General features: G+C 42.9%; 3 protein-coding genes and 6 long non-coding RNA genes across 20 annotated transcripts; 3 read left to right on the forward strand and 6 right to left on the reverse strand.

The window, feature by feature from the left end:
- Positions 1–300: 300 nt before the first annotated feature.
- Positions 301–41,223, reverse strand: OPN4 (opsin 4). Of its 3 annotated transcripts, XM_083502658.1 has the most exons (12): positions 40,830–41,223; positions 31,360–31,502; positions 27,032–27,165; positions 26,201–26,404; positions 22,619–22,790; positions 20,383–20,544; positions 18,482–18,589; positions 16,996–17,173; positions 10,644–10,799; positions 7,698–7,733; positions 5,879–5,917; positions 301–3,385 (listed from the first exon to the last, which is right to left on the reverse strand). In XM_083502658.1, the coding sequence occupies exons 1-12, from the start codon at positions 40,962–40,964 to the stop codon at positions 3,101–3,103; spliced, it is 1,752 nt and encodes a 583-aa protein (XP_083358784.1). In that variant the 5' UTR covers positions 40,965–41,223; the 3' UTR covers positions 301–3,100. The 3 variants fall into 3 exon arrangements, with proteins under 3 accessions (XP_083358784.1, XP_083358785.1, XP_083358786.1); XM_083502659.1 differs by lacking the exon at positions 31,360–31,502 and having other exon boundaries at positions 40,830–40,962; XM_083502660.1 differs by lacking the exons at positions 301–3,385; positions 5,879–5,917; positions 7,698–7,733 and adding an exon at positions 7,786–7,830 and having other exon boundaries at positions 40,830–41,201.
- A 25,394-nt stretch (positions 41,224–66,617) lies between these two features.
- WAPL (WAPL cohesin release factor) lies at positions 66,618–124,743 on the forward strand. 4 transcript variants are annotated; one of them, XM_083502396.1, is made up of 19 exons: positions 66,618–67,090; positions 88,083–88,603; positions 96,135–97,172; positions 101,310–101,428; positions 102,318–102,413; positions 103,482–103,634; positions 103,862–103,998; positions 105,758–105,869; positions 106,335–106,562; positions 108,504–108,615; positions 110,430–110,527; positions 113,162–113,238; positions 114,889–115,064; positions 115,838–115,953; positions 116,834–116,995; positions 118,980–119,187; positions 120,082–120,170; positions 121,176–121,271; positions 122,280–124,743. In XM_083502396.1, exons 2-19 carry the CDS (start codon positions 88,105–88,107, stop codon positions 122,343–122,345), a joined length of 3,582 nt encoding a protein of 1,193 aa, XP_083358522.1. In that variant the 5' UTR covers positions 66,618–67,090; positions 88,083–88,104; the 3' UTR covers positions 122,346–124,743. The 4 variants fall into 4 exon arrangements, with proteins under 4 accessions (XP_083358522.1, XP_083358523.1, XP_083358521.1 ...); XM_083502397.1 differs by lacking the exon at positions 66,618–67,090 and adding an exon at positions 83,416–83,614; XM_083502395.1 differs by lacking the exon at positions 66,618–67,090 and adding an exon at positions 83,456–83,692.
- Positions 98,024–110,136, reverse strand: LOC310706694. Its single transcript, XR_014526075.1, has 4 exons — positions 106,966–110,136; positions 101,253–106,919; positions 100,630–101,158; positions 98,024–100,074 (listed from the first exon to the last, which is right to left on the reverse strand). It is a non-coding gene; the product is annotated as an uncharacterized lncRNA (long non-coding RNA).
- Positions 124,744–156,152: 31,409 nt separating the features above from the next.
- Positions 156,153–159,031, forward strand: LOC310707611. The gene is made up of 2 exons (XR_014526616.1): positions 156,153–156,427; positions 157,624–159,031. It is a non-coding gene; the product is annotated as an uncharacterized lncRNA (long non-coding RNA).
- Positions 159,032–212,952: 53,921 nt separating this feature from the next.
- Positions 212,953–929,654, forward strand: GRID1 (glutamate ionotropic receptor delta type subunit 1). Of its 6 annotated transcripts, none has more exons than XM_083502465.1 (19): positions 212,953–213,531; positions 217,098–217,253; positions 517,147–517,431; positions 626,535–626,740; positions 770,766–770,819; positions 785,012–785,185; positions 799,963–800,124; positions 801,588–801,707; positions 843,325–843,426; positions 845,815–846,012; positions 849,721–850,045; positions 853,445–853,583; positions 882,148–882,343; positions 903,490–903,656; positions 906,970–907,210; positions 907,460–907,549; positions 917,232–917,267; positions 926,343–927,343; positions 927,633–929,654. In XM_083502465.1, the coding sequence occupies exons 1-18, from the start codon at positions 213,453–213,455 to the stop codon at positions 926,769–926,771; spliced, it is 3,159 nt and encodes a 1,052-aa protein (XP_083358591.1). In that variant the 5' UTR covers positions 212,953–213,452; the 3' UTR covers positions 926,772–927,343; positions 927,633–929,654. The 6 variants fall into 6 exon arrangements, with proteins under 6 accessions (XP_083358591.1, XP_083358592.1, XP_083358595.1 ...); XM_083502466.1 differs by having other exon boundaries at positions 801,588–801,698; XM_083502469.1 differs by lacking the exon at positions 917,232–917,267 and having other exon boundaries at positions 212,954–213,531; positions 907,455–907,549.
- On the reverse strand, positions 361,515–371,763 carry LOC310708033. The gene is made up of 3 exons (XR_014526807.1): positions 371,586–371,763; positions 369,235–369,353; positions 361,515–363,034 (listed from the first exon to the last, which is right to left on the reverse strand). It is a non-coding gene; the product is annotated as an uncharacterized lncRNA (long non-coding RNA).
- On the reverse strand, positions 576,586–592,342 carry LOC310706690. The gene is made up of 3 exons (XR_014526070.1): positions 592,165–592,342; positions 582,092–583,444; positions 576,586–578,094 (listed from the first exon to the last, which is right to left on the reverse strand). It is a non-coding gene; the product is annotated as an uncharacterized lncRNA (long non-coding RNA).
- On the reverse strand, positions 701,718–706,667 carry LOC310706638. Its single transcript, XR_014525984.1, has 4 exons — positions 706,632–706,667; positions 706,427–706,475; positions 703,901–704,063; positions 701,718–701,979 (listed from the first exon to the last, which is right to left on the reverse strand). It is a non-coding gene; the product is annotated as an uncharacterized lncRNA (long non-coding RNA).
- LOC310706679 lies at positions 903,663–915,825 on the reverse strand. Of its 2 annotated transcripts, XR_014526053.1 has the most exons (5): positions 915,501–915,825; positions 909,172–909,247; positions 907,686–907,774; positions 905,954–906,052; positions 903,663–903,909 (listed from the first exon to the last, which is right to left on the reverse strand). It is a non-coding gene; the product is annotated as an uncharacterized lncRNA (long non-coding RNA). The 2 variants fall into 2 exon arrangements; XR_014526054.1 differs by having other exon boundaries at positions 907,686–909,247.
- Positions 929,655–1,153,433: the final 223,779 nt, after the last annotated feature.

Raw genomic sequence — 1,153,433 nt, forward strand, 5'->3', positions numbered from 1 at the left:
CCTGGTTTGGCAGAATGACATCTAATATTTTGTTATTAGACTGTCTGTTCAGTCAGTTTAGTATCTATCAGACCCTCTGCTTTAAGTCAATATCCTGCCCAGACAGATGAAGGGAGGAATTATAATCAATCTCTTTCATCTTTTTATTTAGCTTCCAAGAAGCCATCCTGGTTTCTGCACTACGTATTCCCTTCTTTTACTCATTGACCTCATAATCTTGTTTTCTACCTCAAAGCAATAATGGGGAGTAATAACATCAGAAATCAAGCAGCCTAGATATCTGGCAACAGCTTGTGGATATTTATATATACATTTTTTTATTGTTTAAAAAGAAAAAGTACATTGAGATACTGAAAATCATAAAATATTGCAAAGTACATCGCCGTTACATTATTTGATCCCAAAGACAATGAATTTGTTCCAATTGCCAATAAAACCTACACTGTGTTTTCTGTTATGATACTATTTTGCATCGGATATAGGTTGCATGAAGTTCAGGTTAATAAAGGGAAGGAAGGAGAGAGAGAGAGAGAGAGAGAGAGAGAGAGAGGGAGAAGCAAAATCCTCTGGAGGGCAAGCTTGACTCAAGTCGCTTCTATATGGGGCAAGATGTACCACATGATCTCCTCTTGCCTATCAATGTGAAGGTATTTCCTTGTTCTGGGTGCTGGTTACACAGGTTGAATGTCTTCCTGCCATTCTCAGGAGAGGGCAGGTTGTCATTCTCAACCCTATTTCTGTGACTTTACTGTTTTTGATGTTGAATTTTAAATTGTAACCTGCTCTGGCACTTGCTCGTCATGGGCTGGCAATAAATTTATTTGCTTATTTATCTGAAAAAGTGCCAAGTTCAGGGCCCAGTGCAGGCGCAAGTCCTGACATCTTGTTGATAGAAGCCTAGAATACACATTACAGTTATTGCACACAGAGACCTTCTCTGTCCCCATGTTTGCAATATATGGACATTAAGTATGTTTACAGATTTGCCTGAAGATACAAACTTTGTATCTGGGGCAGGGGGCATGCATAGAAGCAGTCCTGTGAGTGTTGCACCCTGCATGTTCAGTTCCAGGCATCACCCCTGTGCTCAGTGGGAAAGTTCTGCAGAGGGTTCCTACTTATGAGTTGACCCCCTCGGTGCCACCGGGGACCCTGAAATAGCAGGATCCCTGATCAATTATGTGAGCCCCCTTCTTGATGTGGAGACATTCAGGAATGTGGAGGAGCAGGGGGTGGGGAGCAACTTGCATGAGGACATTGGAGGCATGGCTTTCATGCACGCCCCACCCCTCCATCCACACTTTGGAGCATTTGCATGTTCAGCTGAATGCCTGGGCATGCATCCCATGTTGGCACTGGTACCTCCACATCATCCATTAAGTGCAACTTGGTGATGGGTGTAGACGGGTGTCACATGGTATTCCTGTGACACTTGTCCCATGTGGATTAAGCACAGTGCAGATGTTACGTTTTCCATGAGACATGTGCATAACTCTCATGCCTTGATCTTGACAGAAACATCTTATTTATACATTTATCTGTATACATACAGTAAAATGGCAGGCACCACTTTTTCCCTCTCCAAAGGGCTCTAGAGTCCATTTACACACGATCTCAAGAGTTGAGGTGCAGTAATATGCTATCAACTTGTATCCTTTAGCAGAACCTGTGACAAAAAGACCACTTAGCTATGCCTGAAAGCCCTATGGATGAGATATCATCCGCCAAAATGGTATGGATTGGTTGCACGATGGGATTGATATGCACATAGGCCTTGTCATGGAAGGCTGAGTGGACAGACTAGTCAAGGAGCTAAACGATAACTTTATTGTTTCTCTAAACAAGAACAGAACAGCAGCAGGAACCTCCTGACACCACTTAGCTACACACACAAGCCCAGCGCCACTTAGTGACTAAGCTATGCCATGACACTATCTACGCAGGCCTTGAGTCACACACCTTGGTACCAAGTAGCTGTACAGCTCAAACCAGGAACTTTGCAACACCAGGTGCCAGTCCTCTTCTCTTGGCACCAGCAGGGCTGCTGCGTGAAGAAGGAAACTGGAGGTAGTTTAAGGCAGGAGGAGACTAACACCACAGATGAGAATCCTCCTGGTCGCAGGAATCAGGCAATTGAGGACATAGGAAGCTACCTTAGACCAAGTCAGATGGTTCGGTCAATCTGGCTCAGTGTTGGGACCTTCTGCAACAAACCATGTGCTCACCCACCATGGAGCTACAGTTGTTCCCTGTTCTGGAGAGCCTATCACAAACCACTGCTGGCTGTAAGGCTTCAAAATCCCTCCCTTAATCCAGGCATCTGTTTGTTGCAAGAAGAAGCCACTAGGCTATATAGCCCTTTGAGCTACCAGGCTAGGGGGCCACCAATGCATGTGCCCACCAGGATCTTCTACAATACTTGTGAAAGGTCTCACTAAATATTCCCTCAAAATATCAACAACGAATGAGGGACAGTTTGCTGTTTCTGTTCAGTTTATATTGGCACTGCTTTGGCTTCTGCATTGCACGCATGCTCATATTTCATTGGATGGCAGGACTGGACAACCAAACCTCCCTTCCATTCAAACCAAGAGTGAGCAAGTGCCGTTGTGGCTGATGTAGGTGCTCCCTGCTCCCCATTGATAGGGGAGCTGATGCAGGGAGGGTGCCCAAGCCATCTTTGGTCCTGCCTCTTTCAGATGTGGTGGCCATTTTGTGTTATGCCACACCATGCCAGCCATTTTGCGACTGGCACATGCAACACTTTCTCAACATTCCCCCCACTGGTCAATAAAGGTTGGGCATGTCAGCCGACTCCCTGCCTGCTGCCTCTCCAAGCTGGACATTATCAGGGATTGCCTGCCTGACAGTTGCGATCTGTGGATGGCTGGGTGTAGACTGTCCATACAAGATTCATGTGTGAGCCTGTTCTCAGGATAAAACGGGCTACTGCCTCTGTTTGTTTTAAATGCTCAACTTATTAACACAAACATTGTGGAGAACGCAATCAACATGTAAAACAAATTAACTATTGTGGAGCTGCTTTTGAATCTTTACAGGAAAGCCGGTGATTTTCATTCTTCTGCCCCCTCTTCCTGCTTCAGTGATGTTTTGGAAGGTTTTCTACACTAAGCTGACACATGTGTGTCTCTGGCGCAGGACCTAAGGCACTATCCTGGCACAGCCACTCTAGCCGGCTGCTGGAGTTCCTCTCCCAGCTATAGCCACAGTTCTTGGAGCACGAAGGGTCAGAGTTGGATTGAAAAGGCAGCTCCATTCGCTGGACGTTGCTGTAGGTTACCACAATGCTGGGTATCTGGGCTGTAGATGAGAGGTAGCAAGAATCTTCTGCCCTCACGCCAAAAGTGTACTGATCGTCACCTGTCTTAAGAAAGTACGAGAAAGAAGAGGTTAATACACAATGTGCCTGAGTTGACAACAGCCTATGGGGTGGGTGGGAAGCTATGTATATTTGCCACATGCATTGGGATAATCCACCCTTGTCAAGTCAAAACAGGCCTCAGAACAATGTGCATGTCAAGAGAGGAGTTCAGTGTTTGTCCATCCCCACAATCAAAGAAGCAAGGTAGATACAATGCATGCAATACCTGCTAAAAAACCCTATTTTTTGCAACTGTTAAAGGCACAGCCTCTATTTGGCCACATTCCACCACTTTGGACTGCAAGTAGGAGCTACAATTTTCCGGATTCTCCTGCCTGCTGGAAGAAAATGAGCTCACCAGAGAGAATGGCTCTAGAGTCTAGAATGGTTCTAGTAACTATGCTACTTTCCTACTTGCAAGGAAGGTTTTCTTTTTCATAGTCAAGCATTAAAAAGTGACACACACACCTTGCAGTGTGAAGTGGCACAGTCTATTCTAACACCTCAGGACTCTTGACACCTCATTCTGCTGCATGCAGAGACCGGTTCTCAGATTCATGCTACAGATTTACAACAGGGGTTAGCAACCTCCAGACCACATGCCTAATTAGACCTGGCCGGCTCCCCATTTGGACTGCAAGCCCATTTCAGCCAAGCCAAGCCCCTTGCCCCATGTATGACATCATATATGATGTGTGGGCAATCTTGCCACTATGGAATGAGCATTAGGTAGCACCTGTAATGGTGCCAGTCACGCTGATTGACGCACAGAGTGGGCATACATGGGTGTAAGGCGAGCCTGCAAGCAATCTGGTCTCAAGCCATTAAGGGTTTTATATACTAATGGTAACATCGTGAACTTGGCCCGGGAGCAAATTGGCAACGGGTGCAGATCTCTGAGCAGAGATGTAATCTGTAGTAGGGTTTCACTCCCATCAGCAGTTGTGCTGCAGCGTTCTGCCCTAAGTGCAGCTTCTAGATCGAGCACAAAGAGAAGCTGTGCAAAGAGGCATTGCAGTAATAAGCCTTGAAGTCACCAGTGTGCTACTTGAACTACTTGTCAGTTTTCATTTCGTAGTACAGAAAGTATTGATCCGATGCGCTAGAGATCTTTCCTATTCTACTTAATTCAGGAGGGTTCTGGAAGCTTCTCTGTGTGAAAGAAACAAGCAGAAGGTTCATGATGTTTGGGTTATTGCTTCAGAGAAGCTGAGTACAGCTGGCTTAAACAGAACTACCTCTTTCAGTCAAGGTCATGCTGACTATAAAAATGGGGCCAGAAGGAGCTTGGGCTTCACTTTCTCTTTCTATCTCTTTTCCTTCTGGCGTGGTGTTCTGTATATTGTATGCTTAGTGTTAAGGTTTAGACTTACTATAAATTATTGAAAGTTTAAGTTAAGTAGATAGATAGATAGATAGATAGATAGATAGATAGATTCTTTATTGTCATTACACTAGTGCAACATTGCACAAGTGCAACGAAATTGGATGCCATCCCTTAAAAACAACAAAAGCAAAACAACAGCAACAACCAAACAAACCACCTTCCAACCACACCCACACCCACACCCATCAAACTCCCAGGTCTCACTATCGAGTTACAGCATTCAAAAAGGCCACAGCTCTTGGATAGAAACTGTTTTTCAGTCTATTTGTCCTTGACTTGATGTTTCTATACCTCCTGCCAGAAGGCAGTAGTGCAAACAGACTGTATCCTGGGTGAGATGGATCCTGCAGGATGTTGTTTGCTTTCCTAAGGCAACGGGAACCGTACAGTTCTTCCAAAGGTGGGAGAGGGTGACCAATAATCCTTTGGGCTGTGGTTATGACCTTCTGGAGCACCTTCCTCTCCCTAGCTGTACAACCGGAGAACCAAGCACAAATACAGTATGTAAGTATGCTCTCTATGGAGCCTCGGTAGAAGGACACCAGCAGTCTCTCATTCAGATTGTTCTTTTTTAAAAGTCTGAGGAAATAAATTCTCTGCTGGGCCTTCTTCACCAGAGCAGTGGTATTTGCGCTCCAAGTCATGCCCTGATCCATAGTCACTCCCAAAGTTCTTATGGACAGTGTCAATCCTGAATGTATTGGATTTGTGACCATAATGCTTATTAGCCTTCAGTGACCGTTAAAGCTCTGCTGGATGAAATATTCATTGCCTCTGGTCTATTTCTGGGGAATCCTGCAATGTGTTTTAAGTTTTTACTCTGCTAACTATACATTGGAATCTAATCTGGATAATATTGAGTAGAATTTCAATGACACGACTGTGGTCAAGCTCTCCTGGTGCAGGAACATCTGTAGCTGTCGCACCACTTACAGCTGGCGAAAGGTCTTCTAGCCAGAGGCTACCTGGGTCTCCAGCAACAAGGCTGGATTCAGAATCACGCCAAAACTACATACCTGTAAGTCTGGCTTCATCATCAGCCCAAAACTATGGGGAGGCCACATTGTTCACATTTCCCACAGATTATTGAAAGCTGGATGGCAACTTACCAGGCTGTCTCCAAAGATGTAGTTTCCAAAGGCTAAGTCCTAAAGAAACAACATAGAGAATTGTGCAAAACGTCCACAGTCATGTTTCCACATAGCTCTTGAACTGGTTAACCCGAAGAGTCATTTTTAAATCAGGGGCATGGATAGAGTGGCCTGTTGCAAAAGAAAACAGGGTCACTTCCCCACAAAGAATCCTGTAGAAGAGGGCACTTCAGCAAGTGCCACTGGTTGTGTAAGCTGCACCTGTTGAATTTCCCTCTTCTACACAATTCTCAAAGGTGCAGGAGCCTTAAGCACCTGTTCACTTTACATGTGCATTAATTCACTGGCTTGTCCCCAATGCATGTTTACTCAAAAGTAAGCCCCATGTCAGTGCATAGTAAAGTGTATTCTTCCACCTCTGTCTTATGCATGTTTGCTCAGAAGCACCACTTAATATTTAAGGGTGCATTAAGGTTGCAACTTTCATTGTATGTACACGTACTAAGGACTGCGGGTTGATTTCAGCAACAAGACTCTGAGCTTGGCAATTTCTTCTTTTTTTTACAGGGTGAGAATGGAGGCTGTGAAATAGTGGATTGGCCCAGGCTTGCACCCTTCCAACTAGCAACTCACCCATCCCAGCTATGCAGAGTGAAAACCGATCACCTGCTAAGTAGCAGTAGATGAATGCAGGAAGAGGTTTGAGCTAATGAAGGGAGGAAGCGACTGCTAAAGATGCGGGAGAATTTTGCGCTTCCTGAACCAACATGTGAATTAAAATGCATTGAAATCCATATTTTTCTCCATTTTGTGATGCAGCACTCTAACCAATAATTCTGTCCGAGACAAAGCATATATTATGGGGAAGTGGACACAGAAACGTGTATATTGGTGAAAGTACTGTTCAAAACCGCATTATATTAGGGGAAATGGCTTGCAAAAATGTGTCTGTTAGGGGAAATGGCATATAAAAGGTGTACACTGGGAGAGAGGGGCAGACTTTTAAAATAATAATAATCGCAGACTGATGCAGAAACCAGGCAAATTGAATTAAAGATTGAAGAAACTGGGATGAACAAATTTACCCAGACTTAGATACTGTCCTAGAGAAAGGAGGGCAGACTTTGGGATTTTTTAAAAAGAAACTAAGCACTTTTGATTCTCTTTGCCTTATGGAATATGCAGTGGTGACTGGACTATGCTCCCTATGCAGCATACAGAAGATTTACAAAGAGTGGCAAATACTGAGCAGTGAAATATAACAATATGCATCCCTACCACTACCATATTACAGGCCAGAAAAGAACCAGTTTGATATTTGAGCTATAGTCAGGGTGCAAACTATTAGCAGTATCAGGAACTGTTGGCAGGGAAAGGCGTTCTGGCAGTGTGGTCATAGAATTGTGGAGTGGGAAGGGACCTTGAGGGTCATCTAGTCTAACCCCCTGCAATGCATATGGCCACCCAACCTCTCCTTGGAGGAAAGTGAGATAGAAATGTGATGGATTAGACCAGTGGTTCCCAACCTTTTTTGGGCCATGCACTTATTTTTCAAAAAGTGAACTCCTATGCATGTGGAGGAAGCCTAAAAGGCCATTAACTTGGTTTAAACAAGCTTCTAAATTGCCCCCCCAAATCAAATTACCCCCCCCTGTGGGGCATTGGGAACCATGGGATTAGATGGACGGACAGAGATATAAATAAATTTGACCGTGTCAGGTGGGAGGTGTTTAATATATGGCATGGCTGCATTGCTTTCCCTGAACATCCCCATCCCTGAAAGAATCACATGAAATGTTCACACTATGAAAAGAAACCAGCAATCTGGGATATTCACCTCTGCCATAGAAATGTCATCTGCATCCACTGAAGTCTACAAAAGAAGGGAAAGAAAGAGTGTGTAGCAGTGCAGACAGTTCTTACCCCTGGATATGGAGTTGTCACAGCATGGTCCTATCCTTCTCTAAGTGCTGTGTGAGAAGGATAGTAATTCCATATGTAAGTTATGATTGCGCCCTCTCTTAATAACTGTGCAATGTATTGTGCCCAGTGCCCGGTACAACTGTGACCTGGCCAAATGAGGAATGAGGGGCGACCAATTATTAGGTATTCTTTTCTGCCATCCCAGGACTGGGGCCACCCGTTGCACCAGTGCTGTGCTGCACACGATAATATATGCCCAGCGGCGTAGCGTGGGGGGTGCAGGGGGGGCCGGCCGCACCAGGCGCAACATCTGGGGGTTGGGGTTAGGGGGCGCAAATCCACGGGTTAGGGGGTGCAAATTACTTGCCTTGCCCCTGGTGCTGACAACCCACGCTACGCCACTGTATATGCCCAAATATACTGTTAAAAAGGTAAAGGGACCACTGACCATTAGGTCCAGTTGTGGCCGAATCTGGGGTTGCGGCACTCATCTCGCTTTATTGGCCGAGGGAGCCGGCGTACAGCTTCCGGGTCATGTGGCCAGCATGACTAAGCTGCTTCTGGCGAACCAGAGCAGCGCACGGAAACACCGTTTACCTTCCCACCGGAGCTGTACCTATTTATCTACTTGCACTTTGACGTGCTTTCGAACTGCTAGGTTGGCAGGAGCTGGGACCAAGCAACGGGAGCTCACTCCGTCGTGGGGATTCGAACTGCCAACCTTCTGATCGGCAAGTCCTAGGCTCTGTGGTTTAACCCACAGCGCCACCTGCGTCCCAAATAAATATACTGTTATGCCCAGTTTAAAGGACCATCCCATCCCATTCCCATCTTGCAGGACCAAGAGCAAATGAGATCAGAGGATAGGACTGAGATTATTCCAGCAGCCAATCACAAAACAGCAGCAGGCCCATAGAAGCTGCAGCAGGTGATAACAGCTCCCTGATCCAGAAGGGCACAGCCTGGGGCCACAGGGCTGAGCTCAAACGCCTCTGGGAGTGTTTATGCAGGAGAGGAAAAGCAGGGGAAATTGTCATGGGGTGAAGGGGTGACAAGCGCGGAAAGGAACCACTTGCACACACAAAAGCACCCAAGGAAAGAAAGGTTGCAGGCTGAATAAAGTGTGTATTTTGTGCATGGGGGTGAGGCTGATGGGGTGGGGGGGGGAGAGAAGCAACATTGGCTGGACACAATGTTGCTTTGTTTCCTACCAGCCACTATTTATAGAAACACATTATTTATGGGACACGACTGCGGTCACAGGGAAGCGAAACAGTATTTTGGATTTTCCATAACAAAAGGCACCATATAAAAACAAGCCAAAATGCCAGAGAGAGGAAAAAAGGTGCAAATATTCTGCCAAAGATGCCCTTCTGAGGGCAACAGTGACAGAAAGTGGTGGAGAGCTGGAAACAGAATGCCGGGTGTTTATTTTTAGGAGGAGGGGGCGTCAAACTAAATTTGCCAATTCCCCTGTGACTTTGGCAACAATCTGATGTGCAGAATGGAAAGGACCAACAGCAATGTGCACATCCCAGCAATGGAATGTGATAGGGAAGCATCCCCCTGTTAGAAAATGTGAATGCCAGGCTGCTGTCAAAGGCACAGAAGGAGGGCCGGTGCAAAGACAGAAACGGTAGCCCTGGTTAGAAACCAGCTTCAGGCAGATCTACATTAGAGGGTATGTGTTTATGCATGGCTATGACAGATCAGTAAACCAAAATGTCTTCACCTATCATCATCAGCATTCACACATACAGTGCACACAATTTCCCTTATCTTGGGTCCATCCCACCAGTTTCCACCCTTGGAAGGAGCACTCAGTGGTACATGCTGGACAGGAGAACAATACTATGGGGAATGTTCTTCAAGGTGAGTGCTGCTCCTCTTGTGACAAATCTTTGCGTTCTCAGATGTGGGGAAGTGTCCAGACTTCCACTAAGTGTTCAGAGACTCATAGAATCATAGAGTAAGAGTTGGAAGGGACCCTGAGGATCATCTAGTCCAACCCCCTGCAAGGCAGGAAGATGCAGCTGTCCCATATGGGGATCAAACCTGCAACCACGCTCTAACCAACTGAGCTATCAAACGACAGGGACTGGGCACGAAAATGCTGCACCAGGATGGGTAAGCTATGATACAGGCAGCAGAGTTTTTCTTTTTCTAAAATGCTCTGCCCAATCTTATCTCCCACTAGCCTCACAATTTCTTTTTCAGCGGCTTTTGAAAGATTCCTTGCTCCCCACAGCACATTCTCCTCAGCACTGCTCTCCCCTGCTTATGTTTGGCCTGTGCTTTTCATAATGATTTCTGTACAGTTGCCGGGCACACGGCATTTGCTGTTTTGTGCTGCGGCCAGCCCTCCCCTTCAAATGTTAGCGACACAGGATCTCCCATGCTGCAGAACTGGCAAAAGGAATAGCACACGTGGAAATCGTAATTAGTGAAGTGGGAGCCGCTTGACTGCCAGGCATCTTTTCAAATTAACAAGATGAAATAGGTGACAGCTGCTTGTGGGCTGGTGTTGGGGATTGCGATCGTGCCAATAGGTGTGAGAAGAGGAAGGAGATTAGAGTGGTGTCACAACCGAGCCAGGATATGTGCATGGACTTGTTGTGGTTTCTATAGGGAAACACTCTTGTTTTTAAAAGGGAAAGCATATCTCACAAATGAAATGGACAGACTATTAAGTTCTCCTCTATTTGAGTCTCCTAATAGCAGCTTTCTTATACAGGTTACTGAAGGCATTTGGGAGGAGGGGATGGAGAGAGAAAGAGAAAAAAATTACTGACATGGAATAATACAAGCTGAGGCAGAGATCTGCAGACCTGTCTGCTCTGACAATAGGACGTTTTGTTACCTTTTCGAAAATCCCTGAATCGTGGCTTTTCAGTTTAGATTTGACTTTGACATCGTTCATTTCTGCCGTGGTGTCTTCACCCATCTCGTACGAAACTTGACCGCTAGCACCTCTGGAGTTCAGACTAGAGACATCCGCCTCTGTGTCAGTCCATTCCTGCAGCGACAGGCCAGCATGAATTTTTTTCAGAGAGTCTCTTTGGGTTTACATGACTTTCCCTCAATCAGTTCAGTTATGTGCCAAATGGCTCTCATTAGAGAAAAGAGCCAGCAATGTGAAAGGGACTCCAACAAATCCTGTCTTGGGGCCAGTTTAGACAATCAGCAAAATCAGGAGGTGGAGCTGTTCCTAGACTGCACCCGTTTAGGCTCTCTGCCTCCCCACCCACCCCTCTTTTTAAAAAGCAGACTTTCCTACTGCACAAACGCCCTGTTGGACATCCTGCACAAAATGAACACACAGCGTTCTTTGCTCCTTGCTTACACCCTATATCAGTGATGTTATCTCCAAAGGAGTCAGTAGTTCTTATCTACTTTACAGCGATAATTCATTTATGGCTCTGCCTTGTGCAGTAATGCTACCCGCCTAGAGAAGAGGAGGGTACAGTCCAAACAAAGGTGTTTTAATATGGTTTGGGTAGTTTCAAGTATGGAAATGGAGTGCATTCTACCCTTGTAGCCCTGTGCTTAATAAACACATAAGGACAACAAAAGAAGATTTTACAAGCCCTTACAGTTGCTAAGAGTCTTATACTTTTTTGCCTGGAAAAATAAAACACCCACCAAGTATTATGCAATGGTTTGAGGACCTCACGGAGCTACTTACATTTGAACATATGTCATATAAACATCATTTTTGTGTGGATACCTATTTGGGCACCTGGAAGGCTTGTATCAATTTATATATTCTACATTAGATGTACATACTGATGCTTACAGCATCCATAATGTGAACTGATGGTGGGTTGTTGTTACTATTAGTATTGCTCATATATTATTTTTCTTTTTAATCAAATTTACCGGTAACTATTTTTTCATTAGCAATTTCATTTAATTTCTGTAATAATGTCCCCTCTTCCTTTTCTTTGTTAAGTTTACAAATATTTTTTTTAAAAAACCCCCAGAATAAACCTGTGTCTCCTGCATGCTCTCATTTTCCCAAGTGCACATTCTGTGTCCCACCACATACCAACCCCACCCTGCTTTCATAGTACAGTGGTACCTCGGCTTAAGTACTTAATTCATTCCGGAGGTCCGTACTTAACCTGAAAATGTTCTTAACCTGAAGCACCACTTTAGCTAATGCAGTGGCATAGCGTGGGTTGTCAGCACCCAGGGCAAGGCAAGTAATTTGCGCCCCCTAACCCGTGGATTTGCGCCCCCTAACCCATGGATTTGCGCCCCCTAACCCTAACCCCCAGATGTTGTGCCCGGTGCGCCCGGCCCCCCTGCACCCCCCACGCTACGCCACTGAGCTAATGGGGCCTCCTGCTGCCACCGCGCTACCGGAACACAATTTCTGTTCTCATCCTGAAGCAAAGTTCTTAACCCGAGGTACTATTTCTGGGTTAGCGGAGTCTGTAACCTGAAGCGTATGTAACCTGAAGCGTATGTAACCTGAGGTACCACTGTATATGCTGCAGATTTAAGTGCTCCTTGACTGAAAATAATAAACATTCTGTACAACACTGAGCATATCAGAGACATGGTTAGACCAGGGTTCCCCAGACTTGGGTTGTTGGGCTACAACTTCCATCGTCCTTGACCACTGGTCCTGCTAGCTACAGATGATGGGAGTTGTAGTCCCAAAACAGCTTGAGACCCAAGTTTGGGAAACCCTGGGTTGGACCAAACCTTTCCCCCCAATATGCTTGATTTGATATCTATTACCCTCAGTCCTTGGAATTGGTCACTAGCCCCCATTATAGTCTTGTTGTGACAGTGAACAGGTCCAAGCAAGGCCAGGGCCAGACTTCAGGGGACACTATGCATGATTTAGCTGATGGGACCCACCCCACAGTCACCAGTGCCCTGCCAGAGCATCCTCCTCCTCAGATTTTGTTAAAGGCCTAAAACAAATTGTGAGTTTTAAAAACCTTTGTAGCTGCAAACCAGAGCAGCAGCACAGTAATAATAATATTATAATAATTTATTATTTATACCCCACCCATCTGGCTGGGTTTCCCCAGCCATTCTGGGCGGCTTCCAACAAAATATTAAAATACAGTAATGCATCAAACATTAAAAGCTTCCCTAAACAGGGCTGCCTTCAGATGTCTTCTAAAAGTCTGATAGTTGTTCTTCTCTTTGACATCTGCTGGGAGGGTGTTCCACAGGGCGGGTGCCACTACTGAGAAGGCCCTCTGCCTGCTTCCCTGTAACTTGGCTTCTTGCAGTGAGGGAACCGCCAGAAGACCCTTGGCGCTGGACATCAGTATCTGGGCTGAACGATGGGGGTGGAGATGCTCCTTCAGGTATACTGGACCGAGGCCGTTTAGGGCTTTAAAGGTCAGCACCAACACTTCGAATTGTGCTCGGAAACGTACTGGGAGCCAATGTAAATATTTCAAAACCGGTGTTATGTGGTCTCGGTGGCCGCTCCCAGTCACCAGTCTAGCTGGTGTGTTCTTGGCCAGCTCATTTGGAGGTGGAGCCAAACAGTTAGGTGGCCGCTATGAATGGAAGCTGAGTTTGGCTCCTAAGCTGTATGCACACACCTCCGCTTGGGCCTGGCAATAAGTGGTGGTCTGAGCTGATGAAGGGCCCTTCTATGCCCTGGGCCCCTAGTAGTGTGGTAGGAGAGCTGGGTGGAAAATTCACATCTGGCACAAATGTACTCCTTTGGTTTCAGATATTATATGGGTAGACGAGTCTAAAAAGCCCAGGCACAAATTTTTAGGGCCCTCCTATGACTATGGTGGCTCATTTTCCAGAAGTAATGTATTAATCATTAACTCTGGAAGTGTATACTCAATTCTGACCCCACTAAGCCTCCTGGTGTATGTTTTGCTCTAGGGAGCTTAGTTTGGTCAGAATCAAGTATACACTTTCAGAGTTAAAGCTAAATACAATACTTCTGGTAAATGAGCCACCATAGCTGTGAAAATTTGTGTCCCGGGCTTTTAAAGACCCGTCTACCCATGTCATATCTGAAACCAAAGGGGCGCATTGGTTGCCAGATGTGAACTATATTGGCATTATTTTCAGCAGGGAATGGCAACCAGGTGGTAGTATACCATAATGACAGCTTGCTATTGCGCTCAGGGACCCCAATCAGAACAAAATCTACCCCCTACCCCCAACTGAAACCCATTTTGAGGCTCAGGAGAAGGAAGGGAAGGTTTTGCTCTCCCTCCTCTCAGACGTCTCACTGACTGCGACCTACTTATTTTCTCCCACAGGAATCAACAAGACTCTTTCCTATCTCAATAATTTTGTTGCTTCTTTATCACATCAGAGTGTGAAAAAGAGACAGGAGCTTAAAAATAATAATAAATCTACATGATGCCATCATTTCAGACTAATCATTCTGAAGTATAGAGAGACACCTGAGAGATTTTGGCCTTGCTGGAAAGAAAGGCCCGTTCTGAAAAACAACAAGGAGCCACAAAAATAATTCATGGAAAAACTAAAATATTTATCTTGTCTCATGTAGAAATGTGTATGTTGTACGAACATGGGCATTCCCAAGTTGGCTTTATTTTAGCAAGATCTGCTTTGTTGTATTTTTAATCAGGGATATAAAATAGATGGAGTGCAGAACCCACACAGCTCCGAAATCTCCTGTAAGAATTTGGAGCATGCCAGCCTCCCCTAAAAGCACATTAACCTAAAAACGTAACAGCTTAGGGGGCATAATAGCATTTTTGTGTTTTTAGAGCTGGTCTAAAAAAAATAAAAAAAACTGGTTGAAAAAGAACACATTATTGTGCCTTGGATAGCACAGAAGGAAAGTCTCTCAGATTCCAAAGTGAAGAACCACTTCCGGCTTCTTTGCAAGTAACCACTAAGTACTTAGCAGTGATACAGCAAGCTTCGGGTTGCTGGGAGGGGGATCCGTTGATGGATTTGTCAATTTGTCTAAATCTGCCAGCAAATCTCTTTCTAAATTCAGCCGGCTTCCCCCCACAGAAGCATTAGCCCTCACGTCACAAACTTGTTTCCTCCCCCCTTCCCCCGTGAGGGCTCCATTCTATGTTATTGTTGCAAAACAGTACGATCACATCTTGCATGCAATTAGGTTGCACTATTGCAACCTTGCACGGCTGGCTTGTTGAAATGGCGCAAATTAATTGCATGCAAGGTAGAGAGCCTGGCACAGAGAGAGCTTTTAAGCTCTCTGCCTTGCTCACAGGGATCTGGGAACTTGGATGGCCCTGTGAGAGCCTCTCAGAGTGCTTAAAGCCTCCCTGCCTCGCTTAGAAAACAAGGGCGGTTATGTGGAGGTGGTTCAGGTATATGCGTTTTTGCATCCCCAGAACACACAAGACATGGCCTCCCTCAAGTAAAGGTAAAGGGACCCCTGACCATTAGGTCCAGTTGTGGCCGACTCTGGGGTTGCGGCGCTCATCTCACTTTATTGGCCAATGGAGCCGGCGTCCAGCTTCCGGGTCATGTGGCCAGCATGACTAAGCCGCTTCTGGCGAACCAGAGCAGCGCACGGAAACGCCGTTTACTTTCTCGCTGAAGCGGTACCTATTTATCTACTTGCACTTTTATGTGCTTTTGAACTGCTAGGTTGGCAGGAGCAGGGACCGAGCAACAGGAGCTCACCCCGTCACGGGGATTTGAACTGCCGACCTTCTGACCTAGGCAAGTCCTAGGCTCTGTGGTTTAACCCACAGCGCCACCTGCATCCCTCCCTCAAGTAATACTTCACTCTTTATGTAAGCAAAAATCTTGTGAACTAGAAGTTCAGACTTTAGGTGAATTCCGCCATGATCAGACAAGGAGTCTAAAAAGAGCCTTCATATATCGCTGGGCTACAATTCCCATCACCCCTGACCATTGGCCATGCTGGCAGGGCCGGATAGAAGCTGGAGTCCAACAACCTCTGAATGGCCACAGGTTCCTTATTCCTGCTCTACATGACCAGAAGCCTCTGGCTGCCTGTAGCAGGTGCTACTGCTGGTGAGTCCTTTTTTTAGCCTTCTCTCCACTGTGCTGTTGCGAACCCCCTCATTCACCTGCTGGCAGTTCAGGGATTTTTCTTGCAGCACCAGAGGCTCCCCACTTGTCGAATGCTCTCTCTAGGGAGACTCGCCTGGTGTCTTCATTATACACCTTTAGGTGCCAGGCAAAAATGTTTCTCATTAATCAGACCTTTGGCTGATTGACATCCGATGTCCTTTTAAATGTGTTGTGGACGGGAGGACTATTGGGTTGTCTTTGTTTTTATTTTTATTATGTATTCTGTGTTTTTTATATTGTGAACTGCCCTGAGATTTACTGGTATAGGGCGGTATTAGTAAATAAATAAATAAATAAATAAAAAACTATCTAATAGCTGCTACAGCCAGCCATAGGCTTCTGATCACATGGAAGCTCTTTTGGGGCTTAGTACGGGGTGAGCGCCTGTTGCTTGGTCCCAGCTCCTGCCCACCTAGCAGTTCAAAAGAATGCCAAGTGCAAGTAGATAAATAGGCACCACTCCGGTGGGAAGGTAACCGGTGTTTCCGTGCATTGCTCTGATTCACCAGAAGTGGCATAGTCATGCTGGCCACATGACCCAGAAGCTGTCTGCGGACAAACGCCGGCTCCCTCGGCCTATAGAGCGAGATGAGTGTGCAACCGCAGAGTTGTCCGTGACTGGACCTAACGGTCAGGGGTACCTTTACCTTTACCTTTAATACAGATCTGTAAACCTCGAGAGGTTCCAGAGATTTTGAGCTCCGTTTGGGTCTCAGTTATAGGGTTGGAAGGGACCCCGAGGAATGCAGGAATCACGACTAAAGCATCCCTATCAGATGGTCATCCAACCTCTGCTTAAAAACCTCCAAGGAAGGGGAGTCCACCACCTTCCAAGGGAGTTCATCCCACTGTCGAACAGCTCTTACCATCAGAAAGTTCTTCCTGATGTTTAGTCAGAATCCCCTTTATTGTAACTTTGAAGTCATTGTAGAACAACAATGGAGTCGCATCCATTGCTCAGCTATTGTTTGCCTCTGACTGCATCTGCTGCTGGCATGTGGCCCCAGGAAGGTTCCTCACCAGTGAATGTGGCCCTTGGGCTGAGAAAGGGTTCCCCACTGACGACTTAAGCATGGACACGTCTAATCTATGCCCACCAGCTTGCTGCACACCCCTTTCATTGATACTGTAGATTAGACAATGTAGATGAAGGTTATCCTTACAGATTCACTGTCTGAGACAGAGGAGAGCCGTCTGTTTCCTCTTGGCAGCCCATTCATATCAGAGGACTGGCTGGTGACAGTGAAACGTCTGGTGGAACGGAAGCTGTGAGATCTGGAGTCCTTATGAGAAACCCTTAGCAGAGATCCAAGGCAGGGAAGAAATTTTGCAATCGCCATTCTAAGGGATAAGAAATTAAGCCCATCAGTCTTTTTTCTACCTCTGCAAGCACAAAACACAGACTAAAACATTTTTGTCCTTTTCGACACAAGCTAAAAACGTACATTCATTCAGAGAGGGAGAGGTGAAGAGCGTGAGAGAGGCCATATTGAATTAAAGACCTTATTGGACTATAAAAGGATATGACTGCACTGTGGAATCCAGTTTACAGTTGTGTGCATCAGCTCGTTCACAGGCAGAAACACATGTAGACGGTGTTTGTTCCCACCAGTATCAAAATATAGCAGGAAATCCTGATTGCTATCTGCATCATGAAATGTGAAAGGAAGCTGCTCAGATGAATGTGCACTCTTTGGGTCTGCAGATGTGGTTTGGGTCCCAGCGTACGACATGTAAGCTGCCTCCAGTCAGGCATTACCCTTGCTAGATCAGGAGTGCTTCAATACAAAAAGGAACGGATGCTTGCATTTTCATTTCAGCTGGCAGAATCTCCACATGGTGGGTGAGCAGTCCATGTGTGGCAGCTTGACAATGGGGACCCCTGCTGCTACTTGGTTTTCTCCTTATGAACAACAAAACTATCTGATCTTAAACACTGACATGCCTGCAAACTTCACCGGCATGCATACCAGTCACTGTATATATCTCATATATATATATATATATATATATATATATATATATATATATCTCGTTGTACAATCATATGATCTTTACCATTCAAGAACTGTCAAGCAAAGAGACTTCATCAATTCAGCAGAAACAACTCATTTTGCCTGGGGTTTTTTCTGACTTTGCATTTAAGATGGAGATGATTTGAGGAGCCAGATGCTGGGATTTTTGACAGCTGAGTATAGCTGAGCATAAGAAGGGGGCTGTCGATGGGTGCTGCTTGTGAGAAAAGCTGCACCTGCTTAAATCCCCTGTATGTGCACTTGTAAATTGTTACTAGCCTGCTGAGATGCTAGCATCAATTTCCATGCATGACATGGGGCCAGAGTGGCTAGTAAAACAATGTGTGTGCTGGTGGAGGAGGGATGGGTCTGATGGATGGGTTTTCCTCCCTCCTTAGTCAGTGTAGAAACCAAGCAGACTGGCAGAGGAGGAACAGAGAGATCAGGCCCTCCTCCATGAGCCCACTCGCTCATTGGCATGGAAACCTTTACTGCCGACACCTACCAGGTGAGATGTTAAATATAAGATAGTGTTAATATGACAGGAGTGGCATCCCGCATTGCTTGCGGTTGCCCTAAAAGAAGACCTGTCACTGGTTGCAAGCCCCAGTTCTTTACAAAAGGTGAAGCTTACCTGTATTTGGGGTGGGCAATGGCGTAAACGATTGGGTTGTAGATGGATGAAGCTTTGGCAATCACTGCAGGTATTGTGTTCATTAAGGGAGTGAGCACATGGGAGTACCTAAAGCAAAGCAAACACACTTTCTTAGATTTTATTCTGCCAGGGTATGGCTACTGTCCCTTTCCCCCTTTTACATAACATACTGTACTTTTGAATGCTCCTCCACAAAGTTCTTCAAAGTGCTAGTCCACACTGGATAAATTCAGACACGCAAAATCTTCTAAATGATGCACCTCGGCTGAACTTAGGAGCACATTCACATGGAAAACAGATTTATCAGCCTCCTCCCTGCCCAAAGGCATGCATTTAAAATAATGAAAAACCTTGATCTGAAGCAGCAACTCAGCAACGGCATAATTAAATAGATAATTAAGTAGATTAAAAGCAAGATCCTCTATTAAAACAGCAACATCACCTGTCCAACACTGCAAAACAATGCACACAAGCAATTAAAAAAACAAATCGCTGAAGCACAGCATCAGCAATTGAAAAAGAACACTGTGGCCATTAAAAAAATTCAACAACAAAAAAGTGGCAGCTGGAGTAAAAGCAGGAAGAGCAGGAAGGTATGCTCAACAACAAGTGGAATCAACAGCATCTGCCTTGGTAGCAAAAGTGTTTTGAAACGAGAGCATCTTCACCTGTTAGCTGAGAAGTGCTATGGAACTGGTCATGTGGCTCTCCACTGGTAAGCTGTTCCATGGTGTATGAATGATGAAGAGGAGGCAGCAGCCATGACCTTTTCTAATTGTATTGGGGGACAGTGATATGAAGGCACATAAGGCCACCATATCACTGAAGTACAGCAAGTCTGGATATGGTTAGTGTCTGGGTGGAACAACCTGTGTGCCACAAGGGGTTCCATGACTGAAGGAGGGATGGGTGGATGACCAGGCAAAAACCTTCCCTGTGATCTCAGAGAAAGAGGACCACAAGGAACTTATGGCAGTTGTGAAGCCAAACTCCAGCTTGTTTATTTATGGAACTATTTTCCTGCCATTCCTCCCCAAAGCTGAAACGCCAGCCAACATTCCTGAGCTTAAGCTGGAGATACATTTCTTTTGTTTTGCTCTGATCAGAAACTGAGTTACAAAGTTCTGCACCAGTTGAAACTCCCAAGCCAGCTTCAAGAGCCATCCACAGATATGATTTGAGCTTTCTGGAGATGATTTCTGCAGCCACAACAACGGCATCTTTTTCAGCCATTAAGAATATGGGCTTTCCCCCTTAAGTAGCTGTGGCTTTATCTGCGTTACAGTCTCCATGTCAAAGCATCCCTGGGGATGGTGGGACAGGTAGCATCATGTGGAGAAAGTTTAGGTTCAGGGTTTGTTTGTTTTCTGCATGTCTGCACTGGCCAATATCCTCAATTCCAGGTAAATCTAAAAAAAATGTGTCTATAAGATCAAATACCGGGAGTTGGGTGGCTAACACATGCCACATTTATAATTTCCTCTACTTTGGTTACAGCTGCCGATTATAAGGAACTTCCTGCTGTAAAGCACCTGGATTCATTGGTTGGCCATTTGTGGTGTGCTTCATTCACTGTTTCTGTTAGAATCATAGAATCATAGAGTTGGAAGAGACCACAAGGGCCATCGAGTCCAACCCCCTGCCAAGCAGGAAACACCATCAGAGCACTCCTGACATATGGTTGTTAAGCCTCTGCTTAAAGACCTCCAAAGAAGGAGACTCCACCACACTCCTTGGCAGCAAATTCCACTGTCAAACAGCTCTTACTGTCAGGAAGTTCTTCCTAATGTTTAGGTGGAATCTTCTTTCTTGTAGTTTGGAAATGTTCTCATTTCATTTCCCCCAGGCCCCTTGTAGACATAACAAGATTTTTTGATTACCCTGCAAAAGCCAGCAAAGCTACCATCGAATATGGAGACCAGGAGAGGACATAAAGCAAGATGATAACCAGGGCTACTTTGGCCATTTTCCATTCATTCGTCATCCTCTGGGACAGCCTTTGAGATTCTTTTGTACCATCTGAACTGATGGTTTGAACAGCCCTGAGGAAAAGAACAAAATATGAATGAAGGAACAAAAGTGAGGTCTGCTTACGCAGAATGCCACTTGTTTATTTATTACTGGGTCAAAGCCATTGATATCCAAAGATCCACTTTCATCAATGGAAGCACATAGATGTGTTTGTGTTGTCAATTTGCCCTTTTCACAGATGCAGATGCAGCAGTCCCTGAAAAGCCATTTGGGAGGGTTAGGGGCTCTCAGCATAGGAAGCCAACTTGTGCTGAGCTATATGTGCATCAAACTCAGTATTGTCTCTGACTGTTTTGGTGGCTCTTCAGAGTCTCAGGCTGGGCTCCTTCTCATCATCAGCTTTTTGATATTTTACCAGAGTTGAACTTTGAACCTTCCACAGGCAAAGCACATCCACACTGAGCCATTATGGTCCCTCCTTCCTCTGCTCTGGAGCAGAATGCAACATGATGGAGGGAGCTGCGTCTGGGGCAAAATCACAAACGCCAATTATATGAGAGTGCTTCTGCATGTGGATCTTTGAGTGGTTTTCTTTCCCCAATATAATCAGTCACAAGATTCTCATCCACAAGAAGCAGCTGGTAAATCGGGCATGAAAAATTCAAATCTTCGGCATGCGCTGCCAAAACCTTCATTATCTTGCCAGGCTCATCCATCAATACAAGCTCAAAACTGTTTCAGAGATGTTGATTTGTTATCGTTACCAATAAAGGGACCCTAAGAATTACAGCTCTGAGACAATGAGGGTGCCAGAGATCTCTAATATTGGCACCTTCAAATAAACTGCATTTCACAACTTCAACAGGGCAAGAGATTTTCAGTGAGGTTTAAGCCTGCAGTGTAGAACTGCCCATTGTGTATACCCCTCAAACTGAGAGTGCAGTGTGCATGCAATGCCACTTTCCATCTGATCATGCTGCAAAGGTGTCAAACTTCTACCCTCCCTTCTTCCTGTATCATTCTTTTTTCTTTTTTCACTTAACACCCCTTTCCCCCATCTTCTGCTTTATGCAACAAAAATGCAGGTGTCATTTCTTATTAGGTGGGATAGCACAGTTGGTAGAGCAGGAAACTCTAAACTCTTAATCTCAGGGTTGTGGGTTCAAACCCCATGCTGGACAAAAGATTCTTGCATTGCGGGGGTTTGGACTAGATGACCCTCAGGGTCCCTTCCAATTCGACAATTCTATAGAATAACAATCATAGAGTTAGAAGGGATGAGGATCATCTGGTCCACTGCATACAGCTGCCCCATACAGGGATCAAACCTGCAACCTTGGCTATATCAGCACCACATTCTAACCAACTGAGCTATCCAGGTTCTTGATGATTCTGATTCCTGTAGATGACCACACATGTTCCTCATTCTTTCCTGTGCCTATCAATCCTGGGGAAGGATTCTCCAAGACAGCTCTCAACAGAAGCAGAACAAATTGTGCAAACTATGAAAATAGAGGCAAACTGGACTAATAATGATGCTTTAGAGTAGACCCACTGTAATTGATAGGACTTCTCAACCAGTGTGCTCCAAGCATCAAGGGAGTCTGGATCTAACCCACCATTAAGTGCTTTCAAAATAATACATTAAATAAAGCAAAATCTAATAAAAAAGATGGGAAAGGGGGGCAGACACAAACGAAGGGAAATAACCATTGGCAGAATTTATACAGGTTGCAGAATTTTGCTTTCCATGTTCGTTTTAAAGCAAAGAGTACAAACAGCTCTGAATTAGATTTACCTTCCATCCAATACATCATGTCAGTTCTTAATTGCAACCCTGGTTCTCATTCATCTTTGTAAATTAGACTCAAGTAAAATCTGATTCGTCTCTGTCTGTTCCAATCCTCAGATAATTCATGGAGCGATTCTCCAAATCAGACACCCTAATATCTCTCTGAAATCTGATCCAAGTGCCTATCAAAATGATGTGGGAAATTGGTGCAGAATCTACAGCCGTTTTTGCCTGGACTTCATGTTCCTGTTTTGTTTCCTACTGGCTGGAGGTCACAACTTTGGGGGGAAGGGGGTGGGGGACAAAGTAACCTTCCACTAACGCAAACAATGGGAAGCACATGCCTGACTCACCTGTTTGTATTCCGGATGGCTCTGAAAATGAAGAAATAGCTGTATATGATGGCAATTAGGGGAATGAAGAACACAAAGCAAAAGAGGAGCATTGTGTAGGCACGGACCGATGGGGTGAAGGTAATATAATCCCAGGAGCAAGATGTCAGCAGGCCTTCCGGAACATAAGCACCTTAGTGGAAAGAAAAGACAGGAAAAAAATAAGCTTTCCCTCCAAAAGTTATTGGAACTTAAATTTAAAATGTAATCAGAAATTGAATTTCAAGCTTACTAAAGCTGTGCAATGCAGTGGTACCTCGTGTTAAGTACTTAATTTGTTCCGGAGGTCCGTACTTAACCTGAAACTGTTCTTAACCTAAAGCACCACTTTAGCTAATGGGGCCTCCTGCTGCTGCCACACTGCCGGAGCATGATTTCTGTTCTCATCCTGAAGCAAAGTTCTTAACCTGAAGCACTATTTCTGGGTTAGCGGAGTCTGTAACCTGAAGCGTATGTAACCTGAAGCGTATGTAACCCGAGGTACCACTGTAATGCTGTAAACCACATTTCAGAGGATAGCCTTTTGCTTGCTTGCTTTAGAAAGTCTGTAGTTAACTCATAGGATTCATTGCTGCGTAATCTTGTGACAATTTAACAACTAGCAAATTTATATTCTGGATACGTTTTTGTGGACTACATCCCACCTTATCAGATCCATGAATTGTTTTCCTGAGTTGCAGATCAGCAATAGCTAATACTGAGCTGGGTGGACCAAGACTAGATGACTCTGTATAAGCCAGTTTCCTTAGGAAGGGAATAGTGAAAATCGCCAGTATGCTGCACATGTGCAAGTGAGTTGTGCTTGCACAAGAGACTCCCACTTATGGAAGAGCACCTTAGGATGCAAGCTATTGCACTGAGGTGATTAATATCCTGAAACTTAATAAAGACAATACTGGTCCATTATGAATTTGTCTTACAGTGTAAACAAGTTCAGTGCAGCTCAGATCTGACATTGTCCTCTCCTTGCTTCAGCTCCTAGAAGACTCCTGGTGTCCCATTACAGAGATGGTTTTTAATTTATCAACCTTGCTCTGGCCACAAGCTAGATTGTGCAGACTGACACCTCTCTATTCCCTGCTGCTAATGGAAGGTTTAGTTGATAGGCTTTGATGAACAACTAACACATCTCCTTTTGTTGGCTAAAAAGAACCATACCTCTCGTGACAAAGCACAAGATGAAACAGATTATTAAAGCTCTCGATAAAACCACCAGCAGAATAGAAATTAATTTGGTACATATAATTAAGTTTGCGGTTAAATAAACATTGTTTTTAAAGAAACACAAAAGAAATAGGAACTATTCTCCTGATGGATGTTGTGTAGGAATGCAATTAACTGCGGACATTAAACTGCTGTAGCCTCGGCGATTCCCAGAATTCCTAGCAATAACTTCTATCATTTCTGCTTTGGGAACTGTCACACCAGATGTTGAGCCCAGCTTTTCCTATTGGTCCCGTGAGAGTGCATATTTTGGATACAATGAGAATCTAATTATAAACCAGTGAGTCTAATACTCTGTAAGTGATTATTCTGTCTCATCAAATTGTGCCTCTTTTTGAAGTGAGCTTTCTCATATTGCCCTCTTAAGCTATTCGTGAAACGAAAGAGTCTCTTGTCAAAGCAACTGAAATTTGCTTTTGGTGCATCTTGCATGGATAACGCATATTGAGCTGGTTTTTATGAGGCCTCAGCCCTGGTCAGCTTGTTAGCCACACAGAGACCTTTGCCACAGGTGACATGACAAGAAGGGCAGGAGATTTGCAGGTCCTCATCAAATCAATCTCCACCATTTGGCACTCCAGGAAGACTGCAGTTGCTGCAGCAAGGTATTCCATAGCCCTCCACCCCATGCAAGAATGCTCACTCTGAGCTGAGATGTCCTCGGAGTCTGCCTGCGCCACTCCTGTTTTCCCAGAGCAAAGATAACAGTAGTAAACAAGTAAACTAGTAAACTCTTAAGCTTATTATGATTATGATTATTTGTAGTAACAGCCCACCCATCACCAAACAGTCCCAAGGCAGGATACAAAAACATAACAATTCAAATGAGTACAATGTACAATTAGAATCATAAAATAAAACCCACAAACACAACCAATATCAGAACGACAAAGCAGCAACACAGAAATGCAATGCACAGCAGCGTAGGATGGGGGAAGATGTCTACTCAGTCAAAGATGTGGGCAAAAAGGCAAATCTAACTGTCAATAAACATGTGCTGATAGTGCAAGGCACACCTGATTCTAGCTACAGTAAGAGCTGTTCGACAGTGGAATTTGCTGCCAAGGAGTGTGGTGGAGTCTCCTTCTTTGGAGGTCTTTAAGCAGAGGCTTGACAACCATATGTCAGGAGTGCTCTGATGGTGTTTCCTGCTTGGCAGGGGGTTGGACTCGATGGCCCTTGTGGTCTCTTCCAACTCTATGATTCTATGATTCTATTTTCCATGTGCTCCCTCCCAGCTGTGGACTTTATTCCAAAATGCTACGTAAATTAGGATATGGTATGGAAATTCTGTTTCACAACTAGATGGACTGGAGGGAATTAGCAGGCCAGCTCTTCAATTAGGTTAGGAAACAAGCTCTGATTGCGCTGTAAAACGTGTTACAATGTTACCCTCATATTATTTCTACTCCGTATGATTTGCTATGTGCTTTATTGCTTCATGTTGCTATGTTTTGATTAAAAGCTCAGAACATCATTCTATTTCACATGAAGATAGCAATATGCTTTGAATGGCACATTGCACATCAACAAACCAGCAGAGATGTTTCAGTTACAATTCTGAGTTTCTGGTTTCTATCTACCCTCTACTCCCCGTCTCACTGGGTTGCTAATAAGCAATTTGAACTTTGATTAGAGGACCCAATTAACAGTAGTGCATTGGCCGGGTAAACCCGAACACTGACTGGATCTCCAAATTAACACCGGGGGGGGGGGGAGGCTATGAATATTCAATTTTACTGCCCCCTCCCATAAACTTGCACCTAGCACCCCATCTCTTTGACACACTGTGAAAACTTAACCTTAGAGCACAGCAAAGAAGTAAAATGTTGGGAATTGGATCAAACACACACACTATTCCATGTCATCAAGGCTTTCAGTATGGCCCCATTGTGAACAATCAATCTATATGAAAATCAGGAAAATATCCTGTATTTATTCATGCCTATTATTTATGCTGTTCAGCTCAGCTTGAATGCAGAAGGTTATGCAAATGTTATGCAAGATGCCCCCCCCCCCATTATTTTTCATCCCTGATTTTATCTCCTCTTTTCTCTGTAATTCGCTAATGAGTTTCCCAGCACAGGCGTCACTGCAATGTAATTGAACAGACCATAAGCACTACAAAGCTTTCCCCCTTGGTTGTATGTCTTAGAGATTTGTTCGCTCCGAACCCGTCTCCCTTACAGAGAATTTCTTCCTGTTAAATATGTAAATCCTCTTTCATCTGTCACAAGCTCTAAAAGGCCCGTTCTATAAATTCCTGCTTTTCCTCTCAGTATCAAGTAATCAGATTTTAAAAAATTCTGTCTCACTTACTCCATCCAAAGAAGGGAGGAAGGCTCCATGCTAAGGAATACAGCCAGACTCCTAACAGGATTAGCAAAGCTTTCTTCTTAGACATTACTCCAATGGAAGCCAAGGGTCGCGTAATCACAAAGTACCTGTCCAGGGCTATCACTGTTAGAGTGATCATGGAAGCGATGCCGAAAAGCGCTCCACAGAAAGCGTACAGCTCGCAACCTTTCCAGAAAGAGCACAGCAGAGTTAGCAGGCAAATCAAAATGCACACTTATTTTACTTGATTTAATCATAGACACTAGGTGAGGGTAGGAAGGGACTTATTCGCCATTTCGATTTCTCTCTGTTTTCTGTTTCTCTCGCTTTAAATTCACTTATCCACATTTCCACACCGTTTCATGGTGATGATGATTGTTCTAAGTTCTCATGAAACATTTGAGATTATTTTCACCTAATATGCACATGTTGGGAAGCAATTTTCACTAATGTAGAGAATTTCTGCAAAGCAATTTCCCCCAATATAATGGGTGGAATATAAGAAATATTTAATGGAAGCCACCCAGAGTGGCTGGGGCAATATTAGTCCTCCTCCTCCTCCTCCTCCTCCTCCTCAGGTTACAACAGCAAAGGGAACATCACCTTCAAGTCTCAAGAATGGCTTTTCTTGACCAAAGAGGCAGGGTGTGTGAAAAATTGGGAAACCATCAACAAACTATTATAAATTCCTTGTTAAGTCTTCAATGGCAGTTGATTAAAAACAACAACCGCAGTCCCACTGGCAATCTGATAAACTTCTAAGCCAGCCTGTTCAATCTAAATGATTTTGGGGACAATCTGTTTCTAACATACCCTTTTCACCAAATACCCATCGTTTGTTGAGACTGCTGGTGAAGAAAACTGGACACTGGGTGACGGCCATTAGAAAATCACTAACAGCCAGGTTGATAATGAACATGTTGGCGGGAGTCCGAAGGCCTCTGCTCCTGTGAGAGAAGAGAGGAGAATGCAAGTAACTCTTAAGAGGGTGTCAGGGCTACGGCCTCATCTGCACCTTATATTGAAAGCGGTGTCACACCACATGACTTCCTCAAAGAATCCTTGGGACTATTGTTTGTTAAGAGGCCTCATTCCCCTCACAGAGCTCCACCTCAGAGTGGTTTAACCATAAATCCTCTTCCCAGGGAGCTCTGGGAATTGTAGCTCAGGGTTAACGACTCTCTTCACCCGTAAGAAATGACATTTCCCATAATTCTTTGGAGGAAGCCATGACTATTTAAAGTTGTATGACACTGCTTTAAATGTACAACACAGACTAAGATGTTCAAAACAAGCAGCAAGACCAAAAGAAAAGGTAAGCAACTTACGTTACCAGTGTGGGCAGATTCATATTTACACCCACCCACCCCACAAATTGAATTTGAGCCCCATCTTTACAGCAGGGGTAGCCAACTTTTGTGTTCTGGGGTGCTTCTGTATTCTGAAGATATTGGTCCAAAGGTCTGAGGTAGATTTTACAAAGGCAACTGAGATGATCACGAGTGAGGGCTTCCCAAGACACAGGCTTTCATCTATCAGTACAGCCTTCTCAGTTATAGAGAAATGCATTCAGGCAGAGCATTGCCTACAAATAGGTATATTTGCGTGATATGTGCAAAGGAAGCTCATTTGTAGAGCATCTGCTTTCCATGGAAGAGGTTGTAGGTTCAATCCCCTGTTCAACTTCTACATGTAGGGCCGGGAATGTCCCATGGCTGAAGCCTTGGAAAACCACTCCCAGCCAGTATAGATAATATTGAGCTACAAGTGAAAGGGTGGCGCTGTAAAATTTGGTAGGGCCACCAGTTGGTAGTGGCCAGCTATTCACAACAGAGTGGCGCACATGGACAGGCTTTCACCACTAGCCCAGTGACACAAATAGAATGCCTGCCTCTCTGAATGGTCTGTCCTACATTTCTCCGCTGCTGGTGATTAATGGGAAATTAAAACAGATGTACTATGGATTTTCTGCATCTGGGTCATATTGTATAGGGAGGCCATTTTCCACTGCTGACCAGATTAGCAGCAGTTTCCAAATACAGGGATTAGATTCGATGGTTTTGTGTGTGTTTTAATCACCAGCAACATTAATAACTGCAGAAGGTCTCATCTTTTACTTTATTCTGCTGGCAACCTACACTATTTGAGGAAAAAACAAGGAGGAAATGTCATGGCCCCAGACCCTGAGTCTTCAATTGCTGAACAGTCATAGCACCAAGGTGGAAATGGATGCACACCTAGCTCATCCTGGGTAGACCTGGTGTGTCACCAGATTCCACACCTCACCCCCCAAACATCAAGGATGTACCTTCATCTATGGACTCCAAGGAATGCTCTAATGATTCCTTCACGGATCAAGGTAGTATCCATGGACCAAATCTCTGAAACCCCAAACCTCACAGCCTGAAAGGAGACCAAAGGATGCTTGTCCTTTAACTACCCATAAGCCTTCAGTGGACCCTTGAGAACAGACCACAATGCTCTAGCACAGGGGTCCCCAACCTGCAGCCCATGAGCCAGAAGCAGCCCACGGAGGCTGTTTAACCAGCCCACAAGCCACCCCCTGAACCGACCTGTCTGCTTGGCGAGTCCCCTCACACTGCACTAAACCAGCAGAGCGCAGCGCGGGGACTCTCTTCCATGGCTCCAGAAATCGCATCTGCGCATGCCCGCTGTGCCGAAAATTGCTTCTGCGCAGGCGCGATTTCCAGCACCGCACTGCGCTGGTCTGGCCCACGGAGGATCTCCGCAGGAGTGATCTGGCCCGTGCCCGGTAAGCCTTGCCGACCCCTGTGTCTAGCAGTTGCACCAAGCTTGTGCTTCTGTAAGAGCGCTGGCCATGGTCCTGAAACTCTTGCTCTTGAACTCTGACCTAGCACCCTTGGCACCCATAGAAATGTAGTGTTGGAAGGTACCTCATAGGTCATCTAGTTTAACCCCCTGCAATGCAGGACTCTCAGCTAAAGCATCCAGATGGCTGTCCAACCTCTGCTTTAAATATCCCAGGAAGCAGAGTCCACCACCTTCTGAGGGAGTCTGTTCCACTGTCAAACAGCTCTTCCTGTCAGAAAGTTCTTCCTGACGTTTAGTCAGAATCTCCTTTCTGGTAACTTGAAGCCATTAGTTCATGAGAAAACGTTTGGATCAGAAGAAAACAGCCTTGCTCTATCTTCCATGTGACAACCCTTTAGATATTTGAAGGTGACTGTCATATCTCCTCTCCTTCTTCTCTTTTCTAAGCTAAACACACACAATTCCTTAACCATTCCTCATAAGACTTGGTTTCTACACCCTTGATCATCTTGGTCACCCTCCTTTGCACACATTCCAGTTTGTCAATACAGTGGTACCTCGGGATGTGAACAGGATCCGTTCCGGAGCCCCGTTCACATCAAGAAGCAAACGTAACTTGCGATGGCACATCTGCGCACGTGCATGTTGCTTTTTGCCGCTTCTGCGCATGCGCGTGATGTCATTTTGAGCGCTCTGTTACTTTCGGGTTGCCGCGGAGCGCAACTCGAACATGCTCAACATGAAGCATATTCAACCCGAAGTATGACTGTATCCTTTTTAAATGATGGTGCCCAGAATGAGACACAGTACTCCAGGTTTGGTCTGACCAAAGCAGAATAGAGTGGTACTATTACTTCCTTTGATTGGGATACTATATTCTGCTATGCAGCTTAGAATGGCACGAGGTTTTTTTTGCCGCTGCATCACACTGTCGACTCATGTTAAGCTTGTGGTCTACTAAGAACCCCAGATTCTCCCATCTTATATTTGTGCAGCTGGTTCTTTCTGTCTAAGTGTAGAAAATGACATTTGTTCCTACTGAAATTCATTTTGTTAGTTTGGGCCCGGTTTTCCAATCCGTTAGGGTCATCTTGAATCTTTTGGCACTGAGTCTTCTGCAGCATTAGTTACCCTTCCGAGTTTGGTGTCATCTGCAAATCTGATGAACATCCCTTCAATTCCTTCATCCAAGCCATTAATAAAGGTGTTGAACAACAACCAGCCTAGGACAGAACCCTGTGGCACCCCACTTGTCCCTTTTTCCCAGGATGGCGGTGATCCATTAATTAGCACTCTTTGGGTTTGGTCAGCCAACCAGCTACAAATCCACCTAGCAGATACCTTGTCCAGCTCACATTTGACCCACTTGATATTGGGCAGCATGTGGCAGAAGAGCCCCAATAGCAATAAATATCAAGTTGTAGCAAGCTCAATCCCATTACTAGAATGAGACCATGCCACAGTTGCTTTTTCCTGGCTTACTCTCATGAGATCTTGACACTACACATCCATTGCTTAATATTCTCCACAGCCTCTGGCCTAGTTCCCATTGAGTTGGTTTATCTTAATCTGAGCTGAAACCCTTAAGAATATAGTTGACAACTGAGTCCAGCCATACAAACATGTTTCCTGCACATAGAAAGCTATCACGACAGGAAAAGGGCTGCGTTTGGACATTACTCCTTGAAATCAAGTTTTCCAAGCAGAGGGGTTTTATTTTTTTCATAATGAGGATCACACAACTACACAAGCCCCCCACCCCTCAACCAGCATTCTGCAATACCGCCCAGATATAGGTTAATACTTCATTGAAAAAGTAGGCCTCTGTCATTCCCTTTAAAAGCACAATTAAGAAAGGAAGCCTGTATAATAAATGTATGTGTACATACACACACACACACACACAGAGAGAGAGAGAGAGAGAGAGAGAGAGAGAGAGAGCACTAGGAAAACACAAATCAAGATGCCTTGAAAATAGTGGAACATTCCTAGGCATCAACGGAGAACCGATTTTCTGTCAAGGGCACCTCGTTTCAATACCGTTAAGTTTGTCTTGGAATGGAAACATTGATTCCTCAGGCTCTTTTCCTAACTGCTTTCCTTCAAACAAATGCACACTGTTTATACAGTTCGCCGTTTCAAGAGCGTCCTGAGAACTCACTATGCAGAACAGTTTAAGGAATAAAATGCAATAAGAGAAAAGTGCCCAATTGAGATTCAGAATTACTGAACTAGATGGATCAACAATATACTAGGATTGTTTCCTAGATACATTCCATTCTGGTGCTGCTAGCATGGAAACCTATCCCGGGGAATACTGTGCAGCAGAAAGTAACTGTGTTGAATACCTGCAGAAAGCAAAGATGACCAGGAGGTTACCAAGAGTTCCTGTGATCCCCACTGCGAGAATGACAGCCCCGATGGTATAGTGAGTGTGGGCTGGGACGTTCACTGTCGGGAAAGGGTGTGGGGGATTCAGCATCGTCAGCTCCTAGAGGGGAAACAGAATGGCAGATATTCACAAAGGCCCCATTGTCTTTCACCCACCAGAAGGGCAGGTATTCCGATGTCTCCTGGCGAGAAAGAAGAAAGTCAAAATCTGGGTGGAGCAAATATTTCAGAGAATATTTTCCAACCAGATTTGCTCATCTTTCAAATGTAAACACTGTAACTATGGATGACGGAGCTGCTTTGGTTTGCATTCACTAAGCTTTAAAGCATGGGAGTTTGTGCAGAAGTAAAGCTAAAAGGACCTCCTTGCCACCAAAAGAGAAAAGAATCCACATGGATCTGTTTTATGTATTAGCTACACCATAAACTTATATCAGCTTTATACATCTCCTCCGCCCCCGAGATTTCTGGAAATTGTAATTTTGTGAGAACTCACTGTTAGGGATCTCTAGACCACCCTTCTTGTTGCAAAACAATTCCCAGGATTCTCTAGGGAGAAGGAATGACACACATTTTAGCATCTGGTGTAAATAAGGCTCCAATGAAGGTAGTAATCAACATCCAGTGAGCTCCATGCCTGTGCTTACTCAGTGATGATAATGATGATATAAAAATAATAATACCCAGGTAATTCAAATACTGTGCCAAGAAAAGCTGTCACCTGTATGTATTCAAATTCAATGGATTTGAATGATTTCAGTACTCCCAGTGAAGGGAACAGAAAACAAGCTGTGCATGGGATGGGATCCCTGATCCACCCACTGGAAATCTTAATTTAGCTATACTCAGCCTGTTCCCCCACAACTAGCCCCCTTCTTTTTGTAACTTGCAGCTTGATGCCCTGGGCTCCTTTGAAAGGAAGAGCAGGACATCCATTCAATGAATGAATGAATGAATGAATGTAGAGTCCTGGAGAACTCAAAAGCTTGCTTGCTATTATGTGACATTTTGGCTGGTCCTAATCAAGGCTTTGCCTAACTGTGGATTTTGGGAATACAGTGGTACCTCGGTATTGGAATGTAATCCATTCCGAAAGACCATTCAAATTCTGAAACGTACAAAAACCAAAAACTCAGTAGCCGACAGCTGGGCCTCAGGATCTTGCACTCAGCAGAAGCTGCGTTTCATGTTCGACTTCCGAGGCGTGTTCGGAAACCGAAGCATTTACTTCTGGGTTTACGGCATTCGAAAACCGAAATGTTCATCAACAGAGACGTTCAAAAACCAATGTACCACTGTATTATTTTAGTTCTATGCATCCTCCTATGCATCCTCTATGCTCCTCTATGCATCCACCTCCTGCTTTTTGTAACTTCTAGTTTGACGAAGAGCACAAGCAAACTTGACAGCTTACTCACTTCTCTATCTTGTGACACTTTGGCCGGTCAAAACAAAGGCATTGCCTTGCTGTGGATTTTGGAGTTGGTGTTGTTTTCCCCTTACAGGCCAATGTTGCTTCTGTGTGTGTGTGTGTGTGTGTGTGTGTGTGTGTGTGTGTGTGTGAGAGAGAGAGAGAGAGAGAGAGAGAGAGAGAGAGAGAGAAAATTGCAAAAACACCACAATTCATTTATGTTGAATGCCACACTCTTCAGAAGAACACCATCAATTGCAGAAATGCATCAAGCCCAAAGTGTTCCATCAAACCATTGAAGAATGAGGTGCAAAAAGAATCTTGCATCTAAGGCTTCAGGCCACTTGGTGCCAGTATACTTTCATTGTATTGCTAGGACATGAAGGCAGCATTCAAGCAGCAGCACCTTTCAAATCGCTCGTGACAATAATGAAGGAAAATGCAAAGAATGTTCTTTTTTTTAATAGGCCTTTCTCACGCAGGTCCCTCTGGGGACCCTTTTGAATGAAGAGGGGTCCTTCCTCACCTGCAGAAGGACAGAAAGCAGTTTGCTGAAGTTGCTGGAAGGCAGGCACAATCAGTGGCGTAGCGTGGGTTGTCAGCACCCGGGGCAAGGCAAGTAATTTGCGCCCCCTAACCCGTGGATTTGCGCCCCCTAACCCGTGGATTTGCGCCCCCTAACCCTAACCCCCAGATGTTGCGCCCGGTGCGGCCGGCCCCCCCTGCACCCCCCACGTTATGCCACTGGGCACAATGGCAGCCTATCAGGATCCCTATCCTGGGAGTCCAAGAAGCTGTGGCTTAGAGTGTAAACCTTAGATGATGAAGAAGAAAAAAGAATGTGGTGGGGTTGGGGGTCTAGGATAAGGCAGGTATTTATAAAATTTATGCATGGAGTAACGGAGGAGTCCCCTCCCCTACATTTCTCATGGCATGAGAATCGATGCAACTGGCTGGCAACAGCATCAGGGCAGTCCAAAGGAAGGACTTCTTTCCATAATGCACTTTTGACTTGCTGGATTACCTCCTCAAGAAGGGGTGATAACAGTCAGTTTTATTATTTTAATTTTTTTATTTTGCTTTAAACAAATACAGATAAATATAAACAACTGAAATCACAAAAGAAAAATCCTTGATGATAATAATAATGGAAAAGGCTAAAAAACTACAAAAAATATTAAAGGACATGGCATAGAACATAAGCCATTTTGGGAAAGAAAAAAGAAAAAAGAAAGGAAAGAAGGAGAAGGAAGGGAAAAAAGGGGGGGAGGGGAACGAGCCAAAACACAAGAAGGCTCGTCTATTGTACTCTTCCATCGAGGTCACAACAGATCATTATTCTTATCAATTCTCTCTATCTGCATTCCATAGAATCCCTCATCTTGGTATCAGGGAACATTTCCCTATGCACTTTTGACTTGTTGGATTCACTCCTCAAGATGGGGTGATAACAGTCAGTTGCTTAGATGGATAGATTACACAAATTCGCAGGTGTCAGGCCAACAAATAGCTAAATGGAACTTCCATAGTCAGAGGCAGTATACCTCGGAATGTCAGAAGGTGGGGAGAGAAACAGCATCGGTGGGTTGCTGGTTTTGTACTCTGCTTGTGAGCATCCCAAAGACATAAAGCTGACTGTGACTGGAAGCAGAACACCCAACTACTCCACCCCTATCTACTACTCTTGAGGGTAGGACTTGAGGCAATGGCTTCCAAGTTACAACAAAGGAGATTCTGACTAAACATCTAGAAAAACCTTGTGACAATAAGAGCTGTTTGGTGGTGGACTCTCCTTCCTTGGAGGTTTTTAAGCAGAGGTTGGGTGGTCATCTGTCCTGGATGCTTTAGCTGAGATTCCTGCATTTCAGGGGGCTGGACTAGATGACCCGTGGGTCACTTCCAACTCTAAGGTTCTATTATTCTCTGATCTGGGAGCTTATTCACCAAAATTGGGGGCAAAAACTCTTCAAATACACCTTTAAATAATTTTAAAGTACAACAACACAGAGTTTTAACAATCTAGTAAAGCTGATCAGTGTACCTCGGCACACTGGGAATGTATTTCCAAAACCTGATGTCATTTTCATAAGTGATAGTTTAAATCAGGTCCCCCCCCCATCTCCCACATTTGAAATTCCGTTGTAAAACCTACATAGGCTTGGAATATACTTTGGGCTGCTTTACATTAGCATCCAGAATTGACGCAGTAAAGACTAAAAGGCAGAATTGCATATGACAACACTCTCAGATGTTAAAGCTCTTTGCTGAACAAGTGAACTGCGCATTTTAAAGCAGCTTAAATCACATGAGCAAGAAAATCTTTGTTTATCTCTTCTGGGCATATATTCCCCCATTTCATTTTTTTAATGCACACAAAATGAAATGTCAAATCCATCCAGTTGCCAGAAGGGAAATGGTGGCAAAATATCCTGACCCTACTGTGTTTGCATCACTGAACGTTCTCCAGTTTCCCAATATCGACATATAATCCCCTGAAAATATTATGGAGCAAGCCAAGTTACTTTTCACGGGCAACCATCCTGTTGTTAGAGATTTGCTGACTTCTAAAAATAATATACCAATTGCGGAAAACCAATTAAACCTAACAACATGCAAAGAGGAGGCAGGGCCCAGGAGTGTCTCTCCATTTTTCTATGAAAACAAATAAAGATCCTGTCTTGCCCAGCAGTCCTATAGAAAGGAAAGAAGCAGACTTGCTCTAATGTTTATACACATGCAAAACAAATCCACGAGGAAAGAGCAAGACTGACTCCAAGTCTGAAGGGGCCTTTGGCAAAATGCTCCTCCAATCTCTGACCTGCATGGCTAAAGGTAAGGAATAAAGGCACTCACCATTCAGAAACATATGTTCAGCACCACTTTGACCACATCTGTTCTATGGCAGCCTTCTTCAACCTTGGGAACCTTGGGCTCCATTAGGGTATGTTGAATTTTTCAACTTTCAGATTCCAAAAACGAGGGATGCTAAAAAGTGTTGCAATGGTGGTAACAGTATTTGTGTGTGTGTAGATGTGTGCGCTTTTTGTTCAGGATGGTGAACTAGAGTTTCCTTTTTCTTTAACAAAAACTAAGCTGCTGCTCCAAAGAGACACGGGTGGTGCTGTGGTCTAAACCACAGAGCCTAGGACTTGCCGATCAGAAGGTCGGCGGTTCGAATCCCCATGACGGGGTGAGCTCCCGTTGCTCTTAACCAAGTCCAAGGCTGCAATCCTGCACCCACATACCTGGGAATAAGTCTCATTGAACCCAGTGGGGATTACTTGCCAAGGAGCCACGTGTAAGGGTTGCACTGTAAGAGTTTTTAAAGGTTGATTCATCCACACACTTCCACCACTTGGTGAGTTATTACTTAAGTACTCTTAGCCAAGAGGGTAAATAGTCTCACTTTAAAAGAGAATTGGGTTTTGAGTTGCCTGTGGGTATAATATGGCCTTTCGGTCTGTGGGGTTTAACCTGCAGCAGGTGATTCACACATGCAAGTTATTTACTCAGTGCTACCATCTGTACTTTTGGCTGGAGTCAGTTCACCCTTTCAAATGTCAGGTGTGGAGAAATACATCTCTATCTATCTATCATCTATCTATCTATCTATCTATTTATCATCTATCGTCTATCTGCCTATCAACACACACACACACACACACACACACACACACACACACACACACACACACACTCTTTCAAAAAAATTATGAGTTGCAGAGCTGTGGGAGATTTCCACAAAGGGTGTCCCATAGCAAGTCCTGTAGCATCTGTGTCTTCTCCCCAAATTGAGTCTATACATCGCATTAAGCAACACATATGGTCACCTTTAAATGCCACACTTTTGCATACTAAAAAGCACTGGTAGAAATGTAGAGCTAAAATAAAAGGCATACAAGTGACGTAGAAAATATACCTACATTGTAATCTCAAAGGTCTGCCCTTTCCCCCATTTGCAAATGACATCCCTATTGGACTGTCAAATTTGGGCCACTTTCCACTAATCCTGTCTCTCTTTCTCTCCCCCCCCCCACCAGCTGTTGCCATCTGCTATCCATTTCCATGATGAGATCCAAAAAACCCCAGAAATATATGTGTTCATATAGCACCTAACACGTTCATTCTCTAATGAACTCTAGCCAAAGTGTGTGTAACCGCATGGTCACGTAGTTCCAATTGCAGGGACTCACAAGCAGGGAAAGTGCTTTTGTGCTCATGTCCTGCCTTAAAGAATCACAGAATCATAGAGGGGACCGCAAGGATCATGTAGTCCAAACCCCTGCAAGGCAAGAATCTTTTGCCCAACGTGGGGCTTGAACCCATGACCTTGATATTAAGAGTCCCATGCTCTTCCAACAGAGCTGTCTATCCTTGCATGTGGGTTCCCCAATGGCATTTGGTTGGCCATCATGACAGCAAATTGCTGGACTCGACGGTCTCTGTGCATGTTCTCATTCTACTTGCTTTTACCTTTCCTTCTCCTCCCCTGTCTGCCACTGTCTCTTGCTCTCTCAGAAAAGACACTGTAAGCTTTTGCAGGTTGACTGGTTGCTCACATTACTCTGTAAAACACCGTGCACATCAATGCTGCAGTGTCAATACATTTCAATAAAAATCCTCATAGTCAAATCCCACTATTTCCCCAAGCTCTTGCCTGCATGCAGTTTGGCACTGTTATTTATCTCTTTTGCATAAAGAGATTTTGTTTCATCTTTTGAATGAATAAATATTACCAGCGGGACCTGCAATAAAACATTGCTTTGTAGAGCGTTCTGGTTCAGCAGTGCAGGATTTGGGTGGTGCGGGTTTTTCCCTGTACAGAGCACCGAGCCGAAAGGTTGCAAAATATTATTATTAATAATAGTAATAATAATAATGAAACCTATATATATATATATGGGTACCTACTGAGAAGAAACATAAAAAACAACTGCATGAAAATGAATTATTATGAAAATAAGAAGTATTGCCATATTACCAAAGTCCGCCTGTGGTTCCAGTTACCCATCTCCTTCTCCTAAATGCTACGTTCCATTCCTGCTCCCACCCAGTTAAGGCAGTGAATGTCCTGTGTGAGTGTCTGGAGGTGGTTGGAGGATGGATGGTGGGTAATGGATTGAGGTTGAATCCTGACAAGACAGAAGTACTGTTCTTGGGGGACAGGGGGGCGGGCTGGTGTGGAGGACTCCCTGGTCCTGAATGGGGTAACTGTAGCCCTGAAGGACCTGGTGCACAGCCTGGGAGCCATTTTGGACTCACAGCTGTCCATGGAGGCACAGGTTAATTCGGTGTCCAGGGCAGCTGTCTATCAGCTCCACCTGGTATGCAGGCTGAGACCCTACCTGCCCGCAGACTGTCTTGCCAGAGTGGTGCAAGCTCTAGTTATCTCCCACTTGGACTACTGCAATGCGTTCTACGTGGGGCTACCTTAGAAGGTGACTCGGAAACTGCAATGAATCCAGAATGTGGCGGCTAGACTGGTGACTGGGAGTAGCCGCTGAGACCATATAACACCGGTCCTGAAAGATCTTCATTGGCTCCTAGTATGTTTCCGAGCACAATTCAAAGTGTTGGTGTTGACCTTTAAAGCCCTAAACGGACTCGGTCCAGTATACCTGAAGGAGCGTCACCACCCCCATCGTTCTACCTGGACACTGAGGTCCAGCGCCAAGGGCCTTCTGGCAGTTCCCTCACTGCGAGAAGTGAGGTTACAGGGAACCAGGCAGAGGGCCTTCTCGGTAGTGGCGCCCTCCCTGTGGAACGCCCTCCCACCAGATGTCAATGCAATAAGCAACTATTGTACTTTTAAAAGACAACTGAAGGTGGCCCTGTTTTTAATATTCGGTTGGAAGCCGCCCAGAGTGGCTGGTGGAAACCCAGGCAGATGGGCGGGGTATAAATAATAAATTTAATATTATTATTATTATTCTTTCCCACAACCAATTCCCAACCCACCATCAGAATTCTATTGCTACCGAGCATGCTCCATCCTCATTGGGCAGTTCTGGGGTTCCCCTCCCACTTTGGGATTTCCCCCCTAAAGGTTGTTTCGACTTCTGCAAGCCTCTGGTACTTTTGCAAACAGACTCTTGTGTGTGAGTGGTGCCGGTTGACTTACATAAGGACCAGCACTAGCAGAATTGAATCAGCTATTAGTATATATCATAAGATTGCTATGCATTTTTGATCTTGGGTTGTATCCAGTGCCGGAGTAGACCCATAGAAATGAATGGACATGACTAAAGTACCGTAGTTTCATTCATTTCAATAGGTCAACTCTGAATGGGACTTAGGTGGATGCAATCCCTCATATATATCCTCCATTTACAATTAACACGCACATGATTTAAACAGAAAACTAATTACGTGTTGTATATTGTTGTAATTTTTGTAACCTACCCTGGAACCTAAGGGCGTAAGACAGGTTAATAGTAAGAGTAAGAGTAAGAGTAATAATACTGAATTCACCTAAGACAGTGAAAGATTTTTGTACATTTTGATGCTCATGCAAATGATCATCTTATACAACAACATAATGTCAAAGGAGAGAATTCACAGAAGATGCATGGAGAGCTCACTGGCCTCAGAAGTCCATCTGAATTTTTCAATGTGTTCTCTCCTCTGAAGTTATGTGAACAGACCACTTGCATGAGCAAGACGGCTGCCAGAAGTAATAGACGACTTGGCCCTCAGAACACTAATTTCACTGATAGCTGTGCCAAAACCCATTCACAAAAGTTAGACCTGAAAGATTGCAAGAGGCAGTTTGAAAGATGGAAGTAAATTATGTGCGGCAAACTATGATGCATGCCCATCACTTCCAAAGTGTAGCATAACACCAGTGTAGTTAGGCAAAGCGAACCATACAGTTTGAATTCACTGCATGCAATAATCTCTGCACCAAGCCTCTTCACAGCATCCCACAAAGGAGCCCACTCCCTGCTCAAACTGAAAGTAGTTTAACTATCTTTGATTCTTGGTTTTGTTTGTTTCAACTTTAAGGACTATTTAAACAGTGGACAAATGTTACTAAATCCCCTGTCCAAAGTGAGAGGGTGAGAGATGGGGCATTTTACTGTACTTTTCAGAACTCCTGTGATAAATATGCGCCACTCGTTTCCTTAAACACCAGAAAAATGATCACAAGGTTATAGGTAAAAATAGAAATGGCAGAAATGATTTTTTTAAAAAGTCCTTTCCTACTTTATAAGGATTATAGAGAGTGTATTTGTAGCAAGAGCTTTGATAGAAAAAATCCACATTTGGAGCAGAGCCACCACTTCGACTTCCTATAGAAGCTCACGCTATAATAAAGCAGTGTTTCCAAGGTGTCACAAGGCAACTGCTTTTGCTGCAAGAGACCAATCTAGCCGCCCTTTCGGAATTTCATGAAAGCATTTCCTTCCTATTGAAAGTTTCTTAAAAGGCCTTAGAGGAGGACTCACTCAACAAGTGAATAAAAGCACCACGACCATCACCCGGCTGCCGACAAATAGCAGCTCTGACTCAAGAGTCGCATTAATTGACACCCATGGGCTGCCACTCATTTCTCCAATGGAGTCAACCAATTGTTTCAGAACAGGGAAAATAGTTTTGAACCTTGCAATTCAGTAGTCTATTTCTGTTCGTGTGACCCTGACCACATTCTGAACAATGTTTCTCTTCTTCTACTGTAAAATGCCCTAAAATGGCAACCTGCGTTCTTCTTCCCGGTGGAGAAATCACCAGTTTTAGCACAGACAGATCACCCACCTTCTGACTAGAGAGGTCTATTTGCAGTTCCACTGGCGATCTTTAAACAAATTCCATTCCTGCTCCCCTCAACTTTTCCTTGAAGATGCTCATTTGTGAATTGCTAACTTTACACAGGTAAAGGTCACACAGTCTCACACACTCTTGCCTGACCCAATAGTTCCTGCACAGTTCCATTAAAATTCGGCACTATTACCACCAGACTAAACTTTTGCTATATAGGCTTAAATCACCCACAAGCAATTTCTCGGTCGCACTTACTGTCGGGGTTAATGGAGCCAGGTCCACCAGCTTGAAGACATTTGCTTCCGAGTCATTCAGGAAATCTGCGACTCTACTGTGGTAGGAGTCCGTAGGCGGGTATGAGGTGTCTCTTTGCATGGACTGCGTATTCATATGGGTAAGGTCGAAACCATTTACCCAGGAAATGCCACCAAAACGAACAAAAATCCCTCTGCGTAAGACCCTTTAATGGATCGGCACAGTTTCACCCATTTTCAACTTCTCAAAAAGACTTGTCTGATTTCTCTCTCCCAGTCTCTTCTGAAGCTGTACACAATCCAATGGTGATTATTTTTTCTCTCTGTAAAGCCTCAGAGTCCCTCTTTCGGTCTCTAAGCTCAGCAAGAGGCAGCAGCGATGGAAGCAGCTTTCTATTTAAATATGAGAGCCTGCAGATTGTGCACATGCCCAGTTAGAACCTGATTTGTCCCATGCAAATTCAAGGCAGCAGCGTAACTATTTCATCAAACCAATGGGCATTTCAGTATAATGTCTCTCCCTATTGTCCCTTGGGCAAATTTGAGACATGGTAAAAAAAACCTCATCAGCTTAATATGATGGGAGAAATAAAAGGAGAAGACAGGTTGGTCTCATTCCAAGCTGGCCTCACTTTTTGTCATTTTAAAACATGTGTGTGTGTGTGTGTGTGTGTGTGTGTGTGTGTGATATTCATGCATCTACTCCTTTTGCAGCCCTGGCACATTAATTAGTCTATACCTGATAATAAGATGTACTCTGAATACAAAAGGACATGATCCAGCTAATAAGCAATTTTTACAAGTGCTTTTGATATTTCAATGGGAAAGTGTTAAGCATGTCGCTCAGGCAAATTCCCCCTGAAATCACTCTCTGGCTGGATCAGGCCCCAAGGGTCTAATGGATTTAGTTATGAATCTATCTGTGTATGTGTTAATGGGTTTGCTTAAAAATCTAGGTCAAAATTAATAAATGTCCTACTTTCAAGGGACAAAGAGAGAGAGAAAGATGAGAGACTTAAATATTATAACATTAAAGCAAATGCAGTTTGTGCAGCATTGAGGTCCCTTTGGAGTCTTGATTTAAACACAGACAGAAAACATACTTTAAAACAAATGCTAAAAGACCAACTGTATCCTTCCTCCCCCATCACATCCGCCAAGTGCAAGACTGTGTACCATATACTGAGAAGGGCATACACGTAACAAACAGAAAGGATTGCCCCCTAGAGATGAATTGATTTTGAAAATGCTGTCCTGTTACGTTATTAAAATGTCCTGTGCAACTTTTGACCTGCTAAGTCAAATGAGCCTGAAATGCGCTTAATATTTCCCCTCATTTTTTGTAGCCACACCAACCAGCAAATAAACACAGTTAATTAATATCCGTATGTGGCAGGAACCAGTGGCAGCTAGTGCCCATTGGGACTGGGAGAGGGAGGTCAGGGAGGCCAACAGAAGGTGGCGGCAGAACCACCAGGCAGAGCCCACTAATTCTACTTTTGTCCCCATCCTCCTCCCTGCTGAGTTCTACAACACTGAGACCAAGGAGCCTGGGCAGGCCATAGGCCTGGGCAGGCCAGGTCATCCTCTTATATACCTGCTGGGATTGACAAGGCATCTGACCCTCACCTGAATCTCATAGCTCTCCTGACGAGTGCTTTGGTCTGCCCATCAGATACCAGGCACTCTACTATTCAAATTAGGCCACAGTGTTTTTGTTACAATCCCCTTCTCAATTAAGTAATCAATTTTAATTTAGAATTTAAATTCTCAAAACTTTCTTATTTGTCAATTCAAGCAAGTAAACTACTGCTCTCACTTCATTACTTTGGAGCTTTATAATTTAGGAAGACTTTGGAAGAAATGATTGACAAGTCTTATCAGTTGCTGACATATGAACGGAATTTATTTGTGGCTGTTCTGGGCTTCTGGTGCACCAGGGTTTACACCAGCATAATAGAGTTGGCCAGGATGTCAGAAGGGATACAATTTATGAGCTTTCTCCATTATCTGCACAGCAGGGGGCATTCAGTCAACAGTGCAAAGGCTGAAGCGTTTCCTGCCGGTTGCCTGCTTTCAGCAATAGGGGTTGCTGTTTGTTAGTACCCAATTGGTTAGTGTTCAGATTCTAGAGCTCCCTATTGGTGGCTCTTAGGTAATTCACAAAATAGAGTCCATTCATAAAACACAGTGTTCATTCATAAAGCAGTAACATAAATCTCCACTGCTACATATTGGGTGTATATTTCAGCGGTTGAACGTACAGGTTTATGGCCATGCTGTAGTGTAGTGCTTATGTGACTGTGAATAAAAGGTGGCTGGGCTCATTGTCTCAGGGTTTGGGGGGGAAGTGGTGACAAAACTGATTTCCAGTAAGTGCCCCCTTTATTTCCATAACAAGTCCTTGAGTCTGTACTCTGAATGGTGACACCAGGGACCCAGAAGGTGCAGGGCTTGTCAGTCTAACCCCCACACAGTCTCATCAGGGCTGGCCTTAAGGCAATTGGAGCAATTTGGCCAAATTGGGCCCCGCATGCTGCTCCTAAGGGGCCCCCTGCACCAGGGCAATCTAGATGGATTTTATTTATATCTATAAGATTTTGCAGACTTTGGCTGTGAACTGGGGGCCTACAAAAAAAAAAATTCAAGTTGCACCCCATTGCTTCAAATTGGGCCCCACTGGCTATCCCTGAGTCTCATAGTTGCTGGGCCTGAGTTGCCCTGCCCTTGCATGAAGTCTTGGGTTTGCAATTTTGGGAGAGGGGAGACTGCCCTCTGGGGAGCGGGAGGGCTGGCGAGGCCCCCTAGATTTAGAGGCCCTAGGCTTCAGCCTACTTAGCCTATACATAAATCCGGCACTGGGTCGAGGCGGCGGCCGCCCCTCTGCCACTGCCATCGCTGCAGCATCAATATCCCGAATGTGTACTGTAGTATTTATTTATTTAGCCATGCCCCCCATCCAACCATATTGGTCAACCCAAGGAGTGATGCAGCTGGGGACTCCCTAATGGTGTGGGGGCTTGCCACGCCTCCCGTGCAGAGCTCGTGATGAGCCCACAAAAAGGAAATGGCTTTGGTGGGCAGGTGCTCAGGTGCTGCAAGAGATTGCTTTTTCAAAATTGCCTGGGGGACCATTTGAAACCAGCCCAGGGGCCACAAGTGCTCCCCGTGCCGGACTTTGGACATGCCTGGACTAGAGAGTTACAAATTATGCTGGCCTGGATTAAGATAACGTTTTTATTTTTAAAAAATTGACCAGGACCCTCCAACACTTCTCTTATGAAAATAGGAATGCCCTTAATAATAATAATAATAATAATAATAATAATAATAATAATAATAATTGTACCCCACCTATCTGAACTGGGTTGCCCCAGCCATTCTGCATAAAAACATAATAAAACATTAAACAAAACTTCCCCATACAGGGCTGCCTTCAGATGTCTTCTAAAGGCTGTAGAATTACTTAACTTCTTGGCTCAGGGGTCACATAACTCCATACCCTCCAACATTTCTCCAATGGAAACAGGGACGTCTTAAGGAAAAGCGGAACATTCTAGGATCAAATCAGAAAATGGGACGGCTTGTGTAAATCTGGGACTGTCCCTGGAAAATAGGGACACTTGGAAAATCTGGACGTACACACACACCTGTCTGGAGTCACACCAGGACTAGAACTGGGAAACTTAGCTCAGGCCAGTGTGCAACTGCTGCACATTGTGAATTAATGGAACTACAGCTTGGAGTATGATACTCTCAAGCTTAATAATAATAATAATAATAATAATGTTATTATTTATATCCCACCCATCTGGCTGGGCTTCCCCAGCCACTCTGGGCGGCTGTCAGCACATATAAAAACATAACAAAATGTCAAACATTTAAAACTTCCCAATACAGGGTTGCCTTCAAATGTCTTCTAAAAGTCAGATAGTTGTTTATTTCCTTGACATCTGATGGGAGAGTGTTCCACAGGGTGAAAGCGGCTACCGAGAAGGCCCTCTGCCTGGTTCCCCGTAACCTCACTTCTCACAGTGAGGGAACCACCAGAAGGTCTTTGGAGCTGGACCTCAGTGTCCGGGCTGAACGATGAGAATGGGGACGCTCCTTCAGGTATACAGGGCTCCTTCAGGTTTACAGGTCAGCACCAACACTTTGAATTGTGCTCAGAAATGTACTGGAAGTCAGTGAAGAAACTTTAGGACCTGTGTTATGTGGTCCTGCCTCTACGCTGACCAAGCCCTGATATTGTAAGCTACGGCAGTATAGAAATACTGTTATGAAGAAATGAATAAAACTTGGGAGTGTACTGGTTGGCTACCTCTGCAAACCTGCCCAGGACAGCTGTTTGACCCTCCTGGACAGGAAGCAATGTCAGAGTGCTCCCTGTTAAGCCTTAGCTGAGTACAGGGTATTCCTGAGCTTTAGCGTGCTCCTGTATCCTTTCGTTCTGGCTTGCTTCTTGATCCTACCCCCGGTTTGTCCTTTGGCCCTGACTTGGTACTAGCTTGTGCCATAAGCTCCTGGGCCAGCTCAGACTAATGGCCTTGGCCCACCTGGACACCACCTGTTGGCAAGTGCAGATCCAAGTCCTGGAACCATGGTGGTGTCTTTGCCCCTTCTGCCATCCTGTGACAGATCAAGCTGAAAGCGGGTCAGTTATGGCCACCAACTCAGATGGCTTTAAAAGAGCATTGGACAAATTCATGGAGGACATAGTAGCCCCTAGCCATGATGGCTATCTTCTACGTCCATCATCAGAGACAGTATGCCTCTGTATACCAGTTGCTAGGAATCACAGGTGGGCAGAGTGCTGGTGTGCTCATCTCCTGCTTGTGGTCTTCCCACAGGAATCTGGTTGGTCACTTTAAGAAGAGGATGGTGGCCTAGATGGGCCATTGGACTGATGTCATGGTCTTCAGTTCCATAAGTGCAACCAAACAGTCAGCCCTAAACAAAGGCACACCTCTACAGAGCTTTCCTATCTTCCAGCGGAAGCCTTCCTTTGCAAAACTGCAGACCTGCGGTCTCTAAGCACAGGCAAGGATCAAGAGACTGGGTAACATCTGGCCAATTATCAGCTACCCAAATATCGCAGCCATGCTTAATTGCTGCTGTCATGGTTCCTGAGCCTCCCAGCCACCCTGCCTGCTCCCTGATTGACCTTAATTACCATCATTAAATTTCGTTGTAAAAATAGATGGCATTAGCTATTACCGAAAAACCTTTGCAAGGAGAAGAGAAATCTCACTGTAACTTGGAAAATTGGGCCCGGAGGGACCTACTTGGAGTTTCCAGCTCTTACACTGCTTCTCTGGGTATAGTTAACTTTCAATCCTCAATTGGGAAAGCAAAGTGATCCTTTGCTATGGGAACTGATGATCCTGCTATGGGATCCTGGGTCTTGCCACTTCCCTCTCTTCCCATGTTTCATGCTACATGGGACAAAGGGAGAAGCAACAGGAAACACACAGGCCAGAGGTCCACGTTGGCTTCCCATGAGATTCCCATCTGCCCTTCAGTTATACAATTCAACGGCTGTTGCTTGTAAAGCAGGAGCCATAGCTCAGTGGCAGAACACAAGTTTTCCATGTGGAAAGTCCCACGTTCAATCCTGGCATCTCCAATTAAAAGGTTCAAGCAGTGGGTGGTGGTGAGGAAATGCTTCTTCCCGAGAGAGCAGAAGACTGCTGGGCTAGACTGACCTGGTGGGAAACAGCAACTCCCTAAGCTTCAAAACAGGCAAAGAACTTTTAAACCCAGGGCTGGGAACCTGTGGCTCTCCAGGCACAGTGCACATCACTCCTGGCCAGAATGACCAAAGGACTGTGACCTGCAGTCTAACAACATCTGGAGGGCCACAGGTCCCTGGCCCTAGGCTGTGTACATACCACATGTTCAAAGCACATGTCTTACCCCAAAGAACCCTGGGGGAACCCGTCCCAGAGCAACAATTCTCAGCACCCTTAACAAGCTACGGTTCCCAGAACTCTTGGGGGAAGTGATGTGCTTTAAGTGTATCCGAGAAATCATTAGCTCTTGCAGTTCCGTCTGTGGTCTGTAAAGGCATTCACTGGATTTTTCATCCTCTGTTGCTTGCCAAATTCAGGGCCTTTCTGCACGTACTGTTTAGAGCAGAACAGCTGCTCTTTGACCTGACATTTTTAAGAGTGAAGTTGTAGGTGATGGTCGGCATTGTTGGTCACATGTCGCTATGATCGGAGAGCGAGTTTTCCTTTCCACACTAAACTGTATACAGTAGAGGCTCTTGCTTGTAGGGAGTGCATAGGGCCACCAGACTGGGCTTCTCTGTACTAGCACCTTTACACATGTAGCATATATACAATCACTGTAGTTTTTACTGTGGCAGCAGTTAAGCAAGGGCTTCCTCTATCACAGACCAGATATGCACTGAACACAAAACGGCAACCAGTAGTAGCACAGCCTGGAGGCAGCCCTGAGTAATCCCAAGACAATTGCATGAGAGTCATCATCATATGTAAACCAGCCCTTCATGTCTTACAGCTGAATCTATGAACTGTTTCCATTGGCAAATATTATGTACGAACAATATCCCTGAACTCCATGTTGTGGACTTGAAAGTTCCCACTTTCTTACACCGGAATTTCACAAGGGAAGCTCCAACGCAAAATAGCTGAATGAGAACTAACAACTAAGTTTGATTCTCTTGATTTGGACATGAATAGAGACAATGGTTTCCTGTCCCACTGTACATGTTAATTAACTTTGCAAGGCTGAAATGATTGTGTTATCATGAATTACTGCAGTTGTGAATGGTCACTGTGCTTATTTTCCATAGCTTTAAGCTTTCATTGAATTTCTAGTCTGCACTTTTTTGCATTTGATTGCTATTTGAGTCCCTTGTCCTTCCCCCACCGTCCTTCTAAACATATTTCTGCCTATTCAGGATAAAATTTGATGCATCTGAGAAAGTGAACCCCATTCCATGAAAAGCCTGTGCCATAAAAAAATTCCTTTAATGTGCCACAAAACTCTTTGATGTTTTCGTTTACTGCAATGCTTTGAGCAGCTCCCAGTGGGCTCCCATCCAGACACTGATGCAAATTTCAACAAAGGTGCAGCATCAACTGTTCCCAGATATAAAACCTCTAGGAAGATGACTTTTTCACACTTCCAAGCCATCAAGGAACTCATGTGAACATGGGTGTCTATGTATTTGAACAGGACTTTAGTCCAGTGAGGGCCTATATTCAAAATCTCCTGCCTCAGTCTGCTTGTGCCCACAGAAAAGATCTTAGTAGCTTCCACACACTGCTAAAGAGAAGCATGGCAATTTGTATTGGAGACCCTTCCTGGGAACAGAGAACAGAAGCAGATATAAAGGGTCTCTGTATGTTACTAATGAACAAAGCAGTAACTGTACAAATCAACAAAGCGGGAAAGCTAGAAAGCTGAAAAAGAGGGAAACTACTAAAAAAAGAGGGTCTCTTTTCCATTTGATGTCACAGGAGGGAAGAGAGGAGCAACGGAAAGCATCTAATTTCCCAGAAATTTCTTAAAATAAAAGAAAAAATGCCCACAACGTTCTCATAAAAGCATCGGTTGGGGGCAAACAGCAAAGGCAGAATAAAAAAGCTGTCTATTTCCGTAGTGCCCCAGTGTGCAGAAATTGGGGGACCCCTGGCCATTTCTGAGGCAATAAGAGCACTGCTGGAGCTCTGTTTGCCCCTGTAGTTTTCCTAGGAGGGAATCACAAGTTTATTGTAAGCAGTTGGCAGTACATTATCTGTTCTATAATTATCTTTTGAAAAGGAGCTGTTTATTTCATTCCCAGCACTGTTCTCTGGAAAGTAGAATGCAAACCAGGCAGAATCTTGCTTCCTTTTTATCTGTATTTTGAGAACATTTACATCCCTACCTTTGCTGTGGAGTCAGCACTGCATGGTTAATGAATGTCATTTGACAGCACCCACCCACCTACCCATATATACACAATGCTAATCATTCCCTCTATTTCCGGTGCTTAGGCTATGAGTGCCATTGTGAATGTAGCCAAGACCATTTTGGGATCTCTATGTGAACTCTAAAGGCTATTTTTATTTCAGTCCATTTTCTATCTATTTTATTGCTGACCCCTTACCTGCAGCTGTTTTTATTCTATGCTTTTCATGACCATACAATAGATAAGTTGAGAATAAAGAAGGAACAGTTAAATATGGTTGCTCAAGGGCATCTGTGCTGGTCCCGGGGGGAGGTTACCATGAGGCGTGGTCCGAGTCCGGTCTTGGGTCGAGGGTCTGGGGACTGTCCACCAAGGGCGAAGCGGGGTCCAAAGCGAGGAGCTGGGCAAGGTCGGGAACTCTGGAAGAACAGGTCTGGGTGCTGGCAGAAACAGGTTTCCAACAATGTTGCTCCCGCAACCTGGGACTGGGCTGACTGGCCTTTATCTCCTCTGAGGCCAGGGGCTGTCCCGGCCCACAGGTGACCCGCCTCTCCTGGCCTTAAGGCGAGCACTCCTCCTGAGAGAACCCAGTTCCCTCCACCTCTCTGCCCTGAGCCTCTGCAGCTCAGGAGAGGCTGGAGGGTTACTGGACCCAGGGGGAGACTCACCTTCCCCTGACAGGGCTGGGAGAGGGGCACCTGCAGGCAATGGGTCCTCAATCATCCCCGGAGCCAGAGTGGATTCATCTGGTGTCTGCTCCTGAGGACCCGGCACAGGTGCAGGTGCCTCAGATTCAAGGCCCTGCCCCGGCTCAGCTGGCCCTGGAGGCGGGGACTCCTGTGCAGGCTGGGATTCCTCTGGTTCAGCCTCTGAATCAGATTCCCAGGCCATCACACCATCATTTCACCCGAGACAAGCAGGTTTAGAGAGCACTAACCAGGCTTGCAAACAGGAACTAGCCTGGTCACTTTTGATGAGTAAGAATTGCCTCCTGGTGATCAGCAGAGATGCTTCTGAATGCTGCTGCAATGGGGTAGCCTTATAAAAAATAAATAAACTGTGAGCAAATGAGGGACTTATTTGCGAGTCCAGAAATCAGTCTCATTGTTCGGTACTGTTAGCAAACTATGATGCTGCAGTTATTTTCTGTGCTTCCGTTATGGGAGCCACTGGAGAGCTGTCCAGGAGAATTAAGGGTATGGGATCTGTGCCAGATCCTGATCAGGGCAAACTGATGAAGCCACATACACCTCTGCCAGAAAGCCATTAGCCTGTCTCCATCTCCCATGGATCAAGCAATTAATAGATCAAAGGTTTCCCAAGCAACAAGGCCTTCAAGGGAATTAGTACAGGGAGACAACAATTATGCTGTCCGCAGAGGTCTCTGCTCTCTTTACAAAAAGCAGCCATTTAATTTGAAATTAGAATGCGCTCCCCCAGTTATTATTGAAAGTCCAGTTGATGGTGCTGACGAATCATCATTTTGCAATGCTTTCTGTGATGCTCTCCCTGCCGCCGCCACTTCTAAGATGTTAGGATGGTATATTTCACTCCCTGTACAGCTAAGCCCTGAAGTGGCTTAGCACTATTGCCACACCTGTACAGAAGAATGGCTGGTGTGATGGCTGGTGACCCTGCCCCTTTTCGTTCAACACCACTTGCTGTCCATTCTCTCTCCTTGAAGAGAAATTGGCAGTGCGGGGGGAGGACAATTTTAGGACAAAGTTGGAAGGTCTTCAAATGAGCATTGGGTGGGCTGGAAGAGTTGGGTTTCACCAGCTTCTCCTTGATTGCCAGCTTTCTGATCTCCCCAGCTTCCCAACTTTCCTGAACATTGTTTACATGTGGTTGACTGTAATAGATGGAGGGTAGGGGGCTTCCACCCTGACTGCCCTTCAGCCTGTCCTTTGACTGCTCTCCCCCCATACCCTATTGCTAGGCTTGGGCTTGATGTCTAGGTCACTCCTTTGTGGCAGTGATAGGTCACAAGGGAGCTTGTAAGGCCATGTTGGGGCTGTATGAATCTCTCTGGTGATGCTGGGAAATGATATATAATGAAGTTAAAACATATATATGTTTAAAATAACTTTTGTTAAAAGACCAGAAGCCTTTCTTTTAGGAATTTTAGGTGAAGACATACCGAAGGATATGAGAAGAGTGTTCATGTACACGACTACAGCTGCAAGGATGCTGCTTGCCCAGCGATGGAAAGATGATAAGATGCTGACAAAGGCGGACTGGCAGACGAAACTATTGGAATATGCAGAGATGGCCAGACTGACTGGGAAAATCAAAAATCAGGGGGACCACAACTTCAATAAAGAATGAGACAAATGTAGATTGTATTTAAAAAACCACCGTAAATACTTGAAATATTTGGCAGGCTTTGAATAACTCTTGCAAGGACACAAAGATGGGGGACATATTTGGAGAACTATACCATAATTTGGATGACTTATAATAGAGTGGTACCGCGGGTTAAGAACTTAATTTGTTCCAGAGGTCCGTTCTTAACTTGAAATTGTTCTTAACCTGAAGCACTACTTTAGCTAATGGGGCCTCCCACTGCCGCCGCACTGCTGCTGCTGCGCAATTTCTGTTCTCATACTGAAGCAAAGTTCTTAACCCGAGGTACTATTTCTGGATTAGCAGAGTCTGTAACCTGAAGCGTATGTAATCTGAAGCATCTGTAACCTGAGGTACCACTGTATGCAGTAGACTAAGATATTGGAAGGACCCACAGAGGGGAGGAGGGAAATCCTCAGATTCGAAAGAATCTTGTTTTTGTTTTAAAATTTAAATGTTCTAATTGTGTGAATCAATTTGTAAAATCAATTAAAAATATTATTATTATTATTATTTTTAAAAAGGCCAGGAGAAAAGGAGGACAGAAGAGAGAATTTCAGCCGGTGAAGCTTCCCGTTCCTTTTTCTAGGTAAAGGTAAAGGTACCCCTGACCGTTCAGTCCAGTTGTGGACGACTCTGGGGTTGCACGCTCATCTCACTCTATAGGCCGAGGGAGCCGGCGTTTGTCCACAGACAGCTTCCGGGTCATGTGGCCAGCATGACTAAGCCGCTTCTGGTGAACCAGAGCAGCGCACGGAAATGTTGTTTGCCTTCTCATCAGTGCGGTACCTATTTATCTACTTGCACTTGACGTGCTTTTGAACTGCTAGGTGGGCAGGAGCTGGGACCAAACAATGGGAGCTCACCCCATTGCGGGGATTCGTACTGCCGACCTTCCAATCGGCAAGCCCTAGGCTCTGTGGTTTAGATCACTTTTTCTAGATAACTATTAAAGGTGCAGAAGCCCGTATTCTCTTCTTCACCTGTGGCAGACTCCCACCCAGTCACTGACCAGAACAAGAACTTCCTAGTTTCAGCAAGATTGTGGCATCCTGGCCCTCAGACGAGATTAACAGCCATCAGCTGAAACAGTGGTGGGAAGTTGCTGTCGGAGCATCAATGTTTGGCCATGGAAGTGGCTTCAGGGGCCACAACTGAGACCAAACATTCTCCCCAGCCATGTCTTCCTCTGAGTGATACTACAGATTCCCATGGACATTGAACAGAAGAGAGGATCAGCAAGGGAGCTCCAAGTATGTCATTACTGCAATTACTGAAACAATTACCGAAATGATAAAGGGATATTTCCTGTTCCCTGGTGGCGGGCTATTTAATTATTTGTTCAGGTTATATATTATTACGTCTCAGAATCCCAGTTGCATTGTCATGTAATTGTTGTGATTTTTATTTTATTTTTTAAAAACCCAACAAGAACACTAAACTAAAACTGCTTGTTGCCAAGGAAAAGGAAATGACACATTAAGGCCATGATACTGCACACTTACTTGAACAAAAGGGAGATTTATTTCTGAGTAAATGTGCATAGGATCTGGCTGCACAGGAGTGATTTCAGTGCAGTTCAAAGCAGGTCCTGCCCTTGGCTAAGACCTGAACAGATTCACTGTAATGACAGACCAGTCTTCAACCATTCAAGCTGGCTGCTAGGAAATCAATCTATGTTTCCCCCCATCGCCAATGTACAAAGCCCATTGCTTCTCAAGCCTTCTTCCATTGCGAGGCTAGATAGCACATTTGCTTCTCCTCTGCCAAGACTTAGAATTCTGTAAACTGGAGATGGAAGTACCGGTATTTGTCTCCGGATTGAGGACTATTTTAAACAATATTTTTGTTTATTGCCTTTGCTTTATCATGTTTCACAGTAGACCTAAGCAATTCTGCAGGGTGTTTTTTGTTTAGCATCCATCAGTGGTTATTACCAAAAACAGGTACAGATAGGTGAAAGGTTTTTCAAAGTCTGGCCTTTTTAACAACAACAACAGGCAACAACAAAAAAGAGGAGGAGGGGAAGTTAGGATAGACATTATGCCTTATTTGGAATGTGAATCTTGTCTTTCCCTGTTTCAAGTACCGGTAATATCCAATTTTGAAACTGAAGTGTGCTATGGAGGAAAGAGTTGGGCACCAAACAGCACTTTGCTTTTGTTGGGAAAAATACGTGAGTGCACATTCTCCTCTCTCTCTCTCTCTCTCTCTCTCTCTCACACACACACACACACTCACACACACACACAGAGGCACACAACAAATTCAAAATAAGAGAGGCGTGTTCAGCTTAAACCACCCTGGCACAATTTCCCATCAAGCCTGGATGATTTAGTTCCTGGAACGCCATTAAATTCAGTTTCCATAAAATAAGCAGAACTACAGTATTGGAAAAGTGAAACATATTAAATCAAAGAAAACACATGAATATTTCCACTACTTTGAAGAGACAGATTGAAAGGCTATTTCCTCCCTCAGTGCCTTGTTTTATTTTCTTACCTTCCAATGACTGTCAGGGTATTAAAATGGGGGACTTTTATCTCAATTAAATTATGGATGTGCTTTTTAAAACATAAATGCCACCAGGAAAGCAAGAAGAAGAGGCTGTCAGAATATTATAGCTTACCTGTTTGCTGCTTATGCAATAAAATAAGATGCCCCCCATGTTCTGGCAAGTTTAGCCCAAGTAGATAATATATTTTCTTTACTAATAATGCAACAAACCATTCTCTTGAGTGCTGATGCTTATGTAACCAAAACAACACTCACCCACACACAAGAGGAAGGTACCAGCAGGCTTTGGGGAACCCCATGGTTTATAGAAGCACAAAACTTTGGGATGGGGACAGCAGCGTCGCGTGGGTTGCTGGCGCCCGGGGCGGGCAGACCACGAATGCCATCAGAGCCGTGCTATGCTGCCTGCCTGTGCAGATGGGAGCCTGGCTGGCCGATGTGACCCTTGGCAGGTGAATCTCTCCAATGCCCATGGAGAGGAGCGCTGGGCTGGGTCATGCTAGGGTCGCCCCTTGCCTGCCTCCTCCCATATGTGCCCACTCGCTGTGGGCCTTGGCTGCTCTGCTACCTTTGCTGGGGCAGGGATTCCCGCAGAAGTCAGTGCCTGCATGGGGACGCATGGCTGTGCACCCTCAAAATTTTGTGCCCGGGGCCACGGCCCCCCCGGACTCCCCCTATGCTATGCCACTGGGTTAGGAGCCTGGCCAATGGGAACACCCCAAAATTCTTTGAGGGAAACAATGTGCTTTAGAGGTATAATGCATACCGAGCCTTCACTCGAAGATCAAGTGAGGACTGCTAAAATGTGGTTGAAGCTCCTAGTCATCTCCTAGCTGCAACAAATGGAACATGAGACCTTCGTGTTTTAAGGATTCACTTACAAATCGTTGGATAGCATATAGCTCAGTTTATATACTGGATATGTGACACACACCTAGCCTCTTTTAACACTGCCAGTTAAAGGATCTCAGATAACAGAGCAAGTCCTTTGCCAATCAGAGCAGGGAATGCAGGGCTCGAAAGCCCAGTGACCCGACTCCAATGAAGGAAGTCTCATCTGCTTAAGTTTATTTGGTGATGTGCAAATAAGGATACTTCTTTGTATCACAGCAGTCGTATGCAATGCATGACCAGAGCAAAGCAACTCATCATGTGTAGAATTTTCTAATGGCTGCTGGACTAATCCAGGTGGCCAAATGCGCACATCACACTCCAGTGATATCTGTTCGAAACAATCATGTCGCTTGGGCCACAGATGCTGTTACTCCACACAGCTGGTGTGTGAAATAAACCACATAATTTACTTGACTCAGGCAATTGCTTTCTGAAGACCTTCATGGGTGGCAAGAGATTCAGCTCCCATTTTGGCTCAACAGTGTATGACCTTGTTGCTCAATTCTTTTGCCCTCCCCCCAAGGTATTTTGGTGCTTTTTCTTCTAAGGAAAAGCACCGGGAAGCAGCTTGAATCTTGAAGAGTGGTGGCAGCTCAACCTTCTCTTTGCCAAATGTTTGAGTGCTGAGAATCGCCTTCCTCCCCACTGCCCCAAACTGCTAGTGGGAAAGCAGCTGACAAATGACGGGCAGGGTAAGGGTTAAGCTGTGAGGTACTCAGCCTCCTATAACCAACAATGTGTTGAATTCTAATTAATACATGACAGGGTTAATAGAGTAAGCTGTCCTGCCAGGCCTAGCTAGGTCACTTCTGTAACTTTGGGAGGAAATAGGTAATCAAGCCTATTGTTCCCCCCACCCTCAGTCTACCTAAAGAAGTTTGAGCTGGTTTCTCCTGCTCAGCCACATGACTCTCACCAGCCATTCTTATGTTCCTGTACCAATAATTTAGGAGCTTTTATCATTTTGTAACTAAGCTAAGTTTTACTGCCTGTGCAACTTTTCTAACTGTATGGAAAAGCACATGAATCTGACCTTTGGAGAGTTTGTAAGGAAACCATTTCCAACTTACCAAACATGTGGTTTTTTTCCTATGCAGGTGGAAGAGGGAAACTTTGGAAGGGCATATTTTAAAGATCTAACAGCCTATATCTCAGGGAATTGGACTAGATGACACTTGTGGTCCCTTCCAACTCTGCAGTTCTATGATTCTATGAATCCATGCTTCACTTTGCTGCATAGTTAATGACTTTAAATCTCTGCTGGGGTTCTCTCACCAAATAATTGTTGTCCCAAACTTGGATCTTGGCATCCAGAAATTCTCTCTCTCTCCCTCTCCCCCCCCCCCTCTCTCTCTATATATATATTTACACCAACATAGACACTCACTATCCATTGTTTTTAAAGCAGTAAGAAAACACAGGCAGTAAAACTTAGGTTCCAAAGTGGTGAGAGTTTCTAAATTATTCGTATAGAAACACAAATATGGCTTGCTAAACTTAGAATATCCAGCTTAGACCACTTTACTGGTAGGATTCACATGGTGGAATGGGAGAACAAAGAGCTTGATAACCCTTCATTCCAAAGTGTGGGGGAGTGACCTAGCTAAGCCCAGCAGGACAGCTTACTCTATGGTCTTAACCCCATCATGAACTAATCAAACTTAAGGATGTTAGTTATATGAGGCTGGCTAGCCCACAATCTGAAGCAGCATCCAAACCCCAGACTGCTAGCATCACTGCGTGAAGCTCAGCAAAACAGGGATTCTTTTATTATTCATTCTAACAGAAGGGGATGTGCACCAGCACGATCTTTTGGATATTTGCATTTTTACAATTGCTGCAGGGACTGCAGCATTCTTTCTGAGATCTGTTATCTGATGAGTATTTCCAAAAATACATGTAAACTTTAAGAGGCTATTGGCATGGGGGTGGGATATTAACACAATCTGAATTTCATATTGAAGCAGAGAAAATTGTGTGTCTGAATGTACTTTTTTTAAAAAAAAAAATCCATTCTTTGGAAGTTTGTTTAAAATGATTTCATAGATCACATTATGACTCATTTGGCAGGTTCTGAGTCTTCTGTTGATGCTGTAGCTTGATAACCTATGAGTCACCCAACCCATTAATCCTTTTTCTTCCAGTTGACTTTTATCTGCTATTCACTTTCTCTCCCATTAGAGCCCCTCCACATCCCTTTCCCTTCACTTTTCTCTTTTAGGATCAGTTCAAATGCATTTTCCCACTACTGGTCCATTTCTACTGTCTCTTGCCATTTCTGCAAGGGGCGAGAGAGAGAGAGAGAGAGATTTTGCAGCTTTCATTATTTTCCTTTACCTGGATACGAGCAAGCTTTTGAAATGCCACTCGATTATTATTTTTCCTTTTGATGCATCTAGATCCCATCTGGCAGATGCAAATGGCAAAAGCAGCAGAACAGATTAGTGGATTGGGGCAAAAGTCTAGAACTAACTCATGGCAGAAACAGATCATTGTGTAAGGAATGGTTAGGAAGAAACCCCTTCTTCACAATGTCCCCAGGTTTATGAAATTATCCAGGTGAGCAGTGCAGCGCATTGAAAGATCCTTACTTCAGCTGTGCACATATGGTTATGTAGACTGAATACTGTCCTTCCTCAAAAGGCTTGAAGGTCAAATAGAAAAAAGGGCATAGATTTCCCCAGGAAAATGGGTGCAAATGGGGAGGGAGGCTTCCGCCCTGGTTCCATCTTCCCCCAAGACTCTTTGAGACAAACTGTTCCTTCTACAAAGTAATGCTACCTCTTCTGCGGGTCCCTTAGAGATCACAAGGAAAATTGAATCTTGAATTCAAAATGAGCCACTGAGTGTGGAAATGGCATTGAATTTCTCTGTTTAAATTTCTTTTCAACTCTGGATCATATCTCCAGGAGTGTTAGCGATGGAACTCTCAAAAGGAGAAGCATAGTTGAAATGGGCTGCTTTTGAAATATTTCCTCTGTTTGCATACACAGCTTGCAATCAGACAATACGCTTGCAACCTCAAGGGTGGGAAACTTGTGGCTCTGTGGATGTTGGGCTCCAAACTCCCATAATTCCTAACCATTGGCCATGCTGGCTGGGGCAGATGGGAGTCAGAGTCCTGCAACATCTGGACAGCCACAGGTTCCCTATCCCTACGGTACACATGTTATTATTGAAAAATCATGGTTTGTTGGTTTGTTGAGAAACATTTACCTATTGTCCAACAGCAATTGTCCTCTGGGTGGTTTACAATAAGACATCTTGCAGAGCTTTTTAAATATCTTTTGCATTCGTGGCATTTGCTGTTGCTGGGTTAACTCTGGCTTACGCTGCGACTGGTTTTAATTTGTTTTAAATTGCATTTTATCTCTTTGTCTCAACATAATTTTAGAACAAATTGAAACCAGCCATAGGATATACCAGAGTAAACCCAGCAACAGCAAATGCCATGAGTGCAAAAGGTCTAAAAAGCACTTTAAAAATGGAAAACATTCTTAAATGGAAAATGATGAAAAGGCCAGAGATAATTGAAAAATAAAAAAGACTTCAGTTTGGCTTACTTCTGAGTAGGCGTGTATTGGATTGTACAATTAGGCTGCAGTCCTGTACTCACTTACCTGGGAGTAAGTTCCACGGAACTCAATGAAGCTTATGTCTGAGTAGATATGCACAGGATTGTACAATACAAGTCAGTTTTTACTATTTAGGTATTCAGTATCTCAAACCTGAGATTAGGGTGCCTGCAGAAGAACGCATTCTGTATCTGCCCTCCCCATATTTTGCCTGCATAGTTTTTACTGCTACTCTTGTTGTGCATGAATGCATGATTACAAAGTATGTAAATAAATTATTATAACAATAGTATTTTAAATCTTGCTTTGCAAGTTGTTGCCTTATTCTTTCTTAATTTGGGTTAGAAGGAGAAAGCCAGCTTACTTCGAAGCTGGACTTGCTCAAAACAAGGTTTTTCAGTCTCATTCCTATGCTTTTAATTTTCCTGCAAAGGACGGCAGTTTGAAACTCTGTTCAACCCACACACGTGAGCTCCTGGAGAGATAAATTGCAATTAATATATCCTCTCCTACCCATTAAAACCCATAACCCACCCCTCACCAATTTCTCTGTATAATGTCTCTTACAACAATCATAAGCATTTGTCACTGTATCTCAAAATGCCCACCCGGCTTCCCTAGTAAATTATCAGGAAAGTGTTTTCCAACCTTTGAGGAAGGGGAAGGGAATCAACTGCATCCCTACCCTAGATGGAACTTTTGTTGGATTTAAGGTCATACAGCCTGGCAAGCAGTAGATGAAGAAACCCTATTTCCACCTTCCCTTTTGTCTTCCACAATTTTAAATTTAACAAACCCCAGAGTAGACAGACAGGCTAACACAGTGCCATGAAGCAGGCAAAACTGAGAGGACTAAGGGCTGGCATTGGGGTGTGGGTGGCAGTTTTTCTGTCCTGAAAATAGATAAAATAATCAATGTCAGGAACATAGGAAGTTTAGTATTGTCTACACACTGACTGGTAGCAGCTCCCCAGGCTTACCCATAGGACTTAGAAATGGCCAGGGTCTGAACCCAGGGTTGTCTGCATATGCTCTACCACTGAGCTGCAGCCCTGTAGGTTTTCCTAGAAGCCCTGTGGACTGTTAAGGCTTAAGCAGTACTAGTGATTTGTTAGAAACTCCTAAGAAATGTGCTGGCAAACCCTAATAAGCCTAACGAAACACCAGTCCTTTCTGAATCAAGCTGAAGGCCAACTGCAGTCATTTTGAAGTACTCTTCTTTCCTTCCCTCCCTGTGTGCCAGGAATGAATTGGTACAGTCAAAGAGGCATTCTTTGGCCTGGGAGCCTGTTTGCATTGTCTTCCTGCTTCCCTGCCTGCTACTTATTTATAATTACATACAACTCTCTCTCTCTCTCTCTCTCTCTCTCTCTCTCTCTCTCTCTCTCTCATATTGAGCTTTTTCCAAAACACTTCTCTCAGATTCCTATACTTGTCAGCTCCCAATTGCATGTTGATTGCAGCTTGGAGGTCAACATGAGATTGAAGAGGGTGAAACAGAAATGCAAATTTTCCTCTCTCTTGTCTTGCAAATGTTGCTCCAGCCACCTCAGGGAAGAAGAAGAACAGACCAGCAGATGTCAAGGCAAAGGCTTCTCAAGGAAAGCTTGATCACATGGACATTAGGCCATTTTTCACAATGGCTGGAAGCTTCTGGTTCATTACTGGGTAGGTAGTCAAAATTGAACTGAGGAGGGCAAATTTTAATTGATGAGTGAGCTAAGGGCACATGTATGTTTTCCGAATTCATTTTGATTCTGCTCTCTTTTGCAGTACTAGGAAATTTTAAAAACCCTGCAACCTTATGCAAAAGTTCCACTTTGAACAGAAATGAGGAAGTGTGAGTCTCTTGAGGACACAGAAAATTTCCCAGTTCTTTGTGACTGTTGGACTTGAATAACAGCCCTCCAGTCAAATAAAAGTTGTTTCTTAACAACTTTGGGTATATCCAGAAGTCCAGTCTCCTCCTCATCTCTCGTTATTTGCATTTCTTTCTTTTCTTTGCAAGAACAGCTCCTGGGAACCTCAAGTAGGAAAGAGCCATTGTGAGATCTAGGAGCTTACCACAACTGCTTTGATAATAGATCAGATGGTCATAGAATCACAGAACCGTAGAGTTGGATGGGATGCCAAGGGTCATCTAGTCCAACCCCCTGCAATGCAGGAATCTCAGCTAAAGCATCCAGGACAAATGGCCATCCAACCTCTGCTTAAAAACCTCCAGGTAAGGAGAGTCCACAACCTCCCAAGGGAGACTGTTCTACTGTCAAACAGCTCTTACTGTCAGAAGGTTTTCTCTATGTTAAGTCAGAATCTCCCATCAGGTTTAAATGAGGACCAATTTCACCCATGCTCACCAAACTACACTGTCATATAACTCTATGAATAAACTTGATGGCTACAATCCAGGAGAGATTTAGATATGTTAAAGTTGATTAAAAACAGGGGACAGAGGCCTGGATGTTGTTGTTATTAACCTTATTTATAGTCCTTCACCTGAAGGTCCTGAGGCAGAAAAAACAAACAAAACTAAAACCGAAACGAAACACTAATATTAAAATCAGCCAACATGAATTCCATAAAAATAAAGCAGCAATAAAAAAAATGTACCTCATCCTTTCCCCAAACCTGAACAAAGAGGTGCGTCCTCACTTGAGGATGAAATGATAACCACATCATGGAGTGAGACACTTCAGAGGGGAGGCCAATGCAGAGGCAAGGGGCTGCCTTTGAAAAAGCCCATCATCATGTTCCCACCCCATGGATCTCACTGTGTGAGCAGATCCCTAAGCGGGCTTCCATGGCAAAATTTAAGACATGATACAGGAGGAAGTATTATTTCAGATACTTGGAACCCCAGTCATTTAGGGCAGGAATGGGGAAGTTATGGCCCTCCATATGTTGTTGGACTCCAACTCCCATCAGCCCTAATCAACATGGTAATTGGGCAGGGATTATGGGAGTTGTAGGCTGGCAACTGCTGGAGGGTTTCCCCACCCCTGGCTTGGGGCTATAAAGACATGGTTCTCACATATAGAATTATAACTTGATTACTGTGTGAAATCTGTACACTCAGATGACTGTGAGGTAAATGTGCACATCAGCCTTCCCCAACTTCCACCATTCCTGACTTGATCATTGACCATACTGGCTAGAGGTAATGGGAGTTCAAAAACCCCTGAAGCCCGCCAGGTTGAGGAAGGCTGAATTAACTCTAGCACACGAAAGCACATGCCCGGAGTCCTTTGAGTGGACCTGGGGCAGGGGAGTCTAAGAAACTACCATTCCCATAATTCTTTGAGGGAAACCATGGCTGTTTAAAGTGGTATCGTGCAGATGAGGCCAAGCTTAATTATTCTCCTCACAAACCATGAGCTGGAGCCATTCTTTAGTTTCACTTCCTGTGGCGCGTGGACCAAACTAGTAACAAGCATGTTATGACAAGATCGTGTGCTGAGTGGAGACTGGAGTACAGGCTGCATTTTTGGCCCTGCTCCCTGACATGGGGTTTTGTAAAGAAAGCCCAACCTCCTGCTTGTGATGGTGTCCTATCACATTCATTGTTGGAAAAGATCTAGTCCTGGGGATGGGACCAAAAATGTAGCCCCATCCTCAATTCTCTGGACGGTTATGCTCTAAACATAAGTTACATATGGTACATGCCTTCTCTCTGTTGAAATGTGTCCCTTTTGTGCTTAAGAAACACAGGATGTTCTATCTATAATGGCCCATTCGAACATGCAAGCCACTGCCTGCTGTTTATTTCATACATCTCTCCCTCCCCACTTCTTCCAAGGTTCTCAGGATAGCATATGTGGCTCTCCCCTTCTCCCATTTTCACCTTCACAAGCACCCAGTAGTGGGGCTGCCTCTGAAGACTGGTTGGAAACTGCAGCTGGTGCAGATCAACAGTGTGGAAACCCAAAGCAATGCTGGAGAGGCAGAGTTAGACAATGGAGCCATGCAAGAAACTTTTAACATGGTCAGTTGCCTGGAAATGGCTCCGAATTCTTCTTTCTTCAACAGGGCTCAAAAGGACTTCACATGCCAATGTGGTGGTTACTGGATCAGTGTTTTAATGGCGATGTAGGTGGCAGATCCTTACCCCACAACTCTCGTAAGCAGTTTCTTTCAGCTCCATTCATATAATGCAGAGGCTAGTTTATAAGAGCCAAGTTACAGTGGCCCTTTCAGTGACCTCTTCTTAGGAAGAAATAATGCTCAATTTAGATGCAAATTTACTTTCATGCTCAAGGAAGCTGCAGTGTTTTCATGGAATATTGTACATTAACAACAGAAACACTAAGCGTAACCAGGACCTGAGGAAATGTTTATCCCAAACAAATTCCCAGTCATTTAACTGATGGACTAATCCTCTTCTTGTGGGTTTTGACGCTCCCCCCCCCCCAGCACTTGCCGTTCAACACCCCCACCTAGATTAGCATTTATTTTTCACAGTGGTTCCCTGTCCTCTTTCAAAGCGCAGAACAGCTTACATGGCATTGTCCCCATGTATAGCGATAACACTATTTCAATTTTAATATATTATTTTATCTTAACAACCCTGCGGAGAACAACTAAGTTTGTTATTGGTATGAGCTTTCGTGAAGAAGTGTGCCTGCACACAAAAGCTCATACCAATAACAAAATTAGCTGGTCTCTAAGGTGCAACTGGAATAATTTTTTTTTTCCCGACTACGGCAGACCAACATGGCTACCTACCTGTAACTAAAACCTGTGGGGAACGTTAGGCTGATAGATAGTACTTGTCCAGGTCCAGCCAGCCAGCTTCATGGTGAGCAAGGATCTGAACCCAGGACTCATTGGTCTAAATCTGCCCGGTGCACTACCTTTTACTGAAATGCGAGAGCCAATCAGAATGCAAGGAAGCACCTCAATAGAAGAATCTTTCTGTATAAGACAGGAAATCCTAGGTCTGAGTCTGAGTCATGAGACTATGTGTCTAAAGCCAAGCAATCTAAGAGACTCAGGTGAAGTCTGCGCCTGATGCCAAATGTTAAAAGCAGTGGCGTAGCGTGGGGGGTGCAGGGGGGGCCGGCCGCACCGGGCGCAACATCTGGGGGTTAGGGTTAGGGGGCGCAAATCCACGGGTTAGGGGGCGCAAATCCACTGGTTAGGGGGCGCAGATTACTTGCCTTGCCCCGGGTGCTGACAACCCACGCTACGCCACTGGCTAAAAGCCATCCTAAGGAAAGCAGGCAGAACTGCAACAGGGCTGTTGCAAAATGTTGTAAATGGATTAGCCTTTTTTGCCAAGCACTCACAAAGCAAGCTGATAGCTAATTTCAAAACAAGACCAAGCTTCAAGAAAACTGCATTATTTACCATTAGACCTACTATTGGTCTTGATATAAGGGAAAAAAACCTGTTCCTGTTCCCTTATGGGGTATCCAAGAGCCCATATAGAGTCCTTTTGTAGGTTCTCTATTGGTATGAGAAAATAACAGAGACCAACCAGAGAATATTGAGAAGCAAAGCTGCTAGTAAGCCTTATCTTTAATAACTGTTGCAACAGGGTGCTCCACCACACACAGGAGAAAGGAAGAGGACCCAGAACAAAGGTGTGCCTGCCCTTATATAGACATTTTAAATTGCCCACCCTGGAGTCCAAGACCATGCCCATATACATCATACCTACATCACAGAAAAGGCGGTCTGCAACAGAAATCTGAGTGCGTTGTTTATCTCATGTGTGGCAAGTTACCTGATTGCATTACCTGGGTTTTGGCCATTCTTTTGTTATTATAACTACTTAATTCTTGAATCTAGGTCACAGGCTCACACCCTCTTCATATCTTGAATGTGCCCTTAAGACAGGATTTGTGAGGACAGGATTTGTGAGGAAAGAGACAATGGGGAGGTTTCCCACTTTGACCTTGCAGAGAAATATTTGAGGTCAATTTGTTCCGAACCTTTTTTATGGGGTTTCAGGCATGCGGTTTATATATACAGTTATGAACATTTAATATATATATATATATGACCTTAAAATTCTTATAACAGTCTCATCCTCTCAATCTGCTTTGTACGCAGGGGAAGTCCCTAACTCGCCGAGGTCTTCGCATGCAGAACGTGTGTATGTAACCTGTAAACGGGCAAAAATATCAAGGACAAAGTGCCACCTTTCAGAAATCCCCCACCAGAGGTTGATTCCATCTTTGAAATCCTGGACATATGAATTTCTTTGAAACACATTAATTACTGTTAAAAGGCATTTATTGCAGTTTCAGATTATTCTGTCGTTTCTATTGCTATGGAAGTTGAAAAATGTCCTTTTGATTTCATTCATCTGTGAAAATGCCTTTTCAAAAGCCCTGTTCTGTACCAGCTGGCCACCTAAAGAGAGCCTTAGCTGAGTTTTTCTGCATTCAACCCAGTTTTCTTGACACATGCGTATAATTGCCATCCGCTTTAAACTTAGCACCTCTTTAAATAACCAGCAAGCCTTAACTGCTGGGGGCAACTTCAAATGATACTATAACCATTTGATCTCTCCTGATCAAACAGGTTGCAAAGGTTTTCAAAACACCTAAAATCTTTTTTTAAAAATATGCTTACCGGACAGGAGTGCACGCAGTATGGGCAAACATGCTTCTGTAGTGCTATGTTCAATACAGCTAGAGGAAAAACCACAGATTTACATATGGGCAACAAGCCTACATTTGCTGCTGAACTCCAACAATGCTGCTTGCTGCTGTCATATTAGTAAGTAATGCCAGGGTGGTGGTGGTGGTGGTGGTGGTGGTGGTGGTGTGTGTGTGTGTGTGTGTATAGGAGGAGGAAAGGCCTGCATTTCCATTCCCCAGCAATCCAGGAAGATTAATTCCCAATTCTCCATATGGGCCTATCAACTTCTTCTGAGCTAACAGGTAAATGCTGTGTTATTAAGCAGTTCACAGAAATGCAAACATTTATCACAGATAATATACCACGATGCTCTTGCATGTCACTGTCAAGGCCAATTTAAAGAGTTATTCTTGGGAACGCAGGGCCAATGAATGGAGCCGCCGTAGTCTATTAAACGGATGCGGTTTCCACTGACATTTGGAGCAGCTATGGTTTATCACGTCAGGCCTACTTGGAAGTTTTCCAGGTCACAGAATACAGAACCGAGGGAACCGTGAGGAGAGTACATATGAGTGGCGAAGACTTTCTGTTGGCCAAAGTGAACTGTGAGCCATATTTATAACCGTATCCCTGAAGTTCTCAGCTCATTGGGAAAGAATCCTCCTGTGTTTCGCATACCGGTCGTAACTCAAGGGCAAAATATATCGGTGTGTTTGTCTAAGGGGCTGACTGAGAAGAAAGGTGTCCAGGATAGTTAGTTGCTGCAGCCTCTCTTGAAGCTGCTGGGTCCAGTCTCCCAGCCCCTCCTGGTCAGCCAGCGGAAACTCGCGCTGAGTCTATAAACTTTTCCATCTAACGCAGGTGACCTGAGCATATCTAGCCCAAGCAGGACAAACAGCCAGGAGTTTACCGTAGTTCTTTATTGACAAAGCACGCACTTACAGCAGCTCATAAGGTGCACTGAACACACCCACCCACCCACCCACCCACCCACCTTGTGACTACGTAGGTGAAATCAAAAAGGGATTGGACAGGAGGATAAAGCTGCTAGTGGCTGCTGTTGATGTTGGCTCTATACTGCCTCCCTGAACTGGATACCTGATGCTGGGGAGCAAGTGTGAGAGAAGACTATTGCTCTCACGTCTTGCTTTGGGGTTTTCAGGCAACCACTGTGAGAAGAAAAATACTGGAATAGATGGGCCTTTGGTCTGATCCAGCAAGGCTCCTGTTATGTTCTTTAATCTAACTACCATTTCCTGAATAAGAGGATGGAAATCTTGTATAGTTCCCTAAGGATAACCATTGGTCTGTCAAAGTGGGTTTGTAGGAGATATGTCAAACTGCTATGTATTGGGTTTAACACATTTTATGCTACAAGGCGCATTCTAACCCATCATAGGAGCGTTGGTAGACGAACGTTCTAAGGGCAAGTAGGCACACGCACTTTCAACTGTCAACTGTCAACTGTCAACGGTCAGTTCATGCTCAGGTTTATTATTGTGTGTCCAGTCAGTTTGGTTCTTGTGTTCCTATGAGTGAGCTGTTGTCACTGACAAATGTTGAATAAACTTAGTTGAGGAATATATACAGTGGTACCTCGGGTTAAGTACTTAATTCGTTCCGGAGGTCCGTACTTAACCTGAAACTGTTCTTAACCTGAAGCACCACTTTAGCTAATGGGGCCTCCTGCTGCTGCCGTGCCGCCGGAGCCCAATTTCTGTTCTTATCCTGAAGCAAAGTTCTTAACCTGAAGCACTATTTCTGGGTTTAGTGGAGTGTGTAACCTGAAGCGTATGTAACCCGAGGTACCACTGTACTGCCTTGGGCTTTTGACTTTTTCCAAACATTTAATATTGGCGACGAAGGTGGGATGGATGAGCTCCTGCCAGCTGCCAGAGGCCCAAGACTGCACATCAGACCTCTACCTCCTGCCTTGCAGTAAGTGCAACCTCACTGCCACGCTGGACTCAGCAAATAGTCCCGGAAACGAGACCGTGCCTGCCGCGTCTTCGCAACCACCCACAATCGCAAAAGAGACTGCTCCAGGTCCAATGATAGCTACCAGTCATAGTCGGCCGCTACCGGACTTCGATATGAGCCATCCTGCAGAATGGGCGCAGTGGCTCCGCCAAATAAGGAGCTACGTCCAACTACAAGGCTTCACTAGGGAGGCAGACAAGGTGGATGTGCTACTGACGGTGCTGGGAAGTTCCGCCATCACTCTACTGGAAGGTCTGATGGCACCCAGGGCATGCACTTTCGATGAGCTGACACAAGCTATGACAAGACACCTCGCGCCTCAGCCACCTAAAAACCACCGCCACTACGACTTTGTGCACAGAGAGCAACAAGCGCAAGAGTCAGCGAGTGAATACACCTTGGTTCATGCTACAGCACAAGGACGCACTAATATTTCAGGTAGGAACATCTCGACTTCCAAGGTTCTGCTATCAGAAACAATTTGCTGCCGCCGGTTCCTTTGAAGCAGTTTCTCCCTGACTAGATCCTGATGAGCAGGATCCACACCTAGTGTAAATGGCAAGCGTTTAACAGAGACCTTTAAAGGGAACCTACTTTAAAATGCAATGGCACAAATGTTTTATTCATGTTCCAAAGACAGTCATGTGCATGATCAGTGTCTTTTGAGTTATGTCAATTTTAGCTGACAAAGGTTCATGGTTGAGTACAGCATTCTGCTGCACTCCTGTTTAAATAAGGGATATTTTGTAAAGCCAGAGGCTGTGTGGTCTCAGGAGACGTGGGATTGTGACTAGACAGACACAGTAGTTTTGTGGATGTTAAGTTGTAAACTGGAATCTCCCTGCAGAGAAGGAATCTACATTTTAGTCTGTTTTATGAATGAATGAATGAATGAATGAATGAATGAGAAATGCTGTAATTCTGAGGTGGGGAAGCTCAGGCCTCTCTATGTGGCCCTCAGGACTGCTTCCACACCACACCCCCTCCCCAGGCCACCCCTCTCACCAGCTCTGCTTTTCACACTTTTTGAGTATTTTTGCCTGACTGGAATGTGCCCTTGAACTCTGATTGTGCCTTGAACTCTCATCTGGACGGAAAGCTGTGTGTGAGCCTCAGGGCGGGTACCAGGAGCAGGTCCAGAATCAGAGGTAGAAGCTGAGCAAGGTATCAATGAAGGGAACAGTTTATGCAAAGAAACAAAACAGCTCAGGCCCAGTGAGCACAGCAACTCTTCCTAGCAAGTCTTGTCCTAATGTGGCAGTTGCGAGGACAGTTTTCAAGTCTCCTTGTGCCTCAGCTCCTTCCCAAGCAATCTGAGACTCCGACACCTTGTCTGTCTCTACTCTGCCCTCTTCATACCTCTGCCAGTTCTGGGAGACTGGGGTGGGGTGGGGAGGAGCTGGTTACAGCAGGAGGGGGGGGGGGACTCCTTGACTTCTTCAGCAGCCTGCCTGATCTCTGCCTCTTGGCCTCCCTCTTCTCCTGCCTCAGCTTCTGCCTCTGATTCTGGACTGCTCTCTGCCACAGCCTCTTCCTGCTCACTAAACCCTGTTACCTCTTCAGCTTCTGACACCTCCTCCAGCCTGCTCCCTTTTCTCTCTTTGACCACTCATCGCTGTTCCACCACCACTCCCCAAGCACTGAGCCTTCTTCCCTTGGAGGTTCCCTAGCCCTGCCACTTCTCGGCAGCCAGCCAGTCCGTGGCAGTCCGTGTAGGCAGAAAATTGCCTAGCGTATCATTTACATGATGTCCCGCCCACTTTTGCCCCTGGCCCCACCCATCAACGACACCTCAGAAAGTTGCCCAGAGGAGAATGAGGCCCTCGAAGACTCCAGGTTCCATCCCTGGCATCAAATGTGAAGAATTACCACCAGGAGGGGTTAAAATTCTCCTGCCCAGAAACCTAGAGAACTGCTGGCAGTCTGAAGAGACAATGCTGGGCTAAACAAAGCGGTGGTTTGACAGATTAATTTGATTAAGGGTTGTAGCAATAACGCAGTACACGCATGTCTTTACAAGCCTTTTGCTCTTATCCTGGCAGCAGGTCACGAAAACAACCTACGGCATGCGGCTCTGTTGTTCTCTTTGGAGTATTCCAACAAGCCCTACAGTGGTGTGAACTGAGGATGGCAATAACGCTCTCCTCAGCGGAGGGATATTTGCATTCCTTGTCAAGTACTGCTGGTGTCTCTGTGGGATTCCATTTCTGTTCTGTTATTATAGTGCTTTCTGAAGTCGGTGGTTAATATTAACTGACAGGGCCAACTGAGAATGTTGGGCTTCCCCATTACGGCTAATGAAGCAAAATACTAATTGAGGCACCGACTGCTTCCTTGTACTTAATTGCATTACGGCATCTCAACTTGGCTTCACCACGAATTCCAGGGCCTGTTGATGTACAGTGGTACCTCGGGTTAAGAACTTAATTTGTTCTGGAGGTCCGTTCTTAACCTGAAACTGTTCTTAACCTGAGGTACCACTTTAGCTAATGGGGCCTCCCGCTACCGCCATGTGATTTCTGTTCTCATCCTGAAGCAAAGTTCTTAACCCGAGGTACTATTTCTGGGCTAGCGGAGTCTGTAACCTGAAGCGTCTGTAACCTGAAGCGGCTGTAACCCGAGGTACCACTGTAAGGCAAGGAACATGCAGGCTATGTTGTGCTCCTTGAAGAAAAGGTAGGATATAAAACAAAATGGTTGGGTCTGTGATTATTACGCCTCCAAATGTGTCATGAACAGAACCTTTAGAAAAAGAAAACTGAAAAACGATCACAGCTTAATTGAATTTTAAATGAAATATCAGAAGTTCAGATTTGTCAAGCCAAATTGAAAACACAGTCCTTCAATATGTCTGGCTGCACAAGCTCATTGAGACGAATGGACACTTTCCAATCACAGTTAAGGCCTGAAATGAAGGGTTTTCCCCTGTGTTAAAAATATGGGGAGGCAGCAGATTTTGTCCCCGCCCCCGCCCCCACCCCCTCCACTACTGTCCTCTAGTGCTGATGGGGCATGGCAGCCATTCATTGCTCCGAATTGGCTATGCTCACCCATGTCAAGATTTGCACAGGAGAAGGTCCTGGTGAGCTGTGCCCTTAAGGGTTTAAACTCGCTCAGTCATTGCATCTCCTCCAAAAGTAATGTGGAGCGACTTGCAGATCTTACCATGATTTACTCTTTAGCATGGTCAGGGAAAGGTTGGCCTGAGACGTTACCTTAATGGGCAATCTCTCTGCAAGGCAGGTTCCCACCTTAGCAAAGTCACTACAATAAGGAGTCCGGAGAAAAGGAAAGGAAATCTTGATAACAGCTTCCTGAGGAAACTGAACAAAAACAGTATATAATTTGAGGAGAAAGAAACAGAGAGTTTTTGTCTTTCTTATTTCGGTCCTTGTTCAGAGATGGGATGTATAGGACCCAACATACACCAGCAAACATCTTGTCAGTCTGCCTGGTTGCTAAGCAACACCTCCCCAATTCCTGGAAAACCCAGATGTATGGCAAGTTGGGCTATTTTTTTTTTATCTTTAAAAATTAAAGAAAAGCCCCTGAAATCTCAACAACTTCAACCAAAAAGAAAAAAGAAGAGGTTCAACATCTCTGTCTGGATTTTCACTTTTGGGAATATGCCAACCCTACTTTAACACTAGCAGAATTAGCCCTTAAATTACATACTTAAATGATCTCTGCTGCTGCATTTCCACCTCCCTCCACAACACAGAGAACCCACCACCAGAGAAGAAAATCAGCTGGCAATGGGAAAGTAACCACCAGCAAGGGGAAATCATTCGGGGGGCCTTCAAAGCATCTGGTTTACTTTTGGGGGTCCTGCTGCTATTTTTGAGACTTGCATTTTCCATCTACTTGCCAGTCTGCTCCCCCATGCTTAGCATATACTCTGTGTGTGTGTGTGTGTGTGTGTGTGTGTGTGTGTGTGTGTAAACACACATGTATAAATGAATAAACAGCTATCATAAAAATCTGTAATCCTCTCATTTGGAAGAAAACTAAGCCCTGTAGATTTCTTCATCCTCAGACGTGGAGAGACTGTAGCAATATGCTTTTAAAAATTATTATGTATTTTAATACATTCATATCTCGCCTTTCTCCCATGATGGGGCTCAATGTGGTATTTCCTGGTTGCCTCCCATCCAAGCACTGACCAAACCCAGACCTGCTTAGCTTCAGCAAGGTTTCTGCATCATGTTTGCTCAGTCCATGCCCTTTGTTATTCTTTCAAATGAAGTCATAGCTATGCTTTCCATTAACGAAAAAGCAACCAGGTGCCTGAAGCGTTTCGCCTGTTCCTTAGCTTTGACATTTTGACAATATGCTTCTTGTGCGTGTTGATATTATATGAATTGCCTCCATCAACAACTACAACAATTAAAACAAACTTCTTTGTTTTTTGGCTCTCCCCTCCCCCAAAGAATCCCACCTTGCTAACATTTTGGGGTGTGGGCGGAACTAGAAATACATGCAGGCAGCTCTTTATTGATCCCACTTTCTGTAGGGTTTCCCCCCTGAATCAATTACATTTTAATTTCATTTTGCTGAGCTCCGATTTATAATGCAGTCTTTGCTTCCCTGCATTTACATCTGTCAAGGACCTGCTTGGTGATGTATAATTTAGCAGTGCTCCTTTGAAGACAATGATTAAAAAAAAACGCACTCAAGGTGCAGCCCAAATCCTCTTTTGAATAATAAGTTCACAGCTTTGCCTTAACTGTAATTCAGGCGTCTAACATGATTTTCACCTTGAATTACCACAATCTCCTTCTTAATGAACCGAAGGACAGAGATGTGAGTTAAACATTCCTAGCATTTCCTCCAGAGCCACTGCCATGCTCTTTGCTTCCCATTAGGTGTCAGTGCAGACCAACGCAATAGGATGCCACTAAATATGCTTTTCTCCTTTATAAAAATGCGTCTAGGCGCACTTTACGTCTGAAGACTATGTGACGCACCTATCGCCATGTCAGCTGGGGAGGGGAGACTGCCCTTATACAGTAACCCCCCCTAAAGCAGGCTGCATCCAAGGCCAGCTGAATACAGGCCTGTAGCTCAGGCATAGTGCTTACCGTATTTTTTGCTCTATAAGACTCACTTTTTTCCTCCTAAAAAGTAAGGGGAAATGTGTGTGCATCTTATGGAGCGAATGCAGGCTGCTCAGGTATCCCAGAAGCCAGAACAGCAAGAGGGATCGCTGCTTTCACTGCACAGCGATCCCTCTTGCTGTTCTGGCTTCTGAGATTCAGATTTTTTTTCTTGTTTTCCTCCTCCAAAAACTAGGTGCGTTTTGTGGTCTGGTGCGTCTTATAGAGCGAAAAATACGGTATTTCGCATGCAAAAGGTCCCAGCTTTAATCCTCAGCATCTCCAGCTAGGGCTGGCAGGAGAGACTTCTGTCTGAAAACCTGGACAGCTGCTGCCAGTCAGTGTAGACAATACTAAGCTATATAAACCAATGGCAGAAGGCAGCATCTCATGTTCCTGTGAACATTTACTTATTTATTTGCTTTTGGGGAGAGTGGCAAATGCCTTCCTCAGTCAAGGCATCAATAATACCCAAGGCTGGCCCCTGAGACAGAAAATCCCATAAGCATCTCTCCCTGCCCTCAGCAAATAAAAACAGAACAGAAAAAATAATTAACAATTTGATACATGGGCGTAGCCAAGGGGGGGTGGCAGGCAGGGGCAGCTGCCCCCCAATCAATAGAATTTTTTAAAAAATACATAGCAAACTGAGGTTCTGCACCCCCCCAACAAAAGGTCTGCCCCCCCCCAACAAAAATCCTGGCTACGCCCATGATTTGATGCCCTCTAACGATGCCCGAAGTCAGTTGCCTGAGGCGGCTTTCTCACCCTAAGGAGATGGGAGTAAAAATATGAAATGATCCAGTGGTAGGAACTGAATGTATACAGTGCTTTGGGGGGGAGCACATAGGGGTACGCATACCCCTAAGCCAGTGTGGTGTAGTGGTTAAGAGCGGTAGTCACGTAATCTGGGTAACCGGGTTCGCGTCTCCGCTCCTCCACATGCAGCTGCTGGGTGACCTTGGGCCAGTCACACTTCTGTGAAGTCTCTCAGCCTCACTCACCTCACAGAGTGTTTGTTGTGGGGGAGGAAGGGAAAGGAGAATGTTAGCCGCTTTGAGACTCCTGAAGGGGAGTGAAAGGCGGGATATCAAATCCAAACTCTTCTTCTTCTTCTTCTTCTTTGTGAATCTAAGTTTGGCCTCACTGAGGGGCAGTATTTCAATATGAATAGGAAAATGAGAGTACCCCTAAACATTTTTTTAAGAAAAAAAGCACTGAATATATATACTTTGTTGCAAGGAACTATTACGATCCTGAATGGTCTGGCCTGCAAACTGCATCTCAAAGGAAGGAAAAGAGTTATATTAACCTTTCCTAAACCACTGGAAAATTGAATTGTAAAACCATTTAAGCCACACACCACCCTCGCCCTCATTCAGGTGGCATTAAGTGTCTTCCTTTCTCTACCAAAGTGTTTGTGACTTGACTTTTCAAAATGCACCCACCTGACCTTATGTTCTTGGTGCGTCTCAAGGACCAACCAGCCTTTGATGTTGCAGCCCTTGAATGAGCAGTCATCCGGTGCTTTTTTTCCAAGAATCTAGTCTATTTTGTAGGAGCAAAATGGACAGAAAACAAAGGCAGGCAGGCCTGTGTCTTGGAACCAGGACGAGCGACAGGTTGCTTTTTTGCAGAGAAGCCAAAAATGTTCATTTCCCCTCCTTGTTTGGGGGGGGGGATGTATTTGCTGACGTTCTGCTGAAGACTTCACCTGCACAGAGTCATGTCACAGGCCCAGAAGCCCAAATGCATGTGTCCAGTTTGATACAGACTGCTGAACCAAAAGGTTTAGTGGTAGTATGAGAATATATTGTGCCGTTGTTCAGTGGAGAGCTGATGGGAAGCAACAAACTGGCCTCTGCCACTAGCTAGGGCCTCAAGATCACCCCTCCTCCCGGTCTTCTCCCTCTTCTCCCTCTGACCCCTCATCATTATCCCACCACCAACCCCTTGGTTCTGAGCCTTCTTCCCTTGGGAGTTCCCCAGTGGGTTACTATCACCATTCCTCTGCGTCCAACCAGTCCATGACACCAGCCACACCTCTGAAAGCGAGTAAGGAAACTTTCCTGGGATTCCAAAAAGGCAGGCAAGTGAGTCAGATTAGCACCAAAGGGAGCTCTTATCCTGCCCCATGGGCCTCAGAGCCCTGACCCACAGGCTTCAGGAATCTCTGGTTGCCCTAAGTGTGCCTAAGTGTGCACTCTTCCCACCTGGGATCAAATCTACACTTCCAGGTGTCATAAGAAAGCTGCAGAGATAGTGCAGGATAGTGCACACCCCGGAAATGATCTCTTTCAGCTTCTGCCTTCTGGAAGAAGGTACAGGGTTATAAAGACTAGGACTAGCCGCCTGAGAAACAGTTTCTATCCAAATGTGATTTTAAACATAGTGTAAGGTAGTCTGTCTCTTTGGGAGTATATTGTATTTTATTTTGGGGTATCAGAGTTTTTAGGGGGCTAACCAGGCTGGGATAGCAGGCTTGTTGGTTTTTGAATGTCCGATGTAGATTTTGTCAATTTCGTTGTTCTATATGGGACAATGACAATAAAGATTATCGTATCAGTTGCTCACTTAGGCAGCCTGCCTACTCCACCTTCCTGCATAAATAGCTAGATTAACTTATTTAGTTTCCTTGCGTTGCAGGGGGTTGGACTAGATGACACTTGTGGTCCTTTCTAACTCTACAATTTTATGATTCTTATTTATTGTGTGTGTATATATATATATATACACACATACACACACACACCACCCTATACCTGGAGGTCTCAGGGCGGTTCACAGAAAAAGAAATCAAAATATAAAACGACAAAATATATAATCAAAATAAAAACAACCACCCAATATCCCCCCCCCCCCAGATCACAGTTTTGGGCATCCACCTCATCTAGCTTTGACAATTCTTTTCTGTCCCTGTTTATTTACCCAAAAGCTATGAGCAAAGTTCATCTCCTCACTTTACACGTGACAACAATGCTCTTTCTGAGAGCCAAAGGGCATCCTCAAGTAGCTTTCTAAATGGAATTATTTCAGGATGAACAATATTTGTTCATTTTATCCTACCCACTTTCAAGTGTGATCATTTCAAGGTACCAAAAAAACCCCACATATGGGCTAGATTGTTTAGCCTCTCAGCAAGTAGGTGATCCATAGGAATGTTTGAAACAGGCAACAGTCTTAAGAGTTACAAGCTGTTGGGATGGGTGTTGATTTTATTTTCTATTTTTTTACAAGTGTCAACTTATCATATTATCATCTTGATTTATTACTGGCCCTTTGTCCTAAGTTCCCAGGGCAGGACACCACAATTTAAAACACAACATTAAAATCAGTTTAAAACAAATGACAAAAACAGTGTGGGGTAGATCAAATAACATAAGTCAGGGTAAAGATGCATGTTTGGATGTTCTGTGCTCTGGTAATGATCTATTTTTATTATAGAAGTCACAATAGCCAATCAATAGGCTTGTGATTTCACTTTGCTTGTCAGCTTCTTCAGATTTATCTATCATCTATCTAGTGCATCTGATACCTTCTTAGATTTCAAAGGACTGTGCAATTGAAACACGCAGAATCTGCTTAATACACTACAGAGGTTGGTACTACCAATATAATTAGAATCACAGGAAACTGAGTAGAGCAGCTCATTTATTTAGTGCTGCTTTTAATGCGTTTACTGACAGATGTGCTTTGCCATATTCCATTGCCTCTTAGTGACAACACACACACATTTTTGTTTTTTAAAAAATCTATTTTATTCCACTTCATTATTCTAGCTGGATCATTAATTCTGTCACCTCCTGGAGGTAAATAACTACACAGCCACCCTGAGATTTCAGTGGCCTGTGAATTGCTTTTCCCCTAGCCCCCTTCCTTAGAATTTCTCTTGTAATGTAATAACTAGGCTTTTCTGTTTTGCAGAGGAATGTGGATGGACTTTTGTATTCCTTGATTGATTGCTTAATAGCCCCTGATGGGCTGCTAGGACCTTCTTTCACAAGGTGTGTTTGGGCGGGGTGGAGACTGAGCTGTTTTAACTATCTTACTGAGGGTTTTCACCATTATTTAATGCTGCCATTGCTGGCACTTGGCTCTCTGTGTTTTGTGTTCTGATGGGTGGATTATATTTTCCTGTTCAGCTGTATTTTGTCAAGAAAGTTTGCAAGCCTGCTTGGAGGACCTAGTTTTATGTTAAACGTTGTAAATAAATAACGTGTGCTTGTGTGAATGAATCCTTTGGATGTCCAGGGGCCATCTCTGGGAGTGGGGGTTTCTGTCGTCAGGTTTCACTCCTCCACCCATATCCGTTTAACGCCATGGCTTTCCCCAAAGAATCCTGGGAACTGTGGTTCCTCTACGGCGCCAACTTCACACTTCTCAGCACCCTCAACAAACTACAGTTCTCAGGATTCTACATGAGTATGAAAGAAGTGTAGGACTGCTTTAGGTTAATGGGGTGGATGTGAGGGGTGCTAATTTTGGACTTTATGACCTGCAACATGGCTACTATACATCCTAGGAGTTAAAGGAGGCTGGGGCCCTCTTTGCCATGTGCTTTATTGATGAGCCCCTTTCAATCCCTTCCACAGAAAGCGACACAAAGACTAGAAGAACTTGCTGAGGGGAAGAAAGGGTGGTAAAGACAGAAAAGGGAGAGAAGGCTGGGTATAGGGCTGTGCAAGCTGAGGAAACTAGTTTTGGACCTCTAACTGCAACGTTTTTTAAAACAACAACAACATAATTTCAAGTTTTACATAATTGGTTGGAAAATAAACGGGGAAAACAGAACCTAAAACAGACATCATTGTTCTGATAAGACAAAAATATGATTTATTATTTCCATTTCCATTATGTGAGAATAATACCCTTTCCAGTGTGGGGCTTACTGCTATGGGGCATTTGAAGCTTGATACACCTTAGGGCATCAGCGTGTCTTAATATGGCCTTGTCCTGTGCCAAATAGCTTACCACAACCTCATTCTGAGATTTAACTCCTCATCTTGAATACTCAGGGCAGGAGGAGGCTATGACCCTGAACCCTGTTGCCCCCTCGCCCATCACCATCCTAGTCATCCAACACTCATGTCAGTAAGCCGTGTTCATGAAATAAAAACAATAAAACCAAAAGTCCAAACACCACCAAAGAAAAGAACTTTAACTTGCCCCAAATGCCAGTGGCAATATCCTGGGTTGGATTCCAGTACTGTGTGTGCTTTTGTCCCACTGAAATCAGTGGGACCTAAAACATGACTAGCAGGAGAATCCTAAGCATGCCTACTCAAAAATAAGACATAGTAAATTAAATGGGGCGTACTCCCAGGTAGGGGGTTAGGAATGCAGCCTAACCTGCCCCATTACCTTCAACAGTACTGCACTGATTTAAGTCCTACTGGATTCAACCATCTGGTATCTTACCACATCTTATCAGAGATAGCTACAACGTGAGAAAATGTAATTCTGCAATTCCCACTCCAACCCAGTCTAAAATAACTATATTTTTAAAAAAACAACCTTTGGGTTTCCTCAAAGTTTCTCATACCTCTGCCTGAGAATGAACCTGAATTCACTTCAGATTTTGCTTTAGACAAAAACTTGTGACAACCAAGGGATATGCAGGACACACAGAAATATTGCTAGTCTTAATGTAATTCTTCCAGCCTAGCACAATTTGTGTGTGTGTGTGAGAAAGAACTCCCAAGTAAAATTTGCTTTAAAATACATTCTATGAGAAGCAGTGGTGGCAATCCTGTTAAAAACTGAGATTTTTAATGCAATATATTTTAGTAATACTGTCTTTCAGGAGCGAACGTTGCTCATTGTTCATGTAGGAGTTGGGGCGGGGGGGGGGGGGGAAGACTGGTGAAGATGTACTGTATGAGATCTATGACTATCATTGTTGCTTCATCCTGTAGAACCAGTATTTCCAGCAGCTATTACCTACTAGGGAGGATTCTCAAACTGGCATGATTGTACCATATGGGAGTGTAAACTGCAGAAAAGAAAGGGTGTTTGAGGGCACAGCAGTTCTTTGCTGACTGGCTTGCACTTCTGACACAGTGGAGCCATGATAGGGATCACTTATTGATTCCCCATCTCTTGAATTTTGATTTCAGTCACTGATACTTGGTTTTTCACTTGCCGGCATTTACAAAGCTGACGTATTCTAGCATTTAGGCTTCAGGCCATCTATGTGCCAGGTTGCAATACCTTTAGTAAGGGAAAGCAACCAGTCAGAAGCTGGTGCTGAACTGCAGATTGCTGGCTAAAATCAGTTCAAGTTCTGCCTCAAAAGTAGACTCAGTACTATGGCCTTGGGCACATAAGCAAGCGCAGAACTTTTCTAAGACAACGTTGATTCTTAAGATACAAATGAAGAAAGATTGCTTCATAAAATATTTTACAAAGCCCCATCAATATACATGTGTTTTACAATATCAACATACGTAAAACAAAAACTAACCAAAACCACCAGATTACTGCCTCCAGAAGTCTCCAATATGGATGAGAGAGGGAGGAACATGAACTGGGAGAATAGATTGATATGAAATGTAAATACATTTAACACCACAAATGTCCCTTGTAACTTTATGTATTTTGTGTTTCATTTTGCATTTTTATGTTGTGAAGCGCCCTGTGATCTTTGGATGAAGGGCAGTTTTCAAATTAAATAAATATTCTTTTGTATTCTGTTGGAAGCCGCCCAGAGCGGATGGGCAACTCAGTCACATGGGCAGGGTACAAGAAATTAAAATAACAACAACAACAATTTCTTCCCTCTAGTTCATGGGTAAGCAAACTAAGGCCTGGGGGCCGGATCCGGCCCAATCGCCTTCTAAATCTGGCCCCCTGGTGGTCTGGGAATCAGCATGTTTTTACATGAGTAGAATGTGTGCTTTTATTTAAAATGCACCTCTGGGTTATTTGTGGGGCATAGGAATTTGTTCATTATCCCCCCCCAAATATGGTCCGGCCTCCCACAAGGTCTGAAGGACAGTGGACCAGCTCCCTGCTGAAAAAGTTTGCTGAGCCCTGCTCTAGTTACCCTTCTTTCCCTCCTCTCCTTTTGTTGACTCTGGCCAGAGTGTTGAAATTTAGACTAAAATTATTCATGTAGGGACCTGCCCTTTTGCTTTTGTTACATGGTAGAGCACTGCTATACTGATCGAGCTATATAAAGTAACTATGATGAGGATTTCAACAGTCTCCTAGGTAGGGTTGGAGGGGAGAGGGCCAGTGCCCTCGTCAACAGTTTCATCGAGGGCCCTCCTTTATTTTATCCCATATATGTGAATGGAATTAATTCTTATGGGGCAAAGTAAAGTCCAGAAAGTCCAATGAGAGTTAAGAGTTCTTAACCAGCTTGCCCTTGCCCATTATTGGACGTTCTCCACTTTGACCACACTCAGGTTCTTAGAATCACAGAATTGTAGAGTTGGAAGTGACCACAAAGGATCATCTAGTCTAACTCCTTGCAATGCAGGAATCTTTTTGCCCAATGTGGGGCTTGAACCCAGGACTCTAAGATCAAGAGTCTCTTGTTCTACCGACTGAGTTACGTTGCTAGGTTAGAGACTCAGACTATATACAATATTGGTCCACGCTAAAGCCAAATCACAGGAAGAAAAGGAGTTAAATGGCAGCAGAAGCTTGTGCATTTAGAGACGAGAGAACAATCAGAAGTTTGGGGCTGGATTAAATATTAAGCACATAATTAAGGCATCAAGGGAAGGGAAACACCCCAGACATTTTCCAATGCCAGATTTACCACGGACCCTGTGGTGCAGCTGAAAATAAACATTATTTATACAAATATAGAAAAAGAAACATTTTCCATCTTACTCTAGGTTGTTTTATTTTGAAAAATAAAATTGTATTTTATGGTTTAATATTGTTTATACAGTTGCACCTTGGAAGTTGAATGGAATCCATTCCGGAAGTCCATTCAACTTCCAAAATTTTCGAAAACCAAATTGTGTCTTCTGATTGGCTCCAGGAAGCTTCTGCAGCCAATCAGAAGCTGCGGAAACCCCATTGGACATTTGGGTTCCAAAAGCATGTTTGCAGAGACTTCCGGGTTAGCGCCTCCGGCAATGGTGGATTTCCTCTGACCGGGAGGAATCCGCTTCGTGGAAATCAGGGTCTGGACCGCCACGGCGAGGCGGAGACCCATCAAAAACCACAGGCGGGAGAAGCCTGTGGACGTGGGATTCGGCTGGCACCTTTTGCGCCTCCCCTACTCGCGGGGAAACCCGGTTTCGGGGATCCGGAGCGACGTGGGGTGAGCGGCGCGGTGCTTCGAATTGACTGCTCTTTTCACGGAGTGAAGCCGCATTGCTGTTGCCGGAGTGCGCTGACTTTTTCCTGTGGACAATTGGACTTTAAACAACTACCCGTGAGTAGAACGGAAAATTGGATTATTAAACATCTTAATTTGGCACCGAAGCGGGAAGGTTCCAAACAGGAAATCCGCCTTCTGCTTTTGTAAATAGATTGAAGCAAAGACATTGCAAGCCAAAGTCTGGAAAGTCTTTTGTAAAGGGTTAAACCTCCATCGGCTAAAATTACTAAACCCCCCTTGGAAGCAGGAGAAGAGGGGGGAAATTTCAGATTGTTTAAGCCTGCAGGAGAGAGAGTGAAGAAAGATAAATTACCACTGTTTTGAACCTGGGAACGGGCTGCCAGGAAGCGACGTTTTGGGAAAGTTCATTGACTGTGAATAAGACGTATGTTGACAGATAGTTAAATAAGAGAAACATATTGATTCCAATGTTTCCTTTTGCACTTAAAAGGAGCAAAATATATGAAAATCGAAAATAACTTTGTTGCTGGACCTGCTTGTAAAAGGACGGATACAAATAGAAATTGTTTCCCCTAGAGGGAGCTTTTGAAACTGTTGCAGGAGTGGAATTCTCCAGCTGCAGAGATTAAAGACCTTGAGAATTAGACATTGACCTTGGACAAGAATGTGGACAGAAGAAGCCTTAGTGATTGCTTTTTGCAAGACAAGTGCCTTATTGGAACAGCTTCATGAGAAGACGGATGTGATGATTACTAAAATTGACAATTTTGGACAAAAAATGACTGATTTGGGACAAAAAGTGAATACCTATACAGAAACTACTCAGGAACCGACCCAGGAATCTGTTTTGACATGGCAAGCTGTGGAGAAGATAAAGGAGGAGGTTGTAGTTGAACCTCAAGTAATAAAAGTGGAGAGAGCCTCGGCCTTGTATGAACATAAGCTGTTGTTTTTGATGACCCAATCTGGAGAAAGCCAGATTTGGAGAGATGGAGAACCGCTTGGATTGGAGAAGGAAAGTTGGATAGATCCCCTTATGCAGGGACGTTCTGGCCTTTGGGATCTGGTTTTGGGCCAGGGGGAGATTGGAGTGGTGGGGGCCTTCAACTGTGGAGGGATTTTGAAACATGCTCTGAAATATTCTTTGGATTTTAGTTCTGACTATGGAGAATGGGCTGACCTGTCGAGAAGGGATAAAGACATTGTTAGGCTGGAGTCTCCCCGAGATCTACTCCTCAGTGTTAAAGGAAGGAAATTAAGAACAAGATCAGCAGAAGACAAAGTAAAGTGCAGGTATAAATATGAAGAAGATCTGTAGAAGGGACATGGAAGAGAGTTAAGTGCCTCGGACAGAAGGTCACCAGGTTGATGGACTATATGGAATGGATGGAAAGGACTGACAGAACCCGAGAGACGGTGGATGAAGATTGGAAGAAAGTTTTTTATTTTTTTATTTTAGAGAAATACTGTAAAATTAATGAGTGTTAGAAAAATGTTGGAATGAAACTATATGGCTTTAGTAGAAATGTTATAAGGAGTTATGTACAAATAAGTTTTAGGGTTTTTTTAGTGTAAGATAAGGTTAAAATAAATTAAGACAATTAAATGACAGAAAATAGTGAAAGATGGAAAGGATTTGTTGAAATAATTAATAACTAGAATACAAAAAAGGGAGGTGTGAGGAGGTCGATGAAACAAGTTAATGAAAGATAAAGATATGGAAATATTGGATGGGTTTTTAATTGTTTTTGTTTTTATTTTTGCTTTGATGTATTGTGTGCTTTGTTCTTTTTTTATATGTACTGATTGGTATTGTTTAATCTCTTTTTTCTCTCTTTTTCTTACTTTTTTCTGTAATCTTAAACTTTCAATAAATACCAAAAGCATGTTTGCAAACCGGAACAGTCACTTCCGGGTTTGCGGCATTCGAGAGCCAAAACGTCCGAGTTCCAGGGCGTTCAGGACCCAAGGTACGACTGTATTTTGAAATAGATATATATATAGGGAACCAAAATCTTTTAAGTGCTTTGGGCCTCTACAGGTCTTAATCCGGCCCTGGTGGTGTTGTGTGTATGTGTTGTTGTTATTTCCATCCCCATCATTCAGCCCGGACACTGAGGTCCAGCTCCGAGGGCCTTCTGGCGGCTCCCTCACTGCGAGAAGTGAGGTTAAAAGGGAACCAGGCAGATGGCCTTCTCAGTAGTGGCGCCCACCCTGTGGAACGCCCTCCCATCAGATGTCTAGGATATAAACAGCTTTCTGACTTTTAGAAGACATCTGAAGGCAGCCCTGTTTAGGGAAGTTTTTGATGTTTTATCGTGCTTTTAATATTCTGTTGGGAGCCTCCCAGAGTGGCTGGGGAAACCCAGCCAGATGGGTAGGATATAAATAATAAAATTGTTGTTGTTGTTTGCATGCTGCTTTTAATCCAGGGGTCAGCAAGGTTTACCTCGCCTTGGCTAGTTCACTCCAGTGGAGATCCCTGTGGGCCGGATTGTGAGTGTGCGCAGCTGCAATTTCTGGCATCTGCGTCTGCACAGACACAATTTTCGGCGTCTGAGCATGCAGACGTGATTTCTGGCATCGCGGAAGCGAGTTGCCGTGCAGCGCCGGTTTAGTGCAGTGCGAAGGGACTCGCTGTGCGGGTGGCTCGGTTTGGGGGTGGCTTGTGGGCTGGTTAAACGACCCCCGTGGGCCGCTTGTGGCTCATGGGCCTTAGGTTGCCTACCCCTGTTTTACCCCATGGGTCCTTCCCGCAAACCAGAGCAACAACCCATTTCAAACTCAATAAAAAGCAACGCATCCAACAGCCAGACCACAAAAAACAGGGGATATTAAGTAGGTAAGCTGTCAAGGGAGCCCTTGGGCCACTGAGTCAGCACTGCTGCGGTTTGCAGAACTCTCCAGAGGCTCCAAAACGCGTCCCCAAAAAGGGAAGTCACCATGACTGTGCGCGTGCGAGGAGGAGCAGGGGGCGAGGAAAGGAGCTGCAACCAGCCAGACGGAACACCAACTACAAATCCTATCAGCCCTTCGGCTGGCTGGCGCGCGCGCGCACTCGCGGGGGCGCCCGAACACGGCCGGCTGCGGCGCATGCGCGACGTCGCCCGGCTCGTCGGTTGAGCAACGCGGGCCGTGATTGGCCACGGCGGCGGCGGCGACGGAGGGAGGCCGAGTGTGTGAGCGCAGTGACGGAAGGAGCGGGGGGCAAATGGCGGAGAGATGGTCCAGGGCCCTGTTCAAAGAGCAGCCGCACTAGTAGTAGCAGCAGCAGCGGCGGCGGCGATAATCCCGGCGCGGAGGAAGCGGCGGCGCAGCAGCAGCAGCCGGAGGAGGAGGCGGCGGCGGTGGTGGCGGCGGCTCGGCGGCTCCTGCGAAGAGGCGAGGCCGGCGCTCTAGCCCGGCGGCCTGTGAGGAGAGGCGGCCGGAGGAGCCCGAGGCCCCGGGGGCGTCGCCCGAAGGCACCGAGCGAGGGCAGGAAGGAGAGAGCCCGGGAGCCCGGCCGTTGGGAGCGAAGCCGGCGGAGGCCCCGCCACCCCCGTCCCTCTCCACCTACCCCGGCAGGTTTCGTTTCCCCCCCTCCCCTTCCGTTTCTCGGTTGTGGTTGTGCGTTTGTGTGCTCGCTTCCTCGGCCTCGCTGTGGTAAGTGTGGAGAATTAGAGAGAGGCCGAGCGAACTCCCGGAGGCCTATGCCGGGATCTCCGGCGCTGGGTGAGGAGGAGGCGGCGGCGGCGGCCTGCTTTCTCTTCCTCGCCTTCCCACACGACGGGAAGCCTCGCAAGGCCGCAGAAGGCGAGGCGGCCCCGAGGATGAAGCCGGGAGGGAATCCGTAGATAAATATGCGTGTGTACATAAGGAGAGGGGGAGGGTGGAGGCGTTAACTCCGAAGCCCGAATGGCCTGCGTTTCTGTGACTATAAACACCAAGCAAGGGATCTTCTCTCCCTACCCCCCCCCCAAAGCTTAAAAAATACTCCTCCCTGGTTGCCCCCCATGGCACTTAACCGGGATCGGGGGCTGCAATCCCGGGCAGGAGGACTCGGTTCCTAGGGGATCGCGGCGCAAGTGACTCCCGAGGAGACTTGCGCGGCGAATCGGTTCCTGCGACCTGCTTATTTCGAGGGTCTTAACCTGCCGCCCTGCATTTCTCCTCTTCCCCCCCTTCCCTTCGCCCCCAATCGAGAGCCGGGGCGGTTGCGAGCGAGGGGTCCTTGGGGCGATCAGGTGGGTCGGAATCCGAGGCGAGAGAGAGGCGTCGACTCCCAGCGCCGAGGCCTCTTCCGGGGTAAGTGCTGAGGAGGCGACTTTGGCCTCATCCTGGAACGGCCCGCTTCGGCTCGGGATGCTCCCGATCTCGGGGGGCTGTTGCCCAAAGTACGAACTCCTGCCAAGCTCTCTCTTGCGGTCCTGTATCCCCCCTCCCCCAACTCGGACTAGGGTGCGGCTTGGACGCCGCCTCGGGTTCAGAGCCCCCCCCTCCCACCCACCCGTCATTATTTGTAGGGGCCCCTGTCCCGAAACAGTGGCCGCAGTGGCTCTGTTTCCCCGCTTTCCCCTATGGTCGCGCTGGCGCTGTCTGCTCACTTGCAAGTTACATGGGTGGGTGGGGAGCGAGGCGGAAGGACGGTAACAGCCATGAGAAAACCGGAAGGGAAATGACGACATCTTCCATTAACTTGGTGTTTTCATTCGGGATGACACGTTATCCTCATCCTCCCGCCTCTCTATTGCCGTCATAAGGCACCATCGCCCGTGCCTTAAGTTAAAAGGGGGGAGGCCGCCTTTCATGATCTGAGAAGCAGTGCAGGAAAATACATTAAGGCCGTTGAAGCAGGCTATCTTTAAAATGATTGATCAGGTGGCTTTCAATATAAGTTTTTGAACAACCATATGAGCGTAGCGTTAATACTTAATGATGTAGTAAACTTTGCACATTTATATTCTGTGATCTTCTTTTTCACTGTCCCAGCCTTAACTAATATCTTAGTGGTCAGCAAAGAATATGAAAGGGCTAGGTTGTGAGCTGCAAAGTAAAACTGAAGCACTCTTGGAAGAGTAGAAGGCAGAAAGGAGAAGGTGCTTCAGTTGCAAACATTTCAAGGCTAGTTTTTTTCATAGTGTGCTTGATCTGATTCAGAACTTTAGATCAACTTTGGTGTTTGAACTTAAATAGTTCCTAGTCTAATCAAATGAAATGGTAGGGTGGCCCGCCAAACCTTGCTGCAGTACAGCTCTCATCACCATTCACTATGGGTCTTTACTGACTTGGGCTCGTGGGAGTTGAGTCCACCTGGAGGGCTGCAGGTTTCCTCATCTCCACAGTAAAGTAAAACAAGTTATTTACCAGGCAATTTATGCAAGATGCTGTTCTGAAAACTGGTGTGTGTGGCTGAATGTAATTTGTGCTTTAGCAAGTAATACTATTACTGAGCACAATTCAAAGTGTTGGTGCTGACCTTTAAAGCCTTAAACGGCTTCGGCCCAGTATACCTGAAGGAGCGTCTCCACCTCCATCATTCACTGAGGTCCAGGTCTGAGGGCCTTCTGGTGGTTCCCTCACTGTGAGAAGTGAGTTTACAGGGAACCAGCCAGAGGGCCTTCTTGGTAGTGGTGCCCACCCTGTGGAAGACCCATCAGATGTCAAGGAAATAAACAACTATCTGACATTTAGAAGACAGCCCTGTTTAGGGAAGTTTTTAATGTCTGATGTTTTATCGTTTTATTATTATGATTATCATCATCATTAATTTTGTTGAGAGCCACCCAGAGTGGCTGGGGAAACCCAGCCAGATGGGCAGGGTATAAATAAATTATTATTATTACTATTACTATTATTATTATTATTAACCACCCCTATAGCGTAAGTTGACAAGTTGCACCGGTGTATCAATATTTGAATTGCCCCTTTCACCAGCATTTTCTAGTACAGTATGTATGCATATATCATTTGATGGTCTAGTAATAAATCTACCCTGGTTTAATAAAATATTCCACATATTTCAAATAGCAACTTTAAAAAGCTTGAAGAATTAAAATGACAATAGGGTTTTAAAAAGAAACAAATCTTATGATAAGGGCAACAGCGTTTATAAAACAATCTTCTTCTAGTCTTGTGGGCGTAAGGATGCCTATGTTTGAGAGGATGAGATCCACAGCCTTAGGGTATTCCTGAACAATGTATGATACATAGAATGTCAGGATTTTAGTTGTTAGGGATGCTTTTCATGGCTTGATAACAAATCAATCAATACATTATACTTTCTTTTGTCTACTGTATTACCTTCTACAGAACTGTTCTAGACAATTTGAATCTGTGGCTGTTTTTGCAAACACTGACTTAGTTGTGTGTGGGTCTGTAGGGAATTATGTGCTTTGATTGAGATGGGACCATGGGTGTAGCGGGGGGGGGGGACAGCTGCTCCCCCAATCAACAAAAATCAATAAAAATACTTAACTAACTGAGGTTCTGACCCCCCTAACAAAAATCCTGGCTACACCCATGAATGGGACATAAACTGAAAGAAAGGTTGCCACAGTTGCTACCTTATGGGCAGAAATAAAATGAAATACTGAAAATAACATTAATCTACTTAATATGTATGAATGTAAAATGGGATTAACAGTTAATAGATTTTTTTTGCAGTTTTCTCTTGTACAAGCTTTGTGTCTTGAATTTTGTGTGTTGAAATACTTACCTGGTATATTGAAACATCAGCTTTTTTCTCTTTAGCAGAATGTTTGTCTTCTATGCTGATAAGAAACTCTTTCCCCCACTCAAAATATTGAGTCTTCGGATGTTTTGTTTTTGAAATTTCAGTAGGGTGCACTGTGGTCACAGTCAGTAGTTTTATCATCTGTTAGGAGGTTCAGGAATGTTTATTAAAACAATATAGCTGGTGTCCCAAGTTCTTAGGAAAACTACAAAGAGACTCACTGTTAAGATAAGAGCCCCAAATAGTGTTTTGATTCCATATCATGGTTGAAGCATCGGCCATTTACTGCTAAGAGGAGAGCTAATATTATGGCTGTGGTTTAAACCACAAGGAGAACAGGCTGTGCTGTCATTGATGATTAAAGCTGTTTATGGTTGTAGCATCAGAGTCATGGAGTGAGCCACTGGTGTTAATCATTTTAGAAGCAGCAGCCCCCCCCCAAAGTGTTGTGGTCAGAGGCAGAAGCCTGTACCCATAACCTATGAGCTATGTCCCCTTCCCCCCACTCCCGTGGTTTAACTTCATAAATTTAAAGCATTCTTGCCCTGTTCATCAACCAAAAAGCTTCCCAGGACAGCTTGTAGATAATCTTTTTTAAAAAGTAGTCTCTGACCTCATGACATGACACACAAGGCAAAAGCGTTGAGGAGGGAAGATGGAAACTAGCAAGCAAGAACCACTTCTTGATGTTGTTGGGTTCTTATAACAACCAGCTTAGATGACAACAGTTCAGTGAGAGAAGAAGCCTAAAACATCTGCGGAGCTGGTGGAGTGGTCCTGCTTCCCTTCTGCCTCAGTTGCAGTCTGATGTAATAGTAAAGGCCAAATTTTCTACCTTGCCTTTAAGGCTTGATGCAAATACTTTCTAATATGAATGGCATGTCATCAGTAGTATTAAAAACAAACAAGAACATGTAAACAATTGAAAGGGAGCTTAACTATGCATCCCCCCCAAATAAAACTAATGTCAGGTACCGTCTGTGAATGTAGTGTGAAAAATATTTTAAGATGATGAACTTAATTTTTTATCCATAACTTGTGTTATTTTAGGTTGGCGGCAGCTAAACCAGTGGCCCTCCAGAGGTTCTGAATTACATTTCCCATCATTTCTGATGGGTTTGATGGAAGCTATAGTTCAGTAATGTCTGAAGGGTCACAGGTTAGACAGCCGTGCTTTAGCTGATATTCTGTAAAAGTGCCATGAGTATTGTTTCTTGTAATTATTGTTTATTTGAAAGATGCTTCTTTGTGTAACTCTTAATGTAATAAAATGTAGTAAAAATTGTATTCTAAAAGATACTTATTTTTTTATTTCTACAGAGAATATGAAACAGTTGTCAAAATGACATCCAGATTTGGGAAGACGTATAGCAGGAAAGGGGGCAATGGCAGTTCAAAATTTGATGAAGTTTTTTCCAACAAACGGACTACTCTTAGTACAAAATGGGGAGAAACTACCTTTATGGCCAAGCTAGGACAGAAGAGGCCCAACATCAAGCCAGACATTTCTGAAATTCCTAAGAAACCCAAAATAGAAGAGGAAGCAATAGAAGACCCATTTGGATTTGACAGTGATGAAGAATCCCTGCCAGTATCTTCAAAGAATGTGTCACAAGCTAAAGGTTCTTCTCAGTTGGAGTCAGTCGAACCATCTCAGTCTGGCGACTTCTCTTCTGTACTTGAATCTAATAGCAAAATTACTCAGTCAATCAGTGAAGATATTTTGTCCAGCAAATGTGTGTCTTTCGAGAATGCTGTTCATGGATTAAAAGAGAAGAACTCAAACAGAAATATGGAGGATGGTGACCTCAAAAGCAGCAGTGTTAACACTGTAATAGCAGGTAAGCTTGGATAATACAGTTAATTTCAGAGTTAACAACTAAAGTCAGCCATGCAAGTTGGCCACTCTTTTGACCAAATAATGTTTTCTTTCAGATTCAGCTGCTTATCAGATCCTCTACTTTAATTGTTCCATGGCATGGGCTTATGCGTAGGGATTTCTGGTTGTGAGAGATGAAGTTTCATAAACTTCACATATTTGCAAGTTGGAACGTTTAATAAATTTGTGCTCACTTTAGCTGCAAGTTGAAAGTCAGGGAAGCAAGGAATTGGTTGAGGGATCTTCTGGAGCACATTTTGGAGGTGTGCAGTGCGGCGGAGGGAAAGGTGAATCCGCACCCAGTATGAGTGGAAGTTGTCCAAACAACGATGGATTCCTCCCTTTACAATGGCTCTGCCAACTTATGTGTGATTAAGTAGTGTGTTAGCTTTTAAGATTAAAATAACTTTTATGACAAGTTCAGTATGGTTGCTTTTGTTCTTTCCTTTATTATTTTTAAGGCACCTCTATAGTGATGTAGAAATGTCAAGATCTCTGCAGAAATGTCAAAATATCTACTTTGTATATTAGAGAAGTAAGAAAAACAGAAATATGATTGAAACTATGGCTCATATTTTTTAGCCATTTGTGGATGAAGTGAAAAATCTAAAATTGGAGTGGAGCAGAAGAAATGTCCTGGGAGGGGGCAGTTGCAGTTGCAGAAGTTTGGCTTTTTGCTTGGCACATACCCCCATGACTCTCCAATATCTAGCTTACGGGTGAGGCTGCAGAGATCCTGGAGAGTGGTGCAAGGCTTAAAAATAGTTTAAAAAGAACAGCACTTGAATGCCACTTAATGCTACATTAAGTGGCAAACCAATGACCAACCCCCCCATAACTCCCATAAACACTTTAATGAACTTATTTTGCCCTGTCAGGTGACAAGCCCCGTCCTGCTGTTGTGAGGAAAAAACAGATTTGTAAAACTAGAGGTAGAATGCTACTGAAACAGGGTTCTGTTTTTGCTGTCTTTTTGGTAACATGCAGAGTAGGGACTTAAGTATCCTCCCTACAAAATAGAACATGTAAATCACTTCGTATGAGATCAGGGGGTCTGCACTTTGTATGTTACTGCAGAAGCAAGGAAAGCACAAAACTGACTTGCTTGTGCTTCTGCTTTGCTCACTTGGCATAATGTGCAACTGCTTTTGCATTTTATACATATCTGTAAGGGGAGGCTTGTGGTGTAATTACCTGTATTTTCATGTTACTAGTTTCTGAAAATGTGTCTAAAAGTTGGATAAAAGACCTAAGGTATAACAGGAGGTGAGGTTCATTTGAAAATCGTAGAGCAATAATACTCATTAGCAAAATCCACCTGCTCAAGAATTGAAGAAAAACAGATCATGTTTACCAGAAATCTCTGGTGTGCTCAAATTAAATCCCACAGAGTAATACTCATCTGGATTATGCACGTGCCTGCATAAATAAATTAAGGTAGTATACACATATATTATATGATTACAGTATATGATCTCTAAATCTAATCACATAAGCTGTGATCCAGGAAATTACTACATTTGTTACTTTCCTAAATGCATAGTTGGGCACTCGAAGTCTGGCATCTCACAAAATGTCGCCCCCTCAGCAGCTTAAATTTCAGACAGAGAGTTATGGAATGTTTTAAGTTAGTAGGGCTCTACTGTGCTCTTATGTCCAAGACTGAAGATTCTAATTCATTTTTAAAAGCGGGCCACTTGCTTGACTGTCAATTTGGCATTGTTTGCATGTCATCCTAAACCATAATTTAGTAGGAACAAATCACAATGAGCTTGCTTCCCCCCACCATACTCTTGTCCAGCCTAGAGGAGAAATACAGAAGATTTCACTTAACATGTTCAATTGTCGGACTCTGGACCAACAAACCTGCTTAGCTATGATTAGTTTCAAACAAGTCACCTTCAAACAGTAGTTATTGAAGCAGGTTTGTTTCTACTAAACATAGTTAAGATTGATGACAGTTCTGGATCCAGATGGCATGGCAAGCTCTGGTTAATCAAAGCTTGAAACAAACGCTTCTGAACTCCTTCCGGAGTCCAGACACATGGGAGGAAAAGAGAGGGAAGTAAATAAGCTTGCAGTTTGTTGCTGCTTGTTTCTTCTAATTCACATTGCACTGAGCTTTGGTTTAGCATGATGCAGAAACGCAGCGGCTATGTATACATTTTTTTTAAATAGGAATGTGAGTTATGATTAGAGATGTTGTAATCAATCTGATGCTGAGATGCACAGTAATCATAATGATTTATGTAGCTTTTGTAAATGTTGCCTCCTCCAATTGAGAGTACAAGCTAATAGCTCTTGCAGCTACAAAGCCAAAAACACAAAATCTAGAACATGTTGCCTAACTTTTGATCAGCCCCAGACGCCATGGCCATTGGCCAGAGATGATGAGAGTTGTCCATAAACACCTGGAGAGGCACAGCTTAGCTATCTCTGATCTATATAACCAGCAGAACCTCTTTATATTTCAGAGAGCTCTTGTGTTTAGAAGTGCTAGGATGATCTTTATGTGCATAGTGAAGAGGGTTTGATCTTGCCTTCTGGCTTTCTTGATAATGCTCTGGTGTGTGCAATCATGAGTAGTAGTTGGGAGGAGGTTCTTAATGTTTGCCTCCTGATAGACGCTTGAGCTCTGCTAACGAAATGCCATACTAATGGAAAGCTTTTGTACTATTACACATATGATCTTCCATGCTTTTCCTCTCTCCAGAGCTGGATGAGTTTATGAACAACAGCTGATTGAAGGAGTTTGCTTTCCTTATGCAGGTGAAATGAAAGTATGTAGGTGCCATGCCAAATTAAGAGGGATGAAGGACAATCCGTGTAGGGCTATCCTTTCCCTCTTTCTCTAGCTGCAGACTTTGACTGTCAGGTACTAAGTGTCACATCCCTTTTTTGAGTATAAACTATTCTTTCATGAGTAGTGCATGTTCTTTGGTAGTTAGTGCCTGTTTTACCCAGACCTTTACAATTGTAGTCTGAGACAACTCTTTACGGGCACATGTTCTAACTATGCTTTTTTTTTTTTACTTGAATTCCTCAAAAAACCTGTAATGGTTCTGTTTGGTCACTTTGGAAAACTTATCTTGATGATACAGTTGGGAGTTTGCTTAAAGAATGGTTATATTATCTTTTCTGCCCTTTGCAAGTAGTAATACAGCAGAGACATGCGTAGTGGTGCCAGTTTTCCCTAATTCATTTTATGATTCTAATTTATAGTCCTATAAAATCATGATATTCCTTGAAGCCTCCCTTTCCTATTAAATATCATTTATTATCTGTATAAAACACAAGCTTGTCCTGGTAAGGATGTGGTTAAAGGCAACATCTGTTGGAAGGATTCTAGATAAGAAGGCTGTGGAAAGGTTACATAAAGATTAGAGCAACAGCTCACCCAGCAAAGAAGCAATTTTGGTAAACGTGGTAGGAAATAGTCAAAGGACAAAGCAGAAGTAGCAAGCTAAATTCTGTTGTCAACAGCATTCATCCTTAAAGAGCTCTACTGCTGAATTCATGAGAATTGACATTGCATTTCTGCTTTAGAGCACAAGCAGTGCAGAGAGTTTTGTTTGATTACCACTGTTGGTAGAAGTTGTAGTGAAGCTTCAGTTTAACTGTTTGTGATCTTGAAATATTTTAGACACTTGGCTGATAGCTTTCTCATAGAACATGAAAATGGGTTATTTGCCATGTAAATGTAGGTACTCTTCTTAATTTATAAGTAAGTATGTTCTGAAAGCTTCATGCTACGCTTGTTGACTTGGAATGTTTTGAAGCCTATATGTGATGAAGTGAGGGTGGAATATATTCACAAACAAAAATTGGCTTGGAGCAGGCTTGTCCCCGGATGTTGCCTGGTTTTGGCTGGGCCGGCTCCCAAGATGGCGGCACAGCAAGGGGGGTTGCTGAGAGAGAGCCAGAACACGGTGAGGAGGAGAAGGAAGGAAGGAGCACAGACAAGACAGCGAGTGGGGTCTGCTAGGAGGAGGAACAGGAGATATAGCTGGTGTGCTGGGACTGGCACTAGCCCAAGGTGCTGCCTAGCTTTAGCCCGCTGAGGGGCGTGTGAGTCCCACCAGCCTCCACCTCTCTCTGCCCATCCCATCAGGGGCTATGGTGGTGCTGACCCTCTGGAAGCACTGCTGCAGGCGACGGAGTGAAAGCACTGTCCCGTTGGCCCCCACTCCTTCTTGGGTTATGTCTTTCTACCCCTTTAATTTTAAAGGTGCAGCTTATATTCGGGCCAATATGGTACTGTACAAACTGATTTCAACAAATTAGACTTCCTCATCTCGAAAAGTACGATGCATTTCATTGGGGAGATCATTTGAAAGTTTTGGAACTGACACTGAAAAAGCTCTGATATAGACCCTTGTACTTCTGACCTCATCACTTGTAGGAATCAACACGAAAGCCTCTTTAGCTGATTTTAAACCAGGACAGGTTGGTTTGGGAAAGACATTCTCTAAGATATTTGGGTCCCAGGCTATTCAGGACAACATAAGCACTTTGAATTCAGCTCAAAACTTGCAAAAGATGTAGTTGTTTACTAGAGGCGAGTGACCATTCATCAGTCTGAAGAAGTGTTACTTGAATTGGTACAAATAAACAATCAAATAAAGATGGCCAAAGACAGTAAAACAATATGCTAATTACAACATAAGGAATAGGCACAAAGCATGGTTACCATACAAGTTGCAGTAGCGGGCCCTTTGAAAAAGCAGAATCCAGTCATTTAAGTAGTGCACATACACTTCTCTCACCTCATGCTTCATGTTATTCATGAGGATCTGTATTAGAGAAGGAGAGTAGGCACATAATACAGGCAACATCTGGTGACTGATGCTAGTCTTCAGCACAAGGGGCTGGGCTAGTCCCCAGTGGTTGTGCCACCTTACACCATCCCTCCCCACCATGCCTGTTCACTCTAGCAGCAGCAGAAGCTCCCTATTACGTGTAAGTGGGCAGTATTCCTTCCCCAATGGCTTCATCCCTGGCAGAGGTAGGTTTCCTCTGGAGAGCCACCTGCTACCAGCATGGGCAAGGAGCATAGCCAATAGCAGGACTGATTTGGGATTTCTCATGACATTTTTGTCTTCCTTTAATAGAGGAGCATGGCTGATGGAGGCAGCCAACCCTGTATTGCCCACCAGCAAAAAGTTCTTTTCCTGGACTCAAGTGTAGGTAACGGCAGGCTTGGTTCTGCACCTTCCATCATAAAGATGGTAATGTGTACTTCAGCTGCAAGTTTGAATGAGATGAGCTTGGCACATATTTTAAGATTATATGGCAGAGAAACATGGCAGGCTGTCAGGGCAGTACTCCATTCTTCCTCTGGCAGCTTGCTCATTTGCCTGGATGAAATTCTTTGTCGCCAGTGGTGACTAGGTGAGTAGTTAAAAAGCAAGTCTAAAAATAAGAATAAACCATAAAATAGTAGGGAACGAAACTTTGTTTGCAACCTTAAAGCCTCTGAAAAAAACAAAGTGTGTGGCCTGATACTTAAAATTCAACAAGGCAAACTTCTTCCAGAAGGAAATTCCACAACCTAGGTTTTATTTGAGGACTTTCCCCTTCACTTCTCTACATTCATAAAAGAGAACAGTGTAAATTGAACATGAATGGTCCATAATTCTGCTGATTTCTCTGATCGCTTCAACTGAAAAGGACAGATGCAGACTTGAATTCAGTTGTGTGAAAATATAAATAGAAGATATTTCTGGTCATGGGGTGATGGTGTTCAGCCTACCCATGTCATCTTCAGAAGTGACTTTTCACAGCATATAGGGCATTTAGCAGAAGAGAGGAGTAAAGCAGGAAAAACCCACTTATGTTTCTAGTTGTTTTCGTGGGTCAGAGCCATAGGCAAAAAAAAGGACCGATGGTTTGAGAAATATAACAAAAGCAAAACTGAAAAGAATAGATAGAACAGTCTGCGGTCTTTTAGGTCTTGTGGGGTAGGAGAATAACTGCTTATCTTTATCAAACTGTTCCTAATATCCTTCCATTATATCTAGTTGGCTTCAATGTGTGGATTTTCTGCAGGAATAAACTTGATGAGTTTACACCTCAGTTTACAGTGGCTAGGAAAGAAGTCACAAGGCCACATATAATGGGCTCATTAGGTGTAGTTAAAGCACTGCTAATACATTGATTTAATGCTTATTGGCTTATTTGCCTTCACAACAGTCCTGTGAAGCAGGTCATTGTTCCTGCAAACATGGTTAAAAATGTTAACTGAGGTTGAATGAGTAGAAAGTAACCTGTTGGAATCACGTCTACAATGCATCATGGCTGAGCAGAGATTTGAACCTAGGCATTTAAAGATTTCAATGCAGTACCTGACGAAGTGAACCAATGCCAAGGACACGGGTTCAGTTCCCATAGGGCCACCTCCACATTCCAGCATTGCAGGGGGGTGGATTAGAACACCTTCGGGAGTCCATTCCAGCTCTATAATTCTGTGACAGTAACTGCAGTTACTTCCTTTTATGCAAATTTTAATTGGTTTACAGAAGCAAGAAAGCTTCTAGTTATTTAGTGGATAAGCTGTGCTTTATATTGGAAGATTGAATACAGAAATTTCTAGTACACAGCTAATGAAATGTTAACCTGTTTGTAGGTATTGAACCTATTATGAACAAATTATATACAGTGGTACCTCGGGTTAAGTACTTAATTCGTTCCGGAGGTCCGTACTTAACCTGAAACTGTTCATAACCTGAAGCACCACTTTAGCTAATGGGGCCTCCCGCTGCTGCCGCGCCATGGGAGCACAATTTCTGTTCTCATTCTGAAGCAAAGTTCTTAACCTGAAGCACTATTTCTGGGTTAGTGGAGTCTGTAACCTGAAGCGTATGTAACCCGAGGTACCACTGTACATTGGATACATCACTTTATAATTTCTTTTGCAACCTTCTGACTAAATGTAGTAACTTGATCTGACCTGCCATTCCAACATTTCTCTTTATAGGTTTTGGTCTATGTTTAGTACTATCCCAAACAGTGTTAACATGGCTTGGTCAAAGGATCTGTAAGTTGAATTCAATTAGAGTTGTGAATGTGGCTGAGGCTGGTCCATAGCAATCCTGTCTGAGTTTACATTGAAGCATGGTACTGTACTGGATAACCCGGGTGGAGTGTAATGAAAGTGGGTGGAGTGGCAGCTTTAGTCAGCAAACTCCAGACACGTTATGTGAATGCTGGTTTGGTTTTGCAGTAGAAGAAAAACTGCAGCTATGGAGCGACTCTTTCCTGCACCTGGGTGGAGATATGTTCTGTACCCAGGCCTGATTATTGTCTTGTGTCACTAAAAAACAGAGGGTAATATTGTAGTGAACCTAATAGTAACAAATAACTGTCTTGTTAATGTGTCCCAACTGGGAAATTGCTGTTTGTTGAATAGTTCTCTAATTCTTTGTAAAGTATAAATAAAATTCAGTTAAACTTAAAATATAAGCTATATTTAATTATTGCTATTTGTTTTATAGATACAATACAGACTTTTAATGACAATGAGAACAGTCACTTCATCTACAAGAATGTTGAAGACAATAATATAATTAATGCTCAAACAGCAGAAATCTCTGGGTACAATATTGAAATGAAGGAATCTCATGATTCTTGGGACTCCCATATCGGGAAGAGAGACTCTCCATCAGAAGTGTCACTTACAAAGGAATCATTAGTGACTGGTTTATATGAATGGGAAGATGAGAATGAGGATACCCGAAGAGGAGAATATATGTTGGGTTTTGATGATGAACCACTTTCAGAGATAAAAAACAAGGATGAATATCTGGTTAAAGAAGATATGGAAAGTCCAAAGGAAACCATTAGCGAAGAACTGATGCAAACTGTTCTCAGGCCAAGTAATTGTCGGACATACTGTAGATCCAACAAAACAAAATCACAGGGGACAACAAATTTTGATAAGCTACTGGATGGCACTCTTCAACCTTTAGCCAAAGCAAACAGTGATTCAAATACTGATGGTGTGAACCCAGTGAAAAAAGTTGCTTTAAGTAGTGGGACCAGTTTTAGAGGGACTGTTGGAAGGACTAGAGACTACACTGTTCTCCATCCATCATGTTTGTCGGTTTGTAATGTTACTATACAAGACACTATGGATCGTATTGATGAGTATGCCACATCTACACCTACTGATTTGGGAGAAGCAGGACGTCTGAGAAAGAAAGCCGACATGGCAACAACCAAGACAACAACTAGATTTCGACCTAGCAATACCAAATCCAAAAAAGATGTCAAATTAGAATTCTTTGGGTTTGACGACAATGATGAAGGAGGGGGTGGTGAAGGCGGCTCTAGAACATCTGGAAGCTCAAATTACAAAATTAAATACTTTGGTTTTGATGACTTGAGTGAAAGTGAAGATGATGATGAAGAGCGGCCGTTAGAAAGAAAAGTCAATAAAAAAAGAAACCGGGCAGCTCCATCCTCTTCACTTCAGTCCAGTTCTGATGGAAGTGAGAACTATTCACAAGACAGTCAGTCAACCACTAACCCAGGTAACATTAATTTTTTTGCACTTGTTTCACAATTTGATAGCTACAGTTTGATAGTTAATAATTTGGTTCATTAAGCCAAGAGTGGAAATCTGAATCTTTCTCTTTCTCCCCCCCTCCCTCTTTCTGGCCCCCACATTTTGCGTGCCAGCTTCAGGGCTTCTGACCTGGTTAATTCAAAGCAGTTTTCCGTTGCAGTTGAATTGAGAAACTGTGGCTTCATCTTTGTGTAGTCAACAGGGTCTGATCTTGTTTCACAAAAAATCCAGTGAAGTCTCATCAAAATATTAGGAAATTGATGTGATTTTTATTGTAGTATGTGTTAGACTGTCTTTGAAAACAACAAAAAATAATTGAACTTAGTGATGGCATTGTGCCTTTCTGATAAAATCAAGTTACTGATCTTTATTTTTGGTATGGATTGGTAAATATGCAGACTGAAAATCTGAATAATCAAGACCTCTTTCCTTTATTCACATATGCTTTTAAACATTCAAGGTGGTGAGTTACATTAATTTTAAGTGTGTGGAAGTATATGAGGTTATAAAGCTTCAGGCACCCAGACCTCCTCCAGTAATTGTTTGATAACTGTAGTCCTGTGAAATAAATGGAAGCTGTTGCTGTAGTTTCATTCATTGACTACAGAGTCTCCCAAAACTAAACTGGGCCATTGGAGTACAACACATGAAATGCTTGATCAGCAAGGCAGACAAGATAAACTGGTTAATCATTGTAGTGATGGTTGCTTTAGCCAAAACAAACATGAATTAATCACAGAGTAGAAGAGAATTGAGGAGAGTGACAGATTATGAACCAGCTACTTCAAAGATGACTGTGTTTCCTGTAAACATTTCAAAATGAAGTCTTCTGTCTCTTATTGGTTCTGCAGCATAGTCTAAAAATATCAAGGCTAGAATGGATCTCCTCTCAACAGATAACTCTCATATTTTCCTTACTCTTCCATGTTAAGCATTGCAGCAATTTGTTGCATTAAAGATTGCTTGCATGATGTTCCTTTGCCATAGATAGGTGATTGGATTCTGTCAAAGAGAAAGTGAACTCTGTTCTTACTTGGGTAGCTAAAGGATAATATTTGTAAAGTCCTCACTTATTTGTATGCTCCTCTTCCAAAAAAGCTGGTCTCAAGTGTCTCTCCCCAAAAAACCAGTCCCAAAATATTCCCTGTTCCTTTTCAGTGAAACTCCATATAAAAGCAGATCTTATTTATAAAATATAATGATATGAGTTCTGTTATTCTTGGAAGGAAGTAATAATTCACACAGTAGTCAACTAGAGGATTTAAATATTCCTGAAAGTGCTTTAAAATGGTGAACTTGCTAACAGAATTTTATGTCTTAATGGTCAAGTAGGTGGGTTGCTGTTGAGTCTAATTGAACTGTCAAATGAGATGGCCAAATATTCCATGAAGTAAAGTGTAGTGTTGTGTAAGTGGGAGCCTCCATTTTCAGAGGTATTACAAGGTTGCTTGCTAGCAATGGCAGGAATGAGGCCCGTTGCTCTCCACTATTGTAGGTGCCAACCTTTCTTCTTAGGTAGGTGGTGCCTTGCAACTTTCCTCAGATTGTTCCTTCTCACTGTTCTTCCATTTAAGCCACACAGATTATATACAGCCGTACCTTGGAAGTTGAATGGAATCCATTTCAGAAGTCTATTCAACTTCCAAATGTTTGAAAACCAAATCGTGGTCTCTGATTGGCTGCAGGAAACTCATGCAGCCAATCAGAAGCCCCGTTGGATGTTCAGGTTCCAAAAGAACGTTCACAAACCGGAACAATCACTTCCGGGTTTGCGGTGTTTGGGAGCCAAAACGTCAGAGTTCCAGAGTGTTTGGGATCCAAGGTACGACTAATTTCAAGCTTCATGTTACTGTAGGCATCTTTCAGCAGGAACACACAGATCACACAAGCAGCCACACAAATGTTTGCTACAGAATTTATTGTATGTGATGTGGTGAGAAATGTCCCCCTTGTGACCTGGGGTGGTGCTCTGTAAATCTTCTGTAAAAGAATGGTGGTTTTTAGAAGACTACCATATTTGTAACTTGCAATAAATTCAGTTTTTGTTACTGTTCTAATTACTGTGCTTTAATTTGACCAATGAACAGCCAATCAGTTTGACAAACCCAGGATCGAGGCTGGCATGACTGACTGCTTGTGTTTGCACATGAGTATCTTTTTAACCCCCACCTTCCAAGCAACAGTGCCCTGCACCTGGAAAAGCCTACTTGCAAGTTCTAGCCCCTCCAGAGCAACATGTAGTAAAATATGAAGGGTTACCATCAAAGGGATTTTTGCCCATTTGCACCACCCCCAAATGCAAGCCTTCTGCTTGGCCCAGAGGAACAGCTTTTCCCCCTAGAGGTTGTTAAATGTCAACCCTGTGCTAAACATTTGATCCCTAAATGTTAAGTTAGTTTTCTAGCTAAAGATTTAAGTTATTGCAGATTTAAGTTAATGCCTGATTCGTGAATCTGCCAAAGAATCTGCGTTGGTGTGGATGTTAAAAAGGAATGATGGAATTAAAGAGGTGGATAACTTGGAGAGAACGCAGTAAAATGGGATTCATTGTTGGTTTGTATGTGAAAGTGTTGCTTTAAAACCATGACCATGAATAGAGTAATGTTTAGTAGGCACATCAAAATAGCTGAACACCCAAGAGCCTGGCTCACTTGCACATGTTCATGACTGCAGTATCAAATCATGACTTCCATGCTTTTGAATGGAACTACACAGATAAAAAGCTCTTCCAGATTGTCCCCAATGCAATAATAATTTATTGAACTGGTTTTAATACCTGAAATGGGAGCAATTAATTTCACTACGGGAGGTTTTTCAACAGGCCTCGTGAGTTTATTTTCTTTCTGTTGTGTGTAGTTTAATTATAACTATTATATGATGATCCTATATTTCTCCTGTTATTAATCCAATAGTAAGTTGTTGCAAGCCTGTTTGGTTTACATGTTTTTCTAAGACAGTTGTAGTGTCTGGTTTACGTTGCTTTCCCTTACCACAGAACAGGGCCAATGAGACTTCCCTATCTCTGGAACAGGGCAGTCCAACTTTTTATACCGAGTGGACTGCAAGAGTACTTTGACATGAAACCTGCAGGCTGTGTTGTCATGCAATGAAGGGGTGGGTGGGAATGCATTTGATACTCCCGCTGCCTTGCCAAAGCTGGGCAAGTGAGGTGCCAGGCTGAGTTTTGGAAGGCGGCGCAAGGCTCTAAAGGGAGGGCGGTGGGGCTTTTCATAATGCACTGAGCTTTGGAGTAGGTAGTAGTGGTTAGACTTGCTGGTTCTGTCTGTTTTCAAAGTGCAGTGCAATATTAGACCCCTTCCCTGCGTTGTCTGGCACAGGACTTGGTGGAGCTGAAAGTGTTCACAACTTGGCTAATAAGACTTGCAGAAACCTGTTTCTATATGATGTGATTGTGACAGGGCTATGTAATGTTGTTCTTGATGAGTTGATAACTTGATTTCAGCTTTCATGTTCATGTGATTATTCTTAAGCCATGCTTTATTTAACATAGAATGTGCATTTGAAACTGTTATTCCACAATAATTTGTGGTAAATCCCTACAGCCCCACCTGTTTTTCTTAATCCTTTGGGAGGGGAAAATTTTATATATTCAACTAAAGTTTTCATCTGAATTCCACTGTTCCCTTTTTAAAATGTAGAATAGCCTCCTGTGATATTTATGTAAATAAATTATTATTATTATTATTATTATTATTATTAGTCAAAAGGAGAAAGCTGCTGAGAGACTTTTCCTCCTAATGTAACACTAATGTCTCAACAAATGAAACTGATCTGTAGAAAATGTAACTTGAAAAAAGAGACATTGCACATACTTTTGTAAACTAAGAAATCTTTAATAAAAATATGTTTGTTTGTTTTTAAAAAGGAGTTGGCTGCACATTCTGTAACAGATAACATACACACATTTTTGTGATAAACAAACAAATGACACTTTTTGCTGCAAAGTACTATTTGTTAATTCCCTCCTAGTATGCAGTACCCAGTTCTCAGTGTGTTTGAACTTTTCACCTTACATGAAGGAAACCTCCCCTGATGCAAACTTGAAAAATTACAACTCCTTGTCTTACTCTTATCCTGGCAGAGCTATTGGAGTTTCCAGAAGATGCATCCAGTGTTCCTGAAAGCAATAAGAAATCCATAAATCCACAAGGTGATAAGTCTAAGGAAAACACACGGAAGATATTTAGTGGACCAAAGAGGGTAAGTAGTACCAATGAAATTAGACTGTCATGGTTTTAGCAGTACTTTTGTTTAGGAGACAGTCCCAGAGCCTAGTAGTTCATAATGCATGTTTCCAAGAACGAATACATATATGGAAATTTTAATACGATGAAAAACCCACCTGGATTTTATAGCAGGCTAGTATCCTGCTGGTTGCTCCTCAGGTCTTTTACTTCCTTTATTTCTCATATATCTTGATAGAAAACAATTTGCAACAGGCACCCACCATTTGTTCACCAAAGGTGAATGTTACTGGGCTCTCTGTGTGCTGCTTGTTGTCCTGTTCACCAGATATCCTTCCAGGGGCTCTCATTTGAACTGTGGGTTGGTGAACATAAGAAATGCTGTTTTGAAGAGACTCTTTATTTTTTCTGTACTCCAGCTCAAATGAGAGAAGATTGCATATCCGTCCCAAAACCTCCCCAGCTCTCTGGAATATGGAGAGAGAGGCCATTGATTGTGGCAACAAATAATGGCTCTCTAATAAACAGAGTCAAGAATTGTAGGCCCATGACTAGTGAACTAAAATGCAGATTCCTTTAGGAGATGAATAATGTGAAATATTTGTTTATTCCACACCCCATGACTATGTTAACTGATAGAAAATCTTGAATTTGAGACAAATATATACACCTTCTAAAGCTTAGTTTTGCACATAATGTCATGGTGATAAGTTCTGTTCTGATGTTCTTAGAATTTAAGGGAGTAAAGCACTGTCATGTCAGTATTAATGTTCAAAACTCTCGTGAAATGTTTTGTGGAAGACAAAACATGATGTAAAATAAATCTCATAGAGGATTTGAAATGGATGTTCTTATAAATAGCTGGTTAGGTTCTAAATGAATATTCCAACTGTTTTGTTTTGCAGTCACCAACAAAAGCTGTATACAATGCTAGACATTGGAATCAACCAGAATCTGAGACTCTTCCGACATCACAGGTGTTGAAAAATCCAAGTGTCCCTGTGAGTAAGGGGATCTTGTTTTCCCTCTGCCAACCCTCCCAGTGCTTAAACACTAAACTTAGAGATGATTCATCTACACCAGGAGAAGTAGCCTGAGAAATGGCTTATTATTATAGTAGTAAACATCAGGGCAGTGTTGCAGACACTGCTGGATATTAAGGTTTAAAAAAAACCTAGCATATTCCGTGGTTGTGTCATGCCTTTAGTATGACAATGGTTATGAATTTAACCAGGAATAATAATGATATTTTAACTACCTTTTCTTCGATTGCAAAGAATACATTGTCCATTGACGCTGGTTTCTTACATTTAGTCTACTCTTTTGTACGTGGCTATGCAGGTTGAATCCAAACTCATTACTGCATGTTTACTTCTTAGCATATGGGATGGTTTATGTAATTTAAACTGAATTACAAATTGCTTCAACAAGTTATTTTTTGTGGCAGCTAGCTGTAAATGTTTGCATCTATTACTTTATAATGCACTTAGAAATGTTATTGGTCCTCAGTCCACACAATTTTAAATCGGGGTTTTTATTGGTCAAAGACATCTCCAAATCATATAAATAACTGGAGGTGATAACTGTGCACAGAAAGTGTTTCCATTACACAGCCAAGAATGAAAGTACAAAATGATTTTGTTGGGGGCATAATATTTTGAATGATTCTATGGCTCAGCATGAGTGTGGTTTCAGGGACATAGAAGAGGGAACAGTTAACAGCTGCCATTGTGTTTTTAAAATATTTTTGGGTTGGTGTATGTCTGCTTAGTTTTTTAAAGCTTAAATGTGGTTCCATTAGTCTGGATTCTTAAAGTAAATGGTAAGGATGTCACTACACTGTACTTCCATTTCAGTTGCCCCCTGGAGGCCCTTAAAAAAATACCCCACAACATCTGAATTGTAATCATCTTGCACATACAGCATGTGTTCACTCATTTAATTTGCACTTTTGAAGCCTCTGAAAATCCCAGTGGATGAATGCAACACATGCACGTAATTTTCTGTTACCTATTTAGTGTTCATATAAGGCTTAAACACCTACCCATTCATGTACTTTTCATTAATAGGTAAGGCTGTCTTCAAAGGAGGCAATTCATAAAGATGATGGAGTGTTCAAAGCTCCTGCACCACCTCCCAAAGTGATAAAAACTGTGACCATACCCACTCAACCCTATCAAGAGATAGTAACTGCCTTGAAATGTAGGAAAGAAGATAAAGAAGTAAGTGGAATATCTAAAACTTTCTTGTTTCGAAAGTAAACTTGGTGAAATATTTTTTTTACCATTTATGATCTAAAGAACAATTGGCCAGGTGGAGAAATCTCCCTATTAAAAATAGATAACTTATCAGTCTGAGCTGGCTGATGATTTCTGTTGCTGCCAGATAAAGTAGACTTTTAAATGGGAGCTCTAAAACTAAAAACAAGTTTTATACATCTGCCTTCCAGTTATACACTGTTGTTCAACATGTGAAGCACTTCAATGATGTAGTAGAATTTGGAGAGAATCAAGAGTTCACCGATGATATTGAATACTTGTTAAGTGGACTGAAGTGCAATCAGCCCCTAAACACACGTTGCCTTAGGTAAGATATTTCTAATAATGGCATTTCCACATTTTCTTGTTAGGTGTATTGTGTTCATAAGCATTGTAGACTGTTGCGCCATTGGGAGCAATTTGGTTTCCTTCAGGAACATCCTATGGAGAACCTATGTACTGGTGCAGTTGTGTAAAAAGTATTGCTAGTAAATTGGGCTGATGTTGAATGGAAGTCAATCTGTATAGCTTAAGTCATAGTTGTTAATAAGGAGAGCTATTTGTTCTCTGTGTTCTCAAGAGAATATAGTAGCCAGATTTTGACCTGACAATGCATTCACAGTAAATAGGTAAATGAAATAATTCCCACTATTGTTCTGAAGTTGCATGGTGTGATTTTTATTCCCCTTATGGTTAATAAGGAATGTCTCATACTGTTTAAAGAAAGCATTGGATAGTTACTTGGGTAAACACACTGGTGAAAAGATGTTATTCATTGTTATAACCTAGTTCGCTTTTTCTTTCTGAGTAGTTATCGCAAAAGTATTTCGTTGATGCATTTTTCAACCCCTCTTTCATCTTCAGGGAGTTCTCAAGGGACCTTGCTGTAGTTTAAAATAAAACTAAAAAATGACACTAAACTTACACAAATGCAACAGAAAAACACAAGATCAGTGCCATAGTTGGATTACATTTTAGGGTGGGTCAAACGTCCAGACGGTCACATAGATTAGATTTATAATTCATCAGTTGCTTTTAATAGGTTAATAATTAATCAATTGCATATGTAGCCAGTCAGTCTCACCCTTCTTTCCATGAAGAAATCTTGTTTCAAACTGGTGTTGTCTGCTACATCAGAGCGAGACTGCTGATGGCAGGCACCCCTTCTCCAGCCTTAACCATTATCTTTAGCATGTTGATCCAGATACAGTAAATTCACCAGACAGCTGGCACCGAATCAGCTGGAAAGAGAAAGAGCTTGTGTCATCAGAGTACCACTATCAAAGAACATAATGGTAGCTCTGCATAAGATTGTACATGTTTGTTTCATGTAGCTTGATCTTTCTGAGGTAGTACAGGGTAAATAGAAAATGAATAGGAGATCTCTAAATGTTTGTGACTGTGTGCAGACATCTTGATTGGAGCTCTTCAGTCACAGAAGCTCTTCCCTCTATAAACTAAGCATTGATCAGTCCTCTTTGCTGGACTGCCCTTAACTAAGAGACCAGACTACAAGTGATTGACAGGAGCTGTGATGGTGGCAGCTCTCTTGCTGGTTTGTGGCTTGGCCAGCTGATTGTAAACATCGACAACTTCCTGACTTCAGCTGCTTCCCACGGCATCACACAGCATAGTAGTAGCCATAGCGGGGAGATGGGGAAGGGGATCAGTGGAGCCCTGGGGGGTTTCTTCCTCACTAAATACACTTGCTAGGCACACTATGTCCACAGAGGAGCACCTTGAGTCAAATTGCTCACTGCTTCTGATTTTTCTATAGGCCTGCTGCACTGGGAGTAGGAAATATGTCTGACTGTCAGGCTATTTGTGCTACAGGCCTGCACTTTTGGGTAGTACCCCATGAACAAAGTTTCCTCTACGCACTTTGGGTTTCCTTGACACGAAGCCATTGTCCTGTGGTGTGCACTTTGTCATTTGATTGCTTCATCGTGACTGTAGGGGTTTTGCGGGCAGGCAACCTGGGCTCTCCATTGGTTGTTGAGTTCTTTAAAATTCTGCGAGACTTGGAGAAAAATTCTAGAGACTTGGAGAAACTTTAGTTCATAAGATTTGTTTTGTTTTGTTTTTAGTGTTATCAGCCTGGCGACAAAGTGCGCCATGCCCAGTTTCCGAATGCATTTGAGAGCACATGGAATGGTAGCTATGGTCTTCAAAACACTGGATGACTCGCAGCATCACCACGTATGTAGAGTTCTGGCACACCCATCACTTAAATACTCATACTGGTTTTAATTGTGTTTTTATTTTGTCTGTTGTGTATTATTTTATTGCAGTTTAAATTCTTTGGAATGCACTGAAATGTAATCTCTAAGAAATGAAAGAAGCAAAAGAAATATTGTTTAAAAATAATGCAGCATCTAGTACTGTGCGTTACAATTGTTATAACAAGCAGAAAAATCATTAAGTTTATCTGTCAAGACCCTCAGTGATTTTTAAGTAGTCATCGGGGAAAAGTTGGAGAACCACTAAACTGAGAGTTCAAAAAGCTTTTGCTTGGACATAGCCTTGCCCCTGACTTGCATAATGAAAGTCTGTGGGCTAACTGTAACTTCTTGGATCTTACATTCATGTTTAAATCTTACTGGATTTCTGCATCTTAACCAAATATTTACCACTTTGTTTTCCTGTTTTTCCTTTCCATTGAAGAATTTATCACTTTGCACAGCAGCTTTAATGTATATCTTGAGCAGAGATCGCTTGAACATGGATCTAGATAGAGCCAGCTTAGATTTAATGATCCGGCTTCTGGAACTAGAACAAGACTCTTCTTCATCCAAGTTGCTCAATGAAAAAGACATGAACAAGATTAAGGAAAAAATCCGAAGACTCTGTGAAACTGTTCACAACAAACACCTTGATCTAGAAAATATAACGGTAGGTTGTGTGACTGTTAACCTAATTTTTCTCTAATGTGAAAATGGTACAGGTGTTGTTGCTGTTTTTGTGGGTAGAAACTGGTTAACTTTTAAAAGATGCTTTTAGAAGAGCAGAGTGTAGGAAAACCCTGGCACTTCTGAAATAACAGCAGTGATCCCTGCAGGTATTACTTAGTGTAGTCATGGCTTCTTTCTCTCACATCTTCTAAAAATTTTAACTAGGGCAGATGAAGAGTGTTGAACTCTTGAAAGATAAAACCCAAACACTTTAAAGTATTTAACAGTGCAGTTTTCATCTCATGGTTTTTTCTTCACGGTAGTAGGCAGACGGTATAGAACAAATAGATCTGTTTAGCTAAGCCACTAAAATAGTGTATTTAATTGATTGTATAATTAAACACCAATGAATTTTCTGAATAATATTTCACTTGATAAGAGTGGGAGCTGAAAACAGTTATTTTTGTGATTCTGTGTGTATAAAAATGTGCACTTTACTAGGGCTAAATGTGGTATCTGGTATGAAATCTTTACATGCTATAAGAGGTTGCAGTGTGGAGTTTTCCTGTTCAGGCACCCATTCCTTTTCCAGGATTCCTTTGCTCCCCCCACAAAAAAACAGCAACAGCCAGACAACTCTGAATTCTGTGGCTCTTGAGCAGGAGAAGTTATCAATTGGACTGTGTTGGGGGTTTTTCCCCACCTTAAGGTTTTCTTCCTAAAACATTTGTGTATTTCTGCAAACTTTGCCTGTTTGAGTGAGACCCTGTCAGCATCTGACACCTGTGCTCTGAGACCTGAATTGCTTGCCAGTTTGCTGCTGAGCCAAATTCAGTGTGTTGCTATTAGTACATAAAGCCCTTTACAACTTGGGACCAGTTTACCTGCAAGATTGCCTCACCCCATATATCCCCACTTGACCACTTCAGTCTGTGGAACTGGAACTGTTACAGCTGCTGAATAGAACCCCTTTTAGTGTGGCAGCTGTTGTACTTTGGAACTCCTTGCCTATTGATATTGGCCAGGCACATTTACTGTACAGTAAGCCTGCAACCTACATGCATTTAACTTGTGTGCATTTAGGTTTATGCATGAGGCTAAAAAAAGGGATGGGGGGCGGTTCTAGGGGAAATGGCTAGCAATCCCACCCATCATTGAACCCAATGTGTTTGGACTATACATAGTTTTGGCTTTAGGTGTTCCCTGGAACATAATCCCTATGTAAATTGAAGGTTTACTGTACTTTTTCTGGTGCCTGATAACACATTTTTGTTTAGGCAAGCCTACCCAGACATGTAGAATGTTGATATGTGTTTTAGTCTATGTTTAGTTTATCTTGGGTTTTTATTCTTTAAATGTTTTAATTAGCTGTTTATAACCTTTTTATGGATTATTTTAAATGTTTTATTCTTTTTGTTAACAACTTGGCAAATAGAGGGATTGATGCCTACACAATCTTCTCACTTAGGGACTATATTTGTCACCTGTCTAAAGCCACCCATTTCTTACATTAGACGTTCCTCATGCGGCTTTTGATGCCGTTTTGTTTGAGATGCGTAAAGCTAAGCTAAAATTATCAGTTTGGTTTCATAGTACCCACTTATATTTTGAGACTTGCCCCCAATCTGCAGTACAGTGATTCATTGGTAAAGAAATACAATGGTGCAATTTGATTTTGCATATGAATTCATTTATTTTTGTGAGTAGCAAAAGAGTTGGAAGGGAGTAAGACATGGTGATAGTGCAGCAGCATTTTGCTAAGATACAATAATAATCTATAAACACACGGAGCAGTAAAATATTTTGGTGGTTAATTAACCTGCACTTTCAAACTTATAATACATAATCATGTAATCGAGATTCAAATGACAGCGTTAATGGAAGAAGTACCTGATAGAGTGCTGCTTTTAATTTATAAACCATTTTTCTCTGTGTTTTCTAGACAGGGCATTTGGCAATGGAAACATTGCTCTCTCTCACTTCAAAACGGGCAGGAGACTGGTTTAAAGAAGAGTTGCGACTTCTTGGTGGTCTTGATCACATTGTAGATAAAGGTATGCACTTATACCTCTAGTGAGAATTAAAGTATATATCTTTTATTATTAGGAGGTAGTTTATATATTACTCGTGTGGTAGAATGAAAGGACTATGTATTAGAATACATGCAAATAGTGAAATTTTCTGATGCGCTGGATAGACGAGCCCATGGAATGCTATGAATTTCCAAAACCCTTTTCTATAGTGTGTGTACTTAAACTTAGCTATTGCAGTAGTAAAATAATATATACAACTGCAGAGATATGACCTTAGTTTCAACTTTTGCCCAATAAAAAGGTATACTCAAGAAGATCATGAAAGAATTGTCCCCAATAGAGAACAAAGAAATAAAATTCCCAAGTTGTCTTATTAATTTATCCCATCAGTAACTTAAATAGAGATCTTAATCATAGTTAATTCTGTGAGAGGCTCCCCCCCCCCCCATTGCAGCAGAGGCCTGTTGGTGCTCCTTACTGAATGAGCCTAGTAGTTGTGGAGTGCTCAGTTCCCTAGTTAAATTTTAACATTGCAAGCCATCCCAATGATGACCTCGGGAATAAGAGTTTGTCTTGATAATGCGTACCTTTGGAGCAAAAGAAATGGATTGTGGCCAGAGCTACACATGGATGGGAAGGGATCAGCTGTCCTCATTGAAGTGAATCTTATTTTACAAGAAGCAATAGCCTACGTAGCTCCCGCTTTTCCCTGTCAGAGGTTATATGGAAAGTTCTGGCTATGAGTATCAGCTGCCACAGGATTGAAACCTTGTATCTGAAGTTGTGGGTATCACTTGATCCCCACTGACCTGAGGCACACCTGTGCTGGGAGGTTGTAGTGGACTTTTCCTGGACAGGGTACAGACTGGATTCTCTTGACATCCATGTCATGTCACTGTGTGTTTTGCTACTTGACTTTCATGCACATCTGACATGGGGGCTGTTGGGCAAGTGTCATGATCACTTGGTGTTAATAGAGTTACAAGACTTGTGGTGTGGTTTTGCCAAATCCTTGAGACAGTCAGGATTGTATCTTAAAATCTTTTAAATGATAGCAAATGGTTATCTGTATTCTGTGTACATTTTACAATTTGATAGCTTAGGCTACCCAGCATATAACTCTGTGGTTGCGTTCACATGTAACACTAAACCACTTAGTGTTGTTGGTTTGTTTTGGTTTTTTTTTACAGCTAAACAGTATATGTATCACACTAGATAAACCAACCAGTCATGGTTTGGTGCTATGCAGATTAGCCTGAACATGCCCAAGCAAAGGGTTGGCTTTCATGTTCCCCACCTCCCCTCTTCCTTCCCTCTTACTGCCATATGGAGGACTTCAGCACAGTTTAATTTCAATTTTACAGAATCCTGGCTTAACATTAACTTCACTTTCAGACCAGGGTTCCTGGTTTAAAACATCCGTAGATAAATTTCATAACAAGGCAACGAAGAAGTTATGAAATCTTTTTTAAACCACAACCCCTGGTTTGAAAGTGAAGTTAATTCTGGATTTTGAATGAGTGAAGCTAAAGTCTTCTGATGCCCTCTTCCTGACTTGGTAGGAGAAGGTGGAATTTCTTGGGTTTGTACAGGCCCATTCACTTAGGGCTAAACTCTGCTTTAGCATGAAGTGTGAATATGGTCATATATGTGCACGACCTACATGTATTTTTAAATTGGCCTCTTTGTGTTTTGTGTGTGTGACACAAGTTGGCTTAAAGTATACTGATAAAACATAATTGGAATATTAGGGTATTTCATCATATACATGCAATTCTGAAAGTAAAAATTACTTCCTTTAACAGTTTAGTAATAACATAATCTTTGTTTCTTAGTTAAAGAATGTGTGGATCACTTAAGCAGCGATGAAAATGAAGAGAAATTGGTTGCTTCATTATGGGGAGCAGAACGATGTTTACGGGTTTTAGAAAGCGTAAGTATTTAACTTTGTAAAGAGTGATTTATTTTAATGGTCCAGAACCAGGGATGAGGAAAGTAAGACCCATGGGTTCTGTCCATATAGCTTCTTACTATTTATGTGCCGTTTGTGTTCATTAGCTACTACACTGCTTTGGGTTAGCCCTGGGTTAAGCTTGATGGGCCATATTCAAATTGGGCATTCTGAATCTAATTATAAAAAAACTAGCCCACTTCAGCAAATGTCTAACTGGTAGCGCTTTCCTAAATGGTATTGAGGTGAAAGATGTTGCTGACAAGGTGTGTGTGTGAGAGAGATAGATAGAGAGAGGGTGGGGAGAATTTCTTTGTTCCCTTTTTCTATTCTGTTTTTTGGTTTCTTGGGGGAGAGAAATGGAGACCTGCAGCCACATTGGAGGGGAGCTTGTATGTACCTGTTTGTGTGTGTAGACTAGCACACATGTATATTTGACAGCATTGATGTTTGTGAACACAAGGTTCTTTGTCTATTTCAGGGTTTCCCAAATTTGGGACACCAGCTGTTTTTGCACTACAGTTCCCATCATCCCTGACCACGAGTCCCACTAGCTAGGGATTACAGGAGTTGTGGTTCAGATACAGCTGGAGAACCAATTTTGAGAAACCCTGGTCCATTTGTATATTAGCATGTCTGTATGTGTATTATCATGAGAGATATTATGCGTTCACTTCCTGTTAATGGTGGGACGGTGACTCTAGAATTCTTACCAAGCCCAAAGTATAAATGTGGCGCTGGCCCTATATGTTAATGAGGCTCTTAGCTAACAATATACTATTTGTAACACCTCCGCCTGCCCAGTCAGCTCTAAGTGGGGGTAGTGTTGAAATGGCCAGGCTTGGAGAAGTTAAACTGGCTGAGGGTTTGGTTAGTTGGCCTTGTAGGCTTCCCTGAGTTTCTTCTGTTTGGCTTGAGGACTCCCTAGCTCTTTGCTTTAGGCTGGAGATCTCCCAGCTCAAGCCTATTCCCTTAGCCCAGGCTGTTAGGCGACATCAAGTGTTCCCAGTGTTTCCCAACCTTTTTTGGGCAAAGGCACACTTGTTTCATGAAAAAAATCTCGAGGCACACCACCATTACAGCCCCGTGACGTCAGCGCGCAGCGTCACGCCGGGAGGGACATGAATTGCTAGCAAATTACATAATCACCTCCTTGAGGGCTGGCTCATCTTCTCCGAAGGCAGAACCCCATTAATTAACAGCACAGACTCACACCATAGCCAAGACGAGGGGGGAAAACCTCAGTCATGCACAGTCATGCACATGTGGGGGCTAAATGAGGACGAAGACCAGGCAGAGAGCAGGGTTCAAATCACCCCACCTGGCCAGGACAATCCCTGGGTGCTCCCTTGGGCCACTCGCCTGACCCACCTCGCAGGGCTGTTGTTGCGAGGATAACACGGGGAGAGCCACGCGCGCCCCCGGGAGCTCCTTGGAGGAGAAAGCGAGCGATGAATGCAATGCACGAAATATATGAGAGGCGACCAGGTTTTGCAGGTGAGGGGCCCCCGCCAGCCTCCGCTTCCAACACCCGGCGCAACGACGGCGAAGTTTCCCCCCGGGCTCGGCTCGGGGAGCAGCGCTGCTCCCCCCCGGCTCCCCTTCACCCTCCTGGCTCTCTCTGCCGCCCACTGGGGACCCCCCTCACCTGCCAAGTCCGGAGCGCCGGTGGAAGTTGCATGCATGCATGCAGGGCGCCGCGTTGCCATTGCATTGCACTGCACTCCATGCAACGCCTGCACGCATGCATTGCCTTGCACGCCCGCCAAGGGGTCTCCCCGCGGTCCGATGCGTCCCCTCCGGCGCAGATGCAGCATTGCAAAAATAACACCCCCCCCGACGCAGCCCTACCTGGGGGGCAGCCTCCCGCCTCCGCGGGGATCCCCGGGCTCCATCCTGCCGCCCGATCTCCGCGGGGGCGCAGGCAGGCTGCGTGGGGTCTGCACGGAAGAGCCCCTGCCCGCCTGGCTGCCGCCGCCGCGCTCATTCCATGGCCGGGAGAAGAGCGCTTCAAACAAAACGCCCAGCCCGCCAGGCCATGCTGGGAAATGTAGTTTGCGCACCCCGCGCGGGCGTGGAGCCCAAGGGCGAGGGGACTACGGATCCCGGCAGCCCCCGCGCCGGGGACGGAGGGGGAGAGGCCGGGTGCAGGGATGGAGGGACGGGTGGGCGAGCGAGTGAGTGAGTGGCAGCCGCCAAGCCTTGGCCGAGAGCCAGGAAGGGCCTCCCCGGAGGAGGAGGAGGAGGAGGGAGGCGCAGAGCGGGAGGGAGGGAGGGAACCCCAGGGGTCATCTAGTGACGGCGCCCCAATCGAAAATTTGACTTTAAAAAAAAAAATCTTTCGAATTTTTTAATTTTTCCCGTGGCACACCAGGCAACATCTCGCGGCACACTAGTGTGCCGCGGAACAGTGGTTGGGAAACACTGTTCTAGAAAATCCAGGTTTCTAGAAATTAAGTTAATGGTGCTTGCTTAGCACAAAGCAGAATGTTAAACTGCAGCATTCTAGAAGCTTGAGAGATCTGTTAAAAGCATAGAGTTCTTTCAGAAGGTGAAAGGAGCTTAACCCGCACATCAAAAGATGATAGCTGTATGATATTTTCTTTTCTTTTTTAGGTAACAGTTCATAATCCAGAAAATCAGAGTTACTTGATAGCATATAAGGATTCGCAGCTCATTGTCTCTTCAGCTAAGTAAGTTCTAATGAATGCTTTTTAAAATACAGTATGGTATACTTCTTTAAAGGTTTATGTTGTTAGGTTATGTATTAACACTGCAATCTTGGTGATAGCTTTCCTCAGCATGTGTGTGTGTGTTGCAGCTTAGTATTTTCAAATGAGGGGGAAAGCGAGTTAGATTGTTTCCTGCTTCCGCTTACTGATATGCTTTTTTCTACCTGCTCGAAGTAACTTCTGTTGCTAATTATGTTTTGTATGAGAAAGTTTTGCAATCAAAATCACTTTTGATTGTGAAATGTTCCCATACAAACATTATACACACACCCCACATTATCTTTATACGTGTTTCTTAATTTGGGGGAACTTCTTTTTCTTTCAACAACTTCCCCATGGAACTCACAGGATTGGGGGAGTGATGTAAGTACTGCTTTCAGAAATTCTAGTCAGCACTCAAGCGGAGTAAAAATATTGACAGGAAGATTTATATGTAGTTTATGGGTTCCAGAGAGGGAAATTTGTTGACATAAACCCTGTATACATTTACTTATGTTTGAATCATAGCAATTAAAGAGAATTACATGGCCATATACAGTGATGCGTGTTTTCTGTGCAGGCCTCTAGAGTGTATAGTATGGGGGAGAAGCTTAATCTGTTGCCAGAATTGAATGAAGACACAAACCTGGAATTAGCATTGTGTCTACAAGAGTTAGCTTTACATGGCTTCATCTCACCATCAAAATACGTCACGAATGTTAAAAATTCTTATTGCAAGTTTGTTTGTTTGTTTGTTTAATAAACTGCCCTATACCTGGAGGTCTCAGGGCGGTTTACAGAAAAGAAAAGTTTATGGATTATGCCGAAATGGCAAAAATGACCGGAAGAATCAGAAATCAGGAAGACTCAAATATTAATAAGGATTGGGGAAAATTTATAATTTATCTTAAAAACCACTGTAAACAGCTAAAATTGTTAGTAGGCTTTGAATAACATTTGTAGTTGAATGGTGAATTTTGGACATAATGGAGATGCAAAAGATTTGGATTATTATAAAAGATGCAGGAGGAAATGACTAACAATAGGACCCACAAAGGGGAGGAGGGAAGCCCAGGAGATTCTCTGGAATCTTGTTTTTATGTTTTATGTTGGATATTGGATATGTGATTGTAAAACTTTAATCTGAAAAACCAAATAAATAATATATATATATTTTAAATAATCTTACTGCAGACATTTGGTGTTACGTGCAAACAGTCCTGTTCACATTTAGCTTTATGACCAGACAACTAGTGCACATAAAAGGGGCCAAGTGACTAACATACCAGTAGTTATGGTTCTGCTTTTTCAACGCCTTACTTCAGTACTTGCTGGGTCCAAAGTGCTTTGTGCTGCTAATATGTTGCAGATTCCTATGTGAAGAATCTGGGACTAGATCATTATGAAGTGCACCTTTGGACCTTTTTTTCTTAATAAAAAGTACATGAGATTATGCTTTCTAATATAATTTTGGGGACTGTGTTGCTAGTTACCATTAAACCAGCATGATAAATGAAAACTAAGCTTGCTGTCTACAGCTGGAACTGGATTTTTTACGTGAAGAAATTTTGTCACACTGATATGAAAATGATTTGCGTTGTATATTTTGACTCCTGTTTTTGTAACCTTCAGAGCACTGCAGCATTGTGAGGAGTTGATTCAGAGATACAACCGTGCAGAAGACACCATCTGTCTTCCAGACAGTAGGGTACTGCCGCACCAGAATGTAACAAACCATGTGGGCAAGGCAGTGGAGGACTGTATGAGAGCCATCATTGGTGTCTTACTCAATTTAGCAAATGATAATGGTAAGTTACTTATCCTGAAACATAAAATCAGATTATCATCTGTCCCGTCAGATTGTTTCCCATGACGTCTAGAGAAAAGTATTCCTGTATTTATGCTTAGGCCAGGTGGCTGGTTAATCACGTGGACAGTAAGAGGTGTAATAATGTCCTTCCAGCTCCCGCAAAACAATGCTGCAAATGTGAAATACGTATGCAACTATCATTTGAGTAGAGTTAGTGTCAGTACTGCAAATGTTGGTTTTCAGTTTACAAAACTGAGGGGGGTGAGTGTGCATGACTGCCAAATTAGAACAATGGAAAACAAACTGTCTCTCATAAAGCAGCCTGAATTTTTTGACTGACCTTGCATATGTCACTTAGGTATGAGTTAAGAAGCAGAAATGTCAAAAATACTCTTTTGGCTTCTACTCTGTTACATTTGAGATGACTATCGTGATTAGTCCGTTCAGTTATTTCACCTACTATGACACCAGAGACATGATGGGTTAATGCAGTATTCCCAGCTACGTTGGGCTTAGATGGTTTACGTTCTGGTTCAGTTATCGGGTGTAAAAGGGGAGATTCAGTCTCCTCCATTGCAGACTGGTGTGTCGGCCTGGGAGAGGTGTAAACTTGATCAGAGATTCGTTTGTGGGACCAAAACCTTAATCTGAAATTCGATCATGGCCAGGTGTTATTGCCAGTTGCTACTTTTAAGTGATGTAAATGCACATTTGAAATGCCTCTGGTTTTTTAAACGCCTAATCAGCATTTATATTCTTTAATGTTTGCAGAGTGGGGTAGCACTAAAACAGGTGAACAAGATGGTCTTATTGGCACAGCGCTGAATTGTGTGCTTCAGGTTCCAAAGTTTCTACCTCAAGAACAGAGATTTGATATTCGGGTTCTGGTAAGAAAAACTGTTTAAAAAATGCTTCTAGAAAATGTAAGGCTACATGTTAAAAATTACTTGTGCTAACTTCAGTACATCACATTTAACATGACACCCATGAAAACTGTTTGAAAATTTCCACTGGTTCATAACATGATAGCCTTACCGTTAACTGATTATATCATTTCTTTGCTGAAAGAGTTGTAATTCCCAACACATTTCTGAGTATAAGCCTATCAGTACAACAAGCACCAGTCAAACAGCATCATAAAACATAAAAAACCAAGTGAACTTGGTTCACTTGGTAGAATGAAAGCCATAATAGGTTCAGGTAAAACATACCTGCCATTGGGAAAAAATAATAATTAAAAAAAAAAAATCTTACTAGAGCATGCCAAATACACAGACACTGACTGGCAGATTATTTCATGCTTTAGGCAACACAACTGATCTTTGCACTGGTGGCTGTTTCTGAAGGACAAGTCTGTGGCAGAGATCAAAGTGATTTTAGCAAAACATTTGTAGGAATTACAGATCTCAAGTGGTTCTGTATGACTCCTAGAATGAAATTAATTCCTCTTTACTTCTGGATGAGACAAGCATATGGGAGAAGGCTTTACATGAGGGGGGGGGGGACCCAAACACACACCCTCATTTCATCTTTAAAAGCACACATTCGCAAGACCTTTAAGACAGACATTTTCAAGATAAGGTAATGTTGGCTGGTGTAAATGGACAAGAATATTTTGTAGGGTTGTTGAAGGTGCAATTGCCAATATTTCATGAGGCTTGCCACTTCTTGAATTTGCCAAAATTGGCCATACTTCTGAGCACCCTAAGAGTGTGCAAAGTACAGTTCTTTGTACTCTACTATCTAATATTTTCTTCCTCCTTGCAGGGTTTGGGTCTGCTAATCAATTTGGTAGAGTACAGTGCACGAAATCGGCACTGTCTTGTGAATATGGAAACAACATGTTCCTTTGATTCCTTCTGCTTGGGAGAAGCCAATGATAGCATAAGCACATCTGGACGGATGGCTGCTGTTCATGCTTTAGTTCAGGTAAATCATAGTTTTTACTTAAAAGAACAACCATTTATGCAGTGTGAGAAACAGTTATCTCCAGAGGAAAGAAGCAGTGTTGGTCTAATGTTCAAATGTTGAACTATTTGTCATTCCCTTCCCTTTTAAACTTGGGACGCGGGTGGCGCTGTGGGTAAAACCTCAGTGCCTAGGGCTTGCCGATCGCATGGTCGGTGGTTCGAATCCCCGCGGCATGATGAGCTCCCATCTTTCAGTCCCAGCTCCTGCCCACCTAGCAGTTCGAAAACACCCTTAAGTGCAAGTAGATAAATAGGTACCGCTTTATAGCGGGAAGGTAAACGGCGTTTCCGTGTGCTGGTGCTGGCTCGCCAGAGCAGCTTCGTCACGCTGGCCACGTGACCCGGAAGTGTCTCCGAACAGCGCTGGCCCCCGGCCTCTTAAGTGAGATGGGCGCAGAACCCTAGAGTCGGATACGACTGGCCCGTACGGGCAGGGGTACCTTTACCTTTTCCCTTTTAAACTAACAGAGACGATAGGTCAAAGGAGGCACTGAGTCACTTATTTGTCCCAACATATTTTGAGCCATACATCTCTTTATAGGCCATTGATTTAATCGATGCAAGGGATAATTGAAGCCGTCTTGTGTACTATCTTAGTTGATGGCCATCAACTGGTTCTTCTCAGCAACTTGTATTTTACCTTTGAACAAGGTGTTCCCCTTAGTTGTTGTTGCCAATAATAATTGATTAATTTGCGGAGGATCAAATTTTGCAGAGTTTTGAGTCAAACATAGTTGTGAACATCTGGCTTGCCTCTTTAATTATTCCTTCATTAGATAAGAGATTATATTTGTTCTTCACTTGCATTACATTTTTCACTGGGCATTACATGCAGCATGAATTGGAAACTCATATATTAATCTCCTGCTGAATAAGGTATATTCTCTGTCTCAGTTGTGTTTGGCTGTTCTTGCCATAGGCATTAGGACTTAGTTTATTATTATGCTGCACACCAACTGTTGGTGTACTATGCTGTAATCCCTCAGTTCCTTTACGAAATATTATTTTTGGCATTTTTATCCTGCTCCTCAGCCAAAAAAAGGTCCTGGAGGAGCTCACAAATACCATTGAGGAGGCAGATACTGATCTCGGGCTTAGAATCAGAAAGGAAAAGGCACTGAGAGAAAGTAGGGGGGGGGACTCAGGCACTTATTCTTACTTACAGAGATCTTGTAGTGAGCTGTAGCAATGGGGGGAAAACCAGGAGAGCCAATGAAGAGCTCCTGTAGTCCCATCTCTCTTGCAGCCTGATGGAATGCCTGCTGATGACAGTTGGTGGAGGAGCCTGATGGCATGTAGTCTTTTAGCAGAGCTGTTAGATAGTACCTTCTCTGCTTCTCCTATAGCCTGGGATGGGATGCCTATGCACAGTGTTAGAAACGGAGATATGAAAGCTAGGAGCTAAATGGCACCTTAAACCTAGGTTATGGGCGCCGCAACGGAGTGTCTAGGTGTGCTTTTTTATAGCAAGAATACAAAGCTGAAAATGAATGAACTGCAGCTAAAATCTTACTCTCATTTTCCACATAATCTAGTCCTCATCTGAAGACTGCAAAAAACAGCCAAACTTCCCCTGCCAACCCCGCTAATATTCTTGAGAAGGGCACCTTCTCCAATCTTCAGAGAGTAGCTGGAAGTGGGGAGGCAGAAAAGGGTCCTCCTTTCCTTCCAGCAGTGGCTGTTTTAATCTGAATTCTTTGGCGCAGTACTGCACCCAGAGCTCAGAAGCTGCTCTCATTAATGAAATTCCCTGTCGCAAAGCGCACCTAGAACAATGGGAGTTTCGAACGCTGCCTAGGGATGACAGGATGAAACATTCAGTACAAAAGCGAATGCTAATTTAAGCAAGGGAAGGCACACAGATGAGATGCTCCCTGCTGCCAGTTAAGTCGCATGTAGCATTTGGGTTCATGACTCATCATCTGTGGAATTTTCCCTCTCAGTTGTTCCTTGAGCGTGAGCGAGCAGCGCAGCTGGCAGAGAGCCAGACGGATGAACTGATTAAGGAAGCTCCTGCTGCACAACATGACAAGAGTGGGGAGTGGCAGGAGACGAGTGGAGAGATCCAGTGGGTTACTACAGAAAAGCCTGAGAATGCAGAGGAGAAAGATAAGAAAGAAGAAGATGAAGAAGAACTTGATCTTAATAAAGGTAGGACCAGAAGAACTTCCTGACAGTAAGAGCTGTTCGACAGTGGAATTTGCTGCCAAGGAGTGTGGTGGAGTCTCCTACTTTGGAGGTCTTTAAGCAGAGGCTTGACAACCATATGTCAGAAGTGCTCTGATGGTGTTTCCTGCTTGGCAGGGGGTTGGACTCGATGGCCCTTGTGGTCTCTTCCAACTCTATGATTCTATGATTCTAGGTTCCTGGGGAAGTCAGCAAAGGAAAGAAGTGCTAAATTAAAAAATGTCAAGAGCTGCAGTTTTAGAATCCTCTTTCTTTCCCTTTTAAAGCAACTGGGACTCTTGTCCTAGTTAATCTCTTCCCAAAAATGCAGTGGTATTAAGGATCAAAGTACCTTCCTGATTCTTACAAGCCTCACTTCAGCTTCTTTTGCTGAAGATTGTTACTGTTACAAAAATACAAAAAGCTGCTCCTTGACATATTGTCATAGTAAACGTTAATATTCCCTTTTTACTAATACTTCTATTTAATTTTGGCCCATTTATTCTGGCTCAAACATTGTATCAGTTGATCCTTTCTTAAACATTGTTTTTCAGCACTCTTCTCTGTAATCATTCCCTTCCCTTCCTTTTATGGTTTCCACCTGAACATCTAATTTATCACACTGCCCTACGTCTGCAAGGGGAATAAACTTAACTATGCTTACTGGGATGGGATGAGGGTATTGGTCTGGGCAACAGTGGCATTCCACAAAATCACAATATCCACAGTTAGAAATGTTGACATTCTTGGGTACAGAATTATGCTCTATGTGTGCATACACATAGAACACATAGAAGTAGCTGTTTTATAAGTATTTGGGCAAAGTGACATTAAAATATAGTTTGGTTATACTTCAAATATTATTGTTTTTACTTGCAGCCCTTCAGCATGCTGGGAAGCACATGGAAGATTGCATTGTGGCCTCGTACACAGCATTGCTTCTGGGATGCCTTTGCCAGGAGAGTCCAGTAAGAAAACTTTTCTGCATGGTTACTAAATGGGTCTATAAGGCTGGGTAAAAGAGACTGTCTTGAAACCATGAAATGGATCTTGGGAACAGGCATTTTACAATTTAAACTTCAGTTGTTAACCTTTTTCAACTACTTCATATGCTTCAAGCTGTCTCAAAATGCAGTTTCCATAAGGGGCAAAACCCAGCTTTGGGTTACATTGCATTGTCAGTTAAAGTGCAAAAGTTTGATGCTTTTCAGTGTGTTAGTCTAATGGAAATTCAGTCATACTTTCAGCAGAGCTCTCAGTAATAAGGAGGCTCCTACATGCTGAGCCAGCTCCTTGCTCTATTAGCCTGAATAACAACAGCTCTGAATAACAACAGCTCTCCAATGTATTTGCCAGTCCTGTTGCTTACGATGCTTGGGATTAAATGGAGTACCTTCTGCATTCGAAGAATGTGCTCTCTTACTAACCGGTTCCCCTCCCTGAGGGTATATTACACACTCAACTGGAGTGTCTAGGACATGCTTGTAAATAACCACAGATGAAAAAACATTACTAAATCTTGAAGGGACATTCTTCAGCGAATGGGAATAACTAATCCTGTGGGTTGGTCTTTATATATGCTTGATATTCTCTCCTTTTTATTTTCCTGTGTGCTACATTATTTCAGTAGTTGTGTGGTTGTGTGCAACTGGAAAGGGGCAAGAAGGGGCTCTGGCTTTTCCATTAAGGCTCGGGGTTTGCTTCCAACTTTCACGAAACGTTGAGATTTGTGACTTGGAAGCTCTTGTGTTTTAGTGAAAAACTGTCAACTACTAAAGGTTTGGTAGCATTGTTGTGTCAAGGCACTGTAGGAAATGCAGATAGGTTTCTGACATCGTGCCCGTACTGCAAGAAAGATGTATGTCGAGCAGGAAAAGAGAATAAATGTGCGGGTTGGTTACTCTAGCGTCGTGTTGGGAAGTCGATTTAATTGCCTTGTCAGAAACTTCCTAATTCTGCATTTATTTCCTTAGATCAATGTGACTACTGTGAGGACATACTTGCCTGAAGGGGATTTCTCAATCATGACAGAAATGCTGAAAAAGTTTCTCAGTTTCATGAACCTTACTGTAAGTAGTATATTACAATTGCTTATTTGTCTGGTGTTTCAGATCAAAATGCTTGAGATGACTTATACCAGTATGCCTGTCATCTTATGGAAGGATAGGCAAGCTTGGTGTGTGTGTGTGTGTGTGTGTGTGTGTGTGTGTGTGTGTGTGTGTGTGTTAGTGTTACTATGAACTCTGGAGGTACACCACTCAGAGCCAGGTGCAAAAAATTGGTTTGCGAGATGCACTTGCACAGAGCACCTCTGAGGATATATGTTTGCAGTGAGCTCACAATCCTTTGGTGCAAAAATCCTGATTCTCCTCTCCAATGTTGTTTATTATTATTATTAAGTTTCATCAGCCTAATTGAGAAGCCTTTTAATTGATATGGAAAAGTTTGCTGAACAACTGTAAATAGCCCAGTAATGTACCAGTCGATATCATCCCGTCTTCTACAAGCCCTGATGTAATAGAAGGGCAGGCATAGGAAGATAATCTGGAGTGACAGCTCCTTGTTATTTCTCTCTCTGGTGGGGCAGTTTTCCACTTGTCAAGGAACTGTAACCCCTGTCCCACCCACCCCACTTAATGGGGTTAACAGTGAGCAGGATAAGTGACTTATCCTCTTCCATCTGTCCAAATGACACCACTAGACTTGCCTCTATTGTAGTCTGAGAAGCAGTCAAATCCCCCCCCAAAAAAAACCTAAGATCACCTTCAATCAAATCAGCTGTGGCAGCTGCAGCAAATCTCTCTGGTGTTGCAAGATTGTTTTTGCAAATTTATTTAAATAACAGCAGATGTTAAATGATGGCTTCTTCTAAGGCTGAGACATTATAAATTACAGGCCACTGTTTGTAAATAGACCGCTTTGCTTGTAAATGGGGAACTGCTGCTACTTAGGTTGATGTAACATAGCATTCCAGACTGTGACCTGCTGTCACATAATCCTTAAATTAGGTGGGAAAATGCATCTTAAACGTTTAATAAACGTCCCGTGTTTCCCTCCACACCTCCTTTCCTTCCCAGTGTGCTGTTGGGACAACAGGCCAGAAAACTATCTCTAGAGTGATTGAATACTTGGAACACTGCTAGAAACTCGAGTCTTGCCGCAGGCACTTGAATGCTGGAGCTCTACACCTCCGATAAAGGAAGGAAGTCGTGAAAGAAGTCCTCGAGAAAGCGCCACCAAGAGCATTCATCCGTCTCATTCGTATTTGGATTTTTAAGGCTACCTGGTCTCTTCACCATACACTCAGCATTTTCCGAGAGACAGTTCACCACCACATCAATCTGCAACTATCAAAAATTAGGGGGGAAATATCTGAGGAAAGTAAATCAAGAATTCATTATGTTTATAATAATGCAGTGCAGTATTTAAATATATTTGGCAGGGTTTACTCTCCCTCTTTATTTTTCTGGCTTTGTTTGTGACAACTTTAAAGGGGAAAACTTGCTGCTGGTAGTGCAACTGCTGTTTACTGTTGAGCCACTGTTTTTCATGCCAGCCAGGTGCAAAGGCAGCTTTAGCTACTGAGGTATCAAAAATCTTCTAATAAAGATGCTCTGGGCAGCAGCATTGCTCTGATTTGAGTTTAATTTGCTCTTGCTTTTTAAAGAGATTATTCCAAAATCATAAGAAATAGAAAAATTTTAAATACTTTTTGTGATTTTAACTACTGTCTATATTTAAAATGTGTTGGAATCCAAAGAGGTTGAGGCTTGGATAGTTTATTTTTTATACTGTTTTGATTGAAAATTGGGTTGTTGGAAACTACTTCTCAGTTCTTAAAATTGTTGTGGCCTACGTACTGTAAACTGATTGACCATAACACTTCATAGCTCTAAGAGAGGCATGCAGGAAGAAGAAGAAGAAATAATAATCCCCTCCCAGCTGGTGGCTGTCTGTATTTCTTTGAAATGCAGCAATTGTAAAGCACCCTGTTTAAAAAGGACAATGTGAAAAAAATGTTCAGTGCCAGGGGAGTTTACACTTCATGATGCACAAAAAAGAAAGGAAAAGAAGCTGTTGATTTTTGTTTCAAGGAAGAAATGTGGAGCTAAAACACCAGTGGGGATTAATGTTTCCAGTTGACATAATCTTTCTATTTCTTCTCTAGTATGGCGCAGGTAAATGCATACAATACAAAGCCTTAAATAGCTGAATATAGTGAAGATTTTGTTCAGTAAGGGGTTTTAGTTCACAGCAAAGGATTGTGTTGAGACTTTAATGGAACAAAAATCCCTGCTAAATACTTTTGTAAAAGAGGTTTTGGACATTAGTGACTTCTCGCACTCATTGTTCCAATGGACAGAATTGCTCATGGTTTTTATTAAGCTGGTCTTGAATTATTCACAAAATGTTTTGAGACATTTGCATCACAGACACTTTCCACATTACCTGTGTAGCTAGTTGCATCATGTTACTTCATTGAATTTGTAAAACTTGAAGCCATAAAAATATTAGTTCTGTGTATAATGAGGGGTGGGAGAAATAACAGAAAATCTAACCTGCTTTTTAGATCTTGTGTTATCTCCATGTATAAACTTACAAACTTGTGCTTTTGTATCAGTGCCAGCTGTAAAATTTTTACATACAGTGGCTGCCTTCTATGTCTTCCTATTTTTGATAATGCAGATTGTTGGGAATTTGGTAAGGAAGTGACTGATTAGAAGCAAAATCCTATATTGGTCCTGCTTTTTTATTTTTATTTTCCTTAACATCTTAATTAAGCAAACTACCCCCCTACAATGTACCAGTGTAACTTAGAAAAAAAATGCTGAGGTTATGTTTTCCCTTGGATAGAGCTTCCTTATGAGAGGAAGAGCAACTTAGTAAAGCTGTACTTGTAAATTATTTCTGAGATGCAGGATTTACTGGATATATTTTTTGGCATTTTGTTTTAACAACTTAGAGCAATGGCTTTCATTTTTAGTTGGATTTCATATAGATTTAAGTTAGGCTTTTTTTCTGTATGCGCAATGACGGGGGATGATTAAAAATAGATGCAGTGATGAGGTGGAATCAGGAGCCACACTTCTCTGTTACACTGGTAATGACCTGGATCGGAATTGGTTAAACTCGTTGTGTTGAGCATTTCTTAATTAGCAAGCACTGAAACATGCAGACTGTTTGGTTTTTGGAGAGAGGATCAGGAAACCACCCTGCAAGCTGCAGTGTGTTTTCTTGTTTTAAACCTCATCAAGCTCTGCATTAAATGGGTACTTGAGGCCAACCTTCAAATTTAAAAGTTTTAAAGTAACTTTTTTCCACTGTAAATATATATGTAAATAAGCGCAATTGGAAACTAGAACAGTAGAGTACTTTTCTGAATCCAATCCTATTTTTATTTTATACAGTATTTCTCAGCTGTGATATTTGGAGCAAAAGCCAACGGCAGGAATAATAGTTTGTACCAGTTTCATGAAGTATGTCTTTTGGTTTTTGTAAATAATTTTAACTCGAATAAAAATTGCTACTTTCAATACATAACATACATGTAATGAGCATAGTTTCTTGCTATTGGAGACTCTACCCATGACCTTTAATGTGAAACAGCAAATGGTATGGCTGCCATCTTGAAATTATTCTAACTATGATGCAGTAAAATGAGTGCCATTCTGTGATCAGAAAATGAACTTGGCCTGGGTTGTCTAACAGCTGGTGCTAAACATTTTATCATTTGGTAATTGCTGCAGATCAAACTGTTATTAAAAGAACAACTACCCAGGGTAGATTAAAGATTGACAAGAATGCTTCCCCATAGCTGTTTGTGGCAGCATCACCATGGTGTCTGTGTTGTGCTTCCACAATCAGTATGAGAGAATCCCATGTCATTGTCCACTTCTGTTATAATTGGAGTGTCATTGGTAAAAGAGTATTTCTCATTGGGGTGCTAAAGATTAGATCGGAGCTTTCCAAACTGCATGTCGCCGCACATTAGTGTGACAGCTAGTGTTTAGGTGTGCCGCGCAATATGTGCCCATATCTCTTACATGGAGTTAGTTTAACCTCTGGTTTGCTAGTAAAAGTGAATTACTGTGTTGCGAAATGATGCCTGTCTTAAAAGTGTGTCACCAACATGAAAAGTTCGGAAAGCTCTGGATTAGATAGTGGGCCATTTCCTTCATAAGTACTAACATTTTAATAAGAGTCAGTTATCTTTTTCAGCCAGTAGCACCCATCTGGTAGCCAACACATGCTTTTGGGCTTCAAAAAGGTATCCATGCCAATTATGCCGTAATTACTTATGGATAACTTGAATGATAAAAACAAGTAGCTCTGCTGGAGGTAAGTATTGAGGTCACTCCGCATGCAACTGCTAGAAACTGCTTTCACCGGAAACCTAAGATGAATTGACCTGTGTGTTAAACCCAATTTCTTCTATCATCTCATGGTATGCTGTTAGTATGTTCATGTGCATTCAAATTTATTTGTAAATCTCTGCAAATTGAGTGGCTAATGAATGAAAGTATGCAACATTTCAATTTGCATGCTAGTATTAAATTTGTTCTATCGAAATAAGGCTTTTAAAAATCTTGTTTAGATTTAGTGTTAGTTACCGATAGCAAAGGACAACCTCTCTTGCATTAGCATCAATTTAAATATATATAACTTTTTTCATATTTAGGCTTTAGGTTTATATGATAGCTCAGTCGGTAGAGCATGAGACTCCTAATCTGAGGGTCATGGGTTTGGGTGTAAGGTTCCTGCCTAGTAAAGGGTCGGACTAAATGACTCTCTTGGTCTCTTCCAACTCTACAGTTCTATGGTATTATTATCTAGCTTTGTCTACCATCGTTTTCATATGCATTAACGGGCTGGTCATTGCTGAATTGAAGTGGCTAAATGTTAGATCCTAGACCAGGGGTCTGCAACCTGCGGCTCTGGAGCCGCACATGGCTCTTTTACACCTTTGCAGCGGCTCCAGGGCGGATACTAGCGAGGGGAGGAGGCGCATTGTGCGCTCCGACACTCCCCACTGTGGCGGGTGCTGTACTGGCTGTGATGTCGCTTGGGGGCGGTGCGTGCATTAGTCACGCACCGTCCCAACGTCACCTTCCCACCCGCTGTCAGATCAGAGGGCAGCGGCGCGCATGCTTTAAATGACACAATGGTTTTGCGGCTCCCAGGTTTTTTTTCCGTTCGGAAACGGGTCCAAGTGGCTCTTTTTGTCTTAAAGGTTGCAGACCCCTGTCCTAGACCCTATCTCTCATCAGCCCTAGCAAATATGGCCAGTGGTCTGGGATGAACTGCCAGGCCAAAAGTTCCCCACTGTTGTTGTATTGAAGCAGAAGATTGTCAGACATCTGGTTGTGGCCAGTGAGGCCTCAGAGACTCAAATCAAAATAACCAGGAGCGCTATGGAATGCAGTTGTACATGGTACAAAGTGTACACACTTGGCATTGCTATGGACTAGCTCACAGTGATTCTCTACATATGATGGGCTAGCCCTATGCAATTTCAGCAGACGAGTAAATTTGCTCAAGAACAAAAAATACACTTACTTCCCTTCCTTTACCCCACTGAAGAAAAATCCTATGCACCCTGGTAGTTACAGCTGCCACGAAAAGCAAGACACCTAGTGGCTTGTTCATCTTTATGTCAAAATATGTAGACTTCAAGTTGTTCATTGCCTAAAATTGAGATCAAGCTTAATTCATGGCAGGGGCCTTATGAAAAACTTTGAACTGCCCAATTCAAGGCTTAATTTAAACAAAAGGTCCTAGTTCATTTCAGTGAAACATTGACACTAATTTATACACACCTGTCTAGAAAATGGCCTCAAACAAGCTGACTGGAAAGCCCTTTTTAACTAAAGAGCAAGGCCAGGTCAAAGCTTACTTGCCAGTAACACTGCAGTTTTGGTTCAAGTTAAGATTCCTGCTAATGCAAGCTGCCAGGGCTATGTTGGGCACACATGGTGAGAGAAGCTGTTTTATCTGCATGATAAATTAATGTGTTTGTGCTAATGCCTTAATAATGGCTTATTTCTGGAAGCACTAGAAGTGCTTCTGGTACTGTAGATCTGCTCTTCAGCAGTAATAATGAGGTGTAATCATGCAGTCTTGAAATTAGCTTATATAATGGTTCCTTCTGTACAAGGGCCTGATAGATTTATATCAACCTACCCTGTGATGCGCAGATAAGAGTGAATGGTTAATAATTATTTGCACCTGCAAGGTAAAGTTACAATAACACCCGTCCCCTGAGATAGGTAGAATGTTTTTCTGGACATACTACCGATGTTGGGTTGAAATAGTAATACTTCACCCCAGAGCAGCACACACAGAGCTCTGGTTAGACCCACAATGACTCTTTGCAGTGTCTGCACCTGCCTTGGAAGAACAGAGCTCTACCAGCGTCTATGGAAATCCCTATTACCCCATGCAGTGTCCTTAGATGCTGCCAAGAAAGTAGGTGAAGGCTTCACAACAAGGTTCTCCTTTAATGGAGACAATTCGAGAGGTTGCGGTAGAATGAAAGTTTGTTGCTTTTATTTTTAAGAAACACAGCTTTGGTGAACAAAGCCCATCTAACAATAAAAAGACATACGCACTGACACCACTATTACAAAAAATCCAAAATAAAGGCTTGTCACCCAGGGAAGAGAGGCAAAATTTGCACCTTGAACTTCTTGACTCACAGCAGTGTTGTGCAATGGCTCCTAAATATATGAAATCGAAATTATTTTTCCCTTGAGCAGTGAAATGTTGGCTTTCCATTTTTACTTGGACTTCTAACAGAAATTATTACACTTGGGACTCCAAGTGGTTTTCACATCCTCTGTTCCTTCGTCTCTTAATGCACAATGATTATTTCTGAAAATATGCTGACGGCGACACAGCGTTCAGAAGGCAAGTATAAGCACTTCCAGAAAATCCACTTAACTGGAACAATGTCTAGGAAATGCCACCTTCAGCAGTTATGAAGGACCTTTATTATCTTAATAGAATAAAAGCAAGTAGCTTCTCTAATTCATTTCTGATTTTCTTTGAAAACATTCTTGCTACCCCAAATTTCTAGAAGGCTAAGGCTTGATGTGGCAACAGTATAATATTTGGGCAGTGTGTCTCAAATGTAGTAAGCCATTTGAGAATAACGGATTTGAAGATGAGTTTGAGAAGAGTGTACTTCTGTCTTGTGACAAGAGGAGGGTGTACAGTGAGGGGAAAAAGTATTTGATCCCCTGCTAAATTTGCCCGTTTGCCCTCTGACGAAGAAATGACCAGTCCATAATTTTAATGGTAGGTTTATTGTAGCTGTGAGACAGAATAACAACAGGAAAACCCCCAGAAACCCAGAAGACAAGAAATTGCTTGCAAAAACATGAAAAGACACACACACTTTTTTGAAGATTTCTTTTAAAAATGCAGACATGGACATGGAGCAAACCAAATTTAAGGCAAGAAACGTGTAGAACTGAAATGGATATATTTGCCCATCTCTAATCTGTACCTGTAAATTATTTCAGTGATTAATTTATTTACTACCTTTTAGACCAGGGATGGAGAACCTGTGGTCATCTAGTTGAAGCTGGACTCCCCCACTCCTAAAGGCCTCAGCCAGATGAGTTGATGGGAACTGCACTCTAAACAACAGTAAGCATTGGCAGGTTTCCTCCACTCTACTCCATATACTCAAAACAGTAATCCGGATTTAATCTTTTAAAAATACAATTGGTGTAATTGCACCCAGGACATGCCACGAAAACACTGTGTTTTGCTGACAAACGGAAGAACGTTGAGCTAATGATGCTCATGATCACATTTAACAACATAAGAACACGTTGCCTGAGTCAGAGATCCATTTAATTTTGTTTGTTCCTAAAAGCAGTAACTAACAGCACTAGCCTATACATGTTTGGCATGGAGTAAACTCCATTGCGTCTATGTTTATATAAAACATAGTCTGCATAATATAATAATCTCTTTGAAGGGGTTTAATAATAAAAATAAAACAATATTCAATGCAATTTCCTTCCAATGGCTGTATATAAACAGTGTACCTTTACAGCACATTTGAAACACATTATTTCAAAGTATTTCAGGCACTGTAGTTTACCCCTCACAGTTACAATTCCCAGCATCCCTTAAACTACAGGATTATTTGAGGGGTAAAGTGTGTCAGAAACATAAAGAGAAAATGCAGCCGTATTGTCCCAAAACTGAGTGGTGTACAAGGGTCAAGAGTTAAGAAAAGCTTAAGTAAATATGTGTTTATAGGAGGCTTTTAAAATGCCATCTCCATCTCAGAAATTCACTCCCTGGTAGGTGTGTATAAGACTGGCCTAGTTTGGGCCTGGGAAGCTTTTAAGCAGGGCATGCCAGCAACATGCCCTTTTGTCCGCTTTCTCACATCTGCATGTCAGTTATACAGCCTGTATGTAAGTTCTCCAACACTAGTGACAGCTGTTAACAAGGCCAGGAATGGGGAACCTGGTGTGGTTGGACTCAAATGTCCATTAGCCCCAAAGAGCACAGCCAATTGTTGGCAAATGTGCAATATCTGGAACGCCTACAGGCTCCCCACCCTTGTGATAGAGCTATCCTTAAATTTGTCTTGACCTTTCTGGCCATCAAAGGTAGGCCATTTGAATCACAGAATTATAGAGCTGGAAGGGACCCTAAGGGTCATCTAGTCCAACCCCCTTTCCCTGTCTCTTGTGATAAGCTAATTGTGCATTGTGTGATGAGGATGCTTAAGCTAATTAACCGGGAAGAGATTACAGTGAAGGCTGGAAGAGAAGGTTGTGCATTCTGGGGGAAACCCACTATTTTTGAAAAAAATATACACATTGTCTATTTTCTCCGCATTACATTACACTTCATTGGATGGCAGGCACTCAAAGACTTTTTTTTTTTAAAAAAACTGCCTTTTAACCCTTTGATTAAATTTTAAATAACTGCATATCTGCCAGCATATTGATGTAGGCCAGGCATGTCTAAAGTCTGTTTCGGGGGCCTAATCCGGCCACCAGTTGGTTAAATCTGGCCCCTGTGGCAGTTCATTTCCTGGGGTAAAATCCTAAAAAAAACCAAAAACAGAAAAAGCCCCACCTTCAACACTAAAAAAAGCTCAACAACTTTTGTCGGCCCTTCACTTCATCAAATCTTGGACACCGCTGTGTAAGTGATAGAAGGAGACAGATGTCTTTGCAACTTCATAGTTAAGAAAGGCTGCAATCCTATGCACACATACCTGGGAGTAAGCCCCATTGAATTCAAGGGGACTTCTGAGTGGACATGTGCAGGATCCTACTGTTACTCATGCTGCTTTAAGGCTCTTAGTAAAACATACAGGGTTTGTACAGCTTCTGCCTTTTCCCCTGAAGCAGACATGCACCAGCAGCTTGCAATCATTAAAAACCTTTAATTACAGTGCAAACAAAGTGAACATTTTGTCACTGGCTTAAGGCTGAGACCCACCCAGTGACTTCACTGTCATCTTGCTTTACAGGCTAAGGTAAGGAAGATGCTCCCTGGGTGTTCTTAAGACAATGCTTCTAATGCCCAGGTGCAAGCGTGCCTGTACATCTCTATTGAGAAGTCCAATTTAATTAAATGGGGCTCACCCTTAAGTAGCAACGGAAGCCTAACAGTGTCTACTCGGTAGGAAGTCCTGGTGAAGTCAATGGGGATCCCTTCCAGCAAACTAGGGCCAGGACTGGACTGCAAATCTAACGGCTTGATAGAATCGCACTTTAGCAGCGCAATCCTAACGCAGTACGATCCACTCTCCGGTGGGGCTCCCTCCCTAGTGCTTTTACTACCCCAAGCTTAATTCTACTTGTACAACGCCGCCCATGCACATAATATAAACACGGAAGAGAGAGAGGAGTCGCTCCCCGAACGAGCGTGTTGTCTATCCAGAAAGCAACCCCCTCCTTTTCAAGTCAAAATTTCATTTTTTTGCCCCCCCCCTTCCAAAAAATAAAAACAACCCTCTTATGTTTGCACACTGATGCAGATCAGGAGTTTTTGACCGGGCGGAGAAGGCTGCAGCCGAAGTCCTGCGCGCTTGTCTAGGCACAAGCCCCTCTCCTTGCGAGAGCAGTTTTTGCAAAGGGTTGTGGGGCAGGGATCCGCTCCGCCGCAGCAGGTCCCTGCTACGCAGGATCAGTTTGGTTCCCGTCGCTTCCGGGTGGCGTCGCAGGAGACTGGGTTGCCACTTCTCTCCCCGGCGCGCCAGCGGCGACCTCCTGCACCAGCTCGCTCAGCATGGAGATGTAGATCTTGGCCATCTGCAAGGTCTCCGCCTTGGAGAGCTTCCGCTCGCCTCGCAGCGCGGGCACGACGCTCCGCAGACGGTCGAAGGCCACGTTGAGCACCAGCATGCGCCTCCTTTCGCGGGCGTTGGCGGCCGAGCGCCGCCGCTGCCGGATCCACGCCCCGCCGGGAGGCTCGCCAAGGCGTCTCCAAGCGCCTAGTGTTTTCTTGTGCGCCGCCGCGGGCGCCCCGTCCAGGCGGCGGGCGGCGCTCAACGTTGCCCTGACGTGATCGCGGCAACTGGATCTGCCAAGGAGCTGCTGATCGGGCACAGCCCAGACAGCAAGTGCCGGCTGCGAAGAGTTCGCTTGCTGCCGAGCCGGCGCCCTTCCTCCTTCCCTCCCCTCCTTGTGCCAAGAGACAGGGAGTCTCAACGGACTGGCGGTTTCAAAACCGGCCCACCCTAGGGGCTGCTGTTGGGAGCGGAGCTCTTTCATTTTAGCTCCGATTGGGAGACCTGGATGCCTCTCTAGATTTGCAAGCACACCCTCCCACTTTCTTTTTTTACTCCGGGGAGAGCACGTGCGAATGAGCAAGTCAAAGGCAGGGAGGTTGGTTTGTTTATATTGCTGAGCTTGGGGCGCAGGGGGAGGACGAGACACGCGAGGCAGATCACTGGGGGAAAGGGAGGAGGCTTGCAAACAAAACCCACGGGGGTTTCAAAGCGAAACCGTGACAACTTTTGTCACTTTCAAAGGAAAATGAAAAAAGAGGAGGAGGAGATTGGGGTGGAGGGAGTCTATTAAGGGAGTTCATTCAATTTGGATTAGTCTCTCTCGAGTGATCCTCTGAAGTGTGGCATCAGGAATCAAAGAGGCGTTAATCCTCTAATCTAAAATGTAATTAGATCCTTCCACATGGAAGGATCGCATGCAGTTTTGAGTTTGAAAAAGGAACAGGGTTGTTTTTTGTTTTTTAAAAAGCTTTGGAAGGCAAGGACAATAGTCATTTAGTCATTTTATTATTTCCATTTACTATCTGGAGATCTTGAAGTGGTTTGCAATAAATTATAAGTACCACAGATGCACACAAGGACAAAGTACAATAAAAACAACGTTGGGCGATTTACAAGGAGAGAAAAAATTACAAATACATAAGCTATCACTAGATCCATAAACACAATATACATAGAAATCAAGTCGGAGAGCACTGCAAGGCAGCAGAATGCAAAATCCCAACCTGCATAAAACACAGTTAATGCAATGCGCACCCAGTCTCACCTTCACAATCCATTCCCCACAACTACTAGAGTCATTCACTACCACATACGTTAGCAACCAACCACTCATGCTCCACAATATTACAACCAATATGCAAAGGATCACTGCCAAACATACATATAAGATACCTGCCCCATCTCTGATATGCTAATGGAGAAGTGCAGTGAATACTGTGTGGAACTAAGACCTGGGAGACCAGGATTCAAATTTTCGCTTGCTGCCTAACCCACCTCACAGGGTTGTTGTGGAGAAAAGGTGGGATATAAATGCAATAAATCAATAATTATTCCGTCTCTCACCTGGGAAGGTCTTGCTACTACAACCAGAGCAGGCTTTTCACCTGTGTGTTTTTAAAACTACTTCCATCCCCAAAATGGGGTACTGCACAATCCCACCTCTGGGTAAATAACGATTCAGCTCTGGTAGCAGACACAAATGTCATTCTCGGCAGCCATGGTGGCCCTGAGGCAAACTCCATTTGTCATTGCCTTGCAGCTGTGGAACAACTCAGTGGAAAATTTCCTGCTTTCATTAATTCTGTTAAATGATATAAAATGGAGGGGTTTGGGGCCTAGATCTTGCAAACATATGAGGTAAGTAAAGACTCTGTCCTGACTGCCCACTCTGTATGAATGTCACACAGGAGATCCATGATTTGAAACACCAACATTTTTTATTTACACTTAAAAGCAGGGTTTGGGTGTCCGTGGCACCCTCAAGTGCTGTGGCCTGGGTAGAACATGGCCTTGCTTGCCTGGATTAGAAACCCGTAATTTTTGCCTAGTTGGAATGAGGCCTACTATACAATGCAATACAAAGAAAATACAATGAAATACAAAGAAAACACTCATGACTTTTATTAACATTTAAGGCTACCACAGTAAAATGTGGCAGGAAAACACTGCTGTGGATTAGCATTTTCTCAGCATTATGCTATTTTAGGACTGTGCAAAACACAAACACACACACACACACACAAGTTTAAGATGTTCATCTGCAAATCTTACTACATTCTGCCATAGGTGCCGGAAAGAAAAATACGGGACAGCAGCATTCTCTCTCTATACACCAGAAATAAAGGGGGAAATAGCACAGAATAGAAGGAACAATGTCATGTGCCAAGTCCCATGCTTTGCCCCATCCGCTTTTTGCTGTGAAAGGTTCCTCGCCCCTTGTGTAAAATGATAATAAAGAAGACACATTGTGTCAAGCATGGCTCAACAACTCCCTCATGTTGGGACAGTCAGGTTGCATCTCATACCACTCATCTAACATCCCCATTGCTGTGCTGCCCCTTCTGGAGTAAACTCGTTTATGTTTATTTTATTTTTTGCTCCACAGTAAACTAGGGTACGGGGGGGGCGGGGCAGGGGCCAGGAGAAGATAAGGTCAGGAGAAGTCCCAGTTGCCTTCCTCTTTCACAGTTGCGTTGCTAAGGAGACACGACCTCCATGTTGGAATAACAATTCTAACCTCCCCTCACAAGGCCTGCTCCACAGTATCTTGAGGTACTGGAATTCTGAGATGGCACAATGGAGTCTTCCATTTCAGACTGTGGGTGAATACTCGCCTGTAGTGAAAAACAAAACACCACTGTGCACATGGAAAACGAGAATGGCAAGGAGCAGACTAGGGCTGAAACTGTTCTCCCCACAAATACTGGCTGCTTTTTAATTGCAGGGATTCCCAACCCCCTTCAGCTAGCTTTAAAAACAGTATTCCTGCCACCACCACCCCTAAAGTTTGAAGTGGTTCAGCCACTCTCCTGAATGCTGAAATATGTATAAAGCCAATGTGAGGCAAAGTTTGAAGGTCTTGATATGCAACTGCCACGATCCTGCCGCCACCTCAGCACTTATAACCCCTTCCCCAAATTAACCAGTGCTCCATGCTTGTCAGTTTTGGTGGTTTCTGTTCCCACCTCTCAAAAACATTTTTCTAGTATGCTGAAGAAGTTTGGGGTCCTGCACCTTTTAATAGTCGTGAACATGAGGGGATTTCAAAGCCACGCCTGCTGAAAATGCCTCCTCTGCGCAACTGTCAGAGGCGCAAGAGGCCTGTCTTCTTTCTCACTTAGGCCCCATAGATACTGCATTCAACCCAACCTTGTTGAATGTGCATCACCACTATCCAGCTTTAAAGTGAGTTTCCCCCAAACCTGAGCATGCAACTTTCATATCACCATTTGCACGTGACCAGAGCCAGATTTAGGTTTGATGAGGCCCTAAGCTACTAAAGGTAATGGGGCCCTTTATGTCCAGCTGTCCTTTGTCAACAACAAATTCTCACTGTTTTTTGTGTTGAATATATGCTATATGGTAATTTATGGACCTAATAGGTATCTAAAGCCATTTGCACATGCAGAATGTAGGCACCCTATATACAGAAATGAGCAAACCAGTGATATTTTAGGGTCAGGCTACCAGGCGCAGCCCATTACTTACATAATAGGAGCCTACACAACACAAAACACTGTTGCTGTATGTAGGTTTTATTTTATTTGTTTTATCTTATTTTTGGAAATGTACATCCAGTTGTTTTTTTCCTTAAAATTTTTTAGGGGCCCCCAAGAGAGTGGGGCCCTAAGTTATAGCCTGTTTAGCTTATACGTAAATCCGGCACTGCATGTGACAATGTATTTAAGATTTTCTCCTGCCTTCTGGCAGAACATGCAACTCGGTCATTCTGGAATAGCAGTGGGACGCACTCGCCCTTCTCTGGAGCAGAGTCAACTGTCTGGAGCATTAGCTATTAGGAAGGCTGCCTACATATAGCCCCATGGGCAAACATCCCATAGGCCTTTAGGCAGGTCCGGTCAATAGTTAGCGCTACCAGGCTACCCACAAGTCCTTTCCCTCACCCCACTGCTTGGCGCGGGAAGAAAAAAGGAAGCCTTTGAAAGCCAGGATTCGGATTCTCAGGACATTTCCAGGTAAAGAGATTTTATTTTCGTCTGTTGATGGGAAACCAAGAAAGAAGGGGCTTCTGTACATTCAATGAGTCCCTCTTCCATACAATTATTAAAGGTTTAGGAGTTTCATCCTCTTTGGCCTCTGGCCATGCTCTGCTTGTTACACTTTTTCCTTGCTGCTTCTCCAGAAAATTTGGGCTGGAGGCATCTGGGGTTGGAACAGGAGAACAGTTTCCCGTGTTATCAGACTATTCATTTGCCACCAGAAGCAGTTCTGACGAGCCCTTTTTAGTGCCTTTATTCTTTGACAATCTTCCTGTATTTGCATTTTGAATCCAAAGCAGCAGAAGTTTGTCACAATTGCAGAGATATGTAAAAGAGCATTAAATTGGGGCTGTGGGGGAGGGCACACCCGTGTTTTCTTTCTCCTGTGGTTTGTTAAGAATGCCACAGCGCTACAGAAATCAGACATCTCTGCAGGGAGCCGGCATTAATGAAAGGTCATTCTGGGACCTGATTCCATATTAACCACTTTGAAAGGGTTTTGCTCTCTCTTGGATCGCTTTCAAACACCTATTAAAAATTAACAACTCAGCAGGATTAAAGTGCCTCCAAACCTCCTGTTTGTAGGGGCATTTGGCGAAAAAAAATGCAAGGCAGTGTGTTTGTGGGTGGGGAGGGACTGCAGAACTTGAGGCAATCCAGGTTACTTTTTAAGAAGTTTGGGAGGTTTTCTGTACCATTGGACTGCAAGGGTACTCTTGGTTTCAGTGGCTCCATCAGAGCAGAAGTCAAGGAGCCCCATTCAGCAGATTGAGTAGCAGGATTGGAGTGCCACTTGGGGGGAATTGAAGTCCTACATTGTTGTTGATTGTTGGCATCTGTCTATAGAGAGACAATGGAGTGCACCTCTGGGGGTGAAGTCAAACCACTGCATTAGCTGCACTGAAGTGACCTCCCCAGGGTGCTGTGCCTGGGCAGTGTGTATGGAGGTCCTAGGCCTTGCTGGTGTGGTCCAAAGGAAAGCAGAGCAGTATATATGGCACCAGCTTGGCTGCAGGAGTCTCTTAAACAAGGCGTACAAGGCGCCATCCAACCATCTTAGATTTGTGTAGGATTTACTCCTTAGCCTTTTATTCTCCTAAATCCATCCCACAAGGCAGCAGAGGTTTAGGATCAGAGTTTTCCTTCTCCTAGATGGGCTAACTTCCCAGGTTGATGAGCCCTCACTTCCCTCTACAGCACCTTTAGAAACTGCCATCTTGAGTTAGACCCACTATTGGTATTACTGTATCTGCTCAATCCGCCAGAGCTTGGTTATACAAGCAGGGGAAGTTCCTAACTCACCAAGGGTTTGAGCTACCCTTAGCTGGTTTAGCTGACCAGCCAAAGCTGTTCCTGTCACATGCTGGCAGCTTCTAGGAGCCACAGATGAGAGCTGAGTGCAGGGTGGGGTCCAAAGGTGAGCAAACTACCCCAGAAGGAGCACGACGTGTCCCCCCACCAGAGGTACTACACCTCCCCTAACACCCTGTGCCCCCCAGTCATATATAGTACCATCTAAAAAACCATTAAGTTCAGAGTCTAAAATTGCCACTTGGCACCACTGCTTACTGTATCAGACTACGGTCCATTTTGCCTACTGTTTTAAACAGTCTGCTAGGAGCACACCAGCAAGACATGAAGGCTATGCCCTTTTCTCAGGTTTGTCTGCTGCATCTGGTGTTTGGTGTAAGGTTACCAGATTTTTTTCAATGAATACGGGGACACTTTTCAACTTCAGTAGGAATGATAGGATTTTGTCAAGGGATTGATTTGTAAATCCGGGGACTGTCCCCGAGAAACGGGGACATCTGGTAACCTTAGCTTGGTGGTATATTGCACTGGTATGCATAGGTTCTCTCTCTCTCTTCTCTCTCTCTCTCTCTTTTTTTTTGGCCAAAATTATGGATAGTTCACTGTTCTATGGATCTAATGCTTTGTTGTTTTCTTAGTAAACAACTAAAGTAGTGTCTGTTGCCAAATATTGAAGTATTAACTTCCATATGCCACCTCTTGCTGCTGCTTATTGAGCTATAATGTAAATACAGTAGTACCTCGGGTTAAGAACTTAATTCGTTCTGGAGGTCCGTTCTTAACCTGAAACTGTTCTTAACCTGAGGTATCACTTTAGGTAATGGGGCCTCCTGCTGCCGCCGTGCAGTTTCTGTTCTCACCCTGAAGCAAAGTTCTTAACCCGAGGTACTATTTCTGGGTTAGCGAAGTCTGTAAGCTGAAGTGTCTGTAACCTGAAGCGTCTGTAACCCGAGGTACCGCTGTATATATTTCTCCTGCCTAGGCTGGAGTGTGTTTAGTATTTTTGCCTGGCTCAAAGGGGTCCTTGAACTTGATCATGCTGCTTGCTTGTCTGTCTGCAGGATAAAGGTGTATGTATGTATGGAAGTGTGTAGAAACCAGCTGACTGCATAAAATTCACATTGCTTGCTCCACCCACTGTTGCCTCTGGCCCCTCCCCCCACTTCCTTGCAGCCCTCAGATGATTGCCGAGAAGTGAATGCGGCCCCCACACTGAAAAATGTTCCTTACTCCTGGATTATACAGAAGATCCAGCCAGTGTCAGATTGCAGTTGGAAGAGTCTTGCTGGGAGTACATGGCTTGGCACATACCGTATTTTTCGCACCATAGGGCGCACTGGACCATAGGGTGCACCTAGTTTTTAGACGGGGAAATCAATAAGAAAAATCTCTCCCCCCCCAGCCCCAAAGAGCAGTATACAGGCTGCGCACAAGCTCTCCCTGCCGGAGGGGTTGCGCGCAGCTATGTCACAAGCCAAGGCAGCCAGCGGGATGGATCCCACTCGCTGCTTTGGCTTCCTCTTTAGCCCCGCGCAATCTCTCCCTGCCGGGAGAGGCTGCGCAGGGCTAAAGAAGCCATAGCCCCGTGCAGCCTCTCCCTGCCGGCTATGGCACAAGCCTGCATTCGCTCCATAGGACGCACACACATTTCCCCTCAATTTTTGGAGGGGGAAAACTGCGTCCAATAGAGCAAAAAAATACGGTACATTACTCTCCAAAGATGCTTAGAAAGTGCTTTGCCTTGCCTGAATCATGCCCTATTACTATACCTAAGAAGAGATGGGGAGTCTGTGGGCAACATGCAGTCCTCTGCCATCTTTTATGTGGGCCCCGGCATCTCCTGCACCACGTGGCATCTCTTTTTGCACCACCATGCATCTCTTTAGGGTCTCTTGCACTGTCTCCTCTATGCCACTCTGAGCTGACTCCCCTGGCTCAGGCAATTGCTGACGACTGTGAGAGAAACAGTTGCCTTGCCCCAAAGTGGTTCTGCCCGCTTCCTCCCAGTCGGCTGCACATCCTCCATTTCAGGAAGTGGGGCCAGCTCAGATGCTGCGTCAGAAAGTCTCACGCCACTGCAAGCAGTCCCATGGGGCTCCCTCCCTACCCACAAAAAACCCCTGCGGTGCAGCTGAGCTACCATTTCAGAGGACTTTCTTGATTCTCATTGAAATGACCTAATCTAAAGGAAAGCGTTATTAAAGAGACTGTGCACAACCCCACCCCATTTAAAATGCACAGCTTTCCCCCCAAAGAATCATGGGAACTGTAGTTTACCTTCCATAGAGCCACAGTTCCCAGAACCCTTAACAGACTACCTCTGTTCATAGAACTGTATAGTTGGAAGTGGCCCTGTAGATCACCCTCTGCAGCGCAGGAATATGCAGCTGTCCCATATGGGGATCAAACTTGCAACCTTGGCATTATCAGCACCATGCTCTAACCAACTGAGCTATCCAGGTGTCTCTGAGGGGAAGCCATGCACTTTAAATGTATGGTGCGCCTGAGGGACGTGTAACTGGTAATGGACGGGAGCAAAGGCAGTAATTGCGCATTTAGACTTTATTTGAATAAGGAATGTAGGCTGAGGGGTTGTACTGTGGAAAAGGTGGGTTTCGAGAAGGAATAAGACGTGTTAATGGCTGGAGTTGAAGTATCGGGGCAGCAAGAAGGGCTGGGATAGATTAGGGCCTGGAAACCAGGATTGCTGCCGCAAGTCAGTGTGGACCAGAATGGGGAACCTGTGGTCTTCCTGATGTTGGACCACAGCTCCCACCACCCCTGCCCATTGGCCATGTTGGCTGGGGCTGATGGGAGTTGGAGTCCAACAACACCTGGAGTGCCACAGGTTCCGTGGGCAATGCTGAACCAGATGGACAGTGATCTGACTTAATACCCTATGTTCCTAAGGGAGAATGGGCTGCAAATCACCGATTAAGGGTTGTGGTGCTAAGGATATCTAGAGATACACAGACCATAAACATGCATGAAAAATTGAGCAATAAATATACATATATATCTTGTTTTTAAAAAAATTATTACAGTGGTACCTCGGTTTACCAACAGTCCTGTTTACGAATGATTCAGTTTATGAACTCCGCAAAACCGGAAGTAGTGTTCTGGGTTGCAAAATTTACCTTGGTCTACGAATAGAATCCAAATGGTGGAAGGTCACTGGTGGCAGGAGGCTTCATTAGGGAAAGCACGCCTCAGTTTAAGAACAGTTTCGGTTTAAGAACAGACTTCAGGAACGGATTAAGTTCATAAACCAAGGTACCACTGTACCACAAGGTACCACAGCGGCGCAATAGTCATCTTCCAGCAGCATCCCGTTTCCATTTGATAAAGTACATGTCACGAGGCAGTCTCTAAGGAGAGTGCATCACCGGCGGTATGGCAGGCATCAAAAGAACAGGCATTTTTTGAAGAGTTTTTTGGGGGTGGGAAACGCTTCTCCGAGAAAGGCCTTGCCGTTTTCTTTTGCGACATCATGGGGTGCACCACGGAGACGATCCAGACAGTTTTGAAAGATAGCCATGGAGTCTGAAATAAAGCACAGCAGGTAGAAAGAATTCAGCAGGACCTTGGAATGATATTAATATCCATGCAGAAGCCAAGGGTATCTTTTTTTAAAAAAACACAACCCAAGAAAACCACAACTTTCAATGCCATCTTTTCACCACTGAAGTGTTGTGACACCTCGTCTTTTTTTAGGACAGACCTTTCAAAAGATATTTTTTCAAAGCATCACGAGCTGCTGTGATGTTATGCACATTGTTGTTATAATACTTCAGCATAATGGCAACGAAATAAGCATTGGTTTCATTTTCTTTGGCATTCCATGCACTTACCTTAGAGCCTGTGTACTGAAGTGTCAGGGTGATACCCCCTACCCACACCCCAAGGCTATGCTTGCTTTCTACTCACTTAATAGGAATTGCTGCCAAAATGATTAAAACAGCAACGTGTTGAATAATAGCTCTACTCATTTCTTCTTCTCCCCACAATTATCATTATATAAGTGGTGGTGGGGAGTAGGGATGAGCCAGTTGGCCCCACTTCATCCTGCACATCCCCATCCCCATTCCTGTAGCCTCTCCTCCCCACTCAAAGTATTGGGGACTGGATAGCTCCTGCTGGGAGTCTACATTTTCCAATGGAGAATCAAATGGAGAGAAATGCAACAGGGAGGAGCCAGGGTGGGACACAGTAGAGAAGCACCAGGCGGGGAAGAGGTTAAATAATCCCTTCTCCTGTTTGTTTCCTCCAAGTGGCCTTTGCCCAGTGACCTACACAGCAGAAGCAGCTAGTGTACTGAGAATCCCATATTTGCTGCTGAGACCCACACAATAACCCCCCAACAGGTAGGGACACTGTAGGAACAGCAATAGGACATGAAGGAGGGGTGGAGCCAATGAGTGTAGCTTGACAATGCATGTGGATCACAGTTCAGTTGTGCGTCTATGGTCAATCTGTGCCCACATTTTCTCATTCCTCAGGGGAATCCACATGGTGGAAGTTGGGCTGGGGTCAGGGAAGCAGCCTTTATTGTTCCTACCGCACCACTTTAGGAAGATAGCTGTTGATATCTCTTGGGCTGGCTGTAGCAAAAATACAGGCAAAGGGTTTAGCAGCCCCTCCCACCTACCTTTAAACCCTTTGTCTCCCCACTTTTAAATAATTCACAGCTATCCACCTTCTAACAGTAGCCCTGTACTGCCATATGTACATAGAACCTCAGAGTCACCGCCAGGCCTGATGATGATGAACGAAACATGCCCACGCTCCTCTTCTGAAATGCCAGCACCTGAGGATCAAATTGAATGACATGGCTTTTAAGGCCCCCGTAGGTGGTATATGGGGCAAGCTGGTGGGTTGACCTGCCTCTTCTTTCAGCAGATGCCGAGAGGCTAATTCCTGGAGAGGCGTGAAGCAGAACTGGCGGCCACCTCACAGGCCTCCCTGTGCCTCTTGCCAAAGAAGCCATGGTAATGCACATCCGCAGCTTTCAAATTAATCCCATTAGGCGCTCTGCAGGATGCCGCCCACACTTTGATTGATCCAGCTAGAGCTGTTTGCCAAGACCTTCCTGCTTCATGGTCCTGCACACACTTGATGGGAGGGTACAAGGTGTGAGGATGGCGGGGGGGGGGTGAGGGAGACTACATGAACCAGAGCAATCTCTCTAGCCTCAGGAAAGATGGAGGTCAGAAGAAATACTTACTGGGCTGCAGGATCCCCGAGGAGTCCTAGAAAGTGACGTGACCAAATCAGGTTCTTCAGGCTCTCGTGGAAGAGAAATGAAAGGCTCTTTTTACGTAGCTGAACTCCCCCACCGCAGTCTGTCCAAGACACAAATAAATACATACTTATGTAAATATATTTTAGTGTGGTGTGTGTGTATATAGCATATACATACACATACACACATGTATACATACACCCTGCACACATACCAAAAGAATACAAGGAATCACTATGGGATTTCCAGCCTGAGCGTGGATGGGAAGACAGCGTGTTTGTTCATTTGTTTCATTTCTACTCTGCCTTTTCTTCAAGGAGCTCAGAAGTTGGGGTATCAGGTGGGCTCAGCTTTGTTTTAGAAGGTGCCTTGTGGCCATTCTTTTCCGGCCAGAGGACATTACCCAAAGAGGCTGAAGGGCAGTGGAAAGTCAAAAAGAGATGCTCAAATGTGCCAGGCTTGGTGTTCCTTCAACCTTTAAGAGTAGTAGCAAGTGCTGAGCTAGCTATTGCCTGCTGCCTTCCTGCTTTGTGCAGCCATGTTGTCCTCTGATCACATCAGAGAGGACTGGCTTAAGCCAGTTAAGCACCTCCATGAAAGACCCTCAAGGGAGACCATGACAGTGCAGGAACTACTGATTTTAATGGCCTTTTCCAAAGACTTGTGAAGTTGTGACCCAGTAGTGGTTGTGTCTGGCCCCATAATAGCTTATGTTGCTATTTCTGGACAGATATGGTGAGGGTTGTATACTGTGTCCTTTATGAGAAGAGAGTTTGCACCAAGCAGTGCTCAATTTCTTCACCTCTCCTCATTTGGACACCCAGGGGGTATTTAAGTATATATCACTTGTCACCTGCCAGGTTATGGTGTGAAGGTAGATGAGGCCACCACCTGACTGATGCTAAGCAGGTCAGTGCCTAGATTGGGTGACTACTTGATGAGCACTTGATAACACCACCTTAGGTTCTGTGAAAATGTAAGAAAAATACCTGGCTTGATATTTGCTTAAGGCAGCAGTCCTAAGCATGTTTACTAGGAAGCAAGCCCCATGGAATGCAGCGTGACTTACATATGAGGAAACATGCATAGGATTTGTTGAATTCATCCTTCTGATGGTAAGTAGAAAGTTAAACTTTTTAGGGGCAGGAAGTAACTGAAGAAATTGAACTTGTTCTCTCTGAAAAGTTCCATCTGCACTTTTTGTCGCTAAATAGTTTGCCAGTATTTACTTTCTCTTGCGAAATAATTACTAGTACTTATCTTCTTTTAAAATAATGGTTCAAAATGATTCAATCATGTCTTCAAGATTTATATGTGTGTCAGGTTTTCTTGGAAAATGGATGGTTATGGTTCTATTTTAGCAAATAACTATTACATTGAATAGTTAGTGAGAAGCGATTTTTCAGAGATCAAAAGCAAATAAGGAAACTTAGGTTTTCTTTGGAGCAAGTTGATTAAAGGAAATTGAGTGAATTACATTTTCTCTCAGAACAGTTGATTAGAATTTTATTTAAGAAAATATTGTTTGGATAAACATCTATAATCTTTTAATGTCTAAAAGTACTTTTCGAACCCTTACTATAAAACAAATGGAGATACTTTAAAACTATAAAAGCACTTTTAAAGGGGAAGAGCTGTTGTGAACCACTCTGAGATCTATGGATGAAGGGTGGTATACCAATTTAATAACATAAATACATACATACATAAACTCTGTGTACCACATTGTAGGTGGTTGTACCACATAAATTGTAGGTGATGCTTCTTCTGTGAAAGAGATAGTGAGAAATATTTGAAGAAAAACAAAAAGTCTCCCTGTATTTTAAAGGAGGATCATTTTTGTAGGAAGACTTTTAACATCTTGTTTGGGTAATACATTTATGTTGGCTTTTATCTGATGTTGTATGGGTTGCACATAATGAGAGTGGGAGTAATTACTTCATCTCAATGCATATGTATGTATTATGGCACCCATAAAAAGAGTAGCAAGCTTGAAACATATTGGGCAATTATTTAAAGTCAGTTTTCTGTGGCACTGCTTTGATGTCTTCCTCCTGATTCTCCCCTGCCCCCCAATGACTGGAGAGAAAGGTTGACAACCGAATGCAACCAGCAGAAGTCTGAGCTTTGTCACTCCCTGGAAAAAAACAGCTGGCTTGGGGTGTGCATGTGTGGATCAGAGATGGCCAATGTGGCACTCTCCAGATGTTGATAGACTTCAGTTTCCATAAGCTCCAGCCACCATGTCCAGTCCAGCAACTTCTGGAGGCCACCTGTTGGTTATTTCTGGCCTGGGTGTTTCTCTGTTTCCTTGTGCTCAGCTTGTACATCTTTAAATAAGTCAATAGAAAAATAACTACAAGGCTCAAGTACTCTCTGCTTGCAAGGAAGGAGGAGCCCTACCCTAGAATGCCCTACCACTTGGGGAAGTTGTGGGGTCTAAGAAACATTAAGGTAGAGCTATTAAAGTTCCCTGCTTAAATCCTAGTGTACCTTCCATATAGTGGTACCATCAGGGCAGGAATTCAGGGCCTTGATCTTCTGCCCCAACTGGCAGAATGAGGAGGAAGGGACCCAATTTCAGCAGGTCTGGCTTGCCAAAGAACATGAGTTTCCATATTGAAGGGGTTTTGAGAGTTCATAAAGATTTCTCTACTGCAGTGTTATTTCCTTGAATGTCAACGTAGTCTTCCAGCTCTCAATGAGTGTGCAAAAATACTGTTTTCAGGGAGAGGTTTTCAAGTTATCACGCATGAGAACTCAATAGGAAGAAGAAAGGTTATTTGGATTGGAGAGAAAATGGTAGAAGATGGTAAAATGCTAGACACTGCCATGGATGGTATTTTATACAACCTTTAATAAAATAGAGGTTTTATTCCACTGCTGTCTGCTTTTGCCTGCCTACAACCCTATTGACTTGGGGACAGAGCTGCTGTGATATCACAGAATGTCCACAAACCTCCTAATAAATCAAAAAGGTCAGGTAGCAATCATGTTGATCGAAATGCCACTTCTGTGTGGGAAGTGAAAGGCTAGTTTAGCTAGGGAAAAATTCATACAGGGCTTAAGCATGAGAGAAAGTGGGCTACTTCAGCAAGATGGGAAGAGATGAAAAAGGGCAATGAAAAAAAGGACTTGGGAATTGGAAGTTGTGAGGGAAAGGAGATACAAAGGCAAAGTGGCTGCAAGAGGACAAAACAGATGATGGTCTTAGGAGTAGGAATCAGAGGAACATGTATGGGAGGAAGCTGAAAAAAGGCAAGGAGTTGAGGAAAGAAGAGGAAAACTGTAAACAAGTGAGGCTATGATCAGTTGGCTGTTAGTGAGGGAAGACACAAGGGAGCCCTGGAGCCTGTGGAAAAACAAGTTAGGGAGCAAAAGGAGATTAAATGTACTGTACTCATTTTCATTTGAAGCTAGTCAAATTTCCAGTGGCACATCTCAGGAAATCCTTTTATTTCTTCTTGTGGGTGTCATTAAGAACAGCTGTATGAGAAACCTCTTCTAGATGTCTGTCTCCTCCACTTATCCTTTCTTTTGCTTGATGTTAATACTGTATTTCACAGCACTAATAATACACTTTCAGAGAGGCCCAAACATCCTCAATATTTGTTAGTGCCCTCTAGGGGACAGAAGTAGAGTAGAACGTTATTTTCATCGTTCAGAAAAGAGAAAGTTAGAAGGGAGAATGAATGCAGCTCATAAGACACCCAAGTATTTTGCACAAGAAATATGCAACAAGGTTTACAAGCCAATAAAATGAATTATTCACTTGTCAGCATACATTTATGCCATGCTAATGGATATGCATGAATAAAAAGCTGGCTTGACATTACCGTTTTGTAAATAAATCCAAGGTTCTCTTACATTTTGATAGGCCATGAAAGTCATTAGCAATCATTTGCCTTCTCTCCTAGTAAGAATACTTGCATGGCAATTCTGTTTCATTCCAGCATACATATACCGTCTGCAACGGAAATCCAAGAACGCGCCAGGCTGTCTGCCTAGTGTTCTACTCATTTTTTTTTAAAAAAACCTATTGTTTATTTACTATTTATTAAATTTCTATGCCACCCTTCATCCAAAGAACCACAGGGAAGTTTACGATACAAAATCACCTCTCTAGTCCTCAAACTGAATATATCTGTCCACTGATGCTTGCATACTTTGTAGCTATAACTGCTTTGTGAATCATGGAGTTGGGTTTGTTTGGATTCTGAGCAAACCTGTTTAATACCTTAGCTCTTACTATTGGAAGCAAGGCAAGTTATAAAAGTGAAAAGAGCAGTGCTTTCCCCCTAAAAAATCAACAACGTTTAGGGGGTATTCTCATTTTCCTACTCATATTGAAATACTGCCCCTCAATGAGGCCACACTTAGATTCACAAAATGTTTAGGAGCGTGCGTACCCCTGTGTACCCCCAGGAAAAACAACAACTGGAAAAGAGTAAGTGCATTTGCAGGGACTATTAATTTGTACAGTGCTTTAAGTTGAGGGCATATATATATATATATATATATATATATATATATATATATATGGAAGCTTTTAAGAGAAGAGGATGTAGCATGAAAGCACCCTGATTACATTAATCTGTTGTCTGTGCTGGAACACTCCAAAACTGGTTCTACCGGGTTTCAATACGGCATCGTTCCAACCAGGGAAAAGTGGATTGCGAAGGGTGCTCATTAGGTAGAACCTGTGACGTTGCCAGCTCATCTTCCTCCCCATTCCCAGAGCCCTTTTCAATGCAGTTAAAAAACCACAAATGTTTGCAACTATTTTTTAATCAGATGAAGAAGGAACGTACATAGGCACACAGTGGAGGCTGGTTCATTAGGGCTACAAATCCCAAGGACAGTGTCAAACAAAGAAATAAAATCCCCCAAACCTCAAGGCCACATAATCTTTGAAGTCCCACACACATTTTAAACTGCAATTTGATCTCAGAGAAGCTGTCCAAACATTTCTGTCAAGCTACTACAGTGGTAGCTCGGGTTAAGAACTTAATTCGTTCTGGAGGTCTGTTCTTAACCTGAAACTGTTCTTAACCTGAGGTACCACTTTAGCTAATGGGGCCTACTGGTGCTGCTGTGCCGCCAGAGCACGATTTCTGTTCTCATCCTGAAGCAAAGTTCTTAACCCGAGGTACTATTTCTGGGTTAGTGGAGTCTGTAACCTGAAGTGTCTGTAACCTGAGGTACCACTGTACTGTTCTATGGCCAATCAGGTCTCTGCAGCAGTCTCTGGGGAGAAAAACATGTGAGAATTTGAATTGTGCAGGGACTACCTCTTTTTTAGGCACTGTTGGAAATTACCGGTATCCTACCCTATCTGAAAGCTGACAAGCATTCCCAGTATTGGCCTAGTAGGGCTGCCTTGAAGGGCAGTTTGAGCATGCTCAGAGCTGTTTCCTTGAAAGCTACACCGTAAAGCACATTTTTGTTGCTATCCAGGAGAAGGGTGGGGTTGCTGGTCTGAGGAGCTTTATGTTTTTTATAATGTTTGTTAAGAGAGAGCGATGGTGGATAGAGCGCGTATCATTCTATAATATCTACTTTTTTTACTTAATAATTAGCATTTTTGTGTCTTGGGGAGGAGGATTGGGAGGAGAAATTGTGGGTGGCTTCCATGTGTGTTGCAACTTTCAACCTTGTGTGCTATTGAAACTGTAGGGTTTGTGCATGTTTCTAGGTTTGAGAGAAGTATGGAGGTTTTGCATTCCTGATCTTCTTCATCATGTCTTTCCCAAGGAATGAATAAAAATTCAGCTGGATGCGTATTTTCTTTAGCCTAGAACATCCCGCCTTTTGTCTCTGTAGGTGATGAGATCCTTATGTGCTTGCTTTTCAAATTCTCTAAATACCAATGTTATATTTAAGCCTTAAAAAACAAAAAATAGATCAGCTTCTGCCTCTTGCTACATGGGAGAAGAAAAACAAGTCAAATGTTCAAGGGGAAATAGCCAAATTCATCATGTCGCATCATTAAGAAAGCGGGCTGATAAAATGTGTCATTCTGATGCCAGACAGTTATGTAGATAAATTGATTTTGACCTTGAATCACCTTCAGTGACCCATTCATTTATTTTTTCTGGCAGGGTGGGGAGGGGAATGAATGACTAGATGCAATTTCTCTTTCAAGAAAGATGCATTGTCATGTGGACTATGGCCAGAGAAAATGTGAACTAGTCTATTGCTATTTATTTCCTGGTCACTTTTAATCCTTAGACTACTCCATACTGAAGGCATTACCCTCTTTCCTGTCATATTTTCTTCCCAGGGTTGTCTCACCACCCGAAATGCAGTCTGTCACTGATGTAGAAAAATAGCCCTCTGCTGATGTCTGGAACATATGTGCAGCAGAGGACTGGGATAGTGCCAGCCTGCCCCACCTCATGGCACATCAACTCCACCTCCCTTTTGTGCATTTCGTTCCACATTTCCATAGGGCATGCTGGCTCAAACATTTTGCCGCCTGAGGGGGAGAACAAGAAAGTCTCCCCCTCCAAATTAGTTAGCTACTTCATTCAGTCATCATATTTATATACCAGCTTTCCTTCAAGAAGTTCAAGGGGGTGTACATAGTTCTGCCCCTCCCATTTATCCTCACAATCACCCTTTGAGGCAGCTTAAGCTGAGAAACTCTGACTAACTCAAGGTCACCCAGTGAGCATTATGGATGGGTGTGGATTTGAACCCTGGTTTCACAGGTCCTAGTCCAACACTCTAACCACTACACCATGCTGGCGAGACTGGCAGCTAAATCTTACTTCGGCACTGGCAGCTGGACGGCATTCTCCACTGCAGCTGAGGTCAGCAGACCAGCTTAGAGGAGCACATGGCAAGTCACGTGACACACAGTGCTCTATCCTCCCAACACATTGCCGTCTCTCCAGCTCTACCCCTCAATAGCATCTACCACCAGAATCTACCAGCTCCTGTTCCTCCATGGCATCTGCAGTAGCTGCCTCACTGCCTCCTGTTAGGGCTGCTCCTGCTGCCCATAAGAGTATATTTACATAGAGCCCCATGTGCAAGGTCCAAACAACAAACAGGCAATTGGTTGGGCAGAAGGTAGATCAGGATTTGCTACTTCTCCAGCTTCTGATACCTCCTCCCCCTTCTTCCTCTGACCTCATTATTGTCCCATCCCCTGGCACTGAACCTTCTTCCCTTAGGGGTTTCCCAGCTGGTGCCTCCCTCTGCTCCCAGCCAGTCCATGTCATTTATTCAGAGTTATTTTGACTGTTCTACTGATTTGTTTCTTTAAAAATCAGTTTTAAAAATATGAATAATAATAATAATAATAATAATACAGTGGTACCTCGGGTTAAGTACTTAATTCGTTCCAGAGGTCCGTACTTAACCTGAAACTGTTCTTAACCAGACGCACCACTTTAGCTAATGGGGCCTCCTGCTGCTGCCGTGCCGCCGGAGCACGATTTCTGTTCTCATCCTGAAGCAAAGTTCTTAACCTGAAGCACTATTTCTGGATTAGCGGAGTCTGTAACCTGAAGTGTATGTAACCTGAAGCGTATGTAACCCGAGGTACCACTGTAATAATAATAATAATAATAATAATAATAATAATAATAATAGTTTCTGACTCCCAGTCCCCTAACAATAGCCACAGTTTATTCAAGTTGGGTGGGGAACTTTTGGAATAGAGTATTCTGCATTATATCCACAATTACCTGCCAACCCCTTTCTCCAAATCCCGCCTTAGCCTTACTATTTTTGGACGTAGACTTAGGTTCCACCCTTCAGCACAGCAAACTAGTAGGCTTCTTTCTGATTGCAACATGATTAGCAATAGCTCAGCAATGGAAGAACCAGACTGAAATACCCCTGAACGTCCTAAGCACTGTTTTGCACCTGGCTCTGGTTAGTAGACCACAAGGTTCCTGTTGGTTTGTTTTGTCTTTTTAGTAGTTCCTATAAGGCTAAATTCTGTCCAACTGCATTGTGGTGTACTGTACAGGCTGCACAGTGTGAGTGTACATCTTTGGGCACTTATCAAAACGTAAAATTTGCAAACAAATGGTAACAGAATGGCATGATCCCAGCCCCACACTGTGTAGAAATTCTGGAAGTGCTTTTTATTATTTTTTATACAGTCCCAGTTATTGTCATATTAACTACAGGTCCATAAGATACTGAACAAAAAGAAAATAATATTATATAACTAAATTGATAGGTCCTCCCCTGTGTTACAAAGCCCATTGCAAAGAAATCTTTTCATCTCTGTTCAGACCTCTTTTTTGGTAGACATTACAAATTACGCCAGAGACACACCATTTAAATCAATGCTACTGAGTAGTGAGGTTCCAGTGTCAGGCGAAACAGCTCCTCTGATAGAACTTTGTGCCACAAAGCAAACATGACCGGATAAATTAACCAGTAAATTGTATTTCACAGTCTCCATCAATTCAATCTCTTCTTTGTCTGTTGCCATAGGAGAGGATATAGATGTTTAGAGTTTTCCCTAATTTGCTGCATTTGTGATTCTCTGATTCCTTTTACGTCACCAATTTGGCTAAAACAACATGATGTTCAAAGCCTTCTCCCCTTCTCTATGTAATCAGGAGGTTAATGAGATAATTTAAAATATGTTCAATTACCATCCCCACTACATACACTTATAGAAAGTTGAAACTGGGATCAATGAAGATACCTCTAAATAGTGCTGGTTTTATAGTTATAACAACTGCTGATTCGAGCCTCTGAAATTCAGCCTCAGTTGCTCGCATTGAGAAGAGATTCATTTATGCTAAACGTCATCAGATTTTGTATGTATAAAGACCATGGCAATCAATTAACAATTTTCTGCTTTTTCACAACACCCCAAATTCAGAAGCCTGAGGACACTGCCTCACTCTCTCTAATGGTAGGGCCAGCCCTGCAGGATTGCATATTTTGTCCCTATTGCTGGTTCCATCTGCTCTAGTGATGACCCCTATTTATCAGGGATGATTCTTGAGTCTTGAGTCTGGCCGACACATACACAGAGACCCACTTTTTAGGTGCTGGAAAGCTTGTCACCCAGCAGTGGGCTGCCTCTATGCCAAGCCATTGCCACACAGCCAGGCCATTCATTCCAAGACAGGCACTTCTGTCTGTCCTATACAAGCGCCCACAGGCTAATCTCCCCCTCCACTGCCAACCTGGGGTAAAGAACAAGAATGCTGCTCTTCACAGAAGCTTAGGAGTCCATGACTTTCATGGTAATGCTTGTTATCAGTGAAGTTCAGGAAGTGTTACCTTTGAAAGAAAGGCTGTGCCACCTTCTAGGTAGCATATAGGGCAAAACCTGTTTTTTTGCTGCTGAAATTCATTTTGAACTATTGATGACATAAGCTCTCTCTAGGCATTCAGGCCTTGTGCAATTGCCCTGCAGGGTGAGGACTGCGGAGAGCAAGAATGAGCTCACTCACTGGCCCTGCTCTCCCTGCTGCACAAGTTGGGAATGGACTTCTGCATTTTATCTACTCATTTATACCCTTTCATTTATACCCTGCCTTTTTTCTTTCATGGAACCCAAGGTGATATACTTGTGGCACACATACTAGGCAGTTCACCATTCAGAGAATGGTCCAGAGTCCCAGACCTGCTTAGCTTCAGCCAGATCGCATGTGCCTTCAGACCAAAACCTGGGACATGGTCTGTAGTCTTAGACCATGTACAATCAGGGTTCTAAATAGTGCAGGAACTTCCTTGTGTGGAGATGACTCTCTGCTACAGGTGTTCAGCCCCATGCAGGTGGGCAGGCAGGCCACTGGGAAAGTGGCAGAGGGGGGCAGGGAAAATTAGCACTTTCCTGCTCCCCCACTACCAATGAAGTAGGGAGCACATGAGGGGGAACATCTAGAGAGGACTATAGTCTAGGGCAGGGGTGCTAATTTGTGACCCTCCATATGTTATTGGACTCCAAATCCCATCAGCCCCAGCCAACCCAGCCCACAGTTAGGGATCATGGGAGATGTAGTACAGAGACATCTGAAGGGTGACGGTCAGCTGCTTATGATCTAGGACCATTGTTTTCTGAGTTTTTATTGCTGCAAGATGTAGCAGGTGGAGAAGGGCTTTCAGCAATTTGCTGACATCAGTTTGGCTGTCTCAGCATGCATGGACATACCCTATGGCAGTGTTTCCCAACCTTTTTTGGGCAAAGGCACACTTGTTTCATGAAAAAAATCTCGAGGCACACCACCATTACAGCCCCGTGACGTCAGCGCACAGCGTCATGCCGGGAGGGACATGAATTGCTAGCAAATTACATAATCACCTCCTTGAGGGCTGGCTCATCTTCTCCGAAGGCAGAACCCCATTAATTAACAGGACAGACTCACACCATAGCCAAGAGGAGGGGGGAAAACCTCAGTCATGCACAGTCATGCACATGTGGGGGCTGAATGAGGACGAAGACCGGGCAGAGAGCAGGGTTCAAATCACCCCACCTGGCCAGGTGCAAATATATGAGAGGCGGCCAGGTTTTGCAGGTGAGGGGCCCCCGCCAGCCTCCGCTTCCAACACCCGGCGCAACGACGCCGAAGTTTCCCCCCGGGCTCGGCTCCCTCCCAGCTCTCTCTGCCGCCCACTGGGGACCCCCCTCACCTGCCAAGTCCGGAGCGCCGGTGGAAGTTGCATGCATGCATGCAGGGCACCGCGTTGCCATTGCATTGCACTGCACTCCATGCAACGCCTGCACGCATGCATTGCCTTGCACGCCCGCCAAGGGGTCTCCCCGCGGTCCGATGCGTCCCCTCCAGCGCGGATGCAGCATTGCAAAAATAAAAAACCCCCGACGCAGCCCTACCTGGGGGGCAGCCTCCGCCGCTCCGCCTCCGTGGGGATCCCTGGGCTCCATCCTGCCGCCCGATCTCCGCGGGGGCACAGGCAGGCTGCGCGGGGTCTGCGCGGAACAGCCCCTGCCCACCCGGCCGCCGCCGCTGCGCTCATTCCATGGCCGGGAGAAGAGCGCTTCAAACAAAACACCCGGCCCGCCAGGCCACGCTGGGAAACGTAGCCCGCGCACCCCGCGCGGGCGCGGAGCCCAAGGGCGAGGGGACTACGGATCCCAGCAGCCCCCGCGCCGGGGACGGAGGGGGAGAGGCCGGGTGCAGGGATGGAGGGACGGGTGGGCGAGCGAGCGAGTGAGTGGCAGCCGCCAAGCCTTGGCCGAGAGCCAGGAAGGGCCTCCCCGGAGGAGTAGGAGGAGGAGGGAGGCGCAGAGTGGGAGGGAGGGAGGAAACCCCAGGGGTCATCTAGTGACGGCGCCCCAATCGAAAATTTGACTTTTTTTTTTTTTTAAAAAAAATCTTTCGAATTTTTTAATTTTTCCCACGGCACACCAGGCAACATCTCGCGGCACACTAGTGTGCCGCGGAACAGTGGTTGGGAAACACTGCCCTATGGTTGCCCCTTAGAAACCCAGTGCCTCGACACATGCACACTAGCTTTGGAAATGCGGCATCCATCAGAACGTGGTGGAAACAGAGACAGCTGGAGACAGTGGGAGTTTGAATTGGACACTGACAGAGGCTGAAAGTTTTTTAGCTGGAAGTAATTGGGCTGGAAGCTATGGGAGGCTATGTTGCTTTGGAGAATCTGATGCAGGATCTTGCAACCTGTTACCGGAGGTTATATGCTTCCACTATGTTCTGTTCGTATAGGTGCACATAAAAGGGATATTACAAAGGCACAGAGGTCTGCCATTCGCAGTCAGAAATTTCACCATGCATGCACAAGCCTTTGGGCAGCTCTTTTTGGATCCCTGCCATTCCTTTAATCTTGAATTTGTCCAAGAGTTGATTTTTAAAAAAATCCCTGTTAACTGTCACCCACCTTTCTCTGATCGCTTTGCCTCCCTTTCTACAAAGATCTAAAATCATGCCACTGTGCATCATGTATGGTCTGTAAGCCAGAAATGACAAGTGAATACCACATTGAAATATTCAATAATTGTCTTGGATTAAATGAACCCAGTGGTCCCGCTGGGATCAATTATGAAGTGGTAGTCATCTGAAATCTGCTAGGCAAGCAAGTAGTTAATCAGGCATGTAGAACTCATATATCAGCTGACCTCCGTGTCCAAGGGCATGAGGTGGGTCCTTTCTCACTTGATCAGCGATGGAGGTGTGGCCAATTAGACTCGTTTTCTCTGACATCAATATCCATTGTGTTTTCTCTTGTCCTTTAATGACCTAACAATTGATCCACTCACTCTTTGATCCTGGTTAGCTGACCAAGGAAAAGCTGGCATCCGTTTCAGTTGCTTAACTTGTTGATTTCAATTGTTGAATATAATTTCCTTGAGTCCATTGTTGCTCATTTCCATGGATGAGGTTTAAATTAGCAGATCAGAGCGGGGAAATGCATCCAAGTTCTTTGTGGTAATTAAGAAGAGGAGGATTTGAAAGGCTTTTCATAATGGCTGTAAGAAGCATGACAAACTCTGATGCAAAATAACAGGCACTTTTAAAAACAGGCTCCTGTCATAAATAGCCTGAAATAAATTCCAAACTGGAGCTTTGAATTAGTCGGTTGAATTTTCTTTGTGGGTGTTTTTCCCCCTGAGCTAAAGCCCTGTTAATAGAAATGTCTAGTAAGAAAAGATAACAATTGCAGCCAAAATTTAAACAGTGAGAGTAAAATAGTACCTTTATGAAGACCAACCAAGACTCATGATGTACAAACTTTGGTTAACTTAGGCTGCTGTCCTAAGCACACTTACATGAGAATAAGTCCCTTTGAAATCCAGGATCCTACTTCCAAATAGACATGGCTAGGGTTGGGTTAGTTTTAGAGAAGTAAAAGTAAAAGTCTTACGGGTCAGGGATATTAAAAGGAATAAGGGGAGGCAGGTGGAATAGAATAGGGCCATGGGAAGCTGGGAAGCTTGGAACAAAGCACTTGTGTTGGATTTAGAAGGTGATGGTTCATATGAATTTTCAGGCTTCATAGGGGAAGAAGAGGTGTCAAGAAAAAATTCTTACAGAGCTTAGGAACTGGTATAGTGTAACAGACAACTCGGGGCCAATTTAGGGAGGATCTGGTTCAAATCTGCTTCTGTAATGGATTCACTAAATAAACTTAGTGGTTTGACCATATTTCACCTGTGTTTTGTCAGCTCAACTAGCTTTCACTGCGTTTCCAAGGTCCAATTTAAATACTGGTTTTAACATGTAAATAGCTTGGGATCATGTTACCAGAAAGCTCTGTTGAGATCCTATCTGGATTGCTGCATTATTATATAGAGAGACTGCCTCTGAGAGCAATTCGGAAATGCTTCTGGACCCAATTTGAACTGCTGGTGCATACTTTTAAGACACTAAAAGCATCTTGGGAGCAAAGTACTTCATGGAGCACTATCAACCTGTCTGCATTCTATGGTCATTGGGCACTGCCCTTCATAGAGAAGTAAGGAAAACCAACAACAGAAAATTGGGGGGGTGACAGTGACCCCACAATTCCTTTTTTCCCTATGCCTTCACATCTCTAGCCCTTCCCCAGATAATCACCTTCACTATCTCGTAGCTATCAGCAACGCCCCACTTTTAAAATTCACCCAGGCATTTTAAAGCACCTTTTAATATTATCATAAATGTTTTTAACACTCTGAGACTTTATTGCACTTTTATCTGTTTTCAAATTGTTCAAAGTTTTGTAAACCACTGTGAAATCATATGGATGCTTTTTTAAAAAACAAACAAACCCTGTCAATTGGCATTTTGTATATATCGACACAGATATGTATACTTTGAATGATATGGTAGATATAGGATTCCCTCTCCCCACATCTTCCCTGTGGGGAAAATATCAAACCAGGGTATAGCTGACATTGAAACGAATGGCGATCCTCTCATTGGAATCTGTGCGGGATTTGCTTTATTTAGCGCACTGCAGCTGAGCTTGATAAATGAGGTCTTCATGCTTCAGGGTATGATGCTTTCTTGTATTTATCTTGTCAGCTGTGACCTGCCATTGTGAAGTCAGCAAGGAGGTCAACATAGGCTCTGCAAATGAGACAAAACCTCCACAATGTCTGTGTCATTGGCCTGCCCGTAACTGGGCTTGATGCCCAAGAAGACTGTCCAGGTTGGTGGTCCAGAAACTCCAGGCAGGCAAGGACTTGAGCAAATGCTGGAAAGCAGATGGGCAGTCAAATTGGGACAGGTAGTCCAAAAGCAGTTCATTCTTTCCCCAAGGGATGAACTGTTCACACGGAGAAGCCAGGCCAGCGCATGATGTGAAAGAGCCTGGAGAGTAACTGTCAGTCTGCATAGTACCAGGACAAGGAACTCTTTTCTGGCTGAGGGCCACATCCCCTTATGGGCAACTTTCTGGGGGGCATATGCCAGTGGTGGGTGGGACCAGAGGCAAAAGTGGGTGGAGCAACAAATGCAAATTTTAGTTTTGAAGAGTAGGTTAGCTTCTGCACACATGCTTCTGTGTCCTCTATTCAGGTAAGCAAGAGGCATGATCAGAGCGCACATTCCAGCCAAGCAAAGAAAACCATAGCTGTGCCCTGAGGAGAAGTGTCTAGGGAGAGCCCCAAGGCCAGATAGAGAAGCCTTGAGGGCCACATTAAACCCCTGGGCCTGAGGTTCCATACACCTAGTGTTTGAAATATTGCCAGGCACCAGGCACATTTTGTAACTGGCTATTGGTCACTTGTGACCACGTGAAGATGTCCGAGTGCCAGGATGACGCCTGATAGCTCCATCATCATCATTTTTAATTTGTATACCATCTTTTTTATCTTACAATACTCAAAGCGGTTTACCAGCTGAAGAAACAAAAAATGTACATCTTATAACAATCTAATGCAATACAAAAATGTGATAATATAACTTTAAAATAGACAACCTACATCAAAAAAGTAACATTCAGCAATCATTAGAATAGTATTAAATAATAATAACAACATATAAAAGTTAAACAGAAATCCACTCAAAGTTACAATAAATAATTTCTAAACTATAATCAATAAAACAGCGGCAAGCCACAGTACATAAAATAATGCAATACAAATTGAGAAGCAGAGATTAGAGCAGGGGTAGGCAACCTAAGGCCTGGGGGCTGGATGCAGCCCAATCGCCTTCTCAATCCGGCCCGTGGACAGTCCGGAAATCAGTGTGTTTTACATAAGTAGTATGTGCCCTTTTATTTAAAATGCATCTCTGGGTTATTTGTGGGGCATAGGAATTCGTTCATCCCCCCTCCTCCCAAAAAATATAGTCCGGCCCACCACAAGGTCTGAGGGATGGTGGACCGGCACACAGCTGAAAAAGGTTGCTGACCCCTGGACTAGAGGGTGGAGCAAGGCAGGTGGAAGGAGGCCTTGCCTGATGAAGCCTCTCCCCTCACAGTTCTTCCTCCAGGACCAGCTTCCTTATGAGGTCTCGTAGGGTCAGAGGGTGGGACAAGGTAGGTGGAAGGAGGCCTTGCCTGATGAAGTCTCTCCCCTCACAGTTCTTCCTCCAGGACCAGCTTCCTTATGAGGTCTCGTAGGGTCAGAGGGTGGGACAAGGCAGGTGGAAGGAGGCCTTGCCTGATGAAGTCTCTCCCCTCACAGTTCTTCCTCCAGGACCAGCTTCCTTATGAGGTCTCGTAGGGTCAGAGGGTGGGACAAGGCAGGTGGAAGGAGGCCTTGCCTGATGGAGTCTCTCCCCTCACCATCTCCCCTCCACCATCTGAAGGTGTATGCCTGGGGATCCTTGGATCTTGACCATTTTCACACACTAGCAACACATCCTGTTGTATTTTATCTGCACAATCAGAATAAATTCCAGGAACCAAAAAGTTGTATTGTTGCCCCATTCGTAAAGTTGCCCCAAAATGGCAACCAGGCATTCAGTTTTGGCAACCATCACCCTGGTTAAAGGAGCCATTTGACGCCTAGCTTATATTGCTGAGTTTCTAACACTGAACACGTCTTCTCTAAAGAGGTCACTGGAGGATGTCTTGGTGGTTTTGACCTACCCTTTTCCTGCTTATTTCTCAAGATCTATGAACAGAACATGATTTGTGAAAAACCACAGTTTGGAGATTCACCTTGCAGATCCTAAAAGTGTTGTTTTTTAAAACAACAACAACAGCAACTCCCTAGTTTTAATAAAAGTGTCTTGGGAATTGTGTGCAGAGGCCTCTGAGGAAGATGTCAGCTGTAAAATCCTGCTGAGGACCAGTCACTGCTGTGCTGGATGGTAGCCAGTGCGTCTAAAGCTCTGGCATAATTTGATGGGTAATCTGGAATGATGGAACAGAACAAGACTCTGGCTGCACAGATGGGTCATTCCTTTTCTTTGCTCTGCATGCTGCTACTTACTATCTTGTCACCTCAAAGCTTGCAGCGAGGTCAGCAGAACCTCTGCAGCTTAGATGGAAACTCCTTACTGGCCTGATCTTTGCTGTGGTTAATAGGCAGTGTGATGCACAATCTTAATAGCCATAAAGGCATTTGGAAAGCCTAAGAAGGGAGTGTTCTCAGTACATCTTGCTTTGGCAATAACATGAAGCATTCAGCAAAAGACTTCACCCATGAATGTGAAGAAGTCCTCAGTGGGAATTTCAGGAGGAATCCTGGATCAATATTATATTGTCAGATGCTCTCTACTTCCTTAAAGTGATGAAAGCATCTAGGGGCAGTCATTCCTCAATTATGGCTTTCTCTGGAGAAGAGCGCACTAGAGACAAGTGGCATTTACTTGAACTCACTGAAAAAGACCTTGTGGTTGAAACAAATTTGGTCATTAAACTTTGTACTGATTCCTTTCACTGCATTCATCACTTTCAGTTCTTCAGTATGCTGATGACACACAGCTCTATTTCTTCTTCATTTGCAAAGTGTGGTGGTGGATTTGCTAAACTGGTGCCTGGCCTTGGCAGTGGACCTGATGAGGACTAACAAACTGAAGCTGTGTCCAGCTAAAAAAGAGACACTGTTAATAGCTGGTTCCCCAGTCTGGATGGGTTAAGTGCGTCTTGTTATAGTTTGGGTCACTCTTCCCCTGAAGGGGTAGGGGCACAGCTGAGGGGTGCTGTGGATTTGTCATCAAAGGAACATGTGACCACTGTTGTATGGAGTGCCTTCTACCAGCTTCAGCTGGTGGCCCAGCTGTCATCCTATCTGCATGGGGGTAGCCTGACGAGAGATCTGTGCTCCATTAACCAAACCTATTGGTTAGATTACTGCAATGCATTGTACTTTGGGCTGCCCCTGAAGACTTCCCAAACAGCAATTAGTGCAGAATGTGGTGGGCAGAGTATTATCCAGGATCAGATGGTCTGAATATATAACTCCAGTTCTTGGCCCACTTGTGCTGGTGGCCAATTGGTTTCTGAGCCCAGTTCAAAGAACTGGTTTTGACTTATAATGCCTTGCAGCACATCTTGGAATCCTAATAGCTCAAGGACCACCTTTCTCCATATGAACCCATTTTTGGACCCTGAAATCAGCACGGACCTTGAGATTAACATATCAGGCCCTTCCCTGTGTGCCCCTTTCAAGATATGTTCAGGGGGTGGTAATGAGAGAACCGACCTTTTCTATGGTAGCACTCCATTCTGTCCTTATAGAATGCTTGGCCCAGGGAAGATCAGCTGGTTCCAACTTCACCATCTTTTTGGTACCAGGCATAGATGTTTTATTTTCCTTGATATTTGGACAGCACTAATGCTCTGGCTTTTTGGTGTCCATTCTTTTGTTGGATGTCAATGGATATTTTACATTGTCATGTTGGGTTGTTGCTGCTGTTGTTTTCAGGCAAACACGTTTAGTATATATGTATTGCTTTAATGGATTTTGTATTGTATATTGCATTTTTCTGTGTTTTATTGTCATGTAAATCACTTTGAGACTCCTTTTGGGGCACAAAGCCATATCTCAGGACCCCCACAAAGAAGCCTACAAACTGTGTGCAGCAAAGGCTGTTGGATCCTCACCCTCTCTCAACAACAGAGCTACAATTCTCAAGGTTTTATTTGAAGAAGAAGGAAGTGTTAAACCAGTTTAAATATGCTTTGTAGATAGGGTACCTGGAATAAGGGGACCCAAAGTTGAGTGCTCAGTGACTCATTGCTTCTTGAACATCTTCTGTTATATGTAAAAGCTTATTTTGATCTCGCCCCCCAATTAATCAACAAGTGCACTCACATTTTATTTGCTTCCAAGCAAACATTGCTATTTTCAGTTATAGCCTTTTTTGTGCTTTTTTTAAAGAGGGAAGCACTGAGCAGTCTGCCACAAGTGCAGTAGTTCATTAAGCTTCCCTTTTTGCCAACCTCTGTGATTGTTCCAGAATTTTAATCTCTGTAGTATTTTTTTTTTAATGCTGCAAAGAAGTGCTTTGCTAGGACCATTTATCATCCTTTGCCTTAAGCAAAGTATATAAGATTATATTTGTTCTTGCATTATGCTGTGAACTTCTGGGACTTTTGCAATGAATAGCTGAGGAAGTAGCATATCTTAGCAAATGCAGTGTTGCTTCTTAAAAAAAAAAAGTCCTCTAGAAGTAACGCCCCTTTAAATACTGGTTTGTTTCTTTTCTCTGATTGTTTCCTGGTTTGCAGTGCCACCTAGATGTTTTTAGAAATCTGCAGTTCAGCTGAACATGTAGGCAATGGCGTAGCGTGGGTTGTCAGCACCCGGGGCAAGGCAAGTAATTTGCGCCCCCTAACCCGTGGATTTGTGCCCCCTAACCCTAACCCCCAGATGTTGCGCCCGGTGCGGCCGGCCCCCCTGCACCCCCCACGCTACACCACTGCATGTAGGTTCACACCCCCAACCCCCAATGCCTCTATCACCATTAGTTACTTCACACATGAAAACAGAAGGAACCCAAGATTTACCATTATGGTGTCATGATGAATCTACCCATATAATTCAGGTGTTGCAAGGACATGCTTGTTGTATTCATGCTTATCCTCATGCAATGGATGACATGACCTTGGTCTGGATTCAGACTTAGCTATATTTACTGCTTTCTCAATAGTAACCTGTGCAAACACAGAGGAGATGAAATATATATATATAGAGAGAGAGAGGGGGGGGGAGTAAGTTTCATCAGGTACCATAATTCAGCATTAGGAAGTGCCTCTTTGAAGCAGTTGGTCCAATTTTGTGGAGTTTGGTTGTTGTTGTTGTTTTTACACATACTGAGCATAATCGGTCTTTCTTCGTTGAATTCCGTCTCAGAGACAGATTTGTACGCTCCATGAAAGCTAAAAGGAAAATCACTGTAGCAAAGGAAATCTCTGGCGTAGGCTGATTCTGTAGAAATACGTCCCATTGACACCAGTGGAGCTTTCTGCCACGGAATGAACTTACAATATGGAAGCTAAGAGCAACAACTTTAGTGATTACGCACTGCTTTTAAAACAAACTGGTGCTGTAACTTCAAGGCAATACTCTGAGAGCACTAATGGGAAAAGAGACACACTGTGATCATCATCAAAAACTTGCCTCTGAAACTCTGAAACTGAAACTGTTAGTGGAGAAAGCATGCACACAGCAAAACCATTTCTCCCTCTGCTGTTATGTATGAGCTTCGGTGGAAGTTCAAGGAGGATGCTGCCTGAGCTGTGATGAATTGTGAGGCTTCTGCCATTGTGAGTAATTGATGCTTAAGATTCAACAAGTCAAATGCTTGGGAGCAATCTGTTTCAGCCTGCTTGCCATACATTTATTATCTGAAAGTTGTTCCTCAAGGTCCAGCAAGTAAAAGCGATGCTTCCCCTCCCCACCTCAAATAATGGGCCTTCGGTGACAAAGCAACCACCAGTGGTGCAGTGTACAAATGTTGAACTGCAAGACAGACTCCAGGATCATCTTTGCTTTTCTGCGATGTTTTTGTACATCAGAAAATGTTTGATGGAGAGAGAATGCCTGATATTTATCAGAAGGTATCAGCAAATATTTCAAAGATGTGTCACACAGGTTTGTAACATAGCTCCTTTCTGAACTTGCTAGAAAGAATGCTCAGCTCTGCCCAAAGAGGTGAAAAAAGGTACACTCTGGTTCCCTCTGTAAGTGACAGGACTGAGGACGGTGTGTTGTTTTTGTGTAGTTTGATGGCTTTGTTGTTGTTTTCTTGTAGTTTTTGAAGGTAATTCATCCATTATGCTGGCTAGGAATCTTCAAAAGGAATAATATATTAATGAAAAAGACCTGTGTAATAGGGTCAGCTGTCCAAGTTGTCAAAAAGTCCACTAGACCATTTCATTTCATTTTGTTTCGTTTACAGTGGTACCTCAGTTTACGAACTTAATCCGTTCTGGAAGTCCGTTCTTAAACTGAAACCGTTCTTAAACTGAAGCGTGCTTTCCCTAATGAGGCCTCCCGCCGCTGGTGCCCTTCCACCATTTGGATTCTGTTCTTAGACTGAGGTAAAGTTTGCAAACTAGGACACTACTTCCGGTTTTGTGGAATTCGTAAACCGAGTAGTTCATAAACAGGGCTGTTCTTAAACTGAGGTACCACTGTATTTAGTTTATATCCCTTCCTCCTAAAGGAGCCCAGGGAAGCAACTACATCAGTGCATTTTTTGGGGGGAGGGGGAATTAAGGCATTTCAGAATCATGTATCACAGCCCCTAACTTCAAAATGTTTTAATGATGTTATAGGGTAACATTCTCTCCCAGGAACAAGATTTTATGAACTTTTCTTGGCAGACAAGCCATCCTTTGTGCTCATTTATTTGAGGTAGTTGAGTGGGTATGAAATTTTATATTGCAGGACTTCAGGCAAACTTTTAAAATGTCTAGTAGGTAAGAATATGAAACTCCAGTTATCAAAAGAAGGTAATTAAATTTCTAGTGATGGTTCGGTGAACTCTGTGTGCTTTGTCACATCTGTGAAGGCTCCTCACTCCCTGGGTTAAAAAGTGGTTGCTATGGTGTAACTAGCAGTTATGACATCATAAAACAAGCTGATGTTAGCCTTTGAGTGGGTGGATTAGATAATGATTTGACTTGGTCCACCAGCTCATACCAGGGACAAGCAACTATTTAAATGCAGGAGTTTCACAGTGAAGCCCAGTAATTTGCCCATTGCACCTTGCTGGTCCATAAAATTTGTATGCCAGCAAAGAATCGTCAACATTTATATCCATTCAGTCAGACTTCAGCCTTATTCCTAACACCTGGGTGAGTAATGACCTAATAAATCTTCAGCTATACTTTATTCATTAATGATCAATAACTGTCATCCCTCCCTGTGTTTTAAAGACAAAAGTCTAGTGTTACTTCTATAAACCTTTTGGCCTTTGGTGAATATCCACCAGTAATGTTTAAAAGTTATATAGCACTTTTTGAGTGTTCAGAAGCTTTTCACATGCATTTGGTTCAATAACAGCAGGATCATAGTCTTATTGCAGATCTGAAGTTGAGAGATGGTGGCTTGCCCATAGCCACCTGATGATTTTGTGCCTGAGGCAAGTCAGGATTCTGAACTGGAGGCTGTCGAATTCACACTTCAGACACGCTGGAATCTCAACTACATAATGCATGACTAGTGGTCATGCAACCTTTGTTTAAAAGCCTACAAGGAAGGAGAGTCCACTACCTCTCATGGGAATTTGTTCAGAAATTTGCCAGAAAGTTCTTCCTGAGGTTTAGTCAGAATCTTCTTTCTTGTAATTTGAAGCCATTGGTTCGGGTCCTAGCCTCTGGAGCAGGAGAAAACAAGCTTGCTGCCTCCTCCGTGTGACAACGCTTTAAATATTTGAAGATGGTTGTTGTATCCCCTCTCAGTCTCCTCCTTACCAGGCTAAATATACTCAGTCCCCTCAACTGTTCCCCATAAGGCTTGGTTTCCACACCCTTTATCATCTTGGCTGCCCTCCTCTGCACATGCTCCACCTTGTCAACATCCTTCTTAAATTGTGGCACCCAGTACTCCAGGTGTGGTCTGTCCAAGGTTGAATAGAGCAGGATTATTAAATGCCTGGAGAACAATAAATTCCTCTTCACTAGGCATGGAAGACTGGACACTGAAAGAAGCAACTCCCAGCTGATCTGAGAGCAAGTGCATAGATGGTGTCTTGGCCAGCCTGCTTCTCCTAACACTCACTCACACAAGGCAGTTGATGTCCCATTGCAGTAACAAGAACATCATAGCAAATATGACTTCCAAGGGGTAGAATACTACGACTGTGTCCTGATTGGCTGATTCAAATACCAAGGTTCCTGTTTGGAGCAGTGGCAGTTGGCTGAAGGGAGGCAGTTGGTGAGGTGTGGCAAGAGGGAAAGTGGAACAGCAATGGTGTACTGGTCCCGAGGGTTAACGGTGCGGCAAGGTCCAAGTCCAGTCCAAGGTCGAGGGTGCGGTATGGAGGCTGTCTATCAAAGCTGAAGTGGGGTCTAAGGCAGGGAGTCATGTGAGGTCAGGAACTCTGGCAGAAGAACAGGACAGGGTGCAGGCAGGAACAGGCTACCAACAAAGTTGCTCCCGCAACCTGAGACTGGGGCTGACTGGCTTTTATCTGCCCCGAGGCATAGGGTGGCCCTGGTCCACAGGTGACTCGCCTCTCCTGGCCTGGAGGCGAGCACTCCTCCTGCGGGAACTTAGTTCCCTCCGCATCTCTACCCTGAGCCTCTGCAGCTCAGGAGAGGCTGGAGGGTTACCGGACCCAGAGATAACCTTAGCTTCCCCTGACGGGGCTGAGAGTGGAGCACTTGCAGGCAATGGGTCCTCCATTACCTCAGGAGCCAGAGCAGACTCAGCTGGTGCCTGCACCTGAGGATACAGCACAGGTGAGGACCCTTCAGGCTCAATCCCCAGCCCTGGCTCAGCTGGTTCTGGAGGCGGGGACTCCTGTACAGGCTGGGATTCCTCAGGTCCAGCCTCCAAGTCCGAATCCCAGGCCATCACAAATGGACTTTCTGCGAGGAAACTATAACAGTTTAACTGCATTGGTCAGTAGCAGTCTCCTTTTCCTATCTTCTTCACCCTATGGACATGGACTTCAAACCTTCAGCAGCAAAGGCCACAACCCAGAAAGCTGCATCAGGCAGACACAGCCCACTGATGAAGCAAAGTGAAGCGACTCAAGCAGCAGAAGCGCAAGAGGAGGCATCCACCACCCACCCTATCGCCTCTGCCAGCAGTGGAGAAGCACCATCACCAGCCAGGGGCAGAGGAAGGGGGTGCAGTGGGGATGGACCGCCCCGGGTGTCTTCGCTGAGGGGGGTGACATTTGGCACGCCACCCACCCGCGACTCCCAAGCCTACCCCAAGCCATCAGGGGAAGGGAGAGCTGCGCTGTTTTGCCGGCAGCATTCCCACCTTCCTCCTTCATTTTGACAGCTTGGGGGAGGCTTGGGAGTCGCAGGTGGGTGGCACGCCAAATGTCCACCATTGTCAGCTCGCTCTGCCCCTGTGGGCAGCTAACTCCGCCCCTGGCTACAGGGTGCGCATGCACCTGAGCAGCTATCCCATGCCTGGGAGGGCACCCTCTGCACCCTGCCCCCTTCAGGAGCACCCACTGCCCCCCTTGGGAGTGTGCCCACCCTGGGCAGTGCAGGCATATGCTTCACTGCCGTCACCAGCAGAAGTGGATTACAGCAAGATCTCATCAAAATCTTGCAAGATTTCAACAGAAGTGGGAACCACTGCCAGTGCAAAGCAGGTAGGAGGGGTGCAAAGAGGTAGCAGCAAGTGGGGGGCGGGGTAACATTCCCATTTTGCCTCAAGAGGCACAATGAGACATGCTGTCCCTAACTTCAGGTGTGCTTATAGGCCCTGCATGTGTCAAGTGGGACCCCCCCCCCTTTGGACAGGGTGGCTTCTAGGCTTTTGAGACTCTCAGAAAGTAGTTTTCTGTGCCTTTTGCCACAGAGCATCCTTTCAAATGGGCAGTTTGCCCTGTGAAAGCTGAGGTCAGTGCCACAAGGGGGCTCCACCACACTGAATTGGCTCTTGACCCGGAGAGGAGCTCAAGAAGAAGTCATACCCATATACCATACTTTAAGAGCTCTCTTAGGCCATGGCTTCCCTCAAAGAATCCTGGGAGCTGTAGTTTGTTAAGGATGCTGAGAGTTATTTGGTGACCCCATCACAGACTTACAACTAATTTTGAATGAAAGGTAAGGGCACACACAATACATACATACATACGTACATACATACATACATACATACATACAAACAACTCTGGAACAGGTTCATTTGACACCTGGGCAGTCATGAATCTTTTGGGGAAAATATAGTGTCACAGTCCTAAAGGATCTACGCTGACTCCATGATGTATCTGAGCACCATTCAAAGTGATGGTGTTGACCTTTAAATCCCTAAACAGTCTCGGCTCCCTATACCTGAAGGAGCATCTCCACCTCCACTGTCCAGCCTGGACACTGATCCAGCCCTGTGGGCCTTCTGGTGGTTCCCTCACTACGATACATGAAGCTACCAGGTACCAGGCAGAGGACCTTCTCAGTAGTGGCGCCCTCCCTGTGGAATACTCTCCCATCAGATGTCAAGAAGATAAAGAACTACAGTACACGATTTTTAGAAGGCATCTGAAGGCAACCCTGTTCAGGGAAGTCTTTAATGGTTGATGTTTTACTGTGTTTTTAATATTTTGTTGGGAGCTACCCAGAGTGGCTGGGGAAACCCAGTCAGATGGGTGGCATATGAATATCATCATCATCATCCTTTATGAACAGTACGGAAGACTCATACTCTTAAGTAGCCCCTCAGAAGTACCTGATACGGTCCCCTAGGTTTATGTGAACTTAGCCTTATAGATGCAGAAAATGCCAGAAGGAAGGAGAGGAAACCAATTTAAGCATTGCTTGTGAAAATAGCCCTCCTGGGGAAAAGAGTAGACTGATAATTTTAATAGGTAATGCTGTCTCAAGAACCTTGTTCTACAGATGTAACACCTCTAATTAGAAAGAGCCTGAATTTGGGGCTTAGGAGAAAGCAAAAGGAACAGCTTAATCACATTAGCTGCAAAGCATTTCATTCGCTACGGTGTCTTATACACTGGAGCTTTCTCAAGCAGAAGGCAGTCATGGTGCCGAACCATTCTTTTGCCCCGACTCCCACCTTCCCTCCTGTTTATACTCATTCTAAGTAATGAAAGTCCTTCTCTAAGGACTCATTTAGCTCAACATCCAGCCTGTCCCAATTAGTAAACATTTTGCATCACTGATCTCACAATTAATAGGACAATAGTCTTCTAGCTAGTTGTGACATATTGACTACATCTCAAACACTATTAATATCCCGTTGACGGGGGACAATGCATACACACATTACAGTTGTCACATTTTTAAATTATGAGCATCCATTCCCCAGTTGAATTCACTTAAAATTGTTTACGTATGTTGATGTAAATTGATTGATTGCACCCAGGCGCTCTGTTTTCTTCAAAATTACATCACCCAGTTTCACTGTGAGTTGGTGTTATATATACACGTACATTCCAGACACCAGGCTTGTTGGCTGGGCTAGCAGCATTTTGCTTGAGAGCTTCCAAGTACCACGTCTGCTGCAGAAGCAACAGGCGGGAAACGTTTTTCTTTTCTGAGTATCACTTTGTTTCTTATCATTGAAACTGGAGTTTGGATAAGGTTTGGCAGCTGCTGAGGCCCAGATCCAATAAGGAGGCAGCTTCCTGGCTGGCATTATTTGCCACTAGTTTGGCTCTCACTTGATTACACCCCATAAAGCCTTGCAACTGCTTTGAGATGTACTGTTTTCTTTTTCTTTTTGCTTCACAATCAAGTGGTATATACGTTTTATGAAAAAAACAGAGTCCAGTGTTCGGTAACATCAACCTGAAATCACTGGGTGAGGCCATTCAGAGATTTAGAAGGATGCACAAAATCCGTCTTTTTTCATCATTCTGGTAGAGACAAAGAAATTGCTGAATTAGTGTCTTGGATCGATACTGGACTGGATGAGGGTCAAGAAAATGAAGCTCAGTACAGGCCAGAAAGGAAGATGGTGCTGTTGATGGTTGCTTCATCTAACCAGAAGTGTGGTGTTCAACTGATTCTGGATTGAATTGTACTGCCCCTGAAGGATTAGGTTTGCAGACTGGGGGTGATGATAGATCCTGTATTGTGGCATTCATGGTGAATATATAATATTTTCCACCAAACTCTAGTGAGCCCACTGCACCCCCTCCTGGTCAGAAAACGCCTCACCATGGTTTCCCATGCCCTGCTAATTTCCAAGCTAAAATTATGGTAATGCAGTGTACATGTGGCTACCTTTGAAGACTCTCAAAAAAATGTGGTTAGTCCAAAGTATGATTGCTCAACTACTAGATGAGAAAGAACAAAGGAAACATATATCTTACAAATAGGCCTTTGTCCACAGGGCTTCCCTCTCTCTGAGAGTCTATGGGAAAGTATCTTCTTGACTATGTTATCCTCAATGCGAAATGCCCTCTGCAAAGAGACTTGCCTGGCCTGGATTCTCCGGGGGGGGGGGGGGGGAGACAGAGGGCAGCTACCTCCGCTAAATCGAGTAAATAAAAAATACTTAACTAAAAGTGGAAATTGTAGAAATATTTTGACAGATTTTTCTGAGCACTTGGGGTCAAAAGAAAGTAATTTAAAACAACTGTTGTTGAGACATTTCATTCTGAATCTGCTAGACAGAATCAGACAGACGATGATGACAGGTGAGTGTCCTGCCTCCACCCCCACCCCCAATATATATCCTGGCTATACCCATGTTGCCTGTGCCAGATTCTGCGTCTTTCCAGAATCAGGTAGGGGTCTTTTTATTTTCCAAATATATAATGGATTCACAGATAAAATAATCATGTATACTTATAAACCATAAACCACATACAAATGTATGAAAGCAATTTAATAGTTATTTTTATAAAGAATACTTTGTGTGTTTTTGTCTCAAACACTCCATAATTTTTTTATTTCCGGATGTATAAAAGATGTTACAATACCAGAATTGACAACATTATCATATCATTCACACTCTTTATTTGGAGACATGCAGATGATGCAGCCACGGTATGTCTTAAAGTAAAGCATGTGGATTAATTCGATGCTCTACTTTACTGTTCCAATAAAATACAAATGAACATTCATGAACTCCATTTCTCAGGGAGCTTACTGTCTTCTTGTCTGCTTTTTCTAACTCTAATAAAGTACAATCTGAATCCCCAATCCACCAGCCTAAGGGGGGAGGGGTTAGGATATGGTCATGTGTGTGTGTGTGTGTGTGTGTGTGTGTGTGTGTGTGTATGTATGTGTGTTTGTGTGTGTGTGTCTGTGTTTGTGTCCCAGTTGAGAGGAGTCCATGCCAGCATAAATACTCCTATCATCAAAAGCCCATTTGCCTGCCAACCACTGCCCAGATCACAACTCTTGCAACTGGGTGGGTATTGTGCCATCTAAAAGGGTAGCACACAGGGGCATGCCCCATAGGAAGTAATGGGAGAGGTGCAGTCCCATAAAATTGGGCCATGCCCTCTGAGCATCTACAGCTTAGTACCACTGTGGAATACTTTTGAGAAGCTACCAAGAGGTCTGGCAAAAGGGCAGGAAACAAATATCTGAATTAAATGAATAAATATTAGTGCTAGCTGGATGGGGGTAAACAGCTCCCCCTGCCGCTTCTTTGCAAACAGTTTTTTCGACAGTGCAAAAGAAACTGCATTGTGATCCAAAGAGCTATTAAATGCAAAAAAAGGTAAAGGGACCCCTGACAGTTAAGTCCAGTCGCGAACAACTCTGGGGTTGCGGTGCTCATCTCTCTTTACAGGCCTAGGGAGCCAGTGTTTGTCCGCTCCGCAGACAGTTTTTCCGGGTCATGTGGCCAGCATGACTCGGCCGCTTCTGGCGCACGGAACACTGACACCAGAGCAGTGCACGATTGATTGATTTAGTTTCTCTCCGAACAGAAGACTTCATTGCCATGTTGCAAAGTTCCTTTCTCAAAGCAGTGCCTTGAGGAAACTGGTGTTTGAGAAGCAGAGGGCTGCAAAGAAAGCTGTGGCAATGTGGAAGTAGTTATGTAATTCATTGCATTCTGGCCATTGTTTTTGAATCTTGTGGCCTACAAATTGGACTGGGTGCAATATATACATTTAGGTCCCTTGTGCAGAAGTGATTATATATCGTAGAGAACATAATTCATAGTTTAACAAAATTGAGTTTCCATTCATCTGCTTTCATTATTCTTGGTGATAGAATGTATTGGGTTTTTGGCAGGTGATGTGATCAAGTAAGTAACCTTGAGCTGTCACTACTGTTGTTGTTGTTGTTGCAAAAGTACATTACATACAGAACATGGAAGGAGAAAGTTCTCTTTTGAAAGCAAAAAATGAATGGTTTCTCCTTTATATTCCCTTTTCCTGCTTTGACAGCCATTGTGCCAATAAGCATCCTTGCTTACTCAGAAACTTGTTTCAAAAAGAATAATTGCAAAATGGCATCCATGTTTCCAAGGAACTGGGACTCATGCATGTAATTGCTCAAATTAATGACAGGACTGGGATGGAGTGTTTGCTCTCAGAACAAAGCCATCTTGTTAAAAAATGCTACGTGCAGACAACACACAGCAAATTGCTGAACCAGCCTTTTCTACAGCATGATTGATGATCAAAGTATAGGGCAAAATTCATTGTTTATCAAGCATCATGCCAGCTTTGGCATTCACAAAAGTATTTCCTGCATGAGGGCTGAAAAACAGTTATTTTGTTAGTTTCAAAAAGTTATATGCTGCTGTGTATTTAAACGCAGAAAGGTTAAAGAATGTCGAAGTAGAGACAGGATATTCAATACTGAAAAGATACAAAGTAGAAGACTCGAATTTGTACTCTGAGATCTTCCAGAATCTATTATCCTTGCTGCCACAAGAGGAGCTTTTATAGTATGTATATGTACAGGCAATGGCAGTTTTGCATGGAGGTTGCATTCCTGAGCACCACAAGTGTCAGTGGAGGAGATTAGTTCTCAGTTTAAAGGGGCAGTGCTTGCTTTTGAGGTGTGCACCCCTGGTATGTTGTTTTCTTCTTCTTCCTCCTCCTCCTCCTCCTCTTCTTCTTCTTCTTCTTCTTCTTCTTCTTCTTCTTCTTCTGACAAATTGGCAAAGTCAGGATGTTTGGATCTTCCAGGAAGGAGTCGTCAGTCTCTGTGGGTATTGGCAAGAAACACTGAGAGCAATTGGTAGAGCAGTTACTGTTCCTTGGTGTATTCCATTTAAGTAAGAACCTGCAAGATGGGTTACCTCAATGGCTGGTTCCTAAGATTGTCCAGGAGAAGGTGCTCCACACTTTTCAGGGCTTGTGATATTTCAGGATGACTCACTTGATACAGGAGTGTCCAGGTACTGGATCGTGAAATCCTCCAAACTATTGCATATCGATAATCAGAGCCTGTTAAATACTTAACATTAAATATTATCAAATATTCAACATATATAGCAGGTAATAATAGATCTTTGAATATCCCATGAAAATTTGAGCATTCAAAGGAAGTCCAGAGAAGTTTCAGTCTCAAAATTCGCAGAGGACAATGCTGAGGAGACTTTCTGGGCAACAACTTCTCCAAGTCCTTCCAGTTACTGCCTTTCAGAACATAACAATTTCCCTTTCCCCTCTGCTTTTGGTGGCTCCAAGTCTGCACAGCGGCAAAATTGTTGCCTTGGATACCCAGTCACCTTGCATCACTGTTTTTTTTTAATAGAACTGTATGATCTGTGCCAGTAACTTGATCATCACGACTTTGCATAGATGTAACATTCCCGAGCAAAAGGCAATTGCTTAGGTGACACTCAAAGTGGTACAGATTCACAAGAATTGCTTAGCAAAACAGCTACTTGGGGGGGGGGGGGCAGGCTGCGCTGCTTCAAGCATTCATTACCGTAATAATTGTGACACGAACTAAGTTGCAGGGAATGTAAACTATTACAGAATGTCCCAGTTCTTTATTGTTCCCCCTGCTTTCTTCTGTAGAGAATAAAAGCAGCCTATTAGTATGGAAGTTGCCATTGCCTGATTGAGCTTGTAGCGTCTGCAGTGAAAACGGCAAATTCCATGTTGTGGATCATTGAGAAAGAAATCAAAATCAAAGCTGGTTCCAGTATCCTCAAAAAAGGATATCGGAAAAGGTTCAGAAAAGGGCAGCCAAAACAATCAAGGGACTGAAGCAAGGGAAGGTTACAATATTTTTGGCTTTTTAGTTTAGGAAAATAAGGCTGGGAGGAGGGGGCAAGACATGGTATGCAGAAAGTGAATAGAGAGAAGCTTTTCTCCCTCTCTCTCAATACTTGAACCCAGGATCATCTCCAGTGAAGCAGAATGCTGGGAGACACAGAGCAAAGGAAATCCTTCAGACAGTCCACAAAGGTATGGAAGTTGCTTCCATTAGCTGCAATAATGGCCTCCAGATTGGATGGCTTAGACAAATTCATGGGGGATAAGGCTGCCAATGGCTTTTACAGTAACTGTGAAGGCTGGGTGCAGAATCAGCGGTGGGATACCTCTGAATCTGAGCAAATAGGAGCAACAGAGAGCTATTGTACCCATGCCTTGCTTGTTACCTGTCTGGCCACCGTGGAACCAGCTAGGTAGGCCTTTGATCTGACCTAGCAGGTCTTTTCTTATAGAGCACGTCATATTTGTAAGAAGCTGTACTGTTTGTTTCTTTGTTTTTATAAAAGCTGTAGCAAAATGTAGCTGACTATTTAAGTTCTGTTCTTCTTCAGGGCCAGTTCAAGTTAAATCACTGTCCTAGGTGAACACAGTCCTCATCAGGAACCCCAATGTTATGAGTTGAGTGGTTGCAAAGATTCGGAGATAAAAGACTTCTGATCTAATTGCTGATGGCCATGAGAATAACTGTGGCAAAATTATGTCAGAGTGGATTATCTTATTCTATGGAGGATCCCTGAGCAGGATTCTTAATTTCGGTTAAATCTTGCTTGCAGAATTTACTTTTAATGTGTGGGTTTTTTGTGGGGGGGGGGGGTTAGTGACAGCTAATTAACAGGCCAGGGACTCAGTCTGGCTCTCTAATGGCTCCCACCTAGCCATCAGCAGAGCATCCAGTTTCAAGGACACCTCTCTTAGGAACCTCAGCAGAAAAGCAACAGGCTCTTTTCACGCCCACAGTCTCCAGTATGAGAGGCAGCAGAAGCTTAGGCAGACGTCTTTTGTGCATCTCAGCTGCTCAAAGCAGAGGGGAATGTTTATGTAACCTTCTCCCTCTTTAGTGTGAATAGCAATGGATGCTTAGGAATGAGCTTCTGAAGGCCAAACTAGACAAGATGGCAGCCAGTCTGTGCAGCTTTCCCCATTATTGGAGCTCAGCTGAGGAAAATGAGCTGCTAAAACCGGAACCTACTCTTTCCATGTGGTTGGGGCAGGCATGCTGGTCTGCTGCCATAATGTCTTGTTTGGTTCTGAGGTGCGTAAGGGGAGAGCTCATATCCTTATGCTCTGTACTGGTCCTGCTTACCCAGTCTGCCCATTGGGTCCTTCCGGTCAGAAAGAGATATAAAAGACTTCCGTCTGAGGTGGAGACTTTGCTTGATCAACAAGGTATTCCTGGCTCTGTTTCCTCGCTCCAGATCCTTACCGTGGTCCCTTCTGACCCACCTTTGCCTGCTGCCCACTTCTCAGCATCAGTTATTATGCACATTGCATGGAGTTTGGAGGGGCAGAGAAGTAGGATAAACAGTCCATTGCCTGTCTCAAGGAGCGAAATCAACATGGCTGGTTCTTCTGTTCAACATGTGGCTCATATTAAAAATCACTACAGTGGTACCTCGGGTTAAGTACTTAATTTGTTCCAGAGGTCCGTACTTAACCTGAAACTGTTCTTAACCTGAAGCACCACTTTAGCTAATGGGGCCTCCTGCTGCTGCTGCACCGCCGGAGCATGATTTCTGTTCTCATCCTGAAGCAAAGTTCTTAACCTGAAGCACTATTTCTGGGTTAGCGGAGTCTGTAACCTGAAGCGTATGTAACCTGAAGTGTATGTAACCCGAGGTACCACTGTATGTACAACCCACAGTGAAGATGCCCTATCACCCTGATTGCACCCACAGGGTCATTTATTTATTTTTTAATCATCAGATACAATGGCTGAATCCGTGCAGTTTCATTGCTGTAGTTTCTGGGCATTATATTAAATGATTTGGGCTTTGAAAGTCAGGATCCACATTGTGACATAAAAGGTTGAGCCACTGGCTCAGCTGCTTTTGCATTCATGAAAAATGATGACAAGGAAACCCCAGCTAGACACACATGGTGACAGCTCCAAAAGCAATATATTAGTGAGTGTTATTGATAACTGCATGCCGGAGCATCTAAGCGTCCAGTGCTGAGTTAATCGTGATTGAAATGACGGGAAAATAATAAACTCCGTGGAATGATATACTGCATTTTCTGCAAATGGTTGCATTTCAAGCGCTTCTTCCTCTTGGTTGTCATCAAGCAATTAAGATCGCATATTCTCCAGAGGCACCAGGGTTCTGTATTTCTTGGTGCTCTTTTCTGATGAAGCCTTGGATATGGTCCTACTTCATTTGACTTGCTTTCCTGAGTGACATCAGTAGCTCCCCCCCACTTCTTTTTCAAAGCCTTTCTAGCTATGTACACACTATACCTTTAAAGCACATTCACAACACATTTCCCCCCCTCAAAGAATTATGGGCACTGTAGTTTATTAAGGGTTGCTGGGAGCTGTAACTCTGTGAGGGTAGAACTACAGTGCCCAGAATTCTCGCTGTGAGTGTGTCTGCTTCAAATGTGCTTTAAAGGTATAATAGTCTCATTCAATTCTTGGCTAGGGAAGGAAGGAATAAACCTTTCTCCCCAGGGAAAACCTCCCTTTCCAGTGCCTATGATTAAATAGAGAAAAAGCACAGATATAGTTGCACACTACACACTTAGCATAATATGCAAGAAAGGAATTCTTCTTCTTTAAAGAGCATTCTCTTGCGGCTGCTTAAAGGAGGATATTGACTGTATTGAATAAAAGCTGATCAAAGCGAAGAGTTTGGAAATACTAGGGCGGCGGCGGGGTGTTCATGAAAACCGCGTAGCATCTTTGTTTGATATTCTCATGAATTAACAATTAGACTGGAGGGCAGAGCTGTGTAGTGATCAGAGTGGGCGGAGGTCTTTCTGTAAAGCCAGCCCTCGAGTGTAATGTTATATCAGGAGGCAGAAACGGCAGCAGGAATTCCGTTACCTAATTTTGCAGAGGATTCAAAGAGGACATGAATACTAAACTCCAGTAGTAACCACAGTTACTTCCTCTTTCTTGAGTTTCCTTTAATCTTTACAGGCTGTACCTTAATGCGATCAATTCGTGTCTCCCTGCTTCTTCTGCATCTCTCTTCTCTGCATAAATGCAGCCCTGTAGGCCTCCCTGTCTATCAGGATACTGCCCTAACTAGGCCTCTTTCTCAGGTGGCAACAGCTGTCACTGGCCCTGATCCGAACCCTCTTCAAGTGCTTTTCTGTGACAATTAAACTCTGATAGAGAGGTGTGTGCATGAGAACATAAGAAGAGCTCTCCTGGATCAGGCCGATGACCCATCTAATCCAGCATCCTGTTCTCATAGAGGCTGTCCAGATACCAGGATTTGAGCACAACAGCACTCTCTCCTCCTGTGGTTTCTAGCAACTGGTATTCAGAAGGATATAGCCTCTGGCTATGGAGGCAGAACACAGTCATCCTGGTTAGTAGCCACTGAAAGACTTGCCCCCCTTGGATTTGTCTAATCTTCTTTTAAAGCCATCCAAGCTGGTGACCATCACAGACACTCCAAGTGTCCCTATTTTCTAGGGACAGTCCCTGATTTACAGAAGCCATCCCAATTTCTGATTTGATACTGGAATGTCCTGCTTTTCCTTAGGACGTCCCTATTTTCATCAGAGAAATGTTGGAGGGCATAGAGTTATGCAGCCCCGAGATAAGTAACTATACAACCTTTAGAAGACACCTGAAGGCAGCCCTGTATAGGGAAGTTTTTAAAATGTTTTGTTATGCTTTTATATATGTAGGGACTCAGCTACATTAGCCATGTCACAATGCTATAATTGCGGTATAAACATGCAAAACCAGATGGAGGTGTAGAGCATTTTGTTTATGTGGTTTTACATACTGTGTTTTTTCTTTTGTTGTAATGATTTAATTTATGACTTATAGTGTTTTTTTCTGTGTGTAGATCCAGTCTTGGAAGCTACCCAGTGTGGTGGGAGCAACCAAGCCAGATGGGTGGGGTATAAATAATAAAATTATTGTTATGATGATGATGGAATAGGAAATCCCTATTTTCATCAGAGAAATGTTAAAGGGTATGCCATCAATGCCTCCTGTGTACTGCATGAAGAAACACTTTCTTTTATCTGTCCTGAATCTTCCAACATTCAACTGCATTGGCTGACCATGAGTTCTAATGTTATGAGAGAGGGGATGAAACTTTCCTCTCTCCACTCTATGCCGTGCATCAGGAGGAACGCGGGTGGCGCTGTGGTCTAAACCACTGAGCCTCTTGAGTTTGCCGATCAGGTCAGCAGTTCAAATCCCCATGATGGGGTGAGCTCCCGTTGCTCTGTTCCAGCTCCTGCCAACCTTGCAGTTCAAAAGCACACCAGTGCAAGTAGATAAATAGGTACCGCTGCGGCGGGAAGGTAAATGGTGTTTCCGTGCACTCTGGTTTCTGTCACAGTGTTCCATTGCACCACAAGTGGTTTAGTCATGCTGGCCACATGACCCAGAAAGCTGTGTGGACAAACACCGGCTCCCTTGGCCTGAAAGTGAGATGCACCACAACCCCATAGTTGCCTTTGACTGGACTTAACCATCTAGGGGTCCTTTAACTTGTTAATTTCGTGTATTATTAAAAGTATTATTTTATGCACTTCTGTCATGTTGCTTCTTAGTTGCCTTTTTCCTAACCTAAAAAGTCTTAAATGGTGCAACCTTTCCAAAAAGGGGAGTCGTTCCATCCCCTTCAATCAATTTGTATAGAAACTTTTGACTATGCAAAGATGGAATGTAGCCTACTGTACAAAGGTAAGAGTCACATCTTTGCTCCCCTCGTTTCTTCTTCTTCTGGCCATGTCCTCTTTTGACTCTGGCCTCACCCGCCACTGGCACATGGTCCTTGGAAGACTGACTCTGGAAGTGTGTGTGACCCATGGACTGTTCCTCATCCTTGGTCTAAATCAGTGCTTTCCAAGCTCGGATCTCCAGCTTTTTGGACTACAACCCCCATCATCCCTAGCTAGTAGGACTGGTGGGCAGGGATAATGGGAATTGTAGTTCCAAACAGCTGGTGACCCCAGTTTGGGAAACCCTGGTCTAAAGCCTTACTTGGGGTCAAATGATACACAAATGTCATTTGTAGTCACCTGACAGTCTTCTTTTAAAGAGGTTTGGTGAGGTCGTGAGAAACAGTGGGTTGAGGGAAAGGTTTAAGCATCCATTGCCCATGTGTTGCTTCCAGGATTGTACCTAGGGGTTGGTTAGACTGGCACCTGCCAAGGATGCAGGCCCTGTGTGTGCGTGTGTGTGTGTGTGTGCGCGCACACGTGCATGCATATGCAAAAATCATGCTTCTTCTTCATTCTGGCTTGCAGTGACTAGAAGCCTGCCCACCTGTCTGTGCACTCCCTGGGCTGCTCCTCTACGTAGCCAGGTGAGGTGCGCAGGCCCCTCTGGGTGCTGAGGCAGAAGGGAAAGCAGCCAGAGGAGGGAGGGAGGAAAGCAGGCAGGTAAGAAGACAGAGGAAGAGGAAGAGGAAGAAGAAGAAGGAGGAGGAGGAGGAGGGAGCAGCAGCAGAGCAGACGCAACTCCAATGGCCAAGGAGGGTGTCACCAGCTGAGTGCAAAATACTTTTTGTCGTGCAACATGTGTGGTCCTTTGTTCCTGATTCTTGTCATTCTCATGCCCGAGGGATTTGTTTTATTTATTTATTTGCAAATTTATAACCCCCACTTTCATAACAATCTAGCAATACAGAAATGGGTGGCCATATGTCATATGCAAGTACTAATCTCTCTGCACTCAAATGTTCTCTCTTTTATTTATGTAGTTATTTGGTGCATTTATTACCTGCCCTTCACCAGAAGGTCCCAGGGCGGGTTTTACAATAATAAAACAACACAGGGCAGCACTTAAATAGCCAGAAACTGCTAGAATCGCTTTGTCATAACTGGTATAAAATTACTAACTGCAAGGTGAAGCAACCAATTGCACATTCCTCAAAGCTTGGGGGGGGGGGGAAAGTACACCTTAGCATGCTATACTACCCTGAACATGCCCAATCTCATCTGATCTTGGAAGTCAAGCAGGGTCAGGCCTGGTTAGTACTTGGATGGGGACCATGCTTTTGCATTTATGACAGTGAAACAAAGCTTTCCTCTGCTCCTTGATATGCCAGGCAGAATCCAGACCTTTGCTGTAGCCCAGAAGATGGTTTTACTGTGAATTCTAGACTTCTGTGTTTTTTTTAAAAAAAGATATTTATTGGGGGGGGGGGAAATTGAATATAAGAAAAAATAAAAAATAAAAATACAAAATAATAAGCAGTTAAAAACACACATTAATTTTCAATAACATAACTTCCATACCCTTATTTCCTCTGACCTCTTCATACTTTCCTTTGTATTCCAGTTCAGTTTGTTAGTTCAGCAAATCCTTACCATTAAACTTTTACCCATTTATAATCCTTTTTTCATGTCTCCTAAAGCATTACAGCTGGAAACCGCTTAGTTTCTATCCAACATCTTTCTAACATTCATTAATTTTACAATATTTCTTTAAATAGTCTTTAAATTTCTTCCAGTCTTCTTTCACCGACTCTTCTCCCTAGTCTCGGATTCTGCCAGTCATCTCAGCCAATTCCATGTAGTCGATCACCTTCATCTGCCATTCGTGAATTCTAGACTTCTGTAGGCTTTTTGGTGGGGATGGGGATAAGTCACTATCCAAATAAATTTTGCATTGACCTTACATGCATACATACCCTCCAACATTTCTCCAATGAAAATAGGGTCCCATTCCATAATGATAATTTTACTATTTATACCCCCCACATCTTACTGGGTTGCCCCAGCCACTCTGGGTGGCTTCCAACATATATAAAAACATCAAAACATTAAACATTCAAAAAACCTTCCCTATACAGGATTGTCTTCAGATGGCTCGTGGGTCGGATAACTCCATACCCTCCAACATTTCTCCAATGAAAATAGGGATGTCCTAAGGAAAAGCGGAACATTCCAGGATCAAATCAGAAACCAGAATAGCTTCTCTAAATCAGGGATGTCGCTGGAAAACAGGGATACTTGGAAGGTCTGTGTATGGGGTTTTGTGACACCCAGAGCTCTCCACATTGAATGCATCATAGGCCTATCATGTGCGCTGGTCAAAGTGAACATGCATCTAGTTTTGTGTGTGTTTTTTTTAATACAGTGGTACCTTGGGTTACAGATGCTTCAGGTTACAGACTCCGCTAACCCAGAAATAGTGCTTCAGGTTAAGAACTTTGCTTCAGGATGAGAACAGAAATTGTGCGGCGGCAGCGGGAGGCCCCAATAGCTAAAGTGGTACCTCAGGTTAAGAACACTTTCAGGTTAAGAACGGACCTCTGGAATGAATTAAGTTCTTAACCTGAGGTACCACTGTAAAGGCATTCTCATCTGAAGATTTAAAATTGTATAACCACTTTGCAGAATAGTCTAAAACCTTTGAGAAAATAAAAGAGGTTAGAGGCGAAGAGGCATGCAGAGGCCCAAGAAAGAGCTGTGGGCGTAGGGGTGCTTTATTTGCCATGATTTGGGGCCTCTAGGAAACTGACCCAACCAACCTGCCTCAGCTGGATATGTGCTAAGAAGCTGACGTGAGTGCTGAACGTGACACAGCTGTGACCAGGCCTGAGCCACAGCTCCATTAACCTTGCTGCCTTCTCATGAAAACAAACCTAGAGAAGGAGAGACCAGGGTGGTATCAGCAATCTCTCAGTGCTCTCTTCATTGTGAGATTTTTTTTTGGAGAGGATTGGTGAGTATGTTTGGGTCCTGGGAGAGAGCCAGGGTTCATGGTTGGAGTCCAGGTTGAGAGGTATTGAGTTGGGGAGGAAGCAGAAGGAAGTGCTAGGAGTCTATGCCAGTTGTCTATTTTTTGCAACATTTGGTGTTACAAAAGTTTTGCTATATTAAGCCGGTACAGAAATGGTCTAAATAAGCATAAAATCTATTATCATTTTTTATTTATACAGGCTTTTGTTTTCAGGAGTGAGTGAGAGGTGTATGTTTTGTGGTTTGCAGCTTTTGTGTACTTATCTCTTACCAAGGATACTCTTAGTTAAGATAATGTAAGAAGCAGCCCAAAGAGACACCAGAAAATTGCTTCCTTGTTGCAGGTTGAAGTAAGCCTCCTTTACAAACAAGAAGGGAAGGGAAGGGAAAATGACAAGCAAAAATTTATGGAGGCTTTTGCTTTGCTTATCGAGACAAACAATGATTTTTGCAAACAGGGGATGGCACTGTTGTACTGCTGCTTTTTAAGCCCTCTGTTTTAAAATGCCTGTTTACAGAAAAGCTTCATATCTACTAGGAAGAAAATAGACAAGCCACTTTTATTACTGGTTCTTTTTGGTTTGTTTTTAAAAAATTGTTTTGTGTAAAATATATTACAACCCCTTCCAGGATACTAGTAAGATTGTGTTTTGATAAGGATTTTGGACTTGCATTTCTAACCCTCTTAAACTAAAAGTACTTATTGAATTGTCACATCTTAAATGGCCATTTAAGAATGATTCTGGTTTGTGTTATGGGCTAATCACAGAATGAAATAAGTGGTGTATTGCTGATATTCTTGGAGGCTTGTGAACCATAGCATCTATTTTTTTGTTGAGGGGGGGTGGCTGTTGCTGTGAAACTAACAAGAGTATTTTGTCATGTTATCTATGCATGGAAACACAGGGTGAATTGTGATTGCTTCACTGCTGCAAATAGACAAGATAGAAGCATTGGTTAGAAGTGGAACTTAGTATTGTCGAGGGCAAAATGGGAGGCGGGCTTATGGAGCAACAACCAACTTCTCCCTCCTCCTCTTCCTCCTCTGTGCCATTTTGTCTCCTCACTCACCTCACAATCCTAGCCAATGAAGGATCAGGTTGTGAACAAGGTGATGTCATGCTTCCACAGAGCCAGTTGGAACTGGTGATGTACAGTCATTGCTGAGGGAAAGCATTGTTCTAAAAGTGTGTTCCCGGGTTGCCTAGGCAGCAGCACAACATGGGGAGTTGGTCACCATTGGTCAGTTGCCTGGAACTTGCCAGGGTGCTTCTCTGTCCTCTGGGGATGCGATTCAGTTTCTCAGTCCACCACGGAAAGATTGAGAAGCATGGCAATTTTCCTTAGCTTGCTGCAGCACAAGAATATGGAGGGGGGGGGGGACTGTCCAATCGCTGGGGCAGTGGTGGGGACCTCAAGCACAAGGAGTAAATGCAGTCCTCCAGGCCTTTCTGCCTGGCTCTTGGGGTTTCTCAGGCCATACCCGTCCCACTGCCATTCTGCATCCCAAGCCTTCCTCTGTCCCTTTCTTGACTGCTTTCTGCTGGCTGGGATGTGTTCTCAAACTGTGATAATGCCTCTTAACTTGCCTGGAGGGAGCGAGGAGCATGTAGAGAACTCTGAACTGTGTATGGCTTGAATGCACAAAGGCAAGAGTGGCATCTGTTGCTCCTCCCATTTTTTTGCCTCTGGCCACACCCCACTACTGGTATGTAGGCCCCTGGATAACCATGGGGTGTGTGTGGTCCTTTGTTGCAGGAGATTCCTCCTCCCTTGGCCTAAGGGATGCTGCCATGTCTTTTGGCACTGTGGTGCAAGACTGCAGCACATCACCAGAAGATAAGGCAGCATGTTTGTGTTACCTAGGTAACTGAGGGAGTTGCTTTCATCCCCCTTTCCCTAGGCAGTGGGCAAACATAATCTTTAGAGGACCCTCCTGGAATATTGACAAAGCAGGGGTGTTGTTTTTCCTTCCAAATGCGCAGCCTGTGAAGGAGGACACAGTGTTAAGGTGTCTGCTCCGGACTGTCCCAAACTGCAATGACAGGGGAGCTGCTGGCAAGTATTCCTATAGCTGTCAGAGGTTGCAGTGGGTATTTATATTATGATGGATGGTATGAAGTGGTATAGACTGTGTGCATCTAACCTGTGGCAAGGGTGAAATAATATGGCCACAGGCAGATGGATTTGCAGCACTCCTAAGTAAGAGGAGGAGGGGAAGAGAAGGAATCTTAGCCTAGAGTCAAGACCATGGATAGGCAAACTAAGGCCCGGGGACCAGATCCGGCCCAATCACCTCCTAAATCTGACCTGCAGACGGTCTGGGAATCAGCATGTTTTTACATGAGTAGAATGTGTCCTTTTATTTAAAATGCATCTCTGGGTTATTTGTGGGGCATAGGAATTCGTTCATATTTTTTTCCAAAATATAGTCCAGCCCCCCCCCCCACAAGGTCTGAGGGACAGTGGACAGGCCCCCTGCTGAAAAAGCTTGCTGACCCCTGACCAAGACTATTGCTTGTTTCCCTAAAGGATAGTGCTGCCTGCTCCCCAGCACAATAAGGACAAAGGTAAACCAATACCAATACCAATACCAAAACACCTCATCAAGGCATCAGAGGGGATGAGGCTGCGCTCAGTTGGTTGAACATGAGACTCTTAACTTTGGGGTCGGGGGTTTGAGCCCCACGTTGGGCAAAATATTTATGCATTGCAGGGCGTTGGATTAGATGACCCTTGTAGTCACTTCCACCTCTACAATTCTGTGATTCTATGTGTTGTAGTGCAGACAGGAGCAACTCTAGGATTTGATTGGTGGTTCATTTGCCAAACATGTTGGGCCATCTCTGCATGAATCATGAGTCTGGCTGGTGACTCCTTCTCTGAATATCCATATGGCAGGGGTCCTCTGTGGCCCAAAGAGGTTAGCATCTATAGCTCAGGGAAAGTCCTGAGACAACAGTGACAACATGTCCCAAGCTGCCAGCTTCATGGTTGTCCAGGTGACGAGGATAATGCATTTTCTAATAGGGGCAGCTGTCTTTCCCCTACCCCAAGAATACTCTTAGGAATGATGCTATTTCATGACGAAGGTCACTACCGTCAGGACCCTCTGTCCCAAGAATGCTGCTAGGCTGCTGAAGACAGACAAGGTGCTGCTTGAAGGGGTGGCAAAAGCTGTGTGTGGTGAGATAGAAAGACAAAGAAGTGCAGAAAGAACCCTCAGCCACTTTGTCTTTAAGTATTAGACCTGCCTTCAAATAAATCCCTCAAAGTTCCTGAATATTGAATTCAGCTTTAGTTGGGAATTAGGCTGCAATGGATGCTATCTACCATATTGGCCTGAATATAAGCCTCACTCCCCCCCCCCCCAATTCTGACCATGTAAAGTTAAAGTGCTGCTTGTATTTGCGACCTTATGGTATGCAGGCAGGAGCATGGGGCAAACAGTGCCAGGAGCATGGCAAAGTGGTGCCCGCCCTGTGCGTAGTCCCCCATCCTCTCCCCCAAGGCTGGGAAGGGAGAGAGGGAGGGGAAAGGCCACCGGCAACGCAGCGTGGTCCCCTCCCCCCCTATGCAGCCAGGAGCAGCGAGGAATGGAACGGCTTATATTCAGGTATATTTCCCCCCCTCCAATTTTAAAGGTGTGGCTTATATTCGGGTGTGGCTTATATTTGGGTCAATACGGTATATTTACTTGACAGTTTGAAATTATTTCAATGGAACTTAAACGGACAGCTAAAAGAAAGGGAGTGGTGAGATGTAACAGGACCTTCTCTGTGGTGGTGCTCCATCTCTGGAATGATTTTTGAGGTGTGTATTGTGCTAACTTTATTAAGATGCACCTCATTGCTCTGGTCTTTAGTAGGGATTATATTCAATGGCTACTGAATATTGTCAGTTCTGAAAGTGTGTTGATGTTGATTACTTATTTTGACGTTTGTTTGTTGTATGTGCTTTTGGTTTTATTGCTCTTAATGTGTTTTAAGATGTTGTACTCCCACCCTGAAACCTTGGGGTAAAGGTCTAGAAATATCACCAACAACTAGGCAAGACTGCAGCGCTTAACTTCAAGTTAATCCCATTGAATGCAGTGTTACTTCTAAGTAAATGCTGATAGAGTTGCACTGAAATTGCTTCAATTAGTCCATTTTAGTGGTCCCTTGTGATGGAAACTTTTATGAAAGGTGCTGGCAGGGGTAAGTTCTTAGCATCTCGCAGAGGATTCTTTTAGAACAAGTGGTGATGAATGCCTCTGTCTGAAGCTAATCTAGTCTGTGTGCCATTTATGCATTCAGCACTATTGAAATTGGGCTGAGAGTCAAAACATTGATGACCTACCGAGCACTGAAATGAGACTGATGATGCTCAAAGTGGTGAAATGTTTATTTCCATACTTGGCTGATGATGCACTATTTATTTTAAGGCTGTTGAACTGTGTAATAGTTACACCGTTTATGAAAGGCAGTTATCAACCACCCTTGCTGTTTATCTTACATTTATAACTCCAGCTAAGCTGTAGCCAAGGCCCTGGAATTGCTTATCACTGAACTGAGGCCCTGTCCAAACTCAGAGAGTACTTGAATCTGATCCTTCTAGTCCACACCTGTCTCTAATTATGTCTTCAGAATACCCGAACCCATCTGACTAGGATGAGAACTTGCATCCATTCAGAACTATTTAGAGTACAAGGTATGATGAAGAGATCAGAGGCTGTGTATATGTTTGGTCCCAGTAGGATTTGCTTACTGTTTTGGGCTAGGTGGGATTTTGTCACGTCTATTTCAAAGCTCAGGAAAACAGCAGAACAAAACAAACAATGTGAGACATTGAATGCAGTTCCATACATTGAAAGCCAAAATTTTATCAAATCCCCTTCATTTCCTTCAATGTATGCTTGGTTCCTGTTTAACTCATAATGCTGCCATTTCCATCCATTTTTTGTTTTTTCTAGTTTCAAAAAGAGTACAACCACGTATTAAAGCTACCATCTAGTTAAAATTGGAATGCTTCCTTGTGCATTGGATCTCCTTGTGTGCCCAGACTCAGTCCAGGCCTCCCCTCCTCAAGGGCAAAGGAGTAGACATGACAATGCATTTTGGGATCAAAATGGCCACAACTTTATTAAATTTCAGACGTAGGAAACCTTGGCATAGGCATTGGGTGTGTATCCCTCTCAGCCCCCAGATGGGGTCTGAGGCATGGTAGGGTCAAACGAGAATATGGGACTACTGCAAAATGTGCATTTACACAGCAGGTCCCCTCCCACAGTGCTGGGGGGAGTTCTATGGCCCACTTGCCATGCACTTGTGGACAGAGACTCCCCTTAAGACCCCGCTAATGGAGTACCCTGCTACTGCTGCCACGGAAGGGATGAGTAACCACTTCACCCCTTCTTCAGTTGTTAGACTAAAGGATTCCATCCAAGGCCTAAAACCACCAAAGTTGTGACAATTGCTATGGGGAAGGCAAAATCTGTGGAGCAGGGAAAATTCCTTCCCGGCTCTGGAAAGCAGTAACCATCATATGACCATAGCAACACCTATGAACCTGGAAAGGAGAAAGGAGAAAGGTTAGCCTGTAAGAAAAAAAAAGGGTAAATGGCTGGGGGGGGGGGAGAGATACACTCTGGGGCCAACTGCATTGCTGGTGGCAGCTCTGGCCCTCTTTTGTGCTTCAGGAGTGGACCAGAGTGATGTCTGCCCTAAACTGGTCCACTCCAGCTGCCACCGCTCCAGGCCACCATGGATAGGCTGAAATTTTGAATCTGGATTTGGTGGGAACCCAGCAGCCTCCACGGCAGCCAGGGGAGCAGAGCAGCAGCTGGCAGGAGTCGACGTGGCTTCGGGAGGATGGGGAAGCCGTGTGCAGGGCTGCAAATGTTGCCCACCACCCGATTGGCCATTCTGTGGTGCTGTCTTGAATTAATGCAAGTGAGTGTCAACTAGCAGCACCGCCTTTCCCCATCTGTATGTTGGCCAATGGGAAACAAATGCAGTATTGGCATGCAAGCAAGTGTGTTGGGTTGCTTTTGATAAAGCGTTCAGCACCCTGGAGAGTGCATGCGATGCAATGAAGGTTCAAGTATGACAGTCCTTAAAGGGGAAACTTTCCATGCCCTGCCTTTGCAGATCAATACACAAAATAATTAGTGAAGCATAAGCTTCTCCCTGGGCTGATTCAGAAGTAATTCTAATTAGTTTGACTTTTATTGTATTCTATGTTGAATTAAAATATTTATATATAAAAAAGAAATTATAATGTGCTGTATTTCACATAAACTAGACTATATTCCAAACTAGGCCCAAATCCCTCTTCCACTGCTCAGAGGCCTGGTACAGTGTGCCCTGCAAATATTGAAACATCAAAGGCCCCTGCAAGATAATGACATCACAGGAATGCCCCAGGACCTAGAAGTCTCATACCCTGTTTCAACTTTTCTTGACAATAATCCAACTGTCTATAATAAATAAGCTGAAATAAGGAGGCTTAATTCTGGAGACACGTATGCATCCACACTTCCTGAAATTCATATTGCATTTTTCATGCTTAATAGGAATTCTAAATTCTCTTTCCTGGCAAAATGGAAAGAATTCTAGTCCCCATCCATTCCGGTTGAAGTCAAGGGATTTGATACCCATTCTTCAGAAAGTAATGGCATGATACTTGGCCTGCCTTAATGTTGTTTTCCTCTCTAACTCAAGCTGGAGAGAGTTGATAGATATTTCAGAGAATTGGAGGTGATATGGCCGAGTCATAACTGCTTATGGTGAGCACACCCAACTAATTCTTCTATACTGTCTGTAGGTTTTTGTGTGCTGCTGAAATCTGCCAGATCTGTTTTTACAAGAAATGCTGTTAGGACACAATGGTAGGAGCACACTAGGAGCAATGATGCCTGTCTTTAGTGCATGATGTTCCAACTCTCTTAAAAATAATTGTCTGTTTCCAGCTTTTATATATGGCTGCTGCCACCTTTGTGGACAGGGTCCTGTGATTTTGAGTGACATGGCTACTAACCCTGATGACTAGGTTCCACTTGCACTGTCAGAGACAGTACGTTTCTGAATACTGGTCACTGGAAACCTCAGGAAGGGCGAGGGCTGTTGTGCTCAGGTCCTGTTTGTGAGAACAGGACACTGGTCTAGATTGGCCACTGGCCTGATCCTGCAGACTGTTCCTACATTCTTATGGAGATTCAGAGATTCTTATGGCAATGCAGTAGGAGCATTTTCTGGCATGAAAATTATCAAAGAAAATAATAATATGTCTGTAATAATGAGAAAACCTTCGGCTGCTGAATCTGTTGGTTTTGTAGCAGTTAAACGAACAAGGCCCTGTCCTTTAAAAAAGGTCGCAACCTCTCCCCCATTTCAGTCAGAATTCTGCTTTCACTACCAATAGGGCTTTTAAAAATCCATGTAGCAGATTCTAAATGAACCCCATCAAATAATTTAAGACATCTCCAGATCTTCTTAAATGTCTGCCGAGTAGAAACTGTTGAATGATAATTCTCCACAGCCAAGGATAAATGAAACAAAACATAGAACTGTGAAGTATTTTCTAATAATATTGCGTTTGGTTTAATTGAAAACCAAGCAAACATTCCAACTGTGCTACTGAAGCATTCAGCATTAGCTTATGTGCTTTAATTTGACAAGCGATATGGGAGTAAACAAATAAAATTAATAAGGTTAAACAGAACCAGGGCTACATTCTTTCCAAGATAGAAGAAAATAGTTGTTAGAGCAGTTTGTTTCCACGGTAAAAGGGATGCAATAATGCCCAGCATTTAATGCAGTACATTTCAAATGTTCAAAGCACTTCAGATTAATTCAGTAATCCTTGCAAGAGTGGCCAGTATTATTATGCCCACACTGCAGATAGGAGGCTAAGGCTATTTATTTATTAGTTGAGTTTTTATCATGACCTTCCTCTCAAGAGCTCAGGGTAGTAATTTGGCCCCATTTCTTACAACCACAGCTACCCTGTGAAGTAGGTTAGGCTGATAATAGTGGCTACTTTTTGAGTTTTATGATTCAGTGGAGCGTTGAACCTAGTTTTCCCTGGTCCTAGTCCAGCATTCTAACCACTATGTCACCATGAGGTGGTCTTAGGGTAGTGTGACTGGTTAGGTCTCATTGGGTGCTGTGCTGCAGGGGTTGCCACAACACTGCTGTAGAATGGAGTGGGGGGGGGGGAGGCACTGAATTTTAGTGTCACACAGAGCTCCGCTGAAATTTGAGAGCCCAAAGACTACCACTGACACCGCACTGTGGACTCAGCTATACAGCTGCAAATAAAATGTTTTAAGTGTGTGGTAAAGTGCATTATACAAATGTGACACTAGATGGCGATGGTGAGCTATGGCAAATTCAATAAGTTTTTCAAAACTTTTTTTTTAAACGCATTTTCGTGGCGTTTTTTTATATGTGTCTAGATTCCACCTTGTCTCTGAATAGCGGTTTGACCAAGGCCACCTATTTGGGACATAACTGAGGGGACATTTGTATCGAGGAGTTCCGAGCTCACATACTTTGCCACTACATGTATGTTGAGAAATCTGTTGTTAGCCAGGTACCGGGTAGGTAATGCCTTGCCTGACGATATCAAGAAGACTTAACGAACTGAAGGACATTGTCCTCTTTCCATTCTCCTCCCGATGGAAACATGCAGATGGGGACAGATGTACCCCTGCTTTAAGTAGTTTACATACTGTCTTCTCTTGTATATTATTTACTACGAAGCTCGATGACTAAGCTCTTTAGCAATGAAACGTTTGATTACTGGAATGACGTCCGAGCACTGAACCACTGGTACATTACAAGTGGACTCTTTATTGCTGCGTTTGCAATTGTTCAAGATAAAATCTTTTTTGGAAAGAAACTACTCTTGCCATTTTCATGGACGTTTATTGTTTGTTTACAGATAGTTGCCTTGGTGCTATTATCTTGTGTCAATTGCAATGGGAAGGAGGGGCGGGGAGCAAAAGTGAGTGGAGCAATGGAAATAGAGTTTACCTAGTAGACTAGTCCCTACAGACGCTCACACTCCTCTCTATCCTCCATCTAGCAAGCAAGAGCCATGATCAGAATTCAAGGACACATTCCAGCCTGACGAAAGAATTCCAGAAAGGTGTAGAGCGAGGCTGGTGAAGGATATGCCCTGGAGTAAGAAGACATGGCTGTGTTTACATACCCATCCACTGTCCCACTTTGAGTGGGACCAACTGGAATTACAGAAGCCATCCCAGCTTCTGACTGGCTCCCAGGATGTCTCGTTTTGGCTCCCGCGAGAGTGTGGCTCTGAAAGATGCCTTTTGGGAGGGCATGCTATTGCACAAGTCTTGTGACTCCTGCAGGAGTGTGGCCCCAAAAGAAGTGCATCTCGATTTCCCTCTGCGGCGTGTTGGAGTGTCTGTGTGCACGACCTGGGGGAAAGTCCTGGGGCATCAAAGGAGAGTCCTGGAAGGTTGCATTTGACCCCTGAGCTGGAGGTTCCCCATTCCTGGCGTACATTTATTTAATCAGCTGCAGAATTTGTAGACCATTTAACACACAGAAACAAATCTGTAAGTAAGGTAAAGGGACCCCTGACCATTAGGTCTAGTCATAGCCGACTCTGGGGTTGCGGCGCTCATCTCGCTTTATTGGCCGAGGGAGCCGGCGTACAGCTTCCGGGTCATGTGGCCAGCATGACTAAGCCACTTCTGGTGAACCAGAGCAGCGCACGGAAACACCGTTTACCTTCCCGCCGGAGTGGTACCTATTTATCTACTTTCACTTTGACGTGCTTTCGAAATGCTAGGTTGGCAGGAGCAGGGACTGAGCAACGGGAGCTCATCCTGTCGAGGGGATTTGAACCGCCGACCTTCTGATTGGCAAGTCCTAGGCTCTGTGGTTTAACCCACTGCGCCACCCACGTCCCATAAGTAAGGTAAAGGTAAAGGGACCCCTGACCATTAGGTCCAGTACTTTACATTAAATAGTAAGTGGCTTACATAAAATTCAGATGTAAACGCCAATAAGTTCAATAGGTAAAGTGTTTGTCGGATTGTAGCCTAAATAACATTGATCTAGGTTCTGTTCAGATGATATTTTGTGCTGTAAATCTGCCCAGGCCTCTTGATGCGTAATGATTCCAACATCCATAGCCAAAGAATTGTTGTACGTGGGGAGCATTCTCATTAGAGAGCTACAACTCCAATGATCAAAAATCCCATATGCTGAAAAGAGACCAACAGATGGCGTTTGATAAACCCCATGCTTCCTTGTCCTACAAACGGAGATTACCAAGTGCATAATGACCACATTGAAGGAATAATATTCATTCCCCGATAGTTATATATATTACGCATAAGTAGACAACAAATACCTTTCTGCCTCTCACTGTTTATGCAGTTTTGTGGCACACAAAGTATTATTAAAGGGCATTGTGAGGTGGAACACTTAAATGTGGGCATCTGTCATGCAAATGGATCCCATTTATTTTGCCCTCTGCTGATTACAGTTCCTAACTCTATGAAGTTTGCTTGGCACTGCGATGATATTTTCTGTTGAAGAAAGGATTTCACGCGGTTTAGAAGGCATTCTCTCCTTTTGTCGCAGGGAAGGCAGCAACTGGCAATTAAGTTCAAGATATGTTTCAGTAAAAATAAGTTGCTGCTTTTGAAGTGTGGAGTAAGTAGAGTTTTCATGTGGTTTGTGCAACCCCCTTTGCAGCAAAACTTATGAAAATCTACTAGAATGCTAATCAAAATGAAGAAAAGAGTATTCCAAGGAGAGATGGAATTAATTTGCTCCCTTAAATTTTCCTCTGCTAATGTGATATTTTCTGAATATTGGAGGAGTGATTAGTTAATCCTTCAATTCATCTCAATTTTATAAACGTTTGAAATGACCGTGTTTTATAATTGACATGGTCTAATCATGGTCTAAACTGCATATTTGAACATAGTTCTCTATATTCAAGAGCTGATAATAGTTGACATTTGATAGCTAATATTTGACAGTGTTTAGTGGATGACATGCAGTGGTATTTAGTATTTGACAGTTTATGAGATTTCATATCTGATACTTGCCCAAACCAAAGCTATCAAGGGAAGGCTGCAAGAGCTAAAGTGCTCCAATTTCTCATTTTGGTCAAATGTATAGATTTCTTTTTATTTTAATCACATTTGAAATTTGATATTATGGCGACACCTTGGTGAATTTCAAATACTTTTCTCCAGGTCTTCTGAATGCTTCCTAGAAACTATTCCTTTAAATATTCCTCATTGTCCAGTACTTGGTTGACATGCGTTTTCTGAAACCAGATAAAACCTTTCTAGCCTTTTTTCAGGATCAAAATCTTTCAGAAATACCAAAGATAGGGAAATATGAAATTACTATTTTGGGAGGGATACCCTCTCACTATCATCATCAGATTTGGTTCTGCCTTTTTTGTTCAGTATTAATGTGTAAAATAGATCTGCCCAGTCATATCAACAGTTATAATCCATTTAATATGTAATCAAAACTCATTAAGATGAGCGGGTGAAGGAATACTTTGTCTACGGTGAGTGATTGCAAAATATGATAATCGCTCTCACATGGGGTTTGTGCTGATGGTACATTTTACTCCTGCATAGTCATTTTTCTTTCCCATTATTTCCCCTGAGCTGGGATATATTTGCTGATGGGGAATGACTGACAGGCAAGAAGTGTAGAGTCCCCAAGATGGTTGGGGCACAAAATCAAAGTGTGTTGTGAAATTCTGGTTCAGAAAACAACAACCCAGCGGCAACTCAAAGCCCAACACGGTTTGCTTTAATACTGCTTCTCCTAGTAGTAGTACTCATAGTAGTAGTAGTACTTCATAGTACTTCATAGTCTATCTTGACTAGGAGCATCTTTTTGACAACACCCTCCTTGCATCGCTTTCTAAGGGAAACGGCATTAAAAGGCATTCTCCATGGTACTCCCTTCCCCTCAATCAACACGTCAAACTCCATATGATGCTCAGTCATGGGAAGGTTTATTACTTAAAGCAGCTGCAGGAAACTGCAATCTGGACATCTTCCAAGCGCCTTCCACAAAATTGTGTAGGCTGACCCTGAGCTTGTAAATGTTCTCTCTTCGACTGGCATTCATTGACTAGGAAGGGGTTATTCAAGTGTGGGGAGCCTTTAATTTAATTGGACTTTTTATTTTTAACTGTGCTCACTTACCTCTGTGTGACTCGGGAAAGGACTGGATAGTGATGGAACTAACTGAATCTGATCTGAATAATATTTCTTGTTACTTTTGAGAAAGTCCTGCTGGAGATGTGGGAAATGTGCAGGCATCAGCAAGATGCATCCGCTGCGTAATAAAAGCCAGTGCCCTTTCTCGTTCTTTTAACTCCTATGTAGGTGGATAATCTATGTCAGTCCCAGTATACATCCCCCTGATGATTGGAAGATGACATGCTGATTCGGTTGGCGGTAGTCCTTGCATTACCTGGCTCTCAGACTCTATCTCCAGATGTGAACTCTCTATTTCACAAATACTGCCGCCACTGGAATTTGCACTCTGGGATCTTTTCGAATGCCAGAACCCACTAAAGCATTCTGGAAATGCTTGAACAAATGTTTTTTACAATGAAGTGGCCTAGAGAAATGAGGGCTGAGTTCCAGAGATTTTTTTTAGATTTTTTTTGGCTGCCAGATTTCAATGGTGGCAGGAGATGCGCATGCACATGCTTGGTTTGACCTCAAAGAGAGGGGAAAAAAGGATTGCTTTGCTGCAAGAAATTAGAAGCAATTGCAGCATCATGATCTGGCAACCGTTCAAATTCTGCCTTAAGCTCGAAGGCACTTAATAGAAAATTGCTCCAGTAGCAACTTGTGTGGGTAACTTAATGGGGCAGGATTGAAAAAATTGTTGTTAGTAAAGTAGTGGAGCATTGCAGCTGAAGTGAACGGTGCCCCCCCCCCAATCCCTGTCTATGTTTTAAAGTCTCGCTGAGCCACATAGGGCAGTAGTAATGTGAGCGATCTGTTTAAATATTGAGAGGCGATTGCACTCAAGATCTTCTTATGGGTTTCCCATAGGCTTCTGTTTAACCACTTGTGAGAACTGATTGTTGATCTAGATGGGCCTTTGGCCTGAACTTCAGCACTCGTCTGATGCTCTAGTGACAATGCTTATGCTTGAAAAGATGATGCTTTTTCCTTGTGGAATCATGCCTGATAGAAAGTATAAGTAACTTGTCTGCAAGATACCATTCCTATCCTAATCATGGGCCCAGGTTGATAATGTGAATGAGAGAAAACATATTTGAAATGTGGTTGCCCAAAAAGGAGAAAGTGCTGAGAAGCATTCTTCTGCCTCATAGGCTTGGTATACCCACACGAGTAGAGTGGCATCTCAGCTGCATGTTCCAGGACCTCTTGACTCGAGGCTGCGGCCTAGCCTATTGAAGCATCTGGAACAGTGTGAGTTGGGGGTCCAGGGCTTACTCTGACCACAGGAGGATTTGACACTTAGAGCACCATCCCCTTTAGGTGGCAAGTATTGTGAAGGTATAGAATTGGCCAGGCCAGGCTTAAATACTTGAAGTCTAGCTCCTTGCCTTGGGGCAGCAGAGCCAAACTTCCTACCTTTTAGGTTTCATCTTTTAGCTCCCATTCTGCAGTCTTACATGGGGCCCTCTGCAGCCTAGATATAAGCATGGCCTGACCCTGAGATGTGTATTCTTCTGGTTGGGTTGATGTAGGCAATCTTATGTGCTGCTTAATGCTGTATCTTTTGACCTTGGGTCCCCAGATGCGATTAGTCTACAATTCCTGTCATTCTCAGACAGCTTAACCCAATGGCCAGGAATGAGAGGAGCTGAAGTCCAGCAACATCTGGGGACCCAAGATTGAAGAATACTGGTCTGATAGACCAAGTGAGACTTATACCTCTGACTTGACAGATCCCTGAGCAACAATGTCTTGGTAGGCTCCAGACATGGAGAATCCTAGCTCTGTGAAATCCCTCGTAACTCCATGTCAAAAAGGAATATGAACAGCTGCCTTGAAATACAAGTGATGCAAATGAAATCTGAAAATGGTGAGATTATTGTTATTAAAATCTAAGCCAAAGCTGGATCAGGATGAACTGTCAGTGCATGTGAGTAAAAATCTTGCAAGTCAGTGATAGTATACCAGAGATCAGGAGTGGATCTTTAACCTGGAGGGTCATGATATCCTCCAATGAGCAGTCGAGTTTGTCACACACCCTCATTGGCCAGGCTCCATAGTAAGGTTTCTGCTATATGGAGCAAATATTCTCAGGCATAGTTTCTCATGCCAATGTATACATGTCTTTTAAATACTGCATTCGAAGTGTGGTATATTTCTATTTTGCACAACCTGAACACATTTTCCCCCCTTGAAATCGTATTTATCAACACTTCACCATATGTTGAGTGACATCTACTAAGGCCACCAAAAGCCAGAGGAAATTCTGTTGGGGGCCAGATCAGGTTGTCAGCCATCAGTTTGCTTTCACTAGCGCAGAGACATCTAAGGCTTTGAGGAAGCCTCAGGATATGGTACAGCAAAGGGCACCATTGCAATAGCAAGGCAATAAAGCTGACGAAATGTATTTCTCTACTGTACTGCCACAATTGCTGAAATGGATCTACATTGTATATTGTGAAAATAGCAGGCCTGTCTCTTTAAGGCAATTTGTATGTCAAGAGACGCAATAGCCTATGACAGTTCTTCTATGCACTTTGAGCAAATAGCAGACCCTATGTAACCACGAACATATCACGGTTCACGGTAATAATGGATATGTCATAAAGCAACACCTCTCGAATCTTTAACAGAGAGTTGCTGGTTAACCAGGAGCTCACCAGATGAAGAAGGTACAGAGTTTATTCAGGCTAAAGTTGAAATCTTTCCATGGCCACCATTCTTTCTCCTGTAGTTTCTTCAGTTGGTGAGCTACAGGTTAGCAAGTACGACATGGTCCAAGATTGTAAACCTACTGGAGGTTTAGTTTACAATTAAGTGATACATTTTTTTTTTTGGTTAAACTAGTAAGGGTTGAAGGGAGAGAAGCAGGGATCACACATTTAAATCTCTCCCATTGAAATGTATGCTAACTTCCAGGTTAGATTACTGCAAAGCATTATACGTGGGGCTGCCTTTGAAGACAGTTCTGAAACTGTGAAATTCAGTGTCTAGGTTGGTCTGTGGTCTGAGCACATAACAACAATTCCTGCCTGACTGTCCTGGATTCTAATTAGTTTCAAAGGCCTTGTTTTGTGACTCACAGCCCAGCACCTCAAGGACTGCCTCTGCTGACATAAACCAACCTGGACCCTGTATTGTTCACCTGAGGCCCTTCTCTGTCTGGCCCCTCTGAGGGAGGTTCAGAGGGTGACTTCCTGCTTATGGAATGCTCTTTCCAGGGAGGCCAGCCTGGTATCACCACTTTCTTTTTTGAGGGGCCAGACAAAAACATTCACATTCATCCAGGCCTTGGGAATTCCATTTTCTGCTTACATTTTAGTGGGTGGATTTGAGTTGGTTTCATTTTTTTAAAATAAATGCTACATGCATGTTTAGGGACGCAGGTGGAGCTGTGGGTTAAACCACAGAGCCAAGGACTTGCCAATCAGAAGGTTGTTGGATCGAATACCCGTGACGGGGTGAACTCCTGTTTGCTCAGTCCCTGCTCTTGCCAACCTAGCAGTTCAAGTGCAAGTAGATAAATAGGTACCACTCTGGTTCACCAGAAGCAGCTTACTCATGCTGGCCACATGACCCAGAAGCTGTACGCCGCCTTCCTCAGCCAATAAAGCGAGATGAGCGCCGCAACCCCAGAGTCATCCGCGACTGGACCTAATGGTCAGGGGTCCCTTTACCTTTACCTTTTTACATGCATGTTTAGTTGTTTTCCCCCTCATTTTTCCCTTGTTCTGAATGTTCATTTTTGTAGGTCATTTTGCGTTTCTTTTTTGGGGAGGAGGGGAAGAAAGCAACAGATAATAAATTATCGTCTATGTTGCTGAAAAATGCTTGATGCTGGTGGAATTGCACCCTGTGGTGTCTGGTTTTTAGCCAATTGAATAACATGTTAACAGTTTTAGCTGTGATCTGCCAAAATTGGGCACATTAAAGTCCATTTTATTTTATTTTATTTTATTTTATTTTATTTATATACTTCCCTATACCCGCAGGTCTCACAGAATAAAATCAGAATATAAAACCACAAAATACATAATCAACAAACAAACAAACATTGGTTTCAGTAGGACTTAACTCTTAAGCATATGCTTAACTCTGTCTTTCTTGTTCTGGAGGGTAGGACTTGAACCAATGGCTTCAAGTTTCAAGAAAGGAGATTCTGACTAAACATCAGGAAAAACTTTCTGACAGTTAAAGCTGTTTGAAAAAGGAACAGTCTCCCTTGGGAAGTGGAGGACCCTCCTTTATTGGAGGTTTTTAAGCAGAGGTTGGATGGCTGTCTGTCATGGGTGCTTTAGCTGAGATTTCTGCATTGCAGGGGGTTGGACTAGGTGACCCTTGAGGTCCCTTACAATTCAACGATACTATGATTCTAAGACAGTTGGCTGAGGGAAGAACTGAGGGCAGGAGCTGTCCTGCCCTCTTGGCCCGCATGTTGGCACCAGCTGTGCTCCTGAATCTGATTGGTGTGGGGTACCCTGGCCTTTGGCTAGCACAATAAACTTATTGAATTGAAATTGGTGTGGGGAGAATGCTTCTGAGATGGGACAAATCTATATCAAGGGCAAGGCAGCCCAAACCACCACAGATACCAGCAAAGAGGTGCTGCTCTTCTAGGCAATCTTTTACCATATCCTTTTTGTTTGGAGGACCCCAGGGTCACAAAAGCAATGGCTACATCTGCTTTAGAAGCCGCAAAACTGAAGCATCAGCTGGTTGAGCAGGAATCGGAGGGCAGAAAAGCATGGCATATTTAATAGTGGACAGTTTTATTTTGGTCTGAAGATTTATAATGCCATTTCAAAGTCTTTTAGTTTAAATCGTGTGTTTTCAGGTGTACTTGACATTTTGCGGTGCATTGATGATATCACTTTTCTTTTTACTAAAGTCCCAAGGCTAATTCACAAAAAGGAGAAAACCACCACCCAAAACTTTTTTTAAAATAAAATTATATTGACCTCTGATAGTAGTTTTAAGGCAGGGATGGGGAACTGGGGAAGGTGTAGTTGTTCATCTCCCATAATCCCTGATCATTGGCCATGAACTCAGGTTCATCATGACTGATGCAATATCTTTCCCAACATCAGGGTCTTTTCCAGGGAGTCTTCTCTTCTCATGAGGTGGCCAAAGTATTGGAGCCTCAGCTTCACGATCTGTCCTTCCAGTGAGCATGGTACCATGGTACATGGTAGCTAAACAAAAATACTTAGTCCATTTTTGGCTAGCGTACATAAGAAAACTTAATCCAGTTTTGTTCAGAACCATGGTCCAGTGCCATTTTTGAAGGTGGGAGAAACGGTAACATCCACAAAAGTAGTCTTACAGAGATGAGAGGCAGTGTGGTTTGGTGGCTCAAGTGGCCATATCTAGATGCGGAGGAATGCAGATTTTGACCCCATGAGCTTCACCACATGACCTTGGTTGTATGTATCTTGGTCTCTGAGGCACAGGGTTGTTGTGAGGTGAAAATGCTTGGCTACTTGTGGATCAGCTCCTGAAACAAAAGGGCGGGATGCTAAATTGGCATGCAAGTATGCAAACCGGCTTTAAAGAGTGCACGGAATTGAGTGGGTGTCTGGCAGCAAAATTCACTCTGCTCAAGAGGTAGCTTTGTGTTATTGAGGAGGATTGAAAAAGAGGCTGACATCAAATAGTGTTTGAATGCCATTTTCCCTGCTCTCCTTTGCATAAGGAGATGAATGGCGGTGTGGACACTTTTCCCCTCGTTCAGAAATGGATTCTGGGGTTGTTTAATTTAATTGCCATTTCTACTGCTTTCAAGAGGGCGCAGTGGCACTTCTGAGCTGCAGTGCAACCACTCTGTGGCTTTGGCTGGGTACTAGAGAGGGCAGGAAATGGGTATGCTTTTGTTTTGGGCGCTGGAGATTTCTCATTCTATGCTGTGAAATGCTTGCGTTTTAAATGGCTCCTGGATTTTGTCCAGAATGCATTTCAAATTGAATTTGGAGGTGCTTGAGGGAAGTAGAACTAGTTTTGATGAAACTAGAACCATTTCCTCCCCCCCCCCCACACATAGGTGGTCTTGCACATACTTATGTGGGACCCACAGAACACATTAATGTGGGTGGTTTGACTGCTTGGTAGCTTCCAGAGAGCCAGTGTGGTGTAGTGGTTAAGAGCGGCAGACTCGTAATCTGGTGAACTGGGTTCGCGTCTCCGCTCCTCCACATGCAGCTGCTGGGTGACCTTGGGCTAGTCACACTTCTCTGAAGTCTCTCAGCCTCACTCACCTCACAGAGTGTTTGTTGTGGGGGAGGAAGGGAAAGGAGAATGTTAGCCGCTTTGAGACTCCTTAGGGTAGTGATAAAGCGGGATATCAAATCCAGACTCTTTTCTTCCACCTGCTTCTCACCAAGCTGAGTGTCCTGTGAGGACTGTTTAAGAAACCCCTCTTGCAATGGGAGACGTTTGCTAAGTCCTGGGACTAGAGTTGCCACCAAACTTTATTTGGGATGTAAGTCAGTTCTCCCATGTTCACTCCTCAGCATCTCCAGGTAGCCTGGGAGTGTCCCAAGTCTGAAATCCTGGCAAACTGCTGCCTGTAGTGGTCTGACTTCATCCAAGACAGATTCCTACAGGATGTTCCTATCTAAAGCACATCTTCAAGGTGAGTTCAGAGGGGCCCTTCAGGAAAGAACACGTGAGGAGCATTGAGATGCTTAACAATGTTTTGATGACTAAGATTAGGATCAAACCCCAACCCATTTTGAAAAAGGAATACAGTGGTACCTCGGGTTAAGAACTTAATTCTGGAGGTCCGTTCTTAACCTGAACCACCACTTTAGCTAATGGGGCTTCCTGCTGCCGCCGTGCGATTTCTGTTCTCATCCTGAAGCAAAGTTCTTAACCCGAGGTACTGTTTCTGGGTTAGTGGAGTCTGTAACCTTAAGCGTATGTAACCTGAAGCGTATGTAACCCGAGGTACCACTGTATTTATAAGTGATAAAATGTGAAGTTATTTTAAGTGTGATAAAAAAGATGGTTAGAAACGATGATATCCCATGATCCATAGAAGGGTGGGGAACACCTGGCCTTCCAGATGCTGCTGGAATACATCTCCTATTATCCCTGACTATTGTCTGTGTTAACTAGAACTGATGGGAGTTAAAGTCCCAAAACATCAGGAGGGCTGCAGGTTCTTCACCAGGGCTTCCCAAACTTGGGTCTTCAGCTGTTTTTGGACGACAACTCCCATCATCTCTAGTTAGCAGGACCAGTGGTCAGGGGTGAATGGAACTGTAGTCCAAAAACAGCTGGAGACCCAAGTTTGGGAAACCCTGTCCTTCACCCTCGATGTGTGGTTATAGGTTGCAGAAACATGACATTCATCCTAGGTCACACTTCTTAAAACCTGGGATGGTGGGCGTGTTTAAGAAGCAGGGTGACAATTGAACAGGCTGGATTTTCCCAGGGAAAGAAATTCAGGAAACTAAGCCCCCTGCCCCATACTTTTTGAAGTGAGGCATACTGTGTAAGTTGGGCTAATGTTTTCCATTATCAAGCCTTCATTGCATCTATTACTGAAAGCAATGGTGTGTGTGCTGAACTTGATGAAGAGCAACCTTACACAGAAGGAAACAAAAATCCCTTGGGGAATACTCTTTTGCATTCCCCTGATGGCTGCCTGCCATTTATGTTAATGTGTGCAATAGAATTACAATACAATCCTCATAAAAATAGGTTCTGCAGGATCTCCTTTGCTGTGAAATCCTGAAAGGAGCTGGGCAGTGGTTTGCAAACGGGTTTCCCCCAGGAAACTGAGGCTCCTTGGACACTTATGAGGGATTCCCCAATATGAACTGCAAGGTGTGGCAGGCAGGCTTTCCTGACTGACCTCCCAATGTCTGTCTTTCCCTTACCATGAACAGCTGGGATTGTAGCTCATTGGCAGAGCAGACCCTTTCCATGCTAAAGGTCCTAGTTCAATCCTTGGTATCTCCAGGTAGCAGAGACTCCTGTCTGAAACCCCTCAGAGTGACTGCCAGCCAGTGAGCTAAATGGATCAGCGGTGTGACTTGGGGGAAAAAATAGCTCTGCATGAGCAGGAAGTATTATTACTTAATGACTTGAGTGCCTCTGAGCCTTGACTCAGTTGGTTAGAGCGTGGTGCTGCCAACGGCAAGGTTGCAGGTTCGATCCCCATAAGGGACAGCTGCATAGCCCTGCATTGCAGAGGGTTGGACCAGATGATCCTCAGGGTCCCTTCCAATTTTATGATTCTACCCTATTTATTTTATTATTTTCATTGCATTTATATCCCATATGCCCCCAAAGAACTGAAGGTGGCGTACATGGTTCTCCTCCATTTTATGCTCACAACAGCCCTGTGAGATAGGCTAGGGTTGAGAGGTCATGGCTGTCCCAAAGTCACCCCTGAGCCTTGTGACTGAGTGGAGATTTGAACCCTGGTCTCCCTGGTCCTGGAGCAACACTCCAACTGCTACCCTATGCTGGCTTGCATATGCCGAGTGGCAGAAACGCTTTAAGTTTCGGCCTTGGTTTGTGTGGAATGACAGGACTCAAAGGTCTCACAATCATTCTGTGGCCTAGAATGTGCCCCAATGGACACATTCTCTCTAATGGACAGGGCTTCGCAAGGCAGAGTCTAAGACAGAGATGGATAACCTTTTATGACTTGAGGGCCAAGCTTTGCAGCTGGGGGTGGGAATGCATGCCAGCAATGGCTGTGGCCACTCAACACTCTCACATGCACACACACATAAAAGGCATAGAGCTCTCCCCACCAGCAGACCTGTGTAGGATTGGCCCTTTAAGGACTGCATCTTTCAGAAAGGGGTGGAGCCTGGGAGGGGTGACCTGGAAGCAGAGACTGAAAAGGTCTCAGTTCCCCTCTAGGCTTTGTTGGAACAAGCTTTTCTATGATGTGGTGCCTTGCCCCATGGGCTCCTTCATGAGGCTAGAGTTGGCCAGTGCCAAGCAGGGCCGGCCCACCCATGAGACGAGGTTAGGCGATAGCCTCAGGTGGCAGGACCCACAGTGACCTCTTGGCAAATCTCCTCCTAACCTTGTTCCCAAAATAGATATTTATTCCCGCCTTATTCCTGATGTAGTTCTTCACTCACCTGTTCTTCCCTGACCCGGGCGTTGGGAACGCCATTTTGTGGCTCGCCTCAGGTGCCAAAATGTCTTGCCCAGCCCTGGTGCCAGGTGAACCTCTTTGGGGAAGTTGTCCCATAAATAAAGAGCCACTGCCTAGAAGGTCCTTCCTCCTGTGGCCACCAGCTGCATCTCAGCTTTGTGGGGCACTTAACCGGCCATCTTTTTCCCGGGGATGTTCGTTATTCAGGACCTGAGGAAGAAACTCTACAGCACTTCAGTATTAAATAGCTAGCCATAAAGGAGCAGGGGAAGATAATGGAGATACAGATACACAAGCAGCAGCAGCAACACTTAAAGAGTAAGCGTTCCTATTGAATATACCTTTATTCTTTTGAAAACCTTGCACCTCACTCTTCTTCTTTTCTCTTTCTCCTATGCTCCATGGCAAGAAGCATTACATTATATGAACACAATGGCTATTGTAAAGCAGCAGAGGAGACGGCATATATATTTTATGATTTATCTGACTTTGTGCATTAGTATGGATAAAGAAACCGACCACTTCAGAATGCTACCCATTGCCTTCTCCCATGTCTTCGGGGAGCCACGAAGCTGAGCTGTACCCTGTTTAAAATACGCTGCTCTGTAGTCTCTGTGGGAGATCAGGAGCCAAGTGGCTGGGTTTACCAGCCTCCTCACCAAATGCTTCATGCCGTCAGTAGTTACAAAAGCAGGAATAAATGGCAGCCAGTACCTCAACTTTTAGGTATTTGGAAATGCCTCAGTAATTCATATTAAAAGGGGACGGCCCATTTTCCAGTAGTGCACAGTACAATAGAAGGGTTAGGGCTGAGTGTGCACTATACATTTACAGCACCGCCCCCCCCCGAGAATCATGGGAGCTTTGGTTTGTTAAAGGTGCTAGGAATCATAGTTCTGTGAGGGGTAAGCTACAGGTACTGGGATACCCTGGGGAGGGAAGAGCTATGAAAGCATGGTGCGTAGTCCAGAGGCAATTTGTACAATAGGTGGGTAGGTTTGTTATTAGAAAGTCTTGTGGAAGCTGCAACAAAATGTTGCAGTGCGGAGCGGTCTCGTTCAGGATTCCAGCCACTCTACTCTGCTACATTCCATTCACACACCCCCTTCCCTTGGTTTTCCACACGCCCCTTCAACAGTTAGCACTCTGCGCCTACTGAGCATGCTCAGTTCCTAACGTGCCGTTTTGGCTATACAAACAATAGCACTCACAGCCTGAACATCAGAAATGGAGGGAATTCAAAATAGGAAACTTGCAATTTGAAACATGAAAAGAGCTCTCTTGTTTCACTGAGACTCACCAATGTACAGCATGTTTCTCCTGAAAATAGGTAAATCTCCAGGCTGTTGCTGTTTTGCAGGAGGCATTCTGGTGCATAATGGAAATTTATCATTGTACCTCGGGTTAAGTACTTAATTCGTTCCGGAGGTCCGTTCTTAACTTGAAAATGTTCTTAACCTGAAGCACCACTTTAGCTAATGGGGCCTCCTGCTGCCGCTGCTGCACGATTTCTGTTCTCATCCTGAAGCAAAGTTCTTAACCCGAGGTACTATTTCTGGGTTAGAGGAGTCTGTAACCTGAAGCGCATGTAACCTGAAGCATATGTAGCACGAGGTACCACTGTAGATGGAAGCAGTTTGTCACCCTAGTGCAATAAATTCACTTTTAAAACCACAGGGAGTTTTTTGCAGTTAGGAAACTGATAGGGAAATGCCCTGAAAAGTGCCGGGTATGGGATGGCCGAATGATTAACGGGGAGACATACAAACACCCCACAAACACATCATGATGAATGCTCATTGGCATATATAGCCACCCTGTTAAAGTGTTGGACTAGAATCTGGGAGACCAGGGTTTGAATCCTCATTCAGCCATGAAGCTCTCTGGGTGATCTTGGGCCAGTCACCATTCGTCAGCCTAACCTACCATACAGGGTGGTTGAGAATGAAATGAGGAGGAGAATCACACCCACCACCTTGAGCTCATTGGAAGAAAAGGTGGCATATAGATGAAATAAATGTACAGAGACTGGGCATAGTCTAACCTTTGCCTAAGCTTCACACAAGCAAATCAGGATGAATTGTCTAGTCAGATTGTCTAGAAGAGCCACCTGACTGATAGAGCTCAGTGAGGTTTACTCCCAGGTAAATTGGTACAGCATTGCAGCCTATAGTGGGTATGGATCTTGTCCTCTTGGCAAGGTGGGGAAAACAAGAACAGTTTATGTATATCTACTGCTGTATATGCATAAAGAAATATTTAAAAATCTACGGTCTGATTTAACTTTAAAAGAGGATGATTGACAGAGAGAGAAAAATGCTGTTTCAAAGGACTCCTATCCTCCTAACCTGGAGCTTAATGGCAAAGTTTTTTTGAGGGTGTGATATTAAATCCAGCTAAGAATAGGTTCCACTTCTCTTGTTCTGAAACTTAATACAACGATAATTTTGCAGCAATTATGCCTTTACTTCCTGCTGATTGCAAAAAAGGTATCTAAACGTTGTAAACACAATAATTTTGATTTTAATTGCTAGAGACTTAGAAGGATACTGTACACTGAAGACTGAACAGCTAATAAGTAAAGATGCTTGATGCATATTACATAGGGAATAAGGGAGAGAAGGTAGTAGCAGTCATTACTATCTCCTTTGACAGCACTTAAAGACAGCGCTTGAGGCGCTGCTTAATAAGACAAAGTAGAATATCTATTTTTATGAGCCAGATTCTACGATGAGGAGTCGGAAAGCTTTATCCAGTCCTATAATCTCCTTATCAGAATAACTCTTCAGTAGAGTTATAGAGGTGCCATCCTGCAGCCCGTAGTTTCTAATTAGAGCTAAGCCTGGTTCACACAAGGCTGCAATATCAAGTTATTACTTGTTTATGTGAAAGAGCTCCTGCAGATCTAGCAACTCAGATAAAACTTTCATTTAGGCGTACACGTCAACAAAAATAGCCCACCTTGGGCATGGGTGGGCGCCAGTGTGGCTACATGTGCAACGGCACCCACAGCTTCAGCATGGGAAATAGGGGAAATGGCAAAACATGTGAGTGTTAGCCTAACCCTTTGTCAGGAGCCAGAGTCAGGTGTAGGTCAGTATTAAAATACCCGGAACTAATCTATACTGGTCAGTACAAGTTAAAGGGCCCCTGGACGGTTAAGTCCACTCAAAGGTGACCATGAGATGCAGCGCTCACCTCACTTTCAGGCCAAGGGAGCCGGCGTATGTCCACAGGGAGCTTTCCAGGCCATGTGGCCAGCATGACTAAACCCCTTCTGGTGCAACAGGACACTGTGATAGAAACCAGAGCGCATGGAAATGCCGTTTACCTTCCTGCCACAGCGGTATCTATTTATCTACTTGCACTGGTGTGCTTTCGAACTGCTTGCTTAGCAGAAGCTAGGGCAGAGCAATGGGAGCTCACCCCGTCATGGGGATTCGAACCGCCGACCTTCCAATCAGCAAGCCCAAGAGGCTCAGTGGTTTAGACTACAGCTCCACCTGCAACGTTGTAAATGCATTATAAACATGTGACACCAGAGGGCGCTGTAGAGCAATGTAAAATGCCAATGCAAAATTGTATTGAGAGCTATATAACTTTTTAAAATAGCATTTTTACAGTCTTTATATATCCAGCCCCAGTGTCAGTCAATTTAACTCTTTATTGCGTCTTCCCAGTAGGTCTTGCCCCGATGAAGCATTCATGAAGACTGAAGGCCCCTGCCTTCCCTCCGCTCTCTAAGGCTCCTCCCCCAGTAGCCTAAGGCTCTGTTGTCTTGTCTTGTCTCTCTTTGTTTGGCCCTCTTCATTTCTCTGCGTGTTCTAGGAGACCAGGGCAGGGGGAGCTGGTCGCAGCAGGAGGGGGAGACTCCCTGGACTCTTAGCAGCCTTCATTATTGCTTGTCATTGGAACACTTGGCTCTTGCTGCTCAGTGTGCAAACTGTTGTGCCCAGTTTGGAAATGAGGTGCCCATCTGCACCACAGATTTACGGCAAAATGCTTATGCATGTCTACTGGAATTAAACCCCCTTGAGGTCTCTAAGGCTATTCCTAGTTAATTGTGTTTAAGTGGATTAACAGTATTCTTTTCTTCCCATGAAATTCTGGGAGCTGTAATTCTAGAGGAGAGGGCCACAGATCTTTAACATAATTCCCACCCTGTCATCAAATATAATGTCCCGCATACCAGGGGTAGGGTGGGGTGTCCTGACCTGAAAATAAATATAAGGTTGTAGTGTAAATCTGTCAATTTTTTAAGAATTGGTGCAACAGAGCAGCACCTCTAGAGTTGTAAAATTGTCTTGAAGTGCTGCTAGGTTATTTTTTATATATATAACTCTGAACTGGCTCAGGTGGTAAGTGACATCACTGATTGACTTTCACATCTTCACGGGTTAAAGCGCTTCAGCTCACTCTTTCAGGATATTCAGGAATTGTAATAGCTGTGAATTTTGCAGACGACCCTTCTTGTACAGTAGCAAAGCCCATTCGATACAGGTGGAACTTCTCATTTCACGTTTATTCTGAAAATGGAAATCCGGGCACCGGTATCTCATGAGAGGCAAGCGCTTGCATTTCTTTAGCAGTTTTGCAGGAAGGGGAACGATGATAAAATGGTGCCTGGTAGTCAAAGGTCAAAGCTGCAAAAATAAAGAGAGAGAGAGAGGCTGGTGCATGAATGTTGCCATTCCGTGGTGTTCAATTTATAAGGCATTCCATTTACTATATATGCTCATTCAAATGGCTCCCTCATGTAATAACACATGAGAGTGCCTTCTCTCCTAACCGGTAATGATTGGATGCTGTGGGCAGTCAACTGTTCTTACAATGCAAAAGACATGTGGATTAGTTTAGCTTGGAGAATATGTTCATAGCCATGGGACCATGTGAGTGTCTTTATTTATTGACAATGAATGGAGGACAGCTGTATTCAGTGATGTTTAGACCTTGTTGGGGCTAGGTGGAAGTAAGCCAGGACAAAGTAAACACAGTCCTCCCTGAGGAGCCACACCATAGAGAGCCCTTCATAGGACCAGGTAGAATCCTATTTGAGACTCAGCTACATTAGTAAAAAACAAACAAACAAACACACACACATTTTAAATGCGTTATAGCACTGTGACACCAGATGGTGCTGTTGAGCTATGTCGGCAACGTGATTTCCCATTATGAAGTTTACAATGTGTTTTCCTGAAACATTTTTTTTGATGTGTCTAGATCCAGCCTTGGTTCCTTCTGGCACCTGACCCCTTCACTGAGCTTGTAGCTGCAATATCACCCTCTGACCATCCATGATGGTAGTGTTGGGAGTATAGCAGAGGGCAGCTAAGCAGTTCCCTGACAGGAATTTGCTTTAAGATGAATCTCAGACCATTTGTCCAACTAGCACAGTGTTCTCTACACTGGCTGATGGTCGCTGCCCAGGGAGGAGACTCCCCTAGTCATACTAGGAGATGCCAGAGGTTGAACAGATGTTTTAGCACCTCCCAGAGAAAGTAGGATGTGGTAAGGTAAAGGGACCCCTGACCATTAGGTCCAGTCGTGACCGACTCTGGGGTTGCGGCGCTCATCTCGCTTTATTGGCCGAGGGAGCCGGCATGCAGCTTCCAGGTCATGTGGCCAGCATGACTAAGCCGCTTCTGGCAAACCAGAGCAGCACACGGAAACGCCGTTTACCTTCCCGCTGGAGTGCTACCTATTTATCTACTTGCACTTTGACGTGCTTTCAAACTGCTAGCTTGGCAGGAGCAGGGAAAAGTACTTAATCTTGTGTATGTGTTTAAAAAGCCAAAGTACCATGCTAAATAATATAGGGCTTTCCCCACAGTATAGAGAGATCATGCTTGGATCCTTGGTCCTCTGTGGTTGCATACTGATTTGATGCAAATGTAAATTAGGATTAATTTTTAGTTGCTCCATTTGTCAGAATAAGGAAAGTTTGTATTGATCTTTGTTCTAGGGCCCAATTACGTGGATTAAGTGTTTTTATCACATGAAATACTGAGCATGGTATCTATTTAATGGGCTAGCATTGATTCGTAGGAAATTGCATGTGTAAAATCAAAGCCTGTAAGTAAGGATGGTTAGAAAGTTATTTTAAACTATTTTTAAAACTAGCACACACACACACACGTCTTCAAGAACTATCTCTGTAGCTATAAAAGCTATTGGCATAAATTTGATACTTTTATTATGTTCATTCCTTATGTTCTCTCCTTTTCCGCATCTCAAGCGACATAATTCTCCTTACCTCTAATCATCCTCCATCTATGGAGCACTCTCTCTCTCTCTCTCTCTCTCCCTGCCCCCCCCCCACTCACACACACACAACTTAGAAAACCTTTCACACACTTCTGTTTTTTGCAAGGCAGGGGTGGGAACTTGTGGTGCTCCAGAACTCTGGTCTTGCTAGCTAGGGATGATGGGAGTTTTCCATCCAGTTTTGTTTTGAAAGAGAATATTTGATTGGGAGGGGGAGCACAAATCATTTGGCTAGGTTAGCATCTCCTATCCCATTCTGACCTTTGCCAACAAAGGTCCATATATTTAAAGCTATGGTTTTCCCAGTAGTGATGTATGGAAGTGAGAGCTGGACCATAAAGAAGGCTGATCGCTGAAGAATTGATGTTTTTGAATTATGGTGCTGGAGGAGACTCTTGAGAGTCCCATGGACTGCAAGAAGATCAAACCTATCCATTCTAAAGGAAATCAGCCCCTGAGTGCTCACTGGAAGGACAGACCATGAAGCTGAGGCTCCAATACTTTGGCCACCTCATGAGAAGACTCCCTGGAAAAGACCCTGATGTTGGGAAAGATGGAGGGCACAAGGAGAAGGGGGCGACAGAGACGAGATGGTTGGACAGTGTTCTCGAAGCTACCAGCATTAGTTTGACTAAACTGCGGGAGGCAGTGGAAGACAGAAGTGCCTGGCGTGCTCTGGTCCATGGGGTCACGAAGAGTCTGTCATGACTAAACGACTAAACAACAACAACATCCCATTCTGTGTAACATCTAAAGATGTTCAATGTGTGATGTGCCATTATCATACTGCAAGCTATCCTGATCCTGATTGGATGCTAGCTGCAAAGATGGGGAAAAGAATAACATGATGGCGTGATGCCACATACTAAGTGTGCCTATGCCAGCCTTCCTCATACTGGTACCCTCCAAATGTTGTTGGACCCCATCTCCCATCAGCCCAGCCAACACGGTCAAGGGTCAAGTCCGATGGGAGCTGTGGTCCAAATCTTCTGAAAGGCACCAGGCTAGGGGACATCAACTCAGGTACGATGGGAGGAGAGGGGAAAGAACAAGCCACAGGACTGATGTTTGGGGCTGCAGTATTCAGTTTCAGCCTAGTTTTATATATTCATGCACACTTATTTAATAGACGCATTTCCTTGTCACTCTGACATATAGTCACAGTGACAATGAAATGTGCCTGAATCGTAAGTATGCATGTTGAGGGCACAAAGACCAATCAGCAGTCAAGGTCAGTTGACCAATGTGGAAGACCAGAGATGCTTCTGTGGTCACTTTCTCTGAGAGGTGCAGGCAGTGCTGCTGAAGGGCTTGCAACCACTGGGGAGGGGAGAACAGCCGGGAGGGTTTGACCTTCTCAGAGTTTCCATGCCCCCCCTTTTAAAAATCTTTTTTTTAAGAGGGGGAGGAAGGGTATGAGTATAGCAGTTAAGCCCCATTTATTTAGCTTTGGAGGGACTTTGAAACACGCTCTGAAATATCTTTTGGACTTTAGTTCTGACTATGGAGAATGGGCTGACCTGTCGAGAAGGAATAAAGACATTGTTAGGTTGGAGTTTCCCCGAGATCTACTCCTCAGTGCCAAAGGAAGGAAATTAAGAACAAGATCAGCAGAAGACAAAGTAAAGCACATGTATAAATATGAAGAAGATCTGCAGAAGGGACATGGAAAAGAGTTAAGAGCCTCAAATAGAAGATCACCAGTTGATGGACCATATGGAATTGATAGAAAGGACTGACAGAATCCGAGACCAGGGAGAAGAGACGGTGGAAGAAGATTGGAAAAAAGTTTTAAAAATTTATTTAGAGAAATATTGTAAAATTAATGAGTGTTAGAAAAATTGTTGGAATGAAATTATACGGCTTTAGTAGAAATGTTATAAGGAGTTAAGTATAAAATATTTACAGAAATATTGCGAAATTAATGAATGTTAGAAGGATGCTGGAATGAAGCTATATGGCTTTAGCAGAAATGTTATAAAGAATTAAGTAAAAATAGATTGTTAATGGACCAAAGTGGAAAATTTAAGGTTAGATTGTGTTAAGATAAATTATAGAACAAAAATTGAGAAAGATGGAAAGGATTTGCTGAATTAGTTAATTGAACTAGAATACAAAAAAGGGAGGTGTGAGGAGGTCGATGAAACAAGTAAATGAAAGGTAAAGACACGGAAATATTGGATGTGTTTTTTAAAAATGTTTTTGTTTTTCTTGTTGTTTTCCTGTATTGCTTTTTGTTTTTGATGTGTTGTAAGGTATTGTTCTGTTTTGTTTAACTTTTTATTGTTTTTTTTCTTCTTTTTTCTGTAATTTTTAAACCTCCAATAAATATCATTAAAAAAAAAAAGCCCCATTTATTTCAGTAGCTGACTTTGCTCTCTCCCATTGGGAAACGAGTGGGTTCAAAACACTTAACTTTGACTGAATTGTGCCCTAAGGTTCTAGCCCCTTTGAGGCACAAAGCTGTAGGAGGCAATGAGAAGGCAGTTTTACATCCAATTGTTCAGTAAGAAGTAAACATGCTCTTGGGGAATAATCCCATATCTTATTTGGCAGCAAACCTGGCTTTGCAATGAAATATGCACTTGACTGGGAGTGGCTGCCTGTCCAGGATCCTTAAGTATCTGTATATCAGTGGTGTTCAAACTTTTTTTAGGATTGACGTCATTGAGGTTTTTAGGATTTTACCCCAGGAAATAAACTGCCACAGGGGTTGGGTTAAACCGACTGGCAGGCCGGATTAGGCTCCCGAAATGGACTTTGGACATGTCTGCTGTATACAGTGGTACCTCGGCTTACATACGCTTCAGTTTACAGACTCCGCTAACCCAGAAATAGTGCTTCAGGTTAAGAACTTTGCTTCAGGATGAGAACAGAAATCGTGCTCCAGCGGTGCGGCGGCAGCAGGAGGCCCCATTAGCTAAAGTGGTGCTTCAGGTTAAGAACAGTTTCAGGTTAAGTACGGACCTCTGGAACGAATTAAGTACTTAACCCGAATTAAGTACTTAATCCACATCATATTATTAGACATTCGCCTTAAGAACAGTGAGGGGAAAGGCTCTGGGAAGAGTGGCAGGTATAAATTTTGGAACGTTGCACCAAAGTCCACTTTATATACAAAAGCAATGGTTGAATGAATGAAGCAGCCCCAAATATATTAAATGACTTCTGTTTGGGATCGCTTGCTATTTTGCTTCCATGTACAATGCCCCACCTGGCTAGAGGCCTGCCTGTCACATTTGTGATGCCAGCAAGCTACAAGCTTCAGTGCTCCATCACCAATCTTTGCACTTTTGAAATTGACTGCTAGTCTTGTCTCCGGGTACCCAAAGGCTGACACTGCAGCTCTCCATTGCTCAGGCTAACCTGAGGCTTCAGGCTCGGAGCCACTTAAGTACCGTACTTGGCATCCTGCTTCTCCACTCATTTTTCCTGGCAGTGGTTTTAATTTTGTCTCTCCAGCTCCTGAATGAATTTGTTTTCTCTTGGATCCTTGTGGCGTATTGAAAGGCTTCTCACGTTTGGGTGCCTGCAATCACAGATGCGTTTGTTTTAAAGGGATGAATCAGTCTTCTGAGCCCAAGCATGTCCAATTTAGGCACGAGATTTCATTGAAGGCTTTTATTTTCATTATACATTTTTTTTTTAAAAAAACTACCCTACAATAACAGCAGCACACAAGCAACCTTTCACACACCACTTTCTCCCAGCACAGGAGTTAAATATTTATTTTCCATTAAAAGCAACACATCTTTAGGATCTAAAATCAGAAAGCAAAAACGGGGGGGGGGGGGAATAGCAGAAGAGTTTGAGCTGGATTTTGAATTTAACAGCCCCAGATTTTCATGTATATATGTATGTATGTATGTATGTATGTGTACACACACACACGATATATATATATATATATATATATATATATATATATATATATATATATATATATATATATATCCCCTATATCTATATCTATCTATATATATAAAAACAAGGGCTGCAGCCAAGTGGCAAGGTACTGACCTGAATGAAACTGTCAAAATAGGGAGCCCGAAAATATGAATTCAAATGCACAGAGTTTGTGATAATCACTAGCATTACTATCATGTGAGTGGAGTGATGAAGACACAACATCTGGTCCTCCTATTAAGCAAAGAGCCCAGATGTTGAATGGATGGATAACTTCGACAGAAGGCTTTTCTACTCCTTTGCTTCCTTTTTAAACTTTTCGGCAGCCCTTTCACCCTCGCGAAAGGTGGGTGGGAGTGAACAGGATCTCCCGGGTTATTATCTTCTGAGAAAGGCACCTCGGTTCCATAATCCTAGATGGCAGCGCCCCCACCTTTCGCTTGCCCCTCCTCCCTCTTTCCCCCTTCCAACCCTCCATGGGAAGAGAGTTAAGATGTAGCTGCGATCCCTCCGGGTCCCTCTTCGGTGTCCATTCATCCCTCGGAGTTCTTACAAACAAGCCCGAGGTCCAGCGCAAGGAACATGAGCTGCTCGCCTGCGCACGAGCCGCTCTCCCGGAGGGTCGCTGTTTGTCGTCTCAAGATGCTGGGAAGCCTTCCATCCTCCCCTCCCCTCCCCACTTCTTCCACCTGCGACCCCGGGGCCACGCTTCCTGGCTGTTTCTCGAGAGTTGCGCTCCGGCTTCCCCTCTTCAACATGTTCAAAAAAATAACCCCCCTCCCCGTGCGCAAAACTGGCACCACTCTGCGCCTTCCTGTGGAGATGGGCTTCCCTCCCCGTTCTGAGAAAGCAGATTTCCACACATCTTTCCCCCATATCCCCTTAAAAGAGAGAGAGAAGCATTTGCAAATCCTTGATCCAAACTCAACTCTCCTTTCTCGGTTGCTTCCTCCTGCTGCTGCGTGCGTGGTTGCTGCTCCTGCTGCACACGCGCGCGCGCACACACACTTCGCCCCCCCCCATAGGAGCTGCTTCTCCATCTCTTCTCTGTTGCCTTTTCGCCCAGACTATATTCAGTAGTGAGGCTCTGCAATCACGTGGGTCCTCGGTTTGATGGGGGGGGAGAGGATCGAGTTAGAGGAGGGGGGTGCCTCCGCAGTTTGCTGTTTCCTGGGGCCCGGAGACGCGCGCACACACGGAGACACACACTCTCTCTCTTTCACACACACGCACGCGCACACACACTCACCCACGGAGTGCTCAAGAGCTATTGCTGAAGTCTAAGGCTGGCTGCTTGCTCTACTGCTGCTGTCGCTTGTCGCCTCCTACCAAGCTGGGATCTATCTCTCGACATAGATTTTTAAAAACCTCAACCTCGTTCCTCCTCCTTTCTTTTTGCTGTGGCTCCATCGTTGCTGGTGGCTTTTTGGGGGTTGTGCTTTTTTCCCCCTTCCCCCTTTGGGTTTTTTCCGCCTTGCGCTTTCCGACTTTCAAACCTCAAGCTTGGAAATTACTTAGGTTTTGGGAAGGTTGGGATTTTTTTTTATTCCCCCCCCCCTAAAAAAAAATCTGGGCATCTTTCCTCTCTCTTTCCTTGCTCCTCTCCACCTCCCTCCCTCTCCCCATCTCGGTGGCTTTTCGCCCCCAATCCGGGCTGATGTGCTGTACGAGGGGTCTGAAATGGAAGTACTGATGCTTTGGTTTTTCCCTTGGATATTTCAATGCGTTACGGTGCGAGCGGACTCCATCATCCACATTGGTAAGGGGAAGAAGCTGGTGTGTGTGTGTGTGTGTGTGTGTGTGTGTGTGTGTGTGTCCGTCCGTGCGTCGTGTGTATATGTGTGTGTGTAGATATATATGCAGGCTGCAGGGTAAGAGTGGCACATAAGCAATTACTATAAGAGTGAAAGGAGGATGGGTCTCATTAAGGCGCAATAATAATTCTGATCCAGGAGGGAAGATGGAGAAAGCGAGTTGAACTCTAGCGACGGAAAGAGAGAGGATGGCGAGAGCTCTTGCTCGCTCGCCCTTCCTCCTCTCTTCCACGCCACCGCAAATAAAAGCCCTCTGAATGCACCTCACTGCAAAGTTAGGGGCGAAACAAGACTGTCCATGGTGAAAGCTGAATGCTCTCTCTAAATCTCCGGAGGCGGTACTGAGGAAGGTTTGCGCTTGCAGTTGCTTTCCTAAGCAAACCCTTTCTGTGGCTTTGGACCTGTTTGCGCCTATATTACTCTCTACTTCCGAGGAGGAGGAGGAAGAGGAAGATGAGGAGGTGGTCACACACACCACCAACCCCCACCTGAAAAGCTCCCCATAGGGAAAACTTTGGAGAGGGACTTTCCTTCTGCACGGGCAGGTGTGGTTCTCCCAAGCCCGGACTGTGGGAGGCACACTACTGCCACTTTCAAGTTAGCTGGTGTGTTTTTGCCGGGGGGTGGTGGGGGGGAAGAGATTGCAGGTGCCAAAGGAACGTAGTGCTGGTGCTCTGTCTGTCTGTCATTGGACTGGATGAGATTTCATTGGTGGATTACTGAGCACCGTGGTTGGGGGTGGGGTGCGGTAGGGGGTCTCAAAGGTTGGATCGGGAGAAGAGGAAGCCGGAAAGGGAGAAGGGAGATCCGGGGTTCCCTAAAAGGAACTTTGAAGGAGAACGGTGGCTCGTGCCAAAGGGGGGGGGGCGGGACTTGCCACTGGCAGACTTTCTTCCTTGAAATTAAATAAAAGCAAAGGCCAGACTCTGCAGGGATCAGCAGGAAGAAGGAAAGGAGTGTGTGTATGAGAGAGAGAGGGAGAGAGAGAGAGAGAGAGAGAGAGAGAGAGAAGGGAGCAGGGAGCCTGGGGAGCTTTTGATTCCCAGGGGTCCTGGTGAAGGGAGGCACGGGAAAGCTCCCTAGTGAGAGGCAATGCGATGGAAAAGGCTGGAGAAAAACCCAAGCAAGAGGCTCCAGCAGATGATGACATCTTTTTTAAAAACTTCGTAGAGATTTTTTTTAAAAAAATCAAATCAGAGGAAAGGTCTCCTCCCCGAAGGCGGGGAGAAGAGAGAGAAAGGAGAAGAGGGGGGGGGGGAGGAGAAGGAAAGGCATGTGGTCAGGCTGGAGGGAAAAAGAGGGCTGGGAATGCTTTCGGGTCCGCTCGGTGGTGGCTGATGGTAAACTCGTCCTTCTCTACTACCCCGCGTGCTCCTCTCCCGATGCCTTAAGCAGGAGGCTGGCGAGAGCAGGCCAAGCAGCATTGCGGATCCCTTAAAAAAGATCGATTGGGGAGGGGAGGAGGGAGTCTGCTGTGCTACAGCTAGGTTCGGAAAGACTTTAGAGTTCTCCCCCATCACCCCAACCCCAAAGAGAGAGCGGCTAAACTTTAACTTCAGCTGCGTGAAGGAACCGGCTCAGGATGGGCGACTCTCAATTGACGTCGGATTTCAGAGGGGCGCGCAAAGCTAGGCACCTGCAGATAAAGTATCCCCCCAAATCTTCCTGTACCTGTGGATGAAGGATTCTGTTCTAGTCAGATCTCAGCCCTGCCCCCTTAGTCTCTCAGCCACCTGCCTCCCGCTCAAGTGGAGGGCGGGAAGAGGAGGCTGCGAGCAAGGATGATGGCTTCTCCGGGTTGAAAAGCGAAGCTGAACTTCGCTTTGGAATTTTGCGCACGGTGTGAGCATCTGGTTGGCATTTAAAGGCGCAGGAGAGACGTGAATAATAAGTTAGAGAGGCGGAACGTAGAGGTGGGTGGCGTGTGAGGATGAGCAGAATAATATGCTTAGGCTATTTCCCCCCCCCAAAAAAACAAAATAACAGAGTAAAAAAACCCCCACCACTATATATTTACCTCTCTCCTCTCTCTTCACGCTCAAAGCAGGGGTATATTATGTAAGGCTTATCGCCAGATGTTTTCCTGCTAGCTGCATAACCAAGGCTCTGAAATTAAAAGCTTTCAGGTTACTGAACACAAAGCTCAGATCTCCGTTAATATGGGGCGATGCGCAGGAGGGAAGTGACGGGCAGCCCTAAGAACAGAACGGGGGGGGGGCACCCATTCCGGAGGCTGACGCGTAGGTGTTGTGTTGTCCTACCTTTTTGCGGATAAAACTTTTAGGAAGCCTTTCCTCCGCCTCCCCCACCCCGCGTGTCTACATCTATATAAATCAACACAGGCTAAAATCCCAAGAGCCGAGTGGAACCCCAAGCTCACGCTGATTATAAATTGGACTGTACAGTCTGCAGGCTCACGAGCTCGCCCCCTGGCTAAAGCTGAGCAGGTCTGGGTCTGGTCAGCGCCTGGTTGGGCAGTCCCCTGGGCACCGCAGCCACGCAGCCTTGGCCCTCGAAAAAGCAGAACATATATATTTGCAAGCAAACGAACAAGAAATGTGGTTGCCCTCTGCCACAGGGCTTCATAACCGGAAAAAATCTCATTGATCCCCACAACCCCTGAGCAAGGGAAGAGAAGGTTCCCATCGCAGGCGCTCCTCTCTGCCTTGGGAATAAGGACTCTTTAGCTGCCCGTGGTGTCACAGAGGACTTGCCCTTGGTGAATATAAGGCACAAGGGAGCGGGAAGTTTCTCCTGCCAAGCCGTGGCCTGGCCCGCAGAAACGCTTCCGGGAAGGCCTCGGGCATGTCCTCCGCCCCACACATCCCTCCTTCAAGGCAAGTCCAGGACAGCAGCTAGGATGGTCCGGCCTTGTCATTTTTATTGAGTGGAGCTCAGCTGAGCAGACTTCCAGAGCTCAGTCGCGCGAGTTCTTCTTTAGCTCTCCTGTTGTAACAGCAGGGCTACGAGCGAGCGGCTTCCTCCCCTTTCAATGCATGCTAGTTCTGGGTGAACACAAAAACCTGCTTTTTATCGTTGCAGGCCAGTGGTCCACCTAAGCCAGTGTTGTCCACACGGACGGGCAGCAACCCCCCAGGTCTTCAGGCAGCCGACTCCCGCAGCTCTGCCCGGAGAGGCCGGGGATTGAACCCGGCACCTTCTGCGCGCAAAACTGATGCTCCTGACCCTTCCCCAGCCCGCATCTGTAGCTGTGTGAATCTGGGACAGGCTTGCGCACTTGTTGCAGGAGAAAAAAAAGGCCAGTTCGGGGTGTGTGGCTCCGTCAAGAAGCAGTCAGTGGGCACGACCCCTTTTGAGTAGGCTTAAATCACCCCGCGGTTTAGGAGATTGGGAAGTATATGTGCATGGTAAGTTGAGGGACGAGCGTGGATAAAGTAGCCTTCGGAGTAGAAAGCCTTTCTGGGTTCACCTTCACGCCACTGGCACGGCCTTTCCTTCCCATATGCTGGTAATGGGGATGATGGTTTATTTGTCCTTCACCCCCCAACAGGTGCCATATTTGAAGGCAACTCGGCCAAGGACGACGAGATCTTCAAGCAGGCGGTGGCGGACTTGAGCCTCAACGATGACATCTTGCAGAGCGAGAAAATCACGTACACGATCAAACTCATAGAAGCCAACAACCCCTTCCACGCCGTCCAGGAAGGTAAGGGCGACCGCGAAGGAGAAAAGAGGGGCTCGCGACGCGTTGGCCTCCAATGCGCCCCTGGAACTTGGAGAAGGCGCGAGAGATCCATTCAGGCTGGGTTACTCTCTCCCTAGAGGCGCTGTAGACGGCGGGGGCAGCAGGAGGAGATCTGGGCAGTAGTCGATCTCTTGCCCCGCCTTGCCTTTAGCTGTTGCTATGCCCGGAGAGCTTTTGCCTTTCTCGCCGATCTCTCCTTTTGCGCGCGGGATTCATGGAGGGCGCTTCGCCTAGCCAAGCCTGCGGTTCCCACGCGCTCGCCCCCCTTCTCTTTCTGTCTCTGGGAGGGGCTTCGACCCCCACCCGGGGGTAGGAGGGGGGAAGGGAGCAGGCAGCTGCCTGGCAGGGCCTGTGGCACAAAGCGGACGTTGTTTGCCGGCCGAGGTTGTGCGTGCGTGCGTGTGGTTTTTTTGCTGCGCGGCCTGGCTGAAAACTTTCCTTTCGGCCAAAGGTTGGCGCTGTTTGCCAAGGAAAAAAGCAAGCGGGGAGCGAATGAAAGCTGCAGGAGGTGTTTTGAGCGCCTTGGAGAGGCGAGCATCCTCTGGCCTTGCTTGAAGCGCTGGCTGGAGGAGTTGGTCGCTGGTTTGGAAGCCCTGAAACGAAGTGAAAGGATAAATCAGTGCAGCGCTGTCGGGCGCAGACGCGCCAGCTGCCTAAAGAAATCCGAGGCTCTCTGTGTGCGGCTGTGTGGTTGTGAGTGTGTGTATACACACAGGCATATTGGAAAGGCCTGCAAGCCAGATCCTTGGAAACCTATAATCCTGGTGGGTTTCTAGTGTGCTGTGGTTTACAGCCTTAAAGAGGAATGGAAGTGGATGAAGGGAGGGCGGTTTCTTAAAGTGGAGAAAAGGATCGAGGAACATGAAATATTCCCGTGTGGATGAAAGAGGAACACCTTTAGATATTGATATATTGCCTGTGGAAAGAGCTTTTGCAGGGCAACAGGTGAATTAATTTGTGCCCATAACTGGAGGCTTCCAAGGTCCTTCAAAAGGAAATTGCTGCCTTTAAGGCACGTGTGGCACAGCTGTGGCTTTCCAGATGTGGCTGGACTTCAACTCCCATCAGTCCTGACCAGCATAGCCAATGGCCAGGGATGAAATGAGTTGTGGTCTAGCAGTCTCTAGGCAGGACTGCAGCTTTTCCACCTTTAAGAATAACAATGATAAAAATATTATAACCCTATTCACTCCATTATACAAAGTGAGACTTGCCTGTGTGAGTAAACATGCATATGATCTGCCATGCCCAAATCTTTTTCCTGGTTGCAAAGGATTGGTTCTGTGTCTTTTGAAGAAGGAAGGGCAGGATTGGTAGCTTAGAGGGAGAGAAATGCTGAAACTGAAGGTGTAGGAAATGGGAGCAGCATGAAGTGTTTTGCAGGGTGATGGGTTCGATGCTGTGTGGATGAAATGGCCCGTGGCTTCTGCAAGGAAAGTCCCTAATCAGTTTGTTAACCAACAAGGTGTTTGTGAGATTCTTTGCTGTTTCTTGCTACCCTCACCCTTTTAAATACTGTATTCCAGATGATGTGAGAAAGTGTTATGGTGTGGTATTTTCCCCCTGTGTTTTGCAGTATCTCTACTCTTCTGTTTAGTCTTGGCCTATGGAGAGTCTATCCCTGCAGCAGGGAACCGAGGATAGGTGTGTGTTTGGCTATGCCGTGAACAAAACATGTTGATCCGATGTTCTGAACTGCTGCCAGAGCTATTTAAAAACGAAAGAACAGGGACAGGGAGGTAGGAGGAGGGCAACTAAACAGCAGCTTTGTGATCTGAACATTTCCTCCAACCCTGATCTTGTTTTGTGGCACCTGTCAATCTACCATCCTGTTGGCAAGGGGACAGGAGACCCAAAGAGAAATATTAATTGGATAAGCACAAAGAAGAGCTGTTTCAGGACTCTTGTGTCCTACCCATCCCGGATGTGCTTTTTACAGCAATAAATAGGATACATTGTACGTGATCAGGAGTCGCATGTAGGAATTATCACCTAGTGTGTTTTCTGAAGGGTTTTATTTTGAAAGGGGACCTACTTGCATGAAAGGAATGAATGAATAGTCGTTTTAGAAAGAGAGGGGATGTAAATGCAGGAGAAAGGGTGGGAGAAAAGCATACTACATCTAGATTTTTCTTGAGCCTGACCTGTGAGATCAGGCTTAGTTACTTGAAATGCGCAACTGTCACAGCATCTTTCTGTTGTAGCTACAAATAAAGCAGCATGGAAAACATGTGATAACCCGAATCTCTCCAAGTCTAGGTTCTGATCAACTGGTCAGCCTAGATGATGGAGGCAGGCAAATTGCCAACCGATATGATGTACAAATGCATTTTATTTGTGTGTTCTTGCCATGCAGCCAGTAATTCCATACAGACTTAAAGATGGTTCAGATAGGCCAGCTTAAATGACAGTCTGCAAACTATCCTCAAGTTCAAAAGGTTAAGACAGTAGCTGGGCAGGTAAATGAGTTCAAATCACAGAAGAAAACATCCTAGATCCTGCCTCAGATTAGGAATGTTATGTGGGGGGAGTTTGGTAAAGAAGTCGAGACTGGTTACCGGATGCGTTACTTCAGCAGCTGTGTTGCTCCGTAGCAGTTCTCCAGAAAAGGAAAGCTATTTATATGCCTTAGCAATATTACTATTCTCCCCCCTCCCCTGAACGATGAATCATTAAGCCTTTCTTACCATGCATTGGAAATAGTTATTCCACCCCCCCTTGTCAAAATTCATGCATGCTTGTATGGGTTCTTGTTGGCTCAGCACATTTTAATGAATTTTTTTCTGGACCGTTCCCATCAAACCTCACCTCGGTTATTTGCACTTATTATAGCATATTATATTTAAATTGCTCTTTTTACTGGTGCTTTGTGCTTTCTCGGGTGTTTTTGACAATTTTCTACTTGGGGCAGGCTTTCGCTTTCCATGAGATGCCAAGTTACTGGGGAAGACAACCTTTTTATTTTAGTGTTGACATCAGTTTTTGCCCATAGCAAGATGGCAAGGCTCAAGGAAGGTTCAGAAGCCAGTTACTGTCCTGGGCTTGCGCAGCACAATCCTGTGCAAGTTTACTTGGAAGTAAGTCATGCTGTGTTCAATGGGACTTATTCCCAAGTAAGTGTTTCTTGCAGAGATTGGGAACCTGTGACCCTCCCAGGTGTTGTTGGACTCAAACCCCCATCAACACCTGCCAACATGGCCAACAGTCAGGGATGATGGGGACTGTAGTTTCAACAACCTTGCATGACTCTGCCGACAACATGGAGGGCTGCAGATTCTTCATCCCTGCTTTATATCATTGCTGCCTTAATGTATGACAGTGCAGCAGCGGCAGCAAGCGATGCAACATCTGAATTGTGTGTGTGTGTGCTTCCTATTGCATTATCTTGCACTTGAAACTAGCAGAGAATAGGGGAGTTGATTATTGTCAAAAGTTTTAGCGTACAATCAGATCTTCATAAAGCTACAAAGGATCAGTGGCCTATTTTGCAGCTGATTCATATTCATGGAAGTAACAGCAGTTGGATAGCTGAAATAGCATTTTGAACAGTGTCTCCTCGCACAACCTTACAGCATCTCCTTCCCTGGTTTGATTGCATTTGGGATTTAAAATATGACACCCAAGCAGAGAACGGAAGCATTTGGAGCACAGAAGGCTTGTATTTTCTTCCTTTGCGTGGCGTGCATCCAGACACAGATATATGTATATAAAACTTGTGGTGTTTCAGTTCTATATCGGATGAAGAAGCTATGACAAAGCTAATGTATGAGGCATACTCTGGAGAGTCCAGGAAAGAGTCTAGTCATATTTTAATCTGTTTTGGTACAGCTCATTAGGCATTGCAAAATTTTCTGCAAGACCCTGATAGGTGTTGTTTTAAACTGTCCACTCATGGGCAGTAGGCCTCTAAAATTAGAATCTCTCCCTAAGCAGAAGCTGATAAGCTGGAGGGCAGATGGGATGCTGGATAAATGTTACAATTCTACTTAAGAACTACCTCTTTTGGGGAAGTTAATATGTGCTTCTCTCTCCTGGGGAGGACGACAGAGTGATCAGCTGTTCATTCAAGGGGTGTCAGAACTTTGACACGATGGGTGAGTGAAGATGATAGTGGTAGCTCTATCTTGATTTCCAGGCTTCTTGTTGGTGTTAGACAGACGATTCTCTCCCCCCCCCCATCGTTTTAATTTTCTTTTCTTTGCTGTTATACAGTGTGCTGACAGAATGATGCATGGATGAGCCAGGAGCCATACCATTGCTCTGTAGTATCGTTTTGGACTGCATTCTGCTGTCACTCTTACCGTTTGTTATCTTAGTGCTGTTGGTTTTTTTCCAAGATGCTCTGCTTGTTTTCCATGCAACTTTGCTAAGAGCTGTCAAAATGAAAGAAAAGATGAAGCAAATCAACTGACCTGCTCTGTGAGGACGGTGCTACGGCAGCTGCACTAAGGCCCTAAGGTGTAAAATGTTTTGTTTTGATGCTCCGTGCTTTCGTGAGCAGCGCTATACAGCAAACATTAGCGTAGCTGCAGAAGCATTTATGGTCTGTTCCTATGGTGATTTGTGCCAACAAACACCTTCGAGTAGGTATTCAACATAGCCTAATCTGCGTGTTGTCTGAATAGTATGGATGCTGTCTAGCCATGGTTGATGCTACTTTACAGTATATATAGTCATGGGCGTAGCCTATGGTTACCAGATGTCGCCATTTCCCAGGAACAGTCCCCAGATTTACAAATCTGTCCCCGTACAAAATCTGTCCCTGGAATGTCCCCAGATTTCATTTAATGTCCCTGGATTTATATTTTAAGTGTTGTAGATTTATCAGTAGGGAATGAATGTTGCGTGATTGGTTCAATGGCACAAGACACATCATATGGGGACTACTGGTGAGGCAAAATGGTGGGTGCCACAGCAGCGAGCAGCTCCTGAAGCCAGCCAGATCCAACTGTGCTACCAGTCTGGCTCTGGGCTGCTGAGACTGCCGCTGCCGCTGCTGAGAGGGAACCAGGGATGCCCGGCACATCAACAGGGGGAACCGCTGACACCCCCCCACGACCCAAATTGAGCCAGGAGCAAGAACGCCTGGCCGACTGCCCAGTGGGGCCAGTAAAAACCCTGGAGCTGATGCAGGGAGAAGGAGGAGAGGAGAAGGAGAAGGAAGGGAGAGAAAGAGGAAGGAGAAAAAAGAGGAGAGCCCTGAGCTTGCTGCGCTGCTGCTGCCACTGAGGAGGAGAGGTAGGAGAGCACCAGGAGGGCAAGGACATGTGGCCAAGCCCAGGCTCGACCCAAGCCTACTCCCCGGTGGCTAATGCTCCAAGAGAGCAGGCTAGGGCCCAGTGGAAGGCCACGCAAAGAGACCACAGAAGAGAAGATATTACTTCTTTTTAACATAAATAAAGATTTTTTTAAAAAATAACTTTCTTTTCAAAAAAAAAAGTGTCCCCAGATTCTTTGATAAAAGTCTGGTAACCTTAGTATGGCAAGGATTTTTGTTGGGGGGTGGATCAGGACTTGGTTGGGGAGGCAGGACTTTTTTGGGGGGAGGGGGCACAGAAACGATGTGATTTGTCAGTTAGTTAAGTAATTCTATTATTTTACTTGATCTAGGGAGGGCAGCTCCCCCCTGCCCCCCCCCTTGGCTATGCTCACATATATAAAGGTCATGTCAGTGCTTCCAGTCATCACTGGCTAGGCAGGGCCTATGGCTGTGGAAACCTCTTGTGTGATCCATCCCTCACTTTTTCAGAGCATTATGGGATGCAACCACAGATCAGTCACATGGCTCTCTGGGAAGCCTGTGGATTCGGCCTATGATGCCACACCAGTGCTGGAGAGATGTTGCTCAAGAGCTGTAAACAGCGATATTAACGACAGAGGTGCCCAGGGTACCAGTGTTCCTTCTTTTGGAGAAGGTCAAGTAAGAAGTGAGGCAAGCTACTGTATTTTCTGCTGTATAAGACTCACTTTTTCCCTCCTAAAAAGTAAGGGAAAATGTGTGTGCATCTTATGGAGCGAATGCAGGCTGCGCAGCTATCCCAGAAGCCAGAACAGCAAGAGGGATTGCTGCTTTCAATGCGCAGCGATCCCTCTTGCTGTTCTGGCTTCTGGGATTCAGAATATTTTTTTTCTTGTTTTCCTCCTCCAAGAACTAGGTGCGTTTTATGGTCTGGTGCGTCTTATAGAGCGAAAAATATGGCATATCTTGGCTGCGGTTATGGTTGTCCATCAGTCAACAGGTATTTGTGCTCTTGCACAGGTGAGGATCTTGCAAGAAGTGGACTGTATCTACATTTATTCACAAGTGTATGTCTCTTTGGCTCTTTTCACTCAGCTTTAAAATAAAAACCATCCGTCAAGATTCTAGCACAGCGGGAGGATTTCCTGCAGTACCTTTGTGCCCAGGTGGAATACTATCTGCTTCTAGATAGGTTCTTGCACCCCTGTAGCTAAGCAAACCCTGAGTTGCTTGTGTTAACTAGAATGCATGAGATCACCCATAAAGAATGTACGTCTATATTTTTGGGAGGTCCTGTTAGGTGTTATTCTGTCCATGAATATGAATCAAGTTACGTGAGAGAAATGACTATATAGTAAATTGTCAAACAATATGTATAGGATAAGAAAATATGGTGTGAAAGCATGGAATACATGCAAAAATGCAATAGTGGTAGCTGCAATAAGCAAAAAGCAAAATAAGACAGCTTTCTAAGGATCCTTGAGGATCATACTTAAATGATCTCCCTCAGCTTGTCCCAAAGGAGGAGGAAAAGGCAGCCATAATAATGTAAGGGACTGAGATGTCAAAAAGCTCCCCAGCTCTTCTCTAAACTGGTTCTAATATTTACACCCTTTAAACTCTCATAGGTCAGCCATAATCCCCAATAACAAAAAATTTTTTTGGGGATCATTGATCTTCTGCACCATATATTCAAAGCACTATTATACCACTTTGAGCTTCCCCCAAAGAATCCTGGGAACTATAGTTTCCCCCCAAGGGGCTGAGAGTTGTAAGGAGATCCCAATTACCCTCACAGAGCTCTACAATTCCCAGAGTTCCCCAGGAAGAAGGATTGGTTGTTAAACCAATCTGGGAACTGTAGTGTTGTGGAGGGGCATCCTAAGTATATATAAAGCCTAAGGGTAGACAGAGGTGGCATGTAAAATAGCAGCACATTTTAAAGAGTGCTCTCATCTGCTTCCCTTTCTATTGCGCTCATAGAGTGTGGACAGCAAAAAACCACCAAAGGAATAGAAATAGACACAGGGGGGTTTGAGCCTTTGAGAGAGAATGGTGAATATGAGACCATTATTTAGATTTATCATTCCCTTCCTCCACCTCTGTTTTGAGCCCTTCTAGAGTTACTGATCACTGTTATATTCTGAAAGAGAGGAATTTCATACCATTTGTTTTCGGGTGTGTACAGATGGTAGAAGGATGAACTAAAGTGAAATCGACACTAGCTGGTCCAGAAAGGAAGGAGAACATAACCAATTCTATACGAATGAAGTGGCACTTTCTGGCTGTGTTCTGAAGTAAAAGTTTACTGGAAGAAACTCAAGGAAGCGATAATGAAATTGGGGGCTTAGCATAAGATCCTCCTCATTCTGTTGGCATAGCATGCAAATTTTGGAAAATCATAATGAGACAGAACTCATCTGTTTACGGGAACAGCAAATGTTAAAAGAATTAGAGGATAAAGAAATTTCTATTAAAGAGGCTATTTGACTACACCGTCATGTACAAATTAGCTAATTTATATATGAGTTAAAGGGAAGATATGGAAAGGAGACATGTGAGAGTAGCTGGTTATTTATTATTTGTGGCATCAGTACTTTATACGACTTTAGATTATTGTGAACATGGTTTTGATTTTTAAAGACGACAAAAAAATGCCACAAGGATTATAGTGTGCAAGGAGATAACCAATCTTGGCAAGTACTCAAAACAACACAAATTAAAGTGACAACTATGAGCTGTTTCATACATGCACTTTCATCATTTGATGGCTTAGGATCTAATGATGTGCATCTGTGAATGATCCATCACAGATCAAAACACTAGAGAGAGAGACTCTTCATAGCATGTCACATTGACTCAGTTACAAGGCTTTTTCGGTGGAGTTGGTTCATCTATCTGTGAGCTATTCAGTAATTAACTGATATGCAGGCATGTGTGAATTACACTGATATGTGGCATCAAGGCTATGCAAACATTTCAGCAAAGGATCAGCTTCACACTTCTAGGCACTGCATGTGATCACTCCCTTGGGAATGCTCCCAGCCTCACTTGGAATCTTGATTTGCAAGGCTATAGCAGCAGTTTTCAAACTTGCCACCTTCAAGGAATGCTTTTCCTGCTTGCTTGCCATGGGACTCCTGTATATATTGCAGAGGATTCTTGGATGAGCACTAGGTCTGGGCAAAGTGGTCTTTCGAACCTTAGCACGACACTTGTGCAATTACATGGTGTTTAATGGGACTTTGTTGTTGTTGTTTATTCGTTTAGTCGTGTCCAACTCTTCGTGACCCCATGGACCAGAGCACGCCAGGCACTCCTGTCTTCCACTGCCTCCCACAGTTTGGTCAAACTCATGTTGGTAGCTTCGAGAACACTGTCCAACCATCTCATCCTCTGTCGTCCCCTTCTCCTTGTGCCCTCCATCTTTCCCAACATTAGGGTCTTTTCCACGAAATCTTCTCTTCTCATGAGGTAGCCAAAGTATTGGAGCCTCAGCTTCAGGATCTGTCCTTCCAGTGAGCACTTAGGGCTGATTTCCTTCAGAATGGATATGTTTGATCTTCTTGCAGTTCACAGGACTCTCAAGAGTCTCCTCCAGCACCACAATTGCATTGTGTTTAATGGAACTTACACCCCAGTAAATATGGATTGGGAGGCTGCTATGGGGCTTCATTTGTTCCCTTGTATTCTGGCATCTTCAGCTGCTTTCTTGACAACCGATTTCATGCTGATTCATTGGGAGGTAGCGTACATATGTGAACTTGCAGAAACCAAACCCGGCTCTCTAGAAAGAACATACGGTTGCATGCATCACTGAGTTTTAATCTGTTCTTTCAATGCTTGCTAAGCACGTGCCAGACACAGTGGAAAGTAGGGGGATCTTTTCCATATTCCTAGAGTCCTGACAGTGTTCCTGCACAATTTGCTAACCAGTCTGCTGCCATTAAATGTTGGTGCTCAGTGGGATGAAAATGCATAATGCTTACCTCCTGGTGCCTTCCGAGACCAAACCCAGACTTGTTTAAGACTACCACCGGGAAGACATCTGCGACACTATCGTCTCGTTCTGCATGTGCTTTTATGCTTATGAGCTGCTTGATTTGATGCTCCTTCTTGGGCCTACATTGAGACGAGCTAGGAATAATGCAGAATAGCTCAGAAGGAAATCCTATTGAATTCAGTGGGACTTTCCGTTAAGTGTGTGTTGGTTTGCAGTCAAAGCCTGTTCTTAATACAGTGGTAACTCGGGTTACATACGCTTCAGGTTACATACGCTTCAGGTTACAGACTCTGTTAAGGCAGAAATAGTGCTTCAGGATAAGAACTTTGCTTCAGGATGAGAACAGAAATTGTGCTCCGGCGGCGTGGCAGCAGCAGGAGGTCCCATTAGCTAAAGTGGTGCTTCAGATTAAGAACAGTTTCAGGTTAAGTATGGACCTCCGGAACGAATTAAGTACTTAACGCGAAGTACCACTGTAACAACAACAACAACAATTTTTTTTATCATTAATAATAATAATTTATACCCCGCCCACCTGGCTGGGTTTCCTCAGCCACTCTGGGCAGCTCCCAACCGAATAAAAAAGCGATAAAATATCAAACATTGAAAACTTCTCTAAACAAGGCTGCCTTCTGATGTCTTCTAAAAGTCAGGTAGTTGTTTATTTCCTTGACATCTGAAGCTTACACTCTGAGTCTTCACCTACTCTGGAGTTTTGTGAATACTAATACTAATAATAAGTAAATTTTTTAAAGTAGTGTTTCTCTGCTGGTGGGTTCTATTCTGCAAATTGCTGTGCAAGAGCTGGTGAAAAACTTTGCACACCTTGAACAGAAAACAAACAAGCATCTCTAGATGTGTGCAAGAGATTGTGTGACAATTTAGAGACCCTCCAAGTGTCTGTATTTTCCAGGGACATCCCTGATTTAGAAAAGCCATCCCAGTTTCTGATTTGATCCCAGAATGTCCCACTTTTCCTTAGGGTGTCCCTATTTTCATTGGATAAATGTTGCAGGGTATGGAATTATCCAGCTCCCGAACTGTCAGAAGGCAATTCTGTATAGGGAAGGTTTTTTTAATGTTTAATGTTTTGTTATGTTTTTATATATGTTGGAAGCTGCTGGGTGTGATGCATAAATAGCAAAATTATCATTATGGAATGGGACATCCCTATTGTCATCGGAGAAATGTTGGAGGGCATGAACTTATACAAAGCAGCTCTCCCATTTCCCCTCCTTCTTTTGTAGCTGGAAAGAACTTGTACTAAGTTAGGGCTTTCTACTTGCGAAAGAGTAGTTTCACTTGCGGAAGGGTACATTAGGAGACGACCCAGCAGTTCCAACCGTCTTTGTTGACGTAATGCTTGACTTAACAGTTTCTTGAAGTGTGTACGTATGCAAATGTGTACACAAGAACTGCAGAAGGTTGGACACCTTCTGCTTGCAGTGAGCCTGTGGCAACACTGATGCCCAACAGGGGAGTGTTCACTGTTGCAAAGTTCTGGCCATGTGCTCCTGTGAAAATGGTCTGCATCACCCTGCTCTATGTCAAACTAAGGTAATTTGACATGATGAAGTGTGTGTGCTTTCCCCCCCTTTTGCAGTGTCCATATGCTCATTTTAAGTTCTGGCATTGCAATTGTGTGCTTGAGCACTCTAATTATTTTTTTCCTGCAAAGGTCAGCATGTTAGCACTCTCAATTGCCTTTCCCCCTGCTAAAGTAGAGAGGAAACCTGCAATAAGCATAGATGAAGCAGGCGTCTGCCTCGCACACTGAGAAATTAGGGACATTCTTTCCTTCTTTGCTTTGAAGACAGAGGTCCTTTGGCTGGGACAGGACGATATGGGATGGGGGGGGGGCAACTCCCATCTCTTGCGGGGGTGCAATTAGTGCCAGCACCGTCTGTTAAGAGTTTGGGTGTAATCTTCGACACCTCCCTTTCCATGGAGGCGCAGATTGCAGCTATAACAAAGGCGGCATTTTTTCATCTCCGCCAAGCTAAGCAGTTGGCTCCTTACCTATCTCGCCCTGACCTAGCCACTGTGATCCACGCAACGGTCACCTCCAGACTGGATTATTGTAACTTGCTCTACGTGGGGCTGCCCTTGAGACTGAGCCAAAAACTTCAGTGGGTGCAGAATGCCGCGGCGAGACTCCTTACGGGAGCCTCGCTACGAGATCACATTCACCCGGTGCTATACCAGCTGCACTGGCTCCCGGTGGAGTACAGGATCAGTTTTAAGGTGCTGGATCCTTTGGTAATTCCTCACAGAACTCTAGCCCAATGGTTGCAATCAATTTGATTTGAATTAATTTTATAATGAAATGATTTTAGAATGTTGTACTATTTTGTTGTTGTTAGCCGCCCTGAGCCTGGCTTCAGCTGGGGAGAGTGGGATATAAATAAAATTTATTATTATTATTATTATTATTATTATTATTATTATTTGCCGTAATATTTTCTCTGAGGTTGAAATTCCTTGTTTCAGGGAAACAGTGGTGGTGCACTGAGTCTTGGGACCTCCAAAGCAGTGAGTGTAACCTGTAGTTGGCTGAGGATCATCCATAAACTATTGCATTTTCATATAGCCATGGCATGTTGCCCCACTGCAGCCAATGGCCAACCCCTTCCTTGTCACAACTTTGCTGTGGGGCCGGCTAGTTTTGATGCTGTTTTTCTCCGATAGGAAATGAAATATGCTTGGAGTCAAGTGTGAAAGTTCAGTACATAACAAGAAACTTATCCAGTGGAACAGGAGACTATCTAACTAGCATGCAACATCTTGAAAATCTAGCTGGGTGCACATTGGAATTTAGAAGGGATGGTAATTTCCAATGATATGCTAATACCCCAAGCATTTTTTCCTCTGCTTCCTCATTTCCATAGCTTTAAGGCGCTAAGTATATAAAAAAGGGAAACGCATGTTGAAACGGTTTTCTTTTATGTGATGCCTAATGACTTAACATTTAATGAGAATGCTGGAGACTTGATGATTATTGCACTTGATAGGGCGGTCTTGGGTTTGTGGGTTTTGAATTGCTGGTGAGCTGTCCTTCCCACAGCAACCCTCTGCTTCCCTAGCAAGTCTCTGTTTCCATCTTGGTGCACTGATGTGGCTGCGGTCGCCCTCCCTGACCCCCACTGCTGCTACTACAGCCTCTTGAGCCTTCCTCTCCCTGTACATTAATATTATATTAAATATATGCAGTAAGAAATGGGAACAGTAATGATCTCCCTTTAAGGGGGGGTTGGAAACCGAGTGGCATTAATCTAAAAAAAGAAGGGGGAGAAAAACCTGCTGTTTTGGCTGCATTAAGTCTCCCAGCAGGATTTCTCCTGCTTGACCTTACGCAGAGCCATTCCCTTAGCAACTTTTCAAAGCAGAAAGAAAGACAATGTTGAAAAAGAGACTAACCCCCCCCCCCATTTTTCAGCTGAATATAAAGTTGGAGGGATGACCTTAATTTTTTTTTTAATGGAAAACAAAGCCTGGCCAACAGGCAGCTGGATTTGTTTTTGGGTCACAGTTTTTTTGTTTTTGTCCATGGGTTTAGAATTGCTTTAGTTTTAGACTCCTTGGGGCTTCTAGTCTGCGGCACCATCGCTGGGTTTTGTTTTGTTTGATACAGGAAGTGAAGCAAACAGGATTTTCTGTGGCATGAAATGTTTCTGGAGTTACTGAGCATTAACTTTGTCAGCAGGTGCCTTTTGTTTTCTGAAAGCGCAAAGTCCCGAGTTCTTACTACTGTACGGCCAAGAAAGAAAGAAGAAGAAAGGGATTGCAGTCGGATTATTTTAAAATCTCCTGTATTGATTTTGAAACACTTTATTTATGGCGATGCGATTTTACTGGTACTGTAGCCCTCTTCAGGCACAGCAGCCATGAATGATCAGAAAAGAACTGCCCCCTTTGCCCTGTTCCCATCACCCCCCTGTGCTTTTGCCAACTTCCCTACGTTTGGGTATATGGTTTGCAATGGGGAGCCTTTTCTACTTGGGGCTTCCTGCATGATTAGGGGTGCTGATCTTAAGAACATAAGGAGAGCCTTGCGGGATCACATGGCCCATGTTGTCTGCCAACTTCCTGTTCTCAAGGAGATGACTGTGGAAAGCCTGCAAGAAGGACATGAGTGCAAATGGCGCTGTCCCCACTTGCGCTCCACAGCAGCAGCGGAGGACATAGCCATTGTGGCTAGCAGGCACTGATAGCCTTATCCTTCGCACATTTTTCAGATTCTCCATTGTCTAATTCAGAGCTTTCCAAATGGTGTGTCACGACATATTAGTGTGTCAGCTGCAGTGTGTAAGTGTGTTGCATGAATGCTCCCCATGCTCCTCCTGGGGCTGGAAAGGGGCTAGTTTATTCTCCAGTTTGCTAGTAAAACCGAATGGCTGTGTCGCGAAATGATGCGTGTCTAAAAAGTGTGTCTCCAACAAGAAAAGTTTGGAAAGCTCTGGTCTAATCTGTCCATGAATTTGCCTACTCCCCAGTCTTCCAGGAACCTCCATGGGCTGAAGAGGGAAGAGTTGGCAGATATAGGGCAAATGGAAGGAGCCAATGATTGGGAGGGGAGCATCATTTCCTGCTTTCCTCCTTAGGTTTGTCCCTGCGACACATGAAGAGGGCTTCTCTCTATCTGTTTTGTTTTATTGATCGTTACATTTATATGCTGGGACGCGGGTGGCGCTGTGGGTTAAACCACAAAGTCTAGGACTTGCTGATCAGAAGGTCGGCGGTTCGAATCCCCGCAACGGGGGGAGCTCCCGTTGCTCAGTCCCTGCTCCTGCCAACCTAGCAGTTCAAAAGCACGTCAAAAGTGCAAGTAGATAAATAGGTACTGCTCCAGCGGGAAGGTAAATGGCGTTTCTGTGTGCTGCTCTGGTTTGCCAGAAGTGGCTTAGCCATGTTGGCCACATGACCCAGAAGCTGTATGCCGGCCCCTCGGCTAATAAAGCGTGATGAGCACCGCAACCCCAGAGTCGGCCACGACTGGACCTGATGGTCAGGGGTCCGTTTACCTTTACCTTTTACATTTATATGCCACTTTCCCTCTGTGGAACTCAAAGTGGCATGTGTTCTACCTCTCTATATCCTCACACAACAATCCTGTGTCACATAAGCCAGGCTGAGAGACTGCGACTGGCCCAACGTCACTTCATGTCAGGGATTTGAACCCTGGTCTCCCCGGTTCTAGTCCAGCACTCTAATCACTGCACCACACTGTCTATACAGCACAGTTGTTTTTTGTATATAACATACCCTTTATTTGAAGAGCTGATGGTGGTGCAAATGTGGTTATCTCATTTCATTCCAACAACTACCCCACAAAGAAGGTGAGGCAGAGTGAAAGGGCTGTTCTGCACATACTTATCAGCCAGCTGATTAAGTGCTGCTAGTATCTGTGTGCTTCGGCTATCCTAGATCTGGCACCATAGGTGAAAAAAGGTTGTATCGCCTTGAACACAGTGCTTTGGCCCAGGGTCGGTGCCCTCATCCACCTGCCAGCCTGCTGCTATATGGAAATCTAAAAATGCACGTAAGCCAGAGTTTGATGGATTTTTGACTGACTCAGTTGGAAAAAACGTTACGTTGGTGGCTTAAACTGCAATTTGCCATTCCTCCTCAAAGTTGGTTCCAGGAAAAAAACCTGACTGGCTTGTAACAGAATGGGGAAGGTAGATTTGGAGAGGTGGTTGTCACTTATTGCAACGCCCCTAAGCAGAAACATCTCCTATTGTCCCACTTCTTGGCTGGATCATGAACATTCTTTCAGATATGTGTGTCTAGGATCCAGCAATGAAGCAATACCCATGGATATATTTCTGCTTAAGAAGTGTGATAATACACAGTACTTCAAATGCATTACATCCAAGTAAAATATGATTAAAACTCCAGTCTCGGTTTTAAAATTGCAATTTAATTCTATTTTTTTTTAATTACTGGGTAGTTAGTTCCCAAGTGTTGCTAAAAATGTACATTGTACTGTGTAAATAACTCCCTGCAATCCTACTAGCTTCAAAAACAGCTGTGTCTTATTGCACAGAAGATTAAAATAACATCTCGGCTTTTATGTTGTGCTGGTAACACAGAATAGGAGTTCCTAATTTTATTTTATTTTTATCTCGAGCCTGAGCTGTGCCACTTCCCTAGTCCAATTCAGCAACATGTGTGCAGGCCGCAGAGCAAGAGCCACAGCAGGAGTGGGGAATCCTTTTCAGGCTGGGGGCCACATTGCCTTCTGGGGGCCAGTGGTGGGCGGGGCTAGAGCAAAAAGTGGGCGGGGCAATGACTATAATGTTTACCATTGTACACCAGGCTAGTTTCTATGCATGCTCAAACAATCCCCATCTACCTGATTCTTTATCCAGAGAAACAAAACCCAACAGTGAACTCCATTGGCAGGTCTAGCCTGGTAAGGCAGTTGCCAGAACTGAGGATCTGAGCCTCCCACTTCCTCTTAAGGCTCCTCACCAGCGTCTGCCTACCCAACAGTCACAAACTCCTTCAAGGAGGGCTCTCTGTGTCTTTTGTTCTGCTATATGTAACCCCCTCTTTGTTCTTGGGGACAGAGGAGTACGGGAGAAGGAAACAGTGGAACTGGCAGGTGGTGGGGATCTGTTCCAACATCAGTCGCCTTCTCAGCAGCCTTGGTCGCACTTAAACCTGTTGCTTGCTCAATCTCCAACCCGTCTGCACCCCTGTCTTCCTCTGACCTGTCTCCTGCATCCCACAACCATTCTCCTGGCTCAGAGCCTCCCCCCTCTGATGCTTTCTTTGCACCATTCCTCCTTGCCTAGCCAGTCCCTGACAATCATGATGAGTTGTTCTCCTGCTACTTAGAGATGGGTGCTGGGAGAGAGGGAAGCTAGAGGTACACGCAGCCTCCTGCTTTCAGATCCTGGAATTTTCTCACTCTCTGCCAGCCCCAAATCATTTCCAAACAATCCAAAAGGCATCTCTTGTCTCAGCAATAGGCATCTGGTCCTCTCCAAGATCTGGTCCAAGGATCTTGCTGTGACAAATCTGTTGTAAAAAACCAAAAGTATTTTGCCAAGACATCTGGCAACTGGGAATGGTTATTGAACAAACAGAGATAAGGAATAGACAAAAAAATAAAAATGCAGTGCTCTTTTCGTGGCAATCTCAAATCCATATGGGGCAAGTTCCTTCCCTCCTCTTGACTGCTGCATCGTCATCACATGAAATGGCCACCAACCATAGCAAAATTGTATCAAATTTAGTGAAAAACTAGAATATACAATAATTAAAAGAATAGAACGATCCCATTAAAAACCAAAGTAGGCAGCATAAAATACTTCTAAGATGGCTTTTAAAACACAGATGAGAATAAATAGTTTAAAGTCCTGAGAGCATAAGGAGGTACAAAGACTGCTGTCTAGTACAGAGTCAGACCATTGGTCCATTTAGCTCTGTATTGCCTACTACAAATTAGAGAACACTTTGGTGTGAGAGCTCAGAAGGGTTTTCTCCCCTCCTTGACTTGCGAGCAGAGGGAACTAAGTTTACAGTGTACAGTGGTACCTCGGGTTACATCACTTCAGGTTACAGACTCCACTAACCCAGAAATATTACCTTTGCTTCAGGATGAGAACAGAAATCGTGCTAAGGTGGCGCAGCGGCAGCAGGAGGCCCCATTAGCTAAAGTGGTGCTTCAGGTTAAGAACAGTTTCAGGTTAAGGACGGACCTCTGGAACAAATTAAGTACTCAACCCGAGGTACCACTGTATTTCCACTTATATTACAGGGCGTGATCCACACTGGGGGCTGTGGGATGGACAAAGGAGTGGATGGAAAGAACATAAATAATCTAGGGTTGCCATTGTTAGAATATGTCCAGAATTTCCCGGACATATCTAGAATGCTGCAGTTGGAAGCAGCACCCGGGTGGAAATCGCAAAAATGTCCAGGAAAATCCGGACGTATGGCAACCCATGTTGGCAGTGTCATTTTTATCAGTTTTCCTTTAAAACGGCTCAAAACCCCGTGAATTTGCCAAAAAAAAGCTCCACAGCTTTGGGCAAATTCCAGATTTTCACTGTTTGAAATATGGCAACCCTACATAGATCTGTTATATCAAGGAAAACCACACTGGAAAAAAAGTGTCTACTATACAAAACTGCATACAAATGTATGTACTGGGAGAAATTTGCACTAAAAAACCTGATGTTTTCCAGGAGGACTTGAAAAATAATAATTAGCAAACTGATGTGGAAAACCAAAGTTAAGTTCGGAAAAATGAGAAACCAAAATAAACCTAAATGGACAGATTACCCACCTGCTGAATATTTGAACTTGGGGAGGGGCAGACACTTCCTGTATTCTAGAAATAGCAACAGCCAGTCGACATTTTAGGAGGCTTTTCTCCCCAATGGTTCCCCGCCCCCCCCAGGTCATCTTCTAGCTCCCTCAACTAAGAAGAAGAAGAAGAGTTTGGATTTGATATCCCGCTTTATCACTACCAGAAGGAGTCTCAAAGCGGCTAACATTCTCCTTCCCCTTCCTCCCCCACAACAAACACTCTGTGAGGTGAGTGGGGCTGAGAGACTTCAGAGAAGTGTGACTGGCCCAAGGTCACCTAGCAGCTGCAGGTGGAGGAGCGGGGAAGCGAACCCGGTTCACCAGATTATGAATCTACCGCTCTTAACCACTACACCACACTGGCTCACTAAGCCAAACATGGGAGTTATTACTTTGTTTGTGGGATGTAGTGATGCGTTTGACCAGCAGAGATTTGCCACTGCTGCTCCAGCATTGCTTCAGGAGTTTCCTGCTCCAGATTGCTTCTCCCTCCAGATTGCTTCTCCCAACTTTATCTTAATTACCTGTTCCCTGCTTTTCCAACACAGAATAGCCTGTGTGTGTGTGTGTGTGTGTGTGTGTGTGTGCTGCTCCCCCAGTCAAGTGCTCAATGTAGATGAATTTATGAACATGACTTACTGGATTATTATAATTTCTGTAGCATTTTAATCATAATTACAATAACATCTGTTGGCAGTGGCACACAGATGTCTGACAGCACACAGTTTGTAAACGGTTACTCTCTCTTTCTTCTGAGAAAATGGATCTTTTTTCTCATTTCCCATCTGCCCAAGAGCAACTGGAAGTGAATAGATATGGATGGGAGGTACAATATGATCATAAAGCCGTGGCTGCCTTCGCTTCCATTATTTTGTCACCAGTTCTTCTAATATTTTTCCAAATTGTTGGTCCATCTCTTTCTTAACCAACCCTATCAGGGTTTGTTCAAATACAAAACCTCCCCTCTCTCTCTCTCTCTCTCTCTCTCTCTCTCTCTTGTTTTCTATCACTTAATAAATTATTTGTCTTGGCTTGGGATACTTTGTATATGTGTGTTTGTATATTGTCAGTGGTCCTGTTGAGTCATTCATAGGAAGCAGTGTTATACCGAGGCAGATCATTTCCTCATCTAACTAGGGTGGAATCTACACACACACACACACCGCTGTGAAAATGCTTTTTTTTCCTCCAGGAAAAAGACCAGAATTTTATTATATGTCTCTTTTTAAAAAAACCCCAACAAAACAAAACCTAATACAGGTGTGAGGGCCCAAAAACATACTGAAAGATCCAGTGTGTTACATCAATTGAGAGAGGAGACAGGTATGGCTTGTATGTTAGTGGGAGCAGTCATTATCTTCACTCAGCATTCACTTGTTTCTCCTGCAAGCGGGAGCTTTTGCACAGTGTGGACACTGTTTTTCCTCTTAGGTTTGTATTTGCACTTTCTGCTCAGCAGGATAACAATTCCCAGAAAACAGAGTACACCAGCAACAATCAAACTGCCAACACGCAGCAAGTACCAGTCGTAATAAAAGGGGCTGTTTGGATCAGTAGGATCATTGGCCCCCAGGACAGGGAATGCAGCCAAGAGAAGCAGCAGGATCTCCATGGTGGTGGGTTTCAAATTGGTGTGTAGGGATAAGCAGAAAGGCCAAATGCAGGCGAGCCAACCTGACCCATAAAAAAGTGAAAATGCTTTTTTTAAAAAAAGTTGTGAAAAATACATTGAATTTTGCACAGCTCACTGTCGCCACCTAGTGTCACATTTGTATATTTCACCTTACAACACATTTAAAACGTTTTTATTTGCAGCTGTGTAGCTGGGTCCTTGGTATCATTGGCACTGACTGGCGGCAGCTCTACAGTGTAGGTAGGGGACTTTGGAGATATCAGGGACTGAACCTGCTCTGTCACTGAGCTATTGCCCTTCCCCATGTAGCGGATGCAAAATATTAACCAGAACACATATTGTGTAATGTAGACTACGTTTGCTGTTCCCACTTCCACTTCCACGCCTTTTCATATTAAGATCTGAATAGAGCCTACACGCAGTTAATCTGGTTCCAATTCTTCCCTCACTTCATACACACAATGTGAAAAGGACTTGGGACCTTTGAGGACACAGTGCATTTTAGATCTTCCCATATGGCCTGCCTTCAGTGGATGAAATTACATTGTGGAAATGAAAGGAAGGCTGCATCACAAAATGGTATTAAATTTTCTTTGGCAAAAAATTTAAAGAAAATAGCCAACTGGATGGGATTAAGTCTTGACAGTTTAATGTGATCCTATCGATGTCTACTCAGAAGTAAGTCTTACTGAATTTAGTTTAATTAAACTTACCTTTCACCAGTTTCCAAAGTGGTGTAGAACAATAGTAGAACATTGTAAACCATAGTTAATTAAAATCAATTGCATACATTACAGTACAAACATTACAGCATTAAAACTATGCAATGCAGACAACCTGGCCCCAAGGCAGGATTAATTGATTCCTCCAAAGGCTCAGGAGAAAATACAGGTTTTTAGAAATGGCAAGAAGTTGGGGTGCAGTTGCTGAGAAGGCTCTGTTTCTCATCCCAACATGGCAAGCAATATTTAGTGGTGGGACTGCAAGTGGCCCTCCCAGTTGAGTTCAGTGGGACTTGTTCCTAGGTAAATGTTTATAGGGTTGCACCCTAAATAGCCCATAACTCATCTGTTCCCCAGGGAGAAGCTCCCAGCTAAGTCTCTTGATATTTGGATGAAACCAGTATAGGAGAAATAGCAGAACATAAACCACTATAGGATGGTTATTTGGAGGTAAATGGGGAAAATTTAATGACTTCTTGGTTTGTGCCGACATCTATGATTGAAATGAATGCCCTCCCCCCAAATTTGTTCCTGTTCTCAGCTATTCCTGTACAAAAAGTACCTTAATGGAGCAATAACAAAATAAGAACATTAATTTTAATTTGAAGAATTTTCAGATTTTCTTTGGTCTGAAAAACTAGGAAGTGCTTCAGTTAGCATATTATATAAACTATATCAAGTCTCAAGGAGGACCGGATTTTCCAACATTACTGAGTGTTATTGTGTGAAATTGGCAGTAATATCAGGTTGATATAATAGGGATATTTTGCTAAGGCTGAACAAGGAGAACTGAAGACTCTTTGAGGATGTATTATGTGGCATGATGAGTGGAATACTTTGTCCAGAATTAATATCACCACTAAATTCAAAATCTTTTAGAATTCTCCTAATGTATTAGTTGGTATTGCATGGCGACATTATGGGGGACTGAAAGTACATTGGAAATAACTATAGATAATCATATCCTCTTCTGTGAAGAAGTTGTTAATCAAACTGATGAACATAAGCCATCTTCTCCCATGCTTTTTGAAATGTAAGGCATGTAGTATATACTATTAAGTATTTTGGGATAAGACAAAAAAATATTCTAGAGTCATTAATAGTTAAACCTAGAGCTAAAGGGTTGATTAGACATATTGATTGTTCTTATATTTGAACAAAACACAGTATCTTTAGAGTGAGAATGAGATATACCTTGTATAACGGGGCTGGGGAACCTGTATCTCTCCAAACTGTGGTTGCTAGAATCTAGCCAGCATGATCAATGGTCACAGATTATGGGCACTGTAATTGGTTAAATGTTGCTGGGAATTTAACTCTGTGAGAGGCGACCTACAGTGCCCATTATTCTTTGAAGGAAAAGATGTACACCCCCTAGTCTTTCACTCTCGTCATATAATACTCCCTCACACACTATTAATGGGGGCACTGAATCAATACAACCAACACTCATATTTCTGAAATGCCTTCTCTACAGTTCTATGATTCTTCTGTTCTCCTCTTTCATTCTTTCCATCTTATCTTCATACTTGGGGATCTAATCATGGGCACACCTATGTGAGCATAAGCCCTGTGCTTATTAGGACTGACTCCTAAGTAGAAGGTCAAAGGATTTTATATACTTTTGTTCATACACCTACAGCAGCTGCCCAGTGCAACTAACTTCTGGGAAAGCTGAATGGAGGCCCTAATCAGAGAGTTCATCTATTTTCTGATGGGGCAGTCATGCTCATTAAGTAAGAGTTTGGGATGCAGCGTTCAGCCTGAAATTAAATTATGTAAGGCCATTTCCACTCAAATATTAAGTCCCAAACTTTTTAAAAGCATGACTTGGTTCCCTCCAATTAGTGGCTTTATTAGTTTTGCAGCTGTTAGTAAGGCTACAATTAAATTCCACATCTGACTTCTGAATAACCCCTTTTAAGTTACCTAACAAGGCAGCTTCAGGATCATAAGGCATACGTAAGGCAGGAACGTCTTTAATGAATTTATAATATTGATCTTAGGACAAGTCCAAAAATATATGATTTAAAAACCCCCAGCATTCATAGTATTGGACCTCCAGCTGCTATATTTGCTTTAATCTAGGAAGGATTGGTGGGGCAGCATAGCACGTTCTCATATGGGAACCAAGCATCATTTAAAAGGCTTTACTTCAAATCCACTGCCATTCCTCAGTACTTTGCAACAGGCATGGGAAACACAGACCTCCAAGTGTCCCTGTTTTCCAGGAACAGTCTGGGATTTACAGAAGCTGCCCCGGTTTCTGATTTGATCCTGGAATGCCCCGCTTTTCCTTAGCATGTCCCTATTTTCATCAGAGAGATGTTGGAGGATATTGGGGAAATGCTGGAGGAAACCTCTGACCCTCTAGATAGCACTATTATCCCTGAACATTGGCCATGTTGGAGGACCACAAATTCCCTACCTTGATCTGGAGTCTAGTTAAAATTACTTATCTGCACCATTGCATATGGACATAGTTGGCTTCTTCCCTCAACAACTAAAAAGTACATTGCGTGTGTGTGTTTGTGGTGGGGGAATTTCAACCATAGGTTAGGGCAGGAGCAAAGAGTTAACCTCTGAGCCCAAAGTTGGGATTCTTCCTCAAGAAAAAAAGGGGAGAGTCCATTTTGTCATGGGTGCTCCACATAGATTCAAGCATAAAAAAGGAAGCAAACAAGAAACAAATGAGCCCTCCCCCCCAAAAAAAAATTGAATTAAGGAGTATTCTCAGTGAACTTGTTCAAGCTGTGCTTTATCAATATTTGATGGTAGAAATGAGGAAATAAAATCAACGACACTATTGAATTTGTTATTAGTGGTAGCACATACTGGCCATGGTTCAGAAGTGGAAGGCATTAGAGGAAACTGACATTGGAAAGTGGTGGCGTAAAGTCTGGAGTATACAGTAGCTATGCAGGAAAAACGTACATAGCATGTAAGATTATTGTCTGGTAGGATTAAGCCAGAAGCCTTTGGGGCAGTTTGGAGAGATCTTACTGAAAATACTATGAGGGCATAGCTGCCACTCCAGCAGATATATAGAATTTGTGAAAATGGTGCGGTTTTTGTAGAGTTATGTTGATATTTCTAATGCATCCCCATTTCCCCTTCTTTGTAGCTCATTCCCCATTTTTGCATTCCTTCTGTGAAGTATAAGATACTCCAGCTTCTACTGCCCATCAAAAATGTGACCTGCCAGTTCTCCCCCATTGTGTTTTGTAGTTTTCTAAACAAAATCAGTGAAGTGTGTTTTAAAACACACACCAACTGGGGCCAATCTTTGTAACGTATCGCCAGTGTGAAAATTTTATGCCCTGCCCGCTGCCATGATGTGGTGGGGGGTGATTCGTTTTCTTTGGTTTTTAATCAAAGGAGACAGTGGCCTGAGACTTTTTGCTGGAAGGTGAATATCAAAGTGCAGGAAGGAGAAGAGTGTTGTCAGTGGGTGTTTTTGGACAAAAGATGTGGTAGCTGTCTCCTCCCACATAACTCTCATAGCTTCCAGCATTTCTCCAATGAAAATAGGGACATCCTATGGAAAAGCAGGGCATTCTCGGATCAAATCAGAAACTGGGGTGGCTTCTTTAAATCCTGGACTGTCCTTGGAAAATGGGGACACTTGGAAGGTCTGTGAATAGTTTTGGGAAATAAATATTTCGGATTATATCTTTATGATAATCGCCCTTTTGTCTTTTGGTGTGCTAGCAGCAGCAGCAAGCTGAAAGGAAAGGCCTTGGCTGGTTGGAGAACCTGTTGCCTGGCAGGCAATGTCAGTTATGGAAGCCATTGGCGTCATTGATATTGGCAGGCATTGCACCATGTTAAGTTGTGGGTGAACATATCAGACGACACACCGATTCTTCAAACAGCTCTTGTTTATTCACAGGCCAGGACAGAACTCAACTGAAGGGTTCAGTCAGCCTGCTTATATAGAGCTCCAGTACAATGTAACTGTAACAATTTTCTAAAACTATCCAATCACTGAACACCACTTTCGATCCCTTATTTGCATAACTATCTACAGTATCCCCCTGCTGGCCCAGGGTGAGAACTTCAGTACATAACACACCAAACCCCGCTGTCATAGCAGGCCTATTGGCATGGCAAGCAACCAGCAGACCTAATCTAAGGAAAGCAGAAGAGACTGTGCAAAAAAGAGGCTTCGAAGCAAACGGCCAGGAATGTATGGAAATGTTTGCATACAAACACAGCCATCCACATCATTAGCTGAGGGTTTTGCTTTTTGCTGCTGTTGCAGATTATGACCTTTTTTTTAAAAAAAATGTTTTTTATTAAAATTTCCATTTTAACAATCCAATCAAATCACATTAAGTATTCCAAATTATACAAATACATATCATATAGTCCAAATATTCTGCCAAATTATAATTTTTTGTTGGGGCTTCCCATGCTTCAAGTTCTAATCATCTTATGTTTCTACTGCTTTGAGTTTCCACTAGTTCCTTCTTTAAATCTTCCTGTTGTTATCCTTCCTTCTTTTGTGGCCTCTGAGTTGTTTCCACAGGCGAGTTGAAATAAACAATAATGTGCTTCTGTGTGAAATTTGTATGACTCTCCTTTTTTTTTGCAGCTGGTAAGTCTGTTGTTTGCAGAATGTCCTCACATTCTGGTGTTTATGCCAAATCAATCCAAAAGTCCTTCTCTGGTGGCAGACGCCATCTTCACTCAGTTCCAGTGAAATAAAACCAGATTATGACCTTTTTTTTAAGGTGAAAAGAACAATGTCCCTCCCCTGACAAGAAATAAAACATGTCCAGAAGTCCTCGTGAGCATGCATTTTATAGGGGAGAGTCAGCCAGCAAATGCCAAAGTAACAACTGAGATTTATCTTGGCTGAATTGTGTAAGAAAAACACAAGTTATGGGATTTTAAGCAAGGATTCTCTGACGGTGGCTTTTCCTTTTTTTCTCTCCTTCATTGAAACATTTTGCCAGATGCCAGACTCCAGCTAGCTTGCCCGGTTGTACATAGTGGATGTACAAACGATACACTTATTATCTGATATAAGTAAAAGGGTGCTATTGATCCCTTATGCCTGGCTGTATGATGGAGCATTGAATGGGCGAGTCATGACATTGTGTTGTAGAATAAGGCAAATATGGATTAGTTTAGCACTGAGCTGTGTTGTCTTTGAGGCAGAGCGCTACCGGTCACACTCTATTCATAACAGGATTGCACATCTGCAGATAATTGCTCTTGTAAGAAAAAGTATGGCCTTCAATATTAAGCGTCTTTGAGCTTCAGTGAACACGGAAAGGAAAACTTTGAAATGAAATCAGTGAGAAGGATGGAAACATCTCCTAGCAGGCCCAGAACCCAAGGCATTCTTTGTCTTGCTGGACAAAACGGTAATATTCTAAAAATATTGAAAGCTGCTTTCGGAAGGCTGCTTAAGAACGGAAACCTTTAAATAACACTGCATCTTAAAATTAAATCTGTTTTCTTGAATATGAAAAAGCTTATCGTTCCCCCTTTCAACATTTATTACATTTGTATCTTGCTTTTTCTCCAGAGAACTACCATATTTACTTGAATGTGATGCACACCATTTTTGGACAAATTCCGCAGCGAAAATTAGGGTGTGCATTAGATTGGATGGCGCCTTTACATTTTACCAGCAAATGCTTTTTGGGTTTCAAGGTTTTGAAAACTGAGGTGCGCATTAGATCTGATGGCGCATTAGATTCGCGTAAATATGTTATGTATGGAGTTGTTTTCAGCATTCCTCTCCCCACAAACTTTTTTGTGCTAGGCTAGGCTCTGTCTGAAGGATGATGGCCGGCTGGCAATTCTCATGGCCAAGAGGAATTTGGACTCAGATTGTCTCATCCAAATCTAGTCTGTGACTCCAATCCCACACTTTATTTCATGTTCTGGAGCTGTGCTCTCCTATATTTTCTCAATAAACCCCATCTGCACTACATGCATACATAATTTTATTTGTATGCTGCCTTTCCATATTTAAAACCAAGCTCAAAGTGTTTTATATATATTAAAAAAATACAGACAGTGCTTTCTTTTCTAGGGGTACTCAAGGGAATGCAATACCTACAATATGAAAAATGTGGCACTTACGATAACAACTTCATGGTGAGCATAGGAACTAACTCCTAGCAGCTGAGGTGCCTTTGACCCCCCCCCGCCATAAAATATTTGAGGAGGGCAGCCCCCCAAGTTAATGGGCATTACCATTCAAATGAAATGCCTGTGCTGTGTCATGTGATCAATTATGTGGGGTGGGGCTTACCTGGCCCCCGCAATATTTTATTCAAGTGGGCACCCTGATGGAAAGTACCGGCACTTTCCCCCCTTTAAAAACACTGATTACAAACATGACAAAAATAGTCATAAGCATTAAATAGAGCATCAAAAAATACACAACCAAATTAAACAATTTTCACATAATAATACGTTCTAAAATAAAGATACAAAAAATATACATTTGAAGTGTTATTGTGCCACTTTTAACAGTTAAAGCTTCTTCCCAAAGCATCACCAAAAGCCTGCTGGAACAGATCCATCTCTTCCTGTTTCTTACAGGAATTTTTTAAAAAATGTGGCCAGGATAACAACAACAACAACAACAACAACAACAACAATTTATACATACATACATGCATACATACATACATACATACATACACAGCTCACTCTGGGTGGCTTCCAACAGAAGATTAAAAATACATTAAAACATCAGTCGTTAAAAACTTCCCTAAACAGGTGCTGGAGGAGACTCTTGAGAGTCCCATGGACTGCAAGAAGATCAAACATATCCATCCTTAAGGAAATCAGCCCTGAGTGCTCACTGGAAGGACAGATCCTGAAGCTGAGGCTCCAATACTTTGGCCACCTCATGAGAAGAGAAGACTCCCTGGAAAAGACCCTGATGTTGGGAAAGATGGAGGGCACAAGGAGAAGGGGATGACAGAGGACGAGATGGTTGGACAGTGTTCTCAAAGCTACTAACTTGTGTTTGACTAAACTGTGGGAGGCAGTGGAAGACAGGAGTGCCTGGCATGCTCTGGTCCATGGGGTCACGAACTAAACGAATAACAACAAAACTGGATCAATTTTTACAGACAGAGAGTGTCTCCATTTACCTCCAAATCACCAACAAAACTTTCGAGGACCTTCAGAGAATCCCTGCTTCACTTCAGACAACCCCAAAGCAGCCCAGTTTCACTTCTCACTTCAGGGTTTGCCCAAGGCAGGTGTGGGGAACCTGTGGACTCTGGATGTTGCTGGAATACAATTCCCATCATCCCTGATCACTGGCCATGCTGGCTGGGGCTAACGGGAGCTGGAGTTCAAAAGTTCCTGGAGAGCCACCAGTTCCCCACCACTGGTGCAAAGCAGTTGCACACCCCAAGCGGATTCCTCACTCTGAAGAGGTACTGCCTAGGTACAATCATTCCATATGGTGAATGACTGGCCCAGACTGTGTTTAAAGGACACATCTGTGCAAATAAAATTCCTGCATCTGCATGCCCAATAACACTCTGTCCTTGCCCTTCAATGTTAGAGAGTGATTGTGCATTTTGGACACATGTGTGCCAACTCTAGGCATGGAGATTATTGAGTGTTTACTCTTGTTTCTGGTCTTTTCTGGAGCCTCTGTTTCATAAAGCTGGAGTTTGCAAGGGGCTGGACTCAGTCCAGTTCCCAACACAGACTATAAATATATTGGGGCCAAATTATTTCCCCATTACTTTCCGCGTCAAGATGGGACACATTCTTGTTTAATTTGGCAAGGCTGCAGAGCTGAAGGACTTTGTCATATACTGGATGGTTTCAAAGATGACAGTGATTGATTGTCCTCAATGAGCTAAAATGAAGAAACGCCATTGAGCCTGGGACCTTGGTGTGCAAATCGCCTCTCTACTTATCGTTTTCAGGCCTGTTACATAATGTACCACACAGGTTGAAGAAGTAGCCCTGTAGGCTCTTCAGAGGTAATGGGCCTCGATGAAATGAACTGGATGTAAGGATTTGGAAAATGAGACAATTTTATCCTCTATTTGCTGAGCGTAAGGGCTCTATCCCCATTGTATAGGGTTTATTGTTTTTTGAAAGAAGGCATATTTGGTGCTTATCAGCGAGTGAATAATTATTTTAACTCCTCCTGATGCACTCTGTGTTGCGAAGTCCTATGATAATGATATCCCAGGCTTCTTTCATCTCCTGATATCCTATGCTGTTATAATGGGGAAATGTGTCTTGAAGTAATATTGACCTAATAACGGTTTCTGGTGTCCCATAGTTCCATTTTATGGATTCCTATTTAAAGCCACAGGGATTATACATCTCTGTTCTCCTGGGATTTTATTGTGATGTTAGCAGAAGGCCCACACTGAAGATGGTGAGGCTGATAGGGGGCAGGCAAGGCTTTAGCGCTTTCGTGTCTTCACCCTTTTTCTTCCGGTGCTTGTGTTCCTTCTCCTTTGTTTGTTCCTGCACCATGAAGGAAAAGTTTTTGAAATGCATTTTCCTCACTTTCTCTACCAAAGGCAAATCCCAAGCATCGGGGCAGAGGCATAATCCAGCCCAGATTGACAAAGCAGGAGAAGATTGAGAAGTAGCATGCACGTTGGATATATCTTTCACAATACCTTCAAAAAGACATCAGGCTTAACAGTACAGCTAGTATCACAGCTATATATGATAGGTTCTTGTGACTGAAATAATTTAGGTTCCCTTTGACTCAGCTGGATAGCTCAGCTGGCTACAGCGTGGTGCCGGTAATGCCAAGCTTGTAGGTTCGATCAGCTGCATTGCAGGGGGTTGGACTAGATGATCCCCAGAGTCCCTTCCAGATCTAAGATTCTATACCTTCCCTTTCCCCCTTCTGTTGTTGTTTAGTCGCTTAGTCGTGTCCGACTCTTCGTGACCCCATGCACCAGAGCACGCCAGGCACTCCTGTCTTCCACTGCCTCCCGCAGTTTAGTCAAACTCATGTTGGTAGCTTTGAGAACACTATCCAACCATCTCGTCCTCTGTCGTCCCCTTCTCCTTGTGCCCTCCATCTTTCCCAACATCAGGGTCTTTTCCAGGGAGTTTTCTCTTCTCATGAGGTGGCCAAAGTATTGGAGCCTCAGCTTCAGGATCTGTCCTTCCAGTGAGCATTCAGGGCTGATTTCCTTAAGAATGGATAGGTTTGATCTTCTTGCAGTCCATGGGACTCTCAAGAGTCTCCTCCAGCACCATAATTCAAAAGCATCGATTCTTTGGCAATCAGCCTTCTTTATGGTCAAGCTCTTACTTCCATACATTACTAGTGGGAAAACCATAGCTTTAACTATACAGACCTTCCCCCTTCTGTACATAATACCTAAAAGTGAAAGTGGAGCAGTCTGTGGAATTCAGATGCTTTGCCGAAAAAGATGAGGCAGCAAAGCATTTCTGCCACACACTTACTAAACTATCTAGGAACCGTTCATATACATTAGCACAAAATAAATGTGGTACAGTGATTATGCATTGAATATTTCACTCCTTCATAGATGCTATTTTGGCATATGTACAGTATATAAAATGAAATAAAAACAAAAATAAAAACAGTATGGCAGTTGTAACAAGCAAGTCCTCTCTCTCCTCTCAGTCTCTCTCTCTCTCTCTCTCTCTCTCTCTCTCTCTCTCTCTCTCTCTCTCTCTCTCTGTGTGTGTGTGTGTGAAGCCAAAATAAAGATAAAATCCAAAATGGGACAACTTGTATTTCACCAGTTGTGTTTGTGCGAGATGTGAACTATGTGCTACCTCCATCAAGCATTCAGGGTAGGCTGGTTGATGACAGGTCTCTCTCTCTCTCTCTCTCTCTCTCTCTCTCTCTCTCTCTCTCTCTGTGTGTGTGTGTGTTTGTGTGTGGCTACGGCTACAAACCTTTCTAAGCAGCTTGAATCTCAGGCTTGTGACTGCGCAACCAATTTGGAAGTTAGGTGCATAGGAAATTCTGCAAATGTCACATGCGTGTGACCTTTTGAGTGCAGCATTCTGCAAACTCACGTTGAAAGCGCTTTTGGTGTAGGGACGTTTGTGGAGCCCTTCCTCCAAAACGCACACCCTCCTCCTATTAGTCTGGTTTCCAAAACAAACTGCATAGCAGTGTTTGGGAGGGGAGGGGAGATTTACTATTCTTAGAACCAAGGGCATATAATGTAATATTGCTCATACTAGACACGACTTTGGGCTATAATTCACCTTTTGGTTAAAGCTCTTCAGACATTTATAGTTTACAGTCCTGGGGCCAGATCAAGCAAATGCTTAACCGAGTGGGGAATGCTTTATCTTTTGTGAGCTTTTCCATTGAGGCCAGTGGGACTTTAAAAAATCATTTAGCTTTCATTTCTGGGAATGTGCTATGATAAGAAAAAAATGAAAGATTATAATTTAAAATGTAGACTGTTCATAACTATATATGTACAAAGTTGGGTGTGTCTGTGGAGCATTTGGTTCCTTTAGATTACATCTGTGTTTCCCTTGAGAGGTTGTGGACTCTTCTTCCTTGGAGGTTTTTAAGCAGAGGTTGGCTGGCCATCTGTCATGGATGCTTCAGTTGAGATTCCTTCATTGCAGGAGGCTGGACTGAATGACCTTGGTGTAGCTCCCAACTTTAGAGTTCTATGATTCTATGTCTGGGACAGTATCTTTCACCGACGGATAGATGTTCTATATTGGAGAAGAGAGGCCCTTGATCTGGATACAACCCACTTATTTTCTTTGATAATACCACATGTCCTATTACTTGACAGCTGTAAAAACAGTAGATTATCTTATGAGAGAATAATGTACGATGACTATTTCTTTAAACTCTGAGTTTAGCCAAAAATTATGCAAATTGACATGGAATTTCTGTGAAATCAAGATACAGTATTCCTGAAAGCACTGCATTCTTTACTAAGCCAAGAGCAGTATGGGTGACAAATGTTGAATAAATCTTGATTAACCTTCACAGCAGATTTTTGAGATGCAAAGTTGATTCGGGTAGCCCTTCCTTAAGGTGGAGTTTGACTCTCATGTCATATTGATTCTAACGGGAAAGTGCTTCCTTACAGCTAGGCTGTGGTCGTACTTCTGTGACATCACTTCTTGCTTAAAATTTGTCTTCCTGTCAATCTGAATCAGCTTTCACCGTATTAATAATACCCAGAATTTATTGGGTATATTTCCATTGTTCAAAAATACTTAATATACATTGCTCTTGTAATTCTCAAAGCACTATGTGAAAGAGCAGTATCAACCTCACAGGGCTGATACGGGATGAGAATAATTCCAAGCTCTGGAACCAGGCTCTGGTTCATGCATGCAGTCGGGTGTGCTGAATTGCGTGTTCAGACCCAGAAACCTCCCCCCTAAATAAATTCACACTTGACTCAATTTTTTTGGTTTGGTTTTTGGCAGAATTCAGGCCACAACTTAATTGATTATAGAAAGTGAACACCTAGATAAGTGGAAAGCCGGGCACGGGCTATCTCTGCCACCCAAATGTCCCCTGGACTCAGGCACAGGCACAACCCCCTCTCAGGGGTTGACCAAACCATTGAGTCCCTGGATTCCTTTAACGGAATACCCTTCACATAGGGATGGCAAGAGCGTTCTCCCATCGCTATCGCCTGAACCAGAGCCTATCCGCTACCTTGCAAGTTGTGATGATTTGCTACGCGGCAGGTGAAACCCAAATGGCACCAGCCAATCAGCCAAGTGGGGAAAATTCCTGCCGTGCCCCTGTCCCAATGACAGGCGACACACGACAGCATAGCAAGCCCTAAAAGTAGGGAGAGGTGGGCGGGTGTTCCAAATGCACGTGCCGAAAGAGGAAGCTCTGGGTCACGTGCGTGGGCATAAATAGGTCCCTCGAACCTTTGGACTGCGTCCCATTGGCCAGATTGTACCCAGCTTTGAGGGACCTACCAATCGGGTGTTGCGGCTAACCAATTGTACCCACCCACAACACAGGGTGTTGGTTGTCCAGGTATCACCGCAATACGTGCCTTCTTTAAGGGAGGACCCGATAAAGCATGGTTGAGGAGTGATGTGGGCTTCTCCTCTCTGCAATGCACATAGTCTCCAGAAATCCAGATCAGATGGTCCTGTCATTACTGGGCAAGAGCCACCATATTGATTTCCCACAATGCCCCTGATGTAGCATTGCTCAGGGGCATTGTGGGAAACTAAAGTGGCTCTCAGAACTTCTGACCGACGCAATGGGAAATGCCAGAGTGGGTGAGTCCTGGCAGCAGGCAGAGGGTGTCCTGTGCTGATGCTGAACCTGTTCTAGTTGATGTAATTTCTCAACTTGAAAATGATCAAAGTGCACTTTGATGCAAACAGAGGAAGTTGGTGCTTACTATTTTCTAGGTGAGTGGAGATTTCAGCTTCCACATCCCTGCATCCCGAGTAAGCTTATATACAAAATATGCACCAGCATGTTTTACCTGTGGGAAGTTGCTCACCTTTGTGGACCCCCCGCTTTGAAGGTTAGCAAAACCTTTGATTGTGAAAGAAGAGGAGTTGACATCACTGTTTAATCCAGAAGGTTTCTCCTCCTTGTTTTGCATAATAACTGTATCCATTTACTTTTGAGTGAATCCTAAAGGGTTTTAGTCAAGAAGGATTTAGATGAATACTGAAAGGCGATGCGATGCCATTACCCACTTACTTCATATGTAGTCTTTGTCATTTTAGCAATGTCAAAGTTTATTATGGTCTAAATGTTTCAGAGAGACAGGTAGAAATATGGAAATGCATTGATTGGTTGGAGTAGTTACACATTTCAGACTTGTCAAAGGGAATTTTAAGATATCAATCTTTATTCCAAATGAACAGTCCGCAGAATTGCTTTCACGTAAAATGTGCACTTGCATAAATTGAAATGTATATTAATCACTGGATCATGTTTGACTTTTCTAGCAGACACACAAATATCAATGAGCTTTGCAATCCCAGACACGTTGTTCTTTTTTCCTAATCTACTTTATGAGGCTCCTTCAAGAGCTAATTACCAAGAGCTGCTTGTAACAATTAGAGAAAATAAAATAAAAATGCTGAAAATTTTGTGGTTCTACGGAAATAGCTAATTTGTTTTCATTTTAGAGGGAAATCTTTATGCTTACTCTTCTGTGTCACTGCAATGCAAAAGATCAGACAGAGATTATAATTCCATTTACTTACAAATAACATACTGTTTTTCCTCTGATACATGGATACATTACAAGCAATGTGACAAAAAACCCCAAACCCATCCTTTATCCTTAAGCACTTCTACAAATGCATGCATTTCTCCTGAAAACATTGGGGTAATGTAATGGAACAGAGGGTTGACCTGGGATATCTCTCTCCAGTGGAAGTTACATGGAATGCTCCAATGCCAGAATGGTGAATCGTACAGAGTTGCAGCAGGGAGCCCTCTTGAACTCATGGGAGCTTTTCATTTACTGTTAAGGACTTGCTAACAATCCTCTCGTGGCGGATGATGATTTCCTACCAGTGTGGATACTAGTGTGCTCTTAATAATAATAATAATAATAATAATAATAATAATAATAATAATAATAATTTATTTATACCCCGCCCTCTGGCTGGGTTTCCCCAGCCACTCTGGGCGGCTTCCAACAAAACACCAAAACACAATAACCCATTAAACATTAAAAGCTTCCCTAAACAGGGCTGCCTTTAGATGTCTTCTGAAAGTTTGGTAGTTATTTTTCTCTTTGACATCTGGTGGGAGGGCGTTCCACAGGGCGGGCACCACTACCGAGAAGGCCCTCTGCCTGGTTCCCTGTAACTTGGCTTCTCGCAGCGAGGGAACCACCAGAAGGCCCTCGGCGCTGGACCTCAGTGTCCAGGCAGAACGATACAACCGCTCTAAATATTACAGTTTTATTCATGGTAGTTGCCAAAACATTCCCCCCCATTTGTTTCTGGGAATTCAGGAGGATATATCAGGGTTGGGGATTCTGTGGCCTTCCACTTGTTGTGAGGTTCCAACTCCCATCAGTCCCAGGGAAGATGGGAGTTGTCATTCAACAACATCTGGAAGGCATCAAATTTAGCTACCCCTGGGATTTAGGAAATGACCAGGTCATGTTGGGATCTCATTGGGGATGTGCGGGAGGTATATGCATCTTCTTCTAAATTGTACATTTCTGCCATGGAGAGAGCTTTGATTCATTTTGCTTCATCTTCACTAATTGCAGTTTGTATAAGCAGGGTTGAGCAGGGTGATTGGGGCAAAAATGGCAGTGAAGCAAAAATAGTCAGGGCCATGAAACTCCAGTGCATGCACACATAATTCTGACTCCCTACTTATGCTTTAAGCAGAGGTGATGCCCGCCACCCTGGCTTTCCCATTCTCAATAATAATAATAATAATAATAATAATAATAATAATAATAAATAATTTATTATTTCTACCCCACCCATCTGGCTGGGTTTCCCCAGCCACTCTGGGCGGCTTTCAACAGAACATTAAAAACAGAATAAAACTTCAAACATTAAAAAAATTCCTTAAACAAGGCTGCCTTCAGATGTCATCTAAAAGTCAGATAGTTGTTTATTTCGCTGACATCTGATGAGGGCGTTCCACAGGGTGGGTGCCACTACTAAGAAGGCCCTCTGCCTGGTTCCCTGTAACCTCACTTCTTGCAGGGAGGGAACCACCAGAAAGCCCTCGATGGTGGATTTCAGTGTCTGGGCTGAACGACGGGGGTGGAGACACTCCAGGTATCCTGGGCTGAGGCCGTGCTGTGCTCTTTTGCCACCTGCCTTTCCTCCAGTTTGCCCCTAGTCAACTACTACGTTTAAATGATCTGTTTTTGCTGGTGAGCCTGCTGGGTGCTGTAGAAATTGGACTGTCAAGCTGATGGTGTTTCTAGACGTAAACCATGACTTGAGCTGTCCTGTAAATCTCCTTGTCGGTGGCAGGTTGTTGTCACTTTATTAAGAACATTCTCTGTCCATCCTACCAACAGATCCAGAAATGTATGTGTCTCATACTTCTGGCTTCTCTCCCTTTCTGCTTTCAAAGAACTTTCAGTGGCTTGTGCCATAGACATTGGAGTGGGGGGGGGTGTTCTTTTTTTGTACTAAGGAGCTATATGTTGTTGCTGACACGTGGCAGCACCCACCCTGTGCCCATGGCTGTGGATTTATCTGCTGGTGGCAATTGTTGACAGTTATTTTAACCTTCCACAAAGCTACGTCAGGGACATTATGAGAAACTGAAAGGGTAGAATGGGCTGCTTAATAATAATAATAATAATAATAATAATAATAATAATAATAATATTTTTTTTGTTATTTATACCCCGCCCATCTAGCTGGGTTACCCCAGCCACTCTGAGCGGCTTCCAACACATATAAAAACATAATAAAATATCAAACACTGATGATAAAAATCTGATCCAATACAAAAAAAAATCACAATCACTTTAAAATAAACAACTTGTATCAAATAAAGCAGTATTAAATAATCCATTAGAATATGATAGTACATAGTAAAACTAAATACCAGCAAACAATAATTAAACAGTTTGTACTTATCAGTTAGAATAAAGAATTACTAAACTATAATCAATAAAAATAGCAGCAAGACACAATGCATAACATACCACAAAACCATCATGTAAGAGGATCAAATTGAGAAGAAAAGACAAACAATTTTTAAACTTTTTTTAAAAAAATATATCACTGAACTCCTCTTCTCTCTTCCCAGCTGCTTCTGCTGTCCTCAACATCATGGTCTGGGAAAGGTTCCTAGGAGGACCATGAGAGGATGCCATGTTAATAATAATAATAATAATAATAATAATAATAATAATAATAAATTTTATTTATATCCTGCCCGCCCCAGCTGAAGCCAGGCTCAGGGCGGCTAACAACAATCAAATAATCCAACATTCTAAAAACATTTCATTATAAAAAAATAATTAAAATCAAATTGATGACAACCATTAAGCAAAATTCTGTGCAGATTGCCAGAGGAGGGAGTCAGGCTGCGCCCTTACCAAAGGCCTGGTGGAACAGCTCTGTCTTGCAGGCCCTGAGGAAAGATGTCAGGTCCCGCAGGGCCCTAGTCTCTTGTGACAGAGTGTTCCACCAGATTGGAGCCACAGCCGAAAAAGCCCTGGCTCTAGTTGAGGCCAGCCTAACCTCTTTGTGGCCTGGGACCTTCAGGATGTTTTTATTTGCAGACTGTAGGTTCCTCTGTGGGACATACCAGGAGAGGCAGTCCCGTAGGTACGAGGGTCCTAGGCCGTATAGGGCTTTAAAGGTTAAAACCAGCACCTTAAACCTGATCCTGTACTCCACTGGGAGCCAGTGCAGCTGGTATAGTACCGGATGAATGTGATCTCGCAGCGAAGACCCCATAAGGAGTCTCGCCGCGGCATTCTGTACCGGCTGGAGTTTCTGGGTCAGTCTCAAGGGCAGCCCCACGTAGAGCAACTTACAGTAATCCAGTCTGGAGGTGACCGTCGCGTGGATCACAGTGGCTAGGTCAGGGCGAGAGAGATAAGGAGCCAACTGCTTAGCTTGGCGGAGATGAAAAAATGCCGCCTTTGTTATAGCTGTAATCTGCGCCTCCATAGAGAGGAAGGTATCGAAGATTACACCCAAACTCTTAACGGACGGTGCTGGCACTAATTGCACCCCCGCAAGAGATGGGAGTTGCCCCCTCAATCCCATATCATCCCGTCCTAGCCAGAGGACCTCTGTCTTCGAAGGATTTAACTTCAACCGGCCCCCATGTAACCATCCAGCCACAGCTTCTGGTCAGTGTGTCTGGGGCCGAGTCAGGATGGCCATCCATCAACAGATAGAGTTGGGTGTCATCAGCATACCGATGGCAACCCAGCCCAAAACTCTGGGCATCTTCTCCAGCTTGGAACTGGCCCTAGCATGGAGGCTGCTTCTGTGTGACAAAACATCAGCCTTGCCACGCACTGCATGGGGCGACTTACAGTATTTTCACAAAACGGACACCAATTTGACCATTCAGCTGTATGCTCCATTTGTTCCTCCTTTCCCACTGCCATTCATTATAAGGTCCTGGGGCAGGTTGCCACAATTTTTCTGTAAATTGCAACTTTAGAAACTGCTTAAAACAAATTACAGTTGCAACAGTAGGGTTGGTCTCTGTATGGCTTGTGCACGGCGAGGGTTGGAAACTTTAGAGGGCCACATGACGATGGTGGGTGGAGCCAGAGGCAAAAGTGGACAGAGGGGGGGGGGGGAAGTGGATTTTACCTATCCAGAGTAGGTTAGTTCCCCCCCACTCACCACCGTCTCTGCCCTCCATCCCAGCAAGCAAGAAGAGCTGCCAGAGTTCAAGGTCTTATTCCTTCTTTTAAAAAAAATAATCTTTATTAATTTAAATAAACACATATACAAAGAATTTTCAAAGAATTTACAATCTCATACTACAAAAAGAAAAGTAAAGAAAAAAGAAAAGAAGAAAATACAGAAAAAAGAAAGAAGAAAAAGCAGGTTTACGTGCATAAAAAAACTTAATCTTCCTAATTAATACTTAAATAAACACTTAAATAAAAAAGATTTCTGAGAAAACGAGTCTTCCAATCATTCTCATTGTACTGTTTATACTGTCATTGTTTTTCCCTGTACAGTTTTATATTCTTTAATATTGTTCCCGTCTACTGCAAGATGAGCGCCGCAACCCCAGAGTTGGCCACGACAGGACCTAATGGTCAGGGGTTCCTTTACCTTTACCTTACTCCACAAACGGTATTTGTTGTCTTTACAAGTATCATTCAAGTTCTGCTAATATGGTGTGGTTGGTACAATATGATCTTATTTAATCCTTAAATATTCTCCATTCTCCAAATATTTTCTGGTTCAATACTCCTCTAACTCTTCCCGTCAGTTTTGCTAGTTGTAAATATTCTAACATGAGTATCTGCCAATCTGTGATTGTCGGTATTGTTTCGTTTTTCCACTTCCTCGCCACAAGAATTCTTGACCAACCAGGCAAAAGCACCCAAGGAGGCTGAGAAGTGCAGCTGGTGAGTGGTGTATCTCAGAAGGGTGTGTACCCTAGGAAGACTGGATAGCTCAGTTGGTTAGAATGTGGTGCTGATAATACCAAGGTTGCAGGTTCTATCCCCATATGGGACAGCGGCATATTCCTACATTGCAGGGGGTTGGACTTAGATGATCCACAGGCTCTATGATTCTAAGTGTCTCAAGGACCACATATGAGAAGCCCAGAGAGCTGCATTGGCCCCTAGGTTCCTCATCTCTGGGATGCCTACGTGTGGCTATTTTATGGGAGAGGCTCAGTGCTCCCAGTGCCGTATTCTTTTGTCTTCCAGCTTACTTTCCAGACTAAACTTTGCTAATTATTCTACATCTTTGATAGTGGAGAAGATGTGTTGCCAAGTTCCTTAGAGCTTGAGCTCATCTCCCTTCAGATCTCATTAGGTGCTGGAACTCTGCTGCTCTTGGTACATGGCCATTTTCTTTTACCTTGTTATTGCATGGTCTTCAGCTCCTTCCTCACCTCTCTCAGAAGAGTTGTCACTCTGAGCATCTGCTCAGCTGGTATGTTTTAAACCAGAAGCTCTGTAACAAGGAAGTGGATAGGGAAAGGGGCCAAAGGACACGAGTTGGAGGCAGCAGAACTTCTGAATACCAGTTGTTGGAGACCACAGGAGGGGAGAGAGTGTTCCTGGGGTTGGATCCTGGGCCATTGGCCTGATCCACTAGGCTCTTCTTAGGGTCTTACATTCTTATGAAGCAGTGAGACTGTGCATTGATGCCAAATAACCAAAATGCCAATAGAGATAACCTCATAAGTATTCAAAAATATCCAGTTGTATTACAGTTAAGTTTGCATTTCTCATATCTATTAGAAATGATGTCTCATGTTTGGTCAGTCATCTCACTGCCTTTCTGTTTATTGGTCCGGTCCCTTGAATGCCTGTTGCAAATTTACTTCCTTGTGAACAATTGGATAAAATGACTCACAAAATCATAATATCAACAGTACATTAATACTTTAATAACACCAGACCAAAATAGTTTCATGACAACAAATCCAAAATTACTATTTATAATAAACAGATAATAGTATTATGTTTTCCATTACTACTGCTTTGGTATTCTCCTTTACTTGCTCAGTACTTTTTTTGTTGTTCCACTTTTCTACCTCCGCAGACTCATGATCTGTGTGCCTCTTCTGCCACCCCACTTGGCACAAGGGAATGAATGAAACAATCAATTTCAGTTTCTCATTTTGTTCAGTCTGCCACACTTCCCCATCAGTTTGTGATTATTTTAAAATAATAATAATAAATTGCCAGTATTTTAGCTTGCAATTTTGATTTATCTATAGGTCGCAAGCAATTTTCTCTAACATTATGTGTTTGGCTTATTATTTTCACTAAAACAGACATTTTTAAAGAGATACACATTTCTGCAGACATTTTTTGGTTGTCAAACTGCATCACAACAGTGGGAGCAGTGTGACATTTGAAGGATAGCTGTGTTTTGGTTTCTGTCTTGTTGAAGTAATAGCAGTGAAATAGCAGCAAAGAAGCCCAAATCATATATGTGTGACTGACACCCTTCTTTGGAAATTAAATCAATGTCCAGACTTTAACATTCAAAAACTTTACTTGCAGAAACTTATAGATGAATTAAAACATAATATTTACAGTCACATGCTTCTCCAAGCATGGGTTTACAGTCTCTTCTTCTAACTTCCAAACAACTATATTTTCCTCTTTCCAGAGCTCAGCACTCAGGTTTCTGTATCTCAAATAGGCCATGCCTTGCAGCTCCTATGAGAGATTTCCACTTTTACATTCTCCTGCGGTCTGCTCTCTTTCTTTCAAGCAGCGAAGAAGCAGTCCAACACTCTGTTCAACTTAGTGTTCACAGTGGATTCTAAAACACAGTCATCTTGCATCACATAAAACGGAGTCTCTCCTTTGCTAGATACCTCCCATGTGACCAACGCTAGCCAATCCCATGAGAACTACTAGAGAACTCTCTAGAATTCAGTTACCGTCCGATTTCAGTTAATTAAATCACTATACTGTACTTAACATGTCTTGTTGCAAGAAGTGCAAATTAGATGGGTTTGCATTAGAATACAAACCAAACCCAATTTCTCTCCCATCTCTACTTACCATTGCCAATTCCATTAGCTAGAAAGCTCTAGGAAAACAGAGCATGGAAATGGCAATGTTGTGTATTTAGCACCATCTTCAGCAAACTGGCACCTTGCAGATGTTTTGAACTCCAGCTTTCAGCAGCCCCAGCCAGCATGGCCAATACTTGGGAATGGTGGGAATTGTAGCCCAAAAACCTCTGCAGGACACCAGGCTTGGAAGGTTTCAGTCAGGGGAGGCAGAGAAGGGGAGGGAGGAAGGAGAGAAAACACAAAAAATGCACCCCCCAAATGTACTTTTAATGTAATGAGTGGGTTCTCTTGTGTTGCTTTCCTAAAAACTTGCTTCTTCTAAAGTTTAAAGAAGTACTCTTTCTGTAGGCTGGCCATTGTGAAACTGCAGCTGATGACCACATATAAGCAGAGCTGCAACAGTTCTAGTCAAAATAAATTTCCTTTGTTCTTTGCACATATATGAATTGTACTACAACGATAGCTGTAGTTCCCTGTTTCCCTTTTATTTCACTTTAATTTCCAAATATGACCTCAGTTCTATCCAAAAGAGTAGTCTCTTTCTGCATGTACACCAGTGCATTCAGATTCTTTTTAAAAAAAATCTTATTTGCTTTTTAATTTTTTTTATAGTTTTATTTCCATTAAAATATGGTAAGTGAAATGAGCCACAACTTTTCATAAGCCGATGACCCTTTTTTGGTGCACTGGAAACGTTAAGTGGTTAGAATTTGCGTCATTTTATATCAAAGGGGGAAAGAACATGCATTATTCTTTTGCTATGCTTAATTCTCATTTTTTTTAAAAAAATAATACTGTCAGCTCAGTGTCAGTCTGTCATATCCTGCTTGTCCTGTGAAGCAACAAATGTTGGCTTTGCTTCCTTAACAAGGACTTTGGTGGTTGTGCTGTTATCCTGGAGCGGGAAACAAGCTTCTTGCCTCCTTGCATTTTCTCAACTATATTTATTGTTTCTCCTTTAAATCTTAAACACCTTGAGCTACAATTGGTCAGTATATCATTCCCTCAAGTTGCAGCTTTCTAATTGGAGGGTCAGTGTTGCAGTTTTGAGAGCCCAATTTCTCGGCTGTGTTTGGCTTTCTCATAAAGCCACTAGCTGTTACCATTTTGAAATAAGACAAGGAAACACACAGAAGAAGATTTGCAAAAAGTCTGAAAGAGCTTCAACTTTCGCTATCTGATGAATCCCTCTTGCCTTTGGAGCTGCTTGCTCACTGCTCGCTGTGTTCTCCCTTGTCAGAGGATTTTGTATATTGACTGAACTCGGCGGCGTTGCCTGAGGGGGAGCCGAGGCAGTCTGCCAACGTTTTCTCGTATTGATGGAGGCCTTTAGAGGATGTGAAGGCTGGGAGAGGAAATGTGTGTGACATGCTATTAGAATGAAACACATCCTGTTGCATGGAGGAAAGCACAGAGAGAATGCTAGCAGTCTTGTGGTGTTGTGGTATCCATTTCATTGTTGGGGCTTGTCTGGTGCTGTAGGCAGGTGTACTGCTGAAGAGTGTGGCCTTCATTTTGGGGAATCTTGAGGCCTGGTCCTAGGTCAGCTGCCTGAGCTACAGCATGCAGAGGATACTATGCTGTTGACCAGGCAAAGGCAAGATATTGGGTTCCCTGTGTTATAATAGCATATGCTCCAATTTTTTACTAGCCCAAATCCAGGGCGCCCCCTCCCCCATGATGCCGCTGCTGTGGCTGTTAAAGTTACATCATCTAGCCTTCAAAAGTCATTGGGCAAGCACCTTCCGCTAACCCTGGAAACATCAACCGACCATCATTGCCCATTAGCAAGCAATCAAGCATGCAGAATATGGTAATCTGATCAGTTGACACCACACAATAGTATTTCTGTTACGCTATTAAATGGAAAGAGAGAAGAAAAAGTCACTTCTCTTCTCAGTGGGTGTTGCACTGTGCTCTGTGCTCCGATGAATATTTATCTTGGATGCTCATTAGGCTGGCTTTTGATAATCTCATTTGTCTTTTGGGTGGTGTTCTGGATCGGCTGAGGTCGGTGGCAACTACGTTTGCATTGTTAATAGAAGCACTCTGCATAGTACCTTACTTGGCAGAAAGGCTCATTGAAATTCAGAGCTGGTACTCAGTACTATTGACATTCAGAGGGTGAAGCTCTGGACTGCATTCTACTTATTCAACCTAAATAAAGCACATCCGAGCATGGGTGCCCTTTCTCTCTTTCTCCAGGTATTCAAGGGAGTAACGCTTGAATGAATGCCGGATAAGAATCTGGTGGCATTATAATAGATAGGCTGATATAAACAAAGTTCTTGCTCTTCCATAGTCACTGCGGAAAATCCTCTCTTACGGTCCAATGTAGCTGAGGCCTTTGGTTTAGGCAAAGAACACACAAAGCGATAACTAAGGATTTTAGGAGCCTCCATGCTTGGAAAGCTCATTTAAAAAAGGAAATAGTTTTAGCTGAAGTTCATCCTGTCCAAAGAGGAACCAGTTCAGTTCAAGCTCATCCAGATGAACTTGGATCGTGCCTAAAAGGTTTATCCTCTGCAATTTCCCCCTGCTTTCATGATATTACAAGCTGTTATGATGAGATATAGGATCCAAAAGTAAATCAGGGGCCACACACAAGTAATAAGATGCAGATAGAATGTCAACAGGTGAAGCTTTTGCTATCATTGTATTGCCATAGTAGAACAGGCTTACCCTGTTTAATTTGTGCCAGCTACATGATACCACACTATTCTGCCTTAGTCAGACTACACTTGGAATATTGTGTCCAATTCTGGGCACCACAATTTAATGGATTTTGGAAACCTGGAATGTGTGCAGAGGAGGGCAACCAATATGATCAAGGGTCTGGAAACTAAGCCTTATGAGGAGCGTTTGAAGGAACTGGGTATGTTTAGCCTGGAAAAGAGGAGACTGAGAGAGATATGTCAGCCATCTTATGGGCTGTCACATGGAGGAGGGAGCATGCTTGTTTTTTCCTGCTCTGGAGGGAAGGACTTGAACCAATGGCTTCAAGTTGCAAGAAAGGAGATTCCGACTGAACATTCGGAAACACTTTCTGACGGTAAGAGCTGTTCAGCAGTTCCCATGAGAGGTGGTGGACTCTCCTTCCTTGGAGGTTTTTAAATGGAGGTTGGATGGCCATATGTCATGGATGCTTTAGCTGAGGTTCCTGCATTTCTGGGGGTTGGACCCTTGGTGTCCCTCTGAACTCTATGATTAAAAACGTCTCTATAGAGGGCTGTCTTCAGGTGTCTTATAAAGGTTGTATAGTTACTTATCTCCTTGACTCGATGGAGGCTGATGAAAGATAAACAGGTGAGTTTTCTGCTTTGTCAGAATTCAAGTATGTACAACCTCCTTCCCAGGCTCTGCAATGAGAAGCTATGTAAGGTTTGGCTGAGAGTCCCGTGAGCTTCATGGCGGTGTAAAGATCTCACCCTGGCTCTCCCTGGCCCAAGTCCAACACTCTATCCACTGCAGCATACTGGTGCTCCAAGTGCATATACATTTTGACTCCCAAGCTCAACCAAAGCACACCACTGTTGCAAGAGAAGAAAAGCAGCAGTGGTTATTGTTTAATTTGTATGTCACCTTTTGACCAAACTGCTCCTCTGGGCAGCTTGCAAGAGACTGGCAGATGCGTTTATACGAAATATTCCTATGCTGTAGACAGCATTCCAAGTTGAAACACAGGGAGGGGAGAAAATAACGTCAAAAGTTTGAAGGCAATAGAAGCAGGGTGAGAAGCTAGTTGAGGGAATCGGTGGTGTACGGCAAAGCTACTTTTCTCATAATGTGGGTAGTGAGCAGGAGTGTTGAGATGCCAAACAAAATCCTCCCAGAAATCAGTATTTCAAAGTACCCTGACTTCTTTCAGCAAGTAAACAGAACAAGCACAGATGCTGGGATTCTGTAATTTTAGCATCTTTGTCTCATTTATGCCCTTCAGATTTCATTAAAAGAGAGTAATGTTTCATTAAAATTTCATTAAAAGTCAGCCATGTTTATGGCTTCCTAATATCTTGTAGGAGTGGAGAAAGGGCTCTAGAGGAGGCAGGCATGCTTTTTTTGTTTTGTTTCTCTCTCTCCCCAACCTATCCTTTATCACTGGCAAGGCTGGACAAGGTCCCAAGACGTAAACGAGGAATCTGTGGCCCTCCAGATGTTGGATGTCAAATCCTATCAGCCACAGCCAGTGTGGTCAATGGACAGAGATAATGGAAGCTGTTGACTTTCACCTGAAGGGCTACAGGTGTCCCATTCCTGGCTTGCTCAGTGCTTCTTGCTGATGTGTACAAATTGGAACCCAAAAGCAGGTTCTTCAAGACTATTTTTTAAAAACCCAAAACATTTAATATGGAATTTGGTAAAATAATCTTCTTTTGGTTTGGGTTTGTTTGTTTTTGCAGTGAACAAAGATGCTTCTGCAATTGAAAGCTGCAACCAGAATGTTTCGCATTCCCTTTTATTAGAAGCTTTCTATTTATAAGGGCCTGACTTTTAAGTCTCCATTGACTGAATAGAATTGGAAGAAAGAAAGCATTTCCCAGTGGGATCAGAGGGTCATTCCAGTAAACTGGAGGGTGATGCATGCTGCCAGAGAGAACGCTTAATGCCTGATCACAGGTTGTGTGAATTTAAGTACCAGGATGGCTATTAACTCAATGGGGTAGCAACAGAATAAGTGAGTCATGCAGCTTGTACAGCAGAATTGAAATACAGTAACTTTTTGCATTCATATACTTTTTCATAACCTTACTCGATCACTTCCAGATCTGTGCAGAATTACGTGGATGTCCTTTTCCTGTTAGGTAGTAATATTATGAAAACCCATACCGTTGTGTCCATTAGAGCTGAGCTAATAATGCGATGCAGTAACTTTTTGGCACTTATCGGAGCTGTGGGTGGGGGTGGGGAGAGTTTAGCTTAGCAGAGGCACATTTTCCTTATCCTCAGTTGCCCGCTGTGATGCCATGTAGTCAAATTTGATAGGTTGTTTATGTGAATCCAGATTAATGGCGTATTGCCATATAAAACACTAAGCATGACATGACTGTGAGGGTAGCAGAGCTCAGTTGAGTCAGCAAAAATTGCCCGTTAACTCCGCGCTGCTGCTCTGTTTCTGGAAGTGAACAATTTCAGTAATACTTGAGTTGTGGGGCACAAGCCAGCTTTCCCTTGCACGTGGACTCTGTGAGGCTTAAGAAAATGAGCCAAGATCTGACAGTTATAGAATCCAGCTTTCCATGGTGCAGAATCCACACCCCCTGGATCTCTCTTGGTTCAGGGTACTTTGTGACAATAGCTTTAAAAAATTGCACCTTGCCCTATTGCCACAACCATGCGTTGCTCTGGCAGGATTAGGCTTCCTATAGGGTAACAGGGAAATAAACCTTGTCCCCTATCTTTCCAATCATCAGTATCCTGCGCATGATTTAGAATGTCAGTTGCAAGCAGTGTCTTGGAAATGAGAGATGGACTAAGTCTTAATTACAGAAATCATTTAGTGCCTTCAGATTGCTAATAAAACTGAGACTTGGAACACATTCACGATCAGGGAAGAGAAAAAAAATCAGGATAGCCAATTAACTGCAAGTTATTTGCTCTGTTTGAGTCCGCTGCAGTGAAGCACATAATGAGTTTGGTGCACAGTCATGGTGCCACTGTGCTGTGTTCGTGCATGGCGTGTGTGTGTGTGTGTGTGTGTGTGTGTGTGTGTGTGCAGGGTTCTGTTTCAAATTTGATAACACTGAAACAGTCTCTTTCTCTTCAAAGTTATGCTGGGTTGTGGCAGCCTAGGTAAACTAGAACTCTATTGGCTTGGGTGTTTTATCCTGTCCTGTTTGGAGAAGGGATGGAATAAAGTAAACTTTATACAGAATGAACAATAAAAATAAATAAATAGGGGAGCAAAACAAACCAGTGGGGCATTCCTCTACCCCTACCCTCCCAAAGCAGTTACCAGATGATGAAAGCAGAAATCCTGTAACACTTACCTGGGAATCAGTCCCATTGAACTAAATGGAGCTTACTTCTGAGTAGAAGTAATGCACTGAATTTCGCTGTTAGTAAAAGTCCTTAGGCAGATAAGAAACTGTACACTAGAAATGTAGTGAGAAATATGCATTTGATGCACTGAATTCCTTTTTCCTCCAATTTCAGTGCCTGGGTTTCTCCTGTAACAGACTGAAACTGATTATTGCAGTAATTATCAACCATGTGTTGGGGTGGGGTGCTGGATGTGTGTTTCCAAAAAAACATGTATAATGTAAGTAAAAAATTGCAGTAGTCAATCATAAAAATATAAAGTGTTATGCTTGCTATTTTTTGTTCTTATGTTATGCATTTTGTGGTTTTATTTTGTGTTTTAAGTTGTAAAACATCCTGTGATCTTGGATGAAGGGTGGTATATAAATTTAATTAAAAAATAATAAAAAATAATTGAACTTTGGCAGGTGAGAAGCTCATATGCAGCTTTTGAACATGATCTGCACATCAGCATGGAATTTTTATATTAGCTAAAGGTGTGGGCATGAGTTTTAAAATGGTTGAGAAATACTGGCTCACTAATTTTAGTTTGATTGTTTACCATGAAGACCAGAGAGAGAGAGAACACTATTTTAGTGGGAGACTACCTGTGTGCTCACGTCAACTAGCTGCAATGTGAAACAGTTTTAGCTTTGGGCCTGTTTGAATTCAAACTATAAGCTGGGAATAGGTCTAAATATAGAACTCCTTTTTGTGGGCGGAGGGAACAGAATACCACTGGGAGAGTGCCATTACTTGTCATCTCTGCAGTGGAAATTTTGCAATATACAGTATATGCAGAGCATGTCTGGGGACTTCTCCTCCCGAGTAACAGACGAGCTCTGATGTGGGAAAAGGGTTTCTCCTGTAACAGGGTCTGGTATGATTCCAAATTGGATGGGGGCTACTTGTTGAGATTCTTCTGTTGCATGACATTGGACTAAATGACACTTGGGGTCCCTTCCAAGTCTGTGATTCAAAGTAAGATCTCTCTCTCTCTCTCTCTCTCTCTCTCTCTCTCTCTCTCTGATTTCTGGTATTTTCTTACTTCCACATGACCAAGAAATGTACCGTATTTTTTGCTCTATAAGACTCACTTTTCCCCTCCTAAAAAGTAAGGGGAAATGTGTGTGCATCTTACGGAGCGAATGCAGGCTGCGCAGCTATCACAGAAGACAGAACAGCAAGAGGATTTGCTGCTTTCACTGCGCAGTGATCCCTCTTGCTGTTCTGGCTTCTGAGATTCAGAATATTTTTTTTCTTGTTTTCCTCCTCCAAAAACTAGGTGCGTCTTGTGGTCTGGTGCGTCTTATAGAGTGAAAAATACGGTAACTTTGGGCTGCCTTCATTGTGTCCCACTGAGTCCTGCTAACTGCCAGGGCAGGGTTAACTTTATAAAGCTAAAATGGACCTGAATTTGGGAAAGTATGGAGCTGACTGTGCTGAGTATTTAGGCTGTATTCTCCAAATTATGGTCCTTGACTCCTTGTATAGCACTTGTTCCTGTGTTTTGGTTGATGTGTTTTGACATGTACCACAGCGTTCTTCTAATTACACAGTTCTGTATCACTGCGTGCCATTTGAACAGCTCTTTCTGCGGCTGTGCTGTGATCATCAGCAGAAGCTTGAGGATTCGAAAAACACTTGTGGGGTTAATGCATGGTAAAAACGTTTAACCTTTGTGAACAGATCTGTTTTCTAATTAAAACCGTGATGTACAGAACACCGAAAGCGATAACGCTTCTGGAAAACGAAACCATCTATTAGTTGTGAATCAGGTATTGAATGTGGCAGTCTGCAAGTCAAGTGTATTTTCTACACAAACATTCTCTTCTGGGGAATTAGAAATGGCTCTCAGATACAGTGGTACCTCGGGTTAAGAACTTAATTCGTTTAGGAGGTCTGTTCTAAACCTGAAACTGTTCTTAACCTGAAGCACCACTTTAGCTAATGGGGCCTCCTGCTGCTACTGTGCTGCTGCTGCACGATTACTGTTCTCATCCTGAAGCAAAGTTCTTAACCTGAAGTACTATTTCTGGGTTAGCAGAGTCTGTAACCTGAAGCATATGTAACCTGAAGTGTATGTAACCCGAGGTACCACTGTATAAGGAGTTGCAGACCCTCCAAACGTCCCCATTTTCCAGGGACAGTCCCAGATTTACACAGTGGCGTAGTGTGGGGGGTGCAGGGGGGCCGGTTGCACCAGGCGCAACATCTGGGGGTTAGGGGGCGCAAATCCACGGGTTGGGGGCGCAAATTACTTGCCTTGCCCCGGGTGCTGACAACCCACGCTACGCCACTGGATTTACAGAAACCATCCCAGTTTCTAATTTGATCCCAGAATGCCCTGCTTTTCCTTAGGATGTCCCTATTTTCACTGGAGAAATGTTGGAGGGTATGGAGTCGTCTCATCTCAAATCTGATCATTGGTACAGCCAACTCACCCTTGCAGGAACAGCGGATGGGAGTTGTCATCCAACAAAACTTGGAGGGCCATAGGTTTCACATTGATGCCATACTCACTATTTCAGTTGGTGGCAGCATAGAAACAGCCCTGTTACATGTAATCCTTTTATCGGAGATATTTGGGATGGAACCTGGGATTTTCAAGTAGAATCGCAAAGCTAGGAATCCTTCATCAATGACTCTCTTATACAGTGAGGCCCAATGATCAACCATTGATTTATCCTTTGAAGCCTTTTGTTTTTCTCAAAAATAATAATGATCATCTTTACCTTTACACAAACAGTTATGAGGCGGACTGAAATGAAGTAATATTTTTAATCTCTGTTAATTCTTCTAATAGTTTCCCATGAAGATATGTGCTTCCCCTCTGAACCCAAGAGGAAAAATCTGGATTATAGAAGAATTATAAAGTTTTGCTGCAAAAGTGGGGTGTGTGTGTGTGTGTTTTGTGATGTGATTAGCGACCGTGAAGAAAAGCTGAAATAGTTCCACCTGCTTAAAGCTATTCAGTTGGAATAATAGTTTTTCGCACCTGCTGTGTTAAGAGACCCTAGTTCTTATGGAAGATTTTTAATAGACTCTGTAAGCTATAAGAGCCTAGGCTTCTAAAGCATGTTTCCTATTAGAGGGAATGTTTGGTTAAGTCAACTACTCTCTCTTTATGCTCTGGAGGGTTTGAAAACAAGAAGAAATTGCCATGGCTGTCTGATGGGGACACAGAGCATCAGCCCTCTAAATGAGCACAAATTCTCTTTGAAATGATGCTCTGTTAATGGTGTCACCATACAAAGTTAAGCCTGCAAAAAGATTGCTTTTATGTAATAAAAAGGTGCCATGGTACTTAAATGGAAGGAAAGAGAATTAAATTCATTAAAAGCAGGAAAACGGGCACAAGCACTTTCTGATCGATATAGTGTGTCAGGAAGAGTCTGTTTGGAATACTAATGCCATGCTGCCTCCCACAATGTTCCACAAAACTTCCAGTGAGGACAGTGTGCATTTCTACCACATGGGACTCTGCGAAAATGCTCTCCCAAAAGTGATCCGTCCTATTTGTGGGTGGGCAAAATGGGAGGGGATTCACAGTGTAGTCTGGGGAGAGACAGAATTCTCCAACAATTTGGACTGGGCCAAAAATATATATATAATTGTCTTACAGTGCAATTTGATCTTGTCAGTGTCAAATGAAACCATGTTGGAAGTTTATGCAGATGGATGAAGGAAGCAATGGAATATTTCCCTTTCTCTCCTCATCCTTCCTCCATCACATGGAAGAGGATGCCTCTTCTCTGATGCTCCATGCTGCACACATCCTTCCTCATCACATAGCCCTGTGGTTGCTAGGCACCAACAGCACGGCTCTGTATTTGAAAACTTCTCTGTTGTGAAATGCTGGTTGCAGACTGGCAGCTGAACATTGCAACACTGTATGTAGTCTATTTAATTTTTAAAACAACAATGGCTTCATAATCTTCTAAAGACTACGGGAGCATGCTTTTATCTTTAGAACTATTGTGTTTGTTCATATTCAGATGTATGCAAATGTAATCATTTAAAATCATACATTTAATTGACTAGGATGACTTTAGTTGGGTGACAGGTCTCATTCTCAGATCTCATGGTTCTGAGGGCTGTTTGTGCTTGGCATGATTGGGGGAATGCTTCCCCCCACTTTGCACCACTTCAGAAGAACATAAAAACCCAAGAAAAGCCCTGCTGGATCAGACAAGAGGCCCATCTAATCCAGAAACGTGTTCTTACAGTGGCCAACCAGATGCCTGTGAGAAGACCCCAAGAAGAAGTTCAATAGCACACTGTGCCTGCAGTTCCCAACGATTGGGAACAGTGAAGATAGAACAGAACCATGGTGTAGTTAGTAGCTTTTGATAGCCTTATCCTCCACAAATTAGCCCAATCCTCTTATAAAGCTATCAAGGTTGGTGGCCATCAGTGCCTCCTGTGGGAACAAATCCCCTGTGTAATCTCTATGTGAATCTTCTAACATTTAGCTTCATTGGGTGTTCCCAAGTTCTAGTAGTAAGAGAGATGGAGGGAAACTTCTCTCTGCCCACTTTTTCCACACCCTGTTTAAGCACATCTCCATATTCTTAGTGGAAAGAGAAGAGGTTGTGAGAGATGCCTGGATCTCTATTACTTCAGAGTTCTTCACTCTATCATCTCACATATTTCCTCTCTTTATTTTTCAATTTGGGGCAATGTAGACCTGTTTTATTGACGAATTGTGCTCCGTTCCTCTCCACAGTCTTTTTTGTTTGCAGCTTATAAAATTCAGGGTTGCGTAAGCACTATGTCTGCTCAGGAGGACCGTTGCCTGAGTGGTCAAATTATTGAAGCTGTATTTATGATACTTGGCAAGATTATTTTGTGTGTGTGTTTCTAAAAAGTTTCTGTTTCTCTATCATTTAAATAGGCTGTCCTATGGGGTGACATAAAATGGGATTTTATTGCAGATTGAACTAGCATCTGTGAAACCACTCATTGAGTCAGGAGCAAAGCGCTTTCTCATAAAACACAAGAGCCATCACATGGCCATTCTGCCTGTTTCTTTCCTCCAAATGTTACTTGGCATGAGGGATGGAGGAAAATTTTGTTTGGTCCACATTTCTATTGTAATACAACAAAACCAAAACACCAAACGGCTTGCAAATATAAAGGACAGTTTTACTTAGTTCAGCAAATTAACATGCAACATGCATATCAAAGCCTGGAGATACTTATAGACATACAGTCAACTAGTGGCACAACTCTGCCAATAATGTATATAGTAATAGTGTCATAGCACACTTGAAACAAGCAAATCGTTCTACAGTTAGTTATCTACTGGAAGCACAAAGTCCGGTAAGTGGGAACGGTTGCAAGAAAGTGTTCTTCACATGGCTATATGTAGAGGCAGGGACCATACGTAAGTAGTAGTCGTGGACGAGCACCTCCTCACCGTCCCACAGTGAAAGTAGTACAATAGACCAGAAGACCTGTACTCTGGATGTTAAGTGACAGCTGTGCCTGTGATGATCTTATATTCTTGGTGTATCGTGTTGAGCGTATAGTATTATGGACTGATGCAGCTGTTGCGAAACCTGCTTAACATCTTGTTAAAATTAAAAATAGGGACACACTAGAATCACCCCAGTTCTAATGCAGATGATTGCAGTCTATGATCTGTCAGTAAAGTGGGTCAATAAACCTTCAGAATAAAGTTACGAATGAACAAGTATATTGACTGATTTTTTTTTTTTTTTTTTTTTTTTGGCTATACTTAGCAGTGGCCTTTCTCCTGCTGTCTTAAACACAAGAAGGCATTTGTTCTTACGTCTGGAGCAGGATTTGCTTTATTTTAAACCACTGCTGAAGTGTTTTAATGCTTGACCTGGTTTAATTTTTTTCGGTTTCGTATGTGGTTTTTAATGCTCTTTTGTGCACTGCCCTGAGATCATTTCCGATGGTCTGGAAAAAGAAACAAACATGCTGAATAAGCATAATTGTTTTCCAGTAATAGTTTAGAATGGGTTGCCAACTGTTATAGCCCTGCACCTGTAGTATTTGTGGAGTTGTTATTTCTCCCCTCCTGCTCCTGAGTTCGTCAAACTACGATATTTCTTTAAGTAGTCTGAAAAAGGCATGTGTTCTTCCTGAAATGCATGCATTTGCATTAAGGATGTCACCAGAGCCTGAACAGGAGTATCCCTGGTTGAGCTCTTGTGAGCAGAATCAAGGCAGGTACCCAGCCCACCTTAAGGGGGTCTCTTGCTTCACCTCTCCTGCCTGCTCTCCATCCCCAGAGGGGAAGTAATGGCCTGTCACCTGGGCCATGATAGCAATCCAGAGGGAATTTGCTCCGAGATGGAAGAGGCTTCCTTGGCCTCTCCTCCTCCTTGACTATTTGTAAAAGAAGCAGGAGGCCAGCACTAGAGTGATTTCCGCACCAGCTTTCCCCACAGAGGGTCATGAAGCTTGAATTTCAAACTCTGCCACTCCTGGTAGAAGATGCCGGGATTCTTGTTCTCTCTCCTGTGTTGCTTCAGCACAAACATAACTTTGGCATGGGCTTGGTTTCTCTTTCATGTTAAGCCGTGCCCTGTGGATATCCAGGCTGTGAATATCTGATGAGCTGCTTCTGTGCTCTGTAGAAACTGTTTTCCCCAAGCCCATATTTGATTTCATTGTCTGCCAAGAAACCGCCCACATTCTGCTCGGAATTCATAAACAGCGTGTTTTATTTCCTTCCACAGCCCCTCCCCACCGAAACCCCTCTGGGCCGTGACTCACCTCTCTTGGGGAATAGGTTAAATGCTCTCCCACTTAATTGTTCGGTAAGATACAGCTTTGTTTGCTTAAATTTAAGCTTCAGGTCCTCTGGGGTGTTAAGATTGGCAGAGGGGGAGCCCCCTTGGTTGTCCCACTGCCCTCAAAAGTTCAAGGAGGGGAAAAGGGGTGACTCAGGAGAGGCATCTCTGGGGCAGCCCCTAAGCAGCTGTGACGTTCCCTCTCCACAGAAGTCCCTGACTTTTGCCATTTGCAGACTACGCAGCTTTTTTTGCTTGGGCCTTTGACACCTGAGATTTATTCTATTGGATCCACCCTACTCTTTAGGCTCCAAATACAAATTGATTGTGATGTTGTAGTTTAATATTGTTGTACCTCTGGGACCTTATGTTGAAGGGGGTGGGTGGGTAAGAAATCCAGTAAATCATCATTATCATTGTAGTAGTAGCTGTGCTCTTCGTTAATTCCAACAGATAAGAACACAATGCCCATTGGGACTATCAATCCAGATGCATGCAGCTGTGTGCAGGGGCTGAGTGCTTTCTATGGAGGGTGTTGAGCACCAGTGACTCCCATTGAGACCAACAGGTCAAGACTGAACATCAGGCTTCATGTATATTTGACTCACAAAGCTGAATAAAGCCTGTCAACCATCTTTGCCCCCCCTCCCGCCTGCCCCGGGACCAGCAAGGGTGTACTGGTGGCACAAAGCCCAGGCAGGAAAACAGGACCAAGGACAGTTCCCAGCAGAGCTGGCTAGTATCAGGCTAGATAGAGGGCACCAAAGAGGAGCCAGCTAGGACATTGCTCCAGCAACTATTTGAAGAGTATGATACTCTTAATCTCAGGGTCGTGGGTTCAAGCCCCACATTGGGTGAAAGATTCCTGTATTTCAGGGGGTTGGAATAGATGATCCTCATGGTTCCTTCCAGCTATACAATTCTACAAAGCTTTCTTCCTTAGTTCTTTTATATTGTTTTATTTCTGCCTCACCCTTTAGGAACAGAAAGGGCTAAGCTGCTCAAAGCAACACACCAAATGTCATGAATAACATGTAAAAAAACAATTTAAGTAGTCCTGCTTTCAGTCTGGCATTGCCAACTCTGCTCCTTCTGCGGAAACTGTTGCTATTTGAAGGGACGTGCCCTATTTGCCAGATTTATTTATTTCATAAAATTTATACACTGCTTGATTTTTTTTTTAAAAAAAAGACTTCAAAAGGATTTACAAAAAGATAAGAAAATCAAGGGGGGAAAATCACAACAGTAGTTTAAAGCATGCAAAAGTTTTATTTAAAGGAAGCACACTCAAAACATGATAACATGTTCAGGGTTTTGCATGGAATGTACCTAAAACCCTTCTCTTTCTAAGTTATTTTCCTTTAGTGATGACAGCTTGGGTGTTTTACTTTGTCCCTGCTTGGTGACAATGATAACTTCTAAAGAATAGCGAAGAGAGCCTTAAAAAACCCCAAAAAACAACCCTCCTCAAAAACATTAAAGGAATGCTTTAAAGATATATGCTTAACATGCTCCCAAAGGAGCCTAGCCATTGGCCTGCTAAAAGGAGCCATTCCCAAAGGCAGCAGATGCTTATGTAGTCCAGGACCAAAGACTGGCTGGCAGGGATAGGAGAGGTTCACAAACGAGATCTCTCTTGCTCCTTTTGAAGCATAGAAGAAATGTGCCAGTGGGATTTCAATCGGAGAAGGACTAGGAAGCAATGCATTGTACTGATCAGGGCTGTTCTTGAACAGTTTTGGGACACATATATCCTGTGTTCCCATTTCTGCCTTCACACGTGGCTTAAAAACAAACCACAAACACTTTAAAACTGTACTTTTCAACTTGCATTTTCTCTCAGAACAAGACATTTCAAAACATATTTTGATACTTTTTATTGAGCTGGAAAACACGGTGCATTTGGTAAGCTTGAAGGCTGGTAAATAACTCAAAGTTCTGATGTGCTGGGGAAGTCCAGATCAGGTCACCTAGTGCTGTAATTTGCAAAAACTGACTTCCCCAAGATATCCCCATTTTAAAATAAACTTTCAGCTTCCTCCTAGCAACCTGATCCCAGCGAATCATGTAGTCGGCATGGTGAAATCTCCTGACACCAAATCTGATTGGAATTGCCTTTGTGATGATGCCACATAGACATAGCTGGGGTAGTACTTCCTGCCTTCATTCTGGCTGGCTGATGGCATCCTTGAGGCAATTCAGTCTGAGGGAAGGAAGCAGAGTCCTCACTCTTGAGTGGCTTTCAGGGAGCATGTTGCCAAATACTTGTTCAAAGTGCCCCCATGAAAGTACTTATTGGGTAAGTATGTTTTATCTCATATCATTTATGACCTGCCTTTCAGGATACAGATCTTTCCAAGGTGGCTTGCAAGAAACTACAAACCCCCCCACACAAAATAAAGCATATCATCTGAGTGGCACCCCCTCCCCATCTTTGCTCAGCCTAATAATGAATGTAGAATAGATTGTAGGAAGTCTTGAGAAATTAAGAGACTGCTTTCTAATTTGAGCCATCTAATGCTTGAAATACTGGATGCAAGCTTTCCTTGAGTGTTCAGACTGATTAGGGTAATAACTGATTGACATCAGATTGGAAAGAGGCACTGATTGGGGCTGAGTTCTACTCTGACGATTTCATTAGCTGCTCTATGAAGGACTTGAAAATCACATCAAAGCATATTCAGTAATTTTTAAGCAGCTTTAGGAAACTAATGTGCTTCCTTAATTGTTTTATACGTGTGTATTGTCTGACTTGCATCATGTGAGGCTACGACTGGAGAGTGTGTATTTGCATATTTGTGAATCACTGCAAAGACCGCAAATTGTTTACTCCCTGACAATGGTATGGCATTGTCAAATCAACAAAGAGCACAGTAGTGCAGTGTATATGTAGCTTGAGATGAGCAGGGGGAATGGGGAGGAGGCATAAGTCTGTGCCTGTAAGCCTAAGATCTGTGGCTTAGCGAGGTGGGGGTGGTGGGGATGGGGGTGGCTGTTGCCCTGGTCGCAAAATTGTTACGGGCGCAAAATTTCAACACCTGGTACTGCCTCAATACAGCTGTGTGCTTCTGTTGAAAAAGGCTTCTCTATGTGAACCAGGAAGTGATCTCTCCAGACGACGGAACTCCTCTTCTTTTCTTATCTCTGCAGCTGTGATCCCCTGGGTGATGTGGACACCGTTAGGCAGTTGAATGCACATGCATACTCCGTCCGTGTGGCCCCAGGCACTGGCAACCCATGCTACGCCACTGCCGAAGATGCTTGCTGTTTGTCTCTTTGCAAATTTTGACCCATGCTTGGATGCATGAAAGCATCATAGTGCAGAATGAGAGTGTAGGGAACTGAATAAACTTGAAAACAATTTTAGGAAGGCCTAAAATGCATATCACTTTATATGGCAAGAAACAACATTCTGAAACACATTAGATAATGAGCTAAGCAGTGGAGTCACTGTCACTGAGAGGGAGATAGCAACTGCATGACTTGCTGTGGGGGGCGGGAGGGGATTCATCATCTATTACATATTGCCCATTTACTGTAAGTACAGTTCTTTAAATAGTGGACTCTGAATCAAGGTAATTAAGACTGAGCTGATGGGGTGAGTGGGTGGAGGAGACAAACATTTTTAAACTTAATTTGAATATGCTGAATGAATAATTTGTTTCCATCTGACACACGTCTCCCCAAGGGTGCTGGTTAATAGCAGAGATGATCAGAGTTTCTCATTTCTGTTGAGTTACTGTTCCAAAGCTTTGCTTGAGACCTGTGTTGTCCTCCCACTTTCTTTCCAATTTAAAATACAATCTGGAACTTGCATATGGGCTTTTATTTCCTCCCTTTTGTCCTCTTCTTTTACGGATGTGCATGGGCGATTTTGCATATTGATGAAATGCAGCATGTACCAGTGCATTAGTGGACAAACAGTCAATAACAAGAGCACTGTTTTTTCTTTTCTTTTTGCACTGTCTTTTATCAATATGCAGAAGTGCTTGTGCAACAGGGAGGGAAGGGGGATGGATGCTAATGAAGAAAATCAAATGTTGCATTGCTGTTTATGCACAGTGGTCCCTACCAAATCTGAAAATAAGCAACAAAAGAACAGCAGGTTCCTAAAGCACCAGTGGTAGAGAATTTGGTCCAGGCACAGTGATGAAACCAATCCCTTCCACCTGCCCCTTTTTTTCAGGTTCTACAATATGTAATGTACCACTCTCTTATTCTGTTAAGAATATTTCACTATCTAAAAGCCAAGTAACAGAGTGGTGTTAGCCTTTGATGCCAATATATGCCATGGGTGATATCACCTTAATTGCAGTGTTGTTCTGTCTGATAGCTTCTTGATTGACTATCTCTCTAATTCTCAATAACTTTTTTTGTTGCGTGAGTTTTCTGAGTGTGTGGTTTTAATTTTTTTTAAAATTTATGGCAAATTTGCATAATTGCATCTAATTATGTCACCCTTCTGCTGAAACTTATAATTGGAGCATTACAATAATGACACCTAAAAATCTATATTAAATGTTGTGGTGGGGAAATAATAGCAACATGCAGCAGATAAGTCATATTTAAACATCTAGCGTTAGAAACATGGAGATTTTAAATCATCATTTTTTGTCAGGAGGATAATGGACGTAAAAATATTTTTTTAATGAAATATTTTAAAATAAATATTGGACCTGGCTACTTTGGTGTTTTGACTTTAAAGTGAAACTTAATTTTTTATTTTTGTTTTTAGTTCCTGGTCCAAAACCACATTTGTGCTTAAAAATCTATTTACATATTTGTATCTGAACTGTGTAAAACTTTAAATAGCAGTTATAAAAATAATACGTAGCAATATGTATGAATTATTTGGAACCTTATGTATATGTGTTCTCGTGTGAATGTATTGCAGCATGAATGTTATTTATGCTGTTTTTCAGTGTATTTATGTTGTCCATTGTCTGTGGCTCCTGAAGAAGTAGTTTTTGTACTTGAAATACATGCTACATCAAAGATTTATTGTACAAGCAATGACTGGAGTCCGGCCCCCTTTTTGACCCTGAGATCTTTAGGGGAGCCCCTTCTCTCACCCCCTTCTCTCATCCTCACCGAGGTGCTTAGTAGGGTTGCAGGAAAGGGCCTTCTCGGTGGTTGCCCCCAGACTCCCTCCTTATTACCCTTCCTCCGGGAGGTGAAAACTGTTTTATTCTGGCAGGCTTTTGGGAAGTGATTGCTTTTAAGGAAAGGACTGTGCTGTTTTTAACTATATATTTTATATTGCTTTAATTATAATATAGTTTAAATACTTCTTGACTATTATCTTTTATGTTTTTTGCTTTCTGCGTTTTATTTGTGTTTCCTTTATTTGTTCTGAGCCACTTTGAGTGGGGTATATACATAAACCATGGGTGGACAAACAAAGGCCCTGGGGGCCGGATCCAGCCAAATCATCTTCTAAATCCGGTCTGTGGACCTTCCGGGAATCAGCATGTTTTTACATGAGTAGAATGTGTCCTTTTATATAAAATGCATCTCTGGGTTATTTGTAGGGCCTGCCTGGTGTTTTTACATGAGTAGAATGTGTGCTTTTATTTCAAATGCATCTCTGGGTTATTTGTGGGGCATAGGAATTCATTGATCCCCCCCCCCAAATATAGTCCAGCCCACCACATGGTCTGAGGGACAGTGGACCGGCCCCCTGCTGAAAAGGTTTGCTGACCCCTGACATAAACAAACAAGCAAAAATTCATTTTCACTCCCCTCTTTACCCCCTGATAAGCCTCTCCAAAGGGTTGAGGGCTTATCCTGAGCAATGAGTGGTAGGGAAGGATGGAACTGCTGCCAGTGGAGCACAGGAAGATCTTTTTACCTGATTTCAGGCGATTCCTCCCCTTGCACCACAGTTCTGTGTATCTCAGCCCATGTTCTGCAGGTGGGCACCCTGATCCTCTGGAGAGGCTTTAGAGAGGTGCAAGGGGAGGGCTGCAGAAGAGAGGAGGGGAAGGGAAATTTTTGCTTGTGCAACCTTTCAACACAATCCAGTAAAAACAACGGGGTAAGAGTTAATCTAAAAACAAATTACAGCGGAATCCAAGGGGAGGGGGGGAAAGCACTGGCACTCAAATCCTTTTAAACACTTTTAATATTTTGAGGATTACAGCCTAACACCCAAGTCTGTATGCATTGACTTGCAGCTGGGCTGTGATGGTTTGCTCAGTTCCTTGAAGACATTAATATGAGTCCTGCTCCTGCTCTTTGGAGTTTGGAAGATCCGGGCTCCCTTCCACCAAGGATCAGAATCGTTCCTCAAGGTAGAAGTGGCCTCTTGTCACCTTGGCTGTGCTGCTGATGTGGAAAGCAGTCATTGGCCACTGTTGCTTTCTAGCAGTGGCGTAGCGTGGGGGGTGCCAGGGGTGCCGACCGCACCGGGCGCAACATCTGGGGGGGCGCAAGTCCAGAGGGAAGGGACAAGTTCCTTCCTCCGCCGGGCTCCCCGCCGCCACCGCCAGCCTTGCACCCTAGCGCGCGCGTCCCCCGCCGTCGCTGTGGCTGCGCTCCGCTCACTGCTCGCAGGAGGAGCAGCCGCTGCAGCAGCGCCGACGCCGCCACCGACGCCTGGCCGGGCACGGGCAGCCTCTGCACCCTGCCGACGCCGCCATCCCCTCGGCCCAGCCACAGGTGGCGTCTGCTTCTGCCTCCATCCTCCTCCGGGCAAGCAGCGTTGTTTGCGCGGCAGCGCCAGCGGCAACTCGCAGGTTAGGGGTTGGGGGGGCGCAAATTACTTGCCTTGCCCCAGGTTAGGGGGCGCAAATTACTTGCGTTGCCCCGGGTGCTGACAACTCACACTACGCCGCTGCTTTCTAGAATTTGAATGCAGTGCTTCCTTCTTTTGCTTCTCCAAAAATAGTAATAATAGAAGAGTTTAGATTTGATATCCCGCTTTATCACTACCCGAAAGTGTCTCAAAGCGGCTAACATTCTCCTTTCTCTTCCTCCCCCACAACATACACTCTGTGAGGTGAGTGGGCCTGAGAGACCTCAAAGAAGTGTGACTGGACCAAGGTCACCCAGCAGCTGCATGTGGAGGAGCAGAGACGCGAACCCGGTTCCCCAGATTACGAGACTACCGCTCTTAACCACTACACCACACTGGCTCTAATAATAATAATAATAATAATAATAATAATAATAATAATAATAATAATATGCCTTGGTCAAATGTCTGTCCTTGGAGCCTCTCCTGTCCAGGAGCCTATTTTCAGCACTGGTAGAAAGGAGCTTCCTCACTCCCCATTTGAAGGAATGAGCAAAGTGAACTCAAGTCCCACTGATTTCAGTGGAGCTTGCTACCCAGATCTTGACCAATGTGCCCTGTTTTTCTCTTTTGATCCAATGAGCCCTGATTTAATGAACTTCCAAATGTAACATTTTCTGTCATTTTGTGGGGCAGATGTTTTTATTACCTCTCTTACTTTCAAGTTTCAGAGGATTCATTACTCTTCTTGGAGTAAATCTCATGGCAATCTGCTTATGTAATGACCACAATATACATTTAGAGCATTATGAAACCTTGTTAAATGATTGTGGCTTCCCTGAAAGAATTATGAGAGCTCTAGTTTGTGAAGGGTGCTAAGAGTTGTTAGGAGACCCCTATTCCCTTCATAGAGCTGCAATTTCCAGAGTGGTTTAACACTCAATCCCTCATCACGAGGAACTCTGGGAATTGCGGCTCTGTGACTCAGCACCCTTGACAAACTGCAGCTCCCAGAATTCTCTGGGGGAAGCCGTGCCTATTTAAAGTGGTATCATAGTGCTTTAAATGTGTAGCCTATGTCTATGTTCAAAGTATGCTATAAGTGCAGAAATGGCTTTCAGCCATTGTGGGATTACATGAAAGAAGGAAAAACACAGAGAAAGTGGTATATGATCCTATGCAGGAGAGGTAATGATCAATACAAATCAGTTTTAAGAATCCTTCCTCAGAAATCCCATTGATAAACTCCAAGGTAGGACTTTGCTGTGGGCATAGATATTGCCATATGTTTCAGTAGATTGGAGCCAGAATATTCTGCCAAAGACCATAGTCCACACTTATTACAATACAGTGGTACCTCTGGTTATGAACTTAATTCGTTCCAGAGGTCTGTTCTTAACCTGAAACTGTACTATTTTAGCTAATGGAACCTCCCACTGCTGCCGCGCCGCCATCACACGATTTCTGTTCTCATCCTGAGGTAAAGTTCTTAACCCAAGGTACTACTTCCGGATTAGCGGAGTCTGTAACCCGAAGTGTTTGTAACCCGAGGTGTTTGTAACCCGAGGTACCACTGTAATTTATTTGATAAATATACTTATTAGCTGTCACTGCCACTGCAGTTTTTGGGGAACATCAAAACTATATATAACCATCGGTATCTATAATCAGAAATGTATTATCTTTCTATAAATGCTGCATATATTTGGCACATACTGCATAGCCAGGCCATTTGAAAAAAAAGAAGAAGGTCATATGCAACTGCTGTTGTCTGGGATCAATTACAGCTGCTGTATGAGATGTCCACAAAAGCAATCTGAAAGCCAAGCCTATCATTTAAGGCTGGGAATAATGCTATGTTAGAGAGGGAGATGATTCTTGTTCCTTAGATAATTTCCTAACTTTTATTTTTTTATTGGCACACTCTTTTCTAAAGAACTCTGTTTTCCTTCACAGTCAGGGAGACTATAGTCAGAGGTAAAAAGAACAGTTGACAGAATAATCTTTTTACCTCAGACTATAGTTGCCCTGACAAAATGATCTCTTACATTTTGCACAGTGCTTTCTTTCTTCTTCAAAGCTCAGAACGATCCAGCAAATAGCAGAAACATTTTCTAGGCCTGTTTTAGATTGAGCAAAATTGTGTCAATATTTGACAAATTGAGCTGGTGTAGCATGAAATGGCATACTTGGGGGTGGGGGGGTGGGTGAGGAGAAAAACCTTCTTGCTTGATTCTGTTGATCATATAAATTGGCCCCTAGAGGTGAAATGTGAGCTGGAAATATCCCAATTCAAGTCTCATCTTACTCAGATTCACTTAGGTGGCCTTATAAGCCAGGATGCTATCAGCCTTTGTTCCCCTGACCTGTCCCACTGCTATTTCTGAAGACAGAGAGGAAGCTGGATAGGATTTCCAGCCAATGGAGAATGGGTCTCTGTAGAACTCATTGACTTTCTCAATGCTTAGCAGCAGCAAACACAAATAAATGTGCCAGAAGTATGTATGGATATATTAAATCCTAACATTATTCCACAATGATTTACATATGATGGCCATTTTCATAGAGGGCGGTAGTCAACTGTGTTTTACTCAGAATAGAACTATTAAAATTAATGGCCCTTGGTCATGTTCTTCAATTTCAGCGGGTCTACTCTGAGGATAATGTAGTTGTATACTAAGAACAATGTACATAGTGGTGTGTTAAGTAATGTGGATCCATTGAACGAGGCGGGAGGGAGCAACACATGGGTAACCTGATAAGTGAGCGACTTCTGACCAGCCTCAAGAAGCATGTAGGAGATCAAAGAAGCAATTCTTAGAACTTTAATTGATGTGGTAGGCACAGCCGTAGAAGGCCAACGTTTGGTCATTCATATTCTCGTATTATGACTTACCTGGAAGTAAATCGAATTAATGGAACATACATCTGTGTGAATATGGCTAAGGTTGGGCTGCTAGATGGTAGCAGTGGTGGAGAGAGATACTGCACTAAAAATGTCATGGTAGCCATGCCAGGTCTCTGCTTGTTAAGAGTTGAATTGCTGCATGCAATTGGTACACAAGTTGTGTGTTTTTTTTAACCCTCATGAAACTACTATTTAAGTGTGCAAGTGTGATGAGAAGGATGCACCAAAGGTTTGAATCATCATGCATAAATGCCCATGTCATATTCTGAAATATGTTGTCTATCTGTGCAATTGTCCTGAGAGCCTTAAAAACTTCACAAGGTGCCTAACTTGGCATTAAGTAATCCAGGGAAGCCTTTGCATCCCAAGTCATGGTGTTGTTGTTTTATATTCTGGGGTTGAGTTTTGATTTGTCTTTCACACAGCCTGTAGAAATTATATGCATTGGCTATTCTGGAGTATTTTCAAAGACCTGATTTTGCCCCCTCAAAATCTCTACTATTTAGTTTTTGACCAACAAGATGTAATTTATTACATTCTATACCCCTCCCATTTGCACTGTGTTTCCTTTGCAACAAAATGAATGGGGTGAAATGATGTAAGTTGTGTAGACACGGAGGTGAATTTGCCAGAAGATGAACTGCGACAGGGCGAAAACAGCGCTGCATGCGAGATATACAGGGCAGTGTGGAAGATGAAGCCTTCTTACACCCATACCCTGAAGTCGAGCCAAAATGTTAAGGAAGTGAGAAGCAGTTGAAGGAACAAAAGTGAGGTTGGCACAGACAGAGGTGTACTTTCCCTCTTCTTTATTTAATTTCATTCCCGATAACTGTTTCTGGATCTGACCGTCGGTCAAACGGCATTAGTTTCAACTTGCACCAGACGTAATGAGTGTCTTGGTGGCGCTTCTAATTACATTGCATCAGGTAGCAATAGGAACAGCATAGCACGAAAAGAAGGATGCCTGGAACCGGCCCCTAGAAACTTACGACTGAGCAGTCCTGGAAACTCTAGAGGCAGACTTCCATTGGAGTTCTGAGAGACTGTTCCTTTTTATAAATGACTTCCAGCATCACTGTATATAAAGTGAGCCTGCCTGAAGGCTTCCTGTAGATCTCTGCAGGGGTCAAAGCTTCATGTCGTTGGCCCACCCACAGTCGTGTGGGCTTGCAGTGTGTGTGAGTTTAGTGAGACAGATGCTTTCGCAAGGGATATAAAAAGAGGCTAGCTCAGCTATTTCTCCATTTGGCCATGGAGTTTGCCGTAATCCAGGGGTGGGAAACACATTTTTGTTGTTGTTGAGGGCCACTTTTCCTTGGGAATAATCTGTTGCAGGCTATATACTGGCAATGCACAAGGATGCAACATGTATTGGGTGGAGCTGGGATCAGAAGTACAGTGGTACCTCCGGTTGCGGATGGGATCCGTTCCAGAGCTCCAGTCGGATCCCGAGGTTTCCGCAACCAGAGGGACCGCTTCTGCGCATGCGCGTGGGGTGAAACACTTCCAGGTTTGCCGCTTTTGCAACTCAAAGTTTACGTAAGCTGAGGTGCTACTGCAGATGGAGAATACCTGCTTAATTCATTTAGATGAAGTACGTGGGGGGATGTTTAGTGTATCTGCTGAGTTTGTGGGATGGGGAACCATTCCTGTGCCAATAGGAAAGGTTTTTTTTGTTTTTGCTTCTGAGTTGCTAAAAAAAAACCAAATTGGACTGCAAGGCAATTAGTATTTTGACCAAAGCTGCTATGACGGGGACCAAATGAGAGACACATTTAGCTCCACAGATGTAATTAAATAAAACATGCTGCTGGAACATATGCTGAAAGATTACAGCTGAGGGTTGCTATGTGTTTGAGGAAATTTTTTAAAATAGGCTTATTAATTATTCACAGGCAAAAATGGCATACTTAAAAGACCACAAATATTTTTCATCTGCTTATTCAAAAAACGGAGAGAGGATTTCTCTTCTTTGAGGATGTGGTATGAAATAATGCTCCTTTAGAGTGTTAGTTCTCCATTGTATACCCTTGCTGTCCTCACCCCCACAGAAAAGGCAAAGCATCAAGGGACTCTCTGTTTTGCTCCACATCAGGGCCTGGACACAGCCTGTTTAAATTAGTGACGTTTGCTCACCGGCGATTTGGCAGAATTCTGCGAATGTTTGCTTTGGGTTGTTTTCCTTTTTTAACACTTTTTTCATGAAAAGGCCTAACATTTAAATATAACTTCATGTTTGTGTGCCTGTCTTACACCATAACGGAAGAGCTGGAATGAACACACAAGACTGTAATGAGGGACGAGAGGAGCCAAGGCGTTTGTCTCTGTAATGTTTTGTTGGCAGAGTTGGGGGTGGATCCTGTCACTGAGCCAGTCGAATTCCAGTGCATCTTCCATCTCCACAGCTCCGACACTGATCTGAGGGTGATCATCTACGGTACCTAGATAAATAATTGGGGATGGAGTCTGCCAGTACTTTATATGTAATGTAGCTGCTCTTGTTGATACTGAAGGCCTGGGTGAGTGGTAGCCAATGGGGTTCCCTCTAGAAATCTTTGAATTCCAGCTTCTATCAGCTTCAGTCAACATGGCCAATGGTCAGGGATGATGGGAGTTGTGCTTGGGAGAGGGAGCCATTAGAGTAGTGGGTGACACCCCCAAAGTGGACTCTAGTCTTACCCTGGTGAGTTATCCAGGTAAATGCAGAGGGGTGTGTGTAAAGCTTACCGTAAGCAGAATGTAATTACTTCAGATCTGGAGAGGGTTAAGGGAGCCAGGCAGAGAACAGAGGGTTTCAGCAGTGCGTGGAAAGACATCAAATGGATGCAAGCTTTACTCTTAGATCAGGGTGGGGAAACTTTTTAGCTCCCTTCTCCCAAGGACCGGCTTGGACAGGTGGAAGGGACAACCTACCTGTCAGTCACCTGACATCATTGCTCTGTGTCATGATGGCCAGGATGGTTGTTCCTCCCTCCCGCCCTCCCACCTGTCCAGGTCCCTTGTACATCCGCTTCACAAGTGCCTGGGAACCACAGGGCAAGGGGCTTTCCCAGCCCTTTGCTTAGTTGCTTGGGAAGGGTTATGCCCCCTTTTCCCAGATATTTGAAAGTAGCTGGCTGTCGAGCGCTTTGCAAGCCCTGTGCTCAGTGCTTCCCAGGCTCCAAGCACAGTGTGGACCAAGCTGGTTTCTGCAGGGATTGGTGGCACAATCGAGTTACTCGTGCAGAGCTCAGCCATGCTGCTGATCCAGGAACATTTCTACCTGCCCTACCCCCACACCCCACCCACTCTTGCTGCTCCTCCTCCCCACCCTCTCTGTCTGTTTGCACCACTCACCCTCGCCCTTGCCTGGCAGTCTGGTGGTTAGCAGAGTCGTGCCACAGGGCTGGATGGGAAGGCAATTTGGTGCAATGCTGCTGACAATCACCAGAATGAGTGTCTTCTGGTCCAGTGTGCATGCCAGAGTACCAGACCAAAACCCTAGGACATTCCAGGATCGAAATAGATGCCAGGATTGGCTTCTGTGATCCAGGATGTCCTGCTAAAAGTGGGACAGTTGGTGGGGATGCTACCCCTGATCTAGTAGATGACTTCAACCCTGATCACTTCAGGGATCCAGCTGTGTGTTCAAGATTCCCTTGGTCAGGTAGCCTACCTTGCTATGTCTCCATCCAGCTGTGTCTCTTACCTGCTCCATACCTGACCTCTCATATGACATCAGGTTTGGGTCCGGCTGGATGTGTGTAGTACAAGGATGTGGTTTGGGGAAAACAGCCTTGTAGGCCAAATCGGAACCCTTGCCAGGCCAAATTTGGCCCACAAGTTGGAGAGGTAGACCTGGAATACTCGTCTCTCAGAGGCCGGGTTTCCTTAATCCTCACCACCACTCAATCACCAGATCTGTCATAAATGGTAGACCTGTTCTCTGGTTCTAGTTGTGTATGTTTTCGTTTGCTTCTTTAGCGGGAGTATTTACTCTGCTCCTCCACTGGAGAAAAATCCTGCAGACACCCAGGGCTCCATTGAGTTCCACCAAAACTCCAGAATGGATTACCAACCCACCGTCTGCCTTGTTCAGAGAGGCCTGGCACAACTTTCTTCCCCATGAACCTAGGCCTCCATCATGGTGAAAGGTGTCTGGTGGAAGATGTAGCCAGAGCTGAGAAATTTGTTCCCCTCCCCTCCGTATTTTTTGAACAGATGCAGAACATTTATCTGCAGAGAGAGTGAGAGAAAGCATACTTCCAGAGTTTTGTGTTTTCCAGTCAATCATTATATATCACCCTGCTACACAGCTCTCCACTGATAAAAGAAACTAGTTTGGATTCTCTTTTGCAGAGAAGATGTCCTTAAGAATAATACACCCTTGTAACTCTTGAAAGCATTTTGAAATTTTGGGATAAAAAGCACTATTGTCCGTCATTCTGTTAAAATCTTTTTGTTCATTCACTATTATGCTAGACAAATGCCTGTCCTGTTGTGTGTGTGTCTGTGGATTTTTTTGTTTGTTTTATGATGCATGGGCTTGGCTTGAGGCTAGCAAATCGCTCAAAATGACAGGGTACACTTGATGCTTTGTTCACTTAAAATGGGTTCTGTCTATCAGGGTCTTCAAAGAATGATACACGCATTAGAGGAAGAGTTAGGATTTATCCCACAGAAAGCTAATATTAAATAAAATTACTGTCAGTTTTTTTTCTTCTTCTAGGCACATTCTATGAGGTGGCAGTGGCTATGATTGGATAATGTGCTCTTGTTTTTATTGGTGTCAAAGTCTGATGGATGGGGAGAGTAAACTCATAATACATACTTAATATTTTCTCCCTTTTACTCCAGTCAGTCGAGTTGACTATATAAAGTTTGCTATTGAACTACAGGTCACGTAATAGGCCACCAGGAGAAAATAACGTTCCATACTTTTTAAGGACTGTTGTGGAAAAGAGGTATTAGGCTCCATCAGATAGCAGAGAGGAGAATAGCTTTTAAATAAATAACAGAATTGCAATGTGATGGAGGTGAAAGATTTAATCTCTCAGATGTTTTAGTTGTACATGAAGATTTCAGCGGATTTCTCTAGCAAAATGTGAAGTCTGGAGTCCAGCGGCGTATGAAATATATAATACAAAATTATGTCGGCAGAGGTGTTGTAAGTAGATAGATGAAAGTAGAATCAAAGATAGTGTTCCATTATACTGCAGTAATAGAAGCTGACCTTGCGAGACTTTGGGGAAATATTTGTTTTTAGGGTTTCATTGAATAAGTAGTGCATATGGGGTTTGATCCAGAAATGTGTGAGTGCCTTAAAAACTGGGAGAGGCGCTGTTTTGTGGATTGTTATGTGAGAGCATGTGAAACAAGTTGTGGTTGTTGCAAGAGATGTGGGCTGGCGCACCTCTTGAGGCATACGGGGCCTTGTACAATAGGTTGCACAATACCGAAGGCAAATGGAATTCAGTTCTCTTTTCACACACAAAAGAGATTCTGATGGTGTGATAAATCTCAGTGTTCGAAACTCCCATCGTTCCAGGCGCATTTTGCAACAGGGAATTTCATTAGCGCAAGCAGTTTCTGAGCTCTGGACACAGTACTGCAGCACCTAAGATTTCAGATTAAAACTGCAGAGTGGAAGGAAAGGAGGACCTTTTTCTGCCTCGCCACTTCCAGCTACTCTCTGAAGACAGGAGAAGAGACCCTCTTAAGAATATTAGGGGGGTGGGCAGGGGAAGGACCAGACCATGTGGAAAATGAACATAAGGTTTTAGCTGCAGTTCATTCATTTTCAGCTTTGTATTTTTTATATATATAAAAAGTGCACCTAGACATTCCATTGTTGCGCCCATAACCTAGGCTTAAGGTGCCATTTAGTTCTTAGCTTTCATATCTCAGTTTCTAACACTGGTAAACCTTAGCCGGCATGTTCTGCCTGATAAATTAGGTTTGCTCTGCTTGGCTGAGCCCATCTATCTGTGGAATTTTGAGTGTAGAACAGGTGAACTGAGCTCAACTGCTGGCTCCATTTTGCCTAAAGGCCCATTGGTAATATGTTAGGGTGCTTTCAAGTGTTGCCCCTAACAGTTGCTGTGACACCAAATATGGAAGTGTGACAGAAAATACTAATTTGGAGGTAGGCAGTTTTAGAGGTTCCCACTCAGGAGAAACGTCATGAAAGATTCTGAAGAAAGGAAGATTTTCAATAAAGCCAGCAAATTTTTAAGGAGGGTTTTGCATATGCCTATATGTGGGTGGCGCTGTGGGTAAAACCTCAGCGCCTAGGACTTGGCGATCGTATTGTTGGCGGTTCGAATCCCCGTGGCGGGGTGAGCTCCCGCCGTTCGGTCCCAGCTCCTGCCCACCTAGCAGTTCGAAAGCACCCTTAAGTGCAAGTAGATAAATAGGTATCGCTCCGGCGGGAAGGTAAACGGCATTTCCGTGTGCTGCGCTGGTGCTGGCTCGCCAGAGCAGCTTCGTCACGCTGGCCAGGTGACCCGGAAGTGTCTTCGGACAGCGCTGGCCCCCGGCCTCTTAAGCGAGATGGGCACGCAACCCCAGAGTCGGTCACGACTGGACCTAATGGTCAGGGGTCCCTTTACCTTTACCTAGTTTAGAACCACTGTTGCTGCTTTGCCTCGGCTGATTTGTAAGACTGAGGACTCAGCTATACAGCTACAAATACAACATTTAAAGTGTGTTTTATGTGCATTATGCAAATGTGACACTAGATGGTGATGGTGAGCTTACGGCAATTTCAATTTTTTAAAAAAAATGCTTTGAAAAAAAAAGCATTTTCACAGCGTTTTTTATACAGTGGCACCTTGGTTTAAGAGCAGCTTAGTTTATGAACAACTTAGATTAAGATCGCTGCAAACTGGAAGTAGCTGTTTTGGTTTGTGAACTTTGCCTTGGAATAAGAACATGTTCCGCTTCCTGTTGAGTGTGTTCCATTTGGTTTAAGAACACCTTGGTTTAAGAACGGATTTCCGAAATGGATTAAGTTCGAAAACCAAGGTACCACTGTATATGTCTAGATTCCACCTGATAATAGCAAGGAATTGTTTGTGGCTTTGCTGAAATAAGGGACAGCTTATATTTTGTACAGATGGGCCCACTTTCCCTTTGGCTCATCTATTTCCCTTTCCAGTAGTGTTTGTTAGAACTTGTCCTACTGTGCCTTATCATTAGGGCTGACCTGATGCTACTAACCTACTTTAATATTTCATTTTCATGAGTGTTAGAGTTTATGAAACTTTCTGTAAACAGAGGCACTTTGTTTCAATGCTGTTTGACACCCTTTCCTTTCCTGGATACTGCTGCTTGCTTTGCAACATAATTTTCCTTCTTCTGTTTTTGCCCTCACTGCCCCTCCACCTCAAGTGCCCCCACCAGTGGTCCTGCTAATTGCATGAATGGGATCATACCACTATACTTGACATGGAGGCATCCTGGATGCCTGCTTTAAAAAAAAATAATCCAGAAAATTGGCAGGAGCAATCTGATTAAGAAAGAGTCTGAGTCTGAGGACAGTGAGGGGACTCCCAGTGATGGGAAGAAGATTCAGCTGCCGGAAGAACAAAGAACATTAAGTAAGGGTCATATTAGATTATCTCCATAGCTCCTCCCAACTGTAAAATTATTTTATTCTATGGAGCAAGTTTGGTAGCTTTTCATTTGCCTCCCTGTTGTGTGTCAGCAGTGACCATCAGTTCTTAAAATGACGCCACCGCTTGCCCTGTGGTCAAGAATCAAGCAGCTCTGCTAGCTCCTAATACCGCCAACAAAAATAAGTTTTAGTTCCGTAAGTATCTTGCAAGATGATTCATACTCATGATTGTGGCACTTATCAAACAAACAGAATGATTAGAAATGTATGCAGATGTTCAAGAGCTGCAAAGTCTGAGTTTGAAACAGCCCGATGATGGGACGCAGGAGAAAGACCTATCATGTGAATTAGTTTTTGCCTTTTTAGACATGGCCTAATCAAAATTAGGAAAACGAAACCCAGTTTATGTAGTGAGGTGGGTAGACGGTGTATATTTCGTGTTTTCAGTAAATAACCTGCCCTTTTTGATGAAATGTGCTTGCAGGAAGGATGGCTATGTCAATTTTTGTTTCTCTCAGTTTCTCATCCCTCCCCCCAGTCTTAAGATTAATTCTTCACATTTCTATAGCAGATTGCATTTTTTAAAAAGTTATTACAAAAATTCACCATTGTTTAAATTTCTCTTACTATACACATTTATATGCAAATTTGCCCAACATAATGCATTTTTGTATGTTCCTTCCACTAATGTATGCATTTTTACTTCAATATATACATTTTTGTACAAATGACTTGGTTGGAGACCTGCATGGCAAAATTCAGAATTCAGTGTGAATTTCAAAGAATGGCTCTGTTTCAGTTCACATATTTTGCTTTGGAAAGGGCACATTAGTTAAGTTTGCTTTCAGATGTGAACTGAATTGCATTTCCCCCATCCCCACTTGCAGCCTTCGCTTCTGTTACAACAGACTAGCACATACCCTGTTCCCGAATAAAAACCAAGAGGGAACTCTCACTAGGGTGGAATCTACAAACATATTTAAAAACACTGTAAAAATGCTTTTAAAAAAACTTTTTGAAAAATATATTGATTTTTTGCGTAGCTCACTGAGGCCCTCTAGTGTCACATTTGTATATTGCACTTTGCAACACATTTAAACGTTTTATTTGCAGCTGTGTAGCTGAGTCCTAGTTTCATTTCCAGATATGTTGCTGAGGCAGACATACATCAGGGGCTAAGCTGCAGCTGATGATTTATCACTTCCTCTCTTTTTTGTTCAGACTGGTCTTCCTATCAAAACACTAAGATATTTTGGGGTGAGGCTTAGCCCACAGTTAGTGTACGTAGGATTGCAGCCTTAGAGTAGCCACATTTCTCTGGATGGCTTATGCACATCACTGACAGTTGTATCTTCAGGAATCTGCAAAGAGAGGCATGCCAATTGTTGGTGTACCAAATGGGTACCAAATGAGAAGATTATTCCTGATGAATAAAAGATATCAAATGTATGTTGATAATGAATTGTCCCAGGAGGCAAAAGAAAATACACTGAGCTTCTTCCACTCCTTGCAAAACAGACTCATTTCTTGAGACCTTCTCTCAAGAAAGTAATCTAGGAAGGACCTCATGGGGGGGGGGGAGAAAGCCCAGCAGAGCTCATTTCTGCTTTTATTGGAGCACAATTGACTTTTAATACTACTTCAGTTGGGGAATAAATGTTCTCATTTAGTACTGGCTTGGGGCTTTAAACACTGTGGTGATTCACCTTAATGCTGTTTTAACATGTAGTAAAAAAAAGGTAAAGGGACCCCTGACCGTTAGGTCCTTTCGCAGACGTCTCTGGGGTTGCGGCACTCATCTCGCTTTACTGGCTGAGGGAGCTTCTGGGTCATGTGGCCAGCATGACTAAGCCACTTCTGGTGAACAAGAGCAGCACACGGAAAGCTCAATAGAAGATGGGGGTGGATTGCAGCCCCATCAGTCAGTTTGGAGAACAGGACAATGGTCAAAATATTCACCATTAGCATGTAGTAATGGCAAATATTTTGACCATTGTCCTGTTCTCCAAACTGACTGATGGGGCTGCAAGCTACCTCCATCTTCTATTGAGCTTTGAAGTGGTAGTGGCTTGAATGGAAGCATCCTTCTGCTCACTTCAGGCAACTTAACTAGCCTCCCACCAGCTGCTGCCAACAGAGTGAGCCTTATGATACTCTGCTGCCGAAGACCTCCCCACCCAATCACAGAATGTGTGGACAAGTGGGAGACTTGCTGGTGGCATCCCCACTAGGGGTGCCTGATAGAAGCTCTGAAATGGTGCCTTCTGAGGGCAGAGCTGAGGTTTACCTAAGGTTAAAACAAAATTCAAAAATGAAGATTTCTTTTCATAATAGCATCATAGCAGTGAGGAACATTCTGGGTCACAGAGTGACCCAGCTTCCTTCTCCATGGCAAACCACCGTGTTCTTGTAAGCATCCCATAGTATTTTCAGTATTTTAAATATGACAACATAAAGTTCGGAAATTCCAAAGGCTGCACTGAGGAGGAGGAGCTAGCCTGAGACTCTTTTTAGGAGACAGTTTCCACGGGTCTCTTGGACGTAGGAGAGTGATCTGGAAACAGTTCCTCATAATGTTCCACACCAGCAGATTTCAAAGGTAGCATTCCTCGCTTGCTTAGTTCAGAGGATTTTATTGGGCTGTATCTAATCTTCAATTTTTTCCAATCCAGTTTTTATTTTTTAAGTATTCTTCAGCTCCACCAAAAAGCAACCAAGTTGTATTCTTCAAGGTGAGTGTGTGGTAATTGGCTCAGGTGCATTTCTAAGCAAGTGATTTTTATATAGAAATATGCGGTGATTTCATGAAGAAAAAAATCAGCTTTAAATTGTGTAGGAGAAATTGGGTGTGTTGCACTCTTTAGAACTGCTACATTTGCTTTGCAACCCAGCCATCATCCCATCCCTTTCTGCCCTTCTGTGTGCAATGTTTCATGCATGAACATTGCAATGCCAGAGTGGCAAATTAGAGATTGCCTTTCTTCGTTCAATTTATATAGCCAGTGACCATACCAAATCTGCATTAGCCCAGAAAATTGGGGCCCTTTTAAGTTCTACATATGCTAGATGCCATGCCTGAAGACCAGTGAAATGGGTTCAGTCATAAAGGAATACAGTGGTACCTCGGGTTACATACGCTTCAGGTTACAGACTCCGCTAATCCAGAAATAGTGCTTCAGGTTAAGAACTTTGCTTCAGGATGAGAACAGAAATCATGCTCCGGCGGCTCGGCAGCAGCAGAAGGCCCCATTAGCTAAAGTGGTGCTTCAGGTTAAGAACAGTTTCAGGTTAAGTACGGACCTCCGGAACGAATTACGTACTTAACTTGAGGTACCACTGTACTAAGCATTTGTATATTGCTATTTCCAGATGTTCAAAGCATTTGCTATACATTCTCTCTTTATCTCCTATAACGGTGCCATGTAGGTCAGTATTATTATTATTATTATTATTATTATTATTATTATTATTATTATTATTATAGACTGTGAGGTGGGTTGATGTTTAAAGATATTAAGGCCACTAAGGAGTACACAGCTGAGCTGAAATTTTAACTTGCTAATTTCTAGTTTGTAGCTCCTAGATGATTCATTTAGGTGATGTTTCATTACTACTTAGAACAAAGGATGTTAAAAGGATGTTAAAATTTTCCATTCTGTCTTGTCTTCATCCACAGGGGTTTGAAATTTTCCTGTTTGCTATGGCCAGATTTACCAATGTAATTATGTGGAAATAGGTGTTGGAGAGGGGCAAGAGGCGTCATTTGGAGAAATTAGGCGGTGATATGGGATGGAGGGTGGGTGGACGTTCCTAGGTTGATTTGGAAATAGAGGGTGGGGTGAAGAATAAAATTCTGTGTGAAAGCTAAAATAGGGCTGCTGGAAAGGGGAGGCAAAGAGCTATTTGTGTTTGTGTGTGAAGGAAAGGATTGGCAACCAGAAGTGAAGTATATATAGATTTATATACACCCACCCACCCTATAAGTTATAGTAGACAGTTAAAACAGTAAAACAATACAGCATTGTAGTTTGTCCTAAAATCATAAAAATCCTGCACCAAGAAGACCTGGTGCATGCTATGCAGTACGTAATTTATGCAGATTATTTGATATTTTCCTCTTTTTCCAGAATAATTTCCTCAGCTTCTCCGGAGGGCCAAGCACAACACTCCTGTAGTTCCTAAAGGGGTCTGTTTGCTGTTCTAAGAATTGTGACATTTCCCTCTCACATACTTAATTTCAGAAAATGCATAACCTTTTCTGCAGAGTGCAAATGGTATTTCGCTAAGAGGAACGAATGGTGCTTTCTTCCATCTCACATCTTTTTGCTTCCTTTTGTTTTCCTTCCTACTTGAAGTAAAATACTTTGTTTTCTGTTTTTCTGTTTGTTGTGACTTTCTGCTTTCTGCTGCAGTGTTGTTTCTGACATGTCACCCTTGCTGGTACCTTCTAGTATGTACATTGTAAAATAGTGAAAAAGATGACTAAATGTCAGACTTTTTATAAAAAAAACCAACAACCCAAAACTTTAAAATTCGACCCAAGACTGGACTTTCCAAGAGAGAGGATGAAAAAATTGTTCTGACCTGGGTTCTTTTCCATTTCCTTGTGAAGAGCTGAAATATATATCATTGTTGTTGACATCCCTCCGCCTTAGGAGACAATGGCAGAGTGCGCCTTTAGGGGTGAAGTCAAACTGTTGGAGAGTTACAGCGCCTGCTGTGGCTGTAGAGACTGAGAGAGGCGTTTGGTTTCAGGTGGGGATGATGAAGGAGTCCAGTTGTGCTGCTGCAGATGCACAATGGTGTTTCTACTCTCTGTGCTCCTCCCTGCATATATCATGGTGCTCCTCAGTAAAGTGCTTACTTACCTTGTTAAGTGTTTTATGTGAACCCTCTCAGTGATGATAAGGCTTGTCACAGAAGTTGGCTGATTTGCATGAATAATGGCCGCCTATAAAGTCCACCAATAGGCAGCCAGCTTGCTCTGCACGTGAATGGTTTAGCCCACATGGCCAAGGGTGTTTTTAATGCAATGGCTACACATGCACAATATTCACACAAACAAGTGCTTTACCCATGACTACAGTGGCGCCTGTTTCAGCCCTGCATGAGAGGGAAAGCAAATGGGTCAAGGAAGGAAATGGAGGCAATGCTTTTCAAGCAGTTTTAATCTCTGCCGGTTAAGATGGAGGGATATTCCACCCCTACTACACCCAAAATTAAATGGTTCTTCATAAACTTGGCTTTGGGCAGAACTGGGAGCCAAGGCCCTGTCCCAGACTAGCCCTTGAACAGATTCTGTAGCACTTGAGATCTTTCTGATCTGTGTCTGTATCAGCCCTTTCTGAGGTCAACTAGCACTTGAAGTATATGTAATGAAGATCAAAGTGCCTCTGGTCACATACAGAGTGTATTTTCTTTTTAACACTACAGTCGGCCCGCTTTTGTGTGGCTTGGAATCAAAACAGGATTGATCTTCAGCACTTCTCTTGTTTATAAAAAGTAATCACTGTTATTGTGACAGGTAAGATTTCTAAATGCACAACAGAATGATGAACAGGTACTTGTGTGATTTGTGTCTGCTTTTGGATTATTTTGAAGAGGACTCCCTGTGTTTTGCTAATTCACTCACTCAAATTGGCTTCTTGTTTCAAGCTTCCTGGTGAGAAAATGTAGGAAATTGGAATTTTATCATTTCCTGTCTAATCTCATTAAATATGCAGTTTAAGTAAATTCTGGTGAATGTCCCATAAAAAAGAGAGAGAAAAGAAACCCAGAACAACATAATTGCCTTGTCACACAATTGCCTTGTGCGTCATTCATATGTGACACGCAATTGCTTTGTGTGTCATTCATATGTGACACACAATTTTAAAGAAGGTGTTTGTGCATATTAAGGCTGCAATCCTGATATGGAGTAAATTCCATTGAATCCACCATTCCACATTATACATCTGGTGGGATACAGCGTAACTGATGATTCCTGACAAGGAAATGGAGGAGCTTTCACTCATGCAAACTACGATCTGAAACTGTGACATCCAAATGCAGGTTTGCCATGCAACAAACTGTTAATCTGAGCAATGGTTTTACCAACAAACTCTGTGAGCTACATGCATAACTGCCTCTCTTGAACAATGGCCACGTTGAGTAGCTGGGGAGAAACCCTCCAGTCAGTTCTCATCTCAAGTGCCAAATATGCTTCCGCAAAAACTCTCTTTCAAAACTGATCTGTGACTGGTCTGAATTTCGGTTGACTGAGACTGGGAAAGAAGCAGTGTGTTGGATAATTGTTAGTGAACTCTGTGATATTAATAAAAAAATAATAATGTGATGGTTTGTTTAATCAAATGTTGTTAATGGTATTTTTAATTTTAATTGATATGTACCACCAGATACCTAAACTGAATTGAGCATCAAACTGGAGAGATGTTATCCTTCCTTCCTTCCTTCCTTCCTTCCTTCCTTCCTTCCTTCCTTCCTCCCTCCCTCCCTCCCTCCCTCCCTCCCTCCCTCTCCTCCTCCTCCTCCTCCTCCTCCAACTTCTACTTCTACTTCTGGGTTGTTCTCACTAGCCAAACAGACGGCGGAATGTTTTCCTTTCCATTTTATGAAAGGAAGTTTATAATTGACCCATATTTTATTTTGTGTGAACTATAAGCCAATAAACACTAACATTTATGATTACTAGTCCTGGGAAGAAGAACCACCCAACATATACAGGGGAATGGCATCTTGCTGATAAATGAAAAGCTGCAGTTCTAATTAAAAATATTGAGGTTTACTTTGAAGAGGAGCCATGCTCAAAACATCTCCTATGTTTGATTGACCACAGAAATGCCTCAATTCCATCACATCTTTGTATCTGGCACCAGGCTGTCTGTTTTTCAATTGAATTACTGTTTTTAAATCCATTATAGCGCCCACAAAGCAACTCAGCCATCCTCTCTGCAAAAGCAGGTTGAACCATCTATGCATATGCCTAACCTCAGAGAAATGAACTTTCAGGATGCCTACCAATCTCCTTAACATCTCCTCCCCATCAGATATTTCTCTGAATTGTCTTTTCATTGCATATATACAACTTTACTGATCAGTGAGTTTTGCTAGGATTGACGTGGAAACTGGGCAACATCCAGTGAGTGCCTCCTTGTTCCACAGAAACCCCCCTGCACAATTGCATGCTCTGTACTTGCCCTCCAGAGCCCAGTGCATTCTCAAAATCTGCTCCAGGGGGTCTTGCAATTCTCCAGAGCATATTTTGGAGGCACTTGGTTGGGGTTGGGATTGGAGGATGAGAGAAACCTGAAGCCCAGTTGCTAAGCGGATGCCCACTCACACTACACTGAAGGTGCATGGGGATTATAGGGTTCGTTTTCCAGAAGAGGATGCTAGTATTTTTATCCTGGATTCTAACATCCCATTTACACTGCATTACCTCTTGTGCTATGGACCTGTGGCTTTTTCATCACACTAATTTTTTTAATGGCGGGAAAGAGCTGCGTTCTGGAATACCACCTGGAATTTCACCCCATGAAATTGCAACATAGAACTGCAATTTTCTGGATTAAGAGGGTTGTAAATGGATATTTTTTTTTCTGGAAGCAAATAACATTGAAATGGGAGCTAAACTTCCTCTGGATTCTGATAGCTTTCCAGAAGTGGTTTTTATGCCATGTGACATATCTCCTAAAATGTGGAAATTATTAGGTAAGGAAACATCTTAAAAATCATGCGGGGGTGTGCTGTTTGAATGTGGCCTGAATCTCACCCCATGGCTGCAACTTTTAATTTGTTTGATCAGTAGACAAATCAACTAAAGCTTTAGTTGATTAATCAGAGCAAATTTTAATCAGTTGGATTACTTTTGGTAATAAATGAAAGAGAACATTAAAACTCATTTTCTACCAATGATGACTGGTGAGTTTTACTAATTAATCTGAAAGGTGGCTTTTCCCAAAGGCCACTCTATTGAGGCTTTGGTAATGTGCACACTTATTTAAAATTAATATGCTAATTGGTTAGAAGGCATATGTCAGCCTTACTATGAACCTACTGAGTTTCCTCTTTGTGGTGCATAAATAAATAAGAGTTGAAAAAGTTCTGATGTTGGTTCTTTAATGTGATGAAGACTTTACTGTAAACTATCTGGTATTTTTTTAATATAAAGATCTTCCACACAGTGATAATTAATCTAGTGAGGCGTTTCTCCAGCATAAATCCTATTCATGCCTGCTGGGAAGCCAAGTTCAAAACAACCCCAAACACAATGTGTCTGGTCAGTTTCAAGATAGCTTCGAGGAATTCACAAGTCACTAAGATAACTTGACCACAAAACAAGGTGGGGCTGAACCAGAAGATAAACTTTCCCTCTCTCATACTCTCCAAGTGTTTGGATTTTCCAGGGACAGTTTTGGAATTGCAGAAGACATTCCTCTTTCTGATTTGATACTGGAATGCCCTGGCTTTCCTTTTTCCTCATCGTGGAAAACAATTTAAAGTGGTGGAGAGTTCAGACCCAACTCCTGTCCTTTTTGGAAATAGTTCCCTCTGGATGGTCATGTCTTCTGGTTATTTGTAACCACTGGTTACCATTGTAACCACTGGTTTTACCATTGTAAAACTGGACAAAATAACATGTCATGTCTTCTGGTTATTTGTAACCACTGGTTACCATTGTAACCACTGGTTTTACCATTGTAAAACTGGACAAAATAACAGACCAATGAAAACACTAGTCATTTTATACTGAGCTAGCCCTTCTCTGTGTGCCCCACGTGAGGGGACGCATGGGAGGTGGTCACACAAGGATGGGCCTTTCCAGTGGTGTCCCCACCACCCATGAGATGTTCTCCCTAGGGAGACACACCAGGCACCATCCTTGTCAGCCACCAGGCACCTGGCTAAGAACTTGGTTACTCATTCTCTTGGTAATGACATTGCCAGCTATGTTGATGCTCATCTTTTAGTGAAATAGGACTTCTCCTTATTAATATGTTATTAGAGGAGCCTTTTGTGTATTTTGTGTTGTCCATTGTTTCCCCCCCCCTCCCGGTTTTAAATTGGCTTTTATTTCATCTTGTCAAGTCACTTTCGGATATTTTCTTTTGTATGAGGTAAAGGTAAAGGGACCCCTGACCATTAGGTCCAGTCGTGACCGACTCTGGGGTTGTGGTGCTCATCTCGCTTTATTGGCCAAGGGAACCAGCATACAGCTTCCGGGTCATGTGGCCAGCATGACTAAGCCACTTCTGGCGAACCAGAGCAGCGCACGGAAACACCGTTTACCTTCCCGCCGGAGTGGTACCTATTTATCTACTTGCACTTTGACGTGCTTTCGAACTGCTAGGTTGACAGGAGCAGGGACCGAGCAACGGGAGCTCACCCCGTTGCGGGGATTCAAACTGCTGACCTTCTGATTGGCAAGTCCTAGGCTCTGTGGTTTAACCCACAGCACCACCCACGTCCCTTTCTTTTGTATGAAGAGATTGGTAAAAAACAGCCACAACAACTGGGGGGCAGGATAACCTCAGTGAATTCTCCCCCCAAATGCACACCCACCCTTGCACACCCACACAAACTTTACTTCAGTATAAAAGAGAACAGAATGAGGTTTTATGTGAAGTTATTAGGGATCACACACTTTCCCCCTCCACCAGGCTGATTGTTGTGCCCTGTATACGATACCATTACCTCGCTCATTTGCCTGTCGCGGCAGCTTTCTCCAGAACAACCAGGCAGCTATAACACAGCCAGAGGTTTATTACTTTAACTGAGAAATGAGCAGCAGCAGCTCTTAAGAAATCTAAGAACTCTCTCAAGAAGCCAAGATTAGACTATGTTGATAAGTGTCTCTGGTAGCAATAATAGTACCTAGGAAGAAATATTTTTAAAGCCTGTGAAATACCTCATTTGCACACAATGATTTGCAAACAATTCACAGAGCCCCTTGAAAGTGAGAATATCTGGATTTGAATGTGTAGAGGGAAAAAACCACTTTAAAGAAGTCGGTGGTGGCTAGAATGCAGGGGGTGGGGGCCGAAATCTTGAGATCTAGCCTGGTCTGGTGCAAGGATTTAGCATGGACAGTTAATCCAGTAATATTTCCACTAATGATACTTTTATGTGACTAGCAAGCTCTTGGATACTCTTCCTCGTTTAGATTCCTCTTGGTCTGTGAACACGAGGGTCTTCTGCACATTTTAAGCAGCAACAAAGATGTAAAAAATTGTGGATGCAGGAGGGAAAAAAGAGCCAAGTGGTAAGAGTATTGAATTAATACAGTGGGCTAACATTTGAGGGGCAGGGAGAAGCAAGAACCCTGAGCTCCTTGGAGGAATCGTGAGATATAATGAAAGGTAATAATAACAGCAATAACAAAATAATGTTTTCTTGAACTGAATCTAGTCCTCTTGTTTGGAGAACCATGTCCTCTGAGGTGTGGATGCCACTGTGGTGTGGTTAGTAAGGAGGCACCGTGAGTGTTTAACCATAGATCATGCGATGAAGGTATTCAGCTGGAAATTCGCCACTTTGGCTTTGCCTTTTGTTTCCAAGTAGAGTGAGAGAAGGATGTGATTGTGAAGCCTCTCAAGGAGCTGCATAGCCTTAGGTTGGATGCAGGTTGATGCAAGCTATGGGAGAGACAGAGCTTTGATCTGTGCTGTGATCATAATTATATATTTAAGAAGAAGAACATATGTTTGAATAGGCAAATGCTTTATCCAACTTTATGGATGTATCATGGATTGTTTCTGTACCTGTTTTGAAGAAGTTCTGGTTAGGGTTAGCAAAGCTTTGACTAATACTTATGGATTTGGACAATTTTTATTCCAAAAGGAGTCAGCTTTTATACATCCAATTGCTTCATGCTGCACAATATTAACACCTGCAATTTGTTGGCTATGGTAGAACATGCAAACCTGAGTCTTGCAACCACATTGCACCATATGGACAACTTACAGTCAAGGCCATGTGTGAACCAGCCCTAAGTATCAGAGATATGTTTCGTATTTATTTACAGTACTTCTAAGTACCCCACTGTTGAACATCATCTGCATTTTATTCCCACGAAGGTTCATAATTGAACATTATAGGAAGCTCTCCTGATGTTTTAGGACAGGCTTCCTCAAGCTTGGCCTTCCAGATGTTTTTGGCCTACAACTGCCATGATCCTTAGCTAGCAGGACCAGTGGTCAGGGATGATGGGAATTGTAGTCTCAAAACATCTGGAGGGCCAAGTTTGAGGAAGTCTGTGTTATGTAGTGTAGTTTCACCCTGGGCCAACAGGGGGATACTGTATATAGTTTTCACTCAGGTCTGTAGATAGTTTTCACTCAGGTCCGCGTCAGTTATTTTAGGCGGGAACTCTGGGCTGTTGTGGTTACAATGTTGACAGCCGGCTGCCTATAAATACAGGCCGGCTGAGCTGTTCGCAGTCAGTTCTATTCCAGCTTACCATAATAAAGAGCTACTTGAAGAAATCGCTGTGCCGGCTGCTATGTCAACCCACGACCTAACACTGGCGACGAGGATGGGATAGATGGACATCAGAGCACAGCCAGATGCGGCCAGCCTCTGAACTGAGCTGAATCACTGACCTGAATCACAGAGCGAAATCACTGAGCGAAATCACTGGGCAGAACCAATTCAGAGCTGACTGTTCTGGCTAGAGCACTGTGTTCCATCCATCGCCCTTCACGCCGGCATCGGAATCATGGCTTCACTTGTGCCTCTACCGCCTTTTGCGCCAGCCTCTGAATCATGGGACTCCTACCTCGCTCGGTTCGACTGCTACCTCCAAGCCAACGAGCTGACAGAAGTATCACAGGAGCGGAAGCGGGGCCTATTCCTCAGCCTCTGTGGGCCTGAGGTGTTTGAGACGGCCCGAGCGTTGGTTGCGCCTGAAGCAGTCCAGGCAACACCATGGGACACGATCCAAGAGAAGCTCCGCAACCACTACGCACCAAAGCCGTCCAAGATTGCTGCCCGCCATGCGTTCTACCACCGGAACCAGGCAGAGGGGGAGTCAATCAACAACTACACCACCGCCCTGCGACAGGCTGCAATGCACTGTGAGTTCCGAGACTTAGACGATGCCCTGATGGATCGAATCGTCTGCGGGGTCCGGGACATCCATCTGCAATGGCGCCTCCTAGCCAAGCCAGACCTCACGCTACAGAAAGCCATTGAGGAGGCTGTGGCCTCAGAAGCTGCTGAACGCTCCGCCCAGGAGATCCGCAAGTCCAGCAGCCCGCGTCTTGCTAGGGAGCCAGTTCCGGTGCATCATGAAGAGGCCAGCAGTGAGGAGGCATCCTCCAGTGAAGACGATGACGTGCACCAGACAAAGCGGGAGCGCAGGAAGTTCCAACAGAAGTCCAAGGGCCAACCGGAATGTGCTGGCTGCGGAGGCAACCATTCCCGTGCCAAGTGTCGATTCAGAGACGCCATCTGTAGGAAGTGTTCCAGAAGGGGCCACATCGCTAAGGTCTGCCGATCGGCTCCGTCTGACACCCCCCCTTCATCGACTCACAAGTCCAAGTCTTCACTCCAGTCTGCCAAGGAAAGTTGTTTCGCTCTCACCAACTGCCGCTGCCCGTCTGGAACCACGATTGGCCAAACCGACTCGCCTACGCGACGCAAGCTGAACGTCACGGTGCTCATTGAAGGAGCTCCATGTGACATGGAGATCGACACCGGGTCTGCCCTGTCCATCGTGTCATGGAGCACCATCAAAAGACTGGTACCCAGAGTGTCCAAAAGGCAACTCGACTCTCACCGCGTACACCTGAGAGACTACCAGGGAAACGACATTCCCGTGGTAGGCGTTGGCCGGTTCCGGATCGCCTTCAAGGATTTTTCGGGCCTGCTCCGGTTGGTGGTGGTCGAAGGTCAGCGGCCAAGCCTCCTAGGGCTAGACTGGTTTGATGCCCTCGGCCTGGAAGTCACCGGCATCAACTGCATCTCTAACGCAGAGACTGAGGGTCTGGTCAAAGACTTTGCCGAGGTTTTTGACGGCACCTTGGGCCAATATACAGGTACGCCCATCTCCTTTAGCCTTGATCCACAAGTCGCCCCCATCAAGCTAAAGCCACGCCGGGTTCCCTTTGCTCTCAAGGCTAAGGTGGACGAACAACTGGACAAACTGATCGCCCAAGGAGTTTTGGAGCCGGTTGACCACGCAAAGTGGGAAACCCCCATCGTCACGCCTGTCAAGCCAGATGGGTCGGTGAGAATCTGCGCTGACTACAAGTGCACGATCAACAAGGCACTTCAGCAGCACGCTTATCCGGTTCCTGTTGTCCAACACCTGCTGCATTCCCTGGGTGAGGGTAAGGTCTTCGCTAAGCTGGACCTTGCTCAAGCCTATCAACAACTGCCAGTCGATGATGCCACTGCTGAAGCCCAGACGATCGTCACCCACCGGGGGGCATTCCGTTGCCGCCGGTTGCAGTTCGGGGTGAGTGTGGCTCCTGGCATCTTCCAAAGCCTTATGGAGCGTCTCCTGCAAGGGCTTCCGGGCGTGGTACCATATTTTGATGACGTCTTGGTGTCTGCAGACTCACACCAGCAGCTGTTCGAGCGCCTCCGTGCCGTGCTGACCAGGTTCCAGGAGGCCGGGCTCAAGGTAAAGAGGGAGAAGTGCCAGATCGCCGTTCCACAGGTAGAGTTCTTGGGCTATCTTATCGATGCCTCCGGTCTTCATCCAACCACATCCAAGATCCGCGCTATCCAGCAGGCCCCCACCCCAAAGAACAAAACGGAGTTGCAGGCATTCCTGGGGCTGCTGAACTTTTATAACATGTTCCTGCCCCACAAAGCCACAGTGGCTGAGCCTCTTCACCGACTCCTTAGCACTAAGACGCCTTGGGCCTGGGGTCATCGGGAGACGGCAGCCTTCAACGCGGTCAAGGCTCTCCTTTCTTCAGACAGTGTGCTGGTACAGTACAGTGAATCCAGGCCGCTGGTCCTTGCCTGCGACGCCTCACCTTTTGGCATCGGTGCTGTCCTTAGTCACCGTTTTCCAGATGGAAGAGAAGCACCGCTCGCCTACTTTTCCAGGACACTATCTCTGACGGAACGGAATTACAGCCAGCTCGACAAGGAGGCATTGGCACTTGTGGCTGGAGTGAAGAGGTTCCATGAATACCTCTATGGCAGGACTTTTGACCTCATCACTGACCACAAGCCACTCCTGGGCCTCCTCGCCGGTGATCGTCCAACTCCACCGGTCCTCTCACCACGCATGCTGCGATGGACTGTTTTCCTGGCTGCCTACCACTACCGGCTCATCCATCGCCCGGGGAAATCGATGGGCCATGCCGACGCCCTCAGCCGTTGCCCTCTTCCAGCATTTGTGGAAGACCCGGCTCCAGCTTCATCGCTCCTTCTGATTGAGGATCTTCCGGCAGCGCCTGTATCGGCTGCCACTGTGGCCTCCGTATCTGCCCAGGATCGCACCATCAGCCGGGTGCTCAACTGGGTGTGGAGGGGGTGGCCACAAGGGCCTTTTGCATCGGAGTTCCAGCCCTTCGCAACCAGACAACATGAACTCTCAGCTCATCACGGCTGCCTGCTGTGGGGAGACCGCGTCATGATTCCCCAGGGACTCCGTCAGCGCGTCCTGGAGGCTCTGCACGTTGGCCACCCGGGAATTGTCAAAATGAAGGCGTTGGCTCGGTGTTACGTCTGGTGGCCTAATATGGACGATGCCATCACTGCCTGGGTGTCCGCCTGTCAAGCGTGCCAGGAGTCGAGGCCTGCACCACCGGCAGCTAAGGGACACACCTGGGAGACGCCAAAGACACCCTGGTCGAGGGTGCACATCGATCTGGCTGGCCCCTTTCACGGCCGGACCTTTATGGTAGTGGTGGACGCCTATTCCAAATGGCTGGAGGTCTCCCTGATGCCCTCCACCACTACCGAAGCTGTCATCCGGGTGCTGCGAGGCCTGTTTGCAACGCATGGGTGTCCTGATGTCCTTGTCTCTGACAACGGACCGCAGTTCACGTCAGGCACGTTTGAGCGGTATCTTTTGGGACTGGGCATCCGCCATGCCCTAATGGCACCCTTTCATCCATCCAGCAACGGGCAAGCGGAAAGAATGGTGCGCTCGACAAAAGAGGCACTGGCGCGCCTGGACCGGGGAGACTGGCATGAGCGGGTCGCCGAATACTTGTTCGTGCAACACATCACCCCTCATGCGGCCACAGGGAGGAGTCCTGCTGAACTGCTTATGGGCCGCCGCCTCAGGTCACCGCTCGACCGGCTACACCCAGACTTTGCCGTGGCTGAACCCCCAGGCTGTGCCAACGCACCACGGTCATTTGTCCCAGGAAACCAGGTCTTTGCCCGGAACTATGTGGGGGACATCCCTTGGGTGCCAGCCACAGTAGTGGGGGTCACTGGACCTCGCTCGTACCAGGTGGCACTCGAAGACGGACGCTTGTGGCGACGGCACATAGACCAGCTTAGGCGCAGGGTTGGGGACTTGGACACTACCGAGGTGCCCCCAACTGCGCTTGCGGCTCCAGAAGAGACACGTACAGATGGCGAGGCCCCACCTACACCTCCCTCGCAAACTGCCAGCGTGGAGCCGAACCAAGCCGTTTCAGAACAGACTCAGACCACTCCACTTGCGGAGGCTCCACCCACAGCAGCGGATCCAGGGGAGTTGGTTCCAACGCCACCTAGGGTCGCACCACAGCCTCAGCGAGAACTGTGTGGCCCTCCGGACTTGGCTACCAGTCCCCGGCGGTCTGGCAGAGTTTCCAAGCGCCCAACTTATTTAAAGGACTATATTGTTGGACAGGTATCACTGTTGGTCTAAGTATGGGAAATGTAACCGATATGCTTTTGTGCTTAATTGAACCATTACGCGTAGTGCTGTATATAAGGAAACCATTACGATTGTAACTAACGCCTTATCTCGGTGGGGAGGGGTGTTATGTAGTGTAGTTTCACCCTGGGCCAACAGGGGGATACTGTATATAGTTTTCACTCAGGTCTGTAGATAGTTTTCACTCAGGTCCGCGTCAGTTATTTTAGGCGGGAACTCTGGGCTGTTGTGGTTACAATGTTGACAGCCGGCTGCCTATAAATACAGGCCGGCTGAGCTGTTCGCAGTCAGTTCTATTCCAGCTTACCATAATAAAGAGCTACTTGAAGAAATCGCTGTGCCGGCTGCTATGTCAACCCACGACCTAACAGTCTGCTTTAGGATTTGTACAAAAGGAAGCAGCCTTATACTGAGTGTTACCCTTGGGCCTACCTATCTGAGTGCTGCCTGCCCTGACTAGCCATGGTTTTCCAAGATTTCAGACAGGGCTATCTCCCAACCTCACCCGTAGATGATGGGGATTGAACCTAGCACCTTCTGCGCACAAAGTGGATGCTCTGCCTCTGAGCTACAGGGCCGCTGTGGGATTCTGCCCCTCATACCGTCGTCACCCATGTGCCGGAGTTATTCCTGTTTTCATCTGCGAGACGCCGGAGGGCATGTAAGGGCAGTAAATAATCTTTAGCCATTCTTCCTGGTGCCTGTAGTCATAATAAATGGTAGCTTTTATGTCCTGCACTTGAAAGAAGAGGCAAAAAGCAGATGCTGAAAATGAGTTGTTTCGGTCAAAATATGATGAACAGCTCCTTTTTATTTATTTATCTTTTTATTTTTTTAAGCAACTCCATTACAAATCATTCTGTCAACATACTAAGATCTCTGGACCTTCCAAGTGGGGGTGATTGCCATGGTAACCAAACCTAACAGATACTTCATTCCCCCCCCCCAACCTCTATTCATGACAAAAAGAGTAGGGTCTCATCTTTCTTGTGCTTGAAGACGAGGGAAGTGTCCCCCTCCCTGTGCCTTTTAATCGGGTCTTGATGCTTCTGCCGAAAGACTTGCGTATCCCCTGTACAGAGTTGAAATGTAGCTGAGAGGGCAGGTGTTCCCTTCAGCCTATTGCTATGGGGTTAAGATAGAGAAATCATCTCGCTAAAGCACTTAAATAGTCCATAATGGCTTATGAATCGCTAAAGGGGGCGATAGCATCCTGGAGCCTCATGTGCATGCACAAGTGTTAGAGAATGAGAGCCAACTTTCCTCTCCAAGCCAGCCGTCTTTCATTTCCCATGACAAATTTATCATCTTTCAAGGGCCCAAGGCTAATAAACACACCTGGCTCCTCAAGACACAATTTGCTTACCAAAGTCTCTCCCTGCAACACAGGGAGAGAGAAGGGTGTTTAGCTATTGCTGCATGATCACATACAGTCAAAATTTGTCTTTTTTTTTTTTTTAAACACACACATCTTTTTATAAGCATCTCCTCACTTTTCTGAAGCAGCCTTGGCAGCCATCTGGAGGAAATTAATTGCGTACCTAATGTGCTTCACTCTTATCTGCTTGTTTTTTATTGTAACAAGAAATATGTGTCAAGCTTACCCTGTTACCTAGGGGTTGTTGTTTTTTTTTGCTATGGCTTGCACCCTCTGTTGGCTGCTTGCACATGATGCATTGACTTTATGTATTTTCAGCAAAATTTATATAATGCTTGAAAATAAAAATCTCCAAGCAACTTGCATTAAATGATATAAAATATTCATTTAAATTCATAATTTGAGAGTTTAAAAACAGTAGACATAATACAATTATGAAAATAGAAATGAAACCAACAGTTAAATGTACAAATTAAAAATAAATGTACATAATAAAATGACATGTCTGGGTCAGCTTGTCTGAACAAAAAAGTTTTTAGCAGGTGCCAAAAACAGTAGAATTAAAGGTGCTTGTCTAACACCAATAGGCAAGGTTTTCTAGATTTTGGGGGGTATACAGTTGGGTGTGCTTGTTATTGGTTAGCATCCCTGCTCCCCCAAAAAGATGGTGTGTGAATGAGTCTCAACAGATGTTTGATAATGCACCCATCCTACAGGTGTACTCTTTAGAGAGCTAGGGTTAGTAGCATAATATCTAGGGTTTAATCCTTGGCATCCAGTTAAAAGAATCAGTTAGCAGGTAATGGGAAGGACCTTTTCCTGAGGCCCTGGAAAGCCATGGCCTGCCTGGGTAGCAGGATGAGCAAATAATCTCACCTGATGCAAGGCAGCTCACTCAGCAGACAACTTGGGCTTAAGGCCAAGCAACATGCAGAAAGGTCTACCCTTAGGCTTGCTTCTTGAATATCTTTTTGTGCCTTTTGGTCATATTGCTCTCAGCATGACATTGTGAAACCCATGTGCATATCTCAGTAGCAGCGTATGCAGTTGAAAACTGCACTGCTTACTTCTAAAAATAAAACCGTGCCTTTTATTTCTTACCAGGGAAGTCCCCAGTGCTGCTCAGGGTGGCTTGAGCACAAGTCTGTGGTTACTAGGGCAGCTATGCACAGAGAAATCTGTGATCTGATTTACACAGAGCTGTGGAATTATGGTGGACCAAATGGTTGCAGATTCCTTCTGCCTCCTCAGCCACCAACCTTTAGTCTCTCTCACCTGCTTCCTGGGTTTGGGGCTCCTGCACCAGGATCACAGACAGGGCTTTTTTTCCAGGGGGAACTCACAAGAACTCAGTTCCGGCTGTTTTCATGTGGGCGCCCTTGCCATTCTAAGAGAACAAGGCAGGCATTCATGATGAATTCTGGCACATCTTTTTCTAGAAAAATAGCACTAATAAGTGGTCATTCATTGACCAGTGAATTCTGAAATCAATAGCCATGACCCGGACTCCCAATTTTCTTCCATGTGATGTGCATAAGAGGTCCTGTTGCATGTGAAGCATGTTTCTCTTGAGCACATGTTCAGAGGAGCTTGATCACACAGTAGCTTATACTTCCTTCCAACCCCCCACTGCATGTATGATGTGTATTGGCCTGCAGGAGAAGCCCTGGATCCTACCCTGTGAGTGCTGTGGGAGAAGATTTTTCCCCATGGTCAACATAATGAGTTCCCACTTCTCCCTTTCTTGAATTCCCTTGATTGTCAGAAGCACTTAAAGATGGGGAATGAGTGTTCTTTCATAATTATTGCAAGATGTAGCTTTGTCACAATCAGCTGCTTTGCCTAAATCAGTCGGACATGATTATCATAAAACAGATTTATTACCTTAGCCTTTGAGGTCAATAATATAGGCAAAAGAGCATTCAAAATGAGGTTCTTAACCTTTCAAGAGTTCATCAATCCAATTTTCGCAACACATTTAATTGAGCTATTTTGTGTCCGTTGGGTAGAATCTATGGGGACTATTAACCAGGACCAAAGGAATAGCTTCTTACAAATAAAATGATTAATTTTCATTCTTCTGCTTCTTGATGTCTCATGAAAGAGACCACTGTTTATTTTATAATTGGTATTATTGTTGTATCCTATGACTCTGCATTACAAAGCTGGAAAACAAATTGTGGCATCATTCAGTTTTTCTCATTACAAAAGTGGATCTCTGGATGGAATGGGCTCAGGAATTGGAAGAAACCTAAGAGTGGATGCTTGCATATGAGGCATTTACTGTGAAATAGCCACATTTTGTTAATTCACTATTTATGGGTCACCTACATGTCACTGTCATCAAATAATTGCTCTCCTGTGCCCTTTTCACTTTTTCCTCAAACTGCAGAAGAAAGCATCTTTGTTGCTGTTCTTGAAATAATGGAATGGCAGCTCACCCTTAGTGCTTTTGAAATCCAGGGTGTAATTTGTTTCATGCTGTCAGGAAGTAGTTTGTTTGGGGTGGGTGTTTTTGTGCTTTTAAAAATTATTATTACTGTATACGTTCTATTTTTGATAGAGTAATATCAGACCAGACCAAAGAACTAACTAGTCCAGCATCCTGTTCTCACAGTGGCCAACCAGCTGCCTTTGGGAAGCCTGAACGCAGGACTTGACACTCTCTCAGTTGTGATCCCCACAACATGCTTCCTCTGATCCTGAATTTAAGATATAGCTGCCACAACTAGAAGTAGCCTTTGGTAGGCTTATCCTCCAGGACTTTGTCTTTTCAAGCCATCTAGGTTAGTGTCCATCCTCATACCCTCCAACATTTCTCCAATGAAAATAGGGACGTCCTATTTAACAACAACAACAACAACAACAACAACAACAACAACAACAACAACAACAGTTTTACTAGTTATACCCCACCCGTCTGACTGGGTTGCCCCAGCCACTCTGGGCGGCTTCCTCCAATACATATAAAAACATTAAACATTAAAAAACTTCCTTATACAGGGCTGCCTTCAGGTGTCTTCTAAAGGTTGTACAATTACTTATCTTCTTGGCTCAGGGTTCACTTAACTCCATATCCTTCAGCATTTCTCTGATGAAAATAGGGACGTCCTAAAGAAAAGCGGGACATTCTGGAATCAAATCAGAAACCAAGACTGCTTCTGTAAATCTGAGACTGTCCCTGGAAAATAGGGGCATCAAATTTGGGATATGTTATATGTGAAAAAAACCTTCCTTTTGTCTGCCCTGAATCTTCCAACATTCAGCTTCATTGCATGACCCCGGATTCTAGTATTATGAGAGAGGAAGGGGGGGGGGGAATTGTTTTGTTGTATTTATTGCACACTGGCGTTTTATCTCATCCTTCCACTAATGCACAAGGTGTTGCAATGGAGTTTTTCTTATTTTATGTTCACAGCCACCTTAAGCTGAGAGACAGCAACTGGTCCATAGCCCACCCATTGCATTTCAAGGCTGAGCAGGGTTCAGATGGAAAGGACAGGCAACAAATGCATGAATGAAAGGAGAGGAGGACTCAAAGCTCCCCAGAAGAGAATTCGTTGCCTACTGTTTTCGTGTCACCGTAGGGTAGATGTGGTTAACCTTTGGCCCTCCAGATGTTGCTGAACTACAACTCCCATCATCCCTGACAGTCAGGCTGGCTGGGGCTCATGGGAGTTGGAGTCCCACCAGATTTGGAGGGTCACATTAAATCCCACCCCGGCCGTAGTGCGCTTGCTTACTTCAAACTGCTCTTATGGTAGAACAGTCCAAGTGAAGAACAGGAAAATTCCAAACTTCATGTACGTACTTGAAATCTACAGGAATGGTAGTTGATGTTATTTAAAAGGCCCTAGAGTGAAACATATAATTTAAAATACACTTTTCTCTTGAGAAACAAGGTCAATCAAGAAGAAGGGGAGGGGGAGCTCTCGTAACTTGTATACATTAGCTGGTGAGAGGACTGTGGGAAAAATTAAAATGCAGCTTTTAGCTATGAACTGGATGCAAGTCCCTTTGGTGAATTTATTATTTTCTTCAAACATTTTTGGTGGGCGGAGGTTGGGAGGAGGAAAGGAAATATTTTAAAATAAAATGACTTGTGCTATATCTGAGCTTCTCTTTTAATGATACCAATTTCTGTTGAATTTCAGCTTGGTGGAAATAGAAAAAAACCCCAAAACCAAACCCCAGTACAATACTGCAATATGATTAAACTTTGGATTTTATTACAGTTGGCTTGCTACCCTAGTATTTTGAAAATACTAGGTTTCGTGGTTGAAATATTTTGAATGAATAATCACCAGAGATTCAAGTCCAATGGTCTAGTCTAGGAATGGATAACCTTTTTTTGTTGGAAGGCCACATACTCTTCTGGGGAACATGCTGGGGGCCAGGGGAGGGGGGGCAGTAGCAAAAGTGGGAGGAGCTGCAAATGTGAATTTTTCCTTTGTGTAGTGGGCTAGTTTCTGCAAACACTCATACATCCCTCTGTGCCCTCCATCCAGGCAGCAAAAGGCATGATCAGAGTTCAGTTATACTTCCAGCCAAGCAATAGCTCTTGAGGAGGGTGTAGAGCAGGGATTGTGAACTGTGTGTGTGTGTTGGGGTCAGACAGAGAGGCTTGGAGGGCTTGAGGTTCCCCACCCTTGGCCTAGGCCACCCTGAATCCAGGAACTGTGGCTCCTTGCCAGGAATTTGTTGCTGTTGTTTAGTCATTTAGTCATGTCCGACTCTTCGTGACCCCATGGACCAGAGCACGTCAGGCACTCCTGTCTTCCACTGCCTCCCGCAGTCAAACTCATGCTGGTAGCTTTGAGAACACTGTCCAACCATCTCGTCCTCTGTTGTCCCCTTCTCCTTGTGCCCTCTATCTTTCCCAACTTTTCCAGGGAGTCTTCTCTTCTCATGAGGTGGCCAAAGTATTGGAGCCTCAGCTTCAGGATCTGTCCTTCCAGTGAGCACCCATGGCTGATTTCCTTAAGAATGGAGAGGTTTGATCTTCTTGCAGTCCATGGGACTCTCAAGAGTCTCCTCCAGCACCAGAATTCAAAAGCATCAATTCTTTGGCGATCAGCCTTCTTTATGGTCCAGCTCTCACTTCCATACATCACTACTGGGAAAACCATAGCTTTAACTATACGGACCTTTGTTGGCAAGGTGATGTCTCTGCCAGGAATTATAGAGTCACAAATCAGTCTCGGCCCAACCATTAGGCAAGGTGAGGCCTGCTGCCTCAGGTGGCAGAAGCCCCCAGGCACCACTCCTGTGGGTGCCCTGTCTGTCCCGCTGCCTCTTCCAGCAGCGGAGACATGCCAGTGCACTTGGTGCAGATTTCAGGCTTCAGCGTGTCCATTTTGGATGAGAGCACACCCATGCCTGAAATCTGTGCTGCCCAGGTGGTACTGGCGGATATGGCAGCAGCAGGCATGACGTTTGCAGGAGTGCCATGGCCAGGGTGGCACCAGCTCTTCTGGTCACAATTTTGCTTCATTTACCCTGAATGACGTCCCTGGCAAAATTGGCTCTGGGCAGCTCTGTGTTGGATCATTAAGTCTGCGGCCACTGAAGCACAAGGTGATAAACCTCAGAAAATACTGGAAGGTGCTCTTTATTTTTAATGGGACCTCTGAGCAAGTGATACGAGGGCAAATACTTAAGAGCGCAGGCAGAGCTACATATTCAAGATATGTAGAAGAAAATGCATTTCTTCTTCTTTTTCTAATGCTTCTCCTTGAGACATACTGTAATTTCCATAAGCCAGTGCAGTTTAGTGCTTAGAGTGTTGGGTTAAGATGTGGGGGACCTGTGTTCAAATCTCTACCACAGCATGAAGCTCAGTGGGGCCAGACACCAGACGTTTTAGGCCAGTCACCATCTCTCAGCCTAACTTCCTTCACAGGGTTCTTGCTGGGAGGAGAACAATGTATGCCACCCGAAGGTTCTTGAAGGATATAAATGAGATAAATTAATAGGTGATAGATAGATAGATAGATAGATAGATAGATAGATAGATAGATAGATAGATAGATGATAGACAGACAGACAGATAGACAGCACCAGTTATTTAGCAGGAAATTCTCATTCATAAGCTCCATTTGAGATATCTGGGAGTCATGCTTTTTGAGGAAAATCTATCAGTAGATTGTGGCCCTTCTCATATTTTTTATACTTTAAATGTTCTTATTGTTGTCAAGACAGTGTCTGTCTTGAGCACCTGATCTGTTGACTGAATCAGTTCACAAAACCATGAGAGGAAGAAACAGATTTTTGGTTGTTTCTTTTCCGGAGAAGCTTTTGCTTTGTACATCCCACTGTTGTTGCCACAGGACAGAGGATGGATAAGAAAAACCGCAAAAGCCTTGTGGAGTTTGATATCTTCTGGACAGTAATTGGGAGGTAATAAAAGCCCATGTTTCAAGAAACCTTTAACTTCTGCAGACCTGAAAGCCGAAGTTGGTTTTCCTTTAACAACCTGAGGAAATTATTAGCTGGACCAAAAAATCAGGAAGACCATTGAGTCTGAAGAAAAGGTCACTGCCTTGTTTTGTGAGGTTATGGGGAGTAATGTAGCAGGACAGAGTTTCTGAAATAGCTTTGGCAAAACTCGGTGAGAGATGAGAATGACATGGGACAATAGTCTCTAACCTATTGATTTCAGCCACCCCCTCCTGTTTCTAAACAAATGGATTAATAGGAATTAATCTTGGTGTCTCAACAGTTTCATCTGCAAATAGTGCCTACCCTTACCTGCTTGGAACAGAGAAGTATAATAAAAGTAAGGGCAAACAGAGGACCGTCTTCCTCCTCCACTTTCAACCAATACATGTCTCATTTAGGTCTGTAGAATATATTCCTCCTTTCCAAAGCTGGACAAGCACTTACTGGGCATTGGGAAGAAGGTAGGAGGGCTCTAGGACCCTGCCTGAGGTTTGTGCCTCCTTCCCGAAGCCTCACTGAAGATGGTGCCATGTGGGCTGGGTGGGGGGAGCATCAAACAGCCTGATAAAGAGTGGTGTATTACCAAGGTCAGCCCCTGTTCCTACTCCCTCCAGCTCTGAGCCTTTTGTAGCCATGGCAAAAAAGGAGAAAGGGCTCCCTAAAATCTGAATGCCCCCCATTTCCCCCATAAATCTCCCTCCTCCCCCAGGATCTGTAGTTTGGCCCCTGGTGAGTCAGATTGTTTCAGTCTAGAGTGATGGAGCTAGAGAGCCTGATGTGTCCTGCAGCTCGGATATAGGGTACAGACCAACCAAGTGTCCCTATTTTCCAAGGACATCCCTGATTTTCCTTAGGATGTCCCTAGTTTCACTGGAGAAATGTTGCAGGGTATGGTAAAGGTAAAGGTACCCCTGCCCTTACGGGCCAGTCGTGTCTGACTCTAGGGTTGTGCACCCATCTCACTTAAGAGGCCGGGGGCCAGCGCTATCCGGAGACACTTCTGGGTCACATGGCCAGCGTGACGAAGCTGCTCTGGCGAGCCAGCACCAGCGCAGCACACGGAAACGCCGTTTACCTTCCCGCTATAAAGCGGTACCTATTTATCTACTTGCACTTAAGGGTGCTTTCGAACTGCTAGGTGGGCAGGAGCTGGGACCAAAAGACGGGAGCTCACCCCGCCGCGGGGATTCGAACCGCCGACCATGCGATCGGCAAGTCCTAGGCACTGAGGTTTTACCCACAGCGCCACCCGCGTCCCTATGCAGGGTATGGTAGGATGTCCCTATTTTCATTGGAGAAATGTTGGAGGGTATGGTACAGCAGCACTGACACTGGCAGGTGGCGCAGTGGTGGTGAGTGTCCCATGGGTGGTGGTGGTGGTGGTTTGGCAGAGCAGAGTGGCGCTTCCTGTTTTGCCTCAAGTGGCGAGGTGGGATGTACCACCCCTGATCTCAGGATTCCAGAATTTGCAGCTGTCTCAGTTCTGAGGGAAGGCAGGCAAGGACCCACAGCCCAGGTGGAGCTCACTAGCTTGGGGAGGAGGTGTGTGATTCCTCAGCTAGAATAGGCTCGGGACAAGTGGGGGGTCACATGCCTCATCAAGCCCAGAAGGTATAACAGGAAAGCCATCCTGACCAGGCCATAGCTCTCCTGACAGATGATTTGGTCTGGTGCCACAGTGTGGAAATAAAGGATGAGACTGCCCGATCTACTCCACCCAGGGTCTCCATTGTGGTGCGCCCAGCCCCCACTCACACTACTCCTGGAATTATCCGACCCCCGAGCCGTCTGAAGGTAATCCTGTATAGGGAAGCTTTTTTAATGTTTAATGTTTATCATGTTTTTATATATGTTGGAAGCCACCCACTGGGGCAACCCAGCAAGATGTGTGGGGTATAAATAGTAAAATAACCAGTATGGAATGGGACGCCCCCATTTTCATCAGAGAAACGTTGGAGGGTATGAGGGTACGAAAGCGGCCTGTTTGTCATCTTCATTCGGTATTTGGATGCATACGCTGGCTTGGTCATGTCCGCAGAAGCTGGCAGGATCCCCAATGACTTGCCCTACGGGTTGCTGGCTTCAGGCTCTGGGCCGGCTGGCCAACTCAGCATTGACAAAGATGTCTGCAAACATGACACAAAGGCTGGCAACATCGACCCTGCTCTGTGGGAATCCCTTGCAGATGACCACAGTGCTTGGAGACAGACAGTCGTGTTTCCACAGCAGTGACCAGAGGAGGAATGACCTCTAGGAAGAGCACAGAGAGACGAAACGCCATGGGGCATCTGCAGCAGCACAACTGGATACCTTCATCAGCCCTAAGTCTCTACAGCCATGGCAGATTCTGTAACTCTCCAATGGTTTGATTTCACCCCAAAGGCACACTCCTTCATTGTCTCATGAGACAGACAGATGCCAACGGCAATGATAACAACTGCCCTGTATTTCGTGGTTCTTTTTAGCTCTAACAGGAGCTTCGCTTCATCTCATGCATCTAGTACTAGTCAAATATGTTTCATTCCTTCCACCGCAAAACAGCTATCTAACCACTAATGCACTTCTACATTGGTCATCAGCAAATGTACTTTGTTTGAATTCACCAGCTAGCTGGCATAAAAAACATTATTTTTAATTTAACTATATATCCAGCTTTCAGTAAACACCTTCTAACTTTTAAACTTCCTTTTAACCAGCTATGTTTTGATATTTAAGTGGCATATAATTATCATATTAAGCCACAGTGCTATTAAATCCAAGGGAGTAATTTTGAATCTAATTAGACAAAACCTACTCCTGTTTATAGTGGGCATTAATTTCCCTCCTTTAGTGGAAGTTGATATGTTGTTCCAAATTTGCTGGAATGTAGCATTAATTGCCATTTCTGTAGTACACTTCATCTAAGGATCTTGCATTATTTTTAGAAATCCTTTTTGTGGGCTTCAAAGTTAGTGCAGCTATAGCCTTGCTATAAAGAGCCACAGTTACTTTGTGACAGGCAATAATACTCTTGTTTTCTGTTGTTTAACGACAGTGCCCTGTTGGTTTAAAACATTTGGCAGCAACAACAAAACAAAGAACTGTGTTATTGGGTCAGACAAGCAATGTGTCTTGTCTAGCATCCCTGCAGAGCAATTCAGGACTAGTCTATCCAGTTGGTATATCCAAGTGGAAAGGCTTTTTCGAGATGGTTGCAAGTGTGTTTTGGTGGGTGATGGAATTACTGTGAGAGTATATGGCTCTATCTTTACCCTGTATTTAAGGAGTAGCATACCACTTTACACAGTTATGGCTCTCCCCAAAGAATCATGGGAAGTGTAGTTTGTTATCAATGCTAAGTCCTCTACAGTGGTCCCTTGGGTTTTAAACACTTCGGGTTACAGACTCTGCTATCCCGGAAGTAGTACCTCAGGTTAAGAACTTTACCTCAGGGTGAGAACAGAAATCATGCGGCGGCAGTGGGAGGCCCCATTAGCTAACGTGGTACCTCAGGATAAGAATGGTTTCAGGTTAAGAACAGACCTCCAGAACGAATTCAGTATGTAACCAAAGGTACCACTGTTTTCCCCTCAGAGACATACAATTTCCATAGTTCCCTGGCATTGATTGTTAAACTACTCTGGGGACTGTAGTTCTGTGAGGGGAATAGGAGTCTCCTAGAAATTCTCAGCACCCTTGACAAACTTCACTTCCCAGGATACTTTGGAGAATACAGGACAATGTATGTATGTACCGTGGTACCTCTAGATATGAACGGGATCTGTTCCGGAGCCCCGTTCGCATCTAGAAGCAAACGTAACTAGCGACGGCACATCTGCGCATGTGTGCATCACTTTTTGCCACTTCTGCACATGAGCGTGATGTCATTTTGGGTGTCTGCACATGTGCAAGCGGCAAAACCCGGAAGTAACGCGCTCCGTTACTTCCGGGTTGCCACGGAGCGCAACTCGAACGCGCTCAACTCAAAGTGTATTCAACCCGAGGTATGACTGTATGTATGTATGTATGTATGTATGTATGTATGTATGTATGTATTAAATTTCTATGCCATCGGAGGATCACAGGGCAGTTGCATACGGTATGATACTGCTTTAAATGTATAGTGCAGATGGCGGCCTGTGATATAGCAATTGCCTGCCTCTGCAATATCATATCCTCCCCACAGTGTTCTGTTCCCCACCACTGCAGTAGCAGTGGCTACTGAGCATGTACAGTTCTCTTTAGGCTGCCTGGAGGGGCGGGAGTTTCTATCAGAGGGAATCCTCCCCCCCCCCGATCTTTTTGACCTTGGGATTCCCCCAGACCTGCTGATCTCTCTCTCTCACACACACACATACAAATAGTTGGTGCCTTTTTTGCTCTATACACAACAGCACATAGAAAGCACACTGGAAACAGAAGGAATGATTTGTATTTGTTTTTTATCTCTTGAGGGCATAAACAGGGATTAAATAATTACACTGATATTCCGCCTGGTAACTGTGGTGGTATTCTTCTGCATCTCAGACACTGCCCCCACCTGCACACGTATACCCTCTCTTACACACACACACAAACTTGGCTGTTCTCTTGGTTTCCTGCATTCATTTTTGAAGTTTCAGACATTGTGTGGATGTGGAGGGGGTGGGGGGAATGAGAAAAGAAAAGGCTTATCCTATTAGTGGAAAGAAATGTTACGCAACTCCTATTTTCTTCTGTGAAGCAGAGCTCTGTAAGATTGTCAGTTTAATATGGTCTTAATTCAAAAGAGGATCATTTCTTAGTGTCATACCCATTGTCTGATCAAGGATTAATATTGGCTTCTGCTCAGTCGTAGTGATACGTTAAATCACCTTTTGGTTAATTAGAAAACTGATGGAGATGTATAGATTCTTAATTAAAGAATAATAGAATTTGGGTTCGGCTCTGTTTCAGTTGTTTAATTTAGACTGTAGATTTATAGACCTTGCAGTGCACTTCCAACAATAGAGATACATTTCAGTAGACAGAGACAATTTTGAAAACTAATAGCTTTACTAGCAGGGGAGTCTGTTGTCATTCTTTCCAAATGGAACGCTCACATCGGGGCAAAACTTTGGAAAATGGAATCCAGTGGCAATGCAGATCTGGTTGGGGTGCTGGTTCAGATATCTTATTCTGGTGGCGATACTATAGGGGAAGGATGCAGCTCAGTGGTAGAACATCAGCCTTGCACTCAGAAGGTACCAAGTTCAATCCTCGCTGTCTTCAAGTAGGGTTGGGGAAAAGGTTCCCGCCTGAAACCCTGGAGACCTTGCCTCTGTCATTGGAGATTTGCAAGCTCAAAGGAGAATCCTGCCCCAGTAGGTAGTTCCAAAAAACCTCTAGAATCAATCCAAAGATTCCTATGGACATAGGAATGGGATGCCTAGCAAGTTCAGGTGTTCAGCTGTAGGATCAAATATGAAGGTTATGGTTAAAACATCATAAAAACATCATAAAAATGGAACTGATGAATTGGCTCTTACTCCAACAGCCTCATTAGGACCCCTAAATGTTACATTCTTTTCCTTTCTAGTGTGATGGAGTAGAAACGAGTAATGAAACTCTGGGAGTTTTTCTTTTCGAGCAATGAAACTCTGGGAGCTGTCTATTGCATGCCAAGGCCCTGTGACCCAGCAGTTCCCCAGGGAGTGAATAACCAGACAAGACAACAGCATATTAGGTTGATGGGATCATAGGTACATGCTCTGATTATCTCCTGCTTGGACTACTGCAATGCATTCTATGTGGGGCTACCTTTGAAGGTCACCCACAAACTACAGTTAATCCAGAATGCGGCTGCCAGACCTGTGATGCCAGGACCATATTACACCAGTCCTAAATGATCTCTGGTTCCCAGTATGTTTCCGAGCACAACTCAAAGTGTTGGTGCTAACCTTTAAAGCCCTAAACGGCCTCAGCCCAGTATACCTGAAGGAGCGTCTCCATCCCCATCACTCAGCCCAGAGAGTTCCAGCTCTGAGGGCCTTCTGGCGGTTGCCTCACTGAGAGAAGTGAAGTTACAGGGAAGCAGGTTTTCGATGGTCGCACCCACCCTGTGGAACACCCTCCTGGCAGACAACTATTTAGCTTTGCGTAGACATCTGTTTGGGAAGATTATAATGCTTGAGGTCCCCTCCTCTTTCCCTCTGTATTCTGAAGAGTGGCTCGGGCAACCCGTTCAGGTGGGCAGGAAATAATAATAATAATAATAATAATAATAATAATAATAATAATAATAATAATAATAATAATAAAATAATTTGTTCTGATTGGAGTGGGGGTTCTGCAATATCTGCAGGTCCACAGCTTAGTCGCCCCTAGTTTAAAAGGCAAGGTAGAAGTAAATGGGAGGGAGGAATATGTCCTTGATAGTTATTGCAGGCCAAGGTAGAAAGGTACACAAAAACGTTGGGTACCATTTTCTAAGATGCACTCTACAAGACACAGCCTTGATTTGCTGTATTGAGCTATTTGGTTTGCTGGAAAGAAAAGCAAGCTTTTTAAAAAAATAGTAAAGCGATTGTACATTACGAGGCAAAGAATACCTTTTGATTAGGTTAAGACGACATGCTCTCTCCTCCTGCTTCTTCACCCTTGATTGCTTTTATATGGCCTAGCTGCTTTTGCTCTATTTTTGTGTACCAGCTCACCATTCATAAGACATGGCCTTGTATGGGGTCAGAGAGAGGACTGGTCCATCTCTCTCAGTTTTGTAGACACTGACCACAGCAACCTCACCAAGGGTTTCAGATGAGAGACTTTCCCAGACTTACTGGGAGATCCCAATGACAGGTCCATGGACCCTCTGCATTCAAAACATGTGCTCTGTCACTGAGGCATGGTCTTCCAAATTATCTGTCAGAAATTTTGACCTGAGTCTGTGCAGGTGGGTCTTTCATCTTTGGCCTCCTCAATGCTGCTGGCGCATGAATTGTGCATTTTGATTTTGTTTTTTTCCTCCCGATAGAGCAGATTTTTCTTCTGAGGGCTTCAATAAGTTTCGTGTCACTAGGTCTGTATGAGAACAAGAGCTGCCTGACATGCTTATTAAACTGCAAAGTAATGAAAAAGGCATGTGGCATAATGAAAAAAAAAGTGACCCAGTTTTTTGTGCTGGCGGGTGAGAAGTACAAGCACAGACCAGGGCTTTTAAGCAATGGCAGAACCCCTTGGCTAGGGGCAGCTGAGGGGAGAAAAGAGTCTGGCTGCTTTCAGTAGGCCTGCTTAGGGGAGCCAGTTTGGAAGTAATGGGGCAATAGTCTTTATGGCATTTTAGGAACCTAGGAAGATGCCTTGCACTGGGTCACCACCCTTTTTAGGCCATTTGGATTTTTATGTGAGTACTATGAGTACCATCCTATCTGGACACTTCCATCTGAATTAATCTGAGCCTTGAAAAGTACATATAGGAAGAGGAAGTGGTAAAGTTCGTCCCCCTTTCTCCTCCAGCTTTATGTACTATTTGAGGGAGGAAAAAGTTGCCACCCTCAACACCTCACGACCAAGGGGGCAGGGGAGGAGCCCAGTGGCTTTATAGGCAGCAGGAAACACCTCAAAGGCATCATGTGGGCAACCCCTGGCTAAACTGACTGGCAGCAGTTCTCAAGGGTGTCAGGCAGGTCTTACCAAGCCCTACTTGGCATTTCTGGGGATTGAACCTCGCAGACGTTCTACCACTGAGCTTCAAGCTATGTCTGAAGCTACGTAGCACTTCTGTGTAGGTTTTAATGGTAGACCATTTTTGTCACGTGAAAAGGAATGAAGAGTTGCCATTTGAAGCCAGAGGCCAGGGGCAGATCAGCTGTTAAAGGAATGTATGGAGATGTTATGACCAGGACGGGGCAGGGGGAAGCCAATCAGGGAAAATAAGAAAAGAGCTATGTAGATTTTGGGGGGGATACCTTCCTGTGTGGCATGGTAGGACATGCTCTGAGCATCTCTGAGGAGATTTAGTAAGTCCTGAATGGAGGTTAGCAAATCTTTAAAACAAGCACCCCTCTCCACGTGATTTATGATTGCGATGGTGGCATGAAGCAAGGCTGCTGGTACGCTTGTGTTTCCTGTTGGCCTTGTTCCACCACTGTCCACATACGGGGTTTTTGGGGGGCGGGGAAGGGGTGTTCAGAAATATCTATAAAGTAAAGTGTGCTGTATGCATTTATGCTCAGCAGACTTTCCTTTATGGATATTCCCCCCCAACATGTGGACAGGGTGAGAGGGTGGAGCTAGGAGGCGCAGCCCCAGTCTCCCATCTAGGGAGGGGGATTGCTACAAAAAGGTGAAGAAAGAAGCCTGATTGGTGCCTGCTCCTGCCAACCTAGCAGTTCGAAAGCACGTCAAAGTGCAAGTAGATAAATAGGTACCACTCCGGCGGGAAGGTAAACGGCGTTTCCGTGCGCTGCTCTGGTTCGCCAGAAGCGGCTTAGTCATGCTGGCCACATGACCCGGAAGCTGTACGCCGGCTCCCTCGGTCAGTAAAGCAAGATGAGCACCAGAACCCCAGAGTCGTCTGCAACTGGACCTAACGGTCAGGGGTCCCTTTACCTTTTTACATGGTCATCAGCCAGGAGGCTAATTTCTTGCCTCCTTTTGTCTCATTGGTTTGTGTACATTTTCCAGAGTTACAGGAGTACCCTTGGCATTCTGCGTTTGCCCCAAATTTCCCCCAGATTTGGGGAGACTGGCTTCTTGAATTTTGCACATCATGCAGAACAAGTCAATGGAATCTGCGCCTGTACCACTTCAGACTGCAAATGGGGTGCTACTTTTTAAATGCTCCCTCACATAAAAGAAGTCCCCATCCCTAGCTTGAAGTTGAAGAGAGAAGCTCAGCACAGTCCCTTTTCTGATACAATTGGCTTATTCTGTAAATAAAGCTTTTGGTATTACCCTTCCCCCTCTGCCCACCCACAGTCTGAAGTGGTACGTTCCAGGATTCTGTCGTGTCAGTCTTATCTCTGCATCATGCATAATGTGTAAACTGGAGTGGCTCTTATTTAGTATTATGCGATGTTCTCTAGACCTGAAAGCCCAAACTGTGTGCATCAGCTCAGACTGGCTGTGCTTGTCACAGATGTGTGCTTGCTGATAGATGAAAGATTTAGAATTTTAACTTTGAACTAAGAGAGGGGGATTGCGGGGGGGATGAGGGACGGACCTCAACACTTCTATTCTCAATTTCATTCATGCAGGAAACAGGCAAACAGGAAGTATCTTCCCTAAGTCTCAGGCTTTGCCATTTTTATTTATTTAATGATTAATCTGTGAAGCAGAGCAAAATAAATCAGAATTTCATTCCCAGCAGGACTGACCTAAAAGTTTGTGCTCATAAATGTGTATTACAGTAATCTATAAATCGCATTTTCATACTCTGCTTTTTCTGCATTTTACTAATTTGCATGTCTGCTTTCTTGTATGCATCTGTTTCAGTTTGTTTGCCTAATTATATTTCTGCTTTACACTTTCTCCAGGGAGCTCAGGGTGGCAGACATGGTATTCTATATATTTTTAAAAAACCCCACCTGCACTTCTTAACTTGTCTCATCAGGCTTTTGCACTGGATCACATCAGATAACAATCAGTATAATTAAAAACAGAAGAAAAATTAGATCAGACATCCTCTAGGACTTGATCCAGTCCTACAGTAGGTACCATGTGGATACAGGAAGGAATTATGTTAGAGTGGGTGACCAATGCAGTATCCTCCATATGTTGTTGGACTCAACCCCCATTTGACCCAGCCAACATTAATGATGAATATGAGAGGCCCCATCTGTATTGGCATCCCACTGGCTTTCGAATATGTACCTGCTTATACAGGAATTACCTTGGTCTCTCAACATCTGTTGTTTTAATGGGGTTGCTTTACTGTGTATTTTAAAGGTGGAAGGTGGTATTTTAATGTCTGTAGAACTAGTTTTTATGTTTTGTAAATTGCTGGGAAACCTTTTTGGCATCAGTTATCTATGCCCTGGTTACATCCAGGCCCTATTACTGCAATATTGTTTTCTATGTGGAGCTGCCTTGAAAAACAGCCTGGAAGCTTCAGCTGGTGCCCAGTGCCATGGCTAGTTTGCTGTTTTGGTCTCTGTACATGGAGCCCATAACTCCATTCTTGCTCCTTTGGCATTTGCTGTCCAGTCATTTACAGGCTCAATTTAATGTGCTGAATGGTTCAGAAACCAAGTCCTCCAATACCAACCTGCCCATACTTGTAAGATTACCTTTGGAAGCCCTGCTCTATATAGGTTCAATTTATATGTGATGTCAGGTGGCTAGGAATGAGAGACTGGGCCTTCTTGATGATTGTGCTGATGTTATAAAATTCGTTCCTGATGGGATACCTGCAGAGAAACCTCTCATTTTGTTTATAAAATGCCAGTGAATCCTTTTTTAAAAACTTGTTCTTAATGTGTGATCTACTGTTGTTATAAAATCTTTCCCTTTTATTTGTTGGAGGGTTTGGGTTTTTGTACTGTTGCCTTACTTCAAGTTTTTATCATTTTTGCTATTATTGTGTTTGTTTAGCCTTGACTGCCTTTTCGTTCTGGTTGTTGTTGTTTAGTCGTTTAGTCGTGTCCGACTCTTCGTGACGCCATGGACCAGAGCATGCCAGACACTCCTGTCTTCCACTGCCTCCCACAGATTGGTCAGACTCATGTTTGTAGCTTGGAGAACACTGTCCAGCCATCTCGTCCTCTGTCGTCCCCTTCTCCTTGTGCCCTCCATCTTTCCCAACATCAGGGTCTTTTCCAGGGAGTCTTCTCTTCTCATGAGGTGGCCAAAGTATTGGAGCCTCAGCTTCATGATCTGTCCTTCCAGTGAGCACTCAGGATACGTTTGATCTTCTTGCAGTCCATGGGACTCTCAAGAGTCTCCTCCAGCACCATAATTCAAAATCATCAACTCTTCGGCGATCAGCCTTCTTTATGGTCCAGCTCTCACTTCCATACATCACTACTGGGAAAACCATGGCTTTAACTATATGGACCTTTGTTGGCAAGGTGATGTCTCTGCTTTTTAAGACGCTGTCTAGATTTGCCATCGCCTTTCTCCCAAGGAGCAGGCGTCTTTTAATTTCGTGACTGCTGTCACCATCTGCAGTGATCATGGAGCCCAAGAGTCCATTCGTTCTGGTACACAATCCTAAAGAGGTCACTGTGCTAAGGGATACCTTTCTCCCCTTTTCAGTACTGAGAGATGTCAGGGTCCAACTGTGTTAACAGCACTGTGTAGGTGTTGGAGTAGGTACTAAACCCTTTAAGCGTGGGTTTCATGGACAATTATGCAGGGTTAGCAACAGACAGCATTTTATTTGAGGAATGATAAAAACACTAAACTGAATTCTGGACTGGGTGCTAGTGTAAATACAGTGGACACTCAGGTTGCGAACGTGATACGTGTGGGATGCATGTTCGCAACCCACAGCATTTGCAACCCTCAGCGGCATGTCTGCGCACGCGCAGGTTGTGATTCGGTGCTTCTGCGCATGCACAAAGTGCGATTTAGCATTTTTGCGCATGTGTGGCTGCCGAAACCTGGAAGTGACCCGTTCCGGCACTTCCGGGTTTCGGCCGTCTGTAGCCCAAGAAAACACAATCTGAAGTGTCTGTAACCTGAGGCATGACTGTAGTAATCTTCTAAATGCATTCCTACCCAGCTAATTTGCTCTACTCTCCACCCTCTTTGAACTGTGAGCTGACACTCCCCAACTGTTTTCCCCAACTCCATGCTCCCTTCAACTCTCCACACTCACTGGCATTAACACAGCTCAGCCCAAGCAATCTTCTTCCTCACTCCCCTCCAGACACAAACCCCAGATTTGGTTCATTGCATTGGCACAAATCAAATTAACAGAAAAGACTGCAGTGCAACAGAAAGAGAATCACAGACTCTCCAAGTGTCCTTATTTACAAGGGGCAGCCCCAGATTTACAGAAGCCATTCATGTTTCTGATGTGATCCTGGAACGTCCCATTTTTCCATAGGACATCCCTATTTTCATCAGAGAAATGTTGGAAGGTATGGAGTTATGCGACCCCCGAGCCAAGGAGATATGGGGCCAGTGTGGTGTAGTGGTTAAGAGCGGTAGTTTCATAATCTGGGGAACCGGGTTCGCGTCTCCGCTCCTCCACATGCAGCTGCTGGGTGACCTTGGGCCAGTCACACTTCCTTGAAGTCTCTCAGCCCCACTCACCTCACAGAGTGTTTGTTGTGGGGGAGGAAGGGAAAGGAGAATGTTAGCCGCTTTGAGACTCCTTAAAGGGAGTGAAAGGCAGGATATCAAATCCAAACTCTTCTTCTTCTTCATATGTAACCATGCAACCTGTAGAAGGCATCTGAAGGCAGCCATGTATAGGGAAGTTTTTTACTATTTAAGTATGTTTTTATATATGTTGGAAGCTGCCCAGAGTGGCTGGGCAACCCTGTCAGATCAGAGGGACATTGTAAATAACAACAACAACAACAACAACAACAACAACAACAACAACAACAACAGAATAGGACTTCCCTATTTTCATCAGAGAAATGTTGGAGGTTATGGAATCAGGAGTAGTTACTCCATACATTCCTCCAGGGATAGACAAAGTGAAACAATATAAGTCTAATTTTCTCCTTAGGATGCATGCACACCCCCACACACTTGCTGTGTCTGTAACTATTAGCGATAATAGAGCTGTGCTCGGGAAAGAATGGATGCCACGCTCCACAGGCTAGTCAAGAAGAAGCTATCTGTTCGTGGTCATTTTGAGAGGGAGCTTAAGAGGCTGTTTCTACTCCGTTGCAAAAGGTGTATTGGTGGAAATCTCTGTTCAGGATATATAACAGTTTTATTGCACTGCGTCATCTGCTATGGCATCTCCGACCAGAATCGAGACTTATGGAACAAGACTTGATGTTTTCGGGATCTCTGGGTAAAAAGGCCAGCTACTTTAATTTCCTTCCCTTTCAATATATTCTCCAGCTGTGATTGATATCCCTTCAGGTAGCAATGATATATTTTAGACGTTATCTCTCTGCTTATTGCATTGATATTGCAGTGTATTTCATCTCCTGCTTGTGGCTGGGACTGCAAACCGAGCTGCTTCAAGTAATGTCCTCTGGATAACTGGAGCACAACATCGATGCATTTCGCGGTGATATCTGGAAACATGACAGAGTTAGAACACATTAAACACAGTGAAGCTGTTTATTCCCCCTAGCCCACAAATAAGCAATCTATGGTGATACTCAGAATGTGGAGGTAGGACAATCCAGGGCCCTTGAAACACAGTGTTGACACCTCACCCAAAACCAGGTGGATCTGTAAGTTTGACCTTTTTCTCTCCAATTTTGAGAAGTTCATAGGAGCTAAAGGATACGTAAGTTGCATTGAGCAAGGCAATGTTTTTTACCTGCTTGTTTCTGCACTATAGGGCATAGCTCTGGTTGGTAGCTGGGCTGCAGCCGTGCTTCCTAGGCCACCATTTCTCCTTTTGCAAATGATGGGCCTCATGGTCCCAAGCAGGCTTGTCAGCCCCTTGGGTTGGCTACGTCCTTTGCTGTTCCTGAATAGCAACACCCCCCCTGCTGTGTTTTCAGCCTTTCATCTGGAGGATGTTGCTCCCTGACTCATTATGGTGAAACATTGTTAGCTGCTCCTGCCTTGATCCCTGGCCTTATTTGACCGCTTCTTCACCCACATTGTCATTGTCTTTGCCTTCCTTGTTTGCTTTGGGCTTCTCTTACAGAACTAGCCTCCCAACAAAGACAGCCTGGTTTTCTTGCCAAAGAAGCCGGGGGGGGGTATCACCAGTGCTATTACCCCCTAAAAATGTTTAGGGGTACTCTTGTTTTCCTACTCATATTGAAATACTGACCCCTCAATGAGGCCAAACTTAGATTCACAAAATGTTTAGGGGTATGCGTCCCCCTGCGCCCCTCCCCCCCAGAGAAAAGCGCTGGGTATTACATACCCCTCAACTTTCCCAGAAAAAACCTGTGACACCCTGTTCCCCTTCCCCCCAAGAGCACGGTGGCTGTTCTGGGTGTCACAATGTCACCCCGAGAAACACTTTTTTGGGGCCTCAATATCACATGGGTCATGTGACTCATGGGGGAGTGGGGCCCCGGAGGATGGCACCCTGGTTTGGTTATTTTTTGCAGTGTGTTGGAGGGTATGGTACTGCTTTCCTTGTAGCCTGATCTCCCCAAAGAGCAATCCTGCAAGGACTCCTCTCTTGATAGGCCCCGATTCTGCAGGGAAGTGTCAGGCTTGGTTTATTTAGGTGATTTATGTACCGCCCTTTGCACAAACCCCATTACAATAAAAACAATTGCTTTTTGAAAACCCATGGTCCAGAAATGACGCACAACAAACAATAACTGAAGGCCAGTGATGAATAACAGGAGCAATCAGGTCTCTCCTCCTCCAAATGCCCCCCCCCCCAAAGATGCATCTTGAGCAATCTCCTGAATCTATAAAGAAGTGAGGCTAGGTGCACCTCAGTAGGACAAGAGTTCTCAGTAGGTGCAAGGAGCCACCACCGAAAAAGCCCTTTCCCAGGACTTCACATCATGTACTTCATCCTGTGCAGGGATCACCAGGAGGGCCTCACCTGCTGATCTTAAAGGATGAGGCAGGCCAGTATGGGAGAAGGCATTGTCACAGATCCACTCAAAGCATAGCAGGGGTGTTGGGCAGAAATCTTGCCTGAGATCACTGTGCCACTACTAAGCAGGCTCCCTTTTGGCCTTCAAAGTACCTTGAACATAAAGCTGCTCTGTGGCAGCCGCCCTCCTTCTACTGTGAATTAAGTAGCACAGAATGGAAAAGCTGGAAGGGGCACAGGGGAAATGTATTTAATGGCTAAAACTGATGACGTTAAGAAATGATACAGCGTCCACAGAAGACCATGAAAACCCTTTAAGGCAGTCTGAGTGCAGCGAGTGCTCTTCACGTGAGTCTCCTTTGCTTGCACAATCTCAACTGCGGAATTAAAAGCAAAAGACTGAGGATGGTCTCATCTAGCATGAAATAGCTGCTCTCTACAGCAAGACATGAAAAGTTTCACTCGGGCTGATTAATTTTTGATGCATTATCCTTTAAATAGCATGCAGAGCAGCGATGCAAAGAGGAGACAGCTTCTGATGCTGACAAGGAAATTAGCCCTCTGGTTGCTGAGTGGTGGGTGTTTTTTCTGAGCTGTAGCCCATGGAGTCTGAATTAAAAATAGGAGAAACAATACGGATGGACCACGGCAATAACACACAGCCGGTGGTTGTGATACCAACAAGCATTTCAGAAGTTTGTTTATGTAGAGATATGTGTCACACACTTTCTTAATATAATTAATGATTTTTTAAAAACTCACCAGGCTTTAACTCTCAGTTGTTATTATTGCTTCGAAGTTGTTCTACTGTATTTTGCTTTTGAAATGGTTGTAAGCCACCTTGCGGGTTTTTGAGGCCAAAATCATCTTAATAAATAAAATAAAATAAAAATAAAATATTTAAAGCCTGGAGGGAGGACTTGTATGTTACAATGACCCTTGCATTGCGCACTGTATCTCCCTCCCCCCTGCAGTGAGGTGCTTTTCTTTGCTTTTTCCTTATAGCAGTGACTTGCACGAGAGAAAGCAAAAGGGGTGTTCTGTTTGGGTGTTCTCTTTGCCTCCCCGCTCATGCTATTATCACTGCATGATAGCAAGAGAGGGGGCAGGTATCATAGAAGCACCATCACTGGTCCCACAGCCTTCCATGTGCTGGGACTGAATTGCTTCAGGAAGGAACCTGCTGTACCCCTGAGGTCCTAAATCACCCCTTTTTGTAATCTGTTTCATAATTGCAAACTGCTTGCAGAACACATTGGCAATTAAACAGTGTAGTAAATAGTTGTGGTGATGTGAGCCTGTTGCAAGAAAGAAGCCTCTGGGTGTGTAAGCTTTATGAGTCAAGGCTCCATTCCTGCTTTTGTTGTTCATGCTTACATGTGTCTATAACAGTTGAATAGGACCGATCATATAACAATATTATTGATAGGTAGCCGTGTTGGTCTGCCATAGTCAAAATAAAAAAATTCCTTCTAGTAGCACCTTAAAGACCAACTAAGTTAGTTCTTGGTATGAGCTTTCGTGTTCATGCACACTTCTTCAGATACACTGAAACAGAAGTTGGAATTTTTTTATTTTAACAATATTATTGTTATTGTTCTGTTATTCTTATTGACTAGATGTTTGAGAAAATATTTCTTTTGGCCAGTCAAATGGATGAACAACTGTCTGACTTTTAGAAGACATCTGCAGTTTTTAATGTCTGATGTTTTAAATATTCTGTTGGGAGCTGCCCATTGTGGCTGGGGAAACCCAGCCAGATGGGCGGGGTATAAATAATATTTATTATTATTATTATTATTATTATTATTATTATTATTATTATTATTATTATTATTATTTTGGTTTGTGACACTCTTAAAACATAAATCATTGGTGTGTTGTTTTAAAGAAACCATGTTAGAAATTCATGAAACACCTAAAACACTGTAAAAACCCCAAAATGGCACTGCAGTGCAAATAAATAAAAGTTCACTGTTTGTATCACAGGGGACAGGTAATGGGGGGAGAAACTTACCTTGACTCCTTTCAGTTTTGGCCAGGGGAACATAACAAAAAATGAGAAGCCAAGTCCCCACCCCCAGCCTCCCTCCAATTTAAGCCACTGTTGTGTAGTTCCTGACAGACATCTTGAAAAAAACAAGGTAATGCAGTGATGGAGATTATGTAGATACTCACCAGGGGGACATGGTAGAGAGAGCCAGAAAAGGGGGCAAAGGAGGTCCCTCAAACAGAGGGAGGGCACCAACACATGCTCCCCCAAAGCGTTCTAAAACAATAGCTAAAGGGGGAAGCACAAATCTGTGCTTCTCTGTAGTTTGAATGCTTCACTTAACTTGATTCTCCTACCTTTTTCATCAACATAGCAAAAATACTTGGTCTGTTTACAATGTTCTGGTTAGAATTTGTCAGCAATATTTTTGGAGTTTGGTGAGACGATAAGACTCTGAGCATGGGACCTAAGTGGAACACATGGCAGAAGATAACATGGTGTGTTATCTTCTGACATTCTAGTATCGAAGGATCACTAGAATGCTGGGCATGCATATTGGTCCTTTTGTTGGAAGAGTATTTGCCAGTTATTAAAGACCCTGTTTGTGATGAGTCAGGGATACAGGATAAATAGAAGCGAGGAGTATTTCAGATAATGTCTTCTTCCATTATCTGTTATCTTCTAGCCAGAGCTGCCTTGATTAGAGCTTGCACCTATTCCTTTTTGCTTTTTGTAAAACTGCGTCGAGTCATTTTTAGGGCCCTGAGCAGTTTGCAAGGCTGGCATTGTTCAGATCTCTTGCTCCTAGAGAGCTGTTTCTTCAATGAGCCAGATGGCATGGCTGGACAGCTGCTGATCGCCGCACACTGCCTTCTTGCTGCTAGCCTTAAGAACTGAGGAATCTGCCATATAATGATCGACAGCATTGGTTGATCTAGCTCAGCATTGCTGATACTGAATGGTAGCTAGTCCCCAGGAGTCTTTTCCAGTCTTACCTGAAGCTTCTTCTACATACAAAGCACATTCCTGCATTGCAGGGAGTTGGACTAGATCACTGTTTCCCAAATATGGCTCACCAGGTGTTTTTGGACTACAGTTACCACCATCCCTGAACACTGGTCCGGCTAGCTAGGGATGATGGTAGTTGTGGTCCAACAACAACTGGAGACCCAAGTTTGGGAAACCCTAGACTAGATGATTCTCGTGGTTCCTTCCAACTCTACAATTCTATGATTCTATACTTTGCCACTGTGCAACTCTTTTGTCAGTAGTATTGTCAGTAATATATTGCCTGCAGCAGGTGGAATGTAGCAATGGCTGGAGCACCAAAGAGGTTGCTTACAAGGTCTTCCCTCCTTCATATAGCTACTATGGCCATTCAGGTTAAACTCTCCTCTAAAGGTCTCTTGAGGGCCATGTATCACTCTGTAGAGTAGACAAACATCTGGAGGATGTTTATTTATTTAGAAGCAGCAATGCTATTTCAAGATACAAGTTGTAGCAAAGTCTCCTCTTTGTGCAGGAATAAAGCAAAAAATAAAATAAAATTCAAAGTGCCAGCAAAAAAAGTTTTCGCTTGGAATAAGTAAGAGAAGTTTCACTTAGCAGGAAGACTTTTGATCAGCTTTCACATGTGAAATCAAGAGGTTGATATTTAGCTGAAAAGACTGAAGAAAAGGAAAGTGTGTGTGTGTGTGAAAGGAGGGGAGGATATTTGCTTCGCAGAATATAGGAAAATGTCACAGAGGCCAATTAAATATAGTAGTGGATTTTGTAAAAGGACTACAGTGACATTTGCTGAAAATAAGGTTTGAAGTCACTGCCAATCAGCTGACTGGCAGTGTCCGATTAAATTTCCTTTGCCCGATTAAATTTCCTTTGCAGGTACAGTTTGAAGCCAATCTGTGCCTTCAAAGAAAACAGTGGGTCACCTTACACCATAGTGATGTCAGGTGTCTGGCAGGTGGGTGGCCCTGCCTATGTATCAAAGGGGGTCACAGTATGGGAGGGGGGAGCTCAGGATGTCACACATCAACCAGCTCCTGTTCCTCACCCCTGCCTTATGGGACAATGAAAGCAGGCCACTAGACGGTAATTTGGACTGCTTGGGTCAAATTAAGATGTGTATCACTGCCCCAGCAGATCAACAATTTTGCCAGTTTTTAAATGCCTTTAGAACCCAAAATTAGATTTCTAGCTGCCTTCCTTGCCATTGTGGCTGTATGCAGTGTGGGGAGGTTGTCTCGGTGCTAAATTTGGCCCTGAAGCCTAGGCAGCGTCTGCAGCTCTAGACATTCTGCACCTGCTGAAATCAATAGAATCACTCCCACAGGCACACGGTAGTCTGCATTCTTTCATCTGTGCTAAATTTAAAGAGCTGCAGCTTAAATAGAAAGCCAAGGTGGGACTTCAGAAGCAATCATCACTATATAGCTTTGTCCCCAAAGCTACTAAGTTGTCCTCCTTGGACTTGAGGCTGCAACAGATGCAACGACAGCAAAATCTTCTGCATGCTCACTGAACTCCAGAATATATTCCACAGACTTGGACTTGCAAATGACAACATCTGCTGGAGATGTTCTGTGCCTTGGGGGACCGTAGTTCATATTTTATGGCCTTGGCCTGTCAGAGCTCCATTCTGGCAAGAAGCAGAGCTGTGAATTAGCTCCCCACCACCACCCCACTGCCTTGATTCAGCTTTCATATTTTCTCCTTTTAACCTAAATTAAGGATATATGTCATTGACATTGAAGATTACACCATGTTGAAAAGTATGGAACACACAAGCTTCTATGATAGCTCCCCAAAACAGGTTAACATTGAGCTCGGCAACCACTGAAACCTGATTGGAGGAACTATTAGACTTGTCAGTCAAATAACAAATCCTACTGAATGGGTTCAGTCACAGGTTTGGGCTGTGCGTTGCTGAGGAGACTCCTTGGTGTTTGGCTACAGCGGCTTAGCATCCTTTCCCCTTAAAAGTCTTCAAACCAGCCTGGTGTACCATCTAGAGTCAACCTGGTGTTCTCCAGTTATTTTTGGACTCCAGACCCCACCATCCCTGTGTTGGGAAACTGCCAGGGAGATAGTGTCCATCATGAGCCCCCAAGCTGGAGTTCTGGACGTCCATCGGCCTCCCGTACTCACGCAGATCCAACAGTTAGCGACACGAAGCCTCTGGAAATTCCTAGCCACATTCCAGGGCTGGGTGTACACTGTTTATCAGCAGAAACACAGCCAAAAGCTTGCATCACAGAAGAGCATAATTTACAGACTTTATTTAGCGTTTAACAGAACAAAAGAAAACACGTCCATTCTGTCAGCGTGTCTGAGCCGACTGAAAACGAAAGGAAACAACAGCAGACATAAACATCCTGTGACTAGGACATGCGCAGACTCTGTTACTTACAAAAGCCTGCTCCCTTTTAAGGTGGAACGGAAATATCCTAACATCCTCCCCCTTTCCGTGTAACCTGTTGTACCTGTGGTTCACCCAATTGCAACCTTTGTACATAAACCTTAAGTTGTTCTTTGTTAACAACCTTAGACAACAGATCAGCAGGAATTTCATTTCCTGGCATGTAGGACACCTGAATCAGTCCTTTCTGAATACACTCTCTTGCACGATGTAGCTTAATCTGCAAGTACTTGGTTCTCTGCTTGCAACTCTCGGAGTTCAGCAAAGCCAAACAAGATCTATTGTCTTGATACACTTGTACAGGACATTTCACAGACACCCTGATGTCCTTAAACAGTTGCATCAACCATTCACAATCCATGAGTGAAAATGACAGAGCATTGAGTTCTGCTTCACAGGAACTTAGGCTCACTGTTGTCTGCTTCTTGCACAACCAGTCAAACAGGCAGTGGTTGTACATGTAGCATACTCCAGAAGTGCTTGTACCATCCGTGGTGTCACTTCCAAAACTAGCATCTGCAAAGATTTCAAGACCTCCAGTCTTCTGACTGGTGAACCTCAGCCTGTAGTGCATAGTCCCTTTCAAATAGCGGGCTATGCGCTTCAGAGCTTTCCAATCCTGAACCGTAGGATTGTTGGCATGTCTGCTAAGCAGATTACAGCTTACAGCTATATCAGGTCTTGAACATCTGGCAATGAAATTCAGCTTGCCTAGAATGCATCTGTACAGCGTTGTGTCTGAAAACACTTCAGCAGTACTGTCTACCTGGTAACCTGTCACCATCGGTGTGTCTGCTGGGTTTGCATCAACCAAATTCAACCTGGTTAGCACATCAGCAATTTTCTGTGTTTGGTGTACCAGAAAATTACCTGCTTGGTCCTTCTCCACCTGCAGAGAAAGATAGTTGGATACCTCACCAAGATCCTTCATGTCAAAGTGCTCCTTCAGTTGAGCTAGGGTGCTTTGGTAAAAAGCCTGATTCTTCCAAAACATCAGAAGATCATCAACAAAACATAAACAATACAGTTTGTTTTGCCCCTCTTCCTTGACAAACACACATGGATCAGCTTTGCCCTGGTGAAAACCTAGAGAAAGCAATGTCTCAGTGAGTTTTGTGTTCCAACACCTGGCACTTTGCTTGAGACCATATAAGGATTTCCGCAGTTTACAGACCATTCCCTTCTGTATCTGCATCCCATCAGGTGGAAGCATGAACAGCTGTTCATTCAAAATCCCGTACAAAAAAGCTGTATTAATGTCGTGGTGGGAAACATGCAGTTTCTCCTCCGCAGCGACCTTGAGCATCAGCCGAATGCTCTCATATTTGACTGTGGGTGAGTAGGTCTCATGGTAATCCTGTCCTGGTACCTGTGAAAAACCTCTGGCAACCAATCTGGCTTTGTGTCTGACTACCTTGCCATTCTGGTCTGTCTTGGCCTTGAAGACCCATTTGCTGCCAACCAGTCTCATTCCTGGGACTACCGGTACCAATTCCCAAGTTTGGTTCCTGTTCAAGGAATCAACTTCAGCCTTCATGGCATTAAGCCAAGGCTCAGCATCTTTAGAGGTTAACTCCTGAACCTCTTTGAAGCTTGAAGGTTCCCACACCTTCTCTGAGCTACTAAGAACAGCTGTTGCTGTCTTAGCAAACTCATCAGCATACCTCTTTGGAGGTCTGCCTTTGGTCGCCCTTTCAGATCTGCGTACTAGACGCAAGTCTTCTGGACTCATCTCCTCTTTCTTAGGAGAAAAGTGACCAATGGTGAACAGTGGTTCTTCCAGTTCATTGTCAGACGCATCAGACGGTCTGACTGAGGCCTTTGCGCTCTGGTAGTCTGCTGTGTCATCACTTTCACTGACATCAGCAGCAGCGCCGCCCACTGAACTGGAATCCGAACTCTGATCATCATCATCATCATCCTCATCATCAGCAGCTTTCTCATCTTTAGCTGCTTGCCTGACATCACCTTCATCCTCCTCTGGGTAACTCTGGAAAATTCCCACATTTTCCCCCCACTTAGGATTGTACTCAACACTCCTTGTGAACTTAATGGACTTAGAGTCAGTCATCCATACCCTGTATGCACCTTTTTCGTACCCCATGAACAAACCATGTGCCCCACGCTTCCCAAGCTTGTTGGTTTGTTGTGTGCGTACCCACATGTCCGAACCAAAAATTCTCATGTGTTTGGTGTTGGGTTTCTTGCCAAACATCTTCTCATAGGGGGTACAACCAATGGGTGATGACAATCTGCGATTAACGGTATAAACCAAATTCCCCAGAGCTTCCCCCCAAAACTTATCAGGGAGATTGGCATCATGCAACAAGGTTTTGATTCCTTGCAGCAATGTTTGATTTGCTCTCTCCGCAAGCCCATTCATCCATGGCGATCTGGGGGTTGACATGTCATGCTGGATTCCCTTCTCAGTCAGGAAAGCTTCAAACTGCTGAGAAGTAAACTCCCCGCCCCGATCAGTAAAAAAACAAGAAATACGTTTACCGTGCACATTCTCCAACCATGCACAGAATTCCTTAAACTTCGGAAACGCTTGCAATTTCTGTTCGAGCAAATACACATGAATGTACCTGGAAAAGGAATCAATCAGAATCATGAAGTACCTTGCTCCTCCTATAGAGGGCGCTAGTGGCCCAACCAGGTCTGCATGCACTAGCTGGTAGGGTTTGGAAGCCTGCCTGCTAGACTCCTTGCCTTTTGGAGCAACCTTCACCTTGTTCTCTGCACAAGATACACATTTCATGTGAAATTTACAGGGTTTGATGTTCAAACCTTCAACCACCTCTGGCATCTTGGCCAGTGCCTTCCAAGAGAGGTGACAAAATCTTCGATGCGCATCATGAATGCAACCTGCATGAAGAACTTTGTTAGTTTGTGCAACACAACAAGAATCAGCATTAGAAACAATAGCAGTGTCATCATAAGTTATATGGAACAAACCATCCATAAACTTTGCATGCAAATAGTCCTCTTTGCCTTTACTGATGACACAGACGCTCCTCTTGAAGGAAATCTGAAAACCACGCCCAGTAAGCTGTGGGACACTCAACAAGTTGCTTGCAGCGCCTGGAACATATAGTACACCACTGATGGTTGTGTGCAAACTTGCAAGTTTCACAGTCCCTTCTCCTGCAATTTGCAACGTCCTTCCATCAGCCAGGTGGATCTCACCTTCCTGAGGCTTGAAGGAGATAAAGAGGTGCCTGTCCTTCGAAACGTGGCGATTCGCACCTGAATCCACAATAAATCTGCCTTTGGCTGTTGGAGCAGTCTTAACAGCAAGCAAACCCTTGTTTTGCAGCTTGCCCCCCTGCTGCTCCTGGCCAGCAGACGTGCCTTTAGCCTTTGGTGAAGCTGTGCCAGTAAACAACGCCTTGCTTTCCACTGGCGTGGGCTTTTGCAGCTTGCCCCCCTGCTTCTGGTCAGCAGACGTGCCTTTAGCCTTTGGTGAAGCTGTGCCAGCAAACAATGCTTTGTTTTTCCCTGGCGCCGCGGGCTCTTCACCCTCCCTCTGCTCCTGGCCATCTGCAGGTGTCTGCCTGTGGTTCTGTTTACCTTTGCCTATCCGGCCTCTGCAAAGGCGATGACCTTGGTTCTCACGAGAACCAGAGCTCTTAGCTGCCGACTCCTTGGCTCCCCCTGGAGGCTGGAATGCTGTCTGGGATGACGTGACGGTCAGCTCCCCCTGCAGCTTGCAACCGGTGCCCTCAGCATCCCTGCACTCAATCGCATTCTGGGAAACAGCTAGGACCTCCGATGCAGTCAAACTCTGGGCTGGGATTATTGACTTGTGAGCTTTTTTTAAAGCATACCACATTGCACGTGCAGTGGTGTTGCCAGCCAGCGTCTTAATTTCCTCAAGAGATACGGATAAGACTATTATGTCCATCGCTCTCGAATCAGCTGATTTCCATTTCTCTGTCAGAGGAACTGGGGGGGCTTCATAAACAACATGCCACACCCCAAACTGACGCAGTAAACTCTCACACCATTTTGCCCAGGGTTCATAATTCTGCCCATCCAACTTAGGGCACTCAGCATTTCCATAAGCTTGGAAAAACCCCATTTCCAGCTTTTTGCTTTAGCCGTGAGTCCTTCTAAGCCTTCAAAGACTCCTTATCTCGGCAGCCCATTAATCATGAAGCCTTTCTGGCTCGGCTCCCAGGCCAATTAATCTGCCTTGCCGGAGATCAAAGAAAAGCGTCCCTTCTTTCTTTCGCTTTTCCCACAACATACCTCAAACGCAGTCTGTTGCAGCTTTACTCTTCTGTAGGTGCCGTGAATCTGGGCCCGAAACCTTGTTGTTGGGAAACTGCCAGGGAGATAGTGTCCATCATGAGCCCCCAAGCTGGAGTTCTGGACGTCCATCGGCCTCCCGTACTCACGCAGATCCAACAGTTAGCGACACGAAGCCTCTGGAAATTCCTAGCCACATTCCAGGGCTGGGTGTACACTGTTTATCAGCAGAAACACAGCCAAAAGCTTGCATCACAGAAGAGCATAATTTACAGACTTTATTTAGCGTTTAACAGAACAAAAGAAAACACGTCCATTCTGTCAGCGTGTCTGAGCCGACTGAAAACGAAAGGAAACAACAGCAGACATAAACATCCTGTGACTAGGACATGCGCAGACTCTGTTACTTACAAAAGCCTGCTCCCTTTTAAGGTGGAACGGAAATATCCTAACACCCTGATCATTGGCCACATTGGTTGGGCCTGATGGGAAGTGGAGCTCAGCCAAATTTGGAAGGCACCATGTTGGCTACCCCTGCTCTATAGTGAAAAGGTTTGGACTTAACAGATATGATCATAGCAATGCATTTAATGTCATCTTGTCTGAATTTTTAGAATTCTCTGAATCCTGACTCTTTCCGTGCCTGTGTATTTGGTGTGGCTTCACACACCAGCGCTTTCATCCTCTCCATTTCTTCCCCCTTATTCTGACTCTTCCTATCCATCTCTTTCTCCTCTTCGGAGCTTGCTGAGTTTCTCTTTCAGAAGTGGGGCAGAACATCCAACTCTTACTTTTATAGGGAGGTTCATTTGTTTTGCACATTAGCATAGTCAGAAAAAATATCTAAAATGCGCAATATATATATCTTTTAAAAATGTTCCACTGTGGGTACAGTATCTTTCCTTAAAACTGGAAAGGCCCAGGTTCCACTGAGAAGAACCATATGGGGTTGCTGTGTGTCTTAATGTGCTCCATGATGTCTCCCTGCCCCCCAGGTTGGATCCTTGTAGTATATTAGTCATCTTACTACTCACTGCTCATCACAGTGATGTTTATTTGGCTAGTTCTGTTAGGCCATGAGTTAATTTCTTAGGAAAGGATCACTTCATGTGCACAGATACAACTAATTCCGTGTCATTTTTGTTTTGTTTAATATTGTCCACATTAAACTGTTGAAGTTGCCAGCCTAACATCACAGCGAGTTTCCTGCTGCATTTCCGATAGCCACTTTGTACTGTCTTGATATCCCTCGAAGCTTTGTATGGTTAAAGGTGTTTAGATACTTCCACTCCATCGAAAAGCACACTGTCACAACTCCAAGTTTGTCTGAAAGCCTCACATTACAATGCAAAGGTAAGAGAGGGACCATCTCTTCCTCAGATTTGCAGTGCTTCCAGAGAAAATGTTTTGTTCTTTGATAGGGGCTAGAGTTTTAGATAAGTTCACGTTCTTTAAAAGATAATATATAGTCTCTTGCCCAATCTGAGACTGCAGTCCTGAAACTCCTTGCAGATATACAAATCCCACCAAGGGGTTATAAATGTCCAAGAATTGCAAGTCATTGAAAGACATGCTCTTGGGAGAGGGATTGAAATGAAGCCGAGTGACACGTTTGTGGGAGAGTATCATTGCCTTGTATGTTAGACAAGAAGTGACATATCTATTACTGGGAAATCTAAAAGTTAGGCAAGCAGGAAAATGGCATACCTTGCATATCCAGCTGGAGAGTGCAATGAATATTGAAGGGTAATCATGATAATCATTAATCGTGTTTGCTGAGAACTCCATTTTCATTTGTCTGGACTTTTGATGTTTTGAGTAGTGGGCATTTCTGTTTTCTGTGAGCATTTGTCTTGTCATCAAGTGAATCAAAGTGCAGCCTCTACGAACGTTTCGGTCTTGATTTTTCAAATCCAGTGCTGGTTGTAATCCAGGCTTTTAGCAAAAGCTTTTGAAGCTTATCCTGCCCCCCCCCACCCCGGTTTACGGCCCAGGGGGTCCTAATGACATTGCTCACCAAGGGGGCAGGGAATGGTTACCGCCTACTCTAAAGAGTAGAAACATAGAGCTGAAATTTCTGCGTCTGCTGCTTTTGAAACTGCAGCATTGCTCTATGAAAATAGATCCAGTTTGGCAATGTGCAAAACAGTGTTCTTGCACTATAATGATACAATTTTTCTTAGTGTTTTATCCATGCTATTATATATTGATAAAGTCTGCATTGTAGCTAATCAATGCAGAGCAGTGGTTTTATTTGACAGCCATAATGAAGCATTATTCCAACTCTCTTCATCATGAGCTTACTTGCCAGACTTGTAGGCAGCGAAATTCTTGTTTTGTTTTGTTTTGTTTTGGACAGGGAAGGGGAAGGGTGATTTTATTGTTGCCATCCTGTTCACTTCCCCATCATTCATTCTGCTTTTAGAAGTGCATCTCACTTGATTCCTCACATACCCTCCAACATTTCTCCAATGAAAATAGGGATGTCCTATTCAATCTACTACTGCTACTAATATTTTTATGATTTATATCCAGACCATCTGACTGGGTTGCCCCAGTCACTCTGGGCAGCTTCCAACATATATAAAAATATCATAGAACTATACAGGGCTTCCTTCAGCTGTCTTCTAAAGGTTGCATAATTAGTTATCTCCTTGATTCGGGGGTTGCATAACTCCATATCCTCCAATGTTTCTCCGATGAAAATAGGGACGTCCTAAGAAAAAGCAAGACATTCTGGGATCAAATCAGAAGCCAGGATGACTTCTGTAAATCTGTCTGTAAACAAGGACACTTGGAGGGTCTGTATTCAACAGTTGGTGACTGGCAGGTCTTGTGCTTTTGCGCTTGGAACCTGTTTGCAGGTTTCTCGTAGGCATCTGAGGGGCCACTGTGTCAAGAGGATGGACTGTTGGCCTGATCCAGGTGACTCTTCTTTTGTTCTTATGTTCTGATCTCCAGGTAAGGCTGAGGGAAAGCCTAACAAACTTTAGAGAGCTTCTGACAAAGCAGATAAAACTGAACTAGTAGGACCAGTGCTCTGACTTAGTATACCTGTTTTTCAGTAGTCATACTTGTGGCTGTAGGCAGTTAGGATGCTGAGGTGAATGTGTTTCTTTTCCTCATGCTGAGGCATGTCATGCTTGTAAATAACATAAAAATTGGGTCTTAGAAGGCCTAAAAAGTTAATGGCTCCTGTCACCCTCTGTGGCTAGAGTGTTGGAATTGCTTGCAACTTCTCCTCACAGGAAGGCATATTTTACTCTGGAAAATCATTCATGTAACTGAAGCAAGTGACGGTGCTTATTGCAAATGGTTTGCGTTGGCGGATTAGAACCAGAGTGCAATGCTTTTCAGTTTCAAGCCCCCGTCAGTTTAATTCAGCCACTTATGCTTGCATTGTACACTGAATGTGTCTAGGCTTCCTCTTGAACTGGATTCTTTGTAGACAGAACCTTGATAAACAGAAAACTGAATCGTCTACAAATGATAATACTTGGCATTTAAAATAGCACGTTTCAAGTGGAGTTGGATGAATCTGTCAATTTCAGTTTCAGTTTCTCATTTTTACAGTCTGCAGTTTGCTTTATCGCCGCATGTGTTTGTGATTCCCCCCCCCCCATATAAAAATCTCGGCATGAAAACATATGCACACCTTTGTGCACATTTCTCCCAGCATATGCATTTTTTTTGCATACATTTCTCCCCTGATGGAATGCATTTTTGTACTTTATTTTCAATAATACAAGCATTTTCAAAAATAGATGCATTCTCCACAAATATACCCATTTTTTAAAATAAAATTGCGTTGGAGAAATGTATCACTGTAGTTGGAAAATTTTGAAGGAGAGCTGTGTTTCAATTTATGTATTGATTCAGGAGGAGCAAATTTAGCAGACTCGGGCGGTAAACAAATTTCTTCTCTACCCTTTAATCTCTCTGAAGTTCTTCACACGCAATAACCCTTTAGGGTAGATAGTATTATTACCCTCATGCTGCCATTGACAGCGGCTTGCTTGCCTTATGAGTCTAAGCTGTGTTTTTCTAGTCGCCAACTATTATTTTCCTGGTTCAACTAGTAAACCATCTGACAGTTAACCAGTACTGGACCTAGAAAAACCAGTACATCTCAGACAAAAGCTTCCCACCTCTATTTAGATTGGAGGATGGATGGTGGCTAATGGATTGAGGCTGAATCCTGACAAGACAGAAGTACTGTTTTGAGGGGGCAGGGGGCGGGCTGGTGTGGAGAACTCCCTGGTCCTGAATGGGGTAACTGTGCCCCTGAAGGACAAGGTGTGCAGCCTGGGAGTCATTTTGGACTCACAGCTGTCCATGGAGGCGCAGGTCAATGCTGTATCCAGGGCAGCTGTCTACCAGCTCCACCTGGTACGCAGGCTGAGACCCTACCTGCCCGCGGACTGTCTGGCCAGAGTGGTGCATGCTCTAGTTATCTCCTGCTTGGACTACTGCAATGCGCTCTACATGGGGCTACCTTTAAGGTGACCCGGAAACTACAACTAATCCAGAATGCGGCAGCTAGACTGGGGGCGGCCACCGAGACCTCATAACACCGGTCTTGAAAGACCTACTTTGGCTCCCAGTACGTTTCTGAGCACAATTCAAAGTGTTGGTGCTGACCTTTAAAGCCCTAAACGGCCTCTGTCCAGTATATCTGAAGGAGCGTCTCCACCCCCATCGTTCTGCCCGGACGCTGAGGTCCAGCGCCGAGGGCCTTCTGGCGGTTCCCTCATTGCGAGAAGCAAAGCTACAGGGAACCAGGCAGAGGGCCTTCTCGGTAGTGGCGCCCGCCCTGAGGAACACCCTTCCATCAGATGTCAAAGAGATAAACAACTACCTGACATTCAGAAGACATCTTAAGGCACCTTAAGGCAGGGAATTTTTTAATGTGTGACATCTTAGTTTATTTTTGATCTTTGTGGAAGCCGCCCAGAGTGGCTGGGGAAACCCAGCCACATGGGCAGGGTACAAATAATAAATTATTATTATTATTATTATTATTATTATTATTATTATTATTATTATTATTTACCATAATCTGTATCCCGCCCATTCTCTGCTGCTCTCCAGATAAGTCAATACTGTATTGTTGAAACTTAAACTTTGGCATTTACCCATAGTCATCTTTGATTTAAGGGGGTGGGGGGGAACCCTTATATCAGGCCTATTTAAAAGTAGGGGAGTTCTTTCAAACAAAAGTCGTTGATAGAAAGTAAGGCAGCATTCAGAAAAGTATCCATAAATCAGGTTGCCATGCATTGTGAGATCCTAATGGGTTTAGCAGAGGAACTTAATGTTCCAGCGATGACTGTTGTTGTTGGTTGTTGTTAAGTTATGAAAAATTGATATGTGCCAACGAAATGCGGGAGAGAAAAAAAAGCAAATGTAGTATAGATTTTCAGGAGAGGGAATAAAGGAATGATTGGTGCAGCCATCACAGTAGTGGAATAATGGAACAGAAATTTAAGGAGCACAGCCTCTTGAGGGTATAAGCAAATGGTGATCAATCAGCATTATGGGATTATAAAGGATAAATCTTTTCAGGCAGATATAATGTATTTTTGGAGTAGAAATGCAGATTTTACAGATGACAGGAATGGAGTAGCTATTATCATCACATCTAGGTATATTGGTATGTGCCGCACAAATATTAATCATTTTTTTAGTGTGGTTGCCCAGAATTTTTCTCCCCTCGAGAGCTCATTTAGAAAAAAACACTAAGATGTGCGCTTAAAATTGCATCCAAAGTTCTGATCCTCTGACTTGAAGCTGAAATTGAATCAACACTCCGCCCACCTTTTTGTTTGCTATTGCCATGTATGCTGGAAACCAACTGAGCAAAACTGTTGACTAGGGAATTTCATGAAAATTGCTCCTGGTTATATTTTGGAATACTAAATGCCCTGCTTTGCACATCACAGCCAACCAAACTATGGCTTCCCGAGACCACAACTTGCGGGGCTTGCAACTGTTTTGTTCCTCCTCTTTGACTCCAGAGTCATGCTGAGTAAGTCCAGGTTAGCAAGGAATCTGAACCTGGGCTAGTGGTTAAACTCTGTCCTCACTAAGCATGAGCTGCAGCATAAAATAAAAATATAAAAATATAAAAATATAAAAATATAAAAATATAAAAATATAAAAATATAAAAATATAAAAATATAAAAATATAAAAATATAAAAATATAAAAATATAAAAATATAAAAATATAAAAATATAAAAATATAAAAATATAAAAATAATATAAAATCTAAAATAATACAAATACAATGTGAAATAAATATGTTCCATACTATTAAAAGTACTACATTTTCCCAGTGTAATAAAAGGGTAAGAAAATATAGGCCTTAAAATAATGTTGAAGGGAAAGTTGGTATAATACCATGTGCTCAACCTCAAACACTGGCCTGCTTGGAATTATCCAAGGTGACAGAGGTGTTGGAGTAACTACATTTCCAGTTATTTTAGTTATCTTGTACTGACGATGCAAAATTTGTGAGATACAATATGCCAGAGTGTTTGCATCTGAATATGGGACACAGAAGTCAAACCCTTGATCAGGGTCAAATTTCACTTTTGTAGATAAACTTGAATATAGAAAGTGTGAGAAATTTATCTTTTGTAAGCACTTGTATCACTTATTGGCTGGCTGTGGTTCCCCTGTTGCATATTTGTGCAAAATCAAACCCAGATTACCGTAGATGTTTCCCAAAAGCCTTCAAGATGAAGCTTACCAGGCAGCCTTGGGCAGGTCACTGTATAACTATCTAACTTACCATATAGTCCAGTCGGCAGTTCCATACTCGTATTATGGAGATGGGAATAAATTGCATGGGCCTCCAAGTATTCTTCTCAGAAGGGTGTGTTGTACTTGAACTTGTGGATTTCAAAGCTGCATGGTCTAAGCTTTCCTTTTCCAATGGCTTTGCCCGTTGAGGACTGAACCTACAAAACCAAAATATGTGTGCAAAACTGAAAAGATTGAGCAACACTAACAGTATGAATACTTAAATTTGATTCCATCCTTGCTAGTTTGGGAAGATTTCCTATACAAATAGCGTGTATTCAGATCAGTATTTTTACATGGTTCTTCTTGAGCAGACTGAAGCTGAAAAGTTGCAATCTGTTCCTCTGATTTCTAAATCATCTCTTTTTCTCTAGCTTCATTTGCAGTTCTAAGTTCACCAACTCTTCACTTTCAATAGTAAAACTGTCGTCTTCTTAGCTGTAATGTAAATGACACTGTGGAGTTGGAAATTTTGCTTTCAGCCAACCAACCAACCAACCAAACAATGGAGCAAACACAATAAAATTTGTTGCGCGGTTGATTGCTCTGATGGAAATGTGACTTAATTTTGTCCCAGACTCACTGAATAAGTGAAGATGAAAAATAGACATTGAGACTATCTCACTCCACCATTTGAACACTGGAGTACCAAACCATATGAGGAGTTACATCATGCAGCAAACATTTTAAAGTTGGGTAATAACTAGCAGTTATTCCTGAGTTAGGGAGAATGGATTCAAGTCCTGGACAAGCTGTCTTGTTACCATGGGAAAGTGTGGCCTTTTAAAGAAGAATAGTTAAAGTAATAATACAGGAAGAAAGAGCAGTAGTTGTATAAGGGTCAAAATGTATGGCATAATGTGTAGTAGAAGATCCTGGAAAGACAGGCTGGTTAGCTTTTAACATCTGTCCCAGCAAAGTATTGTTAATGATAAAATACCTAAGCAGATAGAAGAACAAGCCTTTGCTGGACCAGACCAGCATGGCTTCTTCAAGCATAAGTCCTGTTTCAGCAACCTATTAGAGTTCTTTGAGAGAGACAACACGCATATAGATGGTGTTGGACTTTCAATAAGTTTCCAACAAGGTATCACAGGTTAGCCACCCCTGGTTTGCACAAAGTAGCAGTGGTGCTCCAATGTTTTGATTAGGCGTGTTTCTCAACTGTACATGGAGTTGACAGGTGTCTGAGACTTCCTGTGTGCAAATCTAAATGTTACTACCCCCGAAAAAAAAATAAAAGCAGGTGTTTAGAGGGAAGGGGTTATTGGTTTTTCACGGACAATAGCAAATGTAATGCTTAGATATTCTCCCTGAAAAGAGTATATTTCTGTCAAGTGAAGCTTGCGGCAGCTTTGGGTTTTCTTTGTCCTATTGCATATAATGTAGCTTCTTATTCATACAAGTCCCAGACGAATTCTGTTTGGACAGTAGAGCTGGGATCTTAAAAGGAATTTGCTAGCACAAATAAATTGCAAAAAGAACTCAACTAGGTGTATATTTTGGTTGTAAAGGAAAGCATTTCATTTTTTCCCCTGCACAGACAGAAAAGGCTTAGCTCAAACTGTGTTTAGTTCAAACATTTAAAAGCATCCTCTCTAATCCTCTCTACAATCTGAATGGTGTTTTTTTCCAAAAAAAAATAATAATAATCTGCCAACAGATGCAATGGAAAGCTAGAGAAAATGCTGCCAAACCTAAATATGCTCATATGAGGATCATGGAGCACTCTACTTTTTCTGGAATACATTATTTTACTTGTTTTGGAATACTGTAGATGAATGCAAAAGGAAGGTTGGTGATCTGGTCAATGTGGTTCAGATTGGGAGCCGACAACAGGATTATGTGCTCTCTTGCCCCAGCCCTTTAGCTCCCTAAAACAGATTCCTCCTGTCCTTTTCCCAACCATCTCGATATGGTTAGATTTATCGCACTATAATTGTTAACTGGTGAATGGTGAACATCATTCCTTCTTAACCAGGATTTGAAACTAGTGTTTGAAGTTGGTTAGCAAACTCTGGTTAAGAGAACCTGATAACCATTTACAACTGTGAATATTCATGCCAGTGTAAGACTTAATTATGGTTAAGGCTAAAGTGGAAAGGATAGGGTAAAGTTGTGCATGAGATCAGTGTTACATGGATAAATCAAGCAATGAAGCATAGATTGCCCTCTTCAGTTTGTTTATTTACTCAGTTTTATATCCTACCCATCATCAGTTTCATTGATTTCCCCAAACAGGTTGTTAATCATTTACCTGATTACCTTCAGCTGTTCTGGTAGGATTCAAATCTAAGTAATATACACACAAACACATTTTTTGAGCAAAGAGTTGATCATCAGCTTTCAATTTAGATATGTACAAATCCAAATGGATCTGGGAGTTCCTGCCTAGCATTTACCACAGAAGTAGGAAATATTTTGGGGTATATGGGACAGATGGTATCAAAATTGGTGTGGGCCAGGTTTGACAGATGCGTGGTCAATAGGTAAATGTAAAGGTAAAGGACCCCTGGATGGTTAGGTCCAGTCAAAGGTGACTATGGGGTTGCAGCACTCATCTCGCTTAAGGGCGAGGGGGCCAGCATTTGTCCGCAGACAGCTTTCCGGGTCATGTGGCCAGCACGACTAAATGGCTTCTGGCACAACGGGACACTGTGATGAGTGCCAGAGTGCATGGAAACACAATTTATCTTCCCGCCGCAGTGGTACCTATTTATCTACTTACACTGGCGTGCTTTCGAACTGCTGGGTTGGCAGGAGCTGGGACAGAGCAATGAGAGCTCACCCTGTTGCACGGACTGGAACTGCTGACCTTCTGATCAGCAAGCCCAAGAGGCTCAGTGGTTTAGACCACAGCTCCACCCGCTCCCTCTTATAATGTGACGTCATAGCAACATCACATGATTGACCGGAGGGACCCCCTGCTGGGTTAACAAGTGCTGCCTGTTGTTGTGGGAAGAGACAAAATCCCACATTTTTAAAAAACCAGGATCAAACTTTAGTGCACTTGTTGTTTAGTGCACAAATTGCATACTATATCCCCCCCCCCCATTAGATACTAACATTTATGTTTATGTTGAAGATGGAGGCATTTTTCTCGGGTTCCCCTATCTGCAAAAGGAATTTTTTACACTCTGATGCTTAATACAGCTGTCCCTTCAGTCAGTCTAATGTGAATGTGAAATCTACATTGGCCAGTACACTGATTTGCATTACAAATGTCCTCCAGTTTTCACTCCACAGTAACAATGATCAGGCATTTACATAACTGGCCCATGAGAGGCTCAAAGGCAATTTAAGACTCACCTGTGAAAATACCCAAAGTTTGACATTTTGTACATTCTAGGTGTGCTTCAAATGCATGATCTCCCTGGTCCCTGCCATGACCTTCAACAATGCTGAAATTCCAGCATAGTTGTTATATGAGGCTAGCTGGAAAAGAAATTATTTAAGGCCCATGGGGAAATAAGGTTGCCACCTGTTTAGAATTTGATATGGGCTGATCTTAGTTTAGGAAATGTGTACCCAATGAATGTTATGATAGATAGACCCAGTCTGTATTTTCTGGGTTCAAACAGATTTCAGTCCGTCATGGATTGTGTTGCAAGGAAGGGCAAAGGAACAATTAATGAACTAAGGGTAACTTCATTTAGAAAACAATACAATAACAATACAAATGTTATTGGTTTTCCAGGTAAAGACAAATCCAAAGGAATGAACTTCAAATATAAAATTACCCACCCCCATCTCAGAGAGTACAGAGACAGCAGTAGATGAAAATACATGAACTACAGAGTTAAAGTTATGCCACAGATATAGGATAATCTCATTTTAAAAATAAAATGCATATTTTTGCTCCCCACCCCCAAGACCATGCTGTTTCTACCCCCCCCCCATTACTACTTGGGTGTTAGTTCCCAGTTTAACAACTTCATCTTCAATCCTTAAACCAACATGAGCAGATAAAGCGGCTGAGCCATTTTTGTGTTGATCAATCTTCTTTGCCTCAAAATACATAGCTCAGTTGGTTAGAGCATGGTGCTGATTACACCAAGGTTGTAATTACACACACACACAAGTTTTCCAAATTTTAACACATTGATCCAAATTATTTAAATTTCATACATTTTTTTTAAAAAAAGGTTTCCCGCTCCTGTCTATTGCTTCCATTGCATCTATTTCTCATGTGTAGCCTTTCCAGCACTCTGTTCCCAGACCTGGTTTGTAGAGATAATTTATTGCCATCATCCTTTGTCCATTCACATTCCACTCCTTTGAAAAATTCATTCCATTCTTCAAGGACTTGCTGGGCTATAAATAACTATATTTATAGCCAAGGTTGCAGGTTTGATCCCTGTATGGGACAGCTGCACATTCCTTTGTTGCAGGGGGTTGGACTAGATGATCCTCAGGGTCCCTTCCAACTCTACAATTCTATGATCTTATGCACTTGTAGAGAGAATTGTTCTGTGATTGATATTTGGATCAGTTGCTATCTTCAGCAAAGACTTCCTCAAATAATATCATATGGGTCCATAGATCTAATCAGAAGAACAGGCAACCAGCAGTGGCGTAGCGTGGGGGGTGCAGGGGGGGCCGGCCGCACCGGGCGCAACATCTGGGGGTTAGGGTTAGGGGGTGCAAATCCACGGGTTAGGGGGCGCAAATCCACAGGTTAGGGGGCGCAAATTACTTGCCGTGCCCCGGGTGCTGACAACCCACGCTACGCCACTGGCAACCAGAATGCTGTTGCCTATAATATGGACCCTTAGGTTCATATTGAAGGCTTTAGCAGATTTAGATGACTGCCATCACTTTCCCCATTACTGCAGACATAGGCAGCAGTTTAAAGAAAAAAGTGTTGCTAGCATTCATGGCAGTGGCCTGTATCCAGCGAAGCAGTTCTGTTAGCACAAGGACTTCTGGCTGTGCAACAGAGCTTCCCTTCCTTCCCCAATCTCTGCGCCCTCCCCAAATCTGCTTTGAGGGCTTGGGTGGGAAACTCAGAACAGATTTATGGGGTGCATGTTGGGAGGAGAAGGAAGGAGAATTCCATTGCATAGGCAGAAGTCCTTGCGCTAATGAAACTACTTCATTGAATAAGGCCCAGAATGTTAAAAGCAGCAGCATCCAGGGAGCATTCAAGTTGCTCCCTAGAAAATCCATGCTACAGATGCCAGTAACTTGGAATATGATCTCTGAGATCATGGAACTCACCTCATGGGCTGTGTGCTTTGTAGAGAAAGTCCCAGAAAGGAGGGGGGGGGACTTGATGGGAATGAGGGGAAATCTGAGTAGTATTACTTCAAGTCTAGTCCACCCACATGCTTGTGCTGTGGTTGTAATAGTTTCTTACTGCTCATTTTGCCCCATTGATGAAGTGACTCATGAGATTGCATGTGCTTATCAAGTCGAAAGCTGACAATTTATGGGTAAGCATTTTATTATGGTGCATGTTGTCCTGCTCCAAAATGGGAACCACAGAATTCCATTGGTGCTCTGTGGGGAAAGAGAGATTGTAATGTCCTTGAATGCTGTTACAGTGGAGGTCAAATGATCTTTTGAAAGGCTGCGGAATAAGAAAGCAACTTCAGATTTTGTTAAATGGAGAGAAATGGAGCACAATTAGAGTCATTTCTAAAGACTTTCTATTAGGGCTATTAGAGAGCAGTGACACTTGGACATGCAGGCCAAATTAGAAAATGTACTCCAAATTCTAAAATTATAGGCTTCCTAATTATTTAAAGAATGAGGAAGCCTGCATGATTACTGTGTACAGCAGTCTCCATTTCATGGAAGGAATTACCGGTACACCTGTCACTGACCCTCACGGAGCATTATACCCCATAGACCTTTGGCAAAGACCTTTTTGGTGGCTCAGTTCCCTTTGGGCTTCTTACATCATGGACAAGAACAAAGTGGTCTTTTACAATTAATGTTTTATTCAGTTGGATCAGGAGTAAGGTGTTCCTAGTGTTATGTGTTCTTTTAGAAGGAAGCTGCCTTATACTGATTAAGACCATTGACTCATGTATCTCAGTGTTGTTTTCACTGACTGACAGTGGCTCTCCAGGTCTCCTAGAAGGCGCACCAGCTTGCCCCCATGATTGAGGGGCCCGGCACATGCAATGTGCTTGACAGCCATGCATGCTGTTGTCATGCACACACGCCGTACGACAGACTGATGTGTTGCGCATACAGCGCATGATGTGTACATGTGGTGAGCACACATCACCATGGAATTTTGAGGGGCCCAGCCCCCTCCTTGAAAATGGGGGCGGGGCCCTTGGCCCCCTAGCTCTCTGTAGGTGCCGCCCCTGTATCCTCTCCCTAACTGGAGATGCCAAAGAGTGAACATTGGATGTTCTACATGAAAATCAGACCCAAATCTGCAAAGTCAAAAACTGTCGCTGTTCGTACAAATCTCACCCATCCCCTCTTACGTTTTCGCCAAACCTCTCTCTCACACGAATGGCTCCCATATGCCTTGTTGCCATATTATCAAAGGGCAGCTCCCATGAATAGGTATCATCCTGACCCTTATAACTATTGTGCAATCTAAATTAATGCAGAGGGGAATAATAGTTGAGCTACAGGTGTGCAATGGGATGAGTTGTACAAGAACCTGCAGAATTGAGGTGTCACTTTTTAAAGCATGCATATATATATATATATATATATATATATATATATATATATATCAATCTCAATCTGTTCAGTAGGGCAAATCCTAAAGCACCAGTTTCGCGTAGACAATAAAATATTCATATTCCTTTCAAACATTTATTTGTGCAACATTAATAAATTAGAAGACAGGAATATGACCTTGCCTCTCTCTGTTAATAAGGAGGACAGTTGTCTGACATAACAGAACCTCTAATATATCTGTAACAATGAATTTTAAGAATGTAGTACTCAGAGCTATACTTAGGTGGGAGGATGGGTTATCATATCTTATTCTCTTTCTGTGCTTCTTTTGAGGTCTGTTCCAAGAGAATAAAGTTTAGCCCTTGTGTTCCCCACATTCCTGTGGCATTTGCATAACCTAGTGAAGTGATTTGGGGGCAGGGGGAAATAGACTTCCACTGACAAGCAAGATCGTTTCCTCTTCAGCCACCATTGTCTGCTTGTTCGCCAGCCATTTTGCCAGAAGACTGTGGCCAAAGCATTTCACAATTCATCCCAATGACTGGAGTTCTCCACCATCAACCTACAATAGGGGTAGCCAACAGGAAGTGTTGCTGGACTCCAGCTCCCATCAGCCCCAGTCAGCATTGCCAGTGGGCAAGGATAATGGGAGTTGTAGTTCAGCAAAAGCTGGATGGCCTCACTTTGGCTACCCTTGACCTATAGAAATAGCAGCCTTCCTCCCAGCTTTCGCCTGGGGGTGTTTTGTTCCCTTCCCATTTACAGGTAGGCCAGCAAAGAACTTAGATGTGAACAATGATAAAATACACAATATTGCATGTACTGTTCCTGCAACCCTGGATCTGACCCATTGTGTATATGGGCTTTGGGTGCCCTAATTCCAAATATCTAAGCAGTCCTTGAAGCCAGAGGCCAGGCAGTTACATTATTGTCACTTAGTCGTGTCCGACTGTCCGTGACCCCATGGACCAGAGCACCCCAGGCACTCCTGTCTTCCACTGCCTCCCGCAGTTTGGTCAAACTCATGTTTGTAGCTTCAAGAACACTGTCCAACCATCTCGTTTCTGTCGTCACCTTCTCCTTGTGCCCTCAATCTTTCCCAACATCAGGCTCTTTTCCAGGGAGTCTTCTCTTCTCATGAGGTGGCCAAAGTATTGGAGCCTCAGCTTCAGGATCTGTCCTTCCAGTGAGCACTCAGGGCTGATTTCCTTAAGAATGGATAGGTTTGATCTTCTTGCTGTCCATGGGACTCTCAAGAGTCTCCTCCAGCACCATAATTCAAAAGCAGGAACTGGCAAGCCACTCCAGTATCCCTGGCAAGAAAACTCCATGGACAGAAACAACAGGAAGTTATAGTTCTTCCCAAAAAGACCCAAGCAGGGCCTGCCCCACCGTTCCCCCCTGGGCCCACACTAAAAGCTGCTTGTAGATAGATTATGCCTGGCTATGAAGTTTTAGGGAGATCAGGGCAGGGGAAGTGAAATTGCACCTACTGTGAAATAGAGACCTCCCCATGAAGTCCTGTCAAAAGCCCAAACCTCTACATCATTATTACCCATGTTTCCTGGAAGGTGTATTGTTGGTGCTTATGGTGGCAGCAAGGAATTATCTCATTGCTGAGATTTGGTGTTAGTAGGCAAATATTAAAATACTAAAATAGGCAAATACTAATTTATTTATTTTTAAATCATTTTCCTTGTTGGGGTGTGTGTCCATGCTTGCTTACACACTGGTAGAAGTATTTATTTAATGCTTAACCTTGGATTGCTGGTATCATTTAAATGCCTGTAATTGCAACTTCTGGAGCTGAGATAATTAATTGGTAGCTAAATGACTGATAAGTGATAATATAAAGAAGGAAAATATGAAGAAGGAAAAGGGAACTGATGGCTGTTAAGTATTCATGACTGGGCAGCGATGATACAGATCACTTAATTTCTAAAGCAGTGTTTCCCAACCGGTGTTCCGCGGCACACGAGTGTGCCGTGAGACATCGGCTGGTGTGCCGCGAGATGCCTGGAGGGAGGCGGGCGAGTCGGGCGGCGAGAGGCGGGGCGGCGGCGGCGAGGAGAGGCCGCGCCTCCTGCTGCTGCCTGGCGCTCCTCCTCGCAGCCGGCAGCGCTGCCTGGGCGCCTCCGCGCGACTCTGCCTCGCTGGGTTTGGTCTCCCAGCAGAGACGGGTCACACGCGCACCTCCCTCCCTCCCTCAGCCTGCGCGGAGGAAGAGCCAGAGAGAGCCATCGCTCCTGCGTGGCGGGAGAGGGAGCAGCCGGAGCGATGCCCCTTGAAATCTTCGCCCTGCCTTCTTCTGGAGCGACGGAGAGCCTCTTAAAACTCGTCCGTCCGCTTCTCTCCCTGCCAAGAGGCGTCCAGCAAGCCGGCTTTGCCAGCGGAGCCAGCCTTGGAACAGACCCATCCGTCAAGCGGGGATTGTGCGTCCTCCTGGACAGAGTGTAAGCAACCGGGTTTAATTTGGGTTACGCGGAACTCCAGCGCTCAGGGCGGGAGTTTAGGAAATCCAATCGGGTGGCGCCGCTCTTCCTTGGGACCCCATGGGGAAACACTGGGGACCTACTTCTAAGCAAACGGGTCTACACGTCTCTCTGCCCCCCCCTTTAACCTTTAGCTTCAAAGCCAGAGCAAACCGAGGCTAAATCCGTATTTACATAGGATAGCTTTCGTGCGTCCCTCCGGCGTGACGCTGCGCGCTGACGTCACGGGGCGGGGCTTTAATGGTGGTGTGCCGCGAGATTTTTTTTCAGTAAACAGGTGTGCCGTTGCCCAAAAAAGTTTGGGAAACACTGTTCTAAAGGACTGTTTTCCGCCCTCAGATCTGTGCAACTTATTTTATTACAAAGTGCTCCTCTACACATTATTCCACAATCGGCCATGGTGATTGGGGCCAGCTAAAGACAGACACTGTCCTGGAGCAGAGTTCAAAAAGAAAGGCGTTTTCTGAATCCAATCCCATGCCATTTATAACACTTGAACTTCCTTTTAGGATCCCTTGAGTATTATTGCAATGTGGGTGCTTCAAAAGAAGAAAAGTAGGTTCGGAATCCTTGTCAGATGACTGATCTAAATTTGACAGCTAATAATAATAATAATAATAATAATAATAATAATAATAATAATTTGTATGCCACCCATCTGACTGGGTTACCAGTCACTGGGTAGCTTCCAATGAATTAAAACACAATATGGCATTACTCAGTTCTATCTTTGTTTGAAGTTGTAAATTTTTCAGATACTTATAAATCTATTTTTAAAAAATAATTATTGAATTTTGGTTAAATATTCTGTGAAGCCAGGTGTCTACCTTACCTCTTTAATCATGGGGGCCATTGATAGCCATGGCAGAAGTGAAGCTCTCCCCACTAATTAGTTCTACAGGAGTCAGGGTCAAACATGTCCACATATATTTTATTTAGGCATGCAACACTTTACAGAAGACATATTCACCTGCCCTTCCCATTATGTCATATGGCCTTTCTTTCCCAACAGACCTTGGGCTGTAGTTCTAAATGTCTCTGAACAGGAACAGGAAGTGTCACCACAATGGTAAACGTCCTAGCTGCCTAGGGGCCAAGACTACAATGGAAGCCATTGTGTTTGCTGTGGGGAGCAGAGACCTTAATGTGATCTGGGAGCAAGCTCAGTGCTTCTGAGAAAGATTGGACTATGGAGAGTCCTAGAAGACTGCCATTTTTGTAATTTGCACAACACACTTGTTACTCATTATTGTTCAAATAAGTTCATGATTTTAACATTTGACCAACCTTTTATAAGTAGGCAGATTTTGATGGTGGAAACTACCACCTACTTCATTTCAGGATTTCTTTGGAGCAGGGAGAGGCTGATTTTTAAGGGGTGGCATGTTCAGCTCTTGCGAGTCATCCACCTCTTTTATGCCCTTTCCAAGTAAGGGTTCAGAGCTGCATTTCATAATTAAAACTTAAGTACCTGTTGTGTTTGGAAAGCCTACACGTGGCTTTTGATAAACCGGTTAATGAACAATAAAGTTTAATTGGGTGTATTATTGTGCAGTACACATGAACATCTAAATGTAAGACTGAAAGCAGAGCGCAATGAATGCAAAATAATGCATGAAGTTGAGTAACTTTGTTGCTGTTAAAATACAGCTTTGTCACCACACCCAGCCACCCAGAACTCAACTTTTTCTAGCCGTTCAGTTCTCATTAAGGAAGCAGTAAAGCAGGTTTTCTTCCCCTGTAGATTAAAAATAAAAACATTTCCTTAGCAATTCAAAAGAGATTACTAGTGAATGTATATAAAAGTGTGTGTGTTTGTATAGTTATAACACAGGAATGAAGAACCTGTGACCCTCCACATGTTTGGACTACAACTCCCATCCTCTCTAACTACTGGCTCTGCTGGCTGGGGTTGATGGCACTGAAGTCCAACAATGTTTGGAGGTTAATAGTTCCCCCATCCCTAATTTAATTTTTTTAAGTGCAGTACCAAACAGTGTTTCTAGGACTTGTTTGCCAAGGTTGGAGTCTCTGGGGCTTGGGGTACAAACTTCTGGGTCTGAGACCCAACCTACAGAACTACCGTAGACTGTGTCTGCTTGAGTCATAGAAGCATAGCGTCCTTGAGTCACTTTCAGGTGCAGAGGGGAACAGCTGTCCAGAACACCAGCCTCTGTGACTGGCCAATAGTAGCCTCTGGAGAAGGCCATGCCTGGTATTAAAGGGCCTGGCTTTCTGTATTTCCCTGATCAACAGAGTAGTTGATACCTTCGACTTGCTCCATCCATCTCAATAAATTTACCTCTTGGACTGAGGAACGGAGAACACGCCCTCTAGGTCTAATTTTGAGTGAGACTTTCCCTCTGGGTCTAGCCTGACCTCAACACCTACTCCTTTCACTCCAGTTAATGTTTCTTCCTTGTGTCCACCCAACATATTACTAAGTTTACCTTCACAGATTTACACTTTACATCCTTCTTCTTAAATACATGAGCAGCTCACAAATTGTATTTCACTAAGGTGCTCCATAACATGGGAGCTCCCAGTGATCCAGATCTGGGCCACGCTGTGGCATATATCTCCAATACATTACGCCTTGTTACTTAAAATAATTACATAATGATTGAGGCTCAGGGTAGATGTCATTCTGGGAGATGTGTGGTCGTCTCTTGCGTGTGTGTCTGTGTTTTAAAGGGTAAATGCAGCTTTGGAGGGTCTTGGCTCAGAATGGGGCTGAAGCACATCGGGAAAGTGGACTTAATATTCTCCATTTGCTCTCTTTTCCCAATCTGAATTCTACCCTCCCTCGCTGCAACATGCTATTTGCCATAAAGGGAGAAAGCTACAGGTACCCATTTGGAAACAGTCCCATGATAGAGCTGTAATTGGGGGGAGGGGGTTGTTCATTGATTCATCAAGTTCCAGTTTTGCATTTGAATGAGAAACTTGTGAAAGTCAAAATATGCTCTATGTATTTATTATATTTGCACCCTTTGCTAGCCTGTAGGATCAGGGAAGATTTTCACACTTGCAAATGCAAACACTTGCATCGCCAGGTGACTTGTCCTGGCCTTGGCAAGAAGTCCATGGGGCCTGATGGGGCAAGGAAGTATGTAGGGAAGCTGCAAGTGAGTAACCTCCTCCAGTTTGGGAGTGGCCTTTTATTCTTCCTGAGCCAGATTGCTCCTCCCACACTCTTGCCCACTTCTTGAAGAGTGAAAGGCCTTAAAGGGGCAGACTTGTGATCTGAGCACTCTTCCTCCTCCCTGACAACTCCCTCCAGCTCGTTACCTGTGCTGACAGGATGACTTGGGGCTGCAGATCCCTGGCCAGGAGGAATTCAGTACATTGAAGATTTTTTTTTTGGGGGGGGGTTCAGATTCTTGGTGGCCCACAGCTCAAGGGCTCCCAAGTCAGTGGGCTTTGTCTGTGTCATGACATCAGGTCCTGGGTTGCTTTCCAGAACATCTTCCATTGGTCTGATGGATCTGACCTGCCCCTTGTTTGAGTTGCAGCCCAGGCTGCTGCACAGGGAGGCAGCCCTGCCAATCCTTAAACTACTTGGCGTTGTATGATTGTTCTGACTCCACACAGTGTAAAATAAAATGTTCACTTGTTTAGATATCTTTTTGTTCATCTACCAAATACCACTCAATGCTAAATACCATTCCATGCCAGCTGTCAAATACTGTCAGGTATCAGATGTCATATAGCATATTCAGTTGATGTTGGCAAATGTGAACTTCTTCTAGTGAATATTTCACACTGGAGTTTGGCAAGGGGTAATTTTTGGAAGCAGCTTTTGTTTCCATTTCTATCACGATTTCCTTTTTGCCTGAAAGATGGCTGTGGATGTGGTGCTCTCCATGGTGCTGACTCTCCTGTCTTTTTAAGGTTGGCAGTCACAGCATGCAGAGCCACAGTTGTGCTCATTGGCCAGGACTGGAGGAATGCTGGGGTGATGTTATCATATTGCTCTCCCTCCGCTGGATGGAACACCGGGGTGCTATCATCAGTGTCCTTGACCCCCGAAAGGCTAAAAGAGACAGATGCTGTAGAGCAGTACAGAAAACATGTGGCTGAGAATATGATTTAAAGTTCCAGTTGTAAAGGTTTTCACCTGCTGGAAACCTGGGATCCCTGTCACTAATGCATGTTAGGGGGCACATTTAGAAAGCGTTTAACTGATATTGCAAAAAGTTCGCTCAACCATACTTCACCCACTGTCCTTTTCTCCATGCTTTCTCTCTGTAGCAAGGAACCTCAGGCTCTTCAAATACTGTTAGATTGCATTATCCCTGACCATTGACCATTCTAGCTGAGGCAGATGGAAGCTGGGGTCAAACAATATCTGCAAGCCCACATGTTTCTCTTTTCTCTGTGTCAAACTTTGGAAAGAGATGCATTTCTTCAATGTACACCCGAGCCTAATTCAAAAAAAATATTAATTTCTTCTCCAATGGATCTTCTGCTTATGTGACAATATAAAATGGTTATCTAGCTGGAATTTTATGCCCTTGGTTGGAGAATGGGGGAAAAAACCCCTCAGCTATCCATTCTCTCTCCCCTCCCCCCCATTGCCATTTGGCACACATACATTAGATCGATCTGTGTCCCAGACAGCTCTTTCTAATTGGGTCTCTGCTTCCATTTCTCATTATTATACTTTTAGCAGAATTGAAACTAGGGAGGTGGGGGTGGTCTGTCAAGACTCATTCAGTCAAATATATCACTGTGCCAGGAGCCAACCTTGGTGTATTCCCACCAAGTTAAACATGCAGTGCTGAGCTGCACTGAGGTTTAAAAAAAGAAAGAAAGAAAAGTGCTGTAAGCTTGTCCCAGGTAATGTAAATTGTATGATGATTTCAGAGAGTTTGGGTCTCCTGGGACCACTTTGTATGTTGCTTCAGTGGTACAAGAGCTGCTTCCCCAGGGCTTCTTCCTGTCCTGCTGTAGTTGAGTTAGCTCTGCCCATCGGCTTTCAGATAATGTGGGCTCTCCCCATCCATAAATAGCCCCCTTCTATCTGAGTGATGATCAAGAAACTGTTAATTCTTTTAAATCTAACGACCCAGCTGGTATGTTGTGAAGCCTGAGATGGTACAGCAGCCAAGTAGGAGGAGGGCCCCCACATTCGTATTTCTGGGGGATGTGAGATTGTCACCAAGGAAGAATCAGAATCAAGTTAGTGTGCAGCTGTTGTATGGCATGTTGGATTGAACTGCCACCTGCCACAGCTGCCACTACTCTCAGGTAACAAGGCTAGTCTCTTTCCTCCCTGATGGCCAGTCTGTAGTGGTGCTCAGCAATGAGTGTAACAGTGTTGGAGCACATACATTGCCTGCAGAATACCTCCAGGTTCAATTCTGCCAGTTACAAGATCTGGTCGCGAGTGATGGGAAGGACCTTTGCCTGAAACTCCTGAGAACCACTGCCACTCAAAGTAGGCACTGCTGTGTCTGGGTTAGAATAACAAATAATCTGACCTAGTATAAGGCAGCTTTCAACATTCCTAGCAGTGGAGATGGAGTAGGTGCCACAGATTCCGTGCCTAACCAGCTGCATCAGTGATTTAAAAGAGAGGTAGGTAGCCGAGTTGGTCTGCTGTAGTTGAAACAAAATAATATCTGAAGAAGTGTGCATGCACACGAAAGTTCATACCAATCACAAACTTGGTTGGTCTCTAAGGTGCTACTGGAAGGATTTTTTTTTATTTTAAAAGAGAGGGAGAGAGTTGCTGATCTGGTGTGCAGTCATGCACACATCAGGAGTAAGTGAAAGTTTGCAGCTGATCGACTGGCTGAAAGAGGCACTGTTCATGATATGTGGGTGGAACTCATAAAAGCTAAGTGAAACAAAATGGTATCGCTGTTGCTTCTTCCTTCCTCCAAATCTTTGCTTCAAATTTGCCTTTACCCTGACCTCTTAGTAGTCATCCTCAGCCACATCAAAGCCTCTGTGCATTTGCATTGACACAAATGCAATTTTAACTTTTCCTTCTTCCATTATCACTGTCACTATTTAGATTGTAAGTTCCCAATAGCAGGGATCTGCTTGTGTTGTGTTGGAATAGTATTTTATTGCAGACCTAAGTCTTGCTGCCCTATAAAACTCCACAAAAAGACTTAAAAGACACATACACTGAAGGGTTATGTTCTGCGTTGTTTCCAGTCTAGGTTTCAGTTAAAGGTTGACACCAATGAACTCTCCTTTTGATCAACTAGTTTTGGTTGTTGGCCAGAGTGTTCCAGTCTTGAGCCTTGCTTGTCACAACACAACACGTATTATATTTTTATAGGTCAGATTTCAACTTTATTTAAACAAATTAAACATCTTCTTTAATTCTTACAAGGTTGATGGAGGGGATATCTATATATCTGTATCTATAGGCATTCTACTTGCATGCGACTGCAGGAGATAAATGAATAAAGAAAATCATACCAGGAAATGGTGGGAGACAGCTGGAGAATCCTCGTGGCTCGCGAGGAGACCCTCCCTGGAGCCTGTAGGGTGCATCAGTGAGGTCAGAGGAGGCCCCAAAGAGACTAGAGGATCAGTGGGGCTTTGTTTAGGCTGCTCTGCCTCCCCGCCTAACAGCTGGTTTACGAAATAGCGCAGCAGCAGCTGCTCTCCCACATGTCCTCTAGTCTCCAGCTGGCCCCAGAGCTTCAAATCTAGATATCTGGTTCTGGATTTGAGAGGGAGTGGGAGAGAGAGCTGGAGAGCAGGGGGAAATACGCATTCAAAGCTTTTTGGAGGCTTTTTGGAGGGTGCTTCCCACTTTAAGCAATTTCACTTATGCATGCGTGGACCTAGAATGTAACCCCATGTAAGTAGGGGACACCTTTATATAGGCATTCCCCCCCCCCAACAAGCCCCTTTGCCAAGCCTCAGAAGAATTCCTGAATGCCTCAGAGGACTTTTCAAAGACGCTGGCACTGATTCAGTTTTGAATCAATTCGTAGAGCTTTTACAGAGAGCAAGGATAATTAACCTCTTTAGCTTTGATCCCTGTGGTAAACATCCTGTAAAAGTATAGTACCTCTTTTTATTTGGGGCATACTGAGAACCTGTTAAGTTAAGTTTAATAGATATTGGGCTGGGGTCCATATGCAATGTAAACTAACGAAGGACAAATGTTGTAATAAGTTGCATTGGTAGAATAAGCCTGTTTAGTTGGCTGCTAAGCCTGCTGGTGAAAGTTCAGCTTTGAGTTTCTAAGGCCTTTAGGCCTGTGATTAAATGATAAGCGATCTGAGCTGCATTTGATAAATTAATAAATATTCTACCACGTTTCTTGGCTCTTTAGTAAGGGTAGAAGTTTGGATGTCTTGCCATTTTCATTCCAGGACATAATTCCCTGAAACATTTCACTGTTCTTTAATTCTTTTTACTGGCACATTGCCTCACAAATATTCAGAACTGGAGAACAGGAGCTTGACCCATATTTTGCAATTGTGTACTTGATTTTTTATTTACGTATCTATTAAAATGCAGGATATTTAGATGTAGTTACAGGTAGTCTGCCGTAGTCAAAACAAACAAACAAACAAAATTCCTTCCAGTAGCACCTTAAAGACCAACTAAGTTTGTTACTGGTATGAGCTTTTGTGTGCATGCACACTTCTTCAGATATTTAGAGTTAGTCGTGATAAAAAAAATATGCATGGGATTGGCGTTGGAGTTTCACTACCCTCCCTTCCTCCATTCCCATCTCTGTTCTGCTGAAACCATTATTATGGGACGCGGGTGGCGCTGTGGGTAAAACCTCAGTGCCTAGGACTTGCTGGTCGTATGGTCGGCAGTTCAAATCCCCATGGCAGGGTGAGCTCCCGTCGTTCGGTCCCAGCTCCTGCCCACCTAGCAGTTCGAAAGCACTCTTAAGTGCAAGTAGATAAATAGGGACTGCTTAATAGCGGGAAGGTAAACGGTGTTTCCGTGTGCTGCGCTGGTGCTGGCTCGCCAGCTGCAGCTTCGTCACGCTGACCACGTGACCCGGAAGTGTCTTTGGACGGCGCCGGCTCACAGCCTCTAGAGCGAGATGAGCACGCAACCCCAGAGTCGGACACGACTGGCCCGTACGGGCAGGGGTACCTTTACCTTTACCTTTTATTATTATAAAAGATTTTCATCTGGGCTGAGCTGAAATGACTCAGTATTCTCCCACTTTCCCTTTTTCCTTACATTGAAAAATGCCTTCCTTGTTTGACTTTCTTTTTTTGGGAGGGGATATTTCAACTAATATTTTGATTGACACTATCCTTGGGGAGCACTGCAGTTCTTTTCTTGAAAGTCCACACTACAGGGGCTGCTCTCTTTCTTTTTTAAAGTTTTGTTAATGATTTCCCAACATACATTTTACATACATTGGATTTCAAAGCAGGCACCACAATCCAACACCCAAGAACCCAAGATGAGAGTTTCCCATAGTACTTGTGTTCCGGTGGGTGGAGGTGGGAATCTACAGCAACATCTCAGCTGTCCTCGTTCCAGACTGAATATTAGGATGGATGGAACCATATTAATGTAGCATTTGCATGTTTTTGCCAGCAAGTCATTGCCAGTAGTGGACACACTTGTGGGATGTGGAAACCTATGAAAGAATTCAAGTTGTTCCTTAGAGATATTTCTTATCCCTGGATATTTGGGTGTTCAGGTAGATGGGATCCTATTTGAGCAAGTCACAGCTGAGAGTAACAGGAGAAAGGTACTGAAAAAATAGCACAAATTGCTGCTGCTTATTATTGCATTTATTTTTATTAATTTAACAATTTGCTTATTGCCAAGCATTTCCTGGGCTCCATGATCACTGCAGATGTTGACAGCAGCCACAAAATTAAAAGACGCCTGCTTCTTGGGAGAAAAGCAATGACAAACCTAGACAGCATCTTAAAAAGCAGAGACATCACCTTGCCAACAAAGGTCCGTATAGTAAAAGCTATGGTTTTCCCAGTAGTGATGTATGGAAGTGAGAGCTGGACCATAAAGAAGGCTGATCGCCGAAGAATTGATGCCGGAGACTCCTGAGAGTCCCATGGACTGCAAGAAGATTAAACCTATCCAGCCTTAAGGAAATCAGCCCTGAGTGCTCACTGGAAGGACAGATCATGAAGCTGAGGCTCCAATACTTTGGCCACCTCATGAGAAGAGAAGACTCCCTGGAAAAGACCCTGATATTGGGAAAGATTGAGGGCACAAGGAGAAGGGGACGACAGAGGACGAGATGGTTGGACAGTGTTCTTGAAGCTACCAGCATGAGTTTGATCAAACTGCGGGAGGCAGTGGAAGACAGGAGTGCCTGGCGTGCTCTGGTCCATGTGGTCACGAAGAGTCGGACACGACTAAATGACTAAACAACAACAACAAAGCATTTATCTCTTTGTTGAGAGTATATATTTTTCTGTGAGTATGATGACTATTTGATTTAGTCTCATATTTGAGGAAGGGCCATAACTCAGTGGTAGAGCATCTTATTTACATGTAGAAGGTTTCTGGTTCTACCCCCCAATGTCTCTAGGTAGGGCTGGGAATTGACCCGGTCTGAAGTCTTGGAAGAGTCACTGCCAGTCCGTGTAGACACTACTAGGCTGGATGGAGCAGCTGCCTATTTTCCAATTACATAAGATACTTGACGAGCTCCTTTCAAACATGAGACATTTCACTGGCAGCATTATATTACTTACATGCTTCTGCCTTTGCACTGGCCTCTGTGCAATGAGCCAGGGCTGTAGCGCACAGCTTTTAATGCAACGAGAGCAAGCTGTGTGCAAAAGCTTAAATATCACCTCCTTGGAGATGGAGTATTGTTGGTGAGACAATTGAATTGTTACAAGTTGTAGACATGGCAAAGGGACTTGGATTTGCAAGCTTGTTGTTTTTCTGTCAACACCGAGACATGAAATGCTTCATTTGACTGAGTTTCTGTATTTGGTTTTTACAAGCTGTGAGGGAGAACCATACCTTAAGGGACAAGGAATTAGAGCCTCTTGCCCTTCCGATTGCTGGTTCAAATCCAGCTCAAGTCAGCAGAGAGTTTTAAAATGCTACCATTTCAATGGGTTCTTTGAAGCAGAGAAGGCGGGTCGGCTCTTGAGCCTGCTTTTTAATGTCTATGTTACAAATGTTTCATAATATTGTGTGCTGGGGTTTCTTATATAAGGAATACGGAAATTTAGCTCTAGTAACTGGAAACTGTGTCTGAAAACACAGACAACAAACTATTGATTTGTTTTTAAAATATTTGAATTACATTGTAATAAACAACAGAAGTGAAAGCAGGGGTAGGAAGAAAACAATACAACCAAGTTGCCATTCTCTGACATAAATTTAATATACACCCATCACTGCTTTCAGGAGAGAGAGTGTTATTGATTGTACCCCACTAAAAGAGGCCACAAGGCCACCTTTAAAATTAAGGGCCAAGTAAAGAGGAAAGCCATTGCCTGGTGCCTAAAAATAGAAAAAAGATGGTGCCAAGCATGCCTGAGGAGAACATTCCACTGAAAAGGCCTTCTGGTGGGGGCACACCTGTATTATCTTCATTATCTGTATTATCATGTTGTCTGTAACACATTTTCCAGAACGGAATGACTTCACTCCATTCAGCACTCAGGCTCCATATTTGCTGGAACAGATCATTGATTAGCCACATTCTCTAATTCCTTACAATATTTATTAATTCAGTTAACCTGGCAGTTAGGAAACTGGCCTCGCACCAAGCGAGCCTCTTTGTTTAGGAAGCCTTTCTCCAGGGGCTCAGGAAGAGATCTTTCACATCACCGCTTTCTGAAACCAGAGATGAACCTGGAGTCTTCTAGATGCAGATCAAGTGCCCTACCACTGAGCTATATACTCCCTGCCCAATAGTTCACCATCCACTCATCTTGTCCATGCTACGGATGCACCCCTGTGACCATAAGTACTCTGCAGGTACGAATTTGTATGTTCTCTGGTTTCGGGAAGGTTCTTCCTCAAAGAAGATATTCTGTCAAAATGTTTTGGGCAGTTGCACTTGTATTATCAAATTCAACAACCTGCACCTGTTTCAGAATGGCTTTCTTTCTTTCTTTGCCAAAAAAAAAGAGAGAGTAAGCAATGAGAATGGGAGAAGATCAGCAAAATGCAGGAGAGTTGCTTGATTTCATTGGGAATTACTTCTAAGTAGGCTTAGGAATGTATTTCTGTACAGTATGCGCTGATGCTGTAGTAGATGAAAAGCGAGTGACAGGGGTGACTGGCCACAAAATTGTAAGGATATATAATCTTGCCTCTTTGCTCATATCGGTATTCTAGGAATTTAGGAGGGAGACACTTGTGCCTGGACTTCCTTGATAATCAGTTTCTTTGCACTCTCTTGTTTTTTCTATGCTAAGCTTTGCCTTCTGCTGTTAATCTCATGAATAAATGCATGGCTCAGTTTCTGGTTGTGTTGCATTGTACTTCCTATGGCAGTTAAGCTGGATTTACCTCTCGGAAGATGAACCTTTGGAAGTGTGAATCTCTTATTCTCAGAAGGAATGGCATCAAAAATTTATTATTCAAGGATCAGTTTAATACATTTAGAAGAATCAAGTGAAGAAGCTGCTTCTGGACTCTACTACTTCAAGCAGAAACAGGAAGGTGGCATCACCAAATCCTCCTGTAGACTACAACTCACATAATCCCTGGCTATTGGCCATGTTGGCTGGGGCTGATGGGAGTTGGAGTTGGAAGGCCAGAAGGTTCTCTATCCCTGGTCTATAGATCTAAAAGAAAATGAACAAAATGGGGAGACAGATTCAGTGTGGCCTTCTGCTTCTTAGGACATCCCCCCCTCCCCCGTTTGTAGGGATGGTTTCTTTTTTCTTCTCCTTACCATGGTGGGCATTCTAACACACCACACTGTCATCACCAGCCTGAAGTGATGCAACCCAGGAGAAGCGTTACTACTTGAGTCTGCCCCTAATCTTAATACTAGTGTTCATTGAGAGATCTGTTATTATTCTTAGAGGTGCAGTGTATTTATTGTCTGACTGGGCTCCCCTTCAATAAATTTATCTTTATTTCCAACACATTTCTGGCCACTGATAAATAAATATTCAATACCAGCCAACTCAATAAGTCAGTTCTTTTGTGAATATACAAACAAGAAAGAGCAAAAACTGAGCAGGGAAGCGAGGGAGCAAACTATTGCGCAATATTTTATAGGTTTTGACAAGCCAGTAGTTGGGCAACGTAGACAAATGACATTAGGAAACTTGTCCTGGGAGTTTGATCTTTTAGCTTATCATTTGTGGATAGGAAACATCATAATTCCTGTCTGTCAGGAATGGCACCTTCTATTATTACCAATATATATGCAAGGGAAATAACAGAAAGATTCTGAACTGCAGAGTGAAAATCTCTTGTCTGGATAGGGCTGGGTCCTGCCCTGCTTAGGGTTCAGAGGCACTCTTGGCCTCAAGGCAAATAGCCTCAGCCATGGAAGTTTTACATTAGCGCTACCTACATGAGGGCTTTAGTGTATGTAATTGACAGACACACTCAGCAGTTAGAATGAGAAGGGGGGAGGGGAGAGTCAAGTGGCACAGCCCACAAAAAGGTTCAGATGTAAAAATCACAGAGATGTAGTGACATAAAGAACATTTTTGAGAGTTAATAAAAATTGAGAACTTTCATGTTGATGGGTGTGACCATTTAAAGTATGAATAAAGACATGAAGTGTGAGCAAACAAAAGGTAAACAGCAACCCTTGCACATGTAGGGGGAAAAACGGGACATGATTCTTACCATACTGCCTCTCCCGGATTTCATTATATGGCTGGTTCCTTTGCCAACATGGCGGGAGTAATTTTCAGCCATTCATTCATCCCCAGTAAGCCATGCTGGGGAAATGGTGAACTTTTATGAAGTGTAAACAACCATAAGAAAATTATGCTTCTGGATTGGGAAGCATTGAAGCAAGTGGTACATCAGAAGCTGCCTTCGACCAAGTCAGAGCATTCAGTATCTGTATTTTCTACACATCCTTGCAGCAACTGTCCAGGATTTCAGAAAGGGAGAGGCAAGTGGGTGAATGGAGATGTTGGTATTGAGCAGCAAATTGACCAAGGGGAGCCCATATCTGGCTCTGACACCTTTCTTGCTTTCCTCCTGTTCAGAATGCTGGGAGCGCCTTGATAACTTTTGCTTTGCCTTACCTGGAGAGCACTATTTTTGCAGGAATTTATGACTTCGAATTGAACATAGTGAATCTGTCACTACCAGTAAATTTTGTCAGTGTTGTGAAGCATCTGAAATCATTGCAGCATGACTGGAAGATTCAGACATAGTTTGTCGGCTTATTATGCCAGCTGCCCCTTAGGACAGTCTAAGGTTTCCTTCCTTCCTTCCTTCCTTCCTTCCTTCCTTCCTTCCTTCCTTCCTTCCTTCCTTCCTTCCTCCCTCCCTCCCTCCCTCCCTCCCTCCCTCCCTCCCCTTCCCCTTCCCCTTCCCCTTCCCCTTCCCCTTCCCCTTCCCCTTCCCCTTCCCCTTTTTAATTTTTATTTTTATTAAAAAAAAACACATGCAAAATTGCCTGTGGCACATTCTGCAAGACAGGAAGGAAATGACTTTGCCATGACCTCTCCTGTAGCAGCCCATGCGATAAATAGATCACAAAGGGCTCAAGTGTGTCTTGTATTCAGAGAGAGGCATTGTTCACATTGTAGACAAAATGTTCCGCCGTTCATTCATATGCTGGCAGTGTGCATTTCCACTCCCCCTCCTCTCTGTTAAAAGTAATAAAAAGGGAAGGAAAGTGTAGCATCACGTACATTACTATTCAAGCTCAGTCAGTGTGGGTAGCTGACGCCTTGCTCACTGAAGCCGTCATGCATGCTCATCTCATTGGAAAGAATGCCTTATTAAAGTGTATCACTAAATAATAAAATAGAATAGTTGAATAATAACCAAGGATTAATAGGTAGGTCAAGCTGCAGAAGACCAATGAGCTTTCTGGAGGATGGGTCATGCTTGAGTCTGAGAAATACAATACTGTTCCTTTTCTTCTGATTTCTTCACTTGGGAGTGTCTTGCTCCTGGGAAGCACCAGTTTGCAGACTGGAAGGCTTTGTGGAATGCAGGGATGAACAACATGGTTACACAAAAAATGGGTGCTGGCTGTACAAGACAACCTATGAGACTATTGACATCTTTTGATTTCAGAAGTGCTACCCAGTCTGGGCAGGGATAGGGTTTGAAGGTGAAGCTTGAGGAAATCCAATGGACTAGAGATGGAGCCAGGAATGAGCAGGTCGACACTTGACAGAATATTCTTGCTCATGGGCAGAATAATAATAATATAGTAGTAGTAGTAGTAATTTATACCCCGTCCATCTGGCTGGGTTTCCCCAGCCATTCTGGGTGGCTTCCAACAGAATATTAAAAATAGAATCAAACATTAAAAACTGCAGTTTGCAGTTTAGTGGATTTCCAGACCCTAAAGGTTATCTGACAGAACAGATTGGACTGGTAAAACCTTGACTGGTTGGTCACTCTAATAATATCATTTCAAACAACAACGTGATCATAATAATTGCTTTTATGGTTGATTGCAGTGTAAATTGGGTAAACTGGTTCAAAGGAAGTGGTTTCAGGGACCATGTATGTTTGCTTATTTTGATCACTTGTACTTGATCAGTGGTTGTTTTGTTTTTTAAAGATTGCATTTCAAAGATCCTGGACTGCATCCTGAATGGAATAAGGAACATTTACTTATTTGTTTCAAGGGTGATCCCTTTGGGAACTCTTTGCCGGGTTAGCGTAGTCTGAATGGGAATTCTTCTGAACTGGCGATGAATGCTGTTAGTATATGCCAGTGGGGGAAAATCAGCAATTAAAAATGATTAAGTAAGTTTAAATATTTATCAAGGTAATATTCATTATGCAGAATAATAATATGGTGGAAGCACTTCAGCAGATTTTAATACATTGCCATAGTAACTTGCTCTAATGTTGAAAATAGTTGTACAAAATGCCTTTTATTGGTGCAATATTTGTAATAGGGTGCTTTGCCATTTGTTGCTTTCAACGTGGGTGTCCTTCAGGAGCAATACATGGGAACTGGAATGTGCTTCCAACAGCAGTGAAAATGGGCTCATGGAATTCATTTTTGGATGCTTCATTTGCTTTGAAGATTAGTTTGGGTTTTTTATTTTTTTATTTTTTGCTTTACATCTTTTCTCTCTCTTTTTTCCTAAAGCATAGTACTGCAGCACTGTGATTGCAGCATAGATATTTCTGTCTTATTGCTGGGCATTAGCCTGCCATTTCCTCTATTGCAAGGAACTGGTACAATGTCAACAAGCAGAATAAGCTTCAAGGAGCCCAACAACTCAGTCCAGATACGGAGAACATGCCCATGGAATAAATAAATTTTTTTGCATGGATCTGTTGCTGCTTTAGCAAGAGCCACATGCTAAACAGTGGTGTGTGTGTGTGTGTGTGTGTGTGTGTGTGTGTGTGTGTGTGTGTGTTACTGTTACTACAAAGCCAATCCAGAAGTCAATCCTGCATTCATAGCTGCAGTCAAATAATTAGAAATCTATCATGCAAATGAGAGAGGGAACAATGGGACTGGTTGTGTTGTTTGCATTAATTTGTCACTTTGAAATATAAATTGGTCTTGCAGTGCTGAATCTCCTTTCTAACAAATATGTAGTGCTATCACTGGCCATTGAACTGGACCAACAAATTTGAGCTTTGCAGATTCCTTTATGAATTGACCTCATCTGCACCACTGCACCCATCAGAAATTGACTTAATCACTAGTTTTTGCACTTCCCATATGTTCCAATGTTTGAAATGAGTGCAAATACATTTCGAAATACAAATTTTGAGAGAAGATGCTGAGCAAATGTTTTTAAATATGAATTTTCCTGCAGAATTTTTGAAGTAAAAATTCAAGGTTAATGCAGAACTGAGATGGGACGGACTGATGGGTGAACACTTGTGAAATGGACACGGACTGGGAATAAATTGATTTGGCCACCCTTCATTGGGCCTATGTCCACAGAACCATGGCCAATGGGTTGGATCTTGCAGCATCAGGAACTAAATCTATACAGTTGGATTAACTCTGGTGAGTGGAATGCTGGTTTTGGACCAAGGTGACATGGGTTCTCACTGTGTAGTCTTCAGCAAGTCACTTCTTTAGCAAATCACCTTTGCTGTTCATTGCAGGGGTGGATGGGGGCTGAGGGTGCATAGCAATGTACACAGAGACTTTGGAGTGGGACTTTGTTTTGCACCTGCTCCGTCCAGGGAATCATCTTGTGTAGATCAGGGGTAGCCAATGTGGTGCCCCCAGATGTTGCTGAACCACAATTCCCATAATTCCTGGTCATTGGCATTGCAGGCTGGGACTGATGGCAGTTGTGAGCCAAGAACATCTGAAAGACTCTAGGTTGACTATGGAAGAGGAGAGAGGCAACTCAAGCAGTTGCCATTTTGGGCCACTGGCATGTATCGTTTGTAAGTTCTAGCCAAGCCATTAAGTCACTTCCATCACTCTTGTTTCCTTAAATCACAGGGCCATGGTAGCTGAAGCTCCAGTCACCTTCCAGTGTTCTCTTGTAGTCAACATGACCAATATCTTGCTGTTTTGGTCTTTCAAAAAATTACAGATAAAGGGAAATATTCCAAACAAGGGACACAGGTGGCGCTGTGGATTAAACCACAGAGCCTAGGGCTTGCCAATGAGAAGGTCGGTGGTTCGAATCCCCACGACAGGGTGAGCTCCCGTTGCTGGGTCCCTGCTCCTGCCAACCTAGCAGCTCGAAAGCATGTCAAAGTGCAAGTAGATAAATAGGTACCGCTCTTGCGGGAAGGTAAACAGTGTTTCCGTGCGCTGCTCTGATTCACCAAGTGGCTTTGTCATGCTGGCCACATGACCTGGAAGCTGTACGCCGGCTCCCTCAGCCTGTAAAGCGAGATGAGCGCCGCAACCCCAGAGTCGTCTGCGACTGTACCTATTTACGATATTGTAAAGCCATGCTGTTATCCTCATGATTAAAAGCAGGAGAATACATTCAAAACCAGCAGAGGGCCTATCAGCTGACCACTTCTCCCCTTTTCTCTACAGTAGTGAAGTGTACTCACTAACCTGTTCTTCTGCGAAAATTCCAGACGTCAGTTTGGAAGAGGAGGCAGAGGAGCTGCTCCACAGGAGTCTGGAGGAGGCCTCAATGTTTTCAGTACTTACATATTTCTGTGGGTTCTTGATATTGTTATGGGATGAAGCAGGGAATGTTTGCAAGGAACTGTGAGCTTTATCTTGATCGGAACATGGCTTTGAAATCTCTTGCACTGTTAGAACTTCAAACTGTTTCTTCTTGTTGCTGTTTTGTCCAGTGGAGTCCCAGGGCTGCTGAAGATGCTATACAACCCTGCTTGAGGTCTGTTCAGAGAGGCATGCATTTGCACACACATACACATATAGCTGCCGGATAGCTCAGTTGGTAGAGCATCAGTTTATTACTCTCAGGCTCATGGGTTCAAGCCCCACGTTGGGCAAAAGATTCCTGCATTGCAGGGGGTTGGACTAGATGACCCCTGTGGTCCCTTTCCAACTCTGTGATTCTATAAAGAATCATAGAATGCTGGTTTTGAATGTATTCTTATTTCGTTTATAAATTATATTTGTCGCTTATGTTTTCTTGCACTGGATTGGTCAGTGCAACCACGGATGAGATCCACCATTCAGATCAGACTGAACCGGTCTACTATTGGTGAATAGTGGTTAGAATATCACTCCCTACTTCCTCTCCTTGCCTTCCTTCATATGGGCTGCCCATTGTGTTTAATCTCTACCTTTTTTTTAAACGTGGACCATTACTTATTGAAATTGCTGTAGGAAAAATAGCATCATATATTATATAGGGAGAAAGTTACTCCCCCTTTTTTGAATGGTTTCATTGTACAGTACCTCTCAGCACGATGGATCCAAACACATTGTAGCACAAGACAGGTTCCGTGCTGGGTAACGTGACTAATACGACACAGCCTGGTATATTATTAATTCCACATTTCACAGTATGTACGCTTCTGTTGGGAAGAGGAAATCTGTGGGCAATGCTGGGTAGATAATTAACAAGTAAAATAACATGCAAAGGGCTGTCTTAGCTCTTACCCTCCGAAGCAAACAACAGTTGTTCAGAACGCTTTTTATTTTTTTGGAGGGGAGGGAATAATGCACTTCTCCTGGCAGGCAAGTGCAAAGTTTTGCTTAAACAAAGAGGAATGTAAAAATGAATTTGGGAGCCCCGAGAATTAGATCCGTCAAGTTAGGCAAGGCCAAATTGAAAGGCATTATTTGGATATAAACAGCATGTGGAATCAGTGGCATCTGGACCATAAGAAACTCCGTGCAGTTTTGCAGCATTTTTGAGTTTGTATAGCCATATCTCTCTGGCATGGTGGGATATTACACTTTACTGATAGCCTAAGCAAAACGGCACACACTCTTTATGATTATTTTTAGCTGTTGAGGTTTGGGCATTTGGTAAGTAGTTACGGAAATTGCCTTGCACAGCATATAGAAACGCTTGAAAATAAGCATTTGGCATGGGGAAGGAAATCCTCTGCTCTCAGTGTTTGTACATGGTGCTGTTATTTTTAATTGCTATACTAGAAAAGATACTCATCAAACGACAGTAATGTGTAAGGAAAAATGGGCTATGAAGATGGGCTTTAGCAGAGCTAATGAATAAGCAACAAATCTCACTTCCGTTTCCAGTTGATTGCTGGCTGTGCTCCACCAAGTTTTTCCTTGGCCTCTGCTGTCTCATTTTCTTGCCACACTTGTCTCTGTCCATTGCCTAATCCCCCTCCCTCCCATCCTCTCTTTAATCAGCCCTTCATTCTTACATCCCTAAACTGGTCCTGCCCAAATTCCTTTGTCCTTGCTTCATGTAGAATCATAGAATCATAGAAATGGAGAGTTGGTAGGGACCACGAGGGTCATCTAGTCCAATCCCTGCAATGCAGGAATATTTCACCCAATGTGGGGCTCAGGCACCCACAAGAACTGGGTTGGATATCCATGTCTCGCCTCATATATCTCTGTCCTTTTCCTTTTATTCTTACACTCACTCAACAAAAGCCTATCTTTGCTATTTCCTGACATGTTCCCATTTGAAATTGTACGGGCATCTGGCAACATACATACATTCTTAATGTTTTTTTATTCTTTGTTTTTTTAAATCCAAATAATTTTTATTGGTTTTCTTGTAAATACAAGAACAACATATAACTACAGTAACTTGTCCAGTGGTACGTTCTTGAATAATGGACAGACTGCTTTCTTTGTTGATTTTGTCCCCCATTGTATGGCAAACCCCTAGATTAGGCATAGCCAACATGGTGGTTGTTGGACTCTAGGTGTTGTTGGACTCCCAACTCCCATCAGCCCCAGCCAATGATCAGAAATTATAGGAACTGTAGTCCAAAAATAACAGTTCTTCCCTCTGCCATAGAGATAGTGCATTGCCCAAAACTGCATGTCCAATATCTTGTTGTGCTGGGTCCCGCCCCCTCCACCCCCACCGCTTGTCTCTGCCCATAATCATTCCTGATCCTGGTTTCCCGTGTTTGATTTACACATGTCATTGCTCTTGCCCAGGGACCTCTCTCATTTTCAATATCTTCATTAGCACCTACTCTGGACTTATATAAATCCACCAAGGATGCAGAAGTGACTACACAACGAACAGTCAGGCTGGTGAAGTTAGGGCTGCCGTATATCCGGGATTTCCCAGACATACCCAGGATTCGCCTGTAGGAAATAGCGTCTGGGCTAAATTTTCGAAAATCGGGAAAATGTCCAGAAAAACCTGGGCATATGGCAACCAATGTTGGAATTTCCTTCAAAATAGCTCATAAACTTTGCCAAAAAAATATCAACAACTTTTGTGTCCTGATTGTCACTTTTTGAAATATGGCAACTGTAGGTGAAGTGCCATCTTCGGGCTGGGTAGGAAGTGGAGATGAATTATATGACTTTGTTTAGTGACCTCTTCCCTTCAGAGAATTATATTCAGGTGCCTCTTCCCTATTTCTAGACAGTACTTTGACTAAATATCATTTCCAATTAAGGGGAAAGGATGCAATGATTTATTTATTACAATATCGATATCCTACTTCACCGTTAGATGCAGCCAACAACTCACAGGAAAAAGCAACGATGGAATAAAACTTAAAGCCAATAAAGCATCTGATCTGCAACAGCAAATATCATTGAAAGGCTTTTAAAAATCAAATACCATTTAAAAGCTTTACCTGCTGTCTAAACACAAACTGGACTCTTGGCGAATGCCAAAGTGGGAAGTTGAGGTACTAGAACTTTTCATTTCTGGTCTTTGTTGCCACTCACTCCTGAAAGTGAGGCTTGGTGGCCCCTGAGTAAGCCATCCAAAGAAGATATTAGGTCCTGAAAAGGATGGTGTACGGCTTGGTGATGTCACAAAAGCACTGAGCCGTGATGATCAGACAATCTGTGAAAGGAACGTTGGGATTGGTGTACTGGTGGGTGATGTCACAAAAGCACTGAGCCGTGATGATCACACAATCTGTGAAAGGAACGTTGGGATTGGTGTACTGGTGGGTGATGTCACAAAAGCACTGAGCCGTGATGATCAGACAATCTGTGAAAGGAACATTGGGATTGGTGTACTGGTTGGTGCACTGAGCCTCTGAGAGCAGGCAATTATCTGCTGGCTTGAGGGAGGTTTGTTTGCTGGAGAGTGGACCGCTGCTAAGCCTTATGTATGTCTTAGGCTTTGTATGGTAGGTGTAAAAATTCCCCACTTGTAGGCTTTTTTCTAGTAATAAAAATGTCTTCAGCAGCAGGTATGATAAATTTCAGTCTGTTGTGGTGATACCTCTACATTTTTTAGACATATTGGAGTCACATTAACCATACTTCATCTCCCAAACCACCTCCTTCCTCCACCAGCCTAGGTCCAAACTCACTTCACCAGCCTCTTTATAGACGGAAGTGGTCGCAGTTCTCTTGCTCTCCCCTTCCCCTCTACATTCCTCCTCTCGGTTCCCTGATATCTCAGATATATCTTTGCCCTCAAGAGCCAACGAGGACAATGTGAGAGACTTCCTTCCATCCCTTTTCATTTACAGTGGTACCTCGGGTTACAGACTCTTCAGGTTACAGACGCTTCAGGTTACAGACTCCACTAACCCAGAAATAGTACCTTGGGTTAAGAACTTTGCTTCGGGATGAGAACAGAAATCGTGTGGCGGAGGTGTGGCGGCAGCGGGAGGCCCCATTAGCTAAAGTGGTATCTCAGGTTAAGAACAGTTTCAGGTTATGAACGGATCTTCGGAACGAATTAAGTTCTTAACCAGAGGTACCACTGTAATGATGTGTTCTTGCAGCAGTCACCTTCAGAGCATTGCCATTTCTCCAGCTCAGTCTGTAGCATAAAGGAGGGAGGGGAGTGTCGGTTTGGGGAACCAGTGAGATCTGAGTGGACAAGAGGGGATTTTTTTTTGGGGGGGGGGGACTTGAATTAAAATCCAAGATGGAGAAGAAATTGACGTAGGTAAGGCAAGCATCATGAATGATCTCCTGCAACGTGTGCTTCTGAGCCTAAAAAATATGAACCTCTTTGACATCACTAGTTTGTGTAAAAAAATAATTTTGTTCCTTAAATTCTCAGCTGAAGTAGATTCATTGCTGGGGAAGACTATAGCTGTGTAGAAAAAGGCATTAGCTAGAAGCGTAATGCTGCAATGGAAGAATAAAACAGGTGAAATTCTCCCTGTGTAACCTTTAAATTCAGCCTAACTATTGATGCCCCATGCTCAGTTAATACAGGATGAGATGGAACACATTTAAATAGAAGGAGAATTTGTGGTTGATATACAATACAGTGTCTGTAGAGATATAAGTAGGAGAACCATTTTAGAATATTGTAAAAAAGTGAATAAATGAAACTACCATCATTTATTCAAAAGCAATTTCTTCACTTTTTGTGCAGCACATAAAGATGTTGTCAGCAAGTTGGGATTTTTACAACATCCTTTAAACAGATCCCGAAGCTTGTTCTAGCAGTTTGAATGGTATTTTATTTTAGCACTAATATATGATATGCATTGAAATACCATAAGTCATCTTAAGCCTATGGGGTGGGACATGGAATAAATGCATATATTTACATCAGATGTAGTGAATGTGCATAATTAAAAACCAAAAATAATATATATTTAAGAGCATTACTTGCGGTTGGCTGTGTGGCTCGTACCACCAGTATCACATTGCTTTTCAATTTTTTAGTTTAACAATGATTACATATTTTTGTCATACAAATGTCCTTACTAAGGTGCTGTCAGATTGAATGAACAGAAGTAAGCAGCCCCCTCAATATGTTTTGAAATAGCAAGACCTAATTTAGGAGACACCCCACCCACCTGTCAAAAAGGCCCAGTCTCCTGGCTAGTTCCAGTTGCCCACCCTGGTTTAGTATAATACATTGGGAAATGCCTTGTTGGAAAGAGATATCTTTTTACTATATTGCTTTGCTAGTCTGTATCACAGGGTTGTTGCATTTGTAAGCATAGCTGTATTGTTTCAGAAAAGGGTTTTTTTTTGGGGGGGGGCAGATGGTGAGTCCAAAATGCACAGTATTTTTATTAGACCAGCCAAAGTTAGCAGCAGGCTCTTGGTTTCTCCAGAGCAACTGGACAAGATATGACCCGAAATGAGAGGTGGAGCAGTGAGGAAGAACCAAAACTGAATACAGTACAAATATGACTGCAGCTTTTAGACTCTGATCCAAGATGGAGATTGCAGACTGAATCGGGCCACCGGGTCACTCTCCCCTAAGCTCATTATAATCACCACTAGATTCCCTCAACCTGTGTTCTGACTCTCTTTTTTACCCTTTGTCCCTTCTGCAATGCCTTCGCTCTTCTGTTGATCAGCGCCTTAGCATGCAGCGAGTGTAACGCGAGAGAATTTTGGTACTGCAGCGAGTGCCAACAGGAACAGGTTTTACTTTACACTTGGCAGCAGCTCCTGGCACTGCTGCGGTGCAGATGGCAGCACATACGAGTGCGGTGCCTGAAGCAAGGACTGTCATGAGCTGCCTATAGCCTCCGGATTGCACCTTTGGCTACCCTTTTCCTTAACCAATAAAGAACTTAATGACATCCATAGGCTGCTGTTGCTGGGAATTGGTTTGCCCACTTACATGACTCAAAGGGCCTCCTTGCCACTGGCTTTAGTTAGCCCCAGTTGCGGAGTCAATAGTTTTCGGTGGTCATTGTAGCTGAACAACCGTCACACCTCTAGCTACATCACCGTGCTGCCAGACGAAATGGGGAGGCTCAATATCCAATGCCTGGCAGTGTGGATATATAAACACCCCATTCTGGCAGCTGCCTATCTGGTGCCTTTTCACACATAGCAAACTCGATGTATTAAAGAATCCTCTTTGAAGAAGAAATAATGTGTCGCTTTCTCAAAACATCTGCCTTTGTATAAACACATTGAATAACAGTGTGATCCTTTTTAACAGTTCTGCTTTAACTTTGGTGGATGGCATTGGATTTGTCCTGATTGTTAACATCTCTGGATGAGTGAAGATTTGGCAGGAGTTTAAGGCATGCAGGATATTTCTTGATTTGCTGCTGGAACATGGTCAGTGGCATAGCCTGGTAGGGGCCGCGGGAGTGGTTGCCCTGGGCGCAAAATTATTAGGGGTACAAAGTTTCAATACCCAGTGTTGTCTCAATACAGATGTGTGCTTCTGTGGCTGCGCTCTGTTGAAAACGGCTTCTCCGTGCAAACCAGGAAGTAAACTCTCCAGACAACAGAATGACTCTTTTCTTATCTTTGCAGCTGCAATCTCCGGGGTGACATGGATGCTGTTAAGCAGTTGAATGTGCATGTGTACACCATCCATTTCCCTCTGTATAACCCCCACCATGCAGCCCTGGGTTCTGGCAACCCATGCTATGTTAGATTTGGCTCCTCTGGAGTGATAAAGTGGGGAAAGGAGCAGAGAGGGAGGGCATGGTGAATGCAGTTTGTGGTTAGCAAGAGCCCATCTCCCTGTTGATCCAGCCAGTGAGCAAGACTGGTTGGGAAGTTTTTATAGGGCGTGACAGTCCTTCCTCCCTGCCATGGCGCAGAGGAAGTCAGTGAATGCCCCACAATTTCACTGAACTGCCCAACCACCCCCTAGGACTGCAAGTGCCACCAGTTGAGGAGCAGAGGATGGAACTGGTTGGCACCTGTGGGCTACTGATGGGTGCAGGTGGCACTGTGGTCTAAACCACTGAACCTCTTGGGCTTGGCAATCGGAAGGTTGGTGGTTCGAATCCGTGCAACGGAGCGAGCTCTCGTTGCTCTGTCCTTGCTTCTGACAACCAAGCAGTTTGGCAGAAAGAATGCCAGTGCAAGTAGATAAATAGGTACCTCTGCAGCAGGAAGGTAAATGGTGTTTCTGTGTGCTCTGGTTTCTGTCATGGTGTTCCATTGCACCAGAAGCGGTTTAGTCATGCTGGCCACATGACCTGGAAAGCTGTCTGTGGACAAACGCCAGCTCCCTCGGCCTGAAAGCGAGATGAGTGCCGCAACCCCATGGTTGCCTTTGACTGGACTTAACCATCCAGGGGTCCTTTAACTTTACCTTTACCTTTAACTGCAGACCCACGGCACTGAGGAATTTCATCTCAGCCTTTCTTGCAACTAGTTATCCCAGTGCAAACCTTTCTCTTTTTTTCCGAGCTAACTTTTCCAGAACTGTATCAAGAACCTCTCCTAAGCACCAGCTTCAAAACAACTGTCAGGAGGAGGATAAATTCCATTGGCAGAGTGCCCAGGAAGAACCAGTGGATACAGAATCAAATGAAACAGCAGGATTAGAAATGCATTAAACAACTTCCAAGAAATGACTCTATCCTTATAATGATCAGAGAGTAGTGGTGGAATACCAATTCAAGATGCATATTCTGATCAGCTTTTTAAAAATCTTTTTAATATATATATATATGCAGAAATGGAGCTGGTTTAGTAATGTCCATGAGGAGGTGTACTGCTGGAGCACAAGCGTCAGTGTAAAAAGAAAAATAAAGAGCTGTATAACTGACAACCATGTAATTTGATTATGTCGTGGCTGTGTAGTGCCATATAAAAGCATAAGATAAACACTACTTGAAAGCGGGGTGATGAGCTAGTGCTCACTTTAGACAACAACAGGAGGCTGTGAAGAAATGTAGCTGAAGGCCATTGGGGAATGTGAAGTATAGAAAGCATAAAGAATGAGTGGGCACTCGAAGTAGGAAGAAATGTTTTTAATTTTAAAATAGCCGGTTTTGCATTATGTGCAATAGAAATGCGAGAGGAAAGCACATTCTAAGGGTGCTGGAACGTACATTGGTCTCTTAAACTTGGTCCTCTCAATAAATAATCTCTAGTGAGGGTTAATAGAAGGAGAGGAGATATGATAGCCATATTAAATAGCTAAAGGGTTGTCACATGGAAAATGGAGCAAGCTTGTTTTCTCCTGCTGTGGACCCATACCAATGGGTTCAAGTGACAAGGAAGGAGATTCCATCAGAAAGAATGGTGAGTGGTGTTTGACAGTGGAACGAACTCCCTCAGAAGGTGGTGGGCTCTCCTTCATTGGATGTTTTTAAGGAGAGGTTGGTGGCCAACTGTCATGGATGCTTTAGCTGAGATTCCTGCATCGCAGGGGGTTGAACTTGATGACCCTTGGGGTCCCTTCTAACTCTATGATTCCAGGAGGGGTGTGTTGCTGAGATGGTGGTGGTGATGATGAAGCTTCTGGTGGGGATTGCAGTTGAGACAATCACAGAGGGGCCTTCTGGCCGCCATTGCTAGAACTCATCTGATTCTAGAGTGGGGCAGAGCTGTCAAAAGGGTCTAGGCCAAGAAGAGGGGGATCTTTTTTCATACCAGGGCTGGGCAGAACCAAAAGAAAAAGTGGATGGTGCAATGAATGTGAACAGTAAGCTATTTTCCACCCTGTGAATCCCCCATCCAGACAAGCAAAGGCATCACCAGGAGCACATGCAAAACCACTCATGAAAGGTGCAAAATAGGTCTGGTGAATGGCATGGCCTGAGCAGAGGTGGTGTGACTGAAGAATGGTGTGGCATTGGGGAGAGTCCAGAGTCATATAGAGATGCTTATGGGGCCACCTTTACCCTCTGTGCCTATGGTTCTCCACCCCTGGTCCAGGCACTTGGGAATAGACAAAACAGATGTCCAGAAGAGCTATAGACCAAGAGAAGCAAAGGAGTCTCAGAAATTATGAATAAACATAGGCTGGCTCAGATGAGTTGTGAAGAAAGGAGACCAGATTGAGAAGAAAACTGGCAGAGTGAATGGACAGAGAGGAGAGAATTGTTGTTGTTGTTGTTGTTGTTGTTGTTGTTGTTGTTGTTGTTGTTGTTATAATTTATATAACGCCCTATACCCGGAGGTCTCGGAGCAGTTCACAGAAAAGATCAACATAAAAACCGCAATATATATAATCAAAATAAAAACAACAAAATAGGTTGTGTGAACAGGTGCTGCAAAGGTGTGGAAGGCTGAAACTTGCATATATACTCAAAATAACACACAATTTATTTGGCAGCAGGGCTCTGCCAGTTTCTTTGCTCTTCTCATCTCCCTCAGAATATAAAACAGGAAAGATCTTGGAAGGGGAGGCAGGCTAAGATAAGTTTTCAACAGACTTGTTCCCAAAATTTTTTTTTAGGCAATCAATAGTGGGAGTACAGTTAGAAGAAATTATTGACAAGTTACTAACGAGTCTTTCAACATTATTTGGCCTAGAGGAACATATTGTGGTAGCAATGATGATCTGAATGCATATCATATTAAAGAAAGCTATAATGATCTTTATAGATTCCAAACAGATTTACAAATAGGCATCATCTGGAATTCAGGCTTCCTTGTAGTTTGCACTATATATATATATATATAGGAAAAGTGCTGATCGATAATACAACAAGCCAACCAGCCATTCTTCAAAACAAGTCATAAAGAAATCCGGATACTTCCTGAGAAAATTGGTTTCTGTTTCAGTTGCTTAAGATATAACTTCCTTTGAGAAATAGTTATGACAGGTTCACCTGATTGCTCCCCTCTACAAGGTCACCCTTGCAGTTATTGGAGAAGGGAGATCTGTGGAGCTTGGGTGTGAAAGAAGGATTCAACACTCTGGTTGTTCACATCTTGGCTCTGACATTTTCTGAAGAATCTGACAACTGTTAATGATTCCAAGTTTCCCCATGACTCACTGTAGCAATTAGATTTCTTGAAGGGCCAGTTTGTGAACCGAGTCAGGGGCAGAGGACCAAAGCCATGACGTCCCACCCATACAAAAGGTCTCTCCACACCCACATCTCCTGCCTCTGGGCTGCCAACTTGGAAGCCTTTGCAATACCCCTGAGAGAACTGAATTTGCCCTTGGGAACTCCAGCCACCACCCCACAGCTAGAACAAAAACTGAAGTCTAGACTGTATGTTTCCCAATTCATCATATCTCTGAGAGTGGCATTTCTTTAGAAATAACAGTCACTGTAGTGAAATGGAGCCCCAAATGTATGGATGTGCTTCTAGAAACATGGCCACCCCTTTATTTTCATGGAATAAAGGAAAAAATTAGTTCAAGAAACTGGAATAATTGTAATATATATCTATTGTGCATAAAAAGGTGGGAGTTAAAGCAAAGAGCTCTTGATGATGAGTGAGGGGGGGTTGCAGAGATGGTGTCAGGGTTCAGTACTACCCATACCTAGAACTGGGGTCTCAGAGGAGGAGCAGGACCCCCGACCACCCACAGTCTTATGCTGCCAGGATGCTTGGGGAGCCATCAGATCCAGGTGTCCCCACCCTAGACATCTACACCAATTCCTGACCCACTTTTGGAGCCACCACTTCTGCCATGTCACTCTTAGGGCCACAGGAATAGAGGAGATGGTAGACTAGACAAGAGGTCCAGGGCCTGAGGTTTCCCACCCTGTAGGAAGTTATGGGGACTAGTGAGTTGTGTCAAAGGCTTCACAGAAAAGGTGGGCTCTGAATGATGATGGCCCAACCCTCCATATGTGCATGTGTTGGGCCCCAGTCTGAACTGTCAACATATTGAGTATCTGTGTCGGTGCATTCTTGTAGCCATTCGAGCACAGAAATTAGACCCAACCTACATAAGACCGTCAATGCATGTCTTTCAGTTGCACACAAGTAGCAGTGTGTATGTGTCAAAACTCCAGGGGTCAACAGTGGATTTTGACCTCCCCCACTGCTATCTTGATAGGCACCCCCCCATTGATATTTACATTCTGAAGGAAGCTGCTACTAGCACCTATGGAAGCTCCCCGCACTCAGGCAACTAGCAGCTCCTGTGTTTTCTTTCTTTGGGGCCACAGCTAGAGGACAGAGTTGACAATCCCTTTCCCTGCCTTCCAGTCCTGAGCCTGCTCCTCCTCCCTGATTTGCTCTTTCCATTTCTTACTTAGCATCAGATGTAGTTTGACCCTCAAATGCTAAATCAGCACGTACAGGCCTTGTAGTTATCTGTCGGAAGTAGTATGCCTTCGGATATCAGTTGCTGGGAATCACAAGTGTGGAAAATGCTGCTAGATACAGGTCCTACTTTATGGATTTCCCATAGGCATCTGGTTCGCCAGTGTGAGAACAGGGTCCTGGAGGAGATGGGCCTTTTGTCTGATCCAGTCTGACTCTTCTGCCATACTTAGCCTTGATCCATAAGAAGCCACATTTCAGCAACCATCATGTGCTGGCACTTTCGAAAGCATGGATTTCTTCCTATACGGTTGACTCAAAGGGTCTGGCCTGCTTCGGGTTCCCAAACATTTGCAGCTGTGTGTCCGTCTTCCTTGCATACGTATTTGAAAATGTTTTAGGACAGAAATGGAGGGCAGAGCTCAGGTGCCTTTGGCAATCAATACATTCTTTCACCTTGGTCAAGAAGGCACAACAGCATTTTCCCTTTTACCTCCCAAGAATTAAAAATCCAAAAGAAGTAAACTAACATGAGGTCAATGTGAGATGAACGTTTAAAAAGTCAAAATGCCTCCAGTTTGCACTCATCCTTCCAAATGTGGATACTGTGTGTGTCCTACTTCTAAAACGATTATACTTTGAGCAATTGAAGCTTGCATACTGGAAGCCCCCAAAATTGTCAATAACACCACCTCTTCCTCTTCTTTCTCTCTTCCTCTCCCCCCTCCTCTCACATTTCCTTGGGGTCAGTTTGAGGCCTTGGATTTCTCTCCGTTAATTTATAGCACTCATATCACTATATGAATTAGTATTGCTTTTGTCTTTTGGCTAATGACTGTGGAATATGACAAAAGATTGTAATGGTAGCAAGAAAGCGTTTATTGGTTTAGGCAGCACAAAAGAGGATCATCTTATTCAAGGGGGTGCAAATAATCTTGTCGTTACTGTGCAGCGAGCAGAAGGCAGAGGGTGAGAATTTGGAAGAGTACGTGACATGTTTGCCACAAATGCTCGAAAGGCAGGGTGTTTTTCCCTTGGCTGTTTTAAGAATCATTAATCTGGGATTTATTTATAGCTGTCAAGATTGGTTTCTTGCAACAAATATTTATGCAAAGAGAGTCGCCAAGCAAAGGGTGTTGGGAGCGCTTTGCAAAGATGAGATTAAAGCTTCAAACCAACAAGAGGCTGTTTATCTACTGGGTAGCTCAGATGAAGCCTGTTATGGCTACCCAAGTGAATAACTTTAAGGATAATTTTTGAAAGCCACATTAGGGCAATACTTTTATTGTTGTTGTTGGCGTTCATCTGTCTTGAGAGACAATGAAGTGTGCCTCTGGGGTGAAGTCAAATTGCTGGAGAAACACAGCACCTGCTATGGCGGCAGAGACTTGTAACTTGTAACTACTGCTTCCCATGTTGCTGTTTTTGCTGCATTATAGTAGCACCAAAGTGACATCTCCGGGGTGCAAGCCTGGGCCCTCTATATGGAGTTCCTGGGCTGCTCAGGTGACAATTGGCTTTGCTGATGTGGTCCAAAGGAAAGCAGAGCAATGCATTTGACACTAGTTTGTCAAAGCTGCTGGAAGGAGGTGTGCAAGACGCCATCCAACCGTCTTAGGGACTCCACTATGTCCCTCCGGATTCTCACCCAGGATCCAAACAAACTCTCAGCTTGCCCACAAAAGTCTCTCAGTGAGAAGAGTTCCTAGAGATAGCGAACATCACCCTAGCCTCTTCCTCTAGACTTGCTTTTTATGGAGAGGCTCAAGATGGAGGGTACTTCTTCAGGTTGCCCACAGCTGTGTCCCATTCAGCTGCACTCACCACACCCAGTTCTAGGTGCGGTAGATTTGTTGAGTTTCCCAGGGGTGCAAAAGTTGGGGGAAAGGGCCTCCCTCTACTCACAGCTCTTTCTTCACCCTCTGTCATCTCCTCCTTCTCTAGCTACCCTGGGCTCTAATGCTGTTACCCCACCCAACAGGAAAGAGTTACCACGATGTCAGGTGACCTTTTGTGCCTACCAGAGACCTGCAGAGCACTCAGCTGATTGTCGTGTCTTGCAGAACCCCCTTTCAAAGCTTCCCATGACCCCACAACCCACTGACTGTCAGGGCTTCAGAATTCCCTTACACTAACTTGCAGAGCACTTTGCATAGGGCTTTACAGACACTGCCAAGCCCCATTTCAGCTAAGCCAAGCTTTTACTGGCCCCACAACTGACGTCACATCTGAGGTCTGGTGTAGGACAAGCAGGCATGGCTTGGCTTGGACTTCTAACTAGGGCTGTGGGCTGGAAGATCCCCACCCCCTGGACTAGATGAATGAGAAATGTCTTGAACCAACGTTATTCTGCAGAGCTTCTCATGCAAACTTGTGCAACAATTTCTATGCCTATGGGACACTTTGGGTTGCATGACTTTAGGGCAATCCTTAGATTACCAAATTTTTAATACCAAAAGAATATCTCTGAATTATGATCAGAATCATTACATCTCCTGCCTGCATTGTTTGGGGTTTTGGGGGTGGGTGGGTGTCTGTTATTTCCCACAGGTAGTTCAGGTGCAGGGAGGTGACCCAGATGCAACAGGTAGACAAGAGAGCGCTGCATGGTACTCATCTAGACTGGGAGTGGTGGGGGAGAGAAGGAAGGATGGGGTAACCATGATTTGATAAGACTCTTGTCTTTGCTCTCCTGCTGTCATCTCGGACACAGCAATAGCAAGAGAAATCAATAAGGCATACCTACGGTAAGACACTCAATCATCTTTGTAATGTGTTTTGAGATCAGTGGATGAAATAGACATATACTGCGTTAGGAATCATCCATCTATCTATCAACATCTGCCACACACTTAAAAAGGAAAAAAAAGAATCTCAACAGGGTCGTTTGTAACAGAAACCTAAAAGTATTCTCCTCCTAAAAATACAATTAAAAGCGACAAAGGAACAGAGATTTGAAGTGAAAAATGTGCAGGTCTATTTCTTGTAATTCACTGAGCCTTGTTCCTGGCTAGGGGTGGTGATGGAATTCACTGCAAGAGGACCAAACATTGAATTGGCCCCTGTAGTCTACTCATCCGCTCTGTTTACAAAGTGGTCTTTCTTTCAGTGAATAATGCAGATTTCCCTGATGCCGGTTTGTTTGCTTTTAGAATAATTTGGATATGATGATATGTGTTCCAATACAATTTAGTCGGCTACCATCATCATCAGTGTTTAGAAACATAGACTTCCTTGTGGAAGGGCCCACACAAGGGCCATCTAGTTTCAACCACTGCAGAGGAAGAATCTTTTGCCCAATATTGGGTTGAACCCACAACCTTGAAATTAAGAGTCTCATGTTCTACCGAATTAGCTATCCCAGCTGTCAAATTTGATCTTAACCGTCTTCTAACTGGGTACCACTGAAATGTGCATTCACTTCAACCAGTCTTGATTCGCAATTGAGGTCATTAGGTTAGCCATTAACCACCATTAACTTTCACTGTTTTATTGGTAACCTTTCTCTCACTCCCACCGCCCTGCCATGTGACATTGCCAAATGCACACAGAAAGCACAGTCATTATGTCTTAAGGTGAACCTTTGATATTTATTAATGTAACAAAAAAGGGCCTTACTTGTATTTCCTGAATGTTAAAATATGTGTCTGATGCATGTATTTTTAGAGTAATGTTATTTATAAAAACTTTATAATAAATGGCTAGTTTTCCTATTACCCTTCTTATGCTTATTACTTTTCATTATTCATCGATGCAAAAATGCTGACTACATCTTTTTGTTCTTTTGAGTGGGGCAGTGGGCGTGTGGGTGGGTGTGCGTGCGACTTGAGATCATAAGTACACCCTGCAAACTATGCCTTGAATAATGGAAACTTTTTTTGGGGGTGGAGATATATTATTGACAGTATAAGTTGTTAAAATGCTAGCTAGATGACAAGAGAAACAGTAACTTGTGTGTTTGTGTGCGCGCGTATGCGTGCGTTTGTGTGCAGAGGGTGTCCATTGCCTCCTGATTCTCTCTTGAACAGATAGGAACCCTGATGTAAGATGCATACTTCAATGGGCAATTACAAGCTCGTTCAGTTTTTAGCCAGCCCTGAAATCATCATTAAAAAAGTAAACAATGGTGTTATTTTCTAAAAGCTGAAGGACTGGATCAGGAAGAAGTTAAAAATAGCTAAGTTGAAACTGAAGTGAAATGGTATGGGTGATGAGTCAGTTGAATCATATTGAACCAGTCGCAAAAATCTGATTGCATCCCTATTCCTGGCATGCAGGAATCATGTCTAAGATAAGTTCTTTCTATATGAGAGAAAGAGACAGACAGACAGACACACACACACAGAGAGAGAGATCCAAAAATAGGATGCAAGTGGAAATTAGATGTGAGGCTTCCACTACATTGTTAAAATGGGCACAGATTTAAGATGGGAGAGAACCCTGGCAGTTGCTCAAAAGATTTTCTTTGGCGCACATTACTTATTAGAGACTTCTAAATTAGAATGTAAGGCCTGATGTTGGGAGAGCTAGAGTCCCTAATATGAGGCTTCAGAGAATGACTTCAAGGAGGAAGGGCTTGTCATGCTTAGCAGACGGAGAATGCCTTGTCTTCAAAGGAAAACCCATGAATCCTGATGAAAGTCTTCTTGACCATGAAGGCATTGAACCAGGCCCATGTTCAACAGCAGAAGGATCAGACCCCCTAGGGCCTATCTCCTAAAAACACACCATTAACTGCTAAATGCTAAATGCCTCCATGCAGATAAGCAAAATGCTGGATCACTGAGCAATGTGCTAATATGTGGGAGCCAGCCCTTTCACTATTATAAAGGCTCCAAATATTTTCACCAGTTGTTATTCTCATAAGGGAATGCCAAGGAGTAACTTCTGGAACACAAAAAGTTGCCTTAAACCAGGAGTAGCTAAGTGTTGGCCTTCCAGATGTTTGAAGACTTCTACAGCTCCCGTTATCCTGACCCTTGGCTATGTCCAACAACATCTGGGCAGCCACAGCTTAGCCACCACTGCTTTAAACAGAGTTAGACTATTGGTCCATCTAGCTCAGTATGTCCTACACTGGTTGGCAGTGGCTTGTCTGGATTCCAGACAGGAGTCTTTCCCAGACCTACTGGGATATGTCTGGATTGAATTGAATTGGGGACCAGTACTCTATCGCTGAGCTATGGTCTTTTTCCTGAGTTGTAGGCATCTCTATGACCTTTGCAGTGCAAGCAAGAGATTTATGCAGGATGATAGTTGCTGTGCGGTTGAGTAATCTCTGGCTGTCTTTGATGTGCCTAATGAAAGTGGTGACCTAACTTGTGAATTGGCCTGGTGCCATTTGTAGCATATGGCCCTCCAGGCCTTGAATATAGGACAGTCAAAAGATCATTCAGGAGCCAGCAAATCTTTGAACGGAGACTTCTCCAATTCAGCAGTGGCCAAAGCATTGGCTGTGTGTTGTCAAATGGTTAACAGGATATGCCCCAACTTCTCCAGCTCATAGCAGGATTAACGTTGAAAATCAAAGCAAGACTTTGGAGTGCACTTAGCTCAGAGGTCAGGGGAATCTGGATATGTGCACACTCTTTTGTAGAATTGGCTAAAAATCATTTTGTGGGATTACAGTTTCTATTAAATAGAATGGGTATTTGGGAAACACGTTTGCTTCAATAATACTAACAATGATGAAGGAAACTCTAATGTTTCCTGATACTTAACTTCATTAAAACCCAGTTGCAGCATCCCCAACTCGACAAGGTTACTTCATGACCCATATTACTGATTAGTCCGATTCATAATTAATTTTAATATGAGGACTTGCATAGCCCAATTGGCTGGAATCCAGGCAAGGTTTCCTATGACCCGAGAGGTTGCTGACTACCAGATGTTGTGTAGTTGGAGTAAAATGAGCTGGTACTTTCAATCCAGTGCCTCTTGGCAGCTTAAGCATTTACCTTGGGACAACAATGTTCTGGAAACAGTTACTTGAGTGGGGTGACAGCATGGCAGTGGCCACCCCACACGCTTGTTCTCTCTCACACACAGGACATATGCAGGCAAACACACCCCTCAACTGATTGACAATAGTTCAGCTGAGATGGGGGAGCAGTTATCACCCCACTCACCAAATGCTCAATCTGGTGACTGGCAAGAGAGACACACTGAGTTGGGCAGAGGGGTTTGAACCTGTTGGCTCTCTCTATGCTGCTGGGGGGTGGGGGAGCTTGAGAACCCCTTAAAAATTGTTGCTAGCTGCCCCTTGTCAACTGCCCCTTGACATAAATGACTGAAGCACACAGAGCCGACCCACCCATTAGGCAGGGGGAAGAAGCTACCTCAGGTTGCAAATGTGCAAAAGGCAGTGTCCCAGCTGCCCAGTGTGTGGCATTGCTGCTTATCTTCCCTGCCACTGGTGTGGAGAAGAAAAGCAGTAAAACTTTGCAGAATGCCCCCCCCCCCCAAGTTTGGCAAGAGGGAGGTGTTCCAGTGTGTGGTGTTGCCGCTTGTCTTCCCCACCCCTGGGACACAGGAGACGAGCAGCAAGGCCTTGCGAAATGCCCCAATCTCATCAAATTTTGGCAGGGGGGCATTTTGGCAGCAGCGGACATGGTGTGATGTGGCAAGGTGGCAAGAGGCAGCACATTCCCATTTCACCTCAGGAGGAGGGAAGAACTTGCGCTGGGCATGCTGGGTGGAGCAACATCTCTGGATCTGTCTACTAGGAGGTGTAGCTTTGTCGTCCTAGTCCCTGCTGTAGCGCAGCAGGTCTGAGTGGCACCCCACCCCCTTTGGAGTCTCTGCTTCCACCTTGCTCCTAATAAACTGTACGTCACCTTTAAGCCATGGGTATAAACACATTATGCCCTTACCTGTGAAAGGGAGCAAAGCCAGTGATGTCTTGAATGTCTGAGCAATGGGGGAAAAGGAGGGAGGTCAAAGCTCATTCTAATTATTCATACAAGACCAGACATTGTGCTTCATGAATCATTCAGAACAAGCCCCACTGTAATCTGCTTCTGTGATTATATCCCTTGGATGCTGTGCCGGATTTTCCCTTCTCCTCCAGTTAATTTTCTTAGTGATAAGGCTCTTTGTTCCATACCTGGGCTCATATTCCCTTTCCTGCCCTGGAACATCCATCCCTATTGCTTTTGACCTTCTTTAATCATTGCAAATATGAGCTGTTTTTTAATTGAAGGGAACATGCCTTCTTTGAGGGCCAGATGGTTGCACGCACCCGTTGCTATTGATTTCCCATTAGCCAAAGCTTTGAATTCATTTAATATATTTCCATCTCGGCATGTGAGCTTCAGCACTTGCCGTGTTTAATTTAGTCTTGGCCCAATTACACAGGTCCATATAGTTAAATAATGGAGGTCAGAGGGCGCGACACGGCAGATTTCTTCCTCTTGACTTAGTGGCAGCAAACAGTTGCCATAATCTTCACGCATCTTCTCAAAAGTTGACACCAGGATCTATAGCTGCATCCTGCCCTTTCTTGATCTATGCCTCTTCCTTTATTTTTCAGTGCGTGGCTCTTTCCTTATAGTTCCCAACTGTCTCAGATCGCCCATATTCATCTCTTTCTGTGTGCTTTTCCCTTTGTGCCCCCTACTTCTGTTGACTTACAGCTGTAGTTTATTTTCCCCCAGATCAGCAAACAGTGTGATGGATACCCATTTGCTACTAGCATGGAGGCCTTTCCTTCTTAATTAGAAGCCGTGACGCAGCTCTCCAGACACAACAGGCTGCTGAGTCACCTTTCTCAATATCTCCCCTTCACTGAAAATGGATAAATGTGGCTTTGTTTATCGAAGCTCCAGAGGAAAAGTTTCTGTTCACTCCGTAAGCTTTTAAAGGGGACCAAAAGGATCGGAAGCATTTGTAACGTGAGCAAAACAAGAAAGAGAAGCCTGGAGTGTTTCTAAAGGTGACCTTGCTTCATTTGGTAAAGCACATTCCTTGCTGTAAGTGAGAAAGGGTTGATTTCAAACACACAGAGAGAGCACTTGGGTTTCATCACTCAGTAACTTACTGCTTCTTGTTGACCCAACTATTCTCATGGGCCAGATATACACATGCAGCAGAACGAGGCGGCAGAGTCATCCTAAGGGGGAGCGTGAACTTCACATATGGTGTTTCTGAAGCCTTTCCTTGGGATTTGATTGACCCTGCATTTTGAAATAAAAATAGAAGATACCAATATGAGTTGCACTTATGTAAAGCAACTGATTGCCTGTCCTGCCATCTATGGCCTGGGGAGAACCTGTCCTTGTCCCCATCCCCTCCAGTCGGTAAGCCTTGGGAACTAGGAATACTGCCAGCCCTCAAGGGATCCCCTACAACAGTTCATCCTCTCTGGTTGCATTGAGGAGACCTCCTTTCACCATCGTACATTTAACTGTATGCCACCTTTCCACAACAACAGTGGTTCAAAAACAAGGCCAATAAGCAGTCCCAGTTGAACAGCTCAAGTATGAATGGGGGAGAGAAAAATGCCTGACACAGAAATAAAACGGTGGCATTTAAAACCCAAAATGCTGGTGTTCATCATCCCTAAAGGCGTTCCACAGAGCTTCGCCACTATTTGCTTACATCTGTAAGATAGAAGCCACACCCCGCACCTGTGGCAGCCCTTCTTCCCAGCTCTCACCTGGGTCTCTTTAAACACTGCAGTGCTTCAGACAGCTCTTCTCTATACCTTGCTCTCTTCCCACCCAACCTCCACCGAGCCTGCTAGCTGCAGCACCAAGTTGAGGACTAAGCGGCCAAACGATCTCAAACAGTATTCCCCAGCTACATTAGTGCACAGTAAGTGAAAAAGGGTTCCAGGCCTATAATGCACACTCTTCAACATTTTTCTGGTGAAAATAGGGGTGTCCTATTCAATCATCATCATCATCATCATACCCTGCCCATCTGACTGGTTTGCCCCAGCCACTCTGGGTGGCTTCCAGCACATATAAAAACATAACAAACCATTAAACATTTTTTTTTTTAAATCCTTGTACAGGGCTGCCTTCAGATGTCTTCTAAAGGTTGTATAGTTACTTATCTCATTGGTTTGTGGGTCACATAACTTCATACCCTCCATCATTTCTGAAGGTACAGTGCTGGTGTTGTCCTATTGGAGAGTGGGTTTTGTTTTGTTTTTTTTAAAAAACCATTTCCCCTTGTATATTTGATCAAAATGTACATTGAGAAACATGGGTAAGTTGAAACAATAAATTGTAATGTCTTCATGAGACAGATAGTGTTAATTGATCTTCATTTTTCTTTTTTAAACCTCGCTTGCTATCTTAATAAATAGGGAGGCAATAATCCATCCTTATCAGGAAAGTAGTTTTTCCCTGCCACCGATATTTTGGGAGGTGAGTCTTAAAGCCCATTATGGATAGCGAAACAAGATAATGTAGTTTAAGTGCACAACCTTAAGATGCAGAGATTGACAGCACTGATTGTATATGTAACAGCAGCCTTTTAAAATGCATATTTATCTCCTACTTGGCTGTCGGCAAGACCACTATGTATAGTACTGATGCGCCAAACTCCCCTTGAATTTTGTACTGCTTCGGGAATTCATTACCCTGCCGACTCAGTATGGGTTGTTCTGATTTCCTGACATGCACATCTCTGCTCCCTTTCTTCAATGACTCTCCTCTACTTTTTGAGTTGCTTCTATCTCATTATGTGTTGGATGCTTCATGCTGTTCTCATGTGCCCAACAACAATCAACAGGGACATTAATGATCAAAACTCCATCCACTGTTGGCCACCAAACTCAGAGCCACAAATGAGGGGTGTGGGGGAGCACATGATTTGCATGTGTGATATTCCAGGTCTAGCATGTGGTCTCACCAGTACTAGACGATTTCTGCCTGAGACTATGAGAAGCTAGAGCCTATTACAGTTAACAGACTGGGACTAAAAAGGTAAAGGTAAAGGACCCCTGGCAGTTAAGTCCAGTCACAGACTCTGTGGTTGTGGCGCTCATCTCGCTTTACAGGCTGAGGGAGCCGGCGTTTGTCTGCAGACAGTTTTTCTGGGTCATGTGGCCAGCATGACTACGCTGCTTCTGGCGCAATGGAACACCAAAACCAGAGCAGCGAATGGAAAATCCATTTACCTTCCCACCAGAGCGGTACCTATTTATCTACTTGCACTTTTTGGGCGTGCTTTCGAACTGCTAGGCTGGCAGGAGCTGGGACCGAGCAACAGGAACTCACCCTGTCGCAGGGATTTGAACCGCTGATCTTCTGATTGGCAAGCCCAAGAGGCTCAGTGGTTTAGACCACAGTGCCACATGCGTCCGAGGATTGGGACTAGATAGCTCATTGTTCTGATTTGTTATGAAGGCTCTGGTTGATTAAAGCCATATCAGGCTCTGCTGACCTGAGTTCATGGTCCAACTGAAAGTGAAGTGGTAAGAAAACCAGAGAGCCAGAATTTGATTATTGGAATTGCAAAACACAGCTTTCCTAAGCTTTATTTCCCCCTCCTTAAATGCCTTTAAACCCTATGTTCATGTTACTATAATCTAGAATGGAGAACTTGGCACACTCATGGTTTGGTGTCACAAATGCCACCATCCAATAAAGAAACCCTTTCACTAAGCAGATCTAGCTATGTGTTTAACAAATCAGACTAAATTATTGCATTTACTAATTGTAAACCCACTGTTTTTACCAGTGCGGAGAGAGCAATTAAATCACAGCTGAGTAGTGCATTAATTAGGCTTACAAGTGTCCCAGTGCAGAAAATAGTAGCCAGTAATCACTATGTAGAGGGGCTGAACACAAGAGAGGTGCAGACATCCTATGGGGGGTGGGGGGTGACTAAAAAATAGAAGATCGTTAGATTGTAGAAATGAGGAGGTATGTGGGGTATACACACACACATACACACAATTGGAAAGTGTACAGATGAAGAAATACATGACAAAGTATTTTAGAAGTTATATATCGGTTATTGAGAAACAAATATGATTGTAAAATCAGTATGTTGCAGGGGAGGTTGGGGGGGGGAGTGTAACACAGACAGTGTTTTGTCAGTTTTGTTTTGATGGTATCCTTGACTTGGTTGGATTTGTGCCTAAAAATTATAAAGTTCTGTTGTTATATAAAATGTAAAATAAGCTTTTACCTAACCAGAATGGCCTGGATAAATTCAATTCTTACACTGCCAATCTCTAAGTTATATCAGCCTTTGTAGAAACATATATATGTGTATGTGTGTGTGTGTGTGTGTGTGTGTGTGTGTGTGTGTATGGGAAAAAGAATGGTGGCCTTTGATTTGATCCTGCAGGACTCTTCTTACCCCTCTCTCACACAGGAAAGGTGTCATACAGAGCAAAGTGACACTTCATTTTAACATGCTGGTTGCTGGAAATTTTGCTTTACTGAAGCACATTTGTCCCCTTCCCTCCCCCCAAAACTGAAAAGCAGGTGATCATTGTATTTGCTTCCATGCTCTGGATAGAAGCTAGTTCTCTTTCTTTAAAGAAACCTAATGCATAGTAGTTCACCAACATTTGGAAGAGTGGATGATCCAGTTGGGCCACTGTAGAAGGAACATGTTTTGACATCCCTACTTTTGCTGAATGGTTTTAGGGTCAAATCACATACTATAATTAATCAAAAGGGTACAGCTACATCTCTTGTTTTTCTTGCTGAGTGTGGGGAGCTTCTGGGCATACTTCTGCTAGATGGAAGAGAAAGTCACCCTCAGCTATCCTTTAGTGACTTAAGAGAACACATACTGGTTTGACCAAACCACAGTGTGTTGTTACATCTGCATAAGCAAACTAGGCTTGCAGCAACCTGTCCAAACAATCATACATTATTGTTTTATGTTATGCAATGAGCCAACTTGAAAGAGAGGATATAAATTGCCATAAAGAATAATAAACTAACTAACCAACCAACCAACCAACCAACCATTGAGGGTTATAAACTGTGGTTTGACAAAACCAGGATGTTTTCTATTAAAGGCCAAACCAGACTGGACAGTATTCAAGTCCGTAGCTCTGCCATTCAAGCAGAAGCCCTCTGCTGACAGGACACAGCTGAATCCTGCCCAGTGACAGGTCCAAGCCCATGCAGTGAGCTTTGTGGCTGAGTGTAAATTTGAACCCAGGACTCACAGGTTTAAGTTTGATGCTCTGAGATCTGTACCTCTGTGAAGAGAGACAAAGGCTGTAAGAAGAATTTTCATTGCCCACAAAACTCACTTATCCTGAATTCAGGGGGAAATGCCATGACGGTTAAGCTAAACAAATAATATTAGTTTGTGAGTTATGCCTTGTGAGTCGCTGGAAGTGACCCTTCCTTCTTCAAAGGGGCCTTTTCTGCAGCATTTCCTTGCCTTCTTGTTCTAAAAAGGTTAGAATGCAAGAACAGAGATAAAAACAGCTGCCAAGAGATGTGAGCAACCGCACTGAGGAATTCCAATGATTTGACTTTCTAACAACTTGCTTATTCCATTCTGCTTCTGGTAGCAAATATGAGCTGCTTGTTGAAGTCCACAGTGTCTCTTCACATGAGGATATATATATCATATGTTATGATGGGTTTCCGTCCAACTCGAGCAGTATATTAACAGTGGATTACTGGATATGGTCCAGTGAGAGAGGTTGGATAGACAAGAAACTGTGCTCCGCTCAGTAATGGGAGAATGTCAGGCAGGAGACTTGGTACAAACAAACAGTATTTTGCTTTTCTAAGGGCTGGATGCTGTGAGAAGTCTGTGTCGCTCTTCTGCCAAGTGCCCACTTCACTTTCAGTAATCTTACGTTTGTCCCTTGATGCTTAACAAATCAATCAAGTTAAAAATTGCCTTCCCAAGTTCACTGTGACCTCTGACAGGCAGAGAGGCTGCTTGTTTTAGACACCCTTCAGTCATTTCCAGATCTGGCTGGGCTAAAAAACAAATAAACCTGCTATGTATTTTGGAAAGCTGTTTGCTTGTTGGTTATGCATTTGCACTCCTCTTAAGATATTGTAACCAAATTTTGCATGGTGGTTCCTCAGATCAAAGAGAAGGTTTTAATCTATCTTTGGATACAATAGGCTGTCATTTTGAGTCACGATGATGGTCTTTGTCTCCTGGACCTGCCAACTTGATGGATCATGATGACAAAACTGTGAATTGGGCATTTGTGGCTGATCTCAGGGCCCATGTAGGTGTTTTGGGAGAGGAGGCTTCAGATAACCTAGTCTCAAACTGTATTGGGCCTTAAATGAACAATTTCATTGTTTTACATGTGACCTTTTGGAGAGTTAATTTCCATTTGAATCCTGCATATTTTGAATATTCCTCCCCACGCTGCAAACAACTTGTTTTCCGGAGGGTGAATTGTGCCTCAATAGATTATCTTGAATTGTCATCTTTCTATGGTGCCTCAGCTGAAGAAGATACTGAAATAATGGTCCTCTCCATCCCTTCCAATGATAATCTGCTGTAATTAATAAATTGTTCATCTTCAAAGTAATCCTCATGTCTAATTATTGGTAGTTTAATCCATTTTTTTTTTAAAAAAAAATAAAAATCACCCACCATGTTCTGATTGAAATCTTTTGAAAAGAATAGTTCTGCTAGAGATGAGATAGAATAACTTATTACAGAATTGTACTTCTTTCAGTCCTCCTTTAGCACTAAAATTTCCAGCACTGTTTCCCTATTTCTGCAGATTGTAATAAATACCAGGGGGCTTTGTCACCCACGAAACCACAGGGAGATAATTAATCCTTTTTAATCCCCCCCAATAAAATCTAACCCTGGGTTTATTTGCCTGTGATTTGATTGGTTTTTTGCCTGGGGTATCTCTCACCTCTATGTGTTTTTCATACAAATTGCCTATAAACCAATGGGAGAGATTAAACTTTTTTTTAAAAAAACCAACCCCATCCTAAAACATGAAATCCTTCTGATATGTGGTAGGATTCATTCCCCCAACATCAAAAAGTGGTTCCTGTTTTGTGGAGAAAAACCCAAAATTTGCAAGTACCCAGTTCAAGGTTTCCAGGACCTGTAATTTGGAAGGTGTTACCAGTATCTTGTCCAATGGGAACTTCAGGGAGTCTTCCTCTGTGGAAGAGTTGCGGGACCATGCAGAGAACCACCATGCAGAGAACCCCAGTGCAACTGGGTCCCTTTGAGAACCTGCTTTGGTTCAAAGGGATCCTAAAGTCTCTGGTCTCATGGACATCGCATCTGTGTTTCTGATAACCTCTCCAACCACACTGGACCCCTGAGTCAAGTGCAAAGGAGACTATGGAGCAAGCAGCGGAAACCCAAGAGGCAATGGCCACCTTGCCTCTGCTGCCAGCAGAGAAGCAGCAGCGGCACCGGTTTCCGCCGAGATCTCACCGAAATCTCGTGAGATCTTGCCAGAAGCTGCTGCTGCTGCTACTGGCGCTTCACAGGCACTGCTGTGTCATACAGGTAAAAGAGGTGCGGTGCTGCCAACATGGGAGCAGTGATGAGGGAGCAGGAAGTGGTGAAACAGCACACTGCCCCTCGGCTGCTCACAAACATCGTAACACATTTTATTCCTGCAGTGGGGGCAAAATAAGCAGGGAGGGAGTTGTGACTCTGTTGTGGAGCACTTGATTTGCACGCAGAAGGTCCCAGAGCCCACCCCTGGCATCTTTTGTTAAAAAGATCAAGTAGTGTCGGTGATAGGAAAGGGCACTGGAGAGCTACTGCCATTTTGGGCTAGATCGTCTAACCTGGTGTTCTGTGCTAGAAATGTGCTGGTGGATAGTGATGTTTCTTTGGAAAGGAAACTCAGTAGCTGAGCACATGCAATGCAAGCCAAATTATCCCAGGTTCTTTTTTTAAAAAATTGTATTACTTTTCCATTTAAATGTATATAATCACATCATTATTATCCACTTTATTCTCTGGCTCTTTAGAGCCTGTCAACTTCCTTCCCTCCCACCTCTCGACTTTCAAAACTAACCTTTATATAACAGCATTTTCTATGTTTTCCAATTCTAATGTAACTCTTTACTAAATACCTCAAAATGTAAATACCGTATTTTTCGCTCTATAACACGCACCCGACCATAACATGCACATAGTTTTTAGAGGAGGAAAATCTGTAGGCATGCCACCTGTAGGCATTCCCTCCATAAGATGCACAGACATTTCCCCTTACTTTTTAGGAGGAAAAAAGTGAGTGTTAAAAATACGGTAAATATAGAAAGGTAAAAAATTTCTCACAGCAAGTCTTCAGCTAACCCTACTAGTGTTGTTAATTGTTTACAATGATCTTTCAAATATTGAATAAATTTACTCCAGTCTTTTCGGAATACTTGATCGCCCTGGTTTCAGGATTTTTCCCGTCAGCTTCGCCAGTTCTGCAAAGTTCATCATTTTCATCTGCCACTCTTCTTTCATTGGTATTTATTGTTGTTTCCAATTTGGGGCTAAAAGGATTCTTGCCGCTGTTGTAGCATACATGAACAGTCTTTTATCTTTTTTGGGTATCTCTTCACCTACTATACCCAGTAAAAAGGCTTCTGGTTTTTTAACAAAAGTGTTTTTAAACATTTTCTTTAACTCATTATATATCATTTTCCAGAAAGCCTTTACTTCTTTACAAGTCCACCACACATGGTAAAAGATACCATCCTTGTCTCTGCATTTGCAACATTTGCTAGATCAAATTATCTCAGGTTCAGTCCCCAACATCTCCAGATATGGGTTGATAAAGACTTCTCTCTGGGATGCTAAAGATCCCCTGCCAATCAGTATAAATGTAGAACAGATTCACACTATATACATTTTAAGTACATCCAAGCACATGACTTCCTGCCAAAGAACACTGGGAACTGTAGTTTGTTTGGGGTGCTGGGAATTCTAGCTCTGTGGGGGGGGGGGGCTGCAGCTGCCAGGATTCTTTGCGGAAGGTCATGTGTGTTAATGTATAAGTTTATGCATGCGGGGGGGGGGGGGGAGGACAAGAAAGGGATATGCTAGGTGTGCTGGTTAATTTTTGTGTGTTTTTGGGTGTTTTTCCTGCACCTGCACCTGGTTAAGCAGGTGTGAGTGAGTCAGCAATGTGAGAGTGACAATCCGAAGTATACATACACTGGTGTCTGAAGCAAGTTTGGTCTTCACCCCTGTCCCGAGCCTAGTCTGTGTTGGGACTCTGCAAGGAGTCTGTATGCTGGTGGAAGGACTGTACAGTATACTACAACTGTATGTAACCTATAAGCTGAGGAACTGCATTATATGGTCAGTAAAGGGACTGATCCTACCTAGAACTGCCTGGTGTTCTTCTGTTCCATTGGCACACTCTGCTGGTATGTTGAATGAGCACTCTGCACATGCCCCAACAAGGCGCTTTGAATGTGCGTTGGATGTGTTTTTAATGTGCAGTGTGGATCAGCCTTACTGAGTGCGACCAATAGTCTGTATATAAAGTGCATTGTCTGCTTCTTCGTTAATTGCTGACGGCCAGCAATCCCTGCTCATTCCACTCTTTAGTCATGAACCTGCTTACAATTCTCCTCCTTGCTGAGGAGAACTGTAAGTCCCGTGGAGTCTCTCTCTTCTTTTCAGTAAGGAGATTGTGTGGAGCTGTTTGCCTACTTTAAATGGCTCCATTCATTCTCCCTCCTCTTTTATTATCTCTTATTATCTCTGTTATTTCCTCAAGAAAAGAAATATTAGGTGCGATATAGGACAGCTTTGATAGTTCAGCTTTTATCAGTTCACAAAACACTTTTACCCCCTGGTTAAAAAACCCCATACAATGATATTTCAACATATGTGCCACTGCGTTAGGTATAAACCACAAATGAAACAGAAGATATCTCCCCAATACATTTATACCCAATGTGGCATTGCATTTCACATCTATAATCTTTTAGAATCCTACACAGAGGCACCTTTTCATTTGTAGATAAGTAGGCTGGCACTTTCATTTTTCTAGTTAAAAACTGAGAAACATTTTACTGCAAAAATCTAAGATATGTATGAATATATAGAACTTTAGTTTAGAAGAAGGGAAGAAACATTGGCCATTACAAATGGGTCATAGAATTGTAGGGTTGGTAGGGACCCCAAGAGTTATCTAGTTCAACCTCCTGCGATGCAGGAATCTCAACTAAAGTATCCATGACAGATGGCCATCCAGCCTCTGCTTGAAAGACTCCCAGGAGGGAGAGCCCACAACCTCTGAACTGTCAGAAAGTTATTCCTGATGTTTAGTAAGAATCTCCTTTCTTGTAACTTGAAGCCATTGGTTTGAGTCCTATCCTCCAGAACAGGAGAAAATACAGTGGTACCTTGGGTTACAAGGGACGTGGGTGGCACTGTGGGTTAAACCACAGAGCCTAGGACTTGCCGATCAGAAGGTTGGCGGTTCGAATCCCCGCGACGGGGTGAGCTCCCATTGCTCGGTCCCTGCTCTTGCCAACCTAGCAGTTCGAAAGCATGTCAAAGTGCAAGTGGATAAATAGGTACCGCTCTGGCGGGAAGGTAAATGGTGTTTCCGTGCACTGCTCTGGTTCACCAGAAGTGGCTTAGTCATGCTGGCCACATGACCCGGAAGCTGTGCACCGGCTCCCTCGGCCAATAAAGCGAGATGAGCACCACAACCCCAGAGTTGGTCACGACTGGACCTAATGGTCAGGGGTCCCTTTACCTTTACCTTTACCTTGGGTTACAGACGCTTCAGGTTACAGACTCCGCTAACCCAGAAATAGTACCTTGGGTTAAGAACTTTGCTTCAGGATGAGAACAGAAATCGTGCTCTGGCGGCGCAGCGGCAGCGGGAGGCCCCATTAGCTAAAGTGGTGCTTCAGGTTAAGAACAGTTTCAGGTTAAGAACGGACCTCTGGAACGAATTAAGTTTTTAACCCGAGGTACCACTGTAACTTGGTTCCCTTTTCCATGGGACAGCCCTTGAGATATTGGAAGATGGCTGTTAATAAGTAGCTCTGAGCTGATGGCTTTTCCATCCGTCTCCACTGTACCGCAAAGACAGTAGGAGGAGCACCGAAACTCTGACAGCCTAGAAGTAGCTGTGGGGTTGGGGCAGGAAAAAAACATATACAGGTGCCAACGCTAGGCACTGTGCCCTAGCAAGAAGAGGAATACATCTCTTGGCCCAGCTCACGCCTGGATTGGATCACCAGGAATAGGTGGTGGTGGGGATAAAGTAAACAGCAGGGTGGAGACAGGAAGATGAATGGAAGGTAAAGCCTGGATGAAGAGAGATGAGGGGGACGGACTGAAGGAAAGAAAGCAGGAGGAGCTGGAGGGCAGTGGCGTAGTGTGGGGGGTGCAGGGGGGGCCAGCCGCACCGGGCTCAACATCTGGGGGTTAGGGTTAGGGGGCGCAAATCCACGGGTTAGGGGGGGCGCAAATCTATGGGTTAGGGGGTGCAAATTACTTGCCTTGCCCCGGGTGCTGACAACCCACGCTACGCCACTGCTGGAGGGCCAGGAACTGTTATGTACTGAAGTTCTCACCCTGGGCCAGCAGGGGGATACTGTAGATAGTTGTGCAAATAAGGGATCGAAAGTGACGTTCAGTGATTGGATAGTTTTAGAAAGTTGTTACAGTTACGCTGTACTGGAGCTCTATATAAGCAGGCTGACTGAACCCTTCAGTTCAGTTCTGTCCTGGCCTGTGAATAAACAAGAGCTGTTTGAAAAATCGCTGTGTTGTCTGATATGTTCACCCACAACTTAACAGGAACCAACAGGGCCCCCTATCACCACCAGCCTTTTCTTGCTTAAGACTCCTTAGGCTGTCATTGAATAGACAGCCTATTCAATGGTACCAAGTGGGACTATTGTACCAAGTGGGACTGTTGATACATTTTAGTGCAGTTTTGTCTACTCTGACAACACTTCTTGCATTTAAGTCTGAAATGATAACCTATCATGATTTCAGAAGAAAATTATGTTGATCCAATTATGTTTTGCTTATATATCTATTAAAACCATTATGATTGTGCATGCGCTCTCACACACTCGTTCTTAATGGCTGGATTACAGTTTTATTCCTTTTGATAATAGTTATATTTCAATGGCTTTGACTATTCTGAAAGAATCGTCGACTTTTTGCTGTCTTTGAATTATGTAGAGATTGTCGCTCCAGAAACAACCCGGTGTTCTGAAACTTGGGCTGGATCAAACGCATCATATTTGGCTTGACCCCTAGTCCTGTGTGGACATGAGCCAGCCTTTCTCTAAGAGCTCAGTGCCAGACACACCTATTCCAATTGGTAAGCGAGAAGTCAGACGATGTTTTCCAGCTCCTGCTATAGTTGACTGAGCTGCCACTATGAGAAAAATAATGAGGTCTTTATGGAGCAACTTGAACTGCAATGGAAACCTTGAACTTAGCTTCTTACTGAGTCTATGGAAACCAAAGCTGCTGAGCTGCCCCCAGACATATCAGAGGGTATAGGACCCCTGTAGTAGTAGTATTAGCAAGAGTGGTAGTGCAAAAAGACTGGCACCAGCTTCTCATTTATTCCAGAGTAACATGAAACTCCAGATCATTTCTCCAATGGCATTCCCCCGCTCCCAGCTCAGTGCAACAAAGTTATGTTGTTGATGCCGCTGCTGCGTTTTATGTATTATTTATTAGACATTGTAGCTGAAGTGGACTCTGTTTCTCCTAATCTTGCAAATGTTAACATTGCCACGCGCATATCAATGTTCACGTCGCAGAATGCAATCCAGTTTGTGAACATCACAGTTCCTTTATTATTATTATTACCATTTGTAGTCACCTTCTACATTTGAAGAGTGGCAAAAAGCAAGGCTTGATTACACAGCCGAATTTACTGGCAGGGAACCGTTCCATTTTTAATGCATGCGCCCTGTTTATGACGCGATGGAGACTATAACTGCTCTCTATAGCAGCTTGATTCAGAGCATAAATAATTGTTGTCTTACAAGCAGTCAGCCCACTTCAATCTAAGCAGACACGTCAATGGGCCTGGTTCAGACACTTTAGCAAGGATGGCATACATCCCTCTCCTCTTCAATGTACGTGATATGCAAGGTGGTTTCTCCACGCAGGGGTTCCAGTTACCAACTTCCTGTGCCCTCCCACCAGATATCAAAGAGAAAAACAACTACCAGACTTTTAGAAGACATCTGAAGGCAGCCCTGTTTAGGGAAGCTTGTAATGCTTAACAGACTATTGTGTTTTAATATTTTGTTGGAAGCTGCCCAGAGTAGCTGGGGAAACATAGCCAGATGGATGGGCGGGGTATAAATAATAAATTATTATTATTATTATTATTATTATTATTATTATTATTATTATTATTTGGAAACAGGTTTGCTTACCATCCATAGGGATGACCACATGGATGTCCCATGTATGGATGTGCAAAGCAGAGGACAACAAAACTAGCCCCCTTCTCTGTGTGTCAATTTATTTCATTTCTACTTTCCTTTCTTCCAAGGAGCTCAAGGCAGCGAACTGAGTCCTTTCCTCCCACCCCAATCTTATCCTCACATCAATCCTGTCAAATAAGTTAGGCTGAGAGAGGAGGAGTGTGTCAGTGTCATCCAGTGAGCTTCATAGCTGAATGGGGATTTAAACCCGGATCTCCCTGGTCCAAGCCAGACACTCATAATAAGCACACCACAGTGGCTCCCTAGAAAGCATTTTGCAGGTCTGAAGCAGAGGAAAAACCTGTTCTCTGTAGCTAGCCGAGCATAGTGATTGCACCTGAATTTCAGACATTTCTGAGGGCCAACAGACAAAATTCCTGAGCTGTAGGATCCTCCCCAGATCCTCTCATGTACCTCCAGATGTTTAAAATAAAATACCTCTGCATCACTGTGACAGACCGGCATGGCTAGCTGCAGTGATGGATATATGAGCCAAGGAGGTTAATCTCTTTCCATTTTTCACCCTTACATATTTGTTTCAACTGTTCCTTTCCCCCCTCTTCACTGCCTCAAGGTGGCCAATTAATCTTATGTTCCTTCCTTTCTACCAGGAGAACAACTGCAGATATGTCTCGTCGTTCTCCACAGAGGTGTGTGAACAGGTCCCATATTTTGAAAGCGTGCCAAGACATGCACACGCCACAGAAACCCACTTTGCTTTAAAGAGACCCTTCTGAGAATTTCTATCTCTACTGTACCCCAACTTCTTAAGCCTAGGAATAAAGGTCCTTGAGTAGACTTTGAATCAAAGTCGTTTTTATCAAGATAATAGAGGGATTTTCTATAGGAGGAGTATGGCTCTATCCTTCTTCAAAGTGGGTGAAGTTCACTGCTTCTAAGATTTAATTCAGTGATCTTTTGAAAGAAAGTGCTGTCCTGCCAAAGCTACTTTCCTCAATGAAATATTTCTACTCCTTCCAGAAACGGAAGACTTAATGCAAAACTTTGTTTTGGGGCCACCTGAAATAAGCAACCAGGAGCAGGGTGTTATGTTCCCGTGTTTATTAAGAAACACACTCAACAAAAGCTGGGAGCCACAGTCCTCTTTTCTACACCCTCCACTTGTGTTTTCTTGTCACAGAGGATTACTTCCATCATTTCTAGATTGAACGTTAATGAATCTGGGAGATTTGTATGTGGGATTGTGATTCTGCCTCCTTTAAGAAAAGAAAGAAATAGCTTTAGTCATCCTTTCAGTGAAAAGTCAACAGGAGAGATTTTTAACTTGGGGAGGGGTAAGGAGATTGAAATCCTCTATTGTATTTATTTGAGATGCTCTGTCATAATTATCTACTCATGTACAAAGAAAATCCATTTACAATTAATCAATTTGAAGTTTCACTCTTCATATTTTTTTTAAATGATTATCCTATTCATAATAGTACACAATATGCATTCTGCAGCTGTCATTTCTTTGTGGGAAGAGAGATTGTTAATGTTCATTCTGCACACGAAGAAGAGGCCTTCTGTCGTCATGTTAAAATAGCTACTCTGCAGAGGCATGTGAGCTTTCCTCATGAACCATACAAAGCTCGTAAGGCTTAATCAGTTTAAAGATAACATGATCTTGGAAGTGGTTTTATATATTTGCTCTCTGTGTGCATGTAAACATGCGCATGTGGCGCATGGGCGCCCATGTGCTTTGAGGCTATTCTTTCCTCTTTCGAAAAGGATTTTATTTTCTTTGTTATCGCTTGCAATCACTGTTCCATGTAATAAGCTGGAAAGAGCTGTGTTCCTTCCTCATGGCAAAAATATTTGATCGGCTACATCTGTATGCTGCCATGTGTTTGCAGTGCACTGTTATAAATAAGGTGGGCGCTCTCCATCTGTTATACTGCAATGCAGGCTTTTCCTGGGAAGTGTCACTTTTAAAGACGGTGATGGATGGATCTCCCTAACAGAGTTCTGAAACTAGAATGGGGTTTTCCTAGTTTTGTCAGAAAGAGTTTTCGTCCCTTGCCCTGTATGTCCTGTGGCACAGAGGTTGTTCGAGTGACATCACTGTTGCTCAGAAAAATCTCAAAATGAGAAACATAAGTATGTACCCCATGTTAGTTCTGCTGAGAGTAGACCCATTGAAATTAATGGACATGACTGACTTCATTCATTTCAGTGGGCATATTCTGACTCAAACTTTGTTGGATACAGCCCATTGTTTCCAGAGAGGTGGAGGTAGTATTTATTTCTATATCCTCCTTTCCATAGAGCAATTATGACCCAGTCTGAAATACAGAGACTAGGAAGTAAAATGACTCTGGTGTGTGTGTGTGAGAGAGGAGGTTCTCAGAGTCTATAAAGTATCACCTACTTTACTATAGTCAGAGCCTTTTCCCAGCCATGGTTCAGGGTGTGCTATTTATCTGGAGGAGTGCAGAGACTAACACTGTTAGGTTACAGTGTCACATCATCAGCAAATTGGTGCTTCTGCTGCCTTCTTCAAAAGCAGAAGTGCTCAAGCACATGGAGTCTCAAATGGATGGGTCTAGCACTGGAGCTGTCACTAGCCTTACCAGAGGATACTGCAAGGATCCTGATTCTGGCACAGGCAAGTGAGACTCAAATGGGCCAGAAGCAGAGGATCTGGCTGATGGTCAATAGGCCAGATTTGGCAAAGGCAAGACCAGAGAGTCCGCATTAGTGTGTGCTGAATGTTTCCCTTCCAGTTCTTTATTTTCTGCCTTTCAGGATAGAAATCCTACCAAGGTAGCTTAGGAGTAACATTCATTTACATGTTTTAAACACCCACTGAACAATACCCAGGGCTTTTTTTCCCCAGCCGAAACTCACCAGAGCTCAGTTCCAGCACCTCTTGGGTGGGTGCCATTGCAGAGAACAAAGAAGAAGTTCGTGGTGAGCTCCGGCACCTCTTTTTCTAGAAAAATAGCGCTGGCAGTTCCAATATAAAAAAAAACACATCAGGATTTTTCTCACAAGGCAGTTGATGCTAGATCACCTTGGTGGCCAGGGTGGGAGGGGGAGAGTTCAGCGGAAGCATGTCCTGGGGATGCTCCTTGATGAAAATAACAAGTTGGCCTTACTATGATGAATAGGAGCAGCAGCAGGAGTGCTAATAGTGTGTTTGTTTGTTTCCAGCACAAAACAAGCAACCTAAGAGTGGTAATGTTGTCTTAATTCGCAATGGAGTCAGTGCGTTTTGTATCGCTCTTTGATGCCAATACATTTTAAATTGCCGCTTAGCATGCAATTATTATTACCTGATTCGCTTGTAATTAAATGTGAAGCCATGCATATTAGAAACTCAATTTGGAGATTACTTTTCCATCTGCAAGGGTTCTCAAATGATGTGAATGGGTGTTTCATATTTTTGCTGTGCAAACTGCCGCTGCTCTTGTTTATTGCAATGCGCTTTGCTAGGCCGTCTCTCTCAACCCTGCGTGGTTTCTATTCCTCCCCGCCCCCGCCCCCCATTTCCTCCTCTGCCCCCCTTCCCCTCTCCATCTCAGTAACATCCTACACATGGTAGGATTTCCGAGGTTGCAACAACCAGATTGAATTGTCAGGCTTGGCTACTCTGAAACACTGCCAGGCTTGATTCTGTAATCCCTGGAGAATTAGGGGGAAAGGGGGATGGACCATGTCACATTCACTCACATCATCTAAGCTTGTCATCAGGTCACAGGCTAAAGAGAACAATTACATAACTGCTCAGGCATGGAGGCATGGGCCACATAGTCATTAAGGAAGTCTGACTCAAGCAGGCTGTTCTGCTATGTATATTCACTGCCCTGGGTGTAGGGATGCTTGAGGAATTCTCTTGCTGTCAATCCCAAGGCAAACTAACCTGATCTGCACACGCAAACACCCAGACCAATATTCAGATTGGAATATGCTATTATTCTTCAGACTTCACACCTCCAAATTTTGCAACACAGTTCTAGGCTCAGAAAATGTACCCCAATATGTCAAAAATGTGTTTAGAAATGTGTACATGGAGAGAAAAGTATATATTACACATAGATTTTCATCTCACCCAGATTTCTTTTTTTAATGGAAGGTTAATGTATAAAGATAAACAAATAAACAAATGCAAAATTGAATGAGACCAGATCCAGTCTGACCTGTACCTGGGTGCAGTGCTGACCTCAAGGAAAGTCATCTGTATAAACTAGTGGTAGATTCTGTCACTTTCTTAACTGATAATGATGCCATTGTCATGATCCCATTCCCCCCCCCCCCGTATTGGGGAGTCAAAGCTCGTAAGAAAAACAGTAATAACATGTAAATGAAATATGTACAAAATACAGCAGTTAGCCATGCCATTTTATAGCACCGCCTTTGATTGATCAGTGTTTAGGATAACCCAGTGCACAAGGTAGTCATGGTGGGCCGTTGCAGTGTCCCTGTTCATTTAAGTGGATCAGGATGTGCAAGACAATTAGGACTGGTTTGTAACCTTAATCAACTCTAAATGGTGGTAAAAGCCATTTGAACTAATGAAGACAAATGTTGTGAGGTGACAAGCTAAGGACACATTAGTTTGTATTTCAGTCTATTGTTCTTGTGCAGGGTTTCCCAAACTTGGGTCTGCAGCAATTTCTGGACAACAACTCCCACCATCCCTAGCTAGCAGGACCCCAGTGGTCAGGGATGATGGGAACTGTAGTCCAGAAACAGCAGGAGACCCAAGTTTAGAGAGCCCGGTATTGTGTGTGTTACTGTAACAAGATGAAAAAAGCCACACATATTAATTATGGCTTTTTATCTGGCCTTTGTTTATCAAATTCAGAGATATCTGCAGCATGCTGTGGTCTCTTTAAAAAGGCACTAAACATTGAGATTTGCATAGTGATTTTCATTCAGTTGATCAAAAAGCAGATGATTGCTCAACAAAATATCCCTTAGTTGGTTAACAGTCCTAGATTTCACACACAGAGAAAGTAATTATGGAAAATATAACAAAGAAGGTAAGTGCATGAAAAATCAGGTGGACAAAAGCATGTTGCTGTAGATAACATTGTTGTGTACTCATGCATGAGCCATTAGTAGCTGAGGTAGCACAGCACGGTTTTGGGGAATCTTCTGGGAGAAGCTGTACAGGTGGTTGTAGATGGGTGTATCATTCGTTATTTTAATGATTCAACTGCATCCTTTCAAGCATCTATCCAAATGGTGTGTTAACGTTCTCTGCACAATGAGAGATAACCTTTTGGGAATATCTGCAGAGAGCAAGGGGAGAAGATAGGTTCTGATTCTGTAACACCCCCCCCAACTCCACTGCCCGAAAAGTGCTTTGTAAGCAAAACGAGACTCTTGCCTGTACTCTGCCGATGCAACAAATTCTACAGATGGCAAACTGGATTAGGATTCCACCCAGCAAACTAACTGGGTTTAATTCAGTAACCCCAGCAGAATCTGTCTGTAAGTACAATGCAGTCCCATATTCAGAATGATTAGCAGGGATTGAAAAATCTCCCTGCTTCCTCATTCTTAATACAGGGAAAAAGCTTTCTCAGATGAATTAGAAAGTTATCTGTCCAGTCCTTTCTCTACAACACAATACTCTCCAACATTTCACCAATGAAAACAGGGGTGTCATATTTGTTGTTGTTGTTGTTACTGTTGCTGTTGTTGTTAAATTATTTATACCCCACCCACTCTGGATGGCTTAAAACATATATAAAACCATAAGCATTTATAAACTTCCCTATACAGGGCTGCCTTCAGATGTCTTCTAAAGGTTGTGTAGTTACTTATCTCCTTGTCCCAGTGGTCACATAACTCCATACCATCCAATGAAAAGAGGGACATCCTAAGGAAAAGTGGGACATTCTGGGTTCAAATCAGAAACTGGGACAGCTTCTGTAAATCTGGGGGTGTCCCTGGAAAACAGGGACACATCTAGATGTCTTCTAGAAGATTTGAACTACAACTCCCATCAGCTCTAGCCAGCATGGTCAATGGTCAGGGGGTGGGGGAGTTGTGCGCCAAACTGTGTGGAGGACATTGGGTGGGAGAAGCCTGTTTTATGGTTGGTTTGAACAATTTCTGGCCTGCCTTTCAGCGGATGCTTCTAAGGTGGCTAACCATTGCAACCTTGATTCTAGCATCATCAACTGGCAGTGGTGCAGTGCGCTGTGGCATAGCTCTTTATGATACTGAAAGCATTAAGTATACTTTTCAAAGTTCTTCGTTACCAGACGGTGAAAGACTGAAAACAAAGAGATGTTCTCTCACAGGAAACATATACTCTTTCTCTCCAAGGACAGCAGTATAAGGAATGGAAAAAGAGTGCCCTCATGACGCTCTTTAAGCAGAAATGTTAAATGCAATTTGGAAGGGGGGAGGATCTCTGCAAAATAACCAGGAGATATTTTAGACTTCCAGGGACACCTGTTCACATTATTTTACAGCCTCTTTATGTTGCATTTAGCCAGTTTTTGTTGCCTTGGGCTCTTTTCTTCTTCTTCAAGGCAGAGCCAATTCCCTCACAGAAAGTAAAGCTCAAGGCAGCACAGCCACGGCAATTTGCTAATTCACTCTGCATGAAAGAGAGAAGAGTCGAGTTCAAGAACTGACATGGGCCTTCTTTTGCAAATAGGTGTGTGTGTGTGTGTGTGTGCATGTGTGTGCACACTCGCACGCGTGCTTGCATGCATGTTGATATGGTAGAGCACCATTCTCAAAAAGTTCATGTTGTCTTTGTTAAATGATCAGACCAAGAGATGGTTTACTCAGAGTAACCAAGAGAGTTTAGAGCCTGGTGTGGGTTTTATTGACTCCCCTGTGCTATCCACTTCACTGAGGCCTAGGCCTGCGCCATGTAAGGGGTGGAGGGCACACTTTGCCATCACTGCAATGCCCATTTGCAGCCTGTTTCTTTTCCTCAAAGCACTTACCCAAATATTCCCCTCTGGTTACAAGCTAGACCTGTCAGTCACAACGGCGCTCCAGCTTACCCTTCTCCAATGCATTGGGATTGGTGAGTGTGGGTAAGAGCATCTCTCTGATTGCAAGCTAAACCTGGTGGTCATAAAAGATCTCTCCCTTTTTCTCCCCTCAATAGTGTTTTTCCTTATACAAATTTTGGTTTGTGTATGTGTGTGTGTTTTGTGGGTTGCCTTTGGATATTGCCTGTTGCTTTCCAGCAAAACATTTTACTCCTCTCTGGGAGGTGGGCGTTCTGGGGAAATTGAGTATACCATGATCCCATCAGACTGTTGGGGGAAGAGGAGGAGGAGGAGGAGTTTGGATTTGATATCCTGCTTTATCACTACCCTAAGGAGTCTCAAAGCGGCTAACATTCTCCTTTCCCTTCCTCCCCCACAACAAACACTCTGTGAGGTGAGTAAGGCTGAGAGACTTCAAAGAAGTGTGACTGGCCCAAGGTCATCCAGCAGCTGCATGTGGAGGAGAGGGAATGTGAATCCGGTTCACCAGATTACGAGTCTACCACTCTTAACCACTACATCACACTGGTTCCCATAGGGAAGGCTGTGGCTCAGTCTTAGAGCATCTGCCTTGGGTGCAGAAGGTCCTAAGTTCAATCCCCAGTATCTCCAGGGAGAAACTTCCTGCCTGAAACTCTGGAGAGTAGAAAATACTGAGCAAGGTAGGCCAATAGGCTGCTCAATACAGTCAAACCTCAGATCCCGAACGCCTCCATTTTGGAATGTTTTGGCTCTCGAACACCGAAAACCTGGAAGTAAATGTTCTGGTTTTCAAACATTTTTCGGAAGCCGAATGTCTGACATGGCTTCCGCTTGAGTGCAGGAAGTTTTTGCAACCAATCGGAAACTGCACCTTGGTTGTCGAACATTTTGGAAGCCGGATGGGCTTCCAGAACGGATTACGTTCGACAACAGAGGTTTGACTGTATGAAACAGCTTCATAGTTCCTATGTTATATGGGGACATTAGTTTTGATTTTAATTGAAAACATTCTGACTCCATGCTTAGGGTTGCCATATTTCAAAAAGTAAAAACCAGGACACCCCAAAAGTTGTTGAGCTTTTTTTCCAGGAAACCCTAGAAGTTGAAAATCCAGAGGAATCATGTGACATGTTGAGGGTTCCTGCTTCAATTCAGGGCACTTCATGCAGATCCCACTACACCTTACACAACCCCAGAATCACACCAAGGCACCTCATTTCATTTCAGGATTTGTCCAACTTCAATGCACACTCCATATAAAAACATTTTCCAGTGGGATTTCTTTGGATGCTGCTTCTAGATACCATTCCAGGCTGCTGTCATTGTAAATGCTTGGTGGGCAGTTGAAGAAAAGAAAAAATCCATATCTGTATGTGTGTGTGTGTGTGTGTGTGTGTGTGTGTGTGTATATATATATATGCAGGTTTTGGTGTCTTCGGGTGTCTTCCCGTGTAAGAGTTGGGGTGTCTAGGCGACGTTTCGACGAGGTCTCACTCGTCATCTTCAGGCTGGTGCTTTCGGCTTCTTGTTACTGGAACAGAGCAGGATCTCAGTGTTTGAGTTCCTATAAATACTGTTGAGGGGGTGTGGTGTATAGCCTCCAACGTTCTGGGCAGAGAGGAAGTTCCCAGGTTAGTGTGCCTTTTCTTCTTTTGTTCCTTAATTACTTGAGGGATATCTTGAGTGAATAATCATGGAAGCCATCGAGATAGAGAAACACCCTCACAACATGAACAAGCGTGACGACACGTCCCGCCTGCCAGACATCTGGAAATTAGCCCTCCCCACAAAAACCGACACCAGAACCAGAGGCACACAGAACGCCATCACCAATCAACCACACCAGACCCAAACCCAGACCCTCTCCACAGATAAATTACAGACACCATCCAGTAGCCAAACCATAGTGGCACCTCCGGATGCTGCACCCCCCTGCAATCCCTACACAGATCTGGCTGGCACAGGGCACAAAACCACAGCTCGCTCCTATACACGAAGCCAAGCCAGAGCACAACTAAGTGCAGTACAGCCATCTTCTCAGAAAAACTCTTCACAAGCTCAAGAGGTCAAGACACGAAAGCTTTAGCAACTAATCCACACTTAATGACCCTCCTAAGTGGTACTCAGAATATCACTCAAGAAATCACTCAAGATATCCCTCAAGTAATTAAGGAACAAAAGAAGAAAAGGCACACTAACCTGGGAACTTCCTCTCTGCCCAGAACGTTGGAGGCTATACACCACACCCCCTCAACAGTATTTATAGGAACTCAAACACTGAGATCCTGCTCTGTTCCAGTAACAAGAAGCCGAAAGCACCAGCCTGAAGATGACGAGTGAGACCTCGTCGAAACGTCGCCTAGACACCCCAACTCTTACACGGGAAGACACCCGAAGACACCAAAACCTGCATTCCTGTACCCGTGAAAATCTACGAAAGCAAATATATATATATATATATATATATATATATATATATATATATATATATATATATATATCGGTAGGTTACAATAATTTGGGGCTAGATGTATCAATACTTTATGATGGATTCAAATGACCAGTACAGTGGTACCTCGGGTTACAGATGCTTCAAGTTACAGACGCTTCAGGTTACAGACTCCACTAACCCAGAAATAGTACCTTGGGTTAAGAACTTTGCTTCAGGATGAGAACAGAAATCGCTCAGCGGCAGCAGGAGCTAAAGTGCATTAGCTAAAGTGGTAGCTAATGCACTTTAGCATTAGCATTTAGCATTAGCTAAAGTGGTACCTCAAGTTAAGAACAGTTTCAGGTTAAGAACTGACCTCCAGAATGAATTAAGTTCTTAACCTGAGGTACCACTGTAATGATTTTTTTTTAAAAAAAATAAATAAATCAAGGTGCTTAAGTTATTTTTTTTCCTAGAAAGGTGTGATGCCAATGCTCTAAACCAGTGTTTCCCAAACTTGGGTCTCCAGCTGTTTCTGGACTACAGTTCCCATCATTCCTGACCACTGGTCCTGCTGGGTAGGGATGATGGGAATTGTAGTCCAAAAATAGCTATAGGCCCAAGTTTAGGAAAGACTGCTCTAAGCAAACAAAATCATTTCTGCCTTTGTTGTTGGATGGGATGAGCATTCACACATGTGAGTCGCCACTTGGTATTGTGATCACCAAGTGAAGAAAGCACAGGTATACTGAAGCCTTGCATTACAGACCTATGAGAGTGCATTTTTAAAAAATGATCAATGAAGCACAAAGAAAATGAATGACTGACTGAGCAAAGGTTCATGAGCAGATGGGGAAGGGGAATGTTTGTGCTGGACCCAGCCACATTACTAGTTTGTCGCTTTCGTGTATGCCTTTGACTGTTCGCTTGCTTTTCAGCCTTTCTGGGAAAAATTGATTCTGCCATGATCTGCACTCTGAAAAAAACATTTCAATTTCCATTAGTAAACTGGCTGTCACTTAATTGTGCCCTTATTTCCACAAGTAAACAGCTTCTAACAACTCTTCTTATCTGCTTTCAAACAAAGGTCTTTGTTAAAAAGAAAGAAAGAAAGAAAATAGGAAAAAAGAGATGAAAGTACAACAGTAGATATGAGCAATTCTAATGACGCCAAGGACAACTTGCATAATCAAAATTATAAGCGCATTCCCTTCTTATCCCCAAACAATTTATTTTAGCTTGTCCTGTGTCAGCCTTTGAGATATATCTGTTAATTGCTCTGTTGTGCAATGAGTCAACTCTAACCCTTGGATTGCTGCACTGTGCACTAGGAAATGAAAGGTATTTTGATTAGCTTTCCTTCCTCACATTTTGTCTTGGTACGGGCAATTGTCATGAGGCTGGACTCGAGAATAAAAGGAACAGAATAGTTGTGATCATAATACTTTACCTGGCTGATTATTGTTGGTGCAGGGCAGGCTATGGAGGCAAGACGGCCTCTGCATTTGCCACAGGCAAAGAATTCTAACAGGGAATATGGCTTCCCTCCACTGAAGGCCCCACTTACTGGAATGATACTATTATCAGAAAGGGCAGTACTTTTGGGAAGGAGAATAAGCTGGGATATGAAAGGTCCCAGGTCAATTCCATGGTATCCAGGAAAGGGAAAGACCCCTGCCAAACCCTTTAGAAGTACAGTGGTACCTCAGGTTACAGACGCTTCAGGTTACAGACGCTTCAGGTTACAGACTCACCTAACCCACAAATAGTACCTCGGGTTAAGAACTTTGCTTCAGGATGAGAACAGAAATTGGGCGGCGGCAGCAGGAGGCCCCATTAGCTAAAGTGGTACTTCAGGTTAAGAACAGTTTCAGGTTAAGAACGGACCTCCAGAACGAATTAAGTTCTTAACCGAGGTACCACTGTATACACAATGCAGAGCTTGATGAGTTAGTGGACTGTTTTGGTGTGAGGTGATTTCCTAAGTTCTGTGTTTCAGCCAAGAAAGGAGACTATTGTTTGGGCCTGTATAGGAGGGGATACATTTGACCCAAGGGGCCATCTCTGTGGCATAGGTAGAATTCTTCATCAGTAGCTTTGACATTGAAGTTGATAAGCTTCCAGGCTTGCGCCTCCAGAGAGACATTTTGACACACGTGGGCAGTGTCTGCCAGAGGCAGGTTGTACAGCACATCTGACAGTCGTGATTTCAGGGCTCTGTACATCTCCTTGTCTCACCACAGTAGCAGGACCAGGATAAGTGGTGCATAAAATAGGCAAACATAGTCAAGCTGTGTTGATTTGCAGAATGTATAAATTTGGGCTTTTCATGCAGAATTTGGATTCTGTTGTTGTGTACACAGTGGCTATACATTTGAGTGTTCATCCGTACGTTTCCTGCAAAATGCATGCCAACGTTGATTGTTTTCTTTTCCCAGTGCCCCTGAAAGGTGTTAGAACTGTTCAGCAGAATTCCTGATCACGTATAGAAATAAATGAGCCTTCCACTCCAAGAATAAGTTTCAAAGCTTCACTGCAGAACAGTCTTAAAATTAGTTACATGTAACGTTGAACGTTACAAACACATGAATCTTCTGTTTAGCTCCTGTGCATTGAGAAGAATGCCTAATGCGCCTGAAGAGGAGCCCATTATATTTTATGAAGGGAGCCTTGGCATCTTCAAGGCTTGGCCCTCTTATTTCAGCATCAGCTTCCAGAGGCAAGAACTTCTTTAAACCGAAATGCTCCAAACAAGTGATTTTGCACCACTTGGCCTATTGCTCCATGAAAAGAGATGGGGGCAATGCATGTCTGTCTCACAGCATTTCAGTTATCTGAAGACCTCTATCATGTTTCCCCTTAAGCTTATTTAAGGCTAAGCATACCTTGTTATTTTGACCATTCCTTGTTGCACATAGTTTCCAGACTTCCCACCATCTTGTTCGTCCTCCTTTGGACATGCTCTGTGAAATATACTCGGAGTTGAGTAGTAATTTCATGCTCTTTATTTCAGCTCATAGGAACAGTGATTGAATTCCCCCCTGAACCTCAGGCTTTATATACATTATTTACACAATGAGCACCATCTGATTGGTTGATTATGTTTCCCTCCTGGAGCCTGCAGGAGCAGCCCAATCAGTTGTTGCATCCTAGTATCCTACTGGCCTAATAGGCTGATTAACTTCCTCCTGGGGTCTGATTGGGCTGCTCCTGAAGGCAATCAGGTTGTTGCATTCTAGGATCCTACCTGCCTATTATTCTAGGATACAAACTTAGTACATAACACCCTGGTTTGTCAGCATTCTTCTTAAGATGCTGAGCCCAGAATGGGGCCCAGTACTTCAGACGCAACCTGACCAGTGCAGTGTAGAATGGAACTATTTCTTACAGTGATTTAGCTAAAGTGATGGCAACACCTTTCTTTTAGCAGCTGCTTTCCTTTCTTTTTTAAAAAGTATTTAAGTCGGCACAGACTCTTTGCTATTTTTAGTGTTAGCATCTGGTCACATGGAACACTATCTAGTCACACCGATACTTTCTTTCTGTTCGTGCAAACTTTGCAACACATCTTTAAAATTTCCTCAGGAAGCTGCCCTTTTATGGTCCGTAACTCAGCATTGAATTCAGGACCTTTTGCATGCAAGGCACACTGTCTGCCACTGGGCTATGAGTCTTCCCTAAGGGCTTCATTCTGTCCTCGTGCAATAGCAGGCTGGCAACTCCAAATGACGCTGAACTGGGGTTGGCTCAGTTGACTACACAGGCGTTCTGAGCCACCAGCATTCTTGGAGTGCCCTTTGAACTTGCCATCTGCTTCGTACACTGCCATTTACCTGTGGAATATGTTAATGTGTGGGCAAAACATCTGCACCCCTTCTGCATTCAGATTGGAAGCATAATTTTGCAATTAGGTGATCTTGTAATGGATAAAGCGGCATGCATGTGAAAGGTACCTAATTGCTTACATTAAGGAGACTTAAAATACACTTGTAGTGGGCTGTCAGTAAGGGCTTGGTGTGGCTGAAATCACGTTTGACTATTTCCTTCCTTTTTTTTGAAACACATTAATTTCCCTAGGAGGTAACATAGGAGATTAATGTTACTGGCAAGCACCTTGTTTAAATGTGTCTCTTTATGATTGCACATGGACAGTTGGCTCATATAAATCCAGGCACAGTTGCTGCTTGTAATCCTGGCTGGTCAAATTCTCCTTCTGCTGGAGGCAGCATCCTGACTTAACCAGATATTACACAGTTTGGCACAGTAGTCCATTGCTTCCACTACTGTCAGGAACTAGCAGGGCTACAGCTGGGATCTATGAATCTATACTCTTCTCGGCTATGAATCCACTCAGACCTGCCCATCAAATAGTTCACAGGGCTATGATGTCCTCCGATGCTCTAGAACAGTGTTTCCCAAACTTGGGTCACCAGCTGTTTTTGGACTACAATGCCCATCATCCCTGACCTCTGGTCTTGCTAGCTACGGGTGGTGGGAGTTGCAGTCCAAAAACAGCTGGAAACCCACATTTGGGAAGCAATGCTGTAGAATGACTCCACATTCCCAGGGAGCCCATTGGTGACCCCCCCCCCCCGATCTAGTAGGTGTATAAAAGCTTCAGGGGCAGGCTTGGGCTTTGCTTTGGTCAGGGAAGGGGAATTTGTGGCCCTCTAGGTGTTGCTGGACTCCAACTCCCATCAGCCCTAGCCATCATGTCCAATGGGCCATGATGAAGGGAGTTGTGGTCAAATAACATCTGGAGGGCTGCAGGTTTTCCACCCTTGACTTGGGTAACAGGCAGCATTGGCCTTGCCTGTCCATCAGCTATCCCCAGCTCCCCTGCCTGATTCCTTTCCTCTGTCCCTGAGGGATTGAAACCTTTCTCCTGCTCCCAGGTTTTTCTGCACTGCCTATAGGTCAACAGCACTAGTACACCTTGGGAGCAGACCTTGCAACAGGCTGTCAAAAACCTGGAGCTGATCCTGCAGTGAGCTTCCTTCTAGGACTCCCTACCGCCCAGGAGAAGTGAGAAGCAATTACCACTATGATGAGCCAGATCCTCGGCACTGGCAGAGAGCCATGCCCTGCAGCTTTGCTAGGATGTTTTGGAATTTGCAAAGTGTCTTCCTGTGATTTCTGCAAAGCATCAAGGACATCTGGTTCTGAATAAATGGGGTTTTAATTTATGTTCCATCCCAAGCAGTCTCCTTGCTAGCTTTTCAGACTGTCCTTAATTTGAAGCAATTGCAAGATGAAGCTGCATGATTATTTTTTGGGTGGGGGGGGGGAGGACTTTTTTATTGCTTTTTTAAAAATAAGGCAGCTCAAAACACTAACAGATATTTTCTTAATAGGCACATACCATTATGGTTTTATATTGTCTTTTGGATTGTACGTTTCAATTAACTTGATTGCAGCATCTCAGATTGTTTAGGGAAGACATATATGTGTTACTCAGTGTCTGCAGCTATCCATACCCATTAATTTCACTGTGTCCACTTATCTCTTGTGCAGAGGCTGTCTTCATTGTCATTGCCTGGCAACTGGGTTGTGATACTTGATTGGATTGTTGTTGTTGCTGCTATTAATACATGAATAATATATCCAGTCCTCTGCTGCATTATCTACTTAGGTTAAATCTAAGCTACAGGGGAAACGGGAATTGTTTGAGAGACCAAGGCATTTGCAGTCCATCTGTATTAGGTTTGACTTTCTCTCATCCAACAGCAATGGGAGAAATTGGGTAAATTGAATTAACTAATGCATTAGATAGTAGAATTAAATTTGTTCACTGAAACTAATAGAAGCTTGAGCAGAAACCACAATGGGTATGGACTGAGCTTCAAAATAGAGACCAAATTATTCAGCTACTACACTTGGCTTTTTCCAGTCCTTCTTCCCTCCCCCTAAGTGGTTACAACAGTTTCTTAGTTTCACTATAAAGAGAAAACCCACATGACATAAATGGTACTCAAAACTGTGTTTTTTCTCTCTCCCTCTCTCTCACGTTTGGTGAAATATTTTAAACAGAGATAGTTGGTTGTATGATCAAGACAGTTGGATTTGATTTTTTCTTACCTTTCGTGAATCCCCCCCCCCCCTTAGAGGACTGGAATTTGCATATGCTGAAAATAAAAGGATGATTAAAATGCTTGCAAGCTTAAGAGGAAAGTGCAAGATTGATTCCCCCAAGTTTTCATTCTAATTCAACTTTCAAAACTGACTCACTGAATTTGGGGGTTGGGAAAAAGTGAAGATTTTTAAAAAGAAAAGGGGGAACAAACATCTGGTTACCTGGAGAATCAATGAGCCAGGGAAACATCAGTTTTGGGGAATCTAGTGCTGTTAAATTTGGCAGCTGCTCCCAGCCTGGCTCCCATCACAATATCAGTTGGTCACAACATGCTTAGTTCTTTACATCAAACTAGGTGTTTTTGAATCACATGCTTGCAAATGGTCTACAAAAAGCAGCATTTGGGGCCCCTAATACGGATCATGTAGTATAATTACCATTGTCCTCAGTTATCACCATAGAATTATGGATTTGGAAGGGATCCCAAGGGTTATCTAGTATACCACTTTTCCAGAAAAACTTTTCTTAAAGCTGTTTGCTATCTACGTATCAAATAAAATACAACCTGGAACCATTAAACACCTCTCTTGTAGATAAATAAATTCAGCACATTGCTAAAACCAAAGTAGCTCTCTGGCCTGAATTGGCAGATCTCTTCTAACATTGCACAGACCACAAAACCTGACCTCTTGCAGTTCGACTTTGCGGTTTGACTTTGAGAATATATTGTTTTGAATCCAAAGTACCCATATCTGCATCAGAAACAGGACCAATTACCCCCCGTCCTGAGAGACCTACATTGGCTCCCAGTACATTTCCGAGCACAATTCAAAGTGTTGGTGCTGACCTTTAAAGACCTAAACAGCCACGGCCCAGTATACCTGAAGGAGCATCTCCACCCCCTCCGTTCAGCCCAGACACTGAGGTCCAGCTCCAAAGACCTTCTGGTGCTTCCCTCCCTGCGAGAAGTGAGGTTACAGGGAACCAGACAGAGGGCCTTCACGGTACTGGCATCCACCCTGTGGAATGCCTTCCCATCAGATGTCAAGGAAATAAACAACTATCTGACTTTTAGAAGACATCTGAAGGCAGCTCTGTTTAGGGAAGGTTTTAATGTTTAATGTTGTATTGTGTTTTTAATATTCAATTGGGAGCTGCCCAGCCAGATGGGTGGGGTATAAATTATTATTATTATTATTATTATTATTATTATTATTATTATTATTAGCCGCATTTCCTTCTAGGCAATGTTCTGGGAGCCATATGCCAATCATGGGTGGGACCTGAGGCAAAATGAGTGGAGTAATTAATATAAATTTTACCTTTGTGTGGTAGGCTAGTTTCTACACACAGAAAGACACACTCATGTATACGCTTCTGTAATCTCCATCCATACAAGCAAAAGGTATGATCAGAGTTCATACCTTTGATTTAGGGGGGATTCAAGGACAGTAGAAAGCAGAGCCAGTGAAGGGGCTTGGCTTGGAGAGAAGGGATACTGCTGAGAAGAGGGTGTAGTTTGGGGAGAGTCCCAATGGGTAGATAGAGGGGCTTGGAGGGGCCACATTTGGGCCCCAGGCTCTAAGATTCCCCATCCCTCTCCTCAGGGGCTCAATATATCCTCATTTCTATTGACCAGTTTTTTCTGCAGAAACTTTCCCACTTTTATCTTAGAAATGAAGTCATGTTCTGTGGAAGAATGAATTGGCAGATGGCATCTCGTTTTACTGAGAAGCAAATGGTAATGTTCCTCAAGGTCACAATCTGTAACTTACACTGCAACACACCAAATACTTCTGCTACCATATTCTAATTGCTTGAAGTTTTACTTTGTTGCCACAATTGCTTAGGAGGAGGAGACGGAAATGAACATGGAAGCAGAAACATCTCCATGGTGCAGCTGCAGGGTTTAATACTTGCTCTTATTTATTTATTGAAACAATTTATATACCACTTCATTACAATGGTTTCTAAGCAGTGTACATCAAACTCAATACATACAATGAAGATAGCGTCAGTTAAAAGCTAACTACAACATTGGCATGCAGTTGAGATACTTGCTGGACTCAGTAGCAGGAAGGAGGACTCTGATCCACAGCTGGAAGGAAGTTCTAAATTATTGGGCCCACAATATTGGTTAGTCTTCAAGGTACCCCAAGACTCTTGGTTGATTGGGGTGCATGTGTTTGTGTGTTTGCTGCAACAGGGTAACACAGTACCCTTCTGGAAATAATTTTTAATCTGCTTTCATATGGAAATGGACAGGATAAAACACAGAGACTAGAAGAAACTCAGGAGAATGTGGCAGAAACATGAAAGCAGAAGCCATCTCACTCAAATGTGCTTGCTTCACACACACACACACACACACACACACACACACACACACACACACAGCAGCTTACATGCATATGGGTCAGTGAACCTGGCTAGTGCATTTAAATGAGGTGGTGGCCTTGTGGAGCACTTAGCTCAGTAAGCATTTTGCCCGCAAGCAATCTGACATTTACATCAAGCCGTAGTCCTCCCCTCCGCTGTGGTGTCATAGTTATTAAATTATGCCCATTGCTGCTGTTCCTGGGTACATGTCCTGCAACAACATGGGAGCACTTAGCGACAATATAGCGCATTGCCTTGTTCCCAGGCTGTGCTGCCCAAATAAAATATTGCTCTCTGTTTTGCTTCTGCCTGTAGATAATGAAACCACCGCCTTTCGGCCGGCTGATCCTCCAAGTGCCAATATGCACTTGGCTTGTTAAGCCATGCAGAACATGTGGCATTCATGGCCCACCTTGCCTTGCGGCTTTGTTCTGCTGAGCCAGCAGGGTCTTGCCCTTAAATGTACACAGTGCTCCAGGGTACTTGCAAAATCCAACCCCCTGCCTCCTGACACAAGCAGATACAACATGCAGGACAGAGAGCAGGAGCTGGCACACAACGGGGAATAGATAACAGAAGACAAGCCAGGGAAAGGAAGGCCAAATGGGGCTTTGCTGCCTGTTCTGACGCAGCCCTACTCAAGCCTTGATAATGAAAGTCGAATTGCATGTGATGGGTGTAGAGCAGAGCCAGGCAGCGAATATGGGTAGTACTGAGAAGCAAACTGTTAGGAGTCCTGGAGTGCTCATTAATTTAAGGTTACCAGACGTCCCTGTTTCCCAGGGACAGTCCCCGGATTTACAAATCAGTCCCCTGACAAAATCCATCTATTTAGTAGGGAGCTGAAAAGTGTCCCCGGATTCATTGAGAAAAATAATCTGGTAACCTTACATTAATTTGAGGTACACCCTGAGTGGCAAGCAGTAAACCTCCAAACAGTTCCATTTGTCAAGTTAAGTCTCATTTTGGATAAATACTTGGAGGTGCAACTACTTGCTGCAAGGAGCTGATGCTGAAATATTGTTGCTTTGTGAAAATGCCACAAGAAAATAATTTTGGTGGTGGAGATAGCATGTGGCACCATAAGAACAGTCCTGCTGGGTTTGGACTGCAAAGATCCATGTTGGGCAACCACTAGGGGCCAGCTATGTTCCTCTGGGAAGGCCACCGTGAAGGCAGGCTTGAAGTCTGGTCTAGGCCTCTCCATGCTAGGAGCCAATGTGGTGGAGGGCCCTGATGTATGGAAGGCAGCATGGGCTCTGACCTCAGGGAAGGAGCCATAGCTCATTAGTGGGACACATGCTTGGGTTCAGTGCTTGGTACAGCCAATTAAAGATGGACCACAGGTAGTAGAGCCAGGGAAACACTCTGTAATCATAGAATCATACTATAGTTGGAAAAGTTGAACTTTAGTACTTAGGATATGTTAATTTCAGTTTCCTAGCTGGAGCGAGGGGGACGCGGGTGGTTTAACCCACAGAGCCTGGGACTTGCCGATCAGAAGGTCGGCGGTTCGAATCCCCGCGATGGGGTGAGCTCCCGTTGTTTGGTCCCTGCTCCTGCTAACCTAGCAGTTCGAAAGCACAAAGTGCAAGTAGATAAATAGGTACCGCTCTGGCGGGAAGGTAAACGGTGTTTCCGTGCACTGCTCTGGTTCACCAGAAGTGGCTTAGTCATGCTGGCCACATGACCCAGAAGCTGTACGCCGGCTCCCTCGGCCAATAAAGCGAGATGAGCGCCGCAACCCCAGAGTCAGTCACAACTGGACCTAATGGTCAAGGGTCCCTTTACCTTTACTAGCTGGAGTGAGAGTAGCTTAACCATTTGGAGTGGAATGGATCCACTCCATTCCCACCCTCCAACTCCTTCCCTAAATTACAAGCTGGCTGGAGGGGAAAAACACAGGGCAGATTGTGCTAGCTAAGCTTTGTGAGCTGCAGACATGCGTGCAGACTTGGGAGGCATAACTAGAAAGAACCCTGAGGATGTACATTGTGGGGCAGTGATTGGTACAGGTGGTCAGACTGTCTTTTAGGGATGCTCTTTCTTGACCTTCTGATTGGAGGATCCTGCACAGCTTACGAGGAATCTCAAGGCTTTCCTGAACCCAGTTTGAAAATCACGGAGGGAACGCATAAGTACCATTTCTGTAGGATGAAAGTCACATTTAGAGTAACTGAGGGTTCTCGAGAGGAAGCCTAAGATGATGACAAAATTCTCTGAGGCCAGATATGATCAGAGCCTACACAAAGCAGCCCCTCACCTCCCTGGGTTCTGCCTTTGTGCTAGCATTTGTTAGGGAAATGTGGCCACTGGGTAACATTCGATGTCACTGCAGAACTTTCTGCTGGCGTTTTCATTTGTAGAACGTAGATTACCAACTCAGCTAAAGGTCAGAGAAAGGAAACTAATTTATGTCTCATTAATTAGCAACATGGAAATAATAGACAATGTTTCTCAAGGCCTGTACCCGAGCATCCTCCACAAAGGCAGTTCAATTAGCTATAATTTAACAGACTTGCCTCCTAATCTGGCTCTGCTGTCAGAATTGCCTCCTAGCACTCGGCGCATCACAGAGTCTGGAACTCAGACTCCACAGATTTTGTTGGCATTTTAGCATCTTTTCTGGACTTTCTAAAGTTCAGTTTGTGAGGAACTGATCTGGAAAACCGGACGGGGGGTGGGGGCTGGCAATCGACAGTGTTTTTTCTTGCTGCTTAAACAGCGGCAACAATTTATTTCCAGCGCCCAAGCTTGTAAAATTGCCTTTTCAGCATCTGATTTTCAAAATGAGGAGACATATTTGTCGTCAAAAGAACAAAACGACATGGTTACCATAGAGATGGAATCTACAGTTCTACATCAGCTACATATCCTAAGGCACACTATGCAGCTTGGCAGGGCAACTTGTATAAAGTACCCATAACATTGCCAACTCCAACAGCCATTTTTCCTCCCCACCTCCCACAATCCTTAAAACACTTTTGTAACAGTTTTTTACAACTGCTTTTTTACCTTCTTTTTTTTTAATAATAAGGGGAGGAATAAATATAAAGTACAGCATGATTATATTCTATATATAGTGCTGCTTCAAAGATTTATTTTTTAAACAGGACAGTTTTGTCTGACTTGCAAGTGTGGAGACAAGACAGATTGAGAACCTGGGCTCACATTGTGGGTGAAAGCAAGGCTGCTCTTCCACACAAAATACCTGCTTTCCTTAAAAAGATAGAGAGCAAGAGAGCGCAAGTTTTCCACTGTTATGATTATGTGTAAATGAGTAAATGGGTGAAAGCATCTATAAGGCTCTGAGAAATGAGCTTCTAAAAAGGGGGGTTTGGTTCATGAGGGGGAATATTTTAATACAGTGGTGCCTCAGGTTAAGAACTTAATTCATTCTGGAGGTCCGTTCTTAACCTGAAACTGTTCTTAACTTGAGGTACCACTTTAGCTAATGGGGCCTCCCGCTGCTGCTGCCGTGCAATTTCTGTTCTCATGCTGAAGCAAAGTTCTTAACCCGAGGTACTATTTCTGGGTTAGCAGAGCCTGTAACCTGAAGCGTATGTAACCTGAAGCATCTGTAACCCGAGGTACCACTGTACTTTGCAGCTCTAAAGCCAAATTGACCTATGGTATAAAAGCTGAGATAATTTTGATTGCAAGACTTCTTCTCCAGAAATAAATGCTTTTGAGTGCATGCAGAGAGTTGTGGTGAACCCATATCCCTGCCCTTTCAGCCTCACCCACAGGCAACGAAATTTTGGCAGGGGGTAGTGGGATGTGGCTTTGCAGAGGAGCGAGGGGAGAAATCTTGCTGGTGTTCCTGAAGGCAACTTGACGTGGTCCATCACCATTTCATCCTAGCCCCAAACGCCTCAGATTTAGTCTATGTTTTGATGTAGCATTCTGAGAGGCCTTCTGGAAAAGTGACAAATGTAACAAGAAATGTGTATTTTGTAGCTGCATCATTCCAGTAAGGTAGAAATGACTGAAATGATATACTCTATGTACACTTCATGGCAAACCCAGGTTTGTTGTGGCATAATATATGAAATGACCATTAATCTGTGCATAAGCCCAGCTCTTTTTCCAGAACCGCAGGGACACAAGCACAACTTCTTCCAAATCAGTGCCTCTGAGCATATGCTCTGCTACTGAAGACCTTTGGATTTTGGTCCTCAGCAATGCATATTGTCTTATTTTACTTTGCTACTGCTAATTTAATAAGGGTTTGGAAAGTTGTTCCATTACGCCAGGCTAAATATGGTCCTGTTAAACATACACATATTTCCCGTTATTTCAGCTTAGATCTGACAACATCAAAGAAAAATATTATGGATCTAAATGGGGACTTGTTTGTATATCCCAAATCTAATTGAGGGAGTTTAGCTAGTTTCCCTGTCTGGCTTTTCTAAGGAAGATACAGCATTATCTGGCCCCAGCTTTCTGTTGCTACACTGAGCAGTTGTAAAATAAAAATTAATGGCCTTGAGACAATTGTTCCATTATACGAATAGAACACATCCATGTAGTGAAACTGCTTTGCTTCTTCCACTTGACAGCTGTCTCTGAATAAACTCCTAAGTGAATGAAAGTGGGGGGGAGAGAAAACATATCCTGATATGAAGAGATGAGAGGAAATCACATCTGCAAAATTGATGGTTATTATCAAGTGTTACACTTATCGCAATAAGCTTGCAGTCCATTGACAGTGTGTTGACATGATATGAAATGTCTAGCATAGCTGTTGTGTTCACACAAATGAAGAGCTGGATTCATGCAGCCTCTTAATGAAGCCTCAAGTATCTCGTAGCTTTGATGGATCTCACAAAGCTGATGGTTCAGATCACCACTACACATGCCCATGCCTGGAAATGCCTCCTTCCACCCACTTTGGGAGAGGGGCAGGGGCTCTGGGAAAAAGTAGTCCATGTCAGAAATAGACAGAAAAGCAAATCCAGGCATTCAAATCCCAGCCCTACCCTGGGGGTTGCATCTGGAACCTTCCGTGTGCAAAGCAGATGCTGTACTACTGGGGTGGACTTTGGTAATATGGCGCCCTTAGCAAGGACAAAAATTTGGCATCCTCCCAATACTTCATATTTTTGGTACAGTTGCTTTTTAATGGATCTTCTTAGTAGGAAACTGTATAAATATAGGTTTTATTTTTATTGTTTTGTGCCACCTCGGCTCAGTGCCCTCAGTGTCCACACTGCCCTTAATCTGGCGCTGGCTACAGACCTTTCTCAATATATTATTATATTATATTATATTATATTATATTATATTATATTATATTATATTATATTATATTATATTATATTATATTATATTATATTATATTATATTATATTATTATATTATATTATATTATATTATATTATATTATATTATATTATTATAATAATATTAGGGTCACCATATGTCCAGAGTTTCCTGGACATAGTTGGAATACCGCAGTCAAAAACAGTGTCTGTGCAGAAAGTTCTAAAATGTCAGTGAAAATCGGGACATATGGAAACCCATACTCATTGAGATTTAGCAAAAAAAAGGCTCAGCAAGGTTTTCACTTTTTGAAATATGGCAACCCTGTTATGTTATGTTATGTTATGTTATGTTATGTTATGTTATGTTATGTTATGTTATGTTATGTTAACATAACATAACAACATAACATAACATAACATAACATAACATAACATAACATAACATAACATAACATAAAACATAACATAACACAACATAACATTACTTTATTTATTAAATTTATATACAGTGGTGCCTTGCAAGATGAAATTAATTCGTTCCGCGAGTTTTTTTGTCTTGCGAATTTTTCGTCTTGCGAAGCACGGTGTCGGAAAAGTTTTGGAAAAGCTTCAAAAATCACCAGAAACCTCAAAAAAGGCTACCACACCACGTTCTATGAGTTGCTCCTCGAAGTCAAGTCGCAACTGTATTAACGGTGTTAAGAAAAAGGAAACAAACTTGCAAAAAACGCAATACGTTTTCATCTTGCGAAGCAAGCCCATAGGGAAATTCGTCTTGCGAAGCAGCTCAAAAACCGCAAAACCCTTTCGTCTAGCGAGTTTTTCGTCTTCCGAGGCATTCGTCTTGCGGGGCACCACTGTACCACCCTTCACCATAAGATCTCAGGGCAAGATAAAAAAAAACAACAAGATAAAAACACAAGCAAATAATTAAAACGGAACAACAAAACAACAACCTTCCCTCCCCACAGGCACATTTAAAAGGCTGCAGAATATCAATCAGCCCAAGGCCTGGTTGAAGAGGAACATTTTTGCCTGGTACCTAAAATTATATAATGAAGACCCCATGTGAACCTCCCTGGGGAGAGCATTCCAGAAATGGGGAGCCACCTCAGAGAAGGCCCGTTTTCATGTTGCCACCCTCCAAACTGTAAGGAAGAAAAGGGGGCCTAATTTGATTAGTAGAATGTCTGTCACCTGGTGTTCACTGAAGTTCAGTTGGAGAGGCAGCTGCCATTCTTGCCTTGTGTAGTTTTAGATACTCTCAGACACAACGCTGTTGTGTTACAATTTTCTTTATCATTAAAGCTTTGTTTGACATATACAGTACTCTGCTGAAAGAAAATAAACTCTGCTGAAGAATGGTGGAGTGAGGGGATATTGCCAGCCTGACAGGAGGATAGATTTTTTTTTAATTTAAATTTTTAAATCACTACTCCCTCCAACAACATGAACCTCATGTGGAAGGAGGCACACGAAGAAAGGCCTCAGATGAGGAACGCAGAGTCTGGGATGGTTTCTATGCGGAGAGGCAGTCTTTAAAGTATTGCAGTCCTGATGGCAAGTAAGCAGCAACAGCAGCGGTTTATTTCTCTTTAGGTTTAATGCAGCGCCTGGGATTGTGGAAGGAGGCGTTCTTTCTGTGAATGTCTATAGGGATTGTCTGAGCCCATGGCTTCTCTGGGTGTGTTAGGGCTTTCCGTATATGTGACGCCTCGTTCAGAGGTCAGTGTTGTCATTGGTTCTGTGTGTTGTGGATGTGAATGGCCCCCAGAATGGCGAGAAACGAACAGGTCTCTGAAATGCTGTTTGTGCGTCTGAGCATTGACAATGGTCTGTACACCTTCCGGCTAAGTGTAGCTCCTATTTTCTCATTTGACGGCATGCACTGAATTTGCAGAGAATGTTGGATTATTACTTTTTCTGTGGGGTGCTTTGTGTACAGTGGTTTTTATTATAAGCTCCTTGGAGCAGGGAAGCTGCTACCGAACCCCCTTGGAGCAGGGAAACTGCTACCGAATCCCCCCGCTATAGTGTGGGGATTAAACCAGGCTGATATACAAGGGTTTTGTAAGCTTGCTGGCCGATGCAGAATACTGACTAAACTGAGAATGAGATATGTGTGACGAATAAAAAAAATGCACAGCGGTGACACCAAAGTGTAAAGAAAACACACTTCCCAGGCTATACAGAAATGTATGTTTTAGCACAGCTCCCAGGTCCTATTCCTGTTGTAAGCCAAAAATGGCTTATCTTCTGTGTTTACGCCAATAAAACTCAGAGACGAGGAGTTAGGAGTCCATTGTTGTTTATTGCTGGGCAATAGGTTGCAGTCAAATTGTTTCACAAAACTGCAACCCCGCCCAAGGGCGGTGGTATTTATAACATCTTAAAGGATTTCAATTTTCACCAATCATGTACATCATGTACATCATGACCACATTTCATGTTTAATACACAGCACAATAAACATTAGCAATTTCTGTTGATTCAGCTCTGATTCCCAGAGCTCTCTGTTAAAAGTTCAAATTTCTGTTAATTGTGTTACTATGCATGTTGGGAACCTGTGTTACGCATAGCCATTTGCACCATGTATCAACTTATGTTCTAGCTTATGAGCTGTATCTTTGCGATTCACATATTAGCTGTACTTCTGCCTCAATGGGGGTGGCAACTTGCACAAATAATCAGTTTCATAGAGCAACAGGTTACCATAACTTCTCTATTAGAAGCACACTCAAAGATTTACAGGGGTTCACATTATTGTGGCCCTTTGGGTCACCACCACCAGTGAACCTGCTCACCCCAACTAGGCATGGGGGGATTCCATTCAGTTCTTGTTTAAAGGTGAAACTGTATAATTTGCACTTTCCAAAGCAAAAGATGAACAGAAATCACACTTCTCCAAATTTTGCCAGGCCAGGTACAGTGTTCAAAAGTGAATATGCCAGGGTAAAGCGAGCATACAATTGCATATATTAATGAAAAGAACATAGAGAAATGCATTATACTAGGGAAAACTGCTTTGAAAGTTAGCTGGTGAATTGCTCACTTGGAAAAGCCAAACCTGCAAAAATATCTGCAAGACACAGTTGCCCTGTTAGGAAAACATTGGCAACCTTAGCTGGGAGGAGAACTAGTATACCTATGTAAAAAAAAATGTCCCCAGCAACCCGGCAGAAAACAAAGCTGAGTTGTTTCAACTTCTACAACAGGAGCCCGCCTCTTAAATCTTAAAACGAAGGTGTTCCTACAGGCAGCACCGCTTAGAAGGCGTAAGGAGGTAATGGACTGCGCCGAGACATAAGTGCAACATAAAGTATAGGCTCACATGTGCTGGCAATGAAAAAGCTGACCGGAAATAAAGTGTCCAGTATTTCTAGGTGTAAATGTCCCTCAGCTGCCATAAAAACAGTAAAACATACAGCAACGCGGTTGCAACCTACTTTACAGCAGCGAGGAGAGTTTCAAGCTTTCAAGTTCCACAGTTCAGAAACCTGTTCAAGTTTGGACACATTTATGGCCGAACGTCAATTTAGACCAAAAAAATGGTCTAAATACTGTCAGAATAAAGCCCACTTTCTTTGAGAACTAGGACATGAAGGCCTTTACTGAGTGAAACACCACAGCCTTCACTGAACTGCATCTCAACACATAAAGTTGCAGTAAAAAAACAAGCCTGCAAAGTCTTTTCTGCCCCCTCCATTGATTGCCTTGCTAGATGAGATCACTAGATCTATTGGCAATGCCTAGTTTTTATGCCTGAGCTTTACAAACCAGCTTCACCACAGTGAACCTATGACATTTGCTAGAGCTGTTTATTCCCGCAGTAGCCTCTGTTACAGAAGTTCACGACTGCGTGCAGCCGGCTGGTTTTTGGGCACAGGATTTGCATCTTGCTAAAATGACACTGAATTGCTGTTGTTGGTATCCTTCTGTCCCAAGAGACAATGGAGTACACCTCCAGGGGTGAAGACAAACCACTGTATTAGCAACACCAAAGTGACCTCCCCAGAGAGCAAACCTCGGCAGCATGTATGGAGGGCCTGGACCGCCCAGATGACAAGATTCCCCTCTCAGCCTTGCTGATGTGGTCCAAAAGAAAGCAGAGCAATGCGTTTGGCATCAGCTTGGCTGCAGGAGTTGCCGGAAGGAGGCGTACAAAGCGCTATCAAACTGTCTTAGGGACCCCACTCTGGATTGTGTAGGGTCTACTCCTTAGCTTGTTCTTCTCCCAAAGATGTCCTACAAGGCAACAGAGGCTTAGAACCAGAGTTTTCCTTCTTCTAGATGGGCTACCTTCCCAGGTTGATGAGCCCCATCTGCCCCTCACTTCCTTCTATAGCATGTGGAGAAACTGCTTTCTTTACCATTGGACAAGAATACTGTCCAAAGAATACTGTGAATTGTAGTTTGAGAAGGGGTGCTATGTACAGTTGTCTGCTTGACATTCACAGCAGGGCTTTTCAGGCATCCAGTGTGCAGCTGGGTGGGGAGGGTCGGCAGGATCCATCACAGCCTGTGTATTCAGTGGCAGAACAGATCACTGTGCTCTGCAGATCAGCAGGCGGTGTATTACAGCTTCCCAGCTGAGCAGCATTAGCTGACCTGAGGAATCCCATGGGGTCCCACTTGCATGTCTGGTGTCTGGCTTGGTTCCCCCTCTTTTGTTGCAGGTGGAACAGAACTCCTTCTTAGGCAACCTGAGACACACTGGCCTGCCTCTTGGCTTGCCATCCTAGCTGCCAGTCTGGACAAGAGACCCAGATGTGAACTTTGGGGCTTGTGTCTAATCCGGTCTGAATCTTTCCATTATGTCTGTAAATGTTCTAATTCATGGAGCCGAATGTCCAGATGCAGATGAAATCTCTGCTTAGCCCAGATTGTCCCTCAAAGCACCCCCCCGCCCCCTGAATCTTGGGCTGACAGCAGGAAGCTGATAACTGTCAGTCTGTACTTAGTGTCACCTACAGATCATGGGGCTCGCAGCTCGGGTGGCCCTTGTGACTGTGACTGTGCGGTCCTTGCTTTCTATTTTGTAACGTCATATTAATGGATAAAAAAGATGACTCCTGGCCTATTTTTAGCATGATTTAGGAAATAATGTCTGTTGCATGATGCGCCTAGCAAAAGATTGAGAGGATTATTGAGCGATATTAAGCATTGGCTCAGAGTGACTGAGCAGCCCCTGTGGAGAAAGATTTGCCCCCACCCCACCCCAACTCCTGTAAGGATGGTACGAGTTTGATTCCTAGTAGTCAGGCTACACTGGACCTGGAAATGGAGATAGCCCACAATAGTCAGCATTACCCAGTAAACATTAGCACACTTTGATTTCAATGTGCATGTTTTATACTCAACTGAGTCCTGCTCAGAGAAGACCCATTAGGGTCTGCACTGAGTAGGACTAATGTTGACCACCACCCTATGCATTTAGATATCTCCTGCTGAAATCAATAGTACTTAAAAGTGCCCATCTTTGACTGGTTCATGTCTGCTGGGCTTGTGTCTATAGTTAGCTTGTATTTTGCAATGCAGGGGCACAACAATTTACTGAGACCTTCTCTTCCTCATCCCCTTCGTTTCAGTGTGTTTTGTGCAATAAACTTCCAACTCAGCTTGGGGTGGGAGGCATAAATTTTAAAAAAGAAAAGCAGAAAGGGATCATGAGGCAACTGAGACAGTAATTGCTATCGACCTTGCGTCCACACACATTGATACATTCAGTGAAATTTACAAACTGATAGTGTAGATATCATAGCAAGTTGCTTGGAGATATTGGGAATCGTCTAGCTCCCTCAATGAAAAAAGTTCCAGTTGTGACATGGGACTTTCCCCCATGGAGAGGGGGAAGAAAGTGCTGTTGCACAAGTGAAAATCCTTATGCTGACAGGACAGTTAGGGCTTGTTCACACTTCTGCTTGTGCCATGCCTAGAAAGCATGGGTCTTAGTGGTTTTCCGCTTATCCCATGCTTTCTAGAAATGGGTCCAAGAGGTTTTCAGTTTGCTCCACCACTTTCTCCAGGAAAACCTGCTGTTTACCGTGGAATCGCAGCAAACATCAGTCCACAGAAAACCTGGTTGATATTTGCTCTGAGTTGTTTTCCCAGAGGAAAGTGGCAAGTCAAGCGGAAGTGTAGATGAGCTCTTACTAAACACTACATTGGATACAACCCTTTTGTGTAGTAAGCAACTAATAAATGTAGTAGGAATAATAGTAGAGTGCTGTAGACCTGAACCAAGTTTCATAAGTTTTTGTGTGTGTGTTTTTAAAGCATGTATGAGGGGATATGACTGGGACTCAACAGCATGTGCAAGACCACGGAATGTGAGCAGTTTCTAAACTGCAGAGCTAAAGCCAATTAACAAAATTAAGTCTGATGTAATAGCTAATGAAACCAGTGTAGCAAACAGTGAGTGAGACTGATGGCCAGGGACATCTTGCTTTCACAGAGCTCTTCTGTAATTGTCACAGGAAAGGCCTTGAGAATATTTGTTGGCCAGGCCGCTTCCGTTTGCCTTTCATTTCCCTTCCGTACTAACATTCCCATGTTGTTATTTACACTGTTTACTGAGTATTAGTATGAATCATATCTAATACTAATAAGAGATGGCAATTCATAGCATTAGTCCTCAATTGCTTGGGAAAGCTTAATAGCCTCTCACAAACATCTCTGAGAAGGCAGAGGCCAAGTCTATTCTCTCTGCATTTTACAGCCTGCATGCTGGCATTGCCTTTGTCATGATTCACTTGACTTTGTTGTTTTCCTTCCGCAACCCCCCGCCAATGGAAACAAAATGCCATCTGAAGAGGATAAATGATATAAAATATTCCTGAGGCAGGCTGGCAGCAATGAGATGGCAAAAAGTGTGATAAAGCTGAGGAACAAAGAGGCAGTTCATATGCTTGTTTTCTACAGAAGGGAGTGCCAATCTGGCACCCATGAGCACCCACGGTTTCAACCACACAGCTGTATTCCCTCGGAACCACAGCGTCCTCCCGCACTGCTTTAATTTGGCTTGAAGGAACCATTGTCTTGTAGCCAATAGGATATATTGCTCTCTCTCTGTGTGTGCTTGGTTGCAGCATATGCGTGTTGCCCACAACTGTTTCGCTCATTTGCAAATGTGTCATGGTCCCCAATAAGTTGGCAGCCTCTGTATCTCGAGTAATGTAACAGGCATGAATCTGGAGGTATAATTTGTTTGCAGCCAGCGCTGCCACCCAGTGTGCTTGAGTTGCTGCCTTAGGCCCACGGAAATTTGAAGAACAAACTGAATTGAAGTCCAGGGTGGTTTCTAAAATACCCTCACTGCTGCTCTCCTGGCAGTGAGGAGCCATGGGTTCAGGATTTTGGAAAGCTGTGAATTCCATGTTTTCCAGGAGGGAAGTGATGGTGCTTTCCCCGTGTGGGTCGGATGCTCTTGTAAACATCATATCTGGCACTGATCCTACAAACTGAGTAACTATTGCTGTGAACAGTTACACTGGGCCAATACAATGGCTATGTATGCCAAAGGCACATATCCTTTCTTTTATAAAGAAAAAAAAGGTGAAGGTTTTCACATTACAACATTGTCCTAAGATATTAAAAGTATTTACAACAAATAATCAGGGCATACATTTGCCCCCCCTTCCATTTGTTTTCAATATAGTGACTATATCAAAGACAGAGGTTGCCCCTGAACTCTGACATGGAGATCCTCATGGCAGCTTCTTGAACCCTTGAGGACATCTGTCTTTAGCGTTTTACTCTATTTATGGTCTGTAATGCTGGTTCTCTTATGCAGAACATGGCTTCATAAATTAGTCTCCCCCAGCCGATGCTGTCCATATGGTGGGTTACAACTTCCATCAACCTCAGTCAGCCTGGCCAATGGTCAGGGATGATGGGAGTTGTAGTTCAGCAACATCTGGAGGGCACTGGTTGGGGACGACTGCCCTACATGCTTTCCACATAAGACAAGTCTGTTTCCCAAATAACTGTTAAAGCAAAAGACTTAATTTGTAGAAAAGTTATTAGGGGATGGAGTGTCAATCACCTCAGCTTCTCTGGCATTAGGTAGTTCACTCAGCAAAGAAGTGGATTTCAACCTTGAAAGCCTGTCTGGCTTTAAGACAGTAAAATAAGCTTAGAGGGCATAGACTCCATTTACAGTAAGTGTCTAAATGGGGATTTGTCTGATTGCAGAAAGATGAAAGAAGCTTGCTGGCCGCTGGATCCATTTTTATTTATTTTTTTTGCTAGATGAATCTCATCTTGTACATTTTTTTTTGTTCAGAAATGAGCTGATAAGAGAAGGGTTGGTTGGAGGGCAAGAAAGTCCTGAGTTCAAATCCATGGTCTTGCTGAAAATGCTTCTGGGGTTTTGAATTATTTGAGTTATTGAGTCAAGAGAGCAGGTGGTGTTGGGGTGGATGAAGGCAGCACAGTTAAAGGAACAAAGGTTTCCAGCAGGGATATATTGAGAAACGAGGGCAGAAAAATACAGGTGAGTGAGGCTGCATAGAGTTCTAAGGTTATGCTGGACACAGAAAAAAAATGATCCTATTGTTTTATGAGGATGACACACTCACCCTGATGAACCATAGCATATTCAACATGTTACGTTTCTTTTAAAAGTATCTGAACAGGCCTCTCCTCTAGGTAATTAAAGCAGAACTAAAATAAGACAATCCCTTTAAATCATGCACTACAGGTATGTGGGCCCGGGGAATTATGCACTGTTTTTCCAATTAGTGTGGCACAGACTGTGTTCACCACCTCTGTGTTCATGCACCTGGGATATGGTGAATGGCTGGTGGTCAGGTGTGCCTTGGTGTACATCAGATGCATATCTGACCCTAGAGTTTTGCTCATGTAGACACCCTTTAGTCAATGATCACATGGTAGTCCACATTTGAGTCCTGTCTCTCTCTGATCAGGGTTTGGTAAGGGCCCTGCTACTTGAGTGAAGTTGTAAAGTTTTTTAAAAGAATGGCATACATTGAGTCATACATTGCAGTACGCTTTAATTGTGTCTTTCAGTGTCTCCAGTGAAACTTTCAAGAGGGTGCCTTGGGTAGTGGGTGGCTTGTTTCAGGCTTAGCATCAGAAACGTCTGAGCTACCATTCTGAGGCTTCGAGGCCTGGTGGTTTTATCTTCCTTAGGGTGGTCTATAGTAAGTTATTCCCCACATCCAGGCAGGGCTGGCCCACCCATAAGACAAGGTGAGGAAAACAGCTCAGGCGGCAGGATCCATAGGGGCAGCAGATCTTTATTCCATCCCATGGGTGCCATCTTGAATAAAATATTGTGGGGGCCCAGGTAAGCCCTGTCCTGCATAATCTATCACATAACAGTGTACACCCTCCATTTGAATGGGAATGCCCCTCAACTTTGTGGGGGCCCAGCCCCCTCAAATATTTTATTGTGGGAGCCGAAGCCCCCACAACCCTTGGGAGTTGGCTCCTGTGTTCCACCTTTGTTCCTGAGGTAGATTTTCACTTGCTGCGTTTTCCCTACAAGGGAGGGGAAGCCATTTTGTAGTTTGCCTCAGGGGCCATACTGTCCTTGGCCGGCTCTGTCTCCAGGTAGTAGTCTGGGCAGATTCTGGGGCATAGGACCTGCTGGACCAATGAGCCTTGGATGAGAAGATGCATCTTTGCCAAAACTAAAGTAACGTCAGTGCCACACACTTATTCTAAAGGAGGTCATTCAAGAGGGGGGCAGTGGGGGGCACCACACAGAAGGCCCTTTCTCAAACTACCACACCATGCACCTCCCTTGGTGGTGGAGCCATAATATGGGTCTGTCTGCTTAATACATGAGCAGTTTGGCGGCAAGAAAGGTCTTGCTTAATGGGGACAAGGTGGCAGGGAGCATCCTTGGATTTGGGGAATAGAGCCATAGCGCTCTGCTCGAACCTCTGCCTTGTATGCAGAAGGTAGCAGATTCAATCCTTGGTATCTCAAGGTAGAACTAAGAAAAGATTCATCCTCCCTGAAACCCTGGAGAGCCATGGCCAGTCAGAATAGACATTACTGAGGTAGCTGGGCCAATGGTCTGTCTTGGTATAATGCAGCTGACTATGTTGCTAAAATTTCTCACTAAGCCTTCAGCGTTTCTGCAGATTCATTTGCCATGCACCTGAGTTAGAGGAGTCGGATTGGCTTCAGTAGCACAGCCTTCCCTATGAACATGTTCAATGTCGGGATATGAGGTTTCAGCCTGAAGGCAGGCAAACATAAGAGGAGGTGTCAGAAGGTGATCCCAAGTAATGGTCTGTGAAAAAAGCAATGGAATATTGAAAAGCAGGTTTTATTTTCTATTATTATCTCTCACTCTGCTGAGTCAGGGCCTCCTGTGCTGGTGCGGCTTCCCCTATCATTTGCCACCATAATGGAAATGTGTAAAGGAACTGTTGTAATGTTTTGCTTCATTAGGCAGACCTTACTGTAAAATGTTTTAAATTCAGAGCAATAAAAATAAGGATTCTTTAAAAGCACTGCAATATTGATGGCCGGGTGGCTATCCATACACATTGCTGGTATCGACATCTAATTGCCGGCTTGGAAACATAGGATAGAGCTTTTGCATTGGAAGCTGGGAGCTACCCGAATTTAATAATTCATGCTTATGAGAGGATGGATGTGGAATAGGTCCCTCTTGGTTGCTGTCAAGGGCAAAGATAAAGAGAAGGCATGCAGGATTTGTTGGGATGAACCAGTGTTGGTAGTTTTTGTGGCTAGCTCTACCATTAGATTGAGTGAGGCTGCCTCAGGTGGCAGATATTAAGAGACAATTTTCATATGTACAATTTCTGCATCTCTACTAGGGATGCTCCCTGTTTGTTTGTTTTTAATAGCCTGCCCAGAAATCTTTGTGTTCATATAGTATTTTCATTATCAGTGCTAGATTACCAAATAGGCACCGGCCTGCAACAACTATTTAGGGGTCCTGCAACAACTATTTAATAAGACTGGTTTATTAAAATTGTTGGTTGGTAAAATAAGATATATATTAGGAGATAATTTGCAAGTGCCCCCCCCCCCCAAGATTTCGACTGCCTAGTGGCCTCCACAGGGTTTAATCCAGCACTGTGAGTATTATGGGAGTACCTTTTAATCTTTTTCTTCATGTACACCTGAGTTGCCAACCTTAGGGTTTCAGCACTATCCCTTCCCTTCAAATAAGCAGATGGATCTTCTCTAGTGCATATGTAAAAATATAAAGGGGTCAGTTTGGTGCAGCCTGCCATATCACATGCTGGTGAGGCTATGTTAGAACTTCAATTGTAAATGATAACATGTAGTGGTAGAGGGGAAAACTGGTTCTCCAACTCCCATCAGCCATGGGCTGGGGGGGGGGGAATCTTTTCAGCTCACATTTAAAGCCAAACCTACCCCAGTTTGCACTTTCCAAAACAAAAAAATGAACTGACAGGCTGCTATCCACTTCTCTGAATTTTGCAGAGCAGTTCTTCAGCCAAATAACATATAGAGGAATGTGTTTGCTGGCTGAGCATAAACATGACTGTATCAGTGGAAATGCCATACATTAATGCATTATAAAGGGGGAAAGATGCATTTCAAAAATATGTATGTGAGCCAAAATCTCATACAAATTGTGTATAAGACAAAGTTGCATTAAAATGCAGATGAATTTTCATGAGGACTTTAAAATAAAATTTTAAAAAATCCTCAGACTGATGTGGAAATGTGGAGAACCTATGACTAGGTGGCTCTCCACTTGTGAAATGCTCTCCCCAGGAAAGCTCGCCTGGCGCCTTCGTCACATATCTTAAGACGCCAAGCAAAAACATCCCTGTTCTCCCAGGCCTTTGGCTAATTAAACAACCATTGGCCTTTTAACTGTGTTTGTGTGGGGTATTGTTTTCATTTCTTTATATGTTATGCATTATTATTATTTTGCATTTTTATATTGTAAACCGTCACGTGATCTTTGGATGAAGGGTGGTATAGAAATTTTAAAAATGATCATGATACCATGCAGCTGGCAGGTGGGGCGGGTAGGAATGCCGCTCTGGTCTCTGGTATTCCAACCATCACTCTTTTTGATTGCCTGCTTCACACATCAGGGTTCTTCATGCAACTCTGTGTCGGAGGATGGCCAAGATAGCTTGTGTACAGAGAAGGAAAATGATATTGTCTGAATCAGGCCATGCCTTGCCTCGCATTAGTCGACCATGCCATTCTTTTGGCTACATGGAGCTGTCACTGCGGAAAGGGCTCCTAGTTTCTATAGCTACAGCAAATGTAATTACCAAAAAGCACCTTTCTGCAAATTTCATTGTAACTCCAGATCACTAATGACATTTATTCCTCGCTCTGCTCCACTCCCTCTCTCCCTCTCTCTCCTCCACCTTCCCTTTGCCATATCTGCTATCCGGGACAAATTCTGAATTTAACTTGAGTCAATACCGTTTCCTATCTTAATTAAGTATTTATTTCATGACTTATCACCACGGAACTCCAGGTGCTGTCTGTAAACATATTACAAATATCATTACTACTTATTTTCTGGTTGGAGAAACTGCGCTGGAGCTGCCCAAAAGAAAACATTTCCCTCACCACCACCTGCCCCATTTTATAGTTTGCTAGATAGCAAATACAGCATGATATCACTGCAGTGATGATTTATAGTATTCTCCAATATCTTACATTAAGCCAGAGATACCTCAGAGACTGGAATATTATCTCTGGGAATATAATATATGTAAATATAGACTGGGCAACACAGGGCTTTGTGACACATTTGGCTGTGTAATCTTCTTGCCAACAAAGAAGAAACCGGGCAAAAAAATTACACACACACACCCTTTTGTCTGGAAAATGACATTCCAGCCGACTGCCTTATGATTGTTCTGCAGTTACAAAAAAAGAAAAGAAAAGCCAAGGAAATAGCTTTTATTTTATGGATATGAGGCTGGGAACATCTGGGTGGGGAATGGAGAAGAAGCAGATTCATGCTAAAAAAATTTTATCTCAATTGTGGAGCCAGAAGCATCTAAAAGAACAGAAAGAGAACGTGCTGAATAGGAAAAAAGCTTCAGGGGCTTGATGGGTATTTCATTTTAGTTTTCTGGGACTGGAAAGCTGGATATGAGGCCTGAAATTTCCTAAGAATCAGGATGTTGCATGAGATTTGATGTTAAAATATTGTCACGTCCAGAAGTAAGAGAATAATGAATCATTTTTATTTTTATTTTAGAGAGAGAGAGAGGTGGGTGTATTGATTCTGGGGGCCAGGCTAAATAGGTTTCAGAGAAGAGACTCCTGGATATACCCAAGACCGTTGTTTTAAGAGCAACATTTTTATTAAGAGTATCTGTTGAGGTTACCTTTTTATATCCCTGTAATAACTAGCAATTTTATCAGGTCAAAATCTTACATGTACCCTTTTAACTAGACCTGATATAACCAGAGGCGTGTTAGTTTCACATGCACTGGATCATAAGGTCTGTTCTGGGTTTTCTGTCTCTCTCTCTCTCCCCCCCCCCACCAACAGGACCCAAAATTGCATTTAAATTATATGCACTTTTTTTCTTGAAGCGCGTTTTGCAGATTCTCCTTTCCAGAAATACATCCACTCAATAACTGTTCCAATTCTTGTCTGGAGGCCCTGAATTAGGTTGGTTGGTTTTGAAATGCAGAGTGAACACATTTCTCCTCCCTTCCTTGTTATGGCAACTAGGCTATCTACCATCACTTGTTCAATAGAGCAGCATCTTAAGCTTTCTGTACCTTAAGCTTTAGTTTCTCCAGGTTGTAGCTCAAGCCACTGAACACAAAGACCTTGAATCTGAAGATTAGTGTCTGGCCTTCCATTCAGCCCTGGTCTAGATCCAGCTGTCAGTTCAACTTGACATCTGCAAGAAGTACCTGTATGGTGTGATGGAAAGGAGGAGATGATTTGGCTGGCCCAGTAAATGCATGCACTGAAACTAGGACTCTTGCCTTTAGTCTTGAACCACTGCTCTCTCTCTCTCTCTTTGTACATTCACAAATAGCAAATAAGAGCCCACTGGTAGACGTTCGAAGTTGTAATCAAAGCCATTTAGTAAATACCACTGCTATGTGGAAGCATGGCTGTTAACATTTCTTTTGAAATTCAGGCTCAGTGCAAATAAATTGGCATATTGGCGTGGGGATACAAACAAGTCTAGCTCCCAGCATCCTTCTATGTAAAATGATCCAAGAAAACGACATCCTTTAACCTGAACTAACATGTGTGTATCTTTGGCTGTGTGTGTGTGTGTTTTTCAATGCTTGCCTGAGGGTTGCCTAGTTTGCCTGATTTAGACTCCAGCTAAAATGGTCCCCAGTTGATTTGTCAAATCCAGCATGAGTCACACTCTGCAAGGCAGGAGAAGGGTAGCAAACCCTAATTTAATGTGTCATTCTTTGAATCACTGTGCCTTCCCACTTACAATTGCCATGCTTTTTTGTACTGTTGCAATCTTTTTAGGAATGAAGCATTCTGGATGAGTTATTTCCTGACAAGTTGACTAAAACTGAAAACAGCTTTCGCTTTGGAGTGAGTGATAGCTGCATTAGCCATCCTGGGTGGACTTTCTCCTGGAAATGGAACTATTGCTGGGATTTTTTTGGTTTTTAACATGTACGGGCATTCAAATATGTGCTCCCTTGTATTCAGCCTGGTATTGGCCACCATAGTCTTATCCTCCATACAGTGGTGGACTTTGGGCTTTAAAATTACAACGGCACCCTGTACATTGCCAAAATTCAGCAGCTCTCTCTCTCTCTCTCCCCCCCCCCATTTCTTGCCTTCCATTATTTAGCTTTGTTGCAGCACCCTCTGTGGCTCCCTCTTGGCTTGGTGCCCAGTGTGGGCAAACTGGTCCCACTCCCCTAAATCTGCCTCTGCTCCATAGATTTGTTCGATGCTTTTTTAAAAAAGCCATCTAAGCTAGAGGTGGACACGACAGCTCTTACGATGACAAATTGCATATGTAAAGTTATGCATTGTGTGAAGTTGTCCTGTAATTTGTCAGCCCCGAACCCACCTGCCTATCAATTTAATTAAATGACCCCAGGTTCTAATATTGCATGAAGGAGGTAGAGGAGCATATCTCTCTGTTCGCTCAACATGGACGGCTTTAAAGGGAGGGCTGTTAAAATTAATTTAATTTAAGATTAGTATCACCACTCATGATCAGTGTTACAGCTAATCTTTATCTATAGTGACTTCAACATGTACATTATGGCACTCAGTCCTGTTCTTATCCTCACAGCAACACTGGAGGACAGGTGAATATACCGTATTTTTTGCTCTATAAGACTCACTTTTTCCCTCCTAAAAAGTAAGGGGAAATGTGTGTGCGTCTTATGGAGTGAATGCAGGCTGCGCAGCTATCCCAGAAGGCAGAACAGCAAGAGGGATTGCTGCTTTCACTCTGCAGTGATCCCTCTTGCTGTTCTGGCTTCTGAGATTCAGAATATTTTTTTCCTTGTTTTCCTCCTCCAAAAACTAGGTGCGTCTTGTGGTCTGGTGCATCTTATAGAGTGAAAAATGTGGTAATTCCCATTTGGGGCAGCAGCAGGAGGGGAACAGAGAGAGTGAGGCTCTGATGAGTTAATGGCTGACCTGTGATTTGAAGCTGTATGTTGCATATCCACCTCTAGCACTATGTCTACAGGACTAAATGCTACATAAAGTAGTTTCAATGGCGTCTCTTCAGAGAGAACTTCTGGGCGTAATGTTTTTCAAGCCTAGTCGTTTTGGGCCTGCTCAAATGCCCCGTGTGTAAGGAAAATAAAACTCCAGCATGACCAGAATGTATTGATTAGAGATGGGAGCTTGCAACGAGCTTTTAAATTCAGCCTGTATTTGGAGATATTAACTTGCTACAGAAGAGTTTACAGCTGGTGACACTGAAGTCAAGTGGAGGAAAACTCACACTAAAAGGGCCAGTCCACTTCCCCTTCAAGTGAATAGAAGTGGAATTATGTCCTTAGGCAATACTGTTGGGTGTCAGAAAACCTAAATGAATCAATATCAATTGTTACAGTACATGAAACCTTTAACAGCACACGGTTGGATCTAATAAGTCATGTGGTAAGCCATTAAATTTCAGCGTTCACCTTAAAAGTTCCATTATTGTGGTGTGTGGGAGATCAATAGCTAGAAAGCAATTATTGACCTTGGGTGCCAAATGAAAATTATCCCAAAATATCTATGTGGCACAAAGTATGTTTCTGCTATATATTGTGGGCCACTGTTTACCTTTGACACGGAATGACTTTTTCAATCTGTGAAGTTCAGGAAAATCTAAATGCACCTGGTATAATAATTTTTGGCCACAGACCACAAGAATTGAAAACACAGAGATGATCATCCTGAGTGAGCCCTTATTTCTTGCATGCAGTGATGGCCTTTCTCTGAGGATGTTCAAAGCTATGATCAACTGGACAATTTCACATAATCCCACATTTCAACATGTTTCTTTGTTCATGTACTGTGACTGGTTGGTTACATACATTGGGGAGGTAACAATATTAAAAAATAACCTGGCATTTGGCAGGAAGGAGCGTTAGCTTTCCTCCACACTTCCCTTTGCAAACCAAGCCACAGGCTACAAACAGTGACAGTATATTTACCAGTATGGGACCAAGATCCTTACCCACCTCCTTACATTCAGGAGCCCTGCTAGGCATCTTGTTACTGTCAGAGGCATGATTGATTGGGCTAAATAACTGAACCTTTTCTTTTGCACCTTTGAAGTTGTAGGACCCCCTTCCTAGATAATTTGGGTTGGACCCTCCCTCTTAAGCTTTAGGCGGCTGTTAGGGCTTTTTTTTTTTTTTAAGCATAATACCTTACTTTTAAGAATGTTAGAAGAACTTTGCTGGAACAGACCAAGGGGCTACCTAGTCCAGCATCTTGTTTTCACAGTGGCCAACCAGATGTCCATGGGAAGCCTGGAAGCAGGCCCTGAGAGCAAAGGCACTCTCCCCACCTGTGATTTCCAGCAAATGACATTCAGAGGCATGCTTTTGGGTGCTGTTGGCAGTGGCATAGCAAAGTCAGGTGGTACCCGGTGCGGAATTTTTTTTGTTACTCTCCCCACACATTGAAATTTCCCCTTTCTCCCCCCATCCCCCCTTGTCAAAGAAAGCAGTGCAGACAACTATCCAATGTAGATTCTGCCTTCTCCCCTTCCCTCCATTGAATAGCTGCCTGCACAGTTTTGAGGGGGGTGGAGGGAGGGAGAAGAAGGTGGGATCTGGGGTGGAGGGAGGAAAGGGGAGAAGTTGGGATCTACATCAGATAGCTACCTGCGTGCCTGCCTGCCTGAACCCGGGGTGCGCTGTGATCGGCGCCCATTGGGAAGGAACAGCGCAGGAAAAGGAAGGAAATGGAACAGGAAGCCCCATTGGAGGTGCCGATCAGTGCTGCGATCCGTGCACAGGGGGGCGATCAGTGCAGCAATCAGCACCCGGGGGGCAGCACGGAGATCCGCCCCAGGGGGTTCTGGTACCCCCCTTAAGGGATGGCAATCGGGAGCACGCCCTCCCTTCCTACGTCCCTTGCTGTTGGACTGGCTTTTGGATTGGTCTGAAGTTCTGTCTTTCTAGGTGATTAGGCTTCTATTTTATTCAGCTTCTGTTTGCTAAATGACTAACCTGGCAGCAAGAAACAAAAAGATAACGAGAGGTTTCAAGGGAGTGTACAATTGGCTCTAATGAACATTCATAATATGCAGAGTTTTGGGTCCAAGTCTGGTGTGTGTCCAACAACCATCCCAATTTCTGCCAGTACTTGTGACCACCCAGAATACAGAGGCCTGTGGGCAGGTCCTCCAGAGTTGCCGCAAAACCGATAGTTTGAATTCTCTGTGCCATACGAATTGACATATAGTACCATCAATGGATGGTCTGCAAAGTGTTCTCCTCTCTGCACCTTATGCAGCAAATATGCCTGCTGCATGTTCCACCAGTGTTGTAAACATGTACAGTGTGGAAGTTATGCAGCCCTCTCCAAACATTCATATATACCTGTTTAGGTTCCCTGATTGAGCCCACAGTCCCCAGATGTGGTACATGGTTATTTCAAGATTCAAGTGCAGTTATGTATGCCTTCCATACTTTTTGCTGCAGGAAATACCTGTTAAATGCAGCAGTTTGCCATAGGAACTCTGGAAACTATGGAGCTATGTATGATATGGAGCTGCCCTATGACCTCTTTGTTTAGGATGGGGGTTCAAATGAAGTTGTTAATCATATGATGTGGATGTGATACCCGATATGAGAGCCCTTGCAAAGGCAATGCCAGCATTGGATTCATTTTATCTACGCTTTGCTGAATCATTTTTGAGCTCTGGGGAATTTGATCCTAGCCAGGCCAGTGTAGAGACCCTGGCTTTATTTCATTCCCCAGCTGTCAGGCAGAATTGCATATACCTCATTAAAGAGATACATGCATTTGCGCAATTGCTCCAGACAAAAGCCTCACACTGTCCCCATTTCCCTAGTGCAGTATGTAAAGCAAAGTAGAGAGATAGGGCCCTAATTAAATAAGCTGCAACTCTGTTCCCAGGGATAAAATCCATAATTTTCAGCACCGTTGCTCCTTTTTCAGGCTGTGTGTGCTTAAAATATATTCCTACTGGAAGAAGCGAAATGATATTTTGCTTTGAATATATTATAAAATTCATTAAACTTTTGGCTTTGCGGGGCAGTGAATGTACACATGTAGATCTCATTAGCTCAGCCCATATAATTTACCACTCTCTGATAAGCACTATCTCAATTTGACTATCTTGAAATAATCTTCTGAAAAGGAAGTACAGAGCTGGATAGATATTTGGATTAAGTGAAGGGGAGGATCTGCTTCATTTTTTTAGATGTTCACTGCTGGTAAAGTGTTTCATCTCCTCTTGTTTTCCTCTGGGTAGATGCATTTTGATGTAACATTTCTGCCAGGCTGGATAAAATTTATGATCAAGGCTAGACTACTATCTAGCCACTGGATCATGACTCTATTGTCTCGGTTAGCATAATAACAAGATGCTTAAGCAGATTTTAGGATACAAAAGACATAGTGACTTGCTCGGTGTTCACTCTGTGCTGTCCTCTGTAATCTGTTAGATAACGCTTAGATGAGCCACTAAATTATGTTAACTGTGAACATCCAATTACTTTCCCACGGGCTTGTGGGTGCCACACAGTTTGTTGTTTTTGAAGCTGCTGCTGAGCTGTAAAAACTTTGCTCAATTTCTTTTGAATTGTTAGCGTGCTTACTTTTTTAATTGCAGCTAGTGGTGCTGTAATCATTCTTTTGTTAAGAAGGTCTGAGAAAGCAAAATATTTGGGTGCCTTTCTGTGTTTGTGCTTTCACTTGAGATTCCAGGTCAGACCACTGGTCCATCTATTTTGGGATTGTCTGTCTATACGGACTGGCAGAAGCCTTCATTTCATGCTGTTTCATTTCCATACCTTTCCTGGCACCTTCTCTATGAAAAGCATGTGCTCTAACAATGACCTTGAGTTCTTCTCTTTGCTAAGAAGTTTCCATTGCCTACACTGGTGCCATTATTTGGGGACATGATTTTATAATAACTGAATGTCCACTAATATCCATTTTGGGTAGCCATTGACCTCCATGTAATGGTCTGGAAGAGCATAGAGTGAATCTGGCAGAGTCTGTGTGGTGGAGGCACCAATTTCATTAACTACCACTGCTTTGTGTGCTTCTACACAGTGTTTCTATGCCCTCTGGTTTCTGTCATGGTGTTCTGTTGCGCCAGAAGCTGTTTAGTCCTGCTGGCCACATGACCTAGAAAGCTGTCTGCGGACAAACGGCGGCTCCCTCGGCCTGAAAGGGAGATGAGCGCCACAACCCCATAGTCGCCTTTGACTGGACTTAACCGTCCAGGGGTCCTTTACCTTTTTACCTTTACATAGGGACATTGTGATTAGAATGGTTGTTGCATTTCTTTCTTTCTTTGTTACTAATCACGATTGTGCAAATACTGACAGTCATTTTTATAGTCCAAGGAGAAATCTGGCCATACAATTAGTGTCTCTGTGTGATCCCCAGGAGTTCACAAATCTATCGGTATCCCTACATGATATTGTGGAGGGTTGCCAACTGCCTGAACTGGGTCCAAAGAAAGGATGCCAAAGGAATGTGTTTTGTTCACATTTTCATGACTGTCATTTAATTAGTCATAGTAGGCTAATGAAAACATCTCCCTCATAGTTCCCACTTCTCCAAATTTTGCAATTCAAATTTTATACAAAAATGTTTATATTCAGGAGTGTGCTAAAATGCACATATTTGTGAAAATAATATACAAAAATTCAGTATATTAGGAAAAGCTGATTGCAAAAATGCATAAAAAGTGCAAACAAAAATGTGTATATTAGAAGAAAGGCACATGGAAATGAGTAGGAATTTTCAAGCCAATCTCCCCCATCTTTTTAAAACACAAACTGATGAGGAAATGGGGTGAGCTGAACTTGATAATGAAATAATGTGGATTGATGGATTCATCCATCCCTAGTCTAAAGAGCTATAAGAAATTGGAGTTACCTGAGTAAAAGTGGCCTTAGGCAAGCCACTGATTCACAATCCCTCATTCTGGCACGCAGTACTGAGTTGCTGCAACTGTATCAGGAATAGTGTGAGAGAAGTGCTTTGGGTGTTCAGAAAAGTACTATCTAAAGGCTAATCATTATTGCAATGATGGATACTTTCTGTGATGCAAAGGAAAATACTGAACTAAAAGAAACACAGCTACAACTCATGTTTTAGTAACATGCAATTAACGTTCTAAAGAGAGCCAGTGTGGTGTAGTGGTTAAGAGCGGTAGTCTCCTAATCTGGGGAACCGGGTTCGCGTCTCCGCTCCTCCACATGCAGCTGCTGGGTGACCTTGGGCCAGTTACGCTTCTCTGAAGTCTCTCAGCCCCACTCACCTCACAGAGTGTTTGTTGTGGGGGAGGAAGGGAAAGGAGAATGTTAGCCGCTTTGAGACTCCTTAAAGGGCGTGAAAGGCGGGATATCAAATCCAAACTACTACTACTACTCCTCCTCCTCCTCCTCCTCTTCTTCTTCTTCTTCTTCTTCTTCTTCTTCTTCTTCTTCTTCTAAAACTGCAGCCAACCACTGAATATTTGTCATGAAATTTGGGGTGCCAAGCATAGGTGACCTTACACTCATTTTTCAATGCATTTAAGCTAAAATTGTGACTGGGATCTTAGGGCAGGGGCCAAAGGGACCATGTTCTGTGTGTAGGGGGACCCTGATGCTGTGCTAGATGATTCAGCATCTGAAGAAGTGTACATGCACACGAAAGCTTATACCAAGAACAAACTTAGTTGGTCTCTAAGGTGCTACTGGACAATTTTTTAAAAAATATATATATTTTAGATGATTCAGCTGTTAGAGTAAATTAACAATCTCCCCTTTGCTATCACCCATAGGGGTCTTCAGCTCCTGGCCTGGACATTTGTTCAGTGTCTTATCCACAGGAACCCCTACCTGCCCAGTCACTTTTATGCTATGCTGTGCTGTGTGTACATTCACCAGCATCTGTATAGATATGTAGAAAGCAACTGTATACCAACAATGGGTGGAGTGGGGGAGGCCAATACAGTGGTACCTCGAGTTACATATGCTTCAGGTTACATATGCTTCAGGTTACAGACTCCGCTAACCCAGAAATAGTGCTTCAGGTTAAGAACTTTGCTTCAGGCTAAGAACAGAAATCGTGCTCCGGCGCAGCAGCAGTAGCAGGAGGCCCCATTAGCTAAAGTGCTGCTTCAGGTTAAGAACAGTTTCAGGTTAAGAACGGACCTCCAGAACGAATTAAGTACTTAACCCGAGGTACCACTGTACTTCAATTTGTTTCCATTCCACTGTTGTTCTTTTCTTCTGCTCCCAAAAAAACCCCCAAATTGTATTAGATTGGTTCTTAGTTTGCAAGTTTTAGGAGAGCTCAGTATAGGATCATTGTTCGGTTGTAGGTTTTTTCCATATTATCTGTTTGTTCCTTTTTATTTAGTTTTCCAACAAACAACACCTCCTTATTTTTTTACATTTCAGGTTGCTTCCTCTTCTTTCTCCTTGTGGTTGTGCAAACCACCCCCCCCCTACAAATGCACCATGTGTGCCTTTGTGCTTGTTGCTTTTTGTTTATTTCTGTTCCTCATCACTTCTCTGTTTTAGTTTGCTTGTTCCAAGTTTCATCCTCCTCCACAGGAGCCAACTCCTAGGAATCAAGGTCCATTCGCCCCTCCCCCCCCCAAAAAAAATTGAGGGAGCCAAAGCTGGTAGTCTTTGCTATTCAAATCATGTGATTGATTATCCGGGTGGGGCTTACATGGGCCTCCTTATATTTTATTCAAGTTGGGATCCCTGTCCTCCTCTCTTTCATTTTGCAGTAGCTGTGATTTCATTATGTTGAATTCTTGATGTCCAATATTATTAACATTTTAAATTAAAGCATTTTTCCTCCCCCCCCCCAGGTCTGTTACTTTCCCCCACTAAGATGAGCCTTTTAGTCCCTTCAGTTAGCTGCCAACTGAGTTGCTCATTGCTAGCCTTTTCTTACTCACTTGTCAAGAGCACCACTCTTATGTCACCAGTTTTCAGACTTATTACCCACAAAACTCTTGTGTAGGAGAACCGTGGTGTCTATCGTTCTCAAAATGTGTAGGCCTCATCATCTGAGAAAGAAAAATCTTTTTAAACATACAATTTCTGGATATGGATAAGTCTTTGGTTATGAACAATAACTCAAATGTCAGGTTTTCTTAAGTGTTTTATGTGAGTATAATTCAGCAGTGCTTGATGTCCCCCTCTCAAACAATAAATCCATTCAGATTTGTTTTTAAAAAAATTGCTTTCCTTAAAGTTAATTTGCTCATTTATGATAACTCTACCATTAGTTGTGCAGTGATTAATGTAATTGATTGACAAGGATGCTTATTTGCCTAGACACAATGATAGGACAGAGAACTGTCAAGACAATAACTTTTTCTCCAGTAATTGATCAAGATATTCACTAATCATATGAGAATTGGCATTAAGGAGAAAATTAGTAGATACCTTTGACTATTAGAAAAGACTGATATAGTCGTTTTGGGGGAAAGCAAGACAGTTAATGTTCTAGTTAGGAATGAACTATAATAGGCAGTGGCGTAGCGTGGGGGTGCAGGGGGGGCCGGCCGCAACATCTGGGGGTTAGGGTTAGGGGGTGCAAATCCACGGGTTAGGGGGTGCAAATCCACGGGTTAGGGGGCGCAAATCCACGAGTTAGGGGGCGCAAATCCACGGGTTAGGGGGCGCAAATTACTTGCCTTGCCCCGGGTGCTGACAACCCACGCTACGCCACTGATAATAGGGATCCATAGAGCCTGCCATGCAGAGAATTCTTCTTCAAAGCAGGAACTAATTGTCTTTGGCGACAAGAGAGAGAAATAGAGAGAACAGTTTCCTGTTTCAGTGCCCTTGGCCCTGTGTGATTGAACTGAGCACTACAATTTTGTCTGGATCAAAGCACCGGGAAGACATGGAAGGCAGTAGTTGGAAACTACAACAATGAGAGGATCTGTGAACAAGGGCTTTGTAGTAGCCCAAGGCCAACATTTTCACACTACAGCTTAGCACTGAAAATGAGGAATCAGCAATGGGCAGCCTTCAGAAAGCATCCATTCCCCAGGAGTTGCCAGCTGGCCTCAGAGACGATGCTCCTACGGCTCCCTCAGCTGTACATTAATTGATGGAAGTTGGATGGAGGAGAGTCGTGTGTGTGTGCATAACATTTGGGCCAGATTCATGGCAATTTGGTTAATTTTGCACATGAGGAGACATAACTGGGTAAATCTGGCATTTACCTTTTCCAGAGATGGGCTCCAGGAAGTGGCAACTGGGGGAAATTGATCAATGAATCTTCAATGGATAACTTCTTAGCAACAACAACAAATGCTTGAGGAGTAGCTTTCTGAAACTCTCAGTCTCTGACTTGCAAACCCTGCTCCCTAATTCCAAAATATGCCTTCGCAGTAAGTAAGCAAAAAATTCATGGTGCACTTTGAATTTGTTTTATTGCAGCAATCTGGTGTTTTTGAATATTTGCAGAATGCTCTGCTCTGAATATTTGAATATTTGCTCTGAATATTTGAATATTTGCAGAATGCTCTGCTCTTCGAAGAAGAAGAAGAAGAAGAAGAAGAAGAAGAAGAAGAAGAGACCAAAGCATTCTGCAAATATTCAAAGACACTGGATTGCTGCAAAATAGCAAAATCAAAGCACACCATGAATTTTTTGCTTGCTTACTTTTTACATTTTACCTTTTTTTTTTACTTATTTTTGGCACTTATGTACCAGTTAACCATGTTGGTTGGTTCGCTAATTAAACACAATCAACTAAAGCAGCCAATATAAAAGCAGCTCCAGAACAAAAATTAGCAAAACCCAGCTTAAAATCATAGAAAGCAGCAAAAACTTGATGTAAAACAGCACTAACAAAGGGAAATCGTTCTAAGACCAAAAAGCATAAAAAGCCTGGAAGAACAAGAAAGTCTTCTCCTAAAGATCCTAACAGCGGCACCCAGTTAACCCGTCTGAGGCCTGAGGGCAGCATACCAGAACTGGGGTGCCATCACTTCACCCAAGTAACTACCTTCCTCCTCACTTCAATGGATGTGGAAACCTGGAGAAGGCCCAGTGCAGAGTAAACAGTAGAATCCTTAAAATTTCATAGATCAGGAGAGTATAAACTTCAGTTGCCTGCATTTTAAATATGATTTAGGCCCAGTGTCAGTACCCATCATACCCAGGCAGCTGCTTGATCTCACAAAAAACAGCAATGTCCACTACAGCTGTTGTTTGCCTTGCCAAGATTAGCCTGCTATAGTTTCATTTGGCTACTGCCGCCCAGATGTGCTTACCTGTTGGCAGTACTTTTTTTTTAATATATATTTTATTCAGGATTTTCTTGTTTTACAGAAGTGTAGTGCCTCGTATTTTTTCCCCCTCCCATGTAACATTTTTACAAATCCATTTCATTTGTTGAGGCATTAGGGGGAGAAGAAAAGAAAAAAGAAAAAAGAAAAAAGAAAAAAGAAAGGGGGGTGGAGAGAGGGAAGATGGATAGGGGTGGGGTCGGGTGGCAGTGTTTCTATTATGTTTAATGTATGTAGAGTTTGGTGTCAGCATTGCTTGTGTTGTTCACTTGTTTTCTTTGGTGGTGAGAGAAGTTGAGGTTGGCCTAGGGTGTGGTTGTTTGTTTGTGATTGGCTGTGGTGATCTTTGTTTTTGTGTGTGAGTGGAGTGGGTGGGTGTTTTGGATCAGGTTAGCCATATTGATTTGTATGCTGTTGGTGGATTATTGTCACTGTCCTGTTGGGCTGTGTATGTGATAAAGGGGAGCCATACCGGGGTGAAGGCGTCTTCTTCTGTTTGTCCCCGTGTCAGTTTCAGTTTATTAGTTAATTTTTTTAGTAGGGCTGATCCATTGCTTGCCTCTGATCTGTGCAGGCCAGCCGCTGTCTTACATGTTTCAAAATGCAAGGCCTGGTCATCTGTTCTCATCTTTTGAGAAACAGAAAATGGTGGCCACCATCTAAGAGTACATCTTACATCTTACATCTAAGAGTACAGTGGTACCTTGGGTTACATACGCTTCAGGTTACAAACGCTTCAGGTTACAGACTCCGCTAACCCAGAAATAGTTCTTCAGGTTAAGAACTTTGCTTCAGGATAAGAACAGAAATCGTGCTCCGGCGGTGCGGCAGCAGCAGGAGGCCCCATTAGCTAAAGTGGTGCTTCAGGTTAAGAACACTTTCAGGTTAAGTACGGACCTCCGGAACGAATTAAGTACTTAACCCGAGGTACCACTGTACTGCATGGCAAGTTCTGCATCTAAAGCTTGTTGGGAAGGTGACAGTGAGTGGCAGCCTTGAGGCCAGGGCAGCAAGAGGCAATGTGTGTGGAAGGGGGGGCATTGATGGCAATATGCCTTGGGCCCACTCAAGTCTGGCATTGGCTCTGATATAACTGTTTTCAACAGCCTCCGTCTTGCATTCAGAACCAATTCTGGTGCAAAACATCAAAGGTAAACCTTGAGACTTGGCATCCCTGCTCTTGCTTACTACCAGCTAATTTATTAGCTTTGCCAAACCCTTTAAGCTAGAGGCATGAATAAAAGCTTTATCCTTTTAATCTTGAGTTTGGGCACGGGATTCCTCTTTTTAGACAGGGCTGGGGGTAAAAATACTGCAAATTCCTAGGCATAAAAAATCATTTCCAAGTGCTTGGGTGACCAAGCACCTGGGCGCTTGCCAGCCTTGCTTTTAGTATATTAATGAAACAGGGACTTTGGCATATGCTGGTATAGCTATTTTTCTCCTTATATGTTTTTTTTAAATACATCTCATGCCAGAATGCTCATCTACTTTCATTATCAAAGCTATTTTGATAAAAATTCAGTTGGTCAGGTTGTGAAGAATATGACTGAAGTAAGCCTGGTTTTATGAATGAACAGAAAGCAATATCTAAATAGTCTGGTGTTGGGGAAATCTGCATTATCCTGTTGCTGCAGCAGTTTGCTGACCATTGGTGTTATGTACTGAAGTTCTCACCCTGGGCCAGCAGGGGGATACTGTAGATAGTTATGCAAATAAGGGATCGAAAGTGACGTTCAGTGATTGGATAGTTTTAGAAAATTGTTACAATTACGTTGTACTGGAGCTCTATATAAGCAGGCTGACTGAACCCTTCAGTTCAGTTCTGTTCTGGCCTGTGAATAAACAAGAGCTGTTTGAAGAATCGCTGTGTCGTCTGATATGTTCACCCACAACTTAACAATTGGCTTTTTGATCTTGCTCTACATCCCAGTGGTCTGTTTCAGATGTAGTAACAAATCATGGTTTGCTGTTACCTGCACAACCCTCAGGTTTGCATGTTCTCCCTCCCCTTCACACACAAGGTCAATTTGAAAGTTCAATTCCTGATTGGAAACTAATGACCACTTGTTGAAATTTGACAAATGGTGGTTTGTTCAAACCACTAATCATGAAATCAGTGTTTCATTTTTTCCCTTGCACTGATGGCCAGAACTGCAACTTCGATTTAGAGATAAACCAAGTAAAGCTCTGCTTAATTAATTGGTGGTGGTGTGAATGAAGGCCACACAACTATTTGTTTGCTATTTTGGTTCTGGTGTGTTAATGTACAGTGGTACTTCAGGTTACATACGCTTCAGGTTACAGACTCCTCTAACCCAGAAATATTACCTCGGGTTAAGAACTTTGCTTCAGGCTGAGAACAGAAATCGTTCTCTGGCGGCGCGGCGGCAGCAGGAGGCCCCATTAGCTAAAGTGGTGCTTCAGGTTAAGAGCAGTTTCAGGTTAAGTACGGACCTCCAGAATGAATTAAGTACTTAGCCTGAGGTACCACTGTATTAGGAGGACATAGGTGTCTGTTTCTTTTGAATAATGCTTTTATTTTTTCAAACTGTAAGCTATTTCAGCCATTCTCAAGTATTTCAACAAGGTCCAGCATTGATGCTTCCAGGCAAATGAATTTCAATATAATTTATAAATTATGGAAATATATTATAATGTAAGAAATTGAATGATTAAAAGGCAGGTGGCATAGAAACATAAAGACTTGAATTGGTTGCCACCCCAAAAGTCTACCATTTGTTGCACCAAAACATACCGGTGTATTTCCCCATAATAATTGCAAGCAGTGGCTGGGGGCCAGGAAAAATCATTAGCGAGTTAACTGTGCAAGTCTGCAGAATTAGAAATGGATTAAAACACCTAATAAAACAAAGGTGAACAATATGAGGTAAAACCCATGAAATTTACCCAAGGCGGAAATGCCAGAAAAATGTGGACATACGGTAATTCAAATACTGGGAAATGTAGAGAAAGGAGATGTGCGGTAAGCTATGTCAGGCGTGGTTAACAAGCCCCCATGGCTCAGAAGCTGCCTGCAGTGAAGTTTTGGGTTGCTCATGATGACCACACAATTGTGTGTTGTTGTTTTTCCTTTACTTATAACATTGACAGACTCCCTATTTCCCCCCATTTCCCCCCCCACAGTTAATTACCTTCCTTGGGGCTCCCCAAGCTCCCTTGGGTAATCGACACTCATTTAATTCAATCTGGACTTCCAAAGAAACCTTCAAATTGTCTAATTGATTCTTTCCTATTACTGCTTGCAGGTAGCTATTAATAGTTCCACTCATTAGCAGATTATTCACTTCATTTCTATTAACTGCTGGCTGCATTGTTGCTCCTGCTGTGATGCTTTCAGCAGCCAGAGACTAACTATCATTCCCAAGTCCTGCTGAAGGTATCAAAGTGAGAAAAACAAGGCAACCAGAAGTTAATACGAGTGGCTAAGAGCAATGATAGGGTTGCCATATGTCCGGAACTTCCCGGATATATCTGGAATACTGTAGTTGGAAGCAGTGTATTGGTGGAAATCGGGGCAGGGGGGAGTCTGGGAAAATCTGGATGTATGGCAAGGCATGTCAGCAGTGTCATTTTTGGTGATTTTCCTTTTTAAAAAAGCTAAGCAACTGTGCCAAAAAATAGCTCAAGGAATTTGGGGTGGGAGTAGAGGATGTTGAAGGACTAACTCTGAAAATAATTAGTTTAAATTCAGTTGAAAAGTAAAAGCAAATAGAAATAGAATGAATTTGGAGGAGGATTAAGGAAGTTGCTTGGCTTTGAACTGGGGAAAAGAGTTGTTTGATAGTGGAATGGACTCCTTCCAGAGGTTGTGGACTCTCCTTCCTTGGAGGTTTTTAAGCAGCGGTTGGATGGCCATCTGTTAGGAATGCTTTAGCTGAGATTCTTGCATTGCATATGGTTGAACTGGATTACTTCCAAATCTACAATACTAAGATTCTTTGCCTACTTTGCCATGTGGCCCTTGAAGAGTTGGCCATGGGTCCATGCCCCAGTGCAAAAAAGGTTAGCCATCCCTGCTATAACTAGACATTTTCTCCAGTGAAGGCTACACTCATCTTCCCTTTGTGTTTTTCTTGCTTGAATTGCTGTTGGTGCCTCTTGGCCCCTTGGCCTATGCACAGGGCCAGAGTGTCCTTTCTCTTTGCTTCTGCATTTGCTGAGAAATTAGCAGTTTGCACCTGATTGTTCTCTCAGACAGGGAATGGGGAAGCTGCTCCTTCTCTGCCTGATGGATAGGGCCAGCCTGCCTGATATTATCTTGGGTAGCAGAAGATATCACCTTCCAGTAGCCATATGTCCCCTGGCTGATGCCAGAAACCCAAGTAGGCAATACTGCGCTAAATGACCCAATAGTCTGATATGGTATCTGGCAGCTTCCTACATTCCTATGGAGTGTGTTTTTCAACTTGGAGAACATCTACATTACTACCTTGCGTGTTTCTTCTTGTTTTGTCTAGTCAAATATTTATGCTAAATCTGGAAACTCAAGATGCTACTAAAAGTATGTTACTGTGATTATTAATAATGATAATAAAGTTTCAATGCAACCCAAGATACACAACATAGTACTTCTGGGAATTTGTTGTTGATACGAGATTCTGTAAAACTAATACTGTAAAACCAATACCAATGCTTTAGCTTGCTGTTTGGCTCTCTTGTCCAGCACACTATGTGGAACCTTAAATTATGCTTTCCAGGGCAACAGTGTTTAATAGATTTATATTGTCATGTTAATTTCTGAATCTGGAAAAGGGAAAAACACAGTTAAATGCGCATTTAAATGTTTATTTACCCGAAAAGCACAGTTCTTTTACATACCAGTGTGAAAAGCATTCAGGAAAAACCTGCAGTGGTGAATATTGCTAAAAAGAGCTTTGGATGTGTGCTGTTGAGAAGTTGACCTCAAGCTGACACTCGCTCTTGCATATAGCTCTATTATGCTGTGTTATAAAAAGCAGGACAACAACCAGATGGAGGCTTAGGAGTCACAATTTGCTTCAGGAAACAGACTGTTCAATGGCAGAGAATTTCCCCTCTTTCCTCTTAACCACATGGCATGCTCAAAGGAAGGGAGTGTCCTTGATGACCTGATTGAAGGCATCAGTGTTTATGTGTTCATAGGCCTGGAGAAGACAATCCAGTCAGAAAGCGATGGGATCTCTGTGTGTGGCAGCACAAAGTGTGTGAGAAAGAGGGATTGTCCACACTGGGTAGTGGATTTTGACTGGCTAGCTGCAAATCCCTCCAGGATGATCACTTGATGACTTTGGGCTGATTGCTATCTCTTAACCTCACCTACCTCAAAGACAGAATCGCAAGGCTTGATTTCCCTTATGAATCCTCTTGCAGTGCCTTCCCAGATCAGAAAGGAGGAGAGCAGGGACAAGATGTTTATTGCTGCTGTACCCTTCTAGCCTCAGCTGAGATCTGGCAACAGAACTAATTGGCAAGGCCCCTTTAGGTGATGCAGGCTGAAGCATTGACCCACCACTCCTCTATCACTTCTCAAAATTACCCTCTAGGAGAACTAGTCACTGACCTTGATCCTGGGACTTGCTTTGTCAGTTGTATTACTCTCTGGGGCTGAGGATGTTTACAATTGGGAGGTATAACTAGTGGTCCAGTGAAATTGTAATGGTCAAAAGCGGCCCCATTTTCCATGCTAAGAAACCCTGCACATATATCAGTGTCCTTTCCTATGTTTGCCAGCAGGCAACTTCCTCAGTCTATTCATTGCAGAATAAATAAGACCACCCCACTCAGGCCTTTCAAATTAAGGAGATGGGGCAGCAAATTAAGAACGGCTCTTTATTTATTTATTATGCCCCACAGTGGGACATTAAAAGCACATGCTTCCTTCAGTGGCCTTATGGTGCCTTCCTGATGCTATGTAACTGTGTGTCCAGCATAATAATGACAGCCCAGGCCTTCTTCTCTAGTTAGTCAAGTTTCACAGCCCTGCTGTGTCCTTAACACAGCTTGCCATGACAGCTGTTGTATTAATATAGTAATAATGTTACCAAGGTGGACATTGGTTCAGGCCAATTTCACAAAGCCAGAACAGAACTGGGCAATTTGGGAGTTCACACAGGGGAACAGTATCTTGAAGATGGTCTTTCTATTTAAAAAATGGCTGCATGCTTAAAACAAGTTCACTCTGTGCTGTGGGTTGTGTAGATAGGACAAAATGTTATGACTCCATCCAGAAAAGCACAGCTAAACCCCACTATATCCATAAAAGGGCAATTATGGACATCCGTACCCTGAGTCTGGAGGCTGCCAGTCTCACATTTTAAGCCAAACTGGACAGGTGTTTAGCATTTTCTTTCCAAAAGCTCTCCATTTGGACAGATTCATATTTGTTCCCATGGTGAGATTATGTTTGAAACCTAGATTAGAACCCTTTCCCCCGACACCTCACTTTCAGTGGGGAGGGATTTGTATTTTTGTGTGAAAGAACATTCAGTATGTGTTACAGTCCAGACAGGGGTTTTACCACCTGGCTGAGGACATATTGGGACACAGATTTGGGAGGAAGCCATTTGATGACAAGCTCAAACTTCTCAAAGGAGGAGCTCATTATCAGACATACAGGTGAAACTCGGAAAATTAGAATATCATGCAAAAGTTCATTTATTTCAGTAATTCAACTTAAAAGGTGAAACTAATATATGAGATAGACTCATGACATGCAAAGCGAGATATGTCAAGCCTTTATTTGTTACAATTGTGATGATCATGGCGTACAGCTGATGAAAACACCAAATTAACAATCTCAGAAAATTAGAATATTAAATGAAATCAGCAAAACAAGGATTGCAAATAGACCGATATTGGACCTCTGAGAAGTAGAAGCATGCATATGTACTCAGTGCTTGATTTGGGCCCCTTTCACATCAATCACTGCCTCAATGCGGCGTGGCATGGATGCTATCAGCCTGTGGCACTGCTGAGGTGTTATGGAAGACAAGGATGCTTCAGTAGCAGCCTTCAGCTCTTCTGCATTGCTCGGTCTCATGTTTCTAATCTGTCTCTGGACAATGCCCCATAGAGTCTCTAGTTTTCCTGAAAGACAGCATGTATGCTTTCTTGAAAGAGTCTCCAGAACTGCTTTTCCTTCCTTTTTCATTTTGAAGAGAAGTGTAACTTCTGCTTAGAGAGCAATCGGCAAAAAGCCCCCATTTTCAGCTCTTTTCTGAATTCCTAGCACTTCTGACAGGCCATCAAGTGAGATGCAATGCCACTTTCTTGGGTGGCCTTGAAGACCCACTTTTGGTACTATGAACTTAAAATCCCTTTCAGGGTTTTGACACATGGCCTACTGTCCTTAAATAGATACAGCCCATCTTGGGTGCTTTCTATCACTTCCATCAGCTGCAGATCCACTTAAGAACTCCCTGTTCCCACTGTTTCAGTGCAGATAGACAGTCTGTGCCGTCTATCTATTTATCTGCAAACTGAGCACAAAAGAGCCGGCAAGCACTTGGGCCAGTCCAGTTGTTAAAGTACAATGTTACCTCAGGTTAAAAATCTAATTCATTCTGGAGGTCCATTCTTAACCTGAAACTGTTCTTAACCTGAGGTACCACTTTAGCTAATGGGGCCTCCCGCTACCGCTGCACGATTTCTGTTCTCATCCTGAAGCAAAGTTCTTAACCCAAGGTACTATTTCTGGGTTAGCGGAGTCTGTAACCTGAAGCATCTGTAACCTGAAGTGTCTGTAACCCAAGGTACCACTGTACCATCATCTTGTCTGACTTGCACAAAGCTTTCCCCTTAACTGGCCTGCAGTGGTTACCCTGTTTCAATCTTACTGAGCATTTGTTCTGATTTGTTTACGGGGCAGTTATGTAACAATAAACCTTCATTCAGATTTGTCTGTGAGGTCTTCCTGTTTATTACGTGTTCATCCCACACTTTTCAGTGCATTTCCCTGTCAATTTCCTAACAGCAAACATTCCTTTCTTTTTGAAAAAGTAAATTTGTTCTGCTAGGGAAACAGAACACTTCAGCCCATTTCCAATGTGCAAACCTAAAGTTTTGGTATATTGTTGAATCCCTTCTGAAAAATACTGACATTATAGATGCACCCCCATTTTGCTTGCTTTTGTAATGTGGTGCCATTGGTGATTTGTGCAAAGAAGTCATTTTCCATCTTTTTCTATTTCCTTTTACATATGGGAAACTGAGATTGAGAGACTGAGAATTACCCATGGCTGCCACTAGGGGAATCTATGGCACAGCAACCTGAAAATCCAATCCCATATGCTTAAAAAAATTATCTTTAGTGAGCAAATTCTCCTTTCTACATTCTGAGCACAAAGAAACATTCAGGAGAAAATAGTCTTCGCCAAACTCTTATAGCTTGGTCTAGTTCTTTGAACTATAATTAACCCAGAGCTGTTGCTGAAATTGAATGTGCCTTGTTTCCCTCCTTCAGCCAGTGTGTAATAATATTGTTAGGAGTGAGGAAGTGTGTACAACTTTATGGTGTCAGGAATTAGACACAGGGAAGCTTTACTACAAAGTTACAAAGGATGATTCAATACGAATCTGCTTTGGGAGGGGGCACTCCCGCCTTGAATTAACAAAATTTGTTTAACAACATTTATATATTGTTTGATTGTAGTAAACATCTAGAGGGTTGATTGTAGTTCTGTCTTTGTATAAAATAATGTTTCTTTTCTGGATTAGAATAATTTTGGACAGTTTACCTTTGTGTGTAAACTCTTCCTTTACTCTCTGTAACAAAGATTTCTAATGGTTACTAACTTCCTTACTGATAATTAAATGGTAGGAGAGTGGAATAGGGATTACTGAACTGCCCTTGTATACCAGACAGAAACTGATAAATAGCCACTGACAGGTTGGATCCTATCAGAATTCATCATATCAAATGGCAACAGTAAAAATGTTGAAACAGCGAGAGGAAAAGGCTAAATATTTTAGTAGTGTTTGATCTGCAGAAGAGTTTTTAAATTTATATATATTTATTGCAAACCTCATATATGTTTGCTGGCAAAACTGGAATTCATAGTAGAAATGATTTTTGTCCAGAGGCAGTTTGAGAGCTTGCTGTGTTTCGTTTGAGGATCTTATTACAAGAGTCAGGGAGACAAGTATTTATTTAGAAGAGCAGGAACAAAAAGGTGAGAAGGAAACTTAAGGAAAACTGAATGGGGAGAGGCAGAGGAGAGCTGCAGCAAAGTAGGGGGGTATTCCCCCCCTCAAAAAAAGAACTGTAGTCAAATATCATTTAAAAAACCCCCAGCAACAACCCTTCAATATGAATGTTTGCACTTTGCACATTAATGCTGAGCAAAACCATGGCTAAGCATAAATGTGCTGGCTCCTGTGTAGAAGATGGCACCCTTTTTGCTTCTCCCTGATCCTTTTAGCTCAGCATGGCATGGCAGCTAAGACAACAGCTATAATCTATTCCTCCTTAATTCCAATATATACTGTAGCCAAAGTTTGCTTTTGGTTACAGATCATGTTTAAGGAGACAGCTCAACCACAGTCCCAGGTCCAGACAACATGCCAAGCCAAATCTTAGCTCAGCTGCTACACTGAACTGAGCTAAAAAGGACCTGCACAGTTCTGGGAAGCCATAGTACGGCTTACTGCAACATGTGAGCCAGGTCGCTGTTTCCATTTTCAGGAAAACTTGCTCAGTAAATTAATCAACATCATCACTTCAAAAGAAGATAAAAATGGTTAAAACAAATTAAAGCAGCAGAGCGATAAAAAACAGACTAAATACCAGCAGAGGTTAAAACCACATTTTAAAGGATTAATAGGCCTGGGTAGATAAAATGTTTTTCGTTAGCCACTGAAATGAAATTAGAGTAGGGATTAGGCAAGACTCCTTGTGTTTCCCAGATGGGGTGTGATAACTGAAAAAAAAGCCCTTTCTCTGGTCATCAGGCACTTCATCAAATCTCTGAAAGTGTCAGAGCCTTGAGGTGGGCTTCAGAGGATGATTTTAACACACAGGCAGGTTAGTGTGGGATAAGGTGGTCTTCAGTCCTAAACCATGAATGTCTTTAAAGCTTAACACCATCACTTTGAATTGTGCTCAGAAATAGTCCGACAGGAAGTGTAGTGGTAAGATTCCTTCCACATGGCTGGTCTAGGTTAGCCACCTAGCAACAGCGGTAGTTTGGAGTACTTAGGTTTCCGATAAATCTTCAAAGATCGCTCTGTGAACAATACATTGCTGTAGTCTAACCTGGATGTCAGTGCAGTCCTGTAGCAGAGTTCTTCCTGGCATGTACCATTTCAGGCTGCAAGGAAGAGGGGGTTGTATTTTTTGAAATGTCCCCCCTATGTAATTTAAACGTCCCCCTGGTGTGGTAGCTAGTTCTCTGCATGGAGCAGGGATTAATTTCGAGGAAGAACATTGGGAATGCAGCCCTCTGCCTACTATCTAATTTGGTCTGGGTCAGAATGAAATGTCTACAACATGTTTTTGCTAAATGTGTAGACCAGCTCTTCTCAGGTTGTTGTGGTTCCATGCTAGACACCAACTTTAATGCTTGTGTGGCCTGGTTATAAATCACATATGCACTGCTTTGAGTGCTCAAGAAAGAATCCCCAAAGCTGCTTTCTGGATTCCTTCCTGGTGTTCTGAAAATTGTTACCGGAGAAGCCCATTTAAATGAAATCTCTGCACTGAAGATGGGGATAAAGGTTTTCAGCAGGAGCGGATGCCAAGGGAGAGGCAAATTCTGGCGTTTTTGCTGCAGCTTCTCTTCTTGCTGCTCCTGCTGGGCAAAGAGAACAATTGCTTCTACATCTGGAGCTTCCAGATAGGTCTGGCCAGCTGGCGTGGAAATGCCTCTTCATGGGCTGAATGACCCTGTCCCCAAGAGACTGAATGTGCAGGCTGCATCTGCTGACCTGGCGAACAAGGGGCATACTGTGACTCCCTTCCCAAGCTTGCAACACGCTTGGCGTAGGGAACTGGGAAGACTCTGACAGCCCCGCTGTGCCAAGAGGATTAGTGCAAAGCCCCTTCCTTTAAAGTCAGATAAACTGAGTGCCTTTGCAAAGTGGGGAAACAGAGATATTATTAGGCCATGTCTCAAACCTCCACTGTCCAAATATTATATAAGCATTTGGGAGAGGGCTGTAGCTCAGCGGTAAAGCATCTTCTATGCATACAGAAGGCTGCAAGTCCAATCCCCAACATCTCCAGACAGGAACGAGAATGGCCCCTGTCTGAAATCCTGGAAAGTTGAGGCCAGTCAGTATTGATGATGCTGAACTAGTTGTACCAGTGCTCTGACTCAGTCTAAGGCAGTTTCCTAGCTGCCTAGATTCATTCCTCCTTCTTTATTTAGTTAAATGTATTTTTGTGTGTGCGCCATCACATCTGCCAATCAAAATGGAGGATGGATGAAATTTCTCTTGTTGCTGCAGGAAATAAATTGCAGGAATGGGAATGTATTGCCAAATATCCTCCCAACATTCAGCGACACAATTTAGGTCCCTACTCTGGCGCCCTAATAGCTTTTACGGCCTACTCGTGGCTCTGCTAAGTATGCCTTGTGAGTAACCACCACCGTTGGGTCTGTTAACGCAGAAGGGGGGAACTATTGATGGGCAGAGCTAGTTAAGCCCATCACACCTCCCCATTGGGCCCACCAGGCCATTTTGACCTGGCTACACCCACCTGCCAATCACCTGACATCAGACATGACATCAGGCATAGGCAGGCAACAATAAGTTTGGGCTTGACAGAAAGGAGAGTTGAGAGGGACAGGGAGGAACTGAGTCAGATCAATTTCAGTTTGGTCGCGACTCCAGAGAGGAATCTGTGCATGGATATAAATGGGCACAGGGCAATGGGTCCACCAAATATGGTGTCCAAACTTACTTTGGGTTTTTTTGGTGTGGGGTGGGGGCACTGTTAGTCAAAATATGATCATGACTGATTTATTGGCCAAATGAATAAACCTTTGGTTTAATTTGCTTTTGACATCCTTTGTTTGTTACACAAACTTTCTCTTGAAGATTGAGAGAAACTGTTGTGCAATTTCAAAACATTTCAATGCATGTTCAGCCCCCATATTTGTTTTATGGAGAGGAGGAGAGATGCAAAACATGCTCTGATTTAAAGCAAGGCCTCTCAAGCATTGTGCTTTAATTATTGGCTTCTTTATCTTTATAGCCCATCCCCTTTATGTGTTAGTAAGAAAAGCATAACTTAGAAAAACAAAAGTTTTTATCTAATGCAAACAAACCCTCTATCTTTCTCTGGCTGAAACTTAGAACCCAAATGGCCTGCTGCCCAAGTGGAGTGCAGGTTTGACTTTCGGCAATTGCAAGATGTTTTACAAAGGAGAAGTCATATCACTTGTCTTCATTTCCTTGCTGACTGAACCTGGCGCACCTAATGGGGAATGCAACTCAAACTAGAACGTTGATTATTCCGTCATAAAAAGTATCCATATGCACGCACCTCTTTAGATTCCTTGTCTCTAGCCTTAGGCTTGGTTTGGCTATTGCTTTTTTCCCCTGGTTGTTACAACATTAATGCCTACTTGGTTAATGATATTTGATCTTGTCACAATATAACCTCAGAAATCATTAGGAAATGAAATGAATCTTGGGTTCCTAGGTATTAGTAATGGCTTCTTTAATTTTGGCTAACAAGTTGGTTGACAAACAGAGGTTTTTAGGTATTCATGACTGGTCCTTAGTTCCATTACAGCAATACTTCATTTTATTCATTGCTGCCTGCATTAGTATTCAAAGGAGGAAAGCAACTTGGGTGGAAACTGCCTAAATATTTATGCACTACTGCTAGGGTCAGCGTTACAAGGCCAGCAAATGATTTTATTTTTTAAAAAATTACATCATGAAACAAACCAGCTTATCAATTGTGCTTTGAAAAAATTATAGTGCTGTGCAGAGACAGTGGTGGAGAGAGGAAGTTACTTTTTATGTATTTAGGGCAGTTTTTTTGTTTGTTTTTTAAATCCACATCTCCACATAATCATGGCTGTGATTGTTGTTTGCTCTAAGTAGAATGTTGAATATGAATACACATTGTGATGGACAAAGATGTTTCCAAGTTAGATATCTAATGGCGACAACAGTACTTCTACAATAAAGCTTTTGTCATTCAAGATATCAAAGCACTTTCCAAACTTTGATCACATCCCATTGCTAAGAAGTAAGTCTATATTTGGAGCTTCTGTGATGTGTATAGCATATCTTTCTGCTGAAAAATGCAGTCTAGGATGAAAGTGTAAATAGACTTTACAAGCTGCAGTGGATTAAACTATTTAAAGACAATCATTAAAAGGCATAATATGTTTAAAAATGGATGCTAAGAGTGACGTCCAACTAAGACTCAGTGGAATAAAGAATTTAAGTTGCCTTTGAGTATGATTAATATTGGAAACCACCCTAATATAGGAGCAAATAAAATATTTGAAGCCCCCCCCCAAGTTGATGGGCATTGCCATTTAAATATTTTTTTTTAATTAAGTTTTCCATTTAACAATCCAATCATATCACATTATTCCACATTATACCAATACATATCATAAAATCCAAATAGGGCATTGCCATTTAAATGGTGTGTGTGTGTCCTCTGTTCTGAGGTAAATAACAGCCAAGATGGTGATAGATTTCACCATTTCTCATTTTCAGACATTTCTCGTCATCAAAGTGTCTCAAATGATTAGCACTTCATATTATAGCTTTCTAGGTGATGTGGAAGAATATTTTACTGGTACACTTTGGGACAAACAACACATTACGTTGTTTTGTGTTGGCTTATACTGGCCAATGTTACTCTGAAGAAAAATCAGCTGTGGGGCCCCAATATGGAATGTGTTGCCAAACCAGATTAGAGAGCCAGCATGGTGTAGTGGTTAACAACGGTGGACTTGTAATCTGGTGAACGGGGTTCACTTCCCCTCTCCTCCACATGCAGCTGCTGGGTGACCTTGGGCTAGTCACACTTCTCTGAAGTCTCTCAGCCTCACTCAGCCTCACTTACCTCACAGAATGTTTGCTGTTGGGGGAGGAAGAGAAAGGAGATAGTTAGTCGCTTTGAGACTCCTTAGGGTAGTGCCAAAGCGGGATATCAAACCCAAATTCTTCTAGGGCCCAGTGCCACTTTTTTCTGGGGAAAAAAATCCTATTTGGCTGTAGGCCCCTGGAGGTGCAAACGTAACACAAAAGTGGCCAGTTGAAGTACTTTGTAAGTGTGAATGATGTAAGATATAATTTAACCTAAGGTTACCAGATGTCCCCGTTTCCTGGGGACAGTCCCTGGATTTACAAATCAGTCTCCATACAAAATTCATTGAAGTTGAAAAGTGTCCCCGGATTCATTGAAAAAAAAATCTGGTTACCTTAATTTAACCCCACATCACCTCCAGTTTGAGGGAGAGACATATACACATTCTGTTTTCAGAGGTTCTGGGTGTTTTTCTCTAGTGATTGCAATTTCTTGATTACTAAATTTCAGCTTTGTAGGAGGCACATATAGTACCAAGGCATTTTGATATCCCGAATGAATGAGTCAGTGAGTCCTAAGTGTCTTTGTGTACACGCAGCAGCACCTAAGCACACATTCCAGCATCAAGTTATTAAATAATAGTAATAAAATATGATTCAATTCTTATGGCTCATTGATAGCGATCCCATCTAATGTATTCTGTATGATTAGTGTGGAGACTCCCAAGATCTCCACACACCTTCAGGGGACTTCGGTTGTGTAGCTTTCACAGAGAAGCTGAACTTGTATATTACAAAGAACCTTTCTTCTGCTTTTGATTTAAACTGCATAGGGCTATCCCTGGATGACAAATAAATAGTGTGCAGCTACCAGTTGCCTAGCTGAGATGCTCCTTCAGTAACCCTGCGAAAAATTAGAGAAGGTTCCCAATGAGTTCAGAATTTTCGATTAAGACATGCGCCACCAGGGGCAGTTAATATTAAATGCTCATGATTTTTTTTATTAAAGTGTGAACTTTAGTGCAATTCCTTCAACTTTGGGACTTTTCGCTATCACATCATAATAAATTCATCTGTTATTCCCATGCTAAACAGCGGATCAAATCCAAGACTTTATTGGAATTATGATTTATTCACATCAGTAGGTTTATTTGTCAGGGAACATAAATTTCTCAGACCCATTTCCCTCTCCCCTCCATATGTCTTTGTTTAAGCAAGTCACCTACTCTGTCCCACTGAATACCAGTTGCCAAGGAGCATGAGCAGAATGATGCCGCCACACTCCCATCCTGGTTGTTGACTTCTCACAGGTGTCTGGTCGGCCACTGTGGGGGCAAAATGCTGGACTAAGTGCTATTTTTCTAGAAAAAGAGGTGCCATAACTCACCACGAACGCCTCCCTCCTTGTCTTAAAATGGCAATGGCGCCCACCTGAGATTTGCCAGAACTGAGTTCCGGTGAGTTCCAGCTGAAAAAAAGCTCTGCTCTTACCCATCCTTCAGCCATTTGCACATGCCGTTCTGTGGTGTGTATGAAATTTTTCAGATAAAAGAATAAATTGAGGTAATTTTAACACTACTCCCATTTTAATAGCTTCCTCAAGGCTCAGGAGACGTCAAAATGTGATGTTCAAAGACTTGCGATGCTTCGGGGTTCTGAGCACCCGGGATAGCAGTGAGCCTAAATGAGCTTGATAAAAATTTATACTTACAAAAATAAACTAAAAGCAAAGGATAAACACTTCAAGCTGTTTCAGATTTACTTTAATAAGTCAAATGCAGTTTGCTTGCTGAAAGCCTATCCTGAAACAAGTCTTGACTTGCATTATTACCTCCCTTCTATAAAATAATTTTTACAAAATTGAATTTTAGAAAACCATTAGAAGTTCAGACAGAAGATTTTTATATGTGCTTTAGAATAAGAACAGAAACTATAGCAAAATTATTCATGTATAATGGCATACATTAAGCATGTGTGAAGCCTGGGAGCACAGTTTATTTTCAGTTCCATTTTTCTGGACCTGAAGAATAGACCTCAGTGGAAAATATATCTGACTATTGATCCTTGAGTTAGTTCCGCGGCCATCCTTTAATATGTTCAACTACTTGCTTCATAGAATAGATGCTGCTGCTGCTGCTGCTGCTGCTGCTGCTGCTTCTTCTTCTTCTTCTTCTTCTTCTTCTTCTTCTTCTTCTTCTTCTTCTTCTTCTTCATCGTCATCTTCTTCAAATGGACATTATGCTTGAAATCACATTGCATTGTGGGCTTTGTAGTCTTGTGGGTCTGCTTTCAGGCAATCGTGACATAAATACTCAAATCTCCTCAGTTGAGTTTACTATATTCAAATGATTTGGTTCAATGTGAAACTCAAAAGCCTGTTGCCTAGCAATGGGCCCACATTTTCTCCTACAGCTTCAACAAAGCAGCTAAAGAGCAGGATTCTTCCATGGGTCCATAGGAAAAGAAATGGAAAGTTAGATCTACCTGCTGAGGGATTTGAGCAGGTACCAAAGTGACCGCTCCCTCATCATGCCATGCCCTCCTTCCATCTGCATATAACTCTCTTACCTATGCTTTGGCAGCCACACACACTTTATTTTTACTTCTGATGATGATGATGATGATGATGTCATTTGTAGACCACCTACTATCCACACATCTCAAGGTGCTACACAAAAAAGAAAATCCAAATAAATAACTCATAAACATAGATACCAGGTAAACACATTATCAGATAATTTAGATTAAGAAAATCCAAATCCTCTTAACTCTTTTTCTGGAGCTTCTTGCAATTTGGGGAGGGTGTGGAGCCCATATTGGAGGAGGAGAATGAGTGTTGTGCATGCACAAATCCTTGTTTTAACAAGTCACTTGATACAACCCTCTAGCTATATAAGGAAGACTGCAGAAAATTGCTAGGAGCATGAGACAAACTCCCAATAGTGTGATACAAACAGTACCCATAAATTATGTGAAGCAGGAGTGCCAACTTGGCCCCATGACTGTGGGTGCCCAGGGCCCTGGGTACCATGCAACGTGCAAGGCTCTGGCACTGAAATTTGTGGGTGCCCAGCCCCTTAAAGGGGAATTTTGTGGGTCCTCAGGCACCCAGGACCCCAGGGACCTGGCACCTATGGTGTGAAGGTACTTAGATAGCTAAGAATTGCACCTTCTCTATATGTGGCATGGGTGGATGGTAGGTTTGTGATGGGGTGGGGGTGGGAAATCACACCAGCAGATAATTGATAACATGCAATTCGCTGGCACAAAATGCAATGATGGAGGCTGGCTTAGACGGCTTTAAAAGGGATTAGAGGGATTCACGGAGGATAGACCTATCAATGGCAATTAGCCAAGACAGCTGAATGGAATCTTCATGCTTGGACTGGAGGCAGCATCCCTTTGAGTACCAGTCGCTATGGACAAAGGCCCGGGCAACCTTCGTTCTTTGCTCACACATTTGCTAGAAGCATCTGTTGGGCTTTTTATGGTAAGAGAATGGTGAACCAGATAGATAGACCTTTGGCCTGATACACCTGGGGTTGTCTTATGCTGTGAGTTGGGAACTTCTGCCTTACAAATAACACATCTCCTTCTGATATTCTAACATTTCTTTCCTTATCCTGTTTGTTGGACATAGCTCACCCTTCTAAGGTATGCAGGAGAAGTGTTTTCTCCTGCAATTACATTTCCATGATGGCACATTGAAAGAGATGAGGCTAGAGGCATGGGCTACTGGGGATGCACTCTGCATTCTCTGTTTAATTAAAACATGGCAGATTATGCCAAAGGAAGCTAAAACTGTAAAACCGAGCATCCTGTGCCAAGTATTGGGATTTTATGAGGACTTGGCAAGGCACCCGTGTAGATTTTTAGTCATAAATATGTGTGCAGCCTGCGTTTCAGCCCATTGAGTTTGGCTTTTATTTTGAGTTTCGGCTCTGCTGGACTGTTTTTTATTCTCATCTAATGAAGCGGGGGGGGGGGGGAGAGGACCCCTGAATGACGTGAAAGTCGTCTGAGGAACAAGGTATTAAAAACAAACAAACATGGCTCCATATCAGGAAGTGGCTATGGGGCTTGGGTCATGAATGCTCAACAGTAGGTCACTGCACAATAATTAAGCCCATCAAATCCTCACCATCCAAAGGCTGTTCATTGACCTGTGAGAAAACAGCTAGGAGTTTCGCTCTGCTGCTTGATTTGCATGTGTGCAGTACAAACCTGCTATACCTGGAAAGCAATTTGGTGTTTGCTGTGATGGCGCAAACCCCACACCCCACCCCACTCCCTCAGACAAGGTGCGTAAGACCCAATACCCACAAAATCGCTCTGGCACATGAGGCAGAAAATCCTGCCTTCTTCCCTGGCAGTAAAAAGACAAACAAACAAATTAATTAAACGACTAAGCATTTGCTGCCCTTTCACAACACCCCAAATTTAGCTGCCAGAGGTGGCCACTTCACTCTGCCTAATGATAAGGCCGGCCCAGGATGTCAATTGACAAGCCCTTATCAGCTGTTCCAGTATGAGCAGCACTTAGTTGATTAGTTCTAAGCAATCATCGGTGCCAATTCCAGCAGAACTGAATGCTAATCAAAGTTTAATTTAGTGTTGTATAATGCAAAGTGGGATGTCAAGTTGCCTTTGGTGTCTCCCCCAAAGTGATTGTTGTATTGTGATTCAATTTACCCATGTTCACTAAATCACTGGTATCCATCTCTGTATTGCTTAAGGTAAAGGTACAGGGACCCCTGACCATTAGGTCCAGTCGTGACTGACTCTGGGGTCTATTCTCATCTCTGTACAGAAATGCAGCTTGATCCCTGTAAGTGACAACATGGTTCCTTGTTAGGGCTGATGGATCTTTGGCTTTGAGACTCAGGTTAGAGCCATAAAATGGCAAGTAAATCTCACCTGTTTTTTTTTTTTTTATTACCACCTGTCTAGCACCACCCCTGCACTAGTAAGTCATGCTCTCAGATCCAGCCCACATATCAGATTGTTGCCTTTCAAGATTATTGTGACATCACCAGTCCCAGCCTTGTGACATCACTTGTGGCCAACCAGATGCGTGTGGGAAGGAGGGATAATGGGTGGGAGGGGGAATTAATGCTATGATGCTAAAGGTAAAGGTAAAGGGACCCCTGACCATTAGGTACAGTCGCGACCGACTCTGGAGTTGCGGCGCTCATCTCGTTTTATTGGCTGAGGGAGCCGGCGTACAGCTTCCGGGTCATGTGGCCAGCATGACTAAGCCACTTCTGGCGAACCAGAGCAGCGCACGGAAATGCCGTTTACCTTCCTGCTGGAGTGGTACCTATTTATCTGCTTGCACTTTGATGTGCTTTCGAACTGCTAGGTTGGCAGGAGCAGGGACCGAGCAACGGGAGCTCACCCCGTTGCGGGGATTCGAACTGCCGACTTTCTGATCAGCAAGCCCTAGGCTCTATGGTTTAACCCAGTGTTTCCCAACCGGTGTGCCGCGGCACACTACTGTGCCGTGAGACACCGGCTGGTGTGCCGTGGGAGGGAGGCGGGCGAGTCGGGCGGCGAGAGGCGGCGGCGGCGGCGGCGAGGATCCGCGTCGAGCCGGGGGCGGCTCCGCGGTGGTGGTGCCGAGCGGCGGGGCAGCTCGCGCAAAAGGGAGGAGCGCGAGACAGCGGAGGAGGAGGAGGCCGGCATGTCCGGGCAGCAGCAGCAACAGCAGCAGCAGCAACTCCCGGCGACGGCTCCTCCTCCGCCCGCTATCGCCGCCGCCGCCTCAGCTGCCCTCGCTCTGCTGCCTCCTCCCACCCCGGCAAGGGGAAGGGAAAAAACGTTCACTTTTGTGCGTCCCCCCCCGCGTGACGCTGCGCGCTGACGTCACGGGGCGGGGCTTTAATGGTGGTGTGCCGCGAGATTTTTTTCCGGTAAGCAGGTGTGCCGTTGCCCAAAAACGTTTGGGAAACACTGGTTTAACCCACAGCGTCACCCGTGTCCCTTTAGTCCATGCTAACGCTGGACTAAAATGCAGCTGTCAGGAAGGAAGGACAGTTTCTCATTGAGACTGAATCAAGCTTCAAAGTAATCAAATTCTGAGCTTGCGCCTGTGGCTGCCAGCCTCGCTGGCCTGGTCTGATGAATGCTAAGCTACACATTCAGGTACAAAAGGCAAGACATTAGCTCAAAATGCATCTCATTATTAATCATGAATGGAGTAAGAGTCTCAGGGTAAGCATGCCCGACATAATAAAATGAGCAGCATCAGTACGGTGTTGGTGGTTTCCATTGAGTAAGTCACTTTTAGGGGAATGTTAACCTTCCCCCACACCCTGGCGATTCCCCAGTGCTGATTTTAACCAAGGAAAAAGATGTTGGAAGATATGAAGATGGATCTCTACCTTCCTTCCCCCCGACAACCTAGTTTGCCCTCAAGACTTTTTCTGACATCTTTCGGGATAATTGTGGACAGACAAAATGACACGGATTTCCTAGCTTATACAGACAAACTACCAGAGTGTATCTGGCCAGTGCAAATGAGAGATTTTCAAAATGCTTATGTAGTACCGTTCAGTAACCAATGTTTGCAGCACACATTCATTCCAATTTGGATATACAGAACAAAATGAGATTTGAAGAGCAGTGGGGTATTTTCCCTGAAAGCATTGATTGTGTATTAAAGTTGTGTTTATTTTTCAGCGGTGAGATCGTATGTCACAATACAGGGTTGAACGCTTTATGGATTGTATTTCTGGAGGGTGCCTAATCTAGACAGTGGTTCAGCCAGACAGTCTGTTGGTTTCTTCTTCTTTTTATGTTTTTTTGAGGTTGCCTCTGACACTTCTCCAGACTGGATGCTGTTCCAAAATGTGGCACTTATATGGCATGATTCATCTATATTCATTGTAGCCAACCTTACCAATATTGGTGATGGTCCTGCTGCTCCCCAGTGTGTTTTGTGCGTGTGAAGTGCTGGTTGTGGAGGGGCTCCCCATAGGAACCAAGCAGTTTAAGTCAGCCACAAAGATCTTCCCCCTTTACCCTATTTGGATGTGATTCCATGCACAGCCACAGGCAGGGATTTCCTGCATTTTGCACAGGACAAACTCCAAACTTGGTCCACATCCACCTCAGCTGAAAGAAGCCTGTGTACATGGAGCCTGGGGGTCAATAGGCTGTATTTGAGAGCTTCTACCAAAGCCCTTCTCACTGTCTCTTCACAATCAGAAGTGCACTATGTATAACTCAATTGGTTAGAGCATGGTGCTGAATGAGAATGCCAAGGTTGCAGGTTTGATGCCCATATGGGACAGCTGCATATTCCTGAATTGCAGGAGCTTGGGCTAGATGTTCCTCAGGGTCCCTTCCAACAACACAATTCTATGGTTCTATGTAACACAATGCGACGTGGGTGGCGCTGTGGTTAAACCACAGAGCCTAGGACTTGTCGATCCAAAGGTCAGCGGTTCGAACCCCCACGACGGGGTCAGCTCCCGTTGCTCGGTCCCTGCTCCTGCCAACCTAGCAGTTTGAAAGCACATCAAGTGCAAGTAGATAGGTACTGCTCCGGCGGGAAGGTAAACGGCGTTTCCGTGCGCTGCTCTGGTTCGCCAGAAGCGGCTTAGTCATGCTGGCCACATGACCCGGAAGCTGTACACCGTCTCCCTCGGCCAATAAAGTGAAATGAGTTCCGCAACCCCAGAATTGGTCACGACTGGACCTAATGTTCAGGGGTCCCTTTACCTTTATGTAACACAATCTGACAATGTCCCAATCTGGAATGCCATCCCTCCCACATTGCAATTTATTTGTCACTAGGTTAAACCAGTTCTATTTCCCCCAGCATTTAAATTTGGGTAATGCCTAAACTTGCTGCATGTTTTTAGCTGCTGGTGCATATTGTAGTTAATGTTGTGTTAATCTTATAGTTGTGTTGTCTATTTCAGTGTTTTACTATATAAAATTACTATTTATGCTTGTTCACCACCCTTTTTATGTTATTTTTTACTCGTATCCCAGCTTCTGTAGTAACTCACTCCTCTGCCCTCTCTAACTAAGAAGTAATTAATTTCATGGTGGAGATGGGTGATAGCTGGAGTAAGCTGGATAGTGAGTTTCCTTGTTGCTCTCACTCTCCTTGACTTGGAACAGAAAAGTCCCTGCTAAGATTCCCCATATACAGTATATAACAGCTGTCAGGACAGCTCCATTTGGTGTTAATGTTCTGCTTGTCCCAAGGAATAATACAAGACAAGTAAGATGATAGTCGTCATTGGAACAACATCTATTGCTATTGTTGCCTTTGAGGATTTCCTGATGTGATTCAAAAGCTTTCATTAACAGAAGTTGGTACAATAGACACTGTCTAGTTGTGTGTGTGTGTCAATTCATTTCACAGTTGTCATGTAACAGATGGGAGCTCATTGTGTTTGTGATCATCATGGGCTAGACTTCCCCTCTGATGTGGAGATGAATGGATCAGTATTCCTTCACTGTATCTTCAGTCCGTGAGCTGATCTCTGACATGACAATTTTCCCGTGGAGTTTCAGGGTATATTCCACATCTTTTGGAAGCACTGAAGAAACCTCTGATCCTCTCAAGGAAATTTCCCTTTGGAATTTTACAGCTCTTCATCATGACTTGATGAAATTCTGACAGTCTGGAGGCAACTGAAATATCCAAGGCATTTGATGCGCAGCTTGTGGAATAGAATTTCAGAAGAATGAGTGAATGCTACTTTTATTAAGGCCTAGTGTAGAGCTATGGTTCACTCTGGGTAGTGTGACTCAAATAAACAAACAAATTATCCTGATCTCCTAGCCACAGGTAGATGACTCGGAACAAGATTTGGGTACTCCCTCCCTCCCTATCTTTCTCTTCTTTTTTGTGAGCTCCTTCCCACCTTCCATTGTTTGCAGACCCTCCAAGTCTCCCTATTTTCCAGGGACAGTCCTGGATTTACAGAAGCCATCCCGGTTTCTGATTTGACCCTGGAATGTCCCACTTCTCCTTAGGATGTTCCTGTTTTCATCAGAGAAATGTTGGAGGGTATGCAGTTATCCAACCCCCAAGCCATCTGAAGGCAGCCCTGTATAGGGAGGCTTTTTAAAGTTTAATGTTTTATTTAGTTTTTATTAAGGATTTTTTGTGTTACAAGGCAAACAAACAGGGAAAGGCTGTCTCCACTTTCAATTCATAGTCTTTTTCACAGTTTGTTTACGTTTGGTGAGAGACATAAATATGTATATACAGTATATGCATATTTGCTTTCGTAGATTTTCACGGGTACAGGAATGCAGGTTTTGGTGTCTTCGGGTGTCTTCCCGTGTAAGAGTTGGGGTGTCTAGGCGACGTTTCGACGAGGTCTCACTCATCATCTTCAGGCTGGTGCTTTCGGCTTCTTGTTACTGGAACAGAGCCAGAGTATATGCATATACATATATACTTATACATATATATATGTATATTATATACGTTGGAAGCAGCCCAGAGTGGCTGGGGCAACCCAGGCAGATGGGTGAGGTATAAATAGTAAAATTGTTGTTGTTGCTACTGAATAGGATGCCCCTATTTTCCTCAGAGAAATGTTGGCGAGTGCGGGTTGGTTGTAACCATAATGTTCAATTAATGGGCAGCAGTGCTATCCACGTTTAGCCAGGCTTTCTGTTGTTGAGGTGGGTTTGCAAGCCCTGCTTATGGAGCAGTTGTGGTTAGTGCCCATGTAGCTTTAGCCTGTAGTATTATACTAATCTCTGTGTTATGGTTAGGCCATCAGGACCATTGCTTTTGCACTAGCCCTAAGTGACTTAACTGTTATTTCACAGAAAATAACATTCATTATCATCATCATCATCATCAACAACAACAACAACCCAAGTACAGATTTTTTGTCTTGGCCATTAGCCATCAGACTACCCAAGTTAAAACAATAAAATAAAAACTGAGATACTTTTATAAAATACTTTTTTATAATTGTGGAAGGAAAAATATATGGAGATAAATGATAATTAATTTTATAGGGTTGGATCTGAAAGGAGATTAATGAGGCCTAACTCTGCGCAAACGGTTTTTTATTTGATTGGCTCAGTAAAGTGGCACTGACCTAATATTTAGGGCTTTTTGAGGACGTTCATATCTTTTCATCCATAGAAGATTTGTTCTTGTTAATTGGTTTTATTGTGCAGAGGACAAGAGGAAAAGGAGCAGTATTTTTAAGTGCCTGTGGCTCCTCTTCAAGTGTGTAATGTGCTGGGCCTCACAACAAGCTTACCCAAATGATTTAATTTGATTTGAAGACAAAAAAAGAGAGATTTTAATTTTTGACTCATGTGCAAAAAGAAAGGAAGAGAAGCTTCTGCAAATGGGCGAGGAGTTTTAGTCTCCTCCTGTCAGGAAAAGTTCATGCACGACTCTGTGAACTAGAAGGGCTGTGGTCTGTGATGACCAGGCAGTGCAGGTGACTTCAGCATGGTGTGTCAGAAGGAAAATGATATTGATTTATATATATTAGCAACATTTTTGTGTTAATGCAACATTTTTATATGTAGCTGTGCATTTTTGATATTTATGCTGTCTGTTATTGCTTCAGTTATTTGTAAACTGCTTTGAATACATTAAGCAGTCTAGAAATTAAATCATATAAAATAATTGAAACCAAATTATAAGGATAGCCTAAGAGATGCAGCCATAGTCTTTCCCACATCAAAAAGCAAGGTAGAAAACAGAACAGAAGTTGTGGATGTTCTGTCCTCCACATTGACCTGCTTTGGATTAGAAATAATAATCCTTTTTCAGATTATAATGAATCCACATGGCTCTGTGCTTGGTGTTACCCCCATAAGTCTCTCTGCCATTTCCACACACTTATCCTTTCATTTTCACCCTCTTCTTGGTTCCCAGGAAGCCCCTCCACCCTCATTTCTAATACTCTGGGATTACAAATCTATAACCCTCCAGGTGTGCAACGTACTGTGACGCAATGGGTCAGTGTTTCTGGCTGTTAACCAGGGGGTGGCTTTGGGCAAGATTCCTGTGGACTACATGACCCTTCAGGGTCTCTTCCAACTCTACAATTCTATGATTCTTCATTGGATTTCATCTCCCATAAACCCCAGCCAGCATGGGCAGGATGATGGGAATGGTAATTCAGCAACATCTGGAGGACCATTCCCTGATGTTTATACTCTATTCCAGTTTTTGACAGGTGCTCCTGTCTGCTGAAAAGCATTGGTCCACAGAGTCACCACCTTGCCCTGGTCAACTACCTTTCTTGATCAAGATGTGGAATTTTCTTTCTTACAAAAGGATTCCTGATGTGAGGATCCAAATACTGCTATCACTCACGAGCTGTTAACAAATTAGATTGAAACCCACACGGCATATAAGAGCTCACTTTAACTACACATCAATGGCGAAAATCGTTCAAACTCACAAACGAAATCCAGTCCAAAGCCATATCTAAAAAAGGTAAAGGTAAAGGTAAAGGACCCCTGACAGTTAAGTCCAGTCGCAGATGACTCTGGAGTTGCGGCGCTCTTCTCACTTTACAGGCTGAGGGAGCTGGCGTTTGTCTGCAGGCAGTTTTTCCGCGTCATGTGGCCAGCATGACTAAGCCGCTTCTGGCGAAACCAGAGCAGCGCACAGAAACGCCGTTTACCTTCCCACTGGAGTGGTACCTATTTATCTACTTGCACTTTGATGTGCTTTTGAACTGCTAGGTTCGCAGGAGCTGGGACTGAGCAATGGGAGCTCACCCCGTTGTGGGGATTTGAACTGCCGACCTTCTGATCGGCAAGCCCTAGACTCAGTGGTTTAGACCACAGTGCCACCCGCGTCCAAACCATATCTGCATGGGCTATTAAAACTAAATGTTGAGGGAACATGCTTTGCTGCTTTGTCTTACTGAGAACTACTGTCATGCAGTTATGTGATGTGGCCTCGCTAGACTGTTGGCCAATGAAGCAGAGAGGTTAGGGAAACTTACAGTGAGGTGATATCACATGGTACATTGCAATGCACAGGTCTTTAGACCCTTGGAAAAAGGAGACATTTAGCTAAGAAGTAGGTGGGGGTGAATGCATGAGGAATGACCCTGCCCCCTCCTCCCACATAGTTGTGGACAAGATAATACATTAGCCTCCCTCTTGTATTGGGTCAAAGAATAAGACCCAACACAACCCTTATCCCTTTGCATGCTAGGAGAATTGCACTTTATGCAGCAATTTCTCTGACTGTGTATTAAACAATCAAAAGAGTGTGGAGTCCATTACAACTAGTATTTTGGGACACGAGGCTTGTGTTAAAAGACTCTAAATGTTTCTTACTTCCAGTAAAGTGCCTTTGCTATTGAATTATACAGCTTTGTCTGTATTTTAAGCTCTTAATAACAGAGTGCGACTATCGGTTATTGCTCTTTTTAAGGGAAAAGCAGCCCTTTATTATACTTTTCTCTCAAAATAAAGCCCACTTTAAGGTTATGTTGGGACTCCTATTGTAACTCTTTCTTCTCACTTACAGCTAACTGAAAATATTTATTTTACCTGAAATACACAAGGAGTGTCAACCCAAACTGTTCTTTAATGTTTCATCAAAAGGCTCCCATCCAATTAGAGTTAATGAAACAACATAGTCTAGATCCGTTAATGCTGATGAATTTGTGGGCACAGTTTAGAAGCATTTTAGCAAGGCGTGGTACAGCTTTCAGCTTAACTTGGACCTAACAGACTGTGGTAGCTTTTGAACATCATGTTGATCTGTGGTTTAATGACAGAGGAATGAGGCTCCCCCAGGCTCATGCTCTTCTGTCTCTCTCCTCCCCACACAGCGAAAAAAGAAGAAGAAGAGTTTGGATTTGATATCCCGCTTTATCACTACCTGAAGGAGTCTCAAAACGGCTAACATTCTCCTTTCCCTTCCTCCCCCACAACAAACACTCTGTGAGGTGAGGGAGGCTGAGAGACTTCAGAGAAGTGTGACTAGCCCAAGGTCACCAGCAGCTGCATGTGGAGGAGCGGAGACGCGAACCCAGTTCACCAGATTATGAGTCTACCGCTCTTAACCACTACACCACACTGGCTCCAAGAAGACATAGGCATCAATTCTTAGGGACCAAGGCACTTTGCTCCCCCCATGTGTTTTTTTGAAGGAGCTGCCCCCTCCAATGTTCAGACAGCAGAGGAGTCTGAATGCGGAGCCAGGTGGCTTTGGTGGCCAGTGGCTCCTCCGCCTACCACTTGGGGCAGGAACAGAGGAAGCAGCCCCTGAGCTGGTGTTGGTACAGGAGGAGGCAAAGGTGGCTGATACTAGAGCCAAGCACAATGTGGCTCGAGTGGTTGACCACTGACTGAGAGCAGGTTTCCCCATCTTTTCCTTGCACAGCAGGAGGGGGGCAGGGGGTGCCAGCCACTGGGGTTGTGCTGCCTCCGCACATGACTCCATCCCTGGCTCCTCATGACATCACATGTGTGATGTCACAATGCGGCTCTAGTGGTTGGCAGTTTCTCCTGCTGCTGCTGCCGCTGCCACCACTGACTGAGAGCAGCTTTCCCCATCTTTTCCTTGCACAGCAGGAGGAGGGGGGAACAGGGGGTGCCAGCCACTGGGGTCATGCTTCCTCCGCATATGACTCCATCCCTGGCTCCTCGTGGCATCGCACGTGTGATGTCAGGACATTGCATCAGGCCCCCACAATCTTTTTCAGAAGTTGGCTCTTCAGCAAGTGGGAGAGTCCAGAAGTTTTGACTTTTACTTAATCACAGTTTCCTATGTTGTCCATAGGATATGTGACAGAGCCAAGAGGTGTCTGGGAATGACTAGACATTCTGGGGCTTTCTTGGGACCTTTTGGGATATCTGTGCACTTCAGCCAGGGAGCGGGAAGGGGGAAACCAAACCCCTCAAATTCTGCTGTAGCATCCCAGTAACATCCCTATGAAGAAAGATAGGTTAGACCACGCAGTACTCCAGCTGTACACTAGATGCTTTTTTCATTTCCCCAACTTCAGATTTCTCCCTCTCAGGTTTTTGGTTTAGTGAGTCAGACACAAGCTGCAAGGGAAAAGCCATGCCTCAATGTCATAGTTTTGTTTCTGCTTAATAAAATGATGACAAGCGTTGCAGCGCCTGTGAGACAAACAAACATGCCTTGCTTGGAGGACATGCACCGCAGTAATAGAAATCAGTCTGCTCAGGCTTGAAGCTATTACCTTCATCATCCTCTCTTCATGTTTGGAAGAAGACATTTTCTCCACCACCGATAACTTTTTAGCAGCTATCAGTGATGCATGTATTTTGCCGCCTCTCTTCGTCACGTTGATCATAGGCCTTTGGTTCAAATAAATATGTGACGAAATGCCATCTGACATCCTATCTCCACTTTGAAGGGTTGCTTGTATTAGCAGAGTAAATTTTGAAATTATTCTTGTTGGTAAGTGCCTCCTGCTAGTTCCATCATTCTCGCTGTCATATACATGGCAGCCCCAGCTCAAAGCTAGAGTAATTTGCAGAGCAGGAGGAGGGAAAGAAAGCATCCATGTTAGATTAGCTAGTGATGCTTTGGGTACATGCCTCCCTTTGGAACATGGCACTAGGGCAAAGAAAAGAATGGGAGAGCACAACAATCCACGCTATCAAAATAATGAGCAAGTACAAAACGCTGCTGATGAATGGAGCCACTTCTGTGAAGAGCCCAGCATTAGTGGGGGCCATTCCACAGTGTCTGTTAGATGGTTATTTTGATAATTGTTAAAGTAGCCTCTGCTTGAGTTTGACAGTGAATTGAATGGTCGACTTAGTGCCTGTTAGAGAAATTAAGACTCTGCCTTGTAAGGAGGAGGGTTGGAGGGGTTGGGATGCAGAAATTGATCCACAGCTCTCTTATTTCCTGATCACACGTAGGATTGTTCTGCCCCACAACCATTCCTTCTTTCCTGCAGGCTGTGTGCTAAAATGTTCTTGTGGGCCCAGGTGCAGTGAGCCCTCTGCCAGTGGGGCACAGGGAGAGGTATAACAAGCACAAGACAGACGTCTTGGGATTAAGCAGGCCAGAACTTTATTGATTATAGACATCAGTAGGTTTTGGCATAGGCATTAGGTGTGTATCCTGAATCATCCAGCCTGTCCCGAACCCCAGCATACATGGCAACCAGTCCCGCTAGTGAATGCAGTCTCAAGGGAAAATGCTAGCAGGTAGTCCGGCAGTCCAACAGGTCAGCAAACACAGGGTTCAATACACTAAACCAAGTCCAACACTCAGACCAGATTTCCACCTCTACAGCCCACCCAGGGTCAGGGAACCTGGAATTCAGTCTCAAAAAACACAGTCTCATGGAGCACCTAGGAAACCCAAGCCATGGTCCATCAACATGGGAAGTTGTGCAAACCCAGCACCTCAGCTCTGCTTCCCTTTTATCCATTGGATCTTGACTTCAGCATCTGGGCTTGATGTGGCTCTCACCTGTCCTGAGCCTAATGCAGCTGAGGAATCATACACCTCCTCCCAAAGCTAATGAGCCCCACCTGGCTAGCTAGTGAGCTGGGCTATGGGCCCTTGACTGCCTCAGCTTCCTAGAGCATTCCTCCTGGTGCGCCCTACGCCTCAGAACCTGCCATGTTCATGGAGATGGGGGCCTCCCTGGCTCTGAAGATGGATAGTGTTCCTCTGGTTCTTGTGCACTGACTTCCATCCCCCCACCACCATTTGTTGTCCCGTGAGTACTTTCTATGTCCCCATCCTCTTCTTCTCCATCCCCATCTTGCCCAGGTGTGTACTAATCATGACTACACCCCTTGCTGGGATCCTCTTTCTCCTCCCTGTCGGCCTGCCAGTTCATGACGCAGCCCAACTGCTGTTTGATTAACTGTTAGGGTCAACCCTGGGCAAAGGATCACCTTATGATGTACCCTCACAAAATTGTCAACTGAGGGTGTCCTATGGCTCCCCATCTGTTGTCTGAGCATCCAAACATAAGGACCTCTCCCTGGGGTACCCCATTTCCTTTGGGGGGGCAGGATTCATCCCAGTGACTGCCTTGCCAACAAGTTGTGACAATTGCTATGAGGTAGGCAAAACTCCTAGACGGGCCCTATTTAGCAGGAGGGAAAATTCCTGCCTGGCCCCGAATACCTATGATACGGTAAACCTAACTTTCTGGTAAATGATGTGGTAGAAATGGGTGTGATGGTGAGAAAAGAGATCTGGGCTTGTATCAAGCGTTTTTGTTAATGAACTGGAAAATGTAACAATGTGGTTATGCTTAATGCAGAGGAGGTGCCAGCATAAATGGAGAGAAAAAAGAGTCATTGCAGATGTGCATCCAAGCAGGCCTCTGAATGGAACTCAGAATCCAATATCGAATTGAAATGCACAGCCTCATTTTCATGCAGATAGGCACATGTACAGCTTGATTGTGATGATTTTTAAAAATATAACAGGAACATCCAGAAAGAAAACAAGAGGTGTGTGTGTGTGTGTGTGTGTGTGTGTGTGTGTGTGTGTAATACAGTATATATAATGCTAAGAACAGAATGAGTATTTTGTAAAGGTCTACTGAAGTTTTGAGCATTTTTAAATTATTTTTTTAATTGCATCATTTTGAAGCCTAAATGACAACACTTATGAACTCTGGGCAGAATATTAAGCATGTACAGTAGTACCTCTGGTTATGAATTTAATTCGTTCCAGAGGTCTGTTCTTAACCTGAAACTGTTCTTAACCTGAGGTACCACTTTAGCTAATGGGGCCTCCCGCTGCCACCCCACGATTTCTGTTCTCATCCTGAAGTAAAGTTCTTAACCCAAGGTACTTCTTCCGGGTTAGCGGAGTCTGTAATCCCAAGTGTTTGTAAGCCGAGGTGTCTGTAACCTGAGGTACTACAGTATTTGCAATGAAGTGCACATCCTGATCGTGTTGTCTAGATTTCCATTTGAAAAGGATCTTAGATATCTCTTGAAGTTCCCCAAAATCTTCCTGAAGTTTGGGGAGGATAAAACATGGGGAGGAATTCAGGAACTTTTATTTCTCAAGCACAACTGAATAGGAACAATTGTATACAGATTATACAGTGATACAGAAATAGATTTAGATTCAAGTATATAGATGGATTGAAAGAAGTCCAAGAGAATAAGAATCAGCAGCTGGTGCATCTTCAGGTAATGTTGGACCACAGTTTTCATCAGCTCTGATCATTGACCATACTGTCTCCAAACTTGCCCTATGCCAGATTTGGTTATCAGACTAACAAGCATGTCAACAGAGTTGAGAAGGGGGCAGGGGGGGTTATGACTGTGGCTATAGGATTTCTCAGCAACCTATTTATCTGCCAGGCACTTTCTACCTCTTCTTATAAGTACTCCTCCTCTCAAACTAGCCTAGGATAGCATACCAGCTGCAGTAATGCTGAAAAGAGGCTTATGCTCATGTGCCACTGGTATATTACTTGGTGATAAAGCAACTCTAATAAATACAAAGTTGGTAGAAAATCAAAATGGGGGGGAAATATTGCCCGATTCTTTAAGATACTATTAACTATGCATGCTGGTTCTTCAAATAATTTTCTCCTTCAATCAGAATAAATGCATCTTGGGATTAGTACTCTTTCTACAAGAGATGTTTGACAAAGTGAATATGAATAAAATGCATAATATTAAATCTTCTGCTGGCAGTGTACACATAATCAAATCAAAGACAATTGCAAGGACATTAGATATTAATTCTCACTGCATTATCCAAATGTGACCTTTTCCCTGCATTATATCCTAATTAGTATATGGGAAGTTGCTGAGGTCAGGAACTCAATTCTGGTAACGTTAAACCGTGAGAACACGGTGTGCTTTCAGGCATCTCTGGTTGTCTCCTTGGACAGAATCCTCTTGCCTTCATGGTGGAATCCATTTTTTAAGTGAAGATAATAAGCCTTGTTATCAGCTCAGTTCTCCTCCATTGACTGCAGTCTATTTAGTCCTGCCTTGCAATGATGTAAGTGGGAGCTTTTATCTCTGAGACCTTTATAAATCCTGTTTGGTAATGAGAAAATTTAAAACATGGCATTAGGCCATGTTGGCGGTGCAAACTTTCCTGCAGACGTAAACAGGTATTGCTTTTCTAATGCTCCAACCTGGTGAACGTTGTTCCTTCCTTGCCCACTGCAATATAACCTTAACGTAGGCTTGTAAATAGTCACACTTCTGGTCTCCTGTGAGGAGAAATGTGCCCCCAGATGACTAGGCAGAGAAGTGTTTGCAAATGGGAAAGGAATTGGTTTTCCTTATTCCCCTTTTTTTTCAGGTCAACATGCAACAAATGACACTTGTGGGTCTGATAAGTTATGCAGGCAATAATTAAGTATAAATTAACTATAATTTCAATTGAGCTACACAATATATACGTACATTTATTTAGAATAATAGAATCGGAAGGGGTCATGAGGGTCATCTAGCCCAACCGCCTGCAACGTAGGAATCTTTCACCCAATGCGGGATTCAAACCCATGACCCAGAGATTAAGAGTCTCATGCTCTGCAGACTGAGCTATCCAGCAACAACTTGCATCTCTGTCAAAAGAAGAGAGAATCTGGCATATACAGTAGTGGAACCTCTAGTTATGTACTGCTCTGGATAAATAACTTTCGGGTTATGAATGTGCATGTGCCTCTGCCTATGGACTTTTCAGGCTTGGGCGGACCCCCGGAGGGTCCACTGTACGGCTTTTTGTGTGTGACATTGCTCACTAGTAAGAAGTTCTAGCACCTCTGTATTTGCAACCCATGACAGTCACTTTGTGCTGGCCAAAATTCAGGGACACAACAGGGGTGGGAGCTAAGTTTGGGGGCATCAGCCAGTTTTCTCCCTCTTAGGCTGCCATCCCAATATATAATCTCTAAAGGCATAGCTAATACCTGCTGACTGTGAAGGAAAAAAATGTGCTACTCATACAGATTCTCAGATGCAAACACATCAATCAATGGGACTTAATTCCTAGTAAACACATTTAGGAATATACAGATCTGGGATTATGTTTGTTTCACAAACAGAAATGCTGTTTCCTAAGTGACATTTTGTGCTCATAGTTAATAAATTCTGTAAGAATCACGTTGTGTCAGCCATTGCTTTTAGATCTGCAGGACCATGAGCAAAAACGAGAGCAGTAAAGCAATGTTTTTTTGCTTTCCCCATTTAGCTTGAACTCAGATAATGCTTAATCAAGACTTTAAATTGTAGCATTGATTGAAATGACAAGTAAGGTCACCTAGCGCATGAGAATCCAGGCAGCCTGTCCTCATGCTTACACAGTACATGATTGTTGCAGTAAAATGGATTAACATTACAAATTGAAATGTAATATTTCCTGCATCTCAGACAAGGTTCCTTACTGGTGTCTTGTGGCCTTAGACATTTTCTTTTCCTTTACATTATTCATTTCATTTTTGAGTTTCGGCTGATTTCTCTTTCTCTTCTTTTTGACATATCCAACATTTAACCTTATTTAATAAGCATGTTTCACTTCGCAGATGCAATTGGATAGCAGCAGGGTTACAGTGTGTTCTTAAACCTTCCTAGGACCCTCTCTCTATTTTGATGCAAAGGCAGATGGCACAGTTCTTTTGCATATATATATATGTACTCATTGTACATATGTACTCATTGTTATGTACTCATTGCAGTAGTTCCTGGTTCTTGCTTCAGAAAGCTCAGATCAGCTTATGTGAAATTTAAAGACAGTCTATCAATACAAGCATTGATGAAGTGTAGATCTGCTTAGCTTTTATAATGTAATGGTATTCTCGCGCCTTCAGACCATTCTCTGAGGTAGTATTGAGAGATGGGCCTTTCTTCATCTCAGACTTCTTAAACTCACCCCTCCCCTTCTAAATCCACCCTAGTTTCTGATATCCCTAATCAAGAACCAAACGTCTGTTTGATGGGTGAGAGTTCAACTTTGTTTGGGGGCTTTTTTGTGTGAAGATCTGTGGACTGGGGCAATCAGAATAAGGTCCACTACTGGACTGCTGATTGAGGACCCTAAACTGTGTTTATTATAATTGACTTATTATTTTGTTTTGTGTATATCACAATGTTCTTTTGTTGCTATGGCTGATGGCTGACGTAAATAAAGTTTGATTCATTCATTCATTCATTCATTCATTCATTCTGTGGACTGGGGTTGTAATATTGCCCATAGTAATTTATTTGTTTTTTTATACTGTAAACCACCTTGTGGTCCTAGGATGAAGGGCGGTATATAAATCAAATCAATCAATCAATCAATCAATTTGCACATGAGCGTCAATCATAGCCAAAAGTTTGTCTAACCATTTGGGCTATGGGGTGTGTGTGTGTGTGTGTGTGTGTGTGTGTGTGTGTTGTAGTATAAGCCCTCACTGCTCCCCTCCCCTCCCTTCCCTTATACATTCATACTGTTGTTAGACTCCAGTTCCACTTGTTCAAATCCAAATCTGACTTTGGAAGCAGGGCTACCCCAAGACACAACACCCCTCCCACACTACACTTAAGACTTCAAAAACACAGCCACCCTCCCCTTCAGGCAGCAATCTCTGCCTTCGCCTAGCCCCCTCCTGGTGCTGCCTAAAGCAGATCACTTGACCCTGCTGTAAGGCATGGTTGGCCTCGTTGAGAGGCAGATGGAAATAAGGCTAACTGTTGATTAATCAACTTATGGGGCTATCTGTTTAGCCCATTTTAGTGTTGGCTAAGTTCTAAAATCTTCTTTGATGTTTTAACTGTGTATTGACAAATGTACTTTTTTCTGACTGACGGTCGAATAAAAGGTTGATGATGATGATTAATCAACTGTAATCAACAAATTACACTAGTAGGACTACACTAAGTTTTGTAAGGCGAAATATACGAAGTGTTACAAAGTAGAAAAAGATGGAGATATTCATTATGAGTTTGAAATGTAATAGGGAAAATTCGAATTGCATACTAAGAAATTAGATTGGAAAATTTTCAGACAGGACTGATGTAGGTCAAAAAAATTTAATAAGATGTAAAAATATGTTTAATTATTGTTGAAAATGGTATGTTAAAAAACTAATAAAATTTTATATATATATATATATATATAAAGGAAATAAGGCTAACTGGGGGCTGGTTCTTTCTGCCTAATGGTAGAGCCAGCCCAAATATCTGCTCACTCAGAGCAGAGGAAATGTCTAGCACTAACAGTCCAATTATAAATATTTCCCAAAACCCTAGGCATTTTTTTATTTTTTATTGGTAAACCACTTTAAGAGTATTTATTTATTTACACTCAAGCAGTTTATAAATTTTATGAAATAATCACAAATGTTGTGTGGGCCACACAACAATTTTAGAACTTTTATGCTAGGAAGGAAGTCCCATTGGAACTAGTGAACATGATTTACTTTAGGTTTCCTGCTTATTAGTTTAATTTATTTATACGAGCAGCATAGGCTGTAAGGAGAAAGCACTATTGAATTCAGTAGGCGTTCCTTCTGACTACACATGTTTAGGATTGTGCTTTAAGAACAACCTTTTACCCACTATTTAGGGGTCACACAGTCTTTAGAGTGCCTAGTCCGAAATGGTTAGAGGGGGAAAGCAAGCAAACATTTCTGTCTTCAGCAGCTTCTAAAATAACTTTCTTTTGTTGATAGATGAGGCCTTGCTAATGCTAAAGGTCATTAGCTTCTATTTGTGTTTCATGCCATTCCATTACCTCTTCAGTCCCACATTTTGCCCTGGAGTCACTGAGTGTTTGATTGAAGGCTTTGGTGGAGAGGAGAAAACCCACTAAAGGGTGCGAAATAATGGAAGGAGAAATCACTCTGCATTGTGGCAGATAATTGTAGGTGGCAAGTTTGTAAAATCAAATAAAGAAGCAAAATGGAATGGTAGATCCTTAGGTGTGGAACCAGAACAGGAAAACAGTCAACAACAAAAGTATTACCCAGTGAGATAACATTGCTAAATTGGGTGGAAATGAAAAACACCTGGAAAATATGACAACAAAGATGCAAAATCTAGGGGGGAAATGGAATGCAGTGCTAATAATGTGCAGTGATTTCTCTGTTTTATTGGTGTGTGTTTTTAAATAACAAAAAATAAAAAAGAATTCCTGTTTTCAAAAACTAGGGTCAAATGTGCAGACAAAGCATTCTCTAATCTTGTATCCTTTCGAGATATGAGGTGTGTTGTGAACTGTCACACACCTTCCCTTTGATTGTCTGCTATACTCACGCTATATACTTGATGCTCTTTGATCAGCATTAATCTCGGTTATGTTAACTATACTCCCTGGTAACCAGGCCTTTGCAAACCAGTATAAAACACTGGTCTCAAACTTGAGGGTAAACCTAGTTAGCAGTGAGGCAGATTTTAACACTATTCCATGATTAAAGAGTGCTGTGGTAGTATAGGAACCAACTCAGAAGGGCTGAGGCTTTTTCAACCCCCCAATAAAATATTTGAGGGTGGAGGGGGGCGTGGGGAGTTGATGGGCATTGCCATTCAAATGGTGTGTGTGCACTGTATCATGTGCTTGATTAGGTGAAGCAGAGCTTACCTGCCCACCCCCACATATTTTATTCAAGTTGGCATCCCTGCAGGAGGTAACTGATAGAGGATGGAGAGAATGCATAATCCTACAGCCTCTTCCTGCTTAGGAATCATAAACATTATGTTTGCACCAGGCATAAGAAATCAGCTAAAATAAGAATCTTTTTCAAGGGATGGTTGTGTCTCTGCATATGCCTCTGACACTTGTTTGCGACATAGGGGCAGTATTCTATGAATGACACAAAATAAAATACATAGACTCAGTAAAATCCCCAGAAAGACAGTTTTGTTTTACCCTGGCAAGAAAACATTGCAGTACTGTATATTATACATTTTGCTCTCTTGCTTGACCGCCCATCCATCAGTCTTTTGAAATATCAGTCCCAGGAGCTGATGTTGTAGTGAATGAGTGAGTCTTCTACACTGTTTCCCACTGATCCTTGTTATCTGTTTAAATCCCTGTCTTGTCAAGTGAAATTTTGAATTATGAAGGAGGTTTTTAAATGGCGTGAAGCGAGAAGCAGCTGGCCAGGCAAGTTGTACATGGCCTAGACTAGTAGATTACAGTGTTTCAAGAGCCTAGCTTCAGATCGTGGCATTCTAGTGTGTTTTGCAGTGTTCATTTAAAGCACTAGCAGTGTCCTACTTTATGGAAGACAGTCCTCTGTTTCAAGGACTGTGCCACAGTCTGGGTTAACAGGCAGTCGGAGTCCTGGCTTGGTATGTCAGGACCAGGGTAGAGGACGGGACGCAGGAATCAGCAGTCCAGGGTCAGCAGTCCAAGGGTCAGGAAGCCAAGAGTCTACAAATCAAGAAACCAGGAGTCAGGATGCTGAAGCACAGCTAGGTGGGTAGTGTGTTGCTGTGGCAAAGAGCCAGAGGGAAATGCTGGTCTTATATACCCCTCCCAGCCCTTGCCACCAGGTGCTACGAGTCTTCTGTCAAGCCAGTCCTGCGAGGCCCTACCAGTTACAGGGCCTGGATCCTCCACACACTCCTGACATTCTGCCATGGACATAGGAATCAACTCCTAGGGGCTGAGATCCCTTTGCCCTCCTAATAAAAGATTTGAGGTGTCTGGGCCCCCCCAGAGTTGATGAGCGTTGTCATTCAAATGGTGTGCATGCACCACATCTTGTGAGCAATTATGTGGGGTGGGGCTTACCTGGGCATCCACAATATTTTATTCAAGTTGGCACCCCTGGCCATGGGGCAGCCCTCTCTTTGAGGAGTCCTGTTTGAAGGTATGCCCAGTCCAAGTCTGGTTTAAAGACCAAGAACTGTAAGAAGGAAGAGTAGCAGCCTTGAAACTGATCATCAGCTGTGAGCACCTGGGTAGCAAACAGGTCTCCTCCCCCCTGCGGTGAGATGTATTGCATTTTTGTCTACATTATAGCAGTTATTTCTAGGGCTGTCTTTACCTAGGGATGCGGGGCACCCAGGGGCTGAATTCTGGGGGGGCGCCAAATGTATACCTACTGTATACCGGTACTTCTCAATTGTCGGCAGTGAAAAGCAATGGAACCCCCCTCCTCTGTTGCTCTGTTACTCCGTAGCATCAAATATTCCTGATGAGTCATGAAACAAAAGCTGTTTTTTCCGCTGCATCCTTGTTACAGGTGAGCGATTTTCCCCCTAAAAAAGGTCAACAACTTTGGCTTCCCCCTCCCAAAAAAGTTAATTTGGGGGCGCTGGGCAGATCTTTGCACCCTGGCAGTGCATATGCTAAAGACGGCCCTGGTTATTTCTATACAGTGGTACCTCGGGTTAAGTACTTAATTCGTTCTGGAGGTCCGTTCTTAACCTGCAACTGTTCTTAACCTGAAGCATCACTTTAGCTAATGGGGCCTCCTGCTGCCCCCGCGCCGCCAGAGCCCGATTTCTGTTCTCATCCTGAAGCAAAGTTCTTAACCTGAAGCACTATTTCTGGGTTAGTGGAGTCTGTAACCTGAAGTGTATGTAACCTGAAACGTATGTAACCCGAGGTACCGCTGTATATATTTCCACTTAAATCAACTTAAGCCCAGGGCTTTTTTTTCAGCTGGAACTTGACGGAACTTTGTTCCGGCTCCTCTCAGGTGGACCCCATTGCCATTACAAGAGAACAAGGTCACTCATGGTGAGATCCAGCACCTCTTTTTCTAGAAAAATAACACAACTCAAACCTCATTGGTCTTCTTTTGTGGAGCGGGGGGTGGGGGGACAGTAATGCAAAAGTAGCCACCTTAACAAGCTGCCTCTTGGGGAGGGCTATTTAACCCTTTTCCCGCCAGCTGTATTCAAGACTGACCCTCTTCTCAACCTGTTTTTCCACCCATTTGAAGTGCAAGGAGTGGGGAGACACAGATACACAAATCTTTTTTTCCCCATGAGGGAAGCAAAATACGCTCTAGTTGTGCTTTTGAGAGAGAGAAAAAAAAGTTGGATGAAAGATTAAACAGCCCTTCCCTTTCTTGTTTTTCCTGCTCATGCCTTTAGTCTTCTGAGTCTACTATTGGTTTAAAACAATTGTTGTATGCAATTGCATGCATATCATGTCTACTTTGGTCCTAAATATAACCAACAGCTGGTCAGGTAGTTTGCCAAGAGGACATTTGCCATCTCCATCACCATCTTCCACCCAGGGAACATAGGGATGCCTATGAATGACTTTCCGAGAACCATGGAATTAAATTAATGCTCTGCTGTATTACTTTCTACCAGATCCAGCCAGGGCAATCCTTGGATTTATTGCAAGATCTGCAGTAACTAAATTATACTAAGGGTTTGGAACTGATGCTATGATCCCTGAAAGTGAGAAATGTTTTGTGGCTATGGCAGAGGCAGTGGGCATGGAATAAGGTTTTGTCACTGGTGAGTGATGACTTCTTCTAGTGAAATAGTCAAATGAAATTGGGCTGAACTGACTGCAAAATATACTTATATAGTCCCTGCTTTAGATAATAGTTGATAATTACCTTAATAGGTCATTAATAAGTCTGGGAGATTTATAGTATTATTCCATATCCCCCTTAAATCAGGGGTTGCCAAACTTGTAGCCTTAGGGACACAATTGAAATTTCAAGAGATTTCATTGCTTCCCCCTGCCCCTGTCACTCCCCAACAGCTAGGATCACCTTGAATTTTCATGATTTTACACAGCGTCCCCCAAAACCCACCATCAAATCAAAGTTCACATTGATAGACTACACAATAAAATATATCAATCAATAGCACAAGTCTGGTGTTTTCCAGTACCACAAAACATTAATCCAAAGCATGGATACTCATAGATCTTCGTGATTTTTTCTTCAAACAGTGATAAGAAAACCACCAACAAATCACATCTCTGGACACATAGCTGACAATGGTTTGATGGTGATTTTGCAAAAATCTGAGAATCCATAAGAATCTGTGTCTTGAATCCATGGTTTTGTGCTATGACAGTGATAGAAAGCTCTGGATCAATAGTTTTTTTAATAGCTCAGTGCATGGAAACAGAGGTGGTCTGTGATTTCATGGCAGTTGGGGAGAAGGGACCAATTAAAAAAGTATTCACTTTTCAAGACAATCTGTTTTACTGGTTCAGAATTTGTGTGTGTGGTTGCATGTGCACGCACGCGCGCACACACACATTTTCTTTCTCTGATTCCTGCAACTTCACACTTTGTCCCCAGGTCTCACTCATTCACTCTTTTTCCACCCATCTCCCCAGTCGCCCAGATCACTTCCTGTCCCCTTTCAGCTGCTCCACTTTCTGTTCAGCTGCCCAAAAGCACATGGAACTGAAAGCTCTTCCACCATCTTCTGTCAGCTCTGCGTCCTCCTTGCCACCTCCTGACAAAGAGAGCAGTGTGTGTGTGACAAAGAGAGCATGTCTCCCAGACTTCAGGGGAAGTCCTCAAGGGCCTTTACACCCTTTGGTACCATGTTGTGAATCCCACTGCTAAACCTTCTCTGCTACTTCTTAGATGTGGCTCTTTCTACTGGCTCCTCTTGAACTTTCTTGGGAATACATATGGATGGCAGCTCTGCAGTAGTTGTGTGTAAATTTTTTCTTCTTCATGGGTTCAGCCCATGGTTCTGCTGTAATCCTTAAAGGCCTGAAACAACACAGATAAGGTCCATTGCATGGGTCTTTACTATGAAATCCCCACCCAGATGAAAACAGGGCGGAATTTTTACATACCACTCACTACTGTAATGTGTCAATATATCTACAGTGACCCAGCAATAAAAAATAAGCAGTGCAGAAGAATAGTTGTGTAAATATTAGGAACTATACACACAGAACGTTTCAGTTTTCAAAGATACCTGTGTAGTATGATTCTCCCTTTGGAGTAATAGTGGTTTCAAATGCAAGAGAAATGCTGATAACCTGAAGCTAACAAACATTCAATGAATATCTATGTTTATTATGTTGCCATTGCATGAATTTCTTACTATGAAGATTCTTCCTATTTATGGATGGATTGCGGCAAATTGGCTATTTGGACACATGTCCATAATCTGTGGGATAAATAATCCAGATGCAAATGGATGCATTCATCCATTCATCAAATTGACTAATTGGCAATATGCTTATTTTATGAATCAACTATACTTTGTAAGCTTGGGTACACAAAGGGTGGGTGCAAGAAACTATTGGGCCTGGCTATGTGATATAGCATAATTCAGATGTTCTCATGCTTTTTTTCTTATGTTGATTTTCTTTTTTAAAGTCCCATTATGTTTGCAGTATGTAGTTTGCAATATGTTTTGTTCGTCCAACTTCAGAAAGGTAAGCAAGATGCTTCCATGTGGAGTGTGCATTTTTCTCAAATATCCGTGCCTCGTTACTCTGTAGTGATCTGATCTATGGGAAATTATTTTGCATTAAAACGATTTGGGCAAGGGTCAATGGGCAAGGAGCTGTCACTTGAAGATGGCTATTCCTTTAGAAGTGTATCTGTTTTCCAGTGCATTAGCACATTGTTGGGCACAAATAGACTATTTAGCTGCTTATCTCGTCCAAGGCTATGAATGCATCCCGGTTGCCTGTCGTTGCTAGGAAACCATGCTAGCCAATCAGCTGGTAGAAGTTTACTAAAGTCCAGCTGGTGGGATTTGGAACATCTTGTCCTGAATGTTAAAAGGGGTATAGCCATGCTATGGAAAAGATAAAGGGTACAGCCATGTTATGGAAAAGATAAAGAAGGTCTAACACCAATTAAGCCAGAGGTGATTGCGTAACATATCAGAAATGAAGTGTTTAGGGAGCTTCCTGTGTGTCCTAAAGATCACCTGATGTATGTAGTCCACTTTTATCGTACACTAGTTATGATAGTCATAAGTGCAGAGCTGGCCCTACCATTAGGTAGAGTGAAGCATTTGCTACAGGTGGCAGATTCCTTTCTGTTGGAGATCAAAGCTATGTGTACCACAGGCCTGCCATATGCCTCCTTAAACTGGCCTGCTGCCCTCAGGTGTAACTATCCTATTATAAGAGTCAACTTCCAGTCCACTCATCTTCTGTACATGGAATGGGGAGGGCACCATCTTGTCATTTGCCTCAGGCAGCAAAATGTCTTAGGCCAGCCCTGCTTAAGTGCTGTGTTGGAAGTTCCCCATGGCAAGAGAAGGAAGACTCATGTTTGTCGCAGGGTGATGAACGCTCTTCTCTTTGCTTTGCCGTTGCAGCTTTGCCTAGTTTGCAGTGCAGCAATGGGGCAACTACTGCAGGCATCTGAGTTAGGTTAACTGGGACAGTCCTGGGGTTGTGGCATGCTCCAGAGCTTGCCCCACAGCAGCCTAGGACCTGAGTTGTTCATTCTTTAATCCTCAGTTTATCATCTGAATGCTTAACAATCAGGGAGGAAGTTGCCCTAGTTAGTTCTGACAGCTGAAGACTTTTCACTTGTGTCTTTAAAAAAGTACTGCCATAGTTTTGTTTTCCCCCTTCTCCAAATGAAACTGTTAAATCAATCTTCCCCGTGTGTAATTAGTGGGAATATTATTTTTATAGGAAGATCCTATGAGGGTACAGATTTGTATTAGCAGTTCCCGTTCTAGCCTGCATGTTGGTTATCTGCAGGCTGAGCAGACAAAAGAAGGTCACTGTATTCTTGTGACCTGGCAATTGGAATTTCTCTGAATTGTTCTTTCTCCTCTCAGCTGACCTGGGGAGTTAAGGCCAGCATTGTTGTTGTACTTCAAAACTCTGGGCGTGATTGGATCTGGCTTCCCCCGCCCACCGATTCCATTTTAGTACCATGTCTGGGCAATAGCATATTGTGCCTGAGGCTGGTGGAACAAACGAAGTTGGATATCAATGGAAGAAATAAATTTCATCTTGTAAAACTGGGAAATACTTGTGTCACACCAAATCTATCATAAGAAATCAGACAGTTCCCAGTAGAAATACATAGGGTAATAAGTGTACAAGGTCATTGTCTGCCAGAGTCGAGATGCGGAGTGGGAGCAGGAGAAAATGCAGTCTTCTGCCCTCCCCAGCTAAGATCAGAAAAGTTTGAACAACATATATTTAACTCCCTTTCTGGGAAATCAGAGAATATTGCTGAAACAGAGTTATGGCAAGCTTAACTAACCAGGCGTGAAGAGTGATTAAAGTGATTTCCAACATGTAACAAAGTAAGCCTGAAACAAAGAAGGGCAGTAAATTGTATCCAGGGCTGAGTTCATGTACGGCTCTTCTAGAGTATGCATTGCAGTCTGTTTTATTCTGATTATTAGTGTGTCTATTTACAGGCCACGATGCATCTGGTGAAGTAAGCTGTTGTCTACCAAAGCTCATGCCCAAGTAAACGAGTCTTTTAAAAAAGAATTTCAATCAGTTCTTTTTTAAAAAATAAAAAGGTAAAGATCAATTTAAAATAAATATGAAGATAAAATAGCAACGAGGAAAGATAATAGTGAGGTGTGCCAGAATAGATGCATGGTGACAGTCTCACCCACCTGACATGTCACTGTGCAGGCTAGAAGCACTTCTCTCCCTACCCCCACCTCTCTTTTAAAGCCAGCAAAATATGACTAAGATGATCTACACCTGTGGAGACTACGCTTTATGTTCCATCCTTCCTCCAAAGTCTATTTTTTTGCTGTCAGTGAAACTACAGGTAAAGAGCAGGAAGAACTATGATCCGATGATGATGCCATGTAAATGCTTTGTAAAAACTGAATGAGCAAAACATGGCCATTCCAGAATAAGCGCCTAGTGCAGACATAACCCTCGAGGGCACACTTTCATATTCTGGACTTTTTTTTTTTACTTAAGATTTTGATTACCCTTGAGCAGACCAATCATATTCATGACTTAGACCTCTGTTCCTTAATAACCTCTGTGTGACCAAGTAGCTAATGCCATTTTGGAGATGTAAAAGAAGACTTTAATGAGAAACTAGTCAGCTATGAATAAATAAAAACAATTCCCATGCATAACGATGCTTCTCTGTGCAATTCGCAGAGCTAGCCTATCATTTGTTTTTCAGTAATTGGTGAAAGAGGACTAGGCATTTGGAAGCTGGCATCATTTCCAAATCCAATTCTCCACCCCACTGTTTTCGCCTCCGGTTTTAAGGGGTGTCTTCTCTCTAAGTTTCATTGATCTCCCTGCATGACCAGATGGGGAGCAGGTATTTGGCACCAGTTCCACTGGTGCCAACTCGGCAGGAGACCCAATCTTCTAAATTTAAACATTTATCTCCATCTGTGTGAGAGAGCTCGTCTCGACAGCAGCATTGATGAATGGTGTTGCCATGGGACACAGAGAAGAAAGTCTAATAATGTGTTAGGTTGAACTGCTTTCAAATAATAACTTTTTCCTGGGGTCATGTTCTCATTTCTTTACTTCATGTAATGATTTGATTTAGGGTATTGCATGCACATTACCAGCAGCTCTGCCCTTTTGAAAAGCTCTTGTGTCAAATCTCCAAACTATTTTTTTGAACTTGGAGGAACTGAAAGAACTAATTTAGGTGTTTTAGCTTATTGAAAGCGCAGAATAGGGAACATATGCATACATGTCTGGTTTGTGGCCTATTTCTCTATAACTCTAAAACTTGTTGCAGGACCAGGCGTTGGGTTCCCCATAGCCAAAACCATGCAAATAAGAGACCAATGAGACTGATATTGGGGGTCAAAACAGGCCCCCCATTTATTGAATACAGATGAAAGTTGTTTGCCTTGGGCATCGGGCATTCAAAATACTCCCCGCCTGCCCACCGGAAGTGATGCATGGTCAGTCCAGATGGGGGTTCCTAAGACTTACATCAAATAGGATGACCCCCAGAGGGACTGCCATTTGAGGGAGTGCTTTTGTCCCTGGCCCTGCCTGGACACACGGTCATGGCCACTCCCCCCCCCCCAGATTCCATTAATGAGATACCCCAATGTTTGGAGGGGCAGGTGGAGACTACAACCTCTCCTCCATCCAAGACAAAGGATTGCCCCAATGCCCAACTGCTCAAACACTGGGTCCAGCCTGCTTCTTAGCTGTGCTTCTGTGAGAGCTTGCCGGAGGACGCTTGCCTGTTTTTTCCACTGCGGTTGCCCAGCGGATAGTATGGTAGCCAAGAGCCCAGTAGGTCAGCTGGCACAAGGGTCCATCGCCATTCTTCTTTGATCCTCTAAAGCTGCCGATTCCAGGCTGAGTCTAACTCGCTGCTTATTTCACGGTTTGTCTGTCTGCTCCTCAGCTTAGTTCCGTCTTGTGAGCCCTGATAATGGCTTCATCAAATAAGTAATTTTACTTGTTTTCCTATATGTTTTAATCATCTATGGTGGACACTTCTCTTTAATGCATTCACAGGGTCACTGGAAGCAAGCTAAAGCTTTTTCCTTCATTTGGGGAACAGGACGCTCTAGAGTTCAATAGATGTCTGATTGGTTGCTGCTGCTTTACTTTGTGCCTCTTAGCTGTCTTAACCCCAGTTACCTGGGAGGAAGCCCATTGAATTCAGTAGGGTTTATGTCTAAACAACTAAACAACAACAACAGACATGGCTAGGCTCACAGCATTTAATATTGTATTATTATTTTTACTGATTACAGCTGGCTGTAAAGCATTCAGTAATCATATGATAAGCCGGAGTTGACAGCAGAGGCACCAGCTTCTCAATATAATAATAATAATTTATTATTTATACCCTGCCCATCTGGCTGAGTTTCCCCAGCCACTCTGGGTGGCTTCCAATCAAGTGTTAAAAACAATACAGCATTAAATATTCAAAACTTCCCTAAACAGGGCTGCTTGCAGAGGTCTTTTAAAAATAAGATAGCTACTTATTTCTTTGACATCTGATGGGAGGGCATTCCACAGGGCAGGTGCCGCTACCGAGAAGGCCCTCTGTCTGGTTCCTTGTAACCTCACTTCTCACAATGAGGGAACCGCCAGAAGGCCCTCGGCGTTGGATCTCAGTGTCCGGGCTGAACGATGGGGGTGGAGACACTCCTTCAGACCGAGGCTGTTTAGATTGAGGGGGCTCAGTGTGACATCCTGATGGTGCACATGCAACGTCATCAAACACACGATGTCCTGATGTTGCGAGGAGCCAGGAAGTGGAGCTAAATGCTCTCTGAACATTGAAACGGCCCAGCCCCCTCAAAAAGAGCATGGTGGAGGAAGTGCCTCAGCCCCTAGGAGCTGGAGCCTATGGTTGACAGTTGCTGTGGACCAGCTTAGAGGTTGAGGAGGAGTAGAAATGCAACAATAAATATCATCCAGTGGGTCCAAATATGGATATTGAGGGGCTATTTAAGCCTCACAAGAGTTGTGTTGGTACACCTCTCCAAAATGCAGCTTATCTTCTTGGCAAAGTTATTGATTTACTTCTCGCACTTCATATATATCACTGGGAGCATGGAGCAATCCCGCCCCCCAACATAAGAAGAGTCCAATGGGAACATAAGAAGAGTCCAAGAGGCCAATGGTATGTCTAGTTCAGCATTCTCTTTTCACAGTGGCCAGTCAGATGCCTATGGAATGCCCACAAGTGGAACAACCTGTTAAGGATATATTCTGGGCTAAACGGATAGTGAAATGGGTTAACATTCTGAGTGAGGTGGGGAAGACTTTATAACAGCAAGTACTGGTACCTTTCTTGGTGACTTCTTAATCTGTGATTAATTTCTAGTGTGCTCTCCCCCCCTCCCACTCCATTACCTGCATTTATCATCAGCCTCACATTTAACAAGCACTATTTCTATTTTATTTCATTCTCCCTGAAATTGCTTAATAAATTAGACAAATGTTAAAATTAATTATAAGACTCAGCAAACTCCTTGAACATCTAACAATAATTTTATTAAATAGTATCAATTGTCTTTTCTTCATAGTTAATATAGCTTTTACCTTGGCATAAATTAGGACCCCTGTGAATCTGAGAATTTCCAAAAGCAGACATTTTTTACCATCATAATGAAGAACTGAGAAAGAGAACGATTAGAAGGCAATCGCCCCCTGTCAAAATTCCTTGTATTAAAGCTTCAAAGGAAATAGACACATTGAAACTCAATTTTAGCTTATGCTTGATGGCTGCATCACTTGCATATGTGATCAAACATCAGCTAGGACTTCCATGTCATCTCACATCATCTCAAACACAGTGCTTGTCAATAGATTCCTGTTCAGTTGTGCGTTATCAAATGTTGAGTAATTCAGTGATGAGAAATTGGATAATGTGTATGCCTGAATGAATCAACCCTCATAACTGGCCAGAATCCCCAATTCTCATTCTAGAGGCTGAGATCCCTTCAACCCCCCAATAAGATATTTGAGGTGGCTGCCCCCCCAACGTTGATGGGCACTGCAATTCAAATTGTGTGTGTATGTGTACAGTGTCATGTGATTGGTTACATGGGGCAGTGCTCCCCCCCCCATATTCTATTCAAGTGGGCAGTCTTGCTCTTAACACAACTGAGATAAAGTGCTTGGAATTATTTATTTCCCTTCCATTGGTCAGTATTTTGAACAAGGCTTAAATTTAAATCATCTGGGTTGTACCCAACAGTGGCTCTGCACTAACAGAAAGTGCATCCACTCATGAAAGGTGCGGCAGCTGAATTTTGTGATCTCCCCCTTACTAACTACAGAGTCCATGCCATATCCCTTGCTGTTTATAGTTTTTGCAGGGGCATTGGGTAGGAGGACTGGCAAATGTTGGGCCCATTGACCAGAGTAGTTTCTGCTAATCCAACCCTGAAATTAGAATTGCAGTGCATTGCATGGAGAAGGGCCGTAGCTCAGTACAGTGGTGCCCCGCAAGACGAATGCCTCGCAAGACAAAAAACTCGCTAGACGAAAGGTTTTTTCATTCGTGATTTGCCTCGCAAGACGAATTCCCCTATGGGCTTGCTTCGCAAGACGAAAACGTCTTGCGACTTTGTTAAACCGTTTAAACCGTGCTTCGAAGAAGAAAAATTCGTTAGACGGCAAAAATTGCGGAACGAATTAATTTCATCTTGCGGGGCACCACTGTACTCGAGTCTCGTGTTTCAGGCTTACATTTCAACCTCCAGCATCTCAAGGTAGGGCTACTTATGAACAGACCTTTATACATTCCCAGGCTCCAAAACTTCTAGGATGCCAAGATCCCTTTCATCTACCCAACGTCCAGTGTGGCAACTGCTGATACAGATTCCCCTTGTCAATCTTTAGACTGGTAAAGAATAGATTTTTTATCTGGTGGCAGCAAGAGTCTCAAATGGAGAAAGGGAGAACAGAAGTCTCTCTTCCCCTGGTGGCAAGGGACACAGGTGGTTGAGATATGGCCTGCCATACCCATATCATGTCTTTCTGAGCTACTGCAGAAACTTCTTCAGTTGTCAGAATGAAATTAAGCATGCCCCGCTGCTCACTGAAACACAAATTACGTTAATTTCCATTGCATATCAGTGGTTTGGGTGCTGCAGGAAAAACCCACAGATTGCCAGTTGCTAGTATATCCAAGTCACTAGCTCAAGGCTTGGAGGAGGAGAGCATTTAATAAAACAAGCAAACAAACAATATGTGGAAAGGATTTACTCATGGATGAGTAGAAACGCCTTAGAGTGTTATGAATTGAAGGGGAAAGGCCAATGTTTCATTGATAGAAAAGAGACTTAGATTAGTCACAGGCATCTTAACAGTAAGACAGACCAAAGGCTTTCTCCAAAACCAGCCACTTGAAAGTGTGTGTAATCATGCCACATGGCAAGGACACAGATGCTGTTTTGGAGGGAAAGTATATTCAGATATATGGTGATTGAGCTTTTAACTTGTTGCTCAATAAGGAGATGGGAACAGCATGGATCAGCATTCAATGCACATCACAAATCCCACTTGGCTTAATACAGATTGGTGGCTAAGTCTCACATTTTAAAATGGGATTTAACATTTCTTGGTCACTGACAGTGTGATCCATAAACCCAAACACAGTAAGGCTCACTGATGTCACTGGTGTCAATGTAACATCTAAGTGTGCTGAGAGAGAGGCTACACACACACACACACACACACACACACACACACACACAAAAGCCTTTACAGAACATTCAAAGCATATTTTTGAAAAGTTATTTTTAGTCAACAATTCATTAACATTTAGGAATGTGTGGGCAGGTGAGAAATACACACACACAAACACAAAGAAGTGTGCATGCACACGAAAGCTCATACCAAGAACTAACTTAGTTGGTCTTTAAGGTGCTATTGGAAGGAATTTTTTTATTTTGAAAAAAATGCATTTCTTAATGCTAAATAATATATCCCTTGCAGCGTATTAGAGCCTGAAAAGGGCACTAAGGGGTCTTAACCTTCTGCTTTCAGCCGTATGCAGCAGGATGCAATATGCTTAAATAAACCCTAACACACATTTTATCTATACCCATTTTATAAATCATAAATCTCCCTGGGCAACTGCTCGATAATTTCACTGCTCAATGAATGTTGCCATTAGGAAGTTTATACTAACTTCCTAAATCTTTATATTTCTTTCTTTCTTGTTACAAGTTTATTAGTTATTTGGAGACTGTTAACTTCTAAATGCTTTCACTTTTTAATAATGATTTGACTGAGGGATGGGCATAGTTTAACTAGGGCTTTACCTTCAGAAGGTCGCAGGTTTAATCCTTGCCATCTCTGGTAAAGAATTTAAACAATGTACAAGTGGGGAATGCATGAATGAATGCATGAATGATAACAGAACTGGGAAAATTCCTTGCATCAGACCCTGGGGAGCTGCCTACCACTCGGAGTAGACACAGGATTAGACATAACTGGACGGACCAATAGTTCTGAACAAGGCAGCTTTGTAAGTTCATATGATAAAGTAACAACGTCTTATCATATCCAATGATACAGTCAGGCAACAGAGAACAGGGATTCACACCTTCCACTTACTCTTATTCTTTTCCTGTCAAGCCATGCCACTTTTCAGACAGGGATTTCTCATCTGACTGCCTCCCTCAAAGGCCATGTTTCCTCCATGTTCTCTGATAACTGGTCTAAATGTCCTGCTGCTTTGGTCTTAGGAATTGTGGACCAGAAACTGCGCAGCCAGAAAGATTGTTCCACACATGGTTGTGTTCAGTGTGATAAATCTATGCGCCACTCTCAATGACCAAAGGTTCTTGACATGCCCTTCAGATGCCTCATCCATATCCTCACATGTCACAACATGGAGACTCATTGTCACTGCCAAAGTATTTTCATATCTATTTATCTATCATCTATCTATTATCTATCTCTATCGATCATCTATCTATCTATCTATCTATCTATCTATCTATCTATCTATCTATCTATCTATCATCTATCATCTATCTATCATCTATCTATCATCTATCTATCATCTATCTATCATCTATCTATCTATCTATCTATCTATCTATCTATCTATCTATCATCATCGTCATCTATCTATCATCTATCTATCTATCTATCATCATCATCATCATCCAACTATCATCTATCTATCATCTATTTATCTATCATCTATCTTTTCTAATTAATCTTGCATATGCTTTGTATGTGGATTGAAGATTAGGGTATAATTAGAATAGAGGGTTATGTGTGTGTGTGTGTGTGTTTTATTATTTCTATTGTCTTTCCCCTCTCTTTCCCTTCTTCCTTTGTCTTCCCCTCTTTTCTTCTATTGTTTCTCTTTCTTTTCTTTTTAGATTTCATTTGTTCTAGATATAATTTTACTGTATTGTGAAAACTTTAATAAATAATAATAATTCATCTTGCATGTTCTTGATGATGTTTCCAGCAGTGTAAACTTGTGGACTGGCACATTGAGAAGGGCTAGATTTATGAGTCAGATGTCATTCCTATTCACAGAAGACATTAGCACATCTTGTCTGTCCCATATCCTGCAAAGGCAAAGTCATCACAAGGGATTACATTCATTTGGAGAAGGCTACATGGGAGCGTCTTATGTTTCCACTTTAACATTTAATTGCAAACCAAACATTCAGGACAAATCTCCTGGGTGGGGAGCAAAACTGTGTTGGCATCACAACTTAGATTGTGCGAAAGAATGATCCTTTCTCACGTATTGGTTCTGTGGTTCTTCTGCCATAATCAGTACATGAATTAAGTTCACTTCTCAATGTTATACAAACAATAGATTGGGTTAAAAGTTTGCCTGCTCATTCCCACACAAACCTCTCCATGAGAGGTCCTTTCCTTGATTCGCCCTCTCTCAAAGGTTAGACATAGAGCATTAAAGATCTTTTTGGTGGTGGCCCCCAGCTTCAGAACATTCTCCCCTGGGACTGAACTTTAGGCACAGAACTGGGACTGAACTTCAGGCATTCATTCACCCAGACTTTTAGTGACTAGGAAATCTGATGCTGCTGCCTTATTGTTATTGTTTAACTGGTGTTTTGCTTGATTCTGTTATTTTTATAGCTTATATTTGTTATTTTGTTGCTTTAATTGGTGTTTTTTTAAAAGCCACAAATTAGAAATATATTTATAAAGTGAGGTATAAAAAAATGATTTTTTAATGACCTTGGATTCCACCATTCACTTCAAGCATGCACAAGAGGCCTAGCTTTTACATTTCCTGCTCCATGCCTGAAGGCTTCTGACATGTTCAGGGCAAGGAAGGTGCTAAGTCTTCACTGCTGCAGAGTCTTGGAGCTTGCCTGGGGCTCTCTTTAGGCCATGTTATACTGTCATCTTTCAAGCCTGAGGCCTCCGGTTATTTTCAAAATGGGCCTAAAACCTTGCCACAATATGTCATACCCTTGTTCAATCTCCCAGAAAGCTTCCCCTCCCTGACTGACACCTGGTGTGGAATTGGTGGCATCCCCAGTAGAGTCATGCCATTGTACCCCATATGCAGTCTTGTTCATTGATCTGAAAGAATAACAATCCTCTCTCTTTTTTATTATCAACCCCAAGGATCAGAATCCTCATTTTGCACCCAAACATGCTTTAAAGAATAATAGAATTGTAGAGTTGGAAAGGTCCCAAGGGTCATCTAGTCCAACCCCCTGCAATGCAGGGATCTCAACTAAAGCACCAATAGCAGATGGCCATCCAAACTTTGTTTAAAAACCTCCGAGGAAGAAGAGTCCACAACCTCCCAAGGGAGTCAGTGTCAGAATGTTCTTCCTGTCGTTTAGTTGGAGGTGGAATCTAGACACATATAAAGAACGCTGTGCAAATGCTTTTTTAAAAAGCGTTTTTAAAAAATATATATATTGAATTTGCCATAAGCTCACCAATACTATCTAGTGTCACATTTGTATAATGCACTTAAAACACACTTAAAATGTTATATTTGCAGCTGTATAGCTGAGTCCGGAAACTCATTCTTTATAACTTGAAAGAAAAAAGCCTTTCACACACATCCTTGCTGTGGTTATGAAAGTGTTCCTAAAAGGTGCTTGTTGTTGTTGTTTAGTCATTTAGTTGTGTCTGACTCTTCGTGACCCAATGGACCAGTGCATGCCAGGCACTCCTGTCTTCTACTGCCTCCCACAGTTTGGTCAAACTCATGTTGGTAGCTTCGAGAACACTGTCCCACCATCTTGTCCTCTGTCGTCCCCTTCTCCTTGTGCCCAACATCAGGGTCTTTTCCAGGGAGTCTTCTCTTCTCATGAGGTGGCCAATGTATTGGAGTCTCAGCTTCACAATCTGTCCTTCCAGTGATCACTTAGGGCTGATTTCCTTCAGAATGCATAGGTTTGATCTTGCAGTCCATGGAACTCTCAAGAGTCTCCTCCAGCACCATAATTCAAAAGCATCAATTCTTTGGCGATCAGCCAGCTCTCACTTCCATACATCACTGCTGGGAAAACCATAGCTTTAACTAGACGGACTTTTGTCGGCAAGGTGATGTCTCTGCTTTTTAAGATGCTGTCTAGGTTTGTCATCGCTTTTCTCCCAAGAGGCAGGCGTCTTTTAATTTCGTGACTGCTGTCACCATCTGCAGTGATCATGGAGCCCAAGAAAGTAAAAGGTGCTTAGGTAGTAATTAATCTGAATCTGTGCAGACCAAATCCCCTTTCCATGTGTAAGCCTGTTTTTTATCTGCATCTTGAAACAACCTTTCCCCAGATGTATTTTACGATATTTCCTGGACCTCCTTTTAATAGTCTCTTTGTCTGTTTCAGCATTGTTCTATCATGATTTTCATTGCATTTTAAATTGGGGCAATAAATTGGGCTCTTATTGAGCTTCCACCAAAGGATGGCAGAAGGTATCTGCGTTTAAATCTCAAGGACTGCAGCAGCTCTGTCCTTCAGGAATTGCACTGCAATGTCAGGGTTAGCTAAGATGGAGAACAGAATGTGCCTGACTGCTTTGGGGGAATCCTTTAGATGTTCAGGAGCAGCCTCACCTCTCTCAGCGCTTAATCCAAAATCATATATCTTTGGACAATGCATACCCAAGCCTCTTGCATGAGTTTCATGTGCATCTAGTTACTGGGTCTGTGCAAGAGATGAGGAGCACATCTTCTCGCTGTGTAGTCCAAAATATGTAAACTATTTTTTTTAGAGCACTGAGAAAACTGGTTGCATCCATGTGTGCTGCAGCTTCCACCAGTATCACACACAGGTCTAGTATATAACTGACTTATCTTTTGCCTTTTCCTTTAGAACGTTGTTTGCTCCATTGCCATTTGCTTTTGACTTAGGATTCCCAGCTGGATGGATTTTGAAGAAGACAAAAAGGAGCTAGGAGCTGCAACTGAATGAGAGTGTGTTTTGACTAGAGTTTTTGCACTCACTGGTCTAAAATTACTGAGCAGCTGTGTCATCTTCTAACGTACATGTTCTTTATATCCAGTGCTATTTTTCTAGCAAAAGAGGTGCTAGAACTCACCATGAACTCCTCCTTTGTTCTCTTATAATGGCAATGGTACCCATCTAAGAGATGCTGGAACCAAGTTCCAGTGAGTTCTGGCTGAAAAAAGCCCTGCTTAAGTTAAAAGCTTTGCTTTCGTTTTTAATTGAAAGCTGAGGATTCAGGCAAGTGGTCTGGAGTACACCTGGAGGCAGGGGACAGGGCAGCTTCTGCAACCATCTGATCCCTTTTCAGCCTTGAAGTGCATGCCTCTGTTGCAGTTCTTAAGGCTGTCTTATTTCATAAATGTGTTTGATTTGAATATTTGGAAATACAGAGCTAGGCTTTAGAAAACAAATGGATGTGACATGCTGTTATTGTTCTTTCCTCTCTCTCTTTCATATGTGATTGTCTCTTGCCAGTGAAGCTCATTTTGATGTCTGAAGTACATTGTCATGAATTTGATACATGGGATTAGTGGTGGGGTAGTGGAATCTGTGAGTAGTATTCATATGATTTCGGTAAAACTGCTGTGTTCAGTAGCTTCAAACATTAAATGGCTTGCAATATATTTACTAGAGGAAAGCGAGAGAGTCAAAATTCTATGGAATTTTCCTTTCAGGGAGACATATGCTGCAGCCTGTGTATTACAGTGGTCCTGCCAAAGTGTGGTATATTTTAGGAGGGAAATGCGAATAAAATGCGTATAATTTAAATGCAGTTGAAGTTGGAAAAAAGAACAGTGAAAGGGACAGGGTGGACCACAGTGTATACCACCCTGATGGCTTCTGAGACTTTCAGATGGAGAAGAAGTGATATGGATTATGGTTATTTATTAATGATTTATTAATGAGCTGGTTGCATGGGAAATTGAGGATTAAATTTGGTGAAATGGGAAGGGTGGGTGACGCTGGGAGATTGGCAGTGTTGGGGGGGATGTATATTATATATTTATACATATTTTCCCCTAGGGGTTTAATTTTCACCCTCTGCACGCAGTTCCAGTGAGGCTGAGTTGTTTATTACTGGGGTCCAGATGTCAGACAGCAATGTTCAAGGCCATGTTAGGGAGGAACATGTGCATGTTTTTCTCAGGCAAAGTGTTACTCAAGATGTATCAGAAGGAAATGTTTCAAAATTGAGTATTATAGGTAGATAAAAGAGGATTTACTCTTCTCGACTATTCTGAGGACAGGTTATAACAATGTATAAAAGCCATAGCAGAAATTAGTAATCAAACAGGTGATGTGTAGGGAGAAGGGATGAATGTATTTTGAAATGATAGTTGGGAAAGTTATTTTATTTGGGACAGGAAAGGAAGGCGGAAAATGGAGGGGACATCTGGGGTGTGGGTGGGAGGTCAGTTTTTAAATTTGTATTGAATTTCTATTAATTTAGTGAGAATTTGTTTAAAATTATGGAAAATCAATAAAAATAATTGGCAAACAATGCTTTGCTTGAGCTTGTTGTAGGTTGTACACATAGTTCTAAATCATGGCCTGGTGTTTCATGCAAACCAATGATGGCCATTGCATTTGTGTTTGCTAATGGAGACTATCCAAAATATTGTGATTCGTGCAAAAACAAGGGCAGCAAAATATGTGAATAAAAGGGAAGGAGAACATCTGCAATTCCCAAATTCCAAGCAAAGGCTAGAATAGAAGAAAATACATCTTTCCAATTTATGGACCATGCTTCACCCTAATGTTCTTGCAGAACAGGCCGTCCACATGAGTGTTTGAACAATTGTAGATGGGAAGAAGTTCCACAGAAAACAGGGTGGAATGGATTTAAGACTGAACCCATGTGAAACTGACATGGAATGGAATTAGGTTGGTCTGTCCAAGTGGCATTACTTTGGTAGGGTAGGGTATAGAGCAGGCATCCCCAACCTTCGGCCCTCCAGATGTTTTGAACTATAATTCCCATCATCCCTGACCACTGGCCCTGTTAGCTAGGGATCATGGGAGTTGTAGGCCAAAACATCTGGAGAGCCACAGCTTGGGGATGCCTGGGATAGAGTGTTCTGCCCAAAGTGAAACCCTTGCTATCTGGAGTCTAGATCTTTCTAATATGCCCAAGTACAGAATTATCTGTGAATGTTCATTCATGTACTTCCAGGTTAGGGTGCAGAAGGGTATTGTTAACATAGCTTAGTAGTGGGGGGGGGGGAGAGTTACGAGCTAGGAATTCCTGATACAAAGCTCATCTCAGCCATGAATTCACACTGTGGCCTTAAGCAAGTCGAAGCTTGCATCTCCAAGACCACATTTATAGCATAAAGGCAGCAATGCTAACCTGCCGTACAGGATTGTTATGGAGAGAGTTTATGTGAAGCACTTTTGAGCACTTAGGAAAATTACTCTATGAATAAACTTAAGTTATTTTTAGCAAAAAGAGCAACAAGGTATGTGTATATTTATCACAGGAAATCCATTAATAGGTTTGTTGCGTACACAATCCTATATGCAGAGAGTGGACTCATTCTCTGAGCGTGGATTCTTTGAGTGAGTCAAAACAATGTCATTCATCCGTAAAATAGGTGCTAGTGGTCTTGGAGGAACTCCAAGTTTTGCAGAAGTACATTAAAAATGCTATGAAAGAAAAGAACCCTAAATGTGGGAGAAAACCAAAGTAGCTCAATGAGGAATGAATGTGCTTAGAGGGTACTGGATGTTGGATGAGTGAGCAAGGAGACTTGGGTGGAATGGAATATCTCAGAAGGTGACATGACTGGCTAGCTGGAACCCTGAAAAGGAACACTCCATTGCACAAAATTTCAGTGTCAGTCCTATTTGTATCAAGCATAGGGTAGAGACACAAATCCTGTCTCAGAGTAATAACTTCCACCTCTGGGTGTTCTGGCAAATACGGAACAGATTTTTAAAAATTGTACTTTAGTTTCCATTTAATGAACAAACACTATACTTCTACGCTATGATACTTTCTAATTCTCTAGTCAGTATTATAGACTTTGCTGAATGCGTATTAGCATTATGTTGAGGGAAAACCGACCAGTGCGTCTGTTGACCACTTGATGGCATCGCTACGTTGTACGGAAACTGTACTGCTGCCTGCTGTAACACATCTCTGTACTTCTTTGGTGAGAGAACGCATTCAGAATTTAGAGTGCCAGAATAGGAAGGCAGCTATTTATTAATAAAGTCCAGTAAATGAAATAAAAGCTTGAGGCCTCATTTTCCAAATCTTATTCTCTTTCCCTAGTTTACTACTAAGTATTCTTACTGATTCTATTCGCCTGCATAAAAACCAGCGGAACAGCCATTTAGATTTCCTTCCTCTGCCTTTAATTTAGAGGCAGCATTTGTCATTTTCATCTTTTCTTTGCTTGCTGCATATTGCCACGTTTCTCTCAAAACAGAAGCAGGTGAGACCCATTCCTTCTTGGGGAAGCCTACAGGGTCCTCCTGAGAACGTTGGAGGAATACACTTGCAGGACATGGCCAAACATCTGCAATGTCAAGGACAGGTCAGACTGTTTTAAGTGCTTTTTGGGTCCCCAGAGTGAGACTCTGAGCCGAACTCCTGCATTAAACAAAAACCAAAAAGAACAACGTTCCCAACATTTGGCTGCCAGAGGCATCTGGGCAACTTACTAGCAGCACATGCAGATGGCATCACATGTCTCCAGCTTTTAGGATTCAGAGGTGTAATGCCTCTGAAGACAGAGGCTCCATATAGCTCTCACATGTAAACAGCTCAGGGTAGCCAATGTGGCTGGACTCAGTCGCAGGACTCCCAACTTTCATCAGCTTCTGCCACCATGGCCAAAGTCTAGGGATGTTGGGAGTTGTAGTCCAACAACTTCTGGAAACCACCATATTTCTTGTGTGTATTTGGTGGTGGTGGCCCCTCCCTGTTTTCAGGAGATTACGATCGTATAAGACATTACAAGGTACAGTGGTACCTCGGGTTAAGAACTTAATTCATTCCGGAGGTCTGTTCTTAACCTAAAACTGTTCTTAACCTGAAGCACCACTTTAGCTAATGGGGCCTCCCGCTGCCGCCGCGCCACCAGACCATGATTTCTGTTCTCATTCTGAAGCAAAGCTCTTAACCCGAGGTACTACTTCCGGGTTAGTGGAGTCTGTAACCTGAAGTGTCTGTAACCTGAAGCATCTGTAACCCGAGGTACTACTGTATATCCAAATGCATCTTGACTGGGAAGAAAGAAAGCCTATGAACAAGATAGTTGGTGGTTGGGGGGGCAGGGGTGCAAAGTTGGATAGGTAACTGATGTGTTTATGTCTTGCTCACAATGCATGTACATTGCTGAATTTATTTATGTTGGGTTAGTGTAGACTTGATGACTAGCAACAGAATGTGCAGTTTGGCTCTGTTGAAAATATTTTGTGTTTGGATGGTGCAAAAATTGATCAATGGTGGCCCGTTCACATAGGCAGATAGATAATCTCTGAATGCTATGGCCTATTGGAAGCAACTCATAATGACTAGCAGCTGAGTGAGTGGAAAGACATTGCATCTGAGGTGAATGTGAGGCAAATACATAATATCTGTCTCTGGTAGTAGTATGATTTGCAAGGGTCCGTTCTTCACATTTGATTTTGCAGACATTTAAATGATGGGTGGGCATGCATGTGTGAAACAACTTTAAGATTAAATTCTCTTTGTTCATTCTATATGGGAAAGCATAATGCCTTTTCTGCTGGGTTTGTATAATTGTTTCCTAAAACTAAGAAAGATCATTTGCTTTAGTCAAGAAGCACTAATGACATGCTAAGCTGTCTGTGGAATGTTATGTTTGCGGGCTTACATGATACTTTTGAATTGTTCTGTGGGCCATTAAATCAGTCTGGCCATTTCCTTGATTGACCTATAAGGACACACTGGAGAATTATGTGACAAAATTGCCATGAGGAGATGCTTCACAGCTTTTGGTTCATAGTTAGCGGGGAAAAAAGAAAAGAAACCCCCTCTTTCTTTCACAGTTTTACTCCTGAGTCATATTGAGTAACAGTGATCTGTGTTCCAGGAGCAGATACCAGAAAGAATGTGAGAGGTTTAACGTCAGCTTCTGAAAGGGTACGAAGCAGAACATTTCTCAGATATGCAAGACTAATCTGAAACAAAATACATTTAAAAAAATGGTTTCAGGGCCTGCTTCAGAGTCTGGCATCCTTCGGCAGATGCCAGGGTCCCGGCACCACTTATGCCTGATTTATACCTGACCTGACCTGCTTGATTCCCACCCCCAGACCTTCACTCCAAGCATCATCATCTTAATTTCTCAGAATGTTCCAACTTAGTATTGTTTGGGGCATTGTGGGAAACTAAAATGGTGGTTAGACCCAGGGGCCTATTACTTATTTGGAATGCTGCTGCTCCATTTAAATGGGAAAAACTATCATATGGTGATGGACAAACTTTATTGTTCAGATTGCTTCTTTCAGGGTTCAGGAGGAGATAATATTTACTTTTATTTTCTATTTTGATGACTTTTATCATATCTCTAAAACATCTGTTTTTGAAAACTGAAGTTAATGATTTTCGGGGAGGGCAGGGCTGGGAGTGGCATGAAAGTAGTGAGGCTTTCCTGGGGCACAAAATAGCCGGTCACTGTGTACGGCTTCATTCTGCATTCCTACCATACCAATCCCCCTCAGCCTTTTAGGATTATTAGAATATTCAACTGCATACAGGAATGGCCACATCTTTTCATTTTCACATGTGGCTTGTCTCATACATGCCAGGGTTACGTTCCTGACGACCACCTTAATTCCACTTGCATCCCCCACTTTCAGACTGACTGAAGCATGCAAAAGAGGACACCCCCGCTTCGCGTCTCATGTGATGGATTTATGGGCCATAGTGCTGGCAGTATTCCTGACAGTATGCGTAGTCGACTTTGCATTGTACATTTTGTGTGTTAGATGTGCTGGATATGACTTGCCGACATTTTTCTTTTAGTTATCCAAGTGTCTTGGCCTACATGTGTGATGAAATATGACATTTCTGTCAATTGTGGAAGGATCCTAACCACTTTGATACCACCATGAAAGAGTAGGTCATTGAGTGAGGGCCAGGAATCCTTCTATACGACTTTCTTTTGTTTTCCCCCTTCCATTTAAGTCTACCCCACATGAATATGCAATCTTACTTCATGTTCACTCTCTTTGTTGGCATGGCAGAGATTTTCAGATGCAGTAGCATCCTCTTGTTCCCTTTCTGTCACTCCTGTCAAGCAGCCTCATATACATCTCCTTTTTCTTCTTTTTAACAATTCAGGTCATTAGCTGAGGCAGAGGGAATTGCTTTGGATGTGTCCTTTTGAAAGTTCTTAAGCCTTAATTAAACATACAACTGGTTGGCCTTTTGACTTGATGCATTTTGATCTCTTGGCTAATCAGGGCACTTAAAGAAATCACCATTACTTTAATGGGCTCAGCTTAGAAAACCAATCAAAACAGGAACTCTGGTGAGCACTTGAGTCATTCATAGCAATGGGGCTGTCAAGCATTGTTTTGTATTTTTAATGGAAACTTACAAGAATCTTATCTTCTGATGAACGTACAAATGTAAAGCTGTCGTCATGCAGCCTCCATTGGAGGATCTGTAGTGTGGCATCACAATCCTGGATTTGCATGAGCAAAAGTGATTGGGAAGGTGAAAATGAGTTTAGTAATTTCATGGGGTGGGAAGAGGAGAGCGGTAATGTGGGTGGGGTTGGTGAGTAGGGCAAACAGAGGTGCAGCCCCATGTCATATAATAAAAAGGATGTTTGAACACACATCATTTGTAATGCCAATTCCTGGATGCCATTCTGTCAAAAATCAGAGCCCAGGGAAATTAAGGGGTATGTTTCCCCATGGTAGGAAGCCTTAGTTCTCAATGGAGGATGTCATTGGGCTGCATCTGTTTATACTTGGATATTTTTTAGGGTCTGTGTAAACTGCTTTAGTTCACTGGAATGAGTTGGTTGAATATTTGCCTGCATCATTTAGAAGATTTAAGGCCTAATCCAAGCATGGAGAACAATCCCCTTAATGATTCCAAATAAACTTGCAACCTGATCCTAGCCATGTTCACTTGAAAGTAAGGTGAGCAAATATCCTACTTTATAGAGGAGAGTCCTCTATTTGAAGTGTTCTCTGGTCCAAGTCTTCGTTAAAGATTAAGAACTATGAGAAGCGGGCAGGGGCTTTGGTCTGTGTGTCTGCTCACAGGTGTTTTCAGGTACTAACTGTTCAAGGGCAACTACAAGGTCCCTGATCCCTCCTTATAGTTTGTAATCTTTTAACCAGGCATGAGCCAGAGGATCCTTCAAATAGAGGACTCTTTGCCTTCAACAATTAGTACCTGAACACACTACAGATCCTTTGCTCATTCTCCCCCACTATGGTGAGATGTATTCTACTCCTATTTAAATTACAGTGACGATTTCCAAATTTGCATATGTAAATATGATGCAAATGCGTGCCATATTTTTGGTGATGGATTTCCTCTTTTTGAGGGAATACATAGGTGGCCACCCTACTTGAAAGGAAAGCCCACTAATTTCAGTGGGATGTACTTCCAAGTAAATATATTTACACTTACAAGCAAGAAAAATAATCTTATGCATGCTCACTGAAGCATAAGTCCTACTTTGTCCAACAGGGCTTACTCCCAGGGAAGTGTGCATAGGATACAGACATGAAAGAATATAATTATGCCCTGTATTACAGCTACACTTTTTTATCATAGCCAACATAAACTAGAGGAGGCATAGGTTCCAGTGATTTAGTTTTTATCCATACAACTTTTCTGGAATTGAAACTTTCATTTGCAAAGGCACAGAAAAATACATTTCCTGGTCTATTTCTGGTTTATGAAGATAACCTTTATGATGTAAAAGTCTTCAGCCAGTCTGCTTGGAACAAAGCATCAACAGAAGCCAGGGCTCCACAATCATGCAAATGTCTGGGGTGGTGGCGGTCTGAAGCCTCTTTTATGAGCAGTGAAATGCCAACTTCCAGTGCACACTTTAGACCAGAAATATCAGGTGTTTCCACCCTGGATGGGCAAGCTTGCAGGATCTGAAGTTTTGTTTTGTTTTTTGTGAAAACAACTTTGTAATGAGGCTAAGCTATTTTAATGTACCCAGATGAAATGACATTTGCAGTCTATGCACATATTTTAATCAGAGAGGGAAAAGAATATACACTGGGCCCTTCTACATGTAAAGGTTATCTGTCTATCTACCTTTGAGGTTTTCATAGAATCGTAGAATTGTAGAGTTGGGAGGGACCCTGTGGATCATCTAGTCCAACCCCCTGCAAGGCAGGAAGATGCAGTTGTCCCATACGAGGATCGAACTTGCAACCTTGGCATTATCAGCAACATGTTCTAACTAACTGATCTCTCTCTCTCTCTCTCTCAAACACTACACACTGATGATATTAAATTGACCTCCATACTCATTGTTTTGTGTTAGGATACAGAATAATCTTAATTTTAATCTATTTCACTCCACTATCCAGATGATTAACACACTTTTTACAAACCTAGGTAAAGGTAAAGGTACCCCTGACCATTAGGTCCAGTTGTGGACGACTCTGGGGTTGTGGCGCTCATCTTGCTTTATTGGCCAAAGGAGCCAGCATACAGCTTCTGGGTCATGTGACCAGCATGACTAAGCCGCTTCTGGCAAACCAGAGCAGCGCACAAAAACACAGTTTACCTTCCTGCTGGAGTGGTACCTATTTATCTACTTGCACTGGTGTGCTTTCGAACTGCTAGGTGGGCAGGAGCTGGGACCGAACAACAGGAGCTCACCCCGTTGCAGGGATTCGAACCACCGACCTTCTGATTGGCAAGCCCTAGGCTCAGTGGTTTGGACCACAGTGCCACCCTAGGAAGGCTAAATATTTCACTAAGTCCTATTAACGTTCCAGGATTTTTGAATTCCTTGTACAGCTCTTGCAAACCTTACTTGCTGTGGTAGAATAGCACACAGGCAGTTGAGTCTTGTGCCAAGTGTCTGTCGCTGTGAAATGGAATCCTTACAAATGTTGCCAAATTTCCCTTCCGTTTCCTATTATGTTTGTTTGCTGCTTAGCTAAACTGCTTTAGGAGTTTTAGCTTCAAGAACAAAAAAGTCAGGGGTGCCATTTCTATGAGAGGGAAGGGAGGTGCGAAGGGATTTCAGGAGGGAGCAAAATTTTCAGTACGGTTCAAATAACTGCTATCAGAAGTTTTCAAAACTGAATTGCAAAAGGCATACATTTTCAGAGTGTTCTATACACTTTTCTTTTCATTATTAGCACTTTTATTGAGGTTTTTCAGGGAACACATTCTATCCCAAATGTGTATAAAATGAAGGCACAAACTGGATTGCAACTACAGCATTGTAAATCTCACAATTTCCTATTGCATGTGTCCTTTTGAAAGTTCTTAAGCCTTAAAGAACATGTCCTATAAAGGTAGGGCCAAACTATGCATTAAGTTGAAAATGTAGTTTCTTTATCCATGCTTGTTTTTAAGACTTTAAATAAATAGTAGCCCAAAGGGTCCTGATTGTGACTGTGCTGTAGAGGGAAGGGGTTAACTATTTTCTCTCACACAACACAAATCTCTCCAAGTGCTATGTGGCAAACAAAGGAAGCTGCCGTTGGTAAAATAAAAATGGGACGTTTCCTTTTGCTTATATCTTGCATTTGCCTCTCCTCTTTTTATACTGTTTGAGAGCAGGAAGATATGATGGAATAAAATAGCCCTTTAAAGCAGCCATCTTCCAGTGTTACTTGATATTGTTATGATGATGCTATTGTGCTCTGTCAAGCAAGGAAGAAACCATCGTCCTGGGCTTTGTCTAGCTTGCTTGCTTGCTTAATGGACTTTGGCTGGTGGCTATAAGCTACTGGAATCTTCTGGACGTAACTAGCAGTCAGGGCGAGAGTTTGAATCAGTGTTCTGGCTGCACTTGTGTGTGGCAGAGGAACAAAAAGCAGTTTAAATTTGGGCCACAAAAAGAAACCATACTGACATTCTGCAGCTGGCTTAGGAAATCAGCAATACTGTTGGTGTTTTAAAGGTGAGCGCTGTCTGTCTGGTTAGCTTCTACCACTTCCTCCACCAGGGATAGAGAAGTAATTTGATTCAGTAGGCATTCAAAGCTAAATCTGTCAGATTTGCACCAAACAAACCCCAAAACATAAAACCATTCCTCACACTTTATGCTGAACTTACATCTGCTTCCATCCTATTTTTGCTCTGACCTACTATTTGGACAGCAATATCTTGGCAATTCTCATGGTTCTTTGCGAAAGGTTTGGTATCCTGCAGCTTCTGCCTTTCCTGTTAATCTGAGATGACACCGGTGCCAGGCGATCCCTCCTAGTGATTTGTGGGTCCCCCCCTTCCTTTTTTGGTCTCAGCCTAGCTATACTTTTCTCTTTTATCCTCCCATCTTCCCTCTCCAACTGAGACTCAATAAATTACCTGTGTGACACACTAAGCTTTCTCTGGCAGAGAGCCTGGGAAATCAAATCTGTTCCCAAACCTAGGCCTCCCATTTGAAAGTGAAGTGTTTTCTTGTAGCTAAATCAGGTCACCTCCTTTGGAGGCAAAGAAGAGGAAAATCATATCCCTATAATTAACAAGGAGTAAATTTAGATAATGCAGCCAGCATAAATTTATGGGAAGGGTCAAGAAGGAAATAATTTTGCAAGCATGCCATCTCTCCCTGTACTGCACAGCTTTACCGTGTTCTAACCTTCCAAAAGGAGCCATTGGGTTTCCTTATCTACTATTGATCTAAACTCAATATCATCTTTTTTCCATTTTTGTTGTTGAAATACTCTCATGTAGCTTTGTTAAATGTAGATTTTATTTATTTAATTACTAATGGGCTGAATCTGGAGCGTGGGTTATTCAGTGGCGCCCAGTGGATTCTTTTGGAAAACTGGTGGCTCTCCATGGTTTCTTGCTCTTTTTAAGTTGTGAAGTAATTGTGCTTTGACAGTAGTGAACTGTCCCGTTGGTCCGATAGCCAGAAATAGGAAGCAGAGGGGGAGTGCTAGCGCTGGGGCTGGATGCAAGAACTGGACGATGGAAAAGAAAGGAAAAACAATTAAAATCCAAGACCATAAAATGATTCCATAGTTATCAGACGGCCCCAAATATGTAGTCTCAGACATCCTAGAACTTCAGAACAACAAATGTTTTGTTGAATATAGGCAGCTTTTCTAGCAAATTGGTACCACAATTGTGCACCAGACCCTAAAACTGCAGGATATGCTTTCCTCAACTAAGGTTCACTTGTTTGGGATATCAGGTCATTTACTCCTGTTCCCTCAGAGTTGTTTCCCAAAGTACTCAATACAAGTCTAACATTTCAGAACAGAGATGCCCAACTTCTTCATGCTCTGTTTTCCAGAGAGTATTCTGTGGGCTTGAGAAACATTTTCCCACACAAACTGTCCTCATGGATGGTCAAGCTTAGTGATAAATTTGGTTCCATAGATCAGTAAGGCAGTTGTAGCCGACGTGGTGTTTTCAAGATCTTGCTGGCCTACAACTCCCATCATTCAAACCATTGACTAAGCTGGCTGGCACTTATAGGAGTTTTAGTCCCAGTCATCTGGATGGTACTATATTGGCTCCCTCCGGAGTAAGGTACTCCTCACAGTTATAGGAAAGAAATACACTCAGCTATAGCCAGGACATTGCATTCAAAATCTAAAGAAAGATGTAGTGATAAAGTGTGAACTATCTATTGCGATTTGAAAACATTTTCCCCAAATTAAACATTATATTATTTCAATTTGATAAGTAAATAAAACTAACCTTGTTTTCCTTCTGTAAAAGAGAAATTGTGAAGTGATTTATCACACCTTGACCAATATTGGGCAGTGCTGAAACATCGTCATTCAGGACATGCATACTCTTCTTTAGAAGTACCTTTTTGATCTTTCTCTGAAATCTGAAAAAAAGAGGGAGGGATTGAAACTGAAAATACATGATTCTTTTTGCATTAAGAACAAAAAACCCCACACATTCATGCTGCCTTTGTCCTGAAGGAAGTAATAACTGATTCAGTTTAACAAGCTACCAAAACATTCAGAATTTGTTCGACAGTCAATCTTAGGCCTTCAAAAGTGTTCTTCTTTTCCAGATTTTTAAGTGTCATACATGGTGGTGTTGTTTAATGCTCAAGATTCAGTTCTCCATGCTGCATTCTAGATATGCTTGGAGGACATTCCTTTTTAAAGGAATGCAAAGCGCAGCGCAGCCTCTTCTTACGGGGGTGTGCATACATTTTATAATGAGCAAAACATTGAATTGATCAGTTCCAATTAGGATTCATTTCCATTATCCCTTTCATCACTCATTCATAAGTGTCTGGGGGGGGGGATAACTTTCTCTGGCAGCAGTGGAGGTCCTCTTGGTGGTTGTCTCCATCCATAGACATTCTATCATTTATTTTGTCATGTTAGTCTCCCTCTGTGTACACTGATTGTGTCATTCCAGGGCATTCTGAGAAAATGGCAGCTGCCAGCGAATGGAGACCATTTTCTGTTGGCTTCTATCTCCACTCCTTCAGAGTGTCTCAGAATGTTACAGTGTCACATTTGGGGGAAATAAAATAGCAGCTTCCAGGAGATAATCACAAAAATCCAATCCAGCATCAAGGGCTTCTTCTGTACTGTATATTACAAATGTATATATTTAAATTACATTTTGCCCTGCTATTCCTCCAAGGAGGCCATGCAGTATTGGTGGCCCATAATCCTCACAATAATTATGTGAAGTAGATAAGACAGAGTCTCAGTGACTGGTCCAAGGCCACCCATTCAGATTCAAAGCTGAGCAGGGATTTGAGTGTTGGGATACTGCCAGGGAGACAAAAGCCATCATGCCCCCACGCCGTCTCCGGACGATCCATCGATCTCCCATAGAACAGTATCAGTCAATTAGCGACACAAGCCTCAGAAACATCTGTCCACATTCCAAGGACTGGTGCACGCCCTTTGCAGAGTTCACACAATGAAAGATGCACTCAAGAGAGCATTATTAACAACTTTATTCTGCGTTGATCAGAACAAAGAAAAAACATGACTGCCTGCTTGCGTGTCCAGGCACAGAGAGAGAAAACAACAGCTATATACAAAAGCAGAAACTTCCTGTGAGCCGGAAGTACGCAGACTCTGTGACTTACAAAGCCTGCTCCCTTTTAAGGTGGAACAGAAATATCCTAACATTGAGAACCTTGGTCTTCCTCGTCAACAGATTGTGAAATCATTGTGCAACAAAGTTATCAGCAACCTACTTGTGCATTCTCTTGCACAATCTTGTTTTGTTGATGTAAAATATTTCACCAGCAGAATAAATATAACACTAAGTGTTTTTAACTTAGCACTATGTTCAGGGCCATCTTTAACATATACACCGCTGGGGTGCAAGGATCCCCCCAGCACCCCCAAATTTAGTTTAGCCCCCCCCAATTAACATTTATTGAGCTTTCTTTGGGAGGGGGGACGCCAAAGTTTTTGACCTTTTTTTAGGGGAGCGAACTCAAAGTTATTGAGCTTTATTTGGGGTGGAAGTAATCACTTACCTGTAAAAATGACGCAGAGGAAAAAACTACTTTTGTTTCCTGACTCATCAGGAATATTTGGCACTAAGGAGTAATAGAGGAGGGGGGCAGGGACTTGCGTTCCATTGCTTTTCACTGCCACCGATAGAAAGGGACCAGTATACAGTAGGTATACATTTGGTGCCCCCCAGAATTCGGCGCTCAGGTGCCCCACACCCCTTGCACACCCCCCCCCCCGGGTAAATACAGCCCTGACTATGTTGGATACAAACATTTATTCTCTAGATATTTTGAGACCTCTTGAAACTTGGGCACATTCCTAGTTTGCTTGCTGGTAAATCCAGCCCACCCTAGATCAGCCACTGTTTCATACAAAATTCTGAAAACAAATTGCATAGGTCTTTAAAATGGTCTGCTGAATAGACTGGCTTAAGTTTAACAATAGAACATTACAAGTGAAATGAATTTGCTTAAAAAAAAAATACTCTAAGGCGGTTGATGCCAAATTTTATCTGCAAATTTGCTGGTTGGTTATTGAATATTTTTAGATTTGTATATGATAGTCCTTGATAGCTGATTTCATTATATGATATTTGCTAATAGTTGATGTCATGGCAGTATTTAATAAATGATATGTAATGGCATTTTATAAGCGATAATAACATGGCTACAAAGCAGTTGTATTTCGTATCTGACAGCGTTTGATAGTTTATATGCAGCTGTCGACTGACAGCTGATAGGAAATCAGATTTCATGTGTGATATTTGCCAAAACATTTAAACAAACCTAAAGCACCCGACTTTTGAGGCAGAATGTACATATTCAGAATGTAAAACTAAATAGTGCATTCAAAATATCACATTCAAAGTTGGCGAAGAGAAAAATGGTCAGATGTCTAGTATTTGCCAATATTAATTTCACTTCTGAAAAGCAGCGTGTGCCCTCTATGCAGTGCTATTTTTCTAGAAAAAAGATGCCGGGGCTCACCATGAATGCCTTCCTTGTTCTTTTATAATGGCAATGGTGTCCACCTGAGAAGTGATGGAACTAAGTTCCCATGAATTCTGGCTGAAAAACCTCTGTGCCTCAGCAGGTTCACCTTTTCAGTAGACGTGACTTGGCCACAGCTTTCTAGATTTTCTTTTCTTTCCTTTTTTTAATACTTTTTATTAAGTTTTCAAAAGCAAACTCAAAGAAGAACATAAGTCAAATTTCCAAAAACAAAGTCCACTTAAACATAAACTCTTGCATCCAGCATCTTAGTGTTTTCTTATTTACACTGCGCTTTGTCGCACTCAGACTTCCTTCCTTCCCTGCTTCGGCTTTCACACATTAACTCCTACAGATTCTTATTCACCCTCCACCCACATCACAAGATTTAAGTTAATCCTGCTACAGTTTTTAAACTTCTACAATTATTCCATATATATACAACAAATTTATCCCACTCCTCTTCAAACTTTGTTACTTTTTGATGTCTAATCTTATTAGTCATTTTTGCCAACTCTGCATATTCCCAGCTTTCTAGATTTTCATCTACCTTTTTCTTTTTCTCCTCAGCCTGTGACCTGATGACACTGGGGATATTAGCCTTAGTCACCTCCACCGGATGTGCTTCTGCCAACGCCCTGCAGTCTTTGACAGATGCCATGCACATCCCCCACCTCTTCGTACAGCGCAACACAGGAGGGTCCCCACGGACAGCTTGCCACCTAAATCCTAGCCTTGAGGAGGACGAATACACACTAGCAGCCAGGCCGCCTGTTCGCCTCAATGATGTTATGCTGAAGCTAGTCACCGAACTGCGATGGCAGAAATTTATAGTGTTCTATGACAGCGATTACGGTAAGTGCAATGAATCATTTCAGAAACATCCCCTGAGTCTCCATTTCTTTGAATGTTCTGTATCCTCTCTTTCCGCCGAAGAAAATAGACCAAAGACATGTTTTGGTATGGTACTTTGGGTTTTTTGTGTAACTAACGGGGAAAACGTGTTGAATGGACACACTTTTTTCTTGCTTGCTTTCTTTTGAGTGAAAGGTTGCTGTGAAAACTAATTTTCAGCCAGACTGCAAGTTGCTTAGCAACACCTTATCAAGACAGCTGAAGTTTGATTCATCTCACAATTTTTCAGTAAAATATTAATAAACTGTTGACACTGATTGGCAGGGTTCATATACTGTATGCAAGGCAGTACACAACAAGAGTTCCTAAACCATTCCTCTGTGATCTGCTTCTTTTCAAGTCTCCGTGTTGCTTGCTTTAAAAATTAATTTTCCGTATTGCCGCATGTGTAATTTATTTCTTTACAGCATTTCCCCTACTTCTCCTTTCTGGACTGGATAGCATTGCAACCTATTCCTCACATGATAGGATTAGCATTTCCTCTGTGTCATAGGTACAGTCCACATGATGAATTTATTTCTGGCGTGAAACTTCAGACTTGATCTCTGCTGGCATGCTGAAGGGTTGGGAGTGCAGAAACTTCTGTCCAAACTAAATGAGATGCCGTTCATGTGATAATGAGCAATTTTAGCTTGCGGCTTTAAAAAAGTGAGTAGTGGGCACAGAGAGGGAGCGATCCAAAGCAGAACCCATGAGACTTTAACCTTTTTACCTCTCTGAGGTCCTGACCTGAGTTGCCCCTCTCCTCCATGCTGGAAGAAAAGCTTCCATTAGCACAAAAGGGAGGTTTTCTTTCAATGTGAATAGCAGATACAGAGTTCCCCCAATCCAGATCAGGAATGAAGTCTGTAAGGCAAATTAGCGTATTCACAGGTTCCCCAAAAGCAGAGCAGGGGAACTGATTCCCTCTTATGGTTGATGCAACCAATCATTGTGACTGATGGGTGAGAAAGAGGCAAGTGATTGACTCCTCCCACATGGTTGCACCATTCACTTTTAGTTGAGGTACATCACTGTGCCCATGTGTGAAAGGGACCTTACCATATGCAAGTTCAAGCTTAGGAAAGATCTGGGCATAGGGCTGGATGTGTGTGAGATACATGTCAAACAGATGTCAAAGTCAGACAAAGGTAGAATCCCAGAGCTCACTCTGAAAGTTAGGCATGGAAAGAAGACAGATGTCCTCATCAGGATCAAAGTACTCATGGCCTGGAAGGTGGAAAGCAAATAGTGAAGTGGGGCTGGGAATAAAAACCACATGCACACTATCATAAAGAAGATTTGAGCCCCTTATTTGCAGTTTCTTCTCCATGGTAGATGTGCCCCTTAGAAAGATGGTGTTGGAAGCTGATATCTGACTCACCCATCTTAGGCCATATGTTTTGAAAGTATACTCTAGTAGCATAATTTTGCTTTGGAAGACATAGTCAGTCAATTTTGGACTTGTGATATTTGCAAATGTGGGGTCAAGTGGATGAGAAAGGTCACCCTGTAGATGTTTCTGCTACAATGAGCAACTGGGAGAGAAAAAGATATGGCTGCCAATGAAGAGGTGATGTTTCTTAACAATCAACACTTAACTAGGCATTTTATTAATCTGATTTAGGATGCACAACAACAACAACAACAACAACAACAACTTATTTATACCCCGCCCATCTGGCTGGGTTTCCCCAGCCACTCTGGGTGGCTTTCAACAAAATGTTAAAATATAATGGTCTGTTAAACATTAAAAGCTTCCCTAAACAGATGTCTTCTAAAAGTCTGGTAGTTTGTCTTTGACATCTGGTGGGAGGGCGTTCCACAGGGCGGGTGCCACTGCCAAGAAGGCCCCCTGCCTGGTTCCCTGTAACTTGGCTTCTTGCAGCGAGAGAACCACCAGAAGGCCCTCGGCGCTGGACCTCAGTGTCTGTGCAGAACAATGGGGGTGGAGAAGCTCCTTCAGGTCTACTGGACCGAGGCCATTTAGGGCTTTAAAGGTCAGCACCAACACTTTGAATTGTGCTTAGAAACGTACTGGGAGCCAATGTAGGTCTTTCAAGTTATATGGTCTCGGCGGCCGCTCCCTGTCACCAGTCTAGCTGCCGCGTTCTGGATTAGTTGCAGTTTCCGGGTCATCTTCAAAGGAAGCCCCACATAGAGTGCATTGCAGTAGTCCAAGCGGGAGATAACTAGAACATGCACCACTCTGGCGAGACAGTCCACAGGCAGGTAGGGTCTCAGCCTGCGTACCAGATGGTGCTGGTAAACAACTGCCTTGGACACAGAATTGACTTGCTCCTCCATGGACAGCTGTGAGTCCAAAATGACTCCCAGGCTGCACACCTGGTCCTTCAGGGGCACAATTACCCCATTCAGGACCAGCATTACGGTATAGGAAGAGGAACTGGGTGTGAAAAGCCCCTTTGGCACCTTCTGCTGTTTCCTGAATGACAACAAGTCTTGCATTACTCATGGCATCTAATTTCTAGAGCACTGATATTTTGGAAACGTATCTGAAAATGGGGTTCTCAGTTTTGCACACTGCAGAAAACCTGGTTGCTGTTGTTGGGGAGTGTGGTGAACAAATCACAACAGAAAGGGGCACAACATATATTCTTAAGGCCACATACATGCTTGCGGTTGGGCTCAAAGAAGTCTGTTTGTAGCAGCAATAGTGGATACCCTACTGCTGTCCCTGGAAGCCTGTCTGAGACCCTCAGATAAAGATGATCTGTTTTTGTTTTGCACTAACTAAAATAGCTAACGTACACCCTAACTTTATTTTTTAATTTTGTTTGTGGTGTGGTGACCTTGGACAAGCAACTGACAATTGTTTTGGTTTATTTTTGTGTATTTATTTCATTTAAAATACTTGTATTCTTATTTAAGTGTGGGCGGGGGGAACATTTCACATACAATTAAAATACAGTACAGTTAAAACTCAAACATATAATTATTAAATTCTGCTAATTTTTTTAAAAAAAATCTGCACACTTTGTTTGGAAATAATGAACTGCATGTATTTGTGTTTGCATTTTACCGCATTGTGAGGGAACTATTGAATAAGCAGATGAAGAGAGCATTTAGAGCTGAGAGAAACATGTTTTATATATAGTAAACAGATAACAAAGTGCCTAATTTTGCCAACATTATGCTTTTGTTCTACTCTGTGGCAAAGCTTCAGTATAATTATGAGTGGGGTGGAGGGGCAGAGAACCTTTCAAAACCAAAATGGATCCATTTTTAGGAAATTCAAAGATGCATTTAAATGGCAAGTTTGTGAATTAAAACTAGTTTTGTAGGCATTATGGCCCTATACCACTTTAAAGTGAAGGGAACTATGAAAGCCACCTTTTCAGTTTAGGCACTGGATCCAATTTTGCCAAAAATAGATATGCGAATGCCTCACTGAAATAGTAGAAGATATTCCAGTTCTGATTCACTTCTGTTCCATTAATTTCAGTGGGGCATATAAATCCAATCCTTTGGATGCTTTATACTCAGAAATGAATCCAACTGAATTCAATGGAGTTCTTAGGAAATGAGCTTAAGATTGTGGCCCTAGTCCCTACTGATGGCTACAGAAATGTTTGAAGAGTAGATTATTTTTCTATGTAGAATAATCATGCCAAACCACTCTATTGAATTAATCCCCATTTCTATAGGAAAAATCAGTCATTGGTGAAGTAAGAAATGGCTGTGGAAAGAGGCAGACAAGAAGAGAGAAAAAATTAAGGTCGATAGAAAGTATAAAATATGTCTTTATTTTAAAGATGTTTGAGAGGAACAAGGGATATCATGATATTTATTTGTAAGGTTTCCATTCTGTACCAGCTAACCTGGGAGTAAGAAAGTTACATCTGAATAGATGCATATTATAGGATTGTGCTGTGGATGTTTGTAAAATGTTAGGCAGGTTGAAGGATGATACGACTCTCTGGGCATCAAGACATCTGTGTGTTGAGTTAATATGTGGTTAGAGCAGTTAGATAAATATTGGAAAAAATTATATATCAAGGAAGCACACAGTCCCATTGGTCATCAAATTGTATTTCTTCATTTTCCTCTGATAAATTATTCTTCAAGCATCATACATGCCAAGCTTTGTTTAGGAGCAGTCTGGTGTGATACACACACACACACACACACACACACACACCTACTTGTGGCACGAAGACATATTACACTACAAAGCTTGACTTGCATTATGCAATCTTTGGACTGCAACTTGGATCACTTGGTATACTGTTTTCGTACAGTACAATATTCAGGTTGATACATTAATACAGGAATGGACTACCTGAGTATACAGTACAGCATTTCTAAATGCTTTCCTGCAACAGTGCAAATTCAATTCTGATCAAACTTTCCAAAACCCAGGTGTCAGGGAACTGACATCAGAGCAACGGGAGAAGGAGAGGCTCTCCGATTCTGCAGGGGAAGGTACCAGCACAAGGGGGAGACGTAGCTTGATAGAGGGGGAAGGAAATCAGCGTAACACCAAGGATCCAGGCGAGCAAATGGCAGAGGAGGTGGAAGGGCTCCGGGATTCTTCCTTGGAAGTCAGTGAGGAGAGCACTGGTCCTCCACTACCCACACCCTCCCTGCGCAGAAGACTTCCGCGCAATGAGAGGCGGAGACGATTGGGTGTCAAGCAGCTTTTATGCTGGCAAAGGTTTAAGAAACGTCCACAGACAGATTCTGTTAGCGACTGAGGCAGCCACGCTGAGATGGGCTGTGCAGTCAAAACGGTTTAAACTATGCAACCAAGCTTCAAAGTGGGAAAGTTTACGCACGAGTAACTCCCAACCACTACACCAGGGAAACAAACTTCCGGATGAAAACTGATAGGTGAGGCTGTGTGGAATCTTGAGAAAAAACAATGGAGTTTTAAAAGCGTGTTGCAAATGGGAATGCTGTGATATTATGTGAAGTTAAAATATGACTGTTTCTCTGGATTTGTAGAGCTTGGTCCCTGTTGCCTAGTAACTACTAAAAACTTGCCATCTGCCAGTAGTTCCTTAATTATTTGTCTAGAATATGAGATATTGGATCTTTGCAGAAGTTCACACAGGAGTTTCAGTGTAGTGCAAAATAGGAAGTATATGATGGAATATGGTAAACTAGGCAGTGGACTACAGAGGCCCGGTGCACAATCATATTACTCATATTTACTGTATCACCTCAAGATCAGCTATTGATCTCCCATGTCACATTGCAGAGGTAGGCAATATGTCTGTGCTACTAGTACAGGATGTTTTGCTGGGAGCTGGTATGCTTAATGTCAGCACACCTCGGATATTCATTTGTTTTTCTAACTCTTCCTTTTAGAAAGCATAGAGCATGTTAGCTACATAGGAGTGCCAGTGGTCTTCTGTCTAGGCACTCAGTTAGGTCCACAATAAGGAAAGACAAATCTGTTCCACTTTTCTCACTTTTCTAGTTTTTCAAGCATCAGTTTGCCACATGTCCACATAATTTTCAACATAAAAATATTTAAAAATGAAAAATGGTCAATATTTTACTGCACATTTCTTCTAATGTTACACATTTTTCTTAGCAACTTTGCCTATTAGCTACATGTTTGCAAGCAGTTTCCTTCAGCATAACACATATATCAGGCATGTCCAACAGGTCGATCGCGATCTACCTTAAAAAAGTTCAACAACTTTGGCTCCCCCCCCCCATGGGTAGATCACAGTATTTTTATACTGTGAGTAGATTGCATTCTCTTGGGAGTTGGATGTGCCTGACATATATAAACTAATATAAACATTTTCGTGCATACTTTCTGCTAGTACAGTGATACCTCGGAAGTCGAATGGAATCCGTTTCGGAAGTCTGTTTGACTTCCAAAACGTTCGGGAACCAAGGTGCAGCTTCCGCTTGGCTGCAGGAAGCTCCCGCAGCCAATCAGAAGCCGTGGCAGACATCTGGATTCCAAAGAATGTTTGCAAACCGGAACAATCACTTCTGGATTTGCAATGTTTGGGAACCAAAACGTTCAACTGGCAAGGCGTTTGACTTCTGAGGTACGACTGTATATGCATTCATCGACACCTTTTTTTTTTTGGTTGGGGAACTACATCACAAAATTTGTGTGAATTGTGAAGGGCTCCTGTGTTTCAGTTTGCATATTGTTCTGGGATGTGCAAATTAGGTAGGTTCATGCTAAAAATGCAAAGAAAACTGAATCACTTCCCCATCACTAGCCTACACTTAGTTAGTTTCAGTGGATTCCCCTAGATCATTTAACTGTAGCCTTCTTTCGTTTTCTTCCTACACACTTATATATAGGTCTTGGGTGGAATACTAATCAGGGCAACAACATGATTTTAAACCTTTATTTCTGACACATTCTCATAGCTTTACCGTAAGCTTTTGCCTCAGTTTTTTCTTTAATGCATTTGTAGCTGTCTGGAAATGGAAAAAGAACCCTTCTCTCCACGCCCCCGTTCCATGTTGAGTTTTGTTATGCTGTCAGTTTTCTTTTTTAAAAAAAATCTTCTGACTTCTAATTGAACAAATTTGATCCGGAAGCCATTGTGCAAATGGTATTATGCATTTTGCTTTTATTCCCAGTTACTTGTAACAGCAACAGCACTCTGCGTAATTAGGTTACTTAATTTAAATGTGGATTTTCTCATTCCTGTTAGTATTTTTATTTAGCAATGCTCACGTAACATTAAAAATGTAATTGAATTAGGTAAAATCTCAGTGAAAATGTTACAGATAAATTGATTCCAGTATGTACCTTTTTTGTGATTGACTGGAAACATACAATCAAAGACTGAGTTATAAACTCCCTACATATATATGAGAAATTTCCTCCCTCTCATTGAAGAGCACAGTCCTTCAGCTCTGAATATTGCTGAAGGAAATGTGGTATAGTTGTTAAAATATTAGACATGAACCAGAGAGACCTGAGTTTGAATGTGTAGTCACAACATGAACTTTGGACACTCACTGTCTTTCAGCCTGTTATCTCAGAAGGTTGTTGTGAAGACACTATGTACAATGTCTTGGTTTCTTGAAGGAAGGACTGGGTAAAAATGTGAGGAAGAAATCACATTGGGGAGTGGGGACTGTAGCTCAGGGGGGGGGGGGAGTCCATTCATTGCATGCAAAAGATCCCAGGTTCAGTCCAGGGAGGACTGACTGAAACCCTGGAGATCTGCTGCCAGTGGTGGTAGGGAGTGTGGATTCAGTTTCTACCTCAGATGCCCCAAAGAACCAAGGCCATGTCCACATGGGGATATCAGGACCAGTGAGCTGCCTACCTGAGGCAGCTCAGCTATGAAACAACTATGACCAAATGAGGGAAAATATAGGGAGAGCCGCTGCATCAGGAAGGAAGCACATTTCTTTACACCAACAGAGCTTCTGGTTCAAGTTTGTTTGCTGTTAGCAATGAAGAGACCCCTTTCTCACTGCACTTCACTGGTTATTGGTTGCTTTCACATTTGCCCAGGATTACATTGGACTAGATGACCCACAGGGCCCCTTCCAACTCTACAATCCTAAGATTCTATACCCTGCAGTTCTCTAGTTTGTATTTCCTGGGTTGGCCCACCCATGACTTCGCAGGGGATGGGTCCGAGGTAAAACAAGACTACTCTTTTCTCCTGGGAAAGGAGGTCACTACCCTAACTTCATGAGTGGGGCAAGAACTGTGTACAGCAGGGTTTCCCAAACTTGGGTCTCTGGGCTACCATTCCCATCATCTCTGACCACTGGTCCTGCTAGCTAGGGATGTGTGATGGCCTGGGACTCGGGCTCGGACTTGGAACCAGAGGAGTCTCAGTCTGCACCGGATCCTTTGCCTCAGGCATCATCTGAACCAAGTCTGGGGCCTGATCCTGAAGAGTCCCAGTCTGCACAGGTTCCCCTGCAACAAACACCAGTTGGGCCAAGTCAGGGGCCTGAGCCTGCCCTGGCTCCAGATGCAGGGATTACCTCGTTGCCTTCAGATGGGCCATCACTTACAGCTGCTCCACTACTGGTTGGGTCAGGGGAGGCTGAGGCGGCTTCTGGGTCTAGTAACCCACCAGCGTCTCCCGAGTTGCAGAGACTAAGGTCTGAGAGAAGGAGACCTGAGTACTCACAGGAGGAGTGCTCGCCTCCGGACAAAACAGGGAGGTGAGTCACCAGGGGATCAGGACCGTCCATTACCCCAACAAAGATAAAAGGCTATCAGACCCCGCCCCAGGTTGCGGGAGCAACATTGCTATATGCCTGATCCTGCCTGAGATCCTGTCCTTGCCCTTGCCTTTGCCTGGTTTCCTGCCTCGTGTCCTGCCTTGGCTCTGTCAGACTGACTCCTAGCGGAACCTTCAGATTCTGGACCGGTCCTGGACTGCATTTCTCAGGTTACCCCCAGGCCCAGCACAGGATGATGGGAGTTTTAGTCTGAGTGTGGGAAACCCTGGTGTAGAGTCATTTTGACAGCAATACTGAATCAGTTTTCACATTACAAGAATGGCATCGTTGTTGCTTATTTGTTCCCTTGGCCATCCGCCCATGTCACTCAAGTAATGTTAGAATGAGAGAGGAACAGACAATGCCCCGTGCCAGTGTTGTCATTGGGAATGGAACATGCTGGTGTAGGAAATAACCTACACTATCAGTTGCCTCCCACCTTTTTGACTCTAACATTACTGGTGTGGCATCACTGCTGCTTCCATCGTTAAAGAACTAGCCTCCGGACACATAGATTTGACTGGCTCCTCACTGGATCCCCTATGCCTATTAATAAAACCCTTTATAAAATTCCGATGCAGAGGGACACATCTCAAAGGCATCATCATCTGTATTAGCATGCACTATAAATACACTTTCAGAGAAGAGGGATATTATCTGGGTTAGTTTAAATTCAGAACTGCAGTGTTATTAGACAGAACAATTTACTTAACACTCAGGAACCAGGAAATGACAATGTTAATTGCCTTCAAATGTAAGATCATAATTCAGTTTATTCTGAAAAATACACGTTGATCTTTTAAAGAGTGTAATGAACTCTGTGGAGATGGATATCCAGCGCACTTATTTTGAATATGCGAGAGCTGAAAAATAATAACAGCAGCAAACCGGTGTACAAAAGGTGAAATTATAAATCCTCTGCGGTTCATCTGGGGAGGGGTGAGAGGGCGAAAGGTAATGTACAAAATGGCAAATGGCGAAAAAAAGCAGCGATAGTAGAATAGTAATCATGTCATTTCATGGAACGATTAAGCAAAAATTATGTTTGAAAGGGGCAGAAAAGCAAACTTTGGCCTGGTTATAAGGCAGCGATCATCAGCTCAGTGCCCTTTGTATGTTTGGTCCTTTATTTATACATTATATCTATAATCTACACAGAGGGCGTTTGCTGGGGCCTCCACACCCAAAGAGTCTCTCTGTCTCCAGGTCCAAGCCTCTCCCCATGGAAAAGGGTGCCTCACTGGCTGCAGATAGGAGGAAGAAGAGGCCTCACCATTTCCACCGCAACGCGGATGCTTGATATCACACGCACACACCTGCACGTAGTGCGTGTGACGTTGCACGTCTGTGTTGCATTGGTGGGCACCTACAATCCTAAGGGTGAGATGGCGCCCCTATCTGAGGAGGTTGGGAATGGTGTGAGAGAATTACTGGCTTGTGTGTCACACAAAATATAGGCCCAGGAGCTTCCAGAATCCTTGCAGTAGTGCTGCTGGGGAAACCTTATGTAATTTATATTTAAACCTCAAGCCCCAATGCTGCAGCTGCTTGCCTTCCCACTATCACTTCATTAACTTTTGTTTCTTGATAAAATCAAGCAAACTGAAAGCCAACAAGAATCTTACAGGATGCCCAGCACAGTTCCTGATGCCTCTGTGTTAAGTCCCCTGTCAGAGATTTTGTGTAGGGCGGAGTGCATTCTAACCTTAATTTATAAAAGCTTGCTTATTTTCAAGTGCTGAATGCCAGCTACAGCTGAGTACTCAGATTGGCCCAGTTTAAAAAATGATTTTAGCTAGGCATCTGTCAGGGAACTGCCATTGGAGCCAGAGGGAGAGGGAGGAGTCCAGAGGGATTCCGGAGAGTGTCCCGGGAGGGAGAGAAGCAGCCCATCTTATGGGGAAGGAAATCAGTGTAGCACCAGTGGAGAAGGGGGGCAGATGGGGGAATTGGCGAGGTGGCTCCATGACTCTTCGCCGGAGATCGGCGGGGAGAGCACTGGCCCTCCGCTGCCCACACCCTCCTTGCGCAGAAGGCTTCCGCGCAGGGAGAGTAGGCGGCAACTAGGCGTCAAAGAACTTTTATGCTGGAAGAAGTTCAAGAAACGCCTACTGATGGATTCTGCCAGCAATTGAGACAGCCACAGGTGAATGGCTGTCCGGACAGTGAGAGTTCACCCAGGTAACCCAGCCAGTGGTGGTGCCGATTTACACACGAGCAACCCCTAGAACCATTACAGCATCAGTTTATTGTACAGCAAAACCAGGATGGCTAACACAACACCACATTAATAATAACCATAAAGAGTGCTATAGGGAATCTTGGAGACATAAGCTTTTGCCATTAAAACATCACACACACACACACACACACACACACACACACACTTGTGTGTTCTTCACTGGCCAGTTAAATAACAACAACAACAACAACAACAACAACAACAACAACAACAACAACAAAATTAATTTATACCCTGCCCACTCTGGGTGGCTCCCAACCAAAAAGTAGTAAAATTTAATACAGTGGAAGCTGTATTGCGGATGTAGTCCATGACGGAGCATTCGTAACCTGCAGTGCCGTGTCTGCACATGCTCGTGATGTGATTTGGTGCTTCTGCACATGTGCAAAGCACGATTTAGCGCTTCTGTCTGGTACTTCTGGGTTTCCTGTGGTCCGTAACCTGAAAACCCGTAACCCGAAGCGCCTGTAACCCGAGGTACCACTGTACAACATCAACCAAAAAAAAGCTTCCCTGAACAGAGCTGCCTTCAGATGTCCTTTAAAAATCACATAGCTGTTTATCTGTTTGACATCTGCTGGGAGGGCGTTCCACAGGGCGGGCGCAACTACTGAAAAGGCCCTCTGCCTGGTTACATAATAAACAAAGTGGTTACATAATGAAAAGATACACTTAATAAAATCAACCAAAATAACACGAAAACCCCATCAAACAGCATTAAAATGTCTGACTCATTTAACATGGTTGGATGAAATTCCATGCAACCATCTCAAATCCGGCTACTCACTAAGCAACAAAAATTGATTGCCAGAGAGAGAGATTGGGGCGGGGTCAGAAACATTTTAGATAAATCATTTGAATTGACATTTTGGGATAATTAGTCAGCCATAAGTATGTATTCCTTTGATATACATGGAGGGAAACAATAAATGATGGGACCGATCCTTTACTACCTACCATATATACTCGAGTATAAGCTGACCCGAATATAAACCGAGGCACCTAATTTTAGCACAAAAAACTGGGAAAACTTATTGACTCGAATATAAGCCCGTTTACCACACCACAAACCTCCTTAAGGGCTGGAGTGTGTGTGTGTGTGTGCACATGCGCACACGGCAGAGGGGGCTTCTCTCTCCCCCCCAGCCCCTCCCATCCCCCTGCCTACCTAGGTTGCTGCTGAGAGGCAGAGGCTGGTGGCAGCAGTGGCGGAGGAAGAACAAGCAGCCCGAAAGGGCTGCTTTTGGGCTGCTCGTTCCTCCTCTGCCGACAGCAGCAAAGGCGGAGGAAGAGGAAGGAGCAGCGTGAAAGGACTCTCACTCGAGTATAAGCCGAGGGGGGCTTTTTCAGCATAAAAAATGTGCTGAAAAGGTCAGCTTATACTTGAGTATATACGGTATAAAGCACAGGTGCATAGCTTGTGTTCCTGTGGAATCACCCTTCCAAATCCTGGTTTGGCTCTAAACTTCTACTTGTATGAGCAGAAGATCCACCTGCTCACAGTGGTGACTCTCGTCTCCCACCCCACATGCCATTCTGAAAGAGTGGAAGGGGCTGGAGTGGGCTGGAGTCAACATCTCCCCCCGACACACCCATGCAAATAGTGGCAGGGTGTTGGACTCAAGTTACGTAAATCATGAGAACAAGATTCCACAGCCTGTGACAACCCGAATCATATATGGTGAAAATGGTGACTCCTGTATCAAATCCATATCTCATCTGAACACATCCTCACTTATTTCTGATAAATCTTGGAGTCTGATCAGCTTCCAAGTCCCAAAAGCGTATACCATGCTTCAACATTTTGTTTTCATACTGTTTCAGCCAACTGTGCTGACTACCAGACTTTGCCTGCTCCATAAAACATTTCTGGAAGCCCATTATCCTCCATTTGGAGCAACTTGGAATAATGCATAAAGACGGCTAACAAAATACATAAATCAAAAGGCATTAAGCTAACCTGTCCTTATGTGAGCTGCTGGGGTACCAAGTAGCAGACTTAGCAAAGATTTTAAGAACATGCTCTCTAGGTTCTAGTTTTTTAGTTCACAATGAGGCTCAGACTTCTGCTGCGTATGGTAATTGTTCGAAAACTTTTAGCTGCAAAAATCAAAATTGCTGAGCTGTTGATATTTCCTCTTTTGTTCCTTCTTCCAAAACTGTCTGGGAGGATCTCAGTATTTTCTGCATGGTAGCAACTAAATGATGTTTCTATGTGCTTTTTCCAGAGAACCAGACTTCTTGGTAATTGAAGATCTGAATCTGTCTCAAGTTTTGTCCATCACCTGTTCTTTCGTAGCACAAAGGACATGTTTCAGCCGTCTTTATCTTTGCTTTGACATAGGTGACATGAAGCCATAGGGCCAAAAGCTTTCGAAAGATGTTTCAACCATGAAAAATGCAACCATATCAGCAACATGTACATTGACAGAGACATTTTTCTAAACAAGTCTGAGGCTGGAAAGGAAGCATTAATCCTCAACTTTATTATTTCAAGTTTGAATAGGTAGGGAGCCAGCAGACAAACTTTTCAAACTCCCCTGGTAGGATTACCCTACAGACTTGACTTTCCAGTCATGCTTGACTCTTGAGTCTGTATATGACATTCTTATAAGAGAAAATAACATTTTATCAATATTTCTGTTTCTTAGTTTAACCCACATGGCCAATCCTATCAAACACTGGAGTAAAAACTACAAAAACTACAAGTAGTTTATAATAATTTGTGCAAATTTAATGTAAATATAAGAAATTGTTTTAAGTGCAAGGGTAGGTCTATACAGCTTATCTATAAGAATTAAATGTTAATTTCTAAAGATCGTCAATGACCCCAAATATAACACACTCCTGATACTTTGCTCATGCATTTCCTTCTTTTTCTTTATTCTTGTTAGTATGAATAAGAAAATCATATTGAACAGTAAGCTGCACCTTATCTTAACTGCTGTATTAAGATAAAGTAATTATTGCATTGTTAAATGAAAGTTTTCCCTCCGTTGGGGTTGTTTCCCCCCATTCACTTTAATTGGAGTCTAAATGACACTAATGTCTTTTTAATAGAGCCTTCAAATTAAAACAAAAGAAAAACCACACAGAGAGACAACAGAAAGGGACTTGAAACCCCATAATGGAACCCTTATTGTAGGAGAGCACTCGGGGTATGAATTGACACTAGTTAGAGGAATAGTTTTAGGTAATTTTGTACCCATTTGGGGAAATGAGACTCCAAATGCCTAGAAGGATTGTGAACTGTACTTGGCTTTTCGGGGGGCGTGGCAGTCACATGTTGTAACTTCAAACTCAGGTATGGTTTGATGGTTCGTGTCATCTCTACCTTGTTGAAGCTAAGTAGGCTCAGGCCCAGTCATAGCCCAGATGGGATTAACCACTTGTCAATCCTCTGTGTTATTTCTGAGAACCAGTATGGTGCTACTCGGTGGTGGCCAACAGATCGTGTGTATAACAACAACAACCTGGGAGACCAGGATTCAGCTCTCCACTCAGTTATGAAACTCACTGGCTGATCTTGACACTGACTCTCAAGCCTAACTTACCTCTCAGGGGTGTTGTGAGAATAAAAGGAACCTTGACCTCCTCAGAGGAAACATGGCACGTAAATATAATACAGTCGTACCTTGGAAGTCAAACAGAATCTGTTCCGGAAGTCCGTTCAACTTCCAAAACATTCAAAAACCAAAATGTGGCTTCTGATTGGCTGCAGGAAGCTCCTGCAGCCAATCAGAAGCCGCAGAAGCCCCGTCAGACGTTCAGCTTCCAAAAATAGTTTGCAAACTGGAACACTCACTTCCGGGTTTGCAGCGTTCAGGAGCCAAAACGTTCGAGAACTAGGCTGTTAGAAAACCAAGGTACGACTGTAAACAAAATGAAAGTACAGGCCTCCCCTAGCCATTGCAAAGCATTCTGGAGGCATAACAATGCTCTTTGGCAAATCTTAAGATTTATGATAAACAAGACCCTGTGATTTGAGGTGTGTGATCAGAAAAGGATCAAAATAAAAGCTGTCCTTTCATTCCCTGTTACACAGATTAAACACACATAAATTTAATACATTTACTTAGCCTATGCAGTTGTAATAAAAACGTAATAGGTGAAATACAGAGAGCTGCTGTTTTATGTCCTCACTTATGCTGCATAGCATTTCATACCAGGTTGTCCCATTGAAGTCAACGGCCCATAACTTTTGCTGTTCTAAATCAGTGTCACTCCATTGACTTCACGCTCATGTTGATTTACACTTGTTGGGAATCTGGCTGAGCAGCTACTTGGTGTGAATAGACTGTCGCAGTCTGCTTCATTTGCAAATTTTTAATATGGTATACACAAACACATTCAAGCAGCTTTTGCTTGGCTTTTTTTTAAAAAAAAAGAAAGAAGAAGTAGCTATGTCATTTGCCATAATATGTAGAAGGAAAACTCAAAGCTGGTTTAATGTATTAAACAAGGGAATTGACATATCCATGGTGAATTTCCCATCTTTTGGTCATATCTTCTAGCAGCGTTCTTCATCTTGAGTCCCCAGATGTTGTTGGACTACAAGTCCCATCAGCCCCAGCTGGCATAGCCAATGGTCAGGGGTGGTGGGACTTGAAGTCTAACAGCATCTGGGTACCCAAGGCTGAAGAAGACTCTAGAGACCAGCAGAACTGTCTGAGTCAGGGCCACTGTATAGTCAATATGAGTATGACAATTTCCATCCTGGTTCCCTTTATGACCACAATTCAGGCTACCAGCCTAGGAGGAAGACCATCTGGCCTGACACAGTGTGCACTAATCCTCTCCTTTCTGTTGTGATTATTCTTTTTGGTCTTGGGCCAAGGCCTATGAGATTTCTAAGCCGAAAGCCTTTCTTGTGATTGCTAACGTGATTTTGGGTGGGCACACAGAGATCTCATAAAGAAATGTGAGACCCATAGCCCTACAATTTAGGTATTTATGAAGTTGTCTTATACCAAGTCAGTTCCCTACTGGAGATGCCAGTCAGAGTTTAAACCAGGGACTTTTTTCAGACAAAGAAGCTACTGAGCCACCACTGAGCTATGACCTTTCTTCAAAAAAAGGGGACAGCTTTCCCAGTCCAGGAGTCTCTCTCATTTATGCAGGATCCCATGGCCCTGTTGAGTTTTTCCTGCCATATTAAAGTCTCCCTTCCCTGGAACCCACTGTTGTTAGTCAGTGCTCCCTTTTTACTCTCCTATGATTCAAAACTGCACTTTAGAACGCCTTAGAGCTTTATGTATTTGTTTAAAAGGAACTTTCTGAATATAAGTTATTCTGCAAGTGACAGTCTTCTGCATGGACGGTGCTTCTCCTTCTATCAAACTGCTTCCTGATTTGAATGCTGCAATATTCAAGCCCACTGGAAACGCAGTCTGCGTGACTGAGTTTCAGTGTGGAGTATTCTAATATGAACAGCATTATTGCAGCATTAGTTTTAAATTGAAGCACTACATTACTTCTCCATACAACGTGAGTAAATGAATTAAGTCTAATTGCCGGGAAAATATACTAAAATGAGCAGTTGCCTGAATTCAGGCTGTATTGTTTTTATGTTTGTGACTCTCCATTTAACATGGAAATAGAACCCAGGGCAGAGTTATGCAAATCAGAACACAAGAAGAGTCTGCTGAATCAGACCAATGGACCATCTAGTCCGGTGTCCTGATCTCACAGTGGCCGTCCTGGTACCTATGGACATGCGTGCAACTCTGCCCATCTGGGAATCTCCGCAACTGGTGTTCAGAGCAGTGGGTACCCAGCGCCTGGGGCCATGTGGAGTGTGGGGGAGGAGGGAGGGAAACAGATGGAATACACCTGCACATTGAATTGCCTAATGGCGTCTGTGTCACCCAGGAGATTGTAGCCACCTAGATGAGAAAAGAAGAGTCGTTCTGTTGTCTGGAGAGGTCACTTCCTGGTTAGCATGGAGAAGCCATTTCCAACAGAGCCCAGCGACAGAAGCACACAGCTGTATTGAGGCAACACTGGGTGTTGGAATTTTGTGCCCCTAACAATTTTGCACCCAGGGCAACCGCCCCTGTGGCCCTCTCCACACTATGCCACGGGTTCAGAGGAGGGAGGCCTGACTCTTTTCTCAATGCTTTTCACTGAGTTCTGTGAGACATTGTAAACTCTAGCCTAGGACACTATTGGGAGGGACCCAAACTTGCCTTTTAAGTCACAGGAGCAGATTTAGCTGCTCCCAGGTGAAGTCCCCAAGTGTACGCTTTACTTTCTCCCTCTAAAATGGTTGGGTGCCATCAACATTGATGGAGGAAATAATAGCAATAAATCACTGCACATCAGGATAATGCTGCAGTCATGTGAACTGGACTCCTAACAGAGATGCTCTGTACCCCCCAGGAGGAGTCTCTGCATTGTACAGGCCCATGCGCCACATGTGTCCCATTCCTCATCATGATAGGCATTTCACCGCTGGTCCATTTTTGCCAATGTGCTTTGTGTGCATCTGAATTTCTGAGGTATGGTGACTTACATGTGTGAGTAAACTGTGGCACATACAGCACCACAGGCAGAACTTCTCTGTCCTCTGACATCACCATTAAAGGGATCAGCTCACATCTTCAACCTTCTGTCATCAAGTGTAGCAAAATCAAGAGAAGTATATGTAGGAATGAACATGCTTTAAAATGGCTACCTCCTAACTGTTTAGCAGGAACTATTTTGTTCTCCTGAGATTAGGAGGAGAGCGCAAGGGATGTACATTGTTCTTAATGCAACTAACCTCCAACATTTACTGTTTTTCCCCTCTCTGGAAGAGAAATTTGATGCCTTTATTTATGCACCTTAGCAATAATACAGCTGTGAGCTGGATGTTCTACTGCAGATGCAGAGTAGTAGTCAGGCATGGAACTATTAGGGTTGTAGTTCCACCCAGATTTGCTTGATGTGGTTTCTGAAGTCATGAAGAGAAGTCTCTTCTTCAGCCATTCAGCATAAAAATGAGATCTGTGCTTATAGATCTGGAAAGCAAACAGGAGTGAGATACAGACTATGATGACAGGGGTAGGAGAACTAAAGATAGAGAGAGACACCTTTTAATTATTTAATTCCAGAGTACATTCCAACAAAATGTGGTGAGCCTCTAGAGGGTAAACTCATTGCAAATCAATAGGACTCCTGCTGATCTAAGTGCTGTAGGCATTTTGGCCCACAGATTGTAAAGATGACCTCAGTCATTATGGAGTTGAACAAACCCCAGTCTATTTTTCAAATTACTACATTGTAACAACAGCAGGGTCCTGTAGATAAGAGGCATGATTATACTTGCCTTTAATCTTCTCTTGTTCTACAAATGTGTGGCTTTTTAATACTGCGAATCAGTGTCTTCTTCGTATATATTTCAGGTAATGGAAAAGTTGTGGGGTTTCCTGCAGAGATGTTAATTCCAAATCCTGACAACTTGCTTAAATCTAGTGCAATGTGAAAAGCAGTGTGAGACTAATCTAACCACAGTACAGTGGTGCCCTGCAAGACGAATGCCTCGCAAGACGGAAAACTCGCTAGACGAAAGAGTTTTCCGTTTTGGAGGTGCTTCGCAAAATGAATTTCCTATGGGCTTGCTTCACAAGACGACAATGTCTTGCGAGTTCCTGCTGGTTTTTCCCCCTCCCCCCTTTTTCTAAGCCGCTAAGCCACTTATCAGCTGATCCGATCAGCAGATAAGCCGCTAAAAGCCGCTAATAGCGCTAATAGTGCTAATCCGCTAATCTGTCAATGGGCTTGCTTCGCAAGACAAAAAAACCGCTAGACGAAGAGAATCACAGAACGGATTCTTTTCGTCTTGCGAGGCACCACTGTATAGGATGCCCTCCCCCAACATATGTTTTTAAATCAGGGTGGAGTTTACCCATACTTACCTTTCCTCTGTTCTTTCCGGACAATTTAAAGCTTTTTGTCTGAGCACCCCTTTTTTTGTTATGGAACCTACTCTTTGAAGCTCAATCAGAGCAAAAGTCAATCCATGGAAAACTTGAACTGACATTTGCTCTGTTTCAGCTTTAAAGAGCGGGTTTTTGTGGGGAAAGCTCAGGCGGGGGATGGGACTCACTTGTACACAGAGCATTAAAGGGCAGACTTCTGACTGGAAAAAGCAGGGCAAAATATGTGTGGATAAACCCCAGATTAGTATGATTTTCAATAGATTAACAAGGGTTTCTGGCTCCCTAAAGGTAAAGGAAAAGGACCCCTGAAAGTTAAGTCCAGACTCAGACGACTCTGGGGTTGCGGTGCTCATCTCGCTTTACAGGTCGAGGGAGCCGGCATTTGTCCACAGACAGTTTTTCCGGGTCATGTGGCCAGCATGACTAAGCCACTTCTGGCGAACCAGAGCAGCGTACGGAAACACCGTTTACTTTCCTGCCGGAGCTGTACCTATTTATCTACTTGCACTTTGAGGTGCTTTCAAACTGCTAGGTTGGCAGGAGCAGGGACCAAGCAACGGGAGCTCACCCCGTCGCGGGGATTCAAACCACCGACTGTCTGATCGGCAAGTCCAAGAGGCTCAGTGGTTTAGACCACAGCATCACCCGTGTCCCCTCCCTCTGCGTCTGGGTCCGTACTGTTTAATAAAAGCAACAGCTAAATTGGGCAATAACTCAGAGATACATTTGTACATTTATATGTGGGTCATTCCAGTGTATAACCTGCTCTTGGGGTACAGTTTGGTAACTGGCTTTGCCCCCTCCACCCATGCCCTCATTTTGCATCTGGTCCCAGCAGCTCTGCCACTATTTCACACCTGTCTTTGGTTGGTGGATCTCAGGTGTTAGTTAATGAAGCACCTACCCCTGCAAGTTGATTCTGAAAGGCTGACGTCTGACCATCAGTGGTGTGCTGGTAAATTCTGAAGTGAAGGAGTTTACCATGACAGTACCTATAGCCATGCCACAAAGGGGAGTCCAGTATGCAAGGAGATACGTTGATCTATCCATCTCCCCCCCCCCCCAATCTCTCTTGTTCTCTCGCTCTCACTCTCCACAGCAATGGTGTAATGCCCAGTTTATCAGGATCAGCTGGCAGGAATAGAATATGAGTTCCTCTGTGCTAATCTGTCACAAACAACGGTAAAACTTGAAAGTCCTGTTATCACCTAACTCACTTGTCAGAGCAAGGAGAATCCATCAGTTACCCTCTGGCAGAGAATGTCATTGCTCCTGCTCTTAAAAAAATCCTGGATTTCTCTCCCCCCTCCCTTGTTTAAATCACTCTTGAGCATAATCTATGCTGTGCATGTGATATGTATAATTTCTTCTTCTGTGACCTATGGGGAGCATTAAAGAACATAGTCCTGAGAGCGAGAAAGACACACACACTCTATACAGAGACACACTCTGTTCCATTTGCCCAGGACTTACATTGCAGGATCTATAGCATGATGATTAAACATGCCTTACCTATTTCATTATCCCAGGCAGTATAAATGTTCAAAATAAGGATAAAAAAAGAAGAGTCACGCAATAGCTATAAGCACAGTGTGTATAGAGGTTTCCTCAGAAACTGCACATCTTTGGGCAGTGCCCAAGCTAGCCCCCTGTTGCTTTAATTTGAATTGTGACTAGGGCAACAGCAGTGGCGTAGCATGTGGGGGCACAGGGGTGGTTGCCCCAGGCACAAAATTGTTAGGAGGTGCAAAATTTCAACACCCAGTGCTGCCTCAATACAGCTGTGTGCTTCCATCACTGGGCTCCATTGAAAATGGTTTTTCCATGCAAACCAGGAATTAATCTCTCCAGACAATGGAATGACTGTTATTTTCTTATCTCTGCAGCTGCGATCTCCTGGGTGACATGGACACCATTAGGCAGTTCAATGCACATGCACACTCCAACTGTTTACCTCTCCCCCCCACCCAAGTGGCCCTAGGTGCTGGCAACCCATGCTATGCTACTGAGCAACAGTTTGGCCTAATGTGTAGAGAGGTTTTCCTTGAATTTTCATTAGAATTATGATCATTTTTCAACAATTAAAAGACAGCATCTACAAGGAGTTGTAGGGTTTTCAAATACTTGGCATATATTATCATGTTTCAGAATTATTGTCTCCATTTTAGAGAGTGGCTTGTCTAAAGCCACTTGCTGATTTCATGGCAGAAGTGAATTTTGGACATGGGGCTTTCTGACTACCCTCTACCCTGAAGCTTGCCAATGAGTGTGTAGAAAAGTAAAATTGTGGCCAATTGGTTTCTGGGCCTAGCATATGTGCAGGTTCTTGGAAGTGGTTTGTTCTTCCAATTCCATTTCTAGCTTTTGATTCCAAAATTGTCCTGGGCGGCTTCTTCTTCTTCTTCTTTTTTTAAAGGCTTGCTGTGACTGGAACTACTCTCATTAACTCTAAATTCTGGTGTCAAGAGCAAAGAGTACAAAGTTAGCAGGAAGATTTGTATGCTTGTCTTTATGGGTTTAACGCACATAATAAAGATGATAAAGAGACTTAATTTCACCGAGTCAGCAACTTCAATGCAGCAGTAAAAAAATAAACAATGTGGCAGGATTAACACAGGCAGGAAAGAGAGGGAATGCTGTCTTTCCTCTGTCTTTTAAGAATTAGAGTTGTTTTAAAAGTGTGTTTGTTGCCAATGTAAATTCATTTTGAACAGTAACGTTTTGATCTGTGTAGCTCTTCCTTCCAATAAGCCCTTGCTTGTTAACTGTACAGGGTAGCTTCCAGCTAAGTTTAATTCAGGGCAGACGCATTGAAATAAAGAAACATGACTAAGTAAAATTTAGTTGAATAACCCCCCAGATTACAGTAAGCAATATTAATTTAGGAGGAGTTGGAACTGACTTAATATGGGGCTACTCCAGAATTGGTTTCATATCCCCCTATATTCATTAAGTGTGTGAGAAGTTGGAGACTGTGGAGTGGTTTACATGGGAGGATGAAGTCCCTGAAGCAGAATGCACACAACCCTCCAGAAGTAGTAATCTGTGAGGGCCAGCTATGTGCATTACTTCCCTGTTGTTTAGTCATTTAGTCATGTCCGACTCTTTGTGACGCCATGGACCAGAGAACGCCAGGCACTCCTATCTTCCACTGCCTCCCGCAATTTAGTCAAACTCATGTTCATAGCTTCGAGAACACTGTCCAACCATCTCGTCCTCTGTCGTCCCCTTCTCCTTGTGCTCTCCATCTTTCCCAACATCAGGATCTTTTCAGGGAGTCTTCTCTTCTCATGAGTTGGCCAAAGTTTTGGAGCCTCAGCTTCAGGATCTGTCCTTCCAGTGAGCACTCAGGGCTGATTTCCTTCAGAATGGAGAGGTTTGATCTTCTTGCAGTCCATGGGACTCTCAAGAGTCTCCTCCAACATCATAATTCAAAAGCATCAATTCTTTGGTGATCAGCCTTCTTTATGGTCCAGCTCTCACTTCCATACATCATTACTTCCCTAAGCAGGGCCTTTTTTTCAGCCGGAACGCTCCAGAACTCATTTCCGGCGCCCCTCAGGTGGGCCCCATTCATGATGAGTTCTGGCACCTCTTTTTCTAGAAAAATAGCAATGGTCCTAAGTATAAAACATTAAAATCCCGCCACCTTTCTAAATAAATGAATCAAAAGACTATTGGGGGGGGGGGGAGGGAATCAGGCCAAGAAACATGCAGCTTTTCTGAGTGCAAACAGATATAGCAGATATTTAATGTAAGCATGGGTCACTAATGGTATGTCTGTTGCATACTTCTGTAGGTCTTCCATCTCCCATACCTCCAAATTATGCAAGATTGTGTCCTGAATCAGTGCCATAGCTTGGGGGGGGGGAACCCAGGTGAAGCTCTCAGAAGGATGCCACTGAGGCTCCCAGCCAGTGTGTTTGTGTACACAAATGTGTGTGGTGTGTGTGTGCGCCAAACTGGGTCTTTGACCTGGGTGAAATAAAGTCTTGTTTCACTCTTGTCCTGAATCCACAATATGCACTCCTCTCTCTCTGCACATGGAACCATCATTGACGTGAAGGAGGAGTTCCTGCTGGACTGGTGCAGCAATAAGAAAGTGCTACCCCAAGGATGGATTTATACAACAATTGTTATTACTGCCAAGACAAGAATGATCCTGGTTTTGAGCCTGTCCCCTTTCTGCCAGTGTGAGTGATACAGTACAAAATGAATCTAAGAGAAAATGGATTGAGGTGGGGGGTTGTGCTCTGTGTCTTAATATCGTCACATAAATTGAAATCTAAACAAATGTATGACCTCTGAAGATTTCATTCACTCAAAACGTATTTTCCAGTGGATAGGTTTGAAGCAATAAACACACACACACACACATTCACAATATATAAAGCATAAGAATTGCAGGATGTGGGTGCTACAACCAATTAACCCTTGTTTGCACTCCTAGCAACCTTAGTTGGAAAAAGGCCAACACCTACAGCAGGGCCTCCCTTGCTGATCTAAGGGTATGGGAAAATTTATATGGGATAAGGCACTCCATATGGCATTTGTTCCTAATCTACGTGCTAAAGTTTACTACTGTGACTTGAGAAAATCACTAGTGTGCTGGGCTTCTTCTTTTTTTGGTGCCTGCTTCTAATTAGAGCACTTAATTCTACTGTATTCTCAAATAAGGAGTGATTCAGTGATCTGATTATGTCTGGTGTAGATAATGCATCCGAATCGCCCAGTGGAGGTCCCTAGCGAGGATGACTGCTGTGGTTCTGACTTCTGTCAGGAAGCATGCTCAGTGCAGCTGTTCCAAGAGAGATGCAATAGGTGAGCTTTTTAAAAAGGTGGCTGATTTTGCTGCATCTCAGTGTGGGCATTGTGAAGCATGTGCTCAGGTGCAGCGTGCTTTCCATTATAATTTGAAATGTTTGCCTCAGGTATCAGAAGCTTTAAACAGACTGTGCTAAGGTACTCAGGACCTAGCTGTTACGGGTTTTTGAAGGTCAAAATTACTACCTTTGGCTAATTTTCTAGAATGACCATTGCAAACCAACATGCCAGCCAAATCATCTTATCAAAATGTGGTTTAAGTATGCACACTCTGATCCACATTGTACTTAGAAAAAACACCACTTTGTTGTATTGATATGAAATGATCACCCTGTGCTTTTTATAGGCAGATTTTCTGGCTACCTGAGGGCATGTTTGGCATAGAATGCTGTTGTGACACTGTCGACCGGAGGACAGTGAAGGGAATTAATTGGTCGTTATTGTCATTATGTATGTGTGCAAAGTGCTAGTTGTTTACATTGCAAAAACAAAACTAATTATATGTCTGCTGTTTAATATCAATACATATTCAAGTGCTGAAACTCCAAATAACAAAGAAGCACTTAGGGGAAATGTAATTTATTCTCTGCTGGACAGAAATGGCAAAATTGGTTTCTTCTTATAATTTTTGCTGTCTTTTTTCAAATTGGGCTGCTGCACCTGAGAGTCTTCAAGGACCTGGCTGATAGTTAATTTATTAAAATGTAATCACATTCATGACCTGTAGTATAATTGAGCGCCTTTTGGAAAAGTAGGCTTCTACAGAAAATAGTGAGTGTGTCGGCTTATTAGGATGTGTTGTTTCTGGCCCACCTTTTTAAAGATTGCCTCAAACTAAAAGTTCCCAAGGAGGGATTTGAAGTGCCTTGGCTTGTATATTTTATAAGCAAATGCTAATAAAAATTAGCATTTGGATATTGGTTAATAATGTGGTTTAGAGAATTGAAATTGGAAAGCTGGGAATATGTGCATGCAGCTCAAAACTCAATACTAGTTCTATAAAATTTAGTTAAATGATAAAGTCTCTTTTGATCAATTAAAAAGATGTCCTCAATCAGGCAACAATTGTTTTCCATCCATTTATTTATTTTTTTACAAAAAAAGAGAAGACTGTTAAGAGCTGGAGCTTCATGCTATACCTTTTATAAGGTGTTTGGCTGGTGGGTCTTGCAGGGCAGGTCTTCTCAAGTCACCAGCATACCACACATCAGCATTGGTGATTACATGCTTGAGGGCGGTAGACAATTTTGTCTACCTGGGTTCCACCATAACCAGCGACCTCTCCATTGATACTGAGCTGGCAAGGTAGCAATGTAAATGGCTCGGCTCGCCAAAAGGGCATGGGAGAATGTGATACTGTAATGGTTGGGTCTCTCCCACAGAAGCGAGACAACTCCGGCAGTAATTAACTCAGGTTTATTGCTCAAAACACACAAATCACTCTGGAGCTCAGTCACTCAGTGTCTGCTTCCAAACTAGCTGTTGCCGAGCCTGAGTTCCGCCCCTTCCTCTTCCCACATTTAAAGCCCCACTTTCACTTCCTTTCCTGTTCACGCCTCTCATTAATTCTTGTGTGCCTGCACATCTTGGGATAGGCTATTTCCAGTGGCCCTCCCTTTGAGTCTGAGCTTAAACTGTCAGTCTGTGTCTTCTCCCTTGAACTCCCCCCTTCCTTTTCCTTGTTCTCGGAGCTCAGGCATCTATTGCAACTAGGCTGCTCCTCCCTTGTTTCACATTCCTGCCTAATTACCTCCACCCGTCTCTCCACGCTCTCCCCCTCTGTCAGCAATGGAACGCAGCTGACAGATACTAACGTCCAGTACCAAGATTAAGGTCTTACCAAGCTTGTGTGTTGAGCACAGTGCTTTGTAGAACTGAGCCATGGATATATATCTTACACAAATCTGTGTGCCAAGGAGACTTGTCATGTAAAACTACGCAATTAGTAAAGGTGGAGGAGCCCCACCCATTTTTGCATCTTGCCTCCCAAACAGACACAGAAGCTATGACATTAAGGATGGTGAACGTGTGACTCTCCAGATGCTGTTGGACTTCAGGTCCCATCAGCCCCAGCCAGAATGGTCAGTGATCAGGGATGATGGTAGTTGTGGTCCAGCAACATCTGGAAAGCCACAGGTTCCCTGCTCCTGCTTTTCATATACCCAGTCGATTGTGGGAGGCAGCTCTGAGGAAGCATTAATGACTCCAGGAAATGTGAGGGGGTCTAAGTGATATTAGGATACTAGTAAGAGATACAATAGCATCTTAAAAAGCAGAGACATCACCTTGCCAACAAAGGTCCGTATAGTTAAAGCTATGGTTTTCCCAGTAGTGATGTATGGAAGTGAGAGCTGGACCATAAAGAAGGCTGATCGCCGAAGAATTGATGCTTTTGAATTATGGTGCTGGAGGAGACTCTTGAGAGTCCCATGGACTGCAAGAAGATCAAACACATCCATTCTTAAGGAAATCAGCCCGGAGTGGTCACTGGAAGGACAGATCCTGAAGCTGAGACTCCAATACTTTGGCCACCTCATGAGAAAAGAAGACTCCCTGGAAAAGACCCTGGTGTTGGGAAAGATGGAGGGCACAAGGAGAAGGGGACAACAGAGGACAAAATGGTTGGACAGTGTTCTCGAAGCTACCAGCATGAGCTTGACCAAACTGCGGGAGGCAGTGAAAGACAGAAGTGCCTGGCGTGCTCTGGTCCATGGGGTCACGAAGAGTCGGACACGACTAAACGACTAAACAACAACAAGAGATACAATGAAAAGTCATGTGCCTGATTTAACATGAATCACAAGGAGCGGTTAAAGACAGGCAACTCTTGAGAATAAATTAAGAGTTTAAGGCTGTAATGTGATGCACACTTAGGAATTCATGGTAAGCCCAGTCTGGAAGGAGTGGTAGAGTACAGAGAAGGGCAGTTCCTGCCTCAAGGTGAAACTGAGCTGCTTTTAAAGGGCTGAACATACGTCCAGCCTTAAACGGGGAGATAAAAATTAAATACGGCATTTAAAACTTTTGAAAGATATGGGCTGGCAGAATATTATTGGTAATTATGCATGTATGCTCCTTTCAAGGACTTGCACCTTTCAAAAGGTTTCATTGCACATCATTGTAATAATGGAGAAACAATTTGGGAAGCATTTTACCTGCGTTTTCTATAAAAAAAAGGGGGGGAAAGCAAATCACTCTGCTATTCTTCCGTTCTCAGCACTTTTGATAACCTTTGGAAAGCAGAAAGAGCTTTCCCCACTCAGTAATGTTCAGTGTTTCATGTCATTATTAGGGTAGTTGACAAAAGTTGTACATCCTTGCAAAGAAATAATGACTATAATAAAGGGGGATTGGAGATAGTGCGGCTACTTCTTTCTTCTCCGTAGGGCATCTGGAAATAATTGGAAACTTGTTTTTGCTCCCTTCATTCCATTAAAAGCACAATAATTATGAAATCTTCAAGAAGTATAATTTCTTCCATTTCATGGTACTTCACTACTGATAAAGCAGCCACATCACGAACATAGGGGCTGTGCAGCTTCAGGTAAAACTGATGTTTCTCAGCTTAGAATATTGATTGTTTTACACCATAACCTCTGGGTACCTGGAGAAGGTTCATCCTTCATGGGAATCGCTTTCTCTCATTAAACTTTGGCTTGTGTGAATAATTAGCTAATACTTCACATGTCTTCTTTCTACAAAAGGAGAAAATGTACATACAAGCATATAAGGAAAGAATACTTTCAAAAGTGCTTACATGGGCCAAAACTGTATAGCAAAATGTGTTTAATAGGATAAATTCATACGGAAATGCTGATGAAAATTCACAATGATTTTTTTTTTAAAATAGATCACAAATTGCTGCAGAAAAGTGGAAAACGTGTATGTTATTTTCACAAATACCATCATTTTTAGGCACATACTCCTCTAATATATGCATTTTTGTAAACATTGGTTGGAGAACTGCATTGCACTGCATAATCTGGATAAGTTCAAATTTCAAATTTTATCTATTATTTGCATACAGAAGCTACACAGCAATCACTTAAAAAAACCTCATTGGTGGACAGTGGAGGCTGCAAGCCAGGAAAAGTGATACTTGCATTTGAAAGGATAAGAGAATAACACAGAAAATTAAGAAACTCCTTTCCAGTTTGGAGCGCAAAAAGTACCTTTCTTATGAAAGTGCAAAAAGTTTGGGGAGCAAAAGTGGTCAGCAATACATGGACACAGTGGCAAATACTGATCCTTTGACAGACATGATCTGTCTCAGGTCACAGTGGCCAGTCTTACTTCCTCAGGCAGGCATCAGAAATAAAAGGTCACAATGCCTGATCTCTCTCCTTCAATTGGGCGGCATCAACATGAGGTCACAATGGCCAGTTTCTTCACTCTATCTCTCAGTGGGCAAGAGCATGTGGGCTCAGTCTCTCTTCCTGCACGTTGGGCAATGGCAGTGCAAGGTCAGGGTGATGAATATTGCTTCTCTTACTGAAATGGGCAGCAGCACATGGGCAGAGACACAGCTGGCAAGGGGAAGGAGGAGCAATAGTAGACCCATCCATAGGAGAGCTGCTTCTCACTGTGAGTACTCCAGTGGCACCACAAGAGGTGAGGATAACTTGAAGCAGGCCGACAACTTCCAAGGTCTCCTAGAGGGGGCCACAGGTTGATAGGCAGTCTAGCAGGCTGTGGGTGGTCAGAAGAACAGCAGGACACCACAGAGAAGGTGGGGCATAACATTTCAGCATGTGCCACATAGGGAGCATGTTAGGAGAGTGAGAGACTGGAGGGCAAGTGTTGGGTACATGAACAGTTGAATGTGAGAGAGGAGTCAGTCAGGGAGCATGCAGCCTATAAGGAGGAGGAACTGAGAGAGTGTATGTGGGGTGCAATGCTCACACTGGGTTTGGCCCCACCCCACAATTCACAGGATAGCCTGGTGAGCCACAGCAGTGGAAGTTTATGTCAGGAGCTTGTCCTATAGAGCCAGTGGTGGTGTAGTGGTTAAGAGCGATAGACTCGTAATCTGGGGAACCGGGTTTGCGTCTCCGCTCCTCCACATGCAGCTGCTGGGTGACCTTGGGCCAGTCACACTTCTCTGAAGTCTCTCAGCCTCACTCACCTCACAGATTGTTTGTTGTGGGGGAGGAAGGGAAAGGAGAATGTTAGCCACTTTGAGACTCCTTCGGGTAGTGATAAAGCGGGATATCAAATCCAAACTCTTCTTCTTCTTCTTCTTCTTCTTCTTCTTCTTCTTCTTCTTCTTCTTCTTCTTCTTCTTCTTCTTCTTCTTCTCCTCCTCCTCCTCGAGTAGGACCCTGGCAGAGACACGTGCCTGACTGGCATGTTCTCCCCCTCCTGGTTGATCGTTCGGGAGCTTCAAAAGGTTTCTTCAGCCCGAACATCATAGCGACCGGTGCCAACAGACATCGGCACACTTAGGAATCTGCAGAGTGTTCACAGTTTGCGTAACAACCTCAGCAACTCAGCATTTTGCCTAATCTACTTTATTTACATATAAACACACACGGAGCATGGCAACATGGCTCCCTCTCTCTCTGGCATCAGACAGCAAAGAGAGAAAGAACAAAGGACAATAGTCCCACTTCCCGGAACACAGTAACACAAACATCCTGTCTCTGTCACTTCCCACTTTGTGGAGTCAAAACATACACCGCCATGTGATAGACAAAAATCCCATGACTGCAGTCATGGAGCAGGAATTCTAACAGTTTAGCCTTCAGGAATGAATATCAACTGTCGAGGAAGGATTAGGGAGAAAAAGGGGTAGGGGGTGCACAAAGGTGAACAGACAGAGATGGGAGATGATTCAGTGGATTATTAAAAGGGGCAAAACCCAACCACCATGATGTACAACACCTAGTTAAAGCTAAGAATCAGAGAATGTAACGGAATAAAATTAAAATGAGTGAGGACTGGGAAGCAAATACTGAAGGGGGGCATGGAGAGAGATCTGCCAGCTACTCCAGAATTGGCAGCAGTGTGCAGTTAAGGCAATGGTTCCCTATAATAACAGTGTTCATAGAACCCATCTCACAATGGCCCTGACTGGGTACTGGCAAGATGGGACAGCACTGAAGGAAACCTTACGGCAGGGTTTTTCTCTACATGTAAGTACTGCCTGGTGGGTTTTAATGCTCGTTGGCCAGCAGGGATGCTGTGATTGTTTCCTAATCATTCTCTTCCCCCTGCTCACCTTCTGGCAGAAGCTCCTGCATAGTTTTGCATCACAGCCTCCTGGCAGCCAACTCTGAGGCCACAGTTAGACTAAAACTAAATGACTTGTGCTTTTTTGTGTTTTGTTGTTGTTGTTTAGTCGTTTAGTCATGTCCGACTCTTCGTGACCCCCTGGACCAGAGCACGCCAGGCACTCCTGTCTTCCACTGCCTCCTGCAGTTTAGTCAAACTCATGCTGGTAGCTTCAAGAACACTATCCAAACATCTCGTCCTCTGTCGTCCCCTTCTCCTTGTGCCCTCAATCTTTCCCAACATCAGGGTCTTTTCCAGGGAGTCTTCTCTTTTCATGAGGTGGCCAAAGTATTGGAGCCTCAGCTTCTGTCCTTCCAGTGAGTACTCAGGGCTGATTTCCTTAAGAATGGAGTTATGGCTAAAACTAAATGCATATTGCTGCTGGTAGAACTGAGTGCTGAAGCTGGCACTTGAAGTCTAGTAGGCAGAATATACTGCTCAATTGGAAAGGGCAGAAAGCCAGGACTGGCCAATGAAGAGGCTTCAAACTGGCCTACAAATTTCAGGGGCTTTTGCGGCATAAGCGGATTCCTTCCTGTACTTGAAGAGGGATCTAAGGAATGAGCATCCGTAATGCAAAATAGCTCAGCAAAGGCCTCTCCATATGTCCTTGTGATACTATTGAGGCAGTCATGTCTGATCCCACTTCCAATACTCTTGGAGCCTGTAAGAATTTTGATGTGGTCCTACTGCTTCATTTCAAATCAATCCATAGCCCATAACGTCGTGCTGAAATCCCATAGCTTTTAGTACCACAAGTGTTCTTGTCTATTTTTGTTCCCCTTTTGTTGCCCTGTAACCCCTCCAGACAGCAGTAATGTGACTGTTTTGAGGAAGCTTTGCAGAACAAACTAAAGCAGAATAAACCAACCACTAATGCCTTAGTTTTGTGTCAAGAATATGGTGCAAAATAGACCCACAATAAGAGAGGCCCTAGACTGCACTTAGCTGCTCTCATAGGGTTCAGGGGTTTTCAAGATACACAATGAAGCCCAATAAACTCTCTGCTTTGTCCCTTTTCACTGGAACCACCCATTGTGGGTGTTGGCTTCAGTTAGGCAGCTCCTAGTCATGCTTTTGTAAAAGTCTCATGTATTTTGAAAGACGTGGCAGGACACCAGCTCTGGGTCTGCCAGTTAATCATTAATGATTAAAAACTACCTTTGGAAAGCTCTGGAGAAGCCATGCCATAAAGGGACTAGAATGAATTTTCAACTCGCAAAGTGGCATTCTGCCAATTTAATTTCTACCTGATGTTTCAAAATAAATAATTAACATAATTCTAGCCCATTTCTCTGCAGTGCATTCTTTGTGGTATTCAGCTGTTATGTTCACATCCCGGAAAAGAATTGGATGAAATAAAACCTAAGTGTACATTTTTAGCATAGGTATTGTGACACAATATGTGCATAATCTTTGCTGCTGCAAGCTTTATACAACATACTGGATGGCACAACATAGGAACTCTGTGCAACTTTTACAATGATACAATAAAATGTTACTGGTTTGGTTTCCTCCAGAACTGTTTTTCTGAATCACGGGACATCTACTCAAGGAACACTTTGACAGGAATGTGATGGCTTTTTTCCAATGAGGGAGACCTATGCACCATTTGCAGACACTTTGTTTCCTCTGTCTGCCCCTGTTCATACACTTTCTGTGTCTCCCTTGCTATGTGGACTCAGCCAAATAGCCAAACAGGGAACACTGAGATAATGTCACGGTGAAACAGAGCCAATCAGATTTAACTACAGATTTGGCATAATCCCCAAGGCTGTATGAAATAACATTGTCCACATTAGACCAAGAGACAGAACATACCCCTATGTTACCCAGGAAACTGGGTAGATACAAGGACAACAAAACTGTCTCAGTGATGGGTGTTTTCTTGCAAATGTTAAATTCATCCCCCCCCATGCCCTAAATCAATTGGGATGGGATTTACTATGTTTTGTTTGATGCAAATTTAGTAAACAAAAAATTTAAAAGTATGTCACTTCACTTTTCTGTGCTGTATAATATCTGAAAGGTTTTCCCAATAGTCAAAAGTAGTTGAACTGCAATATTTGCCAAGGGGAACAGAATCAATAAACAGTATGGTTTAATTTTTTGGCTTATATATCTAGTTTAAATGTCTGAATTGGAAAACTGAAAAGTTTTTCCAATAGTCAAAAGTAACTGAACTGAAGTATTTGTCAAGGGAAGTGGAATCAATAAGCAGTGTGGTTTAAATGTTGCATTCAAACAAATGCAAAGCTATACTGGGATTTTATTTTATTTTTGAAAGTATTTTGCTCAAAAATGTTCTAAGGCATGACAGGCAACTCAGAAGCATATACTCCCCTTTCATTACTTAGATTTAAGTGGGGGAATTGAAGGTGACTTAAGAAACAAAAAAACTTTTGCAGTACAAAATATGCATAAGATTAAAAACAAGAACTAAAGGATGATAGACTAATTCTAAAAGCAACAGACAAGCTCCACATCCTTCCAGTCAAGTAAACATGATCATGATCTGAAAGCTGCTAACATACTAAAGCTGCAATCCTAGCCCCATTTCCCTGGAGGTAAACCCAGTTAAATTCAATAGGACTTCTGAGTAGACATGGCATGAATAAGTTGAGGGTTTTTTGTTTTTTTAAAAGGAATGGTCATCTAAAAATAATAATAATTGCAACTTTGATTTTAGATTTGGCTAGCAGTGTGTCCATCTCAGTTGCCCAATGTGACTTGTGGTACTGAATCTATTCATTCTGTTAATGACAGTGCAATCAATCCTCACCATATCTTCCCAGACTGAATTCAGTGGGGTTTACTTCACCGTAAGTGGGACTAGCATTGCAACTTAATTAATTTCACCTTTCTAAAAGTGGAAAATACTATGTGGAAAAAGGAACAGTAATGGATCACCCCACCCCAATTTTTTCTACCCTGTATCACAGAACTCACCCTCATAGTTCAGTGTGAAACAAAAGGGAGCATTGTCCGGTTACCGTGGCAACATGAGGGTGAGTTGCTTGTTCTCTAACACTGCACTGTCAAAGTGGTATCCTGGCTCCACACAGTGCAGGAGCACAGGAATCCAGTAGGAGAACACTTCAATCTCCCAGGACATTCTATACAAGATCTCCAAGTAGCTGTCATATTACAGAAGAATTTCAGAAATAGACTGGAAAGAGAAGTTGCAACTTATTATCAAACTTAAAATCATGGAGTGACCTGGTCTGAATAGAGACATTGGATTCTTATCTCATTATACATGATAAAGCTATTTTTAGCCATCTCACCCATTGCTTTTTCCTGTAAGACCAATTGCAGTCGTTAACAGTCGTCAATAGGTTTACCACACCTATCAGCCAATCACCCATTCCCACCACCCTTCTGAGTAATACCCCTCCCCACAATCTCTCACTTATATATAAGGGTCTGGTGACTTCTGTTTTAGTGTATCTGAAGAAGTGTGCATGCACACGAAAGCTCATACCAATAACAAACTTAGTTGGTCTCTAAGGTGCTACTGGAAGGAATTTTTTTTTATTTTGTTTCTCTGTCCACTGTCTCTCTACTGGTTGCCTAGCAACCCTCTGACTGCCTTCTAACTCTCCCCTCTTCTTGGGAGCTATCTGTGTCTGTGACTTCTTTGTGAAGTGGAGGTCAGGCTCCCCTTTCCCGGCTCTGGTAGTGAGTTCTTGTCTGCAGAGTCAGCCTCTGTCTCTCCTTGTTCATTTTCTGAGCCTGACTCTTCCCCTGCGCTCAGCTCAGACACGTCCCTGAAAAATGGGCAAATACGTTCACCTCCATAGCGCAGTCTAAGTGTAAGATTGCCAAACATGAGACCCTTCTCATGGGAGCAGAAAAGCCTCAGCTTTTGGCTCTGCCACTCACTTGACTTCCTGCTATCAGCATAGAATATCTGCCCTCCCTTCCCCACTGGTGGGCGGGGTTTGCCACGCCGAGCGGGGCTCACCTGGGCGGGTGCCACCCACCTGCTTGAGCTGGCCTTTGACCCGCCCTTGGCCAGGGAGGACAATGGATGGCCAACCGGGGTTGGGCCTAAGGCCAAAAGAAAAGAGGCTGACTCCTGGGCTCAAGCCTCTTTTGCTGTTCTTCCTTCCAGAATTACTCACCCACCCTCCCTCAAATTAATATTTCTTGCCTTATTAATTTCAGCTTAGGTCAGTGATCTTCAATTTAATGATTCTTTCTTTACAGGCTAATATTTTGCGTTCCAGGTCAGCGGGCACTGCTGCGGTCGTAAGATGGTTGCTGTATTCAGAACCGGGAAGGAATTTTCCCGGCATTGGCAGGTTTTGCCTTCCCTGTAGCAATTTCATCACAACTTTGGTGGTTTTGGGCCTTGGCAAGGTAGCCTTTAGTCTAACATCAAGTCGGGGGGGCATTCATGCTCCCTCCCCATGCAGTGGCGTTCGCAGGGCCGGTTAAAGGGCAAAACCGGGCATCCCTGGCCCTAGAGTGGCAGCATGTAAGTCAAACTCCTGGGATGGGGTCGGTGGAAGGGCATGCTGTGTAAGTTTGTGCTTTGCAGTCCCCTCTCACTGGGCCTCAACTGCCTTCATATCCTCATCCAGGCGGGCTGAGAGGGTTACCTGCCAAGGCCCGTGCCAAGTTCCCCACTTCTGAAGTTGAATAATGTTGTGGCCAATTTGAACCCATACTCTGGTCTCTTGTCTCATCATTTGGGAAAAGGGGTAATCACCACAGACAGGGTTTAGCGCGTGTGCCCGCAATACACCCACGGAAGGGCATCAGAGATGGATTTGGAGCAGCATGACTGGTTCTGCCATGCTGGGTGCCGAGCCTAGGAGGCTCTGAAGGGCGTCACAACCATGATGTAGTGAATTGAGCAGAATGGAAGGCAAGAGGTTTGGAGAGGGGGGGTTGATGAATTTTGGCTTCACACAGGGCGCCACTGAAATTTGAAAGACCAAAGTCCGCCCCTGAGGGCATTTGCTCCAGTAGAGGCATTCACTAACTCTCTTTGCTAATTTTTAGGGAGCTATGGGAGGAGGCAGAATTAATCTTGGTAAAAGTTGCCTTCCTTCCTCTCCATTTGCTGGATCAAAGCGGCACCCATGGGTTCCATCCTCTGTCATTATAATTAAAATGTATATTGCTTTATTTACCTGCTGAAACTGTTGTTGTTGTTGTTTAGTCATTTAGTTGTGTCTGACTCTTCGTGACCCCATGGACCAGAGCACGCCAGGCACTCCTGTCTTCCACTGCCTCCTGCAGTTGGTCAAACTCATGTTGGTAGCTTCGAGAACACTATCCAACCATCTCGTCCTCTGTTGTCCCCTTCTCCTCATGCCCTCCATCTTTCCCAACATCAGGGTCTTTTCCAGGGAGTCTTCTCTTCTCATGAGGTGGCCAAGTATTGGAGCCTCAGCTTCAGGATCTGTCCTTCCAGTGAGCACTCAGGGCTGATTTCCTTAAGAATGGATAAGTTTGATCTTCTTGCAGTCCATGGGACTCTCAAGAGTCTCCTCCAGCACCATAATTCAAAAGCATCAATTAAACTGTAAGCATCAATTAAGCTTAAAAAAGCATCAATTAAGCTTAAACTGTAGCACCTAGTTACAGCAAGTGTGTCAGATCTGCAGACACTGGGCTGTATATGCTATTCCACTCTTGTACTGCAGCTCCACCTAATAAATCCCATGGTGTTTTTGTTTTTGTTTTCCCAGCCCCTGCCTGGCATACTTCATACAGCCCATGGGCTGTGACGTTGACAGAAGCCACGGCGTGGATAAAACTTGTCTGTACAGAATCCATTTCAGTTGCTCTCAGTAGCACAGAGATTAGAGAAAGGGGATGCTGTGAACGGTCCATGTTTGCCTCTTTAGATGTAGTGTTTTGGATATAAAACTGATTATGTTGCTGGTGCTCAGGGTTTATAAATAGAGCTTTGAAAAAGAAACCTTTAAAGATAAGATGCAATTGTTGCAAACAGGGTTAGAAGCCAGATTGCATCTGATTATCCTATTATGTAATTTGTGCATATCAAATGTCTGAAATAACAATGACAGAGCATGGATTCCTCCAAGTCAGGCTTAGCTTGCTGCTTCATGCACAGATCACTGCTCTGCTGGTTTTTAAATCCTGGATCTTACAGTAAGCAGAATGAGCAAAACAGTTGTTGATCAGCGAGCTTTGTGCTCTGCAGGAACTCCAAGAGTCCCTTTCCCTCCAAATTTTCTAAGATGAACAAACATCAGCCATTTTCTACAACACTTGGGTTTAGCCAAGCCCTGATGGAAGAAAAGGGCAATAATTGGCGCAGGCATTCGTGTGTAGGATTCTAGGAATTTACCTCTCTACACAAAGTCTTTCAAAGCTGTCTGAAGGAAAGAGCATAATATTTAGATTTACGATTGTCATTACTTGTTCCTAATAGAGAGGTTACATCAGTCTCTTTCCAGATTGTGTCTCTTTCAGATCTGTTTGTAATTCCCTTTAGTATTGTTTCCAAATTAATCTTTTGGTTTTTTTAATCTGCATGAGAATTCCTGTTTAAATATGTATTTAGATCCTTTTCACATGTACTACTGGCAAGCCAAGTGTCTCCCATCTTATATTTGTGCATCTGGTTCTTCTTGCCTGGTGTTTCCTCCCTAAGTAGGAAATATATGAAATGGCTATGGTAGGCTTCCTCAACCTCGGCCCTCCAGATGTCTTGAGACTACAATTCCCATCATTCCTGGCCACTGGTCCTGTTAGCTAGGGATCATGGGAGTTGTAGGCCAAAAACATCTGGAGGGCTGAGGCTGAGGAAGCCTGAGCTATAGAGGCAAGATTTAAAGATACTAGAGTAGCTTGCTTCAGACAGGAAGTGAATGAATTGCCGTGCATCTAAGGAAAATGGTAGGGCACATTCCTGATAAATAAGACAAATGTATTCTTTGATTTCGTGATGATATTGCATATTTGGCTCAGTCAGTGCATATCATGTAAGCAAACAAAAGCACCTGGCCTGAGCTTTCTTATGACATTTTTATATCCGCCCGTATATATTAGCTCCACTGGAACGATTTACCCCGGTGTAAACATGAAAGACATTCATTCCGCTGGATGGAAATGAGACTGACACAACAAATAGTGTTCAAACTTGCTTCTGTGCTCTGTATTGCTCAGTAGTTATGCTAATGCTGCTATAAATATCTATGCATAGGTGGGCATTGGAACAGTGCATCCTCAGACATTTACATTATTGAAACAGCTAGCACTGTATTCTGAGTACTTAATATAATGAGTCCAAGGACACACAGTTTTCCACAACGCTGTCATTTTCAAATTCATTTCCCCACATATCGTTTACCTGAATCTCAACCAGTTTGTATATGCAGCACTCTTAACGGCAGGTAATCTTTCTATACAGTATTTTATATTGAAGTATAGCTATGGGATAGTATTTAACTAAGTTTTACTTGTAGATCCTTTTAAATTAATGGACCTAACTTTGCCATGTTCATTAATTTCAATGGGTCTATCTGGGTAAAGCTTAATTGAATGCCACCCATGGTGTCCATCTGTGTGTGCACGAGAGAGGGCATTGACACAAACCTTTAATAGCACAAGTTTTGGTTCCCCACAGCACTGCATGATGCATGTGAATACCCAAAACATGTTGCTGAGGCCTATCATGTATGTCTTCCTCACTCAGTTGTCACCTACCTCTGGCAGTGATGGATGGGTTAAGATCTGCATGATGATCCATCTCACATGGTTTGGTTCTAGTATTCACAAATATCCCAGTGACATAGGATCATATCATCCTAACAACTCACATCTACAATGAGCAATTGGGACAAGAGAGCATTTATCTTTCTGACAAAAGCTCTTCCTGATAGAAAGGTTGCTGCATTAATGCCAGTACTCATACTTTGCATCTTTGTAAGTAAGGAACACAAGCTACTCTAAAACCATTGATGATCAACCATGCCTCATCACTCTTTGGGGAAAATATAAAGGTACCAGCCAGGAAGTAATTTGATTAAGATGGCTTAGGGTGTTTTTCCTCAAAGCTAGACATGTCCTGCTTTCACAGCTTGTCCTTTAACTGGCTACAATTTTGGTTTCAAATATCTCTTTGAACTTTATCTGATATATCACTGTCCATTTCTGCTCAGCATGGTATTTCAATGCATTATTTCTAAAATCTGTCTTTCCGATCTCTTTGTTGCCTGCTAACTTTCTTTGATTCTGGCCTTTTCTCTGTTCCATCACTTTCTCCAATCTTCAGTCTTGAAAACTATTTGTCTGGAGTTGCTATACTACTCCAGAATGAGTGTATTGTGTGTTGTTCTGCCTCTCCGCACATGTCCCACCAATTGCCTGCCCCCAATCCAATATAGATAGCTTCTGATACATTTCTGTGTGGATCTAGAAAGTGTCAGGTGCCTTATTATCTGCATTACCCCTATTGCTTGCTGGCCTGTTCCCTCTGAGTGCTTCAGCACCACCAGTGTTGATGGCCAGATTGTGTTGTGTTGATAGCACTGTAGATAGTGCCATGCCAGATTCTGGATGGCACAAAAAGTTGGTGAAGCTCAACCACATCCTACAAATCCTCAGGCCTGGTTCTTCAACAGAGCAACTCCTTACTTGGGTAAACAATGAACTACTCCCAAACCACTGCCATTTACTGGCATGTCAGCCCATGCAGCCTACCTGTTTTTCATCTTACCACTGTAATAACTTCTCCAACCAAGACCTCCAAGTTCCCTATTCCTCCATGAAGGCAACAGTAAAGAAGATATCTCTCTGTACAGAGTTAAGGCGATTGTGACATCAGCAATCAGTGGGCCAATCATCTTCTACTGCCCTTTCCCTCTGTGTGTTGGAAAATTCTGAGCTGACAAAGGTGAATTTGGCCAGAGAGACAACTGAGTAACAATGTGCACTTTGAGAAGGTAGGGTCATGTATTTCAGGCTTATGAGTAAAAAAGGAGTAAACCCCTTCTGAATATTATGAAAAGACCAACCCACCTCTGGTCCACATTTCAATATGCGTTGCTATCATTTTGTGGGCATCCTGCCAGTAGAAATGTAATGTGAGCGCTGTATATAACTGGGTGACCTTTGAAAAGGCCACATGGGAAGATTAATATTGGTGACTGAATGCATGGATAATTATTCTTGTTGTCATTAATTATTTTACATGAGAAGGGGTGGACTCTTAGAAGTATGCAACAAAAGCCATAATGTTATAGCCTGAGGCAGAATGTTTTATAATTATAAAGCCAATTAAAATGTCTCTTACCTTCTCTGTTACCTCTTGTGGGTAATGAAGTGAGATTAAATGGATAATTCCAAAATGTACATTTTCAGAAGAAACAGATTTTCTACATGTGTTGACAACATTTTGGTTATTTTAAGGAATTACTTTATCATATATTTGACAGGTCATTGTATTTCATGGCTTTCCCCTCCCTGTCTTCCGCTGATTATATTTCAGTTGAAACTTAATCCCCCTAGATCATCACGACACAACCTTTCTTCAAGAAGCCATAATATAGTGTCTGTCAGAAGAAGAAGAAAATTCCTCTCTCTCTTTTTAAAGTGATTATTACCTTACCATGGAATTATTTTTTCAAATTAATTTTGGCTAATAATGCTTTATCTAGTTCTAATCTATACGAACCCAGCATTATTTTCTTGCATGCAAGATTATTAGTTATATACTGCATTAGGAAGCCTAAGTGAAAGATATGCTGCTATTGTTCTTGCTTTTCATGAACTTGACAGAAGCAAAAGATTTCCTTACTCTTTTTCTGACATCAAAAGTTACAAGAATAAGGTGATTAGGTTCATTTTCTGTTAATGAGTTAATGAAAATATGTTTTCCCTGTAAGCTTTGACATTATTTCCCCTTTGTTCTGGCAATAGGGGGAAGGCAAATAGGGGTGCAAAGGCTGCCAGGAAGGGACAGTTACTTCATGTCCTTCTGATGTGTTGAACTGCAGAGGTAGCCTCCCTTAGAGAAACGCTCAAGGGCCATTTGCATTACTTGAATTCAGAGTGCTGGCTTATAGATGTGTTTTTTTTTTCTTATTAAATCATGAATATTACAGTGGTACCTCGGGTTAAGAACTTAATTCATTCCGGAGGTCCGTTCTTAACCTGAAACTGTTCTTAACCTGAGGTACTACTTTAGCTAATGGGGCCTCCTGCTGCCGCCACTGCGTAATTTCTGTTCTCATCCTGAAGCGAGGTTCTTAACCCGAGGTACTATTTCTGGATTAGCGGAGTCTGTAAACTGAAACGTCTGTAACCTGAAGCGTCTGTAACCTGAGGTACCACTGTACTTTTAATCACAATCTTTTTAACACAAATAGTTCCAGCTGATATTCTGGGAGGTCTGATGCTCAAAAGTGAATAAATAATCCTTCTAAGCTACTGATTTACAGTGGGCTTTGAGTCCAGCAATAAAATTGTTGCATTGTGGTTCACTCATCCTGCCTGCAGGTTCTTGGGGAGGTAAGTACTCTTCTGGGATCCCCCAGAACTATGGCACCCTTAAACAGAACCTGTACTCATGACATCATGCCCAATGTTACACATTGCAAAAAGTAGTAGATGACCCATTACATTAACCAGATGTAACCATATCATATGGTGTTGGGTTGGATGAGGGATAAGAAGCTGGAATTCAACCTGGAGAAGACAGAGGTTTTGTGAGTTTGGAAATTGCCCCAACTGGATGAAATGTTAACCCAGTGCTGGATGAGGTGGCACTCCCCTTGAAGGACCAGGTACTCCTTGGATTTTGGGGTGCTGCTTGTTCAGTAATATTCCAGCAGTGGCCAAGGGTGTGGAACTTCGGATAGACACAGGGAAAGCCAAACCCTTTGCAGTGAACCCCTACAGTATAACAGGAGGGTATGTGGAGAAGGTTTGCAATGAGGTGCGGGACATGTTAAAAGCGGGAATTATTGCACCTTCAGAAAGTGTGAAAGGATGCCTTATCACGAAAACCAGAGAGTGAAGGATGAACAAAGACAATCAACAATTTACTTGTTTATATATGCATATATATATATATATATATATATATACATATATATATATATATACACACACACACACATATATATACATATATAAAAAACAAAACAACATACAAAACTGTTTGATCAGGAATGTAACTTTAAGAAGTTAACCCTCCTGAATTGAAACTTCTTAAGGGGGGAGGTATGTGACGTTAACATATATGAGAGAGTGCTGGAGGGGAAATAGTTAAATAGGTTGCACAGACAGGACCCAGGGTGGGTGGAGTCAGTGGGTCTATAAAACTAGTTCTGGGAGGAGTTCTGGGAGGAGTTCGTTGGGAGTTGTTGGTGGGCAGTTGGTTGGTTTTAGTGGGTTGGCTGGTTGGGAAAGGCAGTTGGAGAAGCAGTTGGGAATAGAGAGACAGTTAGGGCAGTGGGTTCTTGAGTGTGGGGAGGTAGAAGAGATAGAGAGAGGAAAATAAGACTAAGAAAGTAAAGAGCAACAACGTTTGGAATGCTGTAAAAGTTTTGTTTGCGTCTGAAATAAAATACACTCTTCTTTATTAATTGAAAAGCTGACTGAGACTGAAGTGATTTTACCAGGGAGGACCTGGTTGGTGGCAGCAGATTAGTGGTATACGGGTCAATAGTCCGTGAGACGACTGGGGGCTCTATACGAACGCTACACTCCTGTACTCTTCTTTGTCTGGTGAGACAGATGTATGACCAGATATGAATTATACTAGTTCAGGTTTATATGCCAGCTGTGGCTCTAGCTGGAGCAGTCAGACCTTGTCTCTGTTAACCATCTACTAGTTATCTCCAGTCTTGACTGCAAAAATGCACTTTCTATGGGGCTGCCTTTTGAAAACAGCTGGTGCAAAATGTAGCCACCCAAATGCTGGTGGTGGCTGGAAAGTCCAAACACGTTACAGTGTTTTTGCACCAGTTGCATTGATTACCATATCTGAACGAGCATCTCCACCCCCATTGTTCTACCCGGACACTGAGGTCCAGCGCCGAGGGCCTTCTGGCGGTTCCCTCGCTGCGAGAAACCAAGTTACAGGTTTTAGTAGAAATGTTATAAGGAGCTAAGTATAAATAAGTTTTAGGGTTTTAATGGTAAAATAAGGTTAAAATAAATTAAGATAATTAAATGACAGAAAACAGTGAAAGATGGAAAGGATTTGCTGAAATAATTAACAACTAGAACACAAAAAGGGAGGTGTGAGGAGGTCGATGAAGCAAGTTAATGAAAGATAAAGATATGGAAATATTGGATGTGTTTTTAACTGTTTTTGCTTTTGTTTTTGTCTTGATGTATTGTGTTTTTTGCTTTTTTATATGTATTGTACTGTTTATTTTTTCTCTTTCTTTTTTACTTTTTTCTTTAATTCTTAAACTTTTAATAAATATTATTTTTTTAAAAAAAGAAAGAAACCAAGTTACAGGGAACCAGGCAGAGGGCCTTCTCGGTAGTGGCACCCGCCCTGTGGAACGCCCTCCCACCAGATGTCAAAGAGAACAACAACTACCAGACTTTTAGAAGACATCTGAAGGCAGCCCTGTTTAGGGGAGCTTTTAATGTTTGATGCATTACGTTATTTTAATATTTTGTTGGAAGCCGCCCAGAGTGGCTGGGGAAGCCCAGCCAGATGGGCGGGGTATAAATAATAAATTATTATTATTATTATTGCCTGATTCTAAGTGCTAGTGTTAACTGTTAAAGTCCTAAATGATTTGGGACTAGGTTATCTTAAGGAATGCCTTCACCTGTGTGATCCTGCCATTCACAAAGATCTGCTTTGAAGATTTTGTTCATGTGCCGCTTAAGAAAATTAGTTTTGTTGGCAAGCATGAAATACAGGGTCTTATTGGCTGTGGATCCACAGTTATGGAACTTCCTTCCAATTGACTTATACTTGGCACCTTCAGTATAGACTTTTGAGAGGGTCTCACTGCTGCCTTTCTTAAGTGTGTTAGCTTTCTCCTTGGAATTGCACAATTATCTGACATTCCTTTGTGATGGCTTGGCTCTTCAACTATTTTAAATAAATAAGTGAAGTAAGATGTCAATGATATTTTTAGCGTATGTGGAGGGAGAGATTTAAAATGTGAAGCCCATCTGCCCAATTGCATGGTATAGTTCTTACAATTAATATCAGATTTTTAAAACTGTGAAAATTAAAAGAAGAAAATGGGAAAATATTAAAGACAAACCTATTTGGCAAATGTGATCAATATTTTTTCCCCTTGTTGGTTTTATTGGTTGCTTTAAACTCTCTTAATAATGTAAATTATAATATATCAGTGATTTTTATATCCTTGTTTCTTGCCCCTTGCCTGGGAACTTGTAAAAGAGAAAAAATTATTAATAACCTTTGGCTGACCTAAATTGATTGGCACTGAGTCATGGCTGTAATGGGACAAAAATAATAAGGTGCAAAATCAAGTCATCACTTTGGACGAGGCATCAGCATTTTGTTTGGTCAGTTATGAATTTTTAAGGAGTGGTTTGACAGCAACAGCTCCCATCCAAAAAGATGGCAGATTGCATTCTGTCACCTAAGATATATTGCCAGAGAGAGGAGAGAGGCTGGAGTTGTGTTGGCATAGCTATGATACGAACAGTAGCCACAGTGCATTACAGAGATGTTATTGGATGGTGACAATGGATATGATATGCTTTCTGCATGGTTAATTCTTGAAAGACTCTCGTTAAATTTGAAGTGTCATCAGAAACAAAACTCAAGAAGCAAAATGTAGTATAATTTCCTGTGGGAGATAATATATTTGTCATTGACAGAATTTTGTGGCTTCTTGGATTTCTTGTTTGTTGCTAGCAGTAAAGGCCTGGGATGTCATGGTGTAAGGGAAGATGTCTGTTAGTGAGGCTCCAGACCCTTCTTCTCTCCTGTCACTGATCTACCTCAGCTCTCGCCTTTTTCCACCTCTCCTGTTTCAGTCCCTTGAGAGTAGCTGAAATTCCCAGTTCAACCCAAATGAGCTCTTTGCCTTGGCTATTTGACAGGCTTTGAGTGGAATGCGTTTGCATAACTTTGTCCAGAGGATTTATTGCATGGGTATTTTACGTGCAAAAGAAATAGGTCCAGTTGCTTTTTGGGTGTGAGGAAAACTTGTAACAATGTATTGCTCTCTCTGCTTAATTCTTTTCCATATGGGAATAACAAAGTCCATCAAATATTAGTTTGGGTGAGTGCTTGGCTCCCATTGGTGCCAGCTCGCTGCCACATTAAATTTTCCAGAATTTTCTCTCAGAAATGAGAGCCAAGCAACTTGCTCAATGTCTGCTACCAGTTAAGACTGCTGGGGTGCAGTCAGCAAAGCTGCTGGGGGGCATCAGTGGCTAGTATGCTGAGACAATGAATGTAACTTCTGAACTTCAAGTATCAAATTACTCTGCTCTTACACGGTAAATATTCATTTGAATAATGTTTGCATAATATTTTGAGAACTTCTGAATGAATAAATATTTCATTAGTTTAATGTGATTCATTAGGCATTGTTTTAAACCAGAAAAATAATTCTCAGGTTTCCATGTATTTGTCTGCATTAATCCTCAATTTCTTATTGTAGGTGTTAAATATCCCCCCCCCCCTTTTGAATTAATGTGAAATGTTGGGCTCAGCTATATACATTTTTTGCATCATCATGGAATGCTGCTGCCATCAATACTGGACTATAGTTAACATGATCTGGGTCCAGGCTAGGCTTCTTTAGGAGCAATCAAATTATGGCTTGTTTTCAAGAAGCTAGGACTGTTTCCCTCTCAATTAGGCATTTACAACCTCTTGGACCCAGACGGACATCCTCTGTCTGCTAGATTTAATAAAACATGAATGGGAAGGGTTGAGCATAGAAATGTTGTCCAGACTCTACCAAGACCTTTGTTCACATGCTCAGGCTCCAATAGGTGAAAGTCACCCAACAAAATTGGACCAGGTAGTGCTCTGGACACCCGTAACCAATGACACCACATTAATTGTGAAGTCAAAGCTACTCCATTTCACCTTGGGTCAGATTTTAAAAGGCCCCACACACCTAGGGGGGAAAAACACAACTTATTCTGGATAAGGACACAACAGTGGAAAAGGTTCATTACTTCAGTTTTATCACTGCCACAGTGAGTAGACCTATGTTTCATTGGCGTCAATATGTGTTTTTCTTTACCTGTGCTACTGCCAGCTCAAGTGCATATGAAGTAGCAGAAGAGGGCCGCTGGGATGATTGTATCATCTGCATGAGTTGCCTCTCCATTCTAGGGAGCAACTAGAGCTTTGACAGAAGCACCAACTATACCAGCCAGGAAGTCCCCCCCCCCTCAGAAATCCATCGGAATCCATTAACCTCAACAGGCAGTAATGAAATATTTGCTCATATTGTGGAGAAAACATTTAATAGATGGTACTCATGTTTATTTAACTAACATGCAAGGCCTATGCCTAATAGGGGAGAAACATAGGCAGCCGCTCCTCCTCCTAAGGGTCCCATACAGTTTGGGGGTGGGAGGTCAAGGCAGGTGGGAAAGCTGGACTCCTGATGGTTCCAGCACAGTTTCTCTCCTGATGTCAAAATAACTTGTCCAGCATGGGCTACTGGTCATGTGACATTTGCTTCTCTGTCCCAGGCAGAAAACTACCTTGAACCAGCCTTGAAACCATGGTCTGATCTAGCCTGAAATTACATACAGTCAATGGGAACATTTTTATTATGGACGATCTTTGGAAGAATATGTTCTATTAATTTATTTTGGAGATTCTTGTTTAAGATTCGGTAATTTTATCTATTTAGCAGTGTTACAGCCTTGTACAAAGCGTGCTGTCCATGTTTTCCTTGTTTCTTTTTCTAAGGGAAATAGCAAAACCCATCAAATCTTAGCTCAGTGGAGTGTCCATAATCACTGTTGAATTTATATTGCATGGTGGATCTTCCTCAGAAGTTACCTACCATGCATAACTCTGGGGTGCCATGTATGGTAACAAAGCCCAGTATGTGATCTTGTGTATTGTAAATGCAAGAACTATTCCATTTCCTGAGTCTTATCAATGGAACCTTCTGTCCTTCCTTTAGAATAACCACATGCAGGGTACTGAATAGAAACTGTAAGTCATTGGAATTTCTATGTCTTGCACTGAAATCAGAGTACAGTTATTGTAATGTGAAATGTTTCTTCTCCCCCCCCCTTTATCTCCCCCTGCTCCCAGTTGCAACCATCCATAAAACAAAACAATGTAGGCAAGCAGGGAAACTCAGTGCCAAACTGTGCTTTCTAAAAGTAAGAATGATCAGCTTTACAAAACTCGGCACAGCTATAATTCAGCTGTATTGTAGAAATATATTCAGAGACAAATATCCCATAGAGAATTTTTTTTTAAAAAAAAATATGTTACCAGTAGATGCAAATACAATTGCTTGGAAGACCACTACTGTGAATTGTCTACACTGGTGTGTTTCAAACTATGATGAAAACAATGACTTTTTAAAACTAAGTTTTTGAATGTAATGTGTCTTCTGATTGAGAGTTATTGTGGGGCATTCCATTCCAACACACAGAAAAGTTTACATGAAATAGTCTTTCCAGGAAATATGTGTGATGACTGGAGTCCTATTGCTCTCACAGGCATGTTTGGTGGGAATGTGGAAGAGGGGCTTCTCCCAAACTTTGAAACTCCCTTCCTATATATACTAGACTGGCTCCCTCCTTGTTGTGTCCCCACCATGTCCTGGTTTTGAAAATGTTGGTGGGTATGCAGAGTAAGCACATACCCTCCAACATTTCTCCAATGAAAACAGGGGCATTCTACTCCATAATAATAATATTCTACTATTTATACCCTACCCTCCTGACTGGGTTGCCCCAGTCACTCTGGGCAGCTTCCAGCTTATATAAAAAACATAATGAAACATTAAATATTTTTTAAAAAACTTCCCTATACAAGGCTGTCTTCAGATGTCTCCTAAAGGTTGTAAAGTTACTTATCTCCTTGGCTGACAGTCACATAACTCCATACCCTCCAACATTTCTGCAAGGAAAATAAGGACATCCTACCATAGCCTCCAACATTTATCTGATGAAAATAGGGACTTCCTAAGGGAAAGCGGGATATTCCAGGATCAAATCAGAAACCGGGATGGCTTCTGTAAATCCAGGAATGTCCCTGGAAAATAGGGACACTTGGAAGGTCTGTAAGCAGCTCAAAATTGTTGGGCACATGGTCAGGAAAGAGCTATTGGTGCCCAACCTCTGCCCCCTGAGTTATTAGAGAGGACTGTAGGGTTGCAAACTCACTGTTCCTTCTTCTGAGGTGTTGAAGTTGGCAGAATGAGATTTTATTTGTGTACGAATTGTGGTATTGTGGATTCCAGGACACCATGCCACAATTATTTTTGAATGGACAAATGTCAGCTATTCTTCTAGATTCTGACTGTTTATTTCTGAATGATGCAATTGATAGGTGAAGAGTAACTCCATTACAACCTGAAACAGGCTTTGCAATTTCTTGTTTTCTTTTTAGTTATCAACATGTTATTGTTGATAAGACATTGTAAGTAAAGGCAACAGGGTCTAGATAGTGTTATGGAGAACAGGAGATATATATAGCCTTTGAACATTAGGCCAGGCAGGCAGAATGCAATTGATATTTGTTACTATTTGAGCTCTTTGATGGTGAAACAAATTGGTAGTTTCTCTGCCTTTCCTTTGTCAAGAGTTTTCACATGTCAACAATCATCAGATGGCACAAAGACTAAGAAAAATGATTTTTGGAAGTAGAGAAAGCAAGCAAAGTCTATTAAAGACTTTAGGTACAAGGCAAAGACTTTATAATCACCATCTTTAGCAGTTAGGAGAAGAGTCTTGAACAGAAGCCTGAAGCGGCTTTGTAGAAAGACGAATCGTTTTTGGCTACCATGGGTGCAAAAATGAGTGTATTATTTTGTACTTTTATTGCTTTCCTGCCAATCCTGTTGTGATAACAGCCTTGCTGAATTAGGTGAAATAAGTGTATTTACCGGAAAATGGAATTATAGCTTGGATCTACTGTTACAGCTTTTTGATGAGCTGTATATAGTGCATTAAAAATGTTTTTATTTTTTCATTCACAAGCTATTCTTGTCAACACATGAACAGCCCTCACTGGTGTGGTTCTGATCTCAATTTCTGGGACTCATGGACCATGGCTTATTGGACCAGAACAAATCAAGTGCCCATGTGCTTGCCCCTCACCTCTCTGACCTTGGTTTGAAGGGAGAATTAGTTGGGTGTGACATGGAGTGTGACATGGAGTCGTGGTTTAAAATACTAGGTTATCTTTTCCATAAAGGTAAAGAGACCCCTGACCATTAGGTCCAGTCGTGGCCGACTCTGGGGTTGCGGTGCTCATCTCGCTTTATTGGCCGAGGGAGCCGGTGTACAGCTTCCGGGTCATGTGGCCAGCATGACTAAGCCACTTCTGGCAAACCAGAGCAGCGCACGGAAATGTCGTTTACCTTCTCGCCGGAGTGGTAGCTATTTATCTACTTGCACTTGACATGCTTTCGAACTGCTAGGTTGGCAGGAGCAGGGACCGAGCAATGGGAGCTCACCCCATCGCGGGGATTCAAACTGCTGACCTTCTGATCGGCAAGTCCTAGGCTCTGTGGTTTAACCCACTGCATCACCCACGTCTATCTTTTCCATAGCTGGATATATAAGGGGAGAGGAGAAAGTGTATGGGCACAAGGCTTGTTACTGGTCTGACAAAACATGGCTTATTGGGCCATGATTATGTTGTTAACTGTTTTACATGGATAGGGGTGAGCTGGGTGATGGTGGTAATCTGTTCTAGAGAACTGGAAATATTAGCATTTGAGGAGTTCAACTTCTCTTTCACCTTGCTGAAAACGCCACATTTCTCTCTCTCCCTTTTCCTCTGTTGCTGTATAGAATGTAACATTTTTTTTGGGGGGGGGATTCTGCTTGTGATATCACACCCTACAGAATACCATAGGCTGGTGTGTATCTAGAATTTGGGAAATGGATTGAGGATTAAATCTGTAGATTTAGATCTAAACCTCCTATCCTATGTGTGTGGGAGAAATACCAAAAGAAAAATGGGCTGTGAAGCCATTTTAGCAGAGTAAAGCACTTATAAGTTTCACAGCGTATTAAAACTTAAGAATTGGACAGTTATACATTTTTATCCCTTTCATTTGTGGTCTGTTGATCCCCACCTCTTCACCCCCATTGCAGAGAATGAACCACACAGTTTTAGTAAGATAAACAGAAAAAGGATTTACTTACATTTCAATGCAGGCAGCATACACAGCAAAAGTAGCACACAGAAAAATACTTACAGTTTAATAAAAGTTGGTAGTCTTAGCTAACATGGCTGAAAGCAGGAGCCTTGGCCATGCACAGCTGGTCAGCTTAGAGGCATGGTGGAAAGAGAGAGTCTCCTCACAGGCAGAAGAAAATATAAAGGATTGTCTCATCTGGTACATAGTTCCTGTCTAGAGGAGGGAAAGGAAGTGACCACACAAAGAGGGTTTCTTTGTGAAGTTCAAGAACTCGCTGTGTACTAGTCCTTTTCTTATCTAGCAAAACATGTATTTTGTACCTTGAAAGTCGAACGGAATCTGTTCCGGAAATCCATTCAACTTCCAAAATGTTTGGAAACCAAAACGTGGCTTCTGGTTGGCTTCAGGAAGTTCCTGCAGCCAATTCGGAAGCCACGCCAGATGTTCGGCTTCCAAAAATGGTTCAAAAATCAGAACACTCACTTCTAGGTTTTGATCGTTCGGGAGCTGTTTTGTTCGGGAATCAAGGCGTTGGAGATCCAAGGTACGACTGTATCTGTGATTTTGGCTGCAAACACCACATAGAAGGGAACAGAGTTTCTATAGAGTATAGGCTATCTTTTTCCATGTGGAAATTAGTGCATACACTGGGCCCCAAAGCTCCCTACACAACACTAAGTTATTGTTTTCAGTCTATCTTTGTAAATATGAGAACTATGTCCTTTGTTTTGTAAAGTTTGCCTTTCCCTCAGATTCTGCAGCTGCTGCTGGGTTCTTTCGGTGGCCTTGCTCCATGTTCTGCTGCACCAAGATGTTGCTGCATATGTTTTGCTGAGCATATGTGGCTGCTCTTCCCTTGCTGCATAGCAGGTTTGGGGAACCTTTGGCCACCCAGATGTTGCTGAACTGCAGCTCCCTTCAGCTCCAATAGCCAGGAAAGACAGGAGTGCAACAACATTTGGAGGGCCAAAGGATCCCCACACCTGCCGTCTAGTGATTTAACTGGAAATGATTTTGTAGTTTTATACTATTCTTGCAATAGACCTTCAGAGTTCTGGAGAGTTCTGATTGAAAGTAGATATACAGACAGACTTGGACAAAGAGAAGGCACACTCTTTCTATTCCTTATGGAGGTAGTTGAAAGATATCGGTAGGTACAAGAATCTGTACAAACGGCTTTTACTGCTTCAGCCTTATCTGTTATATAAAGCCAAGTTGCCCAGTTCTGAACTACATATGACAATCTGAGTGAATACCAACCCCCCCCCCCAAAAAAAAAACACATCCTTTTTGTTTTGAAGCTGGAAAGAAGGGATAAGTTCTGCTGGTACTAAGCACTGTGCTGGAATAAAGCACTGAATAACGTGACAGGAAAGTGAAAGGACATTCTCACTTTCTCTCTGCTACAAGGAACTTAGCAGGAGGCAACTCCGCGAATCCTGTGTAAGCCACATTTTCTTTATAAATGGCATCTAAACCGAATAAAATATACTGTGTGTGAAAGTAAAAGACTACAAGAAGGCCTAGCTTGCATGTGGTTAGATTTCATCGAGACGGCGGTTTTTATCTGAAGCTTCTTTCAAAGCTCAAAGGTCATCGCTCTTTTGAAAGGCATAAGAAATTTGCCAATGGCAAGCAGTTTCTGCAGATGTGTAGATTCTGGTTCTGTAGGGTTGCTACCTTTTAACCTGGTAAATTGTATGAATGGTCCAGTCTGTTCGAAATCTAGATGGTTAAAACCAAACTCTTAGAGTCGAAGTTTCACGAAAACGGAAATACAGAAACACAGACAAGCCTAAGTATCTGAACATGAAGACTAAATAAATTATTAGAAAGTTGATTACCTCAGAAGGGAGAATTGAAGGATACATATTCTACATGATCTTATTTAAACCAGGAATGGGGGGAAGGTTTATTCCATGTATGTTGTTGTTGTTGTTGTTTAGTCGTGTCCGACTCTTCGTGACCCCATAGACCAGAGCACGCCAGGCACTTCTGTCTTCCACTGTCTCCCGCAGTTTGGTCAGACTCATGTTGCTTCGAGAACACTGTCCAACCATCTCGTCCTCTGTCGTCCCCTTTTCCTTGTGCCCTCAATCTTTCCCAACATCAGGATCTTTTCCAGGGAGTCTTCTCTTCTCATGAAGTGGCCAAAGTATTGGAGCCTCAGCTTCACGATCTGTCCTTCCAGTGAGCATTCAGGGCTGATTTCCTTAAGAATGGATGTGTTTGATCTTCTTGCAGTCCATGGGTCTCTCAATAGTCTCCTCCAGCACTATAATTCAAAAGCATGAATTCTTCGGCGATCAGCCTTCTTTATGGTCCAGCTCTCACTTCCACACATCACTACTGGGAAAACCATGGCTTTAACTACACGGACCTTTGTTGGCAAGGTGATGTCTCTGCTTTTTAAGATGCTGTCTAGGTTTGCCATCGCCTTTCTCCCAAGGAGCAGGCGTCTTTTAATTTCGTGACTGCTGTCACCATCTGCAGAGATCATGGAGCCCAAGAAAGTAAAATCTCTCACTGCCTCCATTTCTTCCCCTTCTATTTGCCAGGAGGTGATGGGACCAGTGGCCATGATCTTCGTTTTTTTGATGTTGAGCTTCAGACCATATTTTGCTCCCTCCTCTTTTCCCCTCATTAAAAGGTTCTTTAATTCCTCCTCACTTTCTGCCATCAAGGTTGTGTCATCTGCATATCTGAGGTTGTTGATATTTCTTCCGGCAATCTTAATTCCGGCTTGGGTTTCATCCAGCCCTGCCTTTCGCATGATGAATTCTGCATATAAGTTAAATAAGCAGGGAGACAATATACAGCCTTGCCGTACTCCTTTCCCAATTTTGAACCAATCAGTTGTTCCATATCCAGTTCTAACTGTAGCTTCTTGTCCCACATAGAGATTTCTCAGGAGACAGATGAGGTGATCAGGCACTCCCATTTCTTTAAGAACTTGCCATAGTTTGCTGTGGTCGACACAGTCAAAGGCTTTTGCATAGTCAATGAAGCAAAAGTAGATGTCTTTCTGGAACTCTCTAGCTTTCTCCATAATCCAGCACATGTTTGCAATTTGGTCTCTGGTTCCTCTGCCTCTTCTAAATCCAGCTTGCACTTCTGGGAGTTCTCGGTCCATATACTGCTTGAGCCTTCCTTGTAAAATTTTAAGCATAACCTTGCTAGCGTGTGAAATGAGTGCAATTGTGCGGTAGTTGGAGCATTCTTTGGCACTACCCTTCTTTGGGATTGGGATGTAGACTGATCTTCTCCAATCCTCTGGCCACTGCTGAGTTTTCCAAACTTGCTGGCATATTGAGTGTAGCACCTTAACAGCATCATCTTTTAAAATTTTAAGTAGTTCAGCTGGAATACCATCACTTCCACTGGCCTTGTTATTTGCAGTGCTTTCTAAGGCCCATTTGACTTCACTCTCCAGGATGTCTGGCTCAAGGTCAGCAACCACACTACCTGGGGTATACGAGCCATCCATATCTTTCTGGTATAATTCCACTGTGTATTCTTGCCACCTCTTCTTGATGTCTTCTGCTTCTGTTAGGTCCTTACCACTTTTGTCTTTTATTATGGTAATCTTTGTACAAAATGTCCCTTTCATATCTCCAATTTTCTTGAACAGATCTCTGGTTCTTCCCATTCTGTTGTTTTCCTCTATTTCTTTGCATTGTTCATTTAAGAAGGCCTTCTTGTCTCTCCTTGCTATTTTTTGGAAATCTGCATTCAATTTCCTGTATCTTTCACTATCTCCCTCGCATTTTGCTTGCCTTCTCTCCTCTGCTATTTGTAAGGCCTCGTTGGACAGCCACTTTGCTTTCTTGCATTTCCTTTTCATTGGGATGGTTTTCGTTGCTGCCTCCTGTATAATGTTGCGAGCCTCCATCCATAGTTCTTCAGGCACTCTGTCCACCAAATCTAAATCCTTAAACTGTTCCTCACTTCCACTGTGTATTCATACGGGATTTGACTTAGATTGTATCTTACCGGCCCAGTGGTTTTTCCTACTTTCTTCAGTTTAATTTTGAATTTTGCTATAAGAAGCTGATGATCTGAGCCACAGTCCGCTCCAGGTCTTGTTTTTGCTGACTGTATAGAGCTTCTCCATCTTTGGCTGCAGAGAATATAATCAATCTGATTTCGATGCTGCCCATCTGGTGATGTCCATGTGTAGAGTCGTCTCTTGTGTTGTTGGAAAAGAGTGTTTGTGATGACCAGCTTGTTCTCTTGGCAGAACTCTATTAGCCTTTGCCCTGCTTCATTTTGAACTCCAAGGCCAAACTTGCCAGTTGTTCCTTTTATCTCTTGACTTCCTACTTTAGCATTCCAATCCCCTATAATGAGAAGAACATACTTCTTTGGTGTCAATTCTATAAGGTGTTGTAAGTCTTCATAGAATTGGTCAATTTCAGTTTCTTCAGCACCAGTGGTTGCTGCATAAACTTGGATTACTGTGATGTTAAAAGATCTGCCTTGGATTCGTATCGAGATCATTCTATCATTTTTGAGATTGCATCCCAATACAGCTTTTGCCACTCTTTTGTTGACTATGAGGGCCACTCCATTTCTTTTACGGGATTCTTGCCCACAGTAGTAGATATGATGGCCATCTGAACTGAATTCGCCCATTCCTGTCCATTTTAGTTCACTGATGCCCAGGATGTCAATATTTATTCTTGCCATCTCATTTTTTACCACATCCAACTTACCAAGGTTCATGGTTCTTACATTCCAGGTTCCTATGCAATATTTTTCTTTACAGCATTGGACTTTCCTTTCGCTTCCAGGCATATCTGCAACTGAGCATCCTTTCGGCTTTGGCCCAGCCGCTTCATCAGCTCTGAATCTACTTGTACTTGTCCTCCGCTCTTCCTCAGTAGCATGTTGGACGCCTTCCGACTTGAGGGGCTCATCTTCCAGCGTCATAACTTTTATATGCCTTTTGTCTTTGTCCATGGAGTTTTCTTGGCAGGGATACTGGAGTGGCTTGCCGGTTCCTCCTCCAGGTGGATCACGTTTGGTCAAAACTCTCCACTATGACCTGTCCATCTTGGGTGGCCCTGCACGGCATAGCTCATAGCTTCTCCGAGTTATTCAAGCCCCTTCGTCACGGCAAGGCAGTGATCCACGAAGGGGTTTCCATGTATAGCACATGTCAAACCATTTGTAATCTTTGAAAACACACATGTGAAGAAAGAGAACTTCCCCCCATTTTGTGTTGGGTATTTGGTTGTAAAACATGGTATCTAAAATGGTTGCTTTTTGCTTCAAATGCTCTCTAGCGTAGGATGGTCAAAGGTTCCCATGAGAGTTAAAAGTACAAGGGGTTGTTTTGTTCAGGAAATTGTTCACAGGGAGTCAAGGTATATGTTCAAACCTGAAAAAGAAAGAGCAATACTCTACCTTCCTCCTAATTGGCTAAAAGGTTGTCAGGGAGGAGTGCAAATAAGCTAGAAAATAAGCTAGAAAATAGAGTGGGCTAGTTAGAAGTTTGCTTAGTCAGGAATCTGAAAAGTTGGAGTTGAGGAGCTGCAAGAGAGAGAGAAAGGGTTGGAGCACTTTGTAAGAGAGCCAGCACCCTGGAAAGTGTTAAATAGCACAGTTATTATTATATTATAATTTTCTTTATATTACACTTTCCCCTTGGAATCCCTTAGAACCTGGACTCCAGGTGGCACACAGAAATTTAAACAAACACAGATAAAACTTTAAAGTTTACAAGAAGAGGATTGTTTTGCTGGTTTGCTTGCTTGCCTTCCCTTTCATGGTGCAGGTTGCAGTGCCATCCAGAACCGTCTCATGGGTATTTAAATAAATTGTGCCACATCTGTATATTACAGTGAACTATCTAACCCCAACTCTCTTCTAGTTTTAATTAGCTAAATATTATGTACTGTTCATCATGGCACAGCGTTAACTGAAAGTTTCTCACTGACACCAGGCGCACAGAGCTATTTTTCTCCGACAGATAATTTAGCTGAATCACTTATTGGGTGACTCTACATCGTTTACTGATTTAAGCTTTTACTTCCACCACCTTTTCTTATTATGCCTTCCATGACATATCATGAATGTGCCAGTATGATATTTAATCCTGGTACACAACCTGCACAATGATTCACTTTATTCTGGTATGAGAAGGCTGGCTGTAGTCACATTATTTTGAAATTTAACTCTTGTTCAGGCATTTATCAATGTTTTATCTTGTAGAAGCCAACCATCTCCTTCTTTGCAGAAGATGGATTGGGATGTTCTGCTGGATCTCTGGGTGACCTGACGTAGCTTAGCAGGCATTTCTGATTCACAGCTGTGTAATAATAGCATTAACATCTGGCACTCTCAAATTGTACTGCTGAAATGGAGGGAGATAAGTTCACTTCAGTTCTGGTAGTTCAAACAAATTACTGGGCTCGGAATTCTTGAATTCAAAGCATTTGGCTTCTGCACCCAGCTCCAGTTGGTGGAACGGGGTTCCCAAAACAGCAAAGTAGATCCTGTAAACTTGATTTCCCCCCACTCCTAATATACTGTATGTTCTGGGTGATCTCCGTTTTTGACTAAAAAGGGGAGGGAAAGGGATATGCGGCCTAGGTGGAAATCTGAATTGGGCTTTAGAGAATTGTCTTTGCTGGTAGCAGCAGAATGAAAGGGGGTGAAGGCAAAGCTCAGAAATTGGAAGAAGGTGGGGGCAATCTTCTCTGAAATACTTACTTGTAAGGCTGATTTGTGAGACATACTTTGGTCTGTTGGCTAATTCAGGGGCTGGACCAAAAGAACCAATTTGTGTATCTGTCAGCCTGGCTATGGCTTTTTCTTTTCTTTTCTTTTCTTTTCTTTTCTTTTCTTTTCTTTTCTTTTCTTTTCTTTTCTTTTCTTTTCTTTTCACTGAGGGCCCTTGTGGAACCACAGTGGCACCAATTCCAGTTCTGTTACATGAAATGTTCAGTTGACTGTTGCTCTTGCTTAATTGCACATTCAGTTGCTAAAGTAATTCAAATTTGAGCAGGAATGCCATGTGTGATCTCTGACAGTGACAATCTCCCTAGCTCCGTTTGCAATGCCCACATTTGGCTGACTCATGCAGTCTACCTGAGAGACTCTCCCACTCAGAATTTTCTCCACGAGCCACCCAATTGTACACTTCCATACTGTCTTGGGAGCTTTCTCTCACTCTGAGTCATTCTAATTTTACCATTTCTTTCTCACTGCTTCTCACATCCACATAATGGGGTTGGGATAATGGCTCTCACACCGACGTTTACATGAAAATGAGAGCAATCTTACACTGGGTGATCCTCTCAAACTACTTTGATCACCATTCATCTTTTTACCCAAAAATAGCCATCCTTTGTCACACTGGGAATGCCTACATACTTATTGTCGCAGGCTGATAGGGGAGGAAAATGGATGTCTTCAAATATATTTTGAGAATAGGGCTATTAATCTCTAATCTTCCTTACATGAGTATGCAACAGATGGCACTCTGATGTCATTGGAAAGATAAAAATAAATCAGAATTAGAGTCACAAATGTTGACTTCTTTTTTAAAAAATCAACTATTTTTATACATATTTTGTGGGTGGGTGTGCATGAACTCTGGAGATGAATAATGAGGCAAAGAATGAAGCAATTTAACAATAACCTCCTTGTCCATGAGTTGGATCAGATCCCCCACAAAACTTTCGGTCACTTTGGAATTCTTGTATTTCTGTACCCTATAACTTGGTTCCTGTTTAACTCTACATTTCTCCAGGTCTGTGGGATTTGCAGGGTGAGGCTATCCAAAATCTACCCTCTATGCTTGACAGGAGTTGGGTTTGATAAGACAGTGTAAAGCACAGTCTGCATATTTTTTTAAAAAATGAAAGGAGTTGAGATTCAATAAAATCTTGGTTTAGATGAAGCTCGTGAAGGTGCCAAGTTGTTCTTTGGGGGTGGTGCAATGGCACAAGACTTCAGATTATTCATTGTGCGACATGTTAAAAGAGCTGTGTTGAAATGCTACTGGTTCCAGCACAGCATCATTCATTATAGAAAACGTTAGATGAACAATACTCCAGCTGCATACACACTAACCTGTTTGTAGCACCAAAGCATAGTTCCTCTCGATTTGAAATAATTCATGGTCATCCTCAACATGCTGGTTTCAAACTAGATTGATTCAAGAGCCCACCATCCATAAGAGTTGGTGTAGTTCCTTGACACATGTTTGCAACCCCTCCCCCCTTGAATATGTTATCCATGCTTTTTCTTCCTTGCACATGCCCCAGGTGAATCAAGATGGGAGTAGTGATTGTGAATTTGGTACATATCCACCTATGGCATCCTTGGATAGATGTTGATACCCTCCCTCCATTGCTGGGGCCACCAGAATCAATGGGTAATGAGCTTTTCTTTTCAGAATGAAACCAGTTTCTCAAGAAGCAATTTCCGTTGGCAAAATAATATGTAGTAGATTCAGATTGTGTATGGACTTTGTAAAACAACCGCAATCACTTAGTCTCCATTGGTTCTAGAATACAATGCTGTGTGAATGCAGATTTGGTATCATCTCTTTGAGCCATTTGTGTCCTGTTTCACAAAACCACAAGGCCAACTGACAGAGGAATAGCCTAACATCTGGGAAAGCTAATTTCAGGTTCCTCTGACATTTTCTGTAGGCCCTAGGCTTTCGTAAAAGTTGGACACATTCCTAAAAAGTCAGTGCACGTTTTAAACATTTCGCCCAATGTATGTATTGTGGGATCTTTTATTTAAGGTTTTATAAATGTTCTTTATAAAGTTCTTTACAGAATGTTGCCAATGCCTATTGATGGAAATGAAATAGCTGGAGGTATTATTGTAAGTCAGGACTGAAATGCATTAGCAGAACTCAATTTATAATTTGTTTCAGGGCAGGCATTTTACATAGTCTCTGCTTTCTTAATCCCTGCTGGCTCTTCCTAACATTGTTAGCAGCCCACCAAATGGCTCACAAAGACTGTGCAAAATAGATATTTCTCTTTTATGGGCAATAGGTTCTGATTCAATTTGCGCCTGATTTTGGTTTTGAGTTTTGTACAGAAACAGCCTACTAAAAAATAGAAATTACGCCAACTATGACCCCCTTCAGTTTAATGCATGCTTGGATCTTGGAAAAGCAAGCATGAATTATAGCAACGGTCCAGTCAGAAAGCCCTGGAATAATTTGAAACGGAGCAAATTATTTCCAAAACATACAAATATTCACCCAGTTTCAACTTCAACTGTCCCTTTTTCATCAGGAATACCCACTATTTCCGGTTACTTTATGTTGTCCCTCCTTTAGATGTGTTGTTATACAGTTGCTCATGTGACCTGCTAGAGTCTTGTAAATGAGAAGAGCCTGCAGGATCAGTGCAATGGTCAATCTAGTTCAGCATCCTGTCACAGTGACCAAACAGATGCCTGTGGAAAACCATAAACCTCTTGCGGTTTCCAGTAACTGGGATTCAGAAGCGGTTACTGCTTTTGACCATGGAGAGAGAGCATGAAATCTGCCTTTTTCACAACTGCCACACTGGATTGACATCTTCATTGAGCTATCCACTAGGATCCCAAGGTCTTGTTTTTGGTCAGTCATCACCAGTCATCATCCATGAGCATACATGTGAAATTAAGATTTTTTTTTACACTCATGTTACACTTGCTAACATTACAGTGGTACCTCTGGTTAAGAACTTAATTCGTTCTGGAGGTGCGTTCTTAACCTGAAACTGTTCTTAACCTGAGGTACCACTTTAGCTAATGGGGCCTCCCACTGCCACTGCACTGCCGAAGCACGATTTCTGTTCTCATCCTGAGGCAAAGTTTTTAACCCAAGGTACTATTTCTGGGTTAGCGGAGTCTAACCTGAAGTGTCTGTAACCTGAAGCGTCTGTAACCCGAGGTACCACAGTATATTACTTTTGCTATTTTACTGCCCATTCACCACAAGGCTGCCTTCAGATGTCGTCTAAAAGTCAGATAGTTGTTTATTTCCTTGACATCTGATGGGAGGGCATTCCACAGGGTGGGCACCACTACCGAGAAGGCCTTCTGCCTGGTTCCCTGTAGCTTCACTTCTCACAGTGAGGGAACTATCAGAAGGCCCTTGGCGCTGGACCTCAATGTAATACTGCATAGATACTACGGATGAGTCCTGAATTTATTTTGGAACCAGCTATTATTGCTATCATTTCTGCTTAAGCAATTGATTGCTCTTATTATCAGTGTTAATTTAAACAAGCTGATATTACTGAGTTTAGTAGGGTCTCCCCCTGCACTTAGTATTCTGTAACTAATGTTTAGCTATAAACTGCTGTGGGAATTTCAGCTTGGAAGTCGGATACTGTACGTATTTGAAGAAAGACAAATGTTTGGCTTTTCCAGAATTGTGTGCAATGCTTTGACACTGTTTGCCTGCTGCTGACGTCTCATTTTTTGCCAAGTGGATGACAGCATGTGTCACTGATACTTGTATGATTGATCATTGCTTGTGCTGCTTGTTGTCTATGTTTCACTGTGCACTACACTGCCAGACTCAAAAAAGAAAAAAGAGCAACCTCCTCACTTCAGTTATATTAGAGGAGATGAAATCTAGGATGCTGTGGAGGTACAATAAATTAAAAGTAGGAATAACCAAAGGAAGAAGTAAACAGAGGATCACTTCTCTGTTGGAACCTGATAGATTTGGGTGGATGCCACATTTTAACAAGGGGAGATTCTCATTTCAGTCTATGACCAGAGGAGGAAAGACCTCTGGGAGGAGTGCAGAAAGAAGAAATTTCATTGTGCATCTGCAGCAGCACAACTGGACGCCTTCATCTGCCCCAGCTGCAACCCCAAAATTGTCTCCCATATCATTCTCTACACTCACAGAAAGCGCTGTAACTCTCCAACAGTTTGACTTCACCTGCAAAGGGGGCACTCTTCCATAGTCTCCCAAGATGGATGCCAACCATGCTTTTATTATAAATATTTTTATGTTAATTGCTTTGTGATATTTCATGGTAAGCAATACATTAAATAAATTAAGAAAACTGGGTGATGCAAAAAGGAAAAAGAAGGAGGAGAAGGGTGCCAAATCTGAGGAAGCAAAAGTTATGTTGAAAATTCATGGAGAATACAGTCAAACCAGAATGCTCAGGAGAACTGAACCATGGAATGAATCTGTTTGTCACTCTCACAGTTCTGTAATCTAAACCATGGGAGAAAAACAAAACAAGAAATCACATGTTGTTTTCTTCTTCCAAAAAAAGATGGGATTTGGACTTGATCTGCTTTTTCTGAAGTCCCAGCCTGTATGGCAAGGTAACTAGTTCCCAAAAGAAAAACAACTTCCACACCTTCATTAGGGAAATTAAAAGACCACATATCATGAGGGCTTGGTAGAAACTATCCAACCTGTTTCAGTTCTTTTTAAAATATATATATAAATTTTATTAATTTTTCATTTAACAATATATAATCACACCATTATTATCTACTTTACCTCTCTGGCTCTTTAGAGCCTACTGATTTCCTTCCCTCCCACCTCATGGCTGTCAAAGTTAACCTTTAGATCATAGCATTTTATACATTTTCCAATTAAACTCATTACAAAATATCTCAAAATTTAAATAAATATAAAAAGGAAGAAAGTTTCTCATTACAAATTTTCAGACAACCCTACTAGTGATGTTATTTGCTTACAATGATCTTTCAAATATAAATTTAGTCCAATCTTTTTGGAATACTTGATTGTGCTGGTTTCGGATTTTTCCTGTCAGCTTCGCCAGTTCCGCAAAGGCCATCATTTTCATCTGCCACTCGTCTTTCATTGGTACTTCTTGCTGTTTCCATTTTGGGGCTGAAAGAATTCTGAAACCCTGTTTTAGTTCTGTTGTTATTGCAATCCTGTTACTGTGGGTAAGATTGGTGGATAGAGCAGAGGTGTGGTTGATACAAGACTTGGGTCAGGTTTGCATAGCATTCATATCGGGAGAAAGCTTAAGGGAGAATTTTTATAAACTAAGCCCAGTTTTTGAAGCCCTAGAAATGGCCCTTTTGCCACAGTGTATGCGTGGCTCTTTGTGCTTGGACAAACAATAGTGAAACAATTTTGATTTTTGCACCATCTATATACAGCTCAACAAAAACATCACCACTTGTTGAAAATGCAGATTTCAGTATGAAAACTGAAGCTCATGAAAATTCAGCCTAGCCTTTCCCACAAAGCTGATGACAGTCTCAGTAGACATTTGGGTTATGGGCTTGAGTCGGACCTACCATCAGTTGGATTTTTATGGTGTCCTGGAATGTAATTCCACAGACGATTAAAATCTAACAAGAACTGTGTTCATAGAGTAATAAAGATATCTTAATGAGCCAAAGGAATTATATTATTAAAAGTGGTGTTTTATGTGATAATAGAATTAACTGGCCCCATCATTTGACTGAATGCACAGAGCGTGATGCCTGTTGCACAGGATGTCCCCTGTCATTTCTTGTTGCATGTTCAGGTCTTGTTGCATGTTCAGCTCCCTGTAATTGGGTTTCCTTCACACTTCATTTGCTTTAAAGAAATCTCGGTATATTTTTCAGAAAGGGGAGGCTAATTATTTCACTGCATTATTGTGGATAAGAATCCCTTTGTGAAAGTTGACTAGTGACTCCTTTCTTGGGGATGTAGTCCTTGTTTGAGATGATTTAACTTTTACTTATCCAACCCTGAAACCTACAAAACATTGCACATGGTGATATTTAAATGCCTCCTAATGTTTGAGGGGTGTAATCTAGAAACCCAGGTGCCTGAAGCTAGGACTAGTGAGTTGTCTGATTACGTCGGTGCCCAGCCCAGACCTTAGTCAAGTGCAAACTGGAGCAGGAGCATGCAACCTCATCAGTCCAGGCAGGATGTATGAGGTCTCTGGGTTGACCAGGTTTGATACTTGACCTTTTGCCTGTTCAATAGAACAGAACATCCTGACTGTGAGAGCAACTGACCTTAAAGGTAAAGGACCCCTGACAGTTAAGTCCAGTCATGAATGACTCTGGGGTTGCGGCGTTCATCTCACTTTACTGGCTGAGGGAGCCGACGTTTGTCTGCAGGCGGGTTTTCTGGGTCATGTGGCCAGCATGTCTAAGCCGCTTCTGGCGAAACCAGAGCAGCGCATGGAAATGCCATTTACCTTCCCACCGGAGCAGTACCTATTTATCTACTTGCGCTTTGACGTGCTTTCAAACTGCTAGGTTGGCAGGAGCTGGGACGGAAGCAACAAAAGCTCACCCCGTCTCAGGGATTCGAACCACCGACCTTCCAATTGGCAAGCCCTAGGCTCAGTGGTTTACACTACAGTGCCACCAGCGTCCCTTTCCAACTGACCTTAGGGGCCCTCAACTGGAGAATTCATACTCCAACTCAGGGGCGTAGGAAGGGGGGCGGGGGCAGTCTGCCCCAGGTTCCATCATGGAGGGGGGTGACAAATTATCAAGGAACAATTGCTGCCCTACTAGGGTGGTTCAAAAAAAACTTTTTTTGAAAATGCCTGCTCCAAAGGTCTTATCTTACTACACTAGGGATTATATAGCTATATATGAAATTTCATGCATATCAGTTAATATCTTGACCCTCCTCCACAAAAATAGCTGTTTACTTGGCCGTTTTCCCATGTTGTGAAGGCTGAAATTTCAATTCAGTGGAGCACTTACTGTTCCCAACCCTAACCCTGCGGAAAGCCATCTAATTAGATTTTAATTTGATTTTGACATGTTTTAGGAGGTAATTTAATTATTGTTTGATTTTATACCAATGTTATGTATCTGATGTTAGCCGCCGTGAGCCCGACTTTGGCCGGGAAGGGCGGGATATAAATAACAGTTTTTTATTATTATTACTTATTATTATTCCTTTGTAAGAAAATATGAAATAACGTCAAACCATTTTTGCAGGCAAAAAAATAAAAAATAAAAATCAATGGTGACAAGAAATTTTGTGCACCGGGTTACCACCTGACCTTCCTACGCCTCTCCTCCAACTTTGCATTCAAGTATGGCTGTTAACAGTCTCGCTACAACCCTGTCAATAGTTTTATTGAAAATCTTCAAGCAGAATTCAAACTAGATATTCTACTGTAGCACATTTAACTATATTATTATATTGTGATAAATGGGCATTTCATCCTTCAGTGAGGCCTGCTACAGTTTACCCCATGCCAGTGGTGCAAATGTAGCTCAGTAGGCAGTCCAATAGTCTAATGTTCCTCAGCATGAAGCAAGAGGCAGAAATAGTTCTATCTTTGATTGCTTGGTAATCAGATCTTTCTCCCTTTTTTGTATGTTTGTCTTTACTAGTGGAAATCTCAAAATGTTATGAGTTTTTTTGTGGGTGTTAAACTGCATGCCAGACCCCTCTAATCCCCAGATCCAGCAAGTGTTAAAATCTAATCAAGCCTTTTAATTCCTGGACTTCCTGGTGAGGTGATGAGGGATTAAGAGGCTCAGTGTGAGATGGCAAATGGGTGGTGTCTCCTTTGTCAACAGAAAAAGGCAGAGTTTTGAGTGGCAGTGATGTGAGTGAGAGGAAAAGCAGCAAACTGGAGAGAGTGTCAGAGCAATGTTTGATTTCTGCTTGAATCCAAGGCTGTGGCTATGGGAGAAATGGGACCCTTTTGGGGTGTTACTGCTGTGAACCCATCCATTGCAGGCTCAGAAGGCATATATGTGTAAATAAACCATATATCATAAAGAGCACCACAGTCATTTCCAAAAGGAAATTTGAGCCCTGGGACCTCTGGAATCTCACACCACTCTGGGATTGGGGTGGCATGCAACATTAACATATGTCATGAAATTAATTTGCACCATCAATACTCTTTGACTGATCATAGCAACCAGCGAAGGAGAATTTGTAAAAGCAAGATGAATTTCTGTCTTCAATGGCTGTCACAGTAAATATTGTGTGGTAGACACCCCTTACAATTGTCCTTCATCATAGGGTTGTCCTCTGTTTTGCACTATCATGTATGTGCTCCAATGGAATGGGTGGAGGTATATATTTAACAGATTGCCCCTTTTGCTCCTGTATGTTGTGAGAGATTACATTGGGTGGAATTCATTTGCACAAGCATTCCAATTTTAGGGGGCATGGGGAAAGAGAAGAGGAGAGGAAAATGCTGTTGAGCAAGTGGAAGAACTTCTGTGGACAAGTCTGGGTAGGTGGATCCTTCCCATAGTTTCTCTGAGAAGTCTTCTATATGGAAGGATGTCGTCTACCATATTTCTTGACTTGGAATTAGTCTATAAGTCGCCAATATTTCAGTTACTTCTCAAACTGAAATAATTATACCATTACTGGTCAAATCTTCCTTTGAAAAATGAAACATTTATGTGCTGGTTATAGGTTCTCTGTCTTAGTACTGGAGCAACCATCAGCCTCACTTTCCAAAAATTAAAAATCAAAAAATCAAATACTGTCTGTTTTAAAACTATCCAGTAACTTAAACTAAAAGTTGGATGTTTCCTCCAAAATGTTGTTAGGTTGTTATTAGATTGAGAGACCAAGGTAAAATCTAAAAAAAACAACAACCCCACTATATCCAGTTTATGAATCTATTACTTGGTTCAAATGCTATATCTAACAATGACATTTGCACTGTGAAAGTCAGTAGGGGGAAAAAATCGATGTGTTTTAAAGGCCAAAATCCAGTAGTAGATATAGACCACTGAATTGAAGATCATCCTTTTAAAAGCAGATATATTTGCTATTAGAATATTGTGCAAGAAGATGCTTTTAGGTTAGCTTTCATCTTTCCATTAAAATGAAAAGGATTTCTCTAGAGCAATCTATTGAAAGAAAATCCAGTTACCTTGACTTTGAAGATGGACTTAATGATGGTGCTGAATTTAAAACTCCGAGCTGAAATGACAAGGGCAAGTTTAATGTTGTTTAAAGTAGAAATGATCTGTTCTGTGATATTTCTGAATTTTAAAATATATAGAATATGTATAATCCTGATGTCAAGAGAATTCAAAGAACATTAGCCAGAGACAAGTATGTAAATGTTCGGATTTTGCTCAATACACAAGCCTCAAGCAAGCTTTTCTTTGGGATTCCCTTTGCTTCTTCAAGGTGGCTGTCTCTAAAGCTGAGTAACTTTGGAATTTTAGGGTTGACACACACACTTTATGCAGTGAGTGTGTTAGCTATGTTCACAGTAGCACTTGGTGCGGACAACCCCTCACATTGAGGGGAGGCACACCTGCGATGAACAGGTAGTGATTGTGCTTAGGAGCTATGCCTAACCAGTGCATACCCACAAGATGTTTGCAAGCATGTACTTCCCCTTCACAGTTTATTTATCTGTCAGATTGAGTACTAATATACATGTAGCAGATATGCTTGTGACGTACAGCATGAATCGATTCCTGGACAGTTCTTGCTCCCCTTGTCTGAGCAATCCCATCACTGTTTAGGAAAATGCAGATGAGAAGACCACCTTCAGTCTAAAAGTCTAAAAACCAAGATTATTCTCTAAAGATAAAAGCAACCAAGGGGAAGCATTGAAAATTGGAAAATATGGCTGGGGAAAAGATGTTTGTGGAGCAAATAGAAGCTTGGATGGAGGCAAATTACAGTAGGGGTAAAGGATGGGGAGGGACTCAGCTCCCCTTTCCCACAGCACTGTGGCCCTGATCTGAATTATAGACACACTCCTGCCATTTTTTAAAAAATTACCGTCTTCTGTTAAAATGGAAGAATCCTGTTGATTGGATCTCCCCAAACATGGCTAATTTAGCCCTGAGAGGTAGCCTATTAAGAAAAGGTAGTGTTATTGGAACAGATGTGTGAACCTGTGACTTTTTGCAGGCTGTACTGAAATTCTGTTGGGATCTATTCAAAATTTCTGTAGGTGTTTCACCTATGAATAACCTTCCTCATTTACCTCAGTTTTTACTCAGGATGGAATTCCATGACAACTTAGAGGTATACAGATTCCATACTGTCTGTCCCCAGCAAACGTTTCTAATATTATTGAGCTTCTGTGAACTTAACTCAGAATTCCTTTGGATGATTTGTTTGAAGAAGACACTTCAAAATGTCCTCAAATTTTGCTTTAGTCAAAATGTGAAGTCACTTCTAAGCATCTTTTAAATCACTATAGTCTCCAGTGGTCTATGCAAGTAAATTAGCAGACCTCATTATTTGTTGTTGAAGAAAGCTGGAATATAAATATGATAAGTAAATTTAAATTTTGGGGTCCAGAAGTAATATTTCACTACCTCACTAGTTTCTGTTTATATTCTCAATATTAATGTTTTGTTATATCTGACGTATGAAGAATGCATATATGGCTGAAATGACCACCAAATAAAGATCAACAGTGTTGATTGGGATGGACTTTTTATTTTTTTAAGCATCTATCAAAAATCTTGAACTGTAGCATATTTTCTGGCATGCCGAAGTACTTTTTAGATTGGAGGTAGAGCCAACAGCTAGTGGAACCTGAAATGCAAATGTGCATTGTGCAGTTGGGATGTTATAATGTATCTCATCTTGCCAGTGGGAGTGAAACAGCACATGGACTTAGTGCCATTTTTTTTTAAAAAAAATATTATTTCCTTTGAAGCCATAAGTTTAGATGGTGCTACTCAATAGAAAAAGCAGCTTGATCCCTTAAAAAACAATCAAATACTGCTGCATCGCTCTGGAGGAAAGGAATCAAACAAAACCATTCATTTCAAGCCCAATGTGTATTTGGAGAGGTCAGGGAGGGAGAAATATCTGCCAAAGAGAATGAGCTGTAATAAGAATGAAAGCTTTTGTTTTTCAGCTGTCAGAGTAGATGTTAGGTTAGTAAATATTACAAATAAAAGGCATGGGAGCCCCCTCTCAAACAGGTAACCATCACAAAGTGGTATCACAAACATATTTATGGAAAGAACCAATTCATTCCAAATAATCTTTTTTTTATTATTATTTCAAATGTTAATATGGCTTTGGGAAGGGGGTCTTGTAACCTTCCCAGCCAATGTACCTGTTTTAAATGGTAAGCTTCAAATCCAAATTAAGTTTTCGCTGAGATCCATACCAGACCCTTTATAGCAAAGGGAGCTGAAAGATGGCAGAATTCTGTTTGCTGGTTGCTGTGACAATGGGTTGCTATAACACAAATTCAGAAAACATGGCTAAGTCCTCTCATTGCCCATTCACCAGTGCCATTAGCAAAAGCAAGAGGTTTGGGAGTGCACCAGGATGTTGTTGAGAATAATGAATGGCTCTCCCTTTTAAAAACACAAAACACCTTTGATATGTAAAGGTGTACTCATCTGTTCTGCTGCTGTTCACTTGTATTTCAAAACACTCTGGCTCCCACCCAGATACAGCCATGCCCAACAATGCTTGTGTAGCCTGACACAGTGATTGGTGGTTCACACCATGCAGTGCAAACAGGGCCCACATTCAATACCTCATGTCCAAAGATTCAGGGCAACAGAGGTGCCCAGGGCATCTAGCCTGTGCCCATATTTCCTGATCCAGCGAGGGCACCTCTGTGTGTGATATCTCTTGTGTTGGAATGAATGGTCTCTGGCCTAGAGGCGGACAAATCAAAGAGCCCGTTTTGCAAATGTACTGAGCTGATCAGAGATGTTTTCTTATGCATTTGATGGGTTTTGTCTTTTGAACAAGAAGCTGGGCTGCTTTGTGCAAAGTCCCTTCAGTCTAGGCATTCAGATGTCGGCGCTTATTATGCATATAATCAATCACTCCTCTGTCTTCCAAGCTGGTTGTCTGAAGTCTTGTATAGAATCTTACAATGGGGATGCAGATGTCATGTTCTGCAGGGGTGGGGGATGGGGAGAGCTTCATTTGAGATCCCTTGGCTTAGTTAAATTGTGAAATTGTCATGTTTATAGTGTGTATAAACATATTCAGCCAGATAAACATATATTCAGCTGGACCTAAGTTCCGGCACCTCTCAAGTGGGTGCTGTTGCCATTCTAAGAGAACAAGGGAGGCATTCATGGTGAGTTCCAACACCTCTTTTTCTAGATATATGCCTCCCTGATATGGGAATGCTTAAGTGAAGTTTTCTAAAGCTTCTTCCTATCTGTCAAAGCATGAGCATTGTTCTTTAACCACTGAGATATCCTCTGGAGGCTGACTGTTAAGAGTCTGAGAGTGAGACAGCGCCACTTTTCAACAAATATGCAAGCAAGTTCAACTGTGCAGTTTGCTCCAAAGGTACTGTTACGCTACTTTTACAAAAGGGAGTGTAAGGTCCTTTTCAACAGATTTTTGGGTACACCTTACTCTGTTTGCAGGAAAGACACTTATGGTGCTGTTTCATAGATTCCACCATTCCCCCCCCCCCCATTCAGTTAAGAGAGCTGGTGTGGTGTAGTGGTTAAGAGCGGTAGATTCGTAATCTGGTGAACTGGGTTCGATTCCCCGCTCCTCCACATGCAGCTGCTGGGTGACCTTGGGCCAGTCACACTTCTTTGAAGTCTCTCAGCCTCACTCACCTCACAGAGTGTTTGTTGTGGGGGAGGAAGGAAAAGGAGATTGTTAGCCGCTTTGAGACTCCTTCGGGTAGTGATAAAGCGGGATATCAAATCCAAACTCTTCTTCTTCTTCTCTTCTTAAGTTTGGCCATGATCCAAAGCGTGCTGAGGGGCTTCAATATGGCCACTGGAATGTTTTTCCCCCTTTTCTGAACAGTAAGCATCTTTCCCTGTCATAAACGGCACCCCTCTCACAAGTTCCAAAAGTGGTTTGGTATATTGCACAGGAGTCAGCTTTTTAAGAAATCACACACACGTACATTGAATACATGGAACTCGTTGTATGGTGTATTGAATCTTAACCTTTAAGGCTGAAATTATTCTTAGCTAAAGCATTAAAGTGAGCGTCCCTCCCACCCTTCTCCATTGTACTGATGTGAAATTAGAGGTTGGTTCTTATCAGTTCTAATGACCTCTTTAGCAACATGATTGGTTTCTTCCCTGGTAAAATAGTTTTGGATACTCCTATTGTCATATGAAAGCATAAGTCCTATCAGACTTGTCTCATCCAGCATTCTATTCAACCTTCAAATTGTGTCTTCTAACGCAAGGCAGGTCTTATGTGGTTTGTTTTGGTTTTGTGGATCAGCTCAAGGTGTGAATAAAGGAATGACTGCGTGTCTCTGTTGATTTGCAGCTCTTCAGAAAGCCGTGGTCTTAGCATATCACAAATTAACTATGAGTCAGCCATGTAGCGCTGCAGCTAAAATCCTAGGCTGCATCCAACAGCATATTGTCTGGCTCATAAGAAGCAATTTTGGACCACCCCTTTCTGCTTTGGTCAGGCTTCACCTGGGGGACTGTACCCAAATGAAGGTAACAATGATGGCAAGTGATCAGTGGCGTAGCGTGGGGGGTGCAGGGGGGGCCGGCCGCACCAGGCGCAACATCTGGGGGTTAGGGTTAGGGGGAGCAAATCCACAGGTTAGGGGGCGCAAATTACTTGCCTTGCCCCGGATGCTGACAACCCACGCTACGCCACTGCAAGTGACATAAGCTCAGCTCCTATTAGGAAGGACTAACGCAGCTGGCTATGCTCACCCTGGACAGAAGATGACTAAAAGGTAATATGATGGCCATTTTCAGGTCTGGAGCAAATTTATGTTGATCCAGAGGATAGGGCCCAAACCAGTGAGTTTGCTGCAATAGAGGGGCTTCCGAATTTATGTTAGGAATAACTTCCTGATGGTACAAATTATTTGATAATGGAACAGACCTCCTTAGTAGATAGTGGATTCTCCTTCACGGAGGGTGTTTAAGTGGACCCTGGATGGTCATTTATCAGGAAAAGTCCAGTAATGGCTTTCCTGCATTGGCATAGGGGAGTTGACTAAATGACCTTTGATGTCCTTTTCATGACCCATTTCCTCATCATTGCTAGATTAACTTTCCAGATAGTTTTTTGATTATTTAGACAGGAACCTAATAAACTCCAAATCTAATGAACATTTAAGGTCAAAGTAGATACATGATTAGGTTCTCAAGTGTCACTGCTTTGAAGGACACAGAAGTGGTGCTTTAAATCCTTTCTTTCCTTGCTCTTGCCCTGATCTAAATCACCCTCCTACCAGAAGCTACCATTAGTGCCATGAAAAACAAAAACAAACCTTTCACACACAAAAGCAGGTACAGAATTGCTAGACTCATTTGGCCTTAATTGAAATGTCAAAACATCCATATTTATTTCTTTTCTCCTTGCTTCATTTCTGTCCCAAGGAGTCCACCCAGTTCCCTCCCCCCTCCATGGTAGGTCATTGGAGGAAAAGGTTCAGATGGACCTAAGTTGGTATTTTCTAGGCCAGTGTTTCCCAAACGTTTTTGGGCAACGGCACACCTGTTTACCGGAAAAAAATCTCGCGGCACACCACCATTAAAGCCCCGCCCCGTGACGTCAGCGCGCAGCGTCACGCCGGGAGGGACGCACAAAAGTGAAAGTTTTTCCCCTTCCCCTTGCCGGGGTGGGAGGAGGCAGCAGAGCGAGGGACTGAGGGACGGCGGCAGCTGAGGCGGCGGCGGCTGTTGTGGTGGTGGCGGCGATAGCGGGCGGAGGAGGAGCCGTCGCCGGGAGTTGCTGCTGCTGCTGTTGCTGCTGCTGCCCGGACATGCCGGCCTCCTCCTCCTCCGCTGTCTCGCGCTCCTCCCTTTTGCGCGCGCTGCCCCGCCGCTCGGCACCAGCACCGCGGAGCCGCCCCCGGCTCGACGCGGATCCTCGCCGCCGCCGCCTCTCGCCGCCCGACTCGCCCGCCTCCCTCCCACGGCACACCAGCCGGTGTCTCACGGCACACTAGTGTGCCGCGGAACACCGGTTGGGAAACACTGTTCTAGGCATTATTTCCAGCCTCTAATGAGGTTGTAAGCTCTCCTGTTGCACCACCCTCTGGGGAAATACTCCTCTACCTTTAAAAGGGGTGTGTGACAAGCAGCAGAGATGCCCCATTGATTCACAGAACTTTCCTGTCTCAAAATGTAATTTTTGAAGGCTGTATATTCTGTGACTGTAGCATACAGCCCCCTCAATATAGCAAATAGCATTTTCAATTTCCACAAGGTAGCCTCTTCTCACATCCCCCTCTACATGGAGGGAAGTGGGATAGTACCATCTGGCCCTGCCTCCAATCTCCCTTGTCTGCTGGCACTGCCTCAGGCTTCAGCCTTTGAGCAGAGCATAACACACATGCACACACCCACACACCCTTGTGTGCATAGCATTGGTTTTCGGCCAGTGTGCTGTGGCTCCCTGGGGAGACTTGAGGAACGTTCAGGGGAGCCCCAGGGGCTGTTCTTTCATTAACTTGAAGCACATATCTCCCTGCATGATCCTTTTCCTCTCTGAGGAACATTCAGAGGATACATGCATTTCCACTTAAACATGAGCCAAAAGTGGCGCCGAAAAGGGGCAGAACAGGGAAATCCCCACTTATGCGCATCCTGTAATGGAACCACAGTATAAGTGGCTTCCACAGGGGAGTTGCAGAAAGAATGTGGTTGGCCAAGGAGTCCTGGATTCAAAAAGGTTGAAAACCTGTATAGGGCCTTCATATATAAATGGGAAGTTAAGCACAGCTTTGATTCCAGAAGTATGCAAAGCCGTATGCATATATGTGCACACAGTTGTATATGTGCAGCGCCTGCAATTAACATTCTGCCTAATGCATAGAGGTAATAAAATGGTAATGAAAAGATGCCTGCTTCTTTGGAGAAAAGCAATGACAAACCTAGACAGCATCTTAAAAAGCAGAGACATCACCTTGCCAACAAAGGTCCGTATAGTTGAAGCTATGGTTTTCCCAGTAATGATGTATGGAAGTGAGAGCTGGACCATAAAGAAGGCTGATCGCCAAAGAATTGATGCTTTTGAATTATGGTGCTGGAGGAGACTCTTGAGAGTCCCATGGACTGCAAGAAGATCAAACCTATCCATTCTTAAGGAAATCAGCTCACTGGAAGGACAGATTGTGAAGTTGAGGCTCCAATACCTTGGCCACCTCATGAGAAGAGAAGACTCCCTGGAAAAGACCCTGATGTTGGGAAAGATTGAAGGCACAAGGAGAAGGGGACGACAGAGGACAAGATGGTTGGACAGTGTTCTCGAAGCCACCAGCATGAGTTTGACCAAACTGCGGGAGGCAGTGGAAGACAGGAGTGCCTGACATGCTCTGGTCCATGGGGTCACGAAGAGTCGGACACGACTAAACGACTAAACAACAACAACAGTGAAATGGGCCTGGCATCTGTGATCCCACTCACCTGCAAATTTCGATTGGAAACATGAAAGAGAAAATGAGAAGAGCACTAGCATGCTACTCTTCTAGAACTACCCCTTTACTATTGCTTACAATGTCTGTGAGGCTAAGACAAGCTATTGAAGTAGATTTGGAAACAGGTATAGTTCAGGCCTAATTTCACACACGAGATCCCAAATAGAGTATTCAGAGGTGAATTTAGGGCAGCGTGACTGGTTCTGCCACACTGGGTGCTGAGTCTAAGGGGCGTCACAGAGTGTCATAACTATGATGTACTGCGTGAGCAGAAGAGAAGGTAAGAGCTGAGGTCCCCCTGAATTTTGGGTCCATGCAGGGCACCACTGAAATTTGAAAGTCCAAAGTCTATTCCTAGCATATTATTCAAGGCTTTGAATTTATCGCAAGATACGTGATGTCCTCATTGTTAAAGAAATATGCAGCTATTATAAATACATTAGGTCTCTCTTTCAAGGCACCAATTTCTTTCTGATAATTCTCTCATAAGGGTATAGTCTTGATTTTAGAATTGAGGGTCATACTGACCCACCCAGCATTCACATGCTATCCTGACTCTTTTACGCTGCTGCAGTAATTGAATAAATCTTACTGTGAATGCTAGAGAGTGAATCATGCTACTTTAGTATCCCCCCCCCCCCAATTCCCCATCCATTTTCAAAAAATAAATTCATCTCACAAAGGTTACCCTTTTGGCTTCCTTCTGTTCTTGTGTGTCTCCTGAGTGAACTTTGTTTTTATGCCCTGATGACAGGCTATACGAATAAATGAAGATACAGTAGGTGTATTTTTCTAAGAGGTTGAACTGCAATACACACATCAGAAATGGGATAGTCCAGCTAAAAGAAATATGAAATCGAATAAATTGCCTGCTGAACTGTGTTGGCTGCAAATGTCTCTCGCAATGAAACACTGTGTCTTAGCTTTACAGGGATGTAAATTGAGCGTTTTGATAAAATCAGGTTAGGATAGTGTGTGTGCGTGCGCAGGCGTACACACACAAAGAGAATTCAGCTATTGCTCTCAAAACCTTGCATTTTTTAAAGTACAAAAGTAATGCAATTCTGTTTAACGTATAAGATTATAAACCTCGCAGGCAGTCTTCCTATCCTGGGGCTCATCAGATTATGAAGCAAGATGAGGAGGAAGGCAAACATGGAACAAAACTGCATGGACACTGTCATACAGTTGAGTGCTCTATGCATGTCTGGAGCTCATGATCAAATGGGATATATGTGCTTCACCAAGTCCTTAGGAGAAGGTGTGTTTTACAAATGTAAAAATTCCAAACTAGAAGGAGGCCAGAAACAAAAGGATGCAGCCTTTGTATTATGAGAAGGCAGGGGTAAGTAAAGGAAACCATCTTGCTGGATAGCTCAGCTGACTAGAGCAAGGGTCAGCAACCTTTTTCAGCCATGGGCTGGTCCACCGTCCCTCAGACCATGTGGTGGGCCAGCCTATATTTTGGAAAAAAAGAGAATGAATTCCTATGCCCCACAAATAAGCCAGAGATGCATTTTAAATAAAAGGACTCATTCTACTCATGTAAAAACACGCTGATTCCCAGACCGTCCGTGAGCCGGATTGAGAAGGTGATTGGGCTGCATCCGGCCCCCAAGCCTTAGCTTTCCTACCCCTGGGCTAAAGCATGGTGCTGACAACACCAAGGTTGCAGGTTTGATCCCCATATGGGATAGCTGCATATTCCTGCATTGCAAGGGGGTGGACTCAATGACCGGCAGGGTCCCTTCCAACTCTGTGATTCTATGATTGAAGGTAGCTTAAAATCCACTCCCAGTCAACATGGTCAGGAAAGCAAGGCGTTATGGTCTATTGTAGTATGTGGAATACACCATGCTGGCTGCCTCAAACATACATAAACTAATTTCAACATTTGCTATATCAATTTATAAAGAACGTGGACTATTGGTGAAGCTGTGATGTGTGGAGCTGGACAGGAAGCTATGAGGACCTGAAGGGAATTGCAGGGGGTTAGACTTAGATGACCTTTGTGAGTCTTTCTAACTCTATGATGGCATCTCATAAATTCCAGACATTGTCAATTATTTTGAAAAAAAGAAAGCTTTGCAGCAGATACCACATTCTGATTTATTTTTCCTGTATCGAATACCGCTTCAGAGACACTGAACGCGACTGAATCTGTTAAAAGCACATTAAGCACACTTACCATTATCTCAATTTTCTGACTCAAAAATTTCTATTAAAATTAGTGTGGTTCAAACTGAACGGAGAAATTACAGATGTGGAAGAGTGGATCATATCAAATTGCTCCTTTATTCATTGCATTACATGTTAACTGCATTAACATTAACTGGCGACCCAGTTAATGGGAAATGTATCCAAAAGAGATCTCTACTAGCTGTTTTGCAACTCCCTGAAGAAAGCCTTTAAATATGCACTGGTTGAAACACATTGGGCTGTTTTAACAATAAAATCCCCCCCCCCAAGCACCATGAGACATGTCCTCTTTTGGTCATAGGTTCAACAATGGGTGTGCTCACCCCACACTCTCTCATATACACTCATGTACACACATAGGCAGAAACGTACCCAGCTCCCACCTCAGCTGGTCAATGAGTAACTGACATTCAACATACCTCACAGCCAGATTCCTATGGCTGGTGACAAGGCAAATTCCTCACTCGATGTCCCCCAGGTAACAGATTCAAAATCTGCTGTGGACTCAGTTGCACAGGATGGAAGGAAATGATTCTGTTGAAGCCCTGATGTGAGTATGGAGGATGACAGGACTACAGTTGCCAGATCTCAGTCTACCAAAGCCTGAGGCTGACTTAGTGATGTCACAAATCAGTACCTGGTGATGTCACAATTATGTGGGATGGGCCAGGGAGCCTGGCAAACTGGACAAGCTGGCGATGCGAAGGCCCAGAAAAATGGAGAGGGGTGGCAATCAGTAAAGAAACAGATGGCCTGGAGATTTATTTCATCTGAGACCTAACAGATCTACTTAGGGGGAACTGGAATTGCAAATCCCAAATTGTGGCTTGCGTTTTAAAGCAACTAGCTGGTGGGCAGGTTCAAAGTTGAGCAACAGGATGCAGAAAACTGCTGGTTATTATAAAGATATGATCATGTGAGAGGAGACAATGACAGGAGAGAGGAAAGAGGAAGGGGAAAGGGAAGATGAGGAGGCAATATATTAAGTAGAATTCAGGGGTGCCCAAACTTTTTTCAAAGAGGGCCAGATATGATGAAGTGAACTTGCATAAGGGGCGACCAAAGTTGTTGAGCTTTTTATTAGGGACTGGATTAAATAATCGACCAGCGGGCCAAATTGGACCCCTGAAGCAGACTTTGCACATGCCTGAAGTGGATAATAACATTAACAGAGGCTAGGTACACCCTGATAACAACCCATTAATCCTCATTTGCATAACCAACCTTTGATCCCTGTTTCAAAGTAAAGAAAGCCGATTTCTGATGGTAAGCTACTCTGCTGCATATTAGAGCCCAATGCAGTTCAGGTAAGGTGGGTCTGAACAGTCTCCACCTCCACCCTCACGAAACTTGGAAAGAGGGGTGGTATCCATAAATTTCTGCATGGAGGGATGAGTGAGCTATTAAATGGATGAAAACTTGCATTTCAGGTATTGCAGATGAGTGAAAACAGGTGACATAAGCTGTCCACACTTCCTCTTGCCCCTCATAAGTTTGAAATCATTTTGAATGATTTTCTGAACTGAAAATCACTGTTACAAAAAAGAGAACAGGAGTGAATTTAATTTTCCCTCTTTAATTTTTAGTTCATGTTCCTTCTCTGAAGTCCACTGTCTTTGTTTAAGAAATATAGTTTTGTGCATATTCTTGGGTTTTGAGATGCATCTACATACCACTTAGATATTGAAAATCCGCATGAATTTCATAATTCTGGATTTTTCCCATCTTTGCTTGCATATTGCAAGTGTACAGAGGTGTACAGAGGCTCAGCCCCCCCAATAATCTCGGGCGGCGGTGGGCGCGTCCGCGGCTTTTATAGGGCGCCCGGCGCGCACCAGCTCAATAACGGGCACCGGTGCGGCGGGGGGCGCCGGGCCGGGGGAGGGGGGCGGCCGGCCTGTCTCCTTGGCAACCCCATTGAGCAGCGCCGGCTCCCCCGGGAGGGCCATCCCCCGCGCCGCCGATCGCCAACACCGCCGACGCTGTGGCTGCCCGAGCCCGAGCCCGAGCCCGAGCCCGACCCGAAGCCCGAGCCCGAGCCTGAGCCTGAGCCCGAGCCTGAGCCCGAGCCCGACCCGGAGCCCGAGCCCAAGCCCGTCAGTCAGTCAGTCAGGAAGGAAGGAGAAATGGGGAGGGAGACGAGGGAGGAAAATTGCGCGCAGGGTGAAGAAAGGAGAAGGGCGAACGAGACGAGCTTCCAACCCAAAAAAGGGCTGGAAGACTGGGAGGATGAAGGATCGGGAAAGAAAGCGACGCCTTCCCCGCCCGCGACGTCGCCCGCTTGTCATTGGCAGCGCAGCGGGCGCCCAGAGGGGCTGGGCACCGGCGCAGGGCCGCTCCGCAGCCGCGGAGGACAGCTGCGCGGCTAGCAAGGTGCGCCGCGTAGAGCGCGGCCCTTGTGTGGCCCGGTGGCCAGGCAAGCTCGGGCGGGGACCCCCATGCGAATCTAAGACGGGAGAAGAGGGCAGAGCAAAGGGGGTCCCTTCCCCAACCTCCGGCTCTGAGACTTCCCTGCGCCCCAGAAAAGCGAAAGGATTTTCTCTTCTTCTTTTCTTATAAATATTTTATTAAGTTTTCAAATACAAAGTTAGAAACATACACTGAAGAAAAAAGTAAAAGAACAAGAAAAAGAAAAAAAGAAAAAGAAGAAAAGAAAACCAACCATTCAACACATTTTTTATATAACTAACTGGACTTCCTCGCATCTCCCTTACCCTGCATTCTTTATAATAAAGATATCAGCAAATTATTACCTTGTTTCGTACCTTATTTTGTACTTTTCAAATACTATACCTCTAAATTTAACATACTTTTCATCAGTTACTTATATCTTAAATTAAACATAGTATTACCTTAGATTTTGACCTTTTCTTACTTAAAATATAATTTCCTGTTTCCCAAATCTAATTGCTGAAGCTATAGTTTCCGAATCGTGTAAATTTTTAACATTCATACAACTTATATTGTTTTTGTAAATAGTCCTTAATTTTTTTCCAGTCCTCTTCCGTTGTTTCTTCTCCCAAATCTCGGATTCTGCCAGTCATTTCAGCCAGTTCCATGTAGTCCATCAATTGCGTCTGCCACTCTTCCAGTGTGGGCAAATCTTGTGTCTTCCAATATTTTGCAATAAGTATTCTTGCTGCTGTAGTTGCATACATAAAGAAAGTTCTATCCTTCTTTAACACTTTCTGGCCAACAATGCCCAAGAGGAAGGCCTCTGGTTTCTTGGGAAAGGTATACTTAAATACCTTTTTTAACTCATTATAGATCATTTCCCAGAAGGCCTTCACTTTTGGACAAGTCCACCAGAGGTGAAAGAATGTCCCTTCAGCCTCCTTACATTTCCAACATTTATTATCAGACAGGTGATATATTTTTGCAAGCTTGACTGGGGTCATGTACCACCTATAAATCATTTTCATAATATTTTCCTTCAAGGCATTACATGCCGTGAATTTCATTCCGGTGGTCCATAACCTTTCCCAGTCCTCAAACATGATGTTATACCCAATATCCTGAGCCCATTTTATCATGGCTGATTTGACTGTCTCATCCTGAGTGATTTTCTCTTCAACCTGCCCTCCATCCTCTTGCAGAAAACTCTTTGCCTGCCCTGCCCGTATCTCGTTTTTGCTTTTTAATTCCACACATGCACCCTTCGGACTTCGTGGCAATCAGGCGCGCGGGTGCGTTTCCTAAGAGAGTGAGGACCCCCGCCTCCTCCCCACCTGCTCCCTCGCCAGCCAGCCAGCCGCGCGCCCTAGCCGGAGAGCCCCGGCCGTCCCCGTCGCGCAATCGGCTGGATCTCCCTTCAGCAGGCCGTGCTCACAACTCGGCCCAGGGACCCCCAGCAGCGGATCTCCGGCTCAGCTGAAGAATCCGGCAACAAGCCCCCTCCTCCCCAATTGCTCCGCCGAAATACGCTCCAAAACCCCCCAGATAGGCCGCCGGCCGCCAAGTCTAGTGGCGCCCTGAGCGAGGGTCTCTCCCCAACACCGCCACCTCGAACTGCGTTCTCCCGGCTACCCGAGCGAACCAGTGGCAGGACCCCGGTATGGGCCCCCCCAATATTTTTTATAAGTCGGCGCCCCTGGTCTCTGTATGTTGTCTGCTCCTTCATAGCAATTTTTCAGAAGTTTGCACATATTCCTCACACCTTTTAATGTACAATTTACAATGAAACTGCATCCTATACATCTACATACAGGGTGAGCCCTTTAAAAGAGGCCCCATGGATACAGAGTACACATGTTCCACGGCGCCTCTTTTAAAAGACTCACCCTGTACAATGTGCACATACACACAAATGCATGCACATTTTCTATAACTTTTGTGTGCAATGGAATCTAGGTCCTTAAATGACCTGGGAAAATTGCATTGCGGCTCAGATTGCTGCCTCTTCCATCCATACACATCCATACAGAAAGAGTAGGAGAAAGATCCTCTGGTGGCTTTCCCTTAGTGATAGGACTTACTTTCCTAAGAGGAAATCCTTGAAGGATTCCTCTTCCTTTTCCTGAACATTGCTAAAATGAGTATGTGACCTTCTGTTTACACTTTCTCTTCAGTGTTACTGATGCTGTGAAACATTTTAGCATGATGACTTGTAATATAGTAATTGTAGTATAGTTAGCAGTCTTTTCAACAGGTTGGAGGCTAAACTGATCAGCCAGAAGGCCACCTTAATTAATATTCATATGAATGTAAGAGTCATGTCAGTTATTTTCTGTTTTTTGTATCTCTGCTGCTTTGTTTATTAAAAAAAAATCCAAGGTTATCTGTTTAATAGAATGACATTCAACACTACTGCTGGGTAGCACTTTTACTTTCCAATTCCTAAACAACCATTGTCTCTTCTGCGTCTTAGGTTTGGAAACAAATTATTTGTTTGCTCTGATTAGCTGCTATTTAAAAGCATCGTTACTTCAGCATATTGTGTATCTGTTAAATTTCCCAGATCGTCAAGGAGCTATAGATCTCAGAAAGGCGTGTACTGTGCAATACAACACAATTTCTCCTGTCTGGCTCTCTTATGATGGATTATGACTGGTGAATTAGAGGTCTGATTTATTGTGGTTCGGTGCATTGTGGGCAATGGTTCGTAGCGGCCATGATGTACCAGAAGCAGAGTTGATATAATATTTTAAAATACTGTTTTTCTCCAACTGTCTCCTTCTTGAACATCTCATTTGTATTCCTTCCACAGAGGTGACATGATTATGTTGGGATTGAATCTGCCAGGATCTTGTTTGGAGTGCTAATCATATTTGCTGGTATCTTTTCATTAGCATTTTAACCATTACTTTACATAATTTACCTTCTAAACAGTGTTGATTTTTTTTTAACATGACATTTGATGGGCTGCATTAATTGATTGAATTAATTTCACTAAAATAAAAAAACAACACAGAAATGAAAGCATTAAAACAAATATGTGTAAAATGTTTACTGAACATAGATTAAAAAAAATAGAACTGCAAGGGATTGGCTCACTTGTTGAGCATGTAAACCAAACATCCCAAAAGACCTTACAAAAGATGAATCATAGCTTAATAACCAGAGCAGGCTGCTGCTTCTATTTTTGCCGATCCCATATTTAGATGTATAGCAAATGAATCAAGCTATTTCTCCCTTGAGGCCTTATTTATTTATTAAACTTAATATTCCATATTTTATCCCAGAACCCCAGAGCAGGCTAGAACAACAAATACATAAAACAGTAATGAAAAATAACTTACAATCGATTTCTATTACCTGAGGAAAGTCCCACTTTTGTGACTATCTTGTGGCATGGTATTAAGCACTCTGATCTCTAATGAATAACTTTTTATTATGAATAGAATTTTGGATAAACTTGCATTTCCAAAACAAATTATAATTGCGTTCACTTTTTAGTACTCATGTCTAAATCTGCAAAGCTTTCTGAGGTCCAAGTAAACTGGAATGCTTTCCTTTTGATCTTGTAACATTCCTGATATATATATACCTTTTTGTATTTTCCCATGCTTCATAACGTTACTCATTTTCCCTCCACTAATGAAGGCACCGTGTTTAACTTCTAATGCCAGAATGATTAAAATGGATTAGCAGCTAATCGCTGCTAAAGATATCCATCCCATTGAGGGAGACTGCGACAGAAAAGCAGTGAATTATAGCTATCAAGAGATTCCGTTCTGTTGCATGTGGCTTGAATTGGGGAAATGGGCTAGGAACATGGAAAGCTACCACCACACAACTTGTATCTAACTTAGAGTTTTCTACATTGACTGGCAGTGTTTAAGGTAGGAATCATTTCCAGCCATACGTGGCGACACCAGCAATTGAACCTGAAAGCTCTGCATGCAAAGCAGATGTTCTACCACTGGGGTACAGCCTGTTTTCCCAGGGTTTCTAATTGCACAACCAGTATTAATTAGCAGACCAATGTTGGGGTGTTTGTGCTAACATCCACACATTCTTTATGAATGGCCACTGTTAATCATATAATTGCAATTGCCTGTGCTTTCTGCATTTCATTTCCCTCTGAGATCAGTGCCTACAATTTCAAGCTCCCCCATGTGTATTTATATCAGCAAATTTGTATGCACGAGGCCTCTAGTCTACTTTTGCCGTGATAAATTTGGCAGTTGCCCCAAGACTCTTTAGTAACAACAGCCTGTAGCCTGTGCTGCATGGGTCTGGTTTTACAGGAGGGGTGCCCAGAACAAAGATAATCACTAGAGGCGTACTTAGGGGAGTGCAACTGGTTTGTTCACACTGGGCGCAGAGCCTTGAAGGTGCCACAACTGTGATGTAAAATGGAAGGCAATAGGCAAGCGGTGTCAGATTTTTGTGTTTTACAGGGTGCTGCTGAAATCTGAAACCCCAAGGTCCACCACTGTCATTGCTGATAGTGAAACTACCCCCCCCCCATCACTATGTTGACATCAAAATACCAGGAACCCCATCCTGCAAGGGGTGATGCTGGGGACAGGCTTCATTGTTTGGCCACTGAATGGATTAGAATGACAACAGAGAAGTGGGCGATATAAAGAGTTTCCTCTTTAGAGTTTTCCAGAGTGCCAAGGGTAAAGTTCATGATAATTCCAGGCTCCAAGAAACTAGACAAAGCCATAAAGCCATTGCTAACCTTCGGAGCTGTGCTATTGGTTCTAGCCTTGAAGAAAGGAACTTGGGCTTCCTCCATTATAGTCCTTGCCCTGAAAAATAATGAGGATACTCGGTAAAATTTGGACAACAAGTTGATGGAGTACAAATGGTTCAAAATGGAAGCTCTGAAGGCGATACCAAATCTATTGATCAAGGTGACTGGATGGCATCAAGAGAACTGTTGGAAGCGTATCTTCATAACCCATACAACTGGAGCCACAGGATTTCTGGTATGGCAACCAGTGTTACCAGCACAGAGCTCTCCCCCTCATCTTTGTCCTCACCTCTGACCCCAGGGTTTTCACCAATGTCTTAGTAGCCCTGATGGCTCATCACAGGACCCTGTGGGTGCAGGTTCCATTCCTGTCTTGATGACATTCTCATCAAGGCCCTGTTGAGGGGACAGCATAGAAGAGAAGTCCAGGCCCCACTATCCTGGCTCAGGACACATGGATTTGAGTGAATTTGGAAAAGTGTGAACTGAAGCCCATGCGGAACATTGTCAACCTTGGGGCCCAGATTAATGCCCACTAGTTTCACATCTGTCTCATGCAGGAGTGAGTGGACATAATGTATGTCCCAGTACAGGAAGTGAAGTTGTCAGAGATGTTAGACAAAGGAGATGGTGTTGGACTTTTGGAGGAAGAGAGGAGAACTAGCCCCGCTGTACATCGGGGAGGGCTTTGTGGAAAGAGTATCTTCCTTTGAATTACTAGGAGTTTTATCTCAGTGAAGACCTTGCTTGGAAAATCAATACAACCCAGGTGGTTAAGAAAGCCCAACAGAGACTCCATCTCCTAAGAGTATTGCGGAAGAATGATGTCAATCAACATTTGATGATCTCCTTCTACCAGTCAACAATAGAAAGTGTACTTTCATACTTCATCATGGTTTGGTAAGCTGGTTTGACATCATTTGATAGGAAGTGCCTACAGAGGGTGGTGAATACAGCACAAGTTATTATGGGCTTTCCCGTGAATCTGTTGGATGAAATAGCGGAAGAACGTTGCCTCAGGAGAGTGAAGAAAATTCTCAGGGATGATTCACACCCTGGCCGGCACTTTCTTGATCTCCTGCCCTCAGGCAGAAGATATAGAAGCATGATTAGTCACACCAACAGGGTAAAGAATAACTTCAATCCATGGGCTGTTAGGCTGCTGAATGAAAAGATAACAACAGGGCAACTGACTTTCGGGTTTAGGGGGTGTGCATCAGTAAACGAGGGGAATTAAGACTAAGAGAGCTGAGTGGGGGGTGCTCATGTAATCTCACTGTATACAAGTTGTACAAGTGACAATAAAGTATTTCAGTTCAATTTCAATGTGGACTTGATGGAACTCGTGAAGCTCGAGGACATACTTGTCTCCTGACAGGACCTTGTGAATTGGTTCCCGTTTCACACTCACCCTCCACCACACATTCCCCTACCCTTTCAATTTCTGACTGCAGAATCACACAGGCTACCCATCCTGACAGAGACAAGTCTGAGGCATTCTGGCTTGAATAAAGTACTATTAATTCCATGCAGATTTAATTTCATGCATGGAAAGTGTAACACCACAACATCTTGCTTTTGACTGACAAAGCAAAAGTTGTGCCACACTCCTCTCACTACCATTCTGAATTAGAGTGCTTGTTTGCTGAAATAACCATCTACAGAGGGCCGCAGTACTTCTAAGAATGACATTTCAGTATTTGAAATGCAGGCTGACTGCTACACAATTGGCTACAAATTGATGTCAGAGACAAGAGAAGAACTCAAAAAGGATCTTTTTATGTAAGGCTGGCATTTTCCTCCATTATAATCTGCTGGCCTTTCTCTAGTAAAGGTTCCATTTGCCCATGCCTTTAACTATTCAGAGATGAAGACCAAGCTATTTTTTTGATCTTTCTTGTTGTCAGGTTGACAGAAAAGGATGAAGGAGGTAGTATGTCTTAGAACCATAGGACTTCACAATATAAAGGTGATATAACGAATCTGCTGAGGTTCGCATGTTAAATATTAAACATATCTTCCAAATGTAGTTCAGCAAAATCAGTCTACATATACACAAGCCACTTCACAACTGTTTGTTGCACTAATAGCACCACAAATTGCTCCTGAATGGAGAAGGGGACAAGGCTATGGAGAAAAGTATTTGATTCTTAGTGATGAAAACAGAAGAAGTGGAGTAGGCCGAGTTTCCACTTCAATAGTATTGTGAATACACCTGTAACATTCTCCCATTGGAGTGAACTCCTGGGGGGTGGAAAGTACAACACTTAAGAATACTACAGTCAAACCTTGGTTGTCGAATGTAATCCGTTCTTGAAGCCCGTTCAGCTTCTAAAACCTTTGACAACCAAGGTGTGGCTTCCGATTGGTTGCAAGAGCTTCCTGCACTCAAGCGGAAGCCGCGTCGGACGTTCGGCTTCCAAAAAACGTTTGAAGACCCGAACATTTACTTCTTAGTTTTTGGCGTTTGGGAGCCGAAAGTTCCAAAATGGAGCCGTTGAGGAGATTTGACTGTATTGTGGAAAGGCATATCTGCCTTTCGCTCCTAAAACTATGTGGCCTTGACCCTTAGTGATGGGATGTGGGATGCAAAGTGACACGGTGCATTGAGCACAAGGGTGCACTACATGCTTCCCAAGATCCTTGGAATTTAAAAACTTTTATTTTTTTCCTCCAAAGAACACACCCATTTTACTCAATATAATGTCAGGCATTTCATTGATCGTAAATAATGGACTCAGTGACATTGGTAAAGAAACAACAATTTGAATAAGCAACACCAGATGGTGCCAGAGAGCAGGAAATTTTAAATGACAATTTTCCATAGATATTTTTTTCTTTTGTTATAATGTAACGATCTAATTTATGCTTTATTTATAGCATTTCCCACCTGTGTCTAGATGTACCCAATATAGCAGGCTTCCTCAAACTCGGCCCTCCAGATGTTTTGAGACTACAATTCCTACCATCCCTGACCACTGGTCCTGCTAGGATCATGGGAGTTGTAGGCCAAAAACATCTGGAGGGCCGAGTTTGAGGAAGCCTGCAACACAGTGGTACCTCGGTTTACAGACGCCTCAGGTTACATACACTTCAGGTTACAGACTGCACTAATCCAGAAATAGTACTTCACGTTAAGAACTTTGCTTCAGGATGAGAACAGAAATCGGGCGGTGGCACGGTGGCAGTGGGAGGCCCCATTAGCTAAAGTGGTACCTCAGGTTAAGAACGGACCTCCAGAACGAATTAAGTATTTAACCCGAGGTACCACAGCTGTGGTTAAACCACAGGGCCTAGGACTTGCCGATCAGAAGGTTGGCAGTTCGAATCCCTGTGACAGGGTGAGCTCCCGTTGCTCGGTCCCAGCTCCTGCCAACCTAGTAGTTCGAAAGCACGTCAAAGTGCAAGTAGATAAATAGGTACCGCTCTGGCGGGAAGGAAAACGGTGTTTCCGTGCACAGCTCTGGTTCACCTGAAGTTGCTTTGTCATGCTGGCCACATGACCTGGAAGCTGTCTGCGGACAAACGCCGGCTCCCTCGGCCAATAAAGCAAGATGAGCACCCCAACCCCAGAGTTGGTCACGACTGGACCTAATGGTCAGGGGTCCCTTTACCTTTACCTTTACCACTGTATAGCATTTGGTGATTCCATCCCAACCTACATACTTAAATTCACATTTCAACACTGCAGAATATATTGTGACACCTTTAAGATGCCTTCCTCAATCTGGTGCCTTCCAGACTTTTGGGCTACATTTCCCATCAACCCCAGCCATTATAGCCAATGCTCTGGGATGATGGGAGTTATAATTCAAAACTTCTGAAGAGCTCCTGGCTGGGAAAGGCTGCCTTAAAGTCTAGCAGGTTTATTGTGGCATAAGCTTCATAGGCTAGAATCCACACTATTAAATGCATCTGCTGAAGCGAGTGCCAGTCCATGAAAACTTAAATCACACACACACACAAAAATATTGGTCTTCAGGGATCCATATGACACTTGCCTGTTTTGAGTACATGTCCTGGTGTCTAGAATTTGTCACATTTAAAAATGGAAATTCTAATGTATGGTAAATTTGGAAAGTATAATATTTCTGATGGGTATCCTGTTTACCTTTCAGTTTTTGAACATTTGTGTGCTTTTGGCTGAAGGGAATTACAAATCAAACTAACTATATATTGCAATGGGACTAAGAGACATAGCTAGATTAAAAGGAGGGGGGAGAGAGAGATAATCGTAGAAGACATCCATCAAGTTTTCCTCACAACAATATTGAAGCTTCGGACTGAGCAAAAGTTTGTGAACAATTACTCTCTAAACCCATTATTATCACACCATGCAAAATGCAAATTTCGATCATTATGTAAATTTGCTGGTTGGTGTAATTTATGTAATTCCAAGTACTTAATGAAGTGATTTTTATTCCTGAGCAATGGTGTAGGCATTCTATTAAACTCTTCTTAATCGAGAACTTCTAGGGGAGCTGTTTTACTGGGTTTTCTTTAAAGTCCACGAAGAGTAGAAAATGTAACAATTTAATTTTATCTGATTTAGCGTGTTACTTGAAATAACTCGGTATGTAAATATTATGCAGCCCTGCCCCCCCCCATGTAGTTTACATAGTGAATGTTAGGCTGGCTGATTTTGCTTTTCTGTAAATGCAGGGGCGACTCTAGTGGTTCTTGTGTGTGAACACGCAGAAGTGGACACAGGGCTTCCCCCCCCCCAGCTGGAACTCACCGGAACTCAGTTTTGACAGCTCTCAGGTGGGGGCTATTGCCATTCTAGGTCCAAGGTTACCAAATTGTTTTCAATGAAGCTGGGGACACTTTTCAACTTCAGTAGGAATGATTGGAATTTGTCAGGGGACTGATTTGTAAATCCGGGGACTGTCCCCGGGAAACGGGGACGTCTGGTAACCTTATTCTAGGAGAACAAGGGAGGCTTTCATGATGAGTGCTTTTTCTAGAAAAATACAGTGGTACCTCGGGTTACATACGCTTCAGGTTACAGACTCCGCTGACCCAGAAATAGTGCTTCAGGTTAAGAACTTTGTTTCAGGATGAGAACAGAAATCGTGCCCTGGCGGGGCGGCGGCAGCAGGAGGCCCCATTAGCTAACATGGCACTTGAACATCCAAGTTGTTCATGGAATTTTCAGATTTTCTTCAGTGTGCCTGGGGCAGGAATTGCATACATGAAAGCTTTCCCGATACAGACAGTATGTCTTGAAGGACATTGTCTTAAGCAAATGAATGAAAGAAAAATACAGTCTGCAGTAGCATCTTACCCCCAAACTGAACCTTTGGTTCAGGTAACAATGGTTCCTATTTCATTCTTCACAGGAAACCCAACGGTCACCATTTTGGTTTTCCTTCATTTTCTTTTTTTCGGGAAAAAATGTGCATCAGTTGTTGCAAGTCTTCCTTGCTATCTGATATTTGAAAACAATAGGGCACAGAGTTCAGTGTACATATCAGAGCCCCCAGAATTCAGCCACAGGGTTGTAAGTATACACTTCAGCCAAATAATTCATTTATATGCACCATGTTTTCTAGTTTCTCCAAATACTGCCTTGTCCTGGAGTTGATAGGATTCATAGTACAAAATCATTTGCTTTCATAATCATGAAAATGTACTGCTCTTAAGGATATGCAGCTCATCAGTGCTATATTGTTTTCCTTTTAAAATATCCCCTTGCTTCAAAAGCGAATGGCAGTTCATAATGTCGAGAATACCTTTTCCCGACCCCCTTCATATTTTTCGGATCAGGCTCACAGTTCAAGGATGGTACAGCAGAATTATCTAAAGGAAGCTTTGATCTCCAAAAAGGTTTGCTTTTGATGATACTCTTCTTTGAGAAAATGCACAGCCATTTGCATAGCCCTTGTGATAGATGAGGCATATTTATTCATTATTTGTCTTCACAAGCATTCATCCCAACTTTGCTCTTCCAGTCAAACTTTAAAATATTCTGCACTTTTGCTCTGCTATCATACTCAGGGGAAAAGAGGCTGATTAAATGCAAGTTGTGGTCTTGGAAAGATTTGGAATGTACATTTCCCAGGTGAGCAATACTGCTTTTTTTTTGCTTTTTTTTTTTAACCGCTAATAGGAAGGCTTCACCTTTCTTGTGGAGAATAGTTGGGAAAATTAAGCTATAGGGTTGTTGCTATTAATTTAGGCACTTCACTTTTTGTCCTTTTTGCTGGATCTGGGGGGGAAATGCTAAGATCATATTTCCCAATTAAGATGCACAATAGCTTTCACACAGTGGCCTGCAGATTTATGAATGACCATTAATGTCATGTAAAGACACCAGTTGTATGAAACGGTTTCTCCACATGAGTCCTGTGTGATTTGGATGGCAATAGTGACCTCTTCCTGAGTTGCTACATTCATGGAAATCAGAGTGGCTGAGCATGGAGCCCCAGTATGGAGGCACCATTTCATACCATGACTACCTCCACGTGATCCATGTTAGGTCATGGGTGGAAAGTTGCTCTCTAACCTTTCAGCCTTGTTCACACAGGGTCCAAAGTTGGACCCCTCCATCCTTGCTTTGTGGGGCCTACAAAATTCACCCATTGCATGCTCAGCATTTGTCTTTCTTCTGGCACAGTCCTGGAGCACAGCGTGGTGAGACAGGAAGCATTGCCTAGTGTCCCTTATGCTATTTTTCTTTTCTTCCAGAGCTGTGCTGAAACACAGTGCCAAAGCAATAGAGTGTCACACAGTTGCCTAGGCAATGGGGTCATTTTTGCTGTCTTCCAGCAGCAAAGCTGTCCGATAAACTGCGGTGCAATGTGGGAAGAACAAAATGGCACTGACCGTCACGACTGGAACATTTATGAACAGCCACAAAAGAAAAGTACATTTGGTTTTTTGTTTGTTTGTTTAGCAGAGTATTTTATGGTCCCATTTCACCCTTGACTTTTGACATGGGTGCTGCATTGGCTCAGTGTTTGCCACAAGGCTGTCAACAACCTTGTGTTTGTCTAAAGACAATCATAATGGAGTCACTAAGTATCTGAACTAGACCTTCCTTTTCTTCCTCCTTCTGGTTTTCTTATTTGTATTTCCATGGTGTTCCTTGCCAGAGCATCTCCGACAGCCGTTAAGAGACTTCGCTTCTTCCATTTCCACCTGTTTGTGTCAGGGACATATGCACGCCAATATTTCAGTGCAATATTTCAGAACGCTTTCTCCTTCTTAAATTATTTCTCCTGGTTGCTGTTAGGCTGCTTTCAGATGTCGCGTTTATCGCATGACACAGCCCTGGGAAATCACTGACTCCCTCCCCCCCCCCATGAATATATTGTTCTTACATATGCTTCAACATACCAAATAAGGCTGATCCCTACACCAAGCAAGTTAAAACTGACATTTAGATAACAGACAAGGCATCAGAAGTAAGGAAGAGGCAAGAATGAATGTTTTAGAGCTCATTTTAAGAAGTGGCCAAACAAGCCCAAGCTGTATTTGTTGACATTTACTCAGGTTCTTCTTGCCTCTGTTGCTGTATATGTCAGGGACCAGCCCAGCTTATCAAAGCTCCTCTCTGGATTCACATTAAGCACCTTCCCTAGCGCCATTAAGGGGAAACTACTTAAGGGGAGCTTCCAATCATAGAATCATAGAATTGTAAAGTTGGAAGGGACATTGAGGATCATCTAGTCCAACCTCCTGCAAGGCAGGAAGATGCACCCGTCCCATGTGGGGACTGAACCTGCGACCTTGGCATTATCAGCACCATGCTCTAACCAGCTGAGCTATCCATGGTTGCAGTCCTGTTATCAGATTCAATGTCATGTATTGATGATCTCATTCTTTGCCTTTATGCAGTGAGATGGGCTCTCTGTGAGCTTAGAGGCTTTGGGGAAAAAAATCTTAAAGACTACTATGAGGTAGTAACTAGGGCAAGATATGGTGGTCCATCTGGAAGAAGACATTAACAGTATTTTGATTTAGTGATGAGATGTTTTCCCTTTCAACTCTCCTAATTTTACAAGTTACAAGTAAGATTTGAACCAGTACATGTTGCACTCCTAAGCCACAATCACTCCACCAACTCTCCTGGGTAGCAGAGCTATTCATCACACCTCTTGTTGATAGCACCCAGCAGCATAGAAAGATTGGGATATTTCCAAGGATCAAGGTTAGTTTCTGTAACTAGATGCAGCTCTAAGCATGTACTTTTGGCAGAGAGCAATAATATGTGGTTGGCAATATGCTCTCCAGTTCAACAGCTTCAGTGATAGCGAGGAACTGTCAAGAGAAATGAGGTGTGGAAGTACATCTGTAGGCCAAAAAGTTTAGAAATGAGTTTATTTCCTGCAACACACAGGATTGTCTTATTTTGTGATGTTTAATGCTCTGTTCTCTATGACACTGTGTGGAGTAATTTAGTAATTTTGAAAGAAAATGTAACCAATCCACATTAAATTCTTTAATTGCAATGCTTCAGCAGTTAGCCGTTTTTAGGAATCGTGTGGAGTGTTTATTCCTTTATTGTAAATTTTACACTGCAAGCCTTTACATGTCTATTCAGAAGTTCGTCCCACTGTATTCAATGGAGCTTACACCCAAGTAACTGGGTAAAGATTATGGAGCCTTACATTGCAATCCTAAGCATATTTACTCAGAACTAAGCCCTACTGAGTTCAATAGGATTTAGTCTCTGGTATGTTCCTGATCATTCTCACATTCTATTATTATTATTATTATTATTATTATTATTATTATTATTATTATTACTACTACTACTACTACTACTACTACTACTACTACTACATCCCACCTTTTTCCCTGACAGGGACTCAAGGCAGGCTACAGCTAAAATGTCATTTCATTCCATTTACAGAGGGAGAGCAAGGTTGGAAGCAGTAAAGAGGCTGGGGCATGTAGAAGGAAATCTTCAAATAAGGCAAGGGGAAAGAGAGAAATGTTTAAGGGGGAAAGTGGTGATCAGAAAGAAATTGAAACACCCCTCATTTACCTGGGACTTCTCTCCCCACCCCAAAATTGCACCCTCTTTCATCGCCAGTGGCATTATCCAGGGTTGGCAAGGCCATTGTTTTCTGTGGAATGCCTAGCTTTAGTCTTACCATGCATGTTTCCAAACTCTCTGAAGGTCAGGAAATTTTCTCTGAGAAACATATTAAACCAACAACAATGTTGTTTGCAATTACAGAGTGTCTATTACTGATACTGATACCCAGTGTAAACACAAGAGACATGCGGCTCTTATAATGTCACTTGGGGGAGACTTAGCTGAATCAGCGTGACCTTTTAAAAGGCTTTCCAGCCTAAGAAAATATGCACACACAGAGGGAGAATAACTCTCTTTCCTTCTATTGCTTTTATAGCTGGAGTTTCCATTAGATGTAGCAAGGAAAGATTTTTGTTTTCATAATACATGCTCTTTCCTAAATTTCGCAAAGTGGACTGCCATTTAAAAAGGAGGCTGTGCCCCTGCTCACACACCAGGCCCGCAATTTTCCCCATTTTAATCCCCTAGAGCTGCTTCTTCCCACCCCATACAGCTACTAAACATGCTCTTCACTTTTCCACCCTTTTCTGAAGCCACCTCTCTCTTCTGCTCCAAAGCCCCACTTTTTACCCATTTTTACCTTCACTTCCATTCTCATGCCTCCTCTTCCCCGTTTTGTGCACACAACCCACCTCCTTGATAATATCACTTATCTTCCTCCTCATACACATTGCAGCTTTTGCTGTTGTTTAGTCGTGACCCCATGGACCAGAGCATGCCAGGCACTCCTGTCTTCCACTGCCTCCCGCAGTTTGGTCAAACTCATGCTGGTAGCTTTGAGAATCCAACCATCTCATCCTCTGTCACCTCCTTCTCCTTGTGCCGTCCATCTTTCCCAGCATCAGGGTCTTTTCCAGGGAGTCTTCTCTTCTCTCTTCTCTTCTCTTCTCTTCTCTTCTCTTCTCGTGAGGTGGCCAAAGTATTGGAGCCTGACCTTCAGGATCTGTCCTTCCAGTGAGCACTCAGGGCTGATTTCCTTCAGAATGGATCGGTTTGATCTTCTTGCAGTCCATGGGACTCTCAAGAGTCTCCTCCAGCACCATAATTCAAAAGCATCAATTCTTCAGTGATCAGCCTTCTTTATTGCTTGAGCCTACCTTGTAGAATTTTAAGCATAACCTTGCTAGCGTGTGAAATGAGTGCAATTGTGCACTCATTGCACAATTGCAGCTACTAAGCACTATTTTCACCTTCTGCCCAATCATCCACTCCTATTCTGCATACCCTTTCATGTCCCAGCTTTCATCTTCACCCCATGCCTCCTGCTCTCCATTTTTGCAACTCCCTCTGTGCCCCGTTTTCACCTTCACCCCTTTTTTTCTCCAACTCTCCTTTCCACACCCCCATTTCCTAGCCTTCTCCATGTCTTCTATTCTGTTTTTTTTAAAAAAGATATTTATTAAGATTTTCAAAGTATTACAAAATAAAAAAAGAAAAATACAAAATAAAAATAGTTAACACAATTCAATCTTTCAATGACTTATCTTTCATTAGCTTATTTCCCAGACCTCCTCACGCCTCCTTTTTCTGTATTCCAGTTCCGTTTGTTAGTTCAGCAAATCCCTCCCCTCTTTGTTTATCCTAGTCTTCAATCTTAAAATATTGTAACATTGGATTTTTACCTATTAATAGTCCATTTTCTCATATTCCCTTATAACATTACAGCTATAAACCACTTAGTTTCTATCCAACATCATTCTAACATTCATTAATTTTACAATATTTCTGCAAATAGTCTTTAAACTTTTTCCAATCTTCTTCCACCGACTCTTCTCCCTGGTCTCAGATTCTGCCAGTCATTTCTGCCAGTTCTGCAGCCCCCTTTGCACACATGATGATGCATATATCTGTATTTTTATGATGACTAGAATCTCAGGAGCAAGCCTGACAGTTAAGAGAAGGTTAAGGTCAGATGATGGAGGGCGTACATTTATTAGTGTGTGCTTGGTGATAAAATTTCTGTTCTAAATTGCTACATTGAATGTGGAGTTTCACGTTGAAGATAACACCTGGTACCAGGAGTGAACTGTGTGATTGTGTGAAGGTACTATGGGATATTTGAGAGATCCACTTCCTTTATCTCTCTCACATGAGGCAGGTGAGAACTGGAAGAGGCAAATGGTGAAAGGAAGAAAGCGGCAGTTTTAAACAATAGCAGACGTTTGAATGAAGTGTGGGTGGAGTAACACTGAGGGGGAAGTGATGGTATAAAGAACAACAGAGGCTTGAGTAAAGCAGGGATGGAGAGCTACCAATGAGCTGCTTTTTATATAAAACAACAACATCAAACAAACCAACAAACCAGTTTAAACAAGGAGAAATAACCTTGTTTTAAACTCCACTTCCCACCCATGTTTGTCATCCCCTACTCACTCTGCTGAAACCTCTGCCATGATTTAAAACCACCACTCCCTCTCTCAGTTTCTTTCCATCCTTTCTTTATTCATAATAGCACTGTCATTTGAAACAGCCACTTTCTTCCTCTCATTATCTGAGCATCAGTCCACAGAGTGGTCAATATAAGGTGGATTCTTTTTTGGTGTGTGTGTGTGTGTGTTAGGATTGATAAGGAGCAGGATTTCTCTCTCTCTTTGCACCTTCTGAACTTGACAGCCTATAAACAATTCATTGCATGCCATCCAGTCTGCCATAAACCAAGCCAATTCCTGCCTAAATTTGACAGATGTAATCTGACTAGTTATTCTTAGTGCACAAGCCAATTTGTTTACTCCAACATCTGGTTTGTTGGCCATCAGTGTCTTTACTCTTGTAACGGAGGTTAAGCACCAGCTTAATTCTTTCACAAGCTATAGCCATTCAAAGGAACTCACAGTCCTTTCTGTACCTTTTAGTTGATTATTTTAATCTTTCAGTTTCTGAGCTAATGGACACTAACTCTACTTGTATGTCCGTCTCGTACAAATTAGTTTACATCTCTGCTATTTACATGCTGCCGTTTCCTTCTAAATTCTGGGAAACTATTCTAAAAATAACCTATCTCTGAACAGTTTTCTCCGGAGCCACATAATTTGAAGACAAAAGGACTTCTTAGCTTTAAAAAGCCTCCCTCACCATGAATGTGTGTCCAAGTGAGGATAATTAATTGGTCCCCAAATGGCACCCGATTCCTAAGTCATTCCAGGAGCACTCAGCAAGGGTTGAATGTACCTATATGTGTTTTAGAACCTTATCGCCACTTACTTTAAATAGGACTCAGGGAAACTTCCTAGGACTGGAAGCATTCCCTACTGGATACAGCCAGGCAGCCTGCTTTGGGCAGCATGATCCACAGAAACGGCAGCTTCCAAAGAATGCATCCATTTCTGCTGCTGCTGCAGTGGTGGTGATGGCATGGCATGTGTCTTGGAGGCCGGATCTGCCTCTTTAGCCCCCTTGTGACCATGTGCAGTTGCACCAGCACTATGGTGGCCTGTCTGGCATGTCCTGAAATTGACGAGGTGGGTCGCGGGGAGAGGGGGGAGGATGGCGCAGGTGCACTGAGCAGGCTTCAGCTTCCTCCTCATTCCTCACAGCAGCAGCACTGTGGTCTGAACCACTGAGCCGATCAGAAGGTCGGCGGTTCGAATCCCTGTAATGGGGTGAGCTCCCATTGCTCTGTCCCAGCTCCTGCCAACCTAGCTGTTTGAAAGCATGCCAGTACAAGTAGATAAATAGATACTGCTGTGGTGAGAATTTAAATGGCATTTCCACGTGCTTTGGTTTCCGTCATGGTGTTCTGTTGTGCCAGAAGCAGTTTAGTCCTGCTGGCCACATGACCAGGAAAGCTGTCTGTGGACAAACACCAGCTCCCTTGGCCTGAAAGCGAGATGAGCGCTGCAACCCCATAGTCACCTTTGACTGGACTTAACCGTCCAGGGGTCCTTTACCTTTTTACTGGCCAGAGCTTCAGCGTGCCACCTTTGGAATTTCAAGTCTCTCCCTCGCCCTCCTGGCAGCAAGACTTTGTAAGGGCTTTCCCTCAAGGTGAAGCCCTTTGCCTTATATCATGTCCCACTCCCTGCAGCCTGGCAGAGGGACACGGTTACACAAGGGTTTTCCTTGAGGAGAAGTCCTTGCTGAATATTCCTCCACCTTGCCCCACGGGGGGTGGGGCACAGCAAGGGGTTTTCTTCAAGGAGAAGCTCTTGCCAAGCCCTATGCCTCACTCATCACGGGGACTACAGGGGTGTGTTTAGCCACAGGTGCCAAAACTTCTCAGGCTGCCCCTGGATACAACACTAAAATATATGTTCAGTGTTGATACTCAGCAACTGTACCATTTCAGGTTTTTGGTCTACATGATAAAATTACCTTAGAGACTAAATCTCTTTGGACACTTTCACCAGCAGAATTCTTTCAATGATCAAAATGCTACTGCAGGAGCTTATTCTGGCACAAGCTTGTTATCAAGATGGGGTTGCTAACCAACAGGAAGGATCTAGAAGCTAAATCACCATGAAAGCATAACTTGATGCAACAATGACTGCAGGCCCTTCTGATTCATGTTGCAACTGGTGGTTGTTAATTAAAGTTGGTGGCATTCAGTTCCTGATATGCATGATGCATTTTAGTTTTGCCTCACATGGAGTTTTCTGTGAGTTAAGGCTGCCATCTTGAAAACTGCAGTCTACCTGTCCCACACAAGTGTGGCAAAACGAGTAATACATCAAGGATCTTAAAGTGATCACTCACAGAATAACTGTGAGCGTCTGAGTTGCTTTAATTATCAAAGTTGGAATGGGAAAATGAATCGTAGAATTGTAGAGTTGGAAGGGACCATGAGGGTCATCTAGTCTAACCCCTGTGCAATGCAAGAATCTTTTCCCCAATGCAGGGCTCAAACTCACAACCCTGAGATTAAGAGCTTCATGCTGTACTGACTGAGCTATTTCAGGTGGGCTGTTTTTTAGTTATTGGAACCCCTTCTTTTTCTAAGTGGCATTTTCCATTTTCAGGGTGCAAACGCCAAAAAACAACAACATTCTGCAATATATTTTTGCAACGTAAGTTGTGTCTAGGAGTTCTGTTTTTAAAAGTAAAAAGTTTTTTCTGGTTGTAGGCAGACACATCCTTTTCCACAAGTACATTTTTGAAACTGAAGTTTATTCACACTGTATTGATAGAAAATACAGATTAACTCAGTCCATAGTACATTTTCTGTTTGTTATAGGCAGAGCTCTCAAAATATAATAGCCCATAAACAGAATAGGCAGCTTAAGTGTGGGTACCTCTTTAACCATCTGTTTCTCAACGGAAAACATTACAGTGTGGCCTGGGTATAACTTTTGTGTTGTAATTGATTTTGCATCCTTTAAAACTGCTGAATGCACTTTTATAAAGGGCATAGTACATAATTGAACTTGCTGGTAGTAAAAAAAATGCTCATTAGAAGAGGAAGAGCAATTTTTATGAATTCAGGGATTCTTACTCAAGGATACTTATGGTTGTGGCAGTAAGCAAGAGCAGTGTTAAAGCACAACTTTAGATAGCAAGCATTTCATAAATGTTGAGGCAAGTAGTTTATGTGCTATAATTTATTACATTTTTCATCTGCAAGGGTGCTTTATTTTTGGGTCCCACCAAATGTTTTCTAGCTTTGATTCATGGGTTTTAAGTAATAATTTCACCCACCTCTATTCATTTTATCTGAGTATTATTCATCTTTCTTTGATACTGTTCAGCACCACTGGTTCCTGCAGTTTGGGTGAATGCCCTTCCCCATTAAATAATACAGTCCAAGTAGCCAAGTCTGAATTTCAGCAGCCCAGAGTCAAACCTGAAGCACAGTCCCATAGAGGTCCAGGAGCATCCAAGTCAAGGTCATCAGTATGGGAAGTTGAGCAGCACACACTCTCAGCGCTGCTTCCCTTTTTGCATGCTGATTGCAGCATCTGGGCTTGACGAGGCATGTGACCCTCACCTGTTCCAAGTCTACTCCAGCTGAGGAATCACACACTTCCTCCCAGAATTAGTGAGCTCCACCTGGCCAGCTAGGGAGCTGGGCTGTGGGTCTTTGCCTGCCTCAGCCTCCTAAAGCTCTCCTCCCATTGCTCCCTACACCTCAGAGCCCCCTGTGTTTGTGGAGACAGGAGCCCCTCTAGTGATGGGTCCTGCTGCTCTGGTTCCTGTGCATTGACCCCCACCCTCTCGCCATCCTCTGTGACCCTGTGAGTACTTCCTTCCCCATCCCCATCTTGCCCAGGTGTGTCCCAGTCCCTGCTACACCCCTCGCTGGGATCCTCTCCTTCCTACCCATCGTCCTGCCAGTTCATGACAAGGACTAATTCCTTTTGCCTATGCTGAAACTTCCAATATATAGATTGCTTGGATTTTCTCAGATTGTAGTATTATGAGAGGCGAAGAAGAACCTCCATCTATCCACATTTTTGGCTCCATGCATAATTTTATATCCCTCTATCATGCCTCACATGGCTCTCCTCCTCCCCCAACTAAGAAAGCCCTAAATCTTGTAACATCTTCATTTCAGAGAGCTGCTCCAACCCCTTGCCCTTTCCACTGTTTCTGACTCTACAGCATCCTTCTTGAGATGTGGTGATCAGAACTGCCACTAGTTTTGGTTTGAGAGGCAGTCGGTAGCAGAAGCCAGCAGTTGTGCTCCCCCATTCACTTCTTGAATTGAAGAGGCCTATGATGTTGCCGTAAGAGACTGGGAAAGCTTAGCGCTGATCCCTCCTCCCCTCCTTTCAACATGCATTTCCAGGAAAGCGCAAGACTTTTGAGGTTCTGGTATAAGGATGCCAAACTGGTAATTCTCAGGAATGGGTGGACATTGCCCTTACCGCATCTAGTGTCCTTGAAACATATTTTCATGGATTAGTAGCAGCTATGGAAGAAGGTGGGGATACGAAAAGCTATTATATTCAGACTGGATGATTTATTACTTTGGAAATGGTGCAATTATGGCAGTGTGGAAAATTAAATGGGTGTGTTGAATGGAAATAGTTCTTCAGGGAATCCCTCTCCTGCATTGAGTTTGGTCTATGTCTGCTTGATTTTTTATGGTAATTAATTTCCTGAAATAGTTTCCTTTATGCATTTGAATATAGAATACTGAAATCCAGCAGGGGACCTGTGGTTGCCCTTTTGTGCTAAATGTGAAAGGGTTATTGTAGCCTTAAGGGTAGTTTTGATGTTGTTCTTTTCTGCTGGGCGTTTTGGGAGGTCCCTGCTTTCAGACCGTATCAGCTATTTCAGGAATGATAACAACAAATGATTCTGTAGTAGTCTTCAAATATTTCTTAATATAAATCTATGCTTTTGATGGTTAGCGGCATAAGGAATGTAACTTGCTTGGCTATTAATACTGCCCTTTTTCAAAACACAAACCCACAAAATATCTTAAGAGTGGTTTTGGATATTACCCAGAAGTAGGATTGTAGAGTTGGAAGAGACCTCCAAGTTCATTTAACCCAATCCCCTGCAATGCAGACTCTTTTGCCCAACGTGGGGTTCAAACCCATGACCCTGAGATTATAAGCCTCATGCTCTACCAACCGAGCTAAATGGGATTGCCATTTTTTGAAGAGCAGAAAAGAGGAAACATTTGCCGGCTTCTACTTTTAACGATGGATCGCTATGGCAACTCTCATTTTACGTACCCATGAAAAAGAGGATTTGTTCTGGAATAAGCAGACATATGGCAACCATAGGACTCAGCTAAGGAATGGGGTGTGTAGCTAAGGAGCATAGTGTATGCATAAGTGACTTAATGGATTTGTTCTTTTGCTTCAAGTGAAAGTCCAGATCACAAATACTCTGGATCCATGAATAGACAAGTGGGCTTGTACCCACATCTGGAACTCGTACATCTTTGAGCAAGCATAGGCAAACTCTGCCCTCCAGATGTTTTGGGACTACAACTCCCATCATTCCTGACCATTGGTCCTGTTAGCTAGGGACGATGGGAGTTGTAGTCCCAAAACATCTGGAGGGCAGAGTTTGTCTATGCCTGTCTTTGAGCTAAGCCTCTTACAGATGTTTTGAGTGGTTGCCACAAATGTGTATGGGTCATTAAAGGAGTGGGCTTGACCCCATTCTGCATGAGTTTGTTTCAAGTCCCTGAATGGCTTGTGAGACTTTTAAAGGAAAGCATGGAGGCTGGGGTGCAGCCTGTTGCCACAGTGACCTCCATCCTTCCAGACAGCATAGGCGATACTGAATTATATGGACCACTGGTGTCAGCACCATGAAGAATAATGTAACGTAATATCCTGTGATCCCAAAGTCTTCAGCTAGACAAGAGGTTGCCCTGTGCATCTCTGCGTAACTAACTGTTCAGTGCTGGTCTTCCTGCCTTGCCTTTTACCAGCTGACAGACATGCCCAGAACTATTCTTTATGGAGAAACATAGGGCATAGCCACTTGCGAGAACATGTAGTTCTTTTTCTTTAAAGCATAAACAACTTACATAAAAAGTATATATTGGTTTTCTGAAATTTAGGGAACCATGCTTTAGCATTGCCTTTAAAATGCTGGGGTGCAGAATTAAGCATTTTTAGGTTCGGTTGATTTCTACTCTTCCATTTAAATCATTGGAAGTTTAAATTTGGCTTGATGGGTGCCCTTGGCTGATTTATTTGGCCTACCTTGAAAGTACTTTTGAGTGACTGTGGAATATAGTGCTGTTCTTTTATTGCTGGAGTTGCTTTAATTCTCAGGAAATGACTGACAGTCGAAAGGATAATCTAGAATTTTTTTCCTGTGAGCCAAAGCATCCCCCCACCAAGTTTGCAATATACATTTCCATTTAAAAGCAGTTTTAAATGGAAATGTTCCAAGCAAGTTGCCATATGAAAAGCTTTGGCACTGCACTTGAAAGGCTGTAGCACCAGTCAGAAAGTTTGATTTTGTAAAGCAATTAATGGGATAATAGTCTCCAGGGGTCAATCGAGAGAAGCAAGCTCTTGCTGCCCCCACATAGAAGAAAGAACATCAGGAAATATACAAAATATAACTTGGCAAAAGCAGTTTGCATATGTGATTGAATTTTGTGAGCACACAGTATGAGACGATAGAGCTTGAAGCTTAATTTGTACACCCCTTTTTCTGTGATCTTAGTTCCATTGCTCCTGTGAAAAAAATATCTTTTGAAGCGAAAACGTCCATGTTGGGTCTATGCCCCTGCCCTGTCTGGGTTGCTTTGAGAAGTATAGGAATTCCTTTGATTCTCTCAAGGACCATTGTTTTGTGAAGATAATTATCGATGCATTTGCTTCAAATACTGTATTAAAATTGATTCTGTTAAGCTGTCCATTTGGGCTTTGGACGAGGCAATACTAACAAGCTCACAGAAGCTATGTGTGGTAGGTACATAGACACAGAGGTTTCCCTAAATACCTCTTTCTGCCTTGGCTCTGAAGTGGAAGACATTCACAGCATTTTCTGCCTGGTGGTTTTCAGAAGACCATGCTAGCAGACTCTTCTTAGTCATGTCCCTCATTTCCATTTCTGGAACAAATTTTGCTTCCAGACTTACTTTAAATTCAACGAGAGTAAACTGTATGTGCTAGAAATACTGAAATGGTCTCCAAAAAAATGACCAGGGCATCGCTCATCATAGGCCAATAATTAGGCCCACCTGTTCATGCATTTGGTTGCAGAACTGTTCCTGAAGTCTGAGAATCAGACTTCTTGTCAAAAGAAACTTCCACCGCCCCTGCCCCAGACCAAAATAAAACTCATGTGAGTAGTGTAATGTCAGAGCAATGAACTCGCATGAGATTGTGGCTCCTCTCCCCTGAACTGGAAAATTGCAAGTTGAGATTTTCCACTTCACAGAAGGAAAGGAAAGATTTTGAGTGAATAGGCTGTGTTGATGTTACACTGTTTATGTGGGTAGACCAGCCATGTGAGCTGTTATTTGTGGAAGTGTAGCTGACTGATTTTAGGGATTGACTTGAAGAGAATAATCTTCATTCAGAAGCGAAAATTCAGATGTTGATACAGAAACAGGAAATGCGGCTATATTGAGAATGGCAAAACTAGGCTACCACTTACTTGCAGTTTTCCTTGTTTTGTGGGGAGGAGGAGCTTATGGAGAAAAAGCTCATTTCAACTCATACAAATGATATTACCCTGAACAAAAGGACATTTCCCTGAACAAAATGACATTTACCTGTCTATAAATAGTGGTCCATGGCTTCCTGAGAACCTTTCTGGTCATCTGAATTTATCTTATTTGCATTCTGATTACAGCATCTGGGCTGAAGAAGGCATGTGGCGAAGTGTTTAGGAGGAGGAGCCAAGGCATTGTCCTTATTTCTCCTGTTTAAGTATTTGTGTTTCATTTGCCCTCTAAGACAAGGAAGTGAAAAATTTCAACCTCAAAAACGAGGTACTAGGGTGGGCGGCAGCAGGGAATCAACAAAGTGGAAAGTTGAGGTCTTTTTTCTCTGGACATTGGGGATATGTGTCTATTCACTTACAAAGTAGAATTTCTGTTGGGCCCTTGTAGGTGTGGAACCACAGTTAAAATCAAAGGACTTAAAAACAAAATTCTCAAATAAATGCTACTCCTTTATCACCTGCTGAATCTCACCCCCTGAATGCCCAAATCAAAGAGAAAGGCTTTACTGTTGTCTCAGGGATGCTGTAGTTGCATCCTTTTTTGAAGCCTGTTAATGTGTGATGTTAGTGTTAATGTCTTTTAAAGCTTTCACATACAGCCTGTAAAAAATGGCGCAAAACATAGCAGAGGCCATTATTAGAAGGTGTTGGGAATGGAAGAAGAGAAACCCAGGAAAGTGTAAACAAATCAATAATGTGTGCAAAAAGCAGCTCTTTGGGTAGACTTTTTGAAAAAATCATACTTTCTTTACGCAATCTTAAAGTTTACGAAATCTTAAAGTTTAAGATTGCTTAGAGGAAGTATGATTGAAAAACACAAGGCCAAGAAGAGAAGTAGAGACATACAGGCAGGTATCAAAGCAGGAAAACCCCCACACACAAAGCGCCCCAAACGGTAATGCAAGAGAGGCTTGAGTATAGCTGCCCCAAGAGGACCATTTCATACCCTCCAACTTTTCTGAGATGAAAATAGGGGTGCCCTAAGGAAAAGTGGGACATTCTGGGATCAAATCAGAAACTGGGACTGCATCTGTAAATCCAGGCTGTCCCTGGAAAACAGGGACACTTGGAAGGTCTGGCATTAAAAAGAAAGAAATAAAGAAATGTAATCTGTGATTGTTATGGTCTGTGGGGGGAGGCTGTGGGGGGGGGGGGAGCGTCCAGTTCTGCTGCCCATGCTTCATGTTACCTTATTGCTGCTTCTAGCTGAAAGGTTTTCTTTCCTCTCAGGCTGCTGTTCATTAAACAGCCTGAAACTCCTGGTATCTCCTCGAGAACCGTACAAGCTAGCATGGAACTTGGCACTTCAATGTGTGTGAGGAGGGCATGTAAATCGAGATCACCAAGATTTTGTAAGCAAGAGTGAATGTCACTGAAAGAATAAGCAAGGTTGTTCTTATGAAAAAGGTTTAAACATAAGAGTGGTTACGACTTCCGGTTTCCTGCCGACGGAAAAGGGAGCATGGGTCTAAATGGGGTGTCGTGGGCAACACTGGCCTCTGTCCCTCTTTCCTTCCCTCTCTCCTGTGATGCCCTCTTGCATCTCTGCCTCCCAAAGACTTGCACAACTGTTTGTTGCAGCAGCCCTGGCTACAAGCTCTGCAGGCAAATGGAGCCTCTGGGGCTGGTCAGGGGGTGCTGGTTGCAAGGAGCTGAGGTGGCCTTGGAGTACACCAGCAAGTGGGCAAGGGAGCCCAGCCAGCCCGCCCTTGCTGCTGGGAATGGACAGACAAGTCTTAGCCCCTGTAGGACAGTGTGAGGAGACACCTCTCTTTGGGGTGGGGGGTGGCTCAGAGACCAGGGGTGGCAGCAGCGGCTGTCCAGAGGACTCCCAAGGAGAGGAGGCTGAGGGTGTTCAAAAAAGGGTGAGAGGCTGCTAGCTCTGCAGGCAAGGGGTGACATAACTGGGCTCCTGAGCCCCACAGAGGTGCCACAGAAGGAATGTAGTTGGCCAAGGGAGCCGTGGACTCAAGAAAGTTGGAAACCTCTGACGTAAGCAGATCTCATTTCTTCATCCTCCAGAATGATGTGTGAGATCATCTCCTGATCTGAATGCCAAATGTCAAAAGAAGTCCCTGACTAATTATAGGCTGGGCTTACCTTTGATTTACATTCCATTCTGCACACGTTCCAAAAGCCTCAAAGGCAACAATTTTCTCTGTCCTGGGTATACTGTACATAGTTTATCCTCACCTAACTAATTTGTGACACCTTCCAAGTTATCCTCCCCCCACCCCCGACAGGCAAAGCCATGAGTCAAGCCACAAACTAGCTACATAGTCCCCAAACACAGAACAGGATTTTTTCCTTTTTATAGCAGTCCATTTCCTTCACAGTGGTCAAACTTTTTCTTTTGGTCAAGGCAATATGGCCAGTGACCCAATTAGTGCAGGGCTAGTCAGCTATAGAGCTGCAAATAAAACATTTTAAGTGTGTTTAAAGTGCAATATATAATGAGACACTAGATGGCGATTATGAGCCTTATGGGAAATTCAATGTTTTTTGAAAAAAGGTTTAAAGAAAAAGCGTTTTCAGAACATTTTTTATGTGTATATTTTATGTATAGATTCCACCTATGGGAATTATTGGACTGTATCAGCCTCTAGGCAGCAGTGGTTAGTTAAACAAGCCAGCCCATAACCCATGGTGTTGTTTAACTTGTTTAAAAACTGAGCTGTTCCTTCATACATAACACTAAACTGAGATGCTTTAAAAATGAAACTGAAACTTGTCGTGGGAGGAGAAGGGAGTGAATGAGACCAAGTCTTTGCTTAGTCTCAAGGAATTCACCATGGTTTAGTTTCCATGTTAACACAACCAGTGAAACAGGAAACTCAAAAGCTGCAAATTAAGACATTAAATCAGTGGAGCAAGTTGTAGGTGAATAGTAAAAGGCAATAGCGGATCTATTCTTAAGAAAATTTAATTTTTGATGGAATTAAATGAAGAATGTGGATTAGGGATGTTTATTGTTTTCAGTAACTGTTTGAACCTCTTCACAGAACAAAAAAAATATCAAAGTCACAAGCTGTGGTATTTCTGACTAGAATTTTCCAAGACTCCCATTAATGAGAGACTCATGTTAATCTGTGGGAAATGAAGCAACTTTTGTTGTTGTTGTCAAACTTTGCCTTTGTCTGGTAGCAATACAATTACAATAGCTTTTTTGTTTTTTTTTTAAATCACGTCCTTAATCTATAGGTGTGTTATATGAGTCGGAAGGCACAGTGATCTAAAGTTAAGCCCCTTAGCTTAGGCAAATCACAGCATATAACCGGCAGGCATAATGATACTCTTCGCTAGCTTGGAAAATTGGTGTTGTCCACTTTGACTAACTATAAATGCCAATAAGATAAAGTGTTATGAGATAATAGGTAAAGGTAAATACAGAAGCAGTGAAGTGGTGGAACAAGGAAATCTAATGTGTACTGAGAAAGATTGATCCATGCTGATGATTCCACCAAGGACGAAGTGTGTGGGAAATGTCTTTTCACAAGTGAGACACAGAAAAGTAGCAATATAAACAGATTTCACACACACATACAAAAAACCGGCTGTATTGAGTGCCAAGACAGAAATTTCATTGTACATGCAGTGTTAATTTGTCAACTGAAAGCACTTGCATTACAGTGGTACCTCAGGTTACAGATGCTTCAGGTTACAGACTCTGCTAACCCAGAAATAGTACTTCGGGTTAAGAACTTTGCTTCAGGATGAGAACAGAAATTGCGCGGTGGCAGCAGGAGGCCCCATTAGCTAAAGTGGTACCTCAGGTTAAGAACAGTTTCAGGTTATGAACAGACCTCCAGAACAAATTAAGTTCTTAACCTGAGGTACCACTGTACATAAAACAACCATAAATGAGAGTTCTTTGGAAGATGGTAGGAGTTGAAACAAAATAATTTAATGAAAAAGGAAGATGGGAGAAAGAAGATTAGAAAACAACAAGTGAAGGGGTGGGTTCCCAATGTAAAAATACTGGTGTTGGGTACAATACAAACATGTACAAAGGAGACATAATGGCAAAACCTGACCATTGAGTGGGTACATGAAGGAGCAATAGGTTCTCCTTATATTGGCTACTCATAATTTCTCCCTCTTTCCCAAATGGGGTAAAGGGGGGGGGAGCTATTTAGTGAATCCATAGATTTAAAAGAGTGCTGTCCCACTCTCACTTATCTCATCAGCCCTCTCACCTGCATCCAAAAGTCATTCTTGCTACATCTTAGCACCCAAATACACACTCCCCTTTCCATTTACCTTGATGGCAGGAGCATAAGTAGCGCTGGATATTAGATGCCTGCCTCTCTCCTTTCCAACACCAATTGACTTATTGTCACAGGAGACTCTGAAATAACTGGACTTCCCACACCACACCTAATGTGAAGAATGGTTTCCGTAGGAAATTTAGTACCACCATTAAATCATTCCTTTGCAAATGTGATTCGTGATTAGTATGATCGGTTATGCAGGGAGGGATGAGTGATCCTGCGTCTGTATCCACACTTTGACTTCACCACATGTGGCTTCGCCACATATGCATGCAAACACCACCTTTAAATATCTGGGCCTTAATGCTCCCAGCTCCTCCTAGAAGGAAGGAACACATGTTTTTGTCCAATGTGATCACTGGAGAATGGTTATTTAAAACAAAATCATGCAACAAGCTCCCAACATTTTGTTTCCTTTCCAAAATATCCCAACACATTCTAGTGCAACCACAAAACAAAACTGAGGATAGAGATGGGCAGATCATTCTATTTCTGATTCGCATCAGTGTTACAAGTGTTCATTTAAAAGTCCTGTCCTGTTTCCGCATTAATTTGCCACATGGAAATATGTGTTCAAGTCCTTTGTGTTGAAATACATAACTTATTATGAAATATATCACAAATTATATATCTATGCATGCCTTTTATCTCAGAGTATGCATTTGGGTGTGCCTTTTATCCTTTCTTATTTTGCACTGAGCCTGGGTTGCCAATTTTGGAGAAGTGCAAAATCCAAAGGATTAATATATTTTGATCTGCACATTTGTCTGGAAGATGCTGATCAGGTCAGTAAGCTTCGACATTCACAGAAATAGAATTACTTAAGCATCCCTAAGCAAGGATGCGGTTATGTATATCTATCAAATAGTGGGGCTTTGTAGACCAGAGTGAGTGTGATTCTTAACGGCAGGAGACACTAGAGGGAGGAAGCAAGTTTGAGTCCCTCGCCTAATCCTGTCCTCGGGTACAGCTCTCTACATTCTCCCATATAAGTGACTGTTTGCCAGTTCTGCAGAGAAGTAAAGTTTTGAACTTGAGAACAAACTAAGGTGAGAGACAAAGCTGTCATTCATTCTTGACAGTATTTGGCCTGGCACATCTTGAAATGAGTTCCACAATGGGTGCTCTGCATTATACCTGCCATATTTCCTCAGGTACACTATTCTATCAACCTAAAAGTCTTTTTGGTAGTATGCTTAAAGAAGAACTGTGGAAACCCATTGGAATCTGATTCTAAGTGAGTCCTTTGAATCCAAAGCCCATAGAAATTATTGGCAGTGACTTCCAACTTGTAGCTGGGATTGGAGCAGGAATGTGTGTGTTTTTTAATTAAAAATATTTTCAGTGCTTGCCTGCCATACATGATATGCAACATCTAGTCACTATTCAAGACAAAACACCTTCTTTCCCACTACACATATACCACAGTTGCAATTTTTCATTCAAACTTTCTGAATACTTTTGCTTTCCTATCTGGTTGCTCAGTGAGCTTGTGGAGAATATAATTCATCCTAAAGCAATAGCATCCTCATTCATCATCCACTGCAAATAATGTTCCTTTTTCCAAAACAGCTTTAGATGCTGGTAAAACGTAATGTTAGTCAACCCAAAAGGAGGATTGTCTTTTTGTCAAGCTCTGCATTAATATGAAGAACCAGACAGTATTAAAAACAACTACTACTACTTTGTCACTGTACGTCATATACTATAGAGCCATAAAAGAATAAAGATAGCAAGAGACCAGAGAATCTGAATTTGCAAAAGGCAAACACCAGGATGACAGCATCAATAAAATATTTTATCGAGTACATTGCATCCTTATCATTGTGATTATTATTTGAATGTGTATGGCAAGCAGTATGTTGAATCCAGACTTAGTTATACATTACAAAGTATGAATCCAAGCCCTGATAATTATGAATATAATAACACACACACACCACATATATTATATAATAATATCTCTCTTTTTGCTGTTTCTAAACAATTAGATTTAAAAATCTAAAGTTCCTGGCACTTACATGCTACATTCATTTCAGTGAGAATAAGAGTGTGGTCGGATTTGGCCTGTAGAGACCCACATCTAAACATCTCTCATCTTAACAGAAGTTTTGTGATGTTAAAATAGAGGGAAGCACATTCACACATTTACTCTAAGTTCCTTGGCTCAAGGGTGGATTCTGGACTTACTCGGTGGTTTTTTACTAATCACCACCCCTTAGCCTCTGTTATCCCCCCCCCCCGGGAATATTGGTAATTTACCTTGTATGGCTGCTTTAAATATGGAGGAACTTCAGGGCACACTATGATCTATTCCAGGGGTGGCCAACTCTCAAGAGACTGCGATCTACTTTCAGAATTAAAAACTGGCAGTGATCTAGAATAAAAACTGGGTCAGCTGGAAGTTGCTGAACTTTTTTTAGGGAGGAGAAAAGCCCTGTTTTTTAAGGGGTTAAAAAAAAAAGCTTTGGGGGGACTTCCATTTTGGGGGAGGGTGTTAAAGGCAAAGGACAAAGGGGTAAAGTCACTCACAAAAAGATCACTATGGATGAAAACAGCAGCACAGAGAAAGCTCTGTCTTCCCTTTCCAGAGATCAAACAACAATGGAGGGTGGGGCCAGAGTCAGTTTTAGCGACAGTAAGGAACGGGAGCCAGAGATTGACCGCGATCTACCAAAACCTCATGGGGATCTACCAGTAGATCACGATCGATGTGTTGGACATCCCTGATGTATTCCATGGGTAGGCAAACTAAGGCCCGGGGGCCGGATCCGGCCCAATCGCCTTCTAAATCCAGCCCGCGGATGGTCTGGGAATCAGCGTGTTTTTACATGAGATGAATGTGTCCTTTTATTTAAAATGCATCTCTGGGTTATGTGTGGCACATAGGAATTTGTTCTTTTTTTTCTTTTCTTTTTTCAAAATATAAGCCAGCCCCCCACAAGGTCTGAGGGACAGTGGACCAGCCCCCTGCTGAAAAAGTTTGCTGACCCCTGATCTATTCTAAACAAATAAGTGTCATTGCACAACAGTATACAAATGTCCTATTGAAGGCAGTTGGTGCTGTAATGAGGAATATTTAATGTTAGGGAGGGAGGGTGAGGATGCAAATGGCATTCACAGTTGTACCTCTATGGCATAGGTCACATGTGCAGCGGCTCACAGGGTAAGGAAGTTCCTCCTATAACTTTGTTAAACCTCTCATATTATTGAGCAAAAATATCAAGTTACCCATATTTAGTATGAGTTGGCAATGTTAGATACAAGGGGGGAAATCTAATGATCTCAGTGTATTTCTATTGTGCAAAAATACCCACGGCTGGACACAGATGAAGACGTTTGCAAGTCCTGCACACTGCTTTGATCAAGGCATTTTCTAATTCAAACCATCGGCATTGGCACTAACAGTAGGGTACCGTTGTGTTGTGCCGCTGTTCCCAAATCCTAAAGCATTTAAACAAACAAACAAACATAAGCTTGTGAAATCAGGCTTTGTCAGAGTCTCAGGTTTGGTTCTCACAGGCAGCTTGCAGATTGACCTTGATGGAAGTCACTGTGGGTTGCATGGAAATAGTTCCATGATATCATGCAATTGCCGCATTTAACATATCTCCAGGAAATGTAAGTAAAGGGCACCGCTCTGCTCACAGGAAACGTTCAGTGAGATGAAATTAACTTGGCAAAGCACACTGATAGCACACAGCTGAAGACAACTCTGTCTACCTTTTGCGGGGGAGCGGGGAAAGCCAATTGTTAACTCAAAACATGTTGGCCAGAATACATAGAGCTACAAGCCGTAGTTCTGGGAACCCAGACATTCCTCCATGTCTAATGGCATCAGGTCTGGCACTACTATCAGAAAAGGTAAAGGCAGGGCTTTTTTTCAGCTGGAACTCAGTTCTGGCACCTCTCAGGTGGGCGCCATTGCCATTGTAAGAGAACAAGGGAGGCATTCATGATGAGTTTTGGCACCTCTTTTTCTAGAAAAATAGCACTGGGTAAAGGCATATTTGTGGGTTTTGTACCTTAAGCACCATAATGCTTTGGGTTGTCTTTGTATATGGAGACTTTCACGGGTAGGTTTTGATACAGCATACAAGTAATTTATTCAAATAAAATTCCACTGGGCTGTCACTAGCCCCTGCAAGGCATCTCTTTGCATCTTGGCCTTTGTCGTTGCTTTCTCCTTGCTCCTGGCTTTAAAACACCAAGAACATAATTTGTGTTTCTCTTTGGCAGATATCCGTGGTCTACAAGGATTTCTGGACCAAGCTTCAAAGCTAGGACTTGATGTATCTTTACAAAAAGTAGACAGAAACATCAGCAGGGTTTTTGCCAGCCTTTTCACTACTATGAAAACAGAAGAGTTGAATCGCTATCGAGATACGTTACGAAGAGCGATCTTACTTCTGAGTCCAAGGGGAGCACAAACTTTTATCAACGAGGTTAGTACATTCTTTCTGGAACCAGTTTCTAGTTGTAATTCTAGTAAAAAAATAATAAGACTAGTTTGCAGTCTTGGGAACTTTTCTGAAAAGCACTCATTTGCAGAGGTGTGAGAGATATGAGGTGACACTGGCATATCTGGGAAATACAATTTCCACACTTGTGTCATGGAGTCTGAGTTGGGTCTCTTCCGGTCTGTAATAAAAGCTCTGTGTAATATGCTATTAGTCAGAGGTGTGTATGTCGTGTTGGGTAAGGCCTAAATGACTCAGCATCCCTTTTTAATATTTCATCTGAATTGAGTGATGAGGTCTGCAAAGCTAAAACAAGTATTTAACTGTAGTATTTCTGTTCTGAAGTTGACAAGGAGTTAGATTTCATGTTGTCTTAGTTAAGCTGGTGAGTATGCACTTGAAGAGCACTGCACTGGTAGATGAATTGATGCTGTCTTTTGAGGAGCATTAGTTATTCCATGAAAACCTGGATGGAGGACATGTGACTGTAGGGAACTTTTAATTGTGATTTGAGAAAAAGAGGTATAAGGAATTAAGAGAGATGGCTTGAAGTATGAACTGAACCCATGAAAGGGAAGGGATAGAGAGCAGAAAAGAGTTTCATGTGAATATGCCTCAGAAATATTAGTTATCTGAAATGTGTTACACCTGATAATCTAAACAGAGGTGGGGAAACTCAGACCAGGGGCCAAATGTGGCCCTCATGCCTTTCTATATTGGTTATGTGAACTCTCAGTTGGAAAATCATTTACTGGCAGTGCTCTGTGTCCTCTTCAACATGACTGGAAGCTGTTGTTGAACAGAGATGGTGTTGCTTGATTTCCTAAATCAGGGGTCGGCAAACTAAGGCCCGCGGGCCAGATCAGGCCCAATTGCCTTCAGGATCTGGCTGTGGACTGTCCGTGGATTGGCGTGGGGATTCTGTTCATTTGGGCTGCACCATTTCCCCCCTGCGCCATTCCATTCCCCCCACTCCCTTATACACACCGCGGTGGGGCCTCCTCCCTCCCTCCTCCTGGCTTCTCCCCTCCCTGCCTAGAGAAAGAAGGGGGCTGGGCTGAGCTGGCTGAGCGCCATTTTAAGCAGCCCCTCTCCGGAGCCAGCCCTTTTGTGCCATTCATCTTCCCGCCGCCATTGCCACTGCCACCCTAGTGCTCCTGTGGCCCAGACAGTGGAGTGGATGAGCTTGTTCTGCCTACCCACAAGAAGGAGCAGCAGCAGAGGTGGTGGCGGTGGCGGCAGCACCTGGGAAGGTAAGCACAGTGGCTGGGGAGGAGGACTACTTGCCCCCCTCGCCTCTTCTTCCAGCTCCCCCTCCCAGTGCGGCTTCCCCGGCCCGCCACAAGGTCTGAGGGACAGTGGACCAGCCAGCGGCTAATTTTTTTTGCCAACCCCTGTCCTAAATGAAGGATGAAGAGGTGTGTGTGTGTGTGTGTAGCAATTCCTGAATTTCACAAGGCTAGAATGTAGCCTACTTTGCAATGGAAAGTGTCCTGTCTGTTGCTCCATCCTCTATTTGTCTCTGTCCCCATCTACCACTGCCATGTGGTCCCAAGAAGGATGCCCACAAGGACCGAGAAAGGTTCCTCACCCTAATCTAGATTGCCTAGTAGTAAAGGTGAAAGATTTATAGGATCTGAGGAGAAACTAGCGCCTAATAGATGTGATCTGGGTGCCCTGTGAGCTGAGCCATGTAGCAGAACTCCACCACCGTAAGATATATTTAATTAACTAGTAGTCATCCACACCACACCACTAGTTTGATTATGGCAGCTCAATGTCAGTTCTTCCTTATTAATCTACAGCAGCAAGTATTTGTTGCCATCCTTTTTTTAATCTTTAGAATTGTTGGAGATATGAAACTAATTACAATTCAGGTGTAACTGTTGGGCAGCAAATCTGATTACCGTTATTATCTTGTGGGATAATATTGTCATTTATTAATTTTCACACATTGTCTTCTGAAATGAAATAGATTATTAGTAACTTGAAAAATCAAAAACACAAGTGCCAGAGCTCAGGTAATGCCACATTTGTACACCAAGGGAATGTGATCTTAATTGCTCTTCTTTCAGTTTTTGTTCCTTAGCCAATGTGACATTGAAGTATTATTGTAGTTCATCACTGCTTTACACTTTGTATTTAACAGTTTATTTAATTTACGATTGGCTGCTTGGTGTGAACATGGAATGCAGACTAAATTTTCATAATAAAAAATGCAAATGGCTAGGTATTTATATGTGAGTGGAAAAAAGACTGAATGAGGAATAAGTAAGAACTAACTGTCGTGAGCATAGCAGATACTTTGTGGAAGGCAGTGTTTTTGAAATGCTCTGCCTTAAGAAACCATTTCCTTTTTAGCACCTGCCGAAGAGCTCGTACATGCTTTCAACAGAATCTTTGTGCATATAACAAAGGTTTGGGGAGTTTTTTCTGGGGTGCATACTTGGTTCACATGGGGTATTTATTGCACTGTGCAAACTAGCGTGTGCCCTTGGAATACTGAAACTGAAATACTTTGTTGTCACTTGTACAACTTGTATACAGCGAGATTACACAATATATATTCAACAATCTTCTGTAGTTGTTTGGAAAAATAAGTATTTGCTGTTGAGTTACCTTTAAGGAAAGCTTGTCCTCCATTATCTGTGGTCTTATTGAGGGACAAACAATAAGCTTCTGAGCCAACCACAGGACTCCCCAGAACTGAGTTTGAAAGCCACTGGAGTAAGGTATTAAAATCAGTTCAACCAGCTTAGTTTTCCAATGCTCTTTGAGTATCTCTAATACGATTTTCTCTATATGTTGGCTTCCTTCCAGATCTTGAAGGATACACCTATGAGTAGGCTTTCAGATTTGCTGAAAAGAAAGTGGTTAAATCAGAGGCTGAGTTATATTTCTTTTCATTCTAGCAACCGTATTTCATTACATGCTATCAAACCAGTCACCTCTAAAATCCATAACTCCTGCTAATATTCATGAGGTTTGCATTCACATGTTGGAAAGGCAATAGCCCTGCAGGACTGTGAAGTTTAAAGGGTAATGTACTAAATTATCATGCTGCTTTGGCCATCCCCAGAGAAAAGTGCTATTACAGGAATTATTAGGGCTAATGATCCTGATATTTTTCCAGATCCCTGCAGGAGTATAAGTCTGGGCTGAATTAAGAAGTAATTTGTTCAAAAATCTTCTGTTACTGAATCTTGATTGATTAAAAAAAAAGCTTTAGGAAAGGGAAGTTGAATAATGGAAGTATGTAATCTCTCTAAAGGCTCCATGCATTTGCAATATGCTGAAGGGAGTAATTCGGCAATCATGTCTGCCATATGGAAGCTAGCAGGTTACTTAACTCCATAGTATTTATGCATCTGTGGACCCCCTGCACACCATTACAATCACAGGAGGAACAAAGTATGGTGTTTGAGATGGTTTTCAGCAAGGCATTAAATGTGTTTTTATTATTTATGGAAGAAAAGAAATATTGTCCCATTCCCAACAACCACAGCAGGTTTGACTAAATTTCCGACCATAATAGTGAGGCTGAGGAGCTGTCCAGCACAACAGGAGCACGTTGTATGCAAGGTAGACTACCGTAAATTTCGCTCTATAACACACAGATTTTTTCTCCTAAAAAGTAAGGGGAAATGTCTGTGCGTGTTATTGAGCGAATGTGTGGTCCCTGGAGCTGACTCGCCGGAGCGCAGGGGCAAAAATAGGCAAAAATCAGGCAAAAATAAGATCGGGCGGGCGGGCGGAGGGAAGGCGGAAGCTGCTGCTTTCCTGCATTCTGCCTCAGGGTCTTACTGCCCACCCGCTTCTGTTGCTGCGTTTGCTCAAACTCAACAAAGAGCAGGGAATCCCCTGCCCTTCTGGCAAGCAGAGGGTTAAGGAAAGGATCGAGTCCTTCCTTCTAATTCTTTCCTAGTCACACTGTGTGCAGGCTCCAGCCCACCACCTCCTCCTCTCCGTGCTCTAGGGACTCGCAGGCAGCCGAAAAACATGCAGGTGGGAGAGAGAGAGAGAGGGCTGGCTTGGGTGGGTGGGGGAACTTTTGCTTTCCTTTCATCCCCCCCACCCTGTTAAACCCCTCTCCTGCATTGTTAGCCAGCTGCTTCTCCGCACACCCCTCTTGTGCTCCTTGTCCCTTCTGTGTTTTTCCTTCCCTCCCCATTTAAGGATCCACATGGATCCTCAGGATTTTTGCATTGGGTCACCCCAAATTCACCATCAGATCACATTACATGTCCATGGCTACAGTCTGTACCAAAAAAATCACGCACCCACTGTTGCCTGGGGCTGCAATGGTGCAAAAACGGGGTTACAAAGCATGGATCCACAGGATCTTTGCACTTGGTCACCCCAAATTCACCATCAGATAACATAGCATGTCCATGGCTACAGCCTGCACCAAAAAAATCACGTATCCACTGTGGCCTGGGGCCACAATGGTGCAAAAACGTGGTTACAAAGCACGGATCCACATGGATCCTCAGGATTTTTGCATTGGGTCACCCCAAATTCACCATCAGATCACATAGCATGTCCATGGCTACATCTTGCACCAAAAAAATCACGCACCCACTGTTGCCTAGGGTCGCAGTGGTGCAAAAACGTGGTTACAAAGCATGGATCCACATGGATCCTCAGGATTTTTGCATTGGGCTACTCCAAACTCACTGTCAGATCACATGTCTGTGGCCATAGCATGAACCACAAAAATCATACATCCACTGTTTCATTTAGAAAATTTTTTTCTTGTTTTCCTCCTCTAAAAACTACGTGCGTGTTATGGTCTGGTGCGTGTTATAGAGTGAAAAATACGGTATCTCAGCAATGCAGTTATCCAACCAAGGAGTTCAATAAAATCACAAAGAGCTGGGTAGAAGTGGATTATACAAGAGTCCGTCTACAATGAGCAGATCTTCTCCTGTTGCTTCACCCCATCTAGGAGCATCACAGAACTTGGACCTGGACCGTACTTTTGGTTCTTATTTTCTCCTCTCATTTAAGAGATGGGAGGTCCCATGCAATCCTGTGTGCACTGTACCTTCTTATTGCAATTCTTCTCCTACGTCTGTGTGTGTGTGTGTGTGTGTGTGTGTGTGATGATGATGGAGAGTACCTAATCAGGAGGCATATTTGTTACCTTATTCTAGAAACCTAGCAATACATCCTTAGGATATTTTATTACCGTAATAAGAATAGTCTAAGAATGACATTATATATTTTTAACTTTTAAACATGTCTTTCAACTTTCGGTGGCATTGTGATTTTAATGAATTTAAGGAAACTGGTGGAATATCTACTGATATTCTGGATGAAGGTTAAGTGCTATGAAGTATGTAATGCTGCTTTTTTAAGCTTTATTTTATTTTTATTTTTTAAAAAGAGAGTGTACACAGAATGACAAATCCATTTTGGTTCCAATGATTTTAATGGAGCCACCACAGAAGTGCAAATGGTTTGGATCACAGCACCTTTGGATGTGTTGTTGTTCCATTCTTATTCAACTATTTTTAAAGCTTTTCAAACATTACAACAAATTAAATGTATATATAAACTATTTTGTATCTCTGTTCACCTGTGTCTGAAACTAAACAAAAAGTTAAAAGAAAAAAGGAAAGAAATTGATTAAAGAAAAACTGAAGGAAAATTGGAAGAAAGGTTTCCTAGTAAGAGTATATTAATCTGTTTGAAATCTATATATCTCTCATACTCAATACACGGTGCAGTCTGCAAATTATTATTTTCTGCAGCTATAATCGAAGGTTAACCAAAAGACTAGAAAATCTTTCAAGTATCTCATAAAACTCCCATTTCTATGGTAAAGCTAAATATTTCTTCATCTGATGTTATGAGATGTTTGCTTATAAGTTGCTACAGTGAAAGGTGAATTTGTCAATTTAATTCAAGGTAAACTTAAATATTTAAAAATCAAGAATGCAAGCAAGCTTCATTCCCCCAATTTTAGATTTGCTTAGATGTGATAGTGTGTTTTCCCCAGTGTCTGGAGATGTAATACATGTGAAATACTTGGGCTGAGATTCTGAACAGTCTGAAGTGTCTCGTCAGCAAATTGCTTTATTTATTTATTTATTTATTTATTTATTTATTTATTTATTTATTTAGACACAACTCCCTTTTGCCTCAGATTCTAAAATATTGCACCTTGCGACACCATGTGCTTTTCTGCTTCAATGATGATTAGCCGCTGTCAGGGAACTGACATCGGAGCCAGAGGCGGAGGGAAGGCTCTCAAGTGATGCTGGAGAGGGACCCAGCAGGGAGAGAGGTAGCTCAGCGGGGGAAGGAAATCAGTGCAGCACCAGGGATAAAGGGGGGCAGATGGGGGAATCGGCGAGAGGCCTCCAGGACTCTTCACCGGACACCAGCGGGGAGAGCACGGGTCCTCCACTACCCACACCCTCCCTGCGCAGAAGACTTCCGCGCAGGGAGAGTAGGCTTGACTTGACTTTGACTTGGCGTCAAACAGCTTTTATGCTGGAAAAGGTTTAAGAAACGCCCACTGACGGATACTGCTAGCGACTGAGGCAGCCACAAAGTGAAGGGCTGTCCAGACAGAAAAGGTTTAACAAGGCAACATAGCCAGGAGTGGCGGCAACTTACGCATGAGCAACCCCTATATTCATTACAGCCGCTCACTAGGTTTCCCCAACTTTATTATTATTATGCTACGAGGTGCTTAATACGTGAGAATGGACCTGAGGCACTGATGTAATGAAGATCACCGTGTGAAGTGGAAAGCCTTAAACATTTCCTGAAGAAAGCTCCTCAGTACAATAGCAACAAAAATAAACGTTTGTGGATTACTAGTGATTCTTATACAGTGGTACCTCGGGTTGAGAACTTAATTAGTTCTGGAGGTCCAATCTTAACTTGAAACTGAGGTACCACTTTAGCTAATGGAGCCTCCTCCTTTCTTGCATTTCCTTTTCATTGGGATGGTTTTCGTTGCTGCCTCCTGTATAATGTTGCGAGCCTCCATCCATAGTCCTTCAGGCACTCTGTCCACCAAATCTAAATCCTTAAACCTGTTCCTCACTTCCACTTTGTATTCATAGGGGATTTGATTTAGATTGCATCTTACTGGCCCAGTGGTTTTTCCTACTTTCTTCAGTTTAAGCTTGAATTTTGCTATAAGAAGCTGATGATCTGAGCCAAAGTCAGCTCCAGGTCTTGTTTTTGCTGACTGTATAGAGCTTCTCCATCTTTGGCTGCAGAGAATATAAGCAATCTGATTTCGATGCTGCCCATCTGGTGATGTGTCCATGTGTAGAGTCATCTCTTGTGTTGTTGGAAAAGCGTGTTTGTGATGACCAGCTTGTTCTCTTGACAGAACTCTATTAGCCTTTGCCCTGGAGCAGGAACCGGCAAGCCACTCCAGTATCCCTGCCAAGAAAACTCCATGGGGAAATCTTTAGATAGCTCTAAAGATGTTGTTTATAAGCAGATGTGCAGCAGGCTATGGTTGCATATAGAGGCTGCGCATTCTGAAATCCAGTAGTATGGATGTAAGCAGAAGAGTGAGTAGATGGGATAACCTTTTGCACCCTATGCTCTATCCCAAGTTTTTTTCCTTAGCTATAGTGCCTCCTTTTCCTGTGAGTTCATATGACTTTGTCTCAAGATGCCCAGATGGCATACATAAAATAGCGAGGACAGGGAGTTCCAGCATGTGACCTGAAGCTTTGATCACTGCCACCACTCCAAGTCTCTGCCAGCTGCCAGCATGAGCAAATGGCCACAGTTTTGTTGATGGGGATACTACTGGTGGTGCTGGGCCTGGTAGGAGCTGTGTAATGTATTCTGCTCATTATTGATGCAGAGCAGAACGTATAGTTAGCAGAGTAAAAACTTAAACACATTGTGGGATTCCCCCAAAATAGACCAGAAGCAATTGTATTTCATCCAGCAGAGCTTTACTGCTACTGAAGGCAAATGGACATAATGGTCACAAATCCAATACATTCAGGATTGGCACAGTCCATAAGAAATCCAATTGCAGCAGACTTAAACTTAAACTTACAATAACTTATAATAAGATTAAACCTTAACACTAAGCATACAGAACAGAACACCAGACTGGAAGGAAAGACAGAGAGAAAGAGAGTGAAACCCAGGCTTCTTCCGGCCTTACTTTTATAGTCATGCTGTTCAGTCTTGTATGCTTAAGCCAAAAAATTGTCTCTTCAGAGATATTTAGCACTAGTAGACGCATCAATAACACGAGACAACTGAAGAAGGCCAGAAAACTGTGCTCAGGGAGTGTGCTATCCACCAAACCCAACAAATCAGAAGCCTCTCAACTGCATGGACTGCTAGGGTGAAACAGGGATAGAACTCTGGCACCCTGTCTTCTTTATTACCTCATACGCTGCTTCCTCAGCACCTCACAGCTACCAGGAACAATGCTGAACTTACCCTTTTCTTGAATCTTTTTGAACTTATTTAAAAAACAAAAACGAAAAACTGAATCAAGAATTTGTAAGAACCTAGTAAAATCTGATATTGCAAGTTCACTTTATTTTAGACAGTTTGCAAGTTTTCATGGCACTTTGTAAGTAATTGTCTCTTTCTCACATATTTGATAAATGATGTGAAATTATTTTTGAACAACTGTGTGAATATTTGTCGCTAACGTGCTGTACGTGTTGCACTCACTTTTATAGTCAGCATGACCTTGACAGAAAAAGGTAACAGAACCAGTTTAAGCCAGCTGTACTCGGCTTCTCTGAAGGAATAACCATCATGAACCTTCTGCTTGTTTCTTTCACACAGAGAAGCCTCCAGAACCCTCTTGAATCAATTAGAATAGGAAAGATCTCTACACATCAGATCAATACTTTCTGTACTAAGAAATGCAAACTGATAGGCTGCACCTGCATAAAGATGTATTGAGTCCTTCACGAATGATGCCAGTTGAACCCAATGGCCATACATGCCTAACATTTCAGCTTAACTCTTCTTTGGAATGGTTTGCATGGTCTAGTTCTTTATTCTGTGAACCATATGTACATCCACAGATGAAAGGCATCCTCATCACCATGATCCTCATCATCAGCATATATTGGGGGGAGGTAGCAGTTGCCATGTTGGGGGAGGAGGAAGATGACCCAGGAGACCACTGTGGGGTGGTCTGTGTGCAAGGGGGAAGGCTACAGAAAAAGGTGGATGTGAAAAGTGGTGCCAAGTGAGGCTGTGGGGTAGAAGGGAGAAGTGGCTTCAGAAATGAGATTGGGAGGGTCAATTGGGGGCTTACTAGTTTTATGAAGTGGGAAGGAGAGGTCTAGGGAGTAGTACTGTGATGGCTTGTGACTGCTGTTTGCAATAAGTACCTCTGCTCACTCAGAGATACAGTGGTGCCTCGCAAGACGAAAAGAATCTGTTCTGTGATTCTCTTCGCCTAGCGGTTTTTTCGTTTTGCAAAGCAAGCCCATTGACGGATTAGCGGATTAGCACTATTAGTGGCTTTTAACGGCTTATCTGCTGATCGGATCAGCTGATAAGCGGCTTAGCGGCTTAGAAAAAAGGGGGGGGAGGAAAAAAACCAGCAGGAACTCGCAAGACATTGTCGTCTTGCGAAGCAAGCCCATAGGAAATTCACTTTGCGAAGCACCTCCAAAACGGAAAACTCTTTCGTCTAGGGAGTTTTCCGTCTTGCGAGGCATTCGTCTTGCGGGGCTCCACTGTGTGTGTGTGGGGTGTGTGTGTGTGTGTGTGTGTGTGTATATATTCTTTATTTTACATATGTACAGACAGCGCATTACAAGTATGCATCTGAATCCTCCGGTTCAGATTCTGGGAGTGGCCTACGCCGGCTTCTCCTCCAACAGAAAAGGCGGGGAAGTTTCATGTGATGCCTCTCCCCCCTCCTCTTTAACTCTCTCCTTTCCCTGGCAGACGGAATAGGCATTGTCTCACTATCTGTGCCAGAACTTCCTGTCCGGTGCTGAGGCTCTGGTTCAACATCTGAGAGCCTTCCCGCCTACTGGCTTTCCCCTCTTTCCTCAATCACCACTTCCTGCCCACCTCCCTCTGCCTGTTCCTGCTCCTCCCCTGCATTCTCTGGCAGTACCATGACAGGTACGCAGGTTGGTGAGATATAAAAGGAGTGCAGTAGGCAAGCAGGGAAGGGGTGTGACAGGTAGGGAGGGGTGATGAACAATGCAAGCTGGAGCAACAGCCCCTAGTGTTTTGTGAAGAACAACCATGTCTTAATAATCCAGATATTTTCCAGCATTCACAATTAAATATTGGATGTTTTTGAAAATTTGGTACAAGAGCAGTAACTATGCTGAAGCAGCATCTCAGATGAATTTAGCTTTGTTAGGTTCTCTAGGGGTTAGGGGGTTTTTTCGGGGGGGATGCAGACAATAAAGTTAATCCAAACATATGTAAATTCGTATTTTCACATTTATTCTGCTCTAATCCTTTTGAATGGAGCATTTCAAGGTTATATTTGAGTGTCTATGGAATGTATGGTAGGAGATCTAATAATGCTGGCCGCTAAATTAATCTTGAACGATTAAATCTTGTTTCAGCATGAGTATATGATGTGATGTGTGTGGTTTTATCACATGAATAGGTTGCAGCTCAGTGAGGGCAGAAGACTGCTTAGGGTAAAGAGATACATGATATAAATATTAAAGGGTCAGAATTGAAAGGCAAGCTCAGACACCGAGGGAATTGTTGACATTAATATTCTGAGATTAATTTTAGCGTGAGAGACATTTGTTTTTATTAATGTAGCCTGCCTCAAAGTTCACTTGAAATGTTACTCATTGTACATTTCATCTTTGTCAATTTCATTCCTATAGTAATTTTATTTGGGGGGCTGCATTGAATGTTGGCTGGTTTCAATTTTTTTGTGGTGCTCTGTGTATGTGAAATGTGTGTGCATGTGCATATGTGCATGTGTGGATATTTCTTGAAAACACTTGCATTGGGAAAGTTCACCTTTTAGTCAACTGTCCACTACCTTTGTTTCCCTGACCTGTGGCTGCTTTGGCACCATCTTTCCTTGGTTTCTGAATTATTCACTGAGTCATCCCAAGCAGTTAGTGAACATGGTGATGTTTGGCTGATTTACAGCACAATTCTACAATCATGGCGAGATGGCCCATAGGATGCTGTTGGACTCTCTCTCCATGGGTGGAGAAAGAAGTCCACTCCCAAAGGCCTCTGTGTTCCAGTTACAGAAACCTTTCTCTCCTGTAAGTGCTACAGAGTGGGAAGGAAAAGGGAACCTTTCAGTGGCAGATTGAGAGAGACTTTGGACCCATGGGATCAAAAGCTCTTCGGTTCCCCTCAACACACACTTGGCAAGGAAGGGAAAATATGCAACCTTGAAGTTGATATACTGCTCACACCCCCTACCGTCATGCAAGACTTTGTTTGGTGGTTCTACAGATAGTAAGTTTCCTGGTCTATCTATCTATCTATCTATCATCTATATCATCTATCTATCTATCTATCTATCTATCTATCATCTATCATCATCTATATCTATATCTATATCTATATCTATATCTATATCTATATCTATATCTATATCTATATCTATATCTATATCTATATCTATATCTATATCTATATCATCTATATCTATCTATCTATCTATCTATCTATCATCTATCTATCATCTATCTATCATCTCTCTCTCTCTCTCTCTCTCTCTCTCTCTCTCTCTCTCTTCTACTGCATCATCTATCATCTATCGATCAATCATCTACATACTTGTGAGAGAGCAGACAAAGGTGCAGCTGAATTTCAAATATTTGTCTCAAAATTAATGGCCCTGAATTTAAAGGCTTGCTGTGCTGTTTAGACCCCCTTAGAACAGTGTTTCCCAACCGGTGTTCCGCGGCACACAAGTGTGCCGTGGGACGTTGCCTGGTGTGCCGTGGGAGGGAGGCGGGCGAGTCGGGCGGCGAGAGGCGGGGCGGCGGCGGCGAGGAGAGGCCGCCTAGCGCGGGGCTCTCGCCGTCTGCCTGCCTGGCTGCCTCACGCGGGGCGGCGAGCGAGCTCCCTCCCACATCCCATCGCCGGCTCTGCACCAGGCGGTAGAGCTCGGCGAAGTGGCCACGCTGGAAGGCCAGCAGCGCACGCGCCTTGGCCAGGCTCTCGCCCGCCTGCGCCTCTAGGCACGGCGCCTCGGCGTCGGGCGGCAGCGAGCCCAGGAAGCGGCCCAACCGGCCGGGGTCGCCCGCCTGCAGCAGCGCCTCGCACACGCACGAGACCTGCTCCGCCGAGAAGCGTGGCGAGCGCGGAGGATCGGGTGTGGCGGAGGCCAGCCCCGCGCTTGGAGAGGACGCAGCAGCCGTCGCCAAACCCGATCCTCCTCCTCCTGCTCCACCGCCGTCCTCTGGCTCTCGGCCGGGAGGAGCCTGCGGCGACGGGGCGGGCACCGAAGTTGGCGCGCCTCCTCGGCAGTGCCTTCGTCCTCCTCCTCCTGCCTCTGCTCTCCTTCGGCGGCGGGGGCGCGCTGCCCTCCCCGGCCGGGGGGCTCAGCGGGGCCCGCGGGGAAGGAGGCCATGTTTGCGGCACGTGGGATCGCGGCCCCCCTCGCCTGCCTCCGGCCCGCTCCCCTCCCCCTGCGCGCTGCCCTAGCCGTGCGGGTCTCCTCCCCCTGCGCCGCCGTCCCCTTTCCACATCCTAGGAGCCCCGGTCCGCCTACCGCCCCCCGGCCGCGGCGCGGCTCCCAGCCCGGGCTGGCCTCCGCCTCCTGGGACGCGCGCCCACCCCCGCGGCCCCCCAAACTTCGGAGCAACTGAATGCTTTCCCATGTAGAACAGTCCCTGCAAATAAAAACCTAGCATATTTGGAAGAGGGATGCTAGCCTAACCATTACCTTCTATGCTGTTACTATTTTTTTATTTTTTTTTTACATAAGTAAAAAGTGACCTTTCCCCATCTGGCATGGTGGTGTGCCTCGAGATTTTTTTCATGAAACAAGTGTGCCTTTGCCCAAAAAAGGTTGGGAAACACTGCCTTAGAATACCTTCCTTACTTCGTATGCTAATAGTAGATGAAAGTATTGATGGCATGCCTACCCAGTCACTTTTAAGATAGAAACAGTATCCAGAATTACCATATTTCCCAGTTTTTATAAAGCAGTATCTTTGAATTCCAACATCCTCATTTCATTCCATGTTTTACCTTCACCATCATTAACCCTAAATAAATTTCGAATTTGGGAAAGGAATTCCAAATAAATGTGCTCAAGAGACACCTTTGTTTCCCTGAAGATTTGAATAATCTTGGCGATGCAGATACATCCATTAAATGTGACATGTTGGGGTTGGGTGGGATTTTGTTGTTGTTTTATGTGTGTGTTTTGCATATGCGCAGTGCCTCCTAAGGATGAATGAGTTTCTGAAATGGTGCTTGCCGTTAACCTGTATTTAAATATTTATGTACATGTGCCCGAATGAATTATTACTCTGCCCTTATTGTTGCTGTCATGTGTTGAACATTTATGAAAGGCCCTGAAAGTGTTCTACCAGCTTAATGATTCACGACAAGATTGCTGTGTGGCGTGTTACAATCCTGATTAACAGAGCTGGTGTGACCTTGCATTAATTCGGTACTCGAATGAACATCCCACTGAAATCAGAAAAAAGCTTAGGGTTGGCTCACAAATACATTTATATCACTTGCTTTCTCTATATTTGGGGGATAATCTCCAGGATACAAAGGTAAAGGTAAAGGGACCCCTGACCATTAGGTCCAGTCATGACCGACTCTGGGGTTGCTGTGCTCATCTCGCTTTATTGGCCGAGGGAGCCGACGTACAGCTTCCGGGTCATGTGGCCAGCATGACTGAGCCGCTTCTGGCGAACCAGAGCAGCGCACGGAAACGCCATTTACTTTCCCGCTGGAGCAGTACCTATTTATCTACTTGCACTTTGACGAGCTTTTGAACTGCTAGGTTGGCAGGAGAAGGGACCGAGCAACGGGAGCTCACCCCGTTGCAGGGATTCGAACCACCGACCTTCTGATCTGCAAGTCCTAGGCTCTGTGGTTTAACCCACAGCGCCTCCCACGTCCCTTACTCCAGGATACAAAGCGCTGTGCAATTAGCATCAGATTCCCAAGGGGCTTGGGGGATTGCATTTCCCAAATAGTAGTTCTCCATGTCAGGCAACAAACAACTTTTGAAACTGAAGAGACTTTGAAATGTAGGTTGTGATGTGACAAGAGGGTCAGCTGCTCAAAGTAAAGACCAGTAATATCACTGGTGACCCAGGTTCATTTGATGTCTTGCAGCACAATGTGTAAACAGACTCCATTGTGTTTGAGGCAGACTATTATTTTTCTTGGTGCCACATTGGAAGGATGTTGTTCCTCTTGGCATAACTCCTCCCTTTGGATCAAATCAGCAGGATCCATGATCTTCTCCCCATCAGCAAGAAGAATAGGTGGCATCCTGCTCTCCAGACCTGTTCTGCCTAGCAATGGGATAGGCTGGGTCACCTAGAGCTCCCTCTGAGCCTAGCCATTGGTTTTAGTTTTTCTGGGACAGGGTTTTCCCTTCTTTCTGTCTGCTTGCTCTCTTTTTGCACAGTTTTATGTCCTGTTCTCTTCAACACCAGTGTTATTGTGGTTAGCATACTTGCCTTCCAAGCAGATGACCTAGGTTTGTTTCCTGGCCAATGCAGAATTCCCCAACATACCTAGAGGTGGTGGTAGAGTCTCTCCCCCTCTTTCTAGACCTCAAGATTAACCTGCTTCTCTGAAAATTCATTATAATGTGGACAAGCACAGTGAATCCATTATTAATGCAACTTGAAATTTTTATATTGCATGCAAATGGATCATTAAGGCATGAAAAGGATAGCAGGTCTGTACTTTGGACAACTAACCAAGATATATTAACAGAATCAAGATGTCTTTGTTAAATAAAAAGTAATAAGCCCAGTATAGAATCAATATTATTATTTTTTAATAATGGCATTCACTTCATAGACTGATTTCTGTTAAAGACAAAATAAATCTTGGTGATTTGGGAATCCTATAAACAAAATCTCTCTCCTCTGGACACATATGAATTGTCAGTTCAGATGCTGCGAACATGTGACATCATGTCGATGTGTGAGAAGCCTTGTATTTCTGCTGCAGGATTTAAAGTTTAAAGTCTATATGGGATCATCCAGATTCCCTGGATGGCTTGTAGATTCCCAGGATGGCTTGTAGCATATGATTAGGAACTACCATATTTTTCTGGGTATAAGACAATGTATTTGTATTAAGAAAGAATGTTTAAAATTCGGGTCATCTTATACACGGATAGTGCTGAGGGGGGGGGGACACTGACGATTGGTTGCAGCTGCGAGCAGGAGATTGTCAGCAGCGATTTTTGCGGGTGATTGGTGGCTGCGACGGCAAGGGCTGCTGTTGATTGGCTGGGTGTGCGATTGGCAGCTGCTGGTGGTGAGCGGGCAGACGATTGGTGGCTTTGGGGAGGCGTGCAGTTGGCACCCCCAAAAAAAAAACCTCTGGACAATCCCACCCCAAAAAAGCTCACTAATTTGTTAACTGGAGTCCCCCAAAACAGGGGTCATCTTATACATGGAGGCGTGTTTTACACAGAAAAATACAGTACTTTGTGGGTGGCATCCATAAATCTAGAGATCTGAATTCATTCTAGATCATTGTTACTCCAAGAACTATAGTCCAAAAGTGAAAAGGCTTCATTTCATAGCAAGGGGTAAATATATTGAAATGCATGGTCTGCTGCTGCCTGCCTATGAAATGAAAATGCTTCACATTTGAATTACTGTTTTGGAGTAACAACCTACAGTAATTGTATGTAGCAGAATCACAATTTACAATTTACAATTTTCTTGAAATAAAATTCAAGGCAATAAGATTAATGGCTGCTATCCATGAATAATTATTGAATTTATTTCCGAAGAATATGAAATAATCTCCTGGAAACTCCTGGAACTCAGTCATGATTTTTTTGGAGATTGTCATTGTTGTTTATATAGTGGCCACAGCTGAGATAACTTGTATTTTGAGTTCTCTACATATATATTGGCACATGCTCTCATGTTTATGCTTCAATAAACACTTCTATTCTGTGACTTTTTTTTTGTTAGTCAGCTGATGTCACCATGACATCAGGTGACTTACTGCAATCAAGCCACACCTGCAAAAGAAGACTTCCACATTTGCCATTTGCCACCCCCCCACCTTGATCTGAAAAGTGAAAGATTCCCTAACTATTTTTAGTAGCTTACAAAAATGTGACCATGACAATTTTTCCATAAACCCACACTAGAAGTGGAGGGGGAAGGAGAAAGCGAAGTGTGCTGAGTCCTGGGGACCACTGAGTAAGTTCTATCCTTTTGGAGCTGAAAGAGGAAATCTGCCTAATGTTCTTTGTAGTAAGGAAGGGAGGGGCCCTGTTTCTCACCTTGCCCATCCTAGTGAAAAAAATGACTGAAAACTGGCCATGTTGTTTGCTTAACAAGTGAAAGATGTGTGGCTGGCCTAATTTGATCCATGAACTACACATTGCTCATTGCAGATGTTAGAATAATCAGTTCTGTTATGTTGAACTTGGAATCACTACAGTAAGTATTCTTCTTCACCTTTTTTTCTTTGAGAAAATGCAGATGTGGAGATAAACATGTAAATTGATTTATTTTAATAGGCTGGGTAAATGTTTCAATTACACCCTGCATTTCAAAGATAAAGTTTATAAGTTCCCTGGCATGCACTGTGAAGATAAATCAAGGACTATGAAAAAGTCTGTGGTCACAGAATATATAAATATGCATAAAATTGTAAATACTTGGGAAATGACTTTATCATTTATAGCAAGGGATAATTTTGTGCAATTTCAGAATCATTTACCTGAATACTTAAGATGACTAATTAATAGTGGATGATTAATTCTTAAACATGACCTCACATTTGCATTTCATTACCTGAGTGCTTGCTTGCCCTAAAACTGTAGAAGTACTAAACAAATATGCAGTAGCACTAGTTTTGCATTGCAGAATCTGAAAAATAGATGAAAACTGAATCCTAGAGCTATTTATGGGATGTTCAACTTTTTGCCATATGTTGTAGAAAGCTCAAAGGCAATTTGTTTCTAGGAGATGTTAAAGATCCATAACAACCATTTTTCTGTGAAGAGATCTTCTTTGGCGAACACTTGTAGCCGAGTAAGATTGTCTTCCATAAACACGGTTTTAACAATGAGTCCGTAAGTGACTGAGGAGGACAATTCTGGATCCACACGTCCTTCCACAGTGGGGACATTGGTTTTCGGGCAGGAATTTATCACAGTGTGCATTTGCCCAGTGTAATTGATCACGTGGATTTGCCAATTTGCGATTTTGGGGTTTGGGATGGGTTTTTGGAAGACGCCTGTGCGTGAATTTGTTTTATATGTGTAAATCAGTGCACACTGACCAACACACAGTCTTCACAGTAAGGCTCTGTTCTGATGGCATGAGTAGTTATGACGACTGGTAGATTCTTATCTGCTGCAGCCTTCATCTGCCTTCACAGCCGTTGTAACATACCACTGCCGTGGAGGACTTCTTGGATCATTCTTTGTCTAGCTCTTTCCCTTTGACCTTACCACCTTGGGTACCTCGGGTTAAGAACTTAATTCATTTTGGAGGTCCGTTCTTAACCTGAAACTGTTCTTAACCTGAGGTACCACTTTAGCTAATGGGGCCTACCGCTGCCACTGGGCCACCGCCGCACAATTTCTGTTCTCATCCTGAAGTAAAGTTCTTAACCTGAGGTACTATTTCTGGGTTAGTGGAGTCTGTAACCTGAAGCGTCTGTAACCTGAAGCGTCTGTAACCCGAGGTACCACTGTACCAGAATTCCTGACAGCTTCGCTTACAAGGGTCATAGGAACGTGCAAGCCCACTCACCACAACAACGTGCTGATCCAGCGAGTGAGATCACTCAGTTATATCTATCTATCTATCTATCTATCTATCTATCTATCTATCTATCTCAGTTATATAGAGAGATACTCACTTATTAGTCAGAAGTCAGCATCCCTACCACCCCATACAATATCACAGCAGTGTTGAGCTGTTTTTTTATGCTCAATCAAACCATATGAATGGGACTTTATAGATTGTTCCCTCCTAGTTGTCACCTTGCTGTGCGCATAGGAGAGAATCAGGTGAAAAGAGTCCAAGTGATGATGAAAATAATCAAATAATATGCATTATTTGTAGGGAAAGGGAGCACTGCTGTATAGTTTTCTGGTGGGAAATGACCAATGCCCCATTCAAGTTGGATGAGAAAAACTCAATGCTTGGACCTGGTCACATTATTCAGTTTCAGAACAATAGCATGAGATGGGATAATAGAAATTGAGCACTTGCTTAAATTAAGTATGAATGGGTGCTATATAGAATAATGGTAACTAGCTCTCTTAAAGTGCATGAGCTCCTCTCAGATGTCTTCATTCTCAGGAATAAAGAAGTGACAAAATCATTTTTTCTCTCGCCTCCCCCCCAAATATCCTAAAGCTATTTTACTCAATTGAAGCATATCTGCTAAGAAGCAGCAACAAATTCCAGTTAGATCGCTTTTCTGAAATTAGACTATTATACAACATTCTTTCACTAAATAATGTAATATTTAACACTCTAAGAGCGAGTGTAGAAATCATCTTACTAAAACTATGAAATGAGAAATATCTGAAAGCCTTGTCTGCTTACTTGTTATAAGTATATCCAAATTATACAGATGTAAAAAGGTAGATTTTTTTTTTTTGCTGAAAATTAACAGTGCATGTTTCTGTGGCTGTGCCTCTGTTTCTGTGAGGAACACATTTTGGGTGATGATATTTTGATTAAGATCAGTTAATTTTAGGATGGCAGGTTCCAAAAGGACTCCAGTCTGTATTTTTGAGAATAAGATCTGGTTTGGTATCTATTAACAGAACCTAAACTAGCAAAATTGTAGACAATGGGAAACAGAATGGCAATTCCCGGAAGTGGTAGAAAAGCTACATTTTATTACAGATAAAACCAAAGATACATTTAGGGATGTTCATCAAGGCCAAGCACTCATATATGTTTAAATTAAGTTTATCACCGGAGGATATACAAACATACATTTGTATATTTGTTATTTGTATGCTATTTTCCCACTGTTCAAACCATGTTCAAGGCAGCTTAGAACATGAAAAAAGTGCCTAACTACAACATAACAAAAGCAGTCATAAATAAAATATTTAAAAATACGCAACCAAATGAACAATTTCCATCTAAATCACAATGAGATCTAAAATAAAGATACAAAAACCAACATGAATAGCAGCAACAACCCCCCCTAAAAAAACCCAACAACCCCAAAACAGCCCCCCCCACCTGAGTGTTTTTGTAGGTGGAGTCAGTCAGGGCCCCACACTCCCAGGCCAAGGTGAAAAAGGCCTGCTCCCTAGCAGGTCTTCCAAGACTCACAACCAAGAAGCTGCTGTAATTGTACAATAAGATTTCTTCTCGTTAGGCAAATATTGTTCTGTGAAAGACAAATGCAGAAGGGCATCATCAAATCCGAATGTGATACGTCACTTGCTTCAATTTAACCTTTATATCCATAGAATGTAACATATTGAAACACACACAGAGAGAGTGAAAGACAGAATGTAGCAAGGGGTCAAAAGAGAAGGTGGAGAATTGCCCTGTGAGATACCCTGACGCTGTGGTAGGGACATGATGAGAAATATGGCTTTGGAATACATGCTTTGCATATGAAAAGCCTCAGGAAATTCCTGTCTGAAACACTGCAGGGCTACTGTTGGTCAGCATATCATAGACCCCATATTTCTTCAGTTTTCCTCAAAGTTGCTTACAACAAACAATGTATTATAATGCAGATAGAACTTTTCTGCTGTAAATCAATTACCATACTTCTCAGAATCTCTTCTGAAGCTTAGCCAAGTCGTCTTCGGTTTTGTTTGTTTGTTTTAAATTCATTCATTTTGTCGCCACTGAAGTTTTATGAGATCAACTTGAGTACTCGAGCAGCACAATTGATCTTGGGGCTGAGCAGGTGAGTTCTCACCCCCAACCTTCAGTGACGCTTTTACTGTTGCTTGTGTTGCTTCGTAACATTTATGTGACACTAACAGTGGTTCGGGTAGATGTATTATCGCAGTGTAGTCATGGTATGTGAAATATACGTTGAAGGTAGTATTGATTTGTGGTAAATACCTCCTGCTAATATGCCCTCTGGGTCCAATTGACTAGGAAGTTCTCTGCAGCGAGCTCCACTGAAATTAATAGGAACAAACAGCAACATCACAATACTTCCCTTCCACTGGTCTTGTAAATTTCTGTGGGTCTTGTGCCCATAATCTACATTCCTGTAGAAGTTATAAACAAATCACAGAGATTTGCATGCAGTTAGTCATATATCTGGGATTGCGCAGCTTTAACCTGTGTCTGAAATGCAGATATATGTGAAAGTAAATTTACCAGGAGCTAAGAGAAGTCATGGATGCAGACAGGACTTTCAATGCTTGCTGTTGGACACGATAGCTGTAGAGCTTTCATGTACAGTGGCAGTATACCTCCAAATTCCAGCTGCTGGGGTCAGGCATTGGAAGGATCTTGTCTTTCTGCCTTAGCATCCTGGCCTGCCTCAAAAGAGGATGCTGGGACAAATTTCTGCATTACAGGGGGCTGGACTATATGACTTGGGTTCCTTCCAACTCTGAAATTCTATTATTCAATGACGATAGGGTTGCCATATTTCAAATGTCATATTTCAACCAAAATTGTTGAGTTCTTCTTCACCTGCGTATAAACACACATACACACACATGCCAACAAATACACATGGCTGCTGTTTTGTGCAAAGCTGGTAGATTGAGAAACTTGTATTATTATTTTTAAAAAATAACAACAATGAAAGGTGTGTGCTTACAGCTAAACAGATACCAGTGTTCATACCCATAATGACCTCAGGCAAGGCCAGCACACCCATGAATTTTTCTTTGAGAAAAATAAGTGGCTCACGTAAATGTAAACTAAGCTTTAATAATAAAGAAAGTTGTAACAAAGTAACATAATGAGAGAAACTAAATACAGCAACAGGAAGCTAGTCTGAGGCAAGAAACAAGGATAGTTGGTCCCTCTTAACGGACATTCTTAACTGAACAGAACTGAACACATACTGAAGGGAGGGACTGATTCTGAAGCAAAGCACACAAGCCCCACCCACCAGATACCAAGCACTCTACTATTCAAATTAGGCTCCAGTGTTTTCTTTACAATCCCCTTCTCAATGTGCCTAATTTGCATTAATCAATTTTAATTTAACATGTAAATTCTCAAAACTCAAAGTTCTCAAAATTCTTATTTAAACATTCAACGTCCCCCCCCCCCGGCTTTGATTGGGGGTAGAAGGTCTTGTTCTATCACTTCATTACAAACAGTTTTTCTATCTGCAACACACTTGTGCAAACCTGCTCTTTTTCCTTGCACAGATATTTTGTTGGTCTACCTTTCGGAAACACAAGGTTCTCCAAACAGCTTCAGTTGTTGGGGCTGGAACTTAACGAGTTAAGTTGTTCCCATGATGCCACATCATTCTGACGTCAGTTTTGGAAGCTTGGGAGGAGCTTGGGAGGAGTTTGTCAGTCTCACTCTATGCTGTGAGGGGAAAGGAGCAGTTCTGATAATGGGTGCAAGCAGTCCCGGTTTTTCCGGAGTTTTGTCGGAATAAACAGCTGTAAATAGACAAGCCTGTACTGTGTGTGTTTGTCTGGAAGCGGAGCCGAGCTACGTGACATTTTACACCGCTGTGCGAAACTCTGCTGAGTCGTGACGGAGAGCTCCGAGCGGAAGTGTGCCGGGCGGCCATAAATCGCTAATTGAGGTTCGCAAATCAATTAGCGGGAGTCACGGCTGAACAACAAAGTTCAAGAGGTTATGGGTAACCTAAATCACCGATCGTAAAACTGTCACGGGAGGCTGCCGAAATGCGTTTGAAGTTTGCGGTTTAGAGCAAAGAAGCACGGCAGGAGGCGGAGGCAAGCAGCTAGCTGAAAAACGCAGAGATTTGCCTGTGTAGCTGAATGCTGTGGAGCCAAGAGCTGAGAGCAGCAAGGAATCGTTTCTCCACGCCAGGGGAGCTGGTGATTTTGTGAGTACAGCTTGGGGCGTCGGGGAGAACGGGAGAACATGGCAGATGGCCAGGAGGTGATTCAAGCTCCATTTGAACAGCTTGAGGAACTCACCGCCCAAGCGTGGAATACCTGGGCAAGATGGGTGAGAGCGTGGTTCATAGCCACGGAAGTTTGGGACATTTCCCAGAGGGAACCAGTGCAACTGGTGGACAGAGATGGCAGAGATACAGAGATGCTGCAATCTGCTTCTCTGGAGGAGAAAATGCAGAGGGAGAAAGCTATGAAAGCTGAGATCTGCATGTTGAGAGCAGGTGTTCATGCTAATTTGCAACATCACCTGGAAAGCGTTGAATCTGCGTGTGAGGCCTGGAGAGTGCTGAAACGTCTGTGTGAAGACTCAGCAGGAGGCCAAGGGCAGATGGAAGCTGAGAGCCTAGAGATGGCTGTAGCCCCTGTTCCTGATGATTTAGCCTCAAGGAGTGCTAGTGAGCAAGTCGGGGGGGGGGCGGAAAGTTCCAAAGGCAAGTTTGAAAAGTTTTCCACTGAACCTGCTGGAATGGAGCGGCAGTTCAGGGGGGGCGGATCTGGCAAGGAGTGCTTTTCCGGAAGAAGGAGGGCCAGGCCAGCTGATAAGAGCCCCGGGCAGTGTTTTTCCACTGGAGTTCATCGTTGCTACGTGTGTAATGCAGCGGGACATCTGCGTCGAGATTGCCCCCACCGGAGCAGAGAGGCAAGGCAGGATGTTTTCAAGGACACTTCTCAGGGGAACCAGTCGGGTTTCCATGGCAACCGGTCTGGAAAAACAACCAGGCGTGGGACTGAGGCTGGTGGACGTGCCAAACACCAGGAGGAGACTTATCAGATCACGGCTAGTCTGGCGTTGGCTGAAGACTGCTGTGGGACAGAGCTAAGTTTTGTTATTGACTCTGCAGCAAACTGCAATTTGATTCCAGAGACACCTGCTGTCGAGGGGTGGAATTGCAAAGCAATTCCGGCCGGGAAGACTGTACTCTTTGCAAATGGACAGAAAAGAAATGTGACTAATTCTGTAAATGTGCATTTCTCTATTTTACAGGAAACGTTGCAGTGTTGTACTGTTCCTGGGATGCACCACTGTCTTTTATCTGTGCCTTATTTACTGAAAAAGGGATTTAAGGTTTGTTTTCAGGATGATGTGTGCACAATCTCCAAAGGAGGGAGGATGCTTGCCAAGGTTAAAAAGGGGCAGAATGATCTCTTCATTCTTAAAACGTCTCTGGAGGGTGATGGGAGGGTTGAGAGAGCACAAGCACTGCGTGCTACAATTCCCAATCATGATTCATGTGTCCATGCTTGGCATACACGAACAGCTCATGGTTCTTTAGAAGAACTACAGGTGCTGCCGGAGGTTTCTAAAGGTTGTAAGATCGCAGAATGTGGACTTGCTGTGAAATGTGAAACTTGCAAGCTGGCAAAGGTAAAAGGATGCAGTTATCCAAAAGTTGAGAGGGTAACGACAAAACCTTTTGAACTGGTCCATATAGATTTGTGGGGTCCTGTAAAGGAACCAAGTCTGGGAGGGGCCAGGTATCTGCTCACGATGCAGGATAATTTTACGCAGAATTCCTGGACCCACGGTCTCAAATCCAAGGATGATGCAGCACAGCTGGTCAAAGGATGGGTTGAGGAGGTAGAAATAAGGTTTTCCACCAGAGTGCAAGCTGTCACAAGTGACAGAGGAGCTCAATTTACAGGTTCTGCTTTGCAGAAGTACTTTCGCAAGAAAGGGATACGTCACTCAGTGACTTCACCCAATCAGAGGGGAGTGTCAGAGCTCAGGTGTCAGGCTCTGGTTCAGGCTGCACAGGTGTTGCTGAAAGATTCTGGGTTACCTCCAAGGTTTTGGCTGGAGGCAATCAAGTATGTGAGCTTCACCTGGAATCGTACCTACAATACAATGGTAGGTGACACACCGTTTGGGCTGTTGCATGGCAGGAAACCCCAGATTCATTTTTTTGCGTATGTTCGGGTCACATGCATCTGTGCCGGTACCTACTGCTTTGCAGGGGCCAGATGGATCCAAGTTCCGGAAAATGATCTTCTGTGGGTATGAGCCAGCAGCGAGTGCATGGAGGTTTGCATTTCCATCAGGTGATCAGAGTAAGTTGCTGATCAGCAAGCACGCTGAGTTCTATGAGCAGGATGAAAAGTTAAAACCTGCTGTCAAGCGTGATGTTCTCTCAGAATGTTTTTCTGATTCAGAACAGGAAAATTCTGAGGGGGAGGAAGGAGAAGCTGAGTCTGATGATGACGATCAGGTAACTGACCAAAGTCAGGAACAGGAGGAGGTATCGGTAGTTTCTCCACAAGATGTTAAGAGAACACCCAAAAGCGAGCCCAGTTCTCCTGTGAGTGTAATGGAGAGGATTCGAAAACGCTTTAAGTCAGAGGGGGAATCCCGTGATGCTGAGGACACAGTTCCTGGTGACAGTGAGTCAGAGGTAACATCTGAGTTTGTGCCCAGAAGGTCTAGTCGCTCAACAAAGGGCATTCCACCTGAAAGATACCAAGCGACAAGTGCGTGGGCAAAATTCGCACAGTGTGATTCTGGGAGTGTTGAAGGGGTTCAACAGGTGCCTGGGAAAGATGCCGGGAAGGGGCACAAGGCAAAGGGGAAGGTGTTGAACTCAAAAGGGTCTTGTCAGAATGGGCGGCAAAGGGGGGTGTTGGGGCTGGAACTTAACGAGTTAAGTTGTTCCCATGATGCCACACCATTCTGACGTCAGTTTTGGAAGCTTGGGAGGAGCTTGGGAGGAGTTTGTCAGTCTCACTCTATGCTGTGAGGGGAAAGGAGCAGTTCTGATAATGGGTGCAAGCAGTCCCGGTTTTTCCGGAGTTTTGTCGGAATAAACAGCTGTAAATAGACAAGCCTGTACTGTGTGTGTTTGTCTGGAAGCGGAGCCGAGCTACGTGACATTTTACACCGCTGTGCGAAACTCTGCTGAGTCGTGACGGAGAGCTCCGAGCGGAAGTGTGCCGGGCGGCCATAAATCGCTAATTGAGGTTCGCAAATCAATTAGCGGGAGTCACGGCTGAACAACAAAGTTCAAGATCAGTTGGATGGATGGATGGAGAGATAGACAGAATTCCAAATGAACTGTGTTTAAGATTCTCTATGTGCAGGTGTGTCGATTTTTGATAAATAGAACAGTCTACTGCCCCCAGATTCCCGCAGCTTTACGTTCAGATTGTGAATTTTGGGGTACAGTATCTGATGAAGAGTAGATATGTGTTGAGCTAACAGCATTTGCCAGAGGCACTGGGCCTTTAGGGGACTGTGTGGTATGAAAAGGAGACATTTGCACATCTTATCAGAAGGCAAAAAGAGCACTCCAAAAACTAAAAATTGACTGTACGTATTAACAGTGGCTTGAAAGTCCTCTTAGATATGGACTTGGCAAAGTAAAGTCATGCTTCAATGCCTTGCATTTGTTTCACAATCAGCTTGAGAGATACAGTGTGCTTGCACACACACACATTACCCACATACTTATTTTGTATTATGCAGAAAACCTGGCAGCACTTAACAATTTGTTGATTTATTTCTGATTAGTGCATTTACTTTGTTTTCTTAAATTGATGCATATTATACTATAGTAGTAAAGCATCAAAAATTGTTGGCGTCCATCTGTCTCGAAAGAGCAAAGTTTAGCCGCTGGAGAATCACAGCACCTGCTGTAGCTGCAGAGGCTGGTAACTCGTAGCTGCTCTCTCTTGCATCATTTTTGATGCATTAGCGGCACTGAAGTGACCTCTCCAGGGCACAAGCCTGGGCAGTGTGTATGGAGGTCCTGGGCTGTCCAGATTACAAATCCCCCCAGCCTTGCTGATGTGGTCCATAAGAAAGCATATAGCTTAGCTGCAGGAGTTGCCAGGGGGAGGTGTACAAGACACCATCCAACCACCTTAGGAACTCCACTCAGCATTTATGTAGGGTTTATTCCCGAGACTTTTCCTCTTGAATATAACCTGGAGTTCTGTGGTTTCCAAGGAGCATATGGTAGCTCAAGGAGTATTTTCAAAGACTGCCCTCAGTTGGTAACAGGCAGAGTTTGTACATTTTCATCATCAAATTTTCTTCTCTGTGCTTAATAATACCCATTTCTGGAGCTTTCCCTCTAGTCCAAGGGTCAGCAACCTTTTTCAGCCGTGGGCCAGTCCACCGTCCCTCAGACCATGTGGTGGGCCGGATTATATTTTGAAAAAAATAATGAATGAATTCCTATGCCCCACAAATAACCCAGAGATGCATTTTAAATAAAAGCACGCATTCTACTCATGTAAAAACACCAGGTAGGCCCCGCAAATAATCCAGAGATGCATTTTAAATAAAAGGACACATTCTACTCACTGATTCCTGGACCATCCACGGGCCGGATTGAGAACGTGATTGGGCCGCATCCAGCCCACGGGCCTTAGGTTGCCTACCCCTGCTCTAGTGTTACAGTAAGGTTATCAAAACAAGTTTTCTATACTAAAAACAAGAATGGCCACTGCCAACTTCACGAAGGTCGTATCACTCCACCCCACAGAAGAGTGTCCTTAACTCGATTTTGGAGTTGCTATATAGTTACAGGAGGAGAAAGAATATGTACCTTGAAACAAGCAAAACGTGACTTTAATGGGTATACATAGAGGGGAAGTTCAGGGCTAGATCTGTAAGCACAAAAGCACAAAATCTGATCTGGCTTCTAAATCCTTCTGATGTCCTCTGAATCCAAAACTCCATAGAGTGTCAGACTTGCTACCAACCTCATTGTCTCTGTGTTAAACACTATATTCTTCTCAACTCCTAGAAACAGTTTTTTATTTTATAGCTGGCTGTATAAGGTGTTATATCCTGCACATAAATTCCTATAGGGCAATTGAAGAATTGCTCTGGAAAATTTTTTGATTGAATTTGGGTCACTTAATTTTAATAGACTTGCACTGTGCTGTGGACCACATTCAGTGGATGAGATCAGTGTGTTTGGCACAGTCCCACCCATTCAACTCAAAGCAATCAGATTAAAAAGCTTTACACTTTATTAATGTGTGTGCAAATGACATTTGAGTTCCAAGGACACTCTTTGTGAAAGCACCTTGAATAATCAATCCTGGTATCCCCCATTCCCTCAGTTGCTTAAGATTCTCTCTCCCCTGATCTCCAGTTCAAGAAGCTTCTGGTTCCTTTATTTGTTTTACCAGACATCAAGTACCATTAAAAAAAATTAAAAAATTAAATGTTTTGGCTTCAGAGTTCATGCTTCTTGCTTGAGAGCCCCAGCAAAATTGGAATATGGGGACACAGTTGCATGTGTGCTTGTGAAACTATTTTGCCACTTGTTTCCAAAACTACTTTATTCCTTCAAAGAACTTTTTAATCATCATCATCATTGCTGCAGTTTTGAATACTTCATGGCAAAAGTCCAGTTCTTGCAGCCATGTTCTTGAATAAAGATGTTTCAGTGAGATTTTGACCTCTCCAGCTTTAAGTGGAGAAATAAGCTGTATCAAAACCATTGCTTTATCTATATAACCCTTGTGTTGCAGATCTGTGTGGAGCCTGTTCTCTCTTGGCGATGGCACCCAGGGTTTCGATAGGGGCTCCTTTATGCTTGCTAGCTCCTGGTCAGGGATTTGTGAGCCTTCCTTCTAAGAAATGATGCTAGTCTTACTGAAAGTTCCTTTTTTTAAAAAAATAAAAATAAAAATAAAAATCACTTTTTAACATTCAAGTGGTGTTTTGTCCAAGCAGGATTTCTTAATTCACCTTAAATTTTTGCTTAAGACAAATCTCAGTGACAATTTAGGAATGCACAAACCAGCTCTGGGGAATTTTGACAGTGTTCTAAAAAAACAAACAAACAAACAAACAAACACACTTTTGCTTTCTCTTGCAATCCTATGTGTGCTTTGCTGGAGTAGAAACACCCACATTTTCTTGTCAAATTTGATTCGAATGTCTCCTTCATTGAAATTTGGTAGTAATTCTACTCCTCACCATTGGGCGACTGGACTCCTAAAGTTGTTTGTGAGAGTTCAGAAACACAGCTGCCATCTCAGTCATGAGTACAGTACCAAAAACAGCCCCCATAAGTTTTAAGGACATTTGAAGAGTGATTGTATAAAACCTATAGGTGTTTGTTCTATAAGCACAGTTCCTTTTTGAAAAAGTATGCCAGTCTCAACTTTCCTAGCAGCCATCTTTTTAAGCAGAAAAACTGGAAGCAGATCAATTCTCCAAAGAATGCTTAGCTCATATATGCACATGCATCACTTGATATCTCAACAACTAATAAACATTTCTCAATAGGAAATCTTTGGCTTTCAACTGGCCTTAATGGCTTTGTCTGTGAGATGCCCTATTTGGTTATGCAGGCTACTATTTCAGCCAGTGATGTGAATATGCATGTGAAAATATTTGAAATGGGAGAACAAAATAGATCATAGTTTCCTTCTAGTGCATCTAAAAAGCATCTTCTGCTCTCCCTTACAGAATTAGAACAAAAATTAATAAAAGAATGGGACTCCATAAAAGAGTACATGAAAAAACATTGTTCTGGAGTAAAAATATCGGTATGTAATGAGTGAAGTTCTGCAGAGTTAAAGAAATGAAGAAATGGTTGCAATAGGTATAAAGCTAGAAGCAATATAAATATAACACAATTAAGAAGATTGAAAATTTGAAGTCCCAAAACAGTGGAAGGAAGTCAAAGTCTATGTTTTGTTATGTATTGTGACTGTTATGGTTTTTCTTTGTTTTTCTTCTTTCTTCTTTTGGGTTTTATATGTATAATTTATATTGTAATTTTGCAATGATTTTTTTTAAAAAAATTAACAACAACAACAACAACTATACCTGTGATACCTAAACAATAACAACATACATAGAAATGCTTACTGAATATGCGATGGTAGCAGCTTAACATTCTGACACATTCCATCAAACTGATTTCATTCAGATCACTGGCAGGAGGTGATTGCCTATAAGTCACATCATGATAGAAAATGGTTGTGTCAATTCATTCTTGGTGAGTGTAGCCTAATAGGCATGACTCATAAGTTAGCATAAAGTCTGAATGTGCAATCCAATCCAAAGTTTTTGGCAGGGAGCTCAGTCCCTGCTCCTGCCAACCTAGCAGTTCGAAAGCACGTCAAAGTGCAAGAAGATAAATAGATACCACGCCGGCGGGAAGGTAAACGGTGTTTCCGTGCGCTGCTCTGGTTCGCCAGAAGTGGCTTAGTCATGCTGGCCACATGACCCGGAAGCTGTACGCTGGCTCCCTTGGCCAGGAAAGAGAGATGAGCACTGCAACCCCAGAGTTGTCTGCAACTGGACTTAACAGACTTACTTTTACCTTCTATAAACTACAGCAAAACTACACTGTGCAATATATGTATGCATACCATTTGAGTCCAAGGCTGAAAAGCCAGTGGGGACTTCTGCAGTGGGTATGCATAAATTCAACAGCAGAGCAAAAGAGAAGAGAACAGAGAGAGAGAGACAAAAGAGAATACTTGGCCAGGACTATAGCTGTTAAGTCAGTTGGTGGGGGTCTTTTGCTCAGGTTCTTTATCACTGACTCACACAGTAATTTGTAAAGCTGTCAGCTGAGTGCAACTATAAAAACAGCCTCAAACATTTTCCAGGGCTGAGGACTCCCTGGACCGCTTGTTTCAGAATTCCAGTCAGCACCTCTTCAAAGCCCATCTCTTAGTTTTTTGTAGAAATGTTTCTCAAACTCAGGACAAGCATCTAATTCCCCCCCAAGCAATGTTTGCTATCTTATCAGTGAAATTCCTTCCTTCCTTCCTATGACTTATATGTATATTGCTAAGATGGCAACCACAGGTACGTGCTGATCTAAAAGCTGATGCTTTTGTAGAGGAAATAGTTAGTATTTACATTCTGGCTTAGAGTGTTCACATATATCAACTCAGTTCAGCAGTCCTTCCTATAGCAGGAAATGAAATAGTAGAAATCATAGAGTTGTAGACTTGGAAGGAACCCCCTTCCAACCCCCTGCAGGGCAGGAATATGCAGCTGTCCCATACAGGGATTGAACTTTCAACCTTGATGTTAACAGCACCATGCTCTAACCCAGTGTTTCCCAAACGTTTTTGGGCAACGGCACACCTGTTTACTGAAAAAAAATCTCGCGGCACACCACCATTAAAGCCCCGCCCCGTGACGTCAGCGCGCAGCGTCACGCCGGGAGGGGCGCACAAAAGTGAAAGTTTTTTCCCTCCGCAGCTCCTCTCAGCTGCGCTCAATCCGCCTCGGAGCGCAGGAGCGATGCCTCTCTCTGGCTCTCCCTCCACGCAGGCTGAGGGAGGGAGGGAGGGGCGCGTGTGACCCGTCTCTGCTGGGAGACCAAAGCCAGCGAGGCAGAGTCGCGCGGAGGCGCCCAGGCAGCGCTGCCGGCTGCGAGGAGGAGCGCCAGGCAGCAGCAGGAGGCGCGGCCTCTCCTCGCCGCCGCCGCCCCGCCTCTCGCCGCCCGACTCGCCCGCCTCCCTCCAGGCATCTCGCGGCACACCAGCCGATGTCTCACGGCACACTCGTGTGCCGCGGAACACCGGTTGGGAAACACTGCTCTAACCAACTGAGCTATCCAGGCCGATAATTATTAATGCTTCACTTTTGCAAAGGGGAAGGGTATGTGTGGCTGAGAGAGTGTTGCTTGTTTAAAGACCACAATCAAGAGTGCTAATCAGCTTGTTACTGCTTAATATTCCTCCTTGTGGGAGTGGAACATCTTGTTATTGTTCTTTGTGCTGGGTTGTTTCTGAAATAAACACCAAACTCTTTCACACCTTTTCCAGTTTGGTGAAATGAGCTTAATTATACAACATATTGTATAAGTCAGAAGGGTTTTTGACATTTGATTTCTGAGGATCTGCAGCAAGTGTTTGGACTCCTGTTGTTGCATTCAGAGCACACTTCTGGTGTGACTATGCAATTTTCTTTTCCTTGTGGGGATAAAAAACACAGCTACACATTGTGTCTCATAGCAGCCTACAAGACTTAGGAGGCTGGGGAAAAATTGATTTAGAGGTATTGTCAAAAGGTGATAAAATATATATGATCATTGTAGATGAAAGATATACACTGGCAGAGTATAAGAATGTAAGAAGTGTAGTATTTTCCTTGAGTGTACCTTTCAACATATACCAGAGAAAACTATGTCCATTTTTTGATTATTTGAAAAGGTGGTTCCTATATGGTTATGTGTATGCTATTGCCATATATCTGGGTTGCATGCTGGGGGGAGAGAATTATGAAATGTTGACTTTGAAATACAGTTTTTGTTATAACCTTGACAATATATACTTAAACTTCATACAATCCCACTTCCAACCTTCCTGTTCATTGTAGGAAATTTTAAGCTCACCTTCTACAATGGGGACTACAGGTTGAAACTCTGCTTGGTGCCACATGTATCAGGTTACACACCTAGGATTCAGGGACAAAGAAGCAATTGTTGCTCCCCATTTTTGAAAACAAAGGCAAGCAATGATCCGTATCACTCCCATGCCCCAAGTGAAACACACAGACTCCTGTTTTGTTTTGTTTTGTCATTTTGTCGTGTCCGACTCTTCGTGACCCCATGGACCAGAGCACACCAGGCACTCCTATTTTCCACTGCCTCCCGCAATTTGGTCAAACTCACGTTGGTAGCTTTGAGAACACTGTCCAACCATCTCGTCCTCTGTTGTCCACTTGGAAGTCCCCTTGTGCCCTGAATCTTTCCCAACATCAGGGTCTTTTCCAGGGAGTCTTCTCTTCTCATGAGGTGGCCAAAGTATTGGAGCCTCAGCTTCAGGATCTGTCCTTCCAGTGAGCATTCAGGGCTGATTTCCTTCAGAATGGATAGGTTTGATCTTCTTGCAGTCCATGGGACTCTCAAGAGTCTCCTCCCTTTTCAGAAGTTGCCCTCACAGCACACCAAACACCACAGCACCAATCATCTTGGCGAAGGACCCTCAAGTTTAACAAGAAGGCACTTTAAAGGCCACATATCAGTTGATACAGTACATGTACACAAGGTCCCCGGTCCAGTTCTTGAGATATCTGAGGAGAGGATCTCGTGTCTCAAACAATCCCAATTTTGCCACATTTTGTTGCAGCCTCATTTCAGGGATAACTTCACCCTTCAATCATTTGATTTTAAGGAAGCAGCTACATTTACTCGCTCTTTATAGGCCCATTGCACATTGCTAAGATGCAGAGTAGGCACTGTTAAGAAGCTGCTGACCAAAGTTCTATATAAACTTCTATTTTTATGATATGCCCAGATCTGAAATTATTGATCATATAATAATTAAGTCCCCTAAATCTGTTCTAGGGATTCACCTAACCTTTCAAAGCAGATTTGGGGTGAGTGTGGGATACATGCAGGAGGAAGGAGAAGGGTGAAAAGTCCCATTGTGCTAGCAGTAATCTGTGTGCTGACAGGACAGGTTAGTTGAATACCACACATACTTGAAATGCCCCTGTTGTTCCCCCCTCCACCCCCCTCATTTTTTCTCCAATATAGATTAGATGCTTTTACTATTGGCTAGTGAGGAATGTTCAGTTGGGGGGAGAGAAAACAAAAAGGTGTAAAACAACATCAAATTGCAATCTATCTCAGCACACTTCCTCCAGTGAAGGGCTTCCCAATTCATCTCAATGTGGGAACTCGTGTGTGTTAACAGAGTTCAGGAACTGAACTAGATTGGAAGAGGGGGTAACACTGATTCCAAGAAAATAAAAATTCAGATTATACTCATGTAAACTCAGCGTAACAAAATGATTTAATATGCTCATTTTCTTTAAAGAAGAGACCCTATAAAGAACAAAAAAACCACCCATTAATTTAATCAGCCTAAAAGATGATCCAATTGTGTCAGACCAATCATCCTAGAAAAAATATGTCTGAGGACGGGCAAAAAAACTGCTTTCCCTAAGATATATAGGAGCTGATCAATAGTCTAAGGTGACCTTATACTGGATTCATAAATTTCTATAAGAATGATTTAAAACAACAATTAATGAAAAAATGCATAATATATGGACAAACAAGCATAGCTATTTAAAACATCTAAGAGATAAAGAGCCACAAAATAAATTATAGAGCATATTAGATTTTACATAAATAACAGAACAAAACAAAACAAAATACCCAGAATGAATTTAATCTTTGCTGGAGGGATTGTAATGGCAATGCAAAGGAACATTTACATCTATTATGAAAACAATCGCTTGAGTCAATGTCTTTTTGTTAAATTAAAAAATATGGAAGGTTAAGTTATCCTCAAACTAAGTCTGCTATTTCACTTCCCTCCCCCACTTCTTTATCTTACATTTCATTCTAGTGACTTATTGACAACTCGCTGGTAGTTAGAAAGATAAAGGCCAGAGTAGACAGTTGAGAGTTGAGTTATGCGTGTTAGAAGCTGGAAGCAAAGTGGCAAGCTGGCAAGGCCCGGGGGTCAGAGCAATGCCTGATTTCTACCTGACTCCAATGCTGTGGCACCCTTTGGGGTGCCAAAAATGCTTTCCAGGCAAAATTGTATTAGAAAGGTGAATATTAGGAGAAATTTGCACTAAAATGGTGGAGAGCTTTCATGAGGACTTAAAAAAAAAAAGAATTCTCAAACTGATGTGGAAATATGAAGATCTAAAGTTAACAATGGCAAAATGAGAAACTGAAATGGACAGACTATCCTATGGACAGACTATCCTATCCAGATTTCACCTGTTCTGCCCTAAAGAGGATGATTTTGGACTATATAGATTGGTCCAAACCTATGTAGGTTTCAACCCTTCTCTTCAAACCCTTTTCTCTCTCCCCAGTTGAATCGGGGTGGGGGATAAACACAACTGTTGGCACAGTGAAGGGGAGTAGTATTCTCCTCCTTTCCCCACATCATGGTCCCAGTGAAAATTGTCCTCACTCCACCAGTATTTGGGGGTGGGGAAAGGGGGTTTGCTCACTTGACTTCAGATTGTTATTTGGATTCTGGAAGCCTGGGAGGAGAGCTTTTATTCCACTTACAGATAAAAGATAAAAGTAGAACAGTAATGACTGGATGTTGCTAAATCATCCACCTTTGGAAAGGTGCCCAAACACAAAGCTGCTGAAAGATTTCCCCCTAATTCTTTCCTCAGTAGCATCTCAGAACTGGCAAAAGCTCATTGCTGACAGAGTGTAATTAAACACACACACATAGTTGCCAAAAGGTTGCAGAATGGCACTGCGAACAGGAAATGACCACAAACCATGTTGTCGATCTACCAATTCGCCTACCTCAGTCACAATTCTTTTGTCTGTACCTGAAGGAGATTGCACTTAGGTTCCATACCAAAAATGTTGGAAAGATCTACTAAAGAAAACCAAAGAGAAAGCATGTGTAGCTGTGTATTTATTAATAATATTTATGTCACACCCACACCCACACCCATAAAATGTGAGTAAGTAAAGTGTGGCAATCCCACACTAAACCCTCCACCTGGATGAGATCTCCTGATTCTTTTTACTGGAAATGTCCAGGATTTCACCTGGGAGCATCTGTATTCAAAGCAGGTGCTCTTCCACTGAGCTGCAGCCCCTCCTCTCTCTCGCCATGTTGTGTAGTGAGGCCCTGTGTTCCCTAAGGTGCAAATAACTTGACAACACACGGCATCTTGGTTTGGGATCAAATAAAGGGGAGGCAGGAGACCGCAGTATTCACTGATGAGAAAAATGTTATGTGCACATGCTCAGAGGTATCTTTCTCTCTACAGTAGTACCTCGGGTTACATACGCTTCAGGTTACAGACACTTCAGGTTACAGACTCTGTTAACCCAGAAATAGTACCTCGGGTTAAGAACTTTGCTTCAGGATGAGAACAGAAATCGTGCTCCGGTGGCGCAGCGGCAGCAGGAGGCCCTATTAGCTAAAGTGGTGCTTCAGGTTAAGAACAGTTTCAGGTTAAGAACGGACCTCCAGAACGAATTAAGTACTTAACCTGAGGTACCACTGTATTTTCCATTGCGCAAATTAGGGTGGGGCGTAGATAATGGAAATTTGTCTGCAATGAGAGTGAGGGAAGTTGTGAAACACATTACACTTTTTCTGAAGCAGAGTGGAAGAAACGAGTGGATTATTAAGAAGAGAGAAGCAGTGTATGTGTGGTTTGGTTGTAGTTAGGTAGCAATGGACCTGGTGTACTTCATTTCTAAAGAGAGATACTGAGGCTTTAATCTTGGGCAACGCGTGCTTGACTTGCTTTGTGGTCACTGTCCTTTCCTGGTGGCTCTGGCCTTGCTTACATGGACTTATAGTTCCTGCTTTCTGCTTGTTGCACATTTGCATCCAGATTGTGTTGAATCCACCATTGTTCATCAAGTTATGTTGCTGGGACGGCCATGTTCTGTCCCTGACCCTACCCACCATGCATAGGCACATCTCTGTTTTCATTGGCAAAACGTTGGAAGATGTGGGATCTCAGGTAGCTCTGTTTGAGGTTGTGGAGAGCCACTACCAGGAACGGTCGACAGAACTGGTCATGAGGGGTCAATATAAAATAAACAAATGTATTAATTTTGTGCGGGGGAAAAAATATAATAATATAGAAGTAGGTTTGGAAGGGGGGAGTTGTCAAAAGTCTCAGAATGGAGGGAGCTGTATAAGGGGTGGGGGCAATTTGCTGTTACTTTATGTGGAAGCAGAAAACGAATAAGCTTTGCAAAATGTGTTATCCAGTTAGTTGTCCATTCTTATCACAATTGCAATGGCCCATAGAATCTCGCAGCCGTACTCTTCTCTAGCCAGAGACCTTGTTATATGCTTTCTCAATCTGATTTTCTTCACTTTATGTACTGAACCTTGATGCTCCCAGAGCCAATTTGTTCCTGTCTTGTGATTTCTTGCTATATACATTTTTTTTGTTCCCCCTCAGATTTATTTAGGACAATGTAAACAGGGTCTTGACAAGATAAAAATGTAATCTTTCCTAAACTTGAGTCAAATGGACTTTGGCAAATGCGTCCGAATGTTGGGTTCTGCAAAGCTGTTCAAATCTTCAGGGAGAGCATAAAGCGGGGCAAACTAGAGCAGTAGAGCAGGAAGATAATTTTTCTGCTGTTTACCTCCATTGCCAAATTGCCTGTCCTTGTTGGGGGAATGAAAGTACAATTATGAGCCCAGACAGATGGGCCATTTTAGCACACATTTTTCTACGCATCCACATTTGATGTATGGTTGGGCGTTCCTTACTACCTGATATACAGCCAGCCATATATTCCTGGGGTGAAGCAGCTCATCCTGATGTAGTTTGGTCATTGGCATAGACTTTGTAAGGTAGGAATGGGAACCTGTGATCTTCCACAGACCTTTGGACTCCCAATTCCCATTAGCCCCGGGCAGCATGGCCAATGATCAAGGATGTTGGGAATTGTCATGAAACAACCCCTGAAGGGACACACCTACTTTTAAAGACACCCCTATACCATGTCCCTGTGAGAGCTATGTTTTCTTCTAGCTGAATTACACAAGGTTGGCCATGAACAGTAATAACGTATCTTTGGAGTTGAGTTGCAGATATTTAGAGATTTCTCAGGGGTTTTTCCCCTAATTTATTTCTGTAGGAAACACCAGATTTCCTCTAGGGTGGCTTGTCACCTCTCCCAGAAATTATGGCAGTGTTATTGTGGGAAGGAGATATTATGGACACCTCCCAGGTGTTTTAGAGCTTCTGGTGTATCAGAGCAGTACAGGGAGGGGATGTGCCACAGCTGCTGCACTGCTGTGCTAATAATAATAATAATAATAATAATAATAATAATAATAAATTATTTATACCCCAGGCTCAGGGCAGCTAACACCAATAAAATCACAGTAAAAACATAATGGGGGGGGGGACCAATTTAAAATACAGGTTAAAATGCAATTGAAAATGCAGCCTCATTTTAAAAGTAGCTGATAGATCAAGACCATAAACGAGCGCAACATAAGGGTCAGACTGCGTCCAAACCAAAGGCCAGGTGGAACAGTTCTGTCTTGCAGGCCCTGCGGAAAGATGTCAAGTCCCGCAGGGCCCTAGTCTCTTGTGACAGAGCGTTCCACCAAGTCGGGGCCAGTACTGAAAAGGCCCTGGCCCTAGTTGAGACCAATCTAACCACCTTGCAACCTGGAACATCCAAAATGTTGTCATTTGTGGACCTTAAGGTCCTCCGCAGGGCAGACAGCCCCTCAGTAGGGGTTGACTGCCCTTGTTTCCCATGACAAAGGTATAGGGACATGGTTAGTGGGGATTTTCATCTACATGTCATGCAGCGTCCTTTTTAAATCAAAGTTGCAGCTGGGATTTATGGAAGGAGTAGTGACCCAAGTCAGTTTCAAGAGCCAGAACCAGCAGACAGGAGCAAGGTTTCAGAGCCTGATTTATGTCAGAGGCAAAGGACAGAGCCAAAGTTGAGGCAAGTCAGTCAGTCACCTTGTTACTTCTGGACCTGCCCCAAATGTGTCAAGGAAGAAAGAAGTGGAGGATCCATCTGTGGAGAAAAGACAACAATGCAGGCATAGGCAAAAGACTTGCAGTAACACAAGAAGGCACGAAGGCATCAGCTACAGTGGGACAAGATACAGGATTTAGGGATCAAGCTGCAGGTCAGAGAAACAGTGGGCTGCAACCTGCTGTGGAAGTATTTATATGCAGCGGGGACCTCCATGGGCTGATAGCATGCCATTGGGTGGAGCTATGCAAAGTGGAAAATGCTGCTGTATCAGAAGTCCATGGAAGGTCAATCCTGAAGGCAAGATGGGATGTTGGAGCCCATAACTATCTTTCAGAGCCATGTCACCTGGTGTTTGTGGCAATGGTTCATTCATTTCTCCTGCTCTGAGCCCTAATATGTCAAGTTGTTTTATGACAGGCATAGGCAAACTCAGCCCTCCAGATGTTTTGGGACTACAACTCCCATCACCCCTGACCAATGGTCCTGTTAGCTAGGGATGATGGGAGTTGTAGTCCCAAAACATCTGGAGGGCCGAGTTTGCCTATGCCTGTTTTATGACTTGACTACTCTGTGAATTTGGCCTGCTTTTTCAAAATCATAGGAAAGGTGAGGGGGGTGGGGAGAAAATTTGAGTTGTGATGTAATGATAACTCTCACACAGGGTATTTCAACGTGAAATTCTTGTAGATGTGACAGTTAATTTTTAGATACAGTCAGACGTAATTTAGAAACTGCAGAGCCTTGTACCCACATTTTACTAATTCTAATCAGGTTGGCTTTCCTATAATGCTGTCAAGGGAAACTGCAGTGGTCCAAATCAATTCCCCTTTTCCCTGTGACTGAGGTGTACAATCACAGAAAAGAGCTCAAAATGAAGGATTGCAAATCCAGCCCAGTCTCTTCAGATATTATTGTTCCCTGGCTTTTTTTAGTGAACCGTTCCCCTTATATCTTAGTGGACTAATGTTCCTTCTGTAACAGCTAACAAACTGTGTAAAAAGGTTTCTAGCACAACCATTACTTACTAACAGAATGGGTTTTCAGATAAATACTGCCAGAGGGTTAGAAACAGGAAAGCATTGACCAACAGTAATTACCTCCTGACAGCTCTTTGGGGCTATGTGTGAAATGAGGTGGTGGTTGCTGTCCAGGTCCTGACAAACCAACTATCTCTTCCCAGTGCTGGGGCGAAAAATCATTTGTTTCCTTTGCTCTGTGAAGGCTGCAAGATGTGATTGAGATTTAGGGAATGACTAACCCACGGTGGTCTCTCTTGACTGAGTGAAAAGTCCATTGGTCGAATGTGCTGTCAGAAACCTTCTGTAGTGCTACTGCTGAACCTAAATTCATCTTGTGATAAAGAGAACTTCAAATCAAGTGTCATTTTTCAGAAAAACTGAACATTGCTAGGAGTTGATGAGTTGCAGAGCTTTTACATACAGAGTCCAACATTATCCAGATTATTATTTTTATATTGTTTCATTTCATTTCTGACACATCACCCTTCTTCTCACGAGAGGCTAGAGTCGTTAACAATAAATAATCCAACATTAAAACAAAGTTAAAACCACAATTCAGCATAAAATACCATGTTTAATGCAACACATTGGTCAGCAATACATTATACAAATAGTGATACCTCCGTCATGCTCTAAAGGCTGGGTAGGCCTAACTGAATGAGAATAATTGGTGGGTGGGGGACCATAAGAGCTCAGCAGGGAAAGAGTTCCATAACTTGGGTGCTATCACCAAAAAGACCTTGCTTTGTCTAGTGGCTCCTCAGGACATGTTCACCAAGGGCACCAGAATAAGAGTTTGATACGCAGTAAGTCCCCTACTTAACTAATCTAATGTCCTTGTGTTCTGCTTGTGTTCTCATCATAAGCATCTATTTAGTAGGATGGTCAAAGGCAGCGGCAGACTTGGGTACTATGGCACCCTGTGTGAGTTCAAAATTTGGTGCCTCCACCCAGCCCGCATGGGTAAGGAGGCAACTGGCTTTGGGAAAGAGGGGGAAGGGCTATGGCAGACTCCTAAAGCCCTCCCATCTCCTTCCCAAAGCTGGGATAGTGCTAACTAGGCTTTGGGAAGGAGGTTGGAGGGCTGTAGGACCTTGTCAGAGCCCTCATGCCTCTTTCCCCAAGCCTTGCTTACTGAGCTTTGAGACAGTGCCCCCTCAGCTCAGTGCCCAGTGCACGATCATCGCGTAAAGGTAAAGGGACCCCTGACCATTAGGTTCAGCCGTGACCGACTCTGGGGTTGCAGCGCTCATCTCGCTTTATTGGCCGAGGGAACCGGTGTACAGCTTCTGGGTCATGTGGCCAGCATGACTAAGCCGCTTCTGGTGAACCAGAGCAGCGCACGGAAACACCGTTTACCTTCCCGCTGGAGCAGTACCTATTTATCTACTTGCACTTTGACGTGCTTTTGAACTGCTAGGTTGGCAGGAGCAGGGATTGAGCAACGGGAGCTCATCCAGTCGCGGGGATTCGAACTGCCGACCTTCTGATTGGCAAGTCCTAGGCACTGTGGTTTAACCCACAGCGCCACCCACGTCCCTCATGATCATCGCTTGCACAGCCCTAAATCTGCCCCTGCCAAATGAAAAGGATGGTAGGGCTCCTGCACCTTTAAATAGTTCAGCCTGCATCTGCTTCCAATAGCTGAACTGCACCGTTAGGTAAGTAAAAGGAGCAAAGGGTCTAAAATAGACTGTTTACATTTTCCTATGAGAAGATTTAGAGGGGCACAATATACTTTGTGACTCAGGCAATTCACCCAGACAAATAAGTTAGTTGACTTCTGCAGTAAGATGGGTACTCTGTCCTTGTGTTTTGTTTGCAAATTGGGGAAAATAATGAAAGCCTCCCAGATGTTTAAGTGTTTCAGTGATTTATTGAATAAGAAATAGATTAGCAAGAACCACCCTTAAATCTTCATCAGTGTCACTGTAATGTTGAGTTTAAAGCCCATTCTTCATTAGGAGATTATGAGGAGGCGAGAGAGGTTCAATGTGTGTCTCTTCTGTCACGTCGCAGAAGCAACTTATCCCATTGGTGATGTTCATTCTGCTGCTGAGAATAATCTGTAAATAATTCCTACTTTGATCTTTCAAATGCCACTGTAGATGTCTTTCATAACAATTTCATGTCCTCCCCCCAACATCCTGTTGTTTGCTAACATGTATGGAAGCATATTTAATTTGGGCAGAAAGGAACAGTGCCCATTTTCTTAATGAAATAAAGATACTTTTAATGTTCTAATCCCAAGTAAAAGAGAGGGGAGTTATAATTGGAAACTCTCAATATCCACAGGTGTCAGGGAAACAGATGTTTGCTTGAAGATCTTGGAAGGGGAAAAAATGCCTGTTCCAATCAGCTGCTGTCATAAGCCAATAAGGCTTGACTTTCATGTTGGTGCCATAGGCCAAATTTGCAATGCAATGTTAAGGACATCCATTGAATGTTGCAGGCTGTAACTTGAATGTGGGCATGAAAGAATAGGGACAGACAGGCTGAGAAAACAATTTTGCTTGCCTTCAGAAGTTTGCTGCCCTGGTTTAAAATGTGGTTCAATCAGAATTCTTGTTTTAAAAATGAGAAAAGGGACGTAGCCTGATTTGTGCCATCCTAAATAATTACCCTCCCAACTTTTATAATCACTCTGTGCCAACTGATGAGAAAAGAAATGACATTTGAAACTTATCAAAGGGGCTGTCAACACTTCTTGGTGGAATTTTCATAGATGGGGTGAGGGTTTTCTGTTGTGATTCCTTTCTTTTTGAGCTGGTGGGGGGGGGGGTTTGCAAGTGTCCTTTCTTTCATTCTGTAGATAATTTCTCTGGTGGTCTGCACTCTGCAGGCCTCCCAGGTGCACACATTTCCCGAAAACCTCATGACATTCTCAAGCTGGGCTTTCCGGTAAGAAAGGAAAGGCTGCCTGTCATTTGCCTGGCAACTGTTCCTAGTTCATATTTTTTTTAAAAAAAGATGCCACTGAAGAAATATTTTTGAACAGCAAAAGAAAGTGCATTGCTCTCAGGTGCTTGGTTGCCAGCTCCCCCCATTTCAGTCACAGTGCAGAGGAAGAAGTCGTGAGCAAAATCCTCCCATGGGGCTTTTTCAGATCAGGAAGTGTGGGCGGCCATTCATGTTTGAATGGAAAGGAAACTGGCCACTTTGCAATGATAAGGTAAACTAAGCCCCACATCCATGAAAATTAAAAATTATAAAGCATGGTGTGGATGAGGCAGAAAAATGTAAGCTGCTTTCCAGCAGAAATACACCGTTCAGGAGATTGAAGGAGAGGTTTCAGCACAGGTACTAGTTTTAACCTTGATACGTGAATGTGTTTCTTTTGGTCAGATGATTGGCAATTTTACTGATTTACTGTTTGGCTGGAAGGTGTGTGTGTGTGTGGGGGGGCTAAACAGACTTGTATGCCCCCCCATGGGGTCATATAGCTATTCTACAAACAAAACACTCTCACGATATTTTGTAGTTTTTATGTCCTCTCCATCAATGCTCCAGCCGTGGAGCGCTTAGTATAAGATTCATAGCACAGTGTCCTGCATTCCCAACCCCACCCCCGGCAGGTAGATTTTTGGAGTGGGCAGTGCTAAATGTTTCTGCCCTTTGAAAAGAAAATGGTGTCAGCATGTGGCTTTACAGAAGGTCAGAACAACCAATGGCTTATTACTCGGGTTAATGTTTACTACTAGTCTGTGCCTTCAAGCCTCATTGCCAACAATATTGAGGCCATTCAAAACTACTGTAAGATCTCCTCCATATATGCTCAAAACAGTTTTTGAGGTAATACTGTTTGCATAATCTAATTTTGAGGTAATACTGTTTGCATAATCTAATTATTAAATTTGTAAAGTGCTTTGACAATGATAGTTTAAGCACGGAAGGTTATAGGGTGAGAGGAGAAGTTCCTGCTACATTAATTTTACTAGACAATGGAGGGTGAAAAGTTTTTTTAAATATTTTTTTTTAAATCCTGCAGCTATCTGTTCTAACCATCTAAATCTTCTACTGCATCTAAATCTCTTACTGCAGTGAAAAACAATCCAATTTACACCAGCATCACTGTGAACAAAATTTGGTCCACTCTTTGTCTTCTGCACTATTGTAGGACTTTCCAGAGAAGGTGATTGCACCTATTGCACTTCCCTATTGAATATTTGTCTTCTGTCTATGAACAGCTTTACATTCTTATATTTCCAATTGAAATTCAAGGTTTGGGAGATGAACAATATTGAAGATAATAGCTTAATGTAAAAGAACAAAGGACACATGCTGAAAATTGAAACATAGCACATGCTCATTTTGAGCTCAGTGAATGAGGCTCTGTATATTTATGGGCAACTTAAGTCGTGTATGGATTTTTTGGGGGAAAGTTACAGATAAATGGATCACCCAAAAAGAAGAAAGCAGAATAATAATTAAAGCGGAACTCTTTAATGTTCATGTAAATGAAGTAACTCCTTTCTGAGGAAGAAGTTTCATGCAGATCAATTCTACACATGTAGCACTTGAATTATTCCTTTTTTAAAAAAAAGATATTTATTGCAATTTTTAAACAACAAACAAACCACCAAACATATAAAATACCATCACCATACAACAAACAGAAAAAGTCAAAGCAAAATTATGAAATAAACAAAGAATGAAAAAAGAATACAGATAAAATACAATTATTCATAAATCATATTTTCATCATCTTTTATTTCATAATCACTTATTTTCAAATATCTTACAACTAAATTGCTGATGCCGTGTTATTTTCAATCGTGCATTCTCTTAGCATTCATACAGCTTATAGTGTTTTTGTAAATAGTCTTTAAATTTTTTCCAGTCCTCTTCCACCGTCTCTTCTCCCAGGTCTCGAATTCTGCCAGTCATTTCAGCCAGCTCCATGTAGTCTATTAGTTGCGTCTGCCATTCTTCCAGAGTGGGCAAATCCTGTGTCTTCCAATGCTTTGCGATGAGTATTATTGCTGCTGTTGTTGCATACATAAAGAAAGTTCTATCCTTCTTTAACACCCCTTGGCTGACAATGCCCAAAAGGAAGGCCTCTGGTTTCCTAAGGAAGGTATACTTAAATACCTTTTTTAACTCATTATAGAGCACTTGAATTATTCCTGTGTATCTTTTGAGGAGCAGCCATGATCTCTTTGAACTGGTAAATAGAATAATAAGAGAGACAAAATGGAGACCATATCCATTTTGGCCAGTGGCGTAGCGTGGGGGGTGCCAGGGGTGCCGGCGGCACCGGGCGCAACATTTTGGGGGGCGCGTTTGGCCAGCCCCCCTCGAGGAAGCGGGAACCTCTCCAAGGCGCAGCGCGCCGTCGGTGGAGGAAAAGAGCCGCGCAGCAGCAGCAGCAGCAGCAAAGCCGGGAGGAGGAGGAGGTTTTTTGCTCCTAGAAAGGAAGGGAAAATGCCTGTGCGTGTTACAGAGCAAATGCACTCATGCTTGCTTTACAGCCAGGAGGAGGGGGTGGAGCTGAGGAGGAGGGAGGGAAGGAGAGCCATGCCAGCAAAGCGGGCAGCAGCCGCTTACACTCGAGGAGGGACAGACGGGAGCCATAGCAAGCTGGAAAAAGCGCCGCGTAGCCAGCAACAGCTGCTGCAGCCTCAGCTAGCAAAGGTCCGTGCGCTCTCTAAACGGAGTAATGAGGCTGCAGAGGGACGGCAGGGCACAGGAGGGCTCTGAGCCACGAGCGCAGTGAAAACCAGTAAAAAAGTTTTTAAAAAGGCTGCTGGGGACAGGAGGGCACGGGATGAGGGAGAGGGGGAAATTACGATTCTCCAGCGTCTCAGCTGATCCGCTGAGCAGGACTTGGGCCATTAGCTGTGTAAAGCAGCAAAGAGGGAGAGAAGGAGCAAAGTGGGAGAGGAAAGGAGCTGCTTACACTGCTGTAAGTGGCTGCTGTCCGGTTGGCTCCTTTAAAGCAACAGTGCTCTTTCCCTCCCCCCTCCCCGCTCAGCTCTCCGAAAAGCTCCTTCTCCACCCACCCCATGCGAGCTCCTTTTCCCCTTAGACCCCCCTCCTGCATTATTAGCCACATCCTTCTCCACCCACCCCACGCGTGTTCCTTGTCCCCTTAGCAGTGGCGTAGCGTGGGGGGTGCAGGGGGGGCGGCTGTACTGGGCGCAACATCTGGGGGTTAGGGTTAGGGGGCGCAAATCCACGGGTTAGGGGGCGCAAATCCACGGGTTAGGGGGCGCAAATTACTTGCCTTGCCCCGGGTGCTGACAACCCACGCTACGCCACTGATTTTGGCCACTGTAGCACTTTCCTATAAGACAGAAGCAGTCCACCTTGTGGAATACCACCATCAATTTCCCTCTATCTATTGCTTGCAGTTCTGGGTAACATAATTCTGAAGTAGGGTACTGTGTTACAGTGATATTCCATAGTGGTTAGACAAGTTAGACTCCAGTATTTGACATTGGGAAAGTCATTGCAAGATTTCTCTGTGGTTTATCTACCTCCACCTGTTATCTCAGAATCTGCCTAAGGGGCCTAGATGGGTTCAATATTTTTTTTCTTTTTTTTTTCTTTTTGGCAGTGAAGCATTTGAATCATTGTGGGTTTTCCATATTGTGAGTCCCTGTTCCTGCAGAATATACTGATCTCTGGCAAAGCCTGCCAAGCCATCATGATGTTCCTGATATGCGCTAGAGTTATGTGAAATGCTCAACCTTGAAAGTACCACATTCAATTCATCCAAGCCCAAAAAAAGAAACATTGCTTAACGTTTGCCTTGTTCCCATGCCATTTGGCATGCTTTTGTTTTTCTAGGTTGCTGCTTCTTGGCAGAATTTCCTCTTCTTTGCTTCAAATGCCCCTACTATTATTTAATTTGGCTGTGGTGATACATGGGATGGGCATCCATGACATCATCACATTGGGCATAGCGTTACGATACTCTCTACAGATTCACAGGAGTCGCCATAGCCAATAGAATCGGGACAGCAGGAATAAATGAGGCCAAGGACTCTGAGGGCAAAAACAAAAATGGCATTGAGGAGAACAGTACAGAACAATGCAAATGTGTTTGCAACAAGCACCAAAAATTGCTAAGACTCAGAGGTGCTTTTTGACACTCTCCAAAAAGAACATTAAGCGAGATGAGTGGTTTCAACTGAGCCCCAGTGTGCAGCTCATTGAAAATGCAAGAATGGGCCATATTTCATTCTCACCGAGGGGATTTTAGCCTGTTTCTCAGCACAGCTTTCTTCAGAATCAAGCTATTGCCCTGCTGAAAGGAAGAAGGGACCCTGACTGTTCCAATCAGAGTGGATTTTTGCCTCTTTCTCCAGCTTCTTTTTAACATCCAGGCCATTGCCCTGCAGTGTGTGGTCAGCCGTCAAAGGCTGGTGCTAACCCAAAAAAGTACAGAGGATCGTTGCTGTTGTAGATTTCACAGGATATTTCTACCTTTCCATTTCTCACAGCCCAACCACTGTTTCGATGGACGTTGGATCATTTTTGCTCCAGCTGAATTGTTCTCTTTCTGCCTTGGTATTGCCAGCCCTTTATAAAATTTATCCCTCAGCATTCCTGCAACAATGTGTTATTTCTCTTCCATTAGACCATTGGCTTAGACTTGTGGTAGCTTAGCCCTCACTGCCTTGCACAGCACCGTGCAAGTAACAGTTTTCATGCTATTTCAACCCAGGACTCAGTAGGCCTACCAAGGGCTATTCAGCTGGGTGAGGATTGTACTGCGGCACTGATGATATGAAGCAACACCTCCATAAGAGACATACCCATGTGGCAACCGCAATCTCCATGATTGTAGGGACATGATTTTCAGCCACTACAATTCCATCAACTGCCTTAACCACATTTGAGCATCTGCTTGGAGGTATAGGTTCATACACCATGTTTATCCTGAGCCTGTCAGGCAATTCACTTGTACAGACTCATCCACAAGAAACAACCAACACATGAAGGTGATTTGTGGTATGTTGTTTGAATGCAGTGTCCTGATTGGACACAAGTCACAACAAAGCAAAGAGATATTTGAGAGAGATTTTGAAGCTACACGTGAAGGACACGCAATCTGGAGACAGATCCTTCAGGGAGCATTTTTAAACCTGCCTTTGGGTGGCTTCAAGTGATCTGGCCTTATTCGAAATCAGAATAGAGGCAGATTAAATTGATGATATGAGTGAGAAGGATTGCAGACTCTTGTTTACTTCTTTTAAGCCCATGGTGGTGGTGATTTGGATTGATATTGGCAGCAAGTTCCAAACTGCAGTATGTTCCTCACCAAAAAGAAAAGAAAAAGAAAAAGAAAACCCAGACAAAACAATTTTCACCTCTTGCATAGGGACAAAGACTTCCTGATGAGTCAGCTACCACAGTTCAGGTCTCTTGGATGCCTTCAGATATCGTTTTAATTCAAAGGAAAACAGAGTTGGGTGCTTTTCGATGTAATTACTCCCCTCCCCCATTTTGAAGGCTAGTGATGGAGAGAAAATTAGCTGCAAACACCACATCCAAAGGAGCTGAGGAAAAGAAAAAGATAATAAGCAGTTTTGTGGCATTTAATTTACTGGCAGTAGATTTGTAGTGGGGAAAGTGGCAACTAGCCAGTGGACAACAGAGTATTAATTCCCTTTTATATTTAAAGCTTGACAGTCTTATTTCTCAACGATCGCAAGTTGTATTTCAGAAAGTTGAGAAGAGAAAATAAACCTTATTAGAAGAACTTTAGAACTTGAGACCTTTTGAGATTTTATGTGATTACTGATTGGCATTTCCAATCACAAGGCCTGTCCAGAGTTACCATACTGAGCTCCCTTTACATCGATTCTACTGAAGAAGAGCAAACATTCCCACATTCCCAGTAAACCTACAACATGACTTACTGTATGTGTTCACACTTCATGGAATCCTTCCTCTTCCTTCTCCTACTCGTAAAAAAAAAAAAAAGTGGGTAAAGATTCTGCACACATTACATTGCAGTGCCAAGCAGTGGACAAGCACTGGCTGTCCAATGTTAGTGTATGAACTAGCTTACAAAAGACCTACTTGTGAGCTCTCCATGGGTATTGGCTGGCTATAGTTGGGGGGAAAGAAAGATAACTTGATGGCCTGATTCAGCTGGCCTCTGGGTGGTTTTGTTTTTAAACTAAAACTAAAAATTGATTAGGGACGTGGGTGGCGCTGTGGGTTAAACCACAGAGCCTAGGACTTGCTGATCAGAAGGTTGGCAGTTCGAATCCCTGCAACGGGGTGAGCTCCCGTTGCTTGGTCCCTGCTTCTGCCAACCTTGCAGTTTGAAAGCACGTCAAAGTTCAAGTAGACAAATAGGTACCACTCCAGCAGGAAGGTAAACGGTGTTTCCATGCGCTGCTCTGGCTCACCAGAAGTGGTTCAGTCATGCTGGCCACATGACCTGGAAGCTGTACGCCGGCTCCCTCGGCCAGTGAAGCGAGATGAGCGCCGCAACCCCAGAGTCGGTCACGACTGGACCTAATGGTCAGGGGTCCCTTTACTCTTTACCTTAAAAATGGATTATGAATTAGCATTCGCACAAATACATCCAATAACCCCCATATTACCTCTAAGCTTTCAGAAGCATGTCTTTGCTGAATATTCATGTATGCAGTAGCCATGGCTGGTGTTTTCAAGTTTGGCAATGGCAAAACCATTTCACAAAACAATATGTTCTTAAGATAGCATTTGATTCCTCCAGTTAATTGGAAATGACTATATGTGATCTGGTGCCAGATGTTCCTTTCTATAACAAATCATTCCATTTATTTATTTTGCTTTTCTATAGACGTGATTATGTAGAGAAATAATGAAAGTAGAAGTTTGGGGATGTAATTAAATTAATCTCGACAGGAACTGTGCTTGTATGAAGGGACACGTTAGATACTAAGATCCTGTTACCTGCTTAGGATGACAGCTGCTTCATTTTTAGCTGTTTTATCCTTCTTCTTTTTCCTTTCTTTTACCTCCTGTTGCATTCACAAACATCCTCCTTGAAAACATGTAGTAGAATCATAAATATGTGCACAGTGGCATGTATGAAAGGCGGGTGCAATAGTTCAGGGAAGCAAACTGAGAAATAAACACAAGCTGACATAATTATAACATTTTATTGTTAATATTTGATGCAAAGGCACTTCCAAGTTGTAACAGATATCACGAACAAATGCTGGCACTTTGAGATGGTGTTGCTTTTTAAAGTGGGGGAAAAAGAGACAGCTCTCTGTGCTGTTTTGCAGATTTCTTAAGTTTCCTCTACCTTTACCTTTTCTTCAAAGGGAGGAACAAAACCCCTTATCCTTACCATTAAATTTTCCCACAACCTTGACCTACTGTAAATCCCAGCCCTTATTTCCCATTGAAATAAGTGAAGGTTTGTGGCCTTCACTCTTCCAATTCTGCCTCTCTCTGGTCCGTCTCTTTATATGACTTGATCCATTCATCCTTTCTTCCTCTGATTCTTGGAGCTCCCTCACTGACGACACACATGGCACCCCTCCTCTTTTTTCCTTCAGATCTACCAATTTTGTTCAGCCCATACACACATCCCTGAGGTCATGCTAAGAGTATGTCCACCAAATGGTGGAAACATATATGGAAACGTTAGCTGAAAGTTGGTACACGGTGAGCAAGAGTCTACTTCTGAATTTTGTTTGCCCCAAATCTTACGGAATGTGTCTCTGTAGACCTCTTTGGCACGAATCTAGCCAACCACAGCAATAAATTATATGGCTGTTTCTTGCTGCCAGCACAAACACTGCATCTGAACTGATAAAAAAGGAGAATAAGGCAATGATAGGAATGTTTGTTATATTTCAAAGCAATAAAAAAACCACCTCTGCTGATTCAGTTTTACTGGGAAATTTAATCATGTTTAAAATCCAAACTGACAGAGCATTTCCTGTTAAGAGTGGCGGAGGACAAATGTGTATTTTCTGCGCTGCCATAGTTGTGGAATGGGGGGGGGGGAGGAGTCTGTTACCAGAACTACTTGGTTATTGGTTTGCGGTGTCGAGACAATAAGCAAAATCCAGCAAATATTGCTGTATTGTAGGTTGCAGTGGGGCCTAAAATAGTATAGGCTGAATGTTTATATATATGTTTGAGTGCTTCCCTGCGCGCGCACACACACACACACACACACACTCCCCAACTATTGTACATGTAGTAGCACAATGCATCAGCGGATGCGTCTGGAGAGGCTGCTAATTGCGTGGCTTTGTCTCTAAATTGTATCGACATCAAAGGGACTTAAGCATTTAACTGTTTCATCGATTTCAGAGGGACTTAAATCACAACTAACAGCTGCTAGAATGTACCAAACAGTGTGTTGGTTTGTTTTTTTTGTTTCTTGTTAAAATGTATTCACAGTATTGCTAAATATCAAAGTGAGGGTGAAACCGCAGAGACTCTGGTTACGCTGTAAAAGTCTGCTGGATAAGTGTGAAGGGATACACACTCACACATGCACACATACATACACATGAACTTCAGTTGGACAAAAGTGAGCTATATTTCCATAACCCAGGAATAGTTTAATTGGGTGTTACTGTCACTGTAAAGAAAATTCTCCTCTGGGCTAATGCCATGCCAGGTGTACTTTGTTCCCAAAGGTTGTGTTTTAAGAAATTTATGCAAGGTTGATGGAAAACTGAGAACTAGTGGTCAGTGAACTTATTAAATACACTATCATTTGCACTGTTTATAGATTGCACTGAAGTCTCATAGAATCATAGTATTGTAGAGTTGGAAGGGACCACAAGGATCATCTAGTCCAACCCCCTGCAATACAGGAATCTTTCACCCGGCACGGGTTTCAAACCCCTGACCTTGAGATTAAGAGTCTCATGCTTTACCGACTGAGCTATCCCTCTGTATCCTGGCCACTGACAACAAAGATGATATAAACAGTTCTAAAACCACCACAAGAATAAACACAATGAAATGCATGAATTTCAAAGCCATGTGAAGTGCTTTTAAAAACTGTGTGTGTGTGTTTTAAGTGTTGAGTATACATAATAGAACTGTTAACGTTTATAGCAGAATACCATATATGCCTACCATACGCAGACCCCAGCAAATTCAAACAGATTCCTCCCATGTAAATGGATATCGGATTGCAGCCTTTATTTCTTAAACAAATTGTAACAGAGTAATTTTCTATATTAATAAGAAAAAGAAATATAGGCACTGTTATTACCAAATCACTTTGATATTTCAGCTTGTTACTCAATATAATCAATGGTGTATTGTGGTTGTAACACAGATTCAAATAAATTCCGTTTTTCATATTTCCATATATTATTTTTTTCTCCTCGCTTCTGGATAATCCCTCTGAAAGTGTGACCTTTATTATATATAGCCACATGAAATGCTTGTAGTGTTTTGAACTCCCTGGTTCGTAGAATCGTGAAACTCCCACTTCTGCTTCTTAGAGTATTGTTCTAATCCTCATGATTACAGCTTGAAATTATAATAGCAATTTGTGTGCAATCCAGGGCGATTTAAATCACTGGAAGGATATGGTGTGTGTATATATAGTATAAAACCTCAGGAACCCAAAGCAAAAATATGTTTAAAAATTAATAGCCTCATATTGTTCAGATTATTATGCATTTGTCATGACTTTAGATGGGTTGACTCATATTTGTTACTAACAATTCCGGCGCGTGAACATCTCAGAATTAAGTGCAACATTTCTATTAGCAATGACTTGGTTTTCAGTGCCCAAGGCAGAATGATAAGCAAATCGTGTTGCAGCGTAATACAAAAATGCAAAAGAACAGCAATTTTCTGTCATAATATGGCAGCAATGAGGCCCAAATGCCAAATACTTCAGCATTTCCAACTCCATCCTTCCACAGAAAGTACATTTACTCAGCGCATTCTCCACAGATTATTCATTTTCCACAAAGATCACTAAATTTCAAGGCCAAATTACATGTTATGCTAAATATGTCACTTGTAGTTGCATGAATGTTGTTAAAAATGTTCGTAGCAGCTGTTGAAGGACCTCAGTCATATTAGAACATGACACATGGGAGGAGATCAACATTTTCTTTCACACCATAGTCCTGACAACTATCTCACTGCCACCCCCTGCTATTTTCAGTTCCCACTCATGCCAGAGGAAGTTCCCTTCCAAGGTCTAACAGCTTCAGGATGGTGATTTTTGTCAGGTCCATGTCACAGGTGCAAAGGTTAAAGAAGAGCCCTCCTGCTTGCCCACCCGCAGCTGCTGTTTACTATTTTAAACAGATTTCTGCAGCTACAAGAAAATTAGCTCCAGTGTTTGCACATTCATTGATTGCCTAACATTTAATAATTCACAAGATCGAACATATGACACATGCAGACCCATTGGTTTAAGTCTGGATTAGCCCAATAATGTAGGTGGTGGTGATGGTAATAGGGTGTATGGCATTTAGGGCAAAAGAGAATGGGTGGTGTTATGTATTCAGTTGCCTGTGTTTTTCTGAGCTTGAGTCTAGGCTAAGGATTCTTAGCCCCTGTGTTCTGATTCGGTAAAAGGTAAAAGGTAAAGGACCCCTGGACAGTTAAGTCCAGGAAAGGCGACTATGGGGTTGCAGCACTCATCTAACTTTCAGGCTAAGGGAGTCAACATTTATCCACAGACAGCTTTCCGGGTCATGTGGCCAGTAGGACTAAATTGCTTATGGCACAACAGAACACCATGATGGAAGCCAGAGCGCATGGAAACGCTGTTTACCTTCCCGCCACAGCAGTACCTATTTATCTACTTGCACTGGTGAGTTTTTGAACTGCTAGGTTGGCAGGAGCTGGGACAGAGCAACAGAAGCTCACTCCATCACAGGGATTCGAACCACCGACATTCCGATCGGCAAGCCTAAGAGGCTCAGTGGTTTAGACCACAGTGCCACCCATGTCCCTTCTGATTCGATACATGATATCCAATCATGTAGCATTATCAGGTTTTGGGCTACTGGCATTGGCCCTTAAACTCATGATTTATAGCTTGGAAGTTTAGGCAGCCAATCACGTTGAGAATGGGAGTGGCCCAGGCCTTCAGAAATATATATAGGCAGTTGCTTTGTCCCTGTTGTCAAGTTCTGTTAGTTCAATAAACATTCTTGCTGTTATCACTGTCTCATGGAACCCACCTACACTTCAGGTGAGGAAAGTGGAACTCTCAGTATACCCCCCTTTCAACCGAGAGGCTGTCAACATGGTACTTTCAACAGCCAAGGATGATGAGAATGTTCCACATTGGCTATCCGTGGCATAGCTCTTCATATTCACTTGTCCTTAGTGGTTTTCTTTCCCAGATGATCTCACTGTTGGTATCAGAGCCCACCAGGAGAAAGAAGACATTAGGAAATATATCAGGGGGAGGTTTCAGCATCCAGGTTTTCAGCACTCTCTTTCCTCAGACATCCCCCACCTCTCTGGAATTTGTCCAGATAGGAATTTAAACCAATGAGTTTAGCACCAGCTAAACATGTGACCTAACTTCATAAAAAAATGTTTTGGGGGATTGAAGAGCCACCTTGAACAATGAGAGACTGAGCGTTGGCAGCGAGATGAGAGATCTCTGCTAATACCTGTCTTTATTACAGTTTTTTATTGTTTTGTGTTGTATTTTTGTTTATCAATTACAGATTTTTAAATATTAAGTGGTTTAAAAGTGCTTTTAATCCTGGATCAGTATGGCTCATCACCTGCAGATCAAGTGTGATCAAGTTATTCAGTTATTCAGTGTTTCACTATTTATTTCAGATGTGGTACAGAGATAAAAGGGAAGTTTTAACAACCGCCGTATGTTCCATTTCCAAATTGTAATGCCAATACAGTCTTTTAAAAAAATATATTTTAAGAAAACATGTTTTCTGAAAGGGCAAGACTAGTCTTTTCAAAGGGGAAATAAAAACAGAAATCTACAGCTTTGCCAAATTCTTTCCCAGGAAGTCTGATACTGAGGATAATATTGATGCATTAATTAGTCTGTTTGGATAAAGAATTCATTTAGATTTAATAAAGGTCCTGTTCTTGTCATTGCATAGATATTTAAAATGAAATCTGATTAGCATGCTGCTGTGGGCAGCAAAGAAAATGGCCCAATTCTGTTGCCACAATCACCAAAAGGCAATGGTCAGTTCACATCAGGCAACTTAATGCAGTCAGTGGGCTGGAACCATAGGGTCTGCATGCTGTTACTTCTTGTAAGCTGTTAGCTGTTTTTATACCTCAGTATTGAATTTCAGAAGGATCAAGTCTGCTGTTGGACATTATCTTAGAAAATGGCTTTGCAGAGGGGGTATATAGTACTCATCACATTTGATGATGGTACAATAATGGTTTGGGGTTGAAAATCTCTAGCTGTTGACACATAAATGCCCGGAGTGGAGGGTCGTGCAGTCAATATCAGAATGAAATTCAACCAGGAAAAATACATGCATTCTGGGAAAATATAAAAGTTGGGGGAAAAACTGACCCGACTATAGCAGTTCTTAGGGTGATGGGTGAGATTAAGCTTAGTGCGGGGTACAAAACAAGCAAATCAACTGTGGTGCTTAAGAACAATGCCATTTAAGACAAAACATGGAACTTAGTTTTCACATTTTCCTAACATAACAGGCATGTTGAACTAACTTCATAGAACATATTCCAGAAGTCCAGTTTTGAAGTTACCAGCTCTGTGGCCAGGCTGTGTTGATGGAGGCAGAACCATAGCTAGTGCTTCAGTTGGCTCCTACCCTCTGTGGCAAAAAAAATAAAATAAAAAATAGGGGAAGCCAGAGCAATACCAGATACATATCTGCTATTCCTTCAGAAGGAGTGCAACTCTGTCTAGAACAGGCAACCCACCTGGGTGCAGGAACGACATACTTAGTAGTCCTCCATCTTGTCAGCACCATCTTTTTGGCCCTCATCCAGCAGCCCTCCATGGTCTTTAAGCACTGGTCCAGGACGTACAGCCACACCTGGCACAGATATAACAGAGAAATAGAGATTGGTGTCATCTTTATGCTGGTGATACCTCAGCCCCAATCCCCTAATGACTGTTCTCAATGACATCACGGGATGATGCCAAAGATTCAGAGTAGGAAGAGCTTGTGGTGCCTCTTCACCTCTCCTGTGTTGTCCTCTTCTGATGCAGAAGACTGTAGCTCAGAAGCCCTGGTGAAACTAGGGTCTCTCACTCTGCCCCAGCAGTCAATGACTGCTAATACAGCTACTTTCAGAAAAGGTGGGGCTAGTTGCTGAAATAGCTGCTATCCAAGATGTAGTCTGGAGATGTCTGCTGCTAAAACAACATCTGAGCTCTGCTCCCATGATGTGTTTAGTCTGTGTTATGCATGGAACTGTTCAGGATGCCCTTACCTCTGCTGAGGCCAGTGCTTGCAACAATGCTTGCAACTCTGGATATAGAGTGAGGGTTTTGAGAAGTGGCCACACTACAGCCACCTTAATGATGGCTGATTCTATTACCGTTCAGAAAGATGCATTTGCTTCTTTCCGGACCCCCTGGTAAACACCCCCATCTTGCTTGTTTGAAGCAGCCATGATGGGCAAGGGTTGGGGGGCATGTGGTTGGCCAACAACCACAAGAACTATTTCCACATCCTCAGGCTTCAATAGCCGAAACTAATCCCATAATACCAGACTAGAGGGTGCACTGAACAACTCACTTGGACCTGTCACAACAATGGCATCCAAATCCCAATGGAGATAATTCATTTAATTTTTCGAGTGCCTTCCAAACTTCCTGCAGCAGGCTTCTGAGGGGAGAATCCAACTAATTTGGAGGACAAACCAATTAAAGTTAAACAAATTGAAATCCCTTTGATTTCAATAGAAGATTTAAGTGCATGCTTAATTCTCTCTGATTCAGATCAAGGGGGTTTCAATGCGCTAAACTGTGGCTGGATTGTGCCCAAAATTATTGTGTTTATGTGGAATTTAGGACCACAGTAGGGGAACTTTCTTTAAGTACAGCAGTAATTCCTAGCTCAAATAGAATTCTGTTAATATCAACTATATTATTTCAAATCAGATGACATTGCTGAACATATAGTAGTCATTTCAACATGTTTCATCCCATTAAGTTTTTTATGATATTTTTATTGTACATTAAGTAAATGCTCCTCTAACCTTGCACTGCCACATTTTACTTCCCATGGCATTTTCAATACACAACATTCATTAAAGGGTATGTTATGAGCATAAGTGGTACAATGGACCATATCACAGAGAAGGAGATTAAAGCCATTAACAGAAATTACAAAGCAAATACTTTCGGAAGAGATATGGCCATGCAAATATGTACATTAAAGAGAGAAGACATCACTGGGAAGGAAACTTTGTATAGCAGTGGAACTCCCAGCTCTCCCCATTGAACCCTTGAAGCCATTTTGGCCAAGGCACGCCTGTATGCTCTACCTCTGACATAATATATGATTGCCCGTGTTTGCAACATGCTGTGCCTTTGTCCACATGGTTTGATTTCAAAGGAAGTAAAAGGAAAACAGGGCACTGTGGTGTCATTGTGATGTCACATGATTGACTGGTGTGTGGTTCCACCCACCTTTCAAAGTTGACCTGCAGAGGAAGGGGGATGTCACAATCTTGCCCACAGGCTAGATCCATCTTCCCCCCCCCCCCCAAGCCCTGGTTATATAGGATCATATAGGTTGGGGACAAACACTAGGTTTTGAGAAGGTATGGTAAATGTCATCAGTTTTCATGATGTATATAAACTTTTCTTTGTCCCCATCCAGTTAGAATCTCCAGTTATATAGGCTTCACAGGTTTTTACAGTGCAACAGATGCCAACAAACCTCTTTACTGGAGGTGATGGTACAAACAATACAGTCACCTACACTCTGAAGGCAGGGAAGCACTACTGTCTGTCTCCAGACAGAAACATTCTGAAGAGTAAAAAAGAAAAGAAAAGAAAGAAAAAGAAATAATCCAAATATTTTGAAACTTGCAGAATATTCTGCTTTTGAGGTTCACCCAGCACTGTCATAGTAGCTGAACAAAGCTAACCTGCTTATTGTTCCTCCAACAATACGTGGCAATCAAGGATAGTTTAAAATACTCTTCCAATTACTGCAGCAAAACTCATTTTATTGTGAGAGAACAATGAACCAAATATTACTTGCGTAGCTTGCCATGGCACAACAAAGAATGCTAAATGCCTGCTCGTCATCTTTCTGGGGCTAACCTATTTTTCCTTGCAAGGTAGCTTCTCTGTAAGGGCACACCCTCATTATGTTTGTTTTGGGGTTTGAAGATATTTATGCAGTAACAACAAAATCTGACCCCTAAATCTGTATATGTTGGAGCTTCTGGCTGTGCTGGGCCTTATCTGGAATAGGACACAATGGACAGCACCAGGAAGTTGAAGGAGCAAGAGAGAACAAGTGGCAGGATGCTCTGTGTGTTTTAGAAAAGGAAGCCTTCCTTCAGGGCAACATTAAATATTGTCATTGAGTAGTACCTCAGTTGACCATTGATGAAATTTTGGATGGCTATCTCTTTATGGGATTCTTGCAAAAAAATGCTGGGCTAAGTAGGTCTTGGTCTGATCAAGCAAAGTACTGATTTTCCTCTGCAAAAAAATGTTTAACAGGATCACTTAGTATAGATTAATATGTGCATTAATTGCCAAGAGATAATTAGTATGCACTTTTACTTTGTAAATTTAATACATATACAGCCAATTTGAGTGCAATGCTAAGTTATTGGTGTCATGAAAACAGGCCTCAGGCTCTTCTGCTCTCCTCCTCACAGAAGAGAAGGATAGGAGAGGCAAGTGTACAAGCCTGAGCTTGTGCAGGCTCATGACTGGAGTGTTCAACCCTACCTGATGTGCTCCCTTTGCTGTTGGGCTGGCAACGTAGTTTGGGAGGCTCCTGGCCCCTTGGACCCAGGGGAAGGGGTCTGTAAGGTTACCAGCTCTGTTTACGGGCCCAGGTGCTGTGGAATGTGGTTCAGTGGTCCCCTGATCACCAGCATCAAGGTCAAAGTCAGGAGACCGGTCTAACTCCTGCCGCAGTGACTCTAACTTCCATGTCCTGGTCACAGCTGGACTCCAGGTCACGATGACTCATAGAATTAATGAAGAAAAAAGTTAGATTCACTGATGTTATGTACTGAAGTTCTCATCCTGGGCCAGCAGGAGGATACTGTAGATAGTTATGCAAAAAAGGGATCGAAAGTGAAGTTCAGTGATTGGATAGTTTTAGAAAATTGTTACAGTTACATTGTACTGGAGCTCTATATAAGCAGGCTGACTGAACCCTTCAGTTCAGTTCTGTTCTGGCCTGTGAATAAACAAGAGCTGTTTGAAGAATCGCTGTGTCATCTGATATGTTCACCCACAACTTAACAACTGACATTTCAGCGCTTTGTCCCCTAAGGTAGTCTGATTGGAGGGTCTAATAAAACACAAATAAATAAAGGCAGAAGTTTAATACCACAATTTTTTGCTGATGTTTCTGCTGTGCATTCTAAAGTGCACTGGGCAGGTTTTCCTGGGCCTTATCACTGATTCATGAGAATTAAAGTGCATCTTAGGACATGGGTCCGGTTTTATGTTGGGGGAGCAGAGGTGAGCTATCTGTGATGTGACTGGTCAGTTAAGTATTTTTATTTATTTACTTGGTGGGGGGGCAGCTGCTCCCTCTGCCCCCTGCCTTTGGCTGGGCCCATGTCCTAGAATGACACCAACATTCTCCTTCAGATGCACATTTCTGGGGAAGATCACTACTAGCAGTGCACAAGTTGTATTTCAGGGAAGCTTGATCTACTCATTGAGGAACCTGTAATAAGCTTCCATGGAAACACAGCCTGAAAACCGACAAAATGGGAGATGGAATAAATGTCCAAGGCACACTAATATTGTTTAAAATGCTTAAGACTAGCCATGCAGTGGTGCACACTAGAGGGTGCTAGCGCTTAGAAAATATTGCACAGAGTGTGTTCTTTGATTATCATAAACAAGAAAGCCAAATTAATGTGGGTTGCAAACAGTTATACCTGAAATTGCAGCACAGTCTTTTCCTTACTTTTGAGAATGTCCCCAAAGAAGCCTATTTATGAAAAGTAGATGTAGCTTAGTACAGTGGCCAAGAGAGTGGGCATCTAGTTCAAACCTCACCTGTGTCATGTACTTACATGGTGGCCATGGGCAAGCCATTTCAGCCTAAATCCTGGCCTTGTTCCTTGTCTCATCTGCAGTGTGGGGCTATGATTCCTGATTTACCTTAATGGTTTGTCGCAGGGATTATTGAATATCTGTGTGGTGTGGTACAGAGAAGCATTATGTGAACACAAATTATTCTTAAGTGCTAGTAAGAAATGTAACACAGATAATGCATGACTTTCCTCATTTTTCTTTACTTTCTTAAATACATTTTTATGTCATTTTAGCTTTTATGTAGCTCATTAAGCTGTTTTATTGAATAGCATGGTTTTTGTCGTCCCCGCCCTTCTCTTTTCTCATTGGTTTCTCCCCAGTCTTGTTTGTTGAACTCCATTTCACACTCCACATTCCCTTGTGCCCCAGTAGAATTAATCCTTCGGTTTCTAGCCTCCACTATCTCATGGGGGAAATGTGTTCTTCCTTTGCTTTATAAATCGTACGTTCTCTCCACACGATAACTAGCAATTCCACAGTAAACATTCATGCTGTCATCTGTGTTATCAGCTGAGGAAATTATTTTATTTTTCTTATGCATTCAGTCACTTGTGTTTCAAAGAGTAGACTTGGCCTGTCTAGTAGCACCAGAATGCAGTCAAAAGCTGAAGCCATGAGTTTGGCCCAATTAATTCATGATAGGAGATTGGCAAGTGTCCTTTGGAAGCTTATTTTCCGTAGACAACAAGTACTTCCTAGTTTTTGCCACATACAGTAGATGTCTGCAACTAGACTTGTTTTTCTTTATTAAACATGTTGGATTTGTTTTGTAAATGAAATTTGGATACACACACACATATTTATTTTTTATTTATTTTTTGGTGCAGAGCTCACTTAGTCCTGACTACCAACACAGTTAGGTGCTCTTAAGCCCATTGAAATCAGTGGACTTGAATTCTCAGTTGTTTATTTAGAAAATGCATAGCCTGCTTTTCCACTAAAATAGCACTCAAGGTAGCTTACAAATATGAACGCCAAACATACATTTCTAATGATACCCCTAGCGTATATAATCAGCAAGGTAAAGAGCCAGCACTAATATAGCTTGATGTGAAAAGGCAGGGGTAAACAGAGCAAGGTTTGCTTGACACCCACAAAGGTATTAACAATGGTGCCGAATAGGGTATTCTACAAAGAGGGCATCATCACCCGCCTACTCCCTGTCCCCTTTCCTAATCCCTGAAAGCAGGGCCTCCTTCGACGATAATTGCTGGGCATATGGGAGGACACAGCCCTTCAGATACCTTAGCCCTAAGCCAGTTATGGCTTTATACAGTGCTATTTTTCTAGAAAAAGAGTTGCCGGACCTCACCATGAACACCTCCCTTGTTCTCTTATAATGGCAATGGCACCTACCTGGGAGGTGCCAGAACTGAGTTCCAGTGAGTTCTGGCTGGTAAAAAGCCCTGGCTTTATAGATCAGGAAGGAAGCTGGAAGTCAGTGCAGATCTTTTAAGTACTCATTGTACTTACCTCCAGTATTAGGCAGGTGCTGGGGATCACAAGCAGGAGAGGGCTGCTATGCTCATTTTCTGCTTGAGAGTTTCTATAGGCACCTGGCTGCGTACCACGGGAATGCCTTTCCGATCCAACAAGGCTCTTATATTCTTAAGAATTGTGATGATACATTCATTAAATTCAAGGGAAGTCAGAGGGAAATTCTCATAAAGGGAGTTTAAAGTGCAGATAGGTTGGGGTTTTTTTGGTCATGTGTTGGCTGCAGCTGCTACCTTTAAATGTTGTCTGATGTGGACCATTGGCAGTATTTCTCTTGCAGTCTTCAGCCCTTCACGATAGCCCTGAACATTTTTCTGGCATAGAGCTAACTTTATTTTCCTTCACTTTGCCTTCTTAATTTTCACGACACACATGTAAGGTGATAGAACTAGCAGGGAACTATATTCCCTTGCCCCTGTTGCCTTATGCAGTCTAATAGTTCAATGAGTAGCAGTGGCTCTTGCGTGTTTGATAGTGATGGAAGGAGAAAGTGAGATGGGATAATGGAGAGAATCAGAGAGTGGGCAGTAGACCCATCAAGGTGAGCAGGACACAACCAAACATAGCTTTACTTAGCCATCATTCCAGAAGAAATTCCAGTGAGATAACGAATGCAAGAGTTTCACAGGTCTCACAGTATCTAGTTTTAGGATGTTTGCATTAAGAGACTTGAACTTGAGGGTAGCAAGTGCACAGTTTATTTTAAAGCTCCCCCACCCCCACTGAACCTGCTGGCAGCTGACACCAGATCTTCGAATCTGTCAGTACACATGCCTTACAAGGGTGTCCACTGAAAGTGGTGATTTGGGGATTCTTGGGTAAAAAATTGTGTGTGTGTGCACAGGATTGAATTTGCTATGAATACCTTGCTTCAAGGAATTTAGTATTAGCTAGCAAGGGGAGATCAGAAAACAGAAATTATAAATGCATAACAGGAGTGATGTAGTAGTTAGGTGGCACAGTGAGGAATAGATGGAAAAGCAATGCTGAACCCAAAGTTCTGGCATTTTTGCAGTGACAGACAGGAACACTATCACAGGTAGGCTTGAATTCTATGGCAAGTGGTGTTGTGGTGTTAGCTCGTTACCTGTTAAATATGATATGTGGCTCTATCCACAATAGCCAGTCGTTCAACCCCAGGTCAACCTTTTCTCTCTAAAACAATCCGTTCCTCAAGTGGCTGTGAATCCACCAGATATTTGCTTGAAATCTTCCCCTTTTCAGAAAGACATTGACAGATGACTTTCTGCTGAGAGGTGAGACTACGCCCCCAAAGATATTTCTCAGGCAAAGAACACAGAGAAGGAAGGAAACTATGCAAATATAAGCAGAGGAAAACAAAAACAACACCCAAGATATTCATGAGGGTGACACATCTGAGAAAGAATGTCACGGAACAGCCTTCTGGTATGATTCTGAAGGAACAGGGAATGCAATTTGCAGCAAGTTACAAGAAAAATTAAATACAAGCTTGCAGTGAATCTGAAAGAGTTTTGTCATAAAAGTTCAGGCTTGCACTAGAGCATCATTAGCTATCAAAAGACTTAGGTGTTGAGTTCCTAGGATATCCCGTCATACCAATCAATCATCTTTCTTCCATTTTGTTGTCTGCTGATGCAAAAATATACATACTTTTTATATATCCTGTAATCCACAGTAGACACACACAGTAGACTCAGCGATCAACAGGTATTTACAAATCAGATACCATGCTGCCATGTTCCTTTTTAATTAATTTCCAGCGGGGTAGCCCTTCTAGTGTTTGGCAGCGAAACCAACCAAGCGTCTTGCGGTACCTTAAAGACAAAGTTAATGAAGTGGCTAATGGCTCATAACAAATCCATCTATGGCTGTAATCCTAACCATGTCTACACAGTCATAAGTTCCACTGAATACTGCAGGGCTTCCTGCCAGGTAAATGGGATTAGGATCACAGCCTACTTGGCTTGATTTCACTGTTCAGTTTAAATTTCCTGTCCAGCCTCATTTCTCTCACTCAACAGCAAGGAGGGGCATTGTAGCACCTTGTTGATATTTTGCTCTTTGTATCCCAGATTTGACTAATTACTTCTGCCATTTAACCACATATAAGTCTTTTTCTTAGTGACGTGGGTAGCGCTGTGGTCTAAACCACTGAGCCTCTTAGACTTGCCAATCAGAAGGTCACTGGTTTGAATCCCTGCAAAGGGGTGAGCTCCCATTGCTCGGTCCCAGCTCCTGCCAACCTAGCAGTTTGAAAGCATGCCCCAAAGTGCAAGTACATAAGTAGGTACCATTCCGGTGGGAAGGTAAATGGCATTTCCGTGCGCTGCTCGGGTTTCAGTGTTCCGTTGCACCAGAAGCGGCTTAGTCATGCTGGCCACATGACCCGGAAAAACTGTCTGCGGACAAACGCCGGCTCCCTCAGCCTGTAAAGTGAGAAGAGCGCCACAACCCCAGAGTTGTCTGCGACTGGACTTAACCGTCAGGGGTCCTTTACCTTTACCTTTTAAATCTTTTTCTTAAAAGCAGCATTGCATTTCATAAATGTGTGTTGTTTTCAGAAAATTGCCCTCTGTATATGTGTGTGTGTGCACGCGCGCTGAAATATAACACTCAAGCTAATATCCATGTGAAAAGAATAATGTTTTTATAATTCACTCACTGCAGGAAGACGATTAAGGTAGCAATACTAACCCCACTTCCCAGTAAGTAAGCTTGAAATTCAGTGGGACCTACTTCTGATTGGGATTAGGTTAGGTTAGGATTACAGCCTTAGTGTTTATAGTTTACCTTCAACAATTAACATCAGCTAACAACACTTCAGAAAAAAGCAACGCAAAGAGGAACCTTTGGGACAATGGCAGCTATACAACAGTGAATACATAAATAATGTACATTGGAAAGCAATTTATGAATCTATTTATGTTTAATGTGCATGATTTTTTTCTAGAGATCGAAGCCAAAAATCATTTATAGGAAGAGTCCATGCCGTGATGGGTTGGCTGGGCAAATGGAAGAAAATCTGCCTGATAGTATGTTTTCAATGGAATCCTCCAGCATCCCTAGGCTTTTTATAAGTCATACACAAAAGTCTCATTGATGTGATACATGTACAGTGGTACCTCTGGATGCGAACGGGATCCATTCTGGAGCCCCGTTCCCATCCTGAATAGAACGTAAGATGCGACTGTGCGTCTGCACATGCATGGGTCACGTTTTGCCACTACTGCGCATGCATGTGACGTCATTTTGAGCGTCTGCGAGAGCGGCGAAACCCAGATGTAACTTGCTCCATTACTTCTGGGTCGCCGCGGAGCGTAATTTGAAAACGCTCAACCTGAAGCACATTTAACCCGAGGTATGACTGTATTTGCTCAGTTCCATTATGAAGGTGGATATAGTTTTAGTTTTGTATTTTTTTCTGATGATACCATATTTTTCGCTCTACAAGACGCACTTTCCCCCTCTTAAAAAGTAAGGGGAAATGTGTGTGCATCTTATGGAGCAAATGCAGGCTCCATGGCTTCATCGAAAGCAACGCAAAGCCTCCGGAGCACAGCGGGAGCTCCCTCTGCACTCTGGAGGCTCCGCGTTGCTTTCACAAAAGCCAGGAGAGCAAGAGGGATCGGTGCGCACCGATCCCTCTTGCTCTCCTGGCTTCGCTTCGCTGGAGAGGCACTGCGCAGCTTTCCCTCTCTGTGCAGCGCCCCTTCAGCAAAGCGAGAGGAGAAATGGAAGGGGCTCCGTTTCTCCTGCCGCTTCGCTGAAGGGGCGTTGCGCAGAGAGGGAGAGAATATTTTTTTTTCTTGTTCTCCTCCTCTAAAACTGGGTGCGTCTTATGGTCGGATGCGTCTTATGGAGCAGGGACCGAGCAACGGGAGCTCACCCTGTCATGGGGATTTGAACCGCCGACCTTCTGATCAACAAGTCTTAGGCTCTGTGGTTTAACCCACAGCGCCACCCGCACCAAATTTTATCCTTGTTTAGGGTGCTATATTACTAAAGTCTGCCCCTGTCTCCCATTAATATTTTCCTCTTCAGTCTAGACACAAACTCCCCCGTTATGGAAGAACATTCCTTTTGTTTCCTCTTTCAGTGTTGCCCTATGGGGCATGCAACTTGGGTAGCACCATTTTGAACAAAGTGTCACAGTGTTGAATAGAGTTTATGTCCACAACACACTGCCCTTGACCGTTTACATAATTTGTGTAATTCCCATCATTGTGATCACTGATGTTCAGGTTGGGCATGGATTTTCTGGCAGGAGAAAGTTGTGGCATTCTAACCACATTGCTCAGAGAACCTCTCCTAATTCGTATTGTTTAGCAGATTTAGCAACTGCCGCTGCCTGCTTACAATTCCAATCACATTTTTCTGCCTCATTCTGCAGCCATCACATTATCTGCAGAGGCAGACTCAACTGCAAATAAGTATTGGAATGGAGCCGACCAAGCACTGACCTGGGAGACTTGCACTGTCTGCTGAATGGATTAAAAAATGCACACACTTGCAAACATCGGCCAGACATTTCTCTGCACATATATTCATATTTGGCACATTTAAGGCAAAATGGTCAAACACAAGCACCAAAAATCCAACAAGAACTATCCATGGGTACGCGAGGAGTGCATCTTAATAGCATTTATGCTTGGAAAAGTGCACTACAATGAATACTATTTTATATCTCCATAAATATGAGTTTGTTTCTGAATGGAAAAGGCGAGTTACTTCATATAAAAGCACTTAAGTGGCATAGGAATTATTTTTCTTCAATTGTTTAGCTCTCTGGTGTTTACTGGGATTAATATCACAACGGATTTTCTGTGGTTCACTTTATTGATTTTGTTTTGATGGGGTGGCTCTGTTTGCTGCCTCAGAAAAAAAACAAAGTTGTAATTGAATAGCACTCTGTTAAGAGTTATATCTTTCTGAACATTAATTAATGCTGCAATCGTATAACACACTTACCCGAAACAGAATCTAATTAAATTCAGTGGGGCTTAATTTGGAATAGGTATGTACAGGATTGCACGGTGAGTCTCACAATTTAAACAAAGTTGACAAGGATAAATGCCAGAGGTGTTATAATAGAACAAAAGAGGAGAAAGCTATCTCTGGAGGCTTCTTTCATGGCAACAACTCTCCTGTAAAATAGAGTAGTTGTATTGGGGTGTTCAGGGTAGCAACTACATTCACACACAAAAAAACCAGGATGGTGGTTAAAAAGGAATTCTCTGTTCCCTGTTAATGTGTACCTTTTGTTTAAAGGATGCAGGGACTTAAACTGGAAATGAGTACTGATGACTCGGAGAAATGGGAGTTGTGTGTTGAGGTCCCCAAGCCACCCCAATAACTCACACATCACACGTAATTTTTGTTTAAGGTTTTTGGCATAATTTTGGCCACAACTTTATTTAAATACATAACTGTGAGTGGTTGCTTAGGCATTGGTTCCGACTATCTGTCCCCCCCACCTAGGGACAGAACTGACTTCCGGATTCCAGTGAAAGCCAGTCGGGGAAAACAAAATCGGGGAGACATGAAGCTGGGCACCAGACCCTCACCTCTCCCCGCATGCTCCCTGAGCCCTTGCATGGCCCAAGCCCGATACCAGGGACTTGGACGAAAGCATGGCAAGCCCCTGGATTCCTTTAATGGAATTCCCTTGCAGCAGCAGCATTTGGAGGGGTAGGCACCTCCACCAACCAATTTTTAACCAATGCCTAACCGCAACCTTACAAGTTGTGACGATTTGCTATGCAGTAGGCAAAAACCAAATGGCTCCAGCCAATCAGCCAAATGGACAAAATTCCTACCAGGCCCCTGCCCCGAAAGCAGGCGACCCCATGACAGGCATAGCAAGGTCAAGCGCAAATCCCCATTTCAGGGAGGGTGGGCGGGTGATCCAATGCACTCAGCAAAAGAGGACGCTCAAAGCTGCGTGCCCAGTATTTAAAACCTTTTAGCCCAACCCCCAAATTGGCAACATCAAAATCTCCCCAGAAACACACACACCCAATCATAGCCTGTCGCCATCCAACAGATCAGCCCAGCAACAGTGGGGTGGCCTGCTAGACCCCACCGCAACACGTGCTCTCTGCTAGTGAGAACACGCTATATGGAATAGTTGGAGGGCTGGTACAGAAGTCTATGAACTATTAGGCCATCTGGCTATGGTGTTTGACAATCTCTGACAATTGCTACAGCCAGCTGGTGAGTCCCATTTCAGCCTTCTCAATAGTATCTTAGGGGAGCACATTCCTAGGATTGTGAACTCCTAGGATTCACAAACTTTCATTTGCCGGTGGCTGTTTAAATAATAGAAATCATAATCAAAAGTTAAACTGAAAAATTGTGTTCTGTAGGGTTTAGGTTTCTCGGAAAAGAAATACAGATTAGACAAGGAGCAACAACGGCCGTGCAAATTTGTCATGGTGGTAAGAGCTTCAGGGAGGAAAGCACACATTTTGTGTATCATGCTTTGCAATGTATCACTGCTTGTTCAGGTGATCCAATATAAATGCAACTTTTTAGCACGTTAGTTACTTTGATTTAGCCATGCTGTGGAAATTGGAACAAAGTGTGTAATAAGACAGCTATAATCAGGATTTGCCAAGGTTTATTAACACCTTATCGGGGCTTTGGAAGGCTCACTGCAAACCCACTCTTTATTTGCATTATCTCACTTCATGAAATTTGAAAACAATCTAAGCTAAGGCACCCAGCGCGGCTCATTAGCTTTCCCAGAACACCAGCATTTGAAAGGACATCAGAAGAATAAATCAACTATGTGTAATTTTTTAAAGGTGTATGATTAATATATTTACATTTGAGATTCAGATTTTAATTATTTAGCTGCCTGTGTGACAGATACATAATGATTATTGGTGACTTCTACATGAATGTCATGCATAGCTGGTTCTTTTTTTGTAGTTGAGTTATTCTTTGGCAACAGAGTAGATGCAATGCTCTAGACTTTGATTTAACTGCTTTATGAAGCACTATTGGTAATTGTTAGACAAGTTTGGTTTTCCTGATACTCGTATGGGAGTAGCCCCCTTTCCTCCTGGCCTTTTGTGAAAGCTGCTATCCTTTTACTGATTCCTCGTTGCTACAGGTCTCCTTCACATGCCCAATGGAATGGGAGCCACTTCCCTGGAGGGAGATTCCATGTTGCTTGTAATGTGTGTGGATGAAACAACGATATGTGCAGAACCAATTAACCTGGTTTCTTTCATTATATTGCATTTTTATATGTTATCATTATATGTCATAATATTTGATAAATGGAATGCAACCATATTTCCCTGCATATGATAACTGACATGTAATGGTCCTTAGTACTGTATAGTATTTAATACCTGACATGTATTTTCCATCTGAAATCCTTTGACTGGTAACCTGCCAATTTTTTTCATCATGTGACATTAAATTGACAGTTGGAAGAAATCAAGAGATCTAAAACAGCAGAATTTGAGTACTGAAGTAACTTGTTCACATTTAGAACAATCCACGTTTTGCATTTGGAATTTAGCATGCAGAATTTTAATAGCGAAAATTGGTGGACCTCCAGCCCCTTATGTTCATACAGAGCTAAAGGCATTTTTCGTCGTTTGACACTCCTATGGCTCTTTACTGTTTTGAAAGTTTAAGGCCATCACACAGCATCTTGAACAGATATCCTCGGAGGACTAATGGTAAGCAAAATAATAATAATAATAATAATAATAATAATAATAATAATAATAATAATAATAATTTATTTATTTATCCCCCCCCGCCCATCTGGCTGAGTTTCCCCAGACACTCTGGGCAGCTTCCAATCAAGTGTTAAAAACAATACAGCATTAAATATTACAAACTTCTTTAAACAGGGCTGCCTTCAGATGTCTTTTAAAGAGAAGATAGCTGCTTATTTCCTTCACATCTGAAGGGAGGACGTTCCACAAGGCGGGTGCCACTACCGAGAAGGCCCTCTGTCTGGTTCCCTGTAACCTCACTTCTCGCAATGAGGGAACCGCCAGAAGGCCCTTGGCACTGGATCTCAGTGTCCAGGCTGAATGATGGGGGTGGAGACGCTCCTTCAGGTTTACTGGACCAAGGCTGTTTAGGGCTTTAAAGGTCAGCACCAACACTTTGAATTGTGCTCAGAAACGTACTGGGAGCCAATGCAGATCTCTCAGGACCGGTGTTATGTGGTCCCGGCAGCCACTCCCAGTCACCAGTCTAGCTGCCGCATTCTGGATTAATTGCTATAGAGGTGATAAAATCAATCAACCACCTGAAAGCGCACAGTGGGATTCATTTAGGCTAGATTCCACTGCACCAGGTGCCCATGACTACTAAACTTGTATGGATAGTGTCAACATTTTATATAGTTTAGTCACCAAGAGGCACTGAACCTAGTTATATCTGAGTGTGAAACAGTTGTGTCCTGAGGCTGCTTGTGATGTAAGTACAATGTAAGTACATACCATATTTTCCTGTGTATTGGATGAGGTTTTTTGACACAAAAATCATGTCCAAAAACTGGGGTTGTCTAATACATGGATAGTGGCATGAGGGGAGAGTTGCCACTGCGCACAGGGAGCGATCTGGGGGTGCTGGCTAGTGGTGCGCAGCTTCTCCCAATGCTGCAGCAATCTGGTGGCGTCTGCTGGCAGCGCGCAGCTTCCCCCAATGCCGCTGCGCACGGGAAACACTCCCTACCTGTGCGCTGGAAATGATCTAGGGAGTGTTTCCTGCTCACAGCTGCTTGTGGGGATAGTCTCAACAACTTTGGGCCATCTCCCCTCATTTTCTTAAAACTGAGTCCCCCAAAATATGGGGGGTGTCTTATACACAGGGGGCATCTAATAGATAGAAAAGTATGGTACATATTGAGCTGGAGTTCTGAATATTCAGCTTCCACCGAAACAGTACTTCCTATCACAAGCTTATTTCAGATTCATCAAGTGATAATAGAGTCAAGGAGATTTCTTTCTCGAACAGTAATGAACCCGGATCATAATCTGAGGCCCTTCTTTATGCACCTCCTCCATGATAGGTCTGGAGGGGTGGCAACATGATAAGAGGCCTTTTCTGCAGTGGCTCCCCATTTGTGAAAATCTCTCCCCGGGGAGGCTCGCCTGGTGCCTTTGTTACATATCTTGAGGTGCCAGGCGAAAACATTCATCTTCTTCCAGGCCTTTGGCTAATTAAACAAACTTTTAAACTGTGTGTGGAAGGGCTGTTGTCTTTGTTTGTTACTATGCTATGCATTCTTCTGTTTTTATATTGTAAACTGCCCAATGCTCCTCAGATGAAGGGCACTATAGAAATCTAATAAAAAACAAAACAAAAAATATTAAGATGATCTAACAGTGGAAATGACTGAGTGGATAGTTTGCCATTCATTTTTGAGCCCACTTAATCTGTGATCTCTGACTGTATTGTCTTGTTTATAAAGTACTGTTTCTGTAGCCTCTGCGCATGTTTTCACATAACTTTGCCATATAACTGAAAACTTTTCCTCCCCGTTTTTCCTTTTCATTTAATGTGCCCCTCACACTGTGATTGGGAAATCGCACAATTTTTACTCCTGTATGTTTCATTTAATTTGCCTTTTCAAAATGTTCTATCACTTAGAAAATGCTTGTCAGTGGAAATTACTGTTCAAGAAAGAAACCTACATGACTCCTTTATCACTTGATGAATCTGAAATAAGGGGCTGAAATCAGCTTGTGATAGGAGGCACCGTTTGGGAGGAAGCTGAATAATCAGAACTCCAGCGCAATATGTGTACAACTTTCTCAATAATGTGTGATATTTATATTGTGTGTTACATCGCAAGTGGCCTCAGAGTGTTTGACAATCTGCAATTTAGGATGACAACCATGGGAAGAGCTGGGTTTCATTACTGAGGAGGGGAGCTATGTAGCCCAAGTGGGAAGTGGAGACAGAACATAACTGTTCTAAAAGAAAGTGCACATCCCAGTCCTTTTTTATATATTTTGTTTGTTGTCATTGGAGCTAGAACTCTCCCAAGTGTCTCTAAGCAGAAAAACATCAACTGTGACTGATCAGGCTGGCTGAGCCCTACATGGAAAGGCTCCTATTCCAGCTCCCAGTACATTTCCGAGCACAATTCAAAGTGTTGGTGCTGACCTTTAAAGCCCTAAACGGCCTCGGTCCAGTATACCTGAAGGAGTGTCTCCACCCCCATCGTTCAGCTCGGAAACTGAGATCCAGTGCCGAGGGCCTTCTCGGTAGTGGCGCCCGCCCTGTGGAACACCCTCCCATCAGATGTGAAGGAAATAAGCAGCTATCCTATCTTTAAAAGACATCTGAAGGCAGCCCTGTTCAGGGAAGTTTTTAATATTTAATACTGTACTGTTTTTAACACTTGATTGGGAGCCGCCCAGAGTGGTGGTTGTTATTATTATTATTATTATTATTATTATTATTATTATTATCTGTTGTTACGAGACCTTTCCAGCAATCTCAGGGATGGCTTTATAGGGCTGCCTTGAAGAGCCTGTTCAGTACATTTTCCTAAAGCATGCTTCCTCAAACTCAGCCCTCCAGGTGTTTTGAAACTACAATTCCCACCATGCCTGACCACTGGTCCTGCTAGCTAGGGATCATGGGAGTTGTAGGCCAAAAACATCTGGAGGGCCGAGGTTGAGGAAGCCTGCCCTCACACCTCAAAACACATTCTGTGTAGCTAGCCAGGAGAAGGTTGTGGCTGCTTGTTTGTGCCCCACCCTGCCATGGGCCAGGAGTCAGCTTCGCCTGTTGAAAAGCAGCCTGAAGGGAGAGAAGGCAGAGTGACTCCACCTGCAACTTATCAGTTTTCAAGGACAAGGAGGAAAAGGCCCTGATGAGAACCAGCTGGCTCCAGCCTTCTTAAGCAGAGCTTCCAGCAGCTGCAAGATACTGGTAACAGCACTTGTATTTCCTGGCCCTACCTTGCTGCTTCCTGGTCGTTTTGATCCTTGACCCCCTGGTTACTGGATTCCCTGGCCCCTGGAGCATCTGACCACATGGATTGCTGTGTGCCCGACCCTAGGACTCGACCTAACTTCGGATGCTGACTCTGCCTCCAGGCAAGTACACCTCAGAGATTCTTCTGGCTGGCTGGACTTCCACTCCACTGTTCTCTGCACGTGGTTGCTCAGTAATCAGACTATGACCCCCCCCCCCATTTGCAAAGAAAGCACATTGGTTTCTATGGTATCTGTTTTTTCCTTGCTCACTTGCAATTATTTTTGTGAAAATGGGAGAAGGATTGGGACAAAATGGAAGGTGGCTTCTATGTATATTGCAACTTTCAAGTCTTTCTATAGGAACTGTAGGTTTGTGTGTGTTTCTGAGTTTCAGAGAAATACAGCGGTGCCTCGCAAGACGAAAGAGTTTTTGGTTTTTTGAGTTGCTTCGCAAGACGAATTTCCCAATGGGCTTGCTTCGTAAGATGAAAATGTCTTGCAAGTTTGTTTCCTTTTTCTTAAAACTGCATTCCTATGGGAAACCGTGCTTCGCAAGACGAAAAATTCGCAAGATGAAAAAACTCTCAGAATGAATTAATTTCATCTTGTGAGGCACCACTGTACAGAACTTTTGCATTCCTGTTATCAAATACAAACTGAGGCTTCTCATTGGTGAGACAGGGGCAGGTTGAAAGGTGTGGGACAGAAAAGTTGCTTATGCTTGGGTGGGAGGAGGAGGTGTGCCCCAGTAGGCTAGCTTCCACGGTCCCACACTCTGTGGCATGGCACTAATATGAGAAGGCTGGTACTACCATTCTTATTCCTGTTAGAGAGGAAACAGGATGGAGTGCTTCTTCCTGTACCTTAATCCTCTTTAAGACTTTATAATAATGGTGCCAACATAAACTGCCTTGGCCCAGAATGCACGAAGGAGCATCTCCACCCCCATTGTTCAGCCCAGACACTGAGGTCCAGCTCCGAGGGCCCTGCGAGAAGTGAGGTTACAGGGAACCAGGCAGAGGGCCTTCTCGGTAGTGGCGCCTGCCCTGTGGAACGCCCTCCCATTAGATGTCAAGGAAATAAGCAACTATCTGACTTTTTAGAAGGCATCTGAAGACAGCCCTGTTTAGGGATGTTTTTAATGTTTGATGTTTTATCGTGTTTTTAAAATTCTGTTGGGAGGCACCCAGAGTGGCTGGGGAGGCCCGGCCAGATGGGTGGGGTATAAGTAAAAATTATTATTAATGATTATTAATTCAAAAAACTGTGCCCACTAGAGATGGGGCCATTTTTCAACAGATGGCAAAACCAAAAATGATGAACAGGTGGAGGGGGAGATATGCATCCTGATAATCTTGCTGTTTTGGAAAGAATGGACAAAAGCACTCTCCTCTCACCAATGCAACAATGGCACTCAACAGCACCAGCTCATGAAAAGGAGACACACACACACACACACACACACACACACACACAACCTCAACACAGCAGGCAAATTCCTGAAGATCATTGATTGCTGGCAGAAGTTGCTTTGGCAGGCGGGGGGGGGGGGGAGGTTATGCAACCCTGCTGCAACAGAATGTTCCAAATATTGACCATTGTACTGTTTACATTATTTACCCCTGAACTGTGTGCATGAAAAGTAGGCAACCTTTTGCCCCCAAGGGCCATATGCAGTGGTTGGGGTCTGCATCCCAGCAGACACTGTATGCTGGGGGACATTCTCATTCTCACAGAGAGAGATATTGCTGGCTATGATGGAAGAGAATATATGCTTTTCCCCACTGCTGTTGCACTCCCCTCATCCCTTCACATAGCTGTTTGGTAGGCTGTGGTACGTTTGGTTTAAATGCAGAGGAAGGCACATGAAGCAGGCTTTCCCCCACATACCTTCCTCTTTGCTACAGTTGTGCTAGAGAAGCATTGAAACCCGAAAGCATCAGTAGCCAAGTCAACGCAGAGGAGCTGGGGCAGAGCAGGGGCAACACAATGGGGAAAGAGAAAGCGGAATCAATTAAATCGGAGGGAAACTGGCAATAGCGTTGGCAGCAAGATTCTGCAACAAATTCAGTATTGGTGGTAACAATGGCAACAGGCAATTGGGAAGAGGAAGACAAATCAAGCATGGAATACTGGGGTGGAAGGAGGGGTTCTGTGCCTCTACCCTGTGACGCCTCATGGAGTGTATGAATTGGAGCTTAATGATGCTGAATTGTGTGAGCTGATTGCTGAATTGTGTGCACTGGTTCCAATGAACACAATGCGTGTGTAATGAAATTAAGGTTATTTCTGTGGTGATTAATTTCTGTGATGGTTCATTAGCACATGCAGACCATCACTTGAACATGTATGAATAGGTTGTAAGCCAACACTTAGTATGATCTACTTGAGTGTGCCTTTGTGTCCATCACCCCTCAAAGAAAAGGGCCTCTTTTTAAAGGCTGTGTTTATATAAGGAAAAATGTATCATATATCCAGAGACTTTTAAGCAGAAGAATCTTCTCTTTTGTAATGTCCACGCTTTTGAGTATATACACTCACAATTGCAACAAGGGTAAGTGTTATTTAAATAGGACTGCTGTTAAATTGTAATTTGCATGTCTGTTTGTATCGCTTTACCTCCATTTACGTTGTGAGGAGAGCTGAAAGAGAATTATGGTCTGTAGCCCATGGAGTAATTGTTCGTATGAGTATTACCTAACTTAGCATTCCTTCCCTGTTTTTGAATTTTCAAAAACTGTTTAGATTAAGCTATCAGAGCACAAAATATATACCATCTGAGCCTTCATGCTCTGCTAACTTCCAAAGTGACTGAATGGATTTTCTTCAAACTTTCCAAACAAAAATTTACCTGTGAGCAGCCTGAACTCAAGAAAGGTAAAACGAAGTAACTGTGTTCCTGCTGCTAGTCAAAATATCTTGGTAAAAGTGAAAAATAGAGGCCTCTTAAAGGTACATGTTTACTTTTAAGGCTTCTCTAATTCTTATGTTTTCCTCTTATAGGGAATAGTTACCTTTAACTTTTTTATGGGACGCGGGTGGCGCTGTGGGTTAAACCATAGAGCCCAGGACTTGCCGATCAGAAGGTTGGCGGTTCGAATCCCCACAACGGGGTGAACTCCCATTGCTCGGTCCCTGCTCCTGCCAACCTAGCAGTTTGAAAGCACGTCAAGTGCAAGAAAATAAATAGGTACCGCTCCAGCGGAAAGGTAAATGGTATTTCCGTGCGCTGCTCTGGTTCGCCAGAAGCGGCTTAGTCATGCTGGCCACATGACCCGGAAGCTGTCTGCGGACAAACGCCGGCTCCCTTGGCCAATAAAGCGAGATGAGCGCCGCAACCCCAGAGTCGGCCATTACTGGACCTAATGGTCAGGTGTCCCATTACCTTTAACTTTTACCTATAGAGAATGGGGGGGTGATAAGATAGCTTTTCCTTTTAATAACTTACAATTTTTAATAGCTATCCATTATCTCACACTTTCCTTGGATTATTGAGGCCTTGACTACATGAAAATACATTTGAAATGCTTTGCTTAATTGATTTGTCTGTTAAAATCAGATTATTAACTAAACAACATTTCACTCAGTGGTAACACTTTTCAATAGTAAATAGTCTCTTGCTGTTTAAAAGAAGCATTTGGATGTTAATGGTCTGAACATTTTGAAAAGTGCAATTTATTTTACATGTATGATCGCTTGACCTGTGTTCAGTCCTTAATTCGGCATCAGAAGTTAGTGAATTCTCTGTCGCCTTCCCCTACCTAAATTGTGAATGCTTTCATATTTCTGGTTGCCTTCTGCAGGTGGAAAGGGTTCTTACATCCATTGAAGACTTTTGATCTGGCAGAGATATCTTGCTGGCAGAGAGGGAAAGAGGTGTTTTTGGCTGAATTCCCATTCTCTTTTCAGCTGGCAGTATATCTATAAAAGGGTGCCAGGGTTGAAAGGGAAGGAAGAAATTGGCAGAATAATCCTATTCAAGGGATGCTCTTACTTATGGGAGGAAAATCTGGATTCAATCCACAGTCCTGACCACCTTGCTCAGAATGTCTCACTCTGAGGAAGGCTCCCCCATGGCTGTTTTTGAGAGCAAAGCAAGGAGGCAGGGGAGGCAGAGAGACTACCACCATTAAATCACTTGTAAAATGTAAGTAAGTAGGGAGTGAAGAGGAAATGGGGCTGGTGAGCTGGAAGCAGTGGCATAGCTTGGGGGTACAGGGGGGGGCTGGCTGCACCGGGCGCAACATCGGGGGGGGGCGCACTCGTAATCGCAGCTCTCTGCCCCTACCTGGCTCACTCAGGGTTAGGGGGCGCAAATTACTTGCCTTGCCCCGGGTGCTGACAACCCACGCTACGCCACTGGCTGGAAGAGGAGGCGACATCACTCAGCACCTCGTGTGTTCTCTTGCTTCTGTTTGCTTCTAGTGAATTTCAGAGGCTGAGGCAGATGGGGGCAGCTCTTTGCAAATGTTGGAGAAATTTGGAATTGACTGGATTTTCAAAAATTCACTCTGGCATTTTGAAATGTTGATTTTAACATCTGTTTCTTGGAGCTAGTCTTCCCTTGAGTTTAGAAGTTCTGCTTACCTATCAGTTCTATGGTTCTTTTAGAACCATAGAATTATATTGCTGGAAGGAAACTAGGAGATCATTTTTTTCCAGAGCTGAAGAGCCATTACTGGGAATGTAAAAAATATAAAATCAAAATAGGGATTTGTTTGTTTATTAGTAAACTGCAGGAAGAATTCTCTTGATATTTTCCTCTAAATTTGTTTTATCTCTGTCCTACAGCCCTTACTTTTATCAATAGCTAATTTATTACACTGGTTTTACAGGGTTGTTCTCTTACGAGGTTAAGTTGATAAAAGGCAAACCCTTTGGCTCTTATGGTACCTTGTACTCTGACTAAAGCTGACATAAGTGGTCAGTGAATCACCTTTTAAATTTCAGGAATGATTGCCAGTTTTTAATTAACAGAGAAGCAATCAATATTGCCATTCATTTCAATTTACTTCATACCAATAGGGATGTCAGAAAGTGATCAGGTTGGGAATTATGTTTACAGTGTTTAATGGTGCGGTTCACTAGAAGTGCTAATTAACCGCCAAATGGTACTCACTGCCCTTTAGTAACAAGTCTTTTAACTTTCCTATTCAAAAGAAGTAATTGTGCCATTTCTCAGGACTGCTGCAATGTCTTACCAATAGACCAGCTCCATTAATCATACTAATGCAGAGTAAGTGATTTCAAGCTTATGTTTTAATCATTTTTTAGTTGGCTTATTGTATGTGCAACATGCCCTTCGTTCACTCCTTTGTGCATGCATATTATTGTACCCAGGTAGTAAGAGAAGAGAATTTAATCATTTTTAGTATTGCCAGGACGTAGTCAGCATATAACACAGAGATTATTTAAACATGCTTATTAGCTTATTAACAAGCTTTTAATATTCAATGTTTGTGTGTCTGAATACCAGTGGTCGGTTGCACTGCCCACCCATGGTGAACTGATGAGGACTAAGCTGCAACTTCCCCAGTTTTAATTGTAACATTCTAAAAAGAAGCTAATTTGGTGGGCTAGAAATTAGGCTTTGCAGGTACAGTGGTACCTTGGTTTACGAACTTAATCCGTTCCGGAAGTCTGTTCTTAAACCAAGGCATGCTTTCCCATAGCAGCAGGGGACTCAATTTACAAATGGAACACACTCAACAGGAAGCAAAACATGTTCTTATTCCAAGGCAAAGTTCACAAACCAAAACACCTACTTCCTGGTTTGCAGCGTTCTTAATCCAAGTTGTTCATAAACTAAGCTGTTCTTAAGCCAAGGTACTACTGTACTCACCTTTCTCATCACAATTTGACACCATTGCTTCCCCTACTGCTGTGTCAGTGTCACATTTTTCCTCCAGCTGCTGCAACTTTCTCCTTGCTGAATTAGTCAGTGGGTGGTGATCTCAGTCAGTTAGGTATCATGCAACTGGAACTACATACCCAATCAAATTGGACTACATGGTAATGTCGTCCAGGGAAAATAAGAGAGGTTGAAAGTGAACACTAATGAAAGCAAATCACACATGCGATCCTAACCCATTAGGGTGTCACAATGCCATGTAGCCTAATAATGTCTCTGAGAACAAGCCAAAGGAAAGAATGCTAACAATGTAAAAAAACAGAACACAAAAAACAAGAAAACATTTGTTTGTTTTTTCCCCCAGAGTGTTGCCAAAAATCATTAAGAAGGGGGTGGGTGTTCTTACAACTGCCAAAAATGTTTGTGGAAAAATATGTGAGTAGTTTTAGCACACCACTAGCATTGACAATTCACAAGCAATTTGTCTTCTAGTCAAGAAGCCATTTGCTGTTATCTTAATTCCAAACAATGTGCAAAGTTTATTAACCATCTGGCTTAATTCCATGTATCCCTGCTTTATTAACCATCTGGGTTAATGCAATGTATCCCTGCATTTTAATCTCAACACAATGGATTTTACTGAGATTAATCCTACGGGTGGATTTCTAGCCTTATTTTGCCTTTGATTAAAATGAAACAATTTAGCTCCCCCCCCCCAAGTTTTACCAAAATGGTTCAACAGTGCGTAAACAACACACTGTATGAACAATAAAGTCTATCATAAAATACACTATATTAATATATTAAGTTTACTCAATTAACCTAGTGTGAGGAGTTTGTTTGTTTTTTTCAAATGGTGCACATCTACCATGAAGTAAAGAATAGAAACTTCATTATTTGCGTGTTCAGACCCAGAAACTTCCCCCTAAATAAATTCACACTTTATTCAAAGTTTAGGTTTGGTTTTTGGCAGAATTTAGGCCACAACTTTGATTGCAGAAAGTGAGTGGTTGCATAGGCTCTGGTTCGACTAGCTCCCTGCCATGAAGGTAGCTCTGATCCAGGGCACCAGCATAGTGAACACCTGGATAAGTGGAAAGCCAGGAGCAGGGTATCTCCCCCACCCAAATGTCCCCCTGGACTAAGGCACGGGCACATCCCCCTCTCAGGGGTTGACCAAACCATCAAGTCCCTGGATTCCTTTAACGGAATACCCTTCACACAGGGATGGCGAGAGCGTTCTCCCATCCCTATCACCTGAACTAGAGCCTGTCTGCAACTTTACAAGTTGTGATGATTTGCTACATGGCAGGCGAAACCCAAATAGCACCAGCCAATCAGCCAAGTGGGGGAAATTCCTGTCGTGCCCCTGTCCCAACGACAGACGACACACGACGGCATAGCAAGGTCAAGCACAAAAGGCTCTAAAAATAGGTAGAGGTGGGTGGGTGTTCCAAATGCACGCGCCGCAAGAGGAAGCGCTGGGTCACGTGCATGGGCATAAATAGGTCCCTCAAACCATTTGAACTGTGTCCCATTGGCCAGATTGTACCCAGCTTCGAGGGACCTACCAATCGGGTGTTGTGGCTTACCAATTGAACCCACCCACAACACAGGGTGCCTGTTGTCCAGGTCTCACCGCAATACGTGCCCTCTTTAAGGGAGGACCCGATTAACTAGCAAAAAAACCAGTTAAATAGATTGGGATATGTATAGAAATATGTATAGAATTTGGCTGCTCAGTGACCCTGTTTGATTACAGGAGAGCTAGTAATAGAACATTACATGAAGAAATTTTTAAACAGAATCATTTAGTACTTTCACACTGAAAAAGATAAAAATAACATAACATATGGCTGAGGTATGCACTAATGGACGTTTATAGCTTGTGGATTTGTATGCATGCTTAAGAGAATAGGCTGCTCATATATATTGTAGGCTGGTAAATTACATATTGTTGGCATCCATCTGTCTCGGGAGACAACTGAGGAATGCGCCTTTGGGGGTGAAGTCGAAATGTTGGAAGGTTACAGCGCCTGCTGTGGCTGTAGAGGCGCAGGTGGGTTTCTTTCTTTTCTTTCTTTCTTTCTTTCTTTCTTTCTTTCTTTCTTTCTTTCTTTCCTGGTGCAGAAGTTCAGTCTACTTGTTGAGTGATACTCTCAGCTCCAAGCACCCATTGAAGCAGGCAGGAAGTGGTGGGTCAGCATTTTATTAATTGGGGCCACCTGGCTTAAGGTGGGCAGTAGCTGACCAATTATATAAGATGATAAATTATAAAAAAGGAACTGTGCTGTGATTCTCTTATATGTGCATTTATGTTATACATACTGCTGGGGTCCTGTCTGGTTAATCAGGTGTTTCATTCCATTTACTGATTTATCAACTAAATATTGCAGCTCTAGAGCCAGTGCCAGCTTTCCTTCTTTGCCTGCGTGACTCAGTTTTTCCTCCTCTTAGTCTTTCTGCCACCCTCCCAACCGTTCTTTGAGAGCTCTGTACACTTCCAGAGGAACTTACCGTAGGCCCCCAACATCACTCTCCCCTTGTTTGCAATCTTGGGGTGGATCTAAAAACAGGGGGAAAATAAGTCAGAAATTAGATTGTTTTAACAAAAGGAAAAAATATCTATGGAAAATCACGTTTTAAAATTTTCTGCTCTCTGGCACCATCTTCATACTGCAGTCAAATCACTGTTTCTTTACTAATGTAGCTGAGTCCTTACTCTGCTGTTGCCCATTCCTGTGTGGTCATTTTACTGAGGTAAAAAGCAGTGCCTTTGTGACATCATCAATCATTGCACCAATCCACTTTCTTGCTTCAGGCCTCTTTGTTCTTTAACTTGGTTGGTTACTAGGCATTCATGAAGGTGAGTTGAAGGTTGCAGGGTGGTGTGATAATCATTAGTTTCACAAGGAAATTCCCCAGAAAGCAGGTGAAATTAGTTCATTTATCCCATGTAGTTACTTATGATGCCCAGAACTCAACAATTACTTGTTCCAGGAAGACATATTTACTTTTCCCATTCCAGTGATGTGCTTTGGGAAGAGGACTGACTTGCTCACAGATGCATTCACTAACATCTGGAACCTTACTGCTAATACAGTATCAATACAGATCACCAACTTAAGTGGCTGACAGTCCAAGGTTTGATAGTGGAGACTCTGTAGTCTCTATAGTATGGAGGAAGGGGAATTAAATGTTGCCCCAGACACCCCGGGTGGCTTCCAGCAAATTAAAACATCAAAAACAGTAAACATGTTAAATTTCCCTATACAGAGCTGCCTTCAGATGTCTTCTAAAAGTCAGATAGTTGTTTATTTCCTTAAGATCTGATGAGAGGGCATTCCACTGGGTGGGCGCCTTCTGCCCCATATCTCACACTATTCTGGAGGGTGCGCCTGCCCTCAGGGGGAGGTTTATTGTGTCTGCGGGGAAGGAGGATGCAGAAGGTAGGGTAGATAGACAAAAAACAAATCCCTGCTTTGCATGGGCAAAAGTGCTCTGCTCCACCATTGGATACATCCTAACAAACCTATACAATAGTACCTCAGGTTACAGATGCTTCAGGTTACAAACGCTACAGGTTACAGACTCCGCTAACCCAGAAATAGTACCTCTGGTTAAGAACTTTACCTCAGGATGAGAACAGAAATTGTGTGGCGGCTGCGGGAGGCCCCATTAGCTAAAGTGGTATCTCAGGTTAAGAACAGTTTCAAGTTAAGAACGGAGCTCCAGAACTAATTAAGTTCTTAACCCGAGGTACCTCTGTACTAAAAGTGCATACAGAAATCTTATGTGTCAGACCCTAAAGGCAATATTAGAATACTCCGTGCACCCCCCCCAAAAAAAGATCTTAAAACTGAAGTCTACTTCATGAGGAGCTCATTACCAAATCTGAGAAGATCATTTGTAAAAATAAAAAAATAAAATAAAATCCTGCTAGATAGAAGGGACTTCAAGTAGGGCCAGTCTCACCCAATTATTTGTCTGGGACTTGTCACTGGCACTAGATCATTTGTGAGCAGCTGTAAATCACACAGTGCTAAACTTAGAACTAAAGATGCATTTTTGTTATCTAGGTTTGTTTCTGATTATGTTTATGCATCCTGTATGTATAAATTATTACCTGATTGGGTCTTCCATCTAATCACTGAGGAATGAGACTTCGAGGTGTTCAGGCAGTACTTGTCATTATTTAAAATGTCAATAGCAGGAACTGACATGTTTACTGTCAGGGCTTTCTGTGCTATTAAAGCTTGCGGTGATTTTCACTGCCCCCTTCCCAATTTCCCCACTCCCTCCAACATTTGACTTGCTTCATTGATTAAGTGGCAAAATGTTATGCCCAGTGATCAAATTGGTCAATTATGTACATCCACGGAAAGCAGTAAAAATGCTGAATGCTGTACTGGAGGCAGAGGAATCTTAGATATTGCCTATGGTTTAAAGAAAGCTATCAGGACTCTAAATTTGAAATTCTTCCTTCAATATTAGCTACTGGGTATGAAATTAAAAATAGGATATCTGTGGGTTTGTTGCCGTTAACGTTTCCATTTTATAATTTCTAAATCCAGAATCTTGGGTAGTTAAAGATTTCAAGAAATGGCAAAATACAGAATGATTCATGATGTCATTCTGTCCATTGAGGTCACAATTGAGGAAGCAAGAAGGCCTCCACATTTCCAATATTTTCAAATTAACATTTTCAATACAAAAATATGTGGAAGTCAAGAAAGAGAGATTATAATTATATCTCATTTGGATAAAGGCATAATTGCAAGATTCTATGATATTTGGTTAACTTTGGATCAGAAGCAGAATACATCTAGGAGAAAATTGGTTTAAGATTTGGATAAGAGATTAACCAGGTGACAATGGAACTGGGTTTGGGACAACTTCCATTCCAATATAATTTCAGCAGACCTAAAGGAGAACTATTCTAAAACCCTCTAGCAGTGGTATTTAAAACATTACAAGATGAATAAAATACACAAGTTAGGTAAAGAGGTAAAGGGACCCCTGACCATTACGTCCAGTCGTGACCAACTCTGGGGTTGCGGCGCTCATCTCGCTTTATTAGCTGAGGGAGCCGGTGTACAGCTTCCGGGTCATGTGGCCAGCATGACTAAGCCGAACAATGGGAGCTCACCCCATTGTGGGGATTCGAACCGCTGACCTTCTGATCGGCAAGTCCTAGGCTCTGTGGTTTAACCCACAGCGCCACCCGCGTCCCGCCATGCATGTACAGGGGATTAAGAGATGATAGCCTGAAGGATCCACGTGCTGCTGTCATAATCATAGAAACATAGACTTGTACAGTGGGAAGGGGCCAGCCATCCCCATCATCATCATCATCAATGCCATCTGTGCATATGGTAATTTACACAGTGAAAAGCAATCATTTACAATGCTATTTAAATCCAATATATCCCTAAACACCAAATGAGAAGACTAAAAGGAGGAGTGTGGTATCCTTTGAGCCTACATGTTAGCATCTGAGAGGCATCTGCCTAGACAGTGCTGGAAACAAATTCTGGGTCAGGAGGATGAACTTTTGACTGCATCCACTACGCGCTCAAATTTTGATGGATATAGGAACAGAGAGAGAGGGAGAGAGATATATATATGCACACTGAATAGCAGCTTGAAGGAAGATTTAATTCCTTCGTTGCAATTGCCAAATCTTTCAAACCCCGATTTTCAGCCAGTGGTACTTTTTTGTAAATTGGCTGTGCTATAATGGATACAGTGCTAGAATAGGGAGACCTGGGCTTTAGTACTGCCCAGCCATGAAACTCATTGTGTGGGGCTTCACCAGTCACAATTTCACAGCCTACCTTATTGCACAAAATGGTTTTAAATACAAAGTATGGTGGTATCCAGTTTGTTCCCTTACAATTACAACTCCCACCATCCCTAGCTGGTCAGGGATGATGGGAATTGTAGTCAAAAAACAGCTGGAGACCCAAGTTTGGGAAACACTGCCCTACACTAACTACAGACATCCACCAGCAGAACTGAGGAAAGGGGGGGGGGCAATTTTTGGTAATGCTGTGCCAAAATCTGTCCTCCAGGTTCTCAAAAGTTTTCTTCCCCTTCAAAAGATTTCCTGCCTCTTTTTCATGGCACTTTAGAATCTAATCCAAATTTCTTTATAACTCAACAGCTTACGCTATCATTGCAAGGTTGCTGTGGGCTGTGTTTCCCCCCTCTTTCCATTAGATGTTTAACCAGTGCTCTGCAGCCTCCCCAGATGCTATGCTTCCTGATCTGAAAGAGCCCCATGGGGCAAGTTCCCTCTTGCTGTGAGCTTTTATCAAAGCCTGGAAAGCCAGAGAGACTGGGTACCAACTGTCTGAAACTAGTGGGGTCACTGATGTTTTTAGAGGAAGCTCTTCCTTTATCTTTAAAAAACCTATATTTTTTAAATGTATATTTTTTAAAAAAACACGAAGTGGAAAATCAACCACTTGGTGTCATGAGTGCAACAGGCAGCCTTGTCATCTTCTCCTTAAAGCCCTGTTGTTGGTATTATTACTATTTATTAAATTTATATACAATTGTATTCTAAATCAAAGTAAAGTTATCGCACCATAGCAAAGCCTTCAAATAATGCTTGGTGGTAGAGTGGTCAGCCAAAGCTAAAATCAATTTGGTCATTTGGGTAATCAGTGAAGCAATTATATAAATACAGTGGTACCTTGGGTTAAGTACTTAATTCATTTTGGAGGTCCGTTCTTAATCTGAAACTGTTCTTAATCTGAAGCACCACTTTAGCTAATGGGGCCTCCTACTGCCGCCGTGCTGCCGGAGCACGATTTCTGTTCCCATCCTGAAGCAAAGTTCTTAACCCAAGGAACTATTTCTGGGTTAGCAGAGTCTGTAACCTGAAGCGTATGTAACCCGAAGCGTATGTAACCCGAGGTACCACTGTACTTTTCTGTGCCCATAGTATACTATACACATTGGTTTCAGGCATTCAACATTTTTTAGCTGCTGCTAAAATAAGCAAAGATAAGGAGCATAAATAAATACTATTATAGAAGGTTAAAAGCAGTAAAAGGTTGGACATTATCACTGAACTTATTGTTCCAAAACATTACAAAAAATACCCATTTCTCCATAGCCCAGTTAGGCTGATTTATATGTATTCTTTTATAATATGCTGGCTTAATCATAGTTACTATGGACCAATTTTTCTCAATTAGTTCAGCTACAGTAGGAGATATGCTCCCCCCCCCCCCATTTTTAGGTATGATAATCTTAGCAGCAGTTAATAGGTTGAACATTGTTTCTTGATCATCTTCCAGAATAACGTATTTTAGATAACCAACCAGAAATATTTAAGGTTCAAAGGGTACATAGGTTCTGGGGCCACAGCAATTCCCCCCTCCAAGTTTTTTGAGGGAGAGGGACCCCTCATTGTTCAGAGGGCACTTGGCCCCACCCCCTGGACCTTGCAACTTTGTGGGACATTGCACACATGATGTCAGAAAATCATGACAGACCTCCTCAATCATTTTGAGAAGCTGGTGTCTCTGAAAGTGTATATGGTATCCTAACATACGAGAGATATTAGCCTGAAGTGATTTCCAAAATATTTCTATTTGAGAACAATTCCTGGAAATATATATGTAATCTGTTTTGTTTAATCCACATCTAAATATTTATCTGACCCTAACTTGTGTAGGGACGCGGGTGGCACTGTGGGTTAAACCACAGAGCCTAGGACTTGCCGATCAGAAGGTCGGCGGTTTGAATCCCCGCGATGAGGTGAGCTCCTGTTGCTCGGTCCCTGCTCCTGCCAACCTAGCAGTTCGAAAGCACGTCAAAGTGCAAGTAGATAAATAGGTACCACTCTGGCGGGAAGGTAAACGGCGTTTCCGTGCGCTGCTCTGGTTCACCAGAAGCGGCTTAGTCATGCTGGCCACATGACCCGGAAGCTGTCTGCGGACAAACGCCGGCTGCCTCGGCCAATAAAACGAGATGAGCGCTGCAACCCCAGAGTCTGTCACGACTGGACCTAATGGTCAGGGGTCTCTTTACCTTTTTACATGCACGGCACTGCTCTGTTCATTTTAATTAACTTAGCAGACTAGAAACTTAATAGCCAGTTCAAGGGCAGATAGAATTTAGTGACAAAGAGGAGCTTTGAATAGAATCCAGTGAAGAGGGAGAGGGAGAGCTACTCCCTCCTCCATAGATTCTCCTGGATCCACTAGGGTTGCATGCACACCATACATTTAAAGCCCATCTTGCACCCCAAAGAATCCCAAGAGCTCACTGAAGCTACATAACAAACTACAGATCCCAGCACTCCTGGGGTGGGTGTGTTTTAAGTGTTCCTGGTGTGCATGCAGCCTAATTGTAATAATTGTGCAGCGCGAGCCAGGGAGAAGTCAAGCTCCTTTGTTTTTGCCTTTTGCCAGAAGTGTGACTACCGTTGCTAGGTGGCTCCTTTGTGATCGAGAATTGTGAATTGTTTCATTCTAGAACATGACGTCTCCCTAGACTGTAACAGATGTCCTTTGTTTCCCAAAGCAACACTTCCATTGCAGGCCTGTAGAATTTTGCCATTTTTTAATCTGACAGCCCTAGCAATCTCCGTTTTTGGTCTCTCTTGAAGAATATACACATGCTGGTAAATGCTTCATTGAAAAAAAGGATGTTTTAGGCAACCTCCTTTCTTGTGTGTTCCATTCCAGAGTTTCTGCCAGCCAAACCACTGACACTTGTTTTTGAAGCTGTTCCTTTCAGCATTCAGTATTCTTGTGAGATGTTAGTGTGCAATATGCGCTTTGATCCCTCCTTTAATGGCAGATCCTATATTTTGATTTTTAGCATTATTTTTAGGTTAAGCCAAATTTAATGGTCAGTTCATACAACCACACACAGCACTTGATTGCTTGATAACCTGGGCAAATGAATGTGGGAGCTGTCCAGTGAAAAGCATTGTATTTGAAGGGATTTGAAAGGTCTGTCTGGTGATTATATCTATGCATTCATATCACCAGTTGATGCTGCAGTCTTTGAGCAATGGACACATGTATAAATTGTTTGCTAAACAAAAACAGCACTGCAAAATAATAATTTAGTCCGGAGAATCTTACTGCCAGAAACACCAGCTAGACTTCAATCCTACTAAAATTATTGTTAAGAGTGTTATTAAATGGAATCTGAAAGATTCCTTTGTGCATGCTTAGTGGGTTAAAAATATGTACGGTATATCCTCCTTTGACAGGCAGGCTGGTGTACTGTATAATAAACTGTATTTGAAGTTCCCCTTGAGACAGAATTATATATTACTTTCAAAAATACACATTTCCTAAACTCATTCTTGTCAGTTAATGGGTTGTTTTTTTTATAATGCTTATTCATTTTTACACCTTCTATACTACATTTTCTACATTTTGTGCTTTAAAAAGAAAGAAAAAAGGAAGCGATCATAAATCCAAGCTATACAATAGGAGGGACATTTGCAATGCAGAATTGGCTGGAGAGGTTGCATGCTTCAACTTTTTCTCTTCTTACCGCTGGACATTATTTCTGTTACTGGAACTCACTGGGGAGAAAGTGGGGGGAAGTGATTAAGGGAGAAGCATTGCAGGCTAAAATGGGGGAAGGTTAAGCAGTCTTCCCACCACACCTACTGATTCCCTCATGCAAATGCCTCCTCTGCCTCCACGCTCCAAGCTAAACACTGGATTGAGAACTCCATGTTTGTCTCTTGGCTTGCAGTTCAACTGCCCATTTTGAAAGCTGTTTTTCCTGCAGCATGAGCAGCCTGCTGTCTGAGAAACCCAAGACGTAGTAGCTAACTATACAGTTCACTGGGCCCAGTCTTGTGTATTTAAAGCATTATCAATATACAGTATGAGAAAAAGAAGGAGCACAAAACGGGGGAAAGGTCCTTTGCAATCTTTTGGCAGAGGGGGAGAAAACAGAGGGAGGTGAGCAGCGAGGCTAATCTATAAAGGCTAGCGAGATATTCCTCCACCAACCTCAGTCAGCCCTTACCTACCTGCCTCCCTATTTCCATGTCCCATGAATGTGAGGTAGCCCTTGCACAACTCAGCAAGGACAAAACCAGAATTAGTTGGTGCCAGGAGTGCCAACATGGGCACGCCCCATGGGTGCCCAGTGTCAGGAGCTCATCCTACACTCAGGTAGGACCCTGGCAGAGACACATGCCCAACTGGCATGTTCTCTCCCTCCTGGTCTTTCTTTTAGGAGCTTCAAAAGCTTTCTTCTGCCCAAACATCACAGCAACCGATGCCAATAGACATTGGCATACTTAGGGATCCGCAGAGTGTTTTCGCAGTTTGCGTGACAGATCTCAGCAACTCAGCATTTTGGCTAATCTACTTTATTTACATATAAACACACACGGAGCACTGTAACATGGCTCCCTTTCTCTCTAGCATCAGACAGCAAAGAGAAAAAGCAAAGGATGATAGTCCCACTTCCCGGAACACAGTAACACAAACATCCTGTCTCCATCATTTCCCACTCTGTGGAGTCAAAACATATACCATCATGTGAAAAACAGCAATCCCATGACTGCAATCATGGAGCAGGAATTCTAACACCCAGGGCTGTAGGTGCCATGCAGCGTGCATGACCCTGGCATCAAAATTTGTGGGTGCCCAGCCCCTTCATGCAGAATTTTGTGGATGCTCAGGGCCCCAGGGAGTTGGCACCTATGGTTGGCACTGCCTGTCATTGTCTCTGACCCTACCTACTGTTGATCTGCTTTCTGCTTTCTGCCCTACCAGTTCTCATGGGCACCAGCCATCACTGGAGCGAGAGGGTAAGACAAGGATACCTGCAATAGGGAGAATGGAGAGAGGCCAGGGTAATGTCATTTGGCTTTATTTCACTTGGGGGTGAAGATATGCAAAGTAATGGCTAATATGCCTCTGTATCTATTCAAGGAATCCAAATATAACTTCAGGCCCATCACTGAAGTCTGGTGTGTGCACTGACAGGGTGCAAACTGTGGGTGCTGGTGACAACTGACAACAGGCTGAGGAGTTATCCGTGTATCCTTATATTTTTATCAGTATGACAGGAAAATAGTTGAACAACTTTTCATACTGAGGAAAATTGGGGTGCGTTCCTGCCAGTGACAGACAAGCCTAACATGGTGGTTAATGAGTGCAGATACAAAGACCTCAGTTTTATTCAAACACTATGAACATAGTGTGAATGGAATAACTTTTTTTAAAAAAGAATTATTCTATTATTCTGGAACCAGAATCATGTAGTAAAACACTCTGGGGATTAACAAGTCAAAACTAAAAGATTCACATTTTAAGAAAGAAAACTTTCTGACGGAGATGAATTAAGTTGTGGAACAGTTTCTTCATCGATGTGGTAGAAATAAACCCACTTGTCTGAAAGTTTTAAACAAAAATTGACAGAGCATGGAATGACAGCACTTGGCATAATATTTGGAGACACACACACACACACACACACTACTACCCTTAGCCCCCTTGTGACAATAAGGTGAACTCAAAACCTTGCACCCACCAAAATTCTAAAGGGATTCTATGAATGAGGCAGAAAAACAGAAGCCTCTTTTGCACAGGTAGCAGACTTCCAAGAAATTGGAGGACACATTTTGGCACAGCACTAGTAGAAACCTCTGCCTTTTGCAAGGAAGGCTAGAATGGAGCCTCCTAAACAAAGGAGGGAGTCGCATCTGTTGGGCCACACCCACTTTTGCTTCTGGCTCCACCCACTATTGACATGTGGCTCCAAGAAGACTGGCCAGAAAGGAATGCTGTCGCTGGGATTGAAAATAATCCCTTCTCCTGCTCTAGATGTTATAGGGAAGAGGGGGAACACAAGATCTGAGAGAGATGTTTTTGTGACCACCTTGTGCTCACCCTAATGTCTTTATTTTATCCTCAGAAAGGCTTATTTCTAGTTCTGTTTCAAACAGCTTACATGGCCAGACCCAAAGCAAAACTGATATTTTGACCAATTTTTTGTGCCTTTGGACCATTTGATGGATTTAAGGGCTCTGTTTCTCAGCTGAATACATGGAAGCATTTTTTTAAAAAAATGTCAATATACTTCTACTGACATTCAGGGATCCCCCCTCCCTGTATTCACTCCTCTTATATCCCTGTCCAACTAGCTTTTTGTTCAGTTCAAGCTTTGCAGAAGAAGCATTTGCATAATGTATCACACTTTAAACAGTTTCCTTTCTTTTATTTAAAAATCTGTAAGTGGACAATTTTATTATTATTCTTGCATAGAAATTCGATTGCATTGTTGGACTGACTTATCTCTGCTAACAGGAAGTAAATGCTTGATCTGCATGTGAATTAATATTACACAGTGATGTGCAATCAAAGGGTGAAAGAAATAAGGAAGGAAGAGTCTGCCTAAGACAAGGCAACTCTTCTAAGGTGACTCTAAATGGAGTGGGGGAGAAGCAGAAATCGCTTCAGCTCCAAAACAACTTTCCGGCAGCTCTTTCAAGCTACAGCATTAATGTATCTTGCTCTGTTGAACTCAAATGGATGGATAAATCACTTTCTCTTAACCAGGGCTATCCAGTGTGGTACCACCTAGATGTTGTCGAATCACAGCTCCTATCAGCCCCAGCCAATATGGCTAATGATCAGGAATGAGCGAAGTTGCAGTCCAACAATATCTGGACAGCACCAGGCTGTTGTTAAGTACTACTAGTCTGTTCCATTTAAAATGAATTCTAAAACACTGTGTCTCATGTCATCTTCCCCTAAGTGCTGGTTCTGGCACTGGATGGTAGCAATGTCCTTCATTGTGGTGGGTACTAGAACCCAATCTGGGGAGAATGTGCCTGACAGCAAATAGAGTGAAAAAAAGATGCAGAAAAGGACAACCAAAATAATCAAGGTTCTGGGGCAACTCTGATTTGAGTAAATCAGGAATTTTTACTTGCCGGCGGGGGGCGGTGGAGTGAAGTAGCAGGGGCAAGATAGAGATATCTACCATTATGCATAGTGAGAGAAAGTAATTTTCTCAGTCTCTAATAATACTAGAATCGGTGTCATCCAGTGAAGGGGAATAGTGAGAGAGTTATGACAAACAAGAGGAAGCCCGTTTTCACACAGGAAACAGCTAAACTCTGGAACTGGTTGTTGTGAGACTTAGTGGTGGCTTTAAAGCCAACCTGGATGGCTTTAAAAGGGAAATTCGTGGAAGATAAGGTTGGCCTTTGCTACTAGTCATGATATGCCTCATATGCCTCTGGATATCAGTTGCTAAGGGACTATTGAATTAATGAGCTTGCAGGATTTCCATGGTATATTGGTTGACCACCTTGAGAATACGATGCTGGATTTGATAGACCTTTTAGTCTAATCCAACAGAACTCCTTTTACGTTAACCAGGTCTTTTGTGAGTGTGGTAGATTGCTTGAACCTATTCACACTAGATTATATTTGTGTGGTGCAGGCAGGCGTGTTCCTGAGGCATGGGCAGAGTCCTATACCCAACCATAAGTTTATTGTGATGAAGGGTTTACCTGAAATAAAGAAACAATGGGAAACACATTACAGCAAGATCAGGCCTACAGTCTATGCTGAGTCTTCCCATCCACTGAGCTTTAGCATTCTGCAGGCATTGAAGCATAATTGAAGGGGGAGGTTATAGGAAGAGTTTTTAAAAAATTCTTTGGTTAATTTTAGTTGTAGGCAGGGATGTATAAATATCCACGTTGAACTTCTTTTATCTTTTTGTCCTAATTTTTATTTTGCTGTAGGCAGGATTTGGTGGCAGCTCTGAAGGCTGACATGGACAACCACTTGGGGAGGGTTTTTATTCATATTTTCTTCATGACTTATTGAAACTGTCCTTTCCCAAGTGTGTTTTGCCATGAGTGATGTTTTGAAAGAGTTGTATGTTACACTGGAACTAATGTTGCCATGAAATCTGGCAACAATGGCTGCCCCCTTTTGTGCACTACAGTCGTACCTCGTTTTGTAGCTGGGATCCATTCCAGAGCCCCAGCCACTAGCCTAAAAGGACACAGGGCAATGCGCCGTGTCTGCGCACACACACACAGAGTGGTTTGCGCTTCTGTGCATGCGTGAAGTGTGATTTAGCGCTTTGCGCATGCGTGAGTGGCAAACCCAGAAGTAACCAATTCTGGTACTTCCAGGTTCCCCACAGATATTCGACGAAATGGACACTAGACAAGGCAGACGTTCACGGACGTATTACTGTGTAACATTCACAGTCTTAGTGCAGGATGTGGCCTACATGGACAAGGTCAGATCTTGATTGACACCCCCATCCCTTTGGTGATTGTGGAAACTTACTGATGAAACCCCTTGCCTTTGATTACTTTAACTATGCAATATTGTGACACACTCTTTCCGAATTATATCTTCTTTCTTTCATCTTCCTAAATTTCACTACCTAAGCAACATACAAAGGGGAAAAAATGACATTTCTCATTTTTAATAATGGTTGCAATTTGGAGGATATTTTCACAGAGGGAAAAAAATGTGTTAAGTGGCAGTTGCGAATGCAGGGAATAATGAGTCTAATTAATTTGTCAAGCCACTGCTAATTATAGTGTGTAATATGGCACATTTTTAGATTTGATGGAGTATGTACATAAACATTGTTTTCACTTCCTAAATGCTGCATTAAAATGTACATTGTAAGCAAGATGGTTAATGGAAAGTGCTTTGCAATTGACCAATTTCTCACTGTGACAGGACAGTGGTTTTCCTTCATGTACATTATGCTTTATTTGCACATTGCTTCTTGTCTTTCTCCGCCGCGACGTTGAAATATTCATGTGCTGAAAATTCGCTCATGTCCTCAGTGCAACAGGAAGAAAGGCCAGCATGCCCAGAATGGCTGCCACATGGAAACCTCTTTCAAATGTCTTTCCATGGCTGCTGTTTCCACATAGAAAGCTGTTCAGATCCATTGACTTCCCCTTCAGCCAAGGCAATTTTATCCATGCCACCGTAGACAGGAGAGAGAGGGGATGTTTTGTCCTCAAATTGACTCACGACTAGATTTCACCTAAAGTGAAAACATGAGGCAGATTTTGAGGTTCCTGGTTAGGACAAAATTGGAAGAAACTCAGAGAGTCTTGGAACATCTTATGGAAAACTATATTGTTTCAAGTCAGCTAAGTGGTCCTTTGTAGCTCAGGATTGTCAACATTGAATGAGAATAGCTCGTTCAAGTTTCAGACAGGAATGTTCGGTACCCCTACCTTGAGATACCAAGGACTGAAACCAGGACCCTTTGCATGCAAAATAGATGCTCTACCATTGAGCAATAATGCAATAAGGCATGTAAAAAGAAAGAAAGATTGGTGGTAGGTGGAGGCACACACACATACAAGCCTGGATTGTATACAAAGCATTGTGGCATGTTAGTACAGAGGAGCAAGCTCTCTGAAGCTGTCCTTGGATTAATCTGAAAGTGATCCATTGTCTTTTGGGGATTTCCCCCTCACCTGGTGCTCTCAGATTTCTGAACCAATCCAAGACCCAGAAAAGGAACTACTTCACCCTTTTCAAGACTGTGAAGAGAGCAGGGATCATCTCTGCTCCTCAGTAGTGGCAGCAACAGTACGCCCCTCCATTTTATAGCTGTGGCTGTAGTATGTAATTTGTGCAAATATTTGCGTCCATTTCATCAGGGATGCTGTACATTTTCCCAATAAGTCATTTTAACGGGCTACCACTTCAATGAAAGGGCATTCTGTGATGGAAATATTAAAAATTAACAAATTTCAAAATGATCAGTGCTTCCATCTCTGACAGAATGCTATCGCTTTGCCGTTAGCAAATGCTGTGAATATTTTTGGTGGGGAGGGGTGGATAATATTAAATTGGAATGTGATTGTATCCCCCAAATAGCAAATATTTCAGAAAGGGATGTACCGTATATGAAGATTTACTAAAACGAAATATAGCTTGATGTGGAGAGCTTTATTGCTTCAGGGACTGAAAATTGTAAATGATCCTTCATTTATGCATAGTTATAAAGATGCGCAGAGCGGTATATTCTAGGGTTGCAACTGTATGGCACAACTGGGATATATCCATTCTATCACACTATATGTATACTACAGTACTATGGCAATAATTTATGACTGTCAAATAAAAGCCATGTAGGTTTGCAACATATTAGATGTCATCCTTATATTGGCGACAGTGGTCATAATCCTATATCCAAAGGCCACATATATATCTGGTTTGGTGCCGCTAGAGGAGTTCTATTCCCAGATACTCACAGAACAGCTGAATCTGGCAAGAGCAGCCAGGGGAGATTTACAACCCTGGAACCCTGAGGGGTTTCCTCTGTTCTGCCTGGCTGCAGATCTTGGAGCACTTGAATAGGCCGGGCATCTGCAAATGCAAAATGCTGCAGGCATGCCATAGGAAATGAAGGCAGGGTGGCATCTTGCTTCTTCTTTGGCGATCACTCGTAGCCGAGTAAGATTGTCTTCCATAAACACAGTTTAACAATGAGTCTGTAAGTGACTGTGGAGGCCAATTCTGGATCCACACGTCCTTCCACAGTGGGGACATTGGTTTCCAGGTGGGAGTTGATCATGGTGAGGGTTTGCCAAGCGTGCCTTCGTCTTAGCACGTTTCTCCCTTTCGTCCTGAATTTGAGCATCTTCAGAGCCCATGACACTTTTGGTAAAGGCTGTTCTCCAACTGGAGCCCTCGCAGGCAAGTGTTTCCCAATTGTTGGTGCTTATAGGGATGCGGGTGGTGCTGTGGGTTAAACCACAGAGCCTAGGACTTGCCGATCAGAAGGTCGGTGGTTTGAATCCCCACGACGGGGTGAGCTCCCGTTGCTTGGTCCCTGCTCCTGCCAACCTAGCAGTTCAAAAGCACATCAAAGTGCAAGTAGATAAATAGGGACTGCTCCGGTGGGAAGGTAAATGGCGTTTCCGTGCACTGCTCTGGTTTGCCAGAAGCGGCTTAGTCATGCTGGCCACATGACCCGGAAGCTGTACGCCGGCTCCCTTGGCCAATAAAGCGAGATGAGCGCCGCAACCCCAGAGTCGGTCACAACTGGACCTAATGGTCAGGGGTCCCTTTACCTTTACCTATACTACATTTTTTAGAGATTTGCCTTGAGATAGTCCTTAAACCTCTTTCGTTGACCGCCAGCATTACGCTTTCCATTTTTAAGTTCGGAATAGAGTAGTTGCTTTGCAGCCCAGCTTGCAACTTGCACTCCAACCTCTCTTCTAGTTCAGTTCTTTCAAGGCTGCTGAATGTCCTGCTGCCTCAAGTTTCGTTTCCTTTAAGCTCATGGCCGAATGAGTGGCACATGAGGCTGTGAGCAGGGGCAGCACAGCATTTGCCCAAATAGGACAAGACAGAGGTGAGGATGAAGGGCTCTGCGTTGTTGGCACTGGATTTCACCACCATCAACCTGGGGTTCATTTGACTTCACTGTCACCTTTCTGTATCCTGACAAACAGTGTTGCTGCCACTGACAGGATGCCATAGCCACACATACAAACCCCACTGATGCATATAGATTGATGAGTGTTGTGCAGTGTCAGCTATCCACATAGGAGGAGTCACTTTTGAGTTCTCTAGGCCAATGAGTGAATATATGCACTCTGTTTCTGTTCATTGGTGCTTTATCTGGATGGAGGTGGGTGTTTATATTTCTCCAACACCTTTACAATCATGCCTAGGCAAGTCGTTCTATTTCTAATTATTACATCCCCTTCCATTTCCATTCTACATAAAAATGTAAAGATGAAGCTCTCACGGTTAAGCTTTTCCTGGATTGTTTCACTTTCCACTGCCACCCAGTTTGCAGTTATTCACATACAACTTGTAAAACTAGCATGTCAAGTGGAAGACAAACCGTAATCTAGGGATGAGTGAAAAATATGACTAAGTTCTCATTTAATTTGCCCTTTATGAAAGAGTCTGCGAACCTACACTCGGCCCTCTTTCAGAATCCATACTTCTCCAAATCTTGCAGTGCTGTTCTCCAGCCAAATAATATATATGAAAACGCATGTGCTAGGGTAAAGTGTGTATATAAATGCATATATAGGTTTTTAAAATAGCACCCAAAAGTGTATTGTACAGTGGTACCTCGGGTTAAGTACTTAATGCGTTCCGGAGGACCATTTTTAACCTGAAACTGTTCTTAACCTGAAGCACCACTTTAGCCAATGGGGCCTCCTGCCGCTGCGCCACCAGAGCACGATTTCTGTTCTTATCCAGAAGCAAAGTTCTTAACCTGAAGCACTATTTCTGGGTTAGCGGAGTCTGTAACCTGAAGCATATGTAACTTGAAGCATATGTAACTCGAGGTACCACTGTATATGGGGAAAGTGCTTTGCAAATATGTTTTTATTACAAGTCAGCACACAAATGCTGATGGATCTTAACGATGACTTTCATTTTTTAATTGCAACCTGAAGTAGAAAAGAGAATTTAAGATTGGAAAAATTAGAAGACATGAAACTGAAATTGACAGAGCCTATCTCTGATCCCTACTGAAAACTCTTGTCCCTAATATGAGAATTTCGTGATGCAAGAGGAATTTTGCTGCATAGTGGAGCATTCATATATGTGAACTGCCCGACCTGCATAACCCAGAAGTGACTGCTCTGCTCTGCCTGGGCCACACATTCTAGCAATTATGGAGCCAGGCACACAGCTACACAGAAGTTCATAGGGAAGACGACTTCATTGTGGGCTGAGCAAGAGCCAGCTGCTTATCTCCACTCTTTCCTTATAGGGCCTGCTGCTTAACAATACCAAGGAAGACAAAGATTGAGAGCAAAAAAACATTACCTGAAAAAACCTGGCACCATGTTACTCCGTGGAAATGTATTCCTGCTGAGACACAACAGGGGTCTGTTATCTGTACATTCTGGCACCAAATTGGGGGGCGGGGAACACGTTCAAGTTTTTCCACCTAGATAAAAAAAGGTCTTTGCCTTGAGTGTTAAATTAAAATCTCTGTTCTGTTCTTGTCATGCTTTAAAAATATTTAACAGTTTTAAAGGGTCTGTTTGTAAATCACCTTGGGACATATATGCGGAATGCGATTCACAAATGAATATAATAATAATAATCTTGTTTTTGATCAATGAAATCAGATAGCATAGAATCATAGAATTGTAGAGTTGGAAGGTACCCAGAGGGTCAGCTAGTACAACCCCCCTGTGATTCAGGAATCTCAAATAAATCATACGTGACTGATCCAACTTCTGCTTAAAAACTTCCAAGGAAGGAGTCCACCGCCTCCCGAGTGAGTCCATTCCACGGTTGAACAGCTCTTACTGTCAGAAAGTTCTTCCTGATGTTTAGTTGGAATCTCCTTTCTAGTAACTTGAGTCTGTCTGTTCGGGTCCTTGCCTTTGGAGCAGGAGAAGATAAGCTTGCTCCATCCTCCGTGTGACAGCCCTTTAGATGTTTAAAGGTGGCTATGATATCTCCTCCTAGTTGTCTCTTTACTAGGCTAAACATACTCATCTCCTTCAACTATTCCTCATAAGGCTTGGTTTCCAGACCTTTGACCATCTTGTTCACCCTGTTTGAATCACTGTCAAATTAATCCAAGGACAGTTTCAAAGAGCTTGCTCATCTCTTCTGCCAACATTCTGAAATGCTTCATATACATCCCAGGCTGGAATGTGTAGATGCCTCCACCTACCCCAATCTTCTTCTTTTTTACATGCCTTATTGAGAGAAGGCTGTAGCTCAATGGTAGAGCATCTGCTGTGGATGCAAAAAGTCCTCACTTCACTCCTGGGTTGCCCTCCTGTTTAGCACTGAATTGGAACCAACGGCAATCAGGTTTTCTGCAGGTTGCTATTTGTTCCGATTTAGCAGTAAAGAATGGGTTTTCCAAGGGAAGATGGCTGGGCAAAGGCAAAACCAGATGGACCCATTCCTATAGAGTCTGAAACCTTTATTGACATGTATACAAGATTCCAGTAGGGTTCAGTACATGGAACTACTCATCAAAAACAAACAACACCTGCATCTAACATTTATGTTAGTGTTGTATAGCATAACCCATGCCTATTAAACACAGGTCAAGCAGGAAATTACTTGGACCCATGCTTTCTAGGCATGGGACAAGTGGAAGTTTGGACGATCCCTAAAGCTCTACTACGTGACAATGTGGTTTGCATAATTTGACTCTACATATGACATTGATGGGGTTTCTTGATGCTGCACAAAAACAAGGTGGTTTGGTTTGTGCTGCAGGCACAGCATCATAGGCTGTGACACTGAACTGGCACAACAGATGTGCCCTTGTTCCAAAGACGTGTCCGCGACTGCAGTGAACTCACAGCAACCAGCCCAGTAATCTTAACAGCAAAACAAGAGAAGCATGTGATTAACGGCTTTGGAACAGAAACATTTACTAAAACGCTCATGGAAGCTGGTATTTATTGCACATTGGCACTTGTAAATCTAAATAAGTTATCTTCATAGTAGGAGCATTGATGAACCAGTTAAAATTTATGGAGCAGATAAAACTGAGAGAATTGAGATTTTAAAAATCTAATTAAATTTGAAAAGATTTGATTGTATCAGAGGCTAATGATGTGGACTGTTTCAAGGGAACTGAGGATATCCAGATTGTACTCCTCTTATTTATGTCAAGTGGTACCTGCTGTTTGAATGGTGCCATTAAAATCAATAGGTATTTTATTACAACACCATGAAAGAGCTTTTATCTATATGTCTAGGCAATCTGGATGCTGCTTAAATGCATTGTGCTATCTCATAATAGGTACGGATGCATTTACAACATGGCTGCAACCCAAATCCACTTCTGGCTTTTGACTATATCAGCTCTATGCAGCTGGGACAGTTGGGGGGGGGGGAAGGTACACTATAAGCAATGGAGAAAAGTCTACACAATCCCACTCACTTAATGCCTGGAAACATCCCTTTCCTCTATACTACACTGTGCTAGTGTCGTGGCAAAGAAATGTTTTATCAGTGACCTTGCTCTGTCTCTCAAAAAAGGGTGGCCTTCAGTTGACTGCAGTGCAGTTTGTGTGAGAGACAGGAGGAGGTGTTGTTAGGTCAAGTTAACCATATTGACTTGTAGGCTGTCCGTGGGGTCTTGCTTTCTTGTTGGGCTGTGTATGTAATAAAGGGGAGCCACACCAGGGTGAAGGCACCTCTTTTGTTTGTCTGTGTGATAGTTTTAGTTTGTTGCTTAGTTTTTCTAGGAGGGCTGTTTCCCATATGACTTGGTCCATGTTCACTTCTGACAAGTCCCTCCAGTGTCTAGTAATGATGCTCCTGGCTGCTGAGAATAGGTGGCTTATGAGTTCTTTGTAGTGTGAGTGTGTGTTGTTGTCTGGGAAGATATTTAAAAAAGCCAGTTCTGGAGTGGCTTCTAATACCACATTTCTTTTAGGACTGATGTCCCAAAGGGTTGGATTTGGGGGCAGTCCCAGCACATGTGGAGGTATGTGCCTGTAGAGGTGCAACCTCTCCAGCATTTTGGTGAGGTTTCTTGGTGTATCAGCACCAGCTTCTGTGGTGTTAAGTGCCATCTAGATTAGCTTCAAAGTGAGTTCCCTTCTTTTAGCTGAGATGGATTTAAAGGGTCAATATTTCTCACCTTGTGCATACACTACATAAAAGAATGAAAGTTTACTATTCCCCCTCTCTCTCCAGCCCACCTCCACCTGTCTTCTCCCTCAACCTTATACAGTTTATAACATTAGTTATCAAATATAAGTGATTTGTATAAAGGACTGTATGAACTGAGAGCAGAAACTTAAGTATGTACTTTTGTAACCCAAGAATATCTTTAATTGAAACAATTTTTTAAAAGGGTGGAGTAGGCAAATAAGTCTCTCCCTATCATTGATTCAGCTGCTCTCACCTTAAGAGCTTTGCTGTTCATGGTTGCTCAAATGCTGGGAGGGATGCTTCAGGACAAGAGGCAGGGGAAAAGAGGGAAGGAGGGACAAAGTAGGTAGCAGAGGAAGGGGGCCTAGGAAAGGAGGACTGAGACAGGGAGGTTGAGAGGGACCCAAGAAAGGAAGGAAAACTGGGAAGAAGAATGGGCAGGTAAAAGAGATGCCCATCACTAGGAGCTGCAGCAGTGAGGAATATTCCACTCTTACTCGTTTGAAATAACCAGCCAAACATTTGGCTGTAGACCTTGGTTGGAAATTAATGGGTTAGCTTCTGCTCCTACAGAGATATAAGAACATACTGTGTTGGGAGAGGGACACAGACCATTGTGTGTGTGCATAGATGTACAGTGGTACCTCAGGTTACATACACTTCAGGTTACATACGCTTCAGGTTACAGACTCCACTAACCCAGAAATAGTACCTCGGGTTAAGAACTTTGCTTCAGGATGAGAACAGAAATTGCACTGCAGTGGCACAGTGGCAGTGGGAGGTCCCATTAGCTAAAGTGGTGCTTCAGGTTAAGAACAGTTTCAGGTTAAGAACGGACTTCCAGAACGAATTAAGTACTTAATCTGAGGTACCACTGTAAAAGCAAACACATCTACCATCAACCATAGATTCAAACAAGAGCCCCACTATGAAAAGTTACGTAGGGTAATATTATCATGTCTTTTCAGTGCATGCAAATTAAACTACTAGCCTGCACAGGTTTATTTCGCTTCTCGGAGACTTTTCTCATTGTTTGTTTTGCCCTACTTTGTGTAATTTCATCTAGAACAAACTGTGTGCTGCGAGAGTGGATGCTGTTTTAAATTGGTTGATAGGCTGGTGCTGTTTGTCGACATCTTGGGGAATCTCAGTTGTCAGAAAATCTGCCCTGGAAGCTGGGCCACATAGAAGTTTTAGAGGCCTGGGGCTAAACTAACCTGGGAGTCTCTTGGCACAGAAAAATATATGATTGTGTATGCAGGGGATGTATTGTTAATAGAGCCCCTTGGAGGACTTATTGTAATTTAAGCCAGAGGCCAAACTATGTCTGTATCATGGATGGGAGACTGGAGAAATAGTTGATACTTGCATTTTCTGAACAGAGGCTGCTTGGCATCTAGTCAACATTGGTTTGCTTGAAAAAAGCCACCCATAAATTTGAGGGTTTGAATTTTTTAAAAAAGGATGGTAAAATAGTAGATGCAGCTCTACTGAATGGTGAGGTGTAGTTAGGCATAATAGGAGATGATAAATCCCAGGCTGTAGGTCAGTTCCCTGCTTTGCCCCCAGGCTTTAACAGCTGCATGATGGTAAATATTCAGCAAGGACAGCCTTGGGGAAAGCTGTACCTGCTGAATTTCGCCCTGTTACGCAGCTACTAAAAGCAGGATTGTCAGGGCTCATAGATGGCCGTAAAATTTCAAGGTAGCCTTCTCTCAGGCTCCCCAGGGAAAATGATTAAAACTCAGTGTGAAGAGCCAGAGAGAACTGGCCAATGCTTGTACTCCAGCCTTCTTTCTTAGTCTAAAACATACTGCTGCATGGAACATCTTTCACACGAAAAACTGATTCTCTGAATGTGGCAATGATCTTCTTTGCATAGGGGGTTTTGTGCTTGGAAATAGCTTATCTGCATCCAAAGGGAGGTCTTGTCTCCTTGCCTGTACAGTGGTACCTCGGGTTACATACACATCGGGTTACAGACGCTTCAGTTTGCAGATTCCGCTAACCTGGAAGCAGTACCTCGGGTTAAGAACTTTGCCCCAGGATGAGAACGGAAATTGTGTACCGGTGGCGTGGCGGCAGCGGGAGGCCCCATAAGCTAAAGTGCTACTTCAGGTTAAGAACAGTTTCAGGTTAAGAACGGACCTCCGGAACGAATTAAGTTTGTAACCGGAAGAACCAATGTAATTCAAATGCTTGTGCAGGGAACCATAAGGTCTGTAGCTAAGATCTAGATTGCCATTGTACTTTCCTGAGCTGACTCAGTACCCCTGCCTCAGGAGCATCTTAGAGGCAAAAAAGTGGTTTGTCCCCCTTCCCTCCCCACTCTCCCTGCTGCCATTATTTTGCCCGCTTTTGCCTGCCTGCCTTTGATCCATTTACTTCCTTCCTCCACCTGCCTGACCCACCACAGTAGAAAGACTAGACCAGGTTCTCCAAATTTCCCTTGCCACCAATGCATTGCTGTCTTGGCTGCATCAAATACCATTTATCCTAGAAGGCAGAGTGAGCAAAAGCCTCCCACATCCCCACGGAGGCTAATGTATGAGGAAGGAAAATCAGAGAGTCTGCCTTTATGCCAGTGGGACAGGACCAGCTTCATTAAGACCAGGCATAGTCAAACTCGGCCCTCCAGATGTTTTGAGACTACAGTTCCCATCATCCGTGACCACTGGTCCTGTTAGCTAGGGATGATGGGAATTGTAGTCTCAAAAACATCTGGAGGACTGAGGTTGAGGAAACCTTTTCAGCTCAGTTTTTACTGTGCTAATGAAATCTCTTAACAGTGAAATTAAAGTTGCTACTGAATGATACCTAAGACAAACATTGAGGTGAATTTGAAGGGAATCTGTCTCAAAATGTTTAAATAATAAGATCTATGAAATTTTGCATCCATGAAAAGTCTTGAGTGGGGCTTTTTGATATTTCAATCAAATTTTGTCTGAAGAAGAAATCTGGGAAAATTTGGAGGGTCTTGCTCTGGTGCAACATTTGTGTGGATTTGAGGGAAGCTAAAGTGGAACAAAGCGTAATCATTTAGCAAAGTTTCTCAGGGATATTTTACACACGTCAAATTGAACCATCTCTGCTTTCGCTATAATTGCCAAAGGCTTAGCGACATATGGATGAGGGATTCTTTAAATATGCTCCTTGAGAAGAACCCTCATCCCCCACACTGATTTTGATTCTGAACAAACAGTTGTTTGTAGATTAACTTAATATATTCATATTGCTTGTAGAACATTTCTGCACTGCTATTGTAATCAAGAGACTCTATAAATGTAATTTATGTCAACAAGTCAGAAGCACTCCCATAAATTTTACAGACACTGACTGAAGTCAGCCAAGAGATCTTGTTTGGGATGCGAGAATGTACCAGATAACAAGGGTTGCCATAATTTTATTTCTTCAACAATCAAAGATAATTACAAATAAGGCTATTCTTTTAACTGCCATTGGCTAAAGTACCTTCATATCTGAATAAACAACACATTGCTAATAGTAAATAAACCCCAGTTCTAAATGGGGAATTATTTAAGATATAAATTATTTTGCTCACTATTAACATCTTTCTAATAGCAAGTATGAATATTTTACTTTTATTGCCCTCAGTTCAGAGAAATGCAGTCATTATTAAATAGCATTGAAATCAATGGCGTAAGTCCCAGAGACTACTTCTGCACTAGGTACTTAAAGCACTATGATGTTATTTTTAATTCATGGCTTCCTTCCAAGAATCCTTGGAACTATAGCATGATAAGGGTGCTGGGAGTTGCTAGAAGACCCATATTCCCCCCAAACCCTACAATTCCCAAAGTGGTTTAACAATCAATCCCTCGTCCCAGGGAACCCTGAGAACTGCAGCTCTGGAAGAGGAATAGGGGCATTTTAACAACTCTTAGGGATGCGGGTGGCACTGTGGGTTAAACCACCGAGCCTAGGACTTGCCGATTAGAAGGTCGGCAGTTCGAATCTCCGCAATGGGGTGAGCTCCCGTTCCTCAGTCCCTGTGCCTCCCAATCTAGCAGTTCGAAAGCACATCAAAGTACAAGTAGATAAATAGGTACCACTCTAGCGGGAAGGTAAACTGTGTTTCCGTGCGCTGCTCTGGTTCGCCAGAAGTGGCTTAGTCATGCTGGCCACATGACCCAGAAGCTGTATGCCGGCTCCCTCGGCCAATAAAGTGAGATTAGCACCGCAACCCCAGAGTCAGCCATGACTGGACCTAATGGTCAGGGGTCCCTTTACCTTTACCTTTAACAACTCTTAGCATCCTTAACAAACTACATTCCCCAGGATTCTTTGAGGGAAGCCATGGATGGAGAAAATCAATTATTGGGAGAGCCAGCCAGAGCAGCAACTTTGAGACATTGCTGTCCATCTCCTCTGATGATAAACTCCTTTGTTTCTTAGTATCCTCTTTAAAGCTTTGGCTCTTACCAGACAGTTTTTTATCCCTGTCAGTGTAAAAGGAGCAGCATTTTTAACCTTTGTCACCAGTGGAATATGCTATGGGAGGAGCGAGGAAGGATTCCCATGACAAGTGCTTGAACAGCAGATGTCAAGGCAATAGGCAACTATTTTACTTTTAAAAGACAACTGTATAGGGTAGTTTTTAATGTTTGATGCTGTATTGTTTTTAATATTCAGTTGGAAGCTGCCCAGAGTGGCTGGGAAAACCCAGCCAGATGGGTGGGGGTATAAATAATAAATTATTTATTTATTTATTTATTTATTTATTTAACCCTGTAGCATTGTTACCTGGCTTTCCAACGCACACAAACCACTGTCAGTTACTGTCTTCCACCTCCCTCTTAGTAACTGGTAGTGACATGCAACATTGAGAAGCCAGATAAGCTACACTGCCCTGTCCTCCCTGCCCCAATTCGGGGTTAAATGTGCTGCCATTCATGCACTTGTCATGGGAATCCCCATGTAAGCAATGCTGCCCTGCTTAGTGAGGTTAATCTGTGATGTGGCATATAAATAGGTTAAATAAATAAATTACGTAAAGCAAAGCTCCTAGCCTAGGATTTCAGAAAGGCAGGGAAACCTCTTGTGTTTTTCTGACGAATATCACTAGATGCTGGAGTTTGAGAAAATATATTCTATCATTGCCATAATGATGCAAAATCCGTTAGAGAAACTATTTGATGCATGGTGACCTGATAGACTTAAAAAAATATGGGGACACAAAGTGCATTTTAAGAACATGTTGGTTTCTTTGTCTTGACATTTTAGGCTGCACCACAAGCCTCTCGTTTAAAAATAAAATAAAATCATATTATTTGCCTGGTTAAATTTATTTATTTCTTTAAGCTAAATGATGCAAGGTACATCACCACCACCACCACCACATATTATTATTATTATTATTATTATTATTATTATTATTATTATTATTATTATTATTATTATTATTATTATTAATACTGCACTTCATCTGAAGATCTCAGGGCGATTCACCACAAAAATACAAGATAAAAAGACTAGTGGGATGTTGTTCATTACAGCCGTACTTTGGTTCTCAAATGGAATCCATTTCAGAAGTCTGTTCAACTTTCAAAATATTCGGAAACCAAGGCACAGCTTCCAGTTGGTTTCAGGAAGCTCCTGCAGTGAATCAGAAGCCATGCAGGACGTTTGGCTTCCAAAGATAGTTAGCAAACCGGGTTTGCTGCGTTCAGGAGCAGATACATTCGAGAACTAAGCTGTTTGAAAACCAAGGTACGACTGTATATTGAATAAGAGATAGAAAGTATTGCAGTCTGAACAATGGCAGCAACTTCAAGTGGAATAGAAGGGAATGGGGCATCAAAACTCTCCATACGGTGAAGTCACGACACTGGTTTTGCATTGCTAGATGTTACCAGCGGAGGGAAAAAGTGGAAGGCACGAGTCTGCCCTAAAGACTAATTTTGACCATGTTGCATCTTGCTGGGATCCCAGTTAGGTTAGGCCAGGCCATCTTAGGGTCAGGGACGATGTGCAAAATGTAATGTTGTCCCTAAATACAATTTCTTACTTTTCCCATAGGAGCGGTAACCAGTCATTTATACAGTGGTGCCTCGCAAGACGAAAAGAATCCGTTCTGTGATTCTCTTTGTCTAGCGTTTTTTTCGTCTTGCGAAGCAAGCCCATTGACGGATTAGCGGATTAGCGCTATTAGCGCTATTAGCGCTATTAGCGCTATTAGCGCTATTAGCGGCTTTTAGCGTCTTATCTGCTGATCGGATCAGCTGATAAGCGGCTTAGCGGCTTAGAAAAAAGGGGGGAACCCCGCAGGAACTCACAAGGCATTGTCGTCTTGCGAAGCAAGCCCATAGGAAATTCATTTTGCGAAGCACCTCCAAAACGGAAAACTCTTTCGTCTAGCGAGTTTTCCGTCTTGCGAGGCATTCGTCTTGCGGGGCACCACTGTACAAGAGAATTTATAGGATCTTCACCTGTGGGGGATTACATCTATTCCTTGTTTCTCCAGAGTCAGGTTTTGCACCTTTTCAACTATACCCCAGATCTCAATTCACTATGTTTGTTCTATAATTGAGCATGCACACCTTTCCATCTTCATCTCCCATCTTGGGTCCCCCTGCCAAGAGTCCGATGGACCACTGCAAACAAGCTTTCATGCATATGGGTGGTAAGATGCAGTAGAAGTGTGCATGTGTGTGTGAAAGCAAGAGTGATTACCTGCAATTTCCTTCAGAAATCCTCTAGTCTGGCGTTACTGTTAACTTTTATAGGCTAGCACATGTTGTTTTCTGGTACATCTTTATTTCTAACCCTGGGAGAATGAATGCATAAATAAAAATCTACAGAGCCTCTGCTGCTCTCTGCCATTTAAATCCCTATTTATCTCACTCTAGGATGCCAGAGAGGAAACTTAATGCTGAGTATTGGTTCAATAAATGTCAGGAAGGGCAGGCGGTTTATATCTTCCTTTGCAATAAACATTTAGTCCTCATGACAAAGATGAGATCAGAGGGTGGGGAGGAGGGGGCGGAACAGCTTGAACATTCACAGCTCTGTTAGATGAGAAAGTGTGTGTGCAACAGAGACCATATACCTCTTAGTCTAATTTCCAGAGATGGTTAATATCCTTTTCGTGTTTCCAGTGCCTGCTGTTCTGGAAATAACACCGCCCACTCGCCCAGTCTCCCTTGTTTGAGGAGCTGAGCTGAACATGATTTAATCCTGCACAACGTCAGTGTAATTTTCTTTCCTACCTTACAGGTGTCGTCTCACTTTACAGCGTTTCTTCTAAGTTGTCTCTTCATTTTCAGAACAAGGTGGTAGGCTTTGTTTGCAGTAGAATGAAAGATAACTGCATTTGTAATATATCAGGCTAATAAGCAACCAGTTACTTACAGAGATGGACTACAGTGGTACCTCGGGTTAAATACTTAATTCGTTCTGGAGGTCCGTACTTAACCTGAAACTGTTCTTAACCTGAAGCACCATTTAGCTAATGGGGCCTCCTGCTGCTGCCGCGCCGCTGAAGCCCGATTTCTGTTCTCAACCTGAAGCAAAGTTCTTAACCTGAAGCACTATTTCTGGGTTAGTGGAGTCTGTAACCTGAAGCGTATGTAACATGACGCATATGTAACCTGAGGTACCACTGTGCCTCTTCAAGTAAACCTGGGTGTCTACCATAGAGGTAGAAAGGCTGAAGTGCTAAAGGAATTTGGACAACGTTAATAAGCCAAGATAATGACCGCTCCCCACATCAAATGGGGGGTGCCTTTTGCATGGTCACGCACAGCCCCCCAGAACCCAGTGCAGCTCCCGGTAGTACAGGCTGGCTTCGCTCTCCCCAAGCTGGATACCTGGAGGTCTCCGCCTACCTCAGCCAATCGCCAAATCCTGCCTGGGGAGGTGTTGCCAGGGGATCGGCCAGGTAGGGGGAGGGGCCGCCCTGCCCACACAACGGAAGGCGAATCTTACCTGCGAAGCGTTAGTTGGCTCCAGAGCTTCTCCCACCCTGCCCTCCCTCAGTTAAGCCTTCTTTTGCAGGTTAACCTTTTCTCCACAGGTACGTGGGTGCTACTACGTCACTGTTGAAGAGCCAGAAAGAAATTTTCCCACATTGGCAGGTTTTGCCTTTCCCGTAGCAAAACATCACAACTTTGGCGGTTTCAGGCCTTGGGCAGAATCCTTTAGTCTGTCTTCCTAAATGGGGCGTGAATTGGTGACCCACTTCCCCCTTTGCGTCGGTGATCCCAGGGTTCCCCGTTAAAGGGGTCTTGAGGGTAGGCATTGGCCATACGCCAAGAGGTTGACATTGCTCTCCCCTGCGATGGTGGTGAAAAAGGGGGCTGGCTCTCTGCTTGAACATATGTTCTCCAGAGCCAGTGCACTCCCCACACATTCTGGATAACCCTGATGTATCCCAGATCCCCAGCTGGGGACTGAGAAGGATAAATGCCCAGTGCCTGAGCAAAGGTCTCAATACACCTGAAATTTAATAAAGTTGTGGCCAATTTTAATCCCATAGCACGTTGTCTAGAGTCATTATTCCACTCAGGGGTTGCCTGGGGTTGGGGGGACTCCGCCTGTCCACACAATGATACACACACACAGGGCAGGTAAAAAAAACAAAACCCAAGCAGATCTGGCCCTCTAAACTGCCTGGGGTGGGAGACAGTCTTGAAATCCCATGTAAGCTATTATTTGTTGTGCGAGTAGAAACAGATTCAAGAGACACAAGTTTTGTTACAGCTGGGGCAGATTTAGGCATTCAGTTTTGATGCAACAGGTGAACCATGCTGTTTCTGAATGGATCCTGTAAGGAACAACAGAATTTTTGGATCGCTATGTAATTCCAATCCACATAGTAAATCTAGCACAGGGGTCACCAACCTAAGGCTCATGGGCCGGAAGCGGTCCACAGAGGTCGTTTGACAGGCCCGCGAGCCACCGCCGAACTGAGCTGCCCATTTGTGTGCTGCGCTAAACCGGTGCAGTGCAGCATGGGGACTCACTTCTGTGGTGCGGGAAATCGTGTCTGTGCATGTGCAGATGCCAAAAATCATGATCCAGCCCACAGGGATCTCCGTGGGACGATCCGGCCCAGGCAAGATAAACCTTTCCAACCCCGATCTAGCACAATACTATATGATCAGTGATTATCTCTGTCTCCTCTCTCTTTCTCTCTTGCAAGAACATACACTCACTGAACATGCAGCACATATGCAGACCACACAAATATTCAGCCCCACCTTCTGCTGTACTGTCGATGAGCAGAGGAGGGGGGATATCCCCCACCCCCATCACAGAGCTGTGCGGGGAGGACAGCTTCCATTCCTTATATCCCTAGAATGAAAGAGGAAGGAAAACCTACTGTTATTCAGAAATTGCTATCTGAAGTGCTGAGAAAATGGTTTTCCTCCCATAGCAGTGCTGGGCTAGGAGGAGAGGAGCTTCACTATCCAGCACAGCACTGCAATGGACAGGAAAGCACATTCTCCTTATTTTTCAAAGGTGCCTCTTTTCCCTCTGGTGTGGCACCATTGCTAAGAGGTCTTAGGCAACAGGAAGGAATGATCCTTTTTGTGTTCTGAGTGCTAAGTCCTCCCAGCAATAGCAACTTTGCACAGGGCTTTTTTCTCTCTTTTTTGAGCTGGAGTTTCAGGTGAGTGCCATTGCCATTGTAAGAGAACAAGGGAAACGATCATGGTGAGTTCTGGCACCTATTTTTCTAGAAAAATAGCACTGACTTTGCAGAAGGAAAAGAGGCCAAGTTAGGATTCAGCCACCCTCCTGCTTGTCTGCTGCCTAGAAAACATGGGTCTGGGAGAGTTTCTGCTTGTCCTGTGGTTTTGCATTGCCTGGAGCTTTCTCCAGGAAAACACACTCTTTACCACTAAATCGGAACAAACAACAATCCATGGAAAACCTTATTGCTGTTTATAGAAAGTAGACTATTGGGATGTTTATTTTGGAGCAAATATTTTGAATAATTATTTTTATGTAGCTGACAGATGGAGAAACAGAAGCCCCCCCCCCTTTCTGCTTTTGATTTTATATAGGTTAGGTTATTTTATCTTGTTGTAGCATAAAATAGCTTTAATAAAAGAATATGCAAAAAAGAAAAGGAGAGGAAAACCTTATTGCTGTTTGGTCCAATTATGCAGTAAAAAAATCCCTTTCCAGGGGGAAAGCTGTGGGGCAAATGGAAGTGTGGCTGAGTCCTTAAAGTGGTATGGTGGGCTGGATCCAGACTGCAGGTCCTTCCTGCCCCGATTTAGCATTCTGGTGGATAAGAACCCTTTGAAGTGATAATGAGAAATTACCTCCCCATGTGGCGATACAACTCTCTGAACCAGCTGTAGCCAGTTCCAAGCTCAGGCAAAGCCAGGAGATACATTATCAAATCTGCAAATGAACTGCAACTCAGCAGTCTCACATTCTATCTGACCTCTAAGCATCTTTTCCTACGATGTGATGCCCTTAAGGTCAGAAACTGAGTAACATCCTGGGAGATTTAGAGCTGAATTCCCGCCTTTGCTTCAATGAATAATGTAATGGAGGCACCTGAGGCTAAGAGATATCATGCTACTGACTAGTTCTCCAACTTGGTGGACAACTGCACATAAGTGCTCTAGGTCAGAGGTTTATGTTTGGGTTGGCAATTATAAAAGGTTCAGCGGAGAGTTATCTGGATATCTGCCCTCTAGTATACGAACCACATACTCTTCCGGAACTGTGCTTGTGGCGATGCTGCTTTGAGCCAGCAGTGTCAATCTTTCAAAATTGAGGATTCCATTAAATAAGTGTCACATTAAGTTGTCGTTCAGGCATTCCACAGAATCATCTGCCAAGCTTCATTACTTCCTCTTGTTCCCTATTAAGCCACCATCTTTCTCATATTTTAATTGTTGGAAGTATTTTAGCAAATCTTGTCAACATCAATAACTTGGAAAGCAAACGTGTTTCATCAAGGCAATGGATCCCTCCTTTCTTTTAACACATCAAGGCCCTAAGCATCCAAAATATGTTAACCAGACATTAACCAAAGGATAATCTGACTGTGTGACTGGCCAGTCAGAGATTCCCCCTTTTTTGTATTGACTGATGCAACAAAGAACTACTGACTTCCCTTGTGGGGTGTGTGCTAATAATAATTTATTACTTATACCCTGCCCACCTGGCTGGGCCTCCCCAGCCACTCTGGGCGACTTCCAACAGAATATTAAAAACACAATTAAACATCAAACATTAAAAACTTCCCTACACAGGGCTGCCTTCAGATGTCTTCTAAAAGTCAGATAGTTGTTTATTTCCTTGACATCTGGTGGGAGGGCATTCCACAGGGCGGGCGCCACTACTGAGAAGGCCCTCTGCCTGGTGATGGGAGAGTGAAATAGTGACTGTTATATGCCCATACGAAAGGCAAGCAACGAAGTCTACAGTGAAGTTCCTCAATCTTGACACACGTTCCTCCCATCACAGTGCTCATCTGCCGCCTGTTGAACTTACAGAATATGCATATTGTTATAGGTTTGTGGGTTCTAAATGCATGGGTTCAGTATACATTAGAATTCAATTAGTGTTTGTGTGTTAGAACTGGGCAATAGCCAGACTCATGTGTGTTTAAAACAGACCCATGTGTGTATTTGAGCTGTGTACCAGATGCTTCTAATAATAGAATTGTAGAGTTGGAAGGGACTCCAGGGGTCATCTAGTCCAGCCCCCTGCAATGCAAGAATCTCAGCTAAAGCATCCATGACAGATGTCCGTCCATCTTCTGCTTAAAAACCTCCAAGGGCCACAACCTCCCAAGGGAAACCGTTCCTGTTAAGTTGTGGGTGAACATAACAGACGACACAGTGATTCTTCAAACAGCTCTTGTTTATTCACAGGCCAGAACAGAACTGAACTGAAGGGTTCAGTCAGCCTGCTTATACAGAGCTCCAGTGCGACGTAACTGTAACAATTTTCTAAAACTATCCAATCACTGAACTTCACTTTTGATCCCTTATTTGCATAACTATCTACAGTATCCCCTTGCTGGCCCAGGGTGAGAACTTCAGTACATAACAGTTCCACACACAAACAGCTCTTACGGCCAGAAAGTTCTTCCTGGTGTTTAGTTGAAATCTCCTTTCTTGTAACTTTAAGCCAGGCATAGGCAAACTCGGCCCTCCAGATGTTTTGGGACTACAACTCCCATCATCCCTGGCCACTGGTCCTGTTAGCGAGGGATGATAGGAGTTGTAGTCCCAAAACATCTGGAGGGCCTCCCAAAACATCTGGAGGGCCGAGTTTGCCTATGCCTGTTTTAAGCCATTGTTTCAAGTCCTACCCTCCAGAGCAGGAAAAAACAAGCCTGTTCCCTCTTCCATGCGATGGCCCTTGAGATTTTTTATTAGCATGTGTGAAAGACTAATTAGGTTAGATGAGTTGTGTATTAGATTTTTCATAATTCTAGGAAATCAGTGCGACTAAAGAGAGAAATGGAGTCAGCCTAATTTCCTTTGAGGCGATGGCTATGAGCACATCAAAGGAGTGGGGCATCTCCATGAGTTAGAAAAGGCAGAGACAAGGAAACCTTAGGAACGGTGGGATGTAAGCTGACAGGAGGAAGTTGGGAGAGGGGTGTCAGAAGGAGGCATGGCTTTTTGCTGCCACACTGCAGTCATGAGACGAAGAGAAACCTCTTGGGAAGTGATGCTCTGATCCCCCTGACCCATCTAGATTCAGGTTGCATATATGTGCAAATAAACCACATATCATAAAGACACCACAGTTTGCACTGTGCCTTATTCTTCAAAAGGAAAGACAGACCCTGGGTAAGTGTGCATGGTACCCCAAGAATCTCACACGGCTCAGAGATTGGGGTGGTGTGTAACAATATTGATTTAAATGGTGACCCTTAGTAATGGAACCCCTAGTAATATTTCAGGGGGTCTGGCACACATTCGTGGTTCATGTGGTGACACTGTCCCATTGCGCTGTTGAGGGCAGCAGTACAGACCAACACCATAGTAAATTGAGATATTCCAGCCATTAGTGTCCATTGAAGTAGATCAAGTGTTTGCATGGCTCTGATGATACCATTTGCGTTCCAACAAGCTGCAGAAACGTAAAGTAAATGTGTCTTTGATTTTCTGTTTGTGGAGGCTTGAAGTTTCGTTTAAAAATGTCAAGGAAGCTCTGTGCAGCAGAATTGTCACCAAAACTTAATCTGAAGTGTACTTTGAAACAAAAGTGGAGGTCCTCTTCCGGCAAAACATCTGAGGAGTTTTGAGGAAAGACGAAAACTAAACCAAATTCTAAAAATTTAGCAAGATTTATTAGGGGTTGGGGACAATGTTTGAGAATCGCATGTTCCAGATTAGCCTTTGCCGTGTTATCGGGCCTGTTTAATGCTGTCTTTTGATCTGTGGAAGCAAAGTACCTTTCAAATTACCATTTCAATAATTTTCCATAAATTTCAATTAAAAATGCCTCATTTTTATAAGCATAAGATATATGTCCACATATAATATAATCCAAATTGCCCATTGGAAAATAAGTAAAATGAATGTGGCTTCTGATTGATAATTTCATGATCTGGTATCATAAAGTTTCCAAGTGTCTTATAAAAATTATCGTTTGATGAAGGTTGGTTTCTGTTAATGGTCCCTTGGAAATTTGCATTATATCCATACTTATTGCACCAGGGCATTTTAAGATATTAGAACTACAGTATCTCAATGATTCGTGTTTAGCTGGCAAGCTCACTCCATCTTTCTTGTTTCCAACAATGCCTTTGTTGTTTTCCGAAAGTGCATTTGTAAAAAGTGTAATAGGTTTCAGAATTCCAAGATAAGACAGAACGACAAAAGTAGCAAATGAGAAATAGTTACAGTCTGAATAATTCTTTGTGTGAGAAAGTTAAAGATCATTTTATGATGGTGGAACTACTATTATAGTACAGCATCCACGGGAGTGCGGTTCTGAATTATTGAATTTGTGATCCTGGAGAATTAATTAGATCCAATTTCTATATCTCACATTACGTAAGAGACCCAGAACAGCAGGAAATTATCATAGCTAAGTGGGGAAGTGCATGCTTTGCATGCAAAATAATGCAATGCCTGCTATCTCCAGTTCAAGGCATCTCAAGGAGCAGAGGAAAGAGCTCTGCTGAAGACTTAACTGTGAAAACCTATGGCCAGATAAAGTTTTGTGCACCTAGGTGGACAAAGTCAGATTCAGATGTTTGTATTCATGCCAGTGACTCCTCCACACCCTGCCCTTAGGATCATGTTTGGACTCCTAGGCCAAGAGGGAGCATCCCAGATTGTGGCTTCTTTCTATGCCATAATAACTTCTCCAGAAACTGTAAAGATGCAAATAATTGTTCCACTATTGCAATTAAAGCAGATTAATGATATCACACGCTTACAGTGTGACTCTAAGTATAATTGGAAATCTGTTGGAAATCTGTTCAACTCAAGTAAGTCAAGGGCAGCTCCCCCCCCCCCCCAATAAACCAAGCAAATGCCTTTAGCACAGAATTGAAAATGGAAGTGCTCTCCTACTGGGCTATTTCATTAAATACATCAACAGTGATGGATCATGGTGTGCGGTGGGGTCAAAGTACAGCAATCCAAAGACAAGTCAGTGGGATGGTGAACACACAGAGTAGGACATGCATTCAAGTCCCTGCGTTCAAGTTCAAGACCTTGTGTGATCTTAGACCAATCCCTCTTTCTGCCTAATGCAGAGTTGCGAAAATAAAGTGTTACAAGCAATTCTAAAGCACTGACCTGAGATCCTTGAAGCATGCCCTCCAAGTGTCCCTATTTTCCATGGACAGTCCTGAATTTTCAGAAGCCACCCCCAGTTTCTGATTTGATCCTGGAATGTCCTGCTTGACAGAGTGACCAAAAGTTTCAGGGGAGAGAGAGAGAGAGAGAGAGAGAAGAGAGAAAAGGACAAAAGACAGGTTTGCATAAAATTCGTATATAACTGTTGATGGGCAAATTCAGACTCCGCTGCCTCTGCTTTAGGGCTCCTTGGCTTTAAAACAGGCTCATACTAACAGCCCTTACAACAGGACTGCTCTTGGACAGCTCTTCAAATTGAGGAGTTAAAAAAAGGGCACATGAAATATACTGTGTACCTCTGATGGAAATTCCATGGCGTCTGGAGTTAGTGCAATTCACTGAAAGCAAGCAGTATCACTGGCAAAATACAATTTTAATTAGTGCTATCACCTACATACAAAAGAAAACTTGTTTTTAAACCAATATAAATGCAAACACATTAGATAAGTCTTGGTGGAAATTGTCTATTTAAAAAAAACAAACCCAGAGAAGCAGCTCTTTGATTTTTCATTATGACAGCTGGTAGATACAGAAAGTAATTATTTCTTATAATAGAATGTATTTATTAGCAGAGTTCTTTTAAAACTTCACCTGTTCCTTATTAGCACTTGCAGAAACTTCAAATCATCACATCTACCTCACATCTGAAAACTTGTTTGACTTCAGTCCTGACATTACCCAAATGCTAAATGTTCACATTTAAACTCTCAGGTTCTAGGAATCCAATATAATAATGCTTACCAAATTGCTCAAATCACTCAAAGCCTGTCTCAGGCAACCATCTACAAAATGGGTATGATAATAGTGTTGTAAGGTTTACAGTGAGAGTGCATGTGGATACTGAAGGTGCTTCATAAATGCGAACATTAGCAGTAATATTTTGATGGAATCTGTCTTCTGCCATGGCTGAGAATCGTCTTGATTCCATATTATCATTTTCTCTTTTTAACACGCACACATTCCCCACCACCAAATGAAACTATTTCTAGATTTCTCCTGAGTTTTTTCCTCCTGCAAGGAGCAGGATATTAGTGAGAGTCTTGGCAGCGGAAGCCCATTTGGACTTGAGTTTTGCACGCCAGAGATTATTCCCACCCCCCCAACTTGTTGCCTGACATTTTATCACTGCCAATTCCAGTGTGCTTTTTTGGCCATCACCACTGCTAATGCCTTTCCTCAGGGCAAACTGCAAGTAATATCTCTTTGAGGACACTCATCCCCCCCCCTTTTTCTTCCCGGAGTGACATTTCAATCCCGAAAATTTACCAGCTTCTGTTTCAGCGTCCCTCATTTTAAGAAATATTTTACTTGGCTGATTGCAGAGAACTGCTTTGAAGGGAAAATATTGTTGAGTAAGAAACAACATCATTTGGCACTGATGGTGTAATTGAGGGTTTCCTTGAGCAGCAGTTACTCGCGGGTCTCAAAAGAGCTTAGTGCAATCTTCGGTTGATTTCATGATACTATTTGTAATTTTGTTCACCGAGTGCCACTGTATCTTGTAGCCCACGGTGAGCCCGGAGCTGCCCTCTTGAGGAAAACACATGCTTGTGTCATGAATTAGGGATTTATTACATTCATCCCACTTTGCTGGTTTAGAAAACATTTCCCTCGTAGTCTCTAGTTCTGATTACTTTGCTGAGATGTCTGACCGGAGTGGCTACAGATTTGTGACACCACAGGTTTAATTACAGTGTTGCTGTAACTTGACTGGTTCCGTGGAGGACAGGGTTTTCACTCCCGGGAGATCAAATAATACCTAATTTGAACCACAACTGACCTGTGGAATTAAACTTGCAAGCTATAAATTTAAATTACAGTGCTTTCTTGTAGCTGAGATCTATTTCCCAGCTTGCTTGCTTGCTTACCTCCTTGTTTCACTCTGCCAACTGGTTGCCAATTTTCTTAGCTGCTGAAGGCAATGTGATGAGCAGAAATTTAGCAGGTGAAGTTTGGACTGGTGGGAAGTGGTGGGGAAATATTCTGGAATGGCCAAGTCTGTTTGCAGTTACAGTCACCTATATTCATATAGTCATAGAGCTGGAAGAGACCCCAAGGATCATCTATTCCAACCCCCTGCAATGCAGGAATCTCAGCTACAACATTCATAACAGATGACCACCTTTGCTTAAAACCTCCAAGGAAGGAGGGTCCACTAAACCTCCTGAGGGAGACCATTCCACTGTCAAACAGCTCAATTTGATTATTATTTATTACGTCATGTTATTGTAGGCTATTAACTTACTTTTTCAGATGCCAGGTCAGATCAGCTGGCAACAAGAACTCCAGGATAGTTAAACAAAATGTTGTCCACTTTCTAAGAACTTGGATATGCATATACAGTAGTACCTTGGGTTACATACGCTTCAGGTTACATACGCTTCAGGTTACAGACTCCGCTAATCCAGAAATAGTGCTTCAGGTTAAGAACCTTGCTTCAGGATGAGAACAGAAATTGTGCTCCGGCGGCGCAGCAGCAGCAGCGGGAGGCCCCATTAGCTAAAGTGGTGCTTCAGGTTAAGAACAGTTTCAGGTTAAGAACAGACCTCCAGAACGAATTAAGTACTTAACCCGAGGTACCACTGTACAAGGTATATGTGATAGCAAACTGAACTTCATGAGGAACGGTTCTTTCAATGATTAACATGGAAGAAGAGTCCATTGTCCCTATTTAAGGTCAGGTTTATATACCAAAATCATAACATTCATTTCTGCTCTTCCAACATATGTTTCCTAAAACCACCGGAACTGATTTTTAATTTTTTTTTCAAATGGCCACCCTGAATTTTTATATGCTCAAGAAGGATGAAAGGTTTGTGCATAGCTGTTGTTTTGGTTTTCCTTTGCTAAATTTCAGTCTCGACATGTTAAAGGAATGGGATCCCTGTCATTTATTCTCCACAAAAAAATACATTTAAATTTAATTATATTTCGGTCTGTAAAGGTGTACACTATTTTAAGGTTCTATTACCACTTTCTTGCTTTTATTCTAACTTGCGTTGCTGGGTTGGAATTTCTTGTCCCCCACAACCCTTCAATTCTAAGCTTTTCAAAATAAAGAAAAACAAAATATCATTTCAAAAAAAGAGAAAAGAATAAGCTTTTCTCACCTACTTTTTCTGACTTAAATCTGCAAAAATGTTTGACTTAAATTACCAGGAAAAAAATATTTTCACCCCATTCTCATTGGTTATGACGGTTTAGAAAATGGAATCTTTTGGAGTGTTTGATCAGACTCCCACGTAATTAGCCCTTTAGAAGTTGGGAGCTTGTGCCAGTTTTCAGTTGGGGAAAAGGAAACTATGACTGAACATAACATTTTTTGAAGAAAATGTTTGATCATCTGTCCTGCTGTTCTTTATTATGGGTCTGCAGCAAAAGAGAAGTTCCCACTCCCCCCACCACCAGCCCTTTAATTCATTCTGTTTCTGCCAGGATTCTATGTACTTTTCCAGAGAATAAGTTATGCCTAAAACATCTTCCTCCAATACAGAAGACAATATTTTCATCTTGTTTGCAGAAACCCAAGAGGAAACCCTTCTCAATTTACACCTATTTTCTGCTGATTCTTAGAGATGATGATTGCTAAGCACACTTAACTCTTGGGATTCAGTCTCATGTGGAAAAACTAAGGGCTCTATCTGGACATTTGCTTTCCCCACTGTCTATATTAATTCCCTGTCGAACTCATGGCATGAAAAGCAGCTTTTGAGAGCGGGGGATTATTAAAAAATGTCAGTGGGACTATATTCCCAGTGCCCCTCTTCAAATTATTGCTTCCCAAGGCTGCTTTCCATTTCTTTTTTAGTATCTACAAATTGTCAGGACTTATTTACATGCATATATATGTAAACGGGTGGTTTGCTTAATTATTATTTTTTTATAGACTTTTTTCATTTTTTTTATCTGCTCATAATCACATAGGAAAAAGTCCATTGGAAGATAATTGTGACTTGTAGCAAAATATGAATAAATGAATGGAGGAAGAATAGGGGGAAGGCAAACGCCCTCTATTCCATGCTGATTATTGCTAATGTTTATTTCATGAAAACTGTAAGGAGCTGGGCAAAGCAGTTGAATTGTTGTATTAGAGGAGAGTAAATTGGACTGTATGGAAAGCATCAGAAACCTAATAGCACTCTCAGAAAACACCCTTGATTTCAGATGGATTTAATATTATGAATCATTAGCGATAGTTGCCTGACTAGCCTTTTGAAAAGTGCCCCCTTGCTGTTCAAATGAGAGTACACTGTTTGCAACCAGCTGAAGAAAGAACCAGTTAAACCTAAAAGGCTTCTAAAGTCGTTCTCATCATTATTTTGTGAATATGATTTAAAGGAGGGGGAAAGGAAAGTGAAGTGCTTTAAGCACAAGAAATTAATATTTTCTCTGAGTATTTTCTTCTGAAAATGCCATGATGTTTCTAATCAGAATAGCCACCACTGTGTTCTCCAAAAATGTACTACAAAACAGATGGTTGAAAATATGCAACACACACACACACACACACACACACACACACACACACACACCTATCTCTCTGTCTTGGCCTAATTTCTTGCCTGCCATTGTGTTTAGAATGACATTTTGACGATAAGTGCAGTAACCTTTCAGAGAAATGAGCAGAGAGGTAGTCACTTACTGGTATACAATGTCTTGGGTAAAAAGAAATGTTGGTACTGGATTCAACAATCTTCCTGAACTCTCTTTCAGCTGTGGCACAGTGGCTAGGAGCAGTGGACAGAGAGCAAGGAGATCAGTTCAGATCTCTACTCAGCGAGGAATCTCTTTTGAGTTACCATAGGTCAGTTACTGTCTCTCATCCTTACCTGCCTCATGCAGTAAAGGTAAAGGGACCCCTGACTGTTAGGTCCAGTCGTGACTGACTCTGGGGTTGCGGCGCTCATCTTGCTTTATTGGTCAAGGGAGCCAGCGTACAGTCATGTGGCCAGCATGACTAAGCTGCTTCTGGCGAGCCAGAGCAGTGCATGGAAACACCGTTTACCTTCCTGCCAGAGCGGTACCTATTTATCTACTTGCACTTTGACATGCTTTCGAACTGCTAGGTTGGCAGGAGCAGGGACTGAGCGACGGGAGCTCACCCCGTCACGGGGATTCGAACTGCCGACCTTCTGATCGGCAAGTCCTAGGCTCTGTGGTTTAACCCACAGCGCCACCTGCGTCCCGCTTCATGCAGTATTTTAATACAAAATGGGAAAACCAAATGCATGTCAGCCTGGGCTCCTTGTAGGTAGTCTTGGGTATGCATTTAATAAGTATATAATAGCATTGTGAAGTAACCTAATCAGAGGCAAGCCAGTAGATGGATGCAGGAACCATTAGAGGGAAGACTAGAAATAAATTTCACGTTCAGAATCTTGGGATGGAGGTGTTTGCCTCACCTTTAACAATTAAACCTCTCTTCATTCTGCCTACAATGAACTGCCTTCACAAACATTTAGAAACACTTCCTGAAGGCAGCAGATGGCATTAGATGGCAGAATTTTTTGATAGTCAAAGGTGATGATATCTTTTACTCGGGGTGTGCACACTCATTTCTTTTATCTCTTGTGTCTGGTCAGACAGGTTTCTGAAGCACTACTGAAATCTTTTTAAAAATGTGAAGAAAGGAAATGTTGAGATAAAGGTGCATGTCATGAGTGATGGTGCCTCTTTTGTTACCTCCAACATTCTGAACAGGCAGTGGGAACCATTGTGTCTCAAAGAGACTCTTCACCAGTTTTAAGAATAGCAGAGCAAGAGATTTGTATACTCTTTGCTGATGGAAGCTCATGCTGCAGTACATATAGCAACCTTTCAGGTATAAAGGCTGAAGGCCAAAATTACATGAGGCAGAAGATTCATGAATAGATCTACTCGGGATTTGTTTGTTTTAATAAATAATCTAAGCATAAGAATTTGTGACAGGAAGGTAAATGTAAAGGCCCCTTGGACAGATAAGCCCAGTCAAAGGCAACTATGGGGTTGTGGCGCTCATCTCTGTTTCAGGCTGAGGGAGCCGGCAATTGTCCACAGACAGCTTTCTGGGTCATGTGGCCAGCATGACTAAACCGCTTCTGGTGCAACGGGACACCATGATGGAAATCAGAGTGCACAGAAACACTGTTTACCTTCCCACCGCAGCAATACCTATTTATCTACTTGCACTAGCATGCTTTCAAACTGCTAGGTTGGCAGGAGCTGGGACAAAACAATGGGAGCTCACTCTGTCGCGGGGATTCAAATTGTCAAACTTCTGATCGGCAAGCCAAAGAGGCTCAGTGATGTAGACCACAGAGCCACGCACTTCCCATTTTTGGTCCAATGTAATTGTTCACAGCAATAGTTGCTCAGTTTGTAGGATCAGTACCAAGTATGAGATTTACAGTAGCGTTAGATTCACAGGAAGAGAGGGTAGTTGAGCAGGATAGGGACACTAGAGGAGTGGGGGGAGGAGTAAACACTTTTCCACTATGTAATTTTTTTCAGATTAAAGGTCAGGAAAAGTTTGCTATAAGCCCTGATGGGAAAAGTCAGGTACTTCTATCTTTTGCCCAATGGGGCTAATGGCAGCTATGATTTTTACCACAGACACGGGACAGAGGAAGGATTTAAGGATGGCCTTAGAGTAGTCTGAGGTGATCCAGGAGCTGGAAACCAGAAGTCACAGGACAAGCGATGAGTCAGGAACCAAAGAGTAAGAGATAAGCTATGAGCAAAGGGAAGTACAAATGGGCCAAGGGGCAAGCCAGATGTCAGGACTTGAAGAGCAAAGCAGAACCAGAGTTTAAACCAGGAGACAAGACCCAAGAAAACGCAAAGATATAGGAGCACACCAGAGCTAAAGAATAATGTGTTGTCCAAGCAAGGCTCATCTGGAACAAGAAGGCCTTTATTCTCCTTCATGGCCAGAGAATACAATAGACAGCCTGGTTAGGTGGAGGCAATGTGACGAATTATTCACAGAGAAGATGGGCACCTGTAGTTCAGTTGGATTTGATCAGGAGTTCCTGACATTCCCCCAAGTACTTCCCCCATAACATACCTATACCTATATCTGTATCTATCTATTTATCTATATCTATACCTATTTATTTCTAACTCACACACATGAATTTGTTGAGAGATCTAGTTATGGATCTGCTATATGACATGTAGCTTGGCTCCAACACAACTAATCTACTTGATCTTAAAGACAGTTAAGCTCAGTGTTTGCAGAAGATGGAATTGTTTACAATCCACATAGAAAAAGGTGTTATCCGGCTTTCTTGTTTCAGATGACCTGGGAAGCAGAAGATAAATATAATTTCAAATCATTTGCCTTCCTTTTGCAAGGACACTGTGTCCTGCTGAAATCAGCAGGGATCTTTTTTTATCATGGGATGAGTGCACAGAGCATAGGAAAAAGAGTGTAAAGAGCATAGGAAAAGAAATGAATTTGAGGACAGGTAAAAGGGAGGTGTGGTTTGACTCAACCTCCAGAAGGGTTTCTCTGATAATAAATGTGTGTGTGAGAGTTATTGGATTTCCTGCCAAGGCTTTTATGCTTAATGTGGCTGCCTGCCGACCACTTACTAATTGAAGTAACCAACTAATTTGAAAGAAAACAACTGCAGAACTCTCCACTGAAATAGCATGCAACATCAGCGTGCGCCAGAGTTGAACAGAGGGTAAGAGGGTAAGAGTTCAATTAGCTATAATCATAATAATTTCTTCAAATAAGCAGCTTTATTCATCCCATGTGCTCCTGCTCTTCCATGCAATTACTGAAAAGTTTGTTAACAACAGCATGTAGTTTGATTTTGGGTTTGTGTTTTTTTAGAATGCATATGCTCAGTTTTTCATCTTTGAATATTAGAACAGAAACCTAGCGATCCAAGTCCTGAACATTCTCTCCAACATTATTTGTACAAAATATTTGTTGATAATTTATGTCCCTCACTGGCAACTAATTTTAAACTGTGACCATATTTTGAACGGGGGGGGGGGGGGGATGAGGCTGAAGGAACATTCCTTCCAGCCACTGATATGCTAGAGTTAGATGTGAATGATGCGTCATCTCCTTTCACCTAATGTGAACAAAAAGTTTTGACAGACCCCTTGCTTTATATACTTCAGCTACTCAATCTCCCTGGCAAATGGCTCTGTGAGCCCCACTATGAGCCTCACCCCACTGTGAGCAATAATAGAGGCTTTGGAAGAGTTGTCCCCTACCATTATGCATCTCAGTTAGAGGTGGAATATTCTGAAAATCTCATCGTAGGATTTATCTGCACAGATATTTTTTTCTGATTCCCATCTTGCTCCTTGATCTCAATGAGAAGCAAGTTACTTTCTCCCCTCACTGGTTCCACTAAAATATGAGCAATTATTGCACATTATAGATGATGTTATGTGCATTATTGTAGATATTATTATTATTATTATTATTATTATTATTATTATTATTATTATTATTATTATTACCATAATAATAATACGCCCATCTGGCTGGGCTTCCCCAGCCACTCCAGGCGGCTTCCAACAAATACTAAAATACATGCATATTCTACACATTTCCTAAAGCAGCCAGAACATAAAACAATGCATATAACTGTATAAAATACTTATGGATTAATTATTATATAATCACACTGTAGAAATATAGGACCACCTGGTCTGGACTTTTTTGTACATTTTATACATAAAAATATGTGTGTGGTTTTGCATGCAACTTCACATAAATTTAGTCAAAACAAAAAATGCACAAGCAACTTGGGCATAAGCAGATGCTCGATGTGAGAGGTGGTCTGTTGCAGATAAAGCTCAATCAGCTCAGCTGGAGACAGTGCTGTGTATCAATCCACCCAAAGCAGATCCCACCTCCATCCCTGGCCTCAGCTATTTACTCCAAGATGAAGACGCCAAACTCTTCATCCCCACCTGCAACTCTGAGCAATAACAGAGGCATTGGCAGAGTTCTTCCTTTGTGCACTTCAAGCTGCTAACTTCCACATTCAAGACAACATACAGGAAAATGGGAATGAGCAGCTGAAGTGCTTCATATTTAGCTCCAAAATATTTTCCGCAACACTGTCACCTTGCATTTTCTAGCATTCCATTCTTTCCTGGAGTAGATTTACGATAACCAGAAGATCTGTCAGTCACAAACACTGGATGGAAATAATTGCTCTGTTAAGTTGCCTCCAGACTGTCGTTATTTTATGGGAGGGGTTCCGTTACTGGAAATTTAGGTTAGGGCAATTAAAGTAGATTAAAGAGTTCTGTCTTCCTAGCACAGCAAATCCACTTCAAAAAATGTAAGAGACATTTTGCAGTGAGGAAAGTGACAGGAAAATCCACGGAAGAGTGTGGAAAGAATGAATGATTAATGTGAAGGCATGTAAACACCCGTCAAGTAGATCTGGATGAATGTGCATTATTGTGTAACCACTCTGCAACTAAATTGGGATGAATGCTCAATAAACAGGGCATCTGGAAGAGTCTTTAGTTTGGAAGGCAGGGTGGAGACTTGTAGTTACAAGGGTTTACTCACCACCAAGTCTATTATGAACCAAGCAGAGAAGTTCAGGTGCAGCTCATAATTCATTTGCCACCAGCCAGGCCTGTTCCCTCAAGTGTGGACAACCATGGATGGTCAGGGCTGATTAGAAACAGCAGCATGTCAAGGAAAGTCCACTGCCTTTGGATGTATAGAAATTATAGCTTCAGTTCCTAGACAAATTCATTTCCCCAGCTCTCCCTGCTGCCTGCTTCCACTCTCCACAAGATCAATTTTATTAGGGGAGTAGGGGTTTGATAGTAAGATTTCCCAAGTGCCTCAGCTTTTCAGGCTGCCATGGGTAGCTCTCATGAAAGCTACCAATCGGCCCCCATCCGAAAAATTTGTTATTTATTTTATTATTATGTTCTCTCTAGTTTTAAAAGAAACTCAGGGTGGCTAACAAATCAAAACACTTCATGATAATATGAAAATATAGCAAGGCTTCCAATCAGAGAATCAGCATGATTGACAAAAGGGGGGGGGGACTCTAAGCCACAGCAATAATTTTCAAAACAGCCACAGAACAACAACATGAGGAAAGTTACCTGAAGAGGCTTAGCAAAACAAAACTCATTATGATGTGAACTTTGGGAGTTTTCCCATCACTGCTCACAGTAGCTATGCAGTTTGATGTGCTACCTTTTTATGCCTTTTGTTTAGAACCTATCAAGACAAACAGCTCATTCATTTCAGACTGCAGGTGGGCATGATTGAATGAGCACTCTTATTTATTTTTTAAAACCTACTCCTCACAAAGAAAACTAGAAGTCAAGGAGAAAGTATTCTGGCTCCCACTTTCTTCATTATAAATCATTTTTTAGGGGGGGAGGGGTGATGGATTTTTTTTTTCCTGTCTCCATAGGAGAACATTTAAAGTTTCAGTCCCATACCTTTAGTCTGAAGTGTCAAACATTGTTAAGGAACATTGCTAAGAGCTGTTTGTCTAAAGAGCTTCAAAGCAAAGACAATGAAGAGCTGGCTTAGATGGTCTAAGTCGGCCATTCTCAACCATGGGCCTCTAGATGTTGTTGGACTAAAACTCCTGTCATCCCTATTCAGCGGGGCAAGAGGTTGGAGATTATGGGATTTGTATTCAAAGAACAGCTGGGCAATGGGACCCAAGGTTGAGAAAGGCTATTCCAAGTTCATAGTGAGTTATGGCCTCGCTTCATGAGTATTCCTACCTAAGGTCCATATCAAAGATGTTCCCTGGTGTGGGCAAATAAACTTACAACCTGATGACCTCAACTTCTGCAGTGAGTTCTACAAATTGATACAGCCATGTGATGAGAATCTGGCCACGGGGATGCTAATCCCTATGGTGAATATAAGATCTAGCCAGCAATTTCCTTTCACTGATTTCTCTTGTCAAGAGATGCTCTAACTTGATGGAGCACTCTGTAAAGACCAGGCTTCAGAATACATTGAACTGTTCTCTGAGAGTGATTGGGAGCATCAAAAGTTCTTGTTATTTTATTGTTGCTAACTGGTTTCCAAGGATGCACTATTTTGTGAGGGTTTTTTGTTTTTTTTTAATAGTTATTTTGGTTTGCAAGAAGATACTCAAGTATGCTCTAGGGGGTGACAGAAGAAGGAAGCAAATGACTTCTAATAATCTTAAATCACATTTATTTTTCGTGTTTCTGGATGCTATGCATGTTTTGCTACTAAGCTGGAGCCATGTCACTAACTCACTGCAGGCTTCTGTGTAGCAAAATATATAAAGCATTTGGGCCAATTTCTGCTCCTCGGGAATAGAGAACTGAGGTTTTGAAAACTATCACCACAGCAAAACATTGTTTTCTGAACCAAATCCCTACACTTTTAAATAGTAGTAGCTGTGTAAGATAGGTGGGCAAGTATTTAATGACTTTACTTATCAAAATGGTTTGCTGAGGAACTGCTCTATAACTTTGGTGGAATCTTTCATGTCACTGGGATTTTGGACATCATTATTTGCTGCCAAGGAGTGTGGTGGAGTCTCCTTCTTTGGAGGTCTTTAAGCAGAGGCTTCACAACCATATGCCAGGAGTGCTCTGATGGTGTTTCCTGCTTGGCAGGGGGTTGGACTCGATGGCCCTTGTGGTCTCTTCCAGCTCTATGATTCTATGATTCTATGTGATGCACACCTCATTCATACTGGCCTGACTGCCATGCCATATCAACAGAGAATGCATCCTAGATACATGAAGCTATTTCTTAGGCTGTATGTTGCAGAGGATAGGAAATGGTGGTTGTGTTCATCTTCTCTATCACTATTGGCTTGTGTTATATTCCTTGCTTTGTTTTAAATCATTTTCATGGCCTTTTAGTATTGATTATATCATTGTGACCTGCCCTGGGATCTTGTGGTGAAGGCTGGGTGAGAAACCTCTGAAATAAATAAATACTGATCACTTTGTGAAGCCCATGATAAGCTTCTGAAATCCTTAGGGATCTTTAAAACACAATTGGTAACCATTGGCCTAATTTTTTGGGGGGACCTACTCATGTTGCTGTTGTTGAAAGAAACCTAAATTCTTCCTTTTTCTTTTCAAGTTGTTTAGTATTTGGGGATAGTGATAAGCCTTGGTGGATTACCCAACCCTGGGTAAGCAGAAAGTTCCCTGGAATCTCACGCTGCTCTGAGACTGGGGTGCCATGTAACACTCAAATCAATGAAATTGATGAAGGGCAGGGTATAAATCAGACCGATAAAGTAAATAAATATATGCTTTGGTCACATGATTCTGGCAGTGATTTGACGCAAAAGCATGAAGTGATAAGAATATTGTTGGTTGTTTCAAAAAGATGAGCATCAAGAAGATCCAAAAGTATTTGGTGTTGAAATAATAATAATAATAATAATAATAATAATAATAATAATAATAAATAAATAATAAAATTTTATTTATATCCCGCCCTCCCCAGCTGAAGCAAGGCTCAGAGCGGCTAACAACAGTAAAATAATACAGCATTCTAAAATCAATTCATTATAAAATCAGTTCAAATCAAATTAATGGCAACCATTGGGCTAGAGTTCTGTGAGGAATTACCAAAGGAGGGGGTCAGGCTGTGCCTTGGCCAAAGGCCTGTTGGCCCTAGTCTCTTGTGACAGAGCGTTCCTTCCACCAGATCGGAGCCACAGTCAAAAAGCCCTGGCTCTGGTTGAGGCCAGCCTAAGAATGTGGATAGCTCAGGAAAAACATTCTGCTCACTTATATAGGTGGCTATGAACATAGGAAAGGCACTGAGTGGCCTGGCTTAAAGGAAGAGATACACATTCAATGAAAGGAAATAATTGCTTAGCATTTTGAAAGTCAGCCTAAATTTGCATCATTGCTTTCAGCTCTGATGATATATATGGTGATTTGTCTTATTTATTGCAGCATATTATCTTGGCTAATACTTTTCCTTCTTCGAAAGGTATGATGTCCTTTCAAATTTCTTTCCAGTGCTTGTGGTCACTCTTGCATGAAAATGCCATTTGTTCTTCCCATATTAAGCCTTGTGCTTTCATGTAGATTGTGGCTCTGAAAATTTCCTATTACGGTAAATTAATTTCACTTCATTAAGTGGATGGGTCACAGGCAGAGGAATAATAGTATTTAGTGGGAAAGAACATTGGCAAGATGAATGATGGGAAAACAGCCAGTCACTGCCACTCTAATACTGAGAAGCAGCTTTTTGTGTTAACAGTCTTTTGTTTGGAAGTTCTGTGATATGGACTTCTGTACAGTGGTACTTCAGGTTAAGTACTTAATCCATTCCGGAGGTCCGTACTTAACCTGAAACTGCTCTTAACCTGAAGCACCACTTTAGCTAATGGGGCCTCCTGCTGCTGCCGCGCTGCCGGAGCACGATTTTTGTTCTCATCCTGAAGCAAAGTTCTTAACCTGAAGCACTATTTCTGGGTTAGCGGAGTCTGTAACCTGAAGCGTATGTAACTCGAGGTACCACTGTATTAGAGTAGTACTCTGAGGCTGAAATTCTTTATTTCTGAATGGGGTATAGCGTGTAGCAGACACATAGGGTTGCATTGTTATTCCAGTCGTCTTACTCATTTGATGCTGCAAAGTGGATTTCTTCCCAGGTAATGGAACTTCCCATGCCTCTCCACCCCCATATGTCCCTGATCTACTCTGGTGGAACTCCCAATCCTCTGAGGCAGATTTAAGTGGGCATGTGGGGGAAGCTGATGAAGTTATTTCTAAACCACCAGGAGGGTGCCTGGTACTGGACAAATATTGACATAAATGTGAGGATGAATGAGTTGCCCAAAGAGGACAGTGCAACAGGAGAAAAGGAAAGGTGGAGAACTGGGCCTTTCTCTACCCACAGAAAGAGAAAGGAAGATAAAACCTTAAGGACAGTCTGTGCAAGGCAAGAAGAGAGAGAATTGCCAACATAAGAGCCATTACCTAATAGAGCTACTTAGTACATCCAAAAGCCCAGTAGGATGTTTAATCTTTTGCGGTGGTTAGATAAAATGTTTTGACTTAAGCCGCTAGATGTTCATTGCCAATTTTGGAGACTAAGATTGTTAACAATGAAAGAACATTTATTTAAGGTAGTGAACATAGATAAGATTTTTGTTATCCAGTGTGGTGTAGTGGTTAAGAGTGGTAGTCACGTAATCTGGGGAACCGGGTTCGTGTCTCCGCTCCTCCACATGCAGCTGCTGGGTGACCTTGGGCCAGTCACACTTCCTTGAAGTCTCTCAGCCCCACTCACCTCACAGAGTGTTTGTTGTGGGGGAGGAAGGGAAAGGAGAATGTTAGCCGCTTTGAGACTCCTTAAAGGGAGTGAAAGGCGGGATATCAAATCCAAACTCTTCTTCTTCTTCTTCTTAATTTTATTACAATATATTTGCAGAAACAACAAAAAGAAATGGTCTCGTTGGCAGGATTTAAATTAAACATTTACAACTTTAGTTACAGAGAACAAGAAGTATAACAATGTGATAACATTGTATTGTATACAAACAGCAGAATGTATGATTGGATGTAATAAACCAGAAATGGTAGTTGAGGGGAGTCAACGGGGGGGGGGGGGATGGAAAATGCATGTTTAGTAATGATATTTGTTTTGAGAAAAGAAAATTAATAAAAAATCATTTTTAAAAAGTATTATTAATTTTATTATTGGTAGTAAGCATTGGTAGTAAGCAACAGGAGCTGTCAACCTGTTTGTTCAATTCACCATGTTATATGTTTGTTCATATTTGTTAATTTTCATGTAGCTTCATAAAATCATTGTTTCAGTAATTCTTATGGGTGCATTCTGGGTAGTGTCTAACTTAATTCAAAGCATTAAAAGTGGCTACTCAAATATCCGCTCATCTTTCTCAATTGCTTTCCTAAGAAACTTAGGGCTATCAAATAGTATTTTCCCATAGGCAACAAAATGAAAGTTGAATTTTCCATTTTATTTTATTTTATTGGAAGAGGTAAACTCTGAATCAGGGAGTTGATGAATTTTCCATATATTCATAGCAAGTCTTGGACCACAGCTATTAAAAAGAAGATTAAACCAGTTCTTCCTAAACATTTTACAGGAGTCTTTGGAGTATATGAAATGTCAAGAGACAGCAACAAAATTTCATGACTGCCTAGCTTCTTGTGACTTATATCTATCACAGCAATTTCTGTGATTTGTTTCACTTAGAGACAGAAGTCTTACCCTTGTTGAAAAAGACAGAGGAATTTGATGAGAGAAAAAGGCCAATATATGGATTATGGAGAAGGATGCCGAATGGAACTAATGAAGAGAAACAGGACAATTAGGATGGTGGGAGGTTAGGGGAGACGATTTTTTGAGCACAGCATGTTGCCTCCCAGGATTAACGATTGACATAGAATACAGCCCTGAGACATTTCAATTTGACAGAAGTTGTGATATGGCCTTTAAGGGGAAAGTAACCAGCAAACCTGTAGTTTGAGTGATTTTCCACCAAGCCCCTGAAGTTGCACTACTTTTGGAGTGAGATAGGTGGAAATGTGCGAAACCTGTCATTTCCGTGGATATTTCTTCTTTCCTTGTGAGCTGGAAATACACAACCTACAAGAATGGATATGGATTTTGTGGAACAAATTTCTAAAAGATTGTTGTGAGCTGTGGGTACACAATTTTGATTTGTTGTTGCTATCTTCATCACTGTTCAATCTGGCTTCACACCTGAATTTGGGATGGTCCTAGATTTGACATTGCTATCCCAAATTGATGATCTGTGCCTTTCATCCTCTGCCAGTTTGGCTAGTGTAAAACAGTTTATGTGAGGCTGCTGTTGAAGGTCACACTTCAGCTGGTACTGTCAGGATGCTGGCAGCGGCTCCCAGTTGGTGGTCCAGGATAGTATAAAGACAAGGGAAGGTTTCTTACTGTCCTCTTTTTTATTCCGTAATTATAGTTGTACCTTGGTTCTTGAACGGAATCCATTCCAGATGTCTTTTTGATTTCCGAAAACATTTGAAATCCAAGGCGCGGCTTCCAATTGGCTGCAGGAGCTTCCTGCACTCAATCAGAAGTCATGGAAGCCGCGTCGGACGTTCAGCTTCCAAAAAACATTCGCAAACTGGAACACCCCATACTTTTTGTTAAACCTTCACGGTTTCTTCCTAGAGAAACTATACTAGTTGATACAATTCATAGTTACTTATTATCTTTATATATATATATATAATTTTTATTAATTTTCCAACAAGCATTTATAATATCCAATCTAAATTTATCACATATTTTCTCTTTTGGACTTCCTTCAGCCTCTCTAACAATCATCCATTATTCAATTTTTTTATTACACATTTCCTAATTTTTATATTGCACCCTCTTATTTTTCTTCAACACAATATTCCTCAAACATTCACAGAGCTTCTTGAAATCCCACTAGCGTTGTTTGCTCATCACATATGCATTTCAAATAATCTGAAAATTTTTCCCAATCTTCGATGAACTTTTGATCTCGTAGATATCTAATTACTTATTATCTTTTTGCTGAATTATGTTTCTAATTTACTTGGTACAGCGGTACCTCGGGTTAAGAATTTAATTCTTTGTGGAGGTCCGTTCTTAACCTGAAACTGTTCTTAACCTGAGGTACCACTTTAGCTAATGGGGCCTCCCGCTGCCACCATGCCACCACCACGTAATTTCTGTTCTCATCCTGAAGCAAAGTTCTTAACCCAAGGTACTATTTCTGGGTTAGCAGAGTCTGTAACCTGAAGCGTCTGTAACCTGAGGTACCACTGTACAGCTGTTGTTTTATTTACTCTCTTCTCTGTTCTAACAGCCATTTTGCATATGCTGGGGGAAGGGTATAAGTATTTTTTAAAAAATAAATAACTTACCATGTGTACATTTTGTTCCTCATTTAAAGGTGTGGGCCTTTGTTGAGAACTGTCCACTCTGACAACGATTCTGAACCACATTAGTCTTCTCAATCAGCATCCATTTCCAAACTGCCATCACTCCCAGTTGGAGGGAGGCGTGTTTAAATCTTTATTTCAAATATTTATGCAGCCTCACGTGAGAGACATGAATCTGGTGATCATTGGGACTTAAAGTTAGGACTCAGATGGGTTTTGGATTTTGTCAGAACTATCACCTAGTATCCATGGGAGCTCTCCCAGGTCCTGAAGGACCAGCTGCCTATGATTGGCTTACTGATCCTTATTGCTGTACCCTGCTGCTAACTGCCTCTCCTTTTTTATCAGTTCTCCTATACCAGCACTCCACAGGCTCTCCAGCCCATTTAGAACAGGAAACTATATAATCAATATAAGGCAGATCTGAATCATTGCTGCACATTATTTGAGTAGTTTGCCTAATTGTGCAACAACAACTGTCTTCAGTCACTATTTTTCTCCATGAACCCAGACGTAATTTCAGACCTCCTATTCGGGAGGCCATTTATCCATAACAATACTTAGGACACTTATCCACAGCAACAAATGTGTGGTTTTTGCATCAAGGTGAGTAAAATCACAAATATTCATGGCACTGCTGTCAATGAGCAGAAGTAATTTACATGTCATCAGTTCCAAAAAGCTAAATACATGGCCAAAATCAGTTTTAGAATTTGAAAATTGTAAGCGCTATTATCTCAGTAGAAATAGTTGCAATTAGGGTTTGGTTTTGGTTCACGTGAATGCCTTCTTGCACAACTAGGCATCAAATGCTTGATTCATGCTGTAATCCTGTGCCCATTTCCCCAAGAGTAAGCCCCATTTAATTCAGTGGGACTTACTTCTGAATAGATGCAAGCAGGGTTGCACTGTCAAAAGCCTCACTTTGATGCTGTTCTGCATACGCCCAAATTACTGTGCATAATACAAGAGAGTGGAAAATCAGGCCATATGTGCATGTTGAGTGAGTTACATCATTTTCCATATGAGTCCCTAATTTAAGTAGTCATCAAATGCAGTGAAACTCACAGGAGCCAAGATGGAAATTAGTTGACACGATATATGCACAAAGTGTAATATTTCAATTTACTTGTTAGTGTAACTGTTCATAATAGTGCATTTACCCTAGTTAGCTATTACAGGGGAACCAAAACATAAGGCAAAATTCTCTCTCAGATCCACATAGTGGGCTCTGTGTGAAGCTGATATTTTCCTTCCTGTCTGTTTTTTTCTTCTTCCCAAGATGTGAAGTGTACAGTGGTGCCTCACAAGACGAAATTAATCCGTTCCGAGAGTCTCTTTGTCTTGCGGTTTTTTCGTCTTGCAAAGCACGGCTATTAGCGGCTTAGCGGCTATTAACGGCTTAGCAGCTATTAATGGCTTAGCGGCTTAGCAGCTATTAACAGCTTAGCGGCTTCAAGAAAAAGGAAACAAACTCGCAAGAACTCACAAGACGTTTCGTCTTGCGAAGCAAGCCCATAGGGAAATTTGTCTTGCGGAACGACTCAAAAAATGGAAAACTCTTTCGTCTTGCGCGTTTTTCGTCTTGCGAGGCATTCGTCTTGCGAGGTACCACTGTAAAGTGAAGAGAATTGCATTGCATTATCGCCGCTTTTCAAATATAGCATACTCTATTTGCTGTATTGGCCATTTGGCTTTTTGGCCTGAGGTTGGAGCACTGAAATAATAAAGGGAGACTTAAATGAAGAAAAGGTTGGGGAAACATTCTGGCTTGCTAGTTAGATGGGAAATTCAGAAATGTGTTTTATAATTTGAAAAAGTATTCTGGACCACTGAAATGGATCGGTCATTGTCAGTTGCAGTAGGATGTAATTCAGTGTGGATGTCTACAGCCTATCTTTTTGTAACCATACATAAACTGCAGCTGAGTCTTATTGAAGGTTTTAGTTTTAAGTGAGCAAAATGAAAATAGTGTAATTGGGGGGGGGGGATCCAGCACAATGGTGTGCACATAATGGCAGAGTTTGAGACCTAACACTTTGCACGTTCAGGGGATGGCTTGTCTGCATTCATTGTTTCCCACAATAAATAAATAAATTTGTATCACATCCCTCCTTCAAGGAACTCAAAACATCACGTATGGGGTTCTCACTTTTATTCTTATAGCAATCCTGTAAAGTAGGTTAGGCTGAGAGATTACTGTGCCCAGCACAAAGAAATTCTCAGGTTACGGCAAAGCATTTTTCAATGAAGGAGAAACACCTACTCCCCCTTGGAAATATAAAAGCTTTCATTTTTTGGATCTGCCTCTGGAACTAATTGGAACACACAGATTGCCTGTAAGGCAGAGGGCAAGAGTGCAGAAAAAAATGTGACATCCCTTATTTTTAGCAAATCTAGAGTTGAACTTTGGGTGATGTACCAGATATAAAGTTTATCAAACTATTGCCCACTTGTAGGGCACATCGTTTTCCCCATAGGAGTGGGGATTGGACAGATCTGAATTACTCTTATTTTTATAATTATAGCGCTAGGGTTGCTTTGACTCTTTTAGCCCATGATGCCTTTCTACAGCATTAGATATTTTTTGCAGTGGGCACAGTCTAACCTAATTAAATCTACAGATCACCTCTTCCATTTCGTCTTCAATCTCTTACAAGCTGTCAATTTGCCTTTTCATCATACACAGCGACTCTGACTCTCTCTCTCTCTCTCTCTCTCCACACACACACACACACACACACACACAACCTTTCTTAAGATCTACACTGAAGAAGAGTTCTGATGAACTTGAATGCTTGCATGCTGCCTTTTCATTTCCATTTAGATTATATTAGTTCCTCTTGCATATGAATCGGTAAACAACCAAGTCTACTACTAGGAATATACAGTACAGCTATGTGAAAAAACAGTCTTACAGTGCAATCCTATCATGTCTACTCAAAATGAAGCCCTGTTGAATTCAATGGGGCTAACTTCCAGGTACGTAGAGTTAGGATTGCAGCCTAACTCAGGTATACTTAGTTTCCATTTGAAAACAACCACAACCACAATTAAATACAGTATGTAGTGCCAAGTTCAGGCTCAAACAAATTAAAGAGCTAGTAACTGACCTAAAAAGCAAACCGTGGGAAGGTATGGTGGTGGTCAACTTTCACCTCTCTCTTGTATGGAAGATTTTGTGTAGTGGCTATTTGATCAGTTCCGTGCGTCCAACTGTGATCCTGCAGACCAAAAGGACACAGGACTGTTTGGTTCAGCAGTGGTAATGGCAGGAATGGGATGTCTCTTGTTACACTAAGGAGGTGTATGCAGGGACAGATCTACTATGAAACTAATTAAGTTTAAGCTTAAGGGCCCCTAATCTAGAGAGGCCTCGGAAGCAACTTTCGTCCACATTGCTCTGAGAAAATCGGTCTAGTAGACCCAGTTTGAGTTGCATGACTCAAATTGATTGATTTTTCATTAATATCCTAAATTCCTAAATGTTTACCATTATGGGGCAGTGATATGGATGGGCATATTCATAATGTTGTGCAGCAATAATTCAGGATTGGAGGTTTAATTTGAAATTTATCGCTGAAGAATCTAATCTTCTGTGGGCCAGACTGTTCTGAGGTGCCGTTGGGCGTTGAGGAGCTGGTCAGATAACCCAATATGTTAACACGATCTGAAAAAAATAATTGTTTCCCCAGAAGTACTTTGTGGCAACCTTATTAATTTTTGGTTTCTGATTTCAAGAATTGGCACTAAACACCTGGAAAACTAGCTGAACCAAAAAAGGCTTTTATTTTCCCTAGCCTCTAATGAAAAAACAAGGGCTGAGTTGTAAAGTCCTTATCTGAATGGTAAAAGATTGTCACTTTAGCCCTTGTTGCCTTAATTTTTTTAAACACCTTAATCTTTTAAAAACAGTTTAGTTTGGGATCAAGAAACAGCATTGAGGCTGACAACCTTCCTGCCAAGTTCTGGGATGATGCAATTTGGAATGGCTGAGATATTAAACCCAGAATGTCTGAGTTTCTAATAGAAATGTCAACTCGATATTAGCTCCAGGAGTGCTACTGCAATTTGGAATGGCTTAAATGTACTTTTTGAAATCCAGCGGTGCCCCTCAGGCTTGTGGAGCTGCAGGAGTATTTCTGCAATGTGCCTTGTTATTCGGTGGCCTACCTGTTTGTGTGGCATTTATCTCTTAGGGGTTAACCACTTACATAAAATATATATGACTTGTCTGTAGTTTTAGATATATTTTTTTCTAGATGACTTTGCAAAGAGAGTGGGTGCATGTGAAAGTACATATAGAGTTTTCTCAGCTGCAATTTATATTTAGAGAATGTGTTTGAATTTGTCTTTAACCTTTATGTGTTATACAGCTTACGTGCATTCTGCAGAAAGAAAGAGATAAACATAGTATGCTTTAATTGCTTTTTAACTGGATTAATAGGACCGGAGTACTGTGCAATTTTACTGTGGGACAAATTTAACATGAATGCAAATCACCATTTGGAGTTGGGTGTTCAGTGCAAATTGCTCAAAGAAAGAACACATTGATGGCGCCACATCTGTCCATGAGGCAAACTTGTAAAATGTCGGACCGTTCTCCTTTCACACATTTAAATATTCCTCAAAATGTCTTAGTCACGTTGCTGCTGTGCAATATAAACTCTGGATCAGTTCACACATTCATCACGTGATAACCATCAGGGGGATATATTCAAATGTAGTTGAAGCACAAACTCTGGATCAGTTCACACATTCATCACGTGATAACCATCAGGGGGATATATTCAAATGTAGTTGAAGCACCATAGATAATGTTTTCATTACCTCATGTGATCTTAGCCACACACTGTTTTGCAATGGAATCATTTCACATATCCAATTGTGAGAAGTCAGGTGATATACATAGTTGCCCGAAACAGCTCTTAAAACTGCAATTCTGAATGTTCTTAGAAGAACACACTTGGATGTCCTTCTCAACAGACATGATAAGGCTTGTGGTGTTTGTCTGCCTATTTACTGCTTGAAGCTTGGGGGAGCCCTAGAGGCCTATTTATATATTAGATGTTAATTTATCCCAGAATATCCCCCCCTCCGGCTAGCTTCCTTCACACACCGAAGCCTAATATCCCCAAGATGGAAACATTTAGTAGAACAGATTGCTAGAGACAAAGTAGGGGGGTTGGTAAGATGGTGGGAATGTATACTTTTTATGTATGTGATGCTAAAACTGGCACAATATATAGTACCCTTTAGGTTAGCCTTTGTCCAGTTTGGGTCCCCAGCTGCTTTGGGACTAAAACCCCAATTATTTTGAGCCAGCATGGCTGGTTTTCAGGGGTGATGGGAGTTGTAGTCAAATATTGGCAGACTAAAATTGTGAAAGGCGCTTTAGATATTATCCCAGCTATATATGAGCCAGTTCTTCTGTGAGCAGCTCATGTATGTTTGGAAGAACATTTAAATGCTAGTCCTCATGGGTGGTGAGAGTAAGACTGCTTTAAGAGATGATCTGGAAGGAACCAAAATAAAATATATTAGAAGTGTGTGGGAGTGGTGGTCAACAGCAGAGAAGAGGAGTGTGAGAGAATGAGGAAGATGAACTAAGATGGTGCATACTTATACCAAAGTATAATGAAGTATTGTTATCATACAATGGTTTCCATAATTGCTTCATAACACAAGGATTATGGGTGAGGCTCAATTGCATGGGGTGTTTCCACTGAAAGAACCCGTGTGGGAGCCACATAACAGAGAAGCAGCTCTCCTACAGCCACAGCAAGGATAATTTCTAAAGGGCACCACAGTAGAGCCATCGTTAAGTTTGATTAATAGTTTCTTTCTGCTCCTTTCCATTGTAAACCTCTGCATTACCTGACAAAAGAATGAGCATATTGATTTGATTGCAACAGCACAACCGAGAGACCCGTGAATGCTAAAATGCACAGTTTCTTAAATGAATGATCTGCAGCATCTCTCTTCTGTTTCCCAGCATTGGAACCGTAGTGGCAAAGGCTTGATGGAATGCAGCAAAGTGTTTTGCCACCATGTTTATGCTAAGGTCACAACCCATCCCAAACTAAGCACATTTAAGTACTACTGATTCCAGGAGGTGATGAAATGCCATCCTCTCCTCCCTCTATCGTCTTAAAGAGTCACAGTGCAGGATAAGCAGTGTGGGATTTGGGTGGGGCAAAGAATTGCCTGGCTGAGAGATAGGTCAGGCAGATTGATAGTGACTTGCTTAAGCTCACTCTGCATCCAAATCCAAAATCAATTTACTTCATCACACTGGCTCGCACTGGGGATAAGCAGGTGCTTATTGTTGCAGCTATGTGTCAGGTAAAATTGACACATTCCTTTCTAACTTTCATTTCAGAAATAGAATGCAGATGAACATGAGGATGTGCACCACTAGATGTGCACCACCTACAGGAAATCTTTTGAAATGTATAATCTGCTGCAACAAGCAATCATAATACATTTTGCTTAGACTGTGAAAATTAAAAGTCCCTTCATGTAGTTATTAGAAATGGATTAAAAATTATTCTTTATCAATAAAGTCAGATGATACAATACAGTAAGCAGATACTGATTGTTCTTTTACTGCCAAAGCGGAGCGGTGATTTATCATTAGAACTGACAGGCCTCCAGCTACTCTGAAAATGGGATTCTTTTCAAAACAGCTATTTCTAGAAGGCTTTCATTTATATACCTCATCCATGTTGAAAGCTAGGAAACAAACTGGATAAAGGAGTGCTCTGATAGCTCAGTTGATAGAGCACGAGACTCAATCTCAGAGTTACAGATTTGAGCCCCACATTGGGCAAAAGATTCCTGCATTGCAGAGGGCTTGACTTGGAACTCAGATAGGTAAAGAAAAAGCATTGTATTTGTGTTGTATATGTGATATAACACTGGGATAAATGAACATGGCGCTGTGGTGTCCCGTCTTTTGCTAACGGATTTCCCTGTATGAGTTTGCAATGCGTGTGTAGTGTTAGAATATTCCGTTCCACCTTAAGGGACAGGCATGAGACTGTTGTGTGTCACATGTCTGTTTACACTCCAGCACAGCTTGCTGGGAACTTCCGTTTGTGTATAGCTTTTGCTTTTGCTTCTTGCTTTGGACATGAAGGGGAGAAGACATGTTTTTCCTTTTGTCCTGATGTATGCTGAATAAACGGCTTGTAAATATGCTCAGCACAGCCTCTCCCTGCCACTTCGGTTGCACAGCATTATTTACTTTGCTGAGTGTGCATGCCCAGCTTCTGAAGCCTTCTGAAGCTAGGGTCGCAGTTTCATGCTGATCCAAAGACTGGAGATCGCCTGGCACACCGGCCGGTGGGCTGGGGCCTGCTGGGAGCCTGCCAATTGCCCCCAATTCCTTGGCTGCATCCCAACATCCAGCCTAGATCCCAACATCCAGCCTAGATGGCTCTTGTGGTCCCTTCCAACTCCAGGATTCTATGAAGAGATGGAAGAATTGAGCAGTTTCAAGAGGTGCTTAAGTGAGGGCTCCAGGTTGCCCCCATGCGCTCTACCATATGTTGCCACTGCTGGCAGGCCTGGAAAGACTCCTTGGCAGACACATCTTTGCAGAAAATATAAAGTTTGAAAAATACCGAGGGATGCTCTTTGTACTGAGTATTTTAAAAAGCTCTTGAACATGCTACCTGCAACCCCCTCTGCTTTACTAGAGCAATACACATGCAAATAAGCAGCCAGCAATTGGCCCTCATAATGCTCCGTTATCAGTATGTCTTTAAAACCATGAGGCATGTTGCTAAGATCCCAAACATAAAGTCCCCTGGCAGGCTAAGCCCCTAAGAGAATGTTAAGCAAGTGACTTTAAATAAATGTTCCTTCCCAACAGCTCTGCAATTAACTTGTATCGGCGACTGTGTAGCATGTAGTTATTCAATAGTTAACATTCATATAAATAATCTATGACATATTGAGCTTTGTAAAAATGAAATCTCACTGAAAGCTCTTGGAATATATCCATGTACAGGAATTTGCCTTTATTTACTATTCTATAAAGACAGAGATGAAATGGAATGTGTGTAAATGTGGAATGCCAGCTGCATTAAAGGCAGGAAGACTTGCTGGCTGGTTGATTTTTGTTTTGCTTTCATGCTAGATGCAAACCTTTCAATGCTATTTAAGCTTAGGAGAATAAATTGTTTTAGTGCTAAGGCTCTGTGCTCTCTCCAATCCCTGCCAAAAACAAAAAACCACATACCCCCGACTTGGTACCACTTGCAGAGCCCAACCAGGTATAAATATAATTTTTCAATTTCGCTCTAGTGAAATTTGTGTGGTCTCTCATGCATACTTCCAAATCTTATGGCCAGCCTATCCCACCGTAAGGACAAATGTGTTAGTGCAGTAGATATTGGGAATGAACTGTTAGTAACTGCAGAAAAGTAAATGTTTCAAGACCTCTGGTTTTTATTTTGTAGTGTTGCTGGTGTGTATCCTGCTGGCATTGAGATATTTACTATCGACTGCTGCTCGATTTTTAAAAATAACTGTAATTGGCTGTATTTAAATTGTTGATGTGTTTTTCTTTTATCTTTTTTGAAAACCACCCTGGGAACACAAAAGAGATGAAGGGTGGGGTTTAATCACATCAATCCAGTCGGCCGATCAGCTTAGCTGACAAGTATCTATTCCTCCCTTCAGCATAAATTTTGGTTGTCCCAGATTATACTAATAAGAGCAGAGTCGAATGTATGATAAATCATGGCAGCCCATCATGAGAGTAAATCTCATTTTCATGGCAGAAGATCCTGATCATTTAGATGGAGACACTAAATGTGGATGTGCCCAAACTGCTTTCAAAGGGAGTGTAGTTTTCTAATGCAGTTGCATACATTTTCTTGTGTCTTATTAACTAGTTATGTGGTTTATAGATTTTGAGAACATGAAGTTTTAATTTAGTTGTGAAATACCATTTTATCTGTAGTGTTATATGTTCATTTATCTGCCTGGAAACTGTGTGCAAGCCTCCTGGGAGTCTGTTATCACTGAAACTCTTTTTGGATTCCTTTGAAATGCCTCAGCTTTTCCACTTGAGCGCGAACCTTCAAATACTCAGCATTTTCTGTGGCAACTGCAACCCAGGCCTACTGCATAGATAATCTCTTCATCAGCCCTGGACTTCTTCCACCACTATATATATATATATATATATATATATATATATATATATATATCCAGTGTTGGTGAGAGGCAGCTGGTGACCACAGCATAACCTGAATAACGACATATACCAGTGTCTTCTGTGGGATACACAGAACTCCCATGAGAAAGATTTTTGGTTTATCAGAACCTGCTTTGCTTCTTTCTTTTTTTAAATAATTTTTATTGATTTTAACATATAAATTATAAAATGTACCACAAAACTTATCACTTATACAATCTTTTTAGATTTCCATCAGCACCTCTGATGATCCACCGTTTTAACCACTTCTTATGCATTTCTTAACTTTATATTGCCTTTACATCTCTTAACAAATCATCCTTCCCCTTCTCCATTTTTGCAATACTTCCAATAATACTCCTCACAGAACTTCTTGCAAACCTACAAACGTCGTCTGATATTCACAAATACTTTTCAAATAGTCCGTAAATTTACTCCAGTCTTCCATGACTTTCTGGTCCCACCGGTTTTGAATCCTTCCTGTTAGTTTATCTAGTTCTGCATAGTCCATTAACTTCATCCTCCATTCTTCAATCGTCGGTAATTCTTCTTGCTTCCATTTTTGGGCCAGCAATATTCTTGCTGCTGTTATTGCATATAAAAAAAGCTTATATTCCTTTCTATTTATATCACTCCCAACAATGCCTAGTAAAAATGCTTCTGGTTTCTTTATAAATGTAGATTTCAACATTTTTTTCATCTCGATATATCATCTCCCAGAAGCATTTCACCTTTTTACATTCCCACCACGTGATAAAATGTTCCCTCTTTTTCTTTACATTTCCAACATTTATTACTGACTTTATACATTTTCGCTAACTTGACAGGTGTAATATACCATCTATACATCATTTTCATCACATTTTCTTTTAGGGCATTGCATGCAGTAAATTTTAAGCCTTCTTTCCATAATTTTACCCAATCACTCAGCTGTATATTATAGCCAAAACCTTTGGCCCAGTGAATCATAACTGACTTAACCTCCTCATCCTTCAAATGCCATTCAAGCAGCAATTTATACATTTTAGACAAAATTTTAGAATCAACCTGTTTTGCTTCTTTCAAGGATCCTCAGAGATGGCGCTTGAGCAGAATTCTAGAATTTTGTCTTAGAATTCTGCCTTCTGTGACATTTGGTGGTAGCAACAATAACAATATTAAACACAGTGCTATTTTTCTAGAAAATTAGGTGCTGGAACTCATAATGAATGCCTCTTCAGTTCCCCTATAATAACAACGGCACCCACCTGAGAGGTGCTGGAACGGAGTTCCAGCTGGGGGAAAAAGCCCTGATTTTATTTTTTTGTGTTTGTCTCTGACAGTAACATAAAAATAGCCCTACAAGAGCAGACCAACAACCCATTTTGTTTTTATTTTGAGGTAATATTTAGTCATTATGAACAGCAGCCATTGGTAGCTTTAACTTCCGTGAATTTATCTAATCCCCCTTTAAAACCACCAAGGTTAGCAGCTACCACTATGCAAATTCCATGTTTATATGCTGTGTTGTAGAAGTAGTTTTGTCTCTCCGGAAACTCCTACCCTTCAGCTCCATTGGATGAGCCTAGGTTCTAGTACTGTGAGGGTGGAAGGAAAACAAGTCTGTGTCCTTTCTCCCCATACTATGCATACTTAAACACTCTTACTATGGCCTCTTGTGCTTCCCCTTTTCTGAACTGAAAAACACTAAGTGTTGTAGCCTTTCCCCACAGAGGACTTTTTCCAGGTCAGTGATCATTTTGGTCACCCTCTTCTAACCTTTTCTAGCTCCGCAATAACCATTTGGAGATGTGGCTGCCAGAGCTGCATTTATTTAGAATTACATTTTTATCCTGTCCTTCCAAAGGAGCCCAGGGCAGCTGTACACTGCATTCAGAGTGTGGTCACATCACACATTTGTATAAAGTCATTATGATCTTGTATGTTTTATTGTCAAACCCTTTTCTAATGACCTCTAACATTCACCTTTTGTATAGCAGCAGAATGTTGGGTTGACATTTTCATTGAGCTCTCCACCACAACCCCAGGATCCGTTACTGGTCAGTCACTTCCAGCTCAGATCCCATCAATGTATATATGAAGATGGATTGTTTGTTTGTCTGGAACTTCACACTTGCTCACCCTGAACCAGATTTGCTATTTTGATGCCCATTCTTCTAGTTTGGAGAGATCTTTTTTTCGAGCTGTTTGGTTTTGCCACCCTAAATAATTTGAGGTCATCAACAAACTTGGCTACCCATGCAATATCACGTGCTAACTATTTCAGTTCACTTAGTGTCTCTGCTCACCTTTTGGTGATTACACCTCCTCTATCAGCCTCCTTTTCCAAGGAACCCCCTGACCGGCTCTTAGGAGTGACTTTCCAGGACAGAGCAGAACCCTCTTCCAAAAGGTTCCTTCCAAGACATTCTGTTTGCAGTTCTCTGGATTCAATCCATTACCTCTCATTATGAGGATTTATATTAATGGACTGCAATGAATGGGAATCCTTTTAAAGAAAAAAATCAACCTTTTCCCCTAAAATCTGTTTGAGGTGCAACCAAAGGGAAATGCATCTATTTCAATGTGTTTCTTTTTGTACTAAATTTGCAGAAGTGATTTGTTTGGGTATTTTTAAGGTGAAATAAATGAAAGCTGGAAAGTCTCCACTTTCTAATGCACTATCTGTCTTAAAAGCTGTGTTTCTTTTTTGGGAGGAAATGCTGCAGGCCATTAGTCCTGAATGAAGTCTAGAGCCTCGGGGAATTTTATGAAAAATGGACACACACACACACACACACACACACACACACACACACCATAGGAATGACTGAGTCATTTTGTACATACTCTAAAACATTTCCATGAGGAAAAATCCATTTTTCAATCTCTTGAACCATATATTACACAGAATAGCACAGGATGAATAACTAAGCTTTGCTTCTGCAACAATAGCCACTGTTGTTCTGATATACGTAGACACCCTTAGGTTAAAAAAAAAAATGACATGTTCATGTGGTGTGCTTTTCTTTTGAAAAGATAGTGCTGCCCAGACTCATGCAAAGTTACAGAATAGTAAAATCTGCAGGGATTGAACAGCTCTCTGGCTATGTCTTGTGCCACCATTAGCTGATAGGTTACCAGCTGGGAGATCAGACGATCTTTGAAACCTGTATCCAATTTTGTGCACCCTTTTGCTGGCTTCCACTGTTGCTGGTAGCAGATCTTTCACCACTGCAACCCTGGTAGCAAAAAGGCTCCACGCTTACAAGCAAGAGGGTTTCCAAATATTTTTTTCCTCAGAACCTCAGATTTAAATGACTGCCTCCCCACCCTTTCATATTCTTCAGAAAGGAAGAATATGAAAGGGAAGGTGGATGTCACAAAAGAGAATAAGAGAAAAGCAAGATAATGTAGACGAAGCAAGAACAGGGCAGGATCATCACAATATTGGAGAGGGAGCATTCTTTGACTGCAACCCATATTGCTCCTTTTAACTTACTTTCCACTTCCAGGAAATCTTGTTGATGGGTAAACATGGACTTGCTTACGGTGCTAATATTTCATTAGTAAAGCAATCTGTACTTCAGTGTGCTTTACCAATGACCTGTCATTAGTAATAATTGGGCGGGAGAATTTGCTCAACCAATATTTGGTTGATCACATTGGGATGTGGGGGCGGGGCACCGGGGTATATTTGGGCGAGCTTTCCTTCAGGGAAATTGGGACATGTCCTGGGGAAATTGGTGCAATTTGCACAACACACTGTGTGAAATCACTTACTAGTACTCCACCGTCGGATATATGAAATACTAACAAGTCAGCTTCTTTCTGAAGCCCTTTCCCCCTCTGCATCACATTGCGGTTTTGCATCCATCAATTTAGCCTGACACATCATGTACAGTTTCAGCCTTCTTTCTGAAGCCAGAAAAGACCTATTCATTGCATTGATCCCGTACTTGGTCAGTGTCCTAGTTAGATGAATAAAGGAAGCCCTAAGGAACGCTGTCACAGGATTTATATACACCATAGAGAATTAAACCAGATCCTTCTGGATTTTCCTATACTGAATAAATGATCTTTGATGCTACAGTGCTGTGTCCTTGTGAGCTGCCCAACTGGAGGTAGCCATCTAATTCACAATGAAGTATGTAGCTCTTTAGATGACTGCCAATTATATAACTATTGTATGAGAGCAAAAAGTGCCAGAAAATACCTATTGTAAGCTCTTTGTAGCACAAGGCATACATTAACTGGGGAATGTTTTCCAGCTCCTTTATTTTATTTTCAGCTGTTTATTTCTTTCTTTTCTTTCCTTTCTCTAGGCAGTGGAAACCAACCTGGCTTCAAAGGATAGTCACTGGGTCTATGTTAACGAGGTAAGAGAATGAGGCTGCGTAAAAAGGTTCCTTTGCCTATTGTCTCTCTTTCTCCCATCCATTTCACTCTCATCTGCCCACTCCTCTTCCTTTTTTGTATTTAACAATAGACAACAGTAGTGGGGAAGGGGGGTTTCAGAAAGTTGAAGGTGTTGTGATAGAGCCATCACTTCCAGTGGTTTACATATCAGTTTCTTTGTCAAAGCAGCCAACTCCTAAGGACTGAGGTCCCTTCGGCCTCCACAATAAAATATTTGAGGGGGCTGCCCCCCCAAGTTGATAGGCATTGCTGCGTCTTGTGATCAGTTATGTGGGGTGGGGCTTACCTCCCCCCCCCAAAAAAAAATCCCTTGCCCTCTGTCATCTCTTTTTTGCAGGGCTTTGAAGCAGGGAATGGGGATTGTGCTGGGGTTTAGGTTTGTGCTTTGAGACTCCAGACCGCCCCCCAAAAATGAAGACACAGTGACATGGGATTTTAGTTTAAGTTATTGGGCAAAATTTAGACCACAACTTTATTGAATACAGAATGTGAGTGGTATTGGCTTAGGCACTGGAATCATCCAAACTATCTCAGACTCCCACCCGCATTGTGGAGAATCTGATAAAAGGGTGAAACACCGGCAGAGGGAGCCCCGCCAATGCAAACCGACTCAAGCTCCCCCTGGTGCCCCCATGGGGTCCTGGTATGACCCTAGCCCCTACCATGGGGTTTCAGACAAGACCCAGGCCAACCCCTGATTCCTTTAATGGAATACCCTTGAGCTTGGAGGGGCAGGTGGTGGATGCACCTCCCCTCCCCACACATTGCTGATCCAATGCCTAACTGCCAAACCTTACAAAGTTGTGAGGATTGCTACATGGTAGGTGAAAACCAAATGGCTCTGCCAGTCTGTCAGATGGAAAATTTCCTACCAGACCCCCATTGCAAAACAGGTGACCAGCAACGTCCATAGCAAGGCCAACACGCCAGATAAAGGGTGGGTGGGTGGGTGATCCACTGCACGAAGGCAGGAAACATCGCGCAAGGATTAAATAATGTTTCACGGCCACCCCCCAGCCAAGCCATTGGCTTTAGGGACCAAGTGGCCATGAAACGGCCAACCAGAGTGGAGCAGGGCATAGCCCTGCCCACACTAGGAGGTGGGAGATGCCTGGGGGCCTGAGAGCAACACGTACCCTCTTTGAAGAGAATCCAATTTGTTGGATGGGTGTGTTTCACAGTCCTTTAGCTTCCTGAGCTTTGCTTCTCAAGTTTGGTGTTTGCAGATTGGCTCATCAGCTTCGCGAGCTTCCTTGGTCCCAAGGCTCGGAAGCTACCCTGATCTTGGCCCTGCAAGTTAGCAGTTTTACAGATCTTTGCAAAGAATAATAAAAAAAAACCAGACATCCATCCTCTGGGGGTTTCCTGTGCATCTCCCCCACAAGCAACATTAATGTGTCCATTAATCAGAGGAAAACAGTGCCAGATTAAACCCTGTGGAGGCCCCTAGGCAGTCAAAATCTCAGGGGGGGGGGCCTTGAAAATTATCTCCTAATATGTTTTTGTAATTCTCTATCAAATCAATATTATTTTGATCCATTGTTGCGGGGCCCCTGAAAGGCATGGAGCCCATAGGCTGTTGCCTACTCTGCCTATTTGGTAATCTGGCAGTGGGTGGGAAACAGATGTGATTCACATACTTCTTATCCCTCCCTCTGCTTGTCAAGTGTACCATCTTTGGACAAAAGAATCAAAACTTGTAAACATCCAGCTTTACTGCAGACACTGTTGGCGATGGAGACTCTCTCACACTAACTTCTGTTGGTGGGGTGGGGTGGGGGGGATAGGACAAGGAGATTGTCTCTCTCCAGCCTGAATAATACCAGAATGCAAATTGTACGGCTCCATTTCCAGACTTCGTCTTGGCTGGCATAAACAGCATGATAAAGATCAAAACAAAGTCCCGAGTGTGCCCAGGAAATGGCAAGGCTTGTCATCCTGTTCTTTCTCATGCTGACCTACTCCACTAGCTGTGCTTGTAGGGAAGAAAGAATTATTCCACATAAACCTCAGAAATGCAGATATATAGCTCTTGGTGGTCTGTAAGCTTGCAGTCTGTTACCATGGACAACCGAGAAAGCACTGAGCTTACATGTAAGGCCGCTGCTCTCCAGTTTGCAGTGTCTGAATGTTACAAAAGATTAGCTCTCTGAGCTTGATGCATTAACATCTTTTTCTGTAGAACTGAACTGATTCTATCACTGTTATCCAGTTCTGCATTGAAGCAATGCACGGGTTTGGTTTGTATGCCCCCCCCCCAATTCCACTTAAAGGATAATCGAGCTTTATTTATGTTGTGTATATCAATACTGGGGGCGGGGGGAGAATGTCCCTAAGCTGTATTTTATAGAGGCCCATATTGAAAGTCTGCGCACTGAGAAATGACTCATAATATAAGCATGGCAGTGGGGGGTTAGGGAGAGAAAATTTCCTATGTGATCATTTATAAATTTCTGGCCACTTAGTGGAAGCTGCATTATTATAAACATTTGTATATCTTAATAAATGTATGTTGTTTATGTGTTTAAGGCTGGTAAAATATTTAAATAAAGAGAGCTGTGTTATCTGTTGTTTTGTGCTAATGCATTATATAGGGGACATCAAGTTTAAGTACAGACTTCTTTGTTCACATTTCATACCGTCCTTTGCCTCTCACTAATCATGCGGAGGAAGGCAGCCATATATGTTAATAGGAACTATAAATTGCTTTTGTCTGGTTAGCGGTAATGCATGGAAATTAAAAGGGGTAGTGGGTATAAAATTGCTACCTCCAAAAAGCCATTATGAATCTTCTCCAGTCCCTGTGATGTTTATAGAACTCGTTCTTTTTTGCTGTAATAGCTTCGTAAAAAAAATCACCACGAGAAACGCACAGAGGAAATCAGTGTTTATATTCACATAAATACAATGCACTGTCTACTCTGTACAGGGTTTATAGGAGGATGTTGTTGTTGTTGTTGTTGTTGAGGTGCTGAAATTCACTACCCCCAATTAAAACTGTGTAATATGATGCATAATTTTTCACCTCTCTTCTGCCAAAATAAGACTCCCGTGGGCTTACAAATATGTACATCATTTATTAAATGCCACAAAATATGGACCCCCTTCCACTGACAGAGTACAGATAGGAAAAGCACTTGCAGGATGCAGATCTAAAGGTATCAATCAGAAAGTTCATGAGACAAGAACAAATTAGAATCCCTACATAGTGTGATAAAATCCTGGGGACAGGGTTATGATGGGTTACAAAGTGCAAATAGGTACATAAATATAATCCAGCGAAGAACTATCAATGTGCAAGCTTATATAGACTCTATAAAATTCAATTGAGTTAAAACAGGCAACTATACATTCTCTCAAATGTCTGGAATCTGAGAGTTTGAACAGAGTAAATATGTACTCAGAGAAACAGAGAAGCACTTGGTATGCTGTCTAGCTACAGAGGGCTGGTGGGTGGCTGGCTTATCAATTTGGACCTTCTGTATGGATTGGAAGGAATTAACCCGTGTAAAGCCTTCTGTCCTACTTCCATAAAAGGACTTGCTCTCTGGAGTTTGATTCAAATTTGAGATACTCAGGCATGCATTTTTTGCAGCATGTAAAGTATATGCACTGTTAATGGAGCATGTCTTTTTCGGTCCATAGCTGACTGTTTTCTTCTGCCATTGTAAATCATGCTATGGGATGTGGTGGCCATTGCCTAGGATCTAGGGCTCAGATTGAAGCATAAATCCACCCTTACCAAGTAAAGGAATATAAACATTAGGTTGAAAGATACATGGCTTTTGGCTAGTCTGTTAGTGTCCCTCATAATTCCTCAAATGTTTTGTCTGAAAGGAACCTTTCCATTTGGTTCAAACAGCAATGCAGTCATACCTTGCTTCTTTAACAGAATGCGCTCCTGGAACCATTCAAAAACCAAGGCACAGCTTCTGACTGCCTGCAGGAGCGTCCTGCAGCCAATTGGAAGCCATGGAAGCCACACCGGACTTTCGGCTTCCGGAAATAGTTCAAAAACCGGAATACTCACTTCCGGGTTTCGATCATTCAGGAGCCAATTTGTTCAGGAGCCAAGGCATTTGAGATCCAAGGTTCAACTGTAATTCAGTGGGAATTGAAGTTATATTCCGATTTTTTATTTTAAAAAGGAACAAGCCACTCTCAACTTGTGTTATGCCTGGATTATCTGCATTTCAGGAGGGATGATCAGGATGCAAGTCACAGAGCTGCAGGGTTAATATTTATCAGAATGTGCAAGAAAATTAAAGGAGAGGAAGGACAAATGAAAGGATAAGTGATCTGCTTAGCATAAAAGGCTTTAAGAACAAGGAAGAATGTGGAGGAAAGCAAGCATCTCTTTGACAGCTGTGGGCTGTAAGCAGTTTGACCACTCAGAAATGTGACAGCACAAGTCCCTGCAGGATCAAGACCAGCATCATTCAAATTCCAGGAGAGATCCCACAGGAGGACCTAGACAGGATCAAGAAATCCGGTCCAAGCTGACAAACTATAAGGAATGCAATCCAAATAACAAAGCTGATTCCAGGCCAGAATCAGATACACGGAGCTTACTTGAAGCAGTCACAAACAGGAATGTCGAAGGGCAAGGAGGCAGATAGTCAGGGCAGATATATCACAGTATTGAAAACCAGATACCACCCAGCCCGTGTGTTTGTGTGTGTGTGTGAGAGAGAGAGCGAGAGAGAGAGAGAGAGAGAGCTCTTAACATTTGTGCCACAGCCTGGTACTTGATCTTTGTGTTTTATTAAGCAAAAGAAAAACCTTAAACGTGGTGGCGAGATTTGCAGCGACATATTTTATCCACGTACGTTCGTTTTGCATGTGTGAGTAAACTGAGTACAAATATGACACGGACATTTTCCCATGATTAATTCATGGCGCAGCCCTCTCGAGTTAATAAAAATGTAAAAGTAGCCCTCAGAGCAATTTCAGTTGTGCATCCTTGCCCTGTGATTTTATATAGGGTGGCCACGCTTCAAGATGACCTGTTTATTCTACTATGCCCTAATATTAACTATCCTGTGCAAATTCTCCCTGATGCCTAGGGCAAGGGAGAAGCTTTAGGAAATGGAGTTGGACTCAGACTACCTGTGGCAGCGCTCTACTGATTGGCGAGTGGGGAGAGAGGCCATTTTTTTCCCATTCTCACTCATTTGAGCCCTCTGTGCCATTCAAATACAGCTCCAGGTGATCCAGAATACATGGGAGGTGGCACTGGGGACTGCTGGATTCACTATCTGCGAATGGAACGAGCCTTTCCATTGATGGAAAGGCAACTCTGGATCCATCCCAGGGTGTGTGAACTCCCATTTTAGATTTGTAGAGAAGAAATGTCAAAACTGGAAGGACTTGCACTTCCTGTTGTTTCTTAGATTTTCCATAAGTGCTCTAAGTGAGCTACACATCAAGCCCTGGCCTGTAATTAGCTAATTCTGGAAGTCAACTTCCTCCTTGCTGTATCTCCCTGTCGATGCAACTTCCATTAGCTGCAGTCAGTGTTTCCAGACATAAATTGGTTATAATGAAATTTTCTCCCCTTTGTTTTGATGGGAAGATAAAGTGCAGCCCCATTGCTGTCACCTGAAATGCCACAAAACAGATTTAATTACAAGTTGCTAAAGTAAGTTGGAGAGCTGAAGGTTAGAGTTGCTACTTGACTTTGAGGCTTTCATTTGTGGCTATTCACGTTAATGACTTTCAGTCAATTCAGATTAACACACATCCAATAAGTTTCAAAGGGTAGCGCTTATTACCTCACCACAAGCTATCATTACCATTCTTTTGTTTCTTTTATCTGTCAAACACATTGCCAGAGGAAAGAATGTCATGCTTTATTCATGTTGTAAATTCTCTGTATGAGATCCCAGAAATATTTGAGGATGTTTGTTCTTTTCCTGTTACTGTGAGATTAGATCAGAGTTTCTATAGTACGGTAGTGATAGGAAAACACTTACTTTGGTACTTCACATTGGCTTACGGTGCAGAAACATCCAAGAGTGTCTTCTCAGCATATCTCGGTAAAATTAAGTTGAACAAAAAAAGGTGTGCAACAAGATGTTCTTTTGAAATGAACACATGTGAGAAACAGTCCCAATGGACTGCAAGCGGATAAAACACTCATTTTTAAAAACTCAAGTTTACTTTCCAAGACCACCTGCTGCCTACAGATCTGTCTGTTGTAAATGTTATTTCGCAGTTGATCAGGTGTAAACACTGATTTCCTTGTAATTAGGCGGATTTTTAAAAATCTTAAATTATTTTACAATAAAAATGGAGAGTGGTATACATTTATTCACCTGCTTTTCCTCCTGGATCTGTACCTGTCCCACCCACCTCTGCTACATAGCCCTGAAGGGGCGTCTGCCAAGGAACATAGCTCCCAGGTCAAAAAAAGGTTCTCGCCCTTGCCCACAATTAATATAGACATTTCCACTGTGGGTGTCATGAGTATTCTTATCCCAAGTTATGCTGCCATGTGATGTGACTATTGGCAAAACCTATTTCATAGAATCATAGAATCATAGAGTTGGAATAGACCACAAGGGCCATCGAGTCCAACCCCCTGCCAAGCAGGAAACACCATCAGAGCACTCCTGACATATGCTTGTCAAGCCTCTGCTTAAAGACCTCCAAAGAAGGAGACTCCACCACACTCCTTGGCAGCAAATTCCACTGTCGAACAGCTCTTACTGTCAGGAAATTCTTCCTAATGTTTAGGTGGAATCTTCTTTCTTGTAGTTTGGATCCATTGCTCCGTGTCCGCTTCTCTGGAGCAGCAGAAAACAACCTTTCTCCCTCCTCTATATGACATCCTTTTATATATTTGAACATGGCTATCATATCACCCCTTAACCTCCTCTTCTCCAGGCTAAACATGCCCAGCTCCCTTAGCCGTTCCTCATAAGGCATCGTTTCCAGACCTTTGACCATTTTGGTTGCCCTCCTCTGGACACGTTCCAGTTTGTCAGTGTCCTTCTTGAACTGTGGTGCCCAGAACTGGACACAGTACTCCAGGTGAGGTCTGACCAGAGCAGAATACAGTGGCACTATTACTTCCCTTGATCTAGATGCTATACTCCTATTGATGCAGCCCAGAATTGCATTGGCTTTTTTAGCTGCCGCATCACACTGTTGGCTCATGTCAAGTTTGTGGTCAACCAAGACTCCTAGATCCCTTTCACATGTACTGCTCTCAAGCCAGGTGTCACCCATCTTGTATTTGTGCCTCTCATTTTTTTTGCCCAAGTGCAATACTTTACATTTCTCCCTGTTAAAGTTCATCGTGTTTGTTTTGGTCCAGTTCTCTAATCCGTCAAGGTCGTTTTGAAGTGTGATCCTGTCCTCTGGGGTGTTAGCCACCCCTCCCAGTTTGGTGTCATCTGCAAATTTGATCAGGATGCCCTTGAGTCCATCATCCAAGTCGTTGATAAAGATGTTGAATAAGACCGGGCCCAAGACAGAACCCTGTGGCACCCCACTAGTCATTCTTCTCCAGGATGAAGAGGAACCATTGATGAGCACCCTTTGGGTTCGGTCAGTCAGCCAGTTACAAATCCACTGAGTGGTAGCATAGTCAAGACCTCATTTTACCAGCTTCTTTAGAAGAATATCATGGGGCACCTTGTCGATTTGGAGTTTCGCAACCTTCTGACTAGTTGCAGGCCCTTAGCCAGACCTAGCAGAGTACACGCAGAATCCATGGAAGCAATTGGCGACTTGGCTGCAGATAGGATAGACGAAGCAGGAACCAGGAACTTGTAGTTAGGTGTTTATTATATACAGTGGACTATTTACAGGAACAGAACACGGATCTTTTGCTAGCTCTCTCTGACACGACTCACAACCTCCTACACTCACACAGAACTCTGAACTCACGAACCTCTGAACTAACACATTCCAGTTAGTAGGCCACTAATTATCACTCCCTTGAGAGAGCTTGACCAATCAGGGAGCGGTCTCCATGTCTCTGTTATCACCAGGCAGACTTACTCCTTCAGATTGCCTTCTGGCTGTCTGCCAAACCTTAATTGACTCTGTGTGAGTAGCTGCACGTACAAAGTTTCCCAACAATGACACTAGGCCGCCATCATGTACATTGAGGTACATGTATCAGAACCAATTTGTAATGTGTGCATTGACACTGAAGCCTCTTTGTCTTTAAGCCTGGGACCATGCACAAACTTCCCCAGAAATACTAAACTCAGTAGAATTTGCTTTCAAGTAAATGTGTCTAGGATGTGGCTGCATGATTATTTTAGTCCATTCCTGGTCTGTTTAATTTTCTTTCCCTCCAACTTCCAATGGATCCTTGATTTAATGTCCCCTACCATCTCTGCCCAATTCTGCAGAGCACCTGCTCTTCTACTTTTGACTGTCAGAGGCCATGCTACCCATTCAGTGCATGATGGATGATTATTTACTTTGCTGTCTCTGCCGTAGTCTAGACTTCCTTGCTTCCCATTTTCACCTCATGGCCTCATTCATTGTTTGTGCTGGTGGCTTTATTTCTCACTGGTCTGATGTCATTCTTGGCTAATAAATCTATTGGTAGCTGTGTTCTTCCTCCAAAACTCAAGTGATTTAGATTATTTGCATCTGGGATGTATTTTATGTAAATCTTCAGCTGTTACTGCTTCTCTCTATAAATAATCCGTTACTTAAAGTTAGTTCTCATTGAAATAAATGAGACTTAGATCATGTCTAACTTGTCCCAGTGGTTTCAAGTAAGTTAAACTTAGTTTGGATACAGTCCATAGTTAATATTGATGGAAGCAGAGTAGGAAGAGCATTGATAACTAAGATGGTGCTGTCTTGATAATGAGGTACAGAACTTAAAATATCATAATCAACATTGTTTACTGAATACAGTGGTACCTCAGGTACATACACTTCAGGTTACATACGCTTCAGGTTACATATGCCTCTTGTTACAGACTCTGCTAACCCAGAAATAGTGCCTCGGGTGAAGAACTTTGCTTCAGGATGAGAACAGAAATGAATTAAGTACTTAACCCTCTGGAATGAATTAAGTACTTAACCCGAGGTACCACTGTATAATATTTGGGATATTTTTTGGCAGAAGAAAGCTTCAGTCCACTTTTTGTTTCCAGTGGTGGCTGGGTATGAAAATGTTCCCCATACCCTATTATCAGTCTTCAGGTACTGTACTTTCTTCTGCACGCTTAACACATTTTCAGTTTTCTGAGTGGGGTGGGAATAGCTTAATCATTTTTTTTCTACAGAGAGTAAGTGTCAGGGACTCACAGGGCTCTGGAGCAGGTGGAAGAGGTAGCAGGGCCAGAGGCTGATGCAGAGAAAGAGAGTAGCGATTTATGGGGTTTTGTGCCTCCCATAAGACAGGAGCCCTAGCTGGAGGATGAGGAGGGGTCTGAGTAGTCGGAGATGGTGGAGGAAGGACAGGCGATGCCTGAAGGGAGAGGGCTGGCAAAACCCACTCTGTTTCCCTCCCCCACTGCTCCCTAGGATCTGGCGGAAGGGGGGGCGGTTTAAAGAGCCAGGCAGACCAACAACTTCAATCTAGGAGAACTCACAGGTTGCTTGTACTTGTGCCATCAGACTAGAGCACTTAAGTTGGCATGTTGGCATGGCCCCCTGTTGCTCCAACAGTCTGGCCCAGGGCACAAGCCTGGGGAGGGGTGGCAGCTGCCTAGCCATTGTAAGTTCATACTTTGGCAATAAAGAATTAAACTACTGGCTGTTTGTACTCCTTGGGCTGGATATGCTCAAGACAGTAAGAGGCAACAATTAATATCATTTCCTAATAATCTTGGAGAACAGATGTACCATTTGTTAGCTTCCTGAGCCCTGTGGAAGTATTTCAGGGCCAACTCAAGGCAGTTTTTTTTCTGAGCAGCTAGAGGATACAGTAAGAGTAGGATGCTGTGGAAGCCACAGGTGGGCCCAGTGAAGGAGGGATTCCAGCAAATGATACAGTGGCAACAGGATCATTCCTCCTCTCCTTGGATCCAGCCCCTCCCATGGATCCGGGTGGTGGTGGTGGGTGGGACTGAATAAGCAGATGGCGTCTCATAGTAATGGTCTCGCTGAGGTTGCGTGACATCATGCTTGTGTTTGAGCAGGCCAAGCAAAATGCCCAGACCTAGCCACAGTACCAGGAACTCCAGCTGGCACTGTAAATTTGTTTGTTCATTTCCATGCAAATTGCTGGTGCTAGCTGCTTTGTTTCCTCCATGAGTCATTGAGTGAGGCTCCATGCTTGTTTATCCTAAAGAAGACTGTTTAGGGGTACTCTCATTTTCCTACTCATATTGAAGTACTGCCCCTCAATGAGGCCAAAGTTAGATTTTTTTGTAAAAAAAAAAATTAATCATTTTTTTCAATACAAATAACAACCGCAAAAGACACATACAACAAAAACCATAATAACACAATTTGACAATTCAGATTTGACTACACTGATATACCTATGACTACACCTTTTTAAACAATATTTTCCCACCTCTCTCTCCTCCCCCTACTTCCCACCACTATCCGCCTTATCGCTTAAATATTCCTTCCAGATTTCTTCATATTTATCCATTCTTAATTTGCGTCGACATGCAATTCATTTGTATGTAGCTAATCTGTCCATATTATCAATCCATGTGCTCAATGGAATCTTTTTGCGGCTCTTCCAATTCATAAAAACACGTGTTTTTTTGCTTCTAATATAGCATGGTACATCCATTATTATTATTTTGACCCCTTGTAATCTCCCAGGCCAAATTTAGATTCACAAAATGTTTAGGGGTATGCGTACCCCTGCGTCCTCCCAGAAAAAAAGCCCTGCTTGTTTGCATACCTAGAACTGCACCAACCATGACTCCACATTGCTGCTCTTCTATAAACCAAAATATGCAAGTAAGGGAAATCCATTTCACGTTTTTAAAGCACCAGCCCTGCTGTAAATACTGCATATAAGTCTACAGATTTTTCATCAACCTCATGATCCTCATGCCTATTAAAGTTTAATCTTCAGATTTTTCTCAGGGACATTTTTTTTTCATGGAACTCTTTTTGGTTTGGTAAATTATTAATGTCATTAAAATTTATAATTTTCCTTCATTACCTCTAGGAAAATAGGAGTTTTTAATGTGAAACATAATTGTCTCATTTTGCAATTTGTGTTATGATAACTGAATGCAGCTAAAGCAGATTTAAATATTTCCCCTGAGCAAAATAGCTAGGTATTGCAAACACAATAATTGATGTTCTTTGTCTGCAAATAAATAAATACACAAATGGATTGAGTACTGGGAGCCTGAGATGCTTTAAAATAATCTTTGGGTTTAACTTCCTGAATGTTCAGGAAGATTAAATATTCAGTATGTAGTTTTGGGGGCTGAAGTGGTGGTGGTGGTAAAACGTTTTTCCCCAGAGGCCTCCAGAGAGCATTAGCTGCCTGTGGGATGCTGCCTCTTACAGAAGCTAACAAGCAAAGCAAGAAGTAGCTTCCACTGACATAGGTGCTGCCCCTTCCATTCCCAGACCATAGGTTATTGCAGAAAGATCACTACATCTCATCTCTGCCTTAGAAGGGGAATGTGGGGTTAACAGAAGTTCTTATAGAGTTAGCAAAGTTAATGGACAAACTGCGAGAAAAGGACATTAGGGACTTTGAAAAAGAATGAGAACCTTTTACAGTGTATTTGCAGAAACAAAAAAAAAATAGACTTGTTGGCAGGATTTAAATAAACATTTACAACTTTATTTACACAAAACAAGAAATATCACATAGTATTATATACGAACAGCAGAATGTATCATTTGATGCAATAAACCAGAAATGGAAGCTGAGGGAAGTCAACAGGGAGGGGGGAATTGAAAAATGAATATTTAGTATTGATATTGGAGATTTGTTTGGAAAATGTAAAATCAACAAAAATTTTGACAACAACAAGCAGAAGTTCTTATAGACTACATTCTGTCTCCCCCATCTAGCATATTTTTAGATGTGTGAGCTACCAAATGTGTTGGTTCTGTCTTTCTGCCTCAATCTCTTCCCCACACCCCTGAGTTTTAAGAACACTGAAGCTCAAACACTTCCCATTGTTAATACAGGCATTTTCATGTGTGCAATATGTGTGCAATCATGCACACGCGCATCATGCCGAATCCTGAAAGTGACCAGAAAACGTCACAAGAGGGGTAGGGGTAGGGGGTGGAACGGGGTGTTTGCAGGCTTTTCCAGTGGTGTCTCAAATATACACAATTTCACTTAAATGTGTGGTGCCTTGGAATGTAACCTCCGCATAAACTGGAAGTTGCCTGTAACATGGAAATAGTTTCTTACTTATGCAGCCTCCCCTCCCCCCCCCCCAGCAACTATTTAAATAAATACTCTATATGGGAAATTGGTAGCTTTCGAATCATCGTGTGTTTTCGGTCGTAAGTTGTGAGAATTATGTCAGCTTCTCATAATACGTTTGCCACTGAGGCGTTTCCCCTGGCCACAAGAGTAAGCAAATAATGAGACTATTAAGTGCAGCTATGCTTGATCAGACCAAAAAGCAATGCTTTGCATGTACTGTTGGGTTTGATATAGCTTGTGTTCATCGGTATGATCTTGATTGGATGTAATTGACTTTAAAAGAAGAAGGGCTGATGCAAAAGAGACACACTCTTGCCTGAAACCCCAGAAAGAAATCTTAAGTAATGTTATTCCGGGCACCAAGAATCTCGCTCCCTACACAGATTAAGTTGCATAAAGTAAGCGGCACTGTTGTGCCACAAGCACAAGTGGAGGGCAGGACAAAACAAGGTGACTCATGTCAAATGTGTTTTCCTATCCCTTCCGAAATAGCCAATTTAATCAGATGGAATATTCTCAGAAAGCATGGATGCCCTGACAATATCCTATGGCACCTGTAATTTAGAAAGCGAGGGGGGGGAATCTTCCTGGATTTATTTTCTTTAGTTCCAAGAAAAAGCCATAAGTGCTTTTAAATGAGCCATTATTTAGCTAGTAACCTTTGGATTAATACCTTGGTCTGAAATCTGTCCTCCATCATCATCATCATCATCATCATCATCATCATATTATGGCACAGGATAGAAAACACTACAAAGAATAGGTTCAGATTATACTTATTGCGCAAATTTGATAAGCTGTGCTTATTTACTAGTACATTAATACATGACGTAAGAATGCCATTTAGTGAGGATCCTGATTATTCCCCAGCAACATCTATATTTCTGGCCACTTGATAGGCTCTGTGTAACGAGTGGTGGTTTTTATGGTTGATTTAATTGTCTTATATTTTAGGGCATGCATGCCATAAGTGCAAGCGCCTTTGATTAAAAAGTGCCTGTTTATTCTGTTGATACATTTGCTATAGCTATTATGAGAAAATATACAGCAATCCAACAAATGTTTTAAATTGAAGTTTCAATTTGTGACAAATGATGGGATTATATTGTATGTTGCTTTAGGATGCCCCATGGGAAGTGATTCATAAATGAAATTAACAGCCACGACAACAAAACAACCACAACTGTCTTCACATGATAAGTCTGAATGAAGAAGAAAAATGCCGTAGAAGCATAAATTTCCTCCATTTTAATTATTCTACCTATTTCCTTATTACACTTAGACTTCACTATTCCCTTGTGAAGCCTGAGAAAAATATTTGAAGCTATTAATAAGTAGTTCCTCATCCAGGCACTGACCAAATTTATCCATACCTGTTCACCCTGCCACTTTCCCTGGGGGAAATTGATGGTTTAGAGCTGAAATTGATGGCTTAACACAATTGGGTTTTCTGCAGATTGTAGTTTGTTCCGATTTAGCACTAAAGAGCAGCCTTCCCAGGGAAATGCAGTGGGGCAAAGGCAAAGTCACTCAGACCCATGCCTAGAAAGGATGGGGCAAGCGCAAAGCTGCTTGGAGCCATGCTTTCTAGGCACAGAATGTCCTGTGTAGATGAGGCCAGAGATTAGCTAAGTTTTCACTAGGTAAGAGCACAAAGTTCTCTCCGTCTCAGTTATTTTCTGTTTTTTAAAAAATGTCCTCAGAAATCTATAGGTGCTGGACTTCAATAACTAAAAGATTCATTCAAAGTACAATTTATCATGGAAGTAGCTTCTAATGAATTCGTTTCTTTCCTCACAGGAAATCAGCGACAATGAAATTTTGGAACTGGTGCACAGTGCTCTCGGGAGGATGACCGTCATACGGCAGATCTTCCCTCTGTCAAGAGAGAATAATCAACGATGCATGAGGAACAACCACCGGATATCTTCGCTCCTCTGTGACCCACAAGAAGGTTATCTTCAAATGCTTCAGGTCAGTAGCATATCTGTTGAGTAAGAGGGCCCATCCCTTCTCTTTCCCCTGGGAGAGGTTGTGACCTGTGACTTTACTAGGAAAGTTTCACAGGAGTAATAGAACAGGAGAAATGCAAATGGAAGGAATTAGGTCTCAGGATGTAAATGGCTGTTGGCCAACCCAATTATCTCCTTCCCCTAGTTTCCAAATGCTTTATATCTAATTTTATTGGCAGCCCATTGCACTGACTCCTGTCAAATCCTCTTGGGATGCTATTTTATGTAAAAAGTATGTTATGTTCTATTGCCATTTATTAGGCAATTTCATGTATTGACTAGGGAAGTTGAACATGGAAATTTTGACAAGAGCTCTGCTGAAATGACTTAGGTACCTGGTTTTTGCATTCCTTGGCATGTGTTGAAATTTGCAATTTTTGACGCTTGAGGATATTCTTGTGTGGTTTGGTTATGTGAATATAGATAAGCGCCACACCCCCAGAAAGAGCTAAGCACTCCTAAGCTCATTCAGAATTTCTGACCCAATATCCTTTTAAAATCAAATCAGACTAAACAAACTGTCATAGCCAGGAATGTGAGAATTATATTCAGAATGTCCTCACAGGTACATTGGATTCATGTTTATACATTATCCCATACATAGAAGCAAGCAGGAAGCTCAAATTGTGGGGAAAGGAAAGAGAATAGGACTTTTCGTTTACTGTAAGGAAGTCATAGGAAGATGCTGCATCAATAGTCCACTAGACTCAGGAAAATGTCAGGTACTAGGCCGCCAAGTCAATTGCAGTCTTTTTGAAAAGGAAAAAAGAACATGGCATTCTTCATTGGACTTGCTTAAAAAGATCTAGTTCCAAGAGATAATTACATGCTGGAAAGATGATTTTCCCAAGGCCATCCTCCTTGGTAATTGTTCACCTCACTTTAGTTGGAGGGGACATCCAGAACAGGGCCTCTGAAGAGGATGTTAAGCTTTGGGTATGTGCACATCTGATGTAGTGATGTCTGTCGACTTGAACAGCTTTAATAGCTACGAGTGGCTAGTGGTCATGCTGCCTCCAAGATCAGAGGCAATTTGCTTCCAAGTGCTAGTAGCTGAGGAACACTAATGCGAGAGTATAGTGGCACCTCAAGTTAAGAACTTAATTTGTTCTGGAGGTCCGTTCTTAACCTGAAACTGTTCTTAACCTAAGGTACCACTTTAGCTAATGGGGCCTCCTGCTGCCACCACACGATTTCTGTTCTCATCCTGAAGCAAAGTTCTTAACCTGAGGTACTATTTCTGGGTTAGCGGAGTCTGTAACCTGAAGCGTCTGTAACCCAAGGTACCACTGTACTATTGTCCCAATCTCCTGTTGGTGGGCTTCCTATACACACCAGGTTGACCGCCATGGATTCTGGGCTAGAAAAGCTTTTTGGTGTGACCCAGTGGGGCTCTTAAGTTACTTCCCCACGCCACCTCATTGCTGGAGCCAAAGCACCTCCTCTTGGGCCATTGGCGATTCTGCACCAGCTCAGTCTTCCTGTTCCCAGTTGCAACTGAAGCAGTAGGACAGGAGTGATGATTATATTAACTGCTCCCCCCGCCAGACCTCAGATGTTGCTTAGAATGTTAATGGTAAAACATTTACTGCTTTCTCTGCCAGATTGGAAAGAGTGTTTCAGTGTTGTTGTTTCCTTTTGAAATGTCCAGTAGTCATCAAATCAGCTTAATATGTAGTAATAAATAATACCTGCCCCCCTTTCTTATTAGCTGTTGCTGGCTCTGTTTTGCTATAGTAAGCAAGCAGATTTCTGCCATCTTCTTAGGGTAGTATTTATTGGGGCAAATAAATGCAACTACTTAGAATATAAGCCAATAAAGAAAAAATGTTTAGGTCACAGCATATTAACTTTAATCTGATAGAATTAGCTAAAATTCTGCCGGAGCTACTTGGTTCTGAATGTCTTCGTGAACAGCACCCAAAGGTTTTCTTTATTGGTGACAAACCTGTAAAGCTCTGTCTGACAAGCCTAGTAAAACTGTCCATAAAACTCAGACAGTGGAGCACATCGCTCCTAAATTGTGTGTGCCTTGACTGTGCAGTGCCTACCTTATTCCATCAGATCTCTTGCCAGCATTGTCTTCTGGCCCTCATTTGAAGCCATGAAGCCAAATGTTTAAATAAATTTAGGTTTTGTTTGTTCCAAATCTCTCAAGTGGGAGGATTTTAATGGAAGATCTTGACGGTAAATGTATGGGATGGCAGAGAATGAGTTTGGGAGGCATGTTACTACTTTCTGAATCATGGTAGAAGCCCTGCTTCATCACACACAGAGACCCTGCCATGGCAACCTGCCACACACTGGTTTATGTTTGAGTGGCACTTTTCTATGAGTTGCAGATGTTTCTGGGATGCACTCTCACTTTGATCATTTTACCCTATGGATCTTCTTTATGCTACACATTTCTGCCCTGCTGACCTTCTCACCCCTGTTAGACTTTAGGCCTCGGGATCCAGATTGGCTTTGGTTTACAGACATTTGATCTGGCTAGAACAATGTGTGTCAGACAGCAGCAGCATGCATTGGTTTAAATGCCTAAAGAGAACATACAAGTATATGCACATGGGTTCTCTTCTGACATTTAAGCAAGTGCGCACGAGTTAGGTGAAGAGTCTTCTGTCAAGACAAAGCTTGCCTTTATGTGGATTTATTCCACCCTGATTCAAAATCTGTCAAGGTCTTTCAGTGGGGCAGGGGCACACCTCAGGGTAGACAATTACATTTCCACACTGTATTAATTTATTAACATACCTCTAACCCAAGCTATATCTTTTTTTAAAAAAAGTGGGGTTTTTTGGGGGGGGAGCTATTGGGTTGTTGTTTTTATTTTGATTATGTATTTTGTGGTTTTATATTTTGATTTTATTCTGTGAACAGCCCTGAGACCTCCAGGTATAGGGCAGTCTATAAATTCAATAAATAAATATCAGTTGATCTCAGGGCAAGATACAGCAATCAAACAAAAAAACATGAAGTGTAACCAATAATAGTCATGTTCAGCATAAAATCTTAAATGCTGAGTGCCAGCAAACATTACAAGCAAGTCATATTCTAAGCTATTCTCACCATAGGCCAAATGCCTGAGTAAAAAGCCAGGTTTTAATTTGGTGTGGAGGACAGCCCTCTCCCATCTCACCAGATCTTAACTTTAAGGCAGGAATATGTAGTGAGAGGTGCTCTCTCAAGTATCATGGTCCCAATCCATTCAGGGTTCTAAACATTATGACAAACACTGTGAAAGTGGGGAGGAAGCATATTGGCAGCCAGTTCAATTCCTTTAGGATTGGTGTTGAACTGCAAACTCACTTCCACCTTTTGCACTATCTGCAAGTTGCATGTCATTGTCAAGGGCAGCCCCAAGCAGAGTGCATTGCAGTAGTCTAACTAGGAGCTTATATGGAGCATGGACTGCTGTGGCCAGACTCTCTTTCTCCAGGAACAGTTGTAGCTGGTGGGCGAGCAAAAAGCACCATGAACCACTGAAACTACTTGAACTCTGAGTGACGACTCTAGGAGCAGTCTCAGACTGTGTGCCTGTTCCTCTAGGGGGAGGCAACTAGCTAAGTCTAGAGCAAGTCTGTTACTCAATTCCTGAATATGCACTGCATGCTAGGAAAATGGTTGTCCCATTCTTCACTCTATTGAATAACATATGTGAGCTATTAAACACTAACCAACACTTTCTGGCTGAGGGCCCTCAACTGTTTATCCTGAACCTGGGACTCAATTGCAGCATCTCTTGCACACTTGAACTGGAAATACGTGTCACGTTAACATTGCTTCCCACAATGGAGACTAATCTCTTCTTAATGGGACAATTGACCTATAAGTTCAGACGTCTTGCCATCATTGGAAGTCACCAGTGATGTGACCTGGAGGCAAGAAGAAGCACACAGTGTTGCACTGCTAGAATGCGAGTAAGTTGTCCTAGACAGAATAAGGGTAATATGCTGTTGTGAGCACAGATTTTCAAAATGACTCCAGCTCTATTATTAGTTGTGCTGTGTGAATGCAGATCATCCATTACTCCTGAAATAATATATTTACCAGCTAAGGTGTAGGGTTTCAGTTATTACTGAAAAACAATTTCACAGCTCTGTGCTTCTGGTTTTTTTTTTTAAAAAAAGGTTATTTCTATTCACATTTTGTGTGTGCTTGCAGGAACTGATTTACCTAAACTCAGTTTGTTCTTCTGTGGTTTTTTATTTAAAATATGGGATGAAAGGATCTGAGGCAGCTGACGTTACTCCGTCTAAACCCAAAATATATAAAAAGCATGTATAGTACCCTAGAATCATAGAATCATAGAATCATAGAATCATAGAGTTGGAAGAGACCACAAGGACCATCGAGTCCAACCCCCTGCCAAGCAGGAAACACCATCAGAGCACTCCTGACATATGGTTGTCAAGCCTCTGCTTAAAGACCTCCAAAGTAGGAGACTCCACCACACTCCTTGGCAGCAAATTCCACTGCCGAACAGCTCTTACTGTCAGGAAGTTCTTCCTAATGTTTAGGTGGAATCTTCTTTCTTGTAGTTTGGATCCATTGCTCCGTGTCCGCTTCTCTGGAGCAGCAGAAAACAACCTTTCTCCCTCCTCTATGTGACATCCTTTTATATATTTGAACATGGCTATCATATCACCCCTTAACCTCCTCTTCTCCAGGCTAAACATGCCCAGCTCCCTTAGCCGTTCCTCATAAGGCATCGTTTCCAGGCCTTTGACCATTTTGGTTGCCCTCCTCTGGACACGTTCCAGTTTGTCAGTGTCCTTCTTGAATTGTGGTGCCCAGAACTGGACACAGTACTCCAGGTGTGGTCTGACCAGAGCAGAATACAGTGGCACTATTACTTCCCTTGATCTAGATGCTATACTCCTATTGATGCAGCCCAGAATTGCATTGGCTTTTTTAGCTGCCGCGTCACACTGTTGGCTCATGTCAAGTTTGTGGTCAACCAAGACTCCTAGATCCTTTTCACATGTACTGCTCTCAAGCCAGGTGTCACCCATCTTGTATTTGTGCCTCTCATTTTTTTTGCCCAAGTGCAATACTTTACATTTCTCCCTGTTAAAATTCATCTTGTTTGTTTTTGCCCAGTTCTCTAATCTGTCAAGGTCGTTTTGAAGTGTGATCCTGTCCTCTGGGGTGTTAGCCACCCCTCCCAGTTTGGTGTCATCTGCAAATTTGATCAGGATGCCCTTGAGTCCATCATCCAAGTCGTTGATAAAGATGTTGAATAAGACCGGGCCCAAGACAGAACCCTGTGGCACCCCACTAGTCACTCTGGGGGATTGAAGCAGTTAAACACACATGCTATGAGCTGAGTTACAAGTTCTTAGTTCAAACATAATCTTAGCCATGAAGTCATAGACATCTGATTTGTCACTTTGGGAACAGGTTGCTGGACTAGATGGGCAGGCTCTTTAAATGTGCATTGAGTGCTCTTATATAAGCCAATAGCTTCAGACCTTATTCACCCTGAGCTGTAATATGACCTACTTTACAGGTTGGTTGTAGATGTAAGGTTATTTTGAACTTCAGTCTGCACAGCCAACAACAACAACAAAACGTTCTTGATGTACAGTAGATATTAACAAGCTTGAGGTGCAGTATCCCATAGACCAAAGGCGGAACAGAAGTCTCCCAGCGCCACTGATTGGGTTTGTCTTTTCAGAAAGGCCCAGAGCCAATAAAAAATGGTGGCAATCCAATAAGGTGACCTAGGAGGAAACCATGGTCAATGGTACTGAAAGCTGCCAAGAGGTCCAGAAGAACAAAGAGGGTTACATTCAACCCATCCATTCCCTGGTGTAGTCATCCACCAGGGTGATCAAGGCTGTTTCCATCCAATAGCCAGGCCAGAAACCAGATTGCAATGGATCTAAGTAATTACTTTCATTTAAGACTGCCTGGAATTGAAATGCCACCACTCTTTCAACGTTACTGAAGAATGAAAGATTTGATACCGGACAGTAATTGCTGCCCTTTTCAGAAGTGCCAGCACAGCCTTTTGCCGATGCTCTGCTCTTCTCCTTGACTTCAGCATTGCAAAATTGCACTATGCAGGGATTTGGAAGGACTGATGTTTCAATAGCACCAGGGAGTCATATCCGTATCAGTCACTACTATGGCTACTGCCTGCCCAAACAGTTCCTGATGTTTATAAGAGCAGTCTGTTAGTTTGATCTTGACTGCTGTAGTCCATTCTGAATATCTCTTAAGGAATAGGGAAAGAATATATTTCTCCTACTCCACCATGTTAGATCTTAGTTAACATTAGAAGTAATATTGCTGTATGTACAACCCCTCTGAGAACCTTTCATCAAAGTCAATAGTCCATGGATTGATTCGGGAGATAATTCTGGGGTCTTTGGAACGTATGTTAGTAAAGTGGAACCTTGGTTCTCAAGCGGCTTAGTTGACGAACGAAACAACTCCCGAATGCCGAAAACCTGGAAGTAATTGTTTCCGTTTTCAAACATTTTTCTGAAGCCAAACATCAAACGCGGCTTCTGCTTGAGTGCAGGAAGCTCCAGCAGCCAATCGGAAGCCATGCCTTGGTTTTTGAACGTTTCGGAAGTCAAACAGACTTCCAGAGAGGATTATGTTCGAGAACCAATGTACCACTGTACCTTTTATGTGTGTGTTCTCTCTCTCTCTCTCTCTCTCTCTCTCTCTCTCTCTCTCTCTCTGTGTGTGTGTGTGTGTGTGTGTGTGTCATTCTTTACTGGAACAGTGTAGAAGCTGCTTCCCTATAAAATAGCTTCTTGCCACTCCCCTAACTTATTTAAAGAGAATTCACTTAGGTTGGCTAAATGGCCTGATCTTTTTTAAATGACAGCATCATCTATGAGGTCCAGCCCACTGGTGGAGGAAGAGGATTGGGGGGGGAGCGCACCGCCCCCGGCAGCGCGACCCCCAGGGTGCCATCGCAGCTGCCCCCCTGCCTGCACTGGGCACCCTGCCCCCACAGGCAGCACACCCCGCCCCCAGGACGCACCCCCTGCCCCTGCGGGCAGCACACCATGCCTCCGGGACACGCACCCTGCCCCCACCTGCTCTCCACCCTCGGTGCTGGAGCATGAAGCTCTGCCACTGGTCCAGCCATGTGGACGTGCCTTTCACAGTGCTTTGCAAATATGTGAAGGAGAAATGTGGTTTGATATGGGATGATGACAGGAATGGAATTTGTGTGAATAACCCAATGACTGTCAGTCTGCTCTCAGAAACAGAAGCCAAGTCATTTTTGTCAATCAGGGGTTGTTGGGGTTTTTTTGCCTAAGGGACACGGTTGAGATTGAATTTGTGTCCTGTGATTACTAGAAATCTTTTGTTACTCTCAGAAGGATGTTGATTCTGTGTGTGTGTGTGGGGGGGGGTTATGCAAGTAACTGAAGGACACTTGTTACTTGAAAGATATGAACAACAGAGACAGAGAGAAATTGTTCAGGGAGTTATAACTGTGTGTAAAAGAGCAAAATGAAGAAAAAAGAAATGAAAACTGAGTATTGGTGAAAATTCCCTGACAGGGTGATCCATTAAATAGTGAAAGAGTTGCTGAAAGAAAGGACTGTAAGTCTTGTCACTTGAGTCTTTTGAAAACTAGAATGGACAAAGTAGCAGAAAATAGCTGTATTAAAAAAGGAGAAACCTCACTGTCATATGAGATGGACTGAATCTATTTGAATGGCTCTTTTGTTTTTGCTCTTCCTTTTTTTCTTTTGCCCCCCCCCTCTTTTTTATAAAGAAACATTACAATACAAATTACAGAGTGCAAACAGTACATCATTTTTTCTTTTGTTTCAAATACAACAAAAGAAGACGCTTTTCAGTCTGCAAATGCTGATCCCATAAGTATGTCAACCACAAACTTCATCTATTTCTGACTTGGGCGATTTTTAATTATTCCAAACTGTAACATATTTTGGGGGGTAGAGGGGGACTCGTTGTTTTATTTTTATGTAGGATAAGCAAGAAAGCCATTTGACACAACAAAATCTGCTTTCTGCTTTTTCTAGCCCTTTGGTCACAAAAACCTGATGGGGAAGTTTGTTTGCTACTGCTAGCTTCCAAAGCCTGCTGTGCCATCAATCTCTCCAATTTTGTGATTTTTCTAGAACACAGCCTAGAAAAGGGAGACAATTGGGAGGGACTGGTCCAGGAGAATAAACAGTAAAGGGTAAAACCAGAAAGGAGGGGTCTAAGAAGAAAATAACAACTTGGAAGGGGAATAGCTGAAGTAAGGAAAGTTGATGCTCATGTATATTGGTGTGAAACATTGGACCAAATTTTTGCCTAAAGCTTTCTCATTTCCTAGGTCATTTTAAAGCTCACTTTACAAGCATTTGTGTGCAAAACTGCTTCCAAAGGAAACTGACTTTTTTGCAGGATGAAAAATGATCAAAAGGATCAAAAGCACTGCAAAGTGCGGGGTCGCAACTCCTTGATAAGATGTCATCTAGCTTCCCCACAAACAAATCAGAATGAATGCTCAATAAGCATCCAGCATCATATAACCTTCCCACAAACTTCATACAGATGAGGCAGGATGAGTTCTGTTTTGGCTCGACTCTGTCTCTTTGAACTTTAAGTATATAGTAGAATTTTGTAATACCTTACTATGTGAATACACATGGCTCTAAGTCTCCAGAAAATTCTGCCTCTAAGAGTGGCATGTGTTTCAGTTACCTCCATCTGCTACAGTCTTGAAAGATGACAGTTGTGTCCACTCATGGAGTGTGCTTGGCAACTGAAAGTCTCGGGATACTCAGCCTGAGAACGCATTATTCAAGCAATGGCATCTGGCAATCAGCTTGCTTTCCTAGTTTGTGTCTCTCCCCATTGTCCTCTTGCCTAACTCGATACCTAGCCTTGCTGACCATTCTGAACCTGCCATAGGTATGATACTGGGCCATTCTCCTGCTGAGCTGCCTTATTCTCCTGAAAGATGTTTCTTTTTGATTAAAGGAACAGAAAGTTTGAAAGAGTAACTTCCAATAAAAGAAAGAAAGAAATTGTTCCTGATCTATTGAACTTGCTCAGCAGTAGAACGTTCCAAGTTGCAGGCCGGTTCTCCCCTTTTCACCGTTGTATCCTCTTTGTTCCTGACTGCCGGGTGAGGTTGACAGTTCACCATACCAGTAATTTGCTCCTGGATTTCCAAGTCCCCTTTTAACCTAATTTGGAATGGATCCTGTATGGGGTTGACCTACACACATACACTTGATTTTGATTTGATTTCACTTCATTCCTCAGCAATTTCTGACTTGGAGCTTAAGGTGTGAAGTGACTCCAGTGATGAGCATCAATTTTAGGCAACACTGGACGATACCAAAACTTCTCTGAAGTGTTTGATCTGGGATTATTCATTAATATGCGAATCATCCCAAGCAAGTATATTCTGAAGGAAATCCCAGTGTTCAGTGGGGTGTATTCCCAGGCAAGGAAGTATAGGATTGCAGCCTTAATGCATCAGTGAAGGCCCTTTTCATGTAACCTTCACTGGATGGGGGCTGTTCTAACAAATCTCCTTACTCAGGGCTATTTTTTCAGCCAGAACTCACTGACACTCAGTACTGGCCCCTCTCAGGTGGGCACCATTGCCATTATAAGAAAAGAAGGGACGAATTCATGGTGAGTTCCTGCACCTCCTTCTCTAGCTGCAGTTCAACATATGAAAGGGAACTTCTTGTGGCAATGTTGACCAAGTTTCCAAACAAGGTGATTCTGGCATGGTGAAGAGCTACATTGGGGGGTTCCTTCCATGAACACTAGGTCTTCATTTTGACATTACTTGCTGAACATGTTAAACTACCAGAGCTTCCTGAAAAGATACTCAAACGACGTGGCTTATAATGAAGATGGACAATATCACCAATTCTTTCAGGATGCATTATGCAAAAGGAGTAAGAAGTACATTTGTATGTGTCCAGTAAAAGTTCCCTGGGTCTTGCAGTGGAGAGGGTTGTCTTGCTGTTCTTATGTACATATTTAGAAATGTATTGAAAGTAGCAAAGGGGCTTCTCCATTGTGGCATCCTGACTTTGGAACTTCCTCCCCCTTGAAATCAACTATATTTCAGGCAATTTTAGGCACCAGGTTAAAACCTGCCTTTTTGCTCAGATTTCTAAGCTTTCACTTGAGGTGGTTTTAACGGCCATTTCTACTCTTGCATCTTAGTCTATTGTGTTTGGTTTTGTGAAATGTTATTTTTACCTGCTCATAGATCTCCAGATGTGGGGCAGGAAACAAATTGTCTGAATAAAATAAAGTATTCCTTCTCCCAAGTGTGTAACGAGGAAAAATCAGCAGTGCTGCACAACCCAGTAAACCCAAATCAAAAGTGGTGACCTTGTTTTTATATTCTCCTTAGCACTCCTTTTCTACCAATCGAGGCACACTGCACCTGAGATAATTCTTCATTTCCCTCTTTTCTCATGTCTTGAGACCACCTGGGCAGGCCTTGCATAGTGGTTCAGGAATTTACATGAATTCCTTGTTATCATGCACCTCCATGTGCAGTGGGTGTTCGCAGCAAATTGAGATTTGTGGTGGTGCTTGAGGTAACAAATGTGAGCAAGCTTCCCCCCTTTCCTCCTTCACAGCATTTCCATTTTTGGCAGCAAAAGTGTGATGCTGTAAATATCTTCTCTGACACCAGAAGAGAGTTGTGTGAGGGAAACGTGTTCACTTCTATGAGTCCGTAACGGATGGGGCCCCTGAAAGGGATTTGAAGTGACAGCAATGTGGAATTCTGAATGTCATGTTTAAAGGAGGAAAGGTAGCTGGAAATGTTCTTGCTGTATCTAAAGCATGGGAGGGAATTGGGGGAAATTAGTTTGACCCTGATCTGGAAACACATTTGTGGTGGTGTTGTTTTCCTTCTGTGCAGTGAACTGCAAAGTTTGAAGGGGCCTTTCCGTGTGGAGTGATTTTAGTAGTCGCTGGTGGAAGATGCAGAGTTTGAGTGATGTGTATCTCTACTTTGAATTTATGTATATTTTCTAAACTTTTTTTTGAACAGTTCTTGTTTTAAGGCTGTCATGATTTTTACTGATTGGTTATTAAGCTTAAAATACTCAGTTCTGTAATTATAAATATTTTAAAATTTCCCTGACAAAGGATCCGAGTGGTCTGAAATGTGATGGGAAATAGTGTGTACTATTTTCTCTACCTTGTGCTTTTTGCTCATTTTCTCAATTTGAAATTTATTGGGTCCCCAATTTTCTGCTTAGGTTTCCTACATATAAGCAGCTGCTTACAGCTGTGCTTCTTGTGTTGGTGTAAAACAGTTGCAACCCTATGCACTGCCAATAGCGACATCAAAGGCACCCGCCTTTTCTACTATTTGATTTCTGGATTCCCTGCCCATCACTTCTTGTCACTATTAGGACCTCTGGGATGTTCTATTTTCCACTAACATCTGCCCCTCCGTTCTACCTGCCCATCTAAACATATGAAATACAGTGGTGCCTCGCAAGACGAAATTAATCGGTTCCGCGAATCTCTTCGTCTTGCGAAGCACGGCTATTAGCGGCTTAGCGGCTATTAGCGGCTTAGCGGCTTAGTGGCTATTAATGGCTTAGTGGCTTAGTGGCTATTAATGGCTTAACGGCTTTAAGAAAGAGGAAACAAACTCGCAAGAACTCGCAAGACGTTTCATCTTGCGAAGCAAGCCCATAGGGAAATTCGTCTTGCGGAACGACTCAAAAAATGGAAAACTCTTTCGTCTTGCTCGTTTTTCGTCTTGCGAGGCATTCGTCTTGCGAGGTACCACTGTACCTATGCTTCAGGCATATGAGAGAGAAGTGGATTCTCCCTTAAAGAGAACATGCACATTAACAATGAACAAAAAACCTAGAGGCCATGAGTGAGAGCACACATACTAAATACCATAAACCAGGCACGGGGAACCTGTGGGCCTCTGGATGTTGTTGGACTCCAATCCCTATGAACCTCAGCTATCAGGACCAAAGGTCAGTGACTGTGGAAACTGTTGTCCCCCAACATCTTGTGAGCCACAGATTTCCCATCCCTGCTGCAAACAGTGAGGGAAATGAAAAATAGGCAAGCTGTCTGTATCCTCAAACAGCAGTTTTTTTTGGCAAGGAGATATATATATATATATATATATATATATATATATATATATATATATATATCCATCTTTCAAAATAGAAGATGTTCAGAATGAAAAGTCTTCAAAATGAAGAATTTTTGAAAAGGCACCACATGTTATATATACATCAAGAAGGAATTCTCTGGTAAATACCCAGGGAAGGGGAATATAGCAATGCAGGAACTGTGGTAGATAGAACATGAAGTCAGTCCTAGAGCTTTCTATAGAGAGAAAGAGGAAGTGTATTCTTGGAAAAAGATGCTGTGACTTCCCTCTCTCCAGAACTATAATAGAACAGTTCAAACCTGAGAGTATGTGTAGTGCATTTCATGCTGGCTACTAAAACTCAACTCTACAATGAATTACTAATATGAAGTGTGGGTGTGAAATGGAATTCATCAGGGAGCAGAAGGAATCCGGTCTCTCACTTTCGGTACATTAAACAAAATGGTATAGTTTCACCTTCTATGCGTAAAACCTGCTTTTAAGTGAGCTACAGAACCCCGATGAGAAGCTCAGTATAAAAGGAGAACGGGGAGTCCAACTAAATGACAAATACTTGCTTGAACGTTGGCTTTTGAAATGTGGTATGAAGAGACAAAAACTGGAGTTGGGTAGAATAATGAGCTGCAGACTCAAATCCCCTGAGGTTAAACTTTGGCTATTTTTGCAGCTCCATTGACACTCTGATTTGAGTCTCCTAGAGCTTACCTTCTCAGATTTAGTGATATTGGTGCAATAGCATCAAAAGTCTAGGGCAATCAGAGTTTCCTGCCCTTGCTATAATTTGGGCATGGAAGCAAAAATGGGCCTCTAAGGACAAGTCACAATTCAGAGCTCTTAAAATAATCATATTTAATCTGCCGTCAGTTTTGTCTTGGTCATTTTTAGACATGCTTTCAAGGTGTTAGAGGCAAACTCAGATATCAGCTTGCTTGGAGAGTGACTGAGGTTAAAAAGAGAGAGAGACTTGTGCATCAAGGCCCAGGTGCACACCCCCAGGAATAATAAAAACACATTGACACAGAATTTTAGTTTAAAGGTTAATGGGCAAAATTTAGGCCACGACTTCATTGATTACAGAAATGTGAGTGGTATTGGCTTAAAGGTAAAGGTAAAGGTACCCCTGCCCGTACGGGCCAGTCTTGACAGACTCTAGGGTTGTACGCTCATCTCACTCTAGAGGCCGGAAGCCAGCGCTGTCCGCAGACACTTCCAGGTCACGTGGCCAGCGTGACGAAGCTGCTCTGGCGAACCAGCACCAGAGCAGCACACGGAAACGCCGTTTACCTTCCCGCTATAAAGCAGTGCCTATTTATCTACTTGCACTTAAGGGTGCTTTCGAACTGCTAGGTGGGCAGGAGCTGGGACCGAACGACGGGAGCTCACCCCGCCGTGGGGATTCGAACTGCCAACCATGCGATTGGCAAGTCCTAGGCGCTGAGGTTTTACCCACAGCGCCACCCGCATCCCGGTATTGGCTTAGGCATTGGCAATAATTATAACTGACTCCTGCCAGCCTTGCAGGAAGTCTGAAAGGGTAAACCACCAAAAGAGGGAGCTCTGTCAATGGCAACCAACTGAAGTTCACCCCGGGGTTCCTGTTGGGTCCTGGCATGGCCCTAGCCCCTCAAGCAGACTTTGGGCGAGATCCAGACCCACGGATTTCTCTAATGGAATACCCTTGTACCTGGAGGGGCAGGTGATGGCTGCATCTCCCCTCCCCCACATCACAATAAGCCAATGCCTAACCACCTAACCTTACAAAGTTGTGATGGTTGCTAAGAAGTAGGCAAAAACCAAATGGCCAGTGCCAATCTGCCAAATGGAAAAAAATCCTGCCCGGCCCCTGTTCCAAAACAGGCGGCCAACCGGTGTCCAGAGCAAGGCCAAAGTGGACACTTAAAACTAGGACGGGTGGGCTGGTGTTCAGTGGCATGAAGCCAGATGAAGCCCTGACAACGCACCACCGCCTTTTAAAGGCCCCCACAATCACGCCACCACTCTCTAATTGGCCAACAGGCCAGTAGCGCAATCGCGGGGCCACTGTGGGCTCAGGATCATCCCCCTCCCCTTCCCCTGGGTGTGTGTAGGGGGGGGTGCCCTGGCACACGCACAATGCAGACACTTGAAAAGGAGGATCCGCTTTGCAGATTTACGTGGGCTCTGTGTCAGCAGCCTAACCTGGTGAAGAATGAACATTTTGCATTGAATTCATCTGGGGAAGAAAATACAGAGATATGGGATTCTGGTAATCAGAGGATGGTAATCTCAGTTGACTTACTCAAGAGTCTTACTCAGAGTCAACCCATTGAAAGTAAAGAACCTGACTAAGTTAGGTCCATTAATTTCAATGGGTTTATTCTAGTAAAACCCAGAATTTCTACATATAATGCATGTGCTCTACCAGAGTGCTGATTCCTTCTGTATCTTGCTGTCGTTTGTGAAACCATAGCAAAATAGGTAATCAACAATTATTTACATGATGGGCTTGCTATTGCTTTAAATATGAATCAGTTCCATGCTTGGTTTTGCATACCCCACTATACCCTTAAACATTGGGGATTCTTTGACAATTTCCTCATATCTATATTACGTTTTGTCCCTGTTTTCAGGTCTCCAACCTCTATCTCTATGACAGTGTGCTTATGTTGGCCAACGCCTTCCACAGAAAGCTGGAGGACAGGAAGTGGCACAGCATGGCAAGCCTGAACTGCATGAGGAAATCAACCAAGCCTTGGAACGGAGGCCGCTCCATGCTGGAAACGATTAAGAAGGTAAGAATAGGAAAATGGAAACCCAGCGGGCAGACTGAGCAGGCAAGCTTCCTTACCAAGGAAGTCACGTTGCTTTGGCATGGCAGGATCAGGAGGAAAACGGAGAGTGAGCTGGGGAACACATTGGCCAGGATTCAGGGAGAATAGAATAGAAATACTTTATTTGTCACTGTACCACTTGCTTACAGTGAGATTAAATGAGCTCCCCCCCCCCCAATCTCCCAGTCCTTGTTACACTCTGTGTGCTGTTGTACGACCACCAAACCCAAACGTCAGCTGCAATGTTGCTGTCTTCCATTCAGCAGCCTCACGGCCCAGGGGTAGAAACTGTTCTTTAACTTGTTGGTGCTGCTTTTCATGCTTCTGTATCTCCTGCACAAGAGCAGATTAAAAAGGTGCTGGCCAGGGTGTGAGTCGTCCCTGAGAATGTTCCTCGCTCTTCTGAGGCAACAGTCAAGGCAGATGAAGGGAAGAATTTGCAAGAGGTTTTGTGAATGCCGACATAGACCTATCTGGGCTTTGTATCACCTCTGCCCTGCCCCACCCACCAGTCCCCTTCTTTCCCAATATAAAATGAAACAACAAAACAAAAGCTTTGTGGAAGGAGGAAATAACAAGTGGCGAAGGCCCTTATGTGGCATGAGAAGGGCCTGTGCCCCATGATGCCTGGCAGAAAATATCGCATTGTGTAGTGTTGGCTGCTGCCATAAGCCTTCTCATTGATTGCAAATGACCTTGGAGTGTCATTTGCTGCTGGGGATAATGGGATTTAGCAGCCAGGTGTCTCTTTTCATGATTGGAGCCCTCTACCCCCTTCTACTTAGCTGAGGTAAGTTATTTTTCTTTGGAGAAGGGGAAACTGGGAGGACAAGTGTAGGGTAAGAACCCCAGTTGGAGGCAGCCTGCTGTGCCCTGCTTGAATTTAGCATCCTAGCTTTGAATAGTCATGCCATTCTTACTTGCAACTCTAGGCATGAAGAATGAGAACTGTGGTTTTGCGTTCTAGGTTGTGGTCAGTTCCCAACATTATCCAGACATGCCAAGTATGGCTTATATATGTACAAGGCCCCAGCAGAATTCTGTTTTAGATCCAAATAAAATATTTTCTGCTCTTTTGGCAGTTCTAGTGTGTGTTAAATCTCCCACAGGTACTTATGTGTATTAAATGGCCAACATTCTCTAGTTTCTTTACAGAATGGGTTCCTTTAAAAAAAGGATTATTATTTTTCATTGATGTAGATTAAGATCATACAATGTACAATTTACAAAAAAATCTATTTATTTTAAAAATGGATTCTATTTTAGAAAATGGGTTCTATTTTTTAGAAAATGGGTTCTTGTGTTTGTAGACTATTGTGGGCATATGTGGTGCTTATGATACATGATGCTACTTTCAGTTTCATTACACTACTTTTGTGATCTATATAATAAATGTCCTAAAACTGATGACCTTGTTTCCTTAGGGTCACATCACTGGTCTCACAGGTGTTATGGAGTTCAGAGAAGATGGTGCCAACCCCTACGTCCAGTTTGAAATCCTTGGAACCAGCTACAGTGAAACATTCGGGAAAGATGTGCGGAGGGTAACAATGTTTTCTCTTTTTTCTGCTTTTCTGTTCACACTGAAGGAGAGTTACATTCTAATTTCCTAGGGATAATGCTACCATTTTAGAACAACTGGTGGAACTGATCTTCCTCACAGCACTAAAGTCGTTAGCTGTGGAAATAATATTTTCTAATTTCTCACACACCTAAGCCTTGAGAGATAACAATTTTAGGCTGTCAGGATGGAGTCCAGAAAATTGTTCTCAAATGTGCTATATTCCTTAAAATATTCCAACACTGAGACAGTGAGCATAATTGTGAAAATGTTAAGTTCTACTTGTAGGTATTTCCAGGTGAATTATAGTATAATTGGTATAACTAAGACCTGTCCTACTTGGGAAACAAAATGTGATATTTTATTTCTAGTCCCTGTAAAATCTTTCAACGCAGAGACAGAGTGTTATACTGAAAGAAAGATATGACTATGTAGAAGAGGAAATAAATTTATTTTATTTCTGTTCCCCCAAGGCAGCTTATATATTCTTAAAAATCAAATACAATTAGAGTGGGGCTCTTGCATTTCAGCTGTTTAACATTAGCTTGTGTCTCTTGCCTTTTTAAAAAAGAACCACCTTGACCAGGGCAAAAATTTCTTTGAAACACAGCAATATGGGATGTTTCAGGGAGAAATCACAGGTAGGCAAAGGATTTCACACTCTCTGGACCTCTCTTCTACCCTGTAAAACTGTCTGTTCCCAAGGGTCCTCTGCAACAGAGACACAACCATCTATCATTGCATATATCCACAGTGTAACATGTAGCTTGGGGTCTTAGAAGGAAATGCATAAGTAGGTGAAGCCTGATAGAGATTCAAGCAATAGAATGATTTGTCAATCTGCTTGGAACCTGAGTGTAACTTTTTCATTGTGTATGTAGCTGTCTGCCTTGTCGCATTTTGGTTTTGAGAAATCCATACAGAATTAGGCTCCTGCTGTTGGGGGGAAATCGGTGTCTTCTGGGATCTGAAGCAACTGAAATGAAAACCTGCTACGTGAAAGCAAATGAATTAATCAATAATTAGTGGGAAAGGTGTGAGGGGATGGAGTCTGTGGTTTAGTTGATGTGCAATGAAAGTATATCTCAAGAAAGGCCGTGCCAGAAAACAAAAGACTCAGCAGTTAATTGAACTTGTGCTGATGGGTTTTTGAATGAGGACATTGTGAGAAGGAGGAGTTGGGAGACTGATGGAAGGGGAGGAGAGGAAGACAAATTAAGGTCCTGAATTCAAGTAAAGTTTAAGGGTGAATTGAGGCAAAGCCAACTGCCTTTTTTTCACTGAAAATTTTCATGGTTCTCTTTATTTTCACTGTGATTGTTGTTCCCACCCCTTTATTCTCCAAAGTGCCTGTATCTCCATCTGCTCTTCCACCCACGCCCAGTAAAGGAAAATAAAATGGCTATGTGCTGTGTTAGTGTTGACCTTTAAAGCCCTAACTGAGGTCCAGCGCTGAGGGCCTTCTGGCGGTTCCCTCACTGGGAGAAGCTAAGCTACAGGGAACCAGGCAGAGGGCCTTCTCAGTAGTGCCGCCCACCCCGTGGAACGCCCTCCCATCAGAGGTCAATCAGATAAACAACTACCAGACTTTTAGAAGACATCTTTAGGCAGCCCTGTTCAGGGAAATTTTTAATGTGTGACATTTTATTGTATTTTTAATATTTGTTGGAAGCTGCCCAGAGTGGCTGGGGAAACCCAGCCAGATGGGCAGGGTACAAATAATAAATTACTATTACTATTCAGGTGCGACTCAAATTAGGCTGGACACAATCCACTTGTGGGTTCCAACCAACCAGTTGAGACCAATGCTTTATAATACGTCTTGGTTAGGTTCTAAAGTCAGCAGGTAAGCTGAAAATCATGTATAGTCAAAATAATATTCAATTGTCCCCAAAGTGCACTCTTGAACTTTGGGCTCAGAGAAGTCTTCCAGCTCACTCACTCTTCCTCATCTGGCTGGGGGCACTGCTACATGCTGACAGTGCCCCCCTCAGTCCCTGGGCCTTCTCGGGGCCAGTGAGCAGGAACTGCATGGATTGATGAAGGGAGAGAAGGGCTTCCCTGCCTTCTCCTCTGGCTGGTGGAACTCTGGTACATGTTGGCTACTAGCTAGCTCTCATGGGGTGAGGAGAACTGTTATGTACTGAGTTGAATAGGATCCAAAATGCAGCAGTCTGATTGGTCCTAGAACAATAGGATTCAGAATGCAGCAGCCTGATTGGTCCTAGAACAATAGGATTCAGAATGCAGCAGTCTGATTGGTCCACAGGAGCCACCCAATCCAGCTCCAGGTGGAAGGGAATCCGCAACCTGATTGGCCTACAGAAGAATCCCGAAATTAGCCATTTACATGGGGCCCATTGTGTAAATAATGTATATAAAGCAGACATTCTGGGGGAACTTCCATTCCTTCTCACCACTAGGAGCTGAATAAAGAGCATGAAATCCACTCTTGACTCTGAGTATATTTCAAGAACCTTGGGTTCTCCTTCTCCATCTCTTTGCTGCCTCTCCACAGGCAAGTGACCAGCAGAAAGGACCTTCCAAAAGGGGGAAGAATCCTGGAAAGGATTTTAAAAAAAATAGGAGGAAGAAGGTAGGCAGATAGAGGCAACGTCAAGCAGGTCCCGTTGAGGCAGAATGAAAAGGCTGGAATGGATCCTTGAACTGGCAAATGAGATCAGAGGGCAGGCGACTGGTTCCACTGCCCTGAGTGCCAGGCCTGGGGGGCACTGCAGTGTGTCACAACTATGATATAGTGAATTCAGCAGAAAGGAAGGCAAGAGATAGGGGGAGGCACCAAATTTTGGTCTCAGGGTGCCATTGAAATCTGAAAACCAAAGTCCACCCCAATGGGATCCTATAAGAGGGAAGGAAGGACATGGGAAGCAAAAGGGTTCCTTGACACTTTTGTGGGAGCTGCAGCCAAATGCGTATAGTTGAATTTACATCAATTAAATGTGTGTATGATGCAGCTCCGTTGTACACATTTCTACTAATTTCGTTTCACAACATTGTGCTTTCTTTTCATTTTTAAAGCAAGCCTTATCAGTTGTTTCTCAAGGTATCCAGAACGGAGGCAAAACTGCCACCTCACACACATGCCTTATTTTACAAGAAACATTCTGTTTCCAGTGATAACATTTATCATTGGTTATTCATTTGTGTCATTTCAAACACTTGTTTTTTTAAAAAAGCTTCATTTTCTTTAAATATCATCTGTTTCTTAGAATCAGCCTTACTGTTTCCCTTAGCACTTCCCCAAGCAGATTGCAGAAATCACTTCTGGTAGTGTTTGTGATTTCGCTTGGTTGTGGTTGAAGTCTTGCTTTTTGATGCTTTTCATTCCTGTTACTATTTTAAACAAAATCTTGTCATTGGTGAAGCAGCTGGTTTTAAAAACAAGACATAATGTTTGGGGCATATGCCATGTAAAACTGGATATAATTCTTTTCAGAAACTTGAAGATAATACAATACAGTGGTACCTCAGGTTACATATGCTTCAGGTTACGTACGCTTCAGGTTACTGACTCCGCTAACCCAGAAATATTACCTCGGGTTAAGAACTTTGCTTCAGGATGAGAACAGAAATCATGCTCCAGCAGCACGGCAGCAGCAGGAGGTCCCATTAGCTAAAGTGGTGCTTCAGGTTAAGAATAGTTTCAGGTTAAGAACAGCCCTCCGGAACAAATTAAGTACTTAACCTGAGGTACCACTGTAGAGCCATTATTATCACTGTATTTCCCTGGATAATTTTTTAAGGCCTACTGTGACCTCTGATCAAAGAGGTTATATAGTGCTTTAAAAACATCAAGTTCCTACTTACTCAGAATCTGCCAATTTCAGTTTCTCTCCCCCCCCCATCTTAAATTCAGTTCTCCAAATTTCCAGCAGAGTTTGTGCAATTCACCTGCATTTCCTCTAGCATACACATTTTTGTATACAATTTTGCCTAATACACACATTTCTGCAAAGCAATCTCCCCACATCTAATGCATTTCTGGATGTTATTTTCACTCATGTATACACCTTCAACGCACATCTTACTACATACCATTTTCATTGTTGTACTGGAAAGCTGCATTGAAAAAATCAGAAAGCAACTAATTTTAAAGTTTGACCATGTTTCAGTTTGCATCCCCCACCCCCCGAATAACATTTTGTATTTTTGTACTTCTGAGCAATGCTAGCTCTATCATACTATTTTGATTGCCAGGGATGAACATTCATTTTAAGTGTGGTGAAGCTGGTATGATTGAGGCCTTGTTATCTGATATTTGCTACTTGAAGCCCTTTTTACTGGTGCTGACGGGGATTGAATCTGGGACATTTTCTGCATATCAAGCATGTGCTGTGTCACTGACCTATGGGTCCAGTGGCTTCAATATCCCTCTGCATTTTTCAGTTGTGTTCAATTAGGAGCTTGTACAGTGGTGCCCCGCAAGACGAATGCCTCGCAAGACGGAAAACTCGCTAGACCAAAGAGTTTTCCGTTTTGGAGGTGCTTCGCAAAACGAATCTCGTATGGGCTTGCTTCGCAAGACGAAAATGTCTTGCGAGTTCCTGCGGGTTTTTTCCCTTCCCCCCCTTTTTCTAAGCCGCTTAGCCGCTTATCAGCTGATCCGATCAGCCGATAAGCCGCTAAAAGCCGCTAATAGCGCTAATAGCGCTAATCCCCTAATCCTTCAATGGGCTTGCTTCGCAAGACGAAAAAACCGCTAGATGAAGAGAATCACAGAACGGATTCTTTTCGTCTTGCGAGGCACCACTGTAGTTCAAGATAAGCTGACGATATAGCAGTCTCTCTCCCTCTCCCTCCCCCGCCCTGTGTGTGTGTGTGTGTGTGCACACGCGCGCATGTATGCTTTAGTGGTGACAGTTCATGTTAGGTATTTTGGTTCTGATTTGCATCTGTATTTCTGCTGGTACCCAAATTATATTAATCATGACCATGTGGTGTGAGGTTCCAAAAGGTGTACCACATTCCATGCTCAGTTATGAGCCAGTATAAGAAGGGAGTTATTATGAGAGGGCCACTTTCTGGAGAAGGTTGAGACAAGGGGTTAAACTTCCAACCATCTTTCCAAAGTGCTGCCAGGGAGTCCCATTACACAATCACCACTTCTTCCAAGCATACCTTGTGCCTGCCAGCTGAGGGAGACACTGATACTGTTCAAAGTGTTAGATTTGACGCTGAGGTCTAGTTATCGCCACCTAGTCTTCGTACATACTAGCAGATCTCTTTTGTTATTGAATTCTTTGGAGATATGATCCTCCCACGGCAATGCTAACAAGATTAGCTTATTTCAATAATTAAGTGCTTCCTTTTACTGCTGTGCGAACTGTGACACTCCCTAGATATTTGAAAATCTACTGAGATCGTAAATGAAAATCATGATATACCAGAAGGGGGGTGGTGGTATGAAATGGGGGGGAAACTTATAACAGAAAGTGTTTCCCAGTTTGGCTATGTGATTGCAAAATGAACTCCACAATTTTTTAGAAAATACTCATAAAAGTTCTGCAATAATAAAGTGGTGAGTGGTTATGGGCAAGCTTTCATTTTCAGTATAAAAATCAGTTGCAGGCCTCAAAGCTCCTTCCCAAGGTGTGTAATCCTAGGGTTACCTTTTTCAAGATGCTACACAGGGGATATTGTATTAGACTTTCCCATGGGTTTTGTTTAACTAATTAGAAGCCCAACTGGGAAAGAAGCACTAAGGTGTTTAATCCTTTCCTCCTGTGTCCTTTCCCAAATTTGCAATCCTCTTCCAAAGCTGATATCAGCTTAGGAAGTGGGTGGGGTCGGGTGTGGGTGCAGCTCATAGAACTATTTAGTTTCAGGAAAAGGGAGTGGGAGCAATATGTTAAGACTGTCTTCCATAAACACAGTTTTAACAGAGTCCATAAGTGACTGTGGAGGCCAATTCTGGATCCACACGTCCTTCCACAGTGGGGACATAGGTTTCCGAGTTGATCACGGTGTAAAGGTAAAGGGACCCCTGACCATTAGGTCCAGTCATGACCAACTCTGGGGTTGCGGCGCTCATCTCGCTTTATTGGCCGAGGGAGCCGGTGTACAGCTTCCAGGTCATGTGGCCAGCATGACTAAGCCGTTTCTGGTGAAACCAGAGCAGTGCACGGAAACGCCGTTTACCTTCCCGCTGGAGCGGTACCTATTTATCTACTTGCACTTTGATGTGCTTTCGAACTGCTAGGTTGGCAGGAGCAGAGACCGAGCAACGGGAGCTCACCCCGTCGCGGGGATTCGAACCGCCAACCTTCTGATCAGCAAGTCCAAGGCTCTGTGGTTTAACATAGGTTTCCGGGCAGGAGTTGATCACGGTGAGGGTTTGCCAAATGTGCCTTCCTCTTAGCTCAATTCTCCCTTTCATCCTGAGTTTGAGCATCTTCAAAGTCCATGACACCTTTGGAAAAGGCTGTTCTCCAATTGGAGCGCTCACAGGCCCGTGTTTCCCAGTTGCTGGTGTTTATACTACTTTTTTTTAGATTTGCCTTGAGAGAATCTTTAAACCTCTTCTGTTGACCACCAGCATTACGCTTTCCATTTTAAAGTTCGGAATAAAGTAGTTGCCTTGGAAGTCGATAATCAGGCATCCACACAACATGACCAGTCCAACGAAGTTGATGTTGAAGAATCATTGCTTTGACACTGATGATCTTTGCTTCTTCCAGTACACTGGTATTACTTTGCCTGTCTTCCCAAGTGATGTGTAAAATTTTTCAGAGACACCGAATCTTTCAAGGAGTTGGAGATGGTGTTTATGTTAAACACTATCTCCCAGTGTGCCATTTCCCCATTGTTCAACTCCCACTAGAGCTGCTAAGTGGCCAAACATAAGCCGCAGAAGAGGCTATTCAAGGATGTACTGCGTAATGCCTCCTTTTTTGGTTCTTGGTGAAACTCAGTTGAAGTTATATGGGGGGGGGAGCTTCATAGGAGTGAAGGGCTTGAGAACTGAAGTCAAACTGGAGTTTCACAGCATTTGTGTGATGATTTATGTAGTGGGATATAATATTTACTGGGGTGTCCTGAACACTTTGTGCTTAACCATTTTGTAACTGATTTAGGACTAATTTAGGACTGATTTAGGACTGAACTAGAAATGACACTAATAGCCACTGGTGGGAGCTTCTCTTACAAACTGCAATGTGAAGAGCTGGAGGCAACATGCCATGGTGGTGCAGGGAGCACCCCCTCACATTCACGGCAGCCTCATAAAGGATGCCTGGTGGGACCCGGGGAGTGAGATAGGAGGAGAAGCCAAAAAGTGGGAAAACTTTGGTGACAAATACTGGGCCTTTGGAACAGGGATGAACAGCAAGGAAGGGAGAGCGTCTACCACCAACAAAGCTGATGGAGCTGAGTAATGAATGAGAATGGAATAAAAGGGAGACAGAGAGAGAAAGTTGGCAGTGATAGAGACCAGGCAGGGAGAGAAATAGATGGGAGGGAGAGGGTTGAGGTTACAGCCTCAATGGCAAGGCAGAGATACCCAAGAAAAATTACAAGGACAGCATATTACAAAAAGGAACCTGTGATGGGAAGAGTCATTTCCTCCCTGGGGAGTTGAGAACTCACTGAGCAGAACCCAGGGGTAAATAATCATGCTGGGACTCTGAAGGGACCCTACAGGCTGTTATTGGGAACGAGAAATCTGCCAGGCACTTTCAGAGAAGCAATTTCTGACAACCCGGTGGCAGGAATGGGAAGAATTAAGCTTCACATCCCATGATTGTGAGGCTCCCCAGGCTGCTATTTACATAACAAAAAATGTGCATGTTAATCACACTCACACAATGTGTGCAACCAGGTAAAAAATGTGTAGATTAGTGAGGAACAGATTGGAAGTACCCTCAACACAGTGTGTACATGCCTTTTCCACTTCAGGGACAAGTTCAAAAACAAGCAGGCCTTCTAGTTTGCTGGTTGTGGGAGGCACAGAAAAGCTGGTTGTGGAAGGCACAGAAAAATAGCTCTCATATATCTACCCTTCAGAAAATAGAAAGACTTCCTGCCTGGCTGAAGCATAGAGATAGAAACAAGGTTGAGCAACCCAGGATTCAAACTGAAATAATGTAAATATGACCTGCATATTGTGAAGCCCACAGAAAACCACACTTAAGAAAACTACATCTCTTCCAGACCAGGCCATTCTGTCAGTCAGAGCATCGGCAGAAAGAGAATCACCAGTTTGTCTAGGAAATTGGGTGACTTCCCTCTCCTGTAGCCATCACAATGCTGTGTGATTCTCTCACTCACTTCCAGCCAGTACGGTGGTACCTCAGGTTAAGTAATTAATTTGTTCTGGAGGTCCATTCTTAACCTGAAACTGTTCTTAACCTGAGGCACCACTTTAGCTAATGGGGCCTCCCACTGCCGCTGCACCGCCACCACGCGATTTCTGTTCTCATGCTGAAGCAAAGTTCTTAACCCGAAGTACTATTTCTGGGTTAGTGGAGTCTGTAACCTGAAGCGTCTATAACCTGAAGCGTCTACACCCCAAGGTACCACTGTACTGTATTATGAGTTGCAACATAGCATAGGCTAAAAAAGAAGCACTTTCTTTCTTTGGCTCAATGGGTAGACTCCGCCCTTCTTCAAAGCCCCTTGCAGGTATTAACAAATGAGGCTGCAAAGGAAGGTGTGGAGCTTTGGCTCAATCCTACTTTTCAAGGTGTTGAAGGTGAATCTACATCCCCTCCAGTGCAGTTAAAAGGCTATGTCTGTCTTCATCATAAGTCATATAATATGCACTTCTGAATCAAGACCCAGTGTTGCCGTATTGGTGGAGCACTGATTTGACTTCTCAGAAGAGACACCTTCAAAAATCTTCTGTTTCTATGTAAAGTTCTGCTGTCAGTGGAGTTCTGTTCCCAATGCACTTTTAAGGAGTTACCAAACTCCTTCCCTCCCCAGTTCTTGTAATCTGTAGTCTGACACCTGATGCATTCATTTATTTTTATAATTATTATTACACTCGCTATTATAATTGTTGGTATCAGACTTTGGGAGCTGACACTTTTTTTCCTTGCAAATGTTTTTGATTTCAGCAGCTCTGCTACAGGTTGGAATGTGAGTCAGAATTTCCCCCCTTTTTTTTAGTACAGCAAGTCAGGTTTCTGATGTACTTAATGGCATTTTACCTCAAAACGCCACATGATTATAGGATTCATCACTCTTTTAAGATCAGCGTGCTTTTCACATGCATCCTTCTGACAGTTACTTTAAATTATTAGAATCAAAACTAATGAAACCTGAAGCTGATGTTACAGAGAACTTTATGTGCATTAGAGGGATATATCCTGTCCTAGTTTAATCTTCTTTCTGTATAATTTGGTGGTGTGTTTTGCTTTGGGGAAAGGGAGTTTATGACACACATTAAGATGCCAATGTGCATGTAGTTCTTGACAGATTGATATATCTGGGTCTATATTTCTGGAAAGACAGAGGAGCTACTGCTAATAATGTGTCTTAAAAATGTAACAGAAAAATAAAATTATAAATATGTATAAACAGAGATGCACAATTTTGCACAATACCAGCTACAGTTTTGGGGCACTTGGAATTATTGTTAGAACTATAAACCAATTAATCATCTTCCTTCTATAAATATGTTTGAAGACTGTTTTTATTGACTCTGTATAATCCTAGGCAAAGTTCAGATAAAAATATATACTTTAATGTCAAATGCAGTCAGAAACAATATTCAATAATCTGATGATTAATATAAAATTGCTCTCAGTTAAATAAATGGGTGTGTCATTAAAACATACAAGCAATCACAAAAGAACTTTCTTCAATATCTCAAAATTTAATAAAAAAGTTTTGTTTATTAACTGTTTATTAAACAGTTTGGAAGGAAAGGACAGCTTTAATACTTCCTATTTTGTATAGACCAATCTCAAAATAGCCTAAAAAATTAAACAAATGTGCCTTTCAATCTCAGCCCCAGCCAGCTAAAGCTTAATTGATTTTTCTACTGAATAAAATGAGTAAAGGTTTTAATAATAACCATGGGAACTTGTGAAAGTTTACCAAATAAGTTGATAAGGACAGAAAACATAGGCTGCCTATCTGTAATGTATGATTATTGCTGAATATTCTTATCCGTTAGAGGCTTAATTACGGCTGTTCCCCATGCCTACAGGTGAAGCCATGTCTTTTTTGTTTTTTTTCTGTGCAGTGCAGTGTTACACGTGTAAATTGGTTTGCAGACTGAGCACATGTACAACTGTCCACATGTTTTCTTATTTCAACTCACACGTATGAGTTGTGTAAAATGTTGTTCAGGTATTATTAGTTTGCTATCACAAATGTACTTCTCTGATAAATGTGGGTCTTTTCAATGCTGCTTTCTAATAAGGTTGCTTATCTAATTGTGTTTTGAAAATATTGGCATGTAAAATAATGTAAGTTCTTGCCATAGTGGTTGATCAGATTCTGACTCACAAATCGTACTTCTCATGCAGACGATTCATATGTGCTCTTAATACTAAACAATTTTAACATGCAAAATTGCTCCCCCCCCCACTTTTGTCCTGAGAATGTCAACTACCATCATTGCCATGAAGTGTACACATATTAACAGACTTGGAAGAGTAGTTGGAGAGACGCTGAACTCTTTAGTGATGCAGTAATGGGCCTTGTACCATATATGTGTTTCCCTAGTTAAATTTCCTAACCAGGCACCTGCTGTTCACATACATATATTTTCTCAGTAAGGAAGTCCATTTAAGTGCTTTTCCAGGTAAATGAAAGATCCATTTTCAGTAACGTTGAAAGGGAAAAACAACAGGTATTAGCAATAACGTGTATATTTGTGGGTGGTGAGAAGAGAAAAAAATGAAGATGAAAAGATAATTTGATGGGACTTGCTTGCAGGTTCGGGTAGCTGTCCTATCAGATTGTTTGAACTTTAAAGCAATTTGCAAAATATGTGATCTTTCCAGAGATTGTCTCTTATGCGAACCTTACTGAAATGAAGAGGAGCTGTGACAGTCAGTATCCGTATGCTTCAGCATGATTCTTGTTCTGTTCAATCAGAGGTACTATTTCATTGCATCAGCATCATGTGGCTTTAAGCACAATGTCTATTGCATCCATCATAATTCTGAAACATTTCATTTCAAAGTAGATTCATCTTTAACATGGCTGTGAAGAAAAGCTTAGTATAGTCATTTCAATGTATGCTAATGAAACTGGAAAGGGCCTAGAGCCTGAATTTTTCAGTTGATTAGAGTATGATGCTGATAACGCCAAGGTTGCAGGATCGATCCCCGTATGAAGAAGCTGCATATTCCTGCATTGCAGGGGGTTGGACTAGATGATCCACAGGGTCCCTTCCAACTCTACAATTCTATGATTGACTTCAGTATTGAGACACTAGTGAGCTGTTCAGTTGTCTCTTTCCTTCTCTTTGGACTGAATGTCACTTTTTTTTTAATTAGACAGACATTTTTATACCACCATATCCTCTGGTCTTAGAACATCCCTAACCATGCTTACCCATTCATGTCGTGTGTGCTGCTTTACTTTGCCCGATGGCACTATTTTGGCAACACTCCCACTGGTGCTAAATAATAATGGATAGTGTCCAAAAGAATTTTGTAAGGGTATCTGTCAGGGACCGTGCCAAGGAGGGCTGCACCGAGGAGGAATGGTGGGAGCCACCCCTCCCCCTCCCCCTGCTCCTGCATCTTCCCAGGAGCAGGAAGACAGTATAGATTTGGAACAGTGGTTTGCAGAGGGGCATAGTTCAGAAGGCAGAAGCTGGGAAATTTTGGAAGGGGAACAGCTAGGAGAAGAAACACTGGAAGAGAGAGGGTTAACAGATTCACAGTCTCTGGACAGCATTCCTCGGCCCAGCCAAAGGTCGAGAAGAGCTCAGAAAGTCTCAGAACAGAAAGCGCAGAGGGTTCAAGGTCAGATTACAAGACGTAGGAGTGACGTAGATTAATAGGGATGGAGGGGGTGTAAGCCTTAATTGGGAGCACCGCCATTCTGGGTTGACACTTTCTTTTGTCCTTCACTGTGTTTAGTAAAGAAACTAACTGGTAAGAATTCCTATCATTTGATCTGCTCATTTACGGGGGAGGAAGCCAATTCCCCAAAGCCTGACAGTATAATAAACAAGTAATAGAGAACATTATAGATCAAAAGCTAGAGCATTGAAAAAACAAAGGAGATTGACTTTGTTATGGCTAGATTCCATACAAGAAATAACCTATAGGCATCCTAGAATTTGGGAACTGATAATCAGGTCTGTGAAAGGAATAGATGTTTCTTGCTCACTATTACCTCCCAACATTCTTCTTTAGTCTGCTTGCAATGTTGCTATTAGTGCTGAACTGAAATTTCTCAAAAGGCAGTTTTAGTCTAGAAAAGGGCACTTCACATAATATTCTCTGAAGATTTCCAACCCACCTTTTTGTGTTGGTGACAGAGATGGCTGTTCCCCCTCCACATGTCCCCAAACAATTCTAGGTCCAGGGAACGGCAGAGGATGGGAAATAGTAGCCAGGATTCCAATGCTGCTGTTCTCAAATGCAAAGAACGAAACCAAAACACCTTAAGGAGAAAGGAAGACACTGCCTTACTGTCATTGCTAATGGTGAGTCTCTTCCATGAGAATCTGTTGGAGAATTTCTCTACCCAATGGAGAAATTAGGTGTGATAGTTTCCTTCATATCTCTGCCCACTTATAGAGTAGGTAACGTTGAGAGGTCATTTGCAATGAGGTCTAGTTGCTATCCAGAAGCAAAACATTTGAAAGCTTCTTTGTATAGATGCATCTGACATTGGTTTCTGTCTGTGTCTAGCTCTGCCATTTAAGAGCCTACTGACTCCGCCACCCTGTTTTCTCACCCTCTTTGTTTGCCTAGAATAAATGTAATGGTCCCAAAACTAATAAGCAGCCCCTGCTACAACTATAAAATTGCATAACAAGCTTCCAGACAGTTTGCCTCTAAAATCTACTCTGAATTAGCATGTAGCAGGAATGTTGTTCATTATTGATTCCCTGTAGCACCTTGGCTGTAGCAAATGATTGATTGCTTTAGAGAGGCTTAAAACAGTTTTAATAAACAGGTTTACTAATCAGTAACCAAAGAGGAAAAAAGGCTTTTCAGATCCTGTATCATGGAGATTAATAGTCGATGTCAAATCAAAATAGTGCATGAAACAACAGTATGATTGTTACAGAAACACCACCCTTTGCATCCATATCATGACACAATCAGCAAATGTGGATATTCTCCTATGCCACCTTCTGTGACATGACATGATTTTATAAACACTAAGCTAATTGCAACAGTAGTGTAGAATATTCTAGTTTATTTTATGGACTTTATATTTTAAATTAATTAATTTATAATGTGAGGATTTCTATTTTTAACTCCAATGTGATAAATATGGGGTTGAGGCAGTTGCTTGCTTAAGGATGTCAAAGGAGCTAAAAAGCAATACCTACCACAGTATATATATTATTATGTCTTAAATTTCTATAGACATGCATAGGATGGTGCTGACAGCAGGATTCTCTTTGTGTCCATAGTGTTTGGAAGCATCCCAATCTGCTTCAGGTGCACTCTGTGTCATTCAGATTTGATTTGTTATTGAGGTTTAGATCTGATCTGTTAATTCCGAAACTCTGTCTTATCTCTACTCACTATAATGAAAATAGCTATAATGTAGTGTGTGCTTTTTTGCATAGGTGGATGGAATTTGCAGGCAAAGGCACCTGGGTACAAACGGTTTTTAAAGTGTTTGTGCAGAAATGAATGAGCCACTTATCTGCTCTGATTTCCACCATCAGCCTACAGTTTCCAGAATCCCTGGCAGTTTACCTAGAACTAGGCACATTTCCCACAATGAAGGGAAATGTCTGGAAAATCTCAAGTAGGTAACAGCCTATATTTGCCAGGTTACATCAACAAAATGTTTACTACCAGTTCTAGTAACAGCAGCATTTAGATTTTATGTAATAGCACTGAAATGCATTTTGAGCAAAGGCTACACTCTACTCACAATAAAGTAGTAATGAAATATTTGTTGTTAGAAATGTAAGTTATGATTCATTTTCAGGCACTGTGCATAAAAGTAGTGATATTTTTGGCAATTGAGACTGGGCAGCAACTCCTGTCCCCACGTGGCCTAAATAGCAACCAGGGAGATCATACAGTGGGCAGGAATGTCATTTATAAAGCACAGTGAAGACAGGCTGAGCAGAAGGAAGACAAATAAATTAGCAGAGCCTTTTCAATTCTAAAAGTCTTACAATTGTAATAATTGCTTTGATTAAAGAAAACAAACCCATCACCTACTCCTTCCCTAATGCTACCATAATAATAATTACTGCCATGCCTCCTTTGCTGACAGGTCTAATATTAGAGTTTCCCCACATTGTTTTGTTTTTTTTAGAAAATGTGGCTTGTAATAAGATGTTTGGCCTCTGCCGGTTATAGGAGATTAGGAAAGCATTATTGACTGTCCATCCACAAGAAAACTGATAGGACGCTCATGCCTGCAAGGCAAACTTATACTCCTTTAAACTAAATGATTAGCCTTGTCATATTTCTGCTGGCATTGTGGATTATACTGTCAAATGCTTTCGAAGTCTTTCCACATTCAACACACTTTAATTAATTGAAAGAGAAAGGAGGAGGGAGGGGGGAGAAGCAAGTAACCTGTTTTCCTTTTATTTGCCTGCAAGCATGAGGCATTTTTAGCAGTTTGCGGAATTGCAAACAGCCAATAAATATTTCATATCAGAACTTATTTATAAGAACCATTGTTTCTCTCTCTGCAGGCAAGTTTTTCTCCTATTTATTTTTCGGTTATTTCATGTTTATTGTGTTTCTTATGTTAATACACAGCAAAGCTCTCGGTTGGTTTCTGAGTTTGTTTGTTTTTACTAAACAGTACAACTTGGCTGTTATAGGTTTCACTTACAGAAACCCAATTTATCGGCTGCATGCTATTAAAACCGTCACAAGACTTTCGCTGGGTGCCGTTCTAAGAAGAAAGGGCCTTATCAGTTTGTGCATGTGCAGATAATTTAAAAGTGACTTCAGTGAAGGCAGTTGGGGAAAAAGTGACATCAGTCTCAAGGTGGTGCATTATCTGTTGGTATTAAAGGGTTAAGAAGCTCTAATCAAGACGCTCTAGTCACTGAGCAGCTGAAGGTCGTTAGGCTTCCAGGAATGTGAGTTTGTATAAATAGTCAACTCACTCCTGTGTTTGCCTCCCCTTCCCCCCTTCTTTTTTCTTTTGGGGCGTGTTTGCTGAAATGTGTGATTCTTCACCAGGGTTTTTTGTTTTGTGTAAATAAACCTTTTATTTGAGTTCCAAACCGCTTGCTCCAAGATTCCTTTATTGAAAAGATGCTGACTCTCCAGCCCTTCTTGAGCCGCTGTGCGAAATGCTCTGCTGTAATGGGACATTGTGGCATCGGAAGCGCACTGGACATTTGATTAGCATTAAACTAATTAAAGTTTAATGGGACAGGTTATGGATGTTTGTACGTCAAGAAGGAGATAAGGAGTGCAGTTCAGAGTGATTTATGAAAGGACTGGAGCGAAGACAGAAGCGGTTGCCGACAACGAAAGCCTTCAAAGCAGCTTGAGTCCTGCAACATGCCTAGGAAAAGTTTTAAACAGGCACTGCGCAGTTTGTACTCGCTGGAAGACGTCTTATTCCTCGAGGAGCCACCTCAGCAGCTGGGAGACGGTCTACAGGTCTGTGAGTATCGTTCCTAAGCCCCAGGGAGGATGGCAGAGTCCCAGGAAAGTTTTACTGTCCCCTTTACGCGACTCAATGGGAAAAATTGGCAAGATTGGAAGGCTAGAGTAAGGGTTTGGTTGCAAGCAAAAGAGTTGTGGAGTTGTACTGAAGCACCGCCTTTACAGGCAGCTGCAGACGCGTCTGCAGAAGACAAAGCAGCAGCGGCAGCTTCACAGAAACGTGACAGGAAAGCCCAAGGTCTACTAGTTTTGGCAGTGGGACCAGAGCAAATGCCCTATGTTTCTGAGTTAAAGAACACGCATGAGGTCTGGACGGTTCTGCAGCGACTAAATTCCAGAAACACTGCGGGGGCCAAGATCCATGCTACAAGATGTTTGTTTGATTTACGTCTCCAACCGGGAGCGTGTGTGAAAGAACATATTGCCAAAATGGTGTCTGCCTTTAATCAACTAAGACAGCTGGGCATTCCTTTCTCTATGGAGCAGCAGTCATACATATTGTTGTCTTCTCTTGATAAAAGCTATGAGACTCTAGCTTTAACTTTGGAAGCTATGCCTTCAACTGAATTAACCCTTGAATACATTTCTTCTCGACTTGCTGATGAACAGGATAAAAGGCAAAGAGAAAGAGGTTTGTCTTCAAAGGGGAGTTATGCTGTGCCTAAGAGTGGGGATGCTGAGTTTGAGAACACAGTAAATGCTTTTGCAGCTAGACACTGTTTTCGCTGTGGTTCCTCTTCCCATTTAATCAGGAATTGTACACGTGAACCTGGTCAAGACAGCACCAAGGCTGTTACCCCTAGTTACCAGACAAGGAGTTCCAGGGGACGTCGAAGAAGAGGAGGAGGTCGTGGCTACTCCCACAGCACACAGCACATGGCTTCAGCAATGGCGTTGATGCAAGGGCGTGGCCAAGGCAGCAATCTACGCTGGTTGATCGACAGTGGTGCATCTCACCACCTGGTGGCGCCATCTAGTGTCCGTTTGCAGAATTGCAGACATTTGCAAACCCTTAAAGTTGTGACAATGGCAGATTCAACTAAACGTTCCTTAGAGACTGTAGGCACAGTGTTTTTGAAGTGTTTGCAAACAGAAATTGATGCCTACGTGCTAAAGGGAATGAAGGGGTGTATTTTGTCTGTGTCAGAACTTGATAGAAATGGGTTTAAAACTGTGTTTGAAAATGGGGTTTGCACTGTTTCAAAGAATAACGTATCTCTTTTGCAGGTGGAATGCAGAAATGGGTTATATTATTTTGAGACAAGCCCAGATGAAGTTGAACAGGTTCATGCTGGTTGTGTGAACTCGCCTACCCATAATTCTTGTGTTCATTTATGGCATCGCCGTTTGGGACATATTAATTTTCAGTATGTTAAAAGACAACCTGAATTATCAGAAGGGTGCAAATTGAACAAATGTGCTAAGTATTTGGATTGTACTGCATGCAAAAGGGCGAAGGTTCATAGATGCAGCTATCCCAGTTCAAATAGGAAATCTGACAAAGTATTCCAACTTGTGCATATGGACCTATGTGGCCCAATGCCTGTTGCTAGCATGGGAGGTTCGAGGTATGCACTGTGTCTTTCAGATGACAAAACAAAGGTTACATGGTTTTTTCCTCTCAAAACAAAAGCAGATACTGCAGAAACAGTTAAAAATTGGGTTCATGCAGTAGAACTTGAATTCGGTACTAGAGTACTTGCTTTTCAGACAGACAGAGGGTCAGAATTTACCGGGTCTGTGTTGCAGAATTTCTTTAAGAAAAAGGGAATTAAGCATCGTCTGTCTACACCTTATTCCCCCCAAGAAGGAGGCGTGGCCGAACGTAAAAACAGGGTTCTGCAAGAGTTGGCAAACTCTATGTTGTTTGATGCTAAACTTCCTCAAAGTTACTGGGCGGAAGCCTGGAAGACGGCTACTCATGTTCTGAACCGTGTATATAATTCGGTAATTGATACTACGCCATATTTTGCTTTATATGGGAAGAAGCCCAAAGTTAATTACTTTCGGGTGTTTGGATCTCAAGCCTATGTACTTATCCCAAAAGCGTTAAGGAAAAAGGGAGGTCCAAGGGCTAGGAAACTCATCTTTTGTGGGTACGAACCACACGCCAAATCTTGGAGGTTCGTAAACCCAGATGGGGATACTACAAGAGTGATCCTCAGTAGGAGCGCTGAGTTTTGTGAGCAATCCGGATGGACTCACTTACATGCTAACCCTGACATTTTGAGAGATGATTTAGGCATTTATGCTGAGAAAGAAAGTCCAGAGGGTGATGAGCCAGAAGGGGATGGTGCACATGGTTCAGATGCAGATTCTGACCAGGCACAAGGTTCTTCTCCTAAGGTAGAAAAGCCAGAATCTAAGAGTGTTCCAACATCGCCAGTGAGTAGGCCTAGCAGACAGCAAAAGCGAAGCAGGTCGCCTGCAACACCAAGCCCAAGGGAGGTATCTAAACGGAGGTCTTTATCCCTAGAGGCACGTCCAGACATAAAGTCTGAGACAGATTCTGACAGCCAACGGTCAGAGGGGGCACAAGAGGAGCAATTGCGCAGGTCAAAACGTGCCACAAAGGGCAAGCCGCCAGAGCGGTTTAAGGTGACAAGTGTATACGTAAATATGGCACAGTGTGAGCCAGATAGCTATGTAGAGGTACAACAGCTTCCAAGCTCAGAAGCCGCAAAGTGGCAGGAAGCAATGGAAAAAGAGATGGCTTCAATGAAGTCTCTTGGTGTGTTTACAAGTACAGAGCTTCCAAAAGGGCAACAAGCTGTAGGTTGTCGATGGGTATATCGTTTAAAGCCCACAACTACTGAGGAGTTGCAATATAAAGCCCGACTAGTTGCAAAAGGGTTTTTGCAGCGCAAAGGAGTTCACTATTCTCAAATCTATGCCCCTACTCCAAGATCGGAGTCATTAAGAATGCTTTTAGCCTCTTCAGCTAAGAAGGGAAATAAGCTGTTTCATTTTGATGTCAATGTGGCTTATTTAAATGCAGACTTACAGGAGGAAGTCTATATGACGCCACCACCAGGTTTTGAAGGAGACAAGCCAAACCAGGTCTGGCGCCTACACAAATCCATTTATGGGTTGAAACAGTCCGCCCGTAATTGGAATTCCTGCTTAAACGATGCTCTAGAGAGCATGGGGTTCAGAAAGAGCGCAGCAGATGCGTGTCTTTATCTAAAAGGCTCGGGATGTGAACAAGAAGCAGTCTTGATATTTGTTGACGATTTATTATACAGTGGAAAGGACGATAAACTTGCACAACAATTTGCCACAAAGCTTGGAGAAAGGTTTCAGATAAAATCACTAGGCAATGTATCTGTTTATCTAGGAGTTAAAATACAGCAAGATGAAGATGGGAACTATTGGCTCAGCCAAGAAGCTAAGATCCAGCAATTGCTGGAAAGGTTTAAAATGGACAACTGTGCTGGTGTTAAAACCCCAATGGAGTTAAGTTACACAAAGGATGCTCAAACTGAGCAACAGGCAGAGTTCTGTAATCCCGGGGTTTACCAGTCAGCGATAGGCAGTCTACTCCACATTGCACAGTGGACTCGGCCCGATATAACATATGCTGTCAACATGCTGTGTAGACAAGCTGAAAAACCATCAATGCATGCTTGGCAAGGAGTAAAAAGAGTTTTAAGGTATCTCCAAACTACCAAAAGGTTTCGCTTAAAACTATCAGCAGAGGGCAGCACACAACTTGAATGTTGGGCTGACAGCAGTTGGGCTGATGCTGGACCAGATAGAAAATCAGTGTCAGGAATGGTGATAAAATTTGGAAATGCACTAATTGGTTGGAGATCAAGAAAACAATCACTTATAGCTTTAAGTTCAACTGAATCTGAGTTCAATGCATTATCAGATGTATGTAGAGAACTGGAATTTTATAAGCAACTGGTACAAGAATTGTTTGGAGAATGTTCCCTACCTATCAGAGTGTGGGAAGACAATCAACCTTGTATTAAACTAGCTAAATCAGGTCAATTCAAGGCACACACAAAACACTTGGATATCCGTTATCAAAATGTATGTCAAAGTGTAAAACAAGGTTTAATTGAACTAAAGTATTGTCCAAGCCAAGAAAATCTCGCAGACGGTTTTACGAAAGCTTTGAGTCCGCAATCTCATAAATGTTTCTGTTCAGGTTTAAATTTGAATTAAGGTTGGTACAGCTCAGTGTTACGAGCGAGAGGGGGTGTTGGTATTAAAGGGTTAAGAAGCTCTAATCAAGACGCTCTAGTCACTGAGCAGCTGAAGGTCGTTAGGCTTCCAGGAATGTGAGTTTGTATAAATAGTCAACTCACTCCTGTGTTTGCCTCCCCTTCCCCCCTTCTTTTTTCTTTTGGGGCGTGTTTGCTGAAATGTGTGATTCTTCACCAGGGTTTTTTGTTTTGTGTAAATAAACCTTTTATTTGAGTTCCAAACCGCTTGCTCCAAGATTCCTTTATTGAAAAGATGCTGACTCTCCAGCCCTTCTTGAGCCGCTGTGCGAAATGCTCTGCTGTAATGGGACATTGTGGCATCGGAAGCGCACTGGACATTTGATTAGCATTAAACTAATTAAAGTTTAATGGGACATTATCTGCAGGGATATCTTCAGTCTTCAATTTCACCCAAACTCAGATCCTGTCACAAACTAAACTGGGAAACCTCTGACCTATGGCTGGAACCTATGAGTTACTTGGGGCTGTGAATGCTCAGATTTGGAGCCCAATTTAGACACAGAAAGGAATAAGCACGTGTAACATCACAGTTCCCATGAATGGCAGGCAATATAAGGCCTTTGATATGGCCCTGCCTGATGTGGCCCTGATATGAAAATTCATCCTTCTGAAGTAGCTTGGTCAACAGAGCTGTATCTGCAACTACAGCTGCCATAGACAAGTTGCAAAGAAGGACAGGGCTCCTGTACGAGGGCATGCCATTTTAGGGGGGAGGTAAAACTTAATCACTGCAAATTTCTTCAGTGAGGGATCTTAAAAATTCATTTTCCATGTGAGGAATACAAATCTGCTATTATTTTTTGTGATTTGACAACATTTAGCTTGGTAAGTCTACGTTTGATCAAGAAGCACATAAACTGATTTTGGAAAACCAAAGAATTATAAATTTACCTTCTGAAAATGTCAGGTAATGTTAAATAGAAGCAGCAGCAGCAGCAGCAACAACAACAACAACAACTGCAGCAGCTGAGCAGCAAGTACTTGGCAATCATTTTAATTATTTCTATACAATTTTACACACATTTTACTTACCAAGCAATAGTAAATTATATGAATTTAACCAAAAAGTCTTTTCAATTCCTAAATCATGTTACAGCTTTTTAGCACCCCTCATGTTTGGAATTTGAAAGTTGAAAAGTTCAATACAGCTTACCCCTGTACTTTAATAAAGTAGTAGTTGCTACTGATCACACCCATGACCTTGCCAGTCAGAAAGAAAGAGTTAGAATTTCTGCCAATCTGTAACAGGCTCCAACTGTTCCACTGGCAGACTTTTGAAAATAGGAAATGGCAACCATAGCCCTTCCTTTAGCAGCTAAAGTTTGAACTGGTGCACTTCCCCAGTGAAAAGAAAGGAAATATTAAAAGCAAGAACCTACCTATCCAACCAGTTCTCCGGGATGAGAAAAATCTCAGGAGCCAAGCACTAGAAGGACTTAGAATTCAGGGAGGTTAATAAGAATACCAACCATTAATGAATCTCTGTGCAACCTCTTTCATTTGTCGCCCATACAGAATTAATTTGAAAATGAATGCATGTATGTGCTTGTGAATGGGGCCATGGTTCTTTACCTATATGCCACTGAGCTTCCCCTCTCAGTCCTCATATACCTTTATAATACATGTTTTTGAAAACCCAGTTACTTACATTTTAAGAACATACAAAATACATCTGAGGTATATACCTGGAGAGCCAGTGTGGTGTAGTGGTTAAGAGCGGTGGACTCGTAATCTGGTGAACCGGGTTCGCGTCTCCGCTCCTCCACATGCAGCTGCTGGGTGACCTTGGGCCAGTCACACTTCTCTGAAGTCTCTCAGCCTCACTCACCTCACAGAGTGTTTGTTGTGGAGGAGGAAGGGAAAGGAGAATGTTAGCCGCTTTGAGACTCCTTCGGGTAGTGATAAAGTGGGATATCAAATCCAAACTCTTCAAACTCTTCTTCTTCTGAATGATACAATTAAAGTGCCAGTCAATAAGGATTTCAGTTGCTGTTTACTGGAGGAGGCTTTTGGAACAGAAATGATCTGATACAATGTTTTCTGCTTACACATGCTACATTTAAAAACAAGCCACTTACTGTGCTGCTACAAGTTTTGTAGCCAGTTTGCAACGAGGATTTGTCTCCTTGATGTTCTAAAGCAGTATCTTGAGAAACGAACCCCAAAACAAAATCTCTTCACATAGAAAATTGTATGTCAGGGAAAACATTTCAAATTTAGGATTCTGTCTACTCCTATAGCTGTCAGAATCCACTTGAAAACTGAGATCAAGAACAGTGGCCCAAGAAGACCTTCCAGCTTATTTGACAAAGAGTGCAAGCAAGCTAAAAGCTTTCCTTTTTTAAATGATGTTTTTCCACAAATGAGGATTCCATCATGTAAGCCTATACCTGCAGATGATATAGAATTGAGACACAGATTTACCACCTCAGGGAAGACTAGATCGGAATTGTAAGAATTAAGCAGTATACTTGACCAATGCTTTCTCACCTGCTAAATTTGGGGTCCCCCTCCTTTTTAAACTAGTTAAATGGAAATGTATGCAAAAAATATTGGTACTTTACTTTTATGCAGTAAATAGGAGACTTTTCTGTTCCCAAAGGCATTGTACTGAAGAGGGACAGAGAATTCAGGCGTTAAAGAATCAGCTTTGCATGACTCTCCAAAAATCAATAAAGATTTCCCCCCAGCATCAGAAATGAAAGTCATTAAGGATGCTTATTAAATTCCTGCTTCAGTTCAGGTGGCCGAGTGTGGCATAGGTAACTCATTACCCCAGAAGGATTCTAATTCAGAAGCATTTTACCAGCGAGCTACAAAGCAAGTCTATATTAGTGTGCATTAGGGATTTTAGTTATTATGAATTACATTCTTTGAAAATCTCATTTAGAACCAGGAACTGAAATGCTGTTTGAAGACTCGGAGGATTAATTCTTCCTGAACAATAGACTGTCACTGATCACTCTGTAAAGTAATTACGCCAAATTTAATTATTGTACAAACTCATTGTCAGATAGGTGGAGTGTGCCCAAAAGAGAGTTTGAAAAGGTGCCACAAAAGTGTATGCGCTGGTTTTGGGAGCAAAGGGGGGGAATTACACATGTTTTAATTTAGCAGGGCCTAGTACTGGGCTTTTCTAATTAATGCATTGGGTTAGTGGGAGGAAGGGGCTAGTTTTTTAGTATCAGCAATGTGATAAAACCAAATATAGAACCGGAAAGTTGGAATGGATTGGAGGGGACATGCAGTGTAACCTCCCCATGGGAGAAATTACAATTAATGGGAGTGCATTAAACCTGGTTGAATCATGCCCGGTAATTTTTGCAAAACAGAAAGCACATTTTACCATTGGTAATAGAGACCTGTTTAGTTTTAATTTTGTAAAAGTGTCTGCCTTGAATCTCTGCCATTATGTGCACTGGAACTCTTCTGTCTCTGATACTTTTTCCACTTGCTGTGTACTTTATGCTTATCACAAAATGCCATCTGGATTAATAAAATTGGTTGCGCAGAGAAATAATTTCTGTCTGTTAGTCAAATTTGAATATTGAACTCGTAGCCTTTTTTAAAGAGTAGCTGACATTTTTTCTAATTAATAATGCCAGAATACGAAATATGCCTTGAGAAAAGACACCACAAGCCAAAGAATGAAATATTTACATGTGACTTTGTGATACAATGTAGGGTATCCCCACGCCTCTTTTAGAAGGATAAGCGGATAAGCTCAGTAAGCCAATATTGCAAATAATAATGAGTCTGCTGTATAAATAGTTCTGGAAACAGGAAGTTCTGTGTTTTTAAGAGCTAATGAGAATTGAGTAGGATGACAGTATGTTTTGCTTCCAGAAAACATTCTCTCTCTCTCTCTCTCTCTCTCTCTCTCTCTCTCTCTCACACACACACACACACACACACACACACACACACACACTCAGGAATAGAAAAGGGAGGAATACACTTTGGGAAACAGATCCTTAGTTGTTTCCCTAGTAAATTAGAACCATTAAACTGCAACCTTATGGAGATAAGCATGCATACCTTCTTAATATTGCCAAGTAAGTCTAATTTGTTTCACAGAGAACTAATTATCTGCTGGATAAAAAAAACAACAATTCCCTTGCACAATTCCCTATGTTGAACAAAAACAGTTTGTTTGTTTTTTGAAATCTCTGGAAGAGCAGTAAGCTGAGCTGTAAAGCTAGAAATCTGCAGTTCAACTGTTACCTCTGCTGCAGACATACTTGGTGGTCATAAGCAAGCCACTCCCTTTCAGCCTCAGTCCACCACCTTGCTATCTGGAAATAATGATCCTGGCCTTCCTTACAGAAAATAATAATATTAAAGCACTAAGTGTTGCACTTTCATATATGTTCTTCCATTCATGGGAAGCCCCCTTGTGTGCGCCAATGGATCTTTGATTCATTTCTGGATGATTCCCATTTAATACACTGTTTTGGCAGACTCCCATCCCTCCAGAGCAGATTTTCTGGGAGTGTCAGAAAAATGGCACAATGACAAAAATATCCCTTTGTGCTACCTGCATCTTTTGTGGTAGCTGAGAGGACCCTTTCTGTTGTTGTGGTGGTGAGAAAACAATATTATAAAGAAGCATTTTCACCCCCATCAAATCAGAAAGCTAGAATAGAAGGGACACTTTACACGCAGAAAAAACCCCGTTACTTGAAGGATCACCTTTTCCTGTATGAACTTCCCCAAGCTATATGATCTTCAGTAGATGCCCTTCTCTTATTTCCCATCAATAACAGAAAGTCATTTGATGGGCATATGAGAATTGGCTTGTTCAGTGTTTGCACCTAGGTTTTGCAGTTGCAATAGTAAGGAAGCCTGTTTGGACTCTGGCTCCCCTTCTACTGGATTTTAATCAGCTGATGAATACCTTGTTTAGACCTCTGAGTGAGTCAATCCTTGCTGTTGGTTTTGTTAGCTGTTGTTTCTAATTTACTTACATTATCTTTCTCTGTTCCTGATTTGTATTTGTTGATCCCTAATTTGCAATTTTATTTGTATCTGTATATTATTATTATTATTATTATTATTAGTTAGGCACCAGGCAGTTCCAGGTGAACCCTTAGGTCTTCCATCTCTTTTCTCTTCAGTACCAAACTTCAAAATGTTGCTTAAATTTGAGAGAATTTTAAGAGCAGTTTCTGGTTCACTGTATGGAGCTGCTGACAAGGAAATGTATGAGAAAAACCTGGGTATATAAGAATCGAGTACTAGCAAATATTTGTTTGTACATTGTTAGCTCATGCCAGTGTTCCAGCTATTCTTTTACGATTATGCCAGTTATGGACTTCCACTTGAGGTGCCACAGAAGATGGCTGAAAATTCCATCGCTCTGGCTCTCATGGGGTAATTAGAGGTTGAGATGGGAGTAATCAGCCTCCCAAAATCTTCCCGGGGGGTACGGGAAGACACAGTCTCATCCACGGATGCCCAACAAACCAGCCCCAAATTTGGAAGGAAGGAGGGGCTGGGGGCACTGGATGGAAAGCCCCTCAAGAGAGTCTGGCTCTCCTGGATGCTGTCTCTGTGAGCGAATCAAGTTCCATTTCTTAAGATGAAAAATTGGATTTAAGTTTTGGGCATGCTTCGAGTGAGGAAGGAGGAATTACTCTGCTAATTAACCCAGCCACTGAGGTGCCAAAAAAGTCTGAGTGGAAGAAGGATTAACATTTAAGTTGGTATGTTGGAATGGAACAAAATGGGGGGGGGGAGCCTCTCTTATTATTGTACTTTGCTTTATTATATTATTTGGCAAAAAAACAAATAAACCCAGAAGAACCATTTACATTATCTATAACAAGCGAGATTGGAAAGTTTTGTATTTGTTGATATAATATGGCTCTAAAACTATAAAATGTGTGGAAATAATAATACTATATAATTAAGGCTTATGATCTTTGACTTGCTTGGAAGAGGATAAAAGATTCTCCAATTTGTTGACATCAGACAGAAGCAGGATCTCATTAGCTGCTGGAGAGACGGTAAAAAAACCTTGGAGGGTTTCCTGGAATCTCTGTGGGAGCTGTGTCGCACTTTTAATTTGGAAATCCGCCATGATCGGAAGTCAAGACCCGGCTGCAGAATTACAAATAGTCATAGGGGGAGGTGAGCCTTTAATATGTCATTATATTTTTGTTTCCAGTTTGATTCAGTAAATCTCCCCTGGAAAGGCTAATGTTTCATGCAACCAGTCTGGGAAAATTACTGAGCATATGCTTAGACTTGGTTTCATCAGAACTGAGTGAAGATAGCGGCTGCCAGTAGTGAAAAGACTTTTGGATTGATGTGGCAGAAACACCAGCATGCGAGGAGATGCTGCGAACTTATAGAGGGGAATTATAGACATAAAATCCACACAGAAACACATCATTGTTTGTTTTAACACGCTTGTGGGAACAGCTCAGAAGCTGTGAAAGAGTGAAGGTCAACAACAGAAAGAATTAGAGGAAACATCGGAAATGACTATGAAAAGCAGTAGAAGTATGAGATGATTAGAGCCCTCCAAACTTGAAGCATGGGAAGTCCTATTAAAAATTTATAATTTTGCAGAATATTCGGACTATTTGATATGTATATGTATAATTTGGAATATTTAATGTGATTGGATTGGATTGTTAAAGTGGAAAATTTAATAAAAATGAATTAAAAAAAATACAATTATGCCAGTTATGAATTTTCCCTACATACTTTTTACATCCCAAACAGTAGTTGATATTTAGCAGAACAGACTCATTGTGCAGAACCAATCCTTTCTTCATATCACTTTCTACTTATATACCTTTTATTTTCCTAGTGATTGCCCAATTTTTTTTGTGGGACTGGATTGACTGTATGAATCACATTTCTCAGACCAAACCATTTGCAAACTGTTCACTCACCTAACCAGGCAAGGGTACCCATGCTGAAGACTTGTGAGCGTTCAATATACACTTATCTTCTATTTGCTGAGTGTGGTTTTGCCTTAACATGTAATTTAGACCTTTCAATTGATATAGAGAATCCACATTCATAGGATGGTGATTTGGCTGGGAAAAGTCATAGCACTGATTCATGGCATTATATTTTCCAGTGTGATAAAGGGGCTATGTGATGCTTGATGCACACCAACCATTTTACAGCTATATACTTCTGTTCATTTCCCAGTTGGCTGCTTTGTTATAACTTTGACAGGGGCCATAAGTGTTTGTCAGTTTCTAGCCTGCAACACTGGCATATTCTATCCTCCCCACAGAGGATCACTGGACCGAATCCCAGCATCAGTCTTCTTTTCTTTAACCTTAGTATGTAACCAATATTAAATGTATATTGTATACGTCCTTTCTGGCTATGTAAAATGAGTTTTTCCTCTTGAAGGCATTTTGTTTATCTAATGCCTGAAGAGCTTTCAGTGGACGCCAAGGACTAAAATATTCTTGCTCGGTAGTTTTCAATGGTTGCTGGCTATTAAGTACCTATGGTTTGTCTCTGCAGGGGAGGAGGGAGGAGAGAAGCATTTTGGAGTTTGAGCAAAATCCACAGAAATAGAAATCTGACTTTTTTTGGCTAGCTGAGAGTTCTAAGCACCTGCTCTTTGGAAAACTGGTGGTTCTCCTCAGATCAGCATTGCCTATCTGTGTACTAGCTTACCTCCATTCCACCTCTTTTCTTCAACCTGTTTATTTGAAATTGAACACACCACACACACACACACACAAACAAACCCCCCCCCCCATATTTTTCCATCTATAAGACGCCCCCATGTATTTTGGGGGACTCAGATTTAAGAAAATATGGGAGATGTATATAAGACACCCCCTAATTTTTGACTTTATTTTTTAGGGGGGAAACCTAGTCTTATACACAGAAAAATACGGTATATATGTCTCTTCAGCACACTCAACTCACAAGAAAACTGACCCTGTAAATACTGTTTCCTGGAACTTTGTGGGAAGCCCTGGAACAGTATTTTTATTAGACAAATGGCCCGTCCCCCCATATGTTTCCAATATTTTAGGCTTTTGAAGTGATGCATTCTTTTCCAAATGCAATGTTATAAGTGGAAAAGTGGATTTGGGGGCTTGGTCAAATGTCCCACTCCTCCTCTGGTGAAGCTGCAAGGAGTAAGCCTTTGCTTCTGGTTTTGTTTTGTTTTTTTTAAAAAAACTATAATTTACCATATTGTTCAAACACGGGCAAACTTTGGTTAGCCTGAACTATAGCTTGGGGTGGGGGGTGAGTGCATATATGTGTACAGAGGATACAGGAATGGATTGTGCTGGTGCCTGCACAATATGGCCCCTCTTCGCTTACATCTCTCATAATGACTGGCATTTTGTTAATAATGCACCATCTTCTCAATTCTGTGCCCTATGGGAAATAAACACAAACTTTTATGACACTATAAATGACTGCCGCTACCATATGCGTATCTCAGAATGGATTGTCGTTTTTTGTTGCTGTTGCATTTACTTATTGTGAATGCTTCTCACTCAAGTTTAAGCTTACATTTTAAGAACTGCCAATGTCCTCCTCTAATTCCTTCTTCTTTTGCCTTCATCAGCGTTTTGTGGTCATTCTTCCTTTAAAGATTGGCATTAATTGGAGCAATTTATTTCGCCACAGGTGGACACGGTGTATTTATAACCCTCAATGTCTCATTATAACAACCTGTGCTTATAACAACCTCTTTTGGTTGACTGCTGTTTCCAATCAGTATGTATTTGATGTCAGCCAATACATTTGTTCAAGCTTCTGTGACCTCCCTAGACATCACTAATGTAACCCAGGGAAAATATTAACCCTTTTGAAATGTTATAATGGTTGTTGGTTCCTAATAGCGATATATAATGCACGCCTGCACAGTTTGTGATGCACTGAGCTGATTTCATCCTAGTCATATGTGGTGGTCCACCAGGAACTTTATAAAATGGGATTTATTTATTTATTTTGCCGCTTGCCTGGGATTGGGGAGTAAAGGGGGCATGTTTGTCAAATGCATGCTTGCTTGCCTTGATGGCTGCAAGCTGTACAGGTCTGATCTAAATTAATGTTTTAACATCATCAATGCTCATTGTAGGCAAGAAAGAGCATCATAATTGAAGTCTAGTTGCACAGAACTAGAGAAAGTTTCCTTTACCTGCCAGTGTTTGGAAATTCAGTACAAAACAGGTAGGTTTGAAAATAAAACCAGTTTTTTTTTGGGGGGGGGATAACTACAGAATGAAATTGTGGGCAGGATTTGAAATCTGAGCAACAGGAAGAAATGATAATATAAGAAATAGAGGAATTAGATGACATGTGTGATGTAATTGTGGAATATGAATTATGCAGTATATAAAAGGGATGACAGTAGAAAACAGCATGGAAGGGAAGGTGATTATAAGAGAAATGTATGAAGTTTGAAATTAATTGGTTAAAGTAATGAAAACCTAATAAAAATCTTAATAACAAAAAGAAAACCATTTTTTTTTTAAAAAATGCATTATCTATTTAAATGTTTGTATCCAGCCAAACACACATTCCAGAATCTGTGGCCGCAATGCCTCCAAAATTCAGCAAAGTTCAGTCCCATCGATTTGAGTTGGGCGCATTGAATCCCTTGCGACTTCAGGCATTCTTCACTGTGGCTGAATCTTACGTTGCATTATCGGCAATGTTAAAGACTTCATTTTGTCAGCATGTGTTCACATAAAGACTTACAGGTCCTTTCTTAACTGATTATCAGCTGACCTTCTGGAAAGCATGTTCCCATTATGTGGGAAAAAAGCACTTCCCAGGAGGACGTTGCAAAGTAGTTTATCTGAACTAGCAGTTTAGTAGTTTTTGCAAGCTTATGCAAAGGGTGTGAGGCAGGAGGAGCTGCCTGGCTGGTTGCTGCTGCTCAGTGGAACATGCAAGAGGAAGGCTCAGGCAGGAATAGCACTGGTGTATGGCTTCCACATGCCCTGTGTCTGTCTTGGCTGCTTCCATGAGTGACTGCTTTAGCTTGATCTGTTGTTTTTAGCTGCCTCCATCTCTGTTTATTTTCATTTAAGGTTTGATGAGCTTCTTCTATCGGTATGCATAAATTCCATTTATCAGCTGGTTATCAGCACTGAAGAAAGGAGTGCAATGCATCTTTAATAATAAACAAACAAATAAATTTAAAGTTCGGAACCTTTTGGCTTTTGTTTAGGCTCATCGAGGCATCGGTTGCAGGGAGAAGAATATTAGCACCGTGAGCCTTTGAAATGATACAAGTTGCCTTAGTTTTGTGTGGAGTCATGATCTCATTGCTCTGGGCCATTGTTGTTGTTTTCATCCAGCCAAAAATGTTTAATTATTTAATCAAGTTGATGAATCAATTGATGTGGCTGTCCTATGAATCAGCAGTCTTAAAAAGATTAATCTTTTAGGAGAAATATATTGAGCGGGATTGAGTTGATGGTGGCAAGGCTAAGATAGATAACCCTGGCTGCAACCGTGGTCCAGTTACATAAAACCAGTGTTGGTTTTGTGTGTTTGATTGGGTATGGGTATTGGCCCAGTAACAACAAACCATGAGGGAAGGGTATCAGTTTTGAGGTTCATTTATCCACCTCATTCTTGGCACCCAAGGAGTGGAGGTTTAAAAGTTTCTGCTATTAGTTTGCTCTTGCTGCAATTTCCTCTTTTGACTAAACTTGGGAAGTTGCTTTATATAAACTACAGTTGCTTAACTAGCTAGGATATTGAACTAGAATCGTGGTTCATTTATGTCTGAACTGAGCTTCTGTGTGTTATCTACCAGTAAGAAATATTTTAAGTAGCCAATATTTGGATTATTTGCTCATTTATTTACTGTCTTTTTAAACCACAACTTCACTACATGGTGCCAGGGCAAGGTATGTACATAAAGCAATATATAAACCAGCAAAGTAAATGGATGTTCCTGCAATGTTTCTGTGTTTTAAAAGTATATTATATAGCACATAGACACAATATGTGGGCCACATGTGGCCCCCACAGGCCTTTGCTGTGGCTCCCCTCACATTTCCCATGCCTCCCTGCCACCAATTGGCATTTGTGCTCCCCTCAGTGTGGGCTGAGGCAGCTATTCATTTGTTCTCCTTTCCCAACACATTTGAATGCAATGCAAGTGATTCCCAAGAAAGAGAAGAATGCATTTCACTGAATTTGGTCTAGGTTAATGATGTATCTTACAGAATGTGACTGCACATAACTTTTTAGAATTTCACCTCCTCTACAATAAAGAATCATAAACTCAGCAGAATAGATTCCTTTTTCTCTCGTAGCAGGAAGCACTATCCATTTTTATGGTATCTCTCTAGCACTGCATTGCATAAATTGTGACCCATGAAGATTAACAGAGCCTGCCAATCATATCTGGTGGCCTTCCAGATCCTTAAAACCTCATCTCCTCATCCCAGGTTTTGCAGTTCTAGGCCGGCAGCAAAAAAAACAGTAATCTAATGGGCTACCAATAAATGGCTTGTGCCCTATGTTCAGCTTGGTGGATAGTACTGTGTAAGCCTTTACAGTGGTGCCTCACAAGACAAAAAGAATCCGTTCTGTGATTCTCTTCGTCTAGTGGTTTTTTCGTCTTGCGAAGCAAGCCCATTGACGGATTAGCGGATTAGCGCTTTTAGCGGCTTTTAGTGGCTTATCGGCTTATCGGATCAGCTGATAAGCGGCTTAGAAAAAGGGGGGGAGGAAAAAACCCCGCAGGAACTTGCAAGACATTTTCGTCTTGCGAAGCAAGCCCATAGGAGATTCGTTTTGCGAAGCACCTCCAAAACGAAAAACTCTTTCGTCTAGCGAGTTTTCTGTCTTGCGAGGCATTCGTCTTGCGGGGCACCACTGTATAGAAAATGTGAACTTTCATTGCCATTAATTCAAGATGAAGCTGTATATTTTATTAAGGCTATATTTTAATCAAGTTGAAGGGGGTCCTGAATTGGGGATGAGCTAAACACTGGATTTTTAGTGTCTCCTACCTGGACCCACTTTGTAACAGTTTCCGGTCTGTATACCATAGGTTCAGTTTTAATCTGAAATGGGTCAGTATATGCCTCTGTCTCTTCCTCCTTCCCTGCCAGCACCACCTTACTTAATGTGAGCAAACTTGTTTTCTACTGCTCTGGAGGCTAGAACTCAAACCAATGGCTTCAAGTTATAAGAGAGGAGATTCCGACTAAACTTCAGGAAGAACATTCTGATAGTAAGAGCTGTTTGACAGTGGGACGGACTACCTCAGAAGGTTGTGGACTCTCCTTCCTTGGAGGTTTTAAAGCAGAGGTTGGGTGGACATCTGGCATGGATACTTTAGTTGAGATTCCTCATTGCAGGGGGTCAGACTAGATGACCCTCTAGGTCCCTTCCAACTCTACAATTCTATGATTTTATGAATGTTGCATCAGGGACCACAGTCACAATAATGTTGCACAGACCCACTGCATAATTCCCTAGCTGCAGAGAGCTATATTTTCTATGATCCTAGCTTCCTTGGACACTTGACCAGAAAGCTCATCTCCCTCTACAAAGATATTGTGTGTGTGTGTGTGTGTGTGTTTCTGAACCATGACGTTGCCACAAGGTGTACCCCAGAACATTATTTTTTTGTTCTGCATGCATTGTAGTTCCCTGATAGTAAATATCTGTGCAATATTGTTTTTAGAACAAGATGCTCATATTCTCATGATTAAGATTTCATGAGCAAAAGTTGAAACCCATTACCAAAATTTAGATACCACCTACCCCTTCCTCCACCCCTTCCCTGAATTTGAATTCTGTGATTGTATTGGGAAGGCAATGAAGTTTGTCTAGAATGATTTGTTCAATATAAAATCATGCTGTTTAATCTTCATACTGCCATTATTCTGTAGTGGTGGTTTATTATCCATTATATGACACCGTTAATTTGTATGGCACTTTACCAGCAGAAGTCACATTTATCGACTGGAAGGAACAACCTAAACCTCTTTCAGCAAGTTGATTGGATATGCTCTGAACTCTGGAAGTTGGCTGCCCTAGTTGCGTTTGTATATGTACTGAGGAAGGAATTTTCAGGATTGGCATTCATGAACTCATCTCTGCATCAGAAGGGGCCAGGGCCAGGTGCATTTCAGATTGGCTAGGATGCAATGCCATCTCAAACCAAATCATTGTTGTGTTGTGACTGGCCCAGGACAGAAGTCAAAGATAAGCAATGTTTTAGATAATTAACAGCAGAGATGGGCAGAACCTCTCGGCTCCACTGTGCAGAAGGTAGAACAAAATCATTCATTCTGTCAAGGTGCTGGAGCGGGTTGTGGAATCCAGAATTGCATTTACAATCAATTTAGCAGCAGGGGGAAGCATTTTTACCAGGCCTCCCTCCTGGGATGCAAAAGTACAGAATTCGGTATCTCCCAAGTCACATCCAAACTGTTTCCAAGTGCTTTGTTTGCTTATATATTGTGCTTATACTCCACCTTTCCTTTAAGGAGATCAAAGCAGCATACACAACTCTCCCCTTTCCCATTTTAACCTCAGCGACACTGTGAGCTAGATTAGGCTGAGAGACAGTGACAGGCCCACGATCCAAATAGTGTGCAAGCTTTTGCATTTTCCAGAACTCTTCCTTAAAGGTAAAGGTAAAGGGACCCCTGACCATTAGGTCCAGTCATGGCCGACTCTGGGATTGCGGTGCTCATCTCGCTTCATTGGTCGAGGGAGCCGGCGTACAGCTTCCGGATCATGTGGCCAGCATGACTAAGCCGCTTCTGGTGAACCAGAGCAGCACATGGAAATGCTGTTTACCTTCCTGCCGGAGCGGTACCTATTTATCTACTTGCACTTTGACGTGCTTTCGAACTGCTAGGTTGACAGGTGCTGGAACTGAGCAACGCGAGCTCACCCCGTCGCGGGGATTCGAACCACCGACCTTCTGATCGGCAAGTCCTAGGCTCTGTGGTTTAACCCACAGCGCTACCCGTGTCCCGAACTCTTCCTTAGGTTAAATGATAAAAGAACTTTAGCCACATTATCAGGGAATTCGAAACTGGAGGAAGACCATCTTAGGCAACCTAAAGGTGGGACTTTACTCCCCGAGTGAGCATTTTCTTCAGCTATGAGGTAAAGCTGGCCAATCTGCAGGGGCGTAGGAAGAGGGTTGGGGGTGCGGCCCACCCCAGGTGTCATCCCTGAGGTGGTGACAAAATGGCACACCGTGGAGGGGGGTTGGCACTTACTGCCTTACAGTGTGCCTGAGCCACACTCCTCTCCTGGGAGTGACGCAGTGGCTTGGGGCCCCACACTGCCTGAAACGGCAACATGGGGCTTGTGCCCACCAGGCGGACTCCATGGGCAGCTCGCCGGCCATGCCCCTGGGCGGATCACCATGCTGCCCCCCCCCCCCGGTGGCTTACCGTGCCACCCCCGTGGGTGGCTTGCCACAGTGACCCCTGTGGGCAGCTTGCCCCACCTCCGTGAGCAACTCTCCCCACCCCCGTGGGTGGCTTGCCCCACTCCACCGCTGTGGGTGCCGGGGCAGCTAGCTGTGCCCCTGCCAATCTGGCTTATAGTATCATAGAATGATATAGCTGGAAGGGACCCTGAGGATAATCTAGTCCAGCCCCCTGCAAGGCAGGAATATGCAGCTGTTCTGTTTGGGAATTGAACCTGTGACCTTGGTATTATCAGCATCATGCTCTAACCAACTTTATAATGACTTTCTTTTTGTTACATAGCACACCTAAAACGAATCTCTACTTATTTTAATGTAAGGAATGCCTATTTCTCTTGGCCGCCTACCAAGAAACCTGTGTGTTTCTTCTAAGGATGGAAACAAGATCTGAGTAACATCTGTATTTCCAGAGATGGGGAATCAGCCATTATATTTTTCTTTGTGCCAGGAGGCTTTAGTGCAATCTGAATTCAGGATAGCAACCCTTAAAAAGTCTCATTTGGATGTCTGCTAACGTCTCCCCCACTCAGCCTTAAAATTCTTACCAGATGCAGACACAGGTGGCTTGGTCAGTAGCGAGACAGGAAGTAAAGTATAACTGCCTATATATTTCTCCCCTAATTGGACCTATATGCATATTTGATAGCTGAAGCTGCACACTAAACTGGCAACAGAGCCAATCCAATACTTTCCCCTACAATATGGATACAGATTATGTTTATCCTCGGAATATTGACATTCCAGTTACAAGGATTATCTCACTATGGATGTTAAAAGAGCAGACAACATATTTAACACAAATATGTTACAAAATGAAATCAATACCCAATGAAAGTTTAAAAGAAAATCCATTGAAACAATCTGCCACAGTAAACAGTACAACACAAATATAAGAATTGCATATGTAAGCAGGATTCTTTCTGTCTAGTTTAAGTTAATATTTCACCTGTGATTAGACCAAGAGGAAGTTGCAGGAAATTCTCCAATAGCTTGTTTTGGTTTAACCAGAAGCACAACCATTTTCTTCTGCTCATTAGTCAAGAGATTGGAAGAAAGCATGAAAGTTTATTTAATGAGTGCATTGCTTAATCCTGACTAATCTAATTGGTGACTTTCTGAATGTGAATGATGTAAAATGGATCATACACCCTTAAATATTCCGGTTTACCTTCCCCAAAGAAAATTCCATGTACCATTCAAAAATTACAAAATGAGACTACTGCCTTAAACTTCCTGAAAATATCCTTATGCCAAGGCTATCCACAGTTCTTGTCATTCTGATTTTCTTATATCAAAACTCTGATATTATTTGTCCTAAAGCATTGACTCTGTTCCTCTTTGTGCATGGGTCTGGTTATGTACATGCCGTTTTCTCATTTAACTCACCTGGCGAATTATTTAGCTATTGAAACTGCTGTTTATTAAGTGACTTAACAAATAAAATAAAATATTGGGCTATGGGATCTGAGGGAGCCAACTTCACAATTCAGTAAATCAAGAATTTAAAAATAAATGAAATAAACTGGATTGCCTTGGCAGATATATTTTCTGGGGACCAACAGATTTGTTCTATAACTGGCTGATGCCTGTGAGCAGTTGTTTGTCATCATCAGATTTAGGAGCTGTTATCTCTTGCTTTATTTTATATATAAATTTCTACAGATTTAGAAGCTGTTATCTCTCGCATCAGTTGATGACTGTTGTGTAACCTCTGGCTCTGAGAGTCCTGGAAGAAGGTATAGCTAATTTCTGAAAGGAATGAGGATTGTACAAGTCTTATCAAACAGCAGCAGGACTCATTTGGTTTAACCGTGCTGGAAGTTAGTTTTTCAGGCACTGATCTTGACAGGTCAGCTGTCAAAAACAGGTGTCTGTATCCATAAATTCATCGATCCTACAGAATGCATTCCTGCCTCCTAGAACAAGTGCAACTCAGAATCGACACATTTGTGAACAAATGGGATGGTTAGGGGCCTAGAGATTCAGAGGAGGGGGGAGCCTTTTTGGTAAAAAGCTTTCTTCATGTCCTGTTATTAACCTTATCTGCATCGTTATTATTTTTGAATGCAGTGTAGAATTTTACCCTTGCATACAAAAAAGATTTTTATGTGCTGGCTGGTATGAAATAAAAGGAAACTATAAGCATGCATTAGAGAAATTCTCCTCCTCTTTGGACTGTTTAATATGCAAGAAGCAAATTGTAGCTCTTTTCTTTTTCTTTTTTTGAGTCAAACATAATAGAAAATCTTACTTATGCTGGCTGATTTTCAGAATTCCCTGGCCTTGGTGCTGAATTTATTCAGATTTCTTCAAATACTTGAAGGGACGCGGGTGGCACTGTGGGTTAAACCACAGAGCCTAGAACTTGCTGATCAGAAGGTTGGCGGTTTGAATCCCTGCAATGGGGTGAGCTCCCGTTGCTCAGTCCCAGCTCCTGCCAACCTAGCAGTTCGAAAGTACGTCAAAGTGCAAGTAGATAAATAGGAACCGCTCCGGCAGGAAGGTAAACGGCATTTCCATGCACTGCTCGGCTTAGTTATGCTGGCCACATGACCTGGAAGCTGTACGCCGGCTCCCTCGGCCTATAGAGCGAGATGAGCACGCAACCCCAGACTGGACCTATAGGTCCCTTTACCTTTACCTTTAACAAATACTTAGCCTTAAAGAGAAAGGTCCCAAGCCATCCAAAGTAAGTAACAACTACCTTTTTTATTGATTTCAATGAGACTTAGTCATTATTAAATTTAATAAGATCAAAAGATTTTGTGTGTTAGATGACTCCTGACCGCAATACCTCTAGGACCGCCTCTACCCTTATGAACCGACCCTGCACTATTTGACCAAACTGACCCCCCCACTGGTTAGATTTGTATTCATACAATCATAGAATTGTAGAGTTGGAAAGGGACCCCAAGGGTCTTCTAGTCCAGCCCCCTGCAATGCAGGAATCATATATAAAGCATCCATGACAGATGGCCATCCAGCTTTGCCTAAAAGCCTCTAGGCAAGAGAGCCCACCACCTTCCTAGAAAGTCCCTTCTACTGTGAAAAAGCTCTTTCTGTCAGTAAGTCCTTTCTTATGTTTAGCTGAAATCTCCTTTCCTGTAGCTTGAATTTTTATCATTTGATCATACTCTGTCAAAGCATTCCTGCCATAATTCTTGCACACAACAGATTCTTAATATTCCTCTTTTTAAAAATAAATTTACATCCTGTATTTCAGAAAATTTCTCACAACGTTGCAAACAATAATATGTAAACCATTCCAATAAAACACAGAAAATCATTTAATACTCAGAGGTGAAACACAAGGAATCAGCAACTGACGAAACTAGCAGCCATCCCTAGATTACTAAAATCTAGCCAAACTCATCAGTATAAAAGAGACTTCAATAGCTGTCAGTAATGTGAAGATTGCTTCTAAATTTTATGGATACCTTCTGCACTGGAAAAAGAAAGGGTGGCTAGCTCTGTCTCTGTGGCTTCTAAATTCCAAATAATGGAAATTGCGGGAGCTGAGAATGCTCCTGTGCGTAGATCCTGCATGCTGGCTTTCCACAGGCAACTTATTGGCCACTGTCCGAACAGGATGCTGGACTCAATTGGCCTGCTCCAGCAGTTTCTTCTTAAAGTCCCAAGATGTTAATCAGGGAGGTTCAAGGGAAGAAAATGTGTTGAGAAATAGGGCTTTGTATTCCCCGATAACACATTTCTAGTTGTTGGGGTCTTGGCTGACCATAATTGGGCTCTTCCCCCCCCCCCCCACCATTAGATCACAATGGTCAATCCATCTCCTTTAAATAGGCAGGGTCATCATTAGGTCACAATGGCCAGTCCTTCTCCTTCAAGTAGGCCTCATCATCATTAGCTCACAATGCACAACTTGTCTCCTTCAGGTAGACAGTGTCATCATTAATGGTCATCATTAGGTAACAGTGGCCAGCTTTGTTCTAAGAAGGCAGCATCAGCAAGCAGGCGCATTAGTCTCTCTCTGCCTCACTGAAGCTGGCAGAAGCACAATGACCCCTCATTTCTCTCTGAGGCAGTCAGAAGTCTTTGGGAAACAGCAGCTCTCACTTTCTTCTGTACTCCACCACATTAGTATTTCATATCTAAAACTAAGGAAGAGTGACAGGTAAGGCTGTTCCTGTTGTCTTTTCAGCACCTACTGAAGACCTTCCAGGAGTCTTTTTAAGTGGAGATTTTTACCCCATGCTGTATCTGTATGGGATTTGAAATTATTTTTACCTATGAAAGTGCTTTTAATCGTTATAACTCTCTTTGTACATGAAATGGCATAATTCTTGTTATCACTGACGTGGGAAGCGATTTGTTATTGGAATGAAATAGATACATTAGTGAGAGAGAGAGAGAAATTGCCACCACAGGGACATAACGTCAGTGGCTGGTGCAGAGAGGGTTGAAAGAATGTACACAGGAGACTGGTATTAGGCTGAATTAGGCCATAACTTTATTGATTACAGGAAAGAGTAGGTTTGGCTAAGGCGTTGGGCATGTATCCAGCATCAGGCAGCTTGCCTGCTACCTAATAGGAACCCAGTGAAGTTGACTCTGTACTGGGAGCCACCCCTGACATGAATTGGGTGCAATGACCCTGCATAGGCCACCATTGGGAGAGGTATATTGGCCCATTGGTCCCTCTGTGGAATCCCAGACAGATTCCATCCTCCTGAATCCCTCTAATGGGGTATCCCCACAACTAAGGATCCAGCCCAATGCCTTATCCGCTATGAGGTAGGCAAAAACCTGCAAGCCGGCCAATTTGCTTGCAGGGGAAAAAATCCTCACTGTTCCCAGATACCAAGTAAACCATAGTAAGGTGCACATGCCAAATTGCCAGCTCCCCACTGGGTGGACCTTTAATAGTCTGGGTGGGTGGGTGGAAAATCCTTCAACATTGAGCAAACAGGGAGAGCTGCACTTGGCTGCTCTCTTAAATATACCCCTACTTGGATTGGCCTAGCGACCAAGGAATGGAAGGTCCAGCACAGTCAAAGGTGGGTGGCACCAGGTGGCCAACATCACACAAGATGACGATGGCCTCCCTGGACCATCCAAAGATGTGCCATATTGTCAGAATGAGTGGAGTTGGGATGTGATGTGATTTGGGAAACAAATGTTGGAATGAACAATCTGCCAGGCACTTTGCGCCCAGAATCAGTGGCAGACAGGATCTTAAAGCAACCTTGCCTTATATTAATAGCTTTCACCGTGTCCTCTTCTCAGTGCCCCTGAATATGATTGCCAAGTTGTGGCACCCTTGAACAAAACCCAGTGGCAGGGCTTTGTCACGAAGTGTCACAGTGCTGCCTGATGTGTTTGCAATGCCAACTGGCCAGCAGGGACAACAGGCATCAGGGTTCTTGCTTTTCCTATCCCCTCTGGCTTCACTTGCTGTATTGTTTTGTGTCCCAGCATTACGGCAGCCAGTGTGAGACAATGCGGATGCTGAGGTTTGTTTGCTTCGTTTTTATTTTAGTGAATGTGCTGGAAAGGAAATTGACTGATTTTACAGAAACCACATGCATACCCCTAATGACTGCTACAGAATGCAGTTTTAAGTTTTGTAGGTCATAAGTGCTTAAGGGTGATCAGGGCTGGCCCAGGACATTTTTCTGCTAGAGGCAAAACACAAAATGCCACTCCCGCCTCTGCTACATGCCTGCATGCCAAAGAACACCCACTGTACATCTTTTTGGCATGTGCCCACTGCTGCATGCACACACAAACTGCTGCCTAGGCACATGGTGGAGAAGGTGGTGATGGCAAGTGGCATGGAGACTGGATCTGCTGTCTCACCAAGCTTTCTGGAGCCCGCTGCCCTGAGGCGACTGCCTCACCTTGCCTCATGTGTGGGCCAGCCCTGAAGGTGATCATAGGATCCAGAATTTGTGTACTGTTAAAAATGAAGAAAAAAAGTTACTTCCAGACTTTGCTAATAAGCTTATATTTACATCTGAGATCACGGAACAGTGCCTCTCCTCTCATCACATTAAGACAAGGATCTGACCAAGTCTGTGGCTTTTTCTCAAAGTGGGAGGAGTTTCCGCCTTTGTTATCTTTGAAACATGTGTGCCATTTACTGTGACAGGCCATTAGATTTGATGGACTTTCCAACTTTATGATGCTGTTATGCGTGAATATAGTTTTAAGTTTTGCAATTATTCAGCTTGCTTAATTTATCAGGTTGGTACAATGTTCCACATGGTTCATATCCCTAATGGCGCCTTTGCTACCACTGCGCCATGGCGCTTGGACAGCTATTACCACCCAGCGCCTTTAGCTTTTCAGAGGGCTCAACCCACCCCAATACTCTGCTCAGGGAGGCCGCACCTTGGCGCCACTCTGCTCAAGAAGCCGGTGAGCCTCTCTCTGGTTCCTCTCCTCTGACGATGTCCCTCAACACTCTGAGGCTGACTGCGCGGCTGGCGGCAGCTCCGCTCCCTATTTTGTTGTTTATGAGCAGACCAGAGTGAAGCCTGCTCCAACTCAGTCTGCTCCGGTTGCCCTGCCCCCCAGGCCACTACACATAGATCAAAATTTGAATCTGGGTTTGGTGGGAACCCAGAAGGCCCCATCATCGCCAGGGGAACAGAGCAATGGTTGGCAAGACGGTGTGGCTGCAGGAGGACGGGGAAGCCACGCACCGGGCCACAAATGTCGCCCATTGCTGAACTGGGTGAACTGCCATTAATGTCTTAGCATGCATGATTAAACAGAGTATGCATTACAGTCCAGATTTGTGGTGTCAGATACCTGTATCAGATGCTTCAAACCAACACTGATTCAAGTCAGAAATGCAAAAATGCCCTGAGATGAATGTGCATAATTATGGGAACAGAACTCCTAGGCAACCATTTTGATAAAGAGACAAACAATTTGCTGTAAAGATGTACAAAAATGATCTATAGGAACGAATGTTTTGAAATAATACAGGCGGCCAATGTTCTTGTGCAACCCATTTAAAGCTCTGTAATTATGATCATAAAATTGTTTGGATAATAGAACATTTCGTTCTTCTGCTCTCTCAGCCTTTTCTGTGTTTTCACGCATCTTTCTCGTCTAACTCCTCTTTGAAGTATTTTATGCAAAGATTACAAATGTATTATTTCCTCTTCATATTTGTTGTGTTATTTCCATTTGCAGTTGGCAACATGGGACTCTGAGAAGGGGCTGAACGGCAGTCTGCAGGAACGGCGCTTGGGCAGTGACTTGCAAGGATTAACACTGAAAGTGGTGACTGTCTTGGTATGACCATATTTGAGTTGAGGAAGCAAAATGCTCAGAAATGTTACTTGCTAGTCTCTCTCTCTCTCTCTCTCTCTCTCTCTCTCTCTCTCTCTCTCTCTCTTTCCTTCCTTCCTTCCTTCCTTCCTTCCTTCCTTCCTTCCTTCCTTCCTTCCTTCCTTCCTTAACTCATCGTTTATTCCCCCCCACACACTGTAAAGGTTTTGTTCAGTTCTCTTGTCACCTGCAGCACATGAATGCTGCATTATGCATGGTATTACCTAATCAGGAAAACATCCATGAGAATTTCCATTTTTGGAGATTCTCCACTGCAAGGGCCATGTGAAACTAGAGTTTATGAATGTTGTGTCAAGGTATCAAAATGTTACTTATGTATTGCCTTTTTATACCGCCTTTCTGCCAAGGCACCCAAGGTGATTTGCAATTTTAAATACTAAAAAAAAAAAGGTGCATAGAATAAAGAACAGGCCATTGACAATCAATTCATGAACACAGGAAACAGTCGGAACACTGGTCCATCTAGCTCATAATTCTTTGTGGTCTCCCATATTCCATTGCAGTACAGTATGGTACTTATGTAACACTTAGAGCTAATAAATATGTACTAGTAGGGGGTGCCCCCCTGCTCACTTTGCTAGTCATGCTTGCTCTCCCTGCCTCAATTTTACATTGCCCAGGGTTTCCCTCTCTTTGTTTAAGGTGGGAGAACTGGAGATTCAAAACTCCCTCTCCTCTTAGCCCAACTCCACATCACAAAACCTTTCCATTCCACCTCAGGTTTATCTCTAGCTGTCCACCCTGTGTGGGGGGACTATATCTGTCCTCTACCTCCTTTGTCATGTAGGGCAGAGTAGGAGTTGAGATTCCTGTTAACTCTCAAGTGCCTCCCCACACAAGTCTCCCATGTTTACCTCAAGTTACCTCCCCCTTTTTTGCGCTTGTGTGGGGAAGCCTTCTAGGCCTTCTAGGCTGGGGTCAAACCAATCTCCCTCCCCACACTCTAAACTCCCTCAGCAGACCCACATCCTTATCTCCCGCACCCAAGTTCCCACTCTTAATTTAAAGCAGGGGTAGGCCTCTTCATTCTTTTCAGTAAGCGCTTTCATACCAGGCAGTATGTTTGGGGAGTGGATGAAATAACATGGACACGAGGAAGTTGCCTGAACAAACTTACCCCAGCATTACCCTCCATTTGGCTTCTCCTGCTTTTTCTATTGCTTTGGGAGTCCAAGGTGGGATGGTCAACATTCCTTCACCTGGTAACTTAGCAACAGTGCTTAAGCTTCCTTAGCAAAGGTGCTGCCTGCCAAAGGTGCTGCCTGCCATCTTAGAGTTGTCTCCATGCTTTGTTTTATAACTTCCTGTAGAAATGTCCATTGACAATGATAATGAGGTTTTTTTAGAGGTGTGGGATTCCACGCACACACTAAAATGTTGCAGGGTGCTATCTGACTTATGGCTCAGATTTTGAACTAAATAAACTAAATAGAGAAAGGCTGATTCCTAACCTACTGCAGCTCTGGAAAAAGAAAAACCTACAATGTACTTGCAAAAACAGCACCTAGCTTAGAAGTTATTTGCTGCGTTGAACATTGTGACCTCAATATGTTGTTTTCTTTCTGTATCAAAAGTGTATGGGCATGCCAGTTGCTTGTTTGTGATGTCAAATCCAAGTTGAAAAGAGACTCTAGTCTGCAATATGATGTATGCAAGCCCCCTCCACCTCGCAGCTTCAATTCTTTGTCCCCCCTCCCTTTTGCTTTTGCTATTCTCTAAGATCACAGTGCATTAAAGCAACTTAGAGTGCTTCAGTGAGATCTTTAGGACACCCCCCCCCACACACACACAATCTGTTATTCGCTTTCTCCCCTCCAGCTGTTAAGGGTCATGATCAGATCTCCTGTCTGTCCAGGAGGTGAGCTGTTCTACCCCCGAGAAGATGTCAGCAGCACTTTGCATAGATAGCCAAGAGCAACGGCAGTAAAATCAGTTGGGCTGGCATCCCCCTGGCAAGTGAGCGTGTAGACTATGTCATATTGAAACCATCACCCTACAGGATCCCTTGTCGTCTTGTGGTTTCCAAAGTGCAGTTCATTAACTCTCAAAGTACCTCGGGGGGCCAGCCACTCTAAGATGTATTTTTGGGTTGGTTTAAAATTATGAATAATGGAAGAACGAGTAACAGATTTCTCACTTTTATCCTGGAAGTCTTTCCCTGCCCCCGCCCCCCCCCCTGGAAAGTCAATCCAATAAATGTGAAGCTAAAGTGCTGGAGGCTTGGCAACATTACCATTCTGGGTTCCATTGATACCGTGAGCTGGACTATCTTTGATTAATCATCTTTAAATTTCCATTTAAGCATCAGCTTAAACCTTGCTTTGTTCTCAGGAAGAACCTTTTGTTATGGTGGCTGAGAATATACTTGGACAGCCCAAGCGCTATAAAGGATTCTCCATTGACGTCCTGGATGCACTTTCGAAGAATCTGGGCTTCAAGTATGAGATATATCAATCTCCAGATGGCAGATACGGGCAACAGCTCCATAACAGCTCGTGGAATGGCATGATTGGAGAACTAATTAACAAGGTATATAGGGCAGAAAGATGATATATTCTGTGAACTGCCTTGAGACCTCCGGGTATAGGGCGGTATATAAATTCAATTACCGGTAATAATAATACAGTCATACCTCATGTTACGTTTACTTCATGATACATTTGCTTCACGATTACTTCCGGGTTTCACCGTTTGTGCATACTCAGATGCGCAAATTGATGTCACACGCATGCGTAGAAATAGTGCGCAGACGTGCTGCTGCGGGTTGCATTCTATTCATGTTGCAAATGGGCCTCTGGAACGGATCCCATTCACAACCAGAGGTACCACTGTAGTAATAATAATAATAATAATAATAATAATAATAATAATAATTGGAGAATGAACTCAACAAGGCAATCCTATACCTGCCTAATCCCTTATACCTGCTTAATGAGACTTACTCCCAGGTAAATGGGTATAGGATTTGACCTAAATTGAGGATATGTAACACATCAACGACAGAGGATGAGATGGTTGGACAGTGTTCTCGAAGCTACAAACATGAGTCTGACCAAACTGCGGGAGGCAGTGGAAGGCAGGAGTGCCTGGCGTGCTCTGGTCCATGGGGTCACGAAGAGTCGGACACGACTAAACGACTAAACAACAACAACATGTCAACTATATGGAGCCACTTTGCCTGTCTCAGAATATTGCCACTGTAATAATTACTGCAATTAAAGGACTAATATTTGGAATATTGCCTTTCTAACATCAAAATGTACATACTTGGGATGTGCTAGAAATCCTTGGAAGATTTCATTAGCCTTATTGAAACAATATCGGCTTATTTTGAATATCTCAGATATTTTACCTAAAGACAAACTTCCTGTTTCAATTTAGCCTAGAAGTGAAATCCTAGGAATCTCTCCCTGTGAAACTTTGCTAGATTTGTCAACACACTTTTTTTTTGGTTTCCCCTTGAAATTCTGCAAATGTTTCACCTGAGGAGGAATTTGGAATTGCACTTGAATTTTTGTTTAGAGGAGAAATCCAGTGGCCACTCTAAAACAGATAACTTTGTGAAATGGCTAAAGGATGGAACTTACAAATAGGGGTGTACATTATATGCACACAACAGCAGACTATGAATTCCCCTTACATGCTTTATGGCATCTTTTCTGCTATCGCTTTCTTACTAAAAGCCACTCCACCTTGATTTCCAAGTGGGCTAGATGCATGCTTTTTATAGTAATGCTATTTTATAATGAACAGTTGAGTGGTTTCCCAAAGAGCAAGTTATAGTTTTGCCTTAAAAAGAGAGAGAGAGACTTTTAAAATGTAGAAAATGGAAAACACATCTCAAAGTGATTGAGTCGCAACTGATTTGGGGGCACTTGTGTTCACTTGGATTAAGTGAATGCTGCTTAAAGCAAAGCGGAACAGATTTCACAATTTAATCCTTAGGAGCACAGATGCTGGAATATATTTTGTAGGAAACATCACTTCATTTCTGACCGAGGTTGAACATTGTCATAGCGATAGAATGAAATCTTAGGCATTTATATTCAATGGTGTGGCCATTTCCTAATATTTTTGCTCTATTGCGTTATACTGTATTGCTTGTCACCTAGCATATCTGCTCGGAGAAAGTTTAAGATGCAAATGAAAGCAAAACATAACATCAAAAAACTGTTATGGCTATAATGCTGTACAGGAATATCCTTAATCTTATCACTATTTCAAAGCATCTTGGTAGTGGCGCCCACCCTGTGGAACGCTCTCCCATCATATGTCAAGGAAATAAACAACTATCCGAATTATGAGACATCTGAAGGCAGCCCTGTTTAGGGAAGCTTTTAATGTTTGAAGTTTTATTCTGTTTTTAATGTTCTGTTGAAAGCTGCCCGGAGTGGCTGGGGAAACCCAGCCAGATAGGCGGCGTAGAAATATTATTATTATTATTATTATTATTATTATTATTATTATTATCCTGGATGTTCATGTCACCTTCGTTCTTTGTTTGTTGCTTTGAAATAACAGACTCAGTCCTCAGAAAATCAATCTGCTTTGGGAGCTATTCAGGATAGGCTATTTTGCGCATGTGAAAAAAGCTACACATGAGCAGGGCTGAGCATGCAAAGCTTCACCTCCAAGTTGTAGAGCAGCCTTTCTCAACCCTCGACAAGGGTTTCCCAAATTTGGGCCTCCTGCAGTTTTTGGACCACAGTTCCCATCATCCCTGACCACTGATCCTGCAAGCTAGGGATGATGTAGTCCAACAACATCTGGGAAATCAAGATTGAGAAAGGCTGTTGTATAGGGAGAAGCTGTGTCGTGGAAGGCCTTGGAGAAGCTCCCTGCTTTAGTCCATCACCTTCCGCAAGTGGAAGTGGGAGCTGGTATAGAGCTCATATGCAAATCCCACACACAGGCAGAATGCCTGGGCAGGACTATGGGGCTCCTCTTTTGATCTGTCCATTTCCTGCTAAGTGTTAAAGGGACACCATCAGCATGTTATTCTTCACAGCAAAATCGTTTTAGGAATGCAAACTTCTCCACCTTGTTTCCAATTGTTCATTTCTATTCATTGTTGCAACACAATTCATGCATTGATGTAGGGTACAGTGCGTACAAAAACAAGTTAGCACACAACTCATACAGTGAGTTGTATGCAGTAATAAGCAATCACCAGCACCCTGTGCTTTCTTCTTCTTAATGGTTCAGTGAAATGTTTTGCACATCTAGAGTGGTTTTGGAATTGTGTGTTTCAAAGAGCAGCCCCACATATGCCGCAGATGGGAAGGTGTTGTGGACAAGGAGGGGACTTTCCAAAGGAGCTTTGTTATGACATAGGCTGACCTACTGTTTCACTTGAAGCAGTCAATAGTCGCAGTTCCACTCAGCACATCCCAGCCTTTTGAATCCCAGACCTTGGGTACTGAAATTTATTTGAATGGATAAGGGTCCTGCAATTATAGTTCATTTGCATACGCAACAAAATCATGCCGTGCATTCCTCCCCCCCCCCTGGACTTTACCATTTAGTCTGAATGTTCTTCACAACGCCCTCTCCCCTACAAAGAAAGGAAGCATGCAAGAGAGAAAGGCTCCCAGTGGTATTCTAGTTTTTTATGGGTAGAAAATCCGTTTCTTTCTTTCTTTGTTTTACAATGGTAGAACATTGAAACCTTCATGCCATCACCTGCAGCCTAAGAAGGAAACAGGAGAATTTCCACCCAAAATTAATTAACCCGCTGCCCTTATGCTAAGCAGGGCATCACATCCTTCCCCCACCAGAATCTGTGTCCACACCAGTGATAATGTCACCAGCCCTTCTTCATTCTGAAGGACTTAAAATATGCAGAGGCCAGTGTCAGTCCAATATGTTTTGTTGCCTGAAGCGGAACTCAGATGGCATCCCCTCCTTGCTTTAAAAAGCCTTACAGCACCATTTAGACACCAATTCATCTATTCCCAGCTCTGTGGTGCTTCCTGACGCCAATCACTTCATCCTGCAGCTCGGCAGGGCTAGATATGCATTTTTTTTTCCTTTTTGCAAATAGCCAGAGTAGATTGCTGCATCTAGTCCTGGTCTTTGGTGGAGTGGGACTTGTTTATTCCCCTTTCCGCCATAACTTTTTTGGAGCAGAACCTAGCAGTTTTTCTCCCTCCTTCCCACCTTTCCTTTGCTGCTGAATGGCAGATAGTTCCACTGGACCAGGAAAGGCTCTGACCATTGTTTCTGTTCCCTTTGCAGAGAGCTGACTTGGCCATCTCCGCCATCACTATCACACCGGAACGGGAGAGTGTTGTAGACTTCAGCAAGCGCTATATGGATTATTCTGTAGGAATCCTGATCAAGAAACCAGAAGAGAAGATCAACATCTTTTCTCTCTTTGCCCCCTTTGATTTTGCGGTGTGGGCTTGCATCGCTGCGGCCATCCCTGTTGTTGGCGTCCTGATCTTTGTGCTGAACCGAATCCAAGCAGTAAGAGCCCAGAACTCTTCTCAGTCCACTGCCTCCGCTTCCTCAACACTTCACAGTGCCATTTGGATTGTGTACGGGGCCTTTGTTCAGCAAGGTACTTGGTCAAGTATTTTTCTGTCTGACAAAAAACCCACAGTACTGATGGCTATTCACTACTTTTCAGTCTCAGCACAAAAGGGTAGGCCGTGGACTAACCTTTCGCAAATAACTGCTTGAAGGGTACATTACAGAACTTGTTCTGCTACTGACAATACGCTTTGAGTTGACATAGCATGATTTCACAGCACACAAAACATGTATATTTCTGTACTCCAAGCTGCTTGTTAAAGTCTCATTTTCAGTTGTTATTTTATTTCTCCCTCACACTTTAAAAGTAGTATTCTAGGGCAGTGATACACAAAACACTATGTTGGTCTTTTAAGCTGACCCAAAATAATCCGTTTGTGCCAAATTATATACTTGTGAGTGAACAAGGCATGATTTTATTATTCTTTATTAAATTTCTATACCGCCCTTCGCAGGGTGGTTTACAGTATACCCCCACATATAAATTATTCTACTTTTGAAAACACCCATATAAATATGTTTTGTTTGTTATTTTAGGACATTAGGAGGGTAGTATTTTATGGCTTATGTAAATGTGCTGAAGTTTCCCCCCACTATATATATTTATATTTATAGCAAATTGTTGTAGTATTTATGCTTTGTGGCTATAAAAAAAGCCTTAAGTGCCATTAGTCTTAAGTGCAGGGTGAACTTTTTGAAAAGTGACTGGAGTAAAAATTACTCGCTGCGGCCAAGAGCTGCTAACTGTAGCTCCAGTTGATGTGCATTGCCCTATAAAAGCTAGCTGAGCCTCTGAAATAAATTTTCTGATACAAGGTCTGTCTCAAACGCACAAGCTACCTTGCCTCTTTGAGCCCAAGCTACTGGAGCAGAAGAATCCCAAACAACTCTCACATATGTTATGCATATACAACCCAGGTTTCCTAAAGTAACCAGCACATAAACGGATAAATACAGAAATGTGTGTACCTCTGAAATAACATGTATGTTGTAATACAGTTACATAATTATACTGCAGAAATGTAGATGACTATGAATGAGCTGCTGAGGTATTAGAGGGCACTCAGTAAAATAGGCAGTCCGATGTAAACAAGACTCGGCCAGAGTGAAACTGCCAGATTCAGTGTATAAATCTGTTTAATTCCTCCTCCATCCCTGTTTTGAACATGCGGAAAATCCTCACCACATTATTTTGTTGTTCTTATAGCTAAACTCTGTATGTGAATCTGATCAGTGACTGAAAGAGCAGAGGTTAAAGGGCAAGAGGGATTTTCCATGGAGTGCAGGGTCCACTGTGGCATTCAACACTAAAAGGACGTCCCTCCCTAACTGCTGCACTCTTTTTGCAGTGTCAGTATTATACCTATTTTCAGCCTGTGCTCCTACTGGGGGGAGAGTTAGTTCAATGCATGCTGTAGCCGGCAGTATCTCATCATGCAGTGAAGCAGACTCCTAAGAATGTAACTGGATCAGATCAAATTCCATTTAGCCCAAATAGATGCCTCTAGAAATGCAAAAAGGGGGACAGTAAATAAAGACAACAATGGTCCTACCCTGCCTAGTGTCTGGTAAATAATAATGTGAAGAGTAGATTAGAGCTTGTTCCATTATTCCTTAACCTTCCACAAGTTAATAGGAATGATCCAGCTACATATAAAAATCTTCTGGCCCTTTAATTTCAAAGTTAGAGATAAGCAAATCTGTAACCAAAACAAATTGAATTGTAGAGATCTTCTTCTTCTTCTTTTCTAGATTATTCCCGAATGTGTTCTTTGGTCAACTGACTTCACTTGAAGTCTTGCATTTCAAGCTGAATTTTGTTGATTACCGCATGGAAGTAATCCCCCCCTTAATTACAAGGATACATCTTGCAAGGTTGTTAGAAAAGAAATTGGGAGAGGAGCAAGATGCAAAACTTTTAATGGGAAACGTTGCCCACTAAATGTGGTCTCATTGAGATAGTTGTCTCACAAGCTTCAGTAATATAAAAAAAGAAGCACTTTAAATTAAGCAACCATCAACAGGTGTAATCAAAGATCGACTGATAGCGAATGTGCTTTTGAATTAAAGGAGAAGCACAATTGTGTAGGAATCATCTATCCCCATAAATGATTTAAAAAACAGCAAGAAATGATATAACTAACGCCATAGTCTCTTGCTCATAATTTGTTTTATCTTAATAAATAACTAACGCCACCATCTTTGCTTGGGGTGATTAGTTTTGGTCAGGCTTGTATAGTTTTCTATAGTATAGTATGGGGATTTTCAGCTTTTTGCTTCCTATACCATTACACTTTCCTTTCTAACTGTGGGATATGAATGCAATAAATAAATAAATAAATGTGATGTTTCACTCACCCTAAATATGGTTTCGCATGACCAGTTTGTCCCATTACATGGTGATTTTTGACAATGCACTGAGGAAACACTGTGGGAAATGTTTTTCTTTGGGTTGTGCCCAATAGAATTGCCATCAAGATCTGAAGTGAATTTAGCTTCTTAACAAGCAAAATCTTTCTGAATTTTAGGAGAAGCCAAAAGAGTTTCACTAAAGCTGTGGACGCTTCTCAGTGAGTTCTAGCTTTTAGTGGATTACTTCTAAAACGGAATGCAAAGCACAATTGGAAAGTTTCCCAAAGCTTCTGAGGGATTTTGAGGAAATCACAATGTTGACAGGACCAGGGAAACTTCTCAGAAGGGTTCTGAACATTCCCAGGTCAAATATGTATTTGCCTCAGTATGTCCAAATTTTGATGAAGAACATGTTTATATTAGTAAAATGCCCATGAGACACGTGCAGGTCCAGTGTCTAATTTTAGACATGTTACAAGGAGTGCTATAAACCAAGAAGAAGCAATAAAAATATGTCATTAATGTTTTGATGTTTTTGAATATGTTTCAGTAAACCACTTGGGAATTTCAGAGCCAATTTACACATTCATTTAACTCACCTAGTAAGAGGTGGTGGTGCAAATGACAAATAGGTTCTCCGATGGTTAAATATTACTATATAGTTGAATATTCCTCCCTGCCCTTAAAAACTAGTTATCTCAGGGATTGGGATGCAGACTATTAAACTCCCTAACATGCACATTTTTGTCATGGAGTGTGGCTTCCACCCACCATGGCCGTGTATTCAAATATACAACCTTCAACCTGTAGTGTAAAACTTGATCTACACAAGCAGACAGATCACATGGTACAGAGTTCGCAGAACTGTAGCATTTTGTCTTTTAATCCCCACAATTGTGTAAATGTGTGTTTCTTTTTGTGTGTGTGTACATCCAGCTTTTTATGATGATGTTCATTAAAATACAAAAGTTGTGGGCTTAGAATGCTAACAGATAACTACCAGACAGGAGTTACAGACCGGCATTAGCCTTTGTAAATAAGTTCCCAAGAGCTCACTCATTTTCTTATATTTCAGGTGGTGAATCTGCAGTCAATTCCATGGCAATGCGGATCGTGATGGGTAGCTGGTGGCTCTTCACTCTTATTGTGTGTTCATCCTACACAGCGAACCTAGCGGCGTTTCTCACTGTGAACAGAATGGACAATCCTATCAGGTAAGAGCTTTTCCCTACTACATAGCCGAGAAACCTGAACATATAAATAATACCCCGCCCATCCAGCCACCCTGGGCAAATTCCAATATTAAAATACAATAGTCCGTCAAACATTAAAAGCTTCCCTAAACAGGGCTGCCTTCAGATGTCTCCTAAAAGTCTGGTAGTTGTTTATTTCCTTGACATCTGATGGGAGGGCATTCCACAGGGTGGGCGCCTTTACCGAGAAGGCCCTCTGCCTGGTTCCCTGTAACTTCACTTCTTGCAGGGAGGGAACAGCCAGAAGGCCCTCAGCACTGGACCTCAGTGTCCAAGCAGAATGATGGGGTGGAGACACTCCTTTAGGTAAACTGGACTGAGGCTGTTTAGGGCTTTAAAGGTCAGCACCAACACTCTGAAATGTGCTCAGAAACGTACTGGGAGCCAATGTAGGTTTTTCAAGACCGGTGTTATATGGTCTCGCCAGCTGCTCCCAGTCACCAATCTAGCAGCCGCATTCTGGATTAGTTGTAGTTTCCAGGTCACCTTCAAAGGTAGCCCCACATAGAGCGCACTGCAGTAGTCCAAGTGAGAGATAACTAGAGCATGTACCACTCTGGTGAGACAGTCCACGGGCAGGTAGGGTCTCAGCCTGCATACCAGATGGAACTGGTAAACAGCTGCCCTGGACATCAAATTAACCTGCGCCTCCATGGACAGCTGTGAGTCCAAAATGACTCCCAAGCTGTGCACCAGGTCCTTCAGGGGCACAGTTACCCCATTCAGGACCAGGGAGTCCTCCACACCTGCCTACCTCCTGTCCCCCCAAAACAGTATTTCTGTCTTGTCAGGATTCAACCTTGATCTGTAAACATGAAGAAAGGTGTATTGGGCAGGAAGGAGGGCATTTGAAAAGGTTTGGGGACAGCAGTTGCAGTTTGTGAGAAATACCCACTTGGAATGAAAAAGCCTCATTCGCCTAACTTTGTTTTGCCATCGCTTATCAGAAACTAATTCAAAATTTCCTCTGAAACTGTCAATGCTGGGAAACTGCAGTGCTATTATTTATTGAAAAATGTTAATTCTGCTTGAGAGGCCAGGCTCTAGGATCTGCCATATGGCTACAGCTGCACAGGCTCATGAAGCAAAAACTATAGAACATCTGGCCTTAATGTTTGCGGGATGTATTTGTGTAACCTCAGTTGTATGTGTCATTTCATATAGTTATGCGCCGAAAATTGCACGTGCGTAAGGGAACACGCTTCCACAGCGTGGTTGCACTGAGAGCAGCAGAGGTCTTGGAAGCAGTAGAGTGGAAGATAGTACACATCATATATCAGCATGGTAAATCTCCCTGGCTTATAAAAGTACTTCATAGTTTTACCCTTAGTAGTACATTTAGCCTTTTTACCTTTCTCTGTGTCAGTGATTAAAACTTCCAGCCATTCATCCTGAGGTGCAATTGCATCCAGCTGTCAACAAAATTGGCAAGAGCCAGCTTCCAGCTGATTCGTTACAGTCAGTGATAATGTACAAGGGAGACAGCAAGACAATTTCATCTGAAGACACCTGCTTAAATATATACATGTAATTTTCTTCCCACATTTCTTCTGGAAACATTAATTGATTCTTCCCTCTCAAATTAACACTAAAGAACTATTTGCAGGCCTCAGTCCTTTCCAGACCCTCCAAGTGTCCCTATTTTCCAGGGACAGCCTCGGATTTACAAAAGCCATACTGGTTTCTGATTTGATCCCGGAATGTCCCACTTTTCCTTAGAATGCTCCTATTTCCATCTGAGAAATGTTGGAGTGTATGGTAGGAAGCCTCTATTTACATTGGATAAATGTTGGAAGGCATGGAGTTATGTGACCCATGAGCCAAGGAGATGAGAACTATACAACCTTTAGAAGACATCTGAAGGTAGCCCAGTACAGGGAAGTTTTTTAATGTTTAGTATTTTTTATTAATGTTGGAAGCCACTCGGAGTGGCTGGGGCAACCCAGTCAGATGGGTGGGGTTCAAATAAAAAAATTATTCTGATTATTCTGGAATAGGACGTTCCTATTTTCATTTGAGAAATGTTGGAGGGTATGCCTTTCCCTGTTGCTGGAGTAGATTAGCTCAGTTCTAAAGAAGCTGAAAGTGTCCTTTGTTTCTCTGAAAACCTTCCAGCTCAGCAGAAGAACTTGTGCTTGAGTGCTGCTATATTCTGCATTTGAAATTCCTTACCTGTTAACATTATCCATGGAGCACTTTTCTCCACTTTACCTCCAAACACAAAATACTCCATGACTACATTCCTTCCATGATAGACTGTATGGCTTAGCCTTTCAGCTTGTATCTCGGTTTTCTATGAGTTTTCTTCCCTTGAGCTCAGTGATAATCTCTTTACGTGCCCAGGAGCCATGACCTGCCATCCCGCAACATGTCTTGAAAGGACAACCTGTGACAATATTCTTTCGGTTCAAATTAGGCCACAACATTATTGATTCCAGATGGGTGTGGTTTTGGCATAGACATTGGGTATATGTCTATGCCAGTGTGGTGTAGAGAGCCAGTGTGGTGTAGTGGTTAAGAGTGGTAGTCTCGTAATCTGGTGAACCGGGTTCGCTTCCCCGCTCCTCCACATACAGCTGTTGGGTGACCTTGGGCCAGTCACACTTCTCTGAAGTCTCTCAGCCTCACTCACCTCACAGAGTGTTTGTTGTGGGGGAGGAAGGGAAAGGAGATTGTTAGCCACTTTGAGACTCCTTAGGGTAGTGATGAAGCGGGATATCAAATCCAAACTCTTCTTCTTGTTGTTTCAACCAGCCCACCTTTTGGTTTATTCTCCAAGGGGTTGAACCAGTGGTGAGGAAGTCCTATGACATATGTCAAATAGATGCTTCCCCACACAAATCACTACTGAGGAGAGCTGTGGCCCTAGACCCTGCCTAGATATCCAGACAGGAGCACCTCCTCTAGGATCCCTTTAATGGGTTACTCAATTCCCTTGGAGGGACTTACAACCTTCCTTCCGACTATGACCAGGTTTTTTGCCCAATGGCTTACCCACCAAAGTTGTTACAATTGCTATGAAGTAGGCAAAAACTCCAGGTCGGCCAACTGACCAGAAAGACAAATACCTCCCCAGCCCCTAATATGGCAACCAATCATAATTCACAGCAAGGTCAGGAAACAAATGCTACCCCCAAGAATGGTAGGAGCTGGCCTAACTGTTGGGCAGTTAGGAGGGAGATTCTGTGAAACTGAAGTGTCGTGTGAGGGGCCGGCACTCTTTATATACTCTGGGAGCAGACCTGAGTGAAGACTACAAGGGAGCCAGTCAGGCTTGCTTGCTGAACATGCCCGCCCCTTGTTCTGGCTGCTATTGGCCCATCTGCAACCAATTCAAATGCTTCCCAGCCAGCAGAAGAGGTTTTTTTACATCTCCTTTCTGCTGAGGACCCAGCTAAAGAGTCTGTGGAGGCAGCAGGCTGCACTATGCTGCAATGCCACGGTAACCTTGGCAGTTTGCATTATACAGTGGTACCTCGGGTTAAGAATTTAATTTGTTTTGGAGGTCCGTTCTTAACCTGAAACTGTTCTTAACCTGAGGTACCACCTTAGCTAATGGGGCCTCCTGCTGCCGCCGCACAATTTCTGTTCTCATCCTGAAGCAAAGTTCTTCACCTGAGGTACTATTTCTGGGTTAGCAGTCTGTAACCTGAAGCGTCTAGGGACGCGGATGGCGCTGTGTGTAAAAGCCTCAGCACCTAGGACTTGCTGATCGAAAGGTCAGTGGTTCGAATCCCCGTGGCGGGGTGCGCTCCCGTCGCTCGGTCCCAGCGCCTGCCAACCTAGCAGTTCAAAAGCACCCCCAGGTGCAAGTAGATAAATAGGGACCGCTTACTGGCGGGAAGGTAAACGGCGTTCCGTGTGCTGTGCTGGCTCGCCAGATGCAGCTTGTCACACTGGCCACGTGACCCGGAAGTGTCTCCAGACAGCGCTGGCCCCCGGCCTCTTAAGTGAGATGGGCGCACAACCCTAGAGTCGGACACGACTGGCCCGTATGGGCAGGGGTACCTTTACCTTTAACCTGAAGCATCAGTAACCCGAGGTACCACTGTACTAGGAGAGCTTCTGCATGGAATGGGGTGTGTGGAAGGAGAAGTGTTCCATTAGATGGTTTAGGCCAGCCACTCTCTCCCAACTCCTCAACAATTTTCAGTGGGGTGATGTTAATACTGATCTGCGTTTCACTGTTGTGAGAAGTATCGAGAGGGTATGTGTGAAATACTTTGGGCTTTCTCAAATGTTTCGTAAGTAATGATATGTATCAGCACTAAACCACACATTGTGTGTATATACATTGTAAATAAAAAATAAAGGACCCCTGGACAGTTAAGTCCAGTCAAAGACAGCTTTCTGGGTCATGTGGCCAGCATGACTAAACTGCTTCTGGCACAACAAAACACTGTGATGGAAGCCAGAGTGCACAGAAACACTGTTTACCTTCCCACTGCAGCAGTACCTATTTATCTACTTGCACTGGTATGCTTTTGAACTGCTAGATTGGCAGGACCTGGAACAGAACCATGGGAGCTCACCCCATCGCATGGATTCGAACCATTGACCTTCCAATTGTCAAGCCCAAGAGGCTCAGTGATTTAGACCACAGTACCATCCGTATCTACACACACACACACAAACAACAACAACAAAAACATCCCTAGTTCAAATCATGTAGGTTTGGGACAGATTTCTGTCTGAATCTGTGGAAGCTTCCTCAACCTTGGCCCTCCAGATGTTTTGAGACTACAATTCCCATCATCCCTGACCACTGGTTCTGCTAGCTAGGGATCATGGGAGTTGTAGGCCAAAAACATCTGGGGGGCCAAGGTTGAGGAAGCCTGATATAGACACTACTGAGCTAGATGAACCAACAGTCTTGACTGAATAAGGCAGCTTCCTTTGTGCCTAGAAAACCTTTAGCATGTTTTATCTGGAAGACGTTTTCTGGCATTCATTTCTGTAAGGTACTTTCAAACATTATATGATTATTGCCATTTGGATGCCAAACTCTCATCTGATTCATCCAGTGCCAGGCATAGAGTCCTGCTGTGTCTTTCTTGTGCTAATGCATATTGCTTTTGCTTTTTTGAATGGATTTCCAGTTCCCCAAGCATTATAATTACACATAGTACAGAACAGCTGTTTGCTACTTTGAGCTTCCCCAGGCTTGTAAGGAACACACATCTGAATTAGGTTTCTTTTCAGAAATAGATTCAGGACATCAAATCATAGCTGCCAGTCACACCCACTCATCTGAAAACCAGTCATCTTCCGAGATTTCCTCCCAGTGTTAGTTTGCTAACCCCTCTCCCCCCATGTTACTATCCTGTCCCCTCAAAGAATGTTTGACTGGACTACAATGCCCTCTTCCCACTATTACATGATTCCTTTCCCTTTTATTCTCATCACAACCCTATAATACAGCAATCTGAGAGAAGACCACCAAGGCTGAGTGGAAATGCAATCTGAATCTCCTCCATCCGAGTCCAGCGCTTTTCCCACCACACCACTTAGGGCTGACCCAACTATGGGCGTTGCTTGTCCACTCTGCCTTCCTGGAGCCATGGCATCTGCTGTGTAGCCCAGGCCTGTCTGTGCCTGAATTTAATTAGAGATGATCTGGATTCCCATGCTTCTGCTTGTTTGCAAGGATAAGTGTGTGGAGTTTGCAACTACATACATATTCTAGGGCCCAGGTTCAGGAGCACCCTTCTGGTAATAATTAAGTGCCACGCTAAAAACAAACAAAGTAGGACACATAAAAAAGTAGGCTGTCTGCAAATTCAAAGGCATTTCAAATTAAAGCCTTTGTCAGATAAGCTTTTACATTTGCAGTTTTTTATGAATATTTTAGGTACGTCGGTTTAACTCTGTTCCTTGATTGCACACACAGAGAGTGTCTGTTTATATAATCATGTCTATTGTCTGGTGATTTGGAGTCTTGTCAGAATTTGGACCTTAATTCCCAAGTTTTCATGTTTGTTTATGTCAAGGTGGAAAACCTAGTCAAGTAAGACCCCTATTAACATGATCTTCCCTTCTTTGTTTTCTTGAGGAGAAATAATCACGTACATCAGCATTTACACGGAGCACCCAGCCCACAAGTGATCTTTTGTGTGTGATGCATTCCACCTTCCCCACCCATTTCTCTGCCCACGTCGGTCTGTTTTAAAGTCTTTCAGGCAGGGAGCTGCCTCTTTAAAATTTATTGGTCAGCATCTAATAATTTAGCCCTTTAAAAATAAGATAAGATGATGTTGAGCCTTTGGCTCTAACCCTTTTGCTCTTGATTGTGATTCCCCTTTCTGCTGTCACCACTTCCTAGCATCTTCCTGTTGTTAAGGGTGGGGTGGTTCCATAGCAACAATAGAATTTCACTACTGTCGGGATGTATAGAGGCAGCACATTTCCCAGGCAACCATACAATGGCCCCATTCATTCTTTGTACGCAGAGGCAGATTTACGGGAGCGTGGTTGGTTTGCTCACACCAGGTGCCAAGCCGAGGGGGCACCGGAACAGTGACTTAGAACGGAAGGCAAGAGAGTGGGGGCACTGAAATTTGAAAGCCCAGATTCCACCATTGTTGTCTGTATAATAAAAGAGGATCAGATTTGTGGCAGAAACTTGCCACCCCTTTGCCCGCTACTCAAGAGATAAGAATCCACCCATCAAATAAATACATAGGTGGACAGAGCCTGATAGAAACCATACTAGAACCTTAGAGCAGGAGGAATACAGTGGTGCCTCGCAAGACGAAATTAATTCGTTCCGCAATTTTTGCCGTCTAGCGAATTTTCCGTTTCGAAGCACGGTTTTAACGGTTTAACAAAGTCGCAAGACGTTTTCGTCTTGCGAAGCAAGCCCACAGGGAAATTCGTCTTGCGAGGCAAATCGCGAACGAAAAAACCTTTCGTCTAGCGAGTTTTTTGTCTTGCGAGGCATTCGTCTTGCGAGGTACCACTGTACTAACAAAGATGTCTTGGAAAGGGTACAACATTCACTGAATGTTGTTTTTCATGAGACAATCTTTAAAATTCCAGATCAACTGAAATGAGTTTGTAAACCCCCTCTTGCATCTTCCGACCATCTGCATTTGTGAAGATTGCCCCAGTGTGGTATACGTGACTTTCCCAGGGCTTTCCAGGCTGTCTAATAGAAGAGATGCCTTTGCTTATAAATTAAGCCATGCAGGAAATAATCTCAAATGCCTCATAATTAAGTGTCTCTAGCTTGTATTTAGGGATAGGGATACACATTCTGCAATATTGCAAACTCACATTGCCAACGCATTATTTGTGATCCTTGTCAGCGAATCTGAGGCTGGATGCTTGGTGATCCCCGGAAGGCCAGTGCTTGGTGTTAAAGGCCCATCTGCCCTATGGGTGAGCAGGCTCTGAGCAACACTGTTTCATAGTTGAAAAAGCTTAACTGCATCTAAAAGATAGTGATAGAAACAGACTAGCACAGAAACAAACAGGCATAATAAATTAACAATATTGAACCTGTTTAACAAATTCCAGTAATGTAAAACTGAGCCAACAAAGTTTGTATACCTATCCAAAGGACTTTTTAAAAAGCATAGTCTTCATCAGTCACCTTGAAGTAGTCTAGTAATGGGGACTGACAGACCTCACTTAGGAAGCCATTCTATAGAATGAGAGACACAACGGAAAGAACGCTAGTCATGGTTGGCACCAGTCCTGCTTCCAAGGTTGAAGGATTTCCAGGAGGGCCCTAGATAATTATCAAAGTGCAGAGATGGAACTTACAGAAGTAGGCACATGCTCAGGCACCAAGTAAATAACAACAACAACAACAACAACAACAACAACAACAACAACAACAACAACAACAACTTTTATTTATACCCTGCCCTCCCTGGCCAGAGCTGGGCTCAGGGTGGCTAAGACCAGTAAAATTACAGTAAAAACATAATGGGGGGGAGCCAATTTAAAATACAGGTTAAAATGCAATTTAAAATGCAGCCTTATTTTAAAAGTAGCCCATAGATCAAAACCATAAGGGGAGGGAACATAAGGGTCAGACTGAGTCCAAACCAAAGGTCAGGCAAAACAGCTCTGTCTTGCAGGCCCTGCGGAAAGATATCAAGTCCCACAGGGCCCTAGTCTCTTGTGACAGAGCATTCCACAAAGTCGGGGCCAGTACTGAAAAGGCCCTGGCCCTAGTTAAGCCAAATCTAACCACCTTGCGACTTGGGACCTCCAAAATATTGTCATTTGTGGACCTTAAGGTCCTCCACAGGGCATACCAGGAGAGGCGGTCCCGTAGGTACGTGGGTCCTAGGCCGCATAGGGTTTTACTAGACCAGCACCTTGAATTGGGCCAAAAAAATAATTGGCAGCCATTGCAAATCACATGGAACTGGTGTGATAGAATAAAATGTCTAGTTTTCATTAGCATTTCAATCTGATAACGTACTGACAGGCAGGAAACCTCTTTCTGTTACGTGCCTGTCATTGACATCCTGAGAAAGAATCGGCCATGATGGGCTTAAGTTTAGTACGAACCCTTGGAGAGATGAAAAGGGTTTACCAATTTATAAAGTAAGGTAGCAAATGTTCCTCAGTGGGGATGGCCTACACTATTCATAAGAAGAGCTGTACATTATAATTTCCACAGAGTGCACACTACATGTTCTAGCAATCAAACGTCTCTTTGGTATTTCTCTGCATTTCCCCGTTGCTTCCTTGAAGCACGAACTGCTCTCTCCTCTTTCTCTTTCCGAGCTGTGGAAGCAACATCAAGGAAGCATACGTTAGAGCGTGCCCCAGAACTTTTAATACTGCAAGCCCTGTCAGATTCAAGAACTTCAGAAGGAGTCCTTTGTAGACTTTCTTTTCATAAGACTAATGGGATTGCCAAAGTGAGAGTCCCAGTGACCTCTGCTTGTTCTGATTCCATAGCAAAGTTCCAGATCCACCTTCAGTTTATTAACATTTTTCAGTGCATGCGTTATCAGTGAATGGGATTATGAAAGGGAAAATAATGAACCACCAGCACTGTAGGTCATGCAAATCAGCACCATTTAATTAAAGTGCTATTTTTTAAACCACTCCACAATAATACTTTTATTGACTTCTATATTGTAAGTTTGTAATTTCCTTTATTTATTAGATTTTCATTGCCCCCTAACCTGGATGGAAGCACCATTTGTCTCACAGAGATGCCAACAAACTTTTTCAGAGTTAGGCCCAGGAATGAGCTACTAGGGCTCAGTAATGTTTGCCTCAAAATAAGAGATAAGAATTCAAAGCCCCGGGATTCTTCTGCAGCTTAGATTTTAAAAAAGAAAAATGAGAGGGAAAAGGCTTATTGAATAAATAGCTTCTTAAAGAAGATACGGGGTTAGAAGCAAAAGCCCATACCCCAGTGGGAGAGTGGGCTTTTGCAACTAGCATGACCCCCCCCCCAATATAGTTCTTCAAAGCAGCTCCCCAGTAAAGTGATAAAGATGGTTGACAATGACTCTGCAAGAAGGCTGCGTTGAAGAGCTATCCTTGGTGAAACTGGGAGGGGAACAAAAGCCCATCACTATCAAATATACTTGGGCTGCAAGGATCTCATACAGATGGACTTTCTCTAAGAGTAGCTCTTCAGCTGCAAAGCCCTTGCAAAGCCATTGACAACCATCTCTGTTGCTTTGCTAGAGGGCTATGTTGGAGAAGTACATCTTGGAAAACTGGAATAGGGACCAAAATCCCAACCCTGTGGAAGACTATTTTACCCCAAGGTTCCTCTGTGGGCCTTGGGGGGTGGGGTGGGCTTTTTCATCCAGTTTTCCTGGGGACATCTCTTCAAAGCTGCAAAGCCACATGGAAACATCAGCTTCCCCAATGGTTCCTCAGCGAGCTGAGCTTTTTGCCAATGCTTTGGTAAATATATCAGCCCAATTCAAAGCCAATCTGACATGAACTGATAGGAACTGGCTGGCAGCTCCTAGTCTTGGCTGCCATGCTTCTTTACAGCACTGCACATGATACCATGGTCTCTTGGGAATGTGATGTTCAGTTTTAACTGGTCAAAAAGAAAATCTGGCCAGCTCAGCTGCTAAATATAGCCAAGTCACGGTCAACTCTTATATAAATGATTGCCTTTTAGAACTGTTAGAATAAACAAATAATTATGCTAAATGTCAAAACTAATCTGTTCCAGAGAACCCTTTAATCATGCCCTCTCAGAATCTTTATCAAGCACTATGCCAAATTACTGGTACATGGAAGCCCCTTTTAGCCCAAACAATCTCAGTGGACTCTCTGGTACTTCTGTTTCCTGTGTCACTGGAGTGATTGTTCTTCTGTTTATTTTTTCCTGAAGTCTGTATTCCAGTTCCTAATGTGACTCGCCTTTAAGTTAGAACACATGGCTAGATGGAGAAGCAGAAGGCAGAAATTCTCTAGTGATGATTTCAAGCTGTGGTCCATGGACCACTAGTGGTCTGTGAGCTTCATTCGGGGGGGTCCGTGGCGTATCTGTGGAATTGAGTCTGAAGATGGAAGGTAGCATATTCATCATGTTAAATATCCATATGATTTTTTAATTGCATTTTATTGATTATTTAGTTTCTTATATTGTATATTCAGTAAAATACAAGATATAAGAAATAAAATAAGCAATTAAAATACACTTAAAAAATCATAAAGCATCTGGCTCAGGCAGAAAAAATCATTAAGTGATCTGCCAAGACCATCAGCAATTTTCAGGTGGTTTGTAGGAAAGAAGAAAATGGTAACCATTGCTCTAGTGATAATCACACAACAGTTGCTGCTCCTAAATGAGGAATGTGTGACCTTTATTCCTGCAAAGGGGTCCTCGCTAAGGATGGCAATCTATCAGATATTTTTTTCCTTCATAACTTCGATCTTTGTTGCTGAAGTTTTGATAGATGTGTCTCCAAATCTGAGTAGCTGGATAAAAAGATATGAAGCAGGTGGAAAGCAAATCTACATAGATTATCAAGGTAGTTTGTTACTTCCATTTTAGGCAAAAGCATTTGTCATTCACCAGATGTGTCTGATTCAAACAGAATGGTTTCATGCCAACTTTATGATACACTTGATTTAGGTAAAGTGGCTAAAACCTGCTGTTGGGACTGAGTTGCTCTTTATTTCAGCCTATCACTTTAGTTGCTTTTCTTTCTTTCTTTTTACTATTAATTATATTGCATGTATTAAAATACTTTGCTTTAGTAAATGCGTTAACCCTTTAAGCTTACTCAAATAAAAGACAAAATAACATAGTGATTGTTTGAAAACGTTCACCCCGCAATTAAGCTCATTTTTGTGTCTTGGTTGAAAAGTGTAGCCATCTATATAAATTGCTCTTAAGTGCCTTTTATTTTGTTCCGTTTCCACTTGGCAAACAAGATTACCCTGTAGTTGATGCTTCCACCCTCCCTCACTCCCTAGACCTAAAGCTAATGAACAAACTGGAGCTCTTCTCTAAACTGATTTATGCATAGAGGAATGCAAACAAACACCCCACACCACTGAAAGCTCCTTCTAAGTAATAAAACATTCGGAGAATAAAAACTTAGAATATAAAATGCATTCACCACTATTAGAACTGCTGCACTCACACTCAGGATGGGTTATATCCAGCCTTTCTTCCATGGAACTTTCGGAGATGTACATAGGGGTCTGGGGGCAGCCTCCCATTTGGACATTGAGGTTACCCCTGTTTAACTGCTCAATCCCCTGGGATTAGTTTTTGGCACATCACAGTTTTTCAGTCCGTAGCAGCTAAGTGACAAATGGGGTGCTTTCAAGTGAGCTCTTACTATTTTGTTGAGATCTCACAAATGGCTCACTGTGGCAACGGGGTTTTAAAAATTATAATTAATTATTCTATTATTAATATTCATTAAATTTGTATGTCGCCCTGTCCCCACAGTTCTCAGGGCAGTTTCACAGGATAAAATCACAGTATAAAAACACAAAATACATAATCAAAATTAAAAAAAGAAAACAGGAACAACCCAATAACCCCCGCCCAACACATTTTTAAAATGTGATTGTCAATCAGCCCAAGCCCTGGTTAAAGAGGAAGAAGAGAAGAAGAAGAAGAGTTTGGATCTGATATCCCGCTTTATCACTACCCGAAGGAGTCTCCAAGCGGCTAACATTCTCCTTTCCCTTCTGCCCCCACAACAAACACTCTGTGAGGTGAGTGGGGCTGAGAGACTTCAGAGAAGTGTGACTAGCCCAAGGTCACCCAGCAGCTGCATGTGGAGGAGCGGAGACGCGAACCTGGTTCCCCAGGTTACGAGTCTATCACTCTTAACCACTACACCACACTGGAAAGTTTTTGCCTGGCGCCCAAAGGTGTATAATGATGGCACCAGGTGAACCTTCCTGGGGAGAGCATTCCACAAATTTATTGCATTTCCCCCAGAAAATGTAAATCCAGATTAAACAGTGAGAATATGGTCTGGCATTTTGATACTGAAGAACATGCTACAAAAAAGAATGAATGAAAGAAAGGAGCCTGCATGCATGGCAAGCACAGATTCAACAATAAACACCCATTTGCCTAAAATCTAAACTCTGCTGAGTCCTTTTCATCTCTCTGATGACTGACTCTGTATATGGCAGCATGGCTAAAAGTCACCAGTCCAGTCTAACAAAAGTCCTGAAAGGGTCCTGCAAATAGACCCTTATATAGTCCATACCTTTTCTTCAGTATCTGAGGAATATATAAAGCAAGATACAGAAATGCAACATAGTGTTTCCTCTTGGCAAGAAGTCTGCTATGACTCTGTGAGGAACATATTATTTTATTTGGCTTTGTACAACAGATTTCTGTGCTTGTCACTTAGATGGAAAGCTCCAGAACTGCTAATAGTGAAGCCCGAGGCAGGAGAAATCTTGTTCAGCATGTGTGTGCAAGATTAATTAATACTAAGTCACCATGAATAAATGATAGTAAAAGCCCTTGTTTCTACTTGAAATGTTTAGTTAGTGGTTTTGTGTCACTTCTGTGTTTAACCTAATTGCATTATTTGCTTCTTTTCTTTGCGGCGTCTGAAATCCTACAATTGATTGGGTTAGGCTGGCAACTGGAGTAGGGGAAACAAGTGTTTTCTCAGCCATTTCACTCAAAATTACATGTTTCATGTCTACAATGTTTCAAGATAGGGTGAAAAAAATTGGGGGGTAGGAAGAGAATCAATGCGGCTTCGGTTTTGGTTCTTCCAGAAGGCTTGGGAAATCTTGGAAAATTCAAAGTGGCAGCCACAATTCAAAATGGCAGCCTCCTGGTTAAGCATCTAAAGAAAAACACATACTTTTACAGCAACTCACTATTTTGAAGGTGGTTATTTTGCTGGATTGTGCCCATGGCACATCCAATTTATCTGGATGAAAAAGAGTACAGTCCGTGTCAGATCCAAATACCTCCTCCTGCTGCATTCCTCTTCTCTCCTGTGAATGAAGATGTTTCTGACATGCACAGGGGTCCCCTGTATTACATGAACAAAACATTCCCCTGACTATCAGAGGACATAGGGAAGCATTCTTATCTGCACATTTCCACATGCAGCTCAAAGCCACAGGACAGTATCCATGAATATATTTGCTAGATATCTTGCCTATCTGACAGACTTGGTTTTAATCTTTCAAATACCTGTGCATATGCTAAAAAAATTATGAAAATGTGCACTTAAAATTCAGTGACCATCGGTCACTCCTAAGACAGCATTATTCACAAAGGAATATGTGATACACATAATAGAATTCCATTTCTCTACAGGATGGGATTTCATGCAAAATGCATTTGCTTTGCTGTGCTTCAGTTGGTCCGGTCTACATTGTTAGACTTGCTATAGCTGCAGATTTCCGCTGTAATTAACCAGATCTTTTTATGCATTTATTCTTCCCTCGCTGTTGCTGTGTCATGTGTGTTGCAGTGTATGCAGCCACAAGGCTTCCAAACATGTGTGACTGTCACTGAAACCCTTTCTAGTTTGGGCTCAGGGTGGGTGGGTGTGTTTAATTTTTTTTAAATGATTTCCCCTATGTTTTAGTTGTCCCTATTTTATGTGTAAGCCACCTAAAAAAATGTTTAGGGGTACTCTCATTTCGACTCAAGAAAACCACCATTTTATAATTCAAATGGGGAAAAATAAATACAGTAAATACAATGAAACTGACCAATTACCATGCTAGATTCCAACTCCTACTTCACATATTAAACGATCTCTTCTGAGACTCAGGAAACACCGTGACAGGAAATGAGGTCACCATTGGGGGTAGCAATGGAACTGACAATTCACTATGCTAGAGAAGAAACTTAAAATGCTATTTTTTTAACCATCTTCTCCTGTTAGATTCACAAAATGTTTAAGGGTATGTGTACCCCTGCGTCCCCCCAGAACCCCCCCCCACTAATAATAATAATAATAAGAAGAAGAATACTGTTGCAAGGACTGTCTTCTATTAACATTCTGACTTGATGTTTTGCCTCATAACCCCCCATCTTCATAGGTGAAGTTGGTGATGATATGGAACAGGGCCTTTTGGGCAGCACCACCTAAGTCAGAGCTTTCCAAACTTTTCATGCTGGTGACACAGTTTTTAGACATGCATCATTTCTCAAAACAGAAATGCAGTTTCACTAGCAAACTGGAGGTTAAACTAACCCCTTTCCAGCCCCCCAGAAGGAGTGTGGGGGGTGTTCGTGCAACACACCTACACACTGTAACTAACACACTAACTTGTTGTGACATATAGTTTGGAAAGCTGCGGCCTAAGTTGTTTGACTCTCTTTCTCTCTGAAGATATGAATGGATTCCAGGACAGCCCAACTTTTCATACCAAGGGCCACAAGCGCACTTTGACATGGCGCCTGTGGACCACACATTGCCTCGTCATGTGGGGTGGGGAGTGAGGCCAAAATTTGATGCCCCCCTCAGCCCTCATGCTGCTTTCCAAAATCCAGCTGAGTGAGACATCAGGCTATGAAAGTGCTACCTAAGCTTTAGGAAGGAGGCAGAAGTACTCTAAGACACAGCCAGAGCCTTCACACCTCCTTTCCAAAGCCCCTCAATTACCTGTCTTTGGGAAGGATGCACAAGGGCTGGGAGGAGGTGCATCAAATGTTTCTGAGGGCCGCCCAAAAAGGCCTTGAGAGACACATGCAGCCCCCAGGCCAGTCATCAAACCACCCTGCTGTAGATCTTTCAATCTGCTGTAATGGGTGAAATTCAACTAACAAGCCCCGTCAGTGAAAGCCATGGGCAAAACTTCCACCTGTTTCATTGGGTCTCCCATCCCCTCTCCCTGTATAGCCCTGAAATGGTCTTGGGGGTGGGGCTGGGAGGACCTGCAGTATAGCCTTGGGGGAGGAAAGAGAAAATATTTCTGTATTGCAAGTTGCAACACTTGCACAGACAGAATATTTTCCATAGCACATCATAGAATTTCATCCTGTTCTATTTCACTGGGCCTTTGGATCTGAATGAGTTGTGGCTTGTCTGCTAGTTTACAGTAAACTGGTTAAAAGTAATATTTCATTCTAGGTAGGCTTTTTTTTTTTTTTTGGTACTACTTTGTATGCATCTTTTTCATATCTAAGTTGTTTTACACATCTTGGATTTTATTGGTTTTTACCTTCTTATTTGATTTTCTTTGCAAAAGCAGCCTAAAATTCAAATATAAAGGATTGCTTGTAATTCTGGACACCAATTGTGCATTAGTGAAACCCCCTATTTTGTACTAAATTCCATCTGGGAGGGGGAGGAGTGAAGGACCCTTTATTCATCAGATTTTGTTCTCTGTATGCAAATTATATCTAACCAGTTGTTAATTTATGCCCCCCTCCTCTGGCCAGCACTTTATGCACTTGGGAAACATAAAGTGTTTTTGAATTCAGACCTACATGGATGTTAAATACATTCCCCCATTCCCCTGCCCAGCTCTGTTTATTCAAGCCAGGCATTTAAAATTTACATTATTCAGAATGTTGGTGGCAGAAACTTCAAATGTGTCTATTCAGTGATTTTAATACTTGGACAGAGAGGAGGAGGGAAGGTTGGAGAGGGAGAGAAAGCTAAGCAATTTTAAACTCAGCAATGGGAATTTGGCACGCGGGTAGCACACATTTTCTGTCCAAAGAAGCTTAGATGTCTCCGTGCCCTGGGCAGCACTACATCTTAGTGGCAACTCTTCTGTTGGAGCAGCTTAGTTGCACCATTGAGCTGAAAGCTTAGTGCAGTGGCCCTGAGCAAAAAGCTTACCTTCATGGCCTCCCTATGTCACCAAAACACGCATCTGCCCTAAAATACAGCGTGTTTTTAATTGTGCAGATGGCCTATGCAGTGAAACATGTTATTTCCAAAGTCTGTGACATCTGCCTTTGTTAATTTTAGAATTTACTTCCCATCTTTTTTGTAGATGCCGCAGAGCAGCTAATAAAAATATGTACGAACCTATCTATCTCATCTATCCTGTCTACTCTAACATGCTAAGTCAAAAACCTAGGGTGTTACATGAACCTGAAATACCCTGTAGCATCCCTGCATGTGACCCTATTCTAGGCTTGCTGCTTTCTAATCAGGAGGCATCCCCAGACCAGCGACTCTTCAGAAACACAGGGGATTGGCTCTACTCAGGGTCGGTAACTAATTACTTGTCAAGTACGGGAGTTCCCTTCTCCCTTCTAGTAGCTCACCGATTAGAATTAACAAACATCTGTTAGATTTATAGTCTTTTCACTACAGTATCATGTTGCCAGCACAGACAGACTCTCTGCAAGGATAACAGTTGCTCACTCTGACTCCTCCCAACTTCCACAGCAAGAAGCGCGCCAACGGGATGTCCCTCCTGCCCTGTGTCTCCTTTGTTCCCAGACACACTTGGACCTTCGAGTGCAGGGGGAGGGAGGGGGTCTCCCCACTCTCAACTGATGTCTTGCCCAGCTGCTCCTTCCCTTCTGGTTGCTTAGCTACTATCTCAAAAGTAGGTAGCTCCTCTCTCAACTGTGCAGCTTCTGTCTCTGCCTGCCTGTCTCCTTCTGGAAATGCTGGAAGCGGGGGGGGGGGGGTAGTCCCCCTCCTCTTCTATTAGGAGCTGATCTCCCTGCGATTTCATTCCCCAATCTTCCGATCCAGCCCTGCTCCTGACATTTCTCTTTTAAACTCCAATAGTAAACATTACCAGCGATAACAGTACAGCCTTCTTCCAATTTATTAGATGTTTGCTAAACACTGGTGCTTTACTTACTTATTTCTTGAAGAAATTACAGTGGTACCTCGGGTTACATATGCTTCAGGTTACATCCGCTTCAGGTTATGCACTCCGCTAACCCAGAAATAGTGCTTCAGGTTAAGAACTTTGCTTCAGGATGAGAACAGAAACCATGCTCTGGCGGTGCGGCGGCAGCGGGAGGCCCCATTAGCTAAAGTGGTGCTTCAGGTAAAGAACAGTTTCAGGTTAAGAACGAACCTCTGGAACGAATTAAGTACTTAACCCGAGGTACCACTGTAGACATTTTGATTTATTTATTTTTTAAAAAATACCTCAAAGCAAAGCGGTTTACCAACAGCAACACCGTTTTTGTAGCCAAACACCATCCATGGTGCTCTGAAGGTGGTGGGGGATTGAAAAGAGATCAGAGAGGAGCCAGCAGCAAGTGGCTTGTACTTCAGAGGCCAGATCAAGCACCTGAGGTGAGCCTCTTGGGTGGGACAACCCTGCCTGTGTGGCACACTATTTGCTAAGGAAAATCACATTCTGTGACCCAGATGCAGCCACACAGACACATGCATGGAAAATTGCAGAGATTAGTTTATGTTGCATACAATTTATCTTGCTGCCTCGGGGCATTGGGAAGGATAAGGAGCTTTGTGGCTGCAGAAGACCTACCTTTAGAAAATATACCCCAGCTGCTATTCCTGAGGGTTCCCTAGGTCATCTGTACACAGGCTTTCAAGCTCATCTCAAGAGAAATAATGGCCAGAGACCTACTTTAAAAAATGATATTAGATTCTTGGCATATCTTCTACATTTCCTACTGCTTTGGTGTAATCTGAATGCATACTCAAGTCTTAGATTAAACCTTAGTACATAATCTAGGGAGGTTCAAGAAAGCACTGAAATATGACGTTGACAATACAGGAGATCTATTTGCGGCATTTCCTGATGAGTACAGAAAAAATATTTAAAGATTTCTGCATAGGGTAGCAGCAGCAGCAAGGTTAACTATCCTTTTTACTCCCTTAGTATTTGAATATTTTCCTCCCCTTCAGCTGTAATTAAGGCTCTATTTATGCAGAGGAACTAAGAAAATCTAAACATTTCAGCATTTTCAGAAATATTACAACTTCAGTAATTGCTGCAGTAAAACTCTCCATAAAAGTATTTGCGCTGTAACCATTCTTAGTTCTGTAGTATTCCACACTTGCAAAAGTGAATGTCAATAAAAACTCCTGTTTGGATCTTGAATTTAAAGATGGCCCAGTGTTTTCCTGGTCACCTCTTGGTTAACCACTTAGGCTGCAATTAGTGGTTGCATGCATTTCTGCAGACAGGTTTTTATTTTATTTTAGAGGTCATGCCAAGCTGGCTTTTGACTCTCAGCCTAACCGAAACAAGGTATTCTACATTCCTCTGTTACCACCTGATTAACAATTAATTTCTCTTTTTGATCTGAATATATGGCTTGAATTCCTTTCCTAAATTTATCTCCAAAATTCATTTCTCCGTTAATTTTTTTCACAAATTCCCAGGAGACATTGTCAAAGGCTTTTTCAGCATCTATAAACATCAAAGCTGCTTGTTTTTCATTTCTCACTTCCAGGTATTCTATAATGTCAATAATATTTCTTATATTATCCTTCATTTGTCTGCCTGGAAGGAATCCTGCCTGATCTTGATGTATATAGTCTTTCAATACTAATTTCCTAACTGAAACAAGGAACCCACAAGGAAGCAGCACAAATTACTCCCATGGAACAATTTTCCTCAACAGTGCTTGGAGGTGGACCAAGTGTGCTCCTGTCTCCAGCCCAGCCCTCCCAAGCTCCATTCCCTTGCTGAAAGAATGGAGACTCTTCAAGCAGTCAAGTGATTGGCTTGGAGATGAGTGTGTCTCTTGCTGTCCGCAGCCTCCTGCCTGGCATGTTTCCTCTGCTTCTGGGCAGGTGGGACAATGCAGGAGACATTTGGCTCTCTGACCTCAGGGCAGGGTGCCTGTGAAGGTCCTGACTCTGGTTTTGTGGTGTCAGGCTCAGTGATAAGAGAGTAGTCCTGCTTTTCAGCCAATAGCACAGTGCAGCGACGGATGCGATGGCACCTTTTCCTCTCACGCCATTGGGCTTGCTCTCACTTAGATAAATTGCCCCCCCCTCACTGAACAACACTTTTTGTTGTTGTTGTTTAGTTGTTTAGTCGTGTCCGACTCTTCGTGACCCCATGGACCAGAGCACGCCAGGCACTTCTGTCTTCCACTGTCTCCTGCAGTTTGGTCAGACTCATGTTTGTAGCTTCGAGAACACTATCCAACCATCTCGTCCTCTGCCGTCCCCTTCTCCTTGTGCCCTCAATCTTTCCCAACATCAGGGTCTTTTCCAGGGAGTCTTCTCTTCTCATGAGGTGGCCAAAGTATTGGAGCCTCAGCTTCACGATCTGTCCTTCCAGTGAGCACTCAGGGCTAATTTCCTTAAGAATGGATGCGTTTGATCTTCTTGCAGTCCATGGGACTCTCAAGAGTCTCCTCCAGCACCATAATTCAAAAGCATCAATTCTGCGTAACACTGAACAACACTTTACTCGAAGGTTTCTTTTACTTTCCTCTTTAAAATTGTAACCCAGAGTATCCTGCAGGGGACCTTTGTGAGGGGGTAACTAATAAGTTGGCGTCTCAGACAGGCAAGATAGTATATAACACAAATGGATTAAACTTAGGTTACTTCAGGCATATAGTACAATTACACTTTAATTTGTCCTCAGTTGTTTTGCGTTATAGGTTTGGTTCCTTTAAACGGTGATACTTTCTTTCAGTTATCCACCCCGTTTAACAATCCTGCTCCTGAGGTACCTTAAGCAATAGACCCAAGGGCTCGCCATACCCCCTCCTTTCACTGGGTTTGGGAGTTTCTTCTTTTCCTTAGAAGAATCTCTCCCCTCCAGACTAGATTTGAGTCCCAAGTAGGCTGTTCCTTTCCATCTCCTACTTCTCCTGGCTCAACCTCTGCCTCCCAGTAAAATTTCCAGTCTGTTCCTCCTACAGGACACCACACTCTGTCCTTCACAATATGCTCAGAGTGGAAGTTGTTTTGTTTTCCAGAACCAACTCTTTCTCGTTTTCACTCTTTCTATCTCAGCCTGTCTCCCTACCTATCTCCAGACCTCTCCAACCTCTGTTCCAACCCTCTCCCTCACTCTACCTCCCAGTGTCTCTCAAAACCTCTCCTTTTAAACTCTCCCTCCTGGAACCACAGCCAATCAGAGACTGCCGTTCAGTAACCATTTTCTGGCAGGGAAATAAAGAAAAAAGAAACACTTTTTGATCCAACTGGTCCAGCAAAACCAACCTTTTTGTCACACACAGCAGCCTCGAATCTGAGCAGCTCACCCTCCTCCTCTGACTCGGAGCCTGAGGCCAAGGCCATAACACACTGCCAAAAAAACCCCCATTCATTTCCCTCATGGGACCATGTCATATATTACATATCACCTAAGAATACTTGGGTGTTGGGAAACGTATTTACTACTAATGTTTAGATACTAGATGTGTGTGCCTTTCCTTCTCCCTCATTGCAGGAAAAGGTTGGCTTTCTTTCTTCAAAACTTAGTCATTTATCAGTATATTAGAAGAAAGGAAAATGTCAAACACTGCAAGTATGCCCGTTTTCTTGTACACATGGGGAAAACCTAGTATATGACAGAGCCTACAGAGGCCTCAGTATTTGTCAACCTGCCTGACATTTGCTCTGAGCAGTTATAATATTGCCTAACATGACATCACAGCAAATGAGCCAGTGGCTACAGTAATGGGATAACAGATGAACAGCTGGTTTTTAGCCTGCTATATAAGCACCAGAAATTATAGTTTCATTCATTTAATTCCACAGTATTATCTATTATTGTGAGATATGTTGATAACAGGCTGGGCAAAATGCAAAATGTTATCGAAAGAGTTCCAGTCTAAACAGATTGCTTCAAGCAATGACACTTTTTATTTTTATTTTGCAACTGGATTCATTTTTATCTCTGCATTGGAAGTTTTGCTCTGATCACAATGACAAGCACCTTGCCACATGGCTGGCAGTATATAAATGATGGACAGTAATCGTGGTAATAATAATTATTACAAAGAACATTGCCTCTTGATACTCCACCGGCTTTGGTCTTCACGTTTCAAAACAGTCCCTCGATGCTTTGAAAGCTGAGTATTGGAGTAAATGGGGCATCCTATACATTGGCAGCTTCATTTTGCAAATATTGTGGATATTAAGGTTGTGGAATTTTCTTCCTGTTATAATATTAAAGCAGTAGGAGCACAAGATTTGGAGTTAAGAGTGCCAAGGAAAAGAAATAAAGCTCATGAATGGTCACAGCAGCTGGCTTTAAAGAATGAAACAAGCCTAAGCTCTGATGAGAATCTAAAATTCGATTAGAGCAAAAAAGATGATTTTCGGCAGTAATGGAAGGTTTATTGGTTGGTACTTGAGCTAACAGGGATTAGGTCTCAAAGGGCAAAACGAAAGGATATGAGAAAGTGCTAAGGAGATTGCATTGCATACCTCTTAATTCATCAGCTGCAGTTTATATTGTGCCAGCTTCATTTAAGGGTGTTACACATCTGTCTGGTATTTCATGCCCAAATCTTTGGGTATGTTGTTTGCCCAGGAAGCAATTTCAGCACTGCTTCATGTAACTTAGAGAAGGCTTTGTGCAACCTATGAAAGTAGTGCTCAGAGAGTATTGCCTACAGCAGTGATGGCCCAACTTGGCTGTTTTGGGACTACAACTCCCATGATCCCTAGCTAACAGGACCAGTGGTCAGGGATGATGGGAATTGTAGTCCCAAAACAACCGGAGGGCCAAGTTTGGCCATCACTGGCCTACAGGAACTGATCATTTGTTTGGAAGCTGAAATTGGAGGACCACAAAATACCACATCACTCATTCCTAGTCTTACCTGCCCAACCTGCTCCCTCTGCCAACTGTATTTTGTGAACCCACCAAGCTAACTAAAGCACACTAGCCATGCATTGTGCCCTGCTAAGGAGTTGAAAGGCACATCCCTTCTGTAGCTTCAGGCAGGTAGCACATTTATGAAGCCTCTACTGGGCTGGCATTCAGAGCTGGTGGACTTAATGTGACTTAGTTGGTCCCATCCCTTGGGAGCCTGCAATACCGAAGAATGAATGGAGATGTGCTTTCCATCATGAATAATATGTTAGATCCCAAGACGGAAGTAGAAACTGATGAAAGACTAGCCTCCTACACTAATAACTTAGGATAATACTTAAGTCCAGAAGAAAAGGTGAATTTGGGATGCCAAGGCAATTTTGGACATCATCACCAGCCATTCACAAATGTTCAGCAACTAGAGACTGATGCTATTTGCGAGCTTTAGTTAAAGCTGCTTAAGGGCTTAAAATGATAGAAGTCCTTAAAGCAACTTAAACCACTTTAAATGTTTCAATCAGCTTAAGGGCTTGAAGAGTTTTGTTGTGGTAGCTGGAGGGTGTTCTGCTGGAAAGGAGTTTCAAGAGAAACTCAAACAGTGCCTTGTGTTTGGAGGGCTGAGGGGTTAACTGTGGGGATGGGTGAAATGGAAAAAACCAGAGGTATAGGAAATGAGAACAGGAAGACAGACATATATTTTTCTCTTTATCTGTACTAAGAAGAGAGAGGGGAAACATTGAAAGATATACACTTATTAGGCCATATCTCTATTTAATGATTAGCAGAATAAATCTGCTGAAATACTTGCAAGAAATCCATGTGCTCTTATTGTTCCACTTAATGAAGATACATTTTGTAGTGATCTTCTTATACATCTGATTCCACAGAAATAACCTAGTCCATAAATAATGTAACTAAAGATAAGGGAGTGAGCAATGAGTGATGAAAATTAATTTTTCAGTAGATATAAAAAATCATGATGCTCACGGCCAGTTTAGAGAGAAGATGGACTGGATATTCCGTTAACGATCCTCTTCGTTTTATCTTTTTAATTTTAATTCTGCCATTCCTGTGTTGCTTTGCTGATCTAATGGATGCTGTTGTGTTAGTTGTTAATATTTTAGATATTGATTTTTTCAAAATTTTTATTTATTTTTGCTATTTAAAAATTGTTTTATATTGGTTGTCAGCTGCCTTGAGAAAACTGTATTTTGAAAGATGGGATGGAAATCTCTGAAATGAATGAAAAATATATTCCTTAATTTTTACTAGTGGAATGGTGTATATTTTCTCCCATGATACCTCAAAATTTCAAAATGATTCCCCCTTCCTATTTCTTCAACAATTGTTGTCAGCAGAAGACCTTAACTGGCTCTTGTCAAGAATTCTCAGCATCCTATGAAGTAACTATAAAGTGATTTAACTACTAATAAATTTGGGGTAGTTACTCCAGATCAAAAATTATTTTGAAATGAATGAGTGAGGAAGAATTTAAAGACACCAATTCCTTAATTTCTTAAAAGAATAGTAAATCTTCAGGACTGGATAGGGTTGGTGTAGGATATTATAAACACTATTTGAAAAATCTTACTCCACACTTACTGGTTATTTAACAATGTTATTTTCAAGAGAATAGATCCTAGGAACCTGGAGGCAATCAAAATTAAATCTAATTTCTAAACCAAACAAATATACTAAGCAGCTTGATTCCCAGTGGCCATTCATATTATTTAATATAGATTTAATAAGATTTTTTTTACTACAATTCAAGTAAATAGACTAAAGATGAGTAAACCTCATTACACTGACCTGGACTATTCTAGTTTTCTAATGCATAGCTTCCAGTAGACCCCATCAGTATCTGCCTGAATGTTATTTTTTATTGCAAAAAACAAAAACTATTTTTAAAGCCTTTGTTTGTGTAGAAAATACTTTTCTTTGGCAAGTAATTTTAAACATGAAACTTGGACTAAAATTAATTAAACTTATTTACCAGCACTATACATCTAATATTAGGAAAAAATGGCTATGGTTCCAATTTTCTAAACATTATCTAGAGTTACTAAGGATGAATGTCCCCTCTCCCCTTTACTATTCTTGCTTTGGAAGCTTTGGCAGTAGCATTCAGAGTTAACATTAATATCAAAGGACCTATCATAAAAGGTGCTAAATAAATAAGTAAATAAAAGTTTAAAGTGCTGTCCTTTTTATTGTTATTTTTATTTATTGAATTTATATACCACTGTTCATTATAAGACCTCAAGGTGGTTTACAACATACAACACAAATGTCACTAAATAACATAGTATCTGTATAACATAAAAATCAAGATAATGATATAAATACAGGTATAATGTTAAAAATTACATAACCCTATAGAGATTCCAACAATGGCAAATGCATATTTTAAAAAAGGGGGGAGGAGAAAATCAGCAGCAGGGTATCTAATATACTGAACAGTGTAGAAATACAAAATCGTCTCTCAAAGTTTTTTTCTTAATCCTAGGCACCCACAGGAAATGGGAGACCCCCACAAACTTCAGCTGGTAGCTTTGCTTTCCCCTCCCAGTCACTCAAGCATTTACAGATGACATGGTTATTGTAGTGGTTGGGAGTTACTCATGCGTAAACTGTCCCCGTTTGGGAGCTTGGCTGCCTGGGTTAAACCGTCTTGACTGCACAGCCCATCTCAGCGTGGCTGCCTCAGTCGCTAGCAGAATCTGTCTGTGGGCGTTTCTTAAACCTTTGCCAGCATAAAAGCTGTTTGTCACCCAATCTTCTCCGCCTCTCATTGCGCGGGAGTCTCCTGCGCAGGGAGGGCGTGGGTAGTGGAGGACCAGTGCTCTCCTCACTGACTTCCAAGGAAGAATCCCGGAGCCCTTCCACCTCTTCTCCCATTTGCTCTCCTGGATCCTTGGTGTTACGCTGATTTCCTTCCCCCTCCATCAAGCTGTGTCTCCCCCTAGTGCTGGTACCTTCCCCTGCAGAATCGGAGAGCCTCTCCTTCTCCTGTTGCTCTGATGTCAGTTCCCTGACAGTTATATACCGCATTTTTCGCTCCATAAGACGCACCTGACCATAAGACGCACCTAGTTTTTAGAGGAGGAAAACAAGGAAAACAATATTCTGCACAGAGTGTGTCAGTGGCTCTTGCTCTGCTTGCTTTACATTGAGTGGCGGATGGGAGCCATTGCTCTGGCTGCAGAGGCATCCCTCACCTCGCGACTGCAGCGGCAGCCGAGGGATCCCTCTGCTGTCCAGTGCATTCACGCCATAAGATGCACAGACATTTCCCCTTACTTTTTAGGAGGAAAAAAGTGTGTCTTATGGAGCGAAAAATACGGTATGCTTCCTGGTCCATTCATTGCAGCTCCTCCTTTAAAAACAAGAATGGGGAAAGTAACAGAAAGTAGCAGGTATACAAATGAATTATAGTAAATCTAATATAGTTAAGAACATCCCTCCTAAAATACAAAGTAACATAAAACAAGAATTAAAAGTACCCATTAGTCCTTTTTTTTTTGTATTTGGGGGTTAGTATACCCTAAAACAAGCTTTATCAAGCCAATTGACTCTACCCCATATAAAGAAAATGGAAAAAGATGTTAAAAGTTGAAAAAACCAATCTCTGTTTTAGGGAAAATAACAGCAATTACAATGCATTCCTTACTGAGCATGCTATACCCTTTTCAGGAGTTACCCGTTTCCAATAAAACCTACTATTGGCAAAAGATAACAGAATGTTATATATTTGGGGCAAGGGAGAGATCACAAAAAAAGAAAGAATTATCTATACGAACCAGTCTCTAAATTATGTCTCTTAGTTTGCACTATAAGGGGATGAATGATTTAATATTGGCAGGGGCATGCCAGTGACCTGTTTTGTTTTGTTTTCGCTCTGCTACTTGGTAAAGGAGATGTTAGGTCGGTGGTGCTCTGTGATTAATAATGATCGCCCAATGTGATCATTTTAAAAAGCCCTTTCAAGTCGACACAACTGAGAGCTATCAAGTGACAAGCGATCAAATGATGTACAACTATGAATGATCCAATCTCTCGTTGGAAAACACTTTGTGGGGGAGGGGAATCTTAATTTACCAGCCAGATGAAGATGGTTGAAACGTTCCCTCTTGGTCTGGCTGCTAAAAAAGCCCATGAATAAATATTAATAAAGGGAAGGAAATTACCATTTCAAATATGCTGGATGAAAGTGATAGCTCTGGTGTTCTGTGGCAGTTATATATTAATTTAGCAGTGGCTGTCACAGCAATAATTCAGAGCACTTTCATATTTAGGTTCAGCTGCGTAATTCATTTTGATCTCCCACATTCATCAAAGCATTGTTTTTGTTTATGTTGATATCATGAAGCACAGAGAGAAGAGTACAGAAGATGCTGAAAGCATCTCTATTCCATATGCCTGTTACAGCAAGATGCTGTTTTGCTCTAATTGTATGTAATTAATGAACAATAATCAGAAAGATGTCTTCACTGTGAAATCATGATTTAGTTTTATTTTCTCCTATCATGTATAATTCATTAATCTCAGTACAGATTGTACACTTGTGCTAATGCTGAATGCAGAAGAGAGCGTTTAGTAACTACTGTTTAAGCTCAGCATGCCTCTTAAGAATTTCTTCAGCACATTTCCAGTGTATTCCCTTACCATTCATTAAGTACTGCTCATTAAGTACCTGCATTTGTAAATGCAAAGGCGGCCAGCTCAATCTCAGTTCCAGATAAGATGCCTCGAGACTGGCAGAATATGTTGTCAAAGTGAGTTAATCAGGTGCTACAAAAAGTGAAGACTCAATTGGCTGCTAAAGGCAGGTCAGAGAGTGGAAGTCTAGGAATGACAAATACTAGTAACAGGGCCACCCCTCTGGGAATTCATTAACTTTGAAAGAGAACCATAGGGAAGGTAAACTGATTAGGAGATACCTGTTGATAGCTGAGATATGTGTGTCCATTGAGCACTCTGATATACATAAAACAATACAGTGGTACCTTGGGTTAAGTATTTAATTCGTTCCGGAGGTTCGTACTTAACCTGAAACTGTTCTTAAACTGAAGCACCACTTTAGCTAATGGGGCCTTCCACTGCCGCCGGAGCACGATTTCTGTTCTCATCCTGAAGCAAAGTTCTTAACCTGAAGCACTATTTCTGGGTTAGTGGAGTATGTAACCTGAAGCGTATGTAACCTGAAGCGTATGTAACCCGAGGTACCACTGTACATATCTTTCAGCATCAGCGGATGATGAAGTGGAAGAAAGACTTGTGCAAAATTAGCCAATTGAAGCTGAAGAGAAAATGGTAGCTAAAAGAAAGTGTGAATGTCTGCACAGATTGAAGCACATTTATACATCCCTTGCTGGAAGTTCCTTTTACTCATGAGTAGTCCACCACAGGGTAGTGGGAATCCCACTCTAGGTGACAAATAAGTGGGTGGTGGTAAGGAGACAGCGTAATTAACATGACCAGACACCCACTGCTAGTGGGCTACCTTTACTGCACCATCCACCACAATACCTTTTGCTACACTGATGTGGATGAAGAAAAACGGAACGCAAAATTATGGAGTGGGGGAATCATCATGGAATCATTGTTTAAAAATATGATGGTCTTATATTGTTGTATTTATCAGCAGCAACGAAGGCGTACTTGTGGTTACTCATACCGGGATGCATGTATTGAAGTTTTTAAGAAATAACAGGTTTTATCCAGTTGGTGTCCTTGCACAACTGAAAATGCTTTTGATCAACTGGAAGGGATCCTTTAACGGGGGGAGGGGTGTAACCCTCTTAAAAAAAACAGTTTCAGGAGACACAGGGGCCTGCAGGGAAGAGGGGGAGATGCAAAAAACCCTTCCCTCCTCTTCCATTTTCAGACATCTCTGCTGGAGCAATAGTACTAAGAGGATTGATTCTAGTCTCGTCTAATGAAATTAACAATTATTAGAAGCTGTTTTCCTTAAACTGACAGCCAAATAATCGGTATAGATGCATTTCTGCAATGCACACATGTTCTATGACTACAGTTATAGGATTTTCTTCCTTCTGCAATATCTATTGTGTTATTTGTCATGTTAGATTTTTAGGGGAAATACTGAATTTCAGGCTAAAATTTTTTAAAACCTCAAGTCCCATAAAAGGAGCCATAGGGTGGCTTGTTCTTCACATCCTCCCCTCTCCCCCCACTCTGCTGCCATGATCAATCTTGTTTTCCTTTTCCAAGCTGCTTTTAAGTTCCTAAAACAACCAGGAGATCAAAGAAGTGCAGTTTGACCCAAGACATCTTTTGCTTCCTTCAGATTGAGAAATGAAATATTTATGTTGCCCCGCATTTCACAAACATTTGAACTCTTCTTCCATTTCAGAACATTCCAGGATCTTTCCAAACAAATGGATGTATCCTATGGTACTGTCCGGGATTCTGCGGTTTATGAATACTTCAAAGCAAAAGGAACAAACCCTCTGGAGCAAGACAGCACCTTTGCTGAGTTGTGGAAGACTATCAGCAAGAATAATGGAGCTGATAACTGCGTGGCAAATCCCTCTGAAGGCATCCGGAAGGTAAGAATGGGGGCATCATTAATTTACCTCTAGGAGGTTTGTGTTTAATATTTTCATTGAGGATAAATCCATTTGCTGTTCCGTAAAAGCAATGACCTGGCATTAAGAATTTTTAAATAGATTCAAAAAGAAACCATCTAAACCGCAGTGATTACATTGCCATTTATTCTTCCCAAGAAAGCTGCAAATCTGTTTGGAACGAGATTGGCGTGATTTTTTTGTATTCTCTCCCCCCCCCACCCCCTTCTGAACTGAAGCTTGCACTTAGGTGACAATCAAAATCATATTGCCTTTGATGAACCCACAGCAGGAGTCCAGACTGCCCATTGTGAATGGCTATTGTTCTAATCCATTAAAACTTTCATTACATCCCTTGTATTGTGAATTTCTGATTCCTACCGTTTTCTTTCATATCGGGGAGGGTGTTAGTCCTTGTCATTTTATGTATTGAGTCAGTTGCTAAGCCAGTGGCTTACCTTCAAGGTCTGGTATAAACTTGTGCTTGGAATTTTGGTGTAAAGATTTGCATCCCACCAAATATAGCTTCACAGAACCTTTGTGTGTGGAAATACGGTAATTGGGTGGATGCTCAGCCAAGTTCCAGCTGCCAAATGAAAGTTTTTCTGGGAGCAAGACAAAGACAACCCCTTTCCATTTTTGTGGGTGGGGTGTTGGATCTGTCCTGGTTCATCTGTTTTCCCCTAGAGCTTGCTACACAGCACTCTGGAGAGAAGAGGTTCCTTTTGCTCAGTTCTTTGCTTTTTAAATCAGGATTCACCTTGCTGAGCTGCAGCTTGGAAGATGAACTAGCTGGTACTCAGCTGAGCAATGCAACTGCCACGGCAGAACTGTTTTTTATTTTATTTTTAAAAATATGCTGCGCAGTAAGGGAATAAGAGGCTAATTGCCCTGAGACCTGTGGGCAGTATACAAATTTAAGTCATCATCATTATCATTGTGGAACCAGGGCTTTGACTGGCCTGCTCACTCTACTCCCAACCTATGCAGAACACAGTGTAGCAAGGATTGCACATCTTCACTGATACTATAGTATGTATATCTCAACTCCTGTCTTGGTGCATATTGTTTCATGCAACTGGGTTTGCAGGTAGGCTGCATTGTATAGCTGCTTCGGGTGTCCAACTTCCAAGTCAAATGTCATTATGCATTCACCCATCCATACAACTTTTGTTGGTTTTGGACATGTAATTCCACTCAGTCATGCATTCCTTCCCCCATAGACTGGTTAGATTGGTCTCAACTAGGGCCAGGGCCTTTTCAGTACTGGCCCTGACTTGATGGAATGCTCTATCACAAGATACTTGACGTCTTCCCTCAGGGCCTGCAAGACAGAGCTGTTCCGCCTGGCCTTTGGGTTGGACTGATCCTTTTGTTTCCTTCCCCTTATGGTTTTGATCTATGGGCTACTATTAAAATGAGGCTGCATTTTAAATTGTATTTTAACCTGTATTTTAAATTGGTTTCCCCCCCTCCCCTCCCCCATTATGTTTTAATTGTGATTTTACTGGTGTTAGCCACCCTGAGCTCGGCTCTGGTTGGGGAGGGTGGGGTATAAATAACATTTATTATTATTATTATTATTATTATTATTATTATTATTATTATTATTATTATTATTATTTCTCCTCTACCATATATGCTCACATAATTTTAAATGCCTTCAAACCTTTGTTGCTGTTGCCAGATTCAAGTGGCAGTTATTGGGTTCAGTGATCAGAGGTGACTGGAAACCTCATACTGAACCCTGTACTCTTGTTCCATTATTTATTTTAAGTGTCAGCTCAAAGCTGGCACATTTTGTCTATATGCCACAAGGCAAAGGGATGTATTCAGAGTAGAGCAACAATAGAGGAACCATCTGACTTCTCGCCCTGTGGCAACTTGGAGACCCTTGTTATATGTTTACTTCCTAGTTTCTCCTGTGCCATATATATCAGTATTAATGGAGGATAGATGCCGTTGGAACTTGGTAGAACTAGACAACAAATGCAGAGAATGTGGCACAAGTGCAAAACAGTGAAAACATCTTAGCCGTACCATGGCATCGCTCTTCCCTTGTGCTAATGTCTCTTCCGCTAAAATTTCAGTAATTTTCTGGAAATACTCCCCCCCCCGAGCAACTGAATTTAACCTCTAGCACTGCATGCTATGAGAGCAAAAATTCTGCGGAAATCAACAGGACAAAGAAATGCAACCTAACGCTGCCTTTCTCTCCCCCACCTCACCTCCTCTCGAAAGCCTGATTGTCACATTCATTTTTTGATGTTGAAAAGTTGCTACAATGTGACTTTCACCTTTTATTTCCATGTGATAATCTCTCCTGAATGTGCCCCAAACTTGCTGAGATCAGAGATTTGCCATGTCTTTGGGAAGCCACGGAAAGCTGTCATTCTGCAGGGCACAGCAAAGCACAGAGCTCCTCACACTGTGTGCGTTCAAAGGAAATTTCTCCACATGAAAATCGCAGGCAAAAGTCACATTGTAGGGAATTTACCATATCAAGGGTGAGTGTGAGAACTAAAGCACGCTCCACGATTATATTGCATTAATGTAGACTCACCAAAAAGAAAGGAAAAATGCAATTTGTGTATAAGGTTTAGATTCCAGTGTGGATGCTTCTACTCAAAATGCAGGTAGATGGTAGGCAATATAAAGCTCTCTAAGGATGTCCTTTCCTCTGTTTTCTTGCTTTCAGTATCTGTAGGCATTATGCTCCACATAATTATACGAGCAGTGAGATTATTTAGTTTAATGAGAAAGCCCTTAACATTTGTCTGACAGCTATGCAGAGCTGGTGTCAGAGGTCAGCATTGTTAGGCATTGAATTATTATTATTATTATTATTATTATTATTATTATTATTATTATTATTATTCCCATTGCCTGTCCCTAGAATCTACTGGTCCTGTTGCTTCTCCTCCTTGCTGTTCAGGGCTGTTTACTTTCAGTGTGAGCAAGGAAGAAAAGAAGCAATGAGAACATAAGAAAAGCCTGCAGGATCAGGCCAATGGTTTATCTAGTCTGGCAAGGTGTTCTCACAGTGGTCAGCAAGGTTTCTGCAGGAAGCCCAGAAGAGGACTCTCCCTTCCCACAGTTACCAGCAACTGTAATCAGGAATAGTCATCTCAGTATGACTTGCCCTCTTGCTCTCTCTGGCAGGTGGTTTCATATGGGCACAGGGGGGAAGGCAAGTAAATGTGCAGCATTAACACCAGCAAGGGAGACAAGATGGGCCTATTCAGAGAGGGCAGCCTGCTGAAAACGTCTTGCCCAAAAGACCCCCAAAACTTGAGATTTCCACTGCTGCTTTCTTTCATAATTCCCAAATGCCAAATAGAGAAATTTAAGAAATGGAATCCATACTGCACAACTTGGAGTGTCCTGAAGTGTTTGAACAAAAGGAGCCCTCAAGAAATTATCTTTCATTCATATTCTCCCCCTCCACACACACAGACAGAGACCACTTGGGACTTGTTCATTGATGAAGTTGTCAAAATTGTTAGGCTCCTTCCAAAATACAGAGAAGTTTGAAATTTCATGGATTGTCCTCTAACACATCTTACTTACTAAAAAAATTCTGAGAATTGAACACACTTACTTCCTGCTCGACCCAAATTTGGGTCCCCAGCCCAGCTGTTGTTGCACTGCAACTCCCATCATCCCTGACTGGTCCTGCTAGCTAGGGTTGATGGGAGTTATAGTCCAACAACAGATGGGGACCCAAGTTTGAGAAACACTGGATCATTAAATCCTCTGAACTAGTCAATTGTTTGTCCCATGTACCAAAGGTAAATGTTGGCATCATTTTTCACTTCAGGTTTTTCCTCTAAATACGAATGGGCAGAAATTACATCAGTGACTAACACTTTTTTTCATTTTTATGGGGGGGGGTGTGGAAATGATGAAAAGTCAAAACCCAGACCACCTATTTATGTTGTTTAAAAGATTTTGATGGGCAGAAAACAGAGGTAAATATCTGACACATCCCAGAAGTACTGCCATTCTTCTAGAGCCCTGTGACTTCAGTTGTGTTTGAGCAGCTATATCGATCTAACATCAGGGTTTTTAAAAATGTAATACCCCCTAGGCAGTCATTCCCAGCCTTATCTATCACACATCTCACTCCATCCATGATAATGCTTCTCTGTGCTATGGCTGTCATTGTCCTATTGGAAAAAATATATATCTATTTTTACAGTAAGAGACTTTTGCAAGATCAGCTTACTTCAATCTTTTAAAATGGTATATACAACAGTAGCTCATTTAACATTTCCTTCACCTTTTTGTCACTTTTCCATAAACATCAGTTTAGAAAGAGTGAACACTCACACAATGGGGGTGGGGGATGGAAATCAATAAAAGTTGAACAAACAAACAAACAAACAAACGGCTGAGCAATGAGCCACCACCAGTGTTGTACTAAGATACCTCTCAAGTCACTTACTACTTCTCATGAAATCTCTATTGAAGTGACCCTTCGTTCATTTCTTTACCCCCCCATAATTGGGCACAACCCCCCCATTGAATCTAAAGATGTACCAACCTGCCTTAGAGAAATTTAAACAGTTTTATCAAAACTGTTTTGCTTTCTCTCAGTATCTCTCAGATCTGATTTACTTCAAATTTTGCTTTGGGTGAAATATGGGCAACAACCTGGGGAGAAGTGAGCCCACTGAAACCTCTTTTGGTTTTCCTGGACCTTTCTCTGCTGTTTTGCATGCACAACACCATAAATTCCATTCGCTTTGGGCAAAACGCAGTAGCAACCGTAGTCTCCTCCCTGTTCAGAAGTGGGAAATAACTCCGGTGTAGTAGACTAGATAGTGCAGCGACTCAAAGTCTAGCGTTCCTCATCTCGTGGTAATCATTTGCTGGCTGTCAGACAGGGAACGGCATGTGATTGGAGCCATGAGCTTATGCGGAGAAATCTTCCCCAGTGAGTGAAGGAGGAGCACATGACACATCACATGTCAGTTAAATCAAATTGAGATGCACATCCTTCACATGTCATAGCCCTGAAGTGGAAGGCTTTGTCCTTGAGGTTCTGCTTGGGAGAGTGAGTATGTAATGTATGTCGTGTGCTACTGAACGTGTTCTGCATCATGAATTTGATTCTTGCACCATTGAACTTGGTTAGAAACTTCCATTGACTTTAATGAGCTTTAGATCATGCCCTGATACTCACATGCCCCCTGATTAGTTCATTTGCTGTCTGCTTTGCCATCTTCAGCCTAGGGGTATTGTTTTAATTAGCTGTGGTCTTTCTGGGTCAGGTGCATTAGTTTCAGACTTTTCAGCTCATTTTCTCATTACTGAACCCTTGGTGAATGTGTGTTTTTTGCCTCTGAAGCTACCGAAATAGGAGAAAGAACGAAGCTGGTTTTCATCGAATGTCCTGCACTGCAAAAGCTATGCTGAAGCAATATAATGCACATCTGCTTAGGAACCTTATGGAAAAGATCTAGATTACACACTGCCTTAAGGTTCAAAAATGTCACTGGCAGCTCAGACATATACCCTAAAACGGCTAAAAGCTATAAGTGTATGGAATCAGGGTTTTGCATGCATTGCCCTAGCTAAACAGGAAATTTTGTTTTTGATTCCTCAGTCCTATTCTTCAAGGACTGAATATACCACCCCCCCTTTTGTGGCAAACAGCTGGTAATAGGATTACAGTTGCTTTTACAGAACTGCTATGTATACCCTTTGTTGGGTGCAAAGAGTTCAGCTGCAATCTTCATATGCATATGTCACCATTTAACATCCATCTATTATGTCGGATGCTGAATGCATGCATAAGAATATAAAGATACATATTTTATAACCTATTGCATAAACATCCATTTATTATGGATAGATTTATTTAACATTCATGTTTCAATGTCACACAGGCAAACTGGTTGAATACCAATGCATTCCATTTTGGGATTCACTGTAGAATTGGAAAGTTATTTAAATGTATATTATAACATTGTCAAATTAAGTCTGATTCTTAATTTTCTGGCACAAATGGCTCTTTAAAATTGCGTAACTCGGTTTGCTTAGCCCCAAAGCTTGAACGGCAATGTAGTTCCATTCTAATACCTGGCTGACTTAGGTGCCCCATGATTAAACCCTGGCATAAGCCAGGCCTAATGTTTAATAACATTTTCAAATAAAATATAATGCTCATATTATATTTTCTTCACGGCTCACCGAGCGCTTTGGTTAAAACAGGCAAGTTGTTTGTGCCTAGACATAATATATATTTTTGAACATAAATTAGCATTAGCAAATGGAAGCAACAGGGGAAATGTTTCCATGGATGGAAACTTGACATTGTTGGGAAACTGCCAGGGAGATAACGTCCATCATGGCCCCCAAGCCGGAGTTCGGAGTTTCCATCGGCCTCCCGTAGTCACGCAGATCCAACAGTGAGGGGCACAAAGCCTTAGAAATTCCTAGCCACATTCCAGGGCTTGGTGCACCCTCTTTCAGCAGAAAGCACAGTCAAAAGCTTGCACCGCAGAAGAGCATAATTTACAGACTTTATTAGCGTTTAACAGAACAAAAGAAAATGTGACCGTTCTGTGTCAGCATCTCTGGCCGTCTGAGAAAACGAAAGGAATATCAGCAAGCATAAACATCCTGTTAACAGGACATGCGCAGACTCTGTGACTCACAAAAGCCTGCTCCCTTTTAAGGTGGAACGGAAATATCCTAACATCCTCCCCCTTTCCGTGTAACCTGTTGTACCTGTGGTTCACCCAATTGCAACCTTTGTACATAAACCTTATGTTGTTCTCTGTTAACAACCTTCGACAACAGATCAGCAGGAATTTCATTTCCTGGCATGTAGGACACCTGAATCAGTCCTTTCTGAATACACTCTCTTGCACGATGTAGCTTAATCTGCAAGTACTTGGTTCTTTGCTTGCAACTCTCCGAGTTCAGCAAAGCCAAACAAGATCTATTGTCTTGATACACTTGTATAGGACATTTCACAGAAACCCCGATGTCCTTAAACAGTTGCATCAACCATTCACAATCCATGAGTGAAAATGACAGAGCATTGAGTTCTGCTTCACAGGAACTTAGGCTCACTGTTGTTTGCTTCTTGCACAACCAGTCAAACAGGCAGTGGTTGTACATGTAGCATACTCCAGAAGTGCTTGTACCATCCGTGGTGTCACTTCCAAAACTTGCATCAGCAAAGATTTCAAGACCTCCAGTCTTCTGACTGGTGAACCTCAGCCTGTAGTGCATAGTCCCTTTCAAATAGCGGGCTATGCGCTTCAGAGCTTTCCAATCCTGAACCGTAGGATTGTTGGCATGTCTGCTAAGCAGATTACAGCTTACAGCTATGTCAGGTCTTGAACATCTGGCAATGAAATTCAGCTTGCCTAGAATGCATCTGTATAGCGTTGTGTCAGAAAACGCTTCAGCAGTACTGTCTACCTGGTAACCTGTCACCATCGGTGTGTCTGCTGGGTTTGCATCAACCAAATTCAACCTGGTTAATACATCAGCAATTTTCTGTGTTTGGTGTACCAGAAAATTACCTGCTTGGTCTCTCTCCACCTGCAGAGAAAGATAGTTGGATACCTCACCAAGATCCTTCATGTCAAAGTGCTCCTTCAGTTGAGCTAGGGTGCTTTGGTAGAAAGCCTGATTCTTCCAAAACATCAGAAGATCATCAACAAAGCATAAACAATACAGTTTGTTTTGCCCCTCCTCCTTGACAAACACACATGGATCAGCTTTGCCCTGGTGAAAACCTAGAGAAAGCAATGTTTCAGTGAGTTTTGTGTTCCAACACCTGGCACTCTGCTTGAGACCATATAAGGATTTCCGCAGTTTACAGACCATTCCCTTCTGTATCTGCATCCCATCAGGTGGAAGCATGAATAGCTCCTCCCCCAAAATCCCGTACAAAAAAGCTGTATTAATGTCATGATGGGTAACATGCAGTTTCTCCTCCGCAGCGACCTTGAGCATCAGCCGAATGCTCTCATATTTGACTGTGGGAGAGTAGGTCTCGTGGTAATCCTGTCCTGGTACCTGTGAAAAACCTCTGGCAACCAATCTGGCTTTGTGTCTGACTACCTTGCCATTCTGGTCTGTCTTGGCCTTGAAGACCCATTTGCTGCCAACCAGTCTCATTCCTGGGACTACCGGTACCAGTTCCCAAGTTTGGTTCCTGTTCAAGGAATCAACTTCAGCCTTCATGGCATTAAGCCAAGGCTCAGCATCTTTAGAGGTTAACTCCTGAACCTCTTTGAAGCTTGAAGGTTCCCACACCTTCTCTGAGCTACTAAGAACAGCAGTTGCTGTCTTAGCAAACTCATCAGCATACCTCTTTGGAGGTCTGCCTTTGGTCGCCCTTTCAGATCTGCGTACTAGACGCAAGTCTTCTGGACTCATCTCCTCTTTCTTAGGAGAAAAGTGACCAATGGTGAACAGTGGTTCCTCCAGTTCATTGTCAGACACATCAGATGGTCTGACTGAGGCCTTTGCGCTCTGGTAGTCTGCTGTGTCATCACTTTCACTGACATCAGCAGCAGCGCCGCCCACTGAACTGGAATCCGAACTCTGATCATCATCATCATCATCCTCATCATCATCCTCATCCTCATCATCAGCAGCAGCTTCCTCAGCTTTAGCTGCTTGCTTGACATCTCCTTCATCCTCTTCTGGGTAACACTGGAAAATTCCCACATTTTCCCCCCACTTAGGATTGTACTCAACACTCCTTGTGAACTTAATGGACTTAGAGTCAGTCATCCATACCCTGTATGCACCTTTTTCGTACCCCATGAACAAACCATGTGCCCCACGCTTCCCAAGCTTGTTGGTTTGTTGTGTGCGTACCCACATGTCCGAACCAAAATTTCTCATGTGTTTGGTGTTGGGTTTCTTGCCAAACATCTTCTCATAGGGGGTACAACCAATGGGTGATGACAATCTGCGATTATAACTATAAACCAAATTCCCCAAAGCCTCCCCCCAAAACATATCAGGGAGATTGGCATCATGCAACAAGGTCTTGATTCCTTGCAGCAATGTCTGATTTGCTCTCTCCGCAAGCCCATTCATCCATGGCGATCTGGGCGTTGACATGTCATGCTGGATTCCCTTCTCAGTCAGGAAAGCTTCAAACTGCTGAGAAGTAAACTCCCCGCCCCGATCAGTAAAAAAACAAGAAATACGTTTACCGTGCACATTCTCCAACCAAGCACAGAATGCCTTAAACTTTGGAAACGCTTGCGATTTCTGTTCGAGCAAATACACATGAATGTACCTGGAAAAGGAATCAATCAGAATCATGAAATACCTTGCTCCTCCTATAGAGGGCGCAGGTGGCCCAACCAGGTCCGCATGCACTAGCTGGTAGGGCTTGGAAGCCTGCCTGCTAGACTCCTTGCCTTTTGGAGCAACCTTCACCTTGTTCTCTGCACAAGATACACATTTCATGTGAAATTTACAAGGTTTGATGTTCAAACCTTCAACCACCTCTGGCATCTTGGCCAGTGCCTTCCAAGAGAGGTGACAAAATCTTCGATGCGCATCGTGAATGCAACCTGCATGAAGAACTTTGTTAGTTTGTGCAACACAACAAGAATCAGCATTAGATACAACAGCAGTGTCATCATAAGTTATATGGAACAAACCATCCATAAACTTTGCATGCAAATAGTCCTCTTTGCCTTTACTGATGACACAGACACTCCTCTTGAAGGAAATCTGAAAACCACGTCCAGTAAGCTGTGGGACGCTCAGCAAGTTGCTTGCAGCTCCTGGAACAAAAAGTACATTACTGATGGTAGTGTGCAGACTTGCAAGTTTCACAGTCCCTTCTCCTGCAATCTGCAACGTCCTTCCATCAGCCAGGTGGATCTCTCCTTCCTGAGGCTTGAAGGAGATAAAGAGATGCCGATCCTTTGAAATATGGCGGGTGCAGCCTGAATCAACAACAAAGTCGCCTTTGGCTGTTGGAGCAGTCTTTACAGCAAGCAAACCCTTGTTTTGCACTGGTGTGGGCTTTTGCAGCTTGCCCCCCTGCTTCTGGTCAGCAGACGTGCCTTTAGCCTTTGGTGAAGCCGTGCCAGCAAACAATGCTTTGTTATCCCCTTGCGCGGGCTCTACACCCTCCCTCTGCTCCTGGCCATCTGCAGGTGTCTGCCTGTGGCTCTGTTTACCTTTGCCTTTCCGGCCTCTGCAAAGGCGATGGCCTTGGTTCCCATGAGAACCAGAGCTCTCAGCTGCCGACTCCTTGGCTCCCCCTGGAGGCTGGAATGCTGCCTGGGATGACGTGACGGTCAGCTCCCCCTGCAGCTTGCAACCGGTGCCCTCAGCATCCCTACATTCATTCGCATTCTGGGAAACAGCTAGGACCTCCGATGCAGTCAAACTCTGGGCTGGGATTATTGGCAAATGAGCTTTTTTTAAAGCAGTCCACATTCCACGTGCAGTGGTGTTGCCAGCCAGCGTCTTAATTTCCTCAAGAGATACAGATAGGACTATTACGTCCATCGCTTTCGAATCATGCGATTTCCATCTCTCTGTCAGAGGAACTGGGGGGGCTTCAGAAACAACATGCCAGACCCCAAACTGACGCAGCAAAGATTCACACCATTTTGCCCAGGGTTCATAATTCTGCCCATCCAACTTAGGGCACGGAGCAGTTTCTGAGGTCTGTAAGAGATCCATCTCAGCTTTTTACTTGAGCCGTGAGCCCTATGCCTTCAAAGACTCCTTATCTTGGCAGCCCATTAATCACGAACTCTTTGGCTCGGCTCCCAGGCCAATTAAGCCTTGCCGGAGATCAAAGGCTCTTTGCCGAGGTAAAACAGAAAAAGCGTCCGTTTTGCTTTTTCCCCCTTCATACCTCTCAAACGCAGTCTGTTGCAGCATTTACTCTCCTGTAGGTGCTGTGAATCTGGGCCCGAAACCTTGTTGTTGGGAAACTGCCAGGGAGATAACGTCCATCATGGCCCCCAAGCCGGAGTTCAGAGTTTCCATCGGCCTCCCGTAGTCACGCAGATCCAACAGTTAGGGGCACAAAGCCTTAGAAATTCCTAGCCACATTCCAGGGCTTGGTGCACCCTCTTTCAGCAGAAAGCACAGTCAAAAGCTTGCACCGCAGAAGAGCATAATTTACAGACTTTATTAGCGTTTAACAGAACAAAAGAAAATGTGACCGTTCTGTGTCAGCATCTCTGGCCGTCTGAGAAAACGAAAGGAATATCAGCAAGCATAAACATCCTGTTAACAGGACATGCGCAGACTCTGTGACTCACAAAAGCCTGCTCCCTTTTAAGGTGGAACGGAAATATCCTAACAGACATGCCATTGGACTTCAGTGGAGACTAATCTGAAATGTTAAGTATAAAAAGCAAGATTTCTTATATTTTCATTGGACTAAGCTGCTTGCAATGAACTGCCATTTTCTTCAAGGCATGGGAAGGCGGTAAAGACCTAAAAGTTGTCGCACGAATCCAATCCCCACACTTTACCTGTTAATTGGACACAAGACAGCCATCAGTGTGAAGAGGCATTCATATTAGAAAAGTAAATATCTGCCAAAAAAAAAAAAAAAAAAAAAAACATGCACAGAGAAATGGGAAGGAAGCACCTTTCATGCCGTTTCTTACCAGGGAGTTGTGAAATTACATCAGATAATAGAAGGAAAAGGCATGAAATGCCACCTTATGAAATAAAATTACTTGACAATGAGAAACGAACAAAAATTCCACACTCATCTCAGTGACAATTTGCAGGGCTGGCCAAAGGTGTTTTGCTTCGTGCTCCCATGACACATGCAGAAGTCGACTAGCTCAGCAGTTCAATCTTTCTTCTATTTAGGAAATAGGACAGTATCTTCCACCATAGCTGAAGGCAGCAGTTATGGGGCACACTTTGCTTTGTCCTCGGGTCCACCCCTACTTCCAGAATCTGCCACCTGACGCAGTTGCCTCATTCTGCCTAATCGCAAGACTCACCTAAACAGTTTGCACATGACCGCTAATTCATGTGCTTTCTATTGTCCTTTTAAAATGTCACTGTTGTTCCGATTTCATAATCCACTACTTTATCTCCCAGGCTCATAACATTCAGTTTCCTTAGCAGTTTTGTGAAATGAACTTTACAAAATATGTTTTTGGAAGCTTTAGGTAAATTTGAGCAATATGTTGTTGTTTTTTCAGGTAATCTAGCAGGTTTAAAAGGTTTTGCCTCATTGTATAAGCCTTGCAACATCAAATTTGCCTTGGTAGGTGCTTTAGAGTTTGTTTGGTTGTCTGAATCGGTTTACTATAGAGGAGGGTAACGTTCCCCCCCCTCCACAACCCATTGCAGTTGTTAGGGTAGGCATACAGGTGAAGCCCACAGATATACTAAGGAACACCTTTAGAGAGAAGAGAGCTGATGTTCTGTACTGAAAAAGGACGTAAGCATATGTGAGCCAAAAGGTTCCTGATACAAATACTGTACTGTTTAATCAGATGCTCACTAGGGAAGTCTTAGGCAAGCCACTACCTTTTAGCCTTGGCTCCCCATCTGCAATACAGAGGTAATAACAAGGTTGTTATAGGAATTACAGACATAATCTATGGGGAAATATTCTATATAATTGCTATTTAGTACTCATATTAAATAGTCATAATTACTGTACTAGAGCTAATTCTTTAGTTTACGCATGAGTTCAAAAATATTAGTGTGAAATCTAGCTGATACAATTGTTCAGCATTATTTTCTCTCCTGATAAAGAGAAATTCAAGGGTTTTTGGGATTTCACCCATCATTCAGTTGAAAGGAGTTAAGAAGTAGCAAATTTATTTAGTACCTTTCTTTTTGGGAGTGGGGCTCTTAGATGCCAATATCTTGCAAATCCAGCACCTTCCCCATGAGGTTCCATATTTTGTATGGATTTAAGCAGCGAATTTGCTTCTTGACTTCCAAGTAATTTTGTTTTATAAATTACTGCTTCAGCCTTAAGTATTTGAGGTGGCATTTTATGCCTTTTGATGTCATTTCAGAAATTTCTAGCGGAAACTATATGAAATATGCTTTCTTCCCATTTATCTGACGTTTTTATCAATAAAACACCCCTTCCCTTTCCCCCCTTTGCACATTAGGCTGTCTTCCTGTCACATCCAATCAAACAGTAACATGCAGGCACACATTTGATCAAAAGGTGATAATTTGCAGAATCTAAAATATAAATACCTAAGAACTTTCAATTTCAAAGCAGGGGAATGAGAATGTCTTCTTCATGCCTACCACACTGCTAACTGAGGAAAGAGAGGTGTTTTCTCTGTGTGTCTGAAAAATTGACATAGGGGACATGAGAAACCCTTATTCAGGGGTGTGAACAGGATTTTCTGGGCCCAATATACTGTGAATTGGGCTCTTTGCTACACTTGCTGAAAAAAATGCACATAAAATTTGCATGCATATGTCATATGCAAATTTGTACCCTCTTTTGCGGGATATAGCCATAGAAGGAGGAATAAAATGGCTACTTGTAATCATATTTTGCTTCCTTTAAACAGAATGATGCATCATTCGACTATAAAGGGACTTTTTCTGGGTCTCCCCTCTATCCCTCCAAAGTAGTACAGCTCCAGTGCTTAAACCAATCTTCATCTGGCCTAATTATCGCATGTTTGGATGCATAAGTCCCACTTGTGTTCAGCTGAGCTCCCAGTTTGCTGTTCACAAAAGATCCTCTCGTCATGAACCCCATTAAACACACAGATACTTATTTTTGAATAGACATGTATACCATTGCACTGTAAGCTAACTATACAGTGAGTTTTTAATAAGTGCCTGGAGTTGTCTAAGCATCTTTGCATATATATTTTTCAAATTTTGGAGTGAAGGGGTGTGTGACATCCAATTGAGGGGGAACACACACACTTTTAGGGAATGTTGGATCTCAAACTGTAGAGATTCCAAGAAACAGAAAAAGATAAATAAAAGTTCAGGGGTGAGGAATACTGCAGCTGTTTATGACCTCAGGAATTCCTGTCCTGGTATCCAAACACCTCACTTGTCAATCACAGTTCTGACTTCACTCTGGCAAAAAGCACTGAAAGGCAGGAACAGCCATATTGGTTCACCTGCCAGCACATTTTGGTTCTTAACTTCCTTTACAGGAGGCCATTCAGCTTACTTAAAATAATAATAATAATAATAATAATAATAATAATAATAATAATAATAATAATAGCTCAGTGTCTGATGCTTCTGCTGTCTGTGGGCTTGGTACATCTGCACCCCCATACCCCCTCTCAACAGACCTGTCCTAATCCCTTATTGACTAAAATGTTTACTGAAACTTTATGACTTCTATCTAAGTTCCTTGAATGTTTTACCTAGAGAAGTACCTATGAATTTTACTCCAGATGTTGTTCTGGCGACATTTTGGTAGAGCAGTAGTAAAGACATCTAAAATTATGGTCACAATCTTCTGTTTAATGTTAAAGTGGCAGAGGATAGTTGAAAATGATCTATTTTTATGGTGCAGGCCAGAGTCCTTTATAAGCTAAAACCTTTGTTATTGATATTGAAGGGCCCAGTAAGCTTAATGGCTGCAATCCAGCACAGAGTTAGGCGCACTTAAACCTGTGGATTTAAAGGGGCTTAACTGTGTTTATTGTGCTGGATTGTGGTCTATTTTGTTTCTCTGACATATTCTCAGTGCAGCCCTCAGTACCGCAGTGCTATAAGAGAGGAAGAGAGAGAACAACCTCACGGCTTCCTTGTTTTGAGACTCAGACTGGAAAGCTTCTGAGAACGAAAGGGAGAAAGTCCACCTAGGAGACATTCAGAGGCTGGAAGAGCAGTATTCTTCTCCAGGCATTGGCTTGTAATGGAAATGGAATGCCTGTGGATGATAATATTTCCCCAAGCACCTATGGTGCAAATAGGAGGCATCCTGTAGATAGGGACTATCATTCCTGTCAGCAGATTGCAGGCTCAAGAGAGCCGGTGACAGTAAAAACCCTGAAGCAAGAGACAGATACAAAATAGATGAAGTAAACATGTCTGGTGCAACCTTGTCTCTCAGGTTACATTTGCTCCTGGTTTTGTCTCTATTTAGAAATAACACAACTAAAGCCATACTATGCTAGTGGTTCATAGGCAGGACTGGACCTATTTATCACCTGAAGCTATAGGTGGCCAAATTCTAGGACACCACTAGCGTGGTGTTTGTGGCACATCCGGATAGGAGTAGCATGGTCTATTCCACAGGTGGTGGGCAGGTCCCCCCCCCAAAAAAAAAATTGAGACATGATCTATGAGGAACTAAAAAGAATGCTAAAACACACATTTTTAAAGAAACCTGAAGCTTTCATATTAGGCATTCTAACAATAAGCATCCCAAATGAAAATAAAAGTGTGTTTCTTTACATGACAACAGCGGCTAGAATGCTAATACAGTGGCACCTCTGGTTACAAACTTAATTCATTCCGGAGGTCCGTTCTTAACCTGAAACCATTCTTAACCTGAGGGTACCACTTTAGCTAATGGGGCTGCTGCGCTGCCGCCACACGACTTCTGTTCTCCTGGGGCAAAGTTTTTAACCCAAGGTAAAACTTCCGGGTTAGTGGAGTCTATAACCCGAAATGTTTGTAACCTGAGGAGTTTGCAACCCGAGGTATCACTGTAGCAAAATACAGTAGTACCTCATTATGAGTCCAACCCGTTTAACGTCCATTTCATGGAACATCTGCAGCAAACCTGGAAGTACCGGAACAGGTTACTTCCAGGTTTGCTGCTCGTGCATGCGCAGAAGCTCAAAATCGCTCACGTGCGAGTGTAGAGCAGCGCTTTGTTGAGCGTCCCTTTCATCGAGTGTCCGGGGCTCCAGAACGGATCCCAGACTCAAAACAATGTATCACTGTAGTGGAAAAGTGAGTTAATACCAACAAAAGACGAGTGGCAATTAAAGTTGTGCGAGTCCCTTGAACTAGCCAAAATGATAGAACTAATAGGAGATCACTGAGGCAACAAGGTAAAAAAGGAATGGGATTGCTTTAAAAACTACCTGACAAAATATGGTTCCAAAGCAATACTTGGAGATTACTTGTGGTTAATCTCACAGATATGTACTTGACTAATTCTTTATCTTTTTTTATTCTTTATCATTTTTCTTTTTTCTTTTTATATTTTTACTTTTATGTATTTTTTATTTTTATTTTTGAATATTTGGATGTAATGTTTAATTCATGCTTTCTCTGTAATTTAAAAAAATACAATAATGATAATAATAATGGAGTAGGATGGTCTACAGCTTGTACTCGTGCCTGCCTCTCCTCTACTGTGTTGCCGTTTGCTCTCCAGCACAGTAGGCTAGGGGCAAAACCACAGTGAGACGCAGAGGGGTGCATACGCGCTGTAATGTATAAAAGTACAGTGGTGATCTCTTAGACTGCAGATCTGGCAAATATCACATTTGCCCATAGGGAAATGTGATAGTCGTCAGAGGGAAGGGCTGTAAGCTCAGTGGTAGAGCATCTGGTTTGCATGAAAAAGGTCTCAAGTTTGATCCCTGACATCTCCAGGGAGGGCTGGGAATATTGCCTGTTTTGAAAAAGCCAGTCAGTGGGGTCAGTACCGGAGCTAGATGTACCAAGGCTTCCAATGTTCCTAGTGCTTTGGACAACGGTGGACACTTTTGCCCAGGTCTTCTCTTTTCAGCCAGAACTCAGTCTCGGCACCTCTCAGGTGGGCGCCATTGCCATTATAAGAAAACAAGGGAGGTGTTCATGGTGAGTTCTGGCAAGTCTTTTTCTAGACATATAATACTGCTATTGTCTGTTCCTCACAACTTTATCAGTATTAGCCACTCTTGTCAGGTTCAGAGGATATAGCTGAGAAAACCTTGACCATTTTCCCAGGTTCAGAGAAGGAAGTACCATCTACTTCCTGCAACAAGTTGCCCCAATTCCAGATGTGTTTCAGATCCATCAGGCTGGAGTGACAAGGAAGACATGCAGGCACTGATGCTCAGCTATAAAGGCTCATTGGCTTAGCAGGGAGGCTTTAGATGACCACCCTGATATTACATTGTCCTGATGTTCTGATGTTTATGCCATTAGCAATTATCTTGTCACAATTCCATACACAAACATAGAATTAAATGGAAGTATATGTCATATATACTGCATCAAGACGGAACAGTTTTCATCCTGGGTTTGCTTTTGGGACTCCTGGTCTGGCCTTCTTGTTCCCTCTGTGATATTTAACAAGGACCACCTTTGATTCAGTAGGTGTCTCAAGACCTAATCCTTGACAGTTTTACTTCCCTGTTTAAAGGCTAAGAACCTGATTTTGTTTTCAACATTCTGTCATTTCTTCACTCCTCACTTTTATCTTTTGAAATGCCATCAAAGTGTTCAGCAAATACTTGTGACCAACCATCTTTAAGGGAAGGTAGTCTAATTACTGTTTGCCTAGGTCTCTAAAACAAAGTTGGCTAATCCTGAGTTCACCCCTCCCCCATTTTTTCCTGCTTCCCTTTAGGATCCTACCAATTTTGGTGGTGCCAGCTAGTGGGGTGGGGTGGGGAGGAGGCATAGTGCTGGGATGGGCACCCTAAAGCAGATGCAAATCACCCCCCCTCCTCAGTCATCAGATCTATCATTTGATGAGCAGAAAGAGGTTGATAAACCCTCCCCCTCAGTTAATCTGTGTGGCTCTAAGTGTGTGTGCATGCACAAGAGTTTGGGGTGGCCACACCCCATCACTGGAATGAGGGACCTGGAGGGTTGACCAAGGGTCAATGACCCAAAAAAGATTTGCTGTTGGTTAAAGGTGGAAGATGATAAACAGCTGGAATGGGATTTTCCTCTACAGTGGTACCTCTGGTTATGTACTTAATTTGTTCCAGAGGTCCGTTCTTAACCTGAAACTGTTCTTAACCTGAAGCACCACTTTAGCTAATGGGGCCTCCTGCTGCGGCTGCGCCACCGGAGCACGATTTCTGTTCTCATCCTGAAGCAAAGCTCTTAACCTGAAGCACTATTTCTGGGTTAGTGGAGTCTGTAACCTGAAGCGTATGTAACCTGAAGCGTATGTAACCCGAAGTACCACTGTACAGGGGTGGGGGCGGGACAGGGAGGGAGGGAGGGAGGGAGGTGGCAAAGATATTCTGGTTTTATATTGGTTTTTACTGATACGGTTTTTCGCCAATGAATTTTAGCAATAGTGGTTCCGTGAGTGAGTGGACTGACAGTTCTCTTTTGGAGTCTTCTGACGCACTGCACAGAACTACATTTCCCAGAGTTTCTTGGGGAGAGGAAATTAAATGACTAAATTATAGTAAGAGCCAATCTGAACATTATGGTAAAGACAGGTGCTGTGCATCTGGTTCCCCCTCTGCAATGACTAATAGAACGTGTCTCGTAGATAGGTCAAATTTCTGTGCTTGCCTGTCATCAGCAAGCGGAAGCAACGAGATGCCTTGTGCTGTGTGATGTCAGGACACTGTGTGGCTTCTACTGCATGTTAAAGAGACTGATTCATATAGCAGCAGTTTTAGCACTTGGCATGTGATTACAATAACAACTAATTTGGTCCTCAATTCCTGATGTAAATTTGCAGAACCATATGCAAGAGAGAAAAAACCACCCAAAAGAAAAAGAAACATCCATATGCCTTTTTTGCAGGGGGGGGGGTGTTCTTATTTAATTACACATTCAAAATTATTGCTTCCCTGAACCTGATGAGAAAACAGAAATGATCTAAACTTCCTTTTAATAGCTTGGGAGCCTGCATTTATGATTACTCATTTATTTGCATTAAATTCACCAGCCCATCTGTTCCACTGTGCTTTGTACATTCACTGGAGACTTAAAAACATATTACTTAAATGTATTAGGAAGTCAATGATTACTTTAACCAAGCAAAGCGATCGGGTTTCTTCTCCCTGAATTCCCATCCAGAGACATTTCTTACATCTTATGTTAACGAAAATGATTTACATTCCTCATGCGCACAGCATGCAGTCACTGTTTGGAATCCCAATTAGAGCTGACATTTGCGGACGAGAGATGTGTAGGTGTGTACTAATATAAGTAAATATTAGCCACAAGTGAAACTCGTGGGAGAATTCAGTTCCTTTAGCCTACGATGTCACAAGAGAAAAGCTTCCTTAGAATAACTAAACTTCTGATAGTTGAAGCACGCTACTCTTTTCTGAAATAAAATGAGGCTTGTTTCATTCTTTCACCCAAAAAGTTTTACTTTGTAACAGGGAAAAAGCACACCACAAAATTTAATGAAGGATTAAAAGTGTGTTATTGAATCTATTAACGAAGTGTAAATATAAAACATTTACACTTCCCGCACCTTCCAGGTAGTGATGGGCGAACTAGCCTTGGCTCAATTCCAAATTGGCTTGACATTATTAGATGGTATTTTGAAGGAGTTGGTGTGTGTGTGTGTGTGTGTGTGTGTGTGTGGATGCAGGAAGCTTGCTTATTTTCAGAAAGCTCCCTCTCAGCTTATAATGATGGATTTCAGATATGGATGGTAGACAGCCGCCACATCTCTGCAGAAAAGCAATTGGGAGAATTGACCCAAATGATAAAACTGACCCCAAACAGGCTTGTAAGTTTTAGTTTCACTTGCTATTTTCAAATAGCATCTCTATTTTCAGTAAGTTTTCAACTCACCCTCAAAATCTTGGGGGTTTTTTTCTTCCAAATTACAGTAAAGCCCACTAAGCCTGGTTTTTAAGGCTCCAGGAAACTCTGCTGCCCCTGTAGAGAAGCCTTCAGAATCAGGGAGTTATCTGAACCAAAGGCGTCCCTTTATATATGCTCTGTAAGGACTCCTCCTACCCCATATGATAGGCAAGAATGATGCCCTAGCACCAATCCCAGATCTAAGGTTAGTTGCATGGGCAGCAGGAAGGCTTACTCCCATGATTTTGTCTTGTGTCTGAACTAGCCATCACATACTTACAAGATCCTTCACTTAATCTAGCAGGGCCCTTAAACAGTTCTTGCAAGTCACTCATATGTAGAAGGCATACCCTTTTTTTAACATTATCTTGGAAGGTTGTGACTCTCATCTCTCCCTCGTAGTGGCTACTTTTATTCGAGCCAGCTAGACATAATTGGTTTGATGAAACGGTCATTAAGGCCACTTTCGATACATGAACTAGATGTCTTTGACAAGACATAATTTGTTCTGTCTTTCACTTACTGTGTTACTGTTTCACACAAAGAGAGATTTCGGCAAGTCACCCCAAATTTATTTCAAAAACACATTGATGTATGAATATGACATTGATATGGAATTTTCCCCAAATTCTTGAGGTGAATTTTAGGAGTCCTTCTGCATTGGAATTTTACCTAAGCCACATTAAGTTATGAGCTTCTCCCCCCCCCCCCCATGAAATTTTAGGCAATTTTAAACTGAGAGTTCTGCTTAGCTTAAACATAGATTGGAAATTCAGGAGAAGTTAAAAGAATGTTGATCTTGGGAAATTTCTTACAGCTTTTTTTGGGGGGGGGGGAATTCATATACAGGTATGTTATCACTAAATGTTGCACATATAGTGAAAATAGAGGTGAATTTGAGAAGACCTGGGTCTGGCAAAATGTATTTGGTGATTTTAAAGCATTCTTAAAATGTATGTATGCCACTACTGTGGCCCGTGTTTCGTAAGCTCAAAAATGAAAAACGAATGAGGTCCCAACTAAAGAAGAATGACAACTTAAGCTGACAGAATATGCACAACTTGCAGACTTAACATATAGAATAAGAGAACAAGAAGAACATACATTTGGAGAAAAATGGAAAGCGTTTATTGAATATATGGGGGGGGAATTGTGTACATTTGAAAACGTTGGCAGCAGTAATATAAATTCAACAGTGTAAATAAGTTTTGATGGATGTAATAATGGAATACTGCATGGTTTAAAATGAACCATGGAAAGAGAAGGGAAGTCACTGGTATTTTAAGGGTGTTTAAATGAATACTCTAAATTGTAAAACAGAAAAATATATATATTAAAATGAGTTGAAAAGAATTCTCTGTTCAAAAACTAATAGCTTTTGAAAGAGAATGATAACATTCTATCAAAGTTAAAGACGTGTCTGAAAGTTTTGTTCCTTGTTTTTACAGGCAAAGAAAGGCAACTACGCATTCTTGTGGGATGTTGCAGTAGTGGAGTACGCGGCAATGACGGACGATGAGTGCTCCGTGACAGTCATTGGAAACAGCATCAGCAGCAAAGGATATGGGATAGCGCTCCAGCATGGAAGTCCATACAGGGATCTCTTCTCCCAAAGGTAATACAAAAGTGCTCGGTCTTGAACCCCTTCCCCAACATCAAGCCGAGTATCCCATTTGCTGGCATTTAGAGCCTTGGCTAATCAGCTGCTTCTGGGTGAATATCACTTGTAGCAATGCATTTCAGTTCAGTCGCTTCTTCAGGGTCGCAGCATGGCCCATCTGGTTCTCAATTCAGGTGAGTATGGGGGATGCAGGGACAGAGGGGCAATCCAGCCCTTTCTAAATTAGGACTAGTTCACAGGCGAAGAACTGTGCGAAAGTAGAAAATTATGGCTACAAATTAATGAAAACTGTCAAGTGGGGAATAATCAGTGAGAAATGTGTGGTTTATTACCGTATTTTTCGCCCTATAAGACGCACTTTTCCCCCTCCAAAAATGAAGGGGAAATGTGGGTGCGTCTTATGGGGCGAATGCAGGCTTTTACTGAAGCCTGGAGAGCGAGAGGGGTTGGTGCGCACCGACCCCTCTCGCTCTCCAGGCTTCAGGAGAGCCCCAGCGCCAGCCCCACAAGGTCGGGGGACAGAGGGAGGCGGAACGCCGCCATCCCGCTGTCTCCCGAAGTGGTTTGGAGGCTGACGGCGGAGAGAAGAGCGCTTCTCCCCACTGCCTGCCCCACCACTCCGGGTAGAGCAGGGAGACGCACTGATCGCAAGGCAGGCGGGGGGGAGAAGAGTGCTTCTCCCCGCTGCCTGCCCCCCCCACTCCGGGGAGAGCAGGGAGAGGCAGTGCGTCTCCCTGCTGTCCCCGGACTTGATCGCAAGGCGGGCGGCGGGGAGAAGAGCGCTTCTCCCCGCTGCCTGCCCCACAAGCGCCTGGGGGGGAAATAATTTTTTTTCTTTATTTCCCCCCAAAAAACTTGATGCGTCCTATGGGCCAGTGCGTCTTATGGGGCGAAAAATACGGTATTCTATGCTCAAAGGTAGGCAAATGAGAGGTGCTCCTAAGAGCCACTTTACCTTTTTCACAGCAACAAACCCAGGTTTGCTGCTCAACAGGAAGCTGCAGTCAACCCTCTCTCTCTAATGAGTATACCTGTATGATAATAAATTTCCTAGCACCTTTTTGCCACATTCATAATTCATGCTTCTTGCTCTGCTCTTTAGAATACCAGATGTATATTTTAAAAGCATAATGGTTTGGATCCAGATTTAGCCTTCTGCAAAAGGAGGCTTCGTCTACTAGCAGAAATAATAATTTCTTGACATTCTGTGAGATCTCCTCCAAAATAAGCTAACAGAGAACCAGAATTACCATTTCATTAGGGCAAGTCCTGAACAACATGTCACCTTCATAATCAATATGTGCAATAGTGACTGCATTAGGTTTAGTGTGTCTTGCTTTGGAAACAAAACGTGAGCATTCCTGGAAGTCTGAACTGACAATTTAGGTGGAAAAAAGGAAAGCGGAACAGGCGGTTACCTTGCTGAACACCACTAGCTTATATAATTTATCCTGGGAGTGTGGGATTGCATCACAGACACATGGGGATGTTTCCAGAAGTAGGAAAGGAAGCAGATGGCATATGTTACAGTTTTCACTCTGCAGAAATACTTCTATTCTTCTGTTCTGATATATGATGCTCTTATATTCACTCTGATCATGATAAGATCAGGTTCAAGATGGATCTCCCTAAACTATAATCAAGTAGCACTTGACTCATACCAGGGCAGTTTGCGGGGCTATGCAGGTCAGTCAGAGCTTTTGTCTGTTGGCATCCATCTGTCTCAAGTGTGCCATTGAGGGTAAAGTCAAATAACTGGAGAGTTACAGTGCCTGTTGTGGCTGTAGAGACCAATATGGTGGAGACATATTTTATTGTAGCTGGGGCAGATTTTGTACATCTTGTACAAAATGTGTACATGACCAAGCCTGGGTGAGTCAGAGCAGCCCGGTCTTGATTATCTGTGGATCGCCAGGATCTCAGGCAGGGCTGTTTGACATCTTCAACTATCTGCTAGTTTAGGATTGGCAGTGCTTCAATAGAAAATAAATTTCCCCCCACACACTTGAATTTCTGTTTCCCACAATCTCTTTGGAGGAGTACAAAGCTGTTGTCAACGACTGGTATGATCCTTAAACAGAAGCACTCCTGGAGATTTAATCATCAGAGCATCTGTATGAAGTTTGCAGTTTTTCCCTGTTGTGCCTAATTCAGGGGTTTTCATGCCTGTCAGTTGTCAAACAAAATGGGGCTATGCATATGTAAGGTCGTGCTCTCTTAAGTCTTGCTGTGCTGATACGCAGTACTACAGAAGCTGATTTGCAGGAAACCATGCCTAGCTCTACAGTTACCTGTTGGCTTTTGTCCGGGGGTCAAGGCTGCTTCCCATCCCAATTTTGCCAGTGTCCATTGTTTTCGGTGTCCACATCTCACCACCCCAGAGCGAAAATCTGGCAAGACAGGAATTTGGAAGGCATTGTTAATCTATCCAGTTCAGTGTATGATTTGGAGATCTTGGGACCTGGAACTATAACAAGGTCAATTTAATAAACCAATGGAAATGGATAGGCAGGACAACTAAGAAAGTATGCCTGTTCAGTCCTCTCATAGTGTGTAGGGGATTCACTAAATGGGGCCTGACAGGTTGGGGGATTCACTAAATGGGGCCTGACAGGTTGGGGGTTCTCTGTTGTACCTCTTCTTGCTATCAGATTTAATATCCTAAGGTCTCAAGGTCTCTTAGTCAAGCCTTTCTTCATGGGCTGTTTTGTTGAGTAAGAGAGTGGCCATCGCTGCCTATAATGGTTTGTAAAAAGGCCATTAGGACTTCTCCTGTAGTTGGAGACCTATTGCACTCCTACCCACAAGCACAGTGTTTGTGTGCTTCAAAAGCACAGCTTGACAGTGTTTGCTTCCTCTAACTGGTCACAGCTGGGGGTTGCTTTTCAACAGGGCGATGCTTCTGAACTCACAGATGAGGCTTCATTTGTACTAAGTAACGTTCTCAATATTATTTTTGACCATTATACATGGCACCAAGATAATGCTGAGGAAAGACTTGTCCCACAGTTTGCTGAACAGCAACAGCAGCACCATTTCCACCCCACAAGTACATCGGTGGATCCAACCCAATATATTGAGAGGCCCTTACTTATTCACAACTTTCTGAGTGTGTTGTTAATATTGATTCCTTCAAAACTTTACAGTGTTCATATCTCATTCATTGTGCAATTGGGTATACATTTTTTGGGTAGCACAAACCTTGCCGATTGTCAAGTTTATATTCTTCCAGTTGCAGATTTCCTCTGTGGAAGCTTTCCTTGTAGAAATATAATGCTTGTGGTTTTCCCTAAAATGATCTCTGCAGGATCTTAGAACTACAAGAAGCTGGATACTTGGATGTGTTCAAAGAGAAATGGTGGCCACGAATGGGACGCTGTGATCTGAACAGCCACACCAACGCACAGACGGATGGGAAGGCCCTGAAGCTTCACAGTTTTGCAGGGGTCTTCTGCATTTTGGCAGTGGGCCTGCTCCTGGCCTGTTTGGTGGCAGCCCTGGAGTTGTGGTGGAGCAGCAACCGTTGTCATCAAGAGACACCCAAAGAGGTCCATAACTTTTATTCTTATCACAATTAAGTGTAGAGAATGTAAAACTTACATCAAACTGAAGCTGTGGAAATCCAGTTCACTGGATTACGATTGCAGATAATTACATTTAAGCACAGGTTTCTTTCTTTTTAAAAAGTTATATCCTTTTTCCATATTTTTTTAAAAAATCCCTAATGTTTGTGTTTTATGGAAGGTACCAAAATGTCAGCTCTGGCAACTAAAGTCCTGTATTTATTTATAGAGCAGATACAGCCTGGGCAGCAGCAGCACTGCAAACATTCCCACATTGCCCCACCATTGTGCCTCAACCTTGCCATGGAGAGACCATCTTTAGGGGTAAGAGAGTAGCTCAGGCACCATGCCTTTGGCCCCCTCTGTTAAAACTGACAGACAAGGATGTTTAGGGCTGCCTTAAAAACACAGATTCAACACCTCCTGATTCTTGCAACAACAACAAAAATCCCATGTTTACCTCCTGGCCAAGCCTGCACCACATGTCACCTCCTCCTCGACCCCAAGGACTGCTTTTTGCCCTTCTGGTTTGGTGTTAAAATACTCGACCTGGAATATGGGAAGATTGAGAGCAAGTGTAAGGCTATTTACCTCCTCACTTGGGGCCCTCATCTGATCTTTTGGTTAAAGCAATAATGCAGTCACCAGGTGACATTAATCTTGAGTAACAAGCTAGATAGGTCAGGTGGAATCTAGTGACTTCAAACCATTTAATAGTTTAACTATATATTTTTTAACTTGGGTATATGCAACTCATGATTCACCATGCTGGCGACAGCTCAAATATAGTTGCGTATTGTGATCTCACAAGAACTAAACAACCCTTCCTGTCCCATGTTTTTGCAGTCCTAGGTAATCCACAAGAGCATGAGGTTTATTGAGCTTCTAGTAGGGTCTGTGTTCAGCTTGGTGAATGTTTTTTTTGGGGGGGAGGGTGCATATGAAAGCCACTGAACTGGTTGTTTGTGGAATGGGGGCTTGCGTAAGGCCCATCCATCCCAGGTGTCTTCTGCCACCATGGAGAGAGAAACTCATTCCAAGATGTGAAGTCTCTATGGTAGTTAGTTGCTGTTAACTGATAAAGCAGTCAGCGAGGGATTGCAGAGGATGATGTCAAAATACGGCAGCAAGGAACTTCAGTATGTTCCCCTGTGCTCTTATGTAACTCAGTTTTCTTTGTGGAGGAAAATATCCCTTTACAAAGGAAGTGTGGGAGCAGTGCATAACTAAGGCAAGCGCTTTTAGAGAAATATGTAATGCTGTTTTCCTTTGTGTGAACAGATGAATGAATCTTTATTCCACTCATTAATAACACAATAAATCATTCAGGCCCCATCACTGGTTGATGTGCCCCCCCCCCTCTTGTCTCTTTCTAAAAATAATACTCTTCAGAGCTAAATGAGCGGCTTTTAGTTAAGTATCTCTTATAGTCAGAATATGAAATTGCCTGTTATCAAAGGTTTTTCTTGCAAATATTTCAAAGCAATAATAATCAACCTGTCATAGCCATATCGTGCAAAGAGACAGCATCTGTTTGCATCTGTTTCAGTCTTTAACAACCTCACCTCTCTGTTGGGCTTTGAGACATTAAGGCACTTTAACCTTCTTTTCATCTTGAACAGATGCTTTGTACCAGAGGGTTATGACAGCAGCCACACCCCGACTGGGGAAGAACACAGGGCCTATCACTTTTAATTTTTATTTCTGAATAGCCAGAGTGTTGCACTAATTGACATGCCTACCACATACAAACTGATGGGAAGGCTTATATTCTATAATGCGACTTGTCATTAACATTCCACTTGTCTGGATTTCCTACTTGTTCATTCAATTTTGTCCTCCAAGTCTAACATGCTTCACATCCAAGTCAGAGAAATCATTTTGTATGTAAGTCCGCTGTGCATTCTTTTCAAAGGGAACTTTTTTTTGGTCAAAAAATAACTTACTTAATTTGCTCACGTAGCCAAGAGTATCATGAATCCATTTCTTATTCACGAAGAGATGATGTGTGGAGAAATCCATCTATGGGCAAAGACACATTATTAGTATGAGGGCTGAAACCTTTAGTTCGTTCAGTTAATAGTGAGTGAGCTAAAACTAAATTGAACTGAACACTTTAAAGTTCAGTCTTCTGCATGTTCATGGCAGTAGGGATGTTTGAGGAATTTGCTCTTTGTGGATTCCGATTCAAAGTAGCCTCTTAGACATACTGTAGATATTTTTTGAATTTTTCAGTTCTCCAAAATTGTGATGCAGTTCTAAGTTCAAAAGATACACCCAAATGTGTATTATATATATATATATATATATATATATAGTGTGCTTTAGGATTTAAAAAAGCCTATATAAATGCATACTATGAAGTAATAAAAAAACTATTTAGTGAGAAAATAGATTCAAAAATACCATTCAAATACAAGTTTTCATGCATTATTATTATTATTATTATTATTATTTAGAGGGAAAAAAAAAACCTCTGCAAATTAATGAAGAGGTGGGACATAACTTCTGAATAAACCCTTGTGAAACTGACTCATGAAATAAATGCTGATTTGCCCTGTCAGTGTTGCCCAACTTTCAGGGCACAACTAGACATGATGTGGAAGAAATATATAAACCAACTGTGTCCCAGAGGTTGTTTTTTTTTATCTGAATGCGGTGGGACAAGGTCTCATACAGAGCTGTGGAAAATGTGGCAGTAACATCTCTCTCCGACAGCATTTTCCTGCCTGAAATTTCCCCCTGTGGCTGCTGTTTGTCCTGTAGGGAGAAACCTACAGTGCAATTTTAATCAGGACAAGAGAATTAGAAGTAGGGGACAGATTAAGTTGTTTTGTCCCCCAGAATCATAGCCCCTGTTCTATTAACTTTTTAAAAAATGGGTCATGGGTTTCCTGCATCAAATCTACTTTCCCTATATTTGGGCAAGTAAATCCATTGAAGAAAGTAGGAACCGTTTCTGAGAAAACTTTGATAGGATTAGGATGTTAGTTGATGGTGTGGTGGTGGTGGGGAGGCAGCTGGGGTTAATGAGAACAATGTTTAATTGATACATTTATAAGTTAAACGTTTAGACCTTTTGTTCTAGAATGCCACTTGAAAGAGAGAGAGAGAGAGAAATGTATTAAGGACTGTCTTTCTTTCTAAGGTTCACTCACTTCACTATCTCAAAATGGCACCTATAATGAATTAGCTGTTGGTGATACATGCACACTTGTATAAATTGAATCCGTTATTGGTTGAAATGCAAAATATTACTTATAATCAGTGGACGGATGACCATTTAAAATGCATGCTTTCTACCCTGCATTTCTCACCACTTCGAACATGGCGGGTTCTTGGAGCAAAAGGCAATTGATGATTTAGTTCATTCAAATAGGGCCTATTTTACACCTTGCCAAACTGCCAGGTACATTTTTCTGAAAGGTTTGTCCAAAGTGTATTTCACACAACAGCCTTCCTCCGAAGCTGCTGGAATATAACCTCCATGGTCCACAGCCAGAATAGTCAAGGATAATGGGGATAGTCCAACAACAACTGAAAACCTAAGACTGGAGAAAGCTGCCATACCATGTGTAAACAATGCACAACTTTTTCAAAAAGTACATGTGGATGCACATGTATTTCAATTCATTGTCTGAAACCGGTTTCAGACATTTTGAGCTGGCAATACATACGTGGCCCATCACAGTGCATTTCACTCCTGCCTGTGCTGTGCTGGCGGCAGCCAGGGAGCCGCGATGTATTGCCAGCTTGCCCATCTGCCTGTCTGCATGTTTGCCTTTGCCCAAGCAAGTTAGGTGGGCTGCCTCTTTCCTCCCGGTCAGTCACAGGAAGAATGAGGCAGCCCACCCGGCTTGCAGGCAGGCAGATGAGAAAAAACCCTCTCAGACTCCCTCTTCTGAGGCCGGGACTGGGCTGTGGAGGGAGCGAGTCACGAGGAACTCCTTCGACTGAGCAAGCAGAAAGCTTCCTTCCCTTCCTCCTGGTCGCTTCTCCCTCCCTCCCCAGCCCAGCCACTTTTTCAGATGTTTTCAGTGTTTGAGCATTGTGATATATCACAATGTTGAAAACCAGATACCATCCAGCCCTAGTCCTCAGAAGTGGTTTTTATGTTACAAGATATACCTGGAGTAGCTCTACTATTTTTGTAATATGCAAAGGGATTTTGAGAGGCACTTCCTTTCAGCCGTAATATCAAAGAGTGCCACTATTAAAAATAATATAATGAAAAGTCCTTCCTATACAAAGTTCTTACAATGCAACACAGCGGTCATATTATTTCCCCAAGCACACGTAATAAAAACTATGCCCCAAAGTTGTAGCCAAATACAAAAACGAATGGTTAAATAGAGGTCAGCTTCTTTTTATATCAAGGCATTCTAACTCTCCATTCATTTGGGAAAGGGGCTTTTTCGCCATTCTTTGCTGTTTCTCATTGTTGGGATTCTTTCTTTGTCTGCTTCTTGCACAGAATTCCAATGGGCTTCTGATATTGTCCAGCTTCACTAATGCTTTGGAATGCAGTTTTGCTAATAGGACTGTCTCTTGGAATTGCCAGAGCCTAGTCATTGCTTGCTAAATGCTCTCTAACATTGCAAAATGCTAACCACCCATTTCTAAGATGTGCTTTGCCAGCAAGTAGGCACTTGGCATAGCCCACGCTTACCGGCCACTGTAGCAGTGCAGAATTTCAGTCAACTATGCCCTGCAAGCATTGCAGGGATCTTACAGCCAGGATTTTAAGGCAAACCAACCGTGGAAGATTTGATTGAAACATTTCGGGGGAATTTCCTCCTGGGGAGTATATTTTTAACCTAAGTTCAGTAGGAGGCGATACTTTAAGAAATGAAAAATGGATTAATAACTTCAGGTAGATCACAGAAACAGACAACTCCTCTCTAAGGTAGTATCTAGGCAGAGGAATCCACTTTGATGCTGATCATGGCATGACTTGCAAGCTCTTCACTGCCTTGGCTACTTTTAGGTCTGAAATGGGGAATGTGTGACCTTCTGGATTTTGTGGATTCCCGCTTCTGTCAGTACCAGGTAACAAGGCTCATGATCAGAGATGATGGGAGTTGTAGTTCAACAATACCTGGAGAGTGACAGATTCCCCATCATTTAGGTCATTGTTCCATGCTGTGAGAATATGGATGGTGCTTGCCAGGGCTTTTTCAGCTGGAACTCAGTTCCGGCACCTCTCAGGTGTGCGTCATTGCCATTGTAAGAGAACAAGGGAGGCATTCATGGTGAGTTCCGGTGCCTCTTTCTAGAAAAATAAATGTGCTTACATTTATGAAGTTCCTAGATACCTTACAGCTCCCTACTATCAGTTTGTTATTGAGTTTTTGCCTGATAGTGATAAAAAATAATGCGCACTGAACCGTCTAAACCTGTCCTAATTAATAATCTAATTTACATCATAATTTTATAGCAGTTCCTAGGGAGTCCCAGAAATTACTATCAACGAGAGAGGCCCTCGGGCACATTCCAAGCCATCAATAAATCCTATTTTGCAATCTGTTGCGGCCATCAGTTAAAACAGGGTTTTTATTTAATCATATTGGGAAGGTAAGATTTAAAGGAGGACAGGTTCCCAGTACCTTTATCAGTTGTGTGGAAAAGGGACTTTCAACAAGGCCACCTTTAAATACTGTACTGAATTCAGCTTTGCTAAGTATCTTTCCCCACTCCCTAACCTTCATTTTGCTGTGTAGCAAAAACAGCTGTCTGTTAGGTCAGCTGCTATTAGCAGCTAAAAGCAACTTGTGTTTGCCTAACTGCTCCTTATCAGACCATGTGAAAAACATTCTACTAGAATGTCTTATGCCTCTTAGCGGCATTCAAAGGGCCAATAGTGAGATTAGCACTGCAGGAGCTAAAATAGTGGCATTTTGTTATTGTCAGTGCCTTCACTCATCTTCCTGCGAACCAATAATTTTTTGAAATCAGTGCACAAGGCTCTAGTGTGCAAAGCTTTTGAACTAGAGATGACCTGTTCCTACAGGTTTGCCTCTGGCACTGTAGGAGTGTCAACCATTTTTTTTTTTACCTTTTTCTTTTTACAAGCCTAACCAGGTTTACATGTTTTATGCCTTATTGTGATCTCTAATGCCACAACCATCATTTATTGGTATTTTTCATGAATATTTCAAACTACCTAGAGCTCTTTTGTTCTAGTAAGTGGTATATAATGTTTGATGTATCAACTAAAAAAAACCTCCCCCTTTCAGTGTATTTAGCTTGAATAATACCATAGCTGTTAATGATGGGTGTATTCTAACCTACCTCAAAACATTTGCATCCTAAAAACTCCTGCTGTCTTAGAGTCAAGCTTCACAAGTGACAGTCCCATGTAATATATCCAATGATGGACAGTATCACTTCAAACTGTGTGTGTGAAATGTTTGAATGATCCCTCTTTTTGAACAAAAAAACTGTCTGCATATTTAAAGCTAGTATGCAAGGGAGGAGGACAGGCTACAAGTATCTCTCAAACATGCTGATTTTGTATTTGCAAGAAATATTTCACGTATGAGCATTCAGTTATTTGATCTTTCTCCTGTATGGGAGGTGTGAATTGCTCTCACGCTTTGTTTTATTCACTGAAATATTTGCTAGCATCTCTGCAGCCTGGGCTCACCGAGTGGTGCACAGCATAAAAACGAAAATACAATAAATACAGTGAATTTGATCACCCAGCAAATTGCACTACAAATTAGCATAAAATCACAAAAACTAAAGAAAAGGCTAGGGAAAATTATTCACCTGGCACTGAAGAGAAGACTCGATATTGGTGCCTGGTGTACGCTACATGTAATGTGCTCCTCAATAAATAGACTAAGTTGGAAATGCTGTTCTCCATGCAATCTAAAGTAGTAGAGTCCAGCAAGGGATACATTGCATGGGATTTCCGATTATGTAGATTAGCTGCCAGAAGGAGGAACATTCCTTAGGGACTGAACAAAATAACACCACAGGTTCTGCATAATGGTAGCCATTGTGTACCACCTGGATCCATTGTACTTAGGCATGTATCACCTCCATTTTTTCCCCATTTTTTAAAAAAAGCATAACTGGGGCATTCATGCACTTTCAGAGTAGAAAATTAGCTGAACTGTTTTGGGAACTGGGTCCTTCCTCCTACTTAAAAATGAAGACACTGAAGACAGGCACTATGGTGCTCTCCAGATGTTGTGGACTCCCATCACCACTTTGGCCATGCTGGCTGGAGCTGATTGGAAATGTCTTTCTCAACATCTGCCAGACAACAGGTTGACTACTCTCAACACAGACTATCACAGGCGTAGGCAAACTTGGCCCTCCAGATGTTTTGGGACTACAACTCCCATCATCCCTAGCTAACAGGACCAGTGGTCAGGGATGATGGGAGTTGTAGTCCCAAAACATCTGGAGGGCCGAGTTTGCCTATGCCTGCACTATTATCTCTCTTTTTTTTTGCCATTTCATCACTGTCTTCTCCCCCCAACCCACCCTGTTGCTGGCTGTTTTTCTTTTTACTGTTTTATTTGTTTTTTTCAACTTGTGTTCCCTATTCCATGTGAAGAAAAATACAAGATTTTAAATATATATATATATAATTCCCCTTCATTGTATGTTTATATTTTACATTGCTTTTTAAATTATTATTTTTATGTATTTCAATCTGTGTACTTTTTTGCTAAAATTTCTCATATAAATAATCATCTGTATGTATCACTGCATTGTACTTTAATTTTCTAAGATGAAATAAACTTTTGGGAGCAGGAAATAATAATAAAAAATGTCACTGGCAGTACTGGGGAGTAGAACAGTAGCACACTAGCTACTACACAAGGCCAATTCATATGTGCATCCTCTTGGTTTTTCATTGCTTACAGTCCACTCCTGTCTACAGACTGTCTACTCAGAAGTAAGTACTCCAGAGTTCAGTGGGGACTCAGAGTACAATGGGGCTTGGTATGAAAAGAAATGTGTTCACTAGGATAAATTCACACCAAAATGCTGGTGAATTTTTGCAAGGAAATTCATAAATTGTGGCTGAAATCTAGAAAGCAGAATTTAAGATTTGGGGGGGGGGATGAGAAACTGGGAGAACTAGCAGGTCCTACCTTAATTGCAGCCTTAATTGTGGTTAGATGACTGAGAGTTTGAATTTATCACTGATTCCATCGGAAAGTAATGTGTTTGAGGCTCTGTAAAATGGTCACACGCACTGGAAGCAAGCTATCACTTGTTAAACAATGGCCTGTATTCACTCATACTTACTTACTAAGACAGATTTCCACCCAAACAAGCTACCCGCCATTGAAGCCTTAAGGAATCAGAAATGGCCACACTTCAGAAAGTCCCTGGTGGCGGAATGTGGAATCTCCTGTAGATTCCAGAGTGTAGCTAGAGAAGAATGGAAGTCATTCTACTCTTCTCCAACACTTTTCAGAGAAATATCAACTTATCATTAGCCCTTTACTACCATCTGAATGGACTTCCAAAACTACCATGCAAATAGAACTTGAAGAGCTGTTGAAAACCTGGCCATTTGACAGACAGTTTTTTGTGATAGGTGGTTGGATAATTCTCAGACATAGAATTTTAAGTCAAGGTACTGAACTGTTTAGAAATCTGGACTACTCTAATCTACCAGCATCTCTGTACCAGGGGGAGAGTGAGGAATAAGGGGAGAGGAAGATGTACGTGTGCCCACTGCAACATGTAACCGGCAGTAGAGAAGGAATGTTATATAGCTATAACGTATGGCCTGTATTAATATGAAAGATAAGCGCAAGAAGCCTTGGGTTCCATGGAAGCTATACAAGGATTTCTCAGAAAAGAAGTTGACTTTCCAATACACGAGACAAGGAGGGCAAGCCATAAGGCCACTGAATGGCCCAGCCATGTTATGAAATATGACGTTATGAAATACAATGAGTTAAGCTCTGTACCAGGCTTAACTTGTACAGAGAAAATTATACCAAAATAAAATCCTGTTCCAAGCGAATGGGACAGAGCTGCCGGTCATCCAAACACCTGTCAACATGCACACAATTTGAAATACTTTCCTACCTTGGCCTCAGTGGTTACTGTGAGCCTGCCTCCGCCACCAAATAAATAAATATATAAAGCACTCCTAAAATGTAGCACTAATTGAGATTACCTAATTTATTGGTGAAAATTGTATACTTCCTTTCTTTTCCAATATACAATTCTTTTTCGGTATCCAAAATGGTGAAGAAAATAGCATTTTAGAGTATGAAGTACACCAAAATTAAAAACGAAAACCTCCAACAGAATCAGACAAATTAACCTAGACCATGCCAGTCACTTTCAGTAGTTTGGGTACATTTTTAGTGTGTCATTTGTGTCACAAATAGGAAATATCTGAATTAGCTGATTGAAGGCAAACTCGTGACTGAGCGCACAACTCCGCCAAAAAAATCAGAAGTGGGAGGCAACCAGTTCATGCCACTACTAATTCCAGGCCAGGTCACACGGAAAAACATACCTTGATTTGTTTGAATGGTTTTACTCATATTCCAGATGATATGTACTATCATTTTATTCATACTTACTTGGAAGCAAATTTATCCAGTGGGACTTATTTCCAAGTAAGAGTACATTGAAATGCAATGCAGGTATAGCTGAAATAAATCAAAACCTGCTTTGAAATGACAATTTCATGTCATGTGGCATGTCAGTGATGGGTGTGATTGATCAGCAATGAAAAAATACCAAGGGTAACACATTAATCTGAGAAAAATTAGAAAGTATTTCTTCCACTCCCACCAAAACCCCAACACACTTTGGGGTGTGTCTGGCCTATGCTGAAGGGATGGGGGGAAGAGTTCAAATAAAAGATGCAGACATTTTGCTTACTATCATCAGTGTTGCATGACATGGGTATGCCGATATCTGTCATCACTATGTGTACATTTCTTAGAAGCCACACTATTTGATCATTTTCCCCTCCCTCTTCTTCTTCTCTGTGTTTTTTTGCCCCTTGGAGATTGCCCATGAGGTGAGGCTGGGTCACAGAACCAGGGTGAGCATTTATAAAATCACGTATATATTTTTTTAAAAAAATAAAAATAAAATCTATGCTTGCAGTTACTCCCTGAAACCTCCAACCTTTCCACCCTCCCTGCCTCTTTTGTTGCCTGTAGTGAATGCACATCTCAACTGCACAAAGCACACATTTCCTCAGCCTACAATGCTGTCATTTCCAAACAATTTCATTTTCATACCTCTTGGCATGAAAATAAAAAACCCTCATGTGATGTCACATTTTCCTTAATTTTTTGCTGCTTTTTATCTGTATTGCTCTGAGTCAGTATCAGACCCTTGATGCATTGGGCCAGTACTGTCCATGCTAACTGCTTTGTCCAGGCATAGATGCCCTTCCCAAACAGTGCAACTGAGTTCCTTATAACTAGATGTGCCAGGGACCAAACCTGAGACCCTCTGCATGCCATGCATGTGATCGCCTACTGAGCTATAATCCATTCCTTAGCCTTACAAAACCGACTACTATATATGTATAGACACACATTCATTGCTGCTACTTGAGATCTCCCTCAATCCAACTCTAATTCAAGGGTGTGCAGGACCACAGGAACTCCTCAAGGGAATGGGCTATCTGAAACCTGGCTTGGAGTGCCCATTCATGACTGTTTTGAAATTCCAGCTGCTTAGCTAATGCGAAAATACCTTAAGTATATTGGAGTACAAATCATTTTCCTCATGTTAGAGAAAAAAGCAATCATGTCTTTGATTATGTCTGTAATTCCTGATGATTCAGTCTGTCAATCCAGGTTTCTTTCTTGTGGGAAAGTAACCCAATGAAACATGGACTCGGTGAGCCCCAATGATGTATTTCCCCCCCATAAATTCAAAGCATGAAAATGTTTTTCCTCTGTAATTTGAAGAATTCAACAGAAGCCTATAGAGTTGCATTAACACTAGTGAAATGTATCAACAGGTTCAACATGCTGTTTGGTTGCCATTGGAGTTTGGTTAGAATGAAATTCAAAGCAAATCTGAAAGTCCTTCCTCAAGTGAGGAATTCCAAGGGAATTTAAGCCCAACAAATTTCATCTATGGGATGAGGGTAGTTTCATACATCCCTAATTTTAGCTCTTTCACCTGGCTGTTGGGAAGTAATTAACATGCCAGGTTCTCAGAACCCAGATATTTTGGCATGAGGAACACATATTTGGAGGTCCGTAAGGTTTCAGCAGGCTATCAGATGCATTTTTTGTCACAGCAGCTAGAAAACAACCTTTGCTGAAAACAATGTTGACTCACACCGGGAAATGTTGTCAATTATGCCAACAAGGCCTCATTTTTAAAATTTGTTTTGCTTAAAAGCCTCACTATCGATCTTAGTTAGGCACGGTATAGAGAAAACAGAAAGAGAAGCTGTCTGTATCTCATAATACTACAGCTCAAGGGCATGAGACACAACTGACTAGGGCTGAATGCAGGACAGACAAAATAAAGTAGTACTTCACACAGCACATAATTAATGCATGGAATTGATCGCCACTAGCCTAGATGGAGGTTGTCTATTTATTATTTATTTTTAAACAAATCTACTTTGTCTATTTCGCCAAAGGAGCTCCAGACAACTAGAATAGTTCAAAACAAAACAAAACACAGCAAAATAAAATTTATCAAAGGTTAGAAGACATTATAGTTATATGGAAACCTCATGTTCTGAGATAGCTGCTGGCTTCTAGTTGCTGGGGAGCAACAATATGAGAGAGCTTCAAGCCATGTTTGTGGGTCCTCTGGAGGAATAGGAACATAGGAAGCTGCACTGATCCATCTAGCTGAGCACTGTCTAAGCTGCCCGGTAAGCTTGTAGAGAGGCAAGCTTGCATACATGAGTCTTTCTCAGCCATGCCTGGAGATACCGAGTACCGAACCTTTGATTTTGCATGCCACACACTGCCTGTAGCACTGAGTTATAGCCCTTCCTTATCTGGCGCTATACAGCGGACAACAGGATGCTATGCTTGATGTACCTTTGCTCTGATTCAGGAGGGATCGGCATACGTTCTTTCATTTTGCACATGGTTACTCAACAGTATCACCCCCCAAGAAAACAAGCAATGGCTACTTGGTAGTGCTATTGCCTTTTACTGCTCTCATCTTGTTTGAAGATCAGCAGACATTAAGAAATCTGTTTCAAGCGACCAACACCAAAGCATCAGGGTGCTGCTGAGTATTTTCTCAGAATTTCAGACTCGCCAGCACTCTGATGCTTCCCAGAAACACGAGACCACGTGAGCAAAGGCAAAATAACATCCTTTCTTTCAGTTCTGCTTTTTAAGTACAAAAACATATTTAATATTATTTGCTTGCAAAAGGGATTGCACCCAGTGAAATTATCTGAAATTATCTTGTGGTCAACAGTTGCATTTGGTTTACCTTGTAGGGAGGTACTAGTCATTGTGTGGGGGGGGGGGGAGAGAGAGAGGGAATGAGAAAAGGGAATTGGCCTATCTGAATGCTTTCTATATGACTATTAAGAATGTGCTTCTGTGAGAACAGTATGCTGAATTAGCTGTGCCACTAGCATGACCCAGGCTCCTTTTATAGTCTTATGAGATCAAATCAGATCTGTTAAAAGTGAGGCCCTGTTTTCTTCCTATGCACTATAATGAGGAATCTAAAAACTGTGATGACATATCCTCTCCTCCTCACAGAGGGAAGGTGTTGTGAGTGGGAGCCGGTCCCATGTCAGCAGTGGGGTGTAGTCGGCCCCCTGTGTCACTGTCCTGGCTGCCACGCCCTGCCCAGCGGGCCAGCCAATAGGGCTGGTTTGTGGGCGGGGTCGAGCCACATTCAAGTGTATGCGGCAGCTTCGTGGCTTCACTCTGTTGTCTGTCTTGTGTCTTATTTATCCTAAGCAGGTGGAGGGTCCTCGACTCACAATTCCCCTTTTCATAGAAGTGGGTGAATTTTTTGGTCATTGTAGCCCCCCCCCCAAGTGGATTATGCATGCCAAATTAAAAGAAGATACACTGGGGGGGGGCGTTGTGCAGGGCACCTTTAAATTTTGATTTTTTTTAAAAAAAAGGCTTTTAATTTTCTGCCAGAATGGGAGAAGACTGCCAAATTGATTGATGCAATGGTTCTTTCATAAGAGCAGACATAAATGTTAGGGTTGTGACAATATGACTTATTGGGGGCAGGGGTGGGGGAAAAGAACACTGATCTCTAGGAAAGACTGACGTGTAGAACATCTCACTCATATCTCACAAAGACCCTGTTACCCAAAGGTTCATTGATTGTGGGATTCTCCTCCACCACCCATGACTTTCTTGGGCTGAGAAATCTGTCCACTGTCTTGCATTGGAGAATGCATAGATCACTGTGAAAAGCTAACAGTTTAAAATCCCCCCCCCCAATCCTTGTGATTGGGAATGTCTTGGGGAAATCATTCACTGTGAATAAAACCTATACCTATGTGTCAAAATGAAATATTCTCCCAACTCACCTCTCGGGATGAAGGATAAATTGGAAGGCAAAACTACATAAATCACACTTCCTGAAACAATGCACAGCGGTACCTCGGGTTACAAACTTAATTCGTTCCAGAAGTCCGTTCTTAACCCGAAACTGTTCTTACCCTTTTGCTAATGGGGCCTCCCGCTGTGCTGCCAGCACATGATTTCCATTCTCATCCTGGGGCAAAGTTCGCAACCCGGAGCAACTACTTCCGGGTTAGTGGAGTTTGTAACCCGAGGTACCACTGTATTGTACCAAAATACAGCCATCCTTTGATATTTGCACTTTTCTGAATTTTGCAATACAGTTCTGCATGTTAATGAAAACAATGTACAAAGTCGCAGGGCATTAGGTGAAATCTTGCAACATGTGTTAGGCAAACTTCCCTACCAAAAACATGTGCATTTGAAGAAGAAAAATTCACACCAAAATGTTGAACAAAATAGCTATTAGGCAGGTGGGTTAATATTTGTTGTAAGCTGGCATATTATTCACCCATAAAACTCTTTCCCCATTTTGGCTATTCCTCCTTTCTTAATTTTACTTTCTATCATCATTTCTTTCAAACTCAGACGTTTTGTCTTGCTACCTTAGCTTGGACTAACCTAGTTGCCTGTTCCAACTTTCTTTACATTTATACTCTACTTTCCAACAAACTAATGGTTGTGGTTTGAGGATCGCTACTACCCATCCAATTATTACCTTGTCAATTGTTCTTTTCTTCTCCAAGCTATACTAATTTACTCTGAAAATAGCTTGCCTTGCACTGGCTTCTGAAGCAGAGTATGTTAATGTTAATAACCTTCTTTAGATACTTACATTTTAAAACGTTTAGTCTCACAGTGGCTCTGGAAGAAGAAGGAGGCTAAAATCTAACCACTTGTGAACTGTTGGGTCTGCCATTAACACGGAGTAAATGATAGCATGGGCCTAGATGATATTTACAGTTAAATGCAAGAGTATCAATACAACTTGGCTCAGCTCCCTCTGGTCCCCACCCCCCATCAGTTCAAAGGCTGTTCTACCACCTTTTTGATATGGAGTGACAACTGTCTGGTTCCATCTTGATTCAAGCAGAGTCTATCCCTCTTGTCCAGGCCTGGCTTGTCTCAAAATATTCCCCAGTGCCTAACAAATCCAACCCCTCCTCCTGACACCAATGTCTGATTCACACATGGAGGCTACTCGGCTAAAGCTGTCTGGCTGTCTCTGCAAATGGAATTGGTAGCATTCATGATAAAGCTATCATGGAGGTCCTGACTTCCAACAGCCTGCCTAGCAACTTCAATTTTGCTTCCAGGACCCCACTGGTTAGATTTATATTTGTAGAATCATAGACTTGGAAGGGACCCCAATGGCCATTTGGTCTAACACCCTGCAGTTCAAGAATCACAGCTAAACCCCCCTGCCAAATGGCCATCCAGCCTCTGTTTAAAAACCTCAAATTAAAGAGAGCCCACTACCTTCTGAGACAGTCCATTCCACTCTCAACTGCCCACTACCATCAGAAAGTTCTTCCTAATGTTTTCTCAGAATATCTTTCCTTGTAATTTGAATCCATCGGTTCATGTCCTCTGGAGGAGCACAAAGATAGCTTGCTCCATCTTCCTTGTGACAGCCCTTCAGATATTTGCAGATGGTGATAATATCACCTCTTAGTATTCACTTGTCCACCCTAAGCTAAAAGTCTAATATATCAAATAGTTAAATAAATAAATGGATGCATACTACTACTACTAATTTATTATTTATACCCTGCCCATCTGGCTGGGTTTCCCCAGCCACTCTGGGCGGCTTCCAATCGAGTGTTAAAAACAATACAGCATTAAATATTAAAAACTTCCCTAAACAGGGCTGCCTTCAGATGTCTTTTAAAGATATGAAAGCTGCTTATTTCCTTCACATCTGAAAGGAGGGCGTTCCACAGGGCGGGCGCAACTACCGAGAAGGCCCTCTGCCTGGTTCCCTGTAACCTCACTTCTCACAATGAGGGAACCACCAGAAGGCCCTCGGCACTGTATCTCAGTGTCCGAGCTGAATGATGGGGGTGGAGACGCTCCTTCAGGTATACAGGACCGAGGCCCTTTAGGGCTTTAATGTTCAGCACCAACACTTTGAATTGTGCTCGGAAACGTACTGGGAGCCAGTGTAGGTTTTTCAAGACCGGTGTTATGTGGTCCCAGTGGCCACTCCCAGTCACCAGTCTGCCGCATTCTGGATTCATTGCAGTTTCCAGGTCATCTTCAAAGGTAGCCCCACGCAGAGCGCATTGCAGTAGTTCAAGTGGGAGATAATTAGAGCATGCACCACTATGGCAAGGCAGTCCACAGGCATATACCGTCTCATCATTTGTCTGCTTAACTTGCCCTGATTTGTCAGCTGGAGGGTCCCTGTAGTTTCTGGAACAGGTTTGGTCACTTCCTAACATAGAAGAGATCTGGAATATAGCTCCAGTCTGATTTAATAAGTGCCAGTAATTGCCAAACTAAGCCTAGCAAAACTGCATTCTGAATGCAGTCAGCAAATTTTATGTAGGATTAAGTGATGTTTGACGAGGTCAGTTGACAGTGCTAAATTAATGTACACCACTGAGTCTTGTTTTCCACATGTATCTATGTTCAGTGATTACACCTTGCTAAGTATTGAAAACCTTGACTAATGAGGGTGTAAATTAATGTATATTAAAAGCCAACTGTTTATTCAGCTATTTAGCTTAACAGTGCATAGCGGCTACTTTAAAATCACAACAAAATACATGTGTTACTCCCATTTCTTCCCTTTGGCAGGCGATAATAACTAAACCTCTGCCATTCAAATTCTGACAGAATGAATTGGAATTATGGCCTTGCAAATGGACTAGACAAATTGGAAAGTATTAACAGAGGGAGTGAATGCAGAATTATTAAAATAATTATTCCCTTATGGGTTATATACATTATAAGTGTGGGGTGCCTTTGGTCAGGTTTCAAGCAGCCACGTTCTTGGAAACATGACTGACATCCTCAATTTTTAAACTAGAAGTACAATTCTTCATGTCACATGGATTACCATCATACGAAGTGATTATATGCACACTGTGGTAAGATACCACTTGGCCAATAGTCATTTATGTTCACCTTCAATGTGAGATTTTTGGAACAAGACATTGGCTTGCTTCCAGTTGTGAAACTGCTTCTGCTTACGAAAGTCAGGATAGCCACCGCATATTACAGTCCTTGACATCATATCTCAGTCTGTTCCAGAGAGTCTCCCAACTCTCAGTTGCAGCTTTTGGGGATCAGAGAACTGTAGAGTTGGAAGGGACCCCATGGTCATCTAGTCCAACCCCCTGCAATGCAGGAATCCTGCCCACAGCCGTCCCTGGGTGGGCTTGAACCACCAACCTTCTGACCCATTGTGCCATGGGAGATGGGAGGCTTTGAGTGGATAGGGGGATCAGCCAAAACTAAGTTCCCCAGCTTTTAAAAGTGGGTGTACTAAGGCAAATAAATCATTTAATCCAATCCCTTGTTTTTCACTTCATATTAAATTCAAGACAGTGCCATTATAGTGAACGGTAGGTATATATTCTAGTTTCTATTCAATTAGCTGTTTAGAAAAAGACTTCCTAGCATAGATGTCAATGTTGGTGTTTCTCACAACTCTTGTTTGTTGTAGATAAATGTAATTGGCTCACGGCTCAAAATACGTTTGATGTACTGTCAAGGGAAGAATCTTTTTGAAAGATGCACACAGTTATTCATTAAGGAAGCTGGCTTTGCAGGCCATATCTGTTGATAAGTTTCTCTTATTTACCTGCAACTGCTTCAAAGCTTAGATGACGCTAAAGGGGTAGCATGATTTTCACTACTCTATCCTTCTTTACTCCCGTAATGTCTCTGGGCACAGAGATGGTTCATAGCACAATTGCTTCTTGTGCCACTACTGACTTTCCACGAGGCCAGAAAGACTTCATATTGGGAGTACCCAGATCATTATCTTGTCCCGTGTTGTTTCCTATCTACAGACATTAATGGGCTGGAACAATGGGAAACTCTGTGGTGGGCCATGAAAACATTATATTGTACATAGTTGAAGCTATTAATGTTAGCGCAACTATTTGCCCTCTAGCTTCCTGAACATTTGTTAATCAGCTGAGCAATATCTGACAGGAAGAAATGTCCCTCCAGCTTGCACTGGCTCTGCTAAGTTGTGGGTGAACATATCAGACGACACAGCGATTCTTCAAACAGCTCTTGTTTATTCACAGGCCAGAACAGAACTGAACTGAAGGGTTCAGCCAGCCTGCTTATATAGAACTCCACTAGAATGCAACAGTAACCATTTTCTGTAACTATCCAATCACTGAATGTCACTTTCAATCCCTTATTTGCATATGTGGACCTGAGTGAAAACTATCTACAGTATCCCCCTGCTGGCCCAGGGTGAGAACTTCAGTACATAACAGGCTCTTGGCTTGTATGACTTTCATATAAAGCAGGGTGATTTGGATAGTGCATGGGGCAAGTGCCTGGGTATCTGGTGAGGGTTGTGGCATACACTATTACTTGCATTCACAGTAGGCTTTATTACTTTTTTCTGATGCTGAATTTATAGTCATAATCCATATCCAAACATTTAACAAATGTTTGTGCTGCTCCTCTCCTTCGCCACCTCCAATACCCAGTGTTTTCTTTCTGTATCAACTTCTGAGACTTTTGTCCATGACAGGCCATGTCTTGCATAGGTTACAGTTAAGTTCATATTTGCTTGTCTTCTGTCAAGCTGATGGCTAAATTATTTGCCCCACCACTACGATCCTGGCATCTATCCCCTTACATTCCCAGGGCCACTTCATGCACGATATTTTGCATAAACAATGGAGGAAACCAGTGTACATTATCATGAGTGAAAGAGCATTATCTGTTGCTGTGTACATCAAGAATCTGTTGTGTGCGCTGAGAATCCACTGCCAATTGTGGTTTCTCATTGTGGGTATGTGAAATAAATCAGGCTTGTGATGGTGCGTAACAATATAATCAAAGGGCATTGAGTTGGTCTTAAGAGTCCACACCATGAAATATCAGAGACATTTGCTTTTGTTTTAGCCATGCAAGGATCAAATGACCTAAAGGCAAAAGGATTTCTGCCTGTAATATTATGGAAATCAACAGTTAGGGTGATAAAGTGATCTGCCATCTGTCAAGGCTTGGGCCACCATGTTTAGATCAATCCACACAACCTGTGACTCATCAAGCACACCCAAACCACTGGTCATATACTATCAGGTGTTTGACAACCACCGACTTTTCTAATTCCACTGTTAGAAAACAAGAAGAAGAGGTTTATTAAATAGCTAGTGGCCCACCATACATGGCTGGTGAGTTAACTGGGTAGGTCACAAGTTATGGAAGGCTGATCTAAATCAGCAAAGATAGTCAAAGGAGTCTCCATAATAGCAGCCTAGACCCAGAGGCCACAAAGACATACATTTAGGCTTTCCTGTGGGGAGAAGGACAAATTACATGGGAACTAGAAAAACTTGTCACCACTTTCTCTTTGGATGGGAATAGAGCCTCCCCAATACTTCAGGATTAATAAACTTTTCTCTCTTCTCTCATAGGATAAAGAAGTGAACCTGGAACAGGTCCACAGACGTATGAACAGTTTAATCGATGAAGATTTAGCTCACAAGCAACTCTCCCCAGCATCCATCGAAATCTCAGCCTTGGAGATTGGGGGCATGCCACCCAGTCAGACCCTAGAGCCTGTCCGCGAATACCAGAACACACAACTTTCTGTCACCTCCTTTTTACCAGAACAGACAACTCATGGTGCCAGCAGGACACTCACAGGTGCCTCTGGTAGCAACCTGCCGCTGCCTCTGAGCAGCTCAGCTACCATGCCCTCTATACAGTGTAAACACAGATCACCAAATGGAGGACTATTTCGTCAGAGCCCTGTGAAAACCCCCATCCCAATGTCCTTTCAGTCTGTGCCGGGGGGAGTCATTCCAGAAGCCATGGAGTCGTCCCATGGAACATCCATATAATGAAATTGACCAGCAAAGATTTTTAATACAATTAAAAAGAACTCTTACATTTTTCTTGTACATATCTGTAAATAATGAAAGAATGAAGTGGGTAAAAAGTGTATTTTGAATATTCCCAATTTTCAAAGTCAGTAAAAAACAAACAAAAGAAAAAAAGAAAAAAAAGAAAAGTGTATGAATGACTTTGTAAATTTTGTTCTCTATGAATAAAAAAAAGGCAAACTACTTGTGACCATTCTCAAGTGCCAAAGAAGACCTGTTAATGGGACTGAGGGCAGTAAAATATTTCTCCAGATTTTAACTGGTACTCACTTTTTTTGGTTCATGTTCTAATTTCCTACTTTTAAAGCAGAGAAAGCTATTTCTTGCTGGAAACCCAGTCCTGCCATTCTGTTCATTTATTTTGCCCCAGATTCTGCTGTTTTATTAAAAAAACACAGTCCTCCTAGGAAATTTAATGGTGCAGACACATGCAACAACGCCTAAAATGCCACTAAAATTGTGCAGACAATAAATTAAGGACTCCTTTCTCATGACAAGGATGAAATGGTCATTCTTTATTGCATTGTGTTGTATGCGCAGCTTCTGCAAAAATATGTGATATATATATATATATATATATATATATATATATATATATATATATGTGCAAGGCCCTATCCAACTTTGCGTTTGAACAAAGGTAGGATAGTAGGTAGGATAGTATGTGGATCCAGTTTGAAGAGCAGCATTTGCACCTATAGGAATTTGGCAGGGGGGAACAAAATTCAGAACCCTAATGTGCCTCCTGATGGGAAACATCCCCAGCTTTTGTATTTAGGCCCTATCTCTACAGCCCCTGCAGCTGCACTGGAGATGGAGTAGAATGGCAACCACAGTCACCTGTTTGTGTGCAGGCTTCCCAATGCAGGTAGATGTCCGCGAAAGTCTGTTGGGTCAGATTGACACATGCATATGTGTTCTACAGTTTTGCAGATTCATTGCCAGCCATTGCTTAGCAGTTTGGCTCTTTTGTATGCTTGTTCCTTTGTTGCACGTTGGGTGGAGCTATGACTTGATAGAGCCTTATCTGTTGCGATCATGCTTCAGTGGCCAATTCGAATCTGGTGGTGTTTTTGTTTCTGTTATGTTTTGGGGGACCACTGTCTAATAGGAACAACATTCTCTGTTAACAGCCTCGTTCTGAATGACATGGCTAATCTGGTAATTAGGAATTGCAGCTTCTGTTTTGTTTTCCATTTTCCTCTGTGGTTTAGACTAGGCATGGCATTCAACCAGGCAGTCCTGTGTCAGGTTATCCCTTTCTTCCTCTAACATTCAGGTAGGCTTGCCTTTGTTGTAATACCATCATGCTGCATGTTTCTCTGCCCCATCTCACAAACTCAGGCAGTTGTTTTGGGTCATCACCTTCAATTAGGGTTGCCGTATCTTGAACAAAAAAAAAAAGGACAGCCTGAGTCAGGGAAAGAGGCACAAGGGGTCTCCACCATGCCTGTTTCCCTGGCTGGGGCTAGCAAGCCCTAGCCCAGGCATCCCCAAACTCGGCCCTCCAGATGTTTTGGGACTACAGCTCCCATCATCCCTAGCTAACAGGACCACAGGTCAGGGATGATGGGAGTTGTAGTCCCAAAACATCTGGAGGGCTGAGTTTGGGGGTGCCTGTCCTAGCCCAACCTACCTGAGCCTGAGCCCAAGTCCGAGCCCAAAAAACCCCTCCAAAACCCGGACATTTCCTTTAAAAATCTGCCTGGATGGGCATGTTGGTCCCCCAAAAGAGCACATGTGTGGGTTTTCCTGGCTGTATGGCAACCCTACCTTCAATTCTACCATGTGTTGTTTCATTGAATATTGTAACCTTGCCATTAATCCAGAGCTCTCTGGTTTGCACATGGAGCAACAGGATGAGAAGACATCCTGAGCCCCTTCAGTTGTACTGCACACTTCCATTATTTCCGCTTCAGTACACAAATGGAGAATCATGTAATAGCTCTTCCTAGACAGCACTTCAGACTACAGATAGGGGATTTGTATGACTGAGTGCTCCTCCAGCTTGAAAAGGAGAAGAAGAAAGAAACCATTTCAAATAGAAAACCAGGGACAAGAGACCTGATCTAGCCTCTCTCTTGATGTACTAATTTTCTGTGCAGACAGCTTTTCCCCCCTTAGGGTAAACATTCAAACATGTTCCACTACACACATCTGTAGTCTGGAACAAGGTATCTATCTAGACTTACTGGCTCTTGCATTGTAAAGATTTGCACCAGATTATCTTTCTCTAATTCTGCTGGTCTGGTCTCCCAAGAACCCAATGCATACAACCAAGAACTTCGGTACATGCACTAGTGTCCAACTTTAGCTCCTTGTCCTGAATCAGAGGTTGCTCTGGAAAAACCCCTGGCTTTCAAGGGTGGCTGTTTGGGTGGACTCAAGGTGCTCCAGAATGGAATCAGAGAATGCCCCAAAGCCCCAGAATGTGGGCAGACGCTTCAATCATGTGTCTTCGGATCCCACCTATGGTTTCTAATGACCCACTAAAGTTGTTACGCCTTTAGCCTATGTATTAGCAGTTGCAGAAGTTATGATTACTTTTGGTGGGAAAATTATCAGCAAAATTGAATATGGATTTTAAAAACCCCTACCATCCTTTTCATCTCAAATGTACACATTGAGTTGGTTGGCTTGTGTTATTTTGCCCTCTTTCCATTTGCAGCTCGGCAAGCATCAGATCTGAGGATTTGAATAACACAGAAATTGCTCTTACTCAATTTGTTCTTTTCATAAACAGCCAGATCTGGTTCCTAGCAGAGCACCACTAGGTGGAAAATGCAGGCGAACTTGGTATGGTGCAACAAAATCACTATCTGTGTTAATGGAGGGTGTGGGGGGGAAAACATGTGACTGATCAAAAGCAGATATGCCTATTAGATCCCTTAAAATAATTAGTCAGCATAAGAGTCTTGAGTTGTACTTTTGGATAAATAAAGGTTTCATTGGTTGCCTCTTATATTGCCTTGCATAGTTACTTGAAGAAACATATACCAGGGGGTGGAGGGAGGACTACAAAATCATTGCTTTTTCAGCAATTTCCCAAGACACTAAGTCACTCTTAGAAATTTCAATGCCTTCAGTCTTTTTTTTTCTGTCACCACTCCCTGGTTGATTCACATCTGCATGAGACACGTCACCAAATGCCTAACTCTGCAGCCCCAGCATAGCTGCCTGACACCGATATATCTGCCACTGTTTCTAGCTCATTCACATTATATGCCTTTCCACTGCTCTACAATTAACTTTCCATTAGGCAGCCTTAGTGTACAGGGCCAGCTTGCCTATACAATTAGATCTAAACATCACTGTCTTTTACCCAGCATTTGACAATAGATCAGGAGAGTGGGTCTGACTTATGATGACCAGGACTGCTGAATGAAGAACTAGATCTCCTCAGACTGTTGGTTCGTTGAGCCCAGTATTGTCCTCTGTCCCAGAATCTCATACTTTTCAGATCAAAAAACAGGATGTGCTCCAGGGGGAGTCACATGACTTGCACCATGATTTCATGCTTTTTTCAGGGCAAGATGGCAGCATTGATCATGTGACTCGCCATGGAGCATGTGAGATCGTGGCACCCTAAATGGCCGTTGCAATCTCACACCAAAAAATGAGATGTTTCCATTTTTTCCCTGTGACACTTGGTATGTATGGAATCTCTGCCAGGTACCTGAAAGTCTTTAAATGTATATGCTATTTGCCTGTTGCTCCCGGGACCTTATTATATGTGAAGTGTGAGTTTGGCCAATGAGCTACAAAGTCTCCCTTGCAATGAGTGGGAAGCTGGGGCAATTGGTGCAAGTTAACTTAATTGAAAAACTTTTTTTAAAAAATCATGAATTTGCTTCACAATCTGCAGTTTATTGTTTTAAAATAAAGAATGCTGGCATGCATTCAGCATTTTAGTTATAGGTCATGTAGGATCTTCAGATACCAAATGGCATTGGCTTCATGGAAAACCACCTCAGATGAACAAAGAAATATAGATCCTGTTTCCAGATATTATAATCTGAAGCAAGGCATTCAAAACACTTAAAAGCCCTAAACAGCCTCAGTCCTGTATACCTGAAGGAGCGTCTCTACCCCCATCGTTCTGCCCAGACACTGAGATCCAGTGCCAAGAGCTTTCTGGCGGTTCCCTCCCTGCGAGAAGTGAAGCTACAGGAAACCAGGCAGAGGGCCTTCTTGGTACTGGCACCCATCCTGTGGAACGCCATCACACCAGATGCCAAGGAAATAAATAACTATCTAACTTTTAGAAGACATCTGAAGTCAATCCTGCTTAGGCAAGTTTTTAATGTTTGGTGTTTTTAATATTCTGTTGGGAGCCGCCCAGAGTGGCTGGGGAAACCCAGCCAGATGGGCAGGGTATAAATTAAATTACTACTACTACTACTAGATTTACCTAGGGGGGAAGTGGAAATGTAGAATAAAAATAAATTCTGATTTTATTTTTTGGAAAATACAGAAATATTCTCACCTCTATTTATTTGCTTTGTTTTTTAATTGGCCTTGTGCTACTTGGTACAGATTTGATTTTCTTTGTTGCCCCATTGCAGTTCTCCAAAAATCATTAAATGCCTCAACAGATGGTTGTGTCAACCCTGGAGACAGTGAAACAAAAGATGGATTTAGATGAGCGTTGGAAAAAAGCTACGGGGTGATGTTCCTCAGTCACCCCATTGCAATATTCATATATAGTATTTAATTGTTCCAAATGATTCTACAGAGGCTCAGATAATCTGCTTTGTTTGAGAATGTGTTCAAAAATTGCTTGCTGTAAGATGTTTCCTGGCCTTATGTGAATACTAGTGTGTCCTTCAGGGAAAGAATGGAAGAACAGGACCACGTGTGATATTACTGAGGAGCTTCAGACTGGACACGAGGAAGATACAGAAGGCCAGCATGGCTAAGGTCATAGATCTGCATTTGTGGCTATTATAGGGAGATGATGCTCAGAGAAGACAAAATCACTGTCATCATCTCCATAGCAAAGTCTGTCTCTTCAAGTGAAAACTATACTGACATTTGTTCATATTTGAAATCTTGCTACTTTCCCAAGCAGATTCTTTTACATGTAGACTGCCATGAATTCTCCTATGGATTTTAAAACAGTTTGAAATTTCAAGGAATAAAACATACCACAAGATTAAATCATATTTATTTTAACAGAGTTAGGCCTAATCATTTGGCCATGCTACTGAAGGGTAATTTTGTGGGGGTGGAGCCAAACTGGCCCCCAAAGATGGGGGGGATCTTTGGGGTGAGGGAGTGACAGAGGTTTGTCTTGCCATAATATTTGGTGGCTGAGGTTTTTATTTCATTTTTATTTCATTCTTTTATGTGGGGCAGTGCAGGGAGGTTGTCACAGTTTCAAGCCTTGGAGTCAATATGCTGCTGAAAATGACACTTCATTATGCTCGAGTGCCAATCCTAGGAGCAAATGTGACGGGAAAAGCTGTTGTCTGCATGAAAAGCAATATCTCCTCTGATCATGAAATTGATTTTCATCAGCCCGCCCCTGAAGCCATCAGGAAGAGCCTCCCCATTTTCACTGCAAAGGTGGGAACACATCTTCAGTCCTCTAAATCGTCCTTTTTCACATATTTCATTTTAATCCTTTGAATTTCATCTCAATTTAAACCTCAATTTAAATTTCATCTCAATTTAAAGCAAATTTTAAAGATTTGGTACCATTCATATTTGTGGGGATGTGGGTGTCACTGTGGTCTAAACCACAGAGCCTAGGGCTTGCCAATCAGAAGGTCGGCAGTTCAAATCCCCATGACGGGGTGAGCTCCCATTCCTCGGTCCCTGCTCCTGCCCACCTAGCAGTTTGAAAGCACCTCAAAGTGCAAGTAGATAAATAGGTATCGCTCTGGCGGGAAGGTAAACGGTGTTTCCATGCGGTGCTCTGGTTCGCCAGAAGCGACAGTCATGCTGGCCACATGACCTGGAAGCTGTACGCCGGCTCCCTTAGCCAATAAAGCAAGATGAGCGCCACAACCCCAGAGTCATTCGCAACTGGACCTAACGGTCAGGGGTCTCTTTACCTTTACCATTGCTTGACTGAAAAGCAAATGCAAGGGCATTCAAAGAAAATCTACCTTTCAATCCTGAGACCCCTTGAAAGGCATCCCAAGGCTCTGTGGTCCTTTTCATTCACAACAGCATCTACAATCAGAGGATTTTTCTACCAGCTGGTAATGGGCTACAGCGCCATCAAAATAATACTACACTGTTTGGCTTCAACAGACCCCCTTTACCTAATACACCATCCAAAAACATTCCCAACATATTCATACAGATGTTAAATATCACCATGGACAAAATAGTGCCCCCATTACACAAGTCCCATGGATTGAAGAGCACTCCCCTAACACTGGATTCAACCACACCGGTAGGAATGTAACCACTATAATACAGTGACTCTGATACTCATCCCACAGTCAATCCAGGATACCATGGTCAATGGTAGCAAAGGTCACTGAGAGTTCAAGTATGAGGAACAGGGTTGCGCTCCCTTTCACTACTGCTACAGCTCTCCACAAGTTGGAAGCTGCAGTTCTGCAACAGAGAGCACTCTTCCATGCATGATGAAGACCCCTGCCCTTCCAAATCTCATAGGGAACAGACTCTCTGCTGCTGGAAGTTCAGCCTACAATGAAAGGAAGTCTATTGTGATGACAAAGGGAGAGAAGCCAACTGCTGCTGATTTCACAAAAGGGAGGTTTGTGGAAAGAAACACAACATCTTCCCACACCAAAGAAAATCCAAATCAGAAAACCAATTAGATTTTTTTAAAAATATTTTTCATAGATTCCCTGCAGCATCAAGATATCTAGGTGTTCCTTAAGTAGAGCGAGTTGCTCTATTCCTCTAATCCGGATTCGTCAAACGCAGGCTATTCAGGGTAACGACTGTAATTCCATTACTCATTAAAATGGGTACAATGAAGGGCCAGCATTCTATCATAAATATCATTCTCTTCTGGTCATGAAGCTCTAATTCAAGTATCTTTGACATCAGTCTTTTTGTTAAAAAATACATTATAACACAGAGGATAGAAAGCTGCTAGCTTCAAAACAAGAATAATGGAATGGATCCAGACCAAATTAGTTACACTTATGTCACACTGCAATCAGTTGGAATAATTTGTCATGAAATATGTCCTCTTGATTTCAATGGGATCTAAGTGTAACTAATGTATTCTAGATCCAACCCAATCCCTCTTCTCTCTCTTCTTTTTTCTTTCTTCCATGTTTTTCAAGATTTAGAAAAGACTTCTGCTTCTTCCACTTTGCTTGTAGTCCAACTATGCGAAGAGAAACTGAATTGCAATTTATAGAGCAGTTTGGGCTATTTGCCAACAAAATGGCTAGACTGTAATGTTTTCGTGAGGGATTTGAGTGTGCTTTGAGTGCCCTGAAGCACTTAAGATGAGGTTGATAATATAAGCAGAACAAGAGATGGCTTCTTTTCGTGCTCCCCCCCCCCCCAGCAGTATATGCAATGTTGAAGGAAGCACCAACAAACAACACCAAGCAAACCAGCAGTCACAGGTTACCAAGTGCTTCACTCAGCAGCACTTGGCTTCACCCAGAGCTGATGTTTTTGCCCCTCAGTGTTGCCGTAGTTCACCATTGGGTATTGCCGCCCAAAACGCATGCTTTATATTAGCAGCACATTTCAAAAACATTCACCTCAGACTTTGAATCTCCACACTTCTCAAGCTCCAACTAACGGTAGATAGAGATACAGTGGTAGTTCGAGTTACAGATGCTTCAGGTTACAGACTCCGCTAACCCAGAAATAGTACCTCAGGTTAAGAACTTTGCTTCAGGATGAGAACATAAATTGCATGGTGGCGGCGTGGCAGCAGCAGGAGGCCCCATTAGCTACAGTGGTACCTCAGGTTAAGAACAGTTTCAGGTTAAGAACGGACCTCCAGAACGAATTAATTCTTAACCCGAGGTACCACTGTATCAGCTCTCCAGCCCATTATGCAAAGAAACTCTTCCAACAGAAGTTAGTGAATGGTACTGATGCCTATTTGCCAGGACAAAACTCTTCCTCCTTCACCATCCACATTCCTCCCTACCTTGTTGAAAAATTGGCTGGTTCGGATGGATAGATCCTGATTGCTGTGTACATGAATGCACATGAATGAATTTTGTGTGCACAATAATGAATATGAAGGCATTATACTGGAACACTATAGTGTGTGTGTGTGTGTGTGTGTGTGTGTGTGTGCTGAGCTGCATAGGTACTCCCAAGCCAATAATTGCCAAGGGGAAAAATAGGCCTGTATGATTGGGCATACCAACATGTATCCAGGCTTCAAAACAAAACTGCAAGCAGTTTAGCTGGAAACCACAGAAAGCAGATCCTGTGCCACTATGGTAATGTATGATGAGGCCCTGGAGGCACTAACTCATTTTTTTCACATAGTTAAATGACTTGCATTGGATTTCAGAAATGTGTTCTTTCTGATGAAACATTTTAATGCTGTTTCGAAGGGCTTTCCATGTGCTCTTTTCCAGGATATTATTTTCCAGCTATTATATTTTGAGCACAAGACATCTAGACTTTATTTCAGTTGCAGGCAAGGTTGAAAATGCTGCTTTACAATATGTATTTGTTTCTAAACACATACACACCGCATCTGGAACTGACTGCAGTTTGTGTCTGTGTCTGTGTCTTTTGTTGAGAACAAGACTGGCTGGATCAAGAGATGGCTTGAAAACTCCTCCTCAGGCTATGGATTTGGAATGTCATTTATGAGTCACAATTGAACAAATTTCCATGGGCTCCTAGCTCACTTAGACTTGTGACAGCGGTAGTGGTTGAAGAAGGAGCTCCAACCTTCTGGCACCAGCATTGCTTCCTAAAGAAATTGCCACAAAGCCAAAAGTTGGCCCTGGTTTCGGAAGGGGCTAGGGATGGGCAGATATGTAATTTTTTGTTTCTCTCCATTTCCTATTCTTCAGTTCAGTTCTCCAACTTAAGTTTATGATTTAAAAGAAAAACAAAACAGTTATACAGTGGTACCTTGGGTTACATACGCTTCAGGTTACATACACTTCAAGTTACAGACTCCGCTAACCCAGAAATAGTGCTTCAAGTTAAGAACTTTGCTTCAGGATGAGAACAGAAATCGTGCTCCGGCGGCACGGCGGCAGCAGGAGGCCCCATTAGCTAAAGTGGTGCTTCAGGTTAAGAACAGTTTCAGGTTAAGTATGGACCTCCAGAACGAATTAAGTACTTAACCTGAGGTACCACTGTAACGGAAAATGATCTGCATTTTAGTGCCAATTTCTCCCAATATATACATTTTTGCATGCAGTTGGGACTAATATTCACCTTTTTGCAAAGCAATTTCCCCTAACTTTTGTACACTGTTTTCTCTAATATATGCATTAAGATGCACACTTTTCCTAGTATATATGCTTTTGTGCACATTACTGGCATGGAGAACGGCACTGCAAAATTCAAAGAGGTGTGAATGCCAAAGGATGTGGCAGTGTTTCAGTTTGCATATTGTTTCAGAAAGTGCACATCTGGTAAGTTGGCGTTGAGGTGCAAAGCAATTGCATCGCTCCCCCAAACCTAGAAGGCGTATATAATCTTCTCCAAACTACATTAACAGGGCGGCTTTTCCTCAAGAGCTTGTCAGGAAGAACCACTATAATTAGGTTTCCCCCTCTCCCATTTACATTCCTGGCATTACCAGGTGAATCAAATAAAAATGTCAGACAGGCTTTTCAAATGAAGTTTCTACAGAGCATTTGGATCAATAAGAAGTTTTCTCCGTCTGCATAATAGTAATATCTGACACAAGGTACAGTGTGAAGGCCTGTCAAGCCAAGATCTCAGGAAACAATTTCTTACCCCAAATGGACTGCACATTTATTCTAACAAAAAGGTGTGTGTGGGGGAACAGTGCTTTAGACATTGCAAAGGTTTTGTTTGTGAAACAAGCCCCACATTGCCTTTTAGGGAATAAAAGCCTCATCCTTTTTTGTTGTTGTTGCATGCATCTGTGTTTGCAGCCCACAGATCTGTCAGTCTGGGCTGCTGACAGTTTAATGCAGCCACTGATCACCTCGGCTCGCTCTGAAGGCCTATTCAGGTAATGATGCTGATTATTCAAAGAAAGCACATGACAAACTGCCAACTTACAGGAAGAGAAGCTATTTGACTATGTGCTACAAGGGATATCTGAGCTTTCTGATGCAAGTTCTTGCAGCTTTATAAAGCTCGCTCTCAGCAGCTTTTCTTGAATGCTTGCTTTCATTGCAGCCATTTCTGCAAGTGGAATTAAACGGTGAGTATTTTAGAGATTACTTTTAAGCCGAGTGGGATACCTTGAGCAGAAACCTTAATTACTTTATTACTCCGAAACTTCAGGTTATGGAACATTAGTTCCTGACACCTGGAGGTCATGAACAATATATAAAGCAATCAAAATTAATTTTGATTGAAGTTGCTTTGTTCTGTGCTTTCCGATTTTACTCATTAAAAACAAGCAAGGGCTGAAGAGCTTTATCCTCAAAAGGTTTGGTTTGACATTCATGGGACTTGCACCAGTAGAGTTGTCCAAGGATGAGTGCAGAGAAAAGTGCCACCACTCCATGATGCAGGTACATAGTTTTAACGGGAAAGCCTGTTTGCAATCACTCTTTTTCTTTCCTCTTGCTAGAATGAGAAACTGAAATGCTTGTGTGCTTGTGGTTGAATTACATGGTACATTGTGGTTGAATTACATGGTACAATGGTACAATGGTAAATTGTGGTTGAATTACATGGTACCGGGAATATGGAGCTATTTGTTGAAAACAGCAGCACTGTGAAGAGATCATCTCCCGCACATCATAACACCTAATTCAACTTAAGGGACAAATTATACATTTGACTCAGCCATCTGAAGATCCTGAGGATCTCCTTTAGCCCCAGCCCAAAGCAGAACAGGCAGCTGGCAGGCCCGATCCTGATCCTTATCACTTATCAGGTTGGTGGGCCAGATCCTTATCCCCCATACTCCCCCGTGTGCCAAATCAGGTGACCCAGCACTTTGACAATCAGCTGATTGTCATGGCTTGCAAAGCACAGCTTCCCTTGCAAAGACACAGTACACTTTGGAGCCCCACTGACCTGCTGATATGCGGTGCTTCAGAAGCCCCTTTAGGGCCAAGCTCAGCCCAGTTACCTTTCACCTGCCCTATATGACATCAGGCATGGCTTGGTCATAATGGCTTGTCACGCCAATGAGAAGGACCAGCAGGCCAAAGGTTCCCCATGCCTGTTGGAATACAAGGAGATGCCCTTTTGGACACTTTTGATAGGGGGTGCAACAAGAGTGGCACCCAAGGCCCTGTGGAGCTGAATGACTTGATCCTCAAAGACATTTGTGGGATGGTCAGTCTCCAGACCACCTGAATCAATTCAGTAGAACAGTTCCTTGAGGATACAATGGAAGCGGAAAATTAGTTCTTCTTTGCCACCTTCACTGCCACATGCTGGGCAGAATTATATAGCCTAGCCTAACAAGTATTGCCAATGTTCTTTGTAAGGTGTCGGTCTGCCTTTAGTGAAAGGGGTCTCCTATTGCGGGCTTCCCATAGGCATCTGGTTGCCCAATGAAAGAACAGGATGTTTGGTTAAATGGGCCTTGGGCCTGATTCAGCAGCACTTGCATCCCTCTCCCTATTTGCCAATACAGTGGTACCTCGGATTACAGACGCTTCAGGTTACAGACTCCGCTAACCCAGAAATATTACCTCAGGTCAAGAACTTTGCTTCAGGATGAGAACAGAAATTGTGCCGCTGCAGCGGGAGGCCCCATTAGCTAAAGTGGTACCTCAGGTTAAGAACAGTTTCAGGTTAAGAACGGACCTCCAGAACGAACTAAGTTCTTAACCCAAGGTACCACTGTACAGACCAACATTCATCTTGCTTCTGGGGCTTTTTGTGTTTTTGTGTTAGATGGCAATGTTCAGGGAGCTGAATCTCTCTGCACCATCACTCTTGACATTTATAGCAGTACCAAATGCCCACAAGTGAACTTTGTGGCACAAGGTCCATGGCATTATGGATATATTACATATGATCATGGTAGATATAAGAAAATGTGAGGAAGAAAGCCGAGGTAGCTCCAGAGAAGGCCCCAAAGCATGCCATAAGACTCCTTCCTTCCTCAAGGACACGAGCCCTCCGGGCCTGCCAAAATCATGAGTGTGTGTGACATTCTACAGCTCCTTTGAGTATATAGGTTGTGTGAACAGAGCCCTTGTGTGTGCAAGCTGGCCAATGGCAGCAGGACAAGCAGAGCAATGCAAAATGTGGCCAAGATGTTGCTCTTGTCATTTTTAAGCAGCAACTTCAATGGAAAGAGGTGCGGATGTTTTCCATACAGAGTCATGTTTGCAATCTTGTTTTCAAATTTTAATAGGGATTTTATTATGCCTTTAAAAATTTATGGTAGGCAATTATAAAATGCAAATAGAGGCCAGATTAGCTCCAGATCCACCATGTGTCAAGCTGGGTGCATGTGCGGTAAAGTTCAATCTTGTTTGCACATTCTGTTTATTTGTTATATGCCTAGTAGTCTAATCTTCAAACACAAATGCATAACTTTTTTGTTATATGACCTTTTTTAATTGTTTGGTTTTTTACATGTAAATTGGTTCTGTGTCGGCCAAATACTACCTTAATTAGAAAACAGAATATGCAGCCTGGCTCATAATGTTTCCATTAGCTAGTTTAAATAGTCTGCAGATTTGGAGTGGAGCCAGATAGTTTATTCAGAGAATAGTTTTAATTGGATTATTGGTACATATATTAATTGATATATCACTAATCCACTGTTAAAATGTAGATGGAGTTGAAAGCCTTCCAAAAGGTCCCTGGAGATTCTAATTGAAACATACTCTTCCCATAGAAGGGGGTGCAGTATGATTTCCACAGCCACTGCCCCAGAGCTAAGTAATCCATCTTATTTCACTACTCAAGTGAACCTAAGAACATGGGAATTCTGAGTATGAATTAAATTTATGACCTGCCCAGTTGAGCACTAAGGACAGAGGTGGCCGATAGTATGCTCATCAAACACTGACTAATTACAAATCCCATAATCCTTGACATTGGCCATATTGCCTGAGGATCATGGGAGCTGTATTCCAACAACAGCTGAAGGGCACCACATTGCCTGCCCTTGTCTTAGGGCCTGAGACATAGCCTTCAACCTATGTTGGCACATACCTCCTGCCAGCATACTCAAGCAGAAAACTGGAAACAAGGATATCCTGCTGGTGCTTCTCTGTTACTGGTTAGGTAGCTAAAGTCTAACTGGATTATCATTCAGGAAATATAAAATCACAGCCAGCTTGCAGCTTCTGATCAGGAGATGCTGAAACCACTCTTCTCCATTATCACCGTGTCCCTGGGAGGAATAGGCAATATGGCCTTCAGAACTGTTCTATGGCTGGGATTTACTGGCCTGAGGTCGCTGACCACTGTACGCCAGTGCTACACACAGAGGTGGATAGGACATCCATTCTATGGCAAGGGTGTCAAAGGAGGAACATTGCCTCCATATTACTCACATGCTGAATAGTCAGATTCCACAGAGATATATTTCAGCATTAATATGGGTTCTTAAGTTGGTGTAATACCATGGGTATAATTAAAGAGGAGTGGAGAGCAATGCATCTCTGAAAACTTTTAACACTGGGGAGCTTGTAATTACTAGTCTCAGCCTCCTATTTTATGGAAATGTACTGAGATGAGGTCTGATTCACAAAGCCACCAGGCTCAGGGTAGCCTCATTTCTCCTAGGCCTACAGCAGTTCCTTGCTCACCATATATATCAAACCTAGTGGAATTAAGGCCAACCTTGCTGAGAAGCAATAACCTCAGGAAGCAGATTCCCCAAGTGTGAAATTTTTCTGCTTCTTATCTCTCTCCGTCTCTCATGTTATGAAATGAGCTCTGGTTGGGGCAGTGTGACTCAAGGGTGGTTGTTGTTTTTTGGTGTGTTGTTTTTTTTGGGGGGGGGGAGAATCAGAGCAGACCTTCAGTGGGCCTCCTTAATCTAGGAGACAAATGTTATGTCAACAAGACATTCCTTCATGCCTCCTCTGACCCTTTCCAGTACCTGATGCAGGGTGAGAATGACAGCAGTTTGGAGGTTGAAGGATCTCACCAGCCCTGGCTGATTCCTGTCCACCCTTTGGATTTGACACTGGGTGGAAGGAGGGAGGGAAGGCATCAAGTTGACATTTTTGCTTCTGGGGCAAAAAGTTCTATGACTTTTGCTGAGCCCACCATAGGTTGATGAAAACAGTCAGCAGCCACAAACTCAAAGATCTGATTCAGCCCTCTCAGTATGTCTCCAGGATGTGCAGAAGACAGACCTTCCCAAATGGGACACATTAAGAACCCAAGTCTACAGTGTGTGTGTGGGGGGGGATACAGATGGGAGGAAATCACCTAATTCCGTGTCTCTCATAAAAGGCTGAACATGAGAAACTGGCATAAAATGGCTCCTTCAGCCATAAGAATCTTTTCCTTCCACATGCAGAGTAGATCTTGGAATACAGAATGACATTTAGGTGGTCTCTATCCCCTCCCCCTTCTGAATGTGAAGGGGGAAAATCAACTTGCATCAATCAAGATGTTAATAAACCTGAAACTCTGGTGAGCAGGGACAGATTCGTTTTTCTCTGCCAGGTCATTATTAGGTCAGGTCAAATGCAAAGGAGTTTGGAAGAGCCATAACAACAGCCAGCAGCTTGTCAGCAAGCCTATATGTGATGTTTGCGGGGAGGAAATAATTCACTTGAATTTGTTATGAATAAGAGCAGCAGGAAGACCTTTCAATACAGCAAAGGCAGGCTATGGGGAATTTTCTTGGCTAAGAAATATATAGTGAAAAAGGAAAAGGAAAGGTGAGGTAGGTGAAGCCTCAAAATGATGCTCAATTAATATTATTTGTAATATGCTAAGGGAATTTCAGCATGTTGCCTTATTTAGTGGCAAGCAGACCTTATTATACTTACTGTAACTTTTCAGTGTCTTAAGAGTTATGTCTCCATATCATTATGACAAACATTTCCCCACCCAGTCAGCCATTATGGGGAGCTGGGGAAAGAAAATACGCTATGCAACTATGGCAGGACTGTGGCAAATTGAGCTGGATGTGATGGAGAGGCCGAAGGGAGCTCGTCACAAGGCTGCTATTTGTAACAATGGCCTGGTGTTCTTTGTAAGATATAGCTCCACCCTATGGAATTCTTGTGCATGCCTTAATGAACAACTGTGAGGTGGCAAGAATACTAAGCTGCTAGAATTCAAGGCCCACTCTTGCAATCCATCTCCCAACCAGCCCCTGAACCCCATGTAAAGGTTCTGCTTATGTGGATAAATTGGAAGCTTTCAATTTACAGGTTGGTTGAATCAGGAAACATGAGATGCAGTTGAGAAATTCTGCACCATTCCCCTCTAACTAAAGCAAGACTTGCAGCTGTACATTAACAAGATTGAACTCTTGCTATTTTCTTTGAGACAGTATCCTGCATTCTCGCCCCCCGCCCCAGATTTTGCAGTTACTGCCCCTTTTACTTGTAAAAAATGTGAAAGTAATCTAGAACGCTCTTAACACCATGGTATCAAAATATAAAAAACCTGTGCCCCCCCGCCCCGCTAACCCATTTCTGCCACAATGGGTAATAGGAAACCATGCTTGGTGCTAAGTGGATGAACCTCAGTGCACCCCAGCGAAACCTTGGACATGGCCTCTTTCTCCTACAGCACAATTCAGAGGAGAGCTTATGCCAAGATTACTTTCTGTTTCAAAGAATTCCAGTTTAGTGTTGTGTTTGAACAAGGAACCCTAGTTTAGAATAAACAATGGCTAGCTAAACAAACCAACTACCAAACCTATGGTTTCAAGTTGGCTTGTTTAGCAAGTAGCCACTGTTTGTTTTAAACCAGGCATAGGCAAACTTGCCCCTCCAGATGTTTTGGGACTACAACTCCCATCATCCCTAGCTAACAGGACCAGTGGTCAGGGATGATGGGAATTGTAGTCTCAAAACATCTGGAGGGGCAAGTTTGCCTATGCCTGTTTTAAACCAAATTCCTAGTTTGCCAATATTCTTTGAAACTGAAAGTAAACTTGCAAGATAGTTTCCACCTGACTGCGTGGCAGGAGGAGGGGAAAGAGAGCATAAGCAAACCCAATGTTTTGCTTGGGCTGACTGAGATTTGGCTACACAGATTTAGCTACATACTTCGTTACATGCAAACGATAGCTACACTAGACTTAATGTAGTTATGGGAAACCAAATAAGGTTATGGCCATTTGGTTTTTAAAATCTCTTTCTAAGCTTTTCCACTTCCCTCGCATAGAGTAGACCACACAAAATGGTATACCTACACAACACTTCAAATGTGCTTTTCTGTACAGCAGTCAGAAAAGATGCACAGGAAGTCAAAATGTTGCTTATTTACAAAAGGTAAAAGTTTCTAGACTATTGGTAGAGAAATATGCTGGTTTCAGACCAGGGTTCACCAGTTTTTAAACATTCATATTTTCCTTTTTTTGGTGAATGTAGTTGTGCCCCAGTGTGTTGTAACAATGAACCCTGCCTGCTCGAAATTAAAAATAAAAATAAAATCTGATATTGGGAATGATTAGGCACAATACTTAAAATAAAATGGCAATTAGCAAAGTGCAATAACTTATGTGCATATCAGGTGCACTCCCATATTGAGGATCTTTTGAGGCAGTTCTACTAGCTCCATTTCAAAAGGAATATCCCAGAATTGTAGAATGTGTATATTCTAAAATGATGAAGGGGAGAGAACATTTTCCCTACCAAAAAAAGGAGGCGGGAGTCACTAGAGAGGTGGGCTTTTTAAAAAGATTAATATGAGTGGGTAGAACAGGATAGACATCAATTATCAACGATGTGGAGAGTGTGAATAGAAATACATTATTTTCTGTCTTCTAAAGCACTAAAATTCAAAGCCACTGAATGGAAATGACTAGCAGAAGGTTTGGGACAAAGAAAAGGAAGTACCGTACTTCTGCACACCACAGACTTTGAATTCATTACCACAAGATGGGAGTAATGACCGCTAGCGTAGGTGACTTCAGATGTGAATTAAACAAATTCATGAGGAGAAATCAATCTATAGTTATGAGCCTTACATGAAACATTGCAGATGGAACAATCCTGTTCAGGATTGCAGCCATGCTTTCTTATAGGAAACTTTGAACAGACACACACACATGTTTCTATCTCCACCCACAACAGAGACTCAGTATTCTATGGCATAATTCATAACTGGACTGGTTTCTTATAGTGGGGGGCCTTGGATTTCTCTCCTAATCTTTTGGTACTTTTGCAAACGGTTGGGGTACCCCCAAGGCTGCTGATACATCCTGCTCGTGTATGGATGGCGTCATTTTGATGCATAAGCATCAGCTGTTCCACAGGATCCCACTAATTTCCAGGTGCTGGGGTAGGGGCAGAGCTCCTGGGAAGAACTGTCTCCATTCATATCTTGTTTGTCTGTTTCCCAGGGGGACCTGGCCGGTCCCTGCTGGGAGACAGAGCGCTGGACTAAACAGACCTTTAGTCTGACCCAGTCAGGCAATTCTTAACGTTCTTATTGAAAGCGAAATCTGAAGATAGACTATAAATAGAGCCAGCTCCGATGAAAAGAAAAGCTTTCAAAAATGCCTCCGATAATGACCTTGATGGGATTAAATTAGCTCTGATGGATCTCGATGACATTCTTTTACAAAGACAGCGTTCTGAAAAACAGCACATCATGTCACGGAGTTGAAGGCTACAAGGAGCTCTGCAGAGGTACAGACAAAAAGGAAGGACAGGGGTTGGCACCGCAATGGAGGGGCAAAAAGGGAGAGTAGAGCTAAGTGCTTTGTAGGAAATGAATAAACACATGCATTCATGGCAACCCTTGCATAAAGCTAGTAATTCTGGTCAGAGTTCCTATCAAAAATAGGTCACCAACTGCTTTTTTCAGTCTCTGGGTGTTACTAACTTCCTGGCTAGTCCCTGAAGCTGTTCCTTTAACAGCAGCTTGATTTGCAGGTATTAGTAGCTGAAGATAGTGTTCTGCCAAGGCCAGGTGGTTTGCCAAGACCACAGGTTCTTTTATGGATGCAAGGCATAAACATGCTCATGAGTGGGGAATTGCAAGCTTTATTGACACATAGCAAGTATAAATGCATCACGGCACAGTTGCATCTAAGCAAAGTTTCAGAGGATACATAGAGCATATTACTACACACCCAGGCACAACTAAAAGAGACAGAATAAACGACGTAGTGGCTGCTGTCAGAACTCTTAGATACGACAGTGGACAGAGCCCCCTCATAGCTGTGGCAGGATGAAATCCTGGATTTCTAAAGACAGTGCCTCCAGCCCACATATTTGTATTGTTTGTCAAAGCCCCAAGCCACCCCCATGAGAATAAAGACACAAGGACACAGAATTTTAGGTAAATGTTAATGGGCAAAATTTAGGCCACAACTTTATTAGTTACAGAATGTGAGCAGTATTGGCTTAGGCATTGGCATCCACAGACTACATTTGATTCCTGCCCGTCTTGCAGGGAGTCTGGTAAGGGTAAACCACCAGTAGGGGAGCCCCGCCGGTGTGGAATGACTTGAGCATCCCCTGGGTTCTCACTGGGGTCGTGGCATGGCCCTAGCCCCTCCCCAGGCTTTGGACAAGATCCACACCACCATATTCCTTTAACGGAATACCCTTGAGCACGGAGGAGCAGGTGATGGCAGCACCTCCCCTCCCCTACACATTGCTATTCCAATGCCTAACTGCCAAACCTTACAAAGTTGTGACAATTTCTACAAGGTAGGTGAAAACCAAGTGGCCAGTGCCAATTTGCCAAGTGGAAAAACAGCGACCAACCAAAGTCCATAGCAAGGTCAAATGACACAACCTGAACAAAGGGTTGCAAGGCTGGAGATCCATGGCACAAGGCTGAAAAGGGGCGATTCAGCATCACACTGTGGTTTAAATTGGTCCCAGGCACACCCCCCAAGCCACCTGATTGGCCGCTTAGCTACCTGGCATGGCCGGGCCTCCCCAGTTTAAGTTGGGATGCAGTCCCGTCCCCCCACGCTGAGAGGGAAGGCTTGACGGCTCACCCGCAACATGTCCCCAATAAGAGGTGGAGCCGATTTATTGTCTTATGCTAGAGAGGACTGATTGGCTTATTACTCATGCCCACCTGGGTATACATTATTAGCCCCAACATTCCTTATGCATTTCTGAGGAAGAAAATAAATCTACAGAATATATTCTTATGGTTTTGAACCAGTGGCGTAGTGTGGGGATGCACAGGGACAGTTGCCCTGGGTGCAAAATTGTTAGGGTTGCAAAATTTTAACATTAGTGCTGCCTCAGTACTGCTGTGTGTTTTTGTTGCTGGGATGCATTGAAAACATGTTCTCCGTGCAAACCAGCAAGTGGCCTCTCCAAACAATGGAATGACACTTCTTTTCTCTGTGGCTGCAATCTCATGGGTGATGCAGATGCTGACAACGGCCCCGGGTGCTGGCAACCCACGATATGCCACTGCTTTGAACTAAAAACAACAGTGTGTGCTAGTCTGTTGGCTTATCTAGTTTCAGCCTTTGATCTTATGCTAGCATATTACTCCTTGGACTTAATCAGCCATGTGATATTCTAATGTTTTCTACTGAATAAAAGCTGAATATACAGATGCATATTAACGCACACAAGCATGGATTGTAGTTATAAAGCAATGCTAGATCCAGGCCTTAGGCCTTATACTGAGGCATCAAGGGAAAATTGATGACAACACACTATGTCCTTGTGATAACAATTCTCTTCCGTAATGTGACGCTACAGATAGGTTTGTCTCCATGCTGCCAAAAGAGTCACTTGCTGATGTTGGCCTCTTTTTCCTCTGGCCACCCTATGTAAATAAGCTTGTATCCTGCAAGCACATAAATAGGTCCCTATCTAAAAGTGCCCCATTCCCCAAATCCAAGCCTGCAATGATAATGAAATAGGCACATCCTGGCAGAATATCCCATCATGCATTGCTAGGTTTGCCCAGCACTAGAATATTGGCGTAATGACTATAATGACGTAATTTTTGATGTTTATGTTGAATAATCTCCCTTTACAGATATTGCTAATAATCAGTGTTGTCAGCTGTGTTTGCACTATATTTCAGCTTTCTTGGAAGTCTGGGAGTACCTTAACCTTTTGTGGAATAACTCTTACCTCCATTTTCTAGGTAAAGAATTACAAATTTCTACCAAACTTGTCTAATAATCAGATAATCACAACAGAGGTATGTTGGTATTTATTCCTGATCGGCACAAAGCAGAAACTAAACTACAGAAAGTGCATTATGTTGTGCATTCATGTGAAATTTGTGCTTTGGCAACTGCTTTTAATATAGCACCAGACTGGGTGAACTATATTGTGAAAAGTAAGATTATTCAGGGAACCAGAAAAATGTAGAGGTGTGAGGAAGATTCCACTTTATCACATATACAACACAAGAAGACTTATTGTATGCCCCCCCATACAAATCAATATGACTAACCTGACACAACCCCCCTATCTTTAGGCTAGCTATAGTCTGGGATATGGCATATAGGGTAAAGTATATGGTTAAATATGGTTAAAGTGAGATAGCGTTGGCATATAGGTTTGCTATATCTTGAAGAGCAAAAAAGAGGACAGCCTGAGCTGCTGCCAGTCTGAGCCAGGAAAAGAGGCCCATGGGCCCATGGGCCTCTTACCCCGACTCAGGCTGGCAGCAGTCATGGCATGCAGAGCAACCCAAGCCACTCAAGCCCCCCAAACCCAGACATTTCCTTAAAAATGGGCACGTTGGCTCCCCAAAAGAGGACATGTCCGGGTTTCCCCAGATGTATGGCAACCCTAGTTGGCAATGAGAAAATGTTTTCTACAGAAAATTGGAGTTTATTATACATTGCAGCAACAAAGCTCAAGACCCAGTGAATCCATATTCTCTGCCTGAGGAAGTCTAAGAGTACAGAGAGTAGATTAAATAGTAAACAACACAGAAAATGATGTTGATTATCTTTTAGGATTTGTAGGAATGTGTAAGGTAAAGGTAAAGGGACCCCTGACCATTAGGTCCAGTCATGGTTGACTCTGGGGTTGCGGCGCTCATCTCACTTTATTGGTCTTGTTAATAAATATACATTAAATTTTTAATAGGTTGTCTGGAAGGGCCAAAGAAAAGGACTTTTAAAGGCCAATGGAATGGTACCCCATTTTCTTACCCCACTAGAAATTAGCGTGGTCAGATGTGACCACTGACAGTGCCCCCTGCACCTTTAACAGTTGTGCAGAAAAGGGAATTTCTGGAAGCGTTGCTTGCATTACTTGCTGATAAGCCCTTCTACCCATCTATGAGAGGGTGTAATAATAATAAAAGACAGGAATCGACAGCATCCTTTGCAAACTTACAAAAGAGCCACATTAAAAGCTCTGGCATACATTTTCTTTCCATCAGGTTGGGATCCTCTCATTGCCGCTCAAATGGCCCAAGGAAGAACAAGCCATAGCCTGTGACACGGAGCAGACCCCCGGCCTCCGTTTTACAATTATCTTTATATAAGCGAAAATTATGCATACAGTGACAACAGACTGCACTGGCTGGGGTAATTTAGCTTTATTCCAGCAGGTGCTTCTGATTTTGCTGCTCCAGCATAAGCACCCACTTATCCAGCTGAGCTGATCTGCTAGCCCTGCTTTATCGCTGCCTTACCAGCTCACCAGCTTTCTTTACTTAACTGCCTTAATTGCCAGCAGCTGGTAGGCAGCTTGCTAGCATATTGCTTCTCAAGGAGTCAACACTACTGCAGAAGTAAAGGAGCGTTTGGCTATTCACACCAAACCTGCAAAGTCTGGCTGGAAGGGTGGGTGGGATAGACAAGGATCAACCTCTGGTAGGGGCTGAGATTCAGGCTTAGGGTTGCTGTTATTTTTGTTGCCCCTGCTCCAGTAACTTTAACATCCAGAAATTAAGCAGCTGAAGCTTAATCTGGCATGGAGGCAAGTGATGGGAAAAACTCTGGTTGCTAAATTTCTGAATATCAGGTTACTGCAATACATGCAAGGTCAGTTTGGGAGAAGGTGCACTTAAAAAATAAAATAAAATAAATGACAACCTTGCTAATAATAATAATAATAATAATAATAATAATAATAATAATAATAATTTATTTATACCCAGCCCATCTGGCTGAGTTTCCCCAACCACTCTGGGCGGTTCCCAATCAAGTGTTAAAAACAATACAGCATTAAATATTAAAAACTTCCCTAAACAGGGCTGCCTTCAGATGTCTTTTAAAGAGAAGATAGCTGCTTATTTCCTTCACATCTGAAGGGAGGGCATTCCACAGGGTGGGCACCACTACCGAGAAGGCCCTCTGCCTGGTTCCCTGTAACCTCACTTCTCGCAATGAGGGAACCGCCAGAAGGCCCTCGGCGCTGAACGGTGATCAACAAATGTGCTTGCTGCCTAAAATATCACTTCTGGCTCTTGACTTATGGTATTTCCCCATTCAGTGGAAAGTGTGGCAGTGAAGATTGTGCCACACCTGAGCAGAGAGTGCCTCCAAACTGCCATTGTTTGGGGAGAGCAATTCCAGCACACACTGACTGGAAATGCAGGTTTGCGAAATTAAAGCAGTTTGAAAAATTCAGCTGCTCAAACACAACTTTTAAACACAGCTTTGAAAAAGAATTGGAGTTTGGAAAGTGAGGGGGGAAAGTGTGGATAAACACCGCACGAGCAAGTTGGGGTGACTGCAGGACAAATGCTTGTTTTTGGATAACCACTCCATGAACAAATCCGAATGAATGCTCAAGAAAGAGGTTCAATGTAATCTATCCTCTGCATAAGCTTTGTGTAGGCAAATCAGGATGAAGGCTGGAGAGGCTGAGAGTGAAGCATCAAGGGTACTTCTTATCAGTGCTATTATTCTGGAAAAAGAGGTGCCGGATCTCACCATGAACGCCTCTCTTGTTCTCTTATAATGGCAATGGCACCCACCTGAGTTTCAATGAGTTCCTGGTAAAAAAAGCCCTGTTTGTTATGCAGTGCCAGTTACAGAACGAAAGGAGACAACACAACAGTGGCTGCCCAGTCATAAACATCTGGAGAGAGCCTGACCAAGGTTCAGAAATTACATGGTTATTGTAGGGTGTCTGTGTTATGCACTGAAGTTCTCACCCTGGGCCAGCAGGGGGATACTGTTGATAGTTATGCAAATAAGGGATTGAAAGTGACGTTCAGCGATTGGATAGTTTTAGAAAATTGTTACAGTTACGTTGTACTGGAGCTCAATATAAGCAGGCTGACTGAACCCTTCAGTTCAGTTCAGTTCTGGCCTGTGAATAAACAAGAGCTGTTTGAAGAATCGCTGTGTCGTCTCACCCACAACTTAACAGTTTGATTCCTGAGGAAGTCAGTTGTAGCTACCAATATAGTGTTTCCATTATAAGGGGTGGCAAAATCTGGAATCTGAGTGGGACCTGAAGGAGGAACTCTGAGGCCTTGTGTTGAGGTGATGTGAAAATACCCAGCTTTTCCTATATGGCAATAGATCCCAAAGCAAAACTTCCTAGGCAGTGGGGAAGCCTATGTCTAGCTGACGATGATCCATCAAACTGCACTGCTTATAGATTTGATTTGTGTTGGGGGGCAACAGTACCGTTTGTGCTAGGAAAGTGAATAGGCCTTCCAGCTTCTTAACTTTCTTTCTGTGCCTTTAACAACCGTCTGGCATGCAGGAGTTTAGCAGGAGAAGACAGTGACAGGGGAGTAACACCTCACTTGCTTCGTTTTGGCATGCCAGCCTGCTGCACAAGAGCAGAGCCAGCGAACAGAAGCAAAAAAGTGACAACTCCACCCCTCCGCAAGAAAACAAGTAGAAGATAAAGGAGAAATTACTGCCTGCCTAGTCATTGTAGCTGCGTACAGCCAAATCCGAAGTGCCTCTGTGGCCGCGGCAGTCAAAAGTTGGGAGTGAAAGGAAAATTATATATAAATATATGATATAGTGCGGTGAAATTCGCTTTCTCTGCAGCTTGCCCACAAGCACTTACTGTTGTTTAATTTCGGTGTCAACAAATATTGATCAACAAAATTACTTTCCAAGGTCATCATTCTGGACACAGCATTGTAGCCAGTGATAAGAATAATCTATTTCCAGTGACAGCTCTGATGCAAGAGATACAGCACTATATGAACCACTCACTCATTTAAGGAAGCTGCAGTGGGCCATCTATCTGGTATACTTCCGATTAATTAATCTATGGGTCAAATTCTTCTGCAGCTTGTAATTTTTGCAGTGTGGTCACAGGAAGGGGGGAGGGGAGACTGTACTTTCCCTGCTCTAAGTGTGTAGTTTTGTTTACTCTACACCCTCCTCTTTTCTGGCATGAAGAACCATCATCTTTGGGCCTTTAAACGAGCCGCTTAAAAGCCCCAAAGGCGATGCTTCGTTATGCTAGAAAAATGCCATTATTCTGCAGTACATAATCCTGAGATCAAAATATGCTTCAGGAGTTGCAGTGGGTGGAATTGCAGGCTGTACACTGTATCACGCCTTAGTGTTCAAGCATATGCATTTACATGGGTGTGCACTGGGCAAGATACATTCATTGCCCAGATGTGGTTGAACCTCAGTGCACCTCATGAATGGCGCTGAATCCTGAATAGTGGGTAGTACTAGCAACTCACATAAATAACACAGTAAACAGGACACCTGATAAATTGGAGGGCATTATCACGTGTCCTCAGCTTGGAGCCCAAGAAAGCGCCATACTGCAAATTGTTAGTACAAGACTTTCTGTTCTTTTTGAAAAGAAGGCCTAATTGCTGTCTTTTCAAAAGATGGCTTTCTTTCTTTAGTTCCAAATATTCCTTTATATTCTCATTTGGTAACGGTGTTTTGCAATGTGTACATTTATTTTTATTATCTGGTTTTTATTATTGGTAGAAGGCTCCTTAAGATGGCATTGTCTGTTTTAATGGATTTCTTTCTCTTTTTTGTCCTTTGTGTTAGCTGCTTTCAGCAATCCCCCCCCCCCTTTTTGTAAAGTGGCTATTTAACAAAAAAAGGAAAAAAAGAAAAACACTAAATGATGCTAAATATAGACATGCAAAAGTAGTGCTGGGATAATTAATTTGGGGTCTCAGAAGGTCTGGGAAGATCTTTTTGAAGGTAGTGGATTGGTTTTTTATTCATTTTGGAAACAATAGGAAGTGGATGGGAACTGTCAATAAAAATTCAATTATTATTAACTCCTTCTGGTATGGAGCTCTCAACTACAGCTATAAGCTACACCTGTTATGTAGCATTAGGGCTTGTAACTCACCAGGGACAGTGTTCAGTGTGTATATGTATGTGTGTATTGGGGACAGATCATTCTACAGACACACACATACCAGTTGCATGTTTTCAGGTGAATAGACAGACTCCCAAAACTGAGTGGGCTCTACCCAGTGGCGTAGCGTGGGGGGTGCAGGGGGGGCCGGCCGCACCGGGCGCAACATCTGGGGGTTAGGGTGCGCAAATCCACGGCTTAGGGGGCGCAAATCCACGGGTTAGGGGGCACAAATTACTTGCCTTGCCCCGGGTGCTGACAACCCACGCTACGCCACTGGCTCTACCTCTTGGCGCTGTCCCCTGACCTGATCTGGACTGCCTTGGTACTAGTGTTAAAAAAAGTTATTTGCAAGACCTGGCAAGTCTGTATTTGCATACTTGGCTCTGAAGTCATTTCTATTTTTCCCCCAGTTACTGATTCTGTTTCTTTTCATTATTTTTTTCTGGAGTAATGAATAAGATAGTTGTGGCAGTCAGTGCCAGATTTATGTAGAGGCGAAGTAGGCTGAAGCCTAGGGCCTCTAAATCTAGGGGGCCTCACCCGCCTGCCCTCTCCCCAGTGCCGCAGTCTCCCCTGTCCCAAAACTGCAAACCCAAGACTTCATGCAAGGGCAGGGCAACTCAGGCCCAGCAGCTATGAGACTCAGGGCTAGCCAGTGGGGCCCAAGTTGAATTTTTTTTGTGGGGCCCTAGTTCACAGCCCAAATCTGCAGAATCTTAGAGATATAAATCCGTGTGCTAGGTCATTTTCACAAGGTCAGCAAAGCCCTTCAGAAATCAGACCTGTTATTGAGTTCTTGTGCAAGTTTGTAAACAAATTTTGATGATGTTTCTGGTGTCCTTTAGAGGAGAAATTGTGAATTGCAGAATTTGAAATACCCATCATCATCCTTGGCTTCATTCCATTTTGTTTATAACACTCTTCCTTTTTTCTTCTGGTCGTGAGGGTTGGGGGTTGGGAGGGGCCTCACAAGTGGAGTAGCCTAGGGCCTCTCTTCATCTAAATCTGGCCCTGGTGGCAGTATTAGGTGGAGGAAGGAGCTGCACTCCCTTGCTGCCCCAGGGCATCCCTATAGGAGTCAGATAGAAGAAACAGGCTCCAGAGAGTAGGCATACATCCAATGGAATTTCTCTTGCTTCTATCCTGCCTCACCCCTCCATAGCAGGAGTTTCTCACTTTAGCCTCCCTCCCCAGTGGTGGATGTGAGCAGCCACTCGTCAAGCCCTTAACCTGTGAACATAAATGGTTTAGTGGGTACACCGCCTCCCACAACTCAGCAGAGGGCATTGGTAAGAAAGGTTGCTAACAACAGTCATCTATGGTGGATCCCGTCTTACTCCCTGGCTCCCTAAGTTAGGTTATGCTTGCTCGATTGAGCAGCAGTGGCGGAATATCGATACCCAGCGCACCATAGGGTTCATTGGGGAAAGCCTGTCTGCTCCTTAAATGTATGCTAAAATGGAGTGCAGGTATCCATGGATGGCTTTGGGGTAGGGTTGCCAGACACAATCCGGACACAAATGTTGTCGAGCTTTTCTGGGCCAAAGTTCTTGAGCTATTTTTAATAAAAATTGCCAAAATCTACACCTCTGATATGGCTTGCCATGAGTCCAGATTTCCCAGGCATTTCCGTGATCTCTGCCCAGACAGTTTTCAAAGGGCGAATCCTGGCAACGTCCAGGAAATTCGGGACGTATGGCAACCCCACTCTGTGTAGTTACTCTTACTCCTCCCATCGTTCCCAAATTGTTCTGTTGCTATGGAGTGAAGACTTATCCCTGCATGCACTCCTCCGGTTTTGTTCCACTTCCTAGTTCTTTGTTTAGGGAGGAAGCAGATGGGCAACCTGTTTTCTCACATTCTTTAAAGTTTCTTCATACTGATATAGTGTCATTTCAGAGCATTCAACTAAACATCGCTCTTTGGAGTTGTTCCCTCTTTGCTAAGGAAAGTTTATGACTTTCACAACAGAAGCTTGTGCTGCTTTAAAACCACAGAAAGCACATGTAATTCCACACTTTAAAATAAAGATGAATCACACACACTCCCCTCAACCTCCTCATTGCACAAAACAAAATCATGATTTCGGAGCTTTGAATATAGTGTCTAACAGTTGCAACAAAATGCCTCTACTACAGTCTGAAATTTATTTATGATTTGCTACATCCTGACTATTATGGACTTAAATTTAGAGCCTCTTATTTTTAGCTGGAACCATATTCCATTCTTAGAGTTTTCTGCTCAATTTCTTTCAGTTTCTGCCCAGCTTATAAGCAACCAGTTTTATTAGTAGCATTAACACTTACAATGGTTTAGCATGCATCTTAAAAGGGGGGAGGGGCAGACTTTAGACACACATGCCAAATATAATTTTGATTCCGTTCCCTTAAAATAAATAAATAAACTCTGAGGCTTTTTGCTTCAACAAACTTTTTTGAACCAAATCCAAACTGCTTAAGTATTCTGGTGTTGGATGCCATTAATGTATTATGGAAACCTGAGGATTAATTATTGAAAAGGGGGGGAGGGAGAAGCCTGGAAAGACAGCTGATGGATGTCATTTTGTATATTACTTCCCAGCTTCCCTTATGTTAAGTTTAAGGTCAAATTCTTCAATAAACTAGCAAGAGATTAGCTTATTTTTAAAAAGAGAGAGTCACCTTTCTCTGTAAGTAAGACTGTGAAGAGCTCAAAAAGTTGGGAGAAATCAGAGGCAAACATATTTCGTAATATCTTGCATAAAAGTAGAAATATGCTTGTGATCTCAGCACTTAACATTTTCTCTAGCAGCGTGGTTCATTTCTAAATGCATTCAGTGGAAGCAAGCCCAGATTCAAATGTTACCTTTCAGTTTGGGGGGTGAGCCTGGCTTAAATCAATGAGACTTGCAAACCAAACGTAACCAATTTTACAGAAGACCAGTTTAGAAAGTGGTTGCACGCACATACCGATGAATTACCACTTGGTAAATGATCGGGTGTATTCGCTAACAGTGGAACACTAAATGCAGACTGAATTGTACAAGCCATAAAGCATCCATGTCATGATGCAACAATTAGGCGGCTCTGCTCAGCCACATTCTCAACATGCTCATTTTGCTCACTTAAATTAGGCATTACTCTCCAATGCAGGGGTGCCAACTTGAATAAAATATTGGGGTGGCCCAGGTAAACCCCGCTCCACATAATCACACGACATCCCCCCCCATTTGAATCTACTTTGTAAAGTCCATCTACTTTGGGAGAACTGGCCCCCTCAGATATTTTATTAGGGGGACGAAGGGACCTCAGCTGCTAGGATTTGACTCCTATGCTCCAACGAATGTGTTTAGAATTGCAGTGCAGGTAGAGTGTAGGATTAGAATAGTGTGGGGGCCATTACCCAAGACTATCTGTCAAATGAATCACCCCATCCCAAGATATCCCAACCCTTATTGTTTGACTAAGAAATGCTCGACCTTCTGGTTGACTTGACACATTGAAGAATGACAATACAGAAGTTCATGTGCTGGGTTGGAAAAAATACCAGTTGCCTGCACCATTCATTCCAAATAACCATTTCCACTTGCAGGTAGATGGCTATGGTCACCATAAGACTACCCTGCACTTTGCAATATCTCTGTTAGCAACACAACATTTCTGTCATTGCTCTGACTTTGGAATATTCAACATATGTACCTTGAATACTACTAAGGTCACCTTTCCACCATCACTTCCAGCTGTACTCTGGATGAGAACCTTTGCATATGTGCAGGGAATAAAGGGCATGCAAGGAAAGGAGGGGTGGAAATATACCCATAGAATAAGGAAGGTCCATTTGTCTGTACAATTACAATATTAGGTACTTTGCGAGCCTGCCTAATAATTATGTTAGGCCTTTTTGCCGTCTAATGTGCCTCCGTTGTGAGTCTGAGGGACTTTAGGCAACTTCAGAAACAAAGTAGTGCTTACCTCACGTTGTCTTCAGCAGGTTTCATGGCTGCCTGCTAGCCTATTAAATGGAAAGAGAGGCTTCTTTTTCTCTTTACTGCTCATGTGCAACATTGTCTAAAGGAAGGAAGGCAAAAACAAGTTGTGAGTGATTACAGTGGTTAAGCTGAGCTGTCTGGAATTGGTTGCGGCATGCATTTTTAGATTTCCCCTCAATCATTTTTGCACAATAGCCACAAAAATGACAAATGAAACGCACTATTTGTCTGCAAGATACAGGGAGATTGTTACCCATCTTATTTATTCAAATTTGTCCGCATTGCAATCAACTGCGAGCAGATGAATGTTTCCTGGCTCGGAGGGCCGTACTAGATATTTGGGAGCAGAGCTAGGTCTGGGAAGCTGGCTTGCAGCAACAGTATGATTTAGAGTGGAAAAGTGGGGAGGGTGCTTAATCCCATTGCCGCACACTGCTTTTCTCATACGGCCTCTTCTACCAAGTTGCTTTCCCTTAACCTGTGCTTCTGGCTGCAAGTTTGACAGAGTAAAGAGGTATGTGGGGACAGAGAGTTGAGCATCTTTCCTGTACACCACTTCCCTGCTAGGTAAAGGTAAAGGGACCCCTGACCATTAGGTCCAGTCGTGACCGACTCTGGGGTTGCTGGCCGAGGGAGCCAGCATACAGCTTCCGGGTCATGTGGCTAGCATGACTAAGCCGCTTCTGGCAAAACCAGAGCAGCACAGGGAAACACCATTTACCTTCCCGCCGGAGCGGTACCTATTTATCTACTTGCACTTAGACGTGCTTTTGAACTGCTAGGTTGGCAGGAGCTGGGACCGAGCAACGGGAGCTCACCCCATCGCGGGGATTCGAACCGCCGACCTTCTGATCGGCAAGTCCTAGGCCCTGTGGTTTAACCCACAGCGCCACCCGCTTCCCTGCTACAAATCACATAATCACTAACCTGTTCTGCATAATGCATAGAGGAACACTCATAACTTGGTGCTTTAGTATCTCCTCCCTTGCATGCAAAAAGTCCTAGGTTTAATTCCCAGCATTTTCAGGTAGGGCATTGAGAGACACCTGACTGAAACCGTGGAGAGCCACGGCCAGTCAGGATAAACAATACTGAACTAAATAAACCAATGGACTGACTTGAAGTTCCTATGACCCTAGTGTTTTTGGTGGTGTGAGAAATGAGGATGTTGCTTTTTCACATAAACTACAAATGTAACAAGTTAGACAAATGTCAGCAGTTCAGATCGATTCACACCTGATAACGAGATGCTTAGAGCATGTGGCAAGGATGTGGGGTTTTAGCTTGGTTTAACAAGTAACTGCATAGGAACATAGACCAAATAAGGGAAATAACAAATAAGGGTAAAGGGGTACTGAAATAAGGGTAATGGGAGATGTAAACGGAGGCAGGGATGTTAGTAGGGAAATTAGGTGGTCGTGATAGGCTGTCAACCTCATAGTACCCAGCCAATGGGGAGGCAAAGGAGGGAACCTGCACTTCAACTATAGGGAATATAAGTTCATGCTTTGCCAAAGCTAGGGTGTGCCTACTTTGGACACTCGCTCTTGCAAGAACGTATTGTACTAAATCAACTCTTTCCTGCTTCACCAATTTTGTTCAGATTGTATTTTAAGGAGTGGGATTAAAGGTTTCGGGACCCACTTCTTACAGCGGTGATCTCTCAAGCTAGGACTTGTCACCCAGTGTGGCTTTGTATGTTGGTTCCATAGAGCTGGAAGTTGTAGGAATGGCTATGGGCTGGTTTACTGAGCTTTCAAGGAGAGAATGTGCAAGCAGCTTCTTTGTCTTTTTTTGGAAACGAGGCCAGAAGGCTTTCACAGCCTCTCTCACTGGTCACATGATTTTTTGCTGTAATGAGTGGAGCCCTCTTGGTCTCCTATAATTTTGATCAGGTCTCATATGAGAATAATGCCAACTGACCTGCAATTGCAGACTGCTAGCAAAGGGGACATCCCAAGGACTGCAGCATTTAGCAGAAACTCCATCACAATGCATGGGACAAAAGCAAAATGCCCTTAATTTTGCATTGATCATTTCAGACCAGGTTTTAGACTAAAGAAACAGATGAGAGCAAACAGCAAACAGAAAGGGCAATTGTAACACACACTTCTTCAGGGATCAAGCTTCTTATTGTGCATACGTTGTTTCAAATGTCAGTGGACCCGTTTTCATTCCATGCACAGGTTATATTTATTTGTTCCAGAAGTCTTATAATCCTTCCTTAGCAATTTGTGGGATCTACAGGTGAAATTATTTCTCCTAATTTATTATCAAACCTGAGTGGTAATTTGGCCTGCATGCTAGTTTAGCCTTGAATTCAGTGACTGCAAATTATGTCTGATGCCCATTGCAGCTGCTTTCTTAGTTGTGATCTCAAGGTTAAACCATAATGGGAAGGGTTAAGTTCACTCCACAGTTGCCTAAGTATACAAGGAGGGTTGGAGAGGATCCCATTAGTTAATCCAGCCAAATGTTAAATCACAGAAGCAGAGCTAAGGGGAAGAAAGATAAATTATTCTCGCCACCTATATTAGTATTTCTGCTTCTGCTCCCTCTCAGTATCAGTATCTTCAATAGATATACATACAAATATATTTCCTGATAATAGTTTCTTCCTTTCAACAAGAACTTTGGCATGCTTCTCAAAGATGACTGGACTGAGAGCAAGGCTTTTACCATATTTAGTGTGCAACACATGGGGTGGTATTCAACTAGTGCAAGGGTTCCCCCCCTCATACCTCATGTATATTCACCATCCCCAAATCCACTGCGGAGGGTATAGTTTGGGGAACGCAAAACAGATTTGGGGGGCAAAGGAGGAGGAAAGGGGGGAAGAATGCTCCATTGTGCAATGAGAAATCTTTGCACTGACAGAACACTCACTTTAGTGCTACAGTGGGTACAGCTCATGATCACTGAAATTTATTTAGGTATATTCTTGTGAGTTTAGGTATATTTAGGTACCATGAATGGGCCTTAGCACTATGTTTCTGGCTAAAGGAGTGATGGGCAAACTTCTCTCAAGGGCTACCCTCCCTTGGGTTTAATCTGTGGCGTTACATGTTGACTGGGAGTAGGGTTGAAGCAAAAAGCGGGTGGGGTCATACTGTTTCATTCTTTTATCCATTCTCTCCCTCCATCCCCCCCCCCCGGCTGCTGAATGAGGGACAGTTCATACACAAGAACAGAATGCAAGCAAACAACAACATCCTCCCCCCTTTACACAAGGATAGAGTAGACCAACATACCAGGCAAATGACAGAATAGACTAACATTCCAGGCAAATGACAACCCCTCCTTTCAGCTGCCGGGAATCCCAGGGATTTAGCCGCAGAGTAGATCTCATTCTGGCCGGACTATGCAGAACCTACATCGGTTTAGGCCTGCATCAAAGCTCCACATCCCTTTAACCTGGCTCAAGCCATATGATTTTTAAGCTACCTTCACCTGATGTAGACGAGCAGGCAAGCAAAGTAATTAATTACAGCTGTGTTAGCTCTGCACCAGGAGCACCTCTGCAAGCAGTCAAGTCAGCAGGAGTCAGCTTTAGAATCACTGCTGCTTTTATATGGTGGTATGAAGGGTTAGTTGTGCAAGGGCACCTACACTTCTTAGATTAACAATTCATCTTTTGCATTTCAATTCAGGTGGGGGGGGGGGTCCTTCTGTTTGTCAGTCCTGAACTTACTGTCAGTCAAAAGACTCTCTAGTCCCCTTCGCCCATTACTCATGTAACACGGGACTCCACACATTGATGGAGGTACGTCATCATACTGGGGACTGAGGTCCAGCTCCGAGGGCCTTCTGGTGGTTCCCTCACTGTGAGAAGCCAAGTTACAGGGAACCAGGCAGAGGGCCTTCTCAGTAGTGGCACCAGCCCTGTGGAACGCCCTCCCACCAGATGTCAAAGAGAACAACAACTACCAGACTTTTAGAAGACATCTGAAGGCAGTCCTGTTTAGGGAAGTTTTTAAATGACTGGTGTCTTAAAGTATTTTTAATATTTTGTTGGAAGCCATCCAGAGTGGCTGGGGAAACCCTGACAGATGGGCGGATATAAATAATAAGTTGTTGTTGTTGTTGTTCAGTTTCAGATTCCTGTGCACCAGTTAGCCTCACTTCCAACCACATCTTGAGCATGAATTCTGTAGCGAGCCTCCCCCATGTTATAGAACCCTAATCACCCAGGGTTCCAGATCATGTGAAACCCCACCTAGGTAGGCTTCCCCATTTCAGATCTCCACATACAGTGCATGGGCATGGTGTAGATGTCTAGTTGGGAGTACAGGGTGTCAGGGTGGGGCCACTGCTGCAGCTCAGCCCCCCTCCAATATGTGACATCCAACATCATTTATATGCAGAGTAGGCCCATTGAAATCAGCAGGCTTAAGTCCAAATATTTCAATGGGTCTACTCTGAATAAGAGTAACATCCAATATCTGAAGTATGTCTTCATAGAATTGTAAGGAACCATGAGGGTCACCTAGTCCAACCCCCTGCCATGCAGAAATCTTTTGCTCCGTGTAGGGCTTGAACCCACAACCTACTCCACCAACTGAGCTATCCCAAGCTTATAGAGGTTACAGTGGATCTAATAACTAATGGCCCCAACTGAGAAAAACAAAAACAAATAAGCCACCAGAACCACATGACATTCAATCCCAAAGTTTTTCCTAAGGAATTCAAATGATAATGTGTTGTTCTTGTAACAACAGAACAAAAATAATTTGCCTCTTAAAAAAAAATCCACCCTTTTCAAAAGTTGTCTTTAAAGTAAAACATTTTGGAAGGATCCATTTTGGAAACAATCTGAATTTAAGTCCAAAGGAATACAACCTAGGGCACACACAGTTGTTTATACTGGTTTTCATTACACAACAGAGAAGATTTTGGGTTGGGTTCATATGTGGGAACCCAGGTACAAATCTTTCCTCAGTTATGAGACAGGGATAGGCAAACTCGGCCCTCCAGCTGTTTTGGGACTACAACTCCCATCATCCCTAGCTAACAGGACCAGTGCTCAGGGATGATGCGAGTTGTAGTCCCAAAACATCTGGAGGGCCGAGTTTGCCTATCCCTGACTTGGACCAATCACTCTCCCATACAATACATTGTTTCCTACTGATTTCAATGGAGTTTAATAGGGTTGCCATTAGGCCTGGGCGATATATTGATAGATCGCCCAGGAACGGTATGAGGAGCAGACTTCGATGTTGGCTTCACTCAGTGGCATATCGCTGGTGAAACCCCACTGCTGCTGAGTCCCTCTGCTAGCAGCGTCCACAGGTAGAAGTCAAGAGTACCTTCTGCTAGCTCAGGAGCGGTGTCAGTTTCACCAGAGATATACTGCTGAGTGAAACCGCCATCACACTCTGCCTTCATATGATGCCCTCCTCTTTAAACTGCTCAAATGAGGAGTGTGCAGCTGCCCTTGCCTCAGTCAAGCAGTTAAGGAGCCCCCAGCCTGATGCTGGCTCCCAGAAGCCAGCAGTGGGGTGGGGACTCCATGAAACTGCTCAGCTGAGGGGAGCACAGTTGCTTCTCCCCGCAGTGAGCAGTCATGGAGCCCTGATGCGCCACCTGCTCATGGGCAAGTGGAGAGAATACTGGGGTTCTCTCAGCTGGAGGAGGGGGAACGTTCCCTCCCCAGCTGGGGCACAAACCAGCTGCATTGTTCCATCCCGTGAGTGCCTGGGTGAAACCACTTCAGCTCTCAAGGTGCGAGCTGGGGCAGTTTCACCTGGTGTCTCGCGGGCAGAGGCCAATGCATTTTGTTTTTTCAACATTGCAGTATATCACCAAACCATGATGCAGTATATCGCCAAACCACAATGTTTGGCTGGTGATACACCACAATGTTGAAAAGCTGATATTGCCCAGCCCTAGCTGCCTTACGTCCGGAATTTCCCAGACATACCCGGAATACTGTGGTCGCAAGCAGTGTCTGGGCAGAAATGGGCAAAGTGTATTGGAAAATCCAGACGCATGGCAACCCATGTCGACAGTCTCGTTTTTGCCAACTTTCCTTAAAAATAGCTCAAAAACATCTTTTTGGCCAAAAAAGCAAAACAGAAAAAAAGGGGGGGGGATAGCTTGACAACTTTGTCTAACGAAGCTCAAGAACTTTTGTGTCCAGATTTTCATTTTTAAAAATATAGCAACCCTAGTTTACACTCAGTTAAGTGAGTGCAGGATTGCAGCCTTTGCCTACCTGTCCAGTGTGTTGAGTGGATAAAAAGAAATAGCCTCATATAAACTCCCCCGAGTTGCATGGAGAATGGATGCATAAAAATGTAAGATAGTATAAAGCTCACAAGAAATAAAACCGAGACCTCCATGACCTGCTACAGTGAAAAGGGCAAATTCAATGCTAGGAATTATTAGGAAACAAGGGTCATAATGAATTCAGTGAGATAAGTAGACCTAGTGTTGCAGCCTAAAATTGTCAAGATCTTCCCTAAAAGTACACAACACCACCACAGTGATTTACTTTCAATTTAGAAATTCATCACCCCGCCCCCGCTCCTCTGCAATGTGACTAAGCAGGACATGATAAAAGTTAGAAAAGTATGAACAGTGGATACAAAAAGGCTTTTCACTCTCACAGAACTTGGATTGGAGTCATCCAGTGTAACTGACTGGCTGTACAGAGGTCAGGAAAGACAAAGGAAAGTGTTTCTTTGCACAATGCACAATTAACTTACAGAATTCACTACCACGGGATGCAGCAAAGGTCGCTAGCTTATGTGGCTTTCAAAAAGCATTAGACAAATTCATGGAAGATAGGCCTGGCAATGGCCATTAGCCATGAGAATTACATGCAACTTCTGAGCTCAGAGACAGTGTACATCTGAATAGTTGTTGCTGTGAAACTGACAAGAGAAAGCTGCTGTGTTTAGGGAAGGCCTTCACCCATTTTACAAACCTAGGACTTGCATACTTTGGAGAAGCCGATTGTGGGCTCCATCCAAACATCTGACTGGCAAGTGCTGAAAATATTATGGCAGACCTTTGCTCTGATCCAGGAAAGCAACTGGAAGGACGACTGTCATGTTTAAAGAGCGTCTTGGATGAATATCTCTTAGGCCTCAGTTTGAGATGTTATGCCTAACCATGGTTTGCCCCACCCACAATTTATTTCTCCCAACTCAGCAATCCAGTTTCTAGGTTCAGATACCTGTAAAAGCAGAGTAGTGGTTGTAACTATAGTTTGTCAATGAGTAATACATGAAATGAACGATCCATTGACTTTTAGTTTTGCTGGCTGGGTCTGATGGAAATTGGAGTTCAATGACATATGGACAGCTGCTAGTCCCCCATCCCAATTCCATATGGACATGACTGTCTTCTCTGTAGCCGTACCCTTTAGAAATCCTATGTGGGCAAAAGGGTTAGAACTTTGGAAGTGCACAATTCCATAAAACGCCCCCCTCTCTTGGCCCAGAATCATTCTGCTAGATCAGACTCCATTAATAATAAGGGCAAGGTTTGCCTTCAAGTTCCTTGAATTAAAACATCCATGAAATATATCTATTTGTTCTCATGTTTAGGTCTGTTATTGTTCAAATCTTTTCATTCGGTGTTCAGCATCATTATGCGTTTACACCAAAGTAAATCCCATGTTCAGCTTGTAATTACTTGCATTGCTGGGAGACTTCAAAACGCTGGAAACTGTGTGGCTGTATGAATAATTAAGGGAAAAGGGGGACTTAGAATCACAGGAAAGTGTCTTCCTGGTTGCCATTGTCTGCTTTTCAAGCAGAAGCATCAAGCAGGCAATAGCCCTTGACAGACAGGAACGTATCAAGATAGATTACCAAATATTTACTGAGTAACTCAAGTAGAACAGGAACTTCATTTTAAAAAATGTTATATTAATGCTCTACCACACAGGTCTGACTGCTGAGGAATATTAATAAGCATGGTAACATTTGCTAAATGAAAAGGTAGAAAGATAAAGGATAGGGGTTTTTTAAAACCCCCACAAATAAGACATACATTGTCTTCTGCAGTGAAGTAGTACTTGGGGTATTTAGCACACAAAGTCAAATATTCTCTTAATATAACTCTACAATTACTGGTTGACTATCAAATTTTGCCAGCCTGGCTGGTTCCATCAGCCTTAGAGGATGCTGTCAAGGACATCTTCTTCCCAGATGCTGTACCTTTGGATATGCCCCCAAGGGATAAAAGAAAAAGAAAGAAAGAAAGAAAGAAAGAAAGAAAGAAAGAAAGAAAGAAAGAAAGAAAGAATAGCAGCAGAATTGAAAGGTTTTTTCAGTAGAAAATTGGTGCATGCATCACATACTTCCAAAGGAAGCCAGTAGAGGGAGAGGTGCCTTTGTGGAGAAGTTGTGCCTGAAGTCATGGAGGGGTTGAGGAGAAGACAGAATTGAGGTGGGGGGAAAGTGGGAGAGAGAACACCATGGGTCTGTGTGAACCCATACAGGTTTTGAATTTTTGAATTTTGAATGCCACGGAATTTGCTTGAAATGGTACAGCAAAATATGTCTGATAAATGAGTGGAATTTCTGAGAGATGACCATGGTAGTATGGTATTGCCACATGTTATACCAGTGAATCCAACCTGCAAATATAAATGCATATTTATGCAATGCAACTGGATATCAGCCTCCCCACATTGAAATCACCAGGAAAAAGTATGGAGGATTTTTGATGGGGGGAGAGCTTTGTCCCACATGTTCAATTTCTGGAAGATAAATAGTTGTGTATCTATAATAGTTGTGCACTGGCTCCCGGTGGAGTACAGGGTCAGATTTAAGGTGCTGCTTTTGACCTTTAAAGCCCTTCACGGCCTAGGACCCTCGTACCTACGGGACCGCCTCTCCTGGTATGTCCCACGGAGAGCCTCAAGGTCCGTATATAGCAACACCCTAGTGGTCCTGGGCCCTAAGGATGTTAGATTGGCTTCAACCAGAGCCAGGGCCTTTTCACCTCTTGCAGGATATGATTTCTTTCCGCAGGGCCTGTAAGACAGAGTCGTTCCACCTGGCCTTTGGCTTGGAGCCAGTTTGATTCCTTCCTTCCTTCCCTTCCTCTCTTTCTTTTTTCTTTTCCTTCTCCTCCTGTGATGAGGCTACATTTTAATATTTTAATGTTTCAATATTTTAATGCTGTATTTTAATTTTGTTTTTAAGTTGTAATTCATTCAACTTGTTTTTATTATTGCTTGTAAGCCTTGGCTGGGGAGGGCGGGGTATAAATAAAAATTATTATTATTATTATTATTATTATTATTATTATTATTATTATTATTATTTCATTACAATGCTTTCATCCCAAACAGCCCCCACCCCTGAAGTAACCCCTACTGGTTTTGGTGAATAGCAACAGTTAGGATTGTAGACTTGTTTTATTTTCTGGCATATTCTCCTTCTACAATTTATTTATGAAAATTGTCTTTGCTTCAAGCATTGGGAGGATATGGATCAACTGACTTGTCTGGAAAGTTCTTGCTTCCCCCTTGTCTTTCTCTGCCATTGGCTATACTAGTGATGCCATTCAGATGTGGTGGACTGCCATTCCCTCCATCCTCCACCATTGCCAATGCTGGCTAGGGCTGATGAGAGTTGTAGTCCCAAACATCTCTGGCAGAAACCATGTTGACTACCCCTGATTTAGGTTAGTTCACGTATGATGCAAGTGTGTGAGAGGCCAAAAAACTCCAAAACACCGATATTCCTTTCTGTGTGCAACTTAGTTTGCCTTGTGCTAGCTTCTGTTGTGAGGTACACCTATTCATGAGATAAATTATTATGAGCCTTTAGACTTCAGCAGTCTTGCTAATGTGAAAATTCACCTTTGCTTTACCAGCTTATGAGGTATTAAGTGACTCGTAGTAGATGTAGCTCACTGTGAGGCTGTAGCAGTGGCTTGGCAACCTCCTTCCAAGAATAATATCTCGATCTGGCTTGGCTGAGCTTCAGCAGAAGCAGCACTGGTAGGAGTGGTACTCGCTGTGAGGGAAAGTGTGAAGATTACCTCAAATTCAGACCTCGCAGTCATTGAAGTTTAGGTTGGCTAGTGCTTGTTACAGACTCCTTCTTTATATGTTACATTGGCCTAAAATGATCATGAGATGTTTTTGAAGGCAGTGGGGCATGGAGGATTCCTAGTGATGCCTTCTCCACCTCCTCATCTGCCGTTGGCCTCCTCTCTTCTTTCAGTAATTGGGCAGAAAACTTTGATGCGGAGGTAGGAGCTTTCCTGCTGAATTAGGTCACAGCAAGATGTCATTTGGAAGGCTGGAGTCACTGTGAACTTAGCAAAAGTGAAGAGAAATTCTAGATGGAATTTTGTTCCCGCATTGCAGGGGGTTGGACTACATGACCCTTAGGGTATCTTCCAAATCTACAGTTCTGTGATTCTATTAATTTGGCAATTTCTGCTTAGTAAAGTGTTTGAAGAATTTCAGAGGAAGCTAAGGCTACAATCCTAGCCCCACTTACCCGGGGGTGAGCCCCGCTGAATTTAATAGGACTTATTTTTGAGTGGACATGGTTAGAATTGTATCTTAAAAAGAACTTCAATAAGACTCATGAGATTTCTAAGTTAGGTTGTGTAAATACCTCAAAGCTGAAGCGGGAGTAGGAGAGTATGCATGAGTAATAATAATAATAATAATAATAATAATAATAATAATAATAATAATAATAATAATTTATTTATACCCCGCCCATCTGGCTGGGCCTCCCCAGCCACTCTGGGCGGCTTCCATAAAAACCAGAAATACAGTAAAATATCACATGTTAAAAACTTCCCTGAACATGGCTGCCTTAAGATGTCTTCTGAATGTCAGGTAGTTGTTTATCGCTTTGACATCTGCTGGAAGGGCGTTCCACAGGGCAGGCGCCACTACCGAGAAGGCCATCTGCCTAGTTCCCTGTAGCTTTGCTTCTCGCAATGAGGGAACCGCCAGAAGGCCCTCGGCACTGGACCTCAGCGTCCGGGCAGAATGATGGAGGTGGAGACGCTCCTTCAGGTATACTGGACCAAGGCCATTTAGGGCTTTAAAGGTCAGCACCAACACTTTGAATTGTGCTCAGAAACGTACTGGGAGCCAATGTAGGTCTTTCAAGACTGGTGTTATATGGTCTCGGCGGCTGCCCCCAGTCACCAGTCTAGCTGCCGCATTCTGGATTAGTTGTAGTTTCCGAGTCACCTTCAAAGGTAGCCCCACGTAGAGTGCATTGCAGTAGTCCAAGCGGGAGATAACCAGAGCATGCACCACTCTGACGAGACAGTCCGCAGGCAGATAGGGTCTCAGCCTACGTACCAGATGGAGCTGGTAAACAGCTGCCCTGGACACAGATTTGACCTGTGCCTCCATGGACAGCTGTGAGTCCAAAATGACTCCTAGGCTGCACACCTGGTCCTTCAGGGGCACAGTTACCCCATTCAGGACCAGGGAATCCTCCACACCTGCCCGCCTCCTGTCCCCCAAAAACAGTACTTCTGTCTTGTCAGGATTCAACCTCAATCTGTTAGCCGCCATCCATCCTCCAACCGCTTCTAGGCACTCACACAGGACCTTCACCGCCTTCACTGGTTCTGATTTAAAAGAGAGGTAGAGCTGGGTATCATCCGCATACTGATGAACACCCAGCCCAAACCTCCTGATGATCTCTCCCAGCGGCTGCATATAAATGTTGAAAAGCATGGGGGAGAGGACAGAACCCTGAGGCACCCCACAAGTGAGAGCCCAGGGGTCTGAACACTCATCCCCCCACCACTTTCTGAACACGGCCCAGGAGGAAGGAGCGGAACCACTGTATAACAGTGCCCCCAGCTCCCAGCCCCTCAAGACGGTCCAGAAGGATGCTATGATCGATGGTATCAAACGCCGCTGAGAGATCCAGCAGAACTAGGAAACAGCTCTCACCTTTGTCCCTAGCCCGCCGGAGATCATCAACCAGTGTGACCAAGGCAGTTTCAGTCCCATGATGAGGCCTGAATCCCGACTGGAAGGGATCCAGAGTGACTTTGGGATGGGATGGCTATGGAATCAAGGTAAGAGAATATGGTATGAAGTAGATCACCAGAAGAAGAGTTTGGATTTGATATCCTGCTTTATCACTACCTGAAGGAGTCTCAAAGCGGCTAACATTCTCCTTTCCCTTCCTCCCCCACAACAAACACTCTGTGAGGTGAGTGGGGCTGAGAGACTTCAGAGAAGTGTGACTAGCCCAAGGTCACCCAGCAGCTGCATGTGGAGGAGCGGAGACGCGAACCCGGTTTCCCAGATTACGAGTCTACCACTCTTAACCACTACACCACACTGGCTCTCATCTTTCCTCATAATTTCTTGCTTCTGACCAGTGCTTACATTCTTCCTTACTTCCAGAGTGGAGTAAAGATATGCATTCTGTGTGACTGGAAAATATTACCCAATATCATTCAGAAGTATTGTTTAAAAAGCATTTTGTTAGAACGTTTCGGTGCAAATATGGGGAGAACAAAAAAAACACATTCTGGTAAAAGCATCATAAAGAGTCATAGCTGCCATTATTATTTTATCTATTCCTGTTAATTCTTCTCTACAGTTATTACAGTAATAATGGTGCTCTTTACCCTATCCCCTTTGGGAAGAAAAAAAGAGCGAAGCATTTCAAGAAAAGGGAGATTAAGGTATCTTTTCATTCATTGGTGGCTGAGCCATAGATGGAAGCCATCAACATGGTGTTAATTTGCCATCGCAGGAGAAATGTCAAAAAGGATTCTGCAAATGCGCTGATGGGGCTAATTATGCTGATATTGTAACATTCCCACAGGCAAGAGAATCAATCTTGCCCTTGACAGTCCACTGACAAATTTCTGTGAAATTCATAAAGAAATCAATATTGCTTGCAATGTGAAGATAATTGTGAGGCATTTAGCTTTCTTTCCCTCCACCTTTCTTTCAATACTTGAATCCTTTTTTTTTCTTTTTAGATCGCCTCTTGACGTCAAGTTGCTTCACAGTGCAGCAACCAGAGAAGTTAGAGAAACTTCGGGAGCCAGTGGTTTCTTTCAGGACACGATGGGCCCAAACAGCATGTTTGGTCATGCTGCACAGTGGGAGTGTATGAGAAATTCATGCTAACTCTCAACACCATGAAAACTTTATGGCAGGAGCTCTCTCACTTGTCCCTGTTGTTCTTTTGAGTTGGAAGTGAATTTGAGAAGCCCACTTTCCTTCGCCTTCTGCGCTGAAAAATGCAACTGGGCTGTGTGGCTGGCAGGAAGCTGCAGAGAGACTGCAGGTGGCGTGGACTTTTCTGTTAAGTTGAAAAAAGCAGGGGGAAAATGGAAAACCCTTGGTCACCTTGTTTGGTTAAGTGAGGTAACGGCAACCCCCTCCTGAAACTTTTGAGACATCCGTCACCCCAATTTTCCAGGAGACCTTCATTTCACTCCCCACCCAGTAAAATTCATATTCTGCCCATCTCTATCCATCTGACAGGCTCCATCTCTAGGTGTGAACCTGTCTCAGAAAGCTGGGTTCATGGGGAGATGCTGGGAAGGGACAAAATCTTTGCTCTTTGCCGCTCAGTTTGTTAACCTTTCATTTGTCCCCTTTTGTGTCCTGCTGCTCAAATCTACAATGTGGACTATTTTTGCTTCCCTTCATCCGATTAGCCCGCTGAACCCTCATCATTTTTAGTCACACATCCAAGTTCTCACTGGAAGTGGAGAATAAAAACCCGGCACTTGATGATTTTGCACCTCGTGACACCCGGCCATGAGGAAAAGCGATGACAAATGACCGTGTTTACTGGTAAAACTTTCATAGTTTAGGTTTGATGGTACTGTCAGAGATTCTGTCAAGAGCAGCTTATAGTTTCAAAAGGCTCTTTTGACACTGTTCATTGGCAAGTGTTAGATGAAATGGAATGCCGGAGAGCAATGCAAAGCTACAAAGCAATGCTCCTTGAAGTGAAAAAAAACAAATAAACCTCCCATTCTTTTCCTTTTCTTGAGTTTCCTCAATTGTGTGGTTCAGTAAAATACTTTGTGCTGAACTGTTCAGTATATTCTTGTAGAAGAAACACAGATGGCTGCACAAAGGAATAGATGGAAGTGGTTGAAGTGCATGATTCCAAGAGGCAGTACTTATGTCCTTATTCCTAAATGTCCCTGTTTGATTCCAGGGACCGTTATTATATCTTCTGATACTGATGACTTCCACAAATTAATTAGTTCATTTTCTTTACTCCACCCTACCAATTAACTTTCATCATACAACATCAAACTTTTAGGGTTACAGTGGTGCCCCGCAAGACGAATGCCTCGCAAGACGAAAAACTTGCTAGACGAAAGGGTTTTGCGGTTTTTGGGCTGCTTCGCAAGACGAATTTCCCTATGGGCTTGCTTCGCAAGACGAAAACGTCTTGCAAGTTTGTTTCCTTTTTCTTAACACCGTTAATACAGTTGCGACTTGACTTCGAGGAGCAACTCATAGAACGCGGTGTGGTAGCCTTTTTTGAGGTTTTTGGTGATTTTTGAAGCTTTTCCAAAACTTTTCCGACACCGTGCTTCGCAAGACGAAAAATTCGCTAGATGAAAAAACTCACAGATTGAATTAATTTCGTCTTGCAAGGCACCACTGTATTAAAGGAGGAAAATAAAAAGTGAGAAACGCCCCCCTCTCCATTTATAATTTTATAAACTATCAGTTGCCTTACCCATCACCCCAAACTACAAAAACCTTGACCACTTTGATCTTTGCTCATAGGAAATGCTTTCCAACCATGCTGATTTTTTTCTAAACCTCCTTCAGCCTGGTGCTATCCATTTTAAGGCACAGTGACTAAAATTACCTATATAGTCTAAAAGTCTCTCCTGACTACCACTTATGTCTCTTTCCCTAGTACCCCCCTTTGACACACACTTCATATACCAGATTGTCCCTTCTAACCTTAAGATTTCACAACCTCATTTCTTACCTCGGTTCTTGACTTATTTGCCCCCTATCCTCAAACCTTCTCCTCCACTTACCTCTTCCACAGTTTCCTTTTTCTCAGTTCACTCTGCATCTGTCTGCTGGCTGCCTTAGTTTTCAGTGACCTCATCCCATGATCTCACTATTTCCCAGAACTTCTTCCCAGACTACATTCTGTGACATTATACCAGTTCGAGTTAGAGGCTTCACTGCATATAGATTATCACTGGAGAGACTACAGTCACACAAAATTCATGATAAGGAAGTGACTAACTAGCAATTATGCCAAAAATGCTAGGGTTTACATGAAATAAGACACAACTTTAAAGGTGAACCTTTAAGCTTGGCACCACATAACAAGCTTAATGTGGAAAAAGAAGACCGCTTCTCTTCTTAGGATGGGAAGCAAAACACTTAGTTTGAATTAATTCCATACTTCTGAAATGCAGAATATGCAAGAGCGACAGAGAATTATTTTTAAAAGCATTGCCAACTGAAGTTTTAAAAAAGAGCAAGCATTTTCTAATAAGAATGGGGGGGAGAGAATCAATTAAGTTTTCATGACCTTCTGAAGGGGGCAGATTGTTGGTCACAACATGTTGAACAGAGATTTCTAAATATTATTCAGCAGTGACTCATCAGATGAATACTTGTCTTATCCTATGTTGACATTTTAACAAGGTTTTTTTTTTTTTAAAAAAAAGCATTTCTTAAAGAAAGAAAAGAAATGCATTCATACAGGGTCTTAGAAATCAGATGTTTAAAGTCGAAGCTGGCTGGCTTGAGCTGTCATCTAATTGCTCCATCTTGTGGCCAGTTCAACAGCTTCCCAATGTTTTTGAGAAAGATGGTCATCTCACCACATGTTGAAAATTAATCTCGTCAGGTGGTGGAGTAAACCAACAGCCTCATTGCAAAACTAGCTGAAACACAGTCTAAATCAGTGTTGATTATCCATTGCAAGATATTACTTCTTAAATCTGATTGTGCAATATGGTTTGTGGATTGCAGAGCTTCAAAAACTACGTCTAGGCTACTTGAATTAATTATATTTGCTGTTCAATATAGGTGCCAAAGAATACACTTTTTTAAAAAAAAGACTAACATTTTTGCCATCCAATCTGAGGACAGCTAAAGCATTTGGAAACTTACTGATAAGTGCTGTGAGTTACTATATTTGTTACAATCCATTGGGTTGGTGGATGCAGATATCAAGGACTGGTTGGAAGTGGGGAGGGGGGATCAGCTGGGGGAGCCCCAGGGAATCTCCAGGGGAAGAAGGGTCAAAACCTTCAGATTGATGATGGGACCAATAAATAAACAAATGAATGGGAACAAACAAAGGCTGAAAAAAGGAGGTACCCATTCTTTAACTGGCCATATGCATACACACAAAAGATGGGACTTTCATCTTTACCTAGTCCAGACTATAAATTGCTGCTAGTTGCTCCAATACTCTGTTGAGGCAACTTGTATTTTCTGTGTCAGATGGACAAGTACTAAGCATGGTCCTGAACCATCGCCTTGACCCTTATCCAAGGTCCTGGCCCTCTGTTTCAGAACACTGGACCTCCTGATCTCCAAGGAATTGCTAGGTCCATTCCTTTCCTTGGTGGTGGGCATCGTAATGTATCTGGACATAGGGGAAGATGGTATTCTGAGTGAGGCCCTTAAGTATAACTAAGCTGGAAGTGCCCTGGTCATTTGCAAAACTGTTGATTTTTATGGATGTAACCTGTGCAATCTCCCATAGTTTGAACTGAAACATTTTTATTCCTATTCACAAGAAGGTGAATGAATGTTTCCCACCCAGCCAGCAGCTGATAAGTCACAAAGACATAGTAATCAAACTACATGCCAACAATCTTATTTTGAATGTTGATGTTAAAATCGTTGACTACTACTGCATGTCAAGTGTCAGGTGTTGTCCAATACTGACTGGTACTGCTATAATTAACCAACCAACCAACCAACCAAGCAACCAACCAAATATCAGAGTGTGAAATGCTGAAGTTGTATATCAAATATTTGTCAAACATCTATGCTCTGAAAATAATTTGAGGATCTTCGCCATCAAAATCCAAGGTAGGGAATTTCAGCTGGATTTTAGGGGAAATTTGTTTTCTCCTCTGGGTGCTTACTTCAAGAGTTCATGTCCTTTTTCTTTCTTTTTTTGCAAACGCCTGCAAAATGGATAGTGACAATGATTTTGAAATACAGCTCTTCAAACTAACAGGGTCTCAGATTGAGTTAAGTGTTGAATAAAACAACTGTTAGTTATTTCTGGATATATATATTTCTAATATGAATGAAACAGATGAAATTCAATCTTGTATAAGAACTGGAATGTATGGAAACAGAGCTACAAGACTGAAAATTCATGAGGAAGGCAATTCATCTCTTATAAGGAGAGAGGCATTTTTAAAGGGCTGTTCTGGGTCCTGTATGACAGCAGCATAGAAATCCCTCACCAGCCTTAAAAATATGGGGAGAACTGAAGAGATATGGGGAAGGCTTAAATGGCAAATTGAACTGCGCACTAAAGCAAAAGGGTCTAATAAATTGGGAGATAGATGAAATTGGACATATTTTTGCCCTCAAAGTGGGTGCTGATGGGGTTGGAATGTATACAGTAGGTTTTTTTTTAAAGGTGGGGGTAGGAAACATTATTGCACATGTAGTAAAAAGGATAGGATAATAAAATATATTTACAGTAGAATATATTTTACTGATACATTTTTCTGATCCTTAATGTATCTTTCCATTCTGTGCCATTTATCAGAGCTTTCAGAAGGAAAGAAGGTGAGAAAAGACTGGGAATGACACAATCACACTGAAATAAATGGGAGCTGCATTAGGTGAGATGACATTGTACATCCTGAATTGTGAAGAACTGCCTTAATCAAACTGGCTAACTAACTGCTTTGAGATGTGACATTTTAGGTCCCACTCAGATCAGTGGGACATACCTGTTTCTGAGTACATTTGTAAAAGGTAAAGGTAAAGGGGCCCCTGACCATTAGGTCCAGTTGTGGCCGACTCTGGGGTTGTGGCGCTCATCTCGTTTTATTGGCCGAGGAGGCCGGCGTACAGCTTCCAGGTCATGTGCCCAGCATGACTAAGCCGCTTCTGGCGAACCAGAGCAGCACACGGAAACGCCGTTTACCTTCCCACCGGAGCGGTACCTATTTATCTACTTGCACTTTGACGTGCTTTCGAACTGCTAGGTTGGCAGGAGCAGGGACCGAACAACGGGAGCTCACCCCATTGTGGGGATTCGAACCGCCAACCTTCTGATCGGCAAGCTTTAGGCTCTGTGGTTTAACCCACAGCACCACCCGCGTCCCATGTATAAAATCGTGCTGTGTGCCCCATTGAATTAAATACTAAATATTTCAGTGGAATTGCTTTGGAGTGTAGCCTTCACCTGAAAGTGATCAAATGGGAAGAGATGCTTAGACCAGGCAAAATGCCAAATTCATGTTGGGCAAGGGGGCTTGTAGGTGCCAAGTGTCAGGGATATTCCAGGCTTCTTCCCCGACATTTCAGCTTTCATTTTAATAATCTCTCTATATATAAACTAGGAGCCCAGGAAACTGCCTTATACTGAGCCAGACTATTAGTTCATCGAAATCAATATTCTTGCCTCCTGTGGAGCTATAAGTAAAACTTTGTAGGAAGTGGTCTATGCTTTTTAACTAGCTTCCCAAAGTTCTCTTGGTGATTGACAAGTAAGAGGAAACAGCAGTGTTCACATCCTTCCATTGTATGTACATGCCAGTGAAGGACAAAGGGGCAGGATTTTCTCTCTTGTCAACTGCAGAATAAGTTTTGCACCAACCGTCTATAGGTAAAGGTAAAGGGACCCGACCATTAGGTCCAGTCGTGACTGACTCTGGGGTTGCGGCGCTCATCTCGCTTTATTGGCTGAGGGAGCCGGCGTTTGTCCGCAGACAGCTTCCAGGTCATGTGGCCAGCATGACTAAGCCGCTTCTGGTGAACCAGAGCAGCACACGGAAACGCCATTTACCTTCCTGCTGGAGCGGTACCTATTTATCTACTTGCACTTTGACGTGCTTTTGAGCTGCTAGGTTGGCAGGAGAAGGGACCGTCGCGGGGATTCGAACCGCCGACCTTCTGATCGGCAAGTCCTAGGCTCTGTGGTTTAACCCACAGTGCCACCTGTGTCCTTATACAGTCACATAATTTTGCTGGTTGGCAAGGTGGCACCAATGGTCACGGCTTAAGAACAAATGGGTTGGCCCTTGACACTAATGCACACATGTACACACAAGTATGCACACACAGAGTTTACATTGATTTAAATGCCTTGTATTTTAATTTTCAGTAGATCTGTGCTTTCTGACTCTGGGCTTTACACCAAACACATGGACATGTGATGGCCACCAACTTGGATGGCTTTAAAAGAGAATGAGGCAAATTCATGGAAGCAAAGGTTATCAATAGCTGCTAGCTGTAATGGCTATGCTCTGCCTAGGCAGCTGGAACACCAATGCTTCGCTTCTGAAGACCAGTTGCTGGAAACCACAGGAGGGGTGATTACTGTGGTACTCAGATCCTGCTTGCTGGTTTCTCACAGGCATCTGGTGCACCACTGTGAGAAGAGGATGCAGAATTAGATGGGCTGTATATTTACAAGTAGTGATGTATGGAAGTGAAAGCTGGACCAGAAAGAAGGCTGATTGCCGAAGAATTGATGCTTTTGAACTATGGTGCTGGAGGAGACTCTTGAGAGTCCCATGGACTGCAAGAAGATCAGACCCATCCATTCTTAAGGAAATTAGCCCTGAGTGCTCACTGGAAGGACAGATCATGAAGCTGAGGCTCCAGTACTTTGGCCACCTCATGAGAAGAGAAGACTTCCTGGAAAAGACCCTGATGCTGGGAAAGATGGAGGGCACAAGGAGAAGGGGACGACAGAGGATGAGATGGTTGGACAGTGTTCTCGAAGCTACCAACATGAGTTTGACCAAACTGCGGGAGGCAGTGGAAGGCAGGAGTGCCTGGCGTCCTCTGGTACATGGGGTCACGAAGAGTTGGACACGACTAAATGACTAAACAACAACAACATATTTACAAATCTCATTTGATAAAATGACTGAAGATGGAGTGCAGGAGTGACTCTTCATAGGGATGGATCTTAGGTCAGGATGCTGATGACCAGAGCTACGGGAGGAACATTTGAAGTTGTTTTATACAGTCATACCTCGGGTTAAAGGTCTTCAGGTTGCGTTTTTTTCAGGTTACAGATGCTCCAAAACCCGGACGTACTGGAACGGGTTACTTCTGGGTTTTGGAGGTCGCGCATGCGCAGAAGTGCTAAATCGCACTTTGCACATGCTCAGAAGCACCGAATCACAACCCGCGTGTGCGCAGATGCGGCACTGCGGGTTGCAAATGCTGTGGGTTGCGAACATGCATCCCGCATGGATCACGTTCGCAACCCAAGCATCCACTGTATTGAACTTTCTAATTCAGTGTTGCCCCACTCTGACTGCACTTGACACTACTGGGTCTCTTTCACAGCTCTCTTGGTTTATCAGCAATTTCTCTTTGAGAAAATAAAGTAATAACACTGAACCAAAGCTTTTAAAGAACCAGAGTATCTTGCATACACAGCATATTCATTTTCATCATTGAATTAATGTCCTTTCCCAACTATGCCCATCAAATGGAAACTAGCCAGTGTGAAGACACAGCCCCTGATTCAAGCTAATAGATAGTAACTAGCATGGCCAATGCAGCTATAAAGCAAGCAAATAATTGGGAGAATCCATTCATTCCTTACATGGAAACAGCAAGTAAAAAAGTAAAATACTGATGCTATTAAACCACACAAATGGTTTGTATGTAACATCTCGTTTAAATTTTAACACTGGAGGCTTTGATGGAAATGAGCCGGGCCAATAAGAGCCAGGGCAACAAGGGAAACACATAGCCAGGAAAAGCAAGGATAATATGTCTAATAGCGAGGGATAAATTCCACTTTTTCATAAACTAAAAATGATGTGAAGCCAGCACTTCAGTCACATCTGAGATACCCTATCAAGAAGCAAAGTCTCTCTATATAGGGCAATCACAACAGTCAACAATAATTGTAGAGAAATAGCTTCAAGACACTGCAACAGTGGATGCCATGATTTTGAGAATGTAAAGTCCACTTTGGTTCTGAAATTGGAAGGCTTTGACATTAAGAAGCTGAAGAGAAGGATTAAAAGAAATTTATTTTGGGCTGCCTGTGAGATACTGTGAGCAGAGCAGGAAGCATGGAGAGAGCTTTGCTTAGTGGAGAAGATTCCCTCACTACCCTCTTTCCATCATATATGTTAGAATTTGGAAGGAACAGCTGTGCATAGTGCTTACAGATGGCTAAAACATTGCTTTGGAAAACAAACCAATTAAACAAACATTGGACAAATGTGGCAGACAGATGATTGAAAATGATCTGGTGGACCTTTCATCATCCAGCTCCATATTTATAGCATACATTTATACCATAACCAAGTCACAAAAATGATTGGTGCCTGGCCTCATGTTGAACTGATCTAGTGCTATTATCTTTTTTTTAAAAAAGATATTTATTAAAGTTTCACAAATTATATCAAACACAACAATACAGACAAACACAAACAAAAAAAGAACAAGTATAATTTCAAAACCTTATTTTCTTAAAACTTACTTCACCGACCTCCTCATACCTCCCCTTTCTGCATTCCCATTTCAAATATTTAGTTCAGCAAATCCTCACCCTGATCTAGTGCTATTATCAAAGACATGAAACTTACTGGCATGGAAGAGACAAGAGACAGACGGTGCAAAGGGACAGACAGATAGGAATTGGCTACAATAGTGAGAGTGGTCAAGTATGTTTTCTTACACTGAATTAAACATGTACTTAAACATGAATGGAGCTTGTGGACCACCAGTGGTTAACAGACGACAGTTTGACACCCTGTGTTTTAAAACATTGTAGCGAACCTCAAACTACTCATTACTGTGAACAAGGAAGGCTTTTAATGTGCTAGAAATTGCTTTTGAGAGCATGATATATGATATAACTCTGGAGTTCCAGCTATGACACAACCTCAGGCATGCTTCCAGGACCATGTGCTTCACTTAGTGATATATGCCAGGTGATCTGGAACAAGCAGAGACACTGTCTCTGAACATGATGAATGCATTATGTTCTGTATTGCCTTCATTAGTAATGTGAGACAAGGTAGAAAGAGAGTTGGGCACAAATGAAGTGCTATCAGGTCTAAGTAACATAAAGAAAGTGTATTTTTGGAAATATTTCAAACAAAAAATAGTTTTTCGAACATGGAAAGAACAAAGACAGTAGTTCTCAAAGCAAGACACACACATACCAATTGTACATGGAAAGAACCTTGCAGTATTAAGCTACAATGGAAATCATGGTTATACTATGTTAAGAAAGGATTTGGCGGTGGCAATTACCTAATTCTATTTCCTGAAACAATATGCAAATCCAACCACAACCATTTTTTTCAAACTGAAATAAAATGTGCATGGAAATTAGGGCTGTGCACCTGATCCAGCTGCAGCCTCAATCCTGAACCAAACTGAGCCAATTTGGGAGTATCTAGGCTTTGGCCAAATTGAGTTGAGACAGCCTCTGAATACCCTGGGTTGGCTGACCTGGAGAGATCTGGGGCTAGATCTGGGGCTAGTTTTCTCCATTTTTGATTGCAATAGCATCTCATTTTGTGTTCATGTCAGCTACTCCGTAATGATTTTTTTTTTTTTTACCACCACAATGTGATTTATTAAGGTTTAATTGTGTTGACTGCTTGGCTAGATTAGGCATATTTATGCTGACAACATGAAATAAAAAGCACGAGAGTCCTGCTGCTTTAGCCCAAATCAAGGTGTTCTGAGTCTTAGATCAAAGACTCCAAAGGGAAGCAAGAAGCAGATTCAAAATGTTTGGCATTATCTGTAAAGCAAAGAGAACCAGTGGGTTGTAGTTCAGAATGGGCAGATGATAGGGATTGAGAGCAACTAGTAAATCTCTAGATGATTTGCAAGGATTCTGACTCCCAACTGCTTTTTATTTCTTCTTCTAAATTAGGTTGTTAGAATCCCTGGTCTATAGTAACTCAGATGCAGTTTTATACTTATCTATGCAATTCATTCCAGTGCATGTGGCTCGTGGAGTAATTGGCTCTGATTCTTGAGTAAGAATGTTCCTAACAGGCCTCCGTCCAGTCAGGCAGTCTTTCACACTTTCATATGGCATTTTCTTTTTCACAGCAACTGGTTTATTTTGCACAAGTACTTTCCACCGATGCAGAAGTATACAGAGTTTATAATGTATATCATAGAGCACTATAGGAGAGTTTGACTCAGCCATCAACAGATATTTACAAAATGATTACCGTTCCTGTGTGTTCCCTTTCAAAGTTAATGCATTCCCAGAGGGGTAATCCTGAGGGCTGTACCATATTTGGCTGAGCTCTGAGTCGAATTGGGCCTATTTGTGGGGATTTGGGAATTGGTGAAGAGAGAGCCATGAATCTCCACAAACCGGAGCTGCCTGGGGTCATCAGACAGAAAAGTGAGGCTGGTATCAAGCAGAAAACCTGCAAAAAGGCTAAATTGGGTCCTCCCTTAAAGAGGGCACGTATTGCAGTGAGACCTGGAAACCGGCACCCTGTGTTGTGGGTGGGTACGGTTGGTCAGCCACAACACCCGATTGGTAGGTAGCTGGGTGCAATCTGGCCAATGGGACGCAGTCCAAACGGTTCGAGGGACCTATTTATACCCGTGCACATGACCCAGAGCTTCCTCTTTTGGCATGTGCATTTGGAACACCCGCCCACCTCTCCCTATTTTTAGGGCTTTGCTCTTGACCTTGCTATACTATTGTGTGTCATCTGTCGTTGAGACAGGGGCACGGCAGGAATTTCCCCCACTTGGCTGATTGGCTGGTGCCATTTGGGTTTCACCTGCCGTGTAGCAAATCATCACAACTTGTAAGGTTGTGGATAGGCTCTGGTTCAGGTGATAGGGATGGGAGAACGCTCTTGCCATCCCTATGTGAAGGGTATTCCATTAAAAGAATCCAGGGACTCAATGGTTTGGCCAACCCCTGAGAGGAGGTTGTGCCCGTGCCTGAGTCCAGGGGGACATTTGGGTGGCGGAGATAGTCTGTTCCCAGCTTTCCACTTATACAGGTGTTCACCCTTGGCTGACCTATGCTGGAACCCTGGGTCAGTGCTACCTGCATGGCAGGGAGCTAGTCAAACCAGAGCCTATGCAACCAGTCATGTGCTGTAATCAATAAAGTTGTGTCCTAAATTCTGCCAAAAACCAAAACCAAAATTTGTGTGTGAATTTATTTAGGGGGGAGGTTTCTGGGCCTGAACACACAAATACTACCTCATGGCCAACTGTGTTTCCACTTGACTCTCGTTCCTGCCTGCGTGATGCCTCACCCCTCAGGAGGCTGAGGGAGAACTGGGGATGGGCCATTTGTGCACAGGACTAAAAGTCTTTTGCAACAATGGCGAAGAGCCTTGTGGCATCTTAAAAGCAAACTAAACTTAACTAAGAGGCTAATGGTCCATCCAAAAGCAATCCTAACCATTGAATTCAGATGGGGTGGGGGTGGGGTTAGGGTTTCAGCCTCACTATCTTGACTTTACAGCTCCAGAATAAACTTAATCCTGTTAATATCCCTCATTCAGGCGCCAGCGAAGGACAGTTTAGGACCCTGCTGTTATTTCCCTCTTTGTATCCTGGATTGTGTGAATTCCTGGGGGCATATTAAACATTTGACAGCCACTCTAATGCCACTTACACAAGCCCTTTTGGTAATGCAACATTTTATTTTGTAAATTGGTATTTTATGCGGAAAATGGTCGTGTGTGCACAACTCCTGGAATATAATGCTCAAGCTAGTTTATGTATAAAATGTTTGTGCTTGACAGCTTGAGGTCTTCAGACTTTAACTGAGGAGAGCTGATAAAGTCAACAAATGAGTTCACTTCTTTCCATTGAAAAATAGAAAATAGTGAATAACGAATTCCAGTGGATTTTACATTCACTGTAGGAAGCAAGCAATGATAACCCTACTTACCTGGGAGTAAACCCCACTAACTCAACAGGACCTACCTCTAAGGAGATAGGTTTAGGATTGCAGCCTTTGTGGTCATAGACTGCTCTCGCAGCAAACATACGTACACACAAAGTCAACAACAGAAAAAAAGAAAAGCAGCAAGACCCCTATCAGGACAGCAGCAGTTATACATAAATGAACATGTTTGGCCTGAAGTAGCAAACTGTTCAGGACCAGCCCTGTTCGATTTACATATACTGTGCATTTAAAAAGTCCATTTTGTTGTAGAGGTCTTGAGTGAAAAGTATTCATAGCAAGAGTCTATGCTGTAATGGGTTTGGACAGGTAGTAATTCTTTGTTCCTTTTCAATAGATTCTTCTGACATCCCTACTCTCAAGCCTCTATTTTGTATCTGACTCCACGCACAGCCAAAGTTGGACCCTTGGCTGTAGTTGCTGGGCCTTATAGGATCCTAGTGTGAGACACAGTTGATCCTCCATGCCTGAAGTCCATCCAAGCCCAGAGCAATGGACAGAACAGATGGATGGGATGGGAACAGGAGATCTAGGATCTGCTCTGTTTGTGAGGCTTGTGGGGTGAGCTTGCCAGGGTGATTATTTCTCTCAGCCTAGCCTACCCCAAAGGGATTTCTCATGTGCTTCGTCAGGGAATGGTGGAATAAAACATAGCCCAACGACAACAGGAGGTTACCAGCTTAGCTAACTTCACACTCAGTAAATAATATAGCTTAACTGATGGGTCTTTCTGTCTCTCTTTCACTTACATACGCTGAAAAATGTTGATATGAAGCTTCATAGAAAAGAAAAGTTATTGGATTATTTCAGTACCTCCACCCTACCTGTGGAGTCTGATCCTACCTGATCAGTTTCAGCCTGATTGGCTGATGAATATATTTAGCAAGGCTTCTAGGAAATCCAGAAAAGCTTTGCACCAGAATGTTCAACTTCTCTGGTGATGGGGCTGCTGGTTTAGAAGGTTGCTCCTATCCTTCTAGATCTAGAAGATCTCCATTTCTGTCTGCTCATTTGACCTTTGCCTGATATGCTTCACTCACTTTCCTGCTGGTGCATCACAGCAGAATCTGACAGGTGAAACCAGAACAGACACTGGTTGTTGTTGGGTGGGGCTTGGCAGAGTTTGGAATTTACTGGTTTTTCAGACCCCCCAATGCAACTGCCTGAGAAGTCATAGTTGGACTAGGAAACACAGTAGCTGGCTGGCAACCCCACTTAGAACAGCTGTCAGTCATATTGTTGCCTAGAATTTGGCCTTGGCTTAATTGCCCAGAATTTTGGAAATTCTGTTCTTCAAGCACGGTTGGACTACCTCTAGCCATGGTGCTGAGGCAAGCCCCATTGATGTGGCCAGTTGTGACCCTGGCAGCAACTGCAACAATGGTTTGCACTCCCTAATGGCCTTCAGCCTCACTATTGATCACATTTCCACCGCTTCTCCATACACTAACCCTGAACAAGCTATTTTTCAGGTACCGTATTTTTCGTCCCATAGGACGCTCCGTCCCATAGGACGCACCTAGTTTTTTTGGGGGGAAATAAAGGGAAAAAAATTCCCTTTATTTCCCCCCCAAAAGCAGGTCGAGGAAACCGAACCAGGTCAAGGAACAGCGGGATGACGGCACTGCGCCTCCATGCTGTCCCCCGAGCTTGTGGGGCTGGCCGATGTCTGCCCGGCGCGAGGGGCGCTCTGCTTCAGGGCACCCCGCCCGCTGGGCGGCAGGCTGCTATCCGCAGCCTAGACATCCCTGCGGGACCTCCCACAGGGCTGCCTAGGCTGTGGATGTGTTCCCGAAGCGCCGGGCGCTCTGCGAAGCAGGCTACTTTCCGCAGCCTAGACAGCCCTGCGGGAACTCTCGCAGGGCTGCCTAGGCTGCGGATGTCTTCCTGAAGCCTGGAGAGCAAGAGGGGTCGGTGCGCACTGACCCCTCTCACTCTCCAAGCTTCAGCGAAAGCCTGCATTCGCCCCATAGGACGCACCCAGATTTCCCCTTCATTTTTGGAGGGGGAAAAGTGCGTCCTATAGGGTGAAAAATACGGTATCTTGGTTTACGTAAGTGTGTTTAATCTGAGATGCAGCAAAGGACAATGTTTAATTTATCAGCAGTCTGGTTGTCTGCATGACTAAGGACTGAATTGTGTTTTGGAGTGGTTTTTTGTGTTGTTGTTTTTTTGGCACCTAGCACTGATGTCTCGGTATTCTGTGCCTGTGTCTCTGAGTATGATGGAGCTCTTGTAACTGAGGAGAAACAAATTCATAGAGAAGCAATTTAGGAATGTGCTGGAAAGTCCACTGCAGCAGCTGTCATTTAAGAAACAAAATACCCAATTACATATTGAGCGAATACTGCGGCGGGGGCGGGGAGGATATCAACATAGACTATTTTTCTCATTATTATAAGCCATTCTTGGACCTGGTACAGACAAGGAAGTAACAACACTGATTTCCCCTCCCCAAAATGGCAGAATAGCTGCATAGACTACTATCTTTGAAGGCAAATCTGCAAGACTCAACTTGCCTCTGTTTCCAGTTTATCACAATGTAAAAGAAGTGACAAATGCAAACTGATGAAGAAGATGGAAGTCTTTATCTCTGCCTTGCACCAGCACCCAAATATATGTGTGTCTCAATCAACAGGCATTTTTTTTTTCCTGCTCTGCTTTAAGTTTTGCTCCTAATGCTGCGATCTGAAGAAGAACATTATGAAATTTGAAAGCTGGTGGGCACTAGTCCCAGTAGATGATATCAGTTCACCATCATTAGTAGTAGCCAAGTGGCAGTAGTAACTCCTTATCTATATATTTTTTAGCTGCTGGCCAGAAGAAGCCTCAGATTCAATGCTTTCAGAAGCTCCCTGCCAGTTTGCGAACATCCTCACCACCATTATTTCATATGGATAATCAGACATTTTATTTTTACCAATGAATCAGAAGGACTTGTAACTTTAATTCTGGGCGCTTAAAACCAAATTTACCAAATTTATTCTGACTTAATGTATTTTTGAATGCAGTTTTGACTAATATATACATTTTGGCAAACAATTACCCCCTAGTGTAATGCTTTTCTGTACATTACTTTCACTAATATATGCATTTTATGCATACCAACCCCTCAAAGATTAACTTTTTATACACATTATTTAGTTGTAGAAATAAATTGCAAAATAAAGATAAATTTGAATATTGAAGGATAATGGTGTTTCACTTTGTGCATTGATTTGAGAAGCGTAGATTAAGTCATTTCTCATTAAATGCAAACAGAACCAGATTTATTGGGATAGCTCAATCAGCAGAGCTTGAGACTCTTGATCTCAGGGTCATGGGTTTGAGCCCCATGTTGGGCAGAAGATTCCTGTGCTGCAGGAGATTGGACTAGATGACCCTTGTGTTCCCTTTCTGCTTCACGATTCCATGATTCTATTCCTCCATCCATACTTGTAACAGGGCCTTCTTGGTGGTGGTTCCCCATTTGTGGAATCTCTTCCCTAGTGATATGTATCTCTCTCCCTCATTATGAATATTCAGAAGGAATTTTAAAAAAAAATCCTGTTCACCCAGATATTTGATGGCTGAAAGATACTGTTCCCAGCAACCTTGACATTATTAGCTTTGAGGTGTTTTAATTGTATTGTTTTTGTTGCTTTGCTGTTTGATACCCAGGCTCATCTGGGAGGATGGGCAGAATAGAAACAATAGAAACAGACATACACACATACTTAAGCTAACCAGAACAGCCCAAAGCAGCTGTTTAGGGCATTGTATATTCCTAGATGTGAACCATACCAAGCTGGGCTCATCTTTTCCTGTCTTCCATTTGAACGGAGATGTTTAGAATTGCATTGTAAGTCTGCAAAGGTGCTCATCTAAAATGCAAGTGGTTTGAGATGTCTCCACTTGGTACTGGTAATATTCCTTTTAAAATGCAGTAGTGGGGAAATACATTGGAAGGAGATGCTAGAGCTTATTAACCTTTTGTTTCTCATTACAATAAATCATGAAGCGGACTCATTTGTAACCGATAGCTTTAGAAAGGTAGTTATTTATGTACTACCGAAGTTGTGGTGTGCAGAATTTCTTTTATGACTTCCTAGTTTCTTTGCAAGTGACAAGGATGTGTTCATACAGTTGGACAGGGACAGGATGTGCATCTTAAATTTTATTTTGTTCCTCTATAATGAACACTTAACAGATTTTAAGGTCTTAATCTAATTTTGCTGAATGGTCTCGACAGGTTTCAAGGTCAGGTGGTGTCTGTCTCAGTTTCATTGTCTCCAGGGGAAAAAAAGGATCAATATAATAAATATATGGCAAGTGGGGGAATTGCAATAAAAATTGTTCAGGGTTTCAGCCAGTCAGTTGAACCCCCTTCCAGGAAACTCCATTACATTTTCCCTACCTGCCTTTGTTTCTCCTTTAACAATAGTCAATCAGCATTCCATCCCCACTGAGCATGCCTCATCCTCATTGGACAGTTTTGGAGATTTCTCCTTAGGGGTTTTCCCTCTGTATATTAATTTCTCAGACTTTTCCTTTATTGAAATCCCCCTCTTCTGTGTGGAAGATGCCATTGGGGCCATAAAATGAGTGGCATATAGGGAACAGATAAAGGGTGGGCAGCAAAATGACATGTGTGAGTCTGTATGGGAGGGAACCTTCAGAACTTCCCCCTCAGACAGGAGGCTGCTCAGAGTGAGGGATTGAGTGACTGCCAGCTGCTGTCATGAACCGGCAGGACGATGGGTGAGGGGTGTAGCTGGGACTGGGACACACCAGGGCAAGCAGGGGATGGGAAAGGAAGTACTCACTGGTTGATGGAGGATGGTGAGGAGATGGGGGTAAATGCATAGGAATCAGAGCAGCAGGGTCCATCACCAGAGCCAGAGGGCCCCATGTCTCCTCAAACACGACAAGCTGTGAGGTGTAAGAAGCAGCGGGTGGGGTGCTCCAGGAGGCTGAGGCAGGCAAGGGCCCACAGCCCAGCCCTCTAGCTGGCCAGGTGGGACTCGCTAGCTCTGGGAGGAGGGTTGTGATTCCTCAGCTGGAGTAGGCTTGGAACAGGTGAGGGTCATATGCCTCGTCAAGCCCAGATGCTGCAATCAGCCTGCAGAAAGGGAAACAAGAGCTGAGGGGCTGTGTCTGCTCAGCTGACCATATTGAAGGATCTTGACTTGAATATTCCTGAACCTCTACAGGACTGCTGTTTGGGTTTGACTCTGGACTGCTGGACTTCAGGCTTGGCTACTTGGATTGACCCTGGACTGTGTTTCTTGATCTTTGGACTTTGCTTCTGTGGTTTGAGTCCTGGGTTTTGAGCTTTGGATTTGGCATACTGACTTGCTGCCAGATAGGCCAGGGGTTCAGAACAGCTGGTGAGGGCAAGGGGTTTTGGACTAAAATTGGGGAGGGGGAGGTAAGGAAAGGGCTTGGCTTCTAGCTAATTTGTATATTGTGCCATTTTATCAGAACTTCTGCCACATATTTTTTTTTCCAGTTGGCGGGGGTGTTAAATATGGTGAGCCTAGGGTAGCCTTTCATAAGGAACACAGTAACAGAGTATCTTGTTCTCAGACCATTGGAATAAGTCCACCCTGGGAGCTTTTATATAGGTTAGGAAGTATCACATTACCTAATTTCTTTGTTCCTTATTTTTCCAACCTTTTTTTAGTTCTTATTTCTATATTTCTATATTTAAGTCATCATGAAAATTCATCAGGAAATGCTCCTAATATACACATATCTGTATGCTGTTTTGCCTAATTGACACATTTTTTGCAAAGCAATTTCTCCCAACAAAATGCATTTTAATTTTATGTTCAGCAAGGTATGCATTTTACGCACACTTTATACTAGTATGTGATATATTTTTTTGTACACATTACTTGGCTGGAGAACCACACTGGAAAATTTGTGAAGTGCAAATGTTGAAGGATGGTTGTGCTTTGATTCCTATATAATTTCAGAAAGTTCAAATTTGGGTAATGCAAACTTTAAATGCAAAACTTGAAATGCAAACTGAATCAAATTGCCCCACTCCCCCCTCCCAAAAAATCCCCATTTTCTTGCAAGGCTAGTTAGTTAAGCTGTCATTCCTTCCTTTTGATTAGAGCTCCATGCCGGCTTACAGGTTGAATTTCTGCCTGGCAACTTTAAGATTCTTGGTTTAGCACCCATTGTGGGGTGAAGTCTGCCTCTTTATTGTTCTTTGGATGAACTCTGTGGTCAGTTCAGTTATTTCACAGTGCTTATTATTGTACTCAACAATTCTATTCTTAAATACTCACAAGTAATAGTAATATTTTACACTTCAGATATTGGGCGGCTGCATTTTGATAGGTAAGTTGTTTATCACTTTCTGCTTGCTCTCCTTCTGGTCCCCTCAAGTGAATCTCTGTACATGTCAAGATCCTGGAAATTCAAAAAGAGCTGTGAAGCATTAGGCAACAGCTTTTCTTTAAAAGCGCTTGCCTGTCTATGGATTGTTGGGGAAATATCTCACTATTTTATCTGGTCCATTTCGCTCTCTCTCTCTCTCTCTAGCTTATTAAAATGCAGTCTGTAGACTTAAGGATACTTTTCTTTAGTATGAGATATAAAGTATATTTATTTGGGACCAATCACAATGGAGCCCAAAAGCAATGTTCTTTGTCATTCTACATGTGCATCTGGTTGACTGCAGTGGGGGACCCAATAAATAATGGAAACAGGAGAAGTCAAGAGGTTTATTACAGCCACGTTATTACAGACCTGCAATTTCCTCTGCAGTGCTGCAGTTTTATGCATTCGCCTCAATTGCAGCAAGTATTTCTGCAGGGCTGGTGGGGGGAGGGGGGGAGAAAAGAACCTGGTGGAACTGGAAACGCTATACAGAATAACCAAACAGAATATAATACAGGCATTACGATGGAGGCTATATTTTTGTTCCTTTGTATTCATATCTATAACAGCATATCTGGGGGCAGCTGTTGAAGATAGGAATTGGAGATGGGCAAATCTGTCAGTTTCGGTTTATCATTTTTCCAACCTGAAATTCAGTTCTTCACATTTCTCCCCCCCCCCAAAAAAAATCAGTTTGCAACCTGTCTTGTCTTTTCATTAAGCACCCATGAAGATTCATCAGCATATATACATGCTTGCAGGCAAGTTTGTCTAATATACACATGCTTTGTATTTTATTTACACAAATATATGCATTCTTGTCCACATTTTACCCTTGTATCTGTGTTTTGTACTTATTACTTGGCAGGAAAACTACATGGCAAATTTCTCCGACGTGTATTTCGAATGATTGCTGTGCTTCAGTTTGTATAATGGTTTGGGATTGCAAATTAGGTAGGTTCGCCTTTAAATGCAAACTGAATCAAATTTATCACTCGTCTCTGCTAGGAATACAGTTATGCTTTTAACCAAAGCATTCCATACAGTAGATTTAGTACATGCTCCACTTTTTTAGTGCTTTTGAATGCACTTTAGTACTGTTCACTAAACTCTGATACATGGGAAGAGATGTAAATATCTGCTAAAAGGGGCATAATTTGCTCTACACGAGAATTATGGCACAGAGGGGAAATGTGAGACAACCAGATGAAGTTGCTTTAATTAGGAAACATGATTTCCTATTGTTTTACTGCAAAGAAGAGGCCACGGTTTTGTGGAGCTTCTCCACCCGGCAAAGGAAACATTTCTGCCCTGGTCTTCCTCTATGTGCCTGCTCATACATTTGATAGTTGTCTCTTAATATGTATTCTTGTCACACTTTGTTGATGGAATACTGCCCTTTTGGGAGTTGTTTTTGGGTGGGGGCAGAGAATGGTGCTAGGAGAATTAGATCACTGGTTATAATGCAGTGCTGCCTATCAGTGTTTTGTGGCTCGGGGGCCTTTCTGGACAATCAGGGTTGACTACTCATTGTCTTTACTCCAGACATCTTTCCTCCAAGTTACAGCTCCTATTGTGGGGAGTACCCCATTTTCCCAGCACTGAATGTGCAGCTGTTTTTCATTCCTGGGGAAAAGTTGATTCCTCCTCTAGATAGTTTCTCTATTTGCATGAGTATCACCTATTGGTTCCTATTTCTGTCATGTCATCAGTTGTGAGTGCCACATAACCCCTTCATACCATGGCTATGTGAACTTCTAACTTGTAGAACAACTAACGTCTTTTAAATAACCTCTTTAGCTGTGTACTCCTATGCAGTGCAAACCTGGTATTGAAGTACTTTCTTACAGCAGCGGTTAATGAAAGGAACTCACATGGCACCCACCAAATGGTGGAAATATGGTCAATCGCTGGCCAGGTAGATTTTCCCCTCATCTCTCTCTTGCTTTCTGTCCTCCCCCCTCCATCCTCTGAGATCCTTTCATCTTAATACCACGTCTCTCTCAGTCACATGCCTCTCTTGCTAGTCCTAGGTAGCCTCAGATCATAGGCATGGAAATAGGTGTGTGATGAAGGTCAGAACTAGGGCAATGGCTGATGATGACACAAAGGTGATACTTGCATTCACATGTGTCCCTCGGTCCAATAGCAGAAGAAAACAATGGTATTCCTCAATATACCTCATAAGTGGGAAAGAGGCATTCAAGGGCAGGGGGACTTATTCCCAGCGCCGGATTTACATATAAGCTAAACAAGCTATAGCTTAGAGCCCCACTCTCTTGGGGCCCCCAAAACAAATTAAAGAAAAAACAACTGGATGTACATTTCCAAAATATAAGATAAAAAACAAACTAAAACCTACATACAGCAACAGTGTTTTGCGTTGTGTAGGCTCCTATGATGTAAGTAATGGGCCCCACCTGCTAGCCTGCTCCCTAAAATATCACTCGTTTGCTCATTTCTGTATACAGGGTGCCTACATTCTGCATGTGCAAATGGCTTTAGATACCTGTTAGGTCCATAAATTACCATATAGCATATATTCAACACAAAAAACAGCGACAATTTGTTGTTGACAAAGGACAGCTGGACATATAAAGGGCCCCATTAACTTCAGTAGCTTAAGGCCTCATCAAACCTAAATCCGGCCCCAGGTGAAAGGTTGAAATTTCCCTAAACACAATTGGTTACTATGCTCTCCCTTGAAGCATTGTGGGAATACCAACCCCTCAGGTTACTAGCAAATCAAGAGAAGGGCAGACATAACTATGTGATCTCAGAGGTTGCCAACCTTTTGGGCCCACTTGCAAGCTGAAGAAACTGTTGTGGGTGTCACACACCCTGCACCTTAGTACAACAGAAAGTATCTTTCAAGCCTAATTTCAATGGTGTGACCACTCTGCCATTTCAGAAAGCTTATATATTGCATGTTTTCAAGTGTTTCCCATTGTACTCAATCTTCCTGGTTTGTTTTTTGGGGTTTTTTTTACTGAGCCCTACCATGACATGCCGCTACAAGAAATCTGTTTTCTTTTCCCCTTTAACATTTTATGCTGTTATTTTAGGTGCCAATTAGCCGCAGGGTGTGGACATTGATTGATCATTTATGCAACATGAGGAAAACCACTTCATTCAGTGACAAGAAAGCTATAAAATCAATGGCGGCTTGTATTGTGCCATGCAACTATTAATACAAACACCTTGACACCAAATGTCTCCTCCTTTATAGCCTATTGGATCATTAGCCCCAAAATGCCACTTTGCCACCATCAGTTCACAGTGAATTATTAGGCAAGGTATAATATAAAGTAGTTTTAGATATTGATATTTTTGTTCTGTTGACAGACAATTGAGAGGTGAGGTAGAGTTAAGCAAATGTGTACAGGAAGAGAAAAGACAGGAGGCATATTTATTATAGTTACTCACTGAAAGCTTGTCTTTGAAACTCTGTAAGTACATAGAAACTGATAATAAAATGCACGAGGCACTTCATATTTTTCACAGGTGAAAGAAATACCTGTTCACTTAAGGAAATATGGACACCTTTCAGAACAATCAGGGGTTGCATGTATTAGCTCCCATGGCTGCTTAAGGCATGTTGACACCTGAGGAAAACCACAAAATGGTTCCTCCCTCCCCAGCAGGGAAGAAGGGTGAGTGGAGATTTACACCAGGAACAAGAGGTGGTTCTGGTGGGGATAAAGATCTGCGTTGGAATCTGCTGCCCCTATGGTCTTGATGCTTGAGGCAGTCACCTCACCTTGCCTAATGGGTGGGCCAGTCCTGTTAGCATCCATTGGCTCAGCAGCCAGTTTATTTGCACACTCTGTAGCACCCAAAGGAGCAGGTGAGATGAGATATTCTCTGAATACCAAATGGCCACAGCAAGCCTTAACACTAACACCACTGTTTAAATATATATATCATTTCAACCCTGTTTTGAAGCAGGCTGGGTGGAGCATTTGTGTTGGATTAGGCAGAAGGAAATAATAATAATAATAATAATAATAATAATAATAATAATAATAATAATAATAATAAATGTTTCACTTGGAAGGAAGACCCATTATTCTTCATGCAGCTTACTCCCAGGTACGTAGAATTGTAGACTTAGTGACAAATGTTTCTACCAAAATGATAATGTCTGAATGATCTAAATATTTTTGCCCCTTTCACTTAGCAGCAACAAATCACACTCCAAAAGTGCTTTGGCCACTTAACAGTGCCCAAAGCATTTAGATGAAAGCTGGTGTTCTAAGTGTTTCACAGCAGTCGTGTGAGTCTGTGCTTTTTGTCTGGTAGCTGATAATGGCCCCCCTGGAGCATCCATCACCCAGAGAACCTTTTCATTCTCTCCTCCCCACTGAAGAAAAATGGTATACAACCGCGCTTGTAGTGTTTACGATGCTTCAATACTGAATTACATTGGGCAGGGCAAAATTGAAAAAGAAAAACACTACAGACTTCACATACTTTGTAATAATCAAATTTGAGGGGAAGGGCCATGTGACTAAAAGCTAGCAAGAGAGAAGGAAGTTAAGAATTGAGAAACATAGTGTAAATATTTTTAAAAATGTTGTTGGAGGACAGGGAGTGGAGGAGCCTGCAGGAACCAGCTGACGTTTGTTATATATAGAATTTAAAGCACAACAGCATAAGGAAAGCTCTGTTGGATCAGACCAAAAGGCCACCATAGTGCAGCATCTTGCTCTCACAGCTGCCATTCAGATGCCAGTGGGAAGCCTGGCAGCAATACCTGAACGCAACAGTACTCAGTGGTTCACAGTGATTGGCAAATACGGCCCTGACAGTTGAATGAAGGTTGAACGTAGCCATTTTTGGCTTATTGGATGCTGTTTAATATCTACACTGGAGATGTTTCAGAAAGTAAGAAGCCTGATTTGAATGCTCCAGGAGAATAATAACTAGGTGTGTCTCTTTTTTAAATACCGCATTTGCCTGAATATAAGCCGCAGCTGAATATAAGCCTCACCTTTAAAATTCAAGTGGTGGTGGTGGGGGAGACAGTACCCGAATATAAGCCGCTCCCTTAAAATTCCGCAGGCACTCACACCCGTTCCATTTTACAGTATGTCTGTTTCAGCAGCAATATCATAATAGCCAATTTTTGTATGGTCGTGAATTTAAGCCGCACTTAACTTTCCACAGTTGGCATTTGGGGGAAAAAGTGAGACTTATCTTCAGGCCAGTACGGTAACTGCAGGCTAGAGTGGTGGTGTATCCAACTTCACAGAAAACAAAACAATGGAGAGGCCTCTTTCAGCCCTTTTGGAAGATGTGCCACCTTCCAGTGGCTGGTCTCACTCGTCGCCTCCAGTTGTTGAGGAACATGCAAGTTTCTGGGCAGCAACATCCTTGTTCTCCTCCACTTTCAAAAGAAGCCGGGCCCTGCTAGAATGAGTAACGGTGGACAGCAATGCTGAGAGGACAGGAAAGATGTTCTCTGCAGGTGCCTGTAGCTAATTAGCAGCAGCTGCTACAGTCACCCCATGGCCTTTGCCCAAATAGAGGCTGGTTCACTGACGGCTGTGTGAACTGGATCACACAGTCTACACAGAGCTGAAGTTCCTTGAAGCCGACTTGTTTAACAATTTATGATGTCCCTTTCTGATCTGTAAGAACACTGTCCATGGGCTATGAAATCTGAAGCCTTCCCTGATAAGGGAGATGGATGTCCAGAAGGATGGCAGGAAAAGCTGAGGGCTTTGTAGACAGTGATGTGAGCTGGCAAGAGCCTTCTGCTGTCATCTCACATCCTTTCACAGTTTAACATGGTATAAAGTTCACCACTGGCATCTTTGTCTGCCTTGTGTTCTGATTGCTCCCAGTAGAAACATCTGAGCCTGCAGACGGACTCTGCTTCCAAACTCAATCACATTGTGCATATATTAGGAAAACAGATGTTGGGGGGGGGAACCCCAAAGTGTAGTTCCAAAGAATTTTAGCTCATTCTCTCTCTTTTAAAAAGAACAAAAACCTTGATGGAACAAACAGATGCCTTTGATCCTTGTTGCTTCTTTGTTACCATGAATAGATAGCAAGAAGAGGCTTCTCCCATTTATCATGAAAAAAATAAGATATAGCCAATACTGGTATGATTTTTTTTTAATGAAAAGACTTTGTCAACAATGTCTTAGCTCAGGGGTGGACAGCATTCTCTGGTCAGTTTTCCAGGGTCACAGGTCAGCAGAGGGTAGAACCAGAGGCAAAAGTGAGCAAAGCAATGGATGTAATTTATACCTTTGTACAGCAGGCTAGCTTCTACACCCCCCCCATATACCCCTATCCTTCATCAAGGCAAGTGGAGGGGAAAGTAGTTTAGCACCTGTGTTAGGTGGCCAGACAATGGTGTACAAAATCTGGTTGTGAACCACCATTATTTGGTCCCTTGTGGACCTGTTAATTTTTTAATAAAATGAATGTTGTGTTCGTCTTTTTGCTTATAAAGAAAACAAATAGAAACACACCATGTTTGTTTTCTTAAATGCTTGTTGCATCGGTATTTTAAGAACATTCTGGAAAGATAACCTACCTCTTGAGGCAATCTTTCTGGAAGGCCATTTGTTCCTCAGCTTTGAATTGTATACAGTGGTACCTCGGGTTAAGAACTTAATTCGTTCTGGAGGTCCATTCTTAACCTGAAACTGTTCTTAACCTGAGGTACCACTTTAGCTAATGGGGCCTCCCGCTGCCGCCGCACTGCCGGAGCACGATTTCTGTTCTCATCCTGAAGCAAAGTTCTTAACCTGAGGTACTATTTCTGGGTTAGTGGAGTCTGTAACCTGAAGCGTTTGTAACCCGAGGTACCACTGTATTGGACTCTGGTCCAATGCTGTAAGCCAGTTGGGGGATTTGGAAAAGTATTTACCCCCTCGCATATCATTGTAAATGCTGCAGGTCTGGGTCCAATTTGTGCCCAAACCTAGATATGTGGAAAGGGGAAGTGGTGGTGATGCCACAGAGTTCCTCACCTGATCAGTATGAGTGTTGTCCTTTTCATTGTGTACTCCCTCAGTGATTTCAGCTGGAGGTTATGTTAATGGCACCCCACTTCCCAGTGTTTTTGAAGATGGTTCCTGGAGAAAGTTTCTGTATGGGTTTTATGTTGTTTTTCAATCGACACTTTTTATGACAACAATTACTAAGGAACATTTGCCTGTAAATAGTCTCTCTTTCTCTCTCATTATGAACCAGTCAGTCATTAACCTTAACAATATTGATGCATTCTCCCCATGCATTTCAAGTAGTTTGATAAACAAGAGAAGAGGAGTTAAGAGCCATTCCCCATGCTATGATGTGTTTCCGCATCATCGGTACTGTATAAATACAGAGACGCTTCATTGTGTTGTGTGAGATTTATGAAGGAAGTACAATATGGTTGGGAGGGGAAGAGAGAAAGTCTCACAGAAGCATATTGACAGAGAAACAAAGATAGATGGATAGGCAAATACAGGAGACGTGCACTCATACCTATTCAAACAGCATACAGTTGTCAATATATGGACAATGCTTGCGGGTAGAAATTACTGCCAATTTATTATCTTTATGTCATTGTGAATCTCAGCGGCGATAAGTGTTCCGAGGAAAATAGAAGCCTGCGAAATGAAGGATGGAAAAGTAAGAATAATGGAGAATAAATTTATCCAGATGGAAGAGTGGGGTGGGGTGGACAACAAACATGACTGCTCTGTCCACAGTGGTTTCTTTTATCCACATGGCAGCTCTTTGGCCATGGCATCCACATCCCTATGCCATGAGCAGAATCTACAGTGCTGCATATGAGGCTCATCCAAGCTTTGGCATGCTATCTGCCAGGTTGCGCCTAATGACAGGGAAGTCAGACAACTCATTAGCCATGGCTCTGCAAAGAGAAGCTATAGGAAGGAAATCAAACAGATCCCTAAGCAAGGGTGCCGTGCATCCAGCCCTAAGTTTGATGTAACCAGATCTCTGGTGACAAGGGTTGGGAAGATCAGCCTATGTCCACCCTGTTTCATTTTTGCTGGCACTCAACAATAGGCAGAAATAAGAAGCAAGGCTCAGCAACAGATATAGCTGTGCTTCATAATATTATATGGGTGGGAGGTAATCATTAAAATGAGAGTCAAATATCCAAGTCTCACAATAAATTAAAAATAATTTGGAAAGTTTAGAAACTGGCTTGAGTTAAGATAGTTAATTCCTCTTGTTATATAATACAGATAGTTGGAGTTTTTGTTTGTTCTACAGAGCAGGCTATGGGAATGAGACTTAAATCATCAAAGAACAGCCCCAAAGAAGTAGACACTGTTATCTTTCTGCCTAAATGGGGGGAAAAGCCATTTTGCTTCTGATATGTCACTTTACAAGCAAGAGATAAATTTGAGAAACAAGGGAGGAAAACAAATTCAGTATTTTTTGGAAAACTGTTTCCCAACAGTTTCCCCCCAACGCACACTGGGTGCCATATATACAGTGGTACCTCGGGTTACAGACGCTTCAGGTTACATACACTTCAGGTTACACACTCCGCTGACCCAGAAATAGTGCTTCAGGTTAAGAACTTTGCTTCAGGATAAGAACAGAAATTGGGCTCCGGAGGCACGGCGGCAGCGGGAGGCCCCATTAGCTAAAGTGGTGCTTCAGGTTAAGAACAGTTTCAGGTTAAGAATGGACCTCTGGAACGAATTAAGTACTTAACCCGAGGTACCACTGCATATATGGCACCCAGTGTGCGTTGGGGGGAAAGTTTGATTATACTGAACACGAATGATGCATAGGCTAAGTTTTCATGAACAGTTAATGAGGTAATGAACCTCTAGCTTGACTCTATCACTTCAGATTGTAGGTGAGGGTTCACATCATGGCATGCACCTCATGGGGAAATAAATCCAAGGCATTGAAAGGACAGAGGAGAACTGTTATGATATCTGGTTTTCTGTGGACATGGTATGTTTTCTTTTCGTATGGGTGAACATTCAGTCATGAGTCAGGACTCTAGGCAATCTGAAGTGAAAAGGGCAGACAGAGATTTAGCACCTCACTTGCTGTTTATGATAACTGGATTTCAGAGCATGGGTGAAGAAACCGTGGCCCTTCAAATGATACTGACCTACAAGTCCCAGCACCCCTGACTATTGGTGATGCTGGCTAGGGATAATGGGAGCAGAGGTGGTTTTAGGGTAGCCTGACTGGTTTGGCCGCACTGGGCACAGGTGCCACTGCAGGTGACAAAACAATGTTATAGAGTGGAGTGTGAGAGGCTAGGAGGTGCTGAATTTTAGTGTCACACAGGGTGCCACTGAAATTTGAGAGCCCAAAGCCTGCCACTGATGGGAGGTAGATTCCAATGTCATCTCGAGGGCACATATTCTCCACTCCTGTTTTAGAGTCTATACAGATAGCTGGACTATATTTTACAGCAGGATGGGGCCAGGCCTCAGAGGTCCAAGAGCTCGGACTGCTTCCTGGTTTTGTTTAATTTATTATTATGATTATTATGATACACAAAAACAAAATAAGGCACTTTTAACTCTTTGATATCACATAATCTATATTATTTAACAAAAATCACATCTTTTATCAAATCACATCCCTTATTTGCTTCAGTTTGTAGCTCTTAAGCTGAGAGAATGCGTCACAATTTGGTCCCACTAATCAGTTGCAAATACCAAAAAAGGGTTAAATTTGAGGGGGGGGCTTAAACTTGACACCCTGGAGCCAAATGGCCTTCCCAGTCCTTCCTCTGATTGGCCCTGCTTGGAACAAGTCATGAGAGCCATTTTAAACGTCATCATTTAGGTCTGGTGACAAATCAATAATGTGAGGCACAGTGTGTTGAAAAGCCTTGACAAATTGCCATCACAGCTCAGCAGCATCTGCCAAGTAATGCTGTGCTACAGTAATGGTACGGCTGTTGATGTGGCAAATTTCACTACGCTTAGGGATAGTTGTGAAGCCTGCCTGAGGAAGCTTGCAGGTCAGGCTGTTGACTCATTTAGCTTCCACTGAAGTTTTTTGGGATATTGTGCTTAGGCAGGAATAACTGGATCTGGGCTCCACTGTGGGAGAACATTAGTGGTCACTCTGATTATGACATCCAGGAAGAGCCAGGGGGTAAAAATGGGAGGTTTTGTGAAGTATGCTGACCTGTATCTTTGATCTGCACTTGGATATGGCTTCCATGTGCATTGATCTGCCAGCACTTCTATAAGCCTTCTATTAACCTCCCAGCCTTAGCTACGTCCTAGTAGGCAAACTGTTTCTTTTGAGCAACGGCAAGGAGGAGCCTGCCCAGATGGCATAGCTGGAAAGCCTTCTCAGCATGAGGGCCAGGTACTGATTGTCCTGGAACTTCACAAATCATTAGAGGATCCCCACTGCTGCCTTTCTCAAATCCCTAGCATATGTAGATATTCAGAGATGACACAATTAATTAACATATATTATTGACAGCTGGATCTGAGCCTCTCTGTTGCCAAAGGGGACGTGTGTGGTTGTTCAGCTGAAGAGCTGAGAGGGCAACTCACAAACAAACCTTTATTCTACTCTGTTCCTTCTCTGAATCAAACGCTGCACTGGCTTCATCACATATAAAGCTATTTTAAATCAACACTCATGGCAATTTGATTGCTGTGTGATACTGTCCTCAGTGCTTCATCCTAGAACAGTGCCTGGCAACTATTTCGGTTGTCGGGCCATATCTGTCACCTATATGAGATCAAGTCTCAGCAGGATTTCTCCCTCTTTCACTTTCTCTACACTCTTTTATTGATTTGAAAGTGTATAATTCACTCTTTCATAAAATATACTGAGGTGGCTTACAAAATATAAAATACAATAAAACACACACACATCTTTAAAACATAATACGCATCAGTAGAACATCAGTAAATACTTACTGGTTTAAAGAAAAATTAATATTGTGAAAGCCTATCTAATTTTTTTTAATTTTTTTATTGATACTGCCCGAAACCTGGGGGTCTCAGGGCTGTTCACAGAATAAAATCAAGATATAAAACCACAAATGCATAATAAAAGTAAAAATAACAACCCAATAGCTTCCCCTCCCCCCAAAAAACAAACATTTTAAATGGGCGTAAGATATAAATCAGATCAATCAAATGCCTTGTTGACAAGGAATGTTTTGGCCTGGCACCTAAAGGTGTATAATGAAAGTGCCAGGCGAACTTCCCTGGGGAGAGCATTCCACAGACAGGGAGCCACTGTAGAGAAGGCCCATTCTCGTGTTGCCACCCTCCAGACCTCTCAAGGAGGAGGCACACGAAGGAGGGCCTCAGAAGATGGTCTCAGGGTAGGTTCATGTGGAAAGAGGCAGCCCTTGGGGTATTGCGGTTGTAAGCCGTTTAAACAGTGCAGTTTTCAAAAGATGTCTGAAAGAAGGCAAGGACTATTCCTCCCAAAGCTCTGCAGGCAGGGAGTTCCACAGGGCAGGCCTGCCACACTAAAGGTTCACCCCGAGTGAAGGTCAACTGAACCTCGGGGTGCAGAAAACCAGCAGAAGCATCATATAAGAGAATCTTAGTGAACCAGGTGGAGTGCAAGGGCTCAAGTTATTTACGTACTTTGGCCTCAAGTTATTTAGGGCTTTGTGAATTAACCTGGAAGCTAGCCTGGTAGAAAACTGGCAAATTGATTTCAAGGAAGGAAGCTGTGTGAACTCATATGAGTTTTCAGCTCACAAAGAAAGAACACTGTTGTTGTTTCAGCAAAATGAACTGGGTATTATTCTCTCACAGACACAGGCTGCACTCATCTGTGAGGTTTATTATGTTAGTTTTCTTTGTTGCAATGCTAGTACTTCCGTCTTGATTTCTAACACTCATCTGACGCTGCAGTATCCGCTGCATTTTGGTTTTTTGGTGGACATGCCACCATGTTGCAGCACATTTTAGACGTCAAGAAAGAACTCTTATGTTGGGACACTGGCCCAAATTTCATCATGTGAACAGAGGACTCAAGGTGAGATGACTGCCTGAGGCAGTAGGATTCACAGGGGCAGGAGATCCCAATGCAAATCTTTATTTCCCCCCTTGTTCCTGATGTAGATCTTCACTCCCCCCCCTTCTTCCCTGTCAATATGGCATTTTGTCATTCGCCTCAGGTGCCAAAATGTCTTGATCCAGCCTGGGAGGTGGCATGATAATGAAAGCACCATTAAAAGTGTTACAGACAGATTTTTCCTGGCAACAGCTAACATGGAAATGAGAACTAAACATCTGCTAGATCCCACTAGATTTCCAGAAGTAGCTTTCACATCATGTGAAAGCTGGAATAAGATGTGAAATTAACAGATGTGGAAATGTGGGGAAGACAGAATAAAGTGCTGACTGGATGCAGGCATGCAGCCACAAAGGCAGAGGGAAACTCCCCTGCCAGATGGATGGGACCAACATCTCTGGCATAACTGCGTGGTCTACTAAGAGCTTACAACATTGCAAAATGTGGCCTTGTCCTTGATTGTGTTGATGCTGAAGAGTCTAAGCATGCCCACTCCTTAGTTCAAAATTTGATTAAAGGTTTTCTCATCATCATTACTCTCCTTGATGCTGGTAGCAGGTACAAATGATTCTGCTGCTAACATTGATGCATTGAGGAGGCAAAACGAGAAAATGCAAGGTAGCCGTGCTGGTATCAGGCAATGGCTATAATTGAAATTGCCGAGGAATGATGATGAAAGGACATAAAATATCTGCATTATGCCAAATAAATTCATTGTGATTAGTTTTATTACAATGAATAGCAAATGAATTAAAGATGGAGACACCTGAAGCACAGAAAAGTGCTGCCTAGCTCAAAAGCCCCCCTTCTGAAGGGTCCGTCTAATGGAAAAGCCATGTATAGATTAAAAAGCTGTGCAATTATATGCTATAATTACACCCAGTCTAAGGAAAGAATCTGATTAACCATCTTTTGACAAAGTCAGCTTTGAAAAGGAGACATAGTGAAACCCTTTTTTTTTATTTCAGTACACTTTTGTAATTGAAGTGCTCTTTTGAATATTATTCATAATTTTGCATCATAATGCCTTGTGGGAGGTTGTGTGCAGTAGAGATCAGTGATGTGGCATTACCTGTATCACTGTGGCTTACCAAGAGCTTCAATGCCACCTTGTCTCTACTCCTTCTCTTCCTTGTGATGCCAGTAACAGGAGGTCAGGTAAGCTCTGATTCACCTTAATTGCATGTACCTAAATTTATGGTGTGCAATTGAACCCCTCCTGCAAAATAGTGACAGCCTGGAGGTGACCTAGCGATTAATGAATCTGTTAGTTTCAATTTTTATTTCTTGGGGGGGTTTGGGGGGTTTACTATTAAATTCAGTTTTCCACATTTGTCAGTGTTTTCAGTGTGAATTTTCCCCAATTAAACAGTGTGTGGGTGCGCACGCGCACTCGAGCGCAGTTTTAACTAATATGCACATTTCTGCAAGCAATTTCCCCCGTCACAAGGCATACTGGTACATTATTTTCACTAATACACATATTTTTATGCACCCTGGCCCTTAATGTACAAATTGTTTAGTTGGAAACCCGCAGCACAAAATTCAGATCAGTGTGAATTTCAAAGGCGTTTCATTTTCTGCATTGGTTTGGCAAGTGCAAATCAGGAAGTTTCTCGTTAAAATGTGATCAAAAATGGATTTCTCTGCATCTCCACCCAAGACTCACAAAGTGATGCTGTATGCCGACTCAGAAGCATGGAGCTTACTCCCAAGTAAGCAGGGACTGCAGCCACACAAGGTAGTCTGATTCATGTCTACACAGAGGTTCGTCCCAATGTGGTCAGCGAACCTTACTCCCAAGAAAGTGTGCATAGGATTGCAGTCTTAGGCAAGTTAAGGGAATGCAGATCAATGGCTCTGGGGTGCTAGCCACCTTTTTAAGAATAAGATGCTCTGTGTTCACAGGCGGCTTGAAGAAGCTCACCAAGGTTCAAATGTTTGAGCAGGAAGGGCAGCAAAGAGGCTGCTGACTCATCCCAGGTAACACAAGAAGCAAGTTGTATTGGTTGTAGCCTTCATTTCCTGGCTCATAATAATAAATCTGGCATGTCAGTTTCAGGGAAATGCACAGTTGACAACCTTGCCTGCAGCGCCAACTGCTCTGTAAAACACAGAGAAGGTCACAGTTGGTGACTTCCTGATTTCAGGTCATGGTTCTGTGGAGAACCTCCCTCCAGCAGTAGATGTGTTTCACACCTAGCTGCTCCTTTTGCCAACCTGTCATATTTAATTAAAATGGGGCGACAGCTCTAAGATTCTTTGTAGTGGGCAAAGCGAACCTCCTTTAAAGCCTGCACTTCACTGGGGTGTCCGTGATTATTACGTTCCCATACAAATGTAATGGCTCCTCTTGAGTTTCTGCCACACCAGCTTTGAGCAGCTTTCTTTTCTTTTCTTTTCTTTTCTTTTCTTTTCTTTTCTTTTCTTTTCTTTTCTTTTCTTTTCTTTTCTTTTCTTTTCTTTTCTTTTCTTCTCTTCCTCTTCCTCTTCCTCTTCCTCTTCCTCCTCCTTACTTATTTTCTCAGGAGGCTCTCCTTAGACTCCATCAGCCCTCTTAGACTCCATCAGCCCCTGTCAACATGGCCAATGTTTAGGGATTATGGGAGTTGCAGTCCAACAACATTTGCAACCATCAGCCAGCTTAATTATCTTGGGCTTCCCTCCCTCCAGCCTCTCCACCCCACATGTGGATCCACTCAAAATATTGGAAAATCAAGGGCCTTTCCAGCAGCGGTGTAGCAAGGTCAGGTGGTACTCGGTGTGGAAAAAAATCTTGTCACCCCCCCACCCTTGAAATTTATTTATTTATTGCCTGCAAAAATGGTTTGACTTTCCTGCTTGCTTGCTTGCTTTTTGTGGAGTCAAAGGTGTCGAGCTCTTTGGGGGGAGCTGAGCGGGTGGACCGTTTCGGTAGCGGGAACCCTGTGCATGCCAAAATCACAGCATCTCTCACTGACGTTGACTGACGTGCAGCATTTTGTAAACCCCTTCGGAGGTGACACCCAGGACGGACCACATCCACCTTGCAACACCTCTGCTTTTCAGTGGCACTGTCCAGAACAGAGAATACGTGATGTTCACAGATATTTGCAGCTTCTCTAGTACTCTGAAAGAGCTGATCCAGTTCTTTGATATCATATCTCTCCCTACCATGAACATCTATTCAAAGGAGATTTTTTTAAAAAAATGCTTAGCATAGGTAAGGAACTTCCCATTTCACAGAAGGGTATATAGCTAAGCATCTTTGGGGGGCACTAATTGGCCGTTTTTCAAATTGGTAAGGGCCTCTGATTATTACTCCTAATGCATCTCCATGACCACTAACAACGTTAATTGCCAGATGTGACTACTGGCAATGAATGTTTGAAAATCTAATGTCCCCCTCCTCTCTTGTTCACCATTGTAGCTTTTCAAAAATTAAAGTTGCCTCAAATTCTAAGGGAATACTCTGCCTTGAGCTCCTTAGGGGTCTTGACTTTATGCCCAGATTTTCTTTTCGATAATGATAATAATAATAATAATAATAATAATAATAATAATAATAATAATATACCCAGCCACTCTGGGCAGTTTCCAACAAAACACTAAAATACACTAACCTATCTGGAATGTGCTGTTTAACAACTGGTACAGCATATTGGCCCTAAGTGGAAACAGGAAACTCAATGATTTCAACTTCACAACCGCCATGAAATTGCACGATAGCCTTCAAGGAGCAATGTCCGAAGTCAAGGTAGATCAGATAGGTCAGAAATATCAGGGGAGCAATGCTGGTGTTGGGAGCAGAGATGGGAGAGAAATTCAGTTCAGTTTGCATTTAAAGGTGAACCTCCCAAATTGGCCATTTCCAAAACAAATAGACAGCTACCCTTTGAAAGTCACACTTCTCCAAATTTTGCAGGACAGTTCTCCAGGCAAAAAACACATACAAAAATGTGTGCACTAGGATAAGGAGTGTCTAAAAATGTATCTATTGGTGAAAAAACAAAACAAAAATAGTATTACAGAAAAATGTGTTCAAGAAATGTGTATGTTGGGCAACATCACATAAAACACAGTGGGCTCTTCCAGACTTACTTTTGCACTGCATTCTCAGGCAAAGGTCCCCACTTTTTTATGATATTCAGTTTTATACATTTCAATAATTTTACAATCATTTTAACATCTCAAAATTCCTACTTCCTTCCCCCTCTTTCTGCAGTTCCTTAATATATATAATATATATATATATATATATATATATATATATATATATATATATATATATATATATATATATGTTTTCGTAGATTTTCACGGGTACAGGAATGCAGGTTTTGGTGTCCTCGGGTGTCTTCCCGTGTAAAAGTTGGGGTGTCTAGGCGACGTTTCGACGAGGTCTCACTCGTCATCTTCAGGCTGGTGCTTTCGGCTTCTTGTTACTGGAACAGAGCGGGATCTCAGTGTTTGAGTTCCTATAAATACTGTAGAGGGGTGTGGTGTATTGCCTCAAAAGTTCTGGGCAGAGGGGAAGTTCCCAGGCTAGTGTTCTTTTCTTCTTTTGTTCCTTAATTACTTGAGGGATATCTTGAGTGATTTCTTGAGTGATATTCTGAGTACCACTTAGGTGGGTCATTAGGTGTGGATTAGTTGCTAAAGCCTTCGTGTCTTGACCTCTTGAATTTGTGAAGAGTTTTTCTGGGAAGATGGCTGTACTGCACTTAGTTGTGCTCTGGCTTGGCTTCGTGTATAGGGGCGAGCTGTGGTTTTGTGCCCTGTGCCAGCCAGATCTGTGTAGGGATTGCAGGGGGGTGCAGCATCCGGAGGTGCCACTATGGTTTGGTTACTGGATGGTGTCTGTAATTTATCTGTGGAGAGGGTCTGGGTTTGGGTCTGGTGTGGTTGATTGGTGGTGGCGTTCTGTGTGCCTCTGGATCTGGTGTCGGTTTTTGTGGGGAGGGCTAATTTCCAGATGTCTGGCAGGCGGGACGTGTCGTCACGCTTGTTCATGTTGTGAGGGTGTTTCTCTATCTCGATGGCTTCCATGATTATTCTCTTGTGGTGATGTTCCATGTTAAAGAGCAATTTGGAATCTGCAAAATTAATTTCGTGTCCTGTTTCTTTCATGTGTTGGAAAAGAGAGGAAGATTTTTCTTCTTTTTTGACGGCATTCTTGTGTTCTGCGATACGTGCATTTATTCGTCTGTTTGTTTGTCCAATGTACGTGGCTGGGCAGACTTTGCAGACTCCCTAGGACACACTATCTACCGGAAAAAAACACACACCAACCGCTACTTACATGCTCAATCACACCACCACCCTGCACAAATAAACTCCGTAGCCAAGACCCTCATCTCCAGAACCAAACGCCTGGCTGACAAAGACCACTTGACAACTGAGTTACAGAATCTCTCAAATGTGTTAATCGCCAATGGATACCAGCAAAACAGGGTTACGAAGCTAATCCAAAAAGAAACACCCCCCAAAAACCAAGACACAGAAGAAAACAATGGCATGGCCCTCCTTCCTTATATCAAGGGCACTACAGATAAAATTAGCAAAATCCTCCATAAACACAATATCAAAACAGCCTTTTGCACCAACCAAAAAATAGCCAATATCCTCAGAAACCCCAAAGATAAAATCCAGTTGGAAAACCAAGGGATCTATGAAATACCCTGCAAAGTCTGCCCAGCCACGTACATTGGACAAACAAACAGACGAATAAATGCACGTATCGCAGAACACAAGAATGCCGTCAAAAAAGAAGAAAAAACTTCCTCTCTTTTCCAACACATGAAAGAAACAGGACACGAAATTAATTTTGCAGATTCCAAATTGCTCTTTAACATGGAACATCACCACAAGAGAATAATCATGGAAGCCATCGAGATAGAGAAACACCCTCACAACATGAACAAGCGTGACGACACGTCCCGCCTGCCAGACATCTGGAAATTAGCCCTCCCCACAAAAACCGACACCAGATCCAGAGGCACACAGAACGCCACCACCAATCAACCACACCAGACCCAAACCCAGACCCTCTCCACAGATAAATTACAGACACCATCCAGTAACCAAACCATAGTGGCACCTCCGGATGCTGCACCCCCCTGCAATCCCTACACAGATCTGGCTGGCACAGGGCACAAAACCACAGCTCGCCCCTATACACGAAGCCAAGCCAGAGCACAACTAAGTGCAGTACAGCCATCTTCCCAGAAAAACTCTTCACAAATTCAAGAGGTCAAGACACGAAGGCTTTAGCAACTAATCCACACCTAATGACCCACCTAAGTGGTACTCAGAATATCACTCAAGAAATCACTCAAGATATCCCTCAAGTAATTAAGGAACAAAAGAAGAAAAGAACACTAGCCTGGGAACTTCCCCTCTGCCCAGAACTTTTGAGGCAATACACCACACCCCTCTACAGTATTTATAGGAACTCAAACACTGAGATCCCGCTCTGTTCCAGTAACAAGAAGCCGAAAGCACCAGCCTGAAGATGACGAGTGAGACCTCGTCGAAACGTCGCCTAGACACCCCAACTTTTACACGGGAAGACACCCGAGGACACCAAAACCTGCATATATATATATATATATATATGCAGGTTTTGGTGTCTTCGGGTGTCTTCCCGTGTAAGAGTTGGGGTGTCTAGGCGACGTTTCGACGAGGTCTCACTCGTCATCTTCAGGCTGGTGCTTTCGGCTTCTTGTTACTGGAACAGAGCAGGATCTCAGTGTTTGAGTTCCTATAAATACTGTTGAGGGGGTGTGGTGTATAGCCTCAAACGTTCTGGGCAGAGAGGAAGTTCCCAGGTTAGTGTGCCTTTTCTTCTTTTGTTCCTTAATTACTTGAGGGATATCTTGAGTGATTTCTTGAGTGATATTCTGAGTACCACTTAGGTGGGTCATTAGGTGTGGATTAGTTGCTAAAGCTTTCGTGTCTTGACCTCTTGAGCTTGTGAAGAGTTTTTCTGAGAAGATGGCTGTACTGCACTTAGTTGTGCTCTGGCTTGGCTTCGTGTATAGGGGCGAGCTGTGGTTTTGTGCCCTGTGCCAGCCAGATCTGTGTAGGGATTGCAGGGGGGGTGCAGCATCTGGAGGTGCCACTATGGTTTGGCTACTGGATGGTGTCTGTAATTTATCTGTGGAGAGGGTCTGGGTTTGGGTCTGGTGTGGTTGATTGGTGATGGCGTTCTGTGTGCCTCTGGTTCTGGTGTCGGTTTTTGTGGGGAGGGCTAATTTCCAGATGTCTGGCAGGCGGGACGTGTCGTCACGCTTGTTCATGTTGTGAGGGTGTTTCTCTATCTCGATGGCTTCCATGATTATTCTCTTGTGGTGATGTTCCATGTTAAAGAGCAATTTGGAATCTGCAAAATTAATTTCGTGTCCTGTTTCTTTCATGTGTTGGAAAAGAGAGGAAGTTTTTTCTTCTTTTTTGACGGCATTCTTGTGTTCTGCGATACGTGCATTTATTCGTCTGTTTGTTTGTCCAATGTACGTGGCTGGGCAGACTTTGCAGGGTATTTCATAGACCCCTTGGTTTTCCAACTGGATTTTATCTTTGGGGTTTCTGAGGATATTGGCTATTTTTTGGTTGGTGCAAAAGGCTGTTTTGATATTGTGTTTATGGAGGATTTTGCTAATTTTATCTGTAGTGCCCTTGATATAAGGAAGGAGGGCCATGCCATTGTTTTCTTCTGTGTCTTGGTTTTTGGGGGGTGTTTCTTTTTGGATTAGCTTCGTAACCCTGTTTTGCTGGTATCCATTGGCGATTAACACATTTGAGAGATTCTGTAACTCAGTTGTCAAGTGGTCTTTGTCAGCCAGGCGTTTGGTTCTGGAGATGAGAGTCTTGGCTACGGAGTTTATTTGTGCAGGGTGGTGGTGTGATTGTGCATGTAAGTAGCGGTTGGTATGGGTTTTTTTCCGGTAGATAGTGTGTCCTAGGGAGCCATCAGGTTTTTTGTAGATTAGGACGTCAAGGAAGGGAAGTTGGTTGTTGGCTTCTATTTCCATAGTGAATTGTATTTTGGGGTGTAGGCTGTTGAGATGTGTGAGGAAGCTATCTAGTTTTTCTTTCCCATGTGGCCAAATTACAAAGGTGTCGTCAACATATCTGAGCCAAAGTTTGGGTTTGTGTTCTGACTTGTCTAAAGCATTGGTTTCAAAGTGTTCCATGTACAAATTTGCGATGACCGGTGAGAGGGGTGATCCCATAGGTGCTCCTTCTATCTGTTTGTATCTTTGTCCATTGTGGATGAAGTACGTGTTGGTTAGGCAGTGGTTGGTCAGGTCCAGGATGTATTCGGGGGGATTGTATTTGTTTTGAATGGCTGTCAAGGCTTCATTAATGGGCACTTGTGTGAAGAGAGATACAACATCGAAGCTCACAAGTAGGTCATCGGGATGTAGGTTTTGCTTCTTTATTGTTTCTATGAACTGGAAGGAGTTTGTAACGTGTGAAGCGATGGATTCTGCATAGGGCTGAAGTTGCTTAGCGAGAAATTTAGCGAGATTTTGTAGAGGTGAGCCTATGGAGCTGACTATTGGTCTGAGTGGTGTTCCTTCTTTGTGTATCTTGGGGAGACCGTAGAGTTTGGGGCATCTGGATGATTTTTCTCTGGGGATGATTCTTAGCTGGATTTCTTCACTGATAGGAGAGGCTTTTATTTTGGATTTGGTGGTTTTTTTCCAGATAGGTGGTGGGATCTGTTTTTATAGGTTGGTAGGTAGGGTCTTGGAGTAGATTTGATAGTTTTGCTTGGTAGTCCGATGTGTTCATCACAACAGTGGCATTACCTTTGTCTGCTGGGAGAATGATTATGTTGTTGTCTTTCCTCAGGTTGGTGAGTGCTTTCTGTTCTTCTTTGTGTAAATTGCTTCTGGGTGGTTTGCTGGAGCAGAGGATGTTGGTGACTTCAAGTCTGATTTTATTGGCTTCATCTGGGTTGATTTTGGTTAGGCTAGCTTCGACTCCGCATATGATGTTTTCCGTGGGGATGCGTCTCGGGGCGACTGCAAAGTTGAAACCTTTGGAGAGTACTTTGGTTTCAGTTGAGGTGAGGATCCTGTCTGATATGTTATGTACTGTTTGTTTCATGGGTTGTTGTGGAGGGTGGCTGGGCTTCTGGCGTTTCTCTAGTTTGTGGAGTTTGTTGGTGTGTCTGTCTGTCTTATGTGAGGTCTCAGTTTCAGCTCTCCAGACGGCTAGTTGTTTGCATTTGTCCCAGAGTGCAGGGTGGATTTTGTTACAGAGTTTGAGGTGAAGAGTGAGCAGATCTTTGTTGGTTTGGTTTAGTAGGTATCTTTTCTTATGTATTTCGTTTCTGATTAGGGATAGTTCAGTTCGTTTCAGGATCCTTTCGGTAGCTGGTAACTTTGGCTCAGATATGTTGACGACACCTTTGTAATTTGGCCACACGGGAAAGAAAAACTAGATAGCTTCCTCACACATCTCAACAGCCTACACCCCAAAATACAATTCACTATGGAAATAGAAGCCAACAACCAACTTCCCTTCCTTGACGTCCTAATCTACAAAAAACCTGATGGCTCCCTAGGACACACTATCTACTGGAAAAAAACCCATACCAACCGCTACTTACATGCACAATCACACCACCACCCTGCACAAATAAACTCCGTAGCCAAGACTCTCATCTCCAGAACCAAACGCCTGGCTGACAAAGACCACTTGACAACTGAGTTACAGAATCTCTCAAATGTGTTAATCGCCAATGGATACCAGCAAAACAGGGTTACGAAGCTAATCCAAAAAGAAACACCCCCCAAAAACCAAGACACAGAAGAAAACAATGGCATGGCCCTCCTTCCTTATATCAAGGGCACTACAGATAAAATTAGCAAAATCCTCCATAAACACAATATCAAAACAGCCTTTTGCACCAACCAAAAAATAGCCAATATCCTCAGAAACCCCAAAGATAAAATCCAGTTGGAAAACCAAGGGGTCTATGAAATACCCTGCAAAGTCTGCCCAGCCACGTACATTGGACAAACAAACAGACGAATAAATGCACGTATCGCAGAACACAAGAATGCCGTCAAAAAAGAAGAAAAAACTTCCTCTCTTTTCCAACACATGAAAGAAACAGGACACGAAATTAATTTTGCAGATTCCAAATTGCTCTTTAACATGGAACATCACCACAAGAGAATAATCATGGAAGCCATCGAGATAGAGAAACACCCTCACAACATGAACAAGCGTGACGACACGTCCCGCCTGCCAGACATCTGGAAATTAGCCCTCCCCACAAAAACCGACACCAGAACCAGAGGCACACAGAACGCCATCACCAATCAACCACACCAGACCCAAACCCAGACCCTCTCCACAGATAAATTACAGACACCATCCAGTAGCCAAACCATAGTGGCACCTCCAGATGCTGCACCCCCCTGCAATCCCTACACAGATCTGGCTGGCACAGGGCACAAAACCACAGCTCGCCCCTATACACGAAGCCAAGCCAGAGCACAACTAAGTGCAGTACAGCCATCTTCTCAGAAAAACTCTTCACAAGCTCAAGAGGTCAAGACACGAAAGCTTTAGCAACTAATCCACACCTAATGACCCACCTAAGTGGTACTCAGAATATCACTCAAGAAATCACTCAAGATATCCCTCAAGTAATTAAGGAACAAAAGAAGAAAAGGCACACTAACCTGGGAACTTCCTCTCTGCCCAGAACGTTTGAGGCTATACACCACACCCCCTCAACAGTATTTATAGGAACTCAAACACTGAGATCCTGCTCTGTTCCAGTAACAAGAAGCCGAAAGCACCAGCCTGAAGATGACGAGTGAGACCTCGTCGAAACGTCGCCTAGACACCCCAACTCTTACACGGGAAGACACCCGAAGACACCAAAACCTGCATTCCTGTACCCGTGAAAATCTACGAAAGCATATATATATATATATATATATATATATATATATATATATATATATATATATATATATATATTCTGCATATTCCAAATTAACTTACTTATAGCAAATGTCCACACTTTAAAACTCTGCATCTGAGTGGGGTTTTTGTTGTTGTTGTTGTTCCAGCATTTCCCCCAGGAAAACTCACATTTTACCACTGAGGTGGAATCTAGACACATATAAAAAACGCAAAAATGTTTTGAAAAATATAAGCTCACCATTGCCATCTAACTGTCACGTTTGAATAATGCACTTAAAACACACTTAAAACATTATATTTGCTGCTTATATTTGCTGCTGTATAGCTGGAGCATATGACAACCTATGGAAACCCATTTGCCGTTTGCTCCAAGGCTCCAAAAACATAGGTAAATATCCGGGAGATAGATGATAGAAATGAGAGATAGATAGATAGATAGATAGATAGATAGATAGATAGTTCGATATGGAAACTACTGCCCATATATAGAGCTTTAAATCTCATCATTGTGCCTAGAAACATGGCGCAAAAGGAGGTGTGGTGATCCCTACATATAGTAGGAGAAATCTGGAATAATATGCTGACGAATTTTCAGGAGAGTTTTCTTAAAAACAAATTCACAAACTGATGTGGAAATGTGGAGAACTGACTATATGATTAGAAAAAATGTGAAACAGAGAGAAACTGAAATCGATAGATTTGCCCATTCCTTGAATGGAGGCGGGGCTTAGCCCTCCCCTGCCCACATTTTCCATCTCAGTACCCCACTTGCTGCCATTTCCCTAACCACACCTTTTCTCACATATCTGGTTTCTGGATCAAGTGGGGAAAGCAGCTGGTGAGAGTGGAAAGTAGAAAGCAGCACAGGGCAGGGAGGGTTTGGCATCCCTTGCTCCTAGCCTGTGCTTTCTCCTCTGAAAATTCAGTTTTCTCTTTGCAACCCGCCCCCCCCAACCAAAATGGCACTAGGACTATCCTAAATGCAATGTCACAATTCATTGCAGATCAAAATGTTTTTCACCACCCACTCTCCTGTAACAGAGTTCTCTGAAACCGCCAAACTTTAACAGGCATCTTTGACAAAGGCTGGACATAAAACACCAACAGTATCTTTGAAATGAATAAATTTAACATAATCCATCAATATAATACACTATCTAGAGCCGTGCTGTGAAACAATACATACATAATTTACTTGACTACACCAGCACAAAAGCAACAGACCTATTAATGCAAAAAGGCCCCAAATATCCCAGTCCCTTCATACATTAATAATTTCCCCCTCTCCATCCGAACGCATAATTCTCTTTCAAAAGTGGGGAAATAATTCATAATTTAATGAGTACTGCAATAGAGAAATCAATGAAGATCTCAGTGTCTCTCTGATTTTTCACTCAGGGTGGTCAAATGTCCATCTCGGAACTTTTGAAACTGCATATTGGTAGAAAGCTGGGCTTGATGGGATTAAGCCATTGTGGGGTTTTTTGGGTTTTTTTGCTATGCCTTTCCACCCTTTGTGTGCACGGATGGTGCAGTTTTGGTTGCATAAGTATAGGGAGAATTGGTCTTTGAAGAAATGGTGATACCTGGGGATGTTTCTTTCACTGGTGATCTACCTCCAGGGTGATGTTTGACAGCAGTCTTCATGGCCAGCCCAAGACATTGTGGCATCAGAGGAAGACCCCAAAATTGTGCCCCTCTCTAGACCAGGGAAGGGGTGAGGGAAGTTCTACATCAGGAACAATGGGAGGAAAGGAAGATCATGAATTTGCTAAGTTAAAAACTAGTTTACTTTCAAAGCCTCCAAAGGTCGGGTTCATGTGCTTCAGAAAAGTTGCACAGACAGTAAACCTTGGTTTAGTTACAAAGTATTAAAAGTTCCTAGATTACTGGTATAGGAACTCAATAGAGGCTTGTAAGAGCCATTTGGTCTGAGCTGGAGCAACCAGTTCAAACCTCATTAGGCATTGAATGTCTCAGGTAGACTGAGGTTACAGCAATAGGCTTGATTGCTCATTCCCTCCCAAGGTAAGGAGAAGTGACCTAGCTAAACCTGGCAGGACAACTTACTCTATGATATTAACCCTTTCATGCAGTACTTAGACTTAAGTATGTTGGCTATCCCACAAATTGTTAGTGCAGAAAGCCGCTCAAATGGAAATAGTCAGGAGTGATGCTGTTGCTGTTGCTGCATGTGCATCAATATGATTGTGCTTTGGAAATCCAATCTAGGATTAACAGTTTTCCTTCCTGCATTTGTTGCCTGCTTGATTCCTCAAATGTTCAGTTTTGTAAATGAGCACGTATTAAAAATAAAATAAAAATTGTAAGCTCCCCAGGGCTTGTTGGAAGGAAACAAATCCCGTGAGTTGCACACCCCCAGAACTTATCACTGAAATAGTGTAAACTGGAAACGCCCCCCCCCCATTTTGAAAAAAATTATCATCTCCTTTTCTCTTTATCTGTTGTTTGTAAGAGGAGGAGAAATATGCACCACAGCTTAGGAGGAGAAGGAGTTGGGGGCTGGAAAAAACCTAGAGGGGAACAGAAGTTCATTTGAGCAGTTTCTAATATAACCAGCAGTAGCTTTGGCATCACTGCACAGACACATTTGAAAACCTTCTGGGAGATCCCATGCATGGTGAAATGAAATGAATCACTCTAATTATGTTTTTGTTATGGATCCTGAAGCAATAGTTATATGAAACAAAACATCTCGCCTGCCGTGATGTGTCTGTGTTTGTCAGTTTACATGGGGCTAAAGGGAGAAAAGGGCTTGTTCTGACATAGAAAAGTATAATCCAAAAGTTTTTTGTTTTTTGTGTTTTTTTTGAGAAGTATATATAAACATGCACTCACACTCTCTCAGGAACCATTCACAAAACCAAAGGGACCATGCGTCGTCTCTTGACATTACCATGTGTATGATACATCCAAGGTAAGGATGGGTGAATATGACAATTTTGGTTTCTCTGTTTGGAAAAATGACAGTCTTATGTTCCAGTCATGTTTCCACATCAGTATGCATTTTTAATAGTAGCCCTTGTGCAAATTTATCAGCATTTTAATGTGAATTTCTTTCAATATACATGTATTTTTATGCAATTTTGCCTAATATACACAGTTTTCCTAAGCATTTTTCACTAATATAATGCATTTTGAACATTGTTTTCATTGATATATATATATACATTTCTATGTACTTTACTCTGGTAGATGAATTTTGTATGGCTGGAGAAAAGCATTGCAAAATTCAGAGAAGTATGAATTCTGAAGGATCACTGTGTTTTGGTTCAAGTATTGTTTGGGGAAATGTGAAATAGATAGGTTGGGCTTTAAATGCTCAATGAATCCAATTTCTCCCTCATCCCTAATCCAAGGTTCCATTTTTTTTTTTTTGCAGCCTGCCACAATGTAGGGGTTGCAATGACATGCAAAAAAAGTTTAATGTTACATGTGGTGGCAGCTTCTCACCATCAGCTGACCATAGCCACTTTGTGCTGGAGGACTTGCTAGTCCAGAATATGGTAGCTTGGCTATTAACTGGAACCTGGAGAGGACTGAATAATCTACTCACTGTCAGTTTCAAGGAGTTGGTACTTGTCTTAAAAACCCAAACAGGCTGGGAGTGGTAAACTTGAGTACCACCTCCATCCATATCCTAAAAGGCATCATATGAGACCTTGCTCTGTATCTTGGGTCATGCAGGGCTGAAAATGAAAGTGGCAACAAGGAGCAGGGTATTTTCTGTGGTGGTAGCTGTGCAGCAGATCTCCTTCCCTAGGGAATTTTAATCATCAACCAAATTTTTTATGGCATTCTTATAGCTTCATTTTAAAGAAGGTCTCCAGTGGGCACTTGCTAGGGATAGGTGAAGAGTTCAATTGGTCTGCATTTCACAGCAGACCAACCCAATCTGATACCCTCCAGCTTGCTTATGGATTGAAACACAACTCCCAGTTGGATGATGCCCTTCTCTGGATTTTTGCGATGCCGTATTGGTGCAGAAGAAACACACGCATGCATATTTATGGACAAATGCACAGAAGAGCATTGGAAAGTATGTTGTTTAGATAAGGTGTTTGTACAAAAAGTTGTACAATTTAAATGGGGACTTTTTGTATGCTTGGTCAAAAAATCCACACAAAGCGGGACAGATTGGACCATTGTCATCAAGACTGAAATTCAACAGAATTCAGCCAGCCAGTTGGGTGGGGTATATATAATAATATTGTTGTTGTTATTCTCTGCCCACCAGTTCTTAGTGGTGGCAGTGCATGAGAGGGAGAGAGAGATTCTAGTGTCTAATATGTTTCTAACTGCAGTGCAGAATGGATTGTAGCTTTTATAGTTTTACTTGTAATTTTATTGATTGTTTTTAAATGATATGGATATTGCCTATTATTGTAAGCTGCCCCCAGGGTCCTTTGGATCATAAGATGACTATACATGTAAACCACCATCAAAATAATTGGTGGTTAAAGGTTTGCAAGGTTCATGGATTTTTTTCTTCATCTTCCCCTCCATCCACTAAATCAGAACAGTTCTCCGGAAGCTTTTATGACTTTTTAGCTATTGTATTATAACTTTCATAGGAGTCAGTTACGGAGAATCAGGCCTGACTTGCTTTTATAAGGTCAGAGAAGAAGATACTACATTTGATAGGCCATTAGTCTGTTGTTGTATTGTAGTTAGGAATGGAAAATTCTGATAAACTGAAGTGCAGATGAGCCAAGTGTATAGACTCGTTGCCAAAAAGAAAAGAAAAAGTCCCTTCCAAAAATAAACTTGCATTGAGGCCAGGTGAAAATGTGCTCTTGGCACTTGTTTATCAGCATGTGAATCAGAGCCAGAATTTTTCTCTCTGTCCATCTCTTAGAGCAACAGCTCATTTTGAAAGTCTTATAGCTCAACTTCTCATATTTGGTTAACCAACCCCTTGCTCCAGGGTTGGGGGCTAAATAATTGTAGGCCCCTGTGGAGCAACTCGGGGTGGACAGATAAGCTTATTTTCATTGCATGCTAGCTCCATATATACACATCCATAAGTCAGTCCAGTTTTTTCTGGATTTATTTTTTTAAAATGCAAAAAGCAAATCACTCCTGAATGGGGCAGACTATGGGGTAGGGCATTTTGATGCACTCATCCCCCAATTTGGACGGCAGTGGAGAGCAAGTGGTACATATAAATCAATGGAATTGCCATTGAAGCCGAGTGCCCTCCTAGCTATTGCCACTGCCACTATACTTGGCTCTGCCCCCTGCCCCCTGGCTCCTCCCAGCCCCCACTCATCACAGGGCATGTCATCAGCTCCCCCCAGATATTTTATTCAAGTTGGCACCTCTGCTCTTCTTGGGTTCTTATGACTGGACCAGAACCGGTACACATTTTGCAAATAGTTACTTAGCATACTAACAACAAGCTATGCTACATTACATTTTTTTAAAACTGCAACTAAGCATCCCCAGAAGTGATACAGCACTTGTGTGTAAAATTGCAGTATGAAGTACCCATTTCACTAAGAGTAAGCCCCACCAAACACCATGGGATTTACTTCTTAATAAGCATGCATGGGATTAAGCTGTAGGTAGAAGAATCTAGGTATGCATGGACCATGTATTTTGGTAAATTGATCATATATGCAAATCAAATTTTGGCAACCAAGGGGTATTATGTAAGGAACTATTCATGGGACTTAGAGGCTTAAGACTCCTTTTCCCGTAAGCCTCCAGATTGTACTATATCTTACTTACAAGGACTCTGAAGTTTGGAAATAGATCCCTTCAGGTTTGCAGATGCACAAGTCACTGGGTGCTAGCTTGAAACAAAGCTGTTTATCCTGTTTTGCAAAGCCTCGTGTATAGCAGTGTTGGATCAAGAATCCTGGCAGCTGTTCAATGCCTCTATTAAGTCTCTCGGCATGCTGAGTGTGAACTAGATGTTTCCAGAAGTCTGAGCAGAATCAGACTGACTTGGGAGTTCATGCAGTTAATGAAAGGGCTAAGCTTTCTCAACTGACAAATCTGGCTCCCGGGTATTTACTTCGACTGTACAGGGCTAGTGCTTGTAGGATGCTGGCTTCTTGTTCAAAAATTCACCTGCAATCATGAAAGCCCCACTCCTTGGGCAGCTGAATTGTACAAAAATGCATTGGCTTTCCATGCTGCTTTAATACCTGGATGTGATAACAAGTTGGTTGATCTATGCCCGTTTTATACCTTCCTGAGATGCTGTGGAAACTAAGCGCTAACAACCCTCTTTTGTGTGGGCTTCTCGCTGTATAAGAACTTTTAAAACTTGTTGAGAATCTCCTCAATCTCTTCCCCATCTCCTGGGTGCCCAGCATTTGATTCCAAAAATCCTTGTAGTTGGGCATGGCCCAGAGATGTTCCTAGACTTCAACTAACGTCATCTCATTGACCATGCTTGTTGGGGTTGATGGGATTGGGGGTCTAACAATACCTGGAGAGTTGCAGGTTCCTTCTCTCTGCTGTAACCTGTTCTTGGCTCCCCAATCCCATCAGCCCCAACAAGCATAGTCAATGAGATGATGTAGGTTGAAGTCTAGTAACATCAGGAAGACCACAGGTTTTTCTACCCTTGGATTAGATCTTGGCGGGCTTCAGGAGGAGCAGAGCAAAGAGCATCCCATGCATGATAGTTATGGTGAAGTAGGCCACTGTTCCACTATATGTAGAGGGAGATGGTGGTAAGAACAATGCTCACAGCTGTCATTGTTAAGCTGCTGCATTGCTCTCTCATTACGCACTTCCGTCTATCTCAGCTAAACATTTGTGTGTGTGTGCACGTGCATGCTATGGAGGAAGCACAACAACTATACTGTGCACTGTGTTGTTGTAGCAGCTTTTGAAATGAACTGGGGCTGAGCTCAGCAGCCTGGCTTTGCACAAATGTATGCCTACTTCAGGCACGTCCAACTCCCAAGAGACTGCAATCTACTCCCACTATAAAAAAACTGGCAGTGATCTACCCATTGGTTGACCAAAGGTGTTGAGCTTTTTGGGGGGAGAATTCACCAAAGTTATTGAGCTTTGGGCTTGGGGGGGGGGGAATGCACAGGATTGTGTGCTCAACCAGGATCGACCAGGGATGCACCAAGATCGACTGGTAGATCACGATCGATCTGTTGGACATGCCTTACCTCCTTCAAGCATGCTGACATGGTGAAGATGATGCTGCTTTTAGTCAGAAAAATATGCATCTTCGACTTAACAAAAAATACTGTTTCCCAAATTTTATTTTTAGTTGGTTTTTCCACAAACACAGATATACTAGCAACTGTCCCAGAGCATCTCCCGTGCCATGATAAATTGGCAACAAAGCCTCTCTGCACATGCGCACGCACACACTGTAGGTTGAAATGTTGCCACCTCTTGCATATGGGTAGGTTATCCGACATAGTACGTGAACCTGGAATGCAGAGAACATAAGAAGGATCCAGATCAAGCAGGCCACAAGACAGTCTCCTTTTTCTCATAGTGGTCAACCAGATGATGATAAACAACAGCAACAACATTCTATTAGTCACCTTCCACAAACATTTCAAGACTAGGGTTGCCATACATCGGAAACAGTGTCTGGGCAGAAATCACTGATATGTCTGGGTTGTGTAGATTGGGGGAGGGGGAGAGCTCAACAACTTTTGTGTCTGGATTTTCACCCTTTGAAATATGGCAACCCTACTCAAGATGATGTCAGATCTCAACATGTATGTTCTTCCAGAGAACGGGGGCAGCTGCACTAAAGGACCTGCTCCAAGTTACTTGGATTCCTGGTGAAAGTCCCAAAGCATGAAATGCAGGCAATAACCCCCTCCTGCTGATGTCCCCCAGCACCTGGCATTCAGGGAAAGCTGCCTCTGATCCTGGGGATATGGCTTGAATGTGCATGCAAAGTTTTACTGCTATACTGCACCTCAATTTGCACAATAGCAACGTGGTTGCAGAATGTAGTTTCTAGGCAGATCTGACTTGTGACATGGACTTTGCAGATCCAAATATTTGTTTCCCATTCTATAGAAGCAATGCAAACTAATTCCAAAGGGATACTAGCCTCCTGGTTGCTTGATATACTGCAGTCTGCCTGCATTTGACATGAATCCCAACTCAAGTCAGACAGCCCAAGACACGATTTATCCACTTAGTCTACAAGTAAGTGGATCATTTCCAGACATAATTGTTTGTAAAGCAGGAATGTTGCATAAGCCTCAATGGACTTAGCAATAGATTGTCAAGTCATGACAGCAGGCCACAATAGACACCCCAAGGTCCACTGGCATTTCAGCACAAGCCATTTCTGTCCATATCAGTCTAAGTGTCAGGTTGGTGCAATTTGCATTGGGGGGATAGATGTCATCTGGTCTGGTGGGCTCTAATGGACTTAGGCCAGCTGTTCTCATTGGATGTGGATTCTTGAAAAGCCCCAAACCTGTAGTATGTGCTTCTGACCCTGAGGGAAGCCCCAAGGCTGTTGTGGTTGGAAGGAAAAGCAGAAGACACTGAAAGAAACAACTAGGAGTTCGCTAGAAAATGCCACTGAGGGGGCAATGTGTGTGCAAAAGGAATGTGGGTCTTTGTAAAAACAGACAGATCACAATGGCTCAGATTTGTGAGTTTTTTGGATCCCCCCCTCTTTTAAACTGTACTTAATATTTTATAATGTATAGCAATTTCTAATGTGTCATAGCACAGAAATCAAATTAACCATAGCATCTGTTCACCTGGGCTTTTGAAACAGGAATGTTGACTGGAATTCCAGCAGCTGGTATTGTTTGGGTGGTTTTTTTGAGATGCAATTTTAGATGTTTTTAATTATTATATGGATTAATACTTTCTATGTTGCACACCACCCTGGGCTCTTATAGCAGTAAGAGGAATGTAGAAATACAGAAAAATCATAACATGGTGATTTTTTTTAAACCATATGGGTGGTATTCAACTATGTTTTACTCAGAGTAAAGCTATCAAAATTAATGGGTACAAGTTAGTTGTGTTCATTAATTCCAGTGGGTCTACTCTGAGTAAAACTTTGTTGAATTCCACTCTATACATGCTTAATTAAATGTGAATAGTCCATAAATTATATGCCTAGGAAGACTTTTAGGAAATTATATGCCTAGGTCTAGAACATCAGGCAGCTCGTAGAGCACATTAAGTTACTTTTTGTATGTGTTACACCCTTCCGACCTCCTGCCCTCCCTCCTGCATGACCTCACTGCATCTTGAAGAAGAGGGTCAGTGCTAGGAGGGAGATGGTATTCTTCCACAAACTAAATCTAGTCCAAGGACTTCCAGTTTTTGAATCCTATGCCAGAAGTTCTCTTTTGAAACAAATAGTTAAGATGCTTAGATTTGCATGAATTACATTCAGATAACATTTTATTGCTCTTTGCCACCAAACTTTTGAAATGCAGTTATAGGTATTAGGAATACTTTGATGCAGATGTGCTTTGCAGAACCCATATGAGATGGTTTTTGTGAGACGATCAAGTCTATTAGAGACCTCTGATATCTCTGGACAGCCTTTGACTCACTCCACAATACCTGCTCTCTGCTCCCTTCCTTCTATAACTTCCACACTTTTCTGAACCCTGCTCTTTTGTCTCCTCCTAGTCCCATCTTCTCCTCTTGATGCATTGACCTTCCTCCCTCTCATCTTCCACTTCTTCAACAAAGCCCCTTCTTGAGATTCCTGCCCTCTCTCTTCTTATCAATTGCCATTTGACATTCCCCAGCTCCAGTGTTTAGGGTCAGTTCCTGATCTTCTTCCCTGTCTCAGCACATTCTGCCTAATGAATACTGTAAGCTCCTTTGAACAAGGACCTCATACCATCTGTGTTGTGTACAGAACCTAGCATCTGCATACATGCTTCATCATACCAGCAGTTATTATTAGCTATTCTACTCCATTCTTGAGAATGAAAGACTTCAAATAAGCTTTGACTCAGACTTTTGCTGTTAGATATCCATGCAGGCAGTAGGCTTTGTAGATCTGTCAATATTTAGGATATCACACAGCCCGAAGCTTTCAAAGAAAGGTCACACCAATTCATTGATGTCGAAAAATATATGTATGCTGAAACGGTAGTAGGACTACTTCTTGTTAACATGGAATCCTGGTATCTTTAACGAGAGGAATAACTGCTACTTACAGCCTTATCGTGGGATTCTTCTGACGTGGCCAAAAAGCATTTGCAACTTCACAAGGCATAGTGAAGGAAATGAAGGAAATGCTGTGTTCCATTATCACAGGTATATTGATTGGCAGAAAAGCGTAGGATCAACGTGTTAAGAACAGGCTTGCCTGGTTTGTGGCCCACTCTAACAATTGTAGCTCTGGAATGAGAAAAGCCACCCCCCCTTTATTAATCTCAGAACCTTTAATAAGCTGCAGCTCCCAGAATTCTTTGGGGGAAGCCATGACCATTTAAAATGGTTTCAATGCATTGTGGTATGTGGCCATCATTACAATGAAATCCTAACACCATGCCTACCTACACAGAAGAAAGTCCTGTTGAATTCAGTGGGGCTCACTCCCAAGTAAGTAGGGTTAGGATTGCAGCCATAGGTACATTTAAGACTCTATTGAATGAACTTTATTATTATTATTATTATTTCTTCTTCTAGGATAGCAGTTCCACCTTACGCTGTTGCATTATATTAACTGCAAATCTTGAGCTTGATCCTGCCAAAGTGAAAAGTAGCTTTCCCAATACTTTTGACCAGAGAATGTTAACTGTAGCTTGGTCCCATCAATTATTATCTGGATGTGATCTTTCCAACAAAAGCACGAACATTCAGCCTGAATGTGAAGTATCTTTTCCATCACTCCAGTGTCTTGCTGCTTGTTAATTGTCACCATCGTGTGTGTGTGTGTGTGTGTGTGTGTGTGTGTAATTCATCTAAATGAACTGGTTTTTTAAGATTGTGCTTGTTCAGTTTCTACAACCCACGCAACTTTGGATAATTATGGCCACTAGACATCTACATGAAAACTTTTGCAGTCGTATGACCACTAATTATAAGCCGTCATTTTCCCTGCCTATTTTCGAAACAGATGGGGAAAGTCAAAATGTTAAGTAGCTTCATCTTCTCCACAGGGCTCTTTTGAAAACTATAAACTTCTGGATAGCATCCAGCTTTCCTCTAAGGCATTACTTCTTGTGTTTCGCCCCTGTCGTGTGGAGGGCAACACAAAAGCAAAGTTAAGCAGGACTCTGCTTAATCGGCACAGCTCTCTCTCTCTCTCTCCCCCCCCCCCTGCCTTGGCTCAGCAGAGGTGTGTTACTCAAAGTGGGTTAATGTTTTCAGTATATGTTGGGTTCTAAAATTAAAGCCTGAAATTGTTGGCGATTTTCAAGCTTGTCAGTGTTTATCCGTTCAAGGGCTTACTCACAGCCTTTGCAGCAGGCTTTGCACATTCTGATTCTGTGCATCTTTGTAGCTGTCCAAACGGAGGATAGTTTTCAAGTCTTTTCCTTTTTTAAAAAGATGGAATTAGAGTAAAAGATGTGCCGAGCTTGCACGAAAGAGATGCTGTGAAAGACGTTTGCATAATAATGTACATTCATAATGTTGGAATTGAACTTCATGATGGAATTGACGAATAGTCAAATCTGACATGGCTCTGTTGTTCTGATTAAGTTACTGGGGGAATTTACCTTCACAGTACTATAGAATGATTCCATTCCTATTGGGTGCTGCAAGGTGTGGTGACATAAAATGAAGACCAGCACCATGCCCTCCTGTTGAGAAATGGGGAGGTCATATGTAGTTGTGTCTAAGTTAACTATTCTGTATGTATTCATGTTTAAGTTCACCAATAATAGCTCAGTTGGTTAGAGCAGTGTTTCCCAACCTTGGGCCTCCAGCTGTTTTTGAACTACAATTCCCATCATCCCTGACCACTGGTCTTGCTAGCTAGGGATGATGGGAGTTGTAGTCCAAAAACAGCTGGAGGCCCAAGGTTGGGAAACACTGGGTTAGAGCATGGTGCTGAAAATGTCAAGGGTGCAGGATCAATCCCTGCATGGGACATTTGCATATTCCCACATTGCAGGGAGTTAGACAATATGATCCTTTGGGGCCTTACAACTCTATGATTCTGTGTTAGAGATGGAAACCTTCTACTGAGTTTGGACAAACTCACAGATGCTGGATTCTCAAAGCATTCTTATCCCTGCTTATCAGTACTTTTTGGTTTGTGTATGAGCTTGCTTCCAGACTACAAGGGATCACTATTGCCACCTGGCCATCCTTCTCATCTGCTATACATTCTCCCCAGTGCCATTATTCTATCTAATTGGAATTCCTTTAATGGAAACTGTAACAGAGAAAAGATGGATGATGCAGCTCCAAATGGAATGGTCAGCAGGTGAAATGTTGGCATTGATCTCTACCAGCTGCACAGCTTCGATTATGATGGCCTGCAGTATGTATTTAATAGGCATTAATGTCTCTTGCTTATTGCTTTACTGAGGTATTACACAAGATACATTGGTAGCCTCCCTCCAACCCACCCACCCATATATTTTCCATTTCTGTTTGGCGTTTGGTAAACCTGAGATTAGCATTACTGGTTTTAAATGGAGTATGCTGTGCTAATTATTTTTCTTCCAACTAACCACAGTGGCTTCCTCAATTGCTGATGTGGTATTTGGGAGTCAGTGATCCTTAAATGTCAGCTTAAGGATCGAGCTGCAAGGCTTCAGTCCTTTGGCTGCAGATCTTGTTTTCCCCCCAACTGTCTTCATACTGTTAGTCTAGCTGGTAAGAAAGTAGGAGAGGTTAAAGATTGTCCTGTACTGCTTTAATGAGAGAGAGATGAAAGTAACACAAGTTAAACTAATGCCACTTTATTAATAACTAACAGCTTCATAACATTGCTTTGGAATTATAAGACTCCCCCCCCAAAAAAAAAAATCAGTGCAGTTTTGAAATTAGTGATTAAAATTAGTGAAGTTTTGAAAGTTTCAAGCCACTATCCGGACTCAAAATGGTATCCAAGTGTCTCCATAGATAAAAAAAACACTCCTTGATCTCAGCACCATACAAACTGTGGTTGTGATAACTTAAGAAGTATCCAAATGCATAACAAACAAGCAAATTTGTCTCATTAGAGGAGCCCTTTGAAAGCTCCTCTCTTCCCACAGAAATGCTTATGGGTCTCTCTTAGGTCACTGGTTAGGCGCCATCCTCCCTGTTCTGCCTAGCTTTGGTGCTAGTTCCATGTATTCATTTCTGCTCCTCCGTAATCCTTTCCTTTTGCAAATGGAATAGGAATAAAAATGACTAAATAAATGGAATTATAACCTACTATTGAAGAGTATATTTGAAAAAAAATCACTCAACTGACCCATCCACATCAACATGCTGAACAACAAAAAAGGGGGATGAATCTGGAAGAGTGCAAAGATAAGCAGTCAAAAAATGGAAATAAGAAAGAAGCTAATGAATTCAAAGGGAATGGGCAAGACAGGAAGGAAACTGGTAGGGTATGTATGGTCCCTTAAACTGTGCAGGAGGTGTTGTTAGGGGCATATCACTGCACAAAGAAATATGAGAAGACCTGCCATGTGGATGCCCTGGAATTTTGATACTGCAGGACAGGGCTGAAAAACTCGTGGTCCTCCAAATGTTGCTGGTCTGCAACCCCATCAACCCATGAACCTTAACCTTGTTGACTGGGGATGAAAGGATTTGGGGTCCCACACTACCTGGAGGGCCACAGGTTTCCCTGCTCTGGTGTAAGAGAAGAGAGGAGTTGTGATTTCAATGAATACATAGACTCCCTTGATTTGATGTCCCGCTTTATGCTGCCTCAGAGGCCAGTGCCCATTGTGAAATACTGCTCTTGGTAGCTAATGGTGAGAGACAGCTTCAAGACACAGAGGACACAGTTACACCACCATTAGACACCTCTTCTTATTTTAATGGGAGAAATTTTTGACTGGACTGTGAAGAAAGAAATTCCATATAACAGGGTGGAATGTAGTAACACTTCTGATGGATAGGGCATACAGTCCTTGCATGCATTGACCATAATCCCATGAAGGTCACTAAGATATTTCGGTAGAAAAAGACCATAATAGTGGATGTTTGCTCCATATATTATGGTGAATGACAAGAGTGTCCAATTGCAGCTACTTCCTTCAGAACACATTTTCTGTATCAATTTCAGTGTTCTGTACCTTCTCAGCTAGAGCAGGCAAAGCATGACAACTATTATTAATCTTGGGACTTTCCCTCTTTTCTTTCGAAAGCATGCATATTGAAATGTACCCACATCCAGTGATTTCCCAGGAGAGTAAACCATCAGCTGAAAGCAGCTGTGTGGCCAGGAACCAGCAGAAGTTTGCACATTGACACCATCTGAAACTTTCCCTAATGCTCACTTTTTAATTCTTAAAAAAGAAAAAAAAGTATGTTGCTTATTAGATGAAGCACAGTTGGTGTGCTGTTGCTGGAGAAGAAAAAGAACAGCTATAAAGTGGAAGGAACAAAGGGTTTAGAAATTGCAGCCTGAAGGTTGTTGCCCTCATTCCTTAGAGGAATCTTGTATGGTCTCCTGGTTTCATATATTATAGGATAGAAGGGGGGGCGGGAATCCTCTACATTCAAAATTTAGCAACATTTCAGAATCAGGATTTTACTCAGCTTAATGCCTTTTTGTTGTTGTTGTTTAGTCGTTTAGTCGTGTCCGACTCTTCGTGACCCCATGGACCAGAGCATGCCAGGCACTCCTGTTTTCCACTGCCTCCCACAATTTGGTCAAACTCAGGCTGGTAGCTTCGAGAACACTGTCCAACCATCTCATCCTCTGGCGTCCCCTTCTCCTTGTGCCCCCCATCTTTCCCAACTTCAGGGTCTTTTCCAGGGAGTCTTCCCTTCTCATGAGGCAGCCAAAGTATTGGAGCCTCAGCTTCACGATCTGTCCTTCCAGTGAGCACCCAGGGCTGATTTCCTTAAGAATGGATAGGTTTGATCTTCTTGCAGGCCATGAGACTTTCAAGAGTCTCTTCCAGCACCATAATTCAAAAGCACCAATTATTCGGCGATCAGCCTTCTTTATGGTCCAGCTCTCACTTCCATGCATTACTACTGGGAAAACCATAGCTTTTACTATACGGACCTTTGTTGGCAAGGTGATTTTTTTTTTTTTTTTTGTGCCTTATAGCACACTCCTAACTATTCAGTGCGGCTTAATTCAAGTAAGTGGGGTTTGGACTGCAGCCTTAGTCACTTACAGCTAACATATGCCATTCCCCTTATTAAGTTTACTAGTTTTGTACTCAGACACAACAATTTCAGCTTGTACTCTGATAAGACTCTTTGGCTGCATCCGTTTCCAAAGGTCCCTCTCCTAGTTTTGGTTTTCATGATGAGTTCAATTATGTAACCTGAAGCATAAAAGAGGAGCATTTAGAAGTTGCAATTTCTAGAGTCTGGGTGTTGAATAGGGATGGGGTTCTCTGTTTGTCTTTTGATCACATCCCCCCCCCCATTGGGGTTCACATTTTCCTGCAAATTTATGAGTCTGGCAACCCCTCAAAGCCTTTCTCTCTGGCCCCAGACCACAATCCTTTCCTGGCCGCATTCCCTCTTCTTAGAGCACATCCTTGACATCCTCCTAGAAGATTTTTGCCTGGCTGGAGTGTGTCCTCAAACACTGGTAATGCTTCTCACTTGGCTAGATGGAAGATGCAGGTGTCTTTGTGTGGGTCTGCGGAAAAATTAGCCTACTGTAAGAAGCTAAAATTCACATTCATTGCTATGCCCACTTTCATCTCTGACCCTGCCCCCCACTACCATATGGCAGCCATTAGCCCTTCAAACAAGTTCGTACAACCCCATAGATTTCAATAGGCTTAGCACTCTTCAGTTCCCCCAGCTGGAAATTTACTGATGATGAGAAAGATATACATCTTGCTAAGTCCTGTGCATTTGAAAGCAGCATTTTAAAATATTAGGCACTATAGATAATTGCATCCAAAGGGGAGGCAGGTGGGCCTTATTTATTTGCAACATTTCTTAAAATGATGTCTTCCATGTGAAAATGATTCTTCCGAGGTAACGTCACTTTTTGTACAGTAAAATTAAGCTGAGGCTGTCCATCAACTTGACGTGCTGTAAATTGCAAGTTAAAAACAGTTCCAAAGCTGTGCATACATATATATAGCAGATACCAGTTGAGCACATTAGAGATGCCAGAATCCATATTGTGAACAATATTGTGTGAAAATCTAGGACTGTTGCCTGTCACAGCTGTGAAAGTTCAAATATGATTTTTACGCTTAATGAATGTTCCGTTTGGGTGTCATTAGTATCTGGACAGCAAGAAGTGTGTCTGTGTCAGTTCAGTAACTTGTTAATTCCAACCCACCCCCACCAAAGCTTGAAATGCCTTTGTGAAGTTACTGCAGCTCTAGTGTGAGTGTGAGGTCATGTTCGGGGGCATTAGTACCACTTCAGTAAACTTTGAAGCTGACTTGGAGAGTCCTGCTCAGGAAAATTATCTTCAGCGTTTCAAGAGAAGTAAAAAAGTGTCATGAAAAGATGAGTAACATCTCCTAGCAAGATCCAACAACAGGCTTTGAATGAGGAGGTGTAACGGGCTGCTCTTCTCTGCCAATACAGTGGTGCCTCTGGTTAAGTACTTCATTCGTTCCGGAGATCCGTTCTTAACCTGAACCACCACTTTAGCTAATGGGGTCTCCTGCTGCTACCGCTGCGCCGAAGGAGCACGATTTCTGTCCTCATCCTGAAGCAAAGTTCTTAACCCGAGGCAATATTTCTGGGTTAGCCAAATCTGTAACCTGAAGTGTATGTAACCTGAAGCCTATGTAACCTGAGGTACCACTGTAAGATATTTGAGGTGGTATTCACACTCAATCCAAATAATTATTCCCAGTCAATGAATTATCGGGGGGGGGGGAGAGGATAGTTTTACAGTGGTACCTCGGGTTAAGTACTTAATTCATTCTGGAGGTCTGTTCTTAACCTGAAACTGTTCTTAACCTGAAGCACCACTTTAGCTAATGGGGCCTCCTGCTGCTACCGCTGCACCGAAGGAGCATGATTTCTGTTCTCATCCTGAAGCAAAGTTCTTAACCTGAGGTACTATTTCTGGGTTAGCGGAGTCTGTAACCAGAAGCGTATGTAACCTGAAGAGTATGCAACCCGAGGTACCACTGTATTTTGTTCTGTTGTGCTAGGAGCCAGCCCAAAGGTGTAAACCAGGCATAGGCAAACTCATCCCTCCAGATATTTCAAGACTACAATTCCCATCATCCCTGACCACTGATCCTGTTAGCTAGGGATGATGGGAGTTGTAATCCCAAAACATCTGGAGGGCCGAGTTTGCCTATGCCTGGTGTAAACCAAGAGATGCTTTGGAAGCATCTGATCTTTGATCTCCTCCTCCAGAGAACCTATTTTTAAGCCCCGAAAATGGAGTATCCCTATATTTTGATCAGACATCTGCTTTACCTTCTTGTTTACATGTGTATTGTTTGAAAAAGCATCTGAGACTTTTGATCAGCATGGGGGGGAAATGGCTCCTATGGAAAGATTTTTACATACAGAAAAAGCATATTTGGGTGATAAGAACAGATATGATTTTCAGACCAAAAAATGACACAGTGTAATCCTACATGTCTACTAGAAAGTGAACCTATTGAGTTTAATGTGACAAAATCTCCAGTAAAAGGGGGTGGGACAGATTTACAGAATGTTTTTGTGCATCATGGCAACATTAACAGTCATTATGGGTTATGAACTCTACCAGCAAAACCCAGCCAACATTAAGCATATTTTATGTACCAACCTCCCTACTGCCTTTCCTCTTCCCCCTTCTGGTAAGCCACAGCAATGTTGGTGCCAGGAGATAAGCTAAATACGACAACTCAAAAAAAGAAAAAGACCAAAAACATCAAATTGGGAGGCTGAAAGGGAACACTGACCCGCCAAATGGGAGTCGATTGTATCGGTGTCAAAACCAAGAAACACATTGGAAATATGGTTGTGTCTTGGGCTAAGTCTAAGCTGAAACAGGAAGTCTCTAATAGCCCTTCCTGTCTTGAAAGGCCCAGTGACAATTTGGGGTGGGTAGGGCCAGTCCAAAGCCTGAGAAAAATTTACTTCATTGCTCAGTCCAGGTAGATGCAGTTCTTTGGCTTACCACATAGGACAGCTATACACAGAATCCAAGGGCTCATGGAAAAGCTATTGGAAGCAACGGGAGTAAACAACTTTTAACGTTGACTAGATTGCATCCCTCTTGGTTTTTTTGATAGTATTTACATTAGCTGCCTTCCAGTTGTGTTCTTAAAGTGGAATTGGTGCAACTGCAAATAGAATAACCCTTCAGATTATGCAAGCGGAAAGCAAACTGTGGTTTTGACCAAGGAGTCTTGCTTTACGGTGGTCAGTGGAGTCTTGGTGTTTGGTTTATTTACCATTATATGGTATGAATGACCTTGCTGCTCCAGCTCTGCTGATTTTGAAACGCACTTCTTTTGCAATTATCTAAATGCCTTGCCTGTGCTTCCATGCTCAATGAACCCTCAAAGGCCAGTTATTGTTCTGTGTATTTTGCTGCTGCGAATGTTATCCCCTAATAATTCTCAAAAATCAATCTTCCCTAAGTAATTTCCTCTATTGATATTTGCTCTGAAAACACACGCACACACACTAAGAACAGGGGATTGGCTAGCCAAAGCTATACTTGCATCTATATCCTGCAGGAAGCTAGGATTTTGATTTGAATGTCTGTTCATCGCTGTGCACATTTGAGCTTGGCGTTTAGCATTTGTGTTTTCTTGGGAGTGTGTGGGTCTGGTTTAATTTGGTTTACTGCATTTCATCATGCACCCCAATTGTGTGAAATTTCAATATCAGTTCCTATAGTTTCATGATGTGTTGCATTAACACAATACCAAGTTGTGGATGAGCTTACGATGGTGCTTGGTAAATACAGTTGTACCTTGGGTTTTGAACAGCTTAGTTCACAAACAGTTTGGAACTCAAATGGCACAAACCTGCAAGTAGGTGTTCTGGTTTGCAAACTTTGCCTCAGAAGTCAAACGTCCAGCGTGGCTTCCGCACAGGGTCGTAGCTAGGGGGTGGCAAGGTGGGCCCCCACCAGGGGCATAGGCAATGGGGGGGAGCAAAATCAGCTAAAAATATGTCCATAAATATAAATATTGATTGTTGCCTCATAAGGAATGGTTTTAAATAGAGGGTGAATTGAATGGGTGGAGGGGGTGTGTGGAAGAGAGGTGAAAAGAAGAGCTACCGGTAATTTGTCTGTGGCTAGGGGGCACAATCTGGATGGTTCTGCCAGGGGTGCAAGATCACCTAGCTACGGCTCTGCTTCTGCAGCTTCTGATTGGCTGCAGCACACACTTGCAGCCAATCGGAAGCCGTGCCTTGGTTTCCAAACGTTTCAGAAGTCAAAGAGACTTCCACAACGCATTCTGTTTGAAAACCAAAGTACAATTATAAAACCAAGCATACAATTTTGTTAACCTCAAACACTGTTCCCACTTTCCACTCCCAAAATGGTTGTAACTGTGGCAGTCTCAGACACTGACTCTTTTGTCACCCTTACTGAAGGGGTTTCCTGACGTCTGAATCATCAAAGGAAAGGACAAAAAAAGAGCAAAATTTTCAGGCAGGCAGACCAAGATCAGTAGCCATCCCTCGGCCCTCAAAAAACCCTCAGTTGAATCTAATGTGGGGAAGGGAACACATAGAGTGGAAGGCTTAAGTCACCAGGAAAACACTTCCTGAGGTCCAAACACAGTGTGATGGCATGGCTTTCGAATGAAGGGCATCCAGATGCAAAAGAGGACAAGGTTCCTGCCTCTGTCAAAGAAACTTGAAACTGGTCATTATAAAGATCCAATCTGATACGTTTGGAAGTGTTCAGAAGTGCATTGCACCTGGGTCTCCAGTGAACTGTAATAGCCCCATAATTCAAACCAAGAATGTGAGTTAATTTGTGGTTTGTGTGCATGGGTGTTTGGCATGACTAAGTGTAATCCTATGCATATCTACTCGGGTGTGAGCCTCACACAGTTCAGTGGGACTTATTCCTGTGTAGATAGGATTGTTGCTCTGCAACAGGGAGATCCCTTAGATATTTACTCCAGTACCCATCACACTGATCATTGGTCAAGGTGGCTGATGGGATTAGGGGTCCAACAACAAACATGGCAGTCCATGTTTTCCCCATCTCTGCCTTAAAGCCAGTTGGGCCCAACAAGGTACACGATCTCTCAAGACGTGCAGCATCTCAGAAAACAGGGCTTTCCTACTTTCACTTTGATTTATTTCTGTAGTAAGAATTAGAGTGGAATTCTTCAAAGCATCCCAAAGGTCACACACTTATCTCAATGGCAGTTATTTGGTGGCATTTTCTTTGCTTATCAGAAGGTGAAGAAAACAGGCACTGGTTTGGAATGATATGTAAACTGCAGAACTGAAAGTGTTTAGATTTTTCTTTTTCTTTTCAACCAGTCGGAGTCAGTGGAACAAAATCCACTTTGATGGACAGTGCCTGGGTTAAACATCTGGTAGATCACATATTGAGGGCTAAGGTGGGGAGGGTTCAGAGCCCAGTAGTAGAAGCCATCCTTTATATGCAGAAGGTCCCAGGCTTATAGTTCCTCAAAACACTTTTGCTGGGCTTCTGTATATTTAGCTCTGGTTGCCAAAAAACAAGCAGACAAAGCTTCATGTGTATAGGTGGGAGTTTTAAACTAATTATAATTTAAATAGAACAACATTTTGCCAAAGTGGGAAAGGTTGTAACTAGGTGATCTCATACCCTCCAACATTTCTCTGGTGAAAATAGGGATGTCCTATTCCCCCCCCTCCTCCTCCTCTTCCTCCTCCTCCTCCTTCTTCTTCTTCTTCTTCTTCTTCTTCTTTAATATACTATGTTTACCCCCACCCCTCTGACTGGGTTGCCCCAGCCAATCTGTGTAGCTTCCAACATATATAAAAACATAATAAAACATTTAAAAGCTTCCCTATACAGAGCTACCTTCAGATGGCTATGGGGTCAGATAACTACATACCCTCCAATATTTCTCCAATGAAAATAGGGATGGCTTACTATATGCTTCAGCAATTCTCCAATGAAAATAGGGCTGGCCTAAGGAGAAGCAGGACATTCCAGGATCAAATTGGAAACTGAGACAGTGTCTGTAAATCTGGGACTCTCCCTGGATTTATCCAGGAATGTCCCTGGAGGGTCTGTGATTTCTGCACCTCCTCAATTTGCTGTCTATGACTAGGTGCTAATTCATGAGTACAACATTCAGCAAGCTTGGCCAATAGCGAGGAATGATGAGTTGTAGTTCCTGGAGAGTGATAGCTGATTGATGAACAACTTCAAGGCTCCTTCTCTCCCTTCTGGTGGTTCTTTATCTATTAACAGAGAGCCCTTCCAGTTGAAGACACCTTCAAATAGAGGACTGTCCTCTGTAAAATAGGGTGCCCTAGCTAAAAGATGCCTCGTTAACAGCTCTACATTTACAAGGAACAGGGATGATATTTTTAATACCTGAAAATATTTATTAGCTGCTGTTCAGTCAAAGCACTTGGAATAGCTTGAAAAACAAGGCATCAAAAGATGAGAACATCAGACTATGACACATTTAGCAAACTGTTTAAAAATTCAAGCAAAAAAATGAGTGAATGAAAATGTTTTCACTAGGACAGAAAATGATGACATCAGTGAAACCTCTCTGGCATAAGAGTCCAAAAGATAGGACACCACAACTAAAAAGGCCCTGTCTTCAGGCCCCATGTGACTTACTAGGGTGGGGTTGAGGGGAGACACAGAACAAAGCTTCTGATATTAATGGACAGGTTCTTTCAGGAGCAATTGGTTCTTTCAGATCAGGGGTCAGCAAACTTTTTCAGCAGGAGGTCGGTCCACTGTCCCTCATACCTTGTGGAGGGGCTGGACTATATTTTGGGGGGAAAATATGAAGGAATTCCTATGCCCCACAAATAACCCAGAGATGCATTTTAAATAAAAGGACACATTCTACTCATGTAAAAACACGCTGATTCCAGGACCATCCGTGGCCTGGATTTAGAAGGCGATTGGGCCAGATCCGGCCCCTGGGGCCTTAGTTTGCCTACCCATGTTTCAGATACTATTATAAGTTTAAATTACCATAAATAGTCCTATGATTAAAAATATCTGAAAGCTCGTGTTCATAGGAGTTGCTTAGCACCTCTTATTCCATCCCTTAGGACTCTATGTCAATTCTGCCTCTTACAGTTTATGTATTCAATCCTAAGCAGGTCTACTCAGAAAGAGGGACCATTGAATTCAGTGGGACTTCCGGGTAAGTGCGAACAGGATTGTCGTCTTGCTGTGCAGTCCAAAGCATGGGACTCCACCAGAGGGCTGTTAAGCTGATAGATCTGCAACATCCGAATCACTCCCAGTCAAAGGGTCTTGTGGTTTGGATCACTCTGCCTATTGCTTTTAAAAAAACACAACTTTATATTTTTGATACTTTGGATAGTTGAAGCTGTTTTTCAAATTTCTTTTTAAGCCAGCTTGGGTCCTATTATGGTGGGAAAGTGGAATATAATTTTATCTTTATAAATCTAAGACAGCTTGTATTATTGCAGAATGGCTAACATTGTAAGGTTAAGAAGAGTACACAATCAGATTCCTTGCAGTTTTACCTATATTTATTGGTGGAGAGTTCTGAATGCACTTGGATTGACTTCAGCATTTTTAAAGAACAAAGCATTATTTTTTTAAAAAAATCTATGTGATAGAGCATTATTTTTAAATGATAGGTTGCCTGCACTGAATTTCAAATACAGATATTTATTGTGTGCTCTGTAATATGGGTAGGTGTTCCTTAAATGCGAGAAGTTAAACAAAAAAATTGTTAAAGGAGGTTTGCAGGACACTACTGTGTAAATGCCATCAATAATGCAGCTACCACTGGGGAAGAATAGAGCTTAATAGCTATGCTTAGAAATTGACAATAAAACAGAAATAATTGATCTAGAATCAAACAGAAAGGAGTACAGAATCCTAAAGGGAGAAATCAGGAGCACTAGCAGCCATGAAAATTAGGCTTCAGGCATTCAAATAAAGACAGAAGCCTGGTATTTTATAAGTATAATGGCAACCATTTAAAATATAAACGCAGAGCTGTTAAATATGCACCTTTTCAGAGCACTGAGCTAAATATACAGAAATGTAGCAAAACTAGTATGCTTCCAGAGGCTATAAATCATGTTCAGTACCTCTGTATTATATAGCTTCCATCATGCCCACAATCATGTTATTGGAGCATGGGCTGCGCATAATGATTACCCAACATCCGTCTTATCTTTCATTTTCGGGTTGTGTGTGAATACTTACATTCAGATATGATTTTATCCATGGAGAAATGGGTAGCTATGAGAAATACCACTGCTTCCAGCAATTACTCTTTCTTTCAGACTCTGCATTTCTTGCGCTTGCTGTGATACATTTTTTTAAAAAAGCCTGGTTCTATTAAACCGATATTAGTATAGTGTGCTCTACAAAGAACTGGCCACTTTGATAAACAATGTTTGTTTGAAGGCAAATGCCTTTTTATTACTAGAACAGAACTGCAAATGTATTCACAATCCAGCAGGCTTTCCAAAGCCATTCCGGGGATTTTGAATGCGAGATTTAAAATTGCACAGTCGGTAGAGCATGAGACTCTTAATCTCAGGGTCAGGGGTCTGAGCCTCACGTTGGGTGAAAGATTCCTACATTGCAGGTGGTTGAACCAGGTGACTCTTGTGGTCCCTTCCAGCTCTATGGTTCGATGATTCTAAAACTAATATTTTGCATTTTGATTTTTTTAAAAAAAAATCAGGATTCAAGGGCATTGTTCTTAGTATTTCTTTATTATTTTGGCAGGCATCAAATATGTCCGACGTCAAATAGTAAATATAATTTTAAGGCTTCAAACCTATGGAAGTCTACCTGAGAGTAAGCTTCATTGACCACAGTGGGAATTAATTCTAAGGAAGTGTGCATAGAGTTGTGCTATAAGGTCTTGATCCTAAAGTACATGCGAGTGTGGGGAAAACCGAAGGTGGCTCAACTGCCATAGTGTTTTCTTCCCCATTGAAAACAATGTGCATGAAAGGGGAGGGAGTGTTTTAGACATGCTCAGGAATATGTCTGAAATTCTCTCCAGGACTGAGGCATGCCAGGGGACAGGAGTGACTTTGGGTCTCTTTCTCAGTCCTCCCTAGCACATCGTTGATATGCCTTGACATGCTCCAGGGTGTTGGACATTTCAACAGCCCTCTGGAAGAGCTATCTGACATTGCATCTCCCTTGGCAATGCATAGCTCTGTTTCCAAATTTGGGGCACAAAATCTGATGTATTCTTCGACCCCTGTGACCCCTTCCTTGGGAGCCTAGTATTGCAGCCCAAGTCTGTTAAATGCCACAAAATGCTGACTATTAAATACAATCTGCAGGAATGACCGCTGAGTGTGGAGCACACTTCTACCCACAGACAAGCCACAGCTGTCTGAAGATCATGCCCTCTATCTAACCTTTGGCTTTCTCAGTGGTCTGCTGTGCCCCGTCTGTGACCTTTGTCTCTTTTGTCAAACATTGTGCAAGGGGAAAGTGACGTGGTGGAAACAGGTGCCAAAATAACTTTGTGCCATGCCTCGATCTCGGGATTGTAAAGGTCACAGTCCAAAATGTATCTGACTGGTTTTGCATATTGTGCTAAAAAAAGAGCCTCAGCAGAGCTAGCTGGCAGCTTGCTTGTGCACAGCTCACCTGCATTACCAACTCCTGCCTCATGCTTTCACTTCACAATCAGATGTTAAGCACCACTCTGTGCTAGCTGCTCTGTCAAATGCTTAAGACCATTGCTTGGCATTAAAATATTGTCATCAAATAACATTACACGACAAATGTAGCTATAAAGTACTCGGTAGAGAATACCTTGCTTTGAAAAGTCCACCTGTGGAATCCCCACTGGCGTCACCCCAGAGAAAACAGGATGTTCCAGCTCAGGGACGGGCTGAATTGACTCATGATCTGCTAGCTCCAAGCCAGGCCCAGAGCTGTCACTGGGAATTCCTCAGGCCCCATCCTGGCCTAACTGCTGTATTGCAGAGATGTTCAACCAGTCAACCGCGATCAACTAGTAGATCCCCTGGTGTTCCTGGTCGATCGCGTGATCCTTATCGATTGCGGGAGTAAAAAAAAGCAGCTGTATGATGTCTCCTCCCCCCTCCCGCCTCACTTTGTCCCTCCGCCACGTAAAATGCACACTCTTTGGCGGTGTTTGGAGAGGTGAGTGATGTATGTTATTCTCCTTAAAAATATATAATCCTCCACCCCAAAAATTCAACAACTCTGCTCTCCCTCCCAAAAAAACCCCTCAGCAACTGGTCAATCCTCAATGACAATGGGTAGATCACTGCCAGTTTTTCATATATATACTAGGAGAGGATCACATTCTCTTGGGAGTTGGATGGACCTGCTGCATTGGCTACAGTTTGACTCTGGTTGGCATGAGCAGCAGGGCAGTAGACCGAATAGTGCCCCTTCCATTCCCCAGATGCCGTTTGTATTGCAGCTCTAAACAGCATGCTGCTGCTCACTTGTCAGAATTAGATTGTCGTACATAGTTTCATAGAAACAAACAAATCACCTCTAAGATCCTTGCAAAAAAAAATTAATAACCATTATTGCCATAATTTTCCAAACCTAACTTTTCTTTACTGGAAACAGAACAGAGTTGACGTCAACAGAGCCAAGGATAACAACAGCCCAAATGGACCATGTTTGGTTCTTAATGGAACTAAAATTTACAAGCTGATACATTTTTTTGTGGTTGGGTATTTTCACTTCTTTCGGAGATTGAGCAGGATTTCGACTGTCACCTTTACACCCGATTTACTCGCAATATATATTTCTCTAGCAGCTAACTCCCAGTCCAACTCTGAATTGAAAATCTTGGTTTGGTGAGCATTTGGACTCGCCTTTGTTATCCTCATTTGCTGAAGAAGACTAATTTCACATGGGAAGGATGGCGAGCTTTCTCAGATATTAGATTTTAATGCTTCTATTATTTTAATATTATGCATACTTCAAAGCAGTTATTCAGCTCCTTCTACTCTAAACCTCCTGAAAATGAAAATTATTCAGTGGCTTGGAAAGAAATAGTTTCCATCCTGTGTGAAGTGAACGTGAGATAGAAATGCAAAAGTTGAGAAATATGCCTTGGTTTCTCAGTTAAGACTGCAGTCCCCTACATATTCTCCTTTTTTTTTCACTGGAAAGGTGTTTGTGGATTCTGATGTAAATACCTCCCAATTCAGATGGTGAACACCCAGGCTATTCTTTTTCCAGTGGTTCTTGTTTGTGCTTCTGAGGTTGAACTGTCAGCAGTTTTTGATGCAACCACTGCCACAAAGGCATGACCAAAGATGCTTCCTGACTGATCTCCTTCCCTGTGGATTGCAAGTCAAGCCTCTGAAAAGAGGTCCTAGGATAGAGTGGCAGTAGGACCCTCTCAAATCTCCCTATTCTGTTTCCACTCCCTATTTCCTCCCATCTCCAGGAGTATTGTACTGAGTCTCCTACTGTCCCAAACAGAGAGGTGATATAACCTCCTTCCAACTCCCTCTTGCCTTGTCCCACTGTGTCCATATCTCAAGAACATAAAGAAGAGCCCTGCTGGATCAGACAAAAAGCCCATCTGGTTCAGCATTCTCTCTCTCTCTCTCCTTGCTTTCCTTCTCTTTGCCTCATCCTCTGTGCAGCATGCCCTTCTGTCCCCTTGCTTCCCCCGCTATCCTTCCACCCTCCTCCCCACTGGAGAATCTTTGGACCACTTAAAGGGAACTGCATTCTGAGAATGGGGGCAAACCCCTTTCCTCTAGCTGGCCACAGTCACTGTCCCAGAGAAGGCCATTGAGAGAGCAGCACCCACAAAGGACATGATTTGGAAGCGTCAGCAGTTGGCGACTATCCCAGCTCAGCCTCTGCTGCAACCAGGAGGGACAGGGGAAAGATTGGAGGCTCGTTATGACTCTCATCTCGTTCATATCTGCAACAACAAACATGCAGTTTTCAGAACAGGAATGGACAATCCCTAAAGGTTCACGGCACCTCTATGTGCCATACATCTACCTGGAGCCAAAGCTGAAGCACAGTCTCTCACAGCTTGCACTGGAAATACAGTATCTACACTTGGATGTAGAATGGTAGGGAGCAAAAAATTCAATAAGGGACACTGCTCTCTGAGAAGTGTACATTTTCTGCACGTGTTAATGGGCTGCAGTGTTTAATTTGAAATAGTTGGCTTTGTGTGTGTGTGAGCACCCGCAGACAACTAAGAGTGTGTGTGTGTGGCAATATTTTTGAGAAGTTAATAATTGCCTGTGATCTGCTGCAAATGTAGCTTCCTCTTTTTTATTATTATATATAAAAAAGTACCTCACCTGCTTTACTCCAGCACATATGTCCTTGGTAAATTGGCTTTAGTGACTACAGGTGGCTTACAGAGAGAGTGGGAAATGGGCAATTTTTGCAATGTATTGGCACCTTTGTCTCTTTCAATGACAATAATCAGAATTTTCCTCCATAGAACACAGGGTAAGGGTCTTGCTCTCTTCTCTCATGTCTTTCTCAGATTGAAAAAAGGAGAACCAGCCCCAGTTGTCATTTATGCACATAAAAATACATAAGTGGGTGCAGGGAATCCATGAGCATCAGAGCCATATGTCTCTGGAAATTTGCAGCGGAAACAAATGACCCACAAAGAAAATGGATAATGCATTACAAAATAGGCACCCTGGAACCATGTGGCTAAACTAACAGTAAAAATGATCCATTCTTTCAACATGAAATTAATTCTCTGGTGAAATATCGAAAAGAGATTTTTAGGCAGTTTTGCCACCTGCTCCTCAAGTATTGTTTCTGTATATTCAGGTTTTTGATTTATGAGGAGCAGGGATATTTTGAAATACCTATTTCAACAGGGTGAAGTTGCTAAGATTTTTTTTATCCTTGGATTTATCCTAGCTTTGCAGCATCATAGCAAACTTTTAAATAGTTTCAGAGATAGAAGACTTCCCTGCTTCTTCTCTTCTGATATATATGCTGTTCAGTCAAACATGCGTACCAATAGCAATACATTATATTATTTTAATTACAGGAAGACATGCTGTGCTCCTCTCATTGTTCCCCTAACACCAGTTACTTGAGCTGCTTGGTGTTACAGAATATGCACAAACATTCTAACTTCCTGGGAAAGAAATGGGTAAGAAACAAGCTGTTCACGGTCCATCTTCTTTGAGAAGGAATACTTGTCATTTGGAGGGGGAAAATACTTCGTACATGCTCTGGGTGGAGGTGCTGTGTGAAATGGGACTAGAAAGCTGAGTGGGAGAATATTCTAGAAGCTAAGAGACCAGATGCAGGGTGCCTAAAAAACAAAACAGAGTAAAAACAAGTGAAAAAGAAGACATTGATGGAAGAGAGAGTCTGGAGGAGAAGGCTTGAAGAATGTAGGAAGGGAGTGAAACCATGCTTAAGATTGAAAGGTATGGACTCTGAAAAGGGTTTCAGTAAGAGTTGTTTAAAAAGAAGAATTCTACCATTGTGCATCCTGCCACCACTGTGGTACAGTATTAGGAATTCGAAGATGGGATGAGGTCCAAGAAGTGATAGGGTGGTGTATTAAATGATTTGAACTAAGCAGACTATTCTGTGACCACAAGCTTCCAGTGCACATTTCTGCTGACACATCCAGCATGCCAGATTTGAGTTATATCCTTTCAGACTCTCCTGATGGTGTTGGAAATGTGTGTGCTGGGGACACTGTTAATTGTGGTAGCATGTGCCCTTAAACCCATCGTTCTGAATCCACCAGTGAAGATACAGAAAGGAAACTCACCACGTGTACAAATGTTCACACTGGCATTAGGATTTGAGGCAGTTGGAATAGCCACCAGTTTTGCAGAGGCATCCTAACTGCAATGTAGGAATATGCATCCCAGATATCTGTCTCAAGTTGTTGCTGGTATGGGTGATGGTAGCTGTTGCCTTGTGTTTGAAGAATGACTGTTGACTAGTGCCAAACAGCATATAACTTTATTCCATAACTACGTTGCAATAAACCATGGGATTATGCCAGTGCAGTTACTGAAACCAATTTACACAGAATACTTACATACTCAGATGATGGATGAGGCAGTTGGTAAACTTAAACAACCATTGTATACATTACATTGGAAAGGATACTGTTAGAGGCAATAGTTCAATAAGGCAGCAGGGAAGGTGGAATTGGGAACAGAAGAGTTGGGGGAAATGGAAGACATAGAATCTCTAGGCATCTAGGCTCTCCCAGCATGTCAACTCTTCACAGATCCCATTGTGGAGATGCCCAAACCCTCATCATGCTGGTTCATAGGTGATTGCTTCCAAAAATAACTTCCATATGGCTGGGTTTCCAAGTTGCTGCAGGAATTTTTGAACCAACTTCTATGCCAGTATCCTTTGTGAAGTTTTTGTGCTAGTGTGATACCCCTTTTAGAGGAGTGATAGCTTTGGAAAATGAAAAAGCTATTGTGGGCAGCCACAAAACCCCCATTTTATGCAGGAAAACCGGCAATACTCAAACCACCCCCAAACAACAGGCAAAAAGGCACCCTCCTAAAAACTCAATAGATATGAAAATTGGGAGGGGTCGAGGGCCTTGACAGGCACCACATTGAGGACCCCAGGCGTAGGTGCTTGGGGGAGGGAACAGGGGCCTTTGCCACAAATTATCGGCCAGGTAGATCAGCTCCCCAGTGCAATTGTAAGAATCTCTGTTTAAAGTTTGGATTATGCAGATAGGGTTCAGCTTTTAGTCATCCTACTTGACAAAGGGAATGGAAAACACAAATTAGAAAGTGAATAAGCAATGCAAATCAATAGGAATTACTTCCTCCTAAAAAAAACCCCAATCAAGTAAAGTGAAATGGAAGCCCAATAGTTCTTAGCAGTGCTGTTGTGGAACCTAAGCCCCAAGGTGTAATTGAAATCTAATGGTGATCTGAATCCTTTGAGGAATTAAATTGTTATTGCAGGGGGAGAAATAAAGTTTCCTTAATATTAACAAAGTCTACTGACATACAATTTTCTCTGAGGGCTACTTCATAGCTTAGCTGCCTTATTGCTGCATTAGGACAAGTATCAGAAAAAGGAGTGAATGTGGTCTTCTTTTCATTCCAGGTCTATGACATGCCCTAGAAAAAAATCTTCCCTACTCCCTACCCCAGTAATACTGGCTTTGAACATTCTTACGCATAATGGCTGAATATTCCAAAGTCTTGAGGAACCAACAGATGTATCATGTATCACCTTCCAGAGACTTTAGTTCACATCATCAGGACCACTGAGTGTATCCTCAATTGACAGTTTCTATAGCTATAAGTATATATTGATAAGGATGTGTGGGTGGATCAGTGTGTTTCTGGTGTGTGTCAATTATTCCATGTGCTCAATTATATGTTCATTCAATTCTGGTTCTGAATGAAAAGTTGCATTATTTATGAACTTATTTTTCATGAAATAAAATGCATTTTACTCTAGAGTATGTAGCTTTGTCAAAAACATGCATTCATTCCAATTTTGGTATTCTTTCGGAGCTGAGAACTGTATCTGAAAATTCAAAGAAGTGTGAAAGCTGATGGGTAAATGCATACCAAGCCATGTGTGAGTCCGTGAGGAAGTGCAGATATCGTTCACTTAAAAATGTGGACCTAACAAAATCCTTGAGCTTCCAGAGCCATATGTCTGATGCTGCGAAGAACCGATTTAATATTATCATGGACCACTCCTTGGTACACTAGCCTTCTGAACTTGCAGAATGGACCTTTCATTTCCTCTCCCTTGCAGCCCCCTGTGTACCCTCAAAATCAGCTCCAGAGGGTTGGAAGACCCTCTGGAGCAGGCATAGGCAAACTTGGCCCTCCAGATGTTTTGGGACTGCAATTCCCATCATCCCTGACCACTGGACCTGTTAGCTAGGGATCACGGGAGTTGTAGGCCAAAAACATCTGGAGGGCTGAGTTTGCCTATGCCTGCTCTAGAGAAGAGTGCATGTTTGGAGGAGAGGAAATGGAAGTGCTGCTTGAATACAAACCACTCAAAATCCAGTGCATGGACATTTGAAATATATTCTCAATGACAAAATCCAGGAATAATCCAAGAATCAACTGTAAACTCTGTGCCTATAGGCATTTAATTTTGTGCATGGTCACTGCATTGAAATCTTAAGCCCACTCATGGATCCCTGAGGCATTGAAAGCACAATATCTGTGCTGAGAATATTCACCATCTGGGTTTTCACTAAAGATCCAGTCCGCTTTCTAAGCAATTTCTCTTTGAAATGAAAGGGAAGGCTGATCATTTTTTTTATAAAAAAAACATATCTGATAACTGCAACTAGGTTCTTATTGACTTTTATGATTATGTTTAGGGATGTGAGAAGAAGCTACTACAAACTGATCTGACGTTCACTAATTCATACACATCTCGACCTGAGCTCAATATTAGAAAAATCAGATTTGCTAGCACAGTAGAAAGTAGCTATGTTTCAAAATGTGTAAATGGGTTAATCTGCTCTAAAACATTGCTTTGCCAGCTGCGTATTTAAACATTAATGAGACAGTCAGGGAGGGAATGAGCAGTTAACGCTCTTGACCTGAGAAATGGATTGCTATTTTTAGGAGACAAAGGATATAGCAAACTGAAGGTTTGTACATTATACAAAATCCACTGTATTATTATTATTATTAAAAAAATATAGCTTCTTGCAGCATATAGCTGCTAGGCAGAAATGGATTTTCAGGGCAGAATGGCACAGTTTGGTTTCAGGAGTTATAAGAAGGGTTTAATACATTTGCTTGCAATCAGAGCTTGGGCAAAGTCTGTGCATTAGTTCTTAGCAAAGTTTGGAGAGTTCTCATCCTTGTGAGGTTCAAAGAACTATTAGAAAAATGTGTCTGCAGCACTTTGCATGGTCCATGTAGAACTAAGGAAGTGTCATGAGCTCATGGGAAGCTTTTCGCTTTTGGGAAAGGATTTTATGAGAGACTGCATCAGAAGACTTAACCTTTCCATACTGCAGGGCCTCGCCTGTCAGTGTGTTATCTATAAACACCTTCATCCATCTCTAGTTGCATGCTGCTGGAATCCATCTCTCTCCTGAGACAATGGAAGAATGCATCTTTGGAGATGAATTCAAACCACTGGAGAATTACAGTGCCTGCTGTGACTGTAGAGACTGAAGAGGAGGAGGAGGAGGAGGATTTTGGATTTGATATCCCGCCTTTCACTACCTTTAAGGAGTCTCAAAGCGGCTAACATTCTCCTTTCCCTTCCTCCCCCACAACAAACACTCTGTCAGTCCTCCTCTGGTCACTGCTATGAATACATGAACTGACTGCCTGTTTCCAGGTACCATGTTGTTGTTGTTGTTTAGTCGTTTAGTCGTGTCCGACTCTTCGTGACCCCATGGACCAGAGCACGCCAGGCACTCCTGTCTTCCACTGCCTCCTGCAGTTTAGTCAAACTCATGCTGGGAGCTTCGAGAACACTATCCAACCATCTCGTCCTCTGTCGTCCCCTTCTCCTTGTGCCCTCCATCTTTCCCAACACCAGGGTCTTTTCCAGGGAGTCTTCTCTTCTCATGAGGTGGCCAAAGTATTGGAGTCTCAGCTTCAGGATCTGTCCTTCCAGTGAGCAATCAGGCCTGATTTCCTTAAGAATGGATAGGTTTGATCTTCTTGCAGTCCATGGGACTCTCAAGAGTCTAAGAGTCTAAGAGTCCAGGCACCATAGTTAATTATAAAGAATTATGTCAGAATGTGGGTGGGAACACACTTCACAGTTCATCGGCATTCAGATGCACATGTGTGTGTGCATCTGATTATATCTGTGGTTCATTAGTCAGATATGTGAGGGGGGAAACAGCCTCTTTCCTCTTGTCTGTATTGTGTCCTAGCCTGGCCTGGCCCTGACAAGGAGTCCATGAGGCACAGCTGAGCAACACAGGTTGGTGGTTGCAGGACCATGCACAGCTCCAAGGGAAGGCTGGAGGTGAACTGAGTCCACTTGACCCATGGCCTTCACCCCACCCCTCCCAAGCCCTGCTTCCCTTGTTCAAAGAATGGAGAACCTCAACAGGCCAACCACCTGTCCTGGAGATTACCTGGTGTGCTTCCTGTGCAATTAGGCAGGGATAGTAGTTCCGGAGGCCCATGGACTTCTGAAGGTCCTTGCTCTGATTCAGTGGCAGACTCATCAGGAGTTAAGCTGTTTAAAGGTTTAAGACTGGGGCCATGACTAACTGTGTGGCCAAGAGTTTTCATTCATACTTTGTTCACATCTAATTCACTTATAACCCAGGCTATGCTAAATTCTTCTCAAGAATTTTCCAAGATTCTCAGGTTCTTATCACTCACTGTTCTCTTTGTACAAGTGGTGCTGCATGCATCTTGCACAACAGAACTATGCATATGATCATTTTCTGCTTTATTTGGTTTCTCTCACCGGTGGAAAACTACATCTTGGCTTTACATCGTAACATGTTTATGTAGAAAATAGGAGCCTCATTTAGATGAAAAGAGCAACAATGGGTTTTTTTTGGGGGGGTGTAAACTCTTATTCATCCAGCCAAAATAAGATCAAACTTTTCCAGTTGCTGAGCATGAAATGAATACTATTTCAGTCTTAATAGATATGCCAGATTTTCGCTGTGATGTGTTAACCATCCTTGCTCTCAGCTTACCAAAAATATATCATTTTCCTGGGATGACGAACCAGATCTAGTGGGGGGTGGTTCAGTGATGAAAAGCAAAGTTCTGCTGCTGTAGTTAATTGTGTGAGTGAGTGTGCGTATCATCATTATTATCATTTACTGAATTGATATACCGTCCTATACTTGGGGGTCACAGAATGCATGTGTATGCATATGCCCATTTGGGCAGGAAGATGATGGTTTCAGTCTATCTATCAACTCTGTTCCATACTACGAAGTACAACACTTGCTACCCACCCTCCTAGCCATCACTGTGGCAACTGCCACAACTGCAATCAGGTCTTGTAGCACCAGAAATCAATGACAAGGGAAGAAGGGCTGGCCCTGCCATTATGGGTGTCCACAAGCACGTACCGGGGGGGGGACATGCCCCCCAGAATCCAAAAGTATTTATTTATTTTGACGTACACAGACACATGTATATCCAGCTAGTTAACAAGAGGTTGAGCATGATCTGAGACCACTGCTACTGTGAGCGGCTGCCAAACTTGGACTCTCTGTATTTTTCTGGAGGAGATAGTTCCCGGACCAGCAGGCAGCTCACAAGAATGCTGCTAGTTCTGGGCTAAGAGTGCTGTTGGGATACTGCCAGGGAGACAAAGTCCATCATGGCCCCAAGTCGTCTGCCGGACAATCCATCGATCTCCCGTAGGCACGCAGTATCAGCAATTAGCGACATGAGTTTCTAGAAAATATCTTGCCACATTCCAGAGCTCATGCATACTCTATCAGCAGATAATTCACAGCAAAAGTCGCACTCAGGAGAGCATTATTTACAAGTTTTATTCAGCGTTGATCAGAACAAAGAAAGACATGACTGCCTACTTCAGTGTCTCCAGACACAGAGAGAAAACGAAAGCAATAGAAAGCATAAACATCCTGTGAACAGGAAATACGCAGACTCTGTGACTCTCAAAGCCTGCTCCCTTTTAAGGTGGAACGGAAATATCATAACAAGTGCTACTTCTGCTAATGTTGTAAGGTATGGAAATCCTAGAAATACAATTATAGTATAAAAAGTTGTGATGCCTTTTAAAAAAAACATATATTGTTATTTATTTCCAACATCAACGTAGCAGCAATCAAATAAAAAATAAAATCAGATTGCAGGTGAAGATTAAATTTTTGAATGCTGCCTCCCCATTAAATAAAGAAGAAGAAAAAACCCTGCAGATAGAAAGCTAGCACTGTAGGTAAAGGTTACACACCAGCCTTCTCTTTGCTCTGTTAGTTTTCTTCCTTCAGGGATTTTATTTTATGGAAAGCTTTCAGAATCTAATCCCTCATCTGTAGTCTACCATCTGAGCAGTCTTTTGCCTTACTCTGCAGCAAGTGTTGTGAAGCAATCATCCATCCATCCCAATGAGCTAAATTCAGGCTAGATCCAACCTTTGGCATGCACCTGCAAATATCAGTAAGCTCCTGCCTTTTCAATATTTGCCAACTCTTTCTTTTGAACTCTGCTCCTCTCTCCGCAACCTGCACTGGTTTGAGTAGCTTCTTCCATCAGCTATGCATATCCATCAGCTATCACAAGAAAATTTCCTGCCCCTATTTTTAAAACCTAGGCTTCATTTTACACACACACACACACACACACACACACCATAAATTTTAAAAACATTATCTTTTTGGCCTTTGAGGTCTACACACTTACAGTCAATGTCACCTCCTTGACTTGCATTTTGACCTTCTTGCTCAGGTCACTTTTAATCAAAGTTTGATGGGCACATCTGAAATTATGGCCTGGTTCTGGACCCTCCCTTCTTCTTTTTGCTCTGGTACAGTCACCTTAGGGAGTGTAAGGGGTTGCCTGTCAGCAGGATTACAGTATATAGCAATGCTAGGTGTGTGGATGTAATTAAACAGTCTTCAGCCATCCTGCCAGTTGTTTTTGCTCACACAGATCTAAAGAACGAAGCATTCACTTGCATGTATCTTAGTGACTGCCTTGGAATCTTTTCCCTGTATCTCTGCTGCATTTGCTTTTGAAACTCTTCTTGTGGGTCTTTGGACCATAATAAAAAATGTTGTTGTCATTGCATAAATCTTACTCTGTAGGGAATCAGTATGGGAGGGGGGAAATAAAAAGGGAGCCTTCCCTGTGTCTCCAGAGGCCAGATTAAAGAACTATGGGAAACGAGGACATCCTCTCTCAAGAGTCAGATCTTGGAGATCCAAAATGGGGAGAGGCCGTGCAGGAAAAGTAAACTGAGCTGGAGGTTCAGGTGGTCTCAATACCTAAGAGTGCCTTTTACTGGCCTTGGCTGATAGGACAGCTGTGGCCATTCCTGTATTGGGATGGCTTAATTCCAGTAGCCCAGGCATTGGTTTCAAGAGTGGATTGTTGCAATGCTGCAATGCCAAACAGAATGAATGGGATCTACCTTGGCCCTCCTGGACAATCACAAAGGGGGTTGTCATCCTGGCATTTAAGGTTGTACCAGCTACTTTTTCGACTTCCTTCTTTGTGCTATGGCAGTGTGGTCTAAGCAAGTCACCCTGTGGGGGTCTGAGTAGGGTTTGTGTGTGTCTGTGTCATTGATTCACCCCTTGGACTGCTCCCACCACCACCACTGACTCCACATTGCCTGCAGTTCTAACTGAGTGTGGTTGGTTATTTAATTTGCTGCTGTTCTTCCTTGATTGGCATGTAACCGATGTGGCCAGGGGTGTGGATTTTTTCAATGGAAAGTGTAAGCAACCTGAGGCCTCCTTGGGTGAAGACCACTTTCCAACCACCTTCCATCACTGACTAGTTGGCAGGTTTTTTGGTGGGTGCTCTTTGGGGGTCTAGAATATGTACTCCGATGAATGCTGGACAGCAGGGCCGAGGTACACAAGTTAAGTACTCATACCCACTGTTCTACCAGGAGGCAGGTAATTTTGTCTCTCATCCTAATATTTGGAGATGGAGACCAGGTGCAGTGCCTGGGGGAATGGAACAATGCATCCCTACCTGACTTACCCAAGCTCCACCTGCCCACATTTTCATAATTGGGTTGAATTGGCTCCAGCTCTTTATGTTCTATAATAAATATGACCTTTAGTGCTGCAAATGCTGCCTCTCTCGAGTCTTCTTCCTGGGTGTGCGGGCAATTAATTTTTTCATGCGGCGGCACCTATGCTTTGGCATTCTCTGCCTCTTAATATTAGGCAGACACCTTCACTATACTGCTGTAGACATCTGTTAAAAACTTTTCTTTGATTTCACAAAGTCGACCCAGACATACACTTTTATCTCTGCATTTTTGTATTTCATCTCTGTGTTATTTTAGTTTGCTTAATGTACAGTGTTTAGATATTTATTTTATTTTTTATCAACCTGTCTAAATAAATAAGTCCAAGAGCTGGCCTCTTAGCTGTAAACTGCCTGGTTAGCAACCCCCACCCCCCAAAAAGCCTATTAGTGTGCAGGGGGCATTAACTGGCATGCTGTGGTCTACTGGTGCACTTTCTTGTCTATTCTGGCTATTGCAGTTCCTTTCCTTAGCTAAACATAGGTACGCATACACATAGACCAGAGGCTATCAACATGGTGGCCTTCAGCTGTTCTGACCTACAGCTCCCATCAGCCCCAATGGCCAGGGATGATATGATGGGAATTGTAGTTAAAATAATTTGAAAGGCATCTACTTAGCTGTCCTTGACTTGGACCAGTCCACACCTGACATCCCTCAAAATACCAGTTCAAGGCCTGCTGCAGACTTGACTCCTAACACACCATGTAACACTTTACACAGCCTATGTGTTGGCCATGCAAGCACATTCTCTTATGGATCTGCAGGTAAACACTATTAGCAATGCACAGGCATGCAGATTACAAGAGGGCCTTTGGGAACCTGTCTGCATATACCATCCGATGCTTCTTCCTGTGTTAAGCAACTATTTGCTTTCCCACAAATGCATCCTGCTCATAGCATTTTCAGCAGAGTTAATAGGTCCCTCATTATGCTTACAGCATGCCTGTGATTATTTACTGAGTTAATTAATGATTTATATTCAAAAAGCAAGAGAGGCCATATTGGGCAATTGAAGGGTTGAAAGTCTGTATTGAAACGCATCTGGTCATAATTAAGATTTACTGTGGAATTCCATTTTGCCAAAAGATTAATTACAGGCAGCTAAATGAATATCATCATGGCTGATTGACATGTACACCATGAACAATTCAATCTGGGGAGCACACTTTACATTCCCCTGCCTTGTTTCAAGTAAGTAAAGATACTTAGCCCAGACAAGAATTCCTGGTAACTAGTGAAATTCCCACCATGTGGAATTCTCATCATATGGAAATGTGAGTATATAAAGATGAGAGCCCCAATTTCCCTTTCTCCCTGCTCTCTCCTGCTCTCTAACATTTCCATCATCATCAGTTTTGTATGCCATTTCCCCACGATAAACCATGTGCAAAATGGCTCACTAGAACATCAGAAAAGTTTAAGTAACATATAACAGAAAATTCAAGCATCTTGAATTAATAAATAAATGTATCATAAAATCCAGTAATCCAGTAATAATTCATGCTAAGGCCTAACAACAGAAATATAAAAAGATGCAACAACTGTGCATCTTAGCCAAAGCCAAATATTACTCCTGGAAACAACTGTGAGGCAGACACACACACACACACACACCTGCTAGGCTACATGCAGATGAGCCTAACAAAAAGACAGGGACCAGGTCTTGCAGGGTTCACAGCTAGATGGTATCCTTAGTTCTGTCTGTTGCCTTATCTGGTCATTGTTTCCCTGTGAATGCCCCACAGTTTTCATCCTTCCTTTACTTCCAGGCCATTCCACATTCCACATTCCAGCCCTTTCCTGTGTGTGGTTTCTAAGCATGCAAATATGTTTGGGGTGAGGGCAGGGATTGGCTGGTGCTGTGACAAAGGCACTGTAGACTTCTTAAAGCTATAGAAAGTGATGGCATCACTTTATGGCATTTCTATGGGCAAGGAAATTACAACAGCAGGGGGCGTGGGGGGTCTTCTCTACAAAGTGAAAGGTGATATGAAAATGAGTGGCAGCATTTTGTCCCAGCTGCAGTTTCTGGGTCATGATCAAAGGTAATGAAAAAAGTTCTACAAATAAATTAGTTTCTGGCCAAAATGTTCTCGTTAGAAATATACTAACAGCCTTTTCTCATCCCCGAGCCATGTGAAGCAAAGAACAAAAGCCCATTTCTGGCTCAAAATTGACAAACATCTGTACTGCTGAAGACATTTTTATTATCCTGTACCTAGATGTTGTTCTTAAACATAAATAAAAATATACCAAAAAGGGGAAGGGAGGGGAGGAAAGAAGGAAAGAAAGGAGCCAGACATGTAATAGCTTGTGTGCAGTATAAGAAATGAAAGAAACTCGTACAGAATTAGGTAGCAGCTGTGGATGTATTTCAAGGATATTATGTATATATATAGTCTCTTAAATTCTTATTTACAGCATCTCTCAGGAAAAGATACCAGATGGTACTAGATGATGTAGGTGCTAATAAGAATACTGAGGGGACAAGTGCACTATGGATATCTCTGTTTGGCTCACTCTGGAATCATTTAGATCTGAGGCATCTATCCGGGGGTCAGAAGGTTATGCTCGCATTGGATGGCAGAGTTTTCCTGTTGACAAGATCATTGCATAGTCAACCATCTGGCCTTCCAAAAATATTAATCTTATCTGAAAGGTGTGCCCCCAGAAGCATACATCATTGTAATGGTACCCAGAGACTGCAATGATGGGGTTGCCTATCTTCGTTCTGTAGCTTTCGGTAAGGCACAAGACCTGCAAATATATTGACTTATGGACTAATTGAGCACACTAAATAATGCTATCATTTTTATACTCCCCCCCCACCCCACCCAGGATGCTAAAATTCACCTGCAATTTAGAGTAGAAACCGATTCACGGATGATTCCAACTTCTAATGAGCTTCTTGGCCACATGGTTGAAGAATCCAGAAAGTGAATGAAATTATTCTCAGACATGTTCAGTCATAGAGAATGTCATTTTCACAGATGACACTGAAAGCTGCTTAAGCAGCTCTTGCACTTCTTTGTGAGCACTGTGTGTCTGTAGTGTCTGGCAGCAAGTCTCCAGGATATTAGGGAGAAATTTTCCCCAGTCCTACCTGAAGATGGTGTGACCTTCTGCATACAAGGCAGGTGCTATAGCTCTGAGTTATTGCCCTTTGGATGCTATCAGATGCATGTGTAAGAAAGGATGAGAGCGAGGATCAGACCTCTTTTCTTGTGCAGTGGTTCAAATACAATCATTTACATGTTGACACTGATGCATCTGAAAGCGTTAACAAGTGGATTTCGCACCCCCATCCCATATTTAATCATTTTCATGATAGCATGCCCTTAAAAGGGAGATAAATGGGCATCTAATCCTTAGCTCTATGGAATGAACATTTCTGGTCAATAACCAGCTTTGGGAAGGAAACTATTGCTCATCTCACAAACAGGGCTTCATAAATCTTCATCTTGATAGGAGATAATTGTGAGAGGAGCTGGGAGATGTTACAATTCACTCTGTCTCTAAAGCCAAATATTCTTGTACTTTGTTTCCCTCAAACTCTCCTCCTGCCTCTTCGATGCTCATGTTCACCTTTTGTTGTTTCTTATGATAATGATCTGCAAAATCAATCTCCCAGGACATTTTGGGGATGAATGTGGAGCCACTATGCTAAAAAAAAATTGAGAGAGTGAGAGAGCGCTGAGCATGAATTTGCTGAGTTATAATTCATTCAAAATTCAATACTTGTTGTGCTAGGATCTAGAACAGTGCTAAAAATTTCCCAAATTATATATATTTTTTAAAAAAGTAGGACCTAGTAGGGCTGTGCAAGTCACCTCCAGTTTGATTTGGGGCCCAATTCAGCAATCCTGATCTGGCCCCAATTTTGGCTGGATTGCTCCACGCCTAACTAATTGCAAATACAAAACAACAGAATGGGTGAAGACAGAATATTTCTCCTTGTGCTTAATTTCTATTTGCAGAATTTTGAACACACACACAGTGCTTTTTTCTGGGGGTACGCAGGGGTATGCATACCCCTAAACATTTTGTAAATCATTGTACTTTTGTCCATTTACTGTATTTATTTGTCCCAATTTGAACTATAAAATGGTGATTTTCTTGAGTCAAAATGAGAGTACTCCTGAACATTTTTTAAAAGAAAAAAAGGACTGTAAATATAGCAGGAGCATCCAAAATTAGAATCACCACCTGTAGACTGAAGCCATATTATTATTATTATTAAACTTATTAGTTGCTTGTCACCCGAAGGTCTCCACACAACTTAAGCAAAGAAAAATACACAATGCACAATACCATAGGGGAAGAAAGCAGGGGGAATCATATAATACATTAATATTTCATATAACACCCATGGGGCAAAAACACCATACAGCCGTATAAATAGTAGCGAACAACATGAACAATAGTCAAAGAATAAACAAAGCAATAATCTGAGCCACTAATTATCAAATAAATAAAACCTCAGCCTCCCCCCTAGTCCAAAATTTTTTTACATCGGACCAACAATTTTTCTCATTTAGCCTCCCTACCCCACCCAGAAGTCTGGTGTTAAGGCCAGCTGCTACAAATCAGTGGTGGGTGGTCCAGTGTCCTCTGTGGATGCTCTGCCATCTCTCTTCAGTGGTGAGCAATCACAAAGGAGCAGTAACAGTGTTTTTTCAAGAATGTGCAAAGAATCCTCATGCATCTGGAGTGCCAGCGGGAAGCCACAAAGGTAGTGATGGAATCATGAGAGTTCTAAAATGTGGGCATCTAGCTGAGTGTAGTATCTGTCAGGACCAAGAATGGCTGCAGCCAGCTGAGCCACTGTGACCACATAAAGGCTCTTTGTCTTTTGTGTGAATTTGCAATGGACATGTTTAAATCTTTCTTGATTGAACTCTTTGGCAAGAACATACCCAGTATCATACATTTGCATAGGGGATAGCCAACATGGCACCTGTGTGCATTCTTCCGTGGTTCCTGCAGAGTCCTTGCCCATGCTGAAATTTGTCTTGAAAGAAGCATTCTCCTGTACAAATAAAATAGGACTTGATATTTGTGTGGTTGTGGCATGTAGTTGAGGTGCCCATGACATTTTCTCCGCTTTGCAAATATGCCCAAGGGCCCCTTGGTCATGCTTTGCCATTTTCCAGCAATTCTGATGAATAGCATGCAACATGCTATTCATTGCTCCTCACTGGATTTCTTCAAAATCTCTATATTTTTGCTTCACCCCATTGGTGGTTCTCCTTGTTTACTGTGAGCTCTGGGCCCCAGGTATCTATGGCTGGTCCTTACCTGCCCATGCCACACAGCTGTCTGGTTAGACTCCCACATTCTCTTAACTTTCCCCGTGACTTTGATTACTACCCCATTGTTTCAAAACCCTCTATCTTTCCTCCATGCCGACTCTACTCAAATGACAGAAATATGTGTATCTTCCATCTGTTGGAGCAAAGGTGAAGTTCTAGGCAGATGCGTAGACTCTCTTCTAGGTATGGGCAAGTTTGCCATTGTCTGGGATCTACTGCTCCGTGTTAATGAGATGACCACCACCAAGATATTACCAAAAGGGACAGAATGCAACACCATGGCTCATTAGCTGCACAGACTGAGACAAGCTCACCACACCTGTGAATTGTGAACTTCTCATTGACTTCAGCACGGAGCTCAAAGACCAGGTCCTAATCTACATGGCACTTAATGGACTGGAACACAACTACTTCAGAGCTCAGCTTACACTCCTTGGTTCCACAAGCCAATGGCAAACTGTAGGGGTGTTACAGCCAAGCTCTCACTATCCATAACTGACAACAGAGTTTTATCAGAAGCTGCTGACTAAACAGAGGACAGCCCTGAATGTGCTCTGAAGTCAGATGAATAACATCTTTAAATGAAAACTTCAATGAAAATTGCTGCACTAAATATAAATGTTACCTGCCCTGTGCAATGCTACAATTCTCTATGGATGTTTAAGCTTTCTATTATTATTATTATTATTATTATTATTATTATTATTAGCAAATAAAAACTTACCTATTATTTATTTAAGCCTGGAAACATAAGAAAGCAGCACTTTAGAAAAATACAAGCAATTCTTCTCCCTTCCCAATCATCTGGTGACATCCACATTTATCAGATTACATGTGCATTGTCATATGGGTAATCCCAATTGTTTGATATAATCTAGGCCTTGGATATTGTTGACCATACGTTCTCACACATGGTTGCAGCACCTCATGGGTTTTGTAGTCTTGTGCATACCCCTGTTTCGCCTTGCAGAAGAATTTGATGACATGCTTGAGTGCAGAAAGGGTTGTGTTTCACTGGGCTGCCACTGTAAATGGCATCCCTGTACCAATTCTCCCTGCTCTGATGTTACATGCAGGATTACTTTCTGGTTGCCCCATGTTAATGACTTTGTTGTATGCTTTCCCCCCAGTAGGAGCCAATTATGTAGAGCCATTGAGGAACCATGCAAAATGACAGTGTAAATTGGACTGGCAAATCCACAACCCAATGACCTGATTCTGTACCCCTTCCCAAGATGATGAGGGACCTTAGCCCAGATCCCACTGGGTGCGGAGGCCACGTGGCCTGCTTGCAACACCGCCCCACTCAGAAGTAGTCCAGCCTTGCCAGTTTGGGTGATGGCATTTTCCGCTATAACTAGCTTACGTATTGTGGAGGAGAGCTTGACACAAGGATGTCATTTTCAGTAGAAGCTCCACATCATACATAAGACTTCACCCATAGTAAATGGGAAAGTGAATAGTGTTTTACACTTCCACTAATATTGTCTGGAATGCTAATGGATATCGTCGCAAGAGTTGCCTCTGCCACTGCTGAATGAAATGATCGAAAAGGGTTGAGTGCCTATAAATTATCTTTGCTCATACCCCAAAATTGCCACTGATTAGCTGACTGTGTGTCAAATTGAATTCAGATTGCCACCAGAAAAGCTTCAGAAGTCATACTAAGAGATCCTGTGCTGAATGATGCCTCCATTGGCTGCCAGCACTCGCATTAAGAATAAAGGCTGTATTATCTCCTTGAGTTGATGGATTCCTTTCCCCTGCATCTCAAGCACACAATCTGTCTACAGCACTGCCTTTTCAAAACTTTGAACTTCCTTACCATGTTAGGTAATCTGAAGATAAATGCAAGGCAGCACTGGAAGTTAAGAACAATTCACTAAGAACTCATGTGTGTGTGTGTGTGTGTGTGTGTGTGTGTGTGTGTGGAGATCTATCATCATCTATCTACCTACAGTATCTATCTACTAAGTAGAATGTTACTGTTATAATTATCTGAAGAAGTGTGTATCTGAAGAAATGTGCACACACACGAAAGCTTATACTAGAACAAACTTAGTTGGTCTATAAGGTGCTACTGCAATATATATATATATATATATATATATATATATAAAATTTTATTTTTTTGACTGCGTCAGACCAACACGGCTACCAACCTGATATTATAATTATAGATAATGCCAAGTGGCTGAGTCTTACTGTTTATTTTTATTTTTTTGTTTTGCTGGAATGGGGATTTAGAACTCCTAAAATATTGATGGCAACTTCAGTGTGATTTTTACCGCGAACCACCCGCATGAAAGATGGAGATATTAGCAGGCAGAACGGGGAGGGGGAAGAGAAAAGCACAACATCTGCAGAACTGCAAACAAATATTTAGGGGAAATGTCTGATGGAAACTCCCTCCCCACCCATTTTAAAAGCCAAGTGTATTCAGTGATTATGGGGTGCTGACTGACTGTGTGTGAGTGTAAAACAGGAGGAAGTGAATTTAATGGAATCACTGGAATCCTAACTAGGGAACCCTCCATGCCACAACACTTTGTGGCAGGCCCTAGTTATTGTTTTTTATTCACATTCACATGTTTTATTTACCAGAATATTCTCTTTTTGCTTCTGTCTTCCTTTGCCTGCAAAAAACTGTATAGTCTTCCCCTCACTGGCAGATTCCTTTTGACTGGATCTTTTATTCCCTGTAGACCCAAGTGCATGAGTGTGTGGTTCTAAGGCTTCAACTGAAAATTCCCATGAGTGTTTTTGAAAAATTCATGACATTACCGTTAAATATTCCCCACTTCTGAGATTTCGTAGAATGGGATTCGGGTACCATGCAATTGCATGCCTGTGCGTTGAAGAACAAGGCCTGGAATATTAGATTTCTGCAGTGTGTGGCTCATTTAGGTGATAAAAAGGAAAATTTGGGGCACATCTTCAAGGCAACTTGTCAATGTAAGGATACTGTTCCTGAGTCAATCTCATAAAATGACCAGAACTGGATGGTGGGGGACAGGATGGAATCACACATCCTAAGAACACGAGCAGGGTGACCAAATACTACTATTGCCTATTGTTTGTTCTTTCTTGCAGACATCACTTGATCCAATGAACCATTTTGCAGATACCATGGGAAGATGACACCAAATATATGAAGTACTGTGAAAGTAGAGATGGCACAGGGATGGTGAGTTACCCAAGGCATACTTGGTCGAGCAAGATTTTGAACCCAGATCCAAATTCCACACTCTAAATTCGGGATGGGAATCCTTTGGCCCTCCAAATGTTGTGGAACTCTCATCAGCTCCAGCCAACATGGCCAATGATCAGGGATTATTGGAGTAGTAGACCAAGAGCATCTGAAGTGTACAGGTTCTCTACTCATCCTCTAGACACTATACAACATTGGCTGCTAGTTGCCTGTGGTGAGAAGAGGTTGTGGGTCCGCTCACTCACTTGGTACACATGGACTATTGATTTATTAAAGGCTATGCTTAAGATTTGCTGGTCCATATTTGCTATATTAACAATTTATTACATCTAATCATCTTACGTAGCTTAGGTGGACATGGGGTCCAAGGGGGATATTATTACATTAGTGACACTGGAATACTCAGCTCAGCCGATTGTGTTAATTTTTAGTATGTGCCTTAAGTTCATTTTCAGTGAGTGCCCTCCAGTTCATGAAAAAGGCTAGAGGCTGCCTCTGTTTGCAGACTGTTCCTTCCTCTCATGAATGTACCTTCTTTAAACCAAGGTGTCCCAATCTCTTTAAGGGTTACAGGGAAGCCATGCATTACATCTGATCATTTGCATTACTCTTTATATATTCTTTTCCCAGTCCCATGAGAGATGTGGGTGAACCGTTTCTATGCTGCTAAAATCAGCTGTTGGAAAACCATGAATGTATAACAAATGTAATACACAAGAGAACTGATTTAAAAGTTTTATATCTGTTTTAAAACTTACTTATGTTTTACACTTATTTTTCTCATATAAATATGTGTGTGTGTGTGAGAGAGAGAGAGATACTTTTTTCTCATATATATATGAGAGACTTAGTTTAAGCTTGATTTTGTCTCCAATATTTATTTTTTATTTTTTTTTGTATGCCATTTGGATGGTGGTTTCCTAAACAGGGCTCCATTTGGTCAGCCATACTTTATTCAAGGCACTCAAACAGGTCAATGAATTCTTCTCTTTATGCACTCCCCCAACACCTAAGAGTAGGTGGAACTATCACAAGGTCACACCTTTATCTTAACACCTGTCAATCTTAACATCTGCGGGAAAGAGGTGGCCTTTCAGATATCTGGGGCTGAAGTCACTTAGGGATTTAAACAATAATGTGAGCACATTGAATTGGGCCCAGAAACAAATTGGCAAGCAATGCGGCTGCTCTGGAACATGGGTTATGTGAGTTTTAAATAGAATCCCAGTCGATAAACTGACCGGTGCATTTTGGACCAGTTGAAGCTCCTGAATTATTTTCAAGAACAGCCCAACATGGAACATGTTTCAATAATCCAGTGTGGGATTCATGGCCAAGTCATTTCTTCCAAGGGAGACCATAATTGGCAAATCAACCTGAGCCTTCATTGACAGTGTTGGGTCCAGGAACAACCCCAAGCTCTTCTCTTGATCACTGGAAATTACTTGAGATTATTGAGTAAGTTGAAGCACAGTAAGAGAACCCAATGGGGGATGCGAAAGGCATATCTGAACCTTGAGTGTCTTCATGAATGGAGGGACAAAAAGAGCTGTAGTGTATCCTAAGAAAAGTTGTGACACCAGAAAAAAATAACCGAGGAGGCACAGAAGGGCCAAATTCAGTTGGTAGGTGGGGAGAAGTTTTGTCTCAGCTGTTAGATTTCCAGAAAAACAACAACATATCATTTCTGTGTGCAATGTCCCTTTCCTTCAAGTAGGTGAAGGGATCCAGCAACAGAGAATAGTTGGAAAGGTGAGCTTCTTATGTGGGGAGTGTTCACCCACAGCACTCCCCAAGATGACTATGCCTATGAGGACCTTTCCATGTGCAGCTACTTTATTTGGGCAAAAATGGCTATACTGTCAACAGTAAGGGAAAAAATCATGGTGGCAAACAGCATAAAATCAGCAATGAAAATAAATTCTGAAAACAAGAAGAAAATACAGCACAATTGTGCCCTCACTCACGGAAGAGCAATGCACTCAGCAAATAAGTAACTAATGGCACAATCCTATTCATGACTACTCAAAAGTAAAGCCCATTGAGTAAAAAGCCAAAACGCCTTTGTAACTATCAGTTTCAGTTCTTTAAAGCCTTCTGTAAAACAGAGAGGCACTGAGTAATGCAAATGGAGCATAAGTACTATTTTTTTTTCCAGGAAACAAGTACATGTAAGGAAAGCTAATCCAATAACCCAAGATCATTCTCCAATTTGACTTTAGATACTGTCAAGTATAATGTCATATTCACTGAGCCAGAGGGGGAGCCTTTTAATGTCTTTTAATGCCTAATTTGGAAACAATAGCATAGCAGGGCCTTTGAAATTATTGACTTCTAGGGAATGCTCAGGACCACGCTGCCATAACGTTTTCATTCTGTTTGACATCAGTGGGTACATTAACAAGAAAGTTAATTATGGATGCAAAAGAGCTGAGTTGAGTCAAGCTATGGACACTGCTGTCCATAGTTTAGGTTGCCCTGAGGAATTATGTTCCGCGTCCTGCTGATGAATGAGTGAGCCAAAATTCACATTTCTGCCTTTAGAAAAGAAAAGAACAAAATGCAGATATGATTCTGAAAGCCCTTTTCAGGTGTGTGAGAAAAATAGGGTTCAAACTGATTGGAATTCCTCTAGGGGAAAGTGGTCATTGACCCATTCTACCCTGCCTCCCCCAGACTCTGAACAGAATACTTTTAGTTTTAATTAATGTAATGAGGAAATAAAATCTTAACTGAGAGGGCTGGATTACATTTACTTGGCTTTCATTGCCTGAATGCCTGGCGTCTTAAAAAACGTATTATTCACACGTTGCTAATGGTATGCACACTGTTAATTATCCCAACACGTCTAATTGCTGTTTTCTTAAATAACTACTAGGCCATATGTAAATGATCTTAAAAGCATTAACATTTCATTGTGTGAAAAATTAGAGCAGCTAACAGATTGGGTGATAGAGCACACAGATTGTACACATTGAGGGGGGATGAGGCTGAGTTGTTGACGGTGAGATTGAAATGTTGAACGCTTGAAGAGAAGCTGGCAACCTCTGACCCATCTGGATGAAATGGAAGTTGGTTCATTAAAGCTTCATTTAGGGAAAGACTGCCTTAGCCAACAGCCTGCAATGTCCTCCCCTTTCATTTTTTAAGACTGCCACTCCACTGAGCCATGACCAAATGCTGATTGGATTGTCATTGGCCAAATGCACATTGTCCAGCAGATAATACCCTCCCCACAAACCCCATCAGATAACTGGGTTTACTCCGCGATGACAATAGCTCACCTAGAAAAAGAACAATGATTCCTTCCTCAAAGAGATTTTCTTTTTGCCATGAAATAATAAGTCATCGTTCAGGATCAGACCTTTTACTTGTGCAATTTCCCATCAACACAGAAATTTCTAGTGACGTAAAATTATTCCAGATCAACAGCTATCAAGACGTGATCCTTTATGAGTGTGTTGGTCATCCCCAAGTTGATTCAAGGATACATTTTTACATGCGTCCTATGGAACACAGAAAGAAAGCTGGGTTTAACTTAATATTGTCCACTCTGACTGGCAGGGTATCAGGCAGAGGGTCTTTCCTATTACCTATTACCTAAAAGGCAAGCAAATAAAAAAACAACACCCTACAATCTTAGAGATTTAAGCAAGTGCTCTGCCACTGAACTGTTTTTTCCTAATAAAAAATAAAAATGTGCATAAAAATGCACATATTGGTGAAAATAGCCTACAAACCTTGTTGTATTCTACTAAGGTTTACCCAACAAGTAGATTCACTGAAATTAACTTAGTCATGTTCATTAATTTCTTTTTTTTCCAATTTCTTTTTATTAATTTTCCAAATTTATAACAAATATCACATACTAAAAAGAGAAATAAAAAAGAAAAAAGAAAAAAAGAAAAACATACAAATAAACACACAATCCTTCTAGAATCCAATTTAGTTTTCATTGTTAACTGACTTCCTCAAATCCCCCCTAACTGAATTCCATTGTATCCCCTTGTAATAGTTTTCCAATATCTTCTTTCTAACAAAATTTACTCCTTCCAATTACTATCTTTACTTCTTTTCGTAATTTCTAAACCCATAATGTTTTACAGTTTAATCATATTCTATTCCTTAGCCAAATTAGTACTTTCAAGTAGCTTCTACTTGTCTTATACAGTGGTACCTCGGGTTACATACGCTTCAGGTTACAGACTCCGTTAACCCAGAAATAGTACCCCGGGTTAAGAACTTTGCTTCATAATGAGAACAGAAATTGTGCTCCGGCGGCGCAGCAGCAGCAGGAGGCCCCATTAGCTAAAGTGGTGCTTCAGGTTAAGAACAGTTTCAGGTTAAGAATGAACCTCCGGAACGAATTAAGTACTTAACCCGAGGTACCACTGTATTACAATATTTAACTAAATAGTCTTTAAATTTCATCCATTGCTCTTGGTGTTCATCTTCTTTCTGATCGCGGATTCTTCCAATAAGGTTGCCCAGCTCCAATGTCCATTTAATCTTTATTGATTTTAAATATTGAATCCATTCACCACAAAAAGAACCAAAGGGGAAAAAAATCACATCAAATACAAAAAACAATTTCTTCCATACATTGAGACTTCCGTCCTTTGTTTCCTTTTTGACTGCATATTGTATTACTTTTAACTTACCATAAATTATCTATAATTTTTGTAGCATATAACATTACAGAAGTTAATCAAAGCATGTCGAAGATTGTGTATATAAATTCTCATGAATTTTCATGAGGACTTCTAAAAAATAAAATAAAATTGCAAGCTGATGTGGAAGTCTGGAGAACTGACCCAAAGGTTGGAAAAATTAGAAACCGAGAAACTGAAATAGACGTATCCACAAACCCCTAGTGTACACTTTACTATATGAAAAACTATGAAGAATGCCTACCAGCTTTCCCCAACCTGGTGACCTCTACTTGGACTGCAACACCTATCAGCCAGAGCTAGCAAGGCCAAATGTTCAGGGATGATGGGAGCTGTTATCCCCAAACACCTGGAGGAACCAGGTTGAAGAAACCTTTAATTTCCCATTCGGCCAAGGGAAACACTTGGTATTTTACTTTTAGTTCAATCTTCCCTTCAGGGGAAAGGCTGGATTGACAAAAGTGTGTTTTGAACTTGCATCAAGTGTATTTCTTGATGTATTGCAACCTGACAAACTACTCGGAAGCTTTTAAAAGGCAAAGCCTATTAGAGCCTTTTGAGAAAATAATGTTGCAATGCAGTGCACTCTCTTAACTCCCGGGACACCAAATATAATGAAGCAGTATGTGTGGCCTTTGGGAATACATTACATTTGCCCCATACTCTCATCTATCCTTTTTAATATTGTTTTTTCCCATGAATCACATAGCCCACCCTAACTTAAATAATATCCATCAATTGCTGAAATGAGTGTTCATGCTCTCTGCTTTCCTGCCTTTTATGAAAAAGACTTGGTTACTGGGGCCATCGGTCTAAAATGATCTTATTCCTGGAGCAAATGTGATCTTGGAGACTCCAAATTCCAAATGAAACCCATTTAAACTTGACAATAGAAATTAAGTTGTTAGATCTCAGACTTCCTGGATAAGAAACTGATGGGAGCTGTTAAGATTCTTGGACAGCCGAACGTGTGGTGAGTCAGTGAACTGCATGGCAGCTTCTTAATTATCTTCAGGTCCTGGACTGACTCCATCTACCATCCCACTGGTGGCCATTGGGTCCTCCTCAACAGGAAGGAGTATGAAGCTTCCTGTTCCAATTGAGTCTTCCTAGAAGAACAGTAGTGATATATGGAAGTGAGAGCTGGACCATAAAGAAGGCTGATCGCCGAAGAATTGATGCTTTTGAATTCTGGTGCTGGAGGAGACTCTTGAGAGTCCCATGGACTGCAAGAAGATCAAACGTATTCATTCTTAAGGAAAGCAGCCCTGAGTGCTCACTGGAAGGACAGATTGTGAAGCTGAGGCTCCAATACTTTGGCCACCTCATGAAAGAGAAGACTCCCTGGAAAAGACCCTGAGGTTGGGAAAGATGGAGGGCACAAGAAGAAGGGGACGACAGAGGATGAGATGGTTGGACAGTGCTCTCGAAGCTACAAACATGAGTCTGACCAAACTGTGGGAGGCAGTGCCTGGCGTGCTCTGGTCCATGGGGTCACGAAGAGTCGGACACGACTAAACGACTAAACAACAACAACAGAAGAACATAGTTTTCTTGATGTGTTCCTGTATCCTTAATTATACTTTGGCCCTGACTCCTGGCTTGCTTCTTGGCCTTGCCTCCTGATTTGTTGCTTGCTCCTGACTTTTCATTCAGTCCTGATTACTTACTTTGTCTCATAGTGCCCGATTCCTGGCTCACCTTGGACAAAGTTTCATAAACTCCAGCATTCTGCTTCTAATGGCAGGCTGCGAGGTGCTTCTGGGAGGGTTTCAAACAAGTCATGAAAGTAACCGTCCACCCCTAGGTCACATTCAGGATGTGGTATGCAGAAGGAGGCTCTCTTTGAACTTGGAGGGTTTTAGTTTTCATATTTAACAATAATTGAGTTCCCCAATCACAAAGGATCTCTTTTTAAAAGTCATCAAAGCTGGTTTCTGTCACCAAATCCTGTGGCTATGTTTTCCTTTAGTTAATAGTACATAATGTGAAAAGGTTTTTTAAAAAATGTCTGCTCATCAGTTTCTTTGACAGATCCCAAGTTCTAAAAGAATTCTATTTGTGCATCCCTCAAACTCCTCTGCATTCCTCACAGAGAAGCAGCAATAGCTTAATCCTGAATATCCAACAGGTAAACTCAGGTTGAAATGCTATACAAAGTTACCACTGACTAAGTTTCATGAAATGTAACATGACTTCCTTCTGACTTTATGGATGAACAGTGAACAGAGCATCTTAAGTCTACTCCATGCAGGATTTAATGATGTTCAATCATAGCTCCAGTGCACTCTATTTTGAGTGGACTTTCCAATAATCATAATCATTATCATAATCATAAATTGTATGCATTTTGGATGCACTTGTTCAATGAAATGTGCCTTTTCCCTAATATATACGACTTTGTGCACTTTTTTTGAACCAAAATGGCATCTCAAAATCTGGATTAGGGCATCATCCAGCTGTTAGTTATGCTGTGGTCCAGTTTGGAATGTCAAATCAGATTGGTCCAATGTGTAAAGTGGATGGATTCCTCTCTCACCCCTTGCAGAAATGGAAAGGGTGATACTGCTGCTCTTATTATCATGCTATTTAAATTCAGTTATCTTATGCTCAAAGCAACAGTTACCTTGGGAGATGGTGGACTCTTCTTCCTTGAAGGTTTTCAAGCAGAGGTTGGCTGGCCATCTGTCATGTATGATGTAACTGAGATTCCTGCATTGCAGGGGGTTAGACTTCATGACCCTCCTGGTCCCTTCCAACTCTTCAATTCTAGGTTTCTAGGATTGTTACTGAATACTCAGGACAATTTCTCAATTCATGACTGACACTTTATATTTTAGCAAGAAGGAGCATCCTAACTTATTCAGAAAACAACAAGCACACAGGAAATTGTTTCTGCTGCCTGTCACAACTTTTACCTGAAGAAACTGAATCCTATGAGAGCAAGCTTTCATTAACAATGGATACTCAGTCATAATGAATAGCAAATTACAGCTGATAGAAGGGAGGTTGGGGTGGGGGAATTTGCAGACAGGGTCATATATCATTGAAAAAGCTCCGGCAAAACATTATTACACGAGGAAAAAAAATCAATTATCCAAACGTAGGCATATGTCAAACAAACAATAAAACCATAAAGGTCATACTGAAATCAAACAATGTCATGAATAATTATGGGGGTAAGAAATCCCACAAGAATTCCTTTTGTTTCCTATAAAAGCAAATTTGTATCTCTTCTGCTTGTTCAGTGTAACAACCAAGCCAAAATAATTGGGGAGAGGAGAAATCAAAGGATATTTCAATTTGTTTCTTTAAAAATAAAATAAACAATAAACAATACTTTTTTGCATTAAAGTATCATGTTTCATTCATCATGAGTCAAATAATGCAATTTGTTTTCCAAAATAATAAAGCAAAAGCACAATGCTTTTTTTAAAAAAATCACCCTCATAACACACTTGGGAGGTGCTCTTTGGTGGATATTATAAGTGATTGCCACCTAAGTTATGCTTAGAGTAGACCCATTGAAGTCAATGGACTGAATTTTTGGATTTTTGGATTAAAATGTGTTTCTGTGAGATATTCATATTTCCTTGAAAATAATTTAGTTTGTGAAAATACTCAGTTTTTTAAATATTTTTCAGTAGTGTTGTTTACTTAGGCTATTTCCTCCCCCCCCCACCGCCCCATTAGTCAGGTGGGTGATACCATGGAATAAAGGATCCATGTAGTAAACAAAATGATGTCATAATTCCACATCTGATTGATAGTGTCTGCTCACATTTGTAAATAAAAGTATGTGGCTCAATAAAACCTGCATGGTATCTCACAAGATGCAAACAGAGGCACCTGAGAATGAGGGTGAGGGAAATTTAAATGAGTAGGTGAGTAAGGAGGGCTGAAAAATCATCCAAAAGAAGAAATTGTTTTGTTATAATAAAATGCAAAAAATAGTCCAAACAATGGTTTCTAAATGTGAATCACAGGCAGAAGTAATTTTTAGAGTTGTTGGAGTCCAGCTTGCAGATGACCCGGGCGACAAATCCTGCCTGTGCACATATTATGCATTGCATCTACATTGCACAAGTGATTATCACTTCACCTAATTTTTTTTTGGCACAGACACTGACTTCAAATGACAAAAAATAAAAACCTCAAGCCACCTTGTACATACCACCATCAGCAGAGCGTGGTGCATGTACGTTAAATGGCAGAGGTTCCTGATATTAGATATGAAAGTGAGGGTGCCTCCTTTCTCACATGGTGCTTAAACATACTCACAACATCTATGACTGATGCTACTATGTGTGTGTGTACATAGTCTCGCCAGAGTGGTGCATGCTCTAGTTATCTCTCACTTCGACTACTGCAATGTGCTCTGTGCGGGGCTACCTTTGAAGGTGACTGGGAAACTACAACTAATCCAGAATGCGGCAGCTAGACTGGGGACTAGGAGCGGCTGCCGAGACCACATAACACCGGTCTTGAAAAACCTACATTGGCTCCCAGTACGTTTCTGAACACAGTTCAAAGGGTTGGTGCTGACCTCTAAAGCCCTAAACGGCCTCAGTCCAGTATACCTGAAGGAGTGTCTCCACCCCCATCGTTCTGCCCGGAAACTGAGGTTCTGCGCTGAGGGCCTACTGGCAGCTCCCTCGCTGCGAGAAGCCAAGTTACAGGGCACCAGGCAGAGGGCCTTCTCGGTAGTGGCACCCGCCCTGTGGAACACCCTCCCACCAGATGTCAAGGAGAGAAACAACTGTCTGACTTTTAGAAGACATCTGAAGGCACCCCGGTTTAGGGAAACTTTTTATGTTTAATAGGTTATTGTATTTTCATATTCTGTTGGAAGCCGCCCAGAGTGGATGGGGAAACCCAGCCAGATGGGCGGGGTATAAATAAATTATTATTATTATTATTATTATTATTATTATTATTATTATTATTATTATTATTATTATTACACACATACCCAGGCCCCACTATCCACACATTCGCTATCTGAAAATTCACTTATACACACATAAAGAATTATACCCAAATCTCACTATACACTCCAGAGATTCCACTATTTGGACAGCCAACCTCCTGTGCTTTGCTGGTTGGTGGCAGCCATTTTAAGGCAGAAACCACAGAGAGTGGAAGGGGGGAACAAGATCAGATGAATTAGGGAGCAGGAGCTAACAGACAATTTTTTCTCCACTGTATCTCTTTTGCCAATGTGGTGTAGTGTTTAAGAACGGTGGACTCGCAATCTGGTGAACCGGGTTCGCTTCCCCGCTCCTCCACATGCAGCTGTTGGGTGACCTTGGGCTAGTCACAGTTCTCTGAAGTCTGTCAGCCCCACTCACCTCACAGACTGTTTGTTGTGGGGGAGAAAGGGAAAGGAGATTGTTAGCTGCTTTGAGACTCCTTAAGGGGAGTGAAAGACGGGATATCAAGTCCAAACTCCTCCCCTTCTTCTTCTTCTTCTTCTTCTTCTTCTTCGCAGCAATTTCAGGAAGAAACCATAGAGAGTGAGGGAAAGAGATCAGACAAATCCCTCATTAGAAATATTCCGTAGGAAATAATGGACATTGTGGACTCATTATGCAAACGGTCACCTAATGAACGGTTTCCATGGAAGTCATTGCATTCAGTAATCAGGACCTGTGTGCATATTGCCATTTAAACTTCAGCACGTATTCTGTTTCTTAAACGTAGGGTGGGAATGAGCTTGGAGCTATCACTGATTGTAGTAATGGAGTGAACCTGAATTATCTGCATCAGCAGGTCACTGCACAGTACTGTACACAGGAACAGGATGGGAGCTGGATTACTTGTGAGAGAACTGCCATCTAAAAGGGCTCAGACAGTCAGTTATAGTGACTTTCCCCAAGGCTGAACTGAGTGTGTTCGATCAAAGGCCTTCTTGTGAATTAACCTGCATGTTCACTCCACCGGAACACTGACAGATAAGGTGAGACTTTGAGGGACTGCTTGGTCCAGTTAAAGCCATTTGGTACAATTCCCCAGACACTCTGAGAGTCAATCAATATATTACGCCAAATGTAGAATTCTGGACTTGACCACCTCAAATGGTAGGTAGGGTCATTTCAAGTCCTCTGACATGTCAACAGAAAACATCCCTCAGTGAGGTTGGACAGAAACAGAAAGGAGAACTCTCTCCCTGATGTGTGTTAGGTTACTGCATAGAAAAAGCTTTCTATTTGGGAGTAACTGTAAAATATGCAACCTCTCGCATACAATCTGTAGTCCAGAATGCATTCCCCATTATTTTGAGAACAGCTGCATTCCACGCTCCCTGGGTTTATATTTATATTGAATATAATGAAATCTATTCAACAACTTTGACAGAAGGATCTGTTTTTAATCGGACCATGGAACCTTACTTTCACAGCCCTTTACTGTATATTGCATAAATATATATGGGGAAAGCCTTCTTCCCATTGAGGGTAAGCTGTGCTCCATTCGATTTCACAGATATCATCTTTTTTGAGTGGTGAAGGAGAAATCAGTAAAATCTTAGGGCGCTATTATGAACTCCAAATCTGAAGAATTCATAACAATGGGAGCAATGAAAGTGGTGGTTTAGATGAGACTCTATATGGTCACAGGCAAGTCCAAAGGACTATTAAAAAATAGATATAGAGAAGCAAGATCTTGTAAAAAGGAAGAAGAAAAGAGCTCCAGAATAGATTAAAGGTTCCACAAAATAGCTGGCTGACCTTTAGGTACACTAGCCAGTCAGTCACTCCTGTGATCTCATAGGCTTTCAGCCAATTTGGAAAGGATTGATCAAATTTGCATGACACAGTCCTATTTAAGTAAACTTTCTAGTGCTCCCCTGATCTTTCTCTTTGTGGCATCTGTTGGATAGCCTTTGAACCTCCAACATCAAAATACCACTGAATAAATGTGCAGTCCTTCAGATGAAAAATGAAAAGAAAGGCCTGCTTTAATTCTTGACACGTTAGAGCTGCCATTAAGTTTGCTAAGAGCAAGCACTCCAAACAAAGGAGAAAGAGTCAAGGAACTTCATGTATACCTTCAGGGAGCTGGGTGGCGTATATGTGGTGCCAATAGCTACAAAAGCCTAAATGCTGAGTGTTATGTTATGAAACGCAAATGCTAAAAACATATTGGAGGAAAAGGTTATATATCACCAGGAGGCTGAAATTTCCATGACATCACATGTTGGTTGTGTATTAAATGTTTCAATGAAATAATTATGGGGCAGTTTTAAACACTTTCTGAGTTGTGGTGCCTTACCCTTTTTAATAGAACCTTATAATATGCTCCCCAGAAACTTAGATGACAAAGACCACCACTGTCAGAGCAGAAGGATTTATATATAAAGAATGTCTACTTGCTTGGAGAAGATAGACAGTGGATAGGCATAAAAGGTGCAGTATTCCTTTTATGCAAAGCAGCATCTTGCATAAAATTAGGGGCTGTCATGCATGCTGGTGTATCCTGCCCCCACCATCCCTGCATTCACCTCCAAGTCCACAGGGAGGAATCACATGGATGCCTTCATGCATATAGTTGTATGCACATGAGCTTCCTGTCTGCTTGGAGACAGACAGTCAGGTCATGTATCCATAGCAGTGACCAGAGGAGGAATGATCTCTGTGAGGAATGCAGAGAGAAGAAATGCTATGGGGCATCTGCGGCAGCAAAACCAGATGCCTTCATTTGCAACCAGCTGCAACCAAATACATCTCTACAGCCACAGCAGGTGCTTCAACCTTCCATCCGTTTATGTCAGCAGTAAGGCTTGTTGGTCCTACTTCTTGATTCAATGTGTCAGTGTTTCTTTGGAATAGAGGTAGAGTACTGTGCTCATCTAGTTGGGAGGTAGGCTGTACACTAGCTGTAGCTTCAAAGCCATCTTCAAGGGCAGCCCCACACAGAGTGGGATCCTAACAGTGCATAAATGAAGAACTTTGTCTGACTTTAGATTCAGGTGGGTAGCCGAGTTGGTCTGATGCAGCCAAAATAAATTAAAAAATTAAAAAGTGTCCAGTAGCACCTCACCTTAGAGACCAACTATGTTTGTTCTGGGTATAAGCTTTCGTGTGCATGTATCTGTAGAAGTGTGCATGCCCACGAAAGCTTATACCCAGAACAAACTTAGTTGGTTTCTAAGGTGCTACTTAGTGGGACGTGGGTGGCGCTGTGGGTTAAACCACAGAGCCTGGGACTTGCCGATCAGAAGGTTGGAAGTTCGAATCCCCGTGACGGGGTAAGCTCCCATTGCTCAGTCCCAGCTCCTGCCCACCTAGCAGTTTGAAAGCATGTCAAAGTTAAGTAGATGAATAGGTACCGCTCCGGCGGGAAGGTAAATGGCGTTTCTGTGCACTGCTCTGGTTCTCCAGTCATGCTGGCCACATGATCCGGAAGCTGTACGCCAGCTCCCTTGGCCAATAAAGCGAGATGAGCGCCGCAACCCCAGAGTCAGCCACGACTGGACCTAATGGTCCCTTTAAGGTGCTACTGGACATTTTTTTTTTAATTTGTGTGACCTTGAATTGCTTCCCATTTATTGTGCTAGAAGAGGAAGGCGAACTCTGATATACAATGAACAGGCTGTGATCTACAGTTTAGAATTCTTTTCTGGTGTGGCAATTAGCTGCAAGTGCTCCAATGCACACCCAGTGCTCTTAGATGTAAATGATAGCCTGTTCACTTCTATGGTCAGAAGCTTGCAGTGGAGCATTCAGACATGCACAAACTCCATGTGCACTATGCACGTATACTTTCCAGGTTCCCAGGGATTATGCTGAGAACAAGCTTCTCTCATGGATCATTTTCCTCATTGCACTTTTTGCTTTTAGGAAGAGTACTGTACAGGGTGGAACTCCCACATCATGCCCCTTGAGCAGATCTGCACATGTACCTTCAAAATGAATGGATGTCAGTTTTACCTGTTGGATGCTATTCTCATTCCTGACAAACCCAAAGCCGTTGTTTCTGGCTCATAATCATTTGGTTCTCAAGTGTATTACCTCTGACTGATTCATCATAGCTAAGATTTTTGAACGCCAACATGATTTCTTAATAGACAGACAACCCTGTTGTTTTGTAGAATTATAATTCTACAAAACAACAGGGTAAGCATTTTCTTTACAGCAACAACTCTTTGGTTCTTCAATCTCTTTCTCTCTCTTTCTCTCCAGCACCTCCCCGCCTCCCCTGGTCTTCTGCACTGCAAATGCCAGATTGTCTCTTCTGCATACAGGTAGCTTTCCTCTGCTATTCAGATTTAATTCAAATGCAATTGACTGTGACCATGCTTACGGTAATAAGATTACTCATATATGTATCTCCAAAACACTCCAACCTCGGTAATACAGATGTATTAAAGGTTCATAAAAGTACGCTACTGAGTTCACAGAAAAGATTTCAAATAATCTTTCCTTCGGAGGCAGTCAAAGGATGGAAATGAAAGGAGACTATTTTTGAGGCAGCAGCTGACTATAAGAAAGTAAAGTTGATTCAAGGTGAAAATCTATCATTCTACTTTCCAATTTCCTCAGGGACGCCTGGCACATCTTTACTTGTCACTGGGGATGCTTATGAAATTCTCCCCATCTGAATCTCCCCCCTAGATCTTGAGTTTCCATAGAAGCTGAACGTGTTTGTGGAGCTGCACCAATATATCAGCAATTTTCCATTGTTCCATTGCTGTTTCCTCTTCCCCTCATTTCTACTTCTGAGAATGTCTAGCTTGCCACAGCTTGTAGCTCAGTACTGTCTACACCAACTGGTATGATCTTTCCAGGATTTAAGACAGGATTCTTGCATGCTTGCAAGCAGTTCTCTCTTTCTTTTGGGGTCGGGCTGTGTTTCCATTGCCTGGGCATGCTAACCATAGTCCTCCTGATGCCTTAACCAGTCACATATTGTTGAGCTGCTTTGATAACTCTAACACCAATCTCAGGACCAGTAGGAGCCTCCAGTAAGTCATCTGCTGAAGCTGTGATATTTCATCTCTTGAAAGGAGATCAGTTGTCTTGAATGGAAGCGAGGCAAATCTGGAGACCCATCAAGCCGAACTCATCTCACCAACTATGTATGGCAGGCCATCGAAAGCATGGCAGAAGGTCTCTTTCTACCTCTCTCGCTGCAAAACAGTTGGGTTATTCAACACTGGGCCAGTCACCCAACATGGCCTTTGGCTTTGTAAGTCACATGTGGTGCACACCAGATTAAGAAACTCAGCTATTAGGGCTAGGAGAGATCATGAGTCCCACAAGCTGCTACAGGGAGTAGTGGGCCATGTGAAGAATTGGTCTGACTTGGAAGAATAAAGTCCTTATACATTATGTAGGTCACACACAGAAGGCCTCAGTTTGATGGGACTGTATGGATTCAACATAGATTCTTTTGTTTGTTCCAGTAGGAGTTGGGGAACCGTGGTGAAAATCTCGTTAGATCTCAGTGAGAGTATGGCTTATGCCAGCTGCTGCTTGCATTTTACAGAACTAAATTGACAACAGAAAAAGCATAATTTGCTTGCATCATTAAGAGTTATAGTTTATTTTGTTACATTAGAAAGGGAAAAAATTCTACCTTTCTGCTCTGAGAAACCTGCCTTCCACCTCTGGAATGTAGCTGATGGAGGAAATTCTTCAAAGACAGACAGGATCATGTTAATAATTAAGGTCATTGTGATAAAAATAACTCCAGTTGTATAACAGAGCTCTTTACAGTAGTGAGATTTATGATGGGAATTATTAACTCTAGCAGCTATTTTATCTTAAAGCACTGTGCATGAAATAGGGTGACCTTTTATCTGTTACCTGTTGGGTTTACCATGTCTAAGAGTTTCAGATAGATGACTCATTCTCCCTAGCCAATTGCATTATATATTCTGCTTGTGCCATGTTTGCTATGCTGGGGGACTTGTTTGCACAAGAAAATGTAGCGAGGGCCTGATGATATGTGATACTTTGGAATTTTCTGAATCCTCAAACAGTTGGCAACAGTTCTTGATTTCAAAGCAGCTGCTGGAGGAAAAAGGGACGTTTCAGAACATGTAACATGAAATAGAAGAGAATCACTACTGTAAATATTTCAGCATCTGGAATAACCAACTTATCTCTCACCTGGGTATGACGAGAGCACTGCGACTGAAGCTGAGTGTTTCAGTAGAAGCCTAATAGGCTTGGAGCATTTTGATGTTCTTGACTCATTATGATTAAGCTGTGGAAGTTTGGAGGTGGGGAGATATCAAGGCTTTCAAACAGCTGGATAGCTTTGCTAATGTATGGGGGGGGAAAGTATTTTAGGGGCAAAGGCATACAATTTAAATGCATTTGGGAGATTCCCCCTCCCCTAACATATCTGAAACCACTGCAGACCAAAAATAGACTAAACAATGTCTCCCTCTCTCTCTCTCTCTCTCTCTCTCTCTCTCTCTCTCTCTCTCACACACACACACAATTAAGTCTCCAAAAATATTACAAAATTCTTGCCATCATTTACAGATATTTTTTTTTAAATATGCAATTTCTTCTTGACTTCCCACCCCTCCTTTCCTGATTTTTTTTGTTATTCCTTTTTAATAGCTGTTTTAGAACTCATATGCTTTTATTACCAAAGCCCCAATGTTATTAATTCTTTCAGTAATCTGTTGCTTATATTTCAAATCCTGCCTGTGACTTCATGTATAGATGAAGTTTCACAGATAGTCCATCAGTGGTTTCCATTCTTGCTTAAACAATTCATCGTTATGTCCTCTTAGTTTAGCAGTCAATTTCACAATTTCCACATAGTCCATCGCTTTTATCAGCCATTCGTTTTTGGTTGATATTCCTCCTCCTGTCCACAATCGATCACTTTTCCTATGGGGAGTCACACACCCTTTGTACGTGAAAGAGTTTGAATTGTGCATTTTGTCAGTTGTTGGCTTGATTAGGAACATAGGAAACTGCCTTACACTAAGTCAGTCCATTGGTCCATCTAACCCAGCATTGCCCACACTGACTGGCAGCAGCTCTCCAGAATTTCAGACAGGAGACATGCCCAGCCCTACCTGGAAACGTCAGCAATTGAACCAAGACCTTCTGTATGCAAGAAAGATGCTCTACCCTTAAACGACAGCCCTTCTTCAGTAGCAGAGCTTGGGACATATAGCACCCACCTGTGTAAAAATGTTCCTAATCCATTTTAATTTCTATTGACGCTCCTTCAATGTTTTCTTGGGAGGTGCCTCCAAATTTACCTTAACTTTAACATCAGGTATCATTTTGGGAGACCAGTGTAAGAAGCTTGTGGTCACTTCACCATATTTGTATCTGCCTTAGCTGTTTGTCTGATTGTAACAAATTTGATGAGCTGATACATAAGCCAAAAACAATAGACTTCTGGTTCTTCACTAAAACTTCCAAGGCACCATGGTAAATAATAAATAATAAATAATAATTTTATTATTTATACCCCACCCATCTGACTGGGTTTCCCAATAATAAATTATATAAGTCACTGCAACATGTCTTCCCACAAAGCTCAGGCCACAAATCCAATTTAACCTTCATCATAACATAGCCATTAGTTAGCAACAATGCTCTGGAGGAAAAACATCGCAGACACTTTACTCTATCAGTTTCAGCACATTTTGTCTATTCTTTGCTTACTTGTTCATTGGATCACCAGCGCAGTTTCATAGTTTTCGAAGGATAAAATTGCTAAGATAAATGGCTCCAGTTTGACGGTAAAATGCCAAAGAACAAATCTTAAATCTTTCTGCTGCAAGCTACAGATGCAATACAATTGGTAAAACAAAAACCTTTACATAAGTTTTAAAATGATAATATTGTATATTATATTGCTGTCCAGATTTTGAATGGCTTATGGGTCTGAGCACCTGACAGTCAGGTATAAGGTCACATTCAGTGAAGAGTAATAGGTTGGTTCTGATGAACATCAGGAACACTGGATCCTTCATTCAGAGAGGCTTTTTGTACCCAGCTGATCCCTGCTAGGGCCCACACTTTGTTAACTTGTACTGATAAGAGCTGAGAAAATCCTCAATTCTGGCAAAACCCAATAGCACATCATGCAAAAATTGGGCCTCGATTCTGATCCCCCTACATTGTCAACATCCTCACCTGGACCCATCAGTGGTTCATGGAAAACAACACTCGAATCATTAAGGGTACAGTGGTACCTCGGGTTACATACGCTTCAGGTTTCATACTCTTCAGGTTACAGACTCCGCTAACCCAGAAATAGTACCTCAGGTTAAGAACTTTGCTTCAGGATGAGAACAGAAATTGTGCTCCGGCGGCGTGGCAGCAGCAGGAGGTCCCATTACCTAAAGTGGTGCTTCAGTTTAAGTACAGTTTCAGGTTAAGAATGGACCTTCGGAACAAATTAAGTACTTAACCCGAGGTACCACTGTGTACTGAAAAATGTTAATGGAACTGGTGAGATCTTAGGAGAAGATCTTATGACATTTGTGGTAGGAGTACGTTCCAAATTTACAGTTCTAGACAGAATGAGAATCTTGTTTCATTGAGATTGCAAAATAAACTTGTGAGGGCGACATCATTTGTGAAGCCAGAAAACAGGAAATCTCTTACAGGAAGATTTAAGTTTTGTTCTTTGGCATTTTACAGCAGAATTGGAACCATTTGTCTTAGCAATGTTATTCTTCAGAAACCATGAAACTGTGCTAGTGATCCGAGTGAACAAATCCATTGTTGGAATTCTCTGGCTTCACAAATGTAATTGCCCTCACTGGTTTCTTTTGCAATTTCAACAAAACAAGTATATCATCCTATCCTAGAAGTGTAAATCTGGTTTGTACTCTTACCACACATGTCATAAGATCTCCTGCCCCTGAATGGATTGTGGAATAGGGATAACTTACATCAGCTTAGCATAAATTCTGCTGACTTCCTGTATTTACACTCTGTTGGTTCCTGCTTTCCTACTTTTATAATGGCACAAATGAGCCCCTTGCAACCCTCTGTATGGTCAATCATGCACCTTCCATGAGTCAGGACTCTGCATGTCGTCAGACTTCTCATTAGCACCTGTAGCAAGGTCAGTGAATTAATTTAGCATCAAGTGAATGTTCAGTACAGCAAAGAAAAGATGCGTATATCATAAAGAGTTCTAGAACTGATATCAGTCTCCACTTATTTCAGACCAGCTGTGATCTTTGAAGAAGCCTTGTTCCATGCCCAATAAGAGTGGAACGCCTTTGCCTACTGTGGTCCATAGAATGAAGCAAAATACTGGGGAAGGTTTCACCTAGTATCTTGTCTGTGTGAGGGGCTTGTGGGAAAAAGCTGTCCTATGAACCCTTGCAAAGGGGAGGGGAAAGCACATATAAGGCTGCTTCTCCTGGAGCTCAGAGCCATTTTGCTTTGAGAACTTCCTGCCCATCCACCCTTGGGTTATGAGATTCCGAGGATGCAATTTTGGGGAGAATGTTCATATGTGATAACAGCACATCATACAGAGGATTTGGCTGTAAGGAATTCTTGTGTTAATTGCTACTCTTTAGTGATAAATTGGAACAAATGGCAATCCGTATAAAACCCAATTCTTGTTTGCTCCTATTCAGTGCTAAACTGTGATGTATTATGAATTATGTGTTGTGTTTGTTTGTTTGCTGTCTAGGCTGTAATGGTTTGGGAAGCTATAAAGATGCATAATACCTGGGTGGGAGATGGAAAGTAGTGGATATGTTGCTGTTTTGTGATACTATATTGCCGCAGATGGAGGTGGGTGAATGAGTTGCTTGTAAATTATGCTTACTGCTGCCATTGATTTTGTGTGTGGATTAAAGGTTTCAGCCTTAGTAATCCATCACCTTTCACTCTGCCTGAATGTTCCAACACAGTTGTTGACTCACAAACCATGTCAAAATACATTTAAACTGCATATTTTGAAGATTAATGGAGAAACAGGATTGGTGAGTGAATCGGAAAACATCATAGACTAGAAAAATCCAATGTTATGAGAAGGTGAGGGGGCTTCTCTTTGGCAGTTCTCTTAGGGAAATGGCTAAGTGAATGTAAGATGTCAGCGAATTCTGCTGGAAATGGAAAAGGGAGTGGAAATTCCCACAACTGGCATGTTCGTTCAAGGTCAGGATCAGAAATAATGAAAGTTAATACAAATGGCATTTGCTATTGGTTTTTATTTTTCCCTGTCTGCAAAATTATGTAAATGCTTCCTTTATTTTCTGCTTTTCTTTTTTTCTTTTTCACTTCCACTGTAATGCATTTAAATTATCTATATAATCCATTACATATGTTCTGGTCATAGCCAATAGTGAGATTAACACCATAGGTTTAAGTGGAAGCTGAACTGCAGTGGAATGGAAACAGCACTGGTTGTGATGAGCCCAAGGCAAGGTGGAAATTTCTGCCTCCCTACAGCAACTAAGGGAGGGTGGTGTTTCACTCACCTACAATTGTTGTGTATTTTGCTTTCCTGCCATCCTTGCCAGCAGGTTTCACTCTTTTTGTAGGATAGCCTACCGCATATAAACAGCATGCTTAAATCTACTTAATGCATGAAGGGGTTAATGCTATAGAGTAAGCTATGGTTAAACCCCTCACTGGGATCCTCTTCCCCTTCCAATTCATGACTTCCTGGGTCTCAACTTCAACATCTGTCTTGCTATATGATGAAAGATTCTGTAGACCGATGAAGGGTCATTTTACTGTAAAACTTCGTCAGGTTTCACCATGCTAATGGTGGGTTACTGATATGCCTTTCCCCCAACCTTAAATTTGATCTCTTTAAAAATGTGAATTAAGCTTGAACATTTTATATGACATGCCAGCACATCCGCCTAAATGCTTTGGTGAGCTCTTTGTACTGCACGCCGCTGGTTGCCGGCAACTGTGTTGTGTGTTTGCGGCTGGATATTTAACAAAGCTATTATTAATTTGTGGTTGTCAATCACAGGCACCAGATGTGCTTCGGCTGTGGAATTTATTGACAAGCTAAAATAACTGACATTTAAATTGCCTGTTCTCTCAGATACAAACAGCCAAAGCTAAAGCTAAAATATGACATTTACTTCTAATCCCTCCCGGAAGCACAGGCAGTCCTGCCCCCCACAATCTACTGCCTTAAAAAAAACCCTTGTATTAAAGGGACACTCTCACATGGCTGTTATCATTTATGTGAGAGTCAAGTAACTCAACTAACCATTCTGGGTAACTTTTGTTTCTATACAGGCAAATTGAGTTATAATATATTATTTACTTTGATTTGTTTTTATCCTTTGTGGTGCTTTTCTGGGTGCAAAGTGTTTCCAAAGACACACCTTCTGTCTTCTGCATTTCATCAATTTCACATAGTTCATGCAGTGGCAGAGCTACATGCCCCAGCACCCAGAACAGCAAATATGCGGGGGTGTGGCTGGCGCACATCCAGGGGATGTGGCGCATGTCCCAGGGGGCATGGTGTGCATCCCGGAGGGCAGCTGTGATGTGTCCCCCGGGATGGCACCCAGGGCAGCCCGCTCCCCCCACCCCTACCTTCGTCCGCCAGTGAGTTCATGGTTTTCTCCCCTTGAAAAATTATAGGCTTGGGCAGGCCTTCTTTTCAGCCAGAACTCACCAGAACTCAGTTCCGGCACCTCTTACGTGGGTGCCATTGCCATTATAAGTGAACAAGGTAGGTGTTCGTGGTGAATTCTGGCACCCCCTTTTTTAGAAAAATAGAACTAGGCTTGGGGTTGACTTGAACACTGATCCTACCACATCCTGCATCTAAGATACATATTGTATGCAGAGGCATGTGGCAGGGCAGTAGATAGGTAGACCCTTTCCATATGGATGATTTGGAGCTGAGAATTGTGGGTGGATGGCTTACGCAGGCTGTCAATAACCACATTCCAAATAGTTTCCCCAAGCAGCTTCCCCCTCCTTTGTGGACGTAAATGTGTGCTTTCCCATATTAAAAATACCCACAGTGAGCCCATTTGAAGAAGCAATCTGAGCATCTGGTTGGCCACTGTGGAAACAGAGTGCAGAACTAGATGGCTCTTGGTCTTATCCAGCAAGGATCTTCACATGTTCTTAATCTGAAATGTGAGAAAAGCAGTTGTTCCTCCATTTTAAGTTCCTATCAGGCTATAATTACGCACACTTGCATGTAACAAGAGCCCTCTCCAGGTGTTCGGAAAATGAGTTAGCAAGTGAAGGATGGGGCCATGTGAATGAGTACAGTATTTGTCATGGAGCCAGCTGGGATGACTCTGGTATTGGAGGATGGGGAGAGAGAGGGGCCACTAGAAGAGGCAGCACTGGAAGGGGGTGGAGAGCAAGGGGAGGAGGAGGCACGGCTCCCTGAGCTCAGAAAGCAACAGCATGACTCCACCAGCTTCAGCACAGAGGGTGAGGGGGCACCAGTTCTGCCCACCCAGGACAGGAGGGGGTTAAAGCGTAGAGAACAACGCCGACATCTGGGATTGCCCAGGCTGCTTTGCTGGAGGCGGAGCAGGAAGCCCCCACTCCCGGGATCTGTTACGGACGACTCAGATGCTTGAAGAGATGCTCTGTACTTTGTAAATATTGTGCAAATAAAAGACTGTAAATACAACTCCGGTCAAGCCGAGGGATTTATTGCAAAGGGCTAACCAACCCCCCTTACAGTATCATTGCCACCTCCCCTAGTGTTTTCATCACCAATGCGAAGGAAATGAACTGTTCTGCTAATACAAAAACTATAACTTTTGCACATACATTGATTGGGGGGGTTGAGTTTAACTTGCTAGAACCTTCTGTCCAGGTGATCAAATTGGAAGCTGGTAAAATCATTGAGGAAGATGCAGGGTCACATGTAGACATGTCAGCTGTTGAGAATAAACACAATCTAGCTTGCTTGAATTTGTGGACTGGGAGTCGCACTGCTGAGAGGGAACATTACCAACCAGATGAGCAGATGAAGGTGTGGTCTGAGGATACAGACAAGCAAATAGCACCCAGGTTGAGGGTGTAAGATTCTGCAAATTGGACCTAAATTGTTAGGGTTAGGAGCAATGTCTAGATAGGGAAAGCTAGATTGTGTTTAAAGGAACATTTATTTGGCTACACTTTTGTTCTGACTGGAGTAATGTATGCTTGTAACCCAGCCAGTTTAGCCAATGGTCAGGGATGATGGGAGTTGTAGTCCAACAACATCTGAGGAAGTTGAAGAACAATTATATCTGGTCTACCCCTCGCAAACTTGAAGAGTTCGACTCCTTAAAGGGCCAGCTCACCGAATACAATGTCTTCTCTCACAGATATATCTGAATTTTTATCCCATACAGAGAAGGATGCATCCTCCCACCTCTCACCTGGGAGCATTTCCCTCTTCTCCCAGCCTCTCATTCTGAGAGATTTCCCCTTCCCTGCCTCTCACACAGGGTCTTTCACCATCTCTATCTGCATGCAATTCTTATTAAAATACCGTAAGAGAGAATATTAAAGAAAGGAATAAAGGAATAAAGAGAAAAGAGAAAGGAAATAAGAAAGAAATAGATAAAAGGTAAAATGAATTCCCCAGTAGTGATATATGGAAGTGAGAGCTGGACCATAAAGAAGGCTGATCACCGAAGAATTTATGCTTTTGAATTCTGGTGCTGGAGGAGACTCTTGAGAGTCCCATGGACTGCAAGAAGATCAAACCTATCCATTCTGAAGGAAATCAGCCCTGAGTGCTCACTGGAAGGACAGATCCTGAAGCTGAGGCTCCAATACTTTGGCCACCTCATGAGAAGAGAAGACTCCCTGGAAAAGACCCTGATGTTGGGAAAGATGGAGGGCACAAGGAGAAGGGGATGACAGAGGACGAGATGGTTGGACAGTGTTCTCGAAGCTACCAGCATGAGTTTGACCAAACTGCGGGAGGCAGTGGAAGACAGAAGTGCCTGGCGTGCTCTGGTCCATGGGGTCATGAAGAGTCGGACACGACTAAATGACTAAACAACAACAAAAATGAATTCCAGCTAACCATCCCTCAGTTGTATATACTGTCATACCTTTGCAAGTCGAATGTTTTGGCTCCCGAATGCCGCAAACCCGGAAGTGAGTGTTCCAGTTTGCAAACGTTCTTTGGAAGCCAAATATCTGACTCGGCTTCTGCGGCTTCCGATTGAGTGCAGGAAGCTCCTGCAGCCAATTGGAAACCGTGCCTTGGTTGTTGAACATTTTCAGAAGTCAAACAGACTTCCGGAACGGATTCCGTTCGACAACCAAGTTACGACTGTACAATAATTCTTCAAAGCGGTCAAATGTTCAATCTAAATTAATATCCAACTGTTCTGCCCTCTGCTGGGCAATATTTTTCCAATCTTCAGGAACTTTGTTCTGAGTCACTTTTTCAGCAGTCCCAGATCCATCCTCCTGACTCTCAGCGTGGCCAGGACCATGACAGTCAGTGCCTCACAGTTCCAGTTACGGTGCAAGGAATTTAAATGGGAGATGATCCGGCTGTGTACTGTAGCATTAGTAATTGTCCTTGAATTGTGCTGCTTGCTTTCTCTGGTGGGAGACCTTTAGGAGAACAAACAGTTCCCTCTTTGCATAATAATTAGATGTTGATCTTTCTCCTTCCATTCTGATATCAGAAAAATTGGTGTTTAGAGAGGGTGAGCTGAAAACCAAGATAACTCATAATGAGCTGGTCACATCAGAAACCGAGTCTTTTGCAGGCTTGCTTTCGAAGCATAACCTTGACTCCAACACACAACAGTAATTTCATTCCATTGACAAAGGTGCAGACATTATTAGATCTCTCTGCAGCCAGGAGAAGGAGCTGTAAATTCTGCTTTTTTGTTTTGTTTTCAAACAAGTGTTTCAATTATGTTTGTTGTTAAGAAAAAAGAGGCATAAAATAAGAAGAGGGAAAATCAATACCCATGCCTAATTCTCAGCACTGTTTTGACAACAAGTCATAAACAAAAGGGGTGCATTTTAAAAGAAAAAAAAGAAAAAAGGAGGATAAAAGAAAAATGGGCAGGAATTGATAGTCATGGCACATAAGGGGATTCCTCCCAGACTCACACTCTGATCCAGCATTGGATGCAAATCTCATGGGGGTGTTAATATATTGGATGAGACTGTACCAAAATATATGGCCGCCTATTGCTGTGCAGGACAGAGAGAGAAGGAACGTTAAGGGGAAATAAACTGAGGAAGAGAGGTGTCTGAGATAAATGGAGCTGACCAGAATTTGATCCCTCACAGTATGGGTTGCCATCTAGGCATCAGTTGTTTCTAATGTGGGGCTTGGAAGCAGGTAATTGAAGTTCTCACCCAGAGCTTCAGAGGCAAACCATGTTGCTGAGCTGAACTGTCACAGCAGGGTCCGTCACTCAAGTGCAGGAAGACACAGTGGGATGATTCAAGCTAAAAGTCCAGAACCCAAGAGACGAGATGAAGATGTTGAAAAAACATATTCTGATTGGTGGAAATAATGTGGAAGGGAGCAGTTGGGTTATTTAGCCTGGGGACACTGATGGTGTTGCAAATTTGGAAAGAGGAGAGGCCTGCTTTAAAGCTCTAATCCTCATTATGACCAATCTGCCGGCTAACCCAGTGAATTGCCTTACAGTAGGTCCTACGGATGCCCCCTTTTCAAGGTCAAAAAGTATACCACCCAGTTGCCTCTTAAAATCTCTTGTCTCCAGTCTATGTGTGGTGACAGAAGACCTCAGAAAGTACATAATAAAGGAAAGGAATGAAAAATAGGGGGGGGGGGAATTCTGTGTTTCATTCAAATCTGAGAATTTTAAAAAAATGTAAAATGATGCTCTACAGATTAGTGCTCCTGTCCTATAAAACTGCCATCATATGAGAGGAGAAACCAGCATACTGATGACACTGCACTCCAAATCTCCTGATGGCTGCTCCCAAAGACTTTATATAAACATTAAATAACCTTGCGGATAGAATAGTGCCTTGTGGCACTATCTTGCCAAGGAGCAAGAGGTGTTTTTCATTATAATTCAGATAGTGTCCTCTTCCCATGCTCTGCTAGAAGTAGGGACCTGCAGGCATAGGGTGGAATAATAATAATAATAATAATAATAATAATAATAATAATAATAATAATAGAAGTGGATACACAACAGCCTCCTTCAAGGCAATGGAGACCATTGTCACATGCAAAGATGTGTTAACTGTGCCCTGGATCCACCTGACAGCCCCCCAAACTTTCACAAACAAGGCAAGATGGACAATTGTTAAGGGAAGCAAGGGACAGACAGCTGCACCCACTTTGTCTACATCCCCAGGCCTCAAGAACGGAAATTGATTCATCAAAATGGAATAAGATGGTGTAGAGGAACCATAGAATTGTAGAGTTGGAACCACCAGTCTCATTTAGTCCAACCCCCTGCAATGCAGGAATCTTTTGCCCAACATGGGGCTCAGAACTGCAACAATAAGATTTAGAGTCTCATGTGCTGCCATCCGAGCTGTCCAGCAGCTGAAGACACTTCACCAGTTTTAACAGCGTTATCAAGGTCAAGCGTTGTCAAGTGATTTTGTCCTAAAAGTGCCTAATGGACTCATCACGGCATCCTTTGCAGTACCCCGTTAACTGGGGCATGTGGTCATAATTTTGTTTTTTACTATGTGAAAGAACTCTGTTGGGTGGCTACTTGAGAACTATAATGGAAGAGTGGAGCTTTATCTCACTTACCCACTTCTAGCCTGTGGGTTAAACCACAGAGCCTAGGGCTTGCCGATCAGAAAGTCGGCAGTTCGAATCCCCACCACAGGGTGAGCTTCTCGGTCCCTGCTCCTGCCAACCTAGCAGTTCGAAAGCACATCAAAGTGCAAGTAGATAAATAGGTACCGCTCCAATGGGAAGGTAAACGGCGTTTCTATGTGCTGCTCTGATTCACCAGAAGCAGCTTGGTCATGCTGGCCACATGACCCGGAAGCTGTACGCCGGCTCCCTCGGCCAGTAAAGCAAGATGAGCACCGCAACCCCAGAGTCATCCGCGACTGGACCTAAGAGTCAGGTGTCCCTTTACCTTTTTCTTTAGCCCCTTCCCACCTTTCCCCAACCTCCCACTTTATTTCCACATCAAATCATCTATCCTTGTGGCTTATCCATAACATGCTTATGGGAGCATTCTCTTTGGACAAGGAGCTGAGCAGGCCTCACAAAATGCAGCACTAATGCACTCCTTGTCATTTGATTGGCCTGGTATTCACATGGGATGGCAACAGCACTATTTGTGGAGCTGTGGTGGGATGTAACTCTTGGCCGCTGCCACTGAGCAGTGACCAAAGGGAGGGCCAGTAACCAGTGTGACAGTGGCAGAAGCCACTGAGGTCAGCCTTGTGCAACCATGCAGCTGCTAGCTGAAAAGCAGTGGCCAGTTCAATGCTAGGGCATCTGCTTTGCATGCAGACAGTTCCACATCCGACTCCCAGCATCTCCTGGTAGGGGTGGCAGAGACCCCTGCCTGAAGCCCTGGACAGCTGCTACCAGTCAGTACAGACAATACTGACCAATTATCTGACTCAGTAGAAAGCAGCTTCCTATACAGTGGTGCCTCGCAAGACGAAATTAATTCGTTCCGCAAGTTTTTTCTTCTTGCGAGTTTTTCGTCTTGCGAAGCACAGTTTCCCATAGGAATGCATTGAAAATCAATCAATGCGTTCCTATGGAGACCGTCCGAGGACAGAGGGGAAGCGCCGCACGCCTTCCCCTCTGTCCCCGGACCTGTTTTAAAGCAAGGGAAGGGGCAGCAAGGAGAATCGCTTCTCCCTGTTGCCGCCCCTTGGTTCAAAAGGGGTCCGGGGACAGCGGGGAAGACGCGCTGCGCTTCCCCGCTATCCCCGGAGCTTGCGGGGCAAGCTTCGTTTTGCGAAGCAGGCCCATAGGGAAATGCGTCTTGCGAAGCGGCTAAGAAAACGAAAAACTCCTTCTTCGTCTAGCGAGTTTTTCGTCTTCCGAGGCGTTCGTCTTGCGGGGTACCACTGTACAATGGTACCTCTGGTTATGTACTTAATTCATTCCAGAGGTCCGTTCTTAACCTGAAACTGTTCCTAACCTGAAGCACCACTTTAGCTAATGGGGCCTCCTGCTGCTACCGCGCCGCCGGAGCCCGATTTCTGTTCTCATCCTGAAGCAAAGTTCTTAACCCGAGGTACTATTTCTGGGTTAGCAGAGTCTGTAACCTGAAGCGCATGTAACATGAAGCATATGTAACTCGAGGTAACACTGTATAGCCTAGTCTGGGCCTAGTCAGACAACAGCCATGTACCTGCATAGGCATAAACTCTACCTCTCCCCTCCCCCCATCACTTCCTCAGCTGCAGAGACTATGCCTCAGCATCATGCTTTTTCAAAATTAGTTTTTATTAAAGATTGTTGTGTTACGAAGCAAAACAAATAAACAAGGAAAGGTACATCTATCGGTTCACAAAGTCTTTTCACAGTTCATTTACATTTAGGGTGGATCTACACACAGGAAAAAAATGCTATAAATAAGCCAGAAATTAAATCGTTTAACAAAAGGGGGGGGGGAATCCTATGGAAAATCACTTAGATTTTTTTAATTTATTTTTCTGCTCTACAAAGCCATCTGGTGTTACAAATGTTTTTTGACTGATGTAGCTGAGTCCTCAGTGAGAGACACTGTCCTAGTTATCTTACAGCTGGTAGAAGAGAGAGGGGAGAAAGAAAGAAGGGAAGAAGAAGAAGAGTTTGGATTTGATATCCCGCTTTATCACTACCCGAAGGAGTCTCAAAGCAGCTAACATTCTCCTTTCCCTTCCTCCCCCACAACAAACACTCTGTGAGTGAGTGGGGCTGAGAGACTTCAAAGAAGTGTGACTGGCCCAAGGTCACCCAGCAGCTGCATGTGGAGGAGCGGAGACACGAACCCGGTTCCCCAGATTACGAGACTACCGCTCTTAACCACTACACCACACTGGCTCACACTGGGAAGAGGTGGATGTGTTATGTTTTTCATTCTGGTGCCTGGTGTTCATGAAGGGGTTTGTGTCCCACCTCACCTCATTGGTCACTACTGGATGTTCAAATGTGACAGGTGGTGGAACAACAGTTTGGTCAGGTTCTGAGGACAGAGAACAGGGAAACCAGAAAGTAAACTCCAAGGATATGTTTTCCCTCCTTCTTCTTTTAACTAAGTCCTCTTCTTGCTCGATTTCAAAGAGTGGAAAGGTCTTCCTAGAAAACAATGGCTTGTCTTCTGGAAAAGCGATAGACATCTGAGGCTTTAAGTCCTTTCTGTAATGATGAGGTGAGTGGCTGAAGTAATAAAGTGTCCTTGGCTTCCCATCAGGCCTTTTCACAGTACCAGCTGGTCACAAACTGCTCTGGTAAAAGGACCTTGGCATGGGAATGCTTGTCCACAGTATGGCTTTTGCAATTTCCTGTGCCCCGTGGCAGCATTAGCTGCGTGGCTGGTTTCCCCCCTCCATCTCCCCCCGCCAGAACGCGTTCTACATTCCATGCCATGTCATGATTAGATTTTTCTTTCTCCTGAGCTAGTTTCTCTGACTTCTTCTTCTCTCTCTCTCTTTTTAATTTCCAGTTAACTTTGTAGAAAGTAATTATATTCTGCTCATTCTACACCAGCTGGTATTTACTTCATCCTCCATCAGGCATCAACAGAGCATAGTGCTGCAAGACAGAAATATTACTCTGGCAAGCATAAATATTTCATTTTTCACACCACAAATGCGTTGATGATTTATTAATTAGCCTAAAGGCCTGCTGCTTCTGCATAGCTGAGTAGCAAAATAATTCAGCTAGGAAGACCGAGAGAGCCTTACACCATGCTTTTCCACAGGGAAGGGAGAAAAAAATAGAAATACTCATGACCAATGGCATGGCTGGAGGCTAGAAAATGCTTCCAGTGGGCCAAGAATGAAATGGATCAAGGCAGACATTGGCCATCACTGTCTTTGAACCAGCTCTGGAGAAATGCCTTGCGGGTTTTCTAACATCAGAGGCTCTGCTTTGTGGGCAGCTGATGTTGCACGTCCATTTCTCCCCCTCCCCGTTCACCCTTCTGCAGGTATTGTGCTCAGAAATGATGTTGCCGGCTGATGCTCTTTTCCTGGCAAGAGACCCCATGCAGCTGGGATGTGTGTACTAAACCATAATTAAGAAAACTGAGACTAAGTATAGAATCCTTGAAGGAGCGTTCCTTCAGGCTGTTCACCGCCTTCTCGGCTCCCTCCGAGAAGCGAGCCTCTATATTTCCTCCTTTTGAGGAAGGCGTTGAGCAACCAAATGTGATCAAAAGCAGTAGCAATGAGATGCAAATGCACAGGTGGTGGGAAGAGAAAGCAGAACTGGCCTCTGGGAAGGATGAAACAAATCTGCAATGGTTTCATGGAAAATGGCTTCCATCATTGCAGATGTGCCAGGGGATAGGAAGCACAAAAATCTCCTGACTCCTTATCTATCTGCTTTTGGGGAGTTTCCAAAATATAGCTGTTGCATCTCCCTTCACAATAAGATATGCAAGATGTTTCCACTACTCTATATGTCTGAAGTTTGATTTGATACTTAGCTTCAGATTATTTATCCTTCAGTGTAGTCCTCTTCAAGCTTTGCTGTGAACACGTGAAATTATGCTGTGCATGCAATCCCTGCCCCTAAGATCCACTCACCAGGGATCTTCCCGTATTCAAAGTTTTGACTTCACTCAATAAGGCCTTTAAAAAAAATATTTATGATTTTTAATTTTATGCATTTCAATAATTTTACAATCATTTAAACATTTCAAAACCTCCTTCCCCCTCTTTCTGTGGTTCCTTCAATTTATTTTAAATATTTTCTGCCTATCCAAATTAACTTAATTTGCTCATTTATTCATCTACTTGAAATATATATATATATATTTAAAGTTTTTTTTATTCAAAATTAAAACAAAACATATTATTCAAAAACATATCATCCTTGTTTTCTCCCCATTTTTCCTCCCTCCCCCACCCTCCCATACAAAACCCACCTACCCCCACCCCCCGACTTCCCTCAGTTCCAGTCTTTGGTTTCTCTGAAACTGCTGTTTTCTGCATGTTACAAAGCTGTATAGATCCTCAAACTATTTAGCTGATTATTATCAATAAAACTTGAAATATATATTCATATTAAACTGCAGGTTATTACAATAATCCTGCCAATGCTCTTATCTGTTTACAGTTATTTGTCGATATCCAATATCCAATAAACCATATATCCAATAAACCATTTCCAATCCTTTATAAAAAGTTTGTTACCTTGATTTCTTATTTTTCCGGTAAGTTTCGCCATTTCTGCATACTTCATAAGTTTTTGTATCCATTCTTCTTTTGCTGAGGCTTCTCCTTCTTTCCATTTTTGAGCAAGTAACATTCTTGCCACTGTATAAATGAATTATACTTTGTGTAGTTCTGTCCCTATAATTCCCAAAAGGAAGGCTTCTGTTTTTTGTTTTTACAAATGTTATTTTAAACACCCTTTTCATTTCATTATATATAATTTCCCAATAAACTTTAACGTTACTACAAAACCACCATATATGATAAAAATAACCTTCTTTCTCTTTACATTTCCAACACTTATTTGATTTGGATTTATACATTTTCACCAATGTACTCGGTGTTAGCTACCATCAATATATCATTTTGATATGCTCAATAAAGCCTTAAATGGCTTAGAACCCTAGAGTACTTTGCTTATTACACTCCACTCTGAGTCCTCAGAGCAGGGGTCAGCAAACTTTTTCAGCAGGGGGCCGGTCCACTGTCCCTCAGACCTTGTTTGGGGCCAGACTATATTTTGGAAAAAAAATATGAACGAATTCCTATGCCCCACAAATAACCCAGAGATGCATTTTAAATAAAAGCACACATTCTACTCATGTAAAAACTGATTCCTGGACCGTCAGCGGACCGGATTTAGAAGGCAATTGGGCCAGATCTGGCCCCCAGGCCTTAGTTTGCCTACCCATGCCTCTGAGTATCAGGGGAAGCTTTGCTAATGGTGCCACCACTGGGCATTGCCTGGTTGGCGGTGACAAAGGACAGGGCTTTCTTACAGTGGCACCTGACTGTAGAATTCTTTCCTACTGGAGATGTGATTTGCTTTTCCAGTGTCTTAAAAAGTGTTAATTTTTTCAGGCTCTGGAGAAAGTTGAGACCAGTACTGGGGTGTATTTGTTTTTTGTTTTGTTTCTGAGATTGGCCATCGTGGATGAGTTTAATGGAATATAACACAATTGATATTTTATTGGTGTCTTCAGAATTTTTAAATTCATATTGCACATTTCATTTTGTATACTTCCATGTGATCCCTGGACAGACAGTTTAGAACAACAACAACAACAACAACAACAACAACAACAACAACAACTTATTTTAAGCATTGTCAGTATCAGGTTTTATTACCTTTCCATTTTTAATTGCATCTGCAGTTGGCTAATTAATGTTAGAGACCATTGTGAAAATAACTTAAACACCCCCCCCAGTACACACAGCACTTTAAAATAAGAGAGCATAGTACAAATACGCATCTTAAAATATCATCAGGAAATAATGATTCCATGGAAAGTTGCTACTTGGGGTTTTTTTAACTTTGGCACTAGCCAATTAACCTTTGGATATAAGGAGGGGAGGTTTAAATCTGAAAACAAGACATGCTATTTGTACACATCTCCAGTCTTTCATATGCTAGTGCACAATTACATCTACCACTATAGAGCACAATATGCCATTTATTTAACAATGAATATATTCATATAGGGGTAGCAGCCAACAACTGTGAATTCATTTCTTCATGACTCTGGTTTAACTAAGGCTTGCATTTACCCCAAGTGGCTTGTGAGACACTTCATGCAATCCCGCCCCATATATGAAGGCATCACATGGGCAGGGATGAATATATGAAGGCATCACATGTGTTTTCCAGTGAAATTCTCCTCCTTCCTAAGAAAGCAACTTTTAGGCATAGCTGTCAACGTTTCCCTTTTTTTAAAGGGACATTCCCTTATTCCGAATAGGATTCCTCACAAGAAAAGGGAAAAGTTGACAGCTATGGCCCTGTATTGGGAAGTTTTTTATGTTTGACATTTTATACACACACACACACACACACACACACAGACAGACACACACACATCTATACATATTTACACACACACACACACATATACACACACATATATATTGCTGGAAGTCACCCAGAGTAGCTGGGGAAACACAGCCAGGTGGGCGGGGTATAAATAATAAAATTATTATTATTATTATTATTATTATTATTATTAAGCTAAATCAGAAGAGTTGGATTTAAGATGAGGCACCAAGCACACGTACTGAAATCAATGGGACTTATTTTTAGGCAGGGAAGTACTCAAGGTGTGCATGTAAGGTCCGCAGGGCTTCTGTAATAATAATAAAAATACAAAACCTAACATTGTTAGTTCTCCACGGTAATTTAAATTTCTACCAGTATGACAGAGTTTATACTGAGATGATTAAAAGCAACACTTGGTGCTTTGAGAGGTGAACCTCTGTTCTGTCCATGTTAAGGTTAATTGACTGGTGCTGCTCTTGAAGACACTGACAACTTTCCACCTGATGATTGTTCGCTGCTGCTTTGGTTACGAGCCACAGTCATTTAGAATTCCAATGGATATCCTTACTGTGAATTTGTGTGGGGGGGGGGTCTACTGAGATGGCAAGGTGTGAAATAAAAAGGCTGAAATCGATCCTAGAGTCTGTTTTGATGCTAGTCAGCTGCAAGCCATGCATTTTTGTTCCAAGTATCCTGCCGTTCCAACTGACTGCAAAGATCTTAGAAGGGGATGGGGTATCAGAACTTCAGGTTTATTCCAAATCCCGGGAGTGTACTTTGCCAGAAAACAGCAGCCAGCATGTGGTGGAATTGGGACACATCAAAAATGGGGCTCACACCTGGCAATCTCCCTATTTGGGAGTTTGTCCTGAGGAGGAGGGGAAATTTCAGATGATTCTAGAGTTTAGCTGCGAACATGATTTCTGGAAAATTGCTGATGCAAAGCAGATTCCTAATGACAGCTGCAGATGTTTCTGATGAGGTTATATTTAATTGATGGCTATTTTTTTGCAGTTTCTTGGCGATCAGCATTAGTTGCCCCTAACCTTCTGCTCACATTACTTTGTCAACACAGTTCATCCTGGCCTAGAGAGGACCTGCAGAAGATAAAGCTGGCAGATCAACAATTTGGACAAAAAAGAGTTATGGGGCAAAGTTAAATTTTACATTTAGTGTGCATAAAAAGTGAATTGCCTTTATTTGAGTTTCAATGCATAGCTTTAGGTTTCTGTGCTGTATCCCACCCTGGGATTGATGGGAGAACTTGAAACTGAATGGATAACTGGAACGAACGAACGAACGAACGAACGAACGAACTAACTAACTAACTAACTAACTAACTAACTAAATGCAAAAGAAGCCATTCCTGCCCTGTATATGTATACACGTGGCAGGGGAAAAAATATATCTGGAAATATACTCTGTGATGAGCATATAGCAGCATCTCCTAAATGGCTCAATTATGTTTTCTCAAAGAGCCCCCAAGGTTATCTGAACATCCCTACAGTGCTTTCATTTTGGCCATCTGGAATGCACAGCGTGAGACGGGATCCCAGAGCTGAAGATTCATCGGGATAATATCACTGCTGCATTATGAAAGGTTGTTAGGTTCACAGATATCCTTGTGGGGGAAATCAGAACGGGACAAACCAATCTTTCTGTCGCTGAACATTGGCAATGGAGGCCCTCTTGCGGAGGAGGAAGAAACCACAGTGCTGTATTGTGGATTGTTTTCTCAATGCTTATTATGTCTTTGGCTCCTCAATGTTAAGATCTACTGTTACCTACAAAAGTACAGTGCCTTTCAACATTATGCCTTGTTTTGATGGCTTATGACATTAGAAAAGCCCTGCTGGGAGGAACTAGGATGACCTTACCTCAGCTGTGTCTGCAGCTCAGCACCCCAGTTTACTGGTGGGGAGCAAGGTGAGGTTGGCTTCTCTCTGGACAGAGGGGCCCAAACCAGTTCACTAGTTCAGTGGGGCTGGGGTTCTTATGGTGGGCAGCAATGTGATAGCAGCTTTATAAAATAGTTTTAACGCTGTATCTGCAACAATCGGGGTACAAGGCATCGCTGCCACCATATTTCTAAGACTGGGGGGAAATGATGACACCACAGAAAGAAAGGAAAACTGCTGTTCCTTTAATTTGAAGCACTATGGATATGGGACACGGGTGGCGCTGTGGGTTAAACCACAGAGCCTAGGACTTGCTGATCAGGTCGGCGGTTCGAATCCCCACGATGGGGTGAGCTCCCATTGCTCGGTCCCTGCTCCTGCCAACCTAGCAGTTCGAAAGCACATCAAAGTGCAAGTAGATAAATAGGTACCGCTCCGGCAGGAAGGTAAATGGCGTTTCCGTGTGCTGCTCTGGTTTGCCGGAAGTGGCTTAGTCATGCTGGCCACATGACCCAGAAGCTGTACACCGGCTCCCTTGGCCAATAAATCGAGATGAGCGCTGCAACCCCAGAGTTGGCCACGACTGGACCTAATGGTCAGTGGTCCCTTTACCTTTACCTTACTATGGAGGGATGTAGGAGGATGAGACAATAGCAAATAGCCAGTTCCTTATGAAGTTTCCTCCTTTTTCTTTTTGATGTTTTGCTGTACATTGCTTAGATGTTTTCTATAAGAGTTAATATTATACAAATATTTTTAAAAATTAAACACTCTGGTTTAAAGGAAAAGAGTTAACATGCTGCTTCTCACTGCTGATGAAAAGACTTTCACAACCAGTTTGTTCACCAGGTTTTCTAAAAACCAAGAGAGATGACACCTTTGTCCTGGCAGTGAATTTAGAAGGATATCTGTCTGTGCTGAGAATAGAGATGTAGAAGAATTTCATTTGGACAGGGTTTTTTTTTTTAATGTGAGCTAACACAGTTCATGCCTCCTGGATTAATACATGCTTGGAATGTAATAATCCATCAAATTTTGCACTTCTTTGAATTTTGTAATATAGTTCTCAGCTCAAAAAGGACCAAAATGTATAAAAAGAGACAGGTTACTTGAGGAATTTTACATTGAGATAAAAGGAACTTGAGGAATGGAACTTTTAGTTTTTGGAAATTAGCATATGTATGATCACTTTATTACATTTATTGTACTGTGTGTGTGTGTGTGTGTGTGTGTGTATAATATATATATATATTTGTAAATTGTTGGAAACAATATGTTGGAAATTGCCTTGAGATTTTTGTGGTATAAGGTAAACAATTGCATTAATAATAATAATACATATCTTGTGATTAAACATTATTTAAATACAAGTTTCCGTACAGATTTTTGTAACTGAAAAAACACAGATTTTTCTTTTTATCTGCAACACTTGTTCTTTTGGGCCAATGACTTGTGATTTAATAAAATGTTAAATGTATTCACTGTGCTCTTTAATTTTGTTTGTAACACAAAAATTCTAGCGTCTTAATATAGAAAGTAATAGATTGTCATAAACAAGTGTAGCAAAACATTTTGCACAACAATGTAAACTGATTTGTTTCAATTAAGTCCATCTCAGTGGACTTAACAGATCCCCCCCCCAAAAAAAATTTAAAAATCAAATATATGACAAAACATTTTAGGTGAAAACTTTCCATTAAAACAACTAGGTTTCTACGTTTATCTTTAAAAGTAGCTTGTTGCCTTTGTTCTTGAAACCTGACAATATGAGTTAATTGATATAAAGACTGTTTCAAACTCTTCTAAACTGTCGTCAATAAGCAGATAATCCAGCTTTCCCCATTTTACTCTTATACTAATGGTAAGTGTAATAAAATGTCAATCACGAGGATTGTCCATCAAGCAGCTTTCATGCTTCCTGAATGGAATACAGCTTTGGCTCAAACATGTATCAAAATAAGTTTAGAACCCACTTTTTCAGGGGGGGGGTGGGGGAATGAGGTAGAAATGCACTTTTCAAGAGAAGATGTGTTGAGGAACACATATGCTTTAAAATATTTCAAATACATTAAATATTTAAATATTTTAAATTTAAAGGTTAATTTTGGTGTGTGGGTCTTAAGGCAGATTACTGAATTAAAGGTGAACCCAACTGAAAATGACACGACATGGGAAATAGACATTTTCACCCATCCTCACCCGCATACATGTCCCAGAGACCAGATTATTTAAAATGGGGGTGGCAAACCCATGGATTTATTCAGAGCTGCCAAGCTGGACAAAGTCACACTTCTTCTTCTTTGGTGATCACTCATGGCAGAGTAAGATTGTCTTCCATGAATATGGTCTTAACAGTGAGTCCGTAAATGACTGTGGAGGCCAATGCTGGATCCACACATCCTTCCACAGGGGGGACATAGGTTTCTGGGTGAGAGTTTGCCAAGCGTGCCTTCCTCTTAGCTCGTTTCTCCTTTTCATCCTGAGTTCATGCTTCTTCAGAGGACATGACACCTTTGGTAGAGGGTGTTCTCCAATGGGAGCGCTCGCATGCCAGTGATTCCCAGTTGTCTGTGTTTATACTACCTTTCTTGTATATAGATTTGCCACACCCCAGTCCACCTTCCTCCCCATCACAGCACTGCCCTTAGAGGAGAGGTTTAAAACTCGCTGTGGAATACAGAGCAGTGATGGGGGACGGGTCTCCTGAAGGAGCGTCTCCACCCCCCTCGTTCTGCCCGGACACTGAGGTCCAGGGCTGAGGGCCTTCTGGCGGTTCCCTCGCTGCAAGAAGCCAAGTTACAGGGAACCAGGCAGAGGGCCTTCTCGGTAATGGCAACCGCCCTGTGGAACACCCTCCCACCAGGTGTCAAAGAGAAAAACAACCACAGTGGTACCTCAGGTTACAGATGCTTCAGGTTACAGACTCTGCTAACCCAGAAATAGTATCTCAGGTTAAAAACTTTCCTTCAGGATGAGAACAGAAATCATGTTCTGGCGTCACAGCGGCAGTGGGAGGCCCCATTAGCTAAAGTGGTACCTCAGGTTAAGAACAGTTTCAGGTTAAGAATGGACCTCCAGAACGAATTATGTTCTTAACCCGAGGTACCACTGTACCAGACTTTTAGAAGACATCTGAAGGCAGCCCTGTTTAGGGAAGCTTTTAATGTTTAACAGACTATTGTATTTTAATATTTTGTTGGAAGCCGCCCTGAGTGGCTGAGGGAACCCAGCCAGATGGCCGGGGTATAAATAATAAATTTATTATTATTATTATTGGAATGAGGATGGTCTTTTTATGGCAGAAGACAGCAGTGGGGGATCTTGGTGTCTCAAAATTCAGCTGCACCCTGTGAGATGCCTCTTGCCTTCTATTCTACATCATTGTTGTCGCATCCCCCATGGCACCCCTGAGGCTCTGTGCCCAGACTGGTTGCTCTGCCCTAAATCCACCTCTGCATGATAGAGAGGGCTGGAAGGGGGGGGAGAGTCTGTGCATAGTGTGCATGGATATGTGTGTGGAGGGTGGGAGAATGATGTGCATTTGAGTGAGGAAGAAAAAGAGATTGGGAGGTTGTGTGCACTCTGAGTGCCTGCGTGCGTGCGTGTGTGTCTCAGAGTGGGTGTTCTGTTTCTGCATGTGTGTGTGTGTGTGTATGGCCAGCACATATAGTAAATATGTGTTTGTGTGTACTGCATGTGTGGTGGACAACCAGGAATGTTCGGTACCAGTTCTTACAGGGTCAGTGCTGCCATGCAGCCCTCACAAGTGCAAGTAGATAAATAGGTACTGCTGTGGCGGGAAGGTCAACTGCGTTTACGTCACAGTGTTCCATTGCACCAGAAGCGGTTTAGTCCTGCTGGCCACATGATCTGGAAAGCCGTCTGCGGACAAACGTTGGCTCCCTCGGCCTGAAAGCGAGATGAGCGCCACAACCCCATAGTTGCCTTTGACTGGTCTTAACTTGTCCAGGGGTCCTTTACCTTTACCTTGCAGCCCTCACAAGATTGGCCAGCTTTGAATGTGACTCTTGGGTCAAAAAAACAGTTAGCTGCTCCTGACTTAAAGCATCCAGATACATTTGATTCCATCTGTAGTTGTGCAAGAATGGTGGGTCCCAAAAACAGGTTTCTTGTTGCAGCTGGTCTAGTTTGGGGCTATTAACTTTATTGAAGAGATGCCCCAGCTGTTTAAAATAAAACCAGAATTACTTTTTCTCTCTTTCCCTCTCTCTGTTCTGCTCCGGCAGCACTACAAACCCTTCCAGATGCTTTTTTCCTTCCATCACACAGGGCAAGAGAAGCTAATGAGTCTCAGGAAATTTGGAATGGTGTGCTTGAAAGAAATAAGGTAAGAGATTGAGGAGCCTGAGATATGGAAAAAGCAAGGGGGAATAGCTAGTTTCGCAGACGCCCCTCGCCAGCTTTCCCTTACAGTGTTCAAACGAAGCTTCCTACATTGTGCAGAAATCAAACAGAAATCAATTGGACTTGTATTCCCTGTTCCCCTATTAAGCAAGCAGGAGGAAAACGTGCATTACAAGGGAGTTTGTAATTCAGAATGAATAATATTGCAGACAAAATCGCTTCCCCTGCCCCATCTATCGGATCCTCTCTAGCCCTGCTCCCCCCATATAATCTGCTGAGCTATCCTGAGACACAAAGAGCAATCTTCAGGTCCTAGCTATCATACTATCCACATATTTAATTGACCTGCATAGGACCAACCCTCCACAATGTTGGTTGTTCTGTGTTTAAATAAATATTGCAGACTGGCAGAGGATTAATGGAGAAGGATCACAGATCAGTTTGTTCTGAAGGAGCAAGTAATGAAAATAAGAGTTAAAAGGGCGTAACATCTTCAGCCTAAAAGATGAATTATTATTATTATTATTATTATTATTATTATTATTATTATTAGCCACCCATATGACTGGGTTGCCCCAGCCACTCTGGGCGGCTCTCAATGGAATATTAAAAAAACAATAAAACATCAAATATTTAAAACTTCGCTATACAAGGCTGCCTTCAGATGTCTTCTAAAAGTCAGATAGTTGCTTATTTCCTTGACATATGATGGGAGGGCGTTCCACAGGGTGGGCACCACTCCCGAGAAGCATGCATTACTCCATGCCAGGTATGCTAGTGCTTAAATCATATGAACTCTATATTCATCTCATTGCTTCAGCTTTAATAGGAGAAATCACTATTATCCAAAAGCCATACTTCGAAACATAAGGGACTAGAAGCATGATACCTCAGGTTACAGACACTTCAGGTTACAGACTCCACTAACCCAGAAATAGTACCTCAGGTTAAGAACTTTGCTTCAGGATGAGAACAGAAAAAGCGCCACGGTGGCGCAGTGGCAACGGGAGGCCCCATTAGCTAAAGTGGTACCTCAGGTAAAGAACGGAGCTCCAGAACGAATTAAGTTCTTAACCCAAGGTACCACTGTATTGTTGAGCTCTGACAGCAGGTATACCCGGAGAACAATAGAAAATGTAAATATGATCCAGCCATGTTTTTAGCTTCTTATCCCAGTTCTTTCTACTGTGTTTTTGGTTGTCCATCTGATGTTGACCCCCTGTCGCAGAAGCTTTCCACTGACTGGCCACGCACCACTTCATAGTGCCGCTCCCGCAGGGCCATTCAAAGGGCTGGCAACCTGATTTTTCCCCTCCATAGTTCTTTCCTTCACATTCTCTCCCTCTCACACATTCTGAGTTCCGAGCTAGCAAATGCCGCAACAAGACAGACTTTAGCTTTCTCGGTGGAAACTGAATGGAGTGCCAGTTGAAATATCCTGAGTGGTGTTTCATCAAGCAGCTGCTATGCATCATTACCACTTAAATGACAGACTGCAGCATAGGATCTCCCAGAGGCCTCCCAATTGCACTGGCCTTGAACTCTGTGTTTCTCCCTGCTCTTAACATATTTTGCCTTAAGTGCAAATTATTGTCTAGGAAACCAAGCTCTGGAGGGCCTTGTTTTTCCTATATATAATAATCTTTGGGACTTGGGTAATCGCTCCCATACTCCCAGCTCCTCTTTTGCTACAGGATGGATTTTCGTTCATTTTCTCGGAGAACACAAGAATGGATTCCTGCTTGGAGACTGCTCAGGGGGCAGCTGTTTGAGTGCAGCGGCTGACCATGTGAGTCTCTGATCTTATACTGTCTCTTCCTCTTGTAGGCGTATTGTGTTGTGATGATTCCAAGCAGTGAGCTGGAGCATAAAGCATCCCCTCTCCCCAGCTATGCATACATACAGACCTGGTGTACACATCACGTTCAGCCAGACTATAATTTAGTATGAACGTGCAAGCATGCAGGCTCCCAGATAGGAGACCACAACCACTTTTCTCCTTCCTGATCTCATGCCGAGCTCAGCTGTGCTAGACTCAGGATCATGGTTCACCTCTCCCAGACAAACCATGAACTGTACACTGCTGGACAAACTTGGGCTACAGCTTGTGATTAGCTTGGAGAGAGGTTAATCCTGAGCCCAGGCTCAGGCCGCACGTTACGTCAAGCCATGGTTTAGCTGAGCACAGTGCAGCAGCAGAACAGACCAGGGAGGAGCAAAGCAGCACCACGCTGCTCTCCAGGAAACCACAACTTCATGGAAGCCATTTTTGGCTTAGCGTGATCTGCGAATCATACATTATATCCTCAGCCTGTAAAAAGAGTGCTCCAGTTGAGGGCTTGGGCCACCCTGAGAGAAGATGGTGGAGCAAAGAGTATGGTGGCAGAGTCTCTGATTGTTTGGAAAGGACATGGGAGAGGAGGAGACTTAGACAACTGTGGCAAGGTCTCCACAACTATCTCACAGGGGCAAGATCTACCAGGATGAGTTGCTGCACTGGTGCTGTATGATTTATTCCTGACCCTTGGTATAAGGCAGCTTCCCATCTTAATTATAGATAACCAGGTTTTGTTTCATGGTGGCTTATGGGAAATGCGGGTTTTGATTTAGGATTTGCAGGAAGAAGCAAAGTTGCAGACCTAAGGGGAAGCCACACAGGACAAGCGTGGAGGAGAGCAGACGGTTTTAGGGGTGAGACAAGGCCATGGGGTGCTTTTGAATGAAACAGACCAGCTGCTTAGAAGGTAGGTGTTCTGTTCCTTGCCAATAATTTTCTTTTGTTTCTACTGCATCTGTTTGCACTGCATTATTCAAAGGCCCACAAATAAGGTTTATGCCAGGAGCTATGCTATTTATGGTGCATTGGAGGGGGTGGGGGAGTTTGAGGTAGATCTGCCCTTACCTGGGAGTAAAGTTCTATTTCACTCAGTGGCACTTATTTCTGTGTATGTACACTTAGACTTGCCTTTTCAAATTCCATCTCCCCCGACTCCAAGCAGCTAAGAGAGACGACTGCTTTTGGAGGGCGAGAGAGGCTACGGCTTTTGTGCAGAATGGATTTGGAAAGCATTCGACTAGTGATAAAATGGGCCCTGTCAGCTGCCAAGAGTCATATTCCTGTTCCATATTCTCACTTTACAAACAAGGGTGCTTTTTAACTGCATAACTTGGGCAGGTTTGTTCCTCTCTGGCACTGCCTCCACTGGGTTTTCGTCTGGAGCCAGACTCTTCCATCACTTTTGGAAGCATCTTAAGGGAGAAGTCACATTTAACATGACAAAATGTTTCCCTCAAGACACCTAGAGGGAACCATCCCACTGTTCAAGAGGTCATGTGCCAGGTTGTATGAGTAACAAAAGTTGACTCACTTTGAATAATTAACTTGTAAACCTGTTTTCTGGCAGGCAAGAAAAGGTTTTCCTCCCTCCCTTAACCTGCTTCTGACCCAGTCAAATATGTTCAGTTCATTGGGGGGAGCTGAGAACCTGCTTGTTTTTTGCTTGGGCTTAGTTCACACATGCAAATACAGCCCCTTGACTTATATTCACTAAATTAGTGCATATTTGATACTTGCTGTTTGATGTGCAAAATGTATCCATTGAAAACCATTGGATTTGAAGTCGTATGAGGCCATATGAGTGTTTTACTTTTGGTGTTCTATATGTGCGATGACCTATTCCCCACGTGCAAATCATCACATAATGTTGCAGTCATCAGGTGACTCACACCTGTGTAAAGCATCCCAGTTTAGGTAGGTCATCAAGGCACACCTCTGTAACATTAAAACTGGAGGGACCATCCATCTGTCAAATGCAGCCTGGGGAGAAATATTTGAAAGTGATGATATTAAAATATATTGCTTTTGAAATACCATTGCTTCCCACAGCTGTCTTATTTTGTGACATGTTGTGGAACAAAGTGGAAAAAGCTGGTTTGTCAGTATATTAATCCTATCCTGGGTAGTTCTATTCCTTCTTAGGAATCTAGGATGTGTTGCCGTAAATTTAGAACTTGACCTCCACATTCCACTATGTGGCAAGTCTACCTCTGAATGCCTGTTGCTTGTGGGCTTCCCAGAGGCATCTGTCTGACCACTGTGGGGAAAAGGACATTGGTCTAGGTGGACTTTTGAACTGACCCAGCAGAGATCTTCTGTACATTCAGTGAGGTGATGGGCTGAGGTGGCAGAAATCTTGACTCTAACATTGCAGGGTTTGTATCTTGTATATATCACATCATTGGTTCCCTTCAGAGAAGAATCTGAAGCCCACTTTTTTTTTTCTTCCTTTCCTTGGATTTGACCCCTCAGGTCTATTTCATTCAAAATGGCAATCAACTGCCCTAGGCCTTTTAAAATTGCAACTTCTTCTTCTTCTTCTTCTTCTTCTTCTTCTTCTTCTTCTTCTTATTATTATTATTATTATTATTATTATTATTATTATCCTGCCCATCTGGCTGGGTTTCCCCAGCCACCCTGGGTGGCTTCTAACAAAAGATTAAAAATACATTAAAACATCAGTCATTAAAAACTTTCCTAAACAGGACTGCCTTCAGATGTCTTCTAAACGTCAGATAGTTGCTTATTTCATTGACATCTGATGGGAGGGCGTTCCACAGGGTGGGCACCACAACCAAGAAGGCCCTCTGCCTGGTTCCCTGTAACTTCACTTCTCGCAACGAGGGGATCACCAGAAGGCCCTTGGCACTGGACCTCAGTGTCCAGGTTGAACGATGGGGGTAGAGATGTTCTTTCAGATTTTTTTATGTGGTTGCAAATTGTTATGGTTTCATGGCACCACCCAAGATAGATAGGCAGCACGAGCAAATCTTTAGCTAAGCGGCTGCGCAGTGCTCACTAAGGATGCTTTGCCTGATTCCTCGGAAACACTGAAGCTGGCATGGATCCAAAGTGTTTATTGACTCCCATTGCACCCACATAAAAATTATTTTCCTAGCCAAAAATAAAAATGCAACAGTTTTTAAAGGTTGATATCAAGTTAAAATAAACATTCCTCTCCAATCCAAATGGGAAGGGAAATCTACATACAGAGCACCCTTGTGCTCTTCTCTTTCTTTGATTTAAAACTAATTGAAGTAAAAAGGAACAATTGCTGATTTCATCTACTGTATTATAATTATTTTACTCGTAGATGTTAATTAATTTGGATGCAGCCTATGCCCCGTTGAAGTAAATGGCAAAACTCCATTTGACTTGAATGGATCAGAAAGGCATTCATGCATGGAGAGGGAAGAAGAGTATAAATTATTTGAGTGGCCTTTCACTTAAAGGAACATGTAGAACAAAACAAAACCTTTTGAATCACTTATTGATCACTGGAAAGATACCTACAGATGGCATAAATGGGTATTAAAAATGTGGTTTTGAGAGTGGCTGAGCCATTGCATAAGTGAGTCAGGTATTTTATTTGTTCTGCTTTCCCCAAGCCTTAACTTTTGCCTCTTTGGGTCCTGCACAATGCCAACCAGTTGTGTTTCCAGAAAGCAGCAATGCTAGATGCTGCTTACCTGTGTATGCACACGTTAATCATTGACCCTTTCCCTGCAGACTTATTAAGCATGGCCGTATTTATTTATTTCCATAAGGTGAGGAGTATTGTCTGCTAAGATACAGCTTACTGGGATGAGGCAGCGGTGAGTTTAGGGCTGTGCAAACACACAGGTGAGAGTGCCAGATGGACTTCTGGAGAACCTGTTCATTCCTGACCTTGCTGCCACCCTGTTCTATCCATGGCAGTGGCAGGAAGGCAGCTACATGTCTCCACCCCATCAGACACTACCTCTGCATTTGGGAGGGATCAGCTGAAAAATCAACATGGGATTTACTGCATTGCAGAAAACTTTGACATACAGTCATACCTTGAATCCCGAACGCGCCCTGGAACACTGACATTTTGGCTCCTGAACGCCACAAACCCGGAAGTGATTGTTCCAGTTTGTGAACATTCTTTTGGAACCCAAATGTTTGACGGGGCTTCCATGGCTTCTGATTGGCCGCAGGAGCTTCCTGCAGCCAATCGGAAACCACAATTTGGTTTTCTAATGTTTTGGAAGTCGAATGGACTTCCCGAATGGATTCCATTCAACTTCCAAGGTACAACTGTAATCCTATCATGATGTGGTACATTGTTTCTAAACCCAGCAAATTACCTGCAGTTCTGGGTTCTTAACTATCCAGTTTCTTGGTTCCCTTTTCTTTCATCTTACGCTTCTCTTTTTCCCCTGTATTCTCAGGTTGTTTCTTTTTAAAAATAGGTTTATTCCCAACATTGTTCTGACCCTCCCAAGGCTAAGTGTGTACTTTTGGGAAAGTGGCAGCTCCATAGACAGAGCTTGACGTAATGTGGCTTTCCCCTCTTCCTCCCCCCCTTTTTTTTACGTAGCGTGCCAAGAAGCAAGGAGGCCTGACAGCAGATTGATGACTCAGCCACAAGCACTCCTGTTTGTTCCTTCTGTACTCACATGTGACTTTGACACTGATCTTGAATGACCTGGGCCATTATGGAACTTGCATGCCGTATACTTTGGGATGGAACCAGAATGTGCCTTCTATAAGTCCCAGGGCACAGATATCTCTGGATTCAACCTTTACAGGCCGCTTGTTTGATTTCAGCCTTTCTGGCACCATCTGCCTCTGATAGCCATTTCACACATCACGTTTTAGGTGTGTCCCTAATACATTTTAAGGGTAGAGCTGCATATCATCTCTGCAATTGGACTATAAGGAAGGACATTTGTGGTTTCCTCCAGCTGCTCCTCACCCCAAACCAGGCTTATTTCTTGTCTTGAAGTTCACATTGAGGGGGGCAAAGCAGGTAAAAATCACCTGGTGGAGACAAGGCTGTTGAAGGGACATGATACCTGCGCTAGAAGAGCATACTGACCACCAAAGTGCTACCAAGACAGGTTTGAAGACTTGGACAACCCGGCCAGATGAGCAAGGTAAAAATATTATTGTTACTACTGTGGTACCTTGGTTCTCAAATGCCTTGGTTCCCAAACGGCGAAAACCTGGAAGTAAGTGTTCTAGTTTTCAAATGTTTTTTCAGAAGCCAAATGTCTGGTCAGCTATTGTTTCTGGGGCACCTGCACCAATCAGAAGCTGTGCCTTGGTTTCCGAACATTTTGGAAGTCAAGCGGACTTCTGGAATGGATTAAGTTTGGCACTTTTGTTTTTGCTATTTATTTTGCATTTTTGAGGCTTTTCTGGTTAATTTGTTTTTGTGACCGTGGGGAACCCAGTTCAGCTACAGATTGATTGATTGATTGATTGATTGATTGTGTGACTGCAAAAATGGATAAAAGCCCCCCATTCAAACAAGGACTATCATCAGTGCAGGTAAGAAAAAATAAATAAATTGTATTTTTGTTATCTACAATGCTGTCTTATTTATTTTATACTACAGGACATTGATTATTGCTTTCATTTTATGGATCAATGGTCTTGTCAGATAGTAAAATTCACATTAAATTGCTGTTTTAAGGGTTGTTTTTAAAAGTCTGAAATGGATTAATCCATTTTGCATTACTTTCTATGGGAAAGTGTGCCTTGGTTTTGGAATGCTTTGGTTTTGGAACGGACTTCCGGAATGGATTAAGTTTGAGAACCAAGGTACCTCTGTATTATTATTATTATTAGTAGTAGTAGTAGTAGTAGTAGTATCTAAAGCCTTGACAAACATGAAACAAGGTTTTCTGTCTTTGTCTACTTTTCCCTGGTCACTATGATCCTCAGGAGAGCCACTCCAATTGCAGATGGTGTGTTGGGGCCCCTAGCTCCTAGCCAGTTGCATCTCTGTTGCTTAAAGGGAGGTAGAGGGGAAGAGGGAACATTGGCAGGGAAGCTGGTATGGCTCAAATGCACCAGCAGGACTATCAGACTGGCTCATTCCAAGGCTTCCCTCTCTCTACCCACCCTCCACTCATGAACCTTATAAGTTCATCTGATGTAAGCCTAAATGTGGGTACAGAACCTTCTCAGTGTGAGCATCAAGTGAAGCTTAGATAGAGAAATGTCTCCCCTTCCATACCTCAGCACTGGCTTTCACAGAAAATGTGAAAGTTTTCTGGTAGGTTGAGATTACATAGTTGCAAAGACACAAACAAGATGTGAAAGGGGAAAGCCTGCCTGCTCCTTGAATTTAATGTCATTGTTTTATTTCCGTGATGTGACCCAACCTGGGATTGTCAATTGATGAAGGACGAGTGAGAAATTTGATTTTTAAGAACCTGAATTTTCACTTTAAAAAAACCACATGGGAACTGGGTATTTAGGGTGGGCAGAGACAATGACCACTAGTGTTAGTGGCAGACAGAGTGGTGGCAGCATTATATAAAAAGAGCCATATTGGATCAGACCAAAGGTCTCTCGAGTCCAGCATTCTGTTCTCACTTTGCCCAACCAGATGCCTATGGGAAGCCCCAAAACAGACCCGGACCTGAACAGCAGTCTCCTGACTTGTAATTTGGGCAGAATTTGGAATAGATCCCCCCCCCCCGCTTGGTCAAAACACCTGAGTGGATTGTGGAAATTGGGATTGTATGTGTCCCAAGGCCTTTGCAGTTGCATCCACCACCACCCAGTGCCACCCTTTTACGATGTCATAGGCACATTGTTAGCCTACCTAAACCAAGGATGCCCTCAAGCTGTGCAAGGCCTGCCTATTTCTAGAGCACACGGTGAAATTCACCCTTCAAACTGCTCACTGAGTGTGCATTCTTCTTCCTCACTTGGGACTCTGGATTCCAGATGGAGCAGAACTCTGCCCCCATCCCTATCAGTGTAACAGTTTAATCCAGCACCCTTCCGACAGAAGATCTTATTTTAAACAGAGGAACTAATCAGACTTGTTCAGCATCTGCTCTGCCCCAGTCAACACAGCAGAAAAAGATTGCATTTCCCCATAAATGCAATCCCCTTAAATTGTTCTCCCTATAAAGTTAGATGAAGTGGGGAGGATGCTGTTCTGATGTAGGTAACTTTAAATGCGCAGTGTCTGATTTCAACAGAATTATGGAAATGGCCCAATAATAGCATGAAATCAAAATGAGACACACATAAATCAGCATACAGTTACTCCCTGAGGTTATGGACTTCATCCAAAACCAAGGGGGAGCAAAAGGGAAGTTTGAAATCAACTTTGGAGGAACTTTCCATGAGGCCCTGGTTGCCACAAGATAATATCAAGGCTAATAGTTCAGCACAGATTTTAATAAAGGATAAGAACCCCATTTAAATAAGAATGCCATCTGATTAGCACAAAAAGCAGCCTGTTCTTTGTTCTTAGTCTGATAAATCCCTTATCCTTCTGCAAATCTCTGCCAAGTTTGTGTGCCTTCATAATGCCTCGAAGCCAAGAGCTCTGGATGTTAAGCATGAGCTGCATAAAAAAATGATCCAATTTCAATCAGTCTCCTTTCTATTTAAATATTGCCTCCATTATTGTGACCCAGCCTACATCGGGACTGTTGTGTTAGGCCATCTCTCTCTTCTCCAAGCAACTAAATTACATCCTACTTAACGTTTCTTCTTGCCTTCTTAATAAAACCATTGATTTCTAGGGACCAAAGTTACCAGCAGTATCAACTTTTCTTTGCATAATAGAGGTCATAGTGTTATTTTTGCCCTCCCTCTCAGCATGCCCTAAAACTGCAAAGGAAGATCCAATCTTCACAGAAAGGCTGCTGGGGAATTTGCCATATTTCCATGGCAAATTGTTCTAACGGTTAATTATTCTCACTTGAAGGAAGTGGATGATGAAAGCAAGAGGGAGGGAAAGCCTCCATTATATCTTACACTTTCCTTTTTTTGGATTAAAGCAGAATTTACATAATCAGGTCTTCATCACAAGGTGACTTTGTGTAGGCATCTTATGCTGGAGATGTATGTGAAAACCAGCCTTCTGGTTCGGTTCAGCTGAATCTGATTTCAACCTATCCTTATCTATAGGGTGCATGGGAAGCACATGGGATCAGGCTTTCAGAAGGTCCCAGATCAATCCCTTGCAACTTCTGACAGAACCAAGAAAGACTGCTCACTTTTGCTACATGAAACATGATGCGGGAACCACATAACACCAGTCCTGAAAGACCTACATTGGCTCCCAGTACATTTCCGAGTACAGTTCAAAGGGTTGGTGCTGACCTTTAAAGCCCTAAACCTCCTCAGCCCAGTATACCCAAAGGAGCATCTCCACCCCCATCATCCAGCCCAGACACTGAGGTCCAGCTCTGAGGGCCTTCTGGCAGTTCCCTCCCTGTGAGAAGTGAGGTTACAGGGAACCAGGCAGAGGCCTTCTCAGTAGTAGTGCCTGCCCTGTGGAACGCCCTCCCATCAGATGTCAAGGAAATAAACAACGATCTGACTTTCAGAATAAAAAAATCCTTCCTGTAGCACCTTAAAGACCAACTAAGTTAGTTCTTGGTATAAGCTTTCGTGTGCATGCACACTTCTTCAGATACACGTGTATCTGTCTTAAAGACTTAGTTGGTCTTTAAGGTGCTACAGGAAGGATTTTTTTATTTTGACTATGGCAGACCAACACGGCTACCTATCTGTAACTGACTTTCAGAAGACACCTGAAGGCGGCTCTGTTTAGGGATGTTTTTAATGTTTGGTCTTTTATTGTGTTTTTAGTATTCTATTGGGAGCTGCCCAGAGTGGCTGGGGAGACCCAGCTAGATGGGTGAGGTTTTATTTATTTATTTATTTATTTATTTATTTATTTATTTGGGGCCTTTTCCAATAACACAGTCTATGAAGTGTGGGGAGAAAAGCTAGGCAAAACAGTCACTCGGCCAAGCAGATTTAACTGCGGCAAGGACACCAGTGCAGGAGGTTGAATGCAGCCATGGATCTCAAGTAGAATGTTTGTTTGAGTGAGTGAGTGAGGGTGTGTGTGTGTGTGTGTGTGTGTGAGAGAGAGAGAGAGAGAGAGAGAGAGAGAGAGAGAGAGAGAGAGAGACTGGGAGGCTACCACCATCCCAGCATCTGCCAATTAAAGAGCTCCCCTCATGCTACCTAATGCTAGGGCCAGCCCTGTGAAGGTATAAAGGGACTTGAATGCCCAAGAGTACATATAAAAATGTCCACTGAGACCTTCCTTCATTAGGCTTCCACAAAGCACTTGGAATTTCTCCCAGGGCAGAAAGATCTGTTTTAAGCAAGCAGTACAACTTCTCCAGTTCAGAGCTGAACACACATATGTTGCTGCTGACAAAATGCACTATTAAAACTTGAGTTTAAAAGAGAAGATTATTTTTATTTTTTCAAAAAACCATGTAACACATGGCCATTGAGTTTTTAGAGTAAGGGGCATGTGAAGTGAGTACTGACACTTATCTGGAACAACAAACATCAGGTATATATTTTAGGAAGTGGACAGTTTCTTGAAATATGCGGCAGGTGGTCTGCCTACATAGATCAAATAAGCTGAAAATAAAAGAAAAGGTTCCTGGATGCCATAAAGTCTCAACAGGCATCCACCTGAGGAATTGTTTTTATTCTCCATCTGTTCAAAGTCTTTGGAGAATGTTTATTATTACCAAAAGTAGGGAAGATTAAGATGGCCTGAGATATCCATCTTGGGATTTTCTTTTTTTTCTTAGCAGCATTGGGGACACCAACATTTTTTTGCAAATAGTTTTCTGTTCAAGACACTTGCCTTTATAATCCCTGTCTTTTTATAGCACTTGAATCTCAAGTTGTCACGATCATCTCCTACCCTGAATCCCTATTAGTGAACATTGCCTGCAGCTGGCTGGTCTTAATCATTACTGTCAACCAATGTCTGCGCTTACAAAGAGGATCATATGGTGATTTTTGAAATCACGTGACAGCATCCCAACATCAGGGCTTGCCTGATTGCAGAAGGAGTGAATAACTTTGTGGTGAATAACTTGTTTCCCTGGTTTCAACAGGACCAGTTAATGCTTAACTGGAGACGAGTTGTGGGCCCTCCAACAAGTCATGCAAAGCCCCCACAGGGGGGGTCCCTTATACTAGTTCATTTAGTGTTGGACCCCCCAAGAATAGTCTACTCTTACTGAAATCATGGAGAGTGAACATCTGACAGGGAATCCTTCTCCTCCCTACCTGGAGATGTTAGGAATCGGACCAGGGGTGTTCTGCATGTAATGCACTGAACTATGATGAATAAGTCCTTTTCTCAGGTATTAATGGCAGCGTAGTGTGTGAATTCCTCAAGTCCTTGCGCCTGTGACATTTTCTTGACCAAAATGGGGCCTCATAATTCTTCTCGCACCTACCTCTATGGTTGCAGAATAAAATGTAGATAATACTTCTCTCTCTCTCTCTCTCTCTCTCTCTCTCTCTCTCTCTCTCCTCTCTCTCTCTCTCTCTCTCTCACACACACACCTTTGAAATAGTCTGAAGGTGGCCTTCTCTTTTGTCCTAGCCCAAAATGTCATCCCTGCAGCAGCTTTGAAAAGTGGTGATTGATTTCTTTGGCTTTTCAAGTTGGCAACATGAAACTTGAGCTTTTAGCTTCATAGACCTTCACGTTCCATATCTGGATATCTCTTCTGTGAGCCAGCTATTTCACAGTAATACCTGCATCCAGCTACCAATTTCTATTGCCCTGGAATATGTGCACATTTTACACATCCAATCACATTTTCTCATGCACCAGTCCTTGCTTTGTAAATATCCATGCAGAGAAATAACTGTATTGAGAAGTTGTGGTTGGGCTTGCTTCCCCTCCCCCCTTCCCCCTTCCCCTGCATTCTTTTTTCCTTGTGTGTCATTTCTTTTTAGATTGCGAACCTGAGGACAGGAACCATCTCAGTACAGTAGTACCTCGGGTTACAGATGCTTCAGGTTACAGACTCTTCAGGTTACAGACTCCACTAACCCAGAAATAGTACCTCGGGTTAAGAACTTTGCTTCAGGATGAGAACAGAAATCGTGTGGCAGTGGTGCGGTGGCAGCAGGAGGCCCCATTAGCTAAAGTGGTGCTTCAGGTTAAGAACAGTTTCAGGTTAAGAACGGACCTCCAGAACGAATTAAGTTCTTAACCCAAGGTACCACTGTACTGATTTTTGTAAGCTGCTCAGAGAGCTTTGGGGAGGGGGGGGTTGCAAAAAGGCAGGGTATAGATGCTCTAATTGTAGAAGGGAGGAGATGGGGAAAGGGAAAGTTTGTAAAGTTTTCCCAAAAAAGATCGAGACACAAATGGGTAATTGACAATCGACTCATTGAACAGGTATCATCCTTTAAATATCTGGGCATAACCTTTCAGGAAAAGGGTTCATAGAATGGTCAGGTTAAAAACACTGTTGCCAACGCCCAAAGATCCTCTAAAGCTATCATAAGGGGGTTTTTTAATGGAAAAGGCAGCAAATATATTCCGTCAGCCTCCCGGGTCTTTGCTGCAAAGGTACTATCACAACTGACTTATGGTTCCCAGATCTGCAGCTCTCAAAAGCTAGATCCCTTAGAAACCTTTCAAACCAAGTTTTATCTTTCCCTTCTAGGGGTCCTGTCTTGCGTGTATAATATAGCTGTCCGCTTGGAGGTCAGCCAAATCCCTGTTAGTGCTCGGATATGGATCCTGATGATCCATTGCTGGATAAAACTCATCTTCTTTCCTGTTGGGTTGGCACCCTTAACCCTACTGGATCCCTATCAATCAAAATGGAAAACTACATTATACAAAAAGCTGAAAGGCTTGGGATTTTCACCACAGGCACTGATAGCCGTAGGTCATGAGAAAGCCAGAGCAGCAATTCATCAATGAATCTGGGACGTAGAATTTCAGTGTCATGTGAGTGAGATGAATAAGCACCCAGCAATCAAAGACAATGGGAGAGGTTTTACCCCAGCAACATATCTGTCAAAATTACAAATATTTAAATATAGACGGTTATTCACCCTCACTAGATTCAACATGCTGCCATCTGTCTTATTGCAGGGCAGATATGTGGGTAAACCGTATGCAGAGCGAGTCTGCCCCTGCGGCCTGATAGAGGTGGAAACCGTCTCTCATGTCTTGCTACGATGTCGGTTATATGAGGATTTATGCTCGGTCTTTATCACCCCTGTTATACAGAAAATTCCAAGTGGGTCTGAACCTCAGTGCTTAAAATCCCTGATAGAGGATAAGGATCCAGAGATCACGCTAAGGATGGCCAAATTTTGCGCGGCTACCATAAAACTCAGGGCACAAGCTGTGCATTACAAAGACTAAGGCCTCAGATGCAAACCCTAGATAATATTTTAGAGACTAAGACCTAAACCACATTTCTAATGGCTGTCATATTCGTATTGTTTATGTGGGAGATGGACTGAGGATTAAAATTTAAACATCCTACCCCACATGTATGGGGAAAATATAAAAAGTAAGTGGGCTGTGAAGCTTTTTAGCACAATAAAACACATACTTTTTTGCAGATAATTAAAACGTAGAAATTAGGTAATTACACTTTTTATCTTCCATTTGCCGTCTGCTGACCTCCTCTTCATCCCTATTGCAGAGAATGAACCAACCTCTTGTAGTAAGATAAACAAAAAAGGTTTACTTATATTTCAGTGCAGGCAGCAAATACAATACAGGCGAGAAAACTTCTCAGGTGCAAAAATACAAAAGCTGGCTTCAAAATAGGCTATGTGTGTCTCAAGCTCTCAGACACATGCCTGCTCAGTTTGGAAGCATGGTGGAAAGAGAATCTCTTCAGAGGCAGGAGGAAATATAAAAGATTATCTCCTTTGTCACAGAATTCCCACCTGGAGGCAGCAGGGGAAGTGAGCTCACAGAATGTCCTCTCTAGGAAGTTCAAGTACTCTCTGTGTACTAGCCCTGTGCTTGTCTAGCAAAACATGCATTTGTGATTTGGCTGCAAACCCAACAAGGCCTGCTCCTGAGTTCATTCAGGGCTGGATCTGGGGTGGTGGTCTCCAGGTCAGCATGGGTTGAGTTGGCCTGATCTCAGGTTGGGGGCCTAAGACCTATTAGCAGGCTGTGCACAGCTGGAATAAGTACACAGGAACATATTTGTAGCTACCTTCTACTGAGTCAGACCACCAGTTCATCTAGCTAACTATTGCCTGTGCTGGCTGGCTGCTGAGTGTTTCAGAGGCAAGATGTCTCTCCCAGCCTTACTGGAGATGCCAAGGACTAAAGCTAGGGCCTTCTGAATGGAAAGCAGATGATCTGCCCCTGAGCTGCAGCCCTTCCCCCAATATTCTCTAATAAGAAATGTCTTCCATCTACTGCTGCAGCAAAAGTGCTGCCCAGTACAGTGGAAATGCTGCTTCTGCATGGTTTTGCAAGGCTAAACCTTCCAAAAAGGTAGAAAGAGAAAGCATAAGGTTTTTTATTTGCTGAACAGCTTGCTCTTACTCATTAATCTTTATATGAACAATGGAGCATTCCCCATGATATTTATATATAAAAAAATTATTTGAGCAAATTAAGTGTGGAATTTACCTCCTGATGAAATTAAATTCTTGTTCTTGAAGCAGCCCGGTGTGTATGGATTTACACTGTGTGATCTTTCACAAAAAAAATAAGATATTGATTTTATTTAGCGTGAATCTGAAAAAGGGCACCAGGCAGGAGAAGCAGAGAAAGAGATGAAATTAATAATGTAAGTTAATCCAACCATGATGCATGGATATTTACAGCAGGACAAAACCAGTCTAGCGCCACTGCTTCCTCCTACAAAAGGATATAAAGCTCTGAAATTAAATAACACTTTCCGTAAAGAATGAAATGGTAAGTGCTTTTGCCAGTGATAAGAATTGACTGGCTGAGTAGAACCTCTTCATTGAAAAAGAGACTGGATCCGAGAGAGAGAGAGAGAGAGAGAGAGAGAGAGAGAGAGAGAGAGATTTAAATTTGGTCTTGGTTGATTGCAGAAGAAATACAGGCAAGATTGTGTTTAAATTTCGTTTTGGTTGACTGAAGAAGGAATACATCAGAACCATGTCATTTTAAAATATAAGCCCCACTTTTCTCTCTTTTTTTGATGTGTGATGAATAGTATGTTAGTAATTCAACTCCAGCGGAATGCTTAATCTAGGAATATTTTATATTGGGGGAAAGCAAATCCTCCGTGTCAGGAAGATTTGGGCTGAAACAATCTCAGACGCTCCATCTCTGCGCAAAAACAAAACAAAATGGAGCTTCAGAAGCTGCAACCTGCCTAGGAAAACCCTCATGCTGGGAAGAATGACTTGAACCTTTCCACTCTAGCTATTTTTCTGCTGGGATTAATGATGATGACAATAATAATAATGATGATAATAATTTATACCCCGCCCATCTGGCTGGGTTTCCCCAGCCACTCTGGGTGGCTTCCAACAAAATATTAAAATACAGTAATGCATCAAACATTAAAACCTTCCCTAAACAGGGCTGCCTTCAGGTGTCTTCTAAAAGTCTGATAGTCTATTTCATTGACATCTCATGGGAGGGCATGCCACAGGGTGGACGCCACTACGGAGAAGACCCTCTGCCTGGTCCCCTGTAACGTAACTTCTCACAGTGAGGGAACAACCAGAAGGCCCTCAGAGCTGGACCTCAGTGTCCGGACTGAACAATGGGGGTGGAGACGTTTCTTCATGTATACTCTCCTCTAGCTCCTTTTCCCTCCTGTATAGTGGTTCAAATCACTATATTTCAGCCCAAAGCCCAAGGGTCAGTAGCTGGCAACAGTAGCGTCTGATGTCATGGGGCAGAGTCTCAGAGTCACCCTCCTGAAATCACTACATCTTACCTGGATAAGGCTGAAACACAGTGACAGTGAGGTGGAGGCTGTCAAGACGTACCAATGGAGCTGTTCCAATGCTCTTGTCCGCATGTCCATCCAGCCCCAGCCTCGCTGCTGCCTCACCTCACCACACTCTTCCCCTTCAAGTAAGCTATTGCCAGCGGTGGTACCAGTGTCAGGAAGGCAACTCTGTGACTCTGCCCCACCACACTAACTACAGTTTCCCAGCATCTTACACCAGCTGTTTCCAGGTGCCCTGCTCCACTCCTGCCATGCCAACTCATGTCCAGCTTCTGTCCAAAACAATGAGAGAGGCAGGCAGATTTAGGGGAGCATGACTGGTTGGGTTGCACTGGGTGTGGAGCCTCAAGGGATGTTGCAACTTTGATTTAGAATGGATCGTGAGGGGTGGAGGGCACCGAATTTTCATGTCACGCAGGGCACCACTGAAATCTGAGACCCCAAGTCCACCATGGACAGAGGCTTTTACGTGCAAGAAAGAGTTCTTTATTTGGGCTAGTAACACTACAAAGTATACGAGCAAGGGAAGAGATTCAGAACCGAATGAAAGCAACAAAGATGTCCCAACAGTTTGTGTGCCTCTCTCACCCAGCTTTTGAAGTCGAGGTGTGACAAGCTCACTCATGAAACTACCTCATTTTGGGGGAATGCCACCCATGGTTCATCTGGGTGGATGTGTCTGAACACATCTATGGAGACAGGCCCTGGTTCTCAATTACTGTGTCCTGCTTTCTGACTTTGGTTCTGCTCACACTGCCTCCTGTGCACCTGTCCCCACGAGCTGGTCAAGGCCCTCCCTCCCTCTCAAGGAAGCTCTGTGCTCTTAAGGAGGTGTGGCAGAGAGAGCCAGTAGATGGACTTCCCATTCTCTGGCACTTGGGAGTCAAAAGTGGAGAACCTCCACACCCCCATCACTGGGTACAGCCTTTAACTTTCCCCTTTGCTCCATTTCCTTCCTCCTCATCCTCATGCTCATTGTCTTGGGGCTGCCAAACCGAGGGGCCCATGACAAAGCCGAGGGGCCCATGACAGTTGGCCAGAATGAAGCCACCATTTTAAGCCTTCCACCATTACCAAGAGCATGCTTGAGGTATCGTGTGAAATTTAAAGTGGTAGCTTGTGGTTAGGTACCTGCTGCCAGGGCTCTTTTTCATCACTGCAATTAAATAGGAAGAATTTTACTCATTAAATACGCACATCACCCACATATCCTCCGCCTTCTTATCATAATGCAATACTTACGTATAGTGGTCCAGTGTGGGAGATGTTTTCAAGACCCATAATGGAGTCTGTTATATACTCCCAGAAGCCCAAATCCATGGGAATGGACCCAAGATTTTGCCCATAGATTCTAATTAAGTTCTGGAATTTGGCTGCAAATGCTATTGCATGAAGTAACTATTAAAATAAATAAAATGTTGTTCCTCTAATATAAATCATTGCAATTCTTTTGATGGCTTCTGATGACCTTGTAGAGAATGTAGGAAGGCTGGGAATTTTATTTTGAAAGGAGAAGAAAGGAAATGATTTAGATTACTATGCAAATATGATCACCAAACAACTTATTTAAATGTGACTGTTTCCAACTTTCACCCAAGAGGCTACTCTGGAAAGCCTAACAAGTGGCTCATCTTGGAACAATGGATTTAATTTACTCTGCAAATGAAACACGGAAACCCTGGAGGCATTGAGAAAACAAGGAATACTTTGGAGGGCAAGATTTGATGTAATTGGTTCCGCTCAATGTAAATTCAAATCCAATGTGGGGTGCATTTTTTTTTTTTCAATTCACCTTAAAAAAAGAAAAAGAAATATATAAACAGACAGTATTTAAGTGTCACTGACATGTTCTGGAGCTCTGTTAGTATATTTTTTATCACTGAAAGCCCAGCTCCACCTTTATACAAACCTAATGCAAATGCACTTAATTTGTAAATTTGTACAATTATGGATCTTAATGAGCTCAGATGAATGTGAATTCTCTATCACCTAGTGGCATCATCACTTCTCACATCACCCATTTCTTAATTATCTCTAAATGTTTAATTTCAGGAGATTTATCCTGTGCCACTTAACTTCAGAACCTGAGAGATATCTGAGCAGAGGTGGGAGCCAATGACATGTGCTAAGGCGACCAAACTCTTGGCAAAATCAAAACCATGGTGCCTTATTGAAGGGAATAAGGATAAGCGGATTGGTCTATTTCTGACCCATCTCAGTTTCACATGTGCTTCTTCATAAGTCCATTCCATTTGGTTTTGGCATTAATTTGGTTTTTCTTTAATAAAAAAAATATGCAAACCATGTTTAAATGCGGATTACAATATACAAAAACTATATCACTAAATACTTATTTGATATATTATCCCACTGTATGCATTTCTAAATGTATTTTTTCCCAAAATACACATTTTAACTGCATTTTGGTACAGTGCTGCAAAATATTGAGATATGCTCTGATCCAGTGCTATTTTCCTGAGGGGACGCAGGGAGATGCATACATCTAAATATTTTGTGAATCTAAGTTTGGCCTCAGTGAGGGACAGTATTTCAATATGAGTAGGAAAATGTGAGTACCCCTAAACGTTGGGGGTTTTTTTAGGAAAAAAAGCACTGCTCTGATCTATGTACTTTGTTTGGGGGCCGTGAATTAGCTCAGTTTGTTTAAATAACTTGACCAAACAAAACTCTCCTCCATCCCTAGGGTGGCATTGGGGATGTACACGACTAAGTTTTACTCTGTATTGGATCATTTGAATTAAACAGACCCAAGTTAGTCACGCCCAATAATTTCAATGGGTCTACTCAGAATAGAACAAACAGTGACTACAACTCATGAAGCATAAACATTTGGGCAATAAAGTGGCTTCAGTCCAGAGCCCGCCTATAACATTAGCTCTTGTTGGACTGTACAACTTCAGACTGCAGGGCAAAGAGATGGAAGAGAGAAACCATAGGAAATGAAAAGCACTAGATTAGAACTCCTTTTTATGTACCTTCTTACTCAGCAACTACTTGGCAATTTCTGTCTCTTCACTTTCAAGTTTATTTCTCAGTAATGAACTTCGGAATTCTAGCAAGCATCTATGGGGTTAAACAATGTGAATCTGAGGCTCACACTCAGCAATGAATTGTAGGTAATTAATCCAGTCCATATTTTTATTTGCAGGTTGAAGTTCATAGGTTCACACTTTCAAGATGCTTCCCATATATACCCCGGCTTAAAATAGCCATTTTTATTGTCCTGTGGGCCAATATTTTTGAAAAGCATAGAAAGCACTCCATTAAGTGAGCCTTTCCCCACCCTTCTTGGAGAAGCCTACCCCTGGCCTGCGAGCGCTCCATTCGGAGAACAGCCTTTACCAAAGGTGTCATGGGCATTGAAGACACTCATATTCAGGACGCAAGGGAGAAATGTGCTAAGAGGAAGGCACGCTTGGCAAATCCACAGTGTGATTAACTCCTGCCCAGAAACCAATGTCCCCACTGTGGAAGGATGCATGGATCCAGAATTGGCCTCCACAGTCACTTACGGACTCATTGTTAAAACCGTGTTTATGGAAGACAATTTTACTCGGCTACGAGTGATCGCAGAAGAAGAAGAAGAAGAAGAAGAAGAAGAAGAAGAAGAAGAAGAAGAAGAAGAAGATCCACAATTGCACATCATGTTCCCCATTCATGAGGAGAAGCAACCACCAATACAAATCTGTAAGACTATTTTTTCATCACATGCCTAATTGGCTGAATTGCTTGCTCATTCCCCATTCTAAAGCAGAGAAAGCAGTATACATGAATCTAGATTTGGCTCACTGTTGCACAAGACAGACACAACAAGCTTAAGTATACAGCAGCTTGTGCTATTAAGCCACTCCCCTTTCCCCCTACAGGTTCAATGGTAATGTTCACAAACCTTCAGCCTGTTTTGAATGCTTATCCACAAAAAAGCAAATATGTGGCTTTCATTTTGGGGAGTGGGAAAATCATAGATGTCCAGAGTCCCCCTAGCTGAGCTGTCATTCAAAGTTTCTTAGAGAAAAGAAATCCACTTCAGGAAAAGTCAGAAAATGTTCTACTGTAGAAGTGCATATCATCCCTTTTAAAAAATCACAGGTATTATAAGCAGGGTTTCATCATGCAGCCATGTATTTATTGATGGATGCATTGTTACCAAGGCTTTCATTGTAACGTGGTTGCCAAGTAAAGTGTTCTGTGCACAATTGCTGCTCCTGTGTTAAAGAATTCGACAGAGCACAGGGATTATAAACAACCAAGATCCCTTGCTTCCTCAGGAAAAAGCCAATATTTTACATACTCCTATAAACTGCAATGTAGCCTGTGCTTGAAGACTGATTACAAAGCTGCTTGTAAACAGAGAACACTTGTTTTAAAGTTGGATGAACTAGGTTTTAGTGAGAGGAAAGTGACCACAAAGAAAACCTTGATACCCTTTTGCAGAGTTGAACGGGTTAAAAGGTATAAGCGCATAATAGTGTAATAAGTTTCCGTGAGAGAATAGAAAATGTCAAGTAGATTTCAGATACAAGAAGGTGAAGGCAGTTTCATGCATTGTTCTGTAACCAGTCTATTAAATGCTTTTAGAGTTTCTAGAATTACCACTGAACTTCAAATAACATGTATTTGAAAGGTCCAGTTCAGGTGAAACACTTGTAAGGATTCTGAAGAAAGTTTAAAGATTCACAAGGTCAATTTCAGGTGCGCATTCAGCCTGATGGGTCTGTGGAGAGATTAGACAATGTTGGTTCTTGAATCAGCATTCACACCAATCTGTTTGTTAGGAGATGAGACGATGTTGCACCCAAGCAACTTTCCAATGCATTTATACATGTTCCAGTGCATTTTCTGGTCACTTTCCTCATAGGAAAAAGGACAATTTGGGGGGAAACTCCAAATCAGCTTTAATCATGCAGGCTGCATTTGCCAAGATGTGATTAAATCCCACCCCCAAAACAGTGACAATCTTAAAGCACCCTAAGTTTCTCTGCACTTTTTACAGGGCAAAAGCAGGTGAAGGGGGGAGTTTTAGGGAGAACGCAGTGAGATAGGAAGGGTTAAGTTTCTTCTCCCCTGCCAACCACATCTCCCCTCCAAAATAATGTGTGTGTGTCCCCCCCCCCCCATCGCTTTGCAAGTGGCCTCTGGAGACTGAAGAGCCTATCTGCGGCAGAATGTCTGGTTCAGCTATAAAAAATGGAACCAAGAGATTAATATATCTTCAGCTTGCTGTTTATGATTAGGCTCAGAGACAGAAGAGTAACATAGCCAGGGAGATTTTAATATACACGGAGTCCCATGGCAATTCATATGCTGAGCCAGAACGGGAGCAGAGCTTAGCACAGTATTACAATGCAAAGGCCGTATCACGGGGAAAACAGCAACAAGCCAACAGGCAACTGTCTTCCTGCAGAAGATTGTGATTCCAACACATTTCTTAATAGACAAGCACAATATGGAAAGCTCATTTTAGGAAGCGAGATTAGCGTGTGTGCTTCTCCCTCTAAAGGAGAATCTTGTAGCCAAGTGGTTCTGCTAACATTTTGTAGTTTCTGTCTGTCTGTCACGGGAACACACGGAGTATCTTCACTGATTCAAAGCTTCTGGCAAATTCCATGGCATAATTTGAGCGTGTGGTCTCCCCCCTGAATTTTACAAGCTCTCCTTCAGATGTTTTGTTGTGATCTGTGTCCATCTCACACTGTGGATTTTGGTAATTTTGCATCATTTTGCTTGGCCTTTCTGCTTCCGCACAGCTGATGGTGTACACCAACTAAGGCACCCCACAGAGATTCTCAGCGGGAAACATCTGCTGTTTTGCTCTTGTCACATTCCAACTTGAGAATTCCCTTGCCCCCCCCCCCTTCGCAGGCATTATTTCTCTTTCTAAGCTGCTGTCCAGCGTGCTGCAGCAATAAGAGAACTCCATTTCCTATTTACAACCAAACAATCCTCCAACCTGCCTCCCCTTTGTAAAGTGTTAGATTGCTTTTCCTCCATCTTCTTATGTTCTTTAGATAAATTGGTTTCAGGTTCCCAATTTATTTGTATGTTACACTTCTATCCCAGCTTCCTAGCTTTGGGGAAGGGCCATTACATCGTGGAAGACAACATGTATTACGGCTTCTTTGCATGTAAAAGGTTGCAGTTCAATCCCTGGGATACACAGATATGGCTGGAAAAGGCTCTTGGGTTGTATTCCAATGCTGATGTCCTGCTTGTGCATCAGATTTCCACTTGTGCAATGGAATTTCCCTCTCCTCTCCACGGCAGCCTCCACCATACACCCTCGAAAACTGTTCCAGGGGGTTGGGGGACTCTCCAGAGCAGACTGGGGGGGGTGCAGGGAGAGCAGAGGAGGGCCAAGTGGGGTTACATGAATGGATCTTCATTGGGTGCAACCCTGTCTAAAACCACAAAGAGCCACTTAGTGTAGACATTACTGAGTAAGATGGATCAATTATCCAACTTGATGTAATGTAGTTTCCTATGTTCACCCTTCATCCAAGTAATTGAAAATAAAATGAAGGGTCTTGTAGGACCACAATGAGGGTGCAACAGGAGGAAGCATCCTATTTTCAAAAGAGCCCAACCAGATGCTTTCAGGAAGACTTCATGTAGGTCTTGAAAATGACAGCCCGTTCCCATTGTCCCCAGTATTTGGTTCTCAACCATATTGTTGTATGCTACCAGCATGAGTTTGACCAAGCTGCGGGAGGCAGTGGAAGACAGGAGTGCCTGGCGTGCTCTGGTCCATGGGGTCACGAAGAGTCGGACACGACTAAATGACTAAACAACAACAACAAGCCCCAGTCTCTGAGCGGTGGTTCCAGGGGGCTCCTGGTGGCTTACCCAGCGTCTGTGTTTCCTTTTGGAAAATGAGGCACAGTGGGGACTGTGGTGTCTTTATGCCATATAGTTTATTTACACATATATCCTACCTGAGCCTAGGATGGAGGGGTTCACAGCATAATCACAGCCTAGGATCCAAGCAGAGAATTAACTTCATGCCCTGCCAGTTGCCTTTGCTTCTCTGCCACATAACTCCTACTCAATGTTTCTTTTCTTAAAAAATATATATAATGTTTAGGGGTACTCTTATTTTCCTACTCATATTGAAATACTGCCCTTCAATGAGGCCAAACTTAGATTCACAAAATGTTTAGGGGTATGCATCCCACTGTCCCCCCCCCCAAAAGCACTGCTCCTACCTCTAGTTCACATCACAGCAACTCTAAATCTAATCTGTTTTAGTTTTGGCTTTATCTGTTGAGGGAGGGACTGGCCCCATCAATTTGCCATCTCCAACAGAGTCCCTTGAACCTTTGTTCTTCTTAATGGTCCATCCCTCAGGTTATATCTTCACCAGGAATTTAGCCTGGCTTCATTAGCTTTTAACACTATCTGAAGGAGGGTCTCTACCCCCATCATTCTACCTGGACACTGAAGTCCAACCCTGAGGGCCTTCTGGTGGTTCCCTCACTGCGAGAAGCCAAGTTACAGGGAACCAGGCAGAGGGCCTTCTCGGTAGTGGCACCCACCCTGTGGAACGCCCTCCCACCAGATGTCAAAGAGAACAAAACTACCAGACTTTTAGAAGACACCTGAAAGCAGCCCTGTTTAGGGAAGCTTTTAACGTTTGATGTATTACTGTGTTTTAATATTTTGTTGGAAGCCACCCAGAAGCCCAGCCAGATGGGTGGGGTATAGCTAAATTATTATTATTATTATTATTATTATTATTATTATTATTATTATTATTACACTTGCTGAAATTTGAGCCCCCCAGGTCTACCAATGATCCAGCTCGGCTCTTTATATGTTCCAAGCAGAACTGAGCTGAGCTCACTGTCTTTCCATATACAAATCTATACCTACTTATTACCACAAGCTTTTTTCATTTCAGCAGACTAGTTTCAGTGGGAGCATCACTTTATTGTTGTTCTTCTGCAACAATCAGGAGTCAGAAATCCTTGCTATTCTTCAGCAAATCACCCAGAGGTTTACAAGTAGATGCTAATCTACCTTCTCTCTTCATCCCTGCCCTATAAAACCAAAGCTCTATTAAAAAGGAGTAGCAAGCCAAGATTGTAGCAGAGGCGTAAATCGCACAAAACCCTTTTCATACATTTCCATTCAGAAACCAACCTGCATATCTCCCCAAAGGGGGGGAGGGCATCAATCCCTTTCCTGCAGATGTTTCTGTGGAAGAAAACTTTGACTGTAATGAAGTATACAACAACAATGGAACATTTTGCTGTATCAGAAGATCACTCAGTCATCTGTTTGTTTGTTTTTTCACCTGTGTGACCAAAACTATAACTTCTTATTCCAAATTCCATCACATAACCTGCCCACAGCTAGGTACTAATTGTAGGGTACATAAGCCAGATAATTAACATGCTGGATAGCTCAGTTGGTAGAGCACAAGACTCTTGATATCAGGACTGTGGGTTTGAGCAAAAGATTCCTGCATTACAGGACTAGATGACCCTTGTGGTCTCGTCCAACTACTAGAAGCAAAGCTATGTAGTGCATTGGTGTGTTTATATGATGATGTCCTTTTCTTCCTACACAAAAGACCCTGATATATGCTTTAAAGTGGACCTATCAAATTAAAGCTCTGCCATCTCATTCCAAATTCAAATATGTGCACACTGCACAGCACACCATTTGCAGAAAAGGTTCAAGAGAAAAATCAAGGGTCCTGAATCAATATAACCCATCCCAGCAAAACAGAATGAAAGCGTCTTCTGGTTATCTTATAAATAGTGGCCCTGAGCCAGAGGTAGGCATAGGCAAATGATCACAAAAAATAACTGGTGACTCAAGAAGTGCATCATTATCCCTATTATTTATCCAAAGACACATCCAGATAGTTCAGTAGGGATTGGTTGAACATCACAATCTTTATGTGGGTATTTTGCAAAATTCACAGAAGCCCACTTATGTGTATGAACCTCTCTTGCTGAACCAATTCCTGGAATAATTTCAGATTTTGTTTGCTTTTTTTAAAAAAAAGAAACTTGTCATCTGGTTCTTCAGTTGTGAAGAGCTGTATCTCAATGGTAGAGATCTGACTTTTCATGGATAAGGTCTCATGGAGTCCCTGTTATCTTCAGCTAATGCTATGAGAAACTCGAGTTTATAATGCTGGAGAGCTACTCCACTGAGTGTGGACCCATGGATGGGACCTTTTGTTGGACTCCAACTCCCATCAGCATCAGCCAGAAAGACCAGTGGTCATGGATGATGGGAGTTGCTGTTGAAGAGCACAGGAGACCACAGGTTTCTCATCCCTCATCTAGACAGAAAATGATCTAGATGGACCAATTGTCTCCCTCAGTTTAAATCAGTTTCCTAAATTCCTAAAACACGTGTGTCCCACTATCTAGTCCAAGCTCAATTGCTTATATAATGCCCCCAGGACCTTTGTCTTTGTGTACTTGGTAAGATATGGTGGATTCAGAAATAAAACTATAAAGTGCATTGAAATATGATGAAGGTTGAAAACCTTCTATACTCCTCTGCCTTCTGGGAAATTGGCTGACGCCAAAGGCTATTAAATCGTTTGGAGAAAACCAGATTGATTTCATGTTGAGTCTTTTCCATTGTGCGACATTTCCCCCCTCTTCCAACTTACTTTAGCACTTTGGATTGGCTCTCTGTGTCGGAGATTTTATGACCTGTACTGGCAGTGCCTAATGAAGTTAGAAGCCATTAGGATTAGAACAGTTAAGTAATGCCTCCTGTTTTGTCAATTCCCTCAATTATTGCAGCAAAGGATATTGATCCAATCCCGGTTCAAAATGCAAAGGTGAAGGGAGACCTCAGAAAGGCAATTGAGTTTAAGCAACAACAACACCCCCCACAGGGATCTCTCTGTACAAGAACATAATTGCTCAATTTTGAGATCCATGGCCCTAGTTCTACACATACCCAGAGATGAGGGTCTGTGGAAATTCTCTGAGAAACACTGATTATTTAAACACCATTCCCACTTCCCCTTCCCTTTGAATATACAAAGAAGTTGTATGCAGGGTGCTTCTTGAAGGGCATTTGTCATGGGACAAATGCTCCTTATACATTCAATTTTTTTCCTAGCACCCACATGATCCCAGCTTGTAGTTTCTCCTTTACAATATTAAACCTGTTTTTGGAAGGCTTTGTAGTAATGTTTATAAAGGTAGGAGAGGATATTTTAGTTAGATATTGTCCTTCCTTAATCATGTTAGTGAGCAGAGAGCAGAGCACATTCCTTTGCAGCAAACAGGGAGCTGTTGATCAGCTGGTTTCAGCCTTTTAATGAAGCAACATAGGGTGCCTTAGTGCAGCCTGGATTCTTCCTGCCCCCCCCCCCATATTTCCCTCTTAAAACAATAACAATACAAAACAGCCTTATCAGAGCAAGAATGGAGTTTGCTCACAGTTCACATTCAGTAGCAATCTGAAGGCAGGCTGAAGTTACAGGTACATTTGTAGATGAAAGTGAAGAGAAGCCTAAACACAGGGTGGATCTAAACACAGGGGGGAAACACTATAAATAAGTCAGAATTTGGATTGTTTTAACAAAAGAAAAAAAATCTCTATGGAAAATCGTGTTTTAAAATTTCCTGCCCTCTGGTGCCATCTGGTGTTGCATGTTTATAACACATTCAAATCGCTGTTTCTTTAATAATGTACCTGAGTCCTAAGTCTCAGACTGACAGCATGGGCCTACATCCATTGTTTTGGATGAGAAGGCAGGAGACAAGAGGATCAAAGTGCAAAGAGATCAAGAGAGAGATAGCTAGATGACCAGCCCTTTAATGTGGGCCACACCCATCTATCTGGTCACACGGAGAGGGAGGTGGCTTCCAAAGGTTTGACAGGAAGTCCTTCCTGTCTGGAGCCCCATTCCTCTGTTTGCGCTTATTAGCTGTCTAGATGTTGGACTTGACTGCTCTATCTAGCTATCCTACAGCCTTCCTCCCTACAGGACTTCACATGTGATAACTGACTCTCATTTCTATTCAAAGACAGTTTGGCCCTGGCATTAGCAAACCATTCATAGTAAACAATGGCAGGAAATGCACCGTCTGCACTCTTGCAATATCCTTTAGACCAGGGGTCAGCAACCTTTTTCAGCCGTGGGCCGGTCCACTGTCCCTCAGACCATGTGGTGGGCCGGACTATATTTTGGAAAAAAATAATGAACGAATTCCTATGCCCCACAAATAACCCAGAGATTCATTTTAAATAAAAGCACATATTCTACTCATGTAAAAATACCAGGCAGGCCCCACAAATAACCCAGAGGTGCATTTTAAATAAAAGGGCACATTCTACTCATGTAAAAACACACTGATTCCCGGACCGCCCATGGGCAGGATTGAGAAGGCGATTGGGCCACATCCAGCCCACGTGCCTTAGGTTGCCTACCCCTGCTTTAGACAATATTTCAGTTTCAATCTCCGAATCCCTGAAAGAATGTCTTCATTTCATTGATCTGCTACATTGTTAAGAAAAACAGAAGGAGGAGGAAGGTGGTTGAAAGTTCAGGTCTGCAGGGCAAATGTTTTCATGGCATAAACATGCGCTTGTCCACAACAGAGATTGGGCTTTTTGCTATGATATCATATTCAGTAAATGCCTTTGAATCTATATGAGTACCTGAAGGCTTCTAAAGAGACAAGGAACACAACAGCCTTTCAGCACTGGGAAAGCGGGGAGGGGAAACACACGCCATAGCTAAATAAAGCCCTTTCTGAATTCATCTTGCACTCTGAATATCCTGGGGGAATTAAGTTGTCTCTGCTCTTGTCTGTCTTGATTCCCTGACTGTCTGCCTATAACTCTTTCGAATAGAAATTTATAAACATGTGAGCTGCCTTGCAGTAGGCTGATGAGACCTTTTAGGGCTCAGAGAGAGGAGGTCAGTCCTCCTTGTTGTTTTTAGCAAAGCAGGATTGAAGCAAAGCAGGGTGAAGATCATATTTTTGTCTGCTGTCTGGTCAACAAATAAATTGGTGCATTAAGAAAAAAATCAGAACAGAGCTGGATCTCTTCCATTCTTTTCTGCCTGTAATAAACACAGTTTAGTCACCACGGAGACAAGTGGACAAGTGCAGGAATCATTCACATATTGTCATGGAAGGCTTAGAGGACACGCCAGTCAAAAAAGCAGACAAGGACTTCATTATCTCGCCTGAAGAAAAACAGGATGGTAACATGACATTCCTGACTCCACCCAGATAAGTTCAGCACCATCTAGTTACTAAACTTTATGGTGACAGTATCTTTCCCCCTTTGATTTAAAGAAACAATAATTAAATCGGTACTGTTGAAAAAAATGGCAGTTTGAGTATTGAGTCTCTCTCTAAATCTTGAAGGATTTCAAATTACTCAACCAGAGTGAGCAAGACAATCCAACTTACATGATAGCTTGAGCAGACTCCGAAGATGAAGCTGGGTTTTTAGATACTACTTCTAGATTTTGTGATTATACCTTTTGAGAGATACGAAGAAGATATTGCCAGTTTTTGCTAAGTCTCAACAGAATATGATCTGGGTGTTTCATTTTAACTTGTGCAGTAGCTGGAGTTTGCCCTGCATTTTCTTCAACAAGTTTGATATTAAATATCTTTCCTGCCTCAAATTGAGGTAGTCCTTCCCAGGAACCATGCCAGTTATAAATGTTCAGAATCCTTTCTTAGTTTGGTAATCTGATCAATAATTTTTTTCAGGTTCAGCCACTTGGGCATGAAAATTCTCCTCTAGGTCTGGGTTTCTTCTCCCAATTCTGTTGTGCTAGAGCCAAAACTTATCAACGGTGTTGACCCACAGCATATCTTTTATCTTCATAAACGTATCCTCCTGGTCAAGATTCCAAGACTGTGAAGATTTGCAGTAATAGATTTACGGGCTCTGCTTCCATTCAGATGTCTTGCAAATATTGATTCAGATAGTTCAACCTGCCCCAGAAAGCATCTCAGCTGGTGTTTTAGCTCTCCAATGACATTTACTTTCTCTGGGAATGGCTTTGTTCCATGCTATATGATTGTTTGTCCCAAGCACTATATTTCATTTTGGCAGCTGAGAGAAGGCGTGGCTGAGGGAGGGGTGTGGTCTAGATTGAGTCCTGAGAGGCCATTGCAGAGGCTTGCAGTTCCCCACCTCTGTTTCATAGGCAAGTGGTTTTATTTCCACACACCTGTTTCTTCCTTAAGCAAATGCTCCTGTTGTTCATTACCAAGATACATGAAGAAAGTGGTTTTTTAAAATTATTTATTTACAGCAGGGATGGCCAACTTTTGTGTTCTTGCAGACCAGGCTGTTTCCCAGAAAGCAGTCTATGGGTCAAAGTTGCATTTGGCTGCACAAACCATCCCCCTTGTGAATGGTCGAGTATAATAATAATAATAATAATAATAATAATAATAATAATAATAATTTTATTATTTATACCCCACCTATCTGGCTGCGCTTCCCCAGGCACTCTGGGTGGCTCCCAACAAAATATTAAAATACAATAATGCATCAAACTTTAAAAGTTTCCCTAAACAGGGCTGCCTTCAGATAATAACACTGATGTCATCTAGCAGCAATTACTTCTGCATTACCTCTGATCTCACTCGTGCAGTCAGACATAATGTAACATACAAATATACACATTTTTATCTCATTCATTCATTCATTCATTTGTATGCCACTTTGCCAAAGCAATACACAATATATCAAATAAGCAGCAGTAAATATTTTAATACATAGCATGAACCATTGCAAATAGCTGTAGAATTACTAAGTAAATGTATGATTTAAATGTGAATAAACTGATGCACAATATTTCAGGCATTTTATACAGAAAATTCAAAAGAGTGGTGTCACATTCAAGGCCTAAATATGTTGTTGTTGTTGTTGTTAATAATAATAATATTTCAGATGCCCTGTTAACAGTTGCCTGGTGCTGACCTGCTTGTGCCCCACGTCTCTTTTACCATATTATTGATGGGAAGGGAAGAGCACGGTTACACTTTCACCTATTGGCGAGAGGCAGCAGTGTGCTCCAGCACAAAACCATCTTCCTCCTTAAATAAAGCAATCTCTTCCTTGTCATTTCCTGGGGAAGAAAAAAGACATTTGCCTCTTTGTCCATTTATGTACAGAATGTCCTCTGCAAGGCATTGGCCATTAAGTAAGAAAGGCCCAGAATGCTGCAGTACTCAATTGATTTCACGCTTCACAGTGGCTTTTTATCCAGGGTAATTTACAGCTGTTTCCCCATGACAGGTAACTGTCTTGTGTCTAAAGGTGAGGCTCTTATCAGGACTTCGGATTGGCGATGTGCTAAATATTCCTCTATCATAAACTTTTTATAAGTTTATAACTGGGCAGTAAATCTTGAGGCTGACAAAAGCTTCCATACATTACCCTGTTTTTTTGCCACTATCTCTTCCATTATTTTTTAATGCAATTCCTGTCGGGGAAACGAAAGATGAATGATGTGGATCACCTAAGCACATTCCTCCTTGTCAGCAGTACAAAGGGGATAACTAGGACAAAGCCTCTGATCCAAATGGGCTTCATTATGCTAATTGACATCTAAGCTGGGGGAAGACCTTTCCCAAAGCATTTGATATTGACGGGAAAGTCAACTGGTGGGGCACTGCTGCTGTGGGGCAGAGACGTTAGCCCAGTCTCAAAATATCAAATTCCTTACCCCAAGGAGCCTCCAAGCCTACTCCCCCTACACTCGCCATCTTGTTGTTGTTTTTTTATAATATTTTATTAGGTTTTATCAATAGAAAAGTTTAGAAAAATACAAAAATGAAAAAGATACAAAATTACAAAATACAAAAGTACAGACATTAAACACAAAGAAAGAAAAAGAAAAAAACACATATATAAGAAAACAAAAATTCCCTCTTTCTTAATTTCTCATCTTTAGTTAACTTATTTTCCTGACTTCCTCACGTCTCCCATTTTTGTATCCCTTTTAAAAATTGGTTCAGCAAATTCATGTCCTATTAGTTTATCTATTATTAATCCCATCTTACATTTTACCTTGTTGCTAGAACCCCTTCAATTCATTTCAATGTCATCAGCATTCAAAAATTTTACAATATTTCTGCAAATAAGTTTTAAATTTCCTCCAATCTTCTTCCACCAACTCTTCTCCCTGGTCTCGGATTCTACCAGTCATTTCCGCCATCTCCATATAGTCTATTAGTTGCATCTGCCATTCTTCCAAGGTGGGTACACTCGCCATCTTGAATTGATTTTTCCCCCTGAAGATGATTAAACTAAACTAGTTGTATGCCTTTTGGCGGACATTCAGACACTGATGAAGTGAGCACCCACATTTCATAATATGGGTGCCCTTTGCGGGATCGCGCGCGGGACTACATTTCCCAGGGAACATACTAGTAGTAGGGGACTGGCTTGCTTCTCAGTGTTATTATTTAGAGGTTCACGCCCAGCCTCAGTAATTAGGCTTCTTGCTGGGAGGTGGGGCCAGCCCCATTTATAAATAGGTGGTGGAGCTGACAACAGCCAGGCAGTCAGCTTTGGAGATTCACCCTCCCTTTCTTCAATGTTTTCTTGTTTGCAGGTTAACTTTTCCTTCCTGTTTAGCAGGTGCTGCTGCGGTCTTTGACTGGTCGCTGTTGAAGGACTGGGAAGAAATTTTCCTGCATTGCCAGGTTTTGTCTTCCCTGCAGCAATTCATCACAACTGTTATGGCCTTGGGTGGAATCCTTTAGTCTTTTCTACCCTATAAGGGGGGGGGGATTCATATCCCCTGCAGAGGCAATTCCAGGGTCCCCTCTTAAAGGGGTTACATAATGGGTGTCACCGGCCATGCACTGAAAGGTTGTCAGTGAACTACTCTGCGTGTGGGGATATGGCTGGGCTGCCTGCCTACACTTACATCTCACAGAGCACCCCCATATCCCATTTACCCTGATGTGCCCCAGTTTCCCTAGCTGGGGGGCTGGTAGGGATACACGCCCAAGGCCTAAGCCAAGGTCTTCCTACATTCGGAAGTTTAATAAAGTTGTGGCCTAATTTTAAACCCATAATGTTGTCAGAGTCCTTATTCCTTTCTTATGATATCTGGGGGCTGGGGCTGTCGTGCCTGGTCATGCAATAAGCAGAAGTAGAGGAGAACTTATCAGGAAGAACTCTTCTCACTGGCACACTTCCTTCTAACTTCTCCCAAGAAAATTTGGTTGACATTTGTGTGTCTTTTTTATTTAAAAAGTTGCATCTTGATTCGAAGAGATACTTCATCTTTCTGCTCTGTCCACAATGTTGTTGTTGTTGCTTAGTCGTTTAGTCTGACTCCTGTCCACAATAGTGGCTCCTAATAAACCCTTTGCAGAGAGGTTTCTAATATGTGGTTTTTTATTAGGCTAACTCCAGCTAATGCACAGGGGAAAGGTGACTTACCCACAATTTGGCTGGGCTTAACAGCCATGCTGATATTTATGACATGAAATGCATTAGCAGTCATACTGTATCATTGGGATCCACTGAATACAACAAAACAAAATAAAATATTATACGACTCAGCTCCTTTACAGTAACAAAAACCCAGAAAACACAACCTGACATTTGGAGCCTAGACTGTCTGTCTATGTTAAAACTTCCAAGCCCAATGATGACATGATAAAGGTAAAGGGACCCCTGACTGTTAGGTCCAGTCGCGGATGACTCTGGGGTTGCGGCGCTCATCTCGCTTTATTAGCTGAGGGAGCCAGTGTACAGCTTCCGGGTCATGTGGCCAGCATGACAAAGCCGCTTTTGGCGAACCAGAGCAGCGCACAGAAACACCGTTTACCTTCCTGCCAGAGCGGTACCTATTTATCTACTTGCACTTGACGTGCTTTCAAACTGCTAGGTTGGCAGGAGCAGGTACCAAGCAACAGGAGCTCACACCATCGCAGGGATTCGAACCGCTGACCTTCCAATCGGCAAGCCCTAGGCTCAGTGGTTTAACCCACAGCACCACATGATATATCCTCCTTATTAGAATGTATATTTGAATGAAGATCTTAACCCTTCTGTTTGCCAATTTGATGTCGGTTAACGAAGCCAATCTTCCTTTGGATCCTCTTGTACATTCTATGTGATGAACTGGTTCAAAGAAAATCTTGTTTGAACTAGGGTGGTTTTTACCTTTTGCTTTTTGACTGAACCCTTTCATAAATAATGACATCAGTTTGCGATTCATCCCTGAATATTTCATGGAGTTCTCCCCTTTTCCGACTCCCCGTGATTCCTCCCTCCCACCTGAAAAAGTCTGTGCTGTTTGTTTTGCTAAATTGACATCCTGACAAATCAATCTCTCTGGTGCTGCAGGTATCTGTTCCTGTGGAGCCTGCTCTCTCCAACCTAAAAGAGCGCAGAGAGGGAAAGCGCCTGATTTAATTAATGTTATTTGATTCTTTTTTTTTCTGACAATGCAATTAAAACCCAGGGAGACGTTCAGCGTGGCAGTCGCTCCAAATGGGGTGAAGAAATGTCAGTCTTAAATGGCTACCTGCACTGCTAAGACACAAGCAGAGACGTGGCAATCAAGGGTATTCTGGGATACAGCACGTAGGTCGCACCCAGACAGCAGCTGCTTATAGTGGCCTCAGTTCCAGGAAGATGGAAATGTGGGCTTTGAACAACACAGCTTGGGGGGGGGTAACGTTTTTCAAGAGTGGATTGTGCAAGAGCACACAGCTGCTGTTGCTATCTCTAGAAATCAGACAAAAAGAAGAGGAGGAATTAAAGCAGGAGTATTCAGGGGGCTAAACTAGGAGATGATTTGGGGTAAGTGTGTGGGAGCAAATTTTCTTTAAAAGCTTCAGGAGTGGGGGATTATCATTGCCAAGTGTTGTAGCATTACTGGAGCTCCGTTCAGCGGCTGGGCAACCAGCTGACATTTTCTGTCCCCTCAGCTATATCCCAGGACATTCTAGGGACTCAGCTACATCTTGAAAGAAAAGCGCTTTATATGTGTTATAACACTGTTATAACACAGATGGCGCTGTCAAGTCTAGATCCAGCCTAGCACAGCTAAGTGGCTGCCTCAAAACATGGTGGTAGCTGCAAGTGGCCCACCCCTTTCCTGCAAGATTGAGGCGAGAGGTTGTGAAGAAGATTGTGTGAGAGAATCCTTTTTATTTCCTTGGAGCATTAGAAATATTTACTTTTTAGCAGAAACACTGCTTTGGGGTCTTCAGAGTGAAATCAGACTTCAGAATTGTTCCCCACTTAATGCATATGTATGGGGTGTTTTTGAAAGGAATGCATGTGAGAAAATGACCACAGAAGCACCACAGCCTAATTTTGTGGCAGAACACATATTTCAGCCTTCAGTTTATGAATGATTATCCAAACTGTGAAGATTTGCCCTGTCCAAGCATTGCACTTGGTTGATAGGACCCTCCAGGTTGTGCTGTAATCTCAGTTAAGGACCTTTTATTTATTTATTGTGGAGGAGCATTCTGCATCACAGTTCAATTTTTATGGAACCTGCTCTCTTCTGGGCTCTGACAAACACCCACACTGATGATATTGTGACATTTGCTAAAAACATGTTTGCTCAGACTTTTGCCACCTTCTAACAGGAATGATGCCCTTATACATTGCATTGTGATGTTCTTGTTTTGATCACTTCACTGATTGAATGTGTTTTCCATTTACTTACAGTACCTTGAAAGGCATTGTAACAGACAGTATATAGTAGTAATTTTCAGTAACCTAGGGAAAGTCTGTGTCAACTGGACTTAGAAGCAGGAAGTCCTCTGGAAATGTTGCCATTAGATTCAGGGCAGATTTGATGGATTTCTGAAAATGTTTACTCATTGCAACTTGGAGGGTTCATCCTACACATCAAAGGGGGAAAGATCAAGTTGGTACTCACAGTGTTTGATGTAGCTATGTTTGGCCCATTAAAGAAGGGACAAAATTCTTCAGGTACAAATTTTAGGGCTAAAGTAAAATAAAAACTAGGGACCTCAGAGCCTAGGACTTGCCGATCAGAAGTTCAGCGGTTCGAAACCCCGTGATGGGGTGAGCTCCCATTGCTCGGTCCCTGCTCCTGCCAACCTAGCAGTTCGAAAGCATGTCAGAGTGCAAGTAGATAAATAGATACCGCTCTGGCGGGAAGGTAAACAGCGTTTCTGTGCACTGCTCTGGTTCTCCAGAAGCGGCTTAGTCATGCTGGCCACATGACCTGGAAGCTGTACGCCGGCTCTCTTGGCCAATAAAGCGAGATGAGCGCCGCAACCCCAGAGTTGGTCACGTCTGGACCTAATGGTCAGGGGTCCCTTTACCTTTACCTAAAATAAAGACTGGGTGGGGATTCCTTCTGATATTGAGGCAGGGCCACCTTCCTCTCCCCCCAACTTGCCCTCAGCCACCTGCACTGCCAGAGTCTAGGTGCTCAGCAATGCTCACTTATCAGACATTGCTAATCATTGCTTATCAGACATTGGGGAGTGGGTTGGACTCCACAGTCTGCCTAAGAAGATCGTCTCTCCTTGCATGCATGAGGCGGATTGTGCTGCTTCAGATTAGGTTGGGTGCCTTATAAAACAGCTTCTGACTCCAGTCATTATTTTGGAGACTCACTGTGGCTTTGATAAATGAACATAGCTTCCATAGTTATATTTAGCATTTCACATGCACGGATGTTCTATTCAAGGAAGGCATTTAAAATAGTACAGTTCGCCCACCAGAATATTAGCATGAAATGTGCGATTCCTCCTTCCACCCCACCATCCCATAGTATGAAGCTTAGCTCATTTTGTTACGGTTATGTTACAATTGGCAAGGCAGGTCTTTGAACGCCCTCATCTGACTTCTTCAAAATACCTTGGGTTGTATCCAATTTAGTGTGCAATCCAAACCTCCTTTGTGCTGGGCTGTGAGGTGTGTGTTATGATTTGGCGGAGGTGTCCCTCCACCCAGCCTTGCCGGCTTCTGCTTGCAGAATGACGCTGGTGTCACTCAGCTGGTGTGGCACTCCCCCTTCCCTCCACTGAATGCCTAAAATGGTGTATTCTGGGAGTCAGGAGGAAGATTGCATGACCCAGCCCCAGAGTCATTGGATTCCAAGTCAGCCCCAATGCTGTTAAGTGATGGCATTGAGCCCAGTCATTGCACCTGCTTCAGGCTGCTGCAGTGATCTGCCTACCCCCACCTCTGCCTCAGGCAGTTTGCACAGCAGGGCAGTAGTGACCCCACAGTTCCATTTAGCATTTCTGGCAGCGGCCAGGGTTAGGATTGTACCCCTACTTACTGAAGTCCATTGATTTTAATGGTTCTCCTCTGAGTATGACTTTATTGGATACAACATATATTACTTAAAAGAGAACATTCTAGTTTTATAGGACATCCTTTCTGTATAAGATTTTAAAGTTCTAGAACACTACAAGTCAACACCCCTGCAGTCTGCATAAAAATATGTACATATTAAAATGCATGTTGTCTAAAGCAAGAAGTCTACTGATATAACAATAGAACTGCTCTTCAGCAGACACAAATATGGATAGCTGGAATCTAAGATTCTATTAATCACATGGGATTTTGCTATTTGTTCAATCGATGAAAAAAAAATTGTTTGGACAACTTTGTGAAATTACCAAAACTAGAATTGGATGACATTATGTGATTGTTATCTATTGTTATTTCCTAGGAATTTAACCAAATGGGAGATGTGAAATGGACAATACAAGAAGTTTGTGTTTGTGTTGTTATTGTTTTTCAAAAAGGATTCTGCTGTCATCCAAATTCCAAACTGATGAAGTGGAAAATCAACATCACCAAGCACAACACAAGCCTAATTAAAGTGAGGATGGGCAACAGCTTTGGAACATTTGCATACCCTCCAACATTTCTCCAATGAAAATAGGGAAGTCCCATTCCATAGCAATAATTTTACTATGTATACTCCACACATTTTACTGGGTTGCCCCAGCCACTCTGGGAAGCTTCCAATATATATAGAAACATAATAAAACATTAAACATTTAAAAAACTTTCCTATACAGGATTGCCTTCAGATAGCTCGGGGGTCAGATAACTCCATACCCTCCAACATTTCTCCATGGGAAATAGGGACATCCTAAGGAAAAGTGGGACACTCCAGGATCAAATCAGAAACCGGGATGGCATCTCTAAATTAGGGACATCCCTGGAAAATAGGGACACTTGGAACTTCCGGGTTAGCGCCAATGAACTTCCGGGTTAGCGCCAACGGCTAATGGTGGATTCCCTCCGAGCTCCAGAGGGAATCGGCTCCGCAGGATTCGGGTCTTGCCGCTGCGGCGACGCGGGGACCCTTAAAAATCACAGGCGGGGAAGCCTGTGAACCTGGTGACTCGGTGGGCACCATTTGCGCCCCCGACCCGCGAAGGAGCCTTTTTAAAGGCTTCGGAACGGGGGACGGGGTGAGTGGTGCGGTGCTGAGAGTCGACTGCTTCTCCTGCGGAGTGAAGCCACATGCCATGATCAGAGAGCACTGACTTCTTCTTGTGAACAATTGGACTTTAAAGCAGCAACCCGTGAGTAGTACGGAAATTGGATTTCTAAAGGAAAAATTTTTTTGAATCAGGCACGATCGGGGAAGATGCAAACAGGAAGTCTGTCTCCCCGTCTTGTACATAATCTAAAGCAAGGACTAGCTAACTAAAGTCAAGAGGATTTTTTCCCTTTTATTGGGTAAAAGATATTAATTGCACGATTTGGCAGTTTAAGCAATTTTACTGGAGGATAAGAGTTAATTTTTGGAGCTGAGGCACCACCACCCCCCGGACCCGGGAGTGATCCGTGAGAGAGCCTGTTGGAGAGATATTGAAGAGTTTGACAGCTGTCAAATTAGCTGTCAAGACGGAAAAAGCAAACTTTGTTTTCTATTGTCTCTGCTGGTTATATTTGTTACAATTGGGCTATACTTTGTTGAAAACAAGGAAGAACTGACACAAACTAACTTGATTGTTGGATTTGAACTGGAATGAATACTAAGTAACCAAAATCCCTCTAGAGGGGGTTTTGGGATATTACAAGAATGGCTGAAGGAGGCAAAACTCAAGCTAAATTGGACAGAGTTTTCTTTATCTTGGGAAAGTTACAAGGCCAAATTGATGTTTTGGCTACCAACGTTGCAACTCTGGACTTAACAGTAAATAAGTTCATTGAATCTGATAAGGATTTGATCCAGGAAGCCCAAGCAGCTGGACAAGAGGAGAAATTTGAGAACTTTGAGAGTGTGGAGAAAGAGACACATGTTGTTTTTGAGGAAAAGGAAGGAGGAGATATAATGTTGCAGATGGCAAAGGAGAGCCAGAGGCCTGACATGATGGTTATAAAGGAAAATAAGAACTTGATGATGAAAATCTGGTCTGAATTGGTGATTGAAGAATGGAGAGATCTCTCTCTGTGGAGATCTGAAGACCCAAGGATTACAAATTTGATTAAGGTGAAAGTTGGAGCTTTGGGGACATTTGGATTTGAAAGGAGTAAGAAACAAGATTTGGGCTCCACTTTTAAGCATGGAGGTCTGGCTGGAAGAAACATTGTCCTCATCGGGCTAGAGCATCTCCGAGATCTGGTGTTTAATATTAAGAACTATCCAGAAAACCGGCAGAGAGGAACTGAGAGACAATTAAGAGCCTCGGACATGAGATCCCCAGGCTGATAGTAGATTAAGACTGATGGACATTTGTTGGCGATTGAAACCGGGAAAGGTGATGGGGTGGGGTTTGGGGATCCAAAGGGTGTATAATTATAATTCGTCTTTTTATTTTTATTCTGTTTTGTTATTTGTATGAAAAATGGGGAATTCGTGGAAGGGAATTTGGGTCGACTTTAGAAAAAGGATTTAAGAATGAGTACTGATGTATAATTTTGATGTTTATAAGGTAAAATCGGTTTTTTATAATGAATTAAACATAAAAAGGTTAAAAAATTGGGGATAAGAACTTGTTGAACTAACAATTTGAATTGGAATATAAGAAGGGGAGGTGTGGGGAAATCAGGGAAATATGTTATTGAAAAATAAGGATTGCAAACTGTATATGTTTTTAATTTTTCTTTTTGTTTTTTCTTTTTGGCTTTTTAATCTCCTAAAATGGAAAATCTTCAATAAATATCTATTTTAAAAAAAGGAAAATAGGGACACTTGGAGGGTCTGCATTGCACACCAGCCTTAGTAATGGCGACTCACGTCCTGCATGACTAGGCTGACTGCATAGTCAATTTGCTGGAGAATGCCCTGTGATGGGGTATTTGACTGTCCTGCCAAATCAGAATGCTTGTCAAGCATCCATAAGGCATATTTGGGTCCAAATAGCTTCACATACTTTGGGTCAATAATTTTTACAATAGGCCTGTAAAATACGGTAGTTCCCATATTGCAAATGGAAATCTGAGGCTGAGAGGCTGTTGTTTTCCTAATCTCTCCTTGTGAGGCGGTAGCTAAGATTATATTTGAAGTGGATATTTCCTGGCTCACAGTTCACACTGTTAGCTTCTACATCCCAACAGCTTTAGTACGAAAATCTCAAAAGGCCGAGAGTCCAGTTTCACAGCACCTTGGAGAACCCAAGAATGCGTAAAAATACTGTGGGGTTTGTGTTTGTTTGTTTGTTGAGCAGAAGTTTATTTCGCACACGCGCTCTCTCTCTCTCTATATATATATATATCTGTAAGCATTTCCAAAATGCAGATATTATTTATGAGCTAGAAAGCCCTGATACTTTTGAGCTCTAGTTGAAGACCATTCTGATGTCTGAAAATTACATTAAACCACTGCAAGGAATCTATCTAGCATGAGTCATCAGAATTACATTTAAAGCAAGCCTTCGCAAAATTAAGTTACAATGTGCCCTGAAACTGATATTTTCAGACTTACCCCACACTCTGGAGACAAGCAACCTCCACTGTATTAGTTCGTCATTACTTTCAACAAATCTGTGTGGAAGCAGGAGCTGGGATGAGCATCAGGCCTAGGCATTTTTTCTCTTCCTTCCCCATGCAATCAGTACCAAGGAAGAGCTGCAAGCAGTGCAGTCTCAGAGGAAAAGAGAGAATAATCAAAGGGAAGACAAAAGAAGTTTTGTAACTCAGGGTCTGAAACTTATACAGAAGCTTTACATTGGGGCAAGAAGCTGCAAGGTTGTGATGGAGAAAAAATTCTGTCTGTCACCCACCATCACATTGGGCCAGGATAGCGACTCTCCCTATGTTTCCTAACCATTACAATCATTCTGTAGGTATACAATAATAACTGTTTTAAGAACCATGCCTGCTTAAGTTCCATTCAGTGTCCTGCCTGGATCTAACCAATCGCTGAAGTGGTTAACTATGTCAGGACTGTACCATCTGAGATTGCAGAGGGAGTCTCTCATTTGATTTGATTGCTCCTCCGTACAAAACAACCCCTCACCATAGGAAAAGAACTGGACCTTAAGGGGAAGGGATTTTGCAGGAGCATTCAGGTATATGGGTCTTCACCTACAGTCTGAAGTGGTACCAGACACAGGTTTATCATTCCTGTGAGAGAGCAAAAACCCTTGCCTTGGTGGTGGAGAAGGTGGTGGCCACTTCTTGGTTTAACTGACATGCAACAGTGTGAATGATGGATTCACTTCTCTGCAGATGAATATTTGAGTGGCTTGGTAAACTTTATATTGGTGCTGTGGAATTAGCAATTTGTTAATAAGATGAAGACACAAAAAGGCCACCTATTTTAGCAGTGGCAGATGTTGCCACAAATCCCTTATTTCAAAATGCTGGCTCTAATAGCCAAGTCTTACATACCCCTCATTTTCTCAATATGCCCTCTGTGTTTTTCTCAACACTCTGCTGTTGATCACAACTTTCTCCTATCCAAATGTTCATGCATCCCACAGGCCATTTGGCTAAAAAGACCATACTGAGTATGGCTATTACACACACACACACACACACACACACACACCCTCTCTAAGCTCCTGGCCTGTGTGTAGGTCTTGCATCAGAATTACAAGAAAGAGCAAATGTTCATCAAGAGCATTTTACTGCATATGGTACTTAACAGCCTCTGTTAATGAACAACTCTCCACAGGCAACAGCTTTGGATTTTCTTGGCCAGCTGCAGGGATGGCTCTTCTGACCTTTTGTCTTTCCTTGTTACATTACAAGGCTTACTCAGCAGGGCATTAGAGTATCAAAAGAATAATGCTGCCTCATACCTCATACCCGCAATTGCTTTCTAACTGTTTCCAATTTGGCCAATAGTAAAACTGTCCATATGTCCCTCTGACCATCCTCAAAATTTAGAACAATATTGGAGGAAGCTCTGTCTAGGGCTTCTTTTGTCAAGTGTGGGACTTTAAGGCACCCACATAAATAGCTTCCTGGAAAAATGGTGTGTTTGTTTACCAAGCCTCCCTGCTTGTGAATTTCCAGGATATATTTTCTGACTGATACAATTGCCCTCTGATACAGAATAAGTACATCATTAAGTGAGCAGTCTGAGCAGAAAATTGACTGCATGTTTTAGAAATGCCGATGTATACATTTCGGAGGCATTATCTTCTCACCAAACAGATGTGAAAACATAATGGTCACAGCAGCGCCTTTGCCCTGCAAGTAAGAATCCCAAACACTTCCTCTTCTTTGTGTGTTCAGTAGAGATGGGCGGATCTGTCAACTTTGGTTTCTCATTTTCCCAGGCTTGAGTTGAGTCCTTCACATTCCCAAATCTGCTGGTGTGTTAAAAAAAAATACCTCGTGAAAATTCACAGGCATTTTAGTGCTGTTTCTGTTTCGTGTTTCATGTAGCAAGTTTGTGTTTTTCTTTGCAACATGTTACAAAGCATGTTTGTATGTACTTTTGCCCATCATACACAATTCTGCAAATAAATTTACCCGGATTTAATTATTTTGTATCTTGTTTTCATTAGAAAACAGAAATGCATATTCATAAAAATATATGCTTTAATGCAAAATTTTACACTAGTATATGCAATTCTGTACACTTTACGTGGCTGCGAAATTCAGAGAGTTGTGAATTTAGGGTGGCTGTATTTTGTTTTGCCTCTCATTATGGAAAATGCCTTCAAATGCAAGCTGAATCAAAGCTCTCCTTGCCTAGTCTTCAGCAGTGGGAACAGTGGAGGGTGTCAGAAAAAAAGCCTTGTGAAGACACAGAAAGTGAGTTTTATATATTGATTTGAAATAGTCAGGGAAGAAAGGGGGAAAACCCAGTCTGTACCAATACAAGTGAACGGGAACTGGCCACTTTCCTGCTTTCTCCCTCTGGAAGGCTGTACCTGCTCTTTGATCTTTGGGTTGTGTATGAGGAAGGTTTTGGCCCAGCATGGACACCCAGACGAAGTGATCAAGCAAAAGGAGGCAGTGGCTGCTCTGTGGGTAGAAACCTTTGACTGCTCACCTTGCAAAAGCAGAAATCTACACCTGGCAGCCTTTATTGGCTCTGCTGCTAAACGCACACTATGCCAACCTCTCTGCCACCTCATTCCTCTCCATTCGTGTGACTGGGTGTAAGCAACTTTATGCCACCCCACCGCTCTGCCAGCCATGTCTGCATTTAGGAAGCTCCCTGATTCACACATGAACTGAGGAGTGATGGGAACAGCCACAAGAGGTGAAGCTAGTCCAAACATGTGTTTTATCTTTGCTTAAAGGTAACACCTAAAGAAGGCTAGCATCTATCTACAAGGAATGCTAGGAAAGCTGGGCAAACTGTGCTGAGAACATTTTTAAAAATATTTATTTTCAGCCTCAGACAGAGTCTTCTAATGAATGGGATTTGGGGCTAGATAGCTCCCAATGCAGCCATAACCTGCAACTTGCCATAATTGAGGAGGGGGAATGAACTGTCTGCACATTCATGCTGAGAGTGCTGATATCATGTCAGATTTCATAAGCAACACACACAGCTATATGTCAGCTTCTTGCTGAGGGATAAAATCGGTCCAGGGTACGCACACAAAATTAGAGTTTTTGGACACTCGTCTCTAAAAGGAGGACAAAAGAGGGCTTTGGCTACCAGCATGAAACTTAGCTAAAGATATAGAATTAGGTCTCATTTCTTCTTCACATATCTCCTTTGCTCTTTGCTGACAGCTGCAGAATCACTGATACTAGCACTTGCCTGTTAATTAGGGATGTGGAAAGCAGAGCAAAAATTGGTGATGTTCACTTATCTGTCCTGTGCCTGGAACAGAAATCAATCTAGCAAATATGATTGGTATCCGTTGTTGTTTTCAGCCCAATTGCATGACATTTCTTTTGCATTAAAATAAAAGGGTGCAATTTATGTAATTTGATACCTAGCATATTTAATTTATGTAATATTGCTACAGTGGACAGCAAGATGAATAATTTAGTTTTTGGCTGAAGATGATGGTCCTCAAAAAGTCATCACAAAGTGGTGGTTTCCAGAATGCTGCAAAAAACTCTGTAAGATTATTTAACAAGAAAAAGAAAAAAGCAGAGCAACATTGAATTAAGAACAAACAAACAAAACAGTTAAAGGAAACTTCTAACTTTTTTAAAAAAAATCTGTTTTGCGCTCTCTCGCTCTCGCTCTCGCTCTCTGTATTCCAGAGTTCTTCAGCACTCTGTAAGCAACATCCTGGAGAGCATTACTTCCTGTGTAGCCCATAGACTCAGAGAAACATACAGAAAAAGTCAGTACAGAAACATAGTACAGAAACATAGAGAGTTTCTATGTCTCTACGTTTCTCTAAGTCTGTGAGCTTCACAATAAGTGAGATGGCCTAGGAGGCTACTTGCAGAGTGCTGAAGAACTCCGGAACAACCACCACCAGATCAACAGAAAATAAGGTGTGTGGTTTTTTAAGTTAAAATATCAATTTAACTTTTTAAAAAACAAAATTGGAAAATGGATGTCATACCCAACATATGTGATTGGCAGATTAAATTAACAAATTATGCTGAGCTCGCTAGAATAACTGCGAGAATAAGAGATCAAGATGAACAGAAACTCCAAGAGAATTGGGTTAAGTATTGGACGTATACTAGAACTAAACTTTAAATGACACTAGCGGGACTGGCAACAACTCTAACAGTAAATGGCTATTATGTGAAAGAATTAAAATACGTGAATATGAAGTCTATTTGATACTTACCAAAGCAGTAGAAGGAAGTCCAAGGCTTGGCAGAGCCTAAAATGAATGTATTTACGACTTATAGAATGATTATATTTTGCGCAGTCTGAATATTGGATTTTGTATAAGCTTATTTGTATATATGTATAATATCAATAAAAATTTATCTGAAAAAAAGAAATATAGAGAGTTTCTATGTCTCTACGTTTCTCTAAGTCTGTGAGCTTCACAATAAGTGAGATGGCCTAGGAGGCTACTTGCAGAGTGCTGAAGAACTCCGGAACAACCACCACCAGATCAACAGAAAATAAGGTGTGTGGTTTTTTAAGTTAAAATATCAATTTAACTTTTTAAAAAACAAAAACAAATCCTATGTTCCTTAGCATGTGTGTATGTGTGTATGTCTCCAGAGTTCTCCTACACTCCTTTGGCAGCCTCATTTTTGATGCATATAGCATAATGTTTTGATTCATCTTCCTTCTGTACACAGACAAGCACTGGTAAGCTAAGAAGTCAGCTTGTGAGAAACTGCTGTGTTAAAATAATGTACAAGAAAGGACACCCACCACTCTGCTACCTCTTAATCACTTTGAAGTAAGAAAACACAGTAGGCAAACCCTTCCTCCCCTTTCTCAAAAATTCTTTGAAGTTATTGCATTAATCTCTCTCTCTCTTTGCAGCCAGTTTCTTTTTGCCCATCCTTCATATAAACAGTCCAAACACCTGGCTGAAGATATTGGCACATCGCTAGTACACAAGGTAACGATTGACAACAGCAGTGGCCTAGCAAAGGGATTTTGGCAGGCAAGATCTGGATATTGGTAGAGAATGGTAGTAAGTCTTTTTAGAAGTTAGCAACTGGGTCTTCCACTGACTCCCCCACCCATGAATCCAAGAAATCTTTTAGCAATAAGCTACAGGTGTGATCCTTTGGCATCAACTGGGTGGAGAATTTCTCCTCCAGCTCATTTGATTTTGACAGCCCTGCCTTAGCCCATGGGCATTTTTACATGGACTGTAAAGACATTGACCCTGTCAGAATTTTATGATCAAACTATGTGAAACAGATCCGACAGTAAATCATGATTAGGCTCCCTGGCCTCCGTGCCCTTCTCTGTGAGCAACCTGTCTTTTAAAAGTCCTTCTAAAAGTTTATGATGCATTTGAGTGGGGGGTTATTAATATTTTGAGCCTGTCAACTCCAAACTGACATGGTGTGTGTGTGTAGGACATCCAATTAGCATCAGGTCTAAACACTACTCCCTGGTAGTATACTGTACCCTCAGTTAGCCTCTAAAGCAGGGGTTAGCAAACTTTTTCATCAGGGGGCTGGTCCACTGTCCCTCAGACCATGTGCTGATATTTTCCCCACTCTTTCTGTTATATTTGCAATTTTTTTTAAGAGGAGGGGGATATAAGAACTATTACCAGCAGAAGGCACCACAAAGTAGTGTAGTGTTTCATATTGTCCTGAGTAGCTTTTATCAATTTCGTTTCAGTTTCTGTGGATCTGAGCCTGCAGTTTGCTTGCTTCAGCAGTAACTCTTCTTGGTAAAAGTAGTAGTATTTTAATATTAAAAAATGTAAAAAAGGGGGGAAAGTATATATATGGAGAGGCAGCATCAAGCTTCCATTTAGCAAATTCAGCTGTGCAAATTGTATCAGGCAGATACGTTGAGGGGAGAAACACACCCACACACCGAGAGAGAGAGAGAAAGAGAGAGAGAGAGAGAGAGAGAGAGAGAGAGAGAGAGAGAGAGATTTCCTGACATCTAACTAATATTGCAGCCTATACTGTTTGGATGGTAAAGACAATCCTGCTTTTTACATAAAATAAAAACTTATTTAATATTCAATACATATAATCAATAAATAGCAACAATAATTAACTATGTCGACCAAAATACATTAATATATACAAGAGAGAGAGATGTACATGCCTTGCTCCCTCCCCAAATCTGCTCCAGAAGATTGGAGAAACCCATCCCGGAACAGATTTAGGGCTGTACTGTGGGAGCAGATAGGAAGGAATTACCCTGTGCAAGCAGAAATCCTTGCTTTAATGGAATGCGTGACTTAGAACTGCTTTGAATACAAGTAACAAGTAAACATTTTCATATTTTTATAGACTACTGAAAGTTCCATTCAACCAAGCATCACATGACAGAAAAGAGGTTAATATCAATCATGAACTGAACCTTCCAGAAATCAATACAGGGTCAGCAATGTTTCTGCAAATCTTGGTTTGAGGCATAATGTTGCTTTACAGTAGTTTAGTTGCCTCATGATGTTAAGATCTGGTGTTGTCGACAGCTATTCTTTTGGGAATCCCTCTCAGTTTTTCTTTGAGTTCCTTGAAATTAGCTTTCCTAAAGTCCAGGGTGCATGTCTGGCTCTGCTTAGCTTTCATATCTCTTGCTACCACAACTTTGAAGATGACATGGTCACTTTCCCTCAAGTTTCCTGCCACTTTCACTTCATCAGTCCCTTCTCCCCTGTTGGTCAGGATTAAGTTCAGGTTAGGAGATCCCTTTGTTCCTTACTCCATCTTCTGAAATATGAAGTTGTCAGCAAGCCAAGACAAAAAATGTGTTGCTCCTTCCATATTTAGTAGAGTTCAACTTTCAGGAGATGTCAGAATAGTGGAAACCCCCCATTACTACTACTAATAATACTACTACTACTGGGTAAAAAGGTAAAGGGGTTGGGGCGCTTATCTCGCTTTCAGGCTGAGGGAGACGGCGTTTGTCCACAGACAGCTTTCTGGGTCATGTGGCAAGCATGACTAAACTGCTTCTGGTGCAATGGAACACCATGATGGAAACCAGAGCACATGGGAACGCTATTTACCTTCCTGCCTCGGCAGTACCTATTTACTTGCACTGGCATGCTTTTGAACTGATAGGACAGAGCAATGGGAGCTCACCCCATTGTGAGGATTCGAACCACCAACCTTCTGATCGGCGAGCCCAAGAGGCTAAGTGGTTTAGACCACAACGCCTCCCGCATCCCTAATTCTGCTGTTACTACTACTACCACAACCACAATAATAATAATAATAATAATAATAATAATAATAATAATAATAATAATAATAATATCCTGCTTCTTTGTCTGCGTTGCCCCAGCCACTCTGGTCAGCTCACATCTATGAAAGTTTTGGAATGTATTTCATAGAATCATAGATTTAGGGAAAACATAGCCCATGACCCATGTATTCAACTTGGCTGAGTGCCCTGTGATATACTGCCATAACATTGTCACTTTTGTTTTCTCTCTCCTTCTATCCTAACCCAGATGTTTTCAGCATAATTTTTATGCCCATATTCTGAGTGTTTCCCACTCAGCTGTTTCCAACAAATGTTTTGCTACCTCTTGGAAGCTACTTTGCCATGTCAGCAATTGCTACTTCCATGGGTATCAAAGTGATTCCCAGGCTCCTCTAAATAGGATCTACAAACAGCTGTCTGACACCCTTTAATGTCCATCTTGTCACTTGCTGTAAAAATGAGTAGGAAACAACACAAAACTTCCACATCTTCCACTCCTTCTTACCAGGAGTAATTATTACAGCTTGACCTTTCTCAAGTTTTTTCTCCCTGTGTATATCTTGACTAAGTGCCAGACCTGGCATTATTCAACATGGAATTGAATAACTGTGTTGGATAAAGTGTCTAAATTACAATATGGGGAGCTACGTGCAAGAATCTGTTTTCCTTCCTGAAACTCATGACTAGACTTTAATTACTTTGCAGGTAAAACTAGAGAAATGAATATACACATTTCTATGCAATATATTAATTTCCATGTGGAAAATGCAATGAGAATTGATTTGCACATGTTTTATAGACATGCAATATGTTATGTTCAAAACTGTGAATGTTTTCAGATAATTTTAAAATTAATCACATACCAGCAAGTTGGTGAGAGCCAGTCCCAAAACACAACAGCTGCTATTCAGACAAATAGGCCCAGCTGACTTATAAGCTTTAAAATTAGGAACAAATTCAATTTCACACAAGAAAACAGTTAAATCAAAACCTATCAGTTCTCAAAGCAATATGAGCTGCAACATATACATTAAATGCACTGCCAAATAAAACATAAGTAACAATGTAATAAACCACTTTAGGCTGCAAAAACTAAACTCTTCAAAATTACCAGATATCAAGTCCTAATACAGTGCCATACAGGATCAGTTTACACATTATTAAGCTTTGATCGCAGTTAATGATAAAGAATGTAGCCAGTGGGGCAGTTAAATATACATTTTTGGGGAAATGAGGACCAATGTTTTCTAAGGGGAAGGGGATATCTGGCACGGAAGGGAGAAGGAGAGAAAGATACTGAACACCTGGTGATATGCAAACCCCCATTAATCTCAACAAGGCTGATGGAGAATCTTCTGCTTGTATATCTCTACTGGGAGAGGTTTGATGTGCACAAAATTTCAAAGAACCCATATTCAGAACCGAGGGTTGCACATGCCCTGCTGATGGATTTGGCCTGCATAGGTGTAGGTATCCTCTAAGATGGTTATCACAGTAAGCTTTCTCAGCCCTGACAACCTGGGGAGGAGCTGAAAACAGAATCAGCCCCCCCCCCTTCCCTCTCCTCCTAGAGAGAAAACTGATATTTTATCACAGTCCATTCAGCAGTAATATATCCCACTGCTATGTGTCAGGATCTTTGGACCAGAAGACATGTAAAGTACGTGGATGCAATTGGACTCTGCCACTTGATCACATGCCAGATTGCTTTCATGCACCCTGGGTCCACCATTAGCTTGTTAGATGGAGGAAGGAACTGAATCTGAAATGCTAAAGCCTATCATTTTTAACCGAAAATGAATCAATGCAGGCCTAAATGCATTTTGAGTTGACTTGACCAACTATATGGTCTACCAACCACACATGGATTGACATTATGTGTTCAATAAGCATCCTGGGCTCCTCTTCTTCTTCTTCTTCTTCTTCTTCTTCTTCTTCTTCTTCTTCTCTACCTAGAACTACTGATTATGCATTGGCTGCATGGCAGTTTAGGAACTGGCACATGCAGTCGCAGCAGCAGGATTTAACCCCTGCTCTTTGGTTTCCTATTGGGAAGAGGCCGCCGCACAGCACAGCACAGCACAGGGCTATATGAAAACCCATATTCAAGCAGCTCTGCAGTGCTCTTTAAATCTCTGGTTTTCAGAGGTTCAAAGAGTAGCATGGCGCTGTTTGCAAAAGGCCTTTCAAACAGCCCAGCTCTGCTTTCTGAAGTCCTGACCATCAGGGCATCACCTGAAAAATCAGCTTGATTGAATTTATTTTTTGCTCCCCTCCCTCAATTCCTTCCAGAAGTAAGAACTTCCAGATTTGTTTTAGAATTTCCAATTTCTGTGAAATTTTGTAGCAACCCAATACTCCCAACCCCAATGGCTTTTCAGTTAGTAGACACAGTGACAGAAATTAGGTCTGCGTGTGTTAAACGGATGAAACCGAATGTTGGTGTTTCATAGTACAAGCTTTTTCCTAGTCCACTGGCAGAGGCAAAATAAAAATTAGGAGAGAAAGAATGGGTTATTGTCATGCTAATGGATTTCTTTAAGGATTCTTTTATGAAATGACATTAAATTATGGTAACAGCTGATGGAAGAAAAGGAAGAGACCTTTCAATCACAGTTACCTCAATGTGGTACGTATGTGTTTCATTTTTCCTTCTTCTTTTCTTTCAATATAGCAGGAATCCCTCAAATTATAGACCTATCTCTGTGGCCTAGTGCTGCCATTGTCTGAAAACCACTCCTGCCTCCCCAGAGCCATTTTATTTAGAACTGCTGTTCTTTTGATTGATGGCTCGTGTTGAAAGCAATCTTTCCTCCAAAAGCCGAGCTGAGCTCATAGCCTGGCTTGATGCAGCTTCTGCATGCCAGCTGCTGTATTTCCGTCCATTAAAAAGTGCTATGAATGGAGGGGATTGGCTCTGGGCTAGGGAACAGGGAGACATTTGATTCAGTTTGCATTTAAAGGCCAACTTACCCAATTTGCACTTTCTGAGATAATATGTGAAGTGGAACAGCCGACCTTCCAAATTCACAACTCTTTGAATTTTGCAGTGCGTCACGTAATGTGTACAAAATTGCATATACTAAGGTGAAATATGCATATGAATGCATACATTGGTGAAAATGACATACACAAGTGCATTATAAATAAATATATATATAACGGGAAATTGTTTTGCCAAAATTTGTATATTGTGAAAAATTGCATGCAAAGTTGTATATTAGCAGAGATGCTGGTGAATTTTCAGGAGACTTGTGAGGAAATGTTCCTTTGGTTCTTTGCTAGAACCCTGAGATCCACCAATTGGTACTGCAGTTCCCAGAATTCCCTGGGAAGAGGGACTGATTGTTAAACCATTCCAGGAATTATAACTCTCTGATAGGAATAGGGGTCTCCTAACAATTCCCAGCACCCTTAGCAAACTACCGTTCCCAGGGTTCTTTGGGAGAAGTCATGACTGTTTATAGTGGTATGATACTGCTTTAAATATATAATGTAGATGAGGTCTAAGCATATAATCAGTTTGGCTCCCAGTCCAACAGTAAATATGTACGGGACATTGTGATGGAGAGGGAAGGGACAAACCTGCCCCTCACATCTGATACTGGTACACACATTGCAGAAAGAAAGATCATGTGAGGATGCAATGTGTGGATAGCTGTGTTGGTCTCTCGCCTGCATTATCAGAACCCTGGACTTTCCCCTAACACAAGCAATTGCTGCTGTTCCCAGCTGAGTTCCTAACGACGCTTTTGAGTAGCAGCTTGGCTGTGGTTGGTACCAATCAGGCTCGCTAGGGCTAATGCATCTTCCCAAAGAGAACTCATTCCTAAGGGACCCTTTCAAAAATGAGCCTTGTGCAAAAATAGGTATCCAAATTTCAGTAAACAACATTGTGATTTCAGAGCATAATTCCCACAGCGATGCTCTGAAACCATTGTGCCTACCAGTTCAGCAAGGCACATGAAATAATATATTACTGCTTTATTATTTGTGGTAGCAGGCGGTTATTATTTTCGGGTGGATCTCATCTTACCAGAGGCCTTCCCAAACAGCCCTAGTAGAAATTATGAACCCAGCAAGCATCCAAACCTGAGACAGATTGCTGTTAGCCTCCCCCTCTTCGTGAAAATGCTCCAACTCAAATAAAGCTGATCTATGGGCCTCACAGCTCAGGGAGTTTTACAGTGCAGTCAGCAATTTCTCCTGTTTCTTGATAGAGAAGTCATAGATTTAAAAATGAGAGATTTAACTAGACAGCATAGGAGGGAATATAAAACAGATCATTTACGTATGCAGTGTTGTGTGATCAGTGTGTTGAGGAAGGGCAAGCCGTATGGAGGCGGGCTCTGTCAGCGAAGGGCACATCTCTCTTAGCAGCAAAGCAAAAAATAAAAAGGGAAAATGTTAACAACAAAGCCTTGAAGAAATTCCATTGCTTTTAAAAAACATTCCCATACCTTTCGAGTCTGAAAACAGTTGCACCAATTCAGCAAGAGAAAGGTGCATATGGAATCAGTCTGCCATATTGGTGGCCAATGTCATTGTGGTTGTATTATTATTATTATTATTATTATTATTATTATTATTATTATTAATAATAATAAAGCTGTGTCTGGTTAGTTGTTTCCAACTAGAACTGGAATGGACCCCTTAGTGTAGGGACTGGGTGGGGAATCATTTTCATCTGACGGGCTCTTCCTTCTGAAGAGAAATGTCCATTGGGCAAAGCCTGAGCCAGGACCAATCCAAGACATTTTGGCCTGTGAGGTGAACCACAGAATGGTACTCCCAACCCTACCAGGGATAAGGATGGGAGACCACCAGCAGCACCTATTTCCAAAGAAGCTACTGTATAGGTGGCATGGGGAGTGCTGATGATGAGGGAATGACAGATCTAGTCTCCAAGGAGCATGCCACAGGGGTGTGTCACCATGGCAGTAGCAGCCGACAATGCATTCCTTGGAGGCTGGATCTGCTGTCCCTGTGGATCCTGTTGCCTGGGGAGGTCACCTCACCTCCCCCCATGTGTAGCCAGAGCCCCAAATGACTGGTGTAGCTTACATCATTGTATGATTGTATATGGTGCTCCTCATGTATGTAGAAAGCCAGTGTGGTGTAGTGGTTAAGAACGGTAGACTTGTAATCTGGTGAACCGGGTGCACGTCCCCGCTCCTCCACATGCAGCTGCTGGGTGACCTTGGGCTATTCACAGTTCTCTGAAGTCTTTCAGCCTCACTCACCTCACAGAGTGTTTGTTGTGGGGGAGGAAGGGAAAGGAGATTGTGAGCCACTTTGAGACTCCTTGGGGTAGTGATAAAGCGGGATATCAAATCCAAACTCTTCTTCCCTACGCCCACATACACATATTTCACATCAAAATGCCAAACTGTTTTCTAAAACACCATTTAGCCTGATTTCACCTTTTTAGGAAAATATTGGTCATTAAAAATAAAAATAGAAAATCAGCAACTATTTCTAGCTACCCTTTTCTGGTTGCTGAATGAACCTTTTTTAATATTAAGCTCACTGTGACTCCTTGAATTTGTGAAAGCAAAACGAATATAACTCCAAAGTCACCAATATGCCCATATAGATGGCCTAGCTCTTTTGGGTGAATGTTTTTCATCCCCCATTTCATTTCAGTGCTTCAACTGTCATTCCTTTTCTCTTTTTGGTAAGAATAAAAAGTAAAGTATCAGACTGAGTACATGAGAGACTCAAAGGTAACATTCACAGAGGGCTTTCTGAAGCACTAGCGGTGTTATCCAGGTAGCCTAGTTTAACCCCACAAACTTCCAAGTGTTGTTGTTTTATGATTTATATAGATTTTAGGGATATATTTCACCCTCCGGTAAAGTTCCCCAGGATGGCTTTTCACCACAATAGCTAACTGGGAAGCAGGGCTGGGGCTGGGGCTCATTGGCCTGCTGTGAGTTGTGATATGTATCATCTCCTCTATTTGCCATAAGGTGGTGTTGCATTCAGCAAGGATCGGGGGACAAAGGGGGACAATGGGTGCTCCAGAGAAGAATTTCATTCAAACCTCAGTCCTTCAAGCCACCTTCCCTTCAAACCTTGTTGGTTGTGTGGTCCCAAGAAGTCGCTGGGACAAAATTCACTTATGTACAAGAGTCAAATAATCCAACCCTTTCAAACAAAAGAAAACAGACTTCTCCAAATATATCAGAGCCATCCATTGTGTTGTCAGTAATAAAGCTTAACTTTTGGGAGATGAGTGAGGGTACCACGTTTTATTTATTAGCCAGGACCTGTCATGCATTGCAGCTTTTCGAAATAACTTACTACGAATGCCCTTTTCCTACCTCATTCCTCATAAACTCTTCCTGGTGCTTTCTGATACATTAGATGCCAGGCACATAAAGTGCATTAATGTCCTTGCCAGTTTCTCAAAGGTACACAAATCATGGGGATGCGCCAATGCTTTTAAAAATGTTGGGAGTCCTTTGATATTCTGCTTATGTTAGCATATGTGGGGAGATCTCAAACCACATCCTTTTTCGATGTGTTGAACTGGTTCCTTTTTCAAATGAAGTTTCTAAGCTCTGGTCTGTCGTGGACATTCACTGGAAAGCTCATGTTGTCAATAACACTGACCCTCCACCTGATCTAGGCTTATATTTTAAGTTTGTCTTTGATTGTGTCTTACCAATGAGGAGCTATAATCCCTGCCAAATTCTTCATTACCATGTGCTTCCAATTTGACAAAAGGCAATATTTGGAGAAGCAATTTTCATTTGGGGTGGGATTTGATTGCTTAATAGGCTAGGCTCATGTCAGAAATGCCATTTCCTTCCCCCATCTCCCCTTGCCCTCAACTTGGCAGCTTTCTGTTACTTCTGGCTCAGTCCCTTTCATGCATATGTTGACCCAATGCTATCCCCCCATGTGAAGAAGCAAGGCCAGTCAAATGAGCTATTACCAGAGGAATATCCTCCTTCAATGCAACTGACCCTTGTGAAAAGGGAGAGGGAGGGAATGTCACTTGGAATCACACAGGAAAACAACCATTCTTTAGCCGCATACAATTTTTTAAAAATAGCTGTGAGGCATTGCATGGAGTGGGGGTAGGAAAAAGAAAGACATTGATCTCTGTGTTTGATTTGATTTATATATTTACCAAGACATGAAAAAGCATTGCAACAGCCTTTGTGCTAGCATATATCCCTTCCTATTATCAGACTCTAAGACAGCCTTCATCAACCTTGATGGGCTTGATGGCAGTTGTAGTCCCAACCACCTGATAGATCTGCTGCCAATCACAGGGGATTGAGGGGAGGAGATTGGGTTGAGACTGCAGACCCTCCAAGTCTCCCTATGTTCCAGGAAAAGTTCTCCTTACAGAGCTACGGTGCCCAGGGTGGCTTAACAACCAATCCCTCTGGGAATTGCCGTTCTGTGTAGGGGACTCCTAACAACTCTTGGCGCTCATAAGAAACTATCGTTCTCAGGATTATTTGGGGGGAAATTATGTTTGTTAAAGTGGTATAAATGTGCTTTAAATGTATGGTGTGGATGCAGCCTTTGTGAAAGTGCACTTCAGATAGTCAGTAGGTCAGGGTGACAGTGAGGTGACAGTGACAGCACAGGGACACTGGCAGAAACACTCAATGGGCTCCACTAATGCATCTATACAGCCCTGACCTCACTGCTGCCTTGCTGTGCCCAGGTAAACTACAGTTTTCTTGGTGCCAGGAGGATGGTTCAATGGCTCCACCCCACCAAAGGGTTGGCTACCACCAGAACTATATAGGAGAGCCAGGGAAGTCACCGATATTTCTGAAGAATCATTTTTTTCAGTTGCCATCAATTGCAGGGAAGACTTAGATGTTGCTTCTTGGGCCAGAATGCCCGAGGAATTTTACAGGGATTTTGATAAAAACCTTTGAAATTTCCATGGGGATTCTGGTCAACCCACAACGTTATTGCTGAATTTTGCCTAAAGTGTAGTTCTGAGGTGAATTTGGCGGTTTTGTCTTGGGTAAAACATCTGAAGAATACCAAGAGAAGGGGGGGGAGTTTTGATACCACTATCATGATTTCTCAGCAGTATTTTATACATCCCTCATTTTTATTCTATTTTGTCTGTCAAAATTACTAGAAAGTGATTGCCAAAGCTGTTATAGCAGCCGTATATTCCCTATCAGTCTGCTCTTTTGGTAAACACACACATTTATCTATCTGTTCTTTCCCTTTTTAATGAAAAAAGAGGGGAATTAGGAACTGCATTATTAATGAGTAATTAAAGACAGATTAAAGATCTATTAACCCACAGTTTGGTTACGGAGATTTTTTTGATTATATTTTTTAAGCTGGCAGATGAAATAAGAACTGTCTCTCTTTTGGAAAGGGTCTGATGAATGCAAGTTCATGTGAGGTTGTCAAGCAGAGCTGGGCTTAATAGATTTATCCATCTCTTCTTGGCAGACTATAATAGGGTGTGGAGTCAGCTCAGATCAGTGGATAGCTACAGAAAGCTCATCACACAAAAGCTGTTGTTAGGGTAGAAACAGTTTTGGAATACCCAGATATGATTAAAAATTAATCTGGACAACTGCATTTAGGGGCGCTCTGTGAAATAGTTAATCTGTCTGTCCGTAAGGAGGGATAGTGACAAATGGAGCATGCACTAAGGGATATAGCTAAGCTGTTTCTTGAGAAATATACCCCCTCCCACTGTCCACTGCACACTTACGTTCAGATATCTTGTTCTGTGACCGAGATCCTTTGTGTCTGTCCATTACTGCAGTTGCTCACCACATACTCCTTTACTCTTCAATGAGAGGTTTATTACGAAATATTATTTGATCGTTGGCCGATCACAAGCAACCAGTTGCTCTAAATTCTTTATTTAGTTTTAACATGTGCCAGTCATGCCATTCTCCTCTTGTCAGGGACTGGCACATTCAGACAACAACCGGGACATCCCTGAAGACATGCAAGGCACTGAGTAGCATGGATTCCTTCAGTGACTTGGAAGGACTTTACAATCCAGAAAGGATGGACTGAAATGCCACGGATGATGGAGTTTGGCTCTTGTCCATCAGCTTGGGAAGTGGCGACAAATACCATTCTCTGGGAGCGTGGCCTTGGGGGGGGGGGTCTGAATTTTCAGTATTAAGCCTTGGTCCTGAAGTCACCTTGAGACCTGCTTACTTACATCAAAGTTCAAATGTTGAGAGACATGCTTCAGCAGGAAGCTGGTGCTCCTCATAGCTCTTTCACGCTCATACATATTTTGGGAGTCAATGCAGAAAGGCAAGATTGGAATGCCACAGATGACGGAGTTTGGCTCTTGTTCATCAGCTTGGGAAACGGCATCAGAGACCATTCTCTTGAAGCGTGGCCCTGTGAAGGAAGAAGGACTTGGTATCCTTCTGGCAGATGTGGAGGAATGGATGCCCAATGCCCCAGCCCTGACATTGCTCCCAAAGAAAGCCTGGCCCACCCACTTCAGGACAAGAGCATCTCCTTTCTGCTCTCATGCATAGGACTTGCAGGGGAGCCACGTAGAGGAAATCCCAAGACTGCATAACATAGTCTATGTTCCACAGAAGCACGGCAGGCATTGTAGGCAAACTCAGCCAGCGGTAGCAGATCCACACAATCGTCCTGGGGATAACTAAGGAAGCAGCAGAGATACACTTCCAGGACTGCTCTGTCTGCCTTTCTCCTCTCTCCAGGGCCTTTTCCCCTTCGGCAGCAGCCACAGCGGTGCATACAGCAGTTCCTCTGAGACAAGAGGCCTTTGTCTGGGCTGCAGTTCCACCCAGGATGCGCCAGCTCCCAGGCTGAATCTTTCCCTTGCACAACTTCCAATATGTCCTTTTTATACACAGTGGCCTCCCCTTCTTCATGGCACCACAGCAGCCTCTGTGCCCTGCCCGTCTTAGGACCGGTGGTTTCAGAAACTGACTCCTGGAGAAGCAAGTGAGCTGCTTATAAGGCAAGGGCAGCTGCTGCCTCTGGTACTCAGTGGTGAAGCAGAAGCAGCCCTCGCAGGTCACGAAGACGTGGGAAACCACAGACACCGAGGCGGCAGTGGCGGAACCCGGAGCCACAGCTTCAGTCAGAAGATGCATTCGAGTTTGGGAAAGGGATTGCCACCCCAACCAACCGATTATCCCGCTCTTTTTCCTCCTCAATGAGAGGTTGTGACCACGTGTTTCTGCTCCAGCATATATATGTGTGTGTGTGAGAGAGAAACAGGGTTGTGCCCCAGTGCCAACTGGTGGTGATGATTAGCCTGCTGGAAGGAGAGAGAGGGAGTGTGTGTCAGGTACTGCGCAGAGGAGGAATGCTGGGGACCGCCTCTCCATCTTGACCCTTCCAGGGAGGAGGAAGA

This window comes from Podarcis liolepis (genome assembly GCF_965112155.1).
Source record: "Podarcis liolepis genome assembly, chromosome: 5".
Classification (NCBI taxonomy): Eukaryota; Metazoa; Chordata; class Lepidosauria; order Squamata; family Lacertidae; genus Podarcis; species Podarcis liolepis.

What these genes read in the sequence shown, in the direction of transcription:
- OPN4 (XM_083502658.1), bottom strand. Translation starts at nt 40,964, where the DNA reads ATGAATACGCAGTCCATGCAAAGAGACACCTCATACCCGCCTACGGAC. An exon ending in GTCATCTTTGCTTTCTGCAG is followed by an intron (nt 27,166 to 31,359) that starts GTATTCAACACA and finishes CTTCTCTCACAG; the next exon opens with GAGCAGAGGCCTTCGGACTC. An exon ending in CTGTCTCAGACAGTGAATCT is followed by an intron (nt 10,800 to 16,995) that starts GTAAGGATAACC and finishes CTGTCGCTGCAG; the next exon opens with GAATGGACTGACACAGAGGC.
- GRID1 (XM_083502465.1), top strand. Translation starts at nt 213,453, where the DNA reads ATGGAAGTACTGATGCTTTGGTTTTTCCCTTGGATATTTCAATGCGTT. An exon ending in CTTCCACGCCGTCCAGGAAG is followed by an intron (nt 217,254 to 517,146) that starts GTAAGGGCGACC and finishes TTTTCTCCTCAG; the next exon opens with CCTGTGACCTGATGACACTG. An exon ending in CACAAACTTTTATCAACGAG is followed by an intron (nt 626,741 to 770,765) that starts GTTAGTACATTC and finishes TCCTTTCTCTAG; the next exon opens with GCAGTGGAAACCAACCTGGC.
- WAPL (XM_083502396.1), top strand. Translation starts at nt 88,105, where the DNA reads ATGACATCCAGATTTGGGAAGACGTATAGCAGGAAAGGGGGCAATGGC. An exon ending in GTAGGAAAGAAGATAAAGAA is followed by an intron (nt 103,635 to 103,861) that starts GTAAGTGGAATA and finishes TCTGCCTTCCAG; the next exon opens with TTATACACTGTTGTTCAACA. An exon ending in AGAACTTGATCTTAATAAAG is followed by an intron (nt 119,188 to 120,081) that starts GTAGGACCAGAA and finishes TTTTACTTGCAG; the next exon opens with CCCTTCAGCATGCTGGGAAG.